Raw genomic sequence first — 1,153,433 nt, 5'->3', positions numbered from 1 at the left:
TTTTATACATCCGATTTTCAACTATTTTTAGCTTGTTGGTACACAGTCTCCTGATTATGTTTGCATTTTCAGCTGTTTTGAATTAGTTTACTGTTGACTGTCGATAAGATTATACATGTTTTCGAGAGCTCAGCGAATTTTTCATACCAAGCAATTTTTGCGCGCATTTTGGGCATGAAATGTGTAGCAGCAAAGTTTTTTACAAAATTGTCGAATTTCGACCAATAATGACGTCGCGTGGGTATCGCTCAGGAACTGCTGAATGAACCCGACAGCGATCCAAAACTTCTAAAGAATGTCAAACAGATGATGGAACATGGGTACACGGGTATGACGTCGAAACCGAGGCCCAATTGTCCTGAAGGTCCAACATCGAAAAAAACTCGACAAGCTTGATAACATATGAAGGTCCTCATTGTTTTCTTTGATTACAATGGGATAGTGCACCATGAGTTTCTGACTTATGGTCGTATGGTCAATAAGGAATACTACTTGGCAGTTACGCTCCCTTTGCGTGAAGCAGTCCGAAGAAAACGACCAGAATTGCGGCAAAACCACTCGTGGAAATTGCATCACGGTCCCGCTCCCGCTTACACTTCACTATTTCTTCATGATTTTTTGGCAATAAACAAAACCATTATGTTGCCTCAACCACAGTATTCTCAGGACACGGCCCCCTGCGATTGCTTTCTGTTCTTGATGCTCAAGAGAACCATGAAAAGAAGTCGCCTTGCCACCACTGATGAGGTCGAAACAGAATCGCTGAAGGAGCTGAACACCACAACGAAGAGTGAGTTCCAGAAGTTATCCTGAAATGGGAAAAGCGCTGGCACAGGTGTATTATACTTAGTTTCAAAGGGACAAAGCTTATGCTAATGAATAAATGAAGATTCTTTAAGAAAAAGAAAAATTCCCGATGCTTTTTGATCACACCTCGTATATTAATTATTATTGGATTTTCCGTCTTAAGCTTACTGCAGTTTAAAATTGTTTTTCACCAGGCGCGTTTGGTTTTGTTTATACAGCACCTTCAGTGGACAATCTGGAAAAATGGTATACATAAAATGTCTCTACATTGTGGCATTTATAAGTTAAAAACAATATTTCTTTATAAATTTGACATACGGTTTACTTACAATTTTTTTGCCTCTGTGTTACATATCTGTTACATATTTGTCTCCCATAAGTCCAACCCCTCGTCCAAGTCGTGGGAGATGGGCAACGGCACAAAGTAGGGGACTGCCTATAGGGACGATGTACAGCGGGGACTTCGTGTGCCCCAGGACCGCTGCGGTAGCTGGGAAGGCCCTATGGGAACCCTGAAACGTGACGGCTAATGGGGCTCTGGTGAAGCTGCGATAGGCCTAGCAAGCCAGTAGTGGATAAATCAACTGCTTTCAAAAAGGGAACATGCCTCGGATCACGGAACGGATTTAAAGGAAACCGACCAAGCAATGGAAAAGGATTACGAGATGGTTTACGACTGGGCACCTTAAACGTAAGGACTCTAACTGGGAAGTTAGAAGAAATTGTAGAAATGATGGAAAGGAGGAAATTGTATATCTTGGGACTTTCTGAGACTAGGTGGAGAGGAGTTGGTGAAAAACCACTACGTAAAGGATGTAAACTGTACTGGATAGAGAATGAGAGGGGAAGAAATGGAGTGGCAATAGTGGTCAGAGAGGGTCTGCAGGAGGAGGTGGAAGGTATCAATGATCGAATGATAAAAGCCAGAGTACGAGTGAAAGGAAAAAGCATTGAAATCATCCAAGCATATGCCCCACAGGTGGGGTGTACAAAAAAGGCGAAGGAGGAATTTGAAGATGACATGCAAAAGCAGCTAAATGGAGGTAATCAGATTATAATAGGGGACCTCAATGCACATGTTGGCACAGACAGGAAAGGATTCGAGGAGATAATGGGACCAGAGGGCTGGGGGAACCGAAATAGAGAAGGAAAATTGTTGCTGGAATTCTGCAAGAGGAATGGGCTGGCGATCGCAAATTCCTGGTACAAGAAGAGAAGTAGCCACAAAATAACTTGGTACAGTGGAGACTGGTCCCAAACTTCAGTAGTAGACTATGTACTAGTAGATAGGCAGATGATGAGCAGCCTCACAGATGTTAAGGTCATTCCATCTGAGGCCTTAGACAGTGACCATCGGTTGTTGGTAGCCACCCTGAGAGAGAAAAAAGATAGGAGGGCAACAGATATACAGGAGAAATGGTTGAAGACGTGGATGCTGAAAGAGGATGAACGGAGGACCCAGTACCAGACACTGATCAGGAAGAAGCTGGCAAAGGAAGATCAGAGAACAGTGGAAGAAGAATGGGGAGATTTTAAGAGGGCTCTAGTTGAGGTAGCTGAGACTGTGTGCGGAAGAACTAGCACAAAGAGGAGAAGTAAGGAAACCCCATGGTGGAACAACATATGTAAAGAGGCAGTACTTCGAAAGAACAAAGCCTTCAGAGAATGGTTCCAGACCCGAACAGAGGAAGCTAGGGTAAAATATAAGGAAAGCAAGAAAGCGGCACAGACCATAGTAAGGGCGGAGAAGATGAAGTGGATGGAAAAATGGACAAGAATGTTAGAAGAGGACAGTGAAGGGAACAAAATGGTTCAAATGGCTCTGAGCACTATGGGACTTAACATCTTAGGTCATCAGTCCCCTAGAACTTAGAACTACTTAAACCTAACTAACCTAAGGACATCACACAACACCCAGCCATCACGAGGCAGAGAAAATCCCTGACCCCGCCGGGAATCGAACCCGGGAACCCGGGCGTGGGAAGCGAGAACGCTACCGCACGACCACGAGAAAAAGTACTTTACACCATGGTGAGAAATAAGAGGAACGACAGAAGCGAGTGCCTGAGGATCATGGATAATAATGGAAGAGTTGTGGAGGAAATGCATGAGCTCAAAAAGATTTGGAAGGAGCACTTCGAAGATCTGTTGAATGCCGCCAAGCGGGTAACTAACAGCGATGGAGAGCCTAAGGCAGCAGACGATTATAATAGTGGGGAAATTGATGATCTAACTTGGAATGAAGTGGAAGAAGCCATAAAGAGGATGAAAGGGGGCAAGGCACCAGGTTGGGACGAAGTAACAGTGGATATGATACGAGCAGCAGGAGAAGTAGGAACCCAGTGGCTATACAGAGTGCTGAGGGTGGTGTGGAAGGAGAACAGAATTCCTGAGGATTGGAAGAAAGGAATTATAGTCCCGATCTTCAAGAAAGGGGATAAAGGGAGATGTGAGAACTACAGAGGAATCACCCTGCTATGCCACTGCGGAAAAATCTATGAAAAGATCCTGGAGAAGAGAATAAGAAGCAGTATTGAAAGTAGACTGCAAGAGGAGCAGTATGGTTTCAGACCGGGAAGATCAACAACGGACCTCATATTTGCGGTAAGGCAACTGCAGGAAAGGCACTATGAGTACGGGAAGGACTTAATCATGGCCTTTTTTGATATTGAGAAGGCGTATGACAGTATCTATAGGGACAAGCTCTGGGATGTGCTGAACGCAAAAGGGATAGATGAAGAGATAACACGAAAAGTCAGAAAAATGTATGAGGGAAGTGAGAGTTGTGTGAAAGTGGGGAGGGAACGTACTGCATGGTTCAAGCTGGAAAATGGGCTGCGACAGGGAAGTGCACTTTCGCCTTTGTTGTTTATTATTGTTATGGATGAAATCCTACAGCAAGTATCAGATGCAATTGGAGATCATAAAATGAAAGCAGTGCTTTTTGTCGATGACCTGATGTTATGGGGAAATTGCGAGAAGGAGGTGCAAGAGCAGTTAGATGTATGGGAGGCAACGGCAGCACAATATGGAATGCATTTCTCTGCAAAGAAAAGTGAAATAATTGTCACAACAAGGAAGCAGAATAGGCCAAATGTGGATATAACTTGTGGAGGGGAAAAACTACAAGTGGTAGAGAACTTCAAGTACCTGGGAAGCATGATTGAAAGTAAGGGGGGAAACGCAATGGAAATAAATGAAAGGTGCAGAAAAGCAGGGCAGTTCTTCAAATGCATTAGGGGGCTTATTTGGAGCAAGGAGGTGCCACAGAAATACAAGGAAATTATATACCGAACCTACTTTGTCCCCATATTGGCATACGGAAGTGAGACATGGGTGATGCACAAAAGCGACAAAAGTAGAATACAAGCTAGTGAAATGAAGTTCCAGAGGAGCAGGTTGAGTGTAACAAGACGAGACAGATTGCGAAATGTGTATGTGAGGGAAAGACTAAAGGAGGAACCAGTACAAGACAGGATAGAAAAATCAAGACTGCAGTGGTATGGACACATGAAGAGAATGGATGAGGGAAGAACTCCAAAGAGGATGTTTGATCTGCAACTGGAGGGGAAGAGGCCCAGGGGAAGACCAAGAGATAGATGGGTGAAGGGAGTGAAGGAATGTGTGGCGAGAAGAGGAGAGAACTGGACGAAGGTGGAAGAGGGGGAATGGTGGAAAGACAGAACACGATGGAGAGGCTTGTGTTCCCGACAGACCCAGCCAGTGGCTGGAAACTGTCCAAGATGATGATGATGATGATGATGATGATGATGATGTGTTACATATTCTGAAGTCCATTGTTCTTTTCCTTTATTGTTTGGTTAAAGGCTAAAGTAAAAAAAAATCTTGATTGTAATTTCACTCTCTGTACATTTTTCAGCTTTTATGGCACCTCTTTTTCTTAGGAAGCATTTCTTGATGATTACTGTGTGTGCTAACTTCCCGGACGCAGGTACTCATCCCAGTCTTGGGGCTTCATTCATCGCCTCAGTGTAACCAGTCACGGACTCATAGGCAGCTAGCGGGGCTCAGCCCGCGCTAGTAGCGGTCCTGCGAAAATAAGTCAGTTGATGATGCAATCAATCGGGTAAACGAATTAGCACACACTGTGAACGGGCAAGTACTTAATGGCCGTACTCAGCACTTGACAACCCCTTTCTGGCCTGTGATGATCGAGTGTCCGGGAACTGAAGGTACCAGGAGTTTTATACTGTAGTCTGCTAAACTACAGCAATGACACAGCAGTTGAATGACGAGCTGCAAAACTGAAAGTTATGAAGGTAATCGCCAAGGGGTGCCAGCAGAGTTCTTTCTGGGTGCTCATAATTTTGAGACCATTCCTTTCAGTCTCTCCTGACAGAAATGGATGGGGGTACACGTATTGACGGGACTGTTGCACACGTTGATCATCTGTTGGTTGTGGTGTTAGACAATTCGAGAAAGAAACCGGAAACCAAAGCCAGTGGCGTCCCACATGGGATAAGCAAATGATGCCTAAAAATACAAGCTCGCCATGGTTCCGACAAAACAGTCTACATATCGCTAAAAGAAAAACAACACAGTGATACGACCATAAAACTGCACAATTGAAACATCCTCAGAGATTTCGTAACCAGTCACTTTGGACTACAGACTGACGATCGATTGGCATTGAAGCAACTCATTAAACAATTTTTGATACACTACTCGCCATTAAAATTGCTATACCAAGAAGAAATGCAGATAATAAACAGGTATTCATTGGACAAATATAGTATACTAGAACTGACATGTGATTACATTTTCACGCAATTTGGGTGCATAGATCCTGAGAAATCAGTACCCAGAACAACCACATCTGGCCGTAATAACGGCCTTGATACGCCTGGGCATTGAGTCAAACGGAGCTTTGATGGCGTGTACAGGTGCCCATGCAGCTTCAACACGATACCAAAGTCATCAAGAGTAGTGACTGGCGTATTGTGACGGGCCAATTGTTCGGCCACCATTGACCAGACGTTTTCAATTGGTGAGAGATCTGGAGAATGTGCTGGCCAGGACAGCAGTCGAACGTTTTCTGTATCCAGAAAGGCCCGAACAGGACCAGCAACATGCGGTCGAGCATTATCCTGTTGAAATGTAGGGTTTCACAGGGATCGAATGAAGTGTAGAGCCACGGGTCGTAACACATCTGAAATGTAACGTCCACTGTCAAAGTGCTGTCAGTGCGAACAAGAGGTAACCGAGACGTGTAACCAGTGGCGCCCCATACCATCACGCCGGGTGATACACCAGTATGGTGATGACAAGTACACGCTTCCAATGTGCGTTCACCGCGATGTCGCCAAATACGGATGCGACCATTATGATGCTGTAAACAGAACCTGAATTCACCCGAAAAAATGACGTTTTGCCATTCGTGCATCCAGGTTCGTCGTTGAGTACACCATCGCAGGCGCTCCTGTCTGTGATGCAGCGTCAAGGGTAACCGCAGCCATGGTCTCGAAGCTGATAGTCCATGTTGCTACAAACGTCGTTGAACTGTTCGTGCAGATGGTTGTCTTGCAAACTGCCGGTCAACTGCTGTTTGTGTATGAGAAATCGGCTGGAAACTTTCCTCATGTCAGCACGTTATAGGTGTCGCCACCGACGCCAACCTTGTTTGAATGCTCTGAAAAGCTAATCATTTGCATATCACAGCATCTTCCTGTCGGTTAAATTTCGCGTCTGTAGCACTTTATCTTCGTGGTGTAGCAATTTTAATGGCCAGTAGTGTAGAACAGGAAAACTTGTACACAAATTTGCACGCATCAGCATAATCAAACTTCCACTACATGCTATAGGAACACGTCACGGAGACGTTGTTTGAATCAACGGTACGCTTCACGGCGAGCACAAGGGTACACATCCTCAGTCTCACAACGATGGGAATCGTTGTCAGGCCAGCGCAGAGAAGCGTTTTGCTAAGATCATCGGGGGCTTTCAACACCACGTCAATGGAAGTACTGTGCGTGATGCTCGGAATATATCTGACCGATCGTCAATCTGTCAGCATACTGCGACGTACTGGCTGAAGATGGAAAGACTGGACAGAGTAATGGAAATTATGAGGAAGAATTAATGGGACAAGTTCCAGCTAAAACAATGGCGAGTGAATGTATGCCAGCGTGACTGGGAAGCCAATGCTTTTTCCCGATGATCGGCAGTGGTAGAAAATGAGCATTGCGGATCGCAGTCAGGCAAGGTACTCCTTTCGGCAGGACACGGCGCTTGACCAATGCAGCTTCACTGACTAGGGACGCCTCTCGGCTCGCACAAGAATTTCTATTTAAACTTATCTACACAGAACCATCTCACATTTCTAACCACGCCTGCGACGGCGTGTTATTGTGTTGCTTTTGGTTTGCACACAACAGCGTTTGTAGCCTTGGAGGGGGGAGGGGCCAACACGCCAGGAAGGCAGTTCCCTCAGTAAGTTCAAATGGCTCTGAGCACTATGGGACTTAACATCTGCGGTCATCAGCCCCCTAGAACTTAGAACTACTTAAACCTAACTAAACTAAGAACATCCATGCCAAAGGCAGGATTCGAACCTGCGACCGTAGCGGTCACGCGGTTCCAGACTGAAGCGCCTAGAACCGCACGGCCACACCGGCCGGCGCCTCAGTAAGTGCTTGACGTGTTTAGTATACGTGTGGCAGTATTGTCATACATACGCAGCAAAAAATGAACGAAACCATTAATGTTGGTAACGATTTAAATATTGTGGCGTCCAAGTAAAGAAGACGTTAACCAATGGAAGACAGTGTAAGAGAGGATGATGACACCTCCGCAATGTTTTTGATGGATCTGGTTATTCAGAGACATGAATATTCATTTCACTGCTCAACTGAAGTTACATTGGATATGATAGTGGATGAAGAAGTGTATAACGATAACGCGATTCATTGTGTTAAAGACATTTGTGCTAATGGCAGTGGCAGATACAGTAGTTCACTCATCAGAGAGAAACTAACAGTTCTGGTGACTACGAATCCCCGAGCAGAAAAGGAATCCAATACTGCTAGTATTTTAACAAAATTTTCGGGAGAAAGTCTTGTGCGTATTTATGATGACTGTCGTACACATCCACGTAAGGTTGCGACCTACAGCTCGTCATTGAAAAGACATCCATGTATAAATAATACATCGAACGTCAAAGTAATATTTGATTATTCGCATAAAAAAGACGTGATGAACATCCATTTCGAGGAAACAAGGCAATCAAATACCTGGAAGTACAACACACACTATTCCAATTTCACAGTGCAAGCAAAGAAGGAAAATATGTTAATTATTGGTTCGTGGAAATTTAGGCAAGGGAAAAATCAAGAGAAATTGGGCAGGCAAAGTTTAAATGTCCTGCAGCACGTCTCAAGAAAGAATTCAGAATGTGCTGTAGATACATCACTGCTTCCATGACAGCCAGAGACGCACAACAAGACAAGATATCCACCAGTCTGGGGCCCATTTTGTCGAAGAAGTAAACCAGAAAACTGCAAGTTTTCAGATGCAGCCGTAGTGCATTTGGAACACTGGTCAATGTGGATTTAATTATGAACAACAGTACCTTCTGAAGCGACACTATTTGAGAAAGAGAAAAAAGCAACAGTTGCCTTGGTCCAGTCTACACACAATACAGCTCCTAGTTATACGATGGATGTTAGAGTTCTAATGAGTGGACATCTAACGAAAAAAAAACTATGTCTTCAGGAAAAAACTTTCGGACCGAAAGTTAAAAAGGCTATTGAAGACAGTCTTCCATCAAACACACATTTGGAGACTAGCACGACTGGAAAAATGTTAAAAAACCGTTTAAAATCCTTTTTCGTGAAAGTTGTTAATGACAATAGTACTTTGTGATTCTTAAAGTAGCCACAAAGTTACAGCAATAATAAATGATTAATTTGCCCTTAAAGAAGCTGCAAGCTAACATCCCATACATGTTCGGACTCGCATGCGGCTCCTCTTCGTCGAAATGTATTGGCTCAAACTCGTCTAGTTGTTGAACCGCACGTGTCGCATTACACGCCGTAAATTAGACACTTGTGACACTTTGGTTAAATTGTCTGGCTGATGGCAAGTTTTCCAAATACAAAGTTAACGTAACTTATAATAACAGTAATAATAATATCGGGAACTAAATTAACGACCCATAAATGATGTAGGCCACACAGTTGTGATTTGGTTAGATTAATGTTTATTCATAAAGCAAACTAATAGCGAACGTGGTCGTATTAGGCGTTACTGTTACACTCGAGCGCGCATCCATTTGACACAGTTCGATCATTCACTATCTCATCGCGAAATACAAGTTATCTACGTGAAAAGTTAGAATTCACACTAGGCGCGCGGCTGCTCACCGCTCAGAGACTAAGTCCTGCGATACCACACAACGCGAAATTTTCTAAGCCGTTTCACTCCCTAGCTGCCTAAAGACCGACTGTCCGCTTTCGCGTCTCAATCCGAACTGTACCCTTTGGAGTCCCCTTTGGTGTCTCGACCAGAACTGCCCTCTGCCCGTCTCCGACCGCGTTTTCCCGCGCGCCGAACATCTTCGCTCAACTAACTAGCGCAGTTACCTTCCCTGAAGCCGTCCATCTGATTGGCTACAGCTTATTCTACATTACTTCACATTTTAACATATTTAAATAATGAAAGCTTGATCACTTTCACGTTGTAAATAAAGTAACAATAATATCCATTACATAATAAACGTTAAATTCTTTTACATAAAACCAGTGCAATTTCCTTCTTAAATTTGAATGTCACGGCCAGTAGCCTTGCACCAATGTGCTTTCTGATAAATAAATAAAGAACAAAAGTAACTATTATGCACTAAACTTTAGAACAAATATTCTATTACCTAATGATTCAATAAGGTGTCATGCTGTCATCGTTCAATGTGTTTTGTGTGGAGGAAATGATAATCTGATGCTTAACTGTCAATAGTGATAGTTTAAATGTACTATACCTTTCAAACAAATAAAGTTACAGAGTTGATATTTACAACGTTTGTCATTTTAATGATGCGCTTCTATATGAAATGTCGACCTTTAAGTTCGACCAAAGCGTTCAGATTTTAGCATTCAGGTCTCTGTTACAAAACTTGTTTATTTCACTTTAACAGTAGATCCTAAACTATTACAGATATGATCAATATTCAAGTTTTATTGTGATCACCATGAAAATTTATGGAGGATGGCAGATTAAAATTACTGTGGCTTCATTCCCTGCATTACTACAGAATTAAGTAGTTTTCATAAATGTTTCCCTTTATGGTCGATCTTAGGTCCGACATATTTGAAGCTGCTACGTCTCCTTGCCCACAAAAGCCTTTTACTGGGTTTTCCTGTGAGGTAGGTTCTCGTCTGTCTGAAAATGGTTCAAATGACACCCAGCACTATGGGACTTAACTTCTGAGGTCATCAGTCCCCTAGACCTTAGAACTACTTAAACCTAACTAACCTAAGGACATCACACACATCCATGCCCGAGGCAGGATTCGAACCTGCGACCGTAGCGGTCGCGCGGTTCCAGACTGTAGCGCCTAGAACCGCTCGGCCACTCCGGCTGGCTCTCGTCTGTCTCACTCGTAGACTACTGGGATTAGGCCTCAATAGACAATAGACGCCTGTGAGTTTCCCCATCTCGTGGTGAATCTGCGCCCTTTGTGGCATCCGGTCCTGGACGACAGGGTTCGTTTCACAATTCCTGAAGGCTGACTCTTTCGGCCATATGATTGAATGAGAGTGAAATGCTCGTTAACTCACAAAGCTAAATGCATGATATTTTTTCCGACAGTATAAAATATATACAATAAGGATAACAGGTTCTATAAGAACTATCTACAGTGAGTTCAACACTAAATTTGGAAATAGTGTTTTCACAATGACAATGCATTCTATTATTCATGAACAGTTGTCTGCTCCACTTTACCAGCCTATGCTTCAAGATCCCTACCAAGTAATTGGGTAGAATACTCCTGCACATGTTGCTGAATTTAAGAACGTGATTCACGTGGCATTTATTCTGCAGCTGAAGAATGTGATTCTGCGTATTATCCAGATACTGCTTTCGGCAAATGTGCTTATCGTGATCCTGCATATTGTCTCATGCACTTGGTTGAGGAAGCTGATGTACATTTTAAAGTCCTATTGTTGGTAAACTAAGAGTAACACGATCGACTTCTTTCACCAACCTAATCACAGTGGCACACGAAGCTTATAGCTGGAAGAATTCCTGTTTTAGCTGAGCGACGTCCCTTATGAGTGCACATTTGTCGGGAACAGACTGTCCCTGTGGGGAACCTGGTACACGTGAGCATATACATCTGCATTGCACATTACACTTGAAAAGGGAAAAAAAGAAAAACTCAGCCGTTCTGCTCACAAATGAGCCAGTCAGGCACAACTGACTGCAGTGTCATCCATCAGCCAACGGCGTTACTCTGATGCGGTATGCAGGGGCGCGAGGTCAGTGCACTGCTCTCCCGGCCGGTGGAGCCGCTGCTACTCAGTCAAGTAGATCCTCGATTGTCATTACGAGATCGAGTGGGTCATTTTCCAGTCTTCCGACCAAAACAAAAACATAAATAAAACCTCTGGCAGTTCCAGAAATCGAACCCGGGTCCTCCGCACGGCAGTCATCTACACCGGTCCCTTTTTTCCTCATTCCTTTATTATTTTTTTAATTCTTTAATTACACAGAAAGTTAATTAACGAATACCGACAACATTATTTAAACATAAATTGGAAAAAACATTCGTAGATAATTCTGATAGAGGGGTAGGAAAAAATAATAATAAAAAAACCAATATGGTCTCGAACTCGGGAATCAAAATTAAGAAAGAACGACGGTAGCCACTTTTCTAACTATATATATATATATATATATATATATATATATATATATATATATATATGCAGGGTGAGTTACCTAACGTTACCGCTGGATATATTTCGTAAACCACATCAAATACTGACGAACCGATCCACAGAGCGAACGTGAGGAGAGGGGCTAGTGTAATTGTATAATACAAACCATACAAAAATGCGCGGAAGTATGTTTTTTAACACAAACCTACGTTTTTTTTTAAATGGAACCACGTTAGTTTTGTTAGCACATCTGAACATATAAACAAATACGTAATCAGTGCCGTTTGTTGCATTGTAAAATGTTAATTACATCCGGAGATATTGTAACCTAAATTGACGCTTGAAACCTCCGACGTTCAGTTGCGTGTTGTAACAAATACGGGCCACGGTCGGCGCGCAGCATCTGCAGGGACATTTTTACGATGACGACCGTGTTTACGAGTGTGGCTGTAGTGCACTGTTGTGGTTTGGTCTAGCTGTCGCAGTGTCCACATGTAGCGCTTGCTGCTGTTGTTATTCTGCATTCGTCTCCGCACGTAGACCAACTGTAGTATACCGTGTTACCAGACGTCTGTGATAGTGTAGTGTTGTAGGAACTGTGACCATGGTGTATTCGAACTCTGAAAAGGCGGAGATGATACTCATCTATGGCGAGTGTCGACGAAATGCAGCTAAAGCCTGCAGGGTGTATGCAGAACGGTACCCGGACAGAGAGCATCCAACGTGCCGCACATTGCAAAACATCTACCGCCAACTGTATGCAACAGGTATGGTCGTAGCACGCAAAAGGGTCCGTAACAGGCTCGTCACAGGAGAAGCGGGTGCAGTTGGTGTGTTAGCTGCTGTTGCCATGAACCCACACATTGCGAGAGCCGGTGGACTGAGTCAAAGTAGCGTCATGTGCATACTGCATCATCACCGCTTTCACCCGTTTCATGTGTCGCTACATCAGCAATTACATGGTGATGACTTTAATCATCGAGTGCAATTCTGTCAATAAGCATTAACAGAGAATGCGTTGCAGTTCTACCTGTTTACCGATGAAGCGGGTTTCACAAACCACGGGGCAGTGAATCTACGGAACATGCATTACTGGCCCGTGGGCAATCCTCGCTGGCTCAGACAGGTAGAGCGACAGCGACCGTGGCCTGTAAATGTATGGTGCGGAATCATTGGCGACCACCTCATTGGTCCTCACTTCATTGCAGGGGCCCAAACAGCTGCAACATACATCGCGTTTCTACAGAATGATCTGCCAACGTTGCTCGAAATGTCCCACTGGAAACGCGTCGACGTATGTGGTATCAGCATGATGGTGCACCTGCACATTCCGCAATTAACACTAGGCTGACCCTTGACAGGATGTTCGACGGGCGTTTCATAGGACGTGGAGGACGCATAAATTGGTCAGCCCGTTCTCCTGATCTTACACTTCTGGACTTCTTTCTGTGGGGTACGTTAAAGGAGAATGTGTACCGTGATGTGCCTACAACCCCAGAGGATATGAAACTACTTATTGTGGCAGCCTGCGACGACATTACACCAGATGTACTGCGGCGTGTACGACATTCATTACGCCAGAGATTGCAGTTGTGTGCAGCAAATGATGGCCACCACATTGAAGATCTATTGGCCTGACATGTCGGGACACACTCTATTCCACTCCGTAATTTAAAACGGAAACCACGTGTGTACGTGTACCTCACCCCTCATGGTAATGTACATGTGCTTCAGTGAAAAAGACCAATAAAAAGGTGTTAGCATGTGGACGTAATGTGCTGTTCCAGTCTCTTCTGTACCTAAGGTCCATCACCGTTCCCTTTGGATCCCTACGTAATTCGGTGCTCTCCGATACACACGATCGAACAGCGGAGGAGTGGTACTCAAGCGTCAACTTAAGGTTACAATATCTCCGGATGTAATTAACATTTTACAATGCAACAAACGGCACTGATTATGTATTTGCTTATATGTTCAGACGTGCTAACAAAACTAACGGGATTCCATTTAAAAAAACGTGGGTTCTTACATTCTGCGTGGTGTCTGTTTGTTCTATATCGTGCCTCCCTACCACTTTCGCGCAACGACGCTCTGAGCGTGTTTTTTAGGGAATTGACTAGTTTGAACCTGGGACCTGTTGCTGCTAAGGAGACGCCAGACCACACATGACATGTAGAATTCAGAAGAGTTCAGTCAGACTAGCGATGATATAACCAAATACTTAATGATTTCAGCGTCAGCTCCACTGCACTCCCTGTAAAAGAATCTTAATACTAACTAAATTTAGCGGGAGGGGTTCAAGGCTTTCCTAGTTTTAGTTATCTGGTAAAATAACGTCGAAAAAGCAGTTAAGTTTACCATTGGAAATTTTATTCTACTCACAAAACATTGTTTATAAATTGCGCTATTGATAAAAGGAAATGTTTTAATACAGGATGGTAAAAACCAACTGCGTTCAACAAAAATGTGAACCAATATTCCCTTAGTGGGTTTCCAAGTTCTACAATGGATCGAAGGATGACCTATGCCATATCACATCTATAATCTAGGTTTAAATTAAGTTTCACAAAAGATAAAACTATCAAAATGGTCTACAGTGACCCTCAATTATCTTTAATTATTTATCTAACTTGTCGTAAATTACAGTGGCTGATGTGGCTTCTCAATAACTATATAACAGAAAAATCATCGCGTTTCAGATTTTTATTTCAAGTGGCAAATGTGAACACCATGAGCTTTAATTGACGATCGACACTAGTATTACGCAAAAAGGGGGTGTAACAAATGAGACTTCTGCAGTTCTGAGTGAAGCTTTATGCGCTGTTATGCAGCATCGTGTGCGTTCATTACCTTGTCGGTGTTCGTCAGGGGGCGGCGGGCAGCACAGCTCCGCTCACCTCGCCGTCTCGGAAGCAACTCTCTCCTAACTTCTGCTTACTACAATTTACCGAAGTTGGTTTAAAAAAAAACTGTCTGGCTGTGTTTTCATCTGACCAATCAGGGTCTCAATGTTAACCTTAAGCTCCACCTACAAAAATTCTGTCTATCCAATGAGAAACGTTATACTTTTCGTGGTGGGGCAATATTTTTTAAAGCTTGCAACATAACAGAGACGTGAAAAAGTCTCACGCTAAAACTTGCAGCTGGTGTGGTCCTTTTAGCGTTATCGTAAGATCTATACTGTTCTTCTGGAGGGCTCTATCTTTTAACATGGGCTGGGGGGTGGTCCTGACGTAACAGAGAGGCGAAAAAGTCTCACGCTAAAACTTGCGGGTGGTGTAGCCCTTTTTGTGTTATGGTAAGATCTATGCTGTTCTTCTGGAGGGCTCTAGCTTTTAACATTGGCTGGGGGGGGGTGGTCCTGACGTAACAGAGACGCGAAAAAGTCTCACGCTAAAACTTGCGGGTGGTGTGGTCCTAGCGGTTAACTGGCGACGTGGGTGTCCATCCGTCCCTTATCGTAGGGCCTTTCAGCTTAACACGGTTCTGCTCTCGGCTTCTGTTCTCGTTTCTCCCCTCGGAACTGCTTCTGTCTCACGGTGGGAAGGTATGACTTGCATTTAGGCATTCTTGTGTTAGTCTGTGGTATTCCATTTGCTCACTCATTACTCGTATTACTTTGGTTAATTTAATGTCACGATTTATTCGGAGCTATGTCACATACTACTGGATTTGCTTATCATGTCAGGGTTTTCATGGAAGGTGTTGGATTTGCCTGACACCTTACAAGGTTTGTGTTAAAAAACATACTTCCATGCATTTTTTTATGGTTTGTATTAACCAATTACACTAGCCCCTCTTGTGCCACCGCCACTTTCATCCCAAAGCTAACTAGGACGGTCCTGCGCCACCCCTTCAGGTTCCGCCCACGAACAAAAATTAAATATGCCTCTGAACACTTTATTAAATAAAGAAAAGGATAAAGGAAAGGGTACAATTCTATTTGTTTTTCATTTGTTCTTATATATTTATTTGTAATTCTTTTTTGTTCTATTTTTCTTTTTCCTCGGGGGTTGTCACTGCACTATGGGGACGGACGTGTTACTTATGCAGCCCTATCGAGCAAACTTCACGCGTTGACGATATCTACGAATTCGTAAGGGGGACAGATAAATGGCAAGAAGTGAACAGAGCCGCTGACTCTATATCATGCACACTACACGACGAATACATAGAAACAAGACTCTATATAAACCAGACCGACAATCACCTAAGATGAACCTGACCAGGCCAGTAGGAGTAGCCAAGCGGTTCTAGGCGCTACAGTCTGGAACCGCGTGACCGCTACGGTCGCAGGTTCGAATCCTGTCTCGGGCATGGATGTGTGTGTGATGTCCTTAGGTTAGTTAGGTTTAAGTAGTTCTAAGTTCTAGGGGACTGATGACCACAGCAGTTAAGTCCCATAGTGCTCAGAGCCAATTTTTTGAACCTGACCAATGGGAAGTACCCGACACAGAGCAGAAGAAAAATATAGACTCTAACAATGATCGACACCGTGGAAGAAAAATGGAGCACACAACATCACATTAATAACTGTCAGGTTGACGACTAACGAACAAAAAGAAACATCTGTGACTACGATTAGCTATAATCAAGCCAGGCACATTAAACCTGTAATAGCTACTGTGCAGGAATAATACCACTAGATCTAAAACGTATGTCAACTAGAGCATAGACGCAGAAGCCACATTCGTGCGGGACTGCGCCTAAAATAGGCATGTTGAACCGGATACCGGTAGAAATGAAACACCCTGTCCATAGAACAACTCAATGACATAGATGACATAATAAAAGAATAGAATAGTAATTAGAAAACAACAGCATAGTTAATTCGGAGATGCTTCCTACAATCAGTCAATCACTACGGTTAGAAATCACTGTACCACGCAGTGCTGAGCAGCTCGATGTGTACTATCGAGCCCCTCGCATCTCGAATGGCACTGGTTGAGGGATCTATAGTATAAGCAGCCCAAGATAAGTCGTTAACTGTTAATTGTGCGCCATTAAATGGCATGTAATCTTAAAGCTCATGCCATTAGCTATACGTTAGTTTTACAGGACGAACTTTAATAACACTGACAAACTGCAGGGACGGATTCCTGACTGGAAATGGAGGAAGAACGGTCCCAAGAACATGTGTCCCGAAATGCATCGTTGCCATGGTAGATGGCGCTGACGAATGACAGTTCCTGCGACCATATGCCGTATGTTTCTTGTATGTTGCAGGCTGTGTGATTGACGCACCGTACTATAAGCAGCAGAATGGTACGGTATTCATCTAGGGAACAAGCCGAGATGGTGTTTGTGCACGACGAAACAGATGGAAACGGTCGAGAGGTAGCACGGCTACACCAAAACAAGCACCCCTACAGATATCACTCACATCACACAACATTTCAAATCCTTTTTGGGCGTTTGTGTGATCATGGGTCCTTTCAGACAGAGGAACGTGCAGGGAGGCGGAGGAATGTGTGTACTCCAGATTCGGAGGACCGGGTTCTATACGATACTGGGACGAACCATATACTGGGAAGTGTAAGCTACAGGTAAGTGGGCAGCCAACATACTGTAAGCCAAAGCACGATTATGTGTATCTTGTATGACAACAGTGCGTATTGCATCCCATGGAGGCCACCTAGAACATCTGCTGTGACGTAGATGTGATGCGGCTCTGTACTGTATTCAGGGACGTCAAATGGTTCAAATGGCTCTGAGCACTATGGGACTTAACATCTATGGTCATCAGTCCCCTAGAACTTAGAACTACTTAAACCTAACTAACCTAAGGACAGCACACAACACCCAGCCATCACGAGGCAGAGAAAATCCCTGACGCCGCCGGGAATCGAACCCGGGAACCCGGGCGTGGGAAGCGAGAACGCTACCGCACGACCACGAGATGCGGGCTATTCAGGGACGACTTGTCGTTGAACGCCCACGGTCCAGTTCTGCAAACATATTTATAGGATCTTTCTTCCTTCATTTCCAGCTAGGAATTCGCCCCTGCAGTTTGTCATTTTTATTAATGTTTACTCTGTATAATACGTTTAAACACATCAGTTATTATGTTCCATAAATGCTGTTAATCTGAAATGTGCTCTTGGGTGGAAGGGAATGGGGCAGAATGAGTGTCCCTTTCTGTCCAGTAATTTGTTGATGCAAGTGGATTTCAAAATGGTTCAAATGGCTCTGAGCACTATGGGACTCGACTGCTGAGGTCATTAGTCCCCTAGAACTTAGAACTAGTTAAACCTAACTAACCTAAGGACATCACAAACAGCCATGCCCGAGGCAGGATTCGAACCTGCGACCGTAGCGGTCTTGCGGTTCCAGACTGCAGCGCCTTTAACCGCACGGCCACTTCGGCCGGCGGATTTCAAACTATGTATTTCTTTTTCCACTTGCTTTTCCAGATGGCGTAAGCTTATACAGGGCGAAGCGAAATTCACTCACTCGGGCATTGCAGCGCGACTCCTCACGTGCCAACGACAAAAAAATGTCTCTCGGAAAATTTCACCCGATGAGTACATCGGCAGAAAAGGACGTTTAAGAGTGGCAATCTGGCAGCACTGTAACCAAATGTATGTTAAGTATCTCTGTCTGCACATATCAGTTGTGCTGTGCAATTGGTATAGTGGATAAAGTTTTGGGTTTGCATGTAGGAGATCGAGGGTTCGATCCTGCGTTAGGGCGCATTTTTTTATTTGCTAATTTCATTCTGTACACTAAATTTACAACATTTTGCAACGCTGAACATAACAAATACGAGGTTAGACAAACAAGAAATACACAGTTGAATCAAATGACCTGTCATACGACAGAATAACTACAAAAACAATATCAATTTCGAGATGCTAAAGATGATAGCACAGTACAATAACACAACATGCTCTTGTCATTTATACTACATGTAATGAGCACTCAGATGTCGGACATTCACAACAGAATACGTTGTCCTCAGAACAACAGATGCTCAAAGCGACCTCCCTACACTTCCAAACATTGCGCAACCCACCGTATCTTACAGTACTGGACCCTTCGCAGCAAAGCTGTGTCCACAGTAACAAGAGCAGCATGAACATGCGCTACCAATTCTTCCACATTCGTCGGCGGAGTAGAGTACACGTGCTCCTGCAGGTGTCCCCATAGGAAGAAATCCTGGGGATTTAGGTCAGGTGAATGCGGTGGCCATACAACTGGACCTCCATCTCCGAGCCATTTTCCTGGAAATGTTCTGTTCGAATACTGTCACACATTAATTTCAGAGTGTGGAGGTGCACCATCATGTTGGTACCATATTCTCTGCCGAACATGTAGTAGAACGTCTTCCAGCGCGTCAGGCAGATAGTTTGATAAGAATGTATGATACCTTCGTACAGGCAACCGGTCAGGCAACATGTAAAGGCCCAAACACCTGTCGCCCAGTATTCCAGCCCAGACGTTGATACCAAAGTGAACTTGATATCCATGATCGCAAGTGACTTGCAGGTTAAACTCACACCAATGGTGGGCATTGTGCAGACTGATGACACCCTCACAAGTGAATCCTGCTTCATCAAACCATATTATGGTCTTGACAGTGTCATTGTTGGCTTCCTGTTGTTGTTGGAACCATTCACAGAATAGCATCCGCTGATAGTGATCTGTAGGATAAATGTGTTGCGTGAAAGCATAATGATAGGGGTGCAGCCCATGCTTGTACACCATTTTAACGACCGTGCAGCTGCCTTCCTACACTATGTGTACTTCGCTGAGGTTCTTGGTGTATGGCCTCAAGAATAGCTTCCTCAGTAGCTGGAATGTAGCGAGTCCGTGGATGACCTCTGTCATGCGATGGTGGAAGGAGAGAATTTGACTCCTGAAGGGGCAGCTCCAGATGACGAAACCCATTTTTATCTGGATATCGTTGACGAGGATATCTGACAGCATATTCACGAGCAGCAACACGAGCCAGGTATCAGATGCACCAAGGACCAGAAGTATATCCACATATTCATCGCTTATGTATGCCATACATCTGCCACACTGGTTTAGAAGTTTACAATGAGAAAATTCTATATGTCTATTACATGTACTTTGGAGTCTGTCATGAGCGCATTACTCTGCTCGCAACTAGTCCGTCTGGCGGACAGCGTATACAGTATAAACGCGCCATCAGTCATGTGCGCTGTTCCACCTAGCACGCATTACACCTTTGGCAAATATTACTCTGCATGATTCATCCCAACACCACTAATTGTGAAATTTTCGAATTACTCTGTTTCCCTAATGGTAACAGACGTGGTGTTTCCACAATCCCATCGATAGAAGAAGAATAAAAATACATTGAGATACATACTAAACAGCATGCGGTTCTCCGCCCCCAGTAGCTGAGTGGTCATCGTGACAGAATGTTAATCCTAAGGGCCTGGGTTTGATTCCTTGCTGGGTCGGGGATTTTCTCCGGTCAGGGACTGGGTGTTGTGTTGTCCTAATCATCATCATTTCATCCCCATCGACACCTAAGTCGCCGAAGTGGCGTCAAACTGAATGACTTGCACCCGCAAACAGTCTACATAATGGGAGACCCTCATCACATGACATTTACATTTTAGCATGCGGTTACCAGACACAATGTTGAAAGGCATAATTAGTTGGACCATAGTGACAACACATACAAATAGTAACCGAGTTTCGACATGATTCGCAAAGTCCTACAAAGTCCTACTGCTAACGTAAGGAACTAATGAAATGTAATGGACCTGAATGAGGCAAGAATAATAGTTCGTACTAATCTATGGGATCATTGGAGGAGGGTACAAAGAAAACAGGCTTCGCATCTAGTAGATGAAGTGGTGCGAAGAAATTCACAGCCACGACATGGAAAGGGATTCTTTCAAAGCTGACCAATCTTCCATTTCTACAACTGTAGTATGTAAGTGCAAATGTTTTCTAGAGGACCTGCTGCAATCTCTGTTAACGATTAAGACGCCAGATACCGTACCACCTGGACTACATTTACCAAATAAGAGATATACGTCAACCCAGGATCAAACCGTCGACCTCCTGCGTGCTACCCCAAAACTCTATCCACTGCACCAACTGCACAGCAGAGTAATACGTGCTGACAGAGATAGTTACCATACATGTGGTTAGAGTGTTGCCAGATCGCCACTCTTTAACGTCCTTTTTCTGCGGATGTACTCGCTGGGCGAAATTTTGAGACATTTTTTTGTCGCTGGTATGTGAGGAATCGCACTGCGAAGCCCGAGTGCGCGAATTTCACTTCACCCTGTATTAGGACGTCTGATGGACATCAATGGTATACTAAATCGACGGAAATGGCAGTTTCCGCCATTTTGTCTTTGGAAATGGGAGTTTTAAAAGCATCTAAGGAGTTTAACATTCCCAAATGAACGTTAGATACTTTTGGAAAGCTCACACCGTCAGGAACTGTTGGACGTTCCCTCTCTGATTGTGCAGGATGTAAGGCTGATGTGCGGAACTTCTTGGGAACTTTCTGAAATTCGCTTCATCCCTTCCAAGAAACTGCATGCAGGCCCTGGTAACGCACTTTAATCACTGAACACCTCTGCTTTATATATCTTGCTGATAGAGTGCCTTACATATTTACATCGTTTCTTACATAGTGCACATAACTTTAGTGTTTTCTTGTTCCTTCTCTGTTTATATAATATACTTCATTAACTAGATAATGTTGCCCATGCACTGGTATGGGGTTTTACCATTCGTTTCTTGGAACAGGGTGCCACAGAGTATAAGGGGCCCTCTGGCAGTCATGCTTCCTCTAACGATATCTTGCCTATGCGGCCTTCTGGCGTTAGCGCCGACTGTTGTCATTCATTGGGCTTGTTTAGCTTATTGTTTTGTAATTTTTATATTATTCTGTGTCCTCAGAAAGCTATTTGTTATTTATGTCATTATCTATAGTATCACCACTTGAGCATATGTAAATTACTGTCTTTTAACTTTTTCCTTTTTAACGATCTAACTTTCGTCATGTTTTATTTCTTTGCTTACACCTTATAAACCCATTACAGACTTTACTTATTGTATCCCCCTTTATTTTGCATCGTACAATTATCACTAAAGAATATGTGTACGCCTACAGTAGCGACATGTGGCTTCTGTAGGACAGTTAGTTTTGAACGGTAGTGCTGCTGACAAGATGTCTGTTGTATATACTATTATTTATATATGTTTGGCGATGCTGGAGCTGATTTTGTGTTTAGCATTTGACGATACCACTACAGCTCCAGTATATTAGGACATTTTTTTTATAAATCAGGTATGCCACATCATGTTTAAAACGCTGAAATGCGTAGGTATGTTAGTAATACTTTTCTTCGTGGTCTGCTTTATTGATTCAAGCTGTAGACAATCTGCTAGTTGTATTTGAGTTTTTCCCATATTTTGCTGTGAACCTGAAGATGGTCATTATAGACCGAAACCAGTAGTCTGATGACAAAATTTGTGACCATAGATGTGAAGTAAAGGAAATTTATTCTACTTTTGGGTCACTGTTCAATTTTCAACTATGTTGGAGCTTGTGAAATTATTGTCACATGAATAGTCAAGTGGTGGCATTAGTGCGTCCTTGCATAGCTAAGTTCTGAGGTTTGTAAATCTAACCCACAGTTGAGAAAGTTAACAAGGCTGAGCAAAGGTGTCAGGCATAGTCTGCATTGATGAGGGAGACATATTCCTTCCACAACCATCTCTAAATTGCAATAACCATCACTACATATGTGAGAATGAGTGTTGTGAATGTGTTGTAAGTGTGATAGATTAGTAAAACATGAAATATCTGGTGACTAGAAGGAAAAGGAGTAGTAGGTGTAAAGACCTGTTCAGCATTTGAAAGTGGTGGATTTCTTTGTTTTTGTTTACTCCCAGTATTACAACATTATGTATGTTATATACATGTGTTCAAATTATAGTAATATGATAAACCTGAATCAACATGACTGAAAAGGGTCTGAGATCATTGACGAGTCATGAAATGTGAAATCGTAAGGTGTTGAAAGAATGACTTCAAGAACAAAATTTTGTGGTTGACATGAAAACTGAAGTTGGCACAGCACGTTTTTATTCATGCAATGATTTTCAAAATTCCTGTGTGTATAACCAACTGAGGCAGTATGAAACATAATGATCTGTTATCTCATTGACCATGATCATTTCCTAATGCTAATGTTATATAATCGGGAAGAGAATAATTTATAGCAGAAAACCTCCTAAATATACGCTCTGTTTAATTTGAAATGGACTGGAGCAAACCATATCTTAATATGACATTTGGATCAATAATTGTTTGAATTTTGATTGGGTGCATCAGGACATGCTGAATTGTGTGAAGACTTGTCCAACCATTGTTGCTCCAGGGTTGCAGAGCGCCTAGCTACACTACAAATCATCTATAACAGGGACAAAGTTCAGGATTTGGAGGGCTATGGAAAAATAGCGTTGCAGGCTGACCATCTGTCCAATTCTCATAAGTCATATTTTTATATTTTGTGTGTTTGTATAGTTTTGCGCTATATATTTTCTATGTTTATCCATAGCAAATTTTATATCATTGTAAGATGAACCCTGGATGAATAATTAAACAGAATGAAATACAATTAGGACTGACACTGGCTGGTATGTACTGGCATATGTGGAGGACTTATTGAGAGGTCTATCAATGGTATATTTTATCCTGCCTGCGAAAATAGTCTGAATTTATGATGTGTCATTCATGTGACTTATTATATTGTATGGGCACAATTTTTTAGTGTTTTACTGGAGATACGGTCAACTATATATGATCATTTACTTTTGTTGGATGTATTGATTTTCCTTATCTGAGGTGCAGATGTGTGTGTAATTTTCATGTGACTACATTTTTTCTGTATTGTTTCTAGAGTGTATTTTTTGTGGTATCTTAAAAAGTTCTTGAATAAGTTTTTCACTGACTCTTAATTAATTATTATAAGTATCTGTTATATAGAACCTACCTCTATAATGTTCCCATTTTCTTTAATAGAAATAGTGTATTCTCTTGCTTCTTTCTGTGTCCATTTCATAACAATACACCATGTTGATTAGATTTTATTGTCTGATCTGTCAATTTCTGAAAAGATATGTAATTTCTGGAGCTTTTTACCAGTTTTCTTAAAAATGAGAGTAGTGTTTATAGTATGAAAGTACCCTGAGGTACTTACTTCTTCTGACTATAACGCAAATTAACTTTTTTCTCTAGGAAGATACTGTTTTGATACAACAGTTCCTTGAAGACTTGCATGATTGATTTTAATTTTTGAGGGGAATGCTGCTTTAAAAATAATTAAAAACTTATCAAGTAATGTGATTAATTTAGATAATCTTCTCCCAGTTTACATTTTTAAGATTTCTGTAAAATCTTTCATTGTTTGGTAATTAGTCACCCTCACTGTTTTCTTTGGGTGGTTGTGAGCATACAGCTAATTTATGTAGTGTTCACTAACATATGTAATAATTTGATGGTCTATTTACTTCTGAGTAGCCATGTGTTTCTTTAACTTCTGTTAGTTGCATCAATACATTATCTATCAGTGTACTATGATCTTGAGCAGAGAAATTTATGACCAATACTAAATTGTAGTAGTTAATAGCTTGTCTGGATCAGTTTCCCTGTCACATATCTTTCTGACACTGATATGGAAATCACTGCAAATCAATCTAATCTTTACATGTGAAAGACAGAACAGTAAAGCAGTAACATCTTTTATGAAATGAGGTTGCTTTGATCTTTGGAGGAGACTGGTGACCTTTATATCTAAATAAACTAGTCCTGACCCTTGTAAGTACATCCCAAACAGCTGAACAAATAAAAGTCATGCTCTTGGTCAAATTTTGTTTTATTTGAACAGATGACCAGTTTCTACTTTTCAGCCATCATCATATCGATAGAAGAATAAAAATGAATTATTATTTCAGAATTTGCGAAACATTAACGTTAATCTAGTAAATACACACACAAAATAAATAAAACTCGTCATTTCTGTGTGTAAATAACAGCCTCACATTTATATCAGTTCAGTTGGTAACTACAAATCATTTGTGTCACTGTTTTTTAGAGTAATCAACTTACTTGCTTTCAGTGTGTATGTTATATGTCCACTTTATTGTTTCACAAATTCTGAGACATATTTCATTTTAAACTTTCTACTTACAGATATGATTATAGCTGTAAAGCCAGAAAAGATTGCCTGTTCAAATAAACTAAAATGTGACTAGGACTTAGAATCTAGAGTTGTAATTATTTTTCATTAAAATTTTTCTGTTAGCCAGTGAAACCGATCTACTTTGGCCCACCATCTGCTGATCTTGGAGAGAACTTTCAGCAGTAGGCTGCTAACCTCTCGCAAAGTATATTTCAGTTCAAGAAACTAAATGATGATGTAGGAAAGTCAGTTGTGTTCTTTGTTCGCAACTAGCCTTAAAAGTGTTACTAAACTGTCAGAGAAAGAAAGAATGATCTAAATAGGCAAGACAGTGCCCCCTTAAGTGGGGATGCTTTACACATTTCATTTCATGAGTTACACTGAGAACCCAATAACCTGTGACATTATTTGTGAAAAGACCTGGAGACATATCTATATTTCCAAACTGCTAACTCAAAACCAGGTACCAGTTGCAGGCTGCCTGTCTAAATCCATCCAGGGGCATCAAAAATTTGATTTTAAATATTTCACATAGTTATTAACTGAATTTAAAAATTTACAGTGATGTCATAAGCTGTTCATTAAGAGATATAATCTTATGTTAAAAGACTAACACAAAATACATGTGCTGCAGTTAGAAACTGTGTGTTTGTCTTGAGGCAGTGGAACTGATAACAAGAAAATTCCTCAACTTTATTCATCATGTATTTGAGAGTAAGAGCACTCAGCGATTTCTAACAAACTTTACACATAATTTCAAACTTTTACAAAACTTTTTCTCGCTGATATCTCCCACCCCACCCCAAAAAAGATGAAAGGAAAGAAATGTATTGCTTACTACATTTTCACTGTTCATACCTTCAAACTTCAACCTCACACATGATGTTTTGATTTATTATTTATTTGCTATTCATTCTATTTGCAACATGCTTTGAAGATAGTATCTAAATATACCACTCAGTGCAACTGCAATATTATATCATCGTATGACACATAGGTGGTATGACGTCATAAACATTGACATGCACGCAAAACTAGCTTTTGCTTAAAATGGAGCACAAATTAGCCAGACTTGAAGCATAATTTTAAACCTTTCCTAAGCTTTTAGTCTCTTACATGCTCAAAGTCAAGTGTTTTACACACTGACTCATCTGTATAGTTATCATATGTTTCAAGCTATTTTATACATGGGATTTAGATACCTTAAAGAATGAGGTGTTTGCTTGTAAATATCTGTTGATGCTCATTACTCATCATATAACATGGTAAAATACTTGCATGAGGACAGTAACTTCACCATTCAGCATTGTGATTCCTGGCAAACGCAAACATTATAATGATTCAGTATTTTCGACAGAAATGTCCAAAGAGATAATGAGTGAAATAATACCTGACACATGGAATGCAGTATAATTGTCCTGAAAAAGCATTTCATGAAGAAAAGTATCTCTATTATTTAATACAACAATTGTGACAAGTTAAAAATACTGTAACATTTTTTTATATTTTGATATGTGCTTTGCACCACCACATATTCTGAAAAATTATAGGTGTGGTCAGTAAGGTACCTTTTATGGTGCTGTTTCTGAAAATATGGGAATATTCAATTTCTTGCTTAATCTGTACCTGCAACCTGTTATAAACTTTTGCATCAAAATACAAATCTCTATTCTGAACTTTAGATCAGGATTCATAGTCTATGTGGAAAGTTTTACTTTTAATCTGTGGTAGTGAATTGTACAATTTACCTTTAATTCACTTCTCTTATGAAGCACATATTCGTTTAGGTTCAAATGGCTCAGAGCACTACTTAAACCTAACTAACCTAACAACATCACACACATCCATGCCCGAGGCAGGATTCGAACCTGCGAACACAGCAGTCGCGCGGTTCCAGACTATAGTGCATAGAACCGCTCGGCCACTCCAGCCGGCTATTTGTTTAGGGAATAAGGATATTGACACTCAAGTATAAGAATATCTATGGCCCTAAAGACACTGCTGCAAGTTGAATCCTTATCAACTGAAACAGTATTCTGACTGAACTCTTCTGTAGAATAAATACGTTATTTTTATTTTATATTCACTGCCACAAAAGATGGTGATGTACAACAGTATTGAGAGAAAGTAAAGGAGCAATCCGTTATTTTAGTCAAAATGACAGCTTTCTTAGCGCAAAAGAGTCAGAACTAATATTTTTTGTTAGACCCAATATGTTTTTTTATTTTTATTTATTTATTTTAATTACAGTTTTCCTGTTGGCATAAGTGTTAACTGTTCTTGTTTTATAGGCAGCTGCCTTCCTATCTCAGTCGCTAGAATCCTTGGACTTAGCCCTCCACACACACACACACACACACACACATGTGTGTGTGTGTGTGCTTACTTCAATAAATTCAACAATGAACTCCATAAAGTACTGATCCATCACAACCACTCCAGAACTTTCACAAGCTGCTACGTGATCATCAATAGACTCATGTACAGAACAGCGATCCAGAAAGTGTAATATAAATTTCTTTATTTCCGACTACGATCACGCCGGCCGCTGTGGACGAACGGTTCTAGGCGCTTCAGTCTGGAACCGCGCGACCTCTACAGCCGTAGGTTCGAATCCAGCCTTGGGCATGGATGTGTGTGATGTCCTTAGTTAGGTTCAAGTAGTTCTAAGTTATGGGGGACTACTGACCTCAGACATTAAGTCCCATAGTGCTCAGAGCCATTTGAACCATTTTTTGACTACGATCACACACTTGTTGGGTCCTCATATTACCAGTTTCAGTCAGCAATGACGATCTTCAGGTTTGCAGAAAAACGTGGGAAAACACAAATACACTCCTGGAAATGGAAAAAAGAACACATTGACACCGGTGTGTCAGACCCACCATACTTGCTCCGGACACTGCGAGAGGGCTGTACAAGCAATGATCACACGCACGGCACAGCGGACACACCAGGAACCGCGGTGTTGGCCGTCGAATGGCGCTAGCTGCGCAGCATTTGTGCACCGCCGCCGTCAGTGTCAGCCAGTTTGCCGTGGCATACGGAGCTCCATCGCAGTCTTTAACACTGGTAGCATGCCGCGACAGCGTGGACGTGAACCGTATGTGCAGTTGACGGACTTTGAGCGAGGGCGTATAGTGGGCATGCGGGAGGCCAGGTGGACGTACCGCCGAATTGCTCAACACGTGGGGCGTGAGGTCTCCACAGTACATCGATGTTGTCGCCAGTGGTCGGCGGAAGGTGCACGTGCCCGTCGACCTGGGACCGGACAGCAGCGACGCACGGATGCACGCCAAGACCGTAGGATCCTACGCAGTGCCGTAGGGGACCGCACCGCCACTTCCCAGCAAATTAGGGACACTGTTGCTCCTGGGGTATCGGCGAGGACCATTCGCAACCGTCTCCATGAACCTGGGCTACGGTCCCGCACACCGTTAGGCCGTCTTCCGCTCACGCCCCAACATCGTGCAGCCCGCCTCCAGTGGTGTCGCGACAGGCGTGAATGGAGGGACGAATGGAGACGTGTCGTCTTCAGCGATGAGAGTCGCTTCTGCCTTGGTGCCAATGATGGTCGTATGCGTGTTTGGCGCCGTGCAGGTGAGCGCCACAATCAGGACTGCATACGACCGAGGCACACAGGGCCAACACCCGGCATCATGGTGTGGGGAGCGATCTCCTACACTGGCCGTACACCACTGGTGATCGTCGAGGGGACACTGAATAGTGCACGGTACATCCAAACCGTCATCGAACCCATCGTTCTACCATTCCTAGACCGGCAAGGGAACTTGCTGTTCCAACAGGACAATGCACGTCCGCATGTATCCCGTGCCACCCAACGTGCTCTAGAAGGTGTAAGTCAACTACCCTGGCCAGCAAAATCTCCGGATCTGTCCCCCAATGAGCATGTTTGGGACTGGATGAAGCGTCGTCTCACGCGGTCTGCACGTCCAGCACGAACGCTGGTCCAACTGAGGCGCCAGGTGGAAATGGCATGGCAAGCCGTTCCACAGGACTACATCCAGCATCTCTACGATCGTCTCCATGGGAGAATAGCAGCCTGCATTGCTGCGAAAGGTGGATATACACTGTACTAGTGCCGACATTGTGCATGCTCTGTTGCCTGTGTCTATGTGCCTGTGGTTCTGTCAGTGTGATCATGTGATGTATCTGACACCAGGAATGTGTCAATAAAGTTTCCCCTTCCTGGGACAATGAAATCACGGTGTTCTTATTTCAATTTCCAGGAGTGTATAACTAGCAGATTGTGTACAGCTGAAAACAAAATAGACCATAATGAAAAGTATTACTGACATACATATAAATATTATGCGCTTTAAATATGATGATGCCTGACTCTCTTAAAAAGATGTCATAATGTAACGGAGCCATAGTGGTATAATAAAAAGATAAGCACAAAATAAGGTTAGCATGATCACACATATATAAAAATATGGTATATACTAGAGTCATCTATCTAACAGCGCTACTATTCAAGACAGACTGCCATACAGTAGTCACAAAATGTTTGTGTCGTGAGCTCAGCAGATGCCACTACTTCAGGATACATACACTATGTGATCAAAAGTATCCAAACACCTGGCTGAAAATGACTTGCAAGTTCGTGGTGCCCTCCATCGGTAATGTAGGAATTCAGTATGGTGTTGGCCCACCCTTGTCCTTGATGACAGCTTCCACTCTCGCAGGCATACGTTCAGTAAGGTGTTGGAAGGTTTCTTCAGGAAAGGCAGCCCATTCTTCATGGAGTGCTGCACTAAGGAGAGGTATCGATGTCAGTCGATGAGGCCTGGCACAAAGTCAGTGATCCAAAACATCCCAAAAATGTTACATAGGATTCAGGTCAGGACACTGTGCAGGCCAGTCCATTACAGGGATGTTATTGTTGTGTAACCACTGCGCTGCAGGCCATGCATTATGAACAGGTGCTCGATCATGTTGAAAGATGCAATCGCCATCCCCGAATTGCTCTTCAATAGTGGTAAGCAACAAGGTGCTTAAAACATCAATATAGGTCTGTGATGTGATGGTGCCACCCAAAACAACAAGGGGTGCAAGCCTCCTCCATGAAAAACACAACCATACCATAACACCACTGCCTCCGGATTGTACTGTTAGCACTACACACGCTGGCAAATGACGTTCGCTGGGCATTCGCCATACCCACACACTGCCATCGGATCGTCACATTGTGTACCGTGATTCGTCACTCCACACAGCGTTTTCTCACTGCTCAATCGTCCAATGTTTACGCTCCTTACACCAAGCGAGGCGTCGTTAGGCATTTACCAGCGTGATGTGTGGCTTACGAGCAGCCGCTCGACCATGAGATCCAAGTTTTCTCACGTCCTGCTAACTGTCAGAGTACTTGCAGTTGGTCCTGATGCAGTTTGGAATTGCTGTGTGATGGCCTCGATAAATGTCTGCCTATTACACATTACGACCCTCTTCAACTGTAGACAGCCTCTGTCAGTCAACAGACAATGTCAGCTTGTACGCTTTTGTACTGTACATGTCCCTTCACGTTTCCACTTCACTATCACATTGGAAACACTAACCTAGGGTTGTTTAGGAGTGTGGAAATCTCGCGTACAGATGTATGACACAAGTGAGACCCAATCACGTGACCATATTCTAAGTCCATGAGTTCCATGGAGCGCCCCATTCTGCTCTCTCACGATGTCTAATGACTATTGAGGTCGCTGATATGGAGTACCTGGCAGTAGGTGGCAGCATAATGCACCTAATATGAAAAACGTATGTTTTTGGGGGTGTCCGGATACTTTTGATCACATAGTGTATGTTCCACAATCATATAATTGTACAACATGGAATAAATAGAAGAATATGATCGGTAAAATCTGTAGTGAGCTTATCAGGTGTACAAGTCGTAACAGTAATAAAATGCAAGTAATAAAAAATATGACCAAACTTGGGTTGTTGAAAAGGAAATAGTTAAGTGATAATAATTCAGAGAAAATTAACTACCAGAGGTCCCCTCATACCCTGCGACATGCTGTTCCAAGAAAAGAATGATAAATCACTGTACCACTCAGTGAACAAGATTATCTAATTAATTTAATATATTATATAAACAGAGAAGGACAAGAAAACATGAGACTAATATGCCCGATGTAAGAAAACGAAGTAAATATGTAAAGCACTCTCTCATCTTGCAGACATTTATTTAAGGAATTTGGGAAATTCACAGTACCTTCGCAATACATATGTTCACTTATGAAATTTGTTATTGATAACCCACCCCAATTCAAAAATAACAGCAAAGTGCATAGTGACAACACTAAAAGAAAGGCTGATCTTCACTATTCCGGATTAAATCTCACTTTGGTACAGAAAGGGGTGAATTATGCTTCCACAAATATCTTTGGCCATTTGCCAAATAGCATTAAAATTCTGATAGAAAACCAACCAATATTTAAAAGCAAATAAAAAAAATTCTGAATGACAACTCCTTCTATTCAGTAGATGAAATTTTAGATATTAAGTAGTAACTTTAAAAAAATTAATTAATTATTTTGTGTAAAGACAACTACTGTTAAAGTGGGTTCCACATCATTACGAAATGTCATATTCATGATCTATGGAACAAGTATTAATGTATCTATGTATCAGGTAAAGACAAAGGTGAGGTACACAGGGTGAGCCGAAAGAGGTATTACAATTTTGAAATGATACAGAAATTAGTTGAGATAACTTAGAGAATCGGTAGTTGTGTCATTTTGTAGCAAAAACCTCAAGTTTGATTCATATAGTGCATAACCCATTTTGTCACCAGGAGCGCCAGCTTAGTGTGTAGTTGAAGTGGCTACTTTCACTGGTGTGGAGTGTGCTTGCTATGTGTTTAGGTTTCATTAAACATACTTGACAACAATTCCGCACCATAAATTTTGCACGGAATATGCCAAAAGAACTTTTCTGAGACAGGTTGCTCGCTGTGATATGAAAAATCACCAGCTCGCCCAAATGTTGATGATTATGTCAAACAGGTTATAGAGAGCTTTGTTCACACCCCACATAAACGCGACGCGCGTTTCACGCGACTGCATTCTGCACAAGACTGTTTGGCGAGTGTTGTGTAGATGTTTACACTTGAAACCATATAGATTCACAATGGCAGAGTTCATTAGCGATGTAGATGAGGTTGTTCATGAGGAATTCTGTGCGGAAATGTTGCATCGGGCAGAGGATGACAAGACATTCCTGAACACAATAATCTTCAGTGCTAAGTCCACATTTCGTATCAGTGGCATGGTGATCATCCACAACTACAAAAATTAGGACAGCGAAAATCCATATGCAACACTCAAACACCAAACACTCTCATGACAGCACCAAAGTTAATGTGTTTTTTTTTTTTTTTTGCCCTTACCAATTGAAAGTGTACAGCTCTTTCTTCTTCATGGAGAGAACTGTCACTCATATTGTGCACCTGGATATGCTTGAAAACCTTTTTATTCCACAGATCGATGAAGATGATCCAAATGGGATAGTTTACTACCAGCAAGACGGTACACCACGTTATTTCCCCATGGAAGTTCGAGATCTCCTTGATAATTGTTTCCCAGGTCTCTTCCCAATCGCATGGCCACCTTGCTCCCCAAACTTGACAGGACTGGATTTCTTTCTCTGGGGTTCCGTTAAAGACCATGTGTATGTTTCTCGCTTACCACACAATTTAGCTGACCCGAAAAATCGAATCTGCACTGCCATTGCGCAAGTAACGTCTGAGCTGCTGAAGGAATGTAGGAAGAAGTTGGTTACCAGAGGGACCTTTGCAGCATCACAAATGGTAGTCACATCGAACCAAAATTAAATATGGAACTTGAGATTGTTTTCTACAAAATGACACATCTACCGTTTCTGTAAGTTATCTCAATAAATTTCTATATGATTTCAAATTTGTAAAATCCCTCTTGACTCACTGTGTATATAGAGAGGCGTTCAGTGATTAAAGTAGAATATTGTCAAAGGAAGCATAGTAGCATTGGGCACAAAATCGCTCTGTCCATTGAGCACTTTTCTTGGCTCTTATTTTTTCACTTTGTAAATTGCAATCTCTTCTAACAAGTTGAGAGCATGGCCTTTTTGCACACTTTGGAGAAGATGCGTATTATTCTCAATGACTCCCATAAAATGACCAGTTTCTGATAAATGCAGTTCCAAAGCAGTTCGGTTACATTGCTGTTAGTCTTCCTTAAACATCATATTAAAAGAGCGACCAGTTTGGCAGATACAACATTTATCACAGTTATTACAACCAACTCTGTATACTCCAGAGCCAACAAATTTGTGTACATTCTGTTCACTTCATGTTTTACTCGCAATTTCAGGGTGTTGTTAACTTGAAAGCCACATCTACATTAGATTTTCTGAATCATTTCTCTACTTGCCAGGATATTTTTCTATGAAATTTTATTACAACAGTTTTCATTCATCCTTTATTTTCTTTCTATTTTCTGGGTGAGTGTGCCTCTGCCTTCTCTTTATTATACGTTTCTTTAGCCTATTGTAATGGCATGTGACAGCGTTTACAGAAAAACCATTAGCTATTCCATTTTGCTTTAAAATACTGAGTTCTTTACGTATTTCGCTTTTGGTAGCAGGTAGACGAAGGAGCCAGTGAATCACTGAGGTGAAAAAGACCTTTTTTATATAGTGGATGATAGCTTTGCTGGAAATGATGCAAAAGAAATTTATGGAGATCCAATTGAGAAGTTTCAGACTCGTTTACATACAAATATAGACATCTCCCAGTTCATTCTCAACGAATATGAAAAGAAATCCCTTGACATGATAAATGCTACCTGTTCAATACTTATTTTGGCGTTAAAACAGTTGTGAGCTTGCAAATGTAATCAAGGATATACATATACAAAATAATGCAACATTAGCATTCTTGGATGTGATAAACCTCTACAGTAATGTCCAGATATAAAAAAAAACTATTGAAATTATTAAACGTAATCTTCTATCCCATAACAAGGTCGGTAGTGCTAAGTGTACGAAACTAACTGAATTTCTAGATTTTGTTTTAGCTTGCAATTTGTGTACTTTGAGTGACAATATATAGTATCAGAACGATGGCCTTTGGATGAGTAATAGTCTAACTGGTATTTTGGCAAATATTTTTTTGAACGATTCAGAATGCACAGCTTTTGCCAAGTTTAAACAGCTAAAGGAAAAAACGAATTACTATAGATGGTATGTTGATGGCATTTTATTACTGGTGGAGGGTGACACCAGTAAGGTTAATGCATTTATCCAACTAATATGGAGTATGCACCCAAAATAACTTTTACTATGGAAGTTGAAAAAGAGAAGTCCTTTAACTGCCATGATCTTACTGTTAAGAAAGTTGACAACAAAGATAAATTTTCGGTTTTCAGAGATCCTACATGTACAGGTAGTCTCATCAATGCCAGTTCATGCCATCCTCCACTATATAAAAAAGGCTCCTTTGGCCATCTTTGTTCGAAAGCAAAATATGTAAAGAACTCAGCATTTTAAAGCAAATTCCAGTAGCTATTGGTTCTTCTGTGTGTCATACACCATTACAATAGGCTAAAGAAAAGTATAGTAAATAGAAGGCAGATGTACACTTAGCAAGAAAGTAGAATCAATAGAGAATGAATGGAAATCATTCCAATGAAATTTCATGGCAAAATATCTTTGAAAATAGCAAGATGTTTCAGAAAATCTCATGTTAGATGTGACTTTCAAGTTAACAAAGCCCTAAAACTGCAAGTAAAACATGCTTTGAATATGGCACATGATAAATTTGTTAGCTCCGGAATACACAGGATTGATTGTAATAACTGTGATAAAAATTATATCGGCCAAATCGGCCGGTTTTAAACGTAAGGTTTAAGGAGCATCCACAGCAGCTTAACAGAACTGCCTTGGGGTTGTGTTAATCAGAAAGTGGTCATTCTGTAGGGGGGCATTGAGAATAATATGTGTAATCTCCGTAAGTTGCAAAAAGGCTACGCTCTCAATCTGTTAGAAGAGCTTGAAATTTACAAAGCGAAAAAACAAGAGCCAAGAAAAGTGCTCAGTCAACAGAGCGATTTTATGCCCAACGCCTACTTTGCTTCGTTTGACAATGTAAGACTTCAATCACTGAATGCCTCTTTCATATATATCTTGCCTTTGTCTTCACCTGATATAGAATGCTTTATACATTTACTTCATTGAGCTTATTCCTCATGTGTTTTCTTGTCCCTTATCTGTTCATATAATATATTTCATTAACTAGATAATCTTGTTAATTGACTGGTACTGTGTCTTATCATTTTTTCCCCTAGGAACAGCATGTTGCAGGGTTGGTGGTTAAGTTCCTCTGACCATATCGACCTCTATATCTAGACTCTGCAAGCCACCATGAGGTGAATGACAGTCGGTATGTCCCACTGTACCAGTTTTTAGGGTTTCTTCCCATTCTACTCATGTACGGACTCAGGAAAAATTGTTGTGAATGCCTCTGTCAGTGCAGTAATTATTCTAATCTTTTACTCAAGATCCCTATGTGAGGAATACACAGAGGATTGTAATACATTCCTAGGGTCGTCATTTAAATCTGGTTCCTTAAAGTTTGACAACAGACTTCCTTGGGATCGTTTATGTCTATCTTCAAGAGTCTTCCAGTTCAGTTCCTTCAGCATCTCTGTACACTCTCCCTTGGATCAAACAAACTTGTGATTATTTGTACTTCCCAACTCTGTATACATTCAATAACCCCTGTCAGTCCTACTTGGCACAGATTCCACACACTTGAGCAATCTGGCAGTTAAGCTCCTTTGACCACTTCTCGCCTATGCGACATTCTGGCGGTTACACCAACAGAGGGTGCTCATTAGTTACTATAGTCTGTTTACATTCATTTCACTTCTTTCCCTATTTCTTTCATCATTTCTATATTAATCTGTGAACTCCATAAGCTTGTTCTTATGTATGTCACTATATTTTTAGTTTAAATTTGCCACAATGGCGTTTCAGAATTTTTGTCACTTAACTTTTTCCTTTTCAACAATCTAACCTTGGTCATGTTTTACATTTATTGCATTTTATTACTGTAATTATATATACATCTGGTAAGCCCACTACAGATTTTATCAGTCGTATTCTTCTTTTTATTCCATACTGTACAATTGTATTATTGGAGAATATATGCACATCTACAGTAGCGACATCTGACGAGCTTGCGACATAAACATTTTGTGGCTCCTGTACGGCACTTTGTTTGGAACAGTAGCGTTGTTAAAAGGATGACTCTAGTATGTACCATACTTTAATATTTGTCGGCGGTGCTGACCTAATTTTATATTTATCTTTTGACGATGCCACTTTGGCTCCATTATACTAGCACATATTTTTAAAGCAGGTATGCCTCGTCATATTTAATGCACGCAATTTTCACATGTATGTCAGTAATGCTTTTCATAACGACCTACTTTGTTGTTTTAAGCTGTAGACAATTCACCAGTTGTATCTATGTTTTTGTCATGTTTCTCTGCAGATCTGAAGATGAAACCGGTAGTCCGATCACCTAACAAGTTTTTGATCATAGACAGAAATAAAGACATTTGTTCTACATTTTAGAATTACTGTGTAATCAAAGGTGAGAAACACGAGACTAAATAAACAGCTGACTGAAACACATTTTGCGCTCCAGATTTGCAGCGATCTCCGGTTCGAACGCTACAATCTGTCTGTACAGTTGTGATCTGCTGCACCCACAGCTATGTAATTTCGTTCAAGCCTCCAACTTACACATCTGCGCAGGTCTCTCATTTTCGCCCAACTTACGTCAACACGCTGCGATCCATCTGCGCAAACTCTTGCTTGTCGACCGGCCACTTTTACGTCTGCATTGTGGCAACCCTGTCTGTCAAAATTAGTTTCGTGCGTGGGAGGGAGGCGTGGAAAGGCTCAATTAAGTGACAAGTAGTAAAGGCTGCAGGTCTATTGTATGTGAAATATGCATGTGTCGCTAGTAATTTGAGTTCATTTATTAGTGACTTTGTAGGCTATGCATCTCAATTGCGAGATGGAGAAAGTAAATACTCAGGGAACAGGGATTAGTACTTGTAATAGTGCAGATCACGATATCTTTGTCTCCAATCTGCAAAGCGGAGAAGTATTGTGTTATTCTGTAGTTCTTATTAAAGGTGGAGTAACTAATAAAAACAATAGTCTGTGTGTTCCTCAAAACTGTAAAATAAAACAGTTTAACAATTTTTCGGGCTTGTCTAAAACAACGCAATGGCCTATTATAAATTTTAGGTTCAAATGCTTAGTTGAGTTAAGTTTAGAAGAAAATGAACTCGTTGTAGAATGTTGTGGACGAACGTTAGAGTTAAAACTTCATTACAAACCTAGGAAAACATCACTTTCTGTTATTCCGCTTTATATCGTATGCCATGGTCACGACGGTAAATTCCAAGCTCCTGCCGGCGTTGAAAATTCAATCAGAAGTGCTTGCGAAAGAATAGCTCTTGGAGCTAAATTAATTCAAACTGTTATTGCAGAGAAACTGTATGACTGTAATTTTGGTCGTAAGACTTTTCAACTTGAAACAGACATAGACCCATCAGCTCCGGACTGTGTCACTTTTCACAGTCAACTTTCACACGAAAAAGCGCGAAAAATGAACCCGCATGAACTGTGGGAACACTTTGGGAGAGAACTAATGATGTCTTCTCTTGGTAGCAATAATCGAAAGTTCTTGGCATTTCTGTCATGTACTCGGTACAACCCACCAACTGATGGAACTGTTCCAAATACATATACAGAAATGCTATCTGCAATGGAGGCTCATGTTGCTCTGGGAGGTGGAGGGCTCGCTATTTTCGGCAGTGCATGTTTATATACTTGGGCTAAGACAGTGGAAGATGTTATACCATACTTGACAAATCAGACAAAAGTAGATTCAAAGTACTTCATGGATGACAGCTGCTATAGGTATGTTTGTGTCCTACCAGCATTTACTTACAACACTGTGCAATTAAATAGCTTGATTATAGTACTTAAATAGTAATTTTTGTTTCTTCAGAGAAGAGGTTTACAATCAGATTTCCTAGACTGCAAGGAACAGTCTGAATTATAACATACAAAAATGAAAGACAGCTATCCATATTTGTCTAATCAAATAGCTACCACAATACAGATTTACATTAAGTTATACCCCTGATACTGTTGTCAGACTGTTCTTAAACTCTTACATTAGAATTGCATGTGTTTCTAATCAATTATTAAAGATAGTAAGTACTCCAGGTAACTGTAGATGAAAAGAAAAGTTGCAGTGTAAAGAAAAGTATTTTTTCCCCTTGTAATATGTAAGTCATAATCTAAACAATAGATTCAGTGCTCTGATTGGATAATCTGTACAGTTTATGATACGTAGGAACCAAAATATTAAAGATAAAACAGATTACTGAATACAATGTAACCACTATTTATTTCATAAGCACGAACTGTCATCAGCCATTCAGCATCCAGTGCTTGTTTTGGGCACTTAAAACCTTTCCCTGCAGTGTGCAGCTATATACATTTGTGTTGCTCTTGTTTCCTAATGTCAACTATCCACCTTCCCATAGGTCATGATGTGGATCGTTTATCATCTCCTAGAATCCAACAAAGAACTTCCACGATTTGTGTCCCGTCCATTTGCCTGGTTACATATACTGCTCATGTTCATTTCCTTTTCAATAAAGTAATAATTTTGTTATTTACATCAGTTTGTTCGTTATTGGGTCTGGCTGCATGTGTCCTCTAATAGTTAAAAGTATGCATATCTACATTGGTCATGAAGCAATTCTCAGCTCTTTCACTAGAAGTCCATTCTTCACTTCTGTTAAGTCAGGGCTCGTGATTACTGACTGTAAACTCCATGTTTCACACACATTGAAAGCTTGGTTTTGTAAATGATTTAGTTTATCAAAACCACACCAGGCCATTTTTACTCTTCTGTTTATTTCTTTTGTTGTCAATGAAGTGAGTCACCAAATACAAAAACACTCTAATTGTAGGACCTCATTGTTTTGTAAGATTATCTTTCCAAAGTGTTATCTTATTATAGCTAATGTTACTATAAGGTGTTAAGTAAGGCAAACTGTACAGTGTCGTGAGTAAAGCAAAAGAGGTTCAGGTATGTTCCATAAACTCAAACAACTTTTTTAAATTCCCCCGTGTTGTGGCTGAAAATTATTTATAGGAATGCCGAGAATGATTTGATGATATGGAATCTCCTGGTCTGTCTCCTGTACTAATTCTGAATTTGTCACTATGCTCAAGGGAAGCTGTAGCAATGATGTATATATTCTTCAGCATAGTTACATCATTAAATCAAGTTTTAGAAGGGTCATTTAAGTATAGTTAAAAAAAAAAAAGCCCTATATCCACTTCAAAGTCAACTTATTCAATTGTCTAACTGCAGCCTGATTGTCAATAGCATAGAATCTTCATTCACCTTTCAGTATTTTTCATGTAGTTGGACTCATCAAAGTTTACGCATGAGTAAACTTTTATGGATTAATCAGTCATTCGGGAAATAACTACGTTATTTAAGAACCAAAGAGGTTCCTTTATCACTTGAGCAAACATATATTATGATGATTAATTTCTAGGAATGCTTCTATTGAATAGGAATTATTGTATTTTAGCTCTTATATTTGTTTAGTGTTGCTGTGCAGGCTGAGAATGGTAACTTACTGGAAAAAAATTATGCTTAAGCACTTAGTTATTATGGATTAACAAGTCTCGAGGAAGGCAAATCCAACAAGTGAATTTTTCTGTTACTGTTTACATGCACATGACATCTTGTGTTGAATTTTTCCTCTAACATATATTAAACATTTATGTATGTATAGGCTAGGCACTGTCATTATCCTGAGACATTTAAAGTAGTTTCTGCAGGACCCTCCGGAAGCTAATCCTGAGATACATCTGATTCCTTGCTTCTGACACCTGAAAATACATTTTTCTCCTGGGCGATCACCCCTAAGTAATACTCTTTGCTGCAGATGGGAATGGAATAAAGCAAGTATGAATTGAGTAACAACTGTCTGCTCACACAGTTTCTTAATTTATATTTAAAAAAAAAGTATGTCAGCTAGTTTGCCACATAGATAATTAATGTGCCCTTCACAGGAAATATTTTGGCCTGTGATCAGAAAAAGTAATGCCAAGTACTTATTCGGTTTATTCTCTTTTTGTCTGGTGTATGCACTTCTGATTGAGTGACACTACTCATATGGATCATTTCTCTGTTTTATCTAGTACTCTTTGTAAATTCTCTACTGTGGTAAAACCATCATTAGAAATATGCACATGTAGGATGAAGAAAATCGTCACCCACTCCTAAAAAATCGGAGTATACTAAGTGTTCCCTCACTATACATATCTTTGTACACAGTAGCCCTGATTTATTTGTGGCAAATCATTTTCAACATGATTACAACACCAAAAATCAAAGTAATTTTATGCTGCCCACCCACAGTTTAAAACTTTATGCTCAAACTCCACACTATATGGGTATGAAAATTTATAACAAAGTGAAAGGAAGAGAATTGCTCAGCATAAGTTTAGAAACACTGAAAACATCCTTATATGAGACACTAGTGCAGAAATGTTACTATTCAGTAGAAGAATTCATAAATGACAACCTGAAAATTTGAGCAGGAGAGAGCGAGTACTTAGGACTGTTAATCTTAAAAGTTTGTTACTTTTGAAGAAAAATTATTAATTGCTTGGTTATGTAATTATTCAGTACTGTATATTGTTGTTGTTGTTTTGGTCTTCAGTCCTGAGACTGGTTTGATGCAGCTCTCCATGCTACTCTATCCTGTGAAAGCCTCTTCATCCCCCAGTACCTACTGCAACCTACATCCTTCTGAATCTGCTTAGTGTATTCATCTCTTGGTCTCCCTCTATGATTTTTACCCTCCACGCTGCCCTCTAATACTAAATTGGTGATCCCTTGATGCTTCAGAACATGTCCTACCAACCGATCCCTTCTTCTGGTCAAGTTGTGCAACAAACTTCTCTTCTCCCCAATCCTATTCAATACTTCCTCATTAGTTATGTGATCTACCCATCTAATTTTCAGCATTCTTCTGTAGCACCACATTTCGAAAGCTTCTATTCTCTTCTTGTCCAAACTACTTATCGTCCATGTTTCACTTCCATACATGGCTACACTCCATACAAATACTTTCAGAAATGACTTCCTGACACATAAATCTATACTCGATGTTAACAAATTTCTTTTCTTCAGAAACGCTTTCCTTGCCATTGCCAGTCTACATTTTATATCCTCTCTACTTCGACCATCATCAGTTATTTTGCTCCCCAAATAGCAAAATTCCTTTACTACATTAAGTGTCTCATTTCTTAATCTAATTCCTTCAGCATCACCCGACTTAATTCGACTACATTCCATTATCCTCGTTTTGCTTTTGTTGATGTTCATCTTATATCCTCCTTTCAAGACACTGTCCATTCTATTCAACTGCTCTTCAAAGTCCTTTGCTCTGTCTGACAGAATTACAATGTCATCGGCGAACCTCAAAGTTTTTATTTCTTCTCCATGGATTTTAATACCTACTCCGAATTTTTCTTTTGTTCCCTTTACTGCTTGCTCAATATACAGATTGAATAACATCGGGGAGAGGCTACAACCCTGTCTTACTCCCTTCCCAACCACTACTTTCCTTCCGTGCCCCTGGACTGTTATAACTGCCATCTGGTTTCTGTACAAATTGTAAATAGCCTTTCGCTCCCTGTATTTTACCCCTGCCACCTTTAGAATTTGAAAGAGAGTATTCCAGTCAATATTGTCAAAAGCTTTCTCTAAGTCTACAAATGCTAGAAAAGTAGGTTTGCCTTTCCTTAATCTTTCTTCTAAGAGTAGTCGTAAGGTGAGTATTGCCTCACGTGTTCCAGTGTTTCTACGGAATCCAAACTGATCTTCCCCAAGGTCGGCTTCTACTAGTTTTTCCATTCATCCGTAAAGAATTCGTGTTAGTATGTTGCAGCTGTGGCTTATTAAACTGATTGTTTGGTAATTTTCACATCTGTCAACACCTGCTTTCTTTGGGATTGGAATTATTATATTCTTCTTGAAGTCTGAGGGTATTTCGCCTGTTTCATACATCTTGCTCACCAGATGGTAGAGTTTTGTCAGGACTGGCTCTCCCAAGGCCTTCAGTAGTTCTAATGGAATGTTGTCTACTCCCGGGGCCTTGTTTCGACTCAGGTCTTTCAGTGCTCTGTCAAACTCTTCACGCAGTATCGTATCTCCCATTTCATCTTCATCTACATCCTCTTCCATTTCCATAATATTGTCCTCAAGTACATCGCCCTTGTATAGACCCTCTATATACTTCTTCCACCTTTCTGCTTTCCCTTTTTTGCTTAGAACTGGGTTTCCATCTGAGCTCTTGATATTCATACAAGTGGTTCTCTTATCTCCAAAGGTCTATTTAATTTTCCTGTAGGCAGTATCTATCTTACCCCTAGTGAGATAAGCCTCTACATCCTTACATTTGTCCTCTAGCCATCCCTGCTTAGCCATTTTGCACTTCCTGCCGATCTCATTTTTGAGACGTTTGTATTCCTTTTTTCCTGCTTCATTTACTGCATTTTTATATTTTCTCCTTTCATCAATGAAATTCAATATTTCTTCTGTTACCCAAGGATTTCTACTAGCCCTCGTCCTTGTACCTACTTGAGCCTCTGCTGCCTTCACTACTTCATCCCTCAAAGCTACCCATTCTTCTTCTACTGTATTTCTTTCCCCCATTCCTGTCAATTGTTCCCTTATGCTCTCCCTGAAACTCTGTACAACCTCTGGTTCTTACAGTTTATCCAGGTCCCATCTCCTTAAATTCCCACCTTTTTGCAGTTTCTTCAGTTTTAATCTATAGGTCATAACCAATAGATTGTGGTCAGAGTCCACATCTGCCCCTGGAAATGTCTTACAATTTAAAACCTGGTTCCTAGATCTCTGTCTTACCATTATATAATCTATCTGATACCTTTTAGTATCTCCAGGGTTCTTCCATGTATACAACCTTCTTTCATGATTCTTAAACCACGTGTTAGCTATGATTATGTTGTGCTCTGTGCAAAATTCTACCAGGCGGCTTCCTCTTTCATTTCTTAGCCCCAATCCATATTCACCTACTGTTTCCTTCTCTCCCTTTTCCTACACTCGAATTCCAGTCACCCATGACTATTAAATTTTCGTCTCCCTTCACAATCTGAATAATTTCTTTTATTTCATCATACATTTCTTCAATTTCTTCGTCATCTGCGGAGCTAGTTGGCATATAAACTTGTAATACTGTAGTAGGTGTGGGCTTCGTATCTATTTTGGCCACAATAATGCGTTCACTATGCTGTTTGTAGTAGCTTACTCGCATTCCTATTTTCCTATTCATTATTAAACCTACTCCTGCATTACCCCTATTTGATTTTGTGTTTATAACCCTGTAGTCACCTGACCAGAAGTCTTGTTCCTCCTGCCACCGAACTTCACTAATTCCCACTATATCTAACGTTAACCTCTCCATTTCCCTTTTTAAATTTTCTAACCTACCTGCCCGATTAAGGGATCTGACATTCCACGCTCAGATCCATAGAACGCCAGTTTTCTTTCTCCTGATAACGACATCCTCTTGAATAGTCCCCGCCCGGAGATCCGAATGGGGGACTATTTTACCTCCAGAATATTTTACCCAAGAGGACGCCATCATCATTTAATCATACAGTAAAGCTGCATGCCCTCGGGAAAAATTACGGCTGTAGTTTCCCCTTGCTTTCAGCCGTTTGCAGTACCAGCACAGCAAGGCCGTTTTGGTTATTGTTACAAGGCCAGATCAGTCAATCATCCAGACTGTTGCCCTTGCAACTACTGAAAAGGCTGCTGCCCCTCTTCAGGAACCACACATTTGTCTGGCCTCTCAACAGATACCCCTTCGTTGTGGTTGCACCTACGGTACAGCTATCGGTTTCGCTGAGGCACGCAAGCCTCCCCACCAACGGCAAGGTCCATGGTTCATGGGGGGGGGGGGGGGTACTGTATATTATATTACTGGTATTATAAGGAATATAAAGTTTCCTTGTAATACTGTATATTGCATTACTGGTATTATAAGGAAAATTCTAAACCAGTTTTTGTGTTTTGACAAGTCTCCTGTACTTTTAAGTCAATGGCTTGAAATTGTGTGTTATGAGACAATAAACTTCTATTTCATCAGCATATAGTATATTCTTACATATGTAGGATTCGAAAAGTTATTAATGTACACACTGAACAGATGATGTCCTTGAAAAAAGCCTTGAGATATTCCTTGTTTTTATTAGTAGTATTGCCGATCACACTGCACTTAAACTAGTAAAGGAGTTTTGCTATTTGGGGAGCAAAATAACTGATGATGGTCGAAGTAGAGAGGATATAAAATGTAGGCTGGCAGTGGCAAGGAAAGCGTTTCTGAAGAAGAGAAATTTGTTAACATCCAGTATTGATTTAAGTGTCAGGAAGTCATTTCTGAAAGTATTCGTATGGAGTGTATCCATGTATGGAAGTGAAACATGGACGATAAATAGTTTGGACAAGAAGAGAATAGAAGCTTTCGAAATGTGGTGCTACAGAAGAATGCTGAAGATTAGATGGGTAGATCACATAACTAATGAGGAGGTATTGAATAGGATTGGGGAGGAGAGAAGTTTGTGGCACAACTTGACCAGAAGAAGGGATCGGTTGGTAGGACATGTTCTGAGGCATCAAGGGATCACCAATTTAGTATTGGAGGGCAGCGTGGAGGGTAAAAATCGTAGAGGGAGACCAAGAGATGAATACACTAAGCAGATTCAGAAGGATGTAGGTTGCAGTAGGTACTGGGAGATGAAAAAGCTTGCACAGGATAGAGTAGCATGGAGAGCTGCATCAAACCAGTCCCAGGACTGAAGACCACAACAACAACATTGCCGATCACAGCTTATTTACATGATTCATCTGTAACATATTGCTTAAATAATATTTTAATAAACTGAGTAGTTTATTTTCAATGTCACAGTGTATTTACTTTTTTATGATCATTTCAAGTGACAGTCAAATGCTGTGTTTAAATCAGTATGTGTTCCAGACACTATTACCCGTTTTTTCGTATCCATCATAAAGATTAGTCATGAGAACTTCAAATTGCTTTTATAGTTGATGGGAGGGATCAGAATCTGAAAAGTTCATTGTAATATTTTTTTCTGTGCAGTAAGATAATCTTGATAGTTTTAGTGAATATTTTGTGTATTTTGCAAATGAGTTTGGTGAATTTATTTGTATGTTCTTTTTGCTGTGAAGTTGAATAATTAAAGTACTGTCTAGTTCTGTAACTTATCTTCCTCTGCAAACATTCTGCAAACAATTTTGAAAGTTTATGTTTTAATTTTTAGAGAGAAACAAAGTCAAACAATGGAAAATCCAAGCTGGAAGAATGACAATATTATGGAAAGTGTAGACTGCTACTTACCTTATAGTGAAGTCATTTACTCGCAGACAGGTACAACAAAACAACTGCTAAACAAACAAGCTTTTGGCCAAAAGGTCTTCTTCCAGCACAGTAAAGTGCTGCTTATGGGAGGTGGGGAGAGGGTAGGGCAGCTAGATACAGGGGGAGGGGGGGGGGGCACAAAAGAAATAGAAGTAAAAAGACTAGATGTGTAGGTGGCACAGGAGCCTGTGTAATGCTGGAGTGGGAACAGGGAGGGGGATACATAGGTGAAGGTCAGTGATTATTGAAGGTCAAGGCCAGGAGGTTACAGGAACATAAGATATATTGCAGTGACAGTTCCCACCTGCGCAATTCAGGTGGGAACACTGCTTGTTAGATGTCTTATTGCATGTGAGATTTTCTTCCTGTTCTCCCCATGTATGTGCAAGGTTTACAGCTGTTTACTTGACTACTTTTGTTAAGTAACTGCCCCATTCATCTATGTCTGTGTAATATACAACTGTGTAGGATGTATGATGTAACATGCTTTACTTACCCCTACTCTTTAGACACAGTATAATCACAGCTCATGCCATGTATATTCTAAAAATGCCCCCTCCCCCCACGAACCATGGACCTCGCCATTGGTGGGCAGGCTTGTGTGCCTCAGTGACACGTGATACATATAGCCGTACCGTAGGTGCAACCACAACGGAGGGGTATCTGTTGAGAAGCCAGACAAACGTGTGGTTCCTGAAGAGGGGCAGCAGCCTTTTCAGTAGTAGCAGGAGCAACAGTCTGGATGATTGACTGATCTGGCCTTGCAACATTAACCAGAACGACTTTGCTGTGCTGGTACTGCGAACGGCTGAAAGCAAGGGGAAACTACAGCCGTAATTTTTCCTGAGGGCATGCGGCTTTACTCTATGGTTAAATGATGGCATCCTATTCGGATCTCCAGGCAGGGATTACTCAGGAGGACATCGTTACCAGGTGAAAGAAAACTGGCGTTCTGTGTATCGGAGTGTGGAATGTCGGATCCCTTAATCGGGCAGGTAGGTTAGAAAATTTAAAAAGTGAAATCAATAGGTTAAAGCTAGATACAGTGGGGATTAGTGAAGTTCAGTGGCAGGAGGAACAAGACTTCTGCTCAGATGAATACACGGTTATAAAAACAAAATCAAATAGGGGTAATACAGGAGTAGGTTTAATAATCAATAAAAAAAAAAAGGAGTGTGGGTAAGCTACTACGAACAGCATAGTGAATGCATTATTGTAGCCAAGATAGACACGAAGCCCATGCCTACAACAGTAGTATAAGTTTATATGCCAACTAGCTCCGCAGATGACAAAGAGATTGATGAAATGTATGATGAGATAAAATAAATTATTCAGATAGTGAAGGGAGCCAAAAATCTAATAGTCGTGGGTGACTGGAATTTGATAGTAGGAAAAGGAAGAAAAGAAAAAGTAGTAGGTGAATATGGAATGGGGATAAGGAATGAAAGAGGAAGCTGCCTGGTAGAATTTTGCACAGAGCATAACTTGATCATAACTAACACTTGGTTCAAGAATCATAAAAGAAGGTTGTATACATGGAAATACTGACAGGTTTCAGATAGATTATATAATGGTAAGACAGAGATTCAGGAACGAGGTTTTAAATTGCAAGACCTTTGCAGGGGCAGATGTGGCCTCTGACCACATTCTGTTGGTTATGAACTGCAGATTAAAACTGAAGAAACTGCAAAAAGGTGGGAATTTAAGGAGATAGGACCTGGATAAATGGAAAGAACTAGAGGTTGTAGAGAGTTTCAGGGAGAGCATTAGGGAACGATTGACAAGAGTGGGGGAAGGAAATACAGTACAAGAAGAATGGGAAACTTTGAGAGATGGAATAGTGAATGCAGCAGAGGATAAAGTAAGTAAAAAGACGAGAGCTAATAGAAATCCTTCAGTAACAGAAGAAATATTGAACTTAACTGATGAAAGGAGAAATTATAAAAATGCAGTAAATGAAGCAGGCTAAAAGAAATACAAACATCTCAAAAATGAGATCAACAGAAATTGCAAAATGGCTAAGCGGGGATGGCTAGAGGACAAGTGTAAGGTTGTAGAGACATATATCACTACGGGTAAGATAGGCACTGTCTACAGGAAAATTAAAGAGACCTTTGGAGAAAAGAGAATCACTTGTATGAATATCAAGAGCTCAGATGGAAACCCAGTTGTAAGCAAAGAAGGGAAAGTAGAAAGGTGGATGGAGTATATGGACGATCTATACAAGAGTGATGTACTCAAGGACAATATTATGAAAATGGAAAAGGACATAGATGAAGATGAAATGGGAGGTATGATACTACGTGAAGAGTTTGACAGAGTACTGAAAGACCTAAGTTGAAACAACGCCTCGGGAGTAGACAAAATTCCATTAGAACTACTGACAGCCTTGGGAGAGCCTGACCTGACAAACTCTACCATCTGGTGACCAAGATGTATGAGACAGGCAAAATACCCACAGACTTCAAGAAGAATATAATAATTCCAATCTCAAAGAAAGCAGGTATTGACAGATGTGGAAAATACCGAACTATCAGTTTAATAAGTCATGGCTGCAAAATACTAACACGAATTCTTTACAGAGGAATGGAAAAATTGGTAGAAGCTGACCTCGGGGAAGATCAGTTTGGATTCCATAGAAATGTTGGAACGCGTAAGGCAATACTGAGCGTACCACTTATATTAGAAAATAGTTTAAGGAAAGGCAAACATACATTTCTAGCATTTGTAGACTTAGAGAAGGCTTTTGACAATGTTGACTGGAATACTCTCTTTCAAAATCTGAAGGTGGCAGGGGTAAAATACAGGGAGCGAAAGGCTATTTGCAATTTGTACAGAAACCAGATGGCAGTTATAACAGTCCAGGGGCATGGAAGGAAAGTAGTCGTTGGGAAGGGAGTGAGGCAGGGTTGTAGACTATTCCTGATGTTATTCAATCTGTATATTGAGCAAGCAATAAAGGAAACAAAAGAAAAACTGGAGTACGAATTAAAATCCATGGAGAAGAAATAAAAACTTTGAGGTTTGCTGATGACATTGTAATTCTGTCAGAGGCAGCAAAGGGCCTGGAAGAGCAGTTGAACAGAATGGACAGTGTCTTGAAAGGAGGATACGAGATGAACATCAACAAAAACAAAATGAGGATAATGGAATGTAGTCATATTAAATCAGGTGATGCTGAGGGAATTAGGTTAGGAAGTGATACACTCGAAGTAGTAGATGAGTTTTGCTATTTGGGGAGCAAAATAACTGATGATGGTCGAAGTATAGAGGATATAAAATGTAGGCTAGCAATGGAAAGGAAAGCGTTTCTGAAGAAGAGAAATTTGTTAACATTGAGCATAGATTTAAGTGTCAGAAAGTCATTTCTGAAAGTATTTGTATGGAGTGTAGCCATGTATGGAAGTGAAACATGGACAGTAAATAGTTTAGACAAGAAGAGAATAGAAGCTTTTGAAATGTGGTGCTACAGAAGAATGCTGAAGATTAGATGGATAGATCATATAACTAATGAGAAGGTACTGAATAGAATAGGGGAGAAGAGAAATTTGTGGCACAAGTTGACTAAAAGAAGGGATCGGTTGGTAGGACATATTCTGAGGCATCAAGGGATCACCAATTTAGTATTGTCTGTTTAGTTGCTCTTCAAAACTTGTAAAATGTAGTCAGTTTCATTTTTAGCTCTTTTGAACTTAGAAAATGGTCTTGGCTATCTGGTATCTCCTGCAAGAATCAGTGAAGAACAAATATGATTATCTTCTCAGTAAAGTCTGCCAAGTTGTGACTTCTTGTATCATGACCAAACATTCCCCCTGATGAATTATTCTTTAGTTATTGTACTACTTTCACATTAAAAATCTGTCATTGGAATCATGTTGTGGGACTTCATCATTTATTTGTTTCTCTAACTCTTTGTAGAGGTTTTCTTACTCCTATTTGGCATATGAATGCATTACTAAATACAGGGTAAAACAGAACCTCACTGACAAACTTACAGAGGTGATAGTATAATGGGCTTTAAAATGCATACCTTAAGAGCTATGAGAACTTGTTCTGTAGAACAAATATGTTTCACAGTGGCGAAGATGGAACAGTGCTTACAGCTCTTAAGGTATGCACTTAAGAATCCATATTTACCAGACATATTTTCCTTACTAGAATGAAATTTTCACTCTACAGCAGAGTGTACTTCCTGGCAGATTAAAACTGTGTGCCAGACCGAGACTCGAACTCGGGACCTTTGAATTTCACGGGCAAGTGCTCTAGGAGAGCTTCTGTGAAGTTTGGAAGGTAGGAGGCGAGGTACTGGCGGAATTAAAGCTGTGAGGATGGGGCGTGAGTCGTGCTTGGGTAGCTCGGTTGGTAGAGCACTTGCCCATGAAAGGCAAAGGTTCCAAGTTTGAGTCTTGGTCTGGCACACAGTTTTAATCTGCCAGGAAGTTTCATATTTTCCTTACTTTCGTACATACTGCCATCTCTGAAAGTTTTTCTGTGAAGTTCGGGTTAACCCTGTATATTTAACTGATTTCCATGGAATATCTTTTGATTATTTTTAAAAGACGTATTTTTATTGTGTGTGATATTCCTTCACACTGGTATATGGTTTTCATTTTTCTTGAGAGTCCAGAGTGCTAACTACTATGTCACCTCACTCGGTAATAGTCAGTCTGTCTTTGTCTCTATCATCTGTATTACATTTGATTGAAATAGTTGCAAACTCTGACACAACAAACAGTCTGCAACGTGATTCTGTGAGAAGTCCACCCATATTTCTTCCTCATAAGGTATTTACCTTATATGTACTAACTACCACATAGTCACACAGAAAGAATTTACTTTGCCGAAAGACTGCAGGAGATTGCACCCCAGTTTATGAACGGAACACAAGGATTTAATGTGATAAAATCTCTCACTCCCTTGATTAATTCATTGTGCTCTGTAAATCTCATCACGAAGACCTTTTGGGATACCAAAAATTTGAAGCTGAAACAAATAAAAGTAACTATTAGAAACAGTTCAGTAATTAGCTGTTGCTGAACAGCTTTTAATCATACAACAAAAGTTACATTACATTTTTGACAGATGCCTGTTAACAGTTCTTCCTGTCTTCCTGATAACAGCAACAGCAACAGTCAGTTGTTGAATTTAGAGAGAATCCTATAATTTGTAGGATGGGTGATTAACTAAATGTTCTTTTGATTTTGTTTTGAATTTCTAGAATTCTACAGTCTCTTCCATTACGTGATATGGGGCTTGTCAAAGACCCCCCTCACCAGAATACAGGACAATAGTCTGATTCCTCACTGGACTATGAAGCAAAGGCTACTTGCAAAATAAGAATCACACTACAGTGGGATTTGATTTATTTATTGTTATGAACAAATACCAATAAGGCATTACTCCATTGAGAACTGAGGGCAGTAGAATTCAAAGATTTTTGAAGAGGAGCTTGCAAGATGTGTAACAGCAGATTGTGTCCAGAAGTTATGGTCTGCATTTGAAGTAATACTTTATTTTCTGTACCAACATGGCCCAAAAAGATAGCTCTACAACACAGTATGGATTGAAAGTTTGAGAATTACTAGTAGTCTGGCCTAAGAGCCGTTACAATGAAAGATAATTCTTAGTGAAAAAAAATGGAGAAAAGAGGTTTTTTTATCTATTCTTGGCTCAATTCTAGGTTGTTATACAGTTGCATTTTCAAGGAATTTTCCATATAGTTCTCTTAAAGTATTGACTTAATGTTGAGTTCAGGTACTAGTAGATAATTGTTGTTTGTTCAGAATTGCACAGTGCCATGTCTGGCCATTCACTGTTAGGTTTTCCATGGTTTCAATAAGTCATATATGACTAGTGTCATGATGCACACAGTTAATTTCCCTCCTCAATTTTTATTTATTTATTTTTACTTATCTTCATTCATCCAAGGTTCATTCATTATGATACAGGATCTGTCAGTGTAATAAAATGCAAATCAGTATGTCAGACTATGCAATACACGCAGCACCAAATGAACTGGTATAGACATGCATATTCAAATACAGAGCTATGTAAACAGGTAGAATGTGGCACTGCGGACGGCAATGCCTGTATAAGACAAGTGTGTGGTGCATTTATTAGATCAGTTTCTGCTGCTGCAATGGCAGGTTATCAAGATTTAAGCGAGTTTGAATGTGGTGTTATAGTCAGCACACGAGCAATGGGACACAGTATCCCTGAGGTAGTGATGAAGTGGGGATTTTCCCATACGACGATTTCATGAGTATACTGTGAAATCAGGAATCCAGTAAAAAATCAAATCTCCAATATCACTGTGGTTGGAAAAAGATCCTGCAAGAATGGGACCAATGACGACTGAAGAGAATTTTTCAACATGACAGAAGTGCAACCCTTCTGCAAATTGCTGCATATTTCAGTGCTGGGCCATAAACGAGTGTCAGTATGTGAACCATTCAACAAAAGATCATCAGTATGGGCTTTCGGAGCCAAAGGCCCACTCATGTACCCTTTATGACTGCACGACACAAAGCTTTATGCCTCGCCTGTGCTGATCAGCACTGACATTGGATTGTTGATGACTGGAAACATGTTGCCTGGTCAGACGAGTCTCATTTCAAATTATATTGAGCAGGTGGACGTGTGTGGATATAGATACAAAATCATGAGTCCATGGAACCTGCATGTCAGCAGTGGACTGTCCAGACTGGTAGAGGTCCTGTAATGGTGCAGAGCATGTGCAGTTGGAGAGATATTGGACCCCTGGTAGGTCTATATACATCCTGACTGATCAACTGTATCCATTCATTTCCATTATGTATTCTGACAGACTTGGTCAATTCCAGCAGGACAATGTGACACTCCACATGTCCAGAATTTCCATGCATTCCAAGAGTGTAGCTCCAGGAACACTTCTAAGAGTTTAAACACTTCTGCTACCCACCAGACTCCACAGACATGAACATTATTGAGCATATCTGGGATGCCTTGCAATGTGCTGTTCAGAAGAAATTTTCACCCCTCGTACTCTTATGGATTTATGGACAACCCTGCAGTATTCATGGTGTCAGTTCCCTCCAGCACTACTTCAGATATTAGTCGAGTCCACGCCTCATTGTGTTGCAGCACGTCTGCGTGCTCAGGGTGACGGTACATGGTATTAGGCAGGTGTACCAGTTTCTTTGGCTCTTCAGTGTATAACCTGCTTAAAGTGAATAGGGCAGGTAGTATGTGAGTATAGGACAGGCAGTCGGCCGTGGCATTGATTAGGGAACCTTCTCGGTATTTGCCTTAGTAATCTAAGAACTTTGAGGTTCATCGATGACATTGTAATTCTGTCAGAGACAGCAAAGGACTTGGAAGAGCAGTTGGACGGAATGGACAGGGCTTGGAAGGAGGGTTTAAGATGAACATCAACAAAGGCAAAACGAGGATAATGGAATGTAGTCAAATTAAATTGGGTGATGCTGAGCCAATTAGATTAGGAAATGAGACACTTAAAGTAGTAAAGGAGTTTTGCTATTTGGGGAGCAAAATAACTGATGATGGTCGAAGTAGAGAGGATATAAAATGTAGACTGGCAATGGCAAGGAAAGTGTTTCTGAAGAAAAGAAATTTGTTAACATCGAGTATTGATTTAAGTGTCAGGAAGTCATTCCTGAAAGTATTTGTATGGAGTGTACCCATGTATGGAAGTGAAACATGGGCAATAAATAGTTTGGATAAGAAGAGAATAAAAGCTTTCAAAATGTGGTGCTACAGAAGAATGCTGAAGATTAGATGGGTAGATCACATAACTAATGAGGAGGCATTGAATAGAATTGGGGAGAAGAGTAGTTTGTGGCACAACTTGACTAGAAGAAGGTATCGGTTGGTAGGACATGCCCTGAGGCATTAAGGGATCACCAATATAGTATTGGAGGGCAGCATGGAGGGTAAAAATTGTAGAGGGAGACCTAGAGACGAATACACTAAGCAGATTCAGAAGGATGTAGGCTGCAGTAGGTACTGGGAGGTGAAGCAGCTTGCACAGGCTAGAGTAGCATGGAGAGCTGCATCAAACCAGTCTCAGGACTGAAGACCACAACAACAACAATCTAAGAACACCCAAGTCAGGATGGTCAGACAGAGCAACTCCATCCTCCTGAATGTAAGATCAGTGTCTTAACAGCTGCACTGCCTTAGTCAGAAAGTCCTTGTTGTATAATGTTCCTTGATTTACATACAATTTTGTTTCAGGTAACTTGTAATCAAAATGTAGTTTCATTCTTCATAGTCGCACATACTAAGTATGTCCTCGGATGTCTCCCATACTGTGAAGCTGCTGGTATGCCCCTTGCATCAGCTCCAGACTAGACTCCTGCCACACTCGACTATACTCTTCATTTCACCTGAGAAACTGAGTCAGCTGACATTTCTATCAGGCATTTTATAGCTTGACAAGATTTCTTTGTGTGAAGCAGTAAACTGTGATCATGTATGGAAACGTGACATATTGTAGTTATCCCCTTTCATTACTACCTGTTACTCATAAGTTGTCTAAGTAGTTTTTAATTGTGTAGTATGCATTGCGTAGGAAGAACATTTTACTTGCCGTTTCAGTCCAGAGACTGGTTTGATACAGCCCTCCGTGCTACTCTATCCTGTTCAAGCTTCTTCATATCCAAGTAACTACTGAAACCTACATCCTTCTTCTAGCCAAGGTGTGAAACAAATTCCTCTTCTCCCCAATTCTATTCAGTACCTCCTCATTAGTTACATGATATACCCATCTAATCTTCAGCATTCTTCTGTAGCACCACATTTCGAAAACTTCTATTCTCTTCTTGTCTAAAACAGTTATCATCCATGTTTCACTTCCATACATGGCTACACTCCATAAAAACACTTTCAGAAACGACTTCCTGACACTTAAACCTATACTCGATGTTAACAAATTTCTCTTCTTCAGTAACACTTTCCTTGCCATTGCCAGTCTACATTTTATATCCTCTCTACTTTGATCATCATCAGTTATTTTGCTCCCCAAATAGCACAACTCATTTACTACATTAAGTGCGTCATTTCCCAATCTAATTCCCTCAGCATCACTTGATTTAATCTGACTACATTCCATTATCCTCATTTGCTTTCGTTGATGTTCATCTCGTATCCTCCTTTCAAGACACTGTCCATTCTGTTCAACTGCTCTTCCAGGCCCTTTGCTGCCTCTGACAGAATTACAATGTCATCAGCAAACCTCAAAGTTTTTATTTCTTCTCCATGGATTTTAATTCGTACTCCAGTTTTTCTTTTGTTTCCTTTATTGCTTGCTCAATATACAGATTGAATAACATCAGGAATAGTCTACAACCCTGCCTCACTCCCTTCCCAACCACTACTTTCCTTCCATGCCCCTGGACTGTTATAACTGCCATCTGGTTTCTGTACAAATTGCAAATAGCCTTTCGCCCCCTGTATTTTACCCCTGCCACCTTCAGAATTTGAAAGAGAGTATTCCAGTCAACATTGTCAAAAGCATTCTCTAAGTCTACAAATGCTAGAAAGGTAGGTTTGCATTTCCTTAATCTATCTTCTAAGATAAGCTGTAGGGTCAGTTTGCCTCAAGTGTTCCAACATTTTTTTACGGAATCCAAACTGATCCTCCCAAAGGTTGTCTTCTACCAGTTTTCTCATTCATATGTAAACAATTATCGCATTCCAGGGTAACTCGTCAAACCAAGCACAAGCTTTTAGCATGCAAAAGCATGTAGTAAGACTCATTTGTGGTGTAAATTCAAGAATAACTTTGTATTCTAACCACTGCTTCTCAGTATATTTATTTCTTAATGAAATTTGTTGCAAGTAATATATCTCTGTTTCCAGCCAATAGCTCAATCATAGTATCAATATTAGGAATAAGAACAATCTTTATAAAGACCTAAAATCAGTTACCTTGGTCTAGAAAGGGGCCCAATATTCAGGAACACACATTTTCAATAAACTGCCAGCAACCACAAAAAACCTGGTTTCAGATAAAGCACAGTTTAAAAAGAGTTTGAAAGACTTTGTGGTAGTAAACTCCTTCTACTCTGTAGATGAATATCTTAACAGGGACTGTTAGGCCAGCTTAAGTAAAAATGTCTGTTAGATTTCAGTTTAGACTGCACTTGGTCACAACAGGTGATAGGTATTTTGTGTATGATAAATTTACTGAAAGTGCATAACTGTGTTTCATTCTGACAGGGTACTAATTCTGTAAATATTAGCAGGTGCAGTTTACTGTAATGTATTCACTTATTTTGACAATCTCCTGACGAATGATCAGGGTGGGGAGTGTTATATTTAGATGTTTTATGTTTTTTATTTTGTTCTTTCTGACTTGTTCCACACCCATGAGAATCGTCTCATTTTTGTGTCTATGGAACGAAAATTGAATCTAATCTAATGTGCATTACCTTTCTTTAGTAAGGGCACCACTCGTGCTTGCTTCAGTTACTATGGAAAAATACCTGAATTAAAAGACACTGTCTGTATGCTATCTATGCTTGCCTTCATAACAGACGGGAACTACATCTGTGCCTGCAGTGCTTGCAGTGTAAGTCATTGTAGTTCCTACATGATTTTTAGGAAGATTATATTGCAGCTTCTTCATAATACCAGAGAAGTAATCATTTACAATATTTGCTTATCCCTGACAACTTTCTATTATTCTGTCACCATCCTTGATGTGTAGGTTGTACTTGTGTTTGCCTTTTTCATTTTTTTATTTTTTTTTATTTTTTTTATAACATCTGACATTCATTGCTTTTATTTTCTGTATTATATATTATTCTGTCACTGAATGAGGTTTCTTTTTTTAGAGCAAGCAGTACCGTCCTCTATATTTTTTATACCTGTGATAGTACTCTAGGAACTGTGGATTACTGTAGTGCTTTTGCAAAGAACAGAAAAATTAGTCTTTGAGAACTTCCAGATACCTGCAGTTATTTATCTATTTTCCTTAGTTGCTGCAGTAGCAATGGCTACTTCTGGAAATGACTCCTCAAAAACTATTTTAAACAATGTGCAGAATTTAGAGAACTTAGCCTCTATATTGTTTTCCATGCACACTTCATCCCAGGTTTGATTTGCCGATGTCCTAGATAAAGTCTGTATCTTATGTCATGAGAAAATCATTTGATAGGCCTGCTGTTTTTCAGGTTTTACAAAGCCTGTCTTTAGCTGTATCATGTGACAGTAATGATTCGAAAGGCCAAGATATCTTATAAATACTTCACAGTCTAGAACTGAAGCTGAACTTTTTGAAACCCTTGTAGCAGTGTTTATCTTTTGTGCCTTAGCAAAAGTGCTCAAGAAGATTAGGAAGTTATTACTAATTTCACCCTGAACATCTGTGTTAATATTCTTGTCTTGACATAGTTCTGTAGGCTGGCACTCTTTTCAGGGTTTCAGTTACTTTATTGAACAAAGTGTCTACATTACCGCTAGGCGAGCATGTATTTATTTATCATATGACTTTTTGGCACATTGAAAAAATACACAGGGCAGAGCATAATATTAATAAACATCTATAACCTTCATATGTTCTGTCAACTTTGGAGTCACCAGCAGGAAGTCTCCTGTGTCTACCATCATATGATGATGTGGGACATTCTTCTGTGATGTGTCTGATGGTCTGTGATTCTCAGCAGTCACAAGTGGTGTTGGTTGCTTGTCCCGTTTGTGTAAAGAATATGCACATGTGCCATGTTGGGACCTACTTCTGTTTAACATTGGCCATGTTTTGTATGACAAGTCAAATCCCGGTAGTTTTCAGGTGAATTACTTCTTAAGTAATTGAACCCAGCGTATTGTCCTCAATGAAAAGTGTTCTACAGAGACAAGGTTATTGTCAGAATTTCTAGACAAAAAAATGTTTTGGCGGACAGGGTGGGCAGCAATCTGCGATTGTTTGCTGTGATGTATGGGAAAGAGACAAAGTTGAGGGACTGTAGGAGGATACAAGATAACTTAGACAAAATTTCTAGTTGGTGATGTGATTGGCAAATGTTTGGATACAGTACCAGTAGTGTCCTGCTCGACACAGTCACTTCATTCAAATATCTGAGCATAATGTTGCAAAGTGATATGAAATGAACAAGCATGTGAGGATTGTGGCAGGGATGCAAATGCTCAACTTCGATTTATTGGGAGAATTTTGGGAAAGTGTAATTCACCTGTAAAGGAGACTGCGTGTAGGACACCCAGTGTGACCTATTGTTTAGTAGTGCTTGACTGTTTGGGATCCACAGCAGATTGGATTAAAGAAAGTCATTGAAGCAGTTCAGAGGCAGATTGCTACATTTGTTACTTGTACATTTGTAAAACATGCAAATATTATGGTGATGCTTTGGGAACTCAAATGGGACTACCTGGAGAGGAGGAGATGTTCTTTTTGAGGAACACTTTTGAGCAAATTTAGAGATCCATCATTGTAAACTGACCGCAATAAGATTCTGTGACTGCCAACATACATTTTGTGTAAGGATCACAAACATAAGCAGTTGGAGCAGAAAAGGGAGCAGAAAAGGAAATGACTTCTAGTGGCACAGGGTACCTCCCACCTTGCACCGTACGGCGGCTTGCGAAGTATGTCTGTAGCTGTAGATACATGGTATATGTGTCAATGCATTAGTAATATTGAACTCATCTTCCACAGCAACCCTTATTGTAATTGGTGGTAGTCATCTAGAGCCGAGTCAGTTATGGTTTGCATTATTGACCACTTGATGGAATTGCATTATTTGCAGCTTGATGGATTGGTCGATTTTTATTATTCGTGATCTTTTTGTATACATTTGTGAGAACAGTGAGCAGCAAACACACTGAATGAGTAACTTCTTATAGATGTCTAGCTTTGTTAGTTCAGTGGGTGCCAATTTAAATGTTTATCTACACTAAGTGTGGGAAGATCTTCTCTATCTGATATAAATACATGACTCCCTCCCCTTCCCCACCTTTAAAATAGTTCTACTGTAGCAGTCTGCACATTCATATGATAACACTGTATGCTGCAATTCATCATATATGTAATCCATACTAATGGCCGTGTGAAGACTGTAATTCAACTTAAAGCTTCTGCGCTTGTACTCAGTCTCTAAGGGCCTTGGCATCAACGGTATCTTAAGACCTAATCTACATTCCTCTTTCCCAGTTTGACCAAAACATCATGCTTCCCAGTGATCAACAGTATTATGATTAGGTTTTTGTAATGAAAAGTCTCCCAAAAGACATAGCTGTAACATAAACATAGTTATAGTGGAAACAGGCAGTGCCAAATAAAATACTGCAACTAGGACGAAATATGGATCACTTTTAGTATCTTCCACCAAAACATCTGAAAGTTCATAAATAAAAATGATAAATTTGGCTATCCACATAGGGAATTTGTAAGGACAGGCAGAATGTTGACAAATGCACGCTGCTTATCAGAATATCAAACAGAAATCACAAAAATCAAGTGAATTCATGTTGGTAAATGCAAGGTAGTGTCATATTAATGTAGTACAAGTAAAGAAAAAGGAAGGGTAGCTGAATGAAAAAAAATGTGTGAAGTCTCAGGCCTACAGGTTGGTAAATATTGTGAGCATCAGCTGCTTGGAAATTGTGCGTCAGTGGTAGATATGGAAACACATGTTGGTAGTACCAACAATTTACAAGCTGCCAAAAAGAAATATTCGGTTTCATCAAGCAGTTACAGAGTGTGTTGAATAGCTTGGGCAGACTTAATTGAAGAAATATTGTTCGAGGAGACTTTAACATTATTTTTGTATCAGATAGCACTGTCTGGGAAGACTTAGAGTTGGCAGTGTCCTCTAGGTTTGGTTTACTTTGTACGGGAAAATTACCAACCAGAATTGGAATTGTATTGGCCAATGTAAACTTGCTTTTACTCCTCACTACCATACATAATTAATACAATGGAAAATCCAGGCTGTGATAATGGCAATATTATCAAAAGGATAGGTTGCTGCTCATCATATACCAGAGATGTTGAGTCGCACACAGGTACGACAGAGAGACTGCTAAACATGTAAGCTTTCAGCAGGAAGGACTTCTTCTGAGATAGACAACATACTCATACACACAAACACAGCTCACACACAACCACTGTCTCTGGCTGCTGAGGTCAGTCTAGCCTCAGCAGCCAGAGACAGTGATTGTGGTCATGTGTGCATGAGGTGCATTTGTACAAGTTCATAATCATGTATATAATGAATTGATAATAAATGGTTTATCTGACAATAATTGTTAAATGTTGTTGTTGTTGTTGTTGTTGTATTCAGTCCAGAGACTGGGTTGGTGCAACTCTCCATACTACTCTAACCTGCGCAAACTTCTTCATTTCCAAGTAACTACTGCACCCTACATCCTTCTGAATCTGCTTAGTGTATTTATCTCTTGGTCTCCCTTAGCAATTGTTAAATATGCTGACCAGTTAGGTTTATATCATAAAATAAAAATACTATACTTAACAATCATAACAAATTTCATAGTTATATTGTTCAGAGTGGCCTTATAAAAGTACACCAGATTGCTATGAACAAAGCAAACAATGTATGTGATTAAGTTTACATTTTCCTGAAACACATTTTTACAACAGTGAGTGCCTTTTCCCATCAAACACATTGAAATAAAGTTAAAATGGCAGGAGGAGTGAAAAATTCTTAACATCTGATAAGAGGCAGTAATCAGAAATTGAACCTTCATTACCACCAGTGTCTTCTGAGATAAGAGAAACACAAGCACTTTATGAAAAGCCTACACAGATAAATCAAAATGAAAAACAACCTAAAAGAGTATTTTGGCAGCAAACATTGCACCTGCAAATAAACAAGTACAGACACATTACATTTAATTAAGAAGACATAGGTTACACTACTAACAGCCATTAGTTAGAGATAGACAAAGATATGAGCTACCTTGATAGATCCACCTTTGACATATTTTTGTGACAGGTTGATGACTTCAGGCATATTTCCTGACAGACTTAAATTGCAAGTAAGATTGTTTGTCATGTCCATTCCATGGCATAGCCTGCAGAAGCTACACGTCTCCTGATTAGCAATAAATTGTGTGCAGTTTAAAGAGTTTAGTCTTTGTTGGCTGAGTTTTGGTTTGATGAACATGAGGATCGCAAGCTGGAGGCTGGTCAGCACATCCAGTTGTGTACAGCTGTAGACTCTGGGAATGCTTCAGGAACCCATCTTAGTCATAAAGGTGGAACTGGTTTGTTATGGAGATCAAAGTTCTTCACTTATCTACCTGCATCACAAGGATGGTAAAAGTCTTTACAACTAAAAATATCAAAGAGGTGGATGAGTGTTGAAGAGAAACCAATCAAACCTCATTCTTATTATGAAATGGATAGATTGATGGGGAGAAACCACTGAATGAAATGAAACCATTGACTGACTTGAAAATCAGTGCAAACCTGGAATGTAATGACACAGGAAGTTTGTGTTGGTGTAGCATACCTGAAAGTTTTGCAGTGATAGCCTTTCCTGTGTCATAGCATTTCATTGATTTCATCCCAATCAATTCATTCATTTCATTTCATTTTATTTCACTGCCCTTGATTCATTTCAGATATACTCCTTGTGGCAGGGTAAGCCACAGTATTCCAACTCCATTCCCCAGTGGTGCTGTTCCCACATACTCTAGAGAGCAATCTCTGGTATTGGTGTTCAGAAATCATATATTGAAAAATCAGTTACATTGAAAGTTTGATTCAGGACTAAAGGTGTTCTCAGATAGCCTAATGGATAAAGTGACAGTATATGAAAAGCAAGAAATCTGTGGTAGTCCTGTATCGGAGCAAATTTCCAATTGCAATTACATATCCAGGTATACTCATTGGGCTCTGCTTGAGTTGGAATGTATTTCCCATGGGTCATGTTGGACAGAAATTGAGCTTGAAATTCAGATAATACCATTGCCAGGATTTTGTTTGTGCTCTACGGAGTACTAACACCCACCAACCAGAGGAGGCCTGACATTCAAGTCATCCTACTGACAAATTGTCAGGAATATTAGATAACAAGAACACATCACTCAATGTTTTCCTTTACATGTTTATAAAGATCTGAGTGAAAAGGTGCATAATAGTACTGTACTAATTGAAGTACTCTTAGCACAACAGGCATCTCATGTACTGGGTGAAAGTAGTAAGGGAGTGTGTCCTTTACAAGCTGGGAAACCTTAAACATTTTATTACAGCAAAGGAGCTACGACATGTCATAATGTAATGTCAATTGCCATGAGCTGAAAGAGAAGTAAAAAAATTGTGGTGTGCTGAAGCTAAGAAAGTTGAGTGAATGAGGAACTAGAGAAAAAGCTGATTTCATACACACATTCAGCTTGCCAGTGTTACTAGAATATGTGAAAGCAGAAGATCATTATATTATAATATATCCCTACATTGCTCATTCATATATTGCTATAAACATCAGCACATTGGCCAAATTGGTTTGGTGTGTAATGACTTGCCTAACTTCATGAAATGTGGTAAATATATGAAGCTGGAACAAGAGCTACCTCTAATCCTCTTTGTGATCAGATAACCATCTGTTATGGAGTAGAGGAGAATAAGATACAATAAATCAAACTTACGAACAAATATTGTTCACGGAGGTGAAGGAACAGTGTAAGGTGCAGCAGCCACAAACCCTTCCAAATTCATTCACCCCTATTGCTGTGAGACTGGCCTCCAGAGCTAATTCAACATCACATAGATTCTTCTATGTACCTACTGAAAAATTCAGTCTTCTCCAAACAAAAACCAAACAAGGTATTAGCAATCATACATGGTTTAATCATTTATTGCAATAAGATAAAGTCAAAAGTAAATATTACTCTTTCATCCACATTCAAAGCAAAAGTTGCAGAATAGGGGACAGATGTTCTAAACAGAACAGGTGTTAAACCATATCATAGCAGAGGCAAAAACTTCAACTGAACAGAGTTGAAAGACAAAGCAGCAACCAAAAGGGAGCCTCCAAAATTGTTGCTACACAGAGCTACCTGTCACAACCATGATCCACCACAATGATGCTTCCATGCAAGAGTCTACAGGCTGGTTCAGAAGGCAGTCTATCTTTTGGTGGCACAATTGCCACCGCAGTCATGGAGAGTTGAGGGGTGTGGGAAATGCTCAAGTGCAGACTGACCACTGAGAAGCTGTTGGAATTTCAAGCTGCAAGGAATGAAAAGCACCAATCATAAAGAACTACCAGGAGTTCCTCAGTTCCTACACACTTATAAAAAAGAAAACAAAAAAGTTCTGTAAAAATATGAGAAGTCTCAAGGAGGATTTCAAGTATGTGCCAGATGGCCAATACCAGCTGTATCCCCACAAGGGAGCCAACAACAAAGCACTGTAGACATTGCCTGGGCAGTGGTAGGATGTCACCACAATTAGCATGGATCCAGCCATTCATCACCACAAAGATATCACAGAGATAGGCAGATGAAATCTGAGATAAGCAGATGGAACCTGATATAAGCAGATGGAATTTTGCTTCTGACAACAATGAAAAGTAAAATTGCCTTAGTCTATGCCAGACCTCATGTAATCTAAAATACAGGTCTGTGGCTCCAGGTAGTGCCCACAGTACAACATGCTTTGAAGGCTTACTTGCCAAAACAAATCATCCTCTAATTTTTTACTGAAAGCAATTCCTCCCCCCCACCCCCTCCCCCTCAAAACAGATGAGGAAAGCACTTCTCAGAGTATTTACTACAGGGTGTCACTTTTTAGCTACATAGTTTCACACCTATTGGTGTGCACGGTGAGCCAATGAACTAACATGTGTTCTAGAAAATAAGAAGCTTCTAGTTGCCAACAGTGTAGATTCAAGAGAGATCAATCAATTACCAACAATCTGACCCAACTAGAGGCAGCTATACAGAAGCTGTGCTAGGTAGTTTGCTTAAAGTGTCATCTCCTTTTATTCATATAGTTCTTCCTGTCTAAATGTTACTTCAAACTCCACATGGCTCAGTCCATTTTAAGTGTCAAATCGTTTACAAGAGAGATCAACAGAATAATACTCACACTGAGGAATCCAGTTAGAGTGCTCTCTATTTCTGAAAGAGTTCTCTATTTTCCATTTCACATTGCCACCTGGTAATCTAGCTTTACAAGGCTGGGGAAGTGGGCAGATAGTAGTGAAATTAACTTCTCTTCAGAGAAAACAGTTTCTATTAATTGTAACTATTTGCATCGAGTTTTTAATCCACCTAAACTCCAAATGAGGGACCCTATTCTCAGTTTTAAAATTTGGTAAGCTACTGTTGTCTGTACAGGTCGGAGACTGACATTGCTGATGCCTAAAGAACTTTGATGATCAGTCTCAAGACTGGTTTGAAGCAGCTCTCCATGTAGCATTATTCTGTGTAAGTCTCTTCATTTTTGAATAACTACTGCAACCTACATCCTTTCAAATGTATTGATCCTGTGGTCTCTCTACAATTTTAACCCCATATATTGCATATTTTGCATATTTATTATCAAACTGGCCATTCCTTCATGTCTCAGGAAATGTTGTATCAACCGATTCTTTCTTTTAATCAAATTGTGCCATTAATTCCTTTTTTCCCCAATTAGATTCTGTAACTTCTCATTGCATATCAATCTACCCATTTAATCCTCACCATACTTCTGTAGCACCACATTTCAAAAGCTTCTATTCTCTCCTTTTCTGAACTGCTCATAGTCCACAATTCACTTCCTTAAAGGCTACACTCCATACAAATACTTCCAGAAAAAATTTCCAAACACTTAAATTTGTATTAAATTTTAACAAATTCCTCTTCTTCAGAAAAGCTTTTCTTGCTATAGCCAGTCTGCATGTTATATCCTCTCTCATCTGAACATCATCAGTTGGTTTGCTAACCAAATAGCAGAACTCATCTACTACTTGCAGTGCCTCATTTCCTAATCTGAGTCCCTCAGCATCACCTGGTTTATTTAGACTACATTCCATTACTGTTGTTTTACTTTTCTTGATATTCATCTTATAACCTCTTTTCAAGACACTATCCACTCCATTCAACTGCTCTTCCAAGCCTTTGCTGTCTTTGACATAATTACAGTGTCATCAAAAAGCCTTACAGTTTTACCTGAATTTTAATGCCCTTTCCAAATTCCTCCTTGGTTTCCTTCACTGCTTGCTAAATGTACAGACTGAATAACATCAGGTACAGGGTGCAGCCCTGTCTCACTCCCTTCACAACTGCTGTTTTCCTTTCATTTCCTTCAACCCTTGTAACAGCACTCTGGTTTCTGCAAAAGTTGTAAATAACCTTGTAGTTCCAGTATGTTATCCTTACCAGCATCAGAACTTCAAAGGGTGCATTCCAATGAAGATTGTCAAAAACTTTCTCTAAATCTACAACTACTATACACTTGGGTTTGCTTTTCTTTAATCTGCATTCTAAGATAAGTCATATGGTTAGTACTGCCTTGCCTGTTCGTGCATTTTTCCTGAACCCAAACTGATCTTCCTCAAGATAAGCTGCTACCAGTTTTTCTATTCTTCTGTAAATAATTTCCATCAGTATGTTGCAAGCATGATTTATTTAATTGATATTTTGGGAATATTTACACCTGTAAACTCATGCCTTCCTTTGAATTTGAATTATTATGTTCATCTTGAAGTCTGAAGATATTTTGTCTGACTCGTATATTTTTCGCACCCAGTGGAATAGCTTTGTCATTGCTGATTCTCTCAAGGATCTCAATAATTCTGTGGGAATATCATCTACTCAAGGGGCCTTGCGCTGACTAAGGTCTTCCATGCTCTGTCAAATTCTTCTCATAGGAGCATATCTCCAAACTCACCTTAATCTACTTCTTTCCTTTCTATAATATTATCTTAAAATTAATTCCCCATATATAGCCCTTCTATATATTTGTTACAATTTTCAGCTCTCCCTTCTTTGCTTGGTACTGGCTTGCCGTCTGAGCTCTCAATATTCATACCCCATTAGTCCAAAAGGTTTTTAGAGACTGGATTAACAAAAAATAGGCATGTTAAGGCAGTGATTTTAATGCTTCAGGTGTTCTACCTGTGTGCACGTGTGTATCGTCCCCCTGAGTACAATGCATAGAACATTCTTACAACCATGTTAAACTGTCAGAAAAATCCTTCTTCGGGATATTCAACTCGTGTCACACTGGCTTGAATATTAGTTATGTCACCAAAGTGTTGACCCTCCACGTGAATTTCTGCTTTTTTTCGTTTTATGGTAGATTCATAGTAGTAACACAGTCTCATCAACTGTGATGAATTTTTCCAGAAAGGAATTGCACGTGTTTTGGATCTAATCAAGCTGTGGCAGACGTTCACACTTTGTTGATTTTGTTCATGAGTCAAGGAGTACAAGACTAATTTTGTACACACTTTTCTCTTTTTCAAAACATTCTGAGCAAATTAGAGATTTTACTCCATTGTGATGTGTTACACAACACAACTGACACAGTAGTATCACACGTCCTCTACTTAACACTGCCTGCTCAGAACTGAGTATCCAACTGCACATCTGTTAATAGTTGTTAGTTCAAATTACTACCATAGTTACTGCACTGACGTCACTTACATGATAGGACAGTATACAGCTGTTCCTCTTTTTTCCAAATATGTCTTCAATCTTCTTATAGGCAGCACCTATCTTTCCACTAGTTATAAATGCTTCTACATCCTTGCATATCTCATATAGCCATTCCTTCTTTGCTATTTTGCATTTCCTGTCACTCTCATTTGTAGATATCCATATTCCATTTTGCCAGCCACATTTGTATGTTTTCTTCTTTCATCAAGTAGATTCAATATCTTATATTTTATCCAAAAGTTTCTGCTGGGCTTTTTCCTGTTTGATCCTCAATTTACCTCTCAAGGGTATGCATTCATCATCTGTTGTGTTCCTTACTCCAACTTAAGGATAAAAGCTCTAAAATTTTAGCTACAGGTCATGATGAACAACAAACAGAATCACTCCGAGTTTTTCAGTGTGTAAGTGCTGCCCTGACTTGGTTATGGATTTGCAGCTTCTACGTTGGGTAGGTACCACATTTATCTGGTGCAGCACGGGTGAATTAGGCTGATAACAGGTGCCTTTAAGATGAATTCAATACCCATCCACTGTGCTTAATGCGACAAGCCATCACCTGCTAGACTATGAAAGCTGCTCGTGATGCATTAGGCCACTCTACTGACATCCATCACATACCATTTTGCTTAAAATGGAGCACACTTCCACAAACTTACCATGAGCCATGAGGCCATCTGGAATTTGCAAAAAGCAGAGTGTAGTGACACCTGGTTCTTTTCAAATTGCAATTTTAAAAAGGTATATACAGTCACTAACCCAGTTATTAAAGAAGCCCAAACTAATTTTATAACTGTCGATATATGGAAAGAAGGACAATGCAGGCTAAGTTTTCAGTCCATTATTTAGTAAAATATTAACTAATTGTAGCATGTGCAAATGCTTTGTGGCATTCACAAAATCTGTTCTTGTGATTCACTTATTGAATGAATTCACAGTTCATTCAATACAGGAGATGAGATGGATTCAATCTATGATATTCCTCGTGTTCTTTGACACTGCGAGTCACCTTCAATCTATTCAACACTTGAACTTTCCAGACAAGCAAGTAAAAACCATCTCCATACTCCCTTCTTTTCCTACCTGCAGGGGGCTCAGCATTTAGTTGCTGGGTACAGGCTTGGCGACCCCAGGGTCCCTGAGCTGAGGACTGGGAAGCGCCACCAGTCCTCAATACTGTAAGCTCTGAGTGTGCTTCAACAACCACCGTAAGGCACGACAGTGGAACGTTGTACGGTACAGAGCCCAGGGATCTTGGCTTAACTGCCTGGGTCATGAGGATGGTATAACCCTCTATAAAAAAAAAACTCAATCTCGAGGTGTGCTGCGTGCCAAGGAGACGCATGGCTGTTGAGGTAGAACAGTTGCTAGCGGTTGACCTCTGGGGAACCTGCAGCTCCCCCGGTTGTATTAGGCTTACCCAGGCAAGCGGGGCTCTGTCTGGGTGGACATTCCTTTCCCTAGCTGCTCGTGGGACCACCATGAAAAGAAATACAAATAGTGAACAAGCAAGAGTCTCTAAGAAAGGAAAGTTCAATGATTTAATGTATGACCTCCAATCGTTCCCTTCCCTGCCCACACCAGGGGAGGAACGGCGGTCTAAATTACCTGGTGAGATGTATTTTCCTCAATTTCTGGTTTGCAGCCAAACAGATGGGGACTCATTTCTGACCACAAAGCCTCAGTTTTTTGTGGAAAATTTAGAGGACAAGTTTGGAGAAGTTGATGGCATGTCTAAAATGAGGGCTGGAGCAGTCCTCATACAGATAGCATCCCCAGCACAGTCACGGGCATTGCTTGCTTGTGACAAGTTCGGTTATGTTGCAGTCTCCAGTGCGCCTCATAAGAGCCTGAATATGGTTCAGGGACTTATTTTTCATTGTGACCTGTTGTTGCAGTCTGACAACGAGCTTCATGCAAATCTGGAACGCCGCGATATCCACTTTGTACGACGTGTCTTCTGGGGACCTAAAGATAGTAGGGTCGCTACCAGCACCTTCATCTTGGCTTTCGAGGGTGACACCCTGCCCGAGAAGGTCAAGGTGGTGATATATCAATGTGATGTTAAGCCTTACATCCCTCCTCCCATGCGCTGCTTTAAGTGCTGGAGGTTTGGGCATATGTCACGGAGATGTGACGCCAACCCTACCTGTCGGGATTGTGGACGTGTCTCCCACCCCAACATCCCATGTTCGTCGCCCCCTGTTTGTGTCAACTGCAGACAGAAACATTCACGTTGCTTGTCAGACTGCGCAGTTTATCAAAAAGAATGGAAGATTATGGAGCATAAGACCTTGGACAGGATCACTTACACAGAGGCTAAACGCAAGTACGATCGACTTCACCCTGTGCGCATTTCATCGCCGTATGCTGCAGCAGCTTCGATGTCACCATCCCTGGCGATGAGCCCCCAAGCTCAGCCGCTTTTTGTGGGCCCTTCAGCCCGGCCGTCTATTCCTGCCCCCCTGGTAGTTGGGGGAACATCCTCTTCCGTTGCTCCCCTGTTTTCAACAACGGGAGTAACAACTCCTCCTTCTTTGGGGACTTCAGTCCCCACCTCTGCGCCGGAGAAGTGCCCGCTTCCTCCGGCTCCCCTCGCGCGGAAGGGATCGCTTGGTGCCCTCCCTTCCATGGTTACTGCCCCTCCAGATGTCAGCCGGTGGCTGAAAAAGCCACCACCTGAGGGCCGTAGGGCTTCCAGGTCTTCCTCGGTCCATGAGACTGTGTTGGAAAAGCCCACCCAGCCTGATAAACCAAAGGACAAACGGGACCCTACCAAAAAGAAGAAAAAGCAAAAGGATAAGGACATAGAGACAGAAAAGGAGTTCACCACTGCACCTGCAGATGATGTGGAGCATCTAGCATCCACTCAGGAGCTAGATGTTGCTCGACCCGCAGCTCCCATCGAAGTTGATCAGGCTACTTCGCAATTGGTGGCGGTGAGCGCTTCTAAGGCATGACCTATCCCCCCCCCCCCCCCCCCCCAGGTTCTTTCATGTCTTCATAGTCGGATACCATTATCCTTCAATGGAACTGCCGTGGTTTTTTCCACCACCTTGCTTCCCTGCCACTTGTCTGGCCTTACAGGAAACTTGGTTTCCTGTTCGGCGAACGCTCTCCCTCTGTGGCTACCGGGGTTACTATAAGAACCGCGTAGAATACGGCAGGGTGTCTGGCAGTGTCTGCGTTTATGTTCTTGCCACTCCTAGTGCCGCAGTGTCACTTCACACAGCTCTCAAGGCTGTGGCTGTTAGAATCCGGGCAGGAATGAAGCTTACCATCTGTTCCCTCTACCTTCCCCCCAGATGAGGTTGTCCCTCTTGCTAACCTAGCTGCCTTGTTCGCCCAGCTCCCCCCACCATTCCTCCTTTTGGGGGACTTCCCTCAGTTGGAGGGTCCACGGCGACATCTGTGGTAGCGACCACTTTCCTATCCTGGTTTCTCTTCTTCAATCCCAACCCCCTGACCAGCTGCCACCATGGTCTCTTCATGGAGCTGATTGGGCAGCCAGCCGACACCTCAGCTACTATGGCCTTGCTCTGCTTCCTGGTGACATTGCTTTGGCAGTGGACGAGGTCACTATGGCCATTGTTTCTGCTGCCGAGGGAACTGTCCCCTGTTCTTCAAGCATCCTAAGGTGTAAATCAGTCCCTTGGTGGACACCAGAGATTGCAGAAGCTATCCGGAACTGAACTGCCGGCGAGCCCTGCAACGATACCAGCGTCATCCTTCCGTAGAGAATCTGGTTGCCTTTAAACGGCTGCAGGCCCGGGCTCAGCGGTTAATCCAGCGGAGCAAACAGGCCTGTTGGGAACAATATGTTGCCACCATAGGTTCTCGCACCTACCCATCTCAGGTGTGGTCGCGGGTTCGGCGCATTTTCGGCTTTTGCCCTCATGCGTCTGTTCCTTGCCTTTCTCTTCGGGGTACACTTTGTACTGACCCAATCGCCATCGCCAAACATCTGGCAGAATATTTTTCTCATAGTTTTGCGACAGCAGTCTACAGCACAGAATTCCACACCATTAAAGAGCTGGCTGAGCATACGCAGTTGTCGTTTCGCATGCACCGTTGGGAATGATACAACGCCCCGTTTAGTGAATGGGAGTTCCAAAGTGCCCTTACAGATTGCCCTTATACCTCTCCAGGTCCAGACCGCATTCACAACCAGTTTCTTCGTTATCTCTCGGCGCACTGTCAGGATGAATTACTCGCCCTGTTTAACCGTGTCTGGATGGATGGCATTTTCCCAACTTGTTGGCAGGATAGCGTTACCATCCTGGTGCTGAAACCTGGTGCGGATCCGCTGGTGGTTGATAGCTATCGCCCTATCAGCCTTACCAACGTTATGTGCAAACTCCTGGAACGGGTGGTGAGTCAGCAGCTCGTGTGGATCCTCGAAGCTCGGGGCCTCCCGGCCCAGCAACAGCGGGGCTTCCATCAGGGCCGCTCAGCGATCAACAATTTAGTCTTGCTAGAGTCGGCTATTCGTACTGCTTTTACTCGGTGAGAACATCTAGTTGCTGTTTTCTTTGATCTTCGGAATACCACCTGGCGCCATCATAGCCTTGCTACGCTGCACGAATGGTGCTTACGGGGTCCACTTCCGATTTTTCTACGGAATTTTCCCTCCAATCGCTCCTTTCGGGTTAAGAGTTGGCACTTATTTTACCTCTGCTCATATTCAGGAGAACGGTGTCCTGCAGGGCTCGGTCCTCAGTGTTCCCCTGTTTTTGGTGGCGATTAACGGTCTCGCGGCTGCGGTGGGCTCATCGGTCTGTTCCTCTCTATATGCCGATGACTTTTGTGTTTATTACAGTTCCCCAAGCATCAGTGTCACTGAACGGCAGCTGCAGGGAGCTATCCGTAAGGCACATTTTTGGGCATCCAACCATGGTTTTCAGTTCTCAGCCTTTGAGACCCGAGTGATGCATTTCTGTCGTCGTCGAACGGTCCACCTCCATCCCGAGCTCTACCTTGCCAATGAACTCCTTCGTATTGAGGAGACGCATCGCTTTCTTGGCATGCTGTTTGATGCTCAGCTCACTTGGACACCTCATCTTCGCGAGCTTAAACAACGGTGCTGGCGGCACCTCAACATCCTTCGCTGCCTCAGCCACACCGTTTGGGGGGCTGCACAAACAACCCTCCTACAGCTCTATAAGGCCTTAGTCCAGCCCTGTCTCAACTACAGGAGCATGGTGTACGACTCAGTGGCACCTTCAATGTTTCAGATCCTCGACTCGATTCTCCATTGTGGCGTGAGACTGGTGACAGGTGCCTTCCACACTAGTCCGGTGACTAGCCTTCTTGTAGACATTGCCCACGTCCATGCCTCGCCTGACCATCCAAACTGTAGGCTCCTTTTTCCATCTTCTGCACTCCCCTCCCCACGACGGTGGCCTAGGTCAGGTCTCCCGATCGCAGTCAGTGTTTGTTCCCTTCTCTCGTCACTCAAGTCCTTTCCCCTTCCTCCATCCTCCCGGCCCTCTTCTTCTACCCCTCCTTGGTCCCTCCCTCACTTGCGGCTTTGCTTGGACTTGTCCTGCGACTCCAAGTCCTCCGTTCCACCTGCCAGTCTTTGTCAACAATTCCTGGCTCTTCTTGCCTCATTTCGTGATGCAGATGTAGTCTACACCGATGGTTCTGTGGTCGATGGATGCACTGGGTTTGCTTTCATCCACAGCAACTACGTTGAGCAGCATTCCCTGCCTTGTGGGAGCTGTGGTTTCACTGTGGAGCTGGTTGCTCTTTATCGTGCACTCGCTCACCTTTCCTCCTGCCCTGGGGAGTCATTTGTCAAATGCAGTGACTCCCTGAGTGGATTGCAAGCACTCGACCAGTGTTTTTCTCGGGACCCTTTGGTGCACGGTATTCAAGATGCTGTTTTTGCTCTCGCCAAGTGTGGTCATTCAGTGATGTTTGTGTGGACCCCGGGCCACATCGGCATTCCAGGAAATGAACGTGTCGATCGGTTGGCCTAGCAGGCCACCACTTCGCCACCCCTGGAGCTTGGTCTCGTGGAAAGAGACCTCCGGTCCGCCCTACATCACAAGATCCATGATGTCTGGTGCTCTGAATGCTCTGTCTTGAACACGCCAAATAAGCTCCGCATGGTAAAGTCATCCACAGCCATATGGAACTCATCCTTGAGGAGCACATGTAGGGACTCAGTTGTTCTCTGCTATCTCCGAATTTGACATATGTGGTTGACCCACAGCTATCTCCTTCGCCGTGAGAACCCACCCAAGTGTCGCTGTGATGCAGGGCTGACAGTGGTCCATCTTCTGATGAACTGCCCCCTTGCGATAGTCCTTTAATTTACCAGCTGCACTTCCTTTAATTCTAGGTGACAATGCCTCTATACCTGACTCAGTTTTATGTTTTATCCGTGCAGCTGGGTTTTATCACTCACTTTAGTGTGGGTGCTCTCGCATGATTTCTCAGGCTACACCCACTCCAGCGACTTTTAATTGTGACGCGGATACCAAAATAGTATCTTTTATGGTAACAAGTTGTGTTGATACCTCTATCAATGCTTTCCAGCTGGAGGTTCTTCATTTGTAGTTGAGTGGTTGACCTTTTACCTGATCCATCAACCACTGTAGTCGGTTTTACTCTAGTCACCTATTTGCTCTGCTCCTTTTAAGTTTCCTCTATTTTGTGTTATTGCGGTGTTCATTTTAGCTCTGTACCACCTGGTGTTCCCTCCTTCTGGGTGCAGAGGTTACGCTTTTACGGTACAGGCCTTTTACAAGTATGTCTGTTTGGAACAGGGGACTGATGACCTCGATGTTTAGCCCCCATCAAACCCCAAAACCAACCAACCAACCTTCTTTTCTGACAGAGACAGAGGGAGTGGTATTATTTTGCTGGGCAGCAGGATGTATAAAACTCTGGAGAAAAAAGTCTGCATACAAAGCAGCTAAGGATGTATACATGAGAGAGACTACTGAGGCACAGGATCATGTGTCAATAGGGGGGAAGAGTTGCTGGCAGTGAGGAACAAGCAGCTGAGGCAGCCTTCCACATGGATCCACCTGTATGTAATGCTTGTGACTTACAAATCTCTGGAAGTCACATTTAAAATGAATGCTTTTTCTATCATGGCAAGTGAGTAGAAACTGGTTTACAACATGATCTGAATATCTCGACTAACTGTTTTAGTTCTTTCTGTTGCCCAATTTGTATTTTAAAAATATATTTAAGAAAAGGACACGTCAGCAGATTTTGATTGTGTGTGTGCCAGAGTGCCAATGTATAACAGTTACCTTTTAAGTTTTTGCAGTTGACCACTAGATGGCACTATTGAGTTGTGACATTAGTATTGTATTAAGTTTTGTCACCATTTTTAGAAAAAGCAATGGCAGCTCAGAAATTAGCAGAATAATTTGTTTACAATGAACGTTTAAATAAATAATGTGACATCAGCATGTGAGTTACTGTCAGACAGAGGCATCTTTAGGCCCATCAAAGACTTGCAGTACATTTGATATAGCATTAACACTTAGTTGTGAAACAAGATGTTGTTGATAATATGGCGAAGGCCATTTAATTTTTAGTTTTGGACCTCCGTTTCTGTATGGTGTCTTTTTTTAGTCCTTTTTCCACATGCCTGTTTTTAGCTGTCTTCTGTTAAGTTAATTCGGACTGATGTTTAACCGTTTTCTAACTCCTTTCTGTCTTCGTGTTCCATAGTTTTGACTTGGGCGCATTTGATCCCAGTTGTTTTTTGCACCCTAAAGCAAAACAAAACTAAACCAAGACGTTGCTGATAGGTTCTGCATGATTTGACAGAAGCACAAAAACAGGCTTGTGTCAATTTGTGAAAAGACATAATCAAAATGTTTGACTGAGGAAATGAAAAATGCATATACAACTTTGTAACAAGAATAAAAACTGCATGAGCTAGAATTTAAGCAGAATCAACCACTTGTTTAAAGGTTAGGGAGCAGAAAGTGTAATCATGTTCCCATAGCACTTTGAATCTTGTTTTCCCATAAAACAAAAGGGAAATCATGGGATGAGTAACTCTTGGGGTTAAAGTATCTTGTTCAGGAAGAGAAAGCTTAACATAATTCAGTGACTGAGCTGTAGTGAAGAGTCTAAATTATATTATCACCAATTTGTACAATCCTTCAGTCATGTTATAAAATACATGAAACTCATACACTCTGGTCAAAAAGTAAAACACTAGATGGAAATGCAAGAAAGAAAAAAATGAAAATTATTGAACAAGAAAGAAATGGAAAAAAAAAAAATCTAAATGAAATTGAGCCCCAAAAAATATCTCTGGCAGAAATGGTGACACTTGAAAATCAATGACTAAAAAATTCAGTGATTACTACTTCACAGTGGTACAGAATGTTGAACTCACTAATAAACAACAAAATACAGGTTCATTACATTTACTTGTGCAGACACTGCAAGCATGCAAAAAGTTTAAAAAATACAATCCCTAAAGATATTACAAAATTTATCAGGTCACTGGAAATTCATAACCTTTCTGGCAATAATGATACTTCTAAGAGAAGATTAAAATTTAGTACTGACTTGATAGCATTACCATCTTGGTAATCAATCAATGAACTGAGGGAATATTTCTTGATGGACTTAAATGTGCTGTAGTAACACCCATCTATAAAAGTTAAGATATGAAGATATGCAAATCACTTGTAATTACAGACCTATTTCACTCCTTCCAGTTGTTTCAAAAGTGTTTGAGGAAGTGGTCTATGGCAGAATAGTGTTTCATTTAACTGAGCAGAACTTCTTAACTGCCTCTCACTTTGGCTTTCGCAAGGGTTCATCACAGAAATACGATACCTCAGAAAACAAATCATAGTAGAAGTAAACAAGAAAAATTATCTTGCTGCTGTGTTTTGTGACCATGCCAAAGCCTTGAGTGAGTGTGTGGATTGGAAAAGTCTACACAGCACACTAAAATGGGTTGGAAAAGTCTACACAGCACACTAAAGTTTTATAACATTAATGGCATCCCTGTTGCCTGGGTGGAATCTTACCTTCATAACAGAAAGCAGTGTGATGTCCCCACAAGGACTACCAGTTGGCACACTCTTGTTCTCAGCATATGTAAATAAACTTCTCATGACTTTATCCTATTAACACTGGCACTAGGTGCAATGTTTGGGCACATGTGGCATGAAATAGTCTGCGCGAATGAGCTGGATAACTAGCTTACTTTTCAGAGTGGATATGCTGTAACATGTACTCACCTTTGTTATTAAATAAATTACATATTTTCCTTCCTTTTGAATGCAGACTTTTGACCAATACTGACTAGTCAAAAATACTTATTTCTGTTGATTGGTATGTTTCCACTTGTAAATTATTACACATTCTAACTTTTCATATGAAGTACAAGATTCATTTTATATAACAATGGCAAGTGCACGTTACTGCAGTTCCATTCTGAAAAGGAATGTACAGCTGTGCTCAGTGACAAAAAATAAATAAAATAAAAAATAAAAAAAATAAAAAATTTCTGTATTACGTGATGGATTGTTGAGTCGCTGCTTTTTTTTTCTGTGTTCTTACTGATATTCAGTTTTATTGATCAACAGTTTAGAATTGGACAAAGGATTAGCAAAAGTATGACTGAAATTGACCATTTCAATAAAGGTGTGTGTGTATGTTATTTCACTAAAAACACATTGACAGAAAAAAAAAGTAACTGAAACTTCGATAAGCTGGCTTACATTTCATAACTCTGCATTGACAATATTGAATAGCTTAAGTTTTTTCGGGAAGGGCATTCTTCCATTAGTCTGTCATCAGACCGATCTCGTACTAAGGGCACACTTTCATTTGTCCATTATGTGACAGATGTCATAGTTAACAAGCTGATTACCATAAGGCCGATTGCAGACCTAGCTAAGATTCACACCTGGTGCCATTTGTCCACCAGCAGCCACAAGCTTTGGATGATGTTTAACGTTGCAAAAAAAAAGTGAACAAAATAGTGTACCCAGATTCCTGTACACGAGCATCAACTCAATTGAGAAATACAAATTAATGCCCAATACTGCATTATATACTGGACTAAACATGTGAAACTTGTGGCCACCAGCGAGCACATGGTGGCAGGTATGAACCTCTGCTGTGTCCACCAGTGGCCTTGAAGCAGTCAGTGTGTTAAAGAATGGTTCAAAAACCGTAACATTCGGTGATGATACATCAATACTAACGAAGGGTCCAAAGGCAGCCTTTGCAGTCATGGCTCACAGTTTGTCTTAATCTCACAAAGACATGCATTATCCAGTTTCAAAGAACCAGTAATAACCAGTTAACACCAGAAATAGACCTTAATTGTCATACAATGAATGAAGCACACCCTGTGAAAAAATTCATTGGCTCACAAATGCATAAAAAGATAAAATGTTGCCAACACATAAAAACACTAATCAAGAAGCTAATTTCCAATTGTTTTGCCCAGAGAAGAAATAATAAAACTATTTTTGTCAACATTTCAGTGCCTATTATGGAAACTGGAAAAAGAAACCAAGAAAAGAATCATAATAGCTACTGGTTTTAACACCTCGACGAAATTCATTGACGTGATTTAAAAAAATTGGGATTCTGATATTAGTCAAGTAAATGGATGGTCAGCAAAGTGGTTAGGCAATGGTTTAACCAGTTATATTTGTAGTGAGGCCAGTAAGTTTTGTTCATATTTGGGACTTGCTGGCTATTGTGCTCCATTTAAGGAGTTACCAGAACATTAGAACCTTGCTCCAAAATTATTTATACCAAATGACAGTTCAACACAGAAAATATGAACTTATTCCAGCATACATTAAATTAAATGAGGTGGAGTAGATTAAAGATTCAAGTAGTGTGTTTCAAGTTCTGAAAATCTGTCTAAATTTTTGAAAATATTCCTGCATGTTTCTAATGAAACTTTTCCTCCTTTTACTGTGCACCACAAAGTACCCAGTACAGTGGATTGCTGAAGGAATAAAAATCATCTAGTGCTTCATAAAGGACAGCTACATTGAGAACTAAAACACAACAAAATCCTGACTTAGTTATCTATGTTTATTGATTCCATTATAAATATGAACAGATGAAACATTGAGGTAGAAAATTACAGAGCTAAAGTAAATTTGTTTGGCAAAGAGTAACATGACAGTGAACCTTTCTGTAAATTCAGGAAAATTACCACAAAAGAAAGTCCAATACTATCACTCAAAAGTAAAAAATCAGGAGGGTGGGCTGGGATGTCAATGAAAATGTAAAAAGCAGTTTCTAAATTAAATGCACAACCACAGTCCACAATAGTTAATCAACCCTTTGGAGAAGGCTGTTCTCCATACACTCTGACGTATGCAGTAATTAAACCGTAATTTAAAAAGTCACAAAAGTAAATACAGGAAAACTATCACCTAATCTCTCCCCTTCCATCTCACTCAAAAATATTTGGAAGGTTGTCACAATACAGATTCAAAATTTCATAAAAAAATTTAATATAATTTCAAAAAATGAGTTTCAAAAATGCAAAAGCACCGTGCCTGTTATCGATAAATTTGCAGACAAAATTAGCTCCTCTCTAGACAACTCCCTGCATGCCACAGGAGTTTTTTGTGACCTATCAGTGGCCTTTGATAGTGTAAAGCACTGCTTGCTCCTCTACAGACTGAAACAACATGGAATTAGAGCACTGTGTTAGAATGTTTTACATCCTGTCTAACCAACAGCAGATGAAGAGTGATTAGAGTTTGACACAGGTAACTATGCTTCAGACTGCAAAATTATTACACTAGGGTTCAGTCTTAGGACCCACTGTTCCTTTGTTTACATAAGTGATCTACAACTTAATATTGACTGACACTCAGCTTTATTGGCACATCTGTAATTATTGAAATTAACAGTGCAGACCAAATTCATCAAACTGTAGTAAATACCTTAGAAAAACTAGATAAGAATTTAGATTAAAACAGGTTAGAATTGAACATGGAAAAACATTGTGACTGATGCAAGCATGGTGATGGATGTTTCACCGCCAGGTCAGGTCACAGTGTCAGGCATGAGGCTCTGCTGTGGTCACCAGCAACCTCGTCGCAGTTAGCTTGTTAATGCACCTTAAAACAAACCAAGCAAGTTAAATTATGTTCAATTCCACCACGAAAACCAAGGTTGACTGCATGAAGTTTCTAGGAATTCAATTGCATAAAATTTTATTATTGGCCACACACATACAGAATCTTGCAAATAAATTACATAGCTTGACATTCACAGTGATAGTATTACACAATTCTGCCAGTGTGAACATAAGTAACATCACGGCTACTCAAATCAGTGATAAAATCACGGCATGACAAAACATATGAAGCACTAAGACGACATGGATAGATGTCCATGTAACTTCAAACAAGTACACAGCACTAGTTGGTATGTAAATGATTAGAGTTGCAATTCTGTGTGACAGAACTGCCACCAGAGTGGACTAGTATTGTTACCAGGCCTGGTACGGTATATGAGGGACATGAACAGCATCCGAGGTTGAGGGATGAGTGTGAGATGCTGTGTACTTGTGTAATACAGTGTTATCAGCACCTGACAGTTTTAACAGAGCTTAATTGTTTATTGTGGGTCTCCGTTTGAACAGGCGGTTAAATTCTGTAATACCCAGATTTGTGGCATGTTGGACTGCAGCTGATACATTGCCCGAGTGGGCGGAATAGGCAGCAGCCATATGGAGCAATGTGCGTTGGCATTGTACAGAGAGCAAGTCCACTGGCAATGCACTGTTGTGAATCTGGGAGCAGTAGTACAAGAAAAGCAGGAAAGCTTTGTCCCATGTGTGGTGGGTGCGTAGTTTATCCATCTGCTGCTTTAAAGTGCGGATAGAGCATTCTATTTCTCTGTTGGACTGTGCATGAATAGGCATGCTGGTGATGTGACAAATCCCGTTGGCTGCATGGAAGTCCTCAAATTCTGCAGAGACAAATTTAGGGCCATTGTCAGTCACAAGCAACTCGGGTAAACCCTCAATGCAAAATATGAACTGTAAGGTGTGAAGGGTGCAATGTGTCATCATAGAGTGCATGGGAAACACAAAAGGAATCTCGCAATATATGCCGACGACAGTCAAAGAACGAGTCCTGCAAAATCCAAATGGAAGCACTGTTGAGGTGCTCCAGGCTTTGGCCGATCAAAAAACCATTGAAGGGGGGGGGGGGCTGCCTGGTGTTCCGCACAAGTGTGACCACTGAGCTGTCATCTGTTCTATTTATGAGACCGTATCAAACCACGTACAATGTAAGTGAGCTAATTGTTTGGTATGGACCACACCCCAGTGTCCCTGATGAAGCAAACTAAGAACATGTCTCCAACCTTCAGAATCACCACATGTGATTGTTTAGATTCAGTGCATAGCAATAGGACACCTTGTAACACAGACAATTCATGCCAATGTGCAAAGTGTCAGTGAACCACAGGGCTAACAATTTGTCTCACAGTGTGAGGCCAACCAATGCGGACATAGCGCAACAGAATCTGCAGTCAGGTTCTGCTGATGTGACCTGGGTGATCTTCCAGTGACCTAATGAAAAATGGTCCAGCATGTCTGAGTCCTGGCAATGGTGTGGCAACAAGATGCTTCTGAAGCATCAAGAGTCTGCATCCAGTCCCAAGAGAAGGTGCAAAAGCATGTCTGCATTGGCATGCTTGGATGTGGGCCTATACATTATTTTGTAATGGTAGTGCAATAAGATGAGAGCCCAGCATTGAAATTTCTGCGCAGTGCAATTTGGAATGGGTTGGCTGAGTTGAGAAGTGACTTTAAAGGCTTGTTGTTAGTCACCAAGTAGAGCTTTCTTATGTACAAACACTGATGAAATTTAGTCACTCTAAGATGATGGCAAGAACCTCTTCCTCTATTTTAGAATAACTACTCTGAGCTTCGTTAAGCAATTTGGAGGCAGAGGCTATTGCTCTGTCAGCAGAATCAATCCTGTGTGAGAGACTACAATATCAAAAAACAAAGATTCTGTAACTTACCAAACGAAAGTGTTGGTACGTTGATAGAAACAATAACACACACACACACACATATTTCAAGCTTTCGCAACCCACGGTTGCTTCATCAGGAAAGAGGGAAGGAGAGGGAAAGATGAAAGGATGTGGGTTTTAAGGGAGAGGATAAGGTGTCATTCCAATCCCGGGAGCGGAAAGACTTACCTTGGGGGGAAAAAGGGACAGGTATACACTCGCGCACACACACACGTATCCATCCGCACATAACAGACACAAGCAGACATATCAGTGTCGTATGAACAGGCATCCACGGTCAAGATTACAGGTTTGGAAGATTCAAAATAAACTAGGCAAGTGTCGAAATACAATGTCATATTCTGGGATCACATGAAAGGTACATTCTTGGAGTGAAGGCAGTACAATGGTGCTGCAAAATCTGCTCCATTTGTAACAAAAAAGATGTAGTCAACTTCCCTAGTACTGACTGTATGTAATTCAGTAACATTCCTTGGAGGTCTGAGGTCACGAATGGTCTGAAAGTGCAACTCGTGCCAAATGAACACCCTCGGAAATAATTACACGCCAAGTACTCGGTCTCAGTGTGAAAGAGCATGCATTTGTCTGTGTAGCATTTAAGACTTGCCTCTGCTAACAATTGCAACAAGGTGCCCAAATTACCAAGGTGCCTGTCTGCGGTGTGACCTGATCCACAATATCATCTACATAATTTGTACACAAAGGCACAGATGCAGTTAATTGTTCCAAATAGCACTGGAAAATTCCTGGTGTGTATGCAGTACCAAAAAGAAAACAAAGAAATTTGAATAGTCTCCTCTGTGTATTAATTACAGATGCTTGCTGTGGCTGTTCATCTAAAGGGATATGGAGGTAGGCATCATATAAATTAATCTTAGAGAAGTAACAACCAGCTCCCAAATGGTCCATAAGTTCATCAGGTCGAGGAAAGGAAATGAATCAATCACTGTTTGGTGGTTCACTGTTGCCTTAAAGTCTGTAAAATACGCAATTTGCCTAAAGGCTTCATGATAAGTGCTAAGGGAGATGCCCACTGGCTGGTCATGGTGGGAGCAATAATGCCACTGTCCTGCTTCTGAAAGTTCCTGAACTACCTGTTCACAGAATGTGTGTGGTACAGTGTGAGCCCTGACGAAGTGAAGCTATGCATTGTCTTTCATGGTCACAAGTGCAACAAAATTAGAAGCTTTGCCTAAGTCATCAGCTTTCCAGTCTTTGAATTCAGCACACAACTGAGCAACACTGCCCTTTGAATCAAAAGGCCTAACTGACAACTCATTGTCTACCACACATAACCCAAATATATTTTCATTGTTACATGAACACAAACCTGAAATGTCACAGTTTTCCACAAATTCTGATATATTGCAGAAAGGAACAAATACTGAGTACTAGAGTGTCTGGTCCATTGTATGCTGTAAGCTTAGTGTGTGATTTTGGCAGCTTGGGCTTGCCAAGAAGATCATAAGCACTGGAATTTAGCAAAGATACTGTGGCACCCATAGCTAATTGAAGCTAATTAGTTTGGCCCACTGTCACAAGGTCCACAAAAGTTTTAGAGTAGTGTTGCACTGAAGAACAGGCTATTGATTTCTTGATCCGTTCCACAATAGAAGCTCTGTTTGGTTCAGAATACACAACATTTACAGCAAAGTTTCATTTCTATGGGCATGTATTAGGAGAGGGAACCTTTTTTTCTGTAAGCATACTGATTGAACATGTGTTTTGTGATGGCCATAAGTGACACTTATGCGCTTAAAAGCAGCACGGGCAAGACTTGACACTGGCACCTCGTTGGCCTGGCTGTTTACATGGCTGGCTGTGGTGAGCCTGAATGGGTCGCCGTGTGCTTGACTTGGAACCAGTTTGTTCACATGGCCATGCAATGCTATTGCTAGGTGCTACAGCAAAAATATTGACTGACTGAAAACTGTCTATGGCACTGTCACAATAGTCTTGATAGTCAATACTTTTAAAACTGGGTAAAAGAAAGGGTCAGGATATTTGAGAATTTGTTTCCTTAGTCTATTATCAGCCACATTCTGAGTAATGGCATCATGTATCATGAATTCAATATAATACTTGCAACACTTAACATTTAAACTTACACTGCCAAATAATCCTTGTAAGTCTGTCACCAACTGCCTATAAGTTTGTCCTGATTGATTTAAAAATAATTTAAACCTGGCAGCTGCCACATGGACTTTCTCATCATCATAGTAGCTGTTCAAAGCATGGATTAATTCTTCATAGGTCACAAACTCTGGTGGCTAAGTGGGGAATAATTTGCAGCACACTCTATACATTGATACACCATGTGTTGATAAGGAAAAAGTACCTGGTACTTGGTGTGCAAATAGATAAGCTTCAAACTGAGCCAAGTATTCAACTTAGACTTCTCTATTCTCTTCAAATGGGTAAAACCAAGGCACTAATGATGGTTGTGTAAGTTGTGGCAGTGCTATAGCTGTTGTCATCTGATTATGATTCTCTTTGGCTGCCATCTGCATCTGAATGAAGCCCATCATCTCAGTAAGCTGCATCATTTGTTGCATCTCTAACTGAAGAAACTGCATTAGATCGAGTGTTGGTGCCAAAGGCACTTGTAATTGTGGTGCTGATAGGTGTGAAGCAGACATGAGGCTTGGGGTGGAGGAGTAGCTACAACAAAGCAAAAAAATATTAAAATTAAATCAATATGTGGCAGCACAAGCAAATAAATTGAAAAAAATGGCAAGTATGGATCTGAAACAGAAATATCCTCTACCACAAATGGTAAAAGTGCAAACAAAAATGTCCAGAAAGTGGTAAAAAAAATAGGCAACAAAGGAAGTAGATTCAACAAAGTTCGACACCTAATGTTGTGGTGCGAGTTAGCAGCTGCTATGTTCTGAGTGGCCAAATGATATATCCTCATTGGTTAGGAGTATGATTGATAGCAGTGTTCATTGCAAAACTGCACAACAAGTAGTAATGTATCATAAATAGCGCTGAGTATTTACTGATGTAGGTAACCATTTTCTTTGAAAAATACCATTATAATCAAGTCAATATTAAACTACCAGTAGAAAATAAACAGCAACCATTTAGATTTACTGAGCAAACAGTGGTGTTTTAAACAGTGCAGCTTCCTTTCTAATTTGCTTCTTTAAGTAAGGGTGGCATAAGTATGAATAGCATTAGGCAGCATAGTGATACTTTATTGTTAATACAGTTTAAGATTATATTTGTATGGCTTACTTTCATTTCTTAATCCATAAATTGACTAATCTGTCATTTCTGAAGGTTCTCCCTGTTGTTGGGATCTATAAAACACAATGGATAAATGAAGGGGTCTTTCAGGGTGAAGTCAAGCCATCAAAAATGGTTCAGTCATGAAGCACTTCTGAAAAAATGATCACTTCTTTCTTTAGTTTCACTGTACGTGTATGACAACTGCTTTAGGGCAGGGCTTAACAACTTGCTGATTTTGAGGAACGTGCGTCTATTCACACTCTTGTTCACAAGCAGCTCAGTGGTGGTGTGGTGGTGAGTGAGGCAAATCTGCATGTACCATGTGGTCATGACAATACGGGAGAAGCACCAACTGTGAAATAGAGTTTTGCCAGCGGTGCCATCTGATAGCGGCAATGGCGAGTTGACATTGTGTAACACTGACATTGTTTTCACACTCCAATCTCCAGTGCAAGGAATCTTATTTTACACAAAAATGTGGGCTACCAAAATGTTTAGTGCACCTCCAGGAAGTTCAGTTTACAAAGGCAGTACTTCTTGCTACAACAGAGAATACACGAATGGGAAATATGAGGGTTCATAGTGCATATGAGGTTTTACACTTAAAAGAAAGCTCTCTGAAGAGAAAATGTTACACGAATTTTCTGTTCAGATGACCTACAAAATTGTGGTACTTTGATAAAAGTCCTTCCATGACTTAATAAAATAATACTTGGTAATGCAGCTGACTAATAATGTCAACAATTTCACTTGGCACCATTATCAGAGATGACAACCAAGCCTCCCATCCAGGTTTCGGCAGACAACTTTCAGAGCCAGCTTGAAAAGTATTTGTAAAGAGGGTGTTGCATATTCTTTAGCACTCTACGAAAGTGTAGAAATTGCAGGCACACAGCTGGATGTGAAATTCTAAGCAGTGTTGAAGAAAGCATAGAAAATACAGATGATTTGTCATGGAATTTATTGGCATGTGTCTACAGACAGAGTGCCAGTTATGTTGTCGGGGGAGGGAGGAAGGAGGGACTTGAAGTAATTGATCCGTAAACCTGTAAACTGACAAAGAATATAAACACAGTCTACTTTTCTCCAAGCATTTCCCTCAGCATCAATTTCCTTGTTTACACTAGTCTCCATACGTCTTCCCATCCTATACCCTGTGACAATGGAGGAAGTACAGTATTGGCTGCTCACAGGCCTCCACTCACTGTCTGCTCATGGAGCACATTTTCTGTGAAGCCCTGCTTTAGTATACCACTGAACAGTTAAAACTAAGTGGTATACAACAGTATGTGTGCCCCATGCCATCCATGAAATCGGGAAAAACAACCCATCTGTCAGTCATGCAACATGTCCATGAGAATGGTTGAGAGTGAGTGAGTGGGCTTTATAAAAGATTTTGTGGTATTAATCTAACAATTTCAAATGCTTGGTGAGAATCATCTTGGGTGACGCGTCCTGATGTGAGCAAACTCTTCATTACTAACATCAATGTCTTTTGTAATGAACCTGCTAAATGGTACATGTGTTTCATGAAGACCATTGATGTTATTTTATTGCAATCAAACGAAACCCATTTGGTGACAAAAATACGCATTTCCTTGGAGTCGCAAGACAGATTTAAAACACCTTCAGTGACTTAAGAAACAACCTCAGAAGAAAGTAGGCCTCTTGAAAGAAATGTACAGGGTGATTCAAAAAGAATACCACAGCTTTAGGAATTTAAAACTCTGCAACGACAAAAGGAAGAGCTAAGCACTATCTGTCAGCGAATTAAGGGAGCTATAAAGTTTCATTTAGTTGTACATTTGTTCGCCATTTCAGCCAATAAAGTTTTTGGTCCCTTTTTCTTCGAAGGTGCTACTGTAACTGGACTACAGTATCTGGAGATGTTAGAGAATTAGCTGTTCCCTCAGCTCGAACAAGAAGCACTATAATTCATATTTCAGCAGGATGGAGCGCCACCACATTGGCACTTATCTGTCCGTAACTACCTGAATGTCAACTACCCGAGGCGATGGATCGGCCGCCAGGCAGCCCGTGACAGAGCACTTCATCACTGGCCTCCAAGAAGCCCTGATCTTACCCCCTGCGATTTTTTCTTATGGGGGTATGCTAAGGATATGGTGTTTCGGCCACCTCTCCCAGCCACCATTGATGATTTGAAACGAGAAATAACAGCAGCTATCCAAACTGTTACGCCTGATATGCTACAGAGAGTGTGGAACGAGTTGGAGTATCGGGTTGATATTGCTCGTGTGTCTGGAGGGGGCCATATTGAACATCTCTGAACTTGTTTTTGAGTGAAAAAAAACCTTTTTAAATACTCTTTGTAATGATGTATAACAGAAGGTTATATTATGTTTCTTTCATTAAATACACATTTTTAAAGTTGTGGTATTCTTTTTGAATCACCCTGTATAATGTGGGGAAGAATTGTGTAAACCAACACTGTAGGTGACCACCAATAAAAAGTTGGATCTACTATGTTTGTTGTTGTCAATTATTACCCACTGTTTTATATCCATTATTTTACAGGTGTTGTGTGATTTTTCTTTCAAGAAATATATGAGTATATAGTGTATAAACTGCCAGCAACTGACACAATTTTCTTCTTCTTACCATCCACACTTTCTAACATATAAACTTCTTTTGAAGTGCCAAAATGTACTGCAACAAATAAAGTGTCTGTAAAACACCACACTGCACAACATACTTGCAGTGAAACAGTCACAGTCCCTTAAATCCATCGCCCATGGCCTGTGGCCTGCTGAGGAGCACTACAGTCCTGCGTCCATGGATAAACCGTGAAAATCTGCTGCATTACATCACACACAAACAGATCTGGCCTGCAGGTAGTTCGGTGAGACTAGATCCGAGAGACAGGGCCTGCATATTAGTGGGAACCAAATAGCTTCAGATTGGCAGGCCCGATCCATTAGATACCTGCAGAAACGGCCTGCGGTTTTGGCCCGTTGCGGAAATCCACTCATGTGGCCAGCTATTACTAGCTACAGACAGCATGTCGATGAAATGAGATTGCGGTGATCAATCCATGCAATGGATAACTTGTTCAAATACTCTGAGAATCAATAATAATGAGGATAGATAGCAACTCACCATAAAGATGATTGCTGAGTCACAGACAGGCACACAGAAAAGTCAATCATCCTATCACAACTAAATTTTCAGCCATAGCTTCTGTCAGAAAATGAGAGCACACATACATATTCACACAATCGCTCAGACATAACTCACGCACACATAACTACTGTCTAAGGCCGCTGTGTCTACAGTCTCTGAGAATCAGACCTAAACAAACCACTCCTCATACCTCTCATCGGCAGCTGCTAGGCTAATGACAAGAAGTGGTGGCAGCACTGACTGCAAGCTGATGAGAGTGGTAGGAAGGGGAGCAGCAGTAGGAATGAGGGAGTAGGGAAGCAGTGCACTTACTCAGCTGCACCCAACCAGCGACAGTGCATGATACCTCAGTAAACAAACCATTTCATCTACCAAGACAAAAACAAGATTTTTCCAGTGGTCCCCCCCCCCCCCCTCCCCCACCACCACCACCACCACCACCGATTTCTCTAATGTATTTGAAATTCCATGATTTCCAAAGCCTCTGATTACAGGTTCATTTTATTCTCCTTCAAACAGATTTGATAACATGACCTACATTGGAATACCAACTCATTTTTAGAATATAAGTTGCTAAATGTCTTTTACTTTGTCTTTCACAAAGAATCTACATTCACATAATTACTCTGGAGTTCACAATTAAATACTTGGTAGAGTGTTCATCAAAATTTTTTCAGACTATTTCTCTACCATTTTATTTTCAAACAGCATATGGGAAAAGCAAATACTTAAATCTTTCAGTGTAAGCTCCAGAGTCTCTAATTTTATTACAATGATCATTTTTCCCTATGTAGGTGAGAATCAACGAAACATTTTCGGATTCTAAGGGGAAAGTTAGTGACTGAAAGTTTGTGAAAATATTTCACCACACTGAATAATGCCTCTGTATTAATTATTGCTATGCCATCTCACATCATGTCTGTGACATTCACTTGCCCGTTTTTCGATAGCATAAAATGAGCTGCCCTTCTTTGAACTTCATCAGTGTTCTCCATCAATCCTGTCTGGTAAGGAACCCGTACTGTACAGCAGTACTCCGGAAGAGGACAGACAAGTGTAATGTAGGCAGTCTCTTTGGTAGATTCTTGCATCTTCTAGGTGTTCTCACAATAAAACACAGTCTTCCATTCACCTTCTCCACAATATTTTCTGTCTGATGGATCCAGTTTAAGTTGTTTGCAATTGTAATCCCTAGGTATGTAGTTGAATCCGCAACCTCTAAATTTGTGTGATTTATTGTGTAACAGAAATTCAATGAATGCCATTTAGTACTCATGTAGGCGACATCACTCTTTTCATTGTTTACAGTCAACTGTCACTTTTGGCACCACATAGATATCTTGGTTAAATCATTTTATAGTTGGTTTTGACCTTCTGATGACTTTATTAGATTGTAAATAACAGCATCAAGTGCAAGCAGTCAAAGAGGGCTACTCAGATTGTCTCCTAAATCATTTATATAGATTAGGAACAGCAGAAGACCTGCAACCCTTCCTTGGGTATACCATGTATCAATTCTGTTTCACTCGATGACTTTTTTGTCAATTCTGTACAACAAGGCCATATGTATGTGACATCAAAATGGTACCAGTAGAGCTAAACATAAAAAATTATCCCATTGATGTAACCTGTGACACTGCCAATGCCTTTGATTATTTGGACCATAAAGTTCCATTCAGCAACTTAAAATATGGCACTAAAGGAATATATCTTGCATGGATGGAACCCTTTTCTTCAAATGGAAATTAGATTTTTCAGAAAGGTTAACTCCACCACAGAAATAAAAGACCTTTGTATTGAGGAAAATAACACCAAGCCCACATGATATGGTATAGGTCTAGTTGTGCCCTTAACATAAATAATGTGATGATCAGTTCAAAAACAAATTAAAACTTACTGTGTGGAATTAATGGTCAGAAAATATAATTTTTTTCCTGAAATGAGATGTGACTGTCCAGAATTTCATAATTTGGTTCGATTGTTTGATTTTAAAAAAAAATGTGTAGTTTTTGTGAAAATTTCTACTGTGTTAGTAAGAATTTTGTTATTTGTGTTCTGTGCATATTTAGTTTTTGAAAATTTCAGGGGAACATATGGCAGCTGTTTTTCAACCACACTGGGATCAGCTTTACATGAGCTTGGCCACACCTTTGACTTAGGTCACTCTTCTGATGGTATAATGGGAAGAGGATTTGATAACATTGATCTGGTTTTTACTGTGCCCAAAAATGATAATGAAAACAGGACTTCTAGCAAAACATGTGCACACATTGTGAAACCAGTTTTCAGGGAATTATCACAGAATTCTACTGTCTGTTTAACAAGATTGTTACAGGTTTCATATACAGTAACACCCCTAGAAGAGAAACTGAAGCAGAAACAGGAGAATATAAACAGGAGAGCAGATTTTAATAGCACAGAGAATGTACACAATGCTAAACGACATGGAACTGGCAAGAAATTTGCCAGTCAGAGTGGCAATAATTTTGAGAAGACAAACAGCGTACAGAACAAGAAACCAAACAACACTACAGAGAAACTGATGGATATTTCTGATCATACATATTGGTCAAAAAGTTGTGCAGCTCTACTATCATACCATAGGTGAGCAACAAACACAAGAATTTCTTTTCAGTTTTTTTTCTTTCCTAATGATTGTTATTAGATTCATACTTCAATTTTCAGGTGGTTCAATGACTATACAGATGAGTTTTCTGGAGAACTGGTACTGGATTCAGTTAGGCAAGTATACACACATTTAGAGATGTAGAATGTGTCATGCATGTAATGATTATAATTAAACGCTCCTTGCTTCATAATGACAAAAAACTGCTACTTCTGCATTATGAAACTGAAGTTGAAAAGATTTCTTTTGTCCGTGTTCGAAGCTACGGTGGTGTTGTGCAAAAAAAACATGCACAGTCACGACCTGAATACACATACTAAGGATGATGTGTGGCACACAAGACCAGTGATGTGATCTACTACTCTCTGGGTTTAATCGGAAAAAGTGTTTGACAAGGAGATTAAATAAAGGTCACCTTTGTTGCTTTAATCCGTGAGACAGGGTTAAATTTCACGATTCAAAAGTCATAATGAAAAGCCATACTGATATCTAATTATTTCATCTAAGATTCCGATAATTACATTAACAACAAACAGGAACACGGCTTAAATTCAGACATCACTCTCAGATTTGTAAGGAAATTAGTAAAGCTTATTGGTATCAAACAACTCTAGCCAGGTTGATTACTTTTATCTAACCGCATCTCCAGCTAGCTAAAGGCTCCACACTATGTTCTGGGGTCTCTCTCTGTACCTAAACAGTCCACTGTCACTGATCCACACATGCGAATGCAGTTTCAAATGCTCTGTGGGATTTCCATACCAGAAAAGTGATCTAAGTGATCTCATTGATCACAAGATCCAGTACTCTGAAATGATGATGATAAACATAAACTCTGCCCCAGTGGACACATGACTTGCCATGTCAGCACCATGATGGCTGACAAGCAACCAAATGATTTCATGAACTCCAAACTGCTCCACAAAATTACTTAACATATAGGCCTTCCCGCCAATCAGAATCGGAAGCAGAATGAAAGCCTTGTTGTTGGCTATTGTCTTCTCCTGCATACCTCCACACCAAGTGAGGTGATACCGTGGTTAGCACATTGGACTGGCCATCCAGATTTTGGTTTTCCATTATTTCCCTAAGTCACTCCTGGCAAATGCTGGTATCGCCCCTTTGAAAGGGCACATCAGATTACCTTCCCCAGCCTTGAAATAATCCGAGTTCGTGCTCTGTCTCTAAGGACCTCAGTGTCAGCAGGCTGTTAAAACACTGGTCTTCCTTCCTTCCTTCCTTCTTTCTTTCCTTCCTTCCTTTCTTCCGTACTGCTGCTACTGTAGGGGGCTGTCTCCTAGTAGGATATTAAGAACCTTTTCTGCAATGGCCCTCATGGGGAAACTGTTGCCAAGTAAGCCCACCAAGTAGGCTCTGGCTGACCCTTTTAGTATGATTAGGGGGAAAAACCCCACATTCTCAGCAGCAGGAAAGTGTCTGGAAAGATTACAAAGGCAAACAAGCTAGCACATGTGGTTGGACAGAAAATGATTTGTTACACAGCCCCAATATTTCGGCGACAGATAAAAATGATTCTCCAAGGATAACGAAAATCTTAAGAGACAAGAAATATAAGTAACATATAGCAGCAATGGCTTATCAGTTGATGACCATCAGGGCCTACAATTTCAAATTTTTTTAAGATGAATTTTACCTCTTTATTTTCATGAAATAGCTCTTTTTAGGTCCAAGCAAACTGTTTTAACGTTTTTGGAATCTTTTAATGAAAGATATAATGAACACTAATATTAACATAGAAAATTTTACCATAATTTTGACACAGTTATTCTAATTCTTTGTGGAGAATGCACAATTAACTATCCCTTACACTGGCACTCAGAAAATGCATAAACAATTGAGATATTTACCCATGGTACAATTACTATCTCTTTTTATAATATTTTAATGAAAAATCTGTTACAGAAAAATTCTTTTCATGAGTCACTCACATAAAAAGACTCACTTGAAATGTGTACCTATGTATTACCACAGTCCATTGCATGCTGCAACTAACAAGGAATTTTATATTGTATTTTGGTATTTCAGTACACAGTTAACCACATTCTTAAGGTTTGTAAGCTGAAACTTTTCCTGTTGCTTGTCAGTAAATTTTTGTTGGCTGAGAAAAATCCCTCTGCAGCACAAGATGTCAATGGTGCATATTTCACTGAGGAAGTAACTTGTGGCCCCCAATGCAGTCCATCTTTAAACTGAATGTTCTTTCTTCAAGGAGGAAATAGAAAATGAGTTTACTGTAATGTATACGAGGAAGACAAACATAGATGTAGAGATTTATTGGCCCTAAAGTGATTACACAACTGATTTCAATTACCTGCACAGCTAAATAAATAAATTATTGCCAAGGTGATCACAAGACAGCTTAAGTTATGACTCACAAGCAGGGACACATGAAAACTAAAGTAACCTTTTCAAAAACTTATTCTGAATATGTTACTTTCTCTCTATCATTTATGTGATCTAACTAATGGGTAAATACTTTTCCATTTTTATTCCTAGACATTTATTAATTTTGTTTATTTGCTGTATTCATGTTCTGTCTAATTCATGAAAAGGATCAACCCACAATAATGATGGACTTTTTTTCATATCCAGGATTCCTGACAAGAATATTCCTTAATTTAGTGACATATGCTGTACCCAGTGAACCAGGTATTTCCTCCAGATACATTTGCATCTTGGAGATTACATCTACAGACTCTTTCTGTGGTACAGATGCAGACCCTAAGTGTTGAATTGCAAACAGGCAGATGTTAGAAATGAGTTTTTAAAAATGCCACGGATGCAACATTCTTTTTATTCTTAAGATGCATCTTGGCTTTTTTAATAAAAGCTGATTTACTAGAATCAAGTGTGTTTAACCTCTCCAGCTTTTTGATAGTATGCCAAGAACCAGGTGGACCACCATGTAAGTATGGGTTCGAGTGGGAGGGGAATGTTGGGAGCCATTTCCTTAAAGGACTGAATGTGGGAAAGAAATAGTCTCACAAGAGAGGAGATGATACTGTTAACCCCAGGAAAATTATTACTTTCTTCCTCTGCTAGATGGTGTAGGCCACGAGCAAGGCAAGTGTGATGGATCACGCTCAGAAAGAATTCTTTCAGTGTTGCTCCCGCATTTAACATATGGGCAGCACAGTCTGTCACCAACAGCAAAAATTCCTAATCCTTATCTTCCCCTGGCCTAGGAAGCATAGGGTGTCTCTGACAGTGGCAGCTACTGTACTGCGGTTTGTCTTCTCCAATTCTTTACACAGGAGAAGGTGGGTTTTTCCTGGTACCATCAAATATAATTCCTTCACCATGACATTAGCTATAAATCTTCCACAACTCTCAGTGGTTTCACCAACTGAAACCAATCCAGTGGTCACCAATGTCTGTTTCAAGATCAGCGATAGTCTTTACATGCACCTTTTTCAAATCATTTTTGCACAGTGTCAACCCAACTGGTATACTGTGGCTGCCAATACTCTCCAGGACACCCTTAAAAATAGGGTTCTGTAGCACATCCTTTGGACATTAGCCAACAGTAGATTCTCACTCAAGCCTAGATTAAAGTTGTCCAATGTGCTTCTTGTTGTAGAGGAAGTTAATGGTTGAATCTGTTGTTTGATCTTCTTCCTGCTGATTCTAATGTGAGCTGCGGAACTTTGTGTGAAAGAAAATGTGACCTTTTTCTGAAACTAAGAAGATTGCAGTAACTAAAAAGTAAGAACGTGATTATGTAAAATGTCAACTTCAATTGGCTCACATATCAATGTCAGTAAAGTAATTTTAAATTTTGACTTGAAAATCTGAGGGAAGAAGACTAGCAAGAAGGCTGGTAGATAAAATGAATGACCAAAGTAACCTATGATTTCCTACTTATTTTTGAAGAGCTTGGCAAAAAAAAAAAAAGTTATGAAACAGGAGTATTCCCCAATCAACTGATCAACTGCCAAAAAAAAGACCATTTTTTGTATATTTCTGTTTAGGCATGACAAAATTACTCTTAAAGCACACTACTCAATGCAACTAAACACACCATGCAACTTTACTTTGTTGCTACAAAAATAAATAGATTCAAGTGTCATGATCCATTCCTTTAATATACCACTCTGTTGGTGGGCGTCTTTTAGTAGAGGGTGACTGAGTTTGTCCCTGTGCAGCAGCATGTGGACATATTCTCAAAACAATGATTTGTCATACATTGTGTTTTGATTTCAGTATGGGCTATATTTCTTACATCTTCTGGACTATAAAAATAAGTAGATTTGAGTGAGATTGATGTAGCAGCATGCTGACACACTATCACGAAATAAACACAAATTTTATTGTGCCAAACACATTCTTGATTTCAGTACAGTGTGTAAATTTCTTTATTATATCATTTCTTAAAATGTACCATTTCACATGAATGATCTTCCTTAGTATTAATTCACAAAATCTATTTAAATAACGTGTTTTCAGCAGAAGTTCTCTTTAGCTCTTACTTTTCCTGGGAATGTCCTCTTTGACTCCTTTTAGGCCTATAAGTGTGATTTAGCCATTTTTTACTTTCTGTAAGGTGAAAAACCTTCAAATCTGAGCCCTGGTGATCACAGAGGCCACATATACACCTCTTTAAAACTGCCCCTCTTCCTCTGCCTTCATCCCTTTTTTTCAGAAGAAGGGGCCACTGGCTCCAAAAGTTTGCAAATTTAAATACCTTTATATGTGTGTTCTCCTGTCACTGCTTTGTTAGTGGACTTTTTTTTATCTACCCACTTATGTTATATCCTTTAAAACTACTGTGTGAATAATGGGAAAATGGCATACAGATCTAAATTACTTGATTTATTAATTCATATAAAATAACTTCATGAAATAATTTAGCAAAAGACACAAATTAAAAAGACATTTGAAAAACACAATGTATAATGGTTCATAAACACTATCATCTCTAAAAGCAAATGTCCGTAGTTTGTGGTCAAGTGGCTAACATTGCTGCCTCTATATCGAGTTCAATTCCTGGTCGGGTTGGGGATTTTCTCTGCCCAGGGACTGGGTGTTTGTGTTTTCTTCATCATTTCATCACCATCATTCATGACAGTGGCTAGATTGGACTGTGTAAAAATTGGGAATTTGTACAGGCACTGATGACAGCACAGTTGAGTGCTTCGCAAACCAATCATCATCATCTAAAAGCAAAAGGTAACTGTTGAAAAATCAAATCTTTTGTAGTAGTCCTTTGATGATCAGAAACATTACTATTTTTAAAAAATAAGGAAATTCTACAAAATATACAGCTGAAAGTTAAAAGTAATCAAAACACATTTATGTGGCATCTGTAAATTCTAAAATACTAACAATTCTAAACACAACAGGCCAGCAAGCAAATAGACTGAAGAGCCAAAGAAACTGGTACACCTGCCTAATATTGTGTAGGGCTCCCACGAACATGCAGAAGTGCCACAACACGATGTGGTATGACTCGACTAATGTCTGAAGTAGTGCTGGAGGGAATTGACACCACAAATCTTGCAGGGCTGTCCATAAATCCGTAAGAGTACGAAGGGGTGGAGATCTTTTCTGAACAGCATGTTGCAAGGCATTCCAGATCTGCACAATAATGTTCTTGTCTGGCGCGTTTGGTGGCCAGTGGAAGTGTATAAGCTTAGAAGACTCTACAGCAATTCTGGATTTATGGGGCGTCGCATTGTCCTGCTGGCAATCCCCAGGTCTGTCGGAATGCACAATGGACATGAATGGGTGCAGGTGATCAGATAGGATGCTTACATACATGTCACCTGTCAGAGTGAAATCTAGATGCATCAAGGGTCCCATATCGCTCCAGCTGCACAAACCCCGCACCATTACAGAGCCTCCACCAGCTTGAACAGTCCCCTTCTGACATGCAGGGTTGATGGATTCATGATGTTGTCTCCACACATGTACATGTACATTCACTTTGATACAATTTGAAACAAGACTCATCTGACCAGGCAACATGTTTCCAGTCATCAGTAGTCCAATGTCGGTGTTGATGGGCCCAGGCAAGCCATAAAGCTTTGTGTCATGCAGCCATCAAGGGTACATGAGTGGGCCTTCGGCTCCAAAAGCCCATATCGATAATGGTTCATTGAATGGTTTGCACACTGACATTTGTTGATGGCCCAGCATTGAAATCAGCAGCAATTTGCGGAAGGGTTACACTTCTGTCTCACTGTACATTTCTCTGTCACACTGAACGTTTCTCTTTAGTCACCATTGGTCCCGTTCTTGCAGGATCTTTTTCTGGCTGCAGTGATGTCAGAGATTTGATGGTTTAGCGGATTCCTGATATTCACAGTACACTCGTGAAATGGTTGTATGGGGAAATCCCCACTTCATCGCTACCTCGTAGATGCTGTGTCCCATCACTCGTGTGCCAACTATAACACCACGTTCAAACTTGCTTAAATCTTGATAACTTGCCATTGCAGCAGCAGTTTTTCTGACCGCATGGCCGTATTCTGCCTGTTCACGTATCTCTGTATTTGAATATGCATGCCTATACCAGTTTCGGTGGTGCTTCAGTGTAATTAAATAACAATACAGTCAAATGGTGGTGTGTTCATTTAAAAATTACTGTATGACTGTTTTTAACTTTAGAGCACAAAACTTTGAAACACATTGTATAATAAAATCTTTAAAAATATTATTATGAGCTTATTTCTCCAAGGATATTACATAAACATGACTGCTGTCACATCTCAGTTGCAGGAAAAGCTGAGTGTAATAGCGCAACAAATGAATCACACATTGGTGAATATCATTCACTAAGTTAGTAACCACCTATCTCACAGTAGGTCACCAAAATCACATGTTATTTTGGATTACATGCATTTACTGAAATTGGACATGCTTAACCACTTCACTGCTTTCATATCAACACTACGTATTTGCTGTACATTCAAACACGTAGCAGGATCGCTGAGGGGGATCAGGAGGGCACAGTTAGTGGTGTAGTGAAGGTCAAAAAGGCTGTTGGGGAAGATCCAAATCTTCATCTTGCACATTCTTTGATCAGTGATGCACCAATGGGAATTCTGTCCCCTTCCAGGTTCATGTGCACTTTTGCAGCTGTTTTCAAATGTAATCTCTACCTTACATATCATGTATGTCATTGCCATGTAAAAATTTGAAAAAGTTGCACAACTGTGACTGGTCTCGGTATCCCTGCATCACTTGAAATGTGCTGATTTAAGAGTTTTATTTGGCTCTTTTCCGATCACATCATTCCCAAAAATCTTTTGATCATGTCCTACCCATTTCTTTTTTCTGCTTGTCTTACATTCCCCCAAACGTCTCCCACATTTTGACCATTGAGGGGCAGCTTTTTCACCACATAGCTATAATTCATCCTCTGGTTCTGGCGAATCTCTGTCACCTCCAGTTCTCAAACATTTAACATTAGAACGAGAGACAGGATCTCATCAATTTCTTGTCTAGATAAAACATTGTCATTTGCCAAATGATCATCACACAAAAAATTATGATATTCAGAAACATATTCACTTTTTCCATCTGATGATGCTGAATGTATTTGAAAAGTGGAAAAGATATTGTTTTTCACAAGTCATTATTATCAAACACAGCCAGAATTTCAGGACCAGCTGCCTTCTCTAACAGTTTCAACATCAGATCACATCTCTTCAGATTTATTTCATTCTTCTTCTGTTTTTATATCATCTTCCCCATCAAAATTCTTTTGCTGTGAGACCTCACTATACGGGCTTTCCACAAACTCATTGTTAGATGGTAGGCCCCTCCATGTAGTTCCGTACAGCATTCTACTTCTGTAATACTGTCTACTCCTCTCTCATAACTACAGATTCTGTCATCTACATCTTCCTCCAATGCATATTCTTTTAAATTCTCACTTTATTGTGCATCTGATGGTTTAGATTCTTCTTTACTTCTTCTTTCCTACATTTCTCAAGTTTACACTGCCTAAACTTAATTCCTTGATGTGTAATTCCTTGATCTTCTGTTTTATTTCTAACTATGAATCTTCCTTCCTGTTCTCCTTTGCTTCTCTTTCCGTATTCTTTTCCTTCTCCCTCTCTCTCCCTTCTCTTTCTCTTTTGTTTCCCTCTTTTCTCTCTTTTCCCTATCCTTCCTTTCACACTCTTCTCTCTACATTTGATGATTTTCCCCTATCATGTGCTCAGTTTCGATAAGCACTTCTCGAATACTTGACTGACTTTCCACGATCTTCATTATTTCACTCTCCCCAAAAATCACAGAAAAGGAAACACTTAAATTTCTGCTCTACTTATTTGAAAACAACCATTGCGAACAATAAATCATTTGCACAAAATCCTGCAGTCTGTGGGACTTCTGAGGAAGACAATTGAAACAACACCAAACCAATCACTTGTGCCCAGATTGTTCAAACTGAATCATGATATGGCAACATTCAGCCAACAGTAATGCAATGATCAATGCATCTGGCTGGTGAAGATGTCATGGTCAGTGCTTCCAGTCAGAAAAGATGAAGTTCTGTGCAGTGGTTTCCAATCATAGCAGTGTTGCCAATTGAAAATGTTCCTTTAGTCCTTGCCTCAGAACTTCCATGGTGTCATCAAAAACACTCTGAGCCATGGCCTGAATCTTTGTGCTCTTAGCAATGTATGGCGCATGAGACCAATAACGTGATGTACTGCTCTGCTGATTTAATCAAAAATGTTTTTGGTGAACCTGGTATAGTTGTCTACTGTGCCACACAATCCAGTCACATTAAAGAAGATACTGTGTTATGGTATGAGACACTGTGTTGACAACCAAAATCCGTATTCAGTTAAGAACGAAGACACAAAATGAAAAATTTGTGACTGCAGTGTGATGAAAAGTGATGGAGCGGCATGAAAACTCCTAAATTAAATTTTTAATCAGCTTCAGGCTTATCGCCTTCACTACAGTTATTTTTACAGTTGTTGCTCATTATTGTTTCACCTTTGTATCCACATGTACACACAATGAAGAAATAAAATAAAGGCACAGAAAAATTTTATCTCTTTCAAGTGAAATATGAAACTTCTGTCAGTTAAAAATGAGTTGTTATGACCATAATAATTCTTTTTTAACTGCTGTAATATTCAGGTTTCACTTGTGATAGAAATGATTTTTCTGTAGCCTGGTTTTATTTCCTCATTGTATGTACAGACAGCCAATGACATCAAAAATCGTTTGAGCTTAATAATCCTTGTTAACTGCAATTACTGATTTCACTTGTAAGAGAGTTGATTTCTCTGTGCCACTGTTTTATTTCTTCACTGTCTGCACAGTTGAAACAATATATCATTCAGTTGTTAAAAAGATATATTTTATTTAACATCCATAAAAAGTTGAATGTTTAAGAAGACAACAGCATTAGTAACAAGATACATAGAAGTAGCCTATGGCACCCATTGTGACTCATCTGTGACAGGTGGTGGAGTGGCTAGAGCATTGGTCGAGTCCAGGGTGTGTGTTGATGAGTGTCTTGTCTTTCCTACTGATGACAGGGTGATGTTCATCATAGGGTGGCTGCAGTGGCTTGCATACTGCAATGTGCTGTATGAAGACATGATGTCACTCCCATAGCTCATCAAAAACAAAAGGGAAATGAGTCTGATGACCAACAGCCTATTCAATTAAGTACGAACTCTAAATTGCAAGTTGTTTTTCGGTCTTGGTTATGAGATTTGTTTACAGTTTACTGTGGTTTTTGATAATACTGATAGTGAAATATAAAATAAACACCAGTAATATTAAATTATGGAGAAACTTTTACAGAAATATATTAAATGATAAATGGCTTCATATGTGTGATCCACTGTAAACAGAACTCCAAATCCTTATATAAATAAAATTCTTGTACATTTTTTTAAAAATTGAATGGAAACTACTATTATTCCAACGTGCCAACAAAGAAATTGTGAACCCCTTTTGGAGTTAAAATATTGTGAAGATAACAAAGGGGAAACTAAAGCTTAATTCAGACAAGGAATTGTGCAGTTGATATTGTAATTGAGAAATATTGCAGAACATTGAGAATGATTGTTCAGAAATGACAAAAAAGCAAGAAAAAGGCTTGCATGTTATGTATGAGATTTTATCTGTAACAACAGAATCAAACTATTATATGAGAAGAAGAGGTGTTAAAAAAGAGCATGTTTGAAATCGATGACTAGGTTATAACAGAACAGATTATAACAGAAAAGTGACAAATATAATGAAGACAACCATTGCCGTCAGTTCAAGGAGAAGTAATACAGCAAAATCAACAAAATAATCGATTTCCAATCAAATTATTAATGTAGTCATTTGATTCATATGTTGTCAGTTGTGCAAACTTACTTACTTTTTTGTCAAAAAACATAATGTATATTGTACATCTTTCAGTAAAGCAGAAAAACTAAATTAATTTTGTAATGAATATCCTTTTTTACAGTTTTAGAAAGTAACGTAATCAAATTTAATTGTTCAGATTTTCAAAAAAGGTTTCTAACATACAGCCCACAACAGTCAGGAGTCCCTCAGGATGTTGTGTTAACCATTACTTTAATCTCATAGTAAAATATTTTAATGGAAAAATCGACAACTAGAGCTTTGTCTTTTGTCTACAGCATTTGTGTTCATCACCGGTACAGTCAGTAATTGGTCTGTCAAATGGCTGTAGTGTGATGCAAAGATTCCCTTAATATACAGACTTACTGGTACTCATTTAATTCTGCATTACCTTCAGTAATTATTAGGGGTCTTTTGTTTATCGGCAAAAAAAATACCCTGAAAAAGGAATGGTGAATAAAAAACTTTACTTTCCGTGTGGCATAAAAGTGAGTCTCACAGGCTTTTGAAAGGGAGGAGGAAGGGGAGTTCAGCATGCTATGTATTCTCTTGATTCCTTTGCACAGAAGGAAGCAGGTAAGTGTAGGAAACACAGGATCTTTTTTAAAGGATTAGATTGGAAAGCCATACACTGGCTTGGGCCAAGGGAGATAGAATAAGCTATGAGGAAAAAATCAGAAGTGAAATGACTACAAGAGATGAGAACTGAAAACCAAGAAACTAGTGTTGGAGATGCCAGTCACAAGAAAGAGATGAGGGAAGGAAAAATACAGAAAAAAACCATAGATCAGGTGGTTAGATATCTAAAAAAGAAAACTTAAGCTACTGGAGGTGAACAACACAAGTCTGTTCCCAACATCTCCTTCTTTTGTATACAATTTGTTGAGTACCCTATATACCTAATTTCACAGATAGATATTTAATTCCATTAGATATCTAAAAAAGGAAACGTAAGTTCCTGGAGGTAAACAACAAAAGTCTGTTTCCTGTCTTTCTTTTGTATACAGTTTATTGAGTACTCAACATGCCTAACTTCATCCTCTAAAAAAAGGTTTTATTTTCTCAGTTGATATCCCTTCAGAGAGAGGAATTATAAGCCTAAAAGCTTGAGTCATTGACCTCTGTAAGATTCTATATGTAACCCACAACATGTACTCCAAAACATATTTATTTGGTATTGGTATTGGTATTGGTGGTTTCCCTGGAAGTGGACTAGTAGTAATCTGTGCAAACTAAACGTTAGAGAATGGCATCATGTCAGTATGGTCACATGCTCATATGTGGCTCTCACAAGAATGTTGGTCAATGATAGGGAAATACCAGTTTAAGTAGGTCTTATTTGTGGATCATTGTAAACCACTAAAGTCAAACATCTGAACGTAAACTGTGACAAATCTGTACTTTACATTATGGCATAGCAAAGGTTTTATTATAAAGTTTAAGTTGTTCTTTGCATAATGATTGAAAAGCTCATGAGACTTATGACTGGGTATAATTGCCAAAGATAGAAAATATTTAATTAAACAGAGAGACCTGTCATTATAAAGACACAATTTGCAAGTGTCACTGACAGTGCTATGAAGTTTAAACTTGCAGTGGGAAGCGCAGAACCTGTACAGATCATGGAAAAGAAGCTATTGTATTACAAGATACAGCCAAGAAGTCATCTTCCAAATGACTATAGTTTTCAGAAGCTAATATCCATACTTCATACTTGCATTTTCTTTTCCTGTTCGCTCTTATCTGTTGTATGCACGGATGCTTGCCCAGCCTATTGTGAGTATAAATTTTGCGGAACAGGAGTTGCAGTTGGAGTTCATGCATTGAGAATAACAGGAATGGTTTCCTTCCAAAATATCAGCATTTTCAACAATCTTGGCCATCTGAACTGCCATGTGCTTCTTAAACACAAGAGGTGTGGTTACTAACTCAAGGGTAGTAAACTAGGTTTATGATTTTCGAAATTATGTGAACTTGTCCAGTTGGTACACAGAATGCTTCTGCAGTTTTCCCTTTTTGTCATGTCAGATTGGTAATAAAAAGCTCGAGTCTAATCCACAGCTGGACCTGGCATTTACACCAACAAACAAAAAATGCATAAAGCATCTGAAAGAAACTGTGTAATGTAATCACAATTGCACACGCACACATACGTCTCACCATTTCGTTTGTAAATGATTAGAGTTGAAATGATCTGAGGACACATTAACATTGTGCATGCACAGTGCATTAGTGTTATCAGCTTGTGTTCAAGTTATCAGGTATGTAATAGGCATGCACTGCATTAGATCATTTAAGATCGCTGTGGAGGAAGGAATTCTCTTACTAGCTGTGGACAGAGTTTACTGGTCATATTGAGTAATATCCAAACATGTGGGGCATTTGGATGTGATGGTGACTCATCATTAAAGTTGAATGAATACAAGAAGGAAATCAGATGCATCATGAAGATTCTGATCAACTAAACCTGACCACACCAAAGAAGGCTCACCATATTATGTGCCAAGCATTTTATAGGCAATTCACATCTTCACCTGTCATTTGGACACACACAATGAACTCACTACTGTGCCCCATGTCATCCAGCATTGGTTGGAGGTTAGAGAGGTCACACAGTGTGGTGTCAACACCACAACATAGACAGCCGAATTTGGAGTCGTGGACTTCTGACAAGTGCCACTGCATCTGTTTCAGTGATTACTTTTGGTCCTGAAGTATCTAAGATGGCTATCACCAGCAAGTACTGAGGAAGGAGCAATGAGTTAAAATTTCATAGAGTGGCTATAGGTCCGCCATGTTTGAAGCAAATTGAAGTTCTGGCCGCCATGTTTTCTTTAGTCAAGGCATTCGTCTGCTGTGTCCCGCCCCCTTGTAACTGCGTTTGACTTACTTGAAATAACCCATACTAGCTTTATTTTTTCTAAAACAAGCAATAGACAGCAGTGATTTCAGTGTACACTGACAGCAAAAAGGGATGTTTTTGTCGAAATATGGCTAAACTTTTCGATGTAGATAACACTACAAGACAACTCAAATAAGTCTGTACATCCACTATAACGTTACTTGTTGCCCATAAATTAATGCAATTAGAGCAGGTACCACCAGAATATTACAGTGAAACTTCTAAACATGCTGTGGTTAACTATTAGAAACAGTAACGGGCGCAGAAATGCGATATTTTTGTCGCTCTTTCAAAGTAAACAGTCAAAGCCTCAAAAACCAGTACACTGTGAACGAGAATTTATTTGAAATATGTGTTACAAGTAGTTAACACAAGCATAGTAATTCAATAACAAAGTCGAAACGTTCTTGGGTGGGGTAATTTCACAAATTTTCGTAAGTAGCTGTATGCCTTGGCAGAATAAAAGTGTAGGGTCAGGGCAAATTTCCTTATTTGCTGAGAATAATGGCATACTTTAGCACTGCACTGAAGTTCCAATAGCGCCTTCAACAAACCAACTACATGTTCACTGTTAAACATATCAGAAACTGAACTACATAGCCTTCTTCTCAAACCAGCAACTAAAATCTGTAACTGCACTATTCTTCTTTTGTGTCGTACACTAAGTTGCTTCATTTGCTTTATCCGCTTCTTTAGTCGCACATTCTCTGCTTGTACTCTGTTATATTGTGTTTTCAACTTCTTAGGGCTTGGTAGACAGTAATTGTGGTCAGCAGAAACAGATGTGGGTCCGACAGGCACTGAAAGAATGTAGTTACATCATAAGTTTATAACAGAGTTACATCATAAGATTATAATAGAAAGTATGTAATTCAAAGTAATAAGAATACGGAGTAAAATTAAATTATTGACTTACTTTGTGCTAATGATGCCACTGTAATAGCACTATCTTGCAAATTGTCGAAAGATCGCTTTCTGGGTTGTGGTCGTAATACTTTATCTTGCTTTTGTAAATGTGGTGGAAAGTTAAAGATAGTAGGTACTGGTTTTGACAAAAGGCACCTCTGGACATTTGTGTGGTACATATATTTCTCTTCAAAATGAGCTGAACAGAGGTAACTGGCTGTAGTAGGAAACCATTTTTCTCGCTTCATATTTATAACCCATCTTTTTGTAATTTCCTTATCTTTTAAAGGAAATCTGTAATCAACGATAATTAAATTACTTCCTGCATTTGTCTTAAGCATAATTACAGTTCCAATGCAAATGACTCTTTAATAAACATTAAAAAACGTGTGTCGTATTTCGGTACTAATATACTTACTTATAATATGAAATATTTGTTGTTTTATCGCTGCGATTTGTGTAGTGGAACGCTGAACACACTGCAGGCATGTTGACTTTATATTTTGTAATACTGAGATACTAGTTACAGCGCTCCTAGCGGCAACCAACGCTAACTCGGCCGCCATGTTCTCCTTAGTCAAAACATTAGGAAAGCGTTACTGTTGTTTGTGTTGGAAGTGTGTCAGCTGTAACTAGTATCTCAGCCACTCTATGAAATTTTAACTCGTTGGGAAGGAGACACATTCTGCCAATGTTTTGCAGTGACATATCAATCTACCCTTAGCATCATGGGGTTGGAAGCCACCAAATTTGACTTCGATTTCAATGATGTTACACAATGATAAACGACACAGAGCACATGTATTGAAAGCATCCACAGAACTACAGTCAGTCTGAACCCAGAGAACAGATCAAGGTGACAAAGGAGGAAGTTCTGGTGAATCTTACCACATGGATGACACCACCCTGCTCTGAGTGAACAAAATGGTGTGCATACGATATTGACATTGCTATAGTCTGTTTAGGGTGATAAAAAGGGAAACTGCCACAAACAGTAAAGAGGTAAATGGCTGCAGCAAGACATGTCAATTATGATGATGAAAATGCAACTGCTGGTCCATATAAAGCTCAAACTGAATGGGCAGGATGTGGTGCCACACTGCTGTAAGCTTTGAATGTCAAAAAAATTGAGTCACTGCTGATTACATGGAAGGGCAGGAAGCAAAGCCTACGTGCTCAGACATAGGAGCTGACCACGTCATTTTGCTGAAAGAGGTTTCCTATTCTGGCTCAATCCTAACCATCAGAATGCAGTTCTCACTGTATCCCTGTTCTGCCATGAGGCAGAAGAATGACCATTTAAAACTTGAGTAGTTTATAATGTTTGCTGTCATTTTTAAATTCATTTGTTTGTTAGGAATTGTTATCGTGAAGTTTTTTATCTCTCAGAAAATTCATGAAGGTTTAAACTGTGACTGAATTTTCAAGGAACTCCAAATAAAATTGACAGAGAAATTAAGTGTATACCAGTGGGTCGATCATCACCAGTGGGTATTCAATCTATCATCTGACTGCTTATTAACTTGTAAACAAATCTCTCTATTTGTGGCTCTATGTGGTAATCCATTTGTCAGCACAGTGGTATGGTATATAGACATCCTGCATCCTTCTCAACATTTTTGGAGTTTCAAGATGTCCTTTAACAGCAGAAAAAAAGCTTCTTTTGGAGCAAAAAAAGGTGAAAGTGTTCCTCAGTGCCCCATTCTGCCTTCCTCAGCACCTTTAAAGAATTTCCCAAAAAATTTGGCAATGTTTGTGCTGAGAGAGGAGGAGACAGTGGCAGTGGGAAAGAGATGGAAAAGTAATAAATACTAGAAAATAGTAGACAGTGGTTGTGGTATAAAAAGAGCGTAGGAGATAACAGCAGTGTGAAAGAAAGAGAGAGACACAGCGGCAGTGGAATGCAGTCGACAGTGAGAAAACAGTGCAAGGAAAAGAAGGAGAAAGTGGAAGTGGGTGAGAGCCAGTGATAGAAGCAGAGTCTGCAACAATGACAGTGAGGAAGAGAGAGATAGTGACAGTGAGAAGGGACAGCAGCAGTGGGAAAGAATGACTGGAGATAGTTGCAGTAAGAGGAAGCACAAGGGAGACAGTGACAGTGAGATCAGACAGTAATAGTAGGACACAATGAAGGAGACTGGGGCTGGGACAGAGGACAGTGCCAGTTGGCGAGAGACAAAGAGATAATGGCATGAGATGGGCTGAATGAGTGAATGAAAATGGATGAGTGAGAGTGTATAGGTATCACTATTTAAAGAAATGGACTAGTTGGTTGAGTGGGCTCTGTTATGGTAGCTTGTTGGAGTGAGAGGTGAGCTGTATGTTAAAAAGAGCATGAATATTTCACATGCCATAATTTTTGGGACAACTTTTAAAGGTGCTGAGGAAGGTAGAATGAGGCAGCTGCTGCCACACTTTAAAGTCAGAGCCATTTAAACAGGAGCATATTTGCCTTTTTTGTGTTCCGATATGGGCATTTTTCTGTTAGTTCCCTTCTTTTTCCTACTACAGCAGGACATGTCATACATATAAAAAGAAATTTATGGTCAATAAAGTTTTGATAGTTCACTCATGTGAAATTGAAATAACACAAACTAATTTTACATCTCAGACTGAATTGTGCATGCATAAAAATTTTGCATATGCATCAGTATCACAACATGGGGTTCCCAGAACCCTTCTGAAGAAAACAAAGACACTTTATGTCACTTTATAAATGAAGTTTTCACCTCGCATCAAATTTTACATCTGTATTTTACATGTACAAATCAGGTAGATTTGAACCTCTGTTTCTTGGAAATGGATAAAGACATCTGTAAGATTTTCAGGAGTGTTTGAGATTGGGCTCTAGGAATATGTTTTAAAAATTACAGCTATTTGCTAAGTATAGCTATCTTGGAATATGCAGCTCTGTTTTGCTACCCAAAAACTATGTTCTTGGGATGTTTCTCAATAACAGATAAAGATTTTTGAAAACAGAAAAATGGCACTTCTAGATAAATGCCTAGAGAAAATACCATTAAAATTTGAGCAATTTACTGCAGTTAGTTATTTAGAAACTCATTGCTGATGGTGAAAAAATGATGAAAAATGTTTCTTTAGGGTTTTCTCAGGAACCACCCATTAACTACATGGTGCCTCCATAAGCTCCTTAAGGTGCACAATAGACCACATCTTATCCAAAAAGAACCAACTGATTTGCAGAATTTGCCTAAGCTGGAGGAATTGTGTAATGTTCAAACTTTGATGCTATACTGTAGGATAGTTACAGTAAGACAATCCCTCTGTTAAGTATAAAATTGGTCCCTAGCTTAAGGGCTGTCCAAAACACTTGATCCTACTGTTGTACCACCACTAGAAGCTGAGTTACGAGCCTCAGAAAAATCACGTTTTTAAGCTTAGTGTCTTGGAACATATTGGTAGCACATGGTATCACATGTATACAAATTGCCCACATTGTTACTGAAAAGACGTATGTGTCACTTATCTCAAAAAGTGGTACCCAGTACAGACTACTGTACTTAACGATAGTCTAAAAAGTGTGTCCACTGCATTCTAAGATCAATTTTTGACTTTTGACTTATAAATCAGCACCCACTTAATGTTCTGTCTAGAAAAGATGGAAGTAACCACCTTTCATAGACTTTATGATACCTAATTTTATATTATACTTTTCATGTAGTATCATGGTCTCATCTAACTTTAGCAGAAAGATCATTAAATCCAAATGATTTGAAGTGCAGTGTAATGTGGCATGCAAGTGATTACTATTTTTAATGATTATCTTTGGTGCAGTCGCTGTCTAAGGTTGTTTTATATACATTTTATTCTGTTGTTGATGTGCTATTAAAAGGAGCTGTGTGAGTTATGGTTTAGTTTTTATGTTGCAATAAAGTTAATTCAACTTCACCTGCAACAATTGGTGATCCTGACATGATCTCTGATGGTCCTTAATGGTTTGTGTTGTGCCTCATCATGCTAAGTACAATCATCGATGCCAACTGTGCCACACAGCTTTTGTATCCCAATTCACCATAACTCCATGATGTCGGACCCATCACCAACTGCAGACATGTTTACTGGCACAGAAATTAATTGCATGATGGTAAAACCACCACCACTTTGTCAACAGAATCCTGTACTGTGATTTGCACAACTAGAAATGCAGTTTTTGCTAATGCACATAACCACAGACGACATGAGATACAGTTTTGTAGTTGCTGCGCTCAATGAAGATATGGCCACGAAGGTGCAAGACATTGTGGCATTACCACTGAGCACTGATCATTACATAACCATCAAGAAGACCCTGATTACACAGCTCGTGAAATATAAGGCAAAGAGACTGGAGAAGTTACTCTGCAATGAAGAGGTTTGTGATTGCTTCCTATCATAGCTACTACGTTGACTGCATAGTCAGTGAGAACATTCTGTAGAATACTTGGTTATCACACACCTGCCACCCAATGTGCACCAATGATCTAGATACACTCACACAAACTGCAGATCACACAGTGGAAATATATCTCTCCATATGCATGGGAACACAGTACAAAGTTACAGTTTTTGGTAGACATGGATGCTGACATGTTAAGTCTATCCATTTGGCCATTGGCCGCATTGCATCTGTAATGACTGCTACCATTTTGCCACCAATGGTTCTACGATCGTATGGTTGTTTCACATTAGTGTCGAACTTAGGCCTACAAGGCAAATTTGAGTGGCCCTTTGTAATAGTGGACATGATGCACCCCATACTCGGAGCTGACTTTTTATCATTTGATTGACTCCTGCCTGACCTCCACCATTGATACCTTCATGACACTACTACCAACCTAGCAATCAAGGATTAGGGTGTAGTGTCTGTTCATAGAACTCCTCAGACAGTTGCCAGAGATCACATGCCAGACTCCCACACTAGCACCCGTGCAGCACTCAATGGTGCACTATATTTTGATTACACATGGACCACCACTTCATGCTTGTCTGCACAGATTGCCATTCCAGAAACTGAAGATAGTTAAGTAGGAATTCTGGTATGTGCTTGTACAAGAATTCTGCCACCCATCGTGCAGTAGTGGGCATCTCCACTACATGTGGCCCCAAAGGAGAATAATGGATGGTGTTGATGTAGTGACTAAAGACAGTTCAATGCCAGAGCCATTACAAGTCAATATCCGGTACTGAATATCAAAGACGTTACATTCAGTGTCCCCAGTAGGCACATCTTTTCTATGTTGGACTTAGTTCGAAACCAGGTATCTGTGTCATCAGACGACGTTGCTACAACTGCTATCTGCTCACTGTTTGTACTATTTTGAATTTTTCTGAATGCCTTTTGGTCTTTTTAATGTTGCTCAAACATTTCAACAGTTCAGGGATGAAGTCACATGCAGTTTAGGCTTTTGTTATGTGTATATTGACAATGTCCTGGCCATGTCAAACTCCTGTCACAATTATGACAGATCTTCACTCATTTACATGCACATGTGCTCTTGAAGTGCTTTTCTGGAGCACCAGAATACAGTTCCTAGGCTTTACTAACAACTAGCAAGTCACAGCATATGATAGTTAAAGAACTATAATGATTTCTCAGCATAAACAGTTTTTATTTCAGTTTGTTCTCAATCTTGGCTTCCTAGCTGAATAAATTCTTGCATTGTTCCCCAAAGCCGAAGGACCAATTTCTGTGGAATAGTGAGGCCAATTTGGCATTTACCAAGCTGAAGACTGGCATCCAGAGTGGTAAATTGCTAGCACACCCAGTTCCACATGCGCTTCTCACCCTGGTGATCGATGTTTCTGCCACTGCAATTGGTGCTGCACTGCAACAGTAAATATATGAGCACTGGCAATCCTTAACCTTTTTCAGTAAAAAGTTATTACCATCTCAACAGAATTGGTCCACCTATGGTCATGAACTGTATGCTGCCTGTGCTGCTATTAGTTACGCATTGGAGGGACAGCAGTTCGCTCTCATCCCAGATGACAAGTCACTAACATACGCTTTCTGGCAGATTCTGAGAAAGCTTCACCATTTCAGCTGCAACATCTTGACTATATCAGATAGTTTGGATTTTAAGTTCTTGCCACAGTGCAACAATCAGATAGTGAACTATAAGGTTTGTTGGCATGACCATTTGGCCAACAATTCCGTTGTATTTGGCTGCCATTGTCAACTATGCTGCTGTGTTGTGATGTCACCGCAAACAATTTGCGACTGTTTGTGACTACTGACCTTCACCAACAGGCAATTTCCTCTTTACATAACATGTTGCATCCCAGAATACCTTAGCAGTAAGGTGAAGCAAGCTTTTGTCTGACTACAGATGAACAAAGACCGCCTGCAATATGTGTGACAATGCATGCCCTGTTGGTTGGTTTGGGGAAGGAGACCAGACAGCGTGGTCATCGGTCTCATCGGATTAGGGAAGGAAGTCGGCCGTGCCCTTTCAGAGGAACCATCCCGGCATTTGCCTGGAGTGATTTAGGGAAATCACGGAAAACCTAAATCGGGATGGCCGGACGCGGGATTGAACCGTCGTCCTCCCGAATGCGAGTCCAGTGTCTAACCACTGCGCCACCTCGCTCGGTGCATGCCCTGTCAATGGAATAAAGTTGGACGGCACATTAGGACACCTCTTGGCACGTTTTTTCCTCTGAATCATAGACTTCAACATCTCCATCTAGACCTCACAGGACATCTCCCAACATCAGAATGAAACATGTACTGCCTTACAGCCATCAACTGTTTCACATGCTCATCCAAAGTGACCCCAATTGCCGCCCTTACAATCAAAACTGTTGTGACTGTATTCATACAGAGATGGATCACCCATTTCACGATGCCTCTATGAATTACAACAGATCAGGGAAGACAATATGAGTCATATCTGTTCAAAGTACTTGCTGTCCTCCTGGGTATGAAGTGGATTAGAACTACAGCTTACCACCCAGCAGTGAATGATTTAGGTGAATGCATGTGCCACCAACTAAAATTGTCGCTTCGATGTCATGACTCACAGTGGTGGACAGAGATGTTACCAGTCATCCTCCTGTGTCTCTGTGCATCACTAAAAGAAAGCTATGACTATAGAACTTGTTATGGCCAGCCAATATGATTGCACAGTGAGTTCTTTGCCATTGTGCCAGATGATTGCATTGCCCCATCTGATTTTGTACAAAAGCTACATACACTAATCCAGCAACTATGCCCTGTTGCTCCAAGAGATCAGCAGACCAGTTGCCCTTCTGTTTTTGATGAGCTTCAGAAGTGCCATCATGTCTTCAAATAACATGACGCAGTAGGCTAGCCCCTGAGCCACACTATGATGGACCTTACTGTGTCATCAGTAGGAAGGGCAAGACATTCAAAGTTGACGTGATGAGTATGCCAACCATCATCACTGTCAACAGCCTCAAACCATATGGCATATTAACAATATGATCATCTGTACATCTTGTTCTTAATGCTGTTATCTTCTTAAGCATTCAGCCATTTCTGGAAGCTAAATAAAATGTATCTTTTTTAACAACTCAAGAATTTATTGTTTCAACTTTGTATTCATATACAAAGAGTAAAGAGGTAAAGTGATGGCACAGAGAAATCAATTCTCTAAGAAGTGAAATATGAATAATTTGCAGTTAAAAAGAATTATGAAGCTCATATGATTTTTGCTGTAATCACTAATTTCTGTTTCAGCTGTGTATACAATGAGGAAATTAAAAAAGATTGTATAAGTCAGATCTATGGCAAGCAAAATCTGAGATTATGTTGTTTAAAAAGGTGCATCAGTTAAAAAAGAGAATTAGTATAGTCATAATAGTTCACCTTTAACTGACAGAATTTGCAGATTTCATTTGTAAGAGGTAAGATTTTGCTGTGTATTTATTTTATTTCTTCATTGTATGTATGTATGGATACAAAGTGGAAACAACAATAAGTGAAGACAGCAAAAATAACATGTGATGAAGGTAATAAGCCTTGAAGCTGGTTAAAAATTCAATTTAGGACTTGTTCAAACTGCCCCATCACTTTTTGTCATACTGCTTTCAAGAATTTTTCACCCATCTTCAGTTCTACAATATCATGTTATTTATCATTCTGGTAACTGTCATACAGTTATATAATCTTAGGAGTGTCACCACACACTAAATTACTAAAACCCATTTCTTATTTCTATGTTTCATACATCATTTGACCTGGGATTCAGTTTTGCAAAACTATTTTTAACTAGACAAAAAACTAATTAGTATTTTATGGTGATTAAAGACTATGTTTTCATATCCACAGGAATGTAATAGAGTCATCTGTTGGTATCAGAGTGGTGGAGATTCGTGATGGCTCTGGACAGATTCTCTGTGACTGGCAGTTTCTAGAGGAAAAGAAAATAACTGAATTTGCACTGCCATCTGAAGTATATTCTGAGGCTGGTCAGCTTTTAGTTGCAGAAGATTCTGCAGGAAATATCTTGAAACATCCATTGCCATTTTATGCAGTTTCTGCATCAGTTCCTTAAAAATTAATGTGCTTTTATTTATTTATTTTTAATACTGCCTTTGAATAAATCTCAACTCAAACCCCACAGTCTATTTTACTTTTTATGTTTATCAGTGTATGAAACCAAGTCACAATATTGATAATGTATGGAATAAGAAACTGTATAATTATCTTCAGTGGTAGAAGTAACAAAAATGACTTACATTTAAAAAAAAGACAAAGCCACACAGAAATCATAATATTCACTACAGAAGTTACATATGAAACTAAAGGTAGCAATTGAAGGGTTATCATGCTAAAGGGGCTAAGTAAGAAAATGTGCTTTCTTAGTTAATCAGAATAAATTTTATTCAGATAACATGAACGTAAATATGCATGAACTCCTCATTAATACATCTCAATGACTTTAGGAAAGAAAGCTGTCATATGGCATGTTCCAAAAACAACAAATAAACACTGAAAAGCTAAATGGGCTAATGGGCTAAGTCCATCAAACAAGTGATGGAACATTTTTACCTCTAGTAATCATTTTACTGTTCAGTCTTTGCACAATTCATTGTACAACTGTTTTTGCACCTCAGATAAGCCTTCCATCATACTTTTAATATCTTGTTTCTTCTGTGAATTAAATCTTTTTGCATCAGTGACCTAACTGAATATGATCATTTCAAAACCCACTTCACCACCATTTTTCAATATTCTTATCATTTTCCATCCCTGTGTTTCGCCAAATGAATTTTTATCTGAATTGCCACAGATGTGGTGATTTTAGTCCCTGAGGCACAACCTATATTAACCTTGGTTGTGTTGATGATTATGTCAGCTGCTTGCTGAAAATCCATACAATAACCAACTTCCATCTGAACAGCTTTAAATGGTCACTTATTGTGAGCTGCTGTTATCATCTTCATTACATCATTAGGAACAAAATGCTTCCACACCTTTGCTCAGGCTTTCTTCCAGAGTTACCAGTTTCTATGTTACTTATCTTCGCTGAATTATTTTTTCACAGTCAGTTGTATTGCCAATGCAGACATGCAAATGACAGGCTACAAATCAGCCAGAGCAAGCGGAAGTATGTAATCTCTACATCCAGTATAGCCAACTCTCGTAAAACAATCTGCATGTACCCCATTTAGCTTGAACGAGTCAAAGGAGTTACCTCTCATGCCATCTACTGGCCTCCATTACACTCACATCAGCCATCATTGGAGATAGCCCCTTCAGTATGTAAATGGCTTGTTCACATACCACCTAATGAAGTAGAAAACACAGTTTACACAAAACTGGTGTTAGGCCCTTTATCATGATAACCCTTTAATTGGGCTCTCAGTTATACATAATCAGTTCTATTGGAGAATGAAGTGGGGCACAGAGGTGCATCCACATTAGCTCATAGAGTAAGGTGAGAGGCTGACACAATTTAATTTGTCTCGCTTGTAGTGCAGTTTGGTGTACTTTATCTCATTTGCACCATCAAGCATAACAGACTAAATGACAACATTAATCCGTACTTGCATTTTATATGCCAGTAGGGAATGCCCTAAAAGAGAACATTAAAATCAACCAAAATAGTGTTTGTTTATGTATTGATCATCTCATCAATCAGTGCGTTTTGTCATATAATTAAAAATGGCATCATCTTTGACTTATGAAATCTGCATATTCTAGTTCTCCTTTTTTGGATTACAAGTTTGTGTCGAGTGTTTCTGATGTCTGTACTAATCATAACACTGAGAACATTTTGCAGAAATATAGCATATTGTTGAAAGAACACACACAGTTTGGGGCTTTGTGAACGTTACATATGTTGATTGATTGTAGATCTGTTGAGATTGTGGAACTTCCATATGTGGTTTTCATGGGATGATTTTTTTTTTACGATTTTCATAGAGACTTGACTTAATAATAATGCCTCAGTTGTCTAGTCAACTTTTGATAATCATTTGCCTTCAAAAAATAGTTCCAGTTCAGGATAAAATCTCAAGCTTTCGACGATAGCCTCCATTGTCATCATCATCATCATCATCATCATCATCATATCGCAGCTTTGCCCCCACAACCCAAAATATGTATGAGGACCACCTTTGCAGATTTTACAAAAACACAAGAAAAGAAAACCATTTTTTTTGTACAAATTGTTTTATTGTTTCTCACAATATTTGCCTCCAGTATTAATAAACTTTTGCAGCACTTTTTCTAACCTGAATTAGGTATCTTAAGAACACAAGAAAAGAAAACCATTTTTTTTTGTACAAATTGTTTTATTGTTTCTCACAATATTTGCCTCCAGTATTAATAAACTTTTGCAGCACTTTTTCTAACCTGAATTAGGTACCTTAAGAACATGTTTTGGAGGCTATCAACAAAAGCTTGAGATTTTATCCTGAACTGATGTGGCAAAAAACCAAGAATGTTTTATATATAAGTGCCATCACAAAAGACTACATTCTCAGTTCACAATTACTTTGCTGAGTTTTGTCATGGCCATTCGTAAAGGTTGACTAAAATTGGTTGTTGTTCCAAAAACACATCAATGTTGTGTGGATTGTGATTGGAGAGTGTGAGCCTGTACTTACCATGAGGTAGAGACGCCTTTAGTTGTATCAACGGCCCGCATTACATTCAATTTTACATGAACATTTAGTTGTGAAACAAATCTTTTCTTGACACATTACCCACAATTTGACATAAAATCAAAAACAGGCTCATGTCAATCGAAAAAAAGGAAGTAGTCAGAAAATTTGACCCAGCAAATGCAAAATCCATATACAAAATTGTTACAGTAGAAACTCGGATACATATGTACAAGCTGGAAACTAAGCATTATCAACTCTTTGATTGTTCCAAGGTAACCAAAATCAACAACAGTGGTTTGTTCATGAAGCACTTCCAAGAAAAAGACCACTCTTTCCTTATGGTGTGCAACTATTTTTTTGCCACAGGTCATTGATGAAATGAGGAAAAGCAACCAAAAATGTTGCTTTATTCTTCATCACAATGATACCAACTATCACAAAGTGTGTCAAATAGTTGATTTTTTGTGGCAGAAAACACTGATTTGATGTCGTTTGGCTCATATGAACCTGATTTATTAACTAATACCTTCCCTTACATCAAACAAAAAATGCAAAGACAGTGATTTTCATCATGTCAAGAAGCTGTTGAATCCTTCCAAAACATGTTCTTAAGGTACCTAATTCAGGTTAGAAAAAGTGCTGCAAAAGTTTATTAATACTGGAGGCAAATATTGTGAGAAACAATAAAACAATTTGTACAAAAAAAATGGTTTTCTTTTCTTGTGTTTTTGTAAAATCTGCAAAGGTGGTCCTCATACATATTTTGGGTTGTGGGGGCAAAGCTGCGATAAGCGTACCCATTGAATTTCACAGTTCTGTTTTCTTTTTGAATTTACAATGAGCAGCAGCTAATATTTAATATTTTGTAAACACACAGAATATATTCATTCTGTGGCACAAGGATTCTGTGCAGCAAAAAAATTTGATCTCGATTAATTAGTATTTAAATTGAAAAATATTTCATAAACAGAATTCTTATCAACAGAGTGACAAGTCAACAATGTGTCCATCCTTTTTGTCTCATAGCACCAAAGCCAGTGATATGAAATCATTAAACATCTCATTGTCACAAGAATTATTCCATAATTTTTTTAACACATTTTTGTGAACTTTTTTGTATATGTTTTGTTTCTCACATGCCTCACCACAGCATTAAGGACAAATATTTGTGTATTGTAAAATCATAACATTTGCTTTGGCTTCTGTATCAATACAAGGTTCAAAATTTTACATTTGTAGAGGATCTTAAACTGAGCGCTTTGAGATAAGAAACCAATTCTGACAAATTAATATTTAGGTTTTTATTAATGTAAATAAATTACACTTAATAGCAACTTCTTAGCAACTGTAGAAAGTGGCGACTACAAGTCTTATGAGGTGCATGCATTATAACATAATCTACTGGCAGAGCTAAACTCTAGATTGAATGTGTGGTGTCGATAGGTCACATTGACCACACAAATTACAGTCTTTGGAACATTAACTGCTCTAATGGGCCGCCATGTTTAATTCAGTCTGCCTTTGTACTTGATGCAGTGTTCATATGTATCAGTCTTTATGGTAAAATATATGTGTATATAGAAAACTTGGGAACTGTTTATTATGTATATTATGATCCGTATCCAGAATCCCATATTGGTGACCCCGGGCAAAAAGTTCTAAGTCTTCCACGATTTCCATGCCGATTGTATAGAAACAACAGGTATTACATCCGACGCCATGGCTACATCACCGAACATTCTTTACGAAGACTTGGAGCCCAGCTCTTACGACCAGGCCAACACAACCCTCCGCCGTCGGTTATTTCACAGCTAACGGACAATGATCTATGAACTACGATGAGGATAACCTCTACTTTAGCAACTCCACAACGACCAAGTGTTCCACAGTTACCTCAAACAATGGACCCAGGCTTTGTTTCGCCAGATTACGCTCAACAACAAGTGAAAGGTGAAGTGGACAATCTACTAAATAATGTGACGATCGATCACTCATACGAAGTTCAAAGGGGCCAAAATTTGCACACGTGCTTTTATCCTCTATGTGCCACGATGTCAGTTACAGTACTGCTGAGTGCAACGCCACCATTTGTGCGAAACGAACACGCTGTCGACTACTACCAAGCTACTCCAGCCTCCCCTTCCTCACACATCAGTAACAGACATTTTTACGCATCCAGTTCGCCAGAACAAACCATCGGATCAGCAGCCCAGTTTCGCAACCATGTGGGTACGAGTGCACCCAACATAGTCTCTTCACCCAGGAACATTGTACTACAACAGTGCGACCGCCAACGGGTTTCACCAGTGTTTCATGGTCCTCCCACGAAGGGTGAATGGCCAGTATGCACGGAAAACTCTCGTTGTTGCCACCTTAAGCTCTAGGCCAGCCCCCCTCCCCCCACACCCCGCACCCCCCTCGCCCATGGGGGGCCTCGATTCCAACCATACAACCGCTCACTCCTTCCGCAGTACTGTCTACATTTGCCACGCCGGCCTTCCGCATCATTTCCGATTTGGACAATGTCAGTGCTATTCCTGCAGTTTCTGGTCCAGTTTATGGGCCCTCATTACACGCCGCTTGCCCGTTTGCTCCCATGGTACCAACAGTGATTGCTGTGTCGTGTTTTCGCCCATCTTCAGAAACATTACAACCTGCCGTTGTTCTGAATGTGTGTGCTAGTATCATTTCCACTCTGGTGATGCCGGATCCCAGCATGAACTCTTGTGCAGCAGGACCGAAGGCCTTCCAAGACATGCCAAAGCCATCTTCGTCTCCACCTCCAGGCCGCCTATCCAAGCTGCCTCCCCTAGACGAGGAAAATGGTTCGCATTGGTGGAGCACCTCTTCGAGCTGCATCAAGCGACTGATGACAATTCCCAGTTCCTATGTTTGGTCACACACCTCCACGACCACTCGGATTTAATTTGTGATCTCCTACTTTCGCCCCCGCCGCCACCGAAGTACGAGTTTGCCAAGAAAACAATATTAGACTGACTTGCCTGCTCGCCACAGGAATTGATAATCAAGATTCTGTGCTAGGAGCACCTGGGGGACTGCACTCCATCATAACTTTGGCGCCACCTCAGGTTACTCGTGAGTGAACGCACAATGCCAGATGTCACTCTGTGGGCGGTGTGGTCAGCCAAGTTACCTATTGACCTACAGATACATCTACTGCCACACTCTATCGAATCTATCGGTTCTTGCCTACACATCACAGGTCAGCTGTATGCGCTCCTGCGCCAGAAACACCCAGCTCATCTGCTATCGCTGTGGACACTACACCTCCTGTTTACTGGTCGTCTGCAACCAGGGGCAGGGCCCGTTCCACTTCCATGCCTTCTACGCTGCCAGGCAGTACTCATTCGCCCTCTCCTCTTTACGAGCACTCAAGACTCGCCCACACTCCATGCGTCCCAGAACAGATCAACGAAGACAAGCCGCCCCCACCATCACAGTCACCGCCACAGTCACATCCGGCTCATCCATACTGTTGGTACCACAGGATTTTTGGGGCTGAGGCCAACAAGTGCAGGTTACCTTGCCAACACCCAAACGCTGACCACAGGAAGTAAGCGACGCCAAGTCCTGCGGGGAACTTCACAGGTGTCCCTTAACATTGCACTCCGTCCGCTCATCCCCTTGGCCAAGCAGCCGTTTATACATGACAGACATTTCATCACAGTTTGTCTACCTAATTGACACTGGTGCTGACGTGTCTATCATTCCTCGATCATTGGCTCCTACCGACTTTTCACCGACGAAGTCTCTCCTACGAGCTGTCAATGCATCACTGTTACAAACTGTCGGTTCTGTGAAAGTGATGGTGCACCTATCCCCTTCTCTGTGTTTCCCATGGACCTTCTACATCGTTGACATCCATGAACCAATTCTTGGTATGGATGTTTTGTCCCATTAAAAACTCTCCCCAAACGTAGTCCAGTGTTCAGTGTTACACCACCTGTCTAACATTCAGATACTGTGCTCTGGCACCCACACTGCTCGTTCTGTTTCCGCTGCAACATGGGATTTAGTTCGCGAGTGTTCTGCCCTCGTGGGCAAGATTGTGACCTGCATCACTAACCTACTTTCAGAATACGACTCAGTGGTGCACCTCCACCGGGAGAATGACGAGCTGAAACAAAGCATTGCTCACACTTACAACAAACTCGTTGCGGCCCGCACCTCGCTGCTGAAACTGCAATGCGCAGTTCCTTCAGCAGATCGAACTTAATCGCCAAGCATCAGTTCGAAAACTCATCAGGTTAGTTCAAAAACATTCACTGCGTGTGACAATTCGCGTTCAGTGACCTCCGTACCACCAAAGTGCCCACTACATGCAGTGCCTCATGTTTCAAACAGTGTCTGCAATAACAGTCGCTCACACAGCATGACCACACCCACCATGCATGCAGCCGCCCCACTTGTTGATAAACAATCCCCTTCTCCCATGTGCCAGCCAAGTAACTTGGCAGCCATCGCTGACCCTTGCGCGATGCCAGTGCCTCTCTTGCCCGCGCCGGTTACCCAAGGCAAAGTTAACAACAGACAGTCGTTGCACGCCCCACTCCGTTCCGTGCTGCATGCGCAGCCGACCTCTACAAACAAGCACACGCCGCACTCCCGCGCTCATGTAATAGGCATGTGACTTACATGCTGCCTTTTCCCACTCGCGCTAATGGCTACGCCTCATCGCGCCCCACTCATCCCAAAACTCCACGTCAGAACGTTACTCAGCCTAGTGTGCAGTTCTCAGTCTCTTCCATCACTGATGGAATGACACACAAGATAATTACCACTGCTGGCCCTCCTATTAGACACAAGGTTAGACACCTCAGCCCCATTAAGTTGTGCACAGCCCAGCAGCAAATTAACGAACTCCTGGCGGCAGGCATTCTACAGCCATCGGACAGCAATTGGTCTTCAGCAATTCACCACATCACCAAACACGATGGTTGTTTTCGAATGTGTGGTGATTACAGACATTTAAATGATCGCACTGTCATGGACAATTACCCCATGCCAAACATAAACAATTTCACTCATATGCTATCGGGCGCCACAATCTTCAGTGTGATTGACTGCAAACCTGCTTATCACCAGATTTCTGTAGAGCCAGAAGACATTCCAAAGACTGTGATCATCACATTGCTTGTTTTGTTCCAGTACAATTTCATGCCATTCGGTTTAAAGAATGCGGCACAAACGTGGCAACGTTTCATTGACTCAATCTTATGACGATTCGAGTTCTGCTTCGCATACCTGGATGACATACTGATTTTCAGCAAATCGACTAAGGACCATGAAGATCATTTATCCCAGGTCCTTCTACTGACATCGAGGACTGTCCTTTCTTCATTCTTACTGATCACAAACCACTGACGGACGCCTTCTGCAACCCACCAGGGGATCCTCCCCCCGACGCTTCTGCCACTTCGACCTGATCTCTCAATTTGCTACAGACATACACTACATCAAAGGCATGGAGAACATCCCTGCCGACTTCCTTTCATGGATCAATGCCGTTTCAAGAATCTTCGATTTATCCAACCTCGCCGCTCTACAGGCTTCGGACGAGGACACTCAGGGTCTGCTCACGGACCTGCAGTCTTCACTCGTGTTTAGCAAGGCTAAGTTCCCTGGCATTTTGGATGAAGTGTGGTGCGACTCTTCTATGGGAATTCTGCGGCCTTTGCTCCCGCCCACGTGCGTCGACAGGTTTTCGACGCCTTGCATAATCTCGACCACCCCGGCATCCGAGCCACCACTCGCCTTGTCACTGAGCGTTTTGTGTGGAAAGATGTGAAACGGGACTGTCAAACGTGGGCACACAGCTGCATTTCCTGTCAACAAAACAAAATAGGATGTCACACCTCTCCACCACTCAGCAAGTTTTACATCCCCAAGGGACGTTTCCGTCATGTACATATTGCCCTTATCGGCCCCCTGCCTCCGTTGGAGGGACACAGGTATATCCTATCTACAATAGATCGAATGTCTCATTGGGTGAAAGCTGTGCTCTTACCTAACATCACAGCAGAAACTGTGGCCAAAGGATTCATTTCTTCTTGAATCACAAGGTTCGGCTGTCCGTCCACCATCACAACCGACCAGGGTCGACAGTTCAAATCTGCACTTTTTACGATTTTCTGTAATCTTTGCAGTATTAAAAAGATCCATATGATAGCCTACCACCCTAAAGCAATGGGTTGGTGGAACGATGGCACCGCACCCTTAAAACTGTTTTTACATCCCCACGACTGTCTCTGGTCCAAGGCACTTCCTTGGGTGTTGCTGGGCCTACATTCTTCATTTAAACCAGATGTACAAGGGACAATTTCTGAATTCATTTTCGGTGAAAACCTGGTTCTACCAGGGGAACTAATTCTCCCCCAAGATCCCAGGGATTCCCCGTCCTTCCCAGACTTTATCGGAAGGATGCATGCACACTTTAGAAACACCCGGTTACACCCACCTGTCAGCCATTCCACACCTGACACTTATGTGCTGACTGCACTCAGCTCTTGCTCACATGTCATGCTAGAGACGACTCTGTTAGACAACCCATACAACCTCCTTACCTCAGCCCCTTCTAAGTACTCCGGAGGGGCGAAACGATGTTCGAAATTATGATAAAAAATCGCCCGCAAACTGTTTCTCTACACAGGCTCAAGCCTGCCTTCGTAGACTCCGACACCCATCTGCCATCCCAGTTGGACTGCCTGAGCACATGTTCTTTCAACGAACCCACATACGGTTGGGTTTTCTCCATTCAATGATTGACCACCGCAGTTCGCGGGTTCCTCAGACATGTCATCATCGTCCCCATTCACAGGTTTTGAAGACATTTCTGTCACTAGAGACACGGACGCCCCGTCCTTCATTTTGCGTTGCAACGTACCACCTGACTGCGTCAACGATGTGTCAATTATGGTGTTACAAAATCGTGTGCTTGTGCTTGTACTGCTCACCGACAGCACAGACCCGACCCTCACCGAGGAACTCAAGGTCAAGACAGTGCACAGCTTGTCCCTCCCACAAGAGTGCGACCCATCATGTGTTCAAGCTTTCATTTCTTCGGACGGCTCAGTATGCATTAGGGGAAGGCACACTAACATGCCGCCTCCTCACCCATACAGCTACTCCCGAGTTGGCCGACACGTCATTCCCCCCCGCTGGTTTTCGGATTAGGAGTTGGACCGACGGCCGCCCGCCGCACCTGCGCATGCCAACCCAACGGAGATGGAGCTTCTGTTCATGTGCCTGCTGCCTCGCACCACTCATGCCGATGCTGACGCCCACATGATGCCCCCTCAGGGCTCATAGGCCGTACTCCGTATTGCAGGGGGGAGGCTGTATGGCGTCGATAGGTCACATCGACCACACAAATAACAATCTTTGGAACATTAACTGTTCTGACTAGCCACCATGTTTAATTCAGTCTGCCTTTGTACTTCATGCAGTGTTCTTGTGTATCAGTCTCTATAGTAAAATACATGTGTTTGTAGAAAACTTGGGAACTGTTTATTATGTATATTACGATCCGTATCCAGAATCCCTTAAAAGTAGTAAGTGCAATTGCTTGTACACATTGTTTATGATTGGATTGTAATTGTTACTGCATCAGTATTCCCCATACTATTAATCTTTTTAACTGTGCAGTTTGTTTGGGAAATTGATGAACGCTTACTGATGAATCTTCTCATACGTGACCCAATGCTATCTTGAATTCTACTGAGTGAATAGTTCTTTGTTCAGTACCTTGGCCAGATCTCTGTAGCTTGAAAATTTCTGTCCACATCAATAAATTCTTCCAGTTAAGGTAACACCTGATGTGCACTTTCCCCTATTCCCTCCTTCATCTTTTTGGTCACTACATCCTGTTGCATCATATGGTAAATGCACATCTTCATGTAAACAAGTAATGCTCTCTTCTCTACCATTGTTTATAATTCATGAACGGCTGTCTAACTTCACCATGGATACATTACAAACATTTATGTACTGATTATCAAGATAATGCCATAAATGTAGGTGCAGTAGACAGTTCTTAGTTATAAAACTTAAGTAATTTACTTCTACCCGCCCTGATAATTGAGCATGTTAGTGAGCCACTTTCAGGGTTAGAGGAGGTGAACCTGCCTTGGATCAAATCTGTCTTGCAAATTAACAATGAGGGTTTGTGAACTGGCATCCAACTATGTGAGTACTCGGCTGGTACCCACATCTGGCCTCAGATACATGCTACATAAACTTTTAGGAAGCATTCTCATATTTGAACATGAGATTCTCTTTAGATGCAGATGGATGAGGTACACAGATTCAGTGCTGGAAGAGAGTTGTGGCATCAGGAAGGACATCTGGCCACTAACTGTCACTAACATTGTCAAAAATCCATGTAACAATGCTGACTCTGTAAAGAAATGGGATAAGGCAAGGAGGAGGAAGAAGAAGAAGAAGAAGAAGAAGAAGAAGAAGCAGTAGTATGCTCTGCGCTAGTTGGTGAAGATACAGGTGGTAGCAGTAGAGTCCTCCCACAGGTGCCTCCCCCACACCATTGGCATGGCACAGCCCACAGAGAACAAGGTCATCTAGACCCTCCTTTGTCCAACCTATCTATGGGTTCAGCGCCACCAGTCAACCCTTGTTGGTGGTCGTGTGGGTCACTTCCATCTTGCCCACAATGCTTTTCTGCCCAATCTCGCACAGACTGTCCCCATCGCTGGAAGATATGCATCCTCTGTCAGAAACACGGCCATCTCCAATCTGTCTGTCACAGCCACTCCACCAGCTCCCACTCCTCACCCATAGGTCATCAGGATACTGCACATAACACTGCAGTCGATCATCCCACTGGATGCCCCATTGATGTGGAAGTTGTTCCTCACGCTCTGCATTTGGATTTTCATTTCCAGGTTGATACAGGAGCCCCGTCTCCTTGATCAATCTGGTGACATATACATGCCTGGGTCCCCCAGAGCTGTCTTCCACCTCTTGGTGATTGGTCGCTTACAGGGATGGCTCTGTCAGCCTCTGTGGGCAGTTCTCGGTCCCAGCCACCTATAAACACATTCCGCGGCTCCTGACACTACAGGTGGCTGACCATCACTTGGCTTCAAACATTTTTGGACTCGATGCTTTCACACTGTTTGGCTTTTTTATTTCTGACGAAGTTAAGGTTGTTTCCACTGCAGTCCCATACCAGGACCTCGATGACCTGTGCTCGGCTGTGCCTCTCTGTTTCAGCTGGAATTAGAGTGTGTTTCAGACTTCAAGACACCCACTGCTCTCCGGCCAGATCCTCAGCTGCAGTTCTTCCAGGTCCAACCCATTCTGGTGGCCTTACATCCAGCAGCCAAGCAAGAGCTTGACTGACTGCAGTCGTCATCAAGCCCATGAAAGTGAGTGCTTGGGCAACCCCGTTAGTGTTGATCGGGAAACCCAATGGGTCCCTTTGCCTGTGTGGGGATATTGGAGTTACAGTCAATGCACAGTCCCTGGTTGAAACTTATCCCATTCCTCGGCAGGAAGACCTTCTCACCAAACTTGCGCGTGGCGAGTAGTTCTCTAAGGTCGACCTGGTGGAGGCTTACCATTAATTACCCTTAGATGAGGAATCCCAGAAAATCACTGTCATTAACACGCCTTTCAGATTATATCAACACAAGTGCCTTCCTATTTGGTACTTCCTCCATGCCGGCCATTTTTCAGAGGTACCTGGAGCAGCTCACACAGCCCATCCAAGCTTGTGTCAGTTATCTCGATGACATCTTGGGTCACTGGCCGCACATGCCATGAGCATTTGCATAACCTCAGTACCTTATTTCATGCCATGCAGGCTGCAGGCTTATGCTGTTGGTTGGAAAAGTGTAGTTTCTTTCAACCAGAAGTTGAATAACTGGATCACTGGCTCAGTAAAGATGGCATTCATCCATCAGATCATAACATTGTGGCCATCAACTCCCTTCCATGCCCCAAGGATTTAACTGACTTCCAAGTTATTTTGGGTGAGGTTAATTACTACTTAAAGTTTTTACCCCAGGCTGCTGACACTGCACAGCCCCCCAATTGCTTGCATCGCAAAGCGGTGCCTTTCAATTGGACTCCCGCCTGTAATCAAGCTTCTCTCTACTCGAAAACTATGCTCAAGTCCGTCCCTTGCCTGACTCCCTTCTCTTGTGACCGCCTCTTGGTTGTGGCAGCCGATGCTTTGGCCTACGATATTGGGCAGTCCTGGCTCACAGGAATGCAGTTGGCTCAGAACAGCCCACTGCGTATGCATCCAAGACACTGTCCCCAGCACAGATGAACTATTCCCAGATTAAGAAAGAGGCTCTTGCGATTGTGTTTGCCATTCTAAAGTTTCACATCTACCTGTTTGGGACAAAATTCACTCTCCCCACGGATCACAAGCCTTTGGTTACCCTATTCAGCCCACACACACACATCCCAGATGAAATGCTCAACATCTCCAGCACTGGGCGCTGTTCGTATGCAATTACACTTACATTATCTGATATTAGCCCACCTCTGATACTCCAATGCAGATGCCTTGTTACATCTCCCCTTGGGCCCTGATCCCAAGTTCGATGAGCAGGGAGTCCTCTGCTTTCACATTGATATGGTCTGCCAAGATACACTGGATGGATTTCCCATCACGACTGTACATGTCGCCTCTGCCATACACCAGGACCCCATTCTGCAGCAGGTTCTCTGCTACATGACCCATGGTTGGCCCACCTATCGGACTCACCAGTTGGAGACTGAATTCAGCCCCTGGCACACCACTCACACAGGCTCTCGGTTGTAACGGGTGTCCTCCTGTTGGCCGTGAAGGCTGACACCCATCAGGTGATCATCCTACCTGATTTGCACCACCATGTCCTATGCTTGCTACACCGTGGACACTGGGGGTGTCCCGAATGATGCGTTGGCTCACCAGCAAGTGTACTAGCCCAGCATCAATGGTGACATTTAATGCTTGGCCCATGGGGCACGGTGTGTGCATGTCGCCAGACCAGCCCTTCACAATCATTTGCACCCTGGCCCATGCCTCACCAGCCCTGGAATCACATCCATCTCGATTTTGTGGATCCCTTCTTGGGATCAATGTGGGTACTCATTATAGATGCATACTCCAAATACCTGTATGTGGTGCACATGGTGTCCACCGTGACTGATGCCACACTCATGGTCTTGGCTCAGGTTCTTGCCATCGAAGGCCTGTCTCATACCTTGGTCCCAGATAATGGCCCCCAATTCACAGCAACCTCATTCAACAAATTTTGGGACTCCAATGGTATAAAAACACATCTGCACCCCTCTGTTTCATCCGTCCTCCAATGGCACAGCAGATCGACTGGTCAGGATGTTTAAACAACAGCTGACAAAAGCAGTCAAATCCTCTGCAACCACATCGGCCCTCACCTTATTCCTGAGCACTTATCACACCATGCTGATTGGTGGTCATATTCTGGCCGAACTCCTCCGTGGTTGGCAACCACGAACCCTACTCCATTTGCTGATGCTGTCTCCTTCTGAGCCCTGCTTCCGACCCTCTCAGCATTACACACTGGGCATGGCCTTGTGGGTGGGCTCGTATGGGTAATGCTGTTTGCACTCCTGCCACAGTAGTCATGACCCATGGGCAGTGTATGACATTGGTACAGACACAGAAGGGGCTCAAGTGCTGCCACTATAACCAACTCTGGCCTCATACTCCTACCTCATGTCCATCAACCCCCCACCTCCTTCTGGTGTGCACGAGGCCCTCATGTCGGCCCCATGGCAGACAGCTCTCCACAGGCACGCCGGCACTCCTTCCCACCTCCACAATGATCAGAGGCACTGTGTGATGCCCTGCCCTCCGGTGACTTTTCAATGGATTCCATGGACTGCCCTCCCGACCCACCGCTGGCAGTTGACGACACAGGGTCTCCCTCCTTTCCCTCCATCCACCCACCATGGCACATCCTGGGCAATTCTGCCCCTATGCACAGTTTTCAGGGGGGAAGGGAGCGAGTGTTGGAAGGTGTGGTAGCTGAATGTACATCAGAGGGTATGGACCTGAATACCCGCTAGGGGTCTCTGTGCTCTGGCACGTACCTGCACCGTGAGCCTTGCCATGCAAATGTGCCACACTCCATACCATGGGAAGTCCATGGCCAATCGTGTTTCCTGCGGTCACATATTTAGGCGGCCACACGGCGCTTCCCCCGGCAGTCTGGTACTCACCGTAGTTCACGTGTACATCTCGGCCGTACTGCGTTCCAGTTCTGTGTGTTGAGATATACAATGTTGTTGTTTGGAGTGTTCCTGCATTGTTGTTGTCTCATTGTGTTTGCTTGCTTGCTTGCCTCGCGTTGTGTCTGTCATCCCCTACTTGTTTGTCTGTCCTGTCTGTTCATTGTTAGTGATTCCTCCAGTGGCTGCCCCGCCTGGTGGCTTCGCATCTCCGTTTTCTGCCGTGCATCGCTCACAGGTCGCTCATGACTATAACACAGAGTACTGATTAACAGTAAAGTTTTCATTTCCGGACACCTTGATATTGTGGAAGAGGATGTCAGATGTACTAATTTAAAGGATTCTGATTCAGGGTGTGAACATTTTAGTGATTCTGAGTGCAAACGCATAGACAATGAATCTGTAAATGAGCAATAGAAGAAGAGGATATCAAAGTGTGTTCAATCAGTCATAAACAAGATCAAGAATGCAAGTCAAGACATTCAACTAGAGAATGTAGGAGGATCATGTGAAGAGTAACTTCATTTATGTGAACTTCTGTAGTGTAGATAGTCCAGAAAAGTTTGAGGAGACAATGAATAGTACTGAATCAAAAGTTTGGAAACAATTAGTGCCTAGGAAAGTTGACTCTTCAAATAAAAATAAAACTGAGGAACTAGTAATTAAGATTGTGAATGTAAATGTTCTTGATGTAAGGTGGGTTTTTACAAGAAAATCAAATAACAATTGTGAAGCAAGATTAGTGGTATGGGGCTTTCAACAAAACAAAATTGTGGATGATATTTATTTACCAGTTGCTATGAGACAAACATTGAAATTTTTGTTACTTTACCTTTGTCATTATAGAAGACTTAATTGTAGAAGGAATGGATGTACAAACTGCGTTTCTAAATGGTAGTGTTTTCTTAGAAATTAATGTAAAGCAATCTCCAGGACACAAGGCTGAAACAGGCAGAGTTTGTAAGTTATTTAAGACATTATATGGCATGAGAGTGAGTCCTCAGGCATGGTGTAATTTTTTTGATTAGCTTTTGAAAAATCTAGGTTTTAAAAGAAGTGAACATGATTATTTCCCATATATATTGATGACTGCAAATTCTGTGATCTGTGTAATCGTGTTTGTTATGATAGTAAAAGGAAAATACAAGAAATCAAGAATCTGTTACCCAAACTAATCCAAATGAAAGACTTAGGTGAAGTACAGAATTATCTTGGGGTAAAGATTGGCTGTAATTATGCAGAGAATGAAATGACTCTTAGTCAGGGAAGCTATACTAACACTCTAGTTAAGAAATATCAGATTGAACATCAAAGTTGTACAGCACACCAATGGAAGTTACTTTGAAATTAGGACCAGCACAAGATGCAAGTCATGATATTATTAACAGGAATTCGAAAGGTGCTTTCCCATATTTTCACTCAGGAATATGGCCCGATATAAGTTACAGGATAAACTATTTGAGTAAATTAAAACTGTTACAAGATACTCACTTTAAGTATGCTTTGCGAGTACTGAAATGTTTGCATCAAGCAAAAGGTTTGAGGTTAGCTTGTGGAGGCAATGAAAATATCAGTCTCTTAAGAGTGTATTGTAATGCAGATTGGGCAGGTGACTGCATAGATCGTGGCTTTGTAATTATATTATCTGGAAATCTAAGAAGCAAAGTATCACAAAATCTTCTACTTTTGCTGAGTAAATAGCGTTGTTAGAACCTGTCACTGAAATTAAGTTAATTCTAGATATTTTTAATATTTTTTATGCAAAATCTGATAAGTCTGTTAGAAGTATAGGGTGACAACTAAGGGACAGTCACTATTGCTAGATATGGTAACTTTAGAAAAACTTCAATGTGTACTGAAGTACATTATCATTTTGTGAATGAATATAGTAGGAATGGAATTACAAACATTTGTAAAGTAAATTTACAAAACAACTTAGCAGACACCTTTACCAAATATTTGTGCAAGTTGTTGTTGTTGTTGTTGTTGTTGTTGTTGTCTTCAATCCTGAGATTGGTTTGATGCAGCTCTCCATGCTACTCTATCCTGTGCAAACTTCTTCATCTCCCAGTACCTACTGCAACCTACATCCTTCTGAATCTGCTTAGTGTATTCATCTCTTGGTCTCCCTCTACGATTTTTACCCTCCACGCTGCCCTCCAATACTAAACTGGTGATCCCTTGATGCCTCAGAACATGTCCTACCAACCGATCCCTTCTTCTAGTCAAGTTGTGCCAGAAACTTCTCTTCTCCCCAATCCTATTCAATACTTCCTCATTAGTTATGTGATCTACCCATCTAATCTCAGCATTCTTCTGTAGCACCATATTTCGAAAGGTTCTATTCTCTTCTTGTCCAAACTATTTATCGTCCATGTTTCACTTCCATACATGGCTACACTCCATACAAATACTTTCAGAAACGACTTCCTGACACTTAAACCTATACTCGATGCAAACAAATTTCTCTTCTTCAGAAATGCTTTCCTTGCCATTGCCAGTCTACATTTTATATCCTCTCTACTTCGACCATCATCAGTTATTTTACTCCCTAAATAGCAAAACTCCTTTACTACATTAAGTGTCTCATTTCCTAATCTAACTCCCTCAGCATCACCCGACTTAATTCGACTACATTCCATTATCCTCGTTTTGCTTTTGTTGGTGTTCATCTTATATCCTCCTTTCAAGACACTATCCATTCCGTTCAACTGCTCTTCGAAGTCCTTTGCTGTGTCTGACAGAATTACAATGTCATCGGCGAACCTCAAAGTTTTTATTTCTTCTCCATGGATTTTAATACCTACTCTGAATTTTTCTTTTGTTTCCTTCACTGCTTGCTCAATATAGAGATTGAATAACATAAGGGAGAGGCTACAACCCTGTCTCACTCCCTTCCCAACCACTGCTTTCCTTTCATGTCCCTCGACTCTTATAACTGCCATCTGGTTTCTGTACAAATTGTAAATAGCTTTTCGCTCCCTGTATTTTACACCTGCCACCTTCAGAATTTGAAAGAGAGTATTCCAGTCAACATTGTCAAAAGCTTTCTCTAAGTCTACAAATGCCAGGAACGTAGGTTTGCCTTTCCTTAATCTAGCTTCTAAGATAAGTCGTAGGGTCAGTATTGTCTCACATGTTCCGATATTTCTACGGAATCCAAACTGATCTTCCCCGAGGTTGGCTTCTACCAGTTTTTCCATTTGTCTGTATAGAATTCGTGTTAGTATTTTGCAGCCGTGACTTATTAAACTGATAGTTCGGTAATTTTCACATCTGTCAACACCTGCTTTCTTTGGGATTGGAATTATTATATTCTTCTTGAAGTCTGAGGGTATTTCGCCTTTCTCATAAATCTTGCTCACCAGATGGTAGAGTTTTGTCAGGACTGGCTCTCCCAAGGCTGTCAGTAGTTCTAATGGAATGTTGTCTACTCCCGAAGCGTTGTTGCGACTCAGATCTTTCAGTGCTCTGTCAAACTCTTCACGCAGTATCATATCTCCCATTTCATCTTCATCTACATCCTCTTCCATTTCCATAATATTGTCCTCAAGTACATCACCCTTGTATAGACCCTCTATATACTCCTTCCACCTTTCTGCTTTCCCTTGTGCAAGTATAAATTTGTAAAATTTTGACAATGTTGAATGTAATCTGACTGCAATATAAATTTAAGGAGACTACTGGAGTGTGGTTCATCTATATCCATAGTATCGACAGTACAGTGTCGAGAGGGCTCCAAACAATGAGTGTATACACATATATATGTACAACAGTCAGTGCCATGCTGTCTGTCTGCGTATGTGTGTGTGTATGTGTATGTGTAAAGAGAAATGTATGTTGTATTTAACTCTTCATTAATAAATATTCATAACAGTCTAAGAAGTATTGATTTTTTTTGCTTTTGCCAATGGTTCCACAATATGAAAAATGTGAAGCTGTTGTTTGATTCGGAGTTCACTTTAAGCCAGTTCAAAGGCTGGAAGAAGACAAACCAACCTCTGGCTTAAAGACAGTGCCATGGTTTTTTAATAATCCTGTAAAAAGACTTTCAGATTTTTTTATTGACACACATACTCTGTATAATGACTGAGTACAAAGTGAAGATCCTTTGTATCATTTTGTTGTGTTTTTGATTTGAAGAAAATACAGTTATTTTCTGCATATTGTATACAATATAGTAATATCTGCATGTTTATATTTGGTTAGTGGAATGTCCTCAAGCATAATGCCACAACTGTTTCAAGTTGTTTAAACGTAAAATTCATGCCCATAATATCACATGGAATTTCGCATACGCCTAACTCTAATTTTAATGTTAAACAGATTTGTCTTTGCCAGTATGTACACAGATTATGATAGTATGTTACAAAATGCTTTGTTTTGAGTTACTCTTAGACAAAATCAGCAGCTGAGTAGTATAAAAGGAGGAGCTCTGAGCACTATGGGACTTAACATCTATGGTCATCAGTCAAAGGAGGAGCAGTGACTTTTTTTTCCTCCGGAGTTGCAGTATTTCTTCTAATATACATGTAATCATATGAAGCAGTCAAATAGTATTTCTCGTAATCATCAGTCTGAGTATATTAGCATCAGCCATAATTTACAGAAGTAGCACTCAATAGCTGCTACAGCCAGTTAACATATTACTTAACTCATCCACATCCCTGAAGGCTCTCTTTCATGATAGGGGTTTATGACATACTATGTGTGAATGAATGAAAGAAACATACACCCACAAATCATCTCTCAATATAAATTCAGGTGCACTATATTTTGTTGAACCTACATGTACAAAGTTATGATAGAGGACCACGTACATACAACTTTTCAAAGCCATATGTGTTATAACAATGACTCAAACAACAGACTGGTACCAGTTTCTTAACCAAATAATACAAACGAAATCTATCTCATTATCCTTTCAATACAAAAGGTATTCTGGAGACACGGAGTGCAGTCCAAACTTGCAGCCAACCGAAGAATGTACAACTAGAACGTGATTTCTATTTGGTCTTTTTTTGACAAATATGATTAGGTTATTACAGTAAGTGGAGCGAATGCTTAACTTCTAAGTGCTTGAATGCACTTCTTCACTGTACAGCACCTCCCCCCCCCCTCCACCCTCCCCTTTCCTCCCATCCCCTCTCTCCCAGCCATAAAAATCACGTGTCAGTTTTTGAAACCTGGTGACAAAATTTACAATGAGAGGTCATTTTTCACAAAATACCATTCTGAAATTCAGGTTTTTAAAACATACCTTCTTATAATAAAAACAGTAAAACCACAAGATTTAATGTAAACAACAGGTGCTATTGTCTGTCCCTGTAGCAGCATCATTTTGCTCCCTAGTTCTTCTTGGTACATATTGGCACAAGTCATTAGTTTTCATGAATATGGCATCATCTTTTCAAGTGCTTCCAGCCACTTGTACCTGCTCCATGAATGCGTGTCCAATAATTAATAATAATTGCCCATTGGAAAAAAGTGAGATGCCAGGATGCCTTTCCGGTGAGTTCCAGCCAAAATTAGGCTCTGGTTGGAGCAGGCCTATTGATTTATTAATGATTTTAAGAATAACATTAGAACGGAAATTTGCTGGCACCACATGAGAGGTGCACCAGTAGTGAGTTCGCTGGGGAGAGTGTGTCTTAGCTAATTTAAGCACTGCAATGCACACTGCAGACAGTCAGGCTTACGATTTTTCGCATACACAAAATGTCTGTAGCATTTAACGTTCCATTATTAGACGATAGTTCTTCTAGCCTTGTAGTTACTTACCTCCTCCTCTTCTCTGAACACAATGCTATGGCATCCACCTTGCTCTGCTTAAATTTCTTGGTTCTCCAAAGTATTACAGGTACCAGCAATGCAGATAGATAGATCAGATGAAGTAAAGAACTAGTAAGTGTAGTTGACTTTGAATTATAAGAATTAATATATTTCACATTATTAGTGAACTAAACAGAAATCCACTTCCTCTGTCTGTCATTGATGGGAAAAGACAGTAATAGAAGACTGACGAAACATCTGATAGGACCTTTTAACAAATATAAGAAAATTAATGAGATTTTCATTCTGCAGCGGACTGTGCGCTGATATGAAACTTCCTGGCAGATTGGAAGGTAGGAGACGAGATACTGGCAGAAGTAAAGCTGTGAGTACCGGGCGTGAGTCATGCTTCGGTAGCTCAGATGGTAGAGAACTTGCCCGCGAAAGGCAAAGGTCCCGAGTTTGAGTCTCGGTCGGGCACACAGTTTTAATCTGCCAGGAAGTTTCAAGAAAATTAATGTTCATCTTTTTCTCACTAGCTCCACAGGCTTGATTGCTGTGGGCATAATGTGTTTTAATCTTTGCTGTAAACTACTTAGACAAATGAATGGATAAAAATAGACAGAAAAAAATAAAACATATGTCCATATAGATGAACCACATAAATTCCAATGCACAGACAAAATCCTGGCTAAAGACAGAAGTTACAACATTAGGGATGACCTGGATGAAAGAAGATTAGCAACTACAAACAGAAATGTAAGTTTTGTGAATGTCCTACAGCCCCATGACCAGCCCTGGGTTAATACTGCTGTAAGCTGTGTGAACACTGAATTGAGCAGGCTGCTGCTGACAGAAATGAAATCTCATATGAGTGCAGTGCCTGTTGCTACAACTGGGGGACGGGGACTTTGCCTTTTAAATTAAGAAAATTACATATTCTCTCAAAAATAAAGGCTCACCTGGATTTGATGGCATTTAATGGAGAACTAAAGATTTTTTCCATGTCTTACCTGAAAAATGTAATGCATCATTAACTCAAGCCATTTTTCTAGAGAGACTGAAATGCTGATCTGATGGAATTACATTTTCTTGAAGACTTATTGAGTCTCCACTTTATCTTCAATAATGATAGAAGCTGAAGTAATGAATTAAAATTTGTACCAAGGCCAGGTATTGAAGTTTGTGTTAGGAAGGGCACTGGATTAGCGTATCTATGCAGCTATTTTAGCCACATTGCCAGGGTGGTGTAGTGGATAACACATCTGTGTAGTAAGCAGGAGACCTGTGTTCAAGTTCTGGCCTTGGCACAAATTTTAATTCATTACTTCAGATTCTGTCCTTACTGAAGACTGAAATGTGTAATTCTTAAACCCTTCTTTTAAAAAGGTGATAGGAGAGATGTCTATAATTAGTGACCCATTTCATTACTGACATCACTAAATCACAATTCAGATTTCAGTTGCTCTACTGAGAAAGCCAATTACATGTTCACTTACAAGTTTTTACTAGCATTAAATGACAAAATATCCTAGATAAATGAGGTTACATGGTACTGATGGTATAGCCAACCAGTGGATAATGTCATGTCTAACCAAAAGAATGAAGAAAGTTGTACTTACTAATACATCTGATGTTGACCTGGGACATTACTCTGATTGGGCAGAAATCATATATGGAGTTCCACGAGGCTAAATCTTAGGTTCGCCATTGTTCATCTTATATGTGAAATATCTTCCGTCTAACATAAAACAACTAGAATTAGTTCTTTTGGCAGATAACAGTAGTACTGTAATCAGTCTAAGCACACATACAGCAACAGAAGAAATAGTAAACAATGTTCTTAAAAGTATCATTGACTGATTTTCAGTTAATTGTCTCACTCTATATTTTAAAAAGACACAAATACTCAGTACTGCACATCTAGTGGTACTACACACATGGTGAGGAAATAATCAATAGGGTGCAAAATTCAAAATTGAGAACTTTTAACATTGCAGCGCATCAGAAATCGTGAATAATTTAATGATTATAAAGAATCCACCTCAACTGCAAATAGAAACCGGATGTTGACCTAGGTTTCAGTGCGGATAACCACGCCTTCTTCAGAACACACTAAAACTATAAGCTGCCTAAAGAGGCATGGTCCAACATTAATATAGAATGCCCAAAAGGGCAAAAGACTCGCCCAAAGCTTATAGTTTTAGTGTGTTCTGAAGAAGGCGTGGTTATCCGCACTGAAACCTAGGTCAACATCCGGTTTCTATTTGCAATCAAGGCAGATTCTTTATAATCATTAAACTTCAAAATTCTTTGGTATCCAATCGATGGGAATTTACACTGTGAGAAACAGATTTTGGAACTCCTAAAACAACTTACAGTTAGTTCAATAATGTGCAGAAGTTCTGGTTGAGAATAATGAATTGTTTAGGAATAAAGGAGACGACTCAACTTAATTTGTTAAAATTAGTTCGGCCACAGTTGCATTCAGAATCACTGCAAATTTTGGGGAGAGGGAAATCAGTATGTTTACATATTTTTCAATAATGTCATATGTAATAATGCTCTGGAGAAACTTGCCTTCAAGAAATAGTCTTTATTGCTCAAAAATGTGCTGTAAGAATTATATGTGGTGCTCACCCTCTATCACATGTTGACATCTGTGTAAGGAGTTAGGCATTTTTGATACTACTTCACAGCATATTTATCCCCTCATGAAGTTTGTTGTAAATAATCCACTGCAGTTCAAATGGAACAATGATGTATATTAGGTACAGCACCAGAAGAAAAAATTACATTTATTATGCTACATAAGGTAATCTTTACCACAGAAAGAAGTGTACAAAGCTACAACTAAAATTTTTGATCGCTAACCCAATGACATAAATTGTCTGATAAGACAGAAAAGTAAAATTTGAAAATAAACAGAAAAACTTTCACCTTGACAACTCCTCCTCTTCCATATAAGCATTTCTTTTACTGTAATGTGTAAATGTTGGTGGGCAGGAATTACTAACTCACACCTGTATGTCTTCTTGTTTATAGGTTTCAAACACTAGCAAATTTTATTCTCCAAGATTAAGATAAATTTATGGGATGCTGGAATAGGTAAACCAAGAAGCTTCACTATAAGAAAATATATGCCAAAAATTATTAATGTCAGTTACCACTCTACTGAGAGGTATAAATCACGGATGCAGGAGAAACAGGCCTAATTTCTGCACCTATTCTTGATCCATTATGTGATAAAAGAATACAGACACAAGTTCAAATTATAGCATAATTGCAGGATGAACAAGGTAGTACTTAAGGAATGTAGACAGAAATTTGGCAAATAATTATAGCTAATTTCCAGTTTATTTGTGTTGTAACACTATACAGTGAGCATGCATAATTAAGCAACACACACCTCCACGGCCAGCTTAAAGAGGCCACTTCACTTGGCACAGTGCCATGTCATGTGCTTCATACCATTGCCCTATTTACTGTTTTTGTGATTATGGGACACTTCACTGTGAGACAGTGCTTTAATGTAACCCCAGATTTTGTGTGTTGTACTTATTACTATGTAATTCAGTGTGTCAATTTTCCTGTTTGTGTAGGTGAATTAAAAGTTGGCTGGTGGGAATCCTAATACTGTGTTTGTGCAACATTGTAATATTTTTGCCAATGAGTGCGGTACTCTACGTAGCGTGTTTCAATTTGCAGTTCACTGAGACCACTATGACAGAGGGAGAAATTTTTCAATCTCTTGTTAAACAGCAGCAAGCTCTCACCAACCAGAGCAGGCTCTCTCTGTGGCACTAAACAATTTAACGACTTTACTGAATGCGAGGGTTCATCATCACTGATGCAGCCCCCACTGTTTCCTCCACACAATGATATTGCAGAGGATCAGGACGTGCACAAGAAATGCCTTCAGTAACGTTTTCAATCTTTTGTTGTAACCGACCCCAATATGTGTAAGGCTTTCTTTCTGTCATGATTTCTCCTCATGTTCCTCACCTTTTATATCAGCTAGCTCCTCTGCAGGAACCTGCCCAGACTCTCTTTTGATGGAATGTGTCGGTTGCTCTCCAATGTACTCACATTATTGCTGCAAGTGCTGAGTTCTTCCATTGACAAAAACAGCCACAACAGTCCTACAGAGCTTGGGCAGCAGAACTTTATGGGCTTTGCTGTGATTGCCAGGTTGTTACTGAAGCTCACTGGGACTCTCATGCTAATTCAATGTTTTGTGATGCTATAATATGCTTATCCCCTGGAGGGAAGTTAGTGAATGCACTCTAAAATGTGAAAATACTTATCTCATAGAGATTTTGAACATTGCCCAGTCTTTTGAAGTATCTACAGAAGCAAGAGGTCAGACAGAAGCTTGGTGTGAAGTAGGCAATACTACTTCTCCTCTTCAGTCACCATTGGTTAGCTCACGAGTGGAAAATGACATCGCACCCATACAATTGTGGTCTTCAAGTTACATGGGGCAGCACTGCGTTAAACAACAGTAGCAGTCTGCACCATGACAGTGGACACGTGCTCCTCTCACGTCGTGCCCTTATTGCTTTGTTCAACAAGAGTGGCCCGAGTGCCCAAAGCATTGGGATATGTGCAAACACTGTAGAAAAATGGACGTATTGGGTCTGTGCGCAACTCTCACTCTCATTCATCACATGGGTGTAAACAGTGTTTCCCAAGTTACAACAGCCCTAAACAAACTTTATATTGAAGTACATGTTATGGATAAGATATTAAAACTGCAAGTAGACATGGGCGCTGCAGTGACTTTGTTAAATTCCCAAACCTATGTAGATTTTGGATCACAGGTGTTGTCCACTGCCTCTTGTTCATTTGTGAGTTACAACAAACAACTACTACCCACACTGGGACAGTTTTCAACTCTCATAGGGTATAAAGCAGTTGTCCGACCTTTGACCTTTGTAGCAGTTGGTGATGCCAACACTGAAAACATATTTGGGTTGGATGTCTTCAAAATTTATGGATTCTCTATTTCTGATGAAGTGCATCTGGTACTGGATTAAGTTCTGTCCCAACAATTGGACGCACTCTACTTAGAATTTCCCTCACTGTTTGTGGGCAGTGTAGGGTGGGAATCCTCATTGTTTTATGGGAGCAAGTCAAAGCAGAACTCAATTGACTTACATTCTTGGGTGTTGTCACACCTGTCTCCCCTAGTGAATTGTCTACCCCATTGGTCATTGTTGCAAAACCTAACAGCAGCCTCCAGCTCTGTGGTGATTTTAAGAAGTCTGTGAAATCACAGTCTATTTATTCATATCTGACAATTACCCTGTTTGAAATGAATTCTTAGCTTAGCTATCCACGGACCAATATTTTTCCAAAATAGACCCATCTGGAATCCTTGCAACTGATTTCAAACATATCCTCATAGTTGTTACATCCTTTGGGCTATACCAGTACCTGCACATGCCATTCAGCATAGCTAGTGCCCACACTGTTTTCCAACGATTTCTGGAGCAACTCACAATCACCATTCTGAGGTGCACTAAATACCTAGATGATATTTTTGTCTCCGATTCCTCTACAGATTAACACTTATGGAACCTTGGGGCCTTGTTCATGGTACTGCAAACTGCGAGTCTGAAATGCAACTTGGACAAATCTTAATTTTTAGTCATCTATCATCTACCTTGGTTTTGAAGCCTCACAAGCTTACACCAGCATGTTGATGCCATTATGGCTTCGCCACGTCCTGTCAATGTCAAGGAGTTGCAGGCCTTTCTTGGAATGATTGTGTACTACCATAAATTTCTTCCTGATGCAGCGACAGTGGGGCTCAGATCCTTCAGGCTCTCCTATGTCAAGGTATTCCTTTTCACTGGTCATCACCTGAAATCTCGCTTTTGCTCTGGTGAAGTCATTATTACACTTGACACGTTGCTTTCTTACCTTACAACCAGGTCAGTATCTCATTTTGGCCACAGACACCACCTAGTCTGGCCTTGGAGCCATTCTTGTGCACAAACATGTGGACAGTTCCGAGCACCCTATGGCACATGCTGCCAAAACCCTGAATCAGGCATAACAGTGTTATTCACAGATAGAAAAAGAAGTCCTTGTTATTGTCTATGCACTAAAAAAAATTATGTTTTCCTCTATGGTTCTAAATTTCATTTTATTACTGGTCATAAACCTCTGGCTCTCTTCCTCATCCTTCAGTGTGTCTTCCAGACAAAGCAGCCCACACTTGCAGTGCTGGAACTATGAGATTCACTTCCACCCCACTGCACAACATGTTAATGTGGACGCTCTGTCTCGGTTGCCAATTGGCCCCGATACAGTATTTTGATGAACTGTTGTGTTTCCATTTAGATGTCGAAGTTCAAAACACTGTGAATGATTTTCCCATTACCAGCTCTCAGATTCTGGCAGCTGTCACAGCCAATCCTGTTTTACATCAGGCTATTCAATTGTCCATGCTCTTCACCACAGCACTCATGGTTGTGATCCTGGCCATGTTGCAGTGGGCCATCATGCACCAACTCCACTGGGCCCTCTGGCATGTTTCTTGGACAAAATTGCTGGCCCACCACACATGTTTTGTCTGGGTTTTGACAACTAGATCATGCATGTTGTGTCAGCCTGTGTGTGTATGCCATCCATCAGGTTGCACTATGCGCCTCTCTTTCTCTGTGGCCAACCCCCAGCACCCCTGGGAGTGTATTCGAGCTGATTTTGCAGTTTCCTTCCTTAACTCTTTTTGGTTTGTTGACACTTTCCAAAATTTCCTTATGTCTTTTGTAATCCATCCACATCCGTGGTGGCTACAGTCATGACTCTCACAAAGATATTTTCCTTGGAAGATTAACACATACGCTGGTGATAAACAATGGCCTGCAATTTGCATCTCAGGATTTTTGTACAAAGATGCTCTCTCTCAGTTGCCAATTGGCCCTCTTCCAGTATTTGGTCAGGATGAACTGTTGTGTTTCCATTTGGCATGTTATGACCCCTCATTAGTCAAACAGTGAGGTAGAGTAGTTGATCAGTACTTTCAAACTCAGATGAAAAAAATATATCACACAATTTTCTCTTGAGGACACACACTATAGGTTCTTGAGCTCCTATAGGTTCCCTGCAGTTGACGACTATGGCCTGGTGGAGCTGCTTCCCAACTGCCAGCACTGTATGCTGCTTCATCTGTTCCGGCCAATGCCCAGCCACCTGCCAGCACCTGCCTCACAGCAGTTCTATCCGAGCTCTGCCATTTGCGCCAGCAAGTCTGGCCGATGCCCTAAGTGGATCTGGCAGTCGTACACCACTGCTGAGGCTGCTGCCTCTGAGTCATGTGCACCTTCAATGGCTTGGTGCCCTGACACTAGACCAGCTCTGCCCATGCATGACCGACCACGCACTGGAGACCCCGCCGCCTGCGCGGCTGCCTCCACTGTCCGCACTGGTCCCGCGGCACAGTCCCCACCCCCTTTGGCTCCTGCATCATCTTCATTCTGGGAGCCACTGCTGCCAGGTGTAGTAGTTAGCGCAGGGCTGCTTCCCTCCCCATAAACCACTGCCTTTGCCTTCTCTTTTACCTTCATCACCAAGTGCCTGCCTGGATATGGCACCTCTATCACTGGTGCTTCATTATGGTCTCTCACGGGGGAGTGAGCACCGCACCTGTCAACACATACGTCATTTCAGACCATATTCTGCAGTAACAGCATGACACCTGCTCCAGCAGTCATCCCATCTGATGAAGTGACAGACATCTCCACAGTGAACAGTTACCTCCAAGAGGAAGGAGTGTTGTTGACCCATACAGTAAGCGTACATAATTAAACAGCGCATGCTTCAATGACCACTTCACTCAACACAGATGGCACAGCAAGAACTGTACCATGCGCAAACAGCTGTATATAAGCCAGCCTGCCAGGCCCTTGGCCGCTCTAATGTTTTTGTGATTATGTGACACTTTACTGTGAGATTGTGCTTTAATATACGCCTGATTTTGTGTGTTGTACTAATTACTATGTTATTCAGTGTGTCTGTATTTTCCTGTGTGTGGAAGTGAATTAAAAGTTGGTTGGTGGAAATACTCATATTATGTTTGTGCAGTGTTACAACAATATATACGACTGGAATTGCAGCAGATAAAATAAAAGAGGCGGAAGGAAACAACACAACATCACAACCATACACCATCATTAAGTCAAAATAGTCATAATGTGAGCACCAAAATATTGGTATATTATCATAAAAAATGTTTACTGAGTTTTATAGCAAGTTTCTAACAAGCCAAATTTTACCCACAGTATTTATAGGAGGTGTGAGTGGCTTGATACCCAAACTTGACTACCCTTGTCAGTACAAAATACTACTGGCCAAATATGCTCACGCTCCTAAATGTGGACCTAGATCAACAGACTCCCACTGAATAACAGGCTCAGAAATCTCACACTTCATATAGTGGGGCCCTATCAAGCCAGTGTGACTGCGGGTCAGATGATGTTACAAATGTCATCAACTTTATGGATCTTGTGCTTGGGAGTTGTAAGTCACAGCTCTGGTAAGCATTACCTTTTTAGACTACAAGCTGCTTAGGACAGAGCTAAACACTACCATGTAACAGTGACCATGAATGCAATGGTTTATACCAGGCTTTTGTGTGCATATTAGACAAACATAACCAGGTTACCCATGCATAGGTAAAAGTAAATCATACCTTTCTGCGATATTCAAACAACATTGCAACAAGGATGCCTGCTATGCACCACCTCTTAAGCTTTAGTGATGGAGCTGGATCTTTCCTTTTGAGGTATTAAGATTGTAGTCCGTGCAAATACAATATGTCATAATTAACATTATACAAGACTCTAGACATTCAGGCAGTAATTCAAGGCCATGAGAAAGTTGGGAGGATGGAGGAGAGTGTGGCTGAACCCTACAAAATTAGCTGTAACGGCAATGGGGAGAAGTCCAAACATCAACAACTGAACAGAAATAGCTAGGATTATAAATAATAATGCAGCCACAAAAACTGTGGTTAACCAGTTGCATGGATGTAGTCTGAACAATGATCAGGAAAAGAAAATGAGTAGAGTGCATAGAATACAGATGGCATTCTTTATTAATAGATGTGTCCTTGTGAAGTTACAGCATGCTGCAATAATGTACCTCCAACCAAACTAATAAACTAATAATATGAAGTGGTTTTGGAGCAGTCACATGGTATTTTTGTAGGGAAACGTCTTTTAAGACATCCATCCTGATAATGGTAACACCACTTTACAAAGGGGGACCAAGCACATATTACATAGAGGCCCACTGCAAAGCGGGCTTCCTTAGGTGAGTATCACCTGAGCATAACTGCCCTCGACAGCTGTGCCTGTGTTGAATCTGACTGAAAAACTGGTGTTTGCAGGTAGGTTACTTTAAACGATATGGTTCACAACAAGATTATAGTTCAAACATTTTAATAGCACTTTTATTACTGAAAGAACTAATGTTTATGGCCAGATTGAGTTTCATTCACTTAAATTATGCACAGATAATTGGCTAACCACATATTACACACGTGACTGATGTCCTATAATGGAATTGTTGGAGTGCAGTAATCTAAGACCGAAGTAACTATTTACAAAAGTTCACATGTATCACACAAATAGTTAACACAGTCACTGATTAAAGTTCTTATATCACTGTCCTTGAAATCTAAGTCATATCAATAAGAAAATGATGTGCACAATAAGTAACTATTCGAAGAAACCAAGGTGATAGTTTGACCCTATTGTCACAGTGGCCATTATTGGAGCTTGGCACACTCCATGATACTAATGACACAGTCACTATCCAATTAATCATACACAGCAGTTACTGAATTGTTAAATAAACTCTTACACACAAAATCTAGGCAAATTCCAGTTCATTTTATGACTTATAATTTATACTACATTGTTTGGGGTGCATTATCCAGTATTTTTGGACATAAATGTTGCTCCATTGAAATTCACTGTAGACTGACTTAAAATGGCTTCCCACATATCTCTTTTATAAATTTACAATAACTTCAACTAAAGTTGGCTATTTTTGGTGACTGGATTTTCATAAATTACAATTAAACATTTATGTTTCTGAGTAACTGAATAGTGGAAGAAGAACTGTTTGAAAGAGGTCTTTTAGATACAATGGTAATTTGTACTGAATTCACTATCTTATTTGCCCAAATATGGAATTCCATTTCACTAACAATGTTAATTACTCTGAAACTAAAAGGGTGCAAAACTTGATAACATTTTTTGTCACTGGCTGCAGGATACTCCACATATTTAAGTACCTTTTTGATCTACTTTATCAGGAGGACATCATCATCAGGAGAAAGAAAACTGGCATTCTACGGTCAGAATGTGGAATGTCAGATCCCTTAATCAGGCTGGTAGGTTAGAAAATTTAAAAAGGGAAATGGATAGGTTGAAGTTAGATACAATGGGAAGTTCAGTGGCAGGAGGAAAAAGATTTTAGGTCAGGTGAATACTGGGTTATAAATACAATAACAAGTAGGGGCAGTGCAGGAGTTGGTTTAATAATGAATAAAGAAATAGGCATGGATAAGCTACTACAAACAGAATGGTGAATGCATTATTGTAGCCAAGCTAGACACGAAGCCAATGCCCATCACAGTAGTACAAATTTATATGCCAATTAGTTCCGCAGATGATGAAGAGATTGAGGGAATCATGGTGCAATAAAAGAACTTAGACAGTTAAGAGAGATGAAAATTTAATAGTACTGCCGGACTGTAATTCAATAGTACGAAAAGGAAGAGAACAAAAAGTAGTAGGTGAGTATGGAATGGGGGTAAGGAATGAAAGAGGAAGCCACCTGGTATAATTTTGCACAGAGCGTAACTTTATCATAGCTAACACTTTCTTTAAGAATCATGAAAGAAGGTTGTATATGTGGACGAGGCCTGGAGACACTGGAAGGTTTCAGCTAGATTATATAATGCTAAGACAGAGTTTAAGTTACCAGGTTTTAAATTGTAAGACATTTCCAGGGAGAGATGTGGACTCTGACCACAATCTACTGGTTATGAACTGTAGATTAAAATTGAGGAGACTGAAATTTGAGGAGATGGGACCCGCATAAACTGAAAGAACCAGGGGCTGTAGAGAGTTTCAGAGTGAGCATTATGGAACGATTGACAAGAGCATGGGAAAGAAATTCAGTAGAAGAAGAATGGGTACCTTTCAGAGATGAAATAGAGAATGCAGCAAAGGATCAACTAGGTAAAAAGACAAGGGTTGGTAAAATCCTGCAGTAACAGAAGATATATTGAATTTAGTTGATGAAAGGAGTAAATATAAAAATCCAGTAAATAAAGCAGGCAAAATGGAATACAAACATCTTAAAAATGATATAAATGGGTAGTGCTAAATGACTAAGCGGGGATGGCTAGATGACAAATGCAAGGATGTAGAGGCATATATCACTTGAAGTAAGATAGATACTGTCTAAAGGAAAATTAAAGAGACCTTTGGAGAAAAGAGAAGCACCTGTATGAATATCAGAAGATCAGATAGAAAATCGGTCCTGAGCAAAGACATCAATAAGTCAGTAATCAGTGGTGTACCTTTCATATGTTTACAATGATGATGATAATCAAGTCTGAGGTTCCAGAATGAGATTTTCACTCTGCAGCGAAGTGTGCACTGATATGAAACTTCCTGGCAGATTAAAGCTGTGTGCCAGACCGAGACTCGAACTCGGGACCTTTGCCTTTCGCGGGCAAGTGCTCTACCATCTGAGCTACCCACGCACAACTCACGCCCTGTCCTCACAGCTTTACTTCTGCCAGTATCTCGTCTCCTACCTTCCAAACTTCACAGATGCTCTTCTGTAAACCATGCAGAACTAGCACTCGTGGAAGAAAGGATATTGTGGAGACATGGCTTAGCCATAGCCTGGGGGATGTTTCCAGAATGAGATTTTCACTCTGCAGCGGAGTGTGCGCTGATTAGAAACTTGGGTAGCTCAGATGGTAGAGCACTTGCCCACGAAAGGCAAAGATTCCGAGTTCGAGTCTCTGTCCGGCATACAATTTTAATCTGCCAGGAAGTTTCATATCAGCGCACACTCCGCTGCACAGTGAAAATCTCATTCTGGAAACATCCCTCTGGCTGTGGCTAAGCCATGTCACCGCAATATCCTTTCTTTCAGGAGTGCTAGTTCTGCATGGTTCGCAGAAGAACTTCTGTGAAGTTTGGAAGGTAGGAGACGAGATACTGGCAGAAGTAAATCTGTGAGGACGGGGCGTGAGTCGTGCTCGGGTAGCTCAGATGGTAGAGCACTTGCCCGCGAAAGGCAAAGGTACCGAGTTCGAGTCTCAGGCTGGCACACACTTTTAATCTGCCAGGAAGTTTCAAGTCTGAGGTTATTGATATTTTGAAATTACCACAGTTTTCAGATAAACTAGCTGGCTCATTAACTCCTATTAACCAAGGGAAACTAACAAAAGGTAATAAAGTCGTATAAACCCTGAGGCAGTATTCAAATTTTTAGGAACTGGTACTGTGCATGTCATATAAATCATATCACAAAATTTAGAAAAAATTAATGCTATTTTTTTTTTATTGGTGGTTGTGGGATGGGGAAGGGGGGGGGGGGGGCAGACAAATGTAACAACTGGAAGAAATCCAACTGCTTTTGTTACAAGGTCACAACATTTTCAAGGCAACATAAGGCTGCATCACATAACAGTTATTTTCTATGATGTATACATAGACATGTCACATCAGTTACCTGAATCTGACTAACCTTACAAATTATTTAGGGGCGACAACATTTCTGGCATCCACTTGATACTTTCATTGCAGATTAAATCTGCTCTTCTGCCCCCCCCCCCCCCCCCCCACACACACGCATAATAAAACACCTATAAAGAAATTGGCAGATTGCTTGCAGGAGAATACATTATTTTACCAATACTCCCACTAGGCATATGCAGCGACTGGAATGATTTTATAATGAAACAAGACCTTCAAAATTCATTTAGCAATAGTATCGTGTTGTGCCAAGTAGTCTATATATTTTCCTGTGATGAATAATGTCATATGCTAAACGAGGAGGGGGGGAAAAAAAACTGGCCCTCAGTACCAGGACTGAGCACAAAATCAAGCTGGTATACATTGTTTTGATATGACATGGGAAATTTTTTTCACATAGCCGAACATAATAATTACGTGCGGATTCTTGGAAATTTTATAACCTACGTCCTATGCACAAAATATTTGAACGTGGGGATTAGCTCTAATGGGTGCTTCACTCACAGTCAATAGTGAACAACAAGCTCAGACAGTAAGATGGGAAAACATTCCAGAATTTTTTTAAGATTGAATGACTGCACCATAAGGACCAATCTACCCATATGCAACCAAGGTAATTCTTTACTTTCAAAATGTTTTTTTTAAGAAGTTTAACCCGCAAGTAACTCATTAGTTTCAAAGAAGACTTACTAGGACTGTTAGGCTTGAAGAACACTATTAGTTTTCAAAAAGATCGTAAGGTTTCAAAATGATTCTAGTTTTCAAGATTTTTGTTTTTAAGCCGATGTCATTACGAATTTTATGTCCAATAAAGTTCTGGGTATTACGGTGAATTTTACTTCACAAGAGGATTTCATTGCCGAAGGAAAGCTTTAATTCGTAGTTACTGTTTTGTGATTCTTTCATTATGTAATTACTTCGTTTATCCACGATAAGATGACATTTCACTCTGTGGCTGTCGATAACAGCAGTAGGCATGTCTTGGACTCGTACTCCTACTGCAGAGTACCAAGGAGCAGCGACTAGAGGACGGCTCGAAATGCTTGCAGCAGTTCTGTTACCTTTACTGCAAACTGTGTGCACACTGCACAGTACTCACTACTCAGTAGTAAGTCGCGTCTACTGACAGCTTAACTTTGGCAGAGCCCAGAGATAAATGAATATCTTTCAACTAGTACCGATTTTCACCGCTCCCGGCAGCACCAGTACAAAAGTCAAGTTATTGTGGACAGAGTACAACCTTGAATCAGTGATCTCCATACCATGGATTGATTAGCTGTATTACTAATCATCACTCCCGTTACCAGAATGTAACTCTTCACGAGGAACGTGTTATTTTAGGCAAGTGCAATGTAGACTAAAAGGAGAGGAAGAATGCCAATAAATACAACAAAAAATGGAAAATATCTGTTAAAGGCGTATCTTCACAAATGTCAAGGAGAATTACAATTTCCGTTCACACTACTTGTAGCTGTACAACACTATCGCAAGCCAGAAAAGTTGGGTCAACAGAAAGGTCCGATCTTACTCGTCGGCTTTGACCCGTGACGTAAGCGTGTTGTGGTGTGTGACGTCATTACGGCGCGGAAAACCTAATACATGGTTTGATGTACTCTTGTTTAAAGAACATGTATACGTAATATGAAGCAATTTGATGAACATATTGATCTGTAGCGTAGCCCACTTGAGGTTAGGTTGGGAGTTTTTTTTTTGGAATGCGGCCGCGGCAGCGGCCGCCTATGATTCGAAAATATTGATTTGACACTAATGAACATATACGTAATATGAAGCAATTTGATGAACATATTGATCTGTAGCGTAGCCCACTTGAGGTTAGGTTGGGAGTTTTTTTTTTTGGAATGCGGCCGCCGCCTATGATTCGAAAATATTGATTTACAATACGTATTCGATGTTTTTATATCCGCCATATTGGAATTGTTGTTTATGGTCGTTTCCACGGTATTTGTGACGTCATGGGTCAAAGCCGACGGGTAAGATCGGACGCTTCTGTATTTCCGAAAAGTTTATTATGTTTGCCTTTTTCGAGTCTCTCCATCATAAAATTGTAACTGACGCAGTGATCTGGGTGTTCCAATTCATTTGGGAACAGTAAGGCAACTAGTGTTCCAGGTTCACTCGAATTACCAGCGAACAGAACTAAAATTGCCTGCAGTACGTAACTTGTACAGAGGGCCTCGGAATCGATTGTAAATTATTATAGCTCATGTTAAAATGTAAAATGCGTCCCGGTCCAAACTTATTATGTTTATATCCGTTGGTCAGAATAAATCGTGGCACACTCAATAGTAAAACGTGACAAAACAGATTGTGAAGGCCTGATCTGTGTTGGTGCATCTGAGCAAAAAATGAAATTAAGCATGAAAACTTTACAAACATTTTTTGAAAACAAGTCATCAGACATACTGTTACACCAAAACAGCAATTGAGTGAGATAATCACTAACCTTAAGTCAGATCAGCTGATTGTCTAACTATTCCGCTCAGATCCTTTGGTGCACGCCGCACGGGTATGGTCAGTCCTATGATTGTTAGGCGAGCTATGTTAAAAACATAAACCAAATAATTTCAATCGACAGTATTGTTCCGCACTTTCACAATAATAATGCACAGCAGACCAGAGTCGCATGGAGCATGTAAAAAAAAAAAAAAAAAAAAAAAGAAAACCCTAGTGCCATTATGTAATATGTTATTTGATTAATTAGGGATCTGTTATTTGTAGTACTTAAAAATACCGCACAATCATCCTTACATAATCCTAACCAGTATTATTATTTTTAATACAAAATTTCCCCCGAAAGACCTGACTGTGAGGCTGCGGGGTTCGTACCAAGTGCTACAAGAATAAACTGCTCCTGTGCATATGACTATACATGTTTATTGATTACACACACCTGCAATATGTACAAAATTTTGTGATTATTTTTGACGCGCCCCTAATACATATGCACTTGACAATGCCGAATACGATCGGAACAGCAGAATCCAACAGAAATATTTTTGTCTTCCTTTTGTTACACTTCTGGTGCGAGCACTCTATTAATTTTCTCGAAGTGGCAATGAGCACTTTGCACGCCTGTCCTTTTTCACTTAAAATGATTTAATCGTTTTAGTATTCTGTCGCTTTTTCAATAGTATAATAACTCATTGAAGTAGTCAGTCTGATGACGTCAACTTAGTATTATTTGGTTTTATTATGCATTTATTGAGAGATAAAGATGATATTTTACATGCGGTTTATTCTCTTTTTGTGCTGTGTCTTCAAGGAAAAACTCGCGCTGTAGTTCAAAAATACCGCGTAATCTTTCGGCCGGAAACTATGGTCTTATTTTGACAGCGAACAGCTGATTAACTCCGAGATGAAGTGATGGCTTTCTGTGGCGACGATCGGAGAAAATGCTGGTCAGGAGATAACGGACTGATAGCGATTGGAGGCCAAACGGCTGCTGTTTGTGCATTTTATTCTTCTGCTTTACCAAGTTAGTGAGTGTTGTGATAAAATTGATACACGTGTACAAAATGTCTAGTCCGACGAATAAAGCATCTTCTCATGGAAGAAAGAACTTTTTTACAACAGTGCAAGTGCCTTTTCCTGATGTTATTGGAGGGAAAATTAATACTTCTAACTTCTTAGAGGCGTCGAAAGGCGTTGTCGAATTGGTTGGTAAGAATCAGGTGTTTTCAGAAACTTTTGTTGTAAATGGCAAAACAATCTTGCAAAATTGTGTTCGTAATTATGTATGACTTGAATATTCAAATTATATTCAATGTTTATTGTTTCAGATAGGTTTGGAGGTATATTTGCCCCTGTTAAATATGACATGTCGGGAAATATCAAGGTAGGCGACGTTCATTCTGTGAATTTACATTTTCATGTAAGACTCTATCTTCTTGTTATCGTTAAGAGATATTAACTATAACTGATAAAATGCTCCACTAGGTTCGAATTTTTAGCAGTAATCGTGCGTATCAGTACAGTTACCGGTATTAATATGTAAGAGACTGCATTTACCAAGAAATGTAATATAAATAGTGGAAAAGCATAATTTCGGGCAATTGTTTGTTAGAGACAGCTGTATCTAGACGATAGATCAGTTAAAAAATTTAGAAATTTGTGAGAAGTATATGACCAGCGGACACTCGTAGTAGTTAGTCTACATGGTCAACAAGAGAGTGTGTGTGTGTGTGTGTGTGTGTGTGTGTGTGTGTGTGTGTGTGTGTGTGTGCGCTAATTACACATTGTTAGTTGAGACAAATAAGGACCATAACAAATTACGCAATACATAGCACTTTAGATGTTGAAAGTATTGTTTCATGGTATATTAGAAGTGTTAATATTCTGAAACTTGAGCTCATACATTTGCCTACCAGTAGTACATGGAATATGTGATTTATTAAAGTGCACATCATGCATTCACTTAAAACTTCCAGCTGTTATCAGTTCTGTCTTACGCAGCCAAACTTCACAGAGGCTCACTTGCATACTTTTCCCAAGAATCATCCCTTTGAGAAAGCCAGTTGTATCCTTAACTCTGCCCCGTAATGATATATACCAATAGCGTTTTAACATGAACAAACATTTCTAATAAATAAAAGCTGCATAGCTGAATGGAATTTGCATCCAGTTATTTGTCCTTAGCGTAGAGTGTGATAGTTAACTGTGTTAATTAATTCTATTTTTGATTTTATTAACAACTATTATTAACCTCAAAAAATTTTAGGAAAAAAGTGATTTTTACCGTAGGTTTTTCTGTTGCCGTAATAGAAATCTCATTTTGTGTATTTGATTCAATCCTTATAGAAGAGAAGTAAATTTTAGCTCAACAGATGAAAAGCAGCTGGCTTAGTTTAAAGTTTACAGTTATTTGTCTTATAATAGAATTACACCAGCCAAAATGCAGCCCAACTGTGAATGCTGTTCTCAAACACAGGGTGAATTGATTAATGTTCACAAGCAACTGAAAATCACACTGACTACTGTCAAACTATTGGCTGCTGCTGCAAATTGGAGTGTTGGAAGTGCCCCAAAGAGTCGTGAAACTATGGTACCAGCACATATAGGTACCTCAGGTACTGTCCTGTAGTATGGATCCTGTCTGCTCTGCAGAAAGGTTGAGGTCTGTCGTACTTGACTGTGAGTAGTGTGTAATTGGTAGATACAGGCATCCTATAGAGTAGATGGTTCCAGGGTGTTATACTGATCCTGCTAATGAACATGTTTGAGGTACTGTCTTTCACTGAAACTGAAACCAAGCTAGAAGGACTCACTTTATCTGTTTTAGGGAAACCTGTTTTGTCATGTGTAGAGAGGAGGCAAATGCAAAAGGATAGGGAATCTATTAATCGTCAGCAGTTCAAACATATTGCAACTAATGGAACCCATTTGGGGGCCTCATTCAACATGTTGAAGAGGCTATACTGGCAATCATTGAGGGAACAAGGTGCAACAAACTACAGACTGTGGTGCACATTAGAACGAATGATGCCTGTTGTCTGGGCTCTGAAGTCACACTTGGGTCATTCCAGCAACTGGCAGAGAAGGCTGAGAAGACCACCCTTACACAGAGTGTTTCAATGAAGCTCACAATTTGCAGCATTTTTCCCTGAACTGATCTTGGTACTCTGGTTCTGAGCAGAGTGCAAGAACTGAGCCAGTGACTTCAAAGGTTCTGTAACAAGCAAAGCTGCTTCTTCTGGACTTGTGCCTTAGGGTTGAGAACTGTAGGGACCCCCTAAATGGTCATGTGTGCAGTATATATCAGAGCCTCCTACCCAAGTAGCTGACTGTGTATGGGGTGCATGCAAGGATTTTTTTTTTAGTTTAGGCAACTCTCCATCTTATCCAGATAACAATAGCTGTAGGAAACCCAGAAATATCAGTGTAAGTTCAAAAGAAATGCCCCCCCCCCCCCGACAGGTGAGAGTATTATTATCCTAGTAGTTAACTGCCTAAGAATTCACAACAAAGTGCCAGAATTTGAAGTGCTTCCGAAAATCAATGAAGCTCACATAATACTAGGTACAAAAAGCTGGTTGAAACCTGAAACTGATAGTGGTGTGATTTTTGGGAAAAGTTTAAGTGTGTATCATAGGATAGGCAAATGGGAAATGGAGTTGGTGTATTTGATGGAGTGGATGAGAAACTCAGATCCAACAAGACAGAAACTGAAGCTATATGTAGGATTGTCTGGGCAAGACCGGAGTGGGCATAAGATGGTAATTGGAATCTTCTATTGTCCACCAGATTCGTCTCCTGATCCAACTGAAAACTTTACAGAAAACCACAGTTCTCTTGTACATAAATAAGTCTACCAGTCATGCTATAAGCATTGGTGAAGATTTAAATCGTCCAACAATCAATTGGGGAAAATTAGTTTTGTCGGTGGTGGGCATGATAAGACATCCTGTGAAACATTACAAAATGTCTTCTCTGAAAACTACTTAGAACAGATATTTTGGAACCCCACTCTCATGATGGAAATACATTGGATCTAATGGCAACAAACAGACCTGACCTCTTTGAGGATGTTCATATCGCAACTGGTATTGCTGACAATGATGCTGTTGTAGCAACAATGATTATCAAAGTACAAACGACAACTAAAACAAGCAGAAAAATATATGTTAAGTAACCTAGATAAAAACTCAGTAGTTTCATATCTTAATGAGGAACTTGAAACTTTCAGCGCAGGACAGGAGCATGTAGAGGAACTATGGCTCACATTTGAAAGAATAGTTGACCATATACTGGATAGATATGTACCCAGTGGAACAGTTCATAAAGGGAGATATCGTCTGTGGTATGCAGTCACTGTAAAGAAACTTCTAAAGAAAAGAGACTACTGCATAATAGGTGTAAAACAAAGCACGTGGCTATGGATAGAGAGATGGTGAATGAAACATGTTTGGCTGTCGAGAGAGCAATGCATTAAGCCTTCAGTAATTACCACAGCAGAATATTGTCAAATGATCTTTCACAAAACCCAAAGAAATTCTGATTATATGTAAAGGCTGTTAGAGGCACTGAAGTTGATATCCAGTGCCTGGCAAATGTGACAGGATCTAAACTTGAGGGCAGCAAAGCAAAAGTTAAGATTCTTAACTCTGTTTTCAAATGTCCCTTTACAAAGGAAAATACAGGAGAATTGCTCTGATTTAATCCTTCTACCACTGAAAAGATAAGTGAAAGAAGTATTAGTGTCACTGAACAAAGCCCCAGGGCCTGATGGAATTCTTATCAGATTTTATACTGAGTCTGTGGCTGAGTTAGCCATCTTCTAAATATAATCTGTCATAGGTCCCTCGAATGTAAAACTGTGCCCAGTAGTTGGAAGAAAGCACAGGTCACACCCATGTACAAGAATGCTAGTAGAAGTGATCCACAAAACTACTGTCCAATATCCTTGACACTGATTTGTTGAAGAATTCTATAACACATTCTGAGCTCATACATAATGAGGTATCTCAAACAGAATGATTTTGTCCATGCAAACCAGCATGGATTCCAAATATGTTGATCATATGAAACCCAACTAACATTTTTCTTGCATGACATACTGAAAGTGTTGGATCAAGGCAGTGGGTAGATGCAGTATTTCTTGATTTACAAAAAGCATTTGACTCAGTACCACACCTACACTTAATGTCAAAAGTACAATCATATGGGGTATCAAGTGAAATTTGTGAGTGGACTGAGGATTTTTTGGTAGGGAGGACACAGCATGTTATCTTGAATCGAGTGTCATTTATTGTGCCCCAGGGAATTGTGTTGGGACCCTTACTGTTGATGTTGTATATTAATGACCCTGTGGTCAGCCTTTTTGCAGATGATACAGTTATCAGTACTGAAGTAATGGCTGAAAGAAGCTGCATGAATATTCAGTGTGATCTTGATAAGATCTTCAAGGGGGTGCAAAGATTGGCAACTTCCATTAAATGTTTAGAAACGTTAATTTGTGCACTTCACTTCAATTAGTCTACAAAGGAGATTGCTTATAAATCAATTGTGTGACCCACTCTAGAATGTTGCTCAAGTGTATGGGACCCATACCCAATAGTACTAAAACGGGATATTGAACATATACAGAGAATGACAGCACGAATGGTCACAGGTTTGTTAGATCCATGGGAGAGTGTCACAGAGATGCTGAAGAAAGAGATAGGCAGACTCTTGAAGAAAGATGTTAACTATCCTGAGAAAGTTTGCTAACAAAGTTTCAAGAACCAGCTTTAAATGATGAGTCTTGGAATATACTACAACCACCCTACCTATCGCTCACATAGGGATCATGAGGACAATAAGAATAATTACAGCACACAGAGAGACATTTAAAGAGTCATTCTTCCTGTGCTCCTTATGTGACTGGAACAGGAAGAAACCTTAATAAGTGGAACAATGTGACATACCCTCTGCCTTGCCCTTGACAGTGGTTTGCAGAGTATAGATGTAGATGTGGATAGTAGACCTGAGAAATGGTTGGTGTGGCAACACTAATTTGTAGTGTAGCCTGAAGTCTAGGTTAGGTTGGAAGGTGATAATTTCCTTCTGAGTTGGCAAACAAATGTGAATGTGGTAGGGAGGTTGTGGTAACAGAATTATCTGCAGTATAATAATGTGATTTTTATGTTCATGCTATAGCAAATCCCCCACCCAAAAAAAAAAAAAAAAAAAACAACCCCCACACACACACACACACACACACACACACACACACACACACACAGTCCAAACACCCCTAAAAGGCCCAAAATGACAGAAAATCTGCATTAGATAACGTATAAGTCTCAAAAGTATTTTGGTGTGTTATCATATAGGCCTACATAAACTATGAAAAATGCAGGGGTGGATCCACTAAATAACATTTACCTTCAACTTTTCCAAATTCCACAGTGGCTAAGAAACTGGTACAGTTCTAAAGCCTATTGCACAGTACTCATCTTTCTGGAAGATGACCCTTGATGCTGCAGTACTTGGTGAGAGCTCTTCTCATAAAGCAACTTGATCAGTTCTGTTTCATAATCATCATTATTGTGTGTATCGACGCTAATCACATGACCAGTGTTCAAAAGGAGGGAGATATTGGAATAGAAAGCTGTTCATGTACTTCAGGCACAATGAGATTCAGGTGTTAATATGTCCGCCAAGATGAATGGCCACTGTCAAATTGTGGCCAAGAGCTAAACTCACTGTCCAGCTGCTGCACAAAATACTCAGTTTAAATGGCTATTTCATGAATTTTGCCACCTGGATCTCCTCACCAAGACCAGCATCTCTGGATGAAATTTCACACAGTTATCATGTACACTCTCACTTTCCTCTCTGTGGTCTTCATCTTCCTCAGTTCTATCACCCACCCTCCACCCCCAACCGTATCCACTATTTTGTGTGCCATGTCACATGCCTGTTCCTTTGCTTCCTTTCACTCTTATCCATCAGCCTCTCTTCCTGTCACCACTTCACCATCTTGTTTCTCTCACTCATTCCACACAACAAGACCAGACCACTCACTCCAGTCAGGCTGCAACATAGGGATGATGTAGCCATCAGGGATAATGCTGCTGGCAGCGATACACGTTTTCGTTGGTTGCAGAAAAGGACATTGTCCAAAAGCTTAGCGACATTTTCAACGTTGTTATGTGCCTGCTGATTGCTCAGTGCCTTAACTATATAGTGGCTGGTTACTCTTTCACCGTGCTGTAGATGGAAAAAACATTTAGGCAGTACTGAACAAAAATCACTTAAGGAGGTTCCAGATGGACTCATAGTGGACTTCGTTAAGCAGGTCACATTTTCAGCATGCTGTTTCTCCAGTTGATCTTCTTCTTGACCTGAGCCAAGGCTGCACATAAATTACTGGATTCAATTTTCCCAGTGGTGGATCAACACTTCTTAGGAAAATTTGTTCTGCCAACAAACTGTTCCTTTTTTTAGTGCGAATGTCATTCATAGCACTAAATGTTCTTTCGCATTCAAATGTGGAAATTGGAATTGAATCAATTATTTGTTGTAATTGTTCAAGGTCTTTAGGTTTTATGTTTGTGTCCATATTTCCATGAATACCAGAATGTATTTTCTAACAATATACTGAGAAGGAAAGTTGCTACTGACCATACAACGGAGATGCTGAGTCACAGATAGGCACCACAAAAAGACTCTCACAGTTACAGGTTTTGCCCATTAAGGCCTTTGTCAACAATAGACATGCATGCGCGCGCGTGCCCACACACACACACACACACACACACACACACACACACACACACACACACAGAACTGCAGTCTCAGGCAACTGAAATAGCATGAAGTCGGAAAACCTCACATATATTAGAGATGCTCCTATCTCCACAAATTATGTCAGTACCATGTGGTTAGTGTTTTTTTTTCTAAAAGAGCAAGATTTTTGAATAATACTTAAATACTTCAGTCCTCTGTTTCTTTTCATTTTCTTTGCTGCTTTGCTTGGTCTGAGAACCTACATTGGATGGATGGCTAAGACTGGCAACAAATCAGTGTTTGAGATTTTCAGCAAGAATTCAGTGAAACGGGCCACTGTTTATTTGAACAACTCTATGGTTGTTGTGTATCTCAATGTCTTTAAAGACTTTGTTTTAGCTGCTTTAGTTGCATCCTCAGCATAAGAACCTGGAGAAGGCGCCATGGATTCCGGTACCCGGATACTACATTTTATAGTCTTCTCAGCTTTGGTAATAGCCACGTCTCTTCTTTGTTTGGTTTGCTGGTAGTTGGGAGCTCCAACGTTAGGTGCGTAATGGGGCCCCTTAGGAACATGGCTGCCGAGGAGGGGAAGGAAGGCAGTGGGCACGCCATGTGCATTCTGGGGGGAGTCATTCCGAATGTCGAAAGGGTGCTTCCGGATGCCATGAAGAGAACAGGGTGCAGCCAAGTGCAGGTGGTGGCTCATGTCGGTACCAATGACGTGTGTCACTTTGGATCGGAGCAGATTCTGTCTGGTTTTGGGTGGCTAGCGGAAATGGTAGAGAGTGCCAGTCTTGCTTCCGAGATTAAGGCGGAACTCACCATCTGCAGCATCGTCGATAGAACCAACTGTGGTCCTTGGGTGCAGAGCCGAGTGGAGGGTCTGAATCAGAGGCTCATGCGGTTCTGTGACCATGTAGGCTGCAGATTCCTTGACTTGCACCATCAGGTGGCGGGTTTCCAGGTTCCGCTTGATAGGTCAGGAGTCCACTACACACAGGAGGCGGCTACAGGGGTAGCGGTGGCTGTGTGGAAGGGACTGGGCGGTTTTTTAGGTTAGGGGGTCTCAGGGAACCACAAAAAGGACGTCCATCTAAAAGGGGGCAGGTAAACGATTGGTACTGTAATTGTAAATTGTTGTAGCTGTGTTGGGAATGAACCAGAGCTCCAAGCCCTAATAAGAAGCTCTGAAGCTCAAATAGTTGTAGGTACAGAGCACTGGCTAAAGCCAGAAATAAGTTCAGCCGAAGTTTTTTCAAACGATCTAACAGTGTTCAGAAAGGAGGGATTAAATACAGCTGGTGGTGGAGTATTTATTGCTGTTAGAAGTAGTTTGCCTTGTAGTGAAATTGAAGTAGATAGTTCGCGTGAAATAGGTTATACCTGACAGTCGGACTAAACTATTAATTGGATCGTTTTACCGACCCCCCGACTCAAAAGATATAGTTGCTGAACAGTTCAAAGAAAACTTGAGTCTCATTTCAAATAAGTACCCCGCTCATACAATTATAGTTGGTAGTGACTTTAATCTACCCTTGATACGCTGGAAAAATTATATAGCCTATTTAAAGCTGGTGGCAGGCATAAAACGTCATCTGAAATTGTTCTGAATGCTTTCTCAGAATATGAGCCCACTCAAAGCGTAAATGGTTTGCGAAAGCATACTTGGCCTTTTAGCAACAAATAATCCTGGACAAATAGTGAGTATTGTGATGAATACAGGGATTAGCAACCACAAGGCAGTTGCTGCTTGGCTGAATACCGTAACATCTACAACCATAAAAAAGAAACGCAAAGTACATCTATTTAAAAAATCTTATAAAAATGCTCTTAATGCCTTTTTAAGAGACAGTCTTCACTCCTTCCGATCTGATCATGTGAGTGTAGAAAAGTTGTGGAATGTTTTCAGAAAGATAGTGTCGACAGCAATTGAGAGATATATACCACATAAATTAATAAGTGATGGTACTGATCCCCCATGGTACACAAAGTGGGTCAGATCGCTGTTGCAGAAGCAGCGAGAAAAGCATGTCAAATTTAAAAGAACAAAAAATCCCCATTATTGGCAAAGTTTTACATAAGTTCAAAATATGGCGCGTACTTCAATGTGAGATGCTTTTAATAATGTCCACAACGAAATTCTGTCTCTAAATCTGGCAGAAAACCCAAAGAGATTATGGTCAAACATAAAACACACCAGTCACAAGACGCCATCAATATCTTCACTGTGCTATAACAATGGTGAAGTCACTGATGACAGTGCCACTAAAGCAGCGTTATTAAACATGGTTTTCCGAAACTCATTCACCAAATATTCCTGAATTCCAATCAAGAACAACTGCCAAGGTGATAAAGGAAAGGCCTCCGGTACAGATTGTAGACCAGTCAGGTTTCTCCCACAGTATGCTGATAAAATAGCTCCATATTTAGCAATTATATACAACCACTCGCTCACAGAAAGATCTGTACCTAAGGACTGGAAAATTGTTCAAGTCACACCAATACCCAAAAAGGGAAGTAGGAGTAATCCGCTGAATTACAGACCTGTATCACTAACATCGATTTGCAGTAGGGTTTTGGAACATATACTGTATTCGAACATTATGAAGTACCTCGAAGAAAAAGATTTATCAACACATAGTCAGCACGGATTCAGAAAATATCATTCTTGTGAAACACAACTAGCTCTTTGTACTCACGAAGTAATAAGTGCTATCGACAGGGGATGTCAAATTGAGTCCATATTTTTAGATTTCCAGAAAGCTTTCGACACCATTCCTCACAAGCGTCTTCTATCGAAACTGTGTGCCTACGGAGTATCGCCTCAGTTGTGTGACTGAATTCGTGATTTCCTGTCAGAAAGATCACAGTTCATAAATGGAAAGTCATTGAGTAAAACAGAAGTAATATCCGGCATCCCCAAGGAGGTGTTAAAGGCCCTCTATTGTTCCTGATCTATATTAATGACATAGGGGACAATCTGAGTAACCATCTTAGATTGTTTGCAGATGATGCTGTCATTTACCATCTTGTAAAGTCGTCAGATGATCAAAACTACTTGCAAAATGATTTAGATAAGATATCTGTATGGTGCGAAAAGTGGCAATTGACCCTGAATAAGGAAGAGTGTGAAGTTATTTGCATGAGTACTAAAAGAAATTGGCTAAATTTCGATTACACGATAAGTCACACAAATCTGAAAGCTGTAAATTCAAATAAATACTTAGGGATTACAATTACAAATAACCTAAATTGGAACGATCACATGAATAATATTGTGGGTAGAGAAAACCAAAGACTGTGATTCATTGGCAGAACACTTAGAAGGTGCAACAGGTCTACTAAAGAGACTGCTTACGGTACACCATGCTTATCTGCCCTATTCTGGAGTATTGTTGTGCGGTGTGGGATCTGCATCAGGTGGGACTGACAGATGACATCAAAAAAGTACAAAGAAAGACAGCTCGTTTTGTATTATCGCGAAATAGGGGAGATAGTGTCACAGACATCATACATGAATTGGAGTGGCATTTTTCGTTGTGATGGGACCTTCTCATGAAATTTCAATTACCAGTTTTCTCCTCCGATTGCGAAAACATTCTGTTGGCACCCACCTACATAGGGAGAAATGATCATCACAATAAAATAAGAGAAATCAGGGCTTGCACAGAAAAATTTAAGTGTTCGTTTTTCCCGGTGTACCATTCGAGAGTGGAGCGGTAGAGAGACAGCTTGAAGGTGGTTCATTGAACCCTCTGCCAGGCACTTTATTGTGAATAGTAGAGTAATTGTGTAGATGTAGATGAAGAAGCAAAGATAAATCTGAAAGCTCACTTAAAGCATCGTATCCAACTGCTAAATTTATAACAAACTCAGAAGTAGTCAAAGTTTTGCAAAGGCCTGCATATGTAGACCTTTCTGTGGAATCCCTGCATTTATCAGCAGCAGCTTCTGTGAAATGTTTGATAAGTGGTGTACAGTTATTCCAGACAGATTTCACAGTTCTAGCACTTGAGGTAACCAATCTGATGGTAAATATTTTCCCAACTTTATTTAGTTGTTTGCCAAGATCTTCTGCACATTCTCCAAGCTGAGCTTCACTTTTAGGCGACATGCTACAGACAGAATACAGTTTACCAAAGAAAAAAATGGAAATGAGTAACATCTTCAACCTCATCTCTTGTGTCTTGTATTGCTAGTTCAAGTCTGTGGTTAGCACAGTGCCAAACAGTCAAGTGAGGAAACATGTTCTGTAATGCCCCAGCAACTCCATTTCTCTCTCCTAACATTGCTAAGGCTCCATCACTTGCAAATCCAACAAAGTTCTCTTTGAGGTAAGAATGAGGAAAATCATAAAAACTCAGGTTCTGCAAAATAGCATCCTCGATTGAACTGGTTTTCGTGTCTGGCAGAGTCCATACCAATTCAAGTTGACTAGGAAAAAATCTTACCTTCATATTCTCGGATGTTATTGAATTTAGCATACATTAAAATGAAAGGCTAAGATGACACTGCACATACCATTTTGAAGATGCGAATTTTGGAAAAAAATTTAAAACGCTGTACTCTGGAACAGTTCTAGAATTTTTTTTTAAGATAATTGCTTTATGATTACAAAGAAATCCCCCATTTGGACGTATCTGTCAAAGTTTTTTACTATAGTGTTCTCAACTTTTTTATGATTTATGGAAAAAAAAATTTTTTCATACATAGCAATCCATAAAATTTTGATTTTTTCCTTCTGTTGATTAGTACCATACAGTTCTACATTCCTTGAAAAGGAGAGCTTGCAGTTTTACGTTGAAAGGTTTTATAAACAACTGAAATTTTTCCATACATAAAACCTGTTTTGTTACCACATTATCTCATAACAGGCTCATAAAAATCAAAACCTGACCTTATTTAACATAATTTTAGTTTTGAAAGATGAGTAAGAGACGCATTTTTCAAGCATTTTAAGTGGTTCTAAAATGTATGTGAAAAGTCCAAAGACTTAAAGGTTTCAATTTATACAACTTACATGCATTCTGTTTTGTACTGAAATTAGCCAGTCAATGAACTAAAAATGTGTTCCACTGCTTCAGTATCTTCCTTTGATATAGAGTGATGCCCTCCTGTTGAACCAATAGGAACTGGAGCACTTATAATCTTCAAAACATTGTGAACAGGAAGTGAGCACTGATGGCATTGTTGCTGTCCTTCAGCTGGAAACCTATATCCAGCAGCTGGTCCATATGGTAGCATGAGGTTCACTACAATTTCATTTAACTCATAACTGGTGTCTGTAATCTCTGCAATCCACCAGTCACAGTCATACACACATGCCACAAACATCCCCCTTCTCAGGTTGTGAATCTGAACATTATCCTGCGGTTTCTGAGGTGTTGGCCGAACAAACGAAATTTCTCCTTTCTTGCTCTTTAAAGTGTGTGCAATATGAGTTTGCCCACTTCAAGTCCAAAAATGTGTCTTCTGAATTCCTTTCACAGTAGTAGTTTGTTTGGACCATTCTTCTTTTTTCTGCTCATATAATTCTCCAATTTCCTCCATGTGTAAGATTTCACGACTCTCGTAAAATCCTCAGCATTCTGAATTGCAGCTGTATTGGGGCTGGAAAGATTATGTGTTGTAGCATGGTGCTTCAGCAGGCCTCCTACACCATCAAAAGGCCCCTTCTTGTGACCAGTATACTCAGTCAGTTGGCACAAGCGACTTACTCAATTCAAACAGTTGCTAACAGTTTTTAAAATGACTAGGAGCACCATCAGAAATAATTATGATCTTCTCTGCCCCTGTTTGCAGTTGAAGAATTTTGCGCATTGCTAGCAAAGCATGTGCCGAGTCATGTCCTGTGTCATCACCTATAACTGCAACACTTGTGGTCTTGTTTTGAAAATATGTCACTCCTGTAAAAACTGAAACCTGGTCATTACTCCAATGATACCCTTGTACTTCTTGTGGGAGAATTACAGACCAATTCTCAACAAAATCACAATGAAGCACTAAAATAGTTCTTGAGCCTGTACACACCCTTTCACTTCTGCAATGTGGTGGTGCTGCAATTTCTTCAGATGCTGGCGTGTTAACTGCTTTCACTGACCATTTACCAAGTTCATCAATGAAACTGTCAAAGGCAACAGTTTTCTTAATTATTATATTTTCCTCCCATGTCGGATATGTAATTTCTGCAGAGTTATCTGCTTCTCTTCCAGGCTGAGTGTCTGTAAAGACGGTCCTCCCTTTCCAGGACAGTCACCAAATTCTTGAAACAAACAAGTTTCTTGTTTTACGTCACAGGCTACTAATGACTTTACACACTCAACCAAGGTGTCATATGTCAAGTGCTCTAGTAAGTTCTTCAAAGTTACCACACAAAGTTCAAAATTCACGCAGTACACACGTAAACAGACATCTGTACGTGGGTGTGGAACTACCCACTTAGGTCATAGTGCATAAAATTTTTATTTTCTAATATGTGAGGTTGTATAGTTGCCCTTATAAATTGCAGAAGTTTCTGTAATACTGTGAGTTATGTACCTCTTCACTTTCACAACTTTTTGGCCTTCAACTGTTACAGTTATAGCGTCTTTTATGTTGGCACTCTGGCAAGAACAGTTCCATTTATCTTCCATATAAAATAACTTCACTATTTGAACTTGATCTGCTTTTACAGGATGACAATAATAGGGATCTGATCTTCCAAAGACTCCTTTTACAGACCTCAGATTTCTTGATTTGTCTATCATGTACTTTGATACTGATGAACATGGTTCAAAATTGTTTTCTTTGAAAATGTCTCTGGAATAATAGTTAAAACTTGCACCTTTTTCACTGTAGGGTGCACAGTATTCAACAGCTGAACTGATAATTGTGAAAAATTCCTGGCAAGAGTGCTTTGGTTCATTTTCTTATGAAGATGGAATTTCTACTTTGAAGAGTGTGGGGTTAATTTTGCTATAGTGTATTCATCCGTAGCTTTAGTAATTTCTCTGCATTTTCTTGATACATAGAGCTTATGATTCTACTTCACTGACCACTGTTTCTTAACAGGATTAACACCTACCTCTGTAGTTGACTGATTCAGGGTATTTAATATTTTCTCTGTTGATGCAAAATCTGCATCCTCTGCACCATGGGGACCTTCACCTTGTTCAGGTACTATCATTGTTGTTATTCTCTCAAAACATTTAGAACACACAAAGTCCTCACTGAAAACATCTTCACTTTGAAACAGAGTCTTCAAATGAGAAAAAAAACACTTATTCCCAACCTGAACAAAGTCTGTTTTTTTTTGTCTTGTATATCACTCTTTTATGGATATGCAAATAGTCGCACACTTCACTCTCCTGTGGCCCCTGTCAGAAGACATTTCAAACAGTCCTTTTCACAAAACACTGCAACTGCATCAACTGGCAAATTCCTCATGAAAACACAGAACCCACTGGATGGTCTCAGATTTCTTAGAAGCCTCTTCAGTAAACAAATTAGCACTGAGTAACTACAATATAGAAACTTGCAATGAACAACCACGACAAAGAAACTGACAAGAAACTACAGCAAAGTGGAAGAAGTATCTGCAACAATGGAAGTGAAAAGAAATAACTGCAACAAAGACAATAGAAGTAAACATTGTAACAAAGAAATTAATAAGAACCAGCTACCCACGGGGGGGGGGGGGGGGGGGGGGGGGGAATTAAAATGGAACTTGCTGAACTTAAAAGTGAAAGCTCTCCTTTACAGAGAATGTAGTACTACATGGTACTAATCAACAGAAAAAATCTAACTTTTCTGGATTGGCTTTTTTGAAGAAAAAAACTTCTGTAAATTATAAGAAAAATCCAAAAGGCAACAGTAAAACAACTTTGACAGATATGTCCAAATGGAGGATACCATTGTAATCATAAAGCAATTATCTTTCAAGTACAAAAAAACTCTAACAAAATATCTAGGACTATTACAGACATAAAGCATTTTTTAAAAAATTCCGAAATTCACATCTTCAAAATAGTGTTCACAGTGTCATCTTTGGAGGCCCGTATCTTGGGGCAGGAATTATTTTGGAGAAAACAAAAAAAAAATGTTTCTTGTGTACTCCTGAATTTTAACATATGCTAAATTCAATAACATCCGAGACTATGAAGGTAACCCCCCTGCTTGAAGTGATACATATCATGCTGCCTTTAAGTTCAATGAGATCCCAAAAAATGAATGAATTACAGTGTTTTCTGACATGGCACATCACAAACACAACACAAGTACTGATAAATTACTGCAAGTAGTGGCTTGTGTACGATAACACATATTCTAATATTATTCTGTATAAGGCTATTATTATCTTTCTCATTTCTGTAGTGATATGATCAGTTATCTTGTACAACTGAACTTGGAATGTAAGACTTTTCCCATATTCAAACCATTAAGTTCCTGGACATGAATATCTATTGGAAAATCAGTTAATGGTCTTCCTAGCTTTGCCTCCTTATATTCTGTTCTAATCAGTATACTTGTAGTCTCACACTGATTAACTAACATTGTATCTACTCCTCTTTCTAAAAGTTTGCTCTCAGCACTAGCCTTAGTCTGCTCTGCACTTTTATGACTCACAGATTTTTTTAAGTTCATGGATTTTCTTTTTTAAACCATTTTTCTGCATTTCTTTTGTATTTCCAAAATAAGTAACTCCCCATCAACTATCTTTTTATGAGGGTCATTCAATATTTAAAGAGCCAAATTGGTCTGGAGAAAAAAGCATTTATTTCAAAAAAATACTTTTTCTACTTTTCAGCATAATCCCCATGAACATTTATGCACTTGTTCCAACAGGCTACAAGCTTTTTTATTCCGCCTGCAAAGAACTCTTTATCTTGATGTTTGAACCAATTTCCCACAAACTTTTTCACATCCTCGTCTTGGAACCTCTTCCCACATAATGCCTCCTTCAGTGCACTAAACAAACGGAAATCATTAGGTGCTAAATCAGGACTGTAAGGGGGATGAGGCAGTACTTCCCAGCCCATTTTGTCAATGGTTTCACGGGTTAGTTGAGCAACATGAGGATGTGCATTGTCTTGCTGGAGAATCACATCTCTTCTCTGAGATCCACGACGTCTCCCTCTCACAGCTGGCTTCACTTTGTTTAAAAGCAAATCCGAGTAGTATTGGCTGTTCATTGTACCCTGTTGTTCGAGATAATCACAAAAAACTGGACCTTCAGCATCACAAAACACTGTCAACATGACTTCCTGCTGATGCTTTGAATTTTTTCTTGACAGGTGAGTTGGTATACTTCCACTCCATGCTTTGTCTTTTTGATTCTGGCTCATAATAGAGAACCTAAGTTTCATCACAAGTTAAAATTTTGTTCTCTTGCATAACATTCCTTTAGCTCTGTGCACATTCTCAACCTTGTTACCTTGTGTAGCATCAACTCCTTTGGGGCCCATCTTGCATATGTTTTGCAGTACTTCAGCTTGTTACAGATAATGTTATAAACTGTACCAGTACTAACTTGAACCTTATCAACTATCATTTCCCACAGTCACATGGCGGTTGGCACAAATGATGTCATCAGTTCGTCTTTCAAGTGAGGGAGTTGAAACTGCAACTAGTCGGCCAGAACGCTGTTAGTCAGTCACTGAGTCACAACCATTTTTGAACTGCTCTACCCACTTGTAAAAATTTGCACGATTCATACAACCTTAACCACAAACTTTTGACATTCTGCAGTATATATTCACTGGTTTCTTGCCTTCAACAAATAAAAAACGAATAACAGAACGCTGTTCAAATAATGTGGACGTTTCAAGCAGACTCGCCATCTTTAAATGTATTTTTGAGGTTATAAACAAAATGATATTGATACATTAACTGACCAGGGCTCATCTCAGTGATGCCAACTTAAAACTACAAAAGTACCAAATTTGCCCTACTAACAGTTTTTTCCTTAGACCAATTTATCTCTCTAATTACTGAATGACTCATGTAGCTGGCTTTAATCCTGAATCTCGCTTTCATCCCAAACCATGCCTACTAGCCTCAGCACAATACCAACACCACAGCTTTTTGTTTTTTATTACTTGCCAGCTGTTTTCAGTCTTAAAGTAATTGTACTGAGATTCCAACCTGCTTTCTGGGCCCCCCTATGGGTCCGGAGGTTAGACTAGGCACGAGGTATTCCTGCCTGTTGTAAGAGGCGACTAAAAGGAGTCTCACATGTTTTGGCCTTTATGTGATGGTCCCCTGTAGGGTTTGACCTCCATTCTTCCAAATATTTCCAAAGAGAGAGCCAATTGGGAAAAGGCACCTTACGTGGGGTATCGTGTCTATTATGCGCTGAGACCTCTCGCATCCTTCGTCAACATGGATCTGCACTTCCGCCTGTTCTCCAGCCGTTGGGTGGGGTCACCCTCCTGGGTGCATTTTCCTCCCTCCATTGTGCAGTATCACTTTCTGCACTGGTGTTGCTAACAGACTTCTTTGCACCTGATATCCAGCAGGGTTGCCAGTCCGTTGTGGTGGGGCCGCCATGTACCCTGCTGGTTGTAGTCCCCTGACCACACAGGGATCGCTGTGCTGATGCCTGCACCGTTAACTCCCCACGTATGCCGAGGAGTAGATGCCCATCACCCTGGGACATCGGGACTCCCGGCAATGGCCATCCTGCCAGGTGGCCTTTGCTGTGGCGGGGTGGCACCTCTGGGGTGCCTCTGGGAGTGGGTGGCATCAGGGTGGATGACATGCCATGAAGCGTAGTATGTCATCTCTTGCTGGTGGTCAAACACCAGTAGTCTCTAAGTGGTCAAGGTCTAACTTAAGTGCTAAGAAATACCCCAAATCGTTCCTCCCTCAGGCCACACCATGGGAGGAATGCCAGGCTAAGGATGGCAGCAAAGCTTATTCATCCCAGTACCTCGTATGTACGAGAGTTGATGGTGAATCTTTCTTGTCAATGAAACCTCAGTTTTTTGTGGAGAATTTAGAGGACAAGTTTGGGAAGTTGGAGGGCTTGTCCAAAATGCGGTCAAGGTTGGTCTTGATCAAAATAGCATCCTCTGCCCAATCACAGGCAGTGCTCGCCTGTGACAAGCTGGGGGATGTTTCTGTTTCCATCACGCCCCATAAGAGCTTAAATATGGTCCAGGATCCTTCTTTTGCAGCCTGACAATGAGCTGCATGCCAATTTAGAGTGGTGAGGTGTCCATTTCATTCGGCGCATCCACCAGGGTCCAAGGGCTAATCGGGTTGACACCAGTGCCTTCACCTTGGTCTTCGAGGGTGACACATTACCCTAGAAGGTCAGGGTGATGGTCTACCGCTGTGACATAAAGCCATATATCCCTCCCCTGATGCAGTGCTTTAAATGCTGGAAGTTCAGACATATGTCTTCCCACTGTACTTCCAGCGTCACCCGTCAGGATTGTGGATGTCCTTCACATCCCAATACTCCCTGTGCTCTACCTCCCATTCGCCTTGCTTGCCAGACAGTAGGATTCTCCAGAAAGAAAGAAAAAAATAATGGAATACAAGACCCTGGACTGACTGGCCTACACTGAGGCCAAGAGAACATATGAGAGGCTACATACTGTGCATATTGCCTCAACCTATGCTGCCACTACGACACCTCTTCTACCATCTTCCGTTTCGGCACATACAGTTGGCTCTCAGTGCTGTCAGACTCCACCTCCCCCAACCATCAGTGACATCAGTCCCCACTTCTCAGCCGGAGAAGCGAAAGTCTTCTTCGGCTTCTCTTGCCAGGAACGGATCCCTCGAGTCACTCCCTTCCCAGGTTCCTACCAGTGGCAAAGCTGACACCCACCAGTGGCTGAAGCAACCACAAATAGCTGGTCATAGGGCTCCACGGTCCTCCTCAGTCCCTGAGACTGAAGAAGTGAAGCCCTCCCAGCCTGACAAACCTAAGGAGCAGCGAGAGAAACCTAAAAAGACCCTCAAGAACCAAGGCACTGCGCTGGCACCCACACCATCACTACCTACAAGCTTTGTGTCTGAGGATGAGGTGGAGATTCTGGCATCCGCTGAGGACCTAGAGCTTGCTGGGCCCTCAGACACAACGGATGTCGATAACACAGGTACTCATCTGGTGGCAGCAGGTGAACCTGAGGCATAGATGGCCTCATTGAGTGTTTCGTGCCTTCCCAGTCTCACAATCACGTAATCCTCAAGTGGAATTGTAGCAGTTCTTTCCACCACCTGGCTGAGCTACGGCAACTGTTAAGCTTTACACCTGCCTTCTGCATTGCCCTCCAGGAAACCTGGTTCCCGGCAATGTAGACCCCTGCACTCCGCAGCTATAAGGAATATTACAGGAACCATAGCGACTATAATAAGAGTGTCAGGTGGAGTTTGCACCTATGTCCTGAACTCAGTATGTAGTGAACCTGCGCCCCCTTCAAACCCCTCTTGAAGTTGTGGCTGTCAGTATAAAGACGACACAGGAAATAACTGTCTACAATGTATATCTTCCTGCAGATGGCGCAGTACCCCTGAATATATTGGCTGCACTGATTGATCAACTCCCTAAACCTTTCCTACTTTTGGGAGATTTTAACGCACATAACCCCTTGTGGGGTGGTGCGATGCTTACTAGCCAAGGTATGGAGGTCGAAAATTTACTGTCACAACTCAGCCTCTGCCTCTTAAATACAGGTGATCCCCCCCCCCCCCCCACTTCTCATTGTGGCACATGGCACATATTTGGCCATTGATCTCTCGGTTTGCAGTCCTGGCCTTCTCCCATCTATCCACTGGAGAGCACATGATGACCTGTGTGATAGTGACCACTTTCCCACCTTCCTGTCACTCCCCCAGTGTCATGCCGATGGATGCCTACCCAAATGGGCTTTAAACAAGGCAGTCTGGGAAGCCTTCACCTTTGCTGTCACTGTTGAATCTCCCCCACATGGTGCCATCGATGTTGTCGTTGAGCAGGTCACTACAACGATCGTTTCTGCGGCGGAAAATGCAATTCCTCGTTTTTTTTGGGTGCCCCCGGGAAAAGACAGACCCTTGGTGGTCACTGGAAGTCGCTGAGGCAATTAAAGAGCATCGGCGAGCTCTACAGCAACATAAGCAGCACCCTTCCCTAAAGCACCTAATAACCTTTAAGCGGCTCCGTGCCTGCATTCACCAGCTTATAAAATGAAGGAAAGAGGAGTGTTGGGAGAGGTATGTGTCAACCATTGTGTGTCATATGTCACCATCCCAAGTCTGGACAAAGATCAGACATCTATTTGGGTACCAGACCTCAATGGGTGTCCCTGGCATTAACATCAATGGCGTGTTATCTACCGATGCAAACGCAATTGCCGAGCACTTTGCTGAGCACTGTGCTCAAGCTTCTGCATTGGAGAACTAGCCCCCAGCCTTTTGCATCTCAAACTGCAGATGAAAAGGAAAGTCCTCTCGTTCACTACACGCCACAGTGAGCCCTTTAATGCCCCATTTACAGAGTGGAGCTCCTCAGTGCCCTTGCACATTTCCCCGACACAGCTACTGTCCCAGGTCAAATCCACAGTCAGATGATTAAACATCTCTCTGACTACAAGATCATCTCCTCGTCATCTTCAACCAGATCTGGTGCAATGGTGTCTTTCCGTTGCAATGGCAGGAGAACACCATCATTCTTTTGCTCAAAACTAGTCAAAACCCGCTTGATGTGGATAGTTACCAGCCCATCAGTCTCACCAACTTTCTTTGTAAGCTGCTGGAACTTATGGTGTGTCAGCGGTTGGGTTGGGTCCTGGAGTCACATGGCCTACTGGCTCCATGTCAGGACAGCTTCTGCCAGGGTCACTGATAATCTTGTGTCCCTCGAGTCAGCCACCAGAACAGCCTTTTCCAGACATCAACTTCAGGTTGCCGTCTGCAGTTGTCCTATGCTGGCTCCATATTGGCCATATGTGGCTAACGCATGGTTACCTCCTCCGTAGCAAGGACCCACCTCAGTGTCGCTGTGGCTCACAAATCACGGTCGTCCACCTCTTGCTGGGCGCCCACTTTTAGCTCCTCTGTAGCAGACATTTAATGTTCCCAGCACCCTACCTTCGGTGTTGGTTGACAATGCCTCAACAGCAGCTTTAGTTTTACATTTTATTCGTTAGGGTGGGTTTTATCATTTGATATAAGTTTCAGCGCAAGTCCTTTGCCTCTGTGTCCTCCACTCTAGTGCTTTCTTGGTGGAGGTTTTAATGTGTTGTAGAGTTGCTGGCTGCTCCATTTTGTTCTCATGGTCAGCCAGCCATGGTAATCTGCTCTATTGTTTTGATCTCTTCTACATGTTTCTTGTCTCTCTCTGTGGTTTTCTAGTCCGATTTTGGCCATTTTAGTGTTTGTTGCCCTTCTGTCATTCTTCTGGTTTTCTCCTTTCTTCCAGCTGTGTGTTGTTTGTCTCGATTATTTTACTCCCACCCTTGTGGAATTATTTTAAGCAAGCGGAACAAGGGACTGATGACCTAACAGTGTTTGCCACCCCCCCCCCCCCTCCCCGCTCATTTAAACCAACCAACCAGCCAGCTTTCTGGATAATCTAGAATCACTGAACTTACCTGACACACCTCTCTCTCTCTCTCTCTCTCTCTCTCTCTCTCCTCTCTCTCTGTGTGTATCTATCTATCTGTCCCCACACACATACACAAACAGTACCTAACAAAACAGACTCAAATAAAACAATGGCACAGTATGTCTCTCAAAACGTACACCCAAGTGTTCACTGTAAAAAGAAGCAAAGCTGACAGTGTTGCCAACAACTCAGCATGTATTATATATCTGGCCAGTCGAAGAAGCATTAGTCAGAGAGAATAATATTCAATTCCATTTTTGTTTTGAGTTGTGCCACAAGATAACCCTGAACAAGTAAATAATCAATAATCATCCAATTTTTCTTTCTGAAATCCATTTGACAATTTACAGTTGGACTATTTTTTATATTTTTAAAAAGGAAGTATAACTGCTACACTTATGACGAGTGTTGGTTTTAGGGTAGTACACCATACCGGCCCAACTAAAGCACTACTCTTTCCATTATATGTTTCAATGGTTGTATGTTGTCATTAATTAAAAATATATCTGTATATTCATCATAAGTTCCTTAACTGGAAGCACAGGAGACTTTTGTTAGGGTGAGTATACAGTTCAGCTCCAAGATTAAACTGGCTTCGAACCTGTGAACAAATTTATATAGAATTCTTTTGCTCAGGTCTGTCATATCTTTGATTTTGACGCACTTGTCAATTTGCTGACATACTTTGTTCCTGTGAATACACTCGCCGAAAGGTGCAATAACTCTCTAAAGAAATAGTTTTGAAAAAATTTTTAACATTTTGATGAGAGAGAGAATCAGAAACCGAACATGTGAAATTTATCTGGACTATAGATAAAGACTTCCGGGCAGATACTATATCTCACCTCCACAATCTTATCACTGGAAAGTAAATGTTTGCAGATTATGAAAATGTGTGATAAACTGAGTTATTAGGAAACTGGTGGTGTGGGGAAGAGAATTAGGAAATGAATATGTAGCATAATTGACAGATCAAGCATCAATTTTCAGTGAGACAAAGTTAAAATTTTTGTAACTATTTTTGAGTTTTGGAATAAAAGTTTCCTAAATGAATAAGAAAGTTTTGGAGATTATGTCTGATATTATCTATATCACTACCTATATGGAACACAGTTTGGTCCCACTTGTAACAACTACACTGATGAAAAAAATATTGCAACACCAAAGAATAATTAATTTAGAGTAATTAAATTTTGGGAATACGTTCGTCTAGGTAATATATTTAAGAGATTAACATTGCAAGACCACTGTTTAATGTAAGCACAAGGTCAGCCATTGCAAATGTGAAATGCTAGAACATTAATACCCATTGTAACCATCAGAATGTTGAATGCAAGCTTGCAGATGTGCATGGCATTGTGTTGTACAGCTGCTGGATGTTAATTTGTGGTATGGAGTACTGTGTCTGTTGCACTTGGTCGGTCAATACAGGGACTGTTAATACTGGTTATGGATGACACTGGAGTTGTCCGATGATGTCACATACGTGCTCAACTGGAGACAGATGTGGTGATCGAGCAGGCCAGGGCAACATGTTGACACTCTGTAGAGCATGGTGGGTTACAACAGTGGTATGTGGGTGGGCAATATCCTGTTGGAAAACACCACCTTGTAATGTTGTTCATGAATGGCAGCACAACAGGTTGAATCACCAGACTGACTTACAAATTTGCAATCAGGGTGCATGGGATAACCGCAAGAGTGCTCCTGGTGTCATACATAATCACACTCTAAACCATAACTCCACAGGTCCAGTGTGTCTAGCATGCAAGCAAGGTTGGTTGCAGGCCCTCTGTTGGCCTCCTCCTAACCAACACATGATCATCTCTGGCTCTGAGACAGAACCAGATTTCATTAGAAAACACAACAGACCTCTACCTTGTCCTCCAATGAGCTCTTGCTTGACACCATTGAAGTTGCAAATGGTGGTGGTTTGAGGTCAATGGAATGTGCACTACAGAGAGACTGGCTCAGAGCTGTCCTTGAAGTGACCAGTTTGTAGCAGTACGTGGTGTCACTGTAGTGCCAACTGTTGTGGACTGACAAGACAGCCAGTCCACAGTGACGGGTAACCGAAAGGCACGCGCGTAAACTCACGCTGGCTGGCGTGTGGTCTGAAACAGGATACGTAATGAATGCTATAAAGAAAAGTACGTAGCTGCTGGAATACTTAACTTTAATCCACAATTGGTGAACATTGGTCTTGTTACTGCACATGCTTCATTAGATACATAGCAAAGGATAAATGGCGCCTTGCTAGGTCGTAGCAATTGACTTAGCTGAAGGCTATGCTAACTATCGTCTCGGCAAATGAGAGCGTAATTCTCCGTGAACCTTTCCTAGCAAAGTCGGCTGTACAACTGGGGCGAGTGCTAGTAAGTCTCTCTAGACCTGCCGTGTGGCGGCGCTCGGTCTGCTATCACTGATAGTGGCGACACGCGGGTCTGACGTATACTAATGGACTGCGGCCGATTTAAAAGGCTACCACCTAGCAAGTGTGGTGTCTGGCGGTGACACCACACCAACTGCTGCTCAAATTGCTGCTGCAGAGTCAGTAGGATGCACCAGAGCTGTACACTGAACACAAAGATCCTCTCAGTAGTGCTAATGACAGTACATTGTCATGACCACTGCTGCCAGAAGTCACGTACAGTGGCTACATTCCTGCTACTTCTTTATTCAGTATTGGTAAAGGAACATCTGGCTTCGCGTAACCTAATCACATGACATCATTAAAACTCAGTGAGGTGTTGGTAGTGGCGTCTTTGTCACCTTACAGTCATTCTTGACTAAGATCAGTTCACCACATTCCATTTCAAATGTAACTAATGCTCAAGACTGTTACAGCATGTATTTAAAGCAAACCTGATTTTCATCCTCATTGTGGCGTTGCTAGCCCAAGTCTTCTGTGACTGACCCGAAATTGGAATATACATCATCTTTCAGATGCAGAAACACATGTTCCAACTTTAGTTTATATAGCACAACTCCTTCTTGAGATGATTTTTTTCCCCTCAGAATATTTACTGTAGGTTGCAGTAGCAGTAAAACAGTCTATGTACCTAGAATGAGGCACAATTTAGCTTTTTTAGAATTCAAGTCATTTCCACCCTTGACACCTGTTATCATTTATATTCCACTATTGGCAAATTTAGGCTGTTTTAGGCATTTTCAAGTGGTAGTTGACATGCATGATGACAAAATATTAACTTGTCCAGCCACCATCGTATGCTGGGCAACGTGCTGTTCCGAGTCACTCCTCATGTCAACTACAGGCTTCATATGATGAAATTCTTTAATGGATAAGGACTTTTAATTTCTTCTGTAGTTGATGTTGTGACCATGTATCGCCATACCCCAGATGCAAAATTGTAGTATGGCAAGGAACAAAATGAATCCAAATTAATCTTCATGCAGTTAATTCTCCTCCTATCCTCATAGTAGGGTAGGCAGAGCCTTTTTACCAACAGTAAGTAGAACCAGAAATATTTTGGATGTAGAATCCTGAATTCCATTTGTGGATAAAAGTTTGCAATTTTTTGAAACAAATGGTTCCAGTAAATCAATGTTCAAACAGATGGTCAATCTCTGGCTGCCTTTCTTCTTTCAGTACATTTATAATGATAATTTCTTCTGATAAGCTTTTTCAGAATATAGAAGCATTTAAATAACTGTCTCTGTTAACTTTCATGCTACAAACTCCATTAATTAGATTAGTGTTCAAACTGAAACACAGTCAGTGGTAACATGCACACCAAGAATTGCAAGTGTACACACACAAATTTCACTTCAGTATTTGCTTTTAAGAGATTAAACTGACTGCAATAAACCTTAGCATTCACAGTTAGGTTCTATTTGTCGAAGTTAAATGCCGTTAATAGTTCAACTTCAGATCACTTACCTCAAAATTCACACAAACTGAATTCGAAACTTTTTGTGATAATTCTTGTTGCAGCCTGTCAGGTAGAAAATGATTATTAATTGAGTTTAAGTTCCTAATATTATGCTAAAAGTCTAATATGTGAATTCAGAGATACTCTTATCACTTTAGATGTGTAAAACCTTAGTCTTTATCATTCATTTAAAGCTTTCCTAGACTTAATCTGAATTCTAAGAAACTCCATTTAAGTTAGATGATAAATTGTCCTTTGAATGTAAGTCCCAAAATGTTATAAAGATCTGTATTAAATTATCAGTTACTTTTGAGCTATCATAATATTACATATTGTTTCTTGAACATCAACAATTGACTTTACACACATACCTGGCAAATAAAAATTTTAATGTTCCCAGCCTGGTATCAGATACAACAGTGAGTCAAAATTCATCATCTCATTTTATTAACAAGAAATACAATGGGCAGCGTATAGGTCTCAACAACATCTTCAGGTCGGCTGTAGCCCTATGGTTCTTGTGTGTACTCTAAATAGTGCCCAGTACACCCACTGCCATGTCATCAGCACAGCACCAAAACACCCTGTCTGGAATTGTTTGTACAACATGAAACAAACAACAGACATAGGTTTTTCAACACCATTCATTTAAAATTTATAATACAAAATTATGACACATGTTTATACTTTCCTTGTTCTGCTCAGCAGAACATACTAGCATTTGCCACAGTTATTTGGTATAAAACAGTTTAAAAGTGGTAGAATAAATAAGAACATTGCCTAGTGTGAGTTAACTGTAATAATGTCATAGCACTGGCAGCTGTGAAACCAGTTTGAGCCATTTTTTGTGTCAACATGAAAGTCAATGCATAAACTAGTGCTCCTAATTTTCTAGGTCTAATATTGTTCTCCTTTGCTGGTACTATGTCAATTCCATTTTTTTCTCTCTCTTTTGCAGAAACTTACAGAGAAGTATGAAAGTAACAAAGAACGGTTCATGTACCTTAATGACATGATTCTTATAGAGAAACAAGAAAATGGCAACTATGCAACAGATGCTCTGCTTTGGCTGAGAAGGTAATACCTAATGCTACCAGCAACTTGGCAAAAGTTTATATATCATATGAGAAATGACACAATAAACTATTTTCTGCTTTTTTTTTAATTATTCTGTTGTTACAATTGTGTCCACTGATTACACTATTTCAGATTACACTCACTTTTTTAGTTCAAATCGTGACACTAAGTGAGTGTGGCAACCCCGATTTAAAAAGTACGGGTCAGCAGGCACAACCATTCAAGATGCCCCTTTTGCTGCAACTACGCACACCCCCTGAAGGTCTGTAGGTTTTTAAATGTGTCACATATTGCAATAATGGATCCTCCTAAAAGTTTTAGAATCACATAGGAGAATGTGACCCTGTCAATTAGTTATTGTCACTTGAACCTTACTAACTGTACCACAGTTGCATTATACAAGTTTTAGGTTTCTGGTATACTACAAAAACAGTATCAGTGGTCTGACACAGACTTGATTTGGTATGAGGAAAAGTTAGAACGCAAAATGACAATCTTTCAAACTAAATTTAGGAGATGGGTAAGTAGTTCAGGATGACAGAACCTGTTGAAACTTTTCCAGTTAATGTATTCAGGTCAATACAAAAGAACCGAGGACCATGCCACTTGTGGGGAGGCTAGCGTGTCTCAGTGATGCAGATAACTGTACCATAGGTGCAACCACAACAGAGGGGTATCTGTTGAGAGAGACCAGACAAACGTGTCATTTCTGAAAAGGGGCAGCAGCCTTTTCAGTAGTTGCAGGGGCAACAGTCTGGATGAGTGACTGATCTGGCATGGAACATTAACCAAAACAGCCTTGCTGTGCTGGTACTATGAACGTCTGAAAGCAAGAGGAACTACAGCCACAATTCCCGAGGGCATGCGCTTTACTGTGTGGTTAAATGATGATGGTGTCCTCTTGGGTAAAATATTCTGGAGGTAAAATAGTCCCATAGTCCCTCATTTTGATTTATGGGTGGGGACTACTCAGGAGGAGATTTTTATCAGGAGAAACAAAACTGGCATTCTACGGGTTGGAGTGTGGAATGTCAGATCACTTAATTGGGCAGGTAGGTTAGAATATTTAAAAAGGGAAATGGATAGGTTAAAGTTAGACGTAGTGGAAATTAGTAAAGTTTGGTGGCAGGAGGAGCAACGCTTCTGGTCAGATGAATACAGGGTTATAAATACAAAATCAAATAATGGTAATGCAGGATCAGGTTTAACAATGAATAAAAAGTACTAGCAAGGATAAGCTACTACGAACAGCATACTGAACGCATCATTGTAGCCAAGACAGACACAAAGCTGACATCTACCACAGTAGCACAAGTTAATATGCCAACTAGCTCTGCAGATGATGAAGAGATTGAGGAAATCTATGATGCAATAAAAGAAATTATTCAGATAGTTCAGGGAGACCAAAAATTTAATAACCATGGGGGACCGGAATTCAACTGTAGCAAAAGGAAGAGAAGGAAAAAATAGTAGGCGAATATGGACTGGGGGTAAGGAATGAAAGAGGAAACCGCCTGGTAGAATTTTGCACAGAGCATATCTTAATCACAGCTAACACTTAGTTTAGGAATCATGAAGGCTGTATACATGGAAGAGGCCTGGAGACATTGAAACGTTTCAGATAGATTATATAATGATAAGACAGAGATTTAGGAACCAGGTTTTAAATTGTAAGATATTTCCAGGGTCAGATGTGGATTCTGATGAAAATTTGTTGGTTATGAACTGTAGATTAAAACTGAAGAAACTGCAAAAATTTATGAATTTAAGGGGATAAACTGAAGGAACCAGAGGTTGTAGAGAGTTACAGAGAGAGCATTAGGGAATGGTTAACAAGAACAGGGGAAGGAAATACAGTAGAAGAAAAATGTGTAGCTTCGAGAGATGAAATAGTGAAGACAGCAGAAGATCAAGTAGGTAAAAAGACAAGGGATAGTAGAAATCCTAGGGTAACAGAAGAAATGTTGAATTTAATTGATGAAAGGAGAAAATATAAAACTGCAATAAATGAAGCAAGCAAAAAGGAATACAGACGTCTCAAAAATGAGATCAACAGGAAGTGCAAAATGGCTTAGCAGGGTTGGCTAGAGGACAAATGTAAGGATGTAGAGGCATGTATCACTAAGGGTAAGATAGATACTGCCTACAGGAAAATTAGAGAGACCTTTGGAGAAAAGAGAACCACCTGTATGAATATCAAGAGCTCAGATGAAAAACCAGTCCTAAGCAAAGAAGGAAAAGCAAAAAGTTGGAAGAAACCTTTTTTAGATTGAAGTCAGCTGATATGTATTCCTGCTTAAGGGAAGTCTCTCTAACAAAGGAACCACTTTTGACAAAGCTTAGGTATCCGAGTAATGAGGGAATTAGTATATTTCATCAAAATATACAAGGTATTAGAGATAAAGTTAGTGAACTGCTTATAGATGTTGACTCTGAAATTATTGGTATATCTGAACACTTCTTAAATAAGGAGATGATTCAGAGGCTTCCTTTACCAGGATACAGGTTGGCTGGCAGCTTTTCGAGGAGCTCTTTGCGGTGTGGGGGGAGTAGCCATGTATGTGAAAAACGGCATCCCATTTGACATTTGAGTCAATTGATGTTTCAAAGAACTGCACTGAAAAGGTGTTAGAATGTTGTGCAGGTGTGGTTAAATTTAACAGAGCTAAACTTCTAACTGTTGTTATTTATAGATCCCCAGACTCCGATTCCACAACATTTTTGCTAAAGCTAGAGGAGGTTCTTGGTTCACTTTATAGGAAATACAAAAAGTTAGTTATATGTGGTGACTTCAATATTAATTGTATAAGTGATTGTGCAAGGAAGAGGATGCTGGTAGACCTCCTTAATTCATATAATCTTATGCAAATCGTATTCTTTCCAACGAGAGTGCAAAGGAACAGTAGAACAACCATAGACAACATTTTTGTTCATTCCTCATTACTAGAAGGGCATTCTGTTAGCAAAAAGGTGAATGGCCTTTCAGATCATGATGCACAAATTTTAATTCTAAAAGATCTTTGTGCTGCAACACGTGTTAAATATAGTCATCAGCTGTTTAGGAAAGCTGATCCAGTTGCTGTAGAGACCTTTGTAAACCTTATCAAGGAACAAGAGTGGCAAGATGTTTATAGCGCTGGTACAGTAGACGATAAATATAATGCTTTTCTCAAGACTTTTCTCGTGCTCTTTGAAAGTTGCCTTTCGTTAGAACATTCAAAACAGGGTACTAGCACAAACAGGCAGCCTGGGTGGCTGACTAGAGGGATAAGAATATTTTGTAGAACAAAGTGGCAATTATATCAAAACGTTAGAAACAATCAAAATCTAAATGCAGCAGCCCATTACAAACAGTATTGTAAGGTGCTTAAAAATGTTATTAGGAAGGCAAAAAGTATGTGGTATGCAGATAGAATAGCTAAGTCTCAGGATAAAATTAAAAACGTATGGTTAGTAGTAAAGGAAGTGGCTGGTCTGCAGAGACAGGTCGAGGATATAGAATCAGTGCGTAGTGGGAATGTCCGTGTTACTGATTAGTCGCATATATGTACAGTATTTAATAATCACTTTCTGAATATAGCAGGTGAACTAAATAGAAACCTAGTCCCAACAGGGAATCATATAGCGCTCTTAGAAAAAAGTGTTCCGAGACTGTTACCTGAAATGCTCCTCCATGATACTGACAAGAGGGAGATTGAGTTAATAATTAAATCACTAAAGACCAAGAACTCTCATGGATATGACGGGGTATCTAGCAGAATACTGAAGTATTGTTCTATGTATGTTAGCCCAGTACTTAGCCATATATGTAACTTTTCCTTTAGGAGTGGTCGGTTTCCTGACCGATTAAAAGTACTCAGTAGTGAAGCCACTTTATAAAAAGGGAGACAGGGATAATGTTGACAATTATAGACCTATTTCTATGCCATCGGTGTTTGCTAAAGTTATCGAGAAGGTTGTATATACAAGGTTACTGGAGCATTTAAATTCACATAATTTGCTGTCAAATGTTCAGTTTGGTTTTAGAAATGGTTTAACAACTGAAAATGCTATATTCTCTTTTCTCTGTGAGATTTTGGACAGATTAAATAAAAGGTTGCGAACGCTAGGTGTTTTCTTTGATTTAACGAAGGCTTTTGACTGTGTTGACCACAAAATGTTACTGTAGAAGTTGGACCATTATGGAGTAAGGGGAGTAGCTTACAATTGGTTCGCCTCTTACCTTAAGAACAGAAAGCAGAAGGTAATTCTCCACAATATTGAGAGTGGTAGTGATGTTCAGTCCCAATGGGGCACTGTTAAGTGAGGCGTTCCCCAAGGGTCGGTGCTGGGGCCACTGCTGTTTCTTATTTATATAAATGATATGCCTTCTAGTATTACAGGTGATTCAAAAATATTTCTGTTTGCTGATGACACCAGCTTGGTAGTGAAGGATCTTGTGTGTAATATTGAAACAGTATCAAATAATGTAGTTCATGAAATAAGTTTGTGGCTTGTGGAAAATAATTTGATGCTAAATCACAGCAAGACTCAGTTTTTACAGTTTCTAACACACAATTCAACAAGAACCGATATTTTGATCAGACAGAATGGGCATATTATAAGCGAGATGGAACAGTTCAAGTTCGTAGGAGTTCGGATAGATAGTAAGCTGTTGTGGAAAGCCCATGTTCAGGATCTTGTTCAGAAACTAAATGCTGCTTTATTTACCATTAGAACAGTATCTGAAATAAGTGACACTTCAACACTAAATGTAGTCTACTTCGCATATGTCCATTCGCTTATGTCGTATGGTATTATTTTTTGGGGTAATTCTTCTGATTCAAAAAGGGTATTTTTGGCTCAAAAATGGGCTGTTCGAGCTATATGTGGTGTAAGTTCGAGAACCTCTTCTCGACCCCTATTCAATAGTCTGGGAATTCTGACATTGCCCTCACAGTATATGTTTTCTTTAATGTCGTTTGTTGTTAGCAGTATTAGCCTATTCCCAAGAGTTAGCAGCTTTCACTCAGTTAATGCTAGGCAGAAATCAAATCTGCATGTGGAATGCACTTCCTTGACTCTTGTGCAGAAAGGAGTGCAGTATTCTGCTGCATCCATTTTCAATAAGCTACCACAAGAACTCAAAAATCTTAGCAGTACCCCAAAAACTTTTAAGTCTAAACTGAAGAGTTTCCCCATGGCTCACTCCTTCTATTCTGTCGAGGAGCTCCTGGAAGAGCTAAAAAATTAAGCAAATTCCAGTGTTACATTGTTGATTTTCTTTATTTAAATTTACGACTTGTCACCTGAATATGTTTTTTTTTATATTTCATTTTATCTGTTTCTAATATCGTGTTATAATTTCATGTATTGACTCGTTCCATGACCATGGAGACTTCTCCTTAATTTGGTCCCACGGAACAATAAATAAATAAATAAATAAATATATAGAGGGTCTATACAGGGGCAATGTACTTGAGGGCAATATTATGGAAATGGAAGAGGAGGTAGATGAAGATGAAATGGGAGATATGATACTGCATCAAGAATTTGACAGAATGCTGAAAGACTGAAGTCGAAACAAGGCCCGAGGAGTAGACAACATTCCATTAGAATTACTGATAGCCTAGAGACAGCCATGACAAGACTCTTACATCTGATGAGCAAGATGTATGAGATGAAATACCCTCAGACTTCAAGAGGAATATAATAATTCCAATTCCAAAGAAAGCAGGTGTTGACAGATGTGAAAATTACCGAACTATCAATTTAATAAGTCATGGGTGCAAAATACTAACATGAATTGTTTATGAATGACTGGAAAAATCTGGTAGAAGCCGGAGAAATGCAGGAACACGCAAAGCAATACTGAGCCTATGACTCTTCTTAGAAGATAGGTTAAGGAAAGGCAAACCTATGTTACTAGCATTTGTAAACTTAGAAAAAGTTTTCGACAATGTTGATTGGAATACTCTGTTTCAAATTCTGAAGGTGGCAAGTGTAAGACACAGGGAGTGAAAGGCTGTTTACAATTTGTGCAGAAACCAGATGGCAGTTATGAGAGTCAAGAAGCATGAAAGGAATTGAGGCTTGAGTTGTAGCCTATCCCCGATTTTATTCAATCTGTGTACTGAGCAAGCAGTAAAGGAAACAAAAGAAAAATTTGGAGTAGGAATGAAAGTGCATGGAGAAGAAATAAAAACTTTGAGGTTTGCTGATGAAATTGTAATTCTGTCAGAGACAGGAAAGGACCTGGAAGAGCAGCTGAACGGAATAGACAGTGTCTTGAAAGGAGGATTTGAGATGAAAGTTAACAAAAGCAAAATGAGGATAATGGAATGTAGTCAAATTAAATCAACTGATGCTGAGGGAATCAGATTAGGAAATGACACACATAAAGTAGTAAATGAGTTTTGCTATCTGGGGAGCAAAATAACTGATGCTGATCGAAGTAGAGAGGATATAAAATACAGACTGGCTGTGGCAAGGAAAGCACTTCTGAAGATAAGAATTCTGTTAACCTCGAGTGTAGATTTAAGTGTCAGGAAGTCTCTTCTGAAACTATTTGTACAGAGTGTAGCCATGTACGGAAATGAAACTTGGACGGTAAATGGTGTAGACAAGAAGAAAATAGAAGCTTTCGAAATTTGATGCTACAGCGGAATGCTGAAGATTAGATGCGTAAGTCATGTACTAATGAGGATGTACTGAATAGAATTGGTGAGAAGAGGAATTTGTGGCACAAGTTGACTAGAAGAAGGCATCGGTTGGTTGGACACTTTCTGAGTCATCAAGGGATCACCAATTTAGTATTGGAGGAAAGCAGGGAGAGTAAAAATCATAAAGGGAAGCCAAGAGATGAATACAGTAAGCAGATTCAGAAGGATGTGGGTTGCAGTAGTTATTCAGAGTTGGTGAGGCTTGCACAGGATAGAGTAGCATGGAGAGCTGCATCAAACCAGTCTCTGAACTGAAGATCACAACAACAAGAAGTAAAATCCTGGTGGACAGCTGGTATTGTAGTTATACAAACATAAAAGACCGTGCAATGTTTGCAACAGAGTTGGTATATGACATGGCTTCATTCACAAGTGACCCAGCCTGCTATGAGATATGATAAGCCTGTGAAAGGGCTGCAGTAGACAGTGCTCGGTGGGTGAACTGGGCAGGTCTTTCTTCTTGGTCTACCACAGGGATATGATCGATGTGGCAAGGAGTTTGAATTAGGGGTGGCATAGGGGTGGACCAGGATGGTGTATAGATTGGGTGGGAAACAGAACATCACTTTAGGTGGAGTGGGAAGGATCACGGATAGGGTGTTCCTCATTTCCGGACATAATGAGAGATAATGAAAGCACTGACAAAGTATATGGTTCAATTGTTCTATTCCAGGGTGATGAGAAAAGAACTCTTTTTGTAGCTGATTCATTGGGTGATGGGAGAATGGGGGGGGGGGGGGGGGGGTTAATGTGGACAGAGGTGTGGATGGAGCTAAAGGAGAGGTGGACGTCTGTGTCCAGGAATGTGGCATGTTTGGTTGAGGAGGACTAGCTGAAGGTGACGGGAGAAATGATGTTCAGGTGGTGAAGGAATGAGGACTGGGTGTCTTGGCCCTGAGCCCAGCTCATGAAGATATCATCAATCGACCTCAACTAGATTAAGATTGGACATTTTGGGAGGCCAGGAAAGTTTCTTCTAGATGGCGCATAAACAGGGTGTGTGTGTGTGTGTGTGTGTGTGTGTGTGTGTGTGTGTGTGTGAGAGAGAGAGAGAGAGAGAGAGAGAGAGAGAGAGAGAGAGAGGGGGGGGGGGTGCACGCGCATGTGGGGAGGGGTGTAGTCCAGCTCGTAAAAGAATTCCTCCGAGAGCTAGCAAATTTTCTTTCTTTAATCGTGTGTCTATTGATAACTCAGTGTTTCTGCTTTTCAATGAATGGTCTCCTTTTATTCAATAGTATATACAAATACACTACTAGCTTGATGGTTGGTATATTATTCAAAGGTATTTGAACTGCAATTTTTCCAAAACTATTAGGAAATTTGAAAAGAAGGTGATCCACAACATTTTTAAAAAGTTTTAAGAAGACCAACTATGTTTTATTGCTGGGTAGTGGTCATGGGAGGGGAATGTCAGAACTGGTACAGAACCAGTTGGGAAGTGATTACCAGATAACATAATACGTCTAAGCTAAGCATAGGGTCTAGCAGCATCAACAATGGTTTAGGCTCTTTGGGGAAGAATCTGGTAACAGTTAGAACCATAATCTTAATTATACAATTGAGAGTGGCTGAGAATACCTTACAGTTGAGGATAGGTCGTATCACTCTTTAAACAGTGTGGTAAGACCTGGATGAAGTGTCCTGTAGAATATATCAATGTAGAACATAGAAAATGCTCTAATGGGAGATGAATGTTCACACATATGAGGTAATCCCCAAAGTAAGGTCTCCTATTTTTTTATTAGTACAGAACTCTGTGTGAAGTTGGTCACACTGTTATGAAGAGTGCTTCACACGGTGTGTGTAAACATGCGCACACCGTGCTAAGGTGCTCGGTCTTGGTTTGGCAGCCGTTGAGAATGGAGCTCCCGTTGGATGTTACCCCCAAGTGTGAATTGTGCGCAGTTATTCGGTTTTTGAACGCAAAGGGCACTGCACTGATTGAAATCCATCGCCAATTGACAGAAGTGTAAGGTGAGTCGTGCATGGATGTCAAAAATGTTCGTAAGTGGTGTAGAGAGTTTGCAGCTGGTCGGACCGAAATTCATGACAAACAAAGGAGTAGGAGACTGTCCGTTTCGGAGGTGACAGTGTTGAAGGTTGAGCAAAGCACGTGTGAAGATAGGCGGATCACCCTGGATGATCTCTGCACATTGGTTCCTGAGGTTTCCCGAAGCACTGCTCACAGAATTGAACTACTGGAAGGTGTGCGCAAGATGGGTTGCCATGCATGCTGACTAAGGACCACATGCGGCAATAAGTTGATGCTTCCCACACATTTCTTCGCTGCCTTGCAGTTGAACAGGACAACTTACTGGACTCAATTGTCATACCACTTTACACCCGAGACCAAGCAACAATAATGCCAGTGGCGACATCCTTCTTTGCCAAAGCTGCGGAAATTCAAACAAACACAGTCTGCCGGTAACGTCATGACAACCGTTTTTTGGGATCAGAAATGGGTATTGTTGGTTGACTTTATGCCCACTGGTACCACAATTAACGCTGACAGGTACTGTGAGACTCAGAAAAAACTCAAACGAGCAATTCAGAACCGGAGAAGAGGAGTGTTGAGCAAGGGTGTACACATTCTCCATGACAGCGCTCGCCCACACATTGCTCCGCAAACTGTTGCTCTCCTGTTTATAGCTTTCTGAACAGCATGGTGGTGAACTGGTATGACATGGGAATACAAAAACTGCCACAGCGTCTACAAAAATGAATTGACAGAAATGGGGATTATGTTGAAAAATAGCTAAATGTTCAAAGCGTAAACTGATGTAAACCATTGTAGAAATAAGCAGGTCTATGTACTTATAAAAAAATAGGAGACCTTACTTTTGGGACTACCCTCGTAGGTGTGACTGATGCATGATGCTTCACTTAGCATCTGAATGCTTCCGGTAAGAGGCTACTTGCACTTCTAATTGTTGAAATTTGTTGAATCATCAGTCTTCTGACCAAGTGGTTCATTATGGACTCTGATGATTATCGTCTCTTCTACGAGCATCTTCATCTCAGAGTAGCGCTTGCACCTTATATCCTCAATTAATTGTGGGATGTATTCCAATCCCTGTCTTCCCCTGCAATTCTATGCTCTACAGCTTCCTCTAGTACCATGGAAGTTATTCTCTGATGTCATAACACTTGTCCATTTATACTGTCCCCACTTCCTGTTAGTGTTTTCCACAAGCTCCTCTCTTCAGTAATTCTAAAGAGAACAACTTCATTTCTTATCTGACCATACCACTTAATTTTCAACATACTTCTATAGCACCTCATTTCAAACACTTAAGATTCCCTCCTTTTACAGTTTTCTCAGAGTCCACAATTCACTACCATTTATTGGTTTGTTCCAAAAATACATTCTCAGAAATTTCTTTCGTAGGTTATGATCAATGTTTGGTACCAGCTGTCTTCTCTTGGCCAGGAATGCCCTCTGTCACCTGTGCTTCCTGTTTTTTGTTGTCCAGCTTGCTTCATCTATTATGTTTTATTTCATTTCCAAGGTAACAGAATTCCGTAACTTCATCTACTTCCAGGTCCCCCACTCTTGGGTTAAGTTTATCACTAATCTGATTTCTACTATTCCTCTTTAGTATTTCCTCAATTTACTCTTTCCTTTCAACAGATGCTGTAATTCTTCTTCACTTCTATCAAGGATAGTAATGTCATCAGTGAATCTTATCATTGATATCCTTTCACCCTGAATTTTAATTCCACTCTTGAACCTATCTTTTATTTCCACCACTGCTCCCCTGATACAGAGAATGAACAATAGGGTCAAAAGACTACACCTGTCTTACACCCTTTTTAATCTGAGCTTCATTCTTGGTCTTCCATTCCTACTGTTCTTTCTGGGTTCTTGTACAAATTACATATTATCTGTCTTTCCCTATAATTTACTGCTATTTTTCTCAGAATTTTGAACATTTTGTGCAATTTTACATTGTAGGCAGCTTTTCCAGGTAAACAAATCATATGAATGTGTCTTGATCTTCCTTACTTCTTACTTCCATTATCAGTCACGAAGTTGACTGCCTCTCTGGTGTCCTTACCTTTTCAAAAGGCAAACTGACTGTCATTTAACAGATCCTCAGTTTCCTTTTCAATTCTTCTGTATATTATTCTTATCAGCAACTTGGATGGATGAACTGTTAAACTGATTGTATGGTAGTTCTTGCACTTATCTGTCTTTGCTATATTCGGGATTGTGTGGATGAAATTTTTCTAATGAGTTTCAAGACTCGCAGATCATATGCACCAACTTGAGCAGTTGCCTGGTTGCCATATCTCCAAACTATTTCAGAAATTCTGAAGGAATGTTGTCTATTGTGTCTACCTTATTTTATCATAAATCTTCCAAAGCTCTAATAAACTCTTCCCCTTTTTTCTCCCTCTCCCCCTTCTACAGCTAATTACTGACAGATGATAAAGTTAGTAACTATTATCAGTGTAATATGTGCTGCTTATTTTTGCACTTCTGGTTGTTTTACTTTGATTAACAAAACAATAGTAGTAATAATAATAATGTCCCAATTGTAACTGAAGTGTACCTTTATCATTGCACACAACATTCTCTTGATGTGTTAAATATTGGATCTTAATGTCCACTACAGTATATTTGTACCACAGTAAAATTGTAATAATATTCTTTCAAGTCATAATTATAAGGAAGAAGTTTTTTAAACATGCGGCTTTTGTAATAAGTTGACAAATTCTGGCTGCCCAAACTTTCCACAGTAAATTTACAGTTTTGTCTTATTGCCAACAGAGGTGGAATTACAGCCAGAGTGAGACACTTTTCACAACTTCAATAATTTTGTAATTAATTGTACGTATCAAGTTTTTACAACTCGGGTAAGTTTCCTTCTACACAACATTGCATCGGAGTAAGTGTCAAAGTATTAAGTATTCTACTTCTATAGAAATTATCCGTCACATATCTTTCTTCAGACATTTTTTTCTACTTAACCAGTACTATGTGCAACTGTCTTAAAACATTTTTCAAACAAATGTTTAAAGAGTATGAGGTGTATATTTGAAAATTATCTCCAGAAATTTAGCTGTTCAAGTGTGTAGCTGAATAGTACGTGAAATATTATATAATGCCTGTGAGAGAAACCTTCCTCTGCTGCACCTCCCACCCCCAACTGTAAGCGAAGAAATGATGTGTTGATGCGTTATAGTTGACCCGCATAAATTATGCAGGATATTGCTGAAAATGAAAGCTAATGTTTAGAATGACTCATTTTGTAGTCCGTGAAACATTATAATGCCTATGAGAGAAAATTCTTTGCTGTGGGTCAGCTCTAAATGAAAGAACAGTGTCCTCTGTCGGGTAGCATCAGCGGAATTGTTTAAAAAATAAAGTTTCATAATGGATTGGATTAGATGAGATGAGATGAGATGAGATGAGATGAGATTAGATTAGATTAGATTAGAACTTGTTCCATAGATCATGAATACGACACTTCGTAATGATGTGGAACATGTCAGGTTAATAAAAGGTGTCTATACAAAATATTAATGGCTCTGAGCACTGGGACTTAACATCTGAGGCCATCAGTTCCCTAGAACTTAGAACTACTTAAACCTAACTAACCTAAGGACATCACACACATTCATGCCCGAGGCAGGATTCAAACCTGCGACCGTAGCAGTCTCACTGTTCCGACTGAAACACGTAGAACTGCTCAGCCACTGCGACCGGCCTAAATATTACATTACACAAAATATTACGTGACACTTTTTTTGTGGGGGTTAGGGAAATTACCCACTTACTATATCCAAAAATTCATCTAATGAGTAGAAGGAGTTGCCATTAAGAAACTCTTTTACTTTCCTTTTAAATGCTATATGGCTATCTGTCAGACTTTTGATGCTATTAGGTAAGTGACCAAAGACTTTTGTGGCAACATAATTTACCCCCTTCTGAGCCAAAGTTAGATTTAATCTTGAGTAGTGAAGATCGTCCTTTCTCCTCGTGTTGTAGGCATGTACACTGCTAGTACTTTTGAATTCGTTCGGATTGTTAATAACAAATTTCATAAGTGAATATATATATTGTGAGGCTACAGTGAAGATCTCTGGCTTTATAAATAAGTGTCTGCAGGATGATCTTGGATGAGCTCCAGCAATTATTCTGATTACATCTACATTTATACTCCGCAAGCCACCCAACGGTGTGTGGCGGAGGGCACTTTACGTGCCACTGTCATTACCTCCCTTTCCTGTTCCAGTCGCGTATGGTTCGCGGGAAGAACGACTGTCTGAAAGCCTCCGTGCGCACTCTAATCTCTCTAATTTTACATTCGTGATCTCCTCGGGGGGTATAAGTAGGGGGAAGCAATATATTCGATACCTCATCCAGAAACGCACCCTCTCGAAACCTGGCGAGCAAGCTACACCGCGATGCAGAGCGCCTCTCTTGCAGAGTCTGCCACTTGAGTTTATTAAACATCTCCGTAACGCTATCATGGTTACCAAATAACCCTGTGACGAAACGCGCCGCTCTTCTTTGGATCTTCTCTATCTCCTCCGTCAAACCGATCTGGTACAGATCCCACACTGATGAGCAATACTCAAGTATAGGTCAAACGAGTGTTTTGTAAGCCACCTCCTTTGTTGATGGACTACATTTTCTAAGCACTCTCCCAATGAATCTCAACCTGGTACCCGCCTTACCAACAATTAATTTTGTGCAATGAACACTCTTTTACTCAATGATGAGTTACCCCAAAATATGATGCCATACGAAAGTGGAGAAAAAAATAGGTGTGGTAAGCTAATTTACTGAGATGTATATCACCAAAATTTGCAATGACCCTAATAGCATAAGTTGCTGAACTCAAACGTTTCAGCAGATCTTCAGTGTGTTTTTTTTTTCCAGTTCAACCCCTCATCAATGCATACACCTAGAAATTTTGAATATTCTACCTCAGCTACCGATTTCTGATCGAAGTCTTTATTTATTAATGGTGTCATTCCATTTACTGTGTGGAACTGTATGTACCGTGTTTTGTCAAAGTTTAATGAGCACCCATTTGCAGAGAACCACTTAATGATTTTCTGAAAAACATTGTTTACAATTTCACCAGTTAATTCTTGTCTGTTGGGTGTGATAGCTATACTTGTATCATCGGCAAAAAGTACCAGCTTTGCATCTTCGTGAATATAGAATAGCAAGTCATTAATATATATTAAGAACAGAAGAGGACTCAAGACCGAACCTTGCAACACCCCATGCTTGATTGTTCCCCAGTTTGAGAAATCACCAGTTTTTTTGTGTATTATGTGAACTGCTTATTTCAACTTTCTGCACTCTTCCAGTAAGGTATGATTTAAACCATTTGAGCATTGTCCCATTCACACCACAGTACTTGAGCTTATCTAGAAGTATTCCATGATTTACACAATCAAAAGCCTTTGAGAGATCACAAAAATTCCCAACGGGTGACTTCCGGTTACTCAGAGTATTTCATATTTCATTAGTGAAAGTATATATAGCATTTTCCGTTGAAAAACCTTTCTGGAAACCAAACTGACATTTTGTTAAAACTTTATTTTTACAAAGGTGTGAAGCTACTCTACAATACATTACTTTTTCAAGAATTTTGGATAAGGCAGTCAGAAGAGAGATTCGGCAGTAGTTGTTGACATCAGACGTATCCCCTTTTTATGCAGTGGTTTAACAATGGCATACTTAAGTCTATCTGGGAAAATACCTTGCTTCCAAGAGCTATTACATATGTGGCTAAGAATCCCACTTATCTCTTGGGAACAAGCTTTTACCATCCTGCTGGAAATGCCATCAATTCCATGTGAGTTTTTATTCTCAAGAGAGTTTATTATCTTCCTAATTTCAGAAGGAGAGGTGGGTGGAATTTCAGTTGTATCAAATGGTGTGGGTAAGGTCTCTTCCATTAACTGCCTTGCTTCTTCTAATGAACATTTAGATCTTATTTTCTCTACAACATTTAAAAAATGATTATTCAAAAGGTTTTCGACTTCCAGCTTGCTGTTTGTCAAGTTTCCGTTCGCCTTGATGGTACTGTACTCTTGGTTGCCCTGTCTCCCTTGTAATAATCTTCCAAATTGTTTTGATTTTGTTATCAGAGGTATTAATCTGAGACATGATGCATATGCTTTTGGACTTTTTAATAACCTTTCTTAATGTAGCACAGTAGTTTTTATAATATTTGGCTGTTTCTGGGTCATTACTCTTTCTTGTTGTTAGATATAGTTCCCTTTTGTGGCTACAAGATATTTTTATTCCTTTAGTAAGCCAAGGTTTTTGCATGGTTTCTTATAATTACATTTAATTACTTTCTTGGGGAAACAGTTTTCAAATTCTCTTACAAGTGTATCATGAAATAAGTTATATTTTAAATTAGCATCGGGTTCGTTGTACACCTCATCCCAGTCTAACTGCTGAAGATTTTCTCTGAAATTCTAATTGTTGAGTCATTAATTGAATGCACAACTTTGGAGGATAGTTTTGAATTACTGAATGGAGCTATGTCATATACTGTAACTAGCTAAGCACCATGATCAGAAAGGCCATTCTCAACAGGACAAGAATTTATGTTTTTAAGCTTATTTTGGTCTATAAAAGTGTTATCTATCAATGTGCTGCTGTTCTTTACTACCCAAGTAGGAAAATTAATGACAGATGTCAAATTGAAAGAACCGAGCAAGACTGCCAGGTAATTCTTCCTATTACACTCTTTCAGTGAATCAACATTGAAGTCCCCACAAATAATAATTTGTTTTCCCCTATCTGACAGATAGCACAACAAGGCATCAATCCTGAAGGGGACCTATATACTGTTACAATTATAAAAGAGCCCTCCTTCAGTTTAAGTTGACATGCACATGCTTCTATATGTTGCTCTAGATAAAACTTTTTTGTATCTAAGCTTTTTACGCAGTGGAAGTGTAATTGCTCTTATATTTCTCACATTGAAAGTGATAAACCACTGTTGACTCTGCCAATACGTCTCCATGTGCATCCAACCTGATTACTTCCTCCAATTGAGATAGTTAGAGAAAATGTACTTCAAGTACAGTATAACCCCACTTTTATATTCCCAGAATTAACGTTTCCCCATCGTTTGTGACAATTCTTATCACCCCTGTCAAATTTCCTATGCTCACAATGTTAATGTGCACCCAATGTTGCATTAACATATCTATAATTGTTCCATGACCTACGCTTTATGAAACAATGTTCGTGGAGATAAAACTGATGTAATTAACATAAAATGATGCAGGCATGACATTGGCCTTTAAACAGTGTATAGAAATGTCATGTGGTTAAGTTTCTTGAAACCAGGACACTCTATTCAAAGAATCTGAATCTGTAAAACTTGGAACAACCTCTGCTTGGTGTAACAGAGGGAGTCACTATGTCTACATGCGCCACATTTTCCAAAAGATTAAAACCAAATTTTGGAAACCATTTTTTGCTGTCATGTTTACATGTCCAGGTCTGAAGCGGATTTGCTAACCCAGTTAGTTATGACATCTGGAAAACAGCTGTTACGGTTTTTGATTTAGTCAGCTTAATCATTATTTCTCTTCAGTTAAATGTTAGAGGTAGACAGTTTCATGCTCAGTCCAATAATTCTGCTTCACCTTCAATGCACAATAAGTCACCCCGTCCATATAAGTCGATATTTTGATAACAAGACATGAACTGACAATCCAAGTACATTTCAAAAATTGTTCATTTACATGGGAGCAAAAATCAATTGTGGATGTGGAAAACAGGCAGCTAGGAACAGATTTCCAGAATCAATTTTGGCATGTTTACATAAGCAACCAGAAACAGTATTGTGAATTCAGTATACTAAGTTCATTCACAACAGTTTTCAGTCTACTGTGCATGCGCAACTTTGTGATTGTTGCGCTCATCTTGTCAGTTCGAAAGGACATTTCACGTGTTTCATTGTTTGACCACTTGTAGTGCTGGTTGACACTTTTGTGTCACTCAGATGTTTCCAGTTTAAATAATGAAACGCTGCACCGGTTAAGTAGTTTTTCATGCTTACCGAAATGCGTTTTGAGAAATTATTCTCGTTGCCAAGTGCAAATATTTACGTATGTATTTCTTTTGTGTGTGTGTGTGTGTGTGTGTGTGAAGGAGGGGGCAAAGTACCTTTAAAATCTTGGAAAGCATCATGGTAAGCATGAAAAAATATGTATGTTTCATTATTTAAATTATGAATGACACAACAGGCTTTCCAAAGACATCAATTATGATTAATTAAACTAAGTCAAACGGTTCTACTTCCCAGACAGTTTACCAGTTCCAGTTACATAGTAGAAAATTAGGATAACCATTATTGGATACTAACCTAGTCCCTAATGAATATTTTGATGCCTGTTACACACATATATCATAAATAATGTGTACGAAACTGCAAGGGGGGTCCTACATGTGAAGTTTACCGGTTACAAAGTTATTTCCAGATTTTATATTTTCCTGAATTTTATATCATTTTTTTGAAGTCCCTTGAAAAATGTAACAGCAGGGTTTCACTGTATACAGAAAAGTAGGAGTGGAGTAATGTTCTACCAAAAACGAAACATGAATAAATATTACCACTTGAGGCCTTGTAGGTGTCATTCTACAAATTCACAAAGGTTCAAGTCCTCCCATGGTCACCAAAAATGTAATTTACCAGTTGGATTGTATGTACTTGATTCAGTGGAGATTCAGTATTGTTCTGCTTTTACTTTAACTGTTACTTTGGATGTAGTGGTAGTAGACTTTGTCTCCTCAATGTCCTCTTCTTGCTGGAAGGAACTATAATACAGCAACTTCTACTTTTCTTGAATAATTATGTGGACATCTTCCACAGTCATGTGCACTAGCCTTCATATGACATCAAACATCTATTCAGAATGTCCACCAACTTGAAAACCATGACAGGCAACTTTATATGCAGAATGATGCATCCAGAGCGACACTTCAGTTCATAGTTCATTTGTTCATATTCAGCATAACCATTGGCAGCATGTTTTGTATATACCCAGGGGACGTCACACTTCTCCATTTTAAGCTGGCGATGCAAGGAGCTCATATATACTTCCATGTGGGTGCTTCCTCTCCTGAATTTACTGCTATTGCCATCTCATCTTGAAGACATTGTTCCTCAGCATGGTTTTCCATACACAGATAAAACAATAAATTCACACAATAGCCTCTCTAAAAATAACTTGTTTTATAATTTCTCATTCATGAGTATCATTTGTTGGTAAGAATAAAATGAAGGATTCTGATTGTATGTAAAGGCTGTTAGTGGCACCAAAGTTAGTGCCAGTCCCTAGCAAATGAGACAGGAACTGAAACTCAGGTAGCAAAGCAAAAGCTGAATTCCTTAACTTCATTTTCAAATGCTCCTTTACAAAGAAAAACCCAGAACTGCCCCAGTTTAATCCTTGTACCACTTAAAAGATGAATGAAATAAATATTAGTGTCAGTGGTATTGAGAAACAGCTGAAATCATTAAAACTGAACAAAGCTCCTGGGCATATGGAATCCCTATCAGATTTTATACTGAATTTGCTTCTGAGTTAGCCCCTATTCTAACTATAGTCTATTGTGTATACCTTGAACAAAAAAACCATGCCCAGCTCTTGAAAAAAAGAAAAGCACGGGTCACACTCGTCTACAACAAGGGTAATAACCCCCCCCCCCCCAGGGGGCTTGCCATTCTTTGGCGGGTTTTTGCTTGGCTACTGCGGGGCCCCAACCTTTGTAGTATTTTTTCCCTTCCGTGCTGCATGTCTAACCTCTTGCTATTCATTTTTCACTCCCTTGGGGAACATGTCTGGGGTATTATTGGGAATGTTCTGCATTCTGTCTCTGATATACGAACAGTCTCACCTTTGTTTTTTGACCCCTTTTCCTTTCTTTGTTTCCCTTCTCCTCTCATTCCTCCACTTCGGCGTTTGAGGATCCTCTTTTTTCTTCTTCCTTCCTGTGCGCTCCTGAAGGCCGGCCCACGTGTCTGCCGCATGACAGGTGACTGGGTAACGTGTAATTTCCAGCCCCAAGTCGGCAGGTAGGGTTCACCCGAGCTCCCTGATACAGGCCATGCCCAGAGAGGGGTGATTGCCTAAGCTGTAACCTTCCCAAATTACCGATTGGTCCCTCTGTCAGAGATGTGAACAATCACCTAAGGCACCCACAGTGGAGGGAGCCCCCCAGTTAGAAGGAGCGCACCATAAAGACGCTGGCAATCATGGGGGAGTTTCTCACAATCAGTCAATCATCTTCCCACTCAATGTCTACAAAACACAAATGTAATGAGGCTAATGATTCATAGACCCTTCCCGTTGCCCACGGTTCCTCTGACTGAAGACAGTCAGTCCTTCGCCACGGTAAATCCATTTATTATTCAGAAAGGTGGGATGCAATTGCTGGCCCTGTGAAATCCTGCTATCACTTACAGAATGGCACTTTGCTTTTGGAGACCACTTCTGATGCTCAGCACAATAACTGCTTGTTGCCTTGCTTCTCGACGGTTACCCCGTTCGTGTCGAGGCCCATAAGAACTTTGAATTATTTCCATGGTGTAATTTACACCAGGCTTCTTGATGGTCTAACTGACGCCAAAATCCAATCTTACCTCTCTAATCACAGTGTCATTCCCATCCATCATGTAATGAAAAAGGTTGATTTCTCCCTAATGCCCACCCGCTCTCTCTTTCTCACCTTTAAAAGAGTGGTGCTTCCATCCAAGCTCAAAGCAGGCTATGAAATTATCACAGTCCAGCCGTACATTTCGAACCCAATGCGCTACCTGTGTCATCATTTCAACCACACCAGAACATCTTGTTGACACCCAGCCAAATGTGTCACCTGTGGTAGGGATGCGCTCAAGGACTATTGTCTGCCTCCTTCTCCCAGCTGTATCAACTGCAATGGTGGCCGTGCCACCGCCTCTCGGGATTGTCCTGTGTATCTTGATGAGCAGGCTGTTAAAGAGATCCAGGTAAAGGAAAAGGTGCCTTACCCAGTCGCTTGCAAGTTACTGGATAGTTGCAAACCCTGTGTTCTCCCATCTGGTAGCTATAGTTGTGTTCTTGTTACCCCTTGCTTATGAAGGCCATGGCCACGTAGACATGTGACCTAATATTCAGCTCTGAGGTTGTGAAATTGCCCAGTGTCAAGGTAGCCATTGCCATCCTCCGTCCAGCTGTCTAACAAGCCGTCAAACTCTCAGCTCAAGAGGCATGGCCACCAGCTAAACAACTGGTAGGCCAGAAAGGACAGAAGGAGTACTCCCATGAAGACTTCCTCCGTCCCTCCAGCCAAACACCACCCTAGTCTTCCTCTAACTGGATGGGCTCGAAGAAGTCCACCAAAGGCAAACGGTCTTCTCCTTTGCCAATTTGAAGATCCTCATCAACAGTGTCACCACGTGGTACCCTAGCCCGTCCGGCCTCTGTATTGCCAGTGCGCACCACCAACTGTTTTTCAGCTTTGGACTCCACAGACCAACCGCACAAGCACGCTGATGCTTGTTTGGACCCCATGGACCAGGATCCTTCTGCTTCTGTGCCCTTTAGTAGTGACTCTACACTAGCTCTCACTCGGCGGTCGCTGAGTTGATACCCCTACATCTGTTCCTATTCATGACAGTCTTCCAATGCAACGTTTGCGGCCTTCAGTCCAAAGAAGAGGATTTATGGCTCCTTTTAGCATCGCAGCATCCCATTGTAATCTGCCTTCAGGAAATGAAATTGTGCCCTCACGACTGCTTTGAGCTTTCACATTACTTTGTGATTCGTTTTGACCTTCCCCCCTGAGGTCTGCATTCCATCTCATGGGGGTGTCATGCTGTTCATACAGGATGACATCCATAGTCAACCCATCTCCCTGACTACCCGTCTTCAAGCTGTTGCAGTTCACCTTTTCTTTACCCGCCGGACTTTTTCCCTCTGTACCATTTATGTCCCTCCATCATTCGATGTCACCAGGGCAGACTTCCTTCACCTTATTGGGCAGCTACCTCCCCCATTTTTGCTACTAGGTGACTTTAATGCACATCATCCCCTTTGGGGTTCTCCCAGGACCTGTCAGAGAGGTGCCCTCTTGGCTGACCTTCTTAACCAACTTGACTTCTTCTGCCTAAACACTAGAGCACCCACTTTCCTATCCGACTCCTGCACACCTATTCCCGTTTGGACCTATCCTTTTGCACTGCCCAGCTTGCCCATAGTCTTGAGTGGTCCGTTTTTTGTGACACCTACTGACGTGACCATTTCCCCTGTGCTCTCCGTTTGCTGAGTCCTACCCTATCCGCATGCATACCCAAATGGCAGCTTACTAAGGCTGACTGGCAGCTTTACTCCTCCCTGATGTCCTCTGAAGAACAGGATTTCCCCAGTTGTGATGACCAGGTGGACTATCTCGCCTACATTATCCTTACTGCTGCAGGACGTTCATTCCTCGCACTTCCTCTTTACCATGTCATGTCTCCGTCCCTTGGCGGACTAAGGCATGCCGTGATGCAATTCACACATGGCTCTCCGCATTCTAAACTGTCATCCTGTGGTGGCAAACTGCATTCATTATAAACAGATGCGTGCAAAGTGTCATCACGTTCTTTGGGACAGCAAATGAGCTAGCTGGATTTCATTCACTAGTTCTTTTAACAGTTCCGCCCTTTCCTCCGTTGTGTGGGCCAACCTCCGATGGCTCTCTGGGACCAAGATCCATTCCCCCATTTCCGGCCTCACAGTTACAGACGATGTTATCGTGGAACCTATTGGTATCTCCAACACCTTGGGCCACCATTTTGCAGAAGTTTCAAGCTTTTCCCACTATCGCCCTGCCTTCCTCCATCAGAAATGAGCAGAGGAGGCTCGGGCGATACCCCTCCCTTCTTCGAACTGTGAGTGCTACAATGCTACCATTACTGTGAGGGAGCTCGATCTTGCTCTCAGTTCATCCCGATCCTCTGCCCCAGGGCTGGATGCTATCCACATTCAGATGTTGCAGCACCTTTCTCTTGCAGGCAAGCATTTTCTGCTTAACATGTACAACCGCATCTGGGCAGAGGGCTCATCTCCCGGATACAGGCGCGAAGCCACCGTCATACCATTATCTAAGCCTGGTAAGGACAAAACCCTTCCTTGTAGTTACCCCCCCCCCCCCCCCAATCTCTCTTACATTTGCAAGGTGATGAAACACATGATTCATGCCTGGCTGGTATGGTGGCTCGAGTCTTGCAATTTACTGACAAATGCACAGTGTGGATTTAGAGTGTGGCATTCTGCAGTTGACCAGCTCGTTACTTTGTTCACCCATGTCATGAATGAATGGTTTTTTGGGGAAATCCCAGACTGTGGCCGTGTTTTTCGATTTGGAGAAGGCCTCAGACAGCTGCCTGAGTACTGGTATCCTGCGTACTCTTTACACATGGGGCTTCTGTGGCCACCTGTCCTGTTTCCTTCAGGCATTTTTAAAAGATCAAGTTTTCAAGGTGCGTGTGGGTTCTGCCTTGTCGGACATCTTTATCCAGGAAAACGGTAAGTGGATTCTCCCAACATCTTTACATCTTGGGCCTGATGCCCTTCCGTTCGTTGAAACTACGAAATTCCTGGGGCTCATGCTCAATAGGAAACACTCTTGATCCTCCCATGTCTCTTACCTGGCAGCCCACTGTACACGATTCCTCAATGTGCTACGTGTCCTCAATGGTAATTCCTGGGGTACCGATCGAAACCACCTTCCTCTATTTGTACTGGTCCTTTGTCCATTCGAAACTCGATTACGGGTGCTTTGTTTATGCGTCTGCACACCCATCCCTCTTAGGCCATCTCAACACTATCCACCATCCGTTTGGCCACAGGTGCCTTTTACACCAGTCTGGTTGAGAGTCTGTATGCTGAAGCTGCTGAACTACCACTGTCCTACTGTTGTGACTTCCTAATCAGCAGGTATGTATGCCGTTTGTCTGCCACGCATGGCCACCCATCCTATGCCTCCTCCTTTGACGATTCCTTTGATCATCAGTATGGGGCTCATCCTTCTTCTCTGTTACCTCCTGGAGTCAACTTTCGGCACTTGCTACGGCAGCTTAACTTCGCACTACCTGCACCTTTCCCGGTGTGTGTGAACCAATCGCCACTTTGACTTCATGAAGCAGCCCATGTTAACCTTGACCTTCATTTGCTTCCTCAGAACACTACTCCACTTGGTCTTTTGCCTTCAGTTTCACGACCTTCACATGGAACTTCGCAATAGTACCTTTGTATACACTAATGTCTTTCAAACTGACCGAGGGTCAGATGTGCCTTCGTCATTGGCACCCATGTCTTTCTATATCGGCTTCCTGCACACTCATTTACAACCAGGCTCTTCGCCTTGTATCAGGCTACAGAGTACATCCAGCGACACAGCATTTCCAATTGTGTCCTTTGCTCAGACTCAGTGCCCTTCACAGTCTATGTTCACTGTGCACCACCCATCCCTTAGTGCAGCGGGTCCAGGAAAACTGTCAACTACTCACTCCTGGTGGAGCCAGTGTGATGTTTGTGTGAGTTCCTGGTCATGTCGGTGGCAGGAAACGAGTCTGCTGCCAAATCTGCGGTCCTAGTACCTCAGCCTGCAAATACCTATATTGCATCCAATGATCTCTGTGTCGCCGTCTGTCAGGAGGTGGTGCCCCTTTGGCATCACCAATGGTCCTCTCTCCACAGGAATAAGCTTCAGCTTATTAAGCCTCTCCCAGTGGCTTAGATGACCTCCTCTCAGCCCTCCCACTGGGAGGAGGTATTTTAACTTGGTTACATATTGGGCACTGCCTTTTTAGCCATTGTCGTTTGGTAAGTGGCTCTACCCCACCACTTTGTACACATTATGCCCAAGTTTTAACTGTCTACCACTTCCTGATGGAATGTCCATTTTTTTGAACTTTTACGTTCTCGTTTGGGTTGGCTGTCTGAGTTATCGGCCGTTTTAGCAAATGACGCGCGGGATGTTGACCGCGTTTTACTTTTTATCTGCCAAAGCAATATGGTGAAGGCCATTTAATTTTTAGTTTTGGACCTCCGTTTCTGTGTGGTGTTCTTTTTTAGCTCTTTTTCCATGTGCTTGTTTTTAGCTGTCTTCTATTATGTCAGTTGGCATTGACATATAGTTGTTTTTAACACCTCTCTGTCTTCGAGTGCTAAAGTTTTGACTCGGGTGCGTATAACCCCAATTGTTTTTGCGCCCTAAAACAAAACAAAACAAACAACAAGGGTAATAGAGGTGATCAACAAAACTACCATCCAATATCGATTTGTTATAGAATGCTTGAACAAATTCAGAGTTCACACATAATGAGGTACCTTGAACTGAATCACTTGCTCAATCCCAGCCACCATGGATTCTGAAAATATTGATAATTGGATCAAGGCAATCAAGTGTATGCAGTATTTCTTGGTTTCCAAAAAGCATTTGACTCAGTACTACACTACGTTTATATAGGGTATCAAGTGAAATTTGTGAGTGGATTGAGGACTTTTTGGTGGGGAGGACACAGCATGTTATAATGGATGGAGTCAACATAAGATGCAGAAATTAACTTCAGGTGTGCTCCAGGGAAGTGTTAGGACCCTTGCCCTTTATGTTCTGTATCAGTGACCTTGCAGGCTTTTTGCAGATGATACAGTTATCTATGATGCAGTACTGCCTGACTGAAGTTGCGTAAATATTCAGTCAGATCTCGATAAGATTTCAAAGTGGTGCAAGGATTGGCAACTTGCTTTTAATGTTCAGAAATGTAAAATTGTGCACTTCACAAAATGTAATATCCTATGAGTATAATATCAATGAGTCACTGTTGGAATCGGCTGACTCATACAAAATACTTGGCTGTTGCACTTTGTAGGGTTATGACATGGAATGATCACATAGGTTCAGTTGGTGAACCAGATGGTAGACTTCGGTTTACTAGTAGAACACTGGGAAAGTGCAGTCCGTCTACAAAGGAGATTGCTTACAAATCACTTGTGCAACAGTTCTAGAGTATTGCTCAAGTGTGTGGGACTCGTACCAAATAGGATTAAGAGGGGTTGTTGGAAGTATGCAGAGGAGGGCAGCATGGATGGTCACAGGTTTGTTTGATCCATGGGAAAAGGTCAGAGAGATACTGAAGGAACTGAACTGGCAGACTCGTGAAGAGACACATTAGCCCAAGAAAGTCTGTTAACAAAGCTCCAAGAACCTACTTTAAATGACGACTCTAGGAATATAGCACAACCCCATATGTATCACTCACTTAGGGATGCTGATAAGATTAGAATATTTATTACATGCACAGAGGCCTTCAGTCAGTCATTCTTCCCACACTCAATACATGAATGGAACGGGAAGAAACCCTACTAACTGGTACAATGGGATGTATTCTCTGCCATGAACCACATGATGGTTAGCTGAGTGTTGCTGTAGATGTAAGTAGAAATAGTCAAAATCTTCTGGGTTATTAGGCCGCGTTATGTTTCTTCTAAATTGTTCAACATTCGACCCCTCTGCTGGGATCTTCCTCAGGATCTTTTGGTGTCCACTACTGCTAGAAGAGTTTTCTAGCAGTAGTGGACACCAAAAGATCCATCCTGAGGAAGATCCCAGCAGAGGGGTCCAAACATCGAACATTTTAGAAGAAACATGATGCGGCCTAATGACCCAGATTTTAACTTGGTGACAACAGCCATGAAAGCCTGCAGACTTACATAAGTAGTGATATGATGGCTGAAGTGATATGTAACACCAGAAACCAAATAACAGTTGCTTATCATTATTAATGCGGATCTCATCTCATAATATGTTCCTTAATGTTCTCCTTTATAAAAGAATCTCAATGACTACATGAACTAAGGACAGTATTGCACACAGGTCTGTCTCAGGACCAGCAAAATATGTAGTTCTGATGTATGGGGACGATTCATTTGATTTTATTGGCAGCCCATATAATGCATATCAGTATAAGAAGAATTAAGCAAATTTCAGACCACAACTTCATTCATCTGTCATTTACATAAATCCTACCATGAAGGAAAAGCTTTGTGGATGTGGAAGGAGTTAAAATATACACTAACAAAATGAGGCAATTGTACAAACAAGTTACAATTATTAAACTGCTATATTCTGTTTGTGCATGTACACATTTAAGTAACATATTTCCATGGCTACATTGGTAATTATCAAATAACAGTAATCTACAAACTGTAAGAGTAGAGTGAGTATTATTATTTGTTGTTGTCATTTTTAGTCCAAAGACTAGTTTGATACAGGTCTCCACACTAGTCTATCCTGAGCAAGCATCTTCATTCTTCATAACTGCTGCAACATATATCCATTTGAAGCTGCTTAGCACAGTCAAATCTTGGCCTCACTCCACAGCATCCATCCCCACCCCCCCTCCTGCCCCTCCAGAACTTATTTCCATTACGAAGTCTACTGTTCCTTGATGCCTCAGGGTGGGGGTGTATCCTATAAATTGATGCCTTTTTGTAGCCAAGCTGCGCCATAAATTTCTGTTCTCCCTAGTTCTATTCAGTACCTAACCATTAGTTACTTCACCTATCCATCTCCTTCAATATAGTATTCTTCTGTAGCACAGTAAGTCAAAAGCTTTTACTCTCCTCTTGTTTCAACTGCTTGTCCAAGTTTCACTTCTGTACAAGGCCACACTCCATACAAATAGTTTCAGAAAAGGCTTTCCAACATTTAGATTCATATTTGATGTTACAAATTTATATCTGATGTTAACAAATTTCTGCGTCGGAGGTTCAAGACCTCCCTCGTGTGTGTGTGTGTGTGTGTTTTGTCCTTAGCATAAGTTAGTTTAAGTTAAATTAAGTAATGAGTAAGCTTAGGGACCGATGACCTCAGCAGTTTGGTCCCATAAGACGTTACCAGAAATTTCCAATTTTAACAAATTTCTCTTTTTCAGAAATGTTTTTCTTGCTATTGCCAATCTGCATTTCATATCCTTTCAGCATCAGCTTATTTAGTTAGACTACATTCCATTGCCATTCTTTTACTTTTTTGGTTGCTCATTTTATAACCTCTTTTTATGGCACAACCTATTCCTTTCCACTGCTCTTCCTCCCTGTCATTTTATGCCTCTGACAAGTTTACAATATCACTGACTAACCTCAAAGATTTTATTTACCCTCTCTGCTCCCTTTCCACATTTCTCTTGGTATCCTTTTTTGTTTTCTCAATGTACAGAGTAAATAAAATCAGGGATAGGCTACAACCCTGTCTCATTTCCTTCACAAAGACCATCTCCATTTCATGTCCTTTGACTGTTACAACTGGAATCTAGTTCCTGTACAAATTGTAGACACCTTACTGGTGTTTTATTCTAGTCAGCATTGTCAAAAGCTCTCTCTCAGTCTTTCTTTCTTTTTTAATCATTAGTCTTCCAAATGGTTCGAAGTGGCCTGCTACGAATTCCTTTCTTGTGCCAACTTCTTCATCTCAGAGTAGCACTTGCACCTATGTCGTCAATTATTTGTTGGCTGTATTCCATCTCTGTCTTCCTGTACATTTTTTACCCTCTATAGTTCCCAGTAGTACCATGGAAATTATTCCCTGATGTAAGATGTGTCCACATTTTCCTCTCTTTATTGGTTCTGTGGATAACCTACTCATCCCTTATATTATCAGTGTGCGTAATTTTCAACATTCAGATTCTCTTCTTTTCCAGTTTCCCACAGTCCACGATTTACTATCATACAATGCTGTACTCCAAACCAACATTCTCAGAAATTTCTTCACAAATTAAGGACTATGTTTCACACTAGCAGACTTGTCTTGGCCAGGAATGCCTTCTTTATCTGTGAGTCTGCCTTTTGTGTCTTCCTTGCTTTATCTGCCATAAGTTAGTTTGCTTCGAAGGTAGTAGAATTCTGTAACTTCATTTATGTCATGATCACTAATGTTGGCGATAAAGATTATCACTAATCTCAGTCCTCCTACGCCTAATTGCAGCAGTTTTTCTTCAGTTCACACTTAATCTGTAGTATGTGCTCATCAGACTTCAGTTCATTCAACAGGTCCTGCAGTTCTTCACTGAGTATAGCAATGTCATCTGCAAATTTTACAGTTAATATCCTTTCATCCTGAATTTTAATTTCACTCCTGAACTTTTCTTTTATTTCTGTCATAGTTTCTTATATGTATAAATTGAGAGCAGTAGGGGCAAAAGACTGCATCCCTGTCTTACACCATTTTCAATCCGATCACATCATTCTTGGTCTTGCAGTCTCATTATTATTCCTCTTGGTTTTTGTATATGTAGTGTATTATCCACTTTTCCCTTTTACACAGATTCTTCTCAAAATTTGGAACATTTTGCATCATTTCACATTGTAGAACGCTTTTTCCAGGTAGACAATCCTATGAATGTGTGTCGAGTAAAGCCCTGCTTTTATTATCAGACACATCATCAGAACTGCCCGTCATCTAACATATCCTTAATTTTCTTTTCCATTCAGCAACTTGGACACATGAGCTTTTAAACTGATTTTGCAATAGTTCTCACACTTGTCTGCCTTTGCTGACTTTGGTATTGCATGGATGATATTTTTCCAACAGTTGGATGTTATGTCTCCAGTCGCATGCATTATACACACTAACTTGAATAGTTGCTTGATTTTATTAAGTCAGAAGGAATGTTATTTATCCTTTCTGTCTAACTTGATCGCAAGTCTTCGAAATTTCTATTAAAAAGATTCACACAATCATAGCTTTCGGCCATTAATGCCTTTGTCAGCGCGCACACACACACACACACACACACACACACACACACACACACACACACAAACGCAATTTGCACACACATCTGCAGTCTCTGAGACTGCAGATGTTGCAGGACTGTGTGTGTGTGTGTGTGTGTGTGTGTGTGTGTGTGTGTGTGTGTGTGTGTGTGTGTAAGGCCTTAATGACCCAAAGCTATGATTGTGTGAATCTTTTTACTGTGCCTATTGCGACTCAGCATCTCCGCTATATGGTGAGTAGCAACTTTCCTTCTCTGGTATTGTTACATTCCATCCTGGATTTTCCAGTGTTTAAATTTCTGTTAAAGTGTGACTCTAATACTGGATTCCTGATGAATCCCATATCAACTCCCACTTTTTCTTCTGTCATTAGAGAAGTCTTCCCCTCACAGAGGCCCTCTGCATTTAACAGCACAGTTCCCATTGAACTCAATTTTGGCAGCTTTGCTTTTCATTTCACTCAATGTTGTTTTTACTGCTCTGTATGCTGAATCAGTCCATCTGAAAATCTTTTTTTTTCTCCTCCATGTTTCCTGCAGCCTCTTTGCCTTGACAACCTTATAATTCCTGTCTTTTAATCTGAAAGTGCTATAAATTTCTGTTTACCTCTCCCCAGCTTAGCTTATAAAGGCAAGTCCTAGGGCCAGTATTGCCTTATATGTTCCTACATTACTCCAGAATCCAAGCTGCTCTTTCCTGTGTTTGGCCTCTACCAGTTTTTCCATTCTTCTGAAATAATCCCTGTCAGTATATTGCAAATATACCTTACTGAACTTATAGTTTAGTAATATTTACATCTGTCAGCAGCTGCCTTCTTTGGAATAGGAATTATTACCTCCTCCTCCAAGTCTGAGGGCACTTTGCCTGTCTCTTCATTGTTGTTATTAATCTAATTCCCTCAGCATTACCCAATTTACTTTGACTACATTCCATTGCTTTTATTGATGGTCATCTTATATCCTCCTTTCAGGACACTGCCCATTCCGTTAAACTGCTCTTCCACGTCCTTTGCTGTCTCCGACATTATTACATTGTCAACGGAAAAGTTTTTATTTCTTCTCCATGGATTTTAATTCCTACTCCAAATTTTTCTTTTGTTTTCTTTACTGCTTGCTCAATATACAGATTGAATAACATCGGGGATAGGCTACAACCCTGTCTCACTCCCTTCCCAACCACTGCTTCCCTTTTGTGGCCCTCGACTCGTATAACTGCCATCTGGTTTCAGTACAAATTGTAAATAGCCTTTTTCTCCCTGTATTTGACCCCTGCCACCTTCAGAATTTGAAAGAGAGTATTCCAGTCAACATTGTCAAAAGCTTTCTCTAAGTCTAGAAATGTAGGTTTGCCTTTCCTTAATCTATCTTCTCAGATAAGTCATAGGGTCAGTATTGCCTCACATGTTCATTTCTAAATCCAAACTGATCTTCCCCGAGGTCAGCTTCTACCAGTTTTTCCATTCATCTGTAAAGAAGTCGTGATAGTATTTTGCAGCCGTGATTTATTAAACTGATAGTTCAGTAATTTTCACATCTGTCAACACCTGCTTTCTTTGGGATTGGAATTATTACATTCTTCTTGAAGTCTGAGTGTATTTCACCTGTCTCATACATCTTGGTAACCAGATGGTAGAGTTTTGTCAGGGCTGGCTCTCCCAAGGCTATCAGTAGTTGTAATGGAATGTTGTCTACTCCCAGGGGCCTTGTTTCAACTTAGGTCTTTCAGTGCTCTGTCAAACTCTTCAAGCAGTATCATATTTCCCATTTCATCTTCATCTGTGTCCTCTTCCATTTAAATAATATTGTCCTAGAGTACATCACCCTTGTATAGGCCCTCTATATACTCCTTCCGCCTTTCTGCTTTTCCTTCTTTGCTTAGAACTGGGTTTCCATCTGAGCTCTTGATATTCATGCAAGTGGTTCTCTTTTCTCCAAAGATCTCTTTAATTTTCCTGTAGGCAGTATCTATCTTACCCCTAGTGATATACGTATCTACAGCCTTACATTTGTCCTCTAGCCATCCCTGCTTAGCCATTCTGCACTTCCTGTCGATCTCATTTTTGATACGTTTGTATTCATTTTTGCCTGCTTCATTTACTGCACTTTATATTTTTTTCCTTTCACCAATTCAATTCAATATTTCTTCTGTTACCCAAGAATTTCCACTAGCCCTCGTCATTTTACCTACTTGATCCTCTGCTGCCTTCACTATTTCATCTCTCAAAGCTACCCATTCGTCTTCTACTGTATTTCTTTCCCCTGTTCTTGTCAGTCATTCTCTAATGCTCACTCTGAAACACTCTACAACCTCTGGTTCTTACAGTTTATCCAGGTCCCATCTCCTCAAATTCCCACCTTTTTGCAGTTTCTTCAGTTTTAATCTACAGTTCATAACCAATCAATTTTGGTCAGAGTCCACATCTGCCCCTGGAAATGTCTTACAGTTTAAAACCTGGTTCCTAAATCTCTGTCTTACCATTATATAATCAATCCGAAACCTTCTAGTATCTCCAGGCCTCTTCCATGTATACAACCGTCTTTCATGATTCTTAAACCAATTGTTAGCTATGATTAAGTTATGCTCTGTGCAAAATTCTACCAGACGGCTTCCTCTTTCATTCCTTACCCCCATTCAGTATTCACCTACTACTTTTCCTTCTCTTCCTTTTCCTACTATCGAATTCCAGTCACCCATGACTATTCAATTTTCGTCTCCCTTCACTATCTTTATAATTTCTTTTATCTCATCATACATTTCATCAATCTCTTCGGCATCTACAGAGCTAGTTGGCATATAAACTTGTACTACTGTGATGGGAATGGGCTTCATGTCTATCTTTGCTACAATAATGCGTTCACTGTGCTGTTTGTAGTAGCTCACCCGATTTTTTTTTTTTTTTATTCGTTATTAAACCTACTCCTGCATTACCCCTATTTGATTTTTTATTTCGAACCCTGTATTCACTTGACCAGAAGTTTTTTTCCTCCTGCCACTGAGATTCACCAATTCTGACTATGTCTAGCTTTAACCTATCCATTTCCCTTTTTAAATTTTCTAACCTACCTGCCCGATTAAGGGATCTGGCATTCCACGCTCCGGTTCGTAGAACGCCAGTTTTCTTTCTCCTGATAATGACGTCCTCCTGATTAGTCCCCACCCGGAGATCCGAATGGGGGACTATTTTACCTCCAGAATATTTTATCCCAGAGGATGCCATCATCATTTAACCAAACAGTAAAGTGCATCCCCTCGGAGAAAATTACGGCTGTAGTTTCCCCTTGCTTTCAGCCATTCACAGTACCAGCACAGCAAGGTCGTTTTGGTTAATGTTACAAGGCCAGATTAGTCACTCATCCAGACTGTTGCCCCTGCAACTATTGAAAAGACTGCTGCCCCTCTTCAGAAACCACGCGGGTGGCCTCTCAACAGATACCCCTCCGTTTTGGTTGCACCCACAGTATGGCTATCTGTCTGTCAGGCACGCAAGCCTCCACTGTCTCTTCGTACCAGGCAAAATAATTTTGTCAAGGTTGGCTCTCCCAAGGATCTCAGTAATTCTGGGGTAATATCATCTACCCCAGAGGCCCTGTTTGGACTTCAATATTTCAGTGCCTTTTCAGATTTGCTGTACAGTATCATACCTCTCATTTTACCTTCATATACTTGCTCTTCTTCTTTTTCTCTAACATTTTCTTCAAGTGTGTTTCCCGTAGATAGACCCTCTGTATATTTCTTCCACCTCCCAGCTTTCCCTTTTTTACTTAGTATGGGCTTGCCATCTAAGCTCTTAATATTCATACAGGTGCTTCTCATTTCTCCAAAGGTCTCTTTCATTTTTTATAGGCACGATCTGTCTTTCCTATAGTCATACATGCTTCTGCGGTCTAGCATTTCTCATCCAAACATTCAGCCTCTGCCATTTTGTACTTCCTCTCAGTCTCAGTTTTTAGACACCTGTCTATCCTTTTGCCCACTTCATATGTGTACTTTCTCCTTTCATCAGTAGATTTAATACCTCAAGTGTTAGCCTAGGATTTGTACTGGGCCTTGTCTTTTTACCTATTTGATCATTTACTATTTTCATTATTTTATCTTTCAAAGCTACTCATTCATTTTCCATTGTATTTATTTCCCTGTTGCTGTTAATTGTTGCCTTATGGAATCTTTGAACACTCATCAACCTCTGGCTATTTCAATTTTTATTCAGGTCCTCTCCATTTAATTTCCTACCATTCTGCAATTTATTTAATTTTAATCTGTAACTCATAATCAGTAAATTACAGGCAAGCTCACATCTGACCCAGGAGATGCCTCACAGTGTAAATTCTGATTTCAAAATCTCTGTCTTACTATTATAAGTAATCAGTGTGAAATCTTTCAGTATCTCCAGGTCTCTTTCACGTTTACAACCATATTTCGTGGTCCTTAAACCAAATACTGTCGATTACTAAACTGTGCTCTGCACAGAATTCTACGAGGCAACTTCCCCTTTCATTCCTCTAAACCAACTATGTTTTTCCTTCTCAACCATTACTTCTGTAAAATTCCAGTTTCTCATCACAATCAAATTTTCATCTCACTTGTACTACTGTAGTAGGTGTTCGCTTTTTATCGATCTTGGCTATGATAATGCATTCACTGTACTGCTCATAGTAGCAGTACCGGTATTCTTATTCATTATTAGACCTACTTCAGCATTACCCCTTTGATTTTGTGTTGATAAACCAGCAATCACTTGACCAAAAGTCATATTTATCTTGCTACCATGATTCAACGATTCACTAATTTTTACTATATCTAATTTCAACCTATCTTTTTAAATGTTCTAAACTACCTACACGATTGAGGGATCTAACATTCCCCATTTCAACCTGTAGAATGTCGTTCCCCCCTAGCGATACAACATACTCCTAAGTAGTCCGTTGTCCCCAATCTATGATCTGAATGGGGGTTTTTATCCATGAACATGCCATCAACAAGCTGTAAGTATAGCTGCATATCCTCAGGAAAAATAACAACTGTAGTTTACCCTTGCTTCTTATGGTGCTAATGAGGTCACAGTCCAATTTATTCCACACATAGACCGACACACCAATTTCTGGAATGTAGAAAACACTTGAATTTTCTCACCCCAAACATTTCTATTTCTGTGCTCTGCACAGAATTCTACTAAGCAGCTTCCCCTGGAGGACTTCAGCTAAAACACACATATGACGTACTCTTACTGTAAGTAGTGTTTTCTACCTCTGAGCTATAATCATAGCTTATTACCCATAGAGATCCACTCTTCTTGTACTGACAAGTGAACAGACTGTTACTTCTGTTCTGTGCAGCACAGTTATTGGCTGGCGTGTTAGATAGTGCCTGTCTGCAGTGTTACCAACACTCCCAACACAACCTGATAATATGGCATATGTAATGTTTGAAGCAACTCTTAGAAAACAATAAACACTTAACGCTGAATATAAAATCACTATAGCTGATACAAGAAGCAAAACCAAGTTAAAGCAATTCTTGCATCCCAATCCCAAATACCATAGTATTCTCAGAGACCCACTAGTGCTTTCTAGGTGCTGCCTCACTTTGGTATGGGATGTACTACTGGATTATAAAAATAAATTTTCTCTGTCTTATGATGCTGTTAACAGTGTATGTGAATGGGTGTAATTTGTACTTACATTAAGCATAAGATCTATTATATTGCTCATATTTTCTATCAATACCTTTAATCCACCAGGGAGGCTGTAGAATGTTTTAATCACCTTGCAATTTACCTCTGGCTGTGCTCAATTAAGGTTAAATCATTCATAGTAGAGTCATATTTATTTCTGCTGTAATTCCAGTTGACTGCAATGCAATTCATAAGAGGGTTTGTGTGTGGAGAAGCTATTGTTAAATAAGCCTAATGACGCGAACTGCAGCCCATAAGATTCTTGGGGATGTATGTTTATGTGCTTATAAAAGCATTGAGAAATTAAAGAATTTTAAATTTTTCACTGGAGAAAATGTACATTAGATAAGAATCTGCATATTTTGCAATTTTAATAATCACCTTTTTAATTAATTTTTTGTTTTTAATTTGCAGAGCTCTGAATTTTGTATATACGTTTTTTAAGTGCATCCGAGAAGATGCTCGCAAAGGAGGAAACACTGAAGATCTCATACTATTTTTACAGAAGGCTTATGAAGAAACCCTAAAAAGGTATCATGGCTGGATGGCACAACAAGTGTTTGGAGTAAGTGAAAAGTGAATGAAATTCACAATTGAGTTTGTCCTTGATATATTTTCTGTCTGAGTAAATCTGTACAGATTGTGGTCTGTAACTTGCATACACACACGATGCGTTTTACATCAGAGTATATTGTAATTGTGCAGTAAATTGCCTACTTCAGTACTTCACATAGTCTAAATATTCTGCCACTGAATAGAAGCAGTGAAACTAATAAGTAGATAAGTAGAGACCGGATTATATGCATTACAGTGTCCCCATTTTGCAAATTTTTTAGAAAATAATCCCAGAAAGGCCCCCTTTCTAACCTCTACCAGAAAGTATTCAGAAAATATCAGCGTTCTAAATGTACTGATTTTTTGTGTGGCCGGGCACTCTTTCTCGTAATTGATACGGACAGGTTTGACTTTGATTTATAATGCACGCAGTAACTACCACTTTTTTTATTATTTGATCATGCGTATTTTAAGGTTTTTATGATGCATATAATCTGGTCTCTACTAATAATGCCTTTAGGCATTTATAAAATAGTAAAAACGAGGAAACAACTTTTAATTAGTGTAGCAAACCTTTGTACATTTCTATAGCACTATTTGTAGAAGAGGTTTTAAAGGCTGATGTCCTGACTGCCTAGAGGTAAGAGTTTGTCTAGTATTGTGTTCATGTACATTTTTTTCTGTACATCTTTACCTGTTTCTAGAATAAAAACTAGGGGAATGGGAGGCTCAAAGACTTTTGAAAGAGGGACTTGTTTGTCATGCGTGCTACGTTGCTCTTACAGCTCTTTTCTGGGTCAAGATGATGACTAGCTACCAGTTGGGCTATCCCAGAATATAATCCCATCTGTGTAACTGGGCAAAGTGCACAACTCGAATGATGAGGAAGCAAACCTAGGCTGTAGCATACTTTCTTCAGTGTCACATATGGTTTTGTTATGTGTGTCTGTCATTTAAAATCATTGTGAAGCCATATGCCTAGAAACTTTGTTTTGTGGGGGTGTGCTGCTGGAGTTTGATTCAGAGGTGTTGAAGGCTTCCCTCTTTAAACAGGTGTTTAGAAAAATTGTTTGAATGTATTTATTATTAGCTTATTTCCTTCAAATCAGTCATTAAGGTGATCATAGCTTTATTTATGTTTGATTGTAGTTGTCTTGGGGTTTTCCTGTAAGAAGGATCTAGTGTCATCTGCAAACAAGGTATTTAGCTGTGATTCAATGCTTAGATCTATGTCATTTATTTACAGAAGGCAAAGGATAGGTTCAAGAACAAATCCTTGAAGAACTCCACTTTTTATTGTTCTTGCTAGCATTTAGTTCATGTGTTGTTGCTACTTTTTGTTTCCAGTTTGTTAAGCATGAGGAGAATCATTTTAATGCAGTACCTCTAATTCCATACTTTTGGAGATTTTCCAACAAGATTTTGTGGTTGTTCACTGTTTTTTCTTCCTTAAAACAAGAAGAAGAAGAAGAAGAAAGCAGTCTCAGAATATTTTAATGCCAGATTACTTACAATTGTTAAAGAAAGCAACAACAAACACACACAGCACAATGAATAAATATGTGATAGGATATGTACCTGCTCTATTGTTTATTTTTTTATTTATTGTTCAGTGGGACCAAATTAAGGAGAAGTCTCCATGGTCATGGAACGAGTCAATACATGAAATTATAACAGATAAAATGAAATATAAAAAAACATATTCAGGTGACAAGTTGTAAATTTAAATAAAGAAAATCAACAATGTAACACTGGAATTTGCTTAATTTTTTAGCTCTTCCAGGAGCTCCTCGACAGAACAGGAGGAGTGAGCCATGAGGAAACTCTTCAGTTTAGATTTAAAAGAGTTTGGGCTACTGCTAAGATTTTTGAGTTCTTGTGGTAGCTTATTGAAAATGGATGCAGCAGAATACTGCACTCCTTTCTGCACAAGAGTCAAGGAAGTGCATTCCACATACAGATTGGGTTTCTGCCTAGTATTAACTGAGTGAAAGCTCCTAACTCTTGGGAATAGACTAATATAGCTAACAACAAAACGAGGTGTTACTGAATTTCCTCATAATGTTTTATTCCCATTGTGGCATTAACTTTAAAATGGAAGAGTACTTGAGTTACTGGACACTATATTAAAGTATATATGCCACCAGCATATCTCAGAACGAGCAAGATGGTCATTTTCAGCTCTTTTGACCACAGTCAGACTGAGTGTTGCACACATGGGACACTCAATCTGCAGTGTCAGGTAGGCACTGAGGTTTACATAAGATTTTATGCCAGGCATGTGCTGTGAGTACCTTGATGCATAAAAAACCACCAACAGAAGTCATCTGCAGTGGACAACAATAATAATCATCATTAATTATTATGGACTGTAATGGCAATCAATCCAGAAAAAATATCCCCCTGACCCAACCACGTGTCTCTACTAAGCCCACATGACAGAGATTATCATGAGATAACAAACACAGTCATTATGTAGTAAAATCATGGAGAAAGGTCTGGCTGTGCCGCCATTAGCGGTGTAAGTGTGTATCTTAAATTATGAGGTGATGTATTCCACTTCTGTTTGGACACTGTTAAGGCATGTGGTGGAGATATTTTCCTGTGGGATATGTTTACATAAGTGAAAGGACACCTCATATGACTTCCATCATATATTGCTGATAAATGATACAGGAGCCTACTGTCTGATTAAGTGCATCCATTTGTTCAGTTACTTTATGAACATGTTCAGGAAGGCAATGTGCCACACCATCATTCAAAAATTGTCAGAACAACTTGAAAAGCAGCCTGAAGACACAAATGTGCTTGTTTACTCCTCTCCCCCCCCCCCCCCCCCCCCCCCCCACACACATTGTTATGACTTCAGCTCACATGGAATGCCAATACAAGAGATGTGCACAATGTGGAAATTGAGCAGTTATGGGGCAGTATGGCTCCTTAATGGTTTCTGGGAGTTTATGCGCCACACCCCACAACTGATATTTCACCAGGTCTAAAACTTACACACCTACAAGTGCCATAACCTCTTCAAAGGACTCCACCTATTTTGCTGCCTTAAGTTCCTTTAGATAAAGGAATTGATAGAAATCTGGGTGTGCTAAATATGGTGAGTTGAATGTTCCAATACTTCATACTTCAAATCCCGTAGTACCTTTGTGATTGTGTAGACAGTTCTTGTTAAACATTTTGTTTTTCTTTTTTGATTCAGGTGCCTTCTCATGTATTTTTATTCAGTTGGCCAAGAAGGTTACACCTTTATTCTGCAAGGTCACCATGTTTCAATCACGGCTTTGTTGCTTTGTTTTTGGTATTATAGCCGTAATAGCAACTCGGAACATACAATCAGTTGGATTCATTTTAAATGATCCAAACCATGATCAGAAATTTTCCCATTGTCTTTTGGTCAACACTGAATAAATGAGGCTCCCGTACTGCACAAACCTTTCACATGTAAACTGTAAGCTCAGCATATGTTATCTGCCCCCCTTAAAAGAGCACATCGGCCTTTTATGTATTGTAGAAGGTGTAGGGCTGGTACCTGGCAGTCATGTGACCCTCCACCACTGACATAAGACATGGTAGTTGAAGTGATATGTATGTGCCAGTTGGTTGTATGGAATCAGTGCAGTAATATGAATTGATGTGGAGACTTGACAAAATGGAAAAAAAAGAAGCTGCGGTGTTTTGTCATGCCCATGACCACACAGTGAATGAAATTGCCTGATTTGTCAGTGTATCAACAGGAGCTGTCCAGTGTGTCTACAAGGAATAGTGTACCACTCAAAGCTATAAGAAAAGTGGTCATAAAGAGATCTTACACAACAGGGACCAGAGACAAGTATCATGTCTGGGTGATGTCAGTAAGTTTCAAACCTAACAGGGATTGATGTCAGTGAATGCAGGTGCATCTTGACCAGTTTACAAGCAAGCATTTGACAAAGGGAACTGTATACAGTAAAGATTTGCAGTTACGCACCTCGCAAAAGGCTATGGCTCTCAACTGCACAGAAAGATTTAGGTCTTCAGTAGACCAAGCATTGGAGAAACTGGTCAGTAGCAAACCAAGGGCATGTTGTGTGGTCTGATATGTTGTAATTTTTCCAAATGAGGCAATGTGTTGAGTGCGCTAATGGTGCATTCAATCCACACACTGCGGAGGATGTAGTTCCAGCCAGAAGTGATATTACTGACCGGAAAATTTTCTTAATCTTCTGCAATTTCCTGCTTGTAATCCCAAAGAGGGGTGTTTTCCAAAGGACATTTCTCTGCATTGTCAGAAAAAATTTCAACAAGAGAAGTGCCCCTTAAATAACGTTGTTAACAATTTGTTGTTTGGCATAAAATCTTATTAATCATGATGGTGGCTTTCATCAGTGAAGAAATTAAAGTAATAACTGAGCCCCACATCTCTGCCAGACATAAAATTTTACGCCTAACTTGATGTCATGATAATCCGTTTTATCTGGTTGACTACTGAATTTAAAATCCACGGGCTCACATTTCAATAGAAGACATGCATGCAATAACAGTGTTGAGCACATGTGTGCTAGTCTCAGATGGAGCAATATTCAACAGAAGGCAGTCATGCATGCATCAGCCTGTTGATTTCTAGTGTAAACTTAGCAATGTGCATTAGACATCTCCACTTATAAAACTCACCTGAAGAGAGCTGCCTTATTCTTGACAAGTACTAACAGCCTGTGGTGTATGTCACACACGTTTTCACTTTGCACTGCAATTATATTATCATTGACAATATAGAACATTTTTTTGCACACCTAGTCAAGTTTCTGTAATACTAGTAGCTTTTCCTGGGGGTTGTCTCCCCACTTTGGCCTACAAAAAGTTAATATGGTCATATGTCTTACCACAATGAATTGATTACAGTAGCACCAAGCTAGGACTCCATTCCTGAATATTGGCCTAGTAATTATGGAATGCTGACAGATCCACATAAAAATCCTGAAATAATGATAAAAAATAAAAATATTGGAGTCAGTCACTCAACAAAATCTGTAACATAAATTCATCAGTCAAACCAAGCCATGTCCGTTCCTTCAGCCAAAACCTTATCCTAGTTGAGGTTGCCAGTTATCCCATGAAATCCTGAATTTTCACTTAATTTGGACAAAAATCCCAGGACCCATGTTTTTTCAAGATATATCCCCCCCCTCCTATTGATGAATTTCGGCTTACCAATACAACTTCTGTTCAGTGTTGTGTCAGCTTGATACACTCAGTGTGATGAGATATTCCTCTTTCACGGTAGTTGTGTTTTGAGAAAACAACGTGTACCAGTTAGGCATTGAAATACTTTGTAAAGAGTTAAAATATGAGTGATGCTGGAAATTCAAGGTGCCTGGTTCAAATGCAGGTACAGTAAGAATTGTTTCATTAATGAATAATAAATGGAGTGACACACACAACACTCTGTTCTCAAATACTAGAAAGCCATTAATAATTAAAAGATAAGGTTTTAAATCACAGTAAGTGTAATCTTTCAAGTGCTGCACCACTCTTCTTGTGTGTTTGCTTTTTTTTATTTGCAGGAATGTATGTAATGTGTGCTGTTAGTGTAGTGATATAACTTTTTTCACAGAGTACAATAATACAATAGGATTATTTACCCTTTGTTATTCTGTATGAGTAGTCAACTTTAGGTCCATGATTTTTTGCATTTATCCCTTCTTTTATACACTATTATCCCTTGTCTCCACTTTTATTGTGAGATGGCAACCCCAATTCCTATAGTTATGAACTCTAACATAATGCAGGGACAATGTGATGGCGAAATGAATGCAGCTGTAGAATACATTCAAAGCAACTGTCAAACTAACAAGACAGTTCGGAAAATCACTTGAAAATGAGCTAAAAGGCAGAAACTAGTTATGTATCAATAAATCAGATACAGCAGAAATTGAAATATGTCACCTCCTTTTACACATTTTTATCTCCCGCAAAATAAAAAAAAAACCTCAGAAAATTACTAACATACTGTTATTATTAGTCATACCTGCATTAGTAACATACAAGAAAGAAGAACTAGTTGTCTGATGGCCTTGAAATACTTTACGGTTCTTCAGACAGAAAACCATGGTCATTGTATTTCAGGTTTCAAAACTAGTACATGATAATGAGAACAGATAAGACTGTTTTCTGGGACATACATGAAATATTCTAAGACCCAAGATATTGCCATCAGTATGTTGTAAAGTACTGAATTTTATATAGCTCTATTTCACTTGCGAATGACACAACTCAAATGAAATAACTGAATTTTCTTCCTGTGGTGTTTGGCATTGCAGGCCAATCATATTTTACATATGCTACTCACTGTGAATATAAGGCCAAACTCATTTATGACTTTGCCTATCAGCCCATTCCCCAAAAGCCTGACCTATTGTTGTCCTTGGATTCTAGGATTGCTGCACAATCGTGATATCAGAAGAGTAAGTTCTCTCTTGTTTGTGTGTCTGTCGATGGTTCAGGACATCAGATATTGAATTGTTACCTTCACTCTTGAAACCATTTATATTTCATAAGAGTTTTCACATTATTATACGTAGTTATTGACGTAGAGAACAGAGAGCTAAACCTCAATCAGGATGGTCAGATGAGAATTTTAATCACAGAAGTTCACCCTGCCACTCTTTCATTTAGTGAAAGAAGTTTGTTGTGCATTGCATGCTTTTGCAAAGGAAAATGAAGGAGAACATTTTATTCAGAGGGAACAAGCTGACCAGATATTTCACATATATCAGATTGATGACACCTTGTGGTTGTTGACACTAGTAGCGTGTGCAAGGAGAAACTTACACAAATACTTAACAACATACCACTGAAGTAATTAACATTATTCTGAGTAATGTATGTTGCATTTTGCTTGAGTATAATACAAATATAGTACATTTGCAACTGCAACAGAGAGAAATAACATTCAAAACTTGTGTTTAAAACCAATGTTCAAGAGCAATGGAGTAAATGTACCTGTGTTAAAAATTTCCCCTAGTTTTTTAGACAGACATACACATTAAAGCTAAGATTACTATGGTCAGACTTGACAAAAAGTTGGTATGTTAAGATGAAACACCATCTTCACATCATTTGCCACACACCCATATCAGCATCAGGGTGCTATATGTTCAGCAAGAAATCTAATAATAATAATAATAATAATAATAAGTTAATCGACACCTCATGTTCTATTATTACCAAGCAACAAACCTAGGAACCAACACAACTGGATACAGATCACAAGTATACACAACATTTATTACCAGATACCCAGAATTAAAATTTTTAACAGAACAACGACTAGCTGATCAGATCCGTGTAATAATCAAAAATAACAGGATACCCCAGTCAGAATTAGAAAACATCAAACAACAAGTACAACAAATACTGGAACAAAATAATGTGCAATCAGAAGAAGAAGAAAATACAGTAATGGACTCAAACATCCAAGTGCAAACAAACAAAGGACAACACGCATCAATTAAACAATCGGAGGAAAACAAAATCTTAAGACAGCCACCAGAACAAGTACAAATAGAACACGAAGTGACACACGTGTTAGATATAGAAGAAAAATTTCAGCTGACATATATAGAATACAAAGAAACAAATACAGACATTAGACCATTCTTGCATAGACCGCCAAATAACCCACAAGCCGAAACAACAATAAAAACTATCAACACAATCATACACAACAAAATAAATGAAAATACAGCTATGGAAGAGTTACAACTACTGGTTTATGTAGGAGCACTCACTACACTAAATATACACACTAGGCAGAGATCAGAACCAACCAACACACAGAAGAAACCCACAAAACCAGCATGGCAACACAGGCTACAGATCAGAATAGAAAAACTGAGAAAAGACATTTGACAGCTAACACAATTTATAGGAAGTGAAATGTCAGAAAAAAAGGAAAAAGGTTAGGTAAAATCTCACAACAAGAAGCGATAGAGCAATTAGATGAAAAGAAGCAGAAATTACAAGCATTGGCCAAGCAACTTAGAAGATACAAAAAAAGTGAAAATAGAAGGAAACAAAACGAAACATTCAACACAAACCAAAAGAAATTTTACCAGACAATAGATAACACACACATTAAAATAGACAATCCACCAAACATAACAGACATGGAACACTTCTGGAGCAACATATGGTCAAACCCGGTACAACATAACAGGCATGCACGGTGGATACAAGCAGAAACAGATGCATACAAGATGATACCACAAATGCCTGAAGTGATAATTTTGCAACATGAAGTCACCCAAGCAATTAATTCTACTCATAATTGGAAAGCCCCTGGAAATGATAAAATAGCAAATTTCTGGCTAAAGAAGTTCACCTCAACACATTCACATCTAACTAAATTATTTAACAGTTACATTGCTGACCCATACACATTCCCTGGTACACTTACACATGGAATAACTTATCTGAAACCTAAAGATCAAGCAGACACAGCAAACCCAGATAAATATCGCCCCATAACATGCCTACCAACAATATAAAAAATATTAACTTCAGTCATTACACAGAAATTAATGACACATACAACACAGAACAAAATTATAAATGAAGAACAAAAAGGCTGTTGCAAAGGAGCACGAGGATGTAAAGAGCAGCTGATAATAGATGCAGAGGTGACATATCAAGCTAAAACTAAACAAAGGTCACTACACTACGCATACATTGATTACCAAAAAGCTTTTGATAGTGTACCCCACTCATGGTTACTACAAATATTGGAAATATACAAAGTAGATCCTAAATTGATACAGTTCCTAAACATAGTAATGAAAAATTGGAAAACCACACTTAATATCCAAACAAATTTAAATAATATCACATCACAGCCAATACAGATTAAGCATGGAATATACCAAGGAGACTCATTAAGTCCTTTCTGGTTCTGCCTTGCTCTGAACCCACTATGCAACATGCTAAATAATACAAATTATGGATACAATATTACTGGAACATACCCACACAAAATCACTCATTTGCTATACATGGATGATCTAAAACTACTGGCAGCAACAAATCAACAACTCAACCAATTACTAAAGATAACAGAAGTATTCAGCAATGATATAAATATGGCTTTTGGAACAGACAAATGTGAGAAAAATAGCACTGTCAAGGGAAAACACACTAAACAAGAAGATTACATATTGGATAACCACAGCGACTGCATAGAAGCGATGGAAAAAACAGATGCCTATAAATAGCTAGGATACAGACAAAAAATAGGAATAGATAATACAAATATTAAAGAAGTACTAAAAGAAAAATATAGACAAAGACTAACAAAAATACTGAAAACACAATTGACAGCAAGAAACAAGACAAAAGCTATAAATACTTATGCTATACCAATATTGACCTACTCATTTGGAGTAGTGAAATGGAGTAACACAGACCTAGAAGCACTCAATACACTTACACGATCACAATGCCACAAATATAGAATACATCACATACATTCAGCAACTGAAAGATTCACATTAAGCAGAAAGGAAGGAGGAAGGGGATTTATCGACATAAAAAACCTACATTATGGACAGGCAGACAATTTAAGAAAATTCTTTCTAGAACGAGCAGAAACTAGCAAAATACACAAAGCTACACCACTGCAATTTCAATTTCATAACCACTTCTACAACCCTTTAGATCACATAACATCAACAGATACGAAGAAAGTAAATTGGAAAAAGAAAACACTACATGGCAAGCACCCATATCATCTAACACAGCCACACATCGATCAAGACGCATCCAACACATGGCTAAGAAAAGGCAATATATACAGTGAGATGGAAGGATTCATGATTGCAATACAGGATCAAACAATAAACACCAAGTATTACAGCAAGCATATTATTAAAGAACCCAATACCACAACAGATAAATGCAGACTTTGCAAACAACAAATAGAAACAGTAGATCACATCACAAGCGGATGTACAATACTAGCAAATACAGAATACCCCAGAAGACATGACAATGTAGCAAAAATAATACAGCAACAGCTTGCCTTACAACATAAACTTTTAAAACAACACGTTCCCACATACAAGTATGCACCACAAAATGTACTGGAGAATGATGAATACAAATTATACTGGAACAGAACCATTATAACAGATAAAACAACACCACATAACAAACCTGACATCATACTCACCAATAAAAAGAAGAAATTAACACAACTAATCGAAATATCCATACCCAATACAACAAATATACAAAAGAAAACAGGAGAAAAAATTGAAAAATACATCCAACTGGCTGAGGAAGTCAAGGACATGTGGCATCAGGATAAAGTTGACGTTATACCGATTATACTATCAACTACAGGAGTCATACCACACAATATCCACCAGTACATCAATGCAATACAGCTACATCCAAACTTATATATACAACTACAGAAATCCGTAATTATTGATACATGTTCAATAACCCGAAAGTTCCTAAATGCAATATAACATATACCGTACAGTTAAAAGGAAGTCACGCTTGATCAAGGTCTGCGTCACTTTCCATTTTTGACCAGACATAACGTCTGAGAAAAGAAAGAAATTATAATAATAATAATAATAATAATAATAATAATAATAAGACTCATAAGTTAAGCTCATCTATTAGTATGGCAAAATATGACTTCCTCGAGTCTTAACATGTTGACTACCACACACATGGTAATGGATGTTCTGTCACCAGGACAGGGCAGGCACATGGTGTTAAGGTACAGGGCTCTGCTGTGGCTGTTGGTGGCCACAAAGCATCAGGTCGGAGACTGTGGCCACCAGTAGCCTCATGGCAGCCAATGTGTTAAAGGAAAATAGATGCAGCAGTTTGTGTTGTTGCAAACCTCAGCTTGTTGCTCCATGGCTGCCAACAAATAAAAAGGCCCAAAGTGATAGCACCATGTACTCTACAGGAGGCAGATCTCCCATGTGGGAACTACTAAATTTGCTTTGTGCCCTCACCCTACAGTATCTCTGAATGGAGGGTGGTCTTGTGGGCAGGGATATTTTTGTTAATTTGAGGATCACCATACCACAGAAGTCAAACTGTATCCCTCCACTGAGTAAAATTCCAGTATTGAAATACAACATATGTTAAAACGTTTTCACATCAACCATTGTAACCACCCTGACCATATCACAGTTGTTTTAATGTTATCATACCTAAACAGTACTCCTGTGTGTGCTTCGTTCTCTTAATACCAGCTTATCTGGAGTATTGAATATTTACTGTATTTACCTGAATACAAGTCACATCTTTAACTTTGAGGGAGCAGGGGAGGGGCAAGAAGCTCAGTGGAGAAAAAATTGTTACAATATGGTAACTCTTAATCACATTTTTTTATGTAGTAATGTAGATAAAATACTCCGAAATGCCAGTTTACTAAACAGTCTTCAGTGATGTCATTGTTAACTTCATTAGCAGTACTTGTTTGATCACAACCAGTATTTTCATCACTCTTCCCAAAGTACACAATCCTCACTACCATCCAAAGCATTGGACACACAGCACTTCTTGAACTCTTTCATGACAGTGTCTGGTGAAATGGGGCATCGTGGATAGATAAGTCTGACTGATGGTTTTGTTATCTTGAGAGATGGAATGAAAGCATGATCCATTTCTAAAAGCCAGTCAGAATAGTGCTTTCAAGAATGGTTTTTACATGGCTTATTTATTATGATATCAAGCTCCTGAAGTTTTTAAGTCATATCTCAAGGAATAATGACTGACTGTCTTCAATACAGCAACTTTATTTTTTAATCCAGAAGTGAGCTGATCTGTAAAGGTAGCTAACATAACATAGCTCATTTACTGAACAGTGCAGTATGTCTGCAATTCCAAACAGCAGCCAGCCCTTACCTTACTCTGTTATCCCCCAGCCTTTTTCATGCCAACAAATCACTAACCCTCCTACAAAAAATTTCCTTGGGCATAGGCCTATGCTTTAACAAGATAAAGGGGGCGTTTTCTACCCTCTGCAGTAAATGCTAACATCTTGGTATTGTTTGTTTTGTTTCCAGTTCTCTGCGACAATATCTTTTACTCTTTTATAGCCCGCTGTGGCATCACTCAGCATCTCCCAAAAGATGAGTGCATCATTGGTGTTGCTAATCTGGTGTAGAGGTTGAGAGTACTGCCATATTTACATTATGTGCTTCTGGAAATTGACGAATGACATCAGTAAAATCTTGTCTCTTTACTTAAGATGTGCTTCATCAGATCAAGGCCCACTTCTACAAACAAACTTGCAGCATGAGCTGATACTCCCATGGAATTCTGGTATGTTTTTCTAATTGCCAAACTTAACAGGATTATTCATCTAGAACTTGGACACCTATCTTATGCAAAGGAAAGAATTCTAGCTTCCACTTCAGGTCTTCTACAGGACTTCCATGATGAAATGACTGTTTGCAGCTCCTGTTACATATGCTCTTTGCGATTACAAACAACTTTGCTGATAATTTTCTTCCAGCATTATCACTCATTGGTGAAGACAAGTTTTACTCTCTTTGAAATAAAATTTTAACTGTCTGCACGATATGAGTCACTGCCTAAATGATATCAGTTACAGTGTTACGTTGCATATGGGGACTCATTTCCAAAAATTAGTGATACTGTAGATCTATTTTGAACCAAGGAATAGGCACTACAGTTTGAAATTTCCATGATGAGAAAATATACTCCTATTTGCAGCATTGCACAGGTAATTTGCAAGTGAATTTTTCATATTTGAATTTTGAGGAAAACTGTAGCTTACCACAGTCATCATGAAATGGAAGCACAAGCAAGATTTGAAACATATTGTACATTAGTGAATCAGCTACTTTTTTGCTGGTGTCGTCGTGTACCAATGCTTTCTTCCTGTTGTAGACCTTCCATTATATTCCTTATTAACACCAAAAGCTTTTAAGTTTAGAGTCACTGCCTACATGGTTTTTGTCTGACTGCTTCCATGTAGTCCCCAACAACAATGTTCTTTGATTCACTGACGATATTCCAAGACATATTTTATTGAAATATGATAGTGATGGAAAAAAACAATTCTTTTGTGCACATCTGAAAGTGTGTGTGATGACGACTCATGTTTTGTTAGATGCCAGCCCTAATTATTTTATTGTATGACCTGTTTGTATGTACAATACACATTACTGAATGCTTTTGTTCCCATACAGTTGCTTGCAAAAATGTGCCCTGGTAGAAGTGTCTTGTTAAATACTTTGGCCTTGGGAGAATCAGACCAAGAATCGGAAGTCATGGAGGATATGGACACATTCCTTACGCGGCTTCACAGCAACATCAGCACCCTCTCTGCCTTTTATGCACAACATGGGCTTGAAACAAATACTAGAGTATGAGAAAAACTTATTACAAGACCAGTTCCAGAGGTGCTGTTTAAAAAGTACAAGTCATCGTTTAAAAAAAAGTCAGTATTAGATGTTTAAAAAAATTAAATGTTGTACACACATTTTAATGAAACTGTTTGGTGCTTCAACTTTTAAGAAAATATTTACACAAAGAAGTGCCTGTTTGTCGTAAATGACAGTTTTCTGTGCTCAATGCTTGTCTTCAAATAAGCAATAAGATTTAGTATCATAAAATTGTCAATTAGAAAATTGTTAATCACACAATCATATGTACTTAAGGAGAAAATATTTATTTTCTGTAAGAAGTTTTATTGTCTAATGTTAAGAGAAAAGAAAAAATCTTCCATTTTTATAAATTATTTCTTTTAAATCCTTTACCAACAAAAATTTTCTGGGATTAGTCTTTTTTTCAATCAGTAATGGGGAACAATTTCAAATATGTATTTTTGCACTTGTTACACTTACGCAAGTTAAAAATTGCAACAAATGTAAGCAGGAAAGTATATTAGACTACAGGTAGGTCACTCTCCTCTCAGAGAATTAGAATTCTTTTCATACTGAATACCCATGGATCAATCAAGCTCTAGAGAACTGTGTACCCTGCAAGATGAAGATGGCAGGTCATCTTCACTCTATTAGGGAACAGCACCAGCACATGATGTACACAATTTCAATAGCTAAATATCGAATTCTGACTTAAATTCCTTCACAAAATGTAATTTAATAGCACTAGAATGACCTTCACTATCAATGATGTTGACAAGCAGCTGAAATCATCAAACGCAGAACTTAATTAAGACTGTATCGTACTCTGTATATGGGATGAGTCAGGAGGAAAGGTTGTGCTTTGAGGGGTGACTAACACAGTCATTCTAACCAATAAAACCTCATATGGATATATGCCCTTTTCTGAATGGTTTCTGAGGTAGAACACATTTAATGTAAATTGTAAATTTCTGTATTATTCAAACAGTTTTATGATGCTGCCACCATTTGACTGTAATAATTTTTTACTTTGTTACACAATCCAGATTTCGGCCATTTTCAAGTACAAAAACTTACCAATGTGTCAAAAGACATCAGACTGGTATGAGCCAAAAGTCCTTGTTGAAAAAGCATATCTGGTCATATAGGCCAGATCTGTCATCAGCTAAAGTGAGAATAACTCTAAAAATACACTTCCATTTCTGGACCCTATAGCACAGCTGCTACATGAAACTGCTAACCAATAAACAGGTATGCACCCAACTGTTATGTTGTTCAGACATAGTAACGTAGAGGAAGCTGAGACGAACAATTTGATATACGAAACTTACGCTCTATCATTTCGGGAAACTGCCAGCGGTCTTGCTGCAGTGGTAACACTGGTTCCCGTCAGTGCTGCCGGACTGGGCTTGCACTTGGATGGATGACGATCCGTTATGCCAAGCACTGTTGGCAAGCGGGGCACACTCAGCCCTTGTGAGGCTCCTGTCTCGTAGACTGACATACGGCCGGGAGAGCGGTGTGCTGACTACATGCCCCTCCATATCTGCATCCAGTGACGCCTGTAGGCTAAGGATTACATGGCGGCTGGTCAGTACTGTTAGGCCTTCATGGTCTGTTCGGCAGGAGTTTAGGTTTTTGAATTTGTGGAAACTGCCAAAAGACCTTCAAAAACACCTAAGCTACAGCACATGCGCATCATGTGAGATTTTCGATATTTTCATGCTCTTTGTGCAAACTATTTTTCAGAAAAGTTAATACACTGCAATACTTTTTACTAGAGGATGAAGTTAGAGTTATTACAGAAAAATGTATGAAAGTGATATTTAATGTGTGTTCTATTTTGGAAATCATAGGGCATTTGCTGACGAAGATTTTTTCTGAATCACTAACACTATCACCCCTCACAAAGCATGCACCTTTCTTCCTGACTCTCCTGGTATGCTTGTCCCTTCTCTTGACCATGGTTTACTATAGAACCTGAGCTACCTCAAATGGAATACACGCTTAGAGGGGCTTCAACAATTTTTAGTGGGATAAATTGATGCTCACAATATTCATCTGTGGAACACTAGCACAGAAGGTGTCTAGAAACCATCTCAGTGAAAGGGGGGGGGGGGGGGGGGGGGTCGGACAGTTTTGCACATTTATTTACAAATCTGTTCAGGCTACGGCCACTGTCTATGAGTGAGATTATGGGTGAGACACACAAATTTTCTTTGAACATGTAGTCCTAAAATATTATCTAAAAAGCAAACATGCTTTTCACATTGACTGTATGTATGTATGTGTGTGTATTGTACTTTATACAATATCACCAATGGTATCCTTGTCCAAACAATTGTTCCCTTTATTCCCGTGTATAAAGGTAAGTTTTTGAGAATTTTTGAAGTGTTGGGCATAATATATTTCATAGTAAATCAATGTTTACGAGTTACGGCTTTCCAAAAATTTCAGAAGCAATATCCAGTTTTAAAAATTGTTTGCCCTCAGTCACAATTTGCATAATATTTTCACCTTTTCTCCCCACACTGATCAGATTGTTCAGAGGATACATTTGAAAATCTATCTTCGAGATGTAAATACACTGTTAAGAAGTCAACTGCCGTTAGGGAAATGTGCTGTATCCTGTGGCAGTGAAGCAAAGGCAAAAGGTAGTAAACTATCGGTCATCAGCAAGTTGTATGCACAGCAAATACTTGTAATCTTAAGGAAGTGGCAAGGAAGGGATGGAAAGGATCACTGTGTATAAATCTGGAGGCATTATTCAACACATTGGAACAAATGATGCCTGTTATATCGGCTCACAGGTCATACTTCAATCTTTCTAGCAACTAGGAGAGAAGGTTGAGAAGATCAATGTTCCCCCTAGATCTTAAAATGAAGCTCACAATCTGCACTGTTGTCCCAGAACTGATTGTGGACCTGTGACTCTAAGTCAATTGGAAGGCTTGAGCCAGAGACTTTGAACATTTTCGTACAGTTGCACCGTAGAATTGAGAACTGTAGGATCTCACTAAATGGGTCAGGGGTGCACTACAAGACCAAGACTGCTGCCCAGGCAGCTGACAGCTGACTGTGTGTGGAGGTTCACACAAGGATTATTTCTACATTAGATATATCTCCAGCCCATCCAAACATGTAGTTTAGGTGCTCCCACTTACAGTTTAGTGTAAACTCCTGTAACGGATCCCCTACAGATGAGAGAACTAAAATCCTAGAAATCAACTGCCATAGCATTTGCAAAAAATTCCTCCAAGTATGAAGCTGCTCTAAACAGTGGTGGAATTCACACAATACTAGGGACCACATTTGATCCATCTTGCACACTTGCTTTCACCAATTTTTTGGCTGCAAACACACCTCCACCACTAGCGTTTAAACCTATCTTTCCGATATACATTCCAGCAGAAGTTTAGAAGTTTGTTGCTATTAACATCTGGTTTCAGCCAGCTTTCCTGTCCTACTACTGTTTGTAAGTGAGGCTAGTTAGAGAACCTTCCTATAGACACTCCTGCGGTTAACCAATACTTAACATTTTCTTCTTCTGAATTGCTATGACAGATGCTACCATGTCTGTAATCATAACACATCTTATTGCACCTGTGGAGGGATTTTCCTATCCTCAAAAAAACATGTTGCATCAAAAGTACTCTGCAACCATCGCAGCTACTTCCTACGTGTGGTGAATGCCTGACCTTTCAAGAAAGGTTCTACATGTCTCCATCTGACAACGGAGGTCAAGAAATTAGCATCCAATCACAGAATTGTCTGAGCCTTTGGTTTAAGCTTCCAATCGATTCCACACCAGAGGACTGCAATCAGTTTTGGGAATGATGCTACAAAATAACAACTCTGCTTTCACCCCAAGAGCGAGGCTAGCTGTCTTTGGCAGAGCAGATAGCTGCCAGTAGAAAGTGAGGGTTGGCTGTGAACCCAGGCAGGAGGCATAATTCGTGCCTGCATGGGCTATGATTTACAGCTGTGTGCACCCAGTGTGCTCAATTGCTGCCAGCAGAGCATCCTTCACATTTCAGACAGCACTCCCCAGTGAGCAGAGCAGACATTGGCCTTCCCTGAACTGTCCACTGTTTCCCTTCAGGCCCTAATCACCAGCCTAACATTGTACCACCCTCGGCACTTATCCAAACCTCTTGGGAAGAATGGCCAGTCCCAACAGGCACAGTTTCTGTTGCTGTTTCTTTCAGCGGCCGGCAATATCTTAAACCAGGTTTTAAGCCATAACTGGACAACTATGTGGCTGGTACCCACTTTTGTTTTCTGTCCAGAGATTTGCAACATTGCCACTATTTGCCAAACACTGTCAAGCAAGTTTCGACCAGCCAGGACATGAGAATCTGAAGGCACAGCTGCATCAGGGACCCCAGATGACACTTAAGGTTCCAGTGGCGCCAAAGCATTTGTGTCAGGTGCTCCAACACCACCTATTATTTGCTTGCGTTTGCATAGTGAATTGACGTATTTTGATGACATGTTCAATGCCTTTTGTTTATACCGGATAGATGGGACGAAAAAGAAGTACGAAAAGTTTCATCTCAATGTAATTAGAGAAAGTTTTGCAACTTTTTTTGTCGATCGCAAGAGAGCAGATGGTGCTAAACGTCAAGAGTACTCTGCAAGACTAAACACGTGTAGTCACATTTAACAGATCAGTGGTAAAAGTACAAGACATGCATAGTCTGTGCTCGAAATGGTGTTAGGAAACAAACTAAGTTGTGATGTAAGGAATGCAATGTAACTCTTTGTGCTTATCCGTACTTCAAAACTTATCACACACAATTTCAGTAATAAAAAACTGTTAAACCTTGTTTTGAGAGAACATAGAAGTATATCACTATGTAAATGTCTTTATTTGTACAAGGGTTGGAACTTAAATAGGGTCAGCTATTTATTCACAACCAATACAAAAGTGTTACATGTTTGCACCTGTCACTGTCCTTCAAAGTAGTCACCAGTGTTGTGTAGAACCTGTAGTATACCGTTAGCAGAGCCTGTTCTGTCGATGGCACAAATGGAGCGGTCTACTGCCTGTCGAATCTCTGGAACAGTTCTGAAGCGAATGCCACGAAGTGGTTCATTCATCTTCAGAATCTAATTAAAGTCACAAGGACTTAAGTCCATGGAGTATGGTGGATAGTACAATGCTTCCCAGTCCCATCGACCGAACAGAGCAGCCACAGCTTGCGCGACTGCCAGTGTTGTGCTTAGCAGTCAAAGGGTTAAAGAACTCTCCAAAATGCTTCTTTTAGCACGATTTGTTGTGATAAGGCATTCGAAATGCTATGTCTGCAGATAAATATTCTAACTATAGATCCTATCTTCAAGATAGCTTTTCGCATTATTTAGTAGCTGATTGTGAAGTGGAAAGGAGATACAGTATGTAGACTTTTATATGACTGCATGATGCCAGTTCTTTCACACATGTCCGAAAGAAATGACACCACACATTCATATAACTGATTCACCTCAATGGGCAATGAATGCACCACCTTCAGTGCGGATGAACAGTTATCTTCAACTTCCTGTGGGGAATCTCAAAATAGCGAGCATGGAGGACATGGACACACAGACAGCAGACAGGTGGGAATTTGTGTCAGCCAGGAGGCGTACTGAGATAGTCTTTGCAATTGTGATAAACACTGTGTCTGGTTGGCGCAAGGGTTAATGCAGCTGCCCAGTAAGCAGGAGATCCTGGGTTCAAATCTCAGTCTAGCACACATTTTCATTCATCACTGCTGATTCCACATGAAGTCCTGATGCAGCTGAAATCGATAGTTCCCTCCCCCTAGTCAGTAGCATACCCCAATGTCTACATTAGTTTCAATCTGCCCAGTATGGCAACCATGAGCACCTGACCTATACATATTACTACATTAAAATATCTACCATGTTATCCCGTCCGTATGTGAAGGCAAATCTCAGCAGATATTGCAGGGATGTTGATGTGGTTTCCACTGATACATAGATCGATTCCTGAGAAAGGTTTGTGTATAAAATTTTACCATTACGCCATACACTCGATCTGACTGGAGGTACTTAGTACTACCCAGGTCGCTAGTTTAAACTAAACAGATCTATCAATTGGCATACATGTGTTGCCTGACATTATGGTAATCTCCACATTACTGTTGAAAAGTGAGTGAAATTGCTTTATCCTTCTAGTCACGCAACATATAGTAATGACAAATCATTTCAAGAAGATGGTGTCCCACCTCACTATCATAGGGCGAACAAGTACACCTCAATCAGAATGTACCCGGCCAGTTCTTGCACTCCCCAGACCTTATGCTCCTTTTTTTCTTGTGGAACTGCATAATACGGACACACTTTGCTACAATATTGAAGTGGTGTGAGCAGAAATCTCATCTAACACTTTGGTGCGAAGTCAAAATCTGGCATGATTTTTACACAAAAATGTATTGATGGTGAAATCCAACAATTTGGATACTTCTTTTAACCAGCATTTGAAACTTTTAGTTTAATGAGGAAGTACACTTGTAAGTATGAAAATGACTGACAGTTCAAAGTGTGTACACATTTTATAACATACCCTGTACTTGGGCAGCCTATGATGTAGTGCACTCAGAGAGAGATCTATAGACAGAGATGTACATCAACAAATGAAATACTATCCACATCAGCAGCATAGCCATAGAGACTAAAAATTCTGTAAACCTCTTCAAGACATTCAACATGTTAAAGCTCTGAGATCAGGTTTGTGCCCAATCATAATGTCAATCCTAATACAGTTAAACAAATTTGTTTCTCCGGGCTTCATTGTAGTGCACAATATTTTTGTTGTTTAATTACGTTTCAGTCTTTATGATGAGAAGAAATTTCATAGTTTTGCTCAGTATATTAACAAACATCATTTACACTATAATAAATTATGACAGAACTGATGGGCAGTACTTTCACAAGACAAAATGTGTAGCACTGCCAACAAAGATGCAAAAGTGAAAGTGACACACTACCTAGCTTTTGGAATTAACAGTTCCATGATCAGAGAAAGAGTGGGATAGGTTGGGGAAGGCTGAAATGGAAGGGCGGGTTGCTCAGATCCCAGAATCACAGGGACCCGCCTATAGTGAGGGCAAAGGCGAAGGAGGATCTCCTTTTTAATCTTCTCAAACCTATAACCCCCCCTCACACTACAGGAAGGAACTATTAATTCTGAAAACTAAACAGTGTGTCACTTCTGTTTGTGTATGGGCTGTACTAAACATTTCATCTCCCAAAGTAAAGTACTGGCCAGCAACTGTCTCATAATTCATTTGTTTACCTTTGATAAAATTATTTACAATATGTATAAGATAACAATGTAGAGGTTGATTCTGACCAAATGCTATTCAGTAACATGCCAAATGCAGAGCTGCTTCATGCAATTGTTTTGTAACATTGACATTGCCCTATACTTTTCAACCAAACATAAAATTGTCATTGATATCCACAGACATACTTACCGTTACTATGATACACGAATTCCTAACTGAAAACTACATAGTTCATTGTCAAGACAACACAGAACACCAGCTCACCATATTTAGAGTTTGAACATTGTAGTTGTCATTCTTATTGTGATTTCTACACTAGGTAATAACCGACTGCATGGAAAATAAATACTTCATGACTCCCAAACATGCAAACCCAGTTTCTGTTCACTCTTGCCCAGCCTCAGAATGCAATGCATCCAACTACTTGGCTCATAAGAAGGCAACTTAAAAGAACAACTAACTACATTGAGAAGGCAACCATTTCTTCAATAATCTCTGTGAAAATTACAACAAGGAGTATGCTTTTTTTAATGTTAATATAACTATACTGAAAATGCCCTTTTTTAGGGGCAGCATCAACATAATGTTATTAACCATTGTATTATTTTTAACAAACAGTTAAAATTGTGATTACCTGTGCACATCAAATCAACATGAGATTACATTTCCTCATCTCCCCCCCCCCCTCCTCCTCCTCCCTCCCTCCCCCCCTCTCTCTCTCTCTCTCTCTCTCTCTCTCTCTCTCTCTCTCTCTCTCTCTCCCCCCCCCCCTCTCTCCCTCTCCCCTTTCCACGTTTTCTACATCTCCTTGACTATTTCTCCAATGTTGGCACCAGAAATCTTGTCACATTGCACCCACCACGGTAAGAGATTCAAAACACCTCCTCATAAAATCCCAGCTAAGTGTATAGCCAACTGCATGTGATCGACATAATGTTTATGTCAGATGGGAAATGTCTGTACCATAAACACAAAACTTTCTTGAACAGATATAATCTGAGGAAGCAAAGTCATAACAATATGAAAGGGCGATGAAGCAATCTCAGAATTAATGGAGCCACAACAAGAAGCCACATAGTCATTAAATAGCCAGACATGTGCAGCATCCCTGTTTGGTGACATGTGATAATGAGCATGGTGCAGTTGGATGAGAGCATCAGTTACAGTATTGATAGCTGTTCCATTTGGACAAAAGTACAAACAAAACACCACATTTATAAGAAATCACAACATGAAGTCTTTCCTTCTGGATGACCTTATTTCAGATTCTTGAGTGGTGCACAAGAGAAGGTCAATGATGTGGCAATATGCCATAGATTCGCAGTTTCCAGTCCCAGAAATTATGCCTGACAGCCAGATAACACTAAGTGGTGAAGACATACCAATGTCCTCTCAACTATGTTGTTGTGTGTCATGTTCCCAAGTACCTATTAGGAACTAAATTGCACACAAAGCACAAAATACAGGCTCTCAGCCAAGGTTGGGAGAGGCTTCCTGCAGCTGTCTACTATCACCTGCTTAATGCCTTAAATATTTGGTGGCTTTCACACTTACTGGTTGTCGTGAAGCTGACGTGGCAGAAAGATTTGAAGCAAACTATGTACTAAGTGCATATGTTGCTATGGCCAGTATAAATCTTCACTGTACAACCCTAACATTTCAGTGTGACTATTTCTGCTTACACAAACATATTGTCTGTTGTGCTTCATGGGTGCCTTATCGTACACCCCATCTTTTTTCATTATCACGTCCTGTTGCCACCAGAGTGAGTGCTGCAGTAGCTCTTGACATTTATGTGATACTGAGTCTATGACAATTGCGAACTCCCAGCTTTATAACCATAATAATACTGTAGCAGGACGGTGTGCTTCACTTTTAGAATTTTGCTCATATAACAGATCAATAGTAAGGCTGTGTAGCGACACTGCCGCGCGCTAATTCAAGCTCGCCGGTGTGTGTACACGCACGTGCACGCGTCAGTGCGGTGCTGTGCTGTGCAGTCGTAATTATTGTACACGACATCTATGTAGTTCCGCACCCAACCTCTAGAGGCGCTGTGTTTTCTAGCTTTTATATACGTTCTGTTTTTTATTATTATTATTCCTTGTTTTTTGAGTTAAGTGGTAGTTCCGTGCCTCCTGGCTAGTGTGGACAATTACTGTTTTTTCTCCAATAACTACAGAAGTTTTCCCAGGATTAAGGATCCTTCTGTAGAGGCCGGAAGCAAATTTTGTAACTCCGATCAGTCCATGCATGCCGGGAGTCGTCAGATATGCGCTCGCAATAAAGTTATTGTTGCTGAACTGAAGGTCTTTATTCTTCTGAATCACGTTAAGCAAAGGTCGGAGAGTCACCAGTTTAGCTGAACCCAACAGCTGTAATTTATCCTACCTACCAGCTGAACCAGGGTTGCCACGAGTTTCCCAAAGTGAAATTCTCTGATATTTCCAGGCAAGTTTTAGTATTTTCCCCTGACAAATTTTGAGAGCTCGAGGGTAAGTAAAAAAAAATAAAACTTAAAAAATAAAAAAAATTAAAAGAAATGTAAGGACTTTTAACGAATTGCTTTTAGATGGAGAAAGCAGCCAAATGGTATGTATGTTTTATTAAGACCACTAATGTTTTATTTCAATGAAATGAAACATTTGGTGACAAAAAAATGCATTTTGTTGGAGTCACAAGACAGATTTAAAATACCTTCACTGATTTCAGAAATAACTTCAGAAAAAAGTAGGCCTCTTGAAAGAAATGTATAAGGTGGAGAAGAATCGTTTAAACAACACTAAATGTGACCGCCAATGAAATGTTGGTTCTACTATATTCGCTATCATTGGTTATTACCCACTGTGTTATGTTTGTTATTTTACAGATACTGTGTGATTTTTCTTTCAAGGAATACATGAGTACATAGCTTATAAACTGCCAGCCACTGCCACAATTTTCTTCTTTCTTATAGTCCATACTTTCCAACATATAAACTACTTTTGAAGTGCCAAAATGTATTAGAATAAATAAGCTGTCTACAAAACACCGCACTGTACAATGTACTTGCGGTGAGACAGTCTCAATTCATGAAACCCACTGCCCATTGCCTCTGGCCTGCCGAGCAGCACAGCAGTCCTGGGTCCATGGATAAAACACAAAAATGTACTTCATTACACGACACACAAAGAGACCTGGCCTGCAGGCAAATCGGTGAGACTAGATCAGATGGGCAGAGTCTGCACATTAGTGGGAAACGAGCATGCCCAATCAGTCAGAGATACCCAAAGAAATGGCCTGCAGTTTTTGTCTGTTATGGAAGTCCACTCATATGGCCAGCTACTCACGAGTCACAGACATCATGTTGATGAAATGAGACCATGGTAACCAGTCCATGCAAAAGATAACGTGCACGAATACTCTAATGATCAATACTAATGAGGATAGGTAGCAGCTCTCCGTAAATACGAGGGCTATGCCGAAAGTTTTTAGCAAAATGTGTGAAAAAAATTTATTTGCAAAAAAATGTTTACAACTTTTCAAAATACTCTCCATTAGCATGTATACATTTTTCCATTCTCTGAAACCACTTAGAAAATGTGTCAGTCCAAGCTTATTTTGGGATGTCACTTAGTGCACTCTCGTACGCTGCTATGGCCTCTTCATCTGATGAAAACCGCTGCCCTTGAATTTTTTCCTTAGTCTTAGAGAACAGAAAGAAGTCACAGGGGGTCAGGTCAGGTGAATAGGGGGGATGGGGTAACACTCGCACTTTTTCCTTCGCCAGAAAGTCCATTGTTCTGGCAGCCCTGTGTGCAGATGCATTGTCGTGATGCAGCAGAAGGTGCCCACTCTTAGACTTTGGATGCTGTGACTTCCATGTGGCGATGACTTTTGGAAGACAATCGTTCACATACCATTCAGCATTGACTGTACGACGCATGTCCAAGGTCACAGAGGTGAGATGCCCGATCTTTGTGAAAAAAGTTGCCACCATCTTTTTTCCAGAGCTCCGACTTCGTCGAACTTTTGTGGGTGGTTCCTCCCCTGGAAAGCACCACACAGAAGACTGTCTCTTCGTTTCAGGGTCATAATGTTAGACCCACGTTTCATCACCTGTAACGATATTGTAGGTGTCTTGGGACTTCCCTCCACTGAATTTTTCATATGATTGCTCAGCCACTGACAGGCACATATAGAAGACAATCACACTCTCACAATTAAATTTTTGGCCATAGCCTTTGTCACAAAACAAGAGCACACGCACACACACACACACACACACACATTCACATAATCATTCATACACAACTAATGCATGACTGCTGTCTCCAGCCGCTGTGTCAATAGTCTCAGAATCAGCTCCAAACAAACCACTCCTCACATCTCCCTGCCTCTCATCAGCAGCACTGACTGCAAGCTGAGGGGAGTGGCAGAAAGGGGAGAAGCAGGAATAATGAAGGAGTGGGGAAGCGGCCCACGTACTTAACCGTGCCCAGCCAGCGATGATGTATGACAAGTCAGTGAACAAACCATTTCCTCTACTGAGAGAAAAACGAGATTTTTCCAGTTTTTTTTTTTTTCTCCAAATTTCCCTGACACTTTTTAAATTCCCTGATTTCCAGAACTTGGGGCAGCCCTGTGAATACATCTGTGAAATAATGAGTCCTTCCGTAATGTTGAGTAAGAGTAATACTTTATTAATCATCCTTCTGCTGTGTAGAAAGTAGTACACGCAAACGAGACTGCTCAGCATGGATCTTTGAAGAATGGCGTAGTGCAAAAAAGCCAGTCAGTAACTGAATAATTAATAAAAGTACAGAAAATGACTGGACTATTTGCTCCAGTGGTTGTAGCATAATGTTCTGATTAAGCAACAAAAACAGCTGGAGAGGAAGCTGTGGAACCAGTGACAGTAACCAGAATCCAGCCAGTTCAGGTACCTGCACATAAAACATGTGATTGATGGCGTAATTTGTTGCAGGAGAAAAGACACATTACAAGTAGCTCATTCACGACTAGGTATTTTACACATTTCAACATAGCAAACATTCAATAAAACAAGTTCACAACAATGTTTTCTTCATTGTTAAATTCATTGGTAGCATTACCTGTCATACCAACTGTGATAAAACTAAACAGCTCTCCTTCTAATGAAGAGATTTAGATCTGACTACCTGTACATTATTATGAGAGTTCTTGAACAGTTTCCCTCCAGTCTCTCAAATAATTACAGCTCATTATTTCAGTTTACTCAGGTTTAATATTGATAAAGATCTAAAATTCTCTCTCTCAAAGTCCATTAAAGGGAAAACCAATGCTCAAAAGATTCTGTCTTACCTTGTCTGATAGGTTACCAATGTACCCAAGGTACAGTCTAAGACATTCATTAACCGCCGCTGTCAGAAGAACTGTAGAAACGAGGAACCGATATAAAACAGTAAGGCACCCATACTGTAAACAAATTAATATGTCACTTATTTGTGTTTACATACACTACCAGTAATTACTTCTAATCAGCTAGCTTGGTAGTATTCTGTTTGTTAGGTACTTATTCTATAGTTTAGTCTCTTGATAATATCTAGAATACATTATTGTTTGTGTAACATTCCATTACACAGGGGAAGCAGTTAACCTTTGCATCTCAAATAACTTTTGCCTATATGAATAGTGACTAGGGTCTTAAAAAAGAAAAAGGACCAATGTGTTTCCACAACTTCACGATATTCAGATATTATGAAAGGGAAAGTTGCTACTCACCATATAGCGGAGATGCTGAGTCGCAGATAGGCACAACAAAAAGACTGTCAACATAAAGCTGTGTTTGCAGAAACTACATTGCAGTTACAAGAGTTGAAGGGCATCTAAGAGTTTTTATTTCTTCCCTCTGAAGTGTAATTCTCTTTCCATATTACTCATTAGCAGTCGAGATGGGGAGAAACAGGATTGTAGTTGGCACTGATGTTATTCAATCTCTACATCGAACAGACAATAAAAGAAACCAAGGAGTAGTATGGAAAGAGAACTACACTACAGAGAGAAGAAATAAAAACTCTGAGATTTGCTAACGACATTGTAATTCTGTCACACGGCAAAGGTTTTGGAAGAGTAGTTGGATGGAAATGATCGTTTCTACAAAAAACGTGCTGCGAAACATGGATGATAAGCAGTTAAAACAAGAAGAAGCATTTAAAATCTGACTCTTCAGTAGAATGCTGAAGATTAGATGGGTAGATCAAAGAACTATTAACAAGAAATGGGTCAGTTTATACAACAAATCCTGAGGCGTAAAATATAGTCAACTTGGTAATGGAGGGAAGAGTCTTTTTTGATTATTCATTTACTTGGCATAGTACTTCATGGTTCTTGAAATTAGTTTATAACACTATCACTGCACCATTTTGCTATGTCAGCATATGTATAACACTCGATTTTGGTGTTCGCGTGCAGTATAATGTTATCCTCTGGGAGGATTTTTACAGATTTAACTGTGAAATGTCTAAAGGATTTTGCTTGTTGCTGTTGTCTTCAGTCCAGATACTGGTTTGATGCAGCTCTCCACGCTACTCTATCCTGTGCAAGGTTCTTCATCTCCCAGTACCTACTGCAACCTACATCCTTCTGAATCTGTGTAGTGTATTCATCTCGTGGTCTCCCTCTGGGATTTTTTCCCTCCACGCTGCCCTCCAATACTAAATTCGTGATCCCTTGATGCCTCAGAATATGCCTTACCAACCGATCCCTTCTTCTAGTCAAGTTGTGCCACAAATTTCTGTTCTCTATAATTCTATTCAATACCTCCTCATTAGTTATTTGATCTACCCACCTAATCTTCAGCATTCTTCTGTAGCACCACATTTCAAAAGCTTCTATTCTCTTCTTGTCTAGACTATTTATCGTCCATGTTTCACTTCCATACATCGCTACACTCCATACAAATACTTTCAGAAACGACTTCCTGACAAATAAATAAATACTCGATGTTAACAAATTTCTCTTCTTCAGAAACGCTTTCCTTGCCATTGCCTGTCTACATTTTATATCCTCTCTACTTCGACCATCATCAGTTATTTTGCTCCCCAAATAGCAATACTCCTTTACTACTTTATGTGTCTCATTTCCTAACCGAATTCCCTCAGCATCACCCGACTTAATTCGACTACATTCCGTTATCCTCGTTTTGCTTTTGTTGATGTTCATCTTATATCCTCCTTTCAAGACACTGTCCATTCCGTACAACTGCTCCTCCAAGTCCTTTGACAGAATTACAGTGTCATCGGCGAACCTCAAAGTTTTTATTTCTTCTCCATGGATTTTAATTCCTACTCCAAATTTTCCTTTTGTTTCCTTTACTGTTTGCTCAATATACAGATTGAATAAGATCGAGGAGAGGCTACAACCCTGTCTCACTCCCTTCCCAACCACTGCTTCCCTTTCGTGGCCCTCGATTCTTATAACTGCCATCTGGTTTCTGTACAAATTGTAAATAGCCTTTCGATCCCTGTATTTTACCCCTGCCACCTTCAGAATTTGAAAGAGAGTATTCCAGTCGACATTGTCAAAAGCTTTCTCTAAGTCTACAAATGCTAGAAACATAGGTTTGCCTTCCCTTAATCTATTTTCTAAGATAAGTCGTAGGGTCAGTATTGCCTCACGTGTTCCAACATTTCTACGGAATCCAAATTTATCTTCCCCGAGGTCGGCTCCTACCAGTTTTTCCATTCGTCTATAAAGAATTCGTGTTAGTATTTTGCAGCCGTGATTTATTAAACTGATAGTTCGGAAATTTTCACATCTGTCAACACCTGCTTTCTTTGGGATTGGAATTATTACATTCTTCTTGAAGTCTGAGGGTATTTCGCCTGTCTCATACATCTTGCTCACCAGGTGGTAGAGTTTTGTTAGGCCTGGCTCTCCCAAGGCTGTCAGTAGTTCTAATGGAATGTTGTCTACTCCCGGGGGCCTTCTTTTAACTTAGGTCTTTCAGTGCTTTGTCAAACTCTTCACACAATATCATATCTCCCATTTCATCTTCATCTACATTCTCTTCCATTTCTGTGATATTGTCCTCAAGAACATCGCCCTTGTATAGACCCTCTATATACTCCTTCCACCTTTCGGCTTTCCCTTCTTTGCTTAGAACTGGGTTTTCATCTGAGCTCTTGATATTCATACAAGTGGTTCACTTTCCTCCAAAGGTCTCTCTAATTTTTCTGTAGGCAGCATCTACCCTACCCCTAGTGAGATAAGCCTCTAAATCCTTAAATTTGTCCTCTAGCCATCCCTGCTTAGCCATTTTGCACTTCCTGTTGACCTCATTTTTGAGAAGTTTGTATTCCTTTTTGCCTGCTTCATTTACTGCATTTTTATATTTTCTCCTTTCACCAATTAAATTCAATATCTCTTCCGTTACACAAGGATTTGTATTAGCCCTTGTCTTTTTACCTACTTGATTCTCTGCTACCTTCACTATTTCGTCTCTCACAGCTACCCATTCATCTTCTACTGTATTTCTTTCCCCAACTCTTGTGAATCGTTCCCTAATGCTCTCCCTGAAGCTCTCTACAACCTCTGGTTATTTCACTTTATCCAGGTCCCATCTCCTCAAATTCTCACCTTTTTTCAGTTTCTTCAGTTTTAATCTATGGTTCATAACCAATAGAATGTGGTCAGACACCACATCTGCCCCTGGAAAAGTCTTACAGTTTAAAAACTGGTTCCTGAATCTCTGTCTTACCATTATATAATCTATTTGAAACCTGTCAGTATCTCCAGGATTCTTCCATGTATACAACCTTCTTTCATGATTCTTGAACCAGGTGTTAGCTATGATTAAGTTATGCTCTGTGCAAAATTCTACCAGGCGGCTTCCTCTTTCATTTCTTCCCCTCAATCCATATTCACCTACTACATTTCCTTCTCTCCCTTTTCCGACTATCAAATTCCAGTCACCCATGACTATTCAATTTTTGTCTCCCTTCACTATCTGAATAGTTTCTTTTATCTCATAGTACATTTCAATCAATCTCTTCGTCATCTCCGGAGCTAGTTGGCATATAAACTTTTACTACTGTGGTAGGCGTGGGCTTCCTACCTATCTCGGCCCCACACAATGATACGTTCACTATGCTGTTTGTAGTAGGTTACCTGCATTCCTCTTTTCCTCTTCATTATTAAACCTACTCCTGCATTACCCCTATTTGATTTTGTATTTATAACCCTGTATTCACCTGACCAGAAGTCTTGTTCCTCCTGCCACCGAACTTCACTAATTCCCACTATATCTAACTTTAACCTATCCATTTCCCTTTTTAAATTTTCTAACCTACCTCCACGATTAAGGGATCTGACATTCCAAGCTCCGATCCATAGAATGCCAGCTTTCTTTCTCCTGATAACAACATCCTCCTGAGTAGTCCCCACCCGGAGATCCGAATGGGGGACTATTTTACCTCCGGAATATTTTACCCAAGAGGACGTCATCATCATTTATCCATACAGTAAAGCTGCATGCCCTCGGGAAAAATTACGGCCGTAGTTTCCCCTTGCTTTCAGCCGTTTGCAGTACCAGCACAGCAAGGCCGTTTTGGTTAGTGTTACAAGGCCAGATCAGTCAATCATCCAGACTGTTGCCTGCAACTACTGAAAAGCCTGCTGCCCCTCTTCAGGAACCACACGTTTGTCTGGCCTCTCAACAGATACGCCTCCGTTGTGGTTGCACCTACAGTACGGCTATCTGTATCGCTGAGGCACGCAAGCCTCCCCACCAGTGGTTCATGGGGGGGGGGGGGGGGGGGATTTTGCTTATTGGATTTGAAATTAAAGTTATGTAAAACATAGGAAGTATCAGATCCCAGATCCAATTTAGATAATGTTTTAACTAATCAAATTTACTCAAATGAAATGGAATATGGTCGCCAGCCTAATTAGGCATGGAAACGTTAAACATTTCTTTTAAAGAAAAAGTAAATAGTTTTGGTGGAAAAACACCACCTATACTCCTTTCTTACGGAAGTGCAATGAACCCTATCGCAAGCAGGAAAATGTTATGGTGGATAAAAGCAGTTTTGTAAGATATTCAAGTTTTCACAAACACAAATGACACTTTAACATTCATCAACAGTAAATACTTTGCCAAACCTCAGTAATTTCATCATCACAGCAATTGCAATTCATTACTAAACTAGAAAAGGGCATGAGTCTAGTCTTATTTCATCAGATGCTTTCTACACAGCAAAAAATTTAATTAAAATTCACTTGCATTAAGATTCACACATTCCTTACTATGCAATGTTTTAACTGTTTTGTGAATAAGGGCACTCATAGTAGCTTTACCTTCAGTAATAGAAACAGTAAGTAGGGGGCTCCCAATCTGATATTACACTTTTTATCACACAATGTGCACAAAACTCAACATAAACTTCAAAATATTCATTAATCAAGTAACTTTATGCATTTTGAAAAACTTACAATGGGGGCTCTTAATTTCGACTGCTATTATAAAGCAAACTGGACACACTTTTCTGAAGCAAATTAAAACCAGTAAACTTTGATAGCACTCTTTCATAAATTTGACTCACCATATATGCTTTTTCAACAGTTAATACAGCAGATAATTTTACCAGGTATTGTATTTCAAATCTACCTTTGAAAACATTTATTTTAACTAACTCAACATGTCTTGTTAACTGTTCATCATCAGCACAATCATTTCCTTTCATAGCCATAATTTAAGCAAGTAATCTTTAAAACCACAAAACTTTAAACTAAAGCAATTCAATTACTAGGGAGGCTTTCATAAAAGCAACACTTACTTCCTCCCTCAACTTCAACATAATCCGCAGTAATTTTAGGTAACTTTTTGCACTCAATTTCAAGCAAAAGTAATCAAACACTTGTTTTTGATTATCAGTTCTCATACTCAGGGCACTCAGAAATCATTGATCAAAATGAGAGGATCCTAAGTTGTATTATGATAGGAAACAATTCAAGGTAGGTACATGAATTTACCATGAGTTACCTTATATTTTCACATACTAAATAAGCTGATCCAACACTTTACAAAAGTTAGACTTCTCCTCTCTGCTTACATGATTGCGCAATGGTGGCTGCGAGTACATGACGACAGGTGGACTTCCTGTTGGAAGTAATATGCTCTGTTATTTTCTTCTTGGCAACAATCATAAGCTTTTATGGTATTTTCCAACAACAGAGCAATGTATTAGAGCCATTCATCCACCCGAGGCTTTTCCATAATATTTCCGAGCACTGAAAGCCTCACTCGGCTCCTGCACAAAGCACCTTCCAATTTGCTAGCTGTCGACTGTACTGTTGCTAGTCTCCGAATGACTATCGTTCCACCTTTTCCCTTGCACCAACCACATTTTGCGTGTGCTAACTCACTTTAGTTTCAGGGGAGAAGCTCACCAAGTTTTCATTTATACAATTCAAAAGTCTTAAGTGTGACTCAGCACATACTTTGTTGTATATTCATACCTTTTACGAAATCCTTCCATTTACACATATTAATAAATCAACAAAAAATAGATATACTTAAAGTCATCCTCCGCCAAATGATGCAAAGTGTTCTAACAGTGAAGAGGAAACATAGTGCATGTCTTTCTACATCTTTACAGCATATCAAAGATTACATACCAAAGAAAACATACTTTATATAAAGCATAATTAATCAGAAAAAAATATTTAGGATCTTAACTATGGTGTTACAAGTTGACATATATACCCAAGCAGGTGGGTAAAACTAAGATGAATAACAATAGTGATCCTATAATGCTAGTTACAAAGCAACAAACATGGTAGAAAGATAAAATAAATTATTACAAGAAACCTCCTTTCTTTAAGGGGCCATTCGGCACGCGTATCTAGGACAACTGGTGACCAGTCGAAATTTAAATCTCTTTCACTCTGTGGCTACAGACATGAAGAATAGACTGCATTCTACACCTTGAGCTATGTCTGCTAAAACATTGCATAGCTCAAATGAAAAATGCATGTACAGTTAAAACACTGACATTGAGTTAGAAAGTGATGCACCATCAGTGGTTCGTTACAGTAAGAGCAAAGGGTCACACTGTCACCACTTTAACATATGAGAATGGCTGAAATGACCGTGCCCAATACACACACTAATTAAAATTATGCCCTTACGATACGACACACGAGAGAAAGTTTCCCAAGTTTGCCTTTACTAGGCTGAGATATAGGGATTACAGTCAGTGGCTTCGCACCAATGTGTATGAAATGTGTTCCCCTTCCAGGAACAATTGCAAGTATGGAGGAGAAAACATTAGCCATCAGGACACAGATTCTACATCATCTGAATGTGAACGGAATGTGGTCCTGGAACAGAGGAACACGGTGACCAAAAAGTGTGCTCTAGCTGCTTCGCAGCAAGAACAATAATATAGTACTCACGATTTTGAGACTTGAGAGATATTTCCTGGGCCTCCACCACTCACTTCCAAGGTAGAAGGGCAGGATAGTAATGGGACGATTTTGAAACCTATGCAAAGTGCAGTCCCAAAGTGTTGGACATATCAAACAAGGTCCACTACAACATTGTTAACAATGTGTTTTGGAAGATAGATCTTTTTCCAGCAACATAATGAAGTTTATCCCCAATGACAGAAGAGGAAGTATAACTTACTTTTACTTTTTCGTGTCCGGAAGCTACAATTTGTTTGCCCAGTATTGGGCAATCTCCAATACTTCTTCTTTAGCCATCCATAGATCTTTGAGGGTGCATCTGTGGGGGCAAGCAGGGCATTGTAGAAGATGTTCCGTGTCCTGTCGAGTGCCGCAGTCGCATTTGTTGTCATTTTCGTCCAACAAACCCCATTTGATCAGATTAGATTTCACAGGAGCCACCCCAGTTCTGATGCAGTTAAGCATTCTCCAGGTTTTCCTATCACCAAAAACGCCGCTTGGTGGGTCCTCTCTTAGTGGATAGTAGATGGGGGGCTCATCTAAGGCGCAACTTAGGAAACGGCGTCTGGATTTAAGTCTTCTGGGGCCACACTCTAGGCCAAATATTGAATGACGGGCATCAAAGGTTTGTTTTAGCTTCTCGGTATGTTCATGGGCTTTCCTACGTGAGTCAGGGTTTGTGAAACCTGCGGCCCTGTGAAGATTTTCTATGGGGGTTGGTTCCATGCAGCCTGTCACTATCCTGCATGTTTCATTCAAGCTAATATCTACCTTTTTTACGTGGGCGGATCTGCACCATACCGGGCAGGCATATTCGGCAGTTGAGAAGCACAAAGCTCTTGGGCTGAAATTCTGACCACGGTAGGTTTGGCACCCGATTTGCTATTGGACAGCTTTCTTATTAGGGAATTTTGCGCTTCTACTTTTTTGCATGTTTTTTCACAATGATATTTGTATGTTAATGTTCTGCCCAGCACAACGCCATGGTAGGTGGGAGTATCTGTGTGTTCTAGTAGCGTCCCATCCCAGGTAACATTGAGCCTGTACTTTGCCTGCCTCGAGTTCAGATGGAATGCACTCACTTGAGTTTTGGAGGGATTGGGTTTTAGAGAATTCTTTTTGTAGTAGGTTGACACTGTAGAAAGGGCTGTTTCTAGTTTCTCCTAGTATAACAATAACGAGAAGCAACAATAGAGATCCAAGAGGCATTCAGTGACAGAGAGGATTACATTTGTGAAATACTCTACCTGGTTACCACTGCTGGGGAATTTTTGATTGTCAAAGGTATCTAGCAAGGAGTAGAGCTTCCAGTCAGGTTTCAGAAGCTGATGCACTGTCTTGCACATGGATTGTACATGGTTCAGGAAGCAAATTATGCACACAGAATGGTCACTCAGGTAAACTATGTAATCAAAAGTATATGCACACCCCCAAAAACAAATGTTTTTCATATTAGGCACATTGTGCTACCACCTACTGCCAGATACTCCATATCAGCGACCTCAGTAGTCTAATAGACATTGTGAGAGAACAGAATGGGGTGCTTTGCAGAACTCGCAAACTTCAAATGTGATCAGGTGATTGGGTGTCACTTGTGTTATACGTTTTTATGTGAGATTTCCTCACTCCCAAACATCCCTAGGTCTACTTTTTCTGATGCGATAGTGAAATGGAAATGTGAAGGGACACATACAGCACAAAAGCACACAGGCCGATCTCGTCTGTTGACTAACAGAGACCGCCGACAGTTGAAGGGGTTGTAATGTGTAATAGGCAGACATCTATCCACACTATCACACAGGAATACCAAACTGCATCAGGATCCACTGCAAGTACTATGAGAGGCAGCTACACGGGTAACAGGGGTTGTGTGGCGTGGACTGGGCGTTTTTTTTAGGTTAGATGGCCTCTGGCAAGTACAGAAAGGGCAACAGCCTCAAAGGGTGCGGGGCAAAATCAGGACATGCAGGGACCAAGCAGCAATCGGTATTGTAATTGTAAACTGTCGAAGCTGCGTTGGTAAAGTACCGGAACTTCAAGTGCTGATAGAAAGCACCAAAGCTGAAATTGTTATAAGTACAGAAAGCTGGCTGAAGCCAGAGATAAATTCTGCCGAAATTTTTACAAAAGCACAGACGGTGTTTAGAAAGGATAGATTGCATGCACCCAATGGTGGCATGTTTGTCACTGTTAGTAGTAGTTTATCGTGTAGTGAAGTAGAAGTGGATAGTTCCTGTGAATTCTTATGGATGGAGGTTATACTCAATAACCGAGCTAGGTTAATAATTGGCTCCTTTTACCGACCTCCCGCCTCAGCAGCATTAGTGGCAGAACAACTGATAGAAAATCTGGAATACATTTCACATAAATTTCCTCAGCATGTAATAGTCTTAGGTGGAGATTTCAATTTACCAGATATAGACTGGTACACTCAGATGTTTAGGACGGGTGGTAGGGACAGAGCATCGAGTGACATTATACTGAGTGCACTATCCGAAAGTTACCTCGAGCAATTAAACAGGAATCCGATTCATGGAGATATCTTGGACCTACTGATAACAAACAGACCCTAACTTTTCGAATCTGTAAGCGCAGATCATAAGGTCGTTGCAGTATCCCTGAATATGGAAGTAAATAGGAATATGGAAGTAAATAGGAATATAAAAAAAAGGTTTATCTGTTTAGCACAAGTAATAGGAGGCAGATTTCAGACTACCTAACAGATCAAAATAAAAATTTCTGTTCCGACACTGACAATGTTGAGTATTTATGGAAAAAGTTCAAGGCAATCGTAAAATGCGTTTTAGACAGGTACGTACCAAGTAAAACTGTGAGGGGGGGGAAAAACCCACCGTGGTTCAACAACAAAGTTAGGAAACTACTGCAAAAGCAAAGAGAGCTTCACTGCAAATTTAAACGCAGCCAAAACCTCTCAGACAAACAGGAGCTAAACGATGTCAAAGTTAGCGTAAGGAGGCCTATGCTTGAAGTGTTCAGTGAATTCAGAAGTAAAACTCTACGTACTGGCTTGGCAGAAAATCCTAGGAAGTACTGGTCTTACGTTAAATCAGTAAGTGGATCGAAACAGCATATCCAGACACTCTGGGATGATAATGGCATTGAAACAGAGGATCACACGTGTAAAGCTGAAATACTAAACACTTTTTTCCAAAGCTGTTTCACAGAGGAAGACCGCACTGCAGTTCCTTCTCTAAATCCTCGCACAAACGAAAAAATGGCTGACATCAAAATAAGTGTCCAAGGTATAGAAAAGCAACTGAAATCACTCAACAGAGGAGAGTCCACTGGACCTGACGGGATGCCAATTCGATTCTACACAGAGTATGCGAAAGAACTTGGCCCCCTTATAACAGCCGTGTACCGCAAGTCTCTACAGGAACGGAAGGTTCCAAATGATTGGAAAAAGACCAAAGGTAGTTCCAGTTTTCAAGAAGGGTCGTCGAGCAGATGCGCAGAACTATAGGCCTATATCTCTGACAAAGATCTGTCGTAGAATTTTAGAACATGTTTTTTGCTCACGTATCGTCATTTCTGGAAACCCAGAATCTACTATGTAGGAATCAACATGGATTCCAGAAACAGCGATCGTGTGAGACCCAACTCGCTTTATTTGTTCATGAGACCCTGAAAATATTAGATACAGGCTCACAGGTAGATGCCATTTTCCTTGACTTCCGGAAGGCATTTGATACAGTTCCACACTGTCGCCTGATAAACAAAGTAACAGCCTACGGAATATCAGACCAGCTGTGTGTCTGGATTGAAGAGTTTTTCGCAAACAGAACACAGCATGTTGTTCTCAACGGAGAGACGTCTACATACGTCAAGTAACCTTTGGCGTGCCATAGGGGAGTGTTATGGGACCATTGCTTTTCATAATATATATAAATAACCTCGTAGATAGTGTCGGAAGTTCCACGCAGCTTCTCGCGGATGATGCTGTAGTATACAGAGAAGTTGTAGCATAAGAAAATTTCAGCGAAAGATCTGCAGCGGATAGGCACTTTGAGCAGGGAGTGGCAACTGACCCTTAACATAGACAAATGTAATGTATTGTGAATACATAGAAAGAAGGATCCTTTATTGTATTATTATATGATAGCGGAACAAACACTGATAGCAGTTACTTCTGTAAAATATCTGGGAGTATGCGTGCGGAACGATTTGAAGTGGAATGATCATATAAAATTAATTGTTGGTAAGATGGGTGCCGGGTTGAGATTCATTGGGATAGTCCTTAGAAAATGTAGTCCATCAACAAAGGAGGTGGCTTACAAAACATTCGTTCGACCTATACTTGAGTATTGTTCATCAGTGTGGGATCTGTACCAGGTCGGGTTGACAGAGGAGATAGAGAAGATCCAAAGAAGAACGGCATGTTTCGTCACAGGGTTATTTGGTAAGCGTGATAGCGTTATGGAGATGTTTAGCAAACTCCAGTGGCAGACTCTGCAAGAGAGGCGCTCTGCATCGCGGTGTAGTTTGCTGTCCAGGTTTTGAGAGGGTGCGTTTCTGGGTGAGGTATCGAATATATTGCTTCCCCCTACTTATACCTCCCGAGGAGATCACGAATGTAAAATTAGAGAGATTCGAGTGCACACGGAGGCTTTCCGGCAGTCGTTCTTCCCGTGAACCATACGCGACTGGAACAGGAAAGGGAGGTAATGACAGTGGCACGTAGGGTGCCCTCCGCCACACACCGTTGTGTGGCTTGCGGAGTATAAATGTAGATGTAGAGTTAGACAGAAGGTGAGAAAACTTGGATTTCATGGTCGAGCAGCTGTTCATACGCCACACAGCATGCCAGTAAATGCCAAACAATGCCTCACTTGGTGTAAGGAGCATAAACATTGGATGACTGAACAGTGAAATAATGTTGTGTGGAGTGACGAATCACGGTACACAATATGGCGATCCGATGGCACGGTGTGGGTATGGCGAATGCCCAGTGAACATCATCTGCCAGCATGTGTAGTGCCAACAGTAAAATTCGGAGGCAGTGGTGTTATGGTGTGGTCGTGTTTTTCATGGAGGGGGCTTGCACCCCTTGTTTTACATGGCCCTACCACAGCACCGGTCTACATTCATGTTTTAGGCACATTCTTACTTCCCACTGTTGAAGAGCAATTCAGGGATGGCGACTGCATTTTTCAACATGATCGAACACCTGTTCATAATGCACGGCCTGTGGCAGAGTGGTTACATGACAGTAACATCCCTGTAATGGACTGGCCTGCACAGAGTCCTGGCCTGAATCCAATAGAACACCTTTGGGGTGTTTTGGAACGCCGACTTCGTGCCAGGCCTCACCGACCAACCTCTCCTCACTGCAGCACTCCGTGAAGAATGGGTTGCCATTCCCCAAGAAACCTTCCAGCACCTGATTGAACATATGTCTCAGCACCTGATTGAACATATGTCTCCGAGAGTGGAAGCTGTCATCAAGACCAAAGGTGGACCAACACTGTATTGAATTCCAGCATTGTTGATGGAGGGTGCCACGAACTTTTAAGTCATTTTCACACAGGTGTCTGGATACGTTTGATCACATAGTGTGTGTGTCCAAGACGACAGACTTCTTCTCTACACGGTAAACTAGCTATCTACTGCAGATGGAGAGGTCCAGGTGTGACAATGAATGTGTGGAATCTGAAAGAAATGTGGGTTCACCTATAGTAAGGGAAGTCATATTAATCTGCTCTAGATCATCTGCCAGGAGTGTGTCCCTTGCACTGGCTCTTGGAGAGCCGCAAATAGGATGGTGGCCATTGCAATTGCTGAGCAGGAAGACTGGTGTTGGGAGCTGACCAGTAAGCTGTAGTATTTCCACTCTGTTATGAACAATTGAGAGGAGTGCACAGTTGACGCAGAGAAAAAATTTTATCCTGGGAAGGGAAATACAAACAACAAACAAAAAACCTTCTCAGGAGGAAGGTCATAGCAACAGTAAGTGAAACCTTTTCCCTCACCCAGATATCCTGCATAGCCCACTTAAATTTCAGAGGGCATTTGTGCAGCACAGTCTCCTCTGCAGTTAATGCAGTGACAGAAAGGAAATGTGCAATCTCCCTCATGTGTGTGTCTGCCACAATGTATGAGTTTGGCTGCATCTTAACAGGACTTGCAAGCATGACTGAAACACCGACACTGGTAGAAATGCATGACAATGTGTGACAGGTTGAAGTAGTCTTGGGGCCATATTTTTTTTTTTTCCTTACACGCATATAACAGCTAGGGACCATGAATGTAAAAGCAACTGAAATTCAGTGGTATGTGATCTGATGCTGCATACATTCAACTGGAAGATAACCAAATTTAAGGATGTCAGGTGACAGTAGGGTTAGTGATCAACCTTGCAGATTTGGACAGCTCAATTCTATATGCACTGGAATACAGGTTTCAGGAGGAGGAGGAGGAGGAGGAGGAGGAGGAGGATTCTGTTCCATTATTTCTTCAGAAGTGGAGCTTTCCCAGTCGATTAGTTGTCTTTAAGGTTTAGGATCAGTTGACGATTTGTGTCGGTGAAGTGGAGATTGACCGAACAAGGTTAGGGCACAGCGCTGAAGTTGAAGAGGATTTTCGAGTTGGGGAATGCAAGGAACAATTCCTCTTGCATTTGTTAGATGACGACCTGGACGTTGGTACAAGAGATAAACAATAAACTTTCTTGACAGTATTCTCTGTTCAATTTTTGGTATTCTATATGTGTCACATGAGACTTCTCTGTGTGGGTGAAGATTTGATAAATTGTTGTGGAGGTACAGTAGTAACAGACAAGGATGCTACTTTAGAGCTCGAGGACTTTAGAATCCTGACTCTGAATAGGCAGTAGCAGGTCTGTGTAGACATATTCACTTTGATTGTGGTGTAGCCACAAAAGTGCTGTTAGTGCAAGATGGTGATATGAAACCCTTTCAGATGGCAAACATTTTCCAAGCACCAGTAAATGAAACCTTTTCCCGTGCACAGACATCCTGTATAGCAAGTACAGAGGGCATTCGTGGCAGCATGGCCTCCTGTGCAGTTAATGCAGTGAGAGACAGGGGATGTGCAGTCTCCCTCCTCTGTATCTCTGCCACAATGTATGAGTTTGACTGCATCTTAAGAGGACTTACAAGTATGACTTAAACACTGACACTGGTAGCAATGCATCAGATTGAGTATGTAGGGTCCTAGTAATGGCATAGCCTGGCCTTATCTTCAGCAGAAGCTGTATCCCATTAAATGTCAGGAATGGGGCATGAGTAAGCACCACTGGACCGGCAACTGTGTCCACTCCTTGCTGAAAAATGAATGGTTTTACATGAACAGAACTCTTAACCTTATTCGGTGCATGTCACAAGTAGCACAATGCCACTGGAATATTTGTAATTTTCTTGATTTCTTTCTATTTTCATTTGTTAAACGGAGGCAGAGAGGATGGGATTGGTGTGCTCATTGTAATTTGAGAGTCCCCCTAGAGTGACAGTGTGTCTCTGATGGTTAGCTCTCTCCTTCTGGTCGTTTCCCACATAGAGAGAGTAACCCATCTTGGGTAACTGTTGACACCTCAGGTTACACCTGCCCAATTCCAGACAGAGCAACAATTTGCAACTGGAAAGGTATCATGTCAAGCTATTACCTCTCCCTGGGCCTGGCCTATACCAGGATGTATGTGCGATCCCTACCTGTTGACCCAGGTGCTGGGAATTACATATTACCTAATCACCCTTTACGCGTAAAATGCATTAGCTGGCCCTTTGGAAACGTAGACTGTAATAACTAGCACACAATACTTAAAAATGTGTACCAAGATGAGAAAGTGAGTTGCAGCAGCTGGGTGTACAGATTATGTATCAAAGAAGGCAATGGCAATATTATTGTTCCTCACACAATCCAAATCAAATCAAATACGCTCCTGAGGAGAAACACATGGCATAAAAATCTAATTTTATTGGTAACTGGAGAAGCAAGCATGTGCCGAATATCACAATACAAGTTTTGGAAAAGTCTGTGTCACACAAATTCCAAGAATGTTCATGTACCCAAAAACAAACTCAAGTGACAGTATACATTTGACACAATACAAGAAATGGAAATGACTACCTGTCACATAAGATGTGACAAGATGAGACATCGCTCCACTAATTTGAACCTAAGATGAAGAGAAAATTATGTGGCATACATGAACTTGTTCAAAAACAGCTAACCAAATGTGCATCATTTTCAGGAAACATTTAAGGTTTCCGCAATTTACATGAAGACAGCCTTAAAGAGACTAGCTCTGCTGAGGCATGTTTCTTGACTCTGTCAGGAGATATTCAGTGTTCTGAATAAGAAACTAAAGGAAATGAATACTTTTGGATTAAAGGAGAACATTCCTCAAAAAGCACACGCTTTGAGTTGTTAACAGGCACACACACAAAGAGAAAAAACTTGCTAGTTTTCACAGTAATCTCCTCTCTCTCTCACATTCACACTCCCACTCACACTCACACACACACCTCCATAGTGCCGACTGGATGCACAATACTGCATTTTGACAGGTGGACTAGGTTGTTGCAGTTGGGGGTTGTGTCGAGTGGAGGGGAGAGGGGTAGGGGGAGGGAGGTGGGAGGTGGCGAGAGGGACTAGGGGTGAGTGACTAGTGGCTCAGCAGGAGGCAGTTTGCCAGCTAGGAATGAGAGAGGGTGGGAGGGATGGCAGGAGCATGGGCTAGGCATGTGATGCACAGTTGTCGGAGCCAGTGGGGAGAGACGCATGCTAAATGTCATGTCGGTTTTAATTTGGGAAGTGCTGACAGGACAGAAGGGGAAATATTGAGTGGAAGGTGTGGATGCAGTGGGTAACTGGAAATTGAGGCCAAGACAATTACAGGAGCAAAGAATGTGTTGCAAGTATAACTCCCATCTACATAGTTCAGAAAAGGCTGGGAGTGGAGGTGGCATAGGGGTGGGATAGAATGTTGTGTAGGATGGATGGGCGATCGAACACCACTTTAGGATGGGTGGGAAGGGTTTGGGGTGGGATGTCCCTCATTTCAGGGACTGATGAGAGGTAACCAAAGCCCTGATGAAGGATACTAAGTTGTTCCAGTGCAAGGTGATAGTTGTTGACTTGAGGGTGCTCCTCTGTAGTTTATTCTTGGGAATGGCGGGAAGATTGGGAATGTGCGAGGATATGGCACAGGAAATATGTCTGCGGACTAGGTCAACTGCATAGTGCCTCTCTGTGAAGGCCTTTGCGAGACCTTCAACACACTGGGCAGGTGAGTTCCCATCACTGCAGATAAGATGACTGTGGGTGCCCAGGATCTATGGTAGGGATTTTTTTGTGCAGAAGAAATGACAGCTGAAATGTATGAAGTGTTAGTGGTTAGATGATTTAACACAAACAAAGGTGTGGATGGAGCCATCAGACATTGAGGTCCACATCGAGGAAAGTCGCGCACAGGATGGGGCAGAAGGTATTGAAGTTGTGAAGGGATGAGGATAGGGCATCTTGGTTTTGAGTCGTTATTGCTTCACAACCTCAACACCTTCTCTACCACCCACTTCATTTGATCCCCCTCAACCCAACATGCCACCTTCCCTGATGTACCTTCAACCTCTTTGATGGTTCCATCCAAACCTCTGACCACATAAACCCACTATCCACCAACAGTTACTATCTTTCGACATCTGCCATCCCTTTCACACCAACCCCCCCCCCCCCCCCCCTCTCTCCATACAGCCTAGCCACTCATCGACAACGTATCTGCAGTAACAAGAATCCCCTTGCTCAGCATGCTGCAGATCTCATGAAAGTCTTCACAGACAGTCACTACTACCTCATCCACAAACAAATTTCCTGTGCCATATCCTCACACTCTCCCAATCTACCGACCATTCCCAAGAATAAACTACACAGGAGCTTTCCCAAGTCACCCAGTATGATACTGGACTAGAAGTACTAAACCACATCCTTCATCATGTCCTGAAATGGGATACATCCTACACAAGATCCTTCCCACTCTTTCCTGAAGTGGTGTTCCATCGCCCACCCAACCTACACAACATCCTAGTCCACCACTATGCTATCTGCCGTCCGAACCACGAACCAGTTACCACAGAAATCATATCCCTCTGGAATGAGAAGGTGCAAGGCCTGTCCAATCCACACATACAGCACTTTCTACTCCAGTCCTGTCACAGGCTTATCCTACCACTTTTGAGGCCAGGCCACCTGTGAAAGCAACCACGTCATATACCAACTTTGCTGCACAACACTGCACAGCCTTTTAATTAGGTATGACTATCATTCAGCTGTCCATTGAATGGCCACTGCATAACTGTTGCTAAGAACAAAGTTGACCATCCAGTGGCACAACATGTAGCTATGTATAACATACTCTCTTTCAATGGCTGCTTCACAACACAGACCATCTGGATCCTTCCCTGCACCTCTAAGCTACAGAGATGGGAGTTCTCCTTGTAACACATCCTTCGCTCCTGCAATCGTCCTGGTCTCAAACTCCAGTAAACTACTGTACCCACACACTCCACTCAACATTTTCCCCTTCCTCCATCCCATTACCCTATCCCAGATTCATGTCCTGAGATCACCTTCAGCATGCGCCACTCCCCACCAGCTCCGACAACTTTGCATCACGTGCCTAGCTGGTGCTCCTGCCGTCCTTTCCTCCCTCATTCATAGCTGATAGGCTTGTTGCCTCCCACCGAGCCGCTATCCCCTCACTCCAACCCCTCTTCCTGCCTCTCATCATGCGTGTTTAATTCAAAAGTATTCATGTTATATCACATATTCTATCACAATTTCTCTACAAAGTGGAAGATGTATTGTCTGACTGTCAGGCAGAGAACAAATGAAATCTATCATCACAAAAGGAAGGCTTCATTTAATTATTATTAGTGTCAGAATGCTACACTACTTAGTCGTGAGACAACATTCATACATATTTTAAAAAATAAAATATAATATCACCACTATAGCTGAATTCCATAACTGTTAATGTATAGGCCTACAAGAAGTGTGCTTAGAAAAACCACACGATTCTCATTAGCTTCTACAGCTAAATAATTTATATTTTACAGTTTTGTTATTCTACATGACTATTCTTCCCCATGAACCATGGACCTTGCCGTTGGTGGGGAGGCTTGCGTACCTCAGCGATACAGATGGCCGTACCGTAGGTGCAACCACAACAGAGGGGTATCTGTTGAGAGGCCAGACAAAAAATGGCTCTGAGCACTATGGGACTTAACATCTGTGGTCATCAGTCCCCTAGAACTTAGAACTACTTAAACCCAGCTAACCTAAGGACATCACACACATCCATGCCCGAGGCAGGATTCGAACCTGCGACCGTAGCTGTCCCGCGGTTCCGGACTGAGCGCCTGAACCGCTAGACCACCGCATGGCCAGACAATCGTGTGGTTCCTGAAGAGGGGCAGCAGCCTTTTCAGTAGTTACAGGGGCAACAGTCTGGATGATTGACTGACCTGGCCTTGCAACATTAACCAAAACGGCCTTGCTGTGCTGGTACTGCGAACAGCTGAAAGCAAGGGGAAACTACGGCCGTAATTTTTCCCGAGGGCATGCAGCTTTACTGTATGGATAAATGACGATGGCATCCTCTTGGGTAAAATATTCTGGAGGTAAAATAGTCCCCCATTCGGATCTCCGGGCGGGGACTACTCAGGAGGACGTCATTATCAGGAAAAAGAAAACTGGCATTCTACGGATCGGAGCGTGGAATGTCAGATCCCTTAACTGGGCAGGTAGATTAGAAAATTTGAAAAGGGAAATGGATAGGTTAAAGTTAGATATAGTGGGAATTAGTGAAGTTCGGTGGCAGGAGGAACAAGACTTTTGGTCAGGTGAATACAGGGTTACAAACACAAAATCAAATACGGGTAATGCAGGAGTAGATTTAATAATGAATAAAAAAATAGGAGTGCGAGTAAGCTACTACAAACAGCATAGTGAACGCATTATTGTGGCCAAGATAGACACAAAGCCCACGCCTACTACAGTAGTACAAGTTTATATGCCAACTAGCTCTGCAGATGATGAAGAAATTGATGAAATGTATGATGAGATAAAAGAAATTATTCAGGTAGTGAAGGGAGACAAAAATTTAATAATCATGGGTGACTGGAATTCGAGAGTAGGAAAAGGGAGAGAAGGAAACGTAGTAGGTGAATATGGATTGGGGCTAAGAAATGAAAGAGGAAGCCGCCTGGTAGAGTTTTGCACAGAGCATAACTTAATCATAGCTAACACCTGGTTCAAGAATCATGAAAGAAGGTTGTATACATGGAAGAATCCTGGAGATACTAGAAGGTATCAGATAGATTATATAATGATAAGACAGAGATTTAGGAACCAGGTCTTAAATTGTAAGACATTTCCAGGGGCAGATGTGGAATCTGACCACAATCTATTGGTTATGAACTGTAGATTAAAACTGAAGAAACTGCAAAAAGGTGGGAATTTAAGGAGATGGGACCTGGATAAACTGAAAGAACCAGAGGTTGTACAGAGTTTCAGGGAGAGCATAAGGGAACAATTAACAGGAATGGGGGAAAGAAGTACAGCAGAAAAAGAATGGGTAGCTCTGAGGGATGACGTAGTGAAGGCAGCAGAGGATTAAGTAGGTGAAAAGACGAGGGCTAGTAGAACTCCTTCGGTAACAGAAGAAATATTGAATTTAATTGATGAAAGGAGAAAATATAAAAATGCAGTAAATGAAGCAGGCAAAAAGGAATACAAACGTCTCAAAAATGATATCGACAGGAAGTGCAAAATGGCTAAGCAGGGATGGCTAGAGGACAAATGTAAGGATGTAGAGGCTTATCTCACTAGGGGTAAGATAGATACCGCCTACAGGAAAATTAAAGAGACCTTTGGAGAAAAGAGAACCACTTGTATGAATATCAAGAGCTCAGATGGAAACCCAGTTCTAAGCAAAGAAGGGAAAGCAGAGAGGTGGAAGGAGTATGTAGAGGGTCTATACAAGGGTGATGTACTTGAGGGCAATATTATGGAAATGGAAGAGGATGTACATGAAGATGAAATGGGAGATACGATACTGCGTGAAGAGTTTGACAGAGCACTGAAAGACCTGAGTCGAAATAAGGCCCCGGGAGTAGACAACATTCCATTAGAACTACTGATGGTCTTGGGAGAGCCAGTCATGACAAAACTCTACCATCCGGTGAGCAAGATGTGTGAGACAGGCAAAATACCCTCAGACTTCAAGAAGAATATAATAATCCCAATCCCAAAGAAAGCAGGTGTTGACAGATGTGAAAATTACCGAACTATCAGTTTCATAAGTCACAGCTGCAAAATACTAACGCGAATTCTTTACATACGAATGGAAAAACTGGTAGAAGCCAACCTCGGGGAAGATCAGTTTGGATTCCGTAGAAATATGGGAACACGTGAGGCAATACTGACCTTACGACTTATCTTAGAAGAAAGATTAAGGAAAGCCAAACCTACGTTTCTAGCATTTGTAGACTTAGAGAAAGCTTTTGACAATGTTGACTGGAATACTCTCTTTCAAATTCTAAAGGTGGCAGGGGTAAAATACAGGGAGCGAAAGGCTATTTACAATTTGTACAGAAACCAGATGGCAGTTGTAAGAGTCGAGGGGCATGAAAGGGAAGCAGTGGTTGGGAAGGGAGTGAGACAGGGTTGTAGCCTCTCCCCGATGTTATTCAATTTGTATATTGAGCAAGCAGTAAAGGAAACAAAAGAAAAATTTGGAGTAGGAATGAAAGTGCATGGAGAAGAAATAAAAACTTTGAGGTTTGCTGATGAAATTGTAATTCTGTCAGAGACAGGAAAGGACCTGGAAGAGCAGCTGAACGGAATGGACAAAAGCAAAATGAGGATAATGGAATGTAGTCGAATTAAATCAACTGATGCTGAGGGAATCAGATTAGGAAATGACACACATAAAGTAGTAAATGAGTTTTGCTATTTGGGGAGCAAAATAACTGATGATGGTCAAAGTAGAGAGGATATAAAATGTAGACAGGCAATGGCAAGGAAAGCGTTTCTGAAGAAGAGAAATTTGTTAACTTCGAGTATAGATTTGAGTGTCAGGAAGTCGTTTCTGAAAGTATTTGTATGGAGTGTAGCCATGTATGGAAGTGAAACATGGACGATAAATCGTTTGGACAAGAAGAGAATAGAAGCTTTCGAAATGTGGTGCTACAGAAAAATGCTGAAAATTAGATGGGTAGATCACATAACTAATGATGAAGTATTGAATAGAATTGGGGAGAAGAGGAGTATGTGGCACAACTTGACAAAAAGGAGGGACCGGTTAGTAGGACATGTTCTGAGGCATCAAGGGATCACAAATTTAGCATTGGAGGGCAGCGTGAAGGGTAAAAATCGTAGAGGGAGACGAAGAGATGAATACACTAAGCAGATTCAGAAGGATATGGGTTGCAGTAACAACTGGGAGATGAAGAAGCTTGCACAGGATAGGGTAGCATGGAGAGCTGCATCAAACCAGTCTCAGGACTGAAGACCACAACAACAACAACAACAACAAATGACTATTACAATTGTTCATTACATAAAACACCTAATGATACAGTACCTTGAAATGAAACATAACTGTCATAGAAGAAAGCCAAACTGGGAAGAAGATCACACTGAAGTACAATGCCATCTGTAGAGGAAGGCTGGAAAGTGCTTCTGTTCCTGCAAATAGTAAACTTGTCTCATAAAGCTGCTATTTAATATTGCCACAAAAATGTATGGGGTGGTGCAAAAAAAAATAGTACACCATTTTAGAGCTTTCCAGTTCACCTAAGATTTATTGTTGCAACAGTGCAGATGAAGTACATGAAATGATTACATTTACAGATCAATAGCACAAGAAGATTTTAGGTACCAGATATTGACCCATGCTGAAATACTCATATTACTGCATGGGTGGGCATGCAGGCACTGACTCTGGCATCCAGTCACTCATACATATGGCAAATACTGTCCTGGGATATGTTATGCCACACCTGCTCAACGTGTTCACATAGTTCTGTAAAAATTGTTGGCTGACGAGTTGCACAAGTCACTTCTCGTCCCATCGTACATCTACATCTACATGATTACTCTGCAATTCACATTTAAGTGCTTGGCAGAGGGTTCATCGAACCACAATCATACTACCTCTCTACCATTCCACTCCCGAACAGCGCAGGAAAAACGAACACCTAAACCTTTCTGTTCGAGCTCTGATTTCTCTTATTTTATTTTGATGATCATTCCTACCTATGTAAGTTGGGCTCAACAAAATATTTTTGCATTCAGAAGAGAAAGTTGGTGACTGAAATTTCGTAAATACATCTCGCTGCGACGAAAAACATCTTTGCTTTAATGACTTCCATTCCAACTCGCGTATCATATCTGCCACACTCTCTCCCCTATTACGTGATAATACAAAACGGGCTGCCCTTTTTTGCACCCTTTCGATGTCCTCCGTCAATACCACATGGTAAGGATCCCACACCGCGCAGCAATATTCTAACAGAGGACGAACGGGTGTAGTGTAAGCTGTCTCTTTAGTGGACTTGTTGCATCTTCTAAGTGTCCTGCCAATGAAACGCAACCTTTGGCTCGCCTTCCCCACAATAATATCTATGTGGTCTTTCCAACTGAAGTTGTTCATAATTTTAACACCCAGGTACTTAGTTGAATTACAGCCTTGAGAATTGTACTATTTATCGAGTAATCGAATTCCAACGGATTTCTTTTGGAACTCATGTGGATCACCTCACACTTTTCGTTATTTAGCGTCAACTGCCACCTGCCACACCATACAACAATCTTTCCTAAGACGCTTTGCAACTGATACTGGTCTTCGGATGACCTTACAATTACTTCCATGTGATCCTCTGATGGCACCAGTCGAGCTACGCAAGTCAATGCTGTGGCATGTGTGGAAAATGAGCTAGGGATGTACATGCCCATAGTCCCACTGGTAATAACTGATTCGCTACAGTTCTTGCTGACATGTCTTATCTATGCTGTGGTAGCTGTACGATCAGCCACTGCTGCCCTTACAATATGACGATCTTGGTAGGCGACTGTGTTGTGTGGACATCCAGTGCCTCATCTACAGAAGTGGGAATGTTCATGTGACTGCGAATATCACCACCGTTGCACAACTGACGCGCATAATGTCCAACTTGTGTGGCCATTCTCCTAAAAGTCCATCCCACCACTCGGAAAGCCACAATCTGACCTCTTTCAAACTCACTCCCTTGTTGTAGCAAGCACAAGTAAGTATCTGTGGCATAGTTGCCTGCTTGCTTCAAATGTCTGCAGCACACAATTCTTCTTTCTTAGATCATTCCTTTTTAAAGGGTAGACACAGATGGCACACTGGTAGCTAAGTCACTACGCTATCTGCTGGCAGATGACACGGAAAAGATTATCAGTACATCCACTATCCCACAGGTGGCATGTGCCATCATCGGATAAAATCAACATCATTTTTCCATATGTACTAATTTCTTTCCAACACACACACACACACACACACACACACACACACACACACACACACAGAGAGAGAGAGAGAGAGAGAGAGAGAGAGAGAGAGAGAGAGAGAGAGAGAGAGGTTATTTTGTTATTTTTGTGTGTCTATTATGATGATTTAGTGACAAGTGCTGCTTCCAAGTGAGTGTCAATCCAATACTATGCCTCGTTTGTGTCAAGAGTGAGTCAGTAGGCCTATAAGCTTCCCAGCATACTGCATACTTTTGTGTTTTTTGCCAAAACTGAAAGGGAATGATACAAATTTTATTAATTATTCTTATTTTAATTAGTAGCAATGGATGTAAGTTTTGTTCTTTCAAAGAACCTTCTCTTCACTGCACAACATAGCGCAATAGAATAATTTGACGCAATTCATTACATGTCCAGCAGTAATCATCACATCTGTGCCTTCTGCAAACTACCATATCACAAAATATTCCTTATTTAGTTGCTACAAAAGAATAGAGTGCTTGATATCTAAACCAACAACTAACTGCTCCTAAAATTTAATGATATTGCAGCTGGTAAGTTGGCAATAACGGCACAATGTATCCTCATTAACACACAATATAACTGCCAATACGAGCAACATAACAAAAATTATAAGCTTCCTCATTAATTAATAATTCCTTATGACAAATCCAGATAATATTAACTGTCTAAAGAATTGGCATCACAGGACAAACCACCTGATATCAACCTATGAATCTACACCTACACCTACTTCTTTAATATTTGTATTATCTATTCCTATTTTTTGTCTGTATCCTAGATATTTATAGGCATCTGTTTTTCCATCGCTTCTATGCAGTCGCTGTGGTTATCCAATATGTAATCTTCTTGTTTAGTGTGTTTTCCCTCGACAGTGCTATTTTTCTTACATTTGTCTGTTCCAAAAGCCATATTTATATCATTGCTGAATACTTCTGTTATCTTTAGTAATTGGTTGAGTTGTTGATTTGTTGCTGCCAGTAGTTTTAGATCATCCATGTATAGCAAATGTGTGATTTTGTGTGGGTATGTTCCAGTAATATTGTATCCATAATTTGTATTATTTAGCATGTTGCATAGTGGGTTCAGAGCAAGGCAGAACCAGAAAGGAATTAATGAGTCTCCTTGGTATATTCCATGCTTAATCTGCATTGGCTGTGATGTGATATTATTTAAATTTGTTTGGATATTAAGTGTGGTTTTCCAATTTTTCATTACTATGTTTAGGAACTGTATCAATTTAGGATCTACTTCGTATATTTCCAATATTTGTAGTAACCATGAGTGGGGTACACTATCAAAAACTTTTTGGTAATCAATGTATGCATAGTGTAGCGACCTTTGTTCAGTTTTAGCTTGATATGTCACCTCTGCATCTATTATCAGTTGCTCTTTACATCCTCGTGCTCCTTTGCAACAGCCTTTTTGTTCTTCATTTATAATTTTGTTCTGTGTTGTATGTGTCATTAATTTCTGTGAAATGACTGAAGTTAATATTTTGTATATTGTTGGTAGGCATGTTATGGGGCAATATTTAGCTGGGTTTGCTGTGTCTGCTTGATCTTTAGGTTTCAGATAAGTTATTCCATGTGTAAGTGTATCAGGGAATGTGTATGGGTCTGCAATGTAACTGTTTAATAATTTAGTTAGATGTGAATGTGTTGAGCTGAACTTCTTTAGCCAGAAATTTGCTATTTTATCATTTCCAGGGGCTTTCCAATTGTGAGTAGAATTAATTGCTCGGGTGACTTCATGTTGCAAAATTATCACTTCAGGCATTTGTGGTATCATCTTGTATGAGTCTGTTTCTGCTTGTATCCACCGTGCATGCCTGTTATGTTGTACCGGGTTTGACCATATGTTGCTCCAGAAGTGTTCCACGTCTGTTATGTTTGGTGGCTTGTCTATTTTAATGTGCGTGTTATCTATTGTTTGGTAAAATTTCTTTTGGTTTGTGTTGAATGTTTCGTTTTGTTTCCTTCTATTTTCACTTTTTTTGTACCTTCTAAGTTGTTTGGCCAATGCTTGTAATTTCTGCTTCTTTTCATCTGATTGCTCTATTGCTTCTTGTTGTGAGATTTTACATAACCTTTCTCCTTTTTTGTCTGATATTTCATTTCTTATAAATTGTGTTAGCTGTCCGATATCTTTTCTCAGTTTTTCTATTCTGATCTGTAGCCTGTGTTGCCATGCTGGTTTTGTGGGTTTCTTCTGTGTGTTGGTTGGTTCTGATCTCTGCCTAGTGTGTATATTTAGTGTAGTGAGTGCTCCTACATAAACCGGTAGTTGTAACTCTTCCATAGTTGTATTTTCATTTATTTCGTTGTGTATGATTGTGTTGATAGTTGTTATTGTTGTTTCGACTTGTGGGTTACTTGGTGGTCTATGCAAGATTGGTCTAACGTCTGTATTTGTGTCTTTGTATTCTATATATGTCAGCTGAAATTTCTCTTCTATATCTAATATGTGTGTCACTTCGTGTTCTATTTGTGCTTGTTCTGGTGGCTGTCTTAAGATTTCGTTTTCCTCTGATTGTGTAATTGATGTGTTTTGTTCTTTGTTTGTTTGCTCGCTCTGGGATGTTTGAGTCCATTACTGTATTTTCGTCTTCTTCTGATTGCACATAGTTTTGTTCCAGTATTTGTTGTACTTGTTGTTTGATGTTTTCTAATTCTGACTGGGGTATCCTGTTATTTTTTGTTATTACACGGATCTGATCAGCTAGTCATTGTTCTGTTAAAAATTTTAATTCCGGGTATCTGGTAATAAATTTTGTGTATACTTGTGATCTGTATCCAGTTGTGTTGGTTCCTAGGTTTGTTGCTTGGTAATAACAGAACATGAGGTGTCGATTAACTTCATCTGACCACCTCATCCTCTGTCTTTGTTTACCTTCTAGGGTGGTTGCAGGAAGCATATCCTGCAAAACACCTCTATTTGGATTTGAATCATTTTCCAGTTGGCTAGCAGTGTCATTACCTTTGTGGGCGGGCATAGGGTTCAAGCGTCGTCCCCGACCATGACGGCGCTTGTCCGAGGCTTCTTTAGTTCTGTCCTGAACCAAGTAATCACACTAAAAGGGGGGTTAGCACTATTAGTGGTTTGTTCTTTTCGTCGCCTTTTACGACTGGCAGAACATACCGGAGGCCTATTCTTTTCCCGGGCCTCTACGGGGTTTATTATTATTATTATGCAGTCTCTCAATGAGTATCTTGAAAATGGCAAAGTTGGTTGAATGTTCACATGCCACTGTCATGAATTTCTACAGAAAGAGGTTGAAGGACGGTGAAACTACCACTAAGTGCTAAAAGGTTGGACATCCATGATTCTTGACAGAACATGGGGTTCAGATGCTTGTCTGCTCTGTAAAGTAGAATAGATGGTGAATTGTGGCACCTCTCCCGAAAGAGCACAATGCTGGTGGACACACAAGTGGTTTGGAGCACATCGTTCATAGTACATTGTTGAACATGGAGCTCCACAGTAGCCTACCCCTTTGTGCTCACATGTTGACCCAACGACATCATCAGTTATTGTTGCAGTGGACACAGGACCATCAGGATTTGACCATCGACCAATGGAAATGTGTCGGCTCTTCGGGTGACACACATTTTTGCTACACTAGGTCGCTGGTCATCTCCACAAGTGCTGTTATTGAGGTGAACGGCAGCTTGAAACATGCAGTGTACCACTGACACAAGCTGGTTTGAGCAGTATTATGCTATGGGAGACATTCTCCTGCACTTGCATGAGACCTGTGGTAGTAATCAAATACACGCTGACAGCTGTGAACCACCTGCATCCCTTTATAATTGATGTCTTCCCCGACAGCGATCTCATCTTTCAGCAGTATAATTGTCTGTGTCTCAGAGTCAGAAGCATGCTACATGGTTTGAAGGGCACTGTACTGATCTCACATTGCTGTCTTGGCAACCAAATCTGCCTGATGTAAATCCTAAGAAACCCATCCGGGTTGCTATCGGGTACCATCACCGCGTATGCAAATCACCGGGCCGTTACTTACGTGAATTACCATGACCTGTGCATGGACATCCACTGCCACATACCTCCACAGACCTACAGATAAGCTGTCAGATCCCCAATATGCAGAATCAGTGATGTATTTGATTCGGAAGATGGACAAACAAGTTATTAAGCAGGTGGCCATAACATTTTGGCTCATCAGTGTACATAAAAAACAAAATCTGTCGTTACCGTGGGTTCACAAAGTATTAAGATGTACTATATACTCCTTAAGCAAGTAAGAAAGCAAGAAAGAAAGGAAGATTAAGCACCTTAACTAATTTTTATCATTTTACAATTTAGTGATATATGGTTCAGTACTTGAGTTTTCTGTCCATTTGAACTGGAAGACACCACAGAAGGTATGAAGAACATAAAATCTAAAAAACAGAAAGCACTGATGGTACTTACCCTGACTTCCTGTTGCACTATGTTCCTACTGTCAAATGGCTGAACACCATCTTTTCAAATATCTTAGAAACCTGTCATCTGTCTCCTCTCTTCAAGAAAACTAAGATCACTGCTATGTCACAGCCAAACAAAGATACCTCAGAAGTTGAAAACTACCATTCCATTTCTCCCCTCAGCGTCACGTTCAAAGCTCTAGGAGATGCTCATTCGTAACAGAATCTACTCAGCCATAAACAAAATTGTATGTATACAGCAAGCTGGATTTGGATCAGAAGGAGGATATGAAGTACAGGCGCCAATAGTAACTCTCATAAAAAACTGCTATGAGAAGCAGAAGATAAACATGAGGGTCTTCTTAGACCTAACTGCAGCCTACAATATCATCAAGCGTGATAGACTCCGCTCAAATTCATCAGCATCATTTTGTGTCAGAGACCAACCACTCTACTTGGCAACACATTGAATAACAGATGCTTACAGGTATCCTCAGAGAAATCTAATAGTAGAATTCACGAAATAAATTATGCTACCCCACTTGGTTCTGGTTTGGTCTCACTTCTTTTTAACTTCTACACGCTGGCTGTATTTACACATTTGGCTGTATTTTCACAGAACATGTACATATGACAAACAATGACACTGGTAACATGCATTGGGCTATGTACAATGGGTCTTACATTGATGACATCATAGCCTGTGTGTATACAGAATAGCAATCCATGACATCATTGCCTGCCTTGATCTTCAACAGTAGCTTCAGCTGGTAAGTGTACAGAATAGGGATCCGATAGGCACTAATTCACTGGCTATCCTCTTTATGACTCGACAGACCGTGATCGTGCCCTAATCAGAAAGGTAACCTTGTATTTCTCTCTCCGTCAGACTGCCAAGCATCCATGTGGTAACAACTCCATGCAAGTAATTTAGCACAAAATGGACCTCTAAACGAATCCGTGGAGGAGTATAGGATCCAACAGTTTCTGGGTATGAGACACACTGTGTGTCTCATTTAGCAGGGTTCCATTTCACAGACGAGAGCTTGGCTTCATGGGACCTGCAATTGTATCCACTCCTCACTGAATGGTGAACAAATTTAACTTAACAAAACCATTACCCTTTTTTGTGTATGATGCAACTGGATGATTCATTATTTCCTTCCTTTCTTTCCATTTCAGTTTGTCAGACAGATTCTGAGAGGACTGGTTTGGTATGCTCACTGTGATATGATCCCTCATGTTGCCAGAGTCATTGATTGCATGGTCCTTCATTCTGGGGTTTTCCATACAGGGGTACTAACACATCTTACACGAATATTCACACATCTTACACGAATATCCACACATCTTACACGAATATCCACACCTACCAAACTATAGGAAGAGGGACCAATTGAGGGGGTTGGAGCAACAGTGGTCTAACCCTCTCCAATATGGAAAATGAGATACTGGTGCCACCTGTTGTCTAGTGAGGTTAACTAACTTTCTATAATGTGGCATACACCAATATCACCTTGTACATATTGTTTAGAAGCCACTAACTTCTTCCCTCAAACAAACTTCCATTTTGTTTGAGTACAACATTGGTCCAACTTCAAACAGCCAATGAGGGGTCAGTATCTGGATCACGTGTAATAACATCGAGTACGGCTGACATTCAGGGCAAGAGTGATGTCTCAAGCAATGACTATAATGAAGAAACAGTGGAAAACTGTGGAAGAAAAAGGACAAGGTGTATACACTCCTGGGACAGGAATATAAAGAAGAGGAAAAGAAATGCAGGAGAAGAATATGTAGGGAGAACAGGCAAGGAAGTCCACAAAAATAAACAAGGTTCACCAAGTGGTTGTCAACATAAGTGTTACGCATGTTTCAGTGAAGAACAATGCGAAACAGTGTTCAAAAGGTTTTGGAATACGTGTGACTTTCGTTTACAAAATGCATATATTAGTGGGTGTGTGAAAGTAAACCTAGTGAAGAAAAGATATGGAGCAAAAGGAAATGAGAGCAGGAGACAACACACCCATGAGTATTATATTACATTACATGGTAGTGATAAAAGAGTTTGCAAACAGGCATTCATATCTTTGATTGGAATCAGTAATGGTAGACTTTCGAGGGCAGTTTCACAGAAACAGACTGAGGGAACACCAAAACAAGATGGTCGTGGAAGACATGGAAATAGACCCAATAAAATTAGTGATCATCAGTCCAATTTAGTTGTAAATCATGTTAATAGTTTTCCATTGTGTGAATAATAATCTAAAGACAGTTACAGCTTATTCTAAAGACCACAGTTCTGTGAAAGTGATAGCATTCGATTTACAACATTATTTGAGAGCTTCTGCTCCACACAGAAAATATTTGCCAGAAGGTCTAAATGCAGCTATGATGTATAAACTTTGTTACTTGGATGAAAAAGGAACATAATCCTGAAGATATTGTTAGTGAGTATATTTACAGGGATATTTTAAATACAAAATTCAACCTCTCTTTTTCCTCACCATCTACTGACACATGCAAGGTGTGTGATTCATTGCGCATAAAACTTTCACATGCGGAGGAAGATGTTGAAAAAGCTAACATACAAAAAGAGTTAGATCTGCATCAATTAAAAGTGCAACAAGCACATAATAATCCAAAGACCACAGTTCTGTGAAAGTGATAGCATTCAATTTACAACAAGCTCTGCCTACTCCCCATCTACACACTAGCGAAGTTTTCTATAAGAGACAGTTGTGGACTTATAACTCTTGCGTGCATGATTGTACTTCAGATGATGTGCACATGTATGTATAGCCAGAACATATTGCAGGATGGTGTGCTGATGAAATATCATGTTTAATTAAATATACTTCCAACAATCTTCAAAATATTGATAAATTAATCGTGTATTCTGGTAACTGTTTTGCTCAAAATAAGAACATATCCTTAGTATGTTTTTGGTTGCAACTTATTCACAAACAATATGTTAAGGAAATAGTTCACAAGTATCTAGTATCAGGTCACAGCTACCTACCCTGTGATAGGGACTTTGGACTCATAGAGAAGAAAAAGAGATTGGAAAAATATGTGTATACACCCGCTGGGTGGGTATATCTTATAAAAAATACTAGGACAGGTAAAAGAAAATTTAATGTAACTGAAATACAACAGGTTGGTTTCATAAGTTCAAAGCCTTTATCTGATAAAATAAATAATCTTAAATTTACTGAGGATAAAGAACCCGTTGCTTTCAGTCGCATTTCAATGCTGAAAATCTGTGCTGAACAACCATGGAAATATTGTTTCACATATTGTTATTCAAGAATAATCACACCCTTGAATTACAACATGTTCAGCTAGTGCCAAAGTATTCCAACCCAAGGCCAATTAACCCAAAGAGACTTAAAGATATTAATGACCTTTTGAAATATGTTCCACCCATTTACCATTCATTTTACAATAGTCTTTTATCTCAAAATAGAACTGAGGAAGATGAAAATATTCAACATATTGTAGAGGTTGACAGTGAAGACATTTTTGATATTCCTGATTATGTTTAGTAGGCCTAATGTGTAATCTTGCAAAACACATACTGAAAAAGTATATTGAAAAAGAAAGCTCTTGCTTGTAATGATAAGTTTATAATCTTAATATTTTACTGACAGAACCACTTTGTGTAATGTGTTGTTACTTTAAATTCATATTAAAATTTGTAAAAGAACTATTAGGATGAACATATGATTAATTACATTACATTTATTTGAATAACATTTTTTATTCTTTCTGATGTACACAAAAATGTCAGTGCAACAGTGGCCTAACCAAAAAAAAACGAGTTGCAGGTGCCTCATAAAAACTGCACTATTTCTAAAACTAATTCACAAAAGACTTTATAACATTGTGGTTAAGTTAATCAATTGTAATGGAATACACCACTATCAAAAAATTGCTATTTCCAAATTCCAAGATCAACCACAATTGTATAACTTTGACCTTCTCTTTCTCTATTTCTTAAAAAAGTGGCTTAGACCACTGTTGCACTGACCCCGTCAATTGTCAGTTGGAAAGGTGCCAGCCCAGGCAATCACTCCTCCCTGGGCCCAGCCTTTAACAGGGGATATGTGGGACTCCTAACTGTCAACACAGATGTTGGGAATTACACATTACCCTGTTGACCTTTGCACATCAAATGCATGAGCTGGCCTTCAGGATCACACAAGTGGTGAAGAGAGAAGAAAAAACGAACGACTTCAAACATTCATTGAAGCAGAGCGAAAATCTAATAAATCAGAGCCCAAAAAAAGAAAGGGAGAATAGCATGGAAATAGCATTAGAATGACAGACTCGCAGTGTGGGAAAGGAAATAGTACTGCAAGGACTGGGGGCTCCATGCTTGCCAAGCACTTGCTCACAAGAGAGTTGTGAGCCCCAATGGGACTGGTATATGACAGTAGTAGACTTATTTTGAGGAGGAATACTTTCCTTATCTATGATAGTACACTTCTTAAATCTTCCACACTTCATAAATGATGTCGTTTTGCTTCCACAGAAGGGGAATTCCTTAACTTTCTCTATTACATGGTTCCCAATTTTTAAGTCAAGTTAGTTGCCAATCACACTCCTGCTACTCTTCAATACTATCTTCCTTCAATTTGCTCTCAACCCATACTATGTGCTCAGCACACTGTAAATAACACTAAACATGCCCTGCAATGTTTCCTCATTATCCTCTCATTCTATATTTTATACTAGTTCTGAACCTTCCTTTTATTCCCTTCATTCCATCTTCAATACAAATGTTTAACAAGAGAGAAAGAACACGTCTCTCTTGGTCTCCAATATTTTTGTTCCATCTTTGTTCTTGTATACATTGTATAATACCGTGTTGTTATAATTAAAGTGCAGCTACTCACAGAGGTCCAGTATGGGCTGAATTATCACATGCCAGGGAAACTTGGTACATTTGCTGATATGTTAATGCAGAATCTATTTATGCTGGGAAATAAATTAGGTCCAATTGCAGCCACTAGCTGCAAATCTGGCACTGTACACTGTTTGTATGACAATATGACACCCACACTGTCATATGACAGGCCATCACACGAGTGAACAGTGTGGCTATCAAGAAAAGAAACTGTGCACGGTTCGGGAAACTGTTTTCTGTATTTGGCAGCAATTACAGTGCTGTACAGGGAAAGTATCACTGACAAAGGTTGAGGAGAGGCCTAATATCACTACATGGTTTAAAGAAGATTATGAAATCAGAAACACGGTAAGCTTGGTGTGGCACCTGTAAGAGGAATCCATCCTATCCCAGTGGAAGTTAAGGACAAAGTTGCTGTTGCTGTAACTGATCAGGCAGCATGTGCTAGTGCTTGTGCAATGCCACAAGAATTGTCCAACCCCTAGTCAACAGCACAGAAAGTTTTGCAGTCTATTTTACACTGGTACCCATACAAGATTCAGATGGTGCAGCAACTGAAACCCCATTATCCACAGCAACATTCTGAATTTGCTCTTCGGTTACTAGCACAGAATGAAGTAGATGACATGTGACTCAACACTGGAGTAACAAGGCACTTTATACACTCCACAGTGCAGTGAACAGATAGAACTGCCGCACTGGGGGTACTGTTAAAGCACATGTTGTGCATTAAGAGCTATTGCATTCGCCTTACGTGACTGACTGCTGTGGATTTACAAGCACCTTTATTCTTGGTCCATTCTTCTTTGAAGAGAATACATCCAGAGGGCCTGTCAGATGTGCTGTGATGTCTGCATGTTATCAACACCACCTTGTACAGGACATGATTCCTCCTTTAGAAGAGTGAAAATGTGAGGAACTCACTGTTTTTATGCAATACTGGGGCAACACCTCATGTCACTTGCCCAGTGAAAGATCTGCTCAATGCAACTCTCCATGGACATGTCACCTCTGGAGATTTTCCAGATGCATGGACAGCAAGATCACGTTATCTGAATCCATTTACCTGGGACACATTCGGGCCAGTAAGAAGAAACACATTGATCAGACTCCACCAGAACTGCTGCGAGCAACTGTTGATCAAGTTATTTTATGGATGCAGCACCTCATCAACACCTCCAATGCTCATACTGAACAAACTGTTCAAGCGGCAGTTAACAGTAAAATCAATGTTATCCTTTACTCACTTGTTTGACCTTTTCTGCCCATATATTGTTCCTAATCCATTACATATGGAAACATTTCTATACATCTTTCTTGCATTTGCAGTGCCAGATTTGCAACTGGTGGCTAAAATTGGAACTAGTTTTTTCAATAGCATTACAACATCTACAAAATTTCGCTGTCGTATGATAATTACAGCACATATTGGACCTCTGTGAGTAACTGCACTTTCGTATTAACCACCTGATACCTGTCTTTCCCTGTAGTATTCACGTATTTTTCTGAGTGTTTCAAATACTTTGCGCCATTTTATATTATGATAACTTTTTCTTGGTGAACAAATCATACGAAAGTGGATGTGATTTTCTTAGGTCATATTTCCAATATCAAGTACATTATTAGAACTGGCCGTCTAGTACCTGTACCTTTCCTACAGCCAAACTTATCATTTAATAGATCCTCAGTTTTCTTTTTTATTCTTCTGTATATTACATTGGACAGAAACTTGGTTGCTTTAACTGTAAAAGCTCTGTGTGCAATAGATCTCACATAAATCTACCCTTGCTATTTTCAGGATTGTGTGGATATTTTTCCAAAAGTCCAGCATTACGTTTCCAGTGTCTTAATTCTACACACTAACCTAATTTATCATTTGGTTGCCACGTGCCCGCTGATTTTTAAAATTTTACACAGGATTGTCATCTATCCCTTCTCCCTTGAACACAATTCTTCTTTACCTCTGTCAAGCCTCGACACTCATACTCCTAGCAACAAAGGCATATTACATAAGATGAAGTACACAAAATCAACTGTAGGGATGGAAAATGGACAAATTAGACAGGAAAAAAGCAATGTAGCTGCAATGACGCCATTCAAGATTCTTATGTAATACAGTCATCGGAACATCCTGAGCATATGGCACTGTCATCAGCTTAGTTTATAGTATGTTGCCCAAGCAATTCTTAGACATGCTGCTTTATTTGTAACTGCCAGATCAGACAGAAGGAGAATGTTAGGGATGCTCAGAGATATTACACGAGAATCTTTCGAAAACACAGTTACCCTTTCCCAAACACTATTCAGGAAAGTTAAAGAATTGATATTTGACCAAATGGAGGGCTTGGCTTCAAACCCTGCCCATCCATTTTCATATAGGTTTAAGTAAATCACTTAAGTCAAATGCTGGGGGAGCTCCTTAAACGTAGGCGTAACAAAATTCTATTCTTTGTTCTTATAGATTCAGAACTACAGGGCTATTACAAATGATTGAAGCGATTTCATAAATTCACTGTAGCTCCATTCATTGACATATGGTCACGACACACTACAGATACGTAGAAAAACTCATAAAGTTTTGTTCGGCTGAAGCTGCACTTCAGGTTTCTGCCGCCAGAGCGCTCGAGAGGAGCCGAGAAAGCCTATGTCGTGCTTGATATGCACTCACATCAGCCAGTCATAACAGTGCAACGACATTTCAGGTCGAAGTTCAACAAAGATCCACCAACTGCTAACTCCATTCGGCGATGGTATGCGCAGTTTAAAGCTTCATGCCTCTGTAAGGGGAAATCAACGGGTCAGCCTGCAGTGAGCGAAGAAATGGTTGAACGCGTGCGGGCAAGTTTCACCCATAGCCTGCGGAAGTCGACGAATAAAGCAAGCAGGGAGCTAAACGTACCACAACCGACAGTTTGGAAAATCTTACGGAAAAGGCTAAAGCAGAAGCCTTAGCGTTTACAATTGCCACAAGCTCTGACACCCGATGACAAAGTCAAATGCTTTGAATTTTCGGCGCGGTTGCAACAGCTCATGGAAGAGGATGCGTTCAGTGCGAAACTTGTTTTCAGTGATGAAGCAACATTTTTTCTTAATGGTGAAGGGAACAGACACAATGTGCGAATCTGGGCGGTAGAGAATCCTCACGCATTCGTGCAGCAAATTCGCAATTCACCAAAAGTTAACGTGTTTTGTGCAATCTCATGGTTTAAAGTTTATGGCCCCTTTTTCTTCTGCGAAAAAAACGTTACAGGACACGTGTATCTGGACATGCAGGAAAACTGGCTCATGCCACAACTGGAGACCGACAGCGCCGACTTCATCTTTCAACAGGATGGTGCTCCACTGCACTTCCATCATGATGTTCGACATTTCTTAAACAGGAGACTGGAAAACCGATGGATCGGTCGTGGTGGAGATCATGATCAGCAATTCATGTCATGGCCTCCACGCTCTCCCGACTTAACCCCATGCGATTTCTTTCTGTGGGGTTATGTGAAAGATTCAGTGTTTAAGCCTCCTCTACCAAGAAACGCGCCAGAACTGCGAGCTCACATCAATGATGCTTTCGAACTCATTGATGGGGACATGCTGCGCCGAGTGTGGGAGGAACTTGATTATCGGCTTGATGTCTGCCGAATCACTAAAGGGGCACATATCGAACATTTGTGAATGCCTAAAAAAACTTTTTGAGTTTTTGTATGTGTGTGCAAAGCATTGTGAAAATATCTCAAATAATAAAGTTATTGTAGAGCTGTGAAATCGCTTCAATCATTTGTAATAACCCTGTACTATTCAGTCTAACGAACTCAATGGAATGTTAAATATTGTTTCCTCTGTTTAGTAAACAAATGACAGTAAAAAGTATCTTCCACTATGTAGTTCACAATACATGAAGGGTATTTGTGTTATAGGTATAGCTCATTGGGATCTCTCTACTGCATGTAAAGGCGATTGTGAACACCACTACTATATATTTCTCTCAAAACTTCAGTTCAGCAATTTCACAATAACTTTGTTACAACTCAGCTGCCCGACCAAAGAATAATAAAAATGTCTTTCTCGTCATCGTCCATATCAGGCGCTTCCCAAACAGCCCCTCTGCAGTAGAGCGGAGCTCCTGGTATGTGCGGGTCCTTATGACAAACCGACCAATCTGCACCTGTGAAATTCACTAACATTTGTTGTTGTTCTTCTAAACTCACCAGCTGTGCTGCTGTTGGTTGCCCATTTCCCACTTCAGGTTCAGCTGCTGTACGTGGTGTAGCTGTTCCTTGACCTTGTTGCTGTACAGGTGCTTCTGGACTGAACACATAGGTTGGCATCACTCGTTTCCATAATACCATCAGCAGCTTATCCTTGTATGCTAAATATACTGTATGTTCGTTGTGCTATCCAGAAAGGACCCAAATAAGGTGGTTGTAACAGCATGCATACTATATCTGTTTGTAACGTAACATGTTACAAACATGTTGCAATGTCCTTCTGTACCAACACTTTTCTTTCTCCATGTAATGGAGGCTGTGGAAGGGTGCTGTGTAGGTTTACGTGTCCTTAATCTGCTGCAGCATATACAATGATTCTGGTGACTTATCAGTTGGCTGAGTTATGAAAAATTCCACTAGCAGGCACAATGTTTCCCCATTGATCCAAACTATCATCCTTGATCACAGGTGATGCCTGAATTGTAACACCCATGTGTTCAAGAAGGCCCTTGCTGTAGTCTTCACCAATCTCTCACTGACAGATACTGCCTCTGACCGTCACGTATATCTGTCACATGCTACGAACAAAGACCAGTATCCCTCAGGTGGTAGCAATGTACCTACAAGACCTGTGTGCACATGGAAGAACTGATTTCCTGTTTCCAGAAAGTCTCCTAAAATCTTACGCATATCTACCAACTTTACACCTTTGACTGGATGGGCATGTCCTCAATCACATGTGGCAACTTCTTTTATACCAGACCACACAAATTTCTCTGTCAACAATCTGATGGTTGTGTTAGCACCTGGAAGTGCGAGGTTGCAAGTGCTGTCAAACACCAAGCATCGCATCCTCATAGGACCGAATGGTGTCAGATGGTGTTTGGACATGTCGCACCAAATTAAGTGCCTTCTTCCCTAATATTCCTACTTGCTTGAGTTTAAGGGATGTTGAGGTGTCCTGTAATAACTGCTGTAGCTGTTCATCAGTGGCTTGCTCTTTTCTTAGCTGATTGTAATCTCACAATTCATAAATTGCAAACAACTATTGGGAAAAAATCTGCCACTATATTATCTGTCCCTTTTGGGCTTAATATCAATGGTAAACTACCCGATGAATTCCAGCTCGTGGAATTGTTGTGCAGAATAACCTTCTTTCCTCTCCTCAGTGGTGAAGGTCATCAGGTTATGGTTGGTAGAAACAGTAAAAGAGTGAGCTTCGACAAAAGGGCAGAAGTACTGGATAGCTTCATAAACGGTCAGCAGCTCCCTATCATACGCACACCACTCAGCTTGTGCTTTTGAAAGATTTTTTGAGAAAAACCCTGAAGGTTTCCCAACTACTTTCAACTTTTTAATACAGGGCAACACCGATTGCAGACTGTCTGGTGTCCACTACAACCACCAAAGATGCATTACAAAACCAGTGTGCCTGTTACCCGCCAGCGCATCCATGAGTAATTGCTGCATCTTCTCTGCCCCAGGTAAATAGTGTCTTGTGAAAGCTGATGATCCCCAGGAACTTCCTAAACTGACAGTAACATGTTGGCGACGGGATTTTTTAATGGCCTCAACTTGTTCTTTGAGAGGACGTATCCCCAACACTGACGCTTCATGCCCTATGAATCAGATTTGCTTCTGCCGGAGGACACACTTAGCTTCGTTTATTTCTAGTTCATGGGATCACCAATTTAGTATTGGAGAGCAGCATGGGGGGCAAAAATCGTAGAGGGAGACCAAGAGATGAATACACCAAGCAGATTCAGAAGGATGTAGGTTGCAGTAGGTACTGGGAGATTAAGAATCTTGCACAGGATAGAGTAGCATGGAGAACTGAATCAAACCAGTCTCTGGACTGAAGACCACAACAACAACAACAACAACAACAACAACAACAACATCCGGATTCTCTGAAACACTGTCTTGTGGTGGTCTTCATGTAATCTGGGCGTTTATGAAAATATCAATATACTGTCCGGGTATGCAAAACAGAAATTTAGTCTCCTCAGTACCTCATCAATGAATCTCTGCCAAGACTGGGCTGCGTTTTTTAGACTGAGCAGCACGCAGCAAAACTCTAAGAGACCGAAAGGTGTTATGATGGCAGCCCTGAGAATGTCTACTTCAGCCCCCGGAATCTGGTTGTAGGCCTTTTTACAACCTACTACACTGAAAAAAATGGTTTCGGCTAACACGTAGATTGGAAACAGCATAGTGGTCCAGGTTTGTCCTTGTGTTTAATGTACTATAATCCCCACAGGGTCTCCCAGTCTATAATGTACAGGCACTACAACCACCAAAGATGCATTACAAAACCAGTGTGCCTGTTACCCGCCAGCGCATCCATGAGTAATTGCTGCATCTTCTCTGCCCCAGGTAAATAGTGTCTTGTGAAAGCTGATGATCCCCAGGAACTTCCTAAACTGACAGTAACATGTTGGCGACGGGATTTTTTAATGGCCTCAACTTGTTCTTTGAGAGGACGTATCCCCAACACTGACGCTTCATGCCCTATGAATCAGATTTGCTTCTGCCGGAGGACACACTTAGCTTCGTTTATTTCTAGTTCATGGGATCACCAATTTAGTATTGGAGAGCAGCATGGGGGGCAAAAATCGTAGAGGGAGACCAAGAGATGAATACACCAAGCAGATTCAGAAGGATGTAGGTTGCAGTAGGTACTGGGAGATTAAGAATCTTGCACAGGATAGAGTAGCATGGAGAACTGAATCAAACCAGTCTCTGGACTGAAGACCACAACAACAACAACAACAACAACAACAACAACATCCGGATTCTCTGAAACACTGTCTTGTGGTGGTCTTCATGTAATCTGGGCGTTTATGAAAATATCAATATACTGTCCGGGTATGCAAAACAGAAATTTAGTCTCCTCAGTACCTCATCAATGAATCTCTGCCAAGACTGGGCTGCGTTTTTTAGACTGAGCAGCACGCAGCAAAACTCTAAGAGACCGAAAGGTGTTATGATGGCAGCCCTGAGAATGTCTACTTCAGCCCCCGGAATCTGGTTGTAGGCCTTTTTACAACCTACTACACTGAAAAAAATGGTTTCGGCTAACACGTAGATTGGAAACAGCATAGTGGTCCAGGTTTGTCCTTGTGTTTAATGTACTATAATCCCCACAGGGTCTCCCAGTCTATAATGTACAGGCACTGGAACAAAGTGAATGGGCAAACATTTTTCTTTGTCTGTTCACTCCTGGATAAACTGTCACACGTAATCAGTCCAATCACTGGTGCAGAACCCTGTTCATCTCCTACAACTTCACTCTCAGCTACTATAGTTGTGGGGGTTGATTTTTTCATTTGTATCTTGGCGACTTTCAGAAAACATGTGGCCTACTGAGCCTATTGCAGGTTGTTGAGCTCATCTGGGAAAGAGCAAGGCAAAGTGAGCAAACTATTTGTGGTAGAAACATATCTGGTCATCTCATTCCCACAGTGTCTGGCTCTGTCATCCAGGGAAGCCAAGTTTTTCACCTCTAGTGTTGACAGCTGCTTCTGCATTGTATGAGTCTGTAGCTTAGATCACGGAGTTGCAAGTCTATGTTCACTCTCAGAACTTGCCTTACACCTGCAGCCTCCATCTTCCATTGTCACGAATGTGCCTTCTTGTCCTTCTATTGCACGTATTTTCTCCGCCACCGACAGCACAGCATTGATATCAGTGCTACATGTGATTACCGTTGTTTTTAGCTACAGTGGCAGCTGTGTGAGCCATACATGCCTTAATGTGCCATTCGGCATTGTCTTCTCCTCTACAATACTTCGGAGATGCCGCCAAAACTTAGGTGTCCTATCACCAATACATTCTGGGGTGCAGGAACTGCTGCGTCTGTTGATTTGTGGTTTTGCATAGGTGTTGTCTTACTGTGTCTCTCAAGAGTTGGTACCAGTCTTGTGTGGGCAGTTTTAATTTTAACATTGGACACTGTCTCTATTGCTCTTGCATCCAGGCTATTGACAGCCACTGCAAAATTAAGTGTAATTTTCTGTAATGATGTTCTGTGTGAATTCTAAATCTAACCTGTCTTCTCCAGTAGGAGCTTAGGTATTTGGGGCTTCATTGGTGGGCCAGCAACTGCTTTATGCGTCACTGCTCCACCAGCTGCTGCCGATGCCCCCTATAGGTGGGAACTCTTGTCATCCTGTACTGTAATTTTCATTTGCAAGTCTTTAATTTTTTTCTCCAAATCTCCCTGTAGTTGTGAAACTTTCTGTTCTATCTGAAGGCGTTTGGATCCATAACACAAAGTGCTGTGCTCAAATTTACCAATTTGTCTTGGTTTTCCGAGGTCACCATCTAAAAGATATAGCTCACTGTGCTCTTCCTACTGCACAGAAAGGTGATTGTATGCACAATAACTACTTATCTCGAAACCTCTATTCAACAACTTGATAATCGAATCATAACAGATCTGTCAAAACTAAAAATCGTAAAGAATGACTATGTTAGAACTAAGCCACTTAACCAAAGAATAATAGAAATGTCTTTCTAGTCATCATCTGCAGCAAGTGGTTCACACAATATAAATATAGTGTGCACCTTCATCTCCCACTCACCCCCCCCCCCCCCCACCCTCTCCCTCTCTCTCTCTCTCTCTCTCTCTCTCTCTCTCTCTCTCTCTCTCTTACACACACACACACACACACACACACACACACACGGTAAGGGGGGTGCAGAGAGGGGGGAGGGGGGGCACAAGGGGCAGATGTGGGATGGTGTGGGGGGGAGAGGTGGGGGGGGGGGTCAGAGGTGGGGGGGGGGGGGGGGCAGGGAGAGGTGGGAGTGAATTATAAATAATTAAATCCGTTTTGTCAGTTTTCCTAGGTTAGTCACATACTATTGTCTACAATGCCCAACAAATTCTCTCTTAAAGCCAGAACTTCTGACACATCTTCCAGTTGAATGAAGATAAAACATTGTAAATATACTTTCATAAACACTTCTTTGTTAGTTCTATCTCATATGGTTTGTTCTCCACACAAGCCAATGTTTTGATATGCCTTCAAACATATAACAACTTACAACCAAGTTCTCACCTCATAGCGTAAGGGAGGCCTCAGGCTATGCTACACGTCAGTGTCATAAATAATAAATAAATATGAAACTTTTAACCATTGTACATTTGTTGGTTTTGTTAACTCATACCCAAACTGTCATATTCCAATATAACCTACACGTCAAGCTAGGATACAGTTCATGCTGTCACCATACGCTGCATTTAAAAAACAAAGTGCCAGTAGTGCTATCAAAGGTCAAAGCAAGATGCAGTATCACTATCTACAACACTCTTGCCATCTCCTCTGGGCCTACATAGGTCTAACAAACAACAGAATCCAAGTTTCCATTCAGAAGCACCAAATGGAATATTGTAAATCAAACATGAATGACATCTGCAACTAAAACACACAGCCAAGAACACGAGACACCAACTACTCAACATCCACTTCAAAGAGTTCAGGTTGTTCACTATCCACAAATTTTCTGCATGTAATTCTAAAGTTAAGACAAAGGATGATAACAAGTTTCAAGACTGGTGTGGACCTACAGGACAAAATAATATTGAATACAATATAGCCAAGAAATGTTGTGGTTCATCACTTTTTATTCTGGAAGATGCCCAGTATCCTAGTAATGTACCATGGATACACAATTAAATGCACTTACACTAACTGCCAGTCTAGATGTTCAGTGTCTGAGATCAAAACTTGTGTTACCATTCGTTGTTAAGGAACTGAAAGCCTGTGAGTTGTGTTTTTCACACTGACTGGTGAAAGCAGAAGGTGAATACCACACACACACACACACACACACACACACACACACAACAAGCGCACAGACACTGAGTGCATGGTACCAAAAACAGCTCTTTCTGGTGGAGTGACAGTGTATACAATCAATAAATTTTTTGTCAAAGAAATTAACCCAACAAGGTACTGTGTTGATTTAATATACGAGACGGGCGGTGAAAGTCCACAATACTTATAAATATACCAATGTGTGAATAAACATTTGTCCACCTACAACCAATGATTTAATTAAAAAACATTGATACACTTACTCAGTGTGCTCATACGAATCAATTGTATAGTCATTTTACAACCACATGTGATACATTTCATGTCTCTTCATTTAACCCACAAGTACATTTTGACAAGAGATGTCCGTATTGAAATTGTTATTATTTGTCAAACTACTTGGGGAAACAGGATAAATACAGTGGAACCAACCATTCATTTGAATGCCAAGTATAAATTCTGTAATTAATTTACCAAATATTTCTCGGTGTTTAAAGTAGGTGTTCAGCAGCAGAATCATTAAAAAGGAGAAAGTATATCATCTGAAACCTGCATCACATTTGTTAACTGGCAACAATAAGCTTAAGGGAGAACAAGTGTATTCAATGTCCTCACGGCTAAATTTAAAGCATTTCCCACTACTCCCTAAGAAAGACCCTATGAGCAAATTTCAAGACAAAAAGTAACCAAACAAAAACCACAGTACATTCCTAAACTAGTTAATAAAAAATGCATTGCACCAATAATAAATGAACACCTCAAAGTGGCAACAGAGTTCAGTATAAGGAATACGTGTTGTTGCATTATTTACAAGGAAAAGGAATGTACAACAGGTAGAGTAAAGAGGCTAAAAAGGATTCAATTGCACTGAAAAGGCCCACAAGCTGTGCAAAGGAGCTTGGGATCTAGTCAATGGGCATAAGACTAACTAAACAGCTGATAGTTATTTTGTGTGTGTGTGTGTGTGTGTGTGTGTGTGTGTGTGTGTGTGTGTGTGTGTGTGTGTGTGTGTTCTGCTTCTGGGGATGGACTTTTTTGCCTAAAATCTATAAGTTTAGCAATATTTTCATTATATTTGTCTGCAACTCATCGCCTTCTCTGTGTGGTGAGTAGCACACTATCCTTTTCATATTTTTAGTAGTTCTACTTAATTTGATGAGTTCTTTGTAGAATAATTGAAAAACTTAGATCCCAAGCTTGATGATTGGCCCTACAAGCAGGTCTATTCCATTGTTCCATTAGTGAATGGGAGGAAGTGCACCATAAACTATCATTAGCATTGTGTAAACTTAAAAGCCTTTGAAGAGTCCAGATACCTATTGTGTGTCATGTGCTTCCCTGAAGAAAATTACTTTTGAAATTCCAAAACCAATAAACTACACATTATAAAAATGGATGTATGTATATGTCCCACTGCTCCTTTTGAACCACTGGACCAATTTCAACAGAACTTGGTACATACATCCCTAACGGCCAGGTAGCAATCGCTGTGAGGGTAAGAGCCACCTACCTACCATAGTTCAGGAGGTAAGGCATCATAAACAACGAGCACAAAAAGTTGCCATATCATATATAACATTTAAATTTATTACTTCTCTGCTACTAACATTATTCGCAATAAATTTCGCAGACAGTATCTATGTATGCCAACCCATGAACCATAGACCTTCCCGTTGGTGGGGAGGCTTGCGTGCCTCAGCGATACAGATAGCCGTACCGTAGGTGCAACCACAACGGAGGGGTATCTGTTGAGAGGCCAGACAAACATGTGGTTCCTGAAGAGGGGCAGCAGCCTTTTCAGTAGTTGCAGGGGCAACAGTCTGGATGATTGACTGATCTGGCCTTGTAACACTAACCAAACAGCCTCGCCGTGCTGGTACTGCGAACGGTTGAAAGCAAGGGGAAACTACAGGCGTAATTTTTCCCGAGGGCATGCAGCTTTACTGTATGGATAAATGATGATGACGTCCTCTTGGGTAAAATATTCCGGAGGTAAAATAGTCCCCCATTCGGATCTCCGGGTGGGGACTACTCAGGAGGATGTTGTTATCAGGAGAAAGAAAGCTGGCATTCTATGGATCGAAGCTTGGAATGTCAGATCCCTTAATCGTGGAGGTAGGTTAGAAAATTTAAAAAGGGAAATGGATAGGTTAAAGTTAGATATAGTGGGAATTAGTGAAGTTCGGTGGCAGGAGGAACAAGACTTCTGGTCAGGTGAATACAGGGTTATAAACACAAAATCAAATACGGGTAATGCAGGAGTAGATTTAATAATTAATTAAGAAATAGGAGTGCGGGTAAGCTACTACAAACAGCATAGTGAACGCATTACTGTGGCCAAGATAGACACGAAGCCCATGCCTACTACAGTAGTACAAGTTTATATGCCAACTAGCTCTGCAGATGACGAATAAATTGAAGAAATGTATGATGAGATAAAAGAAATTATTCAGGTAGTGAAGGGAGACGAAAATTTAATAGTCATGGGTGACTGGAATTCGGTAGTAGGAAAAGGGAGAGAAGGAAACGTAGTAGGTGAATATCGATTGGGGCTAAGAAATGAAAGAGGAAGCCGCCTGGTATAATTTTGCACAGAGCACAACTTGATCATAGCTAACACTTGGTACATGAATCATAAAAGAAGGTTGACTACATGGAAGAAGCCTGGAGATACTGACAGGTTTCGGATAGATTATATAATGGTAAGACAGGGATTTAGGAACCAGGTTTTAAATTTTAAGACATTTCCAGGGGCAGTTGTGGACTCTGACCACAATCTATTGGTTATGAACTGTAGATTAAAACTGAAGAAACTGCAAAAAGGTGGGAATTTAAGGAGATGGGACCTGGATAAACTGAAAGCACCAGAGGTTTTACAGAGTTTCAGGGAGAGCGTAAGGGAACAAATGGCAGGAATGGGGGAAAGAAATACAGTAGAAGAAGAATGGGTAGATCTGAGGGACGAAATAGTGGAGGCAGCAGAGGTTCAAGTAGATAGAAAGACAAGTGCTGGTACAAATCCTTGGGCAACAGAAGAAATATTGAATTTAATTTATGAAAGGAGAAAATATAAAAATGCAGTAAATGAAGCAGGCAAAAAGGAATACAAACGTCTCAAAAATGATATCGACAGGAAGTGCAAAATGGCTAAGCAGGGATGGCTAGAGGATAAATGTAAGGATGTAGAGGCTTATCTCACTAGGGGTAGGATAGATACTGACTACAGGAAATTAAAGAGACCTTTGGAGAAAAGGGAACCACTTGTATGAATATCAAGAGCTCAGATGGAAACCCAGTTCTAAGCAAAGAAGGGAAAGCAGAAAGGTGGAAGGAGTATATAGAGGGTCTATACAAGGGTGATGTACTTGAGGACAATATTATGGAAGTGGAAGAGAATGTAGATGAAGATGAAATGGGAGATATGATACTGCGTGAAGAGTTTGACAGAGCACTGAAAGACCTGAGTCAAAACAAGGCCCCAGGAGTAGACAACATTCCATTAGAAGTACTGATGGTCTTGGGAGAGCCAGTCATGACAAAACTCTACCATCCGGTGAGCAAGATGTGTGAGACAGGCAAAATACCCTCAGACTTCAAGAAGAATATAATAATTCCAATCCCAAAGAAAGCAGGTGTTGACAGGTGTGAAAATTACCGAACTATCAGTTTCATAAGTCATGGCTGCAAAATACTAATGCGAATTATTTACAAACGAATGGAAAAACTAGTAGAAGCCGACCTAGGGGAAGATCTGTTTGGATTCCGTAGAAATATTGGAACACGTGAGGCAATACTGACCCTACGACTCATCTTAGAAGCTAGATTAAGGAAAGGCAAACCTACGTTTCTAGCATTTGTAGACTTAGAGAAAGCTTTTGACAATGTTGACTGGAATACTCTCTTTCAAATTCTGAAGGTGACAGGGGTAAAATACATGGAGCGAAAGGCTATTTACAATTTGTATAGAAACCAAATGGCAGTTATAAGAGATGAGGGGCATGAAAGGGAAGCAGTCGTTGGGAAGGGAGTGAGACAGGGTTGTAGCCTCTCTCCGATATTATTCAATCTGTATATTGAGCAAGCACTGAAGGAAATAAAAGAAAAGTTCGGAGTAGGTATTAAAATCCTTGGAGAAGAAATAAAAACTTTGAGGTTCGCCGATGACATTGTAATTCTGTCAGAGACAGCAAAGGACTTGGAAGAGCAGTTGAACGGAATGGATAGTGTCTTGAAAGGAGGATATAAGATGAACATCAACAAAAGCAAAATGAGGATAATGGAATGTAGTCGAATTAAGTCGGGTGATGCTGAAGGAATTAAATTAAGAAATGAGACACTTAATGTAGTAAAGGAGTTTTGCTATTTGAAGAGCAAAATAACTGATGATGGTCGAAGTAGAGAGGATATAGAGTGTAGACTGGCAATGGGAAGGAAAGCATTTCTGAAGAAGAGAAATTTGTTAACATCGAGTATAGATTTAAGTGTCAGGAAGTCGTTTCTGAAAGTATTTGTATGGAGTGTAGCCATGTATGGAAGTGAAACATGGATGATAAATAGTTTAGAGAAGAGAATAGAAGCTTTCGAAATGTGGTGCTACAGAAGAATGCTGAAGATTGGATGGGTAGATCACATAACTAATGAGGAGGTGTTGAATAGGATTGGGGAGAATAGGAGTTTGTGGCACAACTTGAAAAGAAGAAGGGACCGGTTGGTAGGACATGTTCTGAGGCATCAAGGGATCACCAATTTAGTATTGGAGGGCAGCGTAGAGGGTAAAAATCGTACAGGGAGACCAAGAGATGAATACACCAAGCAGATTCAGAAGGATGTAGGCTGCAGTAGGTACTGGGAGATGAAGAAGCTTGCACAGGATAGAGTAGCATGGAGAGCTGCATCAAACCAGTCTCAGGACTGAAGACCACAACTACAACATCTATGTATGCTGTTAAATGCACCAACAAAATTATATCATGGTACCACACATACTTCAGGAGAAACGGCGCCATAAACACGAAAATGTGTGAAAAAATGCTGCATTGTGCACAATGTTTAAATTTATTGCTTCTTTGCTACTAACTATTTGCAACATAATTCGGATACAGTATCCACATTTGCTGCTGAATATATTCACACAATGTATCATTATAAGACACACAGTTCAAGACATATGACATTACAAACACTGAGATACGTGAAAAATGCCGCATCATAAACAGTTTTAATTAATTTATTCTTTCCTACTAAGACACTCCTACAACCTAGTCAAAGTAAGGAAATTCCTGACATCTGACAGTGTTTTCAACAGGTTTCAACTGTGAATCACAAACAGCTATAGTTGAAAACTATAGCCATTTATAGAGCCATGAAGAGGCATTGTCATAGAGATGTTTACGAAACTGTACTGTCATAGATGAAGGGGCTGTACTTTTACATTGGTACAATCTGCCTACTTCTTGTACAACTGTATCATAATCTCAAAGGTGTTTTCACAAATACATAGAACTGAAATTTTTTCAATATTACACTACAAACACAGTTGTTTTTTGTTCTCATTTCTAATACAAAATTGGCGAAATGAATATCCAGGCAATTTTGGATTTATCAGCTAGTCAGAGTAATAAACAAATGCTTCCCCCAGTAGCTGTAACAACAGTTTACAGAAAAGGATGACCTGATTACAATGTTATGCTGGAGTCCAATATCAATCATTCCTGTACAGCCTAAAGTGATGGAATCTGCACTGAAAAATAAGTTTTTCCATTTACATGTTAAGTAGCATATTCTACAATATACGCCACGGATTTAAGAAAGAAAGATATAGCATTGTAAAAGTGTAAGTAGCACTGATACTGTGGCCTTGGAAAAGCCGCACTAAGACACTTCCACACTATGGTGTTGATTGTAGTCTGACAATCACACAACTCTACTTCAAAACAAGGTGACAGATTGTACCTGACCAAAGAGCAATATTGTGTGAAAAGGAGCTAGAATACACCATCACTCTGGGATCTGCACTTGAGCTTCTCTTTATTGATAGAATTTCTACATGACTGGATGTAGAGATCAGATATTACTATTCACTGACAAGATAATATTATTACCTAGTGGGAAAGACCGTAATTAGGCATTTCATGAGGCGGTTTTATAATTCAATATGGCCCAAGAATGGTTCACAGTAGACTAGATTAAAATAAATTAAGACAATATGCTGCTTGGGTATTATGTAGTCTTGGTGGCACTGGATTCTTGGGAAGGCCTAATACAGATGACACGAAACTTCTTGGTTACATCACTGACAGGAAGTTCACCTGCGAAGAGCAGATGGCACATGCATTTGCACGCGCACTTGTGTACGCTTTCACAGCTATTGCAGTTACATTGAAAGTAAAGTAAATAACAGAAAAAATATCACTGACACTTCCTAAAAAATGGCAGCACAAATAACAGCTGGAACATTTGTGATATGTATGGTTTTCTTCTGCAGAGCCTGGGTTTATCATTTATTTGTATCAGTTTTAGGACACCTTACCAAACACAAATGGTAGGAGCAGCATATAGTAACACTTAACATTAAGAAGACAAAGACTGTGTCATAACAACTGCCTCAAAATAAAAAATTATGCGTATGATCACTCAGTCACTAGTGACAGCGCAATTTTCTAGGCCACCAACAGAAAACATTTAAAAGAAATTTTCAGTTTACAAATTGAGTCATCCTAGAATAATGAAAAAGAACAAGGGAGCCCACTGCCCGGAATTTTTTTAAAGACCTGTGGATTTCAACGTCCCCTGCATGTTATATATTTTCTAAACATGAGTGCACATCAGGGAAAAAACCATACATCAACCTGCCATAAATAGCTCTATACACAAACAAGAACCAGAGAATGAATACATTTAGAAAGAAAACACAAAACAGTAACAGTGTTAACTATTGATCCCCCTTGCACTTTTCAATATAGCATGGACGTAAATATTAGGCTGCGCTACCGACCAATTTGCTACCACAACCTTCAGTTTACTTTCGCATTTGTTGGCTTTGCCAACTCTCAACCAAATTATATGTAAGCATTATGATTCATTAACAGTTAATTTGTTACAACCAAACTTTCTGCTTTCGCATTCATTAGCTTTGCCAACTCACAATCAAATTGTCACCATCCAACATAACCTAGACCTAGGGCCGAGCTAGAAATCGGTTTGCCAATACAACCAAGATTTCATGGGAAGGGGGATGGGGAAATGGGGGACAACACATTATAACTGTTAAAATCATATAATACATTACATAAAAAGACATTAAAGAAGCATGAGGAACAGACTGCTAAAAAGAAGTTTACGCACACCATCTCAAAAAAAAACTTACTATACAGTTAAAGATTATTTATATAAAATGTAAAATAAATAGAAATTAACACCAATAAGCAAAATGTATGTGCGCCTACTCCGTTTCTATTATTACGATGCATTTTGGTATAACTGAAGCAAGTTTTTTCCTTCGTGTGTGTAATTTTTGCGTGCAATACTTGTATACATTATTATGAACAGTTATCAATGTCAACGACTCAATACTGTAAAATAATCAATGGCCAATCAAGATTCTTGCTTCCCGATATGGCTCAGCGTAATAGAAAAATAATTTAATTCAAAAAATCAGTGGTAAGGAACAGGAAAACGAACTGCAAACAGAATGTAAAAAATTACTGTAAAATTCTGACCTACTCCCTCCAGGCTGTTTAATGTTTGGGCGGAACATGTAGACAAACCAGGAAATATTTTTTCTGATATAGTTGATAACGTCTTTCCGTAAAGTCTTGCTCTTCTGTTCTCCATCACACCCTCGTCGCGGTTTTAAAATGATCTTAATCGCGCAGACACAGTTAAAGCAAATACCTCAAAAACCACAATCAAACTGCGGAAACAAAAGCGATTACGAGAACCTTTGGACGTAAACAAAGCTTTTCGATTCTGGCGCCATCCTGCAGTTGACATTTAACACTGCGGTACGGATCAGTTTCTGCTTTGATATGATTGGCTGGCATTAATCACTTGCATGTACACATCCCCTCCATCGCATCGGTGAGTCAAGTGGCTTGTCGAAACACCGTAGTGGGCGTAGTGGCTCCCTGTCATTCCAGCTGGCCTACTGACGGAAAAACGTTAGTGAGCGCCGTAAGAATAGTTCGGCTGCAACAGGCAGAAGCAGCATCCCCTGTATCCATAAGGGGTGCTAGCAGAAGACGAACTTTGTTGGTGCTGCTCATATTAGCGATTTTGACCGAGATAATCTCACGCTGAAGAGTCCTTCTTCGGCACGCCGCTGTAGAACTATGCACAGAAACTGCTAAGTGAAAAATCCGTGCAATAAGCACCTTTATTTATATATAAAAGCCGACTTCGGAATTTTCTGTGAATTCTGTTTCTCGGACATGGAAGGAGTTGCTTGACATTCATAAGTAGCTGCAGATTGCCCTGACTACCATCAACCGATTGGTAGTTGCTGCAAATCGGTGTGTTGGAAAAGCTCCCGAGACTCGTACCTGTGGTACCAGTACCTAAGCTATCTCAAGCACTGTCTGCTCTTGTGGATCTGTCTCCTCTGCAGAATGTATGGGGCCTGTTATTTCCCGTCCATTTGCCTTTGAGTGGCGTTTCAGTGGTACAGCTACACATCCTGTACAAGGTGGATGGGAATCAGGGAGAGCTCACAGTGTTGTTCTGATCCCCCTAATCATCAAGTTTGAGGTGCTGTCTTTCACTGAAACTGGAACTGAGTCAGTGGAACTCACTTCACCTGTTTCGGCTGAGGTCAAGAGAAGTTAAATGCAAAAGTGTAGAAGTCTATTAATTTTTGGCAGTTCAAACGTACAGCAAATGATACTTCTCCTTACAGAAATGGCAGAAAGAGACAGGAAAGGGCAGCAGCTGCACTCAGTGTATATGCCTGGGGGCTTCATTCAAGATGTTGAAGAGTCTATTCCAGCAGCCATTGAGAGAACAGGGTGCAACCATTGTACACTGTAGCACACATTGGAACAAATGATGCCCGTCGTCTGGGTTCCAAAGTCATACTTGGCTCATTCCAACGACTGGCAGAGATGGTTGAGAAGACCAGCCTTGGACATGAAGTGTCAACGAAGCTCACAATTTGCAGCATTGTCCCCAGAACAGATCAAATCCCTTAGGTTCTGAGTTGAGTTGAAAGACTGAACTAGAGACTTCGGAAGTACTGTGACAAGCTAGGATGCAACTACCTGGACTTGCACCACAGGGTTGAGATCTGTAAGGTCCTCCTAAATTGGTGAGATGTGCACTACACATCATAGGCTGCTGCTCAGGTAGCTGAGTGCATGTGTGTGGTGCACACCAGTTTTTTGTTTTTTAGATTAAGTGAGTCCCCAAACCCGTCCAGACAACGATAGCTGTAGGAAACACAGAAGTATCAGTGTAAGATAAAAAATTACCACTCACAGGAGAGAATATTAAAATCCTAATGGTTAACTGAGAAAGCATTCACAACAAAATGCCAGAGTTTGAAGCATTCCTGAAAAGCAGTGAAGCTGACATAATACTACAGACAAAAAGGTGGCTGAAACCTGAAATTGATGGCAGTGAGAATTTTAGGGAAAATGTAATTGTATGTCGTAAGGATAGGCTAATGGGAAATGGAAATGGTGTATTTGTCTCAGTAAACAAGAAACTCAAATCCACCGGAATAGAAGTTGAAGCTGCATGTGAGAAGATCGTTGGGGCAAGACTTAGTATCAGGAGTGGCCATAAAAAGATAACTGGATCCTTCTGTCGCCGACCAGACTCATCTCCTAAAGTAACTGAAAACTTTAGAGGAAACTTCTGTTCACTTGTACATAAGTTAAGCAATCATGTTGTAATCATCGGTGGAGAGTTTAATCACCCAACAATTAACTAGGAAAATTACAGTTTGTTAGTGGTGGGCATGATAAGACATCCTGTGAAACATTATTAAATGCCTTCTTTGGAAACTACCTAGAAATGATAGGAACATAACTCATGATGGAAATATATTGTATTTAATGGAAGAAATAGACCTGGCCTCTTTGAGGATGTCTACATCACCACATCGAAACTGATAGTGACAATGATGTGGTTGTGGCAACAATGATTACCAAAGTACAAAGTACAACTAAGACAAACAAAAGCCATATATGTTCAGCAAACTAGATTAAAAATCAGTTGTGTCATATCTCAGTGACGAACTTGAAACTTTCTGCACAGGACAGGAGCATACAGAGGAACTATGTATCAAATTTTTAAATCATAGTTGACCATTCGCTGGAAAGATAGATTCCTAGCAGAACAGCACATAATAGAAGGGAACCACTATGGTATACAGTCACTGTAACGAAACTTCCGAAGAGATGCCTGCGTAGTAGGCGTAAAGCAAAGCATAGGGTTATAGAGAGAGAGATATGAATGAAAACAATTTGGTTCTCAAGAGAGCAGTGAATGAGCCCTTCAGTGACTACCGTAGCAAATGATCTTTCACAAAATCCAAAGAAATTATGGTCATATGTAAAGGTTTTAACGGCACTAAAGTTAGTGACCAGTCTCTACTGAATGAGACAGGAACTGAAATTGAGAAAACATGCACAGTTCTTTGAAAAGAGCAAATGCCACACCTGCCTGTAAGAATGGTAGTAGAAGTGATCCACAAAACTACCATCCAGTATCCTTGACATCAATTTCTTGTAGTATCTAAGAACATATTCTGAACTGAAACATAATGAGGTATCTTGAACAGAATGACCTCCGCCATGCCAACCAGCATAGCTTCTGAAAATATCGATCATAAGAAATTCAATTCACACTTTTCTCACATCGCATACTGAAAGCTCCTCATTTCCGAAAAGTATTTTACTCAGTACTACACCTGTGCTTATTGTCAAAAGTACGATCATATGGGGTTTCAACTGAAATTTGTGACTGGATTGAGAGACTTTTGGAGAGAGGTGGAGAGTCATCGTCAGATGTAGGAGTAACTGCAGGTGTGTCCCAGGAAAATCAGTTGGGATCCCTGCTGTTCATGTTGCATATTAATTATCTTTTCGGCAATATTAAAAGTAACCTCAGACATTTTGTAGATGAGGCACTTATCTATAATGAAGTACTATCTGAAAGAAGCTGCAAAAATATTCAGTTAGATCTTGGTAAGATTTCAAAGTGGCGCAAAGATTGCCAAGTTGCATTAAATGTTTAGAAATGTAAAACTGTGCACTTCACAAAACGATATAACGTAACATCCTATGACTATAATGCCAATGAGTCACTGTTGGAACCAGCAAACCCAAACAAATACCTTGTAGGTATATGAAATGAAACGATCATATAGTCTCAGTGGTGCATAAAGCAGGTGGCAGACTTCGTTTTACTATTAAAATACTGAGGAAGTGTAGCCTACATAGGCGACACTCACAAATCACTCATGCGAACATTTCTAGAATATTGATCAAGTGTGTGGGACTCATACTGAATAGGACTGACAGGGATACTGAACGTACACAGGGAAGGGCAGCACAAATGGTCACTGAAGTGTTTGAACTATAGGAGAGTGTCACAGAGATACTGAGCAAATGGAACTGGCAGACTTGAAGATAGACGTAAACTATCCCAAGAATGTCTACTGCCAAAGGTTTAAAAAACCGCCTTTAAATGATGACTCTAAAGATATACTGCAGTCCCCTTCGTATGGCTCACATAGGGATCATGAGGATAAGATTAGAATAGTTACAGCAAGCACAGAGGTATTCAGACCATCATTCTTCCCGCACTCAACACATGAAGCCAATAGGAAGAAGCCCTAATAACTGGTGCATTGGCATGTACCCTCTGTCATGCACCTCACAGTGGGTTGCAGACTATAGATGAAGATGTAGATATTAAGGCCTCTAGACATGCACTAATTTATCGGCCGACCTACCAATTTCGTGGCAGCCTATACAAGCGCCAACCGACTGCACTCAGCAGTTCCTTCGCCGCCATGTTGTTGTGATTTGTTTATTTTAAGTTCATTCTACGAGATCCCTTTTGGTTTTACACAGGAAGAAAAACGAGGATTTCCCTTAACTGTTTTAGACATAACAAGGCCAAAAAAAGCCGAGAGAAAGCTGTTGGCAAAGAATTGGCTAATTCAAGGGAAGAAAGTCACACACATTGTGTTACTTAAATAACGGGAGTCCGATGATTTTTGTTATTATATAATACTGATTGACTCATACAATTCTGAGTCGCTTAACGTCATCAATCCATTGCAAACGAAAAATAATACTGTCATGAGAGAGACTTTTAGTTACTTTATGATTTCTAGCGACTGACAGTAGTGAGGAAGACCTCACATTCAGTGACGTTATATACCCACAATCTCTATATACAGGGTGATTCATGAAGATATGCAAATATTTTAATGTGTTATTCTACAAGCAAAACTAATGAAAAAAGTTCAGATGAACATAGGTCTGCAAATATTTAGTTATGGAGTTACAGCTAATAAAAGATTTTGCTGAAATCTAGAAACTTCGCTAATATGAAGCTATTGTAAAGCTGTACCAGGTTAAAGGAAACTAGGATTTTCATTTATTTTGTTGTTATTGATCTGGTTATCTAATAAAACATGTCCCAGACATGTCTCTGCAGTAGTTTTCCAGAACATCCAGAGAAGCAAAGAAGTAATTTCTTAATTCTTTAAATTTACTAACTACTTTGCCCAATTTGTTTTTTTTAAATCTAGACAATTGCACAAAGTTTTCAACAGAAGACGCAGAAATTTAATTTTGGAAAAATGATGGTAATAACGTTAACAGAAACTGTATGAATGTATCAGATAATCTGCTCTTATTAATACCATAGTACACGTGAATTCGTGTTAAACAGGAAAAAACAAAGCTCATTGTTAAGGAAGCTGTACAGTGTACATACAATTTCACAATACATTCACAATAAATGTTCCAAAATGTCTCCACCAAGTTCAATGCATTTAGCTATACGTGTATGAACAGATTTTGTTGCTTATTTCAGTTTCACAGGGTTGTTCCTAATTTTGTCTATTGCATTCATGATGCGAGCAAGTAATGCCAAATGTATATTGACTTTGTCCTCATAAACTCCCATCTCCTTTCAAGGTTAGGAAAACGACTGAAACAACTCACTAACGGTTGCAAACAATGACATAAACGTTTCTACATTCTTAATGGAAAGTAAACAAATTTACTTGTATAATAATCTTTGCTTCTGTGGATGTTCTGGAGAACTAACGCAGAAGCATGTCTGGGACATGTTTTATTAGATTCACCAGACCAATAGCAACAAAATAAATGGAAATCGTGCTTTACTTTAACCTCATACAGTTTGGTTATGGCTTCATATTAGTGAAGTTGCTAAATTTCAAGCAAAATCTTTAATTAGCCATAACTCCGTAACTAAACTTTTTTGGACCTATGTTTATATCAACTTTTTTCATTAGTTTTACTTGCTGAATAAAATATTTAAATATGTGCATATCTTCGTGAATCGCCCTGTATATTAGAAACGAAGCACTTAGCAGCTATTAGACCTGTAAAAAAATCCCGCAATCTTGGTCTTCATAGCAGAGGAATTTTTCATAGGCTGGACTGAATTAACAACCATAGAATGTTGATATTTCGGTTTTTATATTTCATTAACGATGAGTATCGAAAATAAAACTTAAAAACAAAAATTCAGAATATCGATGGACTTTTATTCTCTCTAAGTGCCACATGAAACCATTACAGATTCGTTATTCCTTGCAAGATGTATTCCACAAACATCTACAGTCTTTAAATTTCTTCAGAAACAAAGTCCTTAACGTTTCTCCCGCCTCGTACCTAGTCATGTACACTCCTGGAAATTGAAATAAGAACACCGTGAATTCATTGTCCCAGGAAGGGGAAACTTTATTGACACATTCCTGGGGTCAGATACATCACATGATCACACTGACAGAACCACAGGCACATAGACACAGGCAACAGAGCATGCACAATGTCGGCACTAGTACAGTGTATATCCACCTTTCGCAGCAATGCAGGCTGCTATTCTCCCATGGAGACGATCGTAGAGATGCTGGATGTAGTCCTGTGGAACGGCTTGCCATGCCATTTCCACCTGGCACCTCAGTTGGACCAGCGTTCGTGCTGGACGTGCAGACCGCGTGAGACGACGCTTCATCCAGTCCCAAACATGCTCAATGGGGGACAGATCCGGAGATCTTGCTGGCCAGGGTAGTTGACTTACACCTTCTAGAGCACGTTGGGTGGCACGGGATACATGCGGACGTGCATTGTCCTGTTGGAACAGCAAGTTCCCTTGCCGGTCTAGGAATGGTAGAACGATGGGTTCGATGACGGTTTGGATGTACCGTGCACTATTCAGTGTCCCCTCGACGATTACCAGTGGTGTACGGCCAGTGTAGGAGATCGCTCCCCATACCATGATGCCGGGTGTTGGCCCTGTGTGCCTCGGTCGTATGCAGTCCTGATTGTGGCGCTCACCTGCACGGCGCCAAACACGCATACGACCATCATTGGCACCAAGGCAGAAGCGACTCTCATCGCTGAAGACGACACGTCTCCATTCGTCCCTCCATTCACGCCTGTCGCGACACCACTGGAGGCGGGCTGCACGATGTTGGGGCGTGAGCGGAAGACGGCCTAACGGTGTGCGGGACCGTAGCCCAGCTTCATGGAGACGGTTGCGAATGGTCCTCGCCGATACCCCAGGAGCAACAGTGTCCCTAATTTGCTGGGAAGTGGCAGTGCGGTCCCCTACGGCACTGCGTAGGATCCTACGGTCTTGGCGTGCATCCGTGCGTCGCTGCGGTCCGGTCCCAGGTCGACGGGCACGTGCACCTTCCGCCGACCACTGGCGACAACATCGATGTACTGTGGAGACCTCACGCCCCACGTGTTGAGCAATTCGGCGGTACGTCCACCCGGCCTCCCGCATGCCCACTATACGCCCTCGCTCAAAGTCCGTCAACTGCACATACGGTTCACGTCCACGCTGTCGCGGCATGCTACCAGTGTTAAAGACTGCGATGGAGCTCCGTATGCCACGGCAAACTGGCTGACACTGACGGCGGCGGTGCACAAATGCTGCGCAGCTAGCGCCATTCGACGGCCAACACCGCGGTTCCTGGTGTGTCCGCTGTGCCGTGCGTGTGATCATTGCTTGTACAGCCCTCTCGCAGTGTCCGGAGCAAGTATGGTGGGTCTGACACACCGGTGTCAATGTGTTCTTTTTTCCATTTCCAGGAGTGTATATTATAACAGCATTTTATCCTGCATGCAGAGACAAAAGACGAACTTTTACCGGAAGGCTAGCATGACCCACGGCATAATTTGCTGAGTGCAGCGGTGTGGGGGTCGGGTGTCGGACGTTCCTACTTGTCTGACATCCCGACAATAAACGCGCGTTGGTCGGTCTGTAAAACCGGCTGTTGTTGTTATTGTGGTCATCAGTCCTGAGACTGGTTTGATGCAGCTCTCCACGCTACTCTATCCTGTGCAAGCTTCTTCATCTCCCAGTACCTACTGCAGCCTACATCCTTCTGAATCTGCTTAGTGTATTCATCTCTTGGTCTCCCTCTACGATTTTTACCCTCCACACTGCCCTCCAGTACTAAATTGGTGATCCCTCGATGTCTCAGAACACCAACCGATTCCTTCTTCTAGTCAAGTTGTGCCATAAGCTACTCTTCTCCACAATTCTATTCAATACCTCCTCATTAGTTATGTGATCTACCCATCTAATCTTCAGCATTCTTTTGTAGCACCACATTTCGAAAGCTTCTATTCTCTTCTTGTCTAAACTATTTATCATCCATGTTTCACTTCCATACATGGCTACACTCCACGCAAATACTTTCAGAAACGACTTCCTGACATTTAAATCTATACTCGATGGTAATAAATTTCTCTTCTTCAGAAATACTTTCCTTGCCATTGCCTGTCTACATTTTATATCCTCTCTACTTCGATCATCATCAGTTATTTTCCTCCCCAAATAGCAATACTCAGTCACTACTTTAAGCGTCTCATTTCCTAATCTAATGCCCTCAGCATCACCCAATTTAATTTGACTACATTCCATTATCCTCGTTTTGCTTTTGTTGATGTTCATCTTCTATCATCCTTTCAAGACACTGTACATTCCGTTCAACTGCTCCTCCAAGGCCTTTGCTGTCTCTGACAGAATTACAATGTCATCGACGAACCTCAAAGTTTTTGTGATTCTTGAGTTTCTCCGTCGTATTTGATAATCAAAATATCCACGGGTGTACTGCCGGTCTACAGTGTCCAACGTGCACAATATTTCGGCGATCATATTGTGCCCCTTGGACACTGTGGACCGGCAGTACACCCGCGGATATTTTGATTCTCAAAGTTTTATTTCTTCTCCATGGATTTTAATTCCTACTCCGAACTTTTCTTCTGTTTCCTTTATTGCTTGCTCAATATACAGATTGAATAACATCGGGGATAGGCTACAACCCTGTCTCACTCCCTTCCCAACCACTGCATCCCTTTCATACCCCTCATCTCTTATAACTGCCATCTGCCTTCTGTACAAATTGTAAATAGCCTTTCCCTCCCTGTATTTTACCCCTGCCACCTTCAGAATTGGAAAGAGAGTATTCCAATCAACATTGTCAAAAGCTTTCTCTAAGTCTACAAATGCTAGAAACGTAGGTTTGCCTTTCCTTAATCTAGCTTCTAAGATGAGTCGTAGAGTCAGTATTGCCTCACGTGTTCCAACATTTCTGCGGAATCCAAACTAATCTTCCCCGAAGTCAGCTTCTATCAGTTTTTCCATTTGTCTGTAAAGAATTCGCGTTAGTATTTTGCAGCTGTGACTTATTAAACGGATAGTTCGGTAATTTTCACACCTGTCAACAACTGCTTTCTTTGGTATTGGAATTATTATATTCTTCTTGAAGTCTGAGGGTATTTCGCCTGTCTCATACATCTTGCTCACCAGATGGTAGAGTTTTGTCAGGACTGGCTCTCCCAAGGCTGTCAGTAGTTCTAATGGAATGTTGTCTACTCTCGGGGCCTTGTTTCGACTCAGGTCTTTCAGTGCTCTGTCAAACTCTTCATGCAGTATCATATCTTCCATTTCATCTTCATCTACATCCTCTTCCACTTCCATAACATTGTCCTCAAGTACATCGCCCTTGTATAGACCCTCTATATACTCCTTCCCCCTTTCTGCTTTCCCTTCTTTGCTTAGAACTGGGTTTCCATCAAAGCTCTTTATATTTATGCAAGTTGTTCTCCTTTCTCCAAAGGTATCTTTAATTTTCCTGTAGGCGGTATCTATTTTACCCCTAGTGAGATAAGCCACTACATCCTTACATTTGTCCTCTAGCCATCCTTGCTTAGCCATTTTGCACTTCCTGTCGATATCATTTTTGAGACGTTTGTATTCCTTTTTGCCTGCTTCATTTACTGCATTTTTATATTTTCTCCTTTCATCAATTAAGTTCAATATTTCTACTGTTACCCAAGGAGTTCTACTAGCCCTCGTCTTTTTACCTACTTTATCCTCTGCTGCCTTCACTACTTCATCCCTCAGAGCTACCCATTCTTCTTCTACTGTACTCCTTCCCCTATTCCTGTCAATTGTTCCCTTATGCTCTCTCTGAAACTCTGTACAACCTCTGGTTCCTTCAGTTTATCCAGGTCCCATCTCCTTAAATTCCCACCTTTTTGCAGTTTCTTCAGTTTTAATCTACAGTTCATTACCAATAGATTGTGGTCAGATTCCACATCTGAGCCTGGAAATATCTTACAATTTAAAACCTGGCTCCTAAATCTCTGTCTTACCATTATATAATCTATCTGATACCTTTTAGTATCTCCAGGGTTCTTCCATGTACACGACCTTCTTTCATGATTCTTGAACCAAGTGTTAGCTATGATTAGGTTATGCTCTGCGCAAAATTCTACCAGGCGGCTTCCTCTTTCATTTCTTAGCCCCAATCGATATTCACTTACTATGTTTCCATCTCTCTATTTTCCTACTCTCGAATTCCAGTCACCCATGACTATTAAATTTTCTTCTCACTTCACTACCTGAATAATTTCTTTTATCTCATCATACATTTCATCAATTTCTTCGACATCTGCAGAGCTAGTTGGCATATAAACTTGTACTACTGTAGTAGACGTGGGCTTCGTGTCTATCTTGGCCACAATAATGCGTTCACTATGCTGTTTGTAGTGGCTTACCTGTACTCTTATTTTTTTTATTCATTATTAAACCTAATCCTGCATTACCCCTATTTGATTTTATATTTATAACTCTGTATTCACCTGACCAAAAGTCTTGTTCCTCCTGCCACCGAACTTCACTAATTCCCACTATATCTAACTTTAACCTATCCATTTCCCTTTTTAAATCTTCTAACCTACCTGCCCGATTAAGGGATCTGACATTCCACGCTCCGATCCGTAGAACACCAGTATTCTTTCTCCTGATAACGGTGTCCTCTTGAGTAGTCCCTGCCCGGAGATCCAAATGGGGGACTATTTTACCTCCGGAATATTTTACCCAAGAGGACCCCATCAGCGGCGCAGCTGGACCCCAGTAGCGCTTATCGCACAGCAACATCCAGTGCCTCGCACCGCAACATCCAGTGCGTGCGCGATATCGCGGCTCGGCCCAACAACTGGAAACCAATTTTAGTGCAACATGGGCCTAGTAAAACTAGGGCCGGTGTTGCCCGGCAGCCTTGTCCAGCGGCTGTATGCCGTGTCTTCCAAGCCAAAATGTTTGCATCTGGAAATGCTTCAAGGCCACCATAATCTGCTTGATTGCCCCATACAACAGCAAGTGTCAATCAGGTACTACCTCCAAACACTGCTTGTACATCACAGGTGAAGTTCAGATGGAGTCAACGAAAATCATTTGGAACTCCAATCAATTGCTGCTTATTAAACTGCCCAGCCAAGTCAATATCAATTGCCTTCAAACTGCGATACACAGGTACACTGCACGCAAGGCGAGTGACCTTGAACGGGACTTAGCCACTGGTTGAGGCTGCATGGGAAACACGGGCCCTAGTTTTACTAGGCCCGTGTTGCACTAAAATTGCTTTCCAGTTGCTGGGCCAAGCCGCGATATCGCGCACGCAACGGATGTTGTGGTGCGAGGCACCGGATGTTGCTTTGCGATAACCGGTACTGGGGTCCAGCTGCGCCGCAGCACGGAGCGTCATTCGCTCTGCGAACGTCGAGGAATGCGGACGCATAACTCTGGGTGTCTCGCTGGGCATTGGCTTGCTATGTTCACTTGTGTTAACGTGCCACAGCAATGCCTCTGCGACGTGGTTACCGTCGTCGCTGGCGGCACAGCGTACCTGTGTATCGCAGTTTGAAGGCGATTGATATTGACTTGGCTGGGCAGTTTAATAAGCAGCAATTCATTGGAGGTCCAAATGTTTTTCGTGGACTCCATATGAACTTCACCTGTGATGTACAACAGTACCATAAGGCTGTTTAGCCAAGAGTCCTGTAGTCTCAGCTGTACTCCATGTCTTTCAAGCCAAAATGTTAGCATCTGGAAATGCTTCAAGGCCACCATAATCTGCTTGATTGCCGCATACAACAGCAAGTGTCAACCAGGTACTACCTCCAAACCCTGCTTGTACATCACAAGTGAAGTTCAGATGGAGTCCACGAAAAACATTTGGACCTCCAATCAATTGCTGCTTATTAAACTGCCCAGCCAAGTCAATATCAATCGCCTTCAAACTGTGATACACAGGTACACTGCGCTGCCAGCGACGACGGTAACCACGTCGCAGAGGCATTGCTGTGGAGATAAGGAATAGAGATAAGGAAAGGACAGAACACACTTTATTGTCTATAATAAATCATACAATCACCATTGATCTTTATTTTACAATTGCCATTGCCGACTTTTGCCCATAAAAAGAGGTACTCATCAGCATTTAACTTCTTCTTCCTTCTCGTAGTCAATACAAATGGCATACTTGGAACAAAAGTACCATAAGGCTGTTTAGCCAAGAGTCCTGTAGTCTCAGCTATACTCCATGTCTTCCAAGCCAAAATGTTAGCATCAGGAAATGCTTCAAGGCTGCCATAATCTGCTTGATTGCCCCATACAACAGCAAGTGTCAACCAGGTACTACCTCCAAACACTGCTTGTACATCACAGGTGAAGTTCAGGTGGAGTCCACGAAAAATATTTGGACCTCCAATCAATTGCTGCTTATTAAACTGCCCAGCCAAGTCAATATCAATCGCCTTCAAACTGCGATACACAGGTACGCTGCGCCGCCAGCGACGACGGTAACCACGTCGCAGAGGCATTGCTGTGGCACGTTAACACAAGTGAACGTACCAAGCCAACGACCAGCGAGACACCCAGAGCTATGCGTCTGCACTCCTCGTCGTTCGCAGAGCAAATGATGCTCCGTGCTGCGGCGCAGATGGACCCCAGTAGCACTTATCGCACAGCAACATCCAGTGCCTCGCACCGCAACATCCAGTGCATGTGCGATATCCCGGCTCGGCCAAGCAACCGGAAACCAATTTTAGTGCAGCACGAGCCTAGTAAAACTAGGATCCGTGTTGCCCGGCAGCCTCGTCCAGCGGCTAAGTCCCATTCAAGGACACCCACCTTGCATGCAACCAAGAGCAGGACGGCCACCAAAACAAAAAGTGAATAGATTTTTGTAATAAAAAAAGGGAAGGAGATAAGGAATAGAGACAAGGAAAGGACGGAACACACTCTATTGTCTATAATAAATCAAACAATCACCATTGATCGGCAATGGCAATTGTAAAATAAAGATCAATGGTGATTGTATGATTTATTATAGACAATAAAGTGTGTTCTGTCCTTTCCTTATCTCTATTCCTACGTACGTGCCACAGCAATGCCTCTGCGACGTGGTTACCGTCGTCGCTGGCGGCGCAGCGAACCTGTGTATCGCAGTTTGAAGGCGATTGATATTGACTTGGCTGGGCAGTTTAATAAGCAGCAATTGATTGGACGTCCAAATGTTTTTCGTGGACTCCATCTGAACTTCACCTGTGATGTACAAGCAGTGTTTGGAGGTAGTACCTGGTTGACACTTGCTGTTGTATGGGGCAATCAGGCAGATTATGGTGGCCTTGAAGCATTTCCAGATGCTAACATTTTGGCTTGGAAGACATGGAATATAGCTGAGACTACAGGACTCTTGGCTAAACGGCCTTATGGTACTCTTGTTCCAAGTATGCTATTTGTTTTGACTACGAAAAGGAAGAAGAAGTTAAATGCTGATGAGTACCTGTTTTTATGGGCGAAAAGCTGCATGTGCAGTAAAGCTGCATGCCCTCGGGAAAAATTACGGCTGTAGTTTCCCCTTGCTTTCAGCTATTCGCAGTACCAGAAAAGCAAGGCTATTTTGGTTAGTGTTAGAAGGCCAGATCAGTCAATCATCCAGACTGTTGCCCCTGCAACTACTGAAAAGGCTGCTGCCCCTTTTCAGGAACCACACGTTTGTCTGGCCTCTCAACAGGTACCCCTCCATTGTGGTTGCACCTACGGTACAGCTATCTGTATCGTTGGTGCACCCAAGCCTCCCCACCAATGGCAAGGTCCATGGTTCATGGGAGGGGGGGGGGGAACCACCTATACACGTGAATTTGTTGGTCGCGCGGTTGGTGCCTTTGTACCGTCCTTTCGGCTGCGTTCACAGTTACACTTACAACGATCATCGCACGCTATCACCAGATATCGGCCGACAGCTTGATCATGGTGGGTCCAATCTTCTTCATCAGTTTGTGACAGGGTCAAGGAAGTTAGGTTCGATTAGAGTTTGTTGTATGTGTGAAGTAGATTAGATTTTAACCTCCGTGGTGGGTTGGATACCATGACTCCTCTGTGCTTGGAGAACTGTGCTGCGGGCAGGTGTTATCCATTATCCATCATCAGTTATTCGAATTACCAGACAAGTCTTACGAATATATGAGATGAAAGGGAAAAAGACACATCACAAAAGTTAAAATTTCTTTAACTTTACGACACCACTTCCCTTCTCCCACCACCAATTAGAGTCAGAATGAGCCACTATCTTTGAATCTAACATACTGGTCAGATGTTTTTCGTATTTATATATTTATGCTTCGAAATTGTGTAGTCGCAGTGACACGTCACATTAAGAATCTCTCCCTAACCTGTTGTTCTGAGTACAGTTTATTACGCTATAGTGGCTGGAAGTGCGATTTCAGTTATAATGGTTTTGCTAATGATGTTATGAGCACATAATGGTTAAGCTATAGGTGAAAGTAGATGCTGTTTCTATTATATAATGCACAGATAAGATTTGTTTGTGAATAAGCAAGAATTACTTAAATAATGAAAGATAGGTCAGTAGTTTCAAGGCAGCTCACTTAATTCTAAAAATGGTGAAAATTAATGCAATACTGGTAGAATATTCAGATAATCGGATTCTAGTACTAAAAACTTGAGTACTCTTTAAACACTTGCTCAGGGCATTTGTGAAAGGAAAGAACAAGGTTTCTGGTGGCACTATTATTTCAGATTGTGTGTAGCTTTTAACGAAGGAAATCATCTTCATCATAGTATCTTTTCAGTGCACTTGCACAAAGCATAGTTGCGACATTTGGTATAGAATATATGTGTAGTTGGGGTGTAAGAATGAAGACATTAGCTTTTAAATTAGTCCATAGGTCATCGTAAATAGTATCCAATGCATCACACATAAACTTGGAAATTGTGCGTTGTATAATGTGGTATAGGCCTCAATATTGGAAAGACGTAATCACCAGATGTCAAATACCGAAGTGCCATGTCCAGTTTTAGTTGAGTCAGAAGCGCATCTTTAATGAGAGTATTAGTTTTTGTTGTCAGAGCTCGAATCACACCTCTACAAGTTCTCGAAATTACCTTTCATTATCTGAAAGTGTTTTACTTATGGTTTTTGGCTTTGCAGACTCAAGATTATTATTGGTGACCCTGAAAAGCAAGTTTACAGAAACTATGTTTTGCTGAATTTATTTGAAGTTGTGCTGGCATATATTAATTAACCTCCAACGGTTCTCATTTAGCATATGTGTGATAGATAAACAGTGTTTTGAGTAACATACTCTGAACATGTATAGCACTGAAAAGTGGACACAAGTAACACCAAATTTGCAAGCCATTTCGTATAACAAAATCACCAACCTACTGGCATAAAAATGCCAACAAGCAGTAAAATCAATTTGTAGACAGCTAATGCCCGTATACAACAATCCAAAAAAGATCCACTACAGTAAGCATAAAAAGATGCACATGCTTCTTGGTAGCACATATCAGTTTTTGAGGTTATAGTTTACACCTAAAACTTCTGATAAAAGTTTTGCCTACTTGTGGTTTCCAATAAACCTGCTATTTCAGTCAATAGATTTCAAACTATATCCTGATAATGATTTGGTATCCTCAGAATGCCACATATTCATTCCACCTTTGATAAATTGTATCAGTTTCTCACACTCCAAATGTGAAAATGTCTGTCGATTTGTTCAAAGAAAACAAAATGATGAATTTCACCGATTGTTGTCCGAAGTCTAGACATTTAGACGATGAGATCGCCTACAATGTGACCATGCTCATAGTGATGTCCTGATTTCAAAAAAATGAACCGATGTCAGTTGTTGTCGATATCCTCTGATTCTGGTGCACTGTAACTGCAGCCTTAAACGACCCCTGTTCCACCTCCAACGTCGACAATAAGACATTCTTTCCGAGAAACGTTGACACTTGACAGCCTGTAAGGATGGCATCATTTGAAATGTATTATGCAATGCTTTGACATTCCATTCCATCAGTAATGAATCTACTGTAAGGCTGCAGTCACAGTGGATTTCAGCAATGACCAATAGATAGCCCATCTTTTCAAATCAGTATGCGACTATGTTGGTCACATTGAAGCCAATCTCAATGCCTGCACGTACAGACTTCAGACAACAATTGATGAAATTCAAATCAGTTTTTTCTCTTCAGTCGTGTCAACCACCGTTCTCACACATAAAATATGGATGGTGAGAAACTGACAAGTTTAGCCCATCAAAGAGTTGTTTAGTTACTCCGATAACTGAGGACTGAGTGTACAATACTCGCCACATTCTTTCCAAGGTGGATATAGCTCATTCACATGCATTGGACATCTTTTTAACTGCAAAAGAATTCATGCAGCACAGAGGCAGTGTGGTATCCATTCAACCACATGAGGATAAAATCTAACCTCCTTCATACATAAAGTAGGTTGTAATCTAACCTAATTTCCTTGATCCTTGCCAAAAATTGATGGAGGTGATTGGACACAAGATGTCAGTAGAAGTTATTGAGCGACCTCTGGCAATGGCGTCTGATGACCATTATCGGAATCACTGAGAAAACAGTCTAAGCTATTTGAATAACAGGGATTTAAATCCTACAGAAAACAGTGAACAGTGGCTGTTTTGTATATTTTATTTAATTACGAATATTAAGGCCTTATTGCTCAAGTGCATCTATAATACCCCTCAAACACAACATTAGAAAAGTGTTGCCTTCTATCTTTTTTTAGGAACGATAAGTTGTGAATTTTGAATGTCTCTACAAATTAATGTCCAAGATCAGTCAATGCTGTTCCTTTAGATGTGATTCTCAGGCTCGCTTGTTAGCAGCAAGATCTTAGATCAGAACAAAAAAATATGTGATAGCCAACAACCTAATGTTGAGTAACCCAATATGCTCCTGTGTTAGTCAGTTGCTCATTAGTCATATTCAGATAAACATTATGATGTGGAACACGTCAACTGAACACACAGACACACAGACACACACACACACACACACACACACACACACACACACACACACACACACATATATATATATATATATATATATATATATATATATATATATATATATATTGCTGTTCTGAGAAACTGCATGAGGTGTAGGAAAAAGCCACAGAGCCACAGTAGTGTGTGCATAATTTTGCATCAGCATCGGTTTCATTCGTTCCATATCTCATTGCATCAAGAACTATATGGGAATGACTTTGAATCCCACATTGCATTCTGTCGTTTTGCACTTCAGAAATTGCAAGGTAATCCAGCATTCCTAAGTATTTGATGTTTACGGACGAGGCTTCATTTACAAATCATGTTAATGTGAATCTGCGGAACATACACTACTGGTTCGTGCAAAATCCCCACTGGATTCGCCAAGTTGCTCATCAACGACAGTGGAGTGTCAGTGTTTGCTGTGGTATCTTTGCTAACTGTATTGTAGGAACATTGAATGGACATCGATATGCATCATTTCTTCAACACACACTAGCGCTCCTCATGGAAGATCTAGGACTGGAAACTTGTCTATCAATGTGGTTCCAACATGATGGATGTCCCACACACAATGCAAAAGTTGCCAGAGACGTTCTAGATGCGACATTTTCAAATCGGTGGATGGAGCGGGGAGGTACTGTGCCATGGCCAGCACGGTCCCCCGACTTGACACCATTAGACTTCTTTCTGAGGGGCGCAGTAAGAGACAGTGTGTATCAAGAACTCCCAACGACAATAGAGGATATGCAACATCATATTACTGCGGCGTGTGCGGCAATATCTGTATAAACTCTACAATCTGTACAACACTCGCTCGTTACCCATCTGCAAACATGTATTGATGCAAACGGAGGGCACTTCCAACATATGTTGACGTGACACAGTTTCATTGATCAAGATGTGGGTGTAGTTTCTATGCTGGTTGTAACGCACAATAATACAGTTTCTGTGGGTGACAGGGCACTAGTAAATGTGTTTAACAAAGTGAATTTAAGCGTGTTATCTCTAATTGTAGCTCTAGTTGTCATTTCGCTAGAATAAACATACATTTACAATTTGAAAAACGTAACTTTGCGTTAGACTTGTTACTTTTTTATTTTTGTGGATTGTGCATACCTTCCCAATGTGTGAGCCCCTGACACAGGCAGCGTGAGGTGCATGCTTGAATCTCAGGATGTGCGCTAGCTGTGCGCTTCATTTATTTCAAGTGTCAACTTCGCTTTGCAATTTCTAGGGATGTAATTGACGTATTGCGATGCAACATATACCAATTCGATTCTACACAAAGTACTTGCCCCCCTTATAACAGACGAGGTCTAAAAATCGACCCCTATTAAATTAACACAAGTTCTTATTTAAAACTTTCAAGATAGGTAGGTACTGTATTGTTTATGTTGTGTTACATGTACTAAGAATAATTAATATTTTTGTGGGAAATAGCATTGATGTAGTAATGTAAGGTCTGAAGTTCGTACAAGATGAAAAACTGGGCAAGTCTGTGTGGACAAGTTTGTGCAAGATAATGACTTCGAGCGTACATCTTTCAGGCGTGTTTTGAATTGCTCTCTATTTGACGCTTACGCGATTTAACACGAACGAATTCATGATCAAGTCCAAACATGTTCCTGATATTTAACTATTTAACGAGCTTGCACTTATGTTGAAAGTTCATTTGCGTTTTGAAATTCGTTGGAGCTTGAACGATAATAACTCATATAAGTACTCATTTATTCAAGAGATTACAAAGTTATTACATAGCTAAATTAAGTGAAGTAAAGTGACTGAAAAAGTGGTAAACACAACATACAACATATTTTAAATAGGTAGGTATAAAAGTATTTGTAAAAATTACTTATACTTAAGTTGTTAAGTAGGTAGGTACATAAACTTTGAAGTGTTCAGTTTGCTTTGGTTTTCGTTCTTATGCTGATAGGTACCTACTTACCTAATACGAATTTTCTATACCTAATTACCTACTATAGTTACTTATCTAATATAGGTATCCAAGCTTATCAATGAGTAAGTCAATAATACCTAAGAAGAATCCATCACCTGGGTGTGATAAAAATAAGATAGTGTGCAAATTTAACAGTTTCTTATTGTTTTTTATTTAGGTATTATTTTATTTGCAGGATTACTGAGAGTTTTATGATGATGGACACGAAAAAAAATGCAGACAATACAGTTTGGACTACTTGAAGTTAGGATTTATTGCATCTCCATCAAATCAGCACTTGCAGATGTGTCTCATATGTGAAAAAGTATTCAGTAACGATGTCATGAAACCTTCAAAAATGGATGACCACTTATCAAGAGTACATGCTGACAAAAAAGTGAGACCTTGTCATTTTTTCAAGCACTTAAAGAAAAACTAGAGAAAAGGCCATCCATAAGATCGATGTTTGCGTCATCATCTATTAAAGATGATGATGGTTTATATATTTATAGACTGATACCAGAGGAGAATCGATTTTTCAGGCTGTGGAACATTTTTTTACTGACAAAGCTATTCCATGGAAGAACATTGTTTCTGTTGCGACTGATGGTGCACCGTCTATGGTTGGTTGTCATCGTGGTTTTATAGCTCACTTAAAGCGACAACTGCCTTATGTACTGGTCATTCACTACGTGATTCACAGACAGCATTTAATAGCAAAAAAGCTGAGTCCTAGATTGCATAAGTCTTTACAATATGTAATAAATGCTATCAACAAGATTCGAAGCAATTCTTTGAACTCTCGGTTATTTGCTCAGCTATGTGAGGAAAACGACGAAGTCTTTACTCGATTACTTCTGCACACTGAAGTTCGCTGGCTATCAAGAGGCTCTTGCTTAGAAAGATTTTCAGCCATTTTTGAATCTGTGTTGGAGTTTTTACAAGCAAAAGATCCGAATTTGAAAGAAAATCTGAACAATTGCAAAACAGATATTTATTACTTGACTGATATCTTCGGAATGTTCAACAAAGTCAATTTGCAACTGCAGGGTGACGATCTTAACTTCATTAAAAGAAAATCAATAATATCGGCCTTCACGGGTAAACTAATCCTTTACAAACAAAATTTAGGCAGAAGAGAATATTCGCAGTTCCCGCATTTGTCAAAATTACCAGAAATGCTTCAAGATGACAACATTTTATTATATGTCACTCACTTGGACGCATTACACAAGGATTTTACGGAGAGGTTTGAGGATCTTTTAAATTTACAAATTCCTCAATGGATAATAAATCCGTACAATACCACAACCATAGAAGAAGCAAATGTGAGAATGCAAGAAGAGTTGATTACCATCAGCAAGACGAAGAGCTTAAGCAGAAGTTCAACCAAGGCTATCAGAAGTTCTGGTTGCAACGCAACATTGAAACCCAGTATCCTACATTGTGGAACATTGCTGAAAAATACCTTATCGCTTTTCCATCATCATACCTAGTTGAAAAAAGCTTCAGTGTGGTAACAAACGTTTTGACGAAACAAAGAAACCGTTTGAAAATCAACGAACGTGGAGATTTAAGGCTGCAACTCACCAATATTGAACCAGATGTAGCTATATTGGTAGATAGTCACCAGGTTGATCTATCACACTGATTGTTTTAATTTCTCTTTGCGAATTAAAAATTTTTAAATATAATTTCATACCTACTTAAGATTCTTTAAGTACTTAATTTGTAATAATCTTTATAAATTAAACTTGATATTTACTGAATTATATGTCTTTTTATTTTGTTAAATTTTGATGAGAAAATGAAGTCAACTTTACTCACTTAACCAAGTGCAAAGTTTTCCAATTGGTACCTTAGTACCTAGGTATTTTGTATCAATAGCAAAAAACTAAATATAGGCCCCCTTATTCATAATAGTCTGCCAACTTAAAGCATTGCTAATTCTCACTCTGTCTTCTTCTATTGACCTAAGACAGAATGAAAAATAACACTCTGTAGCAGCTGTTTTAAGTTAGCGGACCATTATGAATAATGGGGTTGATCTTAAAAGTAGGTAATTTGGCCATGGGGGTCAGAGGTAACAGTTCATTTTGGAAAAGGGGTCACTTGTCCAAAATAGTTTGGGGATCCCTACTCTAGAGGATCATGTCATTTCTGGAAACCCAGAATCTACTCTGTAGGAATCAACATGGATTCAGGAAACAGCGATCGTGTGAGACCCAACTCGGTTTATTTGTTCATGAGACCCAGAAAATATTAGTTACAGGCTCCCAGGTAGATGCCAGTTTCCTTGACTTCCGGAAGGCGTTCGATACAGTTCCGCACTGTCACCTGATAAACAAAGTAAGAACCTACGGAATATCAGACCAGACGTTAAAGTAACCTCTCATGTGACACAGGGGAGTGTTATAGGACCATTGCTTTTCACAATATATGTAAATGACCTAGTAGATAGTGTCGAAAGTTCCATGCTGCTTTTCGCGGATTATGCTGTAGTATACAGAGAAGTTGCAGCATTAGAAAATTGCAGCGAACTGCAGGAAGATCTGCAGCAGATAGGCACTTTGAGCAGGGAGTGGCAACTGACCCTTAACGTAGACAAATGTAATGTATTGCGAATACATTGAAAGAAGGATCATTTATTGTACGATTATATGACAGCGGAAGAAACACTGGTAGCAGTTACTTCTGTAAAATATCTGGGAGTATGTGTACCGAATGATTTGAAGTGGAATGATCATATAAAATTAATTGTTGGTAAGGTGGGTGCCAGGTTGAGATTCATTGGGAGAGTCCTTAGAAAATGTAGTCCATCAACAAATGACGTGGCTTACAAAACACTCATTCGACCTATACTTGAGTATTGCTCATTAGTGTGGGATCTGTACCAGGTCGGGTTGACAGAGGACAGAGGGTAGATTCAAAGGAGAGCGCTGCATTTCGTCACAGGGTTATTTGGTAAGCGTGATAGCGTTACAGAGATGTTTAGCAAACTCAAGTGGCAGACTCTGCAAGAGAGGCGCTGTGCATCACGATGTAGCTTGCTGTCCAGGTTTCGAGAGGGTGCGTTTCTGGATGAGGTATCGAATATATTGCTTCCCCTTACATATACCTCCCAAGGAGATCACGAATGTAAAATTAGAGAGATTCGAGCGCGCACGGAGGCCTTCTGGTAGTCGTTCTTCCTGCGAACCATACGCGACTGGAACAGGAAAGGGAGGTAATGACAGTGGCATGTAAAGTGCCCTCCGCCATACACCGTTGGGTGGGTTGCGGAGTGTAAATGTAGATGTAGATGTAGAACTAACGCCATTATTTTTGTGATTTTTCATGCAAATGGTTGCATACGAAATAATAGCGGGTGTCCATTTAAAAATACACAAGTTTGTGTTAAAAACAGTAATTGTTTACATATTAAAATTTCACGTAGTATTTGCTTTCCAATGCTCCTGCTGTACGTTCATGCTGGTGAAAACCATTTGAATAGCTATTGTTGTTCCAGAGATATTTGAGGTGGCAGAATTAGGTGAGACACCCTGTATATATATTTGTGTGTGTGTGTGTGTGTGTGTGTGTGTGTGTGCGTTTTGTGTGTGTGAATGTATAAAATTATATGTCTACATGGTGCCCATTTACAAATTTTAACTTTAAATCTGACTAGTTAGCTTTAGTTGAGAATTCCTCAATGGTACAGAAACAGTTGACAAGAAGAATCAGTTTTAATTTATATTTTGAAACACTTCTGCTATCTGACAGTCATTTTATTTTCAGTTTTATAGCTGCTAATTTCACCCATTTCTGTGCCACAGGTGGATTCATTAAAGGGTAATGCAGATCATTTTTCCTTCTAGTCTTGTATTTGAGAATATCTCTTTTACTCTCAAACACAGTTGGATTGTTGATGACAAATTTCATGACTTAGTGTGACATGGTACAGTGGGGTGACTTAGAACTTTTGTAGTGTTTTGTTTTGTATTATGTTGGCAACAGTGTGTGGGAGACATCCATATTTACATTCACATTCATATTTACATATGAGTGTGAAATGCCTCGTTCCATATCGTTAGATTGCAAGTGATCCACAGAACATGAAACTAACATATAATACATTAATGTCTTCGTTTTTCTATTTCATATCGAGTGCACGAGCAGTCCTACATTTGGACTGCATAGTCTTCACTACATTTGACAGTCATCCTGCTGTTCAGTGTTGTAGACCTCAAACTGTATTGTATAAGAGTATTTCAAATGTTCGCTGTAAAAGATTTAAAAAATGAATAACTATATTATATCATATTGAAATACTTCAGCTCTTGTTTAGACTTGATGAAGTTCACACACACATGCTGACATTACATGGTATAGCATGCTATACATGGTGATCAAAAGCACGAGAATTTTCATGACAACAAAAACTTGATGTTGACCCAAAGCATTAGCTTCAGGTGTTTTGATTGTTTCAAGTCATGAAAGTTATTTTATCAAAAATGCTGTGTGCATCATTTACTCGTTCTGATCGTAGTCTAAAGACCTTTGTTGGAAAGTGTTTCGCCATGTGTATAAAATACAGATTGCTTAGAAGAAAGTAAATGGATATTGAACGAATATGCTTCTACTAATCGATACATACTTCTTTCTTAATCACAGATTAATCATGGACTTCAAATGTCCAGAACATTTAATCTCATAAAACGTGTCTGCTTTCCTCTCATGTTCCTCATTTTAAATCGTTGCATGTTGTTTCTGCTTATTCAAAATTTGTATCTGAATTGTATCTTTCTCATTGTTTACCTGTAGATCAAGTTTATAATAGTCGGCTCTAAACTTATGTTGCAGTTTGTCACAAACATCAGTCATTATTATTCGTTTGACACAGTGTTTGGGGGATTTTTTCTCTGAACATATCAGTTGTAACTCTCGAATTAAGTTCTTCTCATAAATATAACCGTTTGCTATCATGAATACTGTAATGTAATTTGCGATCTCTCAGTGACTGTATACATTGATGCACTTTAGATGCTGTTTCTCCTTTGTTTGGCCCAGTGTTATGTTTTCTTCTGGTCCCAACATGATCTTTCCCTGTAATAGCGAATGGTTTTTTCGGGACTAAGAAGTACTGTTCCCCCTACATTTCAGGAATTTTTCACTTTGTTGACAACAATAAGCCATGATAGCATGCCTTGCTTACTTCTTTCCACATTGCATACATCTTTGAGCTAAAAAAGGAAACATACGTAAGTTTTTTGCAGACATGAACATTAAACATGTGGTGCATATGATTTGAAACTTGAAAACATAATGAGTAAATATCAATACCATATAGTGGTGCTACTTTCCCCCTAGGGGAATAACTTTGCTCCAACTCTGAAAAAAGATTCAATCATGCCAAGAACCTTTTCTAATAAACATTTTGAAACAGTTCTGATTGTCTTCAACTGCTGACAGTATCTGCTAGGTCATATATTTCAGTTATTGTGCTACTCGCTGACCTGGACATTTTCTGCCAACAAAATCTGTGCTGCTGTATTTCTGAGGAAGTTTTTGTCCAGAAAAAGCGGTATTTTGCTACCACAAAACTACTTGAAGGGAGTGTAGTGAACATTCATTTGTGTGTAGAAATAAGTTAGTGTCTAAATCATACCCACAAACTTGTACTCAATATGTTACTTATCACTGTATGATCGAAAGAATCCACGAATGTCCTTTTCTGGGGAAAATGGGATAACCTTGCACCACTGATAAAGTGGATCAAAGTAGCTCCACAGTACTTTCAAATCTTTGTTATGATGTTGATTCAGTTTGGGATGAATCTTATTACATTGAAAATAAGTACTACTAAGAGATTAAAATTGTTATAGTATGATATGAGTACAATGGGAGCCAGGACCTTGCCAATATGCAGTTAAGACCATTGCAAACTGAAATTATGCCTGGAATCCATAACAATGGAACACTTGCTTGAAATGTCACATCACGCTTCTACACCAGTGCCAGGTGCTAGTATTAACTCATGAAGAGAAAAAATCCAGACAGTACTTGATTATTCCAATGATGAAGACCTATTAGAAGAAAAAATTCTTGATGAATGTTGAGACAAAGATCGGGAATCACATAGAAGAAATCAAATGGAAATGTTAACAGCAACTATGTAGAATGAAGAGATCCTATCAAAACCACAGGAAAAATTGAAACAAACCAAGAAGGAGAGTGGTGTGTTTGTTGTTACACTGTATGAAAATAAACTTTACCCCTGCATTACTGTTAGTTTTATCAAAGATGATGCACCCATGAAAAGCATGATGCCATCTTAAGGTAACTGGAAATAGCTTGAAATAAAAACGTACTTCTTCGCAAATGGGACGATATTGGTTGAGGTGTATACCCCTCAATATAGTTAAATGAAAGAGACATTTTCTCAGTGCCAGAATTGGTCGATGGTGAAGAATTTGTGCAAAATATTTTCCTACTATAGTAATTGACATGTTGACACACCAACATACATTATGAAACACTGGTCTTTTCTTTGATAGCAAAACAACAGTAAATTTTGTTCTCATTTGTTACTTTCCTTACACCTCAAATAAATAAGGATGGAGTGCACTGAATTTTTATTATTTTTGTCCCAGAAAGTGCATAAACGATGGGTTACTACAGTCTGTAAGGTAGCATAATGAATTGTAAAGAGGGTAGCATTGCCTGAAGCTATTGTCCTGTATTAAAATAATTATATTAAGTGGAGTGGATTCATGGTGGTAACCACACTTTATGGTACAAGGTAGCAAACAAATACTGCTTCTGGAATTCGAGTTTCAGTAACTAAGGATGTAAATACATTAAAAGAGGATTTAAATGGATTACAATAGCATCCATTTCAGATCACATACTTCTTTTCCTAATTTTCTGATATTTATCAACAAAAAGAAAACTAAATTTATGATGGAAAATGCGTGGTATTACTGGATCAAATACGCATTTAAGTCACTATGTTATTAGCGTAAGCACTGTAATATTTACTATTTAAAACGACTGTTGCATTCCCATGACAGAAAGTACGAACAAAAACGAAATCGTAAAAAATCCCCATGCAAGCAATAAACTGCTAATGTTTTTGGGCATCAAACATGGTGGTGTCAGCTTCAAAACAATATGCAGCGTAGATATGTAGTGCTATCATAATAAATCGCACCTAAAGTGGTACATTGCGCCTTTTTTTAACTGCATTCTGCCATAGCACACAAGTTATAATATGGAAACCACAGAAATATGATAAGTCCAATATGGCGGCTGAAAAGTGGTGAGTGAGGGACATCATGTGATAGCTTTCCAATTTCAGCCATGTGCCAGATGTACTTCCAATTTTTAGTCATGTTTATTTTTCACATTCATGGTGGTATAGTGTGTATGTTATCTGTATCTGAGACAATGACATATTATATTGCATTAAGAATTTTTTTTCTGTGCATTGATAATACATGCAACAAAAAGAAAGTAATTCTGTATGCTGAATGATACTATACTATGTGGCACACTTGCTTAAGTAAAATATTAAGCAGTTCAGAGAGAAAACGAATATTCATGAGTCGCTCAAAAGGCATAAAGATGAACTTTGAAACATTATCAAAATGCACTTCTAACAGTAAACATAGTCTTCTAGATGAGTCATGCAGCATATTGAAAGGAATAAGCCTGTCTCTGCTTTCTACACAAAACAAACCTGCAGATAGAAAAACTGTTGCCTTACATTACAAATCAGAAGAATTAATGTGGGCTATGCATTGATTAAAGTTATTGTTCCAAGCTCGGCCAGTTTAGTAAGCAGAGTCATAAAAAACCAGCTGTACTGTTGTAAATAGCATTGTTTCAATTTAGAAAAGGTTTGTTTCGCTGGAAGAAATCACCAATCTATCGAACTCATACTACACGCAGAAATGTATCTACACAAGGATGCCTCCGCTGTCTTTCCAGTGTCCACCCAAGATATCTCTGTAGCAACTATTTAAACAGCTCCTAAACAGGCAACAACATTGTACGATTTCACTGTGTAATATTATTGAAGTTCTCTGTAAGGTTGCGAAATAAAGTTGAACGATAATATTGTACAATACTACAGAGTCTTGGAGTGTTCAGAACAATGGACGATAAATGTTCTGCTGATGTTATAATTGCTCTACCTTGTTGCAATCCGAAAAAGAAAGGGAGATGGATGAAAAATTGGTAAATCATACATTGGAGCATGAAAGACTTACTCACGAAAATTTGTTGAGCGAAATGAGGTTGAACGAAAAACAAGATTATTATAATTCTTTACATGTCGATGGACCAACATATCACGTTTTACTTGAAATGGTTGGCCCGATGATCAAAAAGTAAAATCCTCCAGTGAGAGAGACAGTTTCAATGCTTTGATCCCATTGCTGCTGACAGTTCATTTGAAGACCTGAAATTTAGTGCAGTTTCACTTCAAATTATGAGACACATAGTTATGGAAACATGTCATACAGTAATATATACATATATATATATATATATATATATATATATATATATACTTTTATTTGCATTGTGGCTCCATCAATGCATAAGGTAGTTTTAGTATGAATTTGCAGCAGTGGACAGCAGCCATATTTATAAGTCAGACGTGGACTTGATGATAACTTTATGCAATTTGAAGTAGCAAAGTCTGTTGGGCCGACATGATGTTATATCTATGAGTAAAGCAAAGTTTAAATTGCATTATTCATAACAAGCAGGGAAATGTTAAGGCATTTTCATAACAGAAAGAGGAAACTGGAAAAGAGGCAATAGTAATGTATTTAGGTATGGTGAGAGAAGCCACAGACCCAGAAGTGGGATGGGTGGCTGACGCCAGGCAGATGGGCAGCTGTGCTTGATAATGAACTAAGAACTGTAAGCTATAAAGACACAAAGAGGGCTCTATGTTTTTGACAATGTGGTCCGTAATACGGCTTGGAATTAAACTTAATAAGCAGTCAGCACTCCTGATTAGAGAGAGAGTGTGGGACGAGAGGGAGAAAGAGAGATGGCCTTCTGGTGGGGACAGCACTATGTGATTCTCAGCCAATACAGGGCTTAAGACGTAGTGTGTGACCATATTAAGGGAGGCGTCTCTAACCCTCCACCCAGCCCCTGAAGAACCACTGAAGAATAATGCACAATGGCATCCAATAAGGAGGCAAGCAGCCCTCAACATGACGTCATGGCAATACGCAGCGGGGTAGAAGGGGAAAAGAATACAAAACTCTGCAGAAAGACGCTCCGAGAGAGAAGCTGGAGTCTCCAAGGCAGTCTGGGAGAGTATGCAGTAAACGAGCAGATGGAGGTCTGACGCGAGGCGCTGCAGGGAGAGCCAGGGCTTGTTGCGGAATTATCATCCGGAGCTGACGACCAGATAGGCAGTAGCTGTGGGGCTATGAGTTAGTCATGAGGGTCGCATTCGAAGAGATTCGAAGAGTAGACAGAATGTCATTTGTCTTATGCTGTCTCTGTATCAGATTTAGCCGCTCATTGGAATCGTCTCAGCCAGACCAATTAGGAATTCATTCTGTGTATTTTGAATAAACTTCAGATGCAGTTTTCTGGAGAGTACTTCAGTTATCTCCCAGCCTTTTTCTGCCTTCACACCAGAGATTGTAACTTCTTAGAAAAGGGAGTGCTCAGCGGGATTGGGCCACAAACTGCTAACGAAACCATTGCACTGGTGCTAACCTAATGTGTGTCAGTATGTGACTTGAAGAAGAGCATTCACAAAACATGTGCATGCTGCTGAGTATAAATAGGGGCAATCAAGTATTATCAGTGCCATTAGTGCCAACGATCTCTTGGATGAGGGTGCTGCGCTATGCAAGTGTCCACATGAAGCTTCCGACGTGGACTGCAGCTGCAGTCTGTAACAGAGCTACAGTTCGAACCTCTGAGTTCGCAATGGACTTGGAGCCAGCCAGCAGCGGGCCAGACCAGGTCTTCCAGCACAATGGTCGACTCCTGCCTGGAGGCAGAGGGGTCGCATTCCAGCTTCTGCAGAACATCCATGCATCCATGCATCCATGCATTTGCCTTCCACCATCACGGGATACGAGTCATCGTTTCACAAGTGGCGCCTGACACTGGAGGCCAGCACATGGCAGTCATTGAAGACTTGGCTGCTGTGACAAGTGGGCCACAGGCAGCAGGACTGCGTTCTCAGCAAAACGGAGCGAACAAAAACACGAGTGAGCGGAATTCGACGTGCAGGACGCCAGACAGTTGTAGTGCCTGAAACAAAGGAAAATAAAATCTTTACAAATTCCATAGCGTTTCTATACAGCCATGAGGTGCTCTGTGCCCTGCCACACAGTCTCCACTCCAGCATCCCCATACCTCTGGTGACTTCAAAATCTTTTCATTCATTAGCAAAGTTAAAGCTTTTTAATTGTAGTCTAATACTTCATCCGAGTCAGGACCACTTTTCCTGGAATCTTTTATTCTTTTCACCTGTTTCTGAAGATTTTTCCCTAACGAATTTAAATTTTTACCTCATCTGTCTTTGTAATTGTGTGATATCTTTCTCTGTATTTCATCAGCAAACATCACTCTACTGATTCTTCATGTTTCCGTTTTTGTAACTTCCTGCTTTTACATCTACATTTACAATCTGCAAACCACTGTGAATTGAACGGCAGAGGGTACTTACGACTATACCAGTTATTAGAGTTTCTACACGTTCCATTCACATATGGAGGAAGGGATGAATAATTGTTTGAATGCCTCTGTGTGTACTGTTGTGGGGTTGTGGGTATGGTCGAAACCAGGACTCCAGATGCCCGAGCTGAAACCGGGACCGACCGCTGTCTTTTCTCAGGAGGCCGAGCAAGTTCAAGAGCAGTACAGAGTGACACAGTGGTGTTTGGTGGCATTACTTTATTCTCATAATTTACAGCGCTTTGGAGAGTGCAGCAGAGCGTTGGTGTGCCACCTGTGCGCTCTCCCACAAGTCCAGCTGGCTCAATAACACTTGGTATTTCAACGCTATGCTGACGCAACTGCTGGTGTCAACAAGGCTGCTTGCTGCTGTAAGTCGGTAGCCACTCTCCCAGTCGCCACCTGCCGAGCTGAGGCGTAGCGGCTGGCGCCGCTATTTCGGAGACTGCTACAGTCCCTGATCCTTGCCGCCCTCCACTCCCTTCTGTCCGACCGTGGGACAAAGGTGGTTGTATTGGTCACCGGTGGCCCTCGGCCGCTGCTGCTCCCAGGCTCTAACCTGCACCCTCCTGGATGGACTCGAACCTGCGCCCTCCTGAACGCTGTGCAACAACTTGCTGCTAGTGGTGCTTGCCAGTTGGCAACGTCCTCTGCCGTCTTCGGTGCTGCTCCAGCGCTGCTGCGCCTCCCGCAGCATATGCCTCGCCTGGACCCCGGTACGCCAGGTGGGAAGCGAACATGGCCCGTCCTGGATCCACTGCAGACTGCTGTCACTGCCCTCCTTCAGGCTGACCATGCAGTCTCCAAGTATCCAGCTGCCTTTCCGTCCCACCCTGGTGTCGCCTCCCTGGAGTCGGAATACAGCCTGAACAAATACATAGAAATAAAGTTAAGATTTACATAGAATATTTACAACATCGCTGCCACACTGGCCCCAATAGGCATAGATCAGCATAGGTCCGTCCCGACGTTCGACTGACCTGGCACACTCTGTCCCAAGGTAAACGTACCTCACTATGTAAACTGCCTTTCCCCTCGTTTCTGATGCAGTGTCAGAGAGAGACAGAAACTATGGCAGGGATAAATTGCCAAACGTCAGCCATCTACAACTCTTAACTTCGCTTTGGCCTAGTTCCTCGCGTCGTATCACAATAACTTCAAGCAATGCTGCAGTTTGCTGCCTCGTTGTTGCTTCACACAAAGGAATTTGGTGCGCGCAATAGCGCTGTTCCAGCACTGTGCCCACAAGTGGCATGTTTGCATTTCCTGATCTACTAGCTGTGACTGTTTCAACACACTGCCAGCGGCCCCAGATTCCATCGTCTAACCGCGCGTTCGTTGACTTTTGATAAACTTTCCTCTTTCCTACAGCTAAGACTAATACTAGCGCAGCAGTGCTGTTGAACCGGTATGGCTCGCTATTTTTTTGTTTTTTTGTTTTTGAAGCTGCATATCTTTGGTGAGTTGGCTTCCTGCACCAAGATGCGACAGAACGAGGAAGAAGGGAATTGCGAGTAGTTAGCTCTGGACTGTGTGTGCAGAGCGACATCGGTGTCGGAGGGCAAGGCCACTTAGTCGGTGGACCCCGTGGAAGAAGCCGTTTGGGGACGGAACGCCATGGGCTCAAAGATCCTAGTGTGGAGTGTCAGTGTTGTCCCGACGGCGGTCTTTGTGTGCTCACTCAAGGGCTGAGGAGTAATTTCTTGGTTCTGCCCTTGGATTCCGACGAAGAATTTCGGCAAGTTTGATGTATGAGGTTAACGTAAGAATTCTAAAAAGGTGCATTGATTGCGCGTATATCAGACTTGTGAGTGGTATAAGCTGTGCTTCGCTATTGCAGCTTCCAGTTAAAGCGTTGCTTGGGAGGACAGTGTTGATATCGCCGTTGTCATCTATTTAGTGAGGGACCGAATCATTGCTTGTCTTGTTAAGAAACCAACGTCGGCCCCCAATGTATTAAATACTGTTATCTACAGCTATAATGAGTAATTTGACGCTTTTGTAATATCGATGATTGAACTTCGGAGTTACTGTTCAGTGTTCGTAGTAATGGAAAGATTGACTATGGAGCTTTCCAGTAGGACACTTATGAATCGTGTTAACTGCAGTTCACTTTTTATGGCATTGTACCATTCTATTAGTCGTGGCGAAATCGCTGATAGTATTTTCATAATTTAGCTTGGGACGTCATTCTGTGGTTTGGCGTGACCCTCCCAAGAGTTTAAAGCCCCAAATATTTTCTTTCTACCTTTGCAGAGGTTGCCTTGCAACAGTTGTTGATTTGTCTCTTGTCTGCACCACCATACTGCTCTTTGGTGAGGTGCGGTATAGCTGAAGTGTTCAGAAGTACCGCATCTACTCCCTCGCACGTTTTAAGGTTTGCAAGCCGCACCCATATCGACATATAATCCCAGTATGCAATTTGTGTAAGTTGGTTGCGTCCTGTTAACGTTTTGTGCATCTTGGAAAATCTCTACTGTACCACATGTGATCCTGAAGGACAGCATGGTGCAGAACAGCGCATGACCACGATGAAATCAAAAGATATGTATTGTATATTAGTTTTCAACAGATGTAACTACTGAACTTAAAAGTTGTATGTTTTTTTATTTATAATGAAATGAAAAGATTTATGTACCAGGTTAATTACTACATCTATGCTTAATTATTTGTCATAATTCGTTGGGTGTGGTATGCATCACATATAGCGAGCTTTATGGTGTAAAGTATTTAAAAGGAAGGAAAATATTTTGTGATACAGTCGCATCGTAGATGCTATGGGATTTGAGTGTATGTTGATAATACCAGATTTTACTGCATTTAAGTTGTTGATATATTTAAAATTTTGTGATCAATATTTCATTGTCTTTAGATATCATGGTGATATCTAGGAACATTTTCGTATTTGCCATGTGGCATTAGAATTTTTATTTAACCTTGCATTATGCAATTTTTTTGCTTAAAAAGGAATTTTGAGTTTTAGGCGTTGTAAACTGATTCTGAGAGCTGTTCTTTGATCTGTTATTATTCAAGAGACTGTTGGTTAAAATAATGCTTCAGGGACTTTCATTAAGGAACTATGTTGAGGATGTTACTGTTCATGATAACGAATGTTCACTTACTATTTTAAAACCAAGTTAATAAACTTGTAAAATTTTAAAGGTGAAAAAAACTGGAATGGTGCCTACCTGAACTTCCCACAACTTCCACGTAATCAAGTTATTTGCCTTCGAGTGTTGTCTGCTGTTTTTCCCTGGTATCTATCCCAGTTAATGCCTGTGGGGCCATGTAAGTTGTAATTATTGTAATTTTATCTGTAAAATCCCTGTGTGAGTGGTGGCACACTCCTATAGTCATCATTTAAAGTTGGTTTAAGAAATTTTCTTAGCACACGTTCTTTGAATAGTTGACATCAATCTTCAGGAGTCTGCCAGTTCAGTTTCTTTGGTATCTCTGTGACACTTTCCCATGAATCAAACAAACCTGTGATGATTTGAGCTATTCTTCCCTGTATACATTCAGTATTCCCCGATAGTCCTATTTGGTACGGATTACACACACCCAGCAATATTATATACTCAGCCACACAAATAATTTGTAAGCAATCTCCTTTGTAGACTGACTGCACTTTTCCAGTATTCTGTCAATATACTGAAGTCTACCATCTTCTTTACCCACCACTGAGCCTATGCTGTCATCTCATTTCATATCCATACAAAGTGTGACAACCAGATATTAGCATGAGCTGGCTGATTCAAACAGCGACTCATCGCTATTTCAGTCATTGGATACTATATTTCTTCTTCTGCTATTACAATTTTACATTTTTAAACATTTAAAGCAAGTTCCCAATCCTTGCTCCACTTTGATATCTAATCGAGATCTGATCGAATATTTATGCAGCTTGTTTCAGACAGTACTTCATCAAAGATAACTGCCTCATCTGCAAAAATTCCGAGATTACTATTAATATTGCTGGCAAGGTAATAAATATGCAACATGAACAGCAAGGATCCTAACACATTTTCCTGGGACACACCTGCAGCTACTTCCACATCTGACGATGACTCTCCATCAAGGATACACGTTGCGACCTCTATCCAAGAGACCTTCAATCTAGTCACAAATTTCAATTGATACCCCATATGATCATACTTTTGACCATAAGAGTAAGTGTGATACTGAATCAAATGCCTTTTGAAAATCACGAAATACATCATCTACCTGTCTCCCTTGATGCCAAACTTTTAGTATGTCATTTGAGAAAAAGGCGATTTAGGTTTCATGTGATCGATGTTTTCGGAATCCATGCCGGTTGGCCTGAAGAATGTCATTCTGTTCGAGAAATCTCATTATGTTTGAGCTCAGAATATGTTCTCAGATTCTACAAAAAATCAGTTTCAAGGGAACTGGACGGTAGTTTGTGGATCACTTCCACTACCATTCTTGTAGAAAGGTGTGACCTGTGCTTTTTTCAAAGAACTGGGGATGATTTTTGTTTGAGGGACCTATGGTAGATAGCAGTTAGAAGGAAGACTAGCTCGGCCGCAAATTCGGTATAGAATCTGATAAGGATTTCATTAGGCCATGAAACTTTGTTCAATTTTAAGGATTTCAGCTGTTTCTCAACGGCAGTGCCACTAAATCTTATTTTTCTCATCTTTTCAGCAGTATGAGTATTAAATTGGGGCAATTCTCCTGGGTTTTCCTTTGTAAAGGAACATCTGAAGATTGAGTTAAACACTTCATCATTTGAATTGTTACCCTCAATTTCCGTTCCTGTCTTATTCAGTAGGGACTATTCTGCTATGGTAGACACTGAAGGCATCATGCATTACTCTCTTGGCAGCCAAGCGCTTTTCAGTCAATGTCTCTCTGTATATAACCCTGTTTTACACCTATTATGCGGTAATCATGTTTCTTTAGGAGTTTTCTTACAGTGACTGTGTATCATGGAGGATCCCTCTCATTATGAACCGTTCTAGTGGGACATTTCTATGCAGTGCATGATCAATTATTCTTTTATACTTGAGCAACAGTTCCTATAAATCTTCCTGCCCCATGCTGAAAGTTTCAAGTCCATCACGGAGATATGACACTACTGATTTTTTATCTAGTTTACTGACCATATATATCTTTCTGCTTGTTTTAGTTGTCCACTATATTTTGGTAATCATTGTTGCCACAATCACGTCATGGTCACTGATACCAGTTGCAATACGGACATACTCAAAGACGTCAGATCCATTTGTTGCCATCAGATCCAATATATTGCCATTACTAGTGCGTTTTCGAATATTTGCCCCTGACAGTCCTCAGACTAGGCATTTAGTAATGTTTCACAGGATGTCTTATCACACCTACCATTAACAAAACTGTAATTTTCAAAACTGATTACTGGATGGTTAAGGACTCCACTGATGATTACTGTATGATTGGGGAACTTTTGGACAATTGAACTGAGGTTTTCGCTAAAGTTTTTTGATACATCAGGAGAACGTCTAATGGGCAAAAGAAAGGTATTATTATCTTTTTATACCCACTCCTGATATGTAGTTTTGCCCAGACAATCTCACATGCAGCTTCAGTTTCTATCCTGGTGGATCTGAGTTTCTTGTCTACTGTGACAAATACACCATGTCCATCTCCCTATCCTTTCGATGTACAATTAAATGTTCCCCAAAAATCTCACAGCTGTCAATTTCGCGCTACAACCAGATTTGTGTAGCCAGTATTATGTGAGCTTCATTGCTATTCAGCAGCACTTCAAACTCTGATAGTTGCAAATTAACACGCCTGTGAGAGGTATTTCTTTTGATCTTACACTGATACTTCTGTGTTTCCTACAGCTATTGTTATCGGTGTTGGATAGAGTGTTGCCTAATCTAAAAAAAAAAAAAGAAAACAAAAAAAAAAACGTGTGGACAACACACACACACACACACACACACACACACACACACACACACACACGGCTACCTGAGAAGCACACTCTGATGCGTAGTTCACACTTTGTCGATTTAGGGGGACCCTACAGCCTATGGTGCAAGTCTAGGAAGTTACAGTCTAGCTTGTCACAGAACCTTTGAAGTATCTGATTCAGTCCTTCCACTCGACTCAGAACCAAAGGGCGACGATCTATTCTGTGGGCAATGCTAGAAATTGTGAACTCCGTTGAAACTCCATTTGCGAGGCTCGTTTTCTCATCCTTCTCTGCCTGTATGAAGTCGGAGCCCAGAAGACAGGCATCATTTGTTCCAACGTGCGCCACAATCTCCAATTGGTTGTACCCTGTTCCCTCAATGGCTGCCAGAATAGACTCTTTAATATGTAGAATGAAACCCCCCAGGCATACACACTGAGTGCTGCTGTTGTCCTTTCTGTTCCTTGCTACCATTTGCTTAAGGAGCACAGTCCTTCTCCATACGTTTGAACTGCTGACTGTTATCACTTGTACAGGAGGTCTAGCTCCGGCATTGGAACGCCCCTCACAGTCAAGTGAACAAGCAAAGACAGATCCCATACAGTCTGCAGATGAAATAGAATCCGCAAAAGAAGACAGTGAGAGGAGGAGAAGATTTTAACGTGTAGTCCAGAGCAGGCAGTACTTCAGGTATGTTTGGTGCTGGTACCACAGGTACGAATCTTGGTAGCTCTTGCAACATACTGATTTGCAGCATCTGCCAATCCTTTGACAGTAGTCAGGACGATTTCCAGCTGCTTACGAATGTCAATCAACTCATTCTGTGTTCGAGAACAGCATTCACAATGGAGCTGCATTTTAGTTGGTGCTATGTATTACAGGACAGTGAAGAAATAACTTTAATTTAAGCCCACTAATTGTCTTTTAATCTCTTGATCTACGAAATTACTAAATCCCTATAAGACTTGAAGGAAATGCAGAAAACGAGATTTCTAATAAGGTGACAGAAAAACTTGTGGTAAATTACTAATTTCCCAAAATTTTTTGATGTTAATTGTAGTTATTAGCAAACTCGAAAACAAAGTTAATTTATGGTATATGTAGATAATATGTACTCCTCTTGAAGGGAAAACTAGATTTTACACAATATGTTAGCTGGATTATCTGCTACAGTTACTAAATCACAAACGCTGATTTACTAAAAATTAGATTATGTACAGGACAACGATAGCTTCCAAAAATTCTCAAAACTACACTTTTATTTGCGTTGACATGCAACGAAATTCAGGGGCGATCTGTTTCTTGACAGTAACTGTGAACCTCAAACGCTGATTTGCTACGAAATAAGTTACAAAAACAAAACACGCGCACCAGTAACTTACAAAAATATAGTTTTGTAAGTATCCAAAACTTTTCAAAAATGATGACCTTTTTTCACGTAATTGTAGAAAGAAATTAGAGAACGATTGTTCTGAACGAGGATAGGACTACTGTCCTCAAAAATTTTAAAAGAGCACAAATAAGTTTAAGCTTACAGTTGACGATAACAGTACGAGTTTACAGCATTCTCGAATTTTCGAAATTTCACGATATTTCACAAAACAAACGGGCAGTCAATGAAATATTATGCAGAGGCAATGTGAACAGTGAAACATGCAAATCTAGAATTTCAAATCGGTTCACGAATCTTGTATACGCAGCTTCACACAAAAGAAAATTCCGAAGTCACCTTTCGTATATAAATAAACATGCGAATTTGCTCCGATATTTCACTTAGTTGTTTCTGTGCCAAGTTTCACACTTGTATGCTCAAGAAGAACACTGCAACGTGAGTTTATCTCAGTCAAAATCGTCATTACGTGCAGCACCTACAAGGCTTGTCTTTTGCCTGTTGCAGCTAAAAATGCTTCTACCTTACAGTGTGGGCTTTGATTTGTAGAGCTGTATGCACTGTAACGAAAGTGTTCTCTCTTCTTCTTTTTTTGTCATTTTAAATTTCCCGTGCTCAACGTCCATGACAACACAATATTTAGACACAGCCCAAAATATTTCAAAAGTTTTTAATGTTCCATATATTACTACGCAACCTCTCCATCTCAACCCTAGACGTTCAATATTACTGCGCAACAGGAAAAACTGTTACAGTTAATGCTACTGAAAGTAGTATTTAACATTTAATGTCATGGGGGATCTACTGGTCTTCATACATTTTTCTAAGAACTTAGTGTCTCACAGTACAGATGTGTAAACTATCTATGGTCAAAGTAATGAGAAAAACATTACACTAATTTTTTACCTTGGAGCGGCACTGATAAGTTTCACTAGAGCTTAATAGTGGACGCTCTTGGTTGCATAGCATAGCTCGCAATATGGATTTGGTTCAAAGGTGATAATTAGGTTGAGAATCGGTGAAGCAAACAAATGTAAAAACCAAACAGACGCTGTGGTAAGATATTGCGCTATAGTTTAGCTGATGTTTACGTTTGCGCCGCATTTTAGCACACTTAACACTCTTTTAATCATGAAAACTAAAACAGTGAGGAAAATTTAGAAGAATATTACATAATAGATAAGGCTCCAAGGAGTAAATCGCATATAAATCACGAAAAGTACAAGAGGAGAGCCATAGAGTAACTTTTACCAAATGTTTAACGCTAACACACTAGTATATTCACAACGAAAGAATGGACTTTTCATTATTCAGTCACACTGTATTTTACATTCATATAGCGCCTCTTTAAAAACGATATAATGACTTCAACGACACTGTGTTGAAATACTCATTTTGCGCACTTTACAGGCGAGGATATATCACTTCTGTGGCACTGACACAGTTCACATAGCCAAAAGTACCAGCTATCAGATACACTTGCCAGTGACTGTTAGTTGCTATTTGTGACTAATCATAGTGTAACATCTATGGTGGTAAATTGCCTAAATCGCATTTAACGTTGATAGAGTGCAGAGATATACAACTTGGGAATTAATAAAATGTAATTTAAACTGTGGCAAATCTCAATTAAAAAGTTCGTTTACCAGGAAGCACGATTCGCAGATATCACTGATATCGGAAAGCCACTGTTTAGCCCTAGTATTTAGTAATAATGATCTTCGTCCGTAATAAAAATTAAGCATCCCATAGATGTTCAGTTGGGGCCCCATGAGAAACACAGACCCTGCAACGAACTTGTGACCTCTCACTAGTTGATTTTGTCTGCCGAACTTCATGAATGCTTGACTGCAGGCAGGTCCAAGGGAAATAAATGTGTAATTGAAAAGAAACCCATTACAGGTCTTAACTTTGTGATGTGCTATCGAGAGTGTGCATGCATTCCCACACACAGTCAGTTATTGAGGACTGTTTGTGAGAAGCGGTATAAGCATCAGGATACCCCACATTCAGATTTTACATTGAAATCGTCCTATGTACTGCTGCTACTAGTGTAGGAAACAAGCAAGTGCCAGGCCATTCTCATTTAGTACAAAAGTATGTCCAAAGATCTTTGTCAGTAATGTATTGATATCTCAATTACCCTTTCCATAGAGAACGACATATGAGTAAGTGCCATTTACACAGATAGTTAGTGCAGAGGCGTTCTGTACATCCTATTCACTGTGCTTTACTCATGATCGTACACATTCATGTGCTTTAGTTTGTTATTTATCAGCTTCTTGCATTATGAAGGATATAAATAGAGGATGTAACACTGTTAGGCAGAAAAGGGCTGATAGGAAAGACATGAGAAATCGTGGAAAGGCTTACAAGACAGCAACATGGTGAAATAAATCAGCATATACCCTAGTATGATAGCAGTGTGTCGTCTTTATGGCTTCAAAATATGTTTCTGAGACGTATTTCTTCATGTTTTTATTATAAATTAAACTTGCAAATATTCTAATAGTGGAAAATTTATTTGAATATTTTATTTTATATACTATATTATATTTATATTGTTTTATTGCTGGTAACATGCAAATGTAAAAACAAATTTAAGGAGCTCTCGAATTAATTGTAAAGAGGTGATATTTCTAGATTTTTTTATTGAGTTCACTAGCAAATCTGTACACCAATATATCCAAACTTAAACTGACACACCTCTCTTCACTTAAAATGGGTAATACCAACAGAATTCTTGGCAAGGGAACATTCAGTGAATTTGAGGATGCAAAGCTGAATCAAACTTTAAGAAAGGTTGTACTGTGCAAAATGTGACATGTCTGGAAGACCTCCCTCAGTTAAATCCATCACCACAACAAAAATGAAACATCTTTCATCTGTGCTTCCTTACATGGATAAGAAATATCACATGTCTTAACAGAAAAATTTGTCAGTGAGGCAGCTGAATTAAACAGACAATTGGAATTAAATTTTAAATCACTTAACTTTTCCTTTTTCTGTATCTGTTATTTTGAAAGTTTTCTATTTTGGTAGTAGTTATATTTGCATTTATGATCCAAAATAACACTATTAGTGGCAAACAAACATTAAATAACATTTAACATTTTTTTTTTCATTTCCGTAAAGAGACTACATTTGGCATTTGCACCATTTGGAACGAACACTCCTCAGTTATTAAACTCATATGAAATAGTTAGCCGGCCGCGGTGGTCTCGCGGTTCTAGGCGCTCAGTCCGGAACCGTGTGACTGCTATGGTTGCAGGTTCGAATCCTGCCTCAGGCATGGATGTGTGTGATGTCCTTAGGTTAGTTAGGTTTAAGTAGTTCTAAGTTCTAGGGGGCTGGTGACCACAGATGTTAAGTCCCATAGTGCTCAGAGCCATTTGAACCATTTGAAATAGTTACTTGCTCCCTGCCAGAGGCAGCTGCTGACACTCGTAAGACCTGTAGTGGCACATACTGCAATATATGTGCCACATCCTATCTTCCTTGCAGGCCTTATGATAAAAAATAATGCGCAATATTCCCACATATGTAACAATATTGAATGTGTAGGAGTCAGATTGAGAGGTTGGACAATAACATTGACAACACCAAACACTTATGAAACATATTGCGCTGCACAGAAATATTGTGCCATCTGTGGGAAGGAAGAATTGACAATATCCTTCACGGTCTCATGTGCTATAGCCTATATACTTATTTGCATTCACTGTTTGTTGTTGTTGTCATCATCATTTGGTTCAAATGGCTCTGAGCACTATGGGACTCAACTGCTGAGGTCATTAGTCCCCTAGAACTTAGAACTACTTAAACCTAACTAACCTAAGGACATCACAAACATCCATGCCCGAGGCAGGATTCGAACCTGCGACCGTAGCGGTCTTGCGGTTCCAGACTGCAGCGCCTTTAACTGCACGGCCACTTCGGCCGGCTCATCATCATTTAATGTGGAAAGCATGGGGGTATATAAATCCACCATTTATAGTTCTTATTTGGTGATATTTAGTCTTCCATACTTTTTCGTTTCGTAGTTAACAGAAGTTTGTTTCTGGTTTCACCACATAGAGCTTCTGTTAATAACTTCTCGTGCATATTGCATTCTTTGAATTGTATTGTAAAAATTGCATGATTGAGCTCTGCTAGCATATGCAGTATTGAGTGAGGTAAATGAATCCATATTTGTTTTGTTTCATATAAAGCACAAGCTGGTTTCGTTGCATTATGGATGGTGTTCTGTGGAATTGTATGTCTTTGTTAATCTGGGTTCGAACACACAACAAAAGTGTCGCCACAGCTAGTGCCATACTGCAGTTGCATGTGTAAACTTCCAGTTTGCTATGGTGCAACTTAAGAGAGATAACTTTTGTCATACCACAAAAAGTGCGACTTGGTTGTAATTCATTACACCACTTCCTGTATTTCGAAACAAGAGCATCCTGTTGCAGTTATCATGGAGTTAACTGCTGCTGCACTCCATTCAATTTCAGTAAGTTTACTATTTATAAGCGAAAAAAGTCAAAACAGTGGTCGGCAGGTACTCTTTCGCAGCTTCTGGAACTACAAGAACCACAATCTGCTTAAATGTCGGTAGCTGTGTGTGTGTGTGTGTGTGTGTGTGTGTGTGTGTGTGCAGTATTTTTTAAACCAATGATGTAGGACCCACCTCACAATCCTGGAAGATTTTTGGATGGATAAATAAATAAACTTAGCCTAATATGCCACCCAAAAAGCGAGTTGAATAAACTTTGTGATTTGTGAACCCAAGCACTGCATAAATTGTTTTTTGTATTCGAGGAATAGTCCCCAAATGGATATGGGAGATGTTAAACGAAAAATTAGTTATTTGGAATGCCTACATCAACGAATACAAGAAGATTCTAAAATATTGGATGAGTGGTGTGTCTGCAGATGATATTTGCATGCCAGCTGTTGGTTAATTTGCCACATCGCACATCATTTTTCGTCTTTGAGTGTTATTTCATTTGTAATGTGATTGTGGCTCCTGATTTATCCCTGCACGAAATCTATTTTCGGATCAAACATTTGCGTTTCTTCTTCCTTGTATTTAACTACTGTCTCAGCTCTAACACTATAACATTAATACCTGCCCATTTGATTTCAGTTGACATCATACTGAAAGCCACGCAACTACATACAATTTGTGGCATCGTGTGTGATTGGTATCTCATGGTGCAACTACAGAAAGCCACAAGCTGTAGCCTCATATTAGATACCTCTGTGAACACGTCTTTACTGCTCAAGAACCTGTGTGTGAACCACTCGATTTAAATGTATTGTAAGTATAGTGCTTTTATTCTACTTTAGTTTTGTTTGCTTCCATTTTCTGTATTTTCTCGCATTTACTGGAGAATCCCGTGTTAGCAGGTTTCTATAAGACTGATACATAACTTTATTACATCATGTTACGCAGTATGTAATTCTGCTTTGAATTGTGTTGCTTCTTGCCACTGAGTGCATTAGTCTAGTGTACTTTGTAGTCTTAGGGATTAGAGCATTCTTCCATGCAGCTGCTACAAATTTGACAGCAGTTATGCAAATGTACTCACACGTTATTAACTGGCACTACAAATACACATTTTATCAGAAATCAACGCACAAGAATCGTCCTCTCCAATGCAAATTTCGAAGGCCTGCATTAAATACGAGAGGATGAAAAACAGATGCGAACAACAATAACGAATACGGGCAATATACTTAGAATGCGTTTAAATCGAGCAGTTCACACCCTGAAGGCCAATTCACACTGCCTGTCACAGCACCGTCACCTCACGGTACCGTTACGTCACGGTACCTCCCATCAAGGTGTATTGACACTATCCCTCACGTCACTGAACGTCAAGTCAATTTAAGTAACATGATCTCAACGCACATGACTGGCCTCAATTGTTTCTTCGCGGGAACTGCGATCTTCGGAAGATGTTTTTCAACTGTTTTTATATACGAAGTTCTGCTTGCAGGCACAATTTGTATTTTAGAGAAGGAAGATAGAACTGCAAAACAACACAAAAAGAACGTGGACCGGAAAAATGTCGTTACGTGGTACAATAGGGGAATTTCACATGGTCTACAAGGAGCTCGAGGAAGAGGAATCTACATACTAAAAGTATTTTAGAAAGTCGAAGCACCAAATGTTTCTTTTCTTATGTCAATTAGCACCCAGAATTAGTATAAGGAACACAGTTTATAAGCTGTCATCACTCCGTATAAAAATTGGTTTGTGTAAGGTTAAGTTTACTTGGCAGTCCAACGCAAATTTTTGTGCAATAGTCACGTCTCCCCCAATACCTTTTCGTCCGAGATTTGCAAGGATTTTTTAAAATCTTGTTTGTGGGTCTAGTGAAGCAGGGGATACAACCCGTTGCCTTTGACAAAAGACATCGGAATTGGTCAGAGGGCATTTATTACACAGATGAAAGAGCTGAAAAGACTGTTCACGTTAAGGTTATCGCTTGGTCATATCATATTATTTCTGTGGAAAATGAAGGGGAAAATGGATTGAAATATTGGTATCATTGCATTCCTCACGTCAGATATATATTGGTTGTATCTCGAACCTCATTCCACCTCCATTGGTTAACTGCAGTGCGGGATGCAAGTTTAGCGTACGTCGATTTCTTCGTTTTCGTTAGCATTATCTTGTTATTCAGTTGAACTATATAGGTCAATTAAATCACAGAATACAAATTTTACATGTGTTGTTTCTTTCGCCTCCGCTACCACTAATAGTCTGTTCTTACGTAGATAGTAGTACTACCGATGGCAGAAGGAGCTACGTACATAATATTTGTATCCCATACTTCCGTTGACCTATATATATGTAAACTGCTAACGAAAACTTGGAAATGGACGTACATTACATTTGCAACCTGTACTTCAGCTGAACTACGTGAAGAGGTACTAAGACGTCACATATACAATTTGTATCCCGTACTTCACTATGGGTTACAGTTTTTTTTTTTTTTTTTTTTTTTTCACCTTCGATGCTAATAGTATCGACTGAAAGTTATAGTTTTGATCACAGCAGTGACATTCTTTAGTTGAGCTATATAGCTATACACAACATTTATATCCTGCTGATCAGTTGACATATATAGGTAAGTCTCATCAACGCTAAATATGTCGTTCTTTTCGAATAGGTAGTGTCAGTGTAAAGGTCAACTGAAGGACGGCATACAAACTTTGGTTGTGTCGGGCGTTTCGCCTTTAATATTGCTCGTACAGATTCGAAAAAATCGTACTGTTACTAGTGCTGGGAAACGAAAGAAGAACGACAGCTGCGAAATTTCTATTACGTACTAGAGTACACGGAAACAAACGTAATGGTGTAATACAACAATTAAATACGTCAAAATAGTCAAATGCAGTAAAAGAAAAAATGGAAAACTGAACTTAACACATGGGAACTTCTTAAAAGAAACGAAACTCGCCTAGAAAGACATCAACAAAAATCGCATACCCACATACACAACAAACAAAACATTACGAAAACACACACACACACACACACACACACACACACACACACAAACACACATTCACTCCTCATCCCCCATCCTAATGTGAAATTAGCTAACATATTTCGGACGGTACATTTGCCCAACATGTTTAACGAAACATTTAAATGGGCAGTATGTTTGGGGAATTCTACGCCTCCATGAATATTTGTCTAAGTGACTTTGTAGTGTGGGAATCCGGCGTTTCCCCTTCCCTACAAGAGATTTCACCGCTGAGCAATAGCCCTCTATACTATTTGTGCAAGCCCCTGTGGATAATGATCTGAACTCAGTATTGTGATTAACTACGAGATGCTGGTAACCCCTTTTCCCTAAATCCCTATATTAAGAAAAACTGTCTGAAATTACAATGGAACCCTCTGTAACGTGATCTTCAATTAAACTGACCAAAACTTTCTTACTTCGATTGAGTACTACTTTAAACACTACATCGTCACACTCCTGACCTGAAACTACAGTTCCCCAAACCCATAATCCCACCGGAGCTTCCCCCCTCCCCCCTGTTGTACCACCTTTAGCGAAAATGCGACTCTTCATTTCGACCATAACAGCCCCCCTCCCCCTCAAACCCCCTATATATCGTGTATTCCCCACAAACTTCCCTACAAAAAGAGTACCAACCTACAACTGTACTCTTACTCACACGACATTCATGGACACACAGCCACACAGGGTATCTCAAACATCAACAGTATGTGATTTTCATAATGTCTGTCAAGACGAGTTTAGATTTTTCGAACCATGTCCCTCATCTAATGGATCGCCACAATCGATCTTGATGCAGTGCCATACGAGTAAGTTGTGAGTACGGCGACGAGATACACTGGTGAGACGCATATGTTTACCGCACTCACGACATCGAACATACTCCACACATTTGTAAAAAATAAATCGTGGCAACATGTATACGCCCACAGCCTCTCTAAGATCATCCAGATTCATCGGAACAGATAAATCCATACTTACAAACGAAAATGACACACTAAAAATTGTCCTATAATAAGAAACTAATATTCTAAATTGCCTCAGTATCACTAAGAATGAAATTAAGTACTGAATGAATTGCAAACAACCAATTGTCTAAATAAATGCACATGAGGAATATTTTGAGCAATGTGTAGTGATCGCTTTTAAAATCACATTCCGTTATTTTAATGTAATAGCGCTTATCCGGATAGCTGAAAATGAAGACATTTTTATCTATGAGTAATGTATGACATCATTGGTCAAAGCCGACGGGTTGTATCCCCTGCTTCACTAAACCCGACTTTTAGTTGTGGAAATGCCTTATTTGTACTGGGTTTATCTAGTGAAACCACATAAATATTGACAACTGACACTTGCAAAAGTGTTCTCCATACAAACTACAGAGCTACTTGCCAATAAATAAGCCTGCCACAAAAACATGTTTAAACAAACAACTCTATTACATTACTTGATGTACACTTCACAAAAAAAAGTATTTTGCCCTTGTCGCAGTGCCTGAAAGTTTCAATACATTTCTTTATGAAATATCACAAATGTCTGACAACATACAAAAAAAATTCACATACTAGACAATCTGATTCTAACCTCAATACGTTTTCCACTTCAAGTTGCAGCCATGTTGCAAATCATCTCATTGTAAATTATTAAATATGGCACTGGTATGTATAAAACTAAACTTCATAGATCTAGCAAAGGACCTAGTAGGAATGCGCTAGAATGCGATTTCCCAAAATCAGTGATTTCTGTGAATGCTACTTTCCAGTAACTGTGATTCTTTACTATGATTTGTCGCAGTTAAGAATCGCATTTAACGAATTCACAACTTGTATCCCTCTACTATTTCTGCGGTTCTTGCTACTTCTTCGATTTCAGCGCTTTGCAATATTTCTCACAGTAGATGTTATGCTGTCATTAGTCGCAACTAAGAAATGAGCTGTGTCAGCGTAATCGAGAGATATGTTCTCGCCTGTATAGCCGATTATACAGCAGGGCCTAAGGTTAACGTATCAGTAACACAACTAACAAAAAGTTACATGAAATGGTATTATTAATATTTCCAACGATTCTTCCACAGTTGTTATATGATGTACGAAAGATACACCTGCCCACAGACAAAATTTCATCTGAACAAAAAAGTCAGTAGTAAGCATGTTTTACTTATGTTCTTCCTTTGGCTTTAGTTTTGTATAAATGGAACAAGTGTGAAAATATTGATAGTGTGATGTTGATGATCAGAACACAAACTACGACACAGTACCAAAAGAGTTCACGTATCTGAACCACATTGTCAGTCACTTGATATAGAGATAATTCAACACATCGATGACAGGCTACAGCAGAGTTGGAAAAGTTGTCACAGCGTCTTTCACCATCTTTGTCAGAAGTAAGGTTAGTTTCTAAGTTTGGAAATGAATGTAGGGGCATCGTTTATGCAAAGTGTGAAACCTCCCCCTACTCAACTGCTTTCACTACCAGAAATATGAGCAGTTGTATAGCATGTATTATGTTGCTAGTAGTTAGTAGAAGTATAGAAGTATAACAATCCTTGTGGTTTTCCAGATGCAGTACCCATTTCGATTACTTGCTGGTCCATGTGCCCATCCACATTTAGAAGAGATAATTGTGAAGATTCAAAACGACCCTTGGAGAACTCACAGTGTAGAAGAGCCACAATTGATAATATAAGTATGCAGAATGAGTATTGTACAGTGTGTCATTGAAGTCATTATGCGATTTGAAAGAGCTGTTAAATAAATGTGAACTACATTGTTAGTGAACAATGAAATCTCCATTCCCACCTTGCTTAAGCCATCTCATACCCCAAAATTGCCTGCATTGTATTTAGTGATAAAAACTTGTTAGAGTGTGATATCGATCCATCCATCCCTCCTGCCTTGAATGTTGGTTGTGATGACAGACTGGCCTGTACCGTAGCCCTAGGCTTAGGTTAGGTTGAAAGGTTGAGCGTTTTATGCTTAATGATGTGCAAGTGAAAATAGTGGAAAGTTCTGATCTTACAGGTAAAAGTTGACATAATAGTATTAACGCAATATTTGAAAATACAGACAAAAGTTTAACTGTGTACTGTACTGTCGGAAAAAACATCCATTGTGTGAATACAGTTGTTAAAAGTCTGTAAAAGTTACATAGGAGACACCAGATAGCATTTTTAGTAATTTATGTACGATATATGTGTGTAATATACATCAAAATACTCATCGAATCCTTACACATTATCTGTTTCCTGAAATTAATCTGCAGTTTTAGCTTTTATGACGAAAAGTGTGTTTAAACATGTCACGAAAATTCCAGGCTACGCTATAGGTCTGTCAATTAGCACAGTCTATCTTCGGTCTTCATGTTCCTCAGGTGCACCAATTCTCAACCGAGTATAAAATTTTTCTCAGCTTCATGGTTTATTTCTTCGACCATTACTTTGTAATACAACCATGTTGTGAGACACAAAGTTCTTAGAATGAAGCGCAGACGTAGGTCAACAGATGGCCTACAGCATCTAATGTTAACTGTGCTTTATAGTTGCTACTTGCGAGTTCTAGTTGTGACTTGTCACAGAAATCGCATTTAGACTCGATGTCGTGCTAGTTCGAGCTTAGGCTATCAGATGGCACATGATGTTGAATGTTAACTGCGCTACTTGCGACTTGTCACTGAAATCGCAGCTACACAAAAGGTTCACAGGAAGAAGTACGAAATTCGGCCAACAGGTGGCACGCGGCATTGAATATGAAATGATATTTGCTTAATGCTTAAGCTCCAAAAGAGAGCTATTCGTATTCTGAAGGAGTGTTGCCTACAGAGATCCATATAGAAGACTCTTTAAGGAGTTTGAAATTTTGAACCTCCCTAGTTAATTTACCTATGAATCAGTATGTTTCCTCAAGTCAAATCAAGAATTCTCTAAACAGTGAAGTACACAAAATAATATGATGTATCTACCCAAATGCTCAATGCCTTACCAAATGAAATAAAAACATAAAAACTTATGTATATTTCAAAAAACAATTAAAGAGGCTACTATTTGGTTAAAGTTTCTATAATGTTGATGAATTTCTTTGCTATCTAAACAGGTAATGATTACCTTTTGATTTTCTTGTATAAACCTTTGCTTTTTCATCTTGCATGTAAAAAGAAGACAAAATATGTGAAGTATAATTAAGAAAAATGTTGAAGTGTAATTAAGAAAATGTTGAAGTGTAATTAAGAAAATGTTGAAGTTTAATTAAGGAAATGTTAAAATGTAATTAAGAAAATGTTACTTCCCTTAATTGTTAAAAATATAAATTGTGCTCTCTTTCTCTCTCTCTCTCTCTCTCTCTCTCTCTCTCTCTCTCTCTCTTTCCCTATGACAATTCCTATATCACATATATGATAAAATGGATGATAATAAACTGAACTGAACTGAACTGAACTGACTTCTAGTTGTGACTGAAATCACAGCCAGATTCTGTATAATTGTTATTGTGAGATCTGTGACTTCTCAATCACTGTTATTTATAACAGACACGCAATTTCTTGCTGACCCCTAGGGCAAGTAATATAGTACACTCATGTCATACAACTCAGAACACTGTTTCATTGCTTCAATTAATATTTGGTCATTTATTATAGAATTGCAAAGTTTGACAAAATAAATAATGAAACTACACAATTTATATTAAATAACGAACAACAAGCAAGTGACATCAATCACAAAACAATGATGAAACGAAATAGGGAGATGTGCGCTTGTCCATGAGGAAATGAGCTTTGGGGTCGCTTGAACAACAAAAAATGGATGAAGTCAACCACCAAAACTTTCTTCCCTAGAAATATGGACAGTGCCATGACATGATGTGATGGGATGGAACGGCAGTGTGGATGCCCGATTTAAAATGCATTGCAAAATGTTTCTATGTGATGTGGCGTGACATGACATAACAGACAGTGTGAATTGTCCTTGGTTCGCAAGCAGCAATGAATAGACATGAGTTCACTGAACAGCATGCTACAAAACCAGCTTCTATTTCATATTAACCAAAAACAAATATGGAATCACTTACTCCTCTCAACATTATGGATACAAGCAAAAATTAAGTCAAAGATAATTGCAATGCAATACAAAGAGTGCAATACATGCAACAAGATTGTAATGAAGAACATAATTTCCACTCCATAATGTCTAAATAGTTAAAATTGCAATTTTGCTGCCGAAAGGCGACCACGATATCATTTACAAAGTTTTGAATTACTATGAACTCCATCTATGAGAAGTTAATCTTAGTTTCTGATTAAAGTTTTTCCAATATATTCGTTTGCAAGATAATAATTTCACATTTTCAGATACACATTTTACCAACTGAGTACCAGACCCACGCACAAAGTATGAATGAAAAATATTATCTACTTCATTCATCATAACAATTAACCTGATGTAAACAAAACACAAACGCTATGATTGGTCAGCAGCCATAGCACATGTACACTTGCAGTGTTATGCTCTTGGATGGTAGATCAACTTATGTATTAGATACCGTATTACTAACTTTCTGTAACTGAAACTTTAAGATATTCTAATGTATTAACAGCCATCAACTTTTTTCTTACTCATACCTCAGCCACATAGTTTTCATTTCAAGAACAGTGTACAGTTGCAGTCTGTGTAAATGCTACTTGCACTCTGTTTGTCATACTATTAATGCGTACTATGAAAGGGACTGACACTGCTTCCCGCTACGCAGTGAAACATGCACGTGGAATACAATATGAAAATGGCGAGTAACAAGTTCTTGACTTTTTCGCAAGATTACACACAAAATCGGCTTTGAATTTTTTCGACAGTTAGGTTTTGTTTTTTTATGAAAAGCGTGGCGCAATCAGTAGCATTTAAGTCTTAAAATCGGATATACTGTGCAGTACTGGCTTGAATCTCACTGCAGCCATTTTTTTCTGTCAGTTTGATTACCTATATCATTTAAATATGAAATTTACCAAATATATAATATCACATAATTTATCGTCATTTTTTATGAAAAATGAGTGTCTTCTTGCTTCCCATTACTTATTGCGCTCAAAATTCCTGTTTTCATTACAAATATAAAGTCTTAATTATTAATATTTTATGAAATATTGTTGAAGATTGTTTAAGTTAAGAAAACATTACACAATTAAATTTTTCGGAGAAAAATGAACAATCAAATACTCTATATTTAGATATGTTCATTGACTTGTATTACAGATGTGCTCTCACACAAGCTAGATGATAAGCATCATAGAAACAAGGAAAACAACAATTTTCACAGAATCTAGCAGACTGTACAAATACTGCATTTTCTACTGTTACCACCGTACCACTGCAATTTGAACCCAATGGCATTGGTCTGGCACCAAGTTAATGGATTGGTCGAGATAAATAACAAGACATTTAAGCCGCCAGACATACTAGAACTAACGCACAAAGCTTTGTCACTTGTTACTGCCGAAATTCAGAACAGCATTTAATAAAAGATGAGAAGAAAATGCGATTTTTTTTGGATGGCTTTCAGGAATCTGTTGTTGCTCACCTAATTATCAGCATTGCAGATGACAGTCTCAGTACTGAAATGTATTCCTCAGACTCAGATATGGAAGTATTTCAGAGATCACCAGTCTGCTGACTGTTGTACCTTCAGTGACTTCAATATTTAAGTATGTTTTGAGATCCTTGCAATATGCTTTTACGTCACACATAACTGTGGCAGAAAAATTATCCTTTTCATCACTCTTGTTTATAATTACAATACTATATTAGAGAAGATCAAGAGCATATTATGTTTTTCGTCTGGTTACCTAGAGGGCAATTCACATTGCCATCACATCATGTCCAGTACCATCAAAACGTTCTGCAATGCATTTCAAATGGCGTTATCCACATTGGCCATCTCGTACCGTCACGTCACGACGGTGCACCAGCAAGGTTTCTCGGGAAAAAAGTTCTCACAGTTGACATCATCCGTCTATTACTGATCACGTAACTCCAAAGCTCATTTCCACCCAATGCATGGCCATGCGCAGATTTCCGTATTTCGTTTCATTGTGGTTTTCGTTCGTTGTTTGTTGTTCTTTATTTGTTATAAATTGTTTCGTTGAGCTATGTCTTCTGTTAAAATGTATAATAAATGACGAAAGATTAACTGAAGCAGTGATGTATTCATCTGAATTATAAGACATAAACATACTACATTTATAAAGTGGATTTTTATACATGTTGGTACCGTATTTAATGTTTTACGATGAAATGGATTGCAGTGTGGGTGCAGCTTGAAGTGAAAAAAGTATTGTGGACAGGAGCAGACTGATTAGTAGGTGAAATGTATTTTAATTTCAGACATTTGTAGTGTTTCTTAAAGAAATGGACTGAAATCTTCGACACTGCAAGATGTTTCTTTAAATGTGAGTTTGTCGCAGCCTTATTTATTTAGAAGTAGCTCTCTGGAATGTGTGTGAAACAGTTTTGCAAGCATAGCTGTCAGTATCTGTGTGGTTTCACTAGCTAACCCCACAAAAGAAATAAGGCACTTGAACCAACAAATGCCAAACATATAAATCTAGAAGGGAAGGTATTGAAGGAGATACGACTATTGCACAGAAATTTGCACTGAGCTAGCAACTAAACTTAACCTTGAAAACACCATTGATGGAAGCTAGTAACACTGTATTACTTTTAGTAATTCTAGGTGCAATTTGACGGAACAAATGAAAAAACAGATGCTTTGATTTTCTGAAATATGAAATGCAGATTGCGCTTCCTCGAGCCCCTTGTATGGTGTGTGAAATGACACATATGACCCACATTTTTTTGTATTGTTCTGCACTTCTTCCTTCTCTAATATACAAGCTATCCCTGCAAGCTGCAAACCATTTGAGTCCAATAAACGTCATTGCATACAAATGTTGACTCCCTTATCCACGCATATAAGCTATTGTATTGTGTTTATGCACTAGGTGAAAATCATCTTGCGAAAATCGCAGTTCCCGCGAAAAGAATACTTGAGGACAGTCATGCGAGTGAAGATCACATGACTTGGATTGACATGTGATGCTGATGTGAATTGACCTTATGAAGCGTATTTTCAGAGTTTTGCTATACATTATTTCATTCTGTTTAAAAATTAAGCGACATCCGATGCTGTATTGTTTCTCTGCTCCTTTTTTTTCATCATAACTGCAACTGTTTCGCACCACTGCAGGTTAGCTGGAGGTCGGTGTGCGCGTGTCGCACAGCATAAAATTTACTCTTTAACTCAGGGCTTCACAACATACGTGCTTGCAGAGCAAGCTGTGAGCAGCAAGGCGCGAGCACGGAGCAGCTGAGCAGCACGAGCACGCTACCTCCACTACCGGACCAGAGTGGTGAGTGGGGAGAGTCACGTGGGGCACACAACAGCTGCCGCCACTCAATGTAAATCTTCGGCCACCTGCAGGGATATCACTCACGAATTATTACGAATTTCGATCAGACAATGCGTTTCTCAGGCGCGTCTTGCTACATTTCATTGCAGAGAACAGTTGTTCACAAACATATGTGGAACCGAACATTGATATTATTGTAGCCGCCAATTTGTGCAAACGAGGAAATCTATCCTGAGGGAAGTGTCTGTAGAATTCCAAAATGTTTTTCTTGTTCTGAAATTTGTCTCTGTATTCTCTGTCACACTGGAGGTCAATAATTTCTAGTTGCAGCTCAGGACGAAACTCTTCAATATTCGCTGAATATGGAGAGGAGAACAGATCAAAATCACTGTCTAGTGCCGTCAGATCTTGAAAGCGTTGATCAAATTCTTCCTTAAGGGCAAATAAACTATGTGAATAACGTTCACAGTCTTTGTGAACATCTTGCACGGATGATAATTTAGGAAAATGAGCTAGATTTCCTGTTTCCAGTTGACTCACCCAAAGCGTCAATTTCATTTTAAAAGCTAGTGTTCGATCTATGAAATGAGTTATTAGTAGATCTTTACCTTGTAGTGAAATGTTCAAAGCATTCACATGGCTAGTTAAATCTGCTAAGAACGCGAGATCACATTTCCATGAAGGCTCTTTCAATTCAGGAGCACACATGTTATTTATTTCCATGAACATATTTATCCCACCTAATAGGCAAAAAAATCGATGTAATAATTCGCCACGACTAAGCCAGCGGACCTCGCTGTAATAAGGCAGGCTACCATACTGGCTTTCATGCTCAAGAAAGCTTTTAAATTGCCTGTGTTGTAGCCCATGCTTCCTTATATAATTGGTTGAACGAACAACAACACTCATCACATTTTTTAGAGTGATACTCTTTGCACATAAGTTTTCCTGGTGGATCACAAAGTGAACGCCCCTTATTTCATTTGGCACGGTCAGTTTTTGCATTTTCTCCTTCAACAGCGCAACGAAACCTGACTTTTTCCCTGTCATCGCTGGTGCACCGTCTGTAGACACTGAAACTAAAGAATTCCACGACAGTGCTATATTTTTAACACTTTCCTAACACTACTTAAAATATCACCTCCGGTTGTAGTGTTCTTCATGGCTACTACATCGAGGAGCTCCTCCCTCACCTGAAGATCTCTATTAACACCTCTAATAAATATGGCAAGCCGCGCTGTTCCAGTGCTATCAATACTTTCGTCCAGAGCTAGAGAATACGCCATAAAATCTTTACAGACACTTGCAAGCTGGCTCTGGACGTCGTCTGCCATGTCCTGTATGCGACGCATAGTGGTCATGTTAGATAATGGCACAATCCGAAATTGTTCAACTTGAGATGGACTCAAATGTTCCGCTGCGACTACCAAACATACTTTTATTAAATCGCCATAGTGAAGGGGCGCAGGGATTTTGCTAAAAGCAAAGCAATTTTGTAACTCTCTCTGAGAGCTGCCCCAGTTGATTTTTCTTCGTCGTCCAGATCTTCTTCGGACAGCTTTCTTTTAAGTTTAATAACTTCCTGTGTACGATCTGGTCCATCAAATTTTCCACTTCCGTAGTCTTTCGCGTGGTACGACATATAATGTCGCTGCAAATTAAATTTCCTAAAAGAATTCAGCGTTTTGTGACATACAAAACATTTTGCAACACCATCTTTTTCTGTAAACAGATACAATTCCTCCCAATGGGGGTTGAACTGCGAAAGCATGGTTGGGGTTACACAACGGCGACTTGACATGATTCTTAACCAGCGAAGTGACTGTTAGAGCTGATAGTAGTAGTTTAAACGTTACACAGTCGGCGCGAATTCAATAGGCACGCTGCGGCCCTATTCAAACGTGCGTGCGCATTTCCCCTCCCACCCTTCCTTCCCTACTCCGGGACCTTGCACCTGCTCGCGAGCACGTGCCTGAGCAGACGCGAGTACTCGCGCTCAAAACCGGCCAGTTGTTAAAGCCCTGCTTTAACTGTTTCGTATCGTGTAAGAAGGCGGCCCAATTTTCAGCCGTTCTGTGCATCCCCCTCCACTAGCCACTGACAACCAATAATATTCATTCTCCTTCCGAGCAGCTGGCAGCGAGTTACAGCTAGAAAGCGAGAATCTGGCTCCTGCATGCTGCAATGTTGCCATACTTCGGGACAGCCGAATTATTCTTTCAACTGTCAATTTTTTTGTTCCCTTTGCTTTTTTCTTGCAGCAGTATAGCTGTGAATGTATATCTGTATTTATTTAAGAGCGGCTGAAAAAAAGTCAGGTGACGACAATAAATGTGAAGTACTTCACAAGCAGGCGAGGCGGATTATTTACCACATTTTTAACTTTTTCAAACGTGAATTTGAAAGCAGCTCTCCTACTGTTGACATTTGAAAACACAAGAACAGACTCCAGAACCACGTGGTGTCGCCAAAAGAAATGCGAAGATAACTGTAAACGAAAGTGTCAGAGCTGTAAGAACCTTGGAAACAGTTGGTTCGTGTCGCCAGGAAAACATCGAAATCGTAAGGAACCTGCAACACAAATGGATGGTTTTAACAACTATGTTTTAAAGTACTCCAAGTTCATGATGAATGCCTGAAATCACAAAAACGTGTTACAGTTAATCAGGCTTCAATGGTTAAGCACTACATCAATGTGAAGAAATTAAAAAGACTTTGGTTCCTCTTACGTTAAGAAGAGAGTTTTTAGTTCAAAGAAGTGACATAGGTGCAGTACGATTCAAGAGAAGAAGGTAGTTCAACAGTGCATTACCTTGATGAGACATGGGTCAGTTAGAATCATTCCAAGAAGATATGCCTGAAAATGAGTGATGTTATTGGCGGTTTTAAAGTTCTCATAGGAACTCGGATACTTATTCTGATTGTTGACTCTTCTTCTAGTTCTGTTTCTGAGAATAAACTTGCATTTACGTGTAAGAAAAGCAGCTGGGGTTACCATTCGGAAATGAACGCTGTCAGTTTCGTGACATGATAAACAATTCTTGTCATACTTTGCTTCGAAGTCGGTCACTGCCAGTTACAACTGTTATAGGGAAAACATCCAAGTACAAACACGAGAAAAGCTGATATTTTTCCCCAGCTTGTAAATAAAAATATTAAGCACTGGATAAACCAGACTCGTGCCGATCTCGTTAATTTATACAATTCACGTGACAGAACGTACAAACTTGACTTCCTTGCAAGCGAATGGGATCACACAGTTTTGCGTTTACCCACGTGTCATTGTCACTCTAGCCCCATGGAATTAATTTGGGAAAACGGTTTTAAGGCTATGTGGGGGAAAAAACCATTCAATATAACATATAGTGAATCGTTTGTGCTTGAGGCAATAGATAATGAAGCATGTGACAACATCTCCCACTTGTAGCGTGGGCACAGTGTGTGACTTGCTGAAAAACTTCAGAAAGAAGAATTTGACAGGGAAGTGATGATGTATATAAGCCTTGAACTTATCATCGTAAATTTACAATCAGATTGTTCGGAAACAGACTCAAATGGAAGTGGCAATGTATTATGATGTAGACTTTGGAACAAAGTAATAATATTTCTTCATTTCAAAGACTCGTGGTTTAAAAAATGTGTCTGCCAACGTATCAGTTGCATACATAATAATGATAACTTCCAAGCCATTTTCATTAATACTTTGTATCCTTTTAATTATGCAGACTATAATGTTCAACATATTGCCCAATGAGGAGTTAAGCTCCTCCCATCATGTTGTATGCTCTAATAACTCGAGAGAATGCAGCTGGATAAATTCTTCATAAGTCCGATAGATCCACAGGTAAATCTCTGTTATTTTCATGGCACGAACTGGATAAGGCCCTAAAATGACAGTAATCTTTATTTGTCGAGATATCGAGGGTTTTCGATGTTACCAGTCAGTATACCCTGGAGTTATTAGCAGATACTTGTTCAATGTTACAAATGCAGTCTCTCAGTGTAATATCAAGCTTGTTTCTTTACACTCATAATGCCCATTAACAGCGAAAAATATGGCAACTTAAGGGCCACTTTTACAATAGTCTTTTACATTAGTCTTTTCTACCACTAATTCTTTTTTACATGCAGTTATTACACTTAACTATAATCAAACACACACACACACATATTTCACATTTTTTAAAATTCTATTGAGTAGAAGCAGTTGTCAAACAAATATACTAATTTCGTGTTTTGCTTGAAGTTAATTTTGTTGTGTATTAAATTTTTATTTATAATGAAAATCAAATTGCAATAAATGGTAATTATTGCAACCAGTTTCAATTACCATGTCGTTAGAGAATTGTCATTTTGCTAAAAATTGTACTTCACATCTTCACAGGGCTGTGTCAGCTGTTTTCGCCTTGCGACATCACGCCGAGTAAATCTGTGGAGCAGTGGACGCAGCGTCGCCAAGACGTGAATTAATATTTCTCTTATGACGATTGATCGAAATTGGTTTTAATATTTATTACTCCCCTCATACATTTGAATGTAGAATACAATGCACTGTAGGCAGTCGAGCCTGACTGTTGTCCATAACAAAGCAGTGCGAAGTGCGACAACGTGGACTTTGCCCCCCCCCCCCCCCCCGCTCACACTCTTTCTTTCCGCTCCGCCTCTATGGGCGGAAGCGCCGTCCTAGGTAACGGGAGTTTTAACTGGCGGTCGACGTGCGCGTAACGCACAGCATAAAACGCACTCTTTATTATTGTAACTGACTGTACTCGAGGCAGCTGAGCTTCCGCTCCACGTGAAACGAAATCCAATGAGGTTCCAGCAAACGCGGAAGAATAAATAGTGCAATGCTTCCATCAAGTTTATTCCTACAATGAATCAGTACAATCACAAAGCAATAACGTATTCTCGCGCCATATTTTCCCTTATTCTAAGTTTACTACCAGGCCACCAAGAGTGCAACTGTCGGTGTTTGCTGCCATTTCTTACCATGGGTCTTGCACTTGTGATACTTTAATTCTTTTTGATGGAAAGTTGAATATGAGCATAAGATGAATGATCATTTCTATAAGAGGGCATTGAGCTGCATTCACCAGCGCCGTAATAGTGAGACGTGAAGGGAGATAATTTCAAAAACAGGAATGTAACATACGATTGCTATGAGGTTCCCCTCATGAGATACAGGGAACATTATCACACAGCCACGAAGGAAGGTGTCAAAAAATTTTAATTATTGGAAAGTTGTGAGTAAAAGTATACTGTAAGGTGTGGGGGTGACATTGGGGCACTTTTATGACTTTTTTTCGTGTAAGCCGGGTAAAAATTATTCAGTCTCAGATATATTTACTACTACATGTAGCTACACACTTCGATCATATAATAGATAACAGCATATAAGGGCAAACTAAATGTTAAAGTGTGACATAATTATAAATAATAATTTATCACAAAATCAAAAAGCTACATATGAGTATAATATCCATGAGTCCTTGTTGGAATCGGTCAGCTCATACAAGTGCCTGGAAGTCACTCTTTGTAGGTATATGAAATGAAATGATCACATAGGCTCAGTCATAGGTAAAGCAGGTTGTAGACATCGGTTTATTTGTAGAATACTGGGGAAGTGCAATCAGATTGTAGTGATTCGAGAATTTCCATGTAAGTTCTGGAACCACTCGACCTTGTGCCGCCTCGAACACGCGATGTTTTAAAGATAAGTGTGAGAGAGAGAGCCTGTTTACTGCGCAACACATTTCTGTGTGTGCAGGATGGACGTAGCTCATGGGAGGACAGGAGTTGCATCAGACGGGCGACGCCGACAAGTGTTTGCCGCTCGCGCCGTAGAACCAGTATGGAGGGTGCAAGGAGCAACTACATATCATTCCTTGGTGGTCGCATAACTCTAATTGTAATAGACAATTGAAACATGATGCATCTAAAGACTCTTACTTAATCTCAGTGTTAGAATTGCAAGAAGCATGACCTGTTTTTGAATTTCTGGTGGTTATTAAACCCACCACATTGTACTTATAGTTAATAGTTGTTGTTGTGGTCTTCAGTCCTGAGACTGATTTGATGTAGCTCTCCATGCTACTCTATCCTGTACAAGCTTCTTCATCTCCCAGTACCTACTGCAACCTACATCCTTCTGAATCTGCTTAGTGAATTCATCTCTTGGTCGCCCTCTACAATTTTTACCCTCCTCGCTGCCCTCCAATACTAAATTGGTGATCCCTTGATGCCTCAGAACATTTCCAACCAACTTATCCCCTCTTCCAGTCAAGTTGTGTCACGAATTTCTCTTCTCCCCGATCCTATTCAATACCACCTCATTAGTTATGTGATCTACCCATCTAATCTTCAGCATTATTCTGTAGCACCACATTTCGAAAGCTTCTATTCTCTTCTTGTCTAAACTATGTATCGTCCATGTTTCACTTCCATACATGGCTACACTCCATACAAATACTTTCAGAAACGACTTCCTGACACTTAAATCTACACTCGATGTTAACAAATTTCTCTTCTTCAGAAAGGCTTTTCTTGTCATTGCCAGTCTACACTCTATATCCTCTCTACTTCGACCATCAGTTATTTTGCTCCCCAAATAGCTAAAACTCCTTTACTACATTAAGTGTCTCATTTCCTAATCTAATTCCCACAGCATCACCCGACTTAATTCGACTACATTCCATTATCCTCAATTTGCTTTTGTTGATGTTCATCTTATATCCTCCCTTCAAGACACTGTCCATTCCGTTCAACTGCTCTTCCAAGTCCTTTGCTGTCTCTGACAGAATTACAATGTCTTCGGCGAACCTCAAAGTTTTTATTTCTTCTCCATGGATTTTAATTCCTACTATAAATTTTTCTTTTGTTTCCTTCACTGCTTGCTCAATATACAGATTAAATAACATCAGGGAGACGCTACAACCCTGTCTCACTTCCATCCCAACCACTGCTTCCCTTTCATATCCCTCGACTCTTATAACTGCCATCTGGTTTCCGTACAAATTGTAAATAGCCTTTCGCTCCCTGTATTTTACCCCTGCCACCTTCAGAATTTGAAAGAGAGTATTCCAGTCAACATTGTCAAAAGCTTTATCTAAGTCTACAAATGCTAGAAATGTAGGTTTGCTTATCCTTAATCTAGCTTCTAAGACGAGTTGTAGGGTCGGTATTGCCTCACGTGTTCCAATATTTTTACGGAATCCAAACTAATCTTCCCCAAAGTCGGCTTCTATCAGTTTTTCCATTCGTCTGTAAAGAATTCACGTTAGTATTTTGCAGCTGTGACTTATTAAACTGATAGTTCGGTAATTTTCACATCTGTCAACACCTGCTTTCTTTGGGATGGGAATTATTATATTCTTCTTGAAGTCTGAGGGTATTTCGCCTGTCTCATACATCTTGCTCACCAGATGGTAGAGTTTTGTCATGACTGGCTCTCCCAAGGCCGTCAGTAGTTCTAATGGAATGCTGTCTACTCCGGGGGCCTTGTTTCGACTCAGGTCTTTCAGTGCTCTGTCAAACTCTTCACGCAGTAACTTATCTCCCATTTCATCTTCATCTACAGCCTCTTCCATTTCCATAATATTGTCCTCAAGTACATCGCCCTTGTATAGACCTTCTATATACTCCTTCCACCTTTCTGCTTTCCCTTCTTTGCTTAGAACTGGGTTTCCTTCTGAGCTCTTGATGTTCATGCAAGTGGTTCTCTTATCTCCAAAGGTCTCTTTAATTTTGCTGTAGGCAGTATCTTTTTTACCCCTAGTGAGATAAGCCTCTACATCCTTACATTTGTCCTCTAGCCATCCCTGCTTAGCCATTTTGCACTTCCTGTCGATCTCATTTTTGAGACGTTTGTATTCCTTTTTGCCTGCTTCGTTTACTGCATTTTTATATTTTCTCCTTTCATCAATTAAATTCAATATTTCTTCTGTTACCCAAGGATTTCTACTAGCCCTCGTCTTTTTAGGTACTTGATCCTCTGCTGCCTTCACTACTTCATCCCTCAAAGCTACCCATTCATCTTCTACTGTATTTCTATCCCTGATTCCTGTCAATTGTTCCCTTATGCTCTCCCTGACACTCTGTACAACGTCTGGTTCTTTCAGTTTATCCAGGTCCCATCTCCTGAAATTCCCACATTTTTGCAGTTTCTTCAGTTTTAATCTACAAGTCATAACCAATAGATTGTGGTCAGAGTCCACATCTGCCCCTGGAAATGTCTTACAATTTAAAACCTGGTTCCTGAATCTCTGTCTTACCATTATATAATCTATCTGAAATCTGTCAGTATCTCCAGGCTTCTTCCATGTATACAGCCTTCTTTTATGATTCTTGAACCAAGTGTTAGCTATGATTAAGTTGTGCTCTGTGCAAAAGTCTACCAGGCGACTTCCTCTTTCATTTCTTAGCCCCAATCCATAGTCACCTACTACGTTTCCTTCTCTCCCTTATCCTACTACCGAATTCCAGTCGCCCATGACTATTAAATTTTGGTCTCCCTTCACTATCAGAATAATTTCTTTTATTGCATCATACATTTCTTCAATTTCTTCGTCATCGGCAGAGCTAGTTTGCATATAAACTTGTACTACTGCAGTAGGTGTGGGCTTCGTATCTATCTTGGCCACAATAATGCGTTCATTATGCTGTTTGTAGTAGCTTACCCGCACTCCTATTTTTTGTGTTATGTTAAACCAACTCCTGCATTACGCCTATTTGATTTTGTATTTATAACCCTGTATTCACCTGACCAAAAGTCTTGTTCCTCCCGCCACCGATCTTCGCTAATTCCCACTATATCTAACTTTAACCTATCCATTTTCCTTTTTAAATTTTCTAACCTACCTGCCCGATTAAGGGATCTGTCATTCCACGCTCCGATCCGTAGAACGCCAGTTTTCTATCTCCTGATAAAGACGTCCTCTTGAGTAGTCCCCGCCCGGAGATCCGAATGGGGGACTATTTTACCTCCGGAATATTTTACCCAAGAGGACGCCATCATCATTTAAAAATACAGTAAAGCTGCATGCCCTCGGGAAAAATTACGGCCGTAGTTTCGCCTTGCTTTCAGCCGTTCGCAGTACCAGCACAGCAAGGCCGTTTTGGTTAGTGTTACAAGGCCAGATCAGTCAATCATCCAGCCTGTTGCCCCTGCAACTACTGAAAAGGCTGCTGCCCCTCTTCAGGAACCACACGTTTGTCTGGCCTCTCAACAGATACCCCTCCGTTGTGGTTGCACCTACGGTACGGCTATCCGTATCGCTGAGACACGCAAGCCTCCCCACCAACGGCAGGGTCCATGGTTCATGGGGGGGGGGGGGATAGTTAATAGTATCTGATGGTTATCGACGTAGTGGACTTGCAAGAGTTTGTGTGCTTATATGAAACTTGTGGAAATGAAAATATACCTAAACTGAACTGAAAGTATGAGGGTACCGAGTTATTTCTAGTGAGTGAGTGAGTGAGAGAGAGACAGAGAGAGAGAGCGCATTTTGTAGTTCCTCTAACCATCATTATTCCTTTGGAGAAGAAGTTGTGGAGATTGATGCAGCTGCATATCCAGAGAAGAGAATCGGCTAAACGTTTCAAGTAAGTCAACTGGCCGGCTGGAGTGGCCGAGTGGTTCTAGGCGATACAGTCTGGAACCGTACGACCACTACGGTCGCAGGTTCGAATCCTGCCTCGGGCGTGGATGTGTGTGATGTCCTTATGTTAGTTAGGTTTAAGTATTTCTAAGTTCTAGGGGACTGATGACCTCAGAAGTTAAGTCCCATAGTGCTCAGAGCCATTTAAGTCAAATGTAGTAAGAGAAGTGTGAAGATCGATATCCAGTTGCACCGCTTCTCTTGTCACCGAAACCGTCAGAACATGGTGACCGACGTGATCAGGACCTGAAAAAAGAGGAATTTTGAAACGAAATCAAGATAAAAAGGTATTATAAGTTGTCACAGCAACCAATAGTAACAAGGCAGGGAAATTGTTTCACAGAGTTGGATTCTGGATAAACGGTAAAAAGGGGGTGAAAATTATTAAATACCATACAAGAAAAGATGCAAGGAAAATCTCAACAGTTTAGACTAATAAGAGTTAGGACGAGATATATTTGATCACGAAGATCCAGTGTTGAGTGTAAGAAGCACTCACAAACAACGCTGGGGCATGGACTCCGTAACCAGCAAAAAATGGTTCAAATGGCTCTGAGCACTATGGGACTCAACCGCTGAGGTCATTAGTCCCCTAGAACTTAGAACTAGTTAAACCTAACTAACCTAAGGACATCACAAACATACATGCCCGAGGCAGGATTCGAACCTGCGACCGTAGCGGTCTTGCGGTTCCAGACTGCAGCGCCTTTAACCGCACGGCCACTTCGGCCGGCCGTAACCAGCAACCGACGCCAAATAGCGCCAGCTGCTGCTCACCGGTGCGGACTACAAATCTGTTCAACGGCACCGACACTGAAATCAATCTTCGACGCTGCCGGCGCCCGTGCTATTCACTGGCGCTGATTCCACACCAGCTCACCGATGCGGCCTGAAACTCTACGCCGGGTGAGCGAAAGACAATAATTATTTGAGTGTGAAGTTAAGGACATGGTTCAATAGTAGACTGTTATAGTTATTATACTCATAGGTGAATTTATTTTAACGATCACTAGAGCTAAACGTAAGGGGAATATGGAAAATACTCAAAACTCCGGGGGAACATGAGAACTAGCTATGGCCATGACATTGAGGAAGGAAATGCCAGATTGGACAGAGGTAGCAAATTTAATTAAAGCACTAGACTCAGTGAATACTCAACTAAATGCTAGATTAGATGAACAGAAGGCGGATTCAGCTGCTATAAGAAAGGAACTAAGTGCTACTTTAAGTGAAAAACTAGAAGCGCAGGGTGAGGTTTTAAATGCTAAGTTAAATGTCTTAAATGATAAAGTGGAGAGTTTGCAATTAGTTTAAAGAATGAATTAAGTAATTCCCTGAGTATCCATGTAAACCAACTGTTCACTGACTTTGGTCAGACGTAGAGTAACCAATTTCAGGACTTAGCTAAAAAACTAGAATTTGATATTGAAGATAAATGTAAAAATGTAGAAACTGAACTTGGCGAAAAGTTAGGATCATTCCAAAGCGTGTGCAATGTTACATTCGATGCTGTAAAGCATAGGTTGCACGCCTTAAAAGAGAGTTTGGACAAACAGGATAAATTAATACCTATGGTCCAATCGCAAATTGCAGGCGTGATCATTCGAGTAGATGACGTGGAACGGAATGTTAAACCACTTCAGACGTCGGCCGAAGTGGCCGTGCGGTTAAAGGCGCTGCAGTCTGGAACCGCAAGACCGCTACGGTCGCAGGTTCGAATCCTGCCTCGGGCTTGGATGTTTGTGATGTCCTTAGGTTAGTTAGGTTTAACTAGTTCTAAGTTCTAGGGGACTGATGACCTCAGCAGTTGAGTCCCATAGTGCTCAGAGCCATTTGAACCATTTTTGAACCACTTCAGACATAGTAAATATAAGTAATCTGGAGGAACAGGTAGAGGAAATAATCGACCTAAAAGTTGCTGAGAGGGTAACCTCCGACAATGTTTCTTCAAATTTAGGTTCAGAACTTAATGATACTAAGAGATGTATAAATAATTTATGGAAAGAATTCAAACTTATCCAGGATAAGGTAGACAAGAAAGTGACATCTTCTAACATGGTGTTAACCAGTGGGGTAATGACCGACCTCCAGTGGGGGGCAAATTCTGGACTATCCAGACAGTTTCCAAAGTTTAAACCAGAGGGGGAAATACATCCTACTCGTTTTCTGAAATCGTTTAACCAAGCCTTGCCGGAAAACTGGGAAGATCCAAACAAATTCGAATTTTCAGCGGGAAACCTTTTAGGAGAAGCTTGAGTGGGGAAGGTGGTCAGCTAGTGCCCAAGAGAAATTAATATCTGATTTGTGGGACCCGAAGTACTACAACAGTACGTGGGGTACAATGAGAAGTATTTTGACTGGCATTTAACACGGACGAAGTACTTAGATAAGCCCATGGGGGAAGATGGGTTCGTCCGAATTCTAATAAGATGTCTACGCATTCACGCCAGGAAAGATATATTGTGTGGTGGGTGGAAAACCAAAGAAGAACTGTTGTCTTTTGTGGATGCAGTCAATGCCTCGAACAAGGACCGTAACGAGAGCGTACACCAAAATGAAAATCAGACTTATAAAAGTAATAGAAATAATAATTTTAGAAAACATGAGGGTAATTTTGCTAGAGTACACCAATGTAATAGGAGTAATGGTAACGATAATTACCAAAAGAAGCATCCAACTTCGAATATAGGCCCAGTGACGTCGCAAGCGTTTGTAGCAAGCAGTAATAGAGTACAAAGTGGTAACGTAATACCCCAATTCGGTAACCAACCAGTGATTACCGATAATGAAGAAAACGTGGTGCGATCTTGATCCAGGGCCGGGGCCCAGGTCGTAGGAATACATTAGAAGGCCTAGTCCATAATAAGTATGTTAATTTCACGCATAAAATACCAACCACAGTATGGTTGTTACTGGAAGAACCGAGCTTAACTACCATTAATCCACAACCAACAATAATAAGAAAAGTAGTGGATTTTGAAGATAACATATTTATGGATTCCGGGAGTGAAGTGTCACTTATTTCTAGAGTTTTCTTTAACACATTACGAACGAAATATCACTTACCGATACTACCAGTAATGGGAAAGTACGAAGTCGGCATTACTGGAACAAAAAGCAAAGCTGTAAAACACGAGACCCAGGTGAACTGCAACATTGGGAATATCCCATTTCGTCAGACACTATAAGTAGTAGAAAATATCAATAGGGATGCGTTAATTGGTCTAGACTGGCTATTAGAATTTAACGTCATATTGAATTTTGAGGAGAATATTTATTTATTTTGGAAAAGGTGACTACAAATATTGTTTAAAGTTTGTGACGGACATCTATATTGGTAAACAAACAATTGAGAATCAATGTTTGTGGTTAACAGCGACAGCACAATCGTCACTTGTGTCTACAGGGTAACAAGCAACTGCGGCACTGGATGAATCCAGAAAAAAGATACACATGTTCAGAGTGTGGAAGCCGGCCACGGTGGCCGTGCGGTTCTAGGCGCTGTAGTCCGGAACTGCGGGACTGCTACGGTCGGTCGCAGGTTCGAATCCTGCCTTGGGCATGGATGTGTGTGATGTCCTTAGGTTAGTTAGGTTTAAGTAGTTCTAAGTTCTAGGGGACTGATGACCTAAGATGTTAAGTCCCATAGTGCTCAGAGCCATTTGAACCAGAGTGTGGAAAAAGCTATAACTATAACAAGACTTTGCGGAAACATGTATCACAGGTACATCCAGGAAAGTTAAATGATATCGCTCCACAATTAAGAGTGCAAAAGTTTTATAAATATTTGTGTAGTTCATGTGGCAAACAGTTCAACCATGAGCACAATGTAATGTGCCACGAAGGAAAGGAACGTGGATTGGAAAATAGTTTTATGAAAGTGAAATGCTCATTGTGCGATATTTCAGTTCTTTCGAAGAAAAACAATTATGATCACTTGTCAATGAAACATGCTGTGTCGATAGCATCTGAAGAGACTGAATTTGCATCTTTCCAGGAATTCAGTGAGTGGAAGAAGCAGACTGAGAGAAAAACGTTGTCACTTTACGTCAAAAAGTGTGGATCGTATCGTACTTCGGACAATGTCAATCGGCATTCCTTAGTATGCCATTGTTCAGGACAATATGTATCTAACAGTAAAGGTATTCGCCGCATGAAAATCCAAGGCACTAACAAAATAGGAGGTGTATGTCCTTCCAGCATTGAAGTAACCGAAGCTGGAGATGGTAGCTGCAAAGTAAAATACGTGGTTACCCATGTAGATCATCAAAATGGTGTTAGACATTTAGATTTGACAGAAGAAGAAAGAAACACGTTAGCCGTTAACATCGCAAACAAGGTACCATTGCAAGCGATACTCGACAAAGTAAGAAATGGTTCAAATGGCTCTGAGCACTATGGGACTCAACTGCTGAGGTCATCAGTCCCCTAGAACTTAGAACTAGTTAAACCTAACTAACCTAAGGACATCACAAACATCCAAGCCCGAGGCAGGATTCGAACCTGCGACCGTAGCGGTCTTGCGGTTCCAGACTGCAGCGCCTTTAACCGCACGGCCACTTCGGCCGGCGACAAAGTAAGAGACACTTTATCTGATTCCATGCTAGAGCGTATCCATCTACTGACAAAAAAAGATTTATACATCATTGAGCAGTGTAATAATTTACGTTCCGAGGTCATGGGACATAAAGACGATGGCATCAGCGTAGAAGCGTTGGTAAACGAAATCAATGTTAGCGATAATCCCTGTGTTTTATTCTACAAACCACAAGATACAAGCAGCCAAAGTCATCCTCTCCTGAGAAGTGAAGACTTTGTCCTCATCATTATGAACAATGCTCAATGTGAAATTCTGAAGAAGTACGGCAGTGACTGTATATGCATTGATGGAACTCATGGAACTAATGGTTATCGTTTCGAGTTAATTACACTTCTTGTGCTTGACGACATGAGACAAGGTTTTCCTTGTGCTTTTCTAATCTCAAACAGGTCTGATCAAGATGTGCTGTCATTATTTTTTAGTGAAATAAAGACTAAAGTAGAAAAAGTACGTCCTCAAGTGTTCATGTCAGATTTAGGTGAGTCTTTTTACAATGCTTGGCTTTCACAGATGGAAGAACCTGTGAGAAGACTGTATTGCTCGTGGCATACAGACAGGGCATGGAGGAAAACTATATGTATTAAAATCAAATCAAAGGAAAGACAAGTTGAAACTTATAAGCTAGTGAGAAGTTTAATGCAGGAAAGAGACGTCATAACATTTGAGCACGTATTTCCTTTAGCTCTGGAGCGCGTGGTTTCAGATCCTGTAACAGCTGAGTTTGGGTTCTACCTCCAAGAACATTATGCTAAAAGCACCAGGTGCTGGACATATTGTTACAGAGCCAACAGTGATATCAATACAAACATGCATATTGAAAGGATGCATCGAACAATAAAATACATATATTTGCGTGGTAAACATGTAAAACGACTTGACAAATCCATTCATGCATTAATGAGCTTCGTCAGGGACAAATTACATGACAGGCTCATTATTCTTACCAAGGGAAAACTGACAAGCAAACTCAAGGATATTCGCTCAAAGCATGACTTAAGTTCTGAGGTGGTTCAGGAACGCATAGTTGAAGAAGGAAAAGGCTGGCTTGTACCATCATCTACTTCTGATGTGGGTGTCACTTATTTTGTACAGCCAAATGTGCAAGGCTGCAGCTGTAAATTGATTTGTATTGACTGTCAGGGCTGCATAGATTCGTGCGTAGATTCGAGTATCAGATGGAACATGTGCAAACATATTCACTTTGTCTGCCTATACAAAACAAGACAGTCATCCATTTCAGTGAACGTCAGTAATTTTCGTGATGTTAATGATGACGAGGATATATTACATATTTATGAAGAAGGGGAATCAGTAGTAAGTGAAAAAGAAAGTATATTGGTCGAACTCAGCAGAAGAAATATTGAATCTTCAGATTTAACTTAGGAGAAGGAGAACATGAAGAGAAAATTTTCTGAAGTGATTGACACAATATCTTCTCCAGGGCAACTGGAAGTTTTAAAACGCCAGCTGTCAAGCTTGAAAGCTACATTAGTATTGGGGTTTGCACAGCTGAATAAGTATTAAGGAGAAAAGAGACATCTTACTAATAACTATATTTGCACATTCAAGAACAAAACAAGATTACAGCGATCACAACACAAGAATCCACACACACAAAGAGTGTTAGGCAACGCCAAAGAGGTCAAAGAGGTCTATTTTACACAGTGCACTTTGCTCCGTCACACACGAAATATATTGTTCACACAATTCCAACACCCCTCCTTGAACTTATATTTTGTGTGTTGCTTCTACAAGATAAACCAAATAGTCCCACAATCTTCTCAAACTTCTCCCTTTCCAAGGGTTTGGTCAGAAGGTCAGCTAACATGTCTTCTGTACGTAGATAGTCCACGGCAATGTTCTGTCGTTCTACGTGGTCCCGAATGAAATGGTGCCGTATATCAATATGCTTTGTCCTAGCACTAGTAACATCATTTTTAGCTAGGTTTATGGCTCCCTTATTGTCACAGAAGATGGTTGTAGGTACCTCAATCAAATTGGGTTCTATTTCACTTATTAATGTTCGTAGCCATAATGCTTCCTGTGTGGTGTAGGATAGTGCCATATACTCGGCCTCTACGGTGCTCAATGCAACAGTTTTTTGCTTTTGACAGGACCATGATGTGACGCCCCCCATTAATTTAAAACAGCAGCCAGTGGTGGAGTATCTGTCTCCCAATTCACTCCCCCAGTCCGCATCGCTATATCCCTCTAGTTTTGCGTTACCATCTCTATGGTATTTTAGCTCATAGTTTGAGGTTCCTCTTAGGTATTGGAATATCCTCTTTACAGCTTTCCAGTGCTTTTCCTTTGGGTCTCTGCAATATCTGCTCACTGCATTGGTGGCAAAAGCAATGTCGGGTCGTGATGTTTGAGACAAATATAACAGACTCCCTACTGCTTCTAAATAAGGAACATTCTTGTCAAATTCCACATCAGTTTCATTTACACTTAACTTCACTCCTACTTCCATTCGAGTACTTATGGGTTTGCAATCACTCATGCCAAATTTCTTTAATATTTTTTCCGTGTATGATGATTGACTTATGCTCAATTCTTGTCTTTCTTCATCCTTAGTAATTTGCATACCTAAATAACGTTTAACTTCTCCCAAATCATGCACCTTAAACTAGGTTTGCAGCTGTTTCTTGAAAATTCTCATTTGGCCTTCACTTTCAGTCAGGATAAAGAAATCGTCCACCCATATCGCCATTATTATTATTTCTTCTTTTCTCCCTTTATAGTAAATGCTGGGATCTGCCTTGGATTGCTTCATATTCATATTTATCAGGGTTTCATGTAGATATCGATTCCAGCAGCGTCCACTTTGTTTAAGTCCATAAATACTTTTTCTCAAACGTCAAATCTTTTTACTTTCTGACCTGGTTTTTATGGCTTCCCTTGGTGGAATGACATATATCTCCTCCTCCAATTTACCATTTAAATATGCCGTTTTAACATCCATATGATGAATTATTAAATTTCGTTTTACTGCCAAGGCTAAAAGATATCTCAATGATGTATACATAACTACAGGTGAAAAAGTTTCTTCGTAATCTACCCCTTGTTTTTGTGAATATCCTTTTACCACAAGTCTTGCTTTGTACTTTGGTGATGAGCTTTCAGGGTTCTTCAGATTGAATACCCATCCTGCCTGCAGTGGTTTCTTATCTCCTGGCATATCTACCCATTCAAAGGTTTCGTTTTGATATAAAGATTCTAATTCTTTCTTCATCGCTTCTTTCCATTCTTGAGAGTTTGGGCCACTCATTGCTTCTTCTGCTGTTCTTCGCTCATCATTAAAAGACTGTGCTGTATACATCTCAAAATCCGGATATTCCTTCAGTTTTGGTACACGAGAAGAATGCCTTACATTGGTTTCTTCATGTTTTTCATCTTCTAACTCATTGTCATCATAAATTGCTTCCATTTGTCCTTGGCTGTCGTCTTCCTTTTCTTCACTTCCTATTTCCTCACACAAGGTTTCACCTTCTGATCTAGGTGCAGTTGACTTAGTGGTTTTGCTCTCTTCTGAGTCCTTTCTATTTTCAAAGAATATTACATCTCTACTTGTGACAATCTTTTTAGTCAATGGATCCATTAATCGGTAGCCCTTTGAATTTTCACAATAGCCTACAAAAATATACTTTTTAGCTTTCGGATCCCAGTTTCCTCTCAGCTGTTTTGGAATATGTGCCATTGCATCACACCCAAAAACCCTTATATTGCTTAGATCAGGTTTCTTTCCTACCCATATTTCATAAGGGGTTCTACTCTTTAATGCTTTTGTAGGTGATCTATTATTCAAATATACAGCTGTTGACACTGCCTCTGCCCAAAAATCTTTGGATAATTCAGCGTCAGTCATCATGCTCCTTGCTTTCTCAACAATGGTCCTATTAGCCCTCTCAGCAACCCCATTTTGAGATGGGCTGTACCTTATGGTAGTTTGATGCCTGATTCCCTTTTCTGTGAGAAGTTTCTTCAATTTCTGGTTAATATATTCTCTCCCATTATCAGACCTCATGATCTTGATCTTCTTTCCTGTCCATCTTTCAACCATATTGCAATATTCCTCAAAGATATCACTCACTTGGTCTTTAGAACTAAGAAAATAAACATGAGTATATCGTGAGTAATCATCAATAAACGTAAGAAAATAATTATTCCCACCTATGGATTCACACTCCATCGGACCACATACATCTGTGTGGATTAACTGTAAGACTTCTGTGGATTTACTCTTACTAGTCTTGAAGGGTAACCTTGCTTGTTTTCCCTTTATACATGTCTCACAAGGATCCTTGGACACACTAAAATTCTGTATTCCCTTTACCATATCCTTTATTATAGACATACTCTTTCTATTTAGATGTCCAAGCCTCCGGTGCCATAAAAAACCTTCTGCTGAATATACTGAATCACTAACATTTTTATGTTTACTGTCAATGATATCCAACTTAAAAATACCCCTTTCGTTACTTGCTGTAGCTATAACTTCACCACTTTCACTGATTACTCTTGCACCCTGCATGTCAAAGGTGACTGTATTTCCTTTCTTGACAATTTCCCCTACAGACAGCAGGTTAGTTGCCACATTTTTCACATAATCAACATTGTGTGCTGTAACCATATCTGATTCACCATTTACACTTACATGTAGATCTAGTTTCCCAGCTAGGTGACACTGGAGTTTGTTGCCATCAACAATAGATATTCCCATATGAGTCTTATCTTTGATGTCATAAAGAAGTGATTTATCTTTAACAATATGCACAGATACACCTGAGTCTAAAATCCATTCCATATCACGGTTGCTCATCCCACCAAAAGAATAAAAACATGAGAGTGCTTTACCTTTGTTATTGGTCCTTCTCTCTGGGCTATCAGTAACATACCTCCTTCGCTGAGTGTCTGATCCTGGGCTTACTTTTTCTTTGCACTGAGACGCAATATGTCCCATCTTCTGACATTTATAGCACCTCACCGGTTTCTTCTTTTTGTTTTTTGAGTAGAGAGCAGACGCACCTTCCTTCTCCAATGTACAACAGCTTGGAACACTCTTTACATCCTGCAGGATTTTCACCTTAACACTGTCGCCTGTGATTGGTATCCCCGAGCTTTCAAGTCCCATAATCATAGGTGCATACCTTTCGGGCAGTCGTGCCAAAAGCAATGTTCCTATCCATTCTTCAGCGATCTCGAATGCGATGTTTCTCAGTCGGTGCGACGTGGTTAATATTTTGTTAACGTATTCGTCTACACTCTTACATTTGTCCAGACGAGTGGTAATTAACTCGCGTAATAATCCTACTTTTCTCGTAAGACCACCATCCTCGAATGCACTTCGTAAATTGTCCCAGACTTCTTTCGCTGTAGCAGCTTTTTCAACGTGAACATAATTTACCGAATCAATCAGCAATATCAATTTTGATTTTGATTTCCTATCCTTACTTGAATAATTCTGATCTGTGGATTTCATTGTCCCATCTACCACGTCCCATAGGTCGTCTAAACGTAAATACGCCTCTACTGCGAACTTCCAGGTTGCATAGTTTTCGCGACCTATAAGTCTTTCAATCTGTGGAATTTGTGCCGCACTCATTCTTAACGGTAACTTGCTTTTTATTGCCGTAAAGAACACCGAAAAATAATGCGGAAAAAAATTGCGATTGTCTTGTAAGGATCACTCGCACTTCACGCAAATTGGAACTTTTCCAATACTTTCTCCTTACTATTTTGTTGATATACTTATTCCAAATGCACGCTGGGCCCATAACCTATTGGGGTTTGCACAGCTGAATAAGAATTAAGGAGAAAAGAGAATTCTTACTAATAACTATATTTGCACATTCAAGAACAAAACAAGATTACAGCGATCACAACACAAGAATCCACACACACAAAGAGTGTTAGGCAACGCCAAAGAGGTCTATTTTACACAGTGCACTTTGCTCCGTCACACACGAAATATATTGTTCACACAATTCCAACAATTAGCTGCTGTTGACTCTAATAAATATCATAAAGGAATTGGCCCTGCACTGCTTCATCAAGAAGGGAACAAAATATAAAGCCTCAGAGACCGTTGTTCTCTACAAAGAAGAGGAGGAAAATAGTGCAACATTTCGAGAAATCAAGTACAGCTTTGACACAAGACATTACTGTTTCTCTATTACAAGACAGTCAACAGATATTGACGTTTATACAGTGAAAATTTACCTTTCCTAATTCCTTTTTTTTGTGACGTTTCTTAGTATTTTGCAGTTCACATCGTAATTATGATGTTGCTATTAAACTTCAGTCAGTGGCGTAAGAATGACTATCATCTCTTATTAAATATGAAGAAATTAATTTAAATCAGTGCTGTATGTTTGGCTTTCTTGTTTAATAGTTTTATTTTCTGCTACATTCGTGATGAAAACAGTAAAAATGTATAATACAGTAAGTAAAAGGTCTCCTTTTCACAAAGTGGCTCGCTTGTCAGCCGCAGTTGCGTGTCATGATGTCATCTGCTACCTAGTGCATCTTCGGTTCTTTCCGTGAAAGGTCGCTCGGCTCCAGTGCCGTAGTTGCTTGTCGCTCTGTAGACTCAAGTCAATTGTCACCAGAGACTGAAAAGGCAAGTTACGTGTCACTTCATGTTGACATACAGGGCAAAATAAATGAATCGCCAATATTAACCAGTGAACAAAACCTAGATTTATATAAAATTCTGATGCAATATGAAGAAGTATTTTCCGATCGTCCCGGTAGTATTAGCGATTATGTATGTAAATTTAAAATCAAAGATAGTACTCCATTTTTGAGTAAGCCTTATTCAATACCGGTAAGTTTAAAAGAAGCAGTTAAGGAAGAAATTGACAATATGATTGACAATGACGTAATAGAACGTAGCTCTAGCGTCATGAATTAACCCTTGGTAGTAAAAAAAAAAACCTATACCCAATCCTGAACTCAACCAGCTACATTCTCCCTTCGCTGCCCAGTAGGAGTAAATGTGTACCAGCCCCTGATCCGGCGAGTAATGGAATATGCGTGCCCTGTCTGGGGATACGCGGCGAAGCAGCACCTGGACAAACTCCAGAGGCTGTAGAGCCGCGCCCTCAGGAGGGCATTGCATTTACCTCTTGGATTCCCCATAGATGATCTGCACGCAGCAGCTGAAACCCCACTCCTGAGAGAGCGTTTCCAAGATCTGGTAAGGGCCTTCTATGAGGGTTCTTGCAGATCAGGAAACGCCCTCATCCACTCCAAAGGTCGGTATGGCATATCCCGCGACAAGCACAAGCGCCCCATGACGATCTTCGAGGATTATGTCGAAGAGAAAATGCCAATATCCCATCCCTAATCCTGCTCCTTCCCATACAACACCAATCATCTCGCCAACCTCAGGCAAGTACCAGACACAAACAGAACAATCATCACATTTCACAGACACCAAAAAACTACAGATATAATCACACACACACACGTACACAGGGGAATAAAAGCCAAAAGGCTTTTTAATGAGTAGTCGGTTATTGCATAGTAGATTAACGCAGTGGATGATGTTCCTACAGGAATATGACATTAAAATACAGTATATAAAAGGTTCTGAAAATATTCCCCCCCCCCATGAACCATGAACCTTGCCGTTGGTGGGGAGGCTTGCGTGCCTCGGCGATACAGATAGCCGTACCGTAGGTGCAACCACAAAGGAGGGGTATCTGTTGAGAGGCCAGACAAACGTGTGGTTCCTGAAGAGGGGCAGCAACCTTTTCAGTAGTTGCAAGGGCAACAGTCTGGATGATTGACTGATCTGGCTTTGTAACACTAACCAAATCGGCCTTGCTGTGCTGGTACTGCAAACGGCTGAAAGCAAGGGGAAACTACGGCCGTAATTTTCCCGAGGGCATGCAGCTTTACTGTATGATTAAATGATGATGGTGTCCTCTTGGGTAAAATATTCCGGAGGTAAAATAGTCCCCCATTTGGATCTCCGGGTGGGGACTACTCAAGAGGATATCGTTATTAGGAGAAAGAAAACTGGTGTTCTACGAATCAGAGCGTGGAATGTCAGATCCCTTCATCGGGCAGGTAGGTTAGAAAATTTAAAAAGGGAAATGGATAGGTTAAAGTTATATATAGTGGGAATTGGTGAAGTTCGGTGGCAGGAGGAACAAGACTTCTGGTCAGGTGAATACAGGGTTATAAACACAAAATCAAATAGGGGTAATGCAGGAGTAGGTTTAATAATGAATAGGAAAATAGGAATGCGGCTAAGCTACTACAAACAGCATAATGAACGCATTATTGTGGCCAAGATAGATATGAAGCCCACGCCTACTACAGTAGTACAACTTTATATGCCAACTAGCTGTGCAGATGACGAAGAAATTGAAGAAATGTATGATGAAATAAAAGAAATTATTCTGATAGTGAAGGGAGACCAAAATTTAATAGTCTTGGGTGACTGGAATTCGGTAGTAGGAAAAGGGAGAGAAGGAAACATAGTAGGTGTATATGGATTGGGGCTAAGAAGTGAAAGAGGAAGCCGCCTGGTAGAATTTTGCACAGAGCACAACTTAATCATAGCTAACACTTGGTTCAAGAATCATAAAAGAAGGCTGTATACATGGAAGAAGCCTGGAGATACTGACAGATTTCAGATAGATTATATAATGGTAAGACAGAGATTCAGGAACCAGGTTTTAAATTGTAAGACATTTCCAGGGGCAGATGTGGACTCTGACCACAATCTATTGGTTATGACTTGTAGATTAAAACTGAAGAAACTGCAAAAATGTGGGAATTTCGGGAGATGGGACCTGGATAAACTGAAAGAACCAGACGTTGTACAGAGTGTCAGGGAGAGCATAAGGGAACAATTGACAGGAATCAGGGATAGAAATACAGTAGAAGATGAATGGGTAGCTTTGAGGGATGAAGTAGTGAAGGCAGCAGAGGATCAAGTACCTAAAAAGACGAGGGCTAGTAGAAATCCTTGGGTAACAGAAGAAATATTGAATTTAATTGATGAAAGGAGAAAATATAAAAATGCAGTAAACGAAGCAGGCAAAAAGGAATACAAACGTCTCAAAAATGAGATCGACAGGAAGTGCAAAATGGCTAAGCAGGGATGGCTAGAGGACAAATGTAAGGATGTAGAGGCTTATCTCACTAGGGGTAAAATAGATACTGCCTACAGCAAAATTAAAGAGACCTTTGGAGATAAGAGAACCACTTGCATGAACATCAAGAGCTCAGAAGGAAACCCAGTTCTAAGCAAAGAAGGGAAAGCAGAAAGGTGGAAGGAGTATATAGAAGGTCTATACAAGGGCGATGTACTTGAGGACAATATTATGGAAATGGAAGAGGATGTAGATGAATATGAAATGGGGGATACGATTCTTCGTGAAGAGTTTGACAGAGTACTGAAAGACCTGAGTCGAAACAAGGCCCCCGGAGTAGACAACATTCCTGTAGAACTACTGACGGCCTTGGGAGAGCCAGTCCTGACAAAACTGTACCATCTGGTGAGCAAGATGTATGAAACAGGCGAAATACCCTCAGACTTCAAGAAGAATATAATAATTCCCATCCCAAAGAAAGCAGGTGTTGACAGATGTGAAAATTACCGAACTATCAGTTTAATAAGTCACAGCTGCAAAATACTAACTCGAATTCTTTACAGAAGAATGGAAAAACTAGTAGAAGCCGACCTCAGGGAAGATCAGTTTGGATTCCGTAGAAATGTTGGAACACATGAGACAATAATGACCCTACGACTCATCTTAGAAGCTAGATTAAGGAAGGGCAAACCTACGTTTCTAGCATTTGTAGACTTAGAGAAAGCTTTTGACAATGTTGACTGGAATACTCTCTTTCAGATTCTGAAGGTGGCAGGGGTAAAATACAGGGAGCAAAAGGCTATTTACAATTTGTACAGAAACCAGATGGCAGTTATAAGAATCGAGGGGCATGAAAGGGAAGCAGTGGTTGGGAAGGGAGTGAGACAAGGCTGTAGCCTATCCCTGATCTTATTCAATCTGTATATTGAGCAAGCAATGAAGAAAACAAAAGAAAAATTCGGAGTAGGTATTAAAATCCATGGAGAAGAAATAAAAACTTTGAGGTTCGCTGATGACATGGTAATTCTGTCAGAGACAGCATAGGACTTGGAAGAGCAGTGGAACGGAATGGATAGTGTCTTGAAAGGAGGATATAAGATGAACATCAACAGAAGCAAAATGAGGATAATGGAATGTAGTCGAATTAAGTCGGGTGATGCTGAGGGAATTAGATTAAGAAATGAGACACTTAAAGTAGTAAAGGAGTTTTGCTATTTGGAGAGCAAAATAACTGATGATGGTCGAAGTAGAGAGGATATAGAGTTTAGACTGGCAATGGGAAGGAAAGCGTTTCTGAAGAAGAGAAATTTGTTAACATCGAGTATAGATTTAAGTGTCAGGAAGTCATTTCTGAAAGTATTTGTATGGAGTGTAGCCATGTATGGAAGTGAAACATGGACGATAAATAGTATGGACAAGAAGAGAATAGAAGCTTTTGAAATGTGGTGCTACAGAAGAATGCTGAAGATTAGATGGGTAGATCACATAACTAATGAGGAAGTATTGAATAGGATTGGGGAGAAGTGAAGTTTGTGGCACAACTTGACTAGAAGAAGGGATCGGTTGGTAGGACATGTTCTGAGGCATCAAGGGATCACCAATTTAGTATTGGAGGGCAGCGTGGAGGGTAAAAATTGTAGAGGGACACCAAGAGATGAATACACTAAGCAGATTCAGAAGGATGTAGGTTGCGGTTGGTACTGGGAGATGAAGAAGCTTGCACAGGATAGAGTATCATGGAGAGCTGCATCAAACCAGTCTCAGGACTGAAGGCCACAACAACAACAACTGAAAATATTGTACCTGACGTTTTGTCTAGGTTACCTGTAGGCATGAAAGAGTTAAAACGTGTGGAAAGGCCCAGCGTAATTTTTGCGATTAAATTTTTGGCAGTAGAGTATCCACATAACAGGGTACAAGAAATGGCTTGAAGAATAACAGAAAACGTCCGTCATGATACCTACTTTACAGAAATATATACTAGGTGTAACAAGAATTCCTTACCTCTTAAGCAAGTAGGGAGGTGTAAAATTATAGGACATAACTTGGAGAGACAGTATAGCATCTCGACGGTGGCGATTATGCTTCCTGAAATTAATGGAGGATGAGATTGTGTGGTATGTTCATACTGGATATGGACACTTCAGAATAAAGAAATGTATCATGTGTATGAATAAATTCTATTATTTTAAGAAACTAGGACCTAAAGCAGCATCTTTAATTATAGCTTGTGAAAAGTGTCAGAAGGTAAAAGAGAGTAACACTCATGTTAAAGACAAAATGTATCCAATCATTCCTAAGACATTACACGATCTTACAGCAGTGGATCTCTTCGGACCAATTCTGAAAGGGAAGGGAGGAGTATTGTACATTTTTGTCTTCATAGAGTGTTGGTAGAAGTATGTTAGGTTGTATCCTATTAAGAAAGCAAATACACCAACCGTGATTCACTGTCTGCAACAATACTTTCTTGAGGTAGGCAAGCAAAAATGATTTATTACAGGCAATGGACCACAGTTTGTGAAAGAATTTTTAGCGTGGGAAGATGTTCAGCAAGTATTAATCTCCAACTATAATCTATCTTCCAATCCGTGTGAAAGGGTTATGAAAGAAATTGGCATATTATGCTGCACGTATTGCCATGAAAAACATACATCATGGGCATCAAAAGTTAAACACTTTGAGCGTATTTTAAATGAATTACCACATTTATCAACTGGAATAAAACCTTTGGAAGTAATAGACAAACCCTTTGTGGGAGAACCCTTATTAACTATTTTACTTGGCTGGAACAACCTATTTTGGATTACAAACTTAATCAGACATTAGTTTCTAAGAACTTGGTTGAAAGGGCACAACAGCGAGTAAGTAGACATAATGAGAAAGCTACCAAACTTCAATACAAAGTCGATGACTTGGTTCTAATAAAACAGCATCTAAGTTACCAGCAACCATTAAGAGTTTAGTTTCAGACAAGGCACAATTTAAACATAATTTAAAAGAATTTTTGGTGGCCAACTCCTTCTATTCCATCCATGAGTTTCTCAACAAGTGCAGTAGACCATTTTAATGAAAATTTATTAACTTTAATTTTTGACAATAGTTGGTTGTAACAGCCAAGTAACTACCTACTGTGTGAATGATGGGTGTATGAAAAGCAGATGTAAGTCTTAAGTCTGTAAATAGTGGAAGTTTAAGTTTAAATCTTGTACATAATATGACTGTTCTTAACTGAGGATCACTGAAATGAATAATTTACTTTAATTTTTGACAATACTTGGTTGTAATAGCCAAGAAACTAGCAAATGTCTGAATGATGGATTTAATGAAAGCAGATGTAAGTATTAAACCTGTAAATATTAGAAGTTTAAATTTAATTCATGTACATAATTTTACTATTTATTAACTGAGGATCATTAAAACTAATGAAACTCAAGTTTTTCTAATTACATTTTTGTAAGGTGTTTATCGGACATGTGCCACACCAAGGAGGATTCCCTCTTTTATGGGTCTATGGAATGAATAATTAATCTAATCTGATCTAATCTTCAGAGCTCCGCCCTGAAGAGGGACACACACAAACTTTTCCTTAAGTATGAAGGACCTTACTGAGGACAAGGGGTGATACACCCCAAAACCTCAGTTTTAGCAGATCCTATAACAGGATCAGAAAAAGGAAAATACAATGTAAAAGACCTAAAGATGTATATCTCCCAGGGACGTTAACGTTCTGTGTTAATGGGCAGAGTGACGACCGTCAGATCCCTAGTTGTTTTCGGTGTTTCTTCTGCAATAAAATTTTTCTGCACCAAATTCCCCCAACTTCTTACACTATCCCCCTACTTCTTATTCCATCCTATTATCCACCATTAGAGAAACACACCAGTGTGGAAGTGTGATAACAGCACCCAAAACTGCCCCTGGTATGTGATTAAGTTGTCTTCACAATCCACTCTAGCCAGCGGTGGTCTCGATTGTAATGTCGACAGCAGCCAACACGGCCTCTGGAGGAGTGTGCCTGCTAGGTATTTGGAAGAAGTCATCCTTTGTCGGAGGAGTGTGTCCGCTAAGTATTTGGAAGACGTTGTCCTTGGTTGTTAAAGAATTGTGCCTGCTAAGTATTTTAGTCGTCTTCATGCTCCGCTCTAGTCTCGACTGTAATGGCGACAGCAGCCGACGTGGTCTCCACGTTTAGTTAGGCCTTATTTTTCCATAGCCAGCCAGTCTCTCCTGCCATCCACGTATAGTTAGGTCTTATTTTGTCTAGCCAGCCACTCTCTCCCGCCATCCACGTATAGTTAAGTCTTATTTTTTCCTTAGCTATTCTTTGAAAGTAATCTCTTATCCAGTTTGTCTATGCAAACCTGGGTGCAAAGGTCTTAATAAACTGTGAAGGATATTAGAATGATAGAAGATACGATATTGTATGAATAATTGCATAGTTGTGATAATATGATACATAATTTTATACTTAATGCATAATGTTTTTTACCGTTTTATAATATGTGATGTAAGTGGGAGGGTTTGTATCAAATTTGAAAGGGGTGGATAGTGTAAGTAATACCATGATTTACACCAATAGATAAATCATGACTAACACTAAACACACATCACACCTTCCAGACAACCCTCGGAGACAAGTGTGACTGATTCTTCACCATTTGCCGTTCCATAGGTGTTGCTAAGATTTTTCTTCGGGGACCTCAAGGGTGAAGGTATCAGACAAGCGACACTGACAAGTGTTTGCCGCTTGCACTATAGAACCTGCATGGAGGGTGCAAGGAGTAACTACGTATTATTCCTTGGTGATCAAATAATTATAATTGTTATAGACAATTGAAACATGATGTGTCTAGAGACTCGTACTTAATCTTGGTGTTAGGCTTGCTAGAAGCAAGATCTGTTTTTGAATTTCTGGTGGTTATGAAACCGATTACATTGTACTTATAGTTAATAGTATCTGATAGTTATCGATGTAGTTGACCTGCAAGAGTTTGTGTGCTTATATGAAACTTGTGGAAATGAAAATATACCTGGACTGAACTGAAAGTATGAGGCTACTGAGTTATTTCTAGCGAGAGAGAGGGAGATAGAGAAAGCATTTTTTAGTGCCTCATTATTTTTTTGGAGAAGAAGTTGTGGAGATTGACACAGCTGCATATCCAGAGAAGAGGATCGGCTAAACATTTCAAGTAAGTCAACTATAGTAAGAGAAGTGAGAAGTTCACAATCCAGTTTTGCACCGCTTCTCTTGTTGCCGAAACCATCAGAAGTTTACAAAGGAGATTGCTTACAAATCACGCAAGCAACTGGTTCTAGAATGTTGCTTAAGTGTGTGGGGCCTGTGCCACATTACCCCAACAGGGATATTAAACACATACCGAGAAGGGCAGCACAGATGGTCACAGGTTTGTTTGATTTATGGGAAAATGTCACAGAGATATTGAAGAAACTGTACTGGCAGACACTTGAAGATAGGCGTAAGCTATCCTGAGAATGTCTACTACCAAAGATTCAAGAACTAGCTTTAAATGATTGTGAGGACAAGATTAGAAAAATTACAGCACGCATAGAGGCATTCAAACAATCATTCTTCCTGTGCTCGGTATGTGAATGGAAAGGGAGGAAACCTCAATAACTGGTACAATGGGATGTACCCTCTGCTATGCACTTCACAGTAACTGTAGGTGTAAAATCCACTATGTAATTCTAGGTGAAGAATCTTACCCCGCATTGGGGGTGATTTGTGACAGTTTGGTTTTTCTGCTAAAACTAATTGGGAAAGAATAAAGAAACAATGTAACTCCAGAAAACTTTATTTTAACATCAGGAAGACATACAGAAATTGCAAAACTAATTTTAAATGCCAGGCTTTGATACTACTGTTTCAGATACTGCAGTTCACCACCTTAACAATTAACCTAACTTGATTAGTCTACACCAATCACTCGAAGAAAACCACCGGTGCTCCTTTGCTTGGTTGGATTTATGCTGTACAACAACGCTTCTGCATCATAAAAATGACATGAGACTTTTATGATCATTTCTGACTCTTCTTTGATTACTCCATAACAGATACAATGTAACAACCAACATTTTTCTTGATTACCTTACTGGGCGCAACTTATGTTAAAAATTGACAACAACATAATTTCCAAATACAAAGTTTGTGTTATTGCGTTCTTCAGCTGCATATGTTAATTGATGTGCATTTCTGTTCTTTCTAAACAGTCATCTTGGACAACTGTTCATTTAAAAAGTCCATATCAGCTTCATTGGAATCCCACAGAGAAAACGTGTCGCTGACATCAGTTACATCATCTGACTGTCTCTTCTTTATTGTCAGCTGCTTACTTGCCGTTCCTTGTTTGTTTGTGAAAGTTGTCAAGTCTTCTCAATTTTATTATTTTCTGCATTTAAAACACTTGATGTTCCAATGATGATTCCTGCTGGAACTTGTATATCACCTGAATTGTTGTTTAGGCTAGCTTTAGGAAACCTCGACAAAACCTGTTGTTTGTTTAGTGGAAAATTCTTGTTTTATGGAAACCAGACTTCAGATTTTATTCTGTGTTTGGTTCCATGGTTACAATAAACTTCTATAATAAACCAAGAAATTCATCCTTGGAAGTAGATGAACATCTGCTTCCCAAAGCTATCATCCTCTATGAAGAAAGTATTTCCCTCTATTCCAAAGGCCAGAAAAATGCCACATCAAGAGGTTGGAGCAGGTGGGTTGTATGTGATGGGAGGGCTACAAATTTGATTTCATTTTCCTCACACTGACGTAGCACTTCCAGGTTAATGTGAGAGCTCTAAGTACCTCCTATTAATGCTTTGACACCATTTTGTTTCTTAAAAATAGTCAACACAAGAGAAATGAACCAATCTTCGAAAAACTGGTGATCAAACGACCCAGATTTCATTCTGTTATATTTAGACTCATTTGTCCCATTCTGGGTCCAACTGGACCTCAAGGTTTGGAAGGAAACCATTAATTATTATTTCATCAGTTGGCTGTTCTTTGTGAAATGAAATCTTTGTTGCATTTCATAAGAAATGTTGCTCACCTCCAGGAAAACTATCTTGAGAACCAGGTACTTTTCCCCCTGTGCTATCCAGTTAACTGTTGGCAATACAACAAATTCCAAAACAAGTAATTGGAAAGCCATATGCAACCATGGAAACAACATGTACCGCAAATACGATTTCCTCATCGTCTGGGAAAACTCACTGACTGCCCATTGTTCTCATTGGTACCGATACTGGTACTGCAACTGGAACATTCTGGGCCTCCTTTGTCTTCAGCCATAGGGTATACTTATGGATATTGTACCTAAGAAGAAAAGATAAAACAAGATTGTGCAGTGTAACAATATGCATTTGTAATAATTCCACCTATGTGTGTGTTACTGACATGTCAGTGCTTCCCTCGGTGATAGCTATTTGTCCAATACATGTTTGACAAATTCTGCGAGAGTTTCTTCTGTGAAGTTGCAGTAAGAATGATTTCCAGTCCTCCTTTAATATGTTCTGGGCACAGCAGACAATCTTATTGTACCAATATAGTTGGCTCGACTGATGATAAACTTAAAAAAATAAATAAATAAATAATGTAAAATATTAGAAAAAAATTGTGAGGTGACTGTGTGACAATCTGCAACTGTCATGTAGTCATAACACCAACCTTTGAAATGTTGGTTATGTCTGTATAACTTTGGCTCTGAGCACTATGGGACTTAACAGCTGAGGTCATCAGTCCCCTAGAACTTAGAACTACTTAAACCTAACTAACCTAAGGACATCACACACATCCATGCCCGAGGCAGGATTTGAACCTGCGACCGTAACGGTCGCGTGGTTCCAGACTGTAGCGCCTAGAACCGCACGCCACAACGGCCGGCTGTATAACTTTCAAATGAAAAAATATATTTAAGTTTTTAAAAGTTAAATAATATAGTTACCTGTATAAAAACTATCAAGTAAACTGAATGTTCCCCAAAAAAAGTTCTCAGGTTTTCTATTTGGATGAAAAACACATGGTTTTAATTAAAACAGTCGGGAAGCTATGATAGTTCAGTGGAAGCACAAGTGATGACTGATGGTAGTCACCCCTATTTACTGTATACTATACAGGGTAGTCAGAAACAGTCTGAAAAACTTGTAAGAATTTTGCAGGATAGGTTGTGCTGAAAAATAACTGTTAAGAAAGAAACTGCATACACTGCAACATTTCCAAGTTAATTAGCATTGAAATTAGCCAATCAGGCTGTTCCACACACAGATTCAAGCAGTCCCCAGAGCCTGTGTCATCAAACGTGTTCTGCGTTTGGTTTCCTAAAACCGAACTGATGACTTATATAGAAATTGGATATGGGACGGTAGTAAGGATCAAACCGAAGCCAAAAGCTGAGCAGTGTAAGGCACTATCATCTACAATATAAAAACAGCTGACATATTGTATCTGGCAGGCCAGGCTGTGGCTAAGCCATGTCTACGCGGTATCCTTTCTTTCAGGAGTGCTAGTTCTGCAAGGTTCGCAGGAGAGCTTCTGTAAAGTTTGGAAGGTAGGAGACGAGATACTGGCAGAAGAAAAGCTGTGAGTACCAGGTGTGAGTCGTGCTTCGGTAGCTCAGATGGTAGAGCACTTGGGCGCGAAAGGCAAAGGTCCGGAGTTCGAGTCTCGGTCGGGCACACAGTTTTAATCTGCCAGGAAGTTTCATATCAGCGCACACTCCACTGCAGAGTGAAAATCTCATTCTGGGAATATTGCACAGAATTATGGACCATCTATGGAATGCTTTAAATTACAAGCTGGTACAGGGTAGACCTGGCAGCACTCACCCTTAATCAAAAGTGTATCTGTAACATCTGAAGGTGTGTATATGTGTTATTCAGTACACTATAGCGGAAAGACGACTGAAGTGCATCCATTGCCAGCTCCATTGTCCTCTAGCTTTGAGAATATATGTAAAAAATTGTTTGCCACATTTTGTTGCCCAGCTTGATCCATCAGATATGCAAATACCTGTTGTAGTGTTTTGTCTTCAACCATTATACAACAGGAATATTCGGAATTGGGTAATTTTTGTGGTCTGATGTCACTATTAATATATATCATAAACTGAATAGTGCACTAAAGTAATTTGGAATTGCTGTATCTGATGGGCACATCAAATTCCACATTGGGTGAGGGGGGCAAAATTATTTTTAACGGGAAATAAACTTGTTTGGCTGTCTCCATCTACACACTGCAAAAGCAAAACTGGAAACATTTATTGAAACACCAAAGCAAACACATCCGATGACTCTTAGGAGAGGCACAGGGTATATGTCAAGCCTTTATGCAGTCTGCTAGTAAAAATTTGAAGAACATTGACAAAAGAAATTTCTCTAATGCATCATATCTACACTCCTGGAGATGGAAAAAAGAACACATTGACACCGGTGTGTCAGACCCACCATACTTGCTCCGGACACTGCGAGAGGGCTGTACAAGCAATGATCACACGCACGGCACAGCGGACACACCAGGAACCGCGGTGTTGGCCGTCGAATGGCGCTAGCTGCGCAGCATTTGTGCACTGCCGCCGTCAGTGTCAGCCAGTTTGCCGTGGCATACGGAGCTCCATCGCAGTCTTTAACACTGGTAGCATACCGCGACAGCGTGGACGTGAACCGTATGTGCAGTTGACAGACTTTGAGCGAGGGCGTATAGTGGGGATGCGGGAGGCCGGGTGGACGTACCGCCGAATTGCTCAACACGTGGGGCGTGAGGTCTCCACAGTACATCGATGTTGTCGCCAGTGGTCGGCGGAAGGTGCACGTGCCCGTCGACCTGGGACCGGACCGCAGCGACGCACGGATGCACGCCAAGACCGTAGGATGCTACGCAGTGCCGTAGGGGACCACACTGCCACTTCCCAGCAAATTAGGGACACTGTTGCTCCTGGGGTATCGGCGAGGACCATTTGCAACCGTCTCCATGAAGCTGGGCTACGGTCCCGCACACCGTTAGGCCGTCTTCCGCTCACGCCCCAACATCGTGCAGCCCGCCTCCAGTGGTGTCGCGACAGGCGTGAATGGAGGGACGAATGGAGACGTGTCGTCTTCAGCGATGAGAGTCGCTTCTGCCTTGGTGCCAATGATGGTCGTATGCGTGTTTGGCGCCGTGCAGGTGAGCGCCACAATCAGGACTGCATACGACCAAGGCACACAGGGCCAACACCCGGCATCATGGTGTGGGGAGCGATCTCCTACACTGGCCGTACACCACTGGTGATCGTCGAGGGGACACTGAATAGTGCACGGTACATCCAAACCGTCATCGAACCCATCGTTCTACCATTCCTAGACCGGCAAGGGAACTTGCTGTTCCAACAAGACAATGCACGTCCGCATGTATCCCGTGCCACCCAACGTGCTCTAGAAGGTGTAAGTCAACTACCCTGGCCAGCAAGATCTCCGGATCTGTCCCCCATTGAGCATGTTTGGGACTGGATGAAGCGTCGTCTCACGCGGTCTGCACGTCCAGCACGAACGCTGGTCCAACTGAGGCGCCAGGTGGAAATGGCATGGCAAGCCGTTCCACAGGACTACATCCAGCATCTCTACGATCGTCTCCATGGGAGAATAGCAGCCTGCATTGCTGCGAAAGGTGGATATACACTGTACTAGTGCCGACATTGTGCATGCTGTGTTGCCTGTGTCTATGTGCCTGTGGGTCTGTCAGTGTGATCATGTGATGTATCTGACCCCAGGAATGTGTCAATAAAGTTTCCCCTTCCTGGGACAATGAATTCACGGTGTTCTTATTTCAATTTCCAGGAGTGTATTTATCAAATTCTTTACAGCTGATTGCCGTGTCAGTCCATTCTTCTTGTAGGTTTTCAAGTCAAATTCCACAATATTCCAGGCACAAAATCTTTACATTATTGCACAATTGGAAGACATTGCTTACTACAGTGCTGTAACCATAATTAGAAGTGTTCCATTCTCTACACCACTGCTCAGGTGCTTCCTTTTCCCTCCAACCCTTTAAAGGCTATCAGGAGGTTCTAACCCATGGATCCCCCAGTTTATGAGTTAATACTTCTTCTCTGTACATACAAGCCAATGGTAGAGATGAAAGGGTAATCAGTAGCTTACATTTAATTACCACAAACAGAAGTCAACACAGACACCACTACATACCGCCATTCCAGAAGAACAATGACATAACTATCAAAATCAATTGTTTACAGGCAGAAAACCAAACAACATTCTTTAAAAACTTCATAAAAGAACAGTAAAATTATCTATGGAATTTAAAGTTGGCTTAACTGTGACACTAAGTATTCTCTACAAAATACAAAAATTATTTCCTTCAAACAGCACCCTATCCACCCACTTGCAACCCTTTAAGTAAATGTGTCATTGTTCTTCCGACATTATTATCGAAATTTAACAAATACAACTAAAGAAGGAGTGTGGGAAAAATATATATATAAGGCAAAGAGTTTCCCACATTCTAACAACCCTATCACAACAAAGGTCAAAAATTTAATAATGACTGTGGTGTTGCTCATGCTGCTAAATACTGCATTTTCGGGCAACAACAAAGTTATTATGTGGCAGGTGTCATTAGAGCACAGTTAATAAAGTCATTTCATGTAATAATGAATAAACTAGGCACTCATCCTTTCGTGTTTCCCACACTGGTCTCATTGTAAAATCATGGCTCAATCGTCGAAAATCTAGGTTTGCCTTTACATATGTCTGCTTGTGTCTGTATATGTGCGGATGGATATGAGTGTGTGTGTGAGTGTATACCTGTCCTTTTTTCCCCCTAAGGTAAGTCTTTCTGCTCCCGGGATTGGAATGACTCCTTACCTCTCCCTTAAAACCCACATCCTTTCGTCTTTCCCTCTCCTTTCCTCTTTCCTGATGAAGCAACCGCGGGTTGCGAAAGCTTGAATCTTGTGTGTGTGTGTGTGTGTGTGTGTGTGTGTGTGTGTGTTTGTGTTTGTTTGTGTCTTTATCAACATACCAATGCTTTCGTTTGGTAAGTTACATCATCTTATATATTTGCATCTTATAACGGATATAAAATAATATACTAACCGAAATAAAGCACTTCCAAATGACATAAAAGCAACAAATTACATTTATGTGGAAAGAGAATCATAGAAGGCTTTGTAATATTTAGGAATGATGTTGCTGTTAACCAAATTGTTTAAATCTTGAATTTTGTTTCCTTAGAGGGTCATTTTTGTAGTATAAGCAGGTTTCAGATTCAAATTACTCCCATCGACATTCCCTGTTGAATGCCTCTTCCTCCCTTTGAACTGAACTTGTCCCCACTCAGACTGTTTGTAGCTGCTCTTATACTGAAACACATCACTTCCCTTTTCACATTGAAATAATTTAATTTCAGAGACTTTGAAAATACTCCCTTCAACGTCCTTACCATGTAAAGAGCCATCTGATCATGCAAAGTTTTAATGTCATTGAAATCTGAAAAACCCATTTCTCTAAGATGTAGCAGATTTCCCCTCTTTTTTGCATTTCGGATGACTGATACGTACTGATCGAGTACATAAATTGGCCCTGAATTCTTAGTACTCTTAACTGCTCTCTCATTGATGCTGTGAACTGTATCTCCCTCATTCTGGGTGTGACCACAAATCAAATACTTGTGCACAATGGACTGAATATCCACCTTTGTACTGCATACAAATATGTTGCAATCATGTATCTGAAATAGAAGAGAATGAACAATTTAATCAATGTGATTTTTACAATAGAAACATTTTGTTACATGATTTCTGCGAATCACAGTCTGAGTTTTATTTCTACCACAGAGTGAAAAAACGGTATGCATGTAACAGTTGAGCCTCGACTTGTAGAAAAAGGCAGATGTTTGTCCCGTTGGTACTGGTAAGACAGCCTGTAAATCATAAACAGCTAGTTGTATCTTCTTATTTTGAGCCAACTCCTTCTCCAAGTTTTTTTCTATGTGACTCAATTCTTTTTCTTCCTGAAGTTCTTGAAATGCTTTTGGAGCTTTGATTTGTCTTCATCTGTAGTATTTTTGTAAGCTTCACATTGATCGCACTGATCCTCCTTTGGAACAAAAAATCCGATGTTAAATTTGGTATTGAATATATGCGCGTAGGAGTCATAATTTGCAGCTGGCAGGTTAGCAGAAGATTGCTCTGAAGAGTAATTTCTGTGCATTTCTGCGGTGGATAAGACACCATCAATGAATACTCTTGTTGCGTCCCTTCTTACATAGTGACTCTCAATATGGGGAACTGGGCTTACGTGATTCCGAACTGACTCCAAGATTTCTGGATCAGTCTTCCGGTGTTTTCCATGTTGTCTCCTTTTGTCCACAGGTGCCATCCCAGTCCTTTTCGCTTCGATGACAGTACAGATTGCTTTTCGGTTATTCCCAAAGTGTTTATCAGAAATGTTTTGCACACACGAATCTTCTGCTCATCTTTCACCAAGTAGAAAACTCAATTCAGCTTTCTAAGTTCTTGGGCAGTAATGTGATGATATTTGAGAATGAGCATTTCAATGCATGTATTTAGAAAATCCTGTTGTCTTTGTAACAATCCCAGTGCCCAATAATTCGTGGACAGCTGACATCTATAGTCTTCTGTTACTTTCTTTGTAAAGAGAGGATACATTTATCAGTACAAAGAGCACTCATTTTTCGAGCCTTGACAATTTTACCCGTATGTGATGTGTAACTTTTCCCACTGTTTCTCAAAGTTTTGGCTTTTACTCTGTCCCAGTTTTAAAAATTTCGAATTCTTTTTTTAGGTTTTTTAATGGGAGATTTTTCCTTATGGATGACTGATTTTTCACTTGAATTAGACGCTTCATTGCTGCTTGATGGATGATAATTGTCACTTGAGCCAAATCTGAATTGCTATCGGAAGTGCTGCTTGGCAAAGAGGATGTTACTGGCAACCTTTTCAGAACTTGTCACGCTTGCCCTTTCAACCACATATACATTTGAAGCTTCTGGCAATTGTGTTACCTTGGATTTACGTTTTGATGATGATTGATGCCTGTGGCTCCACCTTGCTCACATGCTTGTCTCTTGTTTCACAGTGTGGGCTTGATAGATGTTGCTCTATACTGCTCACCCGTGCTTGTAGTTCACTTATCATGAAACAGTTTGTTTCCCTTGTCCCTTTGTTATCCTCCACTAGCCCTTGAAGAGCAAGTCGCATAATCTTCTTTGTTCGGTCGCTCATTTTTACCCCTATAAAATGGAAATGAAATTGACCTAAATGTATTAAAAAGCCATTTTGTTCACATCAACAATGACGTGAGGAACAGTTACGAAAAAAACTTTATTTAAAAGTTGAGGAAACAATGACACTATGAACAATTATGATGCACAAGTTATTCAAACATCGGGAAAAGAATGACACAATGTACACTTACATCATTATTGCACCAAAGATTTTAGTAGAAATGATTTTCAGTCCACAGTATTCATAACTCGTGTCGTTATTTCACTGGATACATTACTACATTCACCAAACTGAAACATGCAACTGACAATTACGACAATGTTCTTCCCAACCCAAGTCACAACAATCGATATTTCCACAAAGACGCAACTACCCTCTAGCGGCACCATTTATAACTACAGTTCTGACAATCTTTCACTGCCTGCGTTTCCTTTTTCTGAGATGACTGGCGCAATAATCTCGATTTGGTGCATTTTGCAACTGTGTCACTGTTCTTCCGGAACAGTGATATGTGGAAAACAGATAAAACCAATACAATAGATTGCCCGCTATCCATTAGCACACACAGTCATGTCAAAAGTTCCAGATTTGTCAAAACTGTGTTCAGGAATCTATGACTAATCACCATTTAGCATCACCCAGATGAGCCTACAAGCTATCACAATAAATTCCAGAAAGCAGACACAAACCAGGTCATGCTTAACATGTAATGACACAGTGTCTGGCTCAAATTATTACCACATTTGTGTGTGTGGCTTGCTTATCCCAAATGATTACAAGTTGTCACATTTGACTAAACTCTAATCTTTGCTGAAGCTTAAAGAAAGCCAAAGTTTTGTATTTGTATAGTTACAAGTTGAGCAATATTCACCAGAGGATCTTCAGTTTTGAAAGTTCAGCTGTTAAACTTAGAGGTGCATGGGATGTCACAATAGACTCTACTCCAAGGGTAACGGAATATCAACTGAAAAGCTGTGACTAATTCTTTAGTGTAATTTTAAGTCCTCAATTTGAAATCAAGAACTGAATTCTATTGACTACAAGTTTAGATTGAATTAACACTGAGAAATTCAGACTGTCAGAAATGTTCAAAATAGTGCACACACTTCTACAGTGTGAAATATTCAGTCTGGAAATAATACTCTACATTGCAGCTAAGCCATTTCTCTGTGATAATTTTTCCCTCCAGGAGTGTTAGTCCAGTACAGTAAGCGATGAGTTCCCGGGACAGTTGGAAAGGAGGAGTGAAGTATTAGCCAAAGGGAAGCTGGGAGGGCAAGTCTTAATTGTGCTTGGGTAGAGCAGTCAGTCAGAGCACTGATTAGCAAAGCAAAGTTCTAAGTTCAAATGTCAGTCTTGCACACAGTTACCTTCCAAGAAGTTTCAAAACAGTGCTGCATTGCGAGAAATATATTCTGAAAACTCAGAATAAATTTATCACATGGTAATTGTACTTGGGGTTGGGTTGTTCTGGGGGAAGAGACCAAACTGCGAGGTCATCGGTCTCATCAGATTAGGGAAGAACGGGGAAGGAAGTCGGCTGTGCCCTTTCAAAGGAACCATTCCGGCATTTGCCTGGAGCGATTTAGGGAAATCACGGAAAACCTAAATCAGAATGGCCGGACGCGGGATTGAACCGTCGTCCTCCCGAATTCAAGTCCAGTGTGCTAACCACTGCGCCATCTCGCTCGGTGTAATCGTACTTAGCCGATGATATTTAACTGTGCGAGAGTGAATTTGAATTTTATAAGTGTGGATACTATGAGGTGTACAACTTTGCTTCTGCCGTTTGCCAATAGATGGCGACAACGGTAAGTAGCAGTTGAAAGAAACAGATCGCAGACATTAGGCAGTTAGCTTGGACCTCGATCAACATAACCTCATTCAAACTTTGGTTGATTTGTGTCTGCATCATAAAGTTGTTCTTGATTGAAAATGTCAGTTTACGAGCCTAATTCTCGTCATTTGTGGGAGGTGTTACTGTTTTGTTTCAATAAGAAGAAAACAGCAGCTGATAATTACGATAACCCTAAATACAAAAAAATCATGGGGATATCCCGGCCACGCTTCGATGTTGACTGCCAAACTGAATATTCACGGCTCCAAGATCGTGCTCTGCATTTGTTGGGACCAGCTCGGCTTCATGTACTGCGAGGTGTTAAAACCAAGTGAAACAATCACAGGTGCTCATTATTGAACACAATTAATGCGTTTGAGCAGAGCGTTAAACACAAACAGCCGCAATACAGTGAGAGGCATTATAAAGTGATTTTTCAGCGTGAAAACGCTCGACCCCATGCTGCAAAACGGGTCAAAACATAATTGGAAATGTTAAAATGGGAAGTCCTATCCCACCCACCATATCCTCCAGACATTGCTCCCTCTGACTGTCACCTGTTTAGATCAATGGCGCATGGCCTGGTTGACCAACACTTCTGATCTCATGAAGAAGTCACAAATTGGATCGATTCGTGGATCGCTTCAAAAGATGAAAAATTTCTTCGATGCGGGATTCATACACTGCCCGAAAGATGGAAGAAAGTAGTGGCCGGCGATGGAAAATACTTTGAATGATACATGTGTAACCAATTTGTTTCATTAAAGCCTCCAATGTTGGGGAAAAAACGGCGGAAGCAAAGTTGTACACCTTGTATGTAGAATTCCCACTGAGGAAGCAAGCATAGTCAGTCTGTTGTCACTACACTGTTGGGCATCCAAAATGCAACACCATGAAGGAGTGGAGATTTCACAGCCAAATGGATTTGGGAGATAACACATTGTACAAAGATCACATGATTGAAAATAGTTTCATGTGAAGTGAAGATGATGATGGAATCAGTGCCAAATACTGCTATGAGCCTCGACATTGAATCAGACACTCTAGATATGTTCTAGAGGTACAGCAGTCCATGATGCTTCGGTATATTGCCAAAGTTGATCTGGTGTAACAGTGGGTGGTGTATCCTGGGCCAGTTGTTCAGCAATCATCAACCAGATGTTTTCAATAGGTAAGAGTAGTTTCATATATTTCAATGTGGATTAGCATTACTTCTACAATATGAGTTACTGAGCACATGTATACTGTTAAATATACAGCAAATTTTCTGGGATTTCATTGTATGGCAGCTAAGAACTAATTTTATGTCTGCTAGTAAATGTTCTTGTGTTTATCCTAAAACATGATCCAGATGTTATTCAGGGTGTATACGTGGACAAGAAAAAAAATTCCCATATTTCCCAGTTAAACACGCACTTTCTCCCATGTGGAAATACACTTCTCCCAACATGCAAAACACATTTTTTCCATGATAAGTGAGAGCATACTTTCCCTTGGAGCTGTAAAAATATCAGCAAGACAGCGCGTTAGTTTCCGAAGCATTGAAATCAAGATTGAAATGACCTTTTGTTAAGCCAATCATAGCTCATGTCAAGTGATCTCGCTAGCCAATGACGGCACATATTCAGAGCATAGGACACACGACTGTCAGCCAGTAGCAACTAACTTTTAAGTAGTGTGAACACACAAATATGAAAAGTTAATGGTTTAACTTAATGTATATATTTTTTGGATTTGATGTCCGGCAGTTATACAAAACACCGTTTTTCTCAGTACCCAAACATGTTTCGGCACCACTGTGCCATCATCAATGGGCTTTCGTTTTTATTTATTCTGCAATGTGAACATTTTTGTTACATGATTATAAAATTATGTGCATTTTTAGTTCAAACAACAAATCGTTTCTTTTTGTAAATACCTTTACATTTGGCGAGCACGATTTTTTGGACCACTTTTGTGTTAATTATTCAGGAAGCTTGTCATCTGAAACAAAGTGGTGGTGGTGGTGATAAAGTTTTTTTGCTGAGAGTTAACCTATCTTCTAGAGTGTAATTTAGTTTTTCGCGATGTTTTCACGCCTATTTTCGTATTTACTTACGTTTTTGTGTGGCAAGCACTTCCATTCTCCGCATCATGCTGAGATGTTGTGATGCATACATAGCTATAACAAGTATTTTCCACAAATAATGTAGTAAAGCGCTTTTCACTACATCAGAACACAGTGTGATTGTTATTTGTTACATGTCCCAGCCCAGTCAGTGTTCATTTGTTCACCAGAGTTCAGCGCCAAATTTGAATTTTATTTGCATTTTATCTGTGTGTGTGTGTGTGTGTGTGTGTGTGTGTGTGTGTGTGTGTGTGTGTGCGTGTGTGTGTTCATTTTTGTACTGTTTGCATATTTTTTGATTTAACTTGTCAACCATATGGGTAGTATAACCATTTTCTACTGCCATTTGTTTTATTGTGTTTAGTTCTTGTGTGTAGTTCTGTTTGTTCATGGGTGTTCTGTTTAATCTATGGAGCATGTATCTGAAGTTCACATATAATATTAGTCTTTTTTGCGTGTGTTCCCTTTAACATACATCACACAAATGCGCCAGTAAAATTTTAAATAATGACCCTAATGTCTGGTCTTCAGGGCTCAAAATTCTTGTAAGTGGCTAGTTATCAGTACGTTAAGTTTTAAATGAGAGTCAAACTCGCTGCGATTTAAGAAATTCATTGCATATTCGCATGCGTAACAATTCATCTTGCGTGAAAGGAAATTTAATTTGAAACTAATGCTTTTCAAAGCACCATTCGCATTATTTCCCTGCGACCTGTTGGAAATAGCTTCGTTTCAACAGTTGCCAGAGACCGTCAGGAAACAGGCGTTACTGGGCGTGGGCAGCTACAATGATGTAGGAAGCCCATATGTTAAATGATCTTACATGGCGTCAAAAGAAATAGGGTACTCCAAGAGCCTCCGAATTTCGTAAACCATACTAAAATGCTTAATTTGGCTTAAAACCACATTCATGTGTCCAGATTCACAATGAAGTATGCCCCAACCTGATATTAAGTTTTTCAGTGCAGTTTTCGAGATGCGAATTTTCTTGGGAGTACCAGTACTGCATTGTCTCAGATTAGTTCTTCAATATGACATTATGCCATACGTGCCAGAAGATAAAAACATGCACTTGAAATTCAGTTAACAGTTGAAACTAGCTAATAGTGCAGAATGAAACACTTCGTTTCTAATAAATTGACTATCTCCGGGAAAAAGATTAATAAAAGCCACATTTATTTAGCAAACCAACAAAAATAACTTCATTGTTCTGCAAGGCGACTGACTGCCATAAACATGAGGGAAAAAATAAAATCAGAAAACCGAAACTAATAACATATGTTAGCCTTCCGTAATTATGTGAATGTATTTTAATTCACTTGATAGCTCCCAACCACAGAAATCCATTTTGTTTTCACTTCATGTGAGAAGGGTAAATGAAGAGGAAACAGCAAAACCTAACTATAAACACGGCTTCAGTGGAAGCTAACACCCTCCCCAATACAACCCAGACTGCTACGCGCATGTGCGAATCTGCCAGCTAAGGTGCTACAGAAAATTTTTTCCAGGGAGTATCTGGCTGCTTGTTGTTACTTCTTATGCAGCTAACAGCCACACTTCAAGTGTGCGGAAGTGTGAGAAGGACTGCCCATACACAACTCAAATGTGCATGTATGTGAGCCTGCAGGCAACTGCTTAAACGAACTTAATGTAAACAGTTGCGACAGCAGTTTATTGTTAATGAAGTATTCCATAGCCTTTGTCCCAAAGCCTTTGACACGTTTTTCTGTTTGTAAGTTCTTACTATCCAAATCCACCTTTTATTAGAACTTTACCACATACTCCGCCACAGATTTGACTACATTTCATTGTGCTCTGAAATGAGGACAATTGTCCCTATAAATCCTCCCAATCTCTATCAAAGTGATATTCTGCTGGCTACTCAACTTACAAAATGATCTGCTTCATACTCATGCCATGACTGTCATAAATCCTTTGCAATGTTGGTCATACAGTATGAAATACTCGTGTGCAAGACCAGTCCTTTGTAATTGCTCAACAAATTCTATTACCATCCTGTTACAGGAATGTCATACACAAAGGTAGAGCCAACTGTGAAATCAGCCATGTCATATACCAACTTGGCTGTAGCTTCTGCACAGTGTTTTGTGTGCTCGTGACCAATGAACTACCCACCCAAAGGAATGGATACTGCCAAACTGACGAAGCAGTACACAACTTTCCCTACGTGAGTCATATCCGGCTCTATAGTGCCACTTTTCTGTCCCACAGCCTAACACATATAGACCAAGCATGCCCCAGTCTCTGTCGTGTTCAGCTATAAGATCAACATGAAGACCACATGATGCATGAAAAAGCCTAGACCCTATCACTGAGTGTTATGCAGGGCTGTTCCAATACTTGCAGATCTCATTTATAACTAAAATCTAGCACTGATTGTAATAACATCTACTGTGTTAATATTACGTATGTAGCAACACAGGAAACAGTGTTTCACACAAATTCAGTGGTTATACCCGTAACATTTTGTCAGTTAAAAAAGTAACAAATTTAATAACAGTACTTACAGTTCGAGTGTATATTTTTCCTATGTCCCAGAATTGACATTCATTAGTGTCACCCTAGTTTGTTACACTGGGAATAATCTGTTTGATCATTAATACATGAAGACAATACACACAAGAAAAGTTACCAAAAGATATCTGCTTTACTCCACATCCACCACCACCACCACCACCACCACCACCACCACCACCACCACCACCACCATCAAAATAATTTAATTGTATATCGAAAAACAGATGTGACTTACCAAACGAAAGCGCTGGCAGGTCGATAGACACACAAACACAAACATACACACAAAATTCAAGCTTTCACAGCCAACGGTTGCTTCATCAGGAAAGAGGGAAGGAGAGGGAAAGACGAAAGGATGTGGGTTTTAAGGGAGAGGGTAAGGAGTCATTTCAATCCCGTGAGCGGAAAGACTTACCTTAGGGGGAAAAAAAGGACAGGTATACACTCGCACACACACCCATATCCATCCGGAGTGTATACCTGTCCTTTTTTCCCCCCCTAAGGTAAGTCTTTCCGCTCCCAGGATTGGAATGACTCCTTACCCTCTCCCTTAAAACCCACATCCTTTCGTCTTTCCCTCTCCTTCCCTCTTTCCTGATGAAGCAACCGTTGGTTGCGAAAGCTTGAATTTTGTGTGTATCGATCTGCCAGCGCTTTCGTTTGGTAAGTCACATCATCTTTGTTTTTAGATATATTTTTCCCACGTGGAATGTTTCCCTCTATTATATCCATATAAATAATTTAATTGGATAGATAAAAAACCTACTCACCAAGCAGCAGCAGAACACACACGTAAAAGAAGGTTATAATTAGGTAAGCTTTTGGAGCCAGTAGCTCCTTCAGGCAGAAGGTTTGAAGGGGAAGGAAGAGGAGTGTAGGTCTAGGAAAAGTGGTAGATACAGGAAAAGTCGCCCAGAACCACGGGTCAGGGGAGACACCAGATGGGATGAGAAGACAACCACAAAAATTTATGAAATATCTGCAATAATTAAAATATATTTTTGGCATGTGATATACAGCCAAAATGACCACGCAAATTACAACAAGCTGTTACATCTGTGTTTGTTGAAAACTGCAGTTGCTACTTGAACATTGTAATATCAGTTTCGTAGGCTTTGTCAGCTTACAATGTAACTATTACCTTTCAACATAACCTTGATCTTGGTCTATGGTACAAACCAGTGTGTCACCACAATTTTCATTACAGACAAGTAGTCAAAATGCCAACCCACAAATAACCCGAGAGGGGATATTTCAGTTTCAGTCCTCGACATACAGCACTGCTCTTCTTCACCCCCCGGTTACTTAAAACCATCTTTCATTGGCTACACAAAACTGATTCATCATCAACCTGTATGCCAAAGAAGAAAAATGTTTTGGCTGGCACTGCCCCTGACCTAGAGTTGAGCTGTTATAATCATCAAAAGTTAAAACTATAGTGCAGGACTTGGTTTCAACAGCCTGTTCTGGTAAATTCTGTTAGTACCGAATGTATTGGTTCTGTAGCTTTAACAGGAAAATGGCTCATATTCTTAAACTCACACAGAAAATGTTCAAACTGAGCTAACCAAAGCTCTTGTTGCCATGATTATCAAAATTGTGCAACAAATCTTTACCAAACATTGGACTGACATTTAAGGCTAAAAATGTTACCTCAGCTTGGTAGCTAATAGTGAGCAAGGAGCAGCATCAACAACACATGGCAGTGAAAAAAGTGTATTTGCACAAGCTTATTATGTTCAGAAAAAACAGTAATTAAGAGTAGCATCTTAAGGCAAAATTTTTGTATTCTAATGCACTATCAGTTTGACAGTAGAAAGATGTGGTCCAATTGGTTCAGCGTGCTCAAGCTCTAAAGAAAGACTACAAGAAAGTGAACAATGTTCATCCAGTGAAATATTTATTAATACAGACAATCAAGTAATTCATACATAATTTTATTTGTTTACTTAAAAACATAAATGCTATTTTACAATGTGGAATTGTGCAACAGCAACAAAGTTACATCAGGTACATTATAGTTGAGCAAATTTTAACAGTCACGACACTTGCAATTCTGAATACCATATTTCCATTATAACAATGAACATTTTTAACCATCAAATGTTCAGATTTCTTAAGCAGTGTGGTGTGGTCAACACATTTGCACACTAAAAAATAATACTTCTTAGCAAATATTAATAAAATAGATAAAAAAAATTCAAAATGAAAGATTAGGCACTGACATTGAATGTGAGATCATATATGGTTCACTGAATAACTTAAATATGGAAAAAGGAAGTACTCCATAAGTATCACTGCAGATTACAATCTTGGATGGATTTTTTCCAGTAGTTTGTACTATTAAGGAAATTTACTAATGCATAATTAGAAGTTCTTGTAATTTAGACAGTCCAAAGCAACACTGAAAATTTCTAATGATCATTTGTAAGCCAAAATGTTGTGGAAGTATATCCCAATGAAAAAAAATTCACTTTAAAGGAACTTTACATTTTTTGTACAATAATACTTCATTTTCAGCATAAGTGATACATAGTACATATAGAAGCTAAGCTATTTTGATGTTGAAAACAAAGTCCATCCTCCCACATAAAAACTGTGCCATAAAATTTTCATACCCCATTTAAAATTCCTCCGCAGGAGGCACAAACAAGGGACTATATTAAATAAAACTGCAATGGTAAAAAAAAATCACTGCTGAATTTAAGCCAAATGGCAAGAACTGAAGCACAAAACAAATTAAAAATTTGTACTAACATGAGACTGTATGAACAGGTGTACATTATTATTTCAGAAATGGTTCACTATACAACATTCTAGTCAGAGTTATGCTTAAAAGGAATAATTCTACTAATTTATTACAATCTCCAATAGTTACAAAACAATTTCTGGCACTACAAGTTAATCTTAATAGTAACTAAATGTTGAAAAATATGTACATATTGAGATAGCACTATAAGGAAAATTACAGGTGATGCAAGATTGTTTTTCCAAGACAGTCAGATGCTACTGAAGAACATAAAATACATACAAGCAATAGCACAGAAGAGAGAGAGTAGGAAGAAGTATCTGGATAAAATTTATAGTACAATAAACCTTATGTCTTACTGTAACGTTCCTGTTAAAAACTTAAGATATTCCAGATTGCAGTTACATTCCGCAGTTACTAAATGTTCATTTATCACAGACAATTGAGGTATTTGAAGCCCTCTGAAACAAACAAGAAATGCCTTCAAGAACAGATATATTTTTTCAATGAAAAATGATGCTGATTAAAACATTCTGATTAAAACATCCACTGAAAGTATTAGAAAAATGAATTGCAAGCTTTTAATATACAATGAACATTAGAAGTCATTAAACATGGCAATTATCACTTGTAACTGTCAACATTGTTTATATATTGCAAGTGCAGTTTTGAATATTGTTCATTTTCAAGCAAAACTAAACTGCAAATACGCACATAAAAACAATCACCTTTCCAAAATTTAAGCTAGTATGAACAGTATCCAGGCCTCTAAGATCAATATAAAATTATGTCAAAACTGCAATATCATTTTCATTGTAAAGTCTGCTTGATAGTTTCATTTAAACATACGAAAAATGGTGTCACAGTAAACTCTGTTAAAATAAACTACTTTGTACTTCATAATGTATTGCCACTTTTTCCATGTTGGAGTGTGATCAGCATAAAATTACTCCACTTAGTGTCTTTAAGCAATCTTTGACTAGAAGGATAACAACCCATTTACTGCTTTCAGCTCCCCCCCCCCCCCCCTCCAAACACACTCAATTTAAGTAGTAGTAGTAGTAGTAGTAGTAGTAGTAGTAGTAGTAGTAGCAGCAGCAGCAGCAAACTTCCAGGGTAGCCTAATCCAGAAGATTTTACTTTTCAAAGCCCTTTCAGATCCTGATCTTCCATCAATAGGAAGCACAAATAAAAATTGGTGACTTACTTCCACAAGGGGAAGCAGCACTTATTAGAGAGATAAAGTGTGTCAAAACATTTTGTTCCAGTGGTTAAAAGTGAGGGCTGTAATCCTATCACTAAGTAATTACTCACAGGATTAGTAACTAAGGACTACTTAATGTAAGTGAGACCGTATGAATGTTTACCAAACATATATAAAATAACATGTACGACGTGATGTACATCAAAACTTAACTATTAATGAGAAGAGACTGGGCGCTGAATAACCCTGACAAGCCTATTACCTTACATTTTGCTCTCCACAACTGTTTCTTTTAGGAATCCAAATTCATCATCAGAAGAAAATGTGTCTACAGATTTGGATACATTACAGTTTCTACAGCATCCTTAAACATAACTGGGCATGGTGAATTTAAATGTCACAAAGACCAACTCAAAACAACATTTTTAACTGTCTGAAATCACTATAGTAAGACCACAAGTAACATTCTAATTCTCTACAAGTTCCATACTTACGCTCAAAGTAACAGCTTCCGCAGATTCCTGCGACTGGCGGCACTACCAATACCGTTTCTCATTCTTCTGCAGTGGCTTTGCAACACTGGCAATACTGCTCTACAAGGTTTACCCATATGAGGAGCAGAGTGACAGTGTATGCAGAATTCAAACAAGCAGCCAGGCCTTGAGCAGCGTCCATACCCCTCAGAGCTACTTATGTGAGATGGCAACGAGCATCGAGGGCAGGGCATTAAGTGTTCTCCTTGACTGAGCTTTCCACCCTCCTACAATTATAATCAATTGATGTTAGATTAATACAAATTATTGCATGGCACATTATCATATTTAGTATATTTATTACTATTTGGTGCAAAGTTAGCACAGTATTGTCAGTTTCAAGTTAAAATTTTTGGTACTTTAATCTGCAATTGCTTAGCTAGAACTTCAATGTTGGGCTTGTCACATCAAACAGTGAGCAGATACAGAAAATTGAACATTCACATTTGAGTCCAACAACAATTAGAGAAGTAGAAGTACTGAGATCAAGAGAGTGGAATGAATGTCGTCAATCTATATTAACCCCTTTAAACCCCGAGTTATCGACTATTTTATATTTTGACAGAAACTTAAAATCCCGAAAATACTCTGGCAACTTAAGAATACACCTTCGGAAAAACAAAACCTTGCTTATATCTGTCTCGGGAGGAATAAGTAAGTGTTCAGCCTGTGGAGAGCTTTCGGTCCTGCATTTGCAGCCTGGCTGTTTTGTTTTGGTTGATGTGGTTGCCATTAGATACCGGCTTTACTGTGGGCAACTTTGGATACTTGAAAACAACACACACATCTTCAGCTTCTTTCTTGTTTGTTGTTTATCCTTATGGACAAGGCTGTCTGTGGTGATCCTGAGTTTGACACTGAAATTAGCAACTCAAAGTGAAGAAGAATGTGATTTTACTTCACTAATGATGAAGTGACAACAGTTGATCAATTGTGTGACAAGTGCTCGCTATTGGTACGAGATAAAAACATCCACTGTGCTCCAGGCAGCTGCTCTAAGATTTATGTTCACAAGAAGCCATTGTGAAATATGTGGTCAGACTTCATAGCTGCACAGAAACTAAAAGATGACTTCAAGTTTCAGGATATTTTAGACCAAGCCATACGCACAAATATACTAGGGATTTTATTAAAGCCAATATGCAAAAATTTGTAGTTCATTGTTTTGAGCTTTAAAAGCTATCTCTATACATTTGTATGTAATGTCATTCAATAATTAAAAAATATTTTTGGAGCATAATTTGAAAAAAATAATGTTAATGGGTTGAAGAAAGCTTAGCTCTGAACGTAACCAGCTCTCCAGACAAAGCTGAAATGTTCAGGAAATAAACTTAGCATAAGCAAACTACTATTTGTAAACTTTTTTATTGCACATTACATTTAATTAGAAAACTTGGTTTATCTATCATTCCTGTTGGTGATGCTCCACGACATCACCATTTCAATTAAGTCACAATCACAAAACCTCTTAGCTTTTTTTGCAATGCCCTTACTGAGAAAACAGTGTTTCTTAGAATTAACTAGGAGAGCACAGTATTATAGATGCATCATATACTAACTGTAAGTGACCAGCAGTAAGGCTAGACATCAAACAAAAATCAAAGGTTGATTCTTGGTTTGGCAAAAACATGAAACCATCACATTAACTTAAATGGATTGATATTTCATAAACCAAACATATTCTTCAAGGTCTCATAAATTGTACACGATGAGCCTGGAGGAAAGTTACATGCTTTGAGGGTGATAATGAGTCTAAACAAAAAGCTTCATATGGATATATGCCCTATTCCGAATGGTTTCCGAGATAGAACACCTCACTTTTGTACACTTTTTCCCTTTCTGCAGCCTCTAGTGAAAAATTGTTGCAGCACAAAATTAACTACATTAAATTTCCTACACCACACACCCACACCCACACCTGAGAGAGAGAGAGAGAGAGAGAGAGAGAGAGAGAGAGAGAGAGAGAGAGAGAGAGAGAGAAGAGGTCCTACACCACCAATGTACACTGTAAACAATGACAACAGAAAATAAATAATTTACATTAAATGTATTTTATCTTGGAAACAATTCAGAGTATGGCTTATGGATATGAGGTTTTTATTTAGAATCACTAATACTATTACCCCTGCAACCAAGAAACTTTCCTCTTTACTCGCCCTGTATCTGGTGAAACAGATTATAAAGGTAAACCATCTTTTTGGAACATTAACTCTGAACTGCACTTTTGTGAACAGTTAATTATATCTGAAATATTCGATTCAGCCACTGTTACAACAAAATTAAATTCTTTTAGAGACTTACACATTATGTAATTTAGGCCTGTCAAGTTCAACATCAAAATAAAAACAAAACCCAGAGAAATAAAAGAACTTGGAAGTAAGGTGTACTAGAACAGAATTGAAGAATGACTTCGTAAATGATATAAACTAAACAATGCAAGTTTAAAACAACATTTCGTTTGCTAAATGAAATTTGAAACCTGCTATAAAATGCAAGTGCATTTTATTAACAGCATGAGAGGAATACTAAACTGCCCATTTCACATTGTAAAGCATCAGAGATAGGCTAAATTTCAATTATGAAGTGTACAATACCCAGCAAATATTGTACGATACAATACTGCTTCTGGATCAGTATTCTGTGATACATATTTGGCTACCCAATGTAAAGACTATAGTTACAATTAGTAGTGTTTAATACAAGCATTGCTGTTGGCTATTGTTTCACATGTAAACATTATCTCATTTTGAAATTGCAAGCAGTAATAATAATAATAATAATAATAATAATAATAATAATAATAATAAACCGCGTGGAGGCCCGGGAAAAGAATAGGCCTCCGGTATGTTCTGCCAGTCGTAAAAGGCGACGAAAAGAACAAACCACTAATAGTGCTAACCCCCCTTTTAGTGTGATTACTTGGTTCAGGACAGAACTAAAGAAGCCTCGGACAAGCGCCGTCATGGTCGGGGACGAAGTTTGAACACTATGCCTGCCCACTATGGTAACGACACTGCTAGCCAACTGGAAAATGATTTAAATCCAAATAGAGGTGTTTTGCGGGATATGCTTCCTGCAACCATCCTAGAAGGAAAACAAACACAGAGGATGAGATGGTCAGATGAAGTTAATCGACACCTCATGTTCTGTTATTACCAAGCAACGAACCTAGGAAACAACACAACTGGATACAGATCACAATTATGCACAACATTTATTTTCAGATACCCAGAATTAAAATTTTTTAACAGAACAACGACTAGCTGATCAGATCCGTGTAATAACAAAAAATAACAGGATACCCCAGTCAGAATTAGAAAACATCAAACAACAAGTACAACAAATACTGGAACAAAATAATGTGCAATCAGAAGAAGAAGAAGAAGAAAATACAGTAATGGACTCAAACATCCCAGAGCAAACAAACAAAGACCAACACGCATCAATTAAACAATCAGAGGAAAACGAAATCTCAAAACAGCCACCAGAACAAGCACAAATAGAACACGAAGAGAGACACGTGTTAGATATAGAAGAGAAATTTCAGCTGACATATATAGAATACAAAGACACAAATACAGACATTAGACCATTCTTGCATAGACCGCCAAATAACCCACGAGTCGAAACAACAATAAAAACTATCAACACAATCATACACAACAAAATAAATGAAAACACAACTATGGAAGAGTTACAACTACTGGTTTATGTAGGAGCACTCACTACACTAAATATACACACTAGGCAGAGATCAGAACCAACCAACACACAAAAGAAACCCGCAAAACCAGCATGGCAACACAGGCTACAGATCAGAATAGAAAAACTGAGAAAAGACATCTGACAGCTAACACAATTTATAGGAAATGAAATGTCAGAAAAAAAAAAAAAAAAAAAAAGGAAAAAGGTTAGGTAAAATCTCACAACAAGAAGCGATAAAGCAATTAGATGAAAAGAAGCAGAAATTACAAGCATTGGCCAAACAACTTAGAAGGTACAAAAAAAGTGAAAATAGAAGGAAACAAAACGAAACATTCAACACAAACCAAAAGAGATTTTACCAAACAATAGATAACACACACATTAAAATAGACAATCCACCGAACATAACAGACATGGAACACTTCTGGAGCAACATATGGTCAAACCCGGTACAACATAACAGGCATGCACGGTGGATACAAGCAGAAACAGACACATACAAGATGATACCACAAATGCCTGAAGTGATAATTTTGCAACATGAAGTCACCCAAGCAATTAATTCTACTCACAATTGGAAAGCCCCTGGAAAAGATAAAATAGCAAATTTCTGGCTAAAGAAGTTCACCTCAACACATTCACATCTAGCTAAATTATTTAACAGCGACATTGCAGACCCATACACATTCCCTGATACACTTACACATGGAATAACTTATCTGAAACCTAAAGATCAAGCAGACACAGCAAACCCAGCTAAATATCGCCCCATAACCTGCCTACCAACAATATACAAAATATTAACTTCAGTCATTACACAGAAATTAATGACACATACAACACAGAACAAAATTATAAATGAAGAACAAAAAGGCTGCTGCAAAGGAGCACGAGGATGTAAAGAGCAACTGATAATAGATGCAGAGGTGACATATCAAGCTAAAACTAAACAAAGTCCGCTACACTACGCATACATTGATTACCAAAAAGCTTTTGATACTGTACCCCTCTCATGGTTACTACAAATATTGGAAACATACAAAGTAGATCCTAAATTGATACAGTTCCTAAACATAGTAATGAAAAATTGGAAAACCACACTTAATATCCAAACAAATTCAAATAATATCACATCACAGCCAATACAGATTAAGCGTGGAATATACCAAGGAGACTCATTAATTCCTTTCTTGTTCTGCCTTGCTCTGAACCCACTATCCAACATGCTAAATAATACAAATTGTGGATACAGTATTACTGGAACATACCCACACAAAATCACACATTTGCTATACATGGATGATCTAAAACTACTGGCAGCAACAAATCAACAACTGAACCAATTACTGAAGATAACAGAAGTATTCAGCAATGATATAAATATGGCTTTTGGAACAGACAAATGTAAGAAAAATAGCATTGTCAAGGGAAAACACACTAAACAAGAAGATTACATATTGGATAACCACAGCGACTGCATAGAAGCGATGGAAAAAACAGATGCCTATAAATATCTAGGATAAAGACAAAAAATAGGAATAGATAATACAAATATTAAAGGAGAACTAAAAGAAAAATATAGACAAAGACTAACAAAAATACTGAAAACAGAATTGACAGCAAGAAACAAGACAAAAGCTATAAATACTTATGCTATACCAATATTGACCTACTCATTTGGAGTAGTGAAATGGAGTAACACAGACCTAGAAGCACTCAATACACTTACACGATCACAATGCCACAAATATAGAATACATCACATACATTCAGCAACTGAAAGATTCACATTAAGTAGAAAGGAAGGAGGAAGGGGATTTATCGACATAAAAAACCTACATTATGGACAGGTAGACAATTTAAGAAAATTCTTTATAGAACGAGCAGAAACTAACAAAATACACAAAGCAATCACTCATATAAATACATCGGCTACACCACTGCAATTTCATAACCACCTCTACAACCCTTTAGATCACGTAACATCAACAGATACGAAGAAAGTAAATTGGAAAAAGAAAACACTACATGGCAAGCACCCGTATCATCTAACACAGCCACACATCGATCAAGACGAATCCAACACATGGCTAAGAAAAGGCAATATATACAGTGAGACGGAAGGATTCATGATTGCAATACAGGATCAAACAACGAACACCAGATATTACAGCAAGCACATTATTAAAGATCCCAATAACACAACAGGTAAACGCAGACTTTGCAAACAACAAATAGAAAAAGTAGATCACATCACAAGCGGGTGTACAATACTAGCAAATACAGAATACCCCAGAAGACATGACAATGTAGCAAAAATAATACATCAACAGCTTGCCTTACAACATAAATTTATAAAACAACACATTCCCACATACAAGTATGCACCACAAAATGTACTGGAGAATGATGAATACAAATTATGCTGGAACAACACCATTACAACAGATAAAACAACAACACATAAGAAACCTGACATCATACTCACCAATAAAAAGAAGAAATTAACACAACTAATCGAAATATCCATACCCAATACAACAAATATACAAAAGAAAACAGGAGAAAAAATTGAAAAATACATCCAACTGGCTGAGGAAGTCAAGGACATGTGGCATAGAATAAAGTTGACAGTATACGAAGTATACTATCAACTACAGGAGTCATACCACACAATATCCACCAGTACATCAATGCAATACAGCTACATCCAAACTTATATATACAACTACAGAAATCCGTAATTATTGATACATGTTCAATTACCTGAAAGTTTCTAAATGCAATATAACATATACCGTACAGTTAAAAGGAAGTCACGCTTGATCAAGGTCCGCGTCATTTTCCATTTTTAACCAGACATAACGTCTGAGAAAGGAAAGGCTATAATAATAATAATAATAATAATAATAATAATAATTGCTACTGATGCAAATAACACCATTTCTTTTGTACATTCTCATAGACACTTTACGAGGAACATTAAGATTATTGTTGTTGTGATCTTCCGTCCGAAGACTAGTTTGATGCAGCTCTCCTGTGCAAGCCTCTTAATCTCCGAATAACTATTGCAACTTACATACTTCTAAATGTGCTTGCTGTATTCATCTCCCCTCTACAATTTTTACTCCCCACACTTCCCTCCAATACTAAATAGGTTATCCTTTGATGTCTCAACCAAACCCTTCGTCTAGTCAGGTGGTGCCACAAATTTCTTTTCCTCCTCATTTCTATTTAGTACCTCCGCATTAGTACCCCTCTAATATCCAGTATTCTTCTGTAGCACCAAAATTTGAAGGCTTCTGTTCTTTTGTTGTCTAATCTTTGTATCGTCTATATTTCACTTCCAGACAAATACTTACAGAAAATACTTCCAAACACTCAACATTAAATTTCTATTCTTCAGAAACACTTCTTGCTATTGTCAGTCTGCATTATATATCTTCTCTACCTTGGCCCTCAGTAATTTTACTGCCCGAACAGTGAAACTCTTTTACTACTTTTAGCATTTTGTTTCATAATCTGATTCCCACAGCATCACCTGATTTAATTTGACTACATTCCATTATCCTCGTTTTGCTTTTGTTGATGTTCATTTTATACCCACCTTTCAAGACAATGTCCATTCTTTTCAGCTGCTCTTCCAAGCCCTTTGCTCTTTCTGACAGAATTACAAGGTCATTGGCAGACCTCAGTTCTTCTCCCTGAACTTTATTTCCATCTCCAAATTTTTCTTTTGTTTTCTTTAATGCTCACTCAGTGTACAGATTTAATAACATCAGGGGTAGGCCGCAACCCTGTCTCACTCCCTGCTCTATCACTTCTTCCCTTTTATACCCCTCCACTCATTAACTGCTCTCTGGTCTCTGTACAAACTGCAAATAGCCTTTCGCTCACTAAGTCATAGGATCAAGTACTGCCTCATGTGAGCTCACATTCCACACGAATCCAAACTGATCTTACCCAAGGTCCACTTCTAATCATTTTTTCCACCATTCTGTATGGAATTCGTGTTAGTATTTTGCAACCACGACTTATTACACTGACAGTTTAATAATATTCAAACCTATTGGCAACTGCTTTCTTTGGAATTGGAATTATTACATTCTTCATGAAATATGAGGGTATTTTGCCTGTCTCACACATATTGCATATCAAAAGAAAGATGTTTTGTCATGGCTAGCTCTCCCACGGCTATCAGTAGGTCTGGCAGAATTTTGTCTACTCCCAGGGCCTCGTTTCGACTTAGGTCTTTCAGTGTGCTGTCCAATTATTCTCACAATATCATATCTCCCATCTCCTCTTCATCTACATCCTCTTCCATTTCTATAACATGCCTGCAAGTTCATATCCATTGTGTAGACACACTGCTTTTCAGCTTTCCCTTCTTTGCTTATGACTGATTTTCCACATGAGCTCTTGCTATCCATATAGCTGCTTCTCTTTTCTCCAAAGGCTTATTTAATTTTCTTGTAGGCAGTATCAATCTGAAACTTCCTGGCAGATTAAAACTGTGTGTCAGACCGACTCAAAATCGGGAGCTTTGCCTTCCGCAGGCAAGTGCTCTACCGACTGAGCTTCCCAAGCATGACTCATGACCTGTCCCCACAGTTTTAATTAAAGTTTGCAGGAGAGCTTCTGGGAAGTCTAGCAGAATTAAAGGTTTGGGATTGGGTTGTGAGACATGCTTGGGTGGCTCAGTTGGTAGAGCACTTGCCTGTGAAAGGCAAGGATCCTAGTTCATGTCTTGATCTGGCACACAATTTTAAATGTGCCAGGAAGTTTCATAAGAGCGCAAATTCCACTGCAAAACGAGAATTTCATTCTGGAGTATTTATCTGTCCTCTAAATCCTTAGATTTGTCCTCTAGCCATTCCTGCTTAGCCATTTTCCACTTCCTGTCAATATAATTTTTTTGACATTTTTATTCCCTTCCACTTGCTTCATTTACTACATTTTTATTTTTCTCCTTTCATCAAATTTAATATCACCTGTGTTATCCAAGAATTTCACTAGGCTTTGTCTTTTTACCTGTTAGATCCTATGCTGCCTTCGTACTTAATCTCTTGAAGAGTCTTCCACTCTTGTTCTTTCAACTTATCCAAGTCCCATCTCCTTAATTTCCTACCCTTTTTGCAGTTTCTGTATTTTTAATCTAGAGTTCATAACTAATAACTTGTGGTCAGAATCAAAATTTGCCACTGGAAATGTCTTTCAATTTAAAATTTTATTCTGAAATCTCAGTTTTACCATTATATAATCAGTCAGAAACTTTCCACTGTCTCCAGGTCACTTCCACATACACAACTTTCTTTCACGAGTGAAACCAAGTGTTAGTCATGATTAAACCCTGCTCTGTGCAAAATTCTAAGTGGCTTCCTCTTTCATTCCTTATCACCAGTCCATATTCACCTACTACTTTTCCTTCTCTTCCTTTTCCTACTATTGAATTCCAGTTCCCTCTGACTATTAAATTTTCTTCCCTATTAATTATTTGAGTAATTCCTTTTACCGCATCATACATTTCTTCAGTCTCTTCATCTGCATAGCTAGTTGGCATATAAATTTACTATTGTGGTATAGTCTGTCTGTAAACACAAGAGCAAGCAGCGCTTTTGGTGGAGAAGGAGCCTTTCCCGGAAGAACGCTGCCACCGAACTACAGGGGCACCCTAAATCTGTTGCTCATTACCTGTCTAGCGGTGTATATCCGAGTGCAGTGATATACATCGTTTCTGTTCGTGGTATCAGTTACCAGTGTCAGTTAACTTTGTATACTTACTGATATACTTCGATATCTGGAAGTGATGGATAATCATCTAGCATTGCAAGAAAATGTGCAGAATACGAAGAAGAGGAGGTATTTGCGGAGCAACGAGCTTTCGATCGTCTCTAAGGTTAGTACAGTGTATGTTAAAGAGGAGACACAAAAAGAACTGTTGGCTAATATTACCAATCCCAATCAAATGGTTGCAATTTATGAAAACGTCGGCCTCGTCCAGTAGGACGCATAATGAAGGAACGTGAAAATAAGCCGCATGGTTTACTGGTATCGCCATGAAGGATATCTAATAATTTTGGAAGGAAACCCATTGTTATAGACAGTTTCAAGATCACGTAAAACCTTTGATGCTTATGGGACACTAAATCTCTATCTCTGCCACTATTCACCTGATTCTACGACATATTGCTTAAAACATGTGCGCAATAGCTATTATAAACACTGCTGAAATTTCCTTCGAAACACGTAACCCAATTCTGGACTTATAAGCAGAAAGCTTGACATACGAGGTGTGTTTACACATTAATTTTTATTTTTTGGTAAGAACTTTATTTGTTAACCTACAGCAATGTTACACTTTTCAAAATAATCCACATTACATACTATACACTTATGCCAGTGCATTTCCCAGTCCCCGAAACGCTTTAGGAACTGTTTCTTCGGGATAGTTTACAGGTCTTTTAACTGTGCATTTTTAATCTCATCCATACTTGTAAAACCGCTGCCCTTTAAGACCTGCTTTGAAATGTTTATACCACTTGTATGCCCTTTGTTTTTCATAACAGGCTCACCAAAAGCAATATTTAACAATTCTAAAAATTTCACACACTTTATTCCATTCTTACAACAAAATTTAATACAGGTTCTCTCATCTATTTTTATAGAAAACAAATAATCGTTGATGCTAGCAAAACACATGTAACCTTTTTGACAGCTCACAACAGAGTGAATACCCAATATGCATAACATTATACACATACTTTTGAGACATGTTTACGAAGACTGTGACAAAAAGTAGAGCAAATCTGACTACTACAACACACAAAATTATAAATTTCTGCTTAATTTTTAAACACTCTCCGTGTTGCAAGAATTGTTAAGTTTTAATACAGTCCTTCAAAGAAAACTTCTACCTTTCAGTAGAAACAGAAAGTAAGAACAAGCCTTAAATTCTACAGATTGATTGCATCACATGGTGATCGTATTACGAATAGCAATGGAGGAACATACATTTGCATGAAAAGGCATTCAGTTCTGTTTGTAGTAGAATCCTGATTTCCGTTCTGTTAATATTATTTACTCTATAATGTTGTGTTTCGGAAGAACATATCGTTTTTTGTATTCTTTATGGTCTTCATGCATTTGTCTAAAAATAAACGCAGCAGAGACGTATCTGTACACAGCGTCACCACAGATTTAAAGCGCGCGCCGCGGCAGAGCCGGCACAACGTTGTGAAACGGCCTGTAGAAGCCCCTTGTGACGTTGCTGGGTTGGCAGAGTGGGGACACACTCGCTCACTCTTCAGTTTACCGACAGACTGTAGGTGTGGGTTTTGTATCTATCTTTGCTACAATAAAGCATTCACTATGTTGTTCACAGCCGATTGCACACATTCCTATTTTCTTATTCATTATTAAACCTATTCCTGCATTACCGTTATTTGATTTCGTATTTATAACCCTGAATTCACCTGACCAGAAGTCCTGCTCCTGCTGCCACTAAACTCCACTAATTCCCACTTAAAAGAACCATTACAGCTTAGTACTGAAATGTTACAAGAGTATATAATCATTATAGACAGTTCTTTGTTGTGGTCAAATGCTGTACAATTACATGATCACATGAATATCTTTAAACATACTGACGTAGTTGCCCAAACTTTTGTTACATTTCAGAATTAAAACTTTTACATACACAATGTGATACAGCCACACACATGGAAGTAATTTTTCATTAAGCACTTGTTATAATCAATAGAAGCATTTCTTTTGTTATTTTTGAGTACAATGTATTAAATATGTTTTCTATGTTTAACATGCACTGTTTTATTGGAAGTATCCATACACCTATTAGATGACATTAATACAATTATTATGGGGTGTGTCAACCCTCCACCTTTGTGACGGCTAGAAATTTACTAAGAATACTTTAAAGTGAGGTGTCAATGTATGGAGGAATAGCACTCCATTCTTTCTGAGCCAAAAGCACAGTAGATAATAATGTAAGATACTGAGGTATGGAGCAAAATAGACATTGTAACTCATCCAAAATGCCCTCACACTGTACAACCACCTCATCTTTTAATGGCCATCATTTGCAAAACCAACAGCAGAGTACATTCTCTAGGCATTCACAAAACCTGCACCTTTCCATAGGATTGTAATGGGGTATAGTACGATTCATTACTCCACAGCATTCTGTTTCAGACATCCACTGCCCATCATTCTTTACACCCCCTGAAGCATCGCTTAGCATTTACCTCAACGAGAAGTTGCTCAACCACTGTGCCCCATTCTTTTTAACTCCCTACACATATCCAGTGTGTGCTGGACTGGTGGTAGCACTTTGGAACTCCTGAGTGATTCCTTCCACCAAAGTCATACAATATTTTAACCCCCCCCCCCCCCCCTTTACAGAAGGTCTGCCTGGTCTTAATCTACCTGTGGTTGTTCCTTTATCTTCACAATAACGTGAACAGTCAATTTTCGCGGCTTTAGAAAAGTTTAAGTGTTCTTGTTAAATTTGTTACTCAGGTAATATCCAATAATTAGCCCACGTTTGAAGTCGCTGAGCTCTCTTGACTGGCCTGTCCTGCTGTCATTGCTTCTCAGCTAACAACACAATACTTCTCCTCACCTCCTTTTACACTGACAGGTCTGCTTCTCATGACCTCCAGTGATCAATTTCACTTTAAATACGGGTGCCCAGGTACTTTTGATCAGATAGTGTATAGCAATAAATGATCAATATCCTAATTATTTTGTAATAAAGGAGGCACTTTGAAAAATACATTGTTCAATGTTTTTCTTTCAAACTATTTTCTCTTATTCAGTCTATTAATACATAATGAGTGATATACAAATTTCAGAAGTTATTAAAATTTTAGTTAGACTTTTTCGAGTTGAAACTTATTGTGTATTTAGTCATCAATATTTTGAACGTAAAAATGCATCAAGTTTCGCTAAAAATATTTTCTTTAAAATGAAATTATGAACTTGCTGTGTAAAGACCATTAATGCATAAAATTTGTACACAGATACAGGTTAATTTTATTAAAATTAATATACCCAATTTGAAACTTTTTTTACTGGAGTTAAGACAGTTTTTTCCCCAATGACATTTTGTTTATAAAATTATGCGCAATAGAAAGTGCAAATTTCTGAAACAATCCATTATAAATGTGAAAATAATTTAAAAAACAAAAATTCTTTTTATAAAATTAAAATACATTGTAGTAGCTTGCAAACCTATTTACTTTTGTCAAGATTCATGTCCCAATAAGAATACTGTAAAAAATTTCCAGAAGGTCTGGACACCATCTGCAGTCTTATGTTCAGTAACTTCCAAGTTCTGTTCAATTGAAATCTATCTATGTCAACATATCACTCTCAGTTTTGTAATATGTTGCGTTGAATCTATCTAATATTTTTCTGATGTGTAGACATAATGCACAGTGCTGTGAGAAATGTCACAAAAATTGACTGGCAGACAAGTGTTTCAATCATTACAAAAACAAATCTGCCCTGTAGACATCAAGATGAAAGGGAAAAAAATGCAAGTAAATATTTTATAATTTGTAATTATTTCTTCCCATTTGTAATTACTCAATGCAAGGCTGGAATTATAATTAATCACAAATAAATCTACGTTGATTATTGTTAAACTTTATGGTTACTGCTGTTTGGGAAGACAGATATTCCAATTGTGTTTGCTCATTCAGGTTGAAGCATGAATGAATCTAGTCTAGGAAGGAATATTGCAACTTCTACTGTTTACAGTCAGCACATTCATCACTCACCTCTGCCGCATAAATTGTTAGTTCCATTTCCGCAAACAATAAAGAGAAATTTTATTATACTGCAGAACATTTTTTTAGTTGTAGTAATTACCAGTTGACCTAGTTATCACAGGCAACTTTTTCAATATTGTTTCAAGAAACTTGAATTATGTAGCCACACTACATTTTCATGTTCCAAATAGGTATCAAAAACACATACACTCACTGAATGTTACAGCATGAATACAATACTAACCTTATAAAAAAGGTGAAAACGCACTTTGCTCGGACTGACAGGTGGACTAACTGGCTCTTTTTTACGAGGTGATGGCATACAGAGATTCTGCAGCTCGGAGCAGGCTCCACGCCTTAAGTATCTTCTACTGTGTTGCTGTGCCTTTACATAAGGACTGTACTGTGGTGAATAAACACACTACATTACATTACAGTTCTGCCAACAAATTTCAAATGTTATTAACAACTAAGACACTCAACAAACTAACCAGAAATGTACAAGGGGCAATCACAAGGAAATGAGAGAGATGGAAAAGAAAGAAAATTTTATTATTTCAAAAGTAATTGCTATAATTGTTAATACATTTATCCTACTGTGGGACAAAACAATCAATGCCACATGGAAAAATGTTTGCAGTTGCCTATAGAACCACAATTTTACCCAGGTGTGCACCTCTGCGAATTGATGGCAATGAGTGCATTTCTTCAGGGCTCCAAAATATTGAAACCATATGGGGACAGAATAGGTTGCATTGAGGGTGTGTCAGGACTTTCCACCACAACTTCTGCAGTTTAGTCTGAAAAACTGCAGCAGGCCTGCCCTGTGACAGAATTATGCCGTCTGCCAACTTTCCTGTGTGTTTGGGTGTTAGGGCACACTTCAATTTAGGCAAATTGTCCACATACCACTGTGCATTAATTGTGGTACCATGTTCCAGAAAGTCAACGAGCAGCAGCCCCTTGTAGTCAAAGAAAAATGTCACTGCGAGTTTCCCCAGAGCTGGCAAGCCTGTTTCGACTACGCTGCAGATGTGTCAATGGGAAACCCTTACACATTGTCCATACAGTCCTGATCTCTCCCCACGTGATTTCCGTATTTTTGGAGCAAAGACATTTGTGCACATCAGTTTGCTTCAGACAAGGAGGTGCAAACCTGGGTATGAATGTGGTTCTGTAGACAACAACAAACATTCTCCCATGAAGGCATTTACCATCTTGTCTCACAGTGGGACAGATGTATTAACAGTTATGGTGATTGGTTACTTTTCAAATAACGATCAGTTTACTAACTTTTTCCATCTGTCTCATTTTAATCTGACTGGTCCTTGTAATTCATTATGTTATTTAATGATCTGCAGTAGCTAAAATGTCTGACGAGGAAGGGAGGGAGAGAAAAAGAAAGGTGTTACCATGTATTACATATTTGCGATCGGGCACTTTAAAAACAAATGTCTAAGAAATACTGCAGCTATTGATCAACAGCTGTACAGTAAAATGAAGTAAACCGATGAGCTACAAAGAATCACCAAGTTGGTATCTAATATAATCTCTGAATTAGATTCAATCAAAAATCGTAAATGACCAAGCTTGCAACATACAGGGTAAACATCGCCTTTAACACAATGCACAAAACTGACAGAATGCTTTTTATTTAACTTAGCAAACTGCACAACTGACAGCAGTTAATGTTTTACAAGGTCCAAAGGAAATACTAATTGATTGGACCCATCCTCTACAATATTTCATAATGCCACAATATTCCCCTAAATCAAACTTGCCATTAGAAAATAAACTTCCAAATAAGAAATGTGATTTTGATTATATGTTTTCCAGTTCCTAGCCAAGTATATAATTCCATTATTTTAACATCCGATCTAATTCTCTCCTTATGGTGCTCCAAGAGGTCTTGTGTGTGTTCACTACCTAGACTCCAACAGAGGAGTTTTAGGTACAACACCTTTACTTAGAAGAGTACAATGAAGTGTAGGATGGAGCAACAAAAATACAGACAGGGTTGCTACTCACCATATAAAAGACATGCTGAGTCGTAGACAAGCACAATGAAAAATACAGTCACAATATTAAAGCTTTTGGACAAAGTGCTCCTACTGCAGTAGACAACTCCAACACATGGCCTTGTCTCCAAGTGCTTTAGTCTAGTCTAGGTTCTAGCACCCCCAGACAGCCCCCCCCCCCCCATCTCGCCCTTGCGTACATGTGTCTTTTCTACTGCAGAAGAAAGACTGTTCAAAAGTAGCTGTGTCTACCATTGCCACTGTCAGGTGGTGGTGGTGATGATGATGATGATTATTATTTTGTGGGGCACTCAACTGCGAGGTCATCAGCATCTGTACAAAGTCCCAATCTTTACACAGATCAATATAGTCACTTTCACGAGTGACAATGAAATGAGGAGGACAACACAAACACCCGCTCCCCGGGCAGAGAAAAATCTCAACTCAGCTCGGAATCTAACCCAGAACCCTGTGATTCAGAGGTAGCAACGCTAGCCACCAGACCACGAGCTGCAGACTCCTTGTCATTGTGCCTTCCTGTAACTCAATGCCTCTAAGTATTTCCACATTATTGTTACTGTTAGCTGAGTCTGATGCCCTACATTTTATTGCTCAAACCAACACTTAACACAAAAGATGCTGAACAAGGAAAAATTTGCAGTTAAGATACTATACACATTTGTGATGCCAAGAAATAATGACATAGCTGCATTCCCTGGGATTTCATTTCCTGGTTATCTCCACTCATGCTCTGTTGTTGGAGAGACGTCTGAGGAACACACACCAAAGTTTTTAATAGTCGTATGCACTATTAGAGTAAATGTTCAGTTATTGACAAATCAGACTATGCAACATGGCAGTGTCAACAGTGACTGCACAAAGTTGGCATGATCCTTCAAAAGACTCTATACCCATTAGAGATACTAAAATTTAAATATTGTTCAACAACACAAAATGTGGCATCTTCCCCTCCCTCCCCCTTTTTCCATGTTTCCCCTCCAGCCTTGACATTCTGGTAGTGCAAATGGAACAATATCACAAAGAATGCCCTTGCTGCCACCACCCTCCCACACAAAACATCAGCTCACCCCCCCTTCCAAAAAAAAGTATCTCTCCTAATTTGTCCTTGCTGCACAAACCTACCTCCCGTACTCAACTGTTGTTCTACATTCAGCCAACTTGTTTTTTCCACCTCATGAGTTTACCATCTTTCCAATATTTCATTACCATTTCATGCCTTCAAATGTAATATGTGACTTCTTTCTAGTTGTTAGCATATCAACAAGCAATTATTGAAAATTGCACACACCCCTTCTCCTTGTGTTTAATCTTATTTTTTCCTACTCAGTGAATGTCCCGGTTCCTGAAAATTGCCCATTCTCGTGTTACTGTCAGGTTTTATTATAAGCTTGTGGGACAAATATTGCTTATAGGTGTTTTCTGACCTGAATCTTGTTTGTGTATTTTCACTCTAATTTCTCCCAGTGTACCAGTTTATACATCATATTGCAATCCAGTCAGTGCCCAACATTATCTGAATAATGCTGTTCTTCTTAAGAGATTCAATGACATTTATAGTGCCACAGTCATCTATTATTCACGCAATTCCACATTTTCTGCAGTACATGTACGGATCAGTAACTATGGTATCCTAAAAGAATTTCTGTAGAGGGTGTTTTGTTACTGTATGCTAACCACCCATGATCACATTATTTTGGACCATTAATTATAAGAAAATATGTACAACAATGTGGTCAACAGCAAGTTTTGAATAATGTTAAATATAACCACTCACCTACAGTGGACTGACGTGCAGAGCATAGAAAGATGTAACTGTAGCCACAAGAGTATAGGTTTTGGTGTCAGTTGTTGTATGTGCATGTGCATGTGAAGCTAGTGTGAATTGTTTTCTACTATGCATTTCTAGGCCACACCCACCAGTCCGCAGTAGGCAAGTGGCTGCGTTTCCATTATGTTACATGTTGTTCCATCCAGGAATTTCCATTACTGCTTAACTTTAAATGTATTTATTCAATAATAAAGTGGGAACTAGATGCAATAAAGCAACATAAAATGCCATGCTGGTAAATGTTCGCAAGAGAAGTTATCATTAAACAAGGCATTGCCAAGACTAAATACCTTCACTCACTGGTTGAGCTCCCAACCTAAATTAATTTAGAATTTCACTGCTGTGAAGTTTCTGGAAGTTCACGAAACATTAGGAAGTATTATACAAAAAGAAATCATATTAAGCACTAACCCTCAGTGTTAACAGAGCAATCACATATTTAATGCGATATCTGTCATTGAATAGTTAAGTCACACCACGGAGAGTGTGTGTACACTAAACTGTTTGGATGATACAAGGTATCAGAGTTTCAAGAATTCTGATAGAGTATTCACATAACCAGTGGTACTGTCTTCAGAAAACTTCATTGTATTTATCCCTTTCCATCCAGAGCGGAAACATTTTAAGCCTTTATCTGTACTGTACCCATTTCCATACATTATGAGCTGCAGGATCAATTAAAGACACTACAAATTTCTCATGGTGGTAGTCTGTTGAAAAAGTGACTACAAATATGTATAACATCCAAGTGGCACTTCTTGCCTCTGTTTAGACATCTTATACATGTTAAGTGAAACATTCCCAGTCTAAATTAATGCAGGAATTGCCTTACACTAACAAAATGCATGAAAACACACTCCTGGAAATGGAAAAAAGAACACATTGACACCGGTGTGTCAGACCCACCATACTTGCTCCGGACACTGCGAGAGGGCTGTACAAGCAATGATCACACGCACGGCACAGCGGACACACCAGGAACCGCGGTGTTGGCCGTCGAATGGCGCTAGCTGCGCAGCATTTGTGCTGCGCCGCCGTCAGTGTCAGCCAGTTTGCCGTGGCATACGGAGCTCCATCGCAGTCTTTAACACTGGTAGCATGCCGCGACAGCGTGGACGTGAACCGTATGTGCAGTTGACGGACTTTGAGCGAGGGCGTATAGTGGGCATGCGGGAGGCCGGGTGGACGTACCGCCGAATTGCTCAACACGTGGGGCGTGAGGTCTCCACAGTACATCGATGTTGTCGCCAGTGGTCGGCGGAAGGTGCACGTGCCCGTCGACCTGGGACCGGACCGCAGCGACGCACGGATGCACGCCACGACCGTGGGATCCTACGCAGTGCCGTAGGGGACCGCACCGCCACTTCCCAGCAAATATGGGACACTGTTGCTCCTGGGGTATCGGCAAGGACCATTCGAAACCGTCTCCATGAAGCTGGGCTACGGTCCCGCACACCGTTAGGCCATCTTCCGCTCACGCCCCAACATCGTGCAGCCCGCCTCCAGTGGTGTCGCGACAGGCGTGAATGGAGGGACGAATGGAGACGTGTCGTCTTCAGCGATGAGAGTCGCTTCTGCCTTGGTGCCAATGATGGTCGTATGCATGTTTGGCGCCATGCAGGTGAGCGCCACAATCAGGACTGCATACGACCGAGGCACACAGGGCCAACACCCGGCATCATGGTGTGGGGAGCGATCTCCTACACTGGTGATCGTCGAGGGGACACTGAATAGTGCACGGTACATCCAAACCGTCATCGAACCCATCGTTCTACCATTCCTAGACCGGCAAGGGAACTTGCTGTTCCAACAGGACAATGCACGTCCGCATGTATCCCGTGCCACCCAACGTGCTCTAGAAGGTGTAAGTCAACTACCTTGGCCAGCAAAATCTCCGGATCTGTCCCCCATTGAGCATGTTTGGGACTGGATGAAGCATCGTCTCACGCGGTCTGCACGTCCAGCACGAACGCTGGTCCAACTGAGGCGCCAGGTGGAAATGGCATGGCAAGCCGTTCCACAGGACTACATCCAGCATCTCTACGATCGTCTCCATGGGAGAATAGCAGCCTGCATTGCTGCGAAAGGTGGATATACACTGTACTAGTGCCGACATTGTGCATGCTCTGTTGCCTGTGTGTATGTGCCTGTGGTTCTGTCAGTGTGATCATGTGATGTATCTGACCCCAGGAATGTGTCAAAGTTTCCCCTTCCTGGGACAATGAATTCACGGTGTTCTTATTTCAATTTCCAGGAGTGTATATTGCTTTTCTCCCAGGGATGTATGCCTCTGTCTTATTCTTGAATTTTGATATTAATTCTGATTCTCTCTCTCTCTGTCTCTCTCTCTCTCTCTCTCTCTCTCTCTCTCTCTCACAGACAGACAACACACACACACACACACACACACACACACACACACACACACACACACACACGGCATGTTTATAGAGACAAGAACCGCAATAGTAGCGAAGAAAATTGACGGAGATCCAAAATGTGAAAATTTGGATGAAGGTCATGGTTAAAGCAGGCTCAAACATTGTAATTGAATGTCTCTATAGGCCCCCTTGCTCTGCAGCTGTTGTGGCAGAAGACCTGAAGGAAAATTTGGAAAATATTTCAAGTAGATTTCTCGACCAGGTTATAGTTTTGGGTGGAGATTTTATTAACCAGAGTGTGCTCCCTGCCGCCGTTGGATAAGCAGCTGCAGCAGCAAGTCGTATACTCCTAGCTCACTCATTTGTTACATAGTTTAATTCTTAATTTCTTTGCGTGTTTTTGGTACTTGCATTGTTTAATTCATAAATTTCGAGCGTATTATAGTATTTGAGAGTTGTAGCATCGCGTTTTAGTACCTGAATAGTGTAAATTCGCGTAGTCGTTTGTCTACTGTTTTGTTTTGAACGGCCAGTGTCGGTTGGTCGCAGTCAGTGTGCTCCCTGCCGCCGTTGGATAAGCAGCTGAGCAGCAAGTCGTATACTCCTAGCTCACTCATTTGTTACATAGTTTAATTCTTAATTTCTTTGCGTGTTTTTGGTACTTGCATTGTGTAATTCATAAATTTCGGGCGTATTATAGTATTTGAGAGTTGTAGCATCGCGTTTTAGTACCTGAATAGTGTAAATTCGCGTAGTCGTTTGTCTACTGTTTTGTTTTGAACGGCCAGTGTCGGTTGGTCGCAGTCAGTGTGCTCCCTGCCGCCGTTGGATAAGCAGCTGAGCAGCAAGTCGTATACTCCTAGCTCACTCATTTGTTACATAGTTTAATTCTTAATTTCTTTGCGTGTTTTTGGTACTTGCATTGTGTAATTCATAAATTTCGGGCGTATTATAGTATTTGAGAGTTGTAGCATCGCGTTTTAGTACCTGAATAGTGTAAATTCGCGTAGTCGTTTGTCTACTGTTTTGTTTTGAACGGCCAGTGTCGGTTGGTCGCAGTCAGTGTGCTCCCTGCCGCCGTTGGATAAGCAGCTGAGCAGCAAGTCGTATACTCCTAGCTCCCTCATTTGTTACATAGTTTAATTCTTAATTTCTTTGCGTGTTTTTGGTACTTGCATTGTGTAATTCATAAATTTCGGGCGTATTATAGTATTTGAGAGTGTAGCATCGTGTTTTAGTACCTGAATAGTGTAATTTCGCTTAGTCTCCTTCCGCCGCCGAGCAGTGTCAGCAGTGCGCAAGTAGCAGTATTACTGCATTTACTAGGCAATCTTGTATTTTAATAACCGTTTAAATTTTGTCGATTTGTTTGCGCTCTCTGTAGATTAGTTCAGACGTGCTTAGCAAAACAGTTTTTAGCATGGATAGGGACTGCAACTGCTGTGTTCGGATGCAGGCTTAGTTGGCATCCCTTCGCTCCCAGCTTCAGGCAGTGTTGGCTTCGGTCACACAGCTTGAGGCTGTTGCCAATGGGCATCACTGTGGGGGTCGGGATGGGGGTTTGTCGGGGACGGCCAGCTCGTCCCACGCATCCCCTGATCGGACTAAGACTGTGGTTGCCCGGGATACTGCCCGCATTGAGGCTGATCCCTCACCTGTGGTAGAGTGGGAGGTCGTTTCAAGGTGTGGCAGGGGGCGAAAGACATTCCAGAGGGCTGAACGGAAAGCCTCTCCAATTTGTCTGACGAACCGGTTTCAGGCTCTGTCTCAGGCTGATACTGATCTTCGGCCTGACATGGCTGCTTGTCCTGTTCCAGAGGTTGCCCCTCAGTCTGCAAGATCCGGGCAGTCGCAGAGGGTGGGCTTACTGGTAGTTGGGAGCTCCAACGTCAGGCGCGTAATGGGGCCCCTTAGGGAAATGGCAGCAAGAGAGGGGAAGAAAACCAATGTGCACTCCGTGTGCACACGGGGGGGAGTCATTCCAGATGTGGAAAGGGTCCTTCCGGATGCCATGAAGGGTACAGGGTGCACCCATCTGCAGGTGGTCGCTCATGTCGGCACCAATGATGTGTGTCGCTATGGATCGGAGGAAATCCTCTCTGGCTTCCGGCGGCTATCTGATTTGGTGAAGACTGCCAGTCTCGCTAGCGGGATGAAAGCAGAGCTCACCATCTGCAGCATCGTCGACAGGACTGATTGCGGACCTTTGGTACAGAGCCGAGTGGAGGGTCTGAATCAGAGGCTGAGACGGTTCTGCGACCGTGTGGGCTGCAGATTCCTCGACTTGCGCCATAGGGTGGTGGGGTTTCGGGTTCCGCTGGATAGGTCAGGAGTCCACTACACGCAACAAGCGGCTACACGGGTAGCAGGGGTTGTGTGGCGTGGGCTGGGCGGTTTTTTAGGTTAGATGGCCTTGGGCAAGTACAGAAAGGGCAACAGCCTCAACGGGTGCGGGGCAAAGTCAGGACATGCGGGGACCAAGCAGCAATCGGTATTGTAATTGTAAACAGTCGAAGCTGCGTTGGGAAAGTACCGGAACTTCAAGCGCTGATAGAAAGCACCGAAGCTGAAATCGTTATAGGTACAGAAAGCTGGCTGAAGCCAGAGATAAATTCTGCCGAAATTTTTAAAAGGTACAGACGGTGTTTAGAAAGGATAGATTGCATGCAACCGGTGGTGGAGTGTTCGTCGCTGTTAGTAGTAGTTTAGCCTGTAGTGAAGTAGAAGTGGATAGTTCCTGTGAATTATTATGGGTGGAGGTTACACTAAACAACCGAGCTAGGTTAATAATTGGCTCCTTTCACCGACCTCCCGACTCAGCAGCATTAGTGGCAGAACAACTGAGAGAAAATTTGGAATACATTTCACATAAATTTTCTCAGCATGTTATAGTCTTAGGTGGAGATTTCAATTTACCAGATATAGACTGGGACACTCAGATGTTTAGGACGGGTGGTAGGGACAGAGCATTGAGTGACATTATACTGAGTGCACTATCCGAAAATTACCTCGAGCAATTAAACAGAGAACCGACTCGTGGAGATAACATATTGGACCTACTGATAACAAACAGACCCGAACTTTTCGACTCTGTATGTACAGAACAGGGAATCAGTGATCATAAGGCCGTTGCAGCATCCCTGAATATGGAAGTTAATAGGAATATAAAAAAAGGGAGGAAGGTTTATCTGTTTAGCAAGAGTAATAGAAGGCAGATTTCAGACTACCTAACAGATCAAAATAAAAATTTCTGTTCCGACACTGACAATGTTGAGTGTTTATGGAAAAAGTTCAAGGCAATCGTAAAATGCGTTTTAGACAGGTACGTGCCGAGTAAAACTGTGAGGGACGGGAAAAACCCACCGTGGTACAACAAAGTTAGGAAACTACTGCGAAAGCAAAGAGAGCTCCACTCCAAGTTTAAACGCAGCCAAAACCTCTCAGACAAACAGAAGCTAAACGATGTCAAAGTTAGCGTAAGGAGGGCTATGCGTGAAGCGTTCATTGAATTCGAAAGTAAAATTCTATGTACCGACTTGACAGAAAATCCTAGGAAGTTCTGGTCTTACGTTAAATCAGTAAGTGGCTCGAAACAGCATATCCAGACACTACGGGATGATGATGGCATTGAAACAGAGGATGACACGCGTAAAGCTGAAATACTAAACACCTTTTTCCAAAGCTGTTTCACAGAGGAAGACCGCACTGCAGTTCCTTCTCTAAATCCTCGCACAAACGATAAAATGGCTGACATCGAAATAAGTGTCCAAGGAATAGAAAAGCAACTGGAATCACTCAATAGAGGAAAGTCCACTGGACCTGACGGGATACCAATTCGATTCTACACAGAGTACGCGAAAGAACTTGCCCCCCTTCTAACAGCCGTGTACCGCAAGTCTCTAGAGGAACGGAGGGTTCCAAATGATTGGAAAAGAGCACAGATAGTCCCAGTCTTCAAGAAGGGTCGTCGAGCAGATGCGCAAAACTATAGACCTATATCTCTTACGTCGATCTCTTGTAGAATTTTAGAACATGTTTTTTGCTCGCGTATCATGTCATTTCTGGAAACCCAGAATCTACTATGTAGGAATCAACATGGATTCCGGAAACAGCGATCGTGTGAGACCCAACTCGCCTTATTTGTTCATGAGACCCAGAAAATATTAGATACAGGCTCCCAGGTAGATGCTATTTTTCTTGACTTCCGGAAGGCGTTCGATACAATTCCGCACTGTCGCCTGATAAAGAAAGTAAGAGCCTACGGAATATCAGACCAGCTGTGTGGCTGGATTGAAGAGTTTTTAGCAAACAGAACACAGCATGTTGTTATCAATGGAGAGACGTCTACAGACGTTAAAGTAACCTCTGGCGTGCCACAGGGGAGTGTTATGGGACCATTGCTTTTCACAATATATATAAATGACTTAGTAGATAGTGTCGGAAGTTCCATGCGGCTTTTCGCGGATGATGCTGTAGTATACAGAGAAGTTGCTGCATTAGAAAATTGTAGCGAAATACAGGAAGATCTGCAGCGGATAGGCACTTGGTGCAGGGAGTGGCAACTGACCCTTAACATAGACAAATGTAATGTATTGCGAATACATAGAAAGAAGGATCCTTTATTGTATGATTATATGATAGCGGAACAAACACTGGTAGCAGTTACTTCTGTAAAATATCTGGGAGTATGCGTACGGAACGATTTGAAGTGGAATGATCATATAAAACTAATTGTTGGTAAGGCGGGTACCAGGTTGAGATTCATTGGGAGAGTGCTTAGAAAATGTAGTCCATCAACAAAGGAGGTGGCTTACAAAACACTCGTTCGACCTATACTTGAGTATTGCTCATCAGTGTGGGATCCGTACCAGGTCGGGTTGACGGAGGAGATAGAGAAGATCCAAAGAAGAGCGGCACGTTTCGTCACTGGGTTATTTGGTAACCGTGATAGCGTTACGGAGATGTTTAATAAACTCAAGTGGCAGACTCTGCAAGAGAGGCGCTCTGCATCGCGGTGTAGCTTGCTCGCCAGGTTTCGAGAGGGTGCGTTTCTGGATGAGGTATCGAATATATTGCTTCCCCCTACTTATACTTCCCGAGGAGATCACGAATGTAAAATTAGAGAGATTAGAGCGCGCACGGAGGCTTTCAGACAGTCGTTCTTCCCGCGAACCATACGCGACTGGAACAGGAAAGGGAGGTAATGACAGTGGCACGTAAAGTGCCCTCCGCCACACACTGTTGGGTGGCTTGCGGAGTATCAAGGTAGATGTAGATGTAGACTGGGAGACTCAAATGTTTATAACGGGTGGCAGGGACAAAGAATCCAGTGTTTTTTTTTTTTTTTTTTTGTAAAAGGATAATCTGAAAACTACCTTGAGCAGTTAAACAGAGAACTGACTCGTGACGGTAACATATTTGACCTTCTGGTGACAAACAGACTCGAACTATTTGAAACAGTTAATGAAGAACAGGGAATCAGTGATCATAAAGCGGTTACAGCATCGGTGATTATAGCCATAAATAGAAATATTAAAGGAGGTAGGAAGATTTTTCTGTTTAGCAAAAGTGACAAAAAGCAGATTTCAGAGTACTTGATGGTCAACACAAAAGTTTTATCTCAAGTACAGATAGGGTTGAGGATCAGTGGACAAAGTTCAAAACCGTCGTACAATATGCATTAGATGAGTATGTGCCAAGCAGGATCGTAAAAGATAGAAAATAGCCACCATGGCACAACAACAGAGTTTGAAAACTGCTGCGGAAGCAAAGGGAACTTCATAGCAAACATAAATATAGCCAAAGCCTTGCAGACAAACAAAAATTACACGAAGCGAAATGTAGTGCGAGGAGGGCATTCGAGAGGAGTTCAATGAATTCTAAAGTAAAGTTCTATGTACTGACCTGGCAGAAAATCCTAAGAAATTTTGGTTGTGTGTCAAAGCAGTAGGTGGATCAAAACAAAATGTCCAGACACACTGTGACCAAAATTGTACTGAAACAGAGGATGACAGACTAAAGGCCGAAATACCAAATGTCTTTTCCAAAGCTGTTGCACAGAGGAAGACGGCACTGTAGTACCTTCTCTAGATTGTCGCACAGATGACAAAATGGTAGATATCGAAACAGATGACAGAGGAATAGAAAAACCAATTAAAATCACTCAAAAGAGGAAAGGCCGCTGGACCTGATGGGATACCAGTTCGAGTTTAGACAGATTACGCGAAGGAAATTGCCCCCCTCCTTGCAGCGGTGTTCCGTAGGTCTCTAGAAGAGCTTACCGTTCCAAAAGATTAGAAAAGGGCACAGGTCATCCCCATTTTCAAGAAGGGACATCGAACAGATGTGCAGAACTATAGACCTATATCTCTAACATCGATCAGTTTTAGAATTTTGGAACACGTATTATGTTTGAGTATAGTGACTTTTCTGGAGAATAGAAATCTACTCTGTAGAAATCAGCATGGGTTTCGAAAGAGACGATCGTGTGAAATCCAGGTCGCGCTATTCGTCCACGAGACTCAGAGGGCCATAGACACGGGTTCCCAGATAGATGCCGTGTTTCTTGACTTCCGCAAGGCATTTGATACAGTTCCCCACAGTCGTTTAATGAACAAAGTAAGAGCATATGGACTATCAGACGAACACTTGTGTGATTGGATTGAAGAGTTCCTAGATAACAGAACACAGCATGTCATTCTCAATGGAGAGAAGTCTTCTGAAGTAAGAGCGATTTCAAACGTGCCGCAGGGGAGTGTCGTAGGACCGTTGCTATTCACAATATATATAAACGACCATGTGGATAACATCAGAAGCTCACTGAGGCCTTTTGCGGATGATGCTGTAGTATATCGAGAGGTTGTAACAATGGAAAATTGTACTGAAATGCAGGAGGATCTGCAACAAATTGACGCATTGTGCAGGGAATGGCAACTGAATCTCAATGTAGACAAGTGTAAAGTTCTGCAAATACATAGAAAGAAAGATCCTTTATCATTTAGCTACAATATAGCAGGTCAGCAACTGGAAGCAGTTAATTCCATAAATTATCTGAGAGTAGGCATTAGGAGTGATTTAAAATGGAATGGCCATATAAAATTAATCGTCGGTAAAGCAGATGCTAGACAGATTCATTGGAAGAATCCTAAGGAAATGCAGTCTGAAAACAAAGGAAATAGGTTACAGTACACTTGTTCGCCCACTGCTTGAATACTGCTCACTGGTGTGGGATCCGTACCAGATAGGGTTGATAGAAAAAGAGAGAGAGAGAGAGAGAGAGAGAGAGAGAGAGAGAGAGAGAGAGAGAGAGAGAGAAGATCCAACGGACAGCAGCGCGCTTTGTTACAGGATCATTTAGTAATAGTGAAAGCGTTACAGAGATGATAGATAAACTCCAGTGGAAGGCTCTGCAAGAGAGACGCTCAGTAGGGCCTTTTGTTGAAGTTTCGAGTACATACCTTCACTGAGGAGTCAAGCAGTATATTGCTCCCTCCTACGTATATCTCGCAAAGAGACCATGAGGATAAAATCAGAGATATTAGAGCCCACACAGAGGCATACCGACAACCTTTCTTTCCACGAACAATACGAGACTGGAATAGAAGGGAGAACCGATAGAGGTACTCAAGGTACCCTCTGCCACACACCATCAGGTGGCTTGCGGAGTATGGATGTAGATGTAGACTGACAGGTGACACATATGTAAGCGTCCTGCCTGATCACCTGCATCCATTCTTGTCTACTGTGCATTCCAATGGACTTGGGCATTACCAGCAGGACAAGGCGACACCCCACATGCACAACATCTCACATCTCTGCAGGATTCTTGGTGATTAGTTAAGTCCATGCGACGTTGTGTTGCAGTGTTTCAACGTGCTCATGGGCACCCAGCACAAAATTAGGCAGGAGTATCAGTTTCTTTGGCTCTTCAGTGAATTTGTGATAAGGAAGTATATGAATGTTAATTCTCCTTGTTTCACTTGCAGCAGTTTAAACTATCCTCTTAGGTTCCTGCCAAACCACATACTCTGAAATCACTAAATACTTGTGCACAGCAACACTGAAAGTACAAAGTCATAAGGTCTTATTCAAAGTGATAGCAAGACCTTATGACTTTGTACTTCCAGTTTCACTCTTTGAACATCTTATGAAACTAATTCAGTTTTCACTATTTTATTTCCACATTTATTTAATCCCCTTTTACAGTTTATGCATCCATTTTGGTAGTTAACAGAAGGTTTTTTTTACATAATTGACTTTTTGCAACTTTAATAGGAGACCCCCTCTTGTTAAACCCATCACATCCCCACAACTACCCTTCCTCCTACCTTCTTTGTCCACTCAATTCCCCCTTCCCCAATTCGTTTTATAATTTCACTGTTTTAACTGTTTACATTTTACATACCCATTTTTCTATACTAGTAATGTTTCAAACAGAGTTTTTACATAATTATACAGTCCATAATTTTAGCACAATCCCTCTCTTTTAAACTCTTGGCATCCTCACCACCCGTTCCGTGCTTCCTTTCCTGCTCTCCAACCAACCTCACTTCATTTCCCTTCCCTCCCCACTCTCTCCTCTCAGACCTCATATATATTTTGTGACAGCACATAGAATGTGGACAGCATGTTATGTCCAATCCCCACGAGTCTTTGGAAATTAGGCAGAAAGTAAGTAAATCCAACATGGAAGAATGGAAGACTATATTGCATGAATAAATATGTCAGGAAATGAAATAGCAGGTACTAAATATATTGTTAGGAATAATTATAGAACACCCCCCCCCCCCCCACCCAATTAAGTAATTGCAAACCTTAGCTTACCTCCTCTTTATTTTCTTTCAGCTGAATTTTTGCACGAAGGTAAATTTGGCGACGTCTATTTGCCTGCTTGTCATTTTTACAGATGTTACGCCATGTGTGTGAAACTGCAGCTACTGCTACAAGGTCTTCAGGCCGTAGGAACTGTAAAATCCTTGACACAACTGGCCGATAACTGGCCAGTGCAGCTAACACATCTATACGAGGTTTCCCCAATTTACTGCTCCATGAATATGGTACAGTTGACTTACTTATTATACTTGACTCATATAGTGACTCGTTTTCATTGCCACAATGTGTAAAGAAGCACTTTGGAAATGACTGTTCACATGGATTTAAATCTATTTTTTCTGGTGTCTGGGAGTCAGAAATGCCAGAAGCAGTTTGTAATGAAATACTTCTATCAGAAGTCGGCGTAGAATACTGAGATGATTTTAAAAAAGAATAACTTTTACTTCCTGCCAATCTTGGCAAGTTATCTTCTCTGCAAGAAGCTGCCAGCAGCTTGTTTTGGAGAGAGAGTGATTCTTTACAGCAACCAATATCATTGAGCAAAACTGAATCACAATGAGCTCCCTCAGTCTTCTGTAAACTGTCCAACTGTCCATTAGTATAGCAGTTCTGCTGGAAGGCTGCTGTTGATGGTATTATGTTATGGCAGTAGCCAACTGGGGACCTACTGTTATATGGACTGCTGCAACTAAACCGTCTCAAGCGGACACAGTTACTTTCTGATCCTGAGCTCCCTGGGTTACTCAAGTAACCACTATCATCTGGAAAATATTGACTGGTATTTGGGGTACCAACTTCCTCGCCATTCCATGGTGATGAGCAGCTGTCCATCTGAAAAAAATAAATTGGATACATTCACTGTTTGATTATCAGCGTAGCTGCGAAAGTCAAGGACAAACAAATATAAAAATTTGCCATTTTGTGTCCTGTAAGATAAATGTGACAAGTCAATCGAAGTGTTTTTATAGCTTTTTTAGTTATAGGAGACAAAGCTGTTCAATGCCTAAAACGATTTTGTTCAAATGTTGCAACAATTGCTGAAATGACTTTGAAAATGTGGAATTGAACACAGCCTTTAAACTGAATTTACAAACGCAGGATTCAGAATGTAATTTTTTTATTTACAGGTAGCATAAAAAACATTTCTTTGTAAATTCTATTCAACATACTGCATTTCAAAAATTTTGATGTGAGGTATTAATTACTTGTAAACAACATGTCAAAAATTAGTATCTGGACTAAATTTAAGGAGTAGCAACAATGCAATGTTGGTAGGAGCTACAATAACAAGCCTAAGGGTGTCCCAACAGTCACATCAAAATAATACAGAAAGTAGGCCAAACTACACTGAATAAACTGAGCTATGGTACCAAAGATTGAAAATGAATATTCCAAGCAGTATGAGCTCTTGAATGAGCAGTGCATAAGAGGCATGTAATTATGTTTGGACATTTTGGGGAGAGGAGGGGGGGGGGGGGGGAAGAGAGAGAGAGAGAGAGAGAGAGAGAGAGAGAGAGAGAGAGAGAGAGAGAGAGAGAGAGACAGACACTGTGTGTGTTACTAGTTAAATACTGACAAAAATGCCATTTTTCTGAATCTTATCTGTACCATATACAAATACAATGCGATATACAACTATGGAAATGTAGTTTAGAACACTAAACAATGAGTTCAATCATTTGAGATAAAATCTAAGTTTGAAGCCAATTTCCCATACAGGACTTAATCCATTTAACCGAGTCTAAAATTGAGAGCAGGTTTTTGACATGGTTAAACACAGTTTAGAGAACTATACTGTACGTGAAATTCAGAAGACTTTTTCAGTGATTTTTCTCAGTTATATAAACTTTAAATCAATTTATACACATGTATTCAACTGTTTAGAATTCAAACAAATAAGCTTGAACCAGGCTACTATCAAGTCTACTTGCAACTTTTGTCAATATAAGAACATTGTTATCAGAGATATATGTCGCACATACATTTCTGAAGGGACACTTACACACTTCTTTTTTAAATATCTAGTTCTGTCAGTATCTAATTTCAGAGGAACAAACTGGGCAGTTGGCTATCACCACTATTTTAAATACTTTTCCAGTATTACAGACACAAAATTCAACATTTCCAACTTCAAAAATCATGCCATTAAAATTCTCATAATCACATTAGTGTAATGCGTAGATGTACTAATGGAGGACTGTTCTCATATCAGATGTCAATGAAGCAAAATGCTAGTTTAGCATACAACAGATTGTTGGAAAATTATGACCATATAATTTTTTACTTATAATTTTTTACTTCGATCCAAATTTTTCATTCTTCACCTTTTGCAATTTGTTAATATGGGGAGCAATTCTCACTGCTGTTGGCACGACTTCTGAATTCTCACATTATCTTGTAAATATCACAATCAATACGATCGAAGCTCTGTTTCAGTCTCAGAAACCTGAGATTGCATTTAGAAACTTGCAACAAACTTTTCTCAAAATAGAGACTAAACCTAAATCTGTGGTACAATGTTTCCTTTTTATTAACAAAATTGTTTACACAGTGAGAGTAAAAAAAAAAATCTATAGGACACATTTTCTCAGTACTATGGAAAATTTGGTGTTAAGGTGGAGTTAGCTACACAGCAACATCGTAAAAACTGAACAACAGTTTGTTTATAGTTTTATCAACAAGTCCAAATGTTACAAATCTTTCCCCTGTCAATGCCCACCATCATTCCCTGCCACACCAGAACACTATATGACAATATTAAACAAATTATTAATCCCTACAGCAGCAGGACTCAAATTGATGTCACTGAACTGAAAATCAAAAGACATTGGCAGCCAATGACCGAGTAAGATTCAATCCAGACACACATACCACCAAGATTATTTTGTAGATGCGCGCGTGCGCCCACACACACACACACACACACACACACACACACACACACATACATACATATATATATTATAATTAAAGAAAAATAATTGTATGACAAGGAACTCACAAATGTGGGAAAGTTTAATGTGCATGTTGCACTCTTAGTCAAGCAATGTTGCTTATACATGGAAGCCCCAGGACCTATCAACAATAATAAAGTCCCAAGTTGCATGTGAACTAAGTGGGCACAATGGTACAACTAACAAATCAAAGGAAGATTCTACAACCAGCTGCTCTGCAAACTACAATCTCAGGCAACTATAAAAAAGGAATCCATATCTTTCAATATTTGACATAAATAATAAAGAACAATCTTCAATCAAAATGACATTTGCAGAAGGAAGTTCAGCTGTATAAAGTTTGCTGCTAAAGCAGCACCATTAGCTGAAAATGGGGAGGAAATAGTAACTTCAGAGACTAGCAGAGCTGTAAATATAGTATGAATACAGAAATAATGTACCAGGATGATCAATTCATGTTTGGAATACAACTAACAGTTAGGCTAGCAGAGAAACAACATTTTGCAATGGCTCTAACTACAATTCCAAAGGATTAGTGAAATGTTATTTAAAACAGACATTGCGAAGACTATAGACATCAACGATTGAACAGAACAGACTTTGCCATTTATATAACTTCTTCCCCAATCTAACAGTGGGCCCTCAAGGACAAACATCCCAATTCAACTATGAACCTAAAATCTCTACAGGTTTCAAGTTCAATTTACCCCAGGTTCATATACTCAAGTTCCCTTCAGAACATGCTACTATTCTCATCTTAGTCTTACATTACCCATAATGCTTGTTTACATTGGATTCATTTATAACAGTCCTCCATACAGGTAGTAGTAGTTCCTTCCACATCAGAGGCTTCATAGCCTCTGCACCTGCAGTTTTAAAAGTTCATCTCTAAATACCCCAAACATCACTTTCCATTATTAAGAAATTTTTGTCTAAATACACTGAAGGGCCCTTTCAATTTAATTACCAGAACCAGCAGCAACATTTTATCCATCCACTTACATCCTCCACTCAGAAAATGTTTCATTTGTAAGAAAGGAAGATTAAATCTCAAAGTCACTGGAAGTGAACATTGACAAAAGGGAATGGAAGACCTGTAGGCCCTCTATTACAGGACAAGTTAGGGGAGGACCATCACATTGGTTGATTGGGAGGTGAGAGGGGGGGGGGGGGGGGGGGGGAGGTGTCAGCGATCAAACAAGGTCATCAGTCCCTTGATTCAAGTGTGTTGCAGCCAGAAGTTTTTTGATCAGTCAGGAAATTCATAACACTAAAAGCAACAAGGCTAAAAACAAACGTCTTTTGCATCATAATCAATAATAAAAGCAGGATGAAGGAAATAAGGAAATTAGCAAGTGGGTGCCTCCCGAGGCTCTGCGTACAACAGGAAATGTCCCACCCACAGCTCTCCCACCCCCGATCCATTACAGTCAAGAGCACCCACTATTCACACCCATCAGGGAAGTGGCAGGTAGCATGAAGTTAAGCTGCTGGAGGAAGAGCCGAAAGCAAGCTCCAGGAGGTTACAGAAGAGGGATACACCCCATACTGGCGATCACGAGAGTCATTTAAGAAGAAGGCATAGGAATGGTGGCCATGCATGGCACACAAACGGCATACGTATCTGCTGGGGACAAAATCACGGCAATACGACAGCAGTAGCTCAGCAGCTTCAGCATACAGACTCAACTGGCTAGTGTAAAAGGCACCAGTGGCTGAATGGATGCTCGATGGTAGATTGTATTGAGATGGTGTCCGAGAGACGGACATGCAATTGCATAAACTGAACAGTGTACTTTTGAATGGATAAGGTACCGATACAAACAGATGAGGGAGGTCCTATCTGCTCCCCACCACGAAATACAAATGAGGACACATAAGACATCAACAGAATAGAAGGAGTGACCCCACGAGGAAACTCTTCAGTTTCAGTTTGAAAGCACATGGATTATTGCTAAGATTTTTGAATTCGAGTGGTAGATTATTGAAAACAGATGCAGCAGTATACTGCACACCTTTCTGTACAAGACTCAAGGAAGTCCGATCCAAATGCAGGTTTGATTTCTGATTAGTCCTAACTGAGTGAAAGCTGCTTATTCTTGGGAATAAGCTAATATTGTTAACAGGAAATGACAGTAAGGAATATATATATTGAGAGGCCAATGTCAAAATACCCAGCTTGCGAACAGGGATCGTTAAGAGGTTCATGAACTTACACCACTTATTGCCCGAATTGCCTGTTTCTGAGCCAAAAATATCGTTTTAGAATGGGAAGAGTTACCCCAAAATACAATAGTATACAACATAAGCGAACTAAAATAAGCAAAGTAAACTCATTTCAGAAACCATTCGAATACTAAAAATGGCAGCATTAAGTTTTTGAATAAGATCCTGAGTGTGGGCTTTCCACAACAGTTTACTATCTATCTGAACAGCTAGAAATTTGAACTGTTCAGTTTCACTAATCATATGCCCATTCTGTGAAATTAAAACATCAGGTATTGTTGAATTGTGTGTTAGAAACTGTAAAAAACAGTCTGTGATTTAGCAATAGTTTATTTTCTATAAGACATTAACCCATGTCATGAACTGCACTATTTCAAACTGGGCCAATGTTACACACAACATCTTTTACTACCAAGCTACTGTCATCAGCAAACAGAAATATTTTAGAGTTACCAATAATGCTAGTGGGCATATCATTTATATAAATAAGGAACAGGAGTGGACCCAACACTGACACCCCCCCCCCCCCCTTGACTGTACCCCACTCAGACCCCACGTCACAGCCGTCTCAACATTGTGAATAATGACCTCTTCTGTCTGTTGCCAAAAAGTAAGAGGTGAACCAATTGTGAGCTACTCCTTGTATTCCATCTTGGTCCACCTCCATGGTGTACACCTAGGCCACAGATTCTTCTGGACCTTTCGCATGGCCCTAAAGCTCTCCGCTATTGCTTCGTCTCTATTCTCAACATGTACTGAGGCCATGAGAAGTGGTTTACACCGACGACTCGATGGCTGAAGGTCACGTAGACTTTGCGTACGTTCATGGAGGACATATGGAACAGCACTCCTTGCCAGATGGCTGCAATGTTTTCACTGCAGGGGTGACGGCCGTATCTCGTGCTCTTGAGCACATCCGCTCACCCCCGGGCAAGTCAGTTTCTTCTCTGTACTGACTCCTTGAGCAGCCTATAAGCTATCGACCAGTGCTACCCTGTCCATCCTTTGGTAGCACGCATTCAGGAGTCCATTTACACCTTGGAATGGTCCCATTGTTCAGTGGTGTTTGTGTGGACCACAGGACATGTCAGAATCCCAGGCAACGAACTTACCAACAGGCTGGCCAAACACTCTACGCTGAGAGCGCTTCTGGAGATGGACATCTTTGAAACTGACTTGCGTTCTGTCTTACGCTGCAGCATTTTTTGGCTTTGGGAGACAGAATGGCATAACAGTACACACAACAAACTGTGTGTCATCAAGGAGACTATGACAGTGTGGAAGTGTTCCATGCAGTCCTCTCGTAGGGAATCAGTTGTCCTCTACCGGCTCTGCATTCGCCATACATGCCTAAAGCATGGTTACCCACCTCGGTGTCTCTGTGGCTCACCAATGACGGTTGTCCACCTCTTGCTGGATGCCCACTTTTAGCTCCTTTGCAGCAGACTTAACTTTCCCAGCACCCTACCTTCGGTGTTGGGTGACAATGCCTCAACAGCAGCTTTAGTTTTACGTTTCAGTCGTGAGGATGGGTTTTATCATTTGATTAAAGTGTCAGCACATGTCCTTTGTCCCTCTGTATCCTCCACTCTATAGTTCTTTTAGGGTGGAGGTTTTAATGTGTTGCAGAGTTGCTGGCTGCTCCTTTTTATTCTCATGGTCAGCCAGCCATGGTAATCTGCTCTCTTGTTTTGATCTCTTCTACATGTTTCTTGCATCTCTCTGTGGTTTTCTACTCTGATGTTGGCCACTTTAGTGTTTGTTGCCTTTCTGTCATTCTTGTGCTTTTCTCCTTTCTTCCTGCTGTGTTTTGTATGTCTTGATTATTTTACTCCCACCCTTGCGGAATTGTTTTAATTGGAACGAGGGATCAATGACCTAGCAGTTTGGTCCCTCCTCACCTCTTTTAAACCAAAACCAACCATTGACTTGCTGGGTATGGGCTTGGGGTTCCTGAGCTGGGGACTGGTAAGCACTGCCCGTCCCAGCACTAAGACCTGGGCATGCTTCAGCGACCACCGCATGGCAGTGGAACATTGTGTGTCTCAGGGAACGGGGATCTTGCCTTGACCACCCAGATCGCGAGAACGGGATAAACCTCTATAAAAAAAACCTCAGTCCCAAGGTGAGCTGCATGATGATGGGACGCATGACTGTCGAGGTGGAACAGTCGTTAGCAAGCAACCTGCTGCACCTCAGTTGTATAACACCTACTCAGGCATGTGGGGCTCCATAGCTGCTTGTGGAACCGAGGTGGAACCTTCGAAATCATCTTCTCCTACCAGTGGGAAGGGTGTACCACCCGGGAGTATTCACACCCACTCATCCAAGAAAATTAGGGAGGCTAGTCCTCCTGATAATAAGAATACTTTGGACTACAGTAACAGAGCTCATGGAATCATGAACAACAATGTGTTTATGGTGATAAAGAGGAGGGAGTGGACATTTGAAAAAGTGTCCCACATTTATATCCACAATGGTTTGGAAGGCCTTGCTGGAACATTAAAATCTATACAACGATTGTGTAATAGCTCATTGTTCATCGAAACTAACAGGTCAAAGTATGTACACCTTCTTAAGAAATCGCAGGAACTGGGTAACTATATCATTGTTGAGATGCACACCTCTCTCAACTGCAGTAAGGGAACTGTCACATGCTGAGATATGAAGGACACAGCAGAACTGAAGCAAGAAAGGTTTATTTCCTGGGATGCCCAATTTATCCGTAACAGAAATATTTTTACTTCGAATTGACTTCAAATCATCGATCTTGTGCTGCTGACCAGACACTTTCTTCACAACTGACCATATAGTTTTCATTTTATCCTGTGAATTAGCTATTCTATTTGCATACCACATACACTTTGCCTTCCTAATAACATTTTTAAGCACCTTACAGTACTACTTGTAATGGTCTACACTAGCTTGAGTGTGACTATTTCTAATATTTTGATATAATTCCCACTTTGTTCTACATGATAGCCTTACCCCACTAGTCAGCCACCTGGGCTGCCTATTATTGCTAGCTAGTGCCCCATTTAGAATTTTCTAATGGAAAGCAACTCTCAAAGGGCATGAGAATGTTAAGTAAAGCATTGTACTTGGCATTTATGTTATCAGCACTATAAACATCCTGCCACTCTTGTTCCTTGACGAGGTTTAAAAAACTATCTAATGCTGTTGGATTGTCTTTCCTACATAGCTTGTAATTATATGTGACAAAAGCCTTTTAGTGTTAAAATTTGTGCATCATGGTCTGAAAGGCCATTCACCCTTTTACTAACAGAATGTCCATCTAGTAATGAAGAATGAATAGAAATACTGTCTATGGCTGTGCTACTGTTCCCCTGCACCCTAGTTGGAAAAAGCACAGCTGCATCAGATCATATGAATTTAGAGATCTACCAACATCCTTTTTCTTGCACTATCATTTACAAAATTTGTATTGAAGTCACCACATATAACTAACGTCTGATACTTCCTATAAAGTGAATCAAGAACCATCTTTCGCTTGAGCAGAAGTTCTCTGAAGTCACGAGTCAGGGGACCTATAAACAACAACAATTAGAAGTTTAGCTTCACTAAATTCAACCGACCCTGCACAGCATTCAAATTCCTATTCAGTGCAGTGCCGTGATATGTCTATGGACTTAAATGCAATACTCCACTCCGCAAGGAACTCCTTGAAAAACAGCCAGCTAAGCTGCATCCTGGTAAAGGATGCCTTCGAATTGTCAAATTATTTAAGTGGTGCTCCAATATACTAGTAATTTCAGAGACAACATCTATAAGCAGTTCACCAACTTTACCTCTAATACCTCTTATTAGCTTTTGATGAAACATGCCAATTCTCTCTCTACTCAAACATGACATGCTGTGAAGATTAGCCCTTAGTCATTTGGGGACTGCATACAGCGGGCCGCCAAGTAAGATACGAGGGAGGATACAGAAAATTTCCCTTCCAGCATTAGCCCCAGGAATCTTTTAGTTTCAATGAACAGTAGAGCAACTGGCCCAAGATGTGAAGACAGTGGAAGAAACCAATTGCACCACAAGAAACTCATACAGATAGTTTTGTCAGTGGAAAAGTGAAAGCCATTGTTGATGCTCCACGAGTAAAGACGATCGAGACATTGCTGAAGATACCGTTCAGGAGACAAGACTGTGGAGAACAGCAGTAGATGGCAATAGCATCAACAAAAAGGGAGCTGGAGATGTTCAGGGGGAGATTGGCCTTTATAGGTTTAATGACGATAGCAAAGAGGAACGACGCTCAGGACGAACCCTGAGGCATATCATTTTCCTGAACAAAAGTGACCGACAAGGCAGAACCCTCACGTGTGTTGCCATCTAGCATCTTAAAAATTCCCGAAGGAAACGGGGCATGCGGCCTTAGAAGCCTCACGTGTAAAGAGTACGAAGGACGCCAGTCCTCCAGCAGGTATTGTAAGCTATCTCCGAATCGTAAAACATGACCACAGTCCGGTGTTTCTGCAGAAGACCATTTATGACATGGGTTGACAAGGTGACAAGATGGTCAACTGCAGAACGGCATGCTCTAAATCCACACTGTGCAGTGGTTAGTAAATTGCAAGACTTGAGCCACCATACCAACCAGGCATGAATCTTAAGTTCCATCACCTTGCAAACACAGCTTGTGAGATAAATGGAGCGATAATGAGAAGGAAGACGTTTGCCCTTGGCAGGCTTGGGTATTGATATGACAGTGGCTTCATGCAAGCATTGGGGAAACTTGCTCTCTGCCCAGATACAATTTTGTGTGTGAAGGAGAAAGTGCTTGCCCACAAGAGAAAAGTTGGTTGGTTGGTTGGTTGTTTGAGGTTAAAGGGACCAAACAGCAAGGTCATCAGTCCCTTGTTTCAAATAGACTCCATTCTGCTAACGGGACATCTCAGTATAGTCAGAAAAATAAAACAGAAAAAGGGGAAACGTAAAAGGGCAGTCACGTTGTCATTAGTAAAAACAAATGAAGGAAGTTGGCAAGAGAACGGACCCAACACTATGCTGAAGCAGCATAGGCAAGACCACCTGTGTCTTAAAAGGTACAACTGCTATAATGCAGAAAGTACGGATGGGAATAGAAAAACTAACCAAGCCTTAAAAAGAAGGGGTAAAAACAGAGTAAAAGGGAAAGAAAAGAGGATTCCGGTCAGGGAGGTGAATCGGGAATCTCTGAACACTGCCTACAGTGGGAGACACCCAAACACTCACCGCCCCGCCCCAACACCAGAGGGAGATTAAAAACTTTAAAACTGAGAATAAAAACCACTCTCCCGGAGGAAACCTAGAACCAGAGAGACCATCCGGGAATCGTCAGCCAACATCAAAGGTAAAGTGTGGGGGAGTCTGTACTTAGCACGCAGAGCCAAAAGAAGGGGGCATTCAACCAAAATGTGGGCCACTGACTGGAAGGCTCCACAACCACATAGCGGGGGTGGCTCATCACGCAAAAGGAAACCATGGGTCAGCCTGGTATGGCCAATGCGGAGACGACACAGTGTGGTCGAGTCCTTGCGGGAGAGGCTAAAGGAAGAACGCCATGGGCCTGGATTCACCTTAATGGCACGAAGTTTATTAGACAGTGGAGTAGCCTCCCAAGAATTGGCCCATGACTGTGCAAAGTGGGATTTGATGTGAAGCCGTAAATCCGCTGCAGGAGGGGTTACAGAAAACGGGGGGTAAGTAACTGCTCCCCCAGCCAAACGATCAGCGAGCTCATTACCCGGGATACCCACATGGCCCGGGACCCATAGGAAATCAATGGAACAAGCAGCACGGTGAAGATCAGCGAGATGGTCATGGATGGCAGAGACCAAGGGATGGCGCGAAAAACACCGGTCAATAGCAACAAGGCCACTCAACGAGTCCGTACATAACAAAACGCGGTTGTGTTGGGATTGTTTAATAAAGGTAAGGGCCCGGGAAATTGCCATCAATTCCGCAGTAAACACCCCACATGAGGGTGGCAGTAGATGATTTTCCGTTCCAACAAAGGACGTGAAGGCATACCCAACATGATCAGCAGATTTAGAGCCATCAGTGTAAAAAACAACAGCATCCCGAAACTCCCATAAAATTTGGCGGAAAAAGGAACGGAACACCACCGGGGGGATGGAATCTTTCGGACCGCGGCGGAGATCCATCCGAATTCGAGGCCGAGGAACTAACCAAGGAGGGGTGGAGGGGAGGGAGCGAGGAAGACAGGACAAAGAAGGAAGCCGAAAATCACGGGTAAGAGACGCAAGGCGCAGCCCAACCGGTAAACCCGCCCGAGGGCGGGAGTCAGGCGGGCGACGTCCATGGTCTGGGAATAGGATAGAATAGGAAGGATGAGCGGGAGAAGAACGGATAGTAAGGGCATAAGACACCAGAAGCTGGGACCGCCGAACAGAAAGGGGGGGGATCCCAGCTTCAACCAAGAGACTATCAACAGGGCTCGTAGGGAATGCACCGGTGGCCAAACGGATACCACGATGGTGGACTGGATCCAGCACGTGCAGCGTGGAAGGAGCAGCTGAACCATAAACTTGACAACCATAGTCCAAACGTGACAGAACTAGAGCACGATAAAGACGGAGGAGGAGGGAACGGTCCGCACCCCAAAAGGAGTGGGCAAGGAAGCGAAGGACATTGAGTTTTCGGAAACATCCTACCTTCAGGAGTCTGATATGGGGCAGCCAAGTGAGCTTGTTGTCGAAAAGAAGACCTAGGAAACGAAACTGTGGAACCACAGGCAATCTTTGTGCAGCGAGATAGAGCTCTGGATCAGGGTGGACCGTAGTACGGCGACAGAAGTGGACCACCCGCGATTTTAAAGGAGAGAATTGAAACCCGTGTGAGAGGGTCCATGCAGAGGCACGCCGTATAGCCACCTGGAGCTGCCGTTCTGCAGATGGCATCGAGGAGGAACTAACCCAAATGCAGAAATCATCCACATACAGGGCAGGGGCGACCAAGGGACCGACAGAGGCCACAAGTCCATCGATAGCAATGAGGAAAAGAAGGACACTCAAGACAGAACCCTGTGGGATGCCCGTCTCCTGGATCCGTGGAGAACTAAAAGCAGTACCAACTCGAACTCTGAATGACCGATGGATCAGGAAGTGGCGGATAAAAATCGGGAGTGGGCCCCGAAGACCCCACTGATGAAGGGTTAGTAAGATGTGATGGCGCCAGGCCGTGTCATAGGCCTTGCGAAGGTCAAAAAACACTGCACCCAAATGGCGGCGCTGGGAAAAAGCCTGCCGAACTGCGGATTCCAAGCGAAGCAAATGATCGATTGGAGATCGTCCCTCTCGAAAGCCACACTGGTAAGGGGACAATAGATCCCGAGATTCGAGGACCCAAGTGAGCCGACGGGCTACCAGCCGTTCAAGTAACTTACAACCAACATTGGTCAAACTAATTGGCCGATAGCTGTCAACAGATAGGGGGTTCTGACCAGGCTTAAGGACAGGAACCACAATGCTATCCCTCCACTGAGAAGGGAAGTCACCCTGGAGCCAGATACGGTTAAACACCCGAAGAAGATGGTGCCGTTGTGGAGCACTGAGATGTTGAAGCAGCTGGTTATGAATGGAATCTGGGCCAGGGGCCGTATCATGAGAAGAAGATAGAGCAGAAAGAAATTCCCATTCAGTGAAAGGTTCGTTGTAAGATTCTGACTCAAAAGGGGTGAAACATAAGGTGGAAGCTTCAGCCCGCTGTTTTTGATGAAGGAAAGCAGCTGGATAGGAGGCCGACGCTGATGCCACTGCAAAATGGGTCGCAAGATGTTCTGCGAGAACTAATGGGTCCGTACAAATGCCATCTGGGAGGTGAAGTCCTGGGAGGGTGGACTGCCGATGGCAACCTTGGAGAGAGCGAAGTGTAGCCCATACCCGTGACAGAGGGACAGTGGAACCAAGGGAAGAAACGAATCGTTCCCAACATATCCGTTTGCTCTGTTTAATTAAATAACGGGCTTTAGCGCGAAGGCGCTTAAAGGTAGAAAGGCTGGCTACAGATGGGTGCCTCTTAAAGTGTTGCAAAGCTCGACGGCGATCACGGATGGCAATGGCAATGGCCGTACTCCACCACGGGACTTGCCGACGACGAAATTGTCCAGATGAGCGCGGGACAGCAAGGTTAGCAGCGCGAACAATCGCGGCAGACACGTCACGTAGGACGTCATCAATACAACCCAACAAAGAGGGAGGAAACTCGACCTGTGCAGTATATAGAGGCCAATCGGCGCGGTGGAAAGACCAACGAGGTAACCTGTCCATCGGGGAGCGGGAAGGGAGCGTGATAATCAACGGGAAATGGTCACTATCACAAAGGTCGTCGTGTGGCGACCAGTGTAATGAAGGGAGGAGAGAGGGAGAAGAAAGAGAAAGATCAGTGGCAGAAAAGGTACCATGACCAGCACTGAAATGAGTAGGGGAGCCATCATTAAGAAGGCATAGGTCGTGGTCTGCAATAAATTGGTCTATAAGAAGACCTTGTCTAGATGGAAAGGCACTGCCCCACAAAGGATGATGAGCATTAAAATCCCCAAGGAGGAGGAAGGGAGGAGGAAGTTGCTGAAGAAGGGTGGTTAAGGCAGCAGGTGTAAGAGTCCTGTCAGGAGGGAGATAAAGATTGCATACTGTGACTGCAGAGTCTAAGTGGACCCTAACAGCAACCGCTTCCAATGTAGTGTGGAGAGGAATCCACATGCTAGCAATGTCTGTACGGACCAACGTACAAACGCCACCAGAAGCCCGCAAGGGTCCGACCCGATTTCGACAGAAAACACGGAACCCACGGAGGGTCGGTGAGTGAGCATCAGTAAAATGAGATTCCTGGAGAACCACACAAGCTGCTGAGTAGGACGAAAGAAGGGATTTCAATTCCGGAAGGTGACGATAGTAGCCATTACAATTCCACTGGAGAACCACAGAACGATGGTTTAAATGAGGGCTGAACACGCTAAATCCAGTCATACCGCCGGGTCCCCACCTGTCACCGACAAGGAGGGGGCGACATCCATAAACGACAGGTCAGAATCCGGTTGTGAAGCCGGGGAAGGGACCTCTGGTGACACCAGAGGCTCTTTGTCCCGGGACTTATGTTTCTTCTTCTTTTCAGGCTGAGATCGAGGAGGGCTGTGTGGCATAATGGAGCCAGCTGCAGCAAGATCAGGAACAGAAAGAGAACGGGCGACCAGGGGGCCGATAGACCGCAGCTCTCGCGGTCGCCGCGCTGCAGCAGACCTTTGACCTGGAAGGTGCCGGGAAGGGGCATCCCGGGAGAGGCGCCCTTGACCGGCAGACGCCGAAGGAGTGGGACACTTCTCCGGCTGGGGAGGGGGAGCAGCGCCCAGAGGAGAAGGTGTGGGAGCCGCAGGGGAGGGGGGAAGGAGAGGGGGCCGGGATGGGGGTAAGGAAGGGGGAGGAAGGGATGAAGATGTAACCAAGGCGTAACTAGATGTCATGGACACAGGGTGCAATCGTGCGTATTTCTTACGGGCCTCTGTGTAGCTTAAACGATCAAGAGACTTATACTCCTGTATCTTTTTTTCTTTCTTATAGACTGGGCAATCTGCTGAACGAGGAGAATGACTACCATGACAATTTACACATACAGGAGGGGGAACACAGGGACTCCCCTCATGGAGTGGACGTCCACAGTCACCACAGAGAGGGTCCTGGGTACAGCGAGAAGACATGTGGCCAAAACGCAAGCACTTAAAACACCGCATAGGAGGTGGGATGTACGGCTTCACATCACAGCGATAGACCATAATCTTAACTTTCTCAGGAAGGGTATCCCCTTCAAAGGCCAGGATAAAGGCACCAGTATCAATACGATTATCTTTAGGACCCTTCTGAACACGCCGAACAAAGTGAACACCCCGCCGTCCGAGATTGTCCCGAAGTTCCTCATCAGTTTGAAGGATGAGGTCTCTGTGAAAAATCACACCTTGTACCATATTTAGAGACTGGTGAGGGGTAATGGACACGGGAATTGTGCCAAGATGGGTACAGGCACGAAGGGCCGCAGATTGGGCAGCCGAAGCAGTTTTTATCAGTAACGAACCCGACCGCATCTTGCTCAGGGAGTCCACTTCGCCGAACTTGTCTTCAATGTGTTCCACAAAGAATAAAGGTTTGACACTGGTGAAAGTATCTCCATCAGTCCTGGTGCAAACTAGATAACGGGGGAAAGGTTTTGCCCCTAGACGACGCGCCTGACCCTCCTCCCAGGGGGTAGCCACGGAAGGGAAGGCCGAAGGGGCAAGAGAAGCAGCACTTGAGGAATCAGTACCACGCAGAGAGACGGCCGCAGAAGAGCGGCCAGAGTTTTGGACCCGTATGCGTTTCATCTGCATAGCGTCCGCCCTGATACCACCCACTCCGATCAGGGGCTCTCCTCACGGGCGCCACCCAGCCACAGCAAGGGCCGTCTGGCACGGCGGCCATTGCCGGGAGTTCCGATGCTCCAGGATGACGAGCAACCACTCCAAGGCATGCATGAGGAGGTCACAGCTCAGGTATCAGAAGTGTGATCCCTGTGTGTTCAGGGGGCTCAACGAAAAGGGTACATAGCGACCCCACCACACGGGCTGGCTACCGTGCTGGCTATGCACCCTAGCATCAGACAACGACGTAAAAGAAAAGGTGGAATGTACTATGAGGGCACACGTCGGAGACACTAGGTAAGGTGCTCTTCCCCAAATGGCTCACACTACGGAAGAGAAATTTTGGAATGGAGGTCAAACCCCAGAGGGGGACCAAGGAACGCCAAAAGGAGGAGATGATTACGCAAAAAAAGCCGGAGTGTAAAACCAACAGAACCAGGAGGATAGCGGGGGCCAACATAAGCAAGGACACCAATAGAGAGAGAGGAGAGGGCGAGGGGAAAGGGGTATGGAGGGGAAAGGAGGGGAAGGGAAAGGAAAGGAAATGCAGCCCGGGAGAGAAAGAAGGCTGCAATGGCTCGGGGCCCCGTGCTCGCCACGCACGTATCCACGAAAGAGTTGTGGACCCCCTGGGGGGAAGAGAAAAGTTCTGCAACATCTGAATGTTAACATCGTCCATGCCTCGGGCGGAGAATCGGGTGATTTAAGAGCATGATCTAGCTCCCTTATATGAGAAACGTATCGTCGAGCCGCCTCCACTTGTTTCCGATGGAGGATGGCAGGGTGATAGTGGGTAGAGCCAGAAATCTCTGCAAAATAGAGGTCCAAGATGTTGGAGATAGCAGTGGGGTTCACTACGATATCATCACCTACTGTCAGGCCAGAAATTTGGATATGGACCTTGGTCCCAGACAGCCACTGGAGGTTGGCCCACATGACAGAAGAGGGAGGGGAACTGTTAAAAGAACTAGTAAAGGAAATCCAGATAGCTTTTCTGCTATCCTGGAGAATGTGATGACACTGTGCTGCAACTGTTTGTGACGAATGCAGTTTGCCATTGTCAGTTGATGGTTAAAAACGCAGAGAGCCAGTGTCTGCGTACGAATGGCATCGCAGCACGTCGCAGTCCACCAAGGGACTCGGAAAAAGTGTGGCAAAGAGGAAGTGTGAGGAATGGAACGTTCTGCAGTGGTAAGGATAACATTTGTACGATATCCTAACTAGTCATCGCAAAAAGGGGAAATGTTGTTCATCGAAGGTCGCCAGTGAGGAGTATAGCCTCCAGTCGACCTTAGAAAGCTGCTATCTCTCTCTCTGTGTGTGTGTGTGTGTGTGTGTGTGTGGGCGTGCGCACGCGTGCGGGGGGGGGGGGGGGGTTAGTAGTCAGTAATCCGATGGCACATGGGAAATGATCACTTGAGTAAATGTCAGGGAGAACGAATCTCTCGAGGTGATGGGCAAGCTGGGCGGTACAGAAGGAGAGGCCCAAATGGGAATAGGTGAGAGGAGTCTGACAAGAACATGGCTGCTCCTGTGTTAAGGCACATGAGATTCAATTGCTTGTGAAGGTCAGCCAAAAGGGCACCTCTCTGACAGGTTCTGGGTGAACCTCAAAGGGGATTGTGGACCAAGCAACAGAAAGGGGGGAGGGAGTTGCCAATAAGCTTGAGGAAGTCTGCCCTGGTGAGACCGAATGACAGAGGGATGCAAACTGTACGAAGGGAAAAGGTCAAGTGAGGAAGGAAAATGCTGACTGCAACAGTTTCAAGCCAGGTAATCAGGGAGATAGTCGCCTATGAACATTATCTCACATGAGAAGCATGACTCCCCCTTGAGATAGAACGCTGTCCTCGGAGGGAGGTCAAAGCGGTCATGAGGACGCAATTTTGTTTCCTACAGGCAGAGTGCAAGAGGATGCTGCGATGGAGGAAGGTAGGAAGTCTTCATGGGAGTATTTCTTGTCATTTCAGGCCTGCCCGTTGTGTAGCATGTGACAGAGTGCAGAATAAGAGGAAACAAGTGTTGAATTTCCAGTAGGCAATTCCACTGGCTTCTGTGGCTATTCCAGGGTAGACATATAGAAGCTGAGGAGAGGTCATGCCACCAGGTCAGTGGTTGTCATCGACAAGGATGGGGTAACATCCATAAAAACTGGGTCTGATTTAGGATGAGGAGGGGGCGGCAAAGCGCTCCGGGAAGCTGAGGAAGCCTCATCTTTTGACTTGCGCTGCTGCTGCTTCTCGTTGTGAGGGAGGGAGGGAGGGAGGGAGGGTGGAAGTAGGCATTATCAGTAACGAAATAGGTGGCAACAATGTCAGGATCGGACAGACAGCAAGTGGCTTTGCTGCCATCTGAGCGTGGGTCCCTCATCCGACCCAAGGTTGCAGGCTTCCTATCCTGAGAATGCTGGGGAGGGGTGTTCTGACAGGTAGCCCCATCTGTAGCCAGAGAAGAGGATGTCTTCCCTGGCCGAATAGGAGGAGGAGGAGGAGGAGGAGGAGCGGTACTTGAGAGGAAGGGATCGAAGCCACTGAGGAAAGGGAAGGAAAGGCGGATAAGGTGGGCGTTACGAGGGGCTGGAGGAGGGAGAGACATAATGGAGGCAAAGGAAGAGGAGAGATTCACAGGGTGAAGTCTAACATCTTCTGGGCCTCAAAGTAGCCAAGACTGTCAATCATCTTTAGTTCCTGAATTCTTTTATCCTTCAGATACACTGAACACTCCAGTTGTGAGCAAGAATGGAGATCAGAGCAGTTTGCACAGTTAGGTGGTGGAGTGCAAGGGCTCCCCACATGAAGAGGGCTGTCCATCACCACAGATGGGAGTGGCATTGCAGCACAAGGACATGTGGCTGAACTTGAGGCAACGAAAGAAACGCATAGGAGGTGGAAAGTATGGTTTCACGTCACATCAGCAGACTATTACTTTGACCTTCTTGGGCAGGGTATCAGCCTCAGATGCCAGGATGAAAGTGCAAGTGTCTGCATGATGGTCCTTTGGGGCTCTCTGGACACGCCAGACAAAATGAATGCCACTTTGTTCCAGATTAGAACTAAGGTAACCATCAGACTGGAGGAGAAGGTCCCTACGGAAAATTACACTCTGTGTCATTTTGAGTGACTTGAGGAGCAATAGTCATGAGGAAATTTTCTACATGGTCGCAGGCACAAAGGGACGTCGACTGATCGGCATGAGGGAGCCGGATCTCATCTTGTGTAACGACTCAACTTCTCCCAACTTGTCCTCAATATGTTCAACAAAGAAAAGGGGTCTGGTGGTGGCAAAAATCTCCCCGTCAGTCTTGGTACAGACCAGGAACTGTGGAAAGGGTTTCAATCCAAGAAGGTGGGCCGAGGCAGGAACAGTAACCAAGACAAAACTATTTCGAGGAAGAGACACAGCTTTAAAAGAGCGGCTAGAGAGTTTAACACATTTCATGTGCCAAACGTCTGCCCTAGTACTACCCGCTCCAAACAGGGGCTTGCCTCATAGGCACCATCCAGCCACAGCAATGGCTGCCTGACAGGACAGTCTTTGCCAGAAGATCCAATTTCCTAACAAGATGGGCAACCACTCTGAGGCTGGCACAAGGCGCTCACAGTGCAAGTACCAGCAGTATGGACCCTGTGGTGTCAGAGCGCTCAACCAGATGGGTAGATAACAGCCCCCCCACCACATGGACTGATTACCGAGCTGGTGACCTAACAAGGAGGTGAAAAGGCTATGGCGGGGAGAGAGGGGAAGGGGGTGAAAGGGAGTGGGAGGAAAGGAGGGGGGAGAGGAACCCAAGCCAAAGATGCTTCGGAGGGAATCCTCCTCCATCTGGCTCACATTATAGCTTTCAAATTTAGAAATGGAGGTCAAACCCCTGAGGGGTCCCAAAGAAAGAAAAGCCAGAAAGAAGAAAGAAAAGCAAACCAAACGAAATTACAAGACAAAACAGAAGACAGGAAGATAGCCAGGTCAACATAAAGAACACCATAGAGTGAAAGGAAGGGGGCAAAGGGAAAGGAATAATGACAAGGAAGGTAAAGCAACCTGGAAAAGAATAAAGACTGCAATAGCTCAGGGACCCGTGTGCACCACAGGTGTACCCAACAAATACCTTGAGTGCCCTGGGGGCCTTTATCAGACAAAGTGGCACTCCATACAAGCAGCAGAAAATGCTAAGTGGAGGGGGAAGATGTTGGATTAATGTGGTCAATTCATAAGTAAGTGGCCTACTTGGAGATCGGTAAACACTGCAAATGGTAATTGCTGAGGTAATTTGCACCTGCACCACTATCCATTCACTGATGACATCTGTGCGAACCAAAGTACAGACCCCTCCAGATGCCCTCTCAGGAACAGCACGGTTTCGACAGAACACACTTTAACCATGGCAATCAGTGAAATGGGTCTCTTGGAGGAAAATGCAAACCACAGGAGAGGAAATAAGGTGTTTTAGTTCCAGCAGGTGACTGAAGTACCGATTACAGTTCCAATTAATGATCACCCAATTGGTGACCAGGAGAACCAGTCACTTCCTGTCACCAGTGGGCATGGAACCACATCCATTGGCCCATCATCTGATTGCATGGAGGGATCTAGAGTATCTGGGAGCACCAGAGAAGCTTTGCCCCAATTCTAATTCTTCTTCTTCTTCTTCTTCTTCTTCTTCTTTCTTCTTCTTCTTCTTCAGCCACTGTGCGGCATCGGGCCTCCAGTCCAGGGGTTCCTGCGGACTATGGGAGGCACCAACTTGGACACGGAAAGTAGAGAGAGGTAGGAAATTTTGGATAAAAATCGAGCAGGCCCCGGAGACCTCACTCATATAAAGTGGCAAGGATATGATGTCGCCAGGTCGTGTCTCTAGCTTTTCATAAATCAAAAAAGATGGAAACCAGGTGTTGCCATCTGGGAAAGGCTGTTTGGATGGCAGACTTGAGGGAAATTAGATGGTCAGTGTTAGAGTGAACCTCGTAGAAACCGCCCTGGCATGGAGCCAGTAGACCACATCACTCCAGGACCCAACACAACCACCGACTTAGCATACGTTCTAACAGCTTATAAAGAACATTGGTGAGGCTGATGGGTCGATAGCTATCCACATCAAGTGGGTATTTGCCAGATTTGAGCATTGGAATAAAGGTGCTCTCTCGCCATTGCAATGGAAAGACACCTTTGCGCCAAATCCGGTTGAAGATGACAAGGAGATGTCGCCTGTTGTCGGACAAGAGATGCCTGATCATCTGACTGTGGATGTGATCTGGCCCAAGAACTGTGTCGGGGCAATGTGAAAGGACTCTGAGGAGCTCCCACCCTGTAAATGGAGCACTATAGAGTTCAATGTGACGTTCAGTGAGTGAGAGGGTTTTCCTATCCATCCACCATTTAAGGGTATGAAATGCTGGGGAATAATTCTCCGACGCAGAGGCGCGAGCATAGTGCTCAGCAATTGCATTTGCGTCGGTAGGTAACACGCCATGGATGTTAATGCCAGTGACATCTGTCAGGGTCTGGTACCCACAAACATGTCTGATAATCGCCCAGACTTGGGAAGGAGACATATAGTACCGAACGGTCAAAACGTACATCTCCCAATATTCCTGTTTCCATCTTTTTATTAGCTGGCGGACACAGGCACAAAGCCTGTTTGGTACCATGTGGGGGGAGATTCAGTGGTGACAGCAGAGGTGAAAGCTTCCCAGTCTGTCCTGTTTAAAGGCCATCTTGGTAGACATCTGGGGGAATGGCACAGGGGAGTGACAGGAAGATGGGAAAGTGGTCACTACCACACAAGTTGTTATGGGCTGTCCAGTGGACAGATGGGAGAAGTCCTGGGCTGCAGAGGGATAAATCAATGGCCAAGTAAGTGCCATGAACAACACTGAAATTGTGTAGGTGCACCAGTATTTAAGAGACACAGGTCGAGTTGAGACAGGAAAGTTGACACACTATCTGGAGGAAGGTATACAGTACAGAGACAGTTGTTTCCTGTGCCATCCTTATCCTGACAGCCGCAGAGGGCAGGGGTCCGCAGTATTGGGAACCAGGTTTCCTGGAGGGCAATGCAGAAAGCATGTGTAAAGCTTAACAGTTGTCGTAGCTGAGCCAGGTGGTGGGAAAACCCGCAGCAATTCCACTTTAGGATGACGTTATCATGAGGCTGTGAAGGCATGAAGCACACAAGGAAACAGGTTGGTTGGTTGGTTGGTTGGTTGGTTGTTTGTTTGAGGTTTAAGGGACCAAACAGCAAGGTCATCAGTCCCTTGTTTCAAATAGGCTCCATTCCGCTAATGGGACATCTCAGTAAAGTCAGAACAATAAAACGGAAAAAGGGAAAAACGTAGAAGGGCCCCCAAAGGTAAAGTGGGGGGGAGTCTGTACTTAGCACGCAGAGCCAAAAGGGGGCGGCATTCAACCAAAATGTGGGCTACTGACTGGAAGGCTCCACAACCACATAGTGGGGGTGGCTCATCACGCAAAAGAAAACCATGGGTCAGCCTGGTATGGCCAATGTGGAGACGACACAGTGTGGTCGAGCCCTTTCGGGAGAGGCGAAAGGAAGAACGCCACGGGCCCGGTGTCACCTTAATTGCACGAAGTTTATTAGACCGGGGAGTAGCCTCCCAAGAATTGGCCCATGACTGTGCAAAGTGGGATTTGATGTGAAGCCGTAAATCCGCTGCAGGAGGGGTTACAGAAAACGGGGGGGTAAGTAACTGCTCCCCCAGCCAAACGATCAGCGAGCTCATTACCCGGGATACCCACATGGCCAGGGACCCAAAGGAAGTCAATGGAACAAGCAGCACGGTGAATCTCAGCGAGATGGTCATGGATGGCAGAAACCAAGGGATGGCGCGAAAAACACCGGTCAATAGCAAGAAGGCCACTCATTGAGTCCGTACATAACAAAACGTGGTTGTGTTGGGATTGTTTAATAAAGGTAAGGGCCTGGGAAATTGCCATCAATTCCGCAGTAAACACCCCACATGTAGGTGCCAGCAGATGACTTTCCGTTCCAACAGAGGACGTGAAGGCATACCCAACATGATCAGCAGATTTAGAGCCATCAGTGTAAAAACAACAGCATCCCGAAACTCCCATAAAATTTGGCGGAAAAAGAAACGGAACACCACCGGGAGGATGGAATCTTTCGGACCTCGGCGGAGATCCATCCGAATTCGAGGCCGAGGAACTAACCAAGGAGGGGTGGAGGGGAGGGAGCGAGGAAGACAGGACAAAGAAGGAAGCTGAAAATCACGGCAAAGAGACGCAAGCCGCAGCCCAACCGGTAAACCCGCCCAAGGGCGGGAGTCGGGTGGGCGACGTCCATGGTCTGGGAACAGGATAGAATAGGAAGGATGAGTGGGAGAAGAACGGATAGTGAGGGCATAAGACACTAGAAGCTGGGACCGCCGAACAGAAAGGGGGGGGGGGGGGGGGATCCCAGCTTCAACCAGGTGACTATCAACAGGGCTAGTAGGGAAGGCACCGGTGGCCAAACGAATACCACGATGGTGGACTGGATCCAGCACGTGCAGTGTGGAAGGAGCAGCTGAACCATAAACTTGACAACCATAGTCCAAGCAAGACAGAACTAGAGCACGATAAAGACAGAGGAGGAGGGAACGGTCCACACCCCAAGAGGAGTGGGCAAGGAAGCGAAGGACATTGAGTTTACGGAAACATCCTACCTTCAGGAGTCTGATATGGGGCAGCCAAGTGAGCTTGTTGTCGAAAAGAAGACCCAAGAAACGAAACTGTGGGACCACAGGCAATCTTTGTGCAGCAAGATAGAGCTCTGGATCAGGGTGGATCGTAGTACGGCGACAGAAGTGGACCACTCGCGGTTTTAAAGGAGAGAATTGAAACCCGTGTGAGAGGGTCCATGCAGAGGCACGCCGTATAGCTACCTGGAGCTGCCGTTCTGCAGATGCCATCGAGGAGGAACTAACCCAAATGCAGAAATCTTCTACATACAGGGCAGGGGTGACCGAGGGACCGACAGAGGCCACAAGTCCATCAATAGCAATGAGGAAAAGAAGGACACTCAAGACAGAACCCTGTGGGATGCCCGTCTCCTGGGTCCGTGGAGAACTAAAAGCAGTACCAACTCGGACTCTGAATGACCGATGGATCAGGAACTGGCGGATAAAAATCTGGAGTGGGCCCCGAAGACCCCACTGATGAAGGGTAAGTAAGATGTGATGGCGCCAGGCCGTGTCATAGGCCTTGCGAAGGTCAAAAAACACTGCAACCAAATGGCGGCGCTGGGAAAAAGCCTGCCGGACTGCGGATTCCAAGCGGAGTAAATGATCGACTGGAGACCGTCCCTCTCGAAAGCCACACTGGTAAGGGAACAATAGATCCCGAGATTCGAGGACCCAATTGAGCCGACGGGCTACCATCCGTTCAAGTAACTTACAAACAACATTGGTCAAACTAATTGGCCGATAGCTGTCAACAGATAGGGGGTTCTTACCAGGCTTAAGGACAGGAACCACAATTCTATCCCTCCACTGAGAAGGGAAGTCACCCTGGAGCCAAATACGGTTAAACACCCGAAGAAGATGTTGCCGTTGTGGAGCACTGAGATGTTGAAGCAGTTGGTTATGAATGGAATCTGGGCCAGGGGCCGTATCATGAGAAGAAGATAGAGCAGAAAGAAATTCCCATTCAGTAAAAGGTTCGTTGTAAGATTCTGACTCAAAAGGGGTGAAACATAAGGTGGAAGCTTCAGCCCGCTGTTTTTGATGAAGGAAAGCAGCTGGATAGGAGGCTGACTGATGCCACTGCAAAATGGGTCGCTAGATGTTCTGCAAGAACTAATGGGTCCGTACAAATGCCATCTGGGAGGTGAAGGCCTGCGAGGGTGGACTGCCGATGGCAACCTTGGAGAGAGCGAAGTGTAGCCCATACTCGTGACAGAGGGACAGTAGAACCAAGGGAAGAAACGAATCGTTCCCAACACATCCGCTTGCTCTGTTTGATTAAATAACGGGCTTTAGCGTGAAGGCGTTTAAAGGTAGTAAGGCTGGCTACGGATGGGTGCCTCTTAAAGTGTTGCAAAGCTCGATGGCGATCACGGATGGCAATGGCAATAGCCGTACTCCACCACGGGACTTGCCGGCGATGAAATGGTCCAGATGAGCGCGGGACAGCAAGGCTAGCAGCGCGAACAATCACGTCAGACACGTCACGTAGGACGTCATCAATACAACCCGACAAAGAGGGAGAAAACGCGACCTGTGCAGTGTATAGAGGCCAATCGGCGCGTTGGAAAGACCAACGAGGCAACTTGTCCATCGGGGAGCGGGAAGGGAGCGTGATAATCAACGGGAAATGGTCACTATCACAAAGGTCGTTGTGTGGCGACCAGTGTAATGAAGGGAGGAGAGAGGGAGAAGAAAGAGAAAGATCAATGGCAGAAAAGGTACCATGACCGGCACTGAAATGAGTAGCGGAGCCATCATTAAGAAGGCACAGGTCGTGGTCTGCAATAAATTGGTCTATAAGAAGACCCCGTCTAGATGGAAAGGCACTGCCCCACAAAGGATGATAAGCATTAAAATCCCCTAGGAGGAGGAAGTTGCTGAAGAAGGGCGGTTAAGGTAGCAGGTGTAAGAGTCCTGTCAGGAGGGAGATAAAGATTGCAAACTGTGATTGCAGAGTCGAAGTGGACCCTAACAGCAACCACTTCCAATGTAGTTTGAAGAGGAATCCACATGCTAGCAATGTCTGTACGGACCAATGTACAAACGCCACCAGAAGCCCACAGGGGTCCGACCCAATTTCGACAGAAAACACAGAACCCACGGAGGGTCGGTGAGTGAGCATCAGTAAAATGAGATTCCTGGAGAACCACACAAGCTGCAGAGTAGGACGAAAGAAGGGATTTCAATTCCGGAAGGTGACGATAGTATCCATTACAATTCCATTGGAGAACCACAGAACGATGGTTTAAATGGGGGCTGAACACTTTAAATCCAGTCATATCGCCGGGTCCCCACCCGTCACCGACAAGGAGGGGGCGACATCCATGAACGACAGGTCAGAATCCGGTTGTGAAGTCGGGGAAGGGACCTCCGGTGACACCAGAGGCTCTTTGTCCCGGGACTTATGTTTCTCCTTCCATTCAGGCTGAGATCAAGGAGGGCTGTGTGGCATGAAGGAGCCAGCTGCACCAAGATCAGGAACAGAAAGAGACCGGGCAACCTGGGGGCAGACAGACCGCGGCTCTCGCGGTCGTCGCGCGGCAGCAGACCTTTGGCCTGGAAGGTGCCGGGAAGGGGCATCCCGGGAGAGGCGCCCTTGATCGGCAGACAAGGAAGGAGTGGGACACTTCTCCGGCTGGGGAGGGGGAGCAGCGCCCATAGGAGAAGGTGTGGGAGCCGCAGGGGAGGGGGGGGAGGAGAGGGGTCCGGGATGGGGGTAAGGAAGGGGGAGGAAGGGGTGAAGATGTAACCAAGGCGTAACTAGATGTCATGGACACAGGGTGGAGTCGTGGATATTTCTTAAGGGCCTCTGTGTAGGTTAAACGATCGAGGGACTCTTGTATCTTTTTTCCCTTCTTATATACTGGGCAATCTGGTGAACGTGAAGAATGACTACCATGACAATTTACACTGACAAGAGGGGGAACACAGGGACTCCCCATGGAGTGGACGTCCACAGTCACCACAGAGAGGGGCCTGTAAACAGCGGGAAGACATGTGTCCAAAACGCAAGCACTTAAAACACCTCATAGGAGGTGGGATGTACGGCTTCACATCACAGCGATAGACCATAATCTTAACTTTCTCAGGAAGGGTATCCCCTTCAAAGGCCAGGATAAAGGCACCAGTATCAATACGATTGTCTTTAGGACCCTTCTGAACACGCCGAACAAAGTGAACACCCCGCCGTCAGAGATTGTCCCGAAGTTCCTCATCAGTTTGAAGGATGAGGTCCCTGTGAAAAATCACACCTTGTACCATATTTAGAGACTGGTGGGGGGTAATGGACACAGGAATTGTGCCAAGATGGGTACAGGCACGAAGGGCCGCAGATTGGGCAGCTGAAGTAGTTTTTATCAGCAACGAACCCGACCGCATCTTGCTCAGGGAGTCCACTTCGCCAAACTTGCCTTCAATGTGTTCCACAAAGAATAAAGGTTTGACACCGGTGAAAGTATCTCCATCAGTCCTAGTGCAAACTAGATAACGGGAGAAAGGTTTTGCCCCTAGACGACGGGCCTGACCCTCTTCCCAGGGGGTAGCCATGGAAGGGGAGGCCGAAGGGGCAAGAGAAGCAGCACTTGAGGAATCAGTTCCACGCAGAGAGACGGCCGCAGAAGAACGGCCAGAGTTCTGGACCCGTACGCGTTTCATTTGCATAGTGTCCGCCCTGATACCACCCACTCCGATCAGGGGCTCTCCTCACGGGCGCCACCCAGCCACAGCAAGGGCCGTCTGGCACGGCAGCCATTGCCGGGAGTTCCGATGCTCCAGGATGACGAGCAACCACTCCAAGGCATGCATGAGGTGGTCACAGCTCAGGTATCAGAAGTGTGATCCCTGTGTGTTCAGGGGGCTCAACCAAAAGGGTACATAGCGACCCCACCACACAGGCTGGCTACCGTGCTGGCTATGCACCCTAGCATCAGACAATGACGTGAAAGAAAAGGTGGAATGTACTAGGAGGGCGCACGTCGGAGACACTAGGTAAGGTGCTCTTCCCCAAATGGCTCACACTACGGAGGAGAAATTTTGTAATGGAGGTCAAACCCCAGGGGGGGACCAAGGAATGCCAAAAGGAGGAGATGATTACACAACAAAGCCGGAGTGTAAAACCAACAGAACCAGGAGGATAGCGGGGGCCAACATAAGCAAGGACACCAATGGAGGGAGAGGAGAGGGCGAGGGGAAAGGAGCATGGAGGGGAAAGGAGGGGAAGGGAAAGGAAATGCAGCCCGGGAGAGAAAGAAGGCTGCAATGGCTCGGGGCCCCGTGCTCGCCACGCACGTATCCACAAAAGAGTTGTGGACCCCCTGGAGGTCAAGGAGGCAGGTTACACCTCAGGGTCACCTGCTGACACCGACTGAGTATTTGTATCCATTCCTATTGCGGGTGACACATCAGTGAGATCCAGGTCCTCAGGGGATGCTGAGATCGCCACCTCAGCCGCAGGTGCAGAATTAGTAGGAAGCGGTGGTGTTGGAACCACCAGAGGGTCCTTTTTCTTAGCAGACTTTTTTGTTCGCTTGCCCCCTCACTTCTGTTTAGGGGCTTGCTGGGAGGACTTCTCTTCAGTAGCTTCAGACAGAGGAAGACCGTGAAGCTCTTGTCCAGCAGCTTTTGGCTGCTTTAGCCACTGGCGAGTGTCTACTGTGGCATTAGTGGAGACCTCGGGAGAAAGGGTCCCACCCCTTCCACATGATAGGAGCTAAAGGAGGCTAGGGAGGGGGGGCGGCTTGTTCCTGAAGTAAGTATTTTGGGAGCAATGGAAGGAGATTTTCCCCTTACCACCAAGGGGAAAGATGTATTCTGGACTCCCGGAGGGCCCACTATTGGTGGCACAGACACAGAGTGTGGTACGACAGGTACTTGTAATGTAGCTGCAGCATATGTGGACGCCAACCAAAGAACGTGTAAACTTTCAAATTTAAGTTTAGCCTCTCGGTAAGTCACCCAGTCCAGGGTCTTTTACTCCACGATTTTCTGCTCCTTTCGGAGTACTGTGCAGTCTGGCGAGCAGGGGGAGTGCTGCTCTCCACAGTTGATACAAGTAGAAGGAGGTGCACATGGAGGATCTGGATGCAGTGGATGTCTGCAGTCTCGACATGTGGCGCTGGAAGTGCAGCAGGAAGACATGTGCCTGAATTTCCAACACTTAAAGCACTGCATAGAGGGAGGGAGATAGGGTTTAATGTCACAGTGGTAAGTGGTAAGCAATCATCTTGACCTTTTCAGGCAATGAATCACCCTATAGGCCAAGATGAAGGCACTGGTAGCAACCCTTTTGTGTTTGGATCCCCAGTAAACGCGCCAGATGAAATGAACACTCCGTCGCTCTAGATGGGCGCAGAGCTCATCATCAGACTGCAAGAGGAGGTCGCGATGGAAAATAATCCCCTGGAACATGTTGAGGCTTTTATGGGGAGCGATGGAAACAGGAATATCACCCAGCCGGTCATAAGCAAATAACACCCGGGATTGGGCTGGGGATGTTGTCTGAATCAAGACTGCACCGCTTCTCATCTCTAATAGTGCTGTCACCTCCCCAAACTTATCCTCAATATGATCAACAACAAACTGAGGCTTCCTATGTAGAAAGGAGTTGCCGTCCATTCGGCTACAGACTAAATACCGAGGCGAATATGTCTTTCTTCTTTCTGTAACCCTACGTTCATCCCATGGTGTAGCAAGGGAGGGAAACGATTTAGAGTCATATCTGTCAGCATTGCATTCTATCTTGCCCTTCTTAGAGACTGTTGGCACCGTACAGTCACCAGCAAGTGATGACTTAGTCCACTTCAATCAGGGGCTCTCCCCACAGGTGCCACCCAGCCACAGCAAAGGCCACCTGGCATGGTGGCCATTGCCGGGAGTCCTGATGCCCCAGGAAGACAGTCATCTACTCCTTGGCATATGTGGGGAGTTTACAACTCTGGCATCAGCAGTACGATCCCTATGTTGTCAGAGCACTACCACCAACTGGGTACACGAATACCCCACCACAACAGATTGGCTACCGCACTGGATGCTGGGCACAGAGTAATCCAATATTGTCATAGGGGCGAAAGAGGACAGGAGACAACAGAAGAAGATGACATACCCCAGAAAGTGTCCTCATCCAAATAGTTGAATTGCAGGTGGAGATGCAAAGCCATGACAAAAGGTTCAGGAGATCGAATCTGAGGGAATTATGTAAAACTTTTGCACCATGTAAGGCATCCTTACCCATATGGCGAGCACTTCTGTAGAATTTCGAAAGTGGCAGGTCAAACCTTAAAACGGGACCTGAACTTACAGGGCCGAGAAGTGTGCGACTCCTTTTAGTCACCTCTTACGACAGGCAGGGGTACATCGGGCCTATTCTAACCTCCAGACCCGCAGGCGGTGGTTGGTTTGGAGAGTAAAGGGACAAAACTACAGGGTTATCAGTCCCTTTTTCCTCATGCAAACACGTCTTGAGTTGAAACCATACCCGAAAGGAGCTTGGGAAAGTAGAAAGGTGTAAAACTAACTGGGAACCACATTGAAAGACCGAATGAAAGAAGCAAACCAAAAGGGGAATATGTGCACTAAAAGCAAAAAGGGTGGAGGGTATTAAAATAATATGGCAAATGGGCTGGGCTGGCTGATTGCAAGAATAAAAAAAAAAGGATGAACCACTCGAGGAAAAAGATGGATAACTGTGTATTAGAAAGTACTCCCAGACACTTAATATATAATGCAGAAAATTAAAGCAAAGTGGGGCAAAACCAAAGACTGTGTTACACCCGTCTTTCACCCATGAAGTCATCAAGATGGACACCCCCTATTCAAGCTTATGACATCACTCATGTGTCTAGTAAACGAAGGAAAATTTCTGTACAGTACTAGGAGAAAGTATCATGAACAACCCACTAAAAAACCCCTACCAGTGGGGTACGAATGTGGGGATAGATGGTTGGCACCTGATGGTGAACATGTTTTTCTTTCATAACTTGAGAACCACAGCTTCTAATGAAAAGATTTTCCAATACAAAATTAAACTACATCAAGTTTCTTACAAAAAATATTAGTTTCTACTCTAATACTAATGGTTTCCACATTGCAGGAGATGGAAAACAGCTATTAACTTATTAAGAATTTACAACTAAATGATTTATTCCCCTATTTAGCCTAATTGGTCTTCGTTGAGTGGGCTAAATTACACACATAAAGACAAACACAAAAAATTTAACTGCAGACATGAAATTTGCAGGACAACCGCAAGAATTGGGGGATCTGGATGGGGACAAATTATATATATGACAGTCCCAACACTGAAGATGCAACAGAACAAATATTAATGTAAAAATCAAGCAAACAAAATCCTCAGAAAAACAATAAAACCACAGTTATAAAAAATAGCACTTGACCTATACAGTTCAAACAAAATCCACGATACCATGCACCCAGCCACACATCGAAAACCCAGTACTGCAAATTTCACTCGAGTTACAACGATCAAACTAAATCCACAACATTACAAAACCACACACAACGATCAGTCTGGAATCCAACACTTCATTTGACCTATGTAGCCAAAACTAAGTCTACAATACCACAAAGCCAAAATTCACCAATACTGAAAACCTCAACTCACCATTATAGGTAAAAAAACACCTCAATAGCTATCAATCACTATCCAAGGTAATTTTTAACAACACAACCAAGAATTGACAAAAATTACATCAATACCAATTCTGATATACAAGAAACACACAGTTATGTACTAACACAAATACTATATATAGTATAACAAAATATAAAACCATAAAATTATATTTACCAACCAAAGTGAGCCACCAAATAAATCTGACAACAGCAAAATTAATATGTCATCAACACAATCTCTCTAATTGCCAGCTGTTATACCGGAGCCAATGTAGCCCCTGAGGGCCGGCAACCCATATAACGTCACTGAGGAAGGGGGTTGTCTAGGCCCAAGGCATACACAAAACCATCGTGGTAAACACCGGCTATTTACATACAAGATAATGGAAACAGACATTTTGAGCACTACTTCCTGCAGGAAGTATCACTAAACCGAAACATGATTGACTGGAGACGGATATTTAGGGGCTAGAACTAGGTCAGAAGTTCAGTTCACGCCGGATGCCAACCTCGTGTACTACGACCGCAAAAGATTACGTCTGTCCTGGGATTGGACTGTTACTAGTGTGCGAGTTTGTTACCACGAACCTTTGTGGAAAAATTAGAAGGGAACTTTTGTTTGCCTCAATTAGGAGACATTTTTCGTTATTGTTACCTTTCGTTTGTATGTTCAGTCATCAACCTTGTGAACTAACATCAATAAAAGTTGTGTTTGTGAAAATTGCGCCCAAGTGGCCACAAGTTGGTGCCTGCGTGTCTCTTCCTCATGGCTGAAGTTGTCCTTCAGCAGCTGGTCAAAAGTGTGCATGACTTACTACAAGGTTTTCAACAGTTTTGCAAGAACTCTCAGCATATACAGGAACGGTTATTTACGGAACTCTTGCAAAACCGCCCGGTTTCGCCATCCTCGCCTTTTCCCGCTTTGACCGAGGATGCTGAAGACTGGGAAACAGACGAGAAGCGGCTCCAGCAGCATTTTCAAATACACCAGGTTGTCCAAGTGTATGTTCTCTTGACTAAGCTCCAACCTCAACCTCCGTATTCTTTGACTTTCTCCCAGATTTGTGAGGTTCTCACAGCTTACTAACGAAGACTGTGCCAGGTGCTGGCTGCCCGTGTCGATTTTTTACCAGTGTCGCAAGAAGGGTGGCCAATCCTATCACCAGTGGGCAGCAGAACTGCAAGGTCTCAGCTGGAAATGTCACTAACACATGAGTTTCCAAAGAATCCTACGCGGACAAGATGGTCTGCGACCACCTCAACCAGGCCACCCGTGACGTGGCTTTCCGGCGCAACTCCCTCAGACCCGACGATCCTACTCTGGACCGGATCATTGATCTGGCATTCAAGTATTAAGTCTCTACAGCAGCCGACAAGCGTTTGGAATCCTGGGCAGAAGTGGCGGCCCTCCGCGACTGTGACACCTCGGAGCCTGTCGCCATGACTAGCGGAGTTCGAAGACGTTGCCGCCGTCCATTCCAATGACCTGCGCAGGCCATCTTGTTCTGCACAGTGTCAACAGGGCAGCCGCCCTGTCCAGGAATTTGCGCCCTTGGATGGCTCCGCTGGTCCAGCGCAGACCGTCAGAGCACAAAGGCCCTTGTGCCCTCGCAAGTGCCGCCAGCCCCTCCAGCTGGCGTCATGCCCGGGATGCTTTAAGAACCATGCATGGGAAGACTGCCATGACAGGTGGGCGTATTGTGTAATGTGTACCCGTAACGGACATGTCAGCTTAGTCTGCCAATATTGACAGCCCCCTCCTCTTACGGCAAATGACAATCGGGTGGCCTATACCCATGGATGTCAACCAGGTGCAGTCTTCGGGATCTTCCAAGCTGATGATCAACATTCAGGTCAATGGTCAGCCGCTGCAGATGCAGGTGGATAATGGAGCAGTGGTCTCACTGATCAACTATTCCTCTTATGCGGAGACTGGAGCACCCCCCCCCCCCCCCCGCCCCCGCCCGCCCGGCACTCCCACCTTGGCACCTCCTTACTTATAATAAGCAAGCGATTGCCCTCTTGGGTCAGTTCATAGCTTCTGTTTTGTATAAGTCGGTTCACCGGGAAGTTACCTTCCTTGTGGTCAACAATGCAGTCATGGCAGATCTCTTCGGGTTGGATACCTTCCAGGCCTTTGGCTTCGCCCTCGACGACAATGTTCATCCAGTGTCTTCCCACATTCTGTTCCCAGCAGTCGATACCTCGTTCACGGAATTCCAGGACCTCTTCTTGCTGGGTGTCGGCTGTGCTCAAGATTTTCATGCGTCGCTCCAGCTGAAACCGTCTGCCCGCCCGAAGTACTTCCGGGCCCGGCAGGTTCCCCATGCCCTCCAGCAGCCTCAATCAAGAAATGGACCATCTCACCATGGAGGGAGTCGTCGCTCCGGTCCGTTGCAGTTCGTGGGCGACACCCTTGGTTGTCCTCAGGAGACCAGATGGACATCTTAGAGTTTGTGGTGACTTCAAGGCTACGCTTAACCCTCAGCTACAGGTTGAAGACTATCGCCACCCGCGTCCCAAGGACCTGTTCTCCAGCTCGCAGGGAGACAATTTTTTTTCGAAGATCGATCTTGCCGAGGCCTACCTCCAAATACCTTTCGATTAGCCTTCTGCTGACTTGGCCGTCGTCAACACCTCGTTTGAGCTGTTCCAGTTGAACCGCCTCATGTATGGCATCGCTAGTGCACCGGGCATTTTTCAGCGTTACTTGGAACAGCTCTTGAGGGATGTGTCAGGTTGTATCAACTACCTCGATGACATCGTCACCGGCCGTACCACGGATGAACATCTCAGTCATCTGCGACAATTGCTCCTGCACCTGCAGGCCTAAAATGCAACCTTGCTAAATGATTTTTTTTTTTCAACCTGATATCTCCTACCTAGGTCACATCATGTCCCCCAATGGCATATCGTCTACCTCCTTCCACATCGTCACTATAACGGCCCTCCCTCGTCCGCAAGATGTCCACCAATTGTGGTCCTTCCTGGGTAAAACTTCTTACTATGGAAAGTTCATTCTCTCCGCTGCCCACGTTACGACACACCTACATCACTTATGCCAAAAGAACGTGCCTTTTCATTGGTCCCCGGCTTATGAATCAGCTTTCCAAAGTTTAAAGTGGAGGTTCCACTCTGCGTAGTGTGTCATACCATATAACCCCTCTCTTCCTCTCCTCTTGGCTATGGACGCCTCCGACTATAGTGTTGGAGCTGTACTTTCGCACCGTCTACACGATTGATCAGAACACCCGGAGGCGTACATATCTAAATCCCTTACAGAGGCCCAATGCAAATATTCAAAAATTGAGGAGGAGGCCCTAGACATCGTGTTTGCCTGTATCAAATTCCTCCCGTACCTCTATGGTAGGTCTTTTCGCTTAATCACTGACCATAAGCCCCCTCGTGGTCGATTCGTCAGACCACCTGCCTTGCACGGAAAGCGGCACCCTACTCTCCGGCGGCCGGGTTCCACAGACTCCTTGAGGAAGACTTAGCTGCAGATCAGCCTACAGCACCAAGCTATATTGGCACACACTCCCCTGCAGTCACCTGTGCCGCACCAGCTTTTCAAAGAGGGGAGGGGTGTTATACCGGAGCCAAGGTAGCCCCTGAGGGCCGGCAACCCATATAACATCACTGAGGAGGGGGTTGTCTATGCCCAAGGCGTACCCAAAAGCACCATGGTGAACACCAGCTATTTACATACAAGATAATGGAAACAGACATTCCGAGCACTACTTCCTGCAGGGGGAGCTCGAGCCACGGACTACAGGAAGTATCACTACACCGAAACACAACCGGCTGGAGACAGCTATTTAGGGGCTAGAACCAGGCACGAAGTTCAGTTCGGGCCGGATGCCAACCTCGTGTACTACGACCGCAGAAAATTATTTCTTCTTCTCGGAATTGGACTGTTACTAGTGCGCGAGTTTGTTACCACGAATCTTTGTGGAAAAATTAGAAGAGAACTTTTGTTTGCATCAATTAGGAGACTTTTTCGTTATTGTTACCTTTCGTTTGTATGAACAGTCATCAATCTTGTGAACTAACATCAATAAAAGTTGTGTTTGTGAAAATTGCGAATTGTTAGTCAACACCAGCCTAAACTTATTGAAATGATAAAATGCCTGGTCAGTCCCATAACCTTCTCCACAAACGTAGCACTTCACATACTCAGCAATTAAAAAGTAGTTGTAAGACTTTAACTATGGGTAACACGTCATCCCTCAACATCACTCACTAACAGTACTTAAGGAGTCCAATGAATAATTAATATCACTCAAAACAGAAACAAACAGGCCACAATAGGTAGCACCACTGCATACTCCAACATACAATCTATAAATACAATCCATTTCAAATATGCCACACCACCCTGATGCTGCACAACACAGTTACATCTTGGGTCAAAGCAAAAGGATGGTACTCCTAACTTAAGTTGACCCCAAACTGTGTGGAATGTCATAAAATAATCTGGAACAGACATATAAATCAAAGATAACGGTAGATTAATAGAAAATACTCAGGAAACAGCAAACTTCGTAAATGACTATTTCTCTGATATTGTGGAGAAGTTGCAACAAAATTTTCATAAAACAAATGTAGCACACACAATGACTTTTGCAACAAGAACAATGATGATGTTCCCCCAGAACAGAGCTTAAAGCCAGGCACCAGAAATTAAAACATGGCAAGCCAACAGCTGTAGATCAGATCTGAGTCCCTGGTCTGCAAAGTTTGCATACAAGCCCATTAACTAAATAAACGAAGCCTTTAGCTCAAGTACATTTTCAGAGTACCTAAAGCATGCACTAGGATTGGACTGATGGGTTAAGGGGCTCAAACTAAGAGGTCATCAGTCCCTTCAACCTACATGTATCAAGCTGAGAAGTGTACACAGAAGAAAAATCCTGGTGAAACTGACAGTAAATGAGAATCAAGAAAACCAAGAGATAGAATCAAGGAGGTGACTCACCAACACTCTACGCGTGGCCTCCCTAAATGAAGTTAATGCGCAGAGATAGTGGACACTAGAGGCCAGTTTTACTACTGTTTGCATTTCCAAAGATAACTGAATCGATCTTTAAGGATGACTCATGAGTTAAATCAATAATTACAGCATTTTTAACGAAGCACAGATTTCTTTCTGATGTGGGAAAATTACAATATGTCCCAATGCAGAGTTCATGAAAGTGGTACTTTCAACTCTTGACGAAGATGACTAACAGGTATACTCTGACTTGTCCAAGGTTTTTGACAATGTTGACCATGAAATACCAAACAAGCTAGAAGCCCTAGTTCCAGGAGGAACAGTGAACAAGAAGTTTCAATCTTACCTGGGAAACAGGGTGAGTGTTCATACATCTGCTAATGACAAATTTTCAGCAAAACAACTGTCGGACAAGAAAAACAAACATGTACGTTTCTCATGATAGTTCATTGGGTCCAGTGATTTTATTATACTGTGTGTCTCTCCCAAGAGTCGTCAGGTGCATTTTCTCTGGTGTTTCAGCAGATATTTGTAATTTTGTTTTTTGCATTGTGTAGCTGGAGTCAGCCCAAACAATTACTGCTTGCAAGATCTTTCATTCAACACCACGTGTGAACAGAAAGCATCTCTTCCCCATTAATAAAAAAAAAAAAAATAGAGAGAGAGAAAGAAAAGTATTTTTAAATCAGAATTTTACATGCCCATTTAATAGAGCAAGTCCAGATTACTCTACTCTGATATTTGTTTTATCGATATGTATTAACAGTGACAGTAAAACAAGAAGAATAAATAGAAATCCAGCAGCGACTCAGCAGGGCTGCAAGCTTAGCGGGAGCAGTCAGCACAGGGCAGAGCATTGCTGTCATTGCTGGAATAACTGTTATTCTTAGAGTTTTACTGTCTCTGTTAATGCATATTGATAAAAAAAATATCGCACTAAACTAATCTGCAACCACTATTGAATGGGCAGGTAAAATTCCGCTTTAAAAATAATTGCATTTGTAATGGGAAATGAACTGACACTTTCCATCAACAGTGGCCATTGCATGAAAGACATGATGAGTACTGTTTATCTGGACTGACACCAGCTACACAATGCAAAAACAAAATTGGAAATATCTACCAAAACGCCAGAGCAAATGTGACCAACAACTCTTAGGGGAGAGACCCTATATATCAATCATTTCCCAGACAGTGTAATACATGGACGAAAAGTTCCCTTTGCTGGTGACATCAACACCGTAGTTACTAATAAAACGTTAGAATATCTATTAAAGAAAGCAAAGTAAACTCTCTGATGTTTACTATTGGACAGTATGTAGTAAATTAAATGTAACACGTGAAAGAACACCCCCTCATGTACACTGATTTCTTAGCTACAGGCTTCTTTTCTGAGGATCAAGGCACAAATCATGGAGACAATTTTTGAACTGCAGTGAAAGACTACAAGAATAATAGATACCAGTAGTAGTCAAGATCGCATTGCAGTTAATTATTTAAAAAACTGGGTATTCTTACTGCACCAAGTGAGTACATACCAACTGACCTGTTACTAATAAGGGAACCTCCCCATCGCATCCCCCTCAGATTTAGTTATAAGTTGGCACAGTGGATAGGCCTTGAAAAACTGAACACAGATCAACCGAGAAGACAGGAAGAAGTTGTGTGGAACTATGAAAAAAAATAAGCAATATATACAAACTGAGTAGTCCATGCTACAATAGGCAACATCAAAGATAATGTGAGCTCAGGAGCGCAGTGGTTCCGTGGTTAGCGCGAGCAGCTACGGAATGAAAGGTCCTTGGTTCAAGCCTTCCCTCGATGAAAAATTTTACTTTCTTTATTTTGCGCAAAGTTACAATCTGTCCGGTCGTTCATTTACTTTCTTTATTTTCGCAAAGTTATGATCTGTCCGTTCGTTCATTGACGTCTCTGTTCACTGAAATGAGTTTAGTGTCTGATTTGCGACCGCACCGCAAAACCGTGCGATTAGTAGACGAAAGGACATGCCTCTCCAACGGGAACCGAAAACATTTGATCACAAGGTCATATGTCAACCGATTCCTCCACAGGAAAACACGTCTGATATATTCTATACGACACTCGTGACGGCATGTGCGTCACATGACAGGAATATGTTGTCGACCCACCTAACTTGTACACTTAGCGAATGGGTAAAAAGATTCTTCTACCTTGCCCGAGTTTGGTTTTCTTGTGGATGTGATAATCATAAATTAACGTAATTCATTTAAAGTTTTCACTCGAGGTACGAATTGAACCAAGGACCTCACATTCCGCAGTTTCTCACGGTAACCACTGAACCACGGCGCTCTTAAGCTTGTACTGTCCTTGATGTTGCGTATCTTGCGCATGGACTACTCAGTTTGTATATTTTGCTTATTTTTTTCATAGATCCACACAACTTCTTCCTGTTTTCTCGATTGATCTGTGTTCAGTTTTTCAAGGCCTATCCACCGTGCCAACTTATAACTAAATCTGAGGGGGGTGCGACGGGGAGGTTCCCTTGTAAGTATTTCATTAATATTTGTATATGCAACCATGGAACAATAGCAAGTTTGGACTTAAATTTATCATAGAAAAACAAATCTCTAAACAGTATTTTCTATCTGGAATAACATTTTATGTTAAACTGCCACAGGAAGTGAACAAGATTATTAAAACACATCTGTTTAAAAAGGCAGTTAAAACCTGCTTTATAAGCAGCGCATTCCACACATCAAAGATTACTTAAAGGATTCTGAATATTGGATAATAATGAAAAACAATAGCAACACCTTCTCACAAGTGGTATCTTCTCATTCTCCAGAGTTCAACATCTTACCATCATGGGGCAATGTTGACTCAGTTTTTCAGGAGGACCGAGTGGAGGACATGAAGGAAGAGTAGCGAGTTTAACACTGGGAGTTTGTTTTCAGAATGGACTGGAGTCAGTTTTCTATGAGAACTGGAGTTAGTGCAAGGTACAAAGCAGCAAATTTATGGTTCTGGTGTCACCAGCAGGAGTCCTTGATGTGTGCAGCAATGAGTAAAACTGCACATATACCAAAGAACAGTGCACAATTAGGACCCACTGAATAGATCAGTGCAGTTGTTAAGACAAAGACTCCATATTCAGGAGGTGAAGCCTGCTCTGTCCGGCCACCCAAATTTATGTTTTCCGCCTCGTTACCCAAATTGTTAGTCACTGCCTATGGTGTGGAAGGGCCCAGATTCAATTCCCGATACCTCGTCAGAATATTTTTTTTTTCTCCTTCTGAAATAGGAAGGTCTGGTACAGGGTCCACTCAACCTTTGTGAGGCCAAAGGACGAGCTGATTGAATCACGAAGCAGTGGCGTCATCAGAATTCATCTACTGGCAATAATGGCTGGAGGGATTGGCAGCATGCTCTTAACATTTTCCATGATCAGAGATCACTTAGTCCTACTGCCTTGCAGGCAGCAGTCAGCCAGTCCGAGCAGGCCTAGCATCTACCCCATTAGTGGTGTTTATGTTTACTTCAGTCAAATTCAAGGACAGTTCCTTCAACAAGACCACAGCTGATTATCTGTGCTATCCACATTGTCGTCGTCGTCGTCTTCTTCAGTCCTGAGACTGGTTTGATGCAGCTCTCCATGCTACTCTTCCTGTGCAAGCTTCTCCATCTCCCAGTACCTACTGCAACCTACATCCTTCTGAATCTGCTTGGTGTATTCATCTCTTGGTCTCCCTCTACTATTTACCCTCCATGCTGCCCTCCAATACTAAATTGGTGATCCCTTGATGCCTCAGAACATGTCCCACCAACCGATCCCTTCTCCTAGTCAAGTAGTGCCACAAACTCTTATCCCCAATCCTATTCAACACCTCCTCATTAGTCATGTGATCTACCCATCCAATCTTCAGCATTCTTCTGTAGCACCACATTTCGAAAGCTTCTAATCTCTTCTTGTCCGAGCTATTTATCGTCCATGTTTCACTTCCATCCGTGGCTACACTCCGTACAAATACTTTCAGAAACGACTTCCTGACACTCAAATCTATGCTCGAGGTTAACAAATACAGTGAAGAATATTGCTGCTACTGCACTTGTCGATGTACCATGTGTTTTCTGTGGATGTAGACTTAATTTTAGCATTGACATTAACGATAGTTTTACTCATGGTAATGGTTGGCTCACTGTAGCCATTGTACGAGGTGGTACTGGAGTTCCGTCTGTTGGTGGCCTTGAAAGTTTTGTGGACAGAGACATTATAGCCTACCGTACCTATCATATTGGAGAACTTGCTAATAAAGACTTTGGTACATCAGTTTATATGTCCCCTTCTCCATTGTCTTTGTATACACGTAGTAAGAGAAAAATATCTGTAAATGGATCTGTGTTCATATGGGTTAAAGGTAAAGGAGTATGTGAATATGTAAAGTTTGTTGGTGACTGTACATTGTATTTTCACAAATAAAGTGATCTGTAGCGTAGCTGAGAACCGGACAAGGGTACATCTAGGAGCTGTCGGCATAGAGGATGTAACAGCATGTTCCATGTTAAAGTTCTTATCGCTTGACCTTTGACCCCACCATTGCAGACTACAGGGTTACGCAACGTGGTGGCGTGTGTCACGCAGTACCGTATTTCCCATTTCATCTTCATCTACATCCTCTTCCATTTCCATAATATTGTCCTCGAGTGCATCACCCTTGTATAGACCCTCTATATACTCCTTCCTCCTTTCTGCTTTCCCTTCTTTGCTTAGAACTGGGTTTCCATCTGAGCTCTTGACATTCAGACAAGTGGTTCCTTTTCTCCAAAGTTCTAAATAGGCAGTATCTATCTTACTCCTAGTGAGATAAACCTCTACATCATTACATTTGTCCTCTAGCCATCCCTGCTTAGCCATTTAGCACTTCCTGTCAACCTCATTTTTGAGACGTTTGTATTCCTTTTTGCCTGCTTCATTTACTGCATTTTTATATTTTATTTTCTCCTTTCATCAATTAAATTCAGTATTTCTTCTGTCACCCAAGGATTTCTACTAGCCCTCGTCTTTTTACCTACTTAATCCTCTGCTGCCTTCACTACTTCATCCCTCAAAGCTACCCATTCTTCTTCTACTGTGTTTCTTTCCCACATTCCTGTCAATTGTTCCCTTATGCTCTCCCTGAAACTCTGTACAACTTCTGGTTTAGTCAGTTTATCCAGGTCCCATCTCCTTAAAATCCCACCTTTTTGCAGTTTCTTCAGTTTTAATCTACAGTTCATAACCAATAGATTGTGGTCAGAGTCCACATCTGCCCCTGGAAATGTCTTACAATTTAAAACCTGGTTCCTAAATCTGTCTTACCATTATATAATCTATCTGAAATCTGTCAGTATCTCCAGGCTTCTTCCATGTATACAACCTTCTTTTATGATTCTTGAACCAAGTGTTAGCAATGATCAAGTTGTGCTCTGTGCAAAATTCTACCAGGCGGCTTCCTCTTTTATTTCTTACCCCCAATCCATATTCACCTACTACGTTTCCTTGTCTCCCTTTTCCTACTACCGAATTCCAGTCACCCATTACTTTTAAATTTCTGTCTCCCTTCACTATCTGGATAATTTCTTTTATTTCATCATACATTTCTTCAGTTTCTTCATATGCAGAGCTAGTTGGCACATAAACTTGTACTACTGTAGTAGGCGTGGGCTTCGTATCTATCTTGGCCACAGTAATGCGTTCACTATGCTGTTTGTAATAGCTTACCCACATTCCTATTTTTTTTCATTCATTATTAAACCTACTCCTGCATTACCCCTATTTGACTTTGTATTTATAATCCTGTATTCGCCTCACCAGTAGTCTTGTTCCTCCTGCCACCGAACTTCACTAATTCCCACTATATCTAATTTTAACCTATCCATTTCCCTTTTTAAATTTTCTAACCTACCTACCCGATTAAGGGATCTGACATTCCACACTCCGATCCGTAGAATGCCAGTTTTCTTTCTCCTGATAACGATATCCTCTTGAGTAGTCCCTGGCCGGAGATCCGAATGGGGGACTATTTTACCTCCGGAATATTTTACCCAAGAGGACGCCATCATCATTAACCATACATTAAGCATATTTATATATTCAGTGCATCTATATATTTTAGCTATTTATTTTCACTAGCTATATAAATGATCTGGCAGACAGGATAAGCAGCGGTCTACCATGTATGCTGATGATGCTGTGGTGCATGGGAAGGTATTGTTGAGTGACTGTAGGACACAAGATGACTTACGCTAAATTTCTTTGGTGTGATAAATTGCAGCTATATCTAAATGTAGAAAAATTTAAGTCAATGCAAACGAGTAAGAGAAACAAACCTGTAATGTACAGCATTAGAAGTGTGCAGTTTGACACAACCACATCATTTAAATATATGTGCACAACATTTCAAAGCAATGTGGAATGGAATGAGCATGGAAGGGTTATGGTAGGGAAGGCGAATAATTGATTGATATCCATTTATTGGGAGAATTTTTTTGAAAGTGTGGCTCATCTGAAAGGAGGCTGCTTATAGGACACTAGTGCAACCCATTGAGTATTGTTCGAGTGTTTGGGATTCGCACTATGTCTGACTGAAGGAAGACATCAAAGCAATGCAGAGGCTGGCTGCTAGTTTTGTTACCGTCAGGTCTGGACAACACAGAAGTATTATGGTGATGCTTTGTGAACTCTAATAGGAATCACCAGAGGGAAAGTGAAATTCTTTTCGAGGAACATTGCTGAGAAAGTTTAGAGAACTGGCATTTAAGGCTGACTGTAATGATTCTACTGCTGCCAATGTACAGTTTCACAAAAGGACCGTGAAGATAAGATTAGAGAGATTGGGGCTCATTCAGATGCACATAGACAGTCATATTTCCATTGCCCTATTTGCAAGTGGAACAGGAAAGAAAAACTGCACCACAAGATGATTAGGAATGGAAATGACTAGGAGTGGTACAAGGCACCCTCTGCCACGCACAAAACTGTTGATTTGTGGAGTATGTATGTAGATGCAAATGTGAAATCCTTTATCACAGCAAGATGATCCCTGGCTGGATGGAAGTAGGCAGTGGCCTATTTACAAGAAACACCCATAACAACAGCCTGAAGTGATTTAAGGCAATCATGGAAAACTTAAATTTGGGCGATTATACAAGGAGTTGAACACCAATTCTGAAGGCCAAATTTCTCTAACACAGTACGACTTTGTCCAGTACCTAATTTTGCAGAGACAGTTGTTCCACAAATCCACTAAACAATATGAGGATACATTGCACATTAATATTTTCAGAAATTTGTTGTAGCTAAAATATTTTCCAATATCATAAACATTCCTTCTGTGCTGGAGAAATGCCCTATACCTGTCTCAATATTTCAAATACCAAGAATGTACTGGATGTGGTAATTTTATTAACATAAATAAAGCCACCGTTTATTTCACTGCAAAGTTAGAAACTGTTTTACAAAGCTGTGATAGTAGACTTCAGCCATCTTCTGTGCTTCACACGTAACAGTTACACAATGTGTTGCATTTTCTCTCATAGGTAGATATGAACAATGCAGGACAAACACTTCTCTGAATCACATCACTGCCAACAACATTTGTTACTCGACAGAATTCTCCTCTCCCTATAAGAAATAGAAAAAATACTCTTATAGCAAAATGTTTTCAGATTTTCTTACATGCCTCTTTCCATCTAAAGCTATGCAGACACACTTCCTATGCCCTCTCAAACAAGCAACAGCCACCTCCTCCTGGCACCCTCCCGCTCCCCCGCCAGTTTACAGAAACCCGCACTAAGTAACCTCTATGCTCCTTTCGAAGCACTCATTAACACCAATTATTTTCACAGGTCCACTTTAATGTCAGCTGATCATTGAAGTGTTGCTGAGTAATGGAAGCTTTATATTATTAGTGTTAACTTTATTTTTTATAAAGGTTGTAGTGCCTAACTTGTCTGTTGGTCAAGGGTGGGTTGGAAGGTAAAAGTTTACACATTCCCAAGATATTCGAACACAAAATGCAGCATTTGTCATCCACAATTTCATGTATTGCCATGTATCAACATTGTCCAAATTACTCGTTTCACCTTTTAATGTCCTTTACTTTTAAAGTCTTCCCCAAGCAGTTAAACATGCTACCTATAAAGTAATCACTACAGATATAAAATCTGCCAAGAAATCAATACAAACAAAAAATATCTCGCATCTCACAAAATGTATCAACATACGTATGAGCCATTGGCAAATGATATGGCACGTTATATTTTAGATGCTGCTGATGGCTAGCAATATTAGCAAATATATGTAAAAAAATGTTATCTGTACATTACAAACCTTTCATTATACCCTCAGTAAAACACTGCAGGCAAAACACTGCGTAAAACCGTTTCTGAACGAAGATCCCACAATGTTTGACAGTTAACGGCAACGGTCACAACTGTCACTCGAGAACTTATTGCATAATGCCACTCAGGTAAATGTATTTTGGATGCATGTCAGTATTCTTAGTCTTTTCAATAATATTCACAAAGTAAAAATCATAAAGCGAAATAAACGGTTCCAAAACAGTGGTAAACAGTCTGCGAGCAAAATGCTCACATAGCGGTATCAGAAGTCCTTGAGACCTAAAATTATAATCAAGATGCATTTAACATCAGTTAAGAAATCCGAAAAGTTTTCGAACACCCGGAAAATTGTGATTTTCCTCCGACGTTTAAAAAATGTCTCAATCCGCCCCAGCATGCCAACTATATAAATATTAAAATTGTGAAAAGACTTTCAGTGCGAATAGTTTCTAGTTGTACTTACCATTCCCACTAATGCAATACTCTATCATTTATCCGGTGTGGGTCAAGATAAAGCTGGTCAACAGCAACACAAAACACACTAAACAAGCAAGCTTTTGTATAGGATTTGATTTGAATTTCCAGCCCTATGATAACGATTCCAACAGCCAATCACATTGTTTTTCTATAAAATCTTTGAATGTGCCTCAAGTGTACATGGCTGCCAATACTTAATTTTACCTGCATAACTAATAATGTTTAGTACGTGAACAGCTGATCTAATTTTATTGTGGCTAAATTTTTCGAAGGCCATAAAGGTATTTTTTAAGCAACTGAGCAGTAACTAGTGAAAGTCCGTTCTTGTAGAACGCGGTTGTTCTATGGTCTGTGATTGTTGGTACCAAACGCAGGAAGTCGGGCCGTTGTACTGAACAGCTGAACATTTTGCAATTTGCAGTGTTGAAACCACATGAGAAAGTTTGTTTATGAGTATCACTGTGCAAGTCAGTGAGTAGGGTTATTGGGATTGATATTTCTGACATTATTGTGTGTAGGTGGCCATGGACCAGCCAAAGGAACAAGTTAAAATCCCGATGGTATACACATGTGGGGGTAAGATTTCTTTCATGAAACTTGAGTGATGTTCGGCTTTTGAACATTCCATTGAAACTGTTACTTTTGTAATTGCAGAATGTCATCATGAAAATGAAATAAGAGCGCGCGACCCAATCCGATGTCGAGAATGTGGCTACAGAATTATGTACAAGAAGAGAACAAAAAGATGTATCCTTTTGGACCTACATTTTTCCCATACTATGTATTGTCTCAGTCGTCCCAAACAAAATGAATTTGATTTTAGAAGCTTGAATTTTTTGCTGTGTTTCTTGTGTATTAGTTGGTATGAGAAATATTGTTTTCTGCATGTTCCGTTTTTGATGTGTTATGAACGTATAAAACAGTCAATCAGTGTTATTTCATGCTGAACTACGGGAAATGTCGCGTCGGATCAACAAGAAATGGAATGTTGCCGGGCAGTATAGAAGGCTTCAGTTTTTTTTAAGAAAGTTTTATTTATTGGCCCTGAGAATCTAGAGCTGTACAGTGTGCAAAAGATGTTGGACCATTCATTAATTACAATACACATTCGTTGATTTTTTTTTTTTTCCCCCCTTGACGTCGTTTCAACAAAAGATAAAATTATACAATATTTTCTTACTCTACACATTTTATAAAGTCTTAGGCTAATCGGTGAGGCAGTTTTGTTTTTCTGGGTATTCCCTGACGGTATAGAAGCAGTGTTCGACCAAGTAATCCTTCACAGTTGATTTGAACTTGTTTAAGGCCATTATTATTTTCGTGGATTGGTGTAGTGCATTGTACAATTTGATGCCGGGGTTGGAGCATGGCTTTCTGTAATAGTGCTGTGTTTATCTGTTGCTCATGTAAAACATTTGTTTGTCTTGTGTGGTAGCTATGTACAAATCCTGATGAATGTTTTGATTTTAAAAGCTTGAATTTTTTGCTGTGTTTCTTGTGTATTAGTTGGTATGAGAAATATTGTTTTCTGCATGTTCCGTTTTTGATGTTATTTCTGTGGGACATTTATGGGTGACCTTTTGTTCGATAAGCTTTTCTGCTACATGTACAAAATTACTGTTAAATGTATTAGCTACCTCCTTTGGTTTCCAGATAGTGTGCAGATTTTCATTCAACTGAATATTATTAGTTTTTGTTTGTTACTTTCTGTTTCTTTATGTACAATATTCCAAACAGCTTTAATTTTATTGGATGCATTTCTTATATATATGTCATTTTCCAGTATTCTGGCAATTTTTATTACTTTCTTAAGAACTAATTTATAGTTATAACACTTATCAAATTGGGGTGTTGTGTGACATGTTTTTGTAACTCCGTAGAGGAAATCATTTCTCTGGACATGATTTTTTGATACCTGTAGAGATCAATTTATTTGTGTGAGTGAGTTTTGACCTCTTAATTTTAAGTGGAAGTGCTACATCAAAATGATATTTAATTGCATCCGTAAAGATATTGAATTTGTCAGGTGTATTTCCCATAAATTTTCTTCCATGATTCTTCTCTCTCTCTCTCTCTCTCTCTCTCTCTCTCTCTCTCTCTCTCTCTCTCTCTCTATACTCTGATCATTGTTAAGAATTGGTCTCATATGTGCTGTCAGTTTGTGGCCCTTATCACATACAGTGTTGTAGCTTCTGGTTTGTCCATAGTGGTCTCCAAGTCCAGTTTTTTTCTGCTTTGTAAAGTTGTTGATTAAAGTTAATCATTATTTGGTCTAGTGTGGATTTTTAGAGCAAGTTTCTGCTGTTGTGGAATGTATTGTGATTTTAAAGTTATAAGAAACTAAGCGATTCAGTAGTTCTGTTCTAATTTCATGGGATCTGCTAAAATCTATATTGAAATCACCGCATATGAGGAGTATTTATTTTTTTACAGTTTGAATTAATGTTTTTTTCCACGTGTCGAAGAAAGTTTGTCTCCATCAGGAGATTTGTAAATGGCAATCTACAGTTGTTTCGTGTGATGGTAATTCTAAGGATGATGTTTCAAAATCCTTTTCACTATTTAGTGTCTTTAGTTGTTCCGTATTTTTTTAAGCTATTCCTTTTCTGACAAAGATGCAGTTTACACCACATTGAAGTTGCTTTCTACAAGTGTAGCCTGCCAATTCATAGTTCATGTTCACTGTTTGTGATATATCATCTATTGGAAATACGGAAGCGTCCGATCCCACCCGTCTGCTTTGACCCATGACGTCACAAATGTGGCGGAAACAAAAACAAACACACACACTTTCCACAAGAAGTCTAATGACACTAACGGGACAAGCGCGGGAAATGGAGTGTTTTGGGTGGGGGGCAAACTAAATATAAACAAATTTAGACTCCTTGCATAGCTACAACGTGTAAGTGAAGACAGCCATGCATGAATACCCACCCGCCTCCCCAGGGGTCGTAACCCCTGCAACCCATAGAAGATAAAGATGCTTCAGTAGCTGATTAGTGTTTTTTGTCTTTTTTTTTTAAAAAAAAAAAAAAAAAAAAAAAAAAAACCTCACGGGATAGAACGAACAGATCAGAAAGATAAATATAATAAACTAAAACAGAAATTTGAGGAAACAGATAATTAAAATAAGTAATAAGTGTTTTTAAATTTAAAAAAAATATATCATGAGATAGACCGAACGGATCAGAAAAGTAAATAAAATAAGATGAAACAGAACTGGAGACAGCCATACTCAAACCAAACTCCGCGCCGTCATGACGTCACACATGACAACACCCTTACGTCACGGGTCAAAGCCAACGCGTGGGATCGGACGCTTCTGTCGACCCTCATCTATTAACCAGTGCTCATACAGATGTAGCGCAGAAGCATTATTGAATTTATTTGAAAGCATTATTTCCAATTCTATTGATTTATTGCCCAGAGATGAACATTCTGATGGAACAGCATAAAATTATGAACCGGTTGACTTCTGTTTTTCATTTTTTTTCTAGCACTAGTAGGTGATCTGTTTTACTGGCAGAAACACATCTAATATTTTTTGTAGACTTGCTTAAATTATCATCCCCTTTACTAAAAGTCAATTTCCTTTGTCATGCTGGACAAGGATCTGCCTGTATCCACAATACAGGCGCTCGACAAACAAAGAACTAAGAATGGATGGCCTCTGCCACTCAACTCGCTGAAGTTATTTTAATTGGAGTAAAGGTAAGCCATTTTACTACAGAAGGAATGCAAAGAGAGTGGTCAGTTGTACAAGAGTTTACAGAAGCAAAATGAGGGAAATTGAATGTAGTCTAATTTAGTCGGGTTATACTGAAGGAATTGGGTCAGGAAATTGGATATGTAAATAGTGGAAGACTTTTGTTATTTGGGCAGTATAATAACTGACAATGGCTAATGCTGAAAGAATATAAGATAAAGTTATGTATAGCAAGAAAAGTGATTCTGAAAGATAGAAATTTGTTAATGTTAAATATGGATCTAAATTTAAATGTTAGGTCTTTTCTGAACCTATTTGTCGGAGTGAAGGCTTGTACAGAAGTGAAATGTAGATCAGATAGCTAATGAGCTGATACTGAATCAAATTGAGGAGAAAAATTAATAGCACGATGTAAGTAAAAGAAAGAATCTGTTGATATGGGACATATTGAGATATAATGGTATCATCAGTTTGAACATAAAGTGGAGGTAAAATTTGTTAGGAGACTCAGTGGCCTGACTGCAGTAAGCAGGTTCAAATGGATATAGCTTGTAGTAGTTCTGCAGAGGTGGAGAATATTGCACTGGATAAACAAGCGTGGAGAGTTGTCAAAGCAGTCTTTGGACTGGTGACCACAACAAGATTTGGGGAAACAAAATTCAAGTTGATATGGTATTTTCGTAATTATGCCGTGACTGACTATACTTCATCAGTTGGCTGTCAGCAATGTTTCAAAAATCAAGCCTAAACTTCAGTGCAATTTTCCAAATTATGCAAATGTTGTGTTCATAGAAAATGTGACTATGGAAGAATGGAACTGAACATTGGGTCACATTCCTGTTGACAAAGGATTGTTTTGAATTTCTCACACTAACGGAGGAGGGTTCGAGAATGTAAAGACATTCTGGATAAAGGATATATTTATCTGGTTTTCACAGATGTCTTTGGTAACTAAGTGCTGATGCTTTGCGTGTACAACTCAAAATTAATAAGCTGCTGTAAGAGCAAAAGTTGAAAGGACAGTGGTCAAATTGCTGACAGGTTGGTTTCAGTGTTCACTCCAGCTTTCTAGTAAACTTGCAATGTTGCCTGGACTCTCTTGACATTTTCCCAGGATTATACAATTGTGTCTGTCAATATTGCATTCCAGAACTTTGAAAAGATCTTTACAATAAACTGTACAATGTAGAATGAACTGTTGTGGAATTTCAGTATGTAAAAAGCCTCTCCCCCCCCCCTCCCCCCCCCCTCCCCTTCATGAACATGGCATCTTGATTGTCAACACAGAGTTCTGTCAGTTGATTCAAACCTGAAATTCCAAGTTCTTGTCCAGGGTTTCATAGCCAACATACATTGGCGATCGAAGACATAGCTGATTGGTATTCTTTGTTTAAAAACAACAGTTGAGATTGTAGTAATATTTCTTTATTATAATCGGTTTTGGCTTATGTTAAAGTCATCCTCAGAATTTTTTTTTTGGCCCCTGTGGCTGGTGCTGGTGGCTCCTTGGTATTTCATATTATACTACGATCATACACTATGTTGTTTTTCTTGCTTTGAATTTGCCACAAGAGTTTGCTTTAGAGTGTACCAGACAATGGGTCCTCCTTGCACGATAAGAACGCCACTGTAGAGCATGTAGTAGAGATATCACATCCGTAATTAGGATCAGCACAAGCAAGTTATATTAAGCCTCCATCAATGAAAATAACATACTTCATAGTTCCTTTCATGTATTGAAAAATGTCCCCTCTCTAGTTTACTACTAAATCTGCTTAAGTAGTTAATAGCAAAACCAATATCCGGAACAGATATTGTTGCAAGGTGTAATAGGCTCATATAACATCTCAGTAGGGTTCAGTCCTTTCCATTGGCTCATCATTAACATGATTTTCATCGTTCTTCAGATTTTCTTTGTACACATAGATGGGTTTACAAAGATTTCCTGTGAACTTGTTCTAATTTCCACCCCAAGATATGACATTTGATTTTGAACTATCCTGCCAAATGTTATTTCAAACTTTTGATTCAGCTTGTTCAGAACTTCAGTAATGCTGTTTGTCCTCCTTCCAAAAACAGGCCTATAATGAACAACAATGGTATACAGTAATGATGGTTCTGCCTTCATTATAGTAGATGCAGTGATAGTCAGTGTTAACGAATACTAATTTCTTCAGATAATTTGAGAGTTTCTAATTCCATTTCATTGGGGAGCTTGTTTTATGCCATATAAAAACTATTTGTTTCAGGAAATGTATTCGCAATTGTGAGTATGAACTACCTTCGGCTGTATATTGGAATGACAGTAAAGATTTGTGGCAGAATGGAGCCTGAACCCGGATTGCCCACTTGTCCCAAGTGGTCACCCTAACTGCTTTGGTCACCCGAGCACTTATCACAGCCATACTCAAACTTCCACATGTTGTAGTCCATGTGTCAACACTTGCACTAACATGTTACTTATATTCCTGTCCCGGAAGGACATTTTCAATGAGTCGAGGCCCTGGTATTGGTGAATAAATATGAAATAACAGTGCCTTTCCAGAAGTTTCAACAGTGCCTTTGGTAGTAAGAAGTATTATGCAATGTTTCCTGAGACATGCATGCATCATACTTCTTAATAATGTACACTCTGTTATCTCATACTGTTTGTATCTTCGTTGAATCCATCAAGTTGATTAATGTAGATCTCTTCGTGCAGATCACTTTATAGAAATGCTGCGTTCACATCACAAGTAGATATTTTCACTTCATTTGTAGCTGCAGTCTGATCAGAAATGTGCTACATGATTTATGAATAGTCTAGTGCTTCCTCTTGCTCAAAATGAGGAATGTTTTTTAAGTAAGTACCGTTTTGAAATTTAAAAAAAAAAGTTGTGCTACGATATCTTTATTTTCACATGAAAGCCTGTACCTTAATCTTTTTTTCTACACAATTTCCATCAGTATTGAGGCACATATCATAACGTTGCACCAGTTTTTGAATACCTTCCTCATTGAAGTCTGCCGCCTGACTTGTTAAACATTGCATCACCACTGTTTTGACTTTGTCATTGTCTTGAAGACACTGATCGCCCAAGTGTTTCTTCAAGTGCAGGAACAGATGGTAGTCATTGGGCGCAAGATCGGGGCTGTACGGAGGAGGATTTAGAGTTTCCCATCGAAAAGATGTGATGAGATCTTTGGTCTGATTCGCCACATGCGGACAGGCATTGTCTTGCAGCAAAACAATGCCCTTGCTTAACTTCCATGGACTGAAAGTGCTGGGTCACAATGCCATACCAAACGCTACGAGAAACATTAAGAAAGTCATCCCGCAAGGAGGAAATCGTAAAGCGTCTGTTTTCTCTCACCTCATTGTCCACTTCCTGCACCAAACTTTCATTAACGACCGAAGGATGCCCACTGTGCTGTTCATCATGCACATTTGTGCGGCCATCTTTAAATGCTCTCACCCACTTTCTTACCATTCCATCACTCATAATGGTTTTTCTCACGCATACTATGTATGATGTGAAATCTGACAGTTACTTGTTTGTGACTCATCACACGTTTGCACATATTATTATCTGGATCCTTCCCCCAGACACCAGTTTGTCAGAACTTCACAGCTAGGAACTAGCACTACGACATGTCCTTGGTTCTCGCAGCTCACCTGGCCTTAATTTATGTTAATTTCTTCCGTCTCAGCATTTCTTCACATTAACTACTCTTTTCTTCACACCGTTTTAGTTTTCTACTTCTTTGGTTGTCTTACTTTTCTAGTTTTGACTGCCACCTCTGTTATGTACAATGCACTTAATGTTTCACTCTTATTAACTTGTGCATGATGTGTAAACAGTAATCTCTGTCCTGCATACTACCCTGTCTTCTACCTTTAAACTCTCAGGTTTTCAAATCTCATCTGATATAGTCCCCAACAATCAGTCTCCCTTCACATTCCGTACTGTAAGTCTCCCCAGCCCAGCCGTTCTGGGTGTCTTTCCCGAAATCTACCCCGTTTCCTAGCTAGATCTCTTCAGTCCTTCTCCTTCACCCCTCATCCTTCCCCTTCAGACCTTCCTGAAGGAGGAGTCACTGGCTCTGGAAGTTTGCCTAATTACAACCTTCTTTTATGCTTGTGCAGATATTTTATCTATGAAATTTAATTAATTGATTTGTTTGTTATGTAACTCTAGTGGAAACAGTCCATGTTTCTACTGTGAGGGACAGTATCTGCAGTCTATGGCAACTGTGTCACCTGTAAATAATGCAGTCTCATTACATGAGTTGCATTGCTTCAGGATGGTTCAGACAACAATAAAGCACAATCACAGGATCCATATAGTTACACTATAATGGAGCAGAAAACAAGACAGGTGGCCCATCACAGTGAATATCACTGTGAGTCAAAGTGATATCTCTAGAATATGAAAGAAGTTTCTACAATGAGATCAGTTGATGATCATCACAGAAATGGCTGTGGCAGAAAAATAGCAGGACTGATTTCTGTGTATAACAGCAAACAGAAACCTTCAACTCAGTACTACAGATCTGTGGTGGCAACTCCAAGCAGCTACAGGAGTGCAGGTGCCAACACAAACAATACAAAATAGACTCCATGCACAGTGATTATGTGCCAGGAAACCTCTCAAGGCTGCTCCAGTAAATCTGAATCAGAGGGGGGCTCGTATCACTTGGGCACGAAACCACTCTTTGTGGACTAATCAACAATGGGACAAAACACATTTTCATGATGTGACCCATTTCACTTTCCACCCTGACAGTACTGTTATTCTTGTATTGAGCCATATTTATCATGGCGGTTGTCATGTTTTGGGGTGGAATCATTTATTGCCATAGGACATTTGTGCCAATACATTGAGAATGACTGGTGTGAAGAATCTGGTTGACATCCTTGCACAAATTGTTAATCCACTTGGTGAAAATATTGGAGTGGGATTGGTGTTCATGGACATTAATGCATACCCCCTTTGGCACAATCTTATTAATGGCTTCTTAGTGGAGCATGCAATCAATTGTATGGAATGGCCTACATATTCAACACATCTCATCTGCTTTTAGAATGTATGAGCCATGCTAGAATGAGCAGTTTGCAGTTGTCCTGTCCCACCAGAGGCCTTTTGGGCATCATAGAGAATGGGACAATATCCTACAGGCTTATCTGATCTGCAGCTTGTCGAGTATGCCTAACAGTATTCAAAGATGGCTTCAGTTACTAGGATGATACTATGGTCAAGAAACAGTGTGTTGTGCAAGTTGACTGAGAATAAACTGTAGTGTATGCAGTCGTATCGTTCAGTTTCTTTTTTAATTTTGGTTTAGTTAAGTGGACATGTGTTTATCTTCTTATTTTTGTTTTCTTATAACTGTACCTGATAAAACAAAAATTGCTTTGTTTCCTATTATGACCAGTACTGACAATGAAGCGATATGCAGCATTTATTTTTACCACTGTACTTCCTCTATTTGCAGCATACTTTGCTGGCATTATCCACATACACCACTGAATGTACTATTGAAATTATAACATTGTACGACACACAGTTCAGGAGCTGAGCTGTCATAAACGTAGAGATGCGTGAAAAACTAGCTTGTGCTTAAAGTGGAGTGCAAATTACCCAAATTGCATTCATTCATTCATTCGTGGTTTCATAATGAGGGTACCTAGTGACTTCAAAACTTGAAACATAATCTAAAACCTTCGTTAAACTTTTTCTAACACATTTAACTTCAAATATTCAAAACATTTGAAGCTGGGAGTTCGATTAGATTTGTTAAAGAATCAGTGGTTTACTGGTTTTTACTATTTCCTGAATGATGATTGTGGCGAAAGTGTGATCTGTTGCCTAGACTGATTCGTAGTTTAGATTGAAAGGTGAATAAAAAGTTTTCGGTTTCCAGCCGCGTCAATTCGAATAAAATCCTTAAGCTTTTGATGGCCATCTCCGCCATTGTCGTCAGGAGTTCACAAACTGCCGGGGCTGCTACGGTTTCTTGCTTATATAGGCATGATGACATCAACAGTAGCCAGTCAGATCGACCCAATGTGGTGTGCACTTGTAAGTCGACCTGGGCAGCTAGCAGAGCTATTGCCCGTGGCAGCACCGGTAACGTCAGGTAGCGCCAGGGGCAGGTGCCATGTTTGAAACTGCTGCTCCCGCGTCGCGCATCTGTCTTTGCTTTCTTTCGATGTCCAATGCCTGCCCCCATGCCCTGCTGAGTGTGTATCCCTGATCTCTGTTGAAATTGTTTAAATGAATCTCGGCTGCTGCCTTTACAACAGTGTCCCAATATGTAGATGCATGAACCAACACCTTTGTATTTTCGAACTGTATTTTATGTCCGTTTTCTAGGTAATGCTCCGCTGTGGCCGACTTGTCAAGCTCCCTTTGTTTTATATGGCGCTTGTGCTCAGTACACCACTCCGCAACTGTGTGAATTGCTTGTCCAATATACATGCTGCCACATTCACAGGGTACACCATACACACCGGACACACGAAGAGCAATGTCATCTCTAACAGGGCGCAACATATCTCGTATCTTGGGGGTGGGCCGTAACACTGGTCTTGGCCCACGTTTCTACAGCAAACGTCCTAACTTACTGCTATTTGCTCCACAGTATGGCAGGAATACAGTCCGTTTGGCCTCCTCTACTGATTCACCAGGTGTCTTTCATCAGCAGCCCTCGAAAGTGTTTGCGATATCTCGTTTGATGTATCGATTTTCCCCGAAAACACGTTTTAAGTCCTGCAATTCAGACTGTGGGTGGTCATTGTTAGAGATAATCTTGGCTCTATGAACCAACATGTTCAGGACAGCTTTCTTGTGTACAGGGTGGTGGAAACTATTGGTGTTCAAGTACCGATCATTGTGTGTTGGTTTCCGGTACACTGAATGACCAAGTTTCTAATTCGAAGAATCACACAACCAGAGATGCTGGTAATCACGGGGACTTTCTTGCAATAAGCCAATCACCATCTCAGTCAACATCTACTAAATGTAAACAGAATGAGGTTAAAGATTCTAAGACTCTCCCAGTTGCACCTCAGTTCCTCATGGTATCATGTACTGGAGATGGTCAGTCCTTTGCTACAATTATCCCATTGATAATTCAGAAAGAAAGAAATGTTGGAACACGTGAGGCAATACTAACTTTACGACTTATCTTAGAAGAAAGATTAAGAAAAGGCAAACCTACGTTTCTAGCATTTGTAGACTTAGAGAAAGCTTTTGACAACGTTAACTGGAATACTCTCTTTCAAATTCTGAAGGTGGCAGGGGTAAAATACAGGGAGCGAAAGGCTATTTACAATTTGTACAGAAACCAGATGGCAGTTATAAGAATCGAGGGCCACGAAAGGGAAGCAGTGGTTGGGAAGGGAGTGAGACAGGGTTGTAGCCTCTCCTCGATCTTATTCAATCTGTATATTGAGCAAACAGTAAAGGAAACAAAAGAAAAATTCGGAGTAGGTATCAAAATTCATGGAGAAGAAGTAAAAACTTTGAGGTTCGCCGATGACATTGTAATTCTGTCAGAGACAGCAAAGGACTTGGAAGAGCAGTTGAACGGAATGGACAGTGTCGTGAAAGGAGGATATAAGATGAACATCAACGAAAGCAAAACGAGGATAATGGAATGTAGTCAAATTAAATCGGGTGATGTTGAGGGGATTAGATTAGGAAATGAGACACTTAAAGTAGTAAAGGAGTTTTGCTATTTAGGGAGTAAAATAACTGATGATGGTCGAAGTAGAGTGGATATAAAATGTAGACTGGCAATGGCAAGGAAATCGTTTCTGAAGAAGAGAAATTTGTTAACATCGAGTATAGATTTAAGTGTCAGGAAGTCGTTTCTGAAAGTATTTGTATGGAGTGTAGCCATGTATGGAAGTGAAACATGGACGATAACCAGTTTGGACAAGAAGAGAATAGAAGCTTTCGAAATGTGGTGCTACAGAAGAATGCTGAAGATAAGGTGGGTAAATCACGTAACTAATGAGGAGGTATTGAATAGGATTGGGGAGAAGAGAAGTTTGTGGCACAACTTGACTAGAAGAAGGGATCGGTTGGTAGGACATGTTTTGAGGCATCAAGGGATCACAAATTTATCATTGGAGGGTAAAAATCGTAGAGGGAGACAAAGAGATGAATATACTAAGCAGATTCAGAAGGATGTAGGTTGCAGTAGGTACTGGGAGATGAAGCAGCTTGCACAGGACAGAGTAGCATGGAGAGCTGCATCAAACCAGTCTCAGGACTGAAGACCACAACAACAACAATTCAGAAAGACACTGCAATTGCCTGCCCTGTGAAATCCTGCTCTAGTTTACATAATGGAATTTTGCTTTTGGAGACGAATTGTGATTTTCGAGCCCGAGACGAATTGTGATTTTCGAGCCCAACAGCTGCTTGCAGCTCCTCTCCTCCATGGTTATCCTGTTCGTGGTCATGCTCATCGAACACTGAATTCTTCAAGGTGTTATTTACACTAGTCTGCTCGATGGTCTGACCAAGGGAGAAATCCAAACTTTCTTCTCTGATCAGGCCATCACTGCAGTCCATTGGGAAATGAAAAAGATTGATGCAATCTTAGTACCTACAAGTACACTCTCTCTCAAATTTGAGATTTTTCCTTCAGTGATCAAAGCAAGCTATGAAGTCATCATGCTCCAATCATACATTCCAAACCTGATGCACTGCTACCAGTGTCAACGTTACAGCCACATTTGAATGCCCCTTCGGAACACGGCCAGATGTGTTGCTTGAAGTAGGGATGCTCACGAGGGCAATTGCCCATATCCTTCTCCCCACTGTATCAGTTGCAGTGGCAACCATGTAGCGTCATTCTGAGAGTGTGACATGTATATCGATGAGTGAGCTGTCCAGGAGATCTGGGTGAAGGAAAAAGTGCCTTACCCTTTCGCTTGCAAGTTGTAAGGTAGTTGAAAGTCCTGTGTTTTACCATCTGGCACTTACAGTACTGCTCTTGCTACAGCAGCCTCAAATTCAGCACCATGGTTGTAAAATCACCAGTGTCACAGTAGCATCTCAGTCTCCTCCTCCAGATGTGTAACAAGCCACCACATCTTTGCCTCTGGTGACGAAATCGCCTGCTACACAACCAGCAAGCCAGAAAGGATGGAACAAATACTCCTGTGAATACTTTTTACGTCCCTCCAGTCAACAAACATCTTAGTCTTCCTCTGCCAACTAGAAAGGCTCCGAAGAATCAAACAAAATCACATGTTGTTCTCCTTCACTGACTTGGCAGTCCTCTTCAACAGTGTCGCCATGTGATACCCTCACCCAGCCGACCCGCAAATTTACATCATTGCAACCGCTTTGACCTCCTACATTTTTTCTGGTATGCTTTGACCTTCCCCCTGAGGACAGTATTCCACCTTGTGGGGCAGTCATTCTGCTCATCCGACATTACGTTCATAGTCAAACCATCTCACTGAACACCCAGCTGCAAGCTGTTGCTGTCCACATTTTTTTCCTCACTTCTCCTTCTCTCTTTGTAATGTCCACAACACTCTCATTCGGTGTCACCAGGGAAGACTTTCTCCAGCTTATTGGTCAATTCCCTCATCACTTTCTGCTGGTCGGTGACTTCAGTGCACACCATCTCCTCTGGGGCTCTTCCAGAGCCTGTCAGAGAGGTGACCTGTTTGCTAACCTCCACAAACAACGGAACCTCATCTGCCTTAACACAAGATAACCCATGTTTGTAGATTGTATTTTATTGGTCCTGTTGTCTACATAGCAGCTTTTGCATAAGACATTGGACAAGTCAAGTTATAAATATACAGGCTGAAAGTAATTTCAAGGCATACATATTTAAGCTTACAATAATACACTTTACACACAAGTATTTATATAACACATTTCATAAATTTAAATATTCTTCAATGGAATAAAAGCAGTGATGCTGTAAATATGACTTTATAGAGATTTTCCAAATGTATTGACCTCAGTGATAGCTTTTATGTTTTCAGGAAGTTTGTTATAAAGCTTAACTCCCATGTGAAAAGTACCTTTTTGGCACAGTGCTGTGCTGATTTGAGTCATATGTAAGTTCCTGTTTTGTCTGGTAAAGTGCTCATGTATATCACAGTTTTTTTGTAGCCTCTGGTCCTTGCCTATTACATTTAATTTAAAGAACAAAAGGGTTTCCATAATGTATACACACGGTAATGGGGGAATACCAGATTTCTTAAACAGGGGCTTACAAGAGTCTCTAGGCTTGCACCCAAACAAGATTCTAATGGCCCTTTTTTGTAGTTTAAAAGTGCTATTAGCTATTTTAGAGTTTCCGCAGAAGGTGACCCCATATCTAAGACGAGAATGAAAGTACGCATGATATGCATTCATTACTGTTTTCTCACTACAGCATGATTTTAATGAACAAAGAAGATAACATGTTTTGCTCAGTTCTGTATTGAGACATTCAATATGCTTATTCCATCTGATGTTACTCTGCAGCCAAAGTCCTAAGAATTTGGTTTCAGTACTGTTACCAACTGGTTCGTCATTGATAGAGACTGATGGGATAAACATGTCCTTGTTAGGAACATTGTGGAATTATAGAGCAACGGTTTTCTTACTGTTTATTACAAGCTGGTTACTCTGTGCCCAGCTGCTAAGTTGTTTCGTGACCGTGTTTACTGTCTGCTGTAACTGTTCATCGTCGTCTCCTTTTAATAGAATCGTGGTGTCATCTGCAAATATGATTGATTTGTGTGCATCAATATTTAAGCTTAGATCATTTATGTACAGAAGAAACAGAAGGGGGTCCCAATACGGATCCTTGGGGTACACCACATTTTATTTGTTTATAGTCAGATAAGTGATTAGATACAGTTTTTAGTTCAATATCTGTGTGCTTGACGCACACTGCCTGCATACGATTTGTCAGGAAGGAACTGATCCACTTGTTGGACAGACCTCGAATACCATATCTTTCTAGCGTTGATAGCAGAATTTTATGGTCTACCATGTCAAATGCTTTTGACAAGTCAATAAAGACTCCTATTGTTTCCTGTTTTTTGTCCATCAGGTTTAGGATGGAATTGATGCACTCATAGACAGCAGTTGTCATTGACCTCTTATTTCTGAATCCATGTTGTTCATTACATAGGATGCTGTTTTTATTTATAAATTTCATAAGTTTCTCATACATAACTTTTTCCAGTACTTTCACACTCCATGCACACTAGTCCCATTTGGACCTATCTTTCTGTACTGCCCAGCTTGCCCATCTTCTTGAGTGGTGTGGTCCGTTCTCTCCATGCTCTCAGTTTACAACCATCATCCTACAGTGACAAACTGCATTCATCATAAACGGTTGCATGCACAGTGTTGTCGCATTCTTCAGGATAGCAAATAAGTTAGCTGGATTTCATTCACTGGTTCTTTTAACAGTTCCACTTCTGTTGTGTGGGCCAACCTCCGACGACTTTCTGGGGTCAAGATCCATTCCCCAATTTCCAGCCTGATGGTAGCAGACTGTGTCATAGTGGACCCTACTGCTATCTCCCAACGCCTTGGTCCACCATTTTGCGGTGATTTCAAGCTACTCCCACTATCACCCTGCCTTCCTCCATCAGAAACGACTCTTGGAAGCTCGGGCGATATCTTTCTCTTCTCAGAATTGAGTGTGCTACAGTGTTGCCTTTACTATGAGGGAGCTAGATCATGCCCTCACCTCATCCCGATCCTTTGCCCCAGGGCCAGATAATGTTCACATTCAGATGTTGCAGCAACTTTCTCTTGCGGGCAAGCGCTTTCTGCTTTGTATGTACAATTGCATCTGGGCAGAGGGCAAGTTTCCCTGGTGCTGGTGTGAAGCCACTGTAATACCCATACCTAAGCTCGGTAAGGAGAAACAGTTTGTGTCTAGCTACTGCCCCATTTCTCTCACCAGCTGTGTTTGCAAGGTGTTGGAATATATGATTCATGCCCAGGTGGTATGGTGGCTCGAGTCTCGCAAATTTACTAACCACTGTACAGTGTGGATTTCGAGCACGTAGGTCTGCAGTTGATGACGTCGTCACTTTGTCCACCCATGTCATGAACTTTTTTTCTGTGGGAATCCCAAACTGCAGCCATGTTTTTTGATTTGGAGAAAGCCTAAGACACCTGCTGGAGGGCTGGTATCGTCTGTACTCCCTAAACGTGGGCTGCATGCCCCATTTCCTTCAGGAATTTTTAAAAGATTGAGTTTCGAGATACATGTGAGTTCTGTCTCATCGGACACCTTTATCCCGGAAAACGGTATGCCTCAGTGTTCCATCCCGAGTGTTGTCCTCTTTGCTATTGCCATTAACCCTATAATGGTCTGTCTTCTGCCGGGCATATGCAGCTCCCTTTTTGTTGACTATATTGCCATCTATTGCAGTTCTCCATGGACTTGTCTCATTGAACGGTGTCTTCAGCGATGTCTCGATCGCGTTTACTCATTGAGCATTGACAGTGGCTTTCGTTTTTTCACTAACAGAACTGTTTGTTTGAATTTCTGGTGGTGCAATTTGTTTCTTCCAGTCATCACATCTTGGGCCAGTTGCTCTTCTGTTCGTTGAAACTACAAAATTCCTGGATCTCAAGCTCAATAGGAAACCTTCATCCACCCACATGTCCTACCTGGCAGCCCACTGTATGCAGTCCCTCAGTGGCCTGTGTGTCCTCTGTGGTACTTCCTCGGAAGCAGATCGAACCACTCCTCTGTTTGTACCAGTTCCTTGCCTGTTTGACACTATACTGTGGATGTTTCATTTATGCATCTGCATGTCTGTCCCTTTTATGCTGTCATAATACTATCCATTATTGTGGCATCCGTTTGGCTGCTGGCACCTGTTACACTAGCCCAGTTGAGTGTCTGTATGTATGCAGAAGCTGCCAAACTACCACTGTCCTACCACCATGACTTTCTCCTCAGCAGATACGTGTGTTTTTTGTCTGCCATGCATGGCCAGTCATCCTGTGCCTCCTTCTTTGATGACTCCTTTGATCTCCAGTATGGGGCCTGTCCCTCTTCCCTGTTACCTCCTGGAGTTTGCTTTCGGCTCTAGCTCCAGCAGCTTAACGTCATGCTACCTGCCACTTTCCTGATAGGTGTGAACGCTTCATCTCCTTGGCTTAATGTGGGGGCTCGTGTTCACCTTGTCCTTCATTCACTTCATAAGAACTCCACTTCAGGCTCAATCTATCGCCTTCAGTTTCACGACCTTTGCACAGAACTTAATGATAGTACCTTTGTGTACACTGATGGCTCTCAGGCTGACCGTGGTGTTGGGTCTGCGTTCATCATTGGCACTGACGATTTTCAGTATCTGCTTCCAGAATGCTGCTCAGTATTTACAGCAGAGGTCTTTGCCCTGTATTAGGCCATGCAGATATCCGGTGATTTTTTTCAGTTGTCATCTGCTTAGACTCTGTGTGCTGTACACAGTCCAGCCCTTAGTGCAGTGGCTCTCAGAAAGCTTCCATTTGCTCATTCTTGAGGGAGCCATTGTGATGTTTATGTGGGTTACTGATCATGTCAGTCTGACAGGAAACAAGGCTAATGGTGCTGCTGCAAAGGCTGCACTAGTCTTACCTCTGCGTGCTAATTCTTCCATTCCTTCCAGTGTTGCCATTTGTCACCAGGTGGTGTCATTTTTGTATCACCACTGGTCTTCCCTTCATGGGAACAATCTCTTGGGAATTAAACCTCTCCCAGCAGCTTAGCCGACCTCCTCTCGCCGCTAGGATATCATCTGAGTATTGGGCGTTGTGGTTTTCGCCATTGCCATTTGTTAAGTGGCGATCCCCCACCACTTGTCATTAACCTTTGACAGTTCACCATTTCCTGACACACTGCCCTTTTTTTAACTACTCACATTCTAATGTATGTTTGCCGTTTTAGTGAACGACACCCAGGCTATCACCCATGTTTTATTTTTTATTCGTTTTAGCAATATGGCTAAGGACATTTTATCATCAGTTCGGCACCTCTGTTGTCTCTACAGCATATTTTACGGACCTATCTCCAAGAGGAAATCCTTGTTCCTAGCTCTTTCTCCTCCCTTTGATTAGGCTTAACGTGTAGGCATTTTTAACTCCTTTTTCATATCAGTGTTCTAAGGTTCTTACATGGGCGATATGACTTTAATTGATTTTGTGCCCTAAAACTCAAACACTAACAATTCATTGTGTGCTCACTCATGTTTAATCATAGTTTCTGATTGGTGACCATTGATCCACATTTTTCTGACTTCGTATTGCATTATTGTTAACCTGATTTTTAAAAAGAACTCTTATAATACTATGAGCAAATTTTAGTTTTATATGGTTATGTGATTGAATGTTAATAAGATACTAACTGTCATACAATTGGATTCTCTTAGTACAAATAATAGCCATTGTCATGAAAACTGAGGTTACTGTGTGCTGTTGGTCATGGATCTATAAAAGGCACTCTCCCTCTCCCGTTCTCTTTGCCTACTAGTGTGCGGATGTTGGTTTGTCGGGTGGGTAAGTATAAGAGTGGGTGTGGTATAAATCCATCAGCGGCCAACCGTGTTCTACAAAACAGCTCATCTCTGAGTAAGATAATTGTCTTTATGTGTGTGGTGATTATTTTTAAATGGGACCTTTCCATGGTCCTATTGTGGCCATTGTTGGGTTTTCATTTGACTGCCCCTTATCATTACCACTTAATAAATGGATATTTCATTGAAAGGCTGTCAAGAACATCAGTTTGTAAATCAGTATTCTGACAAAGAAAAAAATTACTTGATAAATCTGTAAAAGTGTAAGACCAGGAAAGGTAACTAATTAAAATTTGTTAAAATTTCTGTAAACATGGCTTGAGTAACATAGCATGATTTTATTACAATTTGAAAAATTAATTTACTTGAATTAATGTGGTAAACAGAAGAGTAATTTCCTTAACAAGAACAGTAGTTGTTTTCGACGCCAGATGAATGATGAATACTCTACAAAACTACTACTGTGTATAATTGTTCTAAATGCTTGTATATTCTGTTCAGAGTAAGATTCCAAGTGGTAATGTTCATTATTATGTCTAAAAAAACTGTTACTAAAGTAAACTCTCTAGCAATTTGACTTGGCATATTTGTTATATTGTATATAAGTATTGTAAATGTGAAATAAATAATAAAAATTATTCTGGAGTAACCATGTTTTACTTTTGTAAATAATTAAGGACTAAAGGTAACAACCCATGAGATGTTAGAAATGTTGAGGTGTTGAGTAAAAGACTGAAAGCTTTTGAACAAATTAGAACTAATGTGACCCCCCCCCCCCCCCCCCCCACACACACACACACACACACACACACACACACACACACACACACACACACACACACACACCTTGGTAGCTACATTGTGCCAGCTGAACACAAAATGCTGCGACTGCAGTTTGGCAGGTAGACAGGGTTGAAGGGTAGTAGAGTGGAGTAGGTAAAGGGAGGAAACAGCTGGAGAGAGAGAGAGAGAGAGAGAGAGAGAGAGAGAGAGAGAGAGAGAGAGAGAGCTGGGGGAAAGGTGGCTGATGACTTGAGGGGAGGCAGCGGGTGTAAAAGATAAGAAAGTGGGAGGTAGAAGAAGCAGGTGTGTGGACAGGTATGTGACATGCAGGCATCGCATCTGGTGAAGTCGTGCTGCACATGGGGACGACCACCAGAGGAGTGTATGACACAACAAATGAAGGGGAGACTGTGGGGTAGAAGGGCTGGGTGCAAAGGGTTACGAGAAGGATTATTGGAATGAAGAATATGTTGCAAGGATAACTTGTATCTAGGGAGTACAGCCCCCCCATGAACCATGGACCTTGCCATTGGTGGGGAGGGTTGCGTGCCTCAGCGATACAGATAACCGTACCGTAGGTGCAACCACAATGGAGGGGTATCTGTTGAGAGGCCAGACAAACGTGTGGTTCCTGAAGAGGGGCAGCAGCTTTTTCAGTAGTTGCAAGGGCAACAGTCTGGATGATTGACTGATCTGGCCTTGTAACACTAACCAAAACGGCCTTGCTGTGCTGGTACTGCGAATGGCTGAAAGCAAGGGGAAACTACAGTCGTAATTTTTCCCGAGGGCATGCAGCTTTACTGTATGGTTAAATGATGATGGCGTCCTCTTGGGTAAAATATTCCGGAGGTAAAATAGTCCCCCATTCGGATCTCTGGGCGGGGACTACTCAGGAGGACGTCGTTATTAGGAGAAAGAAAACTGGCGTTCTACGGATCGGAGCATGGAATGTCAGATCCCTTAATCAGACAGGTAGGTTAGAAAATTTAAAAAGGGAAATGGATAGGTTAAAGTCAGAAATAGAGGGAATTAGTGAAGTTCGGTGGAAGGAGGAACAAGACTTCTGGTCAGGTGACTGCAGGGTTATAAACACAAAATCAAATAGGGGTAATGCAGGAGTAGGTGTAATAATGAATAGGAAAATAGGAAGGCGGGTAAGCTACTACAAACAGCATAGTGAACGCATTATTGTGGCCAAGATAGATACGAAGCCCACACCTACTACAGTAGTACAAGTTTATATGCCAACTAGCTCTGCAGATGACGAAGAAATTGGAGAAATGTATGATGAAATAAAAGAAATTATTCAGATTGTGAAGGGAGACGAAAATTTAATAGTCATGGGTGACTGGAATTAGAGTGCAGGAAAAGGGAGAGAAGGAAACATAGTAGGTGAATATGGATTGGGGCTAAGAAATGAAAGAGGAAGCCGCCTGGTAGAATTTTGCACAGAGCACAACTTGATCATAGCTAACACTTGGTTTAAGAATCATGAAAGAAGGTTGTATACATGGAAGAAGCCTGGAGATACTGACAGGTTTCAGATAGATTATATAATGGTAGGACAGAGATTTAGAACCAGGTTTTAAATTGTAAGACATTTCCAGGGGCAGATGTGGATTCTGACCACAATCTATTGGTTACGAACTGTAGATTAAAATTGAAGAAACTGCAAAAAGGTGGGATTTTAAGGAGATGGGACCTGGATAAACTGACTAAACCAGAGGTTGTACAGAGTTACAGGGAGAGCATAAGGGAACAATTGACTGGAATGGGGGAAAGAAATACAGTAGAAGAAGAATGGGTAGCTTTGAGGGATGAAGTAGTGAAGGCAGCAGAGGATCAAGTAGGTAAAAAGACTAGGGCTAGTAGAAATCCTTGGGTGACAGAAGAAATACTGAATTTAATTGATGGAAGGAGAAAATATAAAAATGCAGTAATTGAAGCAGGCAAAAAGGAATACAAACGTCTCAAAAATGAGATCGACAGGATGTGCAAAATGGCTAAGCAGGGATGGCTAGAGGACAAATGTAAGGATGTAGAGGCTTATCTCACTAGGGGTAAGATAGATACAGCCTACAGGAAAATTAAAGAGACCTTTGGAGAAAAGAGAACCACTTGTATGAATATCAAAAGCTCGGATGGAAACCCAGTTCTAAGCAAAGAAGGGAAAGCAGAAAGGTGGAATGAATATATAGAGGGTCTACACAAGGGCGATATACTAGAGGACAATATTATGGAAATGGAAGAGGCTGTAGGTGAAGATGAAATGGGAGATGTAATACTGCGTGAAGAGTTTGACAGAGCACTGAAAGACCTGAGTCAAAACAAGGCCCTGGGAGTAGACAACATTCCATTAGAACTACTGACAGCCTTGGGAGAGCCAGTCCTGACGAAACTCTACCATCTGGTGAGCAAGATGTATGAAACAGGCGAAATAACCTCAGACTTCAAGAAGAATATAATAATTCCAATCCCAAAGAAAGTAGGTGTTGACAAATCAGTTTAATAAGTCACGGCTGCAAAATACTAACACGAATTTTTTATAGACGAATGGAAAAACTGGTAGAAGCCGACCTTGGGGGAGATCAATTTGGATTCCGTAGAAATGTTGGAACACGTCAGGCAATACTGACCCTACGACTTACCTTAGAAAATAGATTAAGGAAAGGCAAACCTACATTTCTAGCATTTGTAGACTTAGATAAAGCTTTTGACAATGTTGACTGGAATACGCTCTTTCAATTTCTGAAGGTGGCAGGGGTAAAATACAGGGAGCGAAAGGCTATTTACAATTTGTACAGAAACCAGATGGCAGTTATAAAAGTCGAGGGACATGAAAGGGAAGCAGTGGTTGGGAAGGGAGTGAGACAGGGTTGTAGTCTCTCCCCGATGTTATTCAATCTGTATATTGAGCAAACAGTGGAGGAAACAAAAGAAAAATTCGGAGTAGGTATTAAAATCTATGGAGAAGAAATAAAAATGTTGAGGTTCGCCGATGACATTGTAATTCTGTCAGAGACAGCAAAGGACTTGGAAGAGCAGTTGAACGGAATGGACAGTGTCTTGAAAGGAGGATATAAGATGAACAGCAACAAAAGCAAAACGAGGATAATGGAATGTAGTCGAATTAAGTCGGGTGACGCTGAGTGAATTAGATTAGGAAATGAGACACTTAAAGTAGTAAAGGAATTTTGCTATTTGGGGAGCAAAATAACTCATGATGGTCGAAGTAGAGAGGATATAAAATGTAGACTGGCAATGGCAAGGAAAGTGTTTCTGAAGAAAAGAAATTTGTTAACATCGAGTATAGATTTAAGTGTCAGGAAGTCATTTCTGAAAGTATTTGTATGGAGTGTAGCGATGTATGGAAGTGAAACATGGACGATAAATAGTTTGGACAAGAAGAGAATAGAAGCTTTTGAAATGTGGTGCTATAGAAGAATGCTGAAGATTAGATGGGTAGATCACATAACTAATGAGGAAGTATTGAATAGGATTGGGGAGAAGAGAAGTTTGTGGCACAACTTGACTAGAAGAAGGGATCGGTTGGTAGGACATGTGTTGAGGCATCAAGGGATCACCAATTTACTATTGGAGGGTAAAACTCGTAGAGGGAGACCAAGAGATGAATACACTAAGCAAATTCAGAAGGATGTAGGTTGCAGTAGGTACTGGGAGATGAAGCTTACTCAGGATAGAGTAGCATGGAGAGCTGCATCAAACCAGTCTCAAGACTGAAGACTACAACAACAACAACAATGGTGTACAGAGAAGCAGGTGCTGGGAGGCGAGGGGGTATAGGATCCAGATGGCACTGGTTGTGAGTCTGGCATTGAAATTGCCCATGCTATGCTCAACAGCGAATTCCACCAATGGATTGCCACGTCTGCTGTTGGTCACAATTTGGCGGTGGGCATTCATCCAGGTGGACGGTTGGTGATAATGCCCACATAAAATACTCTACAGGAATGGCAGCATAGTTGATTTATGATGTGGCTGTACTTGCAGGTGGCCCTATTCCTGATGGGATAGGATAAGCTGTAATGGAACTGGAGTAGGATGTGCTGGGTGGGTGAATCAAATAGGGCTTGTAACTCCACAGGTAAAAGCCCATGTGTAAATTGGTTGGCAGTAGATGTGGTATAGGGATGAACCAGGATGTTGTGTACGTTGGGTAAGCAGTGGAATAGCACTTGGAGGAATGGGGAGGATTGTAGGTAGAATGTCCCTTATTTCCAGGCGTGATGGTAGGTAGTTCCAGCCATGGCGAACGACATGATTCACTTGCTTCAGACAGAGAGGTGATGGGTGAGATGCTCCTTTGTAATTGGTTCTTCATGGTTGTTGGAGGATTAGGAATGTGTGAGAATATGGAATGGCAAACCTAGTTGTGGACTAGTTTTGGGGAATAGTGCCTGTCTGTGGACATCGTGAAACCTTCAGCATACTGGCCAAGTGAATTGTTAGCAGGTGGCCAGACTTTGTGGGAGCAACTTCTTGGTGTGGAGTGGGCTCTGTATGAACATAAGCATGAGTGTAGCCAATTTGAGAATTGTAAGTCAACATCCAGGATGGTGGCACGTGGTCTTGAGGGATCCAGGGTGAAGCGAATGGGAGAGAAGGCTGTGAGGGAATAAGGATAGATTACCTTGGCCCAGGGTTCACATCATCAATCTAGCAGACAAGGGGTTTGGGGTTTTTGGAGGCTATGGAGGTTTCCTCTGAATGGCCCATAAACAGTTTGGCACAGGAGGGTGCATAATGTGCCCATGGCTGTGCTACAGATGTATTTATCTGCCCTTTAAAGGTGAATTAGTTATATGTGAAGACGTACTTAGTAAGATGCCTTATACATTCAGACAATTACATTCTCATACTTCAACTTGAAGAAAGAGAACATCTCATTTGTAAAACCTTTATTTGTGATGATCAGTTCTGATAAAGAGCTACTATTGTCTGATCTCAGTACAGGTCAATATATGCAGCCATTGCATATGCACTCCGTATCTTAATTAATGGGACAGTTGACATAAGATGTATTGGCATGTCAAAACTGGTATGTACAATATGTTCAAAGTTAAAACCAGTGTTTACAGAATCTTTCACAAAGTGTATTAGTCTCCTGCTACAGATCAGAGTACATCGTTGATGCAAGAGTACCACTGAACCAAGTTCAGCAACTAAACCATATTCTTCACCAGGGATTTGACTACCTATTGTAGTGCCCAGAAGTGAGGGACATTGTAGCTACAATCTTTCCCACCCCTCGTCAAGTGATATTCTTCTGCCATCACCCAACCTACACAACATCTTTATTCCACACACATTGCCACCTCCTTGCCACACGTATCGTCAGTCCATGGAAAACCCAGGATCATGATCTGTCAGATTCACACACCCTGCTCCAGTCCTGTCATGGGTACATTCTATCATGTGAAAGCAGCTGTGTCATATACCAGCTTTTCTGCCATTTCTATACAGCATTTTATGTCTGTATGACCACAAACCAACTGTCAATCTGAATGAATGACCACTACCAAACCATGGCCAAGAGTGGACCCGATGGTGCAGTTGCAGTTGCGGAGCAACAAATGAAAAATTTCAGTGGCTGCTTCACAAACCATGTTATCTGGACCCCCCCCCCCCCCCCCACACACACACACAACACACACACACACACACACACACACACACACACACACACACACACCAAAGCACCAGCTCCTCTGAACCACATAGACGGAAGTTATCCTTGCAACATATCCTTTGATTCACTAATGCTCGTGGGATCAATCTTCACTAACCTGCTGCGCCCACACCCCCTTTCCCAGTCTCCCATTCCTCTATTATCACTCACTCCCAATTAAATTGCCCCTGCCGTCGTCATTGTGTGCTGCATGCACTCATCAGTTCCAGTGCTTGCTTGCCACATCCTCATCCTGTCCACCTGTTGCCTCTCCCTCCCAGATTCCTATCTTGTACACTTGCTGCCTCCCTCAGTCATCAGCAACATTCGACGCGCAGGTCGCCGAAGTGGCGTCAAATCGAAAGACCTGCACCAGGCGAACGGTCTACCCGACGGGAGGCCCTAGCCACACGACATTTCCATTTATCAGCAACTGTTCCGTAACCCTCCCTTCCTCTCTTCTGTCCACATCCACTCAACCCAACACAACCCCTCACCCCAGTTTGCTTGCCAAACTGGAATCCTTTCATTGTGTCTTTTAATTTCCCATATATTTGTTGTATTTTTGTTTGTGAAAATTCTTAACAGTATTTATTACATATCTTAGTGTCTATTTACACATTGCTGTTAGCACACGACAATAACCTGCAGAGTGTTGAGTGGACTGCTCAGCCTTACTACCCCCATCTTGCTGCTGCCTGTTCCACAGAACTGAAGGCAAATCTGCATCTGTGTGTTGGGAATACAATGAAATGCATGTACAGATGTTTTCCCCATTGTTAAAGATATACTTAGTACACAGAATACTGATCACACTTCAGGTATGATTCACCTATTGACATGTAATGGATCATGTCCCAAACATGTCAACTCTGAGAGATGGAAGACAGTAACAGTTTGCAATTGCAGAGAAAAAAGTGTAACTAATCATGTGACTCTTCCATTTCACATACCACTGATCCTTTGATAAAACATTTTTCAGTCTAGTTAACTGATTTCCATTGCAGTCTCAATGAATTTTGTAAATACTGTATTCTGAAGCTCTTCATCATTGTTGGAATGTAAACAAGCATAAACATTGTATTTGCTTGAGTTTTAAAGCAAACAGCTTTAGTTATATTTGAAGTGTTTAACGTAATATTGTCCAAACATGTTAGTAACTTCTGAATCTGCTTAATCTTAGAGTAATTTGAGTTTTCATGTGAAACACTGTTTGCACAATTGGAATTTTATGTTTGTGTGAATTAATTTCATAAATCAGTAATACAATGGAAACTCCAGGTTGAAATAACAACAAAGTAGGAAAAGATGGATTGCTACTTACTGTAAAGACAACATGCTAAGTTGCAGACAGGCACAATTAAGACATTTACATGTAATCTTTCAGCCACAGCCTTTGATAGAAAAAGAAACAGGAATACGCACCATTCATTCACAAAAGCAAGCACACACCTCTCTCTCTCTCTCTCTCTCTCTCTCTCTCTCTCTCTCTCTCTCTCTCTCTCTCTCACACACACACACACACACACACACACACAGGACTGCAAAGTCTTGCAGCTCGGACAAGCATTCTGGTCTGAGCTGCCGGAGTTGGCAGTTTTGTGTGTGCCTGCTTGTGTGAATGAATAAGATAACAAGGGGCAGTGTTGCATGATAATACGTATCACAGTTGTGGCACCATCTACTGGAACATGTGTGAAATTTCGCCAAGAATTTTCTGATGAAAGAGAAGAGTGATTTAGAAAAAAAAGTGCCAAAACAAGTCATCCACAGTGAAACAGTTTTACTTTAATCAATATGAGATTTGACTGTGTATTAAATGAGACGTTAGAAATAGGTATTAAGAACAAAAAATAACATTCGAATAATGCAGTGTCAAAACAGAAGCTGGAAATAGAGTAAGACTCTTGGCTAGTGTATGTGGTTTCTGGCAACGTGACAATCTAAAAAAGAAAGTTAATTTCATAACAGTTATGAATGGAAGAATATTTTAAATTTTGTGATAAATAATTTTAATGAAATGAATTAAATGTTAAGTATAAATGACAAGTTGTGACCAAATGTGGTTGGCCACAGTTTTGACCAGTGTAGTGGTCACGTGACTAATGGAGCTGAGAGCATGCAGGGTCAAAAGTGCTAATGTGTTTGTTTTTCATAATCCACTGAGATTCATTGGCCACTTGATAAACTTAAATCTGTTCATTAGGGTATAAATGCAATAGTGGACAACCACTCCCCTCAGCAGACAAGCCATCTGCTAATTTTATGTTGTTCACTTGCCCTTTAGTGGGAAAATAGTGTTGATTCCTATTACTGGAGTTTGAAAGGCACGCCATCAACCAGCCCACACCTTGGCTGACACCAATCAAACTATGCCCTTGCCTGAGTCTCCTTCCCCTCACTTGTCCCAGATAGTTTCAGTATCGTCGATGCATTGTCCACATCGTTGCCTGCTCCATGTGTCCATCAACAGTGGACATCGCCATAGCCACAAGCACCACCATCAGTTGCGTTACATAATTTGTGTTGCTAGTCATCAGCTGTTGCCGATCAGTTTACACTGTTCTTCAACTCAGATAGTGAGAAACTAGTTGGAAGAATGGAATCAAAAATTGATGATCTAAAGTCTTAAATTGGTGATAGTATAAAATCTGAATTTGAGGATTGAAAATCTGAATTTGCTGATAAAATAGATGAAGTGTCTAGTGGGTTTGATAATGTGGTATCAGTGTCTGAGGAAGTAATAATGATGAATAATTCTTGTGACAAAATTGGAGAATGTAACCTGGGAGAGGATAAAACAGATAGTGAGAAGCTTAAAATCAGTAATGGCGAAGTAGTCTGAAATTAATGACAAAATAGATGAAGTCTGTGGAGAATTATATCACACAAAGGACAAGATTATTGAATTTGTTGATAATATTGAGAGTGATATTAAAGTTGCAAAAAAACTGTTCAGAATTGGAAGAAGTAGGAGTGAAAACTGTGCAAAGTGATTTTGTGGTTGTTGAGGCACAAATAGAGGAAAGAGCATAGCATGAATTGCAAAAAGATGCAGAATTGAAATACTGGCATGTAAACAAGTCTAGAGAGACTATAAAAAGTAACACTAAAAGGTTAAGAAAGAAAGTGAACAATATTGAAAGAGAGATTCAGTTTGAGGAATGTCATGTTTAGTAAATTAATTGGTGACACAGTGCCATCAGTGGAGTTTGACAAGGAACATAGGAAGCATAATTATGCAGAATTTTTCAGTAGTGTGTTTACATTTTGTGGCATGCAGTTGCAGCTCTAGAGGCTATAAAGCTAAGTACTGACAAAGTTATTTATGCACTGTTATACAATTATTAAATTTAATAGTTTTCAGCAGTGTTTCATGCTGTTTTTGGTGAATTAACGATATAATGAACTTTTGGAAAGATTTGCTTGCTGTGTTTTTAGTGTTTTCTGTGCGTTGAAGCTGTTTAGTAAATTTGGTGCTTAAGTTTTCAGCTGTATTTTCTTATTGTTTGTAGTGAAATAGTTCAGTAAAACTTTCATTTAGTGTTTTAACTTCATTCAGTGTTCCAGTGACCACTTGAATTTTTGGTTTTAGCTAGTAATTTTGTGAAGTTCTACTGGTGCAACTGAACTTAGGTAACTTAGATGTATAGTTTTTTTCAGTAACTGTAAAATTTTACCATGAGTGACAAGTGTGGGCTCTGTCGTAGATTTGTGAGTAGTGGGTTACAGTGTGGGATTTATTCAAAACATTTTCACTGGAGGGGGGGGGGGGGGGGGGGGAATGCAGTGGAGAAGCCAATGGGCATCCTAGTGAGATCCTCTTCTGGGAATGCAGAATCTGTAGTAGAAATAAGTTGATAGAAGAGCAGGAGCATAAGATCTGTACCCTTCAGGTGCAGTTACAACACGCAGAGAAGGAACTAGATGGGTTGAAGAGGGTGTAGGGTGCTGGGGAATGGGAACTGGCAGTTGGCAAGAAGACAACTAGGAGGAGGAGGAGGAGGAGGAGTAGAAGTAGGTATTCAGACAGTTATACTTCGCGTATATGTAAGAGATTTGACCAACTGTCAAGAGTTGAGTGGAGAGGAGCCTCTTGTAGGTGTAGGTGTAGGGAACATGCAGCAGTTCTCAGCAGTTAGGAGGACTAGGTCAGTTGCAAAGTCTAACAGAAAGAAGGTGGTTCTGCTACTAGGCAGTTTGCATGGTGGAGGTATGGACCAGCAGTTGCAGGGATTGTTGGGGATTGAGAACCAGGTCACCACCATTGCGAAGCCTAGTGCAGGGTTGGCTCAGGTGACTGACAACACAGGGGAGTTATGTAGGAATTTTACAAAGGAGGCCAGGTAATGATAGTGGGTGGAGCAGGGAACAGTCTTGATAGAGATGGGGAATATGATGTAGGTGGTGACTTGATAAAGATAGCTACTCAAACTGGTCACACTAATGTGCATTTCGTGCAACTGTTTCAGCGTCATGACCGGCCTCATCTTAATGTGGCTGTTAGGCGCGTTAACAAGGGGCTGGAGAAGGCTCTGATGGCAGGGGACATGGGTCACATTTCAGTAGTGCCAGCTGAGTCTACCAGTAGATCGGCTTTCGCTAGGCATGGCCTGCACCTCAATAGATATGGGAAGGGGAGGCTGGCAAAGCTTATAGGTGACAGTGTAGTGGGTGGTGGTTGGGTCACTCGGTGCCGGAGCTGCACCTTTTCTTATATTGAAGTCAGCTAATAGGTATACCTGCTTAAAGGAAGTTCCTCTAACTAAGGGCTCACTTTCAGAGGACGCCAAGTTTACAAGTAGAGAAGGAATTAGCATATTTCATCGAAATATAAGAGGTATTGGAGATAAAGTTAGTGAACTGCTTATAGATGTTGACTCTGAAATTATTGGTATATCAGAGCACCACTTAAATAATTTGACAATTCGAAGGCATCCTTTACCAGGATACAGATTAGCTGGCTGTTTTTTAAGGAGTTCCTTGGGGAGTGGAGTATTGCATTTGAGTCCATAGACATATCAAGGCACTGCACTGAATAGGTATTTGAATGTTGTGCAGGGGCAGTTGAATTTAGTGAAGCTAAACTTCTAATTGTTGTTGTTTGTAGGTCCCCTGACTCTGACTTCAGAGAATTTCTGCTCAAGCTAAAGATGGTTCTTGATTCACTTTATAGGAAGTATCAGACGTTAGTTATATGTGGTGACTTCAATACAAATTTTGTAAATGATAGTGCAAGAAAAAGGATGTTGGTAGATCTCTAAATTCATATGATCTGATGCAGCTGTGCTTTTTCCAACTAGGGTGCAGGGGAACAGTAGCACAGCCATAGACAATATTTCTGTTCATTCTTCATTACTAGATGGGCATTCTGTTAGTAAAAGGGTGAATGGCCTTTCAGACCATGATGCACAAATTTTGACACTAAAAGGCTTTTGTCACATATAATTACAAGCTATGTAGGAAAGTTAATCCAACAGCATTAGATAGTTTTTTAAACCTCGTCAAGGAACAAGAGTGGCAGGATGTTTATAGTGCTGATAACATAAATGCCAAGTACAATGCTTTACTTAACACATTCTCATGCCCTTTGAGAGTTGCTTTCCATTAGAACATTCTAAATGGGGCACTAGCAATAATAGGCAGCCCGGGTGGCTGACTAGTGGGATAAGGATATCATGTAGAACAAAGCAGGGATAATGTCAAAATATTAGAAGTAGTCACACTCAAGCTAGTGTAGCCCATTGCAAGCAGTACTGTAAGGTGCTTAAAAATGTTATTAGGAAGGCAAAGAGTGTGTGCTATGCAAATAGAATAGCTAATTCACAGGATAAAATGAAAATTATATGGTCAGTTGTGAAGAAAGTGTCTGGTCAGCAGCACAAGATCGATGATATGAAGTCAGTTCGTAGTAAAAATATATGTGTTACTAATAAATCAGATCTATGTACAGTATTTAACAATCATTTTCTGAGCATTGCTGGTGAATTAAATAAAAATTTAGTTTCTACAGGAAGTCATATAACCTTTTGGCAAATGCCTTTCAGAGATTGATTTCTGAAATAGTCCTTCATGATACAGACAAGGGGAGATTGAGACAATAATTAAATTTCTGAAGACTAAGTACTGTCATGGATATGGTGGAACGCCTAGCAGAATATTAAAGTCCCATGCTGCAAATGTTCTGTATTTAGCCATATTTGTAATTTTTCCTTTAGGAATGGTCAGTTTCCTGGATGATTGAAGTACTCAGTAGTAAACCCACTTTATAAAAATGGAGAAAGGGATAATGTAGACAATTTTAGACCTATTTCTATGCCATTAGTGTTTGCTAAAGTAATTGAAAATGCTGTGTATGTGGGATAATTGATCATTTTATATCACACAATTTGCTATCAAATGTACAGTTCGCCTTTACAAGTGGTTTAACAACTGAAAATGCTATATTCTCTTTTCTCTGCTAGGCATATTTTTTGATTTAATTAAGGTGTTTGACCACAAAATATTGCTCCAGAATTCAGACCTTGATGGACTATGGGGAGTAGCTCACAATTGGTTCACCTCATACTTTGGCAACAGACAGCAAAAGGTCATTATTCACAATGTTGAGAATGGCTGACATGGGGACTGAGTGGGGTACACTCAAGTGGGGCGGGGAGGGGAGGGGAGGGGGTGTCCCAGGGATCAGTGTTGGGGTCACTCCTGTTCCTTATTTATAGAAATGATATGCCCTCTAGTATTATGGGTAACTTTAAAATATTCCTGTTTGTTGATGACACTAGCTTGGTAGTAAAAGATGTTGTGTGTAACATTGGATCGGTTTCAAATAATGCAGCTCATGACATAAGTTCATGGCTTGTAGAAAATAAACTAATGCTAAATCACAGACTGTTTTTTACAGTTTCTAACACACAATTCAACAAAACCTGATGTTTTAATTTCACAGAATGAGCATATGATTAGTGAAACTGATCAGTTCAAATTTCTAGAGTTCAGATAGATAGTAAACTGTCATGGAAAGCCCACGTTCAGGACCTTGTCCAAAGACTTAATGCTGCTATTTTTACTGATTGAATGGTATCTGGAGCGAGTGATTGTTTGACACGAAAATTAGTCTACCTTGCTTATTTTCATTTGCTTATGTCGATGGTATTATATTTTGGGGTAACTCTTCCCATTCTAAAAGAATATTTTTGGCTCAGAAACGGACGGGTCAGGCAATAAGTGGTGTAAGTTCACGAACCTCTTGTAGAGCCAGGGTATTTTGACATTCCCAAGAATAAACAGCTTTCACTCAGTTAATACTCAACAGAAATTAAACCTGTGTTTGCATTGGACTTCCTTGAGTCTTGTGCAGAAAGGTCTGCAGTATACTGCTGCATTCATTTTCAGTAAGGTACAACAAGAATTCAAAAATCTTAGCAGTAATCCACATGCTTTCAAATCGAAATTTTAGAGTTTCCTCGTGGGTCACTTCTATTCTGTCGAGGAGTTCCTTGAAAAATTAAGCTGATTCGTAGTGTATGTTGATTGTGTTTACTTGAACTTGTGGCTTAACTTTTTTCCAGTTCATAAACATTTTATTTTTATCTGTTATTATTTTTATGGTGTAATTTCACGTACTGACATGTTCCATGACTTACGAGATTTGCACCTCAATTTGGTCCTGCCAAAGTTGTCGTGTAAATAAATAAATAAAATAGAGGAAAGTTATCCTGTTTAAGAAAAGACATGTTTAGTGTAGGGTCAGAGCAAGGAAATCTGTTAGAAGTTAAAAAAAAATATTTCTATTCAAGGGAGATGGAAGTCATGTGGTTCTGACTAGGGATGTTAACAAAGAATGGATGGGGAAGGTTGAGCACGAGTGTAATATAAATTACTGGCTGTCACATGCAAAGGTGCATCAGATGTTGATGCCAGAGGAATTCAGCGTGGCAAAAAAGACAGAGGAATTGAATGACAAGAATGTAAGTGAAATACGTAATTATTTATTTAGAGTGGACATGGAGACTGAAGATGGGAATAAGTGTTGGTGTGTATGTGTAAAGGATAAGGAAATTTGGATGGAAATTGAGACTGGTTTAATGAATAAAACTGATTTGAAAATGTTAAAGGCTGAAAGAGGGGAGTTTCCACGACGCTATGTAATGACAAACAGAGAGAGAGATATATCTGAATAGAAGGAATTTTTGCCAAGTTTCTAGTATTAGTTAGAAAAGTAGTGTATTTTGTGTAGGTGTTTTTTTTTTATGCTAGATATAAAGAGAATGGAGTGAGAATGGGCATCATCAGTGGGTTGGTGTCTATTGCAATTACTCTGGTATTTAATAGAGGTGGTAATATTGCAAGAAGTGGGAACAAGTGTAGAGACGGAGCTGAGGGGCAGTCTAGTTCGTGGCATGGAAGTTATTGAGTTATTGTATGTGGGCCTGCTTAAAGCGAGCCTGCACTGTTGACTTTGTGATGGTATTATTCATTTATTATTATATGGGCATGTTAAAAAGTAACATGTTCTCGTAGGTTTGTGATGATTGTGTTTATTTATTATTACATGTCATGTACAAGTGGAGCAAGTTTTTGTAAGGATTCTTCATTTATTATGTGGACCTGCTCAAAGGGCACTCGTGCGCGATACTTTAGTAATTGGTGGTAATGCAGCAGATGGTGCTGATGTTCTTGGAGTTCTGGAGATTTGCTAGTACCAATGGATGTACTATTTGGTGAATATGTTGTTGAATGATTTAGTGAAATGAAAAATAATTATCATAATGGAAGTCTTAGTATTGAAATTTGTCCTGAGGTAAATGTGGAAGTACAAGTTTTATGGAAGATAATTATTACACGCTTTCTAGAGAATAACTTCAGCAGTGTTTCGAGAGGTAAGAGGTCGAATAGGTTTAAAAAAAATGGATGAAACTAAAGTAAATGTATGAATGATGTAATGTGTATTATTTATCATTTATGTGTGCAATTGAAAGGAATTTTGGGGAGATTATTATACATCTTGGCTAAATGTAATTGTTTATTTTTGGGGTATGTTCAGTAAAAGTAAAAAAAAATTTTTTTATATATATATATATATATATATATATATATATATATATATATATATATATATATATATATATTGAATTTCTTGCTGCACAAGAGGATCCTTATGATTCTAGGGTGTATGAGGGAAGCTTATGTGGGGCAATGTATTATTCTTAGTGTGCCAAGGAAAGTTGCAACTTGAGCTGGAGGCAAGTGCATGGGGTGATGCCAGTTGTGGGCTGGACAAAATTCAAGTGTCATTTTAATAAGGGGAAATATGTGTGTGTGTGGTTTTTTTTTTCCTTCAATGATGATGACTGGAATAAGAAAATATATGCAAAGAACTGTCACTTATGATTATGAAGTTTGTGGATGTAATTCAGTTCTGAGATAGATTCATAAGGAATTTACATTTATCTGAAGTTTGCTTGTACACTTTGCCCTGTGCTTTAAGATATTCACTTGTGAGCTGATGCAGTGGACACATGGTGAAGCAGGAAGGGTTTCAGTAACCTGATCACTGGGAAGCATGGGGTCATAGTTACAGGCAACTGTTGATTCATGTCATTTCCAGAATGAGATTTTCACTCTGCAGCGGAGTGTGCACTGATATGAAGCTTCCTGGCAGATTAAAACTGTGTGCCGGACCGAGACCTGGAACTCATGTCATTTGGTTGACACTTGCCAGGACACGGCTTGGCTGACGAGTGGCTGTACTTCAGTGTGAGAGAGGTGGTCTTACTGATGCACAGATTGAGCTGGGACTGAAGGAGGAAGTCCATGATGTGTAAGCAACTGGAAGACTGCAGTGAGGGTATAACCAGTAGGGTGTAGTGATGTGTAATGACACATTGGAGAATTGGAGATGGGCAGTTCACACACAAAACTCTTGGAGTTTAGACATATAATTACATATATATCTCTTATTTCAATGACAAATTGCTCATAGCATGAAGTTCCTCTTCATGTTTTGGCACAGTTTTGTTTGAATTTCCATTTGTTTGTTATTATTTATATAGTAGTAGTAGTAGTAGTAGTAGTAGTAGTATGGGTGTGGAAGTCTCGGTGCTACTTCATGCAGCCATTACTGAGGTAATGTCTTCATGAACACATGTATTGTGCAAAATTTGCCCAAGAATTTTCCAACGAGAGAGGAAAGTGATTTAGAAAAAAATAAGTACCAAGATAGGTCATCCACAAACAGTTCTACTTTAACCAATATAAGATTTGACTGTGTTTTAAATGAGAAGTTAGAAACTGGTATTAAAAACCAAGGAAATAACATTTGAATAATGCAGTGTCGAAAGAAAAGCTATAAATATAGTAAGAGTCTTGACTAGTGTATGTGGATTTTGGCAAAGTAATGATCTAAAAAGAAAACGTGAATTTTGTAACAGTTATGAATGAGAGAATATTTTACATTTTGTGATAAATAATAGGGTGTAGTGATGTGTAATGACACATTGGAGAATTGGAGATGGGCAGTTCACACACAAAACTCTTGGAGTTTAGACATATAATTACATATATATCTCTTATTTCAATGCCAAATTGCTCATAGCATGAAGTTCCTCTTCATGTTTTGGCACAGTTTTGTTTGAATTTCCATTTGTTTGTTATTATTTATATAGTAGTAGTAGTAGTAGTAGTAGTAGTAGTAGTATGGGTGTGGAAGTCTCGGTGCTACTTCATGCAGCCATTACTGAGGTAATGTCTTCATGAACACATGTATTGTGCAAAATTTGCCCAAGAATTTTCCAACGAGAGAGGAAAGTGATTTAGAAAAAAATAAGTACCAAGATAGGTCATCCACAAACAGTTCTACTTTAACCAATATAAGATTTGACTGTGTTTTAAATGAGAAGTTAGAAACTGGTATTAAAAACCAAGGAAATAACATTTGAATAATGCAGTGTCGAAAGAAAAGCTATAAATATAGTAAGAGTCTTGACTAGTGTATGTGGATTTTGGCAAAGTAATGATCTAAAAAGAAAACGTGAATTTTGTAACAGTTATGAATGAGAGAATATTTTACATTTTGTGATAAATAATTTCAATGAATATAATTTAAATGTTAAATAGAAATGACTGTTTGTGACCAAATGTGGTTTTGGAGTTTTGGATAGGGTAGTGGTCACATGCCTATTTGAGGTGGAGTATGCAGGTATGTTTTCATGGTCTTTTTCCGGCTAAGGTCGTTTAGACAGCAAAGTGCTGCTCAGGTATGTGAGCTGAATATGGCACTTTGCAAGTCTGTTTTGCCTTTTGGACTGAAATACCAATAGCTGGTTGTCTTTTGAGTACTGCATAAAGTCTTTCTTTGGATTCGCATGTGTGTAATTTGCCTGCAGACTACTTCCCATGCACTGGCAGATACATAACCAACTCAGTTTTTACTTGAAATAATATCGTTTTGCTGCATCTTTCAATATGAAGTATTGTCATTAAATCAAGTGTTTTCAAATGTGTTAATGTGTTTGTTTTCTCATTTCACTGACTGACACCCAAACCTCCAGATGGCAGACACTTGGATCGATACCAAATGATGTATGTAGATAGAGTATCAATCAAAACACAAATTTAGTTCATGCTGTGTGCTGTCATCCAGTAGAACATGCCTAAATGGCAATTGAAAGTAACACCAGAACTGTGGAGTGCAGGAAAGACATACCTGTGAATGAGTTTCACAGGTCAAGTGTGGGTGAATTGTAGAGTCTAAGGTCATCGTATCCACATTCAAACCCAACTGATGACAATTTGTTTTAACTGTTTACACATGAAACTGTTTCATGGGAGTGCATTTTCCTGACACATAAAATAACTTTTCAGATTTCATAGCAATGTTCTTTTGGCAGTCTACTTTTACTTCATTAGTTGAAGGTAGCAAACCTATAGAGTACATTTGTATAGATAGGTGTAGTGTTCTGTTGGACATGTGCGACAGAAAAGACACCACTGGTGACAAAGCAGCTAGTACATCTGTAGTATCATAGAATAAACAGAAGACAAATGGAACATTAAAATAAAAAAAGTTGCATCACACATGCAGAAGTATTAATAGTCACATATAACACTTTCACACGTAATATAGTAAAAAAAAAAAAAAAAAAAAAAAAAAAAAAAAAAAAAAAAAAAAAAAAATCAATGGAATATGAACCCAGGAGCCTTCATGCAGAGATCTAACATTTGACCTACTTCTCCACAGAAGCTATATGCACTAGGTACTCACAGTTATGATTTTCCTGTGTTCTTTAATTCTGTTGTTACTTTTAGTTAACATTTATGCCCATTCTACTGGATGACAGCACATAGCACGAAGTAAATCAGAGTTTCGGTTGGTATTCTACTGGCATACAATGTTTGGTACTGATCTGAGTGTGTGGCATCTGGAGGTTTTGGTGTGAGATTCACTGGCCACTTGATAAACTTATAACATCCTCATTAGGGCATAAATGAAATGGACAACCACTCCCCTCAGTAGGTGAACCATCTGGTAATTTTAGATTGTTCACTTGTCCTTCAATGGAAAAGTTGCATTGATTCCTATTATTGGAGTTTGACAGGCATGACAGATATTTATTAATGTATGCTATTTCCCCAGTATGTTGCAAATGATGTGTGTTTTTCTTTCTTCTTCTGATTAAGGCTGTGACCAAAACCTTATGGGCATGTGTCTTTTAACACTAGAATGGTGGAAGGGGTCAAAATGACCCCTGTCATACTTTTTCATTCATTGTCATATCCAATTTATTTACTTAATTAATGAAATTGTAATTTTTTTCCTCTTTCTGAAGATGTTTTAGTATTTACAAAATATTTTAATTTTCTTTGCCATTTCATTCAGTATACCTAGAACAGTGGAAGGAGTCAATTTGACTCCACTGTAATTTCTCTTCTGAATATAAGTAAATTATCCAACAATACAGTGGCAACAGTGAGCAGTAACGCAGGGCAGTTGCTCCTCATTGTTGCAACTTGGCACGTGTACATTCCAGTTTGCCACAGCTTATGTTGTGTCACTAAGGCAGCCTTCTCTCAGAGAATTCCGAAGTTGAAGCGGAAATTGACTTCACTGATGAAGGTGATGATGATTATGTACCTAACACAAGTGAAGATGAAGACATTGTGAACAAGGGGCGATTAGTGGAAGAGGATTCAGATGCTGATATATGTCAATCATCACGTCTTTCACCACAGCAGGTAAAGCTGGAAGCGTCTACAAACATGATTGCAAGAGATGGAACCATGTGGGGGAGTGGAAATTATTCATCTTCTCGAAGGCGGTCAGCTGTGAATGTTCTGAAGGAGAGAGGAGGTCCCACTGCTTATGCTTGCCAATGAGTAGACAGCTCTGTCATCAGTGCCTTCCATCTTATTTTTGATGAAGCAGTGTTACGTCTCATGAAGAAATACACAGAATAAAATGCTCAAAAAGTACTAAAAATCAGTGACTGGACTGTGTCACTTGAGGTACTGAAGAAACTGATATCCATCATATATGCTCGGGGTATATTGTGCACAAAGGTATGTCTGTGGATTATCTCTGGTCACACTTTTCAGGGCCTGCTTTTATCAAGGACATTATGCCAAGGGACAGATTTCAGGAGCTTCTCAGATTTCTCTGTTTTGATGAAAAATCAACCTGGGCTGAATGCGTGGCAGCCAACAAATTCACTCGTGTATCTGAAATTTGGGGAATGTTAATTGAAAACAATATTTGCACTTACCGCCCAGGAGAAAATATAACCATTGACTAGCAACTGTTACCTCGCAAAGCAAGATGCAGGTTTACTCGATTCATGTCCAACAAACTAGACAAATATGGTCTCAAATTCTGCTTGGCTGTTGATGTAATGACGGAGTGTATATGTAATGCTTTCCCATACCTCGGCAAAGAAGATACGCATGGAGAGAAACAACCACTTGGCGAGTACATCGCTCTGCTTCTCATGGAGCCATTTGTAAAGCAAGGAAGAAATGTGACCACAAAAAACTTCTTTACGTCTCTTCACCTTGCTAAAAAAAAGCTCAAGGAAAAGAAAAGTTCATTAATTGGTACAATGAATAAGATCTGCTGTGAAATCTCCAATGAGGTAAGGAAGCCAAATGCTGAAATACACTCCACCACAATACTGCACAATAGTGGCAACACAGATTGAATCTGGACTGTATACCAAGGAAAGAAGAATAAAAATTTCATTTTTCTGAGTACAGTGCATGTTCAAGTAGCATTAAGAAAGGAAGAAAAGATAAAACCTGAAACTGTAACGTTCTACAATGCAACAAAGTACGGGATGGATGTGGTTGATCAAATGACCAGTAAATATACTACGAAGATTGCATATGGGAGATGACCAATGCATGTCTTCTACAACATACTGGACATGGTGGCAATAAATGCACAGGTCATCTATAATATAGTAACAAACAAGAAAATGGAAAGGAAGACGTTCATACTTCAACTGGCAAATCAACTCAAGGGAACGGAAGAGCAAGAACATCAGACAATGGAAGAGGATATGGGACTGAAATCGCCTAGAAAGCAGAGGAAGTACCAAATCAGCATCTGCAAAGGCAACAAGACCAGCAAAAACTGTGTAAAGTGCCACAAAGTGGTGTGTGGAAAATGTGCGCGTAAAACAGAAATCACCTATGCTAAGTGCGTCTAGCAGCTTCAAATGACTTGAGTGAAAAGTAATACAGAGCCGTTTGTAAAACGTGTGAGAGTAAAATGGACCAAATATAGTAAATGTGTCTAGAAGGTTGTATGAATTGTTAATAAATTAAAATCTATAGTTAAGGAACTTGTTTGCACTAGCAACAATAAATTTGTATGATACATTGTTGTTCAAATAAATTACTGATAATTATTTATAATTGTAACTAACTGTTGTGATTACTAGAAATGAAGTATGGATTAACAAACACTAAAAAAAAGTACTTGTTTAAGTCAAATATGAACATATTTTATGTGGGGTCAAAATGACCCCTTTCCACCGTTTTAGGAATGTCAGAAACTTCACCGTTCTAGTGTTAATTGTGCCTGTCTGCAACTTAGTGTCATCTTTGCAGTAAGTATCACACTATCTTTTCCTACAATGTTTATAATTCTATACAGTAATTCAAATCAACATCAAGCTTTATTCCTTAAGAAACTGTTCAGGTTTATGTAACTTTAATTATAATTCATAAAAAGTAGGTAAATGTATGTTCTTAAATTTTCTTTATCGTTTGTTTATATAAGGCACATGGTTGGATGCACAAGGAAAGAGTTTTGGAGCAGCTTTCATTATGTCAATTTTCCACTAATTTTTGCTGTATGGGAACGGGATGCGTATAGAGGTATACTGAACAAACTGTCCCACAAATATCTGCACATAATTATATATATTTACGTTAGTTGGACAAATATACACGACACAAGATACAAATGCAGACTGAATGAATTAACATGACGGCTCGGATGAGCGATCTAAAGTCCAAAGATTATGTTGTTCATGGTCGATATGACCTATCGACACAGCCCCCCCCCCTCCCCCACCCCATAGTACAGAGTGCAACAGTTGAGTCTTGGGGGAGACAGTGTGGGCATTGATGCTGTTGGTGGTCGTACAAGATCGTAGACACACGACCAGGGCAGGGTGCGGAGATGGAGCGATGGAAGGCCAGCCTGTGAGAGGAGGCGGGCGGAACGGGAACGGCAGTTTGGGGGGGTGGGGGGCGTTGTAGGTGTTCAAATGGTTCAAATGGCTCTGAGCACCATGGGACTTAACATGTTGTAGGTGTGGCAAGCCGAGCTGCTAACTGAGCCATCCAGCGAGATGAAGGCGCGAATTGTCGTCGGGTCGCACTCACAAGGGAGGGTGTGGCTATGCGCAACACTGAAGTTCAATTGGTCATTGGGTGATGAGGCCGTGGTGTCTATGAGTAGGATGAGAACTCGGTCATCTAGAGTTACGACTGAAATATTGTCCACACAGTGGCCATGTGATCGATTGTGGATAGAATACATCTGTGGCCCTCCGACGGTGGAAGAGGACCGATAAGATCGATATGTACATGACAAAATCGTCCTGGGCGATGTCTAACTTGCCCAGTGGTGGGGTGGGGTGGTGGCTGATTTTGTTGCGTTGACAGGGGACGCAGCTGCTACCCAAGTCTGACAATCTTGTTTTATATTTTTCCAAACAAAATGCTCAGAGATGAGCCTTGTAGTGGTGTGAACACCAGGGTGAGCGAGGTTATGCAGCACGTCGAGGGTCTGCTGGCCCAGGGGGGGTTGGGAGCAATGGGCGTAAGGTATCATTAGAAGAGTCGCGCCACAACTTGTCCACAATGCCAGGGAATTTAGCCTTGTTAAACACAAGGGATGTTTGAGGGTCCTCAAGAAGAGCTTGAGATTCCTTGTCGGAGTCTTGTAGGGCGGCCACGTTGGATAAGTCAATGATGCGCGAAACAATATTGATCTGTGAGAAAAAATCTGCAGCAATGTTGTCTGTACCCTTGATGTAGCAAACGTTAGTTGTGAATTGGGAGACTAGATCAAAGTGGCGGAAACGCCGAGGGGGTGGGTCTTCGGGGGGGTTACTGAAAGCATCTGCGAGTTGTTTGTGATCTGTGAGGATGAAGAACGAGTGACCCTCATATTTCTTCTGGGCTGTTGGTAGTTTTTTAGAGAAGAAATGAAGAGAGGAAACTGTGTCTGCTTTACGTTGCTGTAGTACCGCTCCCACCGCGATGTCATTGGCGTCCGTAGTGATGAACTCGGCCGAGGGGTCGGGATGGGCGAGCGTCATGGTGTGAGCTAAAGAAGTCTTAAGTGCATTGAAGCCCTCCAGCATATGTGCAGTCCAGCGACCGGGTTTGAGTCCTGAAGTCTGTTTACCTGACAGTGACACTGTCAGCGGGGCCTGCACGGTGACAGAAGAGGGCAGGTGACAATGGTAGTTATTTACTGTGCCCAGGAAATGTCAGAGTTCTTTGTAAGTAGCCGGAGGGGAGGGGGGGGGGGGGGGGGGCAGTGATGTGATGGCCTGCACGCGACATGTAGGAGGCTGTATTCTGTTGGTGGGGACGGTGTAACCAAAGAAAGTGACGGAAGGCTGACGCAATTGGAATTTGTCTTTGTTGACCTCGACGCCATTGGAGTTCACGGTCTGAAGGACCATGGAAAAATGATTTTCATGTTCCTTGAATGACTTTCTGAAAATGAGTATGTCGTCCAGCTATGCGAAGCAAAACTCGAACTGTCATAAAATGGAGTCAATGAAACACTGCCACAATTGTGTCATATTTTTCAGGCCGAATGGCATGAAGTTGTATTCGAAGAAACCAAGCGGCGTAATAATAGCTGTTTTAGGGATGTCTTCTGGTGCTATGAGTATCTGGTGGTAGGCACGTTTACAGTCAATAACACTGAAGATTGTAGCACCCGATAAAATATTTGTGAAATAATTTATGTTAGGCACGGGGTAATTGTCCATGATGGTACGAGCATTTAAACATCTGTAACCGCTGCACATTTGGAAAGAACCGTCATGTTTGAGGATGAGGTGAATCAGTGAAGACAAGTTGCTGTCTGACGGATGCAGGATACCTGCCTCCAAAAGTTCATTAATTTGCTGCTGGGCCTCGCGCAACTTAATAGGGTTGAGGCGTCTAACCTTGTGTCTAATAGGAGGGCCGACAGTGGTAACTATCTTGTGTGTCGTTCCGTCAGACGGAAGAAACCGAGAACTGCATACTAGACTGATCATTGTCGTGACACGAAGTTTTTGGACAAGTAGGGCGCGATGAGGAGTAGCTGTTAGCGTGAGTGGGAAAGGGCAGCCTGAAAGTCACATGCCTAGTATGTGAGCACGGTGTGTGCTTGATTGGAGAGGGCCGCGCGCGGAGCAGGTTGGAATGTGATGTGACTGTCTGCTGTCAACTGGCATTGGCGTCGCGTGTGGAACAGCAATGGCCGCTGAGTCACGTGACTGGCGAGCAAGAGAGGGGGAATGTGTATCAACACATGGGGTGGCTTCCTGCACGGTGGGCATGGCCGTATCACGCGCCCGACTGTCATTAGAAGCACTGTTTGAAACACAAGGCACTGAACGTGGCAAGAGTGTCGGGGGTGCGGAGTCTACCGGATGCGAATCATCACCCATGATTAATATTTTTGGACTAACCTGATGAGTGTCCAAGCTGGTGGCGGTCAGAGAAGCTCGATTAGGTGGTGGAACTGTGGACTGCAGTTTCAGCAGCGAGGTACGAGCCGCGACGAGCTCATTGTAAGTGTTTGCTATGTGTTGTTTCAGCTCATCGTTTTCCCAGTGGAGTTGTGCCGCTGAGTCGTATTCTGACAGTAGATTAGTGACACATGTCACTATGTCGCTCGCGAGGACGGAGCATTCGCGTACTAACTCACATGTCGCGAGAGAAACAGAGCGTGGAACATAACTGCAGGAACACAGAATCTGAGTGTTAGTGGGATGGTGAAGCACTCAGCCCCGAACTATGTTTGGAGAGAGTTTGTAATTGGACAAAAAATCCACACTGAGAATTGGTTCATCAATGTTGTCAATGTAAAAAGTCCACGAAAAACACAGAGAATGAGATAAGTGATGTTGATGCATTGACAGCTCGTAGAAGTGACTTCATTGGTGAAAAGACAGAGGGAGCCATCGATGTAGGTATAATACACACGTCAGCACCAGTGTTGACTAGGAAAACGAGCCGTGACGAAATGTTAGTCACATGCGGACGGAATGCAGTGTTTGAGGATGCCTGTGAAGTTCCCCACTGGACTCTGCGTCTTTTAGGTCCTGTGGTTAGCGTTTGGGTGCTGGCAAGGTAACTGGCACTTCTTAGCATTATCACCGAAAACCTTGTGGTACCAACAGTATGGGTGAGCCAGATGTGGTGGTGGTGGTGGTGGTGGTGGTGGTGGTGGTGGTGGTGGTGGTGATGGTGATGGTGATGGTGACTGCAGCAGCGGAGGCGGCTTGTCCTCGTCGATTTATTCTGGCATGTATACCAACACATTAGGTGTGTGGGCAATCCTGGAGTGCTCGGATGGTGGAGAGAGCGAGCAGATGCTGCCAGGCGATGTAGAAGGCACAGAGGCAGAGCGAGCCCTGCCTCTGCCAGTGGGCAGCCAGTAAGGGGGAGCAGTTGTGCCAACTAGCGGTGAGTGGTGAGCTAGCTGGCAATGAATACAGTTGGTCTGCGATTCGGAGACAAGAGCCGATTGACTCTAAGGAGTGCAGTAGCAGGTGGATCTGTAGATCAGTAGGCAGCTTGACAGACCACACCGCCCAGAGTGTGACATCCGGCATGGTATGCTCATTCACAAGTAACCAAAGGCAGTGCCAGAGTTGTGATGGGGATGGGTTCGGTCACCCCCCCCCCCTGGTGTTCCTCGTACAAGATCTGATTATTAATTGAACAGGCAAGGCATACTATGATCATCTTCTTTTCGAACTCGTATTTCGGTGGAGGTGGTGGCAAAAGGAGTAGATCTCAAATTAAGTCCGAATGATCATGCAAGTGCGTAACAAGGTACAGGAATTTAGAGTTGTCGTCAGACACGTGATGCAACTCAAAAAGATGCTTGACAAGCATAAACCATGACACTAGGTTGTCCTCGTATAAAGGTGGCATCTTTGGTAGATGATCTGGAGGAACTGGAGGTGAAGGCGACTTCGGTGTCTCTTGGAAAACCAGCTGGTCTATGGCGGGAGAGGCTATACACCAGGCTGGCGCGGTAGGCACTGGTGTGTTTCTGGCAAAAACATCCGTAGCATCGGTGGGTTGCATTGTTCTTGATGTGTTGCAAAAACATGACACGGTCGGTACTGTGGGAATGAGCGGTTGCGCGATAGGCGTTTGGGTCCCGTAAACTGGGCCGTAGGCTACAGGCACTGATTTGTATTGAACCACCCTGGAAATAATGCAGAAGACCGGTTGAGCGGCCGGAACCGGGGCCCCCTGCAAGTGTGGAGGGGGGGGGGGGGGGTGGTAACTCGTGTGAACGAAGTTTAAGTTCTTCACGCATGTCGGACTATAACTGACAGGTGGAAATTGTGGGAAGTCACATCAGTGTTGTAAGACGCCATTGGAAGGCGAAACACCGAATGATGCACTCGAATCAACGTGGTCGAAAACTTGAACAACAGGTCTGGGGGCTGAGCATGGAGAATTGTGCGCACTAAAATATTCTTAATTAGTTTGCCAACGAGGCAAAACCGGAACAAGTTGTGGTTGATAGTGGCCGGGTGCGTTTTGCGATAATGGCGGCACTGCACAAGGCACGACAGTGACTGCTGTTGCAGCCCGTTGAGAGTTAAAGTACGTGTGCAAATGTAGATCGCTTTGAGCATTACACAACGGATTGGTAGTTACACAGTTCTGAATATTATTCACTTCACACTTCACATGTTGGAGAGCACAGTCCAGCGACACGAAACCCGAGTCCATTGTTTGTGTTAGCGATGTAGCACTCGACCATAGTAGAGCGACAAAGTTTGAGGTTAACATGGCTGGAGATCATGAATCACTGTGAATTAACGTAGAACCGGTCATTGGCGAAGGAATGAAGAGGTCTGGCGATCTTTGTTAGGTTTCCACATCTTCGAACAAAGTGTTGGGTGAGGCGGCCATGGCGGCATGCTTCTAACCTGTTGATGCTACAACACCAGCATAGAAGTCACGGAAAACATGCAAACTTCACGAACGGGATGCTTATAGAGGTATACTGAACAAACTGCCCCATAAATATCTGCACGTAAGTATATATATTTACATTAGTCAGACACACATACACGACACAAGATACAAATGCAGACTGAATGAATTAACATGGCGGCTCGGATGAGCGATATTAAGTCCAAAAATTACGTTGTTCATGGTCGATATGACCTATTGATGCCACAGCTGCAAAGTTGTAATAAATTGTCAAGATCTAACTTTGATATGTTTTCTATGTCATTCTATAAATATTGTGTCAAACAAACATCCTAATATGCACTTCAAACATCTGGCGCATTTTAATGGAAAAGCTATTGACCTGTCAAGTTGCACAGTCCACACAGTGAGCTGCAAATTATCAGTTAAATATTGAACTACCCAGCACACTTCAATCTGATGAAGACTGAGCTGTGATCTGCAGGAAGCTTCAAGACTGGCATACTAAATATTTCTCAGTTTCAGGTCTAGATCAAAAAGCCAAAAAATTTGGGAGGTAAACACTAGAAATCACAGGTGATTATGGAGGTCAAAACTGACATCATTTACCAAGAATGTGAACATATGGGTGGACAAGGAACAAGACAAAGTGAATGACGAAATACTTGTGCAGGACCGCTCATGATTACAGACATCAAAATTTAAAGTAACCTATTGTTATATTTTTTTCTTGCGTAGTAGTGGAAACAGTTTGTAACTCATGTGAAATTTGTTTGTTGTGGTATTATTGTTCAATATGAAAAACCAAAATGAAACATTTAATCAAGAACCAATTTTATGCAATTTGTAGAATTTGACCAAAGCTGACATAGCTGTAGTAGGCGAGGATGTGAAAGAGGATGTGAAGACCACTACGGTCACAGGTTCGAATCCTGCCTCGGGCATGGATGTTTCTGATGTCCTTAGGTTAGTTAGGTTTAACTAGTTCTAAGTTCTAGGGGACTAATGACCTCAGCAGTTGAGTCCCGTAGTGCTCAGAGCCATTTGAACCATTTTTTGAGGATGTGAACAGTGTTTGTAGTCCATTCCGAGGCTTTGGTCACAGAGAACTCTTAGATTTAAATAACAGTTTATTTGAGCAGCTTACGGGAATTGTGGATGAAAGATTTAGCAGAGTAAAGGAATTAAATAATGATTTGAGTGACAAAACTGAAGTTTCAAGAAGTGAACTAAATAATGATATGGCGGGGGGGGGGGGGGGGGGGGAGGTTGCAGTGTCGAAAAGGGAAATAAATAATGATTTAGATGGTAGAACTGAGGCATCAAATAGTGAACTGAACAATGATTTGGCCAGCAGAATTGATGCTACAAACAATGAACTAAAAGTTATTTAAATTTTTTTAATAGCATTCAGATCACATAGATAAAAGAAGATCTTGTCAAACGTAAATTGTTTGCTGAGCCAGAGTGCAAACAAATTCCTACTCAGGCTAAGTCAATGGAAACTAAAGTTATTATGGTTGAATCAAATTGCATGGGTACAGTTGCAATAAACAAAGATGATGTGACTTACCATACGAAAGCGCTGGCAGGTCGATAGAAACACAAACAAACACATACATACACACAAAATTCTAGCTTTAGCAACCAATGGTTGCTTCGTCAGGAAAGAGGGAAGGAGAGGGAAAGACGAAAGGATGTGGGTTGTAAGGGAGAGGGTAAGGAGTCATTCCTATCCTGGGAGCGGAAAGACTTACCTTAGGGGGAAAAAAGGACAGATATACACTCGCGCACACGCACACATATCCATCCGCACATACACAGACACAAGCAGACACTTGTAAAGGCAAAGAGTTTGGGCAGAGATGTCAGTCGAGGCGGAAGTACAGAGGCAAAGATGTTGTTGAAAGACACGTGAGGTATGAGCGGCGGCAACTTGAAATTAGAAATTAGCGGAGGTTGAGGCCTGGCGGATAACGAGAAGAGAGGATATACTGAAGGGCAAGTTCCCATCTCCGGAGTTCTGACAGGTTGGTGTTAGTGGGAAGTGTCCAGATAACCCAGACGGTGTAACACTGTGCCAAGATGTGCTGGCCATGCACCAAGGCATGTTTAGCCACAGGGTGATCCTCATTACCAACAGATGCACTTGGCACCAACACAGTAAAGCTGGCAGACATGCACAGCCTCAGTCGGGCTAATTTGAAATCCCAGTGGTTCTCTTCCACCATGTTCACGGTGACATTATCAGCCCTCTTCTGTAGTCAGAGAGGTTCAGATACACTATGTGATCAAAAGTATCGAGACACCCCCAAAGCATATTAGCTGCATTGAGCTCTTTCCTACTGCGAGGTATTTCATATCAGTGATGTCAGCAGTCATATATCATGAGAGAGAAGAATGGGGTGCTCCACGGAACTCACGGACTTTGAATGTGGTCAAGTGATTGGGTATCACTTGTGTCATACATCTGTATGAGAGATTTCCACACTCCTAAACATCCCTAGGTATACTGTTTCCGATGTGATAGTGAAGTGGAAACATGACGGGACATGTACAGTACAAAAGCGTACAGCCCGACCCTGTCTGCTGGCTAACAGTTGAAGAGAGATGTAGTGTGTAATAGGCAGACATCTATCCAGACCATCACACAGGAATTCCAAACTGCATCAGGATCCACTGTAAGTACTATGACAGTTAGGCAAGAGGTGAGAAAACTTGTATTTCATGGTCAAGTGGCTGCTCATAAGCCACCGTCACACTGGTAGATGCAAAACGATGCCTCGCTTGGTGTAAGGAGCTTAAACATTGGGTGATTGAACAGTAGAAAACTGTTGTGTGGCATGAAGAATCACAATACACAGTGTGGCAATCCGATGGCAAGTGTGGGTATCGCGAATACCCGGTGAACGTCATATGCTAGAATGTGTAGTACCAGCAGTAAAATTCGGAGGCGGTGGTTTTATGGCGTGGTCGTGTTCTTCATGGAGGGGGCTTGCACCCCTTGTTGTTTTGTGTGGCACTATCACAGCACAGGCCTACATTGATGTTCTAAGCACCTTACTGCTTCCCACTGTTGAAGAGCAATTGGGAAATGGCGATTGCATCTTTCAACACGATCGAGCACCTGTTCATAATTTACCTCCTGTGGCAGAGTAGTTACACGACAATAACACCCCTGTAATGGACTGGCCTGCACAGAATATTGACATGAATCCTACAGAACACCTTTGGGATGTTTTGAAACGTCGACTTCATACCATTTCTCACTACCTGACATCGATACCTCTCCTCAGTGCAGCACTCCGTGAAGAATGGGCTGCCATTCCCCAAGAAACCTTCCACCACGTGATTGAATATATGCCTGCAAGAGTGGAAGCTGTCATCAAGGCTATGTGTGGGCCAACACCATATTGAATTCCAGCATTACCGATGGAGGGCGTCACGAACTTATAAGCCATTTTCAACTGGGTGTCCGGATACTTCTGGTCTGTCAGTGAGAGACAGAGCTGCACGGTGCACAGAAACCACCACCTGTACTCTCATAAAGGCTCAGATTACATGATTTGGCAAATCAGACACAATTACCAGGATCGAGGCCACCAGTTTGAATCTCTTCACCTCTCCATGTAAGCTCTGTGATATCAAGTCTAACCACACTACAGCATATCACCCTCAGACCAACAGATTAGTTGAGTGGTGGCACCAGACCCTCGAAGCAGTCCTCATCTGTCACAGCAGATCGTGGGGTGAAGCACATTATTGAGTACTATTTAGTGTCAAAACAGCCTTCAAAGTGACCTTCATATGTTCCTTGCTGGGATATTATACAGCAAATCACTAGTCCTCCCCGTCTTTGTTCTACTGACGCAAGACCATGAACAGACTGATCTTGCTTTAGTTCAATAAATGAAGGACCACATCCAACATGCCCACGTACCACTGCCCTCCCCTCACTTGACACCTAGAATCATTGTACATAGAATCACTACCCAATACATAGTCGGTAACTCTCAATACATGATGTCACACCGCCGTTCAGCTAGACCTCAGGGACTTCAGTATAAATGATATCACTGTAAAGCTGGTCCATAATGATTTCTGCCTCACAGCTTGCGACGATGAGACATTTCTGTGTGACAACCCATGCATTCACCACCTAGATCACACATACACCCTCCCAGCGACATTGATTTGACTTCCATATCATCTCACCTTTCTAAGGATTGTATCTTTACCATCACCTGCCTGAGGGTCCTATCTCAGCAGCCACATACTCCATCAACTCACGATGAGAGGGATTCTGCCGCAGAGATGACGCCTTTCGCTCTCGATGCACCATCAGCTTCCAGGTACTGTTGCACTTGGCATTTTCTATGCCACCTGCTTCCCTACCAGCTCTACAGCACAAATGTAACACATGAAATGACTCCAAGAAACAGTTCAGCTGTGTCTTGCAGTGGAGTTGGCTATGACATAACTGGTCGACTCACCTGTGCATGCCAGGCAAAGGCAAAATGAGCAACAGGGAGTTAGCTTCTGTTATTTGATATTATCTCCTAAGGGGGAACCTGGGGAAATTATTTTTAAATTTTGGCTGATGTTATTAAAGTCTGTTTCCTGCTGATTAATTTTACCAGGCTTGATTAAATATTTAAATCATGACCCTTTATTTAAATTATTTTTAAAGTCTCAAAACTCAACAGTTGAATCTTGTTTTTTTGTCTTTAATAATATGTTGTTGTTGTTGTTGTGGTGGTCTTCAGTCCTGAGACTGGTTTGATGCAGCTCTCCACGCTACTCTATCCTGTGCAAGCTTCTTTATCTCCCAGTACGTACTGCAGCCTACATCCTTCTGAATCTGCTTAGTGTATTCATCTCTTGGTCTCCCTCTACGATTTTTACCCTCCACACAGCCCTCCAATACTAAATTTGTGATCCCTTGATGCCTCAGAACATGTCCTACCAACTGATCCCGTCTTCTAGTCAAGTTGTGCCACAAACTCCTCTTCTCCCCAATCCTATTCAGTACCACCTCATTAGTTATGTGATCTACCCATCTAATCTTCAGCATTCTTCTGTAGCACCACTTATTCCACTGTTAAGTGATACGTTGTTCATTTAAGCAATACATAATTCCCATCTGATAACTGGCCATGGACTGACCGTCTCAGGACCAAGAATCGGTCCTTTATATATCTTCACAATAATAGGCACTGAAACTATACATTGTTCAACATTTAATTTACAGAAGTTACAATTGAAACAAAACTCTTTCAATTAACAGAATACATCGAAAATTCCTCCTGTTTAACAGTTCATTCTATAACAAATGTTAAGCTGAATTATTTGTTTAAATAATGAAATTAACAGATATAGTTATACAATAAATACTTTTGACAAACCTGGTTATTATTTTGGAAGCAATTAACCTTCCGATAGGCACGCCTTCAGAGGCAATCGCGCGTATCTCACACATACCAATTGTTTTTAATAAACTTCATGTCTTTTTAAACATTAAATTTTTATCATAAAGGTAATATTAGGTATTATTCATGGGTTATACAAACAAAAGCAAGGTAAAAAATTATTTATAAATAAAATTATACTTCAAAACACACATTTTCTTTCCACAGCTTCTTAAGGTACTGATACATACTTTTCGTGTATGAATGTCAAATTTATACAGGATTGTGCTTGAAATTTTGATTTCTCATTATACTAAAGTTATTTGGAAGCTGAAATACAATCAATGCAAACATTTCTTGAATGATGTAAACAAAACATATCATCTACACTCCTGGAAATGGAAAAAAGAACACATTGACACCGGTGTGTCAGACCCACCATACTTGCTCCGGACACTGCGAGAGGGCTGTACAAGCAATGATCACACGCACGGCACAGCGGACACACCAGGAACCGCGGTGTTGGCCGTCGAATGGCGCTAGCTGCGCAGCATTTGTGCACCGCCGCCGTCAGTGTCAGCCAGTTTGCCGTGGCATACGGAGCTCCATCGCAGTCTTTAACACTGGTAGCATGCCGCGACAGCGTGGACGTGAACCGTATGTGCAGTTGACGGACTTTGAGTGAGGGCGTATAGTGGGCATGCGGGAGGCCGGGTGGACGTACCGCCGAATTGCTCAACACATGGGGCGTGAGATCTCCACAGTACATCGATGTTGTCGCCAGTGGTCGGCGGAAGGTGCACGTGCCCGTCGACCTGGGACCGGACCGCAGCGACGCACGGATGCACACCAAGACCGTAGGATCCTACGCAGTGCCGTAGGGGACCGCACCGCCACTTCCCAGCAAATTAGGGACACTGTTGCTCCTGGGGTATCGGCGAGGACCATTCGCAACCGTCTCCATGAAGCTGGGCTACGGTCCCGCACACCATTGGCCGTCTTCCGCTCACGCCCCAACATCGTGCAGCCCGCCTCCAGTGGTGTCGCGACAGGCGTGAATGGAGGGACGAATGGAGACGTGTCGTCTTCAGCGATGAGAGTCGCTTCTGCCTTGGTGCCAGTGATGGTCGTATGCGTGTTTGGCGCCGTGCAGGTGAGCGCCACAATCAGGACTGGATACGACCGAGGCACACAGGGCCAACACCCGGCATCATGGTGTGGGGAGCGATCTCCTACACTGGCCGTACACCACTGGTGATCGTCGAGGGGACACTGAATAGTGCACGGTACATCCAAACCGTCATCAAACCCATCGTTCTACCATTCCTAGACCGGCAAGGGAACTTGCTGTTCCAACAGGACAATGCACGTCCACATGTATCCCGTGCCACCCAACGTGCTCTAGAAGGTGTAAGTCAACTACCCTGGCCAGCAAGATCTCCGGATCTGTCCCCCATTGAGCATGTTTGGGACTGGATGAAGCGTCGTCTCACGCGGTCTGCACGTCCAGCATGAACACTGGTCCAACTGAGGCGCCAGGTGGAAATGGCATGGCAAGCCGTTCCACAGGACTACATCCAGCATCTCTACGATCGTCTCCATGGGAGAATAGCAGCCTGTATTGCTGCGAAAGGTGGATATACACTGTACTAGTGCCGACATTGTGCATGCTCTGTTGCCTGTGTCTATGTGCCTGTGGTTCTGTCAGTGTGATAATGTGATGTATCTGACCCCAGGAATGTGTCAATAAAGTTTCCCCTTCCTGGGACAATGAATTCACGGTGTTCTTATTTCAATTTCCAGGAGTGTATATATCTCGCACTTGAAAAGGGTGATTATTTAGAAGCTGAAATAAAATCATTGCAAACATTTCTTGAATACTGTAAACAAATAAACTGTCCACATATTTCACATATGAAATGGGTGATTCTCGTTTTCTTACTGACTAAACATGGCCAACATGTTTTCTTCAGAGGTTCCTGAGGTTGATCTCTTCCTCCTCCTCCTCCTCCTCCTCTTTGTTGCTGTTGGTGCTCATCCTCTGTATGCGACACGTTTAAAATTTTTGCATGGAGGTCTCCAGTTACTTTAGTACTTCTCCTTTTACATGTCCTTGCACAAGTTCGTTCGAAAGATATCTGAGATATTTTATTCTCTTGAGATTATTGCCGGTGTTTCCTTTCCAAATTATAAATGAATTTATGGCAGCAATATTCATCACTTGAAAAAAACACCACCAGAGGCCATCACTCTGTGTTTCTCACAACGCTGAAAGACCCATAAAGTTTATTGACAGTGTCAACGCCTCCTTTTGTGTGATTATAAAAAGTTATAATTTCTGGTTTCTTGAGATCACCTGTTCCTTCATCGATTTTTCCATCGTTGAGAAGGCTGGATATCAACTAAACATTCTTGTACTTTTTGGCATGTATGAAACAAGTGTTGCCTCTTTGCGAAAACCAAACAGACTTGAGTAGCGCTCTTGTTTTCTGGTCATTGTAAGTTCTGGAGGAATTCGAGGCTTATTTTTACCTAACTGCCAATGTATGAAATTTTTTTATGCCAATTCCTTTACCAAATTGTAATTCGTAAGCCAACTGACGGCCATGATATTTCTCCCACTGTAGAAAATGGGTGCTGCTAACCTTTTCACAATGTCAGAAAGTTTATTACTAGCGCTAAATGGACCTTCTGGTTGGGTTCCAGCATATATTTCCATAGTATATGTATAAAATATCCAAGAGTCGACTATAGCACAAATTTTTATGCCATATTTGCTTGGTTTTTATGACATATATTGTATGAAACTGCATCTACCTCAAAAAGCCTCAAGTTTTTTGTCGATTGTGACATTTTCGCCAAATGAATAGCATTTTTGGCAGTTCACAAAGAATTCTTCAAAAATAATTCTTATAGGAGCTAGGCGGTCAGTTTTTCTTCGTTCTTCTCTTCTTTCCACATCATCAAAACGAATAAATCACATTAAAAACTGAAATCTTTTTATACTCATTATGGTTAGGAAGTCATCCATCCACCATAAGTTCTTGATATTCAGATGATTCGCGTGGTACACCCCAACGAGAGAAAGCAGCCCAAATAAGGCTTTCAATTCCACTGTGTTTGTCTGTTGAGCATCCCTTGAACAAGAATAGTTATCTTGTATTGTAAGAATAAATTTGTTTGTATTTTCTACAATACATTGAATAATTGTGTCAGAGATGAGACATTTCCATGAATCTAGAATATTAGTCAGAATTTTTGCAGGTCTGATTACTCTGGCAGATGAAGTAAAATATTTTGTTTACCTCATCTTTGCATGTTCCTTGGCTTTTTTTGCCATGGCCAAACCTCGATTATTTTTTATTTTTCCTTTGAACAGCTTGAAATTCCAATTTGCTGATCTCATCTTTGTTGTCTTCTGAGCTGGACTGAGCACTCAGTTCCTTATCAGAATCTCCATCTCTTTCCGATACATGCTCTTCTTCATCAGTGTCACTGCCCTCTATATAACTGTTGTCCTTGTCAGTATTATGCAAAATTGCATTTATCACAGCTACAACATCCAAAGGATTGTTTAAATTATACAGCTCTTTGTCCCCCATAGTACCTAAGAAATAAATGTTAAACAAAACTGAATAAATGACGTAATACAAGCACTGAAGGTCACGCATGTCTGACACACACAATTTAGTTTAATTTCACTGTCGATTCGAGACACATGTAAATTCACCCTGTACACTACATTAAATTACTAATAAGCATCAAACAAATAACAATAAATAATGGAAAATGAAAAGTTAAAAGCTTACACGGAAGGTCACACGTATTCCTCAGATACGAAACACACGACCTGCAGCCATCAAGAATGAAATTAGAATTATATTAATACCTTCAGCTGCTAACGGGCATTGATATATATCAACAGGGACAGGTGAAAATGTGTGCCCTGACCGGGACTTGAACCCGGGATCTCCTGCTTACAAGGCAGACGGTCTATCCATCTGAGCCACCGAGGGCACAGAGGATAGCGCGACTGCAGGGACTATCTCATGCAAACTTCCTGCGAGACACACATTCTCACCTTGTATGTCCACACACTACATTCATATGTCCCCCACCCCAACACACTCATTACTCATGCAAGACATTCTTACCAAGTCCCATAAGAGTTCGGGAAATAGGTATGCATCTGCACAGGAGGAGGAGGTCATGGCCGGTGTTGCCAGAACTATATACTTATATGGATATGGTGTCTGTTCTTTCGGACATGTCCTACATGTTTAGGACAAACATTTAATTTGGGTAGTATAAAAGATCAAAAATACAACAAAATATTTATATTTCATGAAAGGCATCTGGTGAATTATGTTTGTTAAGTAAGTACAAGAAGTCACAATATGTGTTCTTTATTGTAGAATATTAGAGGTGTCTTGTTATGCCAGCAGTCTTTCTCACTCGGCAATGTTTGCGTATCAGTTTTGCCAGGGTACAGAATCTGCAGTAGAACAGAAATATTCTCCAAACTGATCTCTTGTGTGTGTTTTTTTCACGGTCCCTCTTGTCCCCTGTGCTGGAATGCTGTCCAAAGGACACGATAAAGTGTCGTCAAAGTTGTACCCGTCGCTTTCCTTCACAAAGTTATGCAGTACACAAGTGACTGTAACAATGATGTCAACCAAATCGATACTGACGTAAATCGGAAGGTGGAATATACGCCATTTATTGGCTAAAATACCTAATGCACATTCCATGTGACGCCTGGCAGTCGATAAATGGTTGTTAAAAATTCTTGGTCTCAGTAGGTTTTCACACAGAGCAAAGGCTTCATCTGCTAGAAACACATATGGCAGTAATCGACCAGATGTATTGTTTGGTAAGGGGGCTGGTGGTGGTAATGGTAAATAGTTGGAATAGAGTTTCTTACCAAAATTAGTACTTTTTAGGATGTTTGAATCTCCCTCATGTCCAAAGACCCCAACATCTATATATATCTACATCTACGTCTACATCTACATTTATACTCCACAAGCCACCCAACGGTGTGTGGCGGAGGGCACTTTACGTGCCACTGTCATTACCTCCCTTTCCTGTTCCAGTCGCGTATGGTTCGCGGGAAGAACGACTGTCTGAAAGCCTCCGTGCGCGCTCTAATCTCTCTAATTTTACATTCGTGATCTCCTCGGGAGGCATAAGTAGGGGGATGCAATATATTCAATACCTCATCCAGAAATGCACCCTCTCGAAACCTGGCGAGCAATCTACACCGCGATGCAGAGCGCCTCTCTTGCAGAGCCTGCCACTTGAGTTTATTAAACATCTCCGTAATGCTATCACGGTTACCAAATAACCCTGTGACGAAACGCACCGCTCTTCTTTGGATCTTCTCTATCTCCTCCGTCAAACCGATCTGGTACGGATCCCACACTGATGAGCAATACTCAAGTATAGGTCGAACGAGTGTTTTGTAAGCCACCTCCTTTGTTGATGGACTACATTTTCTAAGCACTCTCCCAATGAATCTCAACCTGGTACCCGCCTTACTAACAATTAATTTTATATGATCATTCCACTTCAAATCGTTCCGCACGCATACTCCCAGGTATTTTACAGAAGTAACTGCTACCAGTGTTTGTTCCGCTATCATATAATCATACAATAAAGGAACCTTCTTTCTATGTATTCGCAATACATTACATTTGTCTATGTTAAGGGACAGTTGCCACTCCCTGCACCAAGTGCCTATCCGCTGCAGATCTTCCTGCATTTCGCTACAATTTTCTAATGCTGCAACTTCTCTGTATACTACAGCATCATCCGCGAAAATCCGCATGGAACTTCCGACACTATCTACTAGGTCATTTATATATATTGTGAAAAGCAATGGTCCCATAACACTCCCCTGTGGCACGCCAGAGGTTACTTTAACGTCTGTAGACGTCTCTCCATTGACAACAACATGCTGTGTTCTGTTTGCTAAAAACTCTTCAATCCAGCCACACAGCTGGTCTGATATTCCATAGGCTCTTACTTTGTTTATCAGGCGACAGTGCGGAACTGTATCGAACGCCTTCCGGAAGTCAAGAAAAATAGCATCTACCTGGGAGCCTGTATCTAATATTTTCTGGGTCTCATGAACAAATAAAGCGAGTTGGGTCTCACACGATCGCTGTTTCCGGAATCCATGTTGATTCCTACATAGTAGATTCTGGGTTTCCAAAAACGACATGATACTCGAGCAAAAAACATGTTCTAAAATTCTACAACAGATCAACGTCAGAGATATAGGTCTATAGTTTTGCGCATCTGCTTGACGACCCTTCTTGAAGACTGGGACTACCTGTGCTCTTTTCCAATCACTTGGAATCCTCCGTTCCTCTAGAGACTTGCGGTACACGGCTGTTAGAAGGGGGCAAGTTCTTTCGCGTACTCTGTGTAGAATCGAATTGGTATCCCGTCAGGTCCAGTGGACTTTCCTCTGTTGAGTGATTCCAGTTGCTTTTCTATTCCTTGGACACTTATTTCGATGTCAGCCATTTTTTCGTTTGTGCGAGGATTTAGAGAAGGAACTGCAGTGCGGTCTTCCTCTGTGAAACAGCTTTGGAAAAAGCAGTAATTTGTGTCAGCTACTGCCATTAAAACTATTGAAAAGTACTTCTTGTAGTTGAAGTATTCACTACTCAGTCCCCACGGATTGATCACTCTAATATGCTTACCGTCAATACATCTCACGCAATGTGGAAAATTGGCTCTTTTTTTTCATACTGTAAACTAATATTCAACCAATCTTCAGCAGTTGGGCCTTGCATTGTTTCCCAGATTGCTGAGCATCTCTCTCGAATAATCTTTGAAATTTTTGAACGTCCAAGTAGAAACTGGAAGTGTAGAGATCTGATGGAATTGCCAGTTGCAAGATACCTGCAATGAAACATTAAGGATTGCTACTACAAAAATGTGAAAAAGCACGATGGCAAAACTGGAGATTCATCAAAACCCAGGAAACATTACACTTATCACAAATGGTTATCATTTATCCAATCTTTATGTGTAGAAAGAAAGCGAGTATTCCATATTTATAATATTCGTGCATTTTTAAGTTCCAGACTGAGCCATGCAGGGCCACAAATTATAAAATTTTACTGTGGACAATTACAGTTTTTTCTTTTTACCACAGGACATCTGGGAATATGGCTGTCGATCTAACAGAAAGTACACAAAACGCTGACAACAACACTGCACAACAAGAAGCAAATACAACACCTGAAATACAGCTTACTATATCCAAAGCCTCGTCCCCTGCTCACACAGTGCAAAGGGAGAAAGAAACGAAAACAGGACGAGTTTGAAAAAAAATTTTTGGGCGTTTTGGAAATGAGTTTGCAACAATCACATACAAAGGAACCTAGAACTAATGATCCAAATGAAATGTTCTTACTTTCGTAAATGCCGCTTATTAAGAACTTTAGCCCAGCTGACAAGATGGATTTTCATTTGACATATTTACGGTTGGTTCAGTCCTACACACATGCACTGCCGTCCAGAATTACATCTGAAAGTGACCAACAATCATCTCAGTCCCCAAGCAGCACACCTACAATGATCTTTGAGGAAAAATCAGAAGATTCAATCCTGTCCTTTTATGCATTGTAAAAAAATAATACAATAAGTAATAAAACTTCACTTACCTCAGAGTAATTGACAGTTTTTCTTCAGCCCTTATACAATCACATAGTCGAGTGTTTCTTCCAGTAATAGCATTCGACACATTAGACAGCAGAGTTTTGTATGACTTGATAGACATCCTGTATTCCTCTAAAAACTTTTCAGGGTTTTCTTTAAGTTTGTTGTGTAGCAGATTGAATGTTCCCCTCTCTGATCTATCCTTAATTATTGGACGAGTCCAAAAACGTCATTTTTGTCTATGTTGTCTCCGTCAAATCAGTAACAATGCAGCACATATTATTGTTGCAGATTGTTTACATAATACATTCATTTCTCAATGTTGCAATGTCACCCAGGCAGGTCTGGAATGCTACTGAGCCATATATGGCCACATTCATGTCTTTGGTCGCTAGGACACGTTGCGCTGAAAGAAGTTACGTACACGGTCGAATGTGGCCACCAAGTGACTTCTGAAGCTGCTTCTTTAGACGCTGAGTGTCCAGCTTCAAAAAATGCTAGTGTGGCTGTAGCCTTAAGAATCCTAGGAGTTCTTCTTCCAAATGTTTGTAATTAGTGCATAATTTATATTTGTTTATAAGTTAACAATAGAATCTAAGTCATGAAACAATTACTGATTTCACCCTATAATGAAATATATTCACTAGGAATGGTCAAAATAAATTAAGAAATTAATTACATGCACAAAACTAAGTACAAAATTAGACCTGGTGCTATATTCCTTAAGACGGAGTGCCAACCTTTCTCTTTTATCAAAATGCAGATTATACTCATGCATGTTAATGGTAATTAGGCAAAAATGAAAATAAAATGTATGTAAGGAGGCAGATGGCAAAACAAGAGAGGAAGTAAAGAGATACCAGCTTTTTTGGTGATGTAGGGAGTATATGATATTTGTGTAACTTGTTTTACCAGAATCTGTCTGTGTTCGTCCCATTTCAGGTGTACTAGGTGGACCTATGGAGCCTGAAATGTTATCAGGATCAGTTATCTAAAACGAGAACAACTCATCTATGAACTGAAAATATGTGATATGTCAGAGGAAGGCAATATGGCAGAGTTGTCAGCACAGCTGCACATGGTGCTAGGGTCTCTAATACAGGTTAATGTGGCACTTTTTGACCAGCTGAGCCCATCCGTCAAGCACGGCTTCTCTTGGTGATGAAGGAAAAATTTAGTATTTCCTGGAAAGAAGGCAATTTTTGTGCATGCAGGTGTAGTTTATTGCCGACCAGAGTGGCTGAGCGGTTCTAGGCGCTACAGTCTGGAACCGAGTGACCGCTACGGTCGCAGATTCGAATCCTGCCTCGGGCATGGATGTGTGTGATGTCCTTAGGTTAGTTAGGTTTAAGTAGTTCTAAGTTCTAGGGGACTGATGACCTCAGAAGTTAAGTCCCATAGTGCTCAGAGCCATTTGAACCATTTTTTGTGTTGTTGTTGTTGTTGTTGTTGTTGTTGTTGTTGTGGTCTTCAATCCTGAGACTGGTTTGATGCAGCTCTCCATGCTACTCTATCCTGTGCAAGCTTTTTCATCTCCCAGTACCTACTGCAACCTACATCCTTCTGAATCTGCTTAATGTATTCATCTCTCGGTCTCCCTCTACGATTTTTACCCTCCACGCTGCCCTCCAATACTAAATTGGTGATCCCTTGATGCCTCAGAACGTGTCCTACCAACCGATCCCTTCTACTGGTCAAGTTGTGCCACAAACTTCTCTTCTCCCCAATCCTATTCAATACTTCCTCATCAGTTATGTGATCTACCCATCTAATCTTCAGCATTCTTCTGTAGCACCACATTTCAAAAGCTTCTATTCTCTTCTTGTCCAAACTATTTATCGTCCATGTTTCAATTCCATACATGGCTACACTCCATACAAATACTTTCAGAAATGACTTCCTGACACTTATATCTATACTCGATGTTAACAAATTTCTCTTCTTCAGAAACGCTTTCCTTGCCATTGCCAATCTACATTTTATATCCTCTCTACTTCGACCATCATTAGTTATTTTGCTCCCCAAATAGCAAAACTCCTTTACTACTTTAAGTGTCTCATTTCCTAATCTAATTCCCTCAGCATCACCCGACTTAACTCAACAACATTCCATTATCCTCGTTTTGCTTTTGTTGATGTTCATCTTATATCCTCCTTTCAAGACACTGTCCATTCCATTCAACTGCTCTTCCAAGTCCTTTGCTGTCTCTGACAGAATTACAATGTCATCGACGAACCTCAAAGTTTTTATTTCTTCTCCATGAATTTTAATACCTACTCCACATTTTTCTTTTGTTTCCTTTACTGCTTGCTCAATATACAGATTGAACAACATCGGGGAGAGGCTACAACCCTGTCTTACTCCCTTCCCAACCACTGCTTCTCTTTCATGTCCCTCGACTCTTATAACTGCCATCTGGTTTCTGCACAAATTGTAAATAGCCTTTCGCTCCATGTATTTTACCCCTGCCACCTTTAGATTTTGAAAGAGAGTATTCCAGTCAACATTGTCCAAAGCTTTCTCTAAGTCTACAAATGCTAGAAACGTAGGTTTGCCTTTCCTTAATCTTTCTTCTAAGATAAGTCGTAAGGTCAGTACTGCCTCACGTGTTCCAGTGTTTCTACGGAATCCAAACTGATTTTCCCCGAGGTTGGCTTCTACTAGTTTTTCCATTCGTCTGTAAAGAATTCGTGTTAGTATTTTGCAGCTGTGACTTATTAAACTGATAGTTCGGTAATTTTCACATCTGTCAACACCTGCTTTCTTTGGGATTGGAATTATTATATTCTTCTTGAAGTCTGAGGGTATTTCGCCTGTTTCATACATCTTGCTCACCAGATGGTAGAGTTTTGTCAGGACTGGCTCTCCCAAGGCCGTCACTAGTTCCAATGGAATGTTGTCTACTCCGGGGGCCTTGTTTCGACTCAGGTCTTTCAGTGCTCTGTCAAACTCTTCACGCAGTATCATATCTCCCATTTCATCTTCATCTACATCCTCTTCCATTTCCATAATATTGTCCTCAAGTACATCGCCCTTGTATAGACCCTCTATATACTCCTTCCACCTTTCTGGTTTCCCTTCTTTGCTTAGAACTGGGTTTCCATCTGAGCTCTTGATATTCATACAAGTCATTCTCATATCTCCAAAGGTCTCTTTAATTTTCCTGTAGGCAGTATCTATCTTACCCCTAGTGAGATAGGCCGCTACATCCTTACATTTGTCCTCTAGCCATCCCTGCTTAGCCATTTTGCACTTCCTGTCGATCTCATTTTTGAGACGTTTGTATTCCTTTTTGCCTGCTTCATTTACTGCATTTTTATATTTTCTCCTTTCATCAATTTAATTCAATATTTCTTCTGTTACCCAAGGATTTCTATTAGCCCTCGTCTTTTTACCTACTTGATCCTCTGCTGCCTTTGCTACTTCATCCCTCAAAGCTACCCATTCTTCTTCTACTGTATTTCTTTCCTCCATTCCTGTCAATTGTTCCCTTATGCTCTCCCTGAAACTCTGTACAACCTCTGGTTCTTTCAGTTTATCCAGGTCCCATCTCCTTAAATTCCCACCTTTTTGCAGTTTCTTCAGTTTTAATCTACAGGTCATAACCAATAGATTGTGGTCAGAGTCCACATCTGCCCCTGGAAATGTCTTACAATTTAAAACCTGGTTCCTAAATCTCTGCCATACCATTATATAATCTATCTGAAATCTGTCAGTATCTCCAGGCTTCTTCCATGTATACAACCTACTTTCATGATTCTTAAACCAAGTGTTAGCTATGATTATGTTGTGCTCTGTGCAAAGTTCTACCAGGCGGCTTCCTCTTTCATTTCTTAGCCCCAATCCATATTCACCTACTAAGTTTCCTTCTCTCCCTTTTCCTACACTCGAATTCCAGTCACCCATGACTATTAAATTTTCGTCTCCCTTCACAATCTGAATATTTTCTTTTATTTCATCATACATTTCTTCAATTTCTTCGTCATCTGCAGAGCTAGTTGGCATATAAACTTGTACTACTGCAGTAGTTGTGGGCTTCGTATCTACACTCCTGGAAATGGAAAAAAGAACACATTGACACCGGTGTGTCAGACGCACCATACTTGCTCCGGACACTGCGAGAGGGCTGCACAAGCAATGATCACACGCACAGCACAGCGGACACACCAGGAACCGCGGTGTTGGCCGTCGAATGGCGCTAGCTGCGCAGCATTTGTGCACCGCCGCCGTCAGTGTCAGCCAGTTTGCCGTGGCATACGGAGCTCCATCGCAGTCTTTAACACTGGTAGCATGCCGCGACAGCGTGGATGTGAACCGTATGTGCAGTTGACGGACTTTGAGCGAGGGCGTATAGTGGGCATGCGGGAGGCCGGGTGGACGTACCGGCGAATTGCTCAACACGTGGGGCGTGAGGTCTCCACAGTACATCGATGTTGTCGCCAGTGGTCGGCGGAAGGTGCACGTGCCCGTCGACCTGGGACCGGACCGCAGCAACGCACGGATGCACGCCAAGATCGTAGGATCCTACGCAGTGCCGTAGGGGACTGCACCGCCACCTCCCAGCAAATTAGTGACACTGTTGCTCCTGGGGTATCGGCGAGGACCACTCGCAACCGTCTGCATGAAGCTGGGCTACGGTCCCGCACACCGTTAGGCCGTCTTCCGCTCACGCCCCAACATCGTGCAGCCCGCCTCCAGTGGTGTCGCGACAGGCGTGAATGGAGGGACGAATGGAGACGTGTCGTCTTCAGCGATGAGAGTCGCTTCTGCCTTGGTGCCAATGATGGTCGTATGCGTGTTTGGCGCCGTGCAGGTGAGCGCCACAATCAGGACTGCATACGACCGAGGCACACAGGGCCAACACCCGGCATCATGGTGTGGGGAGCGATCTCCTACACTGGCCGTACACCACTGGTGATCGTCGAGGGGACACTGAATAGTGCACGGTACATCCAAACCGTCATCAAACCCATCGTTCTACCATTCCTAGACCGGCAAGGGAACTTGCTGTTCCAACAGGACAATGCACGTCCGCATGTATCCCGTGCCACCCAACGTGCTCTAGAAGGTCTAAGTCAACTAACCTGGCCAGCAAGATCTCCGGATCTGTCCCCCATTGAGCATGTTTGGGACTGGATGAAGCGTCGTCTCACGCGGTCTGCACGTCCAGCACGAACGCTGGTCCAACTGAGGTGCCAGGTGGAAATGGCATGGCAAGCCGTTCCACAGGACTACATCCAGCATCTCTACGATCGTCTCCATGGGAGAATAGCAGCCTGCATTGCTGCGAAAGGTGGATATACACTGTACTAGTGCCGACATCGTGCGTGCTCTGTTGCCTGTGTATGTGCCTGTGGTTCTGTCAGTGTGATCATGTGATGTATCTGACCCCAGGAATGTGTCAATAAAGTTTCCCCTTCCTGGGACAATGAATTCACGGTGTTCTTATTTCAATTTCCAGGAGTGTATCTTGGCCACAATAATGCGTTCACTATGCTGTTTAAAGTAGCTTACCTGCATTCCTATTTTCCTATTCATTATTAAACCTACTCCTGCATTACCCCTACTTGATTTTGTGTTTATAACCCTGTAGTCACCTGACCAGAAGTCTTGTTCCTCCTGCCACCGAACTTCACTAATTCCCACTATATCTAACTTCAACCTATCCATTTCCCTTTTTAAATTTTCTAACCTACCTGCCCGATTAAGAGATCTGACATTCCACACTCCGATTCGTAGAACGCCAGTTTTCTTTCTCCTGATAACGACATCCTCTTGAGTAGTCCCCGCCCGGAGATCCGAATGGGGGACTATTTTACCTCCAGAATATTTTACCCAAGAGGACGCCATCATCATTTAATCATACAGTAAAGCTGCATGCCCTCGGGAAAAATTACGGCTGTAGTTTCCCCTTGATTTCAGCCGTTCGCAGTACAGCACAGCAAGGCCGTTTTGGTTATTGTTACAAGGCCAGATCAGTCAATCATCCAGACTGTTGCCCTTGCAACTACTGAAAAGGCTGCTGCCCCTCCTCTTCAGGATCCACACGTTTGTCTGGCCTCTCAACAGATACCCCTCCGTTGTGGTTGCACCTACGGTACGGCTATCTGTATCGCTGAGGCACGCAAGCCTCCCTACCAACGACAAGGTCCATGGTTCATGGTTCATTTTTTGTGTAGCTTATTCAATTCCAGGTCACACACTGGTTCAGTCCTATAAATGATTCGAATTTAGTGGTTAGTGATCCCAAACACAATTTGGAGGTTAGTGAGTTGCAGTTGAGAGTGATGTGATTACAGATGGCATTAAGCAAGTTAGGGTGTGTTAGAAGTACTGGGGGAAGAGGGGACAAAAACTTTGTGTCCGTAGATAATGTTAGTGCCTCTCACAATTTGGGAAGTTATAACATGACTAGTTTGTGTAAGTTTGCTGCCAAACCCTCTCTTATGTGTGTTGCGTGGAGTGGAATATCTTGCTACAGACACTGTGCAACAGCTAATTGTTTTTGGTTGACTTGAGAAAACAGGTGAAAGTGTTTAGGGTAGACTGAGGGTTGTTTTTCAATTACTGTATCCATGGTGTCAGAGTTATTTGACTGAAATGGTGGCAGATGAGCTGGCACAATAAGGGTGTTCGCGTGATTTGTGAAGCTGACTCTTAAGAGAGAGATTATTGGCCAGAATGAAAAATGAGTTAATCAATGAGTACTTCTTTCAGGTTCAGCATTCATGTGAGCATTGTGGGAGAATATACAAGAGATGCACTCTGCTACTCTTGCTTTTGAAGTGCAATTTTTGGAAGTGGAAATAGTGGCAGAATTTTACAAGGGTTTAATCGGAGGATAGCCCACCAACCTTTGGTGGATTATATCATTTAATTACTAACATTGATGGTGTTAATCAAGCAGACTTGAGACTGGAGGGGGGGGGGGGGGGGGGGGAGGGTGAGCAGGTATCTCATAATTTAAGTAGTGATGGCACCTGATTAAGAGATCCAGTTGGAAGTGTCAACTTGAATAATTGTTACCAATGTGGGAGACCACGGCATACCGCATACCAGTGCCATTCAGGAGTGAAACAGCAGGCAAACAGCTGATGTCAGAAGAAACAAAGATAGTACTTTAGAGGGATTTTGCCCAAGTCTTGTAATAAGGTCAGGAAGTAATTAGGAATCTGCTTCCTCAGGTATCAGCTAGTATTAACTAGCAGCTCGCGGTCTTGCGGTAGCGTTCTCGCTTCCTGCGCACGGGGTCTCGGGTTTGAATCCTGGCGGGGTCAGGGATTTTCTCTACCTCGTGATGACTGGGTGTTGTGTGTTCTTCATCATCATTGACTTGCAAGTAGCCGAAGTGGCGTCAACTAAAAAGGACTTGCAATACGGCGGTCGAACTTCCCCGCAAGGGGCCTCCCGGCCAACAATGCCATACGATCATTTCATTTCAGTATTAACTACAAACCAGTGTGTGCTCTGTAGCACTGAATTATCAGTGTTATCTAAGGTACTGAGGTATTTGCAAATTTTCACAGATAAAATTGAATACTCAGGCTTGGAAACCCATAAATGGTCAGACATTTCATTGGATCATTACAGGTTTTTTTGTAGTGTTGGGGATTTTACTTCTTTAGATGTTGTTGTGATGAAGGGATTGCATACTAATTTAATATTGGGGTGTGATCTTGTGTAAGAGATGTGGGTTCAATTTTGGATTATTATGGTGGTGGGGAGTACGTTACTTTAAGTTTAATCCTACTTTCAAGTTCTGTTTGTGTCAGCAAGACAGATTTTAGGGTGTGGCATGGTAGCCAATATATCTGTGACATTTGATGTGGATGGTTTACGATCTGAGGATGATCAAGAGTTGTTGAGGGTCTTAGAGGAATCTGTGTGAGTGCTTGTAGATAAGTTGGATGTTACCAGTAAGATTGAGCACTGTATGCAGCTATCAGAGCAGGTTCCAGCTAGACAAGTGCCATATAGATTATTACGTCCCTGGATGAAAGCTCTGCACCAATGGGTAAAAGGTATCTTGAAGGATAGTATAATAAGACATTCTACATCCCTGTATGCCTCGCTGACTTTTCTGATAGCTAAGGCCAATGGGGGTGGGTTTCAGCCTGTAGTCGATTATCGTGCGTTGAACAGCAAAGTTGTTTTGGAGTCTACTCCCCTTCCAAATCTCCATATTTACTTCAATGATTTGTCGGAGCTCACTATTTCACAGTGTTGCGCCTTAATCGGCATATTACCATATCACTCTTAATCTACATCTACATAGATATTCTGAAATCACAGTACGGTGTCTGGTGGAGGGTACCCTATACCACTACTAGTAATTTCCTTTCGTGTTTCACTCACAAATGGAACACAGAAAAAACAACTATCTATATACCCCCATGTGAGCCCTAATTTTTCATATCTTACCTTCATAGTCCTTATGTAGAATCACTCTGTAGTCAGTTTCAAATGCCGATTCTCTAAATTTTCTGATCTTTAAAAAGAATGTCACCTTCCTTTCAGGTATACTCATTTGAATTCCCGAAGCATCTCTGTAATACTTGCATGTTGTTTGAACCTACCAGTAAAAAATCTAGCAGCCCACCTCTGAATTGCTTCAATGTCTTTCTTTAATCTGACATGGTATGGATCCCAAACAGTCAAGCAGTACTCAAGAATAAGTCACACTAGTGTTCTATATGTGGCCACCATTACAGGTGAACCACACTTTCCTAGAATTCTCCCAATAAACTGAAGTCAATCAGTCACCTTCCCTACCACAATCCTCACATCGTCATTCCATTTCATATCACTTTACAACATTACACACAAATATTTAAATGATGTTATATGACAAGCAAGACACTCCTAATGCAGTATCCAAATATTACAGGTTTTTCCTCCTACTCATCCACACTAACTCACATTTTTCTACATTTAGAGCTAGCTGCCATTCATCACACCAACTAGAAATGTTGTCCAAGTCATCTTGTATCCTTCTACAGTCAATCAACTTCAACATCTAACCATACACCACAGCATAATCAGCAAACAACCACAGATTGCTGCCCACCCTTTCTGCCAAATAATTTATGTGTGCAGATAATAACAGCAGCCCCATCAAAATTCCCTGATGATATCCTTGTCTCTGATAAACACTCACAAGGGCAACATATTGGGTTCTATAACTTAAGAAGTTTTCAAGCCACTAACATATCTGTGACCAACCGGAGGGATCCAAGCCTTTTACAGCCTCTTCCACTGATTGGCATTTGTACAAATCTTATGAGGTACCATTTGTACCCTTTGGACTATCCACCAGCATGGCAGTGCTGTCCAGACTACTTAATTCTGTTTTAGGAGGCACTAAGTTTAAATTTGTCTATAATCATCTCAGAGATGTGGTTGCTTAAAGCAGTTCTTTTTGGGTCAATTAGGACATATTAGTCAGGTTTTGCAGCAGTTCAAGGAAAGGGAGCTGAACATCAAGCCTTCCAAAGTTAATCTCGAGTGTAGGGAAATTTCCTTTTTGGGGCATCTTGTCTCTGCCGTGGGAGTTGGCATAGATCAGTCGTGGACTCGGGCTATCCATAACTTGTGACCCCCGCTGACCAGGAAAGGAGCAGCCAGGTTTATAGGCATGACAACTTTTCTTCATAAGCTCATGCCTACATTTGTTGAAATCACAACATCTTTTAATCAGTCTCATAAAAAAAGGAGACCATTTCGATGGACAAAAAGTGGCAGGCCACTTCTGATGCTCCTGTGTTAGTGGACCCTCATTTTGCTCAACCACTTATTGTCCAAACTGACACCTCCAACTAAGGGGTAACCACCATGTTGTTACAAGAACAAAATGGTGCAAATAGATCAGTTGCCTATGCTTCCACCTACAAATTACACAGGTCTTACATGCATTCACAGAGAATTGGAGCATAGTTATCTATAGTAACTTTGTTTATTACAATACAGAAGTTGTTCAAAATTATGGAAAATGTTATCATTCAATGGCTACAATAGAAATACACGAAACAGAATACAAAGTCAAATGCAAATCCATCATTTTCATGGAAAAATAAATGAAATGCTTCAAATTAAGAATACTGATTACATTGTTAACTGCGTCAAAACCTACATTATCCCAAATATCCCTACCACATTTCCTGCTTCAAATATGAGTGCATTATTTTATAATGTAAACGGAATTCCAATATATAATATAGTAGCCTAAATAAAAACTTTCTTTACTTTCTCAGTGTAGTCTCATATTGTGAATTACAGTAATTACAAAGTAATTAGAAATTGTTATGTTAAACAATAATATAGTGAATCGACAGTGTGATAGACAGAGTTGTTCCAGGTGTCTAATATTATAAAATTAATGTCAGCAGTGTTGAGAAACAGCTGAAATTGTTAAAATTAATAAGGCTCCAGGCCCCGATAGAATCCCTGTCAGATTATATACTGAACTTGCGGCTGTGTTATCCTCTCTTTGAATGACAATCTATCGTAGATCCCTTGAACAAAAAAGCGTACACAGTTCTTGGAAAAAGGCACCAGCCACACCCGTCTACAACAAGGATAGTAGAAGTGATCCACAGAACTACTGTCCAATATCCCTGACATTCATTTGTTGTAGAATCTTAGAGCATATTCTGAGCTCAAACACAATGAGGTATCTTGAATAGAATGACCTCCTCTACGCCAACTAGCATGATACTGGAAGCATCGATCATGTGCAACCCAACTTGCTCTTTTCTCATGTGAAATACTGAAAGCTTTGGATCAAGGCAGTCATGTAGATGTAGTAGTTTTTGATTCCTGAAAAGCATTTGACTCAGTACCACACCTACGCTTATTTTCAAAATTAACATCATATAGAGTACCAAGTGAAATTTGTGACTGGATTGAAGATTTTTGATAAGAAGGACACAGCATGTTATCTTGGATGGAGAGTCATCACCAGACCTAAAAGTAACTTTGGTTGTGCCCCAGGGAAGTGTGTTGGGACCCTTGCAATTCATGTTGTATGTTAATCACCTTGTAGACAATATTTATCATAAAATCAGGCTTTTTGCAGATGATGCAGTCATCTGTAATAAAGTAATATCTGAAAGAAGCTGCATAAATATTCAGTTAGGTCTTGGTAAGATTTCAAAGTGGTGCAGATATTGGCAACTTGCTTTAAATGTTCAGAAATGTTAATTTGTGCACTTCACAAAATGAAAAAATTGTAGTATCCTATGACTATAATATCAGTAAGTCACCTGTGGAATCAGCCAACTCATACGAATACCTGGGTAGCGGTGTGAAATGGAATGATCACATAGGTTCACTCATGGGTAAAGCAGGTAGTAGACTTTGATTTATTGATAGAATACTGGGGAAGTGCAATCAGTCTCCAAAGGAGATTGCTTACAAATCACTTGTGTGACTGGTTCTAGGATATTGCTCAAGTGTTTGGAACTCATACCAGACAGGACTAACAGGGACATTGAATGTATACAGAGAAGAGCACCATGAAGGGTCACAAGTTTGTTTAATCCATAAGAGAGTGTCACAGAGATACTGAAGAAACTGAACTGGAAGATTCCTGAAGATAAATATCTTGAGAAAGTCTGTGAACAAACTTTCAAGAACTGGCTTTAAATGATGACTCTAGGAATATCTACAATCTCCGATATATCGTTCTGATAGGGATGCATAAATTTAGAATAATACAGCACACACAATCATTCTTCTTGTGCTCCAAATGTGAATGGAAGAGGAGAAAATCCTAATAACTGGTAAAATGGGATATACCTTTTGCCACGCAGTTCACAGTGGTTTGCAGAGTATAGACGTAGAAGTAGATGTAGATGTAGATGTGGATGTAGATACAGTATATTTGGTGCTTTTGTGTCATCCAATTGCTTGCAGATGAGTAGTGTTAATCATGACTAAACAAATCTAAGATATGTGCCCCTGCCAATGGATGAACATAGTATTAGCAAAGACTTTGACATGAAGTTGTTGAAAATCACATTGCAGAACTCAGAAGGTGAACTTATGTGTATGGGTCCTACCTAATGACATAACAGTTAATCAAGTGTTCAAAATTATCTTCAAAATCATGTGAAAAATGGACTGTTATGTTTCAATAGTCTACCCCCATTCCAAAATATTGTGCAACCACAGGTTGGACAAAACTTTTGCAAGCAATCCACAAAACAGCTAACAAAGCATAATAACTGATACATTCATACTTATGCCAATAATTTCAATACAGACAACACATCCTCTAGAAGTGATCAGTCACGTGAAACAGTAATATTATGAACAGGACAAAACTTTTTTAACTTTTCCCTTATATGATACAGAATCAGACTTTTTCCTAAATATAACTCATTTTCAGTAGTGTTGGATTGAGACAGAAAAGTCCAATGTATCTACTAATTTTCCTTTCAAGGTAAGCACGCACAACACATTTCAATTTTTCGCTCCAAACACAACACATAGTAATAGTACCATAGATCTCCCCATACAAGCTTTCATTGTCAATATCAGTATATCATTTCTCTCTGTTTACTCAACTTAGAGTCAACCATCAGTCTCTTTTGATTGCTAAATGTACATACAATAACCCCAATGCTGATCATTTACATTCAAATACATCTAACTCGGATGTGCACTTTATGTGTCAATCAACAAAAAATAATTTCATAAATCTCAAATTCAAGCATATACATGTGTTCATAACTAACTAGCCCCTTTTGCATCTAAATCTTTTGGTAATGTTGTCTACTACTAAAATATGGTAATGTTGTTACATGGTTACATAATCAATACAAGCCAATATTTGAAACATAAAACCCATAATAAACCTAACCTTCTCTTCCTTCCTCAAAACACACTTCAAATAACATTGGTGTAGAGTAATCAGAAACCACATTTTCTGTCTCATTGTTTCTGCATCACTGAAGTGCAATGACGAGTACAGCGTAGTGCAATGACATGAGTTGTCAACTTTGTATCAGAGAATGTGTTGATACTATAGTGTTATACATCTGGTTGTGTATCATAGTGTCTTTATCCTAACGTAAAAATTTCTCATCACAGCATAATCAATACCTCTTCTCCTCAATACTATACATTAGCAATAATACAGTTCATAGAGCAAATATGTATAATGTATATTGCAGCTCGCAAAACAAAAGCATGTCCTCCACTCAAATTGTGTAGAAACCAAGGATCATTGTATAGGCAGGCAGTAAACCACAACCCACACTCTGTATCTACACAAGTGAAATGTAAAACAATGTGCAGTCTTGTACAGTTTAGACTACGCCAAATTTTAACATGAGCAATGTTGATCATTATCCTTTAGGAAGTCATGTACAGTTTTAACTTGTTAAGTGATCCTTTCGATTGTTAAATTCCAGTTTCTCTTCCAAATAACAGTACATATCTCAAAATGCAGCAGGGTAATTCACAAATCCTTTACAAGTGACTCTCCAACTGGCTAATACCATAAACCATAACTCTTAATTTAAAAAAACAAAATGTCAAATACTTTCAACACTCCTCATCATTCTTCATCTGTATATCTACATTCATCGAACATCTTGTATGACAGTACAAAATCTGATACATTAGTGATCTGAACAAACAAACATAGCAGCACCTCCTCCTTCACATGGTAATAGACCATAGTGTAGTGTAATGAACCCTACACTATGGTATTTTGACCAGTCTTCAGTGTACATTGCACTGAGCATAGCTAAATGAATCTTCCACTCATAAGTAACTATATTAGTTGCTACTCATGCTACTCACTGTATAGTGGAGATGCTGAGTAGCAAGACAGCTACACCAAAAAGACAGTCAGAAAGTCAGCTTTCGGCTAAAAAAGCCTTTATCAGAAATGGACACCACACACAGCCACACCCACACCCACACACCCACCCGCCCACCCAACCACACACACACACACACACACACACACACACACACACACACACACACACACACACACGACTGCAGTCCCTGGCTGCTTAGGCCACACTGTGAGCAGCAGCGGAGCACATGATGAGAGAAACAATCAGGTGGTGGGGGTAAAGAGGAGGCTGGGGTGGGGAGGGGAGGGATAGCAGGGTATGAGTGAGGGATGGTACAGTGCTGCTTGTAGGAGCATACAGGGACAAGGTGAAGAGAGGGTGGGGCAGCTATTGGGGAGATTATAAGGAGGGTAGAGGTTAGCGAAAGAGGAAATAAGTAAAAAGAGTGTGGGTGTGATGGTGGAATAGAGGAACAGGGAAGTGGCTAGATGGGTAAGGACAATGACTAATGTATTTTGAGGCCAGAAGTGTTACGGGAACGTCGGATATATTGTAGTGAGTGTTCCCACCTGCGCGAAAATCTAGTGCCTGTGGGAAGGCTCCAGATGGCACAGGCTGTGAAGCCATCATTGAAATGAAGAACATTGTGTTCGGTGGTGTGATCAGCAATGGGGTAGTCCAGCTGTTTCTTGGCCACAGTTTGTCAGTGGCCACTCATGCAGAGCTTGTTGGTTGTCATGCCTCTGTAGAATGCAGCACAGTGGTTGCAGCTTAGCTTGTAGATCACATGACTAGTTTCACAGATAGCCTTGCCTTTGATGGGATAGGTGGTGCTTGTTACCAGACTGCAGTAGGTAGTGGTGGGAGGTGTATGGATCATGTCTTGCATCTAGTCTATTACAGTGATAAGAGCTATGAGCGAAAGGTTGGGAGCTGGAGTTGTTTAGGGATGGACGAGGATATTGTGTAGGTTTGGTGGGTGGTGGGTTACCACAGTGGGAGGGGTGCGAAGGATAGTGGGTAGGACATTCCTCATTTCAGGGCATGATGAGAGGTAGTCAATACCCTGGTGGAGAATGTGATTCAGTTGCTTCAGTCGTGGATGGTTCTGAGACATGAGGGAAATGCTCCTCTGTGACCAGACAGTGAGTGGGACTTTGGGAGGTGGTGGGAGAATGGAAAGATAAGGCATTGTTACATTCCATCCTGGCTCAAATGGCTCTGAGCACTATGAGACTTAACTTCTGAGGTCATCAGTCCCCTAGAACGTAGAACTACTTAAACCTAACTAACCTAAGGACATTACACACATCCATGCCCAAGGCAGGATTCGAACCTGCGACCGTAGCGGTCGCGCGGTTCCAGACTGAAGCGCCTAGAACCGCTCGGCCACACCGGCCAGCATTCCATCCTGGATTTTCTATTGTTGACACATAAGTAACTGTGTGCTCAAGGCAAGTATGTAGAGCCCACTCAACATGCATTGAACGTCAAGTAATCTCAGTTGTAAATAATTATTTATTTGAGTACGTGGTTTGAAAGATTTGGAAATACATAAGGCTCAGTTTGTGACTGCTGATCGAATACTGTGTACTGTTGAGGTAAGAAGTGTTGAAGTTGCAGCTGGATGCACCAAGTAGGCTGCCAGACCCATGCAAAATACAGTTAGTCTACAAATCATAAACTTCGAGTAGACAAAAGATATATATAAGTGTGCAAGTCATATTTTAAGCAAAATGTTCTTATCATAACATTGCAGAATGATTCCTAGTACAAATATTATAAGAGCAGTATATCTGTGTAGGGAAAACTAAGTACATCCTCGTAACCATGGTTACACCTTATACCAAGTATATGCATACCCAAGCATCAAAGTTTACAAACCAAATAGTTAAGTGTATAAACATAGGAGTGCAAACTACATACAACAGATAGTCTAAGAAAATATTTGACATTCAAAATGTGTTACTGTAGAAACAAATATCACATGGCTGGGAGCCCTGCATTTGCCACGTGCATGGTGCACTAATGTGTATGCACTCCCTGAGGAAAAGCAAAGTGTAGTATATCAAAAAACAAAATAGTATATTTCAATCATCTTTTAAGTTCACGTGTCTGTATAATTTCAGCTGTGTTAAATTTCTAAGTCCAAAAAGTTTCATGCATTTTGGATTGATAAGTCTCTGAGCATTTGGAAATAAATTTTCTAAAATTTCAAAAGAGTTCAATGTATATGTCATAAACTTCTTAATCTCTGTGTTTATAAACTTTAACTTGGAATTAATCTTGACTTAACACGAGGTCTCCAATCCTAAACTGTGTAGGTTTCACTCTGTTGCCATGTCTCTGTTTTCTTTTCCTGCAATGTTGTTCCATGGTCTTCCTAACCATGTCCTCTCTCTCAGCTGCATAAGTACTCTTACATGATGGAAATTCAACTGATTCATTGAGAATGTAAGCAGGTTTCTTATCATATAGAATTTCATATGGCGAAAAGCCATTTTTTGTGTATGGTTAACTGTTTACTACATTGTCAAAGCAACCAATATAATCAATAAGTTTGAGTGTTCTTCCCTACAGTAAGTTATGCACAAATGGCTGACCTCCCTTATACACTGAAGTGCCAAAGAAACTGGTATAGACATGCATATTCAACATATTCAACATATTCAAATGCAGAGATATGTAAACAGGCAGATTATGGCGCTGTGGTTGGCAATGCCTATATGTGACAACAAGTGTCTGGTGCAGTTGTGGTTACTGCTGCTACAAAGGCACATTATCAAGATTTAAGTGAGTTTGAATGTGGTGTTATAGTCGGTGCATGAGCAATAGGTCACAGCATTTCCAAGGTAGCAATGAAATATCGATTTTCCCATACGACAATTTCACAAGTGTACTGTGAGTACCAGGAATCCGGTAAAACATCATATCTCTGACATCGCTGTGGCCAAAAACGATCCTGCAAGAATGGGACTGATGACAATGAAGAAAATCATTCAATGTGACGTAAGTGCAACCCTTCTGCAAATTGCTGCAGATTTCAATGATGGGCCATCAACAAGTGTCACCATGCAAACCATTTCAATGAAATATCATCAATATGGGCTTTGGGAGCCAAAGACTGACTCATGTACCCTTGATGACTTCATGACACAAAGGTATACACCTCGCCTGCACCTGACTACATCGACGTTGGACTGTTGATGACTGGAAACATATTGCTTGGTCAGACGAGTCTCATTTCAAGTTGCATCGAGTGGATGGATGTGTACGGGTATGGAGACAACCCCAGGAATCCATGGATCTTGCATGTCAGCTGATGGAGGCTCTATAGTGGTGTCGGGTGTGTGCAGTTTGAGTGATATGAGACCCCTGATACGTTTAGATACAACTCTGACAGGTGACATGTATGTAAGCATCCTGTTTGATTACTTGCATCCATTCATGTCTATTGTTAATTCCAACAGACTTGACTAATTCCAGCAGGGCAATGCAACACTCCGCATGTCCAGAATTGCTACAGAGTGGCTCCAGCAACACTCTTCTGAGTTTAAATATGTGCGCTGGCCATCAAACTCCCAGACATGAACGTTATTGAGCTTCTCTGAGATGCCTTGCAACATGCTGTGCAGAAGAGATCTCCACCTCCTCATACTCTTATGGATGTATGGACAGCCCTGCAGGATTCATGTTATCAGTCTCGTCCAGCACTACTTCAGACATTAGTCGAGTCCATGCTATGTTGTGTTGTGGCACTTCTGCATGCTCACGGGGCCCTACATGATATTAGGCAGGTGTACTGGTTTCTTTGGCTCTTCAATGTATATCTCTCAGTAGGTTTACAAGAAGGTGAACAAACATAAATAAGTGTATGCTTTATTTTATGATCATCAGTAAAATCCTTCCAGTTTTTGTAGTGAAATTACTCCCAATGTCAGAAAGAACATCATTTGGAATAACAACAATATGGAAATAGGCTTGGTTATAATTTTCCTAGTAATTGCTTTCTGCAAAGGATAAAGTTTAATGACTTTAGAGAATAAGTCAACCATGACAAATATAGAACAGTACCCTCTATTTGCCTTAGGCAGTTGGCTAAATAGATCCATAATAACTAGGTCCATCTGTTTGTTAGGAGTTATACTTTGCAGATAACCTCTACATGTTAAGTTGTTAACGTGGACACTCTGACATCTGTCAGAAGGGGCAAGAAATTTCCTGACTCTCCTAGCAATGTTATGGAAATAAATGCTTTCTTGAATTCTCTGTAGGCATAGTATGCATTTCAGTGAACCACAGGGACCAAAGCTTTCATGTGTGTGCTTAATGAGTGTATCAGTGTACCACTCAGGCCAGCAAACTTTCCATCTGTCAGTATCTGGACTGTGTCTTTACAATACTATCTGTCTAAACTTGATAAGGTAACTGAATTTCTGATAACCTTTCTTTCCCAAGTAGCTTTTAACTAACTTCCAATGACCATCATGGTTTTGGTTCAAATGGCTCTGAGCACTATGGGACTTTACAGCTGTGGTCATCAGTCCCCTATAACTTAGAACTACTTAAACCTAACTAACCTAAGTACATCACACACATCCACGCCTGAGGCAGGATTCGAACCTGCGACTGTAGCAGTCGCGCGGTTCCGGACTGGGCGCCTAGAACCGCTTGGCCACTTCGGCCGGCTCATCATGGTTTTGTTTCTTCTGAACTGCCTACAAATTCTCCTGATATCTTTCTCGTATTTCACTTCCTTCATGTACATAACTTAGAAATTTCTCTCCTGATGTCCATTTCTATATTTATCATGACCCCCCCCCCCCCCCCCCCCACTTGATAACCCAGACAAAATGTCAGCAATAACATTCTCTTTTTCTTTAATGTACTCTACTGTGTAATCAAACTGTTGCAAATAAATTACTCACCTCATGATCCTCCTATGATACAATTCACATTTGTGAATATGAGATAAGGCTTTATTACCTGAATAAACTCTGACTTTATGTCCAAGTAAATTTTCCTGAATTTCTTGAACCCCCAAATTGTTGCTACAAGCTCCTTTTCTGTGATAGTGTAATTCTTCTCAAGTTTCTGTAAAGGTCTGCTGGCAAATATAACTGAGTGGTGTTCTATAGCATTATTTACTACTTTTTCTTTAAAAAAGTGAACACCTAAGCATGAATCACAGCTATCGGTCATTAAGCAAAATGACAAAGAAAGCGAATATGTTTGTTTACAAATGTGACAGCATACATGTAATGTGTTATGACAGCAAAGTGAACCTGTGACTACTGGAGACAGTGCCACAAGTTTCTCCAAAAAATGGTAGCACAATACACACACAAATGTCATACTAACTAATGTAAATCCACCTGATGATGGAGGTTTAAACCTTTGAAACATGTCATAGAAATAAATATAATGGTGACTGGTAACAGTAAACTTGTTGTTTCATTTAATGACAAAGAAAGGTCTAACCTATGTAGTATTTTGCTCTTACTAAATTTTTTTTATATCATGAAAGGCAATTTGACACTCCTCACTCCATTCCCACATAGTATTCTTTTCCAACAGATTGTTTAAGCAAGGTTCATTTCATCCTTGAGTCCTGACGTACTTTCTACAGAAACCTACAAGGCCGAAGGATGGTTTTAGCTCCCTCTTAGACATAGTCTTACAAAATTTTGTAGTGGCTTAAATTTTCTCATTATCAGGCAAAATTCCCTCCTTGGTTATTATGTGGCCAAGAAAATTAAGTTGTTTCACAGAAAATCTGCATTTCTCTAAATTCAAAGTCATACACCCCCTATCTGAGTTTCTCCCCAATTTCTCTTAAAGTACACATGTTATCCTTCCAGGTTTTAGTAGATAATAGCATATTGTGTAGATAATAATGTGTGGAACATTCATTACACACACACACACACACCTGGAAGTAAAGGATGTGCTGTAAGGATAGCTCCCATCTGTGCAGCTCAGAAAGCTTGGAGGTTGAGCGGGCAGCAGAACACCACTTTGAGAGGAGATGGAAGTACCTTGGGTAGGATGGCCCTCATTTCAGGGTAAAATGATAGATAATATAAGGCCTGACATAAGATGTGTTTTAGTCATTCCAGTCCCAGGTGGTTTGGGTGAAAAGGGGGGCGCTTCTGTGTGGTTGGTACTTGAGATGGATGTGAGGATCAAGTGTGTGTGGGGATGTGGGAGATCTGTTTGTGTATTAGGATTTTAGGGTATTGCCTGTCTGGGAAGGCCTTTATAAGGCCTTCAAATAGTAACAAAGAGATAGAGGGGCTGGCAAGTACTTACCTCAGCTCAGTACAGCCGATAGATACACAAAAAACAGAACCAAAATTTATGTTCCTAGCTTTCGGAACAAATGTTCCTTCATCAGTGAGGAGAGAGGGGAAAGAGAGGGAAGAAGGGAAAGTAGATTCAGTTACTCACAACCCAGGTTATGAAGCAACAGGGAAAAGAAAACAGGGAGGGTAGCAAGTATGGAGGCATGGTTGTCAGAGGGAAGCCAAAGATATTCTACTGTAAGTACTGTGCCAGCTTCAAACCAAAGAGGATGCATACAGAAGTAAAGAGGTATATAGTATAAAGATAAACACAACTATGTGGCCAAGCAGTTCTAGGCGCCCAGTCCGGAACCGCGCGACTGCTACAGTCGCAGGTTCGAATCCTGCCTCAGGCGTGGATGTGTGTGATGTACTTAGGTTAGTTAGGTTTAAGTAGTTCTAAGTTATAGGGGACTGATGACCACAGCTGTAAAGTCCCATAGTGCTCAGAGCCATTTGAACCAAAACCATGATGGTCATTGGAAGTTAGTTAAAAGCTACTTGGGAAAGAAAGGTTATCAGAAATTCAGTTACCTTATCAAGTTTAGACAGATAGTATTGTAAAGACACAGTCCAGATACTGACAGATGGAAAGTTTGCTGGCCTGAGTGGTACACTGATACACTCATTAAGCACACACATGAAAGCTTTGGTCCCTGTGGTTCACTGAAATGCATACTATGCCTACAGAGAATTCAAGAATGCATTTATTTCCATAACATTGCTAGGAGAGTCAGGAAATTTCTTGCCCCTTCTGACAGATGTCAGAGTGTCCACGTTAACAACTTAACATGTAGAGGTTATCTGCAAAGTATAACTCCTAACAAACAGATGGACCTAGTTATTATGGATCTATTTAGCCAACTGTCTAAGGCAAATAGAGGGTACTGTTCTATATTTGTCATGGTTGACTTATTCTCTAAAGTCATTAAACTTTATCCTTTGAAGAAAGCAATTACTAGGAAAATTATAACCAAGCCTATTTCCATATTGTTGTTATTCCAAATGATGTTCTTTCTGACATTGGGAGTAATTTCACTACAAAAACTGGAAGGATTTTACTGATGATCATAAAATGAAGCATACACTTATGTATGTTTATTCATCTTCTTGTAAACCTACTGAGAGATATACATTGAAGAGCCAAAGAAACCAGTACACCTGCCTAATATCATGTAGGGCCCCGTGAGCATGCAGAAGTGCCACAACACAACATAGCATGGACTCGACTAATGTCTGAAGTAGTGCTGGACGAGACTGATAACATCAATCCTACAGGGCTGTCCATACATCCATAAGAGTATGAGGAGGTGGAGATCTCTTCTGCACAGCATGTTGCAAGGCATCTCAGAGAAGCTCAATAACGTTCATGTCTGGGAGTTTGATGGCCAGCGCACATATTTAAACTCAGAAGAGTGTTGCTGGAGCCACTCTGTAGCAATTCTGGACATGCGGAGTGTTGCATTGCCCTGCTGGAATTAGTCAAGTCTGTTGGAATTAACAATAGACATGAATGGATGCAAGTAATCAAACAGGATGCTTACATACATGTCACCTGTCAGAGTTGTATCTAAACGTATCAGGGGTCTCATATCACTCAAACTGCACACGCCCCACACCACTATAGAGCCTCCATCAGCTGACATGCAAGATCCATGGATTCCTGGGGTTGTCTCCATACCCGTACACATCCATCCACTCGATACAACTTGAAATGAGACTCGTCTGACCAAGCAATATGTTTCCAGTCATCAACAGTCCAACGTCGATGTAGTCAGGTGCAGGCGAGGTGTATAGCTTTGTGTCATGAAGTCATCAAGGGTACATGAGTCAGTCTTTGGCTCCCAAAGCCCATATTGATGATATTTCATTGAAATGGTTTGCATGCTGACACTTGTTGATGGCCCATCATTGAAATCTGCAGTAATCTGCAGAAGGATTGCACTTATGTCACATTGAATGATTTTCTTCATTGTCATCAGTCCCATTCTTGCAGGATCGTTTTTGGCCACAGCGATGTCAGAGATATGATGTTTTACCGGATTCCTGGTACTCACAGTACACTTGTGAAATTGTCGTATGGGAAAATCGATATTTCATTGCTACCTTGGAGATGCTGTGACCTATTGCTCATGCACCGACTATAACACCACATTCAAACTCACTTAAATCTTGATAATGTGCCTTTGTAGCAGCAGTAACCACAACTGCACCAGACACTTGTTGTCACATATAGGCATTGCCAACCACAGCGCCATAATCTGCCTGTTTACATATCTCTGCATTTGAATATGTTGAATATGCATGACTATACCAGTTTCTTTGGCACTTCAGTGTATAAGGGAGGTCAGCCATTTGTGCATAACTTACTGTAGGGGAGAACACTCAAACTTATTGATTATATTGGTTGCTTTGACAATGTAGTAAACAGTTTACCATACACAAAAAATGGCTTTTCGCCATATGAAATTCTATATGATAAGAAACCTGCTTACATTCTCAATGAATCAGTTGAATTTCCATCATGTAAGAGTACTTATGCAGCTGAGAGAGAGGACATGGTTAGGAAGACCATGGAACAACATTGCAGGAAAAGAAAACAGAGACATGGCAACAGAGTGAAACCTACACAGTTTAGGATTGGAGACCTCGTGTTAAGTCAAGATTAATTCCAAGTTACAGTTTATAAACACAGAGATTAAGAAGTTTATGACATATACATTGAACTCTTTTGAAATTTTAGAAAATTTATTTCCAAATGCTCAGAGACTTATCAATCCAAAATGCATGAAACTTTTTGGACTTAGAAATTTAACACAGCTGAAATTATACAGACACGTGAACTTAAAAGATGATTGAAATATACTATTTTGTTTTTTGATATACTACACTTTGCTTTTCCTCAGGGAGTGCATACACATTAGTGCACCATGCACGTGGCAAATGCAGGGCTCCCAGCCATGTGATATTTGTTTCTACAGTAACACATTTTGAATGTCAAATATTTTCTTAGACTATCTGTTGTATGTAGTTTGCACTCCTATGTTTATACACTTAACTATTTGGTTTGTAAACTTTGATGCTTGGGTATGCATATACTTGGTATAAGGTGTAACCATGGTTACGAGGATGTACTTAGTTTTCCCTACACAGATATACTGCTCTTATAATATTTGTACTAGGAATCATTCTGCAATGTTATGATAAGAACATTTTGCTTAAAATATGACTTGCACACTTATATATATCTTTTGTCTACTCGAAGTTTATGATTTGTAGACTAACTGTATTTTGCATGGGTCTGGCAGCCTACTTGGTGCATCCAGCTGCAACTTCAACACTTCTTACCTCAACAGTACACAGTATTCGATCAGCAGTCACAAACTGAGCCTTATGTATTTCCAAATCTTTCAAACCACGTACTCAAATAAATAATTATTTACAACTGAGATTACTTGACGTTCAATGCATGTTGAGTGGGCTCTACATACTTGCCTTGAGCACACAGTTACTTATGTGTCAACAATAGAAAATCCAGGATGGAATGCTGGCCGGTGTGGCCGAGCGGTTCTAGGCGCTTCAGTCTGGAACCGCGCGACCGCTACGGTCGCAGGTTCGAATCCTGCCTTGGGCATGGATGTGTGTAATGTCCTTAGGTTAGTTAGGTTTAAGTAGTTCTACGTTCTAGGGGACTGATGACCTCAGAAGTTAAGTCTCATAGTGCTCAGAGCCATTTGAGCCAGGATGGAATGTAACAATGCCTTATCTTTCCATTCTCCCACCACCTCCCAAAGTCCCACTCACTGTCTGGTCACAGAGGAGCATTTCCCTCATGTCTCAGAACCATCCACGACTGAAGCAACTGAATCACATTCTCCACCAGGGTATTGACTACCTCTCATCATGCCCTGAAATGAGGAATGTCCTACCCACTATCCTTCGCACCCCTCCCACTGTGGTAACCCACCACCCACCAAACCTACACAATATCCTCGTCCATCCCTAAACAACTCCTGCTCCCAACCTTTCGCTCATAGCTCTTATCACTGTAATAGACTAGATGCAAGACATGATCCATACACCTCCCACCACTACCTACTGCAGTCTGGTAACAAGCACCACCTATCCCATCAAAGGCAAGGCTATCTGTGAAACTAGTCATGTGATCTACAAGCTAAGCTGCAACCACTGTGCTGCATTCTACAGAGGCATGACAACCAACAAGCTCTGCATGAGTGGCCACTGACAAACTGTGGCCAAGAAACAGCTGGACTACCCCATTGCTGATCACACCACCGAACACAATGTTCTTCATTTCAATGATGGCTTCACAGCCTGTGCCATCTGGAGCCTTCCCACAGGCACTAGATTTTCGCGCAGGTGGGAACACTCACTACAATATATCCGACGTTCCCGTAACACTTCTGGCCTCAAAATGCATTAGTCATTGTCCTTACCCATCTAGCCACTTCCCTGTTCCTCTATTCCACCATCACACCCACACTCTTTTTACTTATTTCCTCTTTCGCTAACCTCTACCTGCCTTATAATCTCCCCAATAGCTGCCCCACCCTCTCTTCACCTTGTCCCTGTATGCTCCTACAAGCAGCACTGTACCATCCCTCACTCATACCCTCCTATCCCTCCCCTCCCCTCCCCAGCCTACTCTTTACCCCCACCACCTGATTGTTTCTCTCGTCATGTGCTCCGCTGCTGCTCACAGTGTGGCCTAAGCAGCCAGGGACTGCAGTCGTGTGTGTGTGTGTGTGTGTGTGTGTGTGTGTGTGTGTGTGTGGGTGGGTGGGTGGGTGGGTGGGTGGGTGGGTGGGCGGGTGGGTGTGTGGGTGTGGGCGAGTGGGTGTGGCTGTGTGTGGTGTCCATTTCTGATAAAGGCTTTTTTAGCCGAAAGCTGACTTTCTGACTGTCTTTTTGGTGTAGCTGTCTTGCTACTCAGCATCTCCACTATATAGTGAGTAGCATGAGTAGCAACTAATATAGTTACTTATGAGTGGAAGATTCATTTAGCTATGCTCAGTGCAATATACACTGAAGACTGGTCAAAATACCATAGTGTAGGGTTCATTACACTACACTATGGTCTATTACCATGTGAAGGAGGAGGTGCTGCTATGTTTGTTTGTTCAGATCACTAATGTATCAGATTTTGTACTGTCATACAAGATGTTTGATGAATGTAGATATACAGATGAAGAATGATGAGGAGTGTTGAAAGTATTTGACATTTTGTTTTTTTAAATTAAGAGTTATGGTTTATGGTATTAGCCAGTTGGAGAGTCACTTGTAAAGGATTTGTGAATTACCCTGCTGCATTTTGAGATATGTACTGTTATTTGGAAGAGAAACTGGAATTTAACAATCGAAAGGATCACTTAACAAGTTAAAACTGTACATGACTTCCTAAAGGATAATGATCAACATTGCTCATGTTAAAATTTGGCGTAGTCTAAACTGTACAAGACTGCACATTGTTTTACATTTCACTTGTGTAGATACAGAGTGTGGGTTGTGGTTTACTGCCTGCCTACACAATGATCCTTGGTTTCTACACAATTTGAGTGGAGGACATGCTTTTGTTTTGCGAGTTGCAATATACATTATACATATTTGCTCTATGAACTGTATTATTGCTAATGTATAGTATTGAGGAGAAGAGGTATTGATTATGCTGTGATGAGAAATTTTTACGTTAGGATAAAGACACTATGATACACAACCAGATGTATAACACTATAGTATCAACACATTCTCTGATACAAAGTTGACAACTCATGTCATTGCACTACTCTGTACTCGTCATTGCACTTCAGTGATGCAGAAACAATGAGACAGAAAATGTGGTCTCTGATTACTCTACACCAATGTTATTTGAAGTGTGTTTTGAGGAAGGAAGAGAAGGTTAGGTTTATTATGGGTTTTATGTTTCAAATATTGGCTTGTATTGATTATGTAACCATGTAACAACATTACCATATTTTAGTAGTAGACAACATTACCAAAAGATTTAGATGCAAAAGGGGCTAGTTAGTTATGAACACATGTATATGCTTGAATTTGAGATTTATGAAATTATTTTTTGTTGATTGACACATAAAGTGCACATCCGAGTTAGATGTATTTGAATGTAAATGATCAGCATTGGGGTTATTGTATGTACATTTAGCAATCAAAAGAGACTGATGGTTGACTCTAAGTTTAGTAAACAGAGAGAAATGATATACTGATATTGACAATGAAAGCTTGTATGGGGAGATCTATGGTACTATTACTATGTGTTGTGTTTGGAGCGAAAAATTGAAATGTGTTGTGCGTGCTTACCTTGAAAGGAAAATTAGTAGATACATTGGACTTTTCTGTCTCAATCCAACACTACTGAAAATGAGTTATATTTAGGAAAAAGTCTGATTCTGTATCATATAAGGGAAAAGTTAAAAAAGTTTTGTCCTGTTCATAATATTACTGTTTCACGTGACTGATCACTTCTAGAGGATGTGTTGTCTGTATTGAAATTATTGGCATAAGTATGAATGTATCAGTTATTATGCTTTGTTAGCTGTTTTGTGGATTGCTTGCAAAAGTTTTGTCCAACCTGTGGTTGCACAATATTTTGGAATGGGGGTAGACTATTGAAACATAACAGTCCATTTTTCACATGATTTTGAAGATAATTTTGAACACTTGATTAACTGTTATGTCATTGGGTAGGACCCATACACATAAGTTCACCTTCTGAGTTCTGCAATGTGATTTTCAACAACTTCATGTCAAAGTCTTTGCTAATACTATGTTCATCCATTGGCAGGGACACATATCTTAGATTTGTTTAGTCGTGATTAACACTACTCATCTGCAAGCAATTGGATGACACAAAAGCACCAAATATACTGTATCTACATCCACATCTACATCTACATCTACTTCTACGTCTATACTCTGCAAACCGCCGTGAGCTGCATGGCAAAAGGTATGTCCCATTTTACCAGTTATTAGGATTTTCTCCTCTTCCATTCACATTTGGAGCACAAGAAGAATGATTGTGTGTGCTGTATTATTCTAATCTTATTCATCCCTATCAGAACGATATATCGGAGATTGTAGATATTCCTAGAGTCATCATTTAAAGCCAGTTCTTGAAAGTTTGTTCAAAGACTTTCTCAAGATATTTATCTTCAGGAATCTTCCAGTTCAGTTTCCTCAGTATCTCTGTGACACTCTCTTATGGATTAAACAAACTTGTGACCCTTCATGGTGCTCTTCTCTGTATACATTCAATGTCCCTGTTAGTCCTGTCTGGTATGAGTTCCAAACACTTGAGCAATATCCTAGAACCAGTCACACAAGTGATTTGTAAGCAATCTCCTTTGGAGACTGATTGCACTTCCCCAGTATTTTATCAATAAATCAAAGTCTACCACCTGCTTTACCCATGAGTGAACCTATGTGATCATTCCATTTCACACCCCTGCCCAGGTATTCATATGAGTTGGCTGATTCCACAGGTGACTTACTGATATTATAGTCATAGGATACTACAATTTTTTCATTTTGTGAAGTGCACAAATTAACATTTCTGAACATTTAAAGCAAGTTGCCAATATCTGCACCACTTTGAAATCTTACCAAGACCTAACTGAATATTTATGCAGCTTCTTTCAGATATTACTTTATCACAGATGACTGCATCATCTGCAAAAAGCCTGATTTTATGATAAATATTGTCTACAAGGTGATTAACATACAACATGAATTGCAAGGGTCCCAACACACTTCCCTGGGGCACAACCAAAGTTACTTTTAGGTCTGGTGATGACTCTTCATCCAAGATAACACGCTGTGTCCTTCTTATCAAAAATCTTCAATCCAGTCACAAATTTCACTTGGTACTCTATATGATCTTAATTTTGAAAATAAACGTAGGTGCGGTACTGAGTCAAATGCTTTTCAGGAATCAAAAACTACTACATCTACATGACTGCCTTGATCCAAAGCTTTCAGTATTTCACATGAGAAAAGAGCAAGTTGGGTTGCACATGATCGATGCTTCCAGTATCATGCTAGTTGGCGTAGAGGAGGTCATTCTATTCAAGATACCTCATTGTGTTTGAGCTCAGAATATGCTCTAAGATTCTACAACAAATGAATGTCAGGGATATTGGACAGTAGTTTTGTGGATCACTTCCACTATCCTTGTTGTAGACGGGTGTGGCTGGTGCCTTTTTCCAAGAACTGTGTACGCTTTTTTGTTCAAGGGATCTACGATAGATTGTCATTCAAAGAGAGGATAACACAGCCGCAAGTTCAGTATATAATCTGACAGGGATTCTATCGGGGCCTGGAGCTTTATTAATTTTAACAATTTCAGCTGTTTCTCAACACTGCTGATATTAATTTTATAATATTAGACACCTGGAACAACTCTGTCTGTCACACTGTCGATTCACTATATTATTGTTTAACATAACAATTTCTAATTACTTTGTAATTACTGTCATTCACAATATGAGACTGCACTGAGAAAGTAAAGAAAGTTTTTATTTAGGCTACTATATTATATATTGGAATTCCGTTTACATTATAAAATAATGCACTCATATTTGAAGCAGGAAACGTGGTAGGGATATTTGGGATAATGTAGGTTTTGACACAGTTAACAATGTAATCAGAATTCTTAATTTGAAGCATTTCATTTATTTTTCCATGAAAATGATGGATTTGCATTTGACTTTGTATTCTTTTTCGTGTATTTCAATTGTAGCCATTGAATGATAACATTTTCCATAATTTTGAACAACTTCTGTGATTGTAATAAACAAAATTACTATAGATAACTATGCTCCAATTCTCTGTGAATGCATGTAAGACCTGTGAGAAATTGCATGAGAAGGTCACTACAATGTGAGATTTTGAGCTGCACTGTTTGATGTAACATCAAGTCTAACTCGTAGCACACCTCAATTATTTTTTGACCTTTCCTGTTATTGGAGAACCCTGGTGCTCTCTGGCTTGATATCACTTAAGAAATGTACAGGAAGAATGAGTTGCACTGGAGAATTGAAAAGAAGTCAAGTTCACCCCAACCTTTTCTTTTTTTTTTTTTTTTAAACAATCAGAGATGTGATATCCTGTAGCACTTATTGTCAGTGGAGTGAGAGCACTGAGGCAGTTGGGATAGTCTTCTCGAACAGATAAACTTGTTGCAATCATTACTAAGTAGTCACAAGCTGGGCGACCGTCACATGTCAACATGTAGGGTGTGGTAACATGGCACAAAGTTGTTTGTTTTGATGGGTTGCAGGTCACTGTGTTGAGCTGTGTAGAAGTGGCTCTCCTGGGGTGTGGCAGAGTCAGCCACGTGTGGCAGCGGCACGGGCATGACGCTGTTGATGATGTTCCGCACGCGCGAGAGCGTAGCGTGCTTGACATTATTCTGACCAGGTCTGGGCACAATGAGAATGGGGATGTCTGCAGAGATGCAGACGAAGTGTACTCAGTGGAATTCTGCACAGGCCAGGGTGTGACGCAAATGGCAGTGTTCTGTACAGGTGCAGAGCAGGTTGCAGGGAGGTAGGGGTTTCTTGATATGCAAAGGTTATCGTTCAAGCCAAATGTGGTAATGTCAGAATTGGAAGCAGCTGGGTAAAATCAACCAGGCTTGGCCACTGCATGGAAGGAAGGACACCAAGTTTGTTGCTGTGGTACATGATGCTGAGCATTGTCATCAATAATGTGAATACCCTGTTGGTTGTTCACAGAATATTCTTCATATGAAAGTTCATTTTTATCAACACTAGTTAGAAATAAATTGTCCACAATCATGTGCCTGGTCTGATGTGGTCTGGATGAGCCTGGGTATGTTCTGTGGTCATTTTTGACAACTGTGCAAATGGCAACAGTGAGGAAGGATTGAATAAATTTGCACATGGTGTGAAATATGTGCTGTATGTGTAGAATGAACATGAATCCATGGAGCCAGAATGTTGAAGTCCAGTCAGTGCATAGGATTTCTGCAAGCAGGGTATGATGACTATGTTCCACAGTGGATTGTTTGTTGACGTCTATTGTTCAGGACTAGCGTCATAAGTTGAACCACAGAACTGAAGCATTTCACTTGCAAAATTGATGTATCAAGATGGTGGAAGAGTCAGTTCAGAAGCACTGCATTGTCCTGAATGGAAACCAGTCAGCAATTATGTGCAGGTCACAGTGTCATAACTGTAGCAGAGTGAATTTTACTTCATATATAGTTGCAAATCATCGAGGTTACCAATGTCGGAACACAGGATACGGACAGGTGTAGAATATTGAATATATGATCTGTATGTAGAGTAACACACTTTTTATTGAAAACTATTACATGAGATGTCCACAAGTGAACAGAGCACACTACTTATTAAACAGTCAGGGAGAGTGCACAAGATCACTCGCTCTGGTCAGTGATGTTGTGGTCAATAGCCACCATAAGTTCATACTTCAGCACAACATAACTTACATTGACATTTACTAATTTCATTTCACTTAGCTTACTAATTGTCAAAGCTTTGCGTTCTTTCTCAACAAGGTCATTAACCCTTCCAACATTTCTGTTCACCACCAGTACAAATCTTGTTTCAACATCATCAAATGTATCATTATTTACATCAACATTCTTTTAAGCTACCCCCGCGTCCTCAATATCACAGTACCCATTTCCTCTGCATAAAAAATTATTTCATCACTATCATCAGAAGAACAAATTTGTACTACTTCAGTTAAATCAGATTGATGAGAATCAACAACTTCCATCTCCTTATTACATTAATTTTGTCTTCAGTTAAAATTTCACTAGACTGTGTATTCTGGATCCAAGTATCCATTTTGTCTATAGTCTGTCCACATGATTTTGCCTTACTGAGATTGCTGATGCCTGGTCCATTTTTGAATTGAAACTACTAAACTAATTCTAATTTCTTTCATTTCAATCTTTGAACTGTTAATGTCACTCCTAGTACATATATTCCTGTGCATTTCCTTCAAAAATTCGAATATACTCTGATTATCATCTCTCATTTTGTCAATGTTTAGTGAAAACATGATACCAAAAACAGTTTTACCTTGAATACGTTCTGGCACCATTCGCTGCTTCCATTGTGTCTTATGATAACTGCTGCAGCTCATAATCTCTGCATCAGCCCACTCGTTTTTCCCTCCAAACTTCTGTGTCAGCTGGTTTGTTTACAACTGCTGGCTCTGTGCTGTTGACTGTTACATGAGAATTCTTTTCCACAATGCTTTCACTGCAACGTATTCTGAAACCACAGGCACCATATGTAATGGAACTGACCTTGCATTTTGTTCTCTCTCCTCAGTAGCACAAATCTTGATCACATCAAAGATGAAAGTTTGAATCTGTATGAGATGGTGTTTGCTCAAAGATGTATGTATGCAATACAATACTTTAAATGACATTAACACATTTATAAGGAACTGTCACAGTTCTCATTTATCACAGTTCCTGTTATAGGCAATTACACTCTGGTAGCTCATTTAACTTAGTCCATAACACAAATCACTGATAATGACAGAAGCTGAACAAATGAATTCAAACTTTTTGCCACCGTTGTTACTTGAATTGGTGTCTCCTGCTTACTAGGCAGATGTGCTGGCAGTGACACCACTGTAGCAGTACAGGTAACACAGCTGCAATAACTACCCTAGTCCAATGCCCTCCCTAATAAAACTTCAATTCACGGCTTCAGCCTATTTTCCCTTTCTTAAATCATCAGGATTTCCCATTACTTATGAAGCTGGTGTGCTACTCCAATACCAGAGAGCCTCAGCAATACTGATGATTTGCAAAGGGGAAAAGAGCTGACGGCACAAATCACCAAGTCCAACGGTAGCTAGTTTTGACTCAAGTGTTGTACCAAAAGTAAGGTTCCCATATTTTCTACAAATAGAAAACATTGTTTGTGGTTAATAATTTATACATTGTTGAAAAGCTTACACTTCTGTCTATTTTTCAACATAGTCTCCATTTTTTTACACACTTTTGAAGACGGTGCTCCAGCTTTTGTGTTCCTAAGTCAAAGAAGTCTCCCACTAATCTGCTAAGGTAGTGTGTGATCTCTGCTCGGACTTCATTGTCGCTCTTGACGCGTTTGCCACCAAAGTGTTCCTTTAGCTCGGGGAAGAGGTGCTAAGTCCGAGGCTAAGTCCGGGCTGTACGGGGAGGTGGGGCATAACAGCCCACCCAAATTTCTTCAAAAGCTCCTGTGTTTGACAAGCAACATGGGGTCGAGCATTGTCGTGAAGAAGCACTAATCTCTCCGTCAGTCGTCCTCTCTGGCAATTCTGGATTGCTCGCCAAAGTTTGGTCAATGTTTCACAATATCCACCTGAGTTTATTGTCATCCCAGTTTGCATGAAATCAATGAGGAGTACCCCTTCCGATCACAAAACACAGTCACCATAACCTTTCCTGCTGACTACGTTTGTTTGAATTTCTTTAGTGGCGGTGAACCAGAGTGAAGCCACTGACGACATTGTTGTTTTGTTTTGGGGGTGTAATGAAACATCCATGTTTTCATCTCTCGTGATGATAAGAGTCCAACAACTTCTCCTTGTTGCCTCCCCCTTCACATTGTTGAAGAAACTTGCGAGCACAGTCAAGGCATTGCTCCTTGTGTCCGTCAGTCAGCATCCGGGGGACCCTGCGAGCACACGCCTTGCGATAACCCAACATTTCTGTTAGAGTTCTTTCAATTGTGCCATGGGAAGCTCCAGGAATGCATTCAACAAGTTCACGGACAGTGACCCTCCGATATTTGAGCAGCTCACTGTTGATCTTCTAGACAGTTGCATCTGAAATCGGTGGTTTTCCACTCCATTCTTAATCATGAACTTCCGTGCGACCCCAGCAAAAGCCCTGCACCATTTGCAGGCATGCTGAACGGACATGCACTCTTCACCATAAACCTCAGTCAGCTGCCGATGAGTCTCCACAGGCGGTAACTTCCCTGCGTGGAGAAACCAGATTACTGCTCAAACCTTGCACTTGGCAGGACTGGCTATCAACACTTCCATCTCTGATGGCTGCCAAGCCAACACTGAGTGACATAGTGAATCACGGACGGGCGGGCTTGAGAGTGGGGGATCCACTGTGCACGGCACTGTTGTTGGATTTAGCCTAACACCTTCCCTCGAGGCTGTAGCACATTGTGAACCTTACCTTTGGTACAACCCTCATATACTCTTGATAACTGTAACACAATTGAGAAAGAATGTTCATTAAATTTATGTACTGAAGTCACTCAAAAGTAATTAAACATTAAATGTCATGAGTTTCAGAGATGGACAATATGCTGAATGATAAATGAATCAAATACCAAGAGCACTTCTGATATAGATGTTACTTGTGACATCTCAAACCATGGACTGACTGTTTCATGACTCAGGTGGTCTTATAAAAACAGACTGGTGTGGCTGGAGGTAGCAGTCATGCGTGTGTGAATTGTACTTGCTTGTGTCAATGCGTGTCTTTTCACTGTGCCTGTCTGCAGTTCAACGTGTCATCATTACTGTAAGTAAAAATCTATACTTTTCATAATATTGTTGATGTTGCAGCCTGCAGTTTCCATTCTTTAATGAATACTGTATGTCAGTTTGTACGGAAAAATTTAGGTAACAAAAGTAAGTAGCTGAAGTCACGAATATAACAGTGGTTCAGACAAAATCTGTGATGGGAAAAGGTACTGGTTCAGAACTTCAGTTTTTATTATTGGAGAGGATAATTAGTTTTTCATCAATTTAAATACTTTACGGGAAAGCTAGGACGCTTATCTTTCAAACAGTGTAAGTCACTTTCCTCAAATGAAAATATTAGCTTATGGATCCCTTAATGGGGTGAACTATAGTTCTAACATCAATTAACTGTAACATTTAAGTAATAATGCCACAATGGAATCTAATACCACAAATGCAATTAGAATGGATGAAACAATAATCTGAATAATAAATTTAAGAAAAATTATGCGTAAATAGTTATTTGAGATTTTTAGCTATGCACTGGATGTCTACAGATAAATGTAACAAAAATAAGACAAAACTTTTTATTTAAAGTTTTGTTATTATTGGGAGTAGAAAAAAATAAAACAGATGGGAACAAGCCACCTGTTGTGTCACAGACTGAAGTGCACTTTTTTTCAAACTTTGCTGAGATGCCTGTACTGTAAATGAAAATTGGAGATAGAAAGACATAGTACAGTTGTAACAAAACAAGTACTACTCTCATTTAAAATTTCAGACATAAAATTTGCACAGAGATGTCTCGTAATTTCAGAGTTGAGTGAGAACATTATTTTAGATATGGACTGGATTGTTAATACTGAAGCAGGATTTTCTTGGAGGAACAAAGAACTATTTTTCACTTATGCCAAAAGTGGGTTTCACCTCAAACAGCACTAATTATGTTGAATTCTGTGAACAATAGTAATCATATCATGTGCTCTTGAAAACTCAAGATCTCACACTAATGACTGGATTCCATACACTTTGTCTGCTGAGTTATTTGCTGCTGTTAAATGTAGATGAGCAACTCTGCTGTCTGGTTGGAACAATACTTCAGGCAATACATTGACACCCAGTTCCTTACCTACCAAAAACTTCTTTTTGGAGCATCAACCTATTACAAATAGCAACTTCGCTTGGTTCACCAAGGCTGTGAATCCTACCCTCAGATCATGATAGTATCCATAAAAGCAGAGCTCTTCAAAGCTGACGTTTTCATAACCTGGTGTTGCTGGGATGTGATGTGATGATGCCTTGTGCATGTTCCTTCCATGCCAGTTATCAGCTCAAAGCTGTCTAGCTGATTGCCTGTTGCTTCCAGTATGTGGAACATAGTATCCCATTTGGAAATTTTGTTCAGGCCTGCCTTATGACTTGTGCTTGACAGATGCGGTGACTACATCGTTAACATGGACATCATCTTCTGTTACGCATCCAAATGTGCACCGCACAGATTATCATTTGCAAGTACTTCCTGTGAACCTGGCGCAGAAGGTGTGGTAGGGGAACAAATGACATACTTCTGCGGGTGACTTAACGTTTGCATGTAACAACTTGGCGCACCCTTTAGAGATCATCAAATGCATTTGGGTACTGACATTGTGCAGGTCATTTGTGAGCCTTGTTGCCAAATCTTTGGTGAAACCAACAACACAGGGATCTGTTTGTTCATGGATGTTGGTTGTCTTGCAAGTAGTCTCACCACTGTCCATTTCTGGCACTATACCCTCTTGTGTGCTGTTTGTTATGTAGTGCTGCCACCTGCACGGCCAAACTGTGAACTGTCCCTGCTGCTAACTGTTCCATTGTTGTAGCTTGTGCCTCGCTCATGATGCTTGATATGGGGCCACTGCATTCACTTGTTTCTGACATGCTTGATATGGCGGCCTCAGCTGAAATAATGCTATCTAGAGCATCGCTTAGTTTGAATCCCATACATGCCCCATTGTTTCTGCTCTTTCTGCCAGCACTTGCAAGGGTACATTTTTTGCATGCCCAAACTGAATCTCATGTTTTCAGGGAGTCTTTTAAACCACAGCATTTATAGTAATTGCTCCAGTATTAAATCTTGGCTTGTTAGCAAGTGAAATTTACTTAGAAGTTGAAACGGCAATTTATTGCTTAAACAGTCATCTGCCATTAAACTCTGCAGCCTGAACTCTGTACACGAGGTGAAGTTTTTTATAAGACAATTTTTTAATTCCCTGTAGCTGCAGGGAGGTAAAACCTCTTTGGTGAGAATTGTCTGTGATTCATGTAGGTGTGCATGGTGACAAAAAATGCTTTCTGCATGTAAGAACCAAATTTTGGGTCTGAACGTCCAGAATACTGGTATTCTCATGTGTTATGCTGTCCTACTTTGTGTTGCTGGCCTGTAGCAGATGCTGTTGCTGTTGCTGTTGCTGTTGCTGTTGTTGTTGTTGTTGTGGGGGGTTGGTACCGGTACCAGCATTGAAATGCGGAGGCAACCTGTTGGCATTGTCCTCCCGTTTTATTCCTCCTTTGCTGGTGGTGTTGATGTTTCTTGTCTTAATCAGGGGCATCACTGAAGGAATGCTTGAAACAATGGCCTTGATGCAAACACCCTGGATAGTGTTGTACACCTTTATTATAATCACAATTGCAATAGCATAAAATCAGAACACTGACAGAAAACAGTGCTAAGGAACATCAAAGATCAAAAGTATAAAAGTGATGACACACTTCCCGGTTGAAGTCATTTGTTACAGTTGAGTGCTTGGTCACCACAATATGCTTATACAAATTTACATGAATGCTTTGGAGACTGTAGAGCTCGAAAATGAATCCAAAAGATTCAAGAGTACATTCACTGCTCTGCAGAACTTAAGGCTGGGATAGATAAAGCAACATAAGATATTAACTTCTCAGTGCAAACGAATGGAGGTGCAGGACCATGTTGCCAGAGGTCTCCCACTCATGGACAGAAAGTTGGGTGCCACATGGCATGAGGTCAGCGTGACTACAGTAGCAAAAGGGGCTGGCCCTGCAACATGATGCCACTGAAAGAAAAGGAAAAGACAGTGTGTGTCAATCGGCGAACAGTTACACTGTTCTGTAGTTGTCTTCTTCATTACACTGTGGCTCAGAAGCAACATTTGGATGTTTCCAGAATGAGATTTTCACTCTGCAGTGGAGTGTGCGCTAATATGAAACTTCCTGGCAGATTAAAACTGTGTGCCGGACCGAGAGACAGGCAGTGAGTCGTGCTTGGGTAGCTCAGATGGTAGAGCACTTGCCCGCGAAAGGCAAAGGTCTCGAGTTCGAGTCTCGGTCCAGCACACAGTTTTAATCTGCCAGGAAGTTTCAACATTTGGATGATTTCACACAGGGAAAAATCATCAAGAAACTGGAAGGAGGACAAATGTGTGCCAAGTGTAGTCCAGGAGTTTAGCATTGCTCACAGAATTGTTTCATGTGCACGAGGAGCGTTCTAAACCACAGGCATTGGTGTAGACAAGCACTACATTGTGCAACAGACAAGAATGGACCCACATCAAGCAGCGGGTGCAGTTGCAACCACTTTTAACATGACTGCAAGCCACACAATCTCATATTGCAGAGTGACAAAGCAATTACGTGGGGTGGTCTCTTTTCCAGGAAATAAATATATCATTGTGTTCCATTGTCACCCCGACATCAGTTGCACCATTTGCTATGGTACCAAGAGCCAACAAGGAGTGCGGTCAAGTGCTCCTCTCATGTGAGAGCATATTCAGTCTGCATAATGATTCTGGACATGCTGTTGCACAGCAACCAAGTTCCCTGGTGCACTTACAAATTTTCAAAGCTATTGCTTGACACAAAAAAAGAGGTCCAACTCAGACTGTGAGTCATAGTCATAATCTTGAACACATGAAGAGTGTCAGTAACACATAAGCACGGCAACACTTGTACCCCTGTTTTGGACATCTCATCCTCAGTTTCTGGTCATTCCATTGTATAACTGATCGCAACGGAATGACAGTCTCGCTAATTGCAGATAAACTTTGCTTGTGAACAGTAATGCACTGCTTGCTGCCTGTTTGGAGACTTTAACTACGAGACTGCAGCCTGCTGGCTGTGGTTGGATTTCATCACTCCATGCTGCCACAACCAATGAGTCCAGCTGCCAATGATAGAAAATGCAGACTTATTGGGCTTTCCTCTGGTGAAGGGTCGGATCGACTGACTGCAAGCTGCCACCTCCTATTTGCTGGGTGTGCACCTAAGTGATGACTCCCAGCTGAACATGTACCTCCTTTTTGGGTGTATGCCATGTGTGTTGAGGCAGCTCTGGCCTTCTGCCTTCATGACAACCACTATGCAGAGGATGCTGTGGGTAGAGGTCTAAGTAAGTGTCCCTCTATGAGAGTGGTGAGATCCATCGTATCCACAGAGGCACATCTGCGGGCTGTCTCACTGGCTCCTGCTAACCAACACTGCACCACATCACTGTCAGGCAGCATGCCTAACCTGCTGCAAACTATGCGAGTGGCCAGTGTGCTGTTTCTAGCGTTCCTCACTAAGGCTGAGCGAGCAACACAGCCAGCTTCTTGCATGCTGGAGAAGACAATATATATCATAGCAATCATGTTACTAAAATGTTACCACAGACATCTGACACCTTTGTGTGTATGAGCCGACATTCACCAGTCCTCAGAGGTCGACCTCTGAAACTTGTATCATCAGTGCCTCACCTGTCAAACCTCGATGTCCACTGACCTGACCTAGGGGGTGGCCATTAAGATACCCTCATTGACGAGATGTGGGAACACTCAATGTCGGCTGTTTCGGTGACTGAGGTGTTAAAGTGTGGGGAAGCAAAATGTTGCATGGCCGTACTGACAGCTAAATCTTTGAACATCTTTCGGTCACCAGTCAGTGTTATTGTGACAGTGGAGTGAGTGAGTGAGTAGATGGCCAGAAAGAGGATGGAAGAGACACATTTAATGTGCTGCAACATCATACCATTACACACCGCTACCATTACTATTACAAAAGGGACTCAATATGACACCCCCTCAGTGTCCAGAAGCTTCTGAAAGTGCAGGATTGCATTCTGCACAGCAGAATGAAGCATGTCCATAGGTACGCCGGCTAACTCTGTTGATATGCTGCGCATCAGATCAGAACATGCGTGAATGTTCCCCTGGTAAAAACTGGTAGCCTGGTAAACATAGTTAGCCACACAACCAGAGATCACAGGGAATGAGATAGGGTGATCGTGTCGGCCAAGCATTTGGAAATAATCGGCTGATAATTCAATCGTTTCCAAATTTGTTTTAGGGAAGCAGGTGAACTTCATGAGCAATGTGCGGAGGGGCCCTACCTTGCATGAAAACTATCGAGTTCAATGCGTCTCTCTCCTGCAGAGTGGGTATGACATGCTGGCAAAGCATATTACAGTAATGGTGACCAGTCACACTGCATGTCTTAGGTCCTACAGCACCAACCTGTTCAAAAAACAATGGGCCAATGATGAATGTAGCCGTGAAGCCACACAATAGTGACACATTCACCACACAGAGGAACTTCACGCACAGTGACTGGAGGTAGGATCCCCACACATGGCACTTGTGTGTGTTCACCTCGACCATCAGAGAAAAATGAGCTTTGTCTGTCCGTAGGACAGCCAGGGCCAGCCCTCGTCAACTTCAATCTTTGCGAGAAAGTGGAGAGTGAAGTCAACACGTCATTGCGCATCCTGTGGTGCAAGCTGCTGTACAATATGGATTTTGTGCATTTGTACCATTTGAGAACGGTTTGAAGCACCTTCCATACAGTGGACCACGGGATGTACAACTGTCGTGACACAGCATGTGCAATGCCTGATGATCAGGAACTGCGCGCAGCGTTGTCTGCCACAGCAACAGTGATTTCATCAACCACCTGTGGTGCAGTCGGTCATTGGCCTCTTCCTGGAGCAAAGCTCACTTCTCCAGTTGATTCAAATTTCTTCTTCATGCTCTGCAAAGCACGTGGAGAAAGAGGACCCTTCCGTAATCCTTTCAGCTGGCAATATTCTCAAAGTACAGCTGCAGCATTACTGTTGTGTCAATAACAGAGCTTCACCAATAATGCTCTAATGCCCTGCTCCTTTTGCCCAACCTCACGTTACCATGTCAACAAGTGGACTGCAATTGGTCAGGTGTGAGAGACTATGAATCACAATGATTGATCATGGTGCTTGGTGGCCCTAGTTGGGACTGCGATGCATGGAAATCATGCACCCCATACTCTGGACATTAAGGCTACCAAGGTTGGTACTCAAATGGTAATTAGTTTGTGTGTTAAAATGTGTTAAATAGGGAAAGTTTAATTATAACCACGTGTTAGTTGCAGATTAGAAAACAAAATGTAGATAAAATGCTTAGTTATAAGATCAGTATTTTTTCTGTGTGTAATTGAATTTCAATGTCAGATGCCCTGAGATATTGACACTCAGATGACAAATGCGTGCTGTACATAGATATGTATATACGAGTAAATCAACGTTTCTTATTTTTCACTTTTGTATAGGTGTAGGTACAATCTGTATTCTTTATGTTAAGCTTTGGTCCACATCTGCTTTGCTGTAATACACATGCATCTGCATTGGTGAATTGTGTATATTGAAATTTTTTTGTCTCTGATTACATACATTGTCAGTAGTTTGATGACAACCTTTGTTGTCACTGATTAGCTACATTAGTAGCAAACTGACAATTAACTCTGCTTGTCACTGGTTATGTGAATTCCTACTTATTAACCATTTACACCACTAAATATTTATTAATTGCATTGTTAATTATGTGTTCATTTGTACTTTCCAATTTGTTTTAGTATATTGCCCTATTGTGTCTCAAGCAAACATGCCCCATAATTAACTTGTAAACAGCAATTTCCTTCTTTTAGTTCATTTTTCATCCACAACACAATTACCAGAACATTTTGTACAGACTTTTTGGATGTTCATTATACATCCACAGAAATATCTCTATGCTGAGGAAAGACATATGGGCACTAAGCTTGATTAACCTGATTTTTTTACCAATCATGTTTACCCCCGATCATCAACTGTCGAATAAATATTCCTATCAGCTTTGCATATGTGCTCTGACTATACAACTGCAATGAACATCATGTGTAATTTCAGGGATATCCTGATGGTTTGATCCATAAATCATGTGTCTGTGTTTTTGCAAAGAGGGTCCACTGTGGTACCATTTACTGTACATGAGGTGTGGACATGCCCTATGGCTGTGGGAAGAAAAAGGAGTTCCAGGAAGCAGCCAAAACTTTGTACGTGAAGCAAAATCTGTTAACTCAATTTTGTAGTATTTTCTCATCTCATATTAATTATGTGAAACTTCTATTTTCATAACTAGAATTGAAGTAAACTTGTGATTTACTAATACAATGCTTAGATTACTCATTGGTTTAGAATGTTTGTGAAATTTATATCAATCTTATGAGAACATAGATTCAATTGGATACTAGCTGATGAATCTCAGATTACCTTGCTATTATGATTTCTTAATTATCACATAATTAGTGAAAGACAGAAATCTATCGCACTATAATTAAGCTTTTTCTAGCTTGTCAGTTCATTCTGTTTCTTATTTGGGTTACATTCCAAACAACTATTTTGGTATGACTTGCAACATTATGTCTGTCATAATTATTCTCATTACAAGCAGGTTGCTTAGTTAGTTAGTTAATTAATTTCATGAACCATGGATCATTTGTATGGTAAATCATAATGAAGTGGAACAAGTCATTTTATATTCACATCACAAATTATTTTGTAAATAAACCTACATGTGGATCATGTACAAGTTTTTTAAGTCATACAGAATGGAAGGAGTTATGAAGATTAAAATTCTTCAGTTTATGTTCACATCTTATTTTGCCATTTGTCAGACATTCTGTATCACTGGGCAAGCAAATACAAATTTTTGTTGCACTGTTGTGCACTCCCCTTTTGAGCTAAAGACAATCTTAATGTGGTGTAATGAATGAAATTTTTTCTTGTTGTATTGTAATTATGAACTTCATTGTTCCTTTTGAAGCATAGTGGATTATTTACAACAAACCTGATGGAATAAATGTACCGTGAAGTGATAGTCAAAATGTCTAACTCCTTAAACAGTTGTCTACAAGATGACCATGGGTGAGCATCACTTCTTACAACATATTTTTGGACAACGAACATTTTCTTCCTTAAAGCTGAGTTATCCCAGTACATTATTCCATGACACATTTGAATGAAAGTATGCAAAATATGTCACATTACTGGTTTCTCTCTGCTCAAGATTTTTATGATTCTAAGTGCAAATGTGGCTGAACTAAGTTCCAAAATGTGCTGCTTTCATTTTAAATTGTCATCAACATGGACACCTAAGAATTTTGAAATTACCACCCTACTTAACATATGTTACATTTATCATTGACATAGTAGGCCTAGATGTGAAGAACAGAATATGATGCACCTTTTTAAAACTGAAGATGAGTCCATTCACAGGAAACCAGTCAATGATACTTTTAAGAACATTGTTTACCATTTATTCTTTTGCTGTACTTATGCTCATATTGATTGCAATGCTAGCATTATCTGCAAATAGAATTAATTCTGCTTGTTGGATATTACAGGTTAAGATCGTTTACATATACGAGGAACAATTTCCTGAGATTGAGCCTTATGGAACCCCAAATTTGGTTTCTTCCCAGTTGGAATAGTATCCTTGGACTACATTACTTGCAGCATTCTTTTGGTTAGATAGGATATCTATTGGTTAACTGTACCATCAAATCCATAAAATCTCAGATTTTACAGCAAAATATTGTGACATACGTACAATGCAAAAGATACTGACCAGCACTATTTTATGTTTGTGAAATTTAGTGAATGAACTGATAAATGGTACTCTCAGTAGAGCAACTCTTCTGAAACCCAAACTGCAATGTAATGACGATAATATTCTTGCTCAGGTGAAATACTATTCTAGAATACATTAAATTTTCAAAAATTTTGGAAAACTGTATCAGTAGTGAAACAGGTCAGTAATTATTGACATCTTATCTTTCTTATAAGGGGTATACTAACAGCATATTTCAGTCCCTCTGGGAAAATACCTTGAATTAGGGATGAATTACATATTTGGCATGACAAAGTAACAAATTAGGGAGCTAATATGCCACAGTAAGTGGAGGTGGGTAACAATATCCGTATGTAGGCAAGCGATTTGGTAGCCTAGAGTTGGTATGAGGGGAAATGAAATTTTTGTATGGCTGAATGCTAGCATGCCCAAGGCTTAGGGCGCATCGCGGCAGGTCCAACTATGTGACCAGTAAGGGCGAGGCCAGGTACAAAGACAAGCAGCAACACCAGAAATAAGTAAATCCCAAAGCTGGGAATTTGGATGGCTGTTGCTGACGTGGCCTTTCTACAGGTGATGCATCAAAAATGGTGGAGTGTCAGGCAAACTGAAAGATGGCTTCTTACAGCTCTTTGAGAATCTAAAACTATTTAGAGTCAAGTATTAAAGGAAATTGGCATATATTTGCAATCTCAGAAAAATGAGGTGCAGCCAATGCCACAATATTTTAAATATCTTTTAAAACTATAGAAGTTAATATTTCACACTGAACTTCTGAATTAATGGCTTTTAAATGCTTCTTGCGATTTCAACAAACAATATCTCAGATGATAGCATTGCACGATAGTTACTATCCCTGAAAACCACTCATCTGTATCTTTAATTTATTGACTTATGACGTCTTTTATATCTTTTTTATCATGCAAATACTTGTTGGAATGTTGTATTCTCCACAATCACAAAGAATATGAATGCAGCATGAATATCTCATATCTTGAAATTACTTGTGTAATTATTTAATGAAGAGTTCACTATTTTGCAAGTAACTTGGTTTAAATGATGATTACAAGTACTATTAAAAACGTTCTAATTTGAAAGTGGTCAACCTCATGTTTTAGCTGACACCACAATTAAAAAGAGTACCAAAAGACATATGTCAAGAAGGCATAAATAATTATTTAAACAATATTTAATGATGATTCATAGTCATTCGAGTTGAGTGCACTTGCACATGGGTACTAGCTTATTTATTTATGAACAAACCTTTATCTATAATTTTGTGAATGATATGAGTGTGACTGAATATTTATAAATTTCTTTATTTAAATATTTTTGTAATATATTAGTTTAGCCCAGGAAGTGGTCAAATTGAGTGAAATCAAGTCTGTAGAAATTTCAAATGATGTTTTTTTTGGTGGGGACACCCTCCAGTCACTGCAAAAGCAGACATTAGTGGAACACTAAAGGAGTCAAGTGGGGACTGGGACTTTTTAACGAAGAGCTCAAGGGAGCAAGTCGATACTCTTGGATGTTCATTCTGGAAGAAGGCAGACCTACCAGTGGTATCAGGTGAAATTTAATCGAGTGGGTAAGAGATTCTGGATGGTGAACAGCCGCGATGAGACTTTTGAGGACACTATATGCGGAGACCTGGTGGGAAACAGACCTGCCTGAGGTAACATGTGATATTTGCTCATGTCCATGTAGACTCTGGAAATTGAATGGCCACTACAATATTCTAATGTTTGAAGGGACTTTATATTTTGGGAGGTCTGAATGTGTCCAGAGTAGGCTTCTAACTTTTTCCACTTTTTGTCTCTTAAACATATTACAAAGTTATCCTCAACACTTATTTATACAAATCTATACATAACCTTTCCAAAATAACATACATGACAGAATTAATCCATGTAATATACCCGCAAAACTTTGCTTATATTTTTTGCATCCACCACACAGTCTACCCTTACAAACAATTAAAAATTTTATGAGGTTTGATGACCTCTATGTACCTAATTTTGTGTAAACAATAATTACAAATAAACTACCAAATTTTACAGACTATAAGACGCACCTCAATTTAAGCAATTCTTTTAAAATAACATTTTTACTGTTTTTATTAATAGACTGCAAAGTAAGACTAGAGAAAATTCTTAGTTTATAAAACCAAATTGATCTTTAAAATCCCTTAATATCACCATCACCATCACCATCACCTTCTTCTTCTTCTTCTTCTTCTTCTTCTTGTCCTCTTCATATATTAAGAGTCTTCACTGCCATCATGAGCATTACCTATGCCACACTTCCTGGAAGATTTAACAATAATGTCTTCTCTCACTCTAGACCATGACTGTTCTATCCACCGACATGCTTGTTTGATTGTAGGTCATTTTACGGCTCCCTTCAGCGTGAATTCATGTTGGGTTCCATCCATCATCCATTTGTTCCATTCCTCTCTTATAAACATTTCAAATGCTCTATTTATCGAGACATCAAGAGGTTGCAATTGTGAAGTAAGTCCTCGTGGAATAAGAGCAATCTAGGAATGTTAAGTAATGTAATCTGGAAAATGTGACGCCCAGGTTCTACTTAGTTCATTTAGATAGGTGTAAGCCATGGTACAGTGCCAATGGATTAGAACTAGAATAAAGACTTGTAATGGTATTGTTAGGTTAGGTTTTACGCCTTCACATCATGTGGCATTGTCTCTCAGCAGCCAAAGTGCTGAGATACCACACACATTCAAGTTGTATCATTGGCCGTGACATCGTCAATTAAACCACTCGAGGTCCTTTGAGAAGCAGGATTCATGATAGCAGTAAAACCATCCCATCAGCAATAGCCGACCAAGTGAAGTAAAGTGACAGAATGGGAAAATCTGTCTCAGAAGATATGTTGAATTAAAGGAATTAGATGGACTGTTTAATGAAGTGGAACTCCTGGGTAAATCTCTCCGAGCAAGGGGAATTAATTAAGATTTTAATACAGGATGAAAAGAGGAAGAAAGTTCAGACCAGACAGAGCCCCAAGTCACGACACGAAACCATCAAGCAAGGGTACCATGGATCTCATTGCTAAAGTATAAGAATATGGAGCAAAAGGACAGAGTGCAAACCATAGAGTTCAAGCAAGGCAGTATGGCTAAGCAACAAGGCATTGTATCTCACAGCACCTGTTTTCTCCTTGTTAGTGGATAACAATAAACTGTAAGACATTACCATTAATTTGTGGACTGTTGTTTGCACTGACGCCAAGAATGGAAGTGGAAATATGAATTGTAAATAACAAACACATACCAATGTGTGTACCAGCAAAATTCAAGATGGAATTTTCTTCGCAGATTGGAGGAAATTATAAAAGATAAAGTTACAAATGGTAACTTGGAGCATATGTCAGAGTCCACACCTGTAATGAGGCTGCAGCCAGACAGCAGGTGCTGATCAGTGACATGCATTTTCAGCTCCTGTGTCAGACCACAAGCACCAGAACCAGTTCACAGCCCAGAATCATATAACTGAACACAGCTTGGTAGACCTACTCCCAGTCACACCACACCTACCCAACACTGGCAGACTCCTGGCTCTTCAACATGACCCAGAAACACCACTATTACTGGGGAATCAGTAGGAGAAAGGAAAATTTAACTACAGCCGAACCAGCTCATCATTGTTTGGCCAGCTGCTAGTATGTCATGCCCAGTTTGTGTCAGTCAGTGCCACTGCTAAAATTCTGCCACCACTGGGTCGCAAACAGAGGACCAGTGCCTCTCTGCCAACCTGAGTAGCCAAAACTGCTCCTGCCACCTGCTCTTGCTCCTGCTCTTCAGTGTCTGCCCAGACTTTGACACTGCCAAATGCCACTGCCATGCTGCTGGAACGACGTGACCTTCTAAAATAGAGAAGACGAGGTTGCCAATTGTGGCCGCATTCTGCCATATCAGCTCACCTTGCATACTGGAGATGGCAGCACAGAGTTCTTATCTTGACCAGCAAGTGCGTTCCTTTCAACATCGCCTGCGGCTACAATGCCGGTATATTATAAGGGAACTCCAGGTCACACCAGAAATTAGGGTATACTCTGAAGACTGCCTAAAGCTCAATAAATTAATAGAGAACCATTGTATAATCATCATCTTTGGTTTGTCTGCAGCTCTCCCACACAACATACTTTTCTCTCAAACTATCTATGGATCTTATACACCCCAGGAGGACTCGGACCTATCGTAACAAGAAAGAACTGCTTATGTTTCACTCCGGTTTCTCCACAACTACCTCTAACCTGTTACAGTTTGGTGCCTGAACGGAAAGATTCTGCTTCTACTTTCTACAGTATACTGGGATTCAGTAGTTACTACCTCCAGTTCTTGAACAGGCATCAGCAGTATGTTCTTGAGTTCACACCAAAAATTTCTGTATTACACGTCTCTGCACTTTGAAAACTTTAGCTGGGCTTGATGAGTTCTGCTAGAAGATTATCCTGTTTGACATTATGGAATGTAAGTAGGCAAAGAATGCTAACTCCTTTATTAATATATCGCCTATGCCCGACAACATCCGCATTTCGAATAAAGATTTGTTCAGGCATTTCAGCAGTCCTCTGGTATGCCTCTACAAGGTGAATTTATCATCACTCTGTAATCCAAAGGTTTTAACACTGTCAAAGTCTTTTATCTGTTTGTTATCACACACTGACGGAAAGAACCAATGAAACACTAAAAAACAATAAACATAGAGTAATGAAATTTTAGAAAAACATTTGTTTAGGTAACACCTGTACAACACAGTGATTACAAACACATCTAATGATGCTCTGGCATCAGCTGTACGACAGAACTAGTTGTCACTGTGGGTGTTGTGAATTGCTCATTTATAAGGTGGCGTATACTGGGCAAGAGCTAACATGGGTGACTTGTGTTGAACTTAAAATTTTTGGATCACAGCAATTGACAGAAAGTCTTGGTATACCTCTTTAAAGCAGTTAGTTTAACTACTTATTTTAAGCAATTTGTTGTTGTTAATTAACTAAATATGTATGGTTGTCTCGGGGTTTGAAAGTTTATGTAACGCTCCTCATTTTAGTTATTTTATTAAGTGTATTTTCAGCTTGTTCAATGTCATGGCTGTGTAAGTTTTACCTCCAAACTGGTAGAGACTTATTAAAATACAAAGTGTCTGGGCTAGAGGTATACAGAGACATTTATTTGTATTTCAGTATATTATGGCTTATAAGTTTACTTGTACAACATTGCACACTGTTCGTAGCTTGACAGGTACCAAATGGTCCTCCACTTCTCACCACCTGTTCTTAAGCATGACAGACTGTGGTTTAGATTCACTGTCTCAAATCTACCAGATCTCAAACCCTTCTTCTGTTAACTATGTCCTTGGTAAACCCCCACAGAACTGAAGTTCAGGAGAGTCACATCAGGAGACCAAAGGGGCTGGGCAATGGGACTCCCCTCCCATTCCAATGCTGAGAAAACATATCACAGAGAATGTGGTAACATCCCCATGGTAGTGGGAAGGTGGTGGGTGGGCACCATCCTGTTGGAAAATGATGTTAGGAGGCATCTCTGGAACTGTGTAGTTCACCAGCATGTCAAGATAGCTGTGCCCTGTCACTGGCACACATGCTCCATGCAACTCAGCACTGTTCGTCAAATGGTGAGTATCACAGTTTGGAGATGTGTCAATTGCGTACTTACCCATCAACATAAAACGTCAATTTCTTTCATTGTAAGGATTTGTTTGTGTATACCTTAGACCAGACAATTGTATTGTGTATATTAAATGCCTTAAAGCATCGTAGGGACTGGGAATGCAAGCTTATATCTTGGCCAGATTTTAATGTGGCATACATTTCAGATGCAGACACTACTATGTGTAATATTTTAGTGGCCATTCAGCAAGGACTGTATGTATTTCACTTCCTATAAGTTGCACCGCAACATTCACGGCCAAGGAGTGAAGGTGGCTACCACTGTATTTAATGTAAAGTTCCATGTTAACTTACATAGTTTATGTAAGTACTTTTGTTGCATGAAGTTACATAATTTTCATTCCCAGAATCTTTTAATACTTGGTTAATAAATGCTGAATAACCATTCGGCACTTTATTTACTCATTTATCACACCCACAACCAAACTTCATAGTGAAACAAAAGTACAGGAGTGGTGGTGTAGAGTCACAAAAAAATACAAGGTACTTTTCCTATTAATACAGTTCGAGAACGATCAGTCACGGTGTAAGAAATTTGGCTTGCCTGCTGAAAGAGGAACTCACGTACGAACTCTGCAGGAGCGGTACTCAACCACGAGGAAATATTGAGGGCTGATACAACAGTTACGTAAGTATACATGTGAACCTATAACAAATTAAATTACTTAGAGAGAAGAGGTAAGTTTGGTTATCACTACTGTTTTGCACTGTGCTTAACCAAAATTCAGCATAGTAGAGGAATTGCTTCTTGATTCTAACCCATTAGTTGTCAAGTTAGGAGGCTGCAAGCTTGTTTAGAGTATTCTATAGCAAGTCTGGAAAACTTGGGAGGATTGGTGCAGGTGACATTAATGAATTACAAATCTCAAAACTCAATTCACTGGTTAATTGGGATGCTGCCTCTAACATGAACACGAGTAATAACAACGGACCACAGTACTAAGCACTTGGTTTTTAGCCAATGGAAACTGTTTGCCAAATTATCAAACCCTTTCCAAATGCGTGACAGAACATGAGACCACATCAGTGATTCCATGGCAGCAGTAGTTAAGTTACTGTATGCTTCAATTGTCCTGCCAAACCAAACACATGCAACGGGAATCACTGGGTGCAACCCATTTTAGCCATTAAAATGCAAGAGGCCCAGTTTTACACAATTTTAGTCATACTTTAATTTAAAATAGTATGTTAACTGTCATATTCCTGTCTCCTAAAGCCAGTAGCATGCACACAAAGTAACATGGCTGGGCTCGTGCAGACAGTACAGTAGCAGAAGGGACAACTGTTTCAGTTTGAGCCTAGTCTTCCGTTGAGCCAGATTTTTTTAATTATATCAAAAACAAGACTTAAAAGTCATTTAAAACTGTTGATAATTATTTGGAAGAAAATAATTAATTATGACTTAATGAAAACATTATGCATTCAGAACTGATGCCATTTTCAAATGTCTGCTTAGGAAGAACTTTCCCCCGTCCCCACCTATAATGCACGAGGACTGCAGCGCCATGTTATGTAGAAAAGGGAAAGCAACGAGAACACGAAGTGTGCAGATTGGCTGGTGACAGTCAAGTGAGCAACAACATGATATAGCAGCCCAGCACTCCTGAAAAAACATGTTTCTGCACTGATGCCATGTTAGTTTGAGTGAGCTCTACACGACAATGTTGTTTACGCAACTTTTGAGATTAACAAGTGCATTTTTATGATATACGCCAAGAACATAGGCTGAAATAAAATAAAAGTAATTACTAGGTTCAAATTAATATTTATTGAAACTGCATATCTGCAGATTTTGTTGTATAAAAGATAGCTGTGTTCAACACTAAAGGACGAACTGCACAGCTGTACATGGGTAGAAACCTCTGTTAGTGATGAACTGTGGAAGCAGTTCCTGCATTCCATAAGTCACAGGACTCAGTTACTCACAACAGGATTGAGGAAGCCGACTTCAAGACAACGAACCTCATTTACAAAGACACTTTCAGATTTATTCACACAAGCTGTCACAGTTATTACACCTTTCAAACATTCTCCTCACAAAACATTCAAATGTCACACTGTAGTCCGCTTTTTTCACGAAGGGCTAAGAACCTGCTAAAGTAATTAGAATATCACACAATATAATAACTGTCTTGTGGTACTGAGCACCATTACTGGAATATTTGTACACAAAATTTGTAGTTAAGAATAATTTGCTTTTCAGCACGTAACATTTAATTTAAAATGATGGCAGTTACTGCCTCGCAGTTCTGCAACAAACATATAGGTCTATAAACTGCAAATTTGCCTGGCTATGTCAACATTTAACAGGAGAATACATATATCAAAGTTAATACTGAATACCAATATTTTCAAACAAACAAACCCAGTGAAGCAAGTTTCAGCCTTTTAAATGCAGTTTTGGTAGCTAGTATAATATGGGGAAGGGGATCATGGATTGAGGTTACCTATTCAACTACCAGTCCTCAAAAAGTTTCATCTGAGCATTTCATTTGGCAATACCAGTGTAACATATTTTCTTTTGTTACATATGCACAAAATATTTATATATCTATATAAGTTATAAATTACACAACAACTTCCTTATGGTATTCACTTGAATATGTTTTATATACAGAATAATTATTTATACAAAAATTATACATACATTTGTCATATTTAGTACAAACAATTATACACAAAGTGGGTAAAATTCAATGTAAATGTGGTACAAATTCATTTTACTTATGAATTCGTGGGACATCCAAATTACAGTTGTACTCATTGTTCATTAAGGTACTTAACAACCACCTGGAACCACAGGAAGTAAGCTCAGTCCATAATTAAAAGAAATAGGCATAAAACTGAAGGCTGGGTGTTATATCAAGCAAACTTACCACAGCAAGTTCACAACATTAAAAACTTGAATTTTAAATGAATGACTTTTTGTCTTGCTATAGAGCACATTAAGTAATTGTAGTGACAGATGAAGTTATGCTTTTTAAAATGATGTTTTTCCCTATTTGTATGCCTGGACTGTAATAAAATTATTAGTGTCTAACAAAGACGAAAGTTACAAGAAAAATGCAGCATGATATGCCCCAAAATTCATGCTGCCTTAAGAACACTATGAAACTTATCATATTATCAAATTAACTTTTGGTATTCCTAGTTCTGACACATAAAACATCAGCAACGGAACTGTAGACTTGTTGCCAAAATACAGTCTAGTATTTCATTTTGTTTCAGCAAGATAGGAAACAGCAAGTTCTAAAGTCAATGTTATAGATTTTTAGAAGTTTCTAAAAACTAACAAAATACTGAGTTTTACAGTTGATTGGTGCACAGTGTTATAGCGTTCAATCACAGACAATATACCGAAGTGCAAAAACAACTGGCTTAAAAATACCAATATGACAGTAACTTGCCTTTTCTGCAAGTAATGGTAGATACTAAAGATTTTACGAAAATGACAGTCCTTTGTTGACTAAGATAACTAAAAATATCAATGTAAAATGATCACTGCCTCATTTGTAGCATCTACACTTGGAGTGGAAGAACACATTACAGCCAAAAGAAGTCATTAGGCTTGTTCGAGCACAAGACAATGAAGTCTTTAGCATCTGTACTAAAATATGATATGGTCAAATAATATATCATACATATAATCACTGTAGTGATCATGTTACAAATGCCCAACAGGAAAACATTAGCCAAGTGTGGTTAGCTACGAGATACTGGTAGTTTTCCTGCAACTTTGTGAAGAATCTCTTCCAGAAGAAAAACTGAAGTATCTGCTATGACAACACAAAGCAGTAGAATAATGTTTAGTGCAGCACAAGTGAACTCTTTACTTAGAGCATACACAATATTATGCAATTTATCAGCAGCAGAGAAACAATGAATGTGAAAGCTACAGACTACCCGCGAATAAAAGTCATCCAACCAGTCTGTGGAAACTTATTTCCATTTCTTTCTTACATTAAGTCTTAGCAGTGATACACCACACAATAGAACATCTATTTTTGGGGGACAAATGTTTTTACTATCCTAACAAATGACATGTGTGCATGTTTTAACTATGCTTAACTTCAAAACCTCTATGGAGAGTCATCCAGTGTGCATCCTCTTCAGCTTACAATTGTGTTACAGTGTTTTCTACGTCAGAGCAGAGTTAAATATTGCCATACTTTAAGACCAAGCACTTCCAATTCACTTTTACAATATACACACCGCTCACTTAAAATCTGAATTAAATGGATGAAGTAGTCATGTCTCTAAATTTGAAGGCATGTGGTTTGGCAAACAAAGTTAAATATCTGCTACAGATTCTGTAATTATAAATATCTGAAAGATGTGGAAGAGAGTGAAAGAATTGTACATTTTGAAATGATAAGAGATGTAATGCTACTACATTTAACTGGTTCCCTTTGCACCTGGCTCTCACTTGACAGAGTTCTGAGGAACTCTTAGTTACGAACTGCGACCACTGACACACTTTATTCTTTCGTCCCTCGTGTTCAGCTTTCATTAATATGAAAGTAAACAGTATCTTTCAATATTTTGCTTATTAAATTTGCCAGTTTTTATTTTTGCCAAGCTTTCACACATCACTGTGTACTGCCACTAAATAATCAGGAGATAGAAAAATACTCTTGACAGACCATGAAAGCAATGCAGAAGCATATGAAGAAGTAAAATACTACCTGTTTACTAATGCCAATTTGTTTACATATTGTTACACAGACAAGTATTTTTGAAAGCAGAAGCAAATTTCTAAATTTTATTCTTCACAGTTACTTTTTGCCTATGTTTGTTTACAAGCTCTGTATACCTTCGATCATGGAAGTTTAAAATATGCCTATCACCAACAAGAATGATTGAAACAACCCCATTTACTAAATACTGGGCAACAAAAGTAATGAAACTTGAAGAATCAAGCCATTTTTGATGTTAAAGTGAATAGAAAAGCCAATTTATAAGGTAATTTAAACAGGTCATGGTAGGCAGTGGACACACACGAGAAGGCGAGCGCACACGCGCAGAGAGAGAGAGAGAGAGAGAGAGAGAGAGAGAGAGAAGGGAATAGGACAAAGAAAGAGTATAAAAGATAAACATAACACTGCTGATGGTTCATACCACAAAAATGATTTTAAGATGAACCTTCCATAAACTCACTCTATTTCCCAGCCATGCTGGCACAAACAGAAAAGTTTGCTCGACTTACATTTGCAGATGTAACAATACTTGTATTGACAGCAGTGCACATGAACAAACTGAATCCTGATGTTACAGTATATAAATCTAAATAAACGAAAGATTGTGGCAATAGAAATTTTATGGTAAAAGAAATGGATTTGGAGGCATTACAGTGAACAACACCCTACCCATAACTTCACACTTATGGACTGATCCTTTGAGTTCACCTTTATCCCTTGACCCCCTTCAGCAGGAAATATTAATTTCCTCATGGGGCTCTAAACTTCAGTTGTTGTTTCACCTAGTGAAATGTTTTCTTTCGTTATTGTTCAGGTCTACCATTCCTCTTTGACATACACAATCTGATTGATCATGAAAATGGGAAGATGATAGTGCAATATGTTTGTTTTCAATACACAATTATAAATAATTACATCTGATTAACAACTAATAATGACAAAGAGTGGCCCCAAATTTCACATATGAATGTTGTACTTTATGTGGTAAAGAAGGCTACCAGTTATCTAGCTGTCTGGCAGTACACATACAGAAAAAGTTGATATACACTTCATTTTTTTTTTTTCATTCTGTTGTGTTAGGAACAATGTTTGTAAAATACAAGATAATATCTACAATAAATTAATTTTCTGTTGCATCTGATCACAAGGTAATGAACACTGATTTTTCCTCATTTTACTGTACATATAAACAAATTATCTGTCTACTCAAAGTTTTTGACTTCGCAGAAACATTATACACATTTAATTTACTGCTGTGAACTTGAAATGCATAAATTTTTAAAAAACAGTAACATACATAAAATTTTGAAGACAGCTATCATATAATGTGTTAGATGCTGTAAACTGGTTTTAGTATAAAATAAAGCTCTTTGTAAAACTGGAAATTCCTTTCCAGTGCCTTGTATACATTCTCTTCTTACTCTATCACATTACTGCTTTTTCTTATAGGTGCGCTGTTGCTTTTTTGTGCATCTCTAAATGACCATTAAGAAGATGCTGTGATGTAAAACCCGCATCACAGAATTCACACACAAATGGTCGTATCTGTGTATGAGATAAAATATGCTGTAAAAGAAAATATAATTCTTATTTTCACAACATTTTCTTTAATAATTTAATATCTACAACAAAATTGATCACAAATATGTAACTACCTTAGTCATTGTAACCCATAAACTGTTTAAAAAACTGCTCTGTCATGAATTCATCAGCTACTGTTAACACCATCATACAAATACTTATTTAATTCCTGCAATTCCACATCAGAGCTGTTATTTTTAATTCCTACTCACTTATCACTGTTAAACTGGACAACTATCACTTAGATGAAATCTTACACTTGTGTCGAAGATTATTTCTAATTAATCTAAGGGATTTTGCTACATTAGCACCATAAATTAGGCTAAAAGTATGAATTAGCTACAAAGGAATGATATGAAAATATCTCAGCCTTTTGTCATTTGAACCAGAAATCCTGAAACTGATTTTCTCATTAAACTGGTAACTAATTGAATAAAATGAGGTCACTTTGGAACTTGGAATTGTCTTGTCACATTTCATTTTGTTTCCACAGATTACTGGTTTTGGCTTTATGCGCATTATCAGATCTGGAAGCACAGATGCAAAGAACACACAGCCATTAATTAATTCAGTTTATGGTCATGCATCCTCTTGTATCATTGGTGTAGCAAATCTGATGGTTGCTTTAAGGCCAAAACATGTGGTGCAAACTAAACAAAATATTATGATGACTGCAGAATCTACAATTAACTAATACAAATTTCTTTATATTATGAAGTTACCCAACACACAAAATGTTGTCCTGTTGTTGCTATCAAGTTAAAGAACAGTATTATGGAACCACTTATTCAAAAGTAAATCATTCACAAAAACTGTGCTTCATAGACAGAGAGAGAGCTACATGACCAGTTTTTCTGCAGTACCAGCTGTAATGATAACACTTTTTAGTGATTAACTGTCGAGTTTTATAAATGTTACGTGATTTATGTACATATTATCCCCAAACTACCTGCACAGAAAACATCCCATTGAGTCACAGGCCGCTAATCTCTATCTTTCACAGCCTACAAAAATAATGTACAGAAAATACTTTTCTTTTGAAAGATTCTGAGAAGAAATTAAAGTCCCATTAATCTACTTAGACTTTGCTCCGTTTTGCTTGGATCACATTGTCTGTTACAATTCACTTAATGCAGGAGCACAACTAAAGCAATATTTTAAAATACAGTATGTGGATGAACTGATTATGTACAGAAAAAAATATGAACTCATTCAGTGAGAATACTGCCCTATACACTCCATTAGAAAATTAGCATGCTGAAACTTCATTTAGAAACTTAATAAAAACATTTTTCGACCCACTCAATTAATTGTAAATATCTTGTTTTGTTACAAAATTTGAAAACCTAGTTAAAGAGCTTAAACTGATGCCTGACCAAGTGCAAAATACTGATGAATCTAGCTTTAACTACAGATGCTTCCTACAAGAACTCATGCTGCACAAAATTACTCTGTAACAGGTGGAAAACTTGCCAAAGACAGAAGAACTATTGCTGACTGTAGTAATGCTAATAGCAGTCACAAGATGCTGTTGTTTGTGATGGGAAAGGGGGAAGGGGGGGGGGGGGGCGTTCAAAAACATTAAAAGGTTATCACTACCAGTACGTTACTGTAACCAAAAGTCAACATGGATGGAATCCAGCCTCTTTAAGGAGTGATAGAGAGAGAGAGAGAGAGAGAGAGAGAGAGAGAGAGAGAGAGAGAGAGAGGAGAAGAAGAAGAAGAAGAAGAAGAAGAACCCTTCCCTGAGTGTGTCATACTGATATGCAACAATACAACATGTCATCCATCATCCATGTGAAGATAAAACTCCATACAGGTGAAATAAAAGCTTTATTTATTCCTGCCAATGTAACATCTCTAATTCAACCCATGGACCAAGGGTGGCTAAAGAGGCAATGTCTTTGAAAATATATTGGGTAAATTTTAGAGAAAACACAAGAAGGCAGCAGCTTGTTTCAAATGATGAACTCAATAAATATAAAAAGAGGTAATCTGGAAACTTGGGAAAAAATGACTGCACCAATGCTTGAAAAATCCTGGTGTAAACTGTGGTCAAAAATGAATGAGAATAAAGATAAAAACATCAAAAAGAAAAGTCAAGAGAATCAAGATGAAACAGCCCATGCAACAAGTGATGAAAGTCAAGAAGCAGACACTCCAGTGTTTTTAAGGGCTTTGCAAACTTTACTGGAGTCCTGTGACATGAATGAGTGTATCAACATATCTGACACTGACAGCATAATGGAAGAAGAATTAACTAACAATCAAATCATAGATAACTCTAAGAACTGATGAAATGAGCAAGATGACAACGATAACTAACACAATGAACCTACAGCTCAGATATCACATACTGATGCTAAAAATGCATTTGACATAGCACTTTAATAAATCAAACAAAGTTCTATGTCTATACCAATAGACATTTTGTGAAATGGGAAACGGAAGAACAATGTGGTGAAATGAAGGTTGTCTGCTTACGAACAGAATATTTTTTTTTTCCCATGTGACTTCTCATGTTTTAATCAGTCAGCTGCATATCAGTTGTTTGTCAGTCCAGTAACAATGTATGCACAATTGTCAAACTTTCACGCACAGTAATAAACCTTACTTTATGATACAGACATATTTTACAGTTCAGGTACTGCTGTACATTATACTTTTGTGTAAGATATTTTAGTGTGTCTATGATTTCTTTTTGTTTAATAATAAACAAAAAGTTCTGGTTGAGAATAAAGAATTATTTAGGAATTAAGGAGATAACTCTGCAAAAGGCAGAAGTGCTATGTCATCAATACAGAAACAAAAGGTACAGAGTTTTGCTTTGCTTGCTTTCAGAATGAAATTCGTTTCTCAGGCTGTAGGAGAAACAAGCATGACACCCACCCCCCCCCCCCCCACACACACACACACACACACACACACACACACACACACACACCTGTCTCCCTACATTGTGCTCAGTTGACTGCCAGCTCTTTCCTGGCATCCGCCTCATTGGCTGAATGGTCAGCACGTTGGACTGACACGCATGGGGGCCAGGGTTCGATTCCCAGCTGGGGAAGATTTTCTACGCTCAGGGACTGGGTGTTGTGCTGGCCTCATCACCATTTCATCCCCACTGTTGATGCGCAGGTCGCCCAATGTGGCGTCGCACTCAATAAGACCTGCACTTGGAGGCCGAACTTCTCGACTGGGAACTCCCGGCCACTGACGCCATACGCTCATCCATTTCTTTCCTGGCCCGTGGTGGGTGCACTGAAGTGAGGCGTTGGTGCACAGTGGGGTGCAGTACCGGATGGAGAGAGACAAGAGGCAGGGAGGGTTTGCGGGAAGCGTCTAGTGGCTCATGGGAGAGAGGTGAGCTGTCCGTGGACCAGACAGGAGTGCAGGTAGAGGGGGCAGGTAGCAGACGGCTGCGCACACATTTCACAGACTAGGGCACGAGATGTCAGCGGACTCCACTGAATCTTGCATGTTACGCTCTGCTGCACGTTGTGCCACTGGGTGGTCCACCTTGTTTTTCACAACAGATTGACGGTGGCCATTCATTCTGGTTGACAGCTGGTTGGTTGTCATACCAACGTAAAACACTTTGCACTGGTTGCAGCAGATTTGGTGTATAACCTGGCTGCTCTCACAGGTGGCTCGGCCTCTGATGGGATAGAATAAGCCTGTGACTGGCCTGGAGTAGGAGGTGTTGGGTGGGTGGATATGACAAGTCTTGCATTTGGGTCTTCCACAAGAGCATGATCCCTGTGACAGGGGACTGGGTGTGGGAGTGGCATAGGGATGGACTAGGATTTTGGGGAGGTTGGGTGGGCGGTGGAACACCACTCTGGGAGGGGATGAAGTATCTCTTGATAGGATGTCCCTCATTTCCGGGCATGATGATAGATAATCAAAGCCCTGACGAAAGACATGGTTCAGTCATTCTAGTCCTGGTTGTTACTGGGTGAAAAGGGGGGAACTTCTTTGTGGTTGGTTCTTGGGATGGGGCCCCTTAGGAATATGGCAGCAAGAGAGGTGAAGAAAATCAATGTGCACTCCGTGTGCATACCGGGGGGAGTCATTCCAGATGTGGAAAGGGTCCTTCCGGATGCCATGAAGGGTACAGGGTGCACCCATCTGCAGGTGGTCGCTCATGTCGGCACCAATGATGTGTGTCGCTATGGATCCGAGGAAATCCTCTCTGGCTTCCGGCGGCTATCTGATTTGGTGAAGACTGCCAGTCTCGCTAGCGGGATGAAAGCAGAGCTCACCATCTGCAGCATCGTCGACAGGACTGACTGCGGACCTTTGGTACAGAGTCGAGTGGAGGGTCTGAATCAAAGGCTGAGACGGTTCTGCGACCGTGTGGGCTGCAGATTCCTCGACTTGCGCCATAGGGTGGTGGGGTTTCGGGTTCCGCTGGATAGGTCAGGAGTCCACTACACGTAACAAGCGGCTACACGGGTAGCAGGGGTTGTGTGGCGTGGGCTGGGCGGTTTTTTAGGTTAGATGGCCTTGGGCAAGTACAGAAAGGGCAACAGCCTCAACGGGTGCGGAGCAAAGTCAGGACATGCGGGGACCAAGCAGCAATCGGTATTGTAATTGTAAACTGTCGAAGCTGCATTGGTAAAGTACCGGAACTTCAAGCGCTGATAGAAAGCACCGAAGCTGAAATTGTTATAGGTACAGAAAGCTGGCTGAAGCCAGAGATAAATTCTGCCGAAATGTTTACAAAGGTACAGACGGTGTTTAGAAATGATAGATTGCATGCAACCAGTGGTGGAGTGTTCGTCGCTGTCAGTAGTAGCTTATCCTGTAGTGAAGTAGAAGTGGAAGTGGATAGTTCCTGTGAATTATTATGGGTGGAGGTTACACTCAACAACCGAGCTAGGTTAATAATTGGCTCCTTTTACCGACCTCCCGACTCAGCAGCATTAGTGGCAGAACAACTGAGAGAAAATTTGGAATACATTTCACATAAATTTTCTCAGCATGTTATAGTCTTAGGTGGAGATTTCAATTTACCAGATATAGACTGGGACACTCAGATGTTTAGGACGGGTGGTAGGGACAGAGCATCGAGTGACATTATACTGAGTGCACTATCCGAAAATTACCTCGAGCAATTAAACAGAGAAACGACTCGTGGAGATAACATCTTGGACCTACTGATAACAAACAGACCCGAACTTTTCGATTCTGTATGTACAGAACAGGGAATCAGTGATCATAAGGCCGTTGCAGCATCCCTGAATATGGAAATTAGTAGGAATATAAAAAAAGGGAGGAAGGTTTATCTGTTTAGCAAGAGTAATAGAAGGCTGATTTCAGACTACCTAACAGATCAAAACGAAAATTTCTGTTCCGACACTGACAATGTTGAGTGTTTATGGAAAAAGTTCAAGGCAACCATAAAATGCGTTTTAGACAGGTACGTGCCGAGTAAAACTGTGAGGGACGGGAAAAACCCACCGTGGTACAACAACAAAGTTAGGAAACTACTGCGAAAGCTAAGAGCTTCACTCTAAGTTTAAACGCAGCCAGAACCTCTCAGACAAACAGAAGCTAAACGATGTCAAAGTTAGCGTAAGGAGGGCTATGCGTGAAGCGTTCAGTGAATTCGGAAGTAAAATTCTATGTACCGACTTGACAGAAAATCCTAGGAAGTTCTGGTCTTACGTTAAATCAGTAAGTGGCTCGAAACAGCATATCAAGACACTCCGGGATGATGATGGCATTGAAACAGAGGATGACACGCGTAAAGCTGAAATACTAAACACCTTTTTCCAAAGCTGTTTCACAAAGGAAGACCGCACTGCAGTTCCTTCTCTAAATCCTCGCACAAACGAAAAAATGGCTGACATCGAAATAAGTGTCCAAGGAATAGAAAAGCAACTGGAATCACTCAACAGAGGAAAGTCCGCTGGACCTGACGGGATACCAATTCGATTCTACACAGAGTACCCGAAAGAACTTGCCCCCCTTCTAACAGCCGTGTACCACAAGTCTCTAGAGGAATGGAAGGTTCCAAATGATTGGAAAAGAGCACAGGTAGTCCCAGTCTTCAAGAAGGGTCGTCGAGCAGATGCGCAAAACTATAGACCTATATCTCTGACGTCGATCTGTTGTAGAATTTTAGAACATGTTTTTTGCTCGAGTATCATGTCGTTTTTGGAAACCCAGAATCTACTATGTAGGAATCAACATGGATTCCGGAAACAGCGATCGTGTGAGACCCAATTCGCTTTATTTGTTCATGAGACCCAGAAAATATTAGATACAGGCTCCCAGGTAGATGCTATTTTTCTTGACTTCCGGAAGGCGTTCGATACAGTTCCGCACTGTCGCCTGATAAACAAAGTAAGAGCCTACGGAATATCAGACCAGCTGTGTGGCTGGATTGAAGAGTTTTTAGCAAACAGAACACAGCATGTTGTTGTCAATGGAGAGACGTCTACAGACATTAAAGTAACCTCTGGCGTGCCACAGGGAAGTGTTATGGGACCATTGCTTTTCACAATATATATAAATGACCTAGTAGATAGTGTTGGAAGTCCCATGCAGCTTTTCGCGGATGATGCTGTAGTATACAGAGAAGTTGCAGCATTAGAAAATTGTAGCGAAATGCAGGAAGATCTGCAGCGGATAGGCACTTGGTGCAGGGAGTGGCAACTGACCCTTAACATAGACAAATGTAATGTATTGTGAATACATAGAAAGAAGGATCCTTTATTGTATGAGTATATGATAGCGGAACAAACACTGGTAGCAGTAACTTCTGTAAAATATCTGGGAGTATGCGTGCGGAACGATTTGAAGTGGAATGATCATATAAAATTAATTGTTCGTAAGGCAGGTACCAGGTTGAGATTCATTGGGAGAGTCCTTAGAAAATGTAGTCTATCAACAAAGGAGGTGGCTTACAAAACACTCGTTCGACCTATACTTGAGTATTGCTCATCAGTGTGGGATCCGTACCAGATCGGGTTGACGGAGGAGATAGAGAAGATCCAAAGAAGAGCGGCGCGTTTCGTCACAGGGTTATTTGGTAACCGTGATAGCGTTACGGAGATGTTTAACAAACTCAATTGGCAGACTCTACAAGAGAGGCGCTCTGCATCGCGGTGTAACTTGCTCGCCAGGTTTCGAGAGGGTGCGTTTCTGGATGAGGTATCGAATATATTGCTTCCCCCTACTTATACCTTCCGAGGAGATCACGAATGTAAAATTAGAGAGATTCAAGCGCGCACGGAGGCTTTCAGACAGTCGTTCTTCCCGCGAACCACCGTTGGGTGGCTTGCGGAGAATAAATGTAGATGTAGATGTAGATCAGGTGTGTGTGGGGATATGGCACGGGAGATCTGTTTGCATATTAGGTTTGGAGGGTATTGCCTGCCTGCGAAGGTCATTGTGAGGCCTTCAGCATACTGAGTAAGGGAGATCTCTTCACTGCAGATGCATCTGCCATGGGTGGCCTGGCTGTATGGGAGGGATTTTTTAGTGTGGAAGGGATGGCAGCTGTCAAAGTGCAGGTACTGTTGGTGATTGATGGATTCAATGTGGTCTGAGGTGTGGATGGAGCCATATGAGAGGATGAAATCGAGATCTAGGAAGACGGCACAATGGGTGGAGGAGGACCACATGAAGTGGATGGGAGAGAGGGTGTTGGGAATGTTGTGGAATGAGGATAAGGTGTCTTGCCTTGGGTCCAGATTATAAAGATATCATTAATAAACCTGAACCAGACCAGGGGTTTGGGAATCTAGGAACATTTTCTGGGGATGGAGCTTGCAGGTGGAGGTGTCTGATGGCTGGCAGAGGCCCTCCACCACATAGCCACTCCATTTAATCGCAACGGTGGAGGAACCTTTGTCTGCTGAGAGGACGATCCGGTCCAGATCCATTTTTAGGTTGTGTAGGGCAGTCCTTTTTTCTGATGAAAGGCTGTTGTTCTTACAGAGGGAACTAGGAAAGGATGGTGGAAACAGGTTGGAAGTTATAATTCCTAGAAGGTGACCAGGGGATGGTTACGCAGGAGTGTGGGAAGGTCACAGTTAGATGGTGGTATGAACTGGGACAGACAAGGTTCAATGTAAGGATTGTACTGGCTTTGGTTGGAGGTGGCAAAGAAGTGTTTCCACGGCAGGGAGCAGGAGAAGGAGAGTAGGTCTTTCACAAGTCCAACATGGTTAAACCTGGGAGGAGGGCTGAATGTGAGGCCTTTGGAAAGGACAAACTTTTGTGGGGATGAGGATTTTGGTGGAGAGGTTAACAACAGTGTTCTGGGAGTGTTTCGTTTCTGGATTTTGTGGAGTGCTGGTAGGAGGTTTTGAAGGACGTGGTAGGTTGAAAAGGTCAACTAGACAGGATCTGGGTGCTATGAGGTTTTTTACTGTTTAAACATGGAACAATATTTCAGAAGTATTCCAGTCAAAATTAAAGTTGTACTGAACTGTATTGTGATGTTACAGGTCAATAAAGTGTTCCCCTGACAATCCAACTTTTTTGTATCCTGTGGGGGACAGATTAGAGATATTCTACTGTATTTTCAACATTTTTTAGTGTGTCATGAGACATATAGAAAAGGAACAACGAAAACAGTGCCTATCCTCACCCTGTATGTAATGTAATATTCACTCAATTAATGGATGCATATAAAAACCAGAACTTACCTTCTGCAAAGACTCCCTGGATGAATGTAACTTTCCACATAGATCACAGCACATTGTCTTATCAACATTGTTAGCACTTACACTACTTTCAACAGTTTCACTACTAAGCAGTCTGCTTTTACTGTCCACTTTGTCTTTTTGCATCACACAAGAACTGCTTATGGCACTTTCGCTGAAATTATATCCACAGTCCATGGAAGTTTCATTATTTTGGCACTGGATACCACAATTATCTTGTGTAACTTTTAAATGTTCATAGATAGTTCTACTTTCTGTCCACCTAACATTAACTTCTCCACTCTCATTTCTCACTTCAGAACTTGCTTCGCCTCTGTTTGTGGTAGACGTTTTGAGCCCATAACTCTCACTTTCTTTCAAATTACTACCACTATACGAATCTGAACACGATTCTTTTACTGATGAACCTCTAACATTATGAGGAGTTAACACTGTCCGGCTTTCATCTAATCTACGTATATTCAGTGAGTTGTAGTCCTTTGGGATGCTGCAATTTTCACCGTCCCCTGTTTTGCACAGTTTTAAAAATTGTCCTTGGGTATTATAAATAGTTGCCAATGGATTAGATGTTCCAAAAGAATCACTATTATGAGAAATCAGAGTACTTTGTTCATTTGTGTCAACACAGGTGGTTCCCATCTGTTCAGTACCAAGCACATTCCCTGACCCATCTGACAAATTACTATCACCTGTAGCACTAAACAACACATTACAGTTCCTCAAACTGCTTGCAGGTGATGTTCTCGAAAAGTTCTCATTCACTGTTGTCATGGTGAGAGGGCTACATCTTTGAGAATTATGGTTGGATTCATGACTGATGAAGTTGTGAACGTGTAGGTCATTCTTGTTGGAAAATGTTTTCTTGCACATTTTACACAAGAAAATTGTTTGGTTTATTAGTCCCTGTAGGAAAAAAAAAACAACACTGTTAATTCCTCAATCACATAAGCAGCAACAGATCATCACAAATTAGTGAACACAAAAATCATTGACAAGCCCTTCTAATTACAATACATCACTAACAGCATTCTCTGTACAAGTTTTAAACTGAAAGAAGTGAAAGCAGACTTCTAGCGTCACCTGTCAGTCAGTCACTGGCTGCTGCAGTTTAGGCTAAATTAACCCAAGTGATTAACAGTGCATTACACTCATGAGCAACTGAATTAGAGATACAATGCTGTTTTGCATACAGATTGGGCCCATTGCCAAAATAAGTTGAATAGTGGGGCATGATTTCCTCCAGTTTCGCATTGGCCATCAGTGTGAGAGTCAAGTGCAGAAAGTGCAAGACGTGCAATATCAGCACACACAATCACAGATATCACACTCTGAAAGACTCTGAACCTTTTTGATACCATTGTAATACTCTTGAGTCTTTGATGCAAGGAAAACTGCCTGCCACAGTCAACTGCAATGGGCAGTAACATGTTGACGCTTGAAATTTTATAATATTGACGATACAATCATTTATAAGAATTACAACCCAATACATCTCTCAGGATGAAACTATCTAACTGACACAATTTTTTATTCCTTCACTCTCACATTCTTTTGTCTCCTGAGTTTTGTTTAACTGTTACATCTATACTCTTTTACAAATGCTGACTCCATTGTTCTCCACAGCTGCTGCTGTCTGTCCTTGTTACTACAACAAACTAAGAATAAGCACTACAGTACTAGTACTTCATATCTGCTGTAACATACATTTGAGATCAATTTTATGTCAGTCAGGTCCTGCGAAACCTGCTTTTTGACAAAGGAAATTTTAGATGCTTAATGGTCACTGTGTTCAACAAATTTTTTGCTTGAAACAGCAGATTGAAACCAATGAAAAGAAGATTACAAACCAGCTGATGTGGCTACAATCTGAGGAATGCATACATCCATAAATATGAAGAGGACATGGGTCACGTAACTATTGCAGATTCAACAGTGGATAAACAGACCACAGTGCAGAAAATAACATACCAAATCAACCATCTTTTTGCCATGAGTCATGGTAATACATATTTCTCTAAAAGCACTTGAGGCAAGGCATCTTGCTTGCCAACAAGGCACAGGTCAGACTAACTAGAGGAGGTATTCTCGTGTCGGGGATACTTGCACATTGTGACACGGTGTCTGTATATGCCTGCATTCATCTCTTCCCAAAGAATGAATGAAACGTGGACCTGTTGGATCATTACCACCCATTTGTTCACTAACAGTACCCCAACAGGCATCTTTTTCCATCAGTAGGAAAATTCATTATATCAGCACACCCATATTGTTTCCGAACTAGAACTATTTAAGGAACACTCTACCGATAATATGGGGCTCGTGTGGCTCCCCTACGTCTCCTGAGCACAATTCTACTGAACACACCTGGGATGCCGCTGAGCAAGACACTTGCAGCTTGCGCTCAGCTCACCACTGTCTGCGAATTGTAGGTGAATTTTAAATGGTTACATATCGGGATGCCTACCAATGTTTTCAGTGTCTGTAGTTCACAACAAGTTGATCATGATCAGTTCAAAATGAGGTGTTATTGCTGGGTGGTTCTGTTCATTTCAGGTGCTCCAGACTGTATATTTGAGAGTAAAACCCTAATCAAAGAACTCCAAGCTCAATCCTACAACCACTGCCACATTACATACAAACAATCTGTAACAGTTATTTCATGTACTAAGATGATAAGTACTATTTGTCTACTGCTGGAAGTGGCACAAATACTTTCAAATTGCTCAGAACTGTTGCCACGAACTTTACTAGTGAAGCATTAGATTGTTTCACTAGAAGCATATACTATTGATGCTTATCGAAATTATTTTATTGCAGTAAGATATATGCGACACTGAAAACGAGTTGTAGATTATACCAGTATAAGCAGTGATGTTTTGTAAGCTACCAGGAATGCAGGCATAAGACATTTGCATTTATAAACAGTGAGAAAAAGTAAACTAAATTTCATTCTGTGAAGACAGGCTTAGCTGCTGGCTGGTTGGTTTGGAACAGTTTCAGACACAGAGAATAGCAAAACACCATCTCTTACCTCAAATATACTGAACCAGAGAGAAAATGGAGACTGTAGTGAAGTGCCCGATCTAGTTCTTATTTTGTAATACATTCAATCTGCACTAAATAAGACAGAGAATACATAATATGCATATAACTAACTAAACACGAATGTTTTCATGTTCCAAAATCTACACATTTTTTTCCCCATTTTTGTTTATGTGGCAGAAAATGGTGTCATTTTTTAAGATATGCCTGGAAAACTATTGTTACAGGAAGATATGAAATATTTCACCCATCAAATAATTGTGCCCGACAACATCAACACTTCAGTTTTACTGCGTACCTATCTTCCATTTTCCATTTTCATTAGCTTTGGCAGAGCAATAGTCTGACAACTGCAGTCACTTGGCCTAATGCAGTTATATTTTTCTTTCTGGAGGTTTGCAAAAAACAATATATTTGTGTTTCCATTCCTCCCACTTTCAAGAAGCTGAAACAATGGCCGATCAATAGAATAGCTCAAGTAAATGCAGGTAGGGTTGCACAACTGTGGGAAAAAATTATTAACGACTGCAAATGAAAGGATTCAATATCAAACATCTAAAAACTTACATGTTTTTCAATGACACAAATTTAATTTATTCATTGGGAATTAACTACTTTCACATTAGGATACAAAATTTCAATAGATAGTAAGTTCCTAGGTTTATGCTTAACAGTATGTGGTATACGACATTTGTGACCACAGATTCCAAGGATTTAAAATTATTTATGGAGTTAACAGCTAACAAGTTATAGCTCTAAGTTTTTGTTAAAAGTATGACGTCTCCAGTTTTGTGGCATATCAGATGGATTCTTATGAAATGACCTTATGCCACAGTACTGATTTCAGTTAAAAATTTTAGACTCCACTAACACGTTACTTTTAATAACAAAATATGCAATGATATGTGATTACAAGAATTTTGAGATTCTTTGAGAGGCCTTTGCCATATATCTGAATGTTTATTTTCCCACAGTTTCGCAATTACGCAGTAAGGCCATTTTCAAGTGTACATTCATTGGCTTTTTGGTCACCAAAATGCTGCAGTGGCAAATATTGCCATATTGGTCTATTATATATGTTTTACATGAAGCATGTCACTTAGCCTAGCTCTTCTGAGTGCAGATGTCACATGTATAATTAAAATGCTGCAACTAACAAAACTAGTAGAGTAGTAAGTCACAAGATTAAAAATCACATAATAGTAAAAAACATAATCACAGTCAAGGTTTTTTTAACAGCACCATCCACTGGATACTTTTCACATAAACTGCTCTTCAATCATAGCCTGTACTTGAAGTGGCTTGTATGTTTTTTTATAATATGGAATTTTATTCTCATGAAACAATCTTATACCAACTGTTTTAGTTCAAACATTTGAATTATATGTATGACATGTGCATTCAGATGTACTACACTGTCCTTTGTGTACGACACACATAGTAAACAACCATTGCAAATATTTACCAAAACAATTTTTTATGGCCAATCAGCCAATGTCTGAATGTTTATATTGAAACACATTGAAAAACAGTTTCTATTATTATATGCTACTTACAGTGCTTACTGAATGTAGGATTTTTAACTACCCTTACGTTTGTTTGGACTTATGCCATCATTTGAGTAAATCAATTAAAAGCAAAGAATTTTATTGAATTTAATGAAAACTTCAAATCAAATTCTATAGAAGACTAACAAATAAATTAAAACAAATACACAGAACTATTTGAAAATATGTGTGATTTCTTCTAATGAAAGAGTACATCAACTTACATCGTTATCACTCTTTGAGGTACCATCTGCAACACCCGTCTCTTTACCGACTATTTCATTGAAAGTCCTACACACACTCTTATCTTTCTCATTTTGCTGTTCTGGTCTGATATCAAATGATGCAATCTGTGCACAACTGTTCCTCATTTGTCTAAACGGTTCCTTCTGCTGTAATTCCATACTTGTTTTTTCTGTATGGTGAACAGAATTCCCCATATGCAATGAATTGTTCTGACAACTTTCTACTATTTTAAAATATTCTTTAGATACTTCTGCTGTGTGAACATTTAATTGTGCTCTGGACTGTATAGCTCTTTCTTTTCCAGTCTTATTAATATGACTTCTTGAATACAAGCTAGGTGCCAGATCATCATACTTTGTTTCTACAACATTTGCTACTGAGACATTATTATAGCTGATTTGAGAGTTGACTTTAGCATGTCTGGTAAATAACTGATCATTTTTTGAACGATGTTGTTGGTTTGTGGACACATTAATCAGCTCATGGTTAACATTAGAAACAGCAGGTGCTGATGGTGTAGCTTCTGGATAATGTGGGCTCTGGTATCCAATAAGAGGTTCTCCTTCATCTGAAGATGTTTCTCCTCCACTAAGTTGACTGTGAGAATTTGGAAGAAAGAGTAGTCCACGCTCACCATCCCACTGTCCAAGTTTTGAAGGATCCTTTTCATATAACTTCTGTGCCAACACCTGAAATATTAAATGTTTAATGTAAAATGGTCATTGTCCACTTGATATTTCATTTACATAATTTTCTGTTATATGTTTCAGAAACAGGTTTTCAAAATACAGTAAACATTGAAACTTTTACTGAAATGAATCAAAGTCTCACTCACTGTATTGAGAAAGGAAAAAAATAAACACTATGAATATGTGTAGACAGGCACATGACAAGATACAGTACTGTGTGCATTAAGTAATTTTCTCTCCAAAGACAAAATCACAGAAGAAAACAAAAACTGCCTCAAATTCAAGCAAGCCTCCTTATTTCTTTGTTTCTTTGTCTTTTATTCTTTCTCTCATCTCAAGCCTTTGATTTTAGTGTCATCAACACTTACTAATTTGACTCTCTTCTATCACTCTTAGTAGACAGTTGCTTTAAATTTATGACCAGTGATTCATATTCTTTATTATGCTACAACATTTGTCTCCCACAATTTGTGTGCTCATAGGTTATTTCATGCACATTGTCTCTCCTCTTGTATGCTAGTGATAATTAATTTGCTACTTTTATCATCATTTGCATCACACCTATCTGCTGGGCTGTATGGTTAACAGGGGATCAGATAATGAGAGAAAGGAAGGTGACAAGATAGGGTTAGGTAAGAATGAGTTAGGCTGGAAGTTGCAATGGAGTTGCAAGTTAAGGGACTGTTATGAGAAATTTTGTGAGGAGAGTAAAAGGGGAAAAATGAAGGATAAAGTACAAGAAAAAGAGATGTGGAAAGATTACAATAAAAGAGTAGAGTGTAGTCACAAAGTAACAAGGAGAGTGTGAGGTGACATGGGAGCAGGAGAGTAGAATCCAGATGACACAGGTTATAAAGCAGTCACTGAAGACAACCACTAATGTCGACACCATGCTCCACAAATAGGTGGTCTACATGGTCACTGACCATAGTTCAGAAGTAGCTATTCATTTGGGTGGTTAGTTTTTTCACGGTTACAGCTACATAATGCTTCGTTCCGTGCAATTATTATGGCAAAGTTAGCAAATGATGTCACATATTTCTAAGTTCTTCAGCCTTTGATGGAGTAAGAAATGGCACTTACAGCTGGAAAAGGAAGTGCTGAGATAACATGTAGGACAGGACCGTGGTCTGAGTTTTCTGCAAGGATATGGCTCATTGGGTAGAAGGCTGTAGTATGAAGGGAATAAGAACAGACACAACTAGTGTAATTATACATACATGAGTTGGGACGAAGGTACTAGCAGCATAGTTAGTAGAGACTTTGTATTGACTTAATCAATCCTCCTTGTGCTTTGAGCTACATTAAGTGGTTATATGCCCTGAGCTTATGGCTGAGTACTCTGTAAACTGGGCATAAAATAGCATTTCATGGCATCGCTATCATCATGTGGATTAATAGTTTCTGGAGCAGCATAATAAAAGAAACTCATAATGTCCCTAATAAACATGGCAGCTTGTTGCTGAAAATAATGTGTAAACCAACCATCACAAGATTAAAATAGGTGGAGCAGTTTTTTCTATTCTTTTCTTTTTTTTTTTTAAAAAAAAAGGGGGGTGGAGCCCCTCCACACCCACACCAACATGGTGACCATCTCAAAAGATCTACTCTCAGCTCCGTATTTGTTAGTTACTAATCAAGGACTTCACAGGATGTGGAGTCGTGATGTTATCCAAGCATCTGGGTAGGATTACCCACTAACAAGGCCACACTGAGGAGATAGATAGTGGACGAAAAATTAATGAAGGGTAGCAGTTTAAAGAGCAGAGGGGAAAAGTGCCAAGGAAAGCACCAAGGGGAAAAAACCTCTGCGATAGTCTGGACAAGGTAGACATAGCAGTAGCAGATTTCTTGCTGCCTGCAGCAGATCATGCAAGGGTAGGTTGTGTTAGTAGTGGGTATCATGCAAACGGATAACCTGTCACAGCCATCTGTTCATTATAGAGAGGTCTGTCCAATTCCGTGTGACAGCACAGTGTGCTGCTGAGAGCTGAGTGACCCCCCTCCCACATTGTGTCAATGATGAATGAGTGTGGGGGAAGGCCCCAGTCGTCCATCAGCGTCTCGTAGACGTGCTTTGTAGCCAAGCGCCCAGAGGTGTATGGCTGCATAGTGGCATCATTCCTCCTCCACAGGCTGCACCGATGTGCTGAGTAATGGCCATGGTTGAGTGTCCCCTGTGTGACGGATGACATAGCAGAAGTCCTTGACTGCCTTGATCACCCTAACAATCGACTCCTTGGAGCAGAGCTGCTAGGTGCCGATGCATCTCTGCGTTACTGCAGCGACATCCAAGTTGTTCTTCGGTGTGTCCGCCACACTGTGTTTCTCTGCCAGCTGCTCTGTGAGGGGAGCAGCAGCAGGTGCTGTCTCTTGTTCTGTGGTGGCCACACTGAGGTCACATGTGAGCTGCATGCATAATTGCCGCACCTGGTGGAAGGCCTCATCCGTCTCCGTGGACAGGGCGGCCTCTAGAGCTGCCCTCACTGCTTCCATGATTGCTTTGAAGGCCACTGTCACTTCCACTGCTGTGGCTGCCAGCATGTGACACATTTCCTGCACTTTAAGCACCTGCTGTGTCACCACCAGTGGCCAGTCCCCTGCATCACTCTCAACAGCATGGTATTCTGACCACCTGTGGGCAGTGGAAGCTGTCTTCCCATCTCTTGATTCTGTCATTGTTCGGTGGCACTTACAGCACTGGTGTCGCTCCTTCTTCATTTACATTTTGTCTGCAATGCAGCCCTCACTGACAAAGGCCGAGCAGTCATGCCAGTTGGCCACATGGGGCCCACTGCAGTGAGCACAAGTTGGCGCCTCGTCCCGGCGTCTGACACAGGTGCAGGTTTCGTGTGCACCGGCACACTTTACCCACCGCAGTGAGCTGCGGCATTATTTGGCCACATACCCCTCAGCTTGGCACCTAAAGCACTGGAGCTCAGGGTCCAAGCCGAGGGGGAGAGCTTTGTCAGTCACAGGAAAGTCTAAGAACTTCCTTAGCCAGAAGGTGTTGTCACCATCCGCCACAGTTTGCACTACAACCATGTATAGCAGTGGTCACCTTTTGTTTGTCCAGTTATGTGACTTGGCAGTTGCACCCCACAATCTGGCACTTAACAGCCTCCCTCGGACCGTCTTCTCATCACAGATCCAAGGCAGCCCACTGAGGAGAGCCTCAGATGGCTTCTCACACTGTTTTGATGAGGCCATCTTCTTCAGAGTAGATGGATCAAGGACGTGGACTACCAACGCACTTTTGAGTGCACGGAGATTGACCACGCTCACTACTTGCAGCTGGATGATGGCATCCGAGTTGAGACACTCTATGCCTGCTACTTCTTTGCAGCAGTCAGCTTTAACATCATACAGCTCTGTCCACGACCCTTTACTGCACTGTTTATGTGGTGACAGACTGAGCACTGGAATCCTAGGAGGTCAACTTCCACTTGATAATGGTCAAAAGCTCGTGTATGTTTGATCACTTGGCATGGCTGGAAGCCCAACAAGATTTTATGCAGTCATTTCACTGCAAGATAATGCATTCATATATTTTTTCCTCAAAAACAATAAATACACAACATGTCTGAAATGGTACCACGTACCATGAACCAGGCTCATAACAGTAAAGTACCAGGTCATAGGTGTTTGGTTTGTTTATTGTAGTGCTTGACCACCCTGCAGCACAATTCACATAAGGTGCCTCTGGAAACATGGTGTCTCAGAGTAGCTCTTCCTTTCATAGAAACGATTCAAAATCTCACAACCCCATTTAATTGATTATACCGTGAGTTCATTCCATCTTCTAGTGCATAAATGAAACACCATTCCAGAAACATTAAACCAAGACTTGTAAAGGGAAATGATTGGTGAGTGGTCCTCTGAACAACTTAGGTGGTGGTGTATGAAATGCTGGTACTACATTGCTCAGACAACAAAACCACATTCACACCAGAGAATCACCAACTTGACCTCACATTTTAGGGAAAAAAGCACACTTGCAAAATATCAACCCCAGCAAACAATCCCGGATGGGTATTTTTGCCATATCTTTGATATTATGCAGTTATGATCTTCTGACTATACAGCTTTAACACACATGCAAACATCGGCAGTTTGTCACCCGTTCTGCCTCCAGCAGCCACCTGGTGCCTAATTGTCAAGTACTGTACAGCAGAGTGACAAGCAGATCTCTCCTATGTGTGGGACACTGAAGACATGAGATGAGGAAAGGGTAGAGGGTCTTGTCTGCCCAACACGTTTTGAAATTTTCTTCGATAACACACTGTTTTATGGAAAAATGTGCAGATACCTATTTTGCTTTAATAATGAAGTTTCTCTTGGGATTCATAAAGGGCAGATTTCTGTTCTTTCCACTTTTCACTTAATGTAAATTTTGTGACACCCGCTGCAAAAGGTACAGATGTATTTCCCAACTGTGACATATGATGTGAAACTGGCATTCAGTGAATCATTTGGAATAATATTTCATAAAGCTATTAATCATAAAATCATATGTAAGTTTCATAAACCAAGACAGGGCATACAATGATAAAAAGTGACTCAATTCCTTGTGATGGTGTCGCCCTCTCTAAGCAGGAATCAAGTAATGTTGTAGTCTTAAAGGGAGATGTACACAAGATTACGATATAAGGACATTGACTGTGACATGTGGAGGTTTGGTTCATGTCATTAAATGCAGGCACGAATAGCCAAAGTGGTTAAGGTGAACACTCACAATAGGTGGGAAATCCAGGTTCAAGTCCAGGTTCAGACAAATTTTGACATGTCACAGTTGGGTAATACATCTATCCTCATTGCGGCTCATGTCAAGAAATTCACATTTAGGAAATAATTTGAAATAATATTTCATACAGTTGCTGTTTGTCAAACTGCAAGCAAATATTCTAAACTGCTACTTATAACAAAGTAAACCTGAAACAAAGACATAACTATAATTATCCTTTACATCTTATCCACCTCTTTCTCAACTCACCTGCAAACTTTCAAGGGAATTTTCACAATCTGTGGTGTCAATCTCATTTAAACTTATGCCTTCCCTCTCCATCTCGGCATATGTTCCAAATGGCAGCTTGCCCACACACTCTAGTTTCATTATATGCATTTTTGATCGCAGGTGTTTAGCTAAATGGCCATGTATACGAAATGCTATTTTGCAGTCATCACATTTGAAAGGACGAGGATTTGTAGTAGTTGGAGCTCCAAAAGTGGAGTTCATGCTGACCTACAGACAGAAAATAATATTACATTTTGACACATGATTACATATAGTTACTGATTCTTTAAATGAAAACTTTGCATGGTTACTTAAAACTATAGAAATATTCCATAATTTCATCTATCATAGGTCATTTAGTAAGTTAGCGTGATAAACTGTAGCAACACTGTGGTAGACTTCTGTATTGAGGGTGTCTCACACAATAGTATTGTTTTAGTTGGGAATACAGGTACGTACAATATGAATTTAGGTGTGAACTGTATTAGCGTAGTGTCAGATGCTCATCTTAATGAACAGAAGTGAAATATTGTGATCTGGATGGAGACCTGGCATGAATACAATAATCATGACAGAAGATAACTATCATCAAATTAGTGAGCTTTGGAAGGAAGAGATAACTAGTGTGTGGCAACACAATTAATATCGGACATGGCGGGGGAGGTGGGGGGCAATTACTGAATGACAGTAGTGTGTGATATCTTGTGTCTGCTCAACTTTGTTGACTTCTCTTTGTTTCCTTCCATGTGACAGTACCAATTAAATTGTTCTCATGTTCTTGCAGGAGTGCAAAATAAATTGCTCTCATTCGCCTGTATCAGTTACATACCGTTTCTGTTGTTCCCGCTAGCGATGACATCACATAGACAATGAACAAAGAACAGCACATCAAATGTGAGTCAACAACACCATTTTCAATTGATTCCATTGCATCAGAACAGGCAGTGAGCAATTTGGATGATACGAACACCAGTCTTCACTTTCAAATTCAGACTGATGGAATTTCTTCACTGCCAGTGTTAATCCATATTGTGCAGCAAGGTCATAATAAAGCTATATATGCCACAACAGCCAGACCTTTGGTTCAAAATGGTAGAACTCCTGTTTGCTGCGGATAGTGTGTGCGATGGCAATATACAGTTTATACTTACCATTGGCACACTGTACTCTCAATCTCTAGTGTTATTCTCACACATTTTTTACGCCACCCTCAATGCGTGCAAATGTCAACATCTCAAGGACAATGAGTTTCAACATATGCTTAAGTTGCAGGACCTATGCATGCAACAGGTCCTAAATAGTGAGAATATTAGTGACAAATTGCCCTCCAAATTTTGGTGTTACCTTCAATCACCACTTACAGAAGCGTAAATTTCTGAAACAACCTGCACAACTGTTGTTTAATCAACTACCATTTGCGTTAAAAGTACTGTGATTTCCAACAACAGTGGAAACATATCTTTGCATTTGCACGTGGCTGACCAAATGCACAATGTTTTAACAAGTGAGAATATGGGTGCATCATGTCAAGACGTAACAGCATCACAGGAAATGTTTCAGCTGACATTGCAATATGACAGCAGTTTCCGCTAGCAGAGAAGATCTGTGCACATAAAGATACAGGCACACACTAGCAGCAGCTCAACGAAACTGATCCCACAACATTGACTCACAACATCTGTGGTAGCAAGGACCAACAAGGTTGCATCCACATTTTCAAAAACAGTCACAGACTTGATGTTGATACCATTCACACCTAACTCCACAAGCTCTTTGCACTTCCCCTTGTGATTATCCAAATGAAAACAGTGACTGGATTTAGATGCAAGCCGCAGCTCTGACGAAAAGCACTTATTTACACCAACGTTCACAGAACGAAAATTTGAGGTTCATCACAAGTTCCCAATACTTAGGCCGCTTTTCGCTGACACCCGGAAATCATTGACAATGCTACCAAGGGATCAATCTTCGTGTCCTGCATTTCCAATGCAGATACACATGAAATACCAGGACAACACAATGTTCCAGGCCCTTTTCGCCATCACCTCAATTATACATCACAGACACACTCACTTCATGCACACATCACATTGATTACAAGACAGATGTAAGTGTACTGACAATGGATTAGAACAATCAAACTGTGGTCAACACCTGGCTTACAGCTGCTAGTAACTTCCAAATTTCTACTTTATAGGAACGAACTGTTGCTGAGAATCAGGGCTTCAAGAAACCTCTGCAACTGACTTTCGTGTAGGCTGACATAAAGGAACCCACCCTAGGCATCACATTTTTGCATCACTATATTGTTGACAGAATCTTGCACGAGATGTGTATCCATGTTGGTTCTGAAGCTATTACAGGATGTCTTGGGAAAATGAAAATTCACAAACCTTGCATTACACTTTGTCATGTGGCATAGTTCAACTTAGTGACACACGATGCTACAACTCCAGATACAAAGTTGATCGACACTGTTCAAGGAGCTCCAGTCTTCACACCCCCAAGTACACACTGAAGGATCTTCAAATGATAGAATGTGCATACCATGACATAAAAGACAAGTTATGATCCCTAACAGATGAAAAAAACAATCATTATGGTGGAAAATGAAATGATTTCCAAATAGTGTGTAGCATCTAAGGAATTGAGAGCTGCTCAATCTGACCTCTAGAGCATAAGATCTTCCTCAATCTCAGTTTCTATCAACCGCCCCAGTGACTCAAGCCACAACAGTTAATGAACCATCTCTGCCAACAACTGCAGTCTTGCACAATACAGGACTCCACATTCAGGCTATCCCTGGTTCTCCCATCACCTTCAAGACTTGCAGACTAGAGCCTGACAAATATGCAGCAGCTAAGAAAGAGGTCAACAAATTGTTGAATGTGGGCATAATTCGTCATTCAAGCAGTCCCCAGGGATCTCCTAAATATCTTGTAGAAAAGGAATATGGCTCTTTGTGACCACATGGAGACAATCGAGCATTAAACGCACACACCATTTTGGACTGCAACTCAAGAGAAAGCTGTTCAAATGTGGCAGCACTTTGTAGATGAGGTACTTTTTGGACTGCCCTTCCATTTTGCTTATTGGATGATGTGTTTAAAAATAGCTTTGACAACTAGTTTTTTAACATACTCACGAAATACCAGTTGGTGATTAATGGGGACAAATGTGAACTCGGACAATGGAAAATACAATTCTCAGAACATTTGACCTCTTCTTCTGGCATAGGAAAAATCAATACAACTGAAGACACAGGATGAAGAATTCCAACAGCTAATCAATTTCCTGGGAATGGTTAATTTTTACCACCACCATTTTCCACATGCAGCAGCCACACTGGCACGTCTCATCGCAACACTAACAGGACCTAATTCCAGTGGATGCACCCCCCCCCCCCCTTTCTTGGAACACAGATATGCTACAGGATTTTGACACAGTAACAGCAAGCTTGAAAAATGCTGTGCTATAGGTGCACACTGTGTATTTTGTACCTCAGGCTATCAAAATGGACACCAGCCAGTTGATAATACGAGTGGTGCTTCACAACCAAATCCACAGTTCTGACTGCCACTCTGAATTTCCCCTGGATGTTGACATTCTCCCGGACAAATTGGAGTGCATTACACTTCAGACCATACGTGGAGGCACGATCCTTAACCTGTTTACTGATCATAAACCTATTTCATTTGCATTTACAATGCCGTGTGATTCCTTCTCAACGAGGCAATGCCGGCAACTGGAATTTATTAACCAATTCACGATAGACATTCACCATGTCAAAGTGCAGACAATCCAGTGCCAGATTATTTTTTTAGAATCAGTTCAATATTTGGCTAGTGCCATTACTAATGTGGTAATACTGGTTCCTGTCAGGTCACTGAAGTTAAGCACTGTCGGGTTTGGCTAGCCCTCGGATGGGTGACCGAGTTTACTGGGTGCTGTTGGCAAGTGGGGTGCCCTCAGTATTTATGAAGCCAATTGACAAGCTACTTGATTTAGAAGTAGCAGCTCCAGTCACAAAAACTGACAATGGCAAGGAGAGCAATATGCTGACCACATCCCCTTCCATATCCGCATCCAATGATGCCTCTCAGTGGAGGATGACAGCAGTCGGTCCTGTTGGGTCTTCTGAGGTCTGTTTGGATGGAGTTTTGGAGTGCAATATCTAGTGACATGAGGAGTGCAATATCTAGTGACATGAACTACAAACTACTGCTGAGGCACAACCCACAGTGCCCAATTACGAGAACTTGGAAGCAACCAAGGCACTGGGCTGTAATTAGAACTGCTTCCTTTAAGTGACTCCAAAAACTAGTTATGGTGTGACATTTCTACAAACCAGCCTCACCCATTTATGCCAACTGCTTTTTAGAGACAGCTCTTTGATTCAGTACAAGGCCTCGTGCACTCTGGATGTGGTCACTGACAGATACGTTTGGCCATACATTAAACATGACTGTCGCACATGGATCCAAACTTGCTTAGCACAGCAGAACATTAACGTGGACCATGCTGTGCGTAAGTCAGGTACACTCAGATAACTTACATAACATTTCACATATGCACACATCAATAGGCAGAAATTCTGCGCCGTCACCCGAATAGCATTCCCTGCAATCTGATGCTGCACCAGTTTCATAGCAACAGTCCCTAAGGCACAGGCAAAGTCAGAAAGCATGTGATATCTCTGTGACCAATCTTTGTTGAGCTCTCTGGTTGCTTCCATGTGTCGGTAGCAATTAAACTGTTCTCGTGTTGTACGTTCTCGCATGAGTGTAAAATAAATTGGTTTTATTCACCTGTATCAGTTACGTACTGTTTTTAAAGTGAATAGTGTTCCTACAAGTGTACAAATGATTGATAGGTGGATATGGGTATTAAATCTGTAATATGAGAATCTTTGAAATGCAAGAAAAAATGTGCAACCTACAAAACTGAGGTGAACAAACATTCAACATTCTTGAATTCCACTTTTTTGAAATTCCATGAAGTATTTTATTTGGACAAATTATCATCACAAAAAGAGAAAATTTATATGATGGGTGCACAGAAAATCTGTTATGATACCATGGCTCAACTCTGAAGAGAACTGAGTACGTAAATAATGGAAAACATCCCTTACAAAAAGACAAATACTATCACCATTACAAATTGTGGGCCTGTGGAAAACATTGGATCTTAACTTAGTTTAAAAGCGAAACTTATGTTGGTGAAGTGCACAGCATTCTTTCAGTTGTGTAACATTCTGTATAAATAGCTCAGTTTATGAAAAGTATTTCCCCTGCACTCTACTTACTTTATTTTGATGGCTGACAGAACGCTCATGCTTCTGTAAGTGCCCCTTCGTTCTGAAGGACACTGCACATGACTCGCAACGAAAAGGACGTTCAAAGTAATGTATGTTAACATGTAAGCGGAGCTGGCTTGGTTTGGAAAAAATCTTGTTGCAGATTGAACACATACTTCGGCCATCATCTGTTATACTAAAGACAAAATATGAAAAAAGTTGTCATTAATACAAAGAAGCAAATCAGAAAAATAGGTTCACTGTAATGTTCTATTTACGAATATTTTTGCAGCGCCATCGACTTTCACATAATAATAATAATAATAATACTTTCATTTATTGTTAACAGATGTATGATATATTTTACAAAAAGAAAACTCTCTTAAATGTACACTCCCCATTTTCAATTTCACTCTCCAAGTGTTAATTTGCTGAATTTTATACTTCGTGTGGAACACAGCAGTTTGGTGAATTCAATTTCATTTCAGTTACAAACTTCATGTAAGTTATGGGCACAGAGGTAGGTAACAGAAGGCAAAAAGCAGAGAAATGGGAAAAAACAACCACTGAAACAGGATGAAGGCACATGAATGGCAGTTAAGAGGGGAAATGACATACTATCCAAAATTTCTGGAAGAGGAAAGTAAGCAGCTTAAACAGAAAACAATAATTAACACTCACTGAAGATATTGATTGTAAGTTTTACATTGCTCTTTATATGCCTGTCCATTACTCAGTACCTCGTCCTAAATGTGGAATGTCATCCATCCTCTTAATGATTGTTTACTGCAAGAACTGAAACCTATTAAACTAGCTTATTACTATTAGCATATGAAATGTAGTAAACTACCGAACACAAAGATTATGTCATCTTAGTCACAAGTGACATTGCTGACCTAATTGCAGATTGTGGTTATGAAAACATGCCACCACCACCGCCACCACCACCACCACCACCACCACCACCACTGCACAATAATCTTTTTATTATTACTGCTGAAGCTGCTGCTGCTGCCACTGCACCCAGCAGAGAGAATTTCGTAAAAACTGGAAGAAATTATCCATATGACAGAAAACACAAAATATAAATAGAAAAGGGGAGTACAACACCACTATCTACATGTAAATACATACTCTGCAAGTCATTATACAGTGCACAGCTGAAGGTATCTTGTACCACTGTTAGTTATTCCCTTTCCTGCTTCATTTGTAAATGGAGCAAGGAAAAATTGACTGTCCACATGCTTCTGTACAGGCCATGATTTCTCTTGCCGTCTTCATGGTCCTTACATGAGATGTATGTTGTTGGCAGTAGAATCGTTCAGCAGTTTGTCGCAAATGGTGCTGCTCTAAATTTTCTCAATAATGTTTGCAAACAAGAACGAAGAACTGGTGTTAAGAACAGATGAATGGAGATGGCAAAGTGTGCATTGGGCTGCATGTTTCCATGTCCAGCGACTTTAAGCAAGTGTACAGGAAGGATAGGTCCAAATAGCACAAGCTTAAAAGCAAGTACAAGCCCCTGGTGATATTGTCAATTATTATGAAGAGCTTGTTGGTGGCCACATCACAATAAAATGCCAGGCATATTTGGAAGACGGTTTGCAGATGGCATACCCATTCTCACTGACCACCTTATCCTTATTATGCTCAGGAAACAAACCTTTTGATCTTTGGGGAAATTTAAATTGCTACGACTCTGTCCTGGATGAGGCCCAGGAGAGTGTCTGAAATCTTGCTGCCGGATATGTCCTAATATACATAAGATGTACTTCAAAAACAACTTACATCAGGCAGTTATGTCTATCAAGAACAAAAGTGGGAAATGAGGGATTACTGTGGGCCACTGAAACCAACTCAGTTGGACATTTCATGCAAAGCAGTGATTGTAAAAGTTTGTGATGCCCCAACTCAGTATCAGATGAGAAAGAGTACCCTGCATGTTGGTAAAACATGTTGACTTAAAAGAACGTTGTTGAAAGACAAATTTACAGGAATATGTTCCAAAAGCAATTGTGGAAGCACCCTGAGGGAGCGTTATAACGGCATTATTATCCACGACGTATGACCTTCAACATAAATAAATTAAAATACTGTACAGGAAGACCCATTATTGTTGGACTGTTCATGTCTGGTAATCAACTATTGCACAGTGGCTCACAGTACCAGCAGCAGAAAGAAATTTTAGAAGTACTGACCTACTGGCAAATTAAATGCAATTAATGGTAGGGTACATCGAGCTGATGCAGGGGTTAGGTTCAAATAATCTCTGGCTGAGACCAAGGCTCAGACAATTACTGAACTAAATGCAAATTTAGATATAATAAATGCTAACAGACCAACAAGTAAATAAGTTAGATACAATAAATGCTAAAACATATCATCATACCAATATGTTAGATGAATACATTGCTGTCTCATTTTAGGAAAGTGTAATGATAAATAGAAATCCATTATGAGTGTTACCTATACTATTAAGTTCAAAAGGGGAATTACATTCTGATACAATCAAACTGTCTAATTTAATGATAAATGGATTAAATAAATATGCTAGTGAATTAAATACAGATCTGAAAAAAACTTCAGAGACTAGCATCAGATTAAATATTCCTAAACAAGGTAAAGATTCAGATGAAGCAGAAACAACAGATTTCACTTTTACAACAGTGGAGGAGCATGTTGCCAACTTAGCTGAATAAAGGTTCAGCAAAATACTCAGCCATCTGTTTAATTTACATTTTTGTCAGATATTGTCTGTGAACAATGAGTTTGGGAGATATTAATTAAATTTAGTGCATAGCTACAGCTGAACTGATGGGTATCATATATACACGATCTTTATGGACAATTTAGAACTAGTATCAACAGCTTTGGTTGTCCAACAGTGTTTAATATTAATTTATATGAAAGGTGTGATTTTAGTATAATATTCTGCAATCATAACTTAACATTAGTTTTAAAAAAGAAAACTCTTAATGACAAGAAAGGGTTCAGTTACCCGTAAGTCTAGATGGTATGCTATAGATGAAGAAAAAAGTAAAAAAATTTTGGAAACAAATAAAAGGAAAAGAAAAAGGAATTTGAAGTATAAGGTAGGAAGCCTCAAACCCACATTACACAAAAAGAGATAGCTGGGTTGCTAAGTGTATCCAGAGGAGTGTATTGGGATACACTTTCCAATACCACTGTCATGATTAGCTTAAAATGACATGCCAAAAGGTTATTCCACCAAGAGAATGGAATTGGCCTCTGATTTAGCTTTTAAGATAATGTATACAAATCAGCCACAACAAGACTGACATCCTGAAATATAACCATATTGTGGCATAACTATTTTTAAAGCACATAATTGTTTCCATAGATCTATTAGTTGAATTTATATTGTTTTGTGTAAGGTAGCTACAATTACTTTACGTGCTTTCAATACATGAATTTTTTTCATTACCACCCCTTCTATCATCTTTCCAGGGATTATAACAGAACAGTCCCAAAATTTTTAAGGTACCACATCACAATCTGAAAAAACTGTACCCTTATAGGTCACTTTCTTGTCCATCCTTCTGTCTGTGCAACTGTTAAAGAACCATTTCTCTAAGGAATGGATACACGTATCAAGTTGAAATTTATGTCACATATTAAGGCCAATGGTCCATCCGCAGTGTAAAAATTTTAAGCTTCTAAGGCAATGCAATCGAAACATGCAGTCATTTATGCCACATTTTTTGAAACTCAAAAACTCCCTCATCAAAACCTATATGGTACTTTCCGTTGACACATAATCACGAAATTTGGCTGGAAGCAAGCTTTCACAGTGCAAGTGAAGTACAAACAAATTGAAAATTGTTAAATTGTAATCATATCACACAAAAAAATACCTTTTACAATTAGAATGTTCACTTCATTCATCCTCTGTCAAAAGCATAACAGACAAATATTACAGCTTGCAAATATAAAATGTAAGTTACAGTCATGTTTTAGTAAGTAAATAAAATATTTATTAAGTCTTCAATATAAACATGTATAAACTGACGTCCCCTGCTCGCTTCACTTTCTATGTCCAGAATAGTCTGACGAACTATGGTAGAGATTTTGATATAGTCTTCGAATTCCTGGGACCGATATCTTGCCAGTATCTACATAGAAAACAGGCAAAAAGGCTAAACTGGTATAAATGGGTACTTAGAAGGCAGAAGGTAAAACTACACAACCAGTTAAGTTTATTTGCACAATGGAAGGCGGGATGTCAATGTAATAGGTGGATAAGGAGGAGCAGCTATGAGCTTTAAACAGGATACTGTGCCCTAAAATATGTAGTATAGTAAGAAATAGGGTGGGTGTACCAAGGGAGGAAGGAATATGTATCTACATATATTACAAAAATGCATGAATGTGTGCATGTTCCACACCTCCTCCAAAACCAGTGGATCAATTTCAACCAAGCTCAGTACAACAACACTTACTGTCTGGAAAGAAGTATTGTGGGGATAAGTACCACCTCCCATTGGGGTGCAGTCCCCAACAATCAATCTTTCCTTCACATCCCATCCGGTAAGTGTCACCCTGACTTGGGAGTCTGAGCAATATTTCCGAACCTTACTCATTTTTATAGATTTTACCAATCCTTTTCCTTCCCCTTCAACCCTTTTGCCAGAAGCTAGCAATTTTTAATATCTTGATATGTGTGCTCCTGCCACTGTTGGGTGAGCAGATTTTTTTATCTATGAAATTACACTGTATTTCAAAAGTTGATTATTTTTACTGATGTAGTACTTTTCGTGAGTCATAAGCCTGGAGAATGATTCACAAATATTCATTAAACCTCATGTTCTTATTCAACTATTCGAATTTCTCTAACTGCTTATGAACCGATCAATTATTAGGACAGCAGCAGTGGAAAAGTGATCACAGTTAAAACAGTCTCCAGCTTCTGTCTCTGGTTCTGTGATTTGACAGACCTTCTCTGTACTCATTTTGCCTCTTATTTCCTATCATTTTGTTCTCCTCTCATTTTCCATTAATGAACCAGTATTTACAATTACAATAACTCTTTCAGTAATATTTCTTTTTTTTCATTTGTTCCTTATTTCTGTTTCCATTGGCCTGTCTTCAAAGCAGTTTCCTCTACCTTTGAGGATTGTCAAATCATGACAAATGTGAGTGCATCTATCAGCGAAAAGAAACACAAAGTCCATTCTCATAGAAAGGCAAATTCTGGAGCTCTACAGATCAGTTCAAACTAATCATTACACAACGAAACTAACATTACATTTTTACAGGGTGAAATAGCAAATGCATTTGTCAGTCAGATGTTTATGTGAACTTACCTGACATAGCTAGGTGACGGGCCACTGGACGGTGGCATGAACTCTGCTTTTGGACCACCTGGTGACTGAGTTGGACTTTCACGAGTTGTCGTAGTCTGAGTGGTAGGTGGAGACAATGGACGCTGACTGCTAAAAGGAGAGGATCGTGCAGGTGATCCATTTGGTGCTGTCAGTTCCACATGCATACTTGAAGACTGTGCTACCGAAATAGGGATGGAAGAAGATACAGAGGCAGCAACTGAAGAAACAGCTGGGAAGGTCACCTCTACTGACAAACAAGTTTCAGTACGTGATACAGGAGTTGGAAATGAAGCAGTCGGTGTACTGCAATTTCCAGCAACATCTGTTACTGGAGGAGTAGGTTCAGGCTGTAGTACCTGATGACGCTTCACTCTCGCATCCTGCAAAGCTCGTTCAGTCAGGTAAGCCTGCAGCATTGTAGCTTCAGCTGGGGCAGGTACTGGAGGTGCTGGAGGAGGAGGACATCGCTCTGCAGAGCTGCAAAGAGAAGCGAGAAGGGTAGCTGGTTCCGAAACAGGAGTCAGAATTTCTGAAACTGGAGTTGTAGGCTGTGTCTGGACATGCAGCTGAAGTTGTGATCGAGTGCTTAGGTCTACTGGAAGACCATCTTTATCACGTGTAGTGACAAGAGGTACAGTGGAGGTGGTGGGGCTACTGACACTCAAAGCAGGTTGTGGTGTGGAAGTAGTAGTGGTTGTGCGGTTAGATGGGAAATAGTAACGGTTTGTTGTGCTTTGCACAACAAGTCCACCACCTGTGGTTCCTTCCAGTCCAAGGGCCAGTCCAGTATTGTTTGACACCTGTAGAAACACAAATTTTTATTAGCATTGTTTTAGTGTGTTACACTGTTTCTAAATACAAAATAATGAAACAAGACCCAATTGAGAGAGAAAGTGCATTTTATAAATTTGTTTCAGTCCTAGTTCTGTACCTTTTCACGCTCTGTCTGAGCACTGACTGCTGAAAGTGTTGGAGTGTGTGGTGTCGGAACAATAGTAGTAGCCATATATGGGTATGTGTTTGGCCTGGCTGCAACTGCAGGTACTAAACCAGCCGACGCAAGCCCCGGTGAACTCGAGCCACCACCGCGACTGAGAGACAGCAAGCTGCGAGCTGCTTCACGCTCTGGAGCTCCTTTGTTTGCCTCATCATCACAGTCTGCAAAAAATTTAAGAAGGGTTAGTGAATCTGCCATTTTGTGATACAACATTTCAACATGTAATTTTTTTCCAAACAGAGGAAATAGGTACTGTGTTAATTTTATTATATGCAGCTCTTTTTACAGACTAATTATGAGCTATCAAAATAATGAGGAAAAACCAAGAATGACTTTAGAAAAAGTAACAGCAATGTAAGTATGGTTTCTCACTCCATTTTAAAACTATGAAGTTATATATCGGAATATAATTATAAATTCAAAAAATGTATATTAATCATAACTATAATGTGTGACCATCAGAGGGAACAGAAATATGTAACAAAGAAACATAATAAAATTTACTATGACTGTCAGTCAAATGGAAATCAGAAATGTTTTCTTTTGGGAAAAAAAGGTAAATAGAAAAGTAAGTCCCACCACAATATAGCCAGAAATACAATTTGATTAAAAAAACCAGTATCAATATTGTTATGCCTTGTTTATAATAGTCTAATTACAGGGTGCACCACTGCATCAATCGCTTTTATGTCCATCAGAGACCGGTGTCCTCGCAAATAATTTTTCACTTTGCCAGTGTGCAGTTCATGATGGAGGGTTGAGTAGTTTCAAGTGCATTTTCCAAATTGTTTCTTTGGAGTGCAGTGTTTTCTATGGTGGGATACTGGCATGCAACAAGATAATTCCATGCATTTACTGGTGTTTGTTTTTAACTATCGAGTATTTTTGGGTGTGAAGCAAAACCACAGACTATTCCTTTGTCAGGAGCTGGACAGTAATGAACCGTCAGGTCAATGAGCATAATTTTACCTGTAATTGAAAAAATTCTCAAATTTTGAGTGTTATCTTTCTACTTCTCACATCATCATTTACTCTGCAGTTCCTAATGTCTGCATTATGTTGCATCCACTGCTTCTCTCCAATCCAAGAAAATGAACACTCCTATTGATTGGACTTCACACGGTGTAGACTCAGTTCTATCCAGTGATGGGCTGGCTCATATGTGAAACATTGTGGCAGTCACTAAGCACTTGTGCAACCTATCCTAGAATACTGCTCGAGTGTGAGAGATGTGTACCGTACAAGGTTATCAGGGGATACAGAATGTACACCAATAACAGCACCACAAATGGTCACAGGTTTATTTGATCACTGGAAGAGTATCATGGAAATGCTGATATGAAAAATCTGAAATGCAAGACACTTGAAGAAAGATGCCAATCATATAGAGATAGCTTACCTAAAATGTTTCAAGAACTAGTGGTAAAAGAGGAATCTCTGAATATACTGCAATCCACTATGTATCAGTCCAGAAGGGACAGTGAATACAAGATTAGACTAATTACAGAGGGATTTAAACAATCATTCTCCCCGTGTTCCCTACAAAAGTGTGAGAAAAAGCCTTCATAAGCGGTACAATGATGAGTACCCTCTGCCACGCATTTTACAGTGCTTTGTTGAATGTAGATGTACTTCAACTGGTCATGGCATACTCTTCCTAGAAAGCCTCTGGACTATGCCTGCTGCATTGCTCTCAGGGAGAACTGTTCTGTTTGTACCATCTGTTTTTTAATGACTGCTTTGCTTCAAGCAAACACTAACACACACAGGCACAAACTGAAACAGTCAAAAGCTTCCAAACCTACAAGTCCTTTTTTTTGGACAATATGAGAAGAAATGGTTGGTGCATTATTCAAGTCACCTAAATCTATTCTAGACATATATAGAAACTGCTCAGTTACCATATTACGAGAATTTTAGGAACATCTATAACAAACAAGGAACATTTTCTTTAGGTTTGCTATCATATTCAACTAAACTATATTAAACATTGACCAGCATACAAAACTGTACATCTGTAAAAAAAATATTGCTGTACCTTGACATACAATTACCAATATTCCAGTATAAAAAATATATAAATAAAAACAAAATAAATATATTTCTTACCCTCATCAGCTGGCACTTGTTCATCATCCTCATCTTCATCCTCATCATCATCATCATCCTCATCTTCATCATTATCATCAGACTCCGATTCACCATCTTCAATTCGAGAAGCTCGCATTGCTTGCTGCAAAGATCATATATGTAACTCTGTTCTAAAATAACATAGTAACACATCATATTACAACAAACAGCAGCTTCTTCAGTACCTGTTTTGCCAGACATTCTTCATCAATGTAACTATCATCAACAACAGTTGGTACAGGTACAATTCCAAGTTCTACACACTTCTTGTAATGTGCCTTTGATTTCATGTGTTTTGTCAAATTTCCTTTTGTTTTGAAACTGTAAAAAGTTATATTTGCATAAGAATACAAAGTAATTAAAAAGGACACAAACTGAAGCCATGGGTCTTCAGGCGTACGACGAATAAATTTTGATACATGTTGTAAACATTACTACCAAAAGACATCTGAAATCTTACATCTATTGCAATACCTCAAGCAACGAGTAAAGCACAGCCATCATGACTACTCTACATATTATTGGTACTACCATCAAACTTACAGTAAATAGGTTAACTGTTCAGCTTTGTTTCCTTGAAAATAAGTAAAATAATTATTCTCACCTGAAATTACAGTGCTTGCAGGTGAATGGCCGGACATCTGTGTGAGTGCGAATGTGCTTCTTGAGCATAGAGGGCTTCTTGCAACGGATCCCACATTCCTCACACACATAACGACCACGGCCTAAAATATGTGTTAGTGAGAATTATGTCCTCAACATTGTTGTTCATGTTAAGATCATTCCAAAATTCTGCTTACCTCTCCCTCTCACATATGTATATTCTTCATTAGACTCAAAGCCCCCATCAAAGATTTTAAGCCTCCTTGGTGGCTGCTCACCACTTTGTGGACCCTACAAGATGCAAATGACAGCAAAAAGTATTTGTACTGTTTGTACAGCCAGACCAAATGAAGTATGTAGCTGCAATGACAAAAATTATATTTTGAAACTGCTTGTAGTGCAGCATGTTCAGGATGTCTTTCTTACTGATTTGTATCCCTTTTTCATCAAGGATAATTGTATGCATTAAAAAGGCTACACTTGATGCTCTAGTTCTACCTTCATTGCCAGGGAGACACTTCACTTGGTCAGGTTTTAACACCTGAAATACACTTAACTACAATAAATTGATCAGTGAAAAATTTATTAAGAAGACAAAATACTATTTCTGCAATGAATTCTGAAGAGCACAGCAAAGTTAGATACTATGTTGTCACAGCCTTTGAACAGCGAGTGCAATACCTACTTCTTGTCCACTGGTGGTGTTCTCGGAACTATTTTCTCCGTCATCAGCATGTGTCTTATCTTCAGATGTACCTTCATCACTTACATCTTTCTTTTCTTTGTTCTTCATCTGATTCAAAGTTTTATTCTGCCAATATGATGAATGGGTCATAACCAATGCATGCTTTTGTGAAGCTCTTGCCACTGTATACACAACTGGTCTATGACGTGAATCGTACAGTGCCATTGCCTTGCCAGGCTCTAGACCAAGAGGGTTTGGAGCAGCCTCTGAACAAACCTGAAATAAAACGACACTTGCTATTCAAATTCAGGAGAAGATAAAAGTCATATTTATATAAATTATTATATACTGTTCTTGAACAATTTTACATAAATTAAGTAAAATTGTTTTGTAAAGCTTACCTTCCAATTGGAGTACATTGACAGCTTCGAGTGTTCAGGGCTGTGTAGCACATACATAGGTTGAAGCCTATTCAGAGTGCAATAATACGAACGAGCTGAGCATTTTAGGCCCAAATATGTGTATGCATGCCCATTCAAGTACAACTGTCCATACGACTTTTTTGGTCGTGGGGTCTCTGGGCTTACGAGAGGCAAAACTGGTGTCAACCCCATACCGTGTACCTTCTTTGGTGTAAATGTCCCTGGCTTCAATGGTAACGATGTAGGCCTAAGAAACCGTGGACGATGAGAGCTATCAGAATTTCCACTCTTTCCATTTCCATCCTCATTATCTATACTTTTTTCGATATCTGCACTTTCTGTTCTGCCACCATTTTCTGGTTTTGCAGGTGATAATGAACTTTCACATTTAGAGCCCATCACAATACTGTCACTTCCTGGAATCACATATAAATATAAATTACTGAAAATAAAGAAATAAATTACGATAACATAAAATGAATGCTGTAAAATTATAATACGTGATACTAGTACCACTGTCACTAAATTTGTATCAACTCTTTCTCATTGGTGCTAGCTATTATGGTGACCTTTAATAACAGAGACATTTTACATTTTTAGGGAGTCTTAGTTCACTCTAAAATGTTCCTAGAAGCTAAACAATTTTTAATACAAAAATGGGTCTTTTGTCATTCAGTTATTTATGAACATACTGATAGTTAAGCCTGGTGGTAAATACTACTATCTCAATACGATGACTAGGAAACTTTCCCAGAAAAAAATCACCCTATCAATGGGTCAGACTTGCCTGTGATAAACACCTTCAACCACTGGTCGGCAGTAATAAAGCCTCTGGCCACTGCTCATGAGGAACTAAGCTGAAGCAGTTCTATCAAACCATACTTGCACTGAGAATGAACCCAAGATCTAAGTTGATCACACCTACACATTGTCAAGCCTAAGTTGGCTCATCCTCTCAGCTAGTTCCCATGAAACACATGGTACTCTCCTCCTTCCAGCATTTGAAAAGCTGTCACCAAGGGCATTTAAATGGTTCAAATACAGTATATTTCTGCTGTCAATGTAAACTTGTTTTCCACTTGTATGAGAGAAAACTGCATGAACTATATGCAATTAAACCACGAACTTAATCATGGTCCAGACATGCTCTTGGATACTAGTCAATCCCACAACGTTATAAAGACAATATCATTTGTCTGTTGCGGAAGAAAGCAAAACATGAAAGAAAACATTTAATAACAACCCGATTGCTGCAGTGTACGCATTACTCCAACAGCCAATAAGTTTATAAGGTATCAGAACGGTAGGTAACAACTGTTACCACCAAATGACTAACTTCTTATTTTCTGAATGGGTTGGAGGATTATGGCAGTAAATCCATGTTTCATCACCAGTAACAATGTTATTAAAATAATAAGGTAGATCACTAATTTTTCGAAGCACCGGAAACATTTCATTTGAGTGGATACTGTTGTAATAATAATTGCCAGAGGCGCTTTTTTATATTTTGTTTACCACTACCAGTTTCAAGCAATGATTCATTCTCTTTTGATTTTATGTGTAATTTCATCCGACTTTTAAGGTGTTGGATGTTGTTTTTAGAATTGTGATCTATTTTATTTCTATGTTCTGAATGTTCATTTAAAATGAGATTACTATTTCATCTAAGATGTTCGTGTAGATCCCTTTTTTGGTTCTATGAAGAATGGGTTGAGTCCAGAGGCATGCACTGAGCCTGTATGGTCCACCCGGGACCACAGAGAAGACTACCGGGCAAGCCTCGAATCACACTGCCTGGTGCCCCGTTATGACCCCGAGTCCAGCCAGGTACCTATCATGCGGCTGAGCTGGTCGTCAAGCGGCATGCCCGCCACACATCACACTGTTGTGTGGAAGTCTCTGTGGCCCATTTGCAAGCAGTTTTTTACTTTGCACAGTATTTACTGACACTGTACTTCACCTCCGGTGTTACATTAAAATAATAGATGGCCGTAACATGAGTAACAAGATTATTACTTAAATATCCACTGCTGCTTTTAATTGTTAAATTGACTTATTGTTACACGGATGTGAAAAGACTTTGTACCTCGTGATACAGTGAAAATAGTTAATTTTATTAAAGTATTATTATTATTATTATTATTATATTATATCATATCATATCATAAATTGTCTAATCACAGCGTCTTGCACCGAACTGTCTGCACAGGGGTACATTTGTTGGCCACACACACACGCATATGGATGTTAGAGAAGGGCCATGGATATTCCTGACAGATTCTGGAACCATCTCCAGTCTCTGCCTATGCATTAGTGGAGACACGACATTGTGGCCATCACCTGCAGTTCTTGAAATAACCCATTTGGGCTCATTAGCTGGTGATGCACATGTATATTTCTGCAATAATGGGCCAGATTACATTCTTAAAATCAATGAGTTTTTCTGTAGTTTTCATGCGACATCAAGTTCTAGTTACTTGCAGTTTGGCGAAGGAGTGGAGCAATGACCAAGTCAAAAAACTTATAAAACTGTACCGCAAAGGAACTTGCTTGTGGAAAATGAACTATGAACATTACGCAAAGAAGAATATAAAAAGAGGGGTATACAAAGAGAATGCTGAAACATTTCTGTATGACGTTCCAACTGGGGAACAAAGTGTAATAAAAATTTATCTAAAAAATTAGAGACCAAGTTTCGTAAAAGAGCTCAGAATAGCGTAGGCTATAGAATAAAACAGAAAAAGGAAAGAATGAAGTGTATAAACAAATAAAAAGTTGCTCGTACCATGTTTATGGTAGTACTATGCATTGATGTGTTACTTCCTTTATTTTGCATTACGAGTTACTTTTCTTTACAATGAATCAAGAACACCATGTTCCTACTATATCAAACCTTCATGATTCTCAAAGAAATGCAGATGATTGGTTTCATATTTGGTGGTAAATTTGATGCTATTATAAATTTTATTCATTTGTTGGTGAAATTCAATTTATCTCATGATTGTTTCCATTAAAGAGAGTGAAGGTAACATCAACATAAGGTCAGGAACGAAAAATTTATTTTCTAAGTGATTTAACAAAATATTTAGCTGTGTGTGCTGTCATACAATTATTTCATTTTCCAAGGGGAGAGATACCTGCAGAATGATGGGACCACCATTGGAAGCTGCCTCACAGGAACCCTGGTAATTATTTTCTTTGATCACTTACAATCAGAGAACAATCCTAATCAGCTGATAAGTCACTTACCAATATTATGTAGACAATCCTCTTAATCTCTTTAATGAAACTATGACAAAACTAATGAAGTTAATCAACAAATGAATAAAACCCATAACGGCATCAAAGTGACCATCAAATATGAAACCAACAAGAGCATAAGCTTCTTGGGCACATTTCCATTTTGTAAACCTAAGACAAGCGACTGCATGATGCATAACTCATCATGACCACCACTAACACAGAAACCATGATAGAATGTGTCATCAGAGTTCCACTGAGCAAAGAGGTCATGAAGACAGAACTGGATACAATTAAAACTCTAGCCATGAGTAACAGCTAAAATCCTGATATAGTCCATAAAATATACAGAAAGTAAATCACTTGCAAATCTGCAAACGAAAGTGAAGAGATAACATTAAGAAAGTAGAAAAAGAAGAAAAAAATCAATTATGTTACCATATATGAGGAAATACTTCCCAAAAAATAAGTAACACATTTCACATTATCACTAATGTTAAAATTAGCTTTTGCACATAGAACAAGCTAGGAATGAAAATAGGATGCAGAACAGACAAACCTCAAAAATATAGTCAATCAGGAATATATACAATTAAATACAGTGACTGTGCCTTATTCCAAATTGAACGAACAGGATGGAAATTTATTACAACATACAAACAAAGATATAAACAAAAGCAAAATCATCATCTCCACATTAAGTACTGCATCTTCAGGAATATCACTTTACAGAAGACATATGCACTAATCTTTCAATTCTTCATAAAGCTGATAAACGAAGCTACATGAACATCTTATAGGAAATAGAAATCTAGTCAATTTTTGGCGAGAGATAATTAACAAAAACCAATCCTCAATTTTACACATGATATAAATTGATTTTCATCATAAATACAAGTTTAATAATGGACTGTATCTGTGACACATGTATAGAATATTGTAACAGACAAGCTCAAATGCAGCAAGACAAAGTATTAGATTATAATTGAAAAAATAACATTTAACAACTGGTAATGTAAATAAAAATTCAACTTACAACCAAAAATAGAATGCTGTAAATAAAACACAAAAAAGTAGCACTGGTGGATTATTATTACAACAGTATGTATTTCATACAATTTGTCAAGGCTGTAGAACAGTATACGTAAGAAATATTTAACTGAAGCTCAGATCTGAAATTAATACTTGAGAAACAGTATTACAATAAACTGGTCACAGCTTTTATTTCTCTCCACGTAAAATTCTTGATACCGAATAATCAAACAGTTACAGAAAACTGATATGGGCTTAAGCTTTTGGCTACAATGCAATACTGAAAGATTTAAACATAAACAGATCACTGTTATTTATCCATGAGTGAAATCACATTATTACACAAGTTTTCAGAAAAAAAATTTACAATGTTGGGATACACGATACCTACCAGCCACTTCTACTTTCTCAGAGTCTCTTCGGTAAAATGATCCTATATTAAGAAATAGACTTCATATTTAATGCATTTCTTGTCAATAATTTTTCTATTGATTTTAATGGCAATTTAGCTCACAACTTAGTTAATGTCTTACATATTACAAAATGACTGAGTATAAACTTTTTTACTATTATTTCCTCTAAAATTTTATTCAGCACTGTAACTATGGGTGAAGCTTCAGCTTAAAAGTAGCAATATTCACAGTATCTTGCTCAATTGGGATGCAGCAAGTGGATTTCATTTTTAGCTATGTATTGCACGAAATTGTGTGAAACATGCTTTTCATGTTTTCACCCCAATCTGATCAGTGACATCCCATGGAACCTATAGTTAAAGATAATTGGACACCTACACTACTTCTATATTTTTTAATTATCAACATTTAATTGGGTTTTCTGTGTTTATCATTTAGGATTGCAGAATAGTTTCCTTGCAACAAAATCTCTTCTTTCACATTGCTTATACTTTCAGGTTATTTTAAGTGCAGCATTGAGTTTTATTACTTTAGATTGATCTTTGGTCGATCAAACGAATTTTACAACAGATAAAACTACTTTTGCTTCTGGTACTGTGAATGGGGAAAATGTAAATTCCACCATGATTCAAAGTCCAAATAAATTGTTGGTCTCCCTATTGTAGGCTGTGTAAATCAGTTTATAGGCCAGAGTAAGGTAAATGCAATCATAGGCCAAAGCCCAGTAAAGCACTGATGAGGTGGTTGAGGGCAACTTCACTTTAATCCTATTAATACACAATGAACATTACTTTCTAACATTGTAGCTTAACATTACATTGCGAATGAAATCACCAGAGGTGGAGCAATGGCTCACTTGGTTAAACATTTAGTTCTGGTAGACCATACAGTTAATACTTTAAGATTGCTCTGAAATTCCTTTAAGGACATTTAACATTAACAGCATGTTGAAGTAATACAGTTAGTTTCATTACACCATTCAAAGCATTTCATTATTTCAGAATAATGAGACAAACGACTATGCCAACAACCTTTCTCATTAATAAAGGCAAGGAAATTGTAATGCAACACAATTATCCATGAAGAACAGCGAAGTTCAGTATGCAGTTGCCAGAGGAAAATAATACAATTTTTGGCACAGAGGACAGCATCACAAACTATAGTTGGGGTAGCTCTTTACGCTGTCTATTTACTAGTATCACCGAGCAAACAGAAGCTGGAAGCAGGAAAATCCATAACAATTGTAAATTTGACTTGGAACCAAATTAAGATTCACTTTTAGTCTCCACAATGAAATTACTTAACCTTCTAAGTTTCTTAGCCTGTTGAATTAGTGACAAATGCCATAATACAAAATGTATAAAAATGAAAGCTCAATATTTAAACAAACTTATGAAGGCACACTGAATGGCAGCTTGCTCTAAATGTACAAAAATTTAAGTTAAAACAGATGAGTAGGGAAAGCAATCCTGTAATGTTTGAATACAGTACTAGCGACATGCCACTTCATACAATTACATCAATTACTTCTCTGTGTGACATTGCGAAGTGACACAAAATTGAATGAACACACAAAGTCTGTTGTAGGGTAGGCAAACTGTTGACATCAATTTACTGTGAGAATTTTAGGAACTGTAGCTCATCTATAAAGGAGAATGTGTCAGTGCAAAGAATGTATCTGTGCGGCAGAATCTTTAGTACTGCTCGAGTGTTTCAGATCCACCAGGATGGATTAACGGAAGACATCAAAACAATTTAGAGTTGTGCTACTAAATTTGCTAGTAGGTAGTACCCATCGATTCTAGAAATGATCCACGAACTCAAATGGAAATCCCTGGAGGGAAGAGGACATTCCCTTTGAGAAACACTATAGCGAACATTTGGATAATTCTCATTTACGACAGAGTGCAAAACAGTTGGACTGCCACCAATGCACATGCCACATCAGGACTACATACACAAGATAATGGAAATCCAGGCTCATATAGAAGCATATAGACAGTCATTTTCCCACTTTCCATTTGCAAGGGGGACTGCAAAGGGAATAACTAACTGTGGTATGAGGTATCCTCCACCATGCACTGTATGGACTGCTGTTTAGAATGTACCTAGAATGTACACAGATATCTGTGTAGATTCATATTTTGAATGTGAAGTTAGCAAAACGTATACTTCAAAGCACATGAAATTAAAAATTTTCCTAGGTTTTTATGTAGTTTATCACAAACTACTTAAAATTTTGTGTGATAATGTAACAGTATTAAATTTAGCATACATTTCTGTCATCTATACTTTTTCTGAATACGTTTTATATCTGTCTACAGAAAAAGTCTGAGAGACACTATATTCTATTGGAATTCATACCAGCGGTGAATAAAGCAAAATATCGGCTAACGGCAAAGAAAATCTGATCTTTACTTACAAAATAAGTAACTAAGTATGTTTTCTGTCATCAACTTATACTACGACCTCAACTGTTGTAGAAGATCTGTACAATCTATTGATTTTACCATTCACTTAAAAACAATCCACTAAGAATTGCTTTTACATACATGTCAAAAACGTGCCTACCTGCGACTCAGCATCTCAGCTATATTGTGAGTAGCGACTTTCCTTTTCATAATACTGTTATTTTTACATGTATGTGATAGATGTTTAATTAAAAGCTGAAGAGGCAGATAATACATGTTTACATATTAAACCTTTGTCGCCTCCTTTCTCTTCCTTTAAAGTAAATCATTCACGTAACATTCCACATTATTTGGTATTTAACAATTCGATAAATGTCTCTCCAGCAAAAATAGATGAAGTAATGCTGACTAAAAAGCATATAAACTCACTGAACAAAATCTCAGTCCTTCCATTAAGAAAGCAGATTTGTCACTTTTGAATGCTGTAGAACTGGTACCAGGTGGTCATATGACCCTCAACCACCAACGTAAGTCATGGAAGTGAGGTGGTGTGTACGCACTAGGCTGTTGTATGGAATCAATACAGTAAGATGGGTGAATGAGAAGACATGACTGAATTGCAGGAACCACACTGGTTGGTCTACCAGATCACATCTTAATCCCATAGAAAAATGTCTGAAACTAGTTGAAACAATGTGTGAAACATATCAACCAACGTCCCTGAAATTTGGAATTTCTATGGGATCTGATCAGCAATTAGTAGCTTGAGCTGGATATGGCATACGTAACTAAACTTGTGAACACTCTTCCTCACAGTATTTTGGCCATTATCCAAGTCTAGAAGTGCTACTAACATGGTATTAGGAGTATGTCTTTCATACTGCCGGGTCTGGGTGCTGACGAGTCCTCTCCATTTGGCTCGGTCCTCCCACCACTTTTATTCCTCCACTTGCTGCCAGCTCACACCTCTCCTTTCTACAGATATTCTCACTCCCGTTTTGCACAATGTTCTTGGGTGCCCTCTAGGTCTTTTTCCATCCATCTTTAGTTCTTCCATAATTTTGGGAAGTTTCTGCCCACGCATCCTCTTAATGTGCCCATACCATCTTAATCTCTACATTCCTTACTCTGTCCATCCTTGTTTTTCCTTAACCACTCTGAGAAATTTCTTTTCCCCTGCTCGCAGTCTGCTCCAGTCCCTTTCTGTCATTGTCCATGTTTCTCCTCCATAGGTGACAATACAGAAGTAATAACTCTTATACATAAGGAGTTTTGCTTTTTCTGAAACTTCCGTATTCCAAATCAGGTGTTTTATTGATTGGTAGAAACTGCCTCCCTTCTGTAACCTCCTATTAATTTCGTTGGTAATTCTTCGAACACTAGATATTTCACTCCCTAAATAAGTGAAATTGTCTACCACTTTGAGGGGTTCTCCATTCAAAGTAATATCCTGTTGAGCCCTACGTCTCTTCCAAATACCATTACTTCACTCTTATCTTTAATTATTTTTAACCCAGATCTTTTCATTATTTCCTTTCACATATCAAGTAGTAACTGTACATCCACCTTTTTATCGCCCCATATTACCGTATCATCTGCGAAACTCATTTTTTGTCTTTTTCTTTTACTATATCTTTAACTGCCCTATTCATTACCTCCACAACAACATTAAAAAGTGCAGGAGATATAATACTTCCTTGTTTAAGTCCTTGTCTTATTTCGAAGTATATAGAGTTCCTCAATGGTGTTCTAATTCTACAATTGTGTCCTCTGTACATTGTCTTTATTACATCAATGTGTCCATCTTCATCTAATGTATTCATCAGTACAAGAAGATAAAATGAAATGTACTAAAAATAACCTAAATATTGGTACCCTTAATATATTAACCCTCAAGGGAAAAACGTAAAAAATGACAAATGTACTAACAGAGAGAAAGTTAGATATTTTGGGATTAAGTGAAACTAAGTGGAAGGGAAAAGGTGACAAGAATTAGAGAGGAGGGGGAGAAAAAAATAGCAAACAGCTGGTTTATGAAGAAAGAAAGTCATGTTATCCCCAGATACAGTTGGGATGGAAGAACCAAGAGTATAATCGATTTTATTCTAGTAGGTAGGAAGAGGGGAGAGAAAGTAACAAATGTGAAGGTAATTCCAAGTGTGAGCACAGATGGAGACCACAGATTACTGGTGAGACAATGGAAAATGAATCAGTGTGTAAAAATTGAAAACAGAAGAAAGTGACGATGATAAGGGATTGGAAACTGAAGGAGAGTGAAAGTACTGAGGAGTATAGAGAATTAATCACACAAAAATTTCTAAAAAAAGTTTTCTGCAATGTAGAAAAAGAATGGAGTTTATTCAAAGACACTTTAATCGAAGCAGCACAAAAATTATGTGGTAGAACACCTGGAAAGGAAAAAGTGAGACAGACAAGTTGGTGGGATGATACCGCAATCCAAGCAGTTAGAAGAAAAAAATGGAGCATGGAGAAAGTGGTGGGAAACGAAAAATGACGAGGACCATAAAAGGAACATAGAGGAAAAGAAGAAGTGCAAAGAAATAGTGAAAACACCAAAGAAAAAGGCATGAGAAGAGTTTACAAAACAACTTGAAGATGATGTGAAGAGCAATAAGAAAATGTTCTATAAAATTATGAAAAATAAAAGGAAGGCTTCTGAAGTACCAGTAAAAATGGAAACAGAGGATAGTACTGGGACTGAAGATCCATGGAATATAAAAGATCTCTGGAGAGAACATTTTAAGAAACTATTAAACCCTTAGGAGCAGGTACACGAGGAAACAACAAATACTGGAGAAATTGAGAGAAGATGGCAAGCAGAATTAGGACAAATTACATGGAAGGAAATGGAAATAGCTGTGAAGAAGATAAATGGGGGGGGGGGGGGGGGGGGGGGGAAGGTCCCAGAACCTGATGAAGTATCAGTGGACATGATAAGAGCAGCAGGTCCAGTGGGAACGCAGTGGCTGTATAGAGCACTGTCGAGTGTGCAGAGAAATAGTACAATACCTGACGACTGGAGAAGATGAGAAATTGTTCCTGTCTTCGAAAAAGGCAATAAAAGACTTTGTAAAAACTACAGAGGAATAATCCTTGAGAGTCATACAGCTAAGATTTTTTAAAGATTTTAACTAAATCGAAGAAGTGAAGATAGAAAAGGAGCTGAGTGAAATAAAGCACGGGTTTAGGAAAGGAAGAAGCATGATCGACCTGATATTTTCTATCCATCAACTGATGGAAAAAGTTGGGAGTGTAACAAAAGGGTGATAATGGTTTTTATAGACACAGAACACACACACACACACACACACACACACACACACACACACACACACACACACACACACACACGGCCACATTTAATTTTGATAGATACTAACTTATTTCTTAGAGGTGTACAAAATAGTTCAAACTATACAAAACATACAATTACAACTAACCTCTGGAAACTTTCCTTGGTGGTGGTGTTATTGCAACTGGTTTTGATGGTGATAAACGTTTGACAGAATCTTCAGAAACCAAACGCTCAACTGTGACTTCTCCAGGAGATGAAGCACAGTCTACCTTGATCATTGGTAGCGTTGACTGCAATTTTGGCATCTTCTTTGGTGGCGAAGATGATGCACTCGGTAACCTTATGGTGTCATCACGTGTTTCACGCTTGGATGGAGCAGACACTGTTATGAGTCCTGTGGTAGAACATTTTACAGGGGCTTTTGATACTTGGGGACTCATGCGAGGACTGTCCACTACAGTGGTTGGTGATGCCTGCACTACACCACTAGTCACAGCTAAATCAAGAGGGGCAGTATTCCTTAGGAGAAGTGTCTGCGGGCCAGGTATTCCAGGCACATGAGGAATAACTTTACCACCATACTGTATTGTCACCACCCCTGTAGTTCCACTGGTTCCACTTGCAACAGATGGTGGAGGGAGTGTCAGAGGGTTGTAGGCAGTGATGTGTGTTAAGGGATTAAGGAATGCAGGGAAAGCCACAGGAAATGGCAGTGGACGACCTGGCGGAGGAATACCAGGTACTGCCAAATCAGGTGTGGCAATGTTAGGGGTTACAAGACGTGCTGCTGGAAACATAGCAGGTGCAGAAGCAGCAGCAGGAACAGTGGATGGGGTGTTTTGAGTTGGCTTTGGGCTTACTACACCACCACCCGAAGTCCTCGGCGTACGTGCACCGTTAGCAGAGCTGCCTCCTGCAGGTGTAGGAGTCATTGTTGCTGCAGCGACGCCAGCTACTCCCGAACTGATAGTTGTCGTAGGTAGCTGAACAAGTGTGCCTCCCGAGTGAAGCCCAGAGCGTGCTATCGTAACGACTATGTGTGGAGACTGTGGCTGCCCGCCTTCAATTACATTAGCTGTTGTAGAGCAGGGACCTACCACAAGCCCTCCTCCCATGTGCCCAACTGTGAGCCCTGGACTGTGCCCACTGCCACGTGTTGATGGCTCTATACGCAATGTCTTCATTTCACCAGCTGCATCCAAGATTTGCACCTCGCCCCCAAACATCTGAAGGGAGTTGGGCCGAGGTGGTGCTGGCGGTGGGCACTTTGATAATTCCTCAATGGAACGCAATGAAGGTAAGGGTGACGTACAGCAAGATGAAGATGCAGAGGATGAACGTTCCGAGTCAAGGCGACGTCTTTTGTCTTCAGGCCTGTAGCTGTCAATAAGAGGTGTAGAACCCAGTAGAGGTCCCGGTGATGGAAAAGGTGGAGCCACACGATCACCACTGGCCACTGCAGCACGTACATCCACCTGAAGAAGATATTTTCTGATACAATATCTTATTTAACTTCTTGTACTTCTATTTCTTATCTATCATACGATATGAAGCAAAGTGTTGAAATTACACTAACCGAATTTTCAACTGTTCTCAATGTTTTGTGGGGTAGCATTCACAGGTAAGTTTTTATACAAGTTACAGAACAGTAAACACAATCATGTGATGACCATTTTTGTAATTAATTCTTTTACAGCTTGAGGGTACAGTTAAGACATATGGCACCACAGAGCCAAAACACCCAACGTACATCGGCAACAACAACAGAGTATAAAAGCTCAAATAGAAATTGTGCTATGTTGTCTGTGTAATGCCGACTTTGCATTGAATACATGACAGAATTCTGAAATAAATTTTCTTAATCTATAACTAAAAATTTACACTAAGGCAACAGAAGCAAGGAAAGAAATGGAGTAAGACAAATAGGAACAAGAAATTAAAACTATGTTGCAAACAAAGGAGAAATGCGAGACAAAAACAAGAAATATTTTAACATTTTTGATATGTCAAAATTGTATATTGAGGTCCAAAATTTGAACCACAAACTTCAACCACTTTCACAGATAAATGACTACCAGTTAGGGACATTTGTGAATACATCACAGACCAACTCAAAATTACTGTTGTACTTTGTTCCCCCGATACCTCCACATCAATGTCAAAGAACAATTTCATCTCCATAGCATTAGCAATGATGCAGTAACTGTCTTATTGTTCAAATTATGTTTCATGAAGGAATCGCAGGATGATTCAAAATGTGTGTAGAAATACTGAAGTAAAATACTTTGTGTGACAGACATAAAATAAGAGATTAACTAGTATCACTAAAAGAACTTGTAAAGATAGAAAGTCCTCAGCACATTCACAGTCCAGTAAGAATAGAGAAAATCACATTATTGTCAATAACAAAAATCACATTCTTGTCAGTGACAGTGAACAGACAAATATGACAAAATCCTTACATATGGAACCAAAGGTTCCCTCATTTTCTTAAGAAAGACACTTCAGACATTAAGGTCACAGTCAACAGTGGTTTTCAGAGTTAGTTACTGAGAGAGAGAGAGAGAGAGAGAGAGAGAGAGAGAGAGACAGACAGACAGACAGACAGACAGAGAGAGAGAGAGAGAGAGAGAGAGAGAGACAGAGACAGACAGACAGACAGACAGAGAGAGAGAGAGAGAGAGAGAGAGAGAGGGAGAGAGACAGACAGACAGACAGAGGGGGGGGGGGGGGGGGGGTTGGACAGGATGCAACAATTTAAGAGCTGTCGATGAAGGTTACCTTCAGTGCTGTTCTTTGATGTCTGGTCTCTTCAAGAGAGCTGTACGAGCTTGCTGATGATATTCTGGGCCTCCTAGAGCAGTAGTAATGTTGGTGAGTCTCTAGGTTCTCTGCACTGCGAAATGGGATCTTGCACACATTACACACAAACTGGAAGCTTGCAGTCGTCACAGATGAAGTAGGAAGATCATCAGCTGGTTGGGATGTGGGCTCCAACGTAGCACCCACCTCTGCAGCAGCCGCTGCTGCCGCTGCTGCCTCAGCAGCACGCCGTTTCAGTAACAGTCTTTTGATTATGGAGTTCTCAGCAGTGTGTTCTTTGCTGGTGGCAGAGGCTAGATCATTGAGGAGGGCAAGTGCCGCACTGCTGTCAGGGCCAGGATCAATTGGTGGCCCACATCCATGGTTGTGATCACGGAGTACCTGGCTAACAGCATGTTGCTGTACCAATGGCGGGATCTGACCCACTGTCTTGAGACGCTGTGGTGCTTCAACACCCGGTGCTGGTTCTTGCGCCAACACTGGGACAGGCCGTGATGACAAATTGAGTGGCTGTTGCACCAGCGTTGTATTTACTGGCTCTGGTGTCGAACAGGCGCTACTGCCCTCAGATGGACGTGGTGATGGAGTTGCCTCTGTCCTGGAATGTACAAGATAATTCCCAATCTGGGTAGAACTGTACTAAAGCATTTACAATATCAGTTCAGTTAACTGCTGTTACTATTGTAACGAGACGGAACTGATAAAAATTTGAAAATATTGAATCTACATAACGTTGAATGCTGACTAGGAAATTTCAAAACTGCTGTAAGGGAAAGCTATGTAACTGAAAAGCATTGTACGGTGACCTAAGGTACTATATATGCATTCTCCACATACTTTTTTCCCCCAATGTTCAATAGATGTCGAACTCTAGAACCTATTGTATACCACACAAGTATTATGACTGCATACCTCAAGCAAAAGACAAAATGGGTCTCCAAATAAAATGCAAGTGTCACAGATAATTATGAAGTCCCTCCATGACATCTGTTTTAAGGTAGGAAAAAACTGAAGAGTTGGGACTTTCTATTTTCTGTTAGGAATACATTACGACAGCTGCCGTTCAAAGTCTGGAGGGAGTAATCTAAATATGTCTTATGTAGATCAGTATAAAAGATATAGACTTCTCAAAACCACCAGAACAAAAAAGCATTTTTTTTTCACATGCTACAACTCAAAATTAAATCAAAATACAATACCTAACAATACAGCCTAGAATTTCATGCCACATAACAGTGAGAAATACACAGAATACAAATAACATCTTAATTGATCCACAAAATAAAAACACAATTCTAATTTGCAAACTTTTAGGATATTTCTTACATAAGTTCAATACAACACAGATAATTTTACCACAATCCTCCTCAGCTTACATTAACCATTTCCACCTGGAACTCACTGCTATATTAGATGATATTTAAAAATGCAAGAATGAATGCAGCAGTACTTTTCCTATCCAAGGAGCTTCACCTATTTTTGTTGTCAAATATTTGCCTTTCAGTGGGCTTAAATGTGTAAAATACAGTTGATGGAAGTGACAATACTTATCATACAAAATGTTGACAGCATTTCACTTGAGTAATATAGTTTTACTCTTCTACAGAAGGAACTCATTTAAAGTCTAGAGACTTCTGACAGTCAGGAGTATGAACAGAAAGAATATGGTAATACACAGTTACAACAGATATTCAGGTTATTCGTGGTGGTGGTGGTGGTGTGATTCCGGTGATTAAAATAACAGTGAGAAAAGGAACAACAACAATGAAACCAGAACAAAAGATGGTAGCCCACATCTCTCCCCTAAGCTTGAATATATGGAGATTGACAAAATCTTCACTTTGTAAAGGCGCACATTATAGCATCCAGTGATCAAGGAGACAAAATCACTCTTTCTACTTTGCTAATAGCACTTATGTCTAAGAAATAGGGAATGTCTAGAAAGTAAACTGTTTTCAAAGCAAGCTCCTTCTTCAACTTAGCCAACAGCCCTGCCATGGTGGATCCCCCTGTTCTTGTGAGATCACCAAAGTTGAGCACCACTGAGCATGGCTAACACTTGGATGGGTGCCCATCCAGGTCTCCCATGTTCTGTTGGCAAGTGGGGGGTGCACCAAACCTGGCTAATTGAGGATCTACTTGACTGAGAAGTAGTGGTTCCATGTAAAAAAAAAAAAAAAAAACTGACAACAGCTTTAAGAGTAGTGTACTGACCCCCCACCCCACACCTCAAAATCAACAAACGAAGATGTCTGTGGGCTGAAGAAGACACAGTGGTCCATCTGAGCCAGTGGGCCATGCAAGCCCAGTTTGGGTGGAGTTTAATTTGTTTTTCCCTCTTCAACAACAACAATTTGTACAAGAAAGTATCAATTTCATAAGGTTATCCACAAGTGCATCCTGTTCTCCTTTTATTATGCTCGCAGTGTCTTCATGGAAAATACCAAGCAAACCACTACTCAGTCCTGTCCAAGTACTGACATGTGTACCTTGTAGGTATGAAAATATCTGACTGTTTGATCTTCTGCAATAAAGAACTTGCAACAGTGGCTACAGAGTGTTGAAAGCCTATGCTAGTCACCTTTCACTAAATAACAATTATTTCTGTACCTGCTAGGGCGTAATAGCGCTGCTGCAAGCCTTGAAGAGTGGTCTGGCTGCTGCTGCATCTGTTGGCGGTGTAGGTGCATTTTCTTGGGCCAGCTGCAGGAGACAACTTGCTGGTTGTGTGTGATGATATTGGTGATATGACGTGTTATCACCTCAGGGCTAGGGCTGCCAGCTGCACCATGGCAAACAAGCGGGGGAGGAGGAAGTGGGTTCTGCACATCAGCACTGCTTGTCGCCAGCTGCTGCTCCTGCTGCTGTTGCTCCTGTTGCAGGGACTGTGATGATAATGGTGATGATGAAGCTTCATTAATAGTGGCAGGGAGCGATGCTTCATCTTGTTGCTGAAAAATATACCATTTTGCTCAATAACAGCAACACACACACACACACACACACACACACACACACACACACACACACAAAAAAAAAAAAAAACAATCCCCTGCTTTGGCTTTGAAGTTTTTCTCAGGTATTTGTAGTTGATACTGATTATTTCTACTTTGTATATACTTAGAAATTTTAGTGATAAACTCCTCATTTAGAGTCTTCCTGCCCTACAAGTTTGACCACTTTCTAAAACCCTGTACTGTACAGTAAGTATATATTTTGTATCCTGTTTGGCATAGGCAGAATACTGTTTATTTATTACCACTTGCACCAGCATTGATGCAGAGACCAGTGGAATGGCAGAGTTCAAAAAGTGAATGGCTAACCAGAAGCAAAGTCCAGAGTGTACTGACAATTTTTGCACTAGTGCATAAACACCCAGCAACTGATTCGAATCAACAAAACAAACAAAAGCGCGGCCTGTCCCTCTATTATTAATGACTGTGTTGAAGGGTTCTGAGTACAGCAAGCAATGTCTAACAAGTGTGGGACCATCATATCTAAGGATGCTGATGCATCAGTTGATGAGTCCACATGACATGCCCATGGTGGCACAATAACAAGCTGCAACTGCGGTATAAAGTCTGGGCCTTTCTTACCTTTCATTCATATTGAAATCTGTGCTGGGTGAGGAATCCAAATCACTGTCAGGCACTAAACGGTTCATCCCTTTAATCACCATAAAAGGCCAGAAATGGCCTGACCTGTGCAGACTTTGTTGATGGAGGAGGGGACAGTGGGGGTGCATGAGAGGAGGCCTGCAAGATGTGCTGGAATACAGGCCACACGCTCACATGTCTTTTCCTTGTCATTATTGCTCGAGTCTGATGTCAGCAATGTCTGTGGACTTCATGTATTCTGGAGCGCTGCTTGGACCTGCCTGCAGAAGGATAATGAGTGCTGCAGCTTTTCAGTCTCCACCGATTGGTTGTTTGGGGAGGGGGGGGGGGGGGGGGGGGGGGGGACTGACACTGGTGGGAGTGTTTGCAGGCAGTCTCTTGGGCAGGCTTGTTGCTAAAGGCGAGGGTACTATCTCATTGCAGACAGAGCTGATTATGCCTTGGGTTGACCCAAGGTCCTGGTCGGAACTGCGAAACCATACGTGGGAGCCCGTATGGTAATAAAGCTATGAGGGTGGGTGGCAGTCCCATTGAGTTGAGTGCAGGGGTGAAGGAGGGTGCAGGGCTTGCACCCCAGTAGAATTTTGGCTGAACTATGTGCTTTAACAGAATGGACCAGTATGTTGCGAGCAAGTGTGGACTTCCCAGGAGTCATCTGTCATCATTATCTCAAGCATCTACATTCTGAAGGTTCTGACCACCCATCTGACTTCCAGATTGGTGCCTGGCACATACTGCTTCTGGACCATACAGCAAGCTGGAGACTGTGTCTGCATTTAACTGCTGTGTGATGTCCAAATAATGGAGCTTATATATTTAGTTACTAAGGAACAATACCCACTAGTGCAGCTTTGCACCATCTTGTCAGGATATTTTGAGTGGGGACCAAACAGCAAAATAAAGGGCTTGTGATTGGTGATCAGTTGAAACCTGGTACCACAGAGACACACAAACTTCTTGATGCCACATACGACAGCCAGTGCCATTTCTCTATTTGTGAGTAATTTCAATGTGCCGCATTTAATGTTTTCAGATGCAAATGCAATTGGCTGTTCTAGCAAATTGGCAGATTTGCAGGACAGAACTGCAGCAAGTCACAATCCAACATATCGATTGCAATTGTTTAGCATTAGCCCGGGGTTGTATGGTGCTGGACAACAGACTAACCTAAGGCACTTTGTAAGTTGCAAGAAAGCTCTCTGACTAACCTCTGACCACACGAATCTAACTCCTTTTCTTACATAATCGATTGAGCAGGTATGACATCTATGCCACATCGGGAAGGAATTTTGCATAATTACTAACTTTTTTCAGAAGTTAGTGTAGTTCTTTGAGGTTGTCATGTGCTAGTGAGGTACTGATTGTGTCCACATGATCCTCTGTGGGCATGAGCCCTTCTTTCATTAATGTATGTGCTAGGAACTTTATATTTGATTCAAAGAAACTACATTTTTCGAGGTGACAATGAAAACCTTGGGTTTGAAGTATCTCTGAAACCCTGTGCAAGTGCTTGTCACCCCAAATAGCTGTCTAATAGTGTAGTAACCACAAAAAAGTGTTGTCTCATTATTTACTGGTAATTGAAGATAGGCTTCACAGTTAGATCTGTCCTGGAAAAATATGGCCCCCAGCCAATTTCGTCGAAAGTTCTCTGATCTGGGAATGGGATATTGATCTGTGTTAGCTTGAGTATTAATGGTAGCCTTAAGTCATCCATTTGGCTTCGTAACTACTACCATGGGCATTATCCACTGGATAGACAATACTGGAGATATTATTCCCATACTTTGCAGTCTCTCCAGTTCTGCTTGCACTTGATCACACATGGTGGAAGGCACTGAGTGTACTCTACTAAACTGCTAACTGCTTTAAGGATACATGGTGTTGGAACTACATTGCACAACCTAATGTAGGTTCAAATGCTTACTTATACTGGTACATAATGTATCAAGTTTTTTGAATGGAATCACAGCTGAAACACGATACAACTGGTGCAAAAGTGTCCAAGCCAAAAATATTAGTTGTCATTCAAAAGTATACTATCAGCTCCATTTTTATACCTATTCTGGACTATGATTTGAGCTGGCAATAGGACTGATTGTCCACTGTATGTCACCACTTTGTGCTGAAGGTACCACAGCTGTGAGGAGCAGATGTGCTGTATGCGTGCACATTAATCAGACACTCAGCCATTCCTTTGTCCAACTGGAAGTCTGTTATTGCTCCATTAATTTCCAGCTGCAGCACGAGCTTCCGAAGCCTGTCTGCTGGCACTATTGGCACTGGAAAGATTGTGTGGAGCACACTGGCACCTGTTATTATAACTCACAGGCCAAGGCAGACTTTTGCTAAAAGCCCTGGTTTGTGGCATGCAAAACAAGCGACATCACTGAACAGGCAGCGACATCACTGAACAGGCAGCGATTTCATTGATGCCTCAGGTTTCAATCTGGACTGATTTGATTGCACTAACTTCTCTGGGAGCCTTTGAAAGACATTCGAGGAAGCTTTTTATGAGCTTCCACTCACATTCGGTCACTATGATGGTAAACAAAATACTTCTGTTCCTGTGAGTTTTTACTAACAACGAGGATGATAGATCACTAATTACTGCTCTACTGAACCTCACTCCATCAGGTTACCAGACAATCAAGGGCTCAGTAAACTGGGTAGTGGTGGTGGTAGTGATGGCAATGGTGGTGTATAATTAAACATAGCCGCACTGATGCTGTTACTTCATGAGCTTTGGAAATTTTTAGCACATCACTCAGTTTTTGATCAGATGACTCTAAAGCCTTGACATTATTAACTTTATTATCAGAACCCATACATATAACAATATGACAGATTAATTATTGTGCTAGGGCTTGCAAGTCAGTGGCCCAAGCTGCACTTGTCTGCTTGTGTTGGTTGACACACTGATTAAATTTGAGCACAGTTGTGGGTTCGGTGACAGTAATAATGAGTCAGCAAACCACAAACCTAAGAAAAGCTCTAACTGCTGAAGATTCAGAGTGGGCATAGCTTTTGCAATGCTTCATACAATTCATTACTATACTACAGTAAGAGTGTATTCTGATGTTCAAGATCAGTTATTTCATGAAGAACAAAATGACCTAAACAGACCTCGAGACATTTGTTTGCATCATGAAAGTAAGTTTATGGCTGAGAGGGGAGGCGGTAATGCTGCAGATGCATGCAGCTATTGGTTTTGCAGTAGTCTTAAAAGCAATTCCTGTTGTAGCTATTTTCCTACTGCTTGTATTTCTATTACTGTGGTGGTTTTTGCAGTTGCAGTTGCTACTCTAACTGATCACTCGTACTGGCAGTGACACAGAGACCGGTGGAATAAACATGCAGTTCCTCAGGTCGATGGCAGTGGAGTTACAGAGTGAATGGTTAGCAAGAAGCTAAGTCTAGAGCATAGCAAAAGTCATCATAAGCATAAGGGAGTGATCTAAATTGAAAAACGAGCATAGGCAAGGCCATTCACTCAACTATCACTGGCTTGTATCAAAGTCTTCAGAGAATAGTGAGAATTGCTGGACAAGTGCAGGGCCAGTGTGTTTATGGACACTGTTTTATCAGTGGACAGCCCCATGTGTCTTGTCCATGGCAGAAGCTACATCCTCTGTAGGATCAAGCTGCAGCTGTGGTATATAGCCCAAGTATCTCCGACCTTTCCCTCATATTGATTCTTTGGCTGGACAAGAAGTCCGAGTCCAGTACTAAAATACACATATCAAACACACAAAAAAATATTTTTCTCCTTCAATGAACATATCGTGACTAATGAAAGTTCGTGCCTGCTAGGACTTCAACTCAGATTTCCTCCTCCTTGCGAGCAGTCGCCTCAACCATTCGGCTACCTGAGCAAGAGTCCAGGTTAGACTCAAAATCTTTTACGTTTCCTCCTATAATTTCTGAGGACTAAAACCAGAGGTTCTCCCGTACAGTAAGGTACTTGACCGTAGTTTACCTTGCCATTTGGGTACATATTAATTGCCCAAGGATTAAGGCAACTTCCTATGAAATGCAGTGAATTTGGGTTCGATTACTGGCCTGGTACAAATTTTGTCACAAAATATTCATTACATTAGAGGTTCATTGTTTCCATTGCATCTTCATTATCATAATTTCCATCACCTCACATATTTGGCTCTGTCATCAGTGCTGCTCTCTCCCCTGTTTTATTGTATGTTATGACTGCTTTCTGTTTTTCAACAACACAGTCACAGCACTTTGCTGCATCTGCTGTCTGCCAGCATCATGCTATTGCTCGGCCTCAACAAATCTGTTACCTTGTCACTTAGTATCATTATTGCCTCTCATGAAAGGATATAAATCCCGTTTCTCAGTTTCCATTTTCTTTCTTATTTCCTCAGGTGTATGTCCCACAGGTTTTTTTTTTAAATTCATTTGCTAAAACGATAACTGTGATGAAACTATCTTTTAATACATAGAAGCCTTTTCCATCAGACTTCTGATACAGATAATTCCACAAAAACACAATAAGATTCATATTCTGAATGTGATATCTAGATAATTAGTGGGACAGACATTACTACGAAAATAGCTGCTGCTGTTTTAGTTGTATTAAAAAGCTGCTATTTATCTTACACTGCACCTTAATACTAACACTCCTATGTTTCAAAGACAATAGTTACCTAAATCTCTAGGAACAGAAGTCTGTTTATAGTACACTAGCACTTGTCATGCTATTTACAACAAACATTGCTAAATAATTTTCAATGTAGAAATAATATAATTACACAAGAGAAGTTATAAATTTAACATGCTCATATTGTAAGTTCATCACAACCTAGTGGAATTCTCGAGAAACTGTGATGGTCCAGGAGGTGACGTCACAACTACCAGGTGCTTGTGCCATGTAACAAAGATATTAACTGTCAAAATTCTACATTAAACTGGGCAGACCAAAAGACTGTAGCTGGAAAATTGGTAAGTCTCACTGGGTTGAGATACAATTTTTTTCCTTGTAAGAGACTGCAGCTGAACTTCCCCCGACATGGAGAAAAAAATTAAAATATATTGTACGTAGGTTGTCAAATGCCATGTCCCCTAATAACTATATTTGCTTTAATGCTACCTAATACTTCAAACAAAAATCTTACATGGGCTAACAACAACTTGGAAAGTAATTACATCAATATTTTTTTTTCAAATAAAAGCAATCAGGTATGAGAGGTATGATGAGTAATCCAGATGCTGGGAAAAAATAAGGTGCATTCATGTAGCTTTTTACTGATATTGTTCATTTGTAAGACTTAATATTTTATTATAATTCTAGAATTTCATTTTTGGTGAAACTGCTTGATAATCAATCTCTGTTGCATTTATCAGTTTTCAGAAGTTATCATCAACATATGACAAAATTTCTAACCTTTCTGTGATTGAGTGTTTGTTAGTTTCAGTATCTAAACACTGTGTATAATACTGATAGCTGTCACAAAATGACATTTTTTCTATGTATCTCTCTACCTTGTACAGAAACAAGAATTCTGCTGTTCTGGGCTACTAGCTAATGGCATAAACCACAGTGACACATTGTACTTCTTCATGGTTTTCTAAATCCTATGAACTGCACAAAAAAGATGAATTATGAATCTCTTATTACTATAACGAAGATAACAAATAAGTGATTTTAAAACAACTCACATTTTGTACATATCAGTGGCTGTTACGTCTGTATTTAGCCACAATACAATTTTTTTTCAACTCATGATAGTTGTCATTAATTTACCTTATCAGACAGTAATGATTCAACGGTGGTGATTTATTGATAACCCGATGGTAACTTTAATATTATGGAAAACACACACACACACACACACACACACACACACACACACACACACACACACACACACAAAGATAAGTGTATTTCACTCATAGGCACCTTCTGCATATTGTGTGGTATTTATTCTATTAACGCCTTACGCACATGTTGAGAATGGCATCCCTCATTTTAAAATATGAAAGCTGTCTGACAACATTTGGGCAAATTATATCATTATTCTCAATTGCAACATTTATCACACAGTGGCACTACATTATTAGTTTCTTATACAGGTACATTTAAAAAAAAAAAATTACAAACTGACACTGTGCATTGGCTATACAACAAGGATCAGTAACCACATAGGAACAGAGTCTCACAAAGGCTACCCAGAGCTTCTAAGCGGCGTTGCAGTTTTTTAGTCACATGTTACAAATTAATGCTTATTGTCCACATGCACTGAGAGATACCAGACGTATCTCAAAGGCAACCTGCTGCTGCAACAATCCTGCCCACTAAGTCCTCCAGCGATGTAACAGGTGTTTTCCATACACAAGGACCTTCAGATACCCCCCACAGGAAAAAATCAACTGGAGAATGGTCGCCAGTCAACTGGTCCACTGCAAACAATCCAATAGCTGGGAGAATTTGCCTGCATATGTTCCCTCACTTTGCTGAAACACGTGTGGTGGGGTTCCCCATTGTGCTGAAAGTGAATGCGATTATAAACAGGCATGGGAATATCATTAATCGTGTCCGGCAGGATACATGCAACTGTCAAGTCAGTTACGGAGAATGTATGGCCCAATTAAAAAGTTTATGAGAATGCCAGCCCACACATTAAGGATGAATTTGCATTTAGAAGCATGTGTATATGTTACATATGGGTTCACATCCGCCCACATATGCAGGTTGTGAACATTCATCACACCCTGAAGAGAGATCACGTCCTCGTCAGTGAAGAGGACACTCACTGTGAAGCTTTGATCTGCAGCAGATTCCTGCAGAAACCATGGTGAAACTCCAATGCACTTGGTGTAGTCCACCAGTTGCAACATCCGGACACGTTGAAAATGAAATGGATGCAGTGCTTCGCTTCATTGTGGAAAACGCACCAGACAGTGGGTTGCGTGTACCAGCGTCATACATCTTGTGTACATGTTGATGATGTACACTGCACCCTTTCTTCCACTGCAGCTGCCTGGGCTGTCTGTTGGCTAATAGCATTTGGCTTGTGCACATGGAATGGGGCAGTTTCACACAATCAGCACTGCAGGGTGCCTAATAACGTAAGATATGGCACTTTTCTATCGGGATATTTCGAACAACACAATCGCACAGCTTCTCATCGATTGTAGTTGACTGCTCCATAAATCAAATGCACCTCACCCATTTTGTGGTACGTGTAGCTAGCCCCCCAATGCTTCCACTGCATGAATGGCGCTGTTCTCTGTGCGCTCTGCCCATTTTGTATGGCAATACTCTCTTATGACTGCAGCGCCCTCTCACGGCATTTGTGATCCCCAGTTCCTATGTGATTACTGATTCCTGTTGTATGCCTGATCTGCCATGTCAGTTTGTAGTTTTTTTTTTATCTCAAGCACTCTGTGAGCAACCATTCCAATATTGAACCAGAAAGTGTGTAAATCAATGCTTACCTGCTGGTAGAGTACCGCCTTATGGAACTTTGGCTTGTATATGTGTCGAGCAGGCTGCTGGCTATGCTGCTGCTGCAGCGGCGACTGTGACAGGGATGTTGCTGAGGTGACAACAGTACTGCCACAGCTTGTGCTGCCCACCGATGACAATGACAGAGCCGAGCTGGGTGAAGCACTCGCCTCCGATTCACCACCCTCAGCATGCACCTACACAGTGCCCACACACTGAATTCAGAAATTTGTTAGTACTCCCACGGTTTTTTTCTCAAGAAACACTAAAGGAGAATTTGTAGGTTCTGCAAAAATGTGTTGATGCTAACAATGAGCCGCAGTATCTCTTTCACGAGATGATCATCTTATGTGGGCTACCGGGAACAAAGACCTTTCAATCTAACATATACAAAATATACCAAATGATCAATATAGTACCTTACAACTTTTGTTTATTATTCCTATGTTGCTTTTAGCAACACATAATAATGTGACAGCTAGCATTTAAACAATAGGTCATGTGGTGATCCAGTCTTTCAGATGTTAATAACGGAGCCAGTGAATTCAAATCGTGGAAAACTCGAAAATCTAACTGCTTTTACCACACCATTTACCAGAGCCAGAGCCATCTGGTATTAAAGTACTAATTTCACAAAAAGATGGTATGCCGTTTCCACACCGTCAGTCATTCTTCAGGTTAGCTGTCCACAATGTACAAGTCAGCTGACACTTGTACGATACATTTCTAATGACACAATCATGAACAGGTTGTAAAAGCCTTATTTTTACTTTACTGCGTGATTTAAAATCATCACAGGGAACGTGCACTAAAGTGTCAAAACATCTGTTATAGCTGAAATATACAGCACAGAGTATAGCTGTTAAGAGTACTAGGAAGTCATTGCAAAGATGCATCAATAGTCAGAGCTTCTGAGAATATTGTTTTAAAGTCATTTACAATAACTTGAGCAACTTTTAAAATCCACCAATCTTTTTGAAGTAGTCCATTCTAGACTGAAGACATTTACATAGATTGCAAATAAACATTCAGAACTTTTTCCAGTTTCATTTCACGTATTATATGGATTTAATATGCCAGAATATCATTTTCTACAGGGGTAGCCAAGAGCACACAACCCATGAAGTGCTCGCTCTCTCTCTCTCTCTCTCTCTCTCTCTCTCTCTCTCTCTCTCTCTCTCTGTGTGTGTGTGTGTGTGTGTGTGTGTGTGTGTGTGTGTGTGTGTGTGTCATTAGGGGGAAGGGAGAATGAGTGATGGAGTAGATTGGCGACAGTGGGCAGGGGAGAGGGGTGCAAAATCAAAGTTCATGGTTGGGGTTCACAACCATGTAGAATTTCCTTAATCAGTTGTGTATCTAGCCAGGAGTATGAGGTTTTACTGCATTTTCAATGTACAAAGATTAAATTGCTGAGGAAAGAGTGTACAAAGTTTAACAAGCAAAGTAAAGCCAACTAATTCCAAAATATATCAATGTTAAAATTATGACAACATCTACAGCAATGAAGCGAGCTAAAAACTTTTGCAGTACCACTTGAAAATGGCCGAAATTGGAATATTAAAATAAATAATTTCTACAGTCAATGGCGAATGTGGTGTATTTTAAAAGTTTATATGCATCTCCCCCCCCCCCCCCCCCACCAAAAAAAAGTGGGTTTCCATCTACCTGGAACCTGGATCTTCGGAGTTACTGCATGCAACGACAATGTGTATCTTACTGAGCTTAACAGTGCGATGCAATAAGGCAATACAGGAATAACGATCGGAATCCGAGAATGCAGTTAGTACTCACATTCACTACTGATGTACTGTCAATTGTTGGGAAGTCGAATTTACTCCACAGGAAACAAATATATCAAACGAAAACAGCACAATTGGTTTCATGTCTCAGAATAATAGCCTAGTGCCGGAGATATAAGAATATCATTGAGGGTCAACAGTTTTAGCAGAAAATATGAAGCATTCAACCAAACTGTTCTGTTAGTGCAGACTGATTAACGTTCAACACTGAAGAAGCAAAAAGGTATTCATATTGTCACCTTTACTCGCCATTATGTCTGTCATGCAGCTGGGATATCTTCAAAGAGCAGGCTGCAATTATGAAATTATCTATCGATGAGAGAGAGAGAGAGAGAGAGAGTATTTTTACGCACATCAGCAAAGGCTCCGGAAAATTTTACTGCCTGAGCATCTTTTCAGGCAAGATTTTAGCATGTGGGCGAAAGTACATTGCTGTATAATGATGCTGGATAATCCATTATATAACCAAATATTAAAATTTACATTTGGAATTGGAACCGAATTACAAGCATTGACTGTACCACTACTTAATTCTATTAAGTTCATTCATAAATTAATGATATCATCATAGATATTATTTTTGAAAGTTGCATTCTGTTGTTGGTGCTTGGTTTCATTGTTGTTATTTTCTTTGTGTTTCAACAATGAACACGAAAGGACAGTACTTTTGAGAAGGAATAATATTGTGATATTGTGTATATTTGTTGCTATGTGTGATAAGTTTTGTTTTTAATACTGTTCTAATTTTTTGACAAATGATATGCCAGAAGAGGAGAAAATAATTTCAAGATAAGTGTCTAGATATATTAAGACATTTCATTTTACAGTACTTCACCTCAAGTTCCTAGATCATAGAACTATAATTTTACATGGGACATATATGATCTTATGTATTTCAATGATTTAAAATGTTAACTGTTTATATTTTTATTTCTTTTAAATTACAACACAGAGTGAACTAGTAAGTAAAAATCCCCAATGGATTTAGTATCTGAGTGACCAAATATTTTTGGAGTATGAAACAACACTTCAAAGTAATATATTTTCAGATAGAATGTCTTCTGGAAGAAAGGAGGTTTTTCTCAAGATGAGGAAATTTAAGTGTTCTTCACAGGTGACACTGATGATGAATGTAACCTCCTCCTGGAAGTAGAAGTCTAAAGTGGAATAACGTTGTTATGGAATCTGAAGAGAAACCTAATCTGGTACCCAGAAAAGAAGGAAAGCTGAATATCTGGCGCAATCTACAATTTCGAAAGTAGGAATGCAGGAAGCGAATATACAACAGTGGACGAAGAGAATGTTTTCTAGAAAGTGTAACTCCAGACTCAAAGAGCTGCGATTCTTCGGTTTCTCCCAGTGTAAAAAATGGTTCAAATGGCTCTGGGCACTATGGGACTTAACATCTATGGTCATCAGTCCCCTAGAACTTAGAACTTAAACCTATCTAAACTAAGGACATCACACACATCCATGCCCGAGGCAGGATTCGAACCTGCGACCGTAGCAGTCGCGCGGCTCCGAACTGAGCGCCTAGAACCGCTAGACCACCGCGGCCGGCTCCCAGTGTACTTCAAGACAAAATAGTTCACGGATCAACGGCTGGATGTCATTGTCAGGGCCCAATATTTCGGCAAACACTCTGCTATCACCAGGAACGCCGAAAAATTTCTTTTTTCCCCCAGTCTAACCTAGAATGAAATGGTGAGCTGCAAGAGGGCAATATCTTCACAGCCAAAAACCCTGGCTAGAGCGGCTGATGTTACTGTCTTATTTTTTACTGCATGAAGTTTGGCAGTCATCTTTAGGCATGCTGCACATAATGCAGATAACATCGCGTATTACAAGTAGAACGTCATGCGTGCTCCCTTAGCTCTGCAGTCTCTCGCAATGTTACAGAACCTACTTGGTAAAAAAAAAAATCGATTTTGCTATTACTTATAGCTTTATGTATCAGCTTTATGGTGAAGATCCCATCATTTCGGTAATGGCCTTATTACAGTGATGCCTCGCATTTAATTGACACCGCATGGAAGTCTAAAAGGTTGCAATATAAAATTGGGGTTGCTATGATTTGCGTTTGGTACATATTACATGGTAATTTGTTGCGTGTGAAATTTAGCTAACACATATAACTTTTCTCTAGACTTGGGAAGAGGTCTACCTCCTATCTCAAGAAAATGGATTTTATGTAGCGCTCGAGAAAATGGATTTTATGTAGCGCACTCAAACCTAATCGCGCACACCAGCGATAAAACCAGGATGAAATATTCGTGACGTTCATCATATCCCAAACGGTGTGAAATATCGATACAATATTTTGGCAACCGTTAGCATGCAAAAAGATGAGTATTAGGCATTATAGTTATTATACGAAACTTCATTATCCACCACGTTATTCAAGTAACTATAAATTTTTCAATGAAACACATTAATTTTTATAAGGCCCTCGATAGTTGGTGAAATGAAAATTCCTGTGGGTTTTGCAGCAACATGGCATGGCATGTTCTTTTATACTGAGAATGTGCTATTACAAGAACTGCTGACCTGTCCTTTTCCTCAGTTACTGACTAAAAACAAAAAACAAAAAAAAAAAACAGCTGTTTCAGGATCTTGGCGCAGTTGGTCAAAATTCAGTACTGATGACGATTCTCTGAGGAAGAAAATGTGTAAATAGCCAATAAATCTCTTCTTATTCCGCAATTTCAGTGGAATATTTTAACTCGGTATGTTTTTAATAATGAAGACCTAGTAGTAAAACGAAACCTTTATTTGCTACATTCAGAGATCAAAGACATATAAAAAAATTCACACCAAGCACCACATTATTTTGATCGTATTTTCACCTCAAAACATCTTTTGGTTCACCAAAGATATTGATGATTATTTTTTTCCATTGACGAGTAGTTAACACGCTTCTGCAAGTTGTCAAAGGGACCACAGCTTCAAAGCTACAAAATATATCATCTCAAGAAGAACTGTTCCAGAGCCAAAAAGGAGAATAGGTCTGTTCGTAAAAATGTGGTTAATTTCATTTATGGGCCGCAGGAAACTGCTGATCAAGATGAAAATAGATTATATCTGTCACATGTCAAAAGATATTTGAGATGAAGTAGATCATTGATGTTTAGAAAAAAATTCTGAGTTACAGAATTCTATTGAAAATGCCACAAAAACAGCGACTTATTTTGGACTGACTTGTTAACCTTCTGAATAATACCAAAATTTCTCTCGTGACATGTTACAACTTGCATCTTTTGCCAAAACACAGCAGAGCTTACGAAGATTCGCGAACATTCTAGTGTTGATGAAATTGGGACACAATCCTGAAACAGTGCAGTATTAAATTAGCAACTGAGAGGAAAACAGATTAGTAATTTACGACAGTATCCCAAACCGTTTATGAAGTATGAGGAACAATTTGAACATTTCATTCTCGCTTTACCACTGGCGCGCGTGCTCTGAATTGAATGCACTACATGAAATCTATTTTCTCGAGAGAAGAGATAAATGAAGATCTCCTCCTCCTCCTCCTCCTCCTCCTCCTGAGGAACCTCAGAAGAAAGCGGCCATTTCATTTATTCCTTTCTGTAGCGAATTATTCAGAAAGATAGGACGTATAAACAGCAAGTGGAGACTGTCTTCCGTCCGCCATGGCCTTGTGGGAACAATCCCAATACTTACCAGAAGTAATTTAGGTAAATCACAGAAAACCTAAATCAGGATGGCCGGATGAAGATTCGAGTCTCCACCCTCCTGAAAATAGATCTGTTCCTCGGAGAAACAGCTTATCAAACAACCACATTCTGCAACTGTAGAGGATTCACTAGCATTCCTTGGATATCACATGGTCTTAACGGCCACGACCATGTCGAAAAGCAGTATTAGTTACGCGTAAAATACAGTTAGAAAACCATTTAAGCCTGACTGGCAAGATGTCATCTAGGACCAAGACTCAGCTATTCTTATCTTAATGCGGTTCCTGAAACTTTTCGCTCAGGTAGCGGCATTGTATGTAAAGGCTGTTAGTGGCACCAAAGTTATGCGTCCAGACGCTCATGGGTGAGACAGCAACTGAAACAAAGTACAAAAGCAAAAGCAGAAATTCTTAACGCCGTTTTCAAATGTTCCTTTATAAAGGAATGCATCAATTTAATACTCGTACCACTGCAAAGATGAGTAAAAGAGATTACTAATGACAGTGACTTTGAGAAACAGCTGAAATCGTTAAAACTAAACAACGCTCCCGGGACAGGTGGAACCCGTATCAGATTCTATACCGAGTTTGTGACTGCGTTAACACTTCTTGGAACCATAATACACCGAAGATCTCTGGAATTGAAACTGTGCCCAGTGCTTTGAAGATAGCACAGGTCGCGCCAATCTACAAGAAGAACAAATGACCTCCTCCATGCCAACCAGCACATATTCCCATAACATCGAATCTGTGAAACCCAACTCTTACTTTTCTAACATGACATACTGAAAGCCAAGGATCAAAGACAGACAGATGCAGTTTTTCTTGGCATTCAAAGGGCATTTGACTCAGTAACACACATACGCTAATCATCGAAAGTACGCTTATATGGGGAACCAATAGAGATTTGTGACTACATTGAGAATTTCTTGGTTGGTAGAACACAATATGTTACCTTGGATGGAGAGTCACTGACAGATCTAGAGTAACTCCGGAGTGTGCCGGCCGAAGTGGCCGTGCGGTTCTAGGCGCTGCAGTCTGGAACCGCGAGACCGCTACGGTCGCAGGTTAGAATCCTGCCTCGGGCATGGATGTGTGTGATGTCCTTAGGTTAGTTAGGTTTAACTAGTTCTAAGTTCTAGGGGACTGATGACCTCAGTCCCATAGTGCTCAGAGCCATTTGGACCATTTTTTGTAAAGTCGCCAGGCAAAATAATAATAATAATTATTATTATGAGCCAGCTCAGGGCTCACGCACAGATGAATCGTCAAGCCTTTATAGATGGTGCAGCGATCGAGTCACCTGCTCAACCGCACGCGCTCTTCCTCTAAGTGAGCATAAGGCAGCTGCAATCAGGGAGACATTTATGTTTCAAACCAACATTGTACGTAAACATGGCAAATGCAGCGACGTGACAATGGCAAAAAGGGGCAATCGTGTTTGGCCGCGCCCGTGGCCATACAACGTGTGAAGATGCGGAGTCTTCCACATGTCTACAAGCAGTGGTGTAACACACGTGGCCACAGAAAACCAAGTCAGAATTACGGTCTGAAAGAGATCCTGATTGACCACTATGGGACTTAACACCTTAGGTCATCAGTCCCCTAGAACTCAGAAATACTTAAACCTAACTAACCTAAGGACATCACACACATCCATGCCCGAGGCAGGATTCGAACCTGCGACCGTAGCGGTCGCGCAGTTCCAGACTGAAGCGCCTAGAACCGTTCGGCCACAGCGGCCGGCAATGAAGGTCCATCCCAACCTGTTAGCGGGATAACATTGCGACGGGAACTGCACGAAATGAACATCGGAGTCTGTCACCTCAAGAGAAGCTATTGCTCACACAGGCACAAAAGACGAGAACAGCAAAGTTCATCGGGCTGGAAGAATATGCGAGTGGTTTACTGAACACACTCCATCACTTTCGAATCTCAACTGGCCTGAAAAATTATCTGACTTGAACCCCATAGGAAATCTGTGGAACGTGTCGGAACAGCGGGTAAAATGCCGACATTAGCAATCCCGCAGTTTTGTGGAACTGTACGACAAATCCTCAGCGAGTGGCTTAACATGGATGCGATGTTCACGTACAACGTTGTGGGCACACTTCCTAACCGGATCCAGGGTTGTCAAGTCCAGGGGCTGGATTATATTACGCTTGTAATAATTTCATATGGGTGACTGATTTTTCGTCCGGTGAGCTTATAAACACCGACATATAGGAAAGAGATTAGTGTGGCAGTCTCGTCTTCCGAAGTGCGTGCGGCAAATGCGGAAACGTGAACTATGGAGACTTTAGTACTAAATGCGTTCAACAGGACCAATGTCGTGTTATTCTTTTCGCAGCATGTCTGCCCAAAACCACCACTGTGGAATGGTGACTCGACGCGTCTACGTGTTGGTCGTATTCGACTCAAGACACCGATAGATCTCCGACTTTAGCCTCAACTGGAAGACAAGTGCGAGATATTCGATGATGATGATTGATTTGTGGGGCGCTCTGCGCGGTTATCAGCGCCCATACAAATTCCCAACCTTTGCTCAGCCCAATCTCGCCACATTCATGAATGAAACACCCAGTCATCTCAAGGCAGGTGAAAATCCCTGACCCCGCCGGGAATCGAACCCGGGACCCCATGCTCGGGAAGCGAGAACGCGACCGCGAGACCACGAACTGCGGACACTAGATATTCAGTGTACCCGCCCTGTAGTCCTGACGCCATTATCACGCCTTCTGTCCGTTCAAAAAGGCCATGTGGGATCGACGATTCATGTCGGTCGAGGATATACAGCAGGCAGCTACGGACTACTACACGCAGCAGGACACATGTTTTACCAACAGGTGGGTATCTTCAACCTAGTGGGTCGATGGGGTGATTGATTCATTCCTCACGGCGCTTTGACTGATTGGCATACAGATTCTCGACTGTTTGGCCTTCGAACGGAAACTTTTCGATCGCCCCTTCTATTATGAAGTACGGACAGTGAGAAAAGCTGCGATGATGTTCAGTCAGACCTTGATAAGATTTTTAAGTGGTGCCAAGATTGGCAAAATGCGTTAATTGTTATACAGTTAGTTGAGTGTAGCAATCTGTACGGATATGTAATGCAACCATCCCACAGTCTCAGCCGTAGGTAAATAAGGTGACTGCTGGAACACTAAGGGAATGCAAACACTACAAAGGAAGCTGCATACAAAACACTCGTGCGACCCATTCAGGAATACTGCTGAAGAGTATGGGACCCATACGAAACAGGACTGTCAGGGAATGTTGGACAATTCCGTGAAAACCTACTTAGAAAGTTTCTACAACCAACTTTAAACCACGGATCTAGGAATACATCACGACGCCCTACGTATTGCCGCTACGTTCATTTAAGCAGTCATTCTTCCCGCGCTCCATACGCCAATGGAATGGGAGAAAGCCCTAACAGGTGGTACCGTGGGGCGTACTCTGGTACCTTCTGCCACGTACTTCACAGTACTGCACTGTAACATTAAGTTGATCCTTAGTGAAACAAGAACAAACATCTTTCAAAAACTCATGTACTAAATTGCTGAAGATTTGAAACAAGAAAATTTCAACAAAACATGCAACCACTCAGAAACAAAACACATTCTTGTTTATTACCGATGTACCGTGAGAGGAAACAGGAAAAGCTATTATGGCATCAATCAGTAGCGAGACTAAATTCTTCGGTCTATGGATCCAAAGTAATATGAATCATGACAGGTATGCGGCAGATCTTAACTCAGATTTGAGTAACGGTTGTTATGCCTTAAGAGCCGTTGAAAGCAGCGCAAATGAGCAGATTAGCATGAGTACATAGGCTACTGTGCATATTTTCCTTACCTCAAACACCGAATCGTATTTTGAAGTGACATTAACGCAGCGCTGAGAACTTTCGAAACACAAAAGTGCTAAAATCATTGCTGGGAGGTGCACTTCAGATATTTGTTTAAAAAATTTACAATTCCATCAGTACCTCAGCTGTACCACAAATACTAAGCATAAAAATACGAAACCTACGCCGTGGCCGAGCGGTTCTAGGCGCTTCAGTCCGACCCCGCGCGATCGCTACGGTCGCAGGTTCGAATCCTGCCTTGGGCATGGATGTGTGTGATGTTCTTGGGTTAGTTAGGTTTAAGTAGTTCTGAGTTCTAGGGGACTGATAACCTCAGACGTTAAGTCCCATAGTGCTCAGAGCCATTTGAACGAGACCTACAGTACGGCATCCATACAAGAAGTTAATATTTGAATAGCACATTAGACAACACATGTACGTTTTAAATATTCATTTATAAAATACGCGCACAGTAGACCGTCCACAGATAACGGCTAACAATATACGAGGGTAAGTCAATTATTATCCCAATTTAGTTATATATTTTCGTTTATTTCGTTAGTACTGTCGTTTTACGTTTATGAAGCATGCTTTGTTTATTTGTTGTTATATCTTTTTCAATTTTGAAGCCGCTAGGTTAGTTTCGTTATCGCTGCCGTGCTGTTAATCATAGATGCTCCGCTGTGTATTTGCACCGAAGAAGAGCAACGTTCAGTGATACGTTTTTTGTGGTCGGAAGTCGTATCAGGGGCCGAAATTCATCGAAGACTTTCGGTACAGTACAGGAACAGTGTTTAGCCACAACGGAATGTCTACGAATGGACTAAAAAATTCCGAAATGGTCGCACAAGTGTTGCGCACGATGAAGGAACCGGACGACCGTTTACCGCCACAAATGAAGAAACCATTGAGCGTTCACGTGAAATGATTCTCTTAGACAGACGATTAACTATTGACGAAGTAGCACATCGTCTGCAAATTAGTCACGGTTCTGCCTTCGAAATCATCCACAACAGACTTGGGTTTCATAAAGTTTGTGCAAGATGGATCACAAAAGAACTCACACACTTGCATAAACAAACGCTCTTGGACATCTGCAAAAAAAAAAAAAAAAAAGAAAACGTTTGGATCGCTATGGTAACGAAGGGGACAACTTCTTAGACAGGATAATTAATGGGGACGAAACATGGATCCATCATTAAGAGCCGGAGAGTGAACGACAGAATATGGAATGGAAACATCCAAATTCGCTCTGCGAGAAAAAGTTCAAAACCCAACCGTCCGCAGGAAAAATGCTACGGTTTTTTGAGACGCACAAGGTCCAGTACTGGAACACTAAGGGGAAAGGGGCACGACAATAAACGCTGTACGTTACAGTGAGATGCTTACTGCCAGGCTAAAGCCTGCAATTAGAAGCAAGCGCCGAGGATTGCTGTCAAAAGGTGTTTTGTTGCACGACAATGCCCGTCCGCATACTGCTGCCCATACTGCTGAAACGCTCCAGAAACTCAAATTTGAAGCACTGGATCATCCTCCATACAGTCCCGATTTTGCCCCTTCTGACTCTCACTTGTTTGGTCCACTCAAACCGGCATTAAGGGGCTGCCTCGGACGAAGCAGTGAAAGAAGCGGTGCATTCCTGGCTCGCAGCTCAACCGAGAACCTTCTTTTATGAGGGCATTAGGAAGCTTGTACAACGATGGACCAAGTGCGTTGAAACGCAAGGAGACTATGTCGAAAAATGATGTTCTTGTAAGTTTCCTATTTGATTACAATAAAATTTTATAACTACTTTGCGGATAACTGACTTATCCTCGTACATTCAGCAAAAAGATACAGTACCACAGTTAACCTAACACTAAGTAGTGGACAGTCAGGCAGCCATAAAAATATTAAAAACATTTGACAACGGATCGAGTTCCCTTAAAAAAAGTTAAGTGTAGTAAGTAGTAATAAACTTACTTCGAGGCTAAAAGAAATGGGAGCAGGTGGAGGAACCAAAACAACGGCTGCTAGAATGCCACTGTACTCGCACTGTTTGGTCGCTAAGCTTGTCTATGGACAGTGGACAAGCAGGAAACATTGTCAAGGCTAAGTATTCACACAGGGCTCACGAAAAAGTTTGAAAACAATGTATGTATGTTTTTCAACAAAGTGTCTCAACTGCAGTTCATGTATAAAGTAAATACATTACGTATTAAAACATTCATGCAAATGGTCGGCTTGTAGCCATTAAGACAACTTATTGTTTTTACACGATCCATCTATCTTGAAAATAACTAATGCAAGCGCGATTTTTCTGCTAGCAGTGCAATTTAGGTGTATCTGTCACCAAAACTATTTACACTCTGCTGTAAACATACATTACAACAGCACCAAACACGCCCAAAAATTAGCTATTGAAGTGGACAATGCAATACATTTGACAGCTGCAAAACCACGTCTTTTTTTGTACTGACCTGCAGGTCTACCGCATAGCAATCGGTACACATTGGTGACACTACTTCTGTATGACGCTGTTATCTGAGCAAATTACGAGGGGATATTAAAATCAAGATAGTGCTTATCTGTATCGTGTGACGCAGCTGTACGATCGCAGCTCCAATAGCAGGCCTCCACGGACGAAAGAACGTGCAACCTTATTTCAGTGTTAAGTTAGCCCGATGCGTGTTTATGCGATTATAAATTGCAAACTCGCGTTACGTGCACTATACAAGCATATCATCCACGAGATACTAACAAATATTTTTCAGTTTTTAATTGCTACTAAAGAAACTCAGCACGATATAAAGACCAGGAAAAATCGTTATTTTCAGAGTAGTTAGATAACATTAGCCGATGTTTGTTTTTCACGTAGCTAAACATCAGAAGATGATTTATGAATGTTTACTGCATTTATTTAATACCATATTAAATCATGAGTGCTACTTTATAATAGTCGTTACGTTGCTATGCTATTTCCGCATCTGAAAACTGGAATACTCCTGCGCGAGTCAAGTCTCCTCTGTGGATTTTTGTACTGCGACAGTAAACACAGAAACAACTAATAGTTCGAGAACAAGGATTAATAATGGGGAAAAATTATTGCTATCTCCAACAGTGTCCGCCCATGGAACGATGTTATGGTATGTCTACGAGAGAGAATAAGGCAACTGTCAGACGAGAACTCTTTCTACGCCAATAATTTCGAGCGTCAATGTCTGCCCTTTTCTCACTTTATTTAGGGAAGCGAGGGCTTAATATTAGTACTGAAGATCGATGGACTACAATGACGGAACAGAATATTTGCTGTGGCATGCATTTCTAAAGCTGTTTATTGGTATTCGCCAAGGGCGATTTTGCGGAAACCCTAAATCTGGATGGCAAGATGGATTGTTTAACCTTCTTCCTTCTAAATGCGAGCTCATTATGCTAATCTATGCACCTCTTGCTGGGTTCATAGTGCTTGGGACGCACGGCGGAAAAAGGCCACATTAAAGCTGGCAGTTACTTTTCCAATTCCAGCTACAGTGCGATCGATAGAAAGTTAACTAAGTTCTCCTTACGTTGTATTCACGCTGTTTTCTAAGTATTACAAGAACGTCATACTCCTACCTCAGCTCTGACCTATTCTGACCAGGTAAAAAACCATGCGTGTAGAACCAGCGAGAGCTCCTCATTATCCTTTTTCATTGAATTAACGACACGCTGTGGTAATATGTAACCACAATTTCAGCCTTTATGAAACCTATGCGCATGTTATCTGGTATGAGTCGCTTATTACAGTAACAATAATCAGTCGACGACTGCACTGCACAACACTTGCATAGCACACAACATACTCCTAACGGAAAGAAACAACATAATTTGAGTGCTAACATTGAAGACGATCATTATAGTCATAGCAGTAAAATACTCAAAGAAATTAACTGTTTCATTCCCTGGGTACCTAAACTGTAGTTTTAGTACTGATATTTGCTATGGGATAAGTTGCAAGACGAGGATGAACAGCGTATTCAGACCATTAGCCACAGTATTTCCACGCTGCCTTTACCCAGTATCCATTTAGATTCATTTGGAAACTCTGGTGACAAATTTACATTTTGAGTAAAACAAAAAAGTCATCTCATTCCAGGAGAAACCTTCGTCAGAATATAGGGGTCATCAACTGGTGAAGAGTTTGCACCGCTCATTTATCTCTGAAAGCAATCAATTCTAAATAAAACATCAGCATCAGGAACATACATGATGAAATTACCCCACAGAACGCCGAAACACAAAATGCATTTTTCAGCGAGAAATTCGAAAACGCTGCCCTGCTGCAACACGTAGATATCTTTCGAATATTAGATAGCTGCTGGATGTTTATTAGCAACAACTGAGCGACTAGTAACGCCCCCACTACCTATTCATTAAAGAATCTAACGCCTCTGCATAAAACAGCTATCACTATCAAACACTCGATGTGTAGAGCGTGCGTAATTTGCGTTCTTTTTCAAGAAAAGCTAGTTTTTCACGCATCTCAATGTCGCTCAGTTATATAATTTTGCTAGCGCATTCAGTGGTATACGTGGATACTTTTCGCAAACTGCGTTGCAAACAGAGACAGCAGTAAAGAAGTAATGAATTAAATCGTCATGCTTGATACTTTTTTACTGCTCGAGCAGTACGGGGCGTCTGCGAGAAAAAAGTTTCGAAAAGGTTTGAAATTATCTATACAGTTTGCTGCAAGTCGGTAAGTGCTCTCATTCTCAAATTTGCGCGCCTGGAGTCACGCTGCGGCAAGACGGGCCATAGCAAACACTCGCAGTCGAGTAGGTCGCCTCAGCATTTCCCTTGTTTTATATGCACAAGTCCTTTTCCCTCTTAGAAGAATGTGGAATGAAGACTAACAAGAAGAAAACGAAAAGCATGGTAATTGGAGGAAAGGGGAGAAAATGCCGTATGAAAATATGGGGAGACGAAATAGAGCAAATGAATAACTTCAATTACTTGGGAAGTGTAATAATGGATGATATGTATTGCTCAACAGAAATTAAGAAAAGAATTGCAATGGCAAAAAAAAAGGATTCAAAAGGAAACAGAAATTACTTGCGGACCACTAAACAAAGCTCTGAGGAAAATACTTGCAAATGTTTCATCTGGAGCGCTGCACTGTGTGGTGCGGAGGCCTGGACATTTAGGAAGGAAGATGGAAAAAGATTGGAGGCACTAGAGATGTGAATATGGAGAATAATGGAAAAAGTGAAATGGGAAGACCTAATAAGGAATGAAGAAGTATTAACAAGAGTTGGAGAAGAAAGAAACATGCTGAAAGTCATCAGGAAGAGAAAACGGAACTGGATTGGACATTGTTTGAGGAGGGACTGTTTACTGAAGGAAGGAATAGAAGGAATGATGGAGGGGGAAAAGGGGAAGAGGAATAAGAAGGTATCAAATGCTGGGCAATATCAAAGAAGACAAATATTCAGAAATGAAAGAACTGGCTACGGACAGACGAAAAAACTGGAAGAGGCTTAACCCATGACAAGACCTGCCGTAAGGCAGAATACCATACTACTTCTACTTTTCCCTCTTAATGTTGTGATGGTTCCGTCTCCTTTTTGCTGTTACTTCCCGCTTCTCAACTTCAAACGACCCACCAATCTCATGTCTGTCTCGTACCGCGCCTGCGCTTGGGTCGTGTGAGGCTTCAGTAGTCACGTCTTTTAGTAACTATTTACACCGTTTCCCCATTTTTGTTCGCGGTCGCGCTACACGGAATAATAATAATAATAATAATAATAATGTGTGACGAGGGCCTCCTGTCGGGTAGACCGCTCGCCTGGTGCAAGTCTTTCGCTTTGTCGCCACTTCGGCGACTTGCGCGTCGATGGGGATGGAATGATGATGACTAGGACAACACAACACCCGAGCGGAGAGTATCTCCGATCCAGCCGGGAATCGAACACGGGCCCTTACGATTGACAGTCTGTCGCGCTGACCACTAAGCTAACGGGGGAGGACGGAGAAAGGTTGTTATGGAATTTTTGTAAGTAATTCCACGCAATATATGAGTCTCCCCTCCCTAAGATTTTTATTGCATTTTACATTGTTCATTATTTTCGTAACCTTTGGTGCCCGATCGTGATGTTCGTTTTTTAGGATTTTTTTCAGGTCCCTTTTACCCTTTTGACATGGAATCTTCGGTCCTACGACAACACTGGGGTGAGGGTGACCTCAGATGATTAAGTTATTTTATTTGTAAATACGTCCTGTTCTGTCCTTTAATTTGTTGCAATTTAGAAATTTTAGGCGCATACTTCCTTATCCCATATTTCAGACTTGATCGATTCCCACTTATGTAGAGCAGCAAATTTTTATTATTACAGTTTACACCAGATGATGTAACTTCAAGTGTATACAATTAAAGATTGTGGATTAAACAACTGTTCTACGGTTTCTTCATTTTTCAAAATGGACTTGCATAGTTGCGGCTGCCCCATACGAACAACTCTTTTACAGACTGCACGACAGCGGCAACATATACGGAAAATAACGTGGGAACAATAACACATCATTGCGTGACAGCAGTATTGATATGGAATGGCTCACCAACAGAGTCGTTCGCAATGACAGCTGTTGTCATACCTGTGTACAGCAATTTCAAGATGAAAATAAATTTCTGCGATTAAAATTTTCACCAAAGCTGTACAGTTAACCCAGTCAAATCCTTTAGTGGGATTCCTGCACTACCTGAAGCAGACGAGCTGTGAAAAGCATATCTAGGGTTTATCTATGCGGCCTGAAGCCGCACTGGCTCTATTAGTAATTCGTCCACTAAGCGTGTAGCACGATTTGCGAGAGTTCGAGTGATAGCTTACCCAAACTAGACAGCACCGATATTCCGCGAAGACTACTGTAGTCTCTGCAACATCCTTTCTGAAATATGGGAATCACTCGACTATTTCTGAAATCAGCATGAAGTTTTTTCCGTGTTCCGGATTTCAACAGTCCGTTCGTGTATGTGGTTTATTACCTTTTTTGAAATATTCCACTGGTGTATCATTAGGACCTGTGTTCTTGTGTTGCTCTGCTTGATCGACAGCACGCTTAACTTCGTCCAGTGTTGGTGGGGGTTTGCCCAAGTTATCCTTTGTTGGGTGCTTGTTCTATTATGTAGAACACCCGTTCATCAATAACTGGTTGCTAATACAGAAGCTTTTCAATATGTTTCTCTTACTTATTCATGATGGAACACTGATCTTTTAGAAGTGTACTCTTGTCACTGGACCAAATTGGATTTCTACCAAAGGTTGTTGGAGCGTAAATCTCTTTTGTGACTTGGAAGAACTGTCTCATATCTTTGTGTGCAAGTTATCTGAACTCTTTAGCTCTTGTTATCCACCATGCATTCTTCAGCGCACATGTAGTTCTTTTTACTTTAAAGATATACATCGCCGGCCGTGGTGGCCAAGCGGTTAAAGGCGCTACAGTCTGGAACCGCGCGACCGCTACGGTCGCAGGTTCGAATCCTGCCTCGGGCATGGATGTTTGTGATGTCCTTAGGTTAGTTAGGTTTAAGTAGTTCTAAGTTCTAGGGGACTGATGACCTTAGAAGTTAAGTCCCATAGTGCTCAGAGCCATTTGATTTGATATACATCATACACTCTGTAGCCTCATTACTTGGATTGTGTTGAACGCTTACTGTCAGATTACGCCTATTAATGATTAGATCATGGCATGAAATATTAAGTTCCAAATTTTTTGTTGCCCTAGAAGGCATCCTGCAACTGTGCCCGCTTTAGCCGTTTAGTCATAAAGAGAGAACACTTGTTCGTTGCTGCAGTTTGTATCGTCCACAGCATGGGAGTTTGTTTAGCGATGCACTATAAATAAGCGGCGAAACGAAGAAACACTTCATGTTTGTCCACGCGATGCTACTCACAATCCAATGCGATAGTTATCGGTATTCCTGGAAAACACTGTAGAATTCTATACACAAATGGCTGTAGCGTTTCAGGATAACAAAACTGAAAAATTAAAACGGAGACTGTGTATTATGCCTTGGGCATTGGAAAGTTAATAAATGAGCAGCAGGGATAAGATCACTTCTGACACATGCTTCTGTGGCTCTCTGTGTGACTGTCAGTCACGTAATTCAGTTAAGAATTATTATTTTATAATGTTTCAGATTAATGTGTCGTATACAGCGGCTACATGCAGACTTACTGTGCACTGGTAACATGGTGAAATAAGACCTCTGCGTTTTCTACGACGTTACTGGCTTGTTTTCCTCACGTAACCTGTGGCTGTACCAACTATGGCAAACGCGCTTCGGCTGCAGAGTGAAGGCGCATCTACTACGCACAGTTACCAATAATGGTATGAGCTATTGCACGAAAGGAGACGAGTTTACTGCATAAAGAATATATCTTGAAATTGGTGTGCACAAGCGTCACCAGTTTAAAAAAGAAATACTAGTAATACAAGTTACACTTAATGTTAGAGAGAGAGAGAGAGAGAGAGAGAGAGAGAGAGAGAGAGGGCGGGGGTGGGGGGGGGGGGGGAGAATTAGTGACCACAAGGTGGTTGTAGCGAGACTGACTACCATAATATCCAAACCAATCAAAAATAAACGCTAGGTGTACCTATTTCAAGAAGCAGATAAAAATTAGCTTGAAGCCTTCCTAACAGACATTCTCCACTCCTTCCAATCTGAAGGTGTAAGCGCAGACCAGATGTGGTTTGGATCAAACAAATAGTACTGACAGCAATTTAGAGATATGTACCAAATAAATTACTACGAGATGATGCTGATCCCCAATGATATACAAAACGGTCAGAACACTGTTGCAGAAGCAACGGAAAACACAGACCAGATTTGAGTGTAAGTGAAGTTTTACAGGAGCTCAAAAATTAGTGCAAACTTTAATGCCAGAGGGTTTTAACAGTTTCCGCAACGAAAATATGTCTCGAAATCTGGCAGAAAACCCAAAGAGATTCAGATCTTATGTAAAGTACATCAGCCGCAAGACACAATCAACACCTTCATTGGAGGATAGCAATGATAATGTTACCGATATTTATAGTGTCCCTATGATTCTGCAAATAACATCTCAAAAATAAATTGTAATTAAAGATTACATGAATTCGTATTTCGTTACTTGCATTTTGACTTTCAACAAGACTGCATCAAAATAGATTCCATTGTACACAGCCAACTATGGTCGCCAGTATTTTGCTAAACTTTGCGTGTGTGCTTTGCTGCCAACCACTGCAATAAGAGAGAACCTTTTACGAATGTAAACCACATTTGTTTTTCTACAGAAATTTTATAACAACCACGTAATTGTAAAGATGCGCCGTTTATATCGTGTGAAAGATGTCAAGAAAGTTACGTCTCCCACTGTTTTTACGGAATCACTCCCACAAGTGTAAATCATCAACTGTAAAATAACGAAAGTATCTAATTTATATACGAAATTCTCGTGTATGCGTTACGACCCCCTTAAGGAATTTTATTTGCAATCCAAAAATTTTCTTTGCCCTCCCTTTTCACGTCCTTTAAGGAACTGTTAGTTAAGACAATATATTGAGCATTAGTCTGGTTTATTTACAGTTGACGTAAAAATTGAAAATAAGGAAATATATATTTCTAAATGCCTTATCATCTGTAGCTCCCACTTCTGTCACTTTCTTCTGCCGGCCGAGCGGTTCTAGGCGCTACAGTCTGGAACAGCGCGACCGCTACGGTCGCAGGTAGTTAGGTTTAAGTAGTTCTAAGTTCTAGTGGGCTGATGACCTCAGAAGTTAAGTCCCATAGTGCTCAGAGCCATTTGATTTGAACTTTCTTCTCTGGCCGAGCCCACATATACCAGTGCTGACGAGTAGGCGCGGACCCACCTGAGAACCGTGGGCCTCAAGAATAATTGAGTTTAACGACTACTGCCTTAAATAAATGCTTCCACGGTCCGTTTTCTTATTTCCAAACTGATGGCATCGCAGCTGAGTCAGTTCTTACCCAAATGTATTTTGGCCTGCTTTATTCAAGAGGACTGGAGAAAAAAAAAAAAAAAAAAAAAAAAAAAAAAAAAAAAAAAAAAAAAAAAAAAAAACCTGAGGAATTGTCGGCAGCCAGGATTTTCAAATGTATGTGAATTCCTAAGGGACCAAACTGCTTAGGCCATCGGTCACTAGACTTACACACTACTTAAACCAACTTACGCTAAGAACGACACAGACATCCCTGCCCGAGGGAGGACTCGAACGTCCGGCAGAGGGGCCGTGCAGTCCGTGCATGACGCCTCAAACCACGCGGCCACTCCGTGCGGCGCCAGTCATACTAATTACATCACTGCACGGAGCAGATTGCGGTTTTGGGATTTAACATCTGGCACCTTAACCTTCCCCGAGTTAATATTGGAATCTCTGCGTGAGCAACCCGAGGCTGTGTCGGTGTACGATTTAACGGAAAACCGAGTTTCGGAGTCTGTGCAAGCTTAGTGTTACAAAGCGTCCGGCAACGACTTACCTGAGAGCCCGGAGCCGGCCGGGAGTCACGGCTGTCTGCGTCGGCGTAGTCGTCGGCGCTGTCGCCGTCGCCGTCTCCGGAGGCAGAGCCGGAGGCGGCAGAGGCGGAGGCGGCGGACGCGGCGGGCGACGTGGGCGGCGACTCGGGAGGCTGCGCGGGCTGGGGGTGGGCGCCGGCGCCGCCCTCCTCCAGCCGCAGCGAGTGCGCGCGCGACCGGCAGTGCTTGTACAGGTTGGAGCGCGTCTTGAAGGCGAAGCCGCACGGTCGGCAGGGGAACGGCCGCTCGCCCGTGTGCGCGCGCACGTGCTTCTGCAGCACGCTGGGCTTGGCGCACGCCAGCCGGCAGTAGGGGCACGCGTACCGGCCCGCCGCCTCTTCCGCCGCCTGCCCCTGTCCCTGCCCCTGCACGTGGCCGTCCAACTCCTCGGCCGCCTCCGCCGCCTTCTTGAACTTCTTGTGCAGGTAGCGCACTTCCTGCTGCTGTGGCGACTTGTCCCTCTGCGCTGGGGACACGGCCTCGTGGCTGCCGTTAGGTGCCCGGGGTTCCGCGACCACAGCCTCCGCTGTAACATGCATCAACTCCTCATCCAACTACCGTTAACATCTGCAAGTCATCTTATGGCGGGCATCGGATAGTAGCTCTAGTACAACTATCTCATCCGATCTTTCCCATTCGCGAATGTTGCATGAGAAGAATGACCTCTCCGCCACACACAACGCCTTTCTTGTAGGGTCTGTCACTGGTGTTTGCCTAGCATCTCAGGAACGCTCTCGCATTTACTAAACGACCTGACGAAACACGCCGCACTTCCCTGAATCCCCCGCCCCCATCCACTAACTGATGATCAATACTACAAAATGTGTCACACGAGAGGTTTGTAAGCCACCTTCAAGATTCTTCCATTGAATTTCAGCTTGACATTTGCTAGCCGGCCGCGGTGGCCGAGCCGCTCTAGGCGCTTCAGTCCGGAACCGCGCGACTGCTACGGTCGCAGGTTCGAATCCTGCCTCGGGCATGGATGTGTGTGATGTCCTTAGGTTAGTTAGGTTTAAGTAGTTCTAAGTTCTAGGGGACTGATGACCACAGATGTTAAGTCCCATAGTGCTCAGAGCCATTTGAACCATTTTTGAACACTTCATTTGGGCTACTTCCGGAAATACGTTTACATCTATCGCTTTTGTTCCGTTAAGAACAACACGTTGAATTTTTGTTCTAACAAAATCTTCAGTCCAACTGAAAATCTTGCTCGATATTCGGTAAGCACGTATTTTCATCACAACACAACAGCACGGAAATGTATCGAATGCCTTCGGAAAGCCCACGGCAGTCGAATTCATGGACGGAAAGAGCGAGCTTTGTTTTACGAGATTTGTGTTTATGGTATCCATTTTGACTTCTATAGAAGTGATTTTTGTTCTTCAACGTCATAATGCGTCAATAAAAAACATGTTCCATAGTTTTACTATAGATTGACGTCAGCGATATATGTCTATAATTATCTGCATCTACATCTACATCTACATCTACATTGATACTCCGCAAGCCACCCAACGGTGTGTGGCGGAGGGCACTTTACGTGCCACTGTCATTACCTCCCTTTCCTGTTCCAGTCGCGTATGGTTCGCGGGAAGAACGACTGTCTGAAAGCCTCCGTGCGCGCTCTAATCTCTCTAATTTTACATTCGTGATCTCCTCGGGAAGTATAAGTAGGGGGAAGCAATATATTCGATACCTCATCCAGAAACGCACCCTCTCGAAACCTGGCGAGCAAGCTACACCGCGATGCAGAGCGCCTCTCTTGCAGAGTCTGCCACTTGAGTTTATTAAACATCTCCGTAACGCTATCACGGTTACCAAATAACCCAGTGACGAAACGCGCCGCTCTTCTTTGGATCTTCTCTATCTCCTCCGTCAACCCGACCTGGTACGGATCCCACACTGACGAGCAATACTCAAGTATAGGTCGAACGAGTGTTTTGTAAGCCACCTCCTTTGTTGATGGACTACATTTTCTAAGCACTCTCCCAATGAATCTCAACCTGGTACCCGCCTTACCAACAATTAGTTTTATATGATCATTCCACTTCAAATCGTTCCGTACGCATACTCCCAGATATTTTACAGAAGTAACTGCTACCAGTGTTTGTTCCGCTATCATATAATCATACAATAAAGGATCCTTCTTTCTATGTATTCGCAATACATTACATTTGTCTATGTTAAGGGTCAGTTGCCACTCCCTGCACCAAGTGCCTATCCGCTGCAGATCTTCCTGTATTTCGCTACAATTTTCTAATGCAGCAACTTCTCTGTATACTACAGCATCATCCGCGAAAAGCCGCATGGAACTTCCGACACTATCTACTAAGTCATTTATATATATTGTGAAAAGCAATGGTCCCATAACACTCCCCTGTGGCACGCCAGAGGTTACTTTAACGTCTGTAGACGTCTCTCCATTGATAACAACATGCTGTGTTCTGTTTGCTAAAAACTCTTCAATCCAGCCACACAGCTGGTCTGATATTCCGTAGGCTCTTACTTTGTTTATCAGGCGACAGTGCGGAACTGTATCGAACGCCTTCCGGAAGTCAAGAAAAATAGCATCTACCTGGGAGCCTGTATCTAATATTTTCTGGGTCTCATGAACAAATAATGTGAGTTGGGTCTCACACGATCGCTGTTTCCGGAATCCATGTTGATTCCTACATAGTAGATTCTGGGTTTCCAGAAATGACATGATACGCGAGCAAAAAACATGTTCTAAAATTCTACAAGAGATCGACGTAAGAGATATAGGTCTATAGTTTTGCGCATCTGCTCGACGACCCTTCTTGAAGACTGGGACTATCTGTGCTCTTTTCCGGCGACACTAATTTTACACAAGAATTATGAGAGCCCTTTTCCAATCGCTTGGTCTGGTACGCTCCAGCGACCTACAATATGCTGCTGCTGCTAGGGGGTGGGGGTGGGGGGGGGAGAGTTTTTTCGCGTAATCCCTATACAAGACGATTCCGTCATGATGATATAAACTTTAAGGGATGATGGGAAATGGTAAATGTGTCAGTTTGAGGTAAGCACCCTGGCATGAAAACAAAATAGTCGAACGTTATACGCTCAAGTCGTTCTCATCCTTCCAACAGTGTACTACTCTAACTGTTAAGCTCTTCTCTTTCCAAATTTGGAGAAGGGATAATATGGACCAAGACAAGAATAAAATAAGAACTACATGCACTTTTTTCAGTAGAATGTGTGTGTTTCAGTAGAAGATGAACGCTCATACCTCTCAAGGTATGCACTTTAGAGCCCATGTATACTGGACATTTTTTTCTTGTTTTGGTCCATGCTACCCTCTCCCAAAATATGGAAAGCAAAGAGCTCACACTAGAAGAGATTCATTGTCAGAGGTATCAGAAAGATTTCGCTTGTAACTTTCGACTCGGCCGTTTCCGAACCATCTCCGACACTTTAATGCTTCTCCACGACCCCCTGAAAATCTGTAACATCATCACGGAATCAGCCTGAAGAATCTCTCAGATATGAATTTAAACTGCTGGGGCGCATCAAAATCTAAAGCTGTGTAGGGTCACGTTTCCTCTCGGTATACGCTGATCTCAGCACTTCGCATTACAGTCCAATGACGTTCTGGTTATAAAGGCACTGTGGTTTGTTAAAACAATTCCTGTAACGAAAATTTCGATGCTGACAGACTATGTGTTTACTGAAAGCCAGTGATCAGATAAAGACACAGTACTACCTCATCACAAGAATAGCAGAGGACCCTACATAATGTAGAAAAGACAATATAATTAGTTTTTGTTCAAAAGCATTGTGGAACAAATGACTGAGGGTTGTTCAGCTAAAGAAAAAACAAATTGTATTGTCGATTCGTTATGACTCATGTTGACATTTCCAAATATTTTATAGCTACCAACCATTGAGAGTTGGGTATGAGCGGCAAGAACTATGAAACAAAAATTCGATGCAGAAGAACACTGCGTAGGCTTGCTATCTACAAGCTGAATCAAGTCCTTGTTCGAAAATTGTGAATTTCTGACGACAAATCAGCAAGGTTACAAGAAAGTGAGCAGGTCATCGGTGGTTCGTACAGAAAAAGCAAGAAATAAACGTCGTACAGTGAAGGAGATAATGTGCTCATCGCTGCGTCTTGTTCTGATACAGAAAGTGCAAAGTTGGAAGGCGCAAACTTCACGACGCAACTGAGAAGGTCACACGTCCAGTTACGACAAAACATCTGCTCGCTCTTCATACAAAACGAGCCTTAAGTTCTTAGAGCCTTAGAGGACACCGTTCTTACAGTAATTAGTGAATTATTTGGAGAAGTGACATATTATACGAATTAATGTGTAGGTAAATCTAAGGCGTTAATTTCTTGTGAAACCTCATCCTGTGAAGTTTTGTGAGTCTATTGAAATATACCTTACGGTTTGTTGCTTGTTAAAGCTAGCTCAGTGAAAGACATTGGATTTATGACTAAATCTTAAAAATTTTATGTAATTCATTTGAAATGTAAGATGGTCGTTGTAACGTGCTAATACTTAATCAAGCAACGTTTAGCGTAACTACCGTCATATTGGGTCAAATTTTGTAAATATCGTTTCCAACAGCTCGTCCAGTCTCCGTTACGAAGTGGGTAGTTGCGATTACGATTAGGTGCAACATACTATTTGGGCACCTGCAGTGACCGGAGTTCAGCGGAACAATTAATTCACAGATTTAGTTTTAATTTGGAGAAGGGATTATCCTTTCTTTTGGGCGTGACATGGCATACGGCCGCGAATTGGGAACTTTAACTTGGCTGTTAGCGGCAGTAGTTCGCACGAGTCCCTTAAACTAGCGTTTATTTTGTAACCTGACAGACTTGTTTTCATAAATTCGCGTAACTGAGGCTGTAAAAAAGGTTCACAGTGCTTACTTCAAATTGGATTCTGAGTCTGCCATCCTTGCTTAAGGGTTAGACATTCTCCACTGGCATTAAGTATTCTCTCAGCACCATTAAGTTGGAAATTAAAGTACGAGACGAAAACTGTAACCAGGGGCAGGTTTCAGATGATTTCTATTAGTGGGAAACGGACGACCAATTAGGCCGTACTAGAGCAAAAAAACAGATCGTTGTGCACTTCAGGTGTGATTACCTGAAAGGCCATAATGTTTATGAACACCTTCGACAGTTCCTTGGAGATCTCGTAATTGAGGACTTGCTGCCCTGCCGGCGAATTTAACACCCTCTGAGGTCGAGGTGTTGCTTGATAGTGATACTGGTTTCAGACGTCGGACGTCTGTGATCCACAGTGATCGACAAGGTGTTCTTCCAGAACGGAAAACTTACAATAATACTTAAGTGCGCTGCTGTGCGCGGGGGTGGTGTTCTTATCAGTTATACCCGTTTAAGACGAGTGTTGTGGCATGGCGGAAGAGCCTATGAGTGGCAGGCAGAGGTCTCGTTTTGATCGTGATGTTTGATGGAAGTCATCTCGTAGTATGTAGTGTCCGCGTCTTTCCAACACGATATTTCGATGTCGTCACTCGGCGCCCTCATCACGAGCTTCAGTCTCAGGAGAGATCTAATGAAGACGCCGAGTTACGAAGCCCAAATATCGTGTTGCAAAGACACGGACCACCAGCAGTACACTCGATACTACGAGATGACAACGAATCGCCAGGAAAGTCTAAGAAATTATACTTGATGGAAGTGTTTAAATGATTTAGCGTCGCGTGCAGCTATTATTTCTCCATCACTGGTTTAGGATTGTATTATGTCAGTATTCGACCATTATCAAGTATTTTACAAAAAAAATTTATCGATGGCAGTTTAGGCCATGCAGGTCTCTGCACCTGTGCATATTTAAATAGCGGCCGCCGTTATTGTGCCTATGAGATCACGAGTCGTAATTACCATTAAATTAAAAACACCACCCCAGTCAGTACGTCAGCACGCGGCAGTTTTAAAAATTACACACATTTCACGTCCCATCGCATTTTATGTCATTTAACACGGTGCGGCCATAACGTGTATGTTGAGTGCGAAGGGAGGTGACATGTATGTAGTTTTTCTAACTGTGACGCGCTTCTGTACTAACGGGACCAGGGTTATTAATTACGACCACCGCTTTCATACGCACAATAACGGTGGACGCTATTGAAACACACGCAGGTGCAGAGACCTGTATGGCGTAAAGTGCCATCGATAAACTTTTTTGTAAAATACTTGATAATGGGCTAAGATCGACACTGTAAAATCACCAAACGAAAAATGACAACTGAAGGCGACACTAAAAGTAATCATTTAAACAATTTACCGAAGCCGCGCAACCAGTCAAAATGAAAATTTTTGAAGTGAGATTTTGTGACAGCTATAAAAAGCCAATTAATTGCATTTGTTGCTGAAGAAAAACACTGCAAAACACTGCGAAGTAAACATGGCATACTTTGGCGTGACTTAAGTGACGAAGCTGTCTGTTTTGTATCTGTGCAGATCGTCTGTGAAAGGGATCACCTGGGGGAGGAATAGTCGTTTTTCGGGATGCACGTTTTCCGTGCCAGTGGTCGCACCTCCAAATCTTTATGAGAGCAGTTAAGCAGTTAGAGTGGTAGGGCCGTACCGAAGGGGTGGTGAGATGGGCCACCACCAAGGGCACACACTCACAGTGCGCAAAAACTGACCGAAAAAACAAGAAAGACAGTCAGTTTAATAATTTACCGCGAGCGAAACGTGGTCCTCCTACCCCCAGTGATGAAAATTCTTAACTTAAACACAGAGTAATTTTTCTGAGCGAGCTATGTGTGATGCAAAAGCATACTGCAGGGATTTCACCGTACTGTTGAATACTGAACCCACTGAACGTATTAATTACAGTCAGTCGTCTGGTAATCTCTTAGCTCCTTCCTTATCCGACACCGAGAAATACATTTCAGTTCTGGAACTGTCATCTGCTAAGTTGATAACGATTCGATCTATAACAGAATCCTTGAAGTCATCCAGGCGCCTCATTTTCTCCATTTTTTTTTTTATGACATGCCGTTCCATATTCCGCCAGCGTTCGGCAGGGACAGTGGCATGTGAAAAAGCTGCGTGCGTCATTTCCAGTACGTCTGGTTGCTTAACAGTCTTCTTATTTCTCCGGCCAAATCCCTTAAATTGGCTCCTGATCACTTCTGTTGCGATAATACTGTAATGGTACAGTGGCACATGTAAAAATGCAGCACTTATATGGTGTGCTCGGTGCTGTGAAATGATTGTTTTTCATGTTTCTACTACACTCAGCAACATCTGTGGTATAAATCAATGGACATAGTCCAAATAAAGAGTAGGGTTTTTCATTTTTGCCTTAAAAAATTAAGTTGCTATGTCTTCTTAATTTAAGCAACCTTTATTAACTGTGTTTCATAAAACATCGATAATTAAGAATTTATATTTGAAATGAAAACAGGAATTGCGCGTGCAATATGTAATTAGAAACAAGACGACGTGCATTATTCATGAAAAATAATGATGAATTTTACAATTACGTTATGTACGTATTTCAAATAGAACGAGAAAAAAAATGACTCATGCGAGACTTTAACCAGCAAGCCATGAAATGCAGTAGGTTATCTACCCGGTTCCGCTGTACATCCAATATACAGGGTGTTACAAAAAGGTACGGCCAAACTTCCAGGAAACATTCCTCACACACAAATAAAGAAAAGATGTTATGTGGACATGTGTCCGGAAACGCTTAATTTCCATGTTAGAGCTCATTTTAGTTTCGTCAATATGTACTGTACTTCCTCGATTCACCGCCACATGTGTGGGCTGACGAGAATCCGCACGCAATTGCGCAGTCACGTCATCAACACAGATTTTCTGTGAACGTTTGGGCAGGCATTGTTGGTGTCTTGATTGGGCCCCATGTTCTTCCACCTACGCTCAATGGAGCACGTTATCATGATTTCATACGGGATACTCTACCTGTGCTGCTAGAACATGTGCCTTTACAAGTACGACACAACATGTGGTTCATGCACGATGGAGCTCCCGCACATTTCAGTCGAAGTGTTCGTACGCTTCTCAACAACAGATTCGGTGACCGATGGATTGGTATAGGCGGACCAATTCCATGGCCTCCACGCTCTCCTGACCTCAACTCTCTTGACTTTCATTTATGGGGGCATTTGAAAGCTCTTGTCTACGCAACCCCGGTACCAAATGTAGAGACTCTTCGTGCTCGTATTGTGGACGGCTGTGATACAATACGCCATTCGCCAGGGCTGCATCAGGGATTCCATGCGACGGAGGGTGGATGCATGTATCCTCGCTAACGGAGGACATTTTGAACATTTCCTGTAACAAAGTGTTTGAAGTCACGCTGGTACGTTCTGTTGCTGTGTGTTTCCATTCCATGATTAATGTGATTTGAAGAGAAGTAATAAAATGAGCTCTAACATGGAAAGTAAGCGTTTCCGGACACATGTCCACATAACATATTTTCTTTCTTTGTGTGTGAGGAATGTTTCCTTAAAGTTTGGCCGTACCTTTCTGTAACACCCTGTATGTGTGTGTCTCAAGTGTATCTAACACAGTCCCTCGGAATACTTGAAAGCCGATTATGTCTGTAAATTTATGAAAAACATTAAGAACAACCTATTTCTCGGCACTTTTCAACCGTGTTCCACAGCATGTTTTATTACGGAACAGGAAGCAGCCTCACTTTCATACTGCGTATTAACAGCGCGACAATCAGAGCACAACAGAGCAGAGCCTGTTACTGTATTTGCAAATAAAAACTACATCGCTAAATCGTGATTAAGGAAAACGCTGATGGCTGTAAATACACTTGAACATCTTACAGTTTCATTTAACGTAACTTAGCAATAAGATACTAACTGCACAAGTAGGACCTACTTCCAACACCAGTGTACGTGTGCTACGAATTCTGACCGATCATCGCGTTTGTGTTTGCATCAGGTTTATTCTTATGATGGACGGAGTATAGGACCTCATAGGTTGATGGTCAGGTACTGAAGCAAATTTCTAATTTACTTCGCTCAATGATAACGCAATTCCTGGAATGAGAAATTTTCTCAGCCCTTTATTATTCCTCATTTTGTTTTATTTCCAGATAATACACTGAAGAGAAAAAAAACTGTTACACCTGCCTAATATCCTGTATGGCCCCCGTGAGCACGCAGAAGTGTCGCAACACGACATGGTATGGACTCGACTAATGGCTGACGTAGTGCTGGAGGGAATTGACACCACGAATCCCGCAGGGCTCTCCATAAATCCGTAAGAGTACTAAGGGGTGGAGATCTCTTCTGAAAAGCACGTTGCAAGGCATCCTAGACATGCTCGGTATTGTTCATGCATGGGGAGTTTGGTGGCCAGCGGTAGCATTTAAACTGGGAAGAGTGTTCCTGGACCCACTCTGTAGCAATTCTGGACGTATGGGGTGTCCCGCTGTCCTGCTGGAATTGCCCAGGTCCGTCGGAATGCACAATGGATATGAATGGATGATGGTGATCAGACCGGATGCTTACATAGTGTCACCTGTCAGTCATATCTAGACGTATCAGGGGTCTCATGTCACTCCAACTGCACACGCCCCACACCATTACAGAACCTCCACCAGCTTGAACAGTCTCCTGCATGCTGACATGCAGGGTCCATGGATTCATGAGGTTGTCTCTATCTGTACACGTCCATCCGGTCGATATAATTTGAAATGAGACTCGTCCGACCAGGTAACACGTTTCCAGTCATCGACAGTTCAATGTCGGTGTCCACGGGTCCACGTGAGGCGTAAAGCTTTGTGTCGTGCAGTCATCAAGGGTACACGAGTGGGCCTTCGGCTCCGAAAGCACATACCGATGATGTTTCGTTGAATGGTTCGCGTGCTGACACTTGTTAATGGCCCAACATTGAAATCTGCAGTAATTTAACGAAGTGTTGCACTTCTGTCACGTTGAACGACTCTCTTCACTCTCCGTTGGTCTAGTACTTGCAGGACCTTCTCCCGGCTGCAGCGATGTCTGAGATTTGTTTTCCAGGATTCCTGATATTCACGGTACACTCGTGAAATGATCCTACAGGAAAATCCCCACTTCATCGCTAGCTCAGAGATACTGTGTCCCATGGCTAGTGCGCCGACTATAACACCACGTTCAGACTGACGTAGATCTTGATAACCTGCCATCGTAGCAGCAGTGACCGATCTAACTGCGCGACACCTGTCTTATATAGGCGTTGACGACTGCAGCGCTGTATTCTGCCTGTTTACATCTCTCTGTATTTGAACAGTCTTGCCTATGCAAGGTTCTTTGGCGCTTCTGTGTAGTTTAATCACAATTTGTAATTTATGAGGAGGAAATAAGACTTCATTAAGCATAATGCTAAAATTATGCTGCTATAAACAGTAACTTATATATTTTGTTTCAGTTTTTCAGATGTTTGTACAAATAGTAATTCATTTACTACAATGCTCCATTTAATTTATTGGGTGCAATGTTTTCCACGTCACTGTAGTTCTTTTAAGTAATTTGTTTCAATATAGCTTAGTTTTTGGAACCAACCTACAAAACTATAACTTTTGCTAAATCTGCATAGAAAAGAATTCTGTAAGGTACAGTACGGCCCTGTGGAGAAGTGACAATATTAAAGCCGTACCTCGATTCAAAGTATTGCTGGCGATCCTGACTATAATATTACAAGTACCTACGAACGTTTTCTCAACCCAACGGTGGTTTTACATGTCACGGAAGTTGACTCGCGGGCCACACACAGTCAGGGACGCGTGGATTCTGGTTGCGGGCGCGCGAGAAAATTGACGGAATGGCAAAGAGAAAAACTTTTCAATGTCCACGACATCATTATTATTAATAGTGGGATACTTTTACTCCTACAGCATAAAAAGTTTCGTGTAACTTAGTTATTAAGTGTACAAAGTGAAACGTTCATCCTCGTCCGCTGCTTCTGAGTTTGTGTAGCTTGTAGTGATTCCTGTCACAGTTGCGACCGAAGTCCGCATACTCTTAACGCCGTGCGATGCGCGAGACCAATAACGCGACGTATGGCTCCTTAGACTTCCTACCAAACGTTCGTTGGTGCACCTGGATAATCTCTAGGCCCGACTACACCTACGCTATAAAGCCAAATTAGGGTCGCCTGTCCTGTTTAGACCCACAAAATAGCGTTGAACCAGTCATTTCCTGAATATCACTACTGCATACCTTGCAGCCATCTGACTGCCTTCGAAAGACCGAGAGACCGATCACTAGATTGGACAACAAACATCGCAGTTGCTGAACTGTCACCGAACTGTTTCTCCCATCTCTTCTGTGCACAACACAGGAAAGGCGGTCTCCTACTTAACAGTCCGTGTACGCTCGTTAACATCACCTCGAAAACCAGGAACAGATAAAAACGCTCCCCACACGCGCGAAAGGGAACGCTATTCCGAATACTTCAGAAGTTTCCACACCTGGAGAACAACCTCACTGTTCCCTGACTACCAACTTCTGAAATATGCCTCCACATCACCTCCAGCCGAGAGGGCCCAACTCGCCTCTTGGAGCCTAACAGGGCCCAAGACCGACTCCACGATTTTGCCAGCTGCTCACACATCCACGACGTTCTTTTCACATTCTGACGTTTCGGCCAATGAGCCTCAACAGTAGAAAGCAGTCACTACGATTGACCATTTACTGTTCACGCTCTTAGTGCGAGGGAAGGTCAAAAGGCAATACCTTTTTACTTTATTTGTAAAGAATTTCAAATGCAGCTACATACGTTGTACATAATTTATGACTTCTGGATATAATATCCGTCCACTTCCACTGTTTTGTCCCATATTTTCACAAAGACCTGTATTTCAGTGCGGTCAGTCAGTCCCACGGTAAGCTTCTTTTAATGGCCCGAACAGATGGCAGTCTGGCGAGGTCTTTATGGGGGAATGAGGCAGGACATACCATCCAATTTTTACAATCTCTTGCAGTGGTGTGACGACTGGTCTGTGTTCTTGAATTGTCATGCAAAATAAGACCATCCGCCATAGCTTTTGTTGGGCGAACTTGCTGAAGATGGGCTTTGAGCTGTTTGAGCGTTCTTGTTTAGCATCCCTGCTCTACAAAAATTAACCATAATCGCAACCTCCGTATCACAGATACTGCAGTCATAACTTTTCCCGCCGATTGCAAAGTTTTGAACTTTTCTTCTGTGAGTTTCTATATGACATTCCATTAACTGCCTCTGACTCTGGTTCAAAAAAAATGAACTCGTGTCTAGTCTACAGTCACAATTGGTATACAAGTTGTACAAATCTTTTAGTACCCCCGGCTGCTGACTAATCGTCATCACAATGCCTTTGCTGAGGGAGACAATGCGACAAAATCCATCTGCACTAACACCGCGCTCACATCGAACGTTGTCACCGACTTGCTAAATAATGTGTGGAGCCAATGCAATCACCGGCCTGCCACTCCGCGTTTTGTCAGCCAGCGGTATTTGCCCTTCAACTTCGTTACAGCGACCAACCCTCCGTGAAACAGCGCAGATAGAATTCTATCACAGTACGCTATTACGAACATCGATATCGGCCATTTTGCAATCGACTGCAGTACTGGCATCTGTTGACGCAGTAAGTTACTACTGCTGTGGACTGGAGAAGCAGCTTTGTGAAATATCGCTCAATTCAAATTTTTTCACTCAACAAAATTTATTTAAGGAGAACAAAATAGGAGGCATTACTTTATTGACTGACCCTCGTACTACTGTGAAGTGTTGCTGCCTGCCGACACTTTCAGTATTTTTTCCCCCCTAAAGCGTACTACGAAATGCCAGCCATTCCGGGGGGAAACAGTCGTCTTTGAAAACCTTCCTGTCAGGCCAGACCATACCCGTTAGCCGGATTAAGCAAATACTGCCCACTTCGCTCCAGGCGTGAGAACAGTCCCCCCCTCCCCCGTAGGTCGGGAAACAGACGCGGTCGCCCACAAAAGCCATGGAAATCAACCGTTATAATAGTGTAAATAAATTTATCAATATGTTGCCTTTCTATATATGTCTGACTTCACTTAGTGCTGCCTCGTCTACCGATTTAAGAAAACTACTTTACTTATCACTGACTGGCGGTGTACGAAATACACACTGCACCACCCCTCTCTGCCACAGAGAGCTGAACGGACTTGTCTACTGTACCCCATAAGGGCTGCTGCCAGATTTTCGATTTCGCGTAACTCCCAACCCGCTCCACGAAATTAATTTAAAATGCACGCCTTTCGAGCGATCAGCCTCAGGAAGAAAATTAAAACATTTCCAGTGGTCGGTAGAGCGCTGCTCCCTGCCACGGTTCTACGAGCTAATTTCCTCACAGATGATACGAAACACCTGCCATCCCGGGGAAATGCTCGCCCTAGAAAACAGCAGAGTCACTTCAGACAGCTACAGATTTGACGGGATTACAGGAAGACCGGACCTTTCTCTCCGAGAAGGACAAAAACATTCTTTATCCCGGACCCAAAAAAACCGACCCCTGTCTTACACAGTAACTACAGGACGAACAGAGAGGCGCGACCATGAAGTGATATGTTACAACGTGCTCTACACGAACGTCTAACGATGCAATCTTCCACTTCTGACTGGGCCTGTTAATAGGTATTACTTATATCCATTCGCTTCCCCCATCCCACAGCTACCTTGACTCAGCATCCCGTAGTATCACGAAGTCGGGGCGACTTAATGCGGATGTGTGAAAATACGGTCGTTGTCCATCTACACCCAGAGCTTGGACAACGCATGAAATCCGTTGGAACGACTCTTGAAGCAGACATGCCGGAAAAGGCTATGACTCACTGTCAAGTACCTTAATGAAGCGCGTAAGAACAGCTGTACAGGTAGAACCGAACTGGTTACTTTGTCCCAACGAGATAGTTCAAAAAGATGTGTTTCGTATTCTACTTTTATTTTATGTACTTTATTTTTCTTTTACTCTATTTTCTCGTTTATAAGTTAAAATAAAAGTATAATGTTACGTCAGCTGATTATTGTACTTACCATTAGTCTCCAATGATTTCTTTTTTGCTTGATGATCATCCTTATTTACTTGGGCTCCTGCAAACAAACAAAATATTGTTAAGTCACTATATGTAAAAGAGAGTTACGAAAATAATTATTCTAAATATGAGACATATTCATAGATTGAAAGCCGAATCAAATGAGAAATCGCATATTTGAGGTGTTCAACGAATCTTCCACGCAAGAAATCCTCTCGTGAAAACTAGAAACGTATTACTCAAGGCGAAAAAAAATCTCAGTCCAGAGGAGAAAGAACACCTGCAATGATAATGAAAGGCAATATTTAATGAAGAACTGGCCCGTTATAACTATTATTAGTCGTTTCATTTATAGTTTTCTGAGCACGTTCAAATATGGTATATCGCTAAAGAACTGCGTAATTATTTCCTTGTACTAATAATCATCGCCGGCCGGTGTGGCCGAGCGGTTCTAGGCGCTTCAGTCCGCAACCACGCGACCGCTACGGTCGCAGGTTCGAATCCTGCCTCGGGCATGGATGTGTGTGATGTCCTTAGGTTAGTTAGGTTTAAGTAGTTCTAAGTTCTAGGGGACTGATGACCTCAGATGTTAAATCCCATAGTGCTCAGAGCCATTTGAACTATTTAATAATCATCGTCATTTTCAACGAGTTACAGATGTAACAAGACTTAGGTTTGTTTGTGCAGATGTCGCAATAAGAAGTTACTCGTTTGTACTGGTGGTGTAGTAATGTACGTCCGCCTCACGTTGTTCTTCTAGTATGTTTTATTCCACTTCCCTTTTACTTCTTTCACTTATCTGGCAGATGACATGTCTCTTTGCGGTGGAAATGCTACATAATGGTTCTGTATTACGTATTTCCTGCCTTCTTCGCTGTCATTCACGAGTTTCAAGTTTCTCTATTGCAGATACACTATGTGATCGAAAGTATGCAGACACATGGCTGAAAATGACTTACAAGTTCGTGGCACCATCCATCGGTAATGCTGGAATTCAATATGGTGTTGGCCCACCCTTAGCCTTGATGACAGCTTCCACTCTCGCAGACATACGCTCAGTCAGGTGTTGGAAGGTTTTTTGGGGAATGGCAGCCCATTGTTCACTGAGTGCTGCACTGAGGAGACGTATCGATGTCGGTTGGTGACGAGTAGCACGAAGTCGGCATTCCAAAACATCCCAAAGGTGTTCTATAGGATTCAGGTCAGGACTCTGCGCAAGCCAGTCCATTACAGGGATGTTATTGTCGTGTAACCACTCCGCCACAGGCCGTGCATTACGAACAGGTGCTCGATCGTGTTGAAAGTTTCAATCATCACCCCCGAATAGCTCTTCAACAGTGGGAAGCAAGAAGGTGCTTAAAACCTCAGTGTAGGCCTATGCTGTGATAGTGCTACGCAAAACAACACGGGGTACAAGCCCTCTCCATGAAAAACACGACCACACCATAACACTTGTGTACCTTGTGTACCATGATTCGTCACTTCACACAACGTTTTACCACTGTTTACGTCCCTTACACCAAGCGAGGCGTCTTTTGGCATTTACCTGCGTGATGTGTGGCTTATGAGCAGCCGCTCGACCATGAAATCCAAGTTTTCTCAGCCCCCGCCGAACTGTCATGGTACTTGCAGTGGATTCTGATGCTGTTTGGAATTCCTGTGTGATGGTCTGGATAGATGTCTGCCTATTACACATTACGATCCTCTTCAACTATCGGTGGTCTCTGACAGTCAACATCGAGGTCTGCCTGTACGCTTTTGTGCCGTACGTGTCCCTTCACGTTTCCACTTCACTATCATATCGGAAACAGTTGACCTAGGGACGTTTAGGAGTGTGTAAATCTCACGTATAGACGTGTGACACAAGTGACACCTGATCACTTGACCAAGTTCGATGTCCGTGAGTTCCGCGGAGCGCCCCATTCTGCTCTCTCACGATGTCTAATGACTCCTGAGGTCGCTGATATGGAGTACCTGGCAGCAGGTGGCAGCACAATGCACCTAATATGAAAACCTTATGTTTTTTGGGGTGACCAGATACTTTTGATCACATAGTGTATAAGCCCTTCATTCTTCGAGCAAAGTTAATGCCCCATCGACAAGGTGTAAGAAGCTACTAGAATTCCAATCCTTACCATGTTTCTGTAGCTTTCCCAGAAGGCAATGTGATCGCCTGTCAGGGAACTGAAATGCACCCTGAGTAATTTTACAGGCAAATTCATTCCAGTTGGCTTCACTTCAAGTAGCTTCACTGTCACTTTGAATTTACGACCTGTGGACAATTGATGGACGGTGAAGGGGCGTCTTTTTATGTATGAAGAAGGTATTCAGGCAACATCGGCAATATACTTACTGGAGACAGCACGGCTGAATCGAGCGCCTTGAATAGTAATTGTTGCTCTCCTCAGTAAGGTTTCTCCTAATGCCCTATCTATCCTACCGTCGTATGAGAAGCAGATTGGGCGCAATTAATGCTGTTGTCGCCACCCATTCCAATTCGTACATAAAAAGAATTAGTTCCCGCTATTAAAATAAATTCAAAAATACACTAGAATTCATATTGAAGACAATAAGACGAAGACAGGGCCGCCAAATCACTCACCTACCATGCGACTGCAGATATTTCCAACCAGTGAAACAGACGTATCTCAGTGCGGGACACATTTGTATAATTCGCTTATTATGCTTCACATTGTCTTACGTATCCACTGAGCGGGTCAGCGACCCGCGGCAGGGTTCGTTACTATTCCTATGGTAGTTGAACCGCACTGCAGTCCGCGGCTGCCGCTGTCGAACTTGGCCGCGCAGCGACCCGCTGCAAAGAGATTTCAGGGTGGTCTGCTCGCGTAGTCTAGACGGTAGGTCTGGTGTTACTGCGCGTGAAAATGAACACCGAGACTCGTCTTGCGTCGATTGAATTCTGCAAAACGAAAATGGCGTTGTGAACCCAACGAAAAGGACGACAAAATACGAGTGAGGACGCAAGTGAGGGCATAAGCTGCGAGCTGATGCCAATTGAGCAAATGAAAATGACTACTAGCTTCAAGAAACTCTCCCCCGCAGTAATCACTTTTCGAAACTATTTCTACTTTTTTATTATGATTTTTGGCTCGATCATCATGTTTAATCGTTCGAAATTTTGAAACTAAGATGTAATAAAATTTCTCCGTTGTATAACTGTATCATACACCTCTTCCGAAGTCTGATTAAATACTGCATTCTTTAGCGGTACAATTCTGCCATCCGCCAACGCATTTTTTCGTTTTGGCTTCCTATTGTTTCCGATGTTATACACCATTGTGAAGGCGCCGCTGCACTTGTATTGACGGTGTTCTCGCACGCACTGAGTGACAGCGTTCCCGCTTCCCGCGCACGGGGTCCCGGGTTCGATTCCCGGCGGGGTCAGGGATTTTCTCTGCCTCGAGATGACTGGGTGTTGTGTGTCTTTCATCATCATTTCATCCTCATTCACTCGCAAGTCGCTGTATTGGCGTTAAAGAACTTGTGGAGCGGCGGGCGAACCGCCCCGCGAGGGGTCTCCCGACCATCAATGCAATACGTTCATTAACATTAGTACGAACACCCGCCACGCAGTGAAGTCTCATCGGGTGTGTGCAACCGTCGCGCGCTAAGACGCATAGGTCTGCCGCGCATCAACTTTTAACACGCGGCAGCCATGAGCAGCCGAAACGCGGTTTTAAGCCCCTTTTAAACGGTCGACTTTGTCTCAACTGACTACTCTAGACACGTGCGTCTACTGCAGCGCCCCTTGTGTTTTATTTCGTACTGAGTCTCGTCTGTTTCGAGTAGTAGTTTTCGTTTACACGTCAGCACCAAAATTCCGTGCGTAGAGGGAGCCGTCTGCTGTACAGTGAAAGGTGAGTGTGGCGATTGAGGGACTATCCTTTTTAAGGAAAAGTCGAAATATAGTAACAAAAGTTTATTAATGACCTAAGCAGAACTCACAGCGGAAGACCTTGTCAAACGTCGTGTGATAAATTGTTCACACTCCTGATATCTGTTTTCAGAACATATATATTTATTTGCTCGAGAAAATATATACTTGCGAACACATCAGACAATGCGTAGAACGCAGTAAATAGCGCCTTTTTGCTCTAACCTTTCTATATTCTTTTTGTGCTAACTGCCACATGACAAACAGTATTATTTTTCTCGTTTATTAATTTCTCTTTTTTTACTGCTGAAATTATTTTTAGTAAGCGCGTCTATCTATTTGCGTTCTTATTTATATGTAGTGTAGTTTGCGTCGTCTGTGAAACGTAAATAATTTTCACTTTCTGATATTCCGTCTCTTTCGTATACTAGAAGAACGCTAGTAGGAAAAACAACTCGAGGAACTTGTGCAAGTTTTCAACTGACACGAAAACAGGAAAACAGCATAATAAAGATTAAGAAGATGTGAGAGCACAAAATCAGCTTTTCTAATAAGCTCGGCCAGAACAGGTTACGACTTTCGATGTTAGCACACGGCGCCATAGTCCCTTCCGTCTGTGCATGTGCAGAATACTCGGAAATTTAGAACTCGGCACAATCTATAGATCATTGACGTCATAAACACACTCGTGACGTAGTTGATTGCTGATTTACATTCAGGCACGAAAGGCGCACGCACTTCGAGTAGTCTATTTTGACCAGACAGTATCTCGTGTAAAAAGGGTTTTAGAAAGATTTCGAAATGCAAGAATTCCCGCATCCGCTGCGGCTTCAGGAACTTCGAGCAGTGACACTGATAGTACTGAAACGTGGCGTACCTACGCTTTTCTCAGAAACGGTGAAACAGGCTCCTGGGACGCTCACACGGAAAAACGACGTTATGGGTGACGTGATGGCCTCGAAATACGCAGAGATTCGGTGAGCCTATAGCAACTTACAATAATTCGAAGAGCACTGTTGAACCGTTCCTTCGACTGATCTCAGAGATGTGACGCCGCGCGAGGGCTTCATACGGATTCCACACACCACTCGCAACACACGCGAGCTAGACAACACAATTCTCGGTTAAATATGGAAACCTTAATCGGTGTTTGTTTCTAGCGTAGAGGAGATCGCCTGATCTAGTTCGAAAATATAAAATTATTTGCAAGATCTTTCCCACCCGTTTGCAGGTTTACACAAAAATTGCGCTTATTCATTTTCTTGGGACTTCCATGTCTCCTACCTTAACAATAAGCGAGCTTTGAAAGACAGGTACTGCCAAAATTGTAACTTCCGCCGCGCGGTTAGACGCGCCGTGTCCTCGACTGGTTCAAATGACTCTGAGCACTACGGGACTTAACATCTGAGCTCATGAGTCCCCTAGAACTTAGAACTACTTAAACCTAACTAAACTAAGGACATCCATGCCAAAGTCAGGATTCGAACCTGCGACCGCAGCGGTCGCTCGGCTCCGGACTGTAGCGCCTAGGTGTGTTTTGTTCTTAGCATAAATTAGTTTAGGTAGTGTGAAAGTCTAGGGACCGATGACCTCAGCAGTCCCTTAGGAATTCACACACATTTGAACAATTTTGTTAACTTTCGTACAGCAAAGCCTGGTAAATGATTCACGCTTCGTCACACTTTAGCGTAAGATTCTCCGGCCGCAATGTTAATGTCATGAATAGCAGTCTGCATCTTTAACATAAATTACAGGAGCAACTGCTCCAGCGCGGAGCCGAATACTGTCTACCTCCGTAGGAAGTTCTTTCGACTGTACAGCGAGTTTACACGTTTCTTGCGCTGCGCACAGACTATTAATAACAGCAGTAGTACGGTTTTCTCGCTTTCGTTTGCATATCTGGTGTAAGAGAGAGAGAGAGAGAGAGAGAGAGAGAGAGAGAGAGAGAGAGAATGTCCTTGGCGGCTAGCTACAGCAGGCTGTCGGCCTGGCGCGCAACAGGTCTCTCTCTCTCTCTCTCTCTCTCTCTCTCTCTCTCGTCGCTGCCCCGCACTGCGTTCTCTTCGCCATGAAGATCTCTGGCCGCCAGCTGTGAGATCACCTTCCACGAGCAAGCCCCGCTGCGTCCTGCAACAGTAGCTGCTTCTAGGAAATCTCTCCGCACAAGCCAATTCCGCGCATCTGCTGTACGCTTCGGCCTTCGTCCACTCCTACGCGGCTCTGGTCGGCTTCTCGCCGCTACCCACACCGCAGCAACCAAAACCCGCCGCTTTCTCTGACTAGTTCGCTGCTAAAGTTGTCATGTTTACGCAAAGCGAAAGGGCCTATGAAGATTAGATATGAAAGTAGTTTCGTGGCGCCAGGAACAGTTCATTGGCAGAATATTCTAAAGACTGTCCTCCGTTCAGTGAGCTGCTACTTTCTATTGCATATCGCATATGGGTACAAGAAATGAAGCAGATCGATAGTCATCACATCTGGTATCAAAGGCACAGCCTCCCGAAACTGCACCTTCTACAATGCGTGTAATATTCTTTTCCTTTCTTTTTGCCCTTAAATAAAATCTACTGCAATCAGCAGGTGCAGACCGCGCATGCGCAGGTAACATTTCGAAACAAGTATACCCGTAGCAATTAGTGCAGATACTTTAATGCTCCCATTTCGAGAAATTTATTTCTGACACAGTACCGGTTAATAGGAATATTATTCAATAAACCCATCAGAGTAAAACCGCCATGGCTGAACAAAATCTTTCCTTCCTTCATGTTTACGTTTATGTTTTTCTGACTTGTCTCACTATTAAGTCCCAGTCCTGTACAATATGTGACGTCGCCTTATCCATACTCGACGACAATGGGATGCTTCATATGAATAGCTCTGTGGAAACTTATTTTCGCTAAGTAAGGATGACTAAGTGACCTCACCTGTATTCTATGAAACTGTCACGTGGAATTGACGGCTACGCTGGTTCTGGTGGCAATGTACAGAAAGTAAAAGTTCTTACACTAACCACCGTGGCTTCACCCTGGGAGGTTTATTGAATCGTAAATCGTTCTGCAGTTTAAGTGAGCTATAATTGTGGTTTCCGATTGACGACTCCTTATTTAGATTAATGTAGCCCGAAGGCCAACACGCTTCATTGGCATAATCTAACGTAACTATTATTACATTATGCTAATATTAATTCACTCACGTTAAATTGTGGTCGAGCTCGGAAACTGTGGACTGAAGTTTTACCTTTATACCGTAGCACAAACACTTTTCGTTTTACTGAAGTGGCCGAATACTGGGATGCATCACTGCACCAGTGAAACAAAAAGTGGTGGTATTCCACACGCAAAGGCGAAAACGGAACGAAACAGAACGCAGCTGCAGTGTTCATAATGTAGTCGATACGAACGTTTGTAGACGAAGATATAAATTTATTACGGCAAATGATGAGTGTAGGCCCGAAATACATATTGCCATAAAAAAAACACCGTACATAAAATGTGGCTGACTGCTTTATTTCTTGAAGTAATGGCTTTAATAACTAAATCTAATTGTTTCTACAGTTCATTGAAAATCTCTACTATAAACTTTCTTTTACCTCATCTCATAGTCATATATCATCATACTTCAGTCATACAACAAGCCAATTCAAATCTGAATTACGTTTTTCTTTCGTATTTGAAAAAGGAATCTTTTAGGCCTTTGGCGTAATGCTAAAACATTAGACATTACACGCTACGTAAAAGTATACATTTTGCATGTGAAAGCGCTTAGATTACCCTCCTGAAATGATTTATGAATGAATCACTCATTCTACGAACTTCGGAAGTAGTTTCCGCTGATTTCAATGGAACGGCGCAATTTTTTACGAGTTTCAGCGAAACTGGTTAGTGACTGATGGCTCAATCTGCGAAAATTGGATTCTTACAATGTCCAATTGCGATTTTGTTTTAGCACAGCCGTCATAAAAACTGCACACACCACACACAATATGTTACAGTTAAATAAAATATAAATTGTCATATTATTTCAAATTAGTGTGTGGCCATCATCCGCAGCGAGCATAGAAATATTCGCTTTGTAAATAAAAACCGCCTTTTCTTTCTGCTCAATTGCGACAGCAGCATCAATACACTTCAGTGGTCGTTTCCGATCACCGTTTTCTCTCTTTCAAATAATGTAACTGAATCCTGCTTTTGTTGAAAATTACAAACTGTAAAATAATTTCAATTCCGTTATACTCTTAGCAGACTGCGAAGCTAAAGCGTATGACACGGATTCCGTAAGTCTATTATCTTTGTGTAACACATCGCGCCCTTGACTGAAATTAGGGTTAAGAAATTTAACGAATTATTTATTGTCGCTGGTGACTGAGATAAATTTGTCACCGTCAAATATTACAAAAGTGAATGCACAGACCTTAGCAAATGGAAGCTCGCTCTCGTTGTGAGACGGACGAATTACTGTAGCTTCCTTATTGGTAGCTTTTATACCACTGCGCTATTTACATTCAGTACGCTCGTCTCAACAATAACAAGTTTGACAGTTTACCTCTCTAGCCTGTATGGTAATCGAATATTTCAGCATTTGACTAAGTAACTGATGAACCGCCGAAATAACATTATCCACGGACTTCTGTGGCACGAATCTTGATAATATTACCATTCCTATTACAAGCGAGTTTTTGTAACGCGTCGCTATCATTTCTGGAATAAAATAATGCGTATCTTTCATCTGTGAAGATGTAGATTTGTCGGTACCTTCCGGTCCCTTGCAGTTGCTTCATTTCTATAGTCGACAGATGACTTTGAGATCCTCATGCTGTAGTGTTTACCATCGCCTTGTCAGGCAAGAGTCAGTTCTAGGATCTGGGAAGTAGCTACTAGTAACACCCTGAAGTATCGCAGAACAGTTACTTTTCTAATGGAGAAAGCTATGAGAGGTAAAAATCGTAGCGTGGCACCATGACTCACTACAATCAGCATGTTCCAATGCAAGTAGGTTGCAGCAGTTACTCGCAGATAAAGAGAATTTCACAGGGAGGACTAACGCGGTGTGCGGAATCACTTACTCTTCGGAGCAAAGAACACAACAACGATTTTGAGCTTTTACGAATGCTTATTTTGGTAATGTTAGATTTGATGTATGGTCAGTGTCTCCATAAAAACATTGGGACTTATGTAGGACTCTACATACCGTACTATAGCTTTATCCTTTCGTTGTAGCTACTATAAAAACGTTCAGGTTCCTGTCCATTTTACTGGTTGGTGAGACCTTACAAACGATTTTTTTTATTTGGTACGAACAGGTAAGTCTATGATTTCTACCAAACAATGCGTTAGTCCTGCGTACAGCTTCCTCAAGCAAACATCACTGATAGCTGTATTCTCATATACGTTCAGAATGAAGCCCCTTCGACGTCTTGTACATTCGTGTCAGCTTAACAGAGCTCATCTCTAGAAGTACAGAATTCTTAAGCCTCTCAATCGCAGATGATGGCTGTCACCTCTAGAAAACCATTGACATTGTTATAGGCTACGACGCGAAATGTCATTCCCGGCGTCATAAACCAATCATTGACTCGCGATTTAGCTAAATAAACAGTTTTCTTAAGAGACTTCCACTGGCACGACGAGGCGATTGTGAAATCACCAACTCCCGCCTGCAATAGTTTAACAGTATTTTCTCTTAGGTACCCATGTAGTTCTAGACAACTGCCAAGAACGTACCTACATACACGCAATGAGATTATTTATACTGAAATTTCCACAATCAGAATATAAAACAGAGTGTAACATTATTAACTGTTTCATTATAACAGAACACAAGGTACCTTTAACGTAAATATGTATAAAACTGAATGAAAATCAAACTGCTTTCTGTACCGCTAATATTTATTACTAACCGGTTTTCGGAAAATTAGGTCACCATCAGGTCAGAAGTGAGAAGATTGAAACGAAAAATGTTCGCTGTCCAGCCTTAAACATGAAATTATTCTACCAACAAGCGACGGACGAATTCACACCATACTTCACAATTTCTTATTTTAGGACGATAACGGCTTCTGTGTTTTGACAGCGACGTGACTAAGCGCAAGTGAAATTTAGTGATATAACAATCAGTTGATCGTTGCCCTTTTAACGCACAAACAACTGGCTGAGAGAGAGAGAGAGAGAGAGAGAGAGAGAGAGAGAGAGAGAGAGAGAGAGAGAATAATGGTTTGGTTTTTTTTTTGTCATGAAGACTTTCACTGAAATGTATTCTCAATTTTTATTACTTAGTATATTTCACATTATCTAGCGCACGACACGTTTCGGAAAAATGTTTGCCAAAGCTAAGCACAATTTTACAGTATTATGACAACGTGATGTGATGCTCCATAGTTCTGATAACTTCGGAATTACAGAAACACGTTTTTATGTTTCTGGTGTGGGTAGGTAAAGTGAAACAAAAGTGTGGTGTTTCATATTTTTGTGTTTCTCCATGGTCAGGGAATCTCCTAACGTACTGGGGCTGTGTATATCCACTATATTTATTTTGCCTCCCGTCTGACTAATTCGGGACAATCCACGGAAATTTACCATCATAATATTCCAAATGTGATGCGTATTAATTCACAAACACAGCATGGACGTCGTACATTCAGCTCCAAAATATAAGAGTCTTGGAAGAAAGCAGATGCCAGAAATTGTCACCAACTAGTACGACGTGCTAAATGGTTATGAACATTTGTCCCTGAGAGCTATCAGTGACCAGAATGAAATTTGCTCTCTGTGGCGATTTGTTACTTATGTAATTAACATCATTCGAACTTTCAAGCCTATTAAGATATTTCGCAGTTTACAGCAGACCACACATTGTCAGAATTTATTGGAAATTCATTAAAGATTTAAGCAAAATCGCAACGTCATTTTCTCATTCATAACAAGTGTCATTAGTAAGCAGTTTGTGACGGTCTATCTTGTTATTTTGGTCATATTTGGTGAGCCACAAACAGCACCGGTTCACTCACAAATCTCATGAAAACGCGATGTCTTTTCTTACCCTGTTGAAACAGTGTAGAATTACGTGCTTTATTTTATTTCTGGAAAAAGCCATGATGAAATTGCTTAACTACGCGTAATTGAAATTCAGGATTTTTGTATACAGATAACGGCACTACCAACAATTTCACTACAAGTGACTCGTTATTAAAGAACAATAAGACTCCACCATTAATGCACAGGCAACATTTACACAAAATTAATCAATTAATGTGGCTAAGTTACGTTACGCTTTGTTACGTTACGGTAACGTAAATAACTTACATTGAAGGCGTCCACAAATCGCCTTGCTGGCAGCAAGTAATTAGTTCACTTGTCAGTCGAGGGATGGCTCCACCCTCAGCGCCGCACTGGTTTCTCAACTGATCGATAGATGGTGACACAAGGTACAGTTCATATCCCCTGCTTACAGCAGCCTACCCCGTTTCTGGACCACGCATCGCGGCGCAGCAGCCATGCATAGGCTGTGTTCAGTCTGTGATGTTTCCGATTTGTAGAAACGTACATCTTACTAACAATAGTTTTTCATAACTCAAGTTTGCTTGCGGTTGTGCAATCAACAAGGGACGTTCGATAAGCAAAACAACACTTTTTTTCCGGCCACTTTCGTTTGTAAAACTGCAGAATTTGTTGGAGTACATCATGGAATATTCCCGCTTCTGCGACAAGAATTTCACGAAGTTCCGATTGGTGGTGGCGATATCGTAACTTTCAAAGTAGCGTTTGTAACGGAGGTACGTTCGAATGAGGGAGCTGTCATTGAGATTATTATTGTAGCGGAAAGCCAGAGCATCGCAGGGCATTCATAGGCGCTTGCAGAATGTCTACGGAGACCCAGCAGTGAACAAAAGCACGGTGAGTAGTTGGGCGAGCTGTCTTGTCATCGCAACAACGTCGCACACACCTGCAGATCTCACGCATGCCAGCCGGCCGCACATACCTAATCGAGGTGATTGACGGATCACAGTCAAATACCTCGCTACCCAACCGGACATCTGTTTGTACTCCTGACACACTCTTCCACCAGTCGGAGTACTCTTAAGGTGTGGCCTCGCCGCCTAACAGAAAACCATAACGAGCAACGGAGGACCATCTGTGCGAAATTGCTTGCGCGTTACGAGGCTTATCGTGTTAATTTTTGTCGAATTTTTTCACATGCGACGAAGCATGGGTTCATCACTTCGAACCGTAAACAAGACGCAATTTATGGCGTGGCGCCACACCACCTCTCCTCCGGCGAAGCCACACCCTCGGCCGGTAAAGTCAAGGCCACGGTCTTCTAGGACTGCAAAGAGATTATTCTGTTTGATGTTCTCCCTCAAGGTGTTACGATCAACTCGGAACTGTGATGTGTTATCCTCAGGAAATTTAAGATGCGATTTCTGCGACTTAATCGCCATAAAAATGCAACTTCTCCATGACATGCAAGGCCTCGCACAAGTCTGTGCACCCAAGAGAAGCTCATAAAACTTCATTGGACTGTTCTTCCTAATCCTCCTTACAGCCCGGATCTCGCACCTTCTGACTTTCATCTGTTTGGCCCAATGAAGGAAACACAGCGCAGCAAGACGTTGGCTCGCGGACATAAGGCCTTCCCAGTAACGTAGGGTGAGGCCGTCGCAGTGAATGGAGATTAAGTTCAAAAATTGGGTTTTGTAGCGAAAAGAGTGGGGAATAATATGGTGTACTGGAATCCTGAATAAAACCAACCTATACTTTCAGAAAAAAGTGTTCCACTACTTATTGAACGTTCCTCGTACTTTATTTTCGTGTTTGGTCATGTTCTCGTCACTGACGTCTTTTTCGAATCTCCTTGATTTTCTGTCTATCAGACGTCACTAAAATTTCCAGAGAACTGTATCCGATCTGAAGCGGTCATTCCATGATCAGAATGATTACGATAGAGAGATCTCCAGATTTACGTCAATAAAAAAATACAGCCTACTGTCATAAGCGGAAAAACAGCAACTCAGAATATGGGAGGCATGGCAGAACCTGCTCTTCTGAACTCCAGTCTGTAGCTTTAATTCTCACCAAGTCTTAACAAATGTTGTGCGTGGTTGTTCGAAGTGCAAACTGAAGAAACTGACCACTTTTATATATTCGAAGATGGCTCGTCGAGTAGACATCGAGTTCTCGAGGAAAATATCACAGTGCTGCATAAAATACAACGTACGCTCAGTCCATATGCCCAAGCACAACCAATACATGCGATACCGGAAAAGCCGCTAGATACCCTCCTGTCCCCCACAAGTTGCCTTCAAATCGACGGTAAGATGCAGTTCCAATCAGGGACCACATACTTGCGATTAAAGTCTCAGAACGTCTTATGATCTGGGGCTTCGCTGGAGCGGCACACTGCTTGTTTCGTATTTCCATAGTTCCGAATCCCGATGAGCAATGCTAAATAAAATACAAAAGGATCCAAGAGGACTTGCCGGTGTAAAGACTATTGCGCAGGAGAACTCGATTGCTAAATAATGATCAATTACACAATCCACATATTCCTTTACGCCTACGCAAATTGAAACAGTGCATAAAAGCCGTTCAACTCAGTGTCAGCACTGCGTAAATAATCAAACGGTTGTTATACGAATCTACACTCTAACGTTGCATTTTCAACGACTGTTTTATTGAATTTTTGTTACATTGGCGCATTGTCGAAATCGAAGACTGCGAACAACTGGAAGAGCTCACGAAATATAGTGTGAAATTACATAATTAACTCCGTTGCAAACTGTAAAATTGTGGGCTCATCAGTTTCTGAGAAGTCTTGAAGAGCGACTAAGTGTTTCACTCTTGCCCTGCAAAGATACTGATCTTGGTAGCGAATTTCTTTGCTTACAATAACATTGCCATCGTTAGTGCTTGACACACAGCATTTAAACAGTTTAATTCCTTGCACGTCAGATACTGAAACTTCCTGGCAGATTAGAACTGTGTGCCGGACCGAGACTCGAACTCAGGACCTTTGCCTTTCGCGGGCAAGTGCTCTACCAACTGAGCTACCCAAGCACGACTCACGCCCCGTCCTCACAGCTTTAATTCCCTCAATACCTCGTCTCCTACCTTCCAAACTTCACAGAAGCTCTCCTGCGAACCTTGCAGTCGTGCTTGCCCACGAAAGGCAAAGGTCCCGAGTTCGAGTCTCGGTCCGGCACACAGTTTTAATCTGCCAGGAAGTTTCATATCAGCGCACACTCCGCTGTAGAGTTGCAAGATTGTAGTAAAATCTCATAGCTTTTATATAAACGGAATTACGCAAACTATACTTTATCAGAACCGTTAAAAATGCGACTGTGAAAGAAGATAAGTTTTGGTATTCGGGCAACACCATAACTGGCGATAGCAACATTACAGAAACTGTAGAATGTAGACCGGCAATAGCTTGAAAAGATTTTTTGAAAAAGAAAAATATGTTAACATCCTTTTTAAATTTAAAAGTTAGGAACTTTTCCAAAAGTATTTCTATGGGGTGTGGCCTTGTACTGAGATGAAAAGTGGAAAGTAAACAGTACAGACAAGAATGCAAAAAATGTTTTAAAATGTGGCACTGCAGAAGAATGCTGAAGATTAGATGGGTACGTGAATTAATAATCAGGAGTTACTGAATAGCATTGGTGAGAAAAGAAATATATGGATGGACTTAATTATAAGGAGGAATTGGAGATTAGGCTACTTTTTGAGGCAGTAAGGAATAGTCTGATAATGGAAGAAACTGTGGAAGGGACTGTATAGGGAGACAGAGGCTAAACTGGCTCAAGAGGATTCAGGTTACACTAGTTATCCAGACACAAGAGACTTGCACGGGATATACTAGCGTGTAGAGCTGCGTCAAACCAGTCCTCGGAGTGGTGGTGGTGACGACGACGACGACGACGACGACGACGACGACGACATTGACGAACTTCACATAACTGAATATGTAATGAACTGTTAACAGCATTTTCTTGAAAAATTCCCTGTTGTTTAATTAGCTTAAGCCGAAGCGCACACACACACACACACACACACACACACACACACACACACACAAAATCGTCGACAGACGGAAACCACGTACTCAAACGCAACGTGCAGAATGTAGCTCTGTAATTACACACTCTTTACCCCATCTTCCATGGTTTTCTCGGCTGTTTAATTTGTAACTCAGGAGGACACACCTATTATGGTTTACCTCATTATAAAGGATTCTGTTTTCGGTAAACAGCATGGATATGTGGATGGTTACATTTTTTTACAGTTCTAAACAACAGAACATTATAGCACTGTGGATATTTCAATTCACCCCTACCGTCAATTCATGTATGCAGCTTTCAAATCCACGTTTGGCATAACATTAAGTGGCTCGGCCAAACCGTACTGAAAATATGTGGAAGACGATACAACAAAATTACCTAAGGCTGGGTCATTGAATAGATAACTACGCCACGTGAGTGAATTTTGATACCTTCGAAGACAGTACTTATATCTGAAGCTTTTTAACTGAATAGTGTTCCCGCGACGAAGTTAACTGGTAAAGTTCATGTTACGAAATCACAAATTGAAAACGGGCGCGCACGGTGTGTTAAGAAACATCGGTGACCGTACTGTCGTGACAGCTGTCGATTTCGGCGTCCACGAGCGAAATCTAAACTATTTGCCTTCATTCGCCGGAGAAGATCTTCGTCAGCGTGAAAGATAGGTCCGCAAGAAACGCCTAGCCCAGGTCCGCCCTCGGCCGTTCTGACTCTAGAGGTCGTGGGCACAGGCAGCGACTTTGCTGCTTCTCCGGGGGAACTAAGAAGCCACCGATCATTACACTTCACGTAGAGTTCGTGTCTACCCTCCGCAACACGAAAAAAACGGCCAAGTCCATTAAACGAGAGATTCACACTGGACTACAAGTACGCCAATGTATCATGCTGCGAATGTAGACAGGTGCTGGTAAAGCTGGGAAAGCTTGTACAATGTAGGCTATTTCACAGTTGAAAATTTCGTGCGACTGCAGTGCACAGAATAGCGTTAAAATCGCACTCGGTTTTTTCGGCATTCACAGTTTTCTCCGGTCGGAGGTTACAACAATGTGCCATCGCTGCCATTCACTCCATAAAGGTTTGAAATTTGGGTAATGCTGCAAAGATGACGAATCGCTACTGGCTAAACTGGTGAACTGTCCTCTGGTGTACTCTATAAACAAAAACTGATTTTTTCACATTCCAAATCGAAAAATGAACAATAAACACATTTAATGATTTGACGTTCGAGTATAACCGAATATTTGCATCGCCATCTGATAGGGGACGAATTACAACAAACGATTCGAGGCGCCGTGTTCTGGACTTGGGGGAGGGAAGCGGGGATGTTAAGGTGGTCAATCACAGCCCGGCTGGTCCATCGACACGTCCGACCGCGTGTGGCCTCAGGCGATTGTTTGTCGGAGCCAACCTGCCTGCACTGACGGAGTGTGAGCTGGCAGGTAGAGGTCGGGGCAAGCAGGTAGAGATCGGCCGATCGAACCGACGGACCCGAATGCGGGTCCATCGCCCACACACAGGCGAAGCAGACCTGTTCGGCGGACTCGTCCACCTGTGTACGGGACCTTTAGTGGCTGGAATGCAAGAGCAAGAGGGGGGAGGAGTTTGCGAGACACAGTGGGAGAAGGAAGAGCAGGATTTAACGTTCCGTCGACGATGACGTCTTTACATATGTTGCTCAAGCTCAGTTTTGGGAAGGAAATGGCCGCGTCCTTTTCAAAGGAACCATTTCGGAATTTTCCTAACAAGATTATGGGAAACCAAGTAAAACCTATGATTAGACAAGGAAATGAGTCGCTGTCCTCCCCAGTACCAGACCTGTATGTTACTAATAGGTCACACTGAAACTTACTGGCAGATTAAAACTGTGTGCCAGATCGGGACTCGAAACTGTGACCTTTGCCTGTAGCGGGCAAGTGCTCTACCGACTGAGCTAGCCAAGCACGACTCACGATCCGCCCTCACAGCTTTACTTCCGCCAGTATCTCATCCCCTACCTTCTAAATGCCATTTTCTTTGTTAGGATGGTAGAGGATTGCGCCTGGGGGAAACATGAAAAATGGCTCTGAGCACTATGGGACTTAACGTCTAAGGTCATCAGTCCCCTAGAACTTAGAACTATTTAAACTTAACTAGCCTAAGGATATCACACACATCCATGCCCGAGGCAGGATTCGAACCTGCGACCGTAGCGGTCGCGCGGCTCCAGTCTATAGTGCCTAGAACCGCTCGGCCAATCCGGCCGGCCGGAAACATGAAAAGCTTAGATCATAAGAACTGTATCTGACTTACTGAAATAGTGGTTGTTCTGATCATCATATAAGGCAATTAAACAGTGAAGACATCTCAAGAGCATGTTGACGAGCAGAATTCATACTAACTGTATTTGTGCAGGAAACTATTGTGCACCTCCGCATGCATAAAGCTCCACGGTTACTGTACATCTCGTTGGACGTGAGGTGTCCTATGTCTAAGAATGCTACAGGAAATTGTGCAAGTACGATTTATCAGCCCCTCGTCCTGGTCTAGTTCGCCGGTAACGATCAGATTCCCGTTTGGATCGCTGCATCAGACGAGCAGCAATTGCTTACCACGATGTAACCGTAGCAGAAGTTCGTATCAATGGAGAGCAAAGTGTCAGAATAGTCACACCAGGAACCGTCTGCTGAAAGCTGGCGAGCGAACAAAGATGCTGCTTGCCGGGCTTCCTCATGTTCCATCGCCTTACAACTGACTCCAGACGGTAGAGCGACAAATTGGGCGTTGTTCTACCGATGAGGGCAACTTCTATCTTAGCGTCGGAGACGTTCGTTTGAGTGGAGCGCTAACGAGGAAAGCTGCAACTGGCTGGACAACAGCCCGAACAATGACCATGCATTTCTGGTGTTTGTGCACGAAACCCTGGATAGTGCAGAATACATCAAGGGCGTCGTCTAGCACAAGTATGTTGTCATTCTTATAGCGCCGCTGAAATGTGCTCTTCCAGCAGAACAATACCAGTACAGATACTGCTTATCGTGCTAGTTCTACAGAACTAACTTTTAAATTATCCGTTTTAATTATTACAAGACCAAAGGTGTAGTCAGCCTTGACCCCATTTTTATGGACGACAATGGGAGACTTCATGGAGCAGCTCTTGGAACGCTGACGATACTCGGCTAACGGACTGGCCTGTCCATTGCTTCGATATAAATTCCATCCACCTAACACTTGTAGGATGCATTGCAGCCTGTCCGCATGCAACAACTATCATTCAGCAATTGTCAACCACGCTAGTTGAGGTATGGAGCGCCCTACCCCAATAATTTATTACCAACCTTGTGGGCGGCATAGCAGCATTCGTATCCGCGGTGATGACACACCATGTTCCTACTTTGTAGCGTAGCGAGGACCACCATAAATGGCAGTGAATTCAGTGTAAGTGCCGTTTCTCTTCGTGTCACTTCCGGTTACTTTATGCGCTGTTCTGTAGCTTTTCTTTTTGTGAGCGGTCCAAGTTTCATTGATCTATGTTACATGGCAGTAACATCATTCGAAAGTTACTTTAGTCGTTAAGTTTCGCACACAAGAGTAGAAGTGCTCTTGTTCAAACGGCACGGTTTCGAAACAACTTGCATATTGTGTCAACAGATGCATTCCACAGCTGCAAGATGGATGGCGTAGTAACATACATTTTTTGGGGATGTGTCATGAAGAGAGTTTAGGGACACAGGAATGATGGGAAAACTGTACAGTTTCTTGATGCATTTCATTGCACAGACTACACTGTAAAAAAAAACAGGCAGTAATCAGATTTGCTTGGAAGAAATCGGAAGAACAACGCGCCAAAGCTTTGCTGCGCACAAAGGGTTTTCCTCCACTCTGCAACACGGGTTGCTGTAGCGACGGTGACCAAAGTCGCTCACGGGGGCCCAGCTGCGGAAGCAGAGGCCATCCTCCCTGGAGACGGCCGCACGACTCGTCCCCTCTCTACACTGTCCGTCCAGAAGCGTGCTCTGGCCTTTCTTCGGCGGTAAAATTCACAGAAAGTGGTACACTGGCTGCTACCAGTTTGCCAACCAAATTCGTGTTGTCGGCACGCTTCTCCCACAGGAAAGACATGAGAATCTCTCTGTGTTAAGTTTCCTCGAGACATCCGCTTCACACGAGGCCTGTGCTTGACACTGCATCTGTCTTCTCCGAGTTTCAAACTAACAGCCTTGCTCTCACTTCCTGACCCAAGATAAGGTAATGTGTCAACAAATGCGCGCAACGCTATTCTTCCGTTAGCTCCCTCACTCACGTGACTGACAGTTCCAAAAATATATCCACACATATTATACAAATGTACATATGTTCCAAATCTCTTCAAATGTCACTGGTCCAATTTCAATCGAACTTTTTACACATACTACTATCTGGAGAGAAATGCTGTCCGGGTAAGAACCAGCAATCTCCTATTGGGGTAATGGTGGTGACGTGGAGAGAGAAGGAGGGAAGAGGAGATAAACAGGTAGAGAGGGGGGAAGGAGGAAACAGACATAGGCAGAGTGGAGGAGGAGATGGACAGAGAGAGGAAGGAGTAAATAGACAAAAAGGGAAGTAGCCGAGAAGGACAGAGGGAGGGAGGAGGGCGAGATAGACAGGGAGTGAGAGTGCGGAGGAGACAGTGAGGGAGTAGGAGATGGAGAGAGGGGGAAGGAGCAGAGGGATACATAGAGGGGAAGCAGGAGATGGACAAAGAAGAGGTGGAAGAGGAGATGGACAAAGAAGAGGTGGAAGAGGAGATGGTCCAACAGAAGATTGGAGTAAACATATGCCCGGACAACACCACCTGTTCAGTTATTATTTTATGAATATACAACACTGCTTCAGCAACACCCGTCCATTTGGCGAGATCTTGGTTTCATGGATGTTGCATTGCCTGTTTTGAATGTGCATGATTTACTCCTAATAAATTGTCTCTACGGGAAGTGTATACTGTATCCAATACATATGCGCATCTAGGTAGAAAGACGTTCGTAAACCCACGTAATTTTTTTTTTTTTTTTAGCAGAAACTAGCATTTGCTACTGGAAACCTACAGGGATTGAAACTACAGTGATGTCAACAAACTAACATTTGTGACTTACACTGACGTATACAGAGGGGCATTTAAGTAAGTGGCATTCCGATAATTGACGCTAAAGAACGGAAATTATGCATTTTGTCAATCTGTTTGACGTCGACGTATAAATTTATAGACGTCGTGTTCAATCCCTGGCTGGAGTCGGGAGCTTTTTCTCGCAGTTGCCGTTACCCGTGGCAATGCTACATGTGAAAAAATAGGGTTATGTCGTCGTTTGGACTCTTCGTTTAACTGCTACGCCAACCTCCTCGCCACCTAGAAATGGTTTGCCGAGTCGCTTCTCTCATAGGGCTATAGTGTACAACTACCATTGGGCCGAAGGCTAGCAAAACATAATAATGTCCAAATAAACATTCGGATCGGTATACGCTTCATCATTTATTGTATACAGTATGTGTCTAAACTAATATTACACTGTGGTTGCCACTACAAGCTCCACTAGAAGCTAAATACAATCGTGTGTGCACACACTACACACCCTGGTCCACCGTCGCACCTGTATCAAACTGCACATTTTCCCCTTCAGCTGCACACACACTGCATCCCGTCCCAAGGGAACTCCATCGAATCCCGTCTCCTGATCCGGAAATATGTGCAGGCCTGTCACAGCCAATTCCACTCTTACCTCATCCACAAAAAGTCTCCCTACGGACAACGCTTTGTCAAAGTCCAATCCCCGTGTAACCCACACCCGTCTCCATATTAACAACATGACTAAAATCTATCTCCTGATGATTACCCACTTTTTCGTGCAACCATATATCCACCTAATTTTTCCAGCCGCGGTAGTAACTCATGAAAATCACACAGCGCAATGTTAACGTAAATAGCAGCATCACCTGCTTTGCCATATTTTATACACTTCTGGAAAAAAATTCAACACATTCAAGGATAAGATCATTTTATTTGTAACTGATGTGACACGTATTTCACCATTGTAGGAGTATACGATCAATTCAGGCCAAATGAAGCACTCATGTCACAGTAAATGGTACCGAAACAGTCGCCTCATTACGCTGTACCTGTCTCTGGGACAAGAAAGCGTGTATTCCCGCGCGGAAACTATCATTAAGGTGCCGAATGGTATCCTGCAATAGATTTCCTAAACTTCTTGCGCGTTTCGTTGCAACTCGGGGTTGGTTAAGTTCCCGCTTCATCATGTCCCACAAGTGCTCTACTGGTGACCTTGGTGGCCAGAGCAGTAGTCGTACACCAGGAAGAGCAAGCAGTCGTAGGTGGACGCGAACTGTCCTGCTGGAAACGCACATCACCTTTCTCTCGAAGAAATAAAAGTAGCATCGATATAAGAACCTGTGCAATGTAACTGCGACGTTTAAGTGACAGCCCATCATATCATGAAGCTTGGGATGAGATCTCAGTGTCGTGGGAGAATACACTCCGGAATAACCCGCTCGCCAGGTCTATACCATACACGTGTACGCCCATCGCTCGCACACTTTCACTCTCCAGTCAGCTCTTTCATGACACCCGACTAGCCATGCAAGGCGGTTTTTGGTGTCAGTGGTAGCCTGGCAAGATCAACACGTGTTAATTGTCCTGCTGCAAGCAGACGATTCCCAATGATCCCTGATGACACCGCAGTTGCGACGTGTACCCAGATTCCGTCCCTGTATGACGTTCGGTCGGCTACCGCTGTTCACACAACGCGTCCCTCTTGGCAGGCGTCTGAACTACGCAGACGTCCAGACATGGTCAACAAGCCTGGGAATATTCCACTCATCACTGCTGAAAACGGCGACTCACCATCGATACGTTCTGGCCAATAGGCAGCAAACGGTTGATACATCCATCCAGCTTCCCGCAGACCCACAATGCGACTCTGTTCAAATGGCTGAAGCGGTTCAACACGAGTACGTACTCGTCGGCGGGCACTGTTGTACCCTAGAATGAATGTTGCAAACAGCGATAACCTCTAAACTCAGCGCAATTAATACCTGCAGAGTCAAAACAGTGTACACAAACACGCCTCCTGAGCGCCATCCCGTGGCCGATGACCGCGGCGAATGAATCACTAACACCACAACTCCTCAGCACGCACGTATTTTAGACAGGTACCACTGAAACTAGTCGCTGGGGATAGTGCATTTTTTTCCGGCAGTGTGTATTTTAATGCGTATGACCCCTTTACTATCGTGTAAATTCGTGTACATTTAAAACAAATTATGGAAGCAGATAAGTGCCGATAAGCAGCTCCATTACAGAGAAAGAATGTGCGTGATGCTGCAGCCCCGCGCGGCTGCGGCTGCGGCACAGATGCGGCGCCACCCGCCACCGCCACCCTCTACCCAGTGGCCTGGTAAATGGCAGACGCCCGCGTGACCTTTGTGCGGCCGCCGTCAATATGCGTGTCCTCAGCACCCACCCACGCCTGCCGCTGAGCCACGCTCTGCCGACAACGCCAATGGCTTGTGCGGGGTTTAGCAGCGACAATGAGGGCTTCCTGAAACTGAATCTCTCTCTCTCTCTCTCTCTCTCTCTCTCTCTCTCTCTCTCTCTCTCTCTCTCTCTCTCTCTCTCTCTCTCTCACACACACACACACACACACACACACACACACACACACACGACACTGGAGTAGCTGAGGGTCAAGATACGTAGATACGTACAGCCTATTACTTGACAAAGTGATGCGAACTCTAGTCCCAGCCGCACTGAGTACTTTCATTGTTACGTTATTGCGAACATCCATGTTAACAGTTATGGTCGTTGACGCTCTTACACAGTGAAAACACTGCGGAAAATGTCTTCGTGGACAGGCGGAAAGTCTTGACAACTTTTTTTCTTTTTTATTTTTCAATTTACTAGCGGCAAACATCCACGGAAAGGCGGAGGAACAAGCTTGCGAAAGGATAAAATCCAGTAAGACGATGGTGTGTAAATTATGAAACAACGACGCTCAGGTGAGTAGTATTGTGGAAAATCCCCAGGCTGCGGATCTACTCAATTGCCGGTCGTTGTGGCCGAGCGGTTCTAGGCGCTTCAGTCTGGAACCGCGCGACCGCTACGGTCGCAGGTTCGAATCCTGCCTCGGGCATGGATGTGTGTGATGTCTTTAGGTTAGTTAGGTTTAAGTAGTTCTAAGTTCTAGGGGACTAATGACCTCAGAAGTTAAGTCCCATAGTGCTCAGAGCCATTTTGAACGTACTCAATTATACAGGGTGATTCAAAAAGAATACAACTTTAGGAATTTAAAACTCTGCAACGACAAAAGGCAGAGCTAAGCACCATCTGTCGGCGAATTAAGGGAGCTATAAAGTTTCATTTAGTTGTACATTTGTTCGCTTGAGGCGCTGTTGAATAGGCGTCAGCGTCAGTTGATGCTAAGATGGCGACCACTCAACAGAAAGCTTTTTGTGTTATTGAGTACGGCAGAAGTGAATCGACGACAGTTGTTCAGCGTGCATTTCGAACGAAGTTAAACCTCCTGATAGGTGGTGTATTGAACGTTGGTATAAACAATTTACAGAGAATGGGTGTTTGTGCAAAGAGAAAAGTTCTGGACGGCCGAGAACAAGTGATGAAAATGTAGCACGCATTCAGCAAGCATTTGTTCGCAGCCCAGGAAAATCGACTCGCAGAGCTAGCAGAGAGCTGCAAATTCCACAATCAACTGTATGGAGAGTCCTACGAAATAGGTTAGTTATGAAACCTGAACGTCAACTACCCGAGGCGATGGATCGGCCGCCAGGCAGCCCGTGACAGAGCACTTCATCACTGGCCTCCAAGAAGCCCTGATCTTACCCCCTGCGATTTTTTCTTATGGGGGTATGTTAAGGATATGGTGTTTCGGCCACCTCTCCCAGCCACCATTGATGATTTGAAACGAGAAATAACAGCAGCTATCCAAACTGTTACGCCTGATATGCTACAGAGAGTGTGGAACGAGTTGGAGTATCGGGTTGATATTGCTCGAGTGTCTGGAGGGGGGCCATATTGAACATCTCTGAACTTGTTTTTGAGTGAAAAAAAAAAACCTTTTTAAATACTCTTTGTAATGATGTATAACAGAAGGTTATATTATGTTTCTTTCATTAAATACACAATTTTAAAGTTGTGGTATTCTTTTTTTAATCACCCTGTACAGTGATACTAAGCAAAAACATGAATCGAGCAGCCTTCAACTGTGAATTATTTTCAAGACGTTTATAAATTTATCGCTTAATTTTTTATTTAACATGCGGAGATTCCAACGCACTAATATTCCGCTCTATGACATTCTGGTTGTGGAAGTAGACGGACGCATCTGTGAGTTCTAGCGCTAGGCGACAAATTAACAAATTATTATAGTCCTTCAAATAAACAAGGTGACTGTATAAAAGTTTTATAACATACCACGACCTGATATTTGTTCAGAAGTCATGAGTCTATTAAAGCCTCTGTTAAGTCGAATGACGAGCAGCTTGAGTTAGAAGAAGCGGCGAAATCGACACGCAAGCGCCCCAAGTGGAGTCAAACAGGAAAGCTTGCACCGGGCTACGTGACCCACGACATTATTATTAAATACAGTGTCTTAAGGCAACTTTATAGCAGATTTTTTCCAACTGTATTTGTTTAGTCCGTTCTCTCATTACGTTTATTTTAAGTGCATTTGGAGCTCTTATGTAATAGTACGCGTGAGTTGTGAAGTATTCATAAATGTTATGTTCATTAGCATATTGCAACTTAATGATTATAAAATGAAAAGTATTTCTTGATGTTCTGTAACAATATCGTAATTATAAAATGAAAAGTATTTCTTGATGTTCTGTAACAATATCGTTGTTTCACGATCATATATTCAGTTTCTTAGGCCATCATCAAATCGAAACCGTGTGTTACAAGCATGTTTGCGACAGCCAGTTGCCATATGGTGACTGCCTATTTGTGAACGAATAAATTTTGCACGAAGTAATGTTTCCAATGCCCGCCCGGTCAGCCGAGCGGTCTAACGCACGGCTTTCCAGAGTGGGAAGGAGCGCCGATCCCCGGCACGAATCCGCCCGGCGGACTTGTGTCGAGGTCCGGTGAGCCGGCTAGTCTGTGTATGGTTTTTAGGCGGGTTTCCATCTGCCTCGGCAAAAGGGGGTTGGTTCCGCCTCAGCTAAACTATGTCGGCGATTGCTGCGCAAACAACTTCTCCACGGACGCGTACGCCACCATTACGCTACCACGCAAACATAGGGGTTACACTCGTCTGGTGTGAGACGTTCCCTGGGGGCTTGACAGGGGGCCGAACCGCACAATAACCCTGGGTTCGGTGTGGAGCGGCGGAGGGATGAAGTGGACTTAGGTAGTTAGGTCACGGAGGACTGCATTTTGTGGACTTTCAGAGCCTGATTAAATCATTCCGTTTCATTGTAAAATAGGGGTTATTTACATTTCGTCTCGAGATTCATTACAACACATTCACCAATTTCTGGAATTTATTTCATGTTATGGCGCCACTGTTCGAGCCTTGACTTCGTCGTATCTACGATAAGTGGAGTTGCACAGTGTAGGAACTATTCCTGGATTTCAGGAGCTGATCGAAGAAAAAAAAATGTTCACGGAGGAGGTGATCACAACCTCACGCTAGGCGTCAAGCGGTCGTAAGCTTTTCGTTTAGGCCAATAGTTTTTCGTGGCACAAGCTGATCTGTACCATCCCATACGCGGTTTCCTGTCCCATTCGCGAATGCTGTGGTAGGAAGTAGGAAGAGAGAGGGCGCCGGTAAAAGTATCCGCTTAAGTACTAATTTCTCTCATTTCGCGAAAGTCTTGGTATTTGAACAGTAAACCTCTCTGTGAAGCAGACTGCCACTCTGCCACAGGAGTTCATAATCATCTACGTGAAGTCGTCGCAGAGTGCACATTCGAGTCTTCTGTACCTTTGAGTTCTCCCACAATATTGTTTACATCTTATGATTTCACCCTGTTACGATCGACATGTCGAGTTCCATCTGCTACCAGGCTCTGGATGTTAGATCGACACTCGGTAAGCTCATATTGTGTTCACAAAATGACTGAGAATCTGCATTTGCTGTCTTCCAAACATTCTGGTTTCCAAAGCCGAATCTAGTATTTAGGACACAAAATGAAATGCGTGAATGAGGTTTTCTTTATCAAGCACATTTCGCACCATGTCTCTGATGTCTCTGATCTACGTATCACGTACTACATCACTGACTCATAAGTAATGGAAGGGGTTTAGGATCAGTACTGGCCACCGGACGTCATCTTACGCTCAACGTGGCACCCATGGTGTTGATCATGATCTTCACTAGCACGATAACTACAAACGAATGCCTCCTTGTGCGATACAGAGTTACATCCCTTCCTACTTTTGTCGGTCTACTGCAACAAATGACTGTACAGATAACGCAACGTTTTCTTGACAGATGTGGTTGTTACCATGACAGATCCATTAGAAACAGAAACAAATATCAGTGGAATCAAACTAAAAAGTGTTTCCCTAGTTACTAATCTTGATCAAAGAACACACTTTAAAAAAAAAATAATTTGAATACGATAAAAAGTAACTTCAACGACCATAAAAAACATATCTGCTTATGTTGCTGATGTTCGGTTAGTTAGCCACTGTTTGGTTTTAATAACATGAAATGTACATGTAAGTTCATCGGAAAAAACTCTAGTTACCCAGTTAACAGAACGCAGTGGTCGCTTTGCAGTCGCAGCACTACAGGGCTCACGGTGATATTTTACGTGACAAATATTTTGTCCGGAGAGCTTACATGCGTCGCAACTAAATGCCTGAGGTTTTTGAAATCAAACTGACCAAATCGGTCACGTGACCATCTCTATGCGACGGTCGTGAACGTGTGTGTGTGTGTGTGTGTGTGTGTGTGTGTGTGTGTGTGTGTGTGTGTGTGTCACTCGGTTGTATGGAATCAACGCACTAAGATGAGTGTATGTGGAGACACGACAGAGTGGGTGGAACGAGCGATCACTCATGACCACACACACTAGGAATGAAGTTGGTCTATCGCGCGGGCTATCCAACACGTCTACAAGGAATGTTTTCACCACTTGCGGCCAAGTAATACGGCGTTAGTGCGGTGGTCGTGAAAGACTCTCAGCAACACGTACCAGGGACGAGTGTCACACCTTGCCCATCATCATCAGTTTCAAACCTGACAGGGATTGCTTCGGTCAATATTTAATGAACCTCCATCTCACCCAGTTTTCGAGCGAAAATTCCGAAGGAAACTGGATGCAGTTGACATTTGGAGCTGGATACCTCGCGAAAAGTCATTGTTTGACAACGGTGTGTAAAGCTGCACGACTTCAGTTGGCCAAACAGCACAAACTGGACAGCAGCTGACTGGGCGGCGTGTAGTTTCGTCTGACGAGTCGCGATTTTGCCACTTTCCAAATGATGCGAACAGTCGAGTGGCCGTATGGTCCGAGACTTTTAGCTCGTTTGGTTCAGATTGGAGGTGATGTCAGATGTTCTACGTATCACGACTTTGGTCACCGAGACTACTGGAACCTGAGTGAGTCAAAGTGTTGTATTTTCAGCTACATCTTCATGAGGAGTATACTGGGTAGACTTCCGTCTTTCACAATGACAACAGTCGTGTTCATAGGTTTTCACACATACGTTCCTTTCACGAACACTCAGGCACGGTATCGCATGCCAACTGGCCTGATATACCACCAGATTCCAAAAGCGATAGAAAATATTTAGGATTCCTCGGGACCCCGGTGAAACGTGGCTATCAACATCCCCAAAATTTTCTAGCTCTGCGGGATCTAATAAGTGAGCGTTTTGAGCATGATCTGGCATATCTGAAGAAAGGCGACAAAGCTTTTCGTTTTATTTGCTTACAATCGACCTAGTTCTTTGGACAGTTCATGTGACACACCAACCATTCTATACGCCACTGCAGACGAGCATGTGACCTGATAATATTGTCGGCGTATACAGGGTGGTCAGAAACAGTCTGAAAAGCTTGTAAGAGAGCTGCAGGGGAGATCGTGCTGAGAAATAAATGTTAAGAAAAAAATTCGTTACGTTCCGCCGTTTCCGGGTTAATTAACATTCAAATTAGCCAATCAGATCATTGATTGCGCAAATTCAACCGGCCCTTCAGCGACGGTGTCGCCAAACGTGTTCTTCGTTTGGTTTCCTAAAACCGAACAAGAGAGCGATACAAAAATTGGATATGGGTTGCTAGAGAGGATCGAACCCGAGCCAAGGGCTGAGCAGTCTTGTACGATATCATCTACGCTATGAGAACAACTGACAATTTTATCTGGCAGGTCGTTTGAATTTGCGCGGTCAATAGCCTGACTGGCTTACTCCAATGCCAATTAACTCGGAAACGGTACAGCATTTCGATTTTTTTCACAACAATTATTTCCCAGCACAATCGACTCTCCAACATCCATACAGGCTTTTCAGACTGTTTCTGACCACCCTGTATAGTTTCCTATCCACTCGATTTCCATTACTGTGACCTTCAGTTTCAGAATCAGGCGAGCTGCGGGACACCGTATGTATGAAGAAACATTTACACTGTAACAACTTGTTCCTCAAAGTTCTTCATTACGAAAGAAAAAAGGTCGTAAGGAGTCGAAAATGATAATATCGCACGTGCACAAGCAGACGCAGACGCAGCAGGAAAACAGGAGTGGGTACGAGATGGGTCGGCAGAAGCGCCAGGCTTATCCAGGAGGCTACGTCAGCTCCGTGGCGCCATTTCTGGGAATGGAAAGAGAAGGCCGGGTGGGCACCTGCGCCGCGGCCGGAAGTGTCACGTCGGGCCGCCGGAAGCGCGGCTGCAGTTGTAGCCGAGCCCCGCCCCCACCCCGCCAGAACCTACCGGCGTCGACTCCTCCATTCAGCCGCCACGCCACACAGTGGCGTGCGTATACCGTCCGCAGCATGTCTTCCTGCATATCGATTTTACGTACTGCTCTCAACTGGCTCCAGTCCATTCACATATGCTGCGCGTCGCTCAGTCTGTACCAAGCTACCAGGGCTATACGGAAAGTAACCTCTTATACGGGTGATTCAAAATTAAGTGTACACGCGTCACGAGTGTAATTTATGCATAAAATTAAGAGTAAAATGTTAGATAAAGTTCTTTTAGTTTCGAGATATGCAGTAGAGTAGGAACCAAAAGTGCACCACAAACAACACAAAATTAATTCTTCTCAGAAAGCAACGACACGAAGGGACCCGAATTTCAACACAACTACTACGTTTTGTACACTTACCCCAGAACATGTTCAAGATGTCCACGTAGACGAAGACAGTGATGTGCTCGACACCTTACCACTCCGGGAATGTTGCGGACTATGTTCGTCTCATATTGCATTTCGTGCAAATCAACTGAGCAATGCACAGGGATGTACAAAGCGACACGAGTCGATATGCACCCGAACACTACACCGCAAAAGCTTGTACTGGGCCATGATGTTTAGGATCTTTGGTAGTGTTAACTCTGCCGCGTGGAGCGCGGGCAGGGCAGAGAGAGTCTGGCTGCAGGAGGGCAGTGGAGCAGGTGTGTTGTGTGACGCTCCCGCGAGTTGCCGCGCTTTCGGGGTTTGGCAGCATGTAATTGCGCTCGACTTGCGATGATAGTTTCTGACACGGTGTCGCGGACGGGAAACGTTAGCTGGCACACATCAAGAGCCCGTTTCGGCTGGAGACGGTGTCGAGAAGAAGGCGCGCCAACATCCAGCTTCTGCAACAGCGACGGCCGACAATGAGTGACTGTCGCCACCTCCTCGATCGACGACTTCAAACCTTCAATCAACCAACAAGGAAGACTGGTAGCACGTAAAGTTTTAGAACTGTATGGCAGACCTCAGCTTTTAAAACTGTTCAAATCACAAAATTATAGCAACGTAGCATGAACCTTTGTTGTCATTGTCCCAATTGCATTACCAAGCAGGGTCCCTTCCTTTTCCGGAATGAACCCGAGTGTCGTTGAAATTCGTACGCCAGCATTACAGTAATATCACTCCATTTCACTGCTTTAAGTTCAAAGTTCAGTTAAAGTACAATATTTGGATTACACAAGCACAAATTAAGAGTGCGAGTTTTGTTAGCATATTTTAGCTTACCTGTGACTGCAGCTCAGCTTGGTACGTACTAAATTTTACTGTTGTTAATTGTTCAGAATCATTTAATTCAAGTTCAAAGTTAAATCTCTTATTTCTAAGTTGCGTAGATTCAAGTAGCTTTTGAAATGATTGTTGAGGTAGCCCAAGACTAACCGTATTTTACTGAATTTCGATGTGCTTCAGAAACAAAGCTCACTATTAATTTCAGTCACTAAATTAACTTTCAATTTTCTGGTTTTATTAATCCTTTTGCTAAATTAAGTCAGAGTGTAGCGAAATTTATTACTTCTGACAAACATTTAGTTTTCATGCAACACGTGTCAACCTTCAGTTGCCACGCTTTTAGTGCTAATTATATGTGCATTAATCTTTCATTTTCAGTTATTATAGTAGTTGTCCATAGGACTGGCGACCGTAATTTTCCCCAAATCTCAAATATGTAATTAACACCAATTAATTGTTAACGTAACGACCGCACATTTACTTTCTTTATTAATTTTACCCTTTTCTCAAAATAAATTTCCACCAATTTCATTTGCATTTTTCCTTTCATTTAGATGTAACCCTTTCCTCCCTCTTTACCGACAGATTAACTTCGGTGACGATTGCTTTTCCCAAATTTCCATTAGGTACACGCGGTTTAATTTGTCACTGTCATTAAGGTCGATAAGTGGGGGGGAGGTTACACACTGGACTTTATCATCTCCGTAACACTTTCGCGATTACTAAATCATCCTGTAACGAAGCGCGCTACTCTCCGTTGAACCTTCTCTATCTCTTCTATCAACTATCTGGTACGGATCCCACACCGGTGGACAGTATTCAAGCAGTGGGCGAACAAGTGTACTGTAGCCTACTTCCTTTGTTTTCGGACTGCATTTTCTTGGGATTCTTAAAATGAATCTCAGTCCGGCATCTGCTTTACCGACGATTAATTTTATATGGTCAATCCAATTTACATCGCTCCTAATGCCTACTCCCAGATAATTTATGGAATTAACTGCTTCCAGTTGCTGACCTGCTATATTGTAGTTAAATGATGAAGGATCTTTCTTTCTATGTATTCGCCGCACATTACACTTTTCTACATTCAGATTCAATTGCCATTCCCTGCATAATGCGTCAATTCGTTGCAGATCCTCCTGCATTTCAGTACAATTTTCCATTGTTACTACCTCTCCGCAAAAAGCCTCCGTGAACTTCCGATGTTATCCATAAGGTCATTTATATATATATTGTGAACAGAAACGGTCCTACGACACTCCCCTGCGGCACACCTGAAATCACTCTTGTAATTTTCTTATCATAATAAAACTCATTAATACGACTTGTTTGATTGATTGTCTAGCGGACCGAGTATGCAGGTTTCCTAGACATTAAAATACCAATCCGCTGCTCAAAGCGACCAGAGAGGATGTGATTAATATGGCAGGAAGACAGTAAGAATGTGGAAAACCGAACATATAATCCTTATTTGCAGCGTTCTCACATGGTAAACCAACAAATAGTATAGTCTATTTTATCTATGATGAAGATGACAAGGTGTTTCTTACTTAGGAAAGCCTGCTATATAGCCGCTTCCTGAACTCACTGATGTGGAGAACGGAGCCGTGTGTATGCCACGATCTGAAGACACAGTAAAAAAAAGGCTCTGAGCACTGTGGGACTTACCTTCTGAGGTCATCAGTCCCCTAGACTTAGAACTCTTAAACCTAACTAACCTAAGGACATCACACACATCCATGCCCGAGGCAGCATTCGAACCTGCGACCGTAGCGGTCGCGTGCTCCAGACTGTAGCGTCTAGAACCGCTCGGCCACCCTGGCCGGCGAAGATATAGAGTCCTACGAAGTAATTGTTGCAGTGGCTAGAACTTTCTTTCATTTAGATGTGCGATCTCATTAAATGTAAAATGCACTTCTGCGGCCTCCATGTCCGTTCTGCTTACTCAAGGACCTTCACATTTACCCTAATGTGTTTCTCGTTTTAAATATTCGCAACTCAGAATATTTCGAAGCGATAAACGGAAATCGAACCGGGAAGCCTGAGTCAGTATTGAGTGAAGCTAACCCGTACCCCATGGTAATGATTATGATCGAGGAAGGCTCAGAGATACGCATCAGCCAGGTGAACGTGTTAATAGCACTTAAAGAACGCTGGAAGTGACACAAAGTGAAATGTGATGACTGTGGAAACTTGGTGTTGTCTGACCAATCGCTGTGCGTCGGGGAAGCGATGACACTACAGCCTATAATAGGCACCGAAGAACAAACGGCCAGAATAGCGACAGGTAACGGGTCTTGCCTATAGCAATAATCGCTTCAGGTGGGGTGGGTACTTCAGGCACATTTACAAAACAACTGCCATTTGTCTGTATGTCAGCCTTTGGGGCGTGTTCCACTGCACTACATCCAAATACATGCTATACATGCTCCACAAGCCACCATACAGTACGTGGCGTAGGGTACCTTGTACCACCACCAGTCATTTCCTTTCCTGTTCCACTCGCAAACAGAGGGGAAAAACGACTGTCTAAATGCCTCCGTAAGAGCCCTAATTTCACTTATCTTTGTGTTCCCTACGCGAAATGTAAGTTGGTACAATCGTTCTGCAGTCAGCTTCAATTTTCTCAATAGTGTTCCTCTAAAAGAATGTTGCCTTTCGTCCAGTGACTCCTATTTGGGTTCCCGAAGCATCTCCGTAACACACGCGTGTTGTTCGAAACAGCTGGTAACATATCTAGCATCCCGTTTCTGAATTGCTTCTATGTCTTCCTTCAGTCCGATCTGGTAGATATCTCACTCGAGTAGTATGCCCACTCAAGAACAGGTCGCACTAATGTTCTATACGTGGTTCCCTTTAAAGACGAACCATACTTTGCTAAAATTTCCGCAATAAACCATAATCCACCATTCACCTTCCCTACTACCGCCCTTACATCCTTGTATCATGTCATATTGCTTTGCAGCGTTATGCTTAGATATTTAATCGAGGCGGAATGTGGCAAAGACATATGGAATGGAGCGAGATAGGGAAGGCGAATGGACGACTTCAGTGCCGAGTCGGTCTGCAGTTGCGTTTTAAACTTTGCGAAAAACGACTTACTGCAATGGTCACAGGTGACAGATAAACTTAGTCAAGATTGTGTTTCGGAACACCAACTGCTCTGCACAGAGGGAGGGCGGCGTTATAGTGTCCAAAACATTCCAAAAGGCGACACCTGCGATAACCTAGAGTCATGTGCAGAACAGTTCAGTGCAAGAACTCCGCTGCATACGTCGTGTATTGCCGTATGCGGAGGACACATTCATTGCCGTCTATTAGTATGGACAACCTTGTTGTGTGTATAGTTGTTTGTATTTGCAAAGTGGGATTCTCTAAATGAATGTATTTTCTGTGATGGCCTACTTCCAATATTAATAAATATCAGAGTACAGTGGATGATTCAGTGTCGGAATGTACGCAATTTTACTAGCTGCAGTGTCATTATGACCATCAGTAATGGATACAAATAAAAAGGTCTCTTTCTCGTTTTAAGTATGTCATTTGTCTCAAAGAAAATTGAAGAAATGTTTTAAAAGGCCTCACCTGTCACAAGTTAGCAAGTACATTAGAAAATAATATGATAAATTTATAAGCTAACAATATACGGAAGACTGGAAACCAAGAATAAAACGTTTAACCAAAGGACGGAGAGTTTCAAGTAATGCCGAACTGATTCCTGACGTGTTACTACGTGACAGATCCTTTTATAATTCGAAAGTGCTAACTATTTTCCTACCGCGGCTTGCAACAATACTGTAATTGATACAGGTCTTTGGCAGCATGAGTGATAGATCTATTACGAACGCACTAGTTCACTAGTAGGGCCTCTTCTGAAGCTCTCCCTTTCCTACAAAAAATGGTTCAAATGGCTCTGAGCACTATGGGACTCAACTGCTGAGGTCATAAGTCCCCTAGAACTTAGAACTACTTAAACCTAACTAACCTAAGGACAACACACACATCCATGCCCGAGGCAGGATTCGAACCTGCGACCGTAGCGGTCGCGCGGTTCCAGACTGTAGCGCCAGAACCGCTCGGCCACCAGCGGACGGCCTCCTTTCCTACAAATACACCAGGTGTTCAAAAGTATCAGGACACCCCGAAAAACAGACGTTTTCATATTAGGTGCATTGTGCTGCCACCTACTGCCAGGTACTCCATTTCGGCGGCCTCAGTAGTCATTAGACATCGCGAGAGAGCGGAATGGGGCGCTCCGCGGAACTCACGGCCTTCGAACGTGGTCAGGTGACTGGGTGTCACTTGTGTCATACGTCTGTACGCGAGATTTCCACACTCCTGAACATCCCTAGGTCCACTGTTTCCGACGTGATAGTGAGGTGGAAACGCGAAGGGACGGACAGGCACAGCACAAAAGCGTACAGGCCGACGTCGCTTGTTGACTGACAGAGACCGCCGACAGTTGAACAAGGTCGTAATGTGTAATAGGCAGACATGTATCCAGACTACGACACAGGAATTCCAAACTGCATCAGGATCCACTGCAAGTACTATGACAGTTAGGCAGTCGGTCTGGTTCGGAGGCAAAGAGTTTTATACTCGTAAAGTCTAGAAGTACTAAATCAATGTTTTCATTTAGCCAAGGCATCGCTGAAATTGTGTGTGGAGAGAGCGAGAGAGAGAGAGAGAGAGAGAGAGAGAGAGAGAGAGAGAGAGAGAGAGAGAGAGTTGAGTTTCACACTATCGGTATTTTACGAACCTGTGTCGATTTCCATAAAAAGCACTTTTACGTAAAAGCTATCATTTTTAAGTCATAGTATCATTTTTAATTCAAGGTAATTTCTAAGGTATTTTAAATGGTGTATTATTCAAGAAGAACAAACTGCCCACATTTCATAAATTTCTTACTCCTGAATTTTTTCACAAATGGTCACGGCTTCTAAACTGAAACGTGAATATTAATAGTTTTATGTCGAAGTTTTTCTGAATGTTGTAATTCGATTACAGGGAGGAGATTACTAAATACAGAACGAAAATGTAGGTCAAAATGTGAGAAACATTGTTCAATTTATTCAAAATTCATACAGGTTCCTTGTATCCGAATCTTTACAGTGGACAATTAGGTAATAGTCGAGAGAATATGAAATGCACATGAGAAATAATCGCATTGACCCAAAAGAAAACATCGCATGAAACGTACCCTAATGGCAAAAAAGCCCGGAAATGCAGTATAGAAAACGTACACAAAGGTTTCGTTGTCGCGCGTAGCAAGTGGCCAAGGATAGCGATGACTTGACCATCATAATGTCGAGAGGAACAGCATGGAGTAATGTAGATTACCGAGGAAGGATTCGCGCAACCAGCCAGTCCCTGGTTATACTTTCACATAAATTTTACAGTTTTTGACTACTCCCGATAGTCGTGATATCTACACTTTCCATAGATAGGTATGAAACCAGTTATATTTTTATAAGTTTGAAAACCTAAATATTGATTAAACTGCAACGGATTTCTTGACAATGAATTTTCAGAAAAAATAGAGATAGCCTGGAGGCTTTTAATAGCAGACACACAGTGGAAATGCCTAAGTGAGGAATATCTAGCACTGACGAGCCGTACAGTACACTGAACACATTCAGTACAAAACGCAGACTTTCATCTAGATCACCCAACCCCAGTAACGGGTGTCCAGGTAATACTATTTTCAGAAAAAGAAAGTGGCACCTGGCACTCTCTTTTTCAGGTAACAGGGTGCAGAGTACGCATTTCTAACAAAAGTGTAGCTTCGATGATACACGCGAACCTGCTGTGTTGATGTCTATTTCGAGGAACATGGGATCATCAAGAACAGAAAGCTTACTACAAGAAGAATGTTGACTGTTCTGGCAAAGCTGGGTTGTTGGCCACATTTCAAGGTGGATGGTTATGGACAATGTCTCCAACGCAATACATGCCGTATCTCGTTCAGAAGCGTGACTAAGCAACGCCGCTGAATCACGTCCTACGCGAAAACGTGGAGCCCGGTAAAATCAACAACTGCTTCTGTTAACAAGAATACACAATAACTTGACAATGAGTACGGTTAAGCGATTATGAAATGGATCAACCTTACGAGGTGTATTTCGTGTAACCACCCCACGTTGCCGGCCGGGGTGGCGAGCGGTTCTAGGCGCTACAGACTGGAACCGCCCGACCGCTATGGTCGCAGGTTCGAATCCTGCCTCGGGCATGGATGTGTGTGATGTCCTTAGTTTAGTTAGGTTTAAGTAGTTCTAAGTTCTAGGGGACTGATAACCATAGAAGTCAAGTCCCATAGTGCTCAGAGCCATTTGAACCGAAACAACAGGAATATGTCTTCGTTTGTGTACGGCACTCTTTACAAAGATGAAGCGCAGAAAACATTGGGCACTTTTTTTTAATATTGTCAGATGTATTTATCTTTTTCTTTCAATTTAAACATGGTCAGTAATGTTGCACTGCAAAAGCTGCATTACATTCAGTTTCGTCATTCCAGCAACAGTACTACTAAGACCGTCTCCGTAGCTCGAAGGTTAGTGTCGCTGTCTTCGGGACGGAAGGATCCGGGTTCGATTTCTGGTATCTCCAGAGACCTCTTCTGGGGTAAGGTCTCGTACAACGCCCTTGTGAGGCCAGGTGGTTGAATACAGAACCATCGGCAGCTTCAGGATTCGTCTACTAGCAACGAAGACTGGAGAGATTGGCGACATGTCCAACGATCGTGCATCGCTCCTCGTTTTGGGACGCAGGCAGCAGTCTCTCAGTCAGAACGGGCTTAGGCCCAATCCGTGAAAGGAGTTTAGGGTTTAGCAATGGTACTAGACTAAAAGCAGTCACTTTGTTGCTTTTCCTCCGATGCTCCCTGGATATCCTATTCCATTGCCCCGTCTGTCTTTGCTTATACATGGGCGACTATCGAACCTATTATATCCTTCGGCCTGTCATCGAAATGAGTGTCAAATGGCTGGCGATCCCCAAAGGTACATTTACTGTACGTCTTTCTGCCTACTTACAAAATTTTCGAGCTTTTTTTTTTTGTACCTAGACCTGTTCCTGAACATACGAGTTTCAATGTCATTACTCCTCGAAACGTACGTGGTGCTAGAACGTTGCACCACAATAAAATGGTTGCAAGTCTTACAAGGATAGGTCCCCAGCGGTGGTATTGACTTTTTGAAAACATCTATACGGTTACGTAGGTTAACGTCCTAGCATTACACCCTACAACCATTCACCCTCGTGGGCTCTCGTTTGCGAGTATTCAACGAAAAAAAGTCGTAATTTTGGGTGACGCTCTACAGCTTCAAAAACGTAATTTTCTTAGAGATACGGTTAATTATTTTAACGAATATAGTACAAGCCTCACATGCAAGAGGGTGTGGGTTCGAATCTCATCAGTTACTATAAATTTTTTAATTTTTAAATTTTTGTCGAAATGACTTTGACCATTATTTTTATTCTATTAATTGGTTTAAAGGAATTTCTTTGTTTCTATTTCTTTATCACGTCGTTTTAATCACGGTCTTAACTTTTTAAACTGCTCTCATTTTTCCTTACTACAATTACTTTTCCACTTTGACTCTTCATACGTGTGACTTTAATTTTCCATGCAGTAACAACATCCATTAGTTTTCTTACGCCTCACAATACTATATTTTCCACCACGTTGTTGCATTTAATTATTATTTCCAGTCACCATTTTGCTTTAATTTTGTTTTACTTATAAAATCACTTCTTTCGTTTAAATCTTCATCTGCATTGTTTTGTGCATTGTGCAATAAGAATTTGTTTTAAATGTTCTATGACGATTACCATCGCAGAAAATGTACATCTTGTCACGAAAATTACATTTTTGGCGCCACTGCACATATAAATAAGATTTTTTCGCCCTGTTTTACCGATAGATCGGCAATTTCAAGTGTTTAATTATTATTATAGGTAAATAAAAGCATTTATATAATTAAATTCATCTGTGCAAAGATTCCAACTGGAAAAAGAATGATGAGAGGAAAAAATAAGAGCAGTTGGAAAACACGGTCATTAAAAACACGTGACAAAGTAACAGGAATTAAAAAATTACACCTAAACCAGTTAATCTAATGAAAATATGGTCGAAGTCATCTCGGTAAAAATTTGAAAATAAAAAAGCTTCGTAGCCCCTGACGAGATTCGAACGATCTCTTGCATATAGGACTTGGTAACGCTACACATCCAGCCCGTAAAATCTCTCTCTTTTAAAGCTGTACAGCATAACGCAAAAACCACTCGAAATTACACACACACACACACACGCACGCGCGCGCGCGTGTTTTTTGTCGATTACTATCAATCAAGGGCCTTTGAGGGTGAATGGTCGCAGGGTGTTATACCTATATTACGGTATAGATAATTTCGAAAAGTCGATCTGACCTCTCGGGACCACGCCTTGTTGAATATGAGTAAGTGGCCACATTTGGCTGCACTGTGATGCAGCTGCGTATGAGCACCATTAACTCCGTTTGTTTCTTGCTATGACGCGACACGCCGCGCAGTCGATTCCAGTCAAAAAAGAACGCTTAAATTGTAACGGTCGGATATTTGCCAGTAATATATTGCCGGGCTAAGCAAAGAGATACTAAAATTGAAGTCGCTAGTAACTGATGAAAAAGGAAAACAAAAACGGAAAACCAAGTATAAAGGTTAGCAACTGATTATATGGTATGAAGATAAGTGTATTTCGGACGAATGAGTGGCGGCGCACTGTGACTGTTTATGTAACTCGTTCCACAGCTCTCGGCTGTGCCTGCGGCGGGAATGTGCACGCGCGGCGCGCCGCGGCGCCGTCCGGCCAGAGTCCTCAATGGTGGGATGGATGCCGTCGGTACCTGCGGCAGCTCGCCAGCGGCCGCCTGCCGGGAGGGGGGGATGACGTCAATGTCCTGGGCACGTGACCTTGGGGTCGGATTCAGCTCGTTGCGGCCGGCTGCGCTCTCGGCGCAGCGCAGTTCTGGCCTGCTCTGCTCTGCACTGCCCTTGCGGGCAGGTGGCACCCCCTCGTCCCCCACCCTCCCAGCCCGAACATACAGGAGAGCCAGCCGAAACGCACCATTACTCTCTTCTAGCATTCCGCCATATCGTCGGGGCACCCACAAAAAGTGTCTGGGAACATAACCGACGTTATACGTTATCACGACCCTTCAGATGTATTCCTGTCGTAGCGAAACCAAACGTTTATTTATGTTATGCTCTCGTTATCCACGTTTCTCTTAATAAAGTTTTCGCAAATAAAATCAACTCTTTTGTTCTTCATAGCATTCAACTCGAGACCAATGCTCAACGATTGTCTTTGTAAAAATGGTTCAAATGGCTCTGAGCACTATGGGACTTAACTGCTACGGTCATCAGTCCCCTAGAACTTAGAACTACTTAAACCTAACTAACCTAAGGACAGCACACAACACCCAGCCATCACGAGGCAGAGAAAATCCCTGACCCCGCCGGGAATCGAACCCGGGAACCCGGGCGTGGGAAGCGAGAACGCTACCGCACGACCACGAGATGCGGGCTGTCTTTGTAAAGATCGAATTTTTATCTAGCTATTCTTTTGCTCCTATCTGAAACGCATCTAATTTTTTATCTGGTTATTCTTTTGCTCCTGTTCTGACACCCTCGTAGCAAGAATACAAAATATTATCAAAATTCTTTCTAGCGGCTGGTCTCCGAAATCTGACGGGTGTAATGGAATGTCTGTTGACACCTGTTTTTGGCCGGCCGAAGTGGCCGTGCGGTTAAAGGCGCTGCAGTCTGGAACCGCAAGACCGCTACGGTCGCAGGTTCGAATCCTGCCTCGGGCATGGATGTTTGTGTTGTCCTTAGGTTTAACTAGTTCTAAGTTCTAGGGGACTAATGACAATCATCTAAACAAGCGCGACACGAAACTGGTATGTGGCTTTTCAATTACGCTGGCCAATGCAACAATTAGGAGCTTTTGTAACAATTTCTATCTTTGACGTTCTTCGCTTTCGCGGATGTCTTCCTGTCAACTTAGGGTTTACCGTTTGCCTTATTCGCACAGAGAAGATATTTGCCGAAATTTTACTCGGAAGTCGGAGTAATTTAAACAACAGTGAACACGTTTAGCAATTTTTTCCTCGTGCTGTTGTAGACGTGCGACGGTATGTAAAAGATTTAATCCACCACTAATTCTATATTCATTCGAAATCTGGGCAGCAAAATCGACGTCTGTCATGCCACTCTTCCTTATGTTCGTAGAACGTATTTATGGAAATTAGACATGTAGTACGAAACCAGCGACCTCCCACTTCCCTTTCCCCATTCGGAAGCTGCAACTCCCAACTTTTCGACAACATATTTGAAATTATCTAAAAGTAATTAACTTGCGAAATAACTGACATCAAAACTTCAGGCCTTCCAAATTTAAATCGCCTATTTTGGTTTAATGACCGCAAGATTCTGAACTAAAAGAATATAATTTTATTGCTGTATTTTTTCTGCATCAGACAACACCACTCACTACTTAATTCCGTCGATAATTAATATTTCGAATAATTTACTCTTAAAAGATTTATTTCACGATGGACGTCATAGCCGTAAGTAGGAGATTTCAGAAACTGCATAATAATTACGTTCCATGTATCTTTGTGAAGCTGAAACATTTTACAGACATCAAATAATAATAATGTCTTAAGAGCCCGTGCCAAATTGATATCACCACCACCACCACCACCACCACCACCACCACCACCACCACCACCACCACCACCTTGCGCTTGTCATTAAATAGACACCCCTACCGCAAGCCACCAGTTCGCGAACGACCAGCATACAGGCTAAGTCTGTTGGCTGAGTGCACCAATCTCGATTAACAGTTAACCGAGGTTAAGGCGATACATAATCCTGTTCAACGCAAAATTCTGGTGCACCAACAACGATCTAAGTTAAACGAGGGACTCGACCGCGGTTATATTTAACCGGGGCTCTTTCCCGGTTTTCTCGATATAACCGCGGTTTTAGAAGCATACGCTATTAAGATGGCGGCGCGTTTTGATGTTATGAGTGGCACTGAGGAAGAATTGTTATACCTTGACCATTTAAATCGTGGCCGAAACCGTGTTGGAGTGATTGTGGAAAGGGGAAACCCTTTTGAAGATTATAGTGACAGGAAGTTTGGAGAGAGATTTCGTCTGTCAAAAGAAACAGTGTGGTGGTTATTAAACCAAATTAATGACAGGTTAGAATTACCTACTGATCGGAATAACCCTATTTCGCCGATGAACAGACTTTTGATTACTTTAAGGGCATATGCAACACATGCGTTCAACATTCTTATTGTTGACAACAATAAAGTACATCGTACAACAACACAACGAATCATCAGTGATGTATCAGACATCATAGCATCAATGTCTCTTCGCTTTATAAAATTTCCTTCAATTTACACACTTCTGCTTGTCGACGGAAAACACATCAAAGACAGAAAGTGACATCAGCGATTATCTGTGCAATTTCATATTTACTAACATCTTTGCGTCGCCAGAGTACGTTCCATTGCAATGTACAGAGTTCACCGCGGTCAAATGCACGGTTAGCTAACGACGGTTTGCTGACCAGCGATTAACGTTGGTGCACTGCAGAAACAATTTAAACATGATTTACTTTTAACCATGATCGCGGGACCTTGGTTATCGCCGGCCGGAGTGGCCGTGCGGTTCTGGGCGCTAGTCTGGAGCCGAGCGACCGCTACGGGCGCAGGTTCGAATCCTGCCTCGGGCATGGATGTGTGTGATGTCCTTAGGTTGGTTAGGTTTAATTAGTTCTAAGTTCTAGGCGACTAATGACCTCAGAAGTTAAGTCGCATAGTGCTCAGAGCCATTTGAACCTGGGTACCATGCTTTTTGACCGGGGTTGGTCCACTCGGCCATTAATGTTTGGAAATAGCCGTTCTGTATTCGTTGGATCTTAAAATTTGGAAATGTTCCACCACAGGGAATTTAAATAGATCCATTTGTCACCAAGATATTATTTCTTACTTGTGGCAGTCGGCGAAGTAAACATGCAGCTACACTTGTAGCTCTGCTATTTGATAGCGTCGTACTTCTCAAGAATCGTAGTGTTTTCACCGTTTTCCAGAAACATCCCTCCTTAATCCATAAATATCATTAACTTCCCACATACATGTAAAATTCATTTCAGCTAAAAAAAAAAAAATATAATACTGAAAACGAATATAAGAGATCATCTTCCATGATCTGACTTTATGCGCGTCTAAGTTTGTTGTTTCAATATCACATGTCGTTCACTTCCAAGTCTTCACCGAATTTGTAACCAACATCTAGTGAAACAGAGAGAAATTGCTGATTGAAAGAAGATTTACATCAAAAGAGGTTTTAACTGTCACAGATATTTTCTTTACATCGTTTAAGTGATTATTTCGGTAAGGATATGACCAAATTGGAAGCGTCACTTTATAACAGGTTTTGATTCCTACATAATCTGATGTTGTTGTTCTCAGACCCACAACTTCTTGACGATTGCTCGTAGTTACGAAGACTTCTAACTGTAAATACAACCGCACCCAACAAATGCACACGCTGGAGCCTCGACACCTGTCGAACAGCTCAACAGCCACTTCTCCTCCGCCGTTCTCCCCACGGCGCTAAACACTACGTTTTTGGCAACGCGTCTGCCAGGAGGCGAGACGCGTGCAGTGGCTGGAGGTGCGGTCAGGCGGAGGAAGCCCGGAAATGCCGCCAGCAGCGACGCATAGCACAGCGGCTAAAAGCGGCTCTCGGGTGCGCCGGAGGTTCCCACTCGGCTCGCACCTCTCACTCAAGGCTTGCGACTGGAACTAGTTCAAACTATTTACGTTACGCCTGACACGAACGTTGCAACTTTAAGTGCCCTGGCTTTAATAATACAGTAAACTGGCTGTAGATACTAAAACAGTTCCATACCTTCTTTACATTCTGCGTTATGACTAAATGACGTTTCGTAGTGTATTCTTTACGAGCTCTTGAGTGATGTTTAGGCTTGTACTGTATGTAGACTCGGCTCTGCTTCGGTATGACATTGCCAGGCTGCGACCTTTGTAAGGCTATTTCCCTGCACCCGCATTACGTGAGTAGGGAAACTGACTGAAAATCTAATTCTGGAGGGTCGTATTGGAACTCGAAATTAACAAATGGCTCTGAGCACTATGGGACTTAACTGCTGTGGTCATCAGTCCCCTAGAACTCAGAACTACTTAAACCTAACTAACCTAAGGACATCACAGACCGAAGCAGGATTCGAACCTGCAACCGTAGCGGTCGCGCGGTTCCAGACTGTAGCGCCTAGAACCGCTCGGCCACCCCGGCCGGCTCGAAATTAACAGTATGCACAACATATGGAAGACAGACAAGTATCCCCGTTCGCGTTTAGCCACATAGGGACAGTGCCGTCCAAACTAAATTACAAGAATGTGGATGCTCATTGTATAGGGCGTCAGCGTTTTCTACGATACCAGAAGGGCTGTAACAGCTGAAGAAAAGATTAGCCCAGCGGTGTGTCAGTAAACGCGATCTTTTTGAAGACTGAAAACCTTTTCATTCCTGCTTTCCTGGTTTTCAGGAACAGACGTGATTCGCCAAGGTTTGGTTAAAAACCAATACGGAACTTCAGCAAAATATGTCTCTTTCCGAATGCCGCTTCGCATGCAGCTGGCATGCAGTAATTTCGTATAAATCCTCATCCTGTGTATATTACAGGAAATATTGTTCACAACCGATCACAATGAAAATTAGATTTGATGTATATGTAAATTCATAATCCAAACGAGGTAGTACAAATTATTTTTAAAATTCTGTGGACGATATATTCGAAAAATAACTACGCGCTATGTGTAAGTACAGTTTGTTAAAAAAAGTAAGACAATGCCCACTGACGTACAACTGTGTAACAATCTCTCAAAATCAGAAGATGAAACATACCTGAACATCCATGACAAAGTTTATAAACAGAGATCAGACTATGTAATAGTCAGCTTCTCACTTCTCTAAAAAAAAAAACATTGCAACACAACTACACAGTATTGCAAAGTCAGTTCTAAAACGATTTCGTTTTACTAATCCGTGAAATACAATTGAAACCAAAGTGATACATTTAAAACATTTCTGTAAGGTTCGAAATCCTTGCCTAAACTGGAAAATTGCTGCTGATCTAAAAATTCAACTAAAGCTCTCACCTGACGGTGGAGCACAGCCTGCGAAACACGGCGTAAGTGGGGAATTGAAGTTTAGTCACTCCTTACACTGATTTTCTTTACGATTTGATCATAACAGCCACGGAGCCAACCAACAAAATGTGTGTATGAGTGAAGTAACACTCTCTCCCTTAGCCATCGAGTAACACATTTACAATAAAATTATTGGGTTGGAGCATGAATTCTAGAGTGTTTTCCGTACGTATAATAAACAAAACAGATACACATAACAGGAATTTTAAACATCAATAATACTGTCTCCATCACTATTTACAACAGTCTGCAATGTTGAGGTAACCTCGATTCCGCGAAAGCAGAAATCACGTAGTTTTCAGGCGAAGAATATGTCGAGACATGTTCGAAGCGTATTTTCATCCGGAAAGGCAGTTTCTTGAAGGGGTCGACAGAGAGAGGGAAAAGGTGAAAATTTGAGGGCTCAAGATCAGGTGAATATGCTGGGTGCAGAATCACTACTCAACCCAACTCCTGTATAGCGTATTTTGTCAGTCAAGAAAATTGCGGGCAGGCGTTACGCAGTAGAGTCACTTTACGCAATTCCCTATTCGTTGTTATTTGACGACGTCTCATTTGTTGACAATAAATGCCAGCAGTGATGATTACACCTAGGGGAAGCAATTCGTAGAGCACCACACCGTCGCTGTTCCACCAGATGCATATCATCATCTTTTGTGGTTGCGCGCATGTCTTTATACGGGGTGTCGCTGCACGTTTGGCCACAACCATTCCTTTCTTTTCATCATGTTATCATAAAGACGTGATTTCTCGTCACTAGTAACGATACAGGATAACAATGGTCGGTGTTGTTCACGAGCCAATTAACGACGAGCAAATAGACATGCACATATGAACACCCGCTGATTATTGTGATTTTGGCGTGGAGCATGCGGTACCCCACACACCCTATTTTCGAATTTTCCCCATTACATGCAACTGTCGCACGATTGTGGTGTGATCACGATTTATGACATTTCTCAGTTCTCCACTACACTGTCATGGGTCACTGTCGATCAATGCGTTTAAATGATCTCCATCAAACCTGAAGGTCTTCCTGAACGTGGACTGTCACTAATGTCAAAATGATTCTCCTTAAAGCGAGAAAAGCGTCTTCTCGCCGCGTTCCGTCCAATGACATATCCCCATATACTGCGCAAATGTTTGTGGCTGCCTCCGCTGCTGTCACCCCTCCACTGAACACAAACAAAATTATGTTGGAAATATTCCAATTTCTCCACTTGGCACTCCATTTTCTAGCATCCACAGCCCAATTCACAATCTCCATATGGCAAAATGATAATACGTTAACCCAAATAGCACCAGTGAACTACAAATAAAACATGGCAATCGATAAATTAGACCCATAGCAACGGGAGTATCAACATGCGAAACAAAAACTGTACGAACATATGCACCAACCTAATATTTTACTTTGAAATTTACGTCTGTGAAGCCTATGTATCTAAACACGTCGCATAAAGAAAATGACATCCAGTTCCAAATTTTATCACTGAAAGTATTTATTTTTATTTATTTCGTCTGCTTAAGTACGAGGAACGTTTGCGATAAAACCTATGAATTATCTTATGATAACCGCACTTTCCTGATATCGACACTTCTTTTATTAACAATCACTGAGAGCCGGCGCTAACGCTCCTCCACTGCCTGCGATACCGTCCACACAGTCCGCCGTTCGACAGTACACATAGAGAGAGGTTTTGGTTTGTCTCAAGACGCCGCAAGATGATTTGCTGGTCAGGAAAGACACGTAACCACATCTTTTACTCTTGTGAACCAACGACGGAAACAGAAGGAACAACATCTAGGTTGAGCATGGGATTTTATATAGTGATTTCAATCACTTACACGACCACGGGGTAGAAAGTAGACGTTTTCCTGTATCGTTTGGATATGAAAGCAACCGAAGTCGGTGAGTTACGTGTACGGAAAGTAACAGACGTCAGGGTGTTTTCTGTTTGTATGGAAGAGGTGTTGAAGTTTTTCTTCTTTTTTTTTGCCCTTTACGTAGACAGTAAAAAATGAACAACGCTTGTCTCGTAAATGCTTACCGTACGAGGTGCCGCGATTATTATGATACTAGATGTGCACTCGGTTAGGGCAAGTTTCAGATCCTCGGATGGGCATTCAGATTTATATTGTCCGTGGTTTCTCTAAATTGTGGAACGTGAATGCCTCGATGATTTTTTTGGAAAGGATACGTCTGGTTTCGTCTACAATCCTGATCCTATCGGAGTTTGGCTCCGATTTCTAGTCATGGGCGGGACGTTAATACTAGACCCTCCTTCCAAATGTAATGAAAATTTGTGTGTTTTGAGATCTTTCGGACATGTCCGAAAGAATGAACATATACAAATAAGGCGAGAACGGCCAGTGATCCTTTCATTACAAATGCACACCAAGCTCGAACACTTACGGGATTCGGCGAAATGTCGCGAGTAATGAGTATGATGGGCTGTGTGGATAAGTTGAGAATTTAGGTCTGATGGGAAGCGTGCTAGGGTAGTCCATGCAGTTGCGATGACTGTGTCCGGATGGTGCAGTGGTCAGCGCATCTGCCTAGTAAGCAGCATATCCGGGTTCGTATCTCAGTCCAGCACAAATTTTCAACTTTCCTTATTGATTTTATATCAGTGCTTGCTGGTATCTAATGTCTTTAATTCCTTTGCGTCGTAATGAAAATGATATTGAAAAGTAGTATTTTGTTGAGATCAGGTCCGAACACACTAGCGTTCAAAATAATTCCTATAGAGGATTATACACCACATCCAGTGTTGTTAACTCCGTAACAGCGCTGTCACGTGGTTGGTTGTAGTAGTGGCATAATGGTGGCCCTTACGGACAGTTTTAATACTAGCAAATAAATCGAAGTCTCATGTGGTCTCGGAGTTACTGAGCTGAAAACTTCCTCACACTTCATACAGTGACCAGAGGCGTAGATGCGGTGAAGGATCCAAGTGTGCTGGATTTATTTTTCTTTGACAATCGATTCTATAGGTTAAGATATTGCGTTTACAGTCTGATCTGCACAATCGCTCAATAAACGACTCCTCCACACTCAAATGAACAATGTCTGTGCTTTTTATGTTGAGCTTCTTCATTCGCGCCTTTTTCCTTTCCAGGGATTTCTTATTACTCAATGAAGAAAACTGAGTTCGTTTATCAAATGACACAGGCGTCGATACGAGTGCAATCGTTCTTTCGGAAGTCACCCATTTTAGTCCGATGTTAAGCTGATGAGCGTGGAAGCAATTATTCGTCTTCCACATCTTCTCACCCACCCTTACAGACGTTACACCACGGCACATATTGAGAACAGAGCAGGTTTTGCGCAATATTCTACTGTTTTTAGTTTTACAATTAACTGTAGTGCGCAGCCTTATGCAATTCGCTCTGCTAAAGCTCCTCTGGCTGTTTTCCTGACATCCCATGCCAATACACCCAAAAAAATTTTTTATCAAATTCACGTCAAGTTGAGAGAAACTGGAAGAATCCGAAGGAAATTTGATTCATCCACAAAAGAGGTAGCTTGTGAGACCTACGATCGATCGATTCTTTAGCCTGGGAAGCTTACCAGGTGAAATTGACAGAAAAAATTTAGAAAATGCAAAGAAGAGCGCTGCGTTTCGTCACGGCTTGTTTTAGAAAACCCGAGAGTGTAATTCAGATGCTCATCAAGCTCCAAATGGCAGAAGCTGCAACCGAGGCGTTATTCATCAGGTAGCTGTTACTGTTAAACTGCCTCCTACATAAACATCACGAAATGACCACGACGGAAAATGAGATCACTCCGAGGCTCATACGTTGGCTTGCCGGCATTCGTTCTTCCCATTCAGAACTTGCAAATGGAACAGCAGACAGGGAAAGTGATAGTGGTACCAGTAGTTCCTTCCGCCACACTTCTTACGGTGGAGTGCCCACTTCTGATGTAGATCAGTGAGTGATTATGACAGACACCGAGCCGGAAAACAAAGATTCAAGGTTCATTCATCAGCTCGTTCTGGGATTACTTTTCTGTATCATTTATCGCTCTTAATATGTAGTAACAATCAGTAGATGCGAAAAATGCTAACTTATACATCATGGTAAGGGGGTATTCAAATGAACCTTTGGGTCTAACGCATCATTAGTTAGCCAAGGGAAGGTCGAAAGCGAGCCATTTACTTCTCCACGAACATAGATTCTGAACAATTGCCACAAACTGCCTTGTTTGACCCCTGATATGATAAGAAACAAATACGGTCTAACAGTACCGCCCTTTGGCGAGTAATAGCGTGTTGTCCAATGGAATGTACCGTACAGCACGCTGCATGATATAGATGAAATGCCTTCCAACACGGAAACCATTTCTGGTGGTACGTTGGCTCGATATTATATTTTGTCCCTTCTCCAGTGGGTAGGATCGACACACACAGCGTTCGAGCCCCAATTGGTCACTTATCATATCAGATGAGAAATCTGGGAACGATATGTTCCTGTCAAAAAACTAAAAGCTGAACTATGATTCGTAGTGCACGTTAAGGGGTAGGTCCCCTTTTAATCAGCCGAGTACGTCAGTTCTAAAGTTGAAGGTAAGGGCATATACTAAGTCGAATATGATCATGGGCATTCTGATATTCAGCCATCCTTCCAGTTGATGACAGCTGTATTGTCCCTTCAGCAATAGCATTCCCAGTTTGTCTCCATAATTCAAACTGACCGTGTGTATGCACGTATATTGATAGAACAATGCCTTCTTACGCACAGTAATTTTGTTTTCTGCGTGAAACTGTCTTGCGCTCTTCGTACGCTTCTCATGCATTGTCAGTTATTCCTTCTTCACTAATCTCCGAAATTTACTCAGGAACCACTTCCGATATTTTAAATATTTGTAGGCATTCTTCTTCTATTGCTATTACTATGCTGTTAATTTTCTACACACGTGTTTTTTTTTGGCTGAATTTTTACTATTTTTAATCAAAGATGTTTCACGTAACCGTTTTAGACAATTGCGATCTTTTTATTTTTAATGTCGTTGTCAGTTACAGTTAATGCTGGTCTGTTAGTGATTCTTTGGTCTTTTTCATTATGGGCCTCTTTATGGAATACTCTTCCTTCGGACGCTTCATCCATCCATATTAGCAAGTCCCCTGTCGTGTTTTTCTGTCTGTACAAGATCTGTCCAAAAATTCCGGAACTTAGTCAACAAATTTTTTCTACGCTTATCTTTTACTTATTGTGCATGGTCTCATCCGAAATCTTCTCCTCCAAAATTGATACAACGCTATCAACGCCGTTTACACTTCCGGAAGCAGTCTTTGTAGGCCTCTTGCTGGCTCGTGTGAAGCGCCGTCTTTGAATTTTCTTTTATCTTGTCTATCGTTGCAAACCTTTGTCCTTTCGATGGAGTATTCAAAAAATAAAAAACGTCCTCAGTGGTCAGGTCTTGAGAGTACGGAGGATAAGTAGCGGATTAGTAACGCACCAACCGATATGGATGTGCGTTATCAAGATGCAAGAGCCATGAGTCGTCTCGCTACATTCCAGGCCGTTTCCTTCTCACATTTTCTGGCAGGCTTCGCAACACGTTCCGATAGTACCATCGTTTAACAGTTTGTCCCTTTGGCATGGATTCATGGGGAACTAATCCTTCAACGCCAAAGAACACTATCAGACGGCTTCGACATTTGACTTGACCAGTTTTATTTTTTAGAATCTTTCCCGATCCATTGTGAAGACTGAACCTTGGTCTCACGATCTTAACCATACAACCATGTCTCATCACCATTTATGATTCTCTTAAGGAACATCTTGTTTTCATTTGTGCGATCCAAAAGTTCTTCACAGATTGTGAGGCGAAGGTCTTTCTGGTCTTCTTGACTCGTAAGGCGTGGGACAAATTTGGCGGCAACACGATGCATTCCAAGAAGCTATGTCAGGATTTCATTACATGATCCACTGATATGTTACATTCTTCTGTGATCTCTCAGTCTTCGATTGGCACGAACAACTTCAACTTCATTGACGTTCCTGACATGACCGTTGTCGGTAAATTGTTGAAGGGCAACCTGAAACAGGGTCATCTTTAACTTCCGTCAGACCATTTTTAAACCATGTGAACCATTCGTAACACCGAGAACGGCTGAAGCACGCATCACCGAAGGCTTCATGAATCATTTGGTGTGTGTCTGTAAAAGTTTTCGTGAGTTTCGAGCAAAATTTAATGCAGACACGTTGCTCCTTTAGCTCTGCCATCTCGAAATTCGCAAACGTGCGACCCAACGTTCTACTCAATACAGCACTGAACAACAGCTAACAGACATACAACAATGAAACTTCCGGCAGTTACACATTAAGCACAGGCGTATGCAGGTATAGTCTGTCTGTAAACTGAAGAGCGAGCAGCGCCTTTGGTGGGGGAAGTGGCCTTTCCCGGAAGAACGCTGCCACTGGCCTACAGGGCCACCCAAAATCAGTTGCCCTGTTACCCGTCTAGCGGTGTAGTTCAGCGTGCAGTGATATACTGATATACGTCGTTTCTGTTTGTGGAATCTTTGTTGCCAGCGTCAGTCAGTTGACTTTGTGTACTCACTGATATACTTCAGTATCCCGAAGTGATGGATAATCGCCCTGCATTGCAAGAAAATGTGCGGAATACGAAGAAGAGGAGGTATTTGCGGAGTAACGAGCGTTCGATCGTCTCTAACGTTATTACAGCGTGTGTTAAGGAGGCAACACAAAAAGAACTGTTGGTTAACATTAACAGCCCCAATCAAAGGGCTGCAGTTTATGCAAACGTCAGCCTCGCCACTATAGGACGCATAAGGAAGGAACGTGAAAACAAGCCGCATGGTTTACTGGAATCGCCGCGAAGGAAAACTGATAATTTAGGGAGGAAACCCATCGTCATAGACAGTTTCACAAAATCAGTCATTCGACAAACGATGGAGGACTTTTACATAAACCAAAAAATAGTGCCGACATTACGGAAATTGCTTAATGCCGTGAAACAAAAAATACATTTTCCTTGGCAGAAAGATGTTTTACACAAGACATTGCGTGAAATGGGATTTACCTGGAAAAGATCTGTAAGTAAACGAAAGATTCTCGTAGAAAGAACGGATATAATTGACTGGCGATGTAAGTATCTGATCCAAGTGAGGAAATTAAGGGAGCTAGGCAGAAAATTCTTTTATATTGATGAAACTTGGGTGGACAATAACATTACTTACAGAAAATGTTGGCAGGGCCCTGGCGTTGAGGGCATTATGGACAATGTTAGCGGAAGCAATAGGATTATAGTGGTGAATATTGGATCAAAAGATGGGTTCTTACCCAACGCACAGTTGGTTTATAAAGCGGGTTGTGCAACAGGAGACTACCATGGGCAAATGAACTACGAAAATTTTTCTAATTGGATATCGAATAAAGTGATTCCGAATCTGCCACCGAACTGTGTTATTGTTATGGACAACGCTTCATATCACAACAAGGAACACAACAAAGCTCCAACTAGGTCCTCGAATAAAAGCGAAATGATTGAATGGTTATTAAAAAATAAGGTGGAAGCTGAGTTGACAATGAGAAAAACAAAATTATTTGATTTAATTAAACAACATAAGCCGGAAGACAAAGTATTTGAAATTAATAAAATACTTGAAGCCCATGGACACACTGTGCTGCGACTTCCACCATACAACTGTGACTTAAATCCAATTGAAATGGCGTGGGCAAAGCTCAAGAATTTCGTCAGAGGAAGAAATATTCTTGGAGATATTTGCATGACGAAGTTGCTGCAGTTGGTGAAAGAAGGTATGTAGACATTTTCTGAGCTTCCATGTTTTATTCCGAACTAAATTTTGCCGTAACCGAAAGAGAGCGTATACAAAAACTTGTCCCAATTGTTACAGGTTTTGAAACGATAAGTCAAGATGACTGGAGTGCATACTGCCTCCATGTGGAGAAACTTGAAAGAGAATATTGGGTTAAGGATGGGGTTATGGAAGACATAATAGACGCTATAGTTATTAATTTAGAAAGTGATGACGACGAGGACGACGACGACGACAGTAATGATAGTGACAATGTTGATGATGACCTCTAAAATACGATGTATGTAAACAGGCAATGAATATTTTTTTGAAAAATATGTTGTGTGTTCTTTCAAGCCTGACTCTGCTCATACACTATGAAATTTCTTTTGGTAGAAATGTAGTACATGGTAGTAAAAGATTTTCCAAGATGAATACAGTCAAATGTTGTCCAAAGCAATAAATACCATTATCACTTGTTGTACAAAACCAGGAGTAACTTGAGAGCTTCATGGTAAAATCAATTAACGTTTCGCTAGCAGAACGTGATTCAATCACGTAATACATTTAATGCCTAGAGAACAGCAGCATTTGAATATACTCTGTCACTAAAACTCTATCTCGGTTACTATTCACATGATTCTAAGGAATATTGCTTAAAACATGTGTGCAATAGCTAATCTAAACACTACTGAAATTTCTTTCGAGACACGTATACCGATTCTGGACTTCTATGTAAAAAGCTTGACATACAAGGTGCGTTCACATATTAATTTTTATTTTTTGGTAAGAACTTTACTTGTTAATCTACAACAATGTTATCCTATTCAAAATATTCCCCAGTACATGCTATACACTTATGCCAGTGCTTTTTCCAATTCCCAAAACACTTTAGGAATTATTTCCTCGGGATAGTTCATAGGCCTTTTGACTGCATTTTTAATCTCACCCATTCTTGTAAAACTGCTGTCCTTTAAGGCCTGCTTTGAAATGTTTATACCACTTGTGTGTTCTGGGTTTACTCATAAGAGACTCACCAAAAGCAATATTTAACATTCCTAAAAATTTGATACACTTTATTCCATTCTTATAACAAAATTTAGTACAGATTCTCTAATCTATTTTTATACAAAACAAATAATAGTTGATGCTACCAAAACACATATAACTTTTTTGACAACTGAGAGCCGGCCGCGGTGGTCTAGCGGTTCTGGCGCTGCAGTTCGGAACCGCGGGACTGCTACGGTCGCAGGTTCGAATCCTGCCTCGGGCATGGGTGTGTGTGATGTCCTTAGGTTAGTTAGGTTTAAGTGGTTCTAAGTTCTAGGGGACTTATGACCTAAGATGTTGAGTCCCATAGTGCTCAGAGCCATTTGAACCATTTGACAACTGAGAACTGGGTAAATACCCAATATGCAAAACATTGCACAGATACTTTTCAGACATGTTTACGAAGAGAGTGGCAAAAAAAGCAGTGCAAACCGAACTAATACAAAACACGGAATTATAAATTTCTGCTTACTTTTTAAACACTCTTCGTGTTGCAAGAATTGTTAAGTTCCAATGCAGACCCTTTAAAGAAAACTTCTACATTTTAGTAAGAACAAGCCTTAAATTCTACAGGTTGATTGCACTATATCTGGTTCGTCTTACGAATAGAGGAACATACATTCACATGAAGAGGCATTCGGTTCTATGTTTGTAGTAGAATACTGACTTCCGTTCTTATGTTAATATTATTTACTCTATAATGTTTTGTTTCGAAGAAGCTATCGTCTTTTGTTTTCCTTATACTCTTAATGCATTTGTCTAAAAATAAACACAGCCGGGACGTATCTGTACGCGGCGTCGCCACAGATATGAAGCGCGCACCGCCGCAGGGCCGGTACTACGTTGTGAAACAGCCTGTAGAAGCGCCCTGTGACGTAGCAGGGTAGGCAGAGTGGGGACTCGCTTGCTCGCTCTTCAGTTTACAGACAGACTATATATCAACTGCATTACGCTCCAGCACACCATTGCCGCAAAATTACGAAGTCCCGGAATTTTTTGAACAGACCTCGTATGTTAAGGATAATTTCAGGAACTAATTAGAGAGCTCGATACGTTTCCACTAATTTTGGCTGCCGAACAGAAGCATTAGCGGATGCAAATGCATTTAAAATACTGACACTCGATATGTGAGCCTTGTGAGTGAAAAAGTTGGCGTGATATACTTCAGTGACAACATTTTGTTCAGCTTTTCTAGGATAAACTGGTTGTACTACCATAAAATAAATAGAAACTCAGCTGCATGAATTGTAGAAAACAAATGATTTGCAATCTGTTAGCGTTGCTGAAATTTTCGATTTACTATCGTGCTTACAATACCGAGCCAGCAACATGAAACACGGCAGCCAGCAAGAGAATACGAGAGCAGGTGCTTCAGCAGCTGGCAACGCGCGCCCAAGAATGGAAACCGGCGGTAGAAGCGAGCAGCAGTGTGCAGTGGGGGCTGCGTCAGCTTTTCCGCGAGGCGGCCCCTCGCTTCCCGGCACATAACGCCACTGTAAACAAATACACGCGGCCGCACTGCTAGTGCGCTCAGGCGCCGCCCGGCTGCAGCACCGGCGCGCTTGCGGCTGAAAGCCAAACAGGAAACGTGACAGCTAGCCTCCGCTCTCCCGCAGCGTGACGTCACCGTCCACAGGAAACCTCGCGTCCAGCAGACTGCCGGCACATCTTCCACTCCTATTTCGTATTTTCTATGAGGCGGAGACAAACTTTTTTCTTATGCTGCAGCAGCTATCACATCCAAGTTTGACGTTACGCTGATACCAAAATTAAACGTGGACCTTACAGACTGGGCCTCTTCGATTTCCTTCGTACTTACAGGAGTTGAAGCTCAGTGCCGAGACATCCGTTTCTTGGAGCAGTGAAGTACGAAGTAAGTTGGTTCCTAGTTCTGGACGAGAGTCGAGGAGCATGCTCGTTCTAAAACAAATCTTTGATCATACAAGACGAGCGAGTCCAATGGTTGTTCTTTACTCTGACCTCTTAATATAACTGATCGTTAAGTCACTATGAGCAATAACAACACCGCCACACTAAGCACAACCACCTTAGGTGTGAACCACGTTATTTCTTTGTGGGTCGCGTAACCGCGGATGATTTATAGGACAATGTAAGGGATCTTGGACTCTAAATCTTGACTAGATTAACAGTCATCTATTTATCCTAACGACTGACAAAAACTAACAGAACAACGTTCTCTAAAACTCAAACATGTGTACAAAATGCCGATAACACTGTGGAAGGGTGGGCGACTCGTAGAATCAAAGTTAATGTATGAGGATCCGTCAGATTCCTCTCACGTATCTTTCTGCCTTTCTTGGCTACTTTTTAGTATGCCTCTCAGAAGGCAATGTATTATTTATTCTCTACATTTTCATAATTAAGAAATAAACGTATGTTCCCACACGTCATACCGCCATCCCTACCCCTACCCAGCTAACATGAGATTTAGTCTGACAACAGATAAAGAAAAAAATTAATAAAATGGACACAAAGAGGCTGGCGTCTGTTTCACTAGTGCACTTCTCCGCGAGACATCCCCCTGGACCCTACCTCGGTTTAAGATTTTTTTTAATTCCCGACAGTCATTCCAATGTAAGAATTCGCAGAAGAAATTGCGCGCTAATGAGTAGTTCGGACCTTCTTTTTACTATCATTTGAGTGTAATTACGTGCTCCTCTTAACACATCACGCATTGGGTAGTTCGGATCCTGTCTTAACGTTATTCCCGCCTGGTCGTTTTCCCGTGAGGCGTCCAGCCTTGCCGGTTTCTGGGCGGGCCCACGAACAATGGGATAGTCCTCCGGAAGTGAAACTCAGGAGAGCCTGCGGCACTTGTCGGCTTGTCCCTTCACGCTACGGGGGCTCGACACGGCGAATTTCCGCCTGAATGTGCTCTTCGGTGGGGAAAACTAACAACCACGCGGCATCGTACCGACGTTAGGACGCCAGACGCGGACGTTGCATCTCTACCGCGCTGAAAGCGCGCCCTTTCTGGGTAGTTTGATTTAAGTGGACTTTTCGAAATTCTCTCACAGGCAAACCACGAACAAAAGTTTGTGTTTGGAAAAGAAGGATAGGCAAGACCAAAATTGTTTGTTGTCAGATAGACCAACAAATAACAACGGGTCGTGTTTGGTTGCTGATAGTTTTGGCACAATTTTGTTTTGTGTGTTTTTTCTCCTCTCTCTCTCTCTCTCTCTCTCTCTCTCTCTCTCTCTCTCTCTCTCTCATCCACAGGACCCAGTAAGTTCGGAAAGAACAGTTTTTCGTGGTACAGGAGGTCCGACTATGGTGATTTGTGCCTCGCTCCAGCTCACGAGATCAACATAGACTCGATAGGACGTAGAACTCAGGCCGCGGGCGATTTGTAGGGTCGTCACGATAACATTTAATTTCATGGTATACTATGTGGTTATCACATTTTTCGCGATTCCCGTTTACTTCATCAAATTTCGTATTCGCAAGACTTGCTCATTTCCGGGTCTAATTTCTTGCAGCGATCACGTGAGCAACATCCGTGTTGTTAGGGCTACGTGGGGTTTCCTGCAAGGGTGCAGCAGGTATCAAAGCTGTCCCGAGCAACCGGTTCCCTAACGAGGTGTTTGCGAACTGAGCCTCCCCCAATGCTTGTGTACCCCAGTCGCTCACCCTCAGTGCAGGTGTTGTCACCGTTTTCAGACAGTGTCGTCGATAGCTTTCGCTCCGTGCGTTTTCCTATACGACTTCCGTTCTATGCAGTGTGCACGATGGAAGTGATAACAACAACGGAAGGGAGGCGTGTCTTATCAAGGATTTATAGGAAAAAAATTAAGAAGATACGAAATGGACGTGCGTCAAATACGAACGGAGAAGGTGCAAAGGCCGTTTAAAAACTGCAAATGGTGAAATCGTTGCTCAACAGCAACATTCTTGTCCACCTAACAAAACAGATGTGGAGATAAAGAAAAGACTACGTAATTGCAGAAAAAGAGTTCGTGAAGAAAAGACAGTGCCTGTAACACAAATTTTTAAGCAGGAATTTCAAGATTTGAAAGATAAAGGATTAGAATTCGTGGCATATATTCCGAATTATGACAGCTCCAAGACACAATTGTGAAAGGCGAGAAGAAGAGCAATTGGGACAACCCAGAACCCTGGCTCTAGTTCGGAAATTCACCTTAGCGAACACCTTTTGAAATTAACGGAAGGTAATAGTTTTTTGAAGACTGATGATGGCTCTGTTCCAGGCAAGAGACTTCTGGTATTTGCTTGTGAAGAAGCAGAGAATATCCTTTGTGGCAATGGAACTGTGCTTATGGATGGGACATTTGAAAGCTGTTCGAAACAGTTCAAACAATTGCACACAATCCATGTCGACACCGGAAGTACGGAAGAGTCAACTAAGATATTTCTTGTTTTATTTGCTTTGCTGCCAGACAAAAGTCAAAATTCATATAAAAGACTTTTTTCTGGATTGAAATCTAAGATGCCTGGGTGCTCACCCAAAACTGCAGTGCTAGATTTTGAAATGGCTACAATTAAAGCAATGAATTCAGTGTTCCCTGAAACACAACTTTCCAGTTGTAATTTTCACTTCAACCAGTGTCTGTGGAAGAAGATACAGGAACTGGGATTAACGGAAGACAACAGGGACAGGGAGGAAGTCAGATTGTTCTGTCGCATGTGTGCTGCAGTGGCACGCCTTCCACTTAACACTGTCGATGAAGCGTGGATTCTAATAATGGAACAAATGCCCATTGGAGAGGGGATCACAGCATTTGCAGACTATATGGTTGATCAGTGGATGGAAAGTCCTTATATATACCTATTGACATGTGGAATGTTTTTAACCAACGACACAGAACGACGAATGCTGTCGAAGGTTGGCATAGAAAACTGAACTCTTCAATAAATCAGAAACATCCAAATGTGTACTTTCTGATTCAAAAGCTGGAAGAGGAGGCAGTGAATGCTATTTTTGAAATTAAGAGAGATTGCATTGGCTACCTCTTCAAAAAAGAAAGAAAAGGTACATAGATCTTGACAAAAGATTAAGACATTATGAAAACATATGAAGACTCTGGAGATTTAAAAAGGTGTTTAAAACCTATAGCCGTTTTACAAAAAATTCAATAATAAATTACGATTGATAAGAAAAAAAAGGTTCTCAGTTTGCTACTGTAATGTTGAACAACAATAACAACAAAAAATAAATAAAATGAAAAATGAAAAAAAACATTTAAACATGCCTATGTACTACGTGCATTCTGTTGCTCGAATTATGTAATGATTTCTGTCGTATAAGGGGCAACATAGCTATTAAATAATAGCAACGAGATTACGAGAGCAGTCACTTTCAGTGTTACGTAAAATAACGTTATACCTTGTAAACACAAGTTGAAAATGACACGACACAAAATGAAAATGATAAGCAATGTGGGACTTACTTCCGTTTGCGTTTGAAACTCTCGGAGAATTCCTGTGTGGTGAGGAGGGTGGGAAGGGGCAGCAAGGGGAGCCTCAATTTGTTTTGCCGGCCCGGCCCTCTGATAGGTTAGTGCGCCACTGCACGTAGGAAACCTCACGGTAGGTAACCTCACGACACCGTTGTTAGTATATCCTCTCAATTTTTATACAAACTTAAACAAATAAGTTTTGCAAAAAAAATTGTTTCTCATTCTTCTGACAAATGTGATATTTCTCACGTTGAACATTTGGCAATTCCACTTTTATTTGCAACAACTGATAGCTCGTTTCATCATAGGGACCGATAGATAAAGCTACCTCCAACTCGAAAACTGGTTTGAACACTACAGTGCTTTACTTTATAGGATGCTATAGGAAATGGTATGCTTTTGCCTTCTCAGATTGCCATATTGGCTTACCCAGTCGACTGTACTGCGTAAAGCAGAAGACACAAAAATAATGGAAAGACGGTAGGTGGTGAGATGCTTTCACAAAATGCACTTCTACGGCTGGAGTGTTGGCCATAGCGTTAACGATGCCGTAAACTAACTTGTTATGCGTGGTTTCATTCCTTTCTTTCGAACAGCGTAATATTTAGGGGCAACTACATTGACGTACGGAGTGTTATTGACACAAAAACTTGCTATCGGGGTCACACGTGTAGTTTTAACCGCCGAGTAGTACATTTTAAAAAGAGCTGCCTTGCTCCCGACAAACGGCTCACATGAAGCAGTAGCATGGGATCTTGTGTACGGAGGTACAGCCTGCGACATGAGCTTCTTAGTGCTTCCTTTTGTACTTGTGAATCTTGCACTGTAATTTTACTCCCATCCGTCTTCACCCTTGTCTGAAAGTAATGGGTCACGGACGGAGAGTTCGCTGCTTTGCGCATATTCAGAGAAGATGGAGTAGACGGAGACTGGCGCGCTGGTGGCTAAGCAGCAGGCCAGACTGCGGTTCGATTAGGGAACACGGTGTAGCGTGCGTCCGCATAACATCCACATCATTACCGTCCTTCGCCGGGTGACGCACTTTCCGAGTCAGCTGTGTAACGCACAGTTAATACCGCCTACCGGAGCTGGCTGTGTTGAACCCGGTTCAAGCCACTGCTCTGACTTCAGGCAGTAACTTCAGAGTTATTAAGGCATGATTATTTCTGTTTACTAAAAGGAGAATATGCAAGTTATAAATTCAAACACAGCGATACGTAAACAGGCAGAATACGCCGCTGCGGTCCGCAACGCCTATATAAGACAAGTGCCTGGCGTAGTTGTTACGTCGGTTACTGCTGCTGCAATGGCAGGTTACCAAGATTTGAGTGAGTGTTATAATTGGTGCACCAGCGATGGAACACAGAATCTCAGAAGCAGCGATGAAGTGGGAATTTTCCCTTATGACCATTTCACGAGTGTACCGTGAATATCAGGAATCCGGTGAAACATCAAGTCTCTGATATCGCTGCGGCCGGAAAAAAATCCTGCAAGAAAGAGACAAATGTTGACTGAGGAGAATCGTTCAACACGACAGAAGTGCAAACCTTCCGCAAATTGCTGCAGATTTCAATGCTGGACCCTCAACAAGTGTAAGCGTGGGAACCATTCAACGAAACATCATCGATATGGGCTTTGGGAGCCGAAGTCCACTCGTGTATCCTTGATGACTGCACGACACGAAGCTTTACGCCTCGCCTGGGCCCTTTCAACACCGACAATCGACTGTTTATGACTGGAAATATGTTACCAGGTTATCAGACAGGAAGCTTACGTACGTATCACCTGTCAGAGTCGTACCTAGAGGTATCAGGGGTCCCGTATTACTCCAACTGCACACGCCCACACAATTACAGAGCGTCCACCAGCTTGAAAAGTCCCCTGGTGACATGCAGGGTCCATGGACTCATGAGGCTGTCTCCTTACTCGTATACGCCCATGTGCTCGATACAATTTGAAACGAGACTCGTCCGACCAGGCAACATGTTTCCAGTCATTAACAGTCCAAAGTCGACGTTGACGGACCCAGGCGAGGCGTGAAGCTTTGTGTCGTGCAGTCATCAAGGGACACGAAATGAGCTTCCGCTCCCAAAGCCCATATTGATGATGTTTCGTTGAATGGTTCGCGCGCTGACACTTGTTGATGGCCCAGCATTGAAATCTGAAGCTTTTTGCGCAAGGGTTGAACTTCAGTCACGTTGAACGATTCTTTTCAGTCATTAGTCCCGTTCTTGCAGGATCTTTTTCCCGTCGCAGCGACATCGGAGACTGTTTTACCGGATGCCTGATATTCACGGTACACTCGTGAAATGGTCGTACGGAAAAATCACCACTTCATCGCTACCTCGGAGATGCTGTGTCCTATCGCTCGTGCGGCGATTATAACCCCACGTTCAAACTCACTTAAATCTTGATAACCTGCCACTGTAGCAGCAGTAAACGATCTAACAACTACGTCACACTTATTGTCTTATAGAGGCGTTGGGACCGCAGGGCCGTATTCTGCCTGTTTACGTAAGCATCCTGTGTTATCACCTGAGCCATTCATGTCCATTGTGCATTCCGGTGGACTTGGGTAATTCCAGCAGGACAATGCGACACTCTACACGTCCAGAATTGCTACAGAGTGGCTCCAGGAACACTCTTCTGAGTTTAAAAACTTCCTCTGGTCACCAAACTCCCCACACTTGAACATTATTGAGCATATCTGGGATGCCTTGCAACGTGCTGTTGAGAAGAGATATCCACCACCTCGTACTCTTACGGATTTATGGACAGCCCTGCAGTCCTACTTCAGACATTAGTCGAATCCATAACACGTCTTGTTGCGGCACTTCTGCGTGCTCGCGGGGGCCCTACACGATATTAGGCATGTGTACCAGTTTCTTTGGCTCTTCAGTGTATATGAAGGATATAGACATCACACGATGGATATATTTTGTAATAAAAACTGTAATCCACTTGCAATGTATATAATTCTCACATAAACACGTCATTCATTGACTTACAATAATGTGTACGTCCATAGTGTCCGTATGTCTAGTGAACAATTTAAACACTATACGTAAACTGTTGATTTCCTATTATTAATGTTAATGGGACTTAGTTCTACATTTTCGTCCCTTCCAGATATTCGCTCTATTGAAAACAGTTCCGAATGCACGACGGGACTGTAGAAAAATAGTAAGCCGGGATACTGACATCGTTTGGGAGACTGTTTCTGCCGAGTATCTAGCACTACTAGACGGTAAAAAGTGGGCAGAATTTGCAAATGAATACAAAGAAAAATGGAATTCCAATGCAGTAGGCAGTATAGATGGGAAGCATATTATGATTAACTGTCACATGTGTGGAAATATTATTGTAACTACGAAAATTTATTATTTTGCAGCCTGTCGCAGTTCATAAACGTAAATTTACTTTCACTGGTGTTGGTGGATATGGGAAAAAAAGAGACAGGCACTTTTTCAGCTTCCAGTCTGTACGACTTTCTCTGAAACTACGAAAAAACGTGGTCGCTACCTGCCACCTTACCAGAGTGTCCACTTGACATGCCTCGTGTTGTACTCGGTGATGACGCCTACCCGCTGAAAGTGTACCTTAGGGAACCGTTCTCGAAGTAACAGCTTTCAGATGAGGAGAAAATATACAATATCACCTTTCAAGAGCAAGGTGGAGTCTCGAATGTGCGGCTGGTATTATGACTGGAGAATACTGACGAAAACCATTGAAACCACTGATGAAAAAGGTGAGAAGATCGTGAAATGCATGCATTAACTACACAGCGTATACACTGACAAGGAAGTTCATAAACAACATTAATGCAGACGGCTTTCTACAACCGCAGTAGGGAAAACTATGTCTGGAAAAGTCACATAACATTCAGTCATCATCCCGCACCTCACAAGACGATAGATAAGCTTTCCAGTGTTATTTTAGTGGTCCGCAAGGTTCCGCTCCATGGGAAAACCAGAAAATTCCATTAAGCTACAGCCTCAAATTGTAGAATGGCTATATTTAAAAGTTCTGTTGTATTTAATAAAGGGTTAATATATACCTGATACATTTACTTGCTTTCCTACATTTTCCCAGGGAGCTGGTTTGAGATCACGGCTGTGATACAGCGGGTCACGGTGATCGCAAATTCTAGCTCAACTTTCTCTACCTCTATTAATGCACTTTTATCCATTTTCACACACTAATTCTCCTGTAGCGCTACTACAACACTTCCTGGAGTCGGGCTGAAACACGTTTTCAGCTCAGCCCCTTCGCAGGTAGTCGGTGCGGCCGGACCCATTGTGTTACTCGGCTGTATGGACCCCCATTAGCTGGCCACACAGGAGCGAATTTCGGCGATGGGCCATGGTTATTTCAGACAGATTCTTGAATACTTTGCACTCTCGCCCGTGCATTAGTGGAGACACGACCTTCAGACCTTTCCCGCAGTTCTCGGAACCAGCGAGCCGGCCACTCACCAGGTACACACAAGGGTGGATCTCTGCGACGAGGCCCCGTTGCAACCCTTGAGTTTGTCTCCCGACAATCGGCCTTTGTGTCAGCGGCGAAGTCGCATCGGCTCGGGTCGGGGTCGGATACTGCACCCAGTGGTAAGTGTAGGTAGCCTAAGGTTCACTAAGCAATCATTTGGGTTAACCTGCTGTGAGTTCCTGCAAGCTATAGACGCAGCAAAACCGATGACCTTCATATATGAAAATGAATCATTAGTCAAATTTCGGGGTGGCGAGGTGATGAGTACTGTTCGCTAACTGAAGTTCCGCAATGGTGGAACTCAAATGGCAAGATATTAAGATTTTGTTCAGGTTCTGCAGGGGAAAGCGGAAGCTGGGTGAAAGGGTGACAGTAAGAGATACAGCTAAGTTCGATTTTTTACTTAATTTTAAGTTTTATTTGCTTTCATTCCAAGCTTAACGTACATACCCATTCCAAAAATTACACGAAAATAACTCTCACTGCCGTAATTAATGGAGCATCGAAGTACGTTACGAACAATAATGCAACAAACGTTTACAGATGAAAGAGCGTTAATATTCTTGTTAACACTTTTACGCCTCCCTTAACCTAATCATACCAATGATACATTTTCGCTGGTTGTCCTGGAATAATGAATTATTCAAAATGACAGTCACAATCGCATTATTTATTTTGCCGCCAACCGCTTTCAATCCGCAATTTACACCATTTGGTCGCTCGCTGGAGTCATCACCCTGCCTGTGCACGGCTACCACCAAATCGTTTAAATTGCCCTGAAGATGACCCTATCGCGGGTTGAAACGTGTTGGCGGCAAAATAAATAATGCGATTGTGACTGTCATTTTGAATAACTATTACTGTGTATGTGGTCACCCGATACAAATATGCTCAGAAAATTAATCGCTGTTATCTCCACACAACTATGTTGTCTAAAAAAAATTCCTGGAATATTTTCAGAGTATTTTGGTGTAGCGGACAAATGGTCTGCGGTAGCTCGTTACAGACTAATTATTGCGACTGGGTCCATCTGTTACCCTCAATACATCTGTTTCTGTGAAAATACCTTCAGAACGGTGAAACAGCCTGTAATGTGCACTCACCGTAACTCACAAAACGACCCTGTGGTCCAGAAGTACTTAACGTGACTGTTGTCGCACAGTGCCGTACTGCCGCATTGCACTGCATGCTGACCAACCCTTCATCATCAGTAGACCTTTCCATATTGCTGCTTATCATAGCCGACGAGCAAGTAACACATTTAGAAAAACAGGCCACAGACAGAAACAAGTAGTTCCGACTGCCAGCTTGAGGGCAAAGTGTAGAGTGGGCATTACCATTATCAACAGCAAGCACGGCGAGTGATCTGAACGAAAGTGTTTCTAAACATGGGGCCCTCTGCGGGCCGACGTTTTCCACTGTTGTACGGATATTTTTAATGCAAGGCAGATACAAGAAGACCGAATAAACCGAACGAAATGCTATTACTGTGTATGTGGTCACCCGATACAAATATGCTCAGAAAATTCTGTTGATATCAGTGACCTGCTTTCTACGTTATACAACCTCGTTACAGTTCACTATTCGATTTGTCTTCTGGATATTCCATGACCGGCGAACGGTCTCTCGGGCGTACTTCTTGCTACGACATAATTTACAACACCTACGTAAATGACAAGCTCAGCTTCAAACTGGCCCGGCAACCAGTAAGCCGCACGCGCACGCCGCCGACCACGAGCGCAGATGGTTGGCACTGACGTCTGCGGCGACGTCAACAGCGGCGTGCGTAAAGCAGGCGGCTGTAAACACCGGCCCCTCATATGCACACCGGCGTCAGGCCGGTCCGAGCTCATTTGTATTCAAAAGAACTTGCGTTCCCTACCACGTCTCACGACGAAATTCTGTTTGCCCGAATGCCTGAGTTTGCAACGGAAAAAACTGGTTCTTTCAAGACGAAGCATACTTACAGTTTCCTTTAAGTGCTCATCATACGAAGCACCAGATTCTCCTTATCGAGACAACGCAACACATCCACACAGGCTCGAGGCCAGCACACCTCGATTAGAATCCCAACCTGCAGGAATCAGCATGGGTTTCGAAAATGACGATCGTGTGAAACCCAGCTCGCGCTATTCGTCCACGAGACTCAGAGGGCCATAGACACGGTATTCCAGGTAGATGCCGTGTTTCTTGACTTCCGCCAGGCGTTTGATACAGTTCCCCACAGTCCTTCAATGAACAAAGTAGGAGCAAATGGTCTGATAGTCCAATTGTGTGATTGGATTGAAGAGTTCCTAGATAACAGAACGCAGCATGTCATTTTCAATGGAGAGAAGTCTTCCGAAGTAAGAGTGATTTCAGATGTGCCGCAGGGGAGTGTCGTAGGACCGTTGCTATTCACAGTATATACAAATGACCTTGTGGATAACATTGGAAGGCCTTTTGCGGATGATGCTGTACTACATCGAGAGGTTGTAACAATGGAAAATTGTACTAAAATGCAGGAGGATCTGCAACTAACTGACGCATGGTGCAGGGAATGGCAACTGAATCTCAATTTAGACAAGTGTAAAGTTCTGCAAATACAGAGAAAGAAAGATCCTTTATCATTTAGCTGAAATATAGCAGGTCAGCAACTGGAAGCAGTTAAATCCATAAATTATCTGGGAATAGGCATTAGTTAAAATGGAATGACCATATAAAAGTAATCGTCGGTCAAGCAGTGCCAGACAGATTCATTGGAAGAGTCCTAAGGAAATGCAGTCCGAAAACAAAGGCAGTAGGTTATAGTACACTTGTTCGCCCACTGCTTGAATACTGCTCACTAGTGTGGGATCCATACCAGATAGGGTTGATAGAAGAGAGAGAGAAGATCCAACGGAGAGCAGCGCGCTTCGTTACAGGATCACTTAGTAATCGCGAAAGCGTTACGGAGATGATAGATCAACTCCAGTGGAAGACCCTGCAAGAATGACGCTCAGTAGCTCGGTACGGGCTTTTGCTAAAGTTTCGAGAGCATATCTTCACCGAAGAGTCAAGCAGTATATTGGTCCCTTCTACGTATATCTCGCGAAGAGACCACGAGGATAAAATAAGAGAGATTAGAGCCCACACAGAGGCATACCGACAATCTTTCTTTCCACGAACAATACGAGACTGGAATAGAAGGGAGAACCGATAGAGGTTCTCACGGTACCCTCCGCCACACACCATCAGGTGGCTTGCGGAGTATGGATGTAGATGTAAACCTCCGTTTGTGCTATTTAGAATATACGCTGTTCCTGGTACATCGAGTAAAAATATGAAAGGTGAAGCCGTTCTGTTAACCTTTTGAGACTTAGAATATAACACAGTCATTGTAAGGTCACGCTTCTAAAGCCGCGACAGTTCGAGCAAATTTTTCCAGATCTTCGACTGAGCCACAGTGTAAAACATTGCACAATTTCAAACACGAGAGTGCTGGTATATGGAGTGTGTGACACCGTCACACGCACATATCTTTTGTCAAATCTCATCGTCTACTACAATAATCAGCAATGACAACGTAATTAGAACTTTAAAATACACAGTTTCAAAGAGAAAATATAACGCAGGATCTGTTTCCCGACGTAGTCTTCTTGGGGGAGGGGGGGGGGGGCGGTTAGCTCTCTTTTCCTTTGATTTTTTCTAAATAGACTTCCAAAGTTGTTTTATATGGCGGATAAATTCCAAACAGACTGCTCATGGAGTGTTCAACAGGTTGTCCAGTGTCTATAGAAAACGTCGTTTTGGTTCCCGATACATACCACTTAGGTCCTGATTTCATGTGGCCAGTCTACAGATAAAGTTCAGATCAATCTCGTGCAACATTTGGCTCGTGGATGTTTTATTGGCGACGACAGAAAAACAAGAATGATCAACGTTTACCAATGCAACTACTGCGAATCGTGTTTACTCTTCACGTTTAGCTGCTACCGTTAAAAAGGTCTGTGCTAAACACCGTGCGAAACAAATGAGAAAGATAAACCATTACAGTTTGATTTTGACTGAATTTTCAGCCGATGCCTGGCAGAACGTGACAACAATATCAAACAGGAAATAAATCCAAGTATTCTGCAAAATTATATTTGGTCGTCAACCGTCTTTCGGTTTTCTAGACCATATCCGATGAAAACAATGTCGCTACCACAGATAAAATTACGTGCGAAATACACAAACATTTTTTATACCGAAGTATCAAACATACAAAAAATGACGACTTTTAAAGTGTTTACACAGAAAACTATTACGCTTTCATGTCAGGCATGAACAACAAGAGTGACCACGGGCGAGTTGGACTCTCGTTCTGAGTGTTCAGTACAAACTTAATTATGTATATGGACAGTTCATCCATCCCGGAAATCGAGAATACCGACGGTTTTTGCCTGTTATCTACGTTCATACTGGAAATGTATCGGTACTGGGATTTCCAAGATTTTCGAGAATGTTTAATTTCACGTTTGAGGCCGGATAACAAACGTCAAAAGAAATATTTTTTCCAAGTAACTTCATTACAAATTCTCTATTTCCACAATTTTTTCCGGTGTAGTTTTCCTGTGAAACCTCCCCTCTTGTCAAAATTTATGAGTCTAGGCCAACGGGAAGTGCTCTACTGATTTTGATGAGTGAGTATACGAATCAAAGTGTGTGACAAATAGCAGTATCTTGAACGCATTGACATAGAAGTTTTCATTTATTACGCCGCCAAGAGACTACAGGCCTTAGTATGTGACATAAATGTTAACTACATACGTCTACCCGTTCCTGAGAAAATGGGTTTTTAACAGTCGGATAGACAGACATACAATAAAGTGATCCTACAAGTGACCTGTTTTTACAGACTGTGGTACGCAACCCTAAAAAAGCAAACAGTTTATGTGGAGGTACAGTGAACAACTAATAAAAAAATAAAGTTGAATTTACAGTTTTAGTCTAGTTTCTGTAAGCATAACCGAGGCCAAACAAGAAAACCAAATCGAAATACATTCGCTCAATGAGAATTACTGTTTCTGAGGTATCAGGTACAGATACATTATCTGTTGGTGACAAATGACCAATCGTGCCGGACCGGAAATCAAACTCTGATTTCCCTATTATCGCGGACGGTCGCCTTACCATTAAGCAATCCACGCCCGTCTCCCGACTGACGCACACATCCGTACGTCACAATGTCTAGAGTAAATACGGGATAGATGGCATGATTTTTTCAAAAGCCAGTTCCACAACTTAACACACAAGAACAGCCTGAAACTTTCTATAAACCGCTTTCTCAATTCATAAAGAACAAAAGTCGATTTCGTTTACAAATCGATACCAAATTTCAAACTAGCTAAAAATTCTTAAGAAATGTCACACTTGGACATCTTACCAAGTACCTGGGTTAGATTGCCTGACACGTAGGGGATAGATGCCACGAGTAAATTACAAAAATCCTAATGTGTTTTCATAAACACCACGAAAAACCGCACCTGAGGATTCTTAGGACATCCGCTAAATACTCCATTAACTGGAGGAAAGTTCTGCTAACATGTCTCACTTATCACAAGACATCGGCATTGTTGTCGGTATCTTAGGCTGATAATTGTTAAATGGCGTTTCTGCTTTTTCACGAGAAGTGGTATTTGGCATTGTCAAAGATCCACTCTGCCAACCACTCGCGTTGTAACGTCAGAAAAGACCACTAAACAAAATGGTTCAAATGGCCCTGAGCACTATGGGACTCAACTGCTGTGGTCATCAGTCCCCTAGAACTTAGAACTACTTAAACCTAACTAACCTAAGGACATCACATACACCCATGCCCGAGGCAGGATTCGAACCTGTGACCGCAGCAACAGCGCGGCTCCGGACTGGAGCGCCTAGAACCGCACGGCCACCGCGGCCGGCTACCACTAAACAGCCGTCGGCCAAATATCCGGTGAATTGGCAGCCCTGCAAGAGGCTGTAGCCACGACGATTTCAGTACTGTATCGGTGCTGTCTCCTAATGAGAGGGATGCCAGAAGAGGTTGTGGGGGAACCCCCTCCCACTGCTGCCAGCTCCGGTTCTGCGCAGACGCAGACGCCGTCTGGCGGCGCGCTGCTGCCCGGCCTGCTATCGCCGACCTTCGGCCCATCACACCACGCCGTCCCGTCCTCTCCTCCGTCGAGCCACGTCAACACGCTTACGTAACCTGCGCGACTCCGACCCTGCGGCGCCGGAGGCCGAGGGAACTCCGCGCAGCAACGTCTACTCCACTCTGCTTCAGATTTAGACCCCGAGTCGATAGTGCCTCCTCTCGTGACGCTGATAAGTCGCGGCCGAAACCAAGGAAATTCTTATCGCCGCCAAACAAGTACGAGCGGAGATAACACCACAGTTCTTAGAGGCTTGCGGTGAATGTGGCAACAAGGAAAATGAACATGTAGTGCTGAAATGCAAACTAATCAAGATCTGATCGGAGGAGTAACTATGAGGAAATAGGGGCATTAAATGAAATTGTACGAGATGAGAACAAAAGGATATGCGTGAACATTATTGCAGATATAGCTGTGAAGAGTGAGCTCAGAAAATATTAAGAAAATGCGACGTCCCGAAATATATGACGCAGATGATAAAGGAGTGGCGAATGAAACAAACAATGCCGAATGCGCCGGACAACACACAGCCACACGTTAGTGGGACGCCGGGAAAAGTACGACGAATAATGTGCCAGTGGACATGAAACACTAAACTTAGGGGTGACAACTGTCAGTAAACAGGGAACACAACACGAAACCTACTGGTATATCTCAGAGGGCGTGGCGTCAAAGGACTGTCTAGTTCCCCAGAGTCCTCTAATCTAGAGGAAACGATGGGTCCAGCACCCGTCGTTCTGAAACAATGCTCGTCTCGACATCTAACTACGAATACTGAATATGTATCGTCAGACTATCCAAAATCTCTCTGGAACATCATTTTGCCAATTCCGTTTTGTAAAATAAATTTGTTCTTTGAATTTACTGTTCTGAAATATGTGAAATCGTCACTACAGCATAAATATAGATATAAAATTAGTATGAATATTAATGTCATAAATGTCTATAACATTCTGTTAAATGGAATGAACGATATCTTCAATATAAACTACAGATTGAGGAAAAAAGACGAAAGTAATGAGTAGTAGTACTAGAAGAAATGAGATCCGAGATAATCTTAACATTTAATTAGCTACCAAGAAGTACACGAAGTGAAGGGATTCTGCTACTTTGGACCAAAATAACCCATAGTAGACGAAGTAAGGAAACAAAGCAATGTAGCACAGGTAAAGATAGTATTCCTAGACAAAATAACTCTGCTAGCATTAACAAGATAAGGAAACCTGGACACTCTCCACGTTTTCAAATGGATTACGTAATGGTGAAACAGAGATTCCGGGACCACATTTTAAATTGCAAAATACATCCAGGGGCAGAAGTGGGCTCTGGCCATAACTCATTTGTCATTAACTGCATATTGAACTGACGAAATTGCAAGAAGATGGTAAGGAGACGGGAACTGCACGAGTTGAAATAACGATAGATTTGTGAGAATTTCAAAGGGAACATTAGGCAACCATTGACAAACAGGAACACAACAGAAGACGAAAAGCTTGAGAGGACAGTAAGGACTCGCACAGAAAAGAAGAAAAAGCTCAAAAAAAATCCCTGAATAACGTAAGGTCTATTTGACAGAAAAGGAACAAATAATAATATAGCAAATGAAATGTAGACGTCAAAAAAATGACACTGACAGGATGTCCAGAATCGTAAAGCAGGACGAGATAGGCAAGGACGTAGAAACATGCATAACTAGTTGGAAGATTATGGTGGCCTGACTGCACTTGAACTGAAAGCGCAGGTCGATTGAGAAATCGTCGTTGTGCATATGAATTCATGTCTAAGAACGTCGCTTTGTATTTATTTATTTTGGACCTAGGAAACATTGACCACGTAGCTAGAACTAGTTGTTGTCGTGTAAGCTTGGATCGCGTGGAAACTAAACTTTGTGTGTGTGTGTGTGTGTGTGTGTGTGTGTGTGTGTGTGTGTGTGTGTGTGTGTGAGAGAGAGAGAGAGAGAGAGAGAGAGAGAGAGGCGATTTTGTCTCGTTTATTCGTATAATCCGCCAAAAAATGCTGGTGTGCAGTCGCAGCCTACTTGTTTCACAACAGAAAAACGAAGGGAACTGGCGTTACCTAGCATCAATTCCCGAGGAACAAACAGCTTCAAAAAGTGTGACTTAATTGTTGCGGGAAAGACCACGCTAATGTGCCGAAATGCCACTTTTTTCACTAAATTTTAAGCCAGACGATTATGTGAGAGATTTACTAGCACAGCTGTTGGATATACCTGCCAGGACAGTTCTGATAGGAGATGCTGTGCCTTGTGTGTATCTTCCAGTTCGTTCAAATATTTGTACAGATGGCAAAAGGCAATCAAAAGGAAGCATGGATGACAGGTTTCAGTCGAAGGTTAGTCTGAACGGGGCACTGGAAACGTTTGCGGATTTGACGCACAAGAAACTGAAGATCGTTCAGTCCACAGCGACCCTATAAGAATTAATTAGAGGAATGGGGTGAAAGAATTAAGGATGAGAACAAAATATTTCCGAACTACGTGCAGTGTATTGAAAGTATCAGAGAAATGTATGAGAGGGAAACTGAAGGCTTTTCGTCACAGACTAAGGGAGAATCAATTTGCTACAAATAATCTGATATCAAATAACGTGAAGGAAGTTTCGAAGATGATTTTCTCTGGGAATCTAATCAGGTGTTTGCTCTCTAGAAAGAAACAATGCATTAGCTATTCGCGCTATCTCTAGAAAATGCTATACCTTTTTAAGAAACCAACTCTATTGTCCACTCCCTGAAATTTCAGCTTTAGAAGAGACGGTCCTCTTACCCTGGAGTGTTGAGTGATGTGTTACATTTGTTGAAAGCAAACGAATACGCAACTTCTGACATCGAGCCCGTGTGACTTTTGTCTTTTTGCCGAACTGAACGTCGATGGAAATGAGACGTTTGATGAAGTCGAGGATCGTGTTGTAGCCCCCACACTAATGAAGTAGTAGTTACGGTTCGTGTGCTTCGTTCAGAATGCAAACAGCTGATATTTTATGACTTTGATATTCATATGACAGTGGCGTTAATAAACACAACAGATTCCTCCATAATGAAAGTTACAGTGCTGTAGTAGTTGTTTGGGTCGAAAAGGAGATGGAATCATTATGGCAGTTCATGTATCCGCATCCGCAGTGCATGGCGAAACATAAGTAGCTGCTCTCTCGTGGCGCGTGGCGCATGGCGCATTCGCGAGGGCACAGCAGCAATTGATCACTGTCGTTGCAGGTAAGAATTTCTACCTGGCCTTACACACATTGGGACGGCCGGACCAGAGCAGGGGCAGGGCAGAGTGCCTCGAAGACACATTGCTCAGACGCACCTGTAACTGTCTCATAATGTAGTTCTAAAAAACGGCGTAATTTTGCATTCATCCGCCTCTCCTTTGCAAAGAATGTATGCATTCGTCTGGCTACGGAAAGGCGCTAAGTAGCTGCTTACAGTACCCTCGTTTCAGACGGCGCAGTAAGTTTCGTGCCCTTCGTCGGCGGGTCTGCTTCGTCACCGATGTCATGTCGTTTCGCTCGGGCTCACCTTTATGTAAGTACTTTGATGCTTCCTATAGTAGAATTAAACATACCGTTGGAGGGAAGAAGAGTAACTGTATGAATATCAAGAATTCGGATGGCAAGCCATTAGTGAGCAATTAAGGGAAAGTTGAGAGGTGGAAGAATACATATGGAAGAGCTATACAACTAAAATGAACTTTAAAGCAATATTACAGGGATATTAAAGGTAAGTGGATGTAGCAGACTTCAAGGAGAGTATAATAATTCCAATGCCAAAGAAAAAATTGTTCAAATGGCTCTGAGCACTATGGGACTTAACATCTGAGGTCATCACTCGCCTAGAACTTAGAACTACTTAAACCTAACTAACTTAGGGACATCACACACATTCGAACTGCCACCGTAGCGGTCGCGCGGCTACAGGAAGCGCCTAGAACCGCTCGGACACAAAGGCCGGCCCAATTACAAAGAAATGCTGATTCTGGCGAGTGTGAATATTACCGAAGTCAGTTTAGTAAGTCATGACTGCAAATTACTGACAGGAATTACAGCAGAATGAAAGACTGGTAGCAGCTGACCCCGGGGAAGACCAGTTTGGATTTCGGAGAATACCTGTAGAGTTGGTAGTAAAAATATAAAACATCATGCTTGATACTAGTTTTGACTGCATGAACTGCGTAAATGTAAACGATAAACTCTTTTCCTTTCATCATTTTATTGAGGGGGAGTGGTGTAAGCTAGAAAAAGATCGATGAAGTTTCGAAATTCTGTGTAAAGTTCGTTGGAAGTCGCTAAGTCGTCAGTTTCGCTGCCCCAAGACATTTGCACAGTTTTTAACAGCAATAAGTGCCTTACTGAGTTAAGACTTTAACATAAAATTATTCCTCTTAATGAACAGATTGTGGCAGAATTTACAGTTTTTTTTAATTCCGTCAATAATTACGCAAAATAATGAAATGAAAATGTCACCTCCGGAAGATGTTAGATAGACACCCTTCAACTGATACCGGGTTCCGGGATAGTTAGTAATATACACTGAGGTGATAAAGAGTCGTGGGATAGCTCCTAATATCATGTCGGACCTCCTTAGGCCAGACGCAGTGCTGTAACTTCACGTATTATGGACTCAACTAGTCGTGGAAGCCCTCTGCAGCAATATTGGGCCATGCTGCCTCTACAGCCGTATCGAGCGAGGTGGTGCAGTGGTTAGCACACTGGACTCTCATTCGGGAGGACGACGGTTCAAACCCGCGTCCGGCCAACCCGATTTAGGTTTTCCGTGATTTCCCTAAATCGCTTCTGGCAAATGCCAGAATAGTTCCTTTGAAGGGGCACGGCCAATTTCCTTCCCCATTCATCCCTAATCCGAGCTTGAGCTCCGTCACTAATGACGTCGTTGTCGACGGGACGCTAAACACGAAACTGCTCTTCCTCCGTCTCGTCTAAAACTTCGAAAATACAGTCTGTGCAAAATTTTGTGCACGAACTGACCTCTCAATTTTCATAAATGTTCGTCGAGACTCGTGTCGGGCAATCTGGAGCCCAAATCATTCGCTAGAGTTGTTCAAAATGTTTTTCAAACCAGTCACGAACTGTGGCCCACTGACATGAGATACCGTTGTTTGGGAATATGAAGTCCATGAATGGCTGCAAACGGTCTCCAAGTAGCTGAACATAGCCATTTTCGATCGGTTAGACCGGAGGGGCTAGTACATTCCATGTAAATACAGTACACACCATTATGGAGCCACCACTAGCTTGCACAATACCCTGGTGACAATTTGGGTTCATGGCTTCGCGGGGTCTACGCCACATACTAACCCTATCATCAGCTCTTACAAACTAAAATCGGGACTGATCTGACCAGGCCCCGGTTTTCCAGTCGTCTAGGTTCCAACCGATATGGTCACGAGCCCAGGAGAGAAGCTGCAGGTGGTGATATGCTGTTACCAAATTTCAATGAGCACAGTGTCCTTTCCGTCCAAAAACCGAATAACTGCGTGCAATTCGCACTTGGGGGTAACATCCAACGGGAGCTTCATTCTCAACGGCTGCCAAGCCAAGACTGAGCGCCTCAGCGCGGCGTGCGCATGTTTACACACAGCGCGTGAAGCACTCTTCGTAACAGTGTGACCAACTGCCACACAAAGAGAGTTCTGTACGTACAAAAAAATAGGAGACCTTACTTTTGGGATTACCCTCGTATCTTGTGTGCACGATAGTATCGCCGTCTGCACATGTGCATAGCGCTGAGCCATGACTTTGCCACCTCGGTGTAGTTGCCTAGGACTAATTGCCCCCTTAAAATTTGTGAAAATAAATGAGTGAAACAGGTTCTCCACACAACCTGCGTCGAAACAAGCCTCTCCCGTCTTTCCTTGTTAAAGTAACAGTTTTTTAAGTGTTGAGCCGGTTCGCTGTTAGTACCACTGAGAAGATTACAGCGCACGTGTCAAGGTTCTAGTCGCGCGTGACGTAGAGCTTTACGTTAACGGTTGTGGCTCTCGGCCGTGCGTAACCGCAGCAGCGTCAGCCGTTAACTGCGAATTGCCCATTGCCTGTGTGCGCTATTCGCGCATTATATCGATAACCTTTGCTGCCGCTGCCTGGATTCGCGGTGACTCCAGAGACAAAAGCACGCCTACTGCGCCAGGTCGGCGTCAGCTGCTGCTGTCTGCCTTTTCCGTGGCAAGTTATGACGCACTAGTCATTTTAAATTATCGGAAGTCCTAAATGCAATTTTAACCGAAGTAATAAATATCGGGGGTCTACAAAATATCATGTCACGAATGAGAAAAAACGTTACATCGGACAGACAGGCAGATCCTTTGATGTAAGGTTTAAAGAACACACGTATTCCAGTAATAAGAAAGCGCTAGGCTTACATATGCAAGAAGAGGGTCATAATATTGGTAACATCGACGAACAGTTTCAAATTCCACATGAAGTTACAAAAAGTAAACGATTAGGCATTTTAGAACAACTGGAGATTTATGTTACGAGACGCAGAGAACCTGACAAATTGCTTAATGAACAGAATGAATTTGCAACAGACGCATACTTCAACATTTACGACGATCTGTTCATCTGAGCGGATCGTTTTTACTACATACGTGCTTCAGCTGAGGATGGAGGCTTCCGGCGGCCGAGTATTGCACTGACTAGTGTGGACCGCAGCAGATGTCAACGGCCTCTAAGGCTGAGTAGCGTGCCATCCACCTGCAGCAGAGCACTACACTCGTCGTCCTGCCCGTGTCGTCCCTGCCGTACCAACGGACAACGGCATAAACAGGCAATAGCCGGAAATACAGCGCCGTCGGGAGTCAGAAATATACTCTACAAGTGCTACTACTATTTTCACATTTGACTTAATATTAATAGTGAGTTTGTATATTTTAGGCTTTCGAAAAATTAAGACTATCTTATAGAGGACGCGCGCATCTAGCGCAAAGAGCGTGAACAAAATCTAACGAAATATTTATATCTATATAAGATCGGTATTTTACATTTTATAGGTAGTTTGACAACGCATGAACCTGTGTTCACTGTAGGCCTATGCCGCCTTTAGGTATGAACTATATGTATTTCGCATCAATTCAGTTAAGATTACTAATAAGGCTGGTTAAATATTGCACTTATTTTTATGATTTAATATAGATTTTCTTTTGTATTGTTTTAGAATCTGAAGATGGTCATTGTATGGCCGAAACTGGTTATGACTGAGTCAAACATGTGACTGCGTCTATAAACAAAAAATTTTTACAAAAGAATCAATCACGCACTCCATAGACAAAATGTTTTTTTCCAAAGTAATTAAAGCGCAGCTAATCACGGATGTGCAGTGTGGGCTGTAATTACCGTTTGACAGCGAAGCTTTATAGATAGTCTAATGCGTTGGGAACCGATTTATACTGGAAAATAAATTAGCTCTAATTGTGGCCACTCGGCGTAAATCTGGCGCTGTACAGTGTACACTGTTTGTATGACTGGATCATATCCACGCTGTCATTTGACAAGCCATAACTTGAATGAACAGTATCGCTATTCCGAAGAGAGACTGTGCGCTATTAAAGGAAAATTATGTGAGCGGCAGCAATTACAGTGGTCCATTGAGAGAGTGTTGCCGAGAGAAGGGTCTAAGGAGAGGCCCGATGTCATTAAACAGGTGTGGCACCTGGAAGAGGAAGGCGTTCCATCCAGGTAGGAATTATTGACGAAGTAGTTGTTGCTGTAATTAGCCATGGAGCACGTGTCCCGGGTAGTGCTAGTTCAGTGAGAGAATTGTGCATGCCGCAGTCCACAGTACGGAAAGTTTTGCGGTCTATTTTACACTGTTGTCCGTACAGGACCCAGATGGTGCAGCAACTGAAACATTATGATCCGCGGCAGCTTTCTGATTTTGTTTTCCAGTTTCTGGCACGGATCCAAGTTAATGACATGTGGTCAAAAAAGTGGTTCAAATGGCTCTGAGCGCTAAGGGACTTAACATCTGAGGTCATCAGTCCCCTAGAACTTAGAACTACTTAAACCTAACTAACCTAAGGACATCACACACATCCATGCCCGAGGCAGGATTCGAACCTGCGACCGTAGCATCTGCGCGGTTCCGGACTGAAGCGCCTAGAACCGCTCGGCCACAGCGGACGGCGACATGTGGTCAGGCAATATTGTACGAAGTGACGAGGCACATTTTGCACTACATACCGCAGTGAACACACACAACTGCCGTGTTTTGCATGAAGAGATATTGCACTCGCTGTTCATGACTGTGTGCTGTGGATTCACAACTACCTTCATTCTCGGTCCGTTTTTCCTTGAAAAGAATACACCCAGAGGGGCTGTCAGGTATAACGTGGCACCTGCACATAATCGAGACCTCCTTGTACAGCACGTGATTCCTGCTTTGAAACAGTGTAGCTGTGTGGAAACCACCGCTTTCATACAAGATGCGGCAACACCTAATTTCGTCCGGCAAATGAAATACTTGCTTAATCCAGCCTTCCACGAACATGCTATCTCCAGAGATTTTCCAGATGTATGGCTTGCAAGACCTCCTGATCTGTGCAAGATCATATGATACGAATCCACTTGACTTTTGGCTAAGGGGGTATCTGACAGAAGGCGTTTACCAAGGACACGTTCAGTCTCTCTCTGATATAATGGCCAGTAAACAGGAATACGTTGCCCACATTGCACATTGCATACGAGCAACTGTTCATCAATACCTTTTACGGATGCAGCATCTGGTCAACGTCTACGGTGCTCATACCGAACAGACTGTGTAAGTGGCAGTTAATAATAAAATCAGCCTTATCCCTTTTTCACTTGTTTGACCTTTTCTGCCCGCGTCGCGGTCCTAGTCCATTACATACGGAAACATTTCTATACGTCCTCCTCGCATTCACAGCGCCAGATTTGCATCTGGTGGGCAAAACGAAATAATTTTTCCAGAGTAAATCGTTTCCGCATTAAAGCATTAGAATATTTCGTCGCTATTCGGTAACTGCGCCCCACGTTGGGGATCTGTGAACAACTGCACTCTAACTATAACCATCCGCCACTAGCATCGCCTGCGAGCTGTCTCAAAAAGCTTCCGACACATTATCCGCCAGATAATTTAGACAGGTAACGTAACCATCTCAACGTTTTGGGCCTGTCGCTACCTGTTACTTAGTATCGGCGATTCACCGAGTTGGATGCCTTTTTGAAGAGATTTGCACAGGAAGACGCCAACAGTGTCGCCTCGGTCCTAGTTAGTCAACTTATTACTTCCTTACAGTCATTCAGTAACGCTACAGCTGGGTCGCACAATCCACTAAGAGCGCGCAGCACTTCAGTTGGAACGGCCGGCTGGCAGCGCACGAGGCGGGTGCGTACGTGTTAGCCAGGCCGGGCCGCGGGTCCGGAGAGACGCCTGCGCGACGCTACGGAGTGGGAGGCTGCCGTGAATCAATAGGCGTGACGCGGCACGGCGCAGCCGACCTCTGCACCTTGCCCGCTGGCCACGAGAGTCCCCACACACAGCCGTATACCAGCTATCAGGCGGGCTGCTGGCGCTCGCTGTCGTTATAGGCTACCTTGATACATGGCAGATTCAAAAGTATCCTTGCCATTGGCAGCACTTTGAATTAGGGTCCATAAGGTACAAACTTCGCACTTTAGAAATGGGCAGCAGTACAGTAGCAGGCAATACTGTACTTCCGTCAAACAAGTTTTTGCAAAACCACGTGATGCAGAAATAAGTTCTGATGTTTGTTCTGGAACGGTGCCCTCGATCACAGGATAAAATATTTAAAAAACTGGTTAGACTCGACTGGCACTTTAAAGGAAAATCGCACAATGAAGCACAAAAACCAGAGCTGAAGATCAAGCTGTGAGGTGATCTACAATGACGGGAAAAAATCTTAACACCAAAAAACAATAAATGTAGAGTAATTAAATTTTGGGGAGACATTCGTCTAGGTAACTTATTTAAGTGATTAACAATGCAAGATCATAGGTTAACGTAAACCCGAGATAAGCCATTGCAAATGTGAAAAGCTGGTACATGAATAACCGGTGAGACCGCCAGAATGTTGAGTGTAAGCTTGCAAACGCGAGAGCAGCATGTTCTACACGTGCCAGATGTCAGTTTGTGGAATTGAATTCCATGCGTGTTGAATTTGGTCGGTCAATTCAGGGACGGTTAATGCTGTTTGTGGATAAAGCTGGAGTTGGCATCCAATTATGACCGATATGTGCTCGATTGGAGACAAATCTGGTGATCGAGCAGACCAAAGCAACAGGTGCAAGCTATAGAGCATGTCGGGTTACAACAGCGGTATGTGGGCGCGTTGTCCTGTTGGAAGACACCTCCTGGAACGCTGTTCATGAACGACAGCACAACAGACCGAATCACCAGACTGACGTACAATTTTCCAGTTAGGGTGCGTGGAATAACAACGAGTGTGTTTCTGCTGTCGTACGACAGACCTAAACTTCCTGTGTAGGTCCAGTGCGTCTAGCACGCAGACATATAGGCTGCATGCCCTCAACTGACCTCTTCCTAACCTCTTCCTAACCACCACACGGCCGTCACAGGTACCGAGGGAGAACCAGCTTTCGTCAGAACACAAAACAGACCTCTATATCTTGCCCTCCAACAAGCGCTTGGAAGACACAAATGGAGATGCTTTGCTGTTATTGGATTGCACGCTACAAGGCGTAGTGCTCGGAGCTCTCCTTGAATTAATCAATTTGTAACAGTTCACTGTGTGACAATGGTGCCAATGCTGTTCACATTCGTGCTGCAGATGTAATACGATACAGCAGAGTCATACGCCAAAAACGGTGATCGATCTCCTCGTTAGTGCCACGTGGCCATTCGGGGCCCGGTCGTCATGTGACCGTACAATCTTGTAACCACTAATGCCAACAATCATGTACAGTGGTGACATTCCTTCCAACTTATATAGTATCGTAGAAGGAAAATCCATCTTCTTGCAGCCCTATTACATGACCTTGTTCAAATTCCGGGAGATGATAACGGCGTCTTTGTCGCCTTAAGGGCATTCTTGGCGAATGGTAACTATCGGTAGCGACAGTTATAGCGTGTATTTAAAGCAAACCAGATTTGCTTCTTCATAGCGGCGGTACTAGCGCCACTCTTAGGGAACTGGCGCGAAATTTCGACATCTTTCAGAAGCAGAAACACGCCTACCAACTTTCGTTTATGTCACACAGCTGCTCCTTGGTGTTGCTTTTTTTCAATCAATGTATATGCAGGGGTTGGACAGAAACATAGTAACAGCAAAGTCACAACACACTACCATGCCTAATACAGTGTAGGAAACCAGTTAACATTCAAAACAGCTTCTAGTTGTCTAGGAATGTATTGTTTTCAAGCGAACCTTCTACTCTTCCTCCTGCAAAATAACGGCAGGTGCAGGTAACAACGATCGAGGTGCGTAGCGCCCTTCTCTCCGAAGTAGACCACAAAAGCTCAGTACCATTGAAATCTGTTGACGGGGTGGATAGGAGAGATAAAGTAAGAGCCTATGGAATATCAGACCAGCTGTGTGGATGGATTGAAGAGTTTTTAGCAAACAGAACACTGCATGTTGTTCTCAATGGAGAGACGACTACAGACGTTAAGGTAACCTCTGGCGTGCCACAGGGGAGTGTTATGGGGACCATTGCTTTTCACAATATATATAAATGACCTAGTAGATAGTGTCGGAAGTTCCATGCCGCTTTTCGCGGATGATGCAGTAGTATACAGAGAAGTTGCAGCATTAGAAAACTGTAGCGAAATGCAGGAAGATCTGCAGCGGATAGGCACTTGGTGCAGGGAGTGGCAACTGACCCTTAACATAGACAAATGTAATGTATTGCGAATACATAGAAAGAAGGATCCTTTATTGTATGATTATATGATAGCGGAACAAACCCTGGTATCAGTTACTTCTGTAAAATATCTGGGAGTATGCGTACGGAACGATTAGAAGTGGAATGATAATATAAAATTAATTGTTGGTAAGGCGGGTGCCAGGCTGAGATTTATTGGGAGAGTCTTTAGAAAATGTAGTCCATCAACAAAGGAGGTGGCTTACAAAGCACTCGTTCGGCCTATACTTGAGTATTGCTCATCAGTGTGGGATCAGTACCAGATCGGGTTGACGGAAGATCCAAAGAAGAGCGTCGCGTTTCGTCACGGGGTTATTTGGTAAGCGTGATAGCGTTACGGAGATGTTTAGCAAATTCAAGTGGCAGACTCTGCAAGAGAGGCGCTCTGCATCGCGGTGTAGCTTGCTGTCCAGATTTCGAGAGGGTGCGTTTCTGGACGAAGTATCGAATATATTGCTTCTCCCTATTTATACCTCCCGAGGAGATCACGAATGTAAAATTAGAGATATTAGAGCGCGCACGGAGGCTTTCCGGCAGTCGTGCTTCCCGCGCACCATACGCGACTGGAACAGGAAAGTACCCTCCGCCACACACCATTGGGTGGCTTGCGGAGTATAAATGGAGATGTGGACCATTTACACTCGTGCTCATAAAACCAGTCCTGAACAATGCGAGCTGTGAGAACAGAGGTCATGTCGTCCTGAAAAACAGCAGTTGCAGTTGTCGTCGTCGTCTTATTTTTTATCACAATCCTCTTCAAATACCATCCATCACGATCACTCAACACACACTTTCGCCGGCATTGCGACGATTTTTCCTGATGTGCGGTAATATTCTTCGATACGGTATGCCTTGAAACGCCCAACACATAGGGCTCTCCTGGCTACGGAAGCATCCACCATACGAGCATCAAGAATTTGTCCACGTTCGACTTCACTTATCTCCGACAGAATGCACTCACAACTACACAGAACACTGTTCTGACCACGACTAACACTTGCGACGTATTGGGGACATCGTACTTCTAAAAAAATAGTGCACAGTTTTGGGTGCATCTACGTTTATCTCCAACCACGCATTTCTCGCGGTATTTTCATACTTTTGTACAATTCTTGTATATTGGAAAAAAGCGCGTGTTTTACAAGAATATCAAATTGATGATGACAGGAATACGGGTGATAGAAAATACAGACTGGTAACAGCAAGTAAAGCATTTCTGGAAAAAAGAAAAGAAACAATCTGCTGACACCCAAGCAAAATATTAGTGTCAGTAAGTTTTCTCTGAAGGTGTTCGTCATCAGAGTGTCGTATACGAAAGTGATACACAGACTATAAACAGTCTATCAGACACTCAGGGAATAGAAGCTTTTGAAATGTAATGGTGAAGACAGAATTGGTTGATCGAACAACTAATTAAGAGTTACTGAATGAAACTAGGGAGAGAGAAAAATAAATTTACAAAATATCTTGACTAAAGAAATGGTTTGGTTGATACGCTACATCCAATGACATGAAGGAATTGTCGGTTTTGTGCTAGAGAGGGAGGAGGAGGGAGGGAGGGGTTCTGGATTGATGACAATAACAACACGCTTTAGTTTTACGGAGACTGAAACGCACATTTTGTAAGGAGCAACGCGCTTGTCCTCCCGAGTGTGTGTTTACCGAATTCTGAGTCATCATTTCACCTTCATGTGTGCTAACTGCACACAATGTACCATACAGAGACTGAGAAATTACGATTAGCACTACAAGACGAAATGAAGATACACTTAAACGAAGACCATGAATATTTCGTTTATTTCTTAGCTCTCTAGGCAAACTACTAAGTTCGGTGTTGCGTCCTTTCGAGAAAATTTTGTGACCACGTCATCTCAACTTTCTTGAACAAATTGGTTTCAAGTGTGGCCGAATTACTTGCTAGTTATTTTTCCGTCCCTCCCTTCTAAGGAGCTACCTTGAGAAATGGGAACACTCGATTCAGCGGAGGACACTGGCGACATTAAAGCAAAACTCAATGCTAAATTAGTAGTATTTCAGTTGCAATGTTGCAACGGCCAACAGGAAATCTGACTGGAAGGCCAGACTTTTCTGCGAACCACGGATAACACTATCTACACTATTTAACATCTCAAGGCTCATAATTTGGTTTACTACGTCTCACGGTGTATCTCTTAATATGCTGTATGCATAGTAAACAGGAGGAAGGTGTAGGCAGAATTTTAGGTGTGAAAGAGCGTCGTGAGTCGTGTCTGGAGAGATTAGTCGGTGAGAGTAATGCTGCGATGGCCGAGAATCCAGGTTCGAGTACCGGTCTGGTAATTAGTGTTAATACGTTTCAGAACAGCGGGTACTGTCCAGTGTGAAATATACAAACAGCTGATAATGGATGACGGCGATGAAAATTTGTGCCGGACCGGGACTCCAACAACGAATTACGGTTTATCGCGAGCGGTTGCCTTACCATTAGGCTATCCTTGAACGCTTCACTGCCAGACCCAAACTTCTATATGTCGCAACTATGCGACTACATCCTACAGTCTTACATCCATTACGTATATCCCTCTAGAGGGGAGACATCATTGCACGTCGCCTGCCCGGCGTCGGCGGACAACTACGGTACTGCAGTGCCTCTGTTGTTCAGAAAAGCGGTACAAAGTTACTTCCCACGTGCGTGCAGGTACATGGCTGACGACATATGGAAGTTGGGTCTGACCGTGAAGTGTGCACGGTTAGCCTACGATACGGCGACCACTCGCAATGCCGGCCACGGTGGCCGAGCGGTTCTAGGCGCTTCAGTCTGGAACCGCGTGACTGCTACGGTCGCAGGTTCGAATCCTGCCTCGGGCATGGATGTGTGTGATGTCCTTAAGTTAGTTAGGTTTAAGTAGTTCTAAGGTCGAGGGGACTGACGACCTCCGATGTTAAGTTCCATAGTGCTCAGAGCCATTTTTGAACCACTCGCAATAAGCGTGAATTTCGGGTTCGATTCCTTGTCCGGCACAAATTTTCATTGTCCTCATTCCATTACGGAGCTGATACTTTTCCATATTCGTAACTGCGAATACATGTCATGTAATAACGGCTGTAGTTACCGCAGTGCATTTTCTTTAGAAGATGCATGCATGTCCAAAGGGACATTGCATCATACTTCCGAGGGGAAAAAAAAAAAACTGTTTTGCTTCTCGTCTACGAATATAGTTGGATCGAAAGTCACCGGACACTCGTACGTCACTGGCATCCAAAAATTTGTTAGCCAAATGATTTTATGCACCCTGCATAGCAACTGCTTACATCCAAATGAGTTTATACGTTAAGTCCCGTTTAAACGTTTAATATCAGACCAATTTCCGCTGCTTTAAGCTTAGAACGGAAACGAAAGTTTGAGGAACGGAACATTTGCTACGACTTCCCAAATATCACAAAAACAGTCTTCTCGGCTCGCATCGAAAGTGATCTGTTGAATACATAGGAAAATAAGTTCAGTTCATCTTGTTGGTGCAGCGACGCTTACTTTCGTCACAAACTACTAAAACCCTAAGTTCGTTCAAAATTTTATATTGTTACTAATATCTGAGTATAACAGAATAAATTGGGGTATTATAAGATATCAGAAATGAGATCATGAATCTATCACATTGATGGCAGAGCGTCCCGAAAAGCTAGACGAATATTTACGAGAAAGACACGAGTTAGACGTGAACAATGTTCGATGTTTGTGAGCTGGAAGGTCAGGTAGCGAGACCCTCTTTCCAGGAAATCCGAGACCTGCTAGGACGCCGCATTCGTGGAAGAATGAGTACCGCAGTGTGGCGAAAGAGCTTCGCGCACCTATGAGCTGCTAGAGAGGACTAGCCTGTCCAGATACAACGCGTTTTGCGACGACAAAAATCGGCTATAACATATTGAGCTACAAGAGCTGTCTGCACTATCAGTGACATTCGCCTTAAAAATGACTCGTGTGATAATTTTTCCGTTCAAGCTCGCCTTTCTTACATATGCAGTGGACAAATTAATTCGAAATTTCCCCGTGCTCTGTGAGTTTAACAAAAAAATTTCAACGTAAAACCAACATATATGGTTCAAAGAAGCAATCGTGCAACACAACCAAGTGAAATGTAAATCGTGTTAACAGGTAGAAAGATTTAAAATAGTGAAACTACTCTGTCGTTCTTTTGCCACTGGAAACGGTCAGAAACTTTACACACACATACTGGCGTTCATCTGGAGCCATTTAAGGCGGGACGACCACGTAACTAATTGTTAGGAATGTTGACGCTAGACTGGGATTTACTGGAAGAATGCTAAGGAAGCGTAATCTGTCAGCGAAGAAGTTATCTTACGAAAGACTTTTGCGACCACAGGAGTATTAATATTGTTCGTCCATCTGAGACTCTTACCAATCTGGATAGACAGGGTGTGAGGGGGGCGGGGGCGTGGAGGTGGGAAAGAGAAAGAGAGAGAATACTCACGATTCAGAGAAGAGCTGTATAGCTCGTCACGAACTTTGTCTAATCGGTGCGAGAGTAGCACAGGAATGTTCAAGATGTTACAACGGGGCACGTAACAGGAGAAAGGCTGTTCGTCGTAAAGATGTTTGTATTTGAATATCTTAGAGCAAACGTTGCAATACCAGAAAACGAAATATCCAATACCACCACACATTTCGTGCAATGACCAAGATTGTAAAATTAGATTAATTCGACCTATCACGAAGACATGCTGGTGCTACATATTTTCAGTAATATTATATGCAAAGAATTGGAACACTATGTACATTTCGTATACCCGTATAGTGGATGGCGTAGTAAACACGTTCACCTAGGAAAAAAAAAGTGCAACCCGTGCAGTCTTACAATTCCATCATGCCCGTATCTCTGTCAGCGGTGGAAAAAAGTCTAAGACTATAAGAATACATCTTCCTGTCTTCCTTTTGTAAAGTGTATGAGACAAGAACATAAAACAGAATCCTTGAATTTCGTGCTGTTACATTGTAAAATAGGGTAATATTTTTGAGGCGGCGAGAGTGCCCATTCCGAAAGTGGATGATATGATTAATTTGCACATTTCATCTCGCAACAACGCTAATATGCTGGAAGATACATAAAAGTGCCGTCGCGTTGTGTTGGCGATTTCCGTCTCGGTCTTCTTAATTTAGTTTTTTTTTTCTTTTCCAGACTGGAAAAGGTTGTCACGGGATGATACAACAGCAAATTCCTGTTCCTGTCTGAGTAATACGCAAGACAACCAAAACGAGGACTTCGGGAGTTTTAATTTTCGATCTGTATCTGCGTCAACTACAATGTTTCATAATCCTGAGCCAGAAAATAATAATACATGCGACCGATCGTAACTTGCGCTAAAAACAGTAATAGAAGGAAAAAACAACCGCGACAATTTCATACTTTACTACGTTTTTACACAATTACTAGTTCGGATGTTTTGTTAATTGAACTCTATATATTTACGAGAAAAGCGAAAGATTCTTTTACTTCAAATTTACGCTGTAGGTTACAGTACATCATATGGAGGATTACATCTGCCCAGAGTAACAATTTCGGCGGTGGCTGATTGGCAACTACGTCGGGTTTTCTTGTAGCTGTGCGAAACGAAAAAACGGCGCCCCTTGCGGTTAATGGAAAATTAAGAGAGATCTTCCTGGAGCATATACAAGTTCGCGAGTTTTAGGAAAAAATTTAGATCGAAGTACCTGCCGGAGTCATAGTTGGTTAGAACAATTTTTTAACACAACAGAATAAGATCTGCCATTCTACATCGATACTCTGCAAATCACATTTAAGTTCCTGGCAGAGGGTTCATCGAACCACCTTCACAATTCTATAACGCGCGGAAAGAATGAACACCTATATCTTTCAGTACGAGCTCTGATTTCCATTATTTTATCGCGGTGATCGTTCCGCCCTATGTAGGTCGGTGACAACAAAATATTTTCGCATTCGCTGGAGAAAGTTGGTGACTGGAAATTCGTGAGAAGATTCCGTCGCAACGAAAAATCGCCTTTCTTTTAATGGTTTCCAGCCCAAATCCTGTATCATTTCTGTGGCACTCTCACCCGTATTTCGCGATAATACAAAACGTGCTGCCTTTCTTTGAACTTTTTCGATGTACTCCGTCAGTCCTATCTGGTAAGGATCCGACACCGCGCAACATTATTCTAAAAGAGGACGGACAAGCGTAGTGTAGGCAGTCTCCTTAGTAGGTCTGTTACATTTTCTAAGTGTCCTGAAATTAAAACGCAGCCTTTGGTTAGCCTTCCCCACAACATTTTCTATGTCTTCTTTCCAATTTAAGTTGTTCGTAATTGCAATACCTAGGTATTTAATTGGATTTACGGCTTTTAGATTAGACTGATTTATCGTGTAACCGAAGTTTAACGAGTTCCTTTTAGCACTCATGTGGATGAACTCACACTTTCCTTATTTAAGATCAACTGCCAATTTTCGCACCATTCAGATATCTTTTCTCAATCTTTTTGCAGTTTGTTTCGATCTTCTAATGATCAAAACAAACTGCAAAATGAGTATAACATTTTCAAGGACACAGCTTTCCATCCAAACGTCCGCATACACATTACGGATTCGTAATCTATGGAAACAGTAAACTTTTTATGTACAAAAGCACTTATTAAGTTGCGATTTCACTGAACGTTCTCGAATAGCACATAACAAATTTTCAGCCTTTAGTCTATGGTTCAACAGAATAATGGAAAATGTGTTCAGTGTAAAATGTCTTACAGAATGGGGGGGCCTATTTGTTAGCAGTATGTAATGCGTTACAGAGGTTGTTTTATGTGCTGCTGTAAGGACTCCTGGCTGGCGGTTGTACGTCAACAGCGCTTACGGAAACTTTTCACGGACTACCACTGCTAGGTGACGCACATGCTGCAAACAAGCTCGCAGTTGACGAAGCCCGTGCAGAGACAGCAAGCCGGAGAGGCTAGGGAGACAGGAGGTGGTGTGGCAGTGGGGGGGGGGGGGGGGGAGAGGGGAGGCGGAGGAGACTGCCGCTGCGAAGAGGCGGCGCGCCTCGGGCGGTGCCAGTCATCCCAAAAAAGAAACAGCTGCCAGGTGCCGCGTGACGTCACGCGGGCCGCACCAACGCAGTGCGGCCGGAGCGGCGGCCAGCGCATCAGGTTCTATCGACTCCGCCGCGCGGCCGTCTCTCTCACGCTCGACCACGTCGTAGCGACCGTGCTGCGCCCAAGCTCAACAGCACAGCCCCTTCTTATCATCGCGAAATGCCGTCTGTCTTATTCTAAAAAGCAGCGTTAAGTACACAGTCTGGTCGAACTACGTAGGTCGTATTGCAAGCTGTACGCCCTTGCTGTCTGAGCTGTTTTTGAGACATCCACCGACCGAATCCGAAGTACGATGCCACATGGTACTTCACAAACAACTGAAGTCACTATATCTGCCAAAAAAACTCCAAGGGCGGAGGGTGTTTCGAATACAACACCCTTAACTTAATAGCCTGACACTCATACATCAACTAACTTTCAAGAACCTATTTAGGATAGCGGAATTTACATAGCGTTTGTAAGCTTCGCTATAAAGTCTTTTGAAACTTGGTGTCAGGTGACCATTACGGTGGTAGAGACACTAGGATCGCATCAAAAACGGCAAAGGCTCAGTTTCTTCGTCATACTAGTCAAAATTAGCTCGTCCTGCGTCTCTAATGACCTCATCGTAAGCTATGGCTATTTTACTCGTACATGAAGATCCGTGGTAATCGGTTTCATGTGATCGCAATTCTTTTACGTCAATGCTAAATATGTAATCGAACTCGTGTAATATAGCGCTCTTATCGTACGAGAGAAAAGGTACGAAGTATTGATTCAGTTTAACCACAGGAAGCGGATTTGTGACATGAGCTAATACTCATCCGCTGCGTTTTGAACAGGTTTTAACCACAGGAAGCGGATTTGTGACATGAGCTAATACTCATCCGCTGCGTTTTGAACAGGTGCAAAGCGAAGAAAAATGTTACTGAACGGAAATATTCGCGGAAAGCAAAGAAACGGGGCAATAATTATATGCACATAACGCCGAGTGCTTAGTGGCGCAGATCATCCCCCAAAACTGAAGCAGGAGAGATTTTGAAAATTTATATTAGTATTAAAAGTAATCGCTATATGATTTAGTATACAGAAAAATGAGCGTTCATCAAAGCAAAAGAGTAGAATCATCTTGAAAACGTCGGACCAACAAGGTATCTGAACAATTGTTAATAATTCGAGAAGGTATTCGGCATTAAATACGTTGAGACCTCAACTTTTGCTGATACATATTTACTATACGTACAGACTTATGCTCCTGTCCCGCACAATGCTTGGAATATCTCTGAGCTCCTATGTAATAGACGCCTAAAATTTTTCTTCACTAAAATATCTGTTTTAGAAAAATGTTTCATAAAAGATTAGCTTGGATCTTATTTAAACTTTAATGAATTGTCGGGATGACAACGTATGATAAGTAGCACTAAGTATGGTGGATGTATTAGCCACGAAGCACACATGTAGGTTCCCAGAATGAGATTTTCACTCTGCAGCGGAGTGTGCGCTGATATGAAACTTCCTGGCAAATTAAGACTGTGCGCCCGACCGAGACTCGAAGTTTGGAAGGTAGGAGACGAGGTACTGGCAGAGGTAAAGCTGTGGGTACCGGGCGTGAGTCGTGCTTCGGTAGCTCAGTTGGTAGAGCACTTGCCCGCGAAAGGCAAAGGTCCCGAGTTCGAGTCTCGGTCGGGCACACAGTATTAATCTGCCAGGAAGTTTCACACATGTAGGTGTTTGCGGTAAAAGATGTTCAACCGCAGACAGCTGACACTATCGTATACGGCTGAACGTGTTTGCATCACGAGAATTTGAACATCTGTTGTCTATAATAGCGTGCAAAAGCCATTTCATAAGCAGCAAACTCCAGGCATGCTTTGTGCAGCACACAATTTTATGAACAATTTCCTGGAAAGCTAGAGTATGTTTCAAGATACGGCGCACTTCGCCACCGCTGTCGTCCTTCGCGGGAACTGTTCTAAGAACACAGCTGATACGCCCATAATACTGAGCTATGCAAGTAGTCACCAGATACTTCAAGTATAACAAACATCGCCTTCAGTCACAATGAGCCTTGTTTTTGTTCATTTCGGACCTTTTCGTCCATGTTCATGCTTAATTTGGCCTTTTAGTATTAATTCCCTTTTGCTCCCACGCGAGCTCAGCTATAACAAAACTTGATTCTTGTTATGAAAACGTATGTTGGATATTGGTCAACTCAAATTACTAAAAACGATTGAAAATTAGAAAAAATCGGCAGACCTTAACGAAAATTTGCCGTATAAAAATGGAAGGAAATTCATTGGCAAGTGAAACATTTGGAACAGTAAATTTCAGCATACCTGTGTTACTTTCGGTACTGGTTTTTGTCAGACGTAAGGGTATTGTGAAATGATCAAAGCCGCAGGTGCTATTGGAATTCAGTGGTTGTACAGAACAACGACGATTGCAGGGATATATGTAAAGATTCCTGATGATTAGGCAAAGGCAATGATTGCATCTATCTTTAAGAAAGGTAACGAGGCGCTGTGTGATAATTACAGAGGAATAGCCCTAATGTGCCAACTCACGAAGATATTAGAAAAAATAATTTTACAGAAATATCAAGAATGAGATAGAACCACAACAGAACAACAAGAATCTTGACCTGGAAGATCAACTGTAGATACCATATTTACAGCCAGACAGGTTGAAGAAAAGAAACTGGATTTGGGAAAGGCATCGAAACTGCATTCATAAATATAAAAAAATGTTTATGACACTGTTAGAAGGGAAAAGGTGTGAATAAGCACGAGACACAGAAACCTGTACAAAAATCCTTTAAGTATTATAATAGACGGCAAAAAATTAGAATGGTTTTTAACGGACGGAGGGGTCCGTTAAGGAAGAGTTCTCTGACCACTGCTTTGCAATAAAGTCACGGACATCACCACACGGAATGTTCGTCAAGGGTGAACAGCGGATGATATGAAAATCATAGCGTTATAGCAGATGATGCGACGATTTGAGAAGAAAATGAGCAGAAAGTGGAAGAACAACTAAATACGTAGCAGAGAGTAATTGAAGAAACAGGCATGTAAATAAGCTCAACAAAAGGTAAAGTAATGAAAATTAGCAGGAAACATGAAAAAAATGAAGCCATACCTTCCAATGGAAGCATTGTTAAAGAAGTAGATGCTTTCAGGTCTTCAGTAAATAAATTAATCAAAAAGGGAAACATCAAGAATAATAATTAGAAATTGGGAAAAGCAAAGAACATTATGTACAGGTCATTACCTGCAATTTTGACCTATGGCTCAGAATGCTGGGCTCTGACAAAGGAGGCTCTCAATAGAATACAAGCAACAGAGGAGCGCTTTCTACGAGGGACCTTGGATAAGGCGAAAAGGAACAGGATAAGGAATGAAACAATACGAAACACCATGCAGCTCAAGCACCTAAAAGGAATTATGGAGAGTAACGGTCTTAAACTGTTGGGCCACATTAAAGGAATGGGGCCAGAAAGATGTCCGAAAACAGCCTTAGAATGGACAGAATCTGGAAGAAGACCAAATGGAAGACCACGAACAAGAGTGGAGCGACCAGATGAAGTACGAAGTGAACCAAAGAGAACTGCACGGGGAGGAGATGCTAAGTGATAGACAGGGAGTAAGCAGGAGCTTGGAAGAGGCTCTAAACGACGGAGCTTGAAAGAGGCTCTAAACGACCTGCGTAAGCAGAATTGATTCAGGGAGACGAACAAGAAGAAGAAGAAGAAGAAGAAGAAGAAGAAGTAATTTCACCACAGCACATCATTTCGCCAAATGAGCCCAAGAATGAATACAGACAAAACTTTTTTTTCGTACTAATGTTAAGCTATACGCCTGAAATTTGTAGCGTTACTGACTTGCATTACACTCTAACATTAAATGCTATTAAACTGAAAGTAGTATTATAATTAAATTACTAAATTAAGTGTGTATAACGAAAACTATTCTCTCGTAGCACGGAGCATGTCTATAACTCTTAAGGTGTACTTAATTTGTACTGACAGACGTAGGTTCTTATCGCTAACGTCAGTAAGTGGTACTGTCATTTTTTTATGTCATTAGTAAGGCACTGTTTCGGCCGCTAGGCCATTCACACGTGCTCATAAATTATTTAAGAGAACCGGTGGCTGTGTGAAACAAATGCCTTGGGGACCAAAACCGGGCGTGCTATAAAATATACTTCGTGCAACTGGAGCTATTGTCTATTCAAATGCCTAATCATAGCGGCAGAAAGCGTGTGTCCAATAGCCAGGAAATACTGGAGTAAACGCGTTCAGCAGAGACTTCTTTCGATAATGATTTTTACCAAAAGTATTCATTTGTGGCTGTCGGGATGTTGTCGGGGAACGAAACCCCATAACACTTAAGACGCCTGCTAATGCTGGACAGCAGCCTGAATGCAGCGAAGTCAGTCGAATCCCCTGACTTCTAGTACAGCCGCACACTTGTCGATTTGAACATTGTAGTATCGTGCTGCGTTTTAATACATATTCGCCTTGAGAATGCACTTCTGCCACTGTTTCTTGCGTTTCGTCTTTTATTTACGGAAATGATTTGTTCCTTCGAAGCAACAAATTATGGACGTTCTCTACAAAATTAATAGATTTCTCGTTAAAGCGTAACGTATTTCTTCTGCTAGAGTACCAATACACACTATGTGATCGAAGGTATCCGGACACCTGGCTGAAATAGACTTGAAAGTTCGTGGCGCCCTCCATCCGTGATGCTGGAATTCAATATGGCGTTGGCCCATCCTTAGCCTTGCAGGCATACGTTCAATCAGGTGCTGGAAGGTTTCTTGGGGAATGGCAGCCCATTCTTCACGAAGTGCTGCAACGAGGAGAGGTATCGATGTCAGTCGGTGAGGCTTGGCATGAAATCGGCGTTCCAAAACATCCCAAATGTGTTCTACAGGATTCAGGTTAATACTCTGTGCAGGCCAGTCCATTACCGGTATGTTATTGTTGTGTAACCACTCCGCCACAGGCCGTGCATTATGAACAGGTGCTCGATCGTGTTGAAAGATGCAACTGCCATCCCCGAATAGCTCTTCAACAGTGGGAAGCAAAAAGGTGCTTAAAACATCAATGTAGTCATGTGCTGTGATAGTGCCACGCTAAACAACAAGGGGTGCAAGCCCTCTCCATGAAAAACACGACCACACTGTAACACCACCGCCTTCGAATTGTACTGTTGGCACCACACACGCTGGCAGATGACGTTCACCGGGCATTCGCCATACCCACACACTGCCACCGGATCGTCACATTGTGTACCGTGATTCATCACTCCGCACAAATTTTTCCACTGTTCAGCCGTCCAATGTTTACGCTCCTTGCACGAAACGAGGCGTCGTTTGGCATTTACCGGCGTGACATGTGACGTATTAGCAGCCGCTCGACCATTTCTCACCCCCCGCCGAACTGTCATAGTACTTTTAATGGATGCTGATGCAGTTTGGAATTCCTGTGTGATGGTCTGGATAGATGTCTGCCTATTACACATTATGACCCCTTTCAAATGTCGGCGGTGTCTGCGGGTCAACAGACGAGGTCGGCCTGTACACTTTTGTGCCTTACGTGTCCTTTCACGTTTCCACTTCACCATCACATCGGAAACAGTGGACCTAGTGATGTTTAGGAGTGCGGAAATCTCGCATACAGACGTATGAAAAGTGACACCCCATTACCTGACCACGTTCGAAGCCCGTGAGTTCCGCGGAGCGCTCCATTCTGCTCTCTCACGATGTCTAATGATTACTGACGTCGCTGATATGGAGTAACTGGCAGCACAATTCACCTCATATGAAAAACGTTTATTTTTGGGGGTGTCCGGATACTTTTGATCACATAGTGAGTATATTGTCTGACTAGCTTGCTTGTATCATTTCACCTCAACGATGTAATTAAGTGCTGTTTTTATTGTCAAGGAAGTATTCTGCTCCGGGTTACTGCATTTTCTTCGAAAGCAGAAGCCTAGTGTTTAGAAGATAGCGACAACACTGAAAACGTACCTAGAATTTATTAATTAAACCTGCGATCACTTACTGCAGAGGTTCGCTTGGCAGCGCTTCGGTTGGACACTTACCTGGAAAGAAAATTAAGAAGAAATACATTAGATACCAGGCTTCTATTGGCAAACATACATTTGCAAAAGCGATTAACTATATATATATATATATATATATATATATATATATATATATCTACTTTGCTTCTCCTACGTCTTTTTAGAAACACTTAGCTTGAGAACACGTGCCTCAACATTAACACATATATACTGGACGTTCTAGTTTAGCAACTAGACGCTTTTTATTCAGTTATTGCGTCAAATCTTCTACATATGGCAATTACAACGTTTAAAAGCTTAAGTAATATATGTGGCCCAAAGTTGCCCTGATCCTGAACAATCTAACAAGACCACACATACTTTCAATAAGAGAGTAGCATTTTATATCACGCAGGCATTCGCTATAATTCAATAAAACAAAAATATTGCGGTAACGTGGACGAGTCACCACATTTTAATGGAGTTTAACTCCTCAATGAGCAATACATGCAAACGCTCCAGGAAACATGACAAAAAGGTGTGCGTGTGTGCGCAAGCAAGCGCGCGGGAAGAGAGGGTGAGGGCAGTTGTGCCCCTTCAATGCCGCGACCTGCGTTCCGCATGCAAAAACGCGCCTTCTCCGTTATGAATGTGAGTGACGTCAGCGACCAGTGACGACATCGCTATTACACATGGAAAGCAGGCTGGCGCAGCAGGAGTCACTTACCTCGACACAACACACAGAGCAAGGAGCTTACCATGGGCTCCACCAAAATGGCACTGCCAGATCGTCGAGTAATGTTTACCACAGTTGAGGAAAGCTAACAATGGAACATTTACGAGAAACAATAAACTCTCTCTCTCTCTCTCTCACACACACACACACACACACACACACACACACACACACACACGTATTCACAAATACTGTCGCGATGCTGTAGCTCGTTAAGCAAAGTCAGCATTCCGCAACTTAAAGCTATCATTCGAGAGCAATAGCTAACGAGCAACGAACACAATGAAACAGATCTCAATATATTTTTCTCTAATTTATCTTTCTATCTTATTTAATTCACTTAGTGTCCTAACAATGGTAATTAAGTCGACAGATAAGGCCCTAAGCGCCCCAAGAAAAAGAATTTCAACCCGTGTCTGCTTGTTCAAGCTGAAATCCAACGCATATTTAAACACGACTAGCTACATTTCCGTGAACCTCATCCCCCTCTCTCCCTAAATGCGTCATACATGTGATACTAGGCGCTGTGTGTGTGTGTGTGTGTGTGTGTGTGTGTGTGTGTGTGTGTGAGATATATATATTTCCTTCGTCTATCCATGTTCTATTTTCGCGTTGTAATACTGCTGCTTATTTCTTTCCTCTCTGTGATATCAACCCACACCCTAAAACGACGATGATAAATGGGAACATGAACTGTACGATCCGCGCAACTGGCTATTTATGTAAAAAATTGTTTTCAAATTAACTAGCTTCCACAAAGTTTAGAATTAGCAGTAGTTTTGTCCATACATGGATAGCTTTTCCAAGGACATTGGACATCGCACGGTACTACAATTTAAAAGCAGTAACAATAGAACAATTCATATATACAAGCATTCACATGCAAGAAGAATGTCAAAGATGAGACGCGCAGTAGACACTGGCCTTATAGCAGGAACCATCCCGGAATTTGCCTGAAGTAATACAGAGGAATCTTCACTGCTCTGCAAAAATCAAGGACGAGATAGATAAAATATTAACTACTGGGTGAAAATAAACTCAAGTGCGGGAGCATATTACTATAGGGCTCTTCGTCATGCACAGGAAGTTGATCACCGCATGGTATGTCAGCGTGACTGGCGCCACAACACGAGGCAGCTGAAGAAACAGAAAAAGACTGTTGTGTCAAAACAGCGAGCAGTTAACGGCGAACTTCGGTCGTTTTCATTACATCATGGCCCAGAGACAATGTTTGGATGACTTCACACGGAGAAAAGTCATCGGAAAACTGGAAGGAGGCGGACATGAGGCGAGTGTAGCCCAGAAATTTGGTGTTGCTCATAACAATGTTTCACATTCGTGGAGGCGTTCCGTGGGAGAGAGAAGGTGGTCCGACCACGGCCAGCTTCACAGCAGATGGCCGCTACATTCCGGAAAAGGCAAGGTGGGTCTCACGTCAAAAGGCGGCTGCAATTGCAACCACATTTAACAGCACTGCAAGGCAAGCAACCTTGCGGTCCTCCGTGGCACGGCTTTTCCATATGGGGGTGGGGGTGTCTCTTTGGCCAGCTACCAGCACGTTGTGCTCTGCCGACACCCGCACGTGGGCGGCACCCTTCGCGATGGCGTCAAGAGGACAGCGATTGTACCAACAAGAAAGATTTCTCGGATGAGAGCAGATTCAGTCTTGAGTACTGATTCTGAACTTACCCACATATAGTGAGTGGCGTAACACGTAATGCATCTCCAATACTATTGAATTGCTACAGTGTAATCTCTCCCCCCATCTCTTTTTGGGGGTGCTTTCGGTCCTGACATCGTTTTTCCACATGACAATGCGCGACCACATGGAACAGCGCAAGCAGAAGAGCTCTATGAAGAACCGTGCCCCTTTATTATAGTGTCCAGGGGATTGTCACAGATCGCAGTGACTTCTGTGCAATTGCTGTGTTTGAGAGTGTCATTTCTCTTCAGTCTAAATGTGCACTTCTTTCAGTTAGCTTCTATACTACACTGTAGCAGTTCTTTATAGGTATGGTTCAAGTTTGATTTAGCTATGTTACTTGGGGTACTTTCGTCCATTTTACGTTTCTTGAAACTAGATATTTCCTTATTTTTGTAGTTCCATTTATATTTTATAATATGAACGTGTGATTCCCGGAGGTAAGAGAAAGGGTTGTAACGTAGCAAATTATTACGAGTTGTCACTTTGCATTGGAAACATAGCTTTGCCACGGAACCCGGAGATGTTTGACTTCATGCTCGCACAGCCGATATAACGCTGGGTACTGGGCCAGGCGAGCGCTGTACTTGACTATTGCTGCACGCAGTGCGTTACACATACACTCTATGAATCTGAATAAGTACTATTAAATATTAATGGATCTTTTCCGTAGTTAGTGTAAAAAAATTGTGGACAATAATAGAACTTAATAAATAAATAACTTCATTACTTTTAGAAATATAAATTTTACGTAAAATACCTATGCGGGCATTGTGAAACCGAGTTACGGATTGCAATGTGTTCATCTATAGCATCAACTGAAACTGCAATCAAGAAGATAGGTTCATAAAGTCTATTTTCTGGAACTTTGTTTAGTTTCACTGCCACAGATTTATGACATAATTGATAGTACACTGGAAAATTATTTCATTGGGTTTTGGTTGTGTGAATGTTTTGGAGAGAAGAGAGAGTTCAAAAATGGTTCAAATGGCTCTAAGCACTATGGGACTTAACATCTGAGGTCGTCACTCCCCTAGCCTTGGAACTACTTAAGCCTAACTAACCTAAGGACATCACACACATCCATGCCCAAGGCAGGATTCGAAGCTGCGAGCGTAGCAGCAGCGCGGTTCCGGACTGAAGCGGCTAGAACGGCTCGGCCACAGCGGCCGGCTGACGAGAGAGTGAAAGGATGGCATACGTAATGTGAGAATGTGATATTTTATTAAAACTATGTAAATGTAAGCATGGGAGAGTTATTGTGTAATAGGGGAATTTGGGATTTCTGGTGCAACCAGCTTCTGGGGTGATTATCGCAAGTGAAATGGCAGAAATCGTTTACTTGCATGTCAAGAGGTGGAGGCGGTCAAGTGTCTGCAATGCAACTATTTAATCCCTAAAGATTTTACAGCATTATGGGGAAATGGACTTGGTCACGGAACCGCAGAAAAGCAGAATGGCTAGAAAAAAGGATGCGGTGGAACGTCTTCTTCCTCGTCCATAACAATCTGCCAGAACCCCATAACAACTATTTGAACATCTACTTTCACTAGGCAGTCGATCGCACCAGTAAGTAGCTACGGTGAAATTGGCAGCACCAGACGAGTGGGAGGAGGAAAGGTAGATAAGACAGTAGGCGCAGGCGCCGTGGAATCCCCTCAGCGAGCAACAGGTAGCAGCAGCAGCAGTAGCAGTAGCGGCACGCGGAAATGGCAGCGCGCACGCGCATAACCTGCCACCGCCAGCTGTTCCATTACCTCCAGCAAACAGCCCGCCGCGCGCTGTTGCTCTACTCAGATAACAGCACCGCAAAGGAAGCAGCTGTTGGCGTAGAGGCGGCGTCAATTCTGTGTTCCACTATCGTAAAAATTGGCCGGTTACCTTGCAACGTCTTCTTTGATCCTAAAATACGCGGCGCTGTCACTCTACCTACAACTACAGTTTGCCTTGTAGAACAAAAATATCCAATTCAACGTTACTTTTGTAAATATTTAGATGGTGGGTACGGGTCTTGTCCACCGCATCGTCGCATCTGACTTTCCAATTATGTTGACACATGCTGGCATGTAGGTCCTGAGGAGGTACAGAATCTGTGACTGTGGTGAACGTAAGATAGTGACCAATGTTCAGAACATGTTTACTCTTCCGATACTTCGGTACCGCAAATGTTTGGACAAAAAAGTGTTCAATAAACGTGATAAAAAATGTCAATATTTCGCACATATTTATCGGTTAAACCACGCTCTCTGAAATGCCAGAGATAAGTCATCTGCAGTGCACCAAACATTTATTCTTCTCCGGTTCTGAAATCGAATTCGGGATACTGATCACAGAGAAATTCAGCAATCTAACTCGCATATGGTTTCCTTTAATGACACAGACTTCTAAGGTACCTCGGAACAACGAGCCAAACGGAAGCGGTGTAGCCAGCGGGATGCAATACCACACGAAGACCGCGACTTTCGTGGCATTAAAAAGGGTCGTTTCTACAATAGACATTTTGATGGTAAACTTACATTTACACCTATGGAACATCGCACCAGGCTACGAATTAAACTAGTGTACACTGAATAGTCAAAAACAAACTGTAGCATAAAATTTTCAGTGTTGAGATGGCTGTATGGGCACGTAATGAAAGCCAATAAACAAAAACATTACATTTATTATGTCCTCTAGGTAAGTTTTTCACATAATAATTAAAAAGAATATCTCAAGAAAAGTGGCAAAAGAAGCAAATGTACTCTTAGATTCCTCAAATCACAGGAAAAGCAAAGCGCATCTAACCAGCTACATAGTTTGTTCAAAATATATAACAGAGTCTTCAGTAATTTTAATATAAAGTCTCTAATGCATTTTCAAAGATATACAACCATTGCAAGAAAGCTATTTCTACGAAAGAGATGTTCATATTTCGTTTCCTGGGAAGTCGTTACTTACTACAGTATTTTATTCGTGCTAAACGTATAAAATGGGCATGTAGTAAATTGAATGGTTTGTATGAGTTTTCCTTTTACTTCCCGTTCTTCCTAATGGTGAATTTGACAAACGCTAGTTTGTCGCTCTGACTCCTTTATATCTTCCCGTTTATTTCTGATTGATAAATAAATGTGATATATTACGGCGCAGCGAAATACTTTTGTAAATTTAAAATAAATTCTTTGTTTTATTCAACCTTTCTAGCAAAATCACGATAGATTTTTAAACGAAACAAATCTGTCTGTATCACGTAGCCTCGTAGAGGACCCATAGTTAGGATGTTCCAAAATACGGTTTAAACAGTTCTCTCTGTTGTTGCCAATTTAATAAACGTGTCATTAAATGCACGAATAGTACACGAACTGCACGCAATTACTGACAGATGATTGTTCAGCTAGACATTTCTAGATCTTCCACCACTTCACTCCCTGCACAGGAGAAGCGTCACGGCAAAGTTAAACGGTACTAAGGAAAACCTGCAACGTGAACTCCTACTAAGAACTTGAGAACGTGCTTCTGGCCGTGTTTGTACCTCATCGGTTCATTTACGGTAGCCCAACCTAGGGCATCTCCAGCTGAGCATCAAGAGACGGCGCAACACGAAAAATAATGGAGGCAAGTGGCCCAGCAGTTTACTTCTCTCTCCTGAGCTATCAGTGGGTCATTACTTCAGCATTGGAAGTAAGGTGCCAACACTAAACTGCCGTTTTGAAATGGTTAACTGCGCAATACGGTGTTCCAAAACACCCCTGCCAGCGGCTTCCTCTTTCACTGGTCACTGATGAGAATGTACCTGCAGGATAGAAATTACAAGGACCTCGAGGACCCTTTGGTTCTTCCTACTCTTGTAAATCGTGTCATTCCTCAACGTCACATTAAAGCGCGAATGTTCTGCTTCTTCTGTGTGTCACATTTTATAACAGAGAAGCAAAAAAATTTCGAAAATTCGGAAGTGATTTTTAGTTCAACATTAACAGCACTGTTACGGACCACAAATCCTGAGTCCAAGACTACTATTTTCCAGCCAAGTCGTTACAAATATGTCCGCGTTTGAAACCGATGTTGAATAAGTCGTAATCTGTGCAGTTGTTAATGGTGGATGGGAATAGTAGCCGGCCGATGTGTGTTTAACAATTGCGATGTTTCCAGAGACCAAATAAAACAAACAAAAATCATGATCGAACAAGCTATACTTAAAAGTGCTAATTGGTCCCAAATATCAGTTCTGTCAGAGAATGATGCCAGTTTTCTGTACCCTAAAATAATCTTAAAATGTTTGTTGCTCAACTCTCTAAAGACAGGTACAGAATCTTAAAGGTGCTTACATCCATACTCCCTCACAAATGTTTCATTACGGTGACGCCCCAAAAATGGCCTAAAAGTTTCTGCGCCGTTTTAGTTTCAGTGTGCTTTCAGTGTTCGCACATATTAAAGTTCCGTTCCTACGGCGCCGTCTTCCCTCGTGCGATTTGGTCTACTTTTCGCGACTGGAGACAAAGTGTAAAAGGACGACATTTTTCTTATGGATGAAGATCTCCCCAGTCGTGGAACGCAAACTATATTCGACTGCCAGCAGAGACTCGGAAAAGTGGTTTCATCAGTTGTTCCGAATGATGAGTTTTACTGTGTGCTGCACAAAAATGGTGGGAAATTAAAATAAGTGGCGCTTACTGTAAAGCAGTCTTCGATTCGACCCTACCGAGGATAAATCTTTTTATACCTTTACAATGTCACCACTCTAGACAGAGAAGGATTACGTCACTGCATTTCAAAAATGGCAACCTTTCTTGATACCCAGGTCGTCAAGAACTGATGGGAAGTTGCGGGCGAATATCTGCCAGTGACTCAAACCGAAAAGGCGCGCCAAGCAGAGAGAGATAAGCGGAAAGGTCGGCCGCTATCTTATCATGGCCCGGCATTAATCACTTCAACTGCGCGTACTGCATGTGCACTATTTGAGAGGGTGTGGGGGGGGGGGGGGTTCCCCTACAGCCTGCTTTCTGTACAGACGCTACAGACTGCCACACCAGCTACATGCGAGGCACTACCCAAACATAGAAATTATTGCGCCGTACTTGACGAGAGCGTCTACCGGGCATGTGAACAGAAAACTAACTTTCGTTTCCTTGCTCGCTACCCTCTTGAGTTTTTGGCGACACTTCGTTGTCGCGGGAATTAAAGGCAGAGCGAGCGTATTTGGTCCCATACGACAGCAGGTTAAATAGCGCGCCGTTCCTGGGCTTACCACATTAGTATTGCCAGTAAGGACACGATGAAATACATTGAGTACGAATGGGTCCAACGTCCACATAGTACTGGCTCTCGGGGGAAGCCATACTTCTATTAGCTTTTTTTATACACTTCGTTTCTATGACACAGTTTCTTATTTTAATAGTAACATGGATTTCAGAACTCAGTGCAGTCCCCATCTGAGGGTTCCAACCATTTGCCACACACTGCTCAGTTCCATAAAGAGGTAGGCGAGATTGTCGTGTATATGCTGATTCTTCATACTACACAAGACAGAGTAGACTGACTGACTGACACATCATGTGGGTAAGGCTTTCAATCCCTCAACTTCTTTTAGGCCAGTTTACACTGTAAAATAAGTTTAACAACTCTGTTACAAAGATTAATATTTTAGTGAGGCAACCTTCTACAGACGTCAGATTGTTAAATACCTGCATTTTTAGGTATCAGCTTTACAAATAAACCATTATTTTTACCGGTTTCGCTCATTCAAACCATAATCACTGAAAAATCGCCGGCCGTTGTGACCGAGCGGTTCTAGGCGCTTCAGTCTGGAACCGCGCGCCCGCTACGGTCGCAGGTTCGAATCCTGCCTCGGGCGTGGATGTGTGTGATGTCCTTAGGTTAGTTAGGTTTATGTAGCTCTAAGTTCTAGGGCACTGATGACCACAGACGTTAAGCCCCATAGTGCTCAGAGCCATTTGAACCATTTTTGAAAAAGGCAAATAAATGAGACGGAAAAACAATTTGTCTCTCCCTTAGATGTTTCGAAGTTCCTCAACGTTACAATGACTGTAAATGACCATCTATTATGTGTTTTGGCGTCAGAGCCGAACTTTACAAATTTTTCCTGTGAATTTTATTAATGTAAATGTGCACACACACACACACACACACACACACACACACACACACACACACACACACACACACACATACTCTGAAGTGCGCAAACAAAAAGAGTACAGCTTTAGAAATATATATGACCTGTATCAGAGATCCCAGAGCGGTACCGGCCGGCCAGGGTGGCGGGGCGGTTCTAGGCGCTACAGTCTGCAACAGCGCGGCCGTTACGGTCGCAGGTTCGAATCCTGCCTCGGGCATGGATGTGTGTGTTGACCTTAGGTTAGTCAGGTTTAAGTAGCTCTAAGTTCTAGGGGACTGATGACCTCAGATGTTGAGTCCCATAGTGCTCAGAGCCAGAGCGGTAACCACGACTGTAGTCTCTAAATGGACAAGGATCATCGACGAAAGTGTTTACATAAACACTTTTACAAGAGTTCTCTATCTTACGTTTCGATCCCGTTGTCTGCTTATTTTGCTCGCTCGCTTTGTGGGCTGAACTGCGCTAGCTTTAATCTGATGTTAATTTAGCTGTGTGTTCAGCTTCAATTCTTATCTGGAGAACAGAAATCAGACTCTGGGAATAAAAATATAAAAATTATATAAAAGTATTATGCCCAAAGACAACATTTCTATTGTTTTTCCGGCATAACTATTGTACAGCTGCTGTGGTGACGAAATGTAAGTTTCGTGTGTGTGTGTGTGTGTGTGTGTGTGTGTGTGTGTGTGTGTGTGTGTGTGTGTGTGCGTGCGTGCAGTGACAGACGGCCGTGCCAATTCCTTTGAAAATATATTGTTAAATGCATTTTTAGAAAATATATTGTTAAATGCATTTTTATTTTATTTTAAGTAACACTCATTTACTTACAAGCTTAGCATTTGTCAACTAATTAAATACGAAAGCTTTTCTTTTGGCTTGCGTGATTTTCAACAGTTATTTCACGCGCAGCTATCATTTGTCTGTAAATTCCGATAGAATCTGCTGATTATAAATTACACATTCTTTTCCGAAAGAGAACAGCGTTAAATTTCATGGACAGCTTATAGATAACAAAAAGACTGACCTTCCAAGCTAACAGTGGGCTGTAGCTGCTTTAAAGTTGCTACTGAAATTGTTTAATAATTTATGTAACAGTAGAACAAAAACACTATACTTCATGGAAAGAGGCCTCGTTTTCTTTAACGTTGCCGTAAATGATTATTATTTCAAGCCAAAATTTCTTCGATTCATTTGAAGAGAGGGTTGGGTTGTTTTGGGGAAAGAGACTAAACTGCGAGGTCATCGGTCTCATCGGTTTTAGGGAAGGAAGTCGGCCGTGCCCTTTCAAAGGAACCATCCCGGCATTTGCCTGGAGCGATTTAGGGAAATCACGGAAAACCTAAATCAGGATGGCCGGACGCGGGATTGAACCGTCGTCCTCCCGAATGCGAGTCCAGTGTGCTAACCACTGCGCCACCTCGCTCGGTTTGAAGAGAGGGGGTGACGTGTAAGTACCATGACCTTAAATAGCAACGAACTGGTCTTGCAATAACACGCGACCCAATTTAAAGGAATTATCACCAAGACTGATTCTTTATCTAAGTTAGAATTACATTCTAACTCGGATAAAAGCAGTGTAGTACATCGTCAGCGATTTTACAGAACATCTTTCATAAATTATGCGACAACTCATTTTACAGTCTAATACGGGCCCTACGGTTTACGGCTGTAATCAGTCAGTTAAATAAGATACTGACCACTCACTTCATTGCCTGCCTATCCCTTCCCCAGACAAGCAGCTGTCATTCGATGGCTGGACGGAAATTTTGTTCGTCTTGATACATGCACACCAAGGAAAACCTAAACCGAGCTAGGTGAATGTTAGAATGAGCTTACAGCAATGATGCAACTTCTTTCTACGGCCTAGTTCAAATTATTCGATGATCAAATTTCTGATGAGCACGCTTTGAGTTTGTCACTCAAACAACCAAATAAGTACGGAGTAAAGTTCACAAGGCAAATGGTCGTTTTTATGTAATGCAGAACCGTAAACGGAACTCTAAACTGACGAACCAGGTTTATGAGACGTTTCCAAACGCTTCAGTGTTAAGGTCAGGGCTGCAGCCCACCACGGGAGCGAGAGCCTCATGTGTATCTGCCGTATCGCCATTACTTCGAAAGGTCACTCTGGCAATAGAAAGAAGGCTCATGTGCCGCTCCTGCTGTAAGATTTTCCACACATGCCGCCTGCCATTGCTGGGAAACAGTTATGCCTGTAGTATTATTTGACAACTACATGAGACTTCGTCATCAGTTACGCGGTCAATCATTGCATAACATGTATATATTATACTACTGGCCAATAAAATTGCTACACCAATGTCGCCAAACGCGGTTGCGACCATCATGATGCTGTAAACAGAACCTGGATTCATCCGGAAAAAAATTACGTTTTGCCATTCGTGCACCCAGGTTCGTCGTTGAGTACACCATCGCAGGCGCTCCTGTCTTCGATGCAGCGTCAAGGGTAACCGCAGCCATGGTCTCCGAGCTGACAGTCTATGCTGCTGCAAACGACGTCGAACTGTTCGTGCCGATGGTTGTCGTCTTGCAAACGTCCCCATCTGTTGACTCAGGGGTCGAGACGTGGCTGCACGATCCGTTACAGCCATGCGGATAAGATGCCTGTCATCTCGACTGCTAGTGATACGAGGTGGTTGGGATCCAGCACGGCCTTCCGTATTACCCTCCTGAAACCACCGATTCCATATTCTGGTAACAGTCATTGGATCTCGGCCAACGCGAGCAGCAATGTCGCAGTACGATAAATCGCAATCGCAATAGGCTACAATCCGAACTTTATCAAAGTCGGAAACGTGATGGTACGCATTTCTCCTCCTTACACGAGGCATCACAACAACGTTTCACCAGGCAACGCCGGTCAATTGCTGTTTGTGTATGAGAAATCGGTTCGAAACTTTCCTCATGTCAGCACTTGTAGGTGTCGCCACCGGCGCCAACCTTGTGTGGATGCTATGAAAAGCTAATCATTTGCATATCACAGCATCATCTTCCGCCGGCCAGAGTGGCCGTGCGGTTCTAGGCGCTACAGTCTGGAACCGCGAGACCGCTACGGTCGCAGGTTCGAATCCTGCCTCCGGCATGGATGTCTGTGATGTCCTTAGATTAGTTAGGTTTAAGTAGTTCTAAGTTCTAGGGGACTGATGACCTCGGTAGTTAAGTCCCATAGTGCTCAGAACCATTTGAACCATCTTCTTGCTGTCGGTTAAACTTCGCATCTGTAGCACGTCATCTTCGTGGTGTAGCAATTATAATGGGTAGTAGCGTGTGGGAAGTCATCATTCCAGATTTTTTACTTCAGGCAGTCTGCGGAGCATGGAGTGTTGCTGACGGAATTAATTCACTACAGAGTAAGAAGAGGAAGCTAAAGAGACTCCAGGAGACAAAGCGTCCTCCTCAGATTCCAGATATAACACAGCGAGCAACAGTGATGCAGAGCGATCCTCCAAGTCGGTGACATCATCGCCGATGGACTAATTCCCGAGATCGTTCAACACTTTTACCTACATCTAAACCCCGCAAAGCGTTGAGTAATGCATGGCAGAGGTGCGTTCCACTGTTGCAATTCTAAAGGCAAGTACACACCTAGCGACGAAGTCGCGCGGCAACGGATACGGGCAGTCAGGATAAACTGTATCGCGATGGCGGCTATACAAGTGACGCGTCCATGCTATCCGAGTCAGTTCTACTACAGAAATCAGAATGCGATATTCCAAGAAATTATTCTCAGTGCGTTTAATTTTTTCCTAAATAGTCTAATATTATTAAAAATGAGAATAAGAAGACATAAATATGTTACTGGAGAAGAAGTCTATTTTCGGGAGGCGTTACTGCTGCTACCCGAAAAATTTAAAAAATGGAATGGGCTTCAGAGATTTATTAAGAATGAGCCGTGCCGATTTCGATACGCTCCTGTAGGTGGCTGCAGTTCAACGTTCCGAAGTATCCACAGTGTTTAAGGAAACCATTCCAGCCTCTTATCAGGCTTATCATCACACTCTGGTTCCTCGTGAGTGGTGAATGTTTCATCAGCCTGATGTATACATTTGCAATTTCCAAACAACCTGTCGCAAGTAGCGACCCACAAACCTGCGAGGCCGTAATTACTTCGCTGAAAGAGTTTGAGAACGTAAGAAATAAAACTATTTTTGCTGATATATTTTAATAATCATTTTTTAAATACAACTTTATCAGCTACATTTATGTTTATCACTTAAATTTGTCCAACACTTGCACAGTTTGGTTATGAGTGGTCCCTCAGCTTTCGACTAGAGTTTCACACTGTTGCGACCTAGAAACAAGTGTCAAAAACAGGACGAGTCGAGTTAGCGCTATTTGCGCTGATGTTGATCAACAGACAGCAGGCATTATTACCTAAAATTGTGTGATACTCTGCACATCTGAATTCGTTATCCTTCAATAACATCCTATTTCTAAATTTAGACGAACTTAAATTTTCTAGCTGTGTTTTTGAAATTTCGATGCGGATTTTCGTAGTCATGGATGTCAATGACAAGGAAGGGCCCGAAAATCTTCAATTATTTGAAATGTTGTCTTCATAGCAGGCAAGTATTAGGTTGGTGCATCAGTTGGTAGGTTTTCTGTTTTGCATGTTGGTATTCCGGTTGCTATGGGTTTACTCACCGACTGTCGTTTTATATTTGTAGTCCTCTGTTGCCATTTGAGTTTACATACCGTCATTATGTTCTTTGGAGGTAATGAGTGGAACTGTGGACGGTAGAAAATGAGAGAGCCAAGTGCACAAATCGGAACATTTCTTTCGTTTGAATCCAATAGAGGACTGACAGCAGCAGAAGCAGCCGGACACATTTCCGCCGTGTGTGCGGATAATGCCGTTGGACACAACACTACAAGGAAATGGTATCCTCGTTTTAAGGAGAATCGTTTTGACATTGACTTTCCACGTCCAGGAATACCTTCGGGCTTTGATGAAGACCGATTAAACGCATCAAACCATTAGAGTACACGTCACGTAACTATAAAGTATTTCTGGAAGAGTGTTTTTTGCAACTAAAGCGTTGCATTCTTTCTCTGGCTACCTGCCTTTGTCGAACCGCCGATCAAATGTTGTTCATCGTGGAAACTCTTAAAGTTATTATTACTATAATCACTATGATCCATGCCTGTGTACTCGAGAATGGGGAAATCTGATGAACTGTGATCATTCCCTCATCGTGCGACATTTGCATGTCACGGGAAAGGTTCAAAAATCGAGTCTATAGGCACCGAATGCTCTGAGCTAAAATCACAATAATCGGCGGGTGGTCAGTGCACCTCTGCTTGCTTGTCACCAATTGCTTCATGAACAACACTCAGCATTCCTATTTTGTATAGCTACTGGCGGCGAGCAATGGTGTCGTTGTGCTAACAAAGAAAAGAATGGAATGGTTGAACCTTAAAAAATGCTCAAACTCCCAGTACAACGACCAGTGCGCGTCCACAAAGTATTGTATTAGGCGTTTAGTGGAATAGCTACGGTGTGGTGTACCACGAATTGCTTCCCCGGCTGCTGACATTTATTGTCAACAACTGAAGTCTTGAAGACGCAATCCAAGAACAACGACCGGGACGCCTACGTGAAGTGGCGCTACTACACTATAAGCTCTGCCCGCGTTCTGCAGATTGACAAAAAGACATTACAGAGGAGTTGGGTTGTCATTCCGTACCATCTCTTCCTCTGAGATTTTCACCTTTTCCTTTCTCTATCGAACAGCCTTCAAGGAACTTCCGTTCCAGAAGAAAATGCGTTCCGAACATGGCGCGACGAGTTCTTCGCCTCAAAACCACGTGAAATCGAAAAAAGTAACGCCAGCGTCGGCAGACTGTTGTAAATAGTGAAGGAGAATATATTTCTGGCGACTAAAGTCTCTTACGTGGCAAAAAAGTGAGTTTAACAACATTCTGCACATACCGAGTGCTCCAGAATTATCATAGGGGAACGAGAGTAGTTGTTCATCGCACCTCACACCGTAAGGCCTGGGGTGGGATCCTCTGTGACCTGGATGAATGCTGTCTACGAGACGTCTCTCACGAGGTCTACGTGGTAAGCGCAGGAAGTATCTGCTTTCACCGCTGAACACCACGGCGCTCCATTTCATCTCCCATTTCCGATTTGATCCTAGGTGGCATCACTCGAGCCGTACTCGTCGATGCTATGGCATGAGTGGAACGGGGCTAGAGCTGTGCATGCCCCATAATCCCGCTGCTAATAACCGGTTCGCAACAGTCTGGGCTCACAAGCCCTCTTATCTGTGTTGTAGCTGTACAATCTGCCACTGCCCCTATAATACGACGATCCTAGCGAGTGTGTGTGCTGCGTGGTCATCCAGAACCTCGCCTGCTGTTGCAGAATGTTCATGTGACCAACGGTACCAGTATTGATGCAGAACCGACACAGCATGTCAAGTCGTACGGCAACTCTGCGAAAGGACCATTATTGCGCACGGAAGGACGTAATTCGACCACTTTCAAACCCGCTCAGTTCGCAGTAGGAAGCACGAATGCGCCTCCCTGGCATGGTTGCCTACTTGCTCCACACATTCGCACCACACTGAGGCGTCTGGCTGTGAGGATTTCCTATTAAAGTGTAAACACAGACAGCGCTCTCGTAGCTATGACACTACGGTATCTGTCGGCGGACGACGTTGGAACTATTATCAGTATTTTACTGTCCCCCAGGTGGCATCGTCTTTCCAGATGTACTCATTTTTTTCCGGAAGTATATTTACTGAATGTTTCGGCTGTCTGTATTTCTTTTTACTAACTGCGTTGACTTACAACAACCTTACTTAATTTCACATTCCTTGCTTTAAATGTGTATCGCGATTGAAGATGATCTCTATAGTACGCATTCGCGATACAGTGTTACTTCCGTTTGAAATTTACCCCACAGCAGCCGATCGGCAAGAGCCACATACGGGCATGAGTTGTCAGCAATGGAAGGTAAACGTAAACCCCCCCCCCCCCCCAGCCCCTCGTGTCGTCATCTGGCCCCGCAGTAGCGGCGTAACTTATCCCGCTGCCCCTGCGTGTCCAAGGTCACGTAGCTCACGGCCGAATTCAGCAACGTAAATTACAATTAAGATTTTACAATATTACACTGCTGCGAGCAGGAAAACTACACTCTGAAGAAGATCTTAACATTAACTTACTTTTTCTATTCGGGTATTCGGCTATTAGTTGTTAGAAGCATTGTTGGTGTTGTTGTGGTCTTCAGTCCAGAGACTGGTTTGATGCAGCTCTCCATGCTACTCTATCCTGTGCAAGCTTCTGTATCTCCCAGTACCTACTGCAACCTACATCCTTCTGAATCTGCTTAGTGTATTCATCTCTTGGTCTCCCTCTACGATTTTTATCCTCCACGCTGCCCTCCAATACTAAATTTGTGATCCCTTGATGCCTCAGAACATGTCCTACCAACCGATCCCTTCTTCTAGTCAAGTTGTGCCATAAGCTACTCTTCTCCCCAATCCTATTCAGTACCTCCTCATTAGTTATGTGATCGACCCATATAATCTTCAACATTCTTCTGTAGCACCACATTTCGAAAGCTTCTATTCTCTTCTTGTCCAAACTGGTTATCGTCCATGTTTCACTTCCATACATGGCTACACTCCATACAAATACTTTCAGAAACGAGTTCCTGACATACTATACTGGACGTTAACAAATTTCTCTTCAGAAACGCTTTCCTTACCATTGCCAGTCTACATTTTATATCCTCTCTACTTCGACCATCATCAGTTATTTTGCTCCCCAAATAACAAAACTCCTTTACTACTTTAAGTGTCTCACTTCCTAATCTAATTCCCTCAGCATCACCCGATTTAATCTGACTACATTCCATTATCCTCGTTTTGCTTTTGTTGATGTTCATCTTATACCTTCCTTTCATGACACTGTCCATTCCGTTCAACTGCTCTTCCAAGTCCTTTGCTGTCTCTAACAGAATTACAATGCCATTGGCGAACCTCAAATTTTTTTGTTTCTTCTCCGTGGATTTTAATACCTACTCCGAATTTTTTTTAGTTTCGTTCACTGCTTGGTTAGATCGATGGTGTTATAAAATACGGCCGAGAACCGCGGGCCCACGAATGCCTGGTTCGGACCGCAGTTTGACGACCACTGATCTAGACCACGCTTTCAACGGCCATAACCGTATGTGTTTGAAACAGTTTTATTCCTACCTACGCGACAAGAATTGTGGAAGTGCTGCTGCGTATTTATACACACAACTATTCTCCTTTTCTTCTGATTCTGCGTTTCCTGCGTCTGACACAGCGGCTTCAGGGATCAGAACATCAGAGAACGCAAGCTGCTGGCCTGCAGCGGTAAGCGATTGTGGCTGAGACTGCAAAGTGTGGGGATGGTAGGAGAGGAGAAAGAGGGGATGGTAGGAGAGGAGAAAGAGAGGAGGGAGGAGAGGAGAGCGATTCGTGGGCAGGCGAGACGAGTCAGCGTGTTCACCTGCAGCGGAACGTGGCAACGCCGCCGGCAACCAACCTGCAGCAGCACAGCAAAGCACGGGCTTCTGGTTGCAACGGCGCGTGTTTTTCACCACGTGTGTGCGGGCGCCGGCGCCCGTCCGCCGCGCCGTGGCGGCAGCCGTGGTGTGGGGAAGGGGGGGGGGGGGGGGGGGCGAGCAGCTCTCGCAGGCGCCCTTCTCGTCCTTTCATTGTTTCGTCACAGTCCCTGTTACTAACGAATGATGATATTTTTCACGATGAAATACTTCCGATAGCTGGTAGTGCGTGCTTAAAAAGCAAGTTATTAAGACTATCAACGATTTTAAAAAATTCTATCATATCTGCCTTCGGTTCATCGTCATCAGCCAATTCAATCATTAAATGATGTGGCCTCATCGAGTCGTGGATTCAGGTAGGCTTTCAGCAGTCTTCTCCAAGTGGGACAGTCTTGGGCAGTTCTCTGCCAGGTGTTACCAGCGATCTTCTTGATGTCTTTGACCCATCTGTCTGGTGGTCTTCCTCTAGGCCTCCGGTGCTCTCTCTGACTCCACTCCAGCACTAGCTTCGTCCATCTGTTGTCTTTTCTTCTTGCGACGTGGCCAGCCCACTGCCATTTCATTTCAAGGAACCTACTCTCTCTAAGATGTCATTAACCTTCGTCACAGACCGGATGTCATCTGCCCTTTTCCTATCCTTTCTTGTATAGCCCAGCATTGATCTCTCCATAGCTCTCTGTGCTGTCCTAAGTTTCCCTTTTATAAATGAGTTCAGTGTCCATGTCTCGCAGCCATGCGTCATCACAGGAAGAATGCATTGATCAAATACTGCTTTCTTCAGATTTACTGGCATTTTTGATCTGAATATTTTGAATTCTTCCCAAATGCTTGCCAGCCAAGCTTGATGTGTCGATAAATTTCTGGCCTTATGTCTCCCTTCATATTTATAATCTGACCAAGGTAGACATATTCAATGACCTCTTCTAGTAGACTGTCCTGGACTTTCACATCTCCATCTGGGACCCATTTGTTGGACATTACTTTTGTCTTGGACAGGTTCGTGGTCAAGCCAACCAGCTGACATTCCGATGCAATATCTGTAGCTAAGCTTTGGAGCTCTGCGAAGTCTTTGGCCAGTAAGGCAATGTCATCATCAAATCTCAAGTTGGTAAGCCTTCTTCCATTAATTCTAATTCCCTTACCTTCCCAGCTCAGCTTTGAGATAGCCATTTCCAATACAGCAAAAGAGAATTATCAGATATATGTGCAAACCGACGGCAGTGATATGTACAAACCGACGGACAGAGAGAAAGGGTGAGAAAGCGTTTCAATAAATTAAGATTTAATTGAAATTCAAAAAACGTCACGTTGTCGCTCCAGTTATTAAAAAAATTGATAATGACAGAAGTGCGAAAAATTCGTACTTAAGTAAATAAATACACAAAATTTCATAATATTTCTTTTTTAGGAACATTTTTACTTACCTCTCGATGAAATAAGACACGTAATTATCTCTAAAAATCTTCATGTATAATCGAAAGGGCTGAACAAGTAAAAAAATTCACTATCTGGAGACTGTGTGGTTACATTCATATGAGACGTAATCGTCAGAGACTTATCAATTGGTTGTTTCGCTATGGACTGAAACGGACGAGCCCTAGCGTTTTGTGCAAACTGATGGCACGTCAGTAGCTGAGTCAGCGCAAAAAGCTCGCCGTCAGTATCAAAGAATTTCATATTTGATGAAGGTGATTACGAAGGTTTCGGGTACAGATGGTAGCAGATGCATGTTGGTATGAAAAAGTGTTTCCGCCCGGAATCGAACCGGGGACCTTCTGCGTGTTAGGCAGACGTGATAACCGCTACACCGCGGAAACTGCTTCTGTGCATATTACTTCACAGACAACTTGTCATGAGGTTGCCATCGTAAATTAAAAATTCAATAAATGCGATACTTGCATAACGAAGGTGCATGCTGCAGATCCACACATGACGTGGCTCACTGGAGTAGAATACGACATAGGCAGGAAAATACTGTTTCCGCCCGGGATCGAACCGTGGACCTTCTGCGTGTGAAGCAGACGTGAAAACCGCTACACTACTGAAACGACGGACGGGGTGAGTCCATCCTTGTTCACTCGAAATTGCCTCAACCTTTCTCTCGTCCGCGCTTGCACACACGATAGTTCTTTTGACAGCCTGAAACCCATCACAGCCGAGGGTTCAAGAAGTCTTCGGTGTGCTCCAGAGAGTGTCTTCCGTAGCACCCCGAACGAGATAGCGGCGTTTCGCGCAGTCGTTATTGCAAGTCATATCAGAAAAAGCAATAACTTTCTTAGCAGCAGGACTCCTGCACCTGCTCCCCTACACTCTATGCTGAGTATGGGTCAATTTTTTATACTGTACCTAGAGAGTGAGTGGAAAACATTCATATAGCTGACGTGGCCGATGAGACTGTTTCACTTGCTTGTTTCATTTCGCTAAAAAGGTTGTTAAAACGAATCGGTTGACCCATCACTATCTCTAGCTACACGCGTATAGCAACTCACACTCTTAGTGTACTGCACCTCTAACGCTTCCGAAATGTACTGCGTCCTTGCCCCCCCCCCCCTCTTCGTAAAAGTTGTACGTATAACTCAATGAAGCGAGTTGTAGGCATGGTCTGAACTATAAATAACTTCACTATTAACTCGATACAACCAAGAGTCATTTCAAAATATTGTGCGTGGGTACCTCACAGCGGACACAAAGTCGCGCGAAATTCATCAGTGACGAGTGAGTGTGCTTACAAAATGTTAAAACACAAGGGGCCGATTGTGTGAAAAATACGTAAGGAGTGACACGACATGGATTCGAGGCATCTGCCCCAAATAAGCAGCAGTACCGTGCTGAAATTAAATATTCCATTCTTGATATGCATAATGTAAATTTAGCCAGAAATGTCTCAATTCAATATTAAGTATAATGCCAGGAGGTACTAAATTTCAAAATCCCACAACTTATCACTCACAAACCACGTTCTCGTGGTAAACAAAGAAACTAATGCAAAACCATCCGTATATAAGATGCAATTTTGAAATACGCTAGATATGACGAGTGAACACATGTGATCAATTGAACATGACTTCAGAGGAGGATACACTTTAATGCCCAATCGACGAAGATAACATTAGAGGAGGAACACAAGCTCGAACTGGGGTAAAGTCGGAAAGAAAATCGATCTTTTGTTTTCTAATGTATCACTAGCCCTTAGGGACTCACGGAAATTTTCGGAATCCTAAACTTGGATTTCGCACGAGGATATGAACCACTGATTTCCAGAATCGAACATTCAATTTTCCTTATCATATAATAATAATAATAATAATAATAATAATAATAATAATAACTTTAAGAGTTTCCACGATGAACAAAACTTGATCAGCGGTTCGACAAAGGCAGGTAGCCAGAGAAAGAATGCAACGCTTTAGTTGCAAAAAACACTCTTCCAGAAATACTTTATAGTTACGTGACGTGTACTCTAATGGTTTCAAACGAGAATAATAATAATAATAATAATAATAATAATAATAATAATAATAATAATAATAGTAAAGCAAAATTGAACACAGAGTAGCTGGTACACACTCAACCGCGACGTTTATGTAAGCAGCGCTCCTCAAGAACATACACTCCTGGAAATTGAAATAAGAACACCGTGAATTCATTGTCCCAGGAAGGGGAAACTTTATTGACACATTCCTGGGGTCAGATACATCACATGATCACACTGACAGAACCACAGGCACATAGACACAGGCAACAGAGCATGCACAATGTCGGCACTAGTACAGTGTATATCCACCTTTCGCAGCAATGCAGGCTGCTATTCTCCCATGGAGACGATCGTAGAGATGCTGGATGTAGTCCTGTGGAACGGCTTGCCATGCCGTTTCCACCTGGCGCCTCAGTTGGACCAGCGTTCGTGCTGGACGTGCAGACCGCGTGAGACGACGCTTCATCCAGTCCCAAACATGCTCAATGGGGGACAGATCCGGAGATCTTGCTGGCCAGGGTAGTTGACTTACACCTTCTAGAGCACGTTGGGTGGCACGGGATACATGCGGACGTGCATTGTCCTGTTGGAACAGCACGATCCCTTGCCGGTCTAGGAATGGTAGAACGATGGGTTCGATGACGGTTTGGATGTACCGTGCACTATTCAGTGTCCCCTCGACGATCACCAGTGGTGTACGGCCAGTGTAGGAGATCGCTCCCCACACCATGATGCCGGGTGTTCGCCCTGTGTGCCTCGGTCGTATGCAGTCCTGATTGTGGCGCTCACCTGCACGGCGCCAAACACGCATACGACCATCATTGGCACCAAGGCAGAAGCGACTCTCATCGCTAAAGACGGCACGTCTCCATTCGTCCCTCCATTCACGCCTGTCGCGACACCACTGGAGGCGGGCTGCACGATGTTGGGGCGTGAGCGGAAGACGGCCTAACGGTGTGCGGGACCGTAGCCCAGCTTCATGGAGACGGTTGCGAATGGTCCTCGCCGATACCCCAGGAGCAACAGTGTCCCTAATTTGCTGGGAAGTGGCGGTGCGGTCCCCTACGGCACTGCGTAGGATCCTACGGTCTTGGCGTGCATCCGTGCGTCGCTGCGGTCCGGTCCCAGGTCGACGGGCACGTGCACCTTCCGCCGACCACTGGCGACAACATCGATGTACTGTGGAGACCTCACGCCCCACGTGTTGAGCAATTCGGCGGTACGTCCACCCGGCCTCCCGCATGCCCACTATACGCCCTCGCTCAAAGTCCGTCAACTGCACATACGGTTCACGTCCACGCTGTCGCGGCATGCTACCAGTGTTAAAGACTGCGATGGAGCTCCGTATGCCACGGCAAACTGGCTGACACTGCGGCGGTGCACAAATGCTGCGCAGCTAGCGCCATTCGACGGCCAACACCGCGGTTCCTGGTGTGTCCGCTGTGCCGTGCGTGTGATCATTGCTTGTACAGCCCTCTCGCAGTGTTCGGAGCAAGTATGGTGGGTCTGACACACCGGTCTCAATGTGTTCTTTTTTCCATTTCCAGGAGTGTAAAACTAAATAAAAAAAAGAATATTACAACTCCGTCACGAAATAAAATTGTCTATTTCTATTAGAAACAGTGAATTTGAACATGATTGCAGGGAAAAGCATGGCGTGAAGTTAACGAAAAATACACAGAATATACGTTCATCCACACGTGACGTAAGACACACACTTGACTCTTCGCAACAGGTCGGAAGAAGTCAACAACAAACCACCCCCACTAAGACCTTGCCATGAATACCGGGTCAGGATTCCTGCATCTACTCCTTTACGCTCTATGCTGAGTATGGGTAATTTTTTTATGCTTACCCAAAATCTCAGTTATTTTACCTTTAGCTAAATATGCAACGTAAACATCCGCGGAATACAGATATTCACAGTGGCATTAATAATTTCTACTGCCTTATCAATAAAATGAAGCTACACGAAAAACAAATGATTTTATGAAAGCAGGAACAAGGCGAAACAGGAGACCATGACTACTTGAACTGATGCTTGCGCACGAAGTCCGATTATAAAATCACGCAACAGTTAACAGATTTTATGTGACAGTTCGACAACCGGGTTGCAACACTTCTGAATCACTTCAGAAAGCATGTAGTGCCGCTTCAAATAATCTACAATGTCGCGTAAGGTTTCTCCTCCCCCTCCAACAGCTCTGCATCTACAAGAAAAATTTCCTCGAACTGGCACTTTTCCAGTGCGGAATACGTAGTTTCCACCTGTCAAAGTAAAGAAACTCTGAATCCCTCAACATTCTAAGTTGGCTCACTAATTAGACGGGCATTATAAGGACACATACATGCTCATTCCTACGTTTTCTATACTGTCTGCCACAGTAGTTGCCGTGATTCCAGGGGCATCGTTAACGCTTTTCTCACTGAAGTACGCTTTTCTCACTGAAGTACATCTGTATGGGACAACACCTTCAGCATTTTTGCCTTTATAGCTTTTGCTCCGACAACTGAGAAGCACCCACTGTTGCAGCACTGGGCGTGGCTATAAAGGTCTTCAAGTCGTTTTGTTGAACGGATCCCTTTCTCCAAAGGTCGTCGTTCCACGTTAGGAGTAACTTTGTCATAAAAGAAACACAGCCAGACGTACAGTGTACTGTATTTGGAATTTACCTTTTTCCAAAAAGGCTCTACTTTTACAGTTTTAAATGTAATTATGAATAAGTTCTTACAAGAACATTTTCTCTATCAGGTAAAGTGGCAATTCAAAACAAAGTACTTATGAAATAATTCGTCACGGAAGGTATATCGGACGTTAAATCAGTTTCTCGGGCATCTCACGCCATTAACCAAGAACTCAATTCTTGCACCGACGTCGTTAAATAGTTTACCATCTTCGAGAAAATGACAAATCTAAAAGTAACATTACTCAAGCTATAATTAACGATGTCTCATAACGAAAAACAGGGTCGGGTGGGAGAGAGGAGAGAGAGCCAACAAGTGCACCATGAAACGTGTCATTTTTCCATACGCGATCCGTCAACTCCCAATCTAAAGCATATTGCTTGCCATACACTAATTACATCGAAATCACGTTGATGTTACATGAAGAAACTGATATTTTTAGATGCCAGATCTAATCCTGTGTTCATCATAAAAAATTTCCATACACAATTTTAAAACTGTATACTGCTTATTAGCACACACCATGTACCAGATGACAAAAAATACCACCGTACTTTTTTCTGATAAACAGTGACGACCGAAATAAAGCAGTTCGCTGAGGCGACACAAATTGATCAACTAAGTGCTTTATCACAGCGGAGAAGGGCGCAGCTGTTGCAGAATGAGGCCCATGAGACCTCTATAGAAAAATGGATTATGTGGCCACTGCTCTCGACAACATCGGTGGATTAGAAAATGGCACATCCAAATGATTGAGCGGTTACGTACGCACTGGTGAGAAGTTAATACGTACTTGCTGATAACAGGAATCGCGATTCTGTCGCACATGGACGGTCCTGTTTATAATGAAATGTACAGGATACGAAACAGAGTTCGTTGCGTGCGTATCACGTGATGATTTCTATGATACATCCAGAATTAATAAGATGCGGGTGATGCACCTGCTATATAGCAACTAAATTTCAATAACAATGTGCGTAGTAATACGTTGCCACAAATCGATGGGGCAGTAGTGAAACGTAATTACTTCGACGGCCAGTTTCCCCTACTGAAAAATATGAAAGCGGGAGAGATTGAAATTACTGCACACACCAGCGGCGCTTTACCAGTAACCACGTGTCGCTGTGCTTGACGCAAACAGGCGGAAGAAATTGGAAACAAGGATACGTGATTCATTCTGCGAAAGCGCTATCGTGGCAGGAAACCAACACTTCCCGTTGTTCCGCCAAGCCTTTTGCGTTCATTGTTACCGTTTCGGATCAAAGGCCGTTCTGCAAGTAGTGCTACTTCCAGAATGAGAAGTCACTCTGCAGCGGAGTGTGCGCTGATATGAAACTTCATCATACAAATTTCCATACATAATTTTAAAACTGTGTACTGCTTATTAGCACACACCATGTACCATGTACGAGACGAGATACCGGCAGAAGTAAAGCTGTGAGTACCGGGCGTGAGTCGTGCTTCGGTAGCTCAGATGGTAGAGCACTTGCCCGCGAAAGGCAAAGGTCCCGAGTTCGAGTCTCGGTCGGGCACACAGTTTTAATCTGCCAGGAAATTTCATAGTGCTACTTGCTTAACATAAAACTAAATGTTATATTCAGTGCTTTATTGTACTCAGTGCGCGTAACTGGTGAATGATATGAGTCTCCACAGACTTGACAGTGTCTTGTCTTTGCGTTTTATTATTACTACCGCTACAGTTTGTGTGTCGAGCTCTGGCTTCTAATATATTATCAAAGCAGGGCTCCTATAATCGCGCAAATGATCGTTGTCGAAGATTACTTTTCAGCATTTAAATCACAGTGAAACCTCAACTGTTTTGAAATATTGTTAGAGATCAAAAGCAAAACGAGGATAATGGAATGTAGTCGAATTAAGTCGGGTGATGCTGAAGGAATTAGATTAGGAAATTAGACACAAAGTAGTGAATGCTGAAGGTTAGATGGGTAGATCATATAACTAATGAGGAGGTACTGAATAGGATTGGGGAGAAGTTTGTGGCACAACTTGACTAGAAGAAGGGATCGGTTGGTAGGACATGTTGTGAGACATCGAGGGTTCACCAGCTTAGTAGTGGAGGGCAGCGTGGAGGGTAAAAAATGATAGAGGGAGACCAAGAGATGAATACACTAAGCAGATTCAGAAGGATGTAAGTTGCAGTGGGCACTGGGAGATGATGAAGCTTGCACAGGATAGAGTAGCATGGAGAGCTGCATCAAACCGGTCTCAGGACTGAAGACCACAACAACAACTGTTACAGGATGCAGATTAACCGAGAAGAATTGTTCAGTGTTCAGAAAGGTCTCCGATTTTCACGTAGACCCACTGTAAGGTCATCAACTGTTTACAACCATAAAAACATGGCAATTAGTAAAAATTCTCGTGTTTTATTACTCATAATTCCTGCAGCCGGCTTACTCATAATTCGTGCTGCCGGTTGCAGTACTTAGTCTTGAACAATGTAATAAGCTTAGCTGTAGCTCGTATGACGACAGTTTTTTCCTTCGTGCACTGCACACAGCGAGCACAGTGAGAATCCGAATGTCCTAAATACAGGAGAGAGTAAAAGTCTTGTTGAAAAAACCTTATTTCACTATGAGAACTGGAGCACAGGATTGGTGTACGTGACTAGAAAAATGTGCATACAGTAAATAACCGCCGTAACGATACAATTGATGAAGTAACATCTCTACACAACTGCAGATTTATGTTCTGCACGGAAATATAAAGAAGTAATGTTGACGACCAAAATCGGAGTGGTAGTTCCAAAATACCATCACGAACGTTTCGCAGTTTTCCTAAATAATTGTAAAAGACTGTCCGGAGGATAACTCGAAGAAAATGAAGTCATAGTCTTCATCCTGCTGAAAATGCACTGCTCAGCTTGAAATGCGATCAGTGCAGAAGGAATGCTTTAAATCCCAACGCGCGGCAACCCAAAGCGACATTCTGCAGCATCGGTGATTTGTGACGTCAATGAGCAGAAGCTGGGCGTTTGTGGCACTGCAGCCCGGGCAGAGGTCGCAGCTTCCGAATGGGATGGAGCAGCTTGGTGGAGGGGGTTACGGTACGGGCCATGGCGGTGTGGTGGGGAGGGAGGGGGAGGACACGCGCCCGTTGCGTAAGCGGTGGGGTGAGGCGTGGCGAGCCGAGCCGAGCCGATGATAAATAAATGAAGGCCTGGTGGCGGTCCGAACCGCGCTGCGCGGAGCCGCGTATTTACAGAGGATGTCCCCATTCCCCAGGGGCGACAGCAAATATAACTCCGGGCTGCTAGCCCGCTCCTGCGCATTCCATGCGCACGCTTTCCGCAGTTCTATCATCGACAGCGGGAGCAGTCAGGTATAGGCTTAGAAACGATTCAGTACTAACGAGGAGAGATCCTTAGCATTGGGATCGACTCTATACGGTGATGTAGGGTAAGGTCCCAGGTACTTTGCCTGGTGGGCCCTTCTTTGCGAGTAATCCAAGAAGAAAAAAATCGGAATTTCGCGTGATGCTCTACAGCTTTGAAAGGGGATGTTTAACTGTCTGGTTGTGCAACATAATGGTCAAGGTACAGGCTTCGTACGCCAAAGGTTGTGGGCTCGTTATTTCGTCAAGCGCCTTGAAATTTCTTATTTTTAAATCTTTATCGAAATAACTGATTGTTATTTTTGTTGAATTAATTGGTGTAAATAATTTTTATTTCCATTGCTTTGTCACGTCATTTTAATCATCGTATTAATTTTTTCAATTGCTCTCACTTTTCTTCCTATTATTCTTCCTCCACTTACAATCTTTGTTCATATGATTTAAATTATTTTTATGTATTAACTTCTATTTAATTTTTCAGATTTATCATTCTACATTTTTGTCCATGTTACAGCATTTATTATTTCTGTTCCTCATTTTGCTCGAGTTTCGTGTTATTTATAATTCCTTCTTTTGTTCTAATCTTCGTCTGCGTTGCTTTCTCCATAGTGCAGTAAGAAGTTACGTTTTAAATGTTTGTATGATATTTGCCATCCCAAAAATGTACATCATTTAAGAAAAAATACGTTTTTGACACCGTTGCAGTCAATATAAATAGATTCCCTCGCCTTTCGTTGCTAACCGACACACTGGTAGTTTCAAATATTAAAACATTATGATAAATAAAAAGAATTAAATTCACATGCGCGAAGACACCAAGTGGAATGATAGGAAAAATGAGAGCTATTTGAAAAGCTAATACAGCGATTAAAATGTGATAGAGCAATAGAAATAAAAACATTACATATAACCCATATAAAAAATAACGCCCAAAGTCATTTCGATAAAGATGTGAAAATGATTTTCAAAGCACCTCACAAGATTCGAACCCACAACCTTCTGAACATGAGGCCTGTGCATAAACCGTTACACTAACACAGCCAGTCCGTTGCACATCCATTTTAAAAGCTTTAGAGTATCACGCGAAACAAACATTTTTCCGTCGATTTCTCGCAAAAAAGGGTACACCATGGTGAATAGCTGGGACCTTTACCTACATCACAGTACAGATGACTACAAGAAGTCAGTTCTACTGCTGAGGATCTCTCCTTGTAAGCTACAGTGGCAACAGGTCTTACATTTACTAGCCGACAAGGCAAACCTCAAGTGCTAGCAAGACGGACGGCACTTCCTTGGTTACGACCGAAAAATAATGGTGAGCAACAGGGTAAGCTGAGGTACTGTCACAGATGGATTGCAGATGTGTGTACAGCGTCTAGTGACATTTAAAGGACTATTGGCGCTCTTTCCGACATCACAATCACTCCGTTTTTCAAAGTACACTGTCCAGTCACATGAATGTGACCACCTGTCAGAAGGCTGAATAACAATATTTTGCAGTGCAGACCGCTGCCAAGCGAGCAGGAAGGGGGTCAGTGAGGTTCTGGGAGGTAACGCAGGGACGTGGAGGTATCCCGGCTCCAGTACTGTTGCCAGCTGCGCTTGGTCCATCGGTTGAGAATCTATGACGCGAACAGTCCGGTCTAGGTGGTGTCGCGGATTCTCGACTGCGTTTAAATCCGAGGAGTTTGGTGGTCGCGGTAAAACTCATCCTGATGCTTTGCAAACAACGCCAGTATATTGCCAGCTGTGTGACGCGTTGCATTGTGCTGCTGGTAGATGCCACCGTTCCGAGGAACAACGTACTGGAGACGATATAGATGCACACTTGTGTTGATTCAGTGTGCCTTTCAGAAAGAGTAGATGATCCAGGGAATGCCACGGAAACATTCCCCAGACGGTCCATCCTCCTGCCTAGACAATGACGATTGTTGCAGGGCCATAAAGGCCAACTGCCATCAGTACAATGGAGCGTAAGATGTTATTCAGGTGAAAAGACCACCTGTCGCCATTCAGTGACGTCCATTTGCGGCATCTGCGTGCAAATTCCAGCCTTCGTCGCCGATGAACAGCAGTCAGCTTGGATGCGTGAACCAAGCACCTGCTGGAGAAGCCCACAGCCAGCAACTTTCGCTGGACGGTCGTTGAGGGTCTACTGTTGGTAGCCTCCAATTCATCTTGCGGTCAGTTGCTCAGCACTTGACGTCTATTCTTCCGTTCGCATCTCCGCAGCCGTCTTCTACTCTTGTGGCCAATGCTGCGCCACAGTTGCCTCGGCGGTGGTTTTGGTTGGCGCTATTTTGCCATGCACGGTAAGTTTTAGTCACAGCGGCACGCGAACGGCTGCGCTGTTTTCCACGTCCCCCCCTGCACGCTTTATATACCCTCCACTGCTAGAATATAGGCGGTTATCACATTAATGTAACTGGGCCGTGTATATTCCTTATACAATTTGGGAGACCTGAAGTCTCATTTAAATGTCTTAGTAGGCGTTTGAAATCCGAAGCCTATTTTTTTCTTAAAAACATTTTCTCTTACGTGTTCTTTGCAACTAAGTTGCTTGTTTCACACAAGTCACTCGTATTAACAGAGAAAGATTTAGGTAAAATAATTATCCTCAGAGTTTCTTTTCTAAGCTTAAAGTTAGCTCTGTGCGACAGAGCAGAATTAACATCTCCATATACTGATAATAGTTCACTGCTTCAAAATGTCCGTGGGGCACTTCGCATGTATCAGGAACGACATTCGCCGTATGGGCTTTGTTGGAGACTGCACTGTGTTCTGTTTAACTGCAAATGGTTTCACCACAGCAGCACGAAAAAAATAAATAAATGTGATACTACTGCTGTTGCAAATTAGCGAAAGCGGACAGGAATTGAGGATAACACAGTAAGGAAATAGACTATGTGAAGGATCCGGTAGAAAGAAGTGCTAACTCACAAGATCGTATTTTGAGTAATTGCTTGTTACAAGTTTTAGTAAATTCGAAGACATAAATATAAATGGAATACACTAGAACAATTATATAGTAGTACGGCTTTCTAGGGTTCAATTGTAGCTGTTACCAGTATGTTGTGGATTCAACATCAAAATAAGTAACACGATCACATTAATCCTGGCTAGACTGATGGTTAACGCTTTTTTCCGCCGACCACTTCATACAGGCGAGCGAGGCGGTACTATTAGCAAAACACTATTACTGAAACGCACGACAGTCTCTCGTGTCCTAATGCGTAATACCAGTTTCCTTTACTTAAAAAAGTAATGTGCTGTTTGCGCGTTTCGCAAACTGTTGGTCTTTCTGTACAGACTTGAAGGGTATAGAGAAAATAATAGAAATTTTTGAACTCTGAAGGCTCTACATAGTCTCCGATGTAAGTACAGGATGACAATCACTGAACTATATTAAATAAAATCGTCATAACTTCTGAACAGTTTGTGTTACGACGTTCAGATTGCACGGGGGCTGCGGGGCGCCTTGTTGTTGTCCGCATTTTCATTTGGATGGGTTCGTCAATAAGCAATTGGGGGGTGGGGGGACTGATAACCCGCATTTCGCGATCGAGATGTCTCATCACCCCTCAGCTGCTGACTGTGTAGTGTGTGGTGTCCAGAATAATCGGTGCGGTATTCCTTGACGGCACGGTGGCCACCGGCGGTACGTGAACGTTTTGGAGGATGATTTCAGCCCCATCACCCAAAGTGACCCAGATTTTGATAAGATGTAGTTCATGAAGACGGAGCTCGGCCCCATCGAAGCAGCAGAGTTTTTGATGTCATGGAGGAGCATTTTGGGGACTGCATTCTTGCTCTGGGGTACCCAGAGGCCACTGGCACTTGTCTCGATTGGCGCTGTATTTTCCAGATCTGAACACATGCGACTCCTTTTTTTGGGACTATATTAAAAACAAGATGTACATCAATAACCCCAAAACCGTTGCTGAGCTGAAAACAGCCATTCAGGGGGTCAATGGCAGCATAGATGTTCGGAGACATTAGCGGGTCATGCACAATTTCGCTATTCGTCTGCGCCACATCATCGCTAATGACAGCAGGCATATCGAACATATCATAATTTAAACCTGACTAACTGCAGTGAAATTTACATGTTGAATTAAGTGTGTGCACGCGGTAGTTTGTAATTCAATAACTATCACCCCATGCGCATGCACTTGATTTCATCTTCCTCCTTGTTTCATTTCCAGTCTCACAGTAACGACATACAGACAACGCCACTTCACACATATTGTCACTGCTGTCCACTACATTAGATGCAGTGTAGTCGTAATCAACAAAGCTCACAAAAAGACAATACGAAACCACCTGCGTCAATAAAGATAGTACATGTGGTCTTTTAGAGAAGCAACGATAACAGCAGGCGCTACACAATAATGAATAATAAAAAGATATAAAACAATCAGAAAAATAGGTGATGAAGACTTGTCATGCATTGTAAATTGCATAAAGGGGAATCAATGTGTTCCAAAACCTAGAAAAATTGTGGAAAGCCGAGTCGCAAGATCCACTGAAGGCACGAGCGTATACGTCACAGAAAGCCGCAGTAGTGGCCAACAGGAATATTCCGCAACGATCATGCCGCGTTCGCAGTTGAAATGGTGAAGGGTAAAACTCTGCTTTTGGAATAGAATCTGATTTTTCTAACAACCAACATTTGCAGACCATACTGCCTTATCCAACTTTGCGTTTAACATGGTATACAGCTTGCCACAAAGTGAGAATGAATGTTCCACTACGATAGTGATGTGCCAGAAAGTCGGTTCAGCGACAAGGACAAGCAAGTCATGGAATAAGCTTCAGAAACTTAATTATAAAGTAGGACGAAGCATTTCAGCAGGCCGCCTTCGCAATAATGGGTAGGTCGGTGGTGATTCTTTTGCGAGCCATTAAAGGTAAACGTATAACTAATAACAGGCTAATGAAGAGTTTTACGCTGTACATCAGAACGAGATTTTTTTTCGATGGGTAACATGATGATCACGACGGTCTTCCTTTACGGACATAATGTGCGGTACAATATGGTATTTTACAGCACTCGTATCGACTTCTACGTGCCTACTCTGCAGATCACACTTAACTGCCTGGCACATGGTTCATCGAACCACCTTCATAATAATTTTCTGTTATTTCATTCTCGGACAGCACGCGGACAAAACGAACACCTATAGACTGAACTGAGTACTGCTTAATATCACATTTAGACAGAGTCGGCACACAAGTTTAAATTTTTCCCAGCATACTGTTAGATGCCGTTACTACATTTATCAAGATGTTTGAACTACTGTGATACGAAACTTCTCTGAATTCTTTCTGCATGCAAGGGCACTAAAACATCTGACAAAATTAGTACGTGGACAACCACGTAACGATCACTTTCCTGCCGCTGATTTCGATAAGACACGTGTGCACCAGGAACTTAAAAGTGAGGTCTTGTAAGATATGCTGTCGCGTTTCTTCTCAACCATCTCCTCTTACCTTCGCAAACGACAGCTTAACGACTCCCCACTAAGACCCACACAGGGACGAAGATCCATTGGTCTTCCCTCGGCATTTCCTTTTTTACTTGTGACTACATGTAAATCTGCTATTAGCATATATTTGATCATGTGTACATGACGCTCTATACTGAGTATGTGGTCGAACAAGGTCTATGGTGACTACACAATTAAATTCAAACATCGGACTGCCTGAACGGAAACACGACGACTTTTAATCAATGTTTGATGGCAGTGGACCCAAGTCTAAGAAACACTAGTAAATTGCCATTTTCCGCCGAAAGGGAGTGTTCTGATATGCCTCTTGACCTACCTCATTTTGAACCATTAGCTTTTATTATCTTCGTGGTATTTGCAATTTAAAGTAGTCCTGGAAACACTTATTAAGACTGATTTATAAGTAGCAGAGCCCAGAATTGATCTCCGTCTGATGATAAACGTTTGATTGTCAATTTGAGGTGCAGTACGCCGCATAATTCGCCTCGAAGGTCGGTCTCAGCTAAAAATGGTTGGAGTTTAGGGACGTGGCCGCGAGTGCGATTTCGCAGGACGCTACGGCATCTCCGAGAACGAGCCGGAGAAACGTTCCAACAGTTCAAATGAAAATACTGTTACATGTGGGAGACCATTTATTTGGCTATAATTTCTCTTCTCAAACTTAAGAGTACAACAGAATTCGTCCTTTGTAATACGTGTAACGTCATTAGTGTGTGAGAATGGTGGACTAAATGGCAACGGATTATTCGCGTCGGAAAGATTTGATAGCGAAGAACTGAGGGGATACTTGCTGATGGAGACATTTTGTCGTCTGAGCGTTGGGCACATTCTAAGCTGTGATGTATGCGAGCGGGGGCCACTTGAGGGCCAGGAACTCACTTCACACGCGTTGACAATGGTCGCTCATGCATATGCGAACGCGACGTTCATCGTCTCTTCGCCGAACGGTGTGCAAAGGGTCGCGGCAAGTTACGAAACGCCGATGCCTGAGTCGTCTCCTCTATACGCTGCACCAGACTTCCCAGACAAGTGCGCCGCTTATGTGTCACAAGAATCCGTCCCACACATCACGCTGCTACCCCATATACAAACATGGAATACTTGCAAGTGTCGATTGTTACTATTTACTTTAGTGAATGGGGCTTAGGATGTTATCAATAATTACTCCGAATGTTGTTTCGCAGTTGCAACAACAATTAAGCGAATGAATGCTGAAAAAAAAAAAAAAAAAAAAAAAAAAAAAAAAAAAAAAAAAAAAAAAAACTGAGTTCGTTAAGCTGAAATGCGCCTTTACGGAGGAATTTTAAAAACAGAGACATTTCACGCATTTCCCCGATTGAATCTTTTGTCCTGTGACAGAATGTACGCTGTATTTAAACCGCTGACTGAGGTGTTCCGGTCAGGTTCTCCGTCACGAAACTGTAGACAACTGAGATCAGTGCAGTCGGAAGACAAATGTCTGTTTACTGTCCGAGCCCAGTTTGCCATTTTAATCGTCAGCGAGTTTTGTTAAGACATTCAAATCAGCCCAAGTAGTCTCTTAACAATAATCTTTTTAATAAATTTCCTATTTAATAAAATCTATAATTTTCACAAAATTTACGATAACCGTTAAAAAATGACAATTACCTCTGGTAGGGGTTTCGTAATTTATGCTAAATAAACTGGGGATCATAGACGTTACTTGTCGTGAAACGATGTCTAAAAGCGACGTACTAGCTAGTACACGTCCGCCATTATTATATATTGAGCTGTATTCTTGCGTGTTCTCTCATGATGCGAACCTAAATCGGTCGTGCTACTTGTGCGATTAAATGATGACGGCAAGCTAGATCAGTAATATGCATTGGCATACTGTATCTGTCCAGTAAATAAAAGAAATAAAAGTGATTTCTTAAGAAGTGCCTTATGATGTCTGGAAATGATCAAGAAAAGATAGGGATTTTTTTTTGGTTCCAAGAGAATAATCACACACAAACTCTCCAAGATGCTATCCATAAATCTGTAGAGTGAATTCCCGAATAAACATTTATTTCAAATGTAAATCAAATTTTCCAACGAAATATCTGAGAGACTGACCGGTCGTTGAGAGTTCTTGCACAAGTAACGGCCACAGGTAAGGCTGTAAGAATAACGATTAAATTTTGTACCGTATGTACTATAAAAGAAATTATTCAGGTAGTGAAGGAAGACGAAAATTTAATAGTCATGGGTGACTGGAATTTGAGAGTAGGAAAAGGGAGAGAAGGAAACATAGTAGGTGAATATGGATTGGGGGAGAGAAATGAAAGAGGAAGCCGCTTGGTAGAATTTTGCACAGAGCACAACTTAATCATAGCTAACACTTGGTTCAAGAATCATAAAAGAAGGTTGTATACATGGAAGAATCCTGGAGACACTAGAAGGTATCAGATAGATTATATAATGGTGAGACAGATTTAGGAACCAGATTTTAAATTGTAAAACATTTCCAGGGGCAGATGTGGACTCTGACCACAATCTACTGGTTATCAACTGTAGATTAAAACTGAAGAAACTGCAAAAAGGTGGGAATTTAAGGAGATGGGACCTGGATAAACTGACTAAACCAGTGGTTGTACAGAGTTTCAGGGAGAGCATAAGGGAACAATTGACAGGAATGGGGGAAAGAAATACAGTAGAAGAGGAATGGGTAGCTCTGAGGGATGAAGTAGTGAAGGCAGCAGAGGATCAAGTAGGTAAAAAGACGAGGGCTAGTAGAAATCCTTGGGTAACAGAAGAAATATTGAATTTAATTGATGAAAGGAGAAAAATATAAAAACGCAGTAAATGAAACAGGCAAAAAGGAATACAAACGTCTCAAAAATGAGATCGACAGGAAGTGCAAAACGGCTAAGCAGGGATGGCTAGAGGACAAATGTAAGGATGTAGAGGCTTATCTCACTAGGGGTAAGATAGATACTGCCTACAGGAAAATTAAAGAGACCTTTGGAGAAAAGAGAGCCACTTGTATGAATATCAAGAGCGTTGATGGAAACCTAGTTCCAAGCAAAGAAGGGAAAGCAGAAAGGTGGAAAGAGTATATAGAGGGTCTATACAAGGGCGATGTACTTGAGGACAATATTATGGAAATGGAAGAGGATGTAGATGAAGATGAAATGGGAGATATGATACTGCGTGAAGAGTTTCACAGAGCACTGAAAGATCATAGTCGAAACAAGGCCCCGGGAGTAGACAACATTCCATTGGAACTACTGACGGCCTTGGGAGAGCCAGTCCTGACAAAACTCTACCATCTGGTGAGCAAGATGTATGAGACAGGCGAAATACCATGAGACTTCAAGAAGAATATAATAATTCCAATCCCAAAGAAAGCAGGTGTTGACAGATGTGATAATTACAGAACTATCAGTTTAATAAGTCACAGTTTCAAAATACTAACGCGAATTTTTTTTACAGGCGAATGGAAAAACTGGTAGAAGCCGACATCGGCGAAGATCAGTTTGGATTCCGCAGAAATACTGGAACACATGAGGCAAGACTGACCCTACGACTTATCTTAGAAAATAGATTAAGGAAAGGCAAACCTCCATTTCTAGCATTTTTAGATTTCGAGAAAGATTTTGACAATGTTGAGTGGAATACTCTCTTTAAAATTGTAAAGGTGGCAGGGGTAAAATACAGGGAGCGAAAGGCTATTTACAATTTGTACAGAAACCAGATGGCAATTCTAAGAGTCGAGGGACATGCAAGACAAGCAGTGGTTGGGAAGGGAGTGAGACAGGGTTGTAGCATCTCCCCGATGTTATTCAATCTGTATACTGAACAAGCAGTAAAGGAAACAAAAGAAAAATTCGGAGTAGGTATTAAAATCCATGGAGAAGAAATAAAAACTTTGAGGTTTGCCGATGACATTGTAATTCTGTCAGAGACAGCAAAGGACTTGGAAGAGCAGTTGAACGGAATGGACAGTGTCTTGAAAGTAGGATATAAGATGAACATCAACAAAAGCAAAACGAGGATAGTCGAATTAAGTCACGTGATGCTGAGGGAATTAGATTAGGAAATGAGAGAATTAAAGTAGTAGATGAGTTTTGCTATTTGGGGAGCAAAATAACTGATGATGGTCGACGTAGAGAGGATATAAAATGTAGACAGGCAATGGCAAGGAAAGCGTTTCTGAAGAAGAGAAATTTGTTAACATCGAGTATAGATTTAAGTGTCAGGAAGTCGTTTCTGAAAGTATTTGTATGGAGTGTAGCCATGTATGGAAGTGAAACATGGACGATAACTAGTTTGGACAAGAAGAGAATAGAAGCTTTCGAAATGTGGTGCTACCGAAGAATACTGAAGAATACTGAAGATTACATGGGTAGATCACATAACTAATGGTTGGTTGGTTTTTGGGAAAGAGACCAAACAGCGAGGTCATCGGTCTCATCAGATTAGGGAAGGACAGGGAAGGAAGTCGGCCGTGCCCTTTCAGAGGAACCATCCCGGCATTTGCCTGGAGCGATTTAGGGAAATCACGGAAAACCTAAATCAGGATGGCCGGACGCGGGATTGAACCGTCGTCCTCCCGAATGCGAGTCCAGTGTGCTAACCACTGCGCCACCTTGCTCGGTCATAACTAATGAGGAGGTATTGAATAGAATTGGGGACAAGAGGAGTTTGTGGCACAACTTGACAAGAAGAAGGGACCGGTTGGTAGGACATGTTCTGAGGCATCAAGGGATCACAAATTTAGCATTGGAGGGCAGCGTGGAGGGTAAAAGTCGTAGAGGGGGACCAAGAGATGAATACACTAAGCAGATTCAGAAGGATGTAGGTTGCAGTAACTAGTGGGAGATGATGAAGCTTGCACAGGACAGAGTAGCATGGAGAGCTGCATCAAACCAGTCTCAGGACTGAAGACAACAACAACAACAACACCGTATGTACTGGGAATTATGGAGTCACATACCCATTACGAAGTATTCCTTACTCGTTACAGAATGTTATTACATATTGATATTCTAATTTTTAATTTGTTATGGACCCTCCTTTGACTGACAATGTTTGTAGACAAATAACATTTTGCTTTATTTCTTGGCTCTTCTCTGAAGAAGGAATCACGGTTTGCTTCTTTTTCGCTACGTGATGATTACACAATGCAATGAAAGAATGTACTAAATTATTGTTGACGTGAACACAAATGAATACTATAACGAACCATAGCAAAATGAACTAATCTCTTTATTCATCTCTGGCCACAATTTAATTTTACAATAGCACTGAAAACGCTGTAAGAAACGTTAGTGACTAACTGTTGTCGAGACATACAGTGTATCACGATAGCGTTCCAGAAGAATAGTATATGGTAGGCCATTGGAGTCAGAATCGTAGTTTGTTGTGAAACGTTTAACAGCTATCAAAAGTTTTTTCCTTTGTTCTTTATTGGATATTAGACTCGCAGTGCATCAAAATGCTGATAGGCCAGGAGGAGGCGCAACGTGTCATCTGTTACGCAGATTCCAAATCTGTAACAACGGTACTACAAAATCATCGAGGCCAATATGCGAGGGCACCAACGGCGATAACAATCGTACTGAAGTGTTTCAAAATCTTTAAAGAGACTGACAGTGTCAAAGACCTTCCTCGAAGTGGACGTCCTTCCGAGTCTCAAGCACATGTTAGAATGGAAGCTGCATTTCAACGTTGCCCCCAAGAAGTCAGTTCCTAGTGCACCAAGCAAATTACGGAAAGCTAGATTAACACAAAAATGGCTCTGAGCACTATGCGACTTAACTGCTGAGGTCATCAGACGCCTAGAACTTGGAACTAATTAAACCTAACTAACCTAAGGACATCACACACATCCATGCCCGAGGCAGGATTCGAACCTGCGACCGTAGCGGTCACGCCGTTCCAGACCGAAGCGCCTAGAACCACACGGCGACACCGGCCGGCGCTAGATGAACTGTCCATGAAGTTTTACATAAGCGGTTACGCCTTTTCGTGTACAAAATGCAAATGATCTAAGCAATGCAGCCAAACGATCATCCTCTGCGATATGCATTTGTGTGTTCCATGCTGGCCTCCATAGGTGTCACAATGACAATCTGAAAAGTTCCTGTTATCAGATGAAACGACGTCCCAAATTTCTGGGCATTTTCATCATCACAACATTAGGATTTTGACATTACAGAAAACTGTGAAAGCTGCTAAATATTTTACAGCAAACCACGATACTCTGTCTGTATTAGTTCCCATGTTCAGGATTTTAAACGTGGTTGACAGCTGCAACCGTAAATAAATCTTCAAATATAAAATGTGCAGCCAACCAGTTGCTTAAGTTAAATGTTAACACTTTCAACAGGTTTCAATACTACTACTAGTATCTTCGTCACGAGGAAAGTCAGCTATAATGGTTTAAACATTTCATAAAATAAATGATTAAAATACTTGACAACATTAAAAAGAGCATGGAGTGAAACTGGTACTTGCATAAATTACATGACGTTAAAATTGTGAACATACATTATGAGCAAAGGAACTCAAGCCAAACCGTAGAAAATATTGAATCAAGTCTTTCATAGAAACAGTAAGACTTGTTACTCAGGTACAGTTTGTTACAAGAGCAGACACTGGACTGAACGCGTGGCAACTGTTCACCTGGCATCATAACTAGCTGCCACACGTTCAGTCCAGTGTCTGCACTTTTAACAAGCTCTACCTGAGTAACAATTCATACTGTTTACATGGAAGACTTTACTCCATTTTTTTTCTGCGGTTTGACTTAAGCTCCTTAGCTCATCATGTATGCTCGCAATTTTAACTTCATGTAATTTACGGAAGTGCCAATTCTCCTTTTCAATGTCGTGAAGTATTTTAGACGTTTATTTTATAATATATTTAAAACATTATCGGTGATTTTTCTTGTGAAGAAGATACTCTTGGTGGAACTGGAACCAGCTGAAGTTTTTACAATAAACTCACGCAACTAGCTGGTTGTATGCTTTGCATATTTAAAAGTTCCAACTCATTTTTTGAAATGACAGAGGGACATCACGGAAATCCCGTACAGTTCACTCACATGTCATTCCAGATATCTATTGCGAGCGCAAGGCGTTTGGATTCACAAGACGAACTTACCTGGGAATACAGAATTACAGGCTTACGAATATGGTCAAATTGCCGTAATACGGACACAAGCCGCGTGCTCGAAAGAAAACTTGGCAAGTGACAAACTGTATCAGGGACTCCGTGTCACTGCCGACTTCTGGCACTGAATACCTTACTGTCGTGCGCGCTCACCACCCCATGCTAATGCTGCTGCTGCTCTTCTTCTTCTTCTTCTTCTCCTCTCCCCCCTCCCCTCCCCCTACCGACTTGGCTCGCTGAAAATAAATTGCAGGAATTAGAAGATAGAAGATTACCGCGTCAGTACGAATGGTGTACGGGGAAGAACACACGCGAGTAACGAAACGTTTCAGGAAGTAACCCCGGCCGCGGTGGCCGTGCGGTTCTGGCGCTGCAGTCCGGAACCGCGGGACTGCTACGGTCGCAGGTTCGAATCCTGCGTCGGGCATGTGTGTGTGTGTGTGTGTGTGTGTGTGTGTGTGATGTCCTTAGGTTAGTTAGGTTTAAGTAGTTCTAAGTTCTAGGGGACTGGTGACCTCAGATGTTAAGTCCCATAGTGCTCAGAGCCATTTGAACCCTTTTTTTTTCTGCCGAACACTGAGACATCCAACAGCTCTCGCCAAATTATTTCATGATAAAAGACGAACTTGACCCGGACTCTCCACTTGTTGCAGGTTCCGCTGCACCAGCAGCAGCGGACAAGGCGAGCACCGGCAGGTGAGTAAGAAGAGGCAGGGGCAGTGGAGCGAGACGGCTGGAGAGGGCGGGCTCGGCGGCTGGTGGCGCGGTATGCGCGCAGCGCAGTCCCCTGGGGTGGGGCGATCGCCCGCACAGCACCTGTAGCTGTCTGCCGCCCTCCCTCCTGTGGACCACGTGTCCCCTTATAGTGTTCTTCATCCTCGTGACTGGTTTGATGCAGCTCTCCACGCTACTCCATCCTGTGCAAGCCTCTTTGTCTTTGAGTAACGTGAGCAACCTACACGTATTTATCCCTTTTCAAGCCTTCGTCTCCCTGCACAATTTTTTACCATCTACACTTCCGTCCAATACCAAACTGACGGTTCCTTATTGCTTCGAAATGTGTCTTGTCGACCGATCGCTCCTTCTGGTCTGGGCATGCCATAAATTTCTTTCACTCCCAATTCGTTTCAGAACCTGCCATTTGTATTCCATCTAACATTGTAATCTTGATTATTCTTTCGCAGCACTACAGTTCAACAGCCTAAATTCTGTTCTTGCCAAAACTAGTTACAGCCTACTTTCGCGATGGAACCAGGATAACTGAACGTCACTTAAAATTATAACATAAACACACACAAAGCAGTCAAATACTTCATTGAAACAAGTCAAAGCACACAAAGCCTTAAATGATTAAATGAACACGACGCCAACCTCATGAACAAAGAAAATGCACACACACACACACCACACACACACACCACACACACACACACACACACACACACACACACACACACACACACACACACACAGAGAGAGAGAGAGAGAGAGAGAGAGAGAGAGAGAGAGAGAGAGAGAGAGAGAGAGAGAGAGAGAACGCATGTAATTAGTCCACACGTGGTCAAAGAATGTGGGTTAAATCACAAGCGAAAGCAGCGGAATAAAGAATTTGCGGAGCAGAGCCTATCGAAACGTAAGATCTACACGGAATAACTGTTATCCTGCTTTTAATTCAATTTCAATGACTACACAACTATCACAAGGTTAAAAATACCAATCATATCGAACAATGAGTTATCGAGTATCGTAGACTTGTCTTCGACCCACGCGAACAATCGATTGTACGGAAGAGGATATGATTATTGAATATTAACGTTTCAAATTTTGGTCCGCGAAGTTGTAAAATGGACCGTCCGTCCGTAAAATGCCGCAATAAACCGTAAAAGTTGGCAGGTTTGCGAAAGCATTTGAAGCAGTGCGTAGTTTTGATGACAAGGCTGATTTCTTTCTTTCTACATTCGTCCCCTATCCGAGATTCCGCCCTGTCCCTACAATCATTACGATGTTAGGTGAAACAAAGTATGCTGCTTTCTTTATTGCTTCTTTGTAGATATACTATGGGACAAATGCGTGGTGATACACGTGCTGCAGTAAGGCAAGCCTTTACCACTTACGAATTCTGTTTCGGTGCTGACAGAAAAATATCTTCCTTCAGTTGTTCATTTAAAACTATGAATGTTTTGTCTTCGAGCAGCCAAACCTTTCAACAATAGTTCCAAGCTTCGTCCGAAGCAACGAAGCATACTGTAACAACGCGAGAGAATTCATGCAACTTTTATTGGATAGAGAAGCGTTTCGCTTAATTCATTTTCCAAACGCACCAAAATAATTATGCTGATAACTAAGTTACCAGAGCAAAGTAGGACTTGATACGGGGAAGACACAGCACTCGACTGCTCTCGGTGAGATTTGCAGCGCCGTGAGTTGGGTAGGTGTGTGCGGACGCAAGCGGCGAGGTCGCGACCCGGCCCCCCACTTACCAATTGCTGCTCGCGGCACGCTGATGGCGGAGAATTGCGCCTGATGAGCTATATATAGGGCCAGTCGCCTCAGTCAGTCTCTCTCTCTCTGTGTCTGTCTGTGTGTGTGTGTGTGTGTGTGTGTGTGTGTGTGTGTGTGTTTGTTTGTTAAATCACGTCAGAAAAAAATGGACATTTTTCCTTGTTTTGGTCCATACATACTACTACCTCCCAAAGTGTGGAAAGTAAAGAGCTTGCAGTAGAAGAGATTTGCTTCAAGGTATCGAAGATGAAAAATTGCTCGGAGCTCTCAAGGCATGCATCTTCGACCCTATGTTTACTGAGACTCTCCTGCTTCTAGTAGCGTGTACTTTCAACTGTATGCGTTTACGCCATTAATTATGGTACACCCTGTATATGACGAGGACAAGGATGAAGAGGAAGAGGGGGAGGAGGAGGAGAAGAAAGTTCAGATAACGATATTTGGAAGTTTTCAATATCAGTTCGGTTTTACAAGCTACGAATTTTTTTAGTCTCCGTTTGCAACTTAATAAAAATTGTAAAAATGTTATGTTTAAAGAATTGCTGAAAAATTAATGTGTGTCTTCGCCCGTAAAATACGGTACCAGCACATTACAGCCATAGGCTAGCACACATGTCGTTTCATTAAGCACCCGCGTCAATTTCTTGTCCACTTTCGGCGAGTACAGCCACATGATCAATTTTTACCGTGCACTTGCAGTTAACTTATCAGCAATCTTAAAAATCTTAGCTACAAACAAAGTCCATTTTTTGAGCAGCCTGGATGAGTTACTGGAGTCTAAATCTTGGTTCTCCATAAGTGAATTTAATAGCAGAATTAAATGGTGAATGTATCACCACCACCACCACCACCACCACCACCTAACTTTAGCTCTATGTAATACGCGATTTCTGCATGTAGGAAATCTCCAGAAGTATATAGCAAATTCACTTTTCAAAGGACTATACGTGATTGTAATAGTCTACGAATATCTTTTACGTATTTCTGAATTTACATATTTAAATAATTATGACAGCTAATTAACTGTTTTTAATATGAAATTGAGTCTTTATATCCATGAAATGTTTCACATCCTGGACATCCATTTCATAAATTTTTTGTTTGAAATTAATTTACCGTAGAAAGTACAATTTGTTACAGATTCCCCATCTAATCCGAGAGGAATGCAAAGACACGAACTTTGACATTGAGTTTCTTTTGGTTTTTTTTAAACCGACGCATAATGGTATAAGTCCTTTTACACGATTTTTTAAAGTGCCTCAAGTGGCATGCTGATGCTCGATGATATGATCAGGTCGAATATCACGTATGTAGCGATATAGTAATCCCAAAAGACGAAACTAGTCAACCATTGAAAGAGTCAAACCACCAAGCTGAGCACTGACGTAGTTCGTTGGTAGGACTTGCTTCACAGGAAATAAAAGAAACCACTGGCGTAATCCTGAGTCACTTGGGCCATTTGAGAATATTTAGTGACAGGCAGACGGCGGGAAGGGTGAGGAGGGAGAGAGTTCTTTTTACATACATCAGCAAACCTTACATTTGCGCCCCATACGCAACAGCTCTGCATCCGCGGCTCGCTAAGTACTCGCATTTAATTTGTGATAATTACGTCATTAATATTTACTACTGAATCGCAGCACAATCTCCGACTGTGGAATGGGGTAGAGAACAGATTGTGTACTCCTCCAAGGAATGAGCCTGTCGTTTTTCTTGAACGATTGTGCGTCCAGCGTCCAAACCACTGCGCCATCTTCTGTTCGCACCCACCAAGAGAAGCTACGTAAACGCCTCCACATCGGCGCTGAGAACTGCGTTTCTCGCTGTGGGGCGGCGCGTGTACTCATGCTTTCCTGCATCTGGTGGCGCTACCTTTTCTGTTTATCGCCATGAGACTGCGGTCGTACTTCAACGCCCTAGTGAATATAGTGACCTTTTATTTCGAAAATCAATTATTTCAGAACAACTAGACCGCATAAAATAATTTTACACTAAATTACACAAATTATGTGGGACATCTACATCTGCATATACGTGATTAACCTGCTATTCACAATAAATTGCCTGGCAGAGGGTTCAATGAACCACCTTCAAGCTGTCTCTCTACCGTTCTACTATCGAAAGGCATACGGGAAAAACGAGCGCTTAAATTTTTCTGTGCGAGCCCTGATTTCTCTTATTTTATTGTGATGATCATTTCTCTCTATGTAGGTGGGTGGCAACAGTATATTTCCGCAATCTGAGAAGAAAACTGGTGATTGAAATTTCATGAGAAGATCCCGTCGCAACGAAAAACGCCTTTGTTTTAATGATTGCCACTCCAATTCACGTACCATCTCCTCTATTTCGCGATAATAGAAAACGAGCTATCTTTGTACTTCTTCGATGTCATTCGTCAGTCCCACCTGGTGCGGATCCCACACCGCACAGCAGTACTCCAGAATAGGGTGGACAAGCGTGGTGTAAGCAGTCTCTTTAGTAGACCTGTTGCACCTCTAATTGTTCTGCTAATGAATCGCAGTCTTTGATTTGCTACCCAAAATATTACCTATGTGATCGTTCCAATTTAGGTTATTTGTAATTGTAATCCCTAAGTATTTAGCTAAATTTACAGCCTTCAGATTTGTGTGACTTCATGTAATCGAAATTTAGCTGATTTCTTTAAGTACTCATGTGAATCACTTCACGCTTTTCCTTATTCAGGGTCAATTGCCACTTTTCGCACTATACAGATATCTTACCTAAACCATTTTTCAAGTCGTTTTGATCATCTGATAACAGCATCATCTGCAAACAATCTAAGACGGCTACTCAGATTGTCTCCTATGTCGTTAATATAGATCAGTAACCATAGAGGGCCGTTAACACTTCCTCAGGGAACGCCTGATATTACTTCTGTTTTACTTGATGACTTTCCGTGTGTTACTACGAACTGTGTGACCTTTCTGACAGGAAATCAAGAATCCCGCTGGGAGGATCTACAGTGACCTCCAGCTATACACTCCGGCGTCAACGTGTTAAAGACCTCTTTCCGTTTGTCACCGTTATGTTATCTGATACGAGACGCCTCCAACAACAAGTAGAAGCTCTGCGTTTCATATCAGTTTTACCAAGTAATTTCCCACTATACTAAGCTATATAAACAATCACGGGTTTCCTTAACAGCGGTAGCTAGCACGACTTTTTGTAGAAGAAGATAACAAGATTTTACGAAACGAAATTCCATTTGGCTCCTGAGATCATGTTAACACATGTAACAAATTTCATATTACAAACACTGTAGCTTCAATCTCACGCAAGCTAGCGACAAGAAAGTATGTCCGGGAATAGAAAGTATGTCCGGGAATAGAAAGCATAATTCGATGCTGCGCGTAATAGATTATCGAGCTCTGAATCGCCTTTTGTTCCACGTTGATGTAGATGTAGTGACCAATGGTAGCTAATTCAGGTCTGTAGAAAACATGGTAAATAACTCGCCCTCTACGTTTTCTCGTGCAACAAAACCTCGCCGAAACTTAAAAAAAAGCTACGAAAAGAAATTCAAACCAAGCTGCGTTTATGATTACTCTAACGCCGTTGAACTGATGGTTGAGTTACGTCTCATGATACAAACCAGCAGTAATTCTTTTTACAAGACAGCGATCATGACGTCCCTCCTAGAATAAAGCTGGCGTCATTTCTTATCTGAGGTTACCGTGGTGAACTGGCATGGGTTCATTCCATCGACCACTGTTTTGCTTCGACGGTTATACACGGAGTCTATCTCTCATAGCTTGTAGTAGTGTGATCAAGAAGACGATCGCTTTTGTCTGCGTACCGCAGGAACAGATACCCAATGAATGGGTCTCAGGATCTTCAAAAATAAATATCAGCATACAACAAACACACAACCTCGGACAGCGTGAGCTGTAAGTAACCAACAGGCTCGAAACCACATAAGAAGGCCCGCAACCGCCAACTGTCAGTTTTCCCTAATTTTCCCATACGCGGTCTTGACGGTCTTTCTAGCTTCATCTAGTCTAGTACTTTACTTGGTTCGCCTTTAAACACGCAGCCTCCACAGTCTCTCAACTTCATCACTTACAAGCTACGTACCTTCGGCTGCAAATGTCTGGACTGCTCCTCTTTCGCTTACAGAAACCCAATCACAGCGCACCCTACACAGACTGCGGAATTTGCAGTTTCAGCGAACGTTCCAAACCTACGTCACCACACAGGAGCTACCGCATCCGTAACGAGCGCCTACTTCGCTACGATCTTATTTCCCGTGCAGTGTAAATACAGTTGTTACGTTCTGAATTCCTTCGTATGAAGGTCCAGGTATAACGAACGAACACCACCGTCACGGACTATCGCGAGAAACTTTTGTTCTGCTGAGAATTTTCCGGGTTATATGGCCGTGGTCCATGGAACTCTTCAATGCAGTCGGCAAGACTCAGCACAACCAGCAGCACCTCCGAAGATGTCCAACGTAGCCTTGGACGAAACGTCAGGGATTGAAGAGTTCCATGGACCACGGCCATACAACCCGGAAAAATTCTCAGCAGCTGAAACATTCGGTCGTGAAAACCTTCATTGTATGAATGAACTTTTTGATGTTTCAAGAAGAGAGTACCGTCGTCGGCATGCATCGGATAACCTATCCTCGACGCACTCAACACAATAGTTGATTTTTAGCCGTCGTTTCTTCTTAAAACTTGCAATTCGTTGTTTGTTGTTTCATAATATGGTGCCAAGGTTCAAGACGACGTTTCTCCTACGAGAACAATCCGAGAAAGAGAGAGAGAGAGAGAGAGAGAGAGAGAGAGAGAGAGAGAGAGAGAGAGAGAGACCCAACATTTGAAAACCGAAAAATGATGTAGTTCTTGCGGTACCCTACAGTGCGCGCAATTACACAAATAGATGAACATTATTTCAATAAAACAGTACTTCAGTGAAAACGTCGGCTCTGTCCAGATATAAGAACTAGATTTTTCTTGGCGTTGTTTAGCAATTGGAAATGAAACAAGACACGAAGATAAAGCAAAAAGTCTGTATGAGCTTCCTTCTTAATGTTATATATGTATACGCGACAAACTAAATGTTGAAGTTTTGAAGTATTTGGACGATACTCTTCCTATTCTCACAAAAATCCGTTCAGAAATTGGTCTGGCCGTTAATAAACTTAGTTCCTTAAAGCTAGTACTATACAGGGTGCCCGAAAAGGCTTTCCCTGATTACGTAAATTGATAACTCAGGCTAGAAGTAAGATACAAATATGAAACTGGTGTCTAATTGTTTACAACTATCAAAGTTCTTTTTCTGTTTTAGGTTCGCAGTAGTTAAGTAGTAGATGAGGTGCAGTGCCCAAGAAGCCATGTTAACCAATCAGGAGAAAGCACATTGTGTCCTGTGGTACCATGAGACACGATCACCAACCACAGTGGAGACACTTCCAGACAAGATTTGGAAGGAATCCACCTGATGTCAAGAGCATTAAAGCCTGGTATAAGAAGTTCAAGATCACAGGATCGGTTGCTGACCTTCCAAGGTCTGGTCGACCAAGAACCTCAGCAGACAGGGTGGAAACTGTAAGGCAGTATTTTCTGCGAAGTCCGAAGAAATCGGTGCGCAGGGCCTCACGTGAATTACAGATGCCTAAAAGCTCTCTCCATGACATTTTACACAAACGTTTATTGTTTCGTGCATACAAAGTGCAAATCGTTCAGGCCTTGTTGCCCAATGACAGTACACGTCGATATGACTTTGCGGTCGAAATGCTATCACGTATTGAGGACGATGATGGTTATCTCAGACGAATTGCCTTTTCCGACGAAGCGACCTTTTTTGTCTGTGGAGTAGTGAATCGCCATAATGTGCGCATTTGGGGTTCACAGCCCCCTGGCGATGTCATGGAGTGCACAAGAGGCAGTCCAAAGATGAACGTTCGGTGTGCGCTATTGCACGATCGAATTATCGGGCCTTTCTTCTTCGCTGAGGCTACCATCACATCTGCAGTGTATCTGGACATGTTGCAACTGTATGCTGTTCCTCAGCTGCTTCAGTATCACCGCGACGTCATGTTTCAGCAAGACGGTGCACCGTCTCATTGGGGTTTGGACGTCCGTGGCTATCTCGATATGACCTTTCCTGGGCGATGGATGGGTCGTGATGGGCCAACGGTTTGGCCTCTACGCTCTCCTGACATAACCCCATTACTTCTTTTTGTGGGGTTATGTCAAGGACGAGGTCTACCGAACACGTGAACCAGATCTTGAAACCCTGCGGCAACGGATAACTACAGTCGTTGAATCGATCCCTCCAGTGATGTTGGCTAATGTGTGCTACGTGCTACCAAGGGTGCTCATGTGGAAGTTTACTGATGCGTGAAAAAAACTTTGATAGCTTGTAAACAATTAGACACCAGTTTCATATTTGTATCTTACTTCTAGCCTGAGTTATCTATTTTGTAATCAGGGTAAGACTTTTCGGACACCCTGTAAGATTGACTTCTACTGATCAGCAGCGACCCGAGCGACGATGTAATGTCGACGTTCCGTCAAACGTCCTTGAGCCAACCAGACGAAGCTCCACAGCAGCAGGAGTAAAAAAAAAAAAAAATTGTAGGCTCGCGGAACTGTGCGAGGAGCGACGGCAGCCGGATGGCGGATACGGGGAAACCGCGGCGCGGCGCTGTAGGTGCGGCCTGCCAGCCGGTTCCCTGAAGGCGCGCACCGCTTCCCGCAGCCGCCACTGCCGGCGGGAACCCTCAAGGTCGCGCGAGCACCAGCTCACGCCGCCCTTCCGGCACGGCGAGCTGCTGTTGCCCCCGCCACATTCTAGCCACTCGCCGCAACAGCACACCCGTTTCTACATTTGCAACTCTCACACATCTCTCTCTCTCTCTCTCTCTCTCTCTCTCTCTCTCTCTCTCTCTCGCTCTCGTCTGGAATTTAAGAGTTGTTTCACATCCATGACCAATGTTTACACCAAGGTGTCGCTACGAGGACTAACTGTGGTGGGGCAAGTTTCTGCCGAGTTTCTGATGGCATACACCGAAGGTGACAAAAGCCATGGGATAGCGATATGCACATACACAGTTGACGGTAGTATCGCGAAAACGAGGTATAAAGGGGTAGAGCAATGGCCGTGCTGTCATTTGTACTCGGGTGTTTCATGTGAAAAGGTTTCAGACGCGATTACTGCGCACGACGGAAATTAACAGACATTGAAAGCGGAATCGTTGTTGGAGCTAGATGCATGGGGCATTCCACTTTGGAAATCGTTAGGGAATTCAGTATTCCGAAATCCACAGCATACCTAGAATACCAAATTTCAGCTATTACAGGGTGACACAGAAAAGCGAGAACATTTCCCCAATCCAATAAAACTGTAAGTGATTAAGGTTAAAAACTGCATTCATCGCAACTGAAATCTTACAACTTTGACATTTAGGAGACACTGATGGCATTTATCATTTTTTAAAAATTACGTCCTTTAGATGGCGTCCTCCTGTACGAATACATTCGTAGAATCTGCTGTTGTGATTCCTCATTGACCGCTGCAACATCTCAGCTGGGATACTGTGAATTGCATCCCCAATCCTCCGTTTTAACACATCAGGGTTCTTGGTCTAATCGTGTAAACTTTGCTCTTGAGGTAGTCCCACAAGAAAAAAAAAAAAAAAAAAAAAAAAAAAAAAAAAAAAAAAAAAAAAAAAAAAATCACAAACGGCGGATAAATCTGGCGATTTAGGAGGCCAGATAATGTTACCGAATCGTCAGATCACACGGTTGCCAAACAATTCTCGCACACATGCCATTGACTACCGTGCAGCGTGTGATGTCGCTCCGTCCTGTTGAAACCAGGCTCCTTGAACGCTGGGAAGGTTGTTCAATGCAGGTATAACGAAAGTTCGTTCCATCTCCACATAACGGTCGGCATTGACTTATTGTATTTACCTGTTCATTTGACAAAAAATACGGTCCGATAATCCCATGTGATGAAACACCACACCAAACTGTCACTTCACTAGCGGGTAAAGGGCGCCCATGAACGTCATTAGGATTTGTGTTTCCCCAGTAACGGTAGTTCTATTTATTCTCATAACCTGTGAGATGAAAATATCCCCATCTGACATCCACAACTTGTTTAGAAATTCATTGTCATTGTTTATTTTTGTTATTTCTTGACAGCATCCTAATCGTAACCAGTAATCGTTGTCCTTCAATCGTTGACCATCTGTAGTTTGTACGGATGAAATTTTAAATCAAGATAAAGAATTCTGCGAACACTCTCCCGGGACATTCCAACCACTGCTGCTTGCTTACGAATTGAACGCCGTGGGCGCCGTGACACACACTCGCGTACAACACCAATGTTTGGTCGTCCTGTTGGTTTCTTCTTGAGGGCAGATCCAGTCTCTTCAAAGTTATTAATGCAACATTTTATCGCGTGTTTCAACGGAACGTCATCATGAAGTCCGAAATTATAAAAACGTCGAAACTCCCCCTGCACCTCTACCTAATTATCGTCGTTTTTATAAAACGTTTTTATGGCTAACGCACGCTGTTGTCTGTTCCACTGATCCATGATTACTGAAATGGCGGACTGTTTACTCGCTAACTGCCACGAACCCGCATGCCCATGGCTGCCAATACGCATTTCAAACATTCCCGTCATTCTGTGTCGCCCTGTACCTCTCACCACAGACAACGACTGGCCTTCACCGAGAACAGCGGCATTTGCTAGAACTGCCAGTGCTAGCAGACGAGCAACACTGCGTCAAATAACCGCTGAAATCAATGTAGGACGGACGACCAACGTATCCGTTACGACAGTGCAGCGAAATTTAGAGTTAATGGGTTATGGCAGCAGACGACCGACGCTAGTGCCTTTGCTGACAGCACGACATCGCCCGCAACGCTTCCGATGGGGTCGTGACCATATTGCTTAGACCCTAGACGATTGGAAACCATGGACTGATCAGATGAGTCCCGATTTCAGTTGTTAAGAGCTGATGGTTGGAGTTATGGCGCAGACTACGCGAACACATGAACCCAAATTGTCAAACAGGCACTGCGCAAGTTGGTGGTGGCTCCATAGTGGTGTGGGCAGTGTTTACATGGAATGGACTGCGACCTCTGGTCAGTCGTATTTCAATGGACAGCAGCAACTTGCGTGATGTCTATCACAGGCGGAACAGTACAAAGTTTCACGAATTTGAATGTAAAGTTGCATCGCGGAAAAACTAATTCATTTACGTCTACAATAAATCTTTCGAATCTTTTTTATGTAGGAAAATTTAATACTTATTTTCACGAGTGTAAGGATTTAATCTTGTGTTCTCCGTTCACGGGTCCGATGGAGACAAGCCCCACTTAAAAGCAGACCGTACCAGAAGCTACGTCAACCTATGCACTAATTTTTTTACGCATGCATTATTAAGTTAGAATACTTCATGCGCCGTATATCACCGGTGAAACTCCTTTGAGAAAATCATATTACACTTTTATCTTGTAGCCCATCTCTATCCACCTGCATACTACTCAAACTGCAGTTTGTTGTGTTAATTGTCTAGTCTATTTCGAAAACTATCCCGTCTTTTCAGTGATGCGTCACCTTATTGGCTGTGTGATGTATTTCTGAGGCATGGCAACTCTTTCCACTCCCTACAGTAGTGGATGAATGTCACTGAAAAACAATAATGCCTCTTAATACTTTTAAGAAAGGCTAAATAAAAAATGTTGATCATAAAAACCAAGAAGACTGGAAAAAGAGACTTTTCGAAAAAGAATAAATAATCAGACCACCCGTAATTCAAAATGGAACTGCTCTACGAAACTGAATTAGAATGCAGTAGAAGTGCACAATCAGCAGATATTGCAAAATTTCTACACGATATTACACCAACAGTAATTCTCGTGAAGTGATTTGCATGCAGTGTTTACTCATGCCCCACCTTACTGCCACAGAGTAGCACCTTTTAGCATAGAACAAAATCTCTCGACTAAAAATTCACCGTTTTTAATTTATCGCTAACCGACACCACTAAAACGTCTTCGCAAGCAAATTTAAACTACTTGTTTCCTTCTCTATGGTAAGCTGGTGACGTTGCTCTCCGTCATTACGAAAGGCGCATGGCTGAGCTCTCCCAGTCGGCAGATGAAAGAACACGCAAGAGGCTTCTGGCAGCATAGACGTCAGTGCCATGACGCGGCCAGGACCGGATGAGTAGCGGTCACGCGGATGGCATCTGCGACGCCATATGTTGTCAATGATGTCAGCATGCCGCGTTATATTAGCCTCTCCATCGACGCTCTTCCATTCCGATCACTTCACCAGTGTTTCAAAGATGGGTTAACCGGTTTCTTACCAATTTTCCCTGCAACTCTTCACGGGGTCTTTCAAACGCCTAGTGTTAAAATCGATGCAGAAAGCTACGTACCACTCGCTGACTGCTACTATTGCTAACAAGGCAGGAAGACAGGGCTATAGTTTGCGCCACAGTCAAATGAGATACAATGTTCATTATTTGAAATGCGATAATTACACGGTGACACGGACTGTCCACAGTTGACGCAATCTTCGATTATTAGCGCTACATATACATAGTAAATACATACTCTACAAGCCACCTTCGGGGTTTGGCCGTGGGTACTTCGTTTATCACTGTCTTTCATCCTTTTCTACTTCAGTCGGGAACGATGCGCGATAGTAAGCCTCTGTGGCTCTAACTTTCATATTTTTTCTTCACGCTCTTTTCGCGAGATATACAGTCACGGAAATAAGTATTCATACAGTAGGTGGTGACAAACTACGATGGTGTGTTGGGACAGTAAATCATCCACAGCGCCGATACGAACAAGTACGATGATATAGCGTCAGATAACCACGTTCTTGGTAATGAAGCTTCCCGTATGCCATGAATCTATTCTGGGAAAATAAAATATGTTACACTCTGCACGGTCTACGACAGAGCAAAATGTATTCATACAGCAGCTGACGGGAGTGCCTTTGCTAACAGCGTAACATCGCCTGCAGCGCCTATCCTGGACTCCTGACCATATCGGTTGGATCTTAGGAGACTGGACACCACGCCCTGGTCAGATACGTGCCAATTTCAGACAGTAAGAGCTGATGGCAGGGCGCGAGCGTGGCGGAGCCCCTACCAAGCCATGGACACAAGTTGTCAACAAGGCACTAAGCAAACTGGTGGTGCCTCCGTAATTGTGTGGGCTTTGTTTACATGGAATGGACTCTGTCCTCTGGTCCAACTGAACCGATCATTGACTGAAAATGGTTATGTTGGCTACTTTGAGACCATCTGCAGCCATGCATGGGCCTCACTTTCTCAAACAACAACAAACTTTTTTAATCGATGACAACGCCACATGTCAGCCAGCCAGAATCATTCGCGATTGGTTTGAAGAATATTCTGGAGAATTTCAGCGAATGTTTTGGCCACACAGGTCGCCCGACACAAAAGAAGAAGTAAATATCCCAGAATTCGAATCCAGAACAGCTGCCAACATGAGTAACGTAGACGTAAATATCCTCGGAGTAGTGAAACAACTTAAACCACTTAATAAAACCAGGTCTTCTGGTCCAGACTGTATACCAATTAGGTTCCTTTCGGAGTATGCTGATTCATTAGCTCCATACTTAATAATCTACAACCGTTCGCTCGACGAAAGATCCGTACCTAAAGACTGGAAAGTTGCACGTGTTACATCAATACTCAAGAAAGGCAGTAGGAGTAATCCACTAAATTACAGGCCCACATCGTTAACGTCAATATGCAGCAGGATTTTAGAATATATATTGTGTTCGAACATAATGAATTACCTCGAAGAAAGCGGTCTATTGACACACAGTCAACATGGGTTTAGAAAACATCGTTCCTGTGAAACCCAACTAGCTGTTTATTCACATAAAGTGCTGAGTGCTATAGGCAAGGGATTTCAGATCGATTCCGTATTTCTGGATTTCCAGAAGGCTTTTGACACTGTACCACACACGCGGCTCGTAGTGAAATTACTTGCTTATGGAATATCGTCTCAATTATGTGACTGGATCTGTGATTTCCTGTCACAGACTTCACAGTTCGTTGTAATTGACGGAAAGTCATCGAGTAAAACAAAAGTCAGTTCTGCCGTTGCCGAAGTTAGTGTCAGAAGCCCTTTGCTGTTCCTATCTATATAAGCGATTTGGGAGACAATCTGAGCAGCCGTCTTCGGTTGTTTGGAGATGACGCTGTCGTTTATCGACTAATAAAGTCATCAGACGATCAAAACAAACTGCAAAACGATTTAGAAGAAATATCGGAATGATGCGAAAAGTGGCAGTTGACCTTAAATAACGGTAAGTGTGGGGTCATCCACATGAGTGCTAAAAAGAACGCCTTAAACTTCGGTTACACGATAAATCAGTCTAATCTAAAAGCCGTAAATTCAACTAAATACCTAGGTATTACAATTACGACCAATTAAATTGGAAGGAACACACAGAAAATGTTGTAGGTAAGACTAACCAAAGACTGCGTTTTATTGGCAGGACACTTAAGAGAATGTAACAGACCTACTAAGGAGACTACGCTTGTCCGTCCACTTTTAGAATACTGTTGCGCGGTGTGGGATCCTTACCAGATAGGACTGGCTGAGTACATCGAAAAAGTTCAAAGAAAGGCAGCCCGTTTTGTATTATCGCGAAATATGGGAGAGTGTTATAGAAATTATACAGGATTTGGGCTGGAAATCATTAAAAGAAAGGCGTTTTTCGTTGCGACGGAATCTTCTCACGAAATTAGAATCACCAACTTTCTCCTCCAAATGCGAAAATATTTTGTTGGCACCGACCTACATAGGGAGGAGTGATCACCAAGAAAAAATAAGAGAAATCAAGAGGTCGTACGGATAGACATAGGTGTTCGTTCTTTCCGCGCGCTATACGAGATTGGAATAATAGAGAATTGTGTAAGTAGTTCAATGAACCCTCTGCCAGGCACTTAAATGTGATTTACAGAGTATCCATGTAGATGTAGATGTAGTCCAACTGAACATTTATGGGACGAAATCGAGTGGTCAGTTCGTGCACAAAACCTTGCACCAGCAACGCTTTCGCAGTTAAGGAGAGCATGGCTCAGTATTTCTGCAGGGCAGTTACGGCGACTTGTTGAGTCTACGCCACGTCGAATTGCTGCCCTACTCCGGGCAAAAGGAGGGCCGACACGATCAGGAAGTTTCCCATGACTTTTGTCACCTCAGTGTATGTTGTTATATTTACGATACAACTGTACGACTATCAACGACAGCAGTTTTCTTATTATCGTGACGTGCGTTAAATGGTTTTCTCATCTTCTGCCCACCGCCCCCCTCCCACATGTGACGTCCCCTCTCCCCTTTTGCTGTCGCTGTTGATGTTGAGCCGCTACTGCTACAGTTCGGTCGGTGGAATGGAGACGCGACGCGCAGTGACGGTTGTCCCCGTCGGTAACGTGGAACAGCACCTGAGAACCTCTAAGGAAAATTGTTCCTCGCGTAATGTATGAAAGTCTGTTTGTAAGTCCGCACAGTCTTCTCAGCGACGCGAACTGCAGTTTTTAGTTGTCTGTTATGGTTTTATGATGATTTGTTATGCCCGGTTAGTTAGTTATTGCAGTATTGAGCGAATCATTTATCACCAGCGTCGTTTCACACCCCTGAAGCGAGGAAAAATTCATTTCCGATTCGGTATCAGTAGTTGTTGTTACGTTGCTAGGTAGAATTGTTCACTACGGCACGACGCAAATCCTGAGTTAATCTATAATGCTGTCTTGCTATCGTGCGTAGTAATATTATTTCGGCAAGACACTCCCTTCAATGCTCAATGTTCATCAAATCACTCTTTCAAATAAAATGTTCACAGTTAATTAATTTTGATCATCAACTTTCACACAGTTAAATTATTGACGGAGCCAACACGTGAGATTTCCATTACTGACGAACGATTTTATTGTTCCTTCTCAGTAATTAGTTTATAATCATTAAACCACACGCACACCGATGGATCAGACCAATTACGATTCTTTTCAGTTCGGTGATCGTGACAATTACGACAACTTTTACAATCAACGTATTTGTATTATCTTCGTGTGGTCGTATTAATGTTTCCTAGTCCAGGCTAATCAGGTATTGCACTCTTCGATACTATGTTCATTCTTCGTTCTAACTGTTCACTTTGATGCAGGTTGAGTCCAACAATAATATCTCCAATAATTAAAGTTCAGCCGCGCGGGATTAGCCGAGCGGTCTAGGGCGATACAGTCATGGGCTGTGCAGCTGGTCCCGGCGGAGGTTAGAGTCCTCCCTCGTGTGTGTGTGTGTGTGTGTGTGTGTGTGTGTGTGTGTGTGTGTGTGTGTGTGTTTGTCCTTAGGCTAATTTAGGTTAAGTAGTGTGTAAGCTTTGGGACTGATGACCTTAGCAGTTAAGTCCCATAAGATTACACACACATTTGAAGATTTTTTGAATTAGAGTTCATTAAATGAAACAACAAGTTTACTGTTACCAGTCACCGTTTTATTTTTTCCACGACGCGTTTCGAAGGTTTTTTATTTGTTTACAAATGTGGCAGTATACATGTGAAGTGTTAAGACAGAAAAAAGAACCTGTGACCACTGGAGGCAGTGCCACAAGTTCCTCCAAAGCCCTAACACAACATACACACATATATAATACTAACTAATGTAAATCCACCCGATGATGGAGGTTTAAACCTTCGAAACGCGTCGTGGAAAAAATAAAACGGTGACTGGTAACAGTAAACTTGTTGTTTCATTCAATGTCAGTACAGTCACGGTAAAGCCTAACCTAAAAATGTTTGCATTTAAAGTTCATTAACTCGTCTTCAACTATCAGAATATCACTTCAGTTCAAGTTTTCAAGTCAGAATAACTGAGAACAAAGTCCGCGCATCTCTATCACACAATATTACTTGTTTTTTAAAATCTCGTAGCGTTCCGTTTGTAGTACTATAACAAACTGTGCTCTCTCTTTAGTTCATAGCAAGCAAGCGACTAACTTTTCCATGATCGAGCATTGTAGACGCATTGAATTTCCTTTTCGCCACGTTTACAACTGTTTTTCACAATAATTGTTATCTCTGACCGACATATTACTTTGGTCTTAACTTTCGTCGTACTGATTTGCAGTTATTACTAAGATGTTTGATAGCTAATTAAAAATAACCTTACTTTCTTTGCAGCTTTATATCTCGACATATTCAGTAATTATTGACATTGGTGTTCGTCAAAACTTTCAGGTGTTATTTTATTGTCAAAGTTGTCCTACCTGTCAGGATAACACTGTTCCCTACTTTGAATTATCATGACATTCTTACTTGGGTTTTCCGGTTTCCTGGGGTGTTACAGCCCCCCCGCCCCCACAGCTTTCGCAGTTAGGATGAAAGCAGGGCGCGCTTCCCGCGACGGCACGCCGCCCCAGCCAACCTTTCACCGCGCGCCGCAGGTGAGTCACGGCGCGTGTGCTCCGTCAGGCTTATTTCAGAAAAGGCAAGGAGCGGCAGCGGCAGCGGCTGTGGCTGCGGCTGCAGCTGCTGGCGGGGAGCGCCGCGCTGCGCTGCTCGGCGCGGCGGCCGGTGACGTCACGCGGAAGTAAGCGGCGGCCCCAAGGCCGGGCGCTCCCCACGCGGCTCGCCCGCAGCGGGCGTGGTGGCCGCCGCTTGCAACCTGCCCGGCCCCGTGCCGTCTCACATGAGGTCGCACCGCAATGGCGCTCTCCACTCTGCGTCCGCTACACGCCAGTGCACGGTCAAAAATTCTAAGAGATGATGTCAAATGGCTCTGAGCACTATGGGACTTAACATCGGAAGTCATCAGTCCCCTAGGACTTTAAACTACTTAAACCTAACTAACCTAAGGACATAACACACATCCATGCCCGAGTCAGGATTCGAACCTGCGACCATAGCAGTCGCGCGGCTCTGGACTGAAGCGTCTAGAACCGCTGGGCCACACTGGCTGGCTGAATTCGATGTTAATAAATTTCTTTTCTGGATAAACATTACCTTGCTATTTACAGTCTGAATTTTATATCTCCTACACTTCTCTCATCAAATTTGCCTGACTTTCTACCGGATGCTTGTGTAACTACGGGTATGTTCGAAATACTTCCGGAACAAACTGAACGCCGAGTCACCATTGAATGTTACAGACAGACTAACTACTGTCTTTACTTTGTCAGATTGAGGAGTGGATCTGCTGTAGAATTCCAGTTTGAAACGTGTATTTTGAGGTTGCTAAATACACTTACCAGTAAATAATATTTCTATTCTATGCTTAAAACCATGCTGACTTCTCTGCAAGAGGTATGAGTACAGGCATTATTTACTTAAGAACTCCCCATTTATCTTGTTTTGGAATTACAGGTATTATGGGAGGCTACGCAAACAACAATAACAGAACATTAATTTTCTTAAAGTCATGATGTTATGGAACCTCACTTTCCAAAGTTTGATACATGTGTATAAGGAACTCCTTCGAATTTAGTCAGCTGTGTTGTTCGTTAATCAGTTTCCTAATGTAAACCATTACGGATTCCGCCGAAGTGGCGTGCATTTTTTTTTTTTTTTTTTTTTTTGGCAGCCTTTTAATGTGACTACCTCATCTGGCAAAATCGTGAAGGACAAGCCGTTTAATGAGCGTTGTTAGTAAGCGACCATGCTGTTACACAACAATATTGGTTGTGCCCTACCACTGTATTTAAGCGCACATTTTCCATATGTCAAAAACATCGTCTAGAAAAATCCCAGGGCGCACACTTGTTCAGGCGATAAAGCAATTTCACCAAAGCCTTATCGTAAGTCAACCATTTGCATCACGGCGTTTGATAGGCGTGTTGAAACTCGTTCAACACTTTTTTATCCGATAAAATACCTGCGTTAGGCGATTATCCGCCACAGAATCTGTTACAAGACAATGACTGATACCGCACGTCTGCTAATCTTATCACAACGACAGGACGGAGGGACAGTGACACTTTAGCGGAAAATTTTGCTGTACTATATATTAAATCTGAACAGCCGTTTGTTTTGCAGGATCAACCACAACTGAACTACCTATTTCTTTTCCATCTAGTATGGTACTGGAGATTTAGGACTTGTAGGCTGGTGAATTAAGATAAGTGCTGATTACGACAAGTAATGGTTATTAAGGCACATCACTGATTGTGTGGGAAAAAAATTAATGTTCGCCTATGACACACAAAATATTGATAACATTTCTTATTTTCTGCATTTTTCATTAGGCATGCATGTGCACATAGATAATGTGTCGCATTCTGAATATTAGTTACATCCTTTCGGAGACTATAAATACAAGGACACTTTTTACTTGTGTAAGATATGACGAAGAAGCTTAAGGCTACATTATTATCACAGTGGTCGTTAAAGGCGGGGCAAGCGCCACTGTACAGAGATGGCTGTAAGGGATCTTCCCAAGCCTCGTCTACGTCACTATCTCGGCACTGGTCCAAAAAGGATTTTGGGAAACTACGCCAAATAATATTCAGAAAGCCAGGTCCGAATATGGACTACTGCGGTTACTTCTCACGACACGTCAATTCCAGTAGTTCTCGTATTGATATTTTAAATTTCAAGCGTAATGTTCTCTCGGTTTTTGAAGCACAGGGCTGTTATAAATAAAGTTTTGCTACTTGAGAGAGCGCCCAGTAAAAACAAGTGATCATAGGACAATTAAACTTCATGGAAATATGCGGATGAGAAATAACGAATAAACCATTGAAGGAAATGCATTTTAATTCCTACGTCAGAGGCAAACATCTGTTAATTGCGAAACATGATTAGGTTCGATGTTACAAATGTTGCTCAATGCGACGACTGTCTGCATCCAGTCTGGACCGGTACTACAGATACCCTTTCACAATTGTTCACAGCCCTTATCGAATGGTGGCCATGGGAAGTTCAGCTGTCGTGACAGTTCGTGCACTGCTTGAAAATCGCAAACTGGGTAAAGAAATGTCAGCTCTGCCAGCAATAATTTCCTCAATGTTAGTGGTGCAATTGGCCGTCGACCTTTTCGAGAAGCGGTTACCAAATCGCCAGTTAATAGCAACTTCCGAATCATGTTCAACACGAATGGGGAAAGAGGATATTTCGGGGATATTTCGGTATTACTTTAAAGTGTCGATAGTCATGCAAGAGCAGCTGCACTATTGCTGGTGTTTTGATAAAACAGCTTTACAAGGAAAGTCCTCAACAGCTTGCTCAGACCCATGTTGACTGTCTGCAATTGTAATACATGCTGATGCTCGTGTTTTAATTCTCTGTCGCCGTACGATTACTGGCGCCTGAAGGCAAGTTGTGACATTAACTCTACTAAGAAAGCATATTCTGCAGCACAGAGTGAACATCATTCCTATTACAATATGAGTCGATGATGGAAACTGTAATAAAGGCCGGTAAATTGACACATCAAAAAGAGTTTTGCATCACCCCGGCTCCCTCAACTCCTGAAGATAGACGTTGACTGTGGATGATGTATCACAGACAGTCCCTTTGACTGTTGAGAGATGTCACTGAACACGCCCAAAGATGTAAACAACCATGCACGAGCTGCGTCTATTACACAGAAGGAGTCCAACAGCCTATCAGTTCCAGTCATTCCACTAGGAAGGAGGTACACGGCTTGTGTTGCCTGTAGTTCAACCATGCCTAGACGGTCAATACCGCGGTTCGATCGCGTCCGCATTGTTACTTTGTGCCAGGAAGGGCTCTCAACAAGGAAAGAGTCCAGGCGTCTCGGAGTGAACCAAAGCGATGTTCGGACATGGAGGAGATACAGAGAGACGAACTGTAGATGAGATGCCTCGCTCAGGGGCTACTACTGCAGTGGACGACCGCTACCCACGGATTATGGCTCGGAGAAATCCTGACAGCAACGTCACCATGTTGAATAATGCTTTTCGTGCAGCCACATTACGTCATGTTACGACTCCAACTGTGCGTAATAGGCTACATGATGCGCAACTTTACTCCCGACGTCCAGGGCGAGGTCTATCTTTGCAACCACGACACATGCAGCGCGGTACAGATGGGCCCAACAACATGCCGAATGGACCGCTCACGATTGACATCACGTTCTCTTCACCAATGAGTGTCGTATATGCCTTCATCCAGACAATCGTCGGAGACGTGTTTGGAGGCAACCCAGTCAAGCACGTTCAGCCTTAGACACACTGATCAGCGAGTGCAGCACGGTCGAGGTTCCCTGCTGTTTTGGGGTGGCTTATGTGGGACCGACGTACGCTGCTGGTGATCATGGAAGGTGTCGTAACGGCTATACGATACGTGAATGCCTTCCTCCGACCGATAGTGTACGCATTCGTCTTCATGGACGACTTTTTGCGCCCCATTGTGCACATTTTGTGAATGACTTCCTTCAGGATAACGACATCGTTCGACTATAGTGGTCAACATGTTCTCCAGATATGAACCCTATCGAACATTCCTGGGATAGATTGAAAAGGGCTGTTTATGGGTGACGTGACTCACCAACCACTCTGAGGGATCTATGCCGAATAGCCGTTGAGGAGTGAGACAGTCTGGACCAACAGTGCCTTGATGAACTTGTGGATAGTATGCCACGACAAATACAAGCATGCATCAATGCAGGAGGACGTGCTACTGAGTATTAGAGGTACCGGTGTGTACAGCAATCTGGACGACCTAAAAGTCTCGCTGTGTGGTGGTACAACACGCAATGTGTGGTTTTCATGAGCAATAAAATCTATAGGATACGTAAATCAACGCGCTCTTCTCAAAAGATTTCTACCTGTTTTAACAATTTTACAAATAGAAAATCCCTAAGGCGAGGAGAAATCAGATACACATATTCTGGATGCCACAGAGAAAGGTTAATACGTATGGAGTGGCGTAATAAATATTACATACACACAATGCTCAAACAAAACTCAAGAGGTTTATCATATTGGTTATGAACCCTGAGGTTGGTTTGGTTCTTCATTCCAGTCTCTTGCCAGCTATCATGTTCATTTAAGCATCATTAAAGATCTGCCTCATTCAGTCAAACCTGGACTTGTCCCTACGATCCTTTCCCTCAATTATTCCCTTAATTACAGTTTTCATCATCGACTCATATTGTAATATGTAGTCGATCACGCATTCCATTCATTTCGTTACGTTCTTCACTACACTTTTCTCCTCGCTTACTCGTTGCAGGCCATCCTTCCTTACTCGATCAATCCATCCTATCTTCCAATAGTCTCATCACAATTCGAAAACTTTTATCGGTTTCACTTCTGTCTTCCCCACTGTCCACCTTTTGCATTCATATGCAACTGTGCCCGAACAGATATTTTCATGGCCTTTTTCTGGGCTCAAGGCTTGTGCATACGGATTTTAGTAGGTTTTATTTTGTAAAAAGATCTTTTCCTTTGTGTAATCTTCGCTACTATGTTTTTCTTGTATCTGTTCTACTTCCCAGATTGGAAAATTTGTTCGGATCTTCAGGAGTTCTCGTTCAAGTTTTGACATTTAGTCGACCAGTACGTCCCTTTGTGAGCATAACGTTACCTTGAATTTCATTTGGTTTACCGTATTTTACGGACTGTAAGACCCACTTCTTTCTTCGAAAAATTGCCTCCAAAATTCAGTTGCGTGTTTTACTTGAAATTAATATAAAAATGTCCAGTGTTGGATTTAAAATTCCTGCCAGTCTTAAGAATGGTCATAGACTAAGCCGCGGGAAACCTATCTGTATCTGGCAACACTGGATTCAATTGGCAGCAGCAGTGGATCACTGCAACGAATGTGAGCTGCAGACATTCAAAAGCTTGCTGACACTGTCTCCCTCCCGCCCCACCATCACAAACCCAGAACGATGTCTAGCCTACGATGCGTCATTGCAGCCTACAGTGCCAGTCAACTTGAATTAAAAGTGATTTGTGTTATCGGTGACGGTACAATATTTTTGTTAGTAGCTCGTTTCGTAATGGAGAAAAATGAAAGGTATTCATATGATGCGGGCTATATAAATTGAAAGTAATAGCATATGCAGAACAACATGGAAACAGAGCTGCTGAATGGTATTTTGGTCCTCCAACAGAAAAAAACCGTTCACGATTGGCAGGCTACTAATTACCAAGAAAGAAAAATGAGGAAGACTAAATGTGCAAATAGAAGCCTGAATGCAAAATGGCCAAATTTAGAAGATGATGTATTGAAATGGATTCAAGGACAAGTCAAAATGGCATTGGAATGAATACAAAAATGATTCAAATACACGCTCGTAAGCTAGTGCTACAGTGGAACTAAACATACTTTTTTAGTATGCGAACCAAAACATTTCAGATCAGTATGAAGCGAAAATATTATCTTTCCATCGCTTTATTATTCAACATAGAAAGAAAATCAGTGTGGAACTAAGCCATACAGCGAAAATGCAGGAAACTCTTCTGACACTAGACGTGCTGAGTAACAATTGTTACCATGAAACATGCTAAAACTGTAACTATTACAAACAAGTGGACATGGAAAAATGCTCTGAACTGTTGTCCTTCCATGGTGTACTGACGGTACTAAATTTAATCCAAAGTGCAAAACAATGCCAAGACCTTCCGAAACACCGCTCGGTCACAGCGGCGGGCTTGGGAATTGGCAATGTGGACCAAAACAAGAAAAAACGTCCAGTAAACATGTGCTCTAAAATGCATACCTTAAGAGCTATGAGCACGTGCTCATCTTCGCTCGTTCTCGCTTCCCACGCACGGGTTCCCGGGTTCGATTGCCGGCGGGGTCAGGGATTTTCTCTGCCTCGTGATGACTGGGTATTGTGTGCTGTCCTTAGGTTAGTTAGGTTTAAGTAGTTTTAAGTCCTAGGGGACTGCTGACCATAGATGTTAAGTCCCATAGTGCTCAGAGCCATTTGAACCATCTTCGCTACTTGGAAACACAATTCTTCTAATGAACAATTACTCATAGCTTCTAAGGTATGCATTTTAGAGCAAATGTTTACTGGACATTTTTTCTTGTCTGGTCCATACTACTACTTCCCTAAGTGTGGAAAGCAAAGAGCTTGAAGTAGAAGAGATTTGCTTCACGGTATCGAAGATGAAAAATAGCTCGTAGCTCTAAAGATGTGCAATTTCGACCCTCTGTTTACGAAGACTTTTCTGCCTCTAGTATCGTGTACTTTCAACTGTATGCGTTTACGCCATTAATTATGGTACATCCTGTATATGAAGAGGACAACGATGGCGACGAAAAGGAGGAGGAGGAGAAAGCTTAGTTAACGATATTTAGAGGTTTTCAAATGGTTCAAATGGCTCTGAGCACTATGGGACTCAATTGCTGAGGTAATTAGTCCCCTAGAACTTAGAACTAGTTAAGCCTAACTAACCTAAGGACTTCACAAACATCCATGCCCGAGGCAGGATTCGAGCCTGCGACCGTAGCGGTCTTGCGGTTCCAGACTGCAGCGCCTTTAACCGCACGGCCACTTCGGCCGGCAGGGGTTTTCAATATCAGTTCTGTTTTATAAACCACGAATTTTTTTAGTCTCCGTTTGCAACCTAATAATAAAAATTGTAAAAATGTTACTTTTTTTAAATTGCTGAAAAATTAAGGTGTCTTAGTCCGTAAAATACGGTACGAGCATATTATAGCCGTGAGCTAGCACACGTCGTTTCATTAAGCACCCACGTCAATTTCTTGTCCACTATATCATCAATTTTTACCGCTCACTTGCAGTTAACTTACCAGCAATCTCAAATCTTAGCTACAAACACAGTCCATTTTTTGAGCAGCCTGGATGAGTTAATCGAGACTAAATCTTAGTTCTCCGTAAGTAAATTTGATAGCAGAATTAACTGGTGACACCACCACCACCACCACCACCACCACCACCACCACCACCACCACCACCACCACCACCACCACCATCCTCCATCATAATCGTCCGTCATCGTCATCCATCCGTCACCATACCACCACCCGTCACCGTATCATCCATCGCCTAACTTTAGCTCTATGTAATACAGATTTCTGCATGTAGAAAATCTACACAAGTATATAGCGAAAAGCACATTTCAAATAACTATGTGTGATTGTAATAGTCTACGAATACCTTTTACGTGTTTCTGAATGTACATATTTAAATAATTATGACAGCTAATCAACTGTTTTTTATATGAAATTGTGTCTATTTCCATGAAATGTTTCATATCCTCGACATCCACTTCATTAATTTTTTTTTTGTTTCTCTGAAATTAATTGAACGTGAAAAGTACAATTTGTTACAGATTCCCCATCTAATCCGAGAAGGATGAAAAGACACTAACTGACTTTTTTTTACCAACGCATAACGATATAAGCCCTTTTTCACGATTTTTTTAAGTGCCCAAAGTGGTATGCTGGTGCTCGATGACGTCGGTGGGACGCAAATTCTGGCGCCACTCCCTAGAATCCAGATTTGAATACAACACTTTAACACCAAATATGCGGAGACGAGCGTGTGTCTTTTGGTGCATAGCTCAACGAGAAGTTAAGTGCGAGGGCACAGGTAGCGCCTGCAGGGCGGCAGCCCGCAGCTCGCGGCCGCGGCGCGGTGCGGTGCGCTGATTCACGCAAGGACACCCAGTGGCTGCGGCAGCGGCAACAGCACCAGCCGCTGGAATTCCTAGCCACGTCACCACGGCGCACCAACCACCGCCACCAGCCGCAGCCGGACCTCGCGCGCAAGGTCGCCCTCCTCTTACACGTTCTCGGTTAAATAATACCCGCTGCCTCGCCGCTCAATACCGATCGTGTCTACTGGCGGCCGCTCGCTCTATTTAAAACTACAGCGAGGTACAGCTTGACACAGCGGGCGAAGGAAGGAAGGTGAGTAAAAAAAATAAAAAACTACAGTGTAGCGTCCTGTTGATGTCGAGTGCATCTAGATCGGTGACGGTAATAAGACTTAGCCTTTCACACAAACCATCTAATAATTGACCTCAAGCGATTTAGCGAAGCCACAAAATATGCTTGATGGGAGAGGTGGGGATTTGAACTGTCTTCCTTCCGAATACCAGTTTAAATTGGGTCACTTTGCTCTTAATAATAAATACACGAGAGAGTGGCGATAAAAGACAACGCTGTTAAGTGTTGTTATGGCAGGAAAAAAAATGAGTTCTTGAGCTTTCTTCGGGATGTTCGTACGTATGCTGCTGTCCTTCCTAACAAAATTGACAGGTTATACTTTGCTTGAAGAAATACAGCAACTAGCCATTTTTTATATAGCATTATTTACACCGAGGCGCGTTTCAAGCTTCTGCCAATCTTCAGTTGAGTAGTAGAAATGTATCATCATCAATACAACGTTTTTGAGAGCTGAATTTTCAATCCAGCAGCTGCCGTTTATTCTGTAAATTTTAGACCTTTTTGCTGATTTTTATGCGTATCGTACACACTTTTAACTAAGGGTAAATGTAAGTGCACGCGCTATGCATACAAAACGCATGTCGACACTTCGATCATAGTGTTATTTGAGTAAAACATTGGCGAGTCGATTGGCTAATTGTAAGACGAACCAGTATCGAATGTTGAGGATAATGTTGATATAGTTTTGTATTTCATAAAGAAGTTGGAGAGAGATAATTAATACATTAGCTCTTTAGGAGGACTTTTCGAATTGGTTCTACACTTTAGGTGTAACATTATTTCCAAAAAATCGTCACAAACGTTATGAAAATTCCACAATATTTTGACGACAATGTTATAGTTATTGTCACAGATAAGGAACAACACCGAGCTGCTGGCAGCTGTCTTAACTTCAGTAAATAATGTACCTCATTTTCACACAGCCACAATCTCTTAATGCCTGTTTTAAGATTAATAAGAATAGACTGTGTTCTTATGGAAGGCAATTTAAGGCTTGCTATTTCCTTCATTCTGAATATCACATAATACGTAACATGGCGTTCTAGAACGCCTATATGCTACCTAATTTGAGAAAGGCCACTTCGCAACTTGCTATTAACCAAGTCCCAAAATTGCACAACCAAGTTTTTCACGAATGTGCACACTTCGAAGCCACTTATTTGAATGGCTTGCAAAAACTGCTAACAGTATCCCCCCATCAAGCACTTAGGAGTAACGTGAAACTTTTCAAACGCGAATTTCGGAATTGCTGCGACTTTGATTTTATAAAGTACAGTAGAATTAAGTAACCATCAGCGAAACCCTTGAGTCTGCATATGAATACCACAAGTGTAATGCAAATGCTGCACAGTTGTAGCTGTTCCGATTTGCAGACCACAGCATGACAATATCCCCTAGCATGGCAATATTTTTGCATCGTAAACATATCGAGATCCAAATAACTGGATTCTTCCGTCGCTTTGTGTTAGAACACGACAGTGCCTAAAGAGTGGCAAGTCTCAAACTGTGCCGCAACACAGGATCCAATAAATGAAAACCAACTGAATAAAACGCATTTTGCGTGATTTTCACCACCATAAAATCATGTCTTAGTGTTCTTTGTATTTCAGTATCTACATGACATGAGCACGTACCCGTTATTTCATACTACTTCAAAAATGTTCAAATGTGTGAAATCTTATGGGACTTAACTGCTACGGTCATCAGTCCCTAAACTTACACACTACTTAACCTAAATTATTCTGAGGACAGACACAAACCCATGCCCGAGGGAGGACTCGAACCTCCGCCGGGACCAGCCGCACAGTCCATGACTGCAGCGCCTGAGACCGCTCGGCTAATCTCGCGCGGCTCATACTACTTCCAGACTTCAGAGACTGAGATACATTTTAAAAGAAAGGTAATATGTTGACATGTCAGCCTTTCTCCTTCGAAGCGGCTTCTGTCTCCTCTGTGCTTTGTTGCTGGTTTACTAGCGATGATGTAACTGCACACAAACTAAAAATATTTTGGGAGGCTGGTGATTATCATTGCGACACCTGTTTTCTGTAAAACATTAGTTGCATTAATAAGCGGCCACGAAGACATTAATACGCGGCAATGTATGAAGATTTATCGCCTAGTAGCACTTCTAAACGCACAGTGCTGAAGCTGCAGCGTACAAGCTATTGATACGTCTTAAGATACGTGACTGGGGGCAAGCGACCTATGTTTATCTGCCCTGCTAGACGCGCAACGCCCTGCTGAAACCTTGTAAAGCATGTTCGAGTAAGCGTGTGTATAGCCAGTATAAGAAAGTGTTTGCCACCGACTGTGATTTGCTATTGACAGTAACGCTGCATCTACTACTGGTTTCCAGAGACGCTTACTAACATCGTCTATATCTGATTCCTTGAACAGGTGGAAATGTCCCACTGTGTGGTCTGTAGAATTCTCTTGTTTCAATGCCTTGATGAAAAAGAAAGAAAAAATAGGTTCCTGTAATAAACATAAATTTGTCACGGTGTTCTCCAGTGTATTTTTCACGTTCACCACACATTTAACAGCAAATCTTCTATTATGTAAGTATATTCTTCCTGCAACTGGTCTTCACTCTTGAAATGGTCAGTAATCTCTTTTTCAGTAAAAAAGCTGGAAAAACATTTTTTTTACTTTCTTTAAAGAAAGAATACTACGCAAGTGGCGGTTTTATTAGATACTACGTTTCCGGTCTGTAGGGAATAAAAACAGAAATGGAAATCACACCATGTGCGCCGCTTGCAAGAAATAGCTCTGTTTGTGAGACTGCATACACTGGGTATTGGCGTGGAAAGAACGATGTGGAGGAGTGGGAGGGCGACAGAGAGAGAGCTCCGAGTGCAGACGGCGTACGTGGCTGGGTGCCAGGACAGCTGCCACGACGGCAGCTTCGGGCGACACGCCGCGCGGGCATTCGGGCGGACTCGGCTGCTCTCGGTGCGCGCTGCTCCCCCTCTTCCCTCCACAGCGCCACGAGAGCACAGATCAGCCAGCGACCTTCATCTTTTCTCTGTTTCTCTCGCAGCGCTTCCCACATTCGCCTCGTGGAGATAGCGCCCTGACGGCATCCCCTGGCAGCCGCGCTGGCGACCGCGCATGCCCAGAATATAACAGACCGATCCAGAGGTCACCGCCATTCATCGCGCCACGCTGTTCGCGAGGCTGCCTCTCAAACAGCCACATTCCACCGGCTTGTTACGTCCTACGTGCTGACTCACAATGCGACCATTAACATCTCTAGTCCGTAAAACGCTTTCGCAGCTGAATCCTACGAACAGGAGGGACCAAATGGTAAATAAAAGTAGAAGAAGAACAAAAACATCTGGACAGATAATTTACAGGTGAGCGATAACATACAGGTAGGCAAATTCCCAAATTCCGAGGAAATCAACGTAAATACTTTTTTTTCCCACAGTGCCACTGAGTAACTCCTGTGTATACATTCAAGGGATAGCCACTTTTCTTCATACATATGTTTTTATTACTCAAATAACGACGATAATCTTTTGCATAACACTGCGCAGTAGCATGTTTCTTATAGGGAAGTGGACAGACGTAAATTAGATTACAGATTAATTTATTAACTGCACGACTCGAGAGCTGCCGTTGTTAATACAGTAATAGAAGTTGCTGAATATTTTGGTTAACGACCTATTGGCAGTACTGGTCCTGTGCAAAGGGTTGTCACATGGAAGATGATGCCTTCGAACACATGCGGGAACCATGCTAAGAGACTCTTCTGTGACGTGATGGGCACACTGAAACATCAGAATACCTACCACGTCACGGCTTTTACACCTATTTGTGTGTGTGTATAATGGAAACAGAATCAGATAAAAACACCTTTTGGCACACCAAAGAGAACAGGCTATGGAGCACTCCAGGAACTGTTTGGAATGCAGACCATACTATTATCAGAACGATATTAGAAGCTAATCTTTAATGACGAAGTTCGCGCATCTCACAAAGCGATCCCTAATTTATGTACTGCGATAATCCTTTTATTGATGTGTATTGAAGGAACATTAAAACATGGTGAATAGCCAATATTCAAGCAGCAAGTCGTGTGCCGGCCATGCCCGCATTGATTGCTATCGCCAAGTCGTACCGCTGCTCAGTCGCTGCAGAAATACTGGTTATTCTTCGGATTTTACTGTCCCTTACGTGGCGCAAAGGAGAATACAGTTTTAGGGACCCTTATAGCTCTGTTTACCACAGGTAACCGGAATTTTATTTTGTCCTTCCTTATCCATTGTTTACACGCTCTCTGTTCAGCTTCTCTCTCTCTCTCTCTCTCTCTCTCTCTCTCTCTCTCTCTCTCTCTCTTTTTGCAAAAGTTCAGCGAGCTGGTAGTCGTAGTGGATAGTCCCAATGCAAACGTATACAATGATTAGCCAGAACATAATGTCCACCTACCTACTCTCGATATAAACCAGACAGGCGATAGCAACATCACCTGACGAGGAATGACTGCTAGTGAGACACACGCACAGTGCATGTAGCGTCAGTGAGCATGCTGTCCGAGTGTAGAATTTGACCGACGGCAGATTGTGATGTCCCGCAGGCTCGGCGCAAGCATTTCGGAAAATGCGCGACTTGTCGGGGTTCGAAGAGTGCTGTCATGAGTGGCTTCAGCATGTAGCGAAACCGAGGTGAAGCTCCGTCCAGACATCGTGGGGTTGGGCAGCCATCCCTCATTACTCGTAGGCAGGCGGCGGAATGTGGCGGAACTAGCATCGGACTTTAATGCTGCTCAGGATATAAGTGTGTCTGAACACACAGTGCACCAAACACGCCAAACAATGGAGCCGAAGACCCATCCATGTGCCAATGTTGACTCCACAACACCGGCAACTACGACAGAAATTGCCACTTGACCATCGGCACTGGACATTGGCGCAGTGGCAGAGTGTTGCTTCGTCTGATGAATCCCGATACCTTATTCATCACGCCCATGGGAGACCGCGAATCCGTCGTCTTCCAGAGGAACAGCTCCTTGACACCAGTACTGGCAGCGGCTCCATTAAACACTACCTGCCATTAAAATTGCTACACCAAGAAGAAATGTAGATGACAAACGGGTATTCATTGGACAAATATATTATACTAGAACTGACATGTGATTACATTTTCAAGCAGTTTTGGTGAACAGATCCTAAGAAATCAGTATCCAGAACAACCACCTCTGGCCGTCATAACGGACTTGATACGCCTGGACATTGAGTCAAACAGAGCTTGGATGGCGTGTTCAGGTTCAGCTGCCCATGCAGCACGATACCACAGTTCATCAAGAGTAGTGACTGGCGTATTGTGACGAGCCAGTTGCTCGCCCGCCATTGACCAGACGTTTTCAATTGGTGAGAGATCTGGAGAATGTGCTGGCCAGGACAGCAGTCGAACATTTTCTGTATCCAGAAAGGCCCGTACAGGACCTGCAACATGCGGTCGTGCATTATCCTGCTGAAATGTACGGTTTCGCAGGGATCGAATGAAGGGTAGAGCCACGGGTCGTAACACATCTGAAATGTAACGACCACTGTTCAAAGTGCCGTCAGTGCTAACAAGAGGTGACCAAGACGTGTAACCAATGGCACCCGATACAATCACGCTGTGTGATACGCCAGTATGGCGATGACCAATACACGCTTCAAATGTGCGTTCACCGCGATGTCACCAAACATGGATGCGATCATCATGATGCTGTGAACAGAACCTGGATTCATCCGAAAAAAATGACGTTTTGCCATTCGTGCACCCAGGTTCGTCGTTGAGTACACCATCGCAGGCGCTCCTGTCTGTGATGCAGCTTCAAGGGTAACCGCACCCGTGGTCTCCGAGCTGGTAGTCGATGCTGCTGCAAACGTCGTCGAACTGTTCGTGCAGATGGTTGTGGTCTGGCAAACGTCCCCATCTGTTGACTCAGGGATCGAGACGTGGCTGCACGATCCATTACAGCCGTGCGGATAAGATGCCTGTCATCTCGACTGCTAGTGACACGAGGCCGTTTGGATCCAGCACGGCGTTCCGTATTACCCTTCTGAACCCACCGATACCATATTCTGCTAACTGTCATTGGATCTCGACCAACGCGAGCAGCAATGTCGCGATACGATAAACCACAATCGTGACAGGCTACAATCCTACCTTTATCAAAGTCGGAAACGCGATGGTACGCATTTCTCCTCCTTACACGAGGCATCACAACAACATTTCACCAGGCAACGCCGGTCAACTGTTGTTTGTGTCTGAGAAATCGGTTGGAAACTTTCCTCATGTCAGCACGTTGTAGGTGTCGCCACCGGCGCCAACCTTGTGTGAATGCTCTGAAAAGCTAATCATTTGAATATCATAGCATCTTCTTCCTGTCGGTTAAATTTCGCGTCTGTAGCACGTCATCTTCGTGGTGTAGCAATTTTAATGGCCAGTAGCGTACTTTGGCGAACATTCACGTGGACGTCCCTAGGTCCAGTAGAGATCGTGAAAGGCACCATGGCGGGCAAGAAGTTTCGTACAATGGTCGCAGACCACGTACGCCGCTTAGCGACGATCAGTGGCATTTTTCACGGAGATAATGCGCTATGTCACAAGGCCAGAAGTGTGATTGAGTGGTTCGAGGAACACAGTGGCGCGTTCCAACTGACGTGCTGCCTTCCCACTCGCCAGATACGAACTCGATCGAACACTAATTGAACGAGACGACAGAGCTCATCGTCCCCCTCCCCCAGAATTTACAGGAATTAGGCGATTTGTGTGTGCAGAGCTGGTACCAACTCCATCCAGCGACCTACCAAGGTCTCACTGCTTGCATGCCATGACGCGTCGCCGCTGTTATCCGTGCATAGGTGGTCATAATATTCAGGCTGATTAGTATCAGAAGTTATTCGTCGGGGTTTCCACGTTTCTTCATAATCTTATCGCAGTTCTTTGGTATCAGAGCAATGAAATGTGTCGGGTTCGTTGCCCTACCTACATATGAGTCAGTAATTTTTAAGTGTGTCTTGATCTGTTTGGTTATCTAGTACCTGTGAAATCGTTTGTGGGATCAAATGGCTGTGAACACTATGGGACTTAACATCTGAGGTCATCAGTCCCCTAAAACTTAGAAGTACTTAAACCTAACTAACCTAAGGACATTACACACATCCATGCCTCAGGCAGGATTCGAACCTGCGACCGTAGCGGTAGCGCTGTTTCAGACTGACGCGCCTAGATCCGCTCGGTAACACCGGCCGGCGTTTGTGGTATCGTCGAAAGCTAACTAAACATTTATGGTCTGAAGTCCAAGACACAAATTGTCTGCAATAAAGTTAAACTGTTGATTATAAGCATGACGTAATTTATAGCCAGTGATTCTTCTCCTAGAATCAGGTCTGTACCTATTACAGTGCCCATTTCTTTCTCGGTCTTTCCAGACTTCTTCGGCCGACCGTATTATAATTTCCGACTTCGTAAGGTAATCTGTTACTGTTTATTCTGTAGAGGTGTTTACTCCTCTTTCTTCTGTTGCGTTTAATTTTGTTTTTGGTTAATTCATTTCAACTGTCACTGTTTATTAATCCGTCTACTCCGGTTTTGGAAATAAAAATCGAGAAGTCTCTACCGGATACACACAGAGTTTTTAGTTGCAAAAGTGACACTGGCGTCAACCAAAACGAATTATATAATATAGTTTCGTATTGTAACGACTATGTAAATGATTTACCCTATGTGGCGTGATGATGTAAACTTCGTTATTTGCGCTGTAAGATTTTTCCTTGCAAGCATCAAAGTCTTCCTTTTTTGTTTAACTTTGCGAATTGCATTGCATTTAGTTATGTTTTTTGTTCTAAACCAATGCAGACTTTAAATTACATTCGTACTATGAGCTGAATTTTTGTCCAAATTTCTTGTAATAACAATTTACTACAGGTTGGAGGATCATCTACGGAGGTCGTAGCGTTGTCATGTTTCACTGTTGAGATATCAACAGAAAGTGGTTTCATCACACGATGTGAACACATTTATTTAACTCAATCGGAATTTACCAGTCTGGAATCTGGTGCTACAGCGCGAGTCAACCGAAATAAAGCTCTCACATCCGAAAACATGGAATCGTCTCCGGTTCAAAACGCCCTGTGCACCAGCGTGTAGCATTCCCAGTAAACGACACTTCTCAGAATACAAGAGCAACGCGACGACCTCCCGAACGACTGGGAGCACCTCTCTGCTCTCTCAGCAGAAAGTCGCTTCCTGGAACCAGGATGAAAAACGCCGCGGCGCCTTTCAAGAAAGAAGAAGAAGAAGAAGATACGAGGAGCGGTCAGTGGCATTGAAAGGACCGCTCGTACTCTGGTGTCGTGCGTATCAGCTGGAGGCTGGAAATGTGCAGAGTCCACAGGTGGAACGCAGCACGCCGATTTATCGCGGTGCGAGGAACTGCTCGAGAACCTGGCCGTCAAAATTCTTGGAACTTCCGTGGCTCCTGTAAGCGGCATTTGGCCCTTTAGCAAAATAAAAAGAACGATCAACAAGCGGAGCCGACCTCGTCACTTCCAGCAGATAGCGCCAATGAACATCCAACAGGTTAAAGTTACACAGACACCCACATTTTCTCAATACTTTCTTGAAAAACTTTTATCTTTAGCTCTGTAAGCTCTCATTCGTATGTAATTCTGTAGTCATGGCAAAACTGTCGCACATGCTATTCCCACTATCTCTTGAGGCAAGCGGCTGTATCCATTAGCCTCTAAGTCTTTCTTTCGGGTACCACTCTTTGGTTTATTTCTTCCTTTGAGACGGTCCGTGTGTCATCCTTACCAGCACCAACATGAAGAATTCTATTTTCTAAAATTTCGTTACGTAATTATCCGCCTCAATTACCTAAAAAGTGCAACTTCACCTATAATCCACACTGAACTTCGTGTCGAGTTGGGCACTAGACATCAACGAGTTGTCCCGAACATTATACTCCAAGTTTTTCGATATCACTACTGTACACTAAGCTGATGAAAGAAAGAATTCAATATTTAAAACAGTCAGTTTGTCTTTCAAAGTCTTAATATACCGTATTTATGTCATGTAAACTTCGCTTGTCTCGTATGTTTTTTCGTGTGCTTGTGCCACTGAAAATGCTTCATCTTTAACGAAATCGTCGACAACATAATACTATTTGAGCCAAATATAATTCTCTTAAACCTTAGTCTTCAATCCGTCCGCCCTTACCTTTTTTCCACTTGACACTTTAATTATTATCCATCGTTAGAAGTGCGAGTCACTGTTGAAACATTTTTGAAAATGAAAGCTTTTCAGAATACTTATTTGTTCTTGTTCTTATTTACGCGCATTGTGGCCATTTTTCATTCTTTTATTCTGTAACCTAAATAAAATTTCACTTTCAGACGTCTGGTCTTGTTTGGCCAAAAACATACGTAGGAAAAATGATTATGTTCTCAGGTAAACTTAGCAGAAGTGTTATAAAACCGAAGCAAACAAAATAATGACTAAGAAGAGAGAAAAGCAAAAATTCTACAATTGTACGATTTTGGAACTGTTGTGGAATTTGTCGTAACTTGTAATGTGAGCCGGCATTTACAAGGAAAACGTGACCGTCACCCAGCGGAAGTTAATTATTTGGTTTTTTTAAGCGGAGAAAACACTGCCATACACAAGGGGCTTCGCCGGGCGCATTGTAAAGTGCCTCGTCGTGAAGCTATAACGCCAGGCGTTGGAAGGCCCAACGTTACCGACCAGCCGCCGTGTCATCCTCAGCCGACGCGTCACTGGATGCGAATATGGAGGGGCATATGGTCAGCACATCGCTCTTCCGGCCGTATGTCAGTTTACGAGACCGGAGCCGCTAATTCTCATTCAGGTAGCTCCTCAGTTTGCCTCACAAGGGCTGAATGCACCCCGTTTGCCAACGGCGCTCGGCAGACCGGATGGTCACCCATCCAAGTGCCTGTAAAATAAAAGATATTTTAAAGTCGACTATAGACCAACCTTAACTGCTACGGACTGCTCAAGTGTACGATAGACATAGGAGACTGGTCGTGCACTTAAAGCGGCGAAGGACATACAAGATGTCGCACAAAATTTCGAGGGCTTGTGGAGGACTTCTTGAGGAACGAATCGAGGATAGAAACACGCGTCCGGAAACGTCGTGCAACGATGCTGCAGAGTGTCTATATTACAGCAGCCGACGCCTGCCACTAGATCACACCTTCAGTAACAAACGTGACGTAAAGTAGGCGGAACGTACCGCAATGTAGTTTGTTATTCACTGACGGCGTCTCATTGCCACGATCTCCTGTGGAGAGGATGGAACTAGCTGCTGCACAGAAAGGCCATATCTCCTATAAATGCAATGCTCTGTTGTCCCGGTGGATGACTGTTTCCTCCATTGTTCCCCAAGACACACTCTACGACCACTCTAAGTTTGTCGCAACATTTCTGGGACACACTGTACATGCCTCTAGTATCGTAGCAAGTCATCCGTAGCTGAACCTAGTGAGCAATATGGTCAGGATGTATACGAAGGCTGTTCGATAAAGAATGATCACAATTTTTTTCTGACAACGTACTTTTACTCATCATAACTTTGACGGTCCTTCTCAAAGTAGTCTACCATGAATGCGATGCACTTCTCCCAGCGTCTCTGCCAGTCTTCAAATACATGCTGGAAACCATTTTTTGAGACGTTCTTCAAAATCGCCTCCGCAGCCTGCACCACTGCTTCTGATGATTGATTATGCCTCCCACGAAGGCCTTTCTTCGTGTTAGTGAATAGAAAAGTGTCACATGGCGCTAAATCCGGACTATAGGGAGGGTGAGGGATGCACTTCACGTTGATTTTTGTAAGATATTCAGCAACAACATTGGCAATATGCGGCCGCGCATTATCGCGGTGCAGCATCCAGCCTGCTTCACGGAAATGTGGTCTTTTGCGTCTGACAGGGACTTGCAATGTTTTCAGGACATCCCTGTAGTATTGTCCAGTTACCGATGTGTGTGCAGGTACAACATACTGAAAAACCATTTCATGAATATCAGAGAATGAGATGACCATTACCTTCCCCGCAGAAGCAACCACTTTTGCTTTTTTTGGGGGCTGGTGATGAAGGAGATTTCCACACCGAGCTTTGCTGTTTGCTGTCAGGATGAAAATGATGTAGTCCAGTTTCATCAGCAGTGATTACATTTGAAAGAAACTCCGGATTTTCGTCTAACATCAACTTTAGCTGCATGCAGACCTGCACGCGAATATCCTTTTATTCGGGAATCAAGTCTTTGAACCGATCCCGCACAAATACGTGTCATGTGTAATTTTTCTGTCACCAACGTGTAGGTGGCACCCAATGAAATGTTCAGTATTTCAGAACGTGATCCTAAGGTAATTCGTCGATACTCTCACGACAGTAGTATTGTTAACGTTTCCTTCCGTAATAGCAGTAACTGGAGCACCTTCCTTTGAAATTGTCTCCTCGCTTTAAACACTTTAAACCCCTTCGAGCCGTGCTGTAGGGAATAACTGACTCTCCACAGGCCTCCTTTAACATTGTATAGGCCTCAGCTGAAGATTCGTTGAGACGAAAGCAGACTTTCAAAGCCACATATTGTTCCTCGCGTGTTACCCGCAATGCAGCGGTAGGCGATACTGAACATGTCTGACATTTCCTACCAGGAGTCCCAACAATGAAACTCCAACGGCGTGTTTGTTGCACATTGAGCTAACAGAATATCTTAAGGTTAAATTTTAGCGCGAGGAAGTATGACCGGTCCTGGCGGAGGTTCGAGTGCTCTCTCGGGCATGGATGTGTGTGTTTGTCCTTAGGATAATTTAGGTTAAGTAGTGTGTAAGCTTAGGGACTGATGACCTTAGCAGTTAAGTCCCATAATATTTCACACACATTTGAACATTTTTGAAGTATGACCAAAAAAATTATGATCATTCTTTACTGAACAGCCCACGTCTATAGCTAATTTCTGCGCTTTAACAAAATCATTGTGTCAATGTAAAGGAACAGTCAGCGAGGCGGTCATATTACTAAACGCCTGAAAAAAAGTTAATCGTAAAGGCAGCTTTAAATTCAGTGCTACGTGGATACCAACGGAGTATGCAAACACAAAACGGGCGCCACTCCACACCCCCATCTTCCTGTAACAGCGCATCGGTTACTGCTTCCACCAATCACAGGATCATTGAATAACCAGTCTATGGAGGCAAACATGGGAAATACCGTTTACCAGTGCGGCAGAGTTTGCAGCCATGTACGGAAAGACGAACTCACGGATTATAAGATGCTACAAGATAGACACAGTACCAATATCTGGTACCTATAGCTAAGAACTTTCATAATAATAATAATAATAATAATAATAATAATAATAATAATCACCGCCGGCGGTGGCAAAAGCAGACATTGTTATGAAAGACAACATGGTTAAAGACCCTAGGCGGTGTGTCGCATCGTTAATCAAGGACAAATATTGCCAGGCTGACGAGTCTTAACTGCTTTAAGGCGAATTTGACGACAGCTAGAGGCGACCACAAACCTAGCGCGTCATGGCAAGAGCGAAGTGGAAGGGGGCACGAGAATGACGGCAACAGCGAGAAGTTTCCGGACGGGCCCCCGCTGCTGACATCAGCCTTTGGATGGCGACTGCCGCTTCTGGGAACCCCGGGTCCTGTGTGTGCGCGGTTCCGACGGCGCAACCAGCGGCGCCTTTCTTCTTCAGAGGTCGCCTTCCCTGAAGTGATAGCCCCAACAGCTGCGTCATCCGTCGCAGCCTTTCGTCACAGCATCAACTAAATTAGTTTTGATTCGTTTTTTAACGCCAATGGTCAACACAGTTCATCGAATAAACACGGTAACCTACACATAGCGCAGCCATTATACAAAATTACCTATGGTACGGATGACAAGTGAGAGAATTAACACCGCACTAGTAACATCTGGTTTTGAACGTTCGTTACTAATGCCTGTCTTATAGGCGATTTTGAACTTTATTTAGTAACATCCGTCAAATCAGCGGGTGTCATTCCAACACAAAACTCTCCCGGTGTACATTTGTTCGTAAACTGTTCCTTATAAAGAAAGGTAACTGCTGACAACAAATACTGAAAACATGCTTTATTCATCCAACAGTTGTACATACTAAGTGTATACTCGTAAGTTTCGAAAAACGATTTCAACAAACAGGAGAATTTCATCAAAGCAGAAGTTACGTCTTTCTTTTTCATCAAACAAATTAATACGGTTGTTCTGCTTATTCTTCTCTTTAATTTAACATCACATTACTCTTATCACGGACAGTGCATTCCTAGGATGCCTACAGGAACAATGACTGTTTATTACATGCTACCAACAGCCTTAGTTGTATGTACAGTCTCCTTAATTCTTTTTTCAAACAAAAAAACGACAGAATCGATAACGTAATAAACCGAAAAAACGTATCTTCAATCTGTAATTCAAAGAATACGTAAGACAAATAGATATAACAAACAAGAAATGCGAAAGGAAGGTAAATGAACCGAAAGATTTCTTTGTAGCAGGTAGTGTGCTCACGGCAAATTGCAGTTGAGCACCTGTTGCAACACTGGGCAGTCATTCAGTTCTTTTTATAGTGGCAAAAGCGACATGTTTCCCGAGACATCTTCTGAGTAATGCTGCTAGATGGATGCTTAGAAAGATTTTGGTCTACTTGAACTCGTTCGTTTTTACTTTCAACGAGACCATTCCCTATAGCTAGCCTCAATTCCTTGGGAATATTGCTAGTAGTCAGCCTGCGTCTCAACCAGTTTTGCACAAGCAGAGAATGCAAGGCTGTGGAAAAAACGAGAACTTTTTTTGGGGGGTGGCGGGGGGCGGGGGGAATACTTGATTCTGTTGTCTTCTTATCAAATTTGGCGTATAGATTACGTAGGAATTCACCAGTTCATATGACCATACTGTGAACGAATCATAATGGAAATCTATCCGTTTTCTTTCTACTGCAACTCATTGCTCTGCACATCTGATACAAGGTGTCTACCCGCCTTTGGTTGCACTGTATGTCACTAGATGGTTGGTTGGCTGAGCCCTCTGGGTGCATCGTAGAAACAAACAAAACCAGCTTATCTGGTTTTGGTTTGTAGGATACAGCTGTGATTTGATCGTGAAAACTTCCTGATTTATGTTTTCTGTAATTTCCGTTCACAGAGTTGAAGGGCAACTACATTTTTTTTTATTGTTCCCGCCACAGTTCGCTTTTTATCGAGCAGTTTGGTAGTAAGGGGGACACTGACGAACCAATTATCCATCGTTATGTTACGATTCATCCCCTGAACAACCGCAGTTAGTTTGTAAACAATTACCTGCTGCAGGCATTCCACTACTTGGGAAAGAACCTTTTGCACCGCAGGGCACTGCATCAATCATATATGATGTACGGTACTGCCGTCACGTATCATAACGATTTTCAGCCCATATTTCCGTGATGTGGCAGCGCGGAATGATGTGCCAAAAAATTTTTTATCAAATAACGCATCAGCATTCAAATGGTTATTCTTTAAAGCAGCTGATAGAATCAAAAACCCAAAGTCCAACTCCTCGAAGGTTGTATTTTTCAAACTGCCGCATTTTTCACTTTTATAGTTCAACCTGGTTCTGTTCGTATGGAGGACAATTTTGTTCATGACGGAACAAGAAAAGAACAGAGAAAAACATTCCTTTGGATCATACGTGTAGTTGGTAACGGGCGTTGTGGCAGGCTTTATGTGAACAATGTTTCTGGCGGCAGTCCCGATCGAACAAGTCGTCGTCGTCGTTATTTGTATCAATTTCTGTTCTAATTTGGCAGAGGCGGAGCTAAGGCATATGAACAAGAAAAAAATTTTTCTTTTTCCGACCAATAAAGCCCAGTTGCTACGCTGAACATGTACAGAAAAAGATGGAAAAACGGGTAAAATGTAAACAATACTGACGAGATCATGTAAGATGTTGAAGAAACGCTTAACTGTACTTGTTGCTAACAGCAGACAAAATGACGGGTACAACATTACGTCGGATAGTGACATCCGTCTATCTGACGGGTAGAATGTCACGCACCGTTCAGCTGGTACTCTCGAGGAAGGGGGGCAACAACCATCAGACACCACTGTCTGACACAAACTGAGTAGGGGAAGGATTACATGTAGGGGGGATCCCCGGTAACTTTTCCAAATGTTACAAAAAATGGCTCTGAGCACTATTTGACTCAACTGCTGTGGTCATCAGTCCCCTAGAACTTAGAACTACTTAAACCTAACTAACCTAAGGACATCACACATATCCATGCCCGAGGCAGGATTCGAACCTGCGACCGTAGCAGTCGCACGGTTCCGGACTGCGCGTCTAGAACCGCGAGACCACCGCGGCCGGCTCCAAATGTTACAGCTCACTAACAATGCGAACGTAGCCGTGTTACTGAGATAGATTTGTTTTTAGGGGACAACTGATTATATCTGAAACGAAATGTACTCCCTGAGTTTTCTAAAATGTAAAAATTTATTCGCTTAATTTTTATAAATCACTTGTTTCGCTCAGTGCTGCTGCTGTTGTTGCGGCCTTCAGTCCTGAGGCTGGTTTGACGCAGCTCTCCATGCTACTCTATCCTGTGCAAGCTTCTTCATCTCCCAGTACGTACTGCAACCTACACCCTTCTGAATCTGCTTAGTGTACTTATAACCCTGTATTCACCTGTCTTGTTCCTCCTGCCACCGACCTTCGCTAATTCCCACTATATCTAAGTTTAACCTATCCATTTCGCTTTTTAGATTTTCTAACCTACCTGCCCGATTAAGGGATCTGACATTCCACGCTCCGATCCGTCAAACAACAGTTTTCTTTCTCCTGGTAACGACGTCCTTTGAGTAGTCCCCGCCGGGAGATCCGAATGGGGGACTACTTTACCTCCGGAATATTTTACCCAAGAGGACGCAATCATCATTTATCCATACAGTAAAGCTGCATGCCCTCAGGAAAAATTACGGCCGTAGTTTCCCCTTGCTTTCAGCCGTTCGCAGTACCAGCACAGCAAGGCCGTTTTAGTTAGTGTTACAAGGCCAGATCAGTCAATCATCCAGACTTGCCCCTGCAACTACTGAAAAGACTGCTGCCCCTCTTCAGGAACCACATGTTTGTCTGGCCTCTCAACAGATACCCCTCCGTTGTGGTTGCACCTACGGTACGGCTATCTGTATCGCTGAGGCACGCAAGCCTCCCCACCAACGGCAAGGTCTATGGTTCATGGGGGGGGGGGGGGGGGGGGGGGGGGGGTTTAAAAATTCAAAATTATACCGTCTCATATCTGCGATACCACAGAATTTCTAGTTACATAATGTCGAAGGAACCTATTCAGCTATCTTTACACCATACCAGCAATTCTACAGTTATCTTATAGTCGAACCGAAATTACAAATTAAGTATGCTTTATCTTCTCTTTTAAAGGAAGATTATGGTTTGAGGTCCCGTCGACCCCAAATCATTAGTAATGGAGCATATGCTCCGACTGAGGTTATGATGAGTAAGGGTAGCGAGGTAAATCGGCTGTGCCCTATGAAAGGGTGCATTTTGGTATTCACCTTCAGCGATTGAAGGATTCACGAAAATCTCTATCTGGGTAGCTAGAATGGGGTGCGCCGTCCATAAGAATGCGAGCTCAGTGTCTTAGCACTGCTCCTCCTAGCTCCGGTATTTATGTAAAGAATAAGGAAACTGCACTACTGTATTACTACATTCACGTGTGGGATTCCTTTTGATAACAGAATGTGAGACAACCGCATTGCTAAAATATCAAATAATTTTCGAAGGTAATAATAGAATTTTCCTGTGCTGCATACACGGAAAACGGACGCTTAAGTTCTTCAAAACACTTAACAATGCCACATAAGTAAGATTTTCACCGTAAGTAACAAAAAACCAATACTGCTAGTACCTTAGAAAATTGTTATGTTGCTTTAGTTCGTTACTTGGTCTCATTACACTAACACAGTTTCCAATATCGATTTTTGCAGTAGGGCTCCACACCTTAAGAAATTTTCGTCGCAACTAGAAACGACCGACATCTCGTGTCGAGTACAATTTAAATGAAATTATACACAAGAATAACCGTTCGATAATGATTTGAAACTTACTAGCACATCAAAACTGTGTGCCGGACCAGGACTCTAATGTGAGACCTTTGCCTTCCGCAGACAAGTGTTCTACGGATTCACTATTCAAGCATGACTCACAACCCGCTGTCACAGTTCTACTTCCGCCAATATTACATACTGAAATTATTTTTCAGAAAAGGCTAACGACGCTGTTCGGTCTAAACAAATGAGAGTTATAAACAGACACTGGTCGCTGTTTTACTTTTTGTAAAAATTATGCAGTGTTTTATGCAACCAAGGTTCTACCACGGTCAATGTACATAAATAAGAATCACTTGTCGCATGTATGAAAGATGAACGGCTCGACCGAATTGGCTGATCTTGTTTTGTGTCCGTAATTGTGAATGGTAGTGGTATTTTTGGTACGAAAATGGAAATAAAATTTTTGTATTCAGTTTGATAATCTGCTGTCACATGTTTTCATAACGAAAAAATCAGTTTGACAGTTTTATGTGTAATATATAAATGTGTTGTAAATAAAGGGGAAAAGTTGTTGCCGAAAATCTGGAAAAGTTCTTGGCCGATTTACTACAAATTTTTAGAAGACACTACTGAACATTCAGACGAAAATGGGCAGAGAGGAAGGGAGGGAGGGGAGGGGAGGGAAGAAGATGGGCAGAGAGAGGGGTGGCAATTAGTTTAGGATATATTCAATTCGTATACCTACTTATCAAATACTTAGCACTGCCGGGTTCGCTAGTTTTCGATAAAATAGTATCAATCAATGTTTATGTTTAGTGGACTTGGAAACCACATAGAGACCTGTCCCGAAGGTCCTTTCTCCATTTCTTGCCACGACGTTTACTGGCTATGATCGCAAGACGTGGCGTTTCAGTCATGCAGTTTATCTGCGGTATGAAATTCCGCACATAACACCGTTGGTGTCGCCAGTTTCAGAAACGTTAGTGTTGCTACAACGGCTTTATAAAGGCAAGCACGTCAGATCTGCTATGAGTAGCTGTTTCGTGCCTGTTACATCATCATAAGTGGCATATGTTTTCCGGCTGAGACACTACGCACATGTGAATGTAAAGAAACTGGTACACCTGCCTCGTTGAACGATTCTCTTCAGTCGTCGTTGGTCCCGATCTTGCAGAATCTTTTGCCGGCCGCAGAGAAGCCGGAGATTTAATGTTTTACCGGAATCCTGATATTCAAGGTACACTCGTGAAATGGTCGTACGGGAAAATCCCCACTTCATCGATACCTCGGAGATACTGTGTTCCATGGCTCTCGTGCGCCGACTATGACACTACGTTCAAACTCACTAAATCTTGATAACCTGGCATTGTGGCAGCAGTAACCGATCTAACAGCTGCGCCGGACACTTGTTGTCTTATATAGGGGTTGCCGACCGCAGCGCCGTATTCTGCCTGTGTATCTGAATAAGCATGCCTATACCAGTTTTTTTGGGCTTCAGTGTAGCACGCCGCAGAGTAACAATGATACTGGAGTGGAGTGGCGGCAGGTGGTGCTGGACGTGTGGCCAGCCAGGCAGCCAGGACAGCGCCATGGGCAGCAGGTGCGGCGGGTCCGAGGGCGCACCTGCCGCCCCACCCGCTGGCAGCCCGGCCGGCACCTGGCGCTGCTCTGTTCCAAGTCTCCCGAGAGGACGCCGCGCCGCGCTCAGCGGCCACCACACAGATGCTGCTGCTTCACCAGCAACATCGACGTCGACTACTAGGACGACGAACGTCTGATCACGGTTTTAAAGGAGATCAGCAACATACGGCCACGATATCAAGGAAATTTTAGTCACAACAAATTGCAACTGCACAAGGGGGTGAATTCAGCTAAATACTTACGGACTACAATTACAAATAACCTAAACTGGAACGATCACATAGATAATATTATGGGTAGAGCAAACCAAAGACTGCGATTCACTGCACACTTAGAAGGTGCAACAGGTCTACCAAAGAGACTGCTTACACCACGCTTGTCCGCCCTATTCTGGAGTACTGCTGTGCGGTGTGGGATCCGCATCAGGTGGTACTGACGCATGACATCGAAAAAGTATAAAGAAGGGCAGCTCGTTTTGTATTATAGCGAAATAGGACAGTGTCACAGACATGATACGTGAATTGGAGTGGCAATCATCAAAACAAATGCTTTTTTTCGTTGCGACGGGATCTTTCATGAAATTTCAATCACCAATTTTCTCCTCCGATTGCGAAAACATTCTGTTGAAACCCACCTACATTGCGAGAAATGATGATCACGATAAAGTAAGAGAAATCAGGGCTCGCACAGAAAAATTTAAGCGCTCGTTTTTCCCGCGTGCCGTTCGAACGATAGACAGCTTGAAGGTGGTTCATTGAACTCTCTGCCAGGCACTTTATTGCAAATAGCACAGTAATGACGTAGATGAACTAGTCTGATTTTCTTTGAATTGGTTACAATGAAGAAATGAAAATTAAAAAAACAATAGGGATTATTGCGAGTAACACTCACGCACCGTGGGTTCCGTACGAACTTAATTTTGTATACATATCGCTCGTCCATCCCCAGAATCAAGAATCTCTACGATTTTTGTCCCATTCCTGAGAAAAAAGTCTTAATAGAAGGATAGACAGGCAGTCTGATCAAAAAATTCCCGTGTCTTAATTAAATATTAATAATTTGCTGGTTTTTTCTTTAGTTGTACTATGAAACATCGCTCCATGTGAAATTTCATGACTGTAATTGGAAATCTGTGGTAAGGTCTTATGAGACCAAGCTCTGAGGTCATCGGTCCCTACGCTTACGCACTACTTAATCTAACTTTAACTTACGCTAAGGACAACACATACATCCATGCCCGAGGGAGGACTCGAACCTCCGGAGGGAGCCGCGTGGACCGTGACAAGACGCCCAAGACTGTAATAATGTCAAATTCAGTAAGCCAACTATTCATCTATTCCATCAGCTCTTTTACGCATTTTAAATCATTACACCGAACAGAAATTCTGTCTTATGACAGTGACGCTCTTTCGAAAAATTCTGTCTATGTGTATATAATAAGTGTTGTTAGCGAATTTACAGCTAAGGCGTGAACCAGTAATTATCTTGATAAAACTGTTGTCATTAACGTTCCATCACATCGTCTGCTCTGTCTAGAGACGATCTCTAAAATTTCCCACGAAATTCTCGATCTAAGGAATTAAATTTGTTTAATGCATTCACATCCTTATTCTACGCTAAGCGTCTCTGTGGATGTTGTGTCTCTTCAATTTCTTCGATACAACTGTTAGGAAGTAGTACAAAGACCTAAAGGTAACTTAATCTGGCGCTGTCATTCCTCCGCGTACGATTTGGCAAGCGCTTACAGACTGGCACGACGCAAGCACCTGTTGCCTGGAAATGAAAAACCGAGCCACTTGAGCGGTCTTTTAAACTCCTAGCAGCACGGGGGGCTATTACACTGCGAGTAACACGTGCGACGTCAGGCGAGTGGAAAATTATTATCACGGAGCCTCGGCAGCGTCGTCAAGGTGAGCACGCCAGTAATTGATGAGTCAGACGAGCGCCATTAGCGGCGACGCAGCACTCGCGCCGTAAACATACGGCACGGCTCCACCGCCTGGCTTGGTGCGTCTGCTGCAGCCGATTGCATGTCTTCCACGATGCACGACGACCGCAGTCACTGTACCCTTCCGCGGTAGACAAAGGTGGATCTCGCTACTTTTATTACTTGTTTCATTGTGGCCGTTCTGGCTAAGTTCAGGAACCGTGACAGTGTAGAATAATTACTTATACTTTCTGCTACCGGTCAAATTTTTTTAATTTCATGATCAAAATTAACATAATGCAAGGTGTTTTCAGCCTGTTTTGTTCATCATCGACGTTGATGCATACAGATGTTTAAAAGCTAAAATATCTTAGTTTAACCTGGAACTGTTTTGTTCACTGTTATACTGCTGGTGTATTTGTGGGGGAGGGGAGGGATGGAAGGTAGGAGAGGACAGTGAGTGACCAGAAATAGATGTATTTTTTTATGGTCTCGAGCTGTGTGTCGTTGTTTTGATAGACACTACATTGTGCCGGATGCAGGTGATTTTGCATCAGTCGTTATGTGGGGTAATCGTGTGATATACTTTTCGTACGTCGATCTTCACTTACGATTTTGACATCCCAAAGCTCCAACTGGATCGCTGGAAATACTGGCGGCGCCGTTGCTTATCATTGCACTATTGCAGTGTTCAATCTGAAACAGTTTTTAGCGTATCCTCACAGCACAAACGTTTCTCCATAGATGCAAATAGTATACCTCAAGTACAATAAGATTCTGTTCTGGCCGATCAGCGTAAGTGTCTACGACAAGCACATGTCTCTGACATTCACAGCATCTACCTAAAACGGGTACGGGATGGGAGTCTGAAGTAAGGGCATAAATAGAGAACTTCTCTGCCTATTACACTCCCGGTAGACGAGGCCCACTTCGATTTTGTTTTTGTTTTGTTGGTTTAGATCTGTCTATGATGTTTTATTTCTGGCGTTTTGGTATGGACAGACAAGAAAGTGGCCTAGGCAGTAAGTCTGTTAACCTAGGAAAACTGTAAACGTACTTTTTCTTAAAGGCCAACTGCCAATAAGACTTAATAAAGGGTACGAATGTGTTTTAATACGTTTTCTAATAGTCTCAGAAATTCGTACTTGGCGGAGTGAAGGTGCGAACTCAGCACATGCCTCTGTAGTTTTTGGAAAACAACGAATCCCAGCTGGGTTAGCCAATTCACCCTTCCCACGCCCTGCCTCCTGTTACCATTCGCAGTTAATATTTAAGCAGTTTTTCTAACGTTACACGAAGAGTTAGCTTGTGCCATGACGTTGGTTTTCCTCAACACTAGCCCTAAATATTTTTAACTGCGAAGGTAGTGTCACAGCTACAAACTGAAATAAGTACCACATGCCTATGGTCATGCCGATAACATTTCCAAAATTTATTACGGAGATTTTCCTAGTCAATTACACTATAAAAAACACGCGCCACGAAGGAATTACCCTAATGGGACGGAAATCTATAGGTGTGATGCGCATACACAAAGAAAAAAAGGATTACAATTTCAGAAAAAATGGATGCTTTATTCAAGAGAGAGGGCTTCACAAACTGGTGGGCAAATAAATAAATCGATGATTCACCTCTGGCTCATGCAAGCAGGTATTCAGTTTGGCTTTGATCGATGAAATTGTTGTATCCTCCCGAGGAATATCGTGTCAGTTTCTGTACAACTGGCGCATTAGATCACCAAAAACCAGACATGGCTCGAGGGCGCTATATATAACGCTCTTAACGTTCGAAATTGGGGAAACACCAGGCGACCTTGCTGGCCGAGGTAGGGTTTGGAAAGCACGAAGCAGTAGAAACTCGTTGTTTGCGGACGGATATTATCTTGCTGAAATGTAGGCCCAGGATGGCTTGCCATGAAGGGAAATAAAACAGGGCGTAGAATACAGGGTGTGCATGAAGTCCGGCAACACTTTCAATTATTTATTGCACAAGAACCAAATATTCTCCATGTATATCGCCACAGCGTAGTTCGGTAATTTCCCGATAGTCAGCGCTAGCTGCAAACATGGCGAGTTCAGGTGCGGAGCGAACTTACTGTGTGTTGGAGTTTGACTAAACAAGTGTGCTACAGCTCTTCAATGGTTGTTTAGAACGAAGTACGCTAAGAGGCCACCAACAAGGAGGGCAATTCACCGCTGGAGTCGTCCATCCCGTGAACTCGAAATGGCTCCAATGACAGTGTGGAAAGTACTGCGACAGAAGCTGTCTATGAAACCATTCAAATTGGAGCTAGTGTAGAAGCTCAATGACGACGAAAAAGACAAGCGTTTTGAGTTTCGTTCGCAGTTGCAACAATTGAATGAGGATGGGGATGGCATTGTTGATAGCTTAATTCTTAGCAACAAAGCCATTTTTCACACTAATGGGAACGTGAACAGGCATAATTTTCGAATCTGGAGTGCAAAACACCCACACGAATGCACTGAATTCGAGAGTGATTCCCCAAAGGTAAATGTTTTTTGTGCCTTGTCACGTCGAAAACTGTACGGGCCATTCTTCTTTGCTATGAGCACTGTCACTGGATATTCCTACTTGGACATGTTGCAGCAATGGCTGATGCTTCTAATGCAATCTGACTCTCCGCTCATCTTTCAGTAGGATGGGGCTCCACACCATTTTCATCGTGAAGTTCGTGGGTACCTGAACACGGAGCTGCCGCATCGATGGATGGGCCGTGCTACAGAAGGAGACAGCTGTTTCATGAAATGGCCTCCCCGATCACCAGATCTCACTCCGTCTGACTTTTTCTGTGGGGACACATTAAAGATCTGGTGTATGTACCGCCTCTACCACATGAGTTAGCAGAGCTCCGGGAGAGAATAGGGAAAGCGACGGCCACCGTCGAAGATGCCATGCTGGGACGGGTATGGCGATAACTCGATTACCGTATTGACATCTACCGGGTCACTCATGGTTCGCATATCGACAGAGTTTCTATTCAAAACGCAATATATATAACATCTGTACAATGTTTAGTTCTTGTGCAATAAATAATTGAAAGTGTTCCCGGACTTTATGTACACCCTGACCACGTACCGCTGTGCCTCAAGGGGGCCGCAATACCAACCGAAGTGGTCTTATTATGAAAAGAAATGGCACCCCAGACCAGGTTGTCGGTCAGTAAGGCGGGCGACAGTCCGGCTGTTATCCCATCGCTGTCTCGTGAGTCTCCAGACACGTCTTCGGCCTGGAATATCTTTGACTGGAGTAGAACTGCCTTCAGTAATGAGTCACGCTTCGAACTGAGCCATGGGGACACGCCCCGGACGGCGGTGGGAATAACCACCTGACTATCAGCGCCCATACGGACCGACAAACAGACATGATGTCCTGGGGATCTATTTAATTTCATACAAAGGACTGTAAAATCAGCTCAGGCGATGATTCGACAATATTCTACGTCCCTTTTTGCTGTCCTACATGGCCAGCCAACCTGGGCTTTTATTTCTGTACGACAATGGCCGCCCGCACACGGTAAGTTTCTACTGCTTTCCTTCGTGCTTACTAAACCCTCCCTTTGCCATAAAGGTCGCCGGATCTATCCTCAACTGAGAACCTTTGGAGCATCATTGGCAGGGCCCTCCAACCTGCTCGGGGTTTTGACGCTAACACGCCATCTGTGCAGAATTTGGCAAAATATCCCTCAGGAGGACATCAAACATGTCTATGAATCAATTAAAAGTCTACGAACTGCTTACATAAATGCCACAGGTTCACTAACATGATACTGACAATTTTTCAAGATCGTTCCCTTGAATAAATCTTCCAGTTTTTCTGAAACTTTAATCATTTGTCTGTACATGTATTGCGGATACATAGAAAGAAGGATCCTTTACTGTATGATTATATGAAAGCGGAACACACACTGGTAGCAGTTACTTCTGTAAAATATCTGGGAGCATGCGTACGGAACGATCTGAAGTGGAATGATCGTATAAAATTAATTGTTGGTAAGGCGGGTGCCAGGTTGAGATTCATTGGGACAGTCCTTAGAAAATGTAGTCCATCAACAAAGGAGGTGGCTTACAAAACACTCGTTCGACCTATACTTGAGTATTGCTCATCAGTGTGGGATCCGAACCAGATCGGTCTGACGGAGGAGATAGAGAATATCCAAAGAAGAGCGGCGCGTTTCGTCACAGGGTTATTTGGTAAGCGCGATAGCATTACGCAGGTGTTTAGCAAACTCAAGTGGCAGACTCTGCAAGAGAGGCGTTCTGCATCGCGGTGTAGCTTGCTCGCCAGGTTTCGAGAGGGTGCGTTTCTGGATGAGGTATCTAATATGTTGCTTCCCCCTACTTATACCTCCCGAGGAGATCACGAATGTAAAATCAGAGATTGGAGCGCGCACGGAGGCTTTCCGGCAGTCGTTCTTCCCGCGAACCATACGCGACTGGAACAGGAAAAGGAGGTAATGACAGTGGCACGTAAAGTGCTCTTTGCCACACACCGTTGGGTGGCTTGCGGAGTATAAATGTAGATGTAGAAATCTATCGAATTCCGTCGCACTGGCATAATTTCTTCGTGGTGTGTCGCTTTTTTTGTCTTAGACTGTATATTATTTTGTTATTGCATTCTGACTTAGTTCCCATTACCAATTTTCTATTATAGTCGTATTTGTAGAAATATGTCATGTGCTGGAACCATTAGGTAGGAAAGAGAAGGGAGTTCGACTAGACACGGAATGATATCGTATGGGTTGTTCCATGTTTTACAGACGGCCATGGTGCAAGTTACCGTCGAGTTGAGCTACAAGTCCAATCTACGAATGTTTTAAGATGAATTATCGAGGTGTCTAGCCAGGTATAGTCCTCCAGTTGCGGTTAAGTCGTCATCAATTTGAAGGTAAATATCAAATACTCCCATTTGGGAAATCCTCTGGCTCCGCTCCCAGACCCACGAAGATACACGGCAGGGAGAAACTGGCAGTTCTCTCCCCAACTGCGCAGGGAAGACAGCTCGTACTGCGTACGGATACGCTGCTGCGGTCTCCCCGTCGTAGTGGCGGGGGCTGGCGGCTTCCTGGAGGTCAGGAGCAAGCGAGGGTTCCCCGTTAGGCCAGCACGAGCGCGGCCGCGGCGCGGCGCCTATCTGCCGCTGCCGGAACTGCGATAGCCGCGATGGCTGTGCGCGGGCTTCCGGCGCGCTTAATCTCGTTACGAGTGTGCCTGTGCGGCTTCGCCCAGGCGGCCACTTCGAGTTCGCCACGGCGGCTACCTGCCGGCGCCGCCTCACAAGCACACACCTCTACACTACGTCCCAGCCCGTCAGACTGCTCTTCCCGAACTTTACCAACCACCACCCTACTTTGCTGGTCAATGATGCTCATCCCTCCTGTCGTAAACCCTCTTGCCACTATTTCGTCTCCACTGTGCTCCATTCATTCCTTTCTCTGGCTTCCCCTATGACCATGTTATGACCAGTTTTATTTTAAATGTGAAGCAACGGATTTTAATTTGGTTTATGCTGGCACAGCGACAAAAAAAACAAAAAAAAAAAAAAAAAAGGTTCAGATGGCTCTGAGCACTATGGGACTTAACAGCTGTGGTCATCAGTCCCCTAGAACTTAGACCTACTTAAACCTAACTAACCTAACTAAGGACATCACACACATCCATGCCCGAGGCAGGATTCGAACCTGCGACCGTAGCGGTCGCTCGGTTCCAGACTGTAGCGCATAGAACCGCTCGGCCACCCGCAAAAGCGCTGCATTTTATTATTTTATGTACGCAGTTCACACATGTGACAAGAAACGTGTATCGGCCGCGGACCCTTAAACAACATGTCTCAAACCTTCTGGGTCAAACTGGAACAGGTGATAGTGTGTCCACAACCAATTACGTTGAGATATGGAAGCAATGGTCGTAAATACATATTTATTGTGTTATGGGCACAAACAGACGTACTACGCACAACATAGCTCGTAGTACGTGTCTCATGTGACCACCGCATGCATCGCAAAGGCGTATTAGCCTGTGCTGCACGCAAACCACTACTCCTCGTGTCTCTTATCCATTGCATCAGACACCTTGTGATGTGTCCATGGTGAGGTGTGTCACTCTGTAAAGTGCACAAAACGTTGTCCGATATGTAGTGCTACTCATCATGAGAGTTGGTAGTCCTGTATCTAACGTAAATTGCGGCAGAATGTAGCGCCGCTCTAACCTATGCAGAACACTTTTCCGAAAGGCATCATTCCAATTGGTAGAAATTTACGCCCCTTATCATAAGGAAAGTGTGCAAGCAATGGGACGAACAGTTGACCCCTGCATTCATTTCTGTCGATGGATTATCCACCCCAGTGCTACAGTCGCGACCTTCGTCAGTTTGTATTGTTCACGGATAAGGCCTCATTCACCCGTGGTGGTGTTTTCAACAGCAGCAGCAACGCAATGTCTGGAGTGCGGGAAATTCGCACGCCACCCACATCGGTGGTCACCAGCAACGATTCTCCGACAACGTATGGGCATACAGAAGTTTACTGGTCCATATTAGCTGGTATTCTTGCGAGATGTGCTGGCACCGTTGTTGTCCGCGAAAGGATATGGTTTCAACACGACGGTGCCCAGCCCACTTCGATGTTAATGTCCGCGAGCACTTTGACGACATCGTCGGATTGGAAGGGGAGGTCCTGTCCCATGAACCAGCCACGATCGTCAGATTTCACACCTCTGGACTTTTTTCCTCTGGGTTGAAGTCAAAACGTTGGTGTATGAAACCCACATAAAACGGATGAAGACCTGTTTGCTAGTGTCCAAGTTGCCTCCCTCCTGACATCGGACACGTGGTATCTTTGAGAGAGCGCGGCAGGAAAGACCTCTTATTCTGCACATTTTTCCATGTGAATTCGATGGACAACAAAATATTCCGCAGAGATGTAACATCCCATGTCCAGCCGATCTTTCCTTCAAGTATTGGTTGAATTTTCCGAATGCTGGGAGCCATCTTATACAGCCCATAGAAGGCTTCAATTGTTTGCCTGAAGACACCTTTGTGAAAGTTATTCAACTGGACTTTTTTGGCCTAGGTGAAAGAGAATAAAAAATGTCACAAAACAGAATTCAGTTTGAAGCAGACATATGCACATCCGGTAAACTGTATTGAGCAGCCTTGAAACGTGCAACCAACGGTTTTTGAAATGAGTCAGTTCATAACTGCTTTTTAACTATGCTGCGGATGATCTTTCACGTACGTCATTATGTTTAGTACCTGCTCCTTGGACAATGATTGTCCTTTATCATGTTCACTGGAGACGGGATCCGTGCCACCCTGTTCAGCAAGGATGCTCGACACCTGTTTCAACATCTCGTTCACTAGTTAAGCACATATCATTGTAACCCTCATGTACATTGTCCATGCAGTTGAGCGTTTACAAGCCGGCGGCAATGGGCGAGCGGTTCTAGGCGCGTCAGTCCGGAACCGCGCGACTGCTACGGTCGCAACTTTGAACCCTGCCTCGGGCATGGATGTGTGCGATGTCCTTAGGTTAGTTAGGTTTAAGTAGTTCTAAGTTCTAGGGGACTGGTGATCTCAGATATTAAGTCCCATAGTGCTAAGAGCCATTTGAACCGTTTGAGCATTTACGACACCACACATCGCACTGACTCATCTTGCAGAAACGCTAATATATCATCTGGTTTTCTTTCTCACTTTGCGTACGCTCCTTGGGGTTCCTTGTGAATTTCGGCAAGTGTTGATGTTATGCAATGTTTGCTTTGTGTATTGTTGCCACTGCCTCTGCTTTTTTATCAACACTAATAGCGCTGTAACACTTTTGTGAGTTACTCTACGACTAACCAGTTTAACTATGCTCAGTAGCCTCATGCTGTGTTCATCATTGGATACCTCTAATCCCGCCCCCTGTTTACATTAGCAGCCAATATTGTGTGTGCATGGTAGAAAATACGTGGAGCGTCGAACGCTGCAAACATCATTGGCCTTTAGCAACCTCGCACTCCAGAGTTACCTAGTCAGAATCGCCAAGTATTTTCAGAATTCCCTAAGAACTCCCTATTTCTCACCCAAGCCGCCACTCTGTGCATTGCTCTGTTGAAGGTTCCGGTCATCTCAGGGTACTGCAATCTAAGAAATAGATGCCCATTATCTGACAGTAATTCGTACATGTCTACAGGAGAAATATAATGGTAAACGCATCAGGAGCTTTGTTGTTTTCCACAAAATTGCACTACACACCCCTCCCCGCCTCCCTCTCCCAACACCACACACAAAGTATCTGCACCGATTAGCTGACTAGTGTCCGCTGACAAGCTAAATGCATCCCCATGCATCCAGCCAGTGGTGTGTACCAGACTGCACCACGTTACAACAATGAAACGATGTTTTTCCGTACTCAATGTCCAATGACTGTGTTCCCGGGCGCTTGCTAGGTTTTTATAGTTCAAATGGCTCTGAGCACTATGGGACTTAACTTCTGAGGTCATCAGTCCTCTAGAACTTAGAACTACTGAAACCTAACTAACCTAAGGACGTCAGACACATCCATGCCCGAGGAAGGATTCGAACCTGCGACCGTAGCGGTCACGCGGTTACAGACTGAAGTGCCTAGAACCGCTCGACCACTCCGGCCGGCTGCTGGGTTTTTACACTGTGACGAGCTGGTGGCACAGTAGATATGTGGGGCGGTAACTTCGGTTCATTACTACGAGATAGTGGTTGTGTGTTTTTGATGGTGACTGACTTGCTATGCGGGCCGTCTGTTCGCTGTTTTTCACATCATGACCTCATCAAAACGATCGGAGGCGTAGAGTCAGGATTTATCGATAGTACTCCAGTTGTGAGGGTATGAGGGTAGCGCCTTGTCATTACAAGAGTTCGCTCGCAGTCTTTTTCCGCCCGCGTGCTACTTTCGGCTGGCACGACTGACGGAAGGGCACCCTGCGCTAAACGGATCGCCGGTTGCAGCGTATGAAATAAAGTATTAGAACACACTGTATAGTATTGCGTAAGCTGCGTTCACTTATGAGGAGACGTGACTTGCATTCCGAGCTGTGCGTCGTCGTTTCGAATCGGCGTTTCGGTCCACACTGGCCTTGCAGCGACAGACAACAAGTGACGTAACGTACGCGGCAGTTTTGCGTCACGCCGTCGTCTCTATAAACACGGTGTCCGCAAACATTCCTCGAAACATCATTAAGTTTTTGCTGGCGTTAAGATGGCTGGACACATGCCCACAGAACGGCGTATTTGAGCGAATGGCAAATTCTGGCATGGCAACGAGAACGTTACTGAGATTCTCATTGAACTCCAGCGGCAGACAATACAAGTGGGCTGTTGCGCGTTACGGAGAAGTCTACTGTTCAGTCATTCCAAGGAGCGTCGGGCAACATTACTTTCTGCCATGTACATCCCGCGAAGCGCTCAGGATGGGAAAATGAGAGAAATAAGAGCTCGCTTGTCACAGTCGTTCCTCTTAAGTACTATTTTGAACTGGAGAAGGAAAGGGACCAAACAAAATTAGTATGGGAAGAACAATCCGGGCCACACCGTAGGGTGACTTGTGGAGCTGAAATGCTGAAGTCGAACGTAACAATTAGATCCACAGTGTGACACATGCATTATTGATATTTTCTTTAAAAAATTTTAATTTTAAGGAGGTACAACATGCTAATATTTTCCTACCAGTTCTGACCTCCCCGTCGAATGGCTCTGAGCACTATGCGACTCAACTGCTGAGGTCATCAGTCCCCCAGAACTTAGAACTAATTAAACCTAACTAACCTAAGGCCATCACACACATCAATCCCCGAGGCAGGATTCGAACCTGCGACCGTAGCGGTCGCTCGGCTCCAGACCGTAGCGCCCAGAACCGCACGGCCACTCCGGCCGGCCCTCCCCGTCGAGAAGAGAATCATGTTGTAGAGCATCCTTGTGTGGGAACAGGAACTCCGACGACAATCTGTCCCTGCATTAAGCATCACAGACTGCTTTAAGTCCGTATTGTGTCATTTGTAAGACCTCATTATTGTTAAAGCGCTGGTTATTTGCAGAGTGTGCTCTTCCTGGAACGCAAACGCCGTAAGTATATGCCCTGACACTTAACAGGCAGTAAAGGAAATCAGTAATACACGTGGAGGTACTTGCGCTGGCGAACAAAGAAGAATAAGAGGTCGTTTCCACACGTACTTTCCTGTACTTAAAGTGAGGATTTATGGGATGAAATTGCTGTTACACACTGGAGATTTCAATTTTGGAAAACTTAGCTGCTAAGTAACAAACGTGCGTGAAGTGAGACAGAAGCTAGATGCCAAGAGATGGGTTTGAAATTGGATGTCTGATGATCCGATAAATACTTGGTGGTTTTCTGAACACGGTTTTCAACGATGATATAACAATACTCGTTTGTAGCGAAGCATAAACCAACTTAACCTGTAGTAATAAGCGGGAGCGAAAGGACATTGCCATTTCTTAACGCTGGCTTTTTTTTTTGTCCTCTGCTTTTACCGGCATTCAAATTCCACCACTGAAAAGAGTAGGATCCTTTAACTTCATTTCGAACTGTCGCAAAAAAAAGCAAAAAAAGTTGCTGAAGATGAAGGCACAGACTGCAAATTTCTACTAAAACCAGCCACATTTTGGAAGCAGCAGTGCACACTAAGCAATAAAATATTAAGAGGCTTATCGCAGCACAAGCATGAAAAAGAGAGCTACGTTACAGATAACACCTACTACGGGTAGATCGTGATAATTAAAATGTATGTACAAGCCGATGCGAGAAGCTAACTGCACATAAACTTACAAATCGACGCAAATAGAAGTTCGGAGAGCTGCAATGAATCCAACTCACCTGAAACAGAAAAAAACATTTTTTATTTCTCTATACCTTCTTATCCGTTAATAATGTTAAGAACAACATAACCGTCAAAAGTACTCTAATTACAATTTGAGGATATCACATGAAGGCCGACGAAATTCTGCCCGGGTTTGTGTTGCTTTCGTCAGTACCGCGGGATCTCGACAATACTTAAACGGCTTATGCTGTGGAAAGTAAGTTATTCAATAATAGTGGGTGAGTTAAAAAGCACCGTTCCAGTGTACTTGCGGTTCTTTCGTAGACTGGCTAAGCAGAACAGAATCTGAGGCACTCCTGCTGGGGCCAATGACTAACATTACAGCTGATCATGTTGTAGAAAAGGTATGCTTATTACATGACCCATGTGTTTTTTGACCGCCGACCACGACGCAGCAAGCGTGTTCGTAACTTCTGTTCAGAAAATTGATGCAAACCCATCACTTTCTCAATAACAATACATACGAGGTCTGTTCAAAAAATTCTGGAATTTTGTCCACAAAATTTTTCTAACCTTCCCTTTTACTTTTTGTGCACAGTCTCGTTCGAAATATTCTCTTCCACAATTGATACAGAGCTCCCGATGCTGTTTCCACTACCGGAAGCTGTCTTGGTACGCCACTTGCAGGATCACGCGAAGCGCCGTCTGCGAATTTCCTTTTATCTCGTCTATCGTTGGCAATCTTAGTCCTTTCAACGGGATTTTCAACTTTGGAGATAAAGTCCGCAAGCGCCAGGTCTGGACAGTACGGAGGATGAGGCACCACAGTAATATCGTTTTTTGTACAACAGTCACGCACCAACAGGCAAGAATATGCTATGCGGGTGCGTTAATATGCGAGAGCCATGAACTGACTCGCCACATTTCAGGCCGTTTCCTTCTCAAATTTTATCGCAGGCGTCGCAACACATGCCAACAGTACCATCGTTTAACAGTTTGCCCCTGTGGCACGAATTCATGATGAACTAATCCTTCAAAGTCAAAGAAAACCATCATCATGGCTTTGACATTTGACCTGACCTGATCAAATTTTCTTGTATCTGAGAAACTTTCCCGACCCTCTGTGAAGACTGGACCTTTATCTCATTCTAACCGCAGAAACAGTCACACCGCCAGTTATGATTCTCTTAAGGAACATCTCGGTCTCACTTCCGCGATCCAAAAGCTCTTCACAGATTGCGAGGAGGTCTTTCTGGTCTTCACTCATGAGCCGTGGGACGAACTTGGAAGCAACACGAAGCATTCCGAGGTGCTGTGTCATGATTTCATGCCGTGATCCAACTGAAATATTACTTTCTTTCTCAATCTCTCGGACAGTCAGTCTTCGATTGGTACGCAGAATTTCGTTGACGTTCCTGACATCAGCGTCCTCTGTGACGTTGAAGGGCGTCCAGAAAGAGGGTCATCTTAAACTTCCGCCCGCCCGGCCATATTTAAACCGTGTGAACCTTTCGTAACACCGAGTATGGTTTAAGCACTCAAAGGTTCCTGCATCAGTTGGTGTGTGTCTATAAATGTTTTCTTGAATTTCACGCAAAATGTATTTAGGACGTATTGCTCCTGTAAGTCTGCCATCTCGAAATTCGCAACCCGTGCGACACAACGTTCTTGTCAGTACAGCACTGAACAATCATTAACAGACCTAAAACAATGAAACTTATAGCAGTTACACATTAAACATGGGCGCGTTGCGGGGATGCCAACCCCATATCGTTCCACCATACCAACCATACCAAATTACGACTGTTCCGGAACTTTTTGAACAGACTTCGCACGCACAATTTTCTTTGTAACGTTGACACTAGTTAGTTTCTCAACTAAGGCGTCGTTTTATAGCAAGACTATACCTGATGATATGTTGTTTTATAATCCAAAACCCGTAACCTATCGAATATGAAAAAATTCAATGACTCTACGAACTAGGAGCATGTTAGTGGAGTTTTCTTTTCCTCGGGTTTCACACTAGACACGAAAATAGTAGGAAAACAGTCTTTGAGAAATGTGCTAAAAACAATGCCAAAAAGCACGTCATGTCATAACAATACAATTATTACCGACCTGAATACCTCTGCTTTTACACAATGATGTTCCAACCAAGTTGTCAAGAAGAGCATGTGAACGTTTTCCTTACCACAAGGAAAACGCGCACTACTGAATAAACACACAACAAAAGCAACAAATATATTATCCGGGAAGATGTAAGCTGAACAATGGCTGCCGAAGCAGCAGAATCGCTTAAAGCGATCCGTCCCAGGTCGAAACCCTACAGCTGGTACTTTCGATACGGCAGAACTTTGTAAACAAATAATTTTCTTGCCCATGGATATAGTGAAAGATTCAACTGCGTCCAAATGAATCAGCCACTGCAACACCATCGTGTAACCTAACAGCACAACAAAAACTTACTCACTGTGCGTACCACAGAATATTTAGTTGACTGTTATTGCAATGGCAGTCCCAAATGACGGCTCTAACTCGAGTTTTATACGAAAACGATCATTATTGCACCACTGTGTAAAGTGACCGAAAAGCTCACAGAGTTCGAAATGAGCCACAGTCACATAAGTTAAACGAAACAGTTTGTGATTGACAGATGTTATGCGATTTTAAACGTATGTACAGCACCAGCAAATTAGCGCATTAATCAGTTTGAGCGAGTAAAATAACGGGTTTATAATGAACTCCGAAATACACTGAAAACATTGTTAAAAGCGACTAAACAACTACCTCCTCGTGAGACCCACTACGTATATTGCTTGTCAGTGCAGATGTGGGTAGTACAGAAAAGAATAGAAAACTAAGCAGGCTGAGAGTAATGCTGAAAACCGTCTATTCTGATCACGTTTGCAATGCCAATGCTGGTAGCCTCTGCGAAACTACCGCCGCATACCGCGAAACACCGGGAACAATTGCGTTTTGTTTCTCTGTAACGTTCTAAGAAGCTGTTTACGTCCCCCTCCTCTATCTTGCGTCTCCGAATCTCGCTATGCATCGATGTCGTTCTAGGAACCCAACTCGTGACCTGTATTTTGTAGCTTGAATTGCTACAATATTCCGTAGACATTAGACGCTCGACGATGACTCACAACTGGCTGTTAAAGAAAATAAACTGAAAAAGATTTTTGCTACACACTATATTGATGAGTTAGATTCATTTAGTACGCTTACGCTGTGTATGTTCATAGGAAATGCAGCCAAGAAGTCCTAGGAGTTCATCTACGTTCGCAGAGCCGAATGTGAGAAGCAGGTACACGTGAGAGTTCGCAGTTCACTGTCGAAGAGTGACAACAGGCCCGTGCGACGCTGCCAGCGCCGCATTTGCACACCAAGAAGCTTATCTGTTATAATCATCTCTAAAGTTAGGTATATATATATATATATATATATATATATATCTCTCTCTCTCTCTCTCTCTCTCTCTCTCTCTCTCTCTCTCTCTCTCTCTCTCTGTGTGTGTGTGTGTGTGTGTGTGTGTGTGTGTGTGTGTTTCGCAAGCGTACAGTATGACACCCTAAACGAAGTCCTCACTCGATTTATTCTAATGTTTGTTGTAATAATTTGTAAGATAACGCGAAGACGAATTCGGTAGTTATATTTTAGAAGTCATTTCACTTTTGTTTCTATCACTGATGTTATCCTTGTAAGGGGTCCGTAGGCCCTTACTATAACTTTGTACTCGGCACAGGTCGATAGGGCGAACAATCGATTGTGACGTGTTGCGAGAGCGAGTGTCGAGATGCGCCAGGGTGGTTGGCGGGAATGGTGTGTGTGTGGAGGCCATTATTGGAGTACAGGGTTTTTAACCGAGAAGGGTGTCACCATCGTCGTGGTTAGACCCCTAAATAGTAAATGAATACCGGGAAAGTGATGAAGTATCTTTATAAAAAGTGAGCAGTGACGTTACTAGTGCCGATATTTAGTTTCGCGTCTACCGCGCCGGCCTAACCTTGGATTGCAGTGTTGGATGCAGTTATGGACTAGCGTGTGACGATAATGGCAAATGAAGAAAGCCTGTGCTGAGATTAGCCGTAATTAGATATGTATGACGAAGGCAGTGGCTGTCTCCTTTTTGTGTTTTGAGAAGAATATAAGTTCGTAATTAGTAAAATTGTGTTGGTGTTCCTTATTACCATACATTCAGTATTATAGTATTGAACAGAACGAACTGGAAAGTAACAACTTCCGTAGCAGTCAATTCCGATTACCAGCCCCATTAGGTTCACGGTCATGTTAACAATAAATATTGGGCTGCTATTCGAACAGATCAGGTCGGGATAAAAACGGAGCTGTTACATCCTCCTCAAATTGATAAATTGTTGGACAGGTTTGAAAGGGATATTATCCAAAGATTTCTTCGACTATGTCTGATTTGCTTACATGTGTCCTGCTTTTGGTCTTATTTAACTGTAGATTGTGCCCCGATAACGTTCTCTCCATGTCAATAAGCATTTGCTCCCGCTGCTTTTCACATTCTGGTATCACTGACGCAGCATTTACAGAAACTTAACTGATGTATCTCCAGAGCAGTTTTTTTTTTTTTTAAATGTTGTTGCCACAGAATTTTCCCTTCTTTGTGCTAACGCTTTGTGCGTGTAGCTAATGAATGTAGCAGATGCTGTACTACCGGACTTCACTAACCTTGTGCATCACTTCCCGTTCATATATTCCCATTTCACAGCTAAACTGCCACTAAATACATTCCATTTGTATGACTCCAGACAAAGACTGTACAGTAAGAAATGACAACCTGGATTTGAAAAGAACGAATGTTACCTTGATCGTCTGTTGAATGACATGTTAAGTCTTACCACAACTCATGCCTTTCCCGGCTCTGGCTGGCGGGAAGAGCTTAAATGTGCTATTTTTGTTGTTCTTAAAGGAGGTATTTGCTGATTATGGAAGTAAATTCGAGTGCTGTAGAACCTACGGTCTCAACGCACGACAGTATTTGGCGACCCCTTTGTTCTGGGATATCTGCTCTTTTATCGCGTAGTTCTGGAGCAGTGGGGAATGGAGAACAGAGCAAAGTCTGCAATACATCGGCGCCGCTTGATAATCACTGCCGTGCCGTTTGAGCATCAGCGGTAAACCCCACTCGATTGCCAACGACTATCAACGACTATGACATATTTGTACCTCGAAAAAATGGAGCTCTGGCACAAAGGCAGCAATACGTTTTTAATGTGCTGTAGTGAAAAAAAATGTTTATAAACAGCCGACCAGTTGCAATGGATAAAGAAATTCTTTGCCTAGGTTTCGACAAATATAAATTTGTCTTCTTCAGAAGGTAGCAATTTTACATTAGTAAGGACTAATGTACCATCGCCATTTTTACAACTGTCGGCATAGATCCGTGTGTCAAAAATAAAATATAGCCCTAGAATTAGGGTTTTTTTATATTTACGTGACAAATCCTAATTCTAAGGTTATTTTTAACATATGGATCTATGCCGACAATTGTAAAAACGGCGATGGTACATTAGTCCTCACTAATGTAAAATTGCTACCTTCTGAAGAAGACAAATTTATATTTGTCGAAACCTAGGTAAAGAATTTCTTTATCCAGTGCAACTGGTCGGCTGTTTATAATTTTATTACGTGAAACCGTTGCTGTTGTGCAGTTATGTTTAAAATATTAAAAAATATGCTTTACTAAGTGTGCAGAGCCGTCTACACACATCTCAAACTGAAGCACACACTGCTGTGGAGAAGGGAGAGAATGTCACAGAAGCTCCACAGGCTGGAACCGAACAACGTTGTCAGCGTATTAGCGTCTTATCACTTAAATATTTTGGCGATTTGTATTCGCTAAAACGTTTCCTCTCAAGTTTATGGACGGCGAACCTGGTTTGACTCCAGTATACCTACTGTGTCGGCCGCGACACCATCGAAGTAGTGTGTATTTGGTCGTCGTTGTTGTTAATTTCATTACTACAGTGTGAACGTGTATGCAGTTCCACTAAAACCTGTGCTGCAGTAAGTTCTGGTTATTAGATGCAGTACAAAAATAAATAGTTTCTGAATACAATGAAGAAAGCCCAAGCCTAGTAGACGGAAGATACTGAAGACTGCTGTAGTGGGTCGACTGTGCTGGGCGTCCAACCTCTGACTTCACATTTTGCTCCCATCTAGTGCGGCGTGTTGCGTGTAATTTTACACGTGACCACAACTGAGGCGATGCAGCAGTCCGCGCGCCAGCGTCTACGAGTGCCGGAGGAGCGACCGCGGGGGTCAAGGACCTCTGCGGCCCGCCGCGAGGTCGGCCCGTGGCCTCCGCTGCGCCAGCGGCGTCCTTGCCAGCGCAGACCGGGCCTTCTGGGTGCCCTCCCTCGCAGCCGGCCGCCCAGACAAGGTTCTGCTGTATGACAACACACCAAGCGATCGCAAGGGAACCACGGCAAATGCCGCCAAGGATAACTTTAACATCGAACTAATCGGCATAATTTGCTCAATCAACTTAGGAGAGAACGGAAGATCGGAGACTAGAGAACAGACCAATACTTTTCGAGGGTATGTTATTGTTTAACGTTTCATCAACGTCGCGGTTATTATAGGTAGCTAGCACACACATAATACACTAGAATGGACGAGAACAGCGGCCAGGCACAGGTTAATCGGTGGCAAATGTGCACACGAGGCAAAAATCCGAATCTAATGTTTTCCCTGATTGTGACTGCAGTGTGGCAGCCCCGCCTCTTTTCAGTTGAGAGCTTTTACGGTGGAATAGTCAGAGGTGTTGTGCCTGTGGTTTACGTTTTGAAGCTTTCGACATATGAGATGAGTTAGTTTTTTGAAACTTTCCATCTCAGTGTTTACTGTTGTGTTGGCAGAAGAGCCAACACCGTGTTACTAGAGGAGGCCGAAATGCACGCGTTTTAGCTCACGCAGGCTGGCGTGAGGAGGGAAGAACTATACATACGTGAGGTCTGGAACATGACAAGGAATTAGAATTCAGAAAGCGGACGTAATTAGTTTGATACTTAACTTTAATCCATTAATGATGAACGTCGCTCTTGACGGAACATGATTCATAATATTATCTGTTCAGATTATATTAACTGAATATGGCGCCTTGCTAGGTCGTAGCAAATGACGTAGCTGAAGGCTATGCTAAACTGTCGTCTCTGCAAATGAGAACGCATGTAGACAGTGAACCATCGCTAGCAAAGTCGGCTGTACAACTGGGGCGAGTGCTAGGGAGTCTCTAGACTAGACCTGCCGTGTGGCGGCGCTCTGTCTGCAATCACTGATAGTGGCGACACGCGGGTCCGACGTATACTAACGGACCGCGGCCGATTTAAAGGCTACCACCAAACAAGTGTGGTGTCTGGCGGTGACACCACATTTACCATGAACTGATAGCTATCTGTATGCTACAACGAAATCATAAAGAATTGCTAATACCTCCTATGGAAGTACATAGCCTAGCTTACATCTCGAGCTTAGTTGTTCACACATACTGATACATCGGGAAACAGCTCCACGGGGCAAATATCTTACGAACTAGCTGGCGCAAATGTCCGCATGCGCACCTTCGGCCCAAAACGTTTGTCTTTTCTTTCTTCGGTTTTAAAACTGAACACGAAAGTTTATTTAACATATTTAATGGTCCTTAATTTATGGTTAACTGTTTCACATTGAATGATTTATTATCAGCAAGAACCCATTGCCTTCTAAAGCGTTAGACGACGCTAATAAGATAATAGGAAATGGATCTTCCAATAGAAACGCAGCTAAAAGGCTTGAACGTAATTAATCCACATTACGTAAACGACTTAAAGCAGGCTATGGAGTGTCATCATTGAAATGTTCCAAGAGTATTTTCTCAGACGGGGAAGCTGAATTGGCGAAGCATTGTATCAATCTGGTTTCTACGTTCTATAGCCTTACATTTAAACATTTCCGACTTTTAGCATATGAGCTTGGCGAAAGTAACTGGCGCAAACCACCACCCGTTTAATATAAAAACCCGAGTGGGTTCGCTCACTCATCGCTCGTCATGGCAAGAGGCTGCCAGAGAAAATCGGTATTGGGAGGACAATAAGAGTTGAATAAAGCAAAAATGGAACATTTTTTCACAAATTTTGAAACCTCTCAACCGAAATATAATTTTGTACCCCACCGAATCTACAGTGGAGCCGAAACAGGAATACAGACAGTACAGGAAAAACTGCTGGAAAGTGTGGCAAAAAGACTAAATAATAATGTGTTTCCTTGTGCGAGGGTGGAACCACCACGAGAGGTCAGCGCTAGCGCAACGAGTTGTTCACGTGATATCCAATGGGCTGTTTGCCTGTAAACACGTGCCACGTCAGTCAGTGCTCTTGGAAGAGAGCTGTGGCGGTGCCGTGGCTCTGCTGCTGTTCCCGCACAGTGATTTACAAAGACGGAAAAAAAATCGAGATTCGAGCAGTGATTAAGTACTTTGTAGAGGAAAATATCACAGCAAAGGACATTCACGCCGATCTCCAGAATACACTGGGGGACTCTGCTACTTCATATTCAACTGCTGCCAAGTGGAAAATGAATTTAAATTTTGTTGGGAGAGCTTAGACGATGATCCGCGCAGTGGTCGGCCAAGATGTGTCACTTCCAGGAATTATTGCTAAAGTGCACAGATTGGTCATGGAGGATCGCCGATTGAAGGTGCGTGAAATTGCTCACGCTTGCCACATGTCATCTGAAAGGGTATATCACATTTTAACTGAAGAATTAGAAATGAAAATAATTATATGGGTGCCGCGACTCTTGATGCTGTGCCCGCACACATGTGCCGTCGCCATAGGAAAATTACACTCATTGTTGCCACACCCGCCTTATTCACCTGATATGGCTCCGTCGGACTGCCATCTCTTCCAAAAACTGATGTTTTTTTCTAGGTGGACGAAGCTTCACTTCCGACGAAGAATTGATAGCCAGAGTTGACAACTGTTTTGCAGACCTAGAGGACTCATTTTCGTGATGGGATCAAGGCACTGGAACATCGTTGGACCAAGTGCATTAACCCACAAGGAGATTACACCGAAAAGTAAAAAAAGTTTCAGCGATTTAAGTACTTTTTTTTCTATTCCGTTCCGAGAACTTTTCAAACCACCATCGTATTAACATGTTTGTTATTGATTGGCGACTCCATTGCGTGTTTTGTGCACCACGACCAAATGGTGGACAGAATTGGAAGGAAAGTCAGCATTGGCCGTATTTTGTTGTTTTATTGTCAGCAAAAACGATTTTCGGTCACTTAGTGACCATCCTCAGTGCTCTAATATACAATTAAAATTGGTAGGTTTTCAAGAGTGTTGAAAGGGATTATTTAGCTGTAACTTGATCGGCGTCACTATTACTAGTATACATTCCGAAAAACAACTTAAAAATGAGACAGATTTTTTTTTAGGAGCATAACTTTCCGCATTGGATCACATATGCCTTTTGTGCCCACCTGTGGAATCGTTTAACCAAGCTCTCGTGCCAACTTCAAAGCACGTCAGAACACGCACAGTTCTTTTCCAAACAGTAATTCCAAGCTTAACAACAACAGTACGACTAGAGTGAACGAATAATTTCAGAGTTTAAGAATGATGAGGAAAACGAGAAGTGGAGTGTGAGTGAATTTAACACCCCGTCGACACCGAGACCATTAGAATCTACATAGTGCCTACTATATGTGGAGTAGGCAGTCATCTCGATTCAGATCTCCATGTGATCTACGGGTGCTGATAGCTGCTCGGAATGTTCTGCCTAGACCAGGGGTGTCCAACCCACGGTCCAAAGCAGGTATAAGTGCGGTCCGAGAAGTAAACATCATACTATCAGAAAAAAACTGCATAAAATTCCGTCTATGTAAAATTAAATTTAATACTTTCAACTTTAAACTACCGCACATGATGCTATTCTCTCATTGGCTCTTTCCGAGCTGACTGTTTTTTGCTCAGTGGTTACTGTTATTGATACGTGCTGTCCAAGAACAATACTAGTTTAATTTCGATGGTAATTTGTCTCGATGAAAGTATAAAAAACCCGTGTGATAATTAATAGTGAAAAATTCGAAACCGGTAACAGTACTTTTTGAATAAAGTGACCTAAAACGAATGTGTGTCTGGTTGCTGTACACCAACAATTTGTCTCCCCTCACATCGCTGACAAAATTGCATAATGCTCGTTTTCTTCCGAAGTGGCTCAGATAAGCTAAAAGATGGAACAATCCTGGTCTAGACTGTATTCTATCTGCCCACTGAGGTACCTTGGACCATCCTCACTTCTAGCGATACTTCCTTCAAAATATAGAGATATGACTGTTGCAAAGTCCTAAATGCAATTGTTGGCATGTCAACTAGCCATCTACATACTGACTGAACGGCTGTTCCTAATTGTCGCTTTTCGAGTTACTTTTTTGTTTTACATTCATACTAGGAGAACGCAGAACGTACGTTAAGAAGAATAAAACTATGCGCCTACTTGTTGTAGCCCAGTGTACTCCATCTGCGGTACGCTTGAATATTTTGGAAAACTGGTCGCCGCAAAATAATGATATCGGACTCTTCGGCCGGCCGTTGTGGCCAAGCAGTTCTAGGAGCTTCAGTCTGGAACCGCGCGACCGCTACTGTCGCAGGTTCGAATCCTGCCTAAGGCATGGGTGTGTGTGATGTCCTTTTGTTAGGTTTAAGTAGTTCAAAGTTCTAGGGGACTGATGACTTCATATGTTAAGTCCCATAGTGCTCAGAGCCATTTGACTATTTTGAACCGGAGTCTTCCGGAGGGAGGGGGAAAGAAGAGAGAGAGAGAGAGAGAGAGAGAGAGAGAGAGAGAGAGAGAGAGAAACGCAATCAGCGCTACGCCAATAAGAGACCCTGGTCGCACCAAGGCCGTATGAACCAGTGTGTATTTAGCTCCAGAAAAGTGCAGAAGAAATAAAAATCGTACTAGGAACCATAACAAACCCGCCATCCTTCTGTAGGAACTATTAAACATATGAAGAGACCCCACAGATTCAATGTCGAGATGGGCCATTCGCATGCAACTGAAACAATACAAAAACTCGACTGAATTCTGGAATGATTTACCAGCTGGTTATTTATTTCTTAAGATTTTTACAATCTTCCATTCACCCATCCTGTCTATATGTTCGTTCCATTCATGTTTTTTCTTATGTATCCACTCACTCATTAAAGGAGTCCACTTTACATCCTTTCTAATGTTTTCATTTCTTTCTCTATCTCTGTCTCTCCCCCGTAATCTTTGGCAGAATTTTCATTTCCGTTGTTTCCAAAAGACTTTGTTTTAATGTTTTCGATCTTGTCTCAGCTGTGCATGTTACAATTGGTCTCACTATTTCTTTGTATATTATTGCATTTCCATCTGTCCAATATCCTTGTTTTTGCAAATAGTATCATTTAAACATCCTGTCATTTTATTTGCTTTTGCTACTTGTTCTCTAACATTCTTTCTGATATCTCCACTACTGGTCAGTTCAATACCAAAATATTTAAATGTTATTTCCTGTTGAATAATTTTTCTGCCCACTTCCTGTTTGCATCTAACTGGTTCCACCACACATTGGTTATTTGAATGGTTAAGTCCATATTCAGGTTTTTCGCTGCCACGTTAAATACATGTAGAAGTTACTGCATGTTATCTTCACTGTTTGCCAGTGGAATAGCATCGTCAGCATAACACTATTTCTTCGTTCTCGACTCTACAACGACTAGCAGTCAATATCACCTTTGTCCATGAATATATTAAAAAGTAGCGGGCTTTAACAGTCACCTTGTGTAATACCACAATTAACTGCCATGCAGATAGTTAACCCGAAACCAATTTTCGCCTTTATGTAGTAGCAGAAATAATTGTGTTAAATTGTTTTTATTGAGTGGGAAGGAATCCTCCGTTTGTAGAGCAGGCTTACCGCATCTGCTGAGTCTATGGAAAGCCTTCTGTAAATCAATAAAATAAAGACAAACTAGTCTGTTGTATTCAGTGGATTTCTCTACAATCTGTCTAAGAATGAATACTGCATGTCAGCATGATCTCCTCTGCATGGGTTGTGATGCTTTTTATTTCCTATTACTTTTGCTATGAATTTAAGAACTGAACTGAGTAGAAAATACTTGTAAAAAGACTAAGTAGCAAGTTACCCTTAGACCAAATGCAGTACCAGCACAGGCAACTGATAAGTTAGCTTTGTTGCGACAGTAGCGACCTGAACGTTGTTCCGTGATGGACGATTATACGAGTCGGGTCGGTAGTTTCAGCATCAACTCCGGAAACGAATGTGACAAGAGAAAAAAAAGGAAACATGGAAGCGGCGAAGAATTATGGCAAGCGCAGAATCAGAGTCGACAAGTACGTCGCGTTTAATTCTTAACATCAGCACCATCCCGCAAGGGAGGGCCAGGAGCTTGCCCCTGTATGTAGGTCACGCAAACAGGCTTGTCCGCTGTGGGCACACAGGAGCGCTCCACGCAACAGCTTCACTTCTCGCTCCCCTCACGAACACCAACAGTCGGCGTTGAATAATTCTCGACGTTCCGTATGAACATATTATGCCAGATCGTAAGTAAAAAGCGAGACCCGCAATGTACTAAGGTATGCGTGTGTGACACCCTCTACTTGGTTAATCGGCACTCCTAGTGCTTGGCAGATTTTGGTTCGGCCTCTACCTCGTCTTCATCATCTTTCAACAAGCTTCGCCTTACAATTATAGCAGCCACTTAAGGAAACAAATAAAAGAATGGCTCTGTGAAATAAATCATTAGCAATATATTTTAGTTGCTGTTATAGAGAAAGGCATCTGTCATGCGAAGCTGTGGCATAAAATCGCAATACTGCCCAGCGTCTATGTATTATACTGTACTAACCATCTGGAAAGGCAAGCAATGCTGAGAAATTGGAAATTTACTGTCACGAGCGTCACTTATAATGGACTCAAAACTTATCACCTATTCCAATGTGCAAGTGAACATCAGAACACATCCGCTTACCTCCGTTGGTCAAAAATTGAAAAGGCATCAGATTTAAAATTTCTGCTTCTGCTCACTAGAAGTTTGCTCTCTATATAAACACATAAGAAACAACAATACGGGTATATGGCACAACATAAAATGATGCTATTGTGACACGTCAGTGCCTTGCCATTTGTCCACTTTCTTAACACGTGTTTCGCCTCCAAAAACAATTTGTATTCGCCCGCCCGACCAGTCAGGCTCATAACTGTCGCGTGATTCATGGACGCTGGCTCACCTAAGACGCCTACTTTTCCCATGACGCATTCGGCAGCTGGTGGTTGCTCTGTTAAAATCCGCAGCGCATGCTGGCTGAAGTTGACAACATAGGCAAACCATTATAGCTTGAATCACGAAGTCGTTTATCAATCTGTTCCTTATCACAAACGAATTACGTTTACTGCAGTCACTTCTCAGACGTAACCCAAGATCTCGAAACCACTATAAAATCAGAACAAAGAAGGCTTTAGGGGAAACAATGTTATACTTACAACCGTGTTCTTCTCTCTCTCTCTCTCTCTCTCTCTCTCTCTCTCTCTCTCTCTCTCTCTCTAATCTGAGACTCACAAAATATAAATTGCAAGATAGGATCGATATATAGAACTTGCTTGCGTAAGCAGACGATGGAATCCCTCAAAATCATTCAGTTTTCCATCTACTGTTTCTGACTTGTTAGGAGAAACGAAGCTCACATGTTGATATTTCTAGAACACACTATCATCCCACTTGATACTCTTCCTTCCATCTTCAGGTAGACGGTTACGTATTTTGTTCAACGTAATAACTGCATCGTTACACACAAGAGACTTCACAAATGGCCCTACCTGAATTTGACGACTCCGTAGTAATTATTCCCCTATTAAATTTAAAAGAAACACTCATACTGAGTTTCTCATCAGTAAATATCTTAAGGCTCTCAAGTAACTGTATTTTCAATTATATCGATACTTCGATCGTGTAATTAACTGTTGAGCTACGCAGCTCACAAAACGACCTTCACCTTCAGCGATGACAGTCTTAATGACTTACTTCCCATATTACGAGTTTTCTGTTTTGCGACTCGGACGGTTTCTTACCAGCTCTAAGTAGCTTAGTCCTCTTGTTTATGATATTTTATCTATCTTAACAGCACTAAATGATATGGGTCTGGGAAACTTTCAGAATATTTCGCCCCCATCAACTAGTGAAAAAGTCGCTGTTGTAACTGTTCATAACAAGGCCCATATTTCTTTAACGATTAACTTGTCTTGTTTGCAACAAACAGAAAAGAATTCTTCCGCGAAGATTCTTATACTTGTAAATACGAAGTTTCTGACAATTATCAGCGTGTTAGACGTAGCGCTGCAGACGCTTCCACGGTATCGATGGCTTTTGATAACTAATATCTCATATTCTGCCTTGCGACAAGATTTCCCGTATCCATTGTTTCTGCTATCAGCTAAGTGCGGTCCAGACCCTCGGGGTTAAGCACGTGATGGTGCAGCGGCAAAATTGGAAGAAAACTTATCTGGCGGAAAGGGTGACGAAATATGCATATCCGGTTGCTGTGGTGTAGCTTTTCCTTAATTTTTCCTCGACTGCTTTGGGTCAAGGCCAGAATAGATTTTTGGGGCACGTTAAGGTCTAATTAGTCTTCCATCTTCCATAAACATTTTATACAGCTCAGTCTCTAATCGCTTTCCGCGAGAGACTTATCCTACCATTTTCACCGTTATAAACTGTAGCAAATTCTACTTTGAAAGCCTGTTTATCCTACATGGAATGCACAGAAAATACAACAAACAACGGCTCGAGCTGACGTATAACGATACTACATTAACAAAATTAAACAGATGCCTAATTACACAGCCACTATTTTAAAGCTACACGATGACCACTTCTTACGTCGATGGGTGCGTCAAATCACGCAAGCATTCAACACCTTGAGGAGCTTGCTACTAGAGGACTGATGGGCTAACCATTTCAAGTCCTTGTATAGCAAGGTGTGGGTGTAGATGCTGTTAAAGCTTGAATTTTCTACACGATATGAAATTGAGTTAACGTAGGATAATACACAAGGAATAATGCTACAGCAAATAAACAATTTATGTGGGCACTGCGTGACAAAGATTATATTTGAAAGTAATGTGCTCACTGGCGCTCTTCGCCAGTATCATGAACAACTGATTGTGAGTCACAAATTACAGTTTGTTGGATCGTCCACCAAAGTTACCAGCTTGTGGTTACTCTGACTTCCACGTGTAAGGAATCATTTTACTGAAAAATGCCTATGGCAAACGTTGATATGTACATCGCAGACTCACCAGACACTCACTTCTGGATTGGAATCTACTCACTGGAAAACGTAGGAAGTGTACAGGGTGTTGCAAAATGGTCTTTACAACTTTCATCACGTATATTTCAGAATCTGGGATAGGTGGAAAGGTGCATTTTGGTGGTTGGTTGGATGCTTAAAGGCACCAAACTACTAGGTCGTCAGTCCCTTCGTCCTCTTGACAGGTCTATTTTACTATAGGTCAGAGATAGCCTACCGCGCCAACTCCAGGGCAAGAAAACCGCAAGGTCTGCCAATGTCAGCGAAGTTGAGGTAAGAGACAAAAGGGAGGAAGGGAGACAGTGAAAGAAAGGCAAGAAAGGTGAACCATCTAGGAAGCAACTGGAAGTCCCTGAAAGCAGAAAGCAATGAGGAGACATATCCCCCAGCCCCCGGTGCTTTACAGAGGTACTTCACTCCTAAGATTGCCTTGGAAAGACTAACAACACGGACAGGGCAAAAAGCACAGAGAGGCAAAAGAAGAACAAGTCTAACAGACCACACTAGGGGGTGGGGGAAGAAGAGTCAAAATGCAGGTAAGGTGAGGACCGCACTGGATCACAAAGCCCAGACAACTACGGCCTGGTCTGGGCAGACTAGGCAACAGTGTTCCGCCAAACCTTCAACGGGCCAATAAGGTGAAGCGGCGCTCTCGAAGTGAATGGTAAAAGCCCGCTTCGCGAATAAAAAGTAAAAATAAGTCAGCCGCTGAGGCATCGTCTCCAGACACCAGTGGTAGTGTGTTTAGGTTGGAACACTCAACAAAATGTGGATCACCAGCGAACGGGCGCCGACAACCACAGTGAGGTGGGTGCTCGCTACGGAGGATATTACCGAGAGTCAGCCAAGTACGGCCAATGCGGAGACGGCAAAGGACGGTACCGTCCTTGCGAAAGGCCTGCATGGAGAACCTCCACAGATTCGTGCCCTTTATCACCCGTAGTTATTTTGGTAGCCGCGCGGTCTAGGGCGTCTTGCACGGTCCGTGCGTCCGTGCGGCGTCCCCCCCGTCAGAGGTTCGAGTCCTCCCTCGGGCATGGGTGTGTGTCGTCCTTAGCTTAAGTTAAGCTATGTTAGCTTAAATAGTGCGTAAGCTTAAACAGTGTGTAAGCTTCTGGTCTGATGACCTCAGCAGTTTGGTCCCATAAGACCTTACCTTCAACTTCTTATTTTGGTGAAGTCAGGAGTGAGCCGTCCCGTATTCCAGGCACCTAAAACTTGACGGCGTAATACCGATCTCAAGAGTCGATTTACCGGTGGCTGGTTTGACCAGGCTATCAGCGCCGTGATTCCCCGGGATCCCGACGTGGCCCGGGGTCCAGACAAAGGTCACTGAGCGTCCACATTGTTCAAAGGCATACAGAGACTCTCGGATGGCAATCAAGGGGTGGCGAAGGTACCACTGGTCCATAGCTTGCAAACTGCTAAAGGAGAAAGGTGCAGTTTGGGCATAATGTTCGCACAAATGTCCCTTTTTTCCGTCTTATTTTTCATGTAACCTACTTGCGAAAATGGTCAGCCACCAGCAGATGGCACAGTGTATGAAATCGTTAATGGGGGCCAAATCTGACCCGCAGATCCAGCGAATCTTCCGTGCGCGTCACAGAAGGACACCACCACCACCACCACCACCACCACCACCACCACCACCACCGACCAAAAGACAGTGGTACATAAGGCGCAAAGTATCAGAAATTGGCGTGAAAAGGACGAGAAGATTTAAGCGAAGCCTAACGAAATCAATCTGTCAAGCGTCTCGACATTTGAAGCTACCACCAACCACTGTGCCCGGGTGCTATATAAGTGACTTACGGTTCATACCTCGGTGTAGCCGCTGTAGGTGCTTCAACCTGATGATAGGCCAATGCGCAAAGTATTTTCATTTGAGGTTTTGAGTCGCATCGACAGACAAAATGTGAGGATATGGTGCTCTGAGAACCCTATTTTAGGACGCTAATCAAGTGCGACAGCCAGAAGGCAAACGTGTAGGTTGGTCTACTTCACGACTGCTGTTGGGACAGTTTTTCTTAGCACATCTACATACATACCCCGCAAACCACCTTACAGTGCATGACGGAGGGTACCTTCTACCAGTACTAGTCATTTCCTCTCCCGCTCGCAGAATGAGGGGAAAAATAACTGTCTAAAAGCCTCCGTAGAAGCCCTAATTCCTCGCGTTTTATTTTCACGTTCATTATGCGAAATGTACGTTGGCGTGGTCGTGCGGTAGCGTTCTCGCTTCCCGCGCCCGGGTTCCCGGGTTCGATTCCCGGCGGGGTCAGGGATTTTTCTGCTTCGTGATGAGTGGGTGTTGTGTGCTGTCCTTAGGTTAGTTAGGTTTAAGTAGTTCTAAGTTCTAGGGGACTGATGACCATAGATATTAAATTCCATAGTGCTCAGAGCCATTTGAACCATTTTGTACGTTGGCGGCAGCAGAATTGTTCTGCAGACGGCCTCAAACACTGGTTCCCTAAATGTGAACAGTAAAAAGAGCATCGTCTTTAGTCCTGGGATTCCCATACGACTTCAGGAATCATCTCCTTAATGCTTTTCCGCTGATCGAACTTAACAGTAACAAATATAGCAGCCCGTCTCTGAATTGTTGCTATGTCTTCCTTTAATCCGACCTGGTGGTGACCCCAAAGACACTAGCAGTACTCAAGAATGGGTCGCAGTAGCGTTCTATGCGCCGTCTCCTTTATGGATATGCTACACTTTTCCGAAATTCTCCCAATGAACTGAAGTCGATCATTCGCCTTCCCTATTACCAACATGATGTGCTCATTTCATCTTATGTCACTTTGCATCGTTACGCATGGATATTAAATCTTAAGTGATTGTGTCAACCTGCACTCTACTGATTCTGTATTCGAACGTTACAGGACAGTTTCTCCTAATCATCCGCACTAACTTACATTTTCCTACATTTAGAGCAAGCTGCCATTCCTCACACCAACAAGAAATTTTATCTACGTCATTTTGTATCATCCTGCAGTCACTCGAGAGCGACATCGTCCCGTACACCACCGCGTCATCAGCAAAGAGCCGAAAATTGCTACTCATCCCGTCAGTCAGGTCATTTATGTATATTGAGAATAAAAGCGCCTCTATCAAATTTTCACGGGACACTCCTGTTCCTTCTGTTGTCCCTGATGAATACTCACTGTCGAGGAGCAAGTACTGGGTCCTATTACTTAAGTCTTCGAGCCACTCAAGTATCTGAGAATCTAACCGCATACTCGGGCATTCAACAGTCTGCTGCGGGGTACCGTACCAAATGCTGTTCGGAAAACTAGGAATCTGGAATCTACCTGTTGCCCTCCACCCACGGCTTGTAAGATATCATGTGAGAAAAGGGCAAGCTGCACTTGCGTCAATAACCTAGATTCTTTATCTTTGACTTGTTGGAACAGTCTGTATTTTCGCATGTCGAAGAATTGCTGCAACAGGATGGTTCTCGATGGTTGGGAAGGCTTTATATAGAAACAGCTGGATTGGTACAGGAGGAGCCATTTCCTGGTCCCCGAGGTCTGCAGACAATTCCCCTTAGACTTTTTTTGGAAATTTGTGGTAAGATCTTATGGGACCAAACTGCTGAGGTCATCGGTCACTAAGCTTACGCACTACTTAATCTAACTTAAACTAATTTACGCTAAGGACAAAAAAAAACAAACACACACACACACACACACACACACACACACACACACACACGCCCATGCCCGAGGGAGGACTAGTGCTGGCACTACAAATTGCGCGTCATGTTTACACGAAAGCAGACGAAAGGCTTGGAAGTAAAACTCGCTTTAAATGTTGTTCGTAAACGAAACTGAAATCGTCATGTACATTAAAATCTATGTATATAAAAATGAACGTATGTATGTATGTATGTTTGTCTACTATGCGCTCCCCCATGTTGTGACACCAACGACACTCTCTTCAAGTAAGTCACCCTTCCTCTGCCAACATTTATTAAACGTTAAGTTATTATCGATCCACGATTCATCGAGATAAAATATTTCTCTGCCTATTTCCCTGAAGTTCGTCATGTCAACAATGAAACGAGATCGCCAGTGCACAATGTCTGGACGTTCTAGCAACACATTCCTCTTGTTTTCCACCTTACACCATATGAATCCAATAGACAAAAGCACTTTTCTCAGCGAGACAATACTCCACTTCCAGCCTATTTTGTCGTGCAAAACTGGAAGCAGTGTTCGCAGGCTCTTTTCCTAAGTTAAAAGAGAGAGAGAAAGATTTATAAGAAAATGCCTTCTGCACTGCATGTATTTTTTTTTTTTTAATTTGGAAATGTACTGTAATATGAATGTGTTTCGAAATAATACAGTAACCAGTGATGTTTCCATACAAAGCAATACAGAAGCAAGGAAAAATGAAATATAAGGTAATTCGGACGAAATAGGGGGCTCCTTCAAAGTGATCGCGATCAAAATATCTGAAATGGAAACTCACCTTTTCTTGCCAGGCGTCTGTGGTGATACGCCAGGATGATTCTTGGAAAACTTTTTGAATCTTCCAACGCTACGCATGCTTTGTTCTGTGTATGTAGCTGCTCTCACTGAAGATTTGTAAATGGGGTGAAGCAATTTTTTCTGCTCTCTTTCGCAGCATTCAATCACACGCAATATAATTTTGCGAGCATCGCTATGTAATACTGGTTTCCTTCTAACCGTAGGCCTACCGATAGGGGTTGTTGGCGACTCCCGAGATGGGCCAGCAACTGCCTCTTCACTCATTTTGATAATGTTTAGCACAACTGCACAATAAAAACACGCAGAACAGTACAGCGCAAAACAATAACGAAGCAGACGACAATGGCTACCTTGTACAACACAGTCAGCTACGTAATGTTGGCAGCAGTCGAAACTGCGTGCCTACCGAAGCCTACCGACTTCTACCGATTCAGGACTAGGGAGAGGTCTGCCATCTAAAAGTTTACATACTGTACAAGACCCCGGTGCGGGACCAGCAGGAACTGCGAGCTCACATCAGAGCAGCAACTGCATACGTTGATGAGGACATGCTAGGTCAGACATGGGTGGAACTGGAATATCGCATACCTATCTTGCGTGCTACAGACGGCGCACACACTGAACTCCGTTAAACGGTTAGGGGAACTCGGGGCAGAACAGGATAGCGGGGCACAATGGGACATTGCTCTTTTCTAGACTGGACAGTGTTGCAACCTGTTGTATGGGCATGTAAATATTTCTCCGAATGGAAGGGAAGTGAGGGCAGCCATTCTGATTTAGTTTGAAATGCTAGATCTAAGAGAATTGTTGTCCTTCACGTTACCACTTGCGCTGTTCTAACGTTTGGTGAATTTCAACGCCAGGTAAGCTGTTAACTGTTAATTGTACACCCTAAGAAGACACATTCCCTTAAAGTGCATGGAATTTGTTATACTCAAGTTATTTAATGCGTTTAAATACATCAGTTATTACACTCCATACAAGTTGTTAACCTCAAAAGTGCTCTTGGGGCGGAACGGGACGAAGCAGAATGGGATAGTGTCCCGTTCTGCCCCGTCATGTTTTGATGCAAGTAGAAAGCCTGGATGTTCATGGATGCCAGACTCTCCCAGCCAGCTATGTTCGCCGAACAACTCAGCTTTCCAGGTATCTCCCGAGGCTGTCATTCCAATCCCACTAATCTGTCAACATACTCGGCAGACTACAAGACGAAAAGGAAAAACCGTCGTATTAACAGATTCTACTTATAAGAAGAAACTGCAGAATGCTTTCGTACGTTAAGTAGGCCTACAGAAAGGAGGAGGGTGCAGAAATACAAACAATGTCAGGACAGAGACGTCAGGTGCAATGCAACTTAAGGCAAAAATATCGAACAGTACACAAAAAAAAAGATATCGAAGACCTTAAGATAAATAAAAGGAAGAAGGTGATGGACGAGAGTCAGAGAGAGATGATGCTGAGTGTGTCTACTGTGGGGACTTCTACTCCCTTTCTAATGAGGGCTGGGTCGCATGCCAGAGCGGGCACACAATTCAAGTGCTGGCATAGACAGTGAAGATGAAGAGGAAATACTGATTTGTGACTATTGTCGAAAGGGCTAGTAGTTAGTGGTTTGGTGGTTATTAAGCATTGTACATTTTTCAGAATGACATTAAAATATTTTCTTATTTTGAAGAATGATTTTTTAATTGTGTAAATTACACATTCCTTAGTCTGAATTGCCTGTTATACAACATTTTGTCATAGTTTAATACGATATTCGTAATTCAAATTCAACGTTTATGCGATAGTTTAACAAAAATATACCCTTATCCCATTCTGCCCCGTGGGTGGGGCGGAACGGGAAATATGCAAAGCTTTCTTTGAAAAATTGTAAAAAATGCAAAATGTATTGTTTTAAGTGATTTTAAAACAAGGTACATTAGGTTACACTACAAGGTGTTTTTTTATCACTTTAAGAAGTGTTTCCTTGTATTCCCTGATTTTATAGAAATTGTTAAACGTTAAGTATCCGGTTCAGCCCCGAGCTCCCCTACTAAAACTCCAAGTGCGTGTGAACATTATGCTGCAATCAGAAACTTTCTATTTTCCCAGTTTCTGAAATAAACGTGATCGTCGTCATAACCATCATTTTTGGACATCGTGTATACTCACACCGGTGTTATAAGGCAAGAGTTTCAGAACCTTCTCGCGTTTTGCCTCGTTAAGCGGAGGCTGCCGGAGAGGAGCGGGTACACAGACTGCTGTGGAGACGGTGCGGTGCGTCTGCGCGCCCCGGCGTGGGCGCAACGGTTTTTAGTTGGGCGTGCGCGGCGCGCTATGCCGGGCTGCGCAGCGCGGCGCCGCTGCCACATTCCGGTTGCGAAAGCTGGCAGAGCGGCCGGCGCGGACTCCAGAAATAGCGGCAGCGCCAGGGGCCGCTGCATACCGCCCTGCCGCACGCACCGCGTTACGCCCGCGGCCGCGCCACCGGCCCGCCTCGCACGTGCCCAAAGGCCGCTCTCTCTTCACCGATGCGTCCGTCTCGTTACGTGTACGTACCTCTACTTAACAAGCTATCGCAATGCGTTTCGCAGACGGTACTTCTGCTGCCACCACCCTTCTCTCCCTCCTGAGCCATTCGCGAGTGTCCGTAAGCCCGCTTATCAGCTACGATTCTCTCTTCGTGCTCGTTTCGCGAGGCACCTGGGAAAAAGTAATACACCTTCCGTCCTAAAAGTTCCCAGACTGACTTTATTCCTGGCGTAGAAGCGACGTCAGCGCAGTTAACTACGGCGGCAGCTCCAACTAAACCACTGTAAACAACAGACGTGTATTCGACGAGTCAGTTGCGAGCAGGCAGTGTGGGGTAGTGAACGCGCGGCCGTACAGTGTCAGCTTTGCTGTGTCACGAATCGCAATGGAGAAACGTCTCTAAATCACATGTTCGAGACATTCTTCAGAATATATGTGGTCTCAAGAACACCGTTTTCATCCTGCGCCGACTATGGATCACGACGAAGGAATAAACACCGAAAGTTTAAAATTTATGCCGCCGAAGGGGGTTCGAAGTCTTGTCACAAGCTTACTAGGCAAATGCACTGACCATTGCGCCATTTGGACACAGTGGTCATCGCAACTGCATTGACCACCTAGCATGCCTCCCGTCACACCCAGGTTCTGAAATTATCCACACAATACGTATGCTGTGCCCCTTGCAAATTATCCACATTACTCGCGGCATCTCGCCGATTCCCGTACGAGTTAGGAGCGTGCTGGGCATCCGCACTGAAATGATCATTGCTGTTCTCCAGGATGTGTTCAAGGCGAGAAAAGTGCTTGCAAAGTTTGTCCCGCACACCATGGCTACAAACAAAAACAATGTAGGGTGAACGCCTGCCGCGGCTTGACTGAAATGCTAAACCCGGACAACTTTTTTTTCTGGTAAAGACCATCAGGAGTGACAAGACACGGTGTTATCAAAACGAACTTACCACAAAACAATACAGTGCGGAAACTCATACAAATGGTCAACGCTTTGACGACAAAATCGATGTTGCAGACAACGCAACGCGCCAGTTTAACAAAATCCAAGAGGAGGACTTTTATGACAGTCTGACATAGTTCTATGAACGTTCCGTGCGCCGTGCTCAATTGGGGGAAGGCTATGTAGAACGCATTAAAACCACCACCTTCATTTTTCTCATTTTTTTTATTAATCCAGTCTCAGAAGTTTTTTTCAACTAACATGGTATGTTGCTCCATTCTTCCTGGGACGTACCACTGAATAATCGCATTACGAAGCACCCCGCTCTTTGTTGGTTCTTCTCTCTCTCTCTCTCTCTCTCTCTCTCTCTCTCTCTCTCTCTCTCTCTCTCTCTCTCTCTCCCCCCCCCCCCCCCCCCCCCTATTAATCCAACTTTGTAGTGGTCCCAAACTAACAGTACACCTCTTCTTTCGTAGATGAAAAAGATTTCATTAAGTTTTTCCCTATGAATCTTAGCCTGGTATCTGCTTTTTCTACATTTTGTTTTGTGGTCATTCCACATAATAATCGACAGAGCCGCATTTAATTCCAAACAGTAGTTTTGGGCGTACATTCGAATACATCACTACCATTCCCGACTTTTGGAAACTATCAAGGCGAGTCAGTGACTGATTTCAGTTTGCGACAAGGAGCCTCTTTATTACTCAAGACGCCATAAACACTGGACAGATACACTGTGAATTCGAGGCGCGTTCGTCACACGTGACATGGCTGACAGCAGCGCCAATCCAAGATAACATTTATGTATCACAGATAAAATGTTCAAGTGGCTTGTATAAACAAACAGAGCTGCTCGGTTGAGACTGCAAAACCATAGATATTATGGGACACGTGACTCGCCATTGTAGGTGGCGACATGTGCAGGAAACCAAGCAGCGAAACAAATAATAATAATAATAATAATAATAATAATAATAATAAAAACCTTATCAGAGTAAATGTGTGATACAAAGGGAAACCGTGAAGTGCCTAAAGGAGCATTCTTACCTGCTGATTATTTTCTGGCACAATTTCTTCTGCTTTTTTTCTATCACCGAATTCCACACGGGCGAGACTGAGATTGGTATCTGAATGTCGCAGTAATTCAAAAGAGCCTGCATAATATTACAATTATCCTCCTCCATATCTTATTGCTTCTACCGTACAATTACCCTTTGGTGTTTTCTCTTCCATTTAACCAAAGGTCCAAGTCATTTTCTATCTACAATACCTGAAATTGGTATTAACCGCATTCAGCGGGAGGAGAGAAAGTTCACTATCTCGTAAGACCATTCTAACATTCACAAAGTATCAGGCAACAAATAATTATAATAAGTAAATAAATTAATGGAAAACAATGAAAAATTACTAAGAAGCATGTCTCCAGAATATTAAAATTTTTTTTAAGGAAGATTAAATGATTTAAGACTAACTACTTTGCTTCCACAGCAAATGCAGAATCCCGACGGCGACAAATGAGGCAAAGAGAAACATTACAATGATTCCAAAGCATTTTGACATACTGCGAAAACCAAATCGACAGCACTATAACGAACAAACAACGGAGGTAAACCTACTGTCTTACTCCCATCCCCCCCCCCCCCTCCCAACCCCAATGAGATCAGGCAAAATATTAGAAAGACTGAAGTCCCGATGAAGACTCCGTAACGGCGGAACTAAGGATCGAGGTAAGTCTCGATGTGGCAAGACACTAAGTTTTAACCGAGATGACGACAGATTAAATTCCTGTCTGGTCATCCTGATTTTGCGTTCCCATGACTTCCCCACATCACTGAGGGAAATTCTAGGATGGTTGGTTTGATAGGGCTTGTCTGATTTCCTTCCCCATGCTCACCCATACCAGACTGAGCCCGTCTTTAATGGCTTCGTTTACGATGCGGCAAACCCTACTGAGCCCTCCCCTTCCCCCTCCCCTACACGACTACGGAATCAAGCTCCAGAAGAAGCAACAATGTCTTACATAAGACCGTCTTCGACATATGGAAACAGAACAGCTATGAGCAGATTGGATCCATCCTTTATACAAGAAGCGAAATTCATGAGGTGTAAACAACTAAAGAGGAATGTCTTCGCTCTCATTAAAGTAGGCAATATCTAACCTGTCTCAATTGTAAAAGGACTAGGAGATAAAATCGAATACTAACTTGGGCGATGCCAAGAGTTTCCACAAGGACTAGTCAACAGCAGCACAAATTCTCAATCCGCAAACGATGGTAAAATATACGCTATGTGACATAACAGACGAATGGATTTTTGTTAACTTTTAAAGCGTTATTATGGTTTCGTCAACCCCGGCCTGTACTCAAACATTTTTGCTGAAATGGAGGTAGATCAGCAGCTGTTAGCAATAATAAAGAAGGGCAGCAGTGAGTTCTAGGAAGTCCAAAGTAAAATTCCAAGGATAATTCAATCCATTTAGATCGAAACACTGAGAAGGGAAAGGAATCATCATTTCTGTTCAGTTGCTTACTGGCTAAAGCTATATTGAAGTGGTATAAAAATTAAAAGCAACGGCTTTTTTGAAACCATTGAGGAGTGCTACTAAGAAAGGGGTCGCAGCATACTATCTAGCATTTACGGATGGTACAACGGTGGCGTATGGCAGTTTTGCTTTTAAACTACAGGGGAGGGTATAATTGATCGGAAGGAAGCGACTGAACAAACATTATTAACGTCTTTTCTAAGATCAAAGACAACACGACAACTGAACAACAGCTGTGGAACCGTCAACCTGTCGCTAAATTTAAATACTATGGTGAATTGATAAGTTAAACTGACTAGTTAAACTGGCAACAGCGGGGAAAATGGAAATTGCCTTCTTGATTAGTTTTTACATATGCATACTGAAAAAAATAATCGACACTATAAGACTGTGGCATCAGTCCCTGTACGCATCTGAATGCCTTGTCTTTTCTGAAAATGCTTAGTTGCTGAATAAGAATAAAGAGAGGTTGATTTTGCAGAGTATACTTGACACTGATTACAAAAACGTGCTCCACAGAGACAATTTTAACAGAACATACACTGCTAATAAAGATTACAGAGAGAATGCGGAGACGCTAAGCTTGCTTCTACGGTCATCTCCAGTCCGGTTCCGTCTTTATGATGTACGTTTTGTGCACCAAAACTAACACATTCGAACCAATTCTAGACAATGTTATCAAATAAATTGAATCCGAAATCTTACTGGCTGTGTTCATGGTTTATAATGACTTCAATAATCACGAACAGTTTAAAAATACGTGTAACATCGTCACTGTTTGACAACGCTACCCACGATACTTAATTCAATATTATTCAGCGGCCTAGATACGTTTCAAAGCGTTCAGTTAACTAAACTCCCACAGTTAACTGCAAAATGCAGTAAAATTCCGGAATTTGCTTTAAGTCTAGAAATCCATTTTGGAGTTTTCACATTGTAAGTGATCACTTTCGGACATAGAGGTAGTGTAGCGATTCCACAGACAGAGTCCTAGTTAGTATTTCCAGCTGGCGTGCTACACGTTGGGCATTCTAAAACAGGTGCACACTTGGCGGGTTCTCCCACGATTCCCGTCGATGATTCACGGCTTATGTCTGTTTCTGACTCCATACCCAACCTATGAGACACAACCGTTACTTATTTCCAAAAAGACAACTGCTTCCGTTAACGACATTTGTTTCCGTTAACGGCACATAAAACAGCAAGAATAGCCAGTGATCAGTTGTGGCAGAATACCAGCTGCGCCCTTACAACATTACTGCTGCCGTTGTTCATTTACATTGACGGAAAAAAAGCCGCAACACCAAGGAGTTGTAAGACATAAACGAAAGTTGGTAGGTGTTTTCCTATACCTGAAAGATATCTATTCAAATTTCGCACCACTCGTACAAGAGTGGATCTATCAGTGCCACTATGAGGATACATATCAAGTTTGCTTTAAACACACGCTACGATGGTCGTGAGCGTTAGTTACCTGTGAGACTGGAGGTAGTGAGTTGATGTTAGTCCAGAAGGCGACAAAGACGCTTTTATCAACACCTCACTGAGTTTGAGCGAGATCGTGTAACAGGCTACGAGAAGCTGGGTGCTCCTTCTGCGATACTGCAGAAAGACTTGGCAAGCATGTAGCCACTGTACATGATTGCCGGCAGCGGTGGTCACGAGAACATAACGGTCGCCAAGAAGACTGGGCTTCGGACGGACACATGGCACTACCGAGAGGGAAGACCATCGTGTTCGGTGTATGGCGCTGACTCATCGTACTGCATCTGCAGCGGCAATTTGACACCACAGTGCCACAAACTATTTACAAACTGGTTACGTCAAGGGCAGCTCTGAGCCAGATGCCGTGTATGCATTCTACTGACCCCAAACAACTGCCATTTGCGACTTCAGAGGTGTCAAGCGAGGTCTCATTGGAAGGCAGGTTGGACGCCGGTTGCTGGTGCTACCTCGGTGCCAGTGGTGGCTGCAGGGGGGGCCGGTGAGCGCCTGCGGCCTCGACACACTGGGGTGCGACGACGCATGACAGCAAGAGCACTCTCGTGGTTATCCCACGCGCCCTGACTGCAAATTGTACGTCAATCAGGTGATTCGACCGGCTGTGTCGCCATTCATGAACAGCATTCGGGGGTTGTTTTCCAACAGGATAATTCTCGCCCATGGCCTGCTCGATCACCAGATCTGTCCGCAAGCGAGTACATATGGAACATCATCGGACGACAACTTCAGCGCCATGCACAGCCAGCATTAACCGTTCCTGTACTGAGCGACCAAGCGCAACAGGCGTGGAACTCCATCCCACAAACTGACATCTGGCACGTTTGCATTCAACATTCTGGCAGTTGCATCGGTTATTAATGCACCAGAATTTCCCATTAGCAGTGGCTTATCTCGCACTTACATTGACCAATGTTAATCACTTAACTACGTTACCTAGACAAACGCATTGCCAAAATTTCATTACTCTACATTAATTATTTTTTGTATTCCGATTTTCTTTCCGTATGAATACTTGATGTAACACACTTGTAACACAGCGCTTGCAAGAGCAACTGTGTGTGTGTGTGTGTGTGTGTGTGTGTGTGTGTGTGTGTGTGTAGGACAGACTGGAGCGACGTGACACAGTAATACGATACTGGACCAGCATTCGGAAAGCAGAGGTTTTAATTTCCGTCAAGCCATTAACATGTAGGGTTCTCGTGCTTTTACTAATGAAGTTCATTATGGTGCTATTAATTTCTGAAGTGCGTCGCGCATTCCCTTTTCGTTCCGATTCCAACTTGTACTCCGTCTCTGACGCTCTGCCGCGTGGTTTGAGGCGCCATGCACGGATTGCGCAGTCCCTCCCAAAGGAGGTTCGAGTCCTCCCTCGGGGGTGTACACGTGTGTGTGTGTGTGTGTGTGTGTGTGTGTGTGTGTGTGTGTGTGTGTGTGTGTTTTGTTCTTAGCATAAGTTAGTTTAAGTAGTGTGTAAGTCTAGGGACCGATGACCTCAGCAGTTTGGTTCCTTAGGAATTCACACACATTTGAACATTCTGACGATCTTGTCCTGCACGTGACTAATCTTCGTTAGTTTTATGTCACCATAATTTTTCGCACCAGAAGGGTGGAAAGAAGACTAATGTTTAACGTCCGTCGACATTAGAGACCGAGCACAAGCTCTGATTACGAAACGATGGGGAAAGAAATAGGTCGTCTCCTTTCGAAGATACCATCCCGGCGTTTGCGAGGAGCGATTTTAAGGAAGTCACGGAAAATCTAAATCGGGATGATCACAGGCGGATTTGAACTGGCGTGCTCCCGAACGCGGGTCCAGTGTGCTAACCACTGCGACACGTCGATCGGTTCACATCAAAAGGCCTTTTTGCAAGTGTTGGGAGTAACATAGAGCGAAGGAGGATTCTTCTCGCCGCCATCTTGACAGTGCCAAGTGACAAAACAATTTAGTTCCTGCTTCGTTTTGGATTTTGTTAAGGAAGGACAGTCTGAGAAACGTAATGGAATATCACATCCAATAGGAGCATGCACAGTAAAGTTCTGTAGTGTTCAAACCAGCCTTCGGGTTGAGACAAACGTTACATTATTTTACAGCAGCTAATTCATTCTTCAAATAAAATTTAGCGATCAGTAAATCATTTCTAGGTTGGAAGATCTGGCTTATGGCAAACGGTATGCAACGCTGGGAGTTCTCACCGTTCCGCACTAATCGCGTCTTTTACTGGTCAGGTAAACCAAAATAGCGATTGCGGGAATTTGCTGACGATTAAAAACGTCTTGTTCATTCCGCTTCTGCGCAAGCCCCACTTAAGCGTGAGGGCACGCATAAACAAATTTCGGCACATTTGCTCTCTGGGTGTAGTTTTTCGAGTGGAGGGCATCAGCTGGGCAGCTGGGCGCCGGCGAGGCGCGCCGGCTATATTTAAGGTGCGGTGCGATCCCGCGTCTCCCACCGGCTAGGCGTCTGCCCAGCACAGGCACAGGCGCCACAGTAGGGAGTGGGGGTGGGGGGGGGGGGGGCGCCATACTACTACTGCAGCCTCAGAATCTGGCTTTGATGTAAACACACGCCGCTAATACTATCACTGTCTTACAAATCCGCCCCACTGATGGCTTATCATTCCCATTGCTTTTCGCCGTAATGATAATGTTAAACAACGGAAACGCAGAGTTATGAACACAGCCAGGTAAGTTAATAATGGTACTGCTATATGCTGTAGTGGTGTAGCAGGAGATAAACACCAGACAACATTGGCCATTCCCAGGACTTGTAACGTTAATACCATGCAATATCGCGTTTCCCCTTGACGCTGATATCAATTCGGCGAGGAAGAAATCCTAGAAATTGCTGCAGATATTCCGAATACAGCTGATGCGACTCACTGACGATTAGGTCCCGCAGGGCTGCCGATCTCTGGTGATGTTGGTTATTACGTTTCACCCGCTGTTCTGGAGAGCTGAAGATATTTTATGTGGGATTAAGATCCGCTCATTTATGGGCCAGTCGAAGGGCGACTGTGCGCGTGACTATTCGCCAAATGACTGACGTATGCCGTCCGAAGCGGCCGAGCGGTTCTAGGCGCTACAGTCTGGAACCGCGCGACCGCTACGGTCGCAGGTTCGAATCCTGCCTCGGGCATGTGTGTGATGTCCTTAGGTTAGTTAGGTTTAAGTAGTTCTAAGTTCTAGGGGACTGATGACCACAGCAGTTAAGTACCATAGTGCTCAGAGCCATTTTTGAACTGACGTATACGTCAGCCCCGTAAACACGGCAGTTATCAAGCGAGACTTTCAATGTCTACACCATATTCATCGACGAAGATGTGCAAGAAAGGGCAACACTAGGTCTTGGAGAATGTTGAAATAAATATCCTGGTTCATGTTCACGGTAAACTGAATGAATGGATGTAAGTAATGGTAGCCCCAGGAAATCACAAACTTTTTCTGGACTATAACATCAACGTACTGCTGGTTAAACGAGTCATGCGGGAGGCAGGAGAGACTACGCCTCGATAATTTTAAACGAGGGAAAATTGTGACTCGTCAGACCACACTAAACGTCTCCTATCGGCTAGTGTCCAGTTTCTGTGTTGTTTGAATACGTGCAGGGTCGTGTGGTGCTGTGAGCGCCTTGTGTGTGCCCGCAGTTCCCTTCGCAGCGGTCGCTAGGAAACTGAGTCGATCTGAATCACTGACAGCAGCAATTCTTGTCAGGTTTACACTGATTGTCGTAGACAGAGTAAGACGTTCCTCTTCGGTCCCTAAGAGAAAAAAATCTTTTTACCTCAACTGTTCGTTTTTCGTGCTACACGTCCTAGTAGACACGTTGGGCAACCCACGTCGATAAACCATCCCATTTGTTAGAACGTCATTCACAGAGTGATCTCAGGCACGTCCACAGGCGCTTCTTTCTGGCATTCTGACAGGTCTCCTCGTCGACTATGTTACACCACTCACTTCATACAACACAGTATACACACCATAAAACCGCCAGGTACTTGTTCTACACCAGCGGTGTCCAATCTTTTAGGTTTTACCCAGGCCACACTGGAAGATGAGTGGTTTTGGGCTGCACACAGTATCTGCAACACTATTTGCTGATAGCATCGTGCGGCGGGGGTTTTAAACAGAAGATATTGCTTTTATCATAACTTTACATACACCGATTTTTTTTATTTTTACCAATCGTGTGACAGATGCTCACTTCACTTCTTGGGTCGCACTGATACTTGCTTTGGGTCGCATGCGGCACCTGTGCCGTGTGTTGGACACTGCTGTTCCATAGTATCTACAGAACTCTAAAGGGTAAATGTGGTCTTTTAATTGGTGGCCCATATTTTGTCCACTGTGAGAAGTAGTAGTAGTAGTAGTAGTAGTAGTAGTAGTAGTAGTAGCAGTAGCAGCAGCAGCAGCAGCAGCAGCAGTGATACGAGGACTTTTTTTAACGTCGGATTGGTCACAAAATTAAAACTACCGTGAAAACCCGATGATTCTGTGCGCAGTGTGTGTATTATGGCCGTTTATCGCATCACCAAGCTCTTCTCTGTTTTGAGTGTAGTGAACAGGCAAAGCTGCGTAGAACAATAAACATGGCTCTGAGCACTATGGGACTTAACATCTATGGTCATCAGTCCCCTAGAACTTAGAACTACTTAAACCTAACGAACCTAAGGACAGCACACAACACCCAGTCATCACGAGGCAGAGAAAATCCCTGACCCCGCCGGGAATCGAATCCGAGAACTCGGGCGTGGGAAGCGAGAACGCTACCACACGACCACGAGCTGCGGACGTAGAACAATACTGTCTCCTGGTAAGTGTGATGTGCCGGCTGGGGAGTTCCGCCTGATGTCATACAGCCCACTTGAAGAGTTTTCTTTTTTATGAAACCGGACTGCCTCACAGTGCAAGAGCAACAACGGCGCTTCGCAGCGTTTTCGATAGGGAGTGTTTGGTCACCCACCATACAGCCGGACTTGGTTTCCATCTCTTTACTCACATAAACCGCTGGTTATGATGGCAGCATTTTAGCACAGGCAGCGAGCTGCAGACCGGCGTAGGGAATTGGTGGAAAGGAAAACAGACGGCTCCCTTCACAAAGAGAGTTTTGGAAAGTTGTTACAACTCTATGACAAATTACATCGGAACGATGACTAGAGAAGTTGCTGGAAGGTGTAGCTAAATGTTGCACACAAAACATTCTTGATTTATCACTGTGGTTTCCGTTCTGTGACCGTTCGTAGGTAGACAAAAATAGCCCTCACAGTGGTAGTACTGTTTATTGTGTCCCGACGATTGTTTGGTGAGATATAGCCAGTCAGCCACGTAGTAGAAAACTAGATGAAGCACTACACCCGACTTACATAAAACTCAATTAATGGGTTATATATTCCAATATTCTTCACAGTATTTTTGTAAGAGCTGAAAGTGAAACTAATATTTAAATGGAACTACATACAATACATTCGTAAACCCAGGAAGAGCTATGCGTTTTTAATATGGACCTGTTACACCGCAAGAATGTGTAATAGCATCACTTCTATCCTATACACATATAAATTACGAGGTTAACCACGTCCTCTAATTTAAAGATGTGACGAGACCAATCCAGAGCAGCTGCTTTGATTGAGTGAATCGATAGGTGCACACCAGTCAAATGGTACAAGGAGAAGAAACCGCTTGCACTCCTTTTTAAAATTGGTTAGTTGTGCACGGCATTGACCGCTAACCCTGCTAGTTATCTCCAACGATGAATATCTTAAAACTTACTACAATTAAAGACGATTTGAAGTTATTAACATACCCAGCAGAGGATTGTTACATAAATAAAAAAATTAATAGTAAGAACAAGAAAGTTTAAAGTTTTTTTTGGGAGCAAAACCAACTGGGATCATAAGCGCCCACGTCAAGACTATAGAACAGGAATACAGAGAGAAGTTAAAAATTGACTAAACGGCAATCCCAGTTGACATAAGACAAGACAGCTAAAAACAGGGACGTGGAGAAAGGGCTACTAAGGACACCATACACAAACGGAGGTCCAAAACTAAAAATTAAATGGCCTTCGCCATAATGCTTTGACGGATAAAAAGTAAGACGCAGTCAACATCCCGCGCGTCATTTGCTAAAATCGTCACTAATTCAGACGGTAAACCGAAGCGAGAACGCAAACGGTTAAAAATGGACATTCCGTCAGGAAGTGTCGGACAGTTAAAACTTGGGCGCAGTGTGTACAAAGTGGTGAGGGTGCGCCACTTACCAAATGACGATGGCTAAAAAGGCAGTGCCCAATACGTAATAGAGTTAGAATGACTTCCTCTCGGCGGCAGGGCCGACAGGAGGTCGTCCAAGCCGCTGGAAGAGGCTTAATCCCTTGAAGGGAGGTCCAATGGCGATGCCAAAGGGACACCACCACCTGACAGACGGCAACACAGAGATCGTTGGAGGGAACACAGGAACTAGTGGGCTGAGGTATGAGGACTGCGCCCTTGGCAGCAGCCTCGTTTCCTGGCAGACTGACATGACCAGGAACCCACAGAAACTTCACAGTGGCTCCGCCAAGAGTAAGCAAGTGATAGCTCTCCTGGACCTGTTGCACTAAGGGATGGGCGGTGTACAGCGCACATAGACTATGAAGGGCGCTGAGAGAGTGAGCAGAGCGCAAAATTCAAAAGTCAATGTCGCCGGATGTGTTCCGTGGCCTAATACAGGGCGAAGAGCTCGGCTGTAAGTACTTAGCAGTGTGCCGGATGCGCCGAAATCTAAAGACGTGGGCGCCAGTGACGAAGGCACACCCGACACCACGGTTAGTCCGAGAACCATCAGTGTGCACAAAGGTACTATCGCGAAATTCCATGCGAAGGTTGTGAAACTGAAGGCAGTAGAGCGAGGCTGGAGTAGTGTCCTCAGGAAGTGAATGAAGGTCAAGGTTAACACGGGCCACTTGACGAAGCCAAGTTGGTGAAGGGTTCACACCCACCGAGAAAGTTGCAGGTAGTGTTAAGTTAAGCTGCCGAAGCAAGCTCCGACAGCGGACTCCAGGAGGTAATAGAGAAGAGGGACGGGCCCCACACTGGCGATCAAATGAATTATCGAGGGAGGAGGCAAAGGATGGGTGGCCACGCATGGCAGACAAACGGCATGCATACTGCTGAGGAGAAAGTCACGGCGGTAGGACAGTGGGAGTTGAGCAGATTCAGCATACAGACTCTCCAAAAGGCTAGTGTAAAAGGCGCCAGTGGCCAACGGATGCCACAATGGTGGATAGTGTTGAGACGTCGTAAGAGGGATGGACGTGCAGAAGCACAAACAAAGCACCCGCAGTACAGTTTCGAACGAACAAGGAACGGGTACAAACGGAGGAGGATGGTTCGATCGGCAACCCAGGAAGTACCATTGAGCACACGTAGGACACTGAGGGACCACGTACAGCGGGCTGCTAGGTAAGACACTTTGGAGGACCAAGAGTGTTTCCTTTCGAGCATGAGACCCAGGAATTTCGTACTTTCAACGAACGGAAGGTCAACAGGCCCAAGATGTAAAGATGGTGGGAGAAACCATTTGTGCCGCCAGAAATTCATATAGACGATTTTGTCAGTGGAAAAATAAAAGCCATTGTCGACGCTTCAGCAGTGAAGACGATCAAGCCACCACTGAAGACGCCTCTCAGTGAGAGAGGTCCGTGGAGAACTGCAATAGATGGTAAAATCGTCGACAAAAAGGGAGCCGGAGATGCCCGACGGGAGACAGGCCATGATAGGGTTAATGGTGAAGAGGACTACGCTCAGGAGGGAACCCTTAGGCACACTGTTTTCCTGGTTAAAGGGGTCCGACAAGGCAGAACCCACAAGCACCTAGAAAATTCGGTCTTTTAAAAGTCCCTGAAGGCGACCACGGAAGCCCCACGTGTAAGGAGTACGGAGGATACCAGTTCTCCAGCAGGGACGTGTTTTTTGGACTGATAATGTATAGCTTACAAGGAGTGAGATTTGACATAACTTTACAAACAAATAAAGCAAGGAATATGTAATTTTTGAACTTGTTAATGACAATGTAATTGGCGAAACAGCTAAGCTGCCTGATGAAAAAAAAAAAAAAAACCTACGCATTTCTTGACTTGTGTGATCACCATCAGGCAGATTCAACACTTAATTATGGCGACAAAGTCGATAATACAGAGGGAGACGGGGCCGTACCAACGCGAATTCCTTCCCGGGAAGTCAACTGTAGATAAAATATTCATCTTAAGATAAATCCTGGGAAAACCAATGAATATGGCGTTGGCACACATAACCTCTTTATAGATTTCAAAGCAGCTTATGATAGCATAAACAGAGAGCAGTTATATCAAGCTCTAGATGAACTGGGAATCTCGAGAAAGTTGGTAAGGCTGGTGAGAATGACAATGAGCGAAACACACTGTAGTGTAAGAATAGGAAGAATAATGTCAAATACATTGAGTATTAAAAACGGAGTGCGACAAGGGGATGCATTGGCAGGTCTCTTTAATGCCGCCGTGGAGAAGGTGATGAGAAACGCAAATCTTCTGAACAGGGGAACGATCTTTTATAAATCAGTGCAGATACTGACCCACGCAGATGACACAGATGTAACAGCAAGAACCCAAAAAGCAATGGAAGAGTCATTTGCAGCTCTTGAACAGGCTATTAGGAACATGGGGTTAATCATTAATGAACAAAAAACAAAATATATGGCAGCTGGAAAAGCAAATAGAGAAAATATGTCAAATGCAGTAACAATGAGCAATTATACATTTGAGAGAGTTGAACATTTCAAGTACCTGGGCTCGACAATTACGCATCTAAATGATACCTCCTACGAAATTAAGCAGAGATTAATACTAGCGAATAGAGCCTATTTTGCCCTAACAAGACTTCTATCCTCATGGCTCCTGACTCGTAGCACGAAATTAACTATGTATAAATCACTTATACCACCAGTGCTTACATATGCCTCTGAAGCCTGTACATTAACAACTAAAGATATTGAAACAGTGGATGCATTTGAAAGAAAGATACTTAGATGAATTATCGGCCCAATCTGTGAAAGAGGAAGATGGAGGAGGAGATACAACCATGAGTAGTATATCATATACAAAGACGAGCCCATCAGAAGGATAGTGAAATCATCCGGACTGAGGTGGACGGGACATTTGGCTCGCATGAATGATACAGAAGTAGCAAAAAGAATATTACAAGGAAAGCCAGGAGGGCAGAGAGGACGTGGTCGACCAGGAGCCAGATGGGAAGATGGAGTAATAGATCTTAGGAAGATGGGCTATAAAAACTGGAGAGTATTGGCAAAGAACCGAGAGAAATGGACGGGAATTGTAGAATAGGCCAAGGCTCATCATGAGCTGTAGAGCCAAGAAAGAAGAAGTCGAAAAAGGACAAACTCAGTAAATTATTTGTGCATTATCTAATGATTAGCAGACGTCTAACAATTTGTATGCATTACGCACAAAATAATTCGCAAATCCTTTATGAACTATTCAAACGATCAGCGACGCAACTTTGTTGGGAATTTCGGTATAATTTTATAGGATATATGCTGTAAGGTGTCTAATTTAGAAGTGACTGCACGAGCAGTGTACGTCCTTATCAGGTGCGCAGGCCGGGAGGCTCGGGTCGGGTCGGGTCGGCGCGGCGCGGCACGAGCTGTCAGGAAAGTGAAACGGGCGGCGCCTTTCACCGATTAATTCAGAGCACCGAGCGCCCAAGTGTCGTGCCGGCGCAGATTCTGGCCTGCTGCCGGCTGGTGGGCGGGGTGACGAAACCCGCCCTGCTAAGTTATGATGGCAACAACGCCGCGGTCAGAGATTGCGACGGCCGGAGTAGTCGCGTATCTCCTCGCGGGCGCGTTATCGGCGCCACTTGAGATTACCGGGTTGCCAAAACGGCGCCAGGCCAGCCAGTCCTTGCAGCCGTGACTCACGCACCAGCTGCGCAGCGGCTGCAAAAGCGGATCGCCCGTCTGCAGGTGCCCTCGGTATCGTAACACAGCGGTAGCCACTGCCCGGGCAGATACTTGGTCGTCGATTTCAACACCACGCATAGCTGGGCACGAGATCGTTAATCCGTTAATCATTACTTAACGAAGTTAACTTTTCGAGGAACGGATTAACTTCCAAGTTAATTTCGGAAACCGTTAACGTACTCTGACTTCCATTTCTTTCTTTGCTTCTATTAACTGATAATTAGGTGCCTACTAATTTTGACAAAAATGATGACTCGCCGCCCATGGAAATCACGTTCTGACCCGTTCAGGTCATGTAGGTGTGTGGCTACTACGCCGAGCTGAGTGCGATTGTTGTAACAGTCGAGTGCGATCGAGAATAACTGGTGTTGGCTGTTGTTTACTGAGTTCGCATTAATTACTACTTTTTGCTAGTGAACTGATTGAGGAAACTACATCATGAAATCGGATTCTAGCTCGAACAATAGTCTAAACAGAAGCCTTGCAGAAACACATTTGTAAGAAGTAAAGCCCAGACTCTAGTCTAAATGTGACTGGATATGAAATCGGAAGACTCATTCAACGGTTCGGTATTTCTTGGGGAACATGTTTCAGTGAATTCATTTATTAATATAATGCCCTTGTATCCTTGAGCGCTAAAGTGAAACGACTTTTTTCTGTGGGCAAAGACTTGTCTCATAAACGAGCCGTGCTTTCCGATGAAAACTTTAACACGTTGATGTTTATGAAGCGGAATACGCACCTGATGTCAGCAACAATCTGAATCTCCTGTTATCAGATTCTCCAGTGATTTAACACTACTAACTAAATAATTATAAAACTAAATTATTAAACGATTGAACTGCTTTCTTATTTATCGTCGATGTGCTACCTAAACCTCCCCGACCAAAACATTTTCATTTAAGCAACAGTAATATCCTTGAGTCACTTGCTCATTTCACCAAACCTACAACATAAACCTTACTTTTACGAGTGAACGATTAACAATTAACTAACTTCCGACAAATCTACAAAATAATGCTGTACGGTTTAACTAAGTTAACTTCATTTTAGTGACGGCTTAACGATCAGCGAAGGTAACTTTTTGGTTAACGTTGACTAGCTATGCCACCACAGTGGTGCTACTGGACGTGTTCTTTCAGAAACTCAGCTCGTCCATCCAATTTTGCTAAGGGGTGGGGCGGGAAGTAATAGTCGTGTCGACGTAACACCTCTTAAGCGATAGTGCACTATATCCAGCGTTTCCGCCGTTAAGTAGATTCCATGGCTGCAGAGCGAATCTGGAAGCTCTGAAAACACCAATCGTCGGCTACCATAAGGTGACTGCGAATGCCGTCTGTCCACAATTTAATTTAGATGTGCGAACGGGGTTCGGACTGCAAATATGGATTAAGAGGTAAGCACTCCTCTTGACGTGTATTTTTTTCATCCAGTTGGTCCAGGAGACTTTATTAGTATTTAAAAGTCTTTAACTACGCATCATTAATAAAAATAACCCCTTTTGCATCCCAGTGAACACTTGCTGCATCCTTATTGCAGTTGAAAGCGACAACGAGTCTACTAACTAATGGGGATCGGTATGTTCCCAATGATTAAATTGCAGTTTTGCGCCTGTCATGGAGCAGATGACCCATGACTCTCTCAACAATAAATCGGCGGACAAAATCAGTTTGTTTTTAAAACGGCTCAAAGATTGCTAAGAAATTTGTTTTGGTGTTTATTTTGGTCAACATTCAAAAAGTGCGCTACCCAACCTACAAATATCTTTCTCAGACTAAATTCTGCAGCATCAAAAAATGAAGTCGCCTTGTATTTCACTGAAATGTTTTCGATTTTTTTTATTATGATCGATTCTGAAGCTTCCAGGCTCATCATGAGATGTGCCTGATACATATTTAGCGATTCTGTGTACTGTATATCTTACAGGCATCACTTTTCATTCAATAACGTACGCTGTCAAAGCAGAGTGTCTCAGTACGACAAATGAAATATATGAAATATACCTTCGCTGGCTAGTTGCATAAAAAAACGCACATAGGATATCCCTCGTAAGAGAAGTCAGATGCATTTTCTCAGATTTTTCAGCGGATATTAGCAATTTTATTTTTTGATCGTGTAGCTGGAGTCACCCAAACAAATATGGCTCCACCACAACTCTCGCGCGATGCACAGTGTTGACTGAAAGCGTCAGTTTGTTTCCCTTTTCAAGAACAATTATTTTTAATTGGAATTGTACGTGCCCATTCGACAGAGCGGTCCCAAATTATACTAGTGCGATGATATCCGTTTCATCGATATTTATTAACTGGAACAGTAAAACATGAAGAACAGCGAGTACTCCACTAGCGACAGGACAGCACTGGCCCCAGCCTGACAGCTACTACAGTGCAGAAGCGTCGCCTACTCGCGAACTGGTAATTCCTAGTATTTTTCTGTCCCCGATCATAAATACCCATGAAACGAATATGACATTAGTCTAATTTTGAACTGCTCTCTCGAATGAGCATGTAAAATTCACCTTGAAAAAGACTGTTTAACGGGAAACAGACCGATGCTTTCCGTCAACAATGGGTATCGCATGAAAAACGTGATTAACAGTATTTGCGCAGGCTGACTCCAGCTGCATATTCTATAACCGAAATTGCAAATATCCGCAGTAACACCAGAGGAAATGCGGCTGATGACTCCGAGGAGGGCACTCTGTCTGTCGGTCACATCCGATGATGAGACTAACGGTCTTAATCTATCGTGACATAGGAAAACATTTAGTGCAATCTGAGGCAATTTCATTTTTTCGTCATACTACTGCGTCCTCCACAGCCACATCAACGACGGAAAATTTAAATATAAATTAACGTAAAATGTGCCATACCATTTATTACGATATGCCTACGGCATTCGCGAGGTCATACATCTTTATAATACGAATACCATGTCGTGCGCTTTAATCATGTTTGCATCTATCTTTTCTGTATTCGTACAGCCGGCCGCTGTGGCCGAGCGGTTCTAGGCGCTTCAGTCCGGAACCGTGCTGCTGCTACGGTCGCAGGTTCTTATCCTGCCTCGGGCATGGATGTGTGTGATGTCCTTAGGTTAGTTAGGTATAAGTAGTTCTAAGTCTAGGCGACTAATGACCTCAGATGTTAAGATTCATAGTGCTCAGAGCCATTTGAACCATTTTTGGATTCGTACGTTCTTCACGTAGATCATTTACAGTCGCACGAATGCTTTTGAATTCAATAGCTTCTTTCTCAGCTCTTCGGAATCAAAGAAAAAAACTCCTTACAGAACAGTCCCAAATGTTTCCACACTCTAAAAAGCTGTAAAATTATTTCGCCGTCCAATCTGACATTTACGTTATTGCGCAGCGCGTACTAAAAGAATTTTGTTGACAACATCGCCAATCTTATGCCAGACATAGACCTTTTGCGGTCTCATTTGATACGATTTCCGAACCAAGGTGCATTTTTCACGATCGGGAACAGCACTGTTCAAAAAGGAGCTGGCCCACAGTCTGCCTTTAAAAAACCCTACTTTGATTTATTTTCCCTTGCAATCGAGTGACTAACGTTTTTTTGGAATAGGAACTATTCTCCGCGGACTAATGTGAATGAAAAATGGCATTTATGTGGGACTATGTAACGTAGCGCAAAGTCTCCCTTATGGAACTTTTCGCATGCACTCAGTTGAAGGAAATATGGGCTCGGTTCAGAGCAGTCGTTATCAGTAGGGTTTATCGTGGAGCCGCTTCCCCGAAAGCGGTATGAAAAGGTACTGTGCATTTGTTGACAGACACCACAAATAGCCAGTACACCACCGCTAACCCAGTCACGCAAAAAGCTTTCCTCTACTAGGAGCAGAAACGTTCTGACCTCTAAGGTTTTCACGCACTGGTAATCCCTATTCACCGCCATTCTGCTAGCCCATTGTTCTCAAATCGACATGCTACACCGTGATCCATCTTTCATATCCAGACGCTCCGCAGCTTCGAGGTAGGGTTTCGTTGTTGATGTAACTGTTTCAAATTCATTCTAATTTCCGCAGACAGTGGGTAATAGTATCACATAGTTACAAGCCAAAGATGGCAGAACAGATGACTACCAAGTTCCTCGTAACTGTCTCCTCCACTGTTGTTTCGAATAGAAGTGTAGGACTGAGAGAGCGATCAGCTTTTGGACTGAGGTGGTCTTGTCAAGCTTTCATTTAAGTGCATCAGTCATTTGTTGAGAATGTTGCACTGCCACCTGGCCGCGACAGAACGCCGGAATCTGCTCATTCCAGTTTCACCTCTATCTCTTTGCGACTGTGGAACCTCTCTTAACTGCTCCAACGAGGACTGTTCTCAGCACAGGTCTGATCCTCTTCTCAAGGAGCATGTAAATGTTCCCCCTCACACAATGTTGAAATAGGAGCTGGAACAAAATTGGATAACATAACCTTGCAGCTGCCTGACGAAACTTTTGTCATTTCATAGTCTCGTGATGACTACTACAGGTATGACATGTTTGAAAATACGCATGAAGTCCGTTATTGCAGACAGGTAACACTGATACGTAAACAATTAATGACGCCACATGTCTTCGAGATTTAGCGCGAAATGGCACGAAAGTAACAGCACTGCATCCATTTCAAATTCAAGCATCGAAGTGGCTAAGATATACTTCATAAAAAACAAATACATCGAGAGAGGAGGATTGCATTCGAACAATGTAAGAACGCACTGAAAAATGAACTACTAACAGGAAAAAATATCCAACCTTGAAATTCTATATCATAAAGAACGCAAGGAGGATTAACGCTTAACGTCCCGAGGAAAATGAAGGTCGGTCACTAGAGACGGAATAGAAGATGAGATAGAATAAGAACGGAGATGCAAAACAGTTGCGTTCTTTCCAAAGAAAAGCGCCGGCATTAGAAACTTAGGGAACCATCGAAAACTTATCTGGATGGCCACAGGCCGAACTGGGATCTGAACTTCCTCTTCCCAGATGTAAATACAGTACCTAAAACCACTGCACCTGTTCGTTCAAGGCTAGTGTTCCAGTGTTGATGTCGCATAACCAAGCCTATTCTTTTTTCGGGTTGTTTAAACTCTGCAATCCCGTCAGGATCAAAACTTTCCTGCAGCTTCAACGAAGCCTTCATACAATGAAGATTGGGCCGTAATTTTTGTGGTGGTCTAGTAAGAAGCCCAATTAATATAGGTTCCTGAGTGTCTTTTCATATGGGCATTACTACTGCTTCCTAGATCTATTTGAGGATGTTTACTTTATTCAAAGTAATTCCAGCTTCTACTAATTTTACCCTTTTACACTTTCCTCTATTACCAAATTAACTAGTCCCTGATGTCTCACTATGTGCCGTATAAACTAATCGTTTCTTTGATCAAGTTGCGTTATAAAGCACTCTCCCACCAAATGAGATTCAGTACGTATTCATTTCTAGCAATAAGCCTTGCCTAGGTAATCGTTTCCAGAAGCGCTATTCCAGCGAGGTTTGTGCAGTACGACGTAAGTACTAGAAATGGTGGAGGTTGTGGAGGAGGAACCGTGAGTCGTGTCCTCTCTGAGTAGGAACATTATCCGCAAAATGCTAACACTTTCCATCTGCCAGGACGTTTCTAAGAAGTGCACTCTCCGCTGCAGAGGGAAGGATTCATTCTGGAGATAAGAACTTGGGCTTCCAAAATTACTGCTGCATGTTCCGTGATCCACACTCAAAGAAGGAAAGGATCACGCACAACGTTGCTCCGACATTCACGACCGTAAACTTGACCAACTTTTATAAGTTAGTGCAAAATAAAACATCCACTACGGTCTGTTAATGAAGTGGCGTTCCGCTACAGTGCTACCAGTGACAAATGCACAAATTTACTGTCAAAAAACAATCTCTCCTGACATTACAAGGAAAACTCCCCATCGCACTCCCCGTCATATTTAATGGTAAAATGTCCCAGTAGATGGCCAATCAAAAATCGAACATGGATCAAGCATAAAAACAGGAAGAAGGTGTACTGAACTGCGAGGAAAGAAGCAAAATGGAAACAGCGGTCCAAACTCCAGATACACAACATCGAGCGCATTGCTAAAACCGCGCAGTCGTGGTTGTGTTTGTTGGACTACAAAGTGGAAGATCCGAGTTCAAATCTCCATAGTGCCCGGTCGTTCACGTGTCTGTTCTCCTTCTGTAGTCTTGCCAATTATTGTACTACACACTGGTTATAGAATATGAGTCATGTGGTAAGGTTATATTACCGTCACATGTAAATGCGATGAATAGTGAGAGCAGGCGTGATCCAGTACAGACCTCTCACAGAAATGAAAAACAACAACTAAACGGGTGTAAACTTTATTTCAGCAACGAAATTCAAGAGTCAAAACTTCCAAAATGGAACGCAATAGGCATAGACATGTGGTAGCTGTGTAGAACAAATAGGAGTACGTACGTCTGGAGCTACTTTTCGTGCACCTCGCTGTTGAAAATGGAAGTTACACCACGACACAAACCAATTTGAATACGGCGAACATACAAGACGATGACCATTTTGCTTATTTTTTTGCAGTTCAGCACACCTTCTTCCTGTTTTCATGCTTGACCTGTGTTCAGTTTTTGACGGGCTATCCTCTGAGCCATGGTACCACTCAATCTGAGGAGGGTGCGATGGGGAGTTCCCATTGTTGGGCTCGATGCAGACGAGCGATTTATCATCACGTGCTCGCAGCGTCATTTTATCGCCATATTTAGTAGTGTAAATGAAACAATGGAGCCGCGCACGCTACGGCTGTGATGCTGCTCTCCCCAGCCACTGCTGCATTGCAGCGATCTCGCAGATTGCTGCGAAGCAGCAGCCGTCCTTAGCAAATGGGGCACTGCACACGTGATCGCAACCCTTGCAACGGCTGCCTTCAGCCTGCCAGTCGGTTTCGACGTGGAACTGCTCACTGAAAAGGTGAAAAAACAGCCAGAAATATGGGAAACATCTCGCAAGGCGTATCATGGACCCGCCTGCTTTCAAAGTATGTGGAATGTATTGTGAGCGTTTTGCTGCGAAAGTGATTCGGGAGAGAAACGATATAGGTATTCATTACAAACTATTTTGTGTGTTCTAGAGGTGGCGCTTTTGCGGAAAGGTGGCCATTTAAACCTTGAAACAGTGCTAAGCAGCACATTGTTTTCTTGCCTGGCGAGGGTCCTTTCATCCGAATGAAGAAATCTTCAGTTAGCAACAACAGTTTAAAATAAGCTCTGTTACCCCAGCCCGTTCAACTTAACCAATGCTTTATTGTACTGCAGCCACAAAATACAGAATTGCACACATTTGACTAGGGATACAAATTCTTTAATCTTTCACGTTCGGGAATAAATCGATTCATTGCTCATTACGAGTGTTACCGTCCAGATATAGATACATTTGTCTTGCTATGGTACTTTGCCTGCGTTGTCTATAAAGTAATCAGCGAAGAAATTTCTTCAGCTGTTAAGTGAACTTCGGTATGCACTCTTGTGTCCAAGATTTCCCACACAGATTAACAAACTTTCCTTACTATCTTTCACAGTATTGTGCGGCCGATTCTGTGTTGATAAAGCAGGTTAGTTAAGAGCACAGCCCCTGCCCAGATATCTGGAGAAGATGAACAGTTCACGCTGCAGCTGATTTTTCACTGTTAATTCATCAAACGACTGTACATTCATTCGAACCCAAACAGTGTCACGAACTTTCTTTCAGCAGGAGCGAACTAACAATTGGTTGAGTTCAAAACCTCCTTAAATTTAACGTATTCGTAAACGAAATAAGCAAATTACTGCCTGCATTCTCCTGCCTACGTGCACAGTGCCTGGATTCCAATCTAGTACTGCTTCGCAATTATCGCTGCGATCCCGCCGTGTGGGCGATGAAACGATTTCTAACGGCGCAATGTCGCTGGGAGCACACGCGGCAGTTGCTCGTGATTACCCAATCTTGCTTTTTTTTTTTAACTCTGTTATATCCGTATCTGCACTCACTGTCACTGCACACCGTCTGTGCACTATATTAAATGAGCCAACTTGCTGAACCCCCTGGGGCTCTGCGGCCGCGGCGCGCGACACGTAGCAGGTGGAGCGGAGTATGCGTCACCATGGAGACGGCAGAGCGGCGCCAGCGCCGGCGGCTGCTGTGACGAGCCACGGCGCGGCCTGCGTGAGCGATCAATGAGGGCCGCACTCGCCGCTGCCATCTTGCGTGCACACCGCCTGCCTGCCTACGCATCGCCAACGACTGGCGCAGCGTCCGCCTCTGCCTTCGAAACTCGACACGAAACACAGATGGCAGAAAGCACTGGTACCATACCGCACTAGCGCTACGAATTAAACGCCGTATATTAACGTGCCAGCGACGTCAGTGTCATTACCGACAGCACTAGCTACACTACTGGCCATCAAAATTGCTACACCACGAAGATGACATATTACAGACGCGAAATTTAACCGACACGGGGAAGATGCTGTGATATGCAAATGATTAGCTTTTCAGAGCATTCACACAAGGCTGGCGCCGGTGGCGACACCTACAAAGTGCTGACATGAGGAAAGTTTCCAACCGATTTCTCATACACAAACAGCAATTGACCGACGTTGCCTGGCGAAACGTTGTTGTGACGCCTCGTGTGAGGAGGAGAAATGCTTACTATGACGTTTCCGACTTTGATAAAGGTCGGAGTGTAGCCTATCGCGATTGCGGTTTATCGTATCGCGACATTGTTGCTCGCGTTGGTCGAGATCCAATGACTGTTAGCAGAATATGGAATCGGTGGGATCAGGAGGGTAACACGGAACGCCGTGCTGGATCCCAACGGCCTCGTATCACTAGCAGTCGAGATGACAGGCATCTTATCCGCATGGCTGTAACGGATCGTGCAGCCACGTCTCGATCTCTGAGTCTACAGCTGGGGACGTTTGCAAGACAACAACTATCTCCACGAACAGTTCGACGACGTTTGCAGCAGCAGGGACTATCGGCTCGGAGACCATGGCTGCGGTTACCCTTGACGCTGCATGACAGACAGGGGCGTGTGCGATGGTGTACTCAACGACGAACTTGGGTGCACGAATGGCAAAACGCCATTTTTTCGGATGAATCCAGGTTCTGTTTACAGCATCATGATGGTCGCATCCGTGTTTGGCGTCATCGCGGTGAACGCACATTGGAAGCGTGTATTCGTCATCGCCATACTGGCGTATCACCCGGCGTGATGGTAAGGGGTGCCACTGGCTACACGTCTGTCACCACTTGTTCCCACTGACGGCACTTTGAACAGTGAACGTTACTTTTCAGATGTGTTACGACCCGTGGCTCTACCCTTCATTCGATCCCTGCGAAACCGTACATTTCAGCAGGATAATGCACGACCGCATGTTGCAGGTCCTGCACGGGCCTTTCTGGATACAGAAAATGTTCGACTGCTGCCCTGGCCAGCACATTCTCCAGATCTCTCACCAATTGAAAACGGCTGGTCAATGGTGGCAGAGCAACTGGCTAGTCACAATGCGCCAGTCACTAACCTTGATGAACTGTGGTATCGTGTTGAAGCTGCATGGGTAGCTGTACCTGTACTCGCCACCCAAGCTCTGTTTGACTCAGTGCCCAGGCGTATCAAGGCCGTTATTACGGCCAGAGGTGGTTGTTCTGGGTACTGATTTCTCAGGATCTATGCACCAAATTTGCGTGAAAATGTAATCACATGTCAGTTCTAGCATAATATATTTGTCCAACGAATACCCGTTTATCATCTGCATTTCTTCTTGGTGTAGTAATTTTAATGGTCAGTAGTGTATTTATGGGTACTGTCAAGGAAGACTGCGACCATGGTCGGTTTTTAAGAAACCATCGTGGTATCTCCCTGAATTAGCTCAGAAAACAATGAAAAAACTAAATCAGGAGTGAAGGGCTAGGATTTGAACCTCGCTAACAACGAACACAACTGCAATATCAATGCCACCACCCGCCTCGAATGTATTCAAAAATGGTTCAAATGGCTCTACGCAGCCTCGATTGTATTAGTTTGGTGCGTAAGTTCGTAACGTTTTTGTTTTGCATGTTGGTATTCCGCTTTCTAACGGTTTGTTTACCGATTGTCATTTGCAGATAGAGAGTGGAGATGTAGACGCTAGAATATGAGTGCTAACTGGAGAAATTTGAACATTTCGGATATATTCCTCTAAATGAGTTCAACAGACGCGTGACAGCCGCGGAGGCAGCCAGAAATGTTTGCGCCGTGTATGGCGATAATGCCACTGGACAGAGCACGGCAAGAAAATGGACTTCTGGTTTTAAGGAGGATCGTTATGACATTATTGACGCTTCACGTTCAGGACGATCTTTGGGGGTTGATGAAGATCATTAATCCACAATGAACCGTGTCAAGGTGTTCGAGAACCGGCAAATGCTATGAACTGCGACCATTCGACCGTCGTGTAACATTTCCATGCCATGTGGAAGGTTCAAAAATGGGGTGTACGGGTGCCACATGCCCTAAACCGAAATCAAAAAGAAATAAGCGGGTGGCCATATGTGCATTCCTGTTTGCTCGCCATCCTGTGTCGTTACTGGTGACGAAAAAATTTAACTTTCTGTTAATATAAGGACAGGAAAGTAATTCTGAGTCCAAACAAAGAAGTAAGTCCCTGTATAAAGACACGCGCGCATCCACAGAAGATAATGTTATGCACCTGGTGGAACAGCAACGGTGTGGTGTACTACGAATTGCTTCCCCAAGGTGCAACCATCACTGCTGACTTGTACTGCCAACAACTGAGATGCCTCGCAAACGCAATCCAAGAACGACCAGGTACACTGCGTGAATTGATGCTAATCCACGATATTGGCCGCCCGCATTCTGCTACACTGACGAGAAACATTATACAGGATTGGGTTGGGAAGTCAATCTGCGCTCACCTTATTCACCTGATCACTAGTCCCTTTCCGGATGGTTCAATATGGTTCAAATGGCTCTGAGCACTATGGGACTTAACTTCTGTGGTCATCAGTCCCCTAGAACTTAGAACTACTTAAACCTAACTAACCTAAGGACACCACGCACATCCATGCCCGAGGCAGGATTCGAACCTGCGACCGTAGCAGTCGCGCGGTTCCGGACTGAGCGCCTGAACCGCGAGACCACCGCGGCCGGCCTTCCGGATGAAAATGCGCTCCGAATATGGAGCTCATCGCCTCAAAACTACGTGATTTCTATAGACACGGAATCCAAAAATGACCACAACGCTGGAAGGCTGTTATCAGTAATGAACGAGACTATATTATTGATGACTGTATCTGTTGTGTTCGTTAAACTTATGAAAACGCTATGAAATTATGCAAAAATCAAATACATACATCTTACACGCTACCCTCTATTCGTTTATTACCGTAGTTTGATTAAATGCTAAAACGCCACCCGAAACATCAATAGTGCCTTGTTTACATTTCTTGCGACTGTCCTAATTGGTCACTGTCTATGGAAAAACACTACAGGATTTGTTGGTTTGCCTAACACTAAATACTATGTTGTATGCAAAATAGTAATCATTCCCTCCGTAAATGCGTCGATCAAATAAACGGTGGATGTTGGCTACACTTACGGAAGCTAAATCTGGACATGCAAAATTTTTTTTTCACACTCATTGAAAACACACACACACACACACACACACACACACACACACACACACACACACACAAGGTAAATTTCGCGGCATGCAGAGTTATGAAACACATCGTATAGCTATTTGGTGCACTGCACTGAAGAAGAAACCCACTAATAAAATATTTGTGTGCACGCAAAATTCTTGTATTTGGGAGAGCTTTCCTTAATCACTGACCAATTTTAATACAGAAAGGAAGGTCGGCTTCCTAAGCTGTCAACAAATTAAATTGGGTAGCTTGTACGACAGAAAGATGTAGAATAATTTATTTCAGCTCTTCGATCAAAAAGGATGTTGAAGGAGATTTAACTGTGACCGAAAAATTCCACGTGCACAAAATAGATCTTACAATCCATTGCCAGGAACGTTAGGGGCCGTATTATTGAAACGAATAGTACAGCGGTTTAACGATGTTTGAAGACAAATCTTTTAAGAAACTTTGGTGATCTACGTTTCGAAGTACATATGAATGTCTCAGAGTCTCTCCAAATATGAGATGTTGTTGGTTGTTGTGATGTTTAAGGGGGACTAAACAGCGAAGGTCATCAGTCCCCCCAAATATGAGATACCATGGCTTTCTTCTACATTTACGTCATACAAATGCTTATAGAAACAAATTTCCAAGGTAGCGACCATATTCCACGATTTATCATGCGATGCAACACACACAGATGCATGCCCAATTTATCCCTTGTTGCAAATAGACGATCAGAGTGTACTGTAGGCGTTTCAGTCGAACGGGCAACAGCGAACGACTAAAGCTTCCACAGGACTGACTAATTGGGGCCGTGCGGACTTGAAAAGTGAAACAAGGCTCTTACAACATAGAAGAGGCATTTCGACAGCACACTGCAGATTTTTGGTTATTATTAAAACGTTTGCTAATCAGCAGACATGCACTTTAGTCCCACATTCTCAATGTAGTTTTAGTTCTCTGTTAGCTAAGCATTTCAGAAAAACGATGTACTACAGTGAACAAGTATTAACTGTAACTCACACAGTATCGCAGAAGATTGCGTATGCTGTGTGCAAGACTGTCACTCTCAATACAATAGAAGTAACAGAGACCTTCCTAACAAACTCGTCAACTCAACATATAGTCTAGCTATTTAAACAGTTTTTTCCCTCCGAACAAGACGCCTAGCATTTCGTTCTTTTGCAGCAGGAAGGAGGAGATTGTAAGTGAATAGTTCTAGCTGAAGTGGGCTGCTGGAAGTGACGATTAATGAATATAATGCAAATGAACTCTTTAATGGCCTTGGAAAGTTCCTTACTAAGTAAGTAAAGGGAAAACATTTTAAGTGAATATGAATACTAATGGGACACGTACTAGTCCTTCAGGGAGTGACAGAACAATATAACTTCAGTGACCAGCTACGTCGCTAGCACTTCGTTGCCTGTCCGTAGTTTAATGAACAATGTAGGACAATGAGAAACGACAGGCATAAATCGGTAGTATGTGAAATTACGGAGACGGAGCGTAAACCTATACCTGAAGTTTGAATAATCTCAACATTCACACCCACATACCCCATATAAGAATTCTGAAACAGGTTATCAGAATCTCCATTTCGGAGAAGATTCACGCTAAAAGAAATCAAGAAGAGCTGCCACGTACTTTTTGAAGAACACACAAAAGGCAGGCAAACCGAACACAAGAATATGGTGGCCGAATGGTTCGTCGGTTCTATCGTGCTGGCAATTGTGGCAGAAGTGTTACATAGCGTCTCGAGTTTAGTCTGTCTCAAAAAGGCAAGTAAATTATGTTAATGACCTCCCTGACAGATTTTGGATTCCAGTGGAGACATCAAAAATTGACGGATTCTTTCAACCATCCTGTCTGTCAGACGGTGACGATTATTTCACGAAAGACGATTCCTCCTGTCCATAAAACCAACATCCCATACGCGTTTACATCACCACGACAGGGAGTTCAGAGAGTTTCAATCATCAGCATCGTCATATTACAATATCTGCGACACACTACGGCACAAAATATAACGACTGGTTCGATCAGTGCATTAGAGTACTACATGCGAAAACTAAAATTTAACATTTTATTTTGCTTCTCAGAAACTAGAGTAAATTTTTTCCTAAACAGGCCTGTATTCCTGGCGGAAGAACATCTTGCTAGAATTTTAATAAAGTCGGTCTATTCTACATCTGTATTCTGCAAACCACCGTGAAGTCTATGGCAGAGGGTACGTCCCACAGTTCCAGATATTAGCGTTTCTTCCCGTTCCATTGACGTACGGAGTGCGGGATGAATGACTGTTTGAATGCCTCTGGGCGTGCAGTAATTATTCTAATCTTGTCCTCACGATCCTAGGGTACTGCAGTTTATTGCTGGTGTCGTCATTTAAAGCCGGTTCTTCAAACTTTGTTAATGGACTTTCTCGGGGCAGCTTACGTCTGCCAGTTCAGTTTCTTCAGTACCTCAGTGATACTCTCCTACAGATTAAAAAAACCTGTGACCACTCGTGCTGCCCTTCTCTGTATACGTTCAATATCCCATGTTAGTCCTATTTGGTACGGATCCACACACTTTAACAATATTCTCGAATTGATCGCACGAGTGAGTTGTAACCCAGTCTCCTTTGTAGACAGATTGCACTTCCCCAGTATTCCACCATTAAACCGAAGTCTACCACATGCTTTACCCACAACTGAGTCTATAAGATCATTTCATTTCATATCCCTACAAAGTGTTAAACCCTGGTATTTCTATGAGTGGGCCGATTCCAACTGTGACTCGTTGATATTATAGTCACAGGACACTACGTTTTTTCGTTTTGTTTAGCGCAAAATTTTACATTTCTGAACTTAAAGAAAGTTACTAATCTTTGCACCACTTTGAAATCTTATCAAGATCTGACTGAATATATCTGCAGCTTTTTTCAGATTACTCAGATTCATTATAGATACTTACATCATCTGAAAAAGTCTGAAGTTACTATTAATATTGTCCGCAAGGACATTAATATACAGCATGAACAGTAAGGGTTCTAACATTTCCCTGGAGCACGCCCCGAAGTTACTTCTACATCTGACGAGGATTCTCCATCCAACGTAACATGCTGTGCTCTCCTTACTTTTAAAGTCCTCAATCCAGTCATAAATTTCACTTGATACAGCATATGGTCGAACTTTCTACAGAAAGCGTATGTATGGTACTGAGTCAAATGCTTTTGTGAAATCAAGAAACACTGCATCTACTTGGTTGTCTTGATCCAAAGCTTTCAGTATGACATGTGAGAAAAGTGCGAATTGAGCTTTACATGATCTATGTTTTCGGTATCCATGCTGGGTGTGTTTCAAGTGCTGGGCAGGGTGTTTTATTCGTGGGATATAATGCAGATTATAGACGACGAGTTAATTTAACCGCAAGTTCAGTATATAATCTGATACGGATTCCATTGGGTCCAGGAGCTTAAAAAAAATGGCTCCAAGCACTATGGGACTTAACAACTGACGTCATCAGTCCCCTAGACTTAGAACTACTTAAACCTAACCAACCTAAGGACATCACACACATCCATGTCCGAGGCAGGATTCGAACATGCGACCGTAGCAGTAGCAAGGTTCCCGACTGAAGCGCCTAGAACTGCTCGGCCACAGCGACCGGCTCCAGGAGCTTTGTTCAATTTTAATGATTCTGCCTGTTTCTCAACACCACTGACACACTCTTACTCAGTTCACCTTTTCAGTGGTACGAAGATTAAATTGCGGCAATTCTCCGGGGTTTTCCTTTGTAAAGCAACATTTTGAAAACTGAGTTAAACATTTCAGCATCTGCTTTCATGGCAAACTACATTCTTCTTGTTTGACATAAGCATCTGTGTGTTTCATTCTCTAACATGGACATGCTTGATCCCCTCCCCCATTATAGTTCGAAGTGAGTCAGTACTTTAACTACTAAAGATGATAAGAACTACTCACACGGTAAACTCTCCATAGCACCGCCATCAGATTTAATGGTAAGTTGGCCTATTGGATTGCCCCTCAAAAACTGAACACAGATCAAACATGAAGGAGGTGTACTGAACTGTGGAAAAAAGAAGCAAAATAGAAACAGTAAACGGTCCACATTTAATAAGTGTAATATCACGCAATGTTAATGACCGTCGTGTCGCGTCACCGGGTTAGACTGCGAAGAGGCAGATCCGGGTTCAAATCTCCCTACTGCTCCTTTTTCCCGCCCTCAGAAAATTACTAACTGTGCGTCCGGTCACTGACTTTTCTGTTCGCTGTATTCAAAGTTGTGATCTGTCGTGGCGTAACGTCACTTTGCAACAGCGACATGTAAAGAAGGGATCTCCAGACGCACGTCCCTATTTGTTACACACAGGTACCACATGGTAAGCCTCTTTGTTCCGTCTTGGAAGTTTTGACTCTAATTCCTTCGTTGAAACATAGTTCACATCCATTTTTGTTTTCATTTCTACGAGAGGTCTATGCGACATCAGGCTCGCTCTCACTATTCATCGCATTTACTTCCTACGGTATTATATTCTTACCATATGACTCTTTCTGTGATAGAGCAGGTCAGTGGAGCATGGACCCCTCACAGAAATTAAAACAACAAATAAACGGGTGTGAAATATGTTACAACGAGGGAATCCACGAGTAAAAACTTCCAAAACAGAACTCTAGCGGCACAACATGTGGTAGCCGTGTTGAACAAATAGGTGGTATGTACGTCTGGAAGGTCCCCTCGTTACACGTCGCTTTTGCAAACGGACATTACGCCACGACACAGGACACAAACCTGAATACAGCAGACAGACACGTCAATGACCGGATCGCCGGTTCGTAATTTTGTGAAAAAGGATATGGGGCAAGATGGAGATTTCAACCCAGATCTTCCACTGGCAGTCAAACATCGTTATCACACAACCACATGCCAATTATAAACATCGCGCGATACTGCACATATTAAATTTGGACCGTTCACTGTTTCTATTTTGCTTCTTTTTCGTACTGTTCAGTACACCTCCTTTCCGTTTTCATGTTTGATCAGTGTTCAGCACTGACGGGATATCCAATGGCCCAACTTACCACTAAATCTGAGGGGGTGCAATGGGGAGTTTCCCTTGCCAGAAAGCTATGACACGAGTTACAACTACAGATCGAGCGAGGTTAAAATGGCTAGTAATCGTGGGAAAGATCATGTGTAGAATTATAGTGTCTCGCAACGGTATGTATGGAATTAAGTGTTTATAGGCCCTCTATTGTTTCTGATCTACATTAACGACATAGGAGACAATCTGAGTAGCCGTCTTTGATTGTTTGCAGAGGATGCTGTCATTTACCGTCTTGTAAAGTCATCAGATGATCAAAACGACTTATAAAATGATTTAGGTAAGATATCTTTATGGTGCGAAAAGTGGCAATCGACCTTGAATAAAGAAAAGTGTGAAGTTATTCACATGAGTACTAAAAGAAATCAGCTAAATTTCGAACTCTCACAAAGCTGAAGGCTGTAAATTCAACTAAATACTTAGGGATTACAATTACAAATAACCTAAATTGGAACGATCACATAGATAATATTGTGGGTAGAGCAAACCAAAGACTGCAATTCATTGGCAGAACACTTAGGAGGTGCAACAGGTCTACCAAAGAGACTGCTTACACTACGCATGTCCGCCCTATTCTGGAGTATTGCTGTGCGCCCTATTCTGGAATATTGCTGTGCGGTGTGGGATCCGCATCAGGTGGGACAGACGGATGACATCGAAAAAGTACAAAGAAGGGCAGCTCGTTTTGTATTATCGCGAAATAGGAGAGAGAGTGTCACAGACATGATACGTGAATTGGAGTGGCAATCATTAAGACAAAGGCGTTTTTCGTTGCGACGGGATCTTTCTCATGAAATTTCTATCACCAGTTTTCTCCTCCGATTGCGGAAACATTGTTGTAACCCACCTACATAGCGAGAAATGATGATCACGATAAAGTAAGAGTAATCAGGGCTCGAACAAATTAGGAAATCCTTTCTTCCCTGCAATAGGAGAATGGAGACTACCATCTGCGTCCTTCTGTTTCATTTTGTTGCACATGCATGGTAATTTCCTTAATTCCTCAGCCTGTATGATCCTTGACGCCTAAGTGATATTACCAACCGCGCCTTTCCGATAACATAAAAGATATAATATTTTTGTCTGAATAAGTTAAAAGATTGCTTTAGTGTTCAGAGTATGGATTTCATCTCTAGAGTTCACAATCTCTCTTCCATATTCCACTTTATCCTTGTCAGGGAGCAGGATCCCGTTTACAGGAACTACTATAGAGGGAGCAGCAGCCGACGAACGACAACATTATTGAAAGACCTGAAATTACAATATTTTCACTATCGACTGTAATTATTGTTTATTTTAAACTATTTGCCAGTTTCGGTAATCATGCCAATTTCAATCGGTAGTTGACGCTTAGGAGCCACCAGCATATGGCGGACAACCAAACTTCCGGCAAATAGTCATGCGAACAACTAGTATAAAACCGTTTTAAAAGGATCTGCAGGAACGAGAACACTATCTGCTACCATCTTTGAGCAAGCACTTCCCGAATTTGTAACGGCAGTCTTCTGTGTTGACACGAAAGATAACGCTACCTGAACGCCAATACAGGTCTTGACCTGTTTGACGAATGCTGATGGAACGACTATTTTATTACTGTTTATTCGCACTGGGCTGTGTTCTCGTTTCTGCTAGTACTTTTAAATTCTTTTAAGTCAGAGGGTAAAACAACCCTGCAAAGCCAAGACAACCACAAAAGTCACCTAAAAACTACAAACCCGTAAATGGTACGCAAAACTCAAGTGCTGATAATATATACAACTCGGGCATTATGAAAACCTGCAAGAAAGACGAGCTAGTGAGTTCGCGGACGAGGCCATTTCAATGAAACGTATATAGACGTGCGATCGCCTCATAATGTTATAAAACTACCAACACATAGCTTTCAGCTGGGTGCCTACCTTCGCTTGTGGTTGATTGTATCTATTATTAGAAAATAACCGGGCGTTTTAGGATTTTTTTTTATTGAGTGGTAGGTCAAATGGAGATGGATATCAGATGCTACTGCTGCGAAATTTCTGATGTTCGATTTACTTTCGCAAAGTTTTCCAAAGCTATTACAAATATTTTCGAATTCGTTGATTTAATCTTTAAGTATCCATTAATTTCATTTCAGTACATTCAAATTATTTGTCTCGATTACGTTGTCACAAAATGTCTAAAACGCTTTGTCGGCCTTTTTATAATCTTATACAATGCAACTATAGTATTAAAAGCCAGACTACTATAGTACTGTAACGCTTATTAGCCACCGAAGTGAATTTCTTCGCAATAAGAAATCGACAAGTACGTGTAATACAGAAGGCGTTAGCAAAAGGCACTACGACCGACACCAAAAGAAGGGGAGAAGGAAACAAACCTGGATGAAGCCGAGGATTTTACGACGACACGATAAAAGCATTCAACAAAACTTCTTACGTGAGCTTATAGTGGAGGACATCAAGTCGTACATCAATTACTTAAGAATGGATGAGCATACGTTTCTGTATCTGCTCAATGAATTTTATCCTCATATCACAAAGCATAATATTCACTTAAGAACTGCTACCTCTGCAGAAGGCAGGCTCACTGTAACACTCCGAGGTTAGGTTAGGTTAGGTCAGGTCAGGTCTCCTACCTTCGTAATCTATTTTTGTATTCAGCGTGCCTCACATTGTAAAGCGCCTCATCAGCTTCATACATCTCTTAATTTTGTAGTCGTCGGCACACACCAATTGCATTTACCTGCAACGTTTATAAAAACACTAAAGACGACAGAATGCTGCAGAGATGCTAACGCTCCATATGGTAACATGTCACATTGCAGTGAACAGAAGACAAGCGACTTCTTTGATCAAATCTACAGCGACGCCCTAGATTTGATCAAATATTGGACGACATTTGACAAAGTTCCCTATTACACTATCAAATATCTTTGACAAAGATATTGGACGAAGATATTTGACAAAGAAATTTGACAAAGAAATTTGATAGTGTAATACCGGCCTAAGCGGAACGGATACGGAGGAGGGGATCACCCTATCGAAGATATCGGCTGCAGACGGGGAAATCCATTGAGATAAGCGACTTTGACAAACGGCAGACTATTATTATTATTACGCACAGCTAATGAACGAGTATCTCGAAAAATGACGAAGTTGGTCGAGTGTTCACGTCTATTGTCGTGAGCATCTAAGGAAGGAGACAGAAGGGCAGTGAAACTAACATTAGGCGCTAAATGGTTGGGCGTTCGCGACTCTTCACAATACGTGGGGTATGGAGGCTTGTCTGCTCTATAAAGTAGCAAAGATGGCGATCCGTGGCTTCTCTGCCGAAAGAGCACAATGCTGGTGCACGTGCAAGTGTTTCGGAGCACACCTTTCAAAGTACACTGTTGAACATGGAAGCTTCGCAGCAGACCACTCCTACGTGTTCACATGTTGACCCAACTACATCGTCAATTACAATTGCAGTGGGCACGGGACCATCGGGATTCGACCGTCTACCAATGGCCGACCGTCTCGTTGGCTCTTCGGGTGGCTCACATTATTGCTACACTAGGTCGATGCTCGTCTCTATAAACGCCGCCACTAAGGAGAATGGCGGCTCGAAACGCGCAGCGCGCTACGGACATAGGCTGGTGGGACTGTATTATGCTATGGGATATATGCTCCTGCGTTTGCATGGGACCTATGGTAGTAGTCTAAGACACGCTGACAGCTGCGAACCACCTGCGTCCCTTCATGCATGATGTCTTCCACGACGGCGATTTCGTCTTTCATCAGTATAATTGTCCGCGTTTCGGAGACAGAAGCATGCGTTATAATGAACTCACGATGTCTTGACGACTAAATTCGCCTAATGTAAATCCCATGGAATCTATCTGGGTCGCTATTGGGCGACATCACCGCGGGTGCGAATCAGCAGGCCCGATAATTATGCGAATTACATGACCTTTGCGTAGACATATCTAATGCCACATCCATCCACAAACGTACCGACAAACTGTCGGATCCCTGATACGCAGGCTCAATGCTGTCTTTCGTTCCAAAGACGTATAAACAAGATGTTATGCAAGTGGTGGTGATGTTTTGGCTCATCACTGTAAGTGAAGTGAAGTCTTTCGCGCGTGTGCGTGCTGCAGGCTTGCCACATCGGGTCTGAAGGGAAATGAATCCGTTGACGAGCTTCACAATAATGTGCAATAATGTCATCGTTATGTAATGAAAACATCAATTTCAAAGGAACAAGGTAACGTGCCAACCAAGAGTCCATACTCCACGCCCTATGGTTTGCTAATTCTGGTCTTAAAGAAAGTAAACTGTCACCATTAATAGATTAGAATCAGATCATAAGACTACAAATGAAACTGAATACCTATTGAAGGTAATACCCTCTCCAAAATGCGAGTACTGCACAGGTGACGACGACATCCTGTATTTTTTATTTAAGAGTATAAAACGAAGAGCAAAGAATTAAAAGACAATACCAAGAACTAAAAATTACACGTTTGTCTGGCCTCTCAACAGATACCTCTCCGTTGTGGTTGCACCTACGGTACGGCCATCTGTATCGCTGAGGCACGCAAGCCTCACCACCAACGGCAAGGTCCATGGTTCATTGGGTGGGTGGGGGGGGGGGGGGGCTAAATTCGTAAGACCTTGTAAAAATGATATTTAATGACACAAAGTTAACATCTGTCACCAGACTGGGCCCGTAATTGATTAGTTTTTTAAAAGCTTAAGTCTGAACGACACAATATTCTGTGGTTTTATGTTCACAAAACTAAATATACAAATATTTCACAGTGTTCGTGTCCTACGAATTAAGTAAATACAATTTAATTTTGCCTCACGTTTCTGAATTTTGCACTTGTTTGAATGGCCAAGTCACCGAACGCTTTTGAAACAGCAAATAAAAAGAAAGCATGTACGCAATTTCACAAGAAATGCCAATACTTAAACCCCAGTGAAAAATTACGATGTAGACAAACGTGTAATGCTGGTTTTTCTCTCTCCGACCCCCCCCCCCCCCTCCATACTGCCTAGTATAGTGCGTATTATTTTAAATATTGTTAAAGAAGGTAGTAGTAGTTGTAGACAGATTTAATAGTTTAATTTGTGTGACTCGAGGAAGTTACATCTTTAATAGCGTTAATAAAATGTGCAGTGCAACCTATGTTGAGAGAGAGACTACTGTTGTTGTCTTCAGTCCTGAGACTTGTTTGATGCAGCTCTCCACGCTACTGTATCCTGTGCAATCTTCCTCATCTCCCAGTACCTACTGCAACCTACATCCTCCTGAATCTGCTTAGTGTATTCATCTCTTGGTCTCCCTCTACGATTTTCACCCTCCACGCTGCCCTCCAATACTAAATTGGTGATCCCTTGACGCCTCATAACATGTCCTACCTAACCTAGCTAGTCAAGTTGTGTCACAACTTCCTCTTCTCCTGAATTCTATTCAGTACCACCTCGTTAGTTACGTGATCTATCCATCTAATCTTCAGCATTCTTCTGTAGCACCACATCTCGAAAGCCTGTATTATCTTTTTGTCTAAACTACTTATTGTCCACGTTTCACTTCCATACATGGCTACAATCCATACAAATACTTTCAGAAACGACTTCCTGATACTTAAATCTATACTGGATGTTAACAAATTTCTATTCTTCAGAAACGCTTTCCTTGCCATTGCCAGTCTACATTTTATATCCTCTCTACTTCGACCATCATCAGTTAGTTTGCTCCCCAAATAGCAAAACTCCTTTACTACTTTAAGCGTCTCATTTCCTAATCTAATTCCCGCAGCATCGCCCGATTTAATTCGACTACATTTCATTATTCACGTTATGCCCTCGCGAAAAATTACGGCTGTAGTTTCCCCTTGCTTTCAACCGTTCGCAGTACCAGCACAGCAAGGCCGTTTTGGTTAGTGTTACACGGTCAGATCAGTCAATCATCCAGACTGTTGCCCCTGCAACTACTGAAAAGGCTGTTGCCCCTCTACAGGAACCACACGTTTGTCTCGCCTCTCAACGGATACCCCTCCGTTGTGGTTGGACCTACGGCACGGCTATCTGTATCGCTGAGACACACAAGCCACCCCACCAACGGCAAGGTCCATAGTTCAGGGGGGGGGGGAGGGAGAAAGAGACTACCAACTTTATTTAATTAATTGTAGCCATAGCACATCATATAGCACAAATGGTGAAGTAAATATTGAAAGATTATACGCATTAGCCTAATTTTAGGCCCGAACAGGTTAAAACTTGTAACGATTTATCTTTAAGTCGTTATTAGTACATCGAAGTATGTACCAAATCGTGTGAAACTAGTCATTTCTTGTTATCAACGCCAGCTTGATCACCAGTAATTCTAAGAAAGCTGTACTTTGATTTTGACGGAAGAATGTGTGTGACGGTATCAGCCACGACCTTAGTAAATCAACAACCCGACGCAATGTGATTAAATTATTTCTTTTAACGAACCGTGTAGCCATACTTGCGGAGGATTGCGTGCGGTGATCGCAAGTGCGGCGAACGAGATTTATCAGACGCCAGAACTGAATGGGGTGTAGACGAGCACGCGACGAGAGCAGGAAGTGAGGTGGGGTGGGGTGGTGTGCGTGACGCGACGTGACGAGGCGGGGCTAGCACGCCACCTGCCGCCGTGGCTGCCGAGCGCCACAGGTGGCCGCGCCGGGCCGGATCGGCGAGCGCGTTCCGGGAAGCGGCCCCTGCCCCTACACCGAGCAGGCCGCATTCTCCCGCTCTTCTGGGAAGCCTCAGCAGCCGCGCTACCTGACGCGTCCCACGGCTATTACTACTGCCGCAAAAAACACCCATCACCCTCGACGCTGCTAAAAGTGGCGCTTCTCGCCTTACCAACCACACGCCTTACTTCGCTATGCCCTTCGATGCCGTGGCCACTGAACTTTCACTGTCCAACTCGTGTTTTGCATTGCATCTCCTCTTCACTGTCTGCAGTGGCGGCTGCTGTGTAAGAACACGAGAGCACGTGAACGCCGGAACGTCTGTCGCCTTGCGGATTTATTGGTTATTTTCCTTGAATGCTGTTAAACATAACGTAGATGCGGTAATCTCAAATACAAGGCACTAAATCTACCGCGCTGTGCTACATATGGCTCCAATGGACTGGGTGAAATTTGGCATCAAGGTCGTAAGCACACCTTCACTTGTGCACGTTTTAAGGAGCTTCTGCGCTTGCGCAACTGGCGTGACGTAATTGCCTTGTGGGTCAAATATATCGGGTTTTGACAAAAAAAATGTGCAGTGTTCATGGCGTGCACAGCTAGCCCGTATCACTCAACTACTAGTTTACATCAATGCCATCAGGTGGCAGCACACTTATCTACGTTTGCTAGCACACTCAAAAACAGATAAGCGAGTTCACACACTATATACTAAAATTAGATCGCACATTAGTATATGTTGTTCTTATACTGAGAGAGAAAACTATTTTGTGGGATTCTGAATCGGATATAGTACATTAGGTTTTGGATTTTATCACAGAGTAATCCATTTGAGGCGCTGAGAACCATAAAGAACATCATGGTTAGCTGTAATGTAGGCCCACTAAAACTAAACTCCGTCCGAACAGGCCTTGGATGGCCCAAAGGGACCGACCGGCCGCCAGGTCATCCTCAGGCCACATGCGTCACTGGGTGCGGATATGGACGGGCATGTGGTCAGCACACCGCTCTCCCAGCCGTAGGTCAGTTTACGAGACCGGAGCCGCTACTTCTCAGTCAAGTAGCTCCTCAGTTTGCCTCAAAAGGGCTGAGTGCACCCCGCTTGCCAACAGCGTTCGGCAGACCGGATGATCACCCAAGTGCTATCCCAGCCCGACAGCGCGTTAACTTAGGTGATCTGTAGGGAACCGGTGTTACCACTGCGGCAAGGTCGTTGGACTGTAGGCCGAAAGTGTACATATATTTGAACATTCACGAAAAGCTATCTCACTGGTTTCTCTGATATTCACTTAGATGGGGGGGGGGGGGGGGCAAGATAGTGTGCTTTTGGCCCTTATGGCTCTCAGCGCCTCATTTGTGTTCTGATGAAGTGATCTTGATGGTAGATAGTATTACTTGAATTTAATCACTTCCGCAAACGGCTGTGTGTCCTTGGAGTTGGCTGTCTACTGTGCAGGAATATGCTTTCCTATTGAGTGTCAACATGAACTCTTCGAAACTGTATTAAGCGCGAACAGAAAATTACCAGAAAAAGTTAGTCGCAAAGAAACTTAGGCGTTCCAGACGACAATCAGTGTCTGAGGAAGTGACGAAATCAAAAAAGTGACTATAAGAGAATATTTAACAAAGAAGTTTACAACAAGCGTAAGTCGTTAAATGGGTACAACGTAAGAATTTTCAGCCCAGAAGTTAATTCGTTAAGTAATACATTTGTCCAAATAAAAATAAAAAATAAAAAAGCACGAAAACTCCCACTTACACAAAAATGCCAAACGGAGAGTAGCGAAAGCTTTAAATTATTTAGTTCTTGCCATAAACTGCACTTAATTACGTATAAAACAACAAAATTCCACAAAAACAATTCTTCCTTTAGACAATTTATTATTATTATTATTATTATTATTATTATTATTATTATAGACTGCGTCTGAAGTTGTATAAATATGTTGATGAGCGTAACTTATACAGCAGATACTATTAATTTCGCACTCTCGTATTTATCTGAATTTAAAAATTGGGTATCTACGAGCCGTCACTGACTGGCTTCTCTAAGAGCCACGACAGTAAAAACAACGGCAAGGTTATGGACCGTACGCACTCGGTACTGTTGAGGCATCCCAACAGTAAGATCGTATTCGTTACTTCCGTAGTCATAGTATCATCTCTGACTTGCCTTCACATGTGATCAGTAGGTACGTTCACTTTCAAATTGTTTCTCACACTGTATATCAACCCAATCATCGTACGCGTTTACGACACCAGAGCAACTGTATTGCTTACCATATACTACTAGTTGAAGACTACACGCTAGTTTAAATAATGCAATAAATCGTGTATTTCTGATTTGTCATACCGTTTCCGTACTCGTCATTCTCGATACGCAGCCTCTGGTTCGGCAGCTACCTCCAAATAGTCCTTTCGTGATAAAAGTTTCGTGTAATACGTGTCTGTATACAGAATGTTTCACAATTCATGTAACACACTTCTAGAGTTCGTAGAAGGGGTTTAGTAGATCAAGTTTTACATAGGAGCACGTCCGGAAACGTCAGCCACGACACTACAGAGCGTCAAAGCTTTAGGCGCCGGCGCTTGTAAATGTCTGGTTTCGTGACGATGTTACAATCTTTCAAGGATTAATTGACAAGGATAAATATATCAATATGAGGTAAAGATCCCTGTATCAAAAACGAACGAGGCGAAAGTTATACGCGGAAACTGTTCTGATCCCTCTGACAGTGGAATACATGTACTGGCGCTGTTGTTGCTAAGCTTGTAGGACAGGAAACTCCGAGAGGTGGCAGTATGGACCAAAACAAGAAAAAATGTGTAGTAAACATGGGCTCTAAAATGCACACCTTCAGAGCTACGAGCACGTGTTCAACAGAGGAATGTGTTTCATACTAGCGGGTATGAACAAATGCTCAGAACTCCTCAGGTATGCAGTTTAGAGCCCATATTTACTGGACATTTTCCCTTGTTTTGGTCCATACTACCACCTCTCGAAGTTTCCTGTCCTACAACCTTAGCAACAACAGCACCAGTACACGTATTCCACTGTCAGAGGTATCAGATCGGTCGTCGCTTGTAATTTTCGACTCGTTCGTTTCCGGTGCCTCAAATTGCTACATTTATCCTCCTTAATAAGTCACAGCTGCAAAATACTAACACGAATTCTTTACAGACGAATGGAAAAACTGGTAGAAGCCGACCTCGGGGAAGATCAATTTGCATTCCGTAGAAATGTTGGAACACGTGAGGCAATACTGACCTTATGACTTATCTTAGAAGAAAGATTAAGGAAAGGCAAACCTACGTTTCTAGCATTTGTAGACTTAGAGAAAGCTTTTGACAATGTTGATTGGAATACTCTTTCAAATTCTGAAGGTGGCAGGGGTAAAATACAGGGAGCGAAAGGCTATTTACAATTTGTACAGAAAGCAGATGGCAGTTATAAGAGTCGAGGGACATGAAAGGGAAGCAGTGGTTGGGAAGGGAGTGAGACATGGTTGTAGCCTCTCCTCGATGTTATTCAATCTGTATATTGAGCAAGCAGTAAAGGAAACAAAAGAAAAGTTTGGAGTAGGCATTAAAATCCATGGAGAAGAAATAAAACTTTGAGGTTTGCCGATGACATTGTAATTCTGTCAGAGACAGCAAAGGACTTGGAAAAGCAGTTGAACGGAATGGACAGTGTCATGAAAGGAGGGTATAGGATGAACATCAACAAAAGCAAAACGAGGATAATGGAATGTAGCCGAATTAAGTCGGGTGATGCTGAGGGAATTAGATTAGGAAATGAGACACTTAAAGTAGTAAAGGAGTTTTAGCTATTTGGGGAGCAAAATAACTGATGATGGTCGAAGTAGAGAGGATATAAAATGTAGACTGGCAATGGCAAGGAAAGCGTTTCTGAAGAATAGAAATTTGTTAACATCGAGTATAGATTTGTCAGGAACTCGTTTCTGAAAGTATTTGTAGTAAACATGGGCTCTAAAATGCACACCTTCAGAGCTATGGAAATGAAACATGGACGATAAATAATTTAGACAAGAAGAGAATAGAAGGTTTCGAAATGTGGTGTTACAAAAGAATGCTGAAGATTAGATGGGTAGATCACATAACTAATGAGGAGGTATTGAATAGAATTGGGGAGAAGAGGAGTTTGTGGCACAACTTGACTAGAAGAAGGGATCGGTTGGTAGGGCATGTTCTGAGGCATCAAGGAATCACCAATTTAGTACTGGAGGGCAGCGTGGAGGGTAAAAATCGTAGAGGGAGGCCAAGAGATGAATACACTAAGCAGATTCAGAAAAATGTAGGCTGCTGTAGGTACTGGGAGGTGATGAAGCTTGCACAGGCTAGAGTAGCATGGACAGCTGCATCAAACCAGTCTCAGGACTGAAGACAACAACAACAACAACAATCCTACTTTATCAACCTTGGAAGTTCGTAATATCATGGTATCACGCTGTACATACATACATTTTCGGGCACCCGTGCCTATTACTTTCACGCTCTGTGGCGTCGTTAGATGACGTTTCCGGATATGGGTTCCCATGTAAAACTTTATCTACTAGTGCCCTCTACAACCTCTAAGTGTGTAATATGAATTGTGAGGCCCCTATATTTGGCGAAAACTAATTAAGACTTCTAATTAAACAGAAACTCTATCACGCTTGCCATACTAACAGCTTGCAACTACTGAGCAAGCCTCGGACAATTATTTGCCGGGGCAAGTACCATCCTCTAACAATACATTAACATGGTATATAAGACGATTTGCACACTAGCGAATTTCTACTTGTCTCTTAGAATATTGCAACGATTTAGAAAGTGACATCCTGAAACGAAGTTACTGAATCGTTGAGGATGAAATCATTAAGGGCACAATGACATTAAATAATGGGTGCAAGCCGCTCGTATCTCTCTTCGCTTTTGACCGTCGTTGATGTTTTCACGTACATTGTGCATACACAGCGCGGTTTTGAAGCGCTGTTCTCACGTACTCCGTGGGAGGACCTCAAGCAGCAGTGTTTGGAAATCCTAGATGGAAACATTAGCGACATTGAGAGCTTCTGTCAGCCCTGGGCGCATGATTAATTTGCCTGACTGTTAATGCGACTGCTCCCTGTAAGCGGGAAATGAGTATCCGAATCCTGGCCTGCACGGAAGTTCAATTGCCACAACACGTTAAGTACACAGTATTTGTTTATTTTCAAAACCATACGGTCTGCGTGTGGTGTTTCGATGACAACGCGGTTTTAATTCGATTCCAACTAGATCCATCCACACACTGCAGAAGACCTAGTTGCTAGGGCCATTAACAGTACGTTAACGGCCAAATATCAGAAAACTTTACGGCGTAATTTGCGATGCTCGCCAATATGAACAGCTGCTCCCTTAAAATGGTACAAGTACTCAGCCGGCCGCTGTGGTCTAAGCGGTTCTAGGCGCTTCAGTCCGGAACCACGCGGCCGCTACGGTCGCAGGTTCGAATCCTGCCTCGGGCATGGATGTGTGTGATGCGCTTAGGTTAGTTAGGTTTAAGTAGTTCTAAGTTCTAGGGGACTGATGACCATAGTGCTTAGAGCCATTTGAACCATTTTGAACAAGTACTCATGTACAGACCGGCGAGTTTTCTCCTGACACCGCCGCGTTATAAGGGAAATATTTTCTCTCTTTCTTTCTTTCTTTAGTAATGTCCTGCTGTTCATGATTGTAACGTAACCATTTCAAGCGTAATAAGCAGAAGTTTGAGTTCTCTTTTTAATCTATGAAAACAGTAACTTTCACAGTGAAAGGTGCTAATGTTTATAATGCGAACATAACTTGTTCTGGAAAAGCACTCCAGACCACGCGTTTCAAATGTCAGTATTATCACTTAACATTCCTGTGAAATCTCTGAGCTTGTCAGTGTGCGCTACCACACTGCAGTTTCTTTACCAATTTTTCGAACGTTTCCTGTTTAGACTTTAATGCTTCACAACATTCTTATCATATTCGTTGCTTTCTTCGTATTGTCGTACCTGGCTAAGTCTAGAGGATATTAAATTGAGTCTATTAAGGGTATCAAAGCCGCTGCTTCTGTAATAACTACATCTCTCATTTCATTGTGAAATAATTTCCGTAGTTTCTTCGGACCACAGAAGCATTTAAGATAGAGCAGGCGACAAGGTGTTGGACGTCCACGCGTCATCGCAGTTGAAGTCGGAGCTTGCCTGCTCTGCATTTCGTAGGCTACGTGATCACTTTCAGGGTTCTCTCACTGCGAATCGATTAACAGGCACAACGAGGAGCAATGGTGAGAGACTGTTTGGTTTACCACTAGCCTGGAGACATCCTTCGGAGCGCCTGCACTTTAGCAGCTACATGATGCAAGGCGCACTTTTCTACGAACTCGTGAGTAACCACCGTAACGTTCTTTCGCTTACTTCCTTCAGCCGTTCCAGGAAGCGCAGCTACGCAATATCCTCTTTAAATGTAGTTGGTCTAGTCCTGCTTGCAGTACAGTACAGTGCAATAGCGCTGCAGAGAATGAATTTTGTTTATTTCGCTAAAGAAAACTGTCCGCAATTTTAGGAAACGGTATAGTTTCATTTTTCTAAGTTACAAATGAGAACTGTTGGTGATGACTGACAAAAATTTCATACGCATCCCAAGAGCTTACAGCGACAAATAAAACACGCACGTTAATACGTGGCTATTGAGGAAGGGGGCGAGAACGTGAAATACCTTCGGCTATCGGAAAGGCAAAGTGTCCCAAAAGACTACCTCCTATCTGACGATTCCACAGCTAAAGCAATTTCTCTGCCAAAGAACCAGCGCTCAGTCGATATCTGAAACGCTATATTTCTGAGATATACAGGCGTGTCATCTGTGTAAGAGGTCACTTTCCTGTACTGATTTTCACGATACACTGTTGAGCCACAAGATGACCGCCGCTCACCGCTAGATTGCAAGTCGCCTGGTGGCGCGGCAAGGGAGCTACATAATCGGAGCAGAGACGAATGAGGACAGCCACCGACATATTTAACAAATGGCAGGTTCTTATGGCTTGACGTCTGGGAATGAGGATCTCCAATGGCGAACATGGCGAAACCTTGAGCAGGCGAGAAGGTGTTGGACGTCCAAGGCCCAACACAGAACGTTGAGAAGGCTTGTCCACTCAAAGCAGGGTAGTTGGCGATCTGTGGCAAATCTGACGACAAAGTTCAACGCTGGTACAGGCATTAGTGTTTCTGGATACACTGTTCAGACCACGGGATTCCGCAGCAGACGATCCAACGACATAGTCAATTCCGACTGCAGTGCCCGCCAGATCATCCACATTGTGTTCCCGACAGCGATGGCATATTCCAACAGGTTAACTGTCAACTTTACAAGGCCAGTCGTGCAACAGTTGTTTGGGGAGCATGACAGTGAATTCACGTTTGGGCACCAAATTCGCACCATATAAAGCAGATGAAACACAGGGGGGCCATTATGGTGCACCATCTCGCACCCACAAACCAGCACGGGAATTGCGTGTACTCTGCACAGACATGTGATGCTGGATACCTCCGGAAATTTATAGAATGATTGTCCAACCTGTGTCACGCAGAATCGCCCCCGTATTCCTTTCCAAAGGCGACTTTTTTTAAAGCTGGTGATCATAATGGTTTAGCTCACCAGTGTATTTTCAATCTTACTTTGTGATACACACTCGCAGTCAGCATAGAACGATGTGACATGGTACATCGACATATGCTTTTGTAAATGTCGTGTAGTTTTTTTACTACTTAAAATACACACTTAAATCTCTAGACTAAGGCATTTTTTATATACTGTCTTATGATGCAAAAGTTAATAACATATACGAGTGCATTAGATACAGGGTAAACCAGTAACTCCGCCCTTGATAAAGACTCCAACTCCCAGGTATAAAAAGGTTTGAAATAATTTTTACACTTTGTATAAGAAGGTAAGTGCTCTCATTCTCAAGTAACTGAAAAAAACAGTCGGAGTAATAAACGCACCGTGAGATATTCACACAGTTTATAACTTTAATGCTTGACGTCTTGAGTTAAACATTTAATGTATGATTATACCTCTCAATGAATAGGTTATCAGAGCATTTTAGCCGGCCGCTGTGGCCGAGCGGTTCTAGGCGCTTCAGTCCGGAACCGCGCTGCTGCTACGGTCGCAGGTTCGAATCCTGCCTCGGGCATGGATGTGTGTGTTGTCCTTGCGTTAGTTCGGTTTAAGTAGTTCTAAGTCTAGGGGACTGATGACCTCAGATGTTAAGTCCCATAGTGCTTAGGGCCATTTGAGCCATTTTAGAGCATTTTAAATTTTTACATTTAGTCAATAATTATAGGATGCAATGAGAAGTCGTTAGAGGGACAACTCGCCACTGGGTCGGGCTGACCGTTTTCGCGGTCCAGTAATAGAAATGATTACGTTCTTTACACAGTGACTATGGATAAATGTAGGGACAATATTAGACACTAGACAGTGAATCAGGCGTTGTAGAGGGTAGATCAAATATGAACCGGAATAGTTTTTTGTAAACTTTATTAAATCAACCAAAACAAAACTACGCACATCTCATTTTTCTACACAATCTCCCGACTTCACTACTCACTTTCCCATCAATTTTTCGTACGGTCCTGGAAGAAAGAAGAGGGACGTGTGCGCATCCACTTGTGTACGCTCGGCTGCGTTGTCAGCGACCCGGCGTCGTCCTAGTTGTTCTTTCAGCGTTCCAAACATGTGATAGTCGCAGGGTGACGAATCTGGATGGTGCGTAGGACGTTTCAAGTTGAAAAATAGAATATTCTCGTTTTTTCCTCGTTGAAGCAGCAGAGTGCAACCTAGCATTGTCCTGCAGAAGAATCATCATCCCGCATGCCATAAATGTCCGGTGTGACGCTTATCTGTGTTCGTCTTTCATTGGGTATGTTTTCCACAGCCATCCTCGTGCTGGAAACTTCTTACGTCATTCATACACTCGGGTCTTCGAAAGGGTTTCTTCCTTAAACTCTGCACGAAGCCTCCTCAAAACTTGCACAGGTTTGGTGCCTTCTTCTGCGAGAAACCATATAATCATGCGCTGACTAACAAACTTGTGTATCTCTTGCTCGTACATGGTGAGATGACTGGAGTGGTCGCGTCACGCTAGCTGTGGCATCAGAATGCTGTTACAGACGTTCACACCAGCATCCTATGAAGATCGCTTCCAGTTCCGCCCACTACCACAGCCGTCTAATTCAAATTACGGTTCACACTTGATACGCCTCAAGTGTATAGAAAACATGAAAATGCTATCACACAGAGGCATACCGACAATCCTTCTTTCCACGAACAATACGAGACTGGAATAGAAAGGAGAACCGATAGAGGTACTCAAGGTACCCTCCTCGACACACCGTCAGGTGGCTTGCGGAATATGGATGTAGAGAAAGAGAAAGAGAAAGAGAGAGAGAGACTTATTGCAAGGCCGCCTTATATGGACAAATGTGGGATCTACCAAAGGAAAACCGCGGAGACCCTGAAGGTAGCAGCCGTCCACAGACGTACCAGGCTCCGTGCCGCGGCCCGTGTAGGGAAATCGCCGACTTAGCTATGTTTTCAACCTGACTCGTGTGCGAGTTCACGTGAATGCCAGGCTCTGGAGGTGCAAATAGTAAGGCGACCGCACGAAGCAGTTTTGCCTTTAGGGAGGCGCAAGAACGCAGCCGGGTCGGGAGATTATTATACAATCGGCAGCACGGCGCGGCGGGAGGCAGTGAAACGGCGGCCCGCGGCTGACTCACGGCGCAGCTTTCTCCTGGACCGGGTCAGCCCGGAGAACCCTCACGGCGAGCTGGCGCTTTCCTGCTGCCTGCCTGCCGCTCTGCACAACACGCGCCGCGTTCGCGAACTTACACTGAGGTGGCAAAAGTCACGGGATAGCGATACGCACATATTCCGAGATCCACAGTGTTGAAGAGTGTGCCGAGGCATTACCTATCACCATGGACAACGGAGTGACCGACGACCTTCACTTAACGACCGAGCAGCGACGTTTGCATACAGTTCTCAGTGCTAACAGAGAAGCAACACTGCGTGAAATAACCGCAGAAATCAATGTGGGACGTGAGACGAACGTTTCCGTTAGGACAACGTGGCGAAATTTGGCATTAATGGTCTATGACAGCAGACGACCAACGATAGTCCACTGGACCTGACGGGATACCAATTCGATTCTACACAGAGTACGCGAAAGAACTAGCCCCCCTTCTAACAGCCGTGTACCGCAAGTCTCTAGAGGAACGGAGGGTTCCAAATGATTGGAAAAGAGCACAGATAGTCCCAGTCTTCAAGAAGGGTCGTCGAGCAGATGCGCAAAACTATAGACCTATATCTCTTACGTCGATCTCTTGTAGAATTTTAGAACATGTTTTTTGCTCGCGTATCATGTCATTTCTGGAAACCCAGAATCTACTATGTAGGAATCAACATGGATTCCGGAAACAGCGATCGTGTGAGACCCAACTCACATTATTTGTTCATGAGACCCAGAAAATATTAGATACAGGCTCCCAGGTAGATGCTATTTTTCTTGACTTCCGGAAGGCGTTCGATACAGTTCCGCACTGTCGCCTGATAAACAAAGTAAGAGCCTACGGAATATCAGACCAGCTGTGTGGCTGGATTGAAGAGTTTTTAGCAAACAGAACACAGCATGTTGTTATCAATGGAGAGACGTCTACAGACGTTAAAGTAACCTCTGGCGTGCCACAGGGGAGTGTTATGGGACCATTGCTTTTCACAATATATATAAATGACTTAGTAGATAGTGTCGGAAGTTCCATGCGGCTTTTCGCGGATGATGCTGTAGTATACAGAGAAGTTGCTGCATTAGAAAATTGTAGCGAAATACAGGAAGATCTGCAGCGGATAGGCACTTGGTGCAGGGAGTGGCAACTGACCCTTAACATAGACAAATGTAATGTATTGCGAATACATAGAAAGAAGGATCCTTTATTGTATGATTATATGATAGCGGAACAAACACTGGTAGCAGTTACTTCTGTAAAATATCTGGGAGTATGCGTACGGAACGATTTGAAGTGGAATGATCATATAAAACTAATTGTTGGTAAGGCGGGTACCAGGTTGAGATTCATTGGGAGAGTGCTTAGAAAATGTAGTCCATCAACAAAGGAGGTGGCTTACAAAACACTCGTTCGACCTATACTTGAGTATTGCTCATCAGTGTGGGATCCGTACCAGGTCGGGTTGACGGAGGAGATAGAGAAGATCCAAAGAAGAGCGGCGCGTTTCGTCACCGGGTTATTTGGTAACCGTGATAGCGTTACGGAGATGTTTAATAAACTCAAGTGGCAGACTCTGCAAGAGAGGCGCTCTGCATCGCGGTGTAGCTTGCTCGCCAGGTTTCGAGAGGGTGCGTTTCTGGATGAGGTATCGAATATATTGCTTCCCCCTACTTATACTTCCCGAGGAGATCACGAATGTAAAATTAGAGAGATTAGAGCGCGCACGGAGGCTTTCAGACAGTCGTTCTTCCCGCGAACCATACGCGACTGGAACAGGAAAGGGAGGTAATGACAGTGGCACGTAAAGTGCCCTCCGCCACACACCGTTGGGTGGCTTGCGGAGTATCAATGTAGATGTAGATGTAGATGTAGATAGTGCCTTTGTTAACAGCACATGGCCTGCAGCATCTCTCCTGGGATCGTGATCATATCGGTTGTACACTAGACGAATGGAAAACCTTGGCCTCCTCAGCTGAGTCCTGATTTCAGCTGGTGAGAGCTGATGACATGGTTCGAGTGTGGCGCAGACACCACGAAGCCATGTACCGAAGTTGTCAACAAGGCACTGTGCAGGCTGTTAGTGGCTACGTAATGGTGTGGGCTGTGTTTACATGGAATTAACTCGGTCGTCTGGTCGAAACTAATCTCTTGGATACAATTTGCATCCATTCGTGGACTTCATGTCCCCAATCCACGACGTAATTTTTATGCATGACAATGCGCCGTCTCATCGGGCCACAACTGCTCGCGATTAGTTTGAAGAACATTCCAGACAAACCGAGCGAATGATATGGCCATCCACATTACCTGAAATAAATCACTCGATAATTTACGGGACTCAAGCGACAGGCCCATTCGTGCGCACATCCTGCACCAGCAGGACGGCTACTGAGGCAGCATGGCTCAAAATTTCCGCCGGGGGCGTCCAAAGACTTGGTGAGTCTATGCCACGTCGAGTTGCTGCACTGTCCCGTGCAAAACGAGGTTCGATACGATATTAGGAGATATCCTACGAATTTCGTCACCTCAACTGCGACAGTGATTCAGACTTGCGAGGTGGCGCGCACCTACTGTTATGCATCCGTCACTTGGGTTTTTACGCAGTAATTGAAAATTAAGAATCGACGATGTGGCGCTCAATGTCAGTAAGATGCAGCTGCAGGTCTTTCGAAATCAGGAAAATTATGTTCCACAGACAGTGAGGTAACCATGCGATGCAAAGGAAAATGTTCAGAATTTAATACCACGTCGACATTGAGTTCATCAGAGACTGAGCAATAGCTCTGGTTATATGGCAGACAAAGAGATAAGCGCCCGGCGTTGAAAGAATCATCCCCATGTCCGCCAGATGTGATTTACACAAGGATGCCACGGAAACCATAAATCGCAATGGCCAGACAGAGATTTGAAATTAGCCCGCAAGAACACGAGCCAACTGTCTGATCCACTACGTCACTATTCTCCTTAAGTTTACAGGCACAGGTGGGCGTTGCAATGGAACGTACGTTTTCTGTTTGGACGTATCTGCATGGACTGTAGCCTTGTGCGAATTGAAACGTGGACGATAAGCACGAAGAGAATTGAAGCTTTTGAAATGTGGTGCTACGGAAGAATTCTGAAAATTAGATGACTGGAACGAATAACTAAAGACGATATAGTGAACAGAAATGGGGAAAGAAGAAATTTTTGGTAGAAAAAAAAGACAGAAAATTGAATAAAAGAATAGCTCTGTTATAAGGAGACAGCCTGAGGCGTGCAGCATCAAAGAATCGTCGTCTTCGGACTGAAGACCGGCAACAAAAACAAGTTGTGTTTAACTTTAAATACCTCGGAAATATGCTGCAAATAGTTTTACGCGAAAACTTTGAATCTAGTTCCACTCAAAACGCAGCACTGAAACCAGATAAGTAGTTCAGTTCGCTTACAACAAGCAGGCAGAAAAAAACTGATCTCTCAATCATAATCTAATTTTCATTTCGCTGCGCATTCGTGAACAATCAAACCGAAAATTTTCGGGTACGTAGCAATTGAGCTGAGATTTGACGTTCACCCCGCGTATATTTAGAGCTTACGTCCTTTAAATGAGTTTTACGCATTCTTTAAAGACATGCTATTGTATTACAGAAATGTTATGACACACACAGAGAGAGCTCCCTGCAGAGCAACCAGTCAAGAATGGACTCCTCCTCAGTCCCAATTTAGCAAAGAAGTAGGCACCAGCCGCTATTTTGATGGACCACCTGATTATAACGAATATTAGCCTTGGCGACAGTATCCAACAACGGTGAACACTAAACAAAGGAAAAGAGTAAAATCAAGTTAATTACTCACGAAACAAATTAATAATCCACATAAATAAAGCAAATAGCATTAACAATGGATTAACAACAAAATGTTTTAATACTGATAGCATCTTTGTACGCCACCGTATGGGATTTTTCGATCCTTGCAGTCTCTGAGTGCCTTCGTTGTATGCTATCTGGACTACACGGTAAGGACCTCGAATGTAAGGGTAATTCTGTAGAACAGGTCGCATCAACGCCTTGTACGTTCGTTCTATTTCCCATAGTTTTCTTTGCTTTCCCTTCCATCCAGTTCAAGAATTCATTCGATTTCATATCGCTCCATAGTACTACCCGCAGGCATTTAAACGATAGCACTTTCGCAGTCCTCAAATGATTGAGGAATGACATCTTCAAACCGCAAAAAGTTGTTGTGTCAGTCATTTTAACCGATTTAAAATCTTATGCCATCAATGAATAATTTTTGACTAAAAAGATGGGTTTTACTACTCAAACTATGTTGCCGCGTTTAACATACGCGCTTTTGACAAAGATATGCTACGAATAAGTATTTTATTCCCTGGGGGTACACTCCCTATGTCGGCCTAAACGTTAAAAAATATTCATTGACTTGCGTACACAAGGATGTAATCACTGTAAAAAGACACGTATGTAATACGCTGCTTCCGTGTCGATAAAAAGATTTTGCAATCGTTGACAGCTAAGACTAAGTGTTTGGGTATATTTGGCATGGCACGTACCTGATTATATCTGTGTACCATACAGTATGAACAACCGTTAGTAGACCCCTATCGTCAACGTAGGCCGAGCCCTCCGGCGTCTTGTCTATACTTGATTCTGACTCACCTGACGACAGCTCACAGCAGGGATGTCCAACCTGCAGAAAGCAGTTAGTGTTAGGTACATTACTTGCGGCCCAAAACGACTAACCTGTATTCTGATTCCTTAGGGCTGTCAGTGTTTTTCTAATTTTTCGAGCCTTCCATCTGTACTCAGTTTAAGAGTTCCTGCTGCATGCAGTCTTTCTGGTATAGCTACTGTTTCGTAGTGCTTCTATTGTGTGTTCCAGGATAAAGATTTTTAGCACAGATGTTTCTTATTATTTGGAAGGCCCTCTCCATTTTATGTATTCTAATCACTATTGCAGTCTTCGTGTTGTCTGATATCCATTCTACTAGATAATTAAATCAGTCTACTTTAGATAATCTGTTATTTATTTTAAGCTTTTGAGGTGCTTTACTGGTGTCTGTCACGATCTGTATTTTTTCGAATGAGATTTCTAATCCTACTTTTGCTGCTGACGTAGCTCTATGATTTGATCTTCAACACTTTAAAGTGAGTTTGTAGTAAATGTAATGTCATCCGCATATGTATCCACAGTGATCTTTTATGTCTTTCTTCTTAGTAATACATCATTAGTATTTATGGCCTTCCTCCGTTCTCTCCTCTCTTTAGGTAGTGTGCAGCTAGAAACTAGGGGTCATAAGCCCTCCACCTTACTTACTTTTAATGTTGAGCTACTTACAGCTGTTTTAAGTGCGTAACGTTTTATTTTACTAATATTTATTTTAGAACTATTATCCTCAATACAACGGGCACGTATTACTTCTTCGCACATCTCACAAAGAGCCACGAAGCTACATACAGTGGGATCTTATGTCTCGCTTGTATACCTGACAGTCACTAAAAGTTCCTAAATGTTATGTTGTTTTTGTAAAAGATGGCTAAAAATGAGAAAATTGTAGAAAGAAAGTTAAAGGCGACAAGAACTGGACTCTTAGTACTCAGCCCCGCGACTCCAACTCATGTGCTACTATATACACTAAAGCGCCAAAGAAACTGGTACAGGCATGCGTATTCAAATACAGAGAGATGTAAAAAAAGCCGAATACGGCGCTGCGGTCGGCAACGCCTATATAAGAGAAAAAGTGTACGGCGCAGTTAGATCGGTTACTGCTGCTACGATGGCAGGTTATTTAGATTTATGTGAGTTTGAACACAACATCTTCGAGGTAGCGATGAAGTAGTGATTTTCCCGTACGACTGTTTCAAGAGTGTACCCTGAATATCAGAAATCAGATATCGCTGCGGCCAGAAACCCACAAGATCCTGCAAGAATGGGACCAACGGCGACTGAAAAGAATCATTCAACGTGACAGAAGTGAAATCCTTCCGCAAATTGCTGCACATTTCAGTGCTGGGCCATCAACAAGTGTCAGCGTGCGAACCATTCAAGGAAACAGCGATATGGGTTTTCGGAGCCGAAGGCCCACTCGTGCACCCTTGATGGCTGCACGACACAAAGCTTTACGCCTAGCCTGGCTCCATCAACACCGACATTGGACTGTTGATGACTGGAAACGTGTTGCCTGGTCGGACGAGTCTGTACTGAGCGGATGGACCTGTACGGGTATGGAGACAACCTCACGAGTCCATGGACCCTGCTTGTCAGCGGGGGACTGTTCAAGCTGGTGGAGGCTCTGTAACTGCGTGGGACGTGTGCAGTTTGAGTGATATGGGACCGCTGATACGTCTAGATAAGACTCACAGGTGACACGTACGTAAGCGTCCTGTCTGATCACCTGCATCATTCACGTGCATTGTGCATTCCGACGGACTTGGACAATTTTTGCAGGACAATTCGACACCCCACACGTCCAGAATTGCTACAGAGTGGCTCCATGAACACTCTTCTGAGTTCGAACACTTACGCTGGCCACCAGACTCCCCAGACATGAACATTATTGAGCATATCTTGGATGCCTCGCAGCGTGCTGTTCGGAAGAGATCTCCACCGCCCGTACTCTTACGGATTCCCTGCAGGATTCATAATGTCAATTCCCTGCAGCACTACTTAAGACATTAGTCGAGTCCACGCTACATCGTGTTGCGGCACTTCTGCGTGCTCGCAGGTTCCCTACACGATATTAGGCAGGCGTACCAGTTTCTTTGGCTCTTCAGTGTATAATGAGACGTGGCGGCTCCATGGTCGGGAGAGCTAACAGCAGCTGGGAGGTGAGGATGGCGGTCATCGCCAAGACAAGTGGTTTTCGGGGAAATAGTTTTTTTTTTCCAGCGCCAGTTTAAACTGACAATTGAAGCCGCTCATAATAGCCGGATTTTATACCTATTATTTGCTGTACTACACCCAGAAGCCGAATAATGAAAAATTTTGACTCCTTCAGTTTGAAGATGTATGGAGTCAAAATATTAAACTAAATAGCTAAATGAAAGAAAACTTAGTCCGTCCACTGTTCGCTGCTTGATTACTACAAGAATTACTAGTATTCTCCTGGTGATTCTAGTTTTTTGAAAAACTGCTCAAAAGTAATGTTGTAAGCGGAGATCATAGCACTCTTTGGAAATTAGAAATAGTGCTAAAGGATGGAAACTGAGGTTGACGGACTCTATTCTTCGTGTTAATTTCTCCGTCTGGACTACATGCACATAAAGGCACGTCGTGTAACACAGGCAGCAGATCAGCTGCTATCTATTTCTATTGTAAAGTAAGAATGAACCGTTAAAATTTACGTTTTGTCCTCATATTATGTCACAAGTTTGCTGTGGCTTCTCCCATTTTTAATCTTTTAAATCAATGGAGCATTGTACTTCACCGAAACCGCACTTCGTGAAATACTTCCAGACTAGGGATGGTGCCATTCTGTAATATAGCTGGCATCAAACGATGACAATTGTAAGCTACCATATAGACCACATGGGGCAAGTCTTGCACACTGTATGTGTACACACACACACACACACACACACACACACACACACACACACACACACACACACTTTAAAAAATGGTTCAAATGGCTCTGAGCACTATGGGACTTAACTTCTGAGGTCATCAGTCACCTAGAACTTAAGAACTACTTAAACCTAACTAACCTAAGGCCATCACACACATCCATGCCCGAGGCAGGATTCGAACCTGCGACCGTAGCGGTCGCGCGGTTCCAGACTAGCGCGTAGAATCGCTCGGCCATCCCGGCCGGCACCAATTGTTATGCCACGTTTTCGTTGCTCGTTTCTGTCGATATTGTCAATAAAATAGCACTGATCGTTTTTGCAATTTACTAGAATAACGCAATATTCCAAAGCAATGCAAATTTTAAGAATAAAGATTACTTGTTTCTTAAATAAGGTTTCATTTAAAAACGAAAAATTTTAGCACTGCTGCTATGGCTAATTGATATTTCGTTATTTCTTACCCGGTTATTAATAAAAAATAAAAGGGCCTGTTGTAACCGAGACCAAATAGATACCGAAAAATAGCGGTTATTCAGAATTAAAATATTGGTATCGGCTTTTCCCATCCCTACTGGGAAAGCGGTGTGCTCCTCCAATAGCATCCGAATGAAGTCACTGAAAGAACGAAAAGGCGGCCGGTCGACATCGCGTGGACCTCTGAGCCTTATGCGGAGTCAGTTTGTTATCGCACTGGTAACACTAGTAGTCCTGTGTACAGGCAGCACACGTATCGAGCTTTCGCCAAGCCGGCATACTATATGTGACCTAATAGCAATATCACGAATGGGTAATGTCACAGATGTGTGTAGAGAGGTCTAAAGCGAAAAGGTACCGGAGACGGCGCTCACGTCGCGTCTGAATCAAACGCGCTTTGTGAGGAATGCAGCGAGACTCGCCGGCTGGCGCGGTGCGAGGGGACGAGCGACGCCGGCGTTTCGCAGAGCTTGTCGTTCCCAGGCCGGCGCGGCGCGGTTTCGCGTTGCTCGCGCTTCCGGTGTGGAGCGCCAGACGCTGCGGCCGCCGTCTGCCGGCGTACGTATGAATCACGCCGTCTTGCTGTCAGCCGGGCTGGGAGCATCGCATCGCGTACACCACCTGCAGTACAATCACCAGTGTTCTGCCCAGAGGCAGGTTTTCACGAGATAACTCTCCCATGGTCTCCTGTCTTCTGCCATCCTCTTCAGGTCTGTCCATTTTCCACTTCCCTTTATGTTGTCTAGCATCCTTTAGCTCCTCCTTCCTCTTTCCTATTTAAGTTGTTCGGTAATTCCTAGATATTTAGTTGAATTTACGACGTTTAGATTTGACAGAGTTATCGTGCAAACGAAGTTTAACGGATTCCTTTTAGCACTGATGTGGATGGCCTCACACTTTCCGACATTTAGGGTCAACTGCCAATTTTTGCACCATACAGAGATCTTTTCTAAATCGTTTTGCTATTTGTTTTGATCTTCACTAGCAGACAAACGACAGCATCATCTGCAAATTATCTAAGACCGCTACTCAGATTGTCTCCTATGTCGTTAATGTAGATCAGGAACAATAGAGGGCCTAAAACACTTCCTCGGGGAACGCCGGATATTACTTCTGTTTTACTCGATGACTTAGCAGCTGCAGTACTTGCGTGAAAATCCAGTCTTCGTCGCTGGTATATCTGAGTTCAGCAAGGCTGCACGAACCAGGCGCCTGCTTCGGAGAACCATACGCAGCAACGTTCGCTGAACGATCGTTGAGGAAACACTGCTGGTAGCCCGTTGGTTGATCTGGGCGATCAGTTGCTCAAGAGTAGGACGTCTGTTCGCCCGAACATCTCCGCCGCCATCTCTCACCCCTGATATCTACGGCCCGTAGTGCAGAACAATAGCCCCGGCGCCAGTTTAGGATAGCACCATTTTGGCAAGAACGGTATGATGCTTTAACGGCGGCCCACGAACTGTTTACCAACATAATTGCTTCGGAAATGATTCTACCCTTGGCTCCAAACCCAATGACCAATGCCCTCTTGGGTGTCTGATAAATCGTTCGTTTTCCGCATTACAACTCCACTATTTTCCACGCACCGCTTACATGCTTTGTTTGTCCTCTACTGCTAGTGCTGCTACCTGCCGTCTGCGAGTGGTTATTACCCGCTGACGTCAACACAGGCGAGGTCACATTGTTGTGATTGAACTGCGCAGAATCTTGTTTTATTGGTATTTAAAAGAACTACCAAAAGCCAACTGCACTCTCTTAAACATAAGCACCGAGACCGTAAATGTACAGTACTAGCCATTAAAATTGCTACACCAAGAAGAAATGCAGATGATAAACGGGTATTCATTGGACAACTATATTATACTAGAACTGACATGTGATTACATTTACACGCAATTTGGGTGCATGGATCCTGAGAAATCAGTACCCAGAACAACCACCTCTGGTCGTAATAATGGCCTTGATACGCCTGGGCAATGAGCCAAACAGAGCTTGGATGGCGTGTACAGGTACAGTTGCCCATGCAGCTCCAACACAATACCACAGTTCATCAAGAGTAGTGACTGGCGTATTGTGACAAGCCAGTTGCTCGGCCACCATTGACCAGACGTTTTCAATTGGTGAGAGATCTGGAGAATGTGCTGGCCAGGGCAGCAGTCGAACATTTTCTGTATCCAGGAAGGCCCGTACAGGACCTGCAACATGCGGTCGTGCATTATCCTGCTGAAATGTACGGTTTCGCAGGGATCGAACGAAGGGTAGAGCCACGGGTCGTAACACATCTGAAATGTAACGTTCACTGTTCAAAGGGCCGTCAGTGGGAACAAGTGGTGACAGACGTGTAGCCAGTGGCACCCCTTACCATCACGCCGGGTGATACGCCAGTATGGCGATGACGAATACACGCTTCCAATGTGCGTTCACCGCGATGACGCCAAACACGGATGCGACCATCATGATGATGTAAACAGAACCTGGATTCATCCGAAAAAATGGCGTTTTGCCATTCGTGCACCCAAGTTCGTCGTTGAGTACACCATCGCACACGCCCCTGTCTGTCATGCAGCGTCAAGGGTAACCGCAGCCATGGTCTCCGAGCCGATAGTCCCTGCTGCTGCAAACGTCGTCGAACTGTTCGTGGAGATAGTTGTTGTCTTGCAAACGTCCCTATCTGTTCACTCAGGGATCGAGACTTGATTGCACGATCTTTTACAGCCATGCGGATAAAATGCCTATCATCTCGACTGTTAGCGATACGAGGCCGTTGGGATCCAGCACGGCGTTCCGTATTACCCTCCTGAACCCACCGATTCCATATTCTGCTAACAGTCATTGGATCTCGACCAACGTGAGCGGGAGTGTCGCGATACGATAAACCGCAATCGCGATAGACTACAATCCGACCTTTATCAAAGTCCGAAACGTGATGGTACGCATTTCTCCTCCTTACACGAGGCATCACAACAACGTTTGACCAGGCAACGTCGGTCAACTGCTGTTTGTGTACGAGAAATCGGTTGGAAACTTTCGTCATGTCAGCACGTAGTAGGTGTCGCCACCGGCGCCAACCTTGTGTGAATGCTCTGAAAAGCTAAGCATATCACAGCATCTTCTTCCTGTCAAATTTCGCGTCCTTCGTGGTGTAGCAATTTTAATGGCCAGTAGTGTAGAATGTCAGTACCTGTGTATATTGCACGAACATTTAACTATTGTCGCGTTCGTGCAGGTATTGTTCGTAAATGTGTAGTGGGATGCCTAGGGAAGACGTCAGCTCAGTAGTGAGCCAACTCTGCACAGAAGGTGCCCGGTGGAGAGGGGGTCACGCAGACTACGGGGAGCGCGCGCCGCTTCCCGGAACGTCGCCTTCTGGGAAGGAGCGCTTTCCGAGAAGCGCCGCCTGCCCGCCGGCCTCAGACGGCAGAAAAACCGCCGCGCCGGCCACCCGGACGCTCGGCTAGCGGCCGCTGGAGCCACAAACCTGCAGCCCGCCTCGTGACTCACAGCTATTTTTGCGGGCGGGAACTCCGCTACGAGTCTTTCCAGCTGACACAGACATTCTACGTCTCATACCCTGACAGCGACGCATCCATTTCATTTTATAGATGTTGTTGTTTCTACACTGACCAGTAAGAACGTTACGACCACCAACCTACTATTGACATACGCCCGCCCGGGCGATAGAAACGTTAGCTGGGGAAGAATGACTGCTAGTCAAGACATACGCACAGTGCATGTACAGTGTGTAAACTTTTAGATGGCAGACCTCTCCCTAGTCCCGAATCGGTAGAAGTCGGTAAACGTCGGGAGGCTTCGGTAGGCACGCAGTTTCGACTGCTGCCAACATTACGTAGATGACTGTGTTGTACAAGGAAGCCATTATCGTCTGCTTCGTTATTGTTTTGCGCTGTACTGTTCTGCGTGTTTTTATTGTGTAGTCGTGCTAAACATTGAGGCAGTTGCTGGTTCATCTCGGGAGTCGCCAACAACCCCTACCGTTGGCCTACGGTTAGAAGGAAACCAGTATTACGTAGCGATTCTCAAATAGTGGATGCATAAATCTGAGTATTTTCCCGCGGTGGCATCTCATTGTTTGACGTCATATCTCCTCAAGAATGTGACTTATTTCTTTTTTTTCGGCTAGGAACCTCCGTGGGGGTACGGAGAACAAATCACCAAAATTTCATCGCAATCGGATGAATGGTTTGGGAACGCACAGAGGGCAGACATACATACATTCATTTTTATATATAGAGATTGACAGTTACGTTATACTATATGGCCTGTTTGAGTATACTTAAATTTTATAATTAATAGTTTAACATTGCGGGGAATGAAACAAAATGAAAAAGGGAAATTGCGAGCAGTGGGAATCGAACCCGGGTTCGCTGCATGACATGCCATCACTTCATCAATTACGCTACGCATGCTATAGTGACCTAACTATTGAAACATCCATTACTCTGTTTCGGGCGTTCGGAGAACAACTCACCAAATTTTCACTGGAATCGGATGAATGGTTTGTGACCGCATAAATATATATATATATATATATATATATATATATATATATATATATATATATAAGAGAGAGAGGGAGGGACAGAGAGAGAGAGAGAGAGAGAGAGAGAGAGAGAGAGAGAGAGATATTTTAATGTACACGACGAATTCAGTTTCATTTACGAACAACATTTAAAGCGAGTTTTACTTCCACGCCTTTCGTCTAAGCATGACGCACAATTTGTAGTGCCAGCACTGCGACTGGTAGGCGTGTCTTGTCTCTCTCCCCCCCCCCCCCACCCCCACCGGCTCCTCTCCCATCGCCAGCTTCCTCCTCTCCCCGCACTCTCCTCACAAATCGGCCGTCTTACAGTTAACACACTGAAGTATCAGTGAGCGTGCGTGCTGTTAGTGTGTAGAATGAGGAAGGCGCGCGATCCATCTGAATTTGACCGAAGATTTGATGGTCCGGAAGCTTTGCACGGCTTGTCCGGTGTTCAAGGTGTGCTATGGTGCGAGTCTTCATCACGTGGTGAAACCAAGGTGGAAACACGTACAGACGTCGTAGTGTTGGACGGCCATCCCTCATTACTGTTGTCGGACGTCGTAGGCTGGGCAGACTGGTAAAACAGGACAGCCGGTGAAATGTGGAAGGACTAACACCGGACTTTAATGCTGCGCAGAGTACAAGTGTGTTGCGAGCTAACATCACAAAGACGTTCGGGCTCACATGCGGTTCCTCTTCGTCGAAATCTCTTCGCTTAAACTCGTCTAGGGGTTGAACTGCGCGTTTCGCATTACACGCCCTAATTTAGACACTTGCGACCCTTTGGTTAAATTGTCTGGCGGATGGCAAGTTTGCGAAATACAATGTTAATAACGGCAATAATAAGCCGGCCGGGGTGGCCGAGCGGTTCTAGGCGCCTCAGTCTGGAACCGTGCGACCGCTACGGTCGCAGGTTCGAATCCTGCCTCGGGCATGGATGTGTGTGTTGTCCTTAGGTTAGTTAGGTTGAAGTAGTTCTAAGCTCTAGGGGACTGATGACCTCAGATTTTAAGTCCCATATTGCTCAGAGCCATTTTTGAACTCCTAACGATGGACCTCTGCAGCTGACGACCCAGCCATGTGCCAACGTTAGCCTCACGACATCGAAAACTACCACTGAAAATGGGCACGTGACCATCGGCACTGGACGTTGGCGCAGTGGTAAACCGTTGCATGGTCTGATGAATCCCGACACCTTCTTCACTATGCTGATGGCACGGCACGAATCTGTCTTCTTCCAGGGGAACAGCTTCTCGACAGATCTACGGCGAGACGGAGACAAGCTGGCGGCGGCTCCATTATACTCTGGGGGAACATTCACACAGGCATCCAGTGGAACTCATGCAAGGCACCATGACGGCTAGGTAGTACCGTACAGTGGTTGCAGACCATCGCTTGATGACTATAATGTTTCCCAACGGCAGTGCCATTTTTCAACAAAAGGTGGAGCCATGTCACAAGGTCAGGAGTGTGATGATCTCACGGAGGAACGAGATCTGAACTCAACTGAACGTATCTGGGTTGTGATTAAACGTGGCGTCTGAGATCATCGTCCTCCTCCCCGCCGTCCTCCTCCCCGTGTGTGTGTGTGTGTGTGTGTGTGTGTGTGTGTGTCATTGCGCGCGCCCACATGTAATGCCAACTCCTCCAGCGACCTACTAAGGTCTCATTGCTTCCACGTCACGAGGCGTCGCCGCTGCTTACGGTGGGCATACCGGCAATTAGGCGGGTAGTCATAATGTTCTGGCTGATCAGTGTGTATGTCTAATGCCCGCCTAACGTGTTATCGACGACGGATGCCCGCTGTGTTTTACCACCAGCAGCATCCTTTAACAGGTGGTTTTTATTGGATACATTCATAAAGGTCGGCCTGTCTATAACAAATCAGCCACTTTTTATGCTGGCTGCCTCTCTCTGGCCACGCAGTTTGCAACAATGAAAAAAATCTTACTACTTTCTTTTAACCCCTATCGAAATAATACAAGCTGTGCCTGAAAATTTCGGTGTGGTCACAGAAAATAAAAGGAAACAAGAGTCAAAAATAAAATACCTTTATTAACATTCAAATTAATTACCATTAGCAGCTTTATATTTCTGATATCTGTTGTACAGTTGCTTACTCTCAGCAAACACTTCTTGTGGAATTGCTCACAGCCGTGGTCACGCGTCGTTGGATATCCGCATCATTACACGAGATGAGACAAGGTGCTACCAACGCGATCCGTAAACGAGTGACAGACAATGGCACTGTGTTCATTCATCTTCCTGCCCTCCCTCGGGAAGAAATTCAAGGTCAGAAAAGACGATCAACATCGCTTTCGTCTCGAAATTTGTCAACCGTCCTTTTTTTTTGGGAGGCTGGAAAGACGAACAGTATGCCACTATCACCTAGTCTCCGGATCAGTTTGGTAGTACCAGGTCTCATCTCCTGTAATAATGCGGATATCCAACAACGCCAGACCACCGTGCTCCGAGCGATTCCACAAGAAGCGTTTGCTGGTAGTTTCCACCAGTTCTACACCCAATGTCAGAAGTGCGTTGAAGCTTATGGTGAGTACTAAGGCTAGTAAAGGTATTTCATTTGTAACACTGTTTCCTTTATTTTTCTGAGACCATTAGCAGAAGTTTTGAGACGCAGCGTGTATGGTACAAACCAGCTGTGTTCCAACTACTGAAAAAAATCCACAAGTGCACTTATCTGGGGAATGATAATGCTCATCGAAGTTGAAACTAATTTGGTAGGATATGGAAATACAGACCAGTGATGCTCCGAAGTATCTGGAAGGAACGTTTGATAGGGTTCTCACCTAGAACGTTACGAGACTGGCAAATTGAGCTTTCAAATAAAACCATTTGCTGTCCAAAAGGGCTCGAGTACACTGAGGAAATCAACAAGACCATCGCACATTAGCAACGGCCCTCTGCTACTCCATCTGAGTACGTGCATGGTCATTTAGTAGTCATAATCTTATATGAAATACGCGGACGTAGTCCTCAGCGAGACCTATGGGTTAATGACAGGCTGCGTTACCTTTCAGGGATAACCTCACCTACGTTTCAGAGTGAAATAACTGTGTGTAAGGAGAGAACAAGATTACAATGTAAAAAGGTCTATCTATTGCAAAGGGTATTGTATGCCTGAAGTTCAGAGACTGAAGTCTAGAATGACACCAACATCAGTGCCCGACTGCATCAGCTGAAATGGCAGGAGTACATTTGTCTACGGACAAAGTGCCCTAAATTTATGGACTGATTGGTAAGGTAACGGAATGCGTATCGCCTGATACCAACGAAAGCGAGATAACATCGTAATTTTTCAACATACTAAGAACAGGAGTGGACAGATCCAAAGCCATCCTAACGAGATACTGCGTAGATCACAGTATCACAACATGATGAGCTGGTACTGTGGAAACAGTGAAACACTTTCTCCTATGCATCTTGCTCGATATCGTGAATCCCTTAAATTATTGGTCAAAACTGTTGTTAATATTACTTTAAGAGTTTCGTTACAATACTGAACCGTAAAACGGCGTTTCCGAATCGATAAAAATAATGCATAAACAATTTACGACTGTATTAGAAGTACTGGGTATACAAAAAGCACAACAATCATCATCTTCATGAATATTCACGTTTTACTGTCTTACACGTTTTTTATTTTATTTTAGGAACCCGTTAGTCTATATTCAGATTAATGTAATTTTACTCTGCTTTCTTCGCTTCTGAGCGGAAGAATTTTAGTAAAGGGTATCCCTGTGATGAAGAGGTAATGTATTGCTTTTTGTTAATTATGAATCAGAGAAAACATGAGGAGCACTTACCAACCAGACAACATGAGAAACATTTTTGACGTTCTCGCGACTAGTAGGGAAAGCTGCACTCTCCACAGTATATCGACACGCTCAATACAGACCAAAACAGTACGTTCACATGTAAAACGAGAAGAGTATACCAATGATTTTTGGTTCCCTGATTACACAAACAGTTCCAAATGTTTATTTCCGGAGGAAAACGGAACACTCTGGTTGATCTGTAACTCAGATATAACATATAATGAACTATTTAGTATGTACATGGACACGTGCTCCTTGAATGAAGTGATACGCTGTTGTGTGGTGTCCACCGTAGTCTATCGTAAAACCAAAGAATGTCCCATGTTTAGAGAATTTTCCTTAGAGAGCAAAACATAAAACGTATCGCTTTACAGTATGTACTTGTTGTACACAGATACAGGGTGCTAAAAATTCGAAAAAGTAAGGCTGATACAGGTGAGTACTGAGAGACCTAGAAAGGCAGCCTTATCAAACGTATCGAAAGATTCATCACACGTACCCACGCGAATACAAAAATTAATGCAGATGCAGACATAACGTGAGTTAGTACCAATGAAGGCAAATTTTAACAGTGGTAATGTGTTAACACATGTGCTGTTCTCTGTAAAGTTAAAAGAAAATGGGCAACCGCAATGCGTGAAAGCCGCGATGTTTAAAGGAGGTATTTCTACTTGTCGTCCTAAAACGTAAAAAATAAGTTTCCTCTTAGTAGTGTAGCTTTGCGGCGCACAAAAAGGATTTATTGTTTCGTATGAACCCGAATGATGACAGGAAAATTGCTTTTAATTTTCTGTATACGAGGCACATGAAACTATAAAATTTATATCCTTGAGAAACTGTAACTGGATAACGTGTAGAAGTGACATGTTCAGATTGTTTTAAGAAAACGGACTGAGCGACAGGTACTCGAATAAACCGTACTGTTGCAGCAGTTTAAACCCATCACGCAGTCGTATCTATGAAAGAAGTATGATTTTTCAGCACAAAGATTATGATCAGGTTTCCTTTACAGTCTCACTTCTTTATACTTCGTGTAGCCTCGTCAGATCATTTCAGACACATGCGCGATGGTTCTCTGAAAGATTCTGATCCGTCTCGTAGTAGTCCGTAGCCGGTGAGAAGCTGCGATCAGCTGAAAACGTAAGTGGATAAATTTCATTAAAAAATGCTGTGTTCTGCCTTTTATTACGCTATTTCCCTCCTCTTCCATCACCAGATAGTCTGTAACGGAGATTTCCATCATTTAATGTTGACACAGTTTTACCGTATGGTGAACTGCGTACTGGAACAGGAAACTGAAGCACATTTGCCCAACAATGTAGAGGTCAAATGACCATTTGTACAGATGAACATGGGAGCCGCGCGAAACGTCCGAACGCGCCTCAGACCGCGCGGCTACGAAAATAGCCTTCATCAACGCTTTATCCCAACGAGTTTTAACTCTTGACACCACGTCTGCGTAAATTTCAACAAATTTAACACGAGTCTTAAAAACGCGTATTTTCAAAAATATTGTGTCTACGTTAACTTAGCCAAGGGTTTAGTTTGTGAAAATAGCCTAAGCATCGTTGCGTCCAATACTCATTCGTGTCCCACCTGCATTGAAGCGCAGAAGACTGAAAACATACGTCAATTGCTACAGATAGTTGACCTCCAGTTGCGGAAGTAAAATGTAAATCACAGCATTCTTTGAAATCGTTCCCACATATATTACCAGCCACAATGGTTTCTCGACGCTATGGAAACGCAACTGTGCGAGCTTCTTGACACCGCATGAACGCAAATAGGTGCGAAGAAGTGATTACGAAAGATTTCGCTGGAAATACGTCACAAATGTAAGGTTGGCCGCTCACACATACCACGTTTAGACGTCGGTGATAAATCTTGTGTGTTTATGTTGCACTGAATTGAACGGTAAAATGTCTGTCTACGACCCGCATTTAATTCTGTTTGTGTAACATCCAGCGTACATTCGAAGCAGAGTCAAGCAACATATTACTACTTCTCACATTAATGTCGTGAAATAGTAACGATAGCAAAATAAGATCCCACCTCATTACAAACAGAAAGGAGAGGAGACTGAGGTACCTGTAGTAGCCTCGTCCCACCACGTAACGGTAACAGACGTGGCTGCAAACATATCGACACGCGCACATTAAAACAACTCAATGGACGGACACTTGTCACTGGAAATTTGGGCAATTATACAACACTCGACGCCACGTACCACTCTGAACTGCCGGCCGGAGTGGCCGTGCGGTTCTAGGCGCTACAGTCTGTAACCGAACGACCGCTACGGACGCAGGTTCGAATCCTGCCTCGGGCATGGATGTGTGTGTTGTCCTTAGGTTAGTTAGGTTTAATTAGTTCTAAGTTCTAGGCGACTGATGGCCTCAGAAGTTAAGTCGCATAGTGCTCAGAGCCACTCTGAACTTGTGGGGAACCGGTCGCAGTGAATCTCTCGCACGGTGTAAGTACCTTAATGTTTTCAAAATGTTGAAATACGATCCAGAAAGACAACGCACCGAATGGCCTCCTCACCACATTACAATTTTACAATTCGATTTTTCAAACTGCCGAGAAATTTATAACGGTCTTCCCCTTTTCGATAACATTCACATCGTGTGCGCGGCCATTGCGTCCGGGACGCTCGTTCTATTAGGAGAATGGTGAAGAAGATGCAGTGGCCTTGGAAAATTCCAATGGCCGTGCCTCCATTTGCACGAGAGAGAGGAGAGCTGAATAAATTTAACGATTGTCATAACGGATTTTTGTTAGCAACTTGCGACAGCCGATAGGAATTATTCATTTAACATTTAATTTATCTCACTGTGTGAAAAATCTTAGTTTTTGTCAGTTGTAAATGCATATTTCGCAACAGCTTACGATTTCATCTTACAACTGATGCATCTTCTAGTGCTAACTTCGTTGTCAGTGAATGCAAAACACTATGTCTGATTTGTGCGTAGTGATGACAGGAAGCTACATGGCAATTTAATTTTCGAGGAAACTGAACTCCTAGAAAACGCAAACGTCAAACTGAAATAATTTTCTACATTATGAAGAGGATTTGACTCTTAGCGTTATGTAACTTCGAACACGATGATTTCCTCCTGCGGCTGCCAACATATATTTTGTTTCCCATTTTCACCAATTGTCTGTAGTACGCATAAAACAATGGATTCAATACCACACATCGATAATGCTATATGTGAAACACATTTGGCCAAATCATAAGGTGTCCAATCACTGAAATACGTCACAAGAAGCGTTTTGTAGGCTGTATGTAAAACTTATGTCCTACGCTACCCGCAACCTCGTGATGTGTGTGCGATGTATCCGAGAAAACGGCGGTCAGCAATCTGCAGCAGAACTAAAATCATGATAGCTTTGTTCGCATCGATTAATGCTAACCTCTACGAGCAAACTGAAAGCAGATAAATTCAGTTTCAGCGCTAAAAAGCAAACAGTAATTTTTCGCTATCATTGGTTACCTGTCGCAGATAATAGACGACACAGGAAGATTCCAGATGCAACAGGAATGACAGGAAGAAAGATAAGACCAGGCACAAGACTCAATACGACGATAGTTTCCATTACAAACGGCTTTTCATATCCTTCCAGAGACGTACATGGCACGGTTGTTTTGTGTCAGCCTACAAATATCAGTCGTTCAGAACTGGATCAGCAGTCGGCCTTACGACATTTCTCTGTCATTTGTCGCTTCTTCCTTCTCGGCAATGCTTCGTAAATGAATAAAATCTCTAGTTTCTCTGTCATTCGGTGTTCCACAAATGATGGAGCAACTGTAACACTAACTGCATAAGCCAATTCAAGAGTCTGGTGCAGGCGTGGCGGGTCATTTTGAAAGGAACCATGCCTTTAAAGAGTTTTAGTAGGCAAAGCTACATTCTGGCTGAGGGCAACTTCAGTTTACCCGCTGGGTCTTTTGATAAATCTGATAACTGTCAAAATAAGTTTCAAACGTTATTCATGCGTAATACACTGACTGTCCAAAACATTACGATCACACCGGCTGCCGGCGTGCGGGCGCATGATGAGGAAAGAATACAAGCTGATTAAAAAAAAAAAAAAAAAATCTGACAGGGAACATCGTGCGTACAACAAGGATCAGTATTCACGTAGGAAACGGGGTTCGCGAAGGCCATCCGGGGCTACCAAATGGCGTTGCGGTCATTTAGTCCCATGCTACAAATGGACGCCAACTAGAGCAAATGCTCCAAGTATTGCCCACGTGCATCGAGACGCACCTGATGCCGACGCTGCACTGAACAGCGCACCCTCTGGAAGATACCCGATATATCTCCAACACATCCTGCTGCCGCAGCAATCTAGCCTCCTAGGTCCTCTGGTGATGTAACAGATGTTTCATACGCAAGGCCCTTCAGATACTTCAACAGGAAATAATCGATTGGGGACATCAGGTGGTCATGCGACCAGCCTCCGCGACCATTCCAGAGGCCGGTAAAAGTTGCCTGCAGATGTGCTCTTACGTGTCTGCCGAAGCACGCGTGGGCTCCATCAAGCTCATATCGAATGCGGCGACGAATAGGCATGAGAACATCATTCGTTATCTCCTCTCGCAGGAATACGAGGTATGTGCGAATATCGTGTCGGTCCGAGAGAACGTACGGCCCAATTTAACAGTCTCCGACGATGCCACCCCACACTAGACAGTAGCAGTTGCGTTGGCAACCCCCAGTTCCGATGTGAATACTGATCCTTGGTGTACGCCCAAGGTGCCACGTCAGTTCGTATTTTTTTTTTATATCGCCCTGCATATGCGGAATAGAGACCAATGCGGGATCATTCTAGCAACGATATGGGCTGCAGATGGGGAAATCCACAGACATACGCGACTTTTACAGAACGTAGATGGTTATGACTCCGCGCATTGGGAACGAGCATCTCGAAAATTGCGAAGATGGTCGGCTGTATGCGTGGTACTGTCGCGAGCATCTACGTCCAGCTTTTGGAGGTGGTGACACCACGATTGTTCGAAATATGCACTGCGCAGAGGACGCAGGCCGGTGGGAAAGTGTGAGGGTGGTTTGGTAAGTCTGACGGAAAAGCAAGAAAAAAAAAGGGTTGTTTTGTAAACAACTCACTTCGACATCATCTCCTTCGAAGGATATACACTTGGTTCAGTTATCCTTCATACTTTTCATGCCATAGGAAAAACTGGTTCCGTAAAACTCTATAAAATACTCATTAACTGCAACTATCATTTCCTCATCTGATGAAAATTTCTTTCCAGCAAGCCTAAGTTTGAAGTTAGAGAACATGAAAAAGTCACTTGGACGCTACGTCTGGTGAACAATGTGGATCAAGAACTAATTCAAAGCCCAATTCACGCTCTTTCGCCATTTTTGTCGCTGATGTGTGGGATGATGCATATCCTGGTGAAAGATCACTTTTCTGTATGGCAACCTTCGTCTTTTTTCAGCCAACGGATTTCAAACGACCCAACAATGAAGCATGATAAGGTCCAGTTACGATTCTGCCTTTTTCGCAGTAATATATGAGGATTCTTTTTTTTGGGAACTCCAAAAACAGTGGCCATCACCTTACCGCTAACAAAATTGTCTTTACCTCCTTCGGTGCAGTTTTATCAGACTTTGTCCATTGTTTTGACTGCCGTTTTTACCTACAGTCTCGGCAATCTCAAGTTTTATTCAGCGGTCTTCCATTACCATATCATAGATTTTGTCAATAGTTTCCTGTGCGGTGACCTCAGTTGGAAAGGAGGAGGGCGCTTCGTTTTCGGTGTCCGTCTGACCACGTTTAAATTTATTAAGCCGAAAGTAAATGGTCTTCAAAGATAGTGCAGATACATGTGAAATTAGTCCAATTATGTTTTGATTTGTGTGGCAGTCTAATCCTTCAAATGAAAATGTTTAATAACGGCACTAAACTATGTTTCATGCATTCTCAACAACAATCCACACACTGACCAATGCAGACGGCTGTCAACAAAGAGCTGTACACAGTACAATGTTGAAATTCTTTATACGGTCCTTGGAATAATCACACTAATCAACCATAAAAGTTTATCAAAAACGTTCCATTTATTCATGGAAATTTACCAGGCTTATCTAACCATCCTCGTATTACGCTATGCGGGACGTTTACCTGGGTTTCCATGGGAGCTGTGATAGTAATCTAAGGCACCGTGACAGCTTCGGCCTGCGTGCACGTTATTACGCACCACCTACATCCATTCACTCCTGATGTCTTCCTCGATGGCAATGACATTTTCGAAGCACGATAATTGTCCATGTCACAAAGCCAGGCTGAAGTTACAATAGTTTGAGGAGCATGACAGGGAATTTGCACTGATATCTTTGCCACCAGATGCGCTTGATTTGAATCAGATGGGAAAAGTCCAGGTCGCTATCGGGCTCCAGTTCCGCGCCCATAAACTACACGCTCGTAATTTATGGGAATTGCGTGACCTGTGCGTAGACACCTGCTGCCGGCTACCCCGGGGGTATTAGCAAGGACTTGTCGACTCGTTGCCATATTGCATTCCATAGATGGACCAACATGCTATTCAGCTGGTGGCTGCCTCATCAGTGTACCCTTCTCCGTGATGGGTTACATTATAAACTACATTTTCACCTCTCAAGAGTTTACGTACGTATTTACATGAACAAGTAGGGTAACATTGAACCCCTGTACGTCGGAAACGGGTACAGTTGTCAAGCAAATTTACGACGTTATTCGAGATCGGAATCTTAGGAATAGGTCTTAAAAATTACGGGCATTTGCTGTGCATAACCGTCTTTGAATTCATGGCTCTGTTTGGTACCCAAAAAGCATGTTTTGTGGGAGTTTCTCGATAATGGAGAAAGCTTTTCGAAAACGGGAAAATGATGCTTCTAGATAAACGTCTAGAGAATACATTCTTACAATTTTTAGCAATTTGCTGCAGTTATTTAGTTATCCACTGCTGAAAGCGAAAAAAATGGTGAAAAACGCTTTTTTTGGGTTTATCAGGTGCCCATGAACTACGTAAATTGTGCCTCCAGAAGCCACATCTAATACACAAAGAACCAACTGATTTGATCCATTTGCCTAAACTGGAGGATATGTGTAATATATAAACTTATATCCTGCAATGTAGGATAGTTACAGGAAGACAGTCCTTCTGTTGCATACAGGGTGTTACAAAAAGGTACGGCCAAACTTTAAGGAAACATTCCTCACACACAAAGAAAGAAAATATGTTATGTGGACATGTGTCCGGAAACGCTTACTTTCCATGTTAGAGCTCATTTTATTACTTCTCTTCAAATCACATTAATCATGGAATGGAAACACACAGCAACAGAACGTACCAGCGTGACTTCAAACACTTTGTTACGGAAATGTTCAAAATGTCCTCTGTTAGCGAGGATACATGCACCCACCCTCCGTCGCATGGAATCCCTGATGCAGCCCTGGCGAATGGCGTACTGTATCACAGCCGTCCACAATACGAGCACGAAGAGTCTCTACATTTGGTACCGGGGTTGCGTAGACAAGAGCTTTCAAATGCCCCCATAAATGAAAGTCAAGAGGGTTGAGGTCAGAAGAGCGTGGAGGCCATGGAATTGGTCCGCCTATACCAATCCATCGGTCACCGAATCTGTTGTTCAGAAGAGTACGAACACTTCGACTGAAATGTGCAGGAGCTCCATCGTGCATGAACCACATGTTGTGTCGTACTTGTAAAGGCACATGTTCTAGCAGCACAGGTAGAGTATCCCGTATGAAATCATGATAACGTGCTCCATTGAGCGTAGGTGGAAGAACATGGGGATCAATCAAGACATCAACAATGCCTGCCCAAACGCTCACAGAAAGTCTGTGTTGATGACGTGATTGCACAATTGCATGCCGATTCTCGTCAGCCCGCACATGTTGACTGTGAAAATTTACAATTTGATCACGTTGGAATGAAGCCTCATCCGTAAAGAGAACATTTGCTCTGAAATGAGGATTGACACTTTGTTGGGTGAACCATTCGCAAAAGTGTACCCTTGGAGGCCAATCAGCTGCTGATAGTGCATGCACACGCTGTACATGGTACGGAAACAACTGGTTCTCCCGTAGCACTCTCCATACAGTGACGTGGTCAACGTTACCTTGTACAGCAGCAACTTCTCTGACGCTGACATTAGGGTTATCGTCAACTGCACGAAGAATTGCCTCGTCCATTGCAGGTGTCCTCGTCGTTCTAGGTCTTCCCCAGTCGCGAGTCATAGGCTGGAATGTTCCGTGCTCCCTAAGACGCCGATCAATTGCTTCGAACGTCTTCCTGTCGGGACACCTTCGTTCTGGAAATCTGTCTCGATACAAACGTACCGCACCACGGCTATTGCCCCGTGCTAATCCATTCATCAAATGGGCATCTGCCAACTCCGCATTTGTAAACATTGCACTGACTGCAAAACCACGTTCGTGATGAACACTAACCTGTTGATGCTAGTACTGTAGAGCAATGAGTCGCATGTCAACACAAGCACCTAAGTCAACATGACCTTCCTTTAATTGGGCCAACTGGCGGTGAATCGAGGAAGTACAGTACATACTGACGAAACTAAAATGAGCTCTAACATGGAAATTAAGCGTTTCCGGACACATGTCCACATAACATCTTTTCTTCATTTGTGTGCGAGGAATGTTCCCTGAAAGTTTGGCCGTACCTTTTTGTAACACCCTGTATACAAATAGTGCCTAGCTAAAGGGCTATCCAAAACACTTTGCCCTACCTTTCTATCAGCAATAGAACCTGACGTGCGATGTCCAGAAAAACCGTTTTTATGCGCGGCGTTTTGGAAAATACTGGTAGCGCATCTCTTTGCATACGTACCGCCTCATCACACACACACACACTTTTCTTTGACAAATCACGCACCCAGTTAGTAAAAATCTCGAGAAGTTCTTAACCGATTTACTTCAACATGCTCCAGTTCCAGTACATTCATGTACCGTTCGCGAGTGAAGCAACGGCAGACGTACCTTTTCTATCGCGTGCAGACATGCCACAGAAAAAGTACCATCCACGGAATGATCACTATTCTGCTGGACACAAACTCGTGGCGTAATGCTCATTTCGAGCCACTCCTACACAGTTGTCTTTGTATACCAAAATGCAATAGCTTATCAGGCCACGAGTCAAGCAAACTACGCCCTCTATACTGTGGACTGTGTAAACCTCAATTTTGTGGAACTCCCAAGTCGAAAGATTACATGAGCAAAACTTTGTGGCACGATGCTGTGCAGGAACTCAGTGCGAAGTGTGACCTTGAATGGGCGAGAACAAAAAACAAAATTAAGTCTTCTTCGCTATTACTACGAATAGTTTTATTCTATGCGTTTCTTCATTGCGGATGTTCTCACATAGTACCTTTTGAGTATATATCCGTATTGCTCAATGGAAAATCTTTTACATCTGCCACACACAAGAGATATGAAATCACAGCATCTATGTAATATCGTATAAAGCTTCTAACATCACTATCAAGTGTAGTTTCAGAAATAGTCCGGTGTCAGCGTTTTACAATTAAGTCAGCTTCCAGAAAAAGCAATTTGAGATATGAAAACGACGTCAGAGGAAGAAAGTTATCTGAATTGACTGCCTTAGTTTGCATTAATTTATTGAGATAATCTATGTCTACTTTAAATGTAAACCACCACTCTTTTGTTTAGAGCCACCGACACTAGAATTAAGAGACATGCCAAGTGCTCGTCTACATGCATGAGCTGAGTAACTAGTAAGCTACCATCTTAGAGTTTCTCTAGATACAAAAGTACAGCTGCCTGTCTCTGATGGCATACACACGTAAATGTGCAAGTAAACATATTTTTGACGCCAGCGGTATTGTTATCGAAGCATCCAATGAGTACGACGTACGTAACCTGAAATTCAATTCATGCTTTGGATCTTCGCCATCATTGACGTATTTTCCTCGAAAGAGTTTCGTACACATGCAGACCACTTATTCACCGAACTTTTAACAAGCAACTACTTATGATGCAAAAATTGAATGTTGCTGCTTTTTAGGAACAGCAGCATCCGTCAACGAATAACTAGATAGTATAGCACTAGCTTTTTTACTTATGACTTCTTAGCGAAACGGTATCGTGCAGCAGGGACAACAGAATGTAGTATTGTTGTTGTAAGATTAGATTAGAGTAGATTTAAGTTTTCATTCCATAGACCCAAAAAATGAGACGACTCTCATGGGTGTGGAACATGTCAAAGTATAACATAAAACATTTGAATGTAATACTTACTACCCTGTTCATTTGTCACGATTTTGTCGAAATTGGTGAATACAAAGCGGCAAACTGGAACAGCTAATATTTACAGAATTAACGCGTTCTCAGAATGAAACATTGTTATGCACTATTAATAAATATATCATACACAAAATACCTAATCTTGACTGTTGTGACGTAGTGCTGTCAAAACTGAAATCTAACATTTTCACTTAAGCTGGCTTAACAGTCTCTGTTAAGCTATTCATCTACAGAGTAAGAGTTTGCTTTTCTTGTCTTTCAAACACTGTTTAAACCGCGCTTTACCTGAAACCAAGTTTTTAATAGTTGCTGGCAGTTTAGTGAAAATGTGTTTCTGAATATTGGTCCCCATTTTGGACCAAAGTAAACAGACAGGTATTGTATTTGGAAGGATGGTGACGAGCTGCTTACGGTAGGTAAAGAACTAATGTTTGGCAATGTATATTATCCATGATAGATATGAATAATATGTACCTCTCGTATTGTCTTTATTTGCGATTAAGACATTATCACAGAACTGGCCTTAAGCAAATTGGGGAAATAACTGAAAACCGAAAGGTATATGGCTTTCTGCGGGTTTGAATCTCGCTTTAGCTACTTAACCGTCTAGAAACTATATGCTGGTTAATATCTTACCCCCAGTTCCACGAAGGTACACTATGTAGAAAACTGTAGAAGGAATAAACTGGAGACTAGATGGTGGTGATTTCCTGAGAAGAAACTGAAAATATTGCTCAGTCCAAATACGGTGCGGCCCGAAGACTGGTTCACGGATAGAGAGAATGCTGGCTAAAGACATATCTGTAGATGATGCATTTGTAATTTATTCATCCCAATGACAACGCATGATGGGTAATGGAAGCTTAGATGGTACCATCTAAAGATTTTTTAGGCCACAGATGCTGCAGGCATAAAACACTGCCAATGAACTAATCTGAAAACTATAATTATAAAATTTAACGAAAGAAAGTGCATGAATTATAACACTAGATCGAAATAGCGTACTTTCAAGTAAACATGCAAAAGTTAAACCACTTTATCACTGGGGGGGAAAAAACAATGATATTCCCGATTTGGTTCTTTGCTTCTTAACGGAGCTCTGATCCTAATCGGCATTGTGTACGGTGCAGTTCCCCTCCACCGATTTACAGAATTAAAACGGGCGAAAAACAACTTTTCTGTCACACCGAACCGTTTCTTTGTGTTAATTCTGGGGGCGTTAGAAAGCACAATAAAATCGGATATCTCATGGCTTAGGAAGTAAAGGAATATTTTCTCGTTCAGATAACTGATGCGTCTGCGTTAACAATACGTCACAGGATGAACTTCAGACTGCGGTTAAGGGCGATTGGCTAGTTACGGGCGGGTTACTTCACGCCAGGAAACGCTGATGTTAACTTCCGACACTACCGATGAGATATTACTATTGGTCCATCTTTAACTGTTTCACAGAAGTCTTCCGTTTCCGAAACCAATACTTTACCGTGTAATTACGAGTTAACAGACCACGGCTATAAGACGATACAGCGAACCCACGTATCGATGTACACATTACAACTAAAAGTAACCTCTTTCATTTATCAACAATCGACGACGAAAATATATTTCTTCCTCGGTTGCCAGTAGATTCGATGAAGTAGCCAAACGCGATGAATATCTACCCTTACGAATTGTATGTATTACATTACGAATTGCTAGCCTATTTCAGTTCTCAGTAATCTGGTTCTCCTAACGAGAGTCTTAGAAATCCTGGATCTAGCGTATGTGCTTGTGGCGAGGAAAAAATTAACGACAGCTTTCCCATCGATACATCTTAAAATTCCATCGATGTTTCAATACTAGCTCTATTCTACAATCGTAGGGTGTACACGACACTGCAAGTCTTTTCTCAGTTAATGTCATCCAAGCCGAAAGTGATCACAATTTCAACGGGAAGAGAAATGAAAGGCAAAGAAATTAACAATGATCTGATAGAACTGCGGTTACAAACCACCAAGTTCTCAATTAGGTCTAATTATTTATTGTAAAACTTTACGTAAGCATATCCCTTAAAAGAAATATTTAATGCCGGCTCCCCTGTCTCACTGGTTATAAAATATAATGAGTATGATGCAAATAAAAGATTGTGTACGGCAAACCAGATAGGACTGTAGACCTGTCCCCAACTCTCAAAAAGCGTCCACGGGAATCACGACGTAACTTGTCTTTTTTTATACTTCGGTAAAGCGCAAAAGTCTGAATACGCCAGAGAGAGAGAGAGAGAGAGAGAGAGAGAGAGAGAGAGAGAGATGCCGAAACTCCCTTAATGAAGGGGAAGCGCTCTTAGGTGCCTAGTCTGTTAAGTACTAAACAATAATCCGTTCCGTTAACGCATTGTTTAACACAAAAATTTCGCCTAAAACCTGTAATTTAGAGTCTAACTTCCGATCGATGCATTTTTATAGCATGATCGGAAGTCAGTTGAAAAGCAATGTCGCAACATTTTAAAGTAATCGTAGATAAGCAACTAATTTCTATTCGCACTATTCTGTCAACATTGTCACGCTGGTTCACAGTTTATTCAGTTGTCTTGTGTGAAATAAATACACTAAGCAATGTTCAGCGCTACTGCTTATGCATCTACGTAATTACGTTTGGATTCAACAATACAATATTCCCAAATTTATGTTGTTCCCACTGTTTGAAAGTTTTATAGAAGTTTTTTTTTAACTCCTCTGAACATCTAAACGCAAATACATTCATAGTGTACACAGTTGATAAGTACTGTACGCGCCGGTTCATCGCGCCAATAGCTCCCTGGAACCAATTTCTTAATAGGTTAATTGTTGCCTCTGCTTTAATGAACTTGGATACTAGGAACAATCCGAACGTTTAATCTCTCGAGTGGTGATACAATTTGTATAAAGCAAAACAATAATATACATATGCAGTTTCCCCATTAAAAACTAAATAAGATACAAATTTCTAGCTACCCGAATCTACAGTCCCAAAGAAACGTAAACATGTAGTAGTGCTTCCTCTTTCGGGAAGGGAGGCAACTAAACATTCCACCAGTGGCTCATGCACCCACTGCCCTCCCCTCTCAGCACCGCTGCGATCAGTCACAATCAACAGCCTGGTGCTCCGGCGGCTGAAAATCCTCCGGGGTGTTTTTAGTGCCGAACTGCACAAACGAACATGTCTTCTAAGATAACAGTCCACAGTACTTACGTTTTGCGGGGGACACTCCGTGGCCTTTCCTTCGCGGCATGTCACGGTTTGACGTAACGGGAGTCGGCAGGATGAAAGTTACGGTCCAAGGATACACCAACACAGCAAAAAATTAGGTGAGGAAACCTCTGCTACCACCGGCAATCACAGATCATAACAATTAAAAAGTAAACGTTTTGAGAGGAACTACCACATATCAGAGATTCCAGCACAGGTGGGGGTTTCCCCACATTTTCGTGCACTTTGCATCTGTTTCTAAATTGTCGCACATGTGCGAAACGTTTTTCGCACTTTCAGGTACTCATTTCCACATTGGTATGCACATGTTCATCTTCTTGCACTCGTTGCATCGAGATCAAACATGAATAACAAACACCGATACACTCACTCCGCTTCGCTAGTCACTCCGACTCTAGTTTGGCTCTCTCATCGTCCTTCAGTCCCTCCCCACCGTTTGTGACGTCAGGGATTCAGGAACTTGACACCTTGTGCTCCCCGCGGCAACAGGCATTACGATCCCTCGCAAACGCCATCTTGCGACGTGATCATAAACCCGTTGCCACGAGTAACCTCCTCCTGCTCCAGCGTTGTGATATTGACTTGTCAGAGTACATACGAAGGAAAGCTACTTGAAAAGAAGTTGTTTAAGCAACAGCAAGTATGGAACGCAAACAATCATTAATTTCGCGTTCCTTGTTTTCATAGCATATTGAATCAATCCTTTTGTCATCTTTGGAATTATTGCTTAGAAAACGATTTTTGTCCTTATACCTCTGCGTTTGAATATGAAACATTTTTGAGGACAATATTTTTACTTATCCAACTATATACAATCAATATACCCTAAAGATTTCTGAACAATCACAGTATTATTTTAGCTGAAGATCGGGCATATTGTCCTAGCGATTTTTATCTTATTAGGAAGTTCTTTGGAATGTTTAGTGACATCTGATTGGAAATTCTTTGTCACGAAAGTGTGTTGGATTTGGAGACGTGAGGTTGCAGGTTTAGGAAATTTTCTTTTATAGGTGAAAAATGCCAGCCGGAGCTCCGTTATTTGGTAACATACAGTCACGCTCACAGAGCAAAAATCTTGTGGAATGTAAAGCAGGAAAAATGACATTGAAAGGAAAAATGGTACACCCCGACAAGAGGAAAGGACTTCTATACGTTTATCAGTCGGATGATTCGTTGATGCATTTTTGCTGGAAAGATCGACAGAGTGGTACTGTAGAGGATGTAAGTATATAAGTAGAGAATGCTAGTATTCCTAAGTTTTTCGAACATTCAATAGCCTTCACCTTTTTCTCCCCTATTTTTATATGGGAAATATGTCATAAAATGCGTTTTTTTAACAGCACGTTGAAAGTTTACCAAAATATGTTACTACTTCATTGTGCTATGACATATTGAAATAAGGACAGTGTTGCTTAGTGTTTTCTAAAGTAACATCACATTTTTTGTTTGTTCATGTTTCGCTTATGGCAGTGCAAGTATTGAAGTCAGCTATACAGACAGGCCTATTTCTTTTCTAGTGGATCGGAAATAAGGCTAGAGTTGATGACTGTGATGTCATTACAGCAGTAACAGTCCCCATACCCAAAAAAGATCGGAAACAATGGTAGGGAGATAATTCATGTTTTTTGGAAATCACTAACCAACATCTTGTAAAAGACAAACTGAATATTCATTACAAATTCAACAAAATGTAGAAGAGTGGCAGTTAAAGATCAAATACATAATTAATTTCAGTCTAGCTAAATATGTTCCAAATAAAGTTAAAATACCACCTTAGCTTAGTGTGCAACTTCAGATACAAGTTTGTGAATCAACACATCTGGTATGCTTGGACTGTTAATGAGAATGAAAGGAATCTCTTAGAGAAAACCTAATATCACTCAAAAGGTGGTTTGTGGGTGAAGCCTTCGGTGTTTACCGCAATCAGATCATTGTGAAAGATCTGTAAGGAAATCCTGATGAGCTCTGGCCCTATGTGACATCAATGAATTGTCCAAAATCTTCCATAGTCTTTCATAGGTAAGTCTCGTGTTAAAACTTACAAGTGATGAATATCCCCACTGTTAAACTGTGCATCATAAAAGCTGTTCACTCAAAAGGTCATGCTACGGTGCCCACACAAAGTATGCTAAAATTAACACTCCTCTTATTAAAACATTATTCTGACTGTTCCAGGTAAGTAAGCAACCTAGTTGTGATGGAGTTTCTATGAAACTTCTGCATTGTATTTGTTGCACAGAGAGGCTGTTTTCTCGCTTATATTTATGAAAAAATCTTGTACAACTCGTTCTTTGTCATATGTCAACAGTAGCATTCATGCCAGATTAATGAAAAGGTTCAAGAATGAATGCACAGAATTACAAGCCAGAGATTAACATACTGTGAGTAGAGTTGTGCGAGGCCCTACTTTTGTGTGATGTTGGTATGTTGGCCAATGTGAAATAATATAGTAGTATCCAGAAGGAATGTTAGTAATGGCTTTAGGCCATGGGACACAGACATCTGTGCCTGAACTTTGTTCCACGGACTTCATCTGAATAGCAAATAATGTGGGCCTTATTTGCCATATTTCATATAGAGGCAATGAGTTGCAGAACTTAAGGTGTTGAAAATAGGTTTGTGACATTGGAAGGCAAATTAAATACGATTAAGTGGGTTATAGCCAAGGTAGCTGAAGTGTTGTGTAAACAGGACATGTTTTACTTCACAGGAACAAAGCTCGGAGGAAATTTAGGTTTTGGTATAGGTGGATGACCTAAACAAGAAAATTAAAAAGAATAGTACAGATATTGAAGAAATTTGATGGAATAGCAGGACTGAATAAAAAATAAACAAGACACTCAGTGGAACGTTTTCAGTTGTATGCATCAGTATCTTCACGCTCTTATGAGAACTTGTAAGAATGGTAATACAGAAGTGTGCAGTTCCATCCATCTGCCTTGACCCACGACATCACCAATATGGCGGAAATGACCTTTCTCAACGTCTCCACTACGGTGCCTATGACATCATTACATAAACGACTGCAAACACAAAAATACAAATAAAACCAACACACATCTCTCTCCAAGAATATAATCATACTAATGGGACCAGTGCGGGAAATTGGGGGTTTTTGTGTGGGGACAAACTAAATATAAACACACACACACACACACACACACACACACACACCACGATCCCTAACCACACAAGAATAAAAACCAACTACTCCAAAAATTACAATCACACCGCAGCTATCAATACCACAAAACCAACACCTGAAACAACAAAAATTGGAATCTGACACTTTCCTTGACCTGTATAGGTCAACAGCAGCTCACGATACCAAAACACACACAGCTACGATTACATTGGAATCGGACACTTCCCTTGACCTACATAGGTAAACAACATACCAAAACACACACAGCTACAATGACAAATTGGAATCTATTACTTCCCATGGCCTATGCAGCTCAAATACAACTGACGATACCAAAAAAATTGAAATTGAGTACTTTTCCGTAAGATACGTAAATCAAACACAAGTGCTGGTACCAAAACATCAACCACCAACACATGCAGTAAATAACACCGACCCAACAACACATAAAAACCCCACCGAATGCCATAACAAGCGAACAATAGACCCAAAGAACGACAACTTACTGTAAAGATCCGACACTACACACTAACACCCATCTTGCATATGCCTCATTTCACTGTCTCCATCACAAGCCCAAAAAGTTGCAGAAACTTAATGACAGACAACATGTCGTCCCCAATTTCAGCCCACAGATGCGCACTATTAAATTTAGAAGTAATATGCATACCTAACAAAAGAAGCCACAAATTGAATTAAATGACCTACTGCGTGACAAACCAATAATATCAAACGACACTAAAATAACATAAATACAACGGAAACTTAATTCTTAACTCATTGAAACTAATTTCCGTTCTATAACAGTCACGACTGATAAATGCACACTTCAAGCACCGTCACTCAGTACACCACCAACCACAACAAGACGACATCTACAAACACAACACACTCATAAACTAAACGCTGCGCCATCGTGATGTCACACTCACAACACCCATACGTCACAGGTCAAAGCCGACGGGTGGGACGGACGCCTCCCTTGACCTGCTGAATGACTGATGCAACAAAAACTGTAGAGAGAACCTCAGTTCACTTTTACCTAAGTTCTCCAGTCGTACTGTAATCGTCAGTAGAGATTTAAATCATCCAACAATTGATTTGGAAAGCTACGATTCTGTTAGCAGTGGGCATGATATGACATCCTCTGAAACATTACTAAATACCTTCTCTGGAAACTATCTAGAACCAATAGTTAATAACCACACTCATGGTGAAATTATATTGTGTCTAATGACAACAAATAGACCTGACCTCATTGAGGATGTCCACATTGTATCTGGTATCAGTGACTGTCATGTGGTTGTGGCAACAGTAATTACCAAAGTACAGAGGGCAACTAAAACGAGCAGAAAGATGTTTATGTTCGGTAAACTAGATAAAATATCAGTAGTGTATATCTCAGTGGTGAACTGAAACTTTCAGCACGAGGCAGGAGCATGTAGAGGAACTCTAGCTCGAGTTTGAAAGAATAGTTGACCATGCACTGCATAGATATGTAGACAGTGGAGCAATTCATTACAGGAGGGAACCTCCATGGTATACTGTCACTGTAAAGAAACTTCTACAGAAACAGATGTTTTGCGTAATTGGTGTAAAGCAATGTGTGTAGCTATGGACACAGAGGAGCTGAAAGACACCTGTTTGGCTGTCATGAGAGCATTGCGTGTGATGCCTTCAATGACCACCACAGCAGGATGTTATCAAATCATATATCACAAAATTCAAAGAAATTCTGGTCTTGTGTAAAGCCTGTTAGTGGCGTCAAAGTTAGCGTGCACCTGTTAGCAAATGAGGCGGGAACTGAAATAGAGGGTAGCAAAGCAAAAGATGATATACTTACCTCTGTTTTTAAATGTTCCATTACAGAGGAAAACCCAGTAAAATTACCTGTATTTAATCTTCATATCACTGAAAAGTTGAATGAAATAAGTATTAGTGTTAGTGATGCTGATGCTGAGACAGCTGAAATCTTTAACCCTCGATTGGTCGCATCAATTTTTGTTTCACCAGTGGTCATGGGGTTGACTTCGTCAACCTGCCATCATTTTCATTAAAGATATGAAAAGTTCTACTATAATATGCTTGCTACTGAAAAATAAGTTTATTTTGGTTTTTTAATTAATAGAAATACAAATTTTAATATTAAACCTTTATTATTTTTAAAGATAGTTGCAAAAGCTAATTAAAGAATCCTAGTTTTTCATTTAACGGTACATTCCTCACACACAAGATAGAGTTAAATCACATTTGACCTGTATTTATTTCTCAGTACATATTACTCATACAGCATTTATTGGATTATACTCTCTTGATTGAACATGACTACGTTGTTTCTATGTAAAAACAGAGTTTACTCATCCTGTTCCTCTATCTCATCCACAGTGCTACATGCACACTCTTCACACACAACTGTGGAATGCGTCTTGCATACAAACATCTTACACTGACTACAACAAATCGTGGTGACATTGTTTTTTCTGCTGCACATAATGCAGCGACTGTTCTTTTAGTTTGGAGGTTCTTGCAATTTATAAGAAAATATTTTGAGATAATTTGGAAGCATTGAAATGTGGGATCTTGTAACTAAATGATCTTACATAAGTTGTTGGAACAACTGTTTCAAAAATAGCCTCCCTAGTTTTTTGGGTTTTCTGCGTTTCAGGGAAACAGTATTTGGGCATTGATACCAGTGATGTTTAGTAAAGCTAACCTTACAACCATCATACACCTCCTTGTTACTTGTGCAACAGAATATTTACTCCACATTTGATTGACTGTGTCAATCCCTGCTTTTGTCATGTTGTACTCCATGATAATGTGTGGTTTATTGGTATTTTCATCAACTGTGTGTTCACTCTTCATGTTGCTAAACAGAAAGACACATTTGTTTCTTTTAGGGACGTATGACACCAGTGTGATATCTTTTTGGTATCTAAACAGTGAAGACTCAATGTTCCTGGATTGCAGAGGTAGGAATTGCTGTGGGATTTTTGTTTTATTTTTCTTCAGAGTTCCAAAGCATATGACGTTTCTCTGCAAAAGTGACTGCCAGTGGATAACTGGTACATCAATTATCAAAAGTAATATTCCGATTTGATCCCAGCAGAGGTTCTGCCAGATGACTTACAGTATCGTATCATTTATTTGACGCTGCGTAAGGGCCATCTGGTTGTGTTCCGCAGTACAGTTCAACAGATGCTGTATAGCATGTTTTGGCATCACAAATAGCAAAGAATTTGAAGCTGTACTTTGCTGGTGTGTTCGGTATGTACTGAACAAATGAACATCTCCCTCTAAAGGTGTCAGAATCTCATCTATGGTTACAAACTCTCCCAAACTATAGCTTTCCTTACAATTGGTGACGCCCGCATCTCACGGTCGTGCGGTAGCGTTCTCGCTTCCCACGCCCGGGTTCCCGGGTTCGATTCCCGGCGGGGTCAGGGATTTTCTCTGCCTCGTGATGGCTGGGTGTTGTGTGATGTCCTTAGGTTAGTTAGGTTTAAGTAGTTCTAAGTTATAGGAGACTGATGACCATAGATGTTAAGTCCCATAGTGCTCAGAGCCATTTGAACAATTGGTGACAAATTTATCTAAATATGACCTGATTGCTGCTAATTCGTCTTTTTCGCATCTTTGTGTTGTCAATTTGGCATCAAATCTCGTGCTTCTGAGGAGAAATGACAACCATCTGTATGACATGCAAGCTCTAAGGATCTTCATACCAGTGCCATCTTTACTCCAAAGTTCTTGAACATTTGTTTCATTTCTGCCCTGCAGGCCAGTCAATATAAGCATTCCGATGAGAGCATATATCTCTTTCCTGGAAGTTTCCTTCATATCTCTCTCTAGAATAGATGTTCTCTGATACTAAGTTTCTGATATGCAAATTGGTGTATTCCACAAGTGATTCAATCATATCTGCACTAAAAATCTTATTGAATGCTTTCACTTCTTATCCCTAGCGAACCTCTTCAGACAAGATAGAATTTTTACTATATTTTTTTGAGGCCATTTTTGGCGTTTTGGCTCTTACATGTTCCGTAGACCTCTTAATTTTGCCATCTTTACCAAGAAAATACTCACACATAAAATCAAAATTATCATCACGATCTTCTTCATCTTCATGATCTTGCATTTCCTCTTCAATATGTGTGTGCCCTCCTCCCTCTAAAGGAACTACTTCTATTTCTGATTCACTGTTGTGATCACTAACTACTATTTGTTCTTCTTCATCATCGGACCAGTCAGGTTCGGAACACTTACTTTCGTCCGAATCTTCATTTAGAAGCCTTTAAATCTCCTCCTCTGATAACCCTTTTTTTGAAAAAGTGCCTAAAAGTGCAAATAAAATTAAAAACATAGTTGCTAGTGAAAGATTTTAATCCAAAATAGACTGTATTCACAATAACCATATAAAAATACTTACATTGCACGTTGCGTGGTTGACGCTATACACCAAACAGAACATGGTCTAAAATAAGCTGCAGTTGTTGTCAATGTGCGAGTGCTACAAGCGCAGCAAAAATGGAAGTGACCAACAGAGGTCCAGCTTGAAGATAGATGGAACTGCCAGCACTGCAACAATGGTATTTTGAATTCAGAGCGAAGAAACAAACTGTGGTTTACTCGGTCACCAATGCGACCCCTCGAGGGTTAAAGTTAAACAAAGATAAAAGGCCCAATGGAATCCCTGTCAGTTTCTATATTGAATTTGAGGCTGAGTTAGATCTTATCATAGAGCCCTGGAACAAAAATCTGTGCACAGTTCTTGGAAAAAGGCACAGGTTACACGAGCCTACAAGAAGGGTAGTAGAACTGATCCACAAAACTACCATCCAATATCCTTGACATAGATTCATCTTAGAACATAATGAGATATCTTGAACAGAATGACCTTAGTGCCAACCAGCATGGATTCCGAAAACATTGATCGTGTGAAATGCAACTCGCACTTTTCTCACGTGATATACATAAAACTTTGGATCAAGACAGTCAGGCACAAGCAGTATTTCTTGATATTTGAAATGAGTTTCGGTGCCACACCTACACTTATTGTCAAAGGTATGATCATATGTGGTATAAAATGTTTTGACTCAATTGGGGACATTTTGGTGGGGAGGATGCAGCATGTTATGTAGGATGGAGGGTCATCATCAGATGTGGAAGTAACTTTGAATGTGCCCCAGGGAAACATATTGGCACCCATGCTGCTCCTGTTGTATATCAATGACCTTGCAGACAATATTGATAGTAACCTCAGACTTTTTGCAGATGATGCAGTTACCTGTAATGAAGTAATATCTGAAAGAATCTGCATAAATATTCAGTCATATCTTGATAAGATTTCAGAGTAGTGCAAAGATTGGCAACTGGCTTTAAATGTTCAGAAATGTAAAATCACACATTTCTCTAAACGAAAGAGCACAGTATCCTATAACTAATATATCACTGTTGCAACTGGTCAACTCATACAAATACCGTGGTGTAACACTTTGTGGGGGTATGAAACGATCACATAGGCTCTGTTTTGTTTAAATCAGATGACAGACTGTGATTTATTGGTAGAATACTGGTGAAGTCTAATCAGTCTACAAAGGACATTGCTTGCAAATCTTACGTACGACTGGCCCTAAGATATTAAAAAATGCCTGTGGACCCGTACAAAATACGACTACATCTACATCCATACTCCGCAAGCCACTCGACGGTGTGTGGCGGAGGCTACTTCGAGTGCTCCTATCGGTTCTCCCTTCTATTCCAGTCTCGTATTGTTCGTGGAAAGAAAGATTGTCGGTATGCCTCTGTATGCCTCTGTGTGAGCTCTAATCTCTCTGATTTTATCCCCATGGTCTCTTCGCAAGACATACATAGGAGGGAGCAATATACTGCTCGACTCCTTGGTGGAGGTATGTTCTCGAACTTCAACAAAAGCCCGTACCGAGCTACTGAGCGTCTCTCCTGCAGAGTCTTCCACTGGAGTTTATCTATCATCTCTGTAACGCTTTTGCGGTTACTAAATGATCCTGTAACGAAGCGCGCTGCTCTCCGTTGGATCTTCTCTATTTCTTCTATCAACCCTATCTGGTACGGATCCCACACTGGTGAGCAATATTCAAGCAGTGGGCGAACAAGTGTACTGTAACCTATTTCCTTTGTTTTCGGATTGCATTTCCTTAGGATTCTTCCAGTGAATCTGTCTGGCATCTGCTTTATCGACGATCAACTTTATATGGTCATTCCATTTTAAATCACTCCTAATGCGTACTCCCAGATAATTTATGGAATTAACTGCTTCTAGTTGCTGACCTGCTATATTGTAGCTAAATGATAAAGGATCTTTCTTTCTACGTATTTGTAGAACTTTACATTTGTCTACATTGAGATTTAATTGCCATTTCCTGCACAATGTGTCAATTCGTTGCAGATCCTCCTGCATTTCAGTACAATTTTCCATTGTTACAGCCTCTCAATATACTACGGAATCATCCGCAAAAGGCGTCAGTGAACTTCTGATGTTGACCTTATGGATATTTATATATATATTGTGAATAGCAACGGTCCTACGACACTCCCCTGCGGCACACCTGAAATCGCTCTTACTTCAGAAGACTTCTCTCCCTTGAGAATGACATGCTGTGTTCTGTTATCTAGGAACTCTTCAATCCAATCACACAATTGTTGGTCTGATAGTCCATATGCTCTTACTTTGTTCATTAAACGACTGTGGGGAACTGTATCGAATGCCTTGTGGAAGTCAAGAAACACGGTATCTACCTGGGAACCCGTGTTTATGGCCCCCTGATTCTTGTGGACGAATAGCATGAGCTGGGTTTCACACGATCGTCTTTTTCGAAACCCATGCTGATTCTTACAGAGTAGATTTCTAGTCTCCAGAAAAGTCATTATACTCGAACATAATACGTGTTCCAAAATTCTGCAACTGATCGACGTTAGGGATATAGGTCTATAGTTCTGCACATCTGTTCTACGTCCCTTCTTGAAAACACGGATGACCTGTGCCCTTTTCCAATCCTTTGGAACACTATATGCTCTTCTAGAGACCTACAGTACACCGCTGCAAGAAGGGGGGCAAGTTCCTTTGCGTACTGTGTGTAAAATCGAACTGGTATCCCATCAGGTCTAGCGGCCTTTCCTCTTTTGAGCAATTTTAATTGTTTTTCTATCCCTCTGTCATCTATTTCGATATCTACCATTGTGTCATCTGTGCGACAATCTAGAGAAAGAACTACAGTGCAGTCTCCCTCTGTGAAACCGCTTTGGAAAAAGACATTTAGTATTTCGGCCTTTGGTCTGTCATCCTCTGTTCCAGTACCATTTTGGTCACAGTGTGTCTGGACATTTTGTTTTGATCCACCTACCGCTTTGACATAACACCAAAATTTCTTAGGATTTTCTGCCAGGTCAGTACATAGAACTTTACTTTCGAACTCATTGAACGCCTCTCGCATAGCCCTCCTCACACTACATTTCGCTTCACGTAATTTTTGTTTGTCTGCAAGGCTTTGGCTATGTTTATGTTTGCTGTGAAGTTCCCTTTGCTTCTGCAGCAGTTTTCTAACTCGGTTGTTGTACCACGGTGGCTCTTTTCCATCTCTTATGATCTTGCTTGGCACATATTCATCTAATGCATGTTGTACGATGGTTTTGAACTTTGTCCACTGATCCTCAACACTTTCTGTACTTGAGACAAAATTTTTGTGTTGAGCTGTCAAGTACTCTGAAATTTGCTTTTTGTCACTTTTGCTAAACAGAAAAATCTTCCTACTTTTTTTAATATTTCTATTTATGGCTGAAATCATCAATGCAGTACTGCTTTATGATTGCTGATTCCCTGCTATTGAATGTATATCGAGAAGGGCACCACGAATGGCCACAGGTTTGATCTGTGGGAGGGTGTCAGAGATAGTGAAGGAACTGAGCTGGAAGACCCTTGAAGATAGACATAAACTATCCCAAGAAAGTCTACTAGTGAGTTTTCAAGAATTGTCTTTAAAGGATAACTCTAGGAATATACAACAATCCCCTCTGTGTTGCTCACGTAAGGATCATGAGGATGGCTTAGAACAATTACTGCACGCATAGAGTAGAGAGATTCAATCAATCATTCTTCCCGCATTCTGTATTTGAATGGAACAGGAAGAAACCCAAATAACTGGTACAATGGGATGCACAAGTTACCAAGAACCTCATGGTAGGTTGCAGAGTATAGATATAGTGTGTAAAATGTGTTTGGAATTTGGGTAATAATAGACTCTTATTAAAGTCCAAAGCAAAAATACACAAAGCTAGAAATAGACTGAACTCATCAAGCAGAAAACCAGATGTGGAGGTTGACAAATTCTTTTCAGAGTAAGATGGTATACCAGATCATACATAGCAACAAGTTCAGTGTCTGAGAAAGTATAGACGATACTGACTGACTTGTTACACCGAGGGGCAGCAGTATACAAGAAAGGTACTTGGGCAAACAGCAGAAGTTTTTACAGTTTACAAGAGAACTTAGATGAGAAGATCTAAAAAAAAGTAATCCATTAAAGGGAGACAGATATTTTCGAATAAATTCTAATGGGAACATAAGTTAACAAAATATTCAGAATATATCTGAAAAGTTGAGACATCGGTATGAAAATTTGATAAGAAAAACAATTGAAAGGAATAAAGGTATTCAGAAGACAAAACAGAAATGTATGTTGGCTGGACATAACATTTGATCATTTAAAATGGGTAACATAGTAAGCAACTACAAAGTTAGTACTGAGCAAAATTTGATTTCTTTAAATATTTGTGTAGTTCAAAAGCTGAAGACAGAAATACACGAGACAAATATTTGTATGCCTGAACTAATGCCAAGTAAGGCTTTCAAAACTATTTGAATTATGAGAAACAAAATATCCCTGGAGATGATTATGTTTTGAAGAAATGGTTAAAACTGGAAGGGAAGGAACACAGAAGAATCTTGCAAAATTATTTGCAGAATTTTTTGCAGGTAAAGAAGATTACCTAAAATTAGGATACTGGTATTGATCTGATTATTATACTTAACAGGAAAAGGACATAGGAAAGACATGAATAAACATTATCAGCACCCTCTTCATAATGTACAAGGTATTAATTAGAATCAACACCAGTTACATAAAAGTAAAAGAAAACAAATCATCAAATAATTGAACATACTTGCCTTACAAATTGATATGACCCAATGGACAACTTGCAGCTTGTGAACAAAATTGTTGATCAGAACACAGTATGGCTTTTTGCTTTATCTTAGATTTGTAAGTTTTTTGAAGATGTTTTAGAATCACTTACAATGAAGTTTATACTAAAAATACACAACAAACAAGGAACTGATTGAACCTTTGTCAGTATATTAGAAAATATTAGGTTATTTCAGCTAAGCTGTTCACCTCAGGTATTTCCTGAACTGTTTAAGATATTTTAATCCTGTTTTCACCTAAATTAATTATGAAAAAGTTCTCATTAAATGACACGTAATCTCTCTTCAGAGCAATGTTATTTACAGAGATACTGATATCAGCTTTGCTTTCTCAAATGGAACTTCAGTAATTTCTGCTACTAGTATCTAAAAGAGACAAATTTAACAGCTGTTCAGTCTTCAATAGCCAGTTAGTGGTATTGGAGAAATTGGGATTTATCATATTTTTAACATGAAACTGATTGCTGCCTTACGCCAAAGTATGCATTGTTTGGAATTATTGTCAGATTGACGAATTGCTCCAGATTGACACTGCCAATAGAATCTACTTGCAAAAGCAGAATAGTTGAGAAAAGTTTAATGTAAAATAGATAATAATCACACTTTGTGTTTATGTGGTTGGACTGACACCATCTGGAAGGCTAAAGGCATGGCATGTAAGTATTATTCACCAATTGATTACAGGAACATTTATGTTGTTGTTCATTGCAGAGCCTTGAAAGAAAGGCGCACATCAAAAATTGAATGGATTTATAAAACTTAGAATTGAGGTATGTATTATTAAATAACAACTTGATGCTACGAGTTTAATGGCAAAATATGCACACTGAAAAATTACAGCAGCAACAGCAACAAGAAGGAAATCTCAAAAGAATGTGGTCATAAAAACTTTCTTAAAATTCCATTTAAATCATCAGTTGTTCAAAATGCCCATGGAAGAGAGATTCCGTTGATATCATTGCACATGCTGCAACTTTATGCTGGTTTAAATCTTAGATCATTGGAACTTACACATGTTTACTTCTTTGAATCGACACCAGAGAATACTGCCCAGTGGCATAAAATCGAGCAGATGTGCAGACCAACTTATAATGCTTTAATATACCCTAGCCAGCAACCAGGAAACAGCTGAGGGAGCACTTTTCTAACCACAAGCAAGATGTGGCCAGACACTCATGATACACATACGTATTTGACGTGATACTTCCTTTAGGAGAGGTGGTAGCACTTTGGTAAGAAGTTTTCTATAACAGATAAGTTTTTTTTTTCCATTGAAGTAAGGACCAATCATGCAGTCTCCAGTAAACTGATAACAAATGTTCATACTTCATTGCGTCTGGTCTTCAACTTGGCATTAGCCAGTGCAGATTTTCAGCAGCGCAGTAGCACATATTTCTTACTCAGCTTTTCGTTGTTTACAGAACTATCTTAATTGGTAAAGAGAATTCTGAGAACAGCTAGCCTATTGTCCTAATGTCACATGATACTAATGTATCTGTAAATGTGTAAAATTACCTACATTAATTTATTGATTTATGCAACAGTAGTTATTTCATAGATATGTCATATCATAAAAAATGTTCACTATATTAGTGACAATCTTTTCCAGGATTTAATTATTTTCCCTGATGACTGTGAATTTAAACGCGTAACTCAATGCACAACGGGTCGTGTTTATGTACTAAAATTCAAATCTTCCAACCGAAAATTCTTCTTTTGGATTCAGGTAAGTGTATTTATTTCATGTTAAGAAACTTAAGATAGCCTAGTTATTTAGATAGTTATTTGTAAATGCCCAGTTGAACAATTAATGCAAACATTGTAACTTTAAAGTTTTTAAAAATATCCTTTATTAAATAAACAATTTAAATAGTATTTTTTTCACTACCATGAGCCCTTCATGTGCTGAAATGGTAGGAGACTCAGCTATCCATATTTTCTCTTGACTTGCTGTCATTTACTATTCTGTATTTTCTTCGTCTGATCTTCCACATTGCATAATATAAAACTTAGAAAGCTAATACATTAGGAGACAGAATTGCTGCCGTGTAATTACTTTCAGGTGGCAAAATGTATTGCACTAGCTATGAGCACGTAAGTGCCACACTGTTCTAGTTTCTTCTGCAGGATGACAAGAAGGAAGGATGAGCTGTCTGTGAATTGTTATTGCCGCGGTCTATTTATGCCAGTAGGTTGATGGTTCACGAATGTTTTTTATGTCTTTCCACTTTTCACTGCTTGAGGTTTTCAGAGCATCATACTATAAAATTTGTCTCTCAACCATCTGCCTAATGATCATTCAAGGTTCATCGACATGTCTGTTTTGCTAAATTTATTTGAAGGTGCACAGTTTGTTTGTTATCTTGCATTTCCATGTCACCATGAATCATCTTCCTTGTGTATTTGAACACTTCTCTCTTCACCTCGCGAATTCATAAAACTTGTCAGGTTATTCCAATAACTGAGGAAAGAGTTTGTAGTTCTCATCATGTACCTTTAGAGGCAGATGTAGCCCATTCACATGCATTTGGCATCATTTTAACAGTGTGGCCATCTTGATCCTGCCAAAAACTGATAGATCAGAAACCCTATGACCAAGCTATCAGCGGATGTTATTCAGTAGCATTTGGCAACAGAATCTAGCAAATGTTTGTCGAACTAGTGCAGCCTCTGTCTTCCCCAAGGAAGGAACTCTTAGGTGTGAAAGCTGGGATGGTGTGTCATTTAATTTTCATGTGTGTGTGTGTGTGTGTGTGTGTGTGTGTGTGTGTGTCAGCAGTACTACAGGTTTTTCCTCCTAAATGTAAAGACAGGCCAGCAATTGCCTCATACATTACCGATATAATACAAAACTGTAAATCAGTAAGCCATGAGTAACATTGTTTCAAAGTAAAATTTTTGTATTGAAGATGTTACTAGGTGCTGTCACTTATCTTACATTTAGATTTACGATTTCTGGTTAACATGACTACTGTCAGAGCCAGGTAAAAATCCTTGAAAGCATTGGCATACACACATTTAAACATATAGTTTCGTTACCTGCTTTCCTGTACATGTTGCACATTTCTGCATATACCTGTTACTGTCCCACAACACAGTAACTGAATTTAACAGTAATTTTCCTTGTGATGCACAACACTTCTCTTTCAGTTTGATAAGCATCTCTTCAACACTCTTGTACGTACAAAACAAAGTGGCGATAAAAGGTGCTGCTCTTTTTCTTCTGTACCTTTTTTGTAGTCCAACCAGACAAGGGTCTCAGGTGGATGAACTATTTTCGTAGAATGTATTATATGGTTGTACCTCTGTATGTTACTCCAGACCATTACTCTTAGATAGTTTAAAGTTGGCCCTGTTTTCAGTGATTTCTTGTCAATAGTGCAATCAAACCATAATGGATCCCCCCTTCTATTTATGTGTAATATTTTAGTGTTACATTTAGTTATGTTCATCATAAACTACCAGACCTTGAGCCAGTTATTAGATATTGTGGGGATTTTCCTGCATTTTGATAGTTTTTTGACTCCTATAGACAGTAGCATTTCTACAGACAGTATTGTGGGAACTCCAGACATGATTCAGTACATAATTTATGTATATTGTAAACATCCCTTGAACACTCCCACTAGATACTCCCAAAGTTACTTTTGCATCTGTATTTTGTCTCGTTAATAAAGTCACGCTGAGCTCTGTATGTGGCTGACCTGAATCCAGTCCAAAACTCTGGTCTGATGCTCAGTAAGCTCTTGTTTTGTTCACAAAGTGACAGTGCAGAAGTGTTGTGGTAGCTTTCCAGAAGTCAAGAAATACACGTCAACCTGACCAGTGATTTCTGTTGCACTATACACAAAAAACAAAAAGTTCAGAAAAGTTTTAAAATTTTCAGCCATAATGCTCAAATTGTCAGTAACAACAACAACAATAATGTCCTAATTTTAGCAGTATAGTATAGTTTGCTTACATGTAATATTTGGAGCAAACATCCTTCACTTAGTCTATTTAATTACAGAAAACCCTTCTTCTAAGCACAAAAATTGACTGCATGTACAGCCGTGGACAAAACGAGCGAGACCCCTTGTCTTTTCGTTATGCTGATCTGCACAGCTTTAAAGTTTGCTACACAGCATAACAGGCAAAGTGATGAAGTGCTACCAACATACTATGCACAGGTGTGAAATTGAAAAACTACCTGGACTTTGTCAGACTGTTAGCAATCATGTGCAAGACTATATTAATGCTGATTGGTGTGTTACACACAACTCCTAAATGTAAGATATAAATGAAAGAAGAAACGCTAACTAGTATCAACTGTACTAATAAAAATGAATTTCAGCTTATCGAGATAACATAACTGTTTTAGTAAGACAAAGTACCCCAGATGGTTATGAATTAGCAAAATATTATGCGCATTCAGCCACAAAACGGTCTGCGTCAAGGTTCAGACCAGTCATACTGGATTACCGTTGCTGACAAACCATGAAAGTGTGCTAATTTAGCAATGCGTGAAGATTCATAACGAAATTCAATTAAAAATCGTTCAGTGCCACACTTAAGTCAATTCATTTATTCAAAGAAGTGGAAAAAGTAGCCACTAACAAGTATGAAATACTAAAAGATTTTCATATTTACATCCAAGGGCATCGGTGCACAATAAAGGTAGCAGTAAAACGTATTGGAGGCGCGAGAATTTCTTACAATTGCTTTCTGGTAGTCTATCTGCCTCCATCGAGATTAGAACCGAAAACAAACCAGACCTCCCTAGCAGTAGCAAACACCTTTCACTACGCTAGCAGACAACCCAGGCAAACAGCCCTCTGTTATTACCCCACACATGAATAAGCCGGCAATTTTGCAATGAAAATGGCAAAATGATCTGCAGTTTCTGTTGCATAGAGCTTTCTGGACTCAAAAACATGAATTTTCTACCTTCATGTCACAGCTTATGTGGCAGTCATTCGGGATGTTTATCGAAATAACAAAATATTGTTATCAGCGAGTAAATTTAGTAGGATAATTCTGTTCCACCCCAGGAAATAAACGGCGACATACCTGCCAAACGTATTCTACAATGTCTCGAATTCTCTATTATACTTGCCACAGCCAGAAATCGTTCATTAGCCGAAGTGTTTCTTAAGCTAGCTAGCAATGGGAATGTTCACACTTCTAAAACGCGTTGGCATTAATACTGGGATCTGAATTATCAAGTGTATAGGCAAATGGATTTTATTTGCATTCCTGTAAACGTGATTTGGATCGAAAGCGTAGCTACGATTAATATATTGTTGTATCGACTGCAAATAAAACATTATGAATAAAGAGTGGGGGAGTTATTTATGCGGCCCTCATCTGCAGTAAGTGTTGCAGCTATTTTCGTTGTTAGGATTTCGTCACATAAATCGGTAAAAATGGAACCCTACTAGTCTCACTTTTGACTGTCTATCTGTGTACCCAACCCTTAAAACCCGTTTACCTCGAGTACAGGTAGACCTAATAAGCGGAAATTTATCACACTTCCTGCGGTATACAGTCCCTTGGTGGTGTAAAAAATTCATTTTTATTAGTACTGTTCATGCTAATTAGCGTTTCTTCTTTCATTTACATCTTACATTTACGTGTTGTACGAGGGCAGTTCAATAAGTAATGCAATACATTTTTTTTTCTCGGCCAATTTTGGTTGAAAAAACCGGAAATTTCTTGTGGAATATTTTCAAACATTCCTGCTTCGTCTCGTATAGTTTCATTGACTTCCGACAGGTGGAAGCGCTGTACGGAGCTGTTAAAATGGCGTCTGTAACAGATGTGCGTTGCAAACAACGGGCAGTGATCTAGTTTCTTTTGGCGGAAAATCAGGGCATCTCAGATACTCATAGGCGCTTGCAGAATGTCTACGGTGATCTGGCAGTGGACAAAAGCACGGTGAGTCGTTGGGCAAAGCGTGTGTCATCATTGCCGCAAGATCAAGCAAGACTGTCTGATCTCCCGCGTGCGGGCCGGCCGTGCACAGCTGTGACTCCTGCAATGGCGGAGCGTGCGAACACACTCGTTCGAGATGATCGACGGATCACCATCAAACAACTCTGTGCTCAACTTGACATCTCTGTTGGTAGTGCTGTCACAATTGTTCACCAGTTGGGATATTCAAAGGTTTGTTCCTGCTGGGTCCCTCGTTGTCTAACCGAACACCATAAAGAGCAAAGGAGAACCATCTGTGCGGAATTGCTTGCTCGTCATGTGGCTGAGGGTGACAATTTCTTGTCAAAGATTGTTACAGGCGATGAAACATGGGTTCATCACTTCGAACCTGAAACAAAACGGCAATCAATGGAGTGGCGCCACACCCACTTCCCTACCAAGAAAAAGTTTAAAGCCATACCCTCAGCCGGTAAAGTCATGGTTACAGTCTTCTGGGATGCTGAAGGGGTTATTCTGTTCGATGTCCTTCCCCATGGTCAAACGATCAACTCTGAAGTGTATTGTGCTACTCTTCAGAAATTGAAGAAACGACTTCAGCGTGTTCGTAGGCACAAAAATCTGAACGAACTTCTCCTTCTTCATGACAACGCAAGACCTCACACAAGTCTTCGCACCCGAGAGGAGCTCACAAAACTTCAGTGGACTGTTCTTCCTCATGCACCCTACAGCCCCGATCTCGCACCGTCGGATTTCCATATGTTTGGCCCAATGAAGGACGCAATCCGTGGGAGGCACTACGCGGATGATGAAGAAGTTATTGATGCAGTACGACGTTGGCTCCGACGTCGACCAGTGGAATGGTACCGTGCAGGCATACAGGCCCTCATTTCAAGGTGGCGTAAGGCCGTAGCATTGAATGGAGATTACGTTGAAAAATAGTGTTGTGTAGCTAAAAGATTGGGGAATAACCTGGTGTATTTCAATGCTGAATAAAACAACCCCTGTTTCAGAAAAAAAAATGTGTTGCATTACTTATTGAACTGCCCTCGTATAATACAGTAATCAGCATTAATATACTCTTACATGTGACTGAAAACAGTCTGACACAGATTGGATAGTTTTTCAATTTGACGCCTTGCCTTGTATGCTGTGTGGCAGATTCTAAAACTGTGCATATCAGCATAACGAAAAGGCGAGGGGTCTCGCTCGTTTTGTTCACGACTGTACAGTACTGATTCTTGGTTTTCCTATCTTTGGATCTAGGGCATATCATGCATATATATATATATATATATATATATTTTTTTTTTTTTACGGGCAGCATAATTGGAATTTCCTACTCAGTCTGAGTTGAAAATTTCCGTGAAAATGCTTTAGACCAGGGGAATTTTCTACGTCACACCTTTCCGTCATCCTCCATAAACAAAGCTGCACTGATGTTGAAATATATCATCTACAGTGTGTAAAAGTAAACTACCAAAGTGTTGAAGTACAAATTATACAGAAACTCGTTTAAACATTGAGAAATTAAACCGGTTCGTGAAACCCCATCGCAGTAATGAAAGGTTAAAAATGACATCCTTGAAACATTAAATATGGTACATTACCTCTATGATGAAAAAATGCAAAAATAGATATGCATTTGTGTAGCTGTAATATTTGTGATTTTAGTACTTGCGAACAGCATGTAACTTACAAGGAAAAAAAGATTAAATATCAAACTATGGGCATTGTGTGATAAACTATATTAAAAAGAAATGAAGTTGTCAATAAACTCTGTGATAGAGCTGTGTGTATATGGTTTCTTTAAGTGGGATATTCTTGATGAAAGATCCGTATCAGAAATGCTACATTCCTAATTAACGAGAAATAACTCTTCCAGTTCCCACATCACTAAGTATGCAAATCTTCATAAACCTTAAATGGTTGTTAATGCAACAAAACAATTGCCCAACAAGGAACTTTTAACGAAAGCTTCTTGAAAATGGAAATAATAGTTAAGAACTGTCAGCTGCTAATTTTTATTTACTGAATGAGTGTCCATTTGTGCTATTTCGCCACTTATCGTACCCGTACGTAGAAGTAGGAAGTCGTCATAATTGGCAATACTGCCAACCTATCCAATCTACCAGTGTGTGGCAATTGATGAGTAATTGTTGTACAGCAGGGTTCATTTAATTAAATTTCATAATCAGTACTGCAAATAAGCACCACATTTCAGCATGAATGTCTCTAATATGCTGTCACGAAATTCAGTTGTTGGCAGTGAATGAAGTTAACTCTGTTTTTCTGTAGTCAACGATGAGTTGTAAGTGAAAAATGATGCATGAATGTGATTTATTTAGAATGTTGTGTATTGTGAGAAATCGTATTGAATTGTTGAAATATGACTGATATTTGTAAGTATTTTGTACCTTTTAAATGAATGAAAACCAAAAATGAAAGGGTGTGAATCAAAAAATCACTACCTGTGATGAAATATGACAAAAAGAGTGAGTAAAATTAAAATATATCAATTAAAAATCCCATTCATTGTTCCGATGGCTTAAAAAGGGATCTAGCCATAATCTGTGTCGACTTGGGTGGAAAGGATGCTAGTATCTTGGTTAGTATTTTAGATGTCAGAAATTACATTGGAAAAAAGGAGATTGACAATTTAAAAAAGTATAAAATTTTATTGAATCCATGGCAAACTGACAAAATTATAATTTCAAGAATAACAGATAGTATAAAGAGAACATTTCAATTGGACTGGCTGTCATCATATACATTATTGGTTTATTCTAAAGTAGTGAAAGGTGAGCATCATAAGTTGTGTGCACTTTTCTTGCCATGTATAACACATGGCAGTCATAATGGTTTATTCATAAGCAGTCCATTCACGAATTTCAAAAAATTTCACAGATCTCCAACAATGCATGTGAATTCTGAATGGCATAAAGGTGCAGTTGACAAGTCAAGCAATTTTGTTGATCTTACGATACACAAAACGGAGTAGAATAACTAATTATTGAGGAAAAATAAAGAAGGAAGCTTAGGGTTTAATGTACCGCTGAAATTGAGGTAATCAGAAATCGAGCATGTGTTCAGAGTAATTCGAGGATGAGTTATGAAATTGGTCATGCTCTTTTAAAGGAACCGTCCCAGTATTTGACTGGAATGGGTTAGGTAAATCATGGAAAACTTAAAATTCGAATGGCTGGACATGGATTTGAAACATCATTGAGAATATTGTGAAATTAATGATGCTAGATTGAAATTGATTGTTTTTTTGGATTATGTAGCTTACCTTTAAGAGGAAAAACAAAGCAAATTCTGTTTTTTATGGTATATTGCGATTAAGAGTAGAGTCAGCGGATGAAAGATTGCAGAAATATTTTGAAAGTGCCTCTAAAAATGCTATGTATATATCTCATAGAATTCAAAACAATTTGGAATCTGGAACAAACGGTACAGTTTTGTTGTGTATTACCCTACAGGTTGTGTGTGGCTGGAAACACAATGTAGTTTCCACATAGATAAATTTGAAAATCTTTGTTGAAGCTTGTGGTAATGGTTCAAAGGTGCAGATTGTGAGAAATCTTATCTTTATGAAATTTTTGAAGGCAGTAAAACAATTGAGAGATTTGGGCTTATGGCAGGACCAACAGGAGTAATTAAAATCTGGGAACGTAAAACACATTTTATTATGATTATATTGTCATTTATCATTACTGCTTACTATGTAGCGGAGATGACGGGTCACAGCTAGGCACAACAAGAAGGCTGTCAGACAAAGCTTTCGGCCAAACAGGCCTTCATCAGAACAACTACTCTCTCTCTCTCTCTCTCTCTCTCTCTCTCTCTCTCTCTCTCTCTCTCTCTCTCACACACACACACACACACACACACACACACACACACAAAACCACAGTCTCAGGCAGCTGAAGCCAGACTGTGAACAGCAGTGCATGATGGGAGAGGCAACTGGGTGGTGAAGGTAAGGAGGAGGCTTGGGTGGGGAGGGAGAGGAATAGCAGAGTAGGGGTGGAGGATGGTAAATTACTGCTTGTAGGAACATACAGGGATGAGGTGGAGAGAGGGTAGGGCAGCTGGCAACTAGGTACAGCTGGGAGGTTAGACACATGGTGGGGTGGGGGTGGGGGTTAGTGGAAAAGGATAGTAGTAAAAATACTGTGGGTACCTTGGTGGAATAGAGGACTTGGTAGTGCTGGAATGGGAACAGGGAAGGGGCAGTACGGGTAAGGACAATGACTAACAAAGATTGAGACCAGGGGGTTTACAGAAACACAGGATATATGTGATGGAAAGTTACCACCTGTGTATCTCAGAAAAGCTGGTGTTGGTTGGACAGATGTGGATAGCGTAGGCTGTGAAGCAGTCACTGAAATGAAGAACATAGTGATGGGCAGCATGCTCAGCAATGGAGTGGTCCAGCTGTTGTTGGCCACAGTTTGTTGGTGGACATTCGTGCTGACAGACAGCTTCCTGGTTGTTATGCCCACATAGAATTCAGCACAGTGCTTGGAATTTAAGGATATATGGAACTGGTCTTCTGTCTAGGTCTATTACAGTGATATGGGCCATGAGGCAAGGGACTGGGTGCAGGGGTTGTGTAGGAATGGACAAGGATGCTGTGTAGGTTTGGTAGGTGACTGTGGGAGGGGGGGAAGGATAGTGGGTAGGCCATCTTCACTCCAGGACACAACAAAAGGTAGTCAAAACCCTGGTGGAGAATGTGATTCAGTTGCTCCTCTCCTGGTTGTTACTTAGTCATGAGGGGAATGCTCCTTTGTGACCAGATGGTGGGACTTGAGGTGGTGGGTGACTAGAGAGATAAGGCACGAGAGATCTGTTTTTGTTAAGAGTTGGGAAGGTAATTACGGTCTGTGACGGCCTCAGTGAGGCCCTTGGTATCCATATATGCGAACCACCTGTGGCCATCGCATCTGTAGAGATGAGCGGTCCCTCTCAAAATATATCAAGTGGCTCACTGAGGCCTTCTCAGACATAATTACCCTCCCAACCTTGTACAAAAACAAACCTTCCGTGCCTTATCTTCAGCTGCTCACTACCTCCCAAAGTCTTACTGTCTGGCCATGAAAGAACATTCCTCTCATACTCAGTACCACCCAGAAGTGGAGCAACTGAATCACTCTCCACCGGGATTTTGACTACCTATTGTTGTGCCCCACCCACTATTTTCCCACCCGTCCCACAGTGGTATTCTGTCCGCTGCCCACCGAACCAGCACAACATCTTCGTCTATTCTTACACAAACCCTGTTCCCAGTGCCTTGCCTCATGGCTCATATCACTGCAATATTTCTATATGGAAGACCTGATCCATACATCCTCCCACCACCACCTAATCAATCTGGTCACCAGCATCACCTACCTATCTCCCCAAAGGCAGGGCTACGTGTGAAACCATTTATGTGATCTAAAAGGTAAACTGTTGCCACTGTGCTGCATTCTACGTGGGCATGACAACCAGCAAGCTTCTGACCACATGAATGGCCACCTATAAACTGGCCTAGAAACAGCTGGATGACCTTGTTGCTGAGCACGCCGCCCAACACAACGTTTTTTATTTCAATGACTGCTTTGCGGCCTGTGGCATCTGGGTGCTTCCCACCAGCTTTTCTGAACTGCACAGGTGGGAATTCTCCCTGCTATATATCCCAGGTTCCTGTAACCCTTTGGCCTCAACCTCCATTAAGTCATTGTTCTTACCCATCATGCCCCTTCCCTACTGGAGTTCTTTAGGATCTGTTCTGTATTGTACTATCTGGCACATTGAATGATATTGCATCCCTAATCATTAAATCACTGTAAAAGTTGTCACAACTACACTTACATTTACACTTCCTAGTCATGCTCGTTAATTCTGTGTATCACTGGCGGTACGTCTGTTCCGGCTTTTCCCGCAAGCGAAGTAACTGATATCTGACTGCAGCTACTTGGACTTGCTGGTCATAATATTGAGTGGTCACAATATTGAGTTAATGCAGCGATTTCATGGTCATAACTAAGTTCACCGGGAGACGCAGTTGGGACTAGTTTTTATATTAACCGAACACTGGGGACCCCACAATCGAAAGAAAGTATTACAGCTTTACAGTACATTGCACTCTATGAACTTCACAATGTATTCTGAACTGTTAGGTATTAGAGCCATTCCTCTTCGGTGTTGTTAAATTGCCGGAACGGTGGTATGCTGGTCGGCGGCACTTGTTCGACTGATTTGTTCATCGGTTGTGTGGCCGACACAGGTTCTACAGCCAGTAATTGTTGTACTGTCATTAGTAGGGCAGCAATTTGTAGGTTCTGACCCTGAAAAGCTTGTGTTGGATGCATCACATAGGGCTTCTGCAGCTGAGGCAGTACAGGGGCAGGGGATTGAGGAGGTGGGGTACCCATGGTTTACACTATTATGTTATAGCAAAAAAAGAAAACGAAGCCTCTGAAAAGAGAAATTTGATTAGTTCTACAGCTCCTCTTCTGGAATATATGCAAGAACACAACAACAAATTAGCCAAATGATCCCCCCTGCAAGCTAAAACATAAGAGACGCAAGCAAAATCGTCAGTCAAGTTGATTAACTGCGATCTGCACTGAATTATCCTCGTCGCCAGTTTTGCATCATCTTGTTGCCACTGTAGAGTCTTGTGCCACAGGAAGCAAGGAGAGGATGTTGTTTGGTGGCCAGTGTCCTCTTTCCACAACACAACGGCACACATGTATTAACAGGGTTCTTTATTCATAAGAACAGGATACTACTTATCTTTAAGCAAGCTGTTGTGGTACAAGCTCTTCCATAATAATCCATGTTAGCCTCACTGCTGGTGAAGTAAAAGTCCCACTATAAACACCACACTCTCGTAGCCAGTGACTTGAACTGACAGACGCCAATTAGAATAGTGGCTGAGCTAGTAACTGAGCTGACTGTGACTGATACTAACTCTGTCTGCATATGTACTGACTGTTTGTGACTGACTGGGCACTCTGGTCCATGTTGGCGATCTAAATACTGGTGGTCGAGAGGGTGTTGCTTGCGAGTCTTTGGCCACTCTCCTGATAGGCGTGCTTGATTCAGCACCTATTATTGATCTTCTTGCAATATCTTTGCTGACCAGTGTCCTGATGACAGCTTACATCAGCACCCAAGATAAAAATCCAACAAAGACAAATTTACCGACTTGAGTGTTTGCTAGGTAAAGTGCAGTGAATGCCCAGTATAGTTTGTGTCAGGCTGGGTGAAGATTCTGATCTAGATGTGAAGAACATACAAATGCATTTAGATGCAACACTCCCAATAAATCTGCCATAGCTAGTTACGTTAACATCACAGTCGTGCCTTCGACAACATAGATAAAAATCTAATAATATTTCACAGAGTAAACAAAGGCAACTAACTGAACATCTGTGAAGAACTCTGAATTCGCAACAGAAAACATTTGAAGTACACGCTCAGTGACAAAGCTGAGAGAGTGGCATTGAAATTCTGTAGGAGCTAATCGAATATACTACTCAATGCAGAGTAATGTTTACTTTTGTCTAGTTTTGAGTGACATAAATCATTAAAAATTTCGAAATCACAAAACCAAAAAGTAAACAAAGAAATATGCTGAAATTAGGTTTATAGTTTTATTATTTTTCACATTTTCTTGTTTACAATAATGATAATCTTGAGTGAAAAGGTTGTAGATAATTAAGCACTTACACATATGTTATCTGTATCTTTGATTCGCAGTGTAAGCTAGTAATGAATGCTGTTCAACAAAAAAAAAAAACACTGTATCTCTACATTCACACAATCTCAGGACTGTTCATTTTGTTAGGTCATGTTTTTGTGACAAGTGGAGATGAAAATGTGTGTTTATGACAAGGGTCACGTTCTTTCTGCTTGAACATACTATAAGTAGCTTTATTATTGTTTAAAATTTGTAATCCTAGTGCCCTATTATGTTAACATGTGTTGATTATACCGTATTTGGAGTGAATTGAAACTCAAAACAGGCAACTGGATACACGCAGAAAACCAAAATCCGCATGAAGATAAGGTTGTAAGCCTTTGGAATGCCTCATGGGGGAAAATAAAAAGTGACTGACACAGAATTTTTTTTAGTTTATCTTTTATATACATGATCATAAAATAGGTCCCATAATTATGTAACAGACTGAAATCAAAGAGCTAGACCTGTAAATGCTTGCATGTGATCAATGCTTCTTGAAAATGGAAATGGTCTACACCTTTTCCCCCATCATTTGATGCTCTTTCTTGCCCCAGTTAGGTATGACAACCTGCTCCCTGAAGGGGAGCAACTTCTGTCACATGATCTGTTTAGAATCAAACAGTTATCATGTCAGATCCAGATATGTTTTCACTGTTGAGTGAATTAGTTGATTTTCTATTGTCTAAGATTGCTTCTCAATGTCTATCATTTCTTGTTCAATGATTGGAAGTAGAAACTTTAAGACAATTACTCACAGTTAAGCAATTTCAGCAGTCTGGTCTCAGTATTTAACTCCTCTCTTGTTACCACCTGTTTCACTGCGCAACTGAATTAGTGATATTGGTCCATTTATTGACTTCATGTAAGAACAAAACACATCAGGATTTTTGGTCAGATTGGTTGGCAGAATTTTGCTTTTGAATTAATTGAAATTTTCTGTTGTTAGTGTTCTTTCACTCATTTTCACTTTATTCAGCTTTGTTTGTCAGCAAGGATCTTGACTTGGCTTAAATCATGAAGTTCTGTTTGCTTTTCAGTGACTTGCTAAAACATCTATTGAACTATTTCTGTTTTCCACATTCGTTTCTAAGGCATATTGTACAATTCTTTTGAATTTTTTCCATTTGTGCACAACATCTTGGTCCTCTGAAATGAATATTTCATATTGATAGCTTAGATACTTTGTAATTTCTCCTGGCGCACATATTTTCGTATGTTCCTTAATGTTTCCTTTATCACTTATATCTAATTTGCTCCTCACTGCTAACTGATTTACAGAGTTAATCTGTCAGTTGCTAGTTGATCTAAGACATTAACCTCATGGGTCACTTCTATAACTATATGTTTTAATTGCATATTTCTCCTATTGTATAGTTGGTCAACAAAAGTCCTCTCATTTTAAAATAGCATTAATAGGAAATTTACCTGTGGTACATTTAAAGTTGGCTCTGAATTGCTGTGCCATTAATGCTCCTCAGGCAGGTGGTCTATTAAAGCATCAGATATCCTTGCTTGAGCCACCTAAGATGCTTATCTTCACCTCAGTATTTACAACTATAATCAGTAAAGTATCGCCGGCCGGTGTGGCTGTGCGGTTCTGAGCGCTTCAGTTTGGAACCGCGTGACCGCTACGGTCGCAGGCTCGAATCCTGCCTCGGGCATGGATGTGTGTCATGTCCTTAGGTTAGTTAGGTTTAAGTAGTTCTAAGTTCTAGGGGATTGATGACCTCAGAAGTTAAGTCCCATAGTGCTCAGAGCCATTTGAACCAAGTAAAGTATCTTGGTTGCGTGTTGATACATTGACATTGCTTCCTGCTACCATAAAACAGACTCGCGACATCACTTACCACGTAGAAGAGTTGCGTTAACTCTCCGTGCAGAATAAAAGGAATTTGTGCAGAAGTTAAAAGCAGTGTATATTTTTTTGAAATGGTGAGAACCAGTGTGCATGTGTACAATGGTTGTAATGCAGAGATATTTTCTGTTGAAAAATTGATACAAAATCTACTTAAAATTTTGAACTAAAATGCTGTTAATAAAAAATTTAAAACAATGAATTTTTGACTGCTAAAGTTATTTTAGTAAATGTGGAGATCATTTGTGGTGATTAATAATATAATTTTGAAATGTATCCAGTAAGTGTAGTGGACATATGCTACACAGGACTTATTTAAACATTCTTTTTATGAAACAGGAACCAAAGACTGATAAAGATGAAGAAAACTGCCGTCGTATTAATGAAGTTCTGAACAATCCACCAACTCCTGGTTCTCAGAGAAGTGGGGGAGGCACACCAGGTAATGCATTCTGTTGCTGTACATATTGCCATAAATGTTATCTTGCTAGTTGAGTCTCCAGTGCTCTAGTCCATTGCCTTGATACAGCCCCAGGCCCAGACTGCATCCACAACCAAATGCTGAAGCATCTCTCAGTGGACTGTCAGTGTCACATCCTTGACACCTTTAATCAGATCTAGAGCAAGGGTGAGTTCCCATCTCAGTGTCCAGAAACCCCCAAGAGGTGACACAGTTACTGCCCAATCAGCCTTACCAATTTTCTCTGTAAGTTGCTCGAACGCATAGTGAGCAAGTGGCTGTGTTGGCTCATTGAGTCTTGCAGTCTTTTGGCTGCATCTTAGGATGGTTTTCAGAAAGGTCGCTCCACTTGTAATAATTTGGTTCAGCTGGGGTCCACCATCTGGTAGGATTTTGCACATGTTCAGCACCTCATCACTGTCTTTTTTTGATTTACAGAAGACGTATGGCACGAAATGGCGTCACTACATTTGTACATTAGTGGGTCTTTGGAGTCCACACAAGTTTCTTGTCAAGAACTTCCTGTCGCACCTTACATTCTGGGTTAAAGTGGGTGCTTCACTCAAGTACCCTCCATATCCAAGAGAATGGGGTCTCACAGGGCTCTGTACTGAGATTCCTCCTCTTTCTGGTTGCCATAGATGATCTTGTGGCGGCTGTGGGGTCTTCGGTATTGCCCTCTTTGTATGTTTATGATTTTTGCTTTTATAAATTTCTCCTATAGTATGGGTGTTGCTGAGCATTGCCTACAGGGTGCCATACAAAAGGCGCAGTCATGGGCTCTCACCCCTGGCTTTTGGTTTCCATCTGTCAAGACTCGGGTCATGCACTTCTGCCATTGTTGTACTGCCCTTCCCCACCCAGAACTTTAGCTACATGATCAGTTACTTCTTGTAGTTGAAACGCATCACTTTTTGGCACCTGCCTGACGGGTCTTCCCCATCTACGCCAACTTAAGCTGAAGTGCTGACAACACTTTGGTACACTTCACTGCCTCAGTAACACTAGCTGGGGTGCAGACCACTCTGCCCTTTTGCGGCTCTATAAAGTCCTGATTCTGTCCTGCCTTGCTTTGGGGTCCTTGCATGTGGGAGCCTTGCTTATTGTTCAGCATCACCCTCAGCATTGCAGATACTGGACCTCATTCATCATTGTGAGGTCTGACTTAGGACAAGAGCCTTCTGAACTAACCCTGTGAACAGACTACTAGTTGGCACTGGGGTCCCTCCATTACCTGTCAGGTGCCAACAACAGCTACTGAATTAAGCTGTTCATGTTCGTAGCTTCCCAGAGCATTCCAACTACCGTGCCCATTTCCCTGCAAGGGAGCTCCTTCTCCCTCAGCGGGAGGATTTGCCTCGAAGTCCCCTTTGATCCAAAAGATTCCATACACCCCACAACTTTTTGCCACCTGTTCTAGGCTTCCCTTCAAACGTATTTGGGTTCAGAAGTGGTGTTCACAGATGGCTCAACAGTTGGCGGCCGAACAGGTTTTACACGCACGGTGCAGTGAACTCCACTCTCTGTCAAATGACTGCACTGTCTTCACTGCTGAATTGATGGCTGTTAAACTAGCCCTTAGCCATGTTTGTTCTTCCCCCAGGGGGCCCACAGCTCTTCTGTGGGTATGTGTGTGTGGCATGCACAGGTCCCAGAGCTATTGCGGTCTTTGTTCTTTTCTGGGCTACTTTACCTATCCCATCATTCTCCTTTCCTGACCTCCTTCCTTCCCCTCTCTTGGTGTTGTTCTGTCAGCCCAGCTATCCTCATGACTTTGCTTCCTCTTACGGTTTTGGTTGGTTGCTTTTCCTCCACCTTTTTGGCGTTTCCTTTTTGGTCCTCCTCCAGGGTTTGACCTCCATCTCAAAATTTGAAATCTGTAGTGTGAGCCAGATGGAGAACAACTCTCTCCCTAGCACCTTTGGCGTGGGTTCCTCTCTTCCTCCTCTCCCTCTCACTTTTCCCCCCTTCCTCTCCCTCCTCACCATAGTCCTTTGGATTCCTTGCTAGGTCACCAGCTCGGTATCCAGTCCATGTGGTGGGGCTGTATGTACTCATCTGGTTGAGCCCCATGACACCACAGGGATGACACTGTTGGTACCTGCACCGTGAGCGCCTTGTGCAAGCCTAGGAGTGGTTGCCCATTCTTTTTGGGGCATTGGAACACCCAGCAAAGACTGTCCTGCCAGGCGGCCATTGGTGTGGCTGAGTGACACCCACAAGCTGAGCCCATGTTCGTAGTGGGTGATACCAGGGAGGACGTTTGGCACATGAAACGTTTTCAACTCTCTGGCCCCTCTTCTGCAGCCGTGTCTGTTCCCAGAAATAGTTCTTCTCTGTTCCTGTTTGTCTTCCTGGCCCTACCCGCCTTGGCTACCCCCTGGGGAGAGAGCCAGGCCCTCCGACTTGGGTTGAAACCCTTACCACGGTTCCTAGTCTGTCTCGGGACCAACAGGGAAACTTTTGCCACCACCAAACTCATTTTATTTGTGGAACATATTGAGGAAAAGTTTGGTGAAGTTCAGTTGTTAAGCAAGACCAGCTCTGGCTCTCACCTTATAAAGACAACTTCTGCCAGTCAGTCAGCCTCCCTCTGTGGATGCGACCATTTAGAAGACATCCTCGTGACTATTGCTTCACATAAGCCACAAGTATGACAGTGGGTGTAATTTTCCATAGGGAACTTCTCCTGTAATCTGATAATGAACTTAGGGCCAATCTGGAACAATGTGGTGTTCATTTCGTCTGACATGTCCAGAAAGCCCTAAGGTCTGTCTTGTAGACACTGGCTCTTTCATTGTGGCATTTGAGGATACCCTGCCCGAGAAGGTCAAGGTACTGATGCAACGTGAAACTGTACATTTCACCTCCCATGCGTTGTTCCCATTGCCTCAAGTTTAGCCACATGTGCTCGCCATGCGATGCTGCTCCCACTTGTGGTGACTTGCCGCCCTCTTCATGTGGGGAGCCCATGTGCCCCACAGCCTCACTGGGTAAACTGCTATGGTCTCCATTCTCCCCAGTCACTGGAGTGTCCATTGTACATGAAGGAAAAAAGAATTCAGGAAATAAAGAATGTTGACTGTCTCGGCTACTTTGAGGACCAGAAATAGACAGACTTCACCCTGTAAATATCTCCTGTACCTTTGCCTCAGCTAAGTCTTCCCTCCTTACCTTTCCGCCTTACCCCCATCCTGCACCCCACTTCCCTTTCCTCACCTTCAGCAGCTCTCATCCCTTCTCCTCCAAGAATCACTCCTCCTCCTCCTCCTCCACGGCCAGGTAAGACATCCTCTTCTCTGGCTCCTGCTAGGGATGGGGCTCCCTTTCAGAGCACCTCTCCCCGGTGTTCTCAGGACAGGAAACTTGCACCCTTGGGTCGGATGAGAGACCCACATTCCAAGAGCCCCAAAGCCACTTGCCCTCTGCCTGATCCCGACATCACTGCCACTTATTCCCTTACTGGTAATGCCTCCTCTCTCCCTCCAAGGGAGAAGAAGCAGCAGTACAAGTCAAATGAGGCTTCCCTGGCTTCCCCTCCTCCTCATCCCAGATCAGACCCAGTTTTTATGGATGTCACCCCAACCTCATTGGTGACGACTACTGACTGAGCAACATGACCTCCCCTTGGTTTCTTTGTGTCTCGCCTGGACTCTCACCACAGGATAATGCAGTGGAATTGCAATGTATATTATTGTCACCTGCCAGAAATACGCCTTGTTTCCACCTACTCTTCGTTCTGTCTTGATCTTCAAGAAATGCACTTCCGTGATGATCACTCTCCATCTTTCCGTGGTTATTGGGCATTCTGTCAGAACTGTGCCATTCCCGGGATAGCATCTGGAGGGGATCTGCACTTTGGTTCATACCCATGTCATTAGCGACTGATTAGTAGTGACCTGGAAGCAAGAGAGGCAAGAGTGCGAATGACCCCAGTGATCACCATTTGCAATGTCTACTGCTCTCCAGGTAGGTCACTTCCATATGTTGAACTATCTACAGCAACTCTCATCCCCATATCATCTCATTGGGGACTTCAGTATATACCACCGCCTGTGGGGGGGAGTGCTGCTTGTGTTGTAGGGCTCTTCTACTTGATCAAATTATTACACCCTTTGATTTGTCTCTCCTCAATGATGGTTCCCCTACCCACTTCAGTGCTGCTCACGGCACTTCTGCTGTTATCAATCTCACAGTCTCCTCCCCTGCTCTCATGGCTTCCCTACATTGTTCATCCCAAGATGAACTTGGTGTCAGTGTCCACTTTCCGGCGATTCTATCATTCCCCCAGCCACCACCAGTCAGCCAGGCCCCCACGTTGGACATTCTGCAGGGCCAATTGGCCTTTATGTACATCTGCTGTGCACTTAGACACCTCTCTCTCGAATTGCTTTGAAGCAGTTGTCCAGGTCATATCTGCCACTATTCTTCGCGCTGCTGGCACTGCTACCTCCTATCCCCAGGACCCCCTCATCATCGACCGGTACCGTGGTGGACCAGGGACATAGCAGTCACTGTCCAGGATTGCCATACTAAGGCTTACCACATTATTAAATGGAGTAAAACGAATGGTGAGAGCACTGTGTTACTTCCTGGGGACGTATGCCTCTTCATTGCAGGTTTGGTCCAAGCTCCGTAGCCTTCTGGGCTTCCGGTGACAGTCAACTGTCCAGGGCCTTATCCTCCAAAGCACTCTTATCATCTACTGATCCATTGGCCCTTGCAGAACACCTTGTGAAACACGTTGCAACAGCATCGGCATCCTTTTCCTATCCTGCTACCTTTCTCTGCCAGAAACGCAGAGTTGATCAGACCCCCTCTGTTTCAAATCTCACCAAGCTGAACCCTATAGTGAACGCTTAACTGAATGGGAATTCTTGCAAGCTCTTACATTTTCAGCTGACGGGGCCTTAGGCCTATATTCCACCCACAACCAGATATCCAACACTTGGATGTTACACAGGGGCAACATCTACTCAGAGTCTTCAGCCGCATTTGGCACACGGATACCTTTCCATCGCGGTGGCGAGACAATATAGTTATCTCCATCCTTAAGTGTGGGAAGAACCCAGTGTCTCAGAAGTTACCTCCCGATTAGCCCAATGAACGTACTTTGTAAACTGTTTGAGAAGATGGAGAGGTTTTGGTTATGTTGGGTACTCTAATCTCAGGGCCTTTGTGTCCTCGTATCAGTGTGGCTTCAGGGAAGGAAGATCTCCAATTGACAATTTACTCAGATTGGAAACTGCAATTTGACAGGCTTTTACTTACCAACAGCACCTTGTCATGGTGGTCTTTGACCTACATAAGGCATTTGACAAAACATGGTGCCATCACATTTTATATACCCTCCATGTCTGGGGCTTTTGCGTCCACCTACAGATTTTTTATTCATGAGTTTTTATCCCACCAGGTTTTGCGGGTTAGAGTTTGCATTTCACTCAGCACCCCTCGGATTCAGCAGAATGATACCTCACAGGGTTGTGTGTTAAGTGTTGAAAGATATATTTACAATGAAGGGCTATCTTTACAATTAATCTGAATATGGGGAGTAAAGAGTGGCCTCAGTACAACTGTCGTGCAAACAGAATGCAGTGGGCTGTGCCGTACATCGGAGCTGGATGAAGCATGGAGTGGAACTTGAGCAGTGAGAGCGTCAACAAAAATTCTGGCAAAAGAACATTTATTAGATCGGTTAATTTAAATGTACACATGAACGTGTATAGTGAGTAATATGATGGTTGCTGTTGCCTGCAATCCATTATGTTGCATATTAATTAACCCTAGAACTTTACTTTGGAGTCCCCTGCAAATTCTATGATCTATGAAAGAGGAATGATCAAAGGATGGTTTAATCACGAACACTTACATTCACACGCACTTCAGAGGCTAACAGGAAGGAAAAGAACTAAAAACCTTCACCACAACACATGTGGGTAGCAAGAGAGGCTGTTCCCTTGATTTTAACATGTGGGATAAATGAATACAATTTCTGTTTGAAGTTAATTGCTATAAAAAGGAAGCATAGTTAAGAATCATAATTAATTCAGATATTCTGCAGCAGATCACTATGGCCTTGGTACTGTAAAGTTCCACATTAGATCACAACCACATGGGCCTCGCAAAAAAAAATGTGCACAAAGAATGTTATCAAGCAAGACGAATTGCACAAAATTCAGTCATAAAATCACAGAAAGCATACGCAAATTATATGCTGTCGCAAAAGGGATACTAAAAAAAAAAAAACAAAAAAATGAATCACAGTAAACTCAACATGGCTCCATGCACTTAACACTCATTACTTAGCAAGTAAAATTTGTGACACACGATAATAAACTATGAACAATGAAAGGAATCATTTACTTTGACTAGCTTTGAAAACCTTACATAAAACACAATGTTAACTTCTTATTGAAAGGGCACACTTACCGCCAGCAGGTCTCACCCGTCTCGCGTCCCACGGAGCACTCCACGAGCATTGCTCTCCAACCAAAACTGATCCCTTACCCACAGAAGTGGCCTGAGGAACCCCTATTGTGGTGCCAACCTATACAAAAGGTTCGTCAAAGGCAAACAAACTTCTTTGCTACCTAGTAGGTGTTTCCTACAGTTGGCTGTTCTGAGACAGTGGCAGACTGCTACACTCTCACAGATCTATGCACTGAAATCCTTGCACACCCTTTCATACATTTAACTGATTGGACAAGAAGAGGAGAGAAAAGATACATTGAAATATGGCACTTAAATGTAACAAACGTGCGTGGGGCTCTGACAAGTATCAATAACACAATGAAATGTTAAAATGAAGTATGGTTAGTAAACTGTGGCCATCACACACACACACACACACACACTCAGCTGATCAGTCTTTTCCCTTTTCTTCTTTACATCTAGGGTAATAGACCACTTGCACGAACAATTGAGTTGCCAGAGACAAACAAATGAAGCTGTGTGGTGTGGCAAAATCATGAAGCAGCTCGTGCAGAGACCCATCAGTGTCACACTCTTCCTTATAGCCATCAGTGGGCTTGTAATCTAAGTTGGGCCTCTAGCTAGCTCATCATTGTATGAGATGTGTTTGAAAATTAAGATGACTTTATAGTTTTATAAAAAAAATTGTTTGTTTATTCATTACTATTCATGTTGTCCCCTTGAAAGTAACCCCCTCAGATGCAATACACTTCTGCTCATGCTTCTTCCAATCCTCGGAACACTCCTCTTAAGCACTTTTTGGTACAGCCTTGAGTACTTGCAGCAATGCAGTTTTTATTTTCTGAATCGTTGAAAATCTTCATCCATTTGTAGGTATCTTCAGCTTTGGGATGAGGAAAAATTTGCAGGGGGCCAAATCCGGTGAATACATTGGCTGAGGCATAATTGCTGTGTTGTTTTTGGCCAAAAAACCTCTCACAAGCAACAATGAATGAGCAGGTGCATTGTCGTGATGGAAAAGCCGTGAATTGTTTTTCCACAATTCCGGACATTTTTTCATATTGCTTCTCATAAGAGCAAATCAGTATCATCATTGACGTCATTCAAGAGCTCCTGAGAGATGCTCATTCGATGGTTCTTCTGATCAACATTGAGAAGTTGTGGAACGCACTTCACTGACACAACGTCTCATGCCCAAAACATCCAAAAAAATTGCATGATATGAGCTGATTGCTATGCCAACATCCTCAGCAACTTCTCTTACAGTAATTCGATGATTTTCCAAAACAATTTTCTTCACAGCTTCAGCATTATCATCTGTTGTCAATGTGCTAGGGCATCCAGAATTAGGTTCGTCCATCATGGAAGAGCTTGTACCACTTGTAAACTTTTTTGCTTACTTAGAGTAGACTCACAGTATGCCACTGTCAACATTTCAAGCATTTCAGAGCACTTGATTCCATTTTTCACACAAAATTTGATGCAAATTCTTTGCTCCATTTTTATAATAATAAAAAATTGCCGAGCACACTAAAATACACCTAACCCTTTTATCTGACAAAAACAAATGAAGTATCTTCTGCACTCTAAACTGTGAACTTACGTTTTGGATGTGTGTACCAACATAAAAAAAAATCTATAATCGAATGTACATTGCTTGTGCAATTTGAAAAGGCATCCTACTTTTTGAACAGCCCTGATATGTAGATGATTTTTGCATCTGGTGCAGCGTGTGCTGTGTGCTAGCTCCAAGGTGCCATCCAGCGGACCTCTGCGTGGATTGCCTCCCATGAATTTCCAGTTTTCTCCCTCCAAAAATTGGTTATGCATTTGTCATCAACCCATAGTACAGCCCCATCCAAAATTTTATATAGGTGTTGCAGCACAGTCTCATTCCTTGGGCTTTGTTTTTGATAAAAAGCTGATGTGGCTGCCTGATATTTGACACCTGAAGACTACATGCATATGAAAGCTTAATGCTCTCCATCTTTTGGCCCACACATTTCGGGATGCAGACCGTGCCACTCCTCTCCATCTGTACTGTACTGTGGTGTGGTCTTGTCCAAACCAGGTTATGGCAGTCAGGTTTATGGACTCTGAAAATACTTGACGCTGTTCACCATTGTGGGGTGTGTCTGGCTGTTGGTGCCTTTCACGCCAGTCCTGTTGACAGTCTCTTCGCAGAAGTGGGGTTTCCCCCTCTACAAATTCGGTGGAGCCAACTCCTGATTTCTTACGCAGTCATCACCATTCGCAGATTCCTTTCCCGTCCCGTGTACCCTGTCCTCTTTGCATGTGGTGACGTCTCCCTCCTGATCACCGCCCATGGGTGGGATGGCCAGTTGATATGTGTCTTGCTTCCCCCCCCCCCCCCCCCCCCCTGTCGGGATCTCCATCTCTGCTCACTGGAATGTGCCCCATGTATTTCCTCCCACACCCACTCCTTGGATGGTGCCTAGACCACGGATTAGGACCAAACAGTTCCAGGGTCTTAAGGTCTCTGTCATCCCTATGATCTTAAGGCGTCTTGTATGTTCCATCCTTGCAGAGCTCTAAGGTGCTACAATCTTCTACATTGATGGTTCTGAGACAATCAATAAGTTGGGATATGCTTTCATGTCTCCTGGCTTAAAACACCATTTATCATTGGGATCATGTAGTGTGTTCACAGCAGAGCTGCTAGCCATTAACAAGGTCCTCCATTCTGTTTCTCAGGCCTCCCTCCACAATATTTTAATATGTACAGACTCACTGAGCAACCTGCAAGCAATCAACCAATGCTATTATCATCATCTCTTTGTCTAAGCTATCCATGACCTCACCTCCCTTGCTCGTGCTGCCTGTTCAGTTGTCTTTCTGTGGGTCCCAAGTCATGTGGATATCCCAGGGAATGAACTGGCTGACCATTTGGCTAGAGAAGCTGATACTTACCCTCCATTCCCTTTCATGACTCAAGCTCCAGATATAAGGATCTATGTCAGATCTCTATGTGGCCAAAAGTGGAATGACATCTGATCCACTACTGCTCTCAGTAATAAACTCCACACTATCGAGGAGACTACTGTGGTTTGGTGCTCTTCCTTCTGCTCTTCTCAGAAGGGGTCCACTATTTTATATGGTCTATGCATTGGTCATACCAGGTTCACCCATTGTTTCCTCCTGCATAACAAACCACTCCCACAATGTGGTTGTGGAGCCAGACTGATGGTATCCCACATATTGGTGGAATGTCCCCTTCTTTTGGCCCTTCATGCTAAGTGTAGTCGTCCAGATTCCTTAATTTTAATATTAGCAGATGATTCATTGATGGTTGAATTGGTCCTCAGGTTCCTCCGTGAAGGTGTTTGTTTTCAGATGTAAGGTTTTGATTTACTCCTGGAGCAGGGCGTTGTTGGGGTTGGGGGCCTCTCTCCATGTTTTCTCGGTCTGAGACCCATGGCCACTTCCTCTTGCAAAGACTGCTCTTTTATCCCTCTGTTTCCCAGTTTTTATATTTGGTCCACCCTTTTATACCTTCTATGACGTGTGTTTTAACTTCCTTGTTTTATAGTTTGACACCTCTCCACTTCTTGTGGACCCTTTCTCTTCCGTGTGTAACTTTGGAATCATGGGACTGATGACCTCGCTGTTAGTCCCATAACGCCATCAGTCAATCAATGAAATTATGCTTGTTCTTGGACTGGCAAGAGTATCCTAATCTGTAGTGACTCCATTAACAGCCTTCAGGCTATAGACCAGCACAGCTCTACTCCTCCACTGGTGAAGCTGTCGGTGCATGGACCGTGTTTCTGAAAGTTGAGTGTGCTGAGTTTCTGACATCAAAGTGTGGAGTAGCATGTTGGGATCCTTTCTGACCTTGCAGAGCAATATGTAGCATGTCAGATAAGCTGAACTTGCATTTGAGTGCTGCTATATCTTATGAGTGCTGTATCCCTTCAGTGCAGAGTTGTGATGCGCCACATTGGCTTTCAGTTGAAGCTCATAGTTATATATGCTATATCTGAGCACCAGCAAACTGAGGAGCTCTTGAAAACCCACTGTTAATTGTATGATTCGTTGTAATGAAATGATGAGAAACATCATATTTGTTGTAAAAGGATTATTGTAGCTTGTGTATTATGAGAGTATTCCATTTGAAGGCAACAGCACATTGAAGGTCCATGAAAAATGCATTGTTCTTGGTGCAGTTTGTTACAATTGAAATCCTATTAGTAATATAGCTACAACTGAAGCTTTCAAGATAGAGTAATAATTTAGGTGTGATCATCAGAAATCCGTGGTCTCTTTAGCACATTGAATAGCATCACTAATTCATGACAAAATGTGTGCTGTTTTGGTGGTTCATGTCCTACTACATCCAAAAATTGTTTTTCCTAACCTTCATGTTTTTAATAGGTTCCAGTGCTTTATTAGTTTAATATAGGTATATACCATAATATTCTATGTTACGTAAATATAAGTGCACTCTCTTTGAGGAGCAATTTTGTTCAAATGGCTTAATCTACAGAACACCTTGCGCTACTTGCAGTAAGATATTTTGCACTTTTTTCTTCTAAGTTTTGTAATTCACATGTTGTAGAGATTCTGCTACTAATTAGGGACAGCGATAAAGTATGAATGACATTAGGGTTATATTAAAATGTGAGAGTGACGAAACTATTGTAAATTTGTTTCACACTGTTTATAATGGAACTTTAAGCTGATGTCCGTATTGACTGGCCGTGAAACTTTCTTTTTTGCCTTGTAATATTTATGCAGATATTGAACTTTTTATTTATGAATACTAGAGACAGAACAACCTGGCTACCATATGGACAAGACAAGAAACTACATTTTAATAGAGCTAATATAGGAATTTTATGCCGGTCCATTTCATAAACGGTGTGATTTATGAGCCAGATATAGTCAGCAATTGCTGCTGGAGTGCATTGCAATCATGTATACCACATTCGGCCTCACGTACTGTGTGCACAAGTGGCATCATTTCTGAGCGTTCAGCAGCATTTTGAACTCGGCACGCTCGATGTTGAAGTTAGACACCACAGTCTATGTGCTGACAGCTTTATGGCTGTCCAGGACCTTCTCTTGTACCTCCATCTAGCTGGATGACCAGTTGTTTTCATTTGGACCCCTGGTCATGTAGGGATTTTGGGAAATGAATGAGCTGACCAGTTGGCCACCAGGATGATGATTCTGGAAACAATAGAATAAAAATATTATGGATGAAGTCAGACTAGAAATAGCACTACCATTCAACATAGTTCTTATTGGAATATAAAGAGGTGTAAATGTGTGCCAAAAGATTCATCCATTTTTGTTAGATCTCACATAGTGTTGCAAACTCTAGAGGTCTCTCCATGGTAAAATGTAGACGATAAGTTGCCTACAGCAAATGTGAGTTTATCGTATGAAGTAGGCCCCATATACATCCATGTTAATAGTCTGCTTGTTAGTAGACACTTCATTCATCGGAATTTAGTTTCACGCGTCAGAACTTTCATTGTCATATGCTACTATATGCTTAAACCAGTATGCTCAAACAGTCTCACTTCACTTTCAATGTGTAGGTGTGCTGTAGCTTGATGCACCCGTAACAGTCACATTTGAAAGTTGAAAATATAATGTATTGGATGGATAAAAAATCTGCTCACCAAGCAGTGGCAGGAGAACACTTATACACTGAAGAGCCAAAGAAACTGGTACATCTGCATAATATTGTGTAGGGCCCCCGCAAGCACGCAGAAGTGCCACAACACGGCGTGGCATGGAGTTGACTAATGTCTGAAGTAGTGCTGGACAGAATTGACACCATGAATCCTGCGGTGCTCCCCCTGCAGGTTCGGGGGTAAGAATAAGCCCGTGGTATTCCTGCCTGTAGTAAGAGGTGGCTAAAAGGAGTCTCAAACGTTTCGGACCCTATGTGGTGGTCCCCTCTTGGGTTTGACCACCATATTTCAAAATTATTCCGAAGAGCAAGCCAATTGGGGAAGGGCGCCTTACTTGGTGCATTGTGTCCATCGTGCATTGAGACCTTTAGCCAGCTTATTCGCCATTACATTGCAGTCCCGCTCGCTCTCCATCTCTTTGGCGAGGATACATCCCTGGGTGCGATTTCCGCCATGCATTCTGCAAATGTCGCTTTCTGTGCTGACGACGGCCATGGGCCACTTGCCACCTAATATCCAGCACGGTAGCCAGCCCGTTGTGGTGGGGCCAACATGTACCCTGTTGGTTGTAGCCCACTGACAACACAGGGATCGCTCTGCTGATGCCTGTGCTGTTAACTCCCCATGTATGCCAATGAGTAGATGCTCATCTCCCTGGAGCATTGGGACTCCCAGCAATAGCCATCCCGCCAGGTGGCCCTTGCTGTGACTGGGTGGTGCCTGTGGGGAGGGCCCTTGTTTGGAGTAGGTGGCATCAGGGTGGATGACACGCAGTGAAGCATGGCACATCTTCTCTTGCTGGTGGTCAACCACCAGCAGTCTAAGCGTTTGAGGGCTCACTTTAATGCAAACTTGTATCACCCCAAATCTTTCCCCTCCCTGGCCACACCATGGGAGGAACGAAAGGCTATGAATGACAGCGAGACGTATTAGCTCCGGTATCTAGTCTGTACGAGTGCTGATGGGGAATCCTTTGTGTCCATGAAGCCTCAGTTCTTTGTAGAGCATTTAGAGGACAAGTTCCGGGAGGTGGAGGGTTTGTCAAAAATGCGGTCCGGGTCAGTCTTGATAAAAACAGCAGTCTCTGCCAAGTCACGGGCATTACTCGCTTGTAAGAAGCTGGGGGATGTTTCTGTTACTATCACGCCCCATAAAAGCTTAAATATGGTCCAGGGCATTATCTTCCACAGGGACCTTCTTCTACCTTCCGATGACGAGCTGCGCGCCAACTTAAAGCGACGAGGTGTCCATTTCGTCCGGCGCATCCATCAGTGTCCGAGGGATAATCAGGTTGCCACCGGTGCCTTCATCTTGGCCTTCGAGGGTGCCACATTACCCGAGGAGGTCGCAAGCGGCATCTCTCATTGGCACATGTCATTGCCTTTAAATGGCTCCATGCGTGAGCCCACCGCCTCATTCACCAATGCAAGCAGGAGTGCTGGGAAAGGAATGTCTCCACCATTGGCCTCTGTACCTCTCCAACGCAGGTTTGGGCCAAGATTAGGCGACTCTATGGCTATTGGAGCCCCGTCAGCGTACCTGCCCTTTCACTGAACGGAGCAGCCTGTGATGACTCCGACACAATTGCAAACCACTTGGCAGAGCATTTTACTCAGAGTTTCGCTTCTGCAAATTATCCACTGGCCTTCTGCTCCCTGAAAGATCGGTTGGAACATCAGAGCCTTTCATTTCACACGCGCCACCCTGAATCGTACAATGCTCCGTTCATTCAGTCACAATTCGAAAGTGCCCTAGCCGCTTGCCCAGATACAGCTCCCGGGCCAGATCACATCCACTGTCAGATGCTCAAACACCTCTTGGTGGACTGTCAGTGACGCCTCGTAGATCTTTTCAACAGTATCTGTGTGGAGAGTGAGTTGCCGTTGCAATGGTGGTAAAGCATCGTAATCCTGGTGTTGAAACATGGCAAGAACCCACTGGAGGTGGACAGCTACCGCCCCATTAGCCTCACCAACGTTCTTTGCAAGTTGATCGGACGCATGGTGAGCCGGAGGTTGAGTTGGCTGCTTGAGTCTCCGGGCCTTCTGGTTCCTTCTCAGGGTGGGTTCCGTAAGGGCCACTCTGCCGCCGATAATCCGACGGCCTTTGCCTGCTGTCAGCATCTGGTCGCTGCCTTTTTTGATATGCGGAAGCCATATGATACGACATGGCGACATCACATCCTCTCTATGCTTCATGGTTGGGTCTTTGGGGTCCACTTCAGATTTTCATACAAAATTTTCTGTCTCTTTGTTTCTTCTGCGTGCAAGTTGCGGCCTCCCATAGTTCCTTCAGAGTTCAGGAGAATGGGATACTGCAAGGATCTTTCTTAAGTGTCTGCCTCTTTTTAATTGCAATTAATGGGCTCGCTGCGGCGGTAGGAACGTCTGTCTCAGCTTCCTTCTATACTGATGGCTTCTGCTTATACGAGGGCAGTTCAATAAGTAATGCAACACATTTTTTTTCTGAAACAGGGGTTGTTATATTCAGCATTGAAATACACCAGGTTATTCCCCAATCTTTTAGCTACACAACACTATTTTTCAACGTAATCTCCATTCAATGCTACGGCCTTACGCCACCTTGAAATGAGGGCCTTTATGCCTGCACGGTACCATTCCACTGGTCGATGTCGGAGCCAACGTCGTACTGCATCAATAACTTCTTCATCATCCGCGTAGTGCCTCCCACGGATTGCGTCCTTCATTGGGCCAAACATATGGAAATCCGACGGTGCGAGATCGGGGCTGTAGGGTGCATGAGGAAGAACAGTCCACTGAAGTTTTGTGAGCTCCTCTCGGGTGCGAAGACTTGTGTGAGGTCTTGCGTTGTCATGAAGAAGGAGAAGTTCGTTCAGATTTTTGTGCCTACGAACACGCTGAAGTCGTTTCTTCAATTTCTGAAGAGTAGCACAATACACTTCAGAGTTGATCGTTTGACCATGGGGAAGGACATCGAACAGAATAACCCCTTCAGCATCCCAGAAGACTGTAACCATGACTTTACCGGCTGAGGGTATGGCTTTAAACTTTTTCTTGGTAGGGGAGTGGGTGTGGCGCCACTCCATTGATTGCCGTTTTGTTTCAGGTTCGAAGTGATGAACCCATGTTTCATCACCTGTAACAATCTTTGACAAGAAATTGTCACCCTCAGCCACATGATGAGCAAACAATTCCGCACAGATGGTTCTCCTTTGCTCTTTATGGTGTTCGGTTAGACAACGAGGGACCCAGCGGGAACAAACCTTTGAATATCCCAACTGGTGACCAATTGTGACAGCACTACCAACAGAGATGTCAAGTTGAGCACAGAGTTGTTTGATGGTGATCCGTCGATCATCTCGAACGAGTGTGTTTGCACGCTCCGCCATTGCGGGAGTCACAGCTGTGCACGGCCGGCCCGCACGCAGGAGATCAGACAGTCTTGCTTGACCTTGCGGCGATGATGACACACGCTTTGCCCAATGACTCACCGTGCTTTTGTCCACTGCCAGATCACCGTAGAGATTCTGCAAGCGCCTATGAATATCTGAGATGCCCTGGTTTTCCGCCAAAAGAAACTCTATCACTGCCTGTTGTTTGCAACGCACATCCGTTACAGACGCCATTTTAACAGCTCCGTACAGCGCTGCCACCTGTCGGAAGTCAATGAAACTATACGAGATGAAGTGGGAATGTTTGAAAATATTCCACAAGAAATTTCCGGTTTTTTCAACCAAAATTGGCCGAGAAAAAAAATGTGTTGCATTACTTATTGAACTGCCCTCGTACTTTAGCTCCACTGGCATTGCAGCTGCTGAATGGTGCCATCTTCAAGGTGCAGTCTTGGGCAGTAGCACATGGCTGCCAGTTTTCGGCTGCCAAGACCTGCGTTATGCATTTCTGCTGGCGACGCACTGTTCACCCTGAGTCACGGCTTTATCTTGACGGCGAACGTCTTGCTGTGGTGTAGACGCATTGGTTTTTGGAATTGGTTTTTTATACCGGGTTGACTTGGTTCCCTCATCTTTGGTAGGTTAAACTGACGTAGCTGGCGACATCTTAAGGCTCTTCTTTGCTCGAGTCATACCAGCTCGGGTGCCGATCGGTCTACCCTTCTGCAGCTGTACCAGGCGTTAATTCAATCCCATCTAGATTATGAGAGCCTGTCTTACGGTTCGGCATCCCATTCCGCATTGCAGTTTTGGACCCCATCCTTTACAGTGGGATCTGACTCGCCACTGGAGCTTTCCGGACAAGCTCTGTCAACAGCATACTTGTGGAGGCAGGTGTCCCTCCATTGTGGTTCCGCCGACAATGATTACTGCTGGCCACTTATGCTACACACATTTGTGGCTTGCCCAGGCATCCCAATTTTCATCTCCTGTTCCCTCAATAGGTCATCCCTCTTCCTCCCCCCCCCCCCACCCCCCCCACCCCCCCCACCCCCCCGCCTGCGTACCCCGTGGTGTGTGCCCCACCCATGCCTTCGGCTCGATTTGGCACAGGGCCCGAAGGACTCAGTCCCTTCTGAGGCCCTCCGCTGCCGCTTTCTTTCAATCCTTGCCGCGTTTCAAGGCTCTGGCGTTGTCTATACTGACGGTTTGATGGTTGCTGGTCGTGTCGGTTATGCTCTTACTCTAGGGGATCATTATGAAAAACAGTCATTGCCGGCTGGCTGCAGTGATTTCACTGCCGAGCTGGTTGCTGTCTCTCATGCCCTAGAGTATATCCGCTCCTGCTCAGGTGAGTCCTTCGTTATCTGTAGTGACTCCCTGAGTGGTTTACGAGCTATCGACCAGTGTTTCCCTCACTCTTTTCTGGTTTTGGCTATCCAGGAGTCCCTCCATACTCTCGCCCGTTGCGGCCACTCTGTGGTCTTTGTGTGAAACCCGGGTCATGTCGGCATCTCAGGAAATGAACGTGTTGACACGCTGGCCAAATTGGAGAGTGACCTCAGGTCAGTTTTGCGGCATAAGGTACTTCACACCTAGGGTGAAGAATGGTGCACCCTTCCTTCACCCAACAAACTTCGGGCCATCAAGGAGGCTGCTGATGCATGGTGCTCCTCCTTGCAGGTCTCTTGCAAGGACTGGTCTCCTCTGCCAGCTGCACATTGACCACACCTGGATAACACACAGCTATTTATTTCACCCCGAGGACCCACCTTTATGATGCTGCGGGTCAGCTTTTACGGTGGTCCACATCTTGTTGGACTGCCCGCTTTTAACTCCGCTCAGGCAGACGTTTGTGCTGCCTGATACACTTCCTGCACTTTTATCAGATGACTTTGCGATGGCAGATTTAGTTTTGAGTTTTATTCGTGCAGGGGTTTTTTATTGCTTGATCTAAGTGTTTGTCCTTTTTTTTGTGTTGAGTCTGGCTTTTGGCATATGATTTTAGACTGGGGTGGTCGTCTTTTCCTTTTTTGTTTCTATGGTCGGCCAACCACTGTCACACTCAGTGTGATTTTAATTCCTTTTTTTGGTCTCTGTCCGCATCTTTCTTGTCCTGTGTTGTCTCTTGTCATCTCCAGTGTTTATTTTTATTCTTTGTGGATGTCTCAAGTTCATGGAAAAAGGGACCGATGGCCCTAGTAGTCTGGTCCCTTAAATCCCACAAACCAACCAACCAATCCTGCTGTGCTGTCCATAATTCTGTAAGACTACAAGAGGGTGGAGATCTCTTCTGAACAGCACGTTGCAAGGCATCCCAGAAATGCTCAGTAATGTTTGTGTCTGGGGAGTTTGGTGGCCAGCGGAAGTGATTAAACTGAGAAGTGTGTTCTTGGAGCCACTCGCTAGCAATTCTGGATGTGTGGGATTTTGCATTGTCCTACTGGAATTGCCAAAGTCTTTCAGAATGCACAGTGAACATGACTGGATGTAGGTGATCAAACAGGATGCTTATATACATGTCACGTTTCAGTCATATCTAGACATATCAGAGGTCCCATATCACACCAACTGCACATGCCCCACACCATTACAGAGCCTCTGCCAGCATGAACAGTCCCCTGCTGACATGCAGGGTCCATGGATTCATGAGGTTGCCTCCATACCTGTACAACACGTCCATGCGCTTGATGCAATTTGAAACGAGACTCGTCCGACCAGGCAACATGTTTCCAGTCATCAATAGTCCAATGTCAGTTTGATAGGACTAGGCAAGGCACAAAGCTTTGTGTTGTGCACTCATCAATGGTACACAAGTGGGCCTTCTGCTCCGAAAGCCCATATCAATGATGTTTCGTTGAACGGTTTGCATGCTGAAACTTGTTGATGACCCAGCATTGAAGTCTGCAGCAGTTTGCGGAAGTGTTGCATTTTTGTCATGTTGAACAATTCTCTTCAATCGTCGTTGGTATTGTTCTTGCAGGATCTTTTTCCAGCTGCACCGATGCCAGAGATTTGATGTTTTACTGATTCCTGATATTGACAGTACATTTGTGAAATGATCACATGGGAAAATCGCCACTTCATTGCTACCTTGGAGATGTGTTCCATTGCTTGTGCGCCGACTATAACACCAAATTCAAACTTACTTAAATCTTGATAACCTGCCATTGTAGAAGCAGTAACCTATCTAACTACTGCGCCAGACACTTGTTGTCCTATATTGTGTTGGCCGACCACAGAGCCATACTCTGCCTGTTTACATATCTCTATATTCCAGTTCACATGCTTATACTAGTTTCTTTGTTGCTTCAGCATAAAAGGTATTACATATGTAAGCTTTCTGTGCCAATGACTCCTTGTTCGGCCCGAAGGGTTGAAGGGGGAGGAAGAGGGGTGAAGGAAAAGGACTGGTGGAATTCAGGAAGAGAGAGAAAGTTCAGAAAAATAACCTAGAATCCAGGTCAGGGGAGACTTTGCGGATGGTGTTTGGGGAACAGTCAGCAGTGCCCAACAGTTAGTCTTTCTTTCTCATCCTGTCTGATAAGTCTCTCCTGACCTAGGCATCTGGGTGTTTTTTTTTTTTCTGAACTCTGACCATTTCCCTAAACCTCACTAGTCCTTTTTCCCAGATGTCTTCCTTCCCCTTCAATCCTTCTACCAGAACAAAGAGCCACTGGCTCTGAAAGCTTGCATATGTAATACCTTTTATACACTGTGTGATCAAAAGTGTCCAGACACCTGGTTGAAATGACTTAAAAGTTCAGGGCACCCTCCATCGGTAATGCTGGAATTAAATGTGCTGTTGGCCCATGTTTAGCCTTGATGACAGCTTCCACTCTCGCAGGCGTATGTTCAATCAGGTGCTGGAAAGTTTCTTCCCCCATTCTTCAGAGTGCTGCACTAAGGAGAGGTATTGATGTCGGTCGGTGAGGCCTGGCACGAAGTCGGCGTTCCAAAACATCCCAAAGGTGTTCTATAGGATTCAGCTCAGGAGTCTGTGCAGGCCAGTCCATTACAGGGATGTTACTGTCATGTGATCACGCTGCCACAGGCTGTTCATTATGAACAGGTGCTCAATCATGTTGAAAGATGCGATCGCCGTCCCCAAATTGCTCTTCAACAATGGGAAGCAAGAAGGTGCTTAAAACATCAATGTAGGCCTGTGCTGTGATAGTGCCACACAAAACAACAAGGGGTGCAACCCCCCTCCATGAAAAACACGACCCCACCATTTTATTATTGGCACTACGCACACTGGCAGATGACATTTATAGAGCATTCACCATATCCACACCCTACAAATGGATCGCCACATTGTGCACTGTGTTTCGTTACTACACACAACGTTTTTCCACTGTTCAATCGTCCAATGTTTACACTCCTTACACCAAGCGAGGCATCATTTGCCACTTACTGGCGTGATGTGTGGCTTATGAATAGCCTCTCGACCATGAAATCCACGTTTTCTCACATCCCCCTAAATGTCATAGTACTTTCAGTGGATCCTGTGTGATGGCGTGGATAGATGTCTGCCTATTACACATTACGACCCTCTTCAACTGTCGGCAGTCTGTCAGTCAACAGACGAGGTTGGCCTGTACATTTTCATGCTGTACATTTTCATGCTGTACATGGCCCTTCACATTTCCACTTCACTGTCAATCCAGAAGCAGTGGACCCAGGTATGTTTAGGAGTGTGGAAATTTCACGTACAGACGTATGACACAAGTGACACCCAATTACCTGACCACATTTGAAGTACGTGAGTTCCGCGGAGCACCCTATTCTGCTCTCTCACAATGTCTAATGACTACATAGGTCGCTGATATGGAGTACTTGGCAGTAGGTGGCAGCACAGTGCACTTAATATGAAAAACATATGTTTTTGGGGGTGTCAAGATACTTTTGATCACAAGGTGTGGGTGTGTGTGTGTGTGTGTGTGTGTGTGTGTGTGTGTGTGTGATTTAGATCATTTATATATTGTATAATATTTCTGCTTAAATATGTACCACGTGCATAGCCCACTCCCAGCAGTTCTCTTGGCAGCTTCTTCTCATTAGATATTTTATGCCCACATTAAAGATGCATTATAAATTGTCAGTGTCACCTGCTATGAGCTAGTGATATAGAACATCACTGATATTAAATGACAAACTTCAGTTCAGCAGCAGTATTATTCCCTACGAAAGCCTTTTCATTTGTTCTTGTGGAAATGGTGTGAAAATTTTAAGAATTTCAAAATTGTTTTCCCTGCTGCAAGGTATTAACATAACCAGTAATTTATCAATGCGTGAAGTAATTTTTATACAGATTTCAACTTTTTCTTCTGCAGATGGAGACTTGCAAAGTTTGCTGAACAACATGTCTCAACAGCAGCTAATGCAGCTCTTCGGTGGAGTTGGACAAATAGGTGGCCTGTCAAGTTTGTTGGGCACCATGGGGTAAGACACATTATCTTGACTGTAGATCATATTAGAATTTGAAGTATGTTTTTATAGGTATTCTATCTTCTTTGGCTATAAATGTGGATGTTCTGCCCATAAATTATCTTTAAGCTCTGTAGCCTCTCAAAAGAAGGTGTCTAAAGAATGGGTAAATAACATTTGTCAACCTCTGCAACCACTGTGTCGTGCCATAATGGAAAATCATTTTATTGGGGTTGGTTGTAGAGTATTTTGAACAAGAAAAGTAGTGTATCAGCTTCTAATCAACCACAGATGTCACTAGTGCCTCCTTGGAGATGATGATGATGATGATGATGATGATGATGATGATGATGATGATGATGTGGCTTGAGTTATATCAAAGACTGGTTGTGAGTGCATTTTAGTTACAACTTAATAGGTAAACACTAAGAAGTGTAGAACATTGGCTGCATCAGTTCTAAAAGGACTCACATACTGCAAATAGGCATGGCTAGATTCACACTGTTTAAAGAGATGACAGAACATGATGCACGCGATTGCAGAACACAGCTGAGCATTGCTCACCAGGAGGTAGCTTGTGGATCCATCTTCTAAACTTAGCAAAGACACTCCATTTCTGCAGTTGGCAGAAAGAGGAGGTCACTAAGTTAGCCATGTAGCATTCTGGCAGCAGGTAGCCTGCAGAGTTTCCATCATTGGGTAAAAGGAAGGTGCTTGGCTGTTACAGGACACTGTTGGGGTGAAGTGCTGCCATGACATGGAGGCAGAGGCCAAAAATCCATTTCACGGCCACAAAACACATAAAATGCAAACTGTTATAGTTAAAAGTTAGGCAAAAACGCCAAATGAAAGATAAAAATAAGGAAACTAATTATGTCCTAACACTCATTTGACAGAGAGAATAGAACTTCAGATACTGTAGATGTAATCTTTTAAAATACATATTGACTTAAGAAATTAATAACTTCTTAATGCTTCAAGTAAATTTAAAGTACCAAGTATCAGTGGGTAGTGTCTGAACAGCACTGTTCAAATGCAGTTTCAGATTTTTCATTAATGCGGTACATTGTGAATTATTTGCCCAAAAGTTGATTCCAAGAAATAAAACGTATTTTAATGCAAAATAAGTTAGAAACTGATAATTACAGTGACATTCTGAGACAGTAGACAACTGTAGTTATCTGTAATTGTGTAAGTTTCACCATTTTTAATAATAGGTAATAATAAGTTAGGGTAAGCTAACTATCTCATTAACTAAAATTTAAATAACCAGAAAACTAAGGGCCACAGCCAAAATCTAAGATAACATAGGGAAGCTGGTGAAATTCTGGTCCTAATTCATATGTAATATTTTTAGTAGTAACAAGTTAAATGTAAATTTGAGAATTTAGCAATGGCAGGTAGCATCTGGTTAAGAGTGGTTGCTATATTGACTCGGGATAGAGTGAGTGAGTGAGTGAGTGAGTGTGTGTGTGTGTGTGTGTGTGTGTGTGTGTGTGTGTGTGTGTGAGAGAGAGAGAGAGAGAGGGGGGGGGGGGTATAGGTTTATGAGTCGCAACTGTAAGTGACAGAAAGTTTTTGAATAAAAGTTTCATGGAATGTTGTGCAAGAGTTTTCTTAAGTTTAAATGCTGGACTTGTAAAGTTTTCTGACTGTTAACTTAAAAAGAATTTCAACATTGAACAGTCATGTGTTGTGTTGCATTGCATTTAGCACTTTCATAGTTGCAAGGGACTCTGATCTTTTGTTTTGCTGCTTTCATCATCTTAAAGCTTTAATAAACAATTCATTTCTAATTTTTAACTAGCTGGTGTTCGGAAAATTTGTTTCACCACTGGCGCCTTTCGAGCCTGCAATTAGTAATTATTAAGAATGTAACGTAGCCAGTGAAAATTAAATACTACACACTTAAACCCATTGACTTCCCAGGACACTTAAAGTATTAAAAGCCAGCTATGTGTCAGAGGTAATGCTGGCTGTCCTATTTTCTGCCTTGCAGAGTTTATGCTCTCTCCGTGCCGCTTGCTGCTTAAAGTGGCAAAGAAAAAATGTATGCTAAATAGTATTATGTCTGGAAGATAATAGTGCCTGATTTTTGGTGTCAGAAATGTTATCAAATTAGGTAGAAACATTTAAAGTAGAGCTTTGAAATGAGTACTTTCACTCACTTTTGTATCTTATAGTGTGGTAAGTGGAAACACTCATTAGAAAATTGTATTGGGGTACTACAAATGTAGTACAGAATTATAAATGGTGAGTGACTCTCAGTTAATATTAAAATATAGTATTGACAAACAAGCAGTTAGTATCAGTTTTATGTACACATTTTCTAGTCATTGTTCTATGATGGATACTTTCCTGCTTCAAAAATTCATGGCATAACTTGCTGGAAGTAAAGTGGCAAGTGGAAACTGCAACACAAGATCAGAAAACCAATATACGGATGGAAATCCATAAATTTCCTTCAAAATATTGTCATCACACTGTGATCCCACATCTATATTAACTGTCCACTTAACAAAACAATAAGTGACAATTTTGGTACATTTTTATCTTCTTCCCACCTGTAGACCACTGGAATGTTGAATTATGTGCAGTCAGCTCCAACACGTGTTATAATGAACAAACATTAAAACAGCCACTTAAAAACATGCCACGGGTAAGGGTAAGGCTTTGTTATTGATGGCAGATACATCTGCCGAACGCAGCACCACATTCTGACTGTTTACATATGTCTGTATTTGAATATACATGTCTACACCAATTTCTTTGGGGGCTTCAGTGTAGTTGCAATTTGTTTCTCTCAGCTGACAGCATCAGTAGTGACATATAAAATAATGAATATAGTCAGTTGATTGCACAATTTATTTTCCACATTCGTCTGTGTATGAAGTTGCAGTATTAGAAAATTGTAGCGAAATGCAGGGAGTGGCAACTGTCCCTTAACATAGACAAGTGTAATGTATTGCGAATGCATAGAAAGAAGGATCCTTTATTGTATGATTATATGATAGCGGAACAAACACTGGTAGCAGTTAGTTCTGTAAAATATCTGGGAGTATGCGTGCGGAACGATTTTAAGTGGAATGATCATATAAAATTAATTGTTGGTAAGGCGGGTACCAGGTTGAGATTCATTGGGAGAGTGCTTAGAAAATGTAGTCCATCAACAAAGGAGGTGGGTTACAAAACACTCGTTCGACCTATACTTGAGTATTGCTCATCAGTGTGGGATCCGTACCAGATCGGTTTGACGGAGGAGATAGAGAAGATCCAAAGAAGAGCGGCGCGTTTCGTCACAGGGTTATTTGGTAACCATGATAGCATTACGGAGATGTTTATTAAACTCAAGTGGCAGACTCTGCAAGAGAGACGCTCTGCATGGCGGTGTAGATTGCTCGCCAGGTTTCGAGAGGGTGCGTTTCTGGATGAGGTATCGAATATATTGCTTCCCCCTACTTATAACTCCCGAGGAGATCACGAATGTAAAATTAGAGAGATTAGAGCGCGCACGGAGGTTTTCAGACAGTCGTTCTTCGCGCGAACCATACGCGACTGGAACAGGAAAGGGAGGTAATGACAGTGGCACGTAAAATGCCCTCCGCCACACACCTTTGGGTGGCTTGCGAAGTATAAATGTAGATGTAGATGTAGACGGACAGTAGTTTTCACATTCCAGTTAGCTGTTGCTAACTGTATGTCATTAGTGCCATAAATTCATTCTTCCCATGTGTTTCCAGCCTTTGCACGTGGAGGTCATAATATAGACTACACATTTATTATGGCTTAGAATGGATTGTTGCTTGTATATAATTTCTTATTTGCATCATAAATAGTGACAGAAATGGTACTGTGACTTTAGTGTAGTTTTGTTTAGGCAGAAGTGTTAGTTTTCATCAAATATGTGTTACTTATGTTGACAATGACTGGTTTTCTGGGTGTAACATCTTCACAGTTAATCACAAGAATATTTAAGTGATTATTGTCAGAATTAACAGGTAGAACTGAAGAGGATGGGGGAACCATTAGCCAAGAGCGGCAGAAGTTGTATGTGTATTTTGCAGGATTCAGTATGGCGTACCATTGTTACAATTGACTACAATATTGCTATTTACTTCTGAATGTAAGAAAGTGTGAAATGTTGAATTCTGATGTAACATAAACAAACTCAAGCTAAGTGCACTAATAATCTACGTAGTGTCAACTGTCATCTCTCCTTCCTTGCAAGTAGTTATTTCTTCGCAGGAAAAACCTGTGCACTAGCTGCTTCATGGAAAGAAGGCTTCAAATGTGTATTATTTTATGACAGTCTGTAACAAGAGAATGTTCACTCATCAGACAGATCATTAGGACCACCTACTTAATATCTGATGTGTTCTCCTTTGGCACAGATAACATCTACATCTACATTTACATTTATACTCCACAAGCCACCCAACGGTGTGTGGCGGAGGGCACTTTACGTGCCACTGTCATTACCTCCCATTTTTGTTCCAGTCGCATGTGGTTCGTGGGAAGAACGACTGCCGGGATGCCTCCGTGCGTGCTCGAATCTCTCTAATTTTACATTCCTGATCTCAGGAGGTATAAGTAGGGGGAAGCAATATATTCGATACCTCATCCAGAAATGCACCCTCTCGAAACCTGGACAGCAAGCTACACCACAATGCAGAGCGCCTCTCTTGCAGAGTCTGCCACTTGAGTTTGCTAAACATCTCCGTAACGCTGTCACGCTTACCAAATAACCCTGTGACGAAACGCGCCGCTCTTCTTTGGAACTTCTCTATCTCCTCCGTCAATCCGATCTGGTACTGATCCCACACTGATGAGCAATACTCAAGTATAGGTCGAACCAGTGTTTTGTAAGCCACCTCCTTTGTTGATGGACTACATTTTCTAAGCACTCTCCCAATGAATCTCAACCTGGTACCCGCCTTACCAACAATTAATTTTATATGGTCATTCCACTTAAAATCATTCCGCACGCATACTCCCAGATATTTTACAGAAGTAACTGCTACCAGTGTTTGTTCCGCTGTCATATAATCATACAATAAAGAATCCTTCTTTCTATGTATTCGCGATACATTACATTTGTCTATGTTAAGGGTCAGTTGCCACTCCCTGCACCAAGTGCCTATCCACTGCAGATCTTCCTGCATTTCGCTACAATTTTCTAATGCTGCAACTTCTCTGTATACTACAGCATCATCCGCGAAAAGCTGCATGGAACTTCCGACACTATCTAATAGGTCATTTGTATATATTGTGTAAAGCAATGGTCCCATAACACTTCCCTGTGGCATGCCAGAGGTTACTTATATGTCTGTAGATGTCTCTCCATTGAAAACAACATGCTGTGTTCTGTTTGCTGAAAACTCTTCAATCCAGCCACACAGCTGGTCTGATATTCTGTGGGCTCTTACTTTATCAGGCGACAGTGCAGAACTGTATCGAATGCCTTCCGGAAGTCAAGGAAAATGCAACCTGCCTGGGAGCCTGTATCTAATATTTTCTGGGTCTCATGAACAAATAAAGCGAGTTGGGTCTCACACGATCGCTGTTTCTGGAATCCGTGTTGATTCCTACAGAGTAGATTCTGGATTTCCAGAAACGACATGATACATGAGCAAAAAACATGTTCTAAAATTCTACAACAGATAGACATCAGAGATATAGGTCTATAGTTTTGCGCATCTGCTCGACGACCCTTCTTGAAGACTGGGATAACCTGTGCACTTTTCCAATCATTTGGAACCTTCCGTTCCTCTAGAGACTTGCGGTACACGGCTGTGTCATTGTATGGAAGCAGTGAGGCTTTGGTGGGTCTCTGGAGGGAGTTGGAACCCCATCTCCACACACACAAGTCACATAATTCCTATAAATTCTGCTAGTGGGGCAGCGATGAGCTCTGATGCCACATTCAATCTCATCCCAGATGTGTTAAATCGGGTTCAGATCTGGTAAGTTGGGGGACCAGTACATCAATTTTAACTCACCACTGTGTCCCTTGAACCAGTCCCATCGCTGTCGTGGCCATGCGGCATTGTGTATTGTCTTGTTGAAAAATGCCACTGCCATCAGAAAACATGATCATCATGAAGGTGTGTACATAGCATGCAACCAGTGTATGATATTCTTTGGCTGTCGTGCCTTGCACAAGCTCCATTGGGTCCATGGGTGGTCATGTGAATGTTCCCCAGAGCATAATAGAGCTGTCACCAGTTTCTCCTTCCCGTATTATAGGTGTAGAGGAGCTGTTCACATGGAAGATGATGGCTTCATGCCCTCCCATTGGCATGATGGAGGAGGCATCAGGATTCATCAGACCATGCAATGCTCTGCCACTGCACTAATGACCATGTGCCCATACCAGTCATAGTTGCCAATGTCGTGGTGTTAACATTGGCACATAGGTGGGTTGTAGACTGCAGAGGCCCATCATTAGAAATGCTTGGTGCACTGTTTGTTCACACACACTTGTACTCTGCCCAGCATTAAAGTCTGATGTTAGTTCTCCCACAGTTCACTGCCTACGATGTCAGACATCTGTATTGAGGGTGGCCACCCAATCCCCCAATGTCTGGACATGGTTTCACCACATGTTGAAGACAACACAGCACTTCTCAAACACCTGAAAAGTACTGCAGTTACTGAAATGCTTGTGTCGAGCATCCGGGCCATCACAAGCTGCCCTCCGTCAAACTCAGATTACATGGCTTCCCCATTTTACACGCAGGCTGCAAGCTCACTGATACTACATGCACCATGTGCGGGCCTAGCAGTTATTCCTTGCCAGATGACTCAATCACCTGGACGGGTTTATACCAATAGTAGGTTGGTGGTCATAAAGTTCTGGCTGATCACTGTATACTTTACATTTGGAATGGGTACTCTAAAGCACCAAATATGTGAGAATAAACGTAGTGTTGTTACTTTTATAGTTCTAATCACTGTGGGCACTTGCTGTTGCACCAAAACTTGAGTAGCTGTGCCATCCAGAACAGTCTCCCACGGTTAGCAGGATGCAATGATCTAGCAGACAATGAAGCGTCATTTGGGTTTAAAGTCCCATCAGTGATGTCATTAGAGTTAATGCTCATACTTTGAAAAGCAAAGTTCAAGGAGGAAACTTGTCTGTCTCATTTTCAGTGGAACCAACCAGGCATTCATCTTAATAGCATTTGGGAAACAGTGAGAACCTTAACCTGTATAACTGCTCAGTAATTTTGAACACTGCTTCTTCTGAATGAATGCCAGTTTGACAGTATCCTTGACATGGGAATGTTAAACTGCCTTAATCCCAAGGGGCAAATGGTACATGTACACTGATCTTTCTGCATACTGAGTTTCTCACTTGAGGTGTACAGTCAGCAGCATAGTACCTTGCCCCCATTTTTCCCAAATTGTCAGTGGTTAACTGTGAACATTCTGTGGACTTGAGTGTTTACTGTTACGGTTTTGTGATTGGATAACAGCAATCCTTGTGCACTAATTCAGAGGTATGCTCTTTGTACCCTGGCACCGTGCCGCAACCGATCACCAGAACTTACCAATCTCTGTAAAACTATTGTGTTTCTCAGAGAATGTTGCAATTTATGAACTTCAAACAATTAGGGATTGCCACTATTGCCACAGGTGGCTGAGCAAGTGTCTGTTTCAATTGCTCATCAATGTAAGTACTAGTTATTTATTGATGTCCATATAAGCTATTAGTAATGAATATAAATAAAGTATATGCATGTATAAAAGTGTGTGTATGTATGTCTTTTGCACTCTTAAAAGAAGTTCAGCGCTACTTATAGAGATACATAAGAGCACAAGAGAAATTTAGTGGGAGATGCTGCCATATCTGATTCACAAACTGTTTTTACATCAAAATTTGTAATATTAATTGTGAATGCTGAGCATTTTAAGAATTAAATTTGCAAAATTGTTTCGTTAGAATGGAAATAGAAGACAAAATACATTAAAGAACTCTGAAGGCTGTTTGTATCGTGGGTCTGTGGTATAACATTATAGTATAAATCCACATTTCGGGTTGTTTGATTCTTCTGTCACTGTTTGGAAGCAACATTTCACAAGTGACAATGAAGACGCACTTCTCTTCTACTGCAGTCTTGTAGATTATTGTGAAAGCTCATCATCTGCAGTTTCACTGTCAACCAAAGCTTATCTTTTAAACTTAGGATTATTCCTTGGATGTTTTAAATATTTCTCCTCTTGCAGTGCAAAATATATTTAAAACAGGCCATCTTCCACTACATTGAACTACAGTTCATCCTGCAATTATCTTGGTTAGCTGGATTCTTGGGTCAGAGGAAGGAAAGGGCATTCTATCTTCTTTTGTGGCTATTTCTTCTAGTGATCTGTTAAGTACAAATTAAGCATTTAATTCTGTGATCAATATAACTTACAGATAACACTTTTTTGTTTCCTTTCATCTTCCATTTTTCACAGTAGACGTGGACCGTCATCTGGTACCCAGGGTAGCTCTCGCTCAGGCACAACTACCTCCACTACTAGTTCAGCTAGTGCCACAACTGGGAGTACAACCACTACAAGCAGTTCTGCTCCTGCTGTTACTACAACTACAGCAGCCCAACCTGCAGTCTCAACAGCAGGAAAGGAAACCTCGGAGAAACCTGCTACAGCAGGTAAGTGGAATAACATGGCAGATGTAAGAGACAATTTTTTTTCATGAATTATTTGAATATACCGGACAATATTTGTTGCTATTTTATGATAAAATGTTGTAGCATAGTCCCATCTAGGTATATAACAATGAAAAAGATGATTATAAACAAATGAAGTCAGAGCTGGGGAAGTAACAGAAGTGGATTCACACTTTGAGCAAGTTTTTAGGTACTCATGAAGGTAACACAGCTCTATTTTGGTTTTCTGCACTTCGTACTTCGCGTCAGACTTCTTCACATTTTCAAAAGTGTGTATTACTACATCTTGAATCAGTTAAGACATCCAACCTTTGGTGATGGGTCGAGTACGTTTCACATTACTTTTTGCAGAAGCTGATGTAAATGTGACATCGTGGCATTCTGAAGGCGACCAGAAATGAGGGTATCGATTTGTCAATCACTATAGTCTCATGTTGTTATTAATGGATGTGTTAGTGGCAGGAGAATCTCAGTTATAGCAAGAACTCTTTGGGAATATGTTGGTGGTTGTGCAACATGCAAAATATTTGTGACAAGGAAGAATATGAATGTTATTGCTCATTGTTTCACTTGCAGCAATTTAAGCTGTCCTCTTACATTCCTGCCTAACTACACCCTGAGAAATCATCACATATTCGGAAATAAATGGTGAAGTATTTGTGATAAGGAGCAATATGAATTTTATTGCTGCTCATTTCACTTGCATGAACGTAATCTGTCCTCTTGGGTTTCTGCATAACCAGACACTCAGATATCACCACACATTCAAAACTGAACATGTGAATATTTATTTTATCCTTCACTCTCTAACCAGACAGAAAAAAATTAAATATTGCAGAACATATTGTATTATGATGATAATGAATGTGATAACCATGCAAAGTTGAAAAAATATTGGTATGCAGCTAGTTACAAACCTAGAACCTCAAACTTGGCCAATCATGACATTTTACATTACACTACAGCTTACTCATCTGAATTTTGTATTGTGCGTTGGTTATCATAAAGTCTCTTCAAGCCTTATGTCTTCAATGCCTTATTAATTAACATTTAAAGATAAGTGTGATGTATTTGTGATACGGTACTTTCAGTGCACCACTGCTTTTAAATGATGTACTGCGCTTATAAGTCACACACTATGAAGAAAATCAATAACTGAAGTGCACACAGTTCACACAAGGTCGTTCACAAGCATTCATAAAAGTCAATAGTCAGAAGCCCGCTATTGATGTCACTAGTGTGAAAAGTAGTGTGAAGCGGTGTCCACACTGTCAAAGGAAATGTGTTTCTGTTGGAGACATTATTTCTTACAGTGTTTCAAATCTGCTTCTGACTTGGTTTCCTGTCACTGTTTCTGTCCACACTGGCAGCAAACATTTCTTGGTGTATGCATGCTACTTGTTGTGTTGTTTTCATGTTGTCACCCATGTCACATCTAGAGACGAGGAAACTGTAATATGTACTGCTGCATTATTAATACTTGACCTGTGGCTAGAAGGCAATAACCGGCTCTGTTTTTCGTAGTTTTACAGAATAAGGTTGCGTTTATCGAAGAATTTCGTAGTTGGTTTAAAACTACAATATTGTTTTGATAGCGAGTTTGTATAGTAGTTGGTAATGGTTGATAAAATCAGATTTGTTTTGTATGAAGTAGATTTGTTGGTTAGTGTAGAGTTGTCGTCTTTGGTGGGCGAAAAGATACTATGGAACAGCTGGTGGGAAAAACTGGCTACATATAGGAACTAAGTATGGAAGACAGCTCTAGTTTCTGTAATTGCACTTGCATATTCTTTAACGATTGTGAATTTCTGGCAAATATGGTGTCACCATTTCTTTAAAAAAAGATCGAAATTTCAGGGAAGCAATTGCTGCCAGACTTTTGTCAACGGGAGATTAATTCCAGAGCCTTGAGTATTTATTTCACGTTTCTAAGAAAGCGACTACAAACAACCTTATTTTGTTTTCTACGTAGTCTTTCTCAGTATTCTACCAAATGTAGCAGCAGTTTTCTGCAGATCACCTTGTTTTATTGCTGTTCTTGTACTGCTTGCATCATATACTTCACAAGCAGCCATCAAACTGGTGCAACGATAACAACTCAACAGTCTGCTACCTCGTCCAGTGCAATTTTTTTCCCCTCCCCGGAGAAACAGTACAGCAAGAGAAAACAAAACACCTAACAACTCTATACAACAGATGACACAATGCAATATACAAACACACTTTCACTGTGCAGCGGTGACATGATTTCCTTTGATCTATACAGACACTGCTATGGACAAATGTTTGTGTTTTGAAAGATGTTTCCAAATGGTATATGCATCCAATAGCTGGAAACATGTTTCAAGCTTAACGTTTACACGGCTTGAAGTTTACTCGACACAAGTAAACTTCTATTGGCTACAGGACACACACACACACACACACACACACACACACACACACACACACACAAAACCATTTTAAATTCAGACACCTTTCAATGTACTCCAGTTTTCATTATTTTCATCAATGTTTGCTTTTTTTGTGGATGATCACAAAGGGAAGATCTCTCAAACATTTATATTTTTTAGTCATAGCATGTCGGAAAACGGCTAGGTTACTTTGTACACATTTCAGTTTTTTTGATGAGTTTATACTTACTGTTACACATCTGTCATTTTTTAAGAACTGATGAAACTCATTGCCACAAATTATTGTATAAGCTTTGTATTATACATTTAATTCCCTTCACTTATACAGTGTGTTGCTGAGGATTACGATTTTTAATTGTATGTATGTTTTTGCTTGTATTTTGGTGGTTTTAATGTTTTTCTCGATTCTGCATGTTCCTCAGTTTTGCAATTTTTTAAAGTCTGGATCCCACGAAAATGTAAAATTGGGCTTTCGCTGTAGATAGAAGATTATTTACGTACATGAGCAACAAGAGCGTACCTAACCCCAGATGTGATTTCTCCTCAGTCGTAATAATGTCCTCAGGACAATATTGCTTGATTAATAAGTACAATTCTTTTGGATTAGATGTGGTGTTATCTATTGGCTGGCTATTTCATAATCATATCATCAGTTCCCTAAAATCTCAGTTTATCTACAAAAACAGCACAATTCACGGAGTCAAATGCCCTAAATAGGATGCAGAAAATACAAAATGGTGCTACTCTATTATTTAATGCTCGGAGGATTTGTTGAGTGAACATAACATGTAAATGGCATTCTCAATAGAGCCTCTCTTCTGAAATCCAAATTGTGGTTTACTAAGGATATCATTGTTGCTGAGGTGACATGTTCTAGTCTACATCGCCTTCTGAAAAATTTTGGTAAAGGGGTGATGACCTCTCTCCTGTTAAACTACCACCTTACTTAAAGAGAGGTCTTATGTCTTATTTGAGTCTCTCTGTAAAAATGCCTTGTGTTAATGGTGCATTACATATTTCAGAAAAGACAGGAGTTATTACTTGGAAACAAATGTACATCTACGTATATATTCTGTAAACCTCCATGATGTGCATGGCGGAGGGTAGGTCCCATTGTACTATTTACTAGGGTTTCTTTCCATTCGATTCACATATGGAGTGTGGGAAGAATGATTGTGTGAATGCCTCTGTGCATGCAGCAATTATCCTAATTTTATCCTCACAATCCCTACGCGAGTGATATGTAAGGGGTTGTAGTATACCCCTAGAGTAGTCATTGAAACTTTATTAACAGACTTTCTTGGGATACTTTATATATGTGTTAAAGAGTCTGCCGGTTCAGCTCATTCAGTATCTCTGTGAGACTCTCCCGTGGATAAAACAGACTTAGGAACATCTGTGCTGCCCTTCTCTGCTTACGTTCAATATCCCCTGTTGTTTGTATTTGGTACAGGTCCACACTCTTCAGGAATATTCTAGGATGGGTCACATGAGTGATCTGTAAGCAATCTCTTTTGTAGATTGTTGGCACTTCCCCAGTGTTCTACCAATAAACCGAAGTTTGCCACCTGCTTTACCCACAACTGAAACTATGTGACCATTCCATTTCATATCACTACAAAGTTTTACGAGCCAGCTATTTGTATGAGCTGACCAATCCAAACAGTGACTCATCGATATTATTATTATTATAGGATACTATGTTTTTTTCATTTTGTGAAGTGCAAAGTTTTACATTTCTGAACAAGTTGCCAAGCACTGCACCAGATTGAAATCTTGTCAAGATGTGACTGAATATATATGCAGCTTCTCTTAGATGGCACTTCAGTATAGATAACTGCATTATCTGCAAAAAGCCAGATTTTATTGTTAAATTGTCAGAAGGTCATTAATATAAAACATGAACAGCAAGGGCGCCAACACATTTCCCTGGGGCACACCAGAAGTACATCTGATGATAACGTGTCGTTTCGTCCCTACCAAAGAGTCCTCAGTCCAGTCGCAAATTTCACTTAATACCCCATATGATCATACTTTTGACATTAAATGCAGGTGTGGTACTGAGTCAAATGATTTTTAGAAATAAAGACACACTGCATCTACCTGGTTGCCTTGATCCAAAGCTTTCAGTATGTCTTGCGAGGAAAGTGTGAGTTCGATTTTAAATGATCAATATTTTTGAAACTTGTGCTGGCTGTCATGGAGAAGATCATTCTGTTCAAGATACCCAATTGTGTTTGCACTCAGAATTTGCTCTAAGATTCCACAATGATTAATGTCAAAGATTTTGGACGGTAGCTTTGTTGATCACTTCAACTACCCTTCTTGTAGTTGGGTGTGACCTTTGCCTTTTTCCAAGAACTGGGCACGGTTTGTTGCTCGAGGGATCTATGATAGATTATAGTAAGAAGAGGGGCTTACTCTGATGCAAATTCAGTATAGAATCCGACAGGGATTCCATCGGGTCCTGGAGCTTTGTTCAATTTCAATGATTTCAGCTGTTTCTCAACACCACTGACACTAACACTTATTTCATTCATGTTTTCAGTGGTACAAGGATTAAATTGGGGCAGTTTTCTTGGGCTTTCCTTTGTAAATGAAAATTTAAAATGGAGTCAGGAGTTTCAGCTTTGGCTTTGCTACTCTCAATTTCAGTTCGTCTCTTTTGCTAGGGGTTGGACACTAACTTTGGTGCCACTACCAGCCTTCACATGGGACCAGAATTTCTTTAGATTTTATAAAATGTTACATGACAATATTCTGCTGTGATTGTCATTGAGGGCATCATGTGTTGCCCTCTTGACAGCCAAAGGAGTTTCTTTCAGCAACTCTATCTGTAGCAGTATGCTTTGTTTTACACCTATTTCACAGTAATATCTGTTTCTGTAGAAGTTTCATTCAAGGACTGTGTACCATGAAGGTTCCCTCTAATTATCGACTGTTCTTTTGTTCACATACCTATACAGTGTGTGGTCAACTAGGTGTAAAACGGGCCTCTGTGTGGGCTGTCTCCCATGGCTTCCAGTTTTCTCCCTCCAAAATGCCTGTTGTGCATTATTGTTGTCGATCCACTAAGGTGACCAGCCCCTCGAAGTTGTAGCACAGTCCTGTTTCTTGAGCCTTACTTTTGTAAAATGCTGACACGGCTGTCCCATATACACCACCTAAAGACTATATGCATGCACAGAAGCTTAATGCTCTCTGCATCCTGGCCCACACATCTTGGGGTGAAGACTGTACCACTCTTCTCCATCTTTACCATGCTCTGGTCTTTTCCAGACTAGATTGTGGGAGTCAGGTTTATGGCTCAGTGACTCCTTCCACTTTGCAACTACTTGACCCTCTCCACCATTGTGGGGTGCATCTGGCTATTGGTGCCTTTCACACTAATCCCGCTGACAGTCTCCTCACAGAAGTGGAGATTCCCCCTCTACAAATACGATGGAGTCAACTCCTGGTTTCTTATGCAATCGCCATTTGCCATCTCCCTCCTGACAGTCGCCCATGCCGGTTGGCATGGTTCTCGCTTCCCCCTGTCAGGATCTCCATCTCTACTCACTGGAATGCATCCCATGTATTTCCTCTGTAACATCCTTGGATGGTGCCTAAACCACAGATTAGGACCTGCCTATTCCAGCGTTCCTAAGGTCCATGTTGCCCCTATGGTCTTCAGGTGTCTTGTACATGCCATCCTTGCAGAGTTCCAAGTTGCCAACATCTTCTACACTGATGGTTCTAAAACAATAGATAAGGCTGGATATGCTTTGATGCCTCCTACTGGCTTAGAACACCATTTATTGCCAGTATCATGTAGTGTGTTCGCAGCAGAGCTTCTAGCCATTCAGAGCCCTCCATTTTGTTTCTCAGGCCTCCCTCCAAAGTGTTTCAATTTGTTCTGACTCAGTGAACACACTGCAGACTATCGACTGATGCTACTACTCTCTTCACTCTTTGGTCTCTGCTATTCATGACTTCTCCGCCCTTGGCCATGCCACCTGCTCAGTTGTCTTTTTCTGGGTCGCAAATCACATGGGTATCCCAGGGAATGAACTGGTTGATTGTTTGGCTAGAGAAGCAGATACTTATCCCTCATTTCCTTTCATGATTCCAGCTGCGGTTATGCGGACCTACGTCAAATCTATCTTTGCCCAAAAGTGGAATGACATCTGGTGTGCTGCTGCTCATAATAATAAACTGCACAATCAAGGAGTCTACTGCAGTTTGGTGCTCTTCCTTCCACTCCTCACTGTTTTATGCCATCTACTCATTGGTCATACCAGGCTCACCCATTGTTTCCTCTTGCGTAACGAACCAAACTCACAATGTGGTTGAGGAGCCAGATTGACAGTATCCCACATATTGGTGGAATGTCCCCTCCTTTTGACCCTTCGTGCTAAGTATAATCTTCCAGATTCCTCAATTTTAATATTGGAAGACGTTTCATGAATGGTTGAACTGGTCCTCAGTTTACTCTGTGAAAGTGGCTTTTATTTCCAGATATAAGGTTTTGCTTTGCTCCAGAAGCAGGGGCAGGGTGGTTGTGGTTGGGACCTTGTTTCATGTCTTCTCGGTCTGGGACCTCATGACCGCTCCACCTAGGAAAGAACGCTCTGTTTTTCCAGTTTTTAGATTTGGTCTCACATTTTATGCCTTTTGCCGTGTGCGTTTTAACTTCATTATTTTATAATTTGACTCCCTTGACTGGATACGTCTACTTTTTGTGGACCCTCTTCCTTGTGTGAGGGAGGCCGGAGTGGCCGAGCGGTTCTGGGCGCTACAGTCTGGAACTGCGCGACCGCTACGGTCGCAGGTTCGAATCCTGCCTTGGGCATGGATGTGTGTGATGCCCTTAGGTTAGTTAGGTTTAAGTAGTTCTAAGTTCTAGGGGACTGATGACCTCAGAAGTTAAGTCCATAGTGCTCAGAGCCATTTGAACCTTTTGTGAGTAGCTACAGAATTGTGGAACTGATGAGCTCGCCATTTGGTCCCATGAACCCTCTCTAGTAATGAATCAGTCAGTCATTTACATGAGCCAGAATTTCTCTACATGCTTCTGACCTGTGCTGAAAGTTTCAAGTTACTCTTCGAGATGTGTTACTACTAATTTATCTTGTTTACTGAACACACACAGCTTTCTGCTTGCCACAACCACATCATGATCACTGATACTGCTTCAATGTAGCTATTTCCAAAGAGTTCAAGTGTATTTGTTGCCCGTAGATCCAATATATTTACGACTCCGTTAGAAACACCATCAAATCCAGATGAGCTTTTATTTTATTTTTGAGAGGACATATAATTTTCTTTGTTTTAGGAGGAGATATTTGTGGTACATTCATATGACTTAATTTTATGACAACTGCATTTTCAATGCATAGCTGTGATTTTTCTCCTATATATTTTCTACTATATTAAAGAAATTATATTTGCTGCCGGTGACTCAGCATTTGTTGCTGTTTTATTTAATTCAGTAGTGGTGATTTCCTGCTCTGTGGTTGGTTGTCTTGTCTCGTTTCACTACATTCCATATAGCCGTAAGTCTGTTGTTGAAATTATTGATTTTCTCCATCCAGGAATTTCCGTTATTGTTAGTCATGGAAAAGATTAAATTTAAAGTCGGCTTTTTGTTTATTATAATTTTCATCCCAGATCATCACTCGAAACTTTTCTTAAAAACATTTGTTGTGGACTCTTTAATGATTCTGGTTTCCAGAAACAGGCAGACGTTATTAAATCTTGTCACAGTATAAGAACATTTGGGGCAGATTGTGTGTTACTAACAAGTATGTGGTGTTTTCCCTCACTTGTAGTTTGTGCTGGTTTTTTAAGACATCCTGTTGCGTACAAGGAATGGCAATTTAGCATTCATTCTCTTCTTTATTTAGACAAGAGGAGGTATCTGAAGTCATAAACAAACAAATAGAAAATCTCCTTTACTCTTGGCTTCTATTTTCTTCCTTTTGAGCCTAAATAAATAAGCTAACTATGAATCCTCATTTCCATGTGGAGTAAAGCAGCATTTAGTGCAAATTTCCATGCCTTTTTTGCAGGTGGTGTTAAGATAGTATTTGAAAGTTACGTGAGTGTGGCATTTGTTTTTAAGAACATGCACTCTACTAACAAAGGGACCTTAAGTGGTGTCCCTCTTAGATTTTCTTCTTATTCACAGGATTTCAAGGCCAGAACGTGGACATCCGTTTTCTCAGGCAGTACAATGCGGTTAAAAATGAAAATTAGAAAATTTCTGAATGCTATTAAGTACAAAACATATGTAGCATATCATGAAATTCATTGGTAGCTCAGCACATAGCATAATTGAATTATAAACGTAATGCTGCTAGTTTGAATCTCACTGGTTTCTCCAACAGGAAGGAGGTGGTTCTGCTACTAGGTAGTTCGCACGGCAGAGCATGGGCCAGCACTTGCAGGAAGTGTTGGGGAGTGAGTACCAGGTCATCAGCATTGTGAATCCTAGTGCAGGGCTGGCTCAGATGACTGTTAATGTAGGGGAGCTATGTAGGAATTTTATAAAAGAGGATGAGGTAGTGATTGTGGGTGGAGCTGGGAATAGTCTTGATAGGGACAAGGAATATGGTGTAGGTGGTGTCCTGGTGGCACTAACGTACACTTCATGCAGCTGTTTGTGAACTGAGCGTGGTCAGACCACTCGTGGAAAACTTCCTGTTGTAGTTGGTGTTAGAGCTGCACCCTTTTTAAATTGAAGTCAGCTGATAGGTGTCCTTGTTTGAAGGAAGTCCCTCTAACAAAGGAATCACCTTCAGAGGTGGTCAGGTAGCAAGTAGTGAAGGAAGCAGCATGTTTCATCCAAAAATGAGAGGTACTAGACATGAAGGTAGTGAACTGCTTCTAGACGATGACTATGACGATATTGGTATATTGGAGCAACACTTAAGTAACTTGACAATTCAGAGGCTTCCTTTGCCAGGATACAGATTAGGTGGCTTTTTTTGAGTTCTTTTGCACAGTGGGGGAGTGGCCATACATAAAAAATAGTATTCCATTTGAGTCCAAAGATGTATCATAGCACTGCACTGAACAGGTATGTGAATGTAATGCAGGGGCAGTTGAATTTACTGAAAATAAACTACTTGTTGTTGTTTGTAGGTCCCCTAATTCTGAGTTGAGAACATTTCTGCTCAAGCTAGAGAGGATTCTTGGTGTACTTTATAGCAAGTGCCTAAAACTAGTTATATGTGGTGACTTCAGCATTAATGTTATATGTGATGGTGCAAGAGAAAGGATGTTGGAAGGTGTCTTAAATTCATATGATCTGATGCAGAAATTCTAACCAAGGTGCAGGGGAACAGTAGCACAGTCTTAGACAAATGCTATGTCTAATTACATATTATGTAGAAATGCTAATCCAGTGGCAATAGAGTTTTTTAAACCTCGATAAGGAACAAGAATGGCAAGATGTTTATAGTGCCGATAACATAGATGACAAACAAATGCTTTCCTTAACACATTTCTCATGCTCTTTGGAAGTTGCTTTCCATTAGAACGCTATAAACAGGGTGTAGCAGTAAAAGGCAGCCTGGGTGGCTGACTAGTGGGATAAGGATGTCATTTAGAACAATGTTGTAACTACATCAAAATGTTCAAAGTAGTCACAGTCAAGCTACAGTAGCCGCTTAGAAACAGTTTTGTCAGCTGCTTACAAATATTATGTGGAAGGCAAAGAGTATGTGGTACACAAATAGAATAGCTAATAAAATTAAAACCATATGGTCAGTCATGAAGGCAGTGTCTGGTCAGCAGCACAAGGTCGACAATATAAAATCAGTTCATGAGATCATATAAGTCTCTTAGAAAATGTCTTTCCGAGATTGACGTCTGAAATACTCCTCTGTGATACAGAAAGGGGGAGATTGAGTCAATAATTAAATCACTGAATACTAAGGACTCTCATTGATATGATGGAGTTCCTAGCAGAATATTAGTCATGGGGTGCACATGTTAGCTCTGTATTTAGCCATATTTGTAATTTTTCCTTTAGGAATGGTCCGTTTCCTGAATGATTAAAGTACTCAGTAGCAAAGCCACTTTATAAAAAGGGGAAAGGAATAATGTAGACAATTTTAGATTTCTATGCCATCAGTGTTTGCTAAAGTTGCTGAAAAGGCTGTGTATGTAAGGATAATTGATCATTTTGTTTCTCATACTTTACTATCAAATGTACAGTTCAGTTTTAGAAGTGGTTTAACAACTGAAAATGCTATATTCTCTTTCTTTGTGAGGTACTGGATGGATTGAACAAAAGGTTTCAAATGCTGTGCATCTTTTTTGGTTTAACTAAGGCATTTGGTTTGTGTTGACAGCAAAATATTGCTGCAGAAGTTGGACCATTATGGAATAGGGGAGTAGGTCACAACTGGTTCACCTCGTACTTTAACAACAGACAGAAAAAGGTAAATTACCCACAGTGTTAGGAATGGCTGTGATGTGGGGCCTGAGTGGGGTACAGTCAAATGGGGGATGTCCCAGGGATCAGTGCTGGGGCCACTCCTGTTCCTTTTTTATATAAATGAGATGCCCTCTAGTATTACCATAGAGTAAAATTCTCTGGAGTGAGCATTGCGTTCTGCGCATGTTGTCAAGATTAACCCAGGATTGTCACGTGTTTTCGGGACTTCGCCGTGCATGTGTGCTTTCTGCAGCATTTGAAGTTTATAATATGACGAGTTTTTGACGTGTTTCACTGTTTGTTGACAGTTTAATAGCGATGGTGAATTACTGTTGTTGCTACGGATGCAAAGAAAAATATGTGAAAGGAGGGATAGTAACTGTTCATGGGTACACACCATGTAACTCTAATTATAGTTATCATATTAGTAAGAGACACTGTATATGTTAAAAATTTCGAGGCGCATTATAATTAAGCCTTGATTCTGTAAACCTATTGTTCTACGATTTTATGACTATATAATAGATATTGCTCGTACAAAAGCTTACAAACAATCGCTTCCTCTTGTAAATTTGCTAGTGGAACAGGAAAGGGAATGGTTAGTTGTTTCAGGAAATACTATCCTCCATGCATTTATCAGTGACTTGTCGATTATGTATATAGATTACTCAGTCTACTATTTATTTAATAAACTGGGAGCAAGTACGTAAAATGCGTTAAATAAATACTTCAAAGTGTCACCAGTAAGATAAATTGTGCTTTAGGTCACAAAAATGAGAAAATAAATACGCAGAAATAGCAGAAATAAGGACGAATTAGCAGGGATATAATAGCTAATGTGTGGCAAATTCGGTGTTTTTCGGACACTTGCAAAAGTACTAGCGTGCTGTCAAGTCGTTTTGCAAGACTATCACTGCAAAAATGTACATCAGGTTCTATAATACTATAAAGTGCTGTATCATACCGAAAACTACCAAAAATCGAGTCCATCTGAACTGTGACACCTATCGCAAAGAAGCAGAGTGCAATATCACTTGCCGTTAAAAGCTACGAAGCTGGTTTATTCCCGGTATCAAATGGATACTGTTAAAATGTCTGCGCAACATATATAAATAATCCACGACACGTACGAAAAGAATCCGTCTGTACTAGGGATGTAGTGACATTCTAATTATACAACACGCTATACGGACACACACACGACGTCCCGAGAACACGTGACCAGGCCGGCAATGTATGTTGACAACACAAAATCTGTTCTGCGCATGTGAATGCTCACTCCAGAGATATTTACTCTATGAGTATTACAGACAATTCTAAAATATTTCTGTTTGCTGATGACACTAGCTTGGTAGTAAAGGATGTTGTGTGCAACACTGGCACTGTTTCAAATAGTACAGTTCACGAGATAAGTTCAAGGCTTGTAGAAAACAAATGCTAAATCACAAGAAGACTCAGTTTTTACAGTTTCTAAAACACAATTCAACAAAACCTGACTTTCTAATTTCACAGAGTGACCATATTATTAGTGAAACTAAACAGTTTAAATTTCTAGATAGTAAACTGTCGTGGAAAGCCCACATTCAGGATCTTGTTCAAAGACTTAATGCTGCCATTTTTACTATTCAAATGCTATCTGAAGTAAGTGATAATTCAACGTGAAAAGTAGTCTACTTTGCTTATTTTCATTTGGTTTTATATTTTGGGGTAGCTCTTCCCATTTTCAAAGGATGTTTGTAGCTCAGAAACAGGCAATTCGGGCAATAATCGATGTAAGTCCGCGAACCTCTTGTCAACCCCTGTTCATTAGTCAGGGGTATTCTGGTATTTTGACATTGGCCTGGTGATCAAAAAGTCAGTATAAATTTGAAGACTGAATAAATCACGGAATAATGTAGATAGAGAGGTACAAATTGACACACATGCTTGGAATGACATGGGGTTTTATTAGAACGAAGTCCGCCCCGGTAGCTGAGTGGTCAGCGTGACAGACTGTCAATCCTAAGGGCCCGGGTTCGATTCCCGGCTGGGTCGGAGATTTTCTCCGCTCAGGGACTGGGTGTTGTGTTGTCCTAATCATAATCATTTCATCCCCATCGACGCGCAGGTCGCCGAAGTGGCGTCAAATCGAAAGACCTGCACCAGGCGAACGGTCTACCCGACGGGAGGCCCTAGCCACACGACATTTCCATTTCCAATTAGAACGAAAAAAATACAACGTTCAAAAAATGTCCGACGTATGGCGCTTCATCTGATCAGAATAGCAATAATTAGCATAACAAAGTAAGACAAAGCAAAGATGATGTTCTTTACAGGAAATGCTCAATATATCCACCATCATTCCTCAACAACAGCTGTAGTCGAGGAATAATGTTGTTAACAGCACTGTAAAGCATGTCCGGAGTCATGGTGAGGCTGACCACGTGATCATCACCAATAGATGCGCGCAAGAGATCTTTCACGCGTCTAGCAATATGGGGTGTGTTTTTTTTTTTTTTTTTTTTTTTTGTTCTAATAAAACCCCATGTCATTCCAAGCATGTGTGTCAATTTTTACCTCTCTGTCTACATTATTCCATGGTTTATTAAGTTTTCAAATTTATACTGACTTTTTGATCACCCGGTATATATTCTTTACTCCCATTTCTTGTTAATAATAGTAGCTTATTCCCAAGACCTAGCAGCTTTCACTCAGTTAATACTAGGCAGAAATCCAATCTGCATTTGGATCGCACTACCTTGACTCTTGTGCAGAAAGGTGTGCAGTATACTGCTGCATCCATTTTCAGTAAGCTACCACAAGAATTCAAAACTTTCCATACACTGCTCCTCTCTCCTCTGGTGCTCAAACTTGTAGTTTGTTTATGCTCACAGCCATGTACCACTATAGACTCAACGTTAAATACTAAGCCTTCTGGGGTCATGGTCACAGGTTTTAGTGATGCCAGTGGATGTCACACTAAGCAAGTTGTCTTTAGAGAGTGGCCAATACTGCTTTGCTACCCCCCCCCCCCCCCCCCTCTTTTTTTTTTTTTTTTTTTTTTTTTTTTTTTTTTTTTTTTTTTTTTTTTTTTTTCATAAATGTGGTGGCATGTATGAACAGATGATGGCTGAGTGCAAACTCCAGTAATAATCTCTGGCACTGAGGCCAAAACAGTAGATGAATTTGTAGAAAATACCCTAATAAAAGTGTCTTGAGCTATTGTATGCTTATTGGACAAATAATAAAAATCCCTAGCACTATTTATCTAATCGTTTATGGAGATCAATACAGTGAAAGTAAAAAGATATCTATGCAGCTATGTTTTTCTGCTTTGAAGCTTTTCAGGAGACAGTTTAGTGATTTATCAAGAACATAGACCACAAATTTAGTTTTTTTAAGATTTTTTTTTTTTCCAATGTCAAATGCAAGAAGTTAAACGTGAAACCAACATTACACCAGATAAGATAAAAACCCAAAATAAATATTATCTTCGTAATTTAGACAGTAAATCTGCATGTGTGCTATGTTTTGAGACTACAAACTTTATAGTGTAACGGATTGTCAAGGTGATCTGTTCAGCAAACACTTATTTACAGTAGGCACTAAAAAAATGTAACAACCACCAGCTACAAATGAGGGGAGAAACGTGTCCATTCCAACAGTCAGCAGTAATACCTGGTGTTCCGGATCATGATAATAGACTGAAACTTTACATTACCAGCGGGACTGGGAGATACAGCCTTCATAAAGTATGGTGATCATATGCACAAGGTTATCCATCACAGTAGCCATTTAGTAGATTATAATACACAAAAATTAGAAAAGCTGGATATTATTTACAGAGAGATCTAGTCAACTGCAAATTTGTTTTTTTTCCTCAGTATTTATGACACTGTAATTCTCTCAGAGACAGCAAAGGACCTGGAAGAGCAGTTGAACAGAATGTACAGTGCTTGAAAGGAGGATATAAGATGAACATCAACAAAAGCAAAATGAGGATAATGGAATATAGTTGAATTAAATCAGGAAATGAGACACTTAAGGTAGTAGATGAGTTTTGCTATTTGGGGAGCAAAATAACTGATGATGGTCGAAGTAGAGAAGATATAAAATGTAGTCTGGCAATGACAAGGAAAGTGTTTCTGAAGAATAGAGATTTGTTGACATAGAGTATAGATTTGTCAGGAAGTCTTTTCTGAAAGTATGGAGTGTAGCCATGTATGGAGGTGAAACATGGACAATAAGTAGTTTAGACAAAAAGATAATACAGGCTTTCGAGATGTGGTGCTTCAGAACAATGCTGAAGATTAGATGGATAGATCACGTAACTAACAAGGAGGTACTGAATAGAATTCAGGAGAAGAGGAAGTTGTGACACAACTTGACTAGAAGAAGGGATAGGTTGGTAGGACATGTTATGAGGCATCAAGGGATCACTAATTTAGTATTGGAGGGCAGTGTGGAGGGTAAAGATTGGAGAGGGAGACAGAGATGAATACAGTAAGCAGATTCAGAAGGATGTAGGTTGCATTAGGTACTTAGAGATGAAGTAGCTTGCCCAGGATAGGGTGGCATAGAGAGCTGCATCAAACCAGTCTCTGGACTGAAGACCACAACAACATTTAATACCGCCACTGTTCACGATTTATTTGTACCATGTAGAACAGAGTATATGAAATGCACTGGTATTACTGATGAAACTTCCCAGCAGAAGAATCACATTTTAATATGTGAGGAAGTTTCTGCTGCAGAGTGAAAATTATTTTGGAGTGTTACTGGTGTACATGTCATTTCACATGCCTATTTCACATGTTATTTCATATGAGATAAATTGAAAATGAAATATTACTTACATTGGAAAATTGTGGTTCAGTATGTGTTATAATTTCCACTTGAGAGATAGAGAGAACTTAAATTTAACTAAGAAGAAAGGAGATTCCAACCAGTTACTCTTCCATCACCAGACTTCAACACTATGCATTTTGCTGCAGGCATCTGTTTCACTCACGCAAATTGTTTTGTACTTATCAGTACTCTGAAATCATATCATTTTTAGAGGCAGTTTTTTGAGTTTTTTAAATTGTGGCACACTGCTTTAGGGAATTCCAAATTTCGACAAATATAGTGCTATATTTTTCTGGTCCCAAGTAATGACAGAAGCTGCAGTTGATCCACATGTTATGGGTATGCTGTTCTTCATCCCAAAGTATTGTGTGGCTTGTGTACATTCCTCACTACAACAGTGTTAAAAATGTTAAGCCCTTGCATCATTGTATACAAACAAATTTCTGTTATTATATACCACTTACAATCAGTAGTTTCAGATCAAGAAAGTACCGTGTAAGGGAATGTTTGCACACTGTTCCATTTGATGTAAATACTTCATTGGAATAAATGAAAGGCTTAACAGTTGATGGACATATTGACTACATGCCTGACATCCCAGGTATAGTATTTGGAACTCAGTGCAGTTTTTTTAAATTTTGTTTTCATTGGTAGTTCTTTTAAATCCATTGCTTTTACAGCGCACCATATTACCAAAAATGTTTCAATTTAAAAAAATTCCTCTCCATTGTACATTTATGTGTCTGATTGATTACCACTTGCCAGTGAGTAGCTCCAGTATAAGCCCATAGTAGGATGACCTATTCATGGATAGGAAATTCAAACCAGTCACGTGTCCTCACTGTAATAGTTTGTGTGACTTCCTCAGCATTAGTTTCTGTGATTTTACTTTCTGTTGAGTTGTAATCATGTAGTAGTTTCCATAATGATGACTGAGATAAAAGTATGTTCACAATTTATGTTAAAGATATTTACAGTATTTTGTTTTGTGTCCACAACTCTTACGAACAGGTTATAACTTCTGAAAGCTAATTGCAGTTCCCCAGTAATTCCCATACTCTTTTTTTCATGTTCTCTGGTAAGTGAAATATTCCTCTTGGCTATTGTAGATATTACCTCCTTCATAAGATTCGTGATGTTTCTTTCAGTTAATCCTCCAGCAATTCAGCTCAGTGATCTTCAGAACTTCTTATCTGGTCTCAATGTCCCTACTCCTGAAACTACTACTCAGAGAACAGGCAAGTAACACTAAACTAAAATAATTTTTAAAAAGCATTTCTGTAAACTCACTTATAAAAATTCAGAAACATTAAAGATTGGTCCTTAAATGAATTGGTAATGTTTGAAACATATATACACACAGTTGGAAAGACAGCATGTTTCATACATGCCTTTGTTAGTTCTTTGACTTCCTTTCTAAGTAGCTTAACACTTTCATCTAGAGTACATGAACCTACTTCATCTAAATTTTGAATGTCTACAAACTATTTTCATGTCTATGGCACATGCAAATGAACTGAAGCAAATATTTTAGAAACTGTTATAGAAGTAATTATAATTCCTTCCTCCCCAAAACACACACACACACACACACACACACACACACACACCTAAAGAACTCTCTTAAGTGTTTGTATGAGTATTCATATTCATATATCAGATTACCTGATGGACACTTCAAATATAAAAAATGGCATTAATATCTGTCACCAAGGCAGTATGAAACTTTTAACTACTGTCATCATGATAAAAACTGATTCTTTTAAAAGAATACATTTATTTTGTGCACCCAGTCCAGCATAGATTAATGTAAAGGAGGCATGCTGTCTCAGAGGAAACACAAAACAAAATATTGTAAATTGAGCATATACAATTGAAGAAATCTGAAATTTTCCATTTAATGCTGAGATGGAATGCGGTGGTAGTGATTATATTGAGGCTGATAATGATGTGAGCAACAGTGCAGGTCTCGAGTGTCCAATGAGCTAAAGATAGGAAGTTGTGGAAAATCTTTCATAAATTGGAGGAAAAATACCATTAATGCAGCTGTGTCAGAAGTGGAAGAGAGAAAATGGTGACACATATTTAATGATTAAGTTACTTCTTTTTTACCAACTTGTAACTTTTTGTTGAAAACAACCCCTTCGTAGTGATGGTTCTGAGTGTTTGGCACCACAGATGTGTTAGGTACTTTCAATGATATCCTCTCTGACGTAGAGTTCATGTAAGGTGGGATTTGTCGTATTGTACAGTGATTGCTTTAGGTGATGCATCCTAATAAGACATGGAGCACAATGGCATTTTGAGGCCAAAGAAAATTGAAACTTCATGTTGGGGAGACTAAGGTTTCTAGATGTAATGACTGAATTGAGCAGATTTCCAGATCTAAATAAAAGAAACTATAAACGAGATATAATAAATATGTCTAATAGATATTAAACACTTCAAATGTGTACCATAAAGGTACTTCCAAATGTTAAATTGCTGCTGCTTGGTGGCTGTCTTCTATTTTCATTTACTAAGTGGTTCACTTGGAGTGAAGGGCGTTTCTAAAACCAATTTTACGTTTGTAATTCGTCAGTCTTTAAAAAGTCGTTGTGTGTTTAAACAGCCATGAAGGGAGAAAATGGGTAAAATATACTTGATTTTGTGATATAACACACAATGGTGGTGTGAATATGTGGAATTATATTAATATGTAGAAAAGATGATGCTATGGGTTCTGAGAGTTTCAGGTTCATAGAAGAGCAAGATTTCATGATTGAAGTATTTGTCATTTATGATATGGTAATGGAGGAAAGTTAAAATTGTTTGGTACAGTTATTATTTCCAGCTATAACATTCATAGAAATCTTGATGCCTCATATTTCCCTTAAACCCAAACTGAAGTTTTTGGAGCCCACTGTACACACAATGTTTACTCATAGAATTTACTGTAACGTTTTTACAAACATACAGAAAAATTTTGCTACAATTACCTTAAGATGGTTCACATTAATGTTCTTAAAGTACTGTATGTAGCACAAAAGTCATCCATGTGAAAATGAAAGTTTTGCAACAGCTTTGTTATTTCAAAAGCTGATAATACTAATGTTAGTGCTCTACTTACAACCAGGTTTTTCTCTAAGTTCTTCAGTAATTTGGACATTATTTCAGACTTTTCTTCTTTGCTATTTACCGGAAAGAGGAACTGATCTGTGTTACTTTATATATCCTTTCTGCATAGTGATGCAGTTGTTTATTAAAAATATCGGAGCCTGTAGTGTACTATACATATACTTCATCTTTATGTCTGCATGTTGCTATACAAAATAATTTGTTTCACTTCCACAGAAACATTTTAGCAGTTGCTATGTTGCACAGAGATATGTAATATAACTGTTCATGGACAACTATAACCAATATGTTGATCAAAATTATGTTGAGTGGTTTAGGTACAGCAAAATCCAAGCAATATGACATGACTACTTTTTTCCCTGATGGCTAAGTTGGCTGGTATTAATGTATGTGAGAAGGTGTAAAGCATTTCTCAGTGATCAAGAAAGAAGAAAAAACTTTGTGTACTGAACATCAGCCATATAAAAAAAATCACTTCCAGTAAAACACCTGAATTGCTGCTGTTTGCATCCCGAGACAGAAATACATAGGAATCATCTGTATTATCACAGATGCTTACATATTTAAATCTTGTTTGTAGTCAGAGGATAAGAAAGGTGAGTGAAAGAATTATGAAGTGCTCACTACAGACACAGATATTTGTAAAAGAAAACATTCAGTAGAGGGGACAAGACTCATTTTCAGGTTAACAGGATGTGTCAGAAATGTATGAAAAAATGGAAACTACCATTAAAAAAGTGGGGAGAAAATATGCTGCCAAAAATGATGCACACAATTCTAAAAGGAAAACGAGAGTGTAAGAATTCATAACAAAACAACAAACAAGGGTAAGGAATTCATGCAGAATTCTTGATGTGTGAAGTAATCATACAAGCAGTTAAGCATGCAATAAGATTTCACAACTTGATTATTCTTTGCCTACTAACAATACCAAGACGTCTACAAATTTTCATGCCGTGTGTATTTTTGGTAGGAAATGGATGTCAAAGAATGAAAATGCGGCAACAATATAATCATGCCTAAAAGTACCCTCATTTAATACAGTTTGGCAGTTCTATCCAATTACTGCAGTAGGTAGAAAATGCTGAAAATGAGCACCTTGCATCTGCAAATAATTAGCTATTTGCTGTGTCGTGCTTCTCTAAACTGTTAGGAACACAGTGCCACCCATATTTAAAGAGCAGCATGGATGTTCACCACCAGTTTCCCTCCACATTCACTGAGTAATAGAATAGACATGCTCTTTTAAGTGCTCTCTCAGGAAGAAATGCAAGTGATTCAGAACATGTGAACACACAGGATTGAATCTCAATGATCAGTCTATTTAGCAGTAAAAGCTCTGCTTAAGATGATGTTATACACACCTTCCAAAGTGTGCAGGTGGCTTATGACATTGAAACGACACACACTGCTGAACACAAGTGGAATATCTTGTAGTGCTTCATGCAAATTATCATTGCATTGTTAGCTACTATAAGCAGATGATGTCCTTTACTGTACATCAGAAATTTTCATTGTTTTAGTGAGGTTAAGTGACACAACAGTGCTCATCTATGACACATTGTAGAAGGCATCACAAAGCCAGCTAAGTGTAAAGCCTGTGGATTTTCAACCTCTGTTTACTTACATATACGTACATAAGATGGCTTATGGTATCTCCTGTCATAGTGAAACCGTGTCAATAAATTCCTTTCAAAAATGAAGTTACTTAAAACTTTTATATAAGACTTAATTTTCATTTGCTGTCTTGTGAAACATTGCAATAGCCACAATGCAGCCCCACTGTGAAGGCTGTTCATGTGTGGGATGATTTAGTTGAAGTTCATAAGCAGCTGTAAATCTCTCTGAAATGCTATCACACAATTGGAAGCTGCAGCAAATGGATGTGATGGGAAGATTCCCAAGTGTCATGTACCAGAAATACTAGAGGTACTTAAAGTGCTAGCCTCTTCTGTTGATACTGTCTCCTGCAGGAAGTACACAATTTACCACTACTTGTCCACTTGAGGGGAAAGGCAGAAACCAGTGAGAACTTAAGGTGCGATACCTACCTACCCTAAGTAATGGTGGTGGTGTCTTCCATGGAAACTAAGGCAGTTTGCCTCATTTTACCTGTTGGGATTAAGCACTACCACCCGTATAGGAAGAACAATGTTACTGAAGACCTGGTTAAGGGTGAAATGGCTGTTTTCGTTGGTGGCAGATGCCATACCTCTCCTGACCCTCTTACCATGGCCATACATAGTTGCAGTGGAAGTCCTTAAGCCAGTTAATATCACATTGTCCTTTACATTTTCCACCTCGTGATCTGTTGGATGGAAATGCATTGACAGAACTCATTTGGGCACTGCTCTGGCCATTACTCCTCATGGGAGACTTCAGTGCACACAGGAGGCTTGGCTACCACTTGCTCTAAGGCTTTTATTATTGAGTACATTGTCCATTCAGAGAATATCATCCTTTTTGCACTGGTTGGGTAACACATTTCCAGAGGTACGGGATCATCATCAGCCATTGACTTTTTTTTTTACTCCTGAGCTTTTACTGACTCAGTTCAGTGGGAAGCAGTGCACAGATTTGCATTCCAGTGACCAGTTTCTTGTGTGGATTCGTCTGCTGACTCGAATGGTGGTCGACAGAAGACCACAAAGATGGGTGGTTCAGAGGGCAAATTGGTTGATACATTCAGCAGGCCATCTTCCAATAACAGGATTGTGCCCAGGAGATAGTGGACCATATCACATCTGAGATCCAGTGAGCTGTCTCAGATTCCATCCCCCATATAGCAACCACCTCAGACTGTTGTCAGTCACTTGGTGGAATGATGAATGTCACTCGGCAGTCAGAACCAGGTGCACAGCTTTACAGAAATTCAAACACCATCCAACTGCAGAAACCTTGGTGTCTTCAGATATGCGAGGGCACAAGTGAGCGATAAAAGAATGGAAGGAATTTTTACTTCCGTTAATTGGTCCACTTCCACTGCACGAAGTTTGGAACTAAGTAAAGCAGGCTTCATGCAAAGGCAGTACGCCTTCTCTTCACGGCCTTGTTGAGAAATGCAATGTTGGTGGTCATACCTTGAACATGTGGCTGAATGTTTAGCTATCACAGCGTCATACGGATGAACTCATACATTCGAGGTGTTCTATAGGACTGTGGAGGTGAAGAGACTGCTTTCCTTCTTGTGTAATGAGTTGGTCTACAATCTTTCATTCTCCATATGGGAACTGGAGTCAGCTCTGTTAGTGGCCAGACAATGCTCCATGACCTGATCGGATTCATTATGCCATCTTCTGTTATCTGTACCCTGAAGCCATAGTCAAGCTTGTATCTGGTTTGTCATATCAGGTTTGATGGACAGTAACCCCACAACTGGGAATGAGCCAATGTTAATTCCATTATGAAAACCAGGCAAGGATTGTACAGACCCTAACAGTTACCAAATTGTAGTCCATTCTAGCTTTATGGGTAAGACTCTTGAGCCTGTAGTCAACTGCTACCTTGTCTGTCTCTTTATGAACCCCAAGGTCGCCTGTGTCACTCCCAGGGCATTTTCAGGTGCTACCATTCTTCCCTTGCCAACTTAATTATACCACAGACAATGATACAGGATTCCCTTTTACTCTTTGAAACCATTTGGTTGGGATGTTTCTTGACCCTGAAAAAGCATACACCACCACCACCACCACCACCACCACCACCACCACCACTTGGGAGGTGTGAAATCCTTCGCCAATTTTATGATTGAATTGAATATGTGGAATTCTGCCACTTCTTATCCAATCCTTCTTGAGGACCAGTGCTTTCGATATCACACTGTGGTGCGTTGTCTGACTGTGTTCAGGAGAATGGGGTCTCCCAAGGCAGAGTACTCAGTGTCAATTTGCAATCGATATCAATGGCACCTCTTCCACATTTAGGAGCCCTGCTCAATGCTGTTTGTTTGTGGATGACTTTGCAATCTGCTCCTCCTCCGATCATTATGATAATGAGGCAACAAGGACCAAGCGAGGTGGCGCAGTGGTTAGCACACTGGACTTGCATTCGGGAAGATGATGGTTCAAACCAGCATCTGGCCATCCTGATTAAGGTTTTCTGTGATTTCCTTAAATTGCTTCAGACAAATGCAGGGATGATTCCTTTAAAAGGGCATGGCAGATTTCCTTTCCCTTTCTTCTCTAATCCCTGCGTGTGCTCTGTCTCTAATGACCTCGTTGTTGACGGGACATTAAGAACACAATAGGCAACTATAGCAGACTGTTAGGAGGCTGGAAGCTTTTGCCAATAAAGATGATTTTAGGTTTTCACCAGAGAAGACTGTGTGTGAGTTCTAATGGTATTTATAGAAATTTTAACCAATCATAGCTAACAATGTGGGACAATGTTTTACATTTTAATGACACTGTGCAGTTTTAGGGCCTCTTGCTGGACTCTTAAATTGAACTGATTCCCATACCTGAAAGAGCTATGAACAAAGGGCTTCAGATCATTAAATGTTTTGAAATGCCTCAACGGAAAGGCATTGTGAGCTGACAGATCCCACCACCTGCAGTTTTATAGGGCATTTATCAGATCATTGTTAGATAATGGCAGTGTGATTTATGGACCAGCTCATATTTCCTACCTCAAAATGTTAGACGCTGTCCACCATGAGGACATTGGGGTGTTGACAGGAGCCTATTGAACCAGCCCAGTCCAGAGTCTGCGTGCAGAAGCTGGTGAACCACCACTCTTGGTTCGGCAGCACCCCTTTCTGGCTCGATGGGTCCAGAAAATTTCAGCACTGTTTCAGTCATTCACATACAGCACAGTGATCCACCCAAACTGTAAACAGCTCCAGGAAGTGGCCACAGCTGACCAAACCATTCATGGTAAAGTATACTTACTGTCTCAAGGATCTGAATGCATCTAACTCTGAATACAGAGCCAGGAATTGAACAACTTGCCACCTTTGAGTCTTCAGAGGCTCAGTGATTTTAAGCTTTACACAGTACATGAAAACTTCTACTCCAGGTTATGTTTTTACAGCTCTTATTTCCTGTAGTCTTAAGTACATACCACTGTTTTATTGTTGTTTATACAGATGGATCCCAGCAAAAGAATGCCCTCAGTTGTTCAGCTGTTTCCTCTGATAGGGTTTTCAAAGTGTGGCTTCCAGCACATTGTACAGATTATGATGTGAATTTATATGGCATTATGACGGCACTGGACTGGATTCACAACACCACAGTACAAGGTTTCTCATCTGTTCTGACTCACTCAATGTGCTAAAAGTGGTCCACAAGATCTGTCCAATAGATAAGGTGATTCAGCTCATCCATAACTCCTTACAGCAGCCAAAGAAGCATGTTGGGATGGTGTTGTATGTCGATGTGCCATTCCCTTGCCTATTGTCATATCATTATCTGATAGATGAATCATGTGTCAGTGGGAAAGTGAATCGTTACAGGTGGCATAAAACAAATTGTGGTAATTCATATCCACCACAGTTATGGAAGAAAGTGCTGCTAACCAGACTGTGCATAGGACTTCGCCCTTTAATGCACATTTTCCATCTCTGGCTATGTGAAGTTCGTGGTGTGCCACTTTCGGTTCAGCATATATTGGCTACATGTGTGTTATATACTGATATCAGGGCAGCCCACAGTTTGGCTGGAGATGTGCCCACAATCCGTACACATACTGACACCAGTGTTTCAAGGGCTCTGAAACTTTGTGAACTGTAAGGCCTCATCCGTAAATTGCTGGACAGGGGAGGCAGACATTATGCATCATAAACTACTCCACATGTGGGGGACAGCCTTTATCTGACATGAGAATAGCATGCGGACTTCTTTCATCTGGTCACTGAAGACCATGATGTCAAGTGCCTCGCATCCCAAATAATAATAATAATAATAATAATAAAGTAGTTCACCTCAACACATTCACATCTAACTAAATTATTTAACAGTTACATTGCAGACCCATACACATTCCCTGATACACTTACACAAGGAATAACTTAACTGAAACCTAAAGATCAAGCAGACACAGCAAATCCAGCTAAATATCGCCCCATAACATGCCTACCAACAATATACAATGTATTAAGTTCAGTCATTACACAGAAATTAATGACACATACAACACAGAACAAAATTATAAATGAAGAACAAAAAGACTGTTGCAAAGGAGAACGAGGATGTAAAGAGCAACTGATAATAGATGCAGAGGTGACATATCAAGCTAAAACTAAACAAAGGTCGCTACACTACGCGTACATTGATTACCAAAAAGTTTTCGATATTGTATCCCACTCATGGTTACTACAAATATTGGAAATATACAAAGTAGATCCTAAATTGATACAGTTCCTAAACATAGTAATGAAAAATTGGAAAACCACACTTAATATCCAAACAAATCCAAATAATACCACATCACAGCCAATACAGATTAAGCATGGAATATACCAAGGAGACTCATTAAGTCCTTTCTGGTTCTGCCTTGCTCTGAACCCACTATCCAACATGCTAATTAATACAATTTATGGATATAATATTACTGGAACATACCCACACAAAATCACACATTTGCTATACATGGATGATCTAAAACTACTGGCAGTAACCAATCAACAACTCAACCAATTACTAAAGATAACAGAATGATATAAATATGGCTTTTGGAACAGACAAATGTAAGAAAAATAGCATAGTCAAGGGAAAACACACTAAACAAGAAGATTACATATTGGATAACCATAGCGACTGCATAGAAGCGATGGAAAAACAGATGCCTATAAATATCTAGGATACAGACAAAAAATAGGAATAGATGATAGAAATATTAAGGAAGAGCTAAAAGAAAAATATATACAAAGACTAACAAAAATACTGAAAACAGAATTGATAGCAAGAAACAAGACAAAAGCTATAAATACTTACGCTATACCAATATTGACCTTCTCATGTGGAGTAGTGAAATGGAGTAACACAGACATAGAAGCACTCGATACACGTCCATGATCACAATGCCACAAATATAGAATACGTCACATACATTCAGCAACAGAAAGATTCACATTAAGCAGAAAGGAAGGAGGAAGGGGATTTATCGACATAAAAAACCTACATTATGGACAGGTAGACAATTTAAGAAAAGTCTTTTTAGAACGAGCAGAAGCTAGCAAAATACACAAAGCAATCACTCATATAAATACATCGGCTACACCACTGCATTTTCATAACCACTTCTACAATCTTTTAGATCACATAACATCAACAGATACGAAGAAAGTAAATTGGAAATAGAAAACACTACATGGTAAGCACCCGTATCATTTAACACAGCCACACGTCGATCACGACGCATCCAACACATGGCTAAGAAAAGGCAATATATACAGTGAGACGGAAGGATTCATGATTGCAATACAAGATCAAACAATAAACACCAGATATTACAGCAAGCATATTATTAAAGATCCCAATACCACAACAGATAAACGCAGACTTTGCAAACAACAAATAGAAACAGTAGATCACATCACAAGTGGATGTACAATACTAGCAAATACAGAATACCCCAGAAGACATGACAATGTAGCAAAAATAATACATCAACAGCTTGCCTTACAACATAAACTTATAAAACAACACGTTCCCACATACAAGTATGCACCACAAAATGTACTGGCGTATGATGAATACAAATTATACTGGAACAGAACCATTATAACAGATAAAACAACAACACATAACAAACCTGACATCATACTCACCAATAAAAAGAAGAAATTAACACAACTAATCGAAATATCAATACCCAATACAACAAGTATACAAAAGAAAACAGTAGAAAAAATTGAAAAATACATCCAACTGGCTGAGGAAGTCAAGGACATGTGGCATCAGGATAAAGTTGACATTATACCAATTATCCTATCAACTACAGGAGTCATACCACACAATATCCACCAGTATATCAATGCAATACAGCTACATCCAAACTTATATATACAACTACAGAAATCCGTAATTATTGATACATGTTCAATTACCCGAAAGTTCCTAAATGCAATATAACATATACCGTACAGTTAAAAGGAAGTCATGCTTGATCAAGGTCCACGTCACTTTCCATTTTTGACCAGACATAACGTCTGAGAAAAGAAAGAAAGAAATAATAATAATAATAATAATAATAGAAAAGAATAGGCCTCCGGTATGTTCTGCCAGTCGTAAAAGGCGACGAAAAGAACAAACCACTAATAGGGCTAACCCCCCTTTTAGTGTGATTAGTTGGTTCAGGACAGAACTAAAGAAGCCTCGGACAAGCGCTGTCATGGTCGGGGACGACGCTTGAACCCTGTGCTTGCCCACAATGGTAACGACACTGCTAGCCAACTGGAAAATGATTTAAATCCAAATAGAGGTGTTTTGCAGGATATGCTTCCTGCAACCACCCTAGAAGGAAAACAAAGACAGAGGATGAGATGGTCAGATGAAGTTAATAGACACCTCATGTTCTGTTATTACCAAGCAACAAACCTAGGAACCAACACAACTGGATACAGTATTTGCTAGTATACACAACATTTATTACCAGATACCCGGAATTAAAATTTTTAACAGAACAACTACTAGCTGATCAGATCCGTGTAAAAATAAAAAATAACAGGATACCCCAGTCAGAATTAGAAAACATCAAACAACAAGTACAACAAATACTGGAACAAAATAATGTGCAATCAGAAGAAGAAGAAAATACGGTAATGGACTCAAACATCCCAGAGCAAACAAAGACCAACACGCATCAATTAAACAATCAGAGGAAAAAGAAATCTCAAGACAGCCACCAGAACAAGCACAAATAGAACACGAAGAGACACACGTGTTAGATATAGAAGAGAAATTTCAGCTGACATACATAGAATACAAAGACACAAATACAGACATCAGGCCATTCTTGCATAGACCGCCAAATAACCCACAAGTCGAAACAACAATAAAAACTATCAACACAATCATACACAACAAAATAAATGAAAATACAACTATGGAAGAGTTACAACTACTGGTTTATATAGGAGCACTTGCTACACTAAATATACACACTAGGCAGAGATCAGAACAAACCAACACACAGAAGAAACCCACAAAACCAGCATGGCAACACAGGCTACAGATAAGAATAGAAAAACTGAGAAAAGGCATCGGACAGCTAACACAATTTATAAGAAATGAAATATCAGACAAAAAACGAAAAAGGTTAGGTAAAATCTCACAACAAGAAGCAATAGAGCAATTAGATGAAAAGAAGCAGAAATTACAAGCATTGGCCAAGCAACTTAGAAGATACAAAAAAAGTGAAAATAGAAGGAAACAAAACGAAACATTCAACACAAACCAAAAGAGATTTTACCAAACAATAGATAACACACGCATTAAAATAGACAATCCACCAAACATAACAGACATGGAACACTTCTGGAGCAACATATGGTCAAACCCGGTACAACATAACAGGCATGCACGGTGGATACAAGCAGAAACAGATGCATACAAGATGATACCACAAATGCCTGAAGTGATAATTTTGCAACATGAAGTCACCCAAGCAATTAATTCTACACACAATTGGAAAGCCCCTGGAAATGATAAAGTAGCAAATTACTGGCTAAAGAAGTTCACCTCAACACATTCACATCTAACTAAATTATTTAACAGTTACATTGCAGACACATACACATTCCCTGATACACTTGCACATGGAATAACCTATCTGAAACCTAAAGATCAAGCAGACACAGCAAACCCAGCTAAATATCACCTCATAACATGCCTACCATCAATCTACAAAATATTAACTTCAGTCATTACACAAAATTAATGACACATACAACACAGAACAAAATTATAAATGAAGAACAAAAAGGCTGCTGCAAAGGAGCACGAGGATGTAAAGAGCAACTGATAATAGATACAGAGGTGACATATCAAGCTAAAACTAAACAAAGGTCGCTACACTACGCATACGTTGATTACCAAAAAGCCTTTGATAGTATACCCCACTCATGGTTACTACAGATATTGGAAATATACAAAGTAGATCCTAAATTGATACAATTTCTAAACATAGTAATGAAAAACTGGAAAACCACACTTAATATCCAAACAAATTCAGATAACATCACATCACAGCCAATACAGATTAAGCGTGGAATATACCAAGGAGACTCATTAAGTCCTTTCTGGTTCTGTCTTGCTCTGAACCCACTATCCAACATGCTAAATAATACAAATTATGGATATAATATTACTGGAACATACCCACACAAAATCACACATTTGCTATACATGGATGATCTAAAACTACTGGCAGCAACCAATCAACAACTCAACCAATTACTAAAGATAACAGAAGTATTCAGCAATGATATAAATATGACTTTTGGAACAGACAAATGTAAGAAAAATAGCATAGTCAAGGGAAAACACACTAAACAAGAAGATTACATATTGAATAACCACAGTGACTCCATAGAAGCGATGGAAAAAACAGATGCCTATAAATATCTAGGATACAGACAAAAATTAGGAATAGATAATACAAATATTAAAGAAGAACTAAAAGAAAAATATAGACAAAGGCTAACAAAAATACTGAAAACAGAATTGACAGCAAGAAACAAGACAAAAGCTATAAATACTTATGCTATACCAATATTGACCTACTCATTTGGAGTAGTGAAATGGAGTAACACAGACCTAGAAGCACTCGATACACTTACACGTTCACAATGCCACAAATATAGAATACATCACATACATTCAGCAACAGAAAGATTCACATTAAGCAGAAAGGAAGGAGGAAGGGGATTCATCGACATAAAAAACCTACATTATGGACAGGTAGACAATTTAAGAAAATTCTTTCTAGAACGAGCAGAAACTAGCAAAATACACAAAGCAATCACTCATATAAATACATCGGCTACACCACTGCAATTTCATAACCACCTCTACAACCCTTTAGATCACGTAACATCAACAGATACGAAGAAAGTAAATTGGAAAAAGAAAACACTACATGGCAAGCACTCGTATCATCTAACACAGCCACACATCGATCAAGACGCATCCGACACATGGCTAAGAAAAGGCAATATATACAGTGAGACGGAAGGATTCATGATTGCAATACAGGATCAAACAATAAACACCAGATATTACAGCAAGCATATTATTAAAGATCCCAATACCACAACAGATAAATGCAGACTTTGCAAACAACAAATAGAAACAGTAGATCACATCACAAGTGGATGTACAGTACTAGCAAATACAGAATACCCCAGAAGACATGACAATGTAGCAAAAATAATACATCAGCAACTTGCCATAAAACATAAACTTATAAAACAACACGTTCCCACATACAAGTATGCACCACAAAATGTACTGGAGAATGATGAATACAAATTATGCTGGAACAACACCATTATAACAGATAAAACAACACCACGTAACAACCCTGACATCATACTCACCAATAAAAAGAAGAAATTAACACAAGTAATCGAAATATCCATACCCATTACAACAAATATACAAAAGAAAACAGGAGAAAAAATTGAAAAATACATCCAACTGGCTGAGGAAGTCAAGGACATGTGGCATCAGGATAAAGTTGACATTATACCAATTATACTATCAACTACAGGAGTCATACCACACAATATCCACCAGTACATCAATACAATACAGCTACATCCAAACTTATATATACAATTACAGAAATCCGTAATTATTGATACATGTTCAGTTACCCGAAAGTTCCTAAATGCAATATAACATACACCGTACAGTTAAAAGGAAGTGACGCTTGATCAAGGTCCGTGTCACTTCTCATTTTTAACAAGACTTAACGTCTGAGAAAGTAAAGAAATAATAATAATAATAATCATCGTTCTTAACATACGCACTTTAGAACACATGTTTTCTAGACCATATTTTGTTATTTTGGTCCACACAACCTCCTTTCAAAATTTGGAATCCTAGAGCTTGAAGTAGAAGAGTTTACTTTCATAGGTATCAAAAAAAGTTTTCCTTATAACTGTAGTCGGTTATTTCTGGGCTAGAGTCCCTTACCTCATATTGATACATTTACCCTTGTCCATCATTCCTGAAAGTTTGTAACATCCATCATAGACTTGCCCTGTACGTTGAATTTAATGTTAACTAATAGACCTGACCTCTTTTCAGTGAGTGTGAAGCAATTGTAGCAATATGACGAATATAGTACAAAGCACAGCTTAAACAAGTAGGAAGATATAAATTTTTGGTAAGCTAGATAAGTGGTGTCAAAGATGAACCAAAAACATTTTTGTGTAGAGTATGTAGAACTAGTTTACGAGAATAGGTAACAAGACAATTGAAAGAAATATGCCTGGTAAGAATAGTTTGACAGGACGGACCCACCATGGAATATAGTCACTCGAAAGAAACTTCTGAAGGAAAATAGTGTAATGCATAATAGGTGTAAAACAAAGCATAAGCTATGGATAAAAGCTAAATGAAATGAGTTGGACTGTCAAGAGGACAGTGCTTGGAGCCTTTAATGACAACTATAACAGAAATTATTGAAATATCTCTCACAGAACCAAAAGTAATTCTGCTCGTTTGTAAAGGGTCAGGCCAATGACCTTGCCGCAGTGGTAACACCAGTTCCCATCAGATTACCGAAGTTAAGCGCTGTCAGGCTGGGCAGCACTTGGATGGGTGACCATCCGGTCTGCTAGCGCTGTTGGCAAGTGGGGTGCACTCAGCCCTTGTGAGGCAAACTGTGGAACTACTTGATTGAGAAGTAGTGGCTCTGGTCTCTGAAACTAACGTATGGCCTGGAGAGCGGTGTGCTCACAACATGTCCATATCCGCATCCAGTGATGCCTACGGGCTGAGGATGACATGGCGACCAATCAGTACCATTGGACCTTCATGGCCTATTCAGGAGGAGTTCAGTTTTTGTAAAGGGTCATAAAGTACCTGCAGTATGGAAGCCCCATGACCACGCAGGGATCACACTGTTGGTGCTTAAACTGAAAACTCTGTATGCCAAGGAGTATGTGCCCATCGTGACTGGGGCATGGGGACTCTGAGCAACGGATTACTGGCCCGGTAGCTGTTGCTGAGACTGGGTGGCACCCATGCGAGAGCCCCCATTCGGAGTTGGTGGCACATGACAGATCAACCTGAAATGAAGTGGATGAAGTTGTCTCCTGCCGATGGCCATATGGCCTCATCAGTGTCTGTGAAAGGACAGTCCTCTATCAGTGCATAGAGACATGACCCTTTTGTGGCTAAGCTGTGATAGGAACATAGGACCAAGTGGCAAGCAGAACAATACTTGGTTCGTACAAGGACTGATGGTAATTACTTTTCTTTGTGGAGAACTTCGAAGACAAGATTGGGAAAGTGACAGCCATCTCTGAAATGAAAAGTGGGACAATTTTGATCAAAACAGCATCCCGTGTCCAGTCATGGGCACTGCTCACTTCTGACAAGCTGGGGCATACTGGTGACTGTCACTCCCCATAACAGTCTAAATTTAGTCCAGTACATCATTTTTCACAGACATGCTCTTACAATCTGATGATGAGCTACATGCCAACTTAGGATGACAGGGTATACACTTTGTCCATCGTGTACATAGGAGGCCAAAGAACAATAGGGTTGCTACCAGTGCTTTCATCTTGGCCGTTGAGGGCAATTCATTGCCTGAAAAGGTAAAGGTGTTGATATACTGATGCGATGTGAAACCATGTGCTCAGCCCCCCCCCCCCCCCCCCTTCACCGTGTTGTGCTTTAAGTGCTTGAAATCTGAACACGTCTTCACATTGCAACACTAGCCCCATCTGTAGAGATTGTGGAGAACAGCTGCATGCTATTGCTCCCTGTGTGCACCTCCCTCCATTTGTCAACCGTGGAAAGCACCATTCTCCCTGCTCAACAGATTAGACTGTTTTTCCAGAGAGAAAATAAAATACCATAATACAAGACTCTGGAAAAACCCAGTTATCAAGGTGCCAAGAAGTAATACGAGCAGTTGCACCCAGTATATCAAACAATATCATACGCTACAGTTAACTGTGTCTCACCTTTGGCAATGTACTCCTGCCTGTTGCACCTACAGTGGGCCCCCAGGGTGGCTTAACTATGCCTACTCCCATGATGGTTGGGAGCTCCCCTCTTGCAACTTCCCCCTTGGCTACTTTTAGGGATCAATGACTTCCCAACCACCAAGGACATTTGGTCCCCACTTCCCTGTCGGTGACAAATCCCCTTTGTGTGGCATCTTTCAGCATGGACGGGTCCATTGGGACACTTTCTTCCAAGCTTTCCACTGGTCTAAAACCTGGCCTAGCCAGTGGCTAAAGGGGCCACAGGCTGCTGGTAGCAGGGCTTTGCAATCACCATCTTTACCTGAAACTGATTCAGAGAAACCCTAGCAATCATCAAAAACCTCTGAGGAGAGGAAAGACAAGAAAAAGACCTCCAAGGGATAGGACATTCCGGTGGCCCCCATGCCACCAGATACCACCCGTTCCACTCCTGTGGTCAAGGTGGGGATTCTGGCAGCCCCTGAGACCCCGAGTCACCCCGACAACGGAACTAGGAACCTATGTACATTGATATCATAACATCTCAGTTGCAGCATATGACCCTAAGGCATAACCTGCCCCGTAGATCCCTTTGTGGCCTCATTGTACAGCAACATTATTCTCTAGTGGAATTGTAGCAGTTTTTCCGCTACCTGGTTGAGCCAGGATATCTTTTGTGCACTTCACCTGCATTCTGCATTGCCCTTCAGGATACTGTGTTTCGGGCAATGCAGACCACAGCCCTTTGTGGATACTGGGTATATTATAAGATTCATGCTTCCTGTGACAGGGTGTCAGCCAGAGTATGCTCGTATGTCTACACTCATGTCTCTTAAACACCTTTGGAGGCTGTGGCTGTGCCACAATGCCATTTGCATTGTTTACCTTCCTCCAGATGGTGAAGTGTCTCAGAATATACTGTTTGCATTGGTTTCTCAGCTCCCTATACCTTTCCTAATGTTGGAAGGACTTGAAAAATTTACTGGCACAACTTGACCTTTGCCTCTAGTTAGTACTGATACACCATGCAATTCAGTGTGGTGCAGAGAACCTTACAGGCCACTGACCTTTCCATCTGTAGCCCTTGTGTTCTCCCATCTATGTGCTGAAGAGTCCATGATGACCTTTGTGGTACTGACAACTTCCTAATCTTCCTGCCCCTCCCTCAGTGTCACTCCTTTGGCTGCATGCTCAGACGGGCTCTCAACAGTGCTGACTGGAATGCTTTCACTTCTGCTGTCAACCTTGGCTCCCTGCCACATGCAGATATCAAAGAGGCTGTGCAGAACATAACTATAGCCATTCTTTCGGCAGATGATATAGCGGTCCTCTGTTCCTCGTGTCTGCTCCGATAAAGACAGTGTCGTGGTAGAATCGCAGAGGCTATTAGAGATTGTAGGCGGGCTATTCAGCGCCACAAACAGCACCCATCAATGGAGCAACTAGGGGCTCCAGTGCACCACCTACTAAAACAATGGAAGCGAGAATGCTGAGAGTAGTACATGTCAACAATTGGACAATGTACATCTTCTTCATAGGTTTGGGCTAAGATCATCCATCTCTATGGATGCAAAACACCTGCAGGTGTACCTTGTATTACATTGACTGGCACTGTCTACACTGTCCCAGATGCTGTCACTGAACGTTTTGCTGTGTACCATGCTCATAGCTCAGCATCTGAGAATTATGAGCCTGCTTTTAGTGTCCCAAAACAACAGTTGGAGTGAAAGCAGTTACCTTTTACTACACGCCACCTGGAACCATACAATGCTCCACTCAGTGTGTGGGAATTTGTGTGTCCTAGTCCACTGCCCTGACACAGCTCCAGGGCCAGACTGCATCCACAACGAAATGATCAAGCACCTACCAGTGGATTGCCAGCGTCGTATCCTTGCCATCTTTAACAGCACCTGGAGTTAGGGTGAGTTCCCATCATGTCATTGTCCCAGCGCTGAAATCAGGTAAGCATCTTCTACAGATGGACAATTATCGCCCAATAAGTCTCACCAGTGGTCTCTGTAAGTTGCTTGAACGCATGGTGAGCCAGTAGCTGTGTTGCTCCTTGAGTCTTCAGATCTTGTGACTCCGTCCCAGGGTGGTTCTTGCCAAGGCCATTCCTCTACTGATAATCTGGTTTACCTGGAGTCTGCCATCTGAACAGCTTTTGACTGATGTCAACACCTTATACCGGTCTTCTCCTACCTGAAAAAGTCTTATGACACCACATGGTGACGCCATACCTTCGCTCCCGTACCAAGTGGGGTCTCTGGGGTCCACTTCAGATTTTCATCCAGAACGTCCTGTCACAGTGTACGTTCTGGGTTTGAGTTTGTGCTTCCCAAGTACCCCTCAATATCCAAGAGAATGGGGTGCTGCAGGGCTCTGTACTGAGTATCCTTCTTTTTCCAGTAGTCTTAAACGGCCCAGCAGCAGCTGTGGGGTTCTCAGTATCACCCTCCATGTATGCTAAGAACTTCTGTCTTTACTATTGCTCCTCTAGTGTAGGCGTTGCTGAAGGTGGACTGCAAGGCACCATGTGGAAGGCGCAGCCATCATTCCTCACCCTTGGCTTTAGATTTTGCGCCGACAGGACTCACATCGGTCACCTATGTCAGTCTTGTACCATGCACCCACAACCAGAACCTTAAATTAATGATCAGCTACTCAATGTGGTGGAGGCTTCTTGCTTTTTAGGACTGGTCTTCGATTTTCAGTGTGGAGATTCCTCATCCCCGTCAGATTAAGTGAAAGTGCTGGTTGCACCTTAATACACTTCAATGACTGAGTAACACTAGCTGGGGTGCAGATTGCACTACCCCTCTGCAGCTGTAAAAAGCCCTGATACAGTCCTGTCTAGGTTATGGGAGTCTGGCATACAGTTCAGCATCACCCTCAGCATTGCGGGTACTGGATTGATACACAACTATGGGATTCAACTTGCGTCAGGAGCTTTTTGAAACAGCCATGTGAACAGTGTACTTGTGAAGGCTGTGGTCCTTTCATTGTGGATCAGGTGCCAACAACAGCATGTTCATTATGATACTCATGTTTGCAGCTCCCCTAAGCATCCAAACTACCATCTCCCCTTTCCAAACACAGTAATTCGTCTCTCACAATGGTGGCGTTGATTAGGGATTATCATTTGCAATCTGAATCCTCTCTGAACTTCAGTTGTTTCATCTTCCATTTCTCCTCTGGGCCCAATCCTGTACACAATTCCTGTTTTCAGCAGTCAACTGCTCAGTCAATTGCTTTTTGCTTTAGTTGGTTTTTCAGTCAAACGAAACTAGACTCTGCGACCATGTCAGCTGTATGAATGTTTCCACTCACTCATCGGGTTTAAGTGGTTTCACTCAATGCAAGACAACTGATTGACACAAGTCTCCTTCGAATGTGATTGTTACATGAATGTTTTCACTCACATGCCTGATTCAAGTTGTTTTATTCAATATGAGACAACCGACAGAGACAAGTATGTGTTGGTAACCTCAGTTATATGAATGTTTTGACTCAGTCTCTGGGTTTGAGTGATTTCACTCCCATACTTTCACCATTTTCTGTGGTGGTGATGGTCATTTGAAGTGGGCGTGTGGTGCTCTCACCATAGCAGCTGCCGCCGCCTCCTCCTGCTGCTGCCAGGGCCAGGGATGCAGCTAGTGCGAGAAGGTAGCGCAGTGGCCAGTGTGAGCACAGCACTACTAGGACCTGCACTAGCAGCGATTGGCCACTACCTTGTGCCTGCAGCAGCAGGATGCTGACATGGAACATGTTGGACACTCAGATACAGCTAAAAAGACTGGTTGGTTTCACTTGGAAAGAAAGAAAGAATGAATATCTAAGTCAGTTAGCGAAATGCCACAGGATTGTGTTGACTTGTTTCATTCGTTGCTCCCAGCGACTAGTTTCACTCAAAAGGAAATGAATGTGTAATAATCAAAGTGATAAGTAAAGCTTCAACCAGCCGATTTGCTTGTTTCCATTTGGTTTCTCCCATAGACTGGTTTCAGTCAAAAGAGGGAATGAATAATTCAACTGATCGGTAGAGCTGCAACCAAGTAAGTCAGTTGTTTCCCAGCAACCACTGAATCTATTGTTTCCATTTTATTGTTCCCAACACTGCTCGTACACCTCCATGGTGCATTCCTTGGCCACAGTTTCATCTTGACCTATCACAAGGTCCAAAAGACTGCCCATCCTGAGGCCCTCCACTGTCAATTTTTCTCCATCCTTGGCTCATCCCAAGGTTCAGAAGTAATCTACACTGATGGCTCGATGTTTGCTGGTCACGGAGGCTTGGCTTATACACATACGGGACATACTGAACTGCTGTCCTTGCCAAATGGCTGTAGTGTTTTCACTGCAGGGTTGCTAGCCATCTCTTATGCTCTTGAGCATTCGGTAGTGGCACTGGTGGATCCTTTCTCATCTGCAATGACTCCTTGGGCAGTTTTCAAGCTCTTGACCAGTGCTGCCTTTGCCATCGCTTGGTCAGTGCTACCCAGGATTCCCTGTATGCACTTGACTTATGTGGACGCTCAATGACATTTGTTTGAACCGTGGGCCAAGTTGGGATCCCAGGTAATGAACTCACTGATAGACTAGTCAAACTGGGTGCCAGTAAACAGACGTGAGATCCATATTCCAGAAACTGATCTCCAATTGGTATTACGCCATCAAGTTTTAGTGCCTGGAATGCGGAATCACCCACTCTAACTTCGCCAAACTAACTGGGGGATAAAGGAGGCTACGAATCTGCGGAGGTCCTCCATGCAGGCCTCTCTCAAGGACTCTGCTGTCTTTTGCTGGCTCCACATCGTGGTCGTCTCCTGTGTAACGAGAACCCACTCTACTTCGTTCTGGCTCACGTGTGACAGAGGTCCATATTTTTCTGGGCTGTCCCAACCTATCTGCTTTGCGGTGGATTCTTAATCTCCCTGACTTGCTTCCCCTGGCATTAAGAAATAATGCCCAAGTGGCTGACTGAGTTTTATAAGTTTTATTAGTGAAATGGACTTTCACCACTCTCTTCAAGGGAGAGCCACTTCCCCATATCAGTCCATCAAGGGGTTGGCAGAATACCCTGTTACTTCATCTGCTCAGACCGGGCTGCAGCTTCTGGGCTTGGTGATCCAGTCCTGTCCTCACCCTACCTGCTCTTTTACTCTTCTTCCCCTCTCTCACATGACCTGTTAGACTTGTTAATCTTTTGTCTCTCTGTGCTTCACTTGCCCTGTCCATGTCGCTAGTGTTTCCAAGGCAGTCTCTGAGTAGGGTACCTCTGGTAAGTGGTGGGGCCTGGGGATGTATGTCCTCTTGTTACACTCTTTCAGGGGCTTCCGGCTGCCCACTAGATGGGACACCTTGCTTGCTTTTCTTCCTCTGTCTCCCTTTCTCCTTTTTGTCCTTACCTCAGCTTAGCTGACATTATTAGAACTTGCAGTTTTCTTCCTCTGGGGTTTGCGCAGTAGGCTCACTCTGATCTACAGTATGTGTCACTGTAGATAATAGAGAGCCTGCCTGTTCGATGACAAAGGTACTGCTGGCCTAGCAGCTTGGGACATTTAAACATACAACTGTCCCATCCCCCTACACTGTTCAAGAATGGGAATGTTCTTCCTGACGTACAAAAAGGGGATACAAGTGCTCATAAAGAATTGTAACAGTAATATTTGTGGAATTTATGTTTGATATTAAGAGATTTTGATGAGATGTCACGATTTTGTGGGTATGAGATACAGGAAGAGGATAGGAAGTTATGGTTTCAGCATCCTGTTCAAGTAATTAGAGACTGTGCACAAGCTTTTATTAGACAAAGGTGGGTAAGGAAATCAGTTATGTCATTTGCAGAGCAACCATCCAGGTATTTGCCTTCATCAATTTCAGGAAACCACAGAAAACATAAAACTAGGTAACCTGATTGGGCTTTTTAACTCTGTTCTTCCTAAAGAGGAATCCAGTGCCTCTTAGCTGAAATACTATTTTAGTTACAGTAATGTACTTGAGGCACTTACTGGAATACTGAAATGTGATAATAGAAACTGGAAATTCATAATGAAACAGGAGCAGCCTGGCTGTCCATGAGTCTCATCTAAGATGTTAGCAGTGCACCATACAGTAGTGAGTTTCCTAAGCTCATAACTTTACTACACTTGTTAGTACTTAATTCAAACTAATGACAAGAATTATATTGGAAACTTCGGGAAAAATAAATGTGGAATATTGTATCGCTAGTTTGTCAGAGTTTTGATTTTCATTGCCTACTGTTATTAATCTTGTCTGCAAGCGACTACTGGCACGTTCATATGTCATAGGAATAATTTTGCTTCATATTAGTTGGCTCGAACATTTCTCTGTAGTCTCTGTTCGAAATCAAATTTAGGCATAAATTATAAAACAAAGTCTTAATCGATGGTAATAATCCAGGATAAATTTTCCTCTCTAGTTACTTATCAAATGTTTGTAGATATGTTTCAAACAATGGTCTTGTTTTCTTTAGTGGATCTGGCATCGACAATCACATCTGAAAACCTGCAGACGTTGTTGAGAAATACAGAATTGGTGACAGAATTACTGCAGCATGTGCCATCAGTTGAAGAGTCTTCATCTACTGTGCCTCCATCTGAACAACTTCGTTCAACCCTTGCATCACCTCAGTTCCAGCAGGTGACTTAAATGTGTAATTTGTTTAGTATTCCCTAAAGTAATGTTTACATGTTGTTGTGTTTGTAACATCCTGTAAAGCTAAGTTCTCTAAATTAAGGTCAGATTTTTTTTGTTTAATTAACATTACCCAAATCCTACCAAAATGATTGCCAGTTTTGTTTGTACAAAATGCATTCTGCAGAAAACAGTAGTGCTTGTGTGCCAGTGGAAAACTGGAAAAAGCTTGTTTCTTCAAGAGCTGTTGTAGAAGGATCGCAAAAAATATTTGGCTACTTACGAAAGCAAGTGGAGTGTTTATTGTGCCTTGGTGCAGTGATTAATTGAAATAGTTGCAGCAGCAGCAAATTACTGTTTCTTTAAAGAATTGATTATCAGATCACTTTACAAATGAGTTAATGTTTTAAATATTTGACTTTTAGCATGTAAGTGAGAAAAAATTCATGACTTTTGAGAATTATGCCTAAAGTTTGGTGAAAGTCACTAAGTGCTCTCATTATGGAACACTGGATGAATATAGCCTTGGTAATTTGCACAACATTGTAAGCAAAAGGTAGTTTTTCATGCATCTGAATGTTTCATGTTATAGCTCGTGAACTGTGTCTCACACAATTATGTGATTTTGCAATATCTGGTGCTGAAGTTTGGCTGCATGAACATTGAAAATTAGCAAGTGATAAACTTTTTTCATTTAATCATTTTGTGGATGGTTTCAGTGAGAAGCAGTTTGGAAAGGTTTGGAATAGTGTATAAAGTTCATTGGAAGTCATTAAGTGCTCTCATTGTCAAATACTCAGTGAAAATAGTGGGGGTATTTGTGAGCCATCAGTAACATGTAGACACTACAGTACTTATTGTATTGTGTTAAACTTTATAAAATGAGATTATGCTTCTTAATGAGTAGATTGACAGTATTTTAAGTTTTTAAAATTGGCCAGTAACTATGCAGAATAATGAAATTCGGATTTTTATTGTCACTGGAAGCCATTACACAGGCAATCCACAACTGGCACCAGGTTCCAGGCTAGTGGTTTAGTAATATAAACAATGATAATTGTAATAATTATAATTATAATTATTATTTGTGTGCAGTGAATAATGGTTTTTGTTATTTGTGGCAGACATCTATTTAATTCAGATAACATAACTCACTGAAACAAATCAGTAAGAAGCTAATATTGACCCACATGTCAACCAAAAAAATGTGTGATAAGAGCCTTTGTGTATTTGAACTGATCAGTGCAGATTCAACACCTTGCATCAGTAGGTGCCAGGTTAGATTGAAACACTTTTCATTGGTTTCCCTGCCATAAGCTAAGTGTAGTAAACATCATGCATCCCTCTATAAAAAGAAGTTAAATGTTCAGAATACGAACTTGCATGCTTCATAGACAGTTGTGCTAAGACAAACTGTAATATATACTGCTTGCTCTGGACTTTCTGTAGGTTTGTTTGCCCCTAAACTTTTACTTTGCAGAAGATAAAATTTCTCTCAGAAGAGCTGCAACTTGCTCACATTTTTATGGTAACTTCACAAAAATTGTCCCAATCTGTCACTTGCAGAAAAATGATTTTTTACTGGAACTTCAACAATCTTGTATGCATCCCTAAAAATATTATGAACAAATTTTGAAAGCAACAAAGGTGAAATTGTAGTTCAAAGGTAGACAATTCATGGTGATATTTTGATAAGGCTTCAGTTACTGTTGAAAATATTGTTAGTGTCTGCATATGGCTTTTGCACAATGACTAAAATTCAAAATAAAATCTAACTACACTTAAAATAGTAAACAAAATTGGGGAAAGGGACTAACCCACATGTAACTGATTGATTTTATGGGTGCATAGCTGCAAGCAAATGCTTAGTGTCTTTTGTTGTATTACTTTGGTTTCTGTGCCACAGGTCAGCCAGCTACAGTTGTGTGTGTTTGGGGAGGGGAGGGGGAGATTTTATCATCAGTTTTTAAGCACTTTTCATGATGCTGCACAAACTTGTTTCACCTGTTCTGCTTAGAACATCACTACCCACGAATTGAACAAATTTACAGCTTCAGTCTTGAGTTTGTCATCTTCAAATTATTTTCTGCCAAGCAGTTGTTTAAAATGCAAGAACAAATAGTGATTTCTGAATGCGTGGTTGGGACTGCAGGATGGGTCGTTGAAAAGTTTCTGAGGAGAATGCTGTATCATAAGCAACGTACTGCCAGCAGTATGTGGGCACACCGTGTCATGGAGGACTGTTCCAGACTACTATTACATATTCTGTTGATTTGAAATGACACGTCAGTTTGGCAAGGGTTTCACAATACCTACCAGCTATAATTGTTACCAAGGTTTGAGGACACAGAATAAGGTGGTGCAGTGGTACACACTGGACATGTTCTTGGGAGGAGAGTTCGTCAGATCTCTGTTCAGTCATAGAGATTTAGAAAGACATCACGGTCCTTGTTTATGAATAAAATCTGCTATATTGCAGTTTTGTGTGTTTGGTCTTTCTCAAGTGGAGCATTGCTAAACTGCAATAAAACAGTGTGTACACACAGATTTCACTATTATGCATATGCCATGCATATGGTAGTTAAATCATAAAGCAACACATGAGATACATTTTGTGCTTTTTGTATAACCTGCAGCTGACTCTGTTGGAAGTGTATCTCTTCGTTGCTTTATTGCTTATGCTCTGTTTCTTTGTCTTCTGTAAGCATAAATATAAAATGATTGACAGGTAGCCCAAGACCACACAAACAAATTGTTTGTACTCACCATTCATGGAAATGATCACATCACAAAACATGAGTGCACCTTCTTTTTGCATCTGCTACATGTAACTTCCACCTGGAAAAGACAAAATACAGCAACAGTCTTTTAATTCATAATTCTTTGCTGCCCATTTGTTTCAGGATAACTGAAAATGAGACTGTGAGATGTATTTTGTCATTCCATAGTTTTGGTGGTTTAGTGGAGTGGATACGCAAAGGTGTGTTCATGTTTTTGTAACAAATAAACTAAAAAAATGGTGAGTGCAAAGAAAATTTTGGTGTTGGACTTGTCAAAAACCTACTCTACTTCTCACAATCCGTGCAATGGGGACACATCTTTGCCACCAATCCTTCCAACAAAAGCCAACCTAATTCCGGCATTGAAACTAACCTCTCCTAGTTCATACCCACATCCAACCATGATTCTCTCCATCCTCCAACCCAACCACCCCCTAGTCACCTTCCAAGAATTTCTTACCTCCAACTTGGCCTCACCATCCTTCCTCGGGTTTTTTCCCAAGAACACTGTTTCAGCAGAAGAAAGGACAACCATAAACATCCTCAGAGCAGATGCTGACCTAATCACTCTATCTGCAGACAAAGCTTATGAATTGCTGTGACTGCCTGACAGAAGGCCCCCACCAGTTGTTTGACACCACCTTCTATAAACTCGTGCTAGCGTGATCACATCCCAGAAGTCCAACAGAACCCCTAATCTCTGCTTAAATTCTTAGGACCTTCCCAGTACCTCTCCTCTGAATCCATTTTTTCTCCTCACTCCTATTGACACCTCACATACCCACCTTCTGCATGCTCCACAAACCCAACATTCCTGGAATCCCCATTGTAGCTGTTTATTGTGTTGCCACTAAAAGATGTTTTGTGATGTGATCATTTCCATGAATGGTGAGTACAAACAATTTGTTTGTGTGGTCTTGGGCTACCTGTCAATCATTTTACATTTATGCTTACAGAAGACAAAGAAACAGAGCATAAGCAATAAAGCAACGAAGAGATACACTTCCAACAGAGTCAGCTGCAGGTTGTCTTGTGACAGCCAGAGCGAGAGCACCAGCAGCAGCGAGTACTGTTTGTATAAAGCGTTTATTTTGCATTTTGTTTACGACCTTCCACTAAGGAAGGGATTCTATTTGTGTTTATCTGCTCTGCATAGTAACTAACAGTTCTTGATAAAACTTTACGTAGTTTTCGTGTTAGATTTCTTAGTGTTTTCTTGATCGTTTAGAACAGAAAGCGCCCTAAAACCGTCTTCTGTTTTTTTCGCGGCCGTTAGCCACTAGTCACTTGAATCAGCAGTTGTCTTGTGACAGCCAGAGCGAGAGCACCAGCAGCAGCGAGTACTGTTTGTATAAAGCGTTTTTGTACTTATTTGCTGCGCTTAGCTTTCAAATAGTTTTTCTGGGAAAACCTAGCGTAGTTTTCGCGTCTCGTATTTCAGTGAGAGTTCCTTGATTATCAGAGTAGCTCATCAGAAGATTATCTTGGGAATTTGTCACCGTATAGAGTAGGGTAAACATAGTCATGTGTAGGGACTGTGGTTGTTGTGAGCGGACGCAAGGAGAATTGGCCACTCTTCGGGGGCAGGTGGAGGCTTTGTCTGTTAGGCTCATCGAGCTCGAGGCGCGTTGGGGCAACTGTGGTGAGACCTATGCCTACTTTGGTGGCCTTGGAATCACATGGAACCCCTGATGTCGCTGCGTCTTCCGGCAGTGAGCATCTTACCGGTCAGCCATCACTCCAGGGTGAATGGCGGACAGTGGTGGGCTCGCGCGTGCCTGGCCGAAAGGCGAAGGTGGGATCTGGCCGCGTGGCAGCTGCCTTACCCCTTTCCAACAGGTACGGGGTGCTTCCTAGTGGTGATGACATCGTTTCCGAGCCACCACAGGATGCCTCGCCTGTTGGGCCAGTGGCCGATTCTCCGGCAAGGTCCCGACAGTCACAGAAGGCGGGCCTATTAGTTATAGGGAGCTCCAACGTTAGGCGGGTTATGGAGCCCCTCAGGAAAATAGCGGGTAGGTCGGGGAAGAATGCCAGTGTGCACTCGGTGTGCTTGCCGGGGGGTCTCGTCCGTAATGTGGAGGAGGCCCTTCCGGCAGCTATTGAACGCACTGGGTGTGACCGGCTGCAGATAGTAGCACATGTCGGAACGAATGATGCCTGCCGCTTGGGTTCTGAGGCCATCCTTGGTTCCTTCCGGCGGCTGGCTGATTTGGTGAAGACAACCAGCATCGCACGCGGAGTGCAAGCTGAGCTCAATATCTGCAGCATAGTGCCCGGAGTCGATCGCGGTCCTCTGGTTTGGAGCCGTGTGGAGGGTCTAAACCAGAGGCTCAGACGACTCTGCGACTATAATGGTTGCAAATTCATCGACCTCCGTTATTGGGTGGAGAACTGTAGGGCCCCCCTAGACAGGTCAGGCGTGCACTACACTACACACCGGAAGCAGCTACTACGGTAGCAGAGTACGTGTGGCGTGCACACGGGGGTTTTTTAGGTTAGAGGGACCCCCCCCCTTGGGCGAAACGATAAAATACCTGACGGCTTACCAGAGAGGACATTATCATCGTTGATAAAGAACGTCCGTCCTCAGAGACCAAAAACAGGAAAAGTTAACGTAATATTGGTAAACTGCAGGAGTATCCAGGGCAAGGTTCCTGAATTAGTATCTCTTATTGAAGGAAATAGTGCGCATATAGTATTAGGAACGGAAAGCTGGTTAAAACCGGAAGTGAACAGTAACGAAATCCTAGACACAGAATGGAATATATACCGCAAGGATAGGATAAACGCCAATGGTAGAGGAGTATTTATAGCAGTAAAGAATTCAATAATATCCAGTGAAGTTATTAGCGAATGCGAATGTGAAATAATCTGGGTTAAGTTAAGTATCAAAGGTGGGTCGGATGCTTCTATAGACCACCTGCATCAGCAACCGTAGTAGTTGAGCGCCTCAGAGAGAACCTGCAGAACGTCGTGAAGAAGTTTCGTGATCATACTATTGTAATAGGGGGAGACTTCAATCTACCAGGTATAGAATGGGATAGTCACACAATCAGAACTGGAGCCAGGGACAGAGACTCTTGTGACATTATCCTGACTGCCTTGTCCGAGAATTACTTCGAGCAGATAGTTAGAGAACCAACTCGTGAAGCTAACGTTTTAGACCTCATAGCAACAAATAGACCGGAACTTTTCGACTCCGTGAATGTAGAAGAGGGTATCAGTGATCATAAGTCAGTGGTTGCATCAATGACTACAAGTGTAATAAGAAATGCCAAGAAAGGAAGGAAAATATATTTGCTTAACAAGAGTGATAGGGCACAAATCGCAGAATATCTGAGTGACCACCATCAAACATTCATTTCTGAGGAAGAGGATGTGGAACAAAAATGGAAAAAATTCAGAAACATCGTCCAGTACGCCTTAGATAAGTTCGTACCGACTAAGGTCCAAAGCGAGGGGAAAGATCCACCGTGGTATAACAATCATGTACGAAAGGTACTACGGAAACAAAGAAAGCTTCATCATAGGTTTAAGAGTAGTCGAATCATAGCTGATAAGGAAAAGCTGAACGAAGCGAAAAAGAGCGTAAAGAGAGCAATGAGAGAAGCATTCAACGAATTCGAACATAAAACATTGGCAAACAATCTAAACAAGAACCCTAAAAAGTTTTGGTCATATGTAAAATCGGTAAGCGGATCTAAATCCCCTATTCAGTCACTCGTTGACCACGATGGCACAGAAACAGAGGACGACCGAAGAAAGGCAGAAATACTGAATTCAGTGTTCCGAAACTGTTTCACTGCGGAAAATCGTAACACGGTCCCTGACTTCAGCCGTCGCACGGACGCCAAAATGGAAAATATTGAAATAAACGATATCGGAATTGAAAAACAACTGCTATCACTTAGTAGCGGAAAAGCATCCGGACCAGACGAGATACCCTTAAGATTCTACAGTGATTATGCTAAAGAACTTGCCCCCTTTCTATCAGCAATTTATCGTAGATCGCTGGAAGAACGTAAAGTACCTAGCGACTGGAAGAAAGCGCAGGTCGTTCCCATTTTCAAGAAGGGTCATAAATCAGATGCGAATAATTATAGGCCTATTTCGCTTACGTCAATCTGTTGTAGAATAATGGAACATGTTTTGTGTTCTCGTATTATGACGTTCTTAGATAATACAAATCTCCTTCATCATAACCAACATGGATTCCGCAAACAGAGATCATGTGAAACTCAGCTCGCCCTATTTGCCCAAGAAATTCACAGTGCCGTAGACACTGGCGAGCAGATTGATGCCGTATTCCTGGACTTCAGGAAGGCATTTGATACAGTTCCGCACTTACGTTTAGTGAAAAAAATACGAGCTTACGGAATATCGGACCAGGTTTGTGATTGGATTCAGGATTTCCTAGAAGAAAGAACACAACATGTCATTCTTAACGGTTCAAAATCTGCAGATGTAGAGGTAATTTCGGGAGTACCGCAGGCAAGCGTGATAGGACCTTTATTGTTTACAATATACATAAATGACTTAGTTGACAACATCGGTAGCTCCGTGAGGCTATTTGCAGATGACACGGTTGTCTACAAGAAAGTAGCAACATCAGAAGACTCGTACGTACTCCAGGAGGACCTGCAGAGGATTAATGCATGGTGCGACAGCTGGCAGCTTTCCCTAAACGTAGATAAATGTAATATAATGCGCATACATAGGGGCAGAAATCCATTCCAGTACGATTATGCCATAGGTGGTAAATCATTGGAAGTGGTAACGACCGTAAAATACTTAGGAGTTACTATCCGGAGCGATCTGAAGTGGAATGATCACATAAAACAAATAGTGGGAAAAGCAGGCGCCAGGTTGAGATTCATAGGAAGAATTCTAAGAAAATGTGACTCATCGACGAAAGAAGTAGCTTACAAAACGCTTGTTCGTCCGATTCTTGAGTATTGCTCATCAGTATGGGACCCTTACCAGGTTGGATTAATAGAAGAGATAGACATGATCCAGCGAAAAGCAGCGCGATTCGTCATGGGGACATTTAGTCAGCGCGAGAGCGTTACGGAGATGCTGAACAAACTCCAGTGGCGGACACTTCAAGAAAGGCGTTACACAATACGGAGAGGTTTATTATCGAAATTACGAGAGAGCACATTCCGGGAAGAGATGGGCAACATATTACTACCGCCCACATATATCTCGCGTAATGATCACAACGAAAAGATCCGAGAAATTAGAGCAAATACGGAGACTTACAAGCAGTCGTTCTTCCCACGCACAATTCGTGAGTGGAACAGGGAAGGGGGGATCAGATAGTGGTACAATAAGTACCCTCCGCCACACACCGTAAGGTGGCTCGCGGAGTATAGATGTAGATGTAGATGTAGATTTGGGCCCTTGTTGACAAACACCTCCAACCTGTTGCCCAAAGTGTAGCCTCCTACATCAGATAAGTATCACTGCACAGACTGTTAATCATCCCCACCCCCTTTATCTCCTGGTCAGAGGTGACACACTTCCCTATGCACCAACATCCCTCATGTTCACGGTCTTGCCGCTATTGACCACTTCCTCTCCAAATCCACTACCTCATTCCTCATTCCTCATGTATCTTACTAATTATATCCTAACATGCTACTACTTCTCCTTTCAAGGGCAGATTTACATATAAACCATGCACCTGAATCCCAACCTGTTTATGGGCCATCTAGAGGAAACCTTCCTCGCCACCCAAAACCCTAAACCCCTAGTCTGGTCCAGGTTCATTAATGATACAGGCATGATCTGGACTCGGAACACCCTATCCTCATTCCTTCATAACCTCAGCACCATCTCTCCCCTCAACTTCACTTGGTCCTCCTCATCCCATCTTGCCCCCTTCCTGGACATTGACCACCACCTCTCTGATTGCTTCATCCACACGTCTGTCCACATTAAACCCACCAGCCACCAACAGTGCCTGCTTTTTGAAAGAAGTCACCCTGTCTACACCAAAAAATCCCACGCAAACAGCTATGCTGAAGGTCTCACAAAGGCCTTAAGACACACTGTCAGAGACCTAACCCATGAACATATGTCCTATGCTATATCCCCACACAGCCCCAATCCTCCCACTACCTCTAAGAACCAGCTATAAATGAGCACCGCCTCTGTTATCCAGTAGCACTCCAAACTGGAAAAACTTAAATCACATACTTCGTTGGGGCTTTATGTATCATCATGTCCTGAAATGAGGGACATTGTACTAGAGATTCTTCCTTCCCCTACTTAGTCCATTCCTGTACCACTCCCAACCCCGCCACCTTGCCGTATGGGTAATATCCCTTTGGGAGGCTGAGGTGAAATACCTGCCAGTCCACCCACCCAGCTCTTCGTATTCTAGTCCTGTCACAGCCATGTCATATAATGCCTCTGCTGAAATTATTGCACAGATTTTTGTATTGGCGTGGCCACTATCCAGCTGCCCACTAAGATTAACGACCAGCACCAAAATGTAGCCAAGAGTCCTGTGCTACAACATGCAACTGAATATAACATGTTTGATTTAAACGGGCCATCTGAATTCTCCGCTCCACCATCAGCTTTTCTGAACTGCACAGATAGGAGTTAAGTGTACAGTACATTCTCCACTCCTGAAATCATCCTGGCCTCAACCTACAATAACCTACTGTCCCCACACCCTCCACCCAATCATTTCCACTCCCTCTGTCGTGTCACATCCTCACAGTTCGCCTCATCCTCTTTGTGCACTGCCCCCAGCTGGTGCACCCATCAGTATTTTTACCTTATCTGCTCCTCTCTCCGACCGCCTCCCCTGTCCCTCTCCCACAGCCTGCTGATGCTGCACCTGGCAGCCCTATCTTACCACCACCAGTCCTTAGATACTTCACCGCCAGCACTGATTCCTCTCCCCCCACTCATACCCTGGCATCCCTCCCCTTCCCCAGCCCACTCCAGATTCTTGCTCCCATTTAATGCAAATTGTATTCTGGCCGGTGATAGTGGTTGTGTGTGTGTAAGGGGTGTGCTTGCTTTTGTGTGTGTGTGTGTGTGTGTGTGTGTGTGTGTGTGTGTGTGTGTGTGTGTTTTTTCTTTTCTGACGAAGGATTTGTCTGAAAGCTTATACGTAAGTCTTTTCATTGTGACTTTCTGCAACTTGGCATGTCAACTTTACGGCGAGTGGCAAACATTGTAAACTTTGTTATAAAACTGTAAGACACATGTGCAGGTGTTTCCATACAGTTCCAGTATTTTTAGAATGGATTACAAGAAAGAGTTACGTGGGTCGCATCATTAAAGCTCCGCTTCTCGTCATGTACATATTTGTGTGGCACCTTTGTTCACTCATTACAGTAGGCCCAGATGCTAAGTCCAACTTCTGATGAATCTGAGCAGCTGTAGATCGTTTTGTACTGTCTAACTACAGTATACATGTCACACGTGGCAGCAGCTTCTATTAAAAAAAAAAAAAAAAAAAAAAACATTATTGTTTGCTTTTATCCAAAGCACAATCAAATGACTGTTCAAACTCTATACTAGATTTCTGGAAGCAGAAACAGCAGGAGCTGCTTATATTGTAAAGTGGAATCCATTGAGCATGTAGAAGAAATGTACATCATAGAAGTACAGTAAATATTACTCTGTACTAAGACATATAAAGAAAATGTCAAGAGAATGCTAGAACAAATCTCATTGTATCAATAGAAATATTTCAAGAGGTTGGTGACCCATTGCTGGAAGAGTTCAGATGATTACATTTGGAAATGAAACACAGGTTGCTGCTGTCCATTGAAACCTATTTCCTTATAAAGTTATTGATTCCTCTGTTAATAAACAATAGTATTAAATACAGATTGACTCATACATAGAAGATAACAGCAACCAGCCACTTTTATAATGCTATTTATTTATTTAAATAGAGCTGTTACTGGTTTCGATCTGACACGTTCATTTTCAGACAGCTAGGTCATGTTTTACATTAGCTTTCGCCTTTTGTTTTCACAAGTGATGAAATTTCCTTGAGGTGGTGGTGCCCTACAACCAAAACAAGACGTGAGACAATGTCTTTTAAAGTGTAATTGTGCCTCAGAACAATTTTAAGTGATGTAAACAAATTATTAAAGGGAAGATTTTTCAGTTACTTATGATGATACTATGTTCCAGTGCAGACTACTTATGATCTTGCAGCAGCGAAAACTGTATGATGCAGTTTTCTTTAGGTATATGTATGCACATAATGTAAAGCACCACTCATAAACTATGAAGTTTCATCACATGGAGGTATGACACTTAAATCTATACTTGAAGTTAACAAAATTCTCTTCTTCAGAGCGCTTTCCTTGCCATAGCCAGTCTAAATTTTATATCCTCTCTACTTCGACCAACAGCAGTTACTTTTCTCCCCAAATAGCAAAACTCACTAATTCCCACTATATCTAACTTTCACCTATCCATTTCCCTTTTTAAATTTTCTAACCTACCTGCCCTATTAAGAGATCTGACATTCCACACTTAGAATGTGAGATTTCTTTCTTCTGGTAACGTCCTCCAGAGTATTCCCCGCCCGGAGATCTGAATGGGGGACTATTTTACCTCCAAATATTTAACCCCAAGAGGACACCATGCAGTAAAGCTACATGCCCTCGGGAAAAATTATGGCTGTAGTTTCCCCTTGCTTTCAGCCATTCTCAGTACCAGCACAGCAAAGCCACGTTGGTTGATTACTGTTACTTTATCAATTTTAGTCAGTCATAGCCTTGCTCTGACCTGATCCAACTAAATGTCTGTTTTCTGGATAGGAGTCTGTATCAGCATTTGGATTTAGATATAGTTGTGAATAATTCAAAATAATGTTTTAACATTTGAACAGAATTTTGTTTATTTTTGTAGTTGTTAATTAATTTTAATGTTTACAGTTTCCCTCATTGCTTTTATAACCTTTTTAAGCAGTTTTTTGTATATCGCTTGATGTGAGTGTGTTTGATAGTGTTCTTAGTGAGCCAACTCTTCACAGCTCTTAGATCGATCCTATTTTGTGCGGCCACATTTGTTGGCTGTTGCATTTTTACTTTATCTTTGTACAAATAATATAATGAAAATAAGTTGCAGTAATATTACATCATAGGAAGTATGAAGGTTTTGACTCTGAGTAACAAGCAGTTAATATACTTCTGTTTGTGTATTTTTTGTGAACATACTTCTGCTTTTGTGTGAAATGAAACTGGCAGAAATAACCCATTCACAATTACTTGTTGCAGGCCCTTAGTATGTTCAGTGCAGCATTACAGTCAGGACAACTTGGGCCTGTTGTGCAGCAATTTGAAGTAGGCCCGGAGGCAGTAGATGCTGCTAATCAGGGTAATATGGAAGAGTTCGTGAAAGCATTACAGAAGGCGTCTATAAGCAAGGATGAGTCATCAGCTCAAGGCACGAGCCGTGCACCCAAGGAAGAGGAAAAGAAACAGCCAGGAGGTGATGAGAAACGAAAGAAAACTGATGGTGGTTCTGGTGGTAGTGATAAAAAGGACGATGACGATGAGGAGTGGATGACTACCGATTAGCAGCAGAATTTTAGAGGTTTATTTAAGAAGTTCATATGTCTAATTTTGATAATGTTGGAATAATGTGATAAGTATCTGTTGGTTCTGATGGGAGCATAATTGCCAAAAACTCGTTACAAGAGGCCCGTGAAAATGGTTTGTCATGGAAATACAGTGTTAAGACATTCTCTGAGGTAGTGAGGTGTGTAGAATGGAAATACCTAGCACAGGCAAATTCACAGGCTTGATTTTAATCATGAGAGGTTTGCAGTACTTACACAGTTAAAGAATAGCTTATGTAGTTAAAGATCAACACTGAAGGAACTGTTGAAATTTTCATGAGCGTGACCTAAGCATCTCATTATCAGCACAAGTAAGTCAGTCTGTAATGAAAATGAAGAGAAATTAGAAAACTTGAGTGGAGCATGTCGAAGCGCTCATTTCCTTTTTCAAGTTGTGAGTTTGTCTGTGCACCGATAAATTGCCTTTCACAAATACTTTAGTGTTTCTTCACTTATAATAGATTTGTTAAATCTATACTGAGACTATAAACTAGATAATCAAAATTCAAATTATAAATTAGATAATTAGGTAAATGCATTTCGTCGTCACAAGGAGGAATCGTTGAGCAGAATGAGTGGACGAACACGTACAATAGCTCACATTTTATTATAAAAATGCCTTTTGCTGCAAATGAGGAGAACATACTTTTCATCTCAGCTGTTGAGCTCTTAATACTTAGTGAGGTAGTGCTATAACGTATTAGTATGTTTCACATTTGCAGTGACAACATGTAGTGAAATTATGAAGTGAACCACTTTAAAACTATAGCAACAAATCATTTTGATGAACAAGAAAATCATTTTTGGTGGTTTCAAGAAATGTTAAATCTATCATTAGTAAAGACTAACCACATTATTTATGATCACAGTGTGCTCAGCCTTAAAAAATGTACCTTGTTATGCGAGTGTTCCTATTTATAGTTCACACTGTTAAGCTCATTTATGGTCTCAGCTGCATCAAGAAAAGGCTTATTTTTTTACCTTCTGGAAATACATATAATTTTTTGTTAATGAAGCACTTTGAAATATGCCCTTGTTGCAGATGAACATTTTGTGAAGCTAATAACTTTTCGTGTGTATTTGTGCCAGTGTTTACACATTCATGGAATTTCCTGCTACTACTAAATGCTGACGGTGATTTTTTTCAATAATCAGTTTTAGTAGGTTTAGTGTGATTTATATTAAACACAAACAGTTGATTGTATAATACATTGTGTTGCAATATACCGTGTTTATGTTTTCGTCATTGTGTACCTCTCCACCCTTTTTCTGTTTCATAATAACTTCAAAAACCTTGGAAGCTAGGGTGAAATGAGTATAACATACAGAAATGTCTTCAGCTTGCTTGATATTCTTACAGTAATAGCAGGAGTAGTTAATTGTATTGTAACAACCAAATAATGTAGTGTAAACTAACAGAACAACAAATATTCTTGACAAGTTTTCTTTTTGGCGTTGTTGCTAGCATCAAAATCTGAAATTGCATTAAAAAAGATTAAACCACTATGGTTACATAGTGGAAATTAGTAATAAAATTCTAGCTTCATATCTTTTAAAACAGACAATGCCAACAGCCAACATTCCATAGGAAGTGACTGGTGTGGATTTAAGATAAATAGGTTGAAGACAACTTATTAGTAATTTAATATGTGTTACTGAAATTCCGGAGCCATGAATGATTATGCATACATACACTAACAGTACTAAACTTAAATTTAAAAAAATTAAATGCCCTGAAAACCTAATTAGACCCTTTTCTTCATACTTGTGCCATAAATCAATTAAAGGAAACATTGATTCCCACTTGGAGAACTTGGTCAGTTCTAGTCATTGGGTCATTTTCAAAAGTACATGTACATATATTCCCACAAAGAACATCGTCCCAACTAACTGTTAACCACACTACAAAACTTTGCCTCATTACTGTATACGAAGCTATTTCTGGATTCATAATTAAATACAACCACACCATCACAGTTAGTAGAAAGAGACTAAAGTGGGACAATCACAGTGGTTGATGACCAGATGAGATGCAGATGGTCTTGGAATATTCTGATGTTTGGGTCTTTATTATAGCACCAGGTAACATCTAATAACATATACAAGCATGTGTAAATGTGGACATGAAAATGACTGATGCAAATTGGGCAGTAAAGTGAAATAAAATGGTTGGATAATTGATGAGTTGCACCTGAAAAAATTAGTTTCTTTGAAATCTAATGCATAAATGTGTGATAGAATGTTCTCTACTGGTTATAACTTTGTAGAAAGTGAGTCAGAGGTGAACACGGCTCTGAAAGAGGTGTCTTACTCTGGTGCTAATGAAAGAGCATCTCTAATATATGATGATTTGACAGGGCAGTTTTAAATTAGGAGAAGATTCTTCTATGAATGTAATAGCTATGAAATAAAAATGAAGACAAGACTGACAGCAAACGAGAGAGAGAGAGAGAGAGAGAGAGAGAGAGAGAGAGAGAGAGTGTGTGTGTGTGTGTGTGTGTGTGTGTGTGTGTGTGTGTGTGTGTGGAGAGAGGATAGGGAGAGTGTATGTACACACTCGCATTAACAGATTTCTTTGACAAAGCTTCAAAATTTTACTGTCAGTCTTCTAGGTAACAAAAAAAAAAACTGCCAAACAGGCCTTGAAGGCCCAACAGTACTGACTGGCTGCTGTGTCATCCTCAGTGCTAAGTGGTCACCAGATGCAGATACGGAGGGGAATGCGGTCAGCACACCGCTCTCCCAGCTGTTGTAAATTTTTGTGACCAGTGTCACTACATCTCAGCCAAGTAGCTCCTCAATTGGCCTCACAATGGCTGGTTGCACCCCACCTGCCAACAGCCCTCAGCAGACCTGGACAGTGACCCATCCAAGTGCCAGCCAAGCCTGACAGTACTTAACTTCGGTGATATAACAAGCACCGATGTTACCATTGTGGCAAGTCTGTTGGCAGGTAACCACATATATAATTAATTTGAAATTCAACATTGTGAACAAAAAGAAATGGAGTAAACTAGTATGGGCAATGCATTGTGCCAGAAGGCATATACAGAATGAGTCATAAGTGAGAAAAAATATTGTAAGGACCACATGCTGCTACGCATAGAAACTGACGGACAGTTGATAGGTTTGGTGTTCTTGATGTATTGTGTATATAAGACAAAAGAAATAGTTAACCTTTTACGAGAAACTGACATACCCCACAGTGACAACATGTTATTCACCCACAGATGCAACACATGACAGATTAGTGAGTGTATTTATATCTGCCAGTGTTTGAAAGATAAAAGAAAGAAAAAAAATCCCATCGTAGGGGGGAATTGTATCGGAACTCATGAACCACACAATGCCAGTGGTGACAGTGCACAATATCCTGTCAGGGAATATTTGTTCTGTAAATGGAAAAAGTGCTCAATGGAGGAAGAAAAACCATGGCACATGACATGTTTAGAACAGCACTGCACTTTTCACTCTAGCTGATAGTTGCCACCTGTCACAACATTACTACCATGGCAAGTTTCACAACCGAGGAATATGGTGACATTCACCTCACTTATGGGCTTGCTGATGGAAGAGCTGATGTTACATGACAACTGAATCATGAGAGGTTTCCTAACTGGCACCTTCGATCCTCAAAAACATCTTTCATTGGATAGGTGCAGTAGGAGTACGTTGCATGTGTAACACCTCCAGGATTTAGTGGCTGGGGCTGACTGTTGATGTACAATGTAGATGACAGAATTTGTTGCATGTGTAGCACCTCCAGGATTTATTGGCTGGGGCCAACCAGTGATGTACAGTGTAGATGACAGAATTTGTTACAAACTGTTATGGAGAACCAAAGAATAAACGCCAGTCTCTCGTCACTGCAGTAAGAATGTCACAATCTATTGTTATGTGAGTACTGCTTAGAAACCATTACCGTCCCTTTTGTGTTTATGAGGTACAAGCCTTGTTGCCGGGAGACTATCAGCAGAGGCAGGATTTCTGCAAAATTATGTTACAGCGTCAGAGGCATGACCAGCGTTTTTCACAAACAATACTGTTAAATGACGAAGCCCAGTTCATGGAGGAGGGTATAGTGAATTCGCATAATTGGCACGAGTGGGCAGAAGAAAACCCACACAGCACAGTGGTACAATGGTCCAACAATGATGCTATGTCAATAATGGGTGAGTATTCTCAATCAGCGTATCGTAGGGCCACATTCGCTACCACTGAGGTGACAGGAGAGGGGTACCTGCAGTGTTGTAAGATATTAGTTTGGCCTCTTGTATATACCTGTGGTACATGCATAAAGGAGCCCCTGCTCACTTCAGTAGCACAGCGTGATGCTTCATTGACAGTTTCTCCATTTCCAAATGGATTGGTCTTGGAAGCCCTGTAACTTGGCCAACTAGATCACCAGACCTTAATCCACTGGATTTATTTTTGTGGAGCTGTCTGAAATGAGTGATTTATGGAGGAGGGCTTGTTGATGTCAACTGTTGGCACAGAGAACAACATGCCTGTGATGATGTGCGGAGCGATACAGACATGATAAATCATGTTCAGCGATCCTGTCTGCAAAGACACTCTCTCTCTCTCTCTCTCTCTCTCTCTCTCTCTCTCTCTCCGCCCCCCCCCTCCCTCCCTCCCCCTCTCTGTGGTTGTCATTTTGAACAATAGTTACGAAATGTCACTGAAGCTTCTGGTCATGTGTTTCTATGTTAATTTAGATTTGTACAATTGTATTCATTTGGATTACTAGGTGACTTAATTGAGTGGTTATATTTTGTATTCTGATTCTTTGTACTCCTTTCTGAAGACTAAATCCAGGGCACAAAAACCAAATAATAAAATATGTATATACAGTAATGCAGTTCCTCCTCAGTTCCCTTTCCCTATACCATCTGGCGACAATACATAATACCGACTGGCAAAAACAGAACAAGATAGATGTGGACACTGTCACTGCTCGCATTGGCCTGCTGCATTCCTTGCCTTCTAATCAGTGGCGTCAACTATGTACAATGTTCACATGTTGTGCAGTGTTGCTGGTCTTTCCCCTTGGCCTATGTCGGTGCACAGGAACACCCAAAAGTGTGTTTCACATTTCTAAATCTTGCAACATTTAATTGCATTGCCATTTAGGGACATAGGAACATGGGGAAAATGAATTTGTTTGTATCTCAATGTGTGGCATTTTGTATGAAATATTTTCCTCATTTACTGCTCAGCCTGTAGATATGCAGTGGTGCAATGCAAGGCACCACAACATGAGGAAGACTCTGGATAAGGTAGAACGACTATATTCACAAACTGAAGAAAAGGGACTGGTGAAATAGCAATAGAGGAGAAGTGTGGAGTTAATGACAGTTTTCAAGAAGACAGCTAACTCAAACTTTTTGTTATTACCGAATGCAATATGCAATAAACCTTTTCCTGTTAAATATTTAGATATATTTTAACAATATTAAAGTTTGCTCAACAGAATTGATTAACCTCAGAACATTTTTTCTTCAAACTTTTTACAGCAAAACATAATTTTAAGAGAAGTTATGTTAAGAAACAAAACAAGTAGCAGAATCTTGTCTGGAAGTTCATTTTCTTAGTGTGTGTGTGTGTGTGTGTGTGTGTGTGTGTGTGTGTGTGTGTGACCTGCATGGTAGACATAAGTGGCCAGTTCATGATCTATTGTGGACGAACTTCATTCGGCTGTGGCAGTTGTTCAACCTTCATGAAAATGAGAAACAGCACAATAGAATCAATTTTTATGAAGATACTAATCAACATGTTGACTGTCATGAGGCCTGCCGGTGGCCACAGCAGAGCCTCAGATCTAATGCAATGACTTGTCCTGGACTGGTGGTGAAATATCCACCACCACTGTGAGTGCAGCAGTCAAAATGTTAAATATATTTAATTTGCAGTGTATTAAAGTATAAAATGTATTAAATTTAACATACTGAATTAAAAGATATAATAGATTTTTACATTAACTGTGATTGCACAATCAGTAGGAGTAAGAATGCCAGTATCAACAGTTTTGGTATAAAACTATTAGGGAACAATTGACACTCTGGGTAAAGTAGGATGACAATATTGACAGATAAACTGAAGAGGTTGGATGGATGAAAAATAAATTGACAGTGGCAGCCACTGTATGAAAATCGTAATGAAGTGTAGAGCAAGCAAATAGTAAACTCACTGACATCATGAAGAGGAGCAAATGACTTCAGGGAGATAACATAAACACCCCAGGAAAGTTTTATGGTAGCAACCTGTTTAGAACATGTGTATTAAGTGGTGATTTTCGAGGAGCTGTTGGTATTATACATGTCAGTTAAGAACTACAGACGGCTCTAGCAGATGGAGGAGCATACCTACAATATCTTTAAAACAAAGTAATAATTTGGAAAGCATATTATAAAATATTTATCACTGATTCAATTAGGCAGTTATGTTTAATATTAAGTGGTAGTCTTGTAACTTGAAACAAATCGTAGGAAAATTTAAATTTTTAAAATGTTGTGGTTTATCATTCATGTCCTTCCTAAAAGGCAGTTGTGTGTTTCAAAGCAGACACTTAATCTAAAAAGTACCAATTTCTATGCCACCACACTTCTTACAAGCATCACTAAGGTGTCTGCTAGGATAAGAACTCGCCAATTGTTTGCTCAATAATGAACTGTTCTGTGAACCTGATCACTACACCAGTGAGCACAAAAGCCTGTTGATGCTACTTACTGCCAGTCCAGTGGGCACACTGCATCAGGCGTAAGTCGTACTGTGACTGCTGGCAGCCTTGTGGCAGTCGATGTGTTAGATTGCACTTCAGACATGAATTTTTAAAATCATTTCAACTTGTTAGTCAATTTAGTCATTTTGAGTTATAAGACTTTCTGATGTCTACAAATTTTTTTTAACAAAAGCTTAAAATTACAAATGAAAATAGTGTTCTCATTGTTCTGTGAATTCCATCAATTCTACACTGGGCAGTTACAAACCCTCCTCAAAGGACAAGAAGTAATGGGCAGTGAAAAGGAAAATGAAGTTGTCTAAATTTGTTTCATTTTCTTCTCACTGCAATTGAGGGGAAAATTTCACTTCAGTATCTTACTGACAAGCTGTATCACCTGAAGGAAGGATAACATTTATTCTTTGGTCCTAAGTGAATAGACTGCTGTGCTGGAGTTGAGTACTTATTTCATATTTCAGTAACTGCTTTATTTCAGATAGTTCCTGATGTCTGTAGTGCCATACGCAAAGCAGTTCAGGTTTTATTGAAGTATGAGTGAGGGGGATACATTGTGTCAGCTACACATATGATCTGTCTGTCATGTAGGCATCTTGTTAAAAAATTTTATATAATTTATTGGAAGATAGATTAAGGGAAATATAGCTCTTATTTATTCATTTATTATATTACAAGCTATGATGTAATCACAGCAGAATGTAAACTGTAACAACAATTGGGTCTTTTGTCCTGTTCATAATTTTACAGTAACGAAGTCTGGCAGTTTCCGGTGATTAAGGGTGGCAGTGTGGTACTGGTGTGCAAGACTCACACTGCCCCTTGGCTATCGAACTTACTTAGAGTTGCTTCGCTGGTCGTCTTTTCAGGATAGCCGGCTGCGATGTCCTGCACAACTTCTTCTCTGAAGATAAGATGCTACTTTGGAGGAACTTTTTATACTCTTAAAATAACTCCACACACACTCGAGAATATTCTGAACTCAATCTCACTGTATTTTCATCACACACAACAGTTTTCATACATGTAAAACATTTTTTGTAAGCTCGACACCTTCCGGTCCGACAGAAACATCACATTCATTTTTCCATAAATACAATCTACAAATCTCTCCAAGTTCAACAAGACAACTGTCTGGACCTTACGAAAGTAAGAGAATGAATGAATAAGTAATTGTCTCTTCTCTTCTTTCAACAACATTCAAATGATCACACAATAATGTTTGACGTCGCACGGAGTACGGCGCATTTATTCCAAAAGCTGGATGTATAACTTCTTAGGCGGGCTTGGCGACTACATGCCTATGCCGATCATCTGTCTGATACAAGTCTGTCCTGCACGCACATAATTGTGGTGCAGTAGACACAGTTCTACTTTACCACATTCGTCTCTAAAATAATGCGTGTTCGAGGCGGTAAAAATATGAGGGTTTACCCCAAAATTCTCGAGGCACTACAGTAAAAGGTACATATTTGTGCATGTTGACTTTAAAAGAGATTTATTGCACTATTTGTCTCCAATTAAAAAGAAAATTACAAAGCTTGTGTCCTTTAACTGCTTTCCCATGTCATGCACATATGTTATGAATTCTCACATCCACATAATGTTGAGCATCTTTTCTGTTGTTTGACATTTTGTGCTGTGAATTTCTTGGATCCCACAAACACCTATGAAATCCATATTCCTCTACTAGCAGTATTACATTATCTTCTCCAACACTCAAACAACTCGAATCTGATGCAGTAAAACAGCAGATGCACACAGTTTTAATCTGTAAGGAAGTTTCAGACTGACCACCAGCAAAACATCAATGAGCATCTGCGAATATGAACCACACATGACCAAATGCTGCTCACTTACACTGTCAGCTGTTTACACAAGAGCAATGCTTGTTCTGTTTTGTTCACTTTGGTGTAAATTGAGTGTCACTGGAACAAGAAGCAGTGTGATGATGGAGTGATGCCAGTAAGCAAGTATGTGTCTTCTTCATGACTAGATGGAGCTAGCCTACAGTTGTATGATGAGGTCCCATTGTGAAGCTTAGTATCACTGTTAGCCATGTGTGTTCCATTATTACATTACTTTGCAGTTTAACAGCATGGGAACTGCTTGTAGCATGATGACACTTTTGTATTACGGTCAGCTCCCAACAGGCCTCATTATCGTTTATTAACAGTGTTGTTTTTCTAGTTCCTTAGATGTTCCGAATAGAATGCCACTACTTTACTTGCTGCTGCCCAAAATCTCGATATTTGCCTGAAGTGTATAGAGAAACCGAGATAGAATGTTAAAATCTTGAAATGTTGCTTCATTCAACATCATAAAATGTTTGCTGCTGTGATATCATGTGCTCAGCATACTGTGAAGTGATTTTAATATGATCCTTCACTACTGTACCCATGCAATTGCTTCAGAATGTCACAAGCCACTCTTTGAGATGTATGAAGGAGTTAATGCTACATTTAAACAACCCTTTGCTACTTGATTACAGATTTGACCAGTGGTTTGAATTTTTATACAATTTACCACTTTCAGCATACCACCCACTGGTTCAAATCCAAATTGTTTAGCGCCTCTATAAAAATTTTTAGGATTGTAGTTGAAAGTAGGACGGTAACAGTCATACAAATGGAACCACTTTAGATTCCATAGCAGAGGTGGTTTGTTACCTTAAAAAATTTGGCCAGCCCCATTTTTAGACCACATAACTTCTCTAGCTTGTTCAAAGAGGTGCAGACTAAATATGGCTGCCTTAGATCGATAATGTACATCACTCATTGCTTTGTGGAAGATACACAAGTCACTGCTTAAAAAGTAGTCCCCTCCTTCCTTACATTTTAATCCAATGAATTGTTCTAAAAATTTTTGCATCCCAAATTTCCACCACATGCAGCCCTACCACTCATGGTATAATACTGTTTCAGTAACACTCTTTCCAGTTACCTACTGCACATTCACTGCCTGAAAGGGGAAATGATACAGTGACTTCTTTGCATTCAAATCGTAGATCAATGGTTTCTCTGGCCCCCATACCCTTATCGTTGATTAAAAGTTTCAAAAATACTATCACACTCCTATTCAACCTAGCAAAACACCAAGTTCTCTGTATAGTTCCAGGGCAGACTCATTGATATATTGCATTGCAAGCAGCTTCAGATAATTTTTTACCATTTCAGCCAACCAACACAGCAGTTATTGACAGAATAGCTTCTGCCTCAGTAATAAACATACGCAGCAGCATTTTCCCAACCTTGTTATGCAAATTAAATTTCCTGTGCAGTTTTAATTTCTGGAATGGTGAACTGTCACCATTATTTACACCCCTATCCTGAAGTTTTAGCACTGTAACTGTTGGAGGTTATGACTTGCCCAGAAACTCCTGTAGGAGTATTCAGTGATTTCTATAACCCTTCCCAAGGACAGCTTTGCTGGGCTTAAGAAATTCCACTCTCTGCAGATCATTGTTAAGTAGGAGAGGTGTTTCACTTCAGCATGGTTCCTGACAGCTGTGATTGCAAGCTCTGAATTACCTTAGTGCTGCGACAGTCTTTTGTGCCACAGGTGCTGAACCTTTGGAAGCCCTTGAATGGAAATCCACATCAGATAATAACCTAATAAAAAATACTTGCTCCCCAAGGCCAGGAAACAACATTTACATCTGTAGTCCATGAACTATGGTATAGTTTTTGATGGATGGTGCATAGTGTGCTGTAACCACTTTGCCACAGAGCATCCGTGTGAAGGTCAATAATAGAACAGGTTTTATTCAGGTGAGCTGTGTGGGTGTACTGAGTATTTCAGCCTTAATTTTTTTGTCATCTATTTTGATTGCCATTACAGTCAAAGAACATCTGGAAAGAAAACTTGGATACATTGACTAATTTTGCATTGGTTTACTTTTTTCCTCCATAACTTAGTAAGATGATCTTACTTCAGACCCAACTGATGTCTCACTTAACTTCCATTACACTTATGACTTTTTGCAAGTTTTGTTTATCAAACAGGATTCAGCACAGATTGAATCAGCTGCATGTAACTTGGTAATTTCCTGACTGAACATAGTCAAATCACTGCTGTAACTCAAGATCTTTCATGACACAGAGTTATGTAGCTTGTTTGCCTGCAGTACTTCTGAATTTGTGGTAGAGATGCTCCACATTCTCCTCCTCATGGATGAGTAAACTGATGGGGTAATTTCTTATTATTTATAGTTGCACTTGCTAAACAGAGCTAACACCTACCATTCTCAAAACACTACCGATCACTGATGGTAAAAGAGACTTGTAGCTGATACTCTATATTCATTGAATTAAAAAGTGGGGCCATGGTTGTTACTAGCAAGTTAAATACATTTCTTTCACCAGTGATTATCTAACAAGCTCTGCAGTGTTTCATGACTTAAATACTTGATACTGATGGACGACGGCAACATCTGAATACTATATTTTTACTCACAGTCACCCTTGCCTCGCCAACTAATTCTGTACTACCTCACTAGATACAATCAATGGCCGTTGGTGTCCAGCCTATCTTTCAAATATGTATACATTCATAATTTGATCTGCTCCTATTTATTTCTGTTTTCAGCCAGTTTTTGTTTGAAGTATCAATTGTGTGTTACTAATATAAATAACTGTTGCAGTAAATTTAACAGGGTATTGGCTCTACAGAGGGTTTGTTAACTTAACAACCATTATGAGCACACCTTTCGTACTCTGTTACCCTAGTAATTGCTATGTTTGGTGCATGCCTGATCTATTCAGTGAGGTCCTACAGTTCTCCATCTAAAGCTGTACGATGACTGCCAAATTCCAACATAAAACAAACAGTTCTAAACCCAATGATGTATGTAAAGAAATCTGCACTGAAGATCATTTTATAATCAATACAGCATGTTTTAATCCTCTTCGTGCGGGTGCTAATTAAAGAATTGTAGTTAGTCGTGGTGACAATGATACAAATAATTTGCCGTGCTTATACATTAGGAGTGAGGATAGTTGTCTTCAAAATTTCTGTAAGTAACTGAAAGGAACTGAGGATGACTTCAAAACATATGTGGCAGGTGTTATTGATGCCAAAATAAACCAGAACTCCCAGTGATGAATAGAGCCTCCCAAGTTTGCCAGTAAGATTAGTCTCATTCCCCTGCAGGAAGTGGTGCGGATACAGTCTGAGCATTACTGTTACTAAATGTGAGTTCAGTGTGTTAACAATAAGTGTGAACAATAAGAAAGGTAGATAGAGTAGCACAACCCAATTGCTCTATTTGAAGTGTATAATTTGGCCTGTGTTTAAAAGACAAGTTATACAGACGGAATGTTGCTGTCAGTAAACTGACTCACGGTGACATATTTCATTAGTATAATGTATGCGTTACAGTTATTATTAGGAAAGTTTGTTGTGCGAGCTGTATAACAATATTCTAGATAGTACCTCTGTAAAGGAAATAAGGTGGTGGCCAATATACAAGGAAAGTTCTAAAAGTAAAACTTGTTTTGATCTGATAAGCTGAGCAATTCTTCCCTTATCTCAGCTGCTTTCTCATAGACCATCCTAATTGTTGACACCAGTACAATGCTAATGAGGGGAGTGACTGTTTACCATTTATTTGTGTTATTTTAAAATGTTTGATAAAATTAATAACCCTCCTATAAGTGAGTTTTATAATGAAATGCAGTTGCTAAATACACATCTATAAAAAATATAAATTTACAGACAGATAATGAAAGTTTATAAAAATGTAATGAATGAAGTTACATTTCAAAAGCAATGCATCATGCTTAATGACAGACAAACTGGTATTTACGATGAACTTCAATTGGGTAGACCTCCAGTTCTGACTGACAAATTCAAATCAAGGATTGTGGGAAAAGCTCAACAGTATAAATATTTCACATTCGATGGCCTGACCTTGTGCTTTCATGAAAATTTCCAAGCAGATCTTTATCAAATAGGTAATAGTGATTTGAGGTATAGAAAAGTGTATGCCAGGTGGGTTCCTAGACACACGAACCCAAAAATCAACTGACTGTATGTCTAGAATAGACCGAGTGGGGTAGTGCAATGGACTCGTGCAGGAGGACGATGGCTTAAACCCATGTCCAGCTATCCTGATTTAAGTTTCCCGTGATTTCTTTAAATTGCTTAAGGAAAAAAGCTGGGATGGTTATCCAAGCTTATATTCTATCTCTAATGACCTCGTTGTCGCCGTGACGGTAAATGCTAATCTCCCCCTCCTCCTCCTCCTCCTAGAGTAGAAACCACAATTGCAGCTGCCTACTGTTGGACCCTTCACTGACTATGCTGCACTGTTCAAAACAAACGGGGATGGCCTGTTGTTCAGTGGCATTGTGCTGCCTCGTGATAATGCTTGCTTACATTCTCCTGGTGTGTTTCAACAGTTTAAGAGTGAATCTTTTGCACATCTGTCTCATAGTCCACGTGGACCCCAATTGATTATCATATTTTTCCCAAACTAATGGTATTTTTGGGAAGAAAGCACTATGGAAATGACAGCGAACTGAAAGTGCACAATTTTACATTTCTGAATATTTAAAGCAAGTTTCCAGTGTTTGTACCACATTAAAATCTTATCAGGAACTGACTGAATATTTATGCAGCTTCTTTCAGATAATGCTTCATTACAGATAACTGCAGAACATCAGCTCAGTGACTGTGTTCACTAATCCAGTCAGTAGGCTTCTGTTTACCATACCATGTCATAAAAGCTATTACTGGTGAAACCAATGTTTTGGTCATGGTTACAGTGGCTTTCTTCTGGGGCAACTGGTGTGTTTTTGCTGTCCAGAGTCATTTATATTTTGTCATAACTTTCACTGCACATGACACATCACACTATAATTTTAAAAAAAAGTTTATATTCTTGTTTACTTGAGGTGGAGGGAGTGTGAACTTTATTTTGATAGGTTACTGTGGTGGGGGAAGTGGGAATAAACTGTTGTCTATTGCTTCTTGCCGTGTGTGTGGTATGATTGGTAGTTGTCGGCAAATGAGGCAATGACTCATATTTTTCCTCCTGCTAAACATAGCCTGTGCAGTGACAGTTACTTGCTGGTAAGACTTGTGTCTTGTGTTGTTAGTGCTGCCTGTTGGGCTGTGATGACTGGCAGCTAGGATGGGGGCAACCCTGAATTCATCCTCTCTGTTCTTGTTGTTGGGATGTTTTAGTATTCCTATGGCTTCACTGATCATGTGTTTCACCATCCCTGGTGGCTTATGAAGTACGCATGTTTCGTTAAATTTTATTTCATTCAGAGATCCAGCCACTGAAGGCCTGTTGTGCTGCCCACATCAGATGTAGTGCTCATCCTCTGGTACGCACATTGCCACTGGCCTGCCAGTCTTATTGATGTATACTTCTCACACTCACATCCCACCTTGTACATGCCTGCAGTGTGCATAGCATCTACCTTTTCCTTGGAAGAGCCTAGCACATACTGGATCTTGCAGCTGCTCTAGGTGACAGACTGGACACCAGCCCAGCGACTGTGTTCACCAATCCTGTCAGTGACATTCTTCACGTGGGGTAAGCACATTGCTGGATGCTGTTTGTTAGTTTCCTGTCTATCTTGGTTTCTTTTGTTCACACCAGGGCTATGTGAATTGATTAATGTTTATAATCATTGGCCAAGAACATTGCTAACAGCTTTTTGAGCACAGGTGTTATGTTTGTGGGTATCATTTAGGCACTGCTCACAGAGAGCCATGGAATAGATGACTGAGTTCGTATACACTGGTTGGTTGGTGTCCATAAGTGTAGGCTTTCGATATATTTTTTTGCTCTAGTGTGCCATCTATTGTCCTATATACTTTTCGTCTATGTTGTCTACATATCTGAACCGACAGTATTGGCACAAAGACTGGATGAAATTTGTGCTGCTTCAAAGGCTTCCATGAATATGTCAGCTGCTAATGGGAATAGGGTAGCACCCATTCCTACGCCATCAGTCTGCTCATGTATTTTTCGTTCTCAACAGGATCACTTATGTCAGTTCTTGTAGGATGCAAACTGTTTTGTCTGTTGGCACATTTGTGAACAGCGACTTTATGTCAGAGTTGACTGTGATGTCTGTGGGTAAAATTGTTTATCTCTTTATGCATTCTTTAAAGTACATCAAGTTCTTCACATAAGTGTCCATTTTGGCAGTTAGAGGTTTTAATTTGCAGGCTAGATACTTTGCCAAATTGTACATAGATGAGTTGATCCCAGTAACTATTGGCATTAAAGGATGGCCTTCTTTACATATTTTTGACACTCCATAAATTCTAGAAGGAATTTGGAATTCTAGGAATGAGTCTCTTGGCTGGTTTTTTAAAATTATTATTATTATTACTATTATTATGTTATATCTTGCTCAGAGAGCAATCATGACAAAATAAAAGTGACTCTGGATAGCAAATACAACCAGCAGACCCAGAAGAAGGCCACTGTAACTGTGATTGAAATGTTGATTTTACCGGTAACAGCTTTTATGATATGGTGTGGTACCATACCCAGAAAACTTTTTTGTCAACTATAGAAGTGTTTCAGATCACTTGGATGAAAAAGTAAATGAGACGAGAAACAATAATTAGGACAATGCACCCGACCACAAAGGTACTTTCTACATCTACATCTACATTGATACTCCGCAAGCCACCCAACGGTGTGTGGCGGAGGGCACTTTACGTGCCACTGTCATTACCTCCCATTCCTGTTCCAGTCGCGTATGGTTCGCGGGAAGAACGACTGTCTGAAAGCCTCCGTGCGCGCTCTAATCTCTCTAATTTTACATTCGTGATCACCTCGGGAAGTATAAGTAGGGGGAAGCAATATATTCGATACCTCATCCAGAAACGCACCCTCTCGAAACCTGGCGAGCAAGCTACACCGCGATGCAGAGCGCCTCTCTTGCAGAGTCTGCCACTTGAGTTTATTAAACATCTCCGTAACGCTATCACGGTTACCAAATAACCCAGTGACGAAACGCGCCGCTCTTCTTTGGATCTTCTCTATCTCCTCCGTCAACCCGACCTGGTACGGATCCCACACTGATGAGCAATACTCAAGTATAGGTCGAACGAGTGTTTTGTAAGCCACCTCCTTTGTTGATGGACTACATTTTCTAAGCACTCTCCCAATGAATCTCAACCTGGTACCCGCCTTACCAACAATTAGTTTTATATGATCATTCCACTTCAAATCGTTCCGTACGCATACTCCCAGATATTTTACAGAAGTAACTGCTACCAGTGTTTGTTCCGCTATCATATAATCATACAATAAAGGATCCTTCTTTCTATGTATTGAGTAGGAAAACTGAGGAAATCTTAACCCTGTTTACAATATTTGGCAAACTCTGAGATTCACTTATTTAGGCACCCAAAGGAACAGTAATAGTTGATTGGCACATATATCTATTTTTTAATCCTTCATAACAGCAAAGTTATATGTTTCTAGACAAAATTACTGCTTAAAATACAATTATGCCACAACATTAATAATAAAAAGAATGCATTTGCAAGTTCAGGAGTACGCCAGGTCAGCTGCAGTAAATGCAAAACAAATCACACAATGGAAAATCCAAGATGGAATGTAACAACATTATGAAAAGGAAAGTTGCCATTCACCATGTAGCAGAGATGTTGAGTCGCAGATAGGCACAACAAAAAGAATGTCACAAATAACATTTTGGCCAATGAAGTCCTTTGTCGAAAATAGATCTCTCTCTCTCTCTCTCTCTCTCTCTCTCTCTCTCTCTCTCTCACACACACACACACACACACACACACACACACACACACACACACACACACCAGTGGCATAGCGTGAGGGGAGACTTTGAGACTTAGTCTCCCCTGTATTCGTGCTTAAAAAAGATGTAACAGTAATTCATAACAAAAATATTAACAACTTTCTACTAAGGGCACTAAATGTGCAAAGACATCAGTTTTGTAGCCCGCGCCGCCACACCCTGAGTATTGGTGTATCTGCCTGCTTGAGACTCGACTGCTCTCAGCCTCTGCCTCCCTTCCCTTACCTGGCTGTGTGCGCCTGAGCGTTAGTGGCATTCTCGGCTCCCCTCCACTTTCCCTCTTCCACGAAGGCTGGTGCGCTGCACTTGATAGCAGGTATCGAGACTAGTCTCTGCCGCAGTGCCGCTTCTATGCTGGCTTTTAACACGGAAATGAACAGTTGTGCGATTTGTGTTCATAGTCATTCTTGAGTTATTTTAGTGCATATTTGCATTGTGTCGCCAACATGAGTGAGCCAGCAACTGAACACCTTATAGAACTTTTATTAAAAACGCCTTTTTCTACATTAATGCACGAAAAAAAGTGCAAATTGAAGAACAAACGACCTCCTGTAGTTTTAAGTGAAGGCAAACAAAAACGCACTTTTCAGACAGCCTGGTACGAAAAGTATGCTTGGCTGACTGCGAATGCAGTTAATAACAGATTGTATTGTTATACATATCTTCTGTTTGGTGGTGAAAAGGAATGATGCAATGATGGCATTTTTACAATAAAGAAATTTGACAGGAAAGCACAAAAGCATAAAATATCAAAATGCCACCTGCAGAACAAAGAATCATTTCAGTTATTGGGCAAAAGTAGAATTGAGCACGCCCTTTCTGAAGCCGCTCGTCTGACAGCAATAAAATACAACAAATAAGTTGCAGGAGAGTATTGGCTCGTCTTATTCAGGCAATTGTATTTCTTTGTAAAGAAGAACTAGCCTTTCGCGCTCATCGAGTAGACGAATCCTCCAGCAACAAATGTAACTAGCTGGAGTTGTTGGATTTACTAGCTCAAGGAGAGCAGGTAATCCGAGACCATCTATCATAATCTTCAACCTTTAAAGGAACTTCTCCAGATATACAGAATGATGTAATAGAAATGATAACTCTCGCAGTTAATGAGAAAATAAAATCTGAAATTCAGAACTGCAATTTCATTTCGATTCAGTCTGATGAAACATTAGACGTGTCATGCAAGAGTCAAATGAGTGTAATATTCAGGTGCTGTATTGCAGACAAAATTGGGGAAAGATTCGTTGGATTTTACTATGTTTCTGGAGATAAAACTGCTGAAAGTTTGTCAAACATTATTCATGCAGTATTGAAAGAATAGAATGTGGAAGGAAAAGTGGTTAGTCAAACATATGATGGCACTTCAGTAATGGCAGGCAGAGAAAGAGGACTACAGTGTAATTAGTGAAGCAGTTCTGTCCGTATGTGCTGTTTATTCATTGTTACGCACACCAACTGAATTTGGTACTGTTACATGCCTCCAAAATCATACGACATGTTCGCATGTTTGTAAGTGATCTTACTGCATTTCATTTGTTTTTCAGCAAATCATCAAAACGGGCTGTATTGCTAACTGAGAAAGGATTTAAACTGCCACGTGCGAGCAACACTCTCTGGAACTTTCGTTCCAGGGCAGTTTCAACAGCATTTAGTCATTTCTCAGGGCTATATGGTGTTTTTAATTATCTATTTGATGATACAGACTCTCAGTGGGACCCAGAATCTTTGAGCTGTGCTGTGTGAATGAAACGACGAACGGATGATCCTACGTTTGTCTACTTGCTTCGCTTCTACTGAGGGTGCTTTGTTTATGTTGATCATCTCTTTAATGTTCTACAGTCAAAATCTGTCAGTATAACTGCTTGCCATGACGAAATAACAACTGTTTTGAGAAACTTACGACAATTAAGAATGGAAACATTTGTTGATGAATGCATTAAATGCAGCTTGTGTTAGAATGGCAACTTATCATTCTGTGACAGTCAAAAAGACATCTCTCTGGGCACTAACTTACAAGATACTGGATTTGCAAATTGTTCAGATGTAAAGAAGGTTTGAAGACATTCCCCAAGTTCAGTTTGTTGAACTTTTCAACAAAAAGTGTTTCCCGAACTATCAAAAAGAATTCCCAAAGTTGAAACTGCTTTAATTATTAGAACAGTACCCTTTTTTCAAACAAGAACAACCTGAAAATGAACTGTGTAACATATACACTGGTGAGAAAAAACGTCTCCAAGAATCCTCTTAAGGTACATTGTCAACAATGATTTAGACTCCGTTTATGAAGAAACAACAAAGTTCCTGCGTTTGGTTTTGACCCTACCCGCAACTACAGCAAGCAGTGAACGAATCATAAGTACTCTTAAATGAGTGAAAAATTATTTAAGGAATTCCATGTCCAACATCCGGCAGTCGTGATTGAGCACGTTAGCAATAGAAAAGACACTACTTGGAGAGCTATCCAGTGATCAGATCTTTGTAAACCGAGTTAGACTTATGCGTGGAAAGAAAAGACAGACGCATTGCACTTGTGTACAAGAAAATATAAATGCTGCTTCTCTTGCTGCTGGAGTTCTACAAATTTGTCATCATTTCTTGAAACAGTTAGTTAGTTATTATTATTATTATTAGTGGCGCTGGTAGTGGTAGTAGTAGTTGTTGTTTTATTTGCTGCATTTTGTTTCATTTGTTTAAATTATTGTTTATTGTACTATTTTGTCTCCCTGTAATAACTGCAGAGTCTCCCCAACCTTTACAACCACGCTACGCCACTGACACACACAAACACACAAACAGAACTCTCACACACATGACTGCAGTCTCTGGCAGGAAATCTTTAAATTCTGTATAGAGCATACACAAGGTATATTGCAAGAACTTGAGATTCACATATGCGCACGCGCGCGCGCGCACACACACACACACACACACACACACACACACACACACACACACACACACTCTCTCTCTCACAAAATCCTGGATCCCTTAAATGTGCTAAATGATCAGAATGCTTCCTCTAGGAATTCCTTTTCCAGTGCTTCTAACGGTCTGGGGGAACTGTGCAGAAACAGACTTGAAGAAAAGTGGCAGCTGATGGACTATGTGGGATGAGGCAACCACAATGAGCTTACTGTTCACTACTGAAAAAACAGAAATAAACACAGTATCAGCAGTTCAATACTATTAAATGGGCCAGTAATGAGCATTGCTATCCTGATATCATTGTATGTTACTATAATTTCATTTTAACAGTTTTCAATGTCTAATGTTGTACTCTTTTTATCATAGGGACAATGTTTGCAATTTCTTTTAGTAATGCTAAATGTTTTTCTTTAATGATACATTTTGTATAAAATATACTTCATCATGGTTCTGTTAATCATTGAGCTACACATGTATAAGTGTCTTTATGAGCACACATTTTACAAACTGGGCTTTGAATGCTAAATTAGATGTACAAAGTATATATATTTTGCATGATTTTAAGATAAGGCAGTCATTGAATTCTGCATATGTTTGTAATTTTTCGTATTACTCTTTAAAAATTAAAGCATTACATTTTTAACTTTAATTTGCATTTTTTGGCAATTTTTTTTAAAAAAAAAACCAGTTTTACTTAACTGGCCACAGAAAACATAGCATACTCTGTTATCCTCCCACTTTGTTTGTGTCTTCCTCCATCCCCCTCTTAGCCCTGTCTTCCATATCCCTAAATAACAACTCAAGACAATATTGTAATTTCAGTCTTTTATCACGTGAAAGTATACTGTACATTCTTGAAATGATTACGATGTTTGAAGTGCCTAACTATAATTGTTTATCTTACTTTTTGTGGATTAATCAAACAATGGAAAATCCAGGATGGAATGTAACAATATGAGAGAAGGAAAGTTGCCACTCACCATATAGCGGAGATGCTGAGCCGCGATAGGCACAATAAAAAGATTCACACAATCATAGCTTTCGGCCATTAAGGCCTTTATCAGCAGCAGACACACATACACAAACGCACACACACTCTCACACAAGCGCAACTTGCACACATCTGCAGTCTCAGAAGTGTAGTTTCAGCTCTCTGACACTGCAGATGTGTCTGCAAGTTGCACTTGCGTGTGTGTGTGTGTGTGTGTGTGTGTGTGTGTGTGTGTGTGTGTGTGTGTGTGTCTACTGCTGACAAAGGCCTTAATGGCTGAAAGCTATGATTGTGTGAATCTTTTTATTGTGCCTATCGCGGTTCAGCATCTCCCCTATATGGTGAGTGGCAACTTTCCTTCTTTCGTATTGTTTTTGTGGATTAAGCACTTCTGAAGATGCAGCTATTTACTGAAACCAATAATGTGAGTATTTTTTATGTAGCTAAGCAATCATTTATGTAAGACATTACTATACAAACATTACAAAGCTTGCATACTTCCAGTTGGTAATATGTCTACATATACCTCTACATCTATACTCTGCATATCACTATGCTGTGCATGGCACAAAGTAAGTCCCACTGCACCAGTTATTTTGGTTTCTTACTGTTCCATTCACATATGGAGCATGGCAAGAATGATTCTTTGAATGCTTATGTGCACGCAGTAATTATTCTAACCTTATCCTCATGGTCCCTGTATGAGCATTATGTAGGGAATTGTGGTATATGACTAGAGTCATCATTTAAAGCCAGTTCCTGAACCTTTTTATGGTGTCTTTCTTTCGAGAGTTTACGTCTATCATCAAGAGTTTTCCAGTTCAGTTCCTTCAGTATCTCTATGACACACTCCCATAGATTAAACAAACCTGTGACCATTCGTGCCGCCCTTCTCTGTATATATTCAATATCCCCTGTTAGTCATATTTGGTACAGGTTCCACACACTTAAGTAATATCCTAGAACATGTTGTACGAGTTCACTGTAAGCAGTCGCCTTTATAGATTGATTGCAATTCCCCAGTACTCTACCACTACACTGAAGTCTACCACATGCTTTACCCACAATTGAGCCTATATGACAGTTCCATTCCATACAAAATGTTACACCCAGGTATTTGTATGAGTTGGTCAATTTCAACAGTGACTCACTGATGTTATAGCCATAGGATACTACGTTCTTTCATTTTGTGAGATGCACAATTTGCATTTCTGACTGAATCTTTATGCAGCTTCTTTAGATAGTACTTCATTATAGATAACTGCATTGTCTGCAAAAAGTCTGAGGTTACTATTAATATTGTCTGCAAGGCCACTAATATACGACATGAGCAGCAAGGGTGCCAGTAACTTCCCTGGGGCACACTTGAAGTTACTTCTGCATCTGATGTTGACTCTCCAACCAAGATAACGTGCTGCATCTTCCCTACCAAAAAGTCCTCAGTCCAGTCAAAAATTTCTCTTGATATGATCATACTTCTGAAAATAGGCATAGGCAACAAAAATGTTGCATCTAACTGCTCCAGAAACCTTATTACGCTTGTGCTCAGAGTATGTTTTAAGAGTCTACAAGAAATCGGTGTCAAGAATACTGAACAGTAGTTTTGTGGGTCACTTCTACAACCCTTCTGGTAGATGGGTGTGACCTGTGCTTTATTCCAAGAACAGGGCACAGTTTTTTGTTCGGGGGTCTACAATAGATAACAGTTAGAAGCGGGGCTAATTCATCCACAAATTCAGTACAGAATCTGACATCGATTCCATTGGGCCGTGGAGCTTTTGTTCAATTTTAAGGATTTCAGCTGTTTCTCAACACCACTGACACTAATACTTCTTTCATTAATCTTTTCAGTGGTATGAGGATTAAATCAGGGTAATTCTCTGGGGTTTTTCTTTGTAAAGGAACATTTGAAAATGGAGTTAAGCATTTCGGCTTTGACTTTCCTACCTTTGCATGGCAAAGTGAGGTTGGAGGATGTGAGAAACGAATGTTTTATTGTTTGTCTTCCAGTGCTCAAAACATATGGGCATGCATGATACGTACCAACTAGCTGCTTTGATATAAGTTTTGACATGGAGCTAACATGGATTTATGAATGCACATTACAGACAATCAGTTTCAAATGTAGCACATATTTGTAGCAAGGAGTATGAAATTAAATTAACATGTTACAATGCAATGCAATGAGTAGGAGGAAAATGGCTTTCAAAACACTTAGTAAATGTCTGAAGAGTGGTAATGGAAAAGAATCTTAAGTGCCAGATCTCACATTTGTCAGGAAAACCAAAAAGTACTATATCTCTTTTTCTACATGATTTATTTGTACCCAAAAACTGCTACAGAATTATGTTGCTCACTTCATCACTGCAAAAAACAATGAGACAAATGAAAAAATAAATAATTTATTTAGAATCTGCTAAATAGCCTACTAGGAAACTGATTGGTTCTAAGTACCAATAAGAAACTTTTTGTTTCAAGTGCCATTATCACAGATGCACCATGCTTTATTTGTGATAATGTAAGTACAGAAATATAGCAGGTCATTTTAACTAGTATAACAGAAGTCAACAAAAACAATTTCTCATTTCTTTCAAATTTATTATGAGAATAACAAAATTGCAAGAAAACAATTCTCAGCATTGACTTCTGTTTCTTACACAGCTCTGTCATTTGGGTCAGATGTTGCAATGCCTATTGTAAAACTCCCTGTGCTGTTGAGGAAGAAATGACAAATTCATCAACAGACCTCTCTGTTCTGCAACTGATAAACAAGGTTGGTCTTTCAGATGAAGCATGTCTTGGCATACGTCTAACATGGTCTTTCCTCTTTTAAACACATTGACAGTTTTCCATTCTTTGTTTCAGAGTAAGAATTTCTAATAGGTATTTCAGATGAATCAGTGTGAGATATCTTCATTGTACTGCATTTGGAGATCTGAGACAGCTGCATTGATAATGTTTCAGCAACATCTGAAGTCAGTTGTCCGCACTGGAATTACCACGGATGGGTTCATGATTTTAGCTGAATTGACAGTCTTGCAGAATAAATGCCTTATCTCTTCAAACCATTGCAGGCTAAATGGAGGAAGTCTTGTCGCATGGCACTTGGATCTACATTGGGGAGCACTGCTTGGCGCTGAGACCTTGCGACATCCAGCATTGAATGTTTGAGACATTTCTCCATGATTTGACACTTGGAACAAGTTTATGGACATGCAACAGAGTACTGAAAACACAGTGGTGGTGAAAACATGTTTTATTGAAAAATGACGTTAGAACATTTTCAATTTACTGTCATTTGTTTTGTGTCTCATACTGCATAATGCATTTAAATATAAGTACAATTATTGCCACAACACTTTGTCAGGCAATTAAGTGTCACAACTCTGGGGTCACTGAGGGTGGCAGAAATTGAAAACAGAGAACAGTTGACACATAGTGTTCCAAATGGTGCCAGCTTTTAACAATCAGTATTTGGGGGAGGGGGGGGGGGCAGATTGCAGCCATGTCATCATGCCCTTATTAGTGTTGCATCCCTAGTGTGGGTTTCGCCAGGGATTGAGCAACGGAACAGTGCAACAGGGAATTCAATCGGTCGACCAAATTGGGGAAGAGGGAAACTTCATCATCTAACATAAATTCCTTGGTTGGGATGTAGAAGACAGGAGAATGATGGCAAAAATAAGCACTCAAAATGTGCAACTAACCTTTAAGTTCACTCTGAATTTTTAGTACAGACTGACCTTCCTGGCTGAGGTGCCTCCATGCTAAATTCAAGTCCTTGGACACAGACAGTGACTGTTTATCATTCTTCTGTCTGCTAACTGAAACATATAGGAATCTAAGATCAATAGTCTTGCAGACATCTAATTCCAGTCTCGGAACATCAGCCTAACAGTCTGTCTACCTCTGCCCATGGACACTTCTCACACCCTGTCCACAGAATCTGTCTCTCTGCTGGATGTCTAGTCCCAATATTTTGTTCAATTTTTGCATTAAACCTCACCAGTCCCTGACATGACATGATGCAGTGTCTAAGGCTTCACATCACCTACTGGCTATACTGGTTCATTATTCTCAGTTATCTTTCAGACGCTATGCGGAGGGATAGGAAGTCTTTTTGTAAGTGGCTACCAAATTCATCCTAAGCCTTTCGTCAGTTTCTCATGATGTATTGTAGCTCCCATTACAAGCCCCTCTCTCTTTCTCTCTTACAGCTTGTGTTATCTGTCTCACAATTATTACCTAAGGATCTTGCTTCATTAATTCTCTCCACTAATTTATCTTTACTGTTTAAGGCCTTAGCTTAATTAATTCTGTCAAATAACTCATCCCTTAACTATATAGGCCTTCTGAGTTGCTCTCTGCACTCTTGATATCCAGACAAGTGACTTCTCCACAGGATTCTCCTGTTGGCTTCTGTAGGCCAAGAATTGTGATCCTTGTGACCTTTTCTGCCACACAAAAGTTCTGTCTTCAACTAACTTTCAATATTGTACACATGACTTGTCTTTTAACTATGGACATGACAGGATACATTGACCTCAGAAATGTGAATGGTCTCCCTCAGAGCTCCCACTTCTCCAAGTTTATAACACCCAAACCAACAAACACCACCATCAGTGCAAAACCCCTTTTAGGGCAGTTAAAAATAAAATTGATTCTCTGACCATCACAGTATTTCATGCTAAGATTACTCTTGAGTCTTAATACTAATTAACATTATAAAACACAAATTTTGCCCCACAGCTAGGGGGGGGGAATGCCAACAGCATGGTATCCTATAAGTTAATTTAATTAGAGCTTTATTTTTCCCACTACAATTAAGCATAAATTAGTTTTAGTCGTGCAGTCCCCAAAAGTTAGGTACGTACATCATCACATCATCTTATATTCTAATAACAAGATAGCAAAAATGTTACTTCCCCCTCACTTCACCAACTTTCCACCTCTCCATCCCTTTATCTCCTGGATCCCTACTTGTCACTATTGATGTCAACTCCCTGCACACCAACAACCCTCATGCCCATGGTCTTGCTACTATTGAACATTTCCTCTCTCAACATCCTTCAGACTCCAAACCCACTGCCTCATTCCTCATACACCTTACTAACTTTATGTTCAGCCACAAAGGAGTGTTCCCTTCATCACCCAGCACCACCCCAGACTGGAACAACTGAACCACATCCTTTGCCAGGACTTTGATGACCTATCATCATGCCCTGAAATGAGGGACACTGTACTTGAGACACTTCCCACTCATCCTAAAGTGGTGTTCCATTGCCCAACCAACTTCCACAACATTCTAGTCCATCCCTATGCCACTCACAATCCCAACCCCTTACCACAAGGATCATACCTTGTGGAAGACCTGTGTGCAAAACCTGCTGAATCTACCCACCCAGCACTTCCTATTCCAATCCTGTCACAGGTCTATCCTACTCCATCAGGGGCTAGGCCATCTGTGAAAGCAGCCATATCATTTACAAGCTCTGCTTCAATCACTGCACAGCTTTCGATATTGGTATGACTACTAACCAGCTGTCCACCTGGATGAATGGCCACCGGCAAATTGTGGCAAAGAGCAAAGCAGCAGACCACCCTGTGGCACGACATACAGCTGAACACAACTTACTTGATTTCAATAGCTGCTTCACTTCCTAAGCCATGTGGATCCTTCGCTCTGCCACTGGCTTTTCTGAACTGCGCATATGGGAGTTATCCTTACAACACATTCTTCGCTTTCGTAACTATCCCGGCCTCAACCTACGGTAACATACTTTCCCCACACCCTCTACCCAACAGTTTCCACCCCATCTGTCCTATCATCTCATCTCCATTCCATCTCCCACCCTGTTTATTTGCAGCCTTCTGTCAATGCATCCGCCCATTTTCTCCGCTCCTCTCCTTGTTTGTTCCTTTTTTCCCCGCCTCCCTGCCCCACAACCCCCTGACACAGCACCTGTTGGCAGTCTAGTCCCTACACACTCTACCAGACAGTGTTTGCTCTCCCCACCTGTACACTACTATCCCTTCCCCTTCCCCACCCCCTCCAGACAGCTGCTTGCATCCCATGTGATAGTTACATTCCGGCCCAAGATGCTGGAGTTGGCGATCCTGTGTGTGTGTGTGTGTGTGTGTGTGTGTGTGTGTGTGTGTGTGTCTTTCACTAATGAAGGCTGTGGCCAAAAGCTTTACATAAGCATCTTTCAGTTGTGCTCTCTGCAACTTGATGTGCCTTCTTTACAGTATGTAGCAATCTGTCTTTTCCTACATTGTTGACATTATCAGTTTTCTCCTAACACACAACTACTTCTTCTTTGAAGGGAAGGTATAGAAACATATCAACGACACATCCATGGCTGTCTCCATGGCATCTTCCTATACCAACCTGTCTGTGGGCCATCAAGAAGAAACCTTCCTAACTTCCAAAAACCTCAAACCTCTGTTCTGGTTCATTGATGATATCTTTATGATCTGGACTCAGGGCCAAAGACAACCTATGCTCATTTCTTCACAACCTCAACACCTTCTCTCCCATCTGCTTCACCTGGTACTCTTCAACACAATGTCTCACCTTCCTGGACATTGACCTCCCCATCTCTGATGGCTCCATTCGCAACTCCATCCACACTAAACCCACCAACCACCAACTTTACCTGCATTTTGACAGCTGCCATTCCTTCCACATCAAACATTCCCTACCACATGGCCCGTCCACCCAGGAACAGCGTATCTGCTCTGCAGTTCTCACAAAGGCCTCCACAGCCATGCACTATCCCCCATACCTAGTGTCCAAACAGTTTCCCCATGCCATATACCCATACGTCCCCAATCCTCCCACCACCCCCAAAAGCCAGATACAAATGAGCAGCTCCTTCATCACACAACACCTTCCAGGATTGGAACAACTGAACCACATCCATCGTCAGTGCTATGATTATCATAATGCCCTGAAAGGAGAGACATCCTATCCAAGATCCTTCCCAAACTTCCTAAAGTAGTGTTCTCTTTCCCATCCAACCTCCAAAGCATCTTCGTCCATCTCTATGCCACTCCCAATTCCAGCTCCTTGCCACAGGGTACATATCCTTGTGGAAGACACACGTGCAGCATCTGCCCAATCCATCCACCTAGCAATTCCTATTCCAGCCCTGTCACAGGCTTGTTCTGCCCCATCAGAGGCCAGGCCACCCGTAAAAGCAGCCATGTTATACTCCAGCTCTGCTGCAATCACTGGACACTTTTTTATATTGGTATTACTCCCAGCCAGCTGTCTACCACGACAGCCAAACTGTGGAAAAGAGCAAAATGGACAATCTGTCCACAACATGCAGATGAACATAACTTGCTTGATTCCAATAGCTGCTTCACAACTGTGGTCATCTAGACACCCCCACTTCCACTGCCTTTTCTGAACTGTGTAGATGGGAGTTATTTTTACAACAAATTCTTTGGTCCTGAAATCATCCCGGCCTCAACATCTGGTAACCTACTATACCTACACCATTCAGTCAAAAGTTTCCACTCCTCCTCCATCCCCATCATCTCCTCCAAATTTGTGTCCCCTCACCCTCATTGTGTGCCACTCTCTGCCAACATGCCCACCAGTATTTCCCTCTTTCTGCTGCTCTTCTTTTCTGCTCCCCTCCCCTAACTGCCTCCCAATGCTGTGCCTTGCCTGGCAGCCTTGTCCTGCCACCTTCTAGTCCCTACACACTCTGCCAGACAGTGCTCTTCTCTCCCTCCGACCACAACCTGCTATCCCTCCGCCTTCCCTGCTACACTGAGGATTGTTGTATTCATTAAATGTAACAGTCTCATTCTGGCCAGAGCAACTGGAGGTAGCCATCATTTGTGTGTGAGGTGTGCCTGCTTGTGTGAATGTGTGTGTGTTTTCCTCTCTCTTCTAATCAAGGCTTTGGCTGAAAGCTTAGTGTGTAACAGTCTTTTTAATTGTGCCGGTAGCAGTGAGTAGCAGTGTATTTTCTTCATAATTCTTAATAATAAAAGGATTTAATACAAAGGATAGAATTACTTTGTTGGTTTTCAGGCTCTGTTTGTGACTTTGAACTATTACTACTACCATTAAATCTGCTAATTTACATTGTAGTGTGGTATGTGCTTCCCACATTCTTCTCTTTTCACCTTCTTTAATTAATGATTCTTTAATAATAGTTTTCATCTCTTGTGAATGTGAACTTCCACTTGGCAGCATATGTGCTTCAGTAGTGGTTCTCTTATAATTGGTAACTTATTACATCTGTAGGTGACAGTTTTGTAGTTGCATGTGATAATTTATTTGGTGCTGTTTCAAAGTCTCTGATTAGCGCAACCCACTTAGAATATTTGTTATTATAATATGTTCTATGTCACCTGCCTAGCTCTTGCATGACACCCTAAAGCATTGGCTTGTGGATGGTATTTCCATACTAATATGGGTATGTGGGTAATATGTTCCCAGGCTAGGAATTTCTTGAATTTCCCAGCTGTAAATTATCTGATAATAATGTACTGATTTTGTCTATATTTTTAAAATAGCAGTCTACTAATTTAAATTTGCAATATTGGTTATAGCCTTGTCCAATGGACACAGCTTTATCATCTTTGACCAGCACTCGATCACTACAAAAATATATGTCGTTCCTCTCCACTCTCCAGGCATTGGACCATAGAGTCCAAGGGCAATAACCACATACACATATAGATATTATTGTATATAAAAGTGTTTGTATTCCAGAGGTTGTTGAGTTCACATTTTGCATGAAACACAGGTCCCACAAATTTTCCTTCACTTGTCTGTATAAATTCTTGAAATATAGGAGACAGTCAGTAGTTAGAGAGACAAACTGATGTAGAAATGAAACAGTTTATAGGAGTTTTATACTTTCATGACTTTAGGTTGGCATCACTGTGATGAGCTGAGAACAGCTGAAGAATAAAAATTGTCTTGTTTATAATCTCAATATTGAATTTAATGATGATGTGTCTGATTGATCTTTGCACGTTAGTTCAACAACATTCAGTGATCCATTTTTTGCTTTCTGAATGTGGTAAACCAGCTAAAATCTTTTCTCAAATGATTCTGCATTATGATGAAAGTCGTATGAACCACAGAAATTTTTATAAGTGGGTGGAACTGTTCAAAAACTGTTGAACCACAGTGATTTATGAGCAATATCCTGGCCAGCCAGTTGAAGTGTCAACTCCTTTGCTTGAAACACACAATGATGACATTATTCATGAAGATCAATGTATTAGAGTTGAACATATAGCAAAAATAGTTGCAGTAAGTGTTGGCACAGTTCATAACATTATTAGTATGAAGTACAGCAAAATAAGTGCAAGGTGGGTCCTGAAGAGTTAAAGCAACAACACAAGAAACAACTAAAAAATGGGTTGGGAGATACTATCACATCCTCCATACAGTCTGAGTTTGGCTCCCTTGAATTTTATTTGTTTGGTCCACTCAAGTAAGTATCATATGGAAGAAACCTCAGCAAGACTGAGGAGATCAAAGAATTTGTGGGAAAGTGGCTCAAAGAAGACAAAGACACCTTTGCATCAAGTATAAAAAGTCTAGTTCATCAATGGGACAAGTATATTAATATTGGTGGAGATTATGTTGAGACATAGTAAAAGTCTCATTTTACAAAATACACAGGTTTTTTTTCTACATCAAATTGTCTCTTTTAATTACTGAATGTCCCTCTTAGTAATATTTTTTCATGTGTAGTATGGGTACTGGATAAAGTTCTATATATACTGTTTTGTGTGATTTTATTTTTTTCTCACAGTCAAAATTCTTAATTGCTCCTGGTCACAAAGAGAAAATATTCTTATGCCTATTTAATATAGACGCTAATGTACTCTTTTCACTTGTACTCAGTTATATAAACTTATTATCAGTTCCATTTATGTCTTACTGATCACTCTGTAACATTGCCTATTATTGTTGCTTCAGCTATCAGTTTTATTTCTAATGTAACATACTAGGTTCTGGTTGTAAGTGAACTTTTCCTATGTTCATATGGAAAAATCATTCGTTCCGCATGGAAAAATCACTGTACTTTCATTTAAGTTTAACGACACTTAATTTTCTGTTAGCTAATCAATGCCTAACAGGATTAGGACATTCAATCGCACTATTGAATTCATTGGATATTTAAATATGTAACCATTAATATTAAACTTAATCAGTAATTCTTCTATAAATTGGTTTCCCAGTTGTTCCTGTAATTCCAATAACTTTTATTCCATTTACTGGTAGTTGAAGCAAACTGTTTAACTTATCATTCTATTCCCTCATCAATAACACAAATTTTCCTTCCTGAATCTAGGATAAGCATATTTTGCAGTACAATGTGAAACTTTGATTTTAAATACTCATTTGTTTTGTAATCTTGTTCTTCCAAAAAGTTCATCAGGAACTTATTATTGTCTATAAATCTTACGAGCATACAATTGTTTATACATAGCTTAACTACATATACTTCTGAGGACAGAGACATTCTCAAAAAAACTATGAGTTTTTCCTTCCTTCATGGTTTTTATTTTGAACTAGGTTATTTGAAGTTTCTCTATTTGCATGTTATTTCTCCACTTTGATCCTGAATCAGAGTACTTGTGTTTCTTCCTTCCTCTGTCTATATGTTGGTTATTATAACTTCTATTGCCTTTTGACCATTTAGTGCTACCATGACTGTTAGTATGAGTATGATTATTAGTACTGTTATTATTATTTGCCTATCTGTCAGATAATTTTTATAGGGTCTACTTGTTTTAAATATTCTAGTAATGATGAAATCTTACCCCAATCCTTTCCTAAAGATTATCCTTCTCACTTGTCATCTAAGTATTTTTTCTTATTTAAGTGCCATTCCACAAAATCTCTGTATCCTTTTCAATAATTAATATGATATGGCTTGGAACATAATAATTCCAGACATAATTTTTTTGAGTGATCTCATTCCAATTTCAAAATCATAAGTGGTAAAATCTACTAATTGCTACATTCCCCATCTCCCTTGTCTCCATTTATATGACTATAGTGGATGTCTGTCTTCTGACGCTGTAAATTTAGGAAATTTGTGGTTTAGTACTTTATGTAGAAAACAAGCAAAATTATCACAACTGTTATGTTGTGTTCTATTCTCAACTCCTTCCATTACTTCTTGTTTTGTATATTCTAAGTTTAACTGTTACTATGTGAAATCTCTTTTGTTGTTTTGTCATTAGTATTGGATGTTGATGCCATGTTTGCCATTACTGTGGTAAGTGATAAGGATTTATCCTCAAAAATCTTTAGGTTTACGGTGTGCTTCATCAAAGAAATCTTTAGGTATATCATGTACTTCCTTACTTCATTGTTCTCATCATGATTCAAGTCTTTCTAATCTAAGGTTCCATTTCATTAATATGTGTTGAGAGGTCAGACAAACATGTGATTCCTGAAGAGGGGCAGCAGCTTTTCCGTAGTTGCGGAACAACAATCTGTTTGATTGACTGATCTGGTCTTGTAACATCAATGGTCGTGCTGCACTGGTACTGCAAATTTGCTGAAAGCAAGGGGGAACTACAGCCGTAATTTTACCCGAGGGCATGCAGCTCTACTGTATAGTTAAGTGATGAGAGCATACTCTTGGGTAAAATATTCTGAAGGTAAAATGGTCCTCCATTTGGATCTCTGGGCATTGACTACTCAGGAGGAAGTTGTTATCAGGAAGAAACAAAACTGGTGCTCTACGAATCAGAGCATGAAATGTTCAGGCTCTTAATTGGGCGAGTAGATCAGAAAATTTAGAAAGCAAAATGGATAGGTTAAAATCAGATATGGTGGGAATTAGTAAAATTCAGTGACAGGAGGAACAGGACTTCTGGTCGGGTGAATACAGGGTTATAAATACAAAATCAAATAGAGATAGCACGGGTGTAGGTTTAATGATGAATAAGAAAGTAGGAGTGTGGATAAGCTACTATGAACAGCATAGTGAACACATTATTGTAGCCAAGATAGGTACAAAGCCCACACCCACCACAGGAGTTCAAGTTTATATGCCAACCAGCTCTGCAGACGACTGAAAAAATATATGATGTGAGGTGGAGGGGGGGGGGGGGGGGGGGGAATGTTCAGATAGTTAAGGAGACGAAAACTTAATATGACTGGGGATTGGAATTCGAAAGTAGGAAAAGGAAGAGAAGGAAAAATGGTAGGTGAATATGGATTGGGGAAAAGAAATGAAAGAGAAAGCCACCTGGTAGAATTTTGCACAGAGCATAATTTAATCATAGCTAACATCTGGTTTAAGAATCATGAAAGAAGGTTATATATGTAGAAGAGACCTGGAGACAATGGAGGGTAAGACAGATATTATGGAACCAGATTTTAAATTGTAAGAAATTTACAGGGGCAGAAGTGGATTCTGACCACAATTTATTGGTTATGAACTGTATATTAAAACTGAAGAAATTACAAAAAGTGGGAAATTAAGGAGATGGGACCTGGATAAACTGAAAGAACCACAGGTTGTTAAGAGTATCAAAGTGAGCATTAGGGAATGTTCAACTCTTACCTGTTTGATGTTTAATTTACAGAAATTACAATTAAAACATAACTCATTCAATTAACTGAACTCATTCATTTAACTGAATACCTCAAAAAAATTCCTCATTTTTAACAGTTCCTTCTATCACAAAAGTTAGGCCGAATTATTTGTTTAAATAATGAAATTAACAGATATAGTTATGCAACAAATGCTTTTGACAAACATGGTAATTATTTTGGAATTAATTAAGGGCTGGCTTTGCTAATATGTTTTTGAATAGAGACAAATAAATACTTTAAGAATCCTACATGCTTAAACAATTAGGGGATCAGGTGAGATACCATACACAATAGACATATGGTTGGTGTTGTGGTCTTCAGTCCAGAGACTGGTTTGATGCAGCTCTCCATGCTACTATATCCTGTGCAAGCTTCTTCATCTCCCAGTACCTACTGCAACCTACATCCTTCTAAATCTGTTTAGTGTATTCATCTCTTGGTCTCCCTCTACGAGTTTTACCCTCCACGCTGCCCTGAAATACTAAATTTGTGAACGCTTGATGCCTCAGAATATGTCCTACCAAACAATCCCTTCTTCTAGTCAAGTTGTGCCACAAATTTCTCTTCTCCCGAATTCTATTCAATACCTCCTCATTAGTTATGTGATCTACCCATCTAATCTTCAGCATTCTTCTGTAGCACCACATTTCAAAAGCTTCTATTCTCTTCTTGTCTAAACAATTTATTGTCCACATCTCACTTCCATACATGGCTACACTCCATACAAATACTTTCAGAAATGACTTCCTGACACTTAAATCTATACTCGATCTTAAAAAATTTCTCTTCTTCAGAAACGTTTTCCTTGCCACTGCCAGTCTACAGACATATGGTAATGAATTTTATTGTAATTTGTGTATGGTACAGTGTGATATGTTGCTGTCTTACCTCTTTACTTGAGGTTTACATGGCATTTACATAGAGCGAGGCACCATGGGGCTACCATAATAGTGAAACAGTCATTCTCGTTGCCCTCTAATATGGTGTGTGATAACCTCCGACGGCCAGTACAGTTGCACACCTACGTGGCACGGACAGTATGATGTTATCAAACAGCTCTTGAGCGATATTTGGTGATTCTTCCAAGAGTGCAATATCGAGCTCTGCAACCATTATGGGAGGTGCTGGTCTGGCTGCAATGCGTCTGCCAAGTGCATTCCAGACATGCTCTATCGGGTTTAAGTCCGGTGAACAAGCTGGCCACTCCATTCATTCAATTCCCTCAGCTTCAAGTATGTTGTCCACCAGTGCAGCTCTGTGGGGATGAGCATTATCATCCACCACAAGGGACCCATCCCCTATGGCACCAGCATAGGGCACAACAACAGGTTGAAGGATCTCGTTTCTATACCTCTGAGCAGTCAAAACGTCAATCTGAATGGCATAGAGGTCAGTATGTCCCTCAATACTGACTCCTGCCCACGCCATTCATCCACCACCATGATATGGTGATGTTTCCTGCACATAAGCAGGATTGCTCTGAGTTCTATGTTCTCTCCAGATGAGGGAGCTACAGTTGTCCGACTGAACGCAGAATCTTAACTCACCTGTGAACAGCACCCGGTGCCATTCATTACAACTCCAATCCTGATGTTGTTCCGCCCAGCTTCTGCGGGCTAATTGGTGTCATGGGTTTAATGGGGCACACACCATAGGCCTCCGTGTGTAGAGGCTGCATTCCCAAAGGCGATTTCGGACTGTTTGTGTTGATATTGCGCATCCTGTTGCTGCCTGGATTGTGCGTTGCAGCTGAGTTGCACCCAGCCTCCTGTCTCGACAGACTGTTAACCAGTGATAACGGTCATCACTTGCTGATGTTACCTGTAGACGACCTTGGCCTTGGCTTCTTTTAATGGTTCCAGTTGTCTGAAATCGAGTCCAGGTCCTGGAAATTACGCTTTGGACACTCCAATAGCTGCAGCCACCTCCATCTGTGTCCGTCTCATTTCCAACTGCCCTATGGCTCTCCATGTGATAGCTTTGAGTAAGTCATGTCATTGTTGCATTGCACTACCTGCTCACTACACTATCTGAACCCAACTGCTTGTGTAATTTATTTGGTAGAGTAAACACAAGTGAACACCAACTCCCTCTGCAGCAACTTTCCTTTATTACCACTATCTCAGTGACTGTAAAGTTGTTGTCTCCACTCCGTAGAACCAACAGAAAGACATCAAACTATTTCAGTTCATTCTGCTGATGACAGTAGTTCAGAACCTAGATATCTCAAATGATCCCCTAAAATGGTTTGACCTGTGTAGTAGTTCTTCTTCCAAATGTTTATAATTATTGCAGAATTTGTTTGTAAGTCAACAATAGAATATAAGTCATGCAACAATTACTGATTTCACCCTATAACAAAAGATATTAACTAGGAATAGTCAAAATAAATTATGAAACTAATGACATACACAAAACTAAGCACAAAATTAGACCTGGTGCTATATTCCTTAACACTGAGGGCAAACCTTTCTCTTTTATGGAAATGCAGATTATACTCATGTATGTTAATGGTAATTAGGCAAAAATGAAAATAAAATGAATTTAATGAGGCAGATGGCAAAACAAGAGAGGAAGTAAAACTATTTGCTTCGCCACAAGATGGAAAACCAGTCTTAAGCAAAGAAGGGGAAGCTGAAAGGTGGAAGGAGTACATAGTGAGTCTATGTAAGGGAAATAAGGCAGTATTATAGCAATGGAAGGGGACTTAGATCAAGATGAGATGGGAGATATGATACTGCAAGAATAATTTGACAGAGCACTGAAAGACCCGAGTCATAATAAGGCCCCGGTAGTAGATGACATTCAGTTAGAGCCACTGATAGCCTTGCGTGAGCCACCCACGACAAAACTCTTCCATCTGGAGAACAAGATATATGAAACAGGCAAAATACACCCAGACTTTGAAAAGAATATAATAATTCCAATTCCAAAGTAAGCACGTGCTGACGGGTGTGAACATTACTGAACTATTAGTTTAAAACCACATGTTGACAGGTGTGAGCATTACTGAATTATTAGTTTAATAAGTCATGGTTGCAGAATACCGAAGCAAATTCCTTACAGAAAAATGGAAAAACTTGTATAAACCAAAAGAGCAGTTTGCCATATACAATCTCAGTGAGAGATGCTTGTAGGTCTTCTTTGTACGCATCATGGATGCCAAGACGGATCCACGGTATCGCCTCCGAACCAGGAACTGCTGTGGCATATGAGGGCCGTCTGAAGGGTGCTGTGCCAGTGTTCAAGTCTATTGCTTTGTAGATGATAAAAGCAATAGTATGGAACTTGTTGAAACCATACAGCTCACATAGTTTCACAAAAACGCAAGACTCAGAAAGGAGGTTGTGGATTCATCTGACTTCTTTTTTCTGACAAGGACTACATGTATGCATCCAACTGCAGCATTTGGTCTTGGCTGCAGGCCATATGAAGTGTTCAGTAATGAATCATGTAGTGGTTTCGATGCCCGGGTGAGCGAGGTCATTAAGAGATGCAAACACTGCTTGTTGGAGTGAAAGAGGTATCACTGAGCAGAGATTACCTGTCGAAGTATCATGCATAATTGGTGGGGAGGAGCCCAGCAGTATACATGATTCAAAAGACAGTGTGCATTTGGGATTCTTTTGCACATTTGCAATTTCATTGCTGTCTTTTTGTGAGAGAGCCAGTTAATTCAAGCTGATGGAAGAGATGATGATATTCACTCAAGGCAAATAATGAGGGATGGTGTTATCAGCTATAAGTAGCAGATATCTGTGGAATATTGACTGATTAAGTTCATGTGCCTCAGTCGTCTGGGGGGGAATGTCTTTGTATGGATTGCAGATGGGATCCGCGAGTGGCCAGTAAAGGTGGTAAACTCGTGTCCAATATTGTCGCAGAAATGCCTGACTGCCTTGTAGACAATGAGGAGATCATGGTCGAAAGTTGATCACTTGTGCTGAGAAAAATCTGAGGAGGCTCAGTGGCATCACCAATGTTTTGCAGCAGGAGCGCACCTATTTGAAATATCACTTGCATCAACAGTGACTGAGATGAGTGTGTCAGGTGGTGTGGCAGCATAACAACATAGTCTAGAGCTGTCTTAACAGCTTCAAAAGAATTGATTATTTCATCTGTCCAGGGTACTCCCCTTGTGCAGGAAGTGTTTTTACTGACCACAGGGTTGGTAAATGGGTACTGGATGGAGGCAGTGTGAGGCAAATGTTGGCGATAGAAGTTCATAATGGCGAGAAAGCTTTGCAGTTCACAGTAGTTAGGCAGTGGGAGATTATGAATGAACTCGACTTGGTCAGATATTGGCTCATCAAAAATTGTATAGACTAGGAAAGCAACAGTGTCACAAGTTATTTGTGACTTCTCATGACTGATTTCAATGCCTTTGTTAGGGAGCGTTGCGTGAACTTGGATCACATGCTGTGCACGCTCCTCGACAGAAGGGGAAAAGATCAGGAAGTCATCAAGGTAGGGATACGAAAATGGAAGATTGAACATTAAGAATTAGCAAATCGTTGCCAAGTCAGGGCCCTATTCTTGAGGCTGTAAGGCATGAAACAGTACTCAAAAAGTCCAAAAGGGGTGATGAGTACTGTCTTAGGTACGTCATCTTTGAAAATGGGAATTTGGTGATAAGCTTCACAGCAGTCACGTATTCTGAACACAAGCAGTCACTAGCACACACTGAATAGTTGGGTAAAGTCCCGTAAATGTAGGATCAGGTAATTGTCCGTAATAGTGCAAGTGTTCAAGGCTGTGGATACCCCACACAAACGAAATGAACAATCGTTTTGAGGATGAGGAGCATGGGGGAAGACTAGCTGCTGTCGGAGAGGTGAATAACAAGACACTGTATTCATGGTGACACAGCGAGCCTTGTTGCATATGGGTGGGGTGATCCTTCCATAGCACTGATTTTGTGACAAGTACCAGTAATAATCACTGTTACAAGTGCATTGAGCATACTCATGAAAGTAGGAGTATGGTCAAGGTGTGAGAGGGGAGTGCCTTTGGGAGAAACACTGAGAAGGGGAGTGCCACTGACCTTAGTCCTGTAGAAGGGGTGACGCTGAGGGGGTGTGGGAATGGATGCAGGAGTGTCAGTTGTGCATGGTGGCTGTGCATCAGTGATTTGGTGTAGCATCTGATGAGCTTGCAACAGTTGCTTGGCTGCTGCAGTGATCAATTGACAAAGCTCGGCATTGTGTGTTTGCAGAGTGCTGGGTGGAGAACGTTTCAGCATAAGCTCAACCAAAAGTGCGATGAGAAGAGTCATCAATGTAGAGCATTTGGAGAGCACCAGATTCCACACCGTCCTTCACCATCCCATACCACAATTGCACACAGGATCAGCAAGTTCATCCTCTCTGCTGGTATCAATCCGTTTATGGTAATACAGCCAGGAATCGCCGCTCACCCTGTCCAATGCGCCCAAACACGCACGGCGGGCCACTATAGATGCACCTGTCCGCACTGTAACGTTAAGTCGCCTAACAGATCACAGGCTAATACTTCCGAATTATTCTCTCGGACGCTATTACCCTGTTTCACCCTCACCCTGACGCCTCCCTGATAATAACCACAGATGCTAGCGATAATGCCATTGGGGCAGTTTTGCAACAGACCCTACCAACAGGTACTACACCCCTGCGTTACTTTTCAAAAAAGCTCACCAAAACTCAAAGAAAGTGGTCCACATTTGATCGTGAACTTTACACCATTTATGAGGCCGTAAAGTACTTTCATACAGATATTGAAGCCCGACTTGTGACAGTTTACACAGATCACAAGCCCCTTGTCGAGGCTCTCCGCAAACCAGCATTAGATGTACTACCCAGAAGGTTTTGCCATATGGATTTGGTATTACAATATGTTTCAGACTTTCAATATATCAGGGATAACGACAATGTTGCAGCAGACTACCTGTCACGCCTGTCCTCCCTGAAGACAGCTATTGATCCTCACCACTTACACGAGCTCCAACTATCCAACCCAGAGATACAGCACCTTCTCTCTGACTCTGATACTTACAAATTGCTCTACTTCCCTTCCCTAATGATGATTGCTCTTTGTATTGCGACATTAAAACAGGTCATCCTTGTCCTATAGTCCATAAAGCTCTTAGGAAAGACGTTTTCGACACAATCCACAATCTCGCTCACCCGAGCATTCGCGCGACTACACGCCTCATTACAGAGAGATACGTTTGGGCCTAATGTAAAAAGAGATTGTAATTGGTGGGCGAGAGCATGCATACCTTGCCAGAGAGCCAAAATACACAAACATACTAATCCCCCATTACGCAAATTTACTGTGCCCTCAGGTAGATTCCGTCATGTCCATTTGGACATCGTCGGTCTGTTACCAATATCTAACAACTTCCGTTACTTACTGACCATGATAGATCGTACCACACGTTGGGCCGAGGCTATCCCCATCGCAGACATTACAGCCGACACTGTAGCTAACGCTTTTGTCCACCATTGGCTTTCTCATTTGGTTGCCCTACTTCACTTACCACAGACCGGGGGAGACAGTTTGAATCTAATCTGTTTATTTGCCTCTGTCAACTGTGTGGTATCAACAAATTCAGAACTGCAGCCTATCACCCGCAATCTAACGGCCTAATAGAATGATGGCATCGTACCCTGAAGGTCGCTCTCATGTGTCATTCTTCCTCTTGGACTGAGGCACTCCCCTGGGTCCTTTTAGGTTTGAGGACGGTTTTCAAAGAAGACCTTAAAGCGCCAGTTGCTGAGATGGTATTCTGAGAAAACCTCGCACTTCCGGTGGATTTTCTTGATGATCCTCCTCTACTTCCCGAGGATCAACTTCCCAAGTTGGTGCGACAGGTCTGACAGCATATCACCAAGTTACTTTTTCCGCAACCTCGATTGCATGCTACCCCTCCGGTTTTCATTCACCCACACCTCAGTTCTTGTAACTATGTGATGCGTAGAGAAGACGCCGTGCGCCCAACCCTTGCTCCACTCTACACTGGCCCATATCGGGTCCTGTCACGCTCTGAAAATACTTGTACGATCCTCTTTAAGAACAAACCATCTGTCGTGTCCATTGAGCGCTTGAAACCAGCATGGATCCTTAACGAGACCGACATACATGATAATGAATTTGTTTTGTAGGAAACTTCAGAGGCCTGTCCTCTCCCTTCTCCACAAGCTAATCAAACACACTCTGCAAGTCAAGGTCCCCCTCTTCTATACTTCATGCCTCCGAGTGCCAGCAATAATGAACTAGTGTTTCAAGTGAACTTGGGTGACTATGATGTGGACTCTATAAAAATACAACTTGTGGACACTTTTATTTTTTAATTTGAAATTCAAAACAATTCTGTGCCATCTGACCAGATAGACATTAAGCTATTACAGTACATCAATGTGGCTCCTGGTACTTCACAAAATGACATTTCAGCCTATGTAGACTCCAATAATGTTTTATTTATAAGAGTAACCCCCCCTTCTCCTTCATCTTCCCCGAATCCTCCTACCCCCATTGCTATTACCCGTGCTGGCTGCACCTTACGGCCACCTCTCAGACTTCAAGATTACGTCATGCCTTAAATGTTTACCTTCCCTTTATCACTTACTCCTCATCACTCCTCCTACACGCTCCGCACTCCTCGGGGGGGGGGGGGGGGGGGGGGGGGGCTCTGTGGCAGAACTGCCAGAAAATATTAATATCTTTGCTTTTTTGTACTTCGTTTTACTTACTTTGGTTGTTGACTAGTTGGTGTGAGACATTCGTCATGACTGTTACCGTGATTGTCGAAAACTACTTCTTTGTGTTTTGATTTATCTTGTGCCAATAAAAATATTACATAGTGAGAGTAAATGGTGGTTTCTGTGTTATAAGTATAATACACGCCATAATGTCATATGTTATCATATTTTGCGGTAGCTCCACAAACCGAGAGAAACTTTTTAGAGTACAGAAGTGTATAATAAGACTAATGTGTAGTGTAAATCCAAGAACATCACGTCGAAACCTATTCAAAGAATTGGGCATACTAACCACAGCTTCTCAGTATATTTATTCCTTAATTAAGTTTGTTGTAAATAATACATCTCTTTTTCCAGCTAACTGCTTAGTACACAGTATCAATACTTAGAATAAGAACAACATACATAAAGATTTAAAATCACTTAATCTTGCCCTGAAAGGAGTCCAGTATTCAGCAATGCATTTCAATAAGTTACCAGCTACCATTACGAGTTTAGTTTCAGACAAGACACAATTTAAACATAATTTAAAAGGATTTTTGGTGGCCATCTCCTTCTATTCCATCCATGAATTTCTCAACAAGTGCAGTAGACCATTTTAATGAAAATTTACTATACTTTAATTTCTGACAATACTTGGTTGTAGTAGCCAAGTAACTAGCTACTGTGTGAATGATAGATTTAATGAAAGCAGATGTAAGTATTAAACCTATAAATATTAGAAATTTAATTCATGTACTTAATTTTACTGTTTATTGACTGAGGATCATTAAAATTAATGAAACTCAAGTTTTTCTAATTACATGTTTGTAATGTGTTTATCTGACTTGTCCCACACCCAGGAGTATCCCCTCTTTTGTGGGTCTATGGAATAAATAATTAATCTAATCTAATTTCACACTAAATAACACCAGTTAAAACGGACCAGTAACATTTAATTCCACATGTGACTCACATATGCTCCTTGACCTATATCTACGTGGATATTCTGCAAATCACACTTAAGTTCTTGCCAGAAGGTGCACAATAATTCTCTATACTTTCCACTCTCGAACAGTGCATGGAAAAAACGAACACCTATATCTTTTCGTGCGAGCTCTTATTTTATTATGATGATTGTTTCTCCCTATCAACAAAATATCCTCGCATTTGGAGGAGAACTATCCGATATAAATATTGTGAGATCATCTCGCCGCATGAAGAAACGCCTTTGCTTTAATGACGTCCTTCCCAAATTCTGTATTAAGTCTGTGTCACTCTAACCCTTATTTCTCGATAATACAAAATGTGCTGCGTTTCGTGGAATTTTCTCGATGTACTCCATTAACCCTTTCTAATAAGGATCCCACATAACGCAGGAATACTTCAAATGAGGACCGACAAGCGTAGTGTAGGCATCCTCTTTAGCAGATCTGTTGCATCTTCTAAGTGTTGTGCCAATAAAACGCAGTCTTTGTTTCTCATTCCCCAGAACATTTTCTTCGTGTTCTTTCCAATTTAAGTCACTCACAGCAGTGATCCCTGTGTATTTAGCTGAATTTACGGCCTTTAGAACTGATTGATTTGTCGTGTAAACAGAGTTTAAGGAATTCCTTTTAGCGATCCTGCGGATGACATACTCATTATTTTGGGTCAATTGCCAATTTTCGCGCCATGTAGATATCTTACCTAAAACGACTGCTCTGGGATACATAAGGCCAGCAGACAGCCCATAACATAGCCTATACATACTTGGAGAACGCCAGAAATCACTTCTGTTTTACTAGAAGACTTTCGGTCAGTTACTGCGAACTGTGGCCTCTCTGACAAGAAATCATGAATTCTGCCACATAACTGAGACGATAATCCATACTCCATAAGCATGCAATTTAATTCCAAGGTACTTTTGTGGTACAGGAGCCTCTGGAAATACGGAACCAATTTGAAATTCCTGTTCGATGGCATTCACACTTCAAGTGAGTAAAGAGCTAATTTCCAACTTGTACCCAACTCAGTTATAGTTTATGGGGACTTAAATTTACTCTCGATATGTTGGCGAAAATACGTGTTTAAATCCGGACGTATGCATAAATTGTCATCCGAAATTGTGCTAAGTGCATTCTCCGAAAATTATATTAAGTAATTAGTTCATGAACTCACTCGAATAGTAAACGGTTGTGAAAATACACTTGACCTCTTAGCCGTAAATAATTATGAGATAATAACGAGAACAAAATGGATACAGTAATTAGTGAACACAGCCTTGGCGTATACAGACTGAATATCTTAAACCTCAAATCGTCCAAGAATAAACAAAAATATGCATATTCAGAAAAAGCAGATGAAAATTCACTTGACGCCTTCCTGAGAGAGTGTCTCCCGTCCTTGCACATTAAAAATTTGACTGCAAACCGGTTGTGGCTTGAATTCAAAGAAATATGTTGAAAATGTGTGAAAGAAAGACAAATTTGTTTGTTATATTTATGTTAGAATCTCAGTGATTTTTTTTCTTTGGTTCTCACAACTTTTTGCTGTGTGCATTTTCTTTGCATTGCATTTGTATTGTTATTGTACGTCTCCATTCTTCCCAGTGTGTTGCGTGTGTAACTGTGCATCTAATAAATATCGAAGTTCATCACGTTCGACATTTTAGTTCCAGCAAAATAGTATCAACAGCAATTGAGAGGTTCATATCAAACAAATTCACAAACGATGGTGCTGATCACCCATGATACACAAAACAGGTCAGAACACTGTTGGAGAAACAACGAAAACAGCATTTACAGAAGCTAGAAATTTGGCGCGGACTTCAATGTGAGATGGTTATAATAGTTTCAACAGTGAATCCCTGTCTTCAAACCTGGTAGGAAATCCACAGAGATTCTGGTCCTAGGTAAGTATTCTAGCAGCCAGACACAATCAGTGCCTTCTTCGTGTGATAGGAATGGAAATATTATCGATGACAGTGCTGCTAAAGCAGAGTTATTAACATTCCGATAGGCGCGCGTATGTATCAGATACGCAGCAACAATGTTTGTTACCTTTTCTTGGAAAGCGGCAGGGAGGGAAATCCCACTTTGCTCTACCCTCTTCATTCGACCCTACCCTCCTTCATTCCTGGTCGCTGCCCGCTACAGTGAACAGCAAGCTAGTAATATGTGTTTCGTACCTGAGGAATATGCCCGACCCTCCGACTAAGTTTTTAACTTTTCATTTTCCATTATTTATTTTTAAATGTTTAATGCTTATTAGTGATTTAAAGTAGTGTACATGGTAAATTTACATGCCTCGAATCGACAGTGAAATTAAACTAAATTGTATGTGTCAGATACTCGTGACCTTCAATGCTTGTATCATGTTGTTTATTCAGTTTCGTTTCATATTTGTTTCTTAGGTACTATGGGGGACAAAGAGATGTATAATTTAAACAATGCTTTGGATGTTGAAGCTGTGATAAATGCAATTCTGCGTGATACCGATGATGAGGATGATGAGGACAACCGTTTCATAGAGGGCAGTGACACTGATGAAGATGAGCACGTATCGGAAAGAGATGGAGATCCTGTTACGGAACTGAGTGCTTAGTCCAGCTCAGAAGACTACGAAGATGGGAGCACCAAAACGACGTTTCAAGCTGTTCAAAGGAAAAAAAAGATCAAGGTTTGGTCAAAGCAAAAAAGCCAAGCACACAGGCAAACACGAGGAGTAATCGGACCTGCGACAATCGTGACTAATATTTTACATTCATGGAAATGCCACATCTCTGACACAACGATTCAACCGACGTATTGTAGAAAATACAAACAGTTATTCTTACATTACAAGATAACTATTCTCGTTCAAGGGATGCTCAGCAGACAGACACAGTGGAAATGAAAGCCTTATTCGAGCTGCTTTATGTCGCTGGGGTGTACCACGTGAATCGTCTGAATGTTGACGACCTATGGAGGATGGATGACTTCCTAACCGTCATGAGTATAAAAAGATTTCTGGTTTTAATGCGATCTATTCGTTTTCATGATGTGGAAACAAGAGGAGAACGAAGAAAATCTGACGGCCTAGTTCCTATAAGAATTACTTTTGAAAAATTCGTTGAGGACTGCCAAAAATGCTATTCACTCGGTGAAAATGTCATAATCGATGAAAAACTCGAGACTTTTCAAGGTAGATGCGGTTTCTTTCAGTATATGCCAAAAAACCAAGCAAATATGGCATAAAAAAATTTAAGCTATAGTCGACTCTCGGCTATTTTTATAAATATATTATGGAAATATACACTGGAACCCAACCAGAACGTCCATTTAGTGTAAGTAATAAACCATCCGACGTTGTGAAAAGGTTAACAGCACCCATTTCCTACAGTGGGAGAAATATAACGGCCGACAATTGGCTTACAGATTACGATTTGGTAAAGGAATGGGCATCAAAAAAGTTTCATACGTTGTCAGTTACGTAAAAATAAGCCTCAAATTCCATCAGAATTGACAGCGACCAGAAAACGAGAGCCCCACTCAAGTCTATTTTTCGCAAAGAGGCAACACTTGTTTCATACGTGCCAAAAAGTACAAGAATGTTTTGTGATATCCAGCCTTCTCAACGATGGAAAAATCGATGAAGGAACAGACGATCTCAAGGAACCAGAAACTATAACTTTTTATAATCACACAAAAGGAGGCATTGACACTGTCGACAAACTTTGTGGGTCTTTCAACGTTGCGAGAAAAATACAGAGCGATGGCCTCTGGTGGTGTTTTTTTTTTTTTTTTTTTTTTTCGATGATGAACGTTGCTGCCATTTATAATCTGGGAAGGGAACACCAGCAATAATCACGAGAGAAGAAAATATCTCAGATATCTTTCGAATGAACTTGTGCAGGAACTTGTAATAGGAGAAGTACAGTACTAAAGTAACTGGAGACCTCCATGCAGAAGTTTTATATGTGTCACACACAGAAGATGAGCAACAAAGAAGAGGAGAAGAGGATCAACCTCAGGAGCATGTGAAGAAAAGATGTAGGCCATGTTTAGTCAGTAAGGATACGGGAAACACCTGTTTAAAATGTGAAATATGCGGACAGTTTATTTGTTTACAGTATTCAAGAAATGTTTGCAGTGATTGTATTTCAGCTTCTAAATAATCACCCGTTTCAAATGTGAGATATATAGACGGTATGTTTTGTTTACATCATTCAAGAAATGTTTCCATTGATTGTATTTCAGCTTCCAAATAACTTTAACATATTGAGAAACCAAAATTTCAAGCACAATCCTGTATAAATTTGACATTCATACACGGAAAGTAAGTATCAGTACCTCGAGAAGCTGTGGGAAGAAAATGTGTGTTCTGAAACAAAACTTTATTTTTAAATATATTTTGTACCATGCTTTTGTTTGTATAACCCATGAATAATACCTAATATGACTTTTATGATAAAAATTTGATGTTTAAAAAGCTCTAGCACTACGTCCTCAGGCCACAAGTGGCCCATCGGGACCACCCAACTGCCATGTCATCCTCAGTGAGGATGCGAATAGGTGGGCATGTGGTCAGCACACCGCTCTCTTGGTCGTTATGATGGTTTTTCTGCGACCGGAGCCACTACTATTCAGTTGAGTAGCTCCTCAATTGGCATCACAAGGCTGAGTGCACCCCGAAAAATGGCAACAGTGCATGGCGGCCTGAATGGTCTCTCATCCAAGTGCCGGCCACGCCCGACAGCGCTTAACTTCAGTGATCTAACGGGAACCAGTGTACCTACTGTAGCTAGGCCATTGCTGATGTTTAAAAAGACATATTAAAGTTTATTAACTACAAGTGATATCTGTGAGATACGCGCGACTGCCCTTGTCCGACTAGAAGGTACACCTATCGGAAGGTTAAATAGCCTTCCGAAATTCTTTCACCAAAGAAGACGAAGTAAATTACCCAGAATTTGAATCAAGAACAGCTGCCAATATGAGTAACTTAAAAGTAGATGTTGTCAGAGTAGTGAAGCAACGTAATCACTTAATAAAAGCAAGTCTTCCAGTCCAGATTGTATACTAGTTTGGTTGCTTTCAGAGTATGTTGGTGCAATAGCTCCATATTTAACAATCACCTACAAATTCAAGAAAGGCAATGGGAGTAATCTACTAAATTATAGGCCAATATTATTAACGCCGATATGCAGCAGTATTCTAGAACATGCGTTTTAACATTATGAATTACGTCGAAGAAAACGGCCTATTGACACACAGTCAGCACAGAGTTAAAATTGTGAAACATAGCTACCTATTTACTCACATGAAGTGTCATGCTATCAAAGAGAGATTTCAAATTGGTTCCGCATTTCTAGATTTCGGGAAGGCTTTCGACACCATACCACACTAGCAGCGTATGGAATATCGTCTCAGTGAGACGACTGGATTCATGATCACAGTGCGTAGTTCTGGTAATTGATGGAAAGTCATCGAGTGAAACAGAACGGATTTCTGGCATTCCACAAGGTTAAATAGGCAAGGGTATAGTTTGTCTGCTGTTCCTTGTCTATATAATCGATTTAGGAGACAGCCTGAGCAGCTGTTTTATGTAAGATATGTGTATGGCCCAAACATTGGCAACTGACCCTAATAATGAAGAGTATGAGGTCATCCACAGAATTCATAAAAGGACTTCGCTAAATTCTGGTGACACAATAAACCAATCAAATCCGAAGGCTGTAAAAACAACTAAATACCCAGGAATTACTATAAAAAAAATGGCTCTGAGCACTATGGGACTTAACTTCTGAGGTCATCAGTCCCCTAGAACTTAGAACTATTTAAACCTAACTAACCTAAGGACATCACACATATCCATGCCCGAGGCAGGATTCGAATCTGTGACCGTAGCGGTTGCATGTTTCCTAGAACCACTTGGCCAGAATTACTATCATGAACAACTTAAATTGGAAAGAACACACAGAAAATGTTGTGGGGAGAGTGAACCAAAGACTGGATTTTATTGGCACAACACATAGAAGGTGCAACAGATCTACTAAAGAGGATGCCTACACTATGCTTGTGTGTCCTCGTTTGGAGTATTGCTGCATGGTGTGGGATCCTTACTAAATAAAGTTAATGGAGAACATCAAGAACATTCAAGGAAGGGCAGCTTGCTTTGTGTTATCATATATAGGGGAGAGAGTGTCACAGACATCATTAAAACAAAGGCGTTTCTTGTTGCAGCAGTATCTTCTCACTAAATCACCAACGTTCTTCTCCAAATGCAAAAATATTTTGTTGAAGATAACTTACATAGGGAGCAACAAGCATAATGATAACATAAGGGAAATTGGAGCTTGCACGTAAAGATGTAGGTGTCTGTTTTTGCTGTGTGTTGTTCAAGATTGTTCAAGAGTGGAACAGTAGAGAATTATTGTGAAGGTGATTTGATGCACCCTCTGGCAGGCACTTGAGTGTGATTTACAGAGTATCCATGTAAATGTAGGTTAGGGAATGCATGTGAGTCACACGTGGAAGTTTATGTTCCTGGTTGATTTTTACTGTGACATGCATCGGTAGGTATGCTTAAGCATCTCCAATTTCCTAGTAAACTTCTATTGCAGTTTGTTCAGAATATGAGGCCTCCATGACAGTAGATTTGATTTAATTTGTTATTACACTCAGACTTGCAGTTGTGAGAGCTATTGGCCTACTACAACACTACTGGTTTGTTTGCTGGCAAACTATTGCGGCTGCAGGATAGGCCTGCTCAGCCTTGCATTATTGGCTAAATGGTTCTCTGTAATCTCTCTCAGGTTTTCTTGGTGTGACTGATTAATGGTGTACTTATGGGTGTACAGCAGAGTTTTTGTTCCCATTTTATACAAAATATTTCGAGTACTGGCACAGTCACCTTCTTCAGACACTGCAAGATGTACTGCCCTGTGTAGTCTCTGTCTGGATTCTAATCAGACTGGTCACTATTGTTGGTCTCATGTCAAAATTTCTAGCTGTTTGTTCCCTGGTGCCCACTATGCCCTTTGACACTCTATTGCTTTTCAGAGCTAGCACTGAAATCCTGTGAAATGTAAATCATCTCAGCTTCTCCTATCTCTGGAGATGTGATGGATGGTGAGATATTAATAAATTGAGTGTCAGACCCAAAGTCTTGTTTAAAATTAAGCCCCAGTCCCTGTGTATTAGGTTTCCCACCATAGACTCCTCAAATGCACTGTCCAAGAAACTTTGGTTTTGCACCATGATACAAATCTTGTCATACATAATCTCATGATTATATGTGAGGCAGTGCTTATTGGCAGCTGATTTACTTGTATGTTCTTTGGTTTGAGCTTTGCGTACTCTGTTTTAATTTTTATTGCATCTTTGTGCTTCTGTCCTCTTAATCTATCTGCTGTATGTTGTGTGTGCACCTCTTCATAGTTCGCGTGTGAAATTTGTGCTTGATTCAGCCACTAGGGACCACACGGCCTGCTAATATGACAGTAGTTGCACATACGGCCTGCTGACAGTGCCTCCTGTTGGAATTAATGACTATATAGGCTGGAGAGCATGGCTGTGCTGGCCACTTGTGTATTGCTTTTTGTATTGCACCATGTCTTCCATGTGTGTGCTGTTCGAGCAATAAATTACAGTATTCGTGGGTTAGACACTTCTTGGCGATGAGCACGTCACTTGACTTTACATGTTCCATTTGAGTCATTGGTCCTTTTAATGTAATTTCTATGGAGACAGTGCTTAAATCTCTTCTCGAGAAACAGCAGGCATTGACAGTTGCTGTTTCCAGTTTAAAGATTACGCTGACACAATCTGTAGCCCCACCAGCAACATATCTGCCCCATTCCCTTCATACGATGATGCAGCTGAAGACTGGGACACTTATAAAAAAAGCCTGTGGCAACATTTTCAGACACTTGGTGTAACAAATGTAAACTTGTGCAAGGTCCTTTTTTGATATGAATTTCACCTCATGTATATCAGTTGTTGTCTCAGCTCACTCCCTTACAAGAACCTTGAACTCTTCCCACCAATCAGATGTGTGCATTACTTTCTACCTGTCACTGTAAATGTACTCACATTATTTTGATTGCATGGAGTTTTATTGCTGCCTAAAGTGGCTAAAATAGTCATTCAGGGCATGGGCAGCAGAACTACATGGACTTAGCCCTAGTCATAATCTTGTGACAAATGTTCATAAGGAGTCCTATGCAGATCAAATGGTTTGTGATCCAACCATACATTTCATTCCTGATAAGGAAGTTTGAGAGTGCATGCTACAGTGTGAAAATCCTACACTTACAGAATACTGAATATAGCTGTCATTTGAAGTTTCACAGGCTGCAGGTAATCAGACAGTAGTCTGCTCCAAAGTTTCAGAAATCAGTTCCACTCACCCCTCCCAGCCTTCAGCCAGTCTGCAAGGAAATGTAGACTATTGCAGCAGTCTAGTAAACACCTCAGCATCATATGGGTAATCGTCATTCATGAGAACAACAGTCTCCGTCACAACAGTGACAGCCTAATGGTCTGCGGCCTTCATACCCATACTGCTTCATTCAACGCAAATGAACCGCATGTCCCAAGTGCTGGGCAACATATAATAGGTGCCTCACAAAGGGACACTTTGCTTCCGTATGTAACTCCTTTCCTAACCTGAGTGGGGATCAAACAAACATGGATGTAAGAGTGTGTCACTAGTGACAGTGTCTCAAAGTAAGTTAGACATTGAAGTGCATGTGTTTAACGAATCATCAAGAATAGAGGTGGACACAGGTGCAGCGTCAACAATGATGAATTCTCAGACTTAAGTGGATTTGGGTTCTCCCCCTCTGACTCGAGTGTCTCAGTTTGGCCTTGACACCATCCTTACTCATAATAATGTGGACAGATCTCAATGCCCTATTGTATGTGCCTCTAAATCCTTAAATTCACTGCAACAGCATTATTCTCAGATTGAGAAAGAGGCTTTGGCGATCATGTATGCTCTAAAAACAATTTATGTTTTTCTACACATATCTAAGTTTCACCTGATAGCAGACCAAAAACCACTAGTGTCTCTTTTTAACCCTTCTCTGTCCTAGCCAGAGAAAGCCGCATATCGCTTACATTGGTGGGCTCTTTTTCTGTCACAATACATTTTTGACCTATGGCGCAACATGCAAATGCTGACAGCTTATCGCATTTGCTGATTGGTCAGGATCCAGAGTTTGAGACAGAGGATTTGCTTTGTTTTCATTTAGACATGGAAGCTTAAAAATGCTGTTGATGATTTTCCTGTTATTAGCACTAAAATTGCAGCCATGGATCCTGTATTAAGTAAAGTCGTTTCTTTTGTGCAACACGGTGGACCAGACAAACCTCTGGGCCATACTTCTGATCCTTTGAGAAATTATTCTACATTACAAAATTGTCTTAATGTTTGGGATGGAGGGCTGCTGTTAGTTACAGAGGACTCAGCTCCCCCAGTTGTAGTCCCATCCACCTTTCTGCATGACGTTATGTGTTTATTACATGTGGACCACTGGGGTGTGTCACATATAAAAGTGTTCGCAAATGGGCTTGTTTTTTAGTCAGGCATTGAAGGGAAATAGGGTGAATTGTTGCTGCCCGCCCACAGTGTTCCACCCATCAGGTGGCACCCCATGCTTTTTTGTCACCGTGGCCAGATCCACAGCAGCATTGGGAACAAATTCATGTAGATTTTGCAGGACCTTTTTTGAATTTCTACTGGCTTGTTGTAATTTATACTTATTCTGTTTCCCTGTGTGGTACGTTGTCTGTCGATTTCTGAAGGATCAACAATTTCAGTTTTTATAAGAATTTTTGCAATGGAATGTCTTCTTTATATGTTAGTTACAGACAATGGCTCCCAATTCATATCTCAGGAATCAAGATTTTTGTAAAAAGAGACTCAGATGAGAAAATATGTTTTGGACATGTCACTGGAAGTAGCTCTTAACCAGTTCCTCAGTTGTTATAGATTCACTTCTGTTTGCAATAAGTGTCTGGTATATCTGCTTCAGCTAATGTCAGGCCATCCACCAGCACTGGTGCCGCAACGCTTCCAGCACAGCTCTTTGGGCTTGCGGATTTGGTCACCAGTCGAAATGGGTACTGATGGCAGTTGAGAGTACCTGTAGCTGAAGCCTCTGTATCATCTGCACTGCTGAGGGGAGGGCATTGCGACATGTCAACCAGCTACGACTTGGCATGGACGGTTGTGTGCCAGTTGCACCTTGCCACCCTGTCTGTTTCCTACATCACGGCCAGTACTCTTGCCTTCTCTGCTGCTATGGATGCTCCTTTCAGCTGTCAGGGTCCATGGCAGTAACCCAGCTCCTGTGATGTCACAGCCGACACCTGTGCTGCTGTGGTGCCACCTGTTCCATCGCAATCTACTTCCCTGGAGTTTGACTCAGACATGGAAATGAAAGCTGTGCCAGCGTCGCCTGTCCGATCATGTGGACTCTCAAGGGGGGGGGGGGCCATGCTACACTTGTCCATGGTCATGCCATTGTCGACCCTGTGTACTGGTGGCAGTGTGTTGCATAACTTAACAACTGACGTTGACCACAGAAGAAATGGATGTGAGAAAAGTGCTTGTGACAAAGCATGCTGGGATAATTTTAATTCCCCTCTTATTTTGCCATCTGCCTCCTTAAATTCATTTTGTTACTTTTAACTAATTACCATTAACATACGTGAATATTATCTGCATTTACATAAAAGAGAAAGGTTGGCCCTCAGTTTTAAAGAATGTAACACAAGATTTGATTTTGTGCTTAGTTTTATGTATGTAATTGATTTTCTAATTTACTTTGACTATTACTAGTTAGTATCTTTTGTTATAGGGTGAAATCAGTAATTGTTCCTTAACTTAAATTCTATTGTTTACATATAAACAAATATAAATTCTGTACTAATTATACACATTTGGAGGAACAATAACTATATTCTTAAAGTATCTATTTGGCTCTTTTTGAAACCACGTTAGCAAAGCCAGCCATTAATTAATTCCAAAGTAATTAACAGTTTTGTCAAAAGTATTGTTTGCATACTTATATTTGTTAATTTCATGATTTAAACAAATAATTCTGCTTAACTCTTGCAGCAGAAGAAACTGTTAAAAGGACCAATTTTTCGATGTATTCAGTTAATTTAATGAGTTATGTTTTAATAGTAATTTCTGTAAATTATCTTCAAACAATGTTTAGTTTCAGCACCTATTGTTGTGATGATATATAAGGGATCGGTTTTTGGTCACGAGACAATCAATCCATGGCCAAGTTTCAGATGAGAATCTTGTGTTGGTTAGAACAACAACAATGTTTCAACTTAACTGTGGAATAAGTGTTAAAAAATTAGGCAGTGAGTAAAAACAACAGTGTCTGCTCCATACATACCTGTTTATTCTTCAAGAACTGTGAATTATGTGGTTATGTTTTTACTGCTCGTAGATGTTCAACAGTATCAGTATGTGGAGGTTCGACTGCAACTTATTAATGAGACTTATCAAAGGTTAAATAATAGTGCACTGGCCATATCACTGTGTATTATAGGGGGGTTGTGAACAGAAAAAGTAAAAGACTGTGAAACGTAACTGTGCATCTGTCGGCTACATTATTTACCGTAGTCAGTGTCCAAATTACAAACCCCATTTTTCAGCCAGTGTAGCAATGCACTACGTCGACACTGAGGGCAAAAAACGAAGAAATAATGCAGATGGAACCACTCACTACATGCTCATTTCTTTGTAAAGGAAAAGGAATACTGTAACTACCAATTTTGTAAGTGTGCCGTTTCATAGTTCATGTGTGAAGTTTGTGCTCGATTCAGTCACTAGAGGCCATTTGGCCTGCTAATACAACAGCAGTTACTCATGCAGCTTGCTAACTGCACCCCCTGTTGGAACTAATGGCTATATGGGCCACAGTGCAAGGCCCCACCAGCCACTTTTGTATTGCTAATTATACTGGACCTTTAGAGCAATAAATTGCAATGTTGTTGGGTTAGAACACTATCTAAGTTATCTCATACCATCTTTGCAATCCACCCTCTGTCTGTTTGTAGTTATAAGTTATTTATTCTGCAGTTTACCTGGTTTAACACAGTATGATCTCACAGTTATAAATGAATTCAAATAAGTTGTGTTTAACTAATGACTATTTCAGTGAAAGTTTAGTTGTAGGCATGTTTGAGTGTGCTACTATCATAAGATAATGGTCTAAGAATTAGTTTATTTATTTTATTTGGTTCAGTAAATATTTTAGCACACTGTTTGTACATATGATATAGTAATGAAATGTCACAGGCTAGGGTCTCCCATTGGGTAGACCAGTCACCTGGTGCAAGTCTTCTGAGTTGATGCCACTTCAGCGACTTGCATATCGATGGGAATGAGATGATGATGATGATTAGGACAACACAACACCCAGTCCCTGAGAGGAGAAAATCTCCGACCCAGCTGGGAATCGAACCCGGGTCCCTTGGCACAACAGTCCATTGTGCTGACCACTCAGCTATCAGGGCGGACATATGATATAGAACAAGCCAGTGATAATATAATAAATTCATAAGTAAATTAATTATTAAGTGAGACTATATGTAACTAATAATATGAAGTGGCATAATACATAATTAACAATATTTGATAAAGAGGATTTACTTATTATGACTTGCAAACATTATATTTAATTAATGAAAACAAACCTGCTTCTGAAATTAATTCTACATATGTGTGTTTTTTTAATTATTATATTTCCAGTTGAAGTGATTGCTACTTATTTGGATTAAATTTATCTTGCGAAATTATATTTATGATGAAACAATTATTGGGAAGACAGGAGATCAGACTTGTTGATTCTACAGTCGTGCTATAATTAGCATGGCAGATGTTACGTACGATTTAATGGAAGTATTTAATATGTATAGCAGCTTGCCCTACTTATCTCGTACTTTGAGGCATTATTTATTAAGAATTGGGAAAGGAGAAAAGTTTGTGCAAAGTAATACCTTGTAAAGTAATGAAGATTCTTGTCATAAGCATCATTGTTGATGTTGAGAAGGTTTCTGTGGTGAGGTTTTGACTAGATAGATAAGGAGGCACTATTTTCATGATGTTGCAAGTTGGGTGAAAGGTAACTGTGAGTTGAGTGTTGAGAATTTATTATGAAATGATATGATGTATTAGGGTTCTTTGTGGAGTATTATAATAAAATTTGGTAATGATGATAATTATTAAAGGTTATTTGGTATTATGTGTGTTATTTAAGTATTATGAGGAATACAATGATGAGGTTATGGTTAGAGATTAATTGTCATGAAATGTACTAGATTATGTTAGAGACTAATTGTCATGAAATGTACCAGATTATTTTCATAATTTTCTATGTAATGTATTTATACTGAAGTATTAATAATTTTGTGAGAGCAGAAAACTAGAGTTTTATGGCAAGACAAAATGTAATGAGGTACGAGGCATGTCTATAAGTCAGTCAGACCATCAGCGAGAGCGCACTGCTAGTTCCTGCTACTAATAAGGTGATTACACCATTCGCTTGTTACGTATTCTTACGAGCTTCAAACAGGGCGACTGCAGTAACGGACAGGAACTGTGATTGTTGTGTACAGATGTGAGCTGAGCTGGCGACCCTTCGCTCACAGCTTCAGGCTGCGTTGGCTTCTGCCACACAGCTTGAGGCTGCTGCCAAGGGGCATCACTATGGGAGGTCAGATGCGGGGATGTGTGGGACGTCGAGCACATCCCACGTGTTCTCCGATCGGTCCACTGCTATGACCTCCCTGGGTACTTCCTGCACTGAGATTGACCTCTCACCTGTGGTCGAGTGGGAGATCATTCCAGAGTCTGGCAGGCAGCGAAAAACTTTCCGAGGGGCTGATCGTAGGGCCTCCCCGGTTTGTTTGACGATCAGGTTTTGAGCGTTATCTGTGGCTAATGATGTCTCTGAGCCGGATGCAGTCGTCCACCCTGTTCCAGAGGAAGCTTCTTGGCCTGCAAGGTCTGGGCATTCACAGAGGGTGAGTTTTGCTGGTAGTTGGGAGCTCCCATGTTAGGGGTACTTCCTGCACTGAGATTGACCTCTCACCTGTGGTCGAGTGGGAGATCATTCCAGAGTCTGGCAGGCAGCGAAAAACTTTCCGAGGGGCTGATCGTAGGGCCTCCCCGGTTTGTTTGACGATCAGGTTTTGAGCGTTATCTGTGGCTAATGATGTCTCTGAGCCGGATGCAGTCGTCCACCCTGTTCCAGAGGAAGCTTCTTGGCCTGCAAGGTCTGGGCATTCACAGAGGGTGAGTTTTGCTGGTAGTTGGGAGCTCCCATGTTAGGCGTGTAATGGGTCCCCTTAGGAACATGGCTGCCAAGGAGGGGAAGGAAGCCAGTATGCACTCCATGTGCATTCTGGGGGGAGTCATTCCGGATGTGGAAAGGGTGCTTACGGATACCATGAAGAGTATAGGGTGCAGCCAACTGCAGGTGGTGGCTCATGTCGGTACCAATGACGTGTGTCGCTTTGGATCGGAGCAGATTCTGTCTGGTTTCATGCGGCTAGCGGAAATGGTAGACTGCCAGTCTTGGTTCCCAGATTAAGGTGGAGGGTCTGAATCAGAGGCTCAGGCAGTTCTGTGACCGTGTAGGCTGCAGATTCCTTGACTTTCAGGTGGTGGATTTCCGGGTTCCACTTAATAGGTCACAAGTCCACTACACACAGGAGGCAGCTACACGATTAGCGGGGGCTGTGTGGAAGGGACTGGGAAGTTTTTTAGGTTAGAGGGTTTCAGGGAACAACGGAAGGGGCGCCCGTCTAAAAGTGGGCAGGTAAAACACAGTAAGGTAGTTGTAGAAATGATTAGTATTGTAGTTGTAAATTGTCATAGCTGTATTGGGAAAGAACCAGAGCTCCAAGCCCTAATAGAAAGCACTGAAGCTCAAATGGTTGTAGGTATAGAAAGCTGGCTAAAGCCGGAAATAAGTTCACCCAAAATTTTTTCAAACGATCTAACAATGTTCAGAAAGGATAGATTAAATACAGTTGGTGTTGGAGTATTTATTGCTGTCAGAGGTACTATGCCTTGTAGCGAAATTGAAGTAGATAGTTCATGTGAAATAGTATGGGTATAGGTTATACCTGACAATCGGACTAAACTATTAATTGGATCATTTTACTGACCCCCAACTCAGAAGACATAGTTGTTGAACAGTTCAAACAAAACTTGAGTCTCATTTGAAACAGGTACCCTGCTCATACAATTATAGTTGGTAGTGACTTCAGTCTACCCTCGATGTGCAGGAAAAATTAAATGTTTAAAGCCGGCGGCAGGCATAAAACATCATCCAAAACTGTACGGAATGCTTTCTCAGAAAATTATTTTGAACAATTAGTTCATGAGCCCACTCAAAGCGTAAATGGTTGCGAAAGCATACTTGTCCTTTTAGCAACAAATAATCCTGGACAAATAGTGAGTGTTGTGATGAATAGCGACCACAAGGCAGTTGGTGCTAGGCTGAATACCGTAACACCTACAACCATCAAAACAAAATGCAAAGTATATCCATTTAAAAAAGCTGATAAAAATGCTCTTAACACCTTTTTAAGAGACAGTCTTCACTCCTTCCGATCTGATCATGTAAGTGTAGAAAAGTTGTGGAATGATTTCAACATAGAAGTAGATATCCTCAGTGTAACAAAGCAGCTTAAATCATTTAATAAAGGCAAGGCCTCCAGTCCAGATTGTATACCAGTCAGGTTCCTCTCAGAGTATGCTGATAAAATAGCTCCACATTTAGCAATTATATATAACCACTCGTTCACAGAAAGATCCGTACCTAAAGACTGGAAAATTGCTCAAGTCACACCAATACCTAAAAAGGGAAGTAGGAGTACTGTGCGGAATTACAGGCCTATATCACTAACGTCGATTTGCAGTAGGGTTTTAGAACATACACTGTATTCGAACATTATGAAGTACCTCGAAGAAAATGATTTATTGACATATAGTCAGCATGGATTCAGAAAATATCGTTCTTGTGAAGTAATAAGTGCTGTCGACTGGGGATGTCAAATTGATTCCATATTTTTAGGTTTCCAGAAGGCTTTCGACACCGTTCCTCACAAGCGTCTTCTGACCAAACTGCGTGCCTATGGAGTATCACCTCAGTTGTGCGACTGGATTCGTGATTTCCTGTCAGAAAGGTCACAGTTCGTAGTAATAGACCAAAAGTCATGGAGTAAAACAGAAGTAATACCCGGCGTTCCCCAAGGAAGTGTTATAGGCCCTCCATTGTTCCTGATCTATATTAACGACATAGGAGACGATCTGAGTAGCCGTCTTAGATTGTTTGCAGATGATGCTGTCATTTACTGTCCTGTAAAGTCATCAGATGATCAAAATGACTTGAAAAATGATTTAGATAAGATATCTTTATGGTGTGAAAAGTGGCAATTGACCCTGACTAAATAAAAGTGTAAAGTTATTCGCATGAGTACTAAAAGAAATCAGCTAAATTTCGATTACACCATAAGTCACACAAATCTGAGGGCTGTAAAGTCAACTAAATACTTAGGGATTACAATTACAAATAACCTAAATTGGAATGATCACATAGATAATATTGTGGGTAGAGCAAACCAAAGACTGTGATTCATTGGCAGAACACTTAGAAGGTGCAACAGGTCTACCAAAGAGACTGCTTACACTACGCTTGTCTGCCCTATTCTGGAGTATTGCTGTACAGTGTGGGATCCGCATCAGATGGGACTGATGGATGACATCGAAAAAGTACAAGGAAGAGCAGCTCATTTTGTATTATCGCGAAATAGGGGAGATAGTGTGACAGGCATGATACGTGAATTGGAGTGGCAATCATTAAAACAAAGGCGTTTTTCGTTGTGATGGGATCTTCTCATGACATTTCAATCACCAGTTTTCTCCTCCGATTGCAAAAACATTCTGTTGGTGTACATCTACATAGGGAGAAATGATCATCACAATAAAATAAGAGAACTCAGGGCTCGCACAGAAAAATTTAAGTGCTAGTTTTTCCCGCCTGCCGTTCGAGAGTGGAATGGTAGAGAGACAGCATGAAGGTGGTTCATTGAACCCTCTGCCAGGCACTTTATTGTGAATAGCAGAGTAATCACGTAGATGTAGAACTGTTTTGTTCTACTGCCACTGCAGTACTAGCATCGCAGTTCTGTACTAGTCTTTCAGTTCATTGTCTTTCCACTGAAGCAATTACAGCCGGATTGTGTGTGTTTTCATTTGTTAGTGATCATTCAAAATGTTTAAGATGATGTCTGAGACCACCAACTGTGTAAGTGTGTTCTGTAATATGGTTTTTGAATGTAAAGAATGTCAAACCAACCTAATTCATTGGCAACTTGTAGAGATTTATGGTGAAAATATACACTTATGTAATGGTTAGAAAGTGGGTGAGACAGTTAAATGATGGACGAAGAAATGTTCATGACGAAGCACGAAGTGGGCGGCCTTCTATTGTCAATGATGGTTGGTTTGAAAAAGTGAATAAAGAAATTCATGAAAATAGACGGTTCTCAATAAGAATGCTTTGTGACGAGTTTCCACACATTTCAAAAATTGTTTTGCACAAGATTGTCACAAATTGCTTAAATTTTTGCAAACTGTGCTCCCATTGGGTTCCAAAATTGCTTTGATGTCCACAAAACGAAGCAACTTGGCAGTGCTTTTACATTTCTTACCCTGTTCAGTGATGAGGGAGATGAATTCTTAAACAGAATTTTGAGTTATGATGAAACTTTGGTCGGTCATGTCACTCCAGAATCGAAACAACTGTCGATGGAGTGTATCCCCCCCCCCCCCCCCTCCCCATAAAGAAAAAAAAAAAAAAAATCATGTGCGCTGTATTCTGGGAAAGACAGGATATTCGGTATGATACTGTGAAACATTGAGAAAATTTCAGTGTGAAATTCAAAACAAAAAGATGTGGAATGCTCAGTGAAGCTACTGTGTTACTTCTGACAACACATGTTCCCATTCTGCTGGTGTCACTCAAAACTTTATTCAACAATTTGGTTGGGAGCAGTTCGATCACCCACAGCACAGCCCCAAACTCACACCTTCTGATTACCACTTTTTCTTGAATTTGAAGTGTGATTTTGGAGGAAAGCACTTTGCCAGCAATGATGACACAAAAAAAGAGTATTCAACAGTGGCTGTCCTCACTGGTGGCATCTTTCTATGATGAGGGCATAGAAAAGTTGGTTTCCTGCTGTGACAAATAACTGAAGAATGGTGGCAGCTACCGTATGTAGAAAAATAGTTTAAGAAACACTCTTTCTTGTAATAATAAATTTTGGTTTGAAAAAATGTTTTTACAAGTTTTCATCCAAACCAATACTTACTTTCTGGACACGCCTCATTCCATAATATTTGTATATGCACCGCGACACCAGGCTGCTGGCATGCTACACTAAGAATATTCTGCCAATGGTTTCTGCCTGTGCCTACCACCAGAGGCCAGCTGTGGTGAGCCACATGACTTGTGCACAGTGCATGGCATCCACCATTCCTTCTACCAGAGCCCTCCTCTTCACAAGGGCAGTGCAGCTGACACTCACTCTCATATTGTGTTGATACTTGCTGTCAGCAACTGCTTGTATCAGTACCTGGATTGTTTCTACTTTTGTGTTACGTTCTCCACTGTTGTTCACCTGTAATTAGAAGAAGAATAAACTCTGGTTCATTGTGGCTGTGCTGTCATTTGTGTCTTGCAGTAAGATACAGTTGACGACGTGTGTGGTGCTCAGTCAATTTGGCTGCTCCTTCATTTCTTCTGTCCATGAAGGCAGTGCTCAAATATCTCCTCCAGCAGCACAAGGCTCTTAAGGTTGCTATTACGAACTTGTTGGCCACATTGAAAAAGCAGGCTTCAAAACCATCAGTGTACCCACTGCCCTTTCCCCCCTTACTACAAGACAGCTAAAGACTGGGAAGATTCAAGAAGTAGCTTTGGCAACACTTTCTCACTTTTAGTGTCACTGATGCAAACATTTCTACGGCTTTGTTTCTTTCCCCCACTCTCTCAGTTGTTGTGCCTGCAGCCTCACACTAGGAACCTGCGTCACTTTCGTTCGATGAAATTTCTAAGTTGTTGTCCAGTTATCACCGCAAGTGCACGCATGCCATTGCAGCACTTGTAAAGTTCTATCGTTGTCATAAATAGCCCCACCAATTCTACTGAACTCCATGGCCTCAGCTGCAAATGTAAAGTTTGTTACCAATGATCATTATGATTCCTATCCCGATTCTATGGTCTGTGACACCATCATTTGGTTGGCTCCTGACAAGATGCATCAGCATGTAAGTATCTTGTGCTGCTTATGTGACAATGTCGTGTTCATCAGTCAGTTCTCGGGTGGAGGATGACATGGCACCTGTTACAAGTGTGGCCTCTACACCGCACTGGACAGTGATCTGTCTAATAACAACAAAAGTAACTGCAGTGCTCTGAACTTGCCCATGCTGTTTAAGGGGAGACGGTGGCAGAAATAATGAAAAATTTACAAATTATTTTTATTTGCTTATTTGATAGTAAATATAATTGGCATTATTATCCCAAATTTTTTCCTTGAAATTCGAACCTCAAATGGCATAAAAAAATTGAAACCCTAAGCAGCGTAATGTGCCAAGCCTGCTTTTCAGTGTACCAAATGGAGGAAAAATTTTATTGCAGAATTTGGCCTGTGAACCTAGAAAATATAGCTTTAGAAGGCTGTGATTTTTTGTATACATAACAGCAGTGTTGTAAAGAAGGTTGTGGAGCCATTTTCTGGTTCAATCAGTGTGGTATAGAATGCTGTGGACTGTTGTAAACAAGTTTTGTGCTGTTCAGTGGAATTCGAGTGACGCTTGATTTATTGTGACATTCTTTGTGCAAGGTTGAATTTGTTGATCTCTTTTTACAATGCCTAGGCCTGGTAAAGTATTTAAAAATATAGTAAGTCCCATATTTCCAATATAAAATGAAAAACTGACAATGAGGTTAGGGTCGGGCCTGCACATGCAAACATTAGCTTGTCTCCAAGAGCATCTAAAATAAAACTTGGGATAGGGATTGTGTCAGAAGAAACAAATCATGACAGAAATACAGGTTTCAGAATTGTGGATCTGGAAATGGTAGCAGAAGCACTTAGAAAAGCCTGCAAGTGCTCTGTTTGTGGAGGAAATGTGGATTTGGTTGATGATGGAAAGAGAGAAGGTTTGGTTTGCACATTGCACATTTTGTGTCAAAACTGTGATGCTGACAGACCATTCAAGACATCGAAGGTCAGTAATAGAATCAATGAAGCCAATATGAGATTAGCTTGTGGACTAAGATGTATAGGGATTGGAAGAGATGGTGGAAATCTTTTATGTGGTATTATGAACATGCCTGGTCCTCCCCTAAAATTTTCTGCAATGAATACTGCTCTCCTCAATGCAGTTGCAGAAGTAAGTGAGGAGAGCATGAAAATGGCAGTCCTGGGGGCAATTCAAGAAAATTGTGAAGCAACTAATAGCAACGATTTAGCAGTTTCCTGTGACAGTTCGTGGATGAAGAGGGGGCATACTTCACTGCATGGAGTTTCAACAATCATTAGTGTCGACACTGTAAAAGTATTAGACTTAGAGGTGATGTCTAAATATTGTTTTGCATGTTCCTTGCACAAGAAATATATTGATGCAGGTAAAGAAACAGAATGGCAAGAAGCCCATAAAGCTGTTTGTAGAAGAAATTATGCAGGCTCCAGTGGTGGGATGGAAACCGCAGGTATGAAATTCATTTTCCATAGATCTTTGCAAAAGTATGGAGTAAGATACGTACAGTATTTAGGAGATGGAGACTCTAGTGCTTTCAAGAATGTAGTTGAAAGTCAGCCCTATGGAAAAGATTGCACTATTGAGAAACTGAAGTGCTTAGGCCATATTCAGAAGAGGATGGGTGGACAACTCCGAAGACTTGTTGCAGACAATAAAGGCAAGCTACTAGAGGATGGGAAGCCACTGGAAGGTAAAAACAGACTAACAAAGAAGACAATTGACAGCCTGCAAGCCTATTACGGTGCTACAATTAGAAGTAACTTCACAAGCTTGGACAGTATGACGAAAGCAGTATGGGCCATTTGGTTTCATTACTTGTCGACAGACACTACACCTCAACATGGCCTCTGTTCTAATGAATGGTGCAAATTTATGAAAAGTAAGGAAAGTGGGGAAGCTTATACCCATAAAAACAACCTTCCTTATGAGGTTTCAATGGCCATTAAATGAACTTTTAGAGCACTGGCTTCACCAGAACTGCTAGAAAAATGTCTGCATGGGAAAGCACAGAACCCACATGAAAGTTTCAATGCTCTTATTTGGAAAAGATGTCCAAAGACTGTGTTTGTTTCCAATTTTGTGGTGAAGATTTCTGCTTTGGAAGCTGAAGCAGTGTTTAATGATGGGAATGTGGCAAGACTTCACATCCTTAGTAAGTTGGGCTTTGCACCTGGAATCTTCACTGAGCAGATACTGCAGATTATCGATAAGCAAAGAATCGCAAAGGCAGAGACTTCAGTCCAGAACATACAAAAAATTGCTAGGCAAAGGAGCAGAGACGCTAAAAGAGCTGTAGATGATGATGAGGAAGAAATGGAATATGGATATGGGCAGTTTTAGCTAAGGTATGATAGATTTTTTTTTTTCATTTCATCCAAACTTTAAAATGATTTTTCTGCAACTTAAGGTTTTCTGCTTTCAGGAACACATATATCAGAAACTACTGGAAGGACTGCAATGAAATTTGGCACACCTATTCTTTTCCTTTGAAGTAATATTTAAGTGGAACAAGATTTTAATCGATATATTATACACAGTTTTGTGGTTGATAATACATTGAAAAGTTTGCTCGTAAAAAATGTTCAAATCCAAAATATCACAGAAAATAATAGCATTAATTTACCAAAAAGTTACTGCACTTAATTGTACACCTATTAGTGTAGATTATTTTACTATTAAAAAAATTTGCCAAATTTGCCTCGAACTAAGAAAAAGTGTACCTTAAAATAATAACGCAATAAAAAATTACAAAATTATCTCACTGCATTAGATTGTTATTAAAAATTCTGAATTTTTTTAAAAATTGTATTAGATCTCTATACATAAGTGTGCAAAATTTCAATGAGATTGAACAAAAATGGCAAAGATATAGATTTACAAAAATATCAGTGCAAGACTAGCCACTGTCTCCCCTTAAAGTGACATGACAGGACCTTGTGCCCTAAGCACTGGACAACTTGCAACTGTAGGAAAAAATGGCGTATAGCATGTCTCTGCCGTTTCCAGCTCGCTCCTGCAGACATGGATGTTGCTTGTGTATCTCCAGTGCTTACAAATAATAACAAACTGTTTATTGAAGTGTTGGACAAAGGGCTCAGACTGCAACTGGTCACCGGTACAGCAGTGACTTTACTGAACTCACAAACTTATGTGGGTTTGGGATCTCCAGCATTGTCTCCAGTTACTTACTTTCAGTGAGTTGCAACAAGCATCCTATTCCAATTTTGGTCCAATTTATAGCTCAAACTATGTATGAATCTGTGGTTTATTCCTTGACAGTTTCGGTAGTGGATGATGCTGGCACTGCAAATTTTTTTGTTCTGGATGCTTTCTATGCTTTTGTTTTTCCATTTCAGTTACAGTGCTTGTTGTTTCTGACCAGGTCCCTTACCAGAAGTTAGATTCTCTGTGTTCTGAGTTCATGTCTCTGCTTTGCGTTATCAGGTGAAATCGGAATTGGAGAGGCTGATGTCACTGGGGTTCATAAAGCTTATAACCTCAAGTGAGTGGTTTTGTGATCATTAAAAAACCAACTGGTCAGCTTTGTCTCTGCAGTGAGTTTAAAGTTTCAGTTAATGCTTACTCTGTTATTGACACCTACTCTTTGCCCTGTCTAGAGGAGTTACTGGCTTCAGTCGCGAGGTGCCATTTTTTCTCCAAAATTAATTTATCTGAATTCTATTTAAGGTTCGGCTGGACGAGGATTCTAAGCAGCTCCTTGTGATTAACATGATCTTTGTGTTGTATCAATATTAGCTCCTCCCATTCAGTGTGGCCAGCACTCCAATGCAACTTGGCCAAGTCACACTTTTTTCAGCCATCCGTTGTGTATTTGGGGTTTGATGTTTCTCAGGATGGTGTTACACCTTTACATCATCATGTCGCCATGGTCACAGCTCACCTTACCCTACAAATGTCAAAAATCTCAAAGCATTTTTAGGTAATATTGCTAACTATCACAAATCTGTTTGGGGTGGGGCTGTGTTGGCCCATCCCCTCACGAGTTGCACCATGAGAACATTCCTTTCAGTGGACACCAGCCTGCACTTTTAAAATCCAAATTACATTCTGCTCCTTGTTTGGCTGCTTTCCATCCTGATCACCACCCGATTTCGGCTACAGATGCCTCTCAGTAAGGAGTCAGGCCTCTTTTGGCACATCAATATGAGGATGGTTCTGAATGGGTGATAGTTTATGCATCAAAAACACTCATCTCTGCTCAGTAGCGCCACTCCCAGGTTGAAAAGGAGGCACTTGCTATCATCTACCCCCACAAAAACTTCCATGTTTTCTTGCACGGGTCTAACTTCCACCTCATTATGGACCACAAGCCCTTTATTTAAATTATTTAATCCTTCTGCTATCTCGTCTGATAAAGCAGCACATTGCCTCCAGTGTAGGGCCTTGTTCCTGTCTCACTACAACAATGAAATACATTTTTGGCCCACTGCGCACCATGCTAATGCTGATGCACTGTCCCGGTTTCCAATGGGGCCAGATCCTACTTTTGATCAGAATGAACTCCTTTGTTCATTTAAATGTTGGGGCACAATGTACAGTGGAAGGGTTTCCTATTACAGGCTTCTGGATTGCAGCTGTTCTCACTGCCAATCTGTTTTTGCATCAAATTGTTCACCTCATTCAACATAGTCGGCCAGATAGGCCTCTGACCACAGTTGACAGTCCTTTGCATATCTATTTTGCCCTCCATAACTGCCTTTCCATATTTGATGTTTTTGTTCTCTTGCTATGAACAATCTGTCACCTAGGGTTGTGCACCCACCTGGCTGGCCTAAGGCAGTTTGTGCTTCAGCACTTACATTAGGGGGTCTTGTGTACCAAGTTATTGGCCGTTTGGCGCATGTTCTGATCCAGCATTGACAACGACATTGAACATCTTGCTGTGGCCTGCTCTCACTGTGCTACCCAACAGGTGGTGCCACGGGATCACTGTTTCTGTGACCCACAGCATAGCATCCATGGGAATGAGCCCATATTGATATCACAAAACCCTTCTTAAATTCTTCCCAGTTGTTGGTTGTCGATGCTTTCTCTCAATTTTCACACATCATCTGCTGTCCTTCGATGTTAACTGCAGCTTTGATTTGAGCCCTCTCCAAAAATTTTTTATTGAAAGATTGCCTTATATGCTTGTGATGGATAACGGTTCACAGTTTGTGTCTCAGGCTTTCCACAATTTGTGTGCCTGTCAAGGCATTTGCAGCATTACTGCCCCTGCTTTTCACCTCCAATCTAATGCTGAGGCAGAACGTCTAGTCTGAACTCTCAAGGTTCAAATGAAGAAATTTTAAATATGTCACGGACTCCTCCATGGATGATGCCCTGAAATGCTTCTTAATTTCCTACGGGTTTATGCCAGTACGGGACCAGAATCTGCCTGACAAGATCCATGGCTGCCAGCCAAGCACCTTCCTGCATCTGCTCATGCTGCCCCATCAACACTCGTTGACTTGGTGCTCGTTGTAGTTCGCTCCTGGCTCCATGGTCTGGGCACAGGGGTTTGGCCGCCAACCAAAAATGATTCTGGCCATGGTCCACAGCTGCTGAGCCCGTTGTCTCTGTATGGTGCACACAAATGATGCACTGGTGGTGCATCTCCACAGGGCCACCTGCATCCTCATACCATGGCAAGGGCTGTGGGTTCGCCACTGCCATCTCCTTTCTCAGCACCTGTCCCGGCCTCACAGGGCATCTCTGCTGCAGTGGTGGTCCACTCTCCTTGTGGATGTCATCGCCTCCTGCTACCACTGTGGAGTCCATCTTCCTGGTGTCTGCTGCTGGGCCTTCACATGATGCTTCACTGCCACTGATGATTTCACCACCGGCTGGAGCTCCGCCTTCAACATCGGCATCCCTGACAAAGTGGCTGGTACCTCAATGTCAGCACACTTCAACCATGTCAAGGAACTGGTCATTGACATACAACTAGTGGCCTTGTCACCAGTCCTCTCTTATGGTACTTCGTGAGGGAGTGGCCGCTAGGCATGTCCATGGCTGCACCACTTACATCCCTACTCCGGTCCAAAAATCTACTTCTGCTGCCACCATCGTTGCCCGCAGCATCTACTGCAGAGGTCAAGGATGATTCAACAGTTGCCCCAACACCTGTTTTGGTGGAGCACTCTTTCCCAAAGGGGGAAGGGGTGCTATAACTCTATATGTAATACATGTATATGCACCACACCATTGGCCTACTACTCTTCAAATATTCCGCCAATGGAACCTGTGCGGGCATGCCACAAGAAGTCATCCTAGGTGAGCCACGTGACTTGTGCAAATGGCACATCATCCGCAGTGCCATCTACTGTAGACCTCCTCTTATAAGTGCAGTACAGCAAGCACTCGCTCTCACATTGTGTTCATACTTACTGCAGCAACTGGAGGATGAGTTTAGTGTTTAACATCCCATTGAATATGAGGTCATTAGAGACGGAGCACAAGCTCAGATTAAGGAAGGATGGAAAAGGAAAGTGCCATGACCTTTTGAAGAAACCATCCAAACCATCCTGTCATTTGCAACAAGCGATTTAGGGACATCACAGAAAACCTAAATCAGGATGGCCAGACGCAGGTTTGAACTGTCGTTCTCCCGAATGCAAGTCCAGTGTGCTAACCACTGCTCTATGCTGCTCTGTGTGTCTGCAACTGCTTATATCAGTACCTGGTTTGTCTCTATGTTCTCAATTGTTGACTGCTTGTATTTGAAAGAAGAATAAACTTTTGTTCATTGTGGCTATGCAGTTGTTTAAGTCTTACCGTAAGATACACCTCAAATCTGTTAGCTTCTGGTCTTGTGATTGAGGAAGTGTAGTAACATTTGGTATGAACTGTTACTTTCATTATGAGTGCAAGTATATTGGATTATAATTAAATGACAATCAACTAACTGATTATTGAGGATGAGCAGTCATGTTATTTGGAGAAAGTAGAAATAAGTTCTGACACAAAAATGTTATAATTAATGAAGAACTATGATTAATCTCAAACGTTTTAGAAAAATAGTAACTTTTGCCATAGGTTTTTGTGTTGTCTTAATGGAAATCTCATTTTGTGTATTTGCTTCAATTCCTATACGGAGTTAATAACTTTTTTGCGAAACAGATTAAAATATAATAAGCAGTCTTAATTTAAAGTTATTTGTCCACTGCTTGTAATACATAGCACCAGCCAAAAAGCAGCTCCACTGTGAATGCTGTTCTTGAACACAGAATGAGATGATTGATGTTCATAAGCGCATGCAAATTGCTCTGACTACTGTCAAATGACTGATGAAAGAAGGTGTGTTGGAAGAGTTCCTGAGAGACATGTGCCTGTCATACCAGTACCGAGATACTGTAGGTGCTATCCTCCCCTGTGGGTCCTGTCTCCTCTGCAGAAAGTACAGGATCTGTCATTACTTGTCCACTTAACTGTGAGTGGTATTTTGATGATAGATCTAAGTGTCCTGTATATGATGGACAGGGACCAGGGAGGACTCAGTGTGTTGTACTGGTCACCCTAACCATGCTGGGAACATATGTTTGCTGTCTTTCACTGAAAGTGAAACTGAGCCATTGGGACTCACTTCACCTGCTTTGGGGAAACCTGTTTTGTCTGGCATCAAGAGGAGGCAAGGTAAGGTCTATTAATCGCCGGCAGTTCAATCATTCGGCAAATGATAATGCCACTTAGGGAAATGGCAGCAAGGGACAGGGCAGAACACCAGGTGCACTCAGTATGCTTGGGGACCTCATTCAGCATGCTGAAGAGGCTGTTCCAGCAGCCACTGAGGGAACAATGTGAACCAGCAGCATATTGTGGTGCACATTGTAACAAACGATGCCTGTCATCTAGGTTCTGAGGTCGTACTTGGGTCATTTCAGTGACTGGCAGAGGAGGTTGAGAAGACTGGCCTTGTGCATGGAGTTTCAATGAAGCTCACAATTTGCAGCATGGTCCCCAGAACTAATCGTAGCCCTTTGGTTCTAAGTCGAGTGGAAGGACTGAACAGAGACTTTGATGGTTCTGTGATGAGCTGGGCTGCAAATTCCTGGAGTTGTGCTATAGGGTTTAGAGCTGTAGGGCGCCCCTAATGGGTCAGTTGTGCACTACACGTCAGAGGCTGCTACTCAGGTAGCTGACTGTGTGTGAGGTGCACATAAGAGTTTTTTTAGATTAGGTGACTCCCCATAAAAATCCAGATTAATGATAGCTGTAGGAAACCCAGAAGCATCAGTGCAATATTGAAAGAAATGGCTCCCACAGGTGACAGGATCAAAATCCTGGTGGTTCACTGTGTAGCGGTTCCGCCTGCTTTTATTTCTTCGAGGATTGTCCTCGGTGTCGACGTACTGCGTTGCTACACTGGCTGAAAAATGGAGTTTGTAATTTGTACATTGACTACCGTAAATAATGTAGCCGACAAGTACTCATTTGCATTTCACTGTAGTTTACTTTCACTTTGCACAACACCCCAGTAATACACAGTTATATAACTATGGCTAGTGCACTATTGTTTAAACTTTCCATAAGCCTCATTAATAGTTTGCAGACGAACCTACACATACTGCTACAATAGTTTTTTGTTGAACATCTACGAGCAGTAAAAACCTAACCACAAAGTTCACAGTTCTTGAAGAATAGAAAGGTATGTATGGAGCAGACACTATCACTGTTTTAAAACATGGCCTAACTGTGTAACACTTATTACACTGTTAAGTTAATCATTGTTGTCATTCTAACCAACGCAGGTTCCTTGTCTGAAACTTGGCCGTGGATTGATTGTCTCGTGACCAAAATTTGGGCTCTTATATATTATCGCAATAATAGGTGTTGAAACTACACGTTACTTGAAGTTTAATTTACTGAAATTACAGTTAAAACTTAACTCATTAAATTAACTGAATACATCGAAAACTTCTGTCCATTTAACAGTTTCTTCCACTACAAGAGTTAGGCTGAATTATTTGTTTAAATTGTGAAATTAACAAATATAGTTACGCAAACAATACTTTTGACAAAACCGTTAGTTACCTGGTAATTAATTAGGCTTTGCTAACACGTTTTCGAATAGAGCCAAATAAATACTTCAAGATTACTAGCATTTCATCTTCCAAATGTTTACAATTATTACAGAATTTATATTTGTTTATATGTCAAAAATAGAATTTAAGTAACAAAACAATCACTGATTTCTCCCTATAATAAAAGATACTAACTAGGAATAGTCAAAATAAATTAGAAAATCAATTACATATATAAAACTAAGCACAAAATTAGATCTGGTGTTATATTCTTTAAGACTAAGGGCCAACATTTCTCTTTTATGAAAATGCAGGTTATACTCACGTATGTTAATGGTAATCAGTTAAAATCGAAAAAATGAGTTCGAAGGAGGCAGATGGCAAAACAAGAGGGGAATTAAAATTATCCCAGCTTGCTTTGTCACATCACCCCCTCATTGGATTGACCAGATTGACTGGGAAATTCAATGACCACAAGTGACGCCAGAAATTGGGTTTAACAAGGTACACACACAAAAAAATTATTACAAAGAAATCTTATCAAAAAATACAAGACATATGTTTTTTTCAAATTTATACTTACGTGAACTGGCCATATGAAAATCCACATCTAAAACATTTACATACAGATCACAAAATTTAAGCATCTTCATCATAAGTGATGTCCTTTTTGGGTAAGCTAAGATTACATTTAAAAATACATATCATTTGATACAAGTCCTGTCTTGCAAATAAAGTAAATCCTCATGGGTTACAAAAAGTTAAATTACATTGTGCACTACAGTTCATGTTTAGACAAAAAATTTCACTTTCTAAATCTTACGTAATTTTCACAAGCACTTGCACTTTTTCAATGAGCTTTAACACACTTTTTCACCAAGCTGTCCACACCTTCAACAGGTCCAGGAGGCAATTAGCTAGGATATGCACTGTGATTAGTTCCCTTGGAGATGGTTCTCCTCCGCCACAATACATGAAAAAATTAAACAAAATACCCTACTTTTGTACACTTTTACTTGTAACTTAAGTCTAAGAAAAAAAAGTTTAACACTAATGGCACATGATAGGCATTACATCATAAATATATTTATATATTACATAGTTCTCAAAAAATTACAACAATTAGCACTAAAATTGACTATAGTATGAAAGGTGGTGACTATAAAAAATTTTAAAATCAAGTACACATTACACTATAATCCATTACTGTAAGTCATAACTGTCTGAAACTGGTTAAACTTGAAAGACTTTTCTTTCTTTCCCATTTGCAATATAGCAAAAACTCAAGATGAACATTGCCTCTATAAAAACTCAAGATGTGCAGTAGCATAGATTTACTAACCATTATGTTATGAAAAAAGATTAGAGTACACATAAACATAACTTAATTACTATTCAAAACAAAATTAAGGGGAAGGAAGTTGTACCTTATCATTGCCCTATTTTTCCACTCTCATTCAAGCAGAAAATTAAATCTTCACAAAGTCGCAAAACGTTACCAAATAGTTGACCTGTCAGAATATTCACATCAGTGCAGCACCACAGTTATCAGTGAATCAGAAAAATTATTGTTATTCATTCCAGTATTACCACTTTAAGTTCATAATTCCTCAAACACAAAAAGAAGTTTTCAGATAACCTACTGATGCAATGATGCAGCATTATATTATTTGTACTTCACAAAAACATTGCTCTTTATGTTAAACTCTCATTCCCAGCTGCAGTGTCATAAATTGCACAATATAAACAGTACCCAATGTTGCCTAGTTCACAATTAGATCATCAATACAGTTACACCACATGTGTTTGTATACAGTTATTTTTTGTGTTAATCATGTCTGTCAGCTCCATTATTACACTTACATTTCTTACCTTGTTAGCCAGTGGAGAGCATTCTCAAAAAATATACTTACTACAGAGACAGGCTCCCTAACCATTAAGACCCTAACATTGTTCATTATTTTATTATTGTTTCATTAACTAATAAATAAACACTTGCTCTGCTTATCTAATGCAAAATTGATTCTACAGAAAAACACTCCACAGTAACAGATCCTTATGCTAAGGCAAACTTAATTCTCATTTCCGATCAGACAAAATTATCACTCAGAGAAGCTATTATTTGCTTGACATTCTAGCGGAAAGGGTGATATACGTACAAACCTTGCTTATTCTTTCCACATACATTACTCCAGGCAACTACGTTTAAAGTTGTAATTCCTTAATGTTGGAAAAGGCTGTACCACGACACACTTCTATAGGTAGATAGTTATTTCCATATACTGACTGCACAGAACACAAACACTTCTATTATACCATAATTAATATTAATAGCTAGTATTTAAGATGGTTTATATTGCATATTACTTCTGCTGCTGCACTAAATTATGCTAACGTAACATATGAGCTGATTACTTTAGATGTTAATTATACTCCACATTTGTTGACACCTTTCATTTTCAGTTTACCTTACCTCTTTGTTTGACATAAATCCTTTAACCATGGTACCACTTTATTTTTATCCATCCTCTTATGATTCCATTATATAACACTAGAGATACACTTTCTAAAATATTCATGTACTAAAGCATGCTACTGCACAAAATCACTTGAAAGTCGAAGAGAGCTTAATTCTTATTTACTTATGACCTACTGATAGGATAGGATAGAAGAATTTGACTGCCTCAGGAAACATGAAAAATGAGACAGACAGCTGGATTAAGCATTATCGTCACATAATGAATCCAACACAGAATGTTGAACACCCTACTTGCACAAGAAATTAGTTCCAAATATTACATCAATGCTGAGATTTTGAATATCCAACAACTTGCACTTCAACAGCTGTCCTGCCAATTCCACAGTTAATAGTACCTCTTGTTTCACATTCTTTGATAGCTTAACCGTAGCACCAATACTTTTTATTCCGGAAAAACGCGTTACTACTACACCCATTGTGTTCTTAATAGATTCACAAAATGCTTGTGACTTGCTATTCAAATCACTACCACTGTCCAGTAAACACTTAACATGTGTAGCATGTACACTTGCTGTTATTACAGGTTGATACTCTTCCTCTTTACTTACCACGTGATCTTCGTACAACAAATTCTCTTTAATATTTACCCTGGAAAAACTATCATACTGCTTACCAAAATGATTCTCAGACCCACTGTCAATTTCTCTATGCTTTAGATTTTGTACTTCTTACACTTTTTTCTCTATTTTAGCCAACTTTGAATCTACTTTTTCATTTACTTTTTCCAGTTTTTTCTCTACCACTACTGCACACTTGGTTTCTACCTCAGTTTCTGAATCATTTTTAATCTGATCGATGTGGTTCTCACGTTTAACTGTACTTTCAGCACAAAATTTCTCGGAAACCTGCACCTTCCTACACATTTACTGCTCAATGTTAATTTCTCATTAGTATTATGTACTACTTTTTTTATATTATTTTCCACCTTATTCATGACTTTTTCCACCCTATTAACGTCTTCTTTCATACTTATATTATTCAAAATACTCATAATTTGCCATAACATTGCTTTCACTTCTCCGTATGTCATAAACTTTTGCCTTTGCTGGCTTCCGCTACTAGGTTCCTCCTCCTTAACCTTATCAACCACTGCAATATTGTTTTCGTCCATTTCACTCATTACAATAGGACTTTCGTCCCCATCCTTCGAAGTTACATTCATGTTTGATTTATAATCAGCTACAGAACCCGTCCCAATTGGGTGTTTCTGTTCATCTAACAACTTAATCTCTACAGCTTTGTTTTCAGTCACACTATCTTTTTCGTTAAGGGCACTCATTATGTATATACACAAAAGCTTTTGCTATGAAATTACCTTATTTTTCAATCATTCTTCTTCCACTGCTCTGCTCCTGGTTCTTGCGGTTGTCATCTGGATCTGCACAGCTGCGGCAAGTTGCAATTCTCTCGGCAAGGCATCTTGTTTACCTCTGGTGAGCTGTGTCCACCTGTGTGCTGACTGGCTGCTGCACCTGCTTTGTTATGAAACCCCAGCGCTGATTGGCTGTATCATCTCTTCACTGTAAACCGCTGTTTATTTCTCTTTTCAAAGTTCGCGAGTCCTATTTTTATTGTGGCTACGTACAATAATCCTCACCTGCCAGGGCACCACATGTAGCGGTTCTGCCTGCTTTTATATCTTTGTTGATCATATGTATGTTAATAGTAAACACTTAAAAATGAAAAAATGAATTCTAAGGAGGCAGATGGCAAAACAAGAGGGGAATTAAGATTATCCCAGCTTGATTCGACACAACTGCCAAAACATTCACAACAATGTACCAGAGTTTGAAGTGTTCATGAAAGCAGTGAAGCTCACAGAAAGCTGGTTGAAACCTGAAACTGATAGCAGTGAGATTTTTGGGAAACATTTAAGTGTATATCGAAAAGATAGGCAAATGGGAAATGGAGGTGGTGTATTTGTTGCGTAGGCATGAAACTCAAATCCACCATGATAGAAATTGAAGTTGCATGCGAGATTGTTTGGACATGACATAGTATCAGTGGTGAGTATAAAATGGTAATTACATCCTTCAATCATTCACCAGACTCATCTCCTGATGTAACCGAAAACTTTAGAGAAAACCTCAGTTCACTTGTATGTAAGTTCCCAAATTGTATTGTAATCACCAATGGAGACTTTAATCATTCAACAATTGGAAAACTTACAGTTTTGTTAGTGACATGCAAGATAAGACATAGAACAGACAGTTAGGAACTCCACTCGTGATGGAAATATATTGGATCTAATGGCAACAAATAGATCTGACTTCTTGAAACATTCAGCGCAGGGCAGGAGCATGATGAAGAACTACAGCTCAAGTTTAAAAGAGTAGCTGACCACACACTGGACAGATACATACACAGAAGAACAGTTCATGATGGGAGGGAACTGCCATGGCATACTGTCACTGTAAAGAAACTTCTAAAGAAACAGACAACTGCGTAATAGGTGTAAAACAAAGATAGAGAGATGCTGAATGAAATGCATTTGCCTATCAAGAGAGCAATGAATGATGCCTTCAGTGACTACCATAGCAACATATTTTCAAATGATATTTCACTAAACCCAAAGAAATTTTGATTGTATGTAAAGGCTGTTAGTGGCACCAAAGTTAAGTGTCCAGTCCCAAGTGAATGAGACAGGAATTGAAACTGAGGGTAGCATAGCAAAAGCTGAAATGCTTAACTCCATTTTCAAATTCCTTTAACAAGGAAAACCCAGGAGAATTGCAATTTAATCCTGAAAAGATGAGTGAAATAAGTATTAGTGCCAGCGGTATTGAGGAACAGCTGAAATCATTAAAACTGAACAAAGCTTCACGGCCCAATGTAGTCTCTGTCAGATTCTACACTGAATTTGTGACTGATTTAGCCCCTCTTCTAACTATAATTTACTGTGAAGCCCTCAAATAAAAGACCATGCCCAGTTCTTGGACAAAGGCATAGGCCACACCTGTCTACAAGAAGGGTAGTAGAAGTGCTCCACAATACTACGATCCAATATCCTTGACATCAGCATGGATTCCGAAAACATCGATCATGTGAAACCCAACTCACTGTTTTTTCACATGGCATACTGAAAGCTTTGGATCAAGGGGACATATAGATATAGTATTTCTTGATTTTCAAAAAACGTTTGACTCAGTTTCACACCTACACTTATTGTCAAAAGTATGATCACATGGGGTATCGACTGAAATTTGTGTGTGGATTGAAGATTTTTTGGTAGGGATGGTACAGCATGTTATCTTGGATGGAGAGTCATCTTCAGATGTAGAAGTAACTTCAGGTGTGCCCTAAGCAATTGTGTTGGAACCCTTGTTGTTCACGTTGCATACTAACGACTTTGCAGACAATAGTAACCTCAGACTTTTTGCAGATGATGCAGTTATCTATAATGAAGTACTATCTGAAACAGCTGCATAAATATTCAGTCAGATCATGATAAGATTTCAAAGTGGCGCACAGATTGGCAACTTGCTTTAAGTGTTGAGAAATATAAAACACAAAACAAAAAAAAATGTAGTATTCTATGACTACAATATCAATAAGTCACTGTTGGAATTGGGCAACTCATACAAATACCTGGCTGTAGCACTTTGTAGGGATATGCAATGGAATGAATGATCACATATGCTCAGTTGTGGGTAAAGCAGGTGGTAGGCTTCAGTTTATTGGTAAAATACTGGCAAAGTGCAATCAGTCTACAAAGGAGATTGTTTACAAACCACTTGTGCAACCAATTCTAGAATATTGCTCAAGTGTGTGGGATCCGTACCAAATAGGACTAACAGGCAATATTACAGAGAAGGGCAGCACAAATGGTCGCAGGTTTGTTGGAATCGTGGAAGAGTGTCACAGAGATACTGAAGGAAGCGAACTGGAAGACTCTTGATGAACACAGATGTAAACTATCTCGAGAAAGCCTGTTAACGAAATTTCAGGAACTGCCTTTAAGTGATGACTCTAGGAATATACCATAATCCCCTACTATTGTTCACATAGGTAACATGAGGGTAATATTAGAATGATTACTGCCGGCACAGAGGCATTCAGTCAATCATTCTTCCGACACTCCATAAGTGAACATAATGGGAAGAAATCCTAATAACTGGTACAATGCGACATACCCTCTCCCATGCACCTCATGGTGGTTTGCCAAGTATAGATGTAGATGTAGAATTTAAAAAAGGAATTGGGGAGGTTATCATCATTGGAGTGACGAGGAAAATTCTGACTACAATGGAATAATTTTGACAATGTATTTACACTAGACCACTGATCACCTTTTTTTTATGTATTGACATATTTCTGAGTTAGATTACAATTTGTTTTCATATTTTGCACACATTAGCACTTAATTCCAATTTGTAAGATTAGTCATACTTAAGCAAGCTTCTGTTCAGTTGTACAGTATGTACATAAATGAAACATGAAGATTTTGTAGCTCTGTTTAACATGTCACTGAAAACACTTATGTTCAGTGTTATGATAATGAACTAATCTGTATATTCAGTTATGGATATGAGAATGAATGGCCATAGTTCTTTCTCTGTTTCTAATCAGTTATTTTATTTCAGTAGTGTAAACTATGAATGAAGATGTTTTGTAATTTTTGTAGTAAGCATCATTTTCTTTGAGCATTTATGTCTTGTAGCTAATCGCACTTGAATAAGATATTATATTTGATCACATTGACAATTTTTGACACACATGGTATACACGGCAGACAAATCTATTTGCAACTTGTACACCAAGTAATCATCTGTCTAGAGTATACTAATACTAATGAAAGAGGATTTAAACAAAAATAAAGTTGCTTTGATTATACGCTGAAAACATTCTGCCGACACTGAACTTACATTTGTAAATATTTAGTAACACACTTCCATAATTTTGATTATGAACACGTTTCCAGTTATTAACATGTGTATTACTTACCTATCCACCCAACAGTAACTGCTTTTCATGCATTTTGTATCTGTTATGCTCTGGATTTGATTTGACACTAATGATACAGTATGGTCTAGAGGTAAAAAAGGAGACACAGGTATGAAGTTTTAGCAAGAATTCAAGCAAAGAAGATGAAGATGGACGAATAGTACCATGAGATAAGGAAGAAGAAAGGAGATGAAGACTAATTATTTTTCTATTTAACTGTGTCACAGTTATACAAATAGGGTTGGATTGAAAAGACAACACAGTTACTCTTACACAGGTGCCTGTAACAAATCCAGACCCATGCTGATTCAGTCTGTCCTGGTCAACATAATTCTGAAGCGTAAAACTCTACCTTTCTCTACTGCATGCATATTCTGGCAGAGTATCATGGCTAAATTTTAGGCATTAAATTCCGTGAAAAATTTTTTGGCATAAAATTGTGTTTGTGTGTGTGTGCACGCGCAGCGGTAGGGGGGTGGTTACGGTAGCAGACTGAGATTCACCTATTGTAGTATATGATACAGTTGATTACTAAACATCATACACTGTAATTTTATTATTTGGTTATATATTTATGGTCATGTCTTAATTTTTAATTTAGACTAATTATTCAAGACAATATAGGAAATACTTAAACAGAATTTTTGCTAAAACCTTATGACATGAACAACTGTTCACAAAGTAAACATGTATTAATACTAGTTTTGATGGAAAGATAGGATAGCAAATTTTATATAGCATAATTAGGTCTGATAAATGGAATTATCTCTGTTGTAGGCAAGTGAAATATCATCACATCAATTCTAGTGAAAATACACATATTGCAATACTGTCAAAAATATTCATCATATAATACTTAACACACAAAGCCTCTAAATTTTGCAAAACTAATTATGAAAAATATGTTTCTGTTTACTGCTGAGCATAATGTCATGTTACATGATTTTGCACTGTCTTTTTTTCTATTGCAAGTTATGTAAAATACTACTTATAACAATACTGTAAGCATAAAGCATTGACAACATGTTATTTACGTGGCAGCAACTGCGACTGCAAGCAGCAGTAGTTGTGTTACAGACTGGAGATCAGAGAGTTGCTAATGGAGTTGCATGTCAGTGTGTAAATTAGTCCAAATCTTGTTAAAGTGCTAGTTGCATTGAATAAATGAAAAAGCCATCTGTTATATGGTGTCAGACTTTTTATTTCAAAAAGCTACCTTCTGCGAGATGCAAGTTGGGTACCAGTGATGTCAGTGGCAAAGAATACACGATTTTCTGGAGCAAACAGATATTTAAAACATATTTTCCAACAACTAATTTTGTCAGCTAAGTATGTTTCTTAAATGTAGCATTTTCTTTTCTGAGAATTATATGATTTGCAATGCACTTCAGGTACACACAGTCTCAATTGTAGTTTTTTATATATATATATATATATATATATATATATATATATATATATATATATATATATATATATATATATATATATTAATTTAATGCATTTGCATAGAGCATGAATTTGCACTACACATGCACTGTTATTTTGTCAAAATGGATTGTCAGCAAATGAAATTGCCGTATATACTGGTGTACATTATAGCGATGTCATTCAGACATTCAGCTGCTATTATAACACACAAATAATAAAACTCAGACTTATACTGAGTGATCGAAATTAACAGTGCCAGCTGATGATAGCTACTTACACATTATGGCTCTTCGGTACTCCAAGGGGAATGCAGCAGTATTGCCTTTTCAGAGGCAACTGGCAATGTATGTTGACGCATTCAGTATCATCTTCACTTAAGCACTTTGGTCTCTACGTGTCCATTACGAACTACAGTACAAGACTCCCATAACACTATAGTTAGCTATAAGATGTCAAGGAACACCTGTAATTGAACTTGGGTCAAAAGTGTCATGTTCTCATCATCATAAAGTGTGGACTTTTTGTCTGACTCCTCACAATAATTGCTGAAGAGTGTGGAAGCAGCCAGATACCAATACACATCTCATACATACAGTTACATGGGTTCAGGAGGGAGGTAGGTCATCCATGCTATGGGCTGGTATCATGTATGTGTCCTGGATGTCAGTCATTACTGAGGGTAATCTGAGACTGTGCAGAATCAGTACAGAATCCTTGAACCTATTGTTCATCCCTATAATTAATGTTTCAGTAATGAGGGCTTCAAGGTAATAATGCATAAGTGCACTGTGGCCACCTGAGGAACACTTTCTTCGAGGAGGCAGCAATCTACTACATGGAATGGCCTGCAGGACCTGATGATTAGAACCTAACTGAGCATGTTTGGGACCAGTTGAATCTTGCAGATGTCCTTACACCTTATACCTTGGTTGATGTCAGGATAGTTATTGTCAAAGAGTGAGGTTGGGTCAAGAAGCAACATCTCAACTGCTTTGTAAGCAGCATGCCACGACGAAGCTCACAGGATGGAGTAACATGGAATTTTATATTCTTCAGCACCAAATTTTGATTTCACAAATGACCAAACGTTTACATATTTGAACAGACTACCCTGTTTTTACTTCCGAGTAAACTTAGTTTTTTAGTTTCATAAGGCTTATATAAGCCCACATGTGGTTGCAGATATCAGATGGTGCAAAACATTATTTGAGCAGTTTACATTAAATTCATTAGTTAAAAGGACAATTACTCAGAAACATACGTAGTAAAGAAACATATAAACAGACATGTGAGACAAGTCTGGCAAAAGCATATTTTCCACCTTTAACAAACATGAAACCATGGCTGATCTACTACTACACCTTTTTGGAATATGTTTAATTAATTTAGGTGCTGACATCACAAAGCATGTGTCACAAAAAACTGAACATTAGTTTTTTGGTGGATAACATACTAATGACCCAAGCCAGTGACATGTGAAGCCTGTAAGCCACTAGATCAGCGGTTCCCGGCCTTTCTTAGACCATTACCTCTAAGTGCAATCAAATATTATGTAGTACTCTCCCTCCCACCAATACCAACATTAGTGCCTAACTAAACTTCAGAACGAAAAACAATTTTGTTTGAACAGTTTTATTTTTAAAATAGTCAGATATAAATAATATTTAGAGTTTGTAAATGTTTTATTATACCACAAACTAGTAAGTCATTGAGATATATTCAGTCTGTGCAAGTAATAAATTATGTTCCAAGCCCATTCAGTTTCTTGTTTTATTTCCATTATTATCATAGTAAAAAATCTACTTTCGTGCCTATAAATCTGGCATGCCACTTTTTTTTCCCTATTTGCTGTGTTCCATATGTATGCGTGCTAAAATAAGTGATGAAGCAATTCCCGGTGCATTGCAAGTTCTACTTACAACTATTCCTCAGAAAAGAAAGTTAATTATCCACAGCGAGGGTGGACATTTGTTACAGAACACATTCCATGCACAACTCCTCTGTGTAGCGACGATTGCTTCACCTACACCCTCACTTAATAGCAATCGAGTTAAAATGTATGCACTATACTTACTGTTTGTAAATCACTTGATTGCTGGACTCCTTATTCCTGAACTTGCAGAAATGTGAAGACTTCAGGCTATCAATGCTTTCTATCTGGCCACTGCCACTAATAATAATAATAGTGTGTAAAGCCCTATAGTGCCCTTAACAAGTTACTGTTGCGTTTTGCTGTCATTTACACCATTTAACTGTTTCAGAGTTATTAATGAAGCAATTTCTGGACCACTGCAGGAAGAACACATTTTCCTGAGATATTTAACATTTGTTCCACATATTGTGATGAAGCAAGTAGGGATAGTTTCACTTCCCCTCTTGTTTTGCCATCTGCGTCCTTAAATTGGTTTTTTTTTTCAATTTTAGCTGATTACCATTAACATATGTGAATATAATTTGCATTTCCATAATAGAGAATGGTTGGCACTCAGTTTTAAAGAACAACACCAGATCTGATTTTGTGCTTAGTTTTATGTACGTAATTGATTTTCTAATTTCTTTTGACTATTCCTATTTAGTATCTTTTGTTGTAGGGTGAAATCAATAACTGTTTCGTAACTTAAATTCTATTGTTGACTTATAAACAAATATAAATTCTATACTAATTATAAACATTTGGAAGATGAACTAATAGTATTCTTAAAGTATTTATTTGGTTCTATTCGAAAACATGTTGGCAAAGCTTAATTAATTAAAAATTAATTCCTTAATTAATTCCAAAGTAATTAACAGCTTTGTCAAAAGTGTTGGTTACATAACTATATTTGCTAATTTCATTATTTAAATAAAAAATTTGGCTTAACCCTTGCGGTAGAAACTGTTAAAAAGAACCAATTTTTCAATGTAGTCAGTTAATTTAATGAATTAAGTTTTAATTGTAATTTCTGTAAATTAAACTTCAAAGAATGTGTAGTTTCAGCACCTATTATTGTGATGATATATAAGGGCCCGAATTTTGGTCACGACACAGTCAGTCCATGGCCGAGTTTCAGACAAGTAACCTGTGTTCATTAGAATGACAACAATGAATCAACTTAACAGTGAAATAAGTGTTACAACAGTGAAATAAGTGTTACACCAATACGCCATGTGTTAAAGCAATGACAGTGACTGTTCAATTTACTTGAAAGGCTGTGAACTGTGTGGTTAGGCTCGTAGATATACAACAAGAAACTATTGTAGTAGTATGTGGATATTTGCCTGCAAACTATTAATGAGGCTTATGGAAAGTTAAACAATAGTACACTGGCCATATTAAATGTGTATATGGGAGGTTGTAAAAAGTGAATGTAAACAACGGTGAAATGCAAATGTGTTCCTGTCGGCTACATTATTTGCAGTAGTCAGTGTCCAAATTACAAACCCCATTTTTCAGCCGGTGTAGCAATGCAGTACGTCAGCACTGAGGACAACCAACGAATAATAAACAAAGTAGGTGAACCTCTACAATATGTCTCACTTTGCTGATGCACAGCGCACAGTACAAAATAGGATATAGTAAGTGGGATATGTAAGGAAGATGTTCAAAAGTATGTCTCGTAAGTTGTAACCTCCACCACATTGTGTCATGCACTGATGTTAGTAATTGAGAAAAGAATGTTATGATTGACAACTTCTATAATCAGTATTAGAGTCTTATGAAAGTGTGATAATTGTAATGAGTTTTAAAAATAATATAGTTTCATGAATGGAACCAAGTAAACCCTTTAGCTTCCTACCCATTACAAAATTTCATTTTACCCCTCAGGGGCTAAGTACCTCAGATTGGGAACCGCAATACTAGATGGAACAGCTCAGGTTATGCAGTTCTCGAGAGGGAGCATTAGCTGCAATTTTGATTCCTTGGTACAGATAGGCAGAAAGTCCGCATCTCAGGATAACAGTCTGGTCAAGAGTAACCCTCATATCTTTCAAAGTTGTCACAATCTCCATTTTTTTCAGTTTTGCTTCAAATAATTTAGTCATTTGATTATGTGGGCAAGGATGTCAATAAAAATGATGCCTTGCAAATCAGCAAATAGACACTTCTTATTGTTGTCTAGGGCAACTATTTCATTATGGATATTCTCCTCATGAGAGCTTCATTTCTTTTGTTGGTTATCTTTTGTAAGGTGCCAACATGTCTCACTTTAAGTTTTGAGATATAAAACAACTCAACAGACACAAATTGTCTTGCGAGCTTTCGAGACAAGTATTGGCAAGAACATTTACTTCTCTGACTACTATACCTAATACCAATACAAAATAAATGATGATGACATGACAATCGCAAATCACAACCATCTAGAAGATGGTGTCAGTCAAATATGTTTTATTAATGCCTCATATCACTTTCAAATATTCAGTCATTCATTTAAAAATATTTTAGGGTGCTCATGGAATTGGATTAACACCTTCACAATGAAAAAGAAGTGTGGCTATTTTATTTATCAAAACTTCTGAGGAATGAACTCTCAGCCTCATCAACACAACTTGAAATAAACAGAACAGAATACTGATTCAAACAAAGCTCATGTTTACTATTTCATGACATACAGAAGTCATTATTCTGACACCAGGTCTCCAGAAAAACCATTTAAGAAGCTTTCATTTCACAGTACCCCATTCAGGTACTAATTACAACCAAGAGAAACTGAGATGTATATCTATGAAAAGAAGAGTACAGAAATCACTGAATATAGCAAAAGTAAATCTCGAATGCCTTCAAGACCATCTTCACACATTGTATGGACTTGCAGCATGTGATATTCATACCAATGTTTAACCGTTCTGTTTTATAGTGGTCAGTATTACAAGTAAAAACTGTGCCTGCATATTGAAGATACCAGTCCAAGTTTTTTTGTCACATGAATATTGTACATTTTGCAACCAGTTTGTACAACGTA

At 41.4% G+C, this 1,153,433-nt stretch overlaps 7 protein-coding genes, 2 long non-coding RNA genes and 3 other non-coding genes across 17 annotated transcripts; 4 read left to right on the top strand and 8 right to left on the bottom strand.

Moving 5' to 3' along the window:
- The first annotated feature begins 36,824 nt into the window (after window positions 1-36,824).
- LOC124613205 (putative zinc metalloproteinase C607.06c) lies at window positions 36,825-111,891 on the top strand. Of its 2 annotated transcripts, XR_006979621.1 has the most exons (5): window positions 36,825-37,891; window positions 88,603-89,121; window positions 89,203-89,259; window positions 111,007-111,173; window positions 111,598-111,733. XR_006979621.1 is itself a non-coding variant. In XM_047141877.1 (4 exons), exons 1-4 carry the CDS (start codon window positions 36,960-36,962, stop codon window positions 111,821-111,823), a joined length of 1,734 nt encoding a protein of 577 aa, XP_046997833.1. In that variant the 5' UTR covers window positions 36,825-36,959; the 3' UTR covers window positions 111,824-111,891. The 2 variants fall into 2 exon arrangements, 1 of the variants encoding a protein (XP_046997833.1); XM_047141877.1 differs by lacking the exon at window positions 111,007-111,173 and having other exon boundaries at window positions 111,598-111,891.
- Window positions 78,105-135,116, bottom strand: LOC124613214. The gene is made up of 3 exons (XR_006979625.1): window positions 135,042-135,116; window positions 134,024-134,142; window positions 78,105-78,209 (listed from the first exon to the last, which is right to left on the bottom strand). It is a non-coding gene; the product is annotated as an uncharacterized LOC124613214 (long non-coding RNA).
- Window positions 135,117-148,483: 13,367 nt separating this feature from the next.
- On the top strand, window positions 148,484-223,483 carry LOC124613198 (glycolipid transfer protein). Its single transcript, XM_047141863.1, has 5 exons — window positions 148,484-148,882; window positions 149,002-149,057; window positions 174,864-174,982; window positions 209,567-209,717; window positions 222,940-223,483. Exons 1-5 carry the CDS (start codon window positions 148,738-148,740, stop codon window positions 223,120-223,122), a joined length of 654 nt encoding a protein of 217 aa, XP_046997819.1. The 5' UTR covers window positions 148,484-148,737; the 3' UTR covers window positions 223,123-223,483.
- An 11,438-nt stretch (window positions 223,484-234,921) lies between these two features.
- On the bottom strand, window positions 234,922-286,880 carry LOC124546569 (transmembrane protein 17-like). Of its 2 annotated transcripts, none has more exons than XM_047125047.1 (4): window positions 286,486-286,880; window positions 257,464-257,567; window positions 235,734-235,847; window positions 234,922-235,336 (listed from the first exon to the last, which is right to left on the bottom strand). In XM_047125047.1, the coding sequence occupies exons 1-4, from the start codon at window positions 286,517-286,519 to the stop codon at window positions 235,094-235,096; spliced, it is 495 nt and encodes a 164-aa protein (XP_046981003.1). In that variant the 5' UTR covers window positions 286,520-286,880; the 3' UTR covers window positions 234,922-235,093. The 2 variants fall into 2 exon arrangements, with proteins under 2 accessions (XP_046981003.1, XP_046981002.1); XM_047125046.1 differs by having other exon boundaries at window positions 286,482-286,874.
- A 67,001-nt stretch (window positions 286,881-353,881) lies between these two features.
- LOC124594561 lies at window positions 353,882-355,186 on the top strand. Its single transcript, XM_047132935.1, has one exon. The coding sequence runs from the start codon at window positions 353,882-353,884 to the stop codon at window positions 355,184-355,186; it is 1,305 nt and encodes a 434-aa protein (XP_046988891.1).
- A 30,411-nt stretch (window positions 355,187-385,597) lies between these two features.
- On the bottom strand, window positions 385,598-461,575 carry LOC124613189. 2 transcript variants are annotated; one of them, XM_047141842.1, is made up of 5 exons: window positions 461,447-461,575; window positions 416,707-417,546; window positions 401,880-402,056; window positions 388,101-388,366; window positions 385,598-386,863 (listed from the first exon to the last, which is right to left on the bottom strand). In XM_047141842.1, the coding sequence occupies exons 1-4, from the start codon at window positions 461,447-461,449 to the stop codon at window positions 388,103-388,105; spliced, it is 1,284 nt and encodes a 427-aa protein (XP_046997798.1). In that variant the 5' UTR covers window positions 461,450-461,575; the 3' UTR covers window positions 385,598-386,863; window positions 388,101-388,102. The 2 variants fall into 2 exon arrangements, with proteins under 2 accessions (XP_046997798.1, XP_046997806.1); XM_047141850.1 differs by having other exon boundaries at window positions 385,601-386,863; window positions 401,880-402,038.
- A 54,652-nt stretch (window positions 461,576-516,227) lies between these two features.
- Trnat-ugu lies at window positions 516,228-516,302 on the bottom strand. Its single transcript has one exon. It is a non-coding gene; the product is annotated as a tRNA-Thr (tRNA).
- A 53,699-nt stretch (window positions 516,303-570,001) lies between these two features.
- Window positions 570,002-653,569, bottom strand: LOC124594550 (transcription factor HIVEP3; the record flags this gene model as incomplete). Its single annotated transcript, XM_047132925.1, has 19 exons — window positions 570,002-574,519; window positions 583,201-584,121; window positions 586,562-586,705; window positions 588,032-588,742; window positions 593,736-593,984; window positions 599,062-599,248; window positions 604,377-605,197; window positions 605,329-605,555; window positions 607,504-607,627; window positions 607,710-607,845; window positions 608,129-608,249; window positions 608,325-608,418; window positions 608,813-609,088; window positions 609,214-609,650; window positions 619,792-621,121; window positions 622,428-623,067; window positions 625,080-625,420; window positions 633,545-633,751; window positions 653,393-653,569. Coding segments are annotated over 19 exons (7,266 nt in total), but the record flags the coding sequence as incomplete, so codon positions are not given.
- A 300-nt stretch (window positions 653,570-653,869) lies between these two features.
- LOC124613185 lies at window positions 653,870-959,895 on the bottom strand. Its single transcript, XR_006979617.1, has 3 exons — window positions 959,509-959,895; window positions 667,444-667,500; window positions 653,870-653,955 (listed from the first exon to the last, which is right to left on the bottom strand). It is a non-coding gene; the product is annotated as an uncharacterized LOC124613185 (long non-coding RNA).
- Window positions 780,655-780,727, bottom strand: Trnav-aac. The gene has a single exon. It is a non-coding gene; the product is annotated as a tRNA-Val (tRNA).
- Window positions 780,886-780,958, bottom strand: Trnav-cac. Its single transcript has one exon. It is a non-coding gene; the product is annotated as a tRNA-Val (tRNA).
- Window positions 959,896-960,457: 562 nt separating the features above from the next.
- Window positions 960,458-1,074,277, top strand: LOC124613169 (proteasomal ubiquitin receptor ADRM1-B). 3 transcript variants are annotated; one of them, XM_047141811.1, is made up of 8 exons: window positions 960,458-960,747; window positions 973,519-973,635; window positions 987,755-987,857; window positions 1,008,683-1,008,791; window positions 1,017,240-1,017,433; window positions 1,034,266-1,034,355; window positions 1,056,880-1,057,046; window positions 1,069,087-1,074,277. In XM_047141811.1, exons 1-8 carry the CDS (start codon window positions 960,544-960,546, stop codon window positions 1,069,387-1,069,389), a joined length of 1,287 nt encoding a protein of 428 aa, XP_046997767.1. In that variant the 5' UTR covers window positions 960,458-960,543; the 3' UTR covers window positions 1,069,390-1,074,277. The 3 variants fall into 3 exon arrangements, with proteins under 3 accessions (XP_046997767.1, XP_046997757.1, XP_046997775.1); XM_047141801.1 differs by having other exon boundaries at window positions 1,017,237-1,017,433; XM_047141819.1 differs by lacking the exon at window positions 1,034,266-1,034,355 and having other exon boundaries at window positions 1,017,237-1,017,433.
- The last annotated feature ends 79,156 nt before the right edge of the window (window positions 1,074,278-1,153,433 follow it).

The sequence above is a fragment of the Schistocerca americana genome, chromosome 1 (assembly GCF_021461395.2).
Source record: "Schistocerca americana isolate TAMUIC-IGC-003095 chromosome 1, iqSchAmer2.1, whole genome shotgun sequence".
NCBI classification, from domain to species: domain Eukaryota; kingdom Metazoa; phylum Arthropoda; class Insecta; order Orthoptera; family Acrididae; genus Schistocerca; species Schistocerca americana.
Note: the sequence above shows the minus strand (reverse complement) of the source record. Positions and strands in the feature narration are given on the sequence as shown.

Bases quoted from the DNA above. Each gene is read 5' to 3' on its own strand.
- LOC124613169 (XM_047141801.1), top strand. From the start codon at position 960,544: ATGCCAGCCGGAGCTCCGTTATTTGGTAACATACAGTCACGCTCACAG. The intron at 1,034,356-1,056,879 runs GCAAGTAACACT...TGTTTTCTTTAG, and splicing joins AACTACTACTCAGAGAACAG to TGGATCTGGCATCGACAATC. The intron at 1,057,047-1,069,086 runs GTGACTTAAATG...TACTTGTTGCAG, and splicing joins CATCACCTCAGTTCCAGCAG to GCCCTTAGTATGTTCAGTGC.
- LOC124613198 (XM_047141863.1), top strand. From the start codon at position 148,738: ATGTCTAGTCCGACGAATAAAGCATCTTCTCATGGAAGAAAGAACTTT. The intron at 148,883-149,001 runs GTAAGAATCAGG...TTATTGTTTCAG, and splicing joins AGGCGTTGTCGAATTGGTTG to ATAGGTTTGGAGGTATATTT. The intron at 209,718-222,939 runs GTAAGTGAAAAG...GTTCCCATACAG, and splicing joins TGGCACAACAAGTGTTTGGA to TTGCTTGCAAAAATGTGCCC.
- LOC124546569 (XM_047125046.1), bottom strand. From the start codon at position 286,596: ATGGAGAACAGAAGAGCAAGACTTTACGGAAAGACGTTATCAACTATA. The intron at 257,568-286,481 runs GTCAGAATTTTA...TACTATTTGCAG, and splicing joins AAACAGCCTGGAGGGAGTAG to GAACAGAAGCACTTTCCAGC. The intron at 235,337-235,733 runs GTAAGACAGAAT...TTTTATGTGCAG, and splicing joins TTGGTAACCTATCAGACAAG to GTACCTGAACTGGCTGGATT.
- LOC124594561 (XM_047132935.1), top strand. From the start codon at position 353,882: ATGGGACATAAAGACGATGGCATCAGCGTAGAAGCGTTGGTAAACGAA.
- LOC124613205 (XM_047141877.1), top strand. From the start codon at position 36,960: ATGCATCTCAATTGCGAGATGGAGAAAGTAAATACTCAGGGAACAGGG. The intron at 89,122-89,202 runs GTGAGCAACAAA...TTCAATTTTCAG, and splicing joins GCTCTACTATCATACCATAG to GTGGTTCAATGACTATACAG. The intron at 89,260-111,597 runs GCAAGTATACAC...TCATATCCACAG, and splicing joins CTGGTACTGGATTCAGTTAG to GAATGTAATAGAGTCATCTG.
- LOC124613189 (XM_047141842.1), bottom strand. The intron at 402,057-416,706 runs GTAAGCTAAGGT...AATGTAATGTAG, and splicing joins TGAAAGAAAATAAAGAGGAG to TGTGTTTATTCACCACAGTA. The intron at 388,367-401,879 runs GTTAGTATTGTA...TTATAATTGTAG, and splicing joins GTTTTCACCTTTTTTATAAG to GAGGGTGGAAAGCTCAGTCA.